The following is a 1,090,537-nucleotide window of genomic DNA, read 5'->3' on the forward strand; positions in this document are numbered from 1 at the left end:
TATTATAAAACTTTGCCAGAAAGATCAAAGCACCTTTCCTCAATACATTCTCTTTGGAAGGTTGGTGCTTAGTACCTTCTTAATCCCCTTTGTCTCCCTCATCTTGAAAAAGGATACGGACCCCATGGAATGTGGGTCATATAGACCTATCTCGCTTTCGAACATGAACGGCAAATTACTGGCCATGGTGCTGACTCTGCGATTGGATGCATGTGTTCCAGATGTAATTTACATAGATTTACAGTGCAGAAGGAGGCCATTTGGCCCATCGAGTCTGCACCGGCTCTTGGAAAGAGCACCCTACCCCCTACCCAAGGTCAACACCTCCACCCTATCCCCATAACTCAGTAACCCCACCCAACACTAAGGGCAATTTTGTACACTAAGGGCAATTTATCATGGCCAATCCACCTAACCCGCACATCTTTGGGCTGTGGGAGGAAACCGGAGCACCCGGAGGAAACCCACGCACACACGGGGAGGATGTGCAGACTCCGCACAGACAGTGACCCAAGCCGGAATCGAACCTGGGACCCTGGAGCTGTGAAGCGATTGTGCTATCCACAATGCTACCGTGCTGCCCAATGCAGAAGATCATACAGACTAATCCCTTTAGCTTGGTTTCTACCTTGATCCAGACAAACCAATTCATGTGATGCTGTTTCCCCGACCAAAACAATAGATGCCATGTTGGGCCATCTGCTATGATGGTTGCCCAGTCTATTTAATTAGATTGTCTGGTGGCTGTTTTGTCTTTTGAGATGATAATGCCCAATGTTTTTACATTGTATCGACTTGGTTTTGGTATTGACATGTCTTGAAGATTAATTCAACAGTACAACTTGCCTTGGTGTACTGAGGTTTGGTCTGTTTGTTTGCAGTGTTTATGTTCATGCAGTTTTTGGAGTTTTGTATTTAATAAATGTCCTACATATATCCCCATTGATATTTACATTTTTGTGGTCATCAGCACTAAAGTGAGAGTTTATAAAATATAAGTTTTTTATTCCAATAAGATTCAGACATCCTGTTAAATGTGATGGAGGATATGCAGCTGAGAGAAGCTGCATGTACTCAGAACCTTGTACTGGCTTCAGGGCATACCATCAGTCATTTTAAAGCAGAAAAATACATCCAGCTTCTTAAATACAGAAAATTAATTACTGAAACAAATTTACACATATGCTGAGGAAATGAATTCAAGTCATTTGTCACCTGGAGCTCTCAGAACAGTAATCCTTCATTTATACAAAGAGAGCCTTAACTCCATGTTCCGGCTTAAACATTGGCTCTACAATACGTAAAAAATAGTGTCCCAAACAAAAGTAAGACTTAAATTTATATTGTGTGTTTCACAACCTCCGGAAGTTCTAAAGTGCTCTTCAGAATTGTAGTCGCTGTTGTAATATGTAAATGCAGCTGCAAATTCACACATAGCAAGATCCTACAAACAGAAATAAGATAGTGGCTAGATAAGCTGTTCTCTTTATCACCTGAGAGATCAGACAGGACTCAATTTAATGTCTCATCCAATAGGTGGCATCTGCGACATTGTAGCTCATTTGCACTAAGATTTCAGCCTAGATTTTGTGCTTAGGGCTCTGGACTGGGTCTTTAACCTTCGACTGAGCAATGAGAATGCTACCAATGAGACACGAAAAGGAGTGTAAGAAAAGCTCAATTTTATTCCGATTATTTTAAAAGAATAAGAAGAACATGTCAAAGAGTGAGATATGGCCAACAGATCTTAAGAAGTACAGAGCAGCGAAATGTCTTCGGGCCCATTAATGCTTCCAGAGTTCAATTCTGATTCTTCTATCATAGACTTTCATCCCATACCACTAGTTGATCCCCTGCGTTAAAAAGGCAGAAATTTCCTTTTTGAAACTCCCTTGGAAAAAAACAAGCAATGTTGTGAACTATCTCTCTAATCGTTAATTCACTTTCTAAGCAAATATTGATCCAGCTCTCACTACAGGATGTTAATTGACCCCTACTTCCTCATATCTCAAGAAACGTAAAATGTAAGGACATTGGAGTAGGTAATTTGGCCCTTCGAGACTCCTCCACCATTCAATAAGATCATGATCTGGTTGTGGGTGGCACGGTAGCACTGTTGCTTCACAGCATCAGGGCCCCAGGTTCGATTCCCGGCTTGGGTCACTGTCTGTGCGGAGTCTGCACGTTCTCCCTGTGTCTGCATGGGTTTCCTCCGACAAGTCCCGAAAGACGTTGTTAGGTGAATTGGACATTCTGAATTCTCCCTCAGTGTACCCGAACAGGAGCCGGAACGTGGTGACTAGGGGATTTTTCACAGTAACTTCATTGCCTACTTGCGACACTAATAAAGATTATTATTATAAATTATTAAATCATTTATATAAACCACAAACAGCAAGGGGCACAACACTGATTCCTGCGGGATTCCACTGGCTTCCAGTCAGAAAAACACCCCTTCGGACTTTCGGTGGTGGATGTAGAGGGGAAACACGCACCTGGAGGCTCTCTGCGCTAATCCCGACTTTTAGGGGCTGGTTTAGCTCACTGGGTTAAATCGCTGGCTATTAAAGCAGACCAAGCAGGCCAGCAGCACGGTTCGATTCCGTACCAGCCTCCCCGGACAGGCGCCGGAATGTGGCGACTAGGGGCTTTTCACAGTAACTTCATTGAAGCCTACTCGTGACAATAAGCAATTTTTATTTTTTTCATATAGCGCAACGGCAGCATGCAAACTTTTAAAAAATCAGTAAATTGTTGCATAAATGCTACGACTACTAAACATGCCTAATAAAATAATAGAAAGGAAGCAGGTCATACATGTTCCTCGGATTCCGTAAGACTTCATAAGACTCAAAGGGCGACAAGATGGTGGCAGTGAGCTTCCCCTCCTCCCAAGCGACCCTGTAGCCAATGATATCAGCCGCATCGTGGTGGCTGAGTTGAGAAAATATCACCAAAACCTAACTGATAAGGTAAAAACATTGGTGGATGAGGCCCGGTCCCAGGTATCAAATAAATTAGAAGGTATGAATAGAGTTATGGAGGCACGTGGGGCTACAGTGAAAAATATGGAGGAGGTCCTTTCCGATCATAGTGATCGGATATCTGCACTAGAGAATGAGCATTCTTCTGTAATGGAGTCCGATAAATATTTAACGGCCAAATTAAATGATCTTGAAAACAAGTCCTGAAGGCAGAATATCTGCTTCATGGGTTTGCCGGACGGGATTGAGGGCAACATCCCTGCGGAATATTTGTCCAACGTGCTGTTCAAAATGGTGGACGAAGGAGTTTTCACATTCCCCCCGGAGCTAGATCGTGCTGATCACACACTGCAACCGAGACCTCGTGCTGGGGAATCTTCATGTGCAGTCATTATGAGATTTCACAATTTTAAGAAGAAAGAACAGGTCCTTAGATGGGCCACTCGATCCAGCTGTATCAAGACCTCAGTGCCAACCTGGCAAAGAAGAGAGAGGCTTTCAGAGGGACGAAATCCGTTCTATATAAAAAAGGGTATTTGGCTTGGTCTATTATACCCAGCCTGTCATCGAGTACCAGTCGGTGGGAAGGAACACTTTTTTGACTCCCCAGAAGATGCAAACTAGTTTGTCCAAAATCTCAGTTTAAACTCTGTTTAATTATTTTTTTGTTTTATAAATGTTGACGTTATTGCGTGTTTTGGAGTTCAGTAGTTTTTGCATTGTTGATTTATATTAAGAAATTACTGTTGGGGTTTGTTTACAAGTGCCGTACATATTTTTCTTGTTGTGCTGTTGTTATCGTTGTATTGTTGCTTCTTGAATTTTTATATATGTTAATAGTTTTTCTCTTCTTTGAATATATGGTTAGGCAGAGAGCCTCCCAGCTAAAGATGAAGTTAGCTGATGGGAGGTATGAAAGTGGGTATACTGCAATTCCTATTCGCAAACACCCTGCGAATGGGAGCTTACAGTTTTGATAAGTTCATGTTCTGTATAGATTTAATATTACTATTGGAGGTTGTTGGGTTGCTGGGGTGGGTGGGGGGGGGGGGGGGGGGGGGGGGAGAGAGAGAAAAGGGGAGGAAAGGTATTGAAGTTAGTTGTCGCACACTATTCTGAATTTGTCTGGTCTTTGGACCGGGTCTGGCCACTGTCCTGGTGGGATCTCTTCACCTTAGCTTAATAGGATTCCTTATTTGTTAATTTGCAGAGATAATGGCTGACCCTGGCACGGGAGGCAGTGTGGGATCTCATGTCCTCCTTATAACTTTGAATGTGAGCGGTTTGAATGAGCCAGTGAAACAGACAAGGGTTTTTGCTCATCTGAAGAGTCGAAGTTCGGGTGTCGTATTCCTACAGGAAACCCATCTATGGGTGTAGGACCAGATAAGGCTTTGCAAAAATTGGGTGGAAAAAGTCTTTCACTCGGGCTTTATAGGGTTAGAGGTACAGCAATACTAATCGTTAAAAAAATACTATTTTCTCCCTCTCGGATTATAGATAAGCCAATGGTCATTTTGCTGTTGTCTGTGCTTCACTGGAAAACACTCCGGTTATTTTAGTAAGTATCTATGCTCCCAACTGGGATGACCTGAATTTTATAAAGTTTCTGGTGAACCTCCTCCCTGACTTAGACTCACAACGGATGATCCTAGAAGGTGACCTAGACCGTGTCTTGGACCCTAAATTGGATTGTTCAATGTCAAAATCCCTGACCCCACCTGGGATGTCCAGGGATTCGCCGCTTTCACAGAACAGGTTGGGGGGTCGACCTCTGCCGTTTTCAGCATCCAAATAGTAAAGGATTTTCCTTTATTTCACGTGTTCACCGTGCCTACTCCCGAATTAATTTTTTTTATTGTGGACAAATCCCTCCTCCACTCAGTGAGGACACTCGAATATATGGCAATTGTTATCTCTGATCCTGCTCCTCATTTTGTTGATTTTCGCTTTAGTTTTGGCCCTCACGTTTGACCACCCTGGAAACTAGACACCACTCTGTTGTCTGATGACAAATTTTGTGAGCGTTTGTCTGTTGCTATAGCAGACTTTATTAAGCCCAACAAAACAGAGTCATATCTTCTTCAACACGCTGGGAAACCCTGAAGGCCGTCACAAGGGGAGAGATTATCTCATATAAAGGTCACATCATGAAAATGGAGATAGTGGAACGGCAAAGGCAAGTGGACTCCATCTTGGAGGTTGACCATCAATATTCAATTGCCCCAATGCCAGATTTACTGATGCACAGAAAAGATTTACAACTTCAATTCAAGTATCTGATATCTGTGAACAATGCTGTGCATTAGTTACAACGTTCCGGGGCACTTTCTATGAACATGGGACAAGGTGGGCTGTTTTCTTGCACATCAACTCAAGAAGCAGACTGCCTCCCGAGAAATCCCTCAGATTCGGAATAAGGAAGGCAACTTAGTGTCAGCTCCTTTCCAGGTTAATGCGGCTTTCAATTCGTATCACCATGAGCTTTATGAGTGAGAGCCTCCTCCAGACACTTCAGACATGAAGAATTTTCTTGATGGTCTACACATCCCGACCATTGAGTAAGCAGGAAACGGGAATTGGAATCCCCTTTAAGCCCAGAAGAAATACCGAGATGTATCAGTCTGCTGCAATCTGGCAAAGCCCCTGGTCCCGACAGCTTCCCAACCAAATTTTATAAGAGGTTCTCCCAGCAGTTCACACCTCTACTATTGGACATGTTTAATGACTCATTGTCTGAGGGTCACGAACCCTGACCCTCACCCAAGCCACAATCTCTGTGCTCCTTAAAAAGTGTAAGGACCCAGTGGAGTGTGGGTCATTTCACTCCTTAACACAGTTGCAAAACTACTGGCTAAAGTTCTGGTATCTCGAACTGAGCCCTGTCTTCCGGTTCGGGAACCTGAAGTCATAGTATCTTTGGATGCTGAAAAGCATTTGACAGAGTGGAGTGGAACTACATTTTTGAGAACTTGGGTAGATTTGGTTTTGGCCCCAAATTTTTCTCCTGGGTTTGTCGGATATACAATGTCCCAAAAGGCAACATCCGTACAAATACAGTTTCCTCAGAATATTTTCTGTCACGCAGGGGCACAAGACAGGGCTTCCCCCTTTCTCCGATGCTCGTTGCACTGGCTATTGAGCCCCTTTCGATAGCACTGAGGTCATCAGATGGATGTAAGGGTATACACCAGGAGGGAGTGGAGCACTGGGTCTCACTCTATATATTACAGACCCGGCTCCTCAATAGACAACATAATGAGGATACTCATAACATTTGGCACTTACTCAGGGTACAAATTAAATGTGGGTAAAAGTGAATGTTTTCCAGTGAACCCATTAGCTAGAGAGGTTTGGCTTAGTTTGTTCTCATTTTGACTCTCACCCTCTAATTTCTGATACCTGGGGATCCGCATAGCCCATAACTTGGCTTTGCTCCACAAACTGGACTATTCAAGCCTCAGCAGTAAGGTTAAAGGAGACTTACAGAGATGGAGTAAACTTCCTTTCACTCCTGCAGGCAGGTGGCAAACTTTCAAGATGAATGTGCTCCCAAGGTTTCTATTTTTATTTCAATGTATCCCCATTTTTTTTTGCTTAAATCATTTTTATTACAGTTAACAAATGAATATCAGCTTTTATCTGGGCAGGCAAGTCCCAGAGTCCGCAGCGCTCTGCTTCAAGAGGGCCAAAGGATCGGGAGGCTTTGCCATCCCAAATCTCCTGTTTTATTACTGGGCTGCCAACATACAGAAAATCCTGGATCGAACTGGAGTAAAATGGAGGCACGGTCTTGCACTACAGTCTCCTCCCTATAATTACTGCACTGGTACCCTTCACCCCTGTAGGCCTTTCCTGGAGTCCTGTGCTGGTCTCCTCTCTCAGGATTTGGAAACAGTTCAGGCAGCACTTCAACCTTCTCTCACTGTCCTCGCTTGCCCCGATTTGTGACAATCACCTTGTTGTGCCTTCGAGCTTGGACCCATCGTTCAGGTCTTGGAGAACAGGAGGTCTTGTGCACTTAGGGGACTTATTTCTAAATGGAGGTTTTGTCAGTCTTGAGACTCACAGACAGATGTAGTCTGACAGGCTCCAATCTTTCCTTTTCTTTCAAATTCAGGATTTCTCATGTAAGTTATTTTCTTCCCCCCCCCCGGCCCCCACCTTCTTCCTTGTTGGAGAAGGTCCTGTCCTTGGCACAACAGAACACAGGATCTATTTCAAACCTGTACAACCTTAACCCATCTTCAGATCCTGCCCCTTTGGATAGAGTATATGAGAAATGGGTTGGGGACTAGGTCATACTTACGGAGGAGGCTTGGACAGAAACCCTCTACAGGGTGAATTCGATTTCATCTTGTGCCAGTCTGAGTTGATTCAGTTCAAAGTGTCACATGGAACACATTGAACAAAGGCAAAGATGAGTGGATTCTTTGAGATGTGCAGAACAAGTGTGACTGCTGCTCACTTACACTTGCTAACTACGCGCATGCATTTTGGTTTTGTCCAATGCTTGCTGAATACTGGGTTTCATTTTTTGATATGATATCCAAGATTTTGCGGGAAGTCCTAGAACATTGCCCACTGGCAGCAAATTTGGAGTCTCGGGTTCCCCAACATTCCATTCAGGGGTTCGGGCGGACGTTCTTGCCTTTGCCTCTTTAATAGCCAGGCGGTGTATTCTGTTTAATTGGAGGTCTCCCATGCCACCCAAAGCATCCGCATGGGTGGAAGACATGATGTCATTCTTAAAAAAGATTAAGTATACACTTAGAGGCTCACTCAGCAGCCGACCCCGGGGGGGTCTCCAATGCTCCCTGGCCCGCGATTGGGGCCCACCAATTGGTGGGCCGGCCTCTTTGGCTGGGGGCCACCTTTCCTACGCGCCGGTCCCTGTAGTCCTGCGCCATGTAGTATCGGGACCGGCGCATTGAAGGAGGCCACTGCACATGCACGGGTTGGCGCCAGCGCCACTGTGCATGCGCGGATCCCACAGCGTCCAGTTCATGCCGGGATCGTCAACTGGAGCGGCGCGAACCGCTCCAGCGCCGTGTTGGTCCCCTGTAGAGGCCAGAATTAGTCCTGGCAGCGGCCCGTTCACGCATCGTAAAACGCGATGGCGTTTACAACGGCGTGGACACTCTGCCGCAGGATGAGAGAGTCCCGCCCATGATCTTAATAAAATTGGCCTTCCCACAGTTTAGAACTTTGATCTGAGGCCCATCCTTGTCTTTTCCATAACCATCTTGAATCTAATGGAGTTATAATCACTGTCTGCAAAATGGCCCCCCAATGATACTTCAACCCTTGCCTAGCTTTTTTATCGAAAATTAAGTCCAGGACTGCCCCCTCTCTTGTAGGTCCTTCTCCGTACTGGCTTAAAATGTTCTCCTGGGATACATTTAAGAATTCCGCTCCCTCTAAACGTTTCACACCTTCTCGGTAGTACAAAGCACATTATTACATCTTGGTTTTCTTTGTAGATTGTCTTCCTCTTTTCCATTTTACAAAGCGATGTGAGGTAGGTCAGTGGTCCAAACTAGCAGATAGTATGATAGCGCCACAGTAGTTGCCAGTTATTATTTGGAAACATTGCACTGTATCATGTGTTTCAGAGAGCTTCAGATCCAATTTGGACCAAAAAAGGATAGAGCAGAGTACTTCCTAAATGGAAAGAGGTTAGGTACAGTGGGTTTCCAAAGAGACCTGGGGTTCAGGTGCATAGGTTCTTAAAAGGCCAAGAACAAGTGCAGAACATAAACAAAAAGGTTAATGGAATGCTGGCATTTATATCTAGCAGATTGAAGGTTAAAGACACAGAGGTTATGCTGCAGCTATACAAAACCCTGGTTAGATCCCATTTGGAGTGCAGTGAGCAGTTCTGGGCATCACACCTTAGGAAGGATATTTTGGCGTTGGACAGAGTGCAGCGTAGGTTTTCAAAAATGATACCTGGACTACGGGGGTTAAGGTACGGAGCGATTACCCTATTAGGCCTGTTTTGCTAGAATTTCGAAGATTAAGGGGTGATTTGATCAAAGTATTTAAGACACTAACAGGGAACGGCAGGGTAGATAAAGATAAACGATTTCCATTGGTTGGAGATTCTAAAACTAGGGGCCATAGTCTAAAAATTAGGGTTAGATCATTCAGAAGAGATGTTAGGAAGTATTTCTTCACTCGAAGGGTGGTAGAGGTTTGTAATTTTCTGCCACAAACAGCAGTTGAAGCTAGAACAGTTGTTTAATTGAAATCTGAGACAGATAGACTTTTTGTTAAGCAAAGATATTAAAGGATATGGGCCAAAGGCAGGTATATGGAGCTAGGCCATAGATCAGCCATGATCCATTAAATGGTGGGGCAGGATCGAAGGGCTGAATGGTCCTGTTCCTATGTTCCTAGTTCCAATGGCAGTCAGCTGTAAAATGGTTCAGCCGTCCTCTTACAACTTTTCTGGCAAAATTACACAGCTCAAAAACAAAATGATTTATTTCGAAGTGTTCGTAGCTTTCGACAGAAAAAGTCCCTCTGGGTTTTGGAACTGCTCCAAGCCAGGCAGTGGAAACTGTGGCAAATTGAGGGCTTACAATTAACAGAACGCAGTAAACAGCAGTCACCTCAAACTACTGCAATTTCCATTGACTCACCGTCAAGAAACTGTTCCAAGGCAGACAGAAAATGAAATGGGTAAATCAAGGATTTGCACACATCTCAAGTGTAATATTATTTTCAACGATATAGTGGCTGAGGCAATAGGCCCTTACACCAAAGTATTCAAAGGGCAATTTCTTCAGCATGCAGCTTTGCAACCTACGTGAGGTTTTGTATTTCATACAATATCAAAACTGTTTTACACTTATGTCACCAGTGTCATTCCCCAATCCGCATGTCATTAGCATTCATATTTGCAATGAATGCTTATGTTGCATTTTTGGTAAATTCTCCAACTCTCTGACTCCCTAGTGTATTGGAAGTGCGTGTCATTAAATTGTTCACCTTCAAGCCTTGACTTTCCATCCATTAAAATTAATGTGCACAGAAGTGGAAAAATTCACCGTTAGCATAGAAAATTAATGCTTACATCTAACTTTAAATACTTTAATTACATAGCCCATGTGTAGTTTAAACAGAATGAAACATGAGGAAGCTGTATTTACATTCTTCGTCATTCAATCCCATTGTGACTCATGAACTATCAGATCAGCCTACTCATGGGTATAAATCATATTCCACAGCTCCTCCTCATCACATATGCTCTTGATCTCCTATGCAATTTTGAGACATTCAACAGATAATTGTACTTCAGTTAAGCAGGTCATACCTTTTGACACCTCCAGTGAAATATACAGTCTTCTATATCAGGTCAAATTTGGCCTGGCTGCTGGTGACTGTATAGCTTTTATTTCCATTTTCATCTCCTCGGATGATGAAGCAATCAGTGCCCTTGTAAAGCAAATCCTGAACAACATTCAGGCTTGGGCTGATAGGTGGCACATAACATTCACGCCTCAAGTGCCAGGCAATGACCATCTCAAACAAGAAGAAGTTTAACCATCTTCTTTGACATTCAGCAGCATTGCCATAACTGAATTCTCCATCATCTGCATCTTCGGAGTCAACATTGACCAGGAACATAACTGGACCAGCCACATTAATACAATGGTCAATAGCAGGTCAGAGGCTGAGAATTCTGTGATGACGTACTCATCTCTGGACTCCCCAAAGCCTTTACGCCATCTTCAAGCCATCAATGACGGTGTGTGATAGAATAATATCCACTTTCCTGGATGGGTATGGCTCCAACAGCACCCAAGAATCTCGACACCATCCAGAACAAAGCAGCCTTCTTGATTGACACCTCATCCACCACTTTAAACATTCACTCCCTCCACTCTTGGTGTATTGTTGCTGTTGTGTATGCCATCTACAAGATGCACTGTAGAAACACACCAAGGCTTCTTCGACAGCACCTGTGACCTCTACTACCTAGAAGGACAAGAGGAAAGATATATAGAGACACCACCACCTTCCAAGTTCCCTTCTAAGTCATGCACCATCCTGGCTTGGAACTATATCATCGTTCCTTCACTGTCGCTGGGCCAAAATCATTGGACTCCCTCCCTATTAGCACTGGGAGTACTTTCACCACATGGACTGCAGCAATCCAAAAAGATGACTCATCACTACCTTCTCAAGAGCAATGAGGGATGGAGAATAAATGCTGACCTTGCCAGTTAGAGTGACTACTTATGAATGAATAATAACTTGAAACATTTTTTCTTTACTTTTTTCATGGGATGAGGGTGTCAGTAGCATGTTTCCCATCCCTCATTGCCAGAGAACTCAGTGGCCATTTCAGAGGGCAGCTAAGAGTCAACCACATTGCTGTGGGTGTGGATCCACATGAAGGACAGACCAGGTAAGAATTTCCTTCCAAGTGGGCTTTTATGACAATTAACAATGGTTTCATGGTCATCATTAGAATAGAGCTTTAATTCCAGATTTTTATTGAATTCAAATTGCCACATCTGACATGCTGGGATTCTAAACCTGGTCCCCAGAGCATTACCCTGGGTTTGGATTACTAGTTCAGTGACCATGCCACTACACCACTGTCTCCATTCCATCATGGTTTCAGGAAACTGTAGTTCATTTTTATTTGTTACGACTTTTATTGTTAATTTCAAATAATGAAGTTTAGAAATAATAAAATTAAAATGTCAGTCACTTAAAAACATGTACAATTTTTCTAAAGCTAGCTTGTTTAAGTTTCTTTATTTAAATTGTAAGATGCATCAAATCTACACTTAGCTGATTTGTAGTGCAGTTCTTTTTTTCGTTAGTCTCCTGTTAATTTCCATCCATGAAGGCACCATCAGTTCAGGAAGAGAGTAGTGTCGCTTAGTTCAAAGTTACAATTTGCACCTATTTCTTGAAGTCTCAAAGGACTTGGCAAGGGTGAAGAAATGATTTACTATAATGGTACCAGGGATGAAAGATTTCAGTTATGTGGAAAGACTAGAGAAGCTGAGATCATTTAGAGTGGAAATTTAATAGCGTTGTCCAAAATCATGGGGGTTTCTAACAGGGAAAAACTGGCAGAAAGTCAGTAACCAGAACACATAGACTTAAGGTAATTGGCAAAAGATTCAGAGGTGAAATAAAAATGCAGTAAGTCATTATGATCTCTGGAGTGCACTGTTTGAAAGACTCAATAGTTACTTCAAAAGTGAATAGAAAATATTCTTGAAATTAATTTACAGCGCTTTAAAGTAAGAGGAAGAGAGTGGGATTATTTCCAAAAGGTTGGCCCATGTATAAAGGGCTGAATGGTCGCATTTGTGATATATGATTCAATGAGGATAGGCTCATCTTAGTTACTGCAGCAAATAAATGAATAGATGGAACTCACTAAGAATACTTTGGGCAATTGACCCCAAGGAAAATCTTCAGGTGAATACTAGTGAGCTGGGTTCACGTGGACATTAACAATAAAATAATCTGCCTCATAAATCAGGTCAGTGCCAAATGGTTACATTTTACAATTTAGACAAAGCAGAGAAACCGAAATAAGACAGCTGCAGGAAATAGTGCATGTTGTCAGTTTTCAGGTGACTGACACTTGGTTTAATTTTATTATTTCTGCACTTCATTATTTAAAACCAACAATAGTTCTACAATCAATAAAACACCAACAGCTGATTGCAAGAGTGGCAGGCAACCTCTGCTCAGAACGGTAAGCGATTTGAAATTCAATTTTAACATACAACTGGCAGCCTTGCAGCAGAGGCTGACGACAGCTCAGCCAGTTACCTCCACTCATGCAGTGCGTAAATTGGGAAATTAGAGTTTTAATTTACAGCACAGTTTGGTGTAAGCAAAGGAAGAATGTCTTCTTGCCACTTCCTTAAATTCACATCTGGTTTCAATAGCCTTTCTTAAATATTCCCGACGTTTTGTTGTGTTTATTAACCTTTTGTTTTTGAAAAAAAACCTAGGATTTACTTTTACCAATCGCCATGAAATATCATTAAATGGGCCACATTAAAAAAAACAGCTGATGCAGACATGGATATGCACAACATGTTGGCTGTCAAAAAAACAAGCTACCAATCATATGCCTCACCATTTAGGTTTAACATGGGTTGACAGTGCACGGAATACCATCCAACATGCTTTCTGTGTCATTGACCAAAGTGACTATCTGCCTTCGTCATGGACAAGGTGGTAGAGCTGAAAGCATGTCTCAGTGTCAAACGCCCACGGGATGCCTCTTACTGGACGGCGACGCAACTTTTCGTAGGTGACCCACAATTTACCCCGTGTTCCTTTAAATCTGACTCACTGGAACCAACCCCCCCCCCCTCCCTCAACAGGTCTGATCGGACATGCTGCACAGTGTGACCCAATCGATTGAGCATGGAGGAACCAGCACAACGTTGCTGGGAGAATGGGCAGCGATTCAGTGTGTCGGCCAGCAAGTGAGTGAGTGCATCATTAAGGCGCGCTTCCAAGCAGTGCGGTCGTTTGAGGACAGGGATCACCAGCCTGCTAAAGAACGCGCTCAGTTCCACTTAACACGGCTTTAAAAGAGAGAGAGAGAAAAAGACCTGACAAAAACACTCTTATTTATGGTTTTGGCACAGATTGACTGACCTGATTTACGACGCCTTTATTTCCCTTTTTGCACACATTTATATATCTATGATTACAGCGAATGCTTTCGGGCTCTTGTGCTCGATTCGATCTTTTTTTGGGGGGGGGGGGGGGGGGGAAGAGAAAAAAAATAAGCGACAGGTGGCTTTGACAGTTCAGCGAGGTGGTGCCACCAGACATGACCACATTTCGAATATATCCCAGCTCCGTGCAAATCTGCTGAGACCAAAAGCACCGAGACTCAAAACTCTTTGTATCCCAGAGTGTCTGTGCACCAAGCTCTGCATACGAAATGCTATGGCTGTGGGTTTTCACAGGAGGGCCGCACCGCCCCAGGCCGCGGTTTTCTCAACATGGATCACATGTCAGGTGGAAGATGTTGCAGGCCCTTGGGGAATGGGAGCCCTCTTCGGATTAGAACCTTCTCCGGTTCTCCGTGTCTTCGAAAGGTGGCGGAATTACATTCAGCGAGAGACTCTTTAAAAAGTTTTTAACAGCCAAATAAAGGGGGGGGGGGGGGGTAGCTGCGGCAATACGGTCCCATTGCCGAGCTTCAACTCTTCTTGTAAAGCGGGGAGCAATCATTTGCAAGTTTTGTTAAACTGCCCGTGTAAATAACTTTCGTCCCACCTTTTTTGTTTTGTTGGTCATTGCCCCATGAGGGTTAACGGTGCGAGTTTGAAGGGCTGATTGAAATAAAACAGACTGGTCAACACTTACAAAATGGCGGCCATGACCCAGTGCGACCGTTGCAACCCAGTTCAAAAGGAGCTGCCAATCAAAGCACTTAGCTGAACAAATCGCTGCATTTGAATTGAAATGTTTGGATGCTTCCTCCGGCAACTCTCGAACAAGAATCTGACTAATTGTTGCAGCACATAACTGATTCCAGTGGCTGAAGCTAGGTTTTGTTAACTCCTTGCGGAACTAGAGAAGCCCACATCCAAGTTAAAACTTCAGACAAATAAATACTCTTTGTTTTTGTTCCACAGATTTGAAGTGGGCCAGGACAGCCTCCCAATTATTTTCTCACTGGGGTTTTAGAGTGCTGCTTTATTTTCTAGTGAAGCTCCCAAAGTTGTTGGTTGCTTTTTTAAAAATGAAATTCTAACATGACATTTCAGCATCTATATAATAATAATAATAATCACTTATTGTCACAAGTCGGCTTCAATTAAGTTACTGTGAAAAGCCCCTAGTCACCACATTATGGCACCTGTTCAGGGAGGCTGGTATGGGAATTGAACCCATACTGCTGGCATTGTTCTGCACTACAAGCCAACTATTTAGCCCAGTGTGCTATACCAGCCCTGTTGTTTCCAGTCCAATTCTCTGTTTATGTATTTAAATTGATTGTTGGTCTTGTTGCTTTAATCATCTCGCTTTGCCAGCACTATCACTTGTCTTGCCATCTCTTTGTGTGGAGTTTGCACATTCTCCCCGTGTTTGCGTGGGTTTCACCCCCATAACCCAAAGATGTGCAGGGTGGGTGGATTTGCCACACTAAATTGCCCCTTAATTGGAAAAAATGGATTGGGTACTCAAAATTAAAAGAAGAAGTTACCTGTAAGGAAAAAAAACCTCAATGTTTTGAGGGGATGTGGTGATATGCCTATGGGCTGTACCTAGTTGGATGGTGTGCGACCTCCAACCAAGCAGGTGGTGGTACAGACACACCATGCGGTCTCGAGGCCAAGGTCATGTGTCCTGTGCCTTGGATATAAAGGGAGACATATCCGGCAATCTACAGACGAAGATTGAGATGGTAATAAAATGTACATGTGAATGGTCAGTGCTGGGTACAAGTTCCAGAGGAGTAGTTAGCAGACTCCATGATAATGTTCTGTATCAGATTGCTATCTTACCACGAGACTCAATGAAGGATTCTGGTTTGGACAAATCAAATTGTTTGGTGGGTTCCTTCGTAAAGTACAAAGGACCAAACACAACAGATTCTTTAAGCAATATGTTTCCCCACTTCATTACTGCACTTGGACATGACTTTTCGGACTGTGCTGTTTTGTTTGCTTCTATTCTCCCAACATGAGCTGGAATGTTATGAGGAATGCCTGCCGAGACTTAAAAATGGAAGATCCATTCTAGATTGTTTGGGCAGCACAGTAGCACACGTGGCTAGCACTGTGGCTTCAGAGCCAGGATCCAAGATTCGATTTCCCTCTGGATCACTGTCTGTACGGGGTTTGCACGTTCTCCCTGTGTCTGCATGGGTTTCCTCCGGGTGCTCCGGTTTCCTCACAGTCTAAAGACGTGCAGGTTAGGTGGATTGGCCATGCTAAATTGCCCTTGGTGTCCAAAAAAAGGTTAGGAGGGGTTATGGGGATAGGGTGGAAGTGAGGGCTTAAGTGGGTCGGTGCAGACTCGATGGGCCGAATGGCCTCCTGCACTGTATGTTCTATGTATGTACCACTACCTCCTATCTGGGAACATCTGGGGCACCAGCTCTCGAGTCCTTGACATTGTGGGGTGATTTTAATCATTCCTGTTCAGTCAAGCTAGGTGCATGATTAGTTAAAATGTCCCAAATAATTTTTACCATTCATTTCCAATGGCTTGGTAGATGGAATATAATGTAGGAAAATATGAAGTTATGCACTTTGGTAGGAAGAATTATTAACCCAGTATTGTACACAGATCATTATCAACTGCCGCTGATTGAAGACTGTTTGCTGGACTTTCTAGAGGACAGCAATTCAATAAAATTGATCTTTCACAAGCCTGTCTGCAGATGAAGGTGGCTTCAGAACACAAAGATCTGTTCCATTTGACTTCCAAATGACTTCCATTTGGAATAACTTCTGTTCCATGCTCTGTTTCAGAGATCCATGGATCAAATTCCAAGTGGGCTAAATGGGGTGCGATGTTATTGAAATACATTCTCATCACCGATTCAAGTAAACAGGAACACTTGAAAAATTTGGAAGCTACCCTAAAATGTTAACAGAACCACAACCTGAGGGTTAGAAAGGAAAAGTGTGCCTTTTTCAAGTCATCCATAAATTATCTGGGTCACATTATCGGTGGCTTACACAAGGATCCAAAGAAGATGACAACAATCTTACGAGCGCCACATCCTCAAAATGTGACACAATTAAGGTGATTTTTAGGATTGATCAATTATTATGGTAAATTCGTACGACATGATTGAAGGCTTTATACGCTTTGCTATGTGTCAAACAGCATGGCACTATTGCATTGTATGCAAAAGTGCATATAATGAGTTAAAAGAAGCCTTAAGGAAGTCAGAGCTGTTAGTTCATTATAATCTCAAGCTGGAGTTGCAACTTGCTTGTTATGCGTCACCTTACGGGCTGGGGCAGTTGTCCCGTACATAAATGCCTTCAAGAGGAAGAATGAACTCTTACTAGGGCTGAAACAAATTACACTTGGCTGGAAAAAAGGCTTTGAGCATCATTTTGGGTGGTAGACGGTTCCACAACAACCTTTATGGATGCCATTTTACTCTTTTGACGGACCATCGACCCTTGATAACAATCTTTGGGCCGTACAAAGGCATACCTTATTTGGCAGCTGGTAAGTTACAAAGTCGGCCTTGATATTGTCGGCACGTATATGATATCCAATATTGCAAATCAGAGCAGCATACAAATGCTGATGCTTTGTCAAGATTGTCGTTACAAGTCAAGAACGAGTGACAAACATTTAATCAACAACCTGTATTTCCCGCTTGTGGATAATATACCTGTGACTTTATCTGAAGTTCAGAGATACACAATAACTGATCCAGTGATGGGGAAGATGGTGGACATGGTCCAAAACGAAATGCGTCAGACGTTCATAGGAAAAATCCAGACCTCAAGTCTTACATCACACAACGACTTGGGTTGACAGTTCAGAATGGAGTCTTATTATGGGGAATCCGTGTGATTATTCCTCGTGCGTGTCTACAGTAAGGTATTGACCAACTATATGAGGGACATCCTGGTGTGAAGATGAAGAAAATGGCACACAGTTATTTTTGGTGGCCAGGGTTAAATGCTCAAATGATCCTGTGCAAAACTAAGGAACGCTCCACCATTACAATCATTACACCCGTGGAAATGGTTGGCACAGCTGTGGCAGGGAATGGGCAGAGACTATGCTGGTCCAGTGGAGGGCCACATGGTTTTTATGATTGTGGATGCATACTCTAAATGGCCGAAAGTTGCGATCAAGAAATCCACGACGACTGAGCAGACCACTGAGAAACTAAACAAAATATTCACAAGGCTTGGAACACTGGAATGTAAGTGGCAATGGGCCGGTTTAGTTCAGTGGGCTAGACAGCTGGTTTGTAATGCAGAACAAGGCTAACAGCACAGGTTCAATTCCCATACTGGCTTACCCGAACAGGCGCTGGAATATGGCGACTCGAGGCTTTTCACAGTACCTTCATACTTGTGACAATAAAAAATATTATATACCCAGTTCACGTCAAAGGATTCAAGGAGTATTGGAGGGAAAATGTATACACCATATCAAGTCAGCTCCTAGCATCCTGTAACAAATGGATTGGCCGAGTCTTTTGTTCACTGTTTGAAAAATTCTATCAAAACGTCAAAGGACCAGAGACATTGGCAAGAAGAGTGAAAAGTTCCTAATATCTTACCAGAACACTGCACACACACCACAGAGTTCACCAGTAATGCTGCTGTTTAAAGGCATCTATGAACACAGTTTGATTAGTAAACTCCACCTGATACTTCAGAGATTGTCAAATGACAACAACAAGCACAAATTGCTAGTAGGAAGCAAAACTTTAAAAAGTGAGTATTCGACCAGAGAGAACGGGTGCAAGCTGGAAGCTACACCACCAGCGAGAAATGGTCACCTGCTATGATCCTAGCAAAGCCAGGTCTAATTTTGTACACCATACAGATGGATGACGAAAGAGTTTGGCAAAGTCATGCTGATCAACTACGAGCTTCACAAAATGAAATACTGAGACTTCTTCAGAAACTCTACCTTTAGAAATTCTAGGCAGCAACTTTGAGTCTGAGACTAAATACAGAGACAAGTTCCGATTCTGTTTTTGAGGACTTTCATATACCTGTAGTGATAGACACTGGAGTAACTTCCCAGGAAGTACCACCTACTAAAGGAAATGAGGACACTTCCAAATTCTCAAGTAGCCAGGTTCGAGAACGGTAAATTCAACCCAAATGGGATAGACATCCACCTGATAGACTGTATTATTGAATTGTTTCTGTGTATAAAGATACTGCATAAGTAGATGTGTTGTAGAATTGTTAAATTGTTGGCATTGCACTCATAAAGTAAAGGGGGAGGGGTGCTGTGTGTCAGAAAATATATCCCTGCTGATAAAACATCACATGATGTGTAGTGACGTTAGCAGACTGTTTGCGGGGCTTTGCAGTTCTCCATTTTAGATTGTAAGAGCAATGCCTCTTAATAAACCTCTCACTGTGTTTGAAAGAATCCAGAGTGTGGCACCTCTGTACCGTTACTCTTTGTGGCTAACAAGGAAATATAACAGCAAAGAAATAGGAACCAATTGTTATGAGAACGTACCTCTAAGCTGCCACATTTTACTGCTGCACCGCATTCATGTGCCGAGCAACAATTTGCTGATTAATGGAGTGCTATTTCCTGCTTCCCCATGACCAAACAGTCAGTGGTCAGCCAGCCTATCCAATACCAGACTACACCACAGCAATATTATATTGGGAGCAGCCTTAATTGTTTCAGCTACCATGGGAGGAAGTCCCTACAGTCTAATCTGATTGGCCATAGCTATGTCCCAGCAACAATTGGTTTGAATAGGCATTCCCTGAGGAAGAAAGCTGATGGAGTTCAGACCTAAACTTAAGTTTGGGATTTTGGAGAGGTCTGGCTGGCAGACCTCAATGAGGTGGGGAGAGGGGGTGGCGGAGATGGTTGAATGGCCGGGGGAGAGTGGGGGGGTTAAAGGAGAGGGTACGATCTTGAGAGAGGGCTCCCATAGAATCTCTTACGTGCAGCAAGAGGACATTTTGTCCATTGAATCTGCACCGTCCTCCCGAAAGAGCACCCTACTGAGGCCCACTCTGCCGCCTCATCCCAGTAACCCCACCTAACTGTCACACCTTTGGACACTGATGGGCAATTTAGCATGGCCAATCCACCTAACTGCACATCTTCGGACTGTGGGAGGAAATGAGCACTCGGAGGGAACCCACGCAGGCTCAGGGAGAACATGCAAACTTCTCACAGTCATCCCATACCAGAATCGAATGTGGGCCCCTGGCGATGTGAGGCAGCTGTGCAAACCACTGTGCCACCAATTGGATAAAGAGACCTCCCAAAGAAGTACACCCACTTTCTGCACAGTCAAAGCTGTTGAAGTACCCGACTTCGCTCCACCTTACCCTGTAACACCTAAAATAGCGTGGGAGGCTAATATTGGCATTAGGGGCGAATGGGCTGCATGACATCTTCCCCCGCCCACAATAACATTGGAGACATTTCAAGGATGGAGGGAATGTAACGGGAAGGCCACCCACTTTATTCTGCAAGCCTCCTCCCCGACCTCAAATATTTTGGCCTTTGGCCATAACATCCAAACCAATGTATTAGCCCACCAGTCGCCTACAGAGCTGTAAGAAATACACTCAAATGAAACTCCAGAATTTTGAGTCCAGTGTGTGATTATTTCGAACATTTAGGAACCAGACGATATAAATATTGTCAATGTTTGTGAGTAAAAATCCAAATATTTTAAGTGTATTTAATACTGAATTACATTGAAAAATCAAGTCAAATTGGCGCCAGAGAGAGAGAAACAGAGTGAAACGTGTTGAAATAAAATGGCAACTACAGCAATAAACACACAACTTCCAACCCATTGTGAATTGGGAGGATGTCGTAAGGCATTAGGAATATTTTAACGAAAGTGTGGACTGACATTCAGTAGCTTTCTAAATGTCACCGGCGACAAGAATAGGGTCAGCTACATCCTTTTGCGGGCAGGGGAGAAAGGGTTAAATTTATAGCTGGGAGATAAGTGAAGATGACAACAACAAACCAGCCAAAATGTTTGAAAATTCAGCGCATACCTCCATCCAAAAAAATCAGGCCAAGGACACAGATGAAAGGCTGCTAGAACAACACATTTGGGGCTCCACACACTGAAGTACAAAATAATTGATTGGAAACAATAAACTCAAATATCGCAAGCTGTAGAAATTGCCACAACAAAAGATAGCCACAAGTTAACAGATAAAGACCCAAACGGTCACATTTCAGTTAAATCAGGAGAAAGGCAGCAGGGTTAATGCAGTGAAACAGCAACAAAATAATGCACACCAGACAGAGATAGAGTGTGGGAATAACTATGAACAACCATCTGAATTCACAGACAGAACATATAGAACAAACCACAGAGCTTGTGGGCAGCTACATCATTGGGAAAAGATGTGCAGAATAAGGAAAGAAGATGGAAAACAATTTAGATATCAAGAACAATGACCAAGTGAATGTAGACACCACCAAAACGGAGTCAAATTAAATCTCAGACCAGCAAAGGTGAAGAGTTACAGCTGCTCTCATCAGCAAGTAATCTAGGGATGGTTTGATAAAGTGCAGAAAACACAGCCGGCAATACAACAGCATTGATACATCAGAGATGACAATTCACTATAAGTTATGTTCTGGTAGCCTGGATTGAGAATAACAATTTCCAAAACAATATAGGAAGAAGTTCTCCAGAAGACAATTGAAGGCCACATGGGAATGGAGAAAGTAACCTCGAGAGCCAGATTAGCTGTCCATTGGCTAAGCATCTGCAATGACATCAAAAGAAAGGTGTCCACATGATATGTATGCCAGAAATACAGAAATACACAGCAGAAAGAGGAGATGATAGCTACTGACTATCACTCAGACCTTCATGCACAATCAATAATCATTGTTGTAGACTACTACTCAAAGTTCCCTTTTATCTGAAAGGTGAAAGATTCAAGAGCTGCAACAATCAACTTGGCAGTATGTTATTCTGTCCACTTTGTGATGGACTCCTAAAAATAGCTATATGTGATAATGGAACCCAATTCACTTCCAGAGAATTTATGAAATTCACTCAGCAGTGGTGTTCACCACCATCACCCAAAAGGGCACACAAAGGTTTATAGAAAGTCATGGCCAATCAGAAAACCCTCACAAAATCCCGAGAGACAAAAGAATAACCAAACCTTGCCGTATCACACCAATTTACAACCTCTCATGGTTGGCATGATATCTCCTGCAGAGCGTTTGAATGGAAGGAAGTATTAGGCAACTCTGCCAAGCAAGATATTTCCTCTAAGTTCACTTGAAGAAGTAAAACAACCGCCCACTGATGCACAGGAGGAAGCGGTTAGCACTTCAACAGGCATGACAAACCTGTGCCTGAGTTATTAAAGGACAAACTATAAGATTCAATCATGAAAACCAGCAAAGCTGTTGGTGTAGCTGAGACTCCAAGATCATAGAATCGTGAGACCATCATGCAAAGGAGAAGGAACAGAGCCCAGATTCAGTCCACACTTGAGGTGGAAAAGCCGAAAAGGGCTATTAAACACAACACTAACCAGCGAGAACAACACCAACACATGAACAACACCAGGAAACATCACTAAGCAGCGAGACCACATCAACACAGCAAGAACACCAGAGACATCTCTAACCAGCGAGATCACATCAACAAGACCAGCAACATCACTAAACCAGTGAGACCACATCAACAACACCAGCAACATCACTAACCAGCGAGACCACATCAACAACATTGGCACCATCACTAACCAGCGGGGCCAAATCAACACATAAATAACATGGGCAATATCACTAACCAGCGAGATCAAATCAATACATAAACATCACCGCAACATCACTAACTAGCGACACACACCGGCGACATCACTAACTAGCGAGAACAAATCAACAACACTGGCACATCACTAACCAGCGACACATATCAACAACACAGGCAACATCACTAACCAGCTAGACAACATCAACACCACTAACCAGTGAGACCATAATCAACACATCAACAACACTGGCAACATCACTAACCAGCGAGACACCAACAACACCAGTACCAGCTGGGCCATATCAACACATCAGCAACATCACTAACCAGCGAGACCAAATCAATAAATACATAAACAACACCGGCAACATCACTAACCAACGAGATAACATCAACAACACCGCCAATGTCACTAACCAGCAAGACAACATCAACAACACTGACAACGTCACTAACCGGTGGGACCAAATCAACAACAGCGGCAAAATTATTAACCAGCGAGACAACATCAACAACACTGGCATATCTCTAACCAACGAGACCAAATCAACAACACAGGCAACATCACTAACCAGCGAGTCCAATCAACACATCAGCAACATCACTAACCAGCTATACCACATCAACAACCATCTGCAACAAGACGAACCAGCGAGACAACATCAAGAACACCACTACCCAGCTGGACCATATCAACACATCAGCAACATCACTAACCAGCGAGACCAAATCAAACAAACACATAAACAACACAGGCAACACCACTAACCAGCTAGGACCATATCAACACATGAACAACACTGTCAACATCACTAACCAGCGAGACCACATCAATAACACCAACAACATCACTAACCAGCAAGGCAATATCAACAACTCAGAAAATGGACTTCTAGTGATAGCCATGGAGTAAGTGGCCGTGCACGAGGTTGCTCCTACCCAAGGACGCATTCTTTGGCCTTTTCTGCCCGATTTTCAGAGATCTGCAAATGGAGGAAGTGACAGGATTAAGAAATAGATTTTCTCCTTCGACGAGGGTTGTCAAAAAACAATAAAATTAGGAGTGTGTTGTGCAAAGGGCATTCCTCAGACCAGAACAACATGAGTGGCGCTGGAAAGGAAAACATGGCAGAAGGACCTATGAGTCACCTCCTACACAGTTGCCGACAGAGCAGTTGATCAAATTCACCTCCAGCCAAATTTCAACAAACAGAGATTGGCAGCCTCAGAGGACCTAGTGAGAGCTGTCGAGCCATTAAAGATTAGAGCAGAGTCTCAAGATGCAGAGGGCATCGATCCAGAAGGTGGAGGAATCAGTGGCGGACCACAAGGATTGGATTGCCATCTTTAGAGGTTAAGAGGCTGGTAATGGTGGAGGGGCTGAAAAAACTGAGGGAGAAAGCTGACGTCCTTGAGAACTAATCACGGAGGCAGAATTTAAGCATTGTTTGACTACTTGAAGGAATGAAGGCCAGGGAATATGTGACCAAAATGTTTGAGAAGCTGATGGGGGAGGGCCGTCTTTGACCATCCTCCCAAAGTGTATTGAAGCTCACCGGTTGCTGGGGAGAAAGCAGAAAGCTGGAAAAGGGCACTGTACAATTATAATGAGGTACACCAGTACCGAGACAAGGAAGGATCCTGAAGTGGGGTAAGGAGACCCGTAAATGCACCTGAGAAGGTCACACGGTCTGTATTTCCAAGACTTGGAAGCTGAGCTGGCCATGAGAGGCCTGGCTTAATAAGGTCAAGGCTGTTTTTTTCAAGAACAGTATTTGGTTTGCCATGATATTGTTATGGGCCAGGGTTAGAGAACCCCAAAATGTATCATGGACTCACCTGCCCCACAACGTTTACTAGACTGTAGTATGGGAGCACACGGCCCACTCTACAGGTGCGGAACAGCAGAAATGGAAAAGTATTTTAAAGCAAAACAATGTTTATTCTATGAACTCAAGTTAACCTTTTTAAAACATAGTGAACATTTTAGCAACCATTAATTCAAATACAACCCCCAAAGAATACAACACTAAGTAATTCTTAAGCTGTCCTTTTAACATCCAGAAGACTTACAAAAACATTACTTTTAACAGAAGAACATCAGGTTAAAGTCACTACTCAGAACATTTATAATTCTGAATTCACCCAAATGATCAAGAGACAGTCTTTTCATGGCAGAGAGAACAGCAGTACAGCTGCTTTGGCTGGCTTCAGCTCCATGACTGCAAACAAAACCAAAAAGACACAGACACACCCAAGCTTTTCTCAAAGTGAAACTTAAAAGCAGAGCCAGAGCTCAGTTCCACCCATACTCCGACATCACTGCAGTAACATAAGCAGCCAAACATTTCTTAAAGCGACATTCTCATGACAATATACACCCAGCTCGTTTGTGGGTTACGTATGGAGGAAATGTGCATGTGCAAAGTAAAATAATCTTTATTTGTGTTACAAGTAGGCTTACATCAACATTGCAATGAAGTTACTGTGAAAATCTCCTAGTCGCCGCATTCCAGCGCCTGTTCGGGTACACTGAGGGAGAATTCAGAGTGTCCAATTCACCAAACCAACACGTCTTTCTGGACTTGTGGGAGGAAACTGGCGCACCCGGAGGAAACCCACGCGGACACAGGGAGAACATGCAGACTCCGCACAGATGGTGACACAAGCAGGAATCAAACCTGGGTCCCTGGTGCTGTGAAGCAACAGTGGTAACAACTGTGCTGCCATGCTGCCCATGGAGTGGCCATAGGCTCCTATGTTGAGATTAACACATATGAGGAGACCTCGTCTTCCATACTTTGGGAGGAGTTGAAGGTAGTAATCAGAGGAGAGCTCGATCAAAGCACATAAGGACAAATTGGAAAGGATAAGACTGGTGGAAGCCATTCTCGACAGTAAATAGGAATACTGGTGTCTCCTGAAGAGGGTTTGTTGAAGGAGAGAAAGAAGCTCCAGATGGGATTTGAACTTACATCAACGAAAGTGGTGGGACAATTGCACTGGGCCAGGGTTGCACTTTACAAGCACGAGGGAAAAGCCAGTAGGCTGCTCGCAGACCAGCTGAGGCCACAGGCGGCGGCAAGGGAGATTGAGTGGATAAAGACTGGGGGAAGGGTGGTCATTGAGCCAAGAGAGTGAAATGGAGCGTTCAAAGCTTTCTATTGGGGGCTTTACAGATTGGAGCCTGGGGGGGGAAGGGGGGGGGGGGGGGAAGGGGGGGGGGGGGGGAACACGGTGTAAAGCAGTTCCTAGGCGGCTTAAACTTCCTGGTGGTGGAGGAAGGGAAAGTGCAAGGAATGGGAACCCTTCTTGGGCTGAAGGAGGTGATGGAGGCATTAGGTCTGAGAAGGGCTCCGAGACCTGACCAATCTCCAGTCGAATTCTATAAAAATGTTTGCCACGGTATTGGGACGGCTCCTGATGGAAATGTTTAATGATTTGTTGGATAAGGGAAAGCTCCCACCCACATTAGCACAGGCCTCATTCTAAAGAAAGTGTAAAGACCTGTAGGACTGCGGGTCCTATCAACCAATCTCACTTCTAAACGGGATGTGAAGTTGTCGGCCAAGGTAGTTAGCAACATGCCTGGCGGATCAGAAATCAGGTGGTGCTAGTGGCAGGATCGCACAGGGTTTGTGAAGGGTAGGCAGTTATCGTCAAATATCAGGAGATTGTCAGATGTGGTGATGACGTCCACACTCGGCCAGGAATGGACGTGATAACCTCTGTGGACAGAAAAGGCTTTTGACTGGGTTGAGTGGGAGTATCTTTTTGAAGTACGAGAGTGATTTGGTCTTGGCAAGGGTTTGTGGGCCTGGATTAGATTGTTATAAGGACCTCCACAGCAAGTGTGCGTACAAACACTATAGGTTCAGATATTGGAGTTTGCAACGGGGAAACGAGGCAGGGGTGTCTACTGTCTCTGTTGCTCTTTGCACAGGTGATCAAAACACTAGCAAATGGTGCTTCAGATATCGACAGAGTGGAGAGGAATAGAGAGGGGATGAGTGGAGCACCAAGACTCCCTGTCTCACAGACTCTGTTTCCAGTGTAGAATGGATTTTGGGAATCCTGATGAAATTTGGCTTGCTCTCAGGATATAGCTTAAAGTGACTAAAAGGAAGATGCTCCCTGTCAATGCTCAGATACAGGTGAGGGGTTTGGAGAATTTGCCGTTCCGGCTGGTTAGGACGAGCTTTCGACATCTAGGAATTTGGGTGGCACATAATTGGCCACAGCTACATAAATTAAACTTGGCCTATCTGATGGACTTTAAGAGATATCCTCCCGCTGTCGTTGGCGTTACGGACCCAACCGTAAAGATGGCAATTCTCACGAAAGATTTTGTTTGTCTTTCAGAACCTCCCGATTCTTCTTACCTAAATCTTTTTAATGAGGGTAAACAGCATGATTACGGACTTTATATGGGTGGGGAAGGTACCTAGGACTAGGAGGATATTTTTGGAGTGGGCCAGGCGGCCGGGTGGTTTGGCATTACCGAATTTGCTAAATTATTACTGGGCAGTGAATGTGGTCAGGTATGGAAGTGGGTCTTAGAGGAAGAATCGGTGTGGGGATGGATGGAGGAGGCTTTCTGCAGAGGGACAAGTCTGAGGGCATTGGTGATGGCAACTCTTCAATTCTCACTGACAAAATTCTCCACAAATCCGGTGGTGGTTGCCACATTGAGGATCTGGAACCAGCTCAGGCACATGTTAAGATAGAGTGCATGTCATTGCAGGCTCCAATCTGTAATAATCACAGATTTATCCCAGCAGGGTTTGACTCAACGTACAGGTTGTGGGGGTGAGAGGGAATAGAGTGGTTTAGAGGTCTTTAGTGCCTGCAACTCAACAACATGGTTAACCAGCGAGACAACATCAAAATACCAGCACACATCACTAACAAGCAAGACATCACAGCATCACCACCAAACGTTAGCAACACCAAGTGTTGTGGGCCAGGGTTTAGAAAACTCCAAGTTTTATCATGGAGTTCACTGACCTACAACTGTTTATTGATTTTGGTTACGATGAGTACAAGAGCCTGCCTTTCAGGTGTTATTCAACAGAGTTCTGAGGCTCTTTTAATCAAACAACAAGCTTTATTCTACGAATTTAGTTAACATTTGTATAAACACACAGTAAGAATTTTTATCAATTACAAAAATAAAGATCGCACACAGCTGCAGTAATCTATGTGTAACCCTTAATGAATTCCCCCTTAACTGTTCCAATTCAATAACAAAATCCAAGGAAAACCAGAAACCCTCTTTTCAAAGGTGTGACCCAGCACACGGCATTCTTACTGGTATAAGACTTGTTATTGATACTCTGTTTCCTTTTCAAAGGACAGGTTTGAATTCCGTCCAGAAAGCAATTATCTCTTTTAAGGTTATCAAATAGTCTGGAAACAGTTTTTTAAAATGAAGATAGAGACACTTCTTTCAACCTGTGCAGTTCAAAACCATCCAAAACCTCAAAACAAAAGTAAAAACTCACAGAGCCCACAGCCCAGCTCTACCCACCACAATGACCATCACTGAAGCCATGTGATAAGACAAAAGCATCTATTAAAGGACACTCACATGACACAAGTAAAACTCCTACAACACCAGTGGGCAACTCATACAACATCGCTGTTGCATGGTGTCAACTCACCTCTGAGAACGATGAATGCCAAATCCAAAGATGGAGGCACAATGTCCTACCATAAGTGACACCGGGAATGAAATTGTCAATAAGAAGTCAAGCTATACTTTAAGGTCTTCAGTTTACTCATAAAACTACATTGTTAATCTTCTTTAGATTAGAAAGAAAAGATAGCGATTGGAATACTTATATTGATATAGAGGCATTTTGTTGTGTGAATCTACATCCCATGATGCTACATTCACTGACGCATTGAAGTAACAACGTAATGTCTACTGGTCCACCAGTTACATGGAAAGAAGAAGGAAATACACTCAATGACGTTTGCAGCATTTTGAGTTTAAAGTGTGATTATTCCTAATTTCTGGGAACCAGACAATATAACAGCAAAAATAATGACCTCTGTGATCCACTGAACATTGTTATGACACCCTGGGTTAGTGCATAGTCAATTCCAGCCCCACAGACCCGGAATCTCAACACAAGTGAATTAACCAATAATTCGTATATAGTTTCTGAGATCTTTGGCCTCTAACTGCTCCAATGACTTACAGGCACCAGATTTGTAAGTGTATCACAACAACTGTTCATTTATAGAGATAAGACATGTAATGCTCATAATAGAATATCGGCCAGCTAATCTACTATCCCCCCCCCCCCCCCCACCCACCTTTTACCATCCCACCCTTTACCCAAACACACACAAGACAAACAGACATACAGAGGGATGGGAGGGGTCAAAGTAATAGGAATTTAGATTGACTTCCAGTGGCGACATGTAGGGGGAAGTTGCACGTTGGGTGGCTCCTGCCAGAGTTCCAGTTTTTTGGCTCCTTTCACATAGTTTTGGGGGGAATTTCATGTGAACTGTCTTCTATAAAGTCGTGGGAATTATAGTATCCCAATGAAAGAATAAGGCACAAAAGGGAATGAACACAAGTCTGCCTATGGACCCGAGTTTGGTACGGAGGTCTGTGGGAGGAAAGATGACTGGAGCAAGCTTGCTGGGTGCTGCTACGCCCATTACGGTGGACACATTGGCCGAGGTGATGGCGGTGGAGTTTGAAACGGCAGTTTGCCAAGCATTTGAGCGGCATGGGAAGGAGATAATGGGAAAAACTCAAACAGTTGGTGGAAGATAAGTTGGTGGTGCTGAACGGGGTGGAGGAGGCATTATCATGGCGCAGCAATCAGCTCGCCTCGATGGGAGATGAGCTGCGGAAGGTGGAGGACAGTAATAAAGGGCTGAGAGCCAAAGTGGAGGATCTGGAGAACAGGTCATAGCGGCAGAATCTTCAGATTGTAGGGCTGCCCAAGGGGCTGGAGGGCCCGAGGCTGATGGAGTACTTTTCAGGAATGTTCGCCAAATTGGTAGTGGAGGAGGAGAATACTTCCCTTTTTGAGCTGGATAGGGATCATCGGTCACTCCAGCCGAAGCCAAAGGCGAATGATCCACTAAGAGTCTGTTTTTCAAATTGGGTCAAATCGTTGTAGAAGGAAGCGAAGGCATGTGTCAATACGAATGAGGGGAACTCAAGATATTTTGAGCTGCAATCAGGGAACAAGACAGGGGTCTCCCATGCCCTCTTTTGTTTGCGCTGGTAATAGAGCCCTTGATATGTGCTGAGGAGCTCGTAAGTGGAGCAGGATAGTGAGGGGGTGGAGGGTGGGTGGAGCAAAGGGGTGTCCATGTATGCCATCGGTTTCCGTGGTGGGGGGTATAATGGGGCTGCCCAAGCGATTTGGGTCCTTTCCGGGATACAAGTTGAATTTGGAGAAGAGCGACTGCTTTTTCAGTCTCCCCTCGGTGACAGGAGCTGGCTGGAGGGTCTGCCGTTTCATGCGGAGACTACTCACTTCAAGTAACTGGAGGTGCAGGTGGCTCGAGATTGGGCTTGGCTCCGTCAATTCAGTTTTACAAGCCTGATGTGCAGAGTCAAGGCAGATTTGCTGAGGCGGGACAGCCTCCCCTATCATTGGCAGTCTGGGTAGAGGTGATAAAGATTAATGTTTTGCTGCAGTTTAATTTTTATTCTAGTGTTTACCGGTCTTTCCGAAAATATTTCTTATGACAGTGGAACGGTTGATTTTGTTGTTTGTCTGGGCAGGTAAGGTAACAAGAATTTGGTGCTTCAGAGAGGATGACAGTCAGGGGGTCTGGCTTTGTCAAATCTGATGTATTATTATTGGGCGGCGAATGCCGAGAGGGTGGGGGGGCTGGGATAGGGAGCCGAAGGCTATGTTGGTGAGGATTGAGGCAGGCTCTTGTAGGGGGTCAGGGTCGCAGCCGCTGGCAATGGCGCTGCTCCCATTTGCCCCGGAGAATTATTCGGGTACTCCGGTGGTGGTGGCCACACTGAAATATGGAGGGCAATTTCGACAACATTTTAGGTTAGGGGCAGGGTTGAGGCTGATGCCGATCTGAGAAAATGATGTGTTTGAGCCAGTGAGATTGGATGCTAGGTTTTGGGGATGGGAGGGTGGGGGGGAAGGGGTGGAAATTTAAGGACTTATTTCTGGAAGGGCGGTTTGCAAGCTTGGAGGAGTTGACAGAGACGTTTGGGGGATTCCACGGTGGGGGGGGGGTGGGGGGGGGGGGGCGTTGGGGGGGAGGTTTTAGGTATATGCAAGTGCGGTGGCGGGATTTTGTAAGGAAGGTTTTCCTGACATTTTCGGTGACACCACCCCTCCAAATAGAAATATTTTAAAATAGGGAATTGAAAATATGAAAATGGAAGATGAGTGCCCCTTGCTTCGGGTGTTGAAGTCATTGCAGCAGTAGGCCATCTCTTTCCTGGACGCAGAAGTATTCAAAGTCGTTGGATTACTAACAAGAATCTTCTGGCAGTCACTTTCAGTCAGAACATCCCCAGGTCTGCATTGTTTTCCCTCTGTCGAGTCACTTAACTGTTTATACCTGGGCCTTCATTCCAAAATAAGCACCTCAGGCCTGTGTAATTATTATTTGTGCCAACTTCTACCAGAATGTCTAACATCCCTTCTGAATTAAGAGCAGAGTTCCCAACACAAGATTTCAACAAGGGTTTTTAACAACTGACGCTGCCTGCAGCATCAGTTGCAGGAATTCCACATTGTGGCCACCCCAAGCAGGTGAAATCTGAGGGAGGAGCTGCGCTCTGAAAGCTAGTGATTTGAAACAAACCTGTTGGACTTTAACCTAGTATTGTAAGACTTCTTACTGTGCCCACCCAGCCCAACACCGGCATCTCCACAACATGGCTACCATCAATTTGTGTAGCCCAAGATCCCATTTGCTTTGGGAACCACTTTTAAAAACATTGTTCATGGGATGTGGCTAGGCCAGCATTTATTACCCATCTCTAATTGCCTTGAGAAGGTGGGGATAAGCTATCTTCATGAATCGCTGCAGTCCATGTGTCGTGGGAACACCCACAGTACTGTTAGGAACAGAGTTCCTGGATTTTGATCCGGTGACAGCGAAGGAATGGCAATAATTTCCAAGTCAGGATGGTGTGTGGCTTGGAGGGGATGGTGGGGGTGTTCCCATGTATCTTCTGCCTTTCTCCTTCCAGGTGGTAGAGGTTGCAGGTTTGTAAGGTACTTTTGAATGAGCCTTGGTGAGTTGCTACAGTGCCTCGTGTAGATGGTACACTGTGCGTTGGTGTGTTGGAGAGAGTAAATGTTTATTGGGAGCGTGGCCAATCAACTGAGCTGCTTTGTCCTGGATTGTGTTGAGCTTCTTGAGTGTTGTTTGAACTGCACTGATTCAGACAAGTGGCAGAGTATTCCATTACACTCCTGGCTTGTGCCTTGTAGATGTGGACAAGATTTGGTGGAGTCAAGGAGGTGAGTGTCTCTGCAGAATCCCCAGCCATAGATCTGCTCTTGTTGCCACAATATATATATGACTGTCAAGTCCAGTTTCTGGTCAATAGTAACCCCCCTCCCTCCCCCAGATGTCAATAGTGGGGTATTCAGCAATGGGAATGCCATTGAATGGCAAGGGCAGATAGTTGGATTCCCTCCTGCTGGAGATGGTTCATTGCCTGACACATGTGTGATGTGAATGTTATTTGCCACTTACCAACCCAAGCCTGAATATTTTCCGGGTCTTGCTAAACATGGGCACGGACTGCTTTAGTATCTGGGGAGTTGCAAATGATGCTGATATTGTGAACTCATCAGCGAATATCCCCACCTCTGGTCCTACGATGGAAAGAAGGTCATAATGAAACAGCTGAAGATGGTTTGGTCTAGGAATGTACCCTGAGAACTCCGTACAGCAAGACCCTGGAACTGACATGATTGACCTCTAACCACCACAACCATCTTCCTTTGAGTTATGGTGGAGAATTTTCCCTTTGATTCCCAGTGACTCCACGTTTTGTTCCGACTCCATGATGCCACAGTTGGTCACATGCTATCTTGATATCAAGGACTGTCACTCTTACCTCACCTGTTTGTTCAACTCTTTTGTCCTGAATTCTATGATCCAAGTCATTTATATACAGCAAAAAAAGCAGTTAACCTAGCACTGACTCTTGGAAATACCACTGTCTACCACCTTCCAGCCTGAAAAATAACCATTTTCCACAACTCACTATTTTCAGTCCTTTAGCCAGCTTTTTTGATCCAAGCTGACATTGACCCTCCTATTCCATGAGTCTCAATTTTATGAACCAACCTTTAATGTGGTACTTTGTCATATGCTTTCTTAAAATCCATATGGACAACACTCACCACATTCCATTCATCAACCTTCTCTGTTACTTCATCAAAATATTCAATTACATTAGTCAAGCATGATATGGCTTTTATAAATCCCCACTGGTTCTGCTTAGTTAACTCAAACCTCTCCAAGTTCCTGTGTATTATTTTCCCCGAATATTGTTTGTAAAACCTTATTGGACAGTGATGTTCAGCTCATTGACCTGTAGGTGCTAGGACTGTCCTTTCTTGAATAAGGGTATCACATTTGCCACTCTTCAATTCTCTGGATCCTTCCACCTATTGAGGGAAGATTTGAAGGTAAGGTGAGCCCTTCTGCTATCTCCACCCCAAACTCCTTCAGCATCCTGGGATACAAGCCATCCAGTTCAGATGACCTATCTACCCTAAGCTGATCCAGCTTTTCCAATACCATCACCCTCTCAATTTTCACACTATCCATTGCCTCACTGGGGAAGATTCTCTGGGTCCGCTAGTCAGCAGGACACACAACAGCCCATTGAATGGGGCGTCGGGCAAAAATCGACTTGCAAGCCAGGTATCAAACTCGTGACTCTCCCAGCCCGCCCCACTGGACCCAAAGGGTTTCCCATCCAGAACCAACAGGAAAATTCAAAGTCCCCGCCTGCATTCATTTTAATGCAAGTATTGGGCTGGAAGCCCGATTCAAAGGCCTCCTATGCTGCTTCCCACACCCCCTCCCCCAACCCCCACGGCCTCTTTCACGGCGGTTTTCCCGATTCTCCGCCGTTGCGGACAATCGCGCCCTAGGTCTTTTCAGGAATTGGGGTCATTTGGCTGGTTTTCCCATCTGCAGCCTTTAAACCCTTTAAATTGTCTGACAGCATGTAAAGATGAAAGTTCTCTGAGAAGAGAGTGACAGTCTTCCCATCTCAAGCCTTAGACCCTTTTGTCTGTCAATGTGCCAAGTTCAAAGATCTGTGAGATGAAGGCAAAAGTATTCACTTTAATGTGGCGGAAACCTTTTGAAGTGTCTTTTTACTGTCCGTTTCATTGTTCTTTATCTTTTTCAAGCCTGTGTGCATGCCTAGAAGCCGAAAAGCTTTGAACTGTATTATTTACAATCAATTTCATGGACCATTGCCTTTTAGAAGCCTTTTGATTAACAGGCCCAGGCAGTTTCAAAGGAAGAATTACCATTGTCTATTTATATTGCTCAACAGGTGTCGATTAACTTTCACTTTCATTCTCAACCTATTGTATTTCACCTGGCTTTCACCTGAAGAGCTTACCTGACTTACATCATACACTTTTTTTTTGTTTCATCATAATCTTCTCCTTGTCATCCAAGGAGCCCTGTTTTTTATACCCATCCTTTCACCTGTTTTGGAATGTACCGTGTTGTAACTGAAGCACCTTTCCATTAAAGATCAGCCATTGTTCCATTCCAGTTCTTCCTGTCAGTCTTTAGTTCTATTTTAATCCTGGCTAGATTCCTTCTCACATTTTGAAATTAGTTTCTTCAAATCTAGATGTCTGACTTTATGTTCTTCCTTGCTTTTCTCTCTACTAATCTGAACGTATGATATGATGATTACCCTTACCCAAATGTTTCCAAATTGGCCCACATGGGCCAATCTCATTTCCCAGCACCAGATCCAGCAATGCTCCAATCTAGCAGGGCCGAAAACATACTGAACAAAGAGATTTTCCTGAACCACTTTCAGAAATTCCTCTCACTCCTTACCTCGTGCTTTACCACTATCCCAATCAAAATTCGGGTAATCCCAGGAATGAATAAGAAATACTTAAGTGTAAAAAAATATTTTTCCTGCCCATGGGCACATTTTTCATGAAAACATTAATAAAAATTAATGAAAGCAGTCTTTACTGCAAAGTAAAAGGTTAAAGCCTTGAATTCCTAAAGGGTGCCATTGTTTGTAAAGTCGTCTTTGTACTAAATCAACAAAACAAAGTGACAGACTACTCCTTCTTGGTCCAAGTGAATAATAAGACTTGCTGGACTTTATTTAAATATAGCTGTGTTACCTCTTCAGTGAGACAGATCGAGTCAAGTCTAAAGGCCCTCCTGGGATACATACTTGACGGTAGAGAAGCAACTGGTGTATATTTCTGTTTCCACAGCATCTGTACCACTCCTGTCATGCCAACACATTAACACCGGAGTCTCATTGAACAGAAGGGCCCTTTCTTCACCCTTTTCCCTCCAGGATGCAATGAATATTTTCACCAATCACCTTATTGATTTTTTTTTAAATTCTAGAGGCAGTCAACGAAAGGGGCTCTTAACTTTGCTGGAGAAAGGGTTTCTAATTGACAAACGAGCAGCTCAGTCAATGTTATTCTTGCCGCTGAGCTGCAAGGTCATAGGTTTGAGTGCCACATCAGAGGCTTCAATTGACATTTGAGGTTTACCCATCAGCACTGACAAAATGTGGTGCTGTTTGTTTTGGATGAGATTCTAAACTGAGGCCTCATCTTCCCTGTCAGGTGGATGTGAAAGATTCTTTGGCATTATTCAAAGAAGTGCAGGAGATTGTTCCCCAGTGTCTTGGTAATGTTATCCCTCAAGCAGTATCATTGAAACAGATGAATTGGTTATTATCTCATTGCTGTATGCAGATCTGCCTGTTTGTCTCTTGTCTGTTATGGTTCCCCCAGTGACTGTAAAATACTTCAAAAAGTCCTTTGTTCACTGTAAAGCACTATGGGATATCCTGAGGTCCTGAAAGGTGCTCCATAAATCTATATAAATGTATGCTCGGGCGACATGGTGGCACAGTAGTTAGCACTGCTACCTCATGTCGCCGAGGACCCAGGTGCGACCCCAGCCCCGTCTGGAGTTTAAACATTCTCCGCGTGTCTAAGTGGTTCTCACCCTCACAACCCAAAAGATGTGCAGGATAAGTGGATTGGCCACGCTAAATTGCCCCTTAATTGGAAAATTTTAAAAATAAATAAATGCATGTTTGACACTCGATTCTCCAGCGAAATAATAGCTCAGCTTCAATGTGAGATTAATGACAGTCTCGGCCAAAATGACATGTGACCTGTGAGGATTAATGGGATGAAAACAAAGGCTGACATCTCCGTCAGCGGGATGCTCCGCTTCGCCGGCAGCGCACTTACACACCCGCGGATTTCCCGATGACATGGGAGTGCCCACAATGGGAATCCCCATTGGCCAGCTGCCAGGATGGAGGATCCTGCTGCTGGCAGGGGTGTGCCGCACCTGGAAAACGGTGCGGCGGGACAGAGAATCCTGCTGCACCTCTTTTGTAATCATGTCAATATCTGAGGAAAAAGAGAGTTTTGAAGAAGAGAGAAAACAGTTAAACACACTCTTCTCTTAAAATATATATTGCAAATCTGCCATGCAAGGGAGAGCGAAGAAAAAAGTTACATTACAGCAGCGGCAATATTTCACAAATACTTCATTGGCTGTGATTGAGATGTCCTGTGGTTACGAAAGGCACTATATAAATGCAAGTCCTCCTTCCTCCCACTCTTCTTCCCTCCCTTCCACTCAGGGTTTCAGTCCTGCATTGCAGATGCTGGATTTTGAAGGCAAAATCTGTAACGTAACCAAAAGGTTCCTCACATTACGACTTCAGGCACACCACCAGGCTGGAACATTTCTTCAGCACTTCCTGCCAATTAAAACAATTAACAACCACCAATTAAAAATTAGTCTTCAACACAGGGTCATGGGAATAAATCACAGAAGGAATTTTAACTTGAACCGGGGCTCTGTTCACACGGAAGTGAGTACATTGCGCCTGTATATGGCTTTTTTACTCAGTCATTGTATTTGCTTCTGATCTCTGGGTTTCCTGATCAATTAGGCTGAGTGGTTGCAATGATGAGCTGTGTGTGTATTCAGTACTTTTAGTAATGGATCAATTAGTTCAAGAATCAGAGTGTAAGAGCACACGATGTCAGGGGAGAGGTTACCTTTTTTAAAATCAATTTAAAGTACCCAATTCATTTTTTTTTCAATTAAGGGAACATCTTTGGGTTGTGAGGGTGAGACCCATGCAGCCACGGGGAGAATGTACAAACACCACACAGTCACCCGAGGCTGGGATCGAACCCGGGTCCTCAGCACCATGAGGTGGCAGTGTTAACCACTACGCAGCTGTGCAACCCTGGGGAGAGGTTACCTAATGTGGTGTAAACACAAGGAAAGGAACTGATTGGTGAGTAGCTGGTGACTGTTTTATTTGTCTGAATCAGGTGAGTTTTGGTTTTAGTGCAATAAATAGAGGCATGGTAGAGCAGCTCAATCCCATCAAATGCCTATCCCATGCCATGTGGGAACTCCAGGATGCTGGACATGAAGAAGGTTTCATCACTTAGAGGAGCTCAAATTCTGGGTTTTGGATTTTTCGCAGCAGCTGGTATTGCGGTTTATCCATCAGACTGAGCACTCCTTGAAAGATGGTCACCCCACAGATTAAAGAGTGTGCAGGCAGTGAGGGTGACCATTTGACAGACAAGGAGGATCAGGCAAGAGTCTCCAAAGAGCATCACACTCTCCCACCTGCATTCACATCTGAATCCTGGTGATGGCACTGGCTTATTGGGCAGTATAGAGAGTCAAGGCACCTCATCATGGGTTGTTCAGCTGGATGGGTCGAAGAGGAGGTGGGATATGAAAGCTAGTTCTGTTGGGGAGGTGTTAAGCTGGCTTGACTGGGGGTCGTGTAGATTTAGACAGGAGAGAAATAAAGCTGGAAATGGAAGGCAGAACGTTGGGAAGCGAGTGTGGAAACCAGAGGGAAGAAAGGCTTGAACATAGACAACAAACAAGCTTTAACAAAGGGTTATCTGGACTCCAAAAGTTAGCTTTTTTCTCTCCCTATAGATGCTGCCAGACCTGCTGAGATTTTACAGCATTTTCTCTTTGGTTGTTCAGTGATTAGTTGATCATTGCAAGAAATCTAGTAAATACAGTATGTGAGCTGTGGGTATTTGGAGGTACAATTAATATCATACCTATTACTGAAAAATGGCGTAACAAGCACAAGAATGGCTTCAACATTCCTGGTTCCAGGGTTTTCAGATAGGTTACAGAGGGGATAGAAAGGGGTGCTCCAGGGTGCCGATCTTCTGCCTGTGTACCCGGTGTTATGGGTATTGTCTGCTGCAATGTGCAGCTCTCTGACTGCCCCTCTTCCCTGTGGAACGGCACGTCTGTGAAGCGGAGGTTGCTGCTGTGGCTGCATGTGCTGCAAGTGATGATTCTGCTAATGCGTTTCCAATTGTTCCTGGTTGTATTTATTGATGCTGCTCGTCACCTTAGTCCCAATCAGCAGCATAAGCTACACCTAGACTGATCTGGTATACCAGAGCTGAAAAGTGAAGATCAAATACATAAATTTCAAAGTAGAGAACATCAGCACCAAATTAGTTAAATTAACCTGTCAAGAACTCAATAAAACCTTCTCAGGCCCAGTAAAGTGCTGTAACAAGGGCAAGGTAATTGTGGAGGACTTTAAACTTCATATTGTAAGGGTCATTCCTGTTCCTTCTTGTTTATTCCATTGTTTCCCCCCTTTTATTTTTGCCATTATATTTTTGATCTGTGGTAGATTTATGTGTCTTTAAGGCAGCCATTTTAATTCAACCAGAAAATAGCAATGGCCTGTGCCTTTAATTTAAATGAAATGATCCAGAAGGCTGTACTGATTTTGATTGTGGGCTGGCACCAATGACAGAGATTGGCTGGGATTCGGTTTGATTGATTTGACTGGTGGCCAATGAATTGGCCCAAAAGGCTGTGCTCTGTCCAGTAACAGGTGGTGATTGGATATTATCCCTCTGGAATGTTTCTCAGAGCCACAAGGTTCAATTTTAGTTTCCCTTTTGATTCTAGCAGCGGACGTAAAAGGTGCAGCAAAATCCTCTTCAGAAAACTGATGCTAAGCCTCGTCAAAAAAGATCCAGCTAAGTCTCTCTCTCCAATAAGTCTGTGGGTGTTGGATTCCTGAAAACAGAACCTGAAGGCTGGCCACAAACTGAGAGCAAAATCTGATGAAACAGTGACTCTGTCTCACTAGGATAATTGTGAGTACAGGCCGCAAAACACAAACTGTGATTCTCAAGCTTACTGTGGAGGAAACATGCAAAAGACCCATCACTGGAAGTAAAGGCTCTTTCCGCTTTCATTTACATTACATTCCCCCCACCGTATTTGTCTATGTGTGTAGTGGGTAAGGAGGCAAGTTACAGTGCGAGTTAGGTACACAGTAATATTTAACCAACTATCTGCTACATATTTTACCATTAATCCTGTTATAAATAAACAGTAACAGGGCAGCACGGTGGCACAGTGGGTTTGCCCTGCTGCCTCACAGCGCCGAGATCCTGGCTCTGGGTCACTGTTTGTGTGGAGTTTGCACATCCCTGTTGTGTTTGTGTGGGTTTCGGCCCCACACCCAAAGATGGGCAGGCTACGTGGATTGGCCACGCTAAATTTGCTCCTTAATTGGAAAACATTAATTGGGTGCTCTAAATTTATAGAAGAAAAAATAAATAAATCAATAACTAAACAGTAATTGGGAACCTTGTAAATAGATTTGGAGTCCAATTCCCTTGGGCTCATATTTGGGGTGTTGGACCTGTCAGAGCCACTGATGGGGGCAGGGGCAGATGTTTTAGCATCTGCCTCGCTGATTGCTCGCAGCCGTTGAGGTGGAGAACACTTTCTCCGCCCTGTGCCTCAGTGTGGCTGGGGTCTTAATGGAAGTTCTATACCTTGAAAAAGTTACATTCACCTTGAGAGGCACGATGAAGGGGTTCAGCAAAAGATGGTGTCCTTTCATTCAGCATTTTAAGGAGTTAGTCATCGTCGACAGTTGGCTGTGTGGTCTGCGGGAAGTGGGCTGGGGCACAGGGGTTGTTTTCTCTTTGTGCAAGTTTGTTGGGGTGGGGTGTGTTCTTTTTCTTATGTATAAAATGTTAAAATCTTAATAAAAATTCTTTTAAAAATAAATAGTAATTGTGTTTCAACTTACAAACCTGGTGACTGTAATTATTGGGCAGCCAAGGGACAAAGATTTCAGGAATTTCAATAAGAATTATTGGTTAATTCACTTGCATTGTGGCTCCAGGGCTTGGGGGCTGGAATTGACCACACACTTGCTCGGGGTGGCGTAACAATATATACAACTTGACAATAGCGGTCTAGAAGATGAGCTTGTAGAATCTGTCAGTATCCTGGAGCCATACATTGTGGAACTGATGAGGGATAAAGGTATTTTAAGACAGGGTTAATTAGTAATATCATAGTAAAAGATCTTGTCAGAGATGCTTTAAAAGGTGATTCCCCAAAGTCGCCCATGTACAATGCATTTGGAGGTGTGTGTGTTTTTTCTTACCCGTGGAATGAGAAATTTGAACTAAAATAACCTAACCGCAAAGCCTTTTTGATTAAAATGGAAAAGATTAGTTCATTTCACACTTGTTCTGGAAGTTACCGAAGATAAGATAGTCACTAACACACATAAAAAGATTAATTACAGAGGAAGATATAAAACGACACCTAAAAATTGGATCAGTTGGTGCAGGCCTGACATGTTTGAGGTTGAGACGTTATGATGTCTGAAGTGAAGCTCTTCAGGTTGTAGAGTTGCCCCTGCAGCTGTGATGGCTTCCACTACTGAATTACCCGAGGCTGCTTTAGCTTAGTAGGTGGACTCAGTTTACAGGAAAGAGACAAGGTTCCTTTCTTCCCAGTTACAGCAGACCACCCGCTCTCTCTGGATGTCTCGCCTGAGTTGAAGCTCTTGTCTGCTTCTCTGAAGATGTTGCAAGATGGCGCTCTGTGAATCTGTCTTTTTCCTTCCCTTTTCAATGCTTTGTTGAAGCAAGAAAAGATGGCCACTGTTATCATGTGACCTGTACAATGATGCTGGATCACTTTCCACATTAGGGGAGCGGTAATTCCATTAGTGATCTGAAACCTTCCTACCCATGTAGTGATCAAAAGGCTGAAGGTTGTTTACACCTTACAGTGGTTTATCAGTTAGTGTCTTTTGGAATTCTCCACCAGTTAGTGGGGTGGCGGGCAGCTCCAGCGAGACCTTTCCCACCAGCCTGAATGGCGGGATCCTGCGCCCGAACCCCTTCTTGGAACCTCATTAATTATGCACAGGAGGGTTCCTCTCTAAGTCATCTGGCAGATGCCAGCTGATTCATCCACCCAATGTCAGCTGGTAGGTTCAAAGGTCCCAGTGCCATATTTAAATATCAGTCCAGCACACTCGTATCACTCTGTCCAGCCCACCTGTCTTCACCAGACCATGCAGGACGTCAGCATCCCAGAGGGAAAAGGCCACCAGCCTCAAGAAGAAATCTTTTCCTTGATTCAACCACCCTCCCCTGAACCCATCACCTGCCCATACCCCACTTGGACCTCTACCCACCCCATCTGGAGTCACCATGGATATTCTTCCAATAAACAATGTTGTATCGCATGAGCTTTGCCAGCTTCCATCAAGTCAGTCTTCCCTCGGCCATTGTTCATCTTTTTCACTCATCTCCTTTCCTCTCTGCCTGCTGTTTGGAGCCCCCCATCCCCCCCCCCCTCGTCCTTCCATATTTTCATCGTCAGCTGCGCAGCACTATGGCAGAAAATAGTTGCATTCACCTCGAAGTGTCCAGTGAATTGATGTGCACATCACTCTTTGGGAATCTGGGGCGGGATTCTCCGACCCACCGCCGGGTCGGAGAATTGCCCGGGTCCGGCGTCAATCCCTCCCCTGCCATGTCCCGAATTCTCCGCCACCAGAGATTCACCAGGGAATCGCGCCGCGCCGGTTGGCGGGCCCTCTGCGGCGATTCTCCGGCCCGCGATGGGCCAAAGTCCCACCGCTGTCAAGCCTCTCCCGCCGGCGGGAATCAAAACACCTACGTGACCGGCAGGATTGGCGGCACGGGCGGGCACCGGGGTCCTGGGGGGGGGGGCGCGGGGTGATCTGACCCCGGGGGGGTGCCCCCACAGTTGCCTGGCCCGCGAATGGGGCCCATCGATCGGCGGGTGGGCCTGTGCCGTGGGGGCACTCTTTTTCTTCTGCCTTCGCCATGGTCTTCACCATGGCGGAGGCGGAAGAGACCCCCTCCCCTGCGCATGAACCAGAATGACGTCAGCAGCCGCTGACGCTCCGGCGCATGCGCGGACTTACCCCGCCTGGCGAAGTCCTTTCGGCCCCGGCTAGCATGGCTCCAAAGGCCGTTCACGCCAGCCGGCGGAGCGGGAACCACTCCGGCGCGGGCCTAGCCCCTCAATGTGAGGGCTTGGCCCCTAAAGGTGCGAAGACGTCCGCACCTTTGGGGCAGCCCGACGCCAAAGTGGTTCACGCCACTCCAACACGCCGGGACCCCCCGCCCCACTGGGTAGGGGAGAATCCCGGCCCAGGTTTCAGACAGATGTAATGCCCTGCAGACACGACGCAAGACTGGAAGACTTAACCAGTTGCTGGCGAACAGCTAATTTAATAATAATAATCTTTATTAGTGTCACAAGTAGGCTTACAATAACACTGCAATGAAGTTACTGTGAAAAACTCGTAGTCGCCACACTACGGCACCTGGTCAAGGGAGAATTTAGAATGTGAAATTTACCTAATAGCCACATCTTTCGGGACTTGTGGGAGACAACTGGAGTACCCGGAGGAAACCCACGCAGACACGGGGAGAACGTGCAGACTCCGCACAGACAGTGACCCAAGCCAGGAATCGAACCTGGGACCCTGGCAATGATTCATTTTATTTTTATAGATTTAGAGAATTATTGTTTTTTCCAATTAAGGGGCAATTTAACATGGCCAATCCACCTAACCTGCACAACTTTGGGTTGTGGGGGTGAAACCCACGCAGACAAGGGGCAATGAGCATTCATGAGATGCAAATGGGGTTCATGCCACCATCCATCGGGTAGACTGACCCGCCATTGAGAGAATTGCAATGTGATTTTACGCTGGCGGGTTTCCTCGCTATATTGGCCTCGTTGCATTGGAATGACAGCTCCACCTCCTCGGACAGAAGGCAATTGGAAACCTCCAGTCAGTCATGCAGTCTGAGGAGGGATGCAGCCTCCCTTTCTGATGCTCGCAACTCTGCCTTGCAGGTCCATCAGCTCAGGGACGACTGTCCCCAGGAGCACGTCATCGACCAGGGGCTCAGCAGCGTCCTGGGCTCCGGAATGCCGGATCCTTGGGACTTCTCTGCCTGCACTTGCTATGAATTATCAATTGTGAGGTGCTCACCAGTGAGTGACCTAGAAGCTTGCCTACTAGTTAATCCCACCGAGGTGTGAGTATCTGCGCTGGTGGAGGGTGCGGGAGACAGATGTGATACCATCTTCAGTGTTATATCCGGGAAGTCTCCCTCCGATCTGCTCGGGTCTGGTGATTCCTGGTGGTGCAGGGATGATCCGGGCTGCTCGCCTGATTGCCCTGCAAGGGAAGAGAGATGGCATTAGTACATCGTAGGGGATAAAAGAAGCGACATGTTTACTTACGTGAGGCTTGAGGAATTACTCTGTATCCATAGGGTACTCAATATTGCTTGCTTCCCCCACTTTGCCATCCGTACAGGCAAGGTCCTACTCCTCCCCGGACCGCTCAAGGGTTCTTTCCTCATGTAGGGTGAGGGTGTGGAGCTCCCAGACTCCGGGGAGAGCGAATCAGTGGGACACCTTCGAGCGTGCGGCATAATTCAGATGGGGAGAAAAATATTTCTTCAGGAGATGTAAAATTCCGTGAGAAATCCCGCTGACTCAGTTAGCAGGATTCAATCCGCCTTTCTCCCATTTTGCCATTTTCTGGTAAGATTAAGCCTAATGAGTTTATATTTACTCTTCAGGAGCACTAATTGAATTTTAAATGCATTTGTCTGATGAATGCATCCTGCTTTCCTTGGGAGGAAAGAGAAAGATGATTGAAATCCACACTTCTATCTGTCAGTCTGGACCCATTTTGAGAAAAAAAAAATTTTTAATTTAAAAAATTTAGAGTACTCAATTCATTTTTTCCCATTAAGGGACAATTTAGTATGGCCAATCCACCTACCCTGCACATCTTTGAGTCATGGAGGTGAAACCCATGCAAATATGGCGAGAATGTGCAAACTCCACACAAGTAGTGACCCCGGGCCAGGATCGAACCTGGGATCTCAGTGCCGTGAGACAGCAGTCCTAACCACTGTGCCACCGTGCTGCCACAGAACAATCTTTCAACTCAGTTTTTAAAATTGTGACCTGCATAACAATTTTTCTAAAAGAATATCGTAACTGCGCACTGTGACAATCCATAGGGAAATAGTGATCTGAATATCATCGAATTGCATGCTAGGTTTGAAAGTGACATACTCCAGTCACAAAAAAACTTACTTTTAAACAAAGGAAATTACACAAATATGAGGGGAGAACTGGCTCAGGTTGATAGGGTAAATAGATCAAAAGTATAATAGTAAGTGAACAGTGGGAAACATTTAAAGAAACAATTCAAAATATCCAACAAAATTACATCAAAATAAAAATATTTGGTCAGAAAGACTCAGTCAGGGATTTACGGATGATATTCGATTAAAAGAAGAGGTTTATAATGTTGCAAAGAATAGCAGCAAATTGAAGGATTGGGAATGTTCTAGAAACCTGCAAAGGCTACAAAAAGTTGATAAAAAGAAAACAAATGGAATATAAAAGAAAACTAGCCATGAAATAATAACAGGTCACAAGAGCCGTCGTAAGTATATAAAAAGGAAGAGAGTAGCTAAAGTAAACATTGGTCCCTTAGAAGCAAAGGCAGCCAAAATTATCATGGAAAACAAGGATATGACAGCAATATTTTGTGTTTGTCTTCACAGTGGAAGACGCAAGTGAGATCAGCAATGGAGGATAATTTGTGGTCTAAATTGGCTGAGGAAATTAAGGTAATTAAGATTAACTGAAAAAAGTATTGGTAACATTCAAGGGACTAAAATCTGGCAAAACTTTGGAACCTGTTGGCTTAAACTCTAGGATTCTAAAAGAGATACCTGCAGAGATCATGGATGTCCTAGCTCTGACTTTTCAAATCCCTTAGATTCAGAAATTGTCTCATCAAATTGAAAGGTGGTAAATGTAACACAGCCTTTCAGAAAAACAGACCAAAAACAGAACTACGGACCAATTAGCCTCACATCACCTTTGGGAAAATGCTGTAATTTATTATTAATGAAATTGTAACAATGCACTTAGAAAAGTATAGTCTGATGACAACAAATCAACATGATTTTACAAAAGGAGTACCTTATTTGACAAATTTATTAGAGTATTTTTGTGAATGTACCTAGTAGGGCCAATAAAGGGGAATCAGTAGATGTAGCATATCAAATGACTTTTAGAAATCCGGGTAAAGTGGCACACAATAGGTTAAAAGGGAAGGTATGTGTTCATGGAGTTGAGGGAACATTGGCATGCATAGAGGATTGATAAAGGGCAGGAAGTAGAGAGTGGATGCAAATGGGGGCTTTCAAGTTAGCAAGCTGTGACTAGCGAATATGCTGGGGACTCAACTATTTATGATCTATATGAATGACTTAGATGAAGAGTCAGATAATAATATATCGAAGCTTGTTAATCACACTATGTAAGGTGGAAATGTAAGTTGTGGGGAGGCCACAGTGAGTCTGTAAAGCAATAGACAGGTTAAGTGGATGGGCAACATGATGGCAGATGGAGTATAATGTGACAAAGTGTAAAGTTATTCACTTTGATTGTAAGAATAGAAAAGCAGAATATTTTTTAAAAGGTGTGAAACTTATAAATGTTGATGTTCACTGTCCATTTGAAATTTTCAGATTCTCCCCGTGTCTGCGTGGGTCTCACCCCCACAACCCAAAGATATGCAGGGTAGGTGGATTGGTGGATTGGCCACGCTAAGTTACCCCTCAATTGGAAAAAAAAGAATTGGGCACTTTAAAAATTTTTTTAAAATGTAAGGGGGTTGGAGCACAGGAATAAAGAAGTATTGTTACAATTGTACAAGGCTTTGGTAAGGCCACATCGAGAATACTGGATGGATTTTTTTTTCCCCCGAAGTGTTGTCTCTGGAGGGAAAATTGGCGTGCAGCCCTCTGGTTAGATTTCGGCTTTTCCTGCTGAATTTTTAAACACATTGAAAGAAAGGAATCCTGGAGGCGGGTCACACACCATCAAGCTGGCAGATTCCACTCAACTGGCAACATTGACCTTCTAATGATCAGAGCCCCCATTTTAAAGGGCACCCCAATCTAACAGAATGAAAAGTAAAACCAACCTTCCCCCCCGCCCAAGGTCAAGGGAAGTGCGCCTCTACCTGCTAGGAGCTATGCTTAACTGCACTCAGCTGGTTCTCTTCCCAGGTTCATGTTGTAAATCTACATTGGCTAAGGCGGAGAGCCGAATGCAGAGGCACATTATAGTAGGGAAGCCCGCTCATGATATTAAAATGTATTTGAATTGTATCACTGGAGGGGTAAGGGCAATTGCATCACAGCGCCCGGCGCCAATCCCATTTTCCTTCACGACGCTGGATTCTCCATCCCATTATCAGCGGTGCGAGGTGGAGAAATTCACCCATCGTTTCCACTGGTTGGGAATCTAAAACACAGGGACACAGTCTAAGGCAGGGGTGGGCAAACTACGGCCCAAAGGTCTTTATGCGGCCCACCAAGATCAAGTCATTAAAAAAAAAAAAATTTTTTTTTTAAATTTAAAAACATTTTTTTTTAAAATAAGGTTAATGGGGGGGGGGGGGGGGGGCGGTTGGGTTACTGGTATAGGGTGGATACGTTGACTTGAGTAGGGTGATCATTGCTTGGCACAACATCAAGGGCCGAAGGGCCTGTTCTGTGCTGTACTGTTCTATGTTCTATATGAGGCTCCCAGAATCATAACCGGGTGAAGCGCCATTTTTGAAAAGTAGAGAAAAAGAGGGCTAAAGGCAGGATGCCGCCGGGGGAAGCGCTGAGGTATATGCCGCATGCTAATTGGTTACAACCGGGACTATTAATTAATATACTATGCGGCCCTTAAAAATTGTGAATTTCTGAATGTGGCCCTTGCACGGAAAAGTTTGCCCACCCCTGGTCTAAGGATAAGGGATCAATCATGAAGGCCTCAGATGAGGAGAAATTCCTTTGCTCAAAGGGGTTGCAAATCTTTGGAATTCTCTGGATGCTTTGGAATTGTGGATGCTCCATCATCATCTACATTTAAAGCTGGGATAGACAGGTCTCTCAGGCAATCCAGCAAAATGTGGAGCAGGCAGAAAGGTTCAAGCCCAAGATCTGCTATGATCACATTGAACGGCAGAACAAGTTCAATGGGCCATGTGATCTACTCCTGTTCTTATTTGTTGTGTTCTTGCATAAGCAAATGTCTTTCTTACATTGAGGTAAGTTATCGGCTGTCAGCTGTCACAGCTTGGGGAATTTTTGAGTATCATTTATTCAGTCTCTTCAACTGCTCTAATGTCCCAGGAAGGTGGGAAGTCCTTGCACCCACACTTAAATCCCAATACCTAAATCCTTAAACTTACGTTAAAACTACTCTTAATGGCCTATTAACAAATTGAAATTAACAACTTGCCTTCCCTGGGGGGGGGTTAACACAAGCAGCCTCAGGCGCTGCAGTTAAATGTGGAAGTTGGTGGGTTAAAGTTGGCTTCCCAAAGTGCTGCCAAATTTCAGTCCTTTTAAGTACCCCCTCCGACTCCCAATCCCATCCCTTCCCACAAGTAAAAACTGCCCCCATGAGTTTGAGCAATCACTGTACAGTTAGATTCAATCTCATAACAAAGGTTACAGCTAAGTACAACAAAGCACATGCCCCAGACTTTAGAAGAACAATAGACAGGATATGGGGGGAGTGCTGCAGAGGATTAAGTGGGAAACAGTGCTGCAAAAATAATAAGAAAAACAGAATTCCTTCAAGGGATTTGGGACTGAAATTTCCTTACGAGGAAGTGGTGACACCAAGTGAATACCTCGTGGCTAAGAAAAATCATTTTAACAGATGTAGGGAGACTAGAAGTAGTGAGGCGTAGAAGTCATACATAGGTTAATTGAGGATAACCACATTGGGTTCCAGGCGAAGTAAGAAGATAGTGGGATAGCAGATGGCAGAGAGCAGTCAGAAAGAGCCAAAGAAAATGTTTGGCCAGGTAAAATGTAGTCGGTGTGTTAAAGAACCAGGCAGGTCTAATAAGGCATCAAGTTGGACAGAAACATTTTTAGGGAATCGAGAAATGACAGATGTGTTGCTTCAATTCTTCACTTTAACCTTCAAGAAAAAGAACTGGAGTCACATTCCAAATTCACCAAGTTGGCTTGGGAACCAATGACTGTTGTTTTAACAGGTACATTATAAATAAATATAAAGAAGTAAATGTTATGACAGCACATGGGCCAAATGAGATGGTCTTTGAATATGTAAGGAAATACGCAACAAAAAGAAAATAGCCAGTGATTTGAATAATATGTGTTCTTTCGAGAAAATAGACAAAGTTTGGTGATCTATTCTAGATTTTATAGCTCAAGAGGGACTGGCTCATCATTGCCTGTGCTGGTTGCTTAACTACTGCTGTCTAAGCTCACCCAACATCAGAGCTAGGGGATGGAAGCTTTTCTATGTTGCCGTCTCAAGAGTTGACTTTATGAATGTGCACACTCAAGGGAGTTTGAGCACTTGAAATGTACATCAGGAAATTGAGGACATGCCCTCCACAATAATCTATCCATCAAACTTGGGTGTCATTATCTACACTCAGCTCCCCATCATTGATTTAAAAATCATTGTCCTTGTCTTCAAATCTCATCTTGCTGCCAATCTATAGAATCTACGGCACGGAGACAGGCCCTTCGGACCAAACTGCTCCATGCCAACCAAAAAGCCCATAGAACATAGAACATAGAACATTACAGCGCAGTACGGGCCCTTCGGCCCTCGATGTTGCGCCGACCTGTGAAACCATCTGAAGCGTATCTGACCTACACTATTCCATTTTCATCCATATGTCTATCCAGTGACCACTTAAATGCCCTTAAAGTTGGCGAGTCTACTACTGTTGCAGGCAGGGCGTTCCACACCCCTACTACTCTCTGAGTAAAGAAACTGCCTCTGACATCTGTCCTATATCTACCACCCCTCAATTTAAAGCTACGTCCCCTTGTGTTGGTCATCACCATCCGAGGAAAAAAGACTCTCACTGTCCACCCTATCTAACCCTCTGACTATCTATTAAGTCACCTCTCAGCCTTCTCCTCTCTAACGAAAACAACCTCAAGTCCCTGAGCCTTTCCTCGTAAGACCTTCCCTCCATACCAGGCAACATCCTAGTAAATCTCCTCTGAACCCTTTCCAAAGCTTCCACATCCTTCCTATAATGTGGTGACCAGAACTGCACGCAGTACTCCAGGAGCGGCTGCACCAGAGTTATGTACAGCTGCAGCATGACCTTGTGGCTCCGAAATTCAATCCCCCTACTGATAAAGGCTAGCGCACCATATGCCTTCTTAACAGCCCTATTAACCTGGGTGGCAACTTTCAGGGATTTATGTACCTGGATGCCGAGATCTCTCTGTTCATCTACACTACCAAGAATCTTGCCATTAGCCCAGTACTCTGCATTCCTGTTACTCCTTCCAAAGTGAACCATCTCACACTTTTCCGCATTAAACCTCATCTGCCACCTCTCAGCCCAGCTCTGCAGCTTATCTATGTCCCTTTGTATCCTATAACATCCTTCAGCACTATCCACAGCTCTACCGACCTTCGTGTCATCTGCAAATTTACTAACCCATCCTTCTACACCCTCTTCCAGGTCATTTATAAAAATGACAAACAGCAGTGGCCCCAAAACAGATCCTTGCGGTACACCACTAGTAACTGAACTCCAGGATGAACATTTGCCATCAACCACCACCCTCTGTCTTCTTTCAGCTAGCCAATTACTGATCCAAACCGCTAAAACACCTTCAATCCCATACTTCCTTATTTTCTGCAATAGCCTACCGTGTGGAACCTTATCAAATGCCTTACTGAAATCCATATTCACCACATCAACCGCTTTACCCTCATCCACCTGTTTGGTTACCTTCTCAAAAAACTCAATAAGGTTTGTGAGGCATGACCTACCCTTCACAAAACCGTGTTGACTATCGCTAATCAACTTGTTCTTTTCAAGGTGATTATAAACCCTATCTCTTATAACCTTTTCCAACATTTTAACCACAACCAAAGTAAGGCTCACAGGTCTATAATTACCAGGGTTGCCTCTACTCCCCTTCTTGAACAAGGGGACAACATTTGCTATCCTCCAGTCTTCCGGCACTATTCCTGTCGACAAAGACGACATAAAGATCAAGGAAAAAGGCTCTGCAATCTCCTCCCTGGCTTCCCAGAGAATCCTAGGATAAATCCCATCTGGCCCAGGGGACTTATCTATTTTTACACTTTCAAAAATAATCCGCAAGCTAATCCCATCTAAGCTAACCTCATGTATCTGTCCAAATGCCTTTAAAATGTTGTCAATGTCCCTGCCTCAACCACTTCCTCCAGCAGCTCATTCCACATAAGTACCACCCTATGTGTAAAAAAAGTTGCTCCTCAGGTTCCCATTAATTCCTTCCTCTCTTAACTTAAACCAATGCCCTCTAGTTCTCGATTCCCCAACCCTGGGAAAAAAGACATTCACTCTATCCATGCCTCGCATGACCTTATATACCTCTACAACATCACCCCTCAGTCACCTACGCTCCAAATAAAATAGTTCTAGCCAGCCCTTATAACTCAGTCTCTTGAGTCCTGGCAACATCCTTGTAAATATTTTCTGCACTCTCTGCAGTTTAATAGCATCTGTCCTATAACATCTTTCTTTTAACTTGCTTCATCTTGACTTCCCAGCAGAGACCATCCACCTAGGACACAATTGAAGTTTTTTTGTCTAACATAGAGCTTTGGTACAGGGCAAAGGCTTTGTTCATCACATTACGTAAAAGATTAAAAATCACCCTTACTCACAAAAATCATATCACAGCATAATTGGCACAAATGCTACAATAATTATTTGGTTTATTTGAAACACTTCCAAAGGAGGAGTCAAATCATTTTAATTTTAATTTGATTTTCATTTTAATTTAGCCAACTATTATTTACTTTGGGTTAAATTGGTTCACTTTTCTAAGGTATTTATCAGCCTATCTTCTCCAAAATCTGAGAGTGTTTGTAGCTACTGCCAATAGATTATCAGACCACACAGCTTATGTCGATGGTGAATAAAGGAAATTAAATTCTATGCACAACAACAGGGCAGATTTTCCAATTTCTCCATATGGAGCAGTACCTTGCACATTATGAGCATGTGCATATTTCAATGGATAGGCCCGTCTGTTTCTTAATGGCTTCTCACAGAATACAAAGGTTTGGAAAATCTACCCTTGTTACAGCTCTGAGATTGTAAAACATTTACTATTGTTACTCACAACAAGCTAGCTAACCTTAATAACAAGTGTAAGGGTACATTTACTAGGTTTTATTTATTGTTTATTAACATGTGAGAACATGTGATAAAACCAGCAATTGAAAACAGTTCAAGAAAGTTCCCTGTTTGTTCCCTGAACATATTGAAAAAAAATGTAGCTACGTTCCTGAGCAATTCAAAACATTCTCTGGGAACTGGAAATCCTACACAAAAGGTAGTGGTACGAAACACAAAACGCCAAGATGCCGAGAATAAAAGAAGGAGTAAAGAAACCCTGAAAATCAGACATCCTCCACCTCTTCAAAAACCTCCTTAACATGTATTTCCTTGGCCACACCCTGATATCACTTCCCTGACACCTCACTTAAATCTGCTCTATATCCCCATTTTCTCCCTCTCCTGAAGTGGGTTGGAATGTTTCAGAGTTAATTCTGTGGTCCCTGGCATTTAGTGCAGTTGTGCTCTCAGGGAGTATGTGTCAGAGAATCAGGTTCCAATCTTACCCCCCACCACCGAGCTCCTTGGAAAATCCTGTCAGGAGTTTAACATGAGCATACGTTGTTTTAGCTTCTGTTTTTAAGGCTTGTCCGATTTTGTTCTGACAGCACTGACAGAATCTGAACCTATTAATCAGAATGACTAAGGAATTGCAGGTGGATTTTAATTTATGTCGAATGTGAAGCTTCATCACTGAAAACATGAAACATGCAGATGATGAATAAGTCTCCACTGGCAAGCTTGGAAAGGAAGAGGATTTTGGATGCACTCTTCCTCCTGGTCTCACAAAAATCTTGAAAGAAAGCCAAAAGGCTTCCCTCTTTAGAGAGGGCTCCAGTAGTCCAATTCAAGACATGCAATTAGGCTTCTCAGAACTTGGGAGAAATGGGACTGGCCCACACTGCACACTTCTACCATTTTTGTTTAAAGGTTGCACAGTGATTAGCGCTGTGACCCTCAGCGCCAGGGACCCAGGTTCAATTCCTGCCTTGGGTGACTGGGCGGAGTTTGTACATTCTCCCTGTGTCTGTGTGGGTTTCCTTCAGGTGCTCTGGTTTCCTCCCACAGTCCATAAATTTGCTAAAAACATTGGGCGCGATTCTCCGCAAAGGCGGAGAGTCGTGAAGGCTGCCACGAAACCGGCCGTGTTTCACGGCAGCCTCCGCGCCCCCTCCCGGGACCCGATTCTGCTCCCCGGTCGGGGCTAGCATCGCGGCCCTGTGAACTCCTGCATCGCGGGCTTAACGAATTTCGCTAAGCCCACGCGCCAAAGTTAGCGACGGCTGACGCATATGATGACGTCAGCCGCGCATGCGCGGATTGGACGACTCCAACCTGTGCATGCGCGGATGACGTCATCCGCGCATATGCGTCAGACCCGCGCATGCGCGGTCCGTAATGCCCCTCAGCCGCCCCGTGGACTTATCCTGCGGGGCGGCGGAGGGAGAAAGAGTGCGCGGGAATCTGACCCGCTGCCCGCGATCGGTGGGCACCGATCGCGGGCCCATGCCACCCTTGGCACGGCCGTGGTGTGGCCGTGCCAATCGGTGGCATGGTTGTGCAGAACGGCACTTTGCGGCCATTTTCACGAACTGGTATAGCAGATGTATTAAAAATCGTGAAAACGGCCGTAAAGGCCTTGGAAATCGGCCCATCGGCCAGGGGAGAATCGCTGCTCGCCGTAAAAAAACAGCGAGCAGCGATTTGTGTTGGGGGGTGGGCGTGGGGGGGGGGAGGGGGGGGGGAGAATAGAGGGAGGGCGTCGGACCAGCGTCGCCATAAAAATTTGCGCCACCCGCTATTCTCCGCCCCGTCGTGAGTGCGGAGAATCGCGCCCATTAAATTAGTTTATTTTCTTGGTTTAATGAGTAGTATTGTTTGTTTGATTTAAAAGGATTTTTTTGTTGCACCATTGTTGGTTTCAGGTAAAAAAATGGATGGCCAGGAGTTGAAAGTCTTCTCTATTGACATAAGTATTTGCAGGAAATCACTCATTACAAGTCTGAAAGGGAGGTAGTGGTGTAGTTAAATTGTCACTGGATTTGTAATCCAGAGACTCAGGGTAATTCTCCAGGGACCTGGGTTCAAATCTCATCATGGCACATGGTTGGATGGTGAAATTTGAATTAAATTTTTTTTTAAAATCTGGAATTGAAAGTCTAAAGAAACCATTATCATTTCATAAAAATCTGATTCACTAATGCTCTTCAGGGAAGGAAATCTGTTGTCCGGCAGCCTTCATGCTGAACTCCAGAGGCAGTCCCATGTATTGTTCATGTGAGTTCTGACATCTGCACACTACATTGTTTCACGCAACAAGGTTTTGTTTGCACCCTATTAACGAGATGCAAATGAATTTCACACTGCACCAACAGAAGATCTCGTTGTAAACTCACACCGATGTGAAACCAATTTCTGGGCCTCCTGCCAATATGGCTCCCCCACCACTGCCATCGATCCCAACAGTGGGGGCTTTGGCGAACTCTTCCCCTAGCTTCTTATTAATTTGAAAGGCATTGCCACATTTCATAAAATCAGACTGTTATCATTTAGAAAGTGGCGATGAGTCCCACCATACCTATGGTGGTGCCAACTCCTTGAAAGAAAAAGCCATTTCACCCAGGCTCTTTCCCTCAAGCCCTGCAAATTTTTCCCTTTCCAGTATATATCCAATACCTTTTTGAAAATTATTGTTGAATCTGCTTCCATCATTTCAGGCAGTGAATTCTGGATCGTAACAGATTTCAGAGTTTTCCTTTCAGGAATTGATATCCAAATGTAATTAAGCAGAGTGTGGCTCAGTGGGAGCACTCTTGCCTCCAAATTAGACGGTTGTAGACTCCCATCCAGAGACTTGATTTTCCGGCTCTCCAGTGGCATGTTTTCCCGCAGCGGAGGCATCTCATCATTAGCCGTTGGCAGAATCCTCCGGTCACGCCGAAGTCAATGGCAAATTGCGCTGCTCACTTGCCCCACCACTAGGGAACTCGCAATGGGGGGGATTGCCTTTGGCAGGACTGAAAGATCCCATCAGGTGGAAGAGGCAGAAAATCCCACCCTTGAGCACAAAGCCTAGCTAGGATCACATTCCAGCACGGTATTGTTTGGGTGTCTTTTGGATATCTGCTCTTTTACATGGACATGTACAAGAAGAACCAGAGATCTCTCCATTTATTCCTGGCCATTTATTCATCAATGACCATCATTAAATGAAGATTATCAGTTATGCTTCTTATACTACATGGTGTCTACACTTCAAAAGAACTTCATTGGCTGTAAAGCATTTTGGGATGTCCTCAGGCCGTGAACGGAGTTATAATAATGCAGGTCTTTCTCTTTTTAGTTTCCTCAGGAGGAAGCTTTGCAAAATGAAGAGGTGCTCTACTGCCAACATAAGTAATAATCTCAAAGACTTCATTGGTTTTTCTATTCCTTACTCCCTCCATTAACGCTTTAATTTATGAGGTAGACAACTGGACTGGTCATTGGACGCTGTTTATTTAGCAATAGTGCCCACTCCTCTGAATCAGTCAGTTGTAGATTTTATTGTCACTTCAGAACTTGAGCACATAAGTTAAGGTGATGCTTCAATTGCCCTTGAGGAGGTGGTGGTAAGGCACTACCTTGAGCCGCTACAGTCCATCCCGGGTAGGTAAATCCACCGTGATGATCGGGACAGCGACAGCTACATACTTCCTAGTTAGGATGGCATGTGGCTTGGAGGGGGACTTGCAGGTGGTGATGTTCCTATGTTTCTGCTGCCCTTGACCTTCCAGGTGCAGGTGGTGTAGTGGTCACGTGTTTGGAAGGTGCTTTGCAAGGACCCTTGGTGAATTGGTGCGGTTAATCTTGTAGATGGTGCACACTGCTGCTAATGTGTTGGTGGTAGAGGGAGTGCATGTTGAAGGTGGTGGATGGGGTGCCAATCAAACAGGCTGCTTTTTCCTGGATGGTATCAAGCTTCTTGAGTATTGTTGGAGCTGCGCTCATCCAGGCAAGTGGAGGGTATTCCATCACACTTCTGAGTTGTGCTTTGGAGATGATGGACAGACTGTAGGGAGTCGGGAGGTAAGTTGCTGACTGCAGAATTCACAGCATCTGAACTGCCCTTGTAGCTACTGTATGTACGTGACTCGTCCAGTAAAATTTCAGATCAGTGGTAAACCCCAGGATGTTGATAGTGAGGTATTCAACGATGGTAATGCCATTGAATATCAACAGGAGATAGTTAGATTCTCTCTTGTTAAGGATGGTTGTTGCCAATACGGCGCAAATGTTGCCATGTATCAGCTCATTCTTGGTCTTGGCCATGTATCAGCTCATGCTTGGTCTTGGCCATGTATCAGCTCATGCTTGGTCTTGCTGGTCTTTACGGGCAGCACGGTAGCATTGTGGATAGCACAATCGCTTTACAGCTCCAGGGTCCCAGGTTCGATTCCGGCTTGGGTCACTGTCTGTACGGAGTCTGCACATCCTCCCCGTGTGTGCGTGGGTTTCCTCCGGGTGCTCCTGTTTCTTCCCACAGTCCAAAGATGTGCAAGTTAGGTGGATTGGACATGATAAATTGCCCTTAGTGTACAAAATTGCCCTTAGTGTTGGGTGGGGTTACTGGGTTATGGGAATAGGGTGGAGGTGTTAACCTTGGGTGGGGTGCTCTTTCCAGGAGCCGGTGCAGACTCGATGGGCCGAATGGCCCCCTTCTGCACTGTAAATTCTATAATTCTATGACTCTAGATGCACATGGACTGCTTCAATACCCGAGGAGTCATAAATGGTGCTGAACATTGAGCAATCATCAGCAAACATCTCCACTTCTGACTTTATGATGGGGGAATGTCATTGATGAAGTAGGGTCTCCGTGTTGGTCTGAGACCTCCGTATAGGCATCATCAGCCAACACCTCAATGGATAACCCCTGTCGCCCAGCAACCAGCCCCTCAGCCGGGGGGCCATCCCTCAAATATTGCAGGGATGTACGACTGCGCAAGAATGTGCGCATCATGCACACTCCCAGGGAACCTTGCGCACACGTGCATGATCCTCATGGGGGGGGTCACATACCACCTGGATATTCATGGTGTATGTCCCCCTCCTGTTTGTGAAGACTTCCTTATCCCCTGCAGGCAGGCGCATGGGGACGTGAACACAATCAATTACCCCCTGCACCATCGGTATCCCGGCCACGCTGGCAAATCCACGAGCTCGTGAATCTTGACTTGCTCGGTCCTCGGTAAAGGTGATGTAGCGGTCGGCGATGGCATAGAGGGCGTCGGTCACATCCCGGATGCACCTGTGCACCGATGCCTGCGATATCCCGGAGAGGTCCCCGCTCGGAGACTGGAAGGAGCCGGTTGCATAGAAGTTAAGTGCCACCGTCACCTTGACGGCAACCGGGATCACGTGTCCTCCTCCTGTTCCACATGGGGCGAGATGCGACACGAGGTGATAGGTATGTGTCACCGTCTCTCTACTCAACCGGAGTCTCCTCCTGCAGGTGATGTCCGGCAATGTCTGGTATGAGATCCGGGCACGGTGCACCCTCGGGCTCGGTCGTCGCCTCTGGCACCCTGGCTGCACCCTCACTCTCTCCTCCTCCTCCCCCATGCTGCTCGACACAGGCCAACTCCTCGGCCATTCCCTCTGCTCCTGCAGCTGGCCCCGCGGCCATTCCCTCCGCTCCTGCAGCTGGCCCCATGGCCATTCCCTCTGCTCCTGCAGCTGGCCCCGTGGCCATTCCCTCTGCTCCTGCAGCTGGCCCCACGGCCATTCCCTCTGCTCCTGCAGCTGGCCCCGCGGCCATTCCCTCTGCTCCTGCAGCTGGCCCCGTGGCCATTCCCTCTGCTCCTGCAGCTGGCCCCGCGACCATTACTCTGCTCCTGCAGCTGGCCCCGCGGCCATTCCCTCTGCTCCTGCAGCTGGCCCCGCGGCCATTCCCTCTGCTCCTGCAGCTGGCCCCACGGCCATTCCCTCTGCTCCTGCAGCTGGCCCCATGGCCATTCCCTCTGCTCCTGCAGCTGGCCCCGCGGCCATTCCCTCTGCTCCTGCAGCTGGCCCCGCGACCATTACTCTGCTCCTGCAGCTGGCCCTGCGACCATTACTCTGCTCCTGCAGCTGGCCCCGCGGCCATTCCCTCTGCTCCTGCAGCTGGCCCCATGGCCATTCCCTCTGCTCCTGCAGCTGGCCCCATGGCCATTCCCTCTGCTCCTGCAGCTGGCCCCGCGGCCATTCCCTCTGCTCCTGCAGCTGGCCCCACGGCCATTCCCTCTGCTCCTGCAGCTGGCCCCGCGGCCATTCCCTCTGCTCCTGCAGCTGGCCCCATGGCCATTCCCTCTGCTCCTGCAGCTGGCCCCATGGCCATTCCCTCTGCTCCTGCAGCTGGCCCCACGGCCATTCCCTCTGCTCCTGCAGCTGGCCCCGCGGCCATTCCCTCTGCTCCTGCAGCTGGCCCCGGGGCCATTCCCTCTGCTCCTGCAGCTGGCCCCGCGTCCACTGCGGGTTGTGGCTGTGGACGCTGCTCGATCTCCAACTACAGTGCAGCGGCCCCAACCACTGCGCTGAACATAGCCACTCTGTTCGAATACATTATGGTCACCTACAGAAGGGTGGTGGGGGGCAGAGAAACAACATGTTACATGGAGGTCATTCGAAACCTCGGTAGCCGCGTGCCACGGGATACCTGTGTGTCCCAGTGGCCTGGTCGCGCTGCTGATACGTGGCCAGCCGAACCCCTGGTCACTTTCTGCATCCAACGGGCAGTTAACTACGCCCTCCTCACCGGTGCATCAGTGTCCTGTGGCCGTCAGACACAGGGCAACCAGGGGCCGTGTCCTCGTGACCATCATGCCATGGCACGCGGCCGACATTTTGTAACCGGGGGTGGACGAGTCACTCCCTCCATCTCTCCCCCTCTTCCCCCCTCACTCTCTCCTGCCTCTCTCTCCCTCCTCCCTCCCCTCCCTCTCTCCCTCCCTCCCTCTCTCCCCCCTCCATCTCTCCCGCCCTCTCTCCCTCTCTCTCCCTCCCTCTCTCCCCCTCCCTCTCCCCCCTCCCTCCTTCCCCCCTCTCTCCCTCCCCCTCCCTCCCTCTCTCCCCTCCCTCCCTCTCTCTCTCTCCCCCTCCCTCCCTCTCTCTTTCCCCCCTCCCTCCCTTCCTCCCTCTCTCCCCCCTCTTCCCTCCCTCCCTCTCTACCCCCTCTTCCCTTCCTCCCTCCCTCCCTCCCACTGGTCGCTGCCTTCAAGGGGATGCCTTCCCCGGTTTGCCCAGACTCCGGGACGGTCCGCTCACCTCCTCACTCCTCTCGTCAGCCAGCATGACTGGCTGACGACTTTTAAAAGCAGGTGTGAACAGAGACGTCGTGACCTCACGTCACGACGTCGGGACTTCAGCCCATCCAGGCCGGAGAATAGCGGAGGGGCTGGGGAATCGCCATTTTGGGCGTATCGAGCGATTTGCTGAGTTTTTTTGTGGGAAACCCGATCCGACAAATCTGGGCGTTTGGGAGAATAGCGGGAGTGCGTCGGACCGGCGTCGCGTGAAAAACCGGCGCAGCCCGCTATTCTCCCAACCAGCGTGGGGTCGGAGAATCGTGCCCAGGATCTGCCTGGTTACAGTGTCTGTCTACAGGGTGGCACAGTCACGGCGGCTAGGGTCCGGGTTCGATCCCGGCCCTGTGTCACTGTGGAATTTGCACGTTCTCCCCGTGACTGCGTGGGTCTCACACCTACAACCCCCAAAATAATATGCAGGTAGGTGGATTGGCCACGCTAAATTGCCGTCAATTGGAAAAAAATAATTGGGTATTCTAAATTTAAAAAAAATATCTTGTTTAGAAAGTTAACAATAACTGCATGGGTTTTGTCCAGGTGCTCCGAGTTTCCTCCCACACTCCAAAGACATGCAGGTTAGGTGGATTGGCCATGATAAATTGCCCTTAGTGACCAAAAAAGATTAGGAGTTAGTGGGTTACGGGGATAGGGTGGAAGTGAGGGCTTAAGTGGGTCAGTGCAGACTCGATGTGCCGAATGGCCTTCTTCTGCACTGTATGTTCTATGTTCTAACTGCACTTCAAATTGACTATGATGTGATTTGGAAAACCCGGAGGCTATGAAAAATGATTTTCCTTATATCATTTTCTTTATAATAATTTAACGTGCAAGTTAAACTCTTTTTTTTCCCCTCCGGGTTATTTATCTGGATGTACGTGCTAAGTCAAAATTATTTGCCATAAAATATAAATGAGGGACAAATAAATAATGAAAATACTAACATCAGACCTTTTTTTAGAAACAATAAAATAAACTTCCTAAATTCCTGAATTTTAGATTAATTTTGAAGGCATTTGGTTTGATATACAAAGAAACGGAATTTGAAATACGTTTTTCCATATCAGGACTAGACAACCTTAACTTTGTTATGTTAATTTTACGTCATAAAGAAATATTTCAGTGAATTTTTCATGCCAGCACTAATGATGAACATGCCACTTTAGACAAGCATCCGCTGTTCAAAAAAATCGCTGTAGACAAACAAACACAGATAATGAGAGCTGCCTCAAGGAGAATGAGAAAATAAGCTTTAAAAAACCAGGGACAAATGTGGTTTTAAAACATTGCATTGAGCATTTGTTTGCTGTCTCCATATTGCGTATTATTCCTGCCCTTGGTTGGGGGCAAAATCAGTGCCGAGGTAATGCCATAGATTGTAGGGTGGGGAAGGGGATGATTGGGGGGGGGGGGTGTGGTGTGTGTATTTCCATCATGTTTTCTGGAGTGCACACTGCACCTTTGACACCCTCCATCATTCAACTGATTCGAGGAATTACATGGGTGACTTTTGTCACCTGAGACTGGATTCTCTGTCGGCGGGATCCTCCACATCGCTGGCAGCGCACTCACGTTCGCAGATATACCAACAGCGTGGGAACGCACACAATGGTAAACCCCATTGGCCGGCTGCCAAGACGGAGGTTCCCGCTGCCGGTGGGGGTGCTCCGCACCAGAAAACGGGTGTGGTGGAGTTCAATATTTGGACAATTTCCAAGCCCAGACTCTTTATTTTGAGGGTGACCACATTTCCTCAGCCTAGTGCCTGCCTTTTTTAAATTACATCAGTAGCCTGTATCAAAGCTGACTATGAAACTATACTTGAATTCCATATCCAGCACTGAAACTTGACATGCATTCCTTCAAGGTTCTTCATCTGAGTCAAAAATATTTGTATTTTAAAAAAGCCACATGAAACAGATAGAAATATTTATTGAGACAATATCTGTTAGCTTTTCCAAACTAATGATATGTAAACAATTTACAGACTGTAGTGCAGATAATTGATTCCAGTGAGAAATGCGTGATACAATGAGTTTTATCAGTAAACTTTCAACACTGTGCAGCAGTACAAAGATCGAACTCTTAAATATTGCTCATTTAGTGCTTTTATTTGCATTACAGTAATGAAAAGTTGTCATTAAAAAAATTAATTTAGTTGAATTATACTGAGACTTGTGCAATTTTAAGAGCAGGTTTTAGCAGCAGGGTTCTGGCAGTTCCACAGTGGCCTTGTATTTATTTAGTTTCAGCTACAAATCAGACAATGTGCTGGCTTGTGAAAGTCAACTCTCCATTCAGCAGAAGTGGATGAACTTCCAAAAAGTCAAACAGTACAGGATTTGTACACAGGATTCATAATTAATAGACATATTTTTGAAGATTTATGATGAATCATTTTGAGTTCCATTTAGCCAAGTTCTGTGAACAACAGTATTTTACTCAATGGTGATTATATCTATCATATATTTCCATTAGCTACTCTGCATTCCACTATATTAAGGCTAGCACCTCTGATTTGCCTCGCAACAACATCTGGATTAAAATTTCCCTTGATTCATTTGTGCATGTGCAATTATAAACAATCCTCTCTGAACTGTGACGACGGTTGATCTCAGAAGGGTCAGAAATGCTTGCATAAGTGAGATTAGTCTTTAGTGCAGTGCATGTTGGGTGATTATTCCAGCTGTGAGCAATTCATTGATATAGCTCTCGCTATAACCCAGCATAGACTTCAGGATCTCAACGGTGTGCTGTCCAATCAGAGGTGGTGGCTTGGGATTTGATGCCTTGAAGTCACTGAATCTGACAGCAGGACCTGTGATATAATCGAGAGAATTGGGCATTAAATATAAGAAACTCAACAGTTGTGGCTCCACATCAACTTTTTAAGGACAATAAAACATTTCAACAGCACATTTAAAGTAAAAAAATTACTGAGGATCCTGTGAATTTAAAGCCATTCAATTGTGCAAAACTTGCTATGAATCCATTTTCTACTTTTTTCAGCTATTTGTGGTTAGAAGTGAGTGCCTACAAGTTTATAATGTAAAGAAAATAATATTTCTGTCCCAAAAAGATTGATCCCAAGTGAGCTCAGGTCAAAGAATTAACAGACAGAAAATGATCTTCTGTATGACTCTAGTTACCTTCTGTTCAGTCTTTATGAATTCAGCTCCTGACTGGAAGCATCCAATCGAGGCATCAGCCCTGACTCGATTGAACATAGGACTCTCAGCAAACCATTTACAAATAGCAGCACAGACTGCCACACGTACAAAGATTTTTGCTTCCTCCGGCAGGGGTATCCAGAACAAGGGGGCAAAATCTCAATATTAGAGATAGGTTATACAGGGATGGAATTAGGAAGAACTTTGTTCCTCAAAAGGCTGTGGATACAAAGTTAATTGTTAATTGTAATTTTCAGGACTGAGATCAACAAACTTTTGTCAGGTAAACATATCAAGGGATATGAAATAAAGGTAAGGTTGAAATAGTTTGGCCATGATCTAACTGCAGGCTCAAGGAGCTGAATCTACACTTGTTCTTATACATGTCCAAGATCCATCTTCAGCTGCTTCATCAATTACATTCCCCCATCATAAAGTCAGAAGTGGAGATGTTTGCTGATGATTGCTCAATGTTCAGCACCATTTATGACTCCTCGGGTATTGAAGCAGTCCATGTGCATATGCAGCAAGACCAAGCATGAGCTGATACATGGCAACATTTGCGCCGTATTGGCAACAACCATCCTTAACAAGAGAGAATCTAACCATCTCCTGTTGATATTCAATGGCATTACCATCGTTGAATACCTCACTATCAACATCCTGGGGTTTACCACTGATCCGAAATTTTACTGGACGAGTCACGTACATACAGTAGCTGCAAGGGCAGTTCAGATGCTGTGAATTCTGCAGTCAGCAACTTACCTCCCGACTCCCTACAGTCTGTCCATCATCTCCAAAGCACAACTCAGAAGTGTGATGGAATACCCTCCACTTGCCTGGATGAGCGCAGCTCCAACAATACTCAAGAAGCTTGATACCATCCAGGAAAAAGCAGCCTGTTTGATTGGCACCCCATCCACCACCTTCAAAATGCACTCCCTCTACCACCAACACATTAGCAGCAGTGTGCACCATCTACAAGATTAACCGCACCAATTCACCAAGGGTCCTTGCAAAGCACCTTCCAAACACGTAACCACTACACCACCTGCACCTGGAAGGTCAAGGGCAGCAGAAACATAGGAACATCACCACCTGCAAGTCCCCCTCCAAGCCACATGCCATCCTAACTAGGAAGTATGTAGCTGTCGCTGTCCCGATCATCACTGTGGATTTACCGACCCGGGATGGACTGTAGCGGCTCAAGGTAGTGCCTTACCACCACCTCCTCAAGGGCAATTAGCGATGGACAATAAATCCTGACCTAGCCAGTGACACCCACATCCCATGAATAAATAAGTAATAAAATACATTACTACATTGATCTCAGCAAAATAAAAATTGTCATAAGCAACTGGACTCCATGGAAAAACAGCAAAGAACATAGAACAGTATAGCACAAAACAGGCCCTTCGGCCCTCAATGTTGTGCCGAGCAATGATCACCCCACTCAAGTCAACGTATCCACCCTATACCAGTAACCCAACAACCCCCCCCCCCCCCCCTACCATTAACCTTATTTTTTTATAACACTAAGGACAATTTAGCATAGCCAATCCACCTAACCCGCACATCTTTGGACTGTGGGAGGAAACTGGAGCACCCGGAGGAAACCTACGCACACACAGGGAGGACGTGCAGACTCCGCACAGACAGTGACCCAGCCGGGAATCGAACCTGGGACCCTGGAGCTGTGAAGCATTTATGCTAACCACCATGCTACCGTGCTGCCCAAAGAGTATTGGAAAGGTGCTGTGTTATGACACCCTGGGCAAGTGTGCGGTCAATTCCAGCCCCACTTATCCCAGAGTCGCAAAAGTGAATTAACCAATAATTCTTATAAAATTCCGAAGTCTTTGGCCCTTAGCTGCTCAATAATTACAGTCACCAGGTTTGTAAGTTGAAACACAATGGGCGGGATTCTCCCGCAACTGGCCGAATGGCCCGATGCTGGCGCCAAGAGCGGCGAGAAACACTCTGGCGTCGGGCCGCCCGGAAGTTGCGGAATCCTCTGCACTTCCTGGGGCTAGGCCGGTGCCGGAGGGGTTGGCGCCGCGCCACCGGCGCCGAATGGCCGCCGTGGTCCCGCACATGCACAGAACCGCTGGCGTGTTCTTGCCCATGCGCAGGGGGTTTCTTCTCCATACCGACAATGGCGGAGCCCGACAGAGGTCAGCAGGGAGGGAAAGAGTGCCTCCACCGCACAGGTCCGCCCGCAGATCGATTGTCCCCAATCGCAGGCCAGGCCACCGCCTGGGCCCCCGGGGCCGGATCCTTCCACACACCCTCTCCCCCCCCCCCCCCCCCCCCCCCCCCCCGCTCTCCCCCCCCCCCCCCCCCCCCCCCCCCCCCCACCGAGGACTCCGGTAAACAGCCTTCTAGCCAGGTCCCGCCGTGATGGGCCATGTCCATTCCACGCCGGCGGAACTGGCCGAAAATGGGTGGCCACTTGGCCCATCGGGGCCCGGAGGTCTCATTTGGGGAGGAGGTCTCAATTCCAAGAGCTGCCAGGCAATCAAATGGTTGGCAGCTCTCTGGTCCCAGCAGTACTACTGGAAGTGGTGGCCATTGCTGGGACTGCATTCAGTCAATGCTGTAGCCAGATGGAGAGGTAAGTGGTGGGTTGGGTGGCAGGATGGACAGGTCAGGAGGGAGGTACAATCCAGGGGTCAGTAGAACTTTGGCAGGGGTTGAGGAGAAACTCCAATGCATCCAGTGGGGCGGGAAGAAGGTTACCCAGCTGCTGGCCTGCCACCAGCCGAATCAGTGAAAATTGCTGGGCTTCCCCCTTGGCACCTGCCTCTACCTGACAGACAAAGGAATTGCCCCGGATGGGCAGGCTACCTAATATTTCCTCCACCATGCTTGAAATTGTGGCAGGGCAGGAGAGGACAGCTGGCTGCCAGGTGGGGATGCACCCATGTACAATTTCACAGCTGGGAACTGGAGAACACGGATGGAGGTAGGAAGAGACTGCGTGAGGAGATTGCAGGGGAGAGATAGCAGGAAGATAGTGCAGGAAAGAGATTGTGGGGAAGAGATTGCGAGGAAGAGATTGTGGGGAGATATATTTTTTAAATATTTTATTCAGGCATTTATATGAACAAACAGGATTGTGGGAGGACATTGCGGGAAGACATTGTGGGGAAGATATTTCAGGAAGAGATTGCAGTGAAGAGATTAGAACATAAAACATACAGTGCAGAAGGTGGCCATTCGGCCCATCGAGTCTGAACCAACCCACTTAAGCTCTTACTTCCACCCTATCCCTGTAACTCAATAAACCCTCCTAACCTTTTTGGACTCTAAGTGCAATTTATCATGGCCAATCCACCTAACCTGCACGTCTTTGGAGTGTGGGAGGAAACCGGAGCACCCGGAGGAAACCCACGCAAACACAGGAAGAATGTGCAGACTCCGCGGTGATTGTGGGAAGAGACTGTGGGAAAAAATTGTGGGACGAGATTGTGGGAAGCGGGGGAGAGATAACGGAATATTTTGCAGAAAGAGATTGTGGGAAGACATTGCGGGGAAGAGATTGCGGGAAAAGATTACAGGGAAGAGATTGCGAGAAAGAGATTGCGGGGAGATATATTTTTTTTATATTTTATTCAGGCATTTATATGAACAAACAAAAAACAAATCAGAGCAGAAGCAAAATTACTCAACATAAAAACTAACCGGCAGCCACCCTTACCCTTCCCCTCCTCCCATCCTGCCTACCCCCTTTTAACCCCCTTATCCCTCCCCTTTCCCCTCTGCTGATAACTTAATCTCCTCAATGAATGGCTTGCACCTCCAGGCAAACACATCGAATGCCCCCCTCAAGACAAACTTGATCCACTCAGGAATTCCGCCAGGTCACTCACCCACACCCCCGCTTTTGGCGGCTCTGAGTCCCTCCACCCAGGCAAAATCCGTCTCCAGGCTATCAAAGAAGCAAAGGCCATGACATCAGCCTCTCTCGCCCCCTGGACTCTCGGGTCTTCCGACACCCCAAATATCGCTACCTCTGGGCTCGGGGCCACCTTCACCCCAGCACCTCGAACATAACGTCCGCAAATCCCTGCCAGAACCCCTTCAGCTTCGCACATGCCCAAAATATGTGGACATGGTTCCCCGGCCTCGCCACGCACCACCCCTACCTGTCTTCTTCTCCCTCAAAGAACCAACTCAGTCTTGCCACCATCATATGTGCCCTGTGGACCACTTTAAACTGGAGCCTTGCACATGACGAGGAAGTATTCACCCTTCTCAGGCCCCCCTCCCACCACCCCATTTCCTCCTCCCATTTCCATGTAATATCTCCAATCTCCCAGTCGATCAGTTCCTTGCAGATATCGGACGCATTCCCCTCCCCTACTCCCTCCTTAGCCTGCAGCCCCAGGGACAGCAACCCGGGAAAGGAAGACACCACCCTCCTCACAAAATCCCAGACTTGTGGGTACCTAAAACCGACCCCTCCCCCACTACCCAGGTCCTGACCATAATGATGTTAGCTGCCAATAGTATTTCATTACATTCGGCAGCGCCAGCCCTCCCCATCCTAGCTCCCGCTGCAAGAAAACGATCTTGACCCACGGGGTCTTCCCCGCCCACACAAATCCTGAGATCAACACATTAACCTTCTTAAAGAATGATTTTGGGACGAAGATCAGGAGGCTCTGAAATATGAACAGGAATCTTGCAGCTTCACTGTCTGCACACGTCCTACTAACGACAATGCAACACATCCCACCTCCTAAAATACGTTTCATCTGCTCCACCAACCAAAATTGCAAATTTAGCATATTCAGCTGTGCCCAACCCTGCGCCACCTGGATTCTCAAATACCTGAAACTCACCCCCACCAACATGAAGGGCAGTTCCCCAAACCTCCTCTCCTGCCTTCTGGCCTCAATCAGGAACCTCGCTCTTTCCAATGTTCAGCTTGTTCCCGGAGAACTGTCCAAAGATCTCCAAAAGCCCCATGATATTGCCAATGCCCCCCAATGGGGGGAAATATTTAACAATAGGTCACCTGTGTACATCAAAATCCTGTGCTCGACCTCCTCTCCACTCGCTCAATCCCTTACCAACCCCTCGACACTTTAAGCGCCATTGCCAGTGGCTCTATTGCCAAGGCAAAGAGCAATGCAGCAACCCGAAATATCCCAAACTCTCCCGGTTCGTCCGAACACTTGCAACTGGTGCCTTATACAGCGACTGGACCAAGCCACAAACCCCTGCCCAAACCCAAACCGGCCCAGCACCTCCTACAGATATTCCCACTCCACCCAGTCAAAAGACTTCTTCGATTCATAAAACCCCTCAAGCACCCCATTCACCCCCACCGGATCCAGCAACACCCTACCCATCCTGTCCTTCACTCTGCCAATCTCTCTTGCCGCCTCCTGTTTCCTAAGTTGATAGACCAGCATCCTGCTTGTCTTCTCCCCGTACTCTAATAATGCCCCCCGGCCCCCTTCAACTGCCCTACCGCCTTCCGCATGGACATCAATCCAAATTTCATCTGGAGCCTCTGCCTCTTCTTCAACAACCCTGTCTCCGTGGCTTCCGAGTACCTCCTGTCCTCCCTCAGAATCTCTTCCACTAGCCTTGCCACCTCTGCCCATTCCGCTTTTTCCCTGTCTGCCAGAATCAAGATAAACACCCCCAAACCACAGTCTTCAGCGCCTCGTAAAGCTTGGGGGCCGTGACCTCCCTCATGTCATTGAGCTCCACATACCCCCAGATGGCGGCCCTCACCCGTTCGCACACCTCCTCAATCGCCAGTAACCCCACATCCAACCTCCACTTCGGGCGCTGCCCTCCCCCCCTTCCCCCGGTCCACTCGCAAATCCACCCAGTGCGGCGTATGGTCTGAAACCATAATCGCCGAATATGACTAGGCCCGCCAGCAATGCCTTGTCTGACACAAAAAAGCCAATCCGGGGGTACACCGGTGCACATGGGAAAAATACGAGAATACCTTTGCCCTTGACCTCCCAAATCTCCATGGGTCCACCCCCCCCCCCCCCCCCCCCCCCCCCCCCCCCCACCACACACACACACACATACTCCATAAACCCCTCAGCTCCTTTTCCACTGCTGACACCTTCCCAGACCTCTGGCTCGACCGGTCCAAACTTGGCTCAATAACCATGTTAAAATACGCCCCATGATCAAGCGGTGTGAGTCCAGGTCAGGAATCTTCCCCAGCACCCGCCTCATAAACTGCGTCCCAGTATCAGGACCACCGACATCCCCTCCAGCTTCCCACTAACCATCACGAACATCCCCCCCCCCCCACAAATTTACCACTATGGATTGCGGGGAGATATTGCAGGAGTAGATTGCAAGACAGATATTTAATGAGACTGTTTAGCACAGGGCTAAATCATTGGCTTTGAAAGCAGACCAAGGCAGGCCAGCAGCACGGTTCAATTCCCGTACCAGCCTCCCCGAACAGGCGCCGGAATGTGGCGACTAGGGGCTTTTCACAGTAACTTCATTTGAAGCCTACTTGTGACAATAAACAATGTTCATTTTTGTTCCCATGATTTTGGGGGAAGAGATTGCGGGAAGCGATTGTGGGGAAAGAGCTTGCAGGAAAGTGATCGCGAGGAAGAGGTTGCAAGGAAGAGATTGCAGAATTAGATTGTGGGAAGAGATTGCGGTGAAGAAATTGCGGGGAAAGAGCTTGCAGGAAAAAGTTTGCGGGAAGAAATTGTGGGAAGATTGTGGGAAAGAGATTGCATGGAAGAGATTGAGAAGAACAATTGTGGAAGAAAATTGCAGGAAGAAACTGCGGAAAGAGATTGGGGAAGAGATAGTGGGAAAGAGATTGCAGTGAAGAGATTGCAGGGAGAGATTGTGGGGAAAGAGGTTGGAGGAAGAGATTGAGAGGAACAATTGCAGAAGGAGAGTGTAGGGAAGACATTGCGGGCAAGAGATTGCAGAAAGCGATTGTGGGGAAAGAGCTTGCGGAAATAGAATGCAGGAAGAGATTGTGGGAAAGAGATTGCGGGAACAGATTTCAGGAAGAGATTGTGGGAAGTGATTGTGGGGGAAGAGATTGTGGGGAGAGATTGCGGGAAGGAGATTTTGGGGGAAGAAAGTTCAGGGAGAGATTTCTGGGAAGAGATTGCTGGAAGATATTGCGGGAAGAGATTGCAGGGACGAGATTGCAGGGGGAAAGAGTGAGGAAGAGATTGTAGGAAGAGTTTATGGGAAGAGATTCCAGGAAGAGATTGCAGGAAAAAAGTGTGGGAACAAATTGCAGGAAAATGTTTATGGGAAAAGATTATGGGGAAGAGGTTCAGGGGAAGAGATTGCGGGAAGAGTTTGCAGGAAGAGACTGCCAGCAAGAGGTTGCAGGAATAGATTGCAGGGAAGAGATTGTGGTAATGAGATCGCAGAGGAAGAGACTGTGGGCAAGATATTTTGGGAGGTGTTTGCCAGAAGATATTGCGGGGAAGACATTGTGCAGAGATATTGCGAGAGGAGATTGCAGGATCAGATTGTGGGAACAGATTGCAATTATAGATTGCAGGAAAGAGATTGAAGAGCTTGTGGGAAGAGATTGTGGGGAAAACATTGCAGGAAGAGATTGTGGGAAGAGATTGCAGGAATAGTTTTTGAATGAGATTCCGGGAAGAGATTATGGAAAGAAATTGCAGGGAAGATATTGTGCAAGAGACTGCTGGGAAGAGATTGCAGGGAGATATTGTGGGAGGAGATTGTGGGAAAAGATTGTGGGAAAAGATTGTCGGTAAAGATTGTGGGAACGAGATTTTGGGGAAGAGATTGCAGGTAAGAGATTGGGCGAGAAGAGATTGTGGGAAGAAATTGTGGGAAGAGTGTGTGGGAAGAGATTACGGGTAAGAGATTGTGGGTAAGAGGTTGGGCAAGTAGAGATTGCGGGAAGAAATTGTGGGAAGAGTATGTGGGAAGAGATTGCGGGTAAGAGATTATAGGAAGAGATTGCAGGGAGAGATTGCAGGAAGAGATTGCAGGAAGAGCTTGCGTAAAGAGTTTACGTGAAGAGTTTGCGGGAAGATTTGCAGGAAGAGATTGCAGGAAGAGATTGCAGGGAGAGATTGCAGGAAGAGATTACAGGAAGAGATTGCAGGAAGAGATTGCAGGAAGAGATTGCAGGAAGAGCCTGCGCGAAGAGCTTGTGGGAAGAGTTTGCAGGAAGAGATTGCAGGAAGAAATTGCAGGGAGAGATTGCAGGAAGAGATTACAGGAAGAGATTGCAGGAAGAAATTGCAGGGAGAGATTGCAGGAAGAGATTACAGGAAGAGATTGCAGGAAAAGATTGCAGGAAGAGCCTGCGCGAAGAGCTTGTGGGAAGAGTTTGCAGGAAGAGATTGCAGGAAGAAATTGCAGGGAGAGATTGCAGGAAGAGATTACAGGAAGAGATTGCAGGAAGAAATTGCAGGGAGAGATTGCAGGAAGAGATTACAGGAAGAGATTGCAGGAAAAGATTGCAGGAAGAGCCTGCGCGAAGAGCTTGTGGGAAGAGTTTGCAGGAAGAGATTGCAGGAAGAAATTGCGGGCAAGAGATTGCAGGAAGAGACTGTGGGGTAAGAGATTGCAGGAAGAGATTGTGGGGTAAGAGATTGCAGGAAGAGATTGTGGGGTAAGAGATTGTAGGAAGAAATTGCGGGGAAGAGATGGCGAGGACGAAATTGCGGGAGAAGTGTTTGCGGGAAGAGATTGCAGGAAGAGATTGTGGCGGATAGAGGTGGGGTGTTGGTCAATCGCAGTCATAAAATTGGTATGGCTGCTAAAATCTTAGCAGCATTTAAACATTTTAATTACTGACATTTCTCTTACGAGCTGGATACATCAGTTGATGCCCAACCCATCCCTGTTAGACCAGAAGTGGGCATGTTCACCGCAAGTTTGGTACAGGTTTCCCTTTTAGTAAGAATTTAACATCCATTGTCCAGCTCTGCTGGGGGAAAAAAGGAAAATAAAAGCACCTTTCAATAAACAGATATGGTCACTTCAAAGGGACTTTAGATACTCTGGGTATATTCCCTAGAATAGGTGAAGGGACCAGTATCAGTCAAAAGATAGTGAAATAGATGGTGTAAGCTGAGATGTTTAGCTGGGAAAAACTTTCTAAAATAGTCAGGTTAAATCTGGAGGGATCTGAAAATGACATCTTGAAATTAACTTGTCAAAGGTGAAGATAGTTGGAAGTAATGAAGGTGTTGGACTTTGAGGGAGAGAAAGCACAAGACTGTGATGTCCTAAATTATACACTGAATTCTCAGCCTCGCGCTGCCGGATGCGTAGTTCATGTTGAGGCAGAGAATCCAACATTGGGGAGAAAACGGGATTGCGCCCGTGGGTGAGAATTACTACAGGTATGGAATGGCCCTGAAGTGGTGGACTTCGCGGTGGGCCAAGTGGGTAAATCCTTAAGGGAGTTGCCCCCAAAGTCCATCCAAGGGCCACCCTTGCCTGCAATGCAAGATTTTCTCACTCTACCCCCAACAGACCTACCCTCCACCACCTTCCTCCTTCCCAGACCACCTAAATAAAGAGATCCCCCACCCCCAGCCCAAGACCCCATGAATAAGGAGATGTTTGACTGACATGTCCTGACCCACTTCAAGCCTATTAAGTGCTGTCAATTTCCAGATGACCACTTCAAAATCACTCAAGTATGAAGAGAGCTGATTGGAAAATTCTGTTTGAAGTGGGCCAGGATCTGTCAATCAAAGATTGATGTTTATAAACATTGGGCTTAGAACACTTTAGCATTCCTCAGCCGTGAGGGAAGATGAACGAAGCAAAGCTGACAACTGTATGGAAGCTGTCAATCACAGCCTAGTAAGGGAAATGAATAAATTGCTTGCAGCTCAAGGATCTGAGTGGGTTTAAACACAGCTAATTGGTTTTCTCTTTCTAGGAATTGACAGATGGTGCTGCCTGTGTTTGAGCTAACAGGTGTACTGCCCAGGTGAGTGTTACAAATGTCAGCTTTTTCACTGACTTTCTCTGGACTGCTCTCTAGCTTCCAGGCAGAGCAGTCTTTTCTGGGGGGCTTCTTGACAGAGGTCTCTGTTCTGGGGGGTCTATGGGGCATCTCTTTATATGGCGGGTCTCAGCGAGGTCTCCTTATTTAGGAGGTGTGTGTGTGGGGGGGGGGGGGTGACTGTATTTAGGGAGTTTGTAGGGGTGGGACTCCTTTGTAGGAGAGATCCCATAGGGGTCTCTGAGGGGTCTCTTTATTTAGGAGTCTCTGTGCTGGGGACAGGTCAGGTCACCACTGTACTGTGGGAAGGAAGGTACCCTGAAAGTCCGGGGGTGGGAGGCTGATCTGTGATGGTGGTGTGGGGGGGGGGGGGGGGGGAGGGGAGGGGCTGAATCGCGATGTGGGGTAAGGGGTGATGGGAGCTAAATTGCGATGCTGAGGAGGATGGCCGGCCGTGGGATCTCGCAATCGGGTGGCCTGCTCAAAATGGCGGCCCGATAGCAGGATTCCCTCGGAATCCCTCACAATGCATCTCTTTTCATGGCAAAGGATTTGGAATCGCTGGGAGCACAAATCGCGTGCAATTCAGCTCAGGCGGGAGAACATAGGGCGCGATTCTCTGGCCTTGCTGTGCTCTCGCTCGAGCAAAACTAGGCCCGTGAATAGCGGGGAGCTAAAGGGAGAAGTTGGATTGGGAGCCACATGGAGATTTTGGGGGGGGGGGATGCTGGCATGGAGGTGGAATTGTTTCATTGGGATCGGTGGGGATTGGTGCCTGCTCACTCGTGCTGCCCGGTGTCGGTCATTGACCTTTATTTCGCACTGTAGGCTAGTTGTCCTAGTCACACTCCTGGAACTTACAGCCACTGCCACCTCATCCCAGGCAGAACGAGCTGCCTTGTCGCTCACCCTCTGGGACCCTTGGTGGAACAGGACACCTCTCCTGGCCTCCACTGCGTCTAGGAGCCTTCCCAGATCCACATCGCTGAATTTTAGGGCTAGTCTCCTGGGCGACATTGTTGTAAGCTGACTGGGGTTGACTGACCAAGTACTGCTTAAGTGCTGCTTGAACTTGTTAGCAGTGGGATGGCGAGCGTGGTGCCAGCGAATTGGCCTTCATTTGCGGCGATAAGCCCATGGGGCCTCGTTAGGTGGACCAATTAAGATTGAATAGTGTTGTCGGCCTCGCTGGGCTGAGCACCGGAAGCTCCTGGCAGTTCCCGCTCGCTACCACACTTAGAAATCTTTCCAGAGAATCGTGCCCATAGTCTCCCAAACGGATAATCTAGCCCAATTTTGAAGTGTGGTGACAGGCAAACCAAGGCGGGAAGTTTTTGAGGACTCAACCTGGAGGTGGTGAAGATGAGGCAGGAAGTGTCTCAAGTGAACCAGGTGAGGTAAAGATATGAATGGATATTACTATGCATGTGAATGAAGAGTGCCTTGGCAACAGATCGAGTATATAGTAGTGTGGTGAATGTATTATACCAATAATCCACCAGTGTATTTGTATCTGTGCTGTTGCCCTTGTATTTGTATCTGTGCTATGTTGTTGCCCTTGTGGGCTTCTCCTATGGGCCATTGTATGGCATTATCCACAGGGGAACATGTTGGGGCATGTTTGGGCTCTGCCTATGGCTCCTCCCCTTGAATGGAGGTATAAAGAGCAGTCGACCTGTAGGCGGTTCTCAGTATTGGTTCAGTCGCAGGCAGGCACTGTTCTAAGTTGATTAAAGCTAGTAAATTCGAGTGAATTGATGGTCGCATCAGGTAGGTAGTTCAGCAAAGTGTCAAAGAAAATACCAATGAACTTAGCGTCAGAGCAGCTAGCCAATGTAAACATTGGCCAGACCTGAAAATAATTGGCATCACACTTTGCCCACATGGAGTCTAGGCAGTTAAATAATTGTGAACAAAACATTGGAAAGGCCCAGTTTCTGGATTGCAAAGAACAAAGTATATTTACAGATATCACTGTTGAGAGAAAAAACAAGTTGTGACACTTCTGCATTCAACTCTAAAACATCACAAGCTTATTGAACAAGTTAGACCTACATTAGTCCAGTGAAGTTATTTGAGGTCTTCGTCACGCTAAGATGTGTCTCCATTAAGATGCAAGTTATTCAATCTTTATTATAGACGCAGTCATGCAGAAAGAGCAGAATTTTCAGACCCCACTAAAAATGAGACTGATGATTGTGGTGTTTACATGGACACAAATAGGAAGCCCTGGAGCTTGAAATAGTCCGCAAAGCAATTAGTAAACACAGTGGAGGAATTGTGATGGGAAACAAGCAAAAACAGAGCTTAGTTTAATTAAAATTCCAGTTAATTCACTATCAGTCAATTTTCCTGCATGACTGAGTTACAACACTGGAGCATGGTTTTTTTCAGTGAGCGGACTATTGTGTAATGGGTAATATTGCTATTAAAGGGACACTACTCTCCTGAAACAGTGTGTGACAAGTTTATTCGTTGTTTGAGGAGGAATTGAGTGGCATTTCCATTGCCATGGCATCACAGGCAAGTGATTTGTCAAAGCACTTTGGCCTGATTTTAAACAAACGGACAAAGATTTCCTGAACGCTTATTCTTGACGTTGGTATCCTTTAAGGTGAAAAAAGACGTGGCATCAATTAAACATCATTTTTTTCAAAGCAGCTGTTCTGCCAAGATTAAATGTTTAATTGCTGAATTGGTAACACGCTGACCCTGCCGCTAACAAGATAACAAATAAACATCTTCTTTAGTACTTGTACTTTAGAAAAGCTTACCATTTGTATTAAAGAAATTCTAAACAAGGGTAGAGTGCCCTGAAATTACTGCTTGGTTAAACAATCCTCGAGACCAGAGAATTCCAGCTGTCCATTTCCAGCCACCAGCTGTGCAAGGCCCCGTGCCTCGTAGTGCACATGAAATGAAATGAAATGAAAATTGCTTATTGTCACGAGTCGGCTTCAATGAAGTTACTGTGAAAAGCCCCTAGTCACCACATTCCGCCGCCTGTTCGGGGAGGCTGGTACGGGAATTGAACCGTGCTGCTGGCCTGCCTTGGTCTGCTTTAAAAGTCAGTGATTTAGCCCAATGTGCTAAACCAGCCCCATAAACAGAGGCAGATTGGATGTGTTGCTATCACATGTCTTCCGATAATTGCCGAATGGACCCAGAAACTGTGGTCAGCCACTTTGAAGCAAAGCTAAAGTATCAAACCACAAATTTTATACATGCATCATATCATAACCATACAGCTCCTTTAAGTTTGTTATGTTTATAAGAATGGGGATGCCGTCCTCTCCAGGTCACAAGTTATCCTGACCTGGACTTATACTTCCATTCCTTTATCGTCATCCACTCGATATCTTGGAATTCACTAGCAGGCACCACTGTGGGAGCACCATCAATACAAGGAAAATAGAGGTTCAAGACGTGCCTCCACCATGGTTTCAGCTATGACTCAATGGTAGCACACTCACTGCTGAAGCAGAAGGTTGTGGGCTTAAGTCCCACTACAGGGACTCGAGTGCATAATTCAGGCTGGCACTTTAGTGCAGCACTGAGGGAGTATTGCCCTGCCGGAGATGCTGTTTATCAAATGAGATGTTAAACCAAGCTGCCATCTGCCCTCTTGGGCGGATGTAAAAGATTCTGCAGTACAATTTCAAAGAAGTGCAGAGGAATTGTTCTTGGTGTCCTCAATTAACATTCGTCCCTAATTGTCCTGTCAGTAATTTAATCACCATTTTTGGGAGTTTGTCATGCTCAAGTTGACACTTAAAATAAAGTATTTCATTGGCTGTAAAGTGCTTTGGGACTTTGTTCTGAGATTGTGAAAGGTGCTTTATAAATGGAAATGTTTTCTTTTCCAAGGAAACTGTAGATAAATGCAGCGTCCCAAGAAAAACCTATTATGAAAAGAAGAGTCCAGTTAAAATATGCTAAGATCGAGACTGATCTCAATCATCCATTTGAAAAGTATTTTGGGAATGTCGTTTTTTAAAATGATTATTCCTAACTGAACATTTTTTCCTTCATAAATACCATGCAGTGCCTGGAATCCAGGGAGGTCAACATTATAATATTTTTTATTTGAAATGGTATATGTCATATTTTTCAGAGGCAGGCCACTCAGCGTATTGAGTCCATGCCAGTGCTCTGTGGAGTAATCCAAGCAGTACTCTTCGCACTTGTTGTTCAGGCACAAAATGGGCCCAGGGCTGAAAAATGTGGCAGTGGGTGAACCTGTGCCCAAATTCTGGCCAAATTCACTAGGCCTGTTATTCAGGGAGTCACTCAGATGTTAATCCCCCTCCCATGTATTAGGGTTAAAGGTTTCACATCTTTAAAGACCTCTTTGTGAAATTTATTTCAAGTAAGCAGAACAAGTGTTGGACCTGCTCTGATCGGGATTCTTTCACGGCCGCGGTGAACCCGGCGAAAAGCGATCACTGAAACGAAAAAAGGATTGAGGAGTGAGGGGCAGATGTGCCCCACACCAAATCCAGTCCCCGCAGCTGCCCTCTTTCCCCCCTCAACTACTCCTGCAAACACCCGCCTGATGGGCACCAACTTTCATTCTCATTAAATGATCAACTTTCCTGCGGAAGCAGGACTACCCAGTCAGCTTGTGCAGAGAATGTCACGGGGGTCTGAGGGCAAATTTCAGGCCTCCAGGCTGAAGAGCATGCTGTCTCTGAATGGCCTCAGGCTAATTTTTGCCCCGTTGAATGTTGAATGCCCGTTGTGTTACTCTGATGAGGCTTGGGAGGGTTGCTAGGACCCAAGATGAGTGAGAAACATTGTGGGTACACTTGGAACCAGTCTAAAATTGGCAGCCAAAACAGGAAGCACAGTCATTTAAAAAAATATTGTTAAAGGTCGCCCAGTGGCACAGTTGGTGAAATTACTGCCCACAGCGGAGTTGCTTCATTTGAATGAATTTCGTCCCAGGTTCAATCTCTTCAGCATCGTCACCTGCAAGATTCCCTCCAAAACATGCACCAATCTGACTTGGAAATGTAGCCATGTTCCTTCTTTGTCAGTGCGTCAGGATCTTCGAATACCAATTCACCAGTATTGTGGGAATTGCCACACGGCTTGGTGGGATTTGATAATAATCTTTATTGCCATAAGTAGGCTTACATTACCACTGCAATGAAGTTACTGTGAAAAGCTCCTAGTCGCCACATTCCGGCGCCTGTTCGGGTACACAGAGGGAGAATTCAGAATGTCCAAATTACCGAACACCGCGTCTTTCGGGACTTGTGGGAGGAAACCGGAGCACCCAGAGGAAACCCATGCAGATCCAGGGAGAATGTGCAGATCCAGGGAGAATGTGCAGAGTCCGCACAGACAGTAATCCAAGCCGGGAATCGAACCTGGGACCCTGGTGCTATGAAGCAACATTGCTAACCACTGTGCTACGTTGCCGCCCAATCTCTTCAGCTACCTACAAATTTCCCTCCAAAACATGCACCCCAATCTGATTTGGAAATGTATCCATGTTCCGTGCAACAGGAGCTTGGAATACCAGTTCACCAGTATTGTGGGATTTGCCACACGGCTTGCTGCGATTTTATGGGAAGAACCCCACCACCTTGTCAGGGAATTAGGGATGTACAATAAATCCTGGCCTTGCCATGCAGTCTGGCTCACATCCTGGGAATAAATTGAAACAAATGTTAACTATTCTCAGGGAGCAGCAAAACCTACATTGGCAACCCTGCTTCAGGAAGAAAAAAGCAGCCAAGACTGTGGGCATCACGGTAGCACAGTGGCTAGCACTGTTGCTTCACAGCTCCAGGGTCCCAGGTTCGATTCCCGGCTTGGGTTACTGTCTAGTGCGGAGTCCGTACGTTCTCCCCGTGTCTGTGTGGGTTTCCTCCGGGTGCTCCGGTTTCCTCCCACAAGTCCCAGAAGATGCACTGTTAGGTAAATTGGACATTCTGAATTCTCCCTCCGTGTACCTGAACAGGCACTGGAGTGTGGCGACTTGGGGCTTTTCACAGTAACTTCATTGCAGTGTTAATGTAAGCCTACTTGTGACAATAAAGATGATTATTATTATTAATTTCTGATCACTCTCCAGAGATCCTTGCTGGAAGTCTATGTAGGTGTCAAATGAGAAATAGATGAGCTCGACGGTACTGGTCTCCCATTGTGAGCTGGAGAAAATGAATGAAAATCAAAAGATACTTAAAAATAAATTTAAGAATTCGATGACCTTTGTGGTTAGTTCAAAAATATACCTTGTACCACTTCAAAAGCCTTATAGTTGCAAGGGAAATCACCTTACTGGCAATGGCAAACAGCGGAGACTTTAATATAAACAATGAAAACAGGGTACAAACAATAAAGGATGGATGACAGGCACTGTATGAGCAGGCAGAATGCAGGGGCATCTGGATATGAGCCCCATCCTCAGCACAAAAGGACGATTTTGAGAAGATACACTCCTGGCACCATATCGGGAAATACTAGGTGTGAGTCTGCAAATAAATGACCATGACATGTGCTGTCAGCAAGTGAGACTCTATGCCAGAGGCACACATTCACAAAATTAGGGTCCTTCAACCTCTATCCAGGATTCCACAGTAAGAAGTCTTACAACACCAGGTTAAAGTTCAACAGGTTTGTTTCAAACACGAGCTTTCGGAGCGCAGCTCCTTCCTCAGGTCACCTGAGGAAGGAGCTGCGCTCCGAAAGCTGGTGTTTGAAACAAACCTGTTGGACTTTAACCTGGTGTTGTAAGACTTCTTACTGTGCTCACCCAAGTCCAACGCCGGCATCTCCACATCAAGATTCCACAAGCAATGATTCCACAAAGGGAACAGTAGGTCAAAGAAAGGAAGGGAAACAATGTTCAGCTGAAGAGGCTTAACTTTACTATGAAAGGGGAAGTGTCCAGGCTTAGAGTGCCATGGACAGCACCCACGGTCTTCTCAACGCAAGTCCAGATGTATCAAGTCAGAATATAAAGAGAAAAAGTTGAACAAAAAAGATTAGATGCTGATTCTCTCGAATCGGCACAATGGCCCGATGCCGGCGTAAAAAACGGCGCAAACCACTCCGGTGCGGGCCCACCGGAAGTTGCGGAATACTCTGCACTTCCGGGGGCTAGGCCGGCGGCGGAAGGGTTGGCGCCACGCCAGCCAGCGCCGAAGGGACTGCACGAGTTAGCGCATGCGCAGAACCAGCGGCGTGGTTCAGCACGTGCGCAGACTGGCCGGCATATACTGGCGCAGGCGCAGGGGGGTGTCTTCTCCGCTCCAGCCATGGTGGAGCCCTACAGTGGCCGGCGCGGAAGGAAGAAGTGCCCCCACGGCACAGGCCCACCCACAGATTGGTGGGCCCCGATCACGGGCCAGGCCATCGTGGGGGCCCCACTGGGGATAGATCCCCTCGCGACCCCCCCCCCCCCCCCCCCCCCCCCCCGAGGACTGCATCAGCTAACTTACCTGCCAGGTCCCACCATGTGGAACCAAGTCCACGCCAGCAGGACTGGCCAGAAACCAACGGCCGCTCGGCCCATCGGGGCCTGGAGAATTGCCAGGGGCTGTTGCCAGCAGCCCCGGACTGGCTTGGCATTATCCCCGCCCCCGCCCAAAAACTGGTGCCGGAGAATACGGCAGCCGCCGTCGGAGTGGCGGGGTGAGATTCACGCCGCCCCCCGGGGATTCTCCAACCCGGCAGGGGGTCAGAGAATTCCGCCTCAGTTTGCAATTCAGCATGTTGATTAAACTAGAATCTAACTTCAAACTGAGAAAGCTGGGCCTGAATTTTATGAATGGCAGGGTCTCGCTTCCCATCATCTGAAGAGCCGGCAGGGAACATATTCCTGCCGACTCTGAGGTACCCGCTCGAATCAGTGTTAAACGGCTGCAGGGTAACCTTGGCCCCTCGCTCGGGAGGAAGTCCTGCCTTCGAAATAAGCCAGCCAATTGGCCAGCAGCACTGCAGTGGACAGAAAAAGAAATGCCGAAGGAGGCTTGAGTCGAAGTCTAGGGACATGGAGGCCCAGGTAGATTCAAAGGGCTCCAGGGCGGGGATTAGAAAATGCCTGTAGTAAAGGGGGTGATTAAGGTCTCGGGGGAGAGGCCAGAGGAAGGGTGGTTCTGAGGCCACTGGACCTTAAGGGGAGGATGCCCAACTTCAGAAGGGAGCTACTGATGGAAGCACATCTCCAGCCCTTCCCATCCAATGTTTAACTTTGTTGTTCTTAGAATTTCCCCATGGAGGATCAATCTTCCCCCCCCCCCAACCTAAAAAATTAGGTTAGTTGGGAAGCAGCCCTTCAATGGCCATTAATTAGCCACTAAAGACCTCAATTAGGGTAAGTGTAGAATGGGCTTCGCAGCCGAGGCCTTGCCTGCCCCGGTGAAAAGGGTAGCTGGGCACCTGGAGGGAATCCTATCCCTTCAATTTCATGCCACTGTCTCGCCATGCCCCGCCTAAAATCCCGTCGGTGGAAGAGCATAAAATTATGTGCCCTGGGGTCGATGTAGTGGCAAAGTGAAAATGGATGACTATTTCTAACTAGTCTTTTGAAGCATTTATGTAAGATTCTTCTTAAATGTATTAAGAGGGTGGGTACAGTCTGTGGTGCAGAGGAGGAGGAGTCTACAGGGCCTGTGCAGAGATTAAATGAGTGGAGAGAGTATGCAGGACCCACAGAATGAGAAAAATCATTGGGTTGAGAGTACAGGGCTTGTGGGAGGGATTAAATGGATCGATCAAGTTCCAGGATAGTTTGTGGGGTGTGTGAAGGGGTTGAGTTTAGATTGTGGGGTGTGTGAAGGGGTTCAGTTTAGATGTTCATTCTGAATATTCTTATGTTTTTACGTAATTGGCCTATATTTCAAAATTATCCCAACTTACTTCTTTCTCATACTGTACAAAATTCAAGCCAAGACATAAAATTGATATTGGCAAAGTGCATAAAAGTCACCCTCATTTATATTACAGGAACAATACAGAAGGCTGGTGTTCGTACACTGCTCTGTTTGTGTGTGGTGTGACACAAATATACACTGGTACCTCAATAACACAGGGGAGGCAGTGGCATAGTGGTATTGCCACTGGACAAGTAAACTATAGACCCAGGATAATGCTCTGCAAACCCAGGTTTGAATCCTGCCACTGCAGGTGGTGAAATTTGAATTCAATAAAAAACAAAATCTGGAATTGAAAGTCTAATAATGACCATGAAACCATTGTTGATTGTCGTTAAAAACCTCTCTGGTTCATTGATGTCCCTTTAGGGAAGGAAATCTGCCACCCTTACCTGGTCTGGCCTACATGTGACTCTAGACCCACAGCAATCTGTTCGACTCTGAACTGCCCCCTCATGAGCAATAAATGCTGGCCCAGCCAGTGACGCCCACATCCCATGAACAAAAACATTTTTTTTCATTTAAAACACATTTATTATGCAGTGCATGAGAAACACAAGAACAACGAATTCAAACAGAATACACACGTAAGTAATATCGTCCAGATGCAGCAGAAACAAGGACAATTCCGGACCCCATTGTTGGATTGGTGAGTTTAGGAGTAAGCATCTGAGCTCTAATATCCCAGGTTTGACTTCTTGTCAATGATACGATGGTTGATAACAGTCAGTAGGAATGTTCCAGAGGTCTACAGCCTCTTTAGGTTTCAGAGTGGTGGGCCAGGTTTCTAACTACTGATAACAGCCCCTGTGGAAAATGCATGTACGTAGACATTGTAGAGATGAACTTGATTGCGATGCCACAACATGGTTCCATCTTCACCCAATGTCCATTTATGGGAAGTCAGACAATATTCACACAAGAGGATGCCTGTGGAATTACCCTGAAAGGAGTTAACGCTATGTTCCACAAAAAATGTATTAAATCTGACAAGGGATGGTATTCTGCAATGAAATGAATTCTACAAATTGCTTGGCCGGGATTCTCTGCCTCCGTTTTCAGCGGGAAGAGCATAGCCATATCAAATCAAGTGTTTCTCTCTCACTTCCTCCTTGGGCTGCTGTTGCTGGCAGTGGCAAGTTCTGGGTGCCTGTAAGCAGGAAAGATTGGTGTGAGGGAAGGGGGATGGGGTGTAAAGTAAGGTCTGCATTTATACCATCTGCAGCTTGCTCATCATGCCAGACAGTAAGAGGAAGCTGAGCTGGGAGTTGAGGAGGAACATAATGGCAGGAAATACTGTCATCTACATTGTTATTAGCAACGCTGGGATGCCAGAGGCCCTGCTGCAGCTGGTCCTTTGATGCGGACAACCATGTCTTCCATTGGGATAAGGGAACATAGACATCCTTGCTCCCTGCTGCTCCTGCCTTGATTCATTCTATTGTGGGCACCTCAAGCTGCAAGAAGGAGACAAATGCTGTCAGTGATTGTGTGGCATTGTGGGTGAAGTTCCTGGCTTGGCTTGATAATTGGCACCATGTGCAGGCAGTATTGGTAAGTGAGTGAGGGTAAGGTGGAGTACCTGCATGCTAGGTATGAGTCTTGAGTGGCAGGGTGTGCTGATGGGTGTATGATGGGAATGTGATGCATTGAGCAGCTTGAGAGGTTTGAGGGGAGTGGGGTAGGCCATGCCATGTTAAGATACATTCACAGATCTTTACTGAAGTACAAGCCTGAGCCTCTTGAAGCATTGTTGCTGAGACATGTCCAAAAAATCAAATCCTCTGCCTGCATCTACTGTGTTCAGGATATCGCCTCCTATGAGCTGGAGCTCTGTGTTCATCCCCTCTGTCTTTGGACTGGTGGGTCAATGAGACTGATGATGGTGCTCTTGTTGGTGCTGTTTCTCTTATTCCTCATCAGATGTTAGGACAAAGCTGCATAAATTGCTCCCATGCTGTGCTCCGAAAGCTCGTGTTTGAAACAAACCTGTTGGACTTTAACCTGGTGTTGTAAGACTTCTTGCTGGGAAGGTTGACAGCTGGGAACTGCAGATCAAAGGCAAAAAAAACTCCAAGGTAATGGAAATGATGGCCAAGATTTTGGAAATCACCTCCAATGCAGTGGAAGCACACTCTCAGAACAAGTACCATGATCACCTGGGTAAAAAACAATATGGTGGGCGAAATTCTCCGACCCCCACGACGGGTGGGAGAATAGCGGGAGGGCCTTCCCGACATTTTTGCCGCCCTCCCGCTATTCTCCCCCCCCCCCCCCCCCCCCGCCGAAGTCCCGACCCGAATCGCTGCCGCCGTTTTTTTACGGCCGGCAGCGATTCTCAGCTGTTAGATGGGCCGAAGTCCCAGCCCTTTCCGCCGTTTTTACGAACGGCAAACACACCTGGTCTTGCCGTTCGTAAAAACGGCGTCACAAACTCGCTTTTTATAACCATGGCACCGATTGGCACGGCAGTACCACGGCCGTGCCAAGGGTGCCATGGGCCCGCGATCGGTGGGCACCGATCGTGGGCAGCGGGCCCGATGCCCGCGCACTACTTGTCCTTCCGCCGCCCCGCAGTATCCATTCGCGGGGCGGCTGAGGGGCAACCCGGCCCGCGCATGCGCGGGTTTCGCGCAAAAACGCGATGACATCACCCGCGCATGCGCGGGTTGGAGTCTTCCAAACTGCGCATGCGCGGCTGACGTCATATGACGCGTCAGCCGGCGCTAACTCCAGCAAGCGGGCTTAACGATTATCGTTAAGCCCGTCTTGCCGGAGCCTACGCCGTCGGGCTGCTAGCCCCGACCGGGGACCAGAATCGGTCCCCGGTCGGGAAGGGGCGCGCTGCCGTAAAACCCGCCCGGGTTTTACGGCAGCTTTACGATTTCTCCCGTTTTGGGAGAATCTCGCCCAATGTCTTTGCATTTAAAGACTTTCTAGCTTGTCAATTAATCAGCCCCATTAATCTCGGTTGTCCTCTCGCCTTGTTCAACCTGGGCAGTTCCAGGAAACCTGGAGAAGTTGCGCATTGACAGTTGCAGTCAGAATCCATGATTCCAAATGTGAAAATCAGATCCACCAGTCCCATTGAGGCAGGCGGGGTGGGGTGGGGTGGGGTGGGGCTGTGCTCTTACACACTCACAAACGCAAGTGACTTAAATTCGGAAGTATGTGGAAGTCGGTAATTTGCCACCATGCCGATATTTTTTGATGCTTTAACCTTCCACATTCACTGATACCCACCCTACCTGAGAGGTTAAAATTCCCCCCAGAATGTGCTCATCTCTGCTTTTTGTTGTTGTCAAATTAAACCTGATGTAAGCCTTTTTTATCTTGCAAGTTGACATTTTGAAAATTGTCGCAGTTTGACACTGTGTGGGAGGAGATGACTTCAGGACTCTGCGGAAAATCATTGTGCAAATCAAGTTCTGAAAGTGTCACCCATCGTCACAATTCTGTGACTACATCTTGTGGGGGCGGGGGAACCTTCTGGAAATAACACCATGGTGTCTGGGTGCAGATCCTCATCGTGGAACAAAGTAAGACTTTTCTAAACCTTTTTCAAAGCTGACGTCTAGTACAGAGCAACAATTGCTGCTCCACACCAACCAAAGCCATATAGGAAGAGGCAATTTGCTGCATCTTTAAAATGCTTCAATTTTAAATGGACACTTTTAATGGTCAGCAAAGATTTCATAATGCAAAGTGTCAGTCACCTTTATACCTGGGCGCTAATTTCCAATTTGTTGTCTTTCAGGTGAAAGGTTAAACAGAGACCCAGTTTACACTTGCAGGTCGATATAAAAGATCCATTCGCACTATTCAAAAAAGATGGTTCGCCCCCATCCTGTCCAATATTATTCCCTCAGCCAAAGCCATCAAAACTAGATTAACTGGTCAGTCACTCCATTTGTGGGAGTTCACTGTACACAAATTCACTTCTGCATATAGTTTAAATCATACAACTGACTGCATTTCAGAGGTACAATCTCTGCCTTTTATCTGCTTCTCCTGGCGCTAACCATTTGCCATTGAGGTCATATACAAAGGCTGTATTAAACATGGTGACTATTTCAGGCAGTTCAAACAGCTATTGCAACTTATTAAAGTGCAATTACTTTGAGTGATCTGCCTGTTATTAAGTTATTTTATGATTTCGACAACTTGCTTTAGTCCAGCTCCACCCTGTGCATCTGGAAAACCTGCAAATACTGTGAGCCCGTCTTCCTGGCTTGCTGAACTCCATGTTGTTGGTCTAAGATGCTTTTGTGTTGTCTACATCTTGGCTTTACCCTGCCACTTCCAGGTTCTTCATAACCATTCTTCACAATCACAATAAGTTATTCCTTATTATCTGGCACTAATTCCAGGCTCAATTTTACAATCAGGTTTAAATATGCTCCTTCCTTCATTTGCCATATACTGTAAAGTAGGGGAATAAAGTCTCTGAATGGTTCTTGGGTTTCAATCACCAGCCTAGATTAACAAGCTTACAATGAGTTGTGAGAAGATCAATATGGACAGAGCCTTAAAACTGCTGCTACATTTTCCATTTGGATCTTCACTGTGATCCGTTGACATTTAGTACATTTTCACATCAGTGTGCCGATTGTCCTTCAGTATTGAAGAACAGCATCTTAATTTGTCATTCAGGTATGGAGCTGTGTGGGTGCGAAGGTGACTATCTTAACATGAAAGGTTGTAGTGCAATGGGGACAGGGCAATGAGGCTGGGAGATAGGTGGGGGAACTGGTCTCATTGTAGTTACACGCCTGGTGCTTGTTTTGAACTGACACCATCTGTTGTACCTCATATGCTCATATGCCATTGGCAACTGCATCTCTCCAGTCTGAGTGGTCCTGGGCAAGGGTCTCCCATGATGCAGTGTCAATTTTGAAGTCCTTGAGGGGTGCCTTCAGGGTAGCCTTGAAGTGACTCTTCTGGTCACCACGTGAGCGTACTCATTCTGCAGTTCACCGCTGGTTTAGCACTGGGCTAAATCACTGGCTTTGAAAGCAGACCAGCAGCACGATTCAATTCCCGTACCAGCCTCCCCGAATAGGTGCCGGAATGTGGCGACTAGGGGCTTTTTACAGTAACTTCATTTGAAGCCTACTTGTGACAATAAGCGATTTTCATTGCATTTCATTTCAGAAGATTCGCTTAGAGAGTCGGTTGTCAGGCATTCTGGTGAAATGTCCAGCCCATTGGAGGAGTCTTTGTTGTAACATTCTGAAGATACTGGCCATGCCAGTTCTCTTGAGGACCTCTGTGCCTGGGTCTTTGTCTTGTCACTTGATGTTGAGGAGGTTTCAGAGGCAGCAAAGTTGGAAGCGATTAATTATCTTTGCTTGTTGCTGGTAGAAAGTTCAGATCTCATACGCATAGAGAAGAATGGAGAGGACAACTGCTTGTAGACCTTGAGTTTGGTTTTTAGGCTCACCTAATGGCAAAGTCCTCCAAAGGACACACTGGACTTGGCAATTCTGGCATCAGTCTCGTCATCAATTTGAACACAGCATGAGAGAATGCTGCCGAGGTAGGTGAACCTGTCCACAGCAGTCAGCTTCTGATCGCTTACTCTGTCGGGACTTGATAGAGCTTTCCTGGGCAGGTTGAAACATGGGGTGCAATTTACCCATCACATTGTGCTCAGCGCAGATCGGGGTGCATCGGGTAAATAGCAGGATAGGCCAAAGTCGTATGTGGGGCCTTCAAGACATCTTTAAATATACCGGAGACCCATAACAGGGGCGACCACAGCTGCAGCCTATCTGTCCTCCCAAACACTTCCAGGACAGAGCCCTGCTGTGGCTTCAATGCTGAAAGTTAATGGGCGGAATTCCACCCCCGTCACGCCAGGTGGGAGAATCGCGGGGGCGCCGGGCGAGTCCCGCCACGCCACCCCGGCACCCGCACGCAATTCTCCCACCCACCCCCGAAACCGGCACGCCGGGATTTACGGCTGGCCGCTCGCCGTTTGTAACGGGCGAGCGGCGATTCTCCGGCCTGGATGGGCCGAGCGGCCTGCCCAATACGACGTGTTCCCGCCGGCGCCGACCACACCTGGTCGCTGCTGGCGTGAACAGCGTGGGAATGCTGGGAGGGGCGGCCTGTGGGGGGGGGGGGGGGGGTGTCCAGCACCGGGGGGTGCTCAAAAGGGGTCTGGCCCGCGATCGGTACCCACCGATCGGCGGGCCGGCCTCTCTGAAGGAGGCACTCCTTTCCTCCGCCGCCCCGCAAGATCAGTCTGACATTTCTTGCGGGGCGCCCGCAGGGAGGACGGCAACCACGCATGCGCGGGTTGGCGCCGGCCAACCTGCGCATGTGCGGGTGATGCCATTTACGCGGCGCTGGCCGCATAATTTACGTGGAGCCGCGTTTATGCGGCGCCAAGGCCCGGTGCGTGTAAATGACGCGGCGCCGCTCCTAGCCCCCCGGGAGTGGGAGAATAGGGGGCGAGGAGCGGCCTCCGACACCGGAGTGAAACACTCCGGTTTTCAGTCCGGCGTCGGCAGTCTCCTGATGGGAGAATCTCGCCCAATATCACCCCTTTTGAATGTGACCAGCCTCTATCTTCACAGCTGAAGGCTATTGCTAATGACAGCCTTGTTAGATGTGAGAGCACTTTGCAGCTGCAGCTTATGTTTGCTACTTGCAAATGCCTAAAGGCTGCTGCAGCTGAGAGTTTATTTGTTGTTTATTGCTGCCTTTTCTGCTTGCTTCCTGCCTCTTCCCCTTAGACTTACTTGCTGCTTTCTGGATGGAGGGAAGGAAGGAAGGAAGGGAAGGAAGGAAGAAAAGGAAGGCCTTTTGTTCTCTTTTACTTGGAGTGTGGCAAGGGAGGATTTTGTCAGGCCGACAACTGGGCTGAGGATGCAGGAAGGCTTGTTTGAGCAGTTTGCATATGTTTTTAAAGGCCTGTTTTGTGTGTTGACTGTGCATTCTGTTCTGGACTTCATCTGTGTTCCTATAACCCGACCCCCGGACAGGGTAGTGATGGAAGATTAAACGCCAATACTGCATGAGAGAAGGGGAGGCGGCCCAGTTTGGCTGCGCAGCCTAGAGGTTGCATAGGGACACTTTCATGGACTACCGCTGACTTTTTATGTTCAGTGGCCATCCGCTGCTCCCATTATGGGAGCCGTGGGGTTGCTTGTGTTCCTCGGTTTTGCACTGTGTTTGGTCTATGATTATCGGGGGGGAATTGTATGTTGGATACCATGTAACTGCGGTGTATCTTTTTGCCGGGTGCAGCCCTTCCGGCCTCTGTAGCTTGAGAGTTGCTGGAAGATGCTGCCAGTGCTGAAGAGGGGGAGGTGGATTTTGCTCTTTCTCCCTACTCCGCTAAGCTCCAGGTTGGTGAGATCTTCTGTTGGTCCACTTACCAAGTGGCCTTCAACTGATGTAGGGGCCGGGGGGGTTAGTTATTCTTGCACCGCTGGCAGTGTATTGCTTTTTCCTGGCAGCTGTGTACTTGCCTTCTACGACCTGGACCTCACACATTACCAGTGTTGGAGAAGGGGTGGGGTGTTCTCTCTCTACGTCTGCTGTGCACCATGTCGGCGCGACCTTTTCCGGTGGTCTGTGCTGCTCGTGCACTCTAACTGGCGCACATGCGCAGTCATTCGCATCTATACTCTTTATGCATGCACATGCTCACCAATATGCATGCCTGATGTTCACACACATGCTTTCCTGTACATGTATTGGGCTCCTTTCCACCCAGGTAGGTCTGATATCAGGGTAAGTACAGTAAGAAGTCTTACAACACCAGATTAAAGTCCAACAGGTTTGTTTCAAACACGAGCTTTCGGAGCACTGCTCCTTCCTCAGGTGAATGGCGAGGTATGTTCCAGAAACATTTATATAGACAAAGTCAGAGATGCCGGACAATGCTTGGAATGCGAGCATTTGCAGATAATCAAATCATTACAGATCCAGAGAGAGGGATAATCCCAGGTTAAAGAGGTGTGAATTGTCTCAAACCAGGACAGTTTGTAGGATTTTGCAAGTCCAGGCCAGATGGTGGGGAGTGAATGTAATTCGACATGAATCCAAGATCCCGGTTGAGGCCGCACTCATGTGTGCGGAACTTAGCTATAAGTTTTTGCTCGGCAATTCTGCGTTGTCGCGTGTCCTGAAGGCTGCCTTGAAGAACGCTTACCCGGAGATCCGAGGCTGAATGCCCTTTACTGCTGAAGTGTTCCCCGACTGGAAGGGAACATTCCTGCCTGGTGATTGTCGCACGATACCCGTTCATTCGTTGTCGCAGTGTCTGCATGGTCTTGCCAATGTACCACGCTTCAGGACATCCTTTCCTGCAGTGTATGAGGTAGACTACATTGGTCGGGTCGCACGAGTATGAGCCGCGTACCTGGTGGGTGGTGTTTCCACGTGTAATGGTGGTATCCATGTCGATGATCTGGCATGTCTTGCAGAGATTGCCATGGCAGAGCTGTGTGGTGTCGTGGTCGCTGTTCTGAAGGTTGGGTAGTTTGCTGCAAACAATGATTTGTTTGAGGTTGCGCGGTTGTTTGAAGGCCAGTAGTGGGGGTGTGGGGATGACCTTGGCAAGATGTTCATCTTCATTGATGATGTGTTGAAGGCTGCGAAGAAGATGTCGTAGTTTCTCCGCCCCAGGAAAGTACTGGATGACGAAGGGTACTCTGTCAGTTGTGTCCCGTGTTTTCCTTCTGAGGAGGTCGGTGCGGTTTTTTGCTGTGGCGCGTTGGAACTGTCGATTGATGAGTCGAGCGCCATATCCCGTTCGTACGAGGGCATCTTTCAGCATCTGTAGGTGCCTGTTACGCTCCTTCTCGTCTGAGCAGATCCTGTGTATACGGAGGGCTTGTCCATAGGGGATGGCTTCTTTAATGTGTTTAGGGTGAAAGCTGGAGAAGTGGATCATCGTGAGGTTGTCTGTGGGCTTGCGGTAAAACGACGTGCTGAGGTGACTGTCCTTGATGAAGATGAGTGTGTCCAAGAATGCAACTGAATTTGGAGAATAGTCCATGCTGTGTCTGATGGTGGGATGGAATTTATTGATCTCATCGTGTAGTCGTTTCAGTGATTCTTCGCTGTGGGTCCAAAGGAAAAAAATGTCATCAATGTATCTGGTGTATAACGTCGGTTGAAGGTCCTGTGCGGTGAGGAAGTCTTGTTCAAACTTGTGCATGAAGGTGTTGGCATATTGAGGTGCGAATTTGGTCCCCATGGCTGTTCCGTGCGTCTGGATGAAGAATTTGTTGTCGAAGGTGAAGACGTGATCTAGATGTGATGTCGGGGTAGCAGGGAGGGTGGGGGGGGGGGGGGGGGGGCTGTGTGCTGACTTGGCAGCTGGCGGTGTTGTTTTTTCCTCAATTTTGTCTTTGGTGTGTGTGGTGGTATGATTAGCATAGCTGCCTGCCATTGGTGCAGAACACCAGCTTACCATTGGCCCTGGTCGGTCATGTGCCTCTTGACCAGTGACTGCTCCCCGATTGGTCGAGAGGCTGAGTTAACCCCGCCTCCAGGGCGGGGTATAAATACCCAGTACTCCCGGCGGTCGTCCTTCTACTGTAATCGACCGCAGGGCTTAACATCTAGTATATTAAAGTCATACTTTTGTTCAGCAACTCGTCTCGCGTTCAATTGATTGTACATCAGTGTGCAGCTGGTGTCCTTGTTATATTCCTGCCTGGTTTGTGTTTTATTTTGGTGCCTGCTACCGGTGCTGGTGAGGGTGTGGGGTGTTCTCTCTCTCCTTCTTGCCGTGGACATGTGTTAATGTTTTTTTTTTCAGGTGGTTTGGGTAACTCCTTAGCATGCTCCCACCGATTGTAGGTGTGATGCCAGGGCTGGGGGGGGGGGGGGGGCGTGCAGTGCCTTAGCTGCTGGTGGCGATGTTAATTTGTTGTTTATGATAGTTTCCTTGAGGTACGGTTGGTATTTCTGTTGTCTTCCTGCCTATTTTGTGTTTTCCTTTGGTGGTTGCTCTGTATTTTATTTTGTTGATAATATTCCAAACCTGTTCTGGACTGAACAGCGTCCCTTTTGGGAGGGGTGAAATGTTTACTTTCTCTCCACCACCCTTGCTTTGTGTTGGAGCGGCCTTTTCTGGTGGGCTGAGCTGGTGAGCCTTTCTGCTGATGTGAGTCGGCAAGGGGGGGGGGGGGGGGGGGGGGGGGGGCGGTATACGCCTGTGTTCTGGGTGTCAAGTAATTAGTGTCATCATTGTATTGGCTTTTGTATTTTTGATACTGTCAATAAACTAAACTATTTGCAGGTTGTGTTTGCTGCTTGCTCCTGCTGGTGGCTGTAGATGCCTGGAGGCTGCTGTTGCTGTTTCCTTTCTTTTCTGTAGCCGGTAAGAAGGACAAATTTTCTAAGGTACCTGGGTCCTGGAACACCTGAGCTCAGGGGAATGTATGAGTCCAGAAGGCAATGCTGTTTGAAGCAGGAAGACGCTACGGAACCTGGTGCACGACATTGATCCAAATGGGCCACCTGTGAAGAAATACTTTCACAGATTGCTGATGTTTTTGTTGCTGGTGTGGTGAGTGTTGCATGTAACTGGCACGTCACCATGAGTTAAACACGCTGGAAGTCAAGGATGTTCAACTGCACCTTGAGCGCCAGTGGAATATGTGGATGCCAGGATTTGATTCCGGTGAGATTGGGACGTGTGGGAGGGCCTGCACAGCTGGGGCTCCTGAACACTGAATGGCACTGATATATGGAACAAATAACACAATGATGGACAGATCATTTCTGACAAAGTTCTGGGCATGATAACGCATATTGTGTGTTTTGTTTTTATTGTGAAAGCTGATACAGCTTTGTATTGGTACCATGGAGCAGTGATGTTTCCCTGTTGTTTAATGGTTAGTGTAAGATGTGGAATGTTATGTGGTTGATTTTCAAATCTTTGCTACTGTTGACCATTTAATAAACAAGATATTCTCAATTCTCAACTGCCTCCTCGAGGGCTCGTGTGCCATTCTCAGAGGATGATTAGTGTATTTCATTTCAATCCATTTTGAAGCCTGACTGGTGGGGGCTCATTTTTGGCACTAAGTGATGTATGGGACGCAATCTCGGCAATGTAGCTGTTGAGAAGCATCACACCAAACGCACCCAAAATGACACTTTGGAGTTTTTCTGTTGAATTGCGCCCATGATTTCTGCTTTGTGCTGATGGTGAGACCGAAGTTATCACAGGATGCAGAAAAAAGGTCCACAATGTGCTGCATATCCACCTCACAGCATTTAGTGCACAGTCATCAGTAAATAGAAAATCACGCAGTCTATCACTGAGGACCTTGGTCTTGACATGGGGGTATTGCAGGTTGCAACGTTTGCCGTGTATTTGGTAGTTGATGTCTATGCCTGGATCCTCTTCCTGGAGGGCGACAGTGAGCATGGCTAAGAACATGATGGTGAAGAGGGCCGGGGTCAATGCCCAGCCCTGTTTCACTCCATTGGCGACAGCAAAGGGGGCCAAAGTCTTATAGAACATAGAACAGCACAGAACAGGCCCTTCGGCCCTCAATGTTGTACCGAGCAATGATCACTCTACTCAAACCCACATATCCACCCTATAGCCGTAACCCAACAACCCCCCCCCCCCCCCCTAACCTTACTTTTTAGGACACTACGGGCAATTTAGCATGGCCAATCCACCTAACCCACACATCTTTGGACCGTGGGAGGAAACCGGAGCACCCGGAGGAAACCCACGCACACACGGGGAGGAAGTGCAGACTCCGCACAGACAGTGACCCAGCCGGGAATCGAACCTGGGACCCTGGAGCTGTGAAGCATTCATGCTAACCACCATGCTACCGTGCTGCCCATATGCAGGCCTGTTGGGCATCGTGGAACTGTTGAACCACCTGAATTAATTTGTCTGGACTTGCTCAAGTCTTCCAGAGCCCTTCATGGCTAACAGTGTCGAATGCTTTGGTTAGGCTGACAAAGGTGGCGTTTAGGTCAGCACTTTGTTCTTCGCGTTTCCAGGGGCTGGTTTAGCTCACCAGGCTAAATCGCTGGCTTTTAAAGCAGGCCAGCAGCACGGTTCGATTCCCGTACCAGCCTCCCCGGACAGGCGCCGGAATGTGGCGACTTGGGGCTTTTCACAGTAACTTAATTGAAGCCTACTTGTGACAATAAGCAATTTTCATTTCATTTCTCCTGCAGTGGGCGAGCAGCAAAAACGCCATAGCATCAGAGAATCCCGACAGTGCAACAAGAGGGCATTCGGCCCATCGAGTCTGCACCAGGCCACACCCCACCCGATCCCCGTAACCTCACCTAACCTGCACATCCCTGGACTGTGGGAGGAAATTGGAGCACCCGGAGGAAACCCACGCACAAATGGGGCCAATGTGCAAACTCCACACAGGCAGTCACCAAGGCTGGAATTGAACCTGGGTTCCTGGTGCTGTGAGGCAGCAGTGCTAACCACTACAATACCATGTTGATGGTTCCACTTGATAATTGCTCGACCACAGCTTTCTCTGTTTTCCACGTGTGTGGATGGAGTGCCTAGAACAGGGTTTGTGTTGACCTGGCCTATTTATAGCATTATCATTGTTGTGGGATGAGTCTGTCAGAATGTCACTGAAATGCTCAGCCCATCTCTCCAGGATCTGAAATTGATCTGTGAGTCGCATGGTCTCATCAGCATTGAGTGGCTGAGAGGAGCTGGCTGATTGAGGAACATAGACCATCCTGACAGATTTGTAGAGGCGCTTCATGTCATTTTTGTTAGCATAGGCTTGTATTTCATCTGCCTTCTGTCTCGGCTGCTTGTCCTGCATCTCAGTTACTCTGCATTGGACTGTGCTGTGGATGTTGTTATACCCAGTTTTTCTGACTGTGGACTTGTCATTTAGGTACATTCTGTTTAACTTTTTTCTTCAAGAAGATTGTGGAGGTGGTCCCTTTAAGGGGTGGCCCTGGCAGCCAATGTGATCGGTTCGGAGCCAATCGTGCGGGTGCATGTCAATCCCAGCCAATAGTGAGTAAGCATGGGGTCCTGGGAGCAGGGGCCTGGGCAGGTGTGGAGCACAGAGAGTTAAGACCTATTGTTAATAAACTGCTTTGCTACTGCTGTAAGCCTCCACTGTGTTGCCTTGAGCCACCAAAAAATGCTCGATTTCAACATAATTTTCATCAAACCAGACCTGCTGTTTGCGCTGGTTGGGGCCGAGTATCTGGTAAGCAGTGGTGTAACAGTACATAAGAACTAGGAGTAGGCCATCTGGCCCCTCGAGCCTGCTCTGAAAGTATCCTATAGGGAAACCCAGCTTTTCTCGATTTGTTGTCTGAGGGGGTCTGAAACTCATTTAGCCTCTTCTCTAGATCATCAGTGAGCTGTTAGATGTAGTCTATTTTCAGTCTTGAGTTGTTCAGGTGCTTGGGAATCATCTTCCCTTGTGGGTAGCACTTTGGCTGAACTTTCAGACACATTTTTGAGGTAACAAGTCTGTGGTCGGTCCAGCAGTCAGTCTTAGTCACCCTTACATCCTGTCTGTAAATCTCCCTGACAATGGCATGATTGATGAGATCCCAGGGCAATGGTGCTTTCAGGATATCTTATTTCTGGTTGGGAGCCAGAAACCTGTGTTGGGGAGAAGAATCTCATGCTTGGCATAGAATTGCAGGAGTAGAAGACGACTGGTATTGCCTTTCCCAACTTTTACCGATAAGACCTCCCCAAGTTTGGTGATCTGTGCCGACTCTGGCATTTACAGTCATCAAGGACGATCAGCTTTTCTGACTTTGATGTTGCTGCAGTCAGGAAGTGGAGTTCTTCATAGAACTCAAGGATTGGTCATTGTTGGAGCATATACCCTGATGATAGTAGCTTGCTTCTTGCCTGCCAGTGGGATCTTGAGTGACATGAGGCGGTCATTTAAACCCTTTGGGAGGCTGGTCATCTTAGTCACCAGTTCATTTTTGATTATGATGCCCACACCAGCCTCGCTCCGGTTCCCTTTGGCTCATCCACTCCAGAAGAAAGTGTATCCTGCCCCTATTTATCTGAAGTCAACCTTCCTTTGCAAGCCGTGTTTCGCTGAATGCGGCCATGTCAACTTTATATCAGGCTAGCTTTTTGCCCTCTAGGGCACTTCGCTCTGTTCTGGTCTATCAGTTTGGTTGTTGTTGTCAATGAGAGTGCACACATTCCATGCACCAAGGGTGAGATGTGTCAAATTGCTTTCTTTCTTTTTTTCTGATATTACTACTGTTAAAGTGGAAAGCCCGCCAGCCGTGGTACGTTGGCCAGGTTTTGGTGAAGCAGGCAATTTTTGGGGCACATTTTCTAACCCCTTCCTCAGACTATTATCAAAGGTTTTATAGCAAAGCACTTAGAAAACAATGGCAGGACCAGACAGAGTCAGCATGAATTTATGAAGGGAAAATCATGCTTGACAAATCTGGAATTTTTTTGAGGATGTAACTAGGAGAGTTGACAAGAGGGAGCCAGTGGATGTGGTATGTTTGGACTTTCAGAAGGCTTTTGACAAAGTCCCACATAAGAGATTAGTGTGTAAAATTAAAGCGCATGGGATTAGGGGCATTTGAGATGGATAGAAAACTGGTTGGCAGACAGGAAACAAAAAGAGTAGGAATTAACAGGTCCTTGTCAGACAGTGACTAGTGGGGCATCATAGGGATCGGTTCTATGACCCCAGCTTTTCACAATATATATGATTTAGATGAGGAAACAAAGTGAAATGTCTTCAAATTTTCAGATGACACCAAGTTGGGTGGGAGGGTGAGCTGTGAAGAGGATGCAGAGATCCTTCAGTGTGACTTGGACAAGTTGAGTGAGTGGGCAAATGAATGGCAGATGCAGTATAAATTTGGAGAAATGCAAGGTTATCCACTTTGGTGGCAAAAATGAGAAGGCAGTCTATTATCTGAATGGCCATAAATTTGCAGAGGGGAATGTAAAACGAAACCTGGGTGTCCACTGAAGGTAAGCATGCAGGTAAAGAAGGCAGAAGGTATGTTGGCTTTCATAGCGAGAGGATTCAAATACAGGAGCAAGGGTTGTTGCAATTCTACAGGGCCTTGGTGAGGCCACATTTGGAATATTGTGTAGTTTTGATCACCTTATCTGAGGAAGGATGTTCTTGCTATAGAGGGAGCGCAGGAAAGGTTTATCAGAATGATTCCTGGGATGACGGGACTGACATATGAGGAGAGATTTAATCGGTTAGGATTGTACTTTCTGGAGTTGAGAAGAATGAGGGGCGGGTCTCACAGAAACCTATGAAATTTTAACAGGACTAGGCAGTGTAGATGCAGGAAGGATGTTCCCGATGGTGGGTATGTCCAGAACCAGGGTCACAGACTGAGGAAATTGGGTAAACCATTTAGGACAGAGATGAGGAGAAATTTCTTCACCCAGAGAGTGGTCAGCTGGTGGAATTTGTTACCACAGGAAGTAGTTATAGAACAGTACAGCACAGAACAGGCCCTTCGGCCCTCGATGTTGTGCCGAACAATGATCACCCTACTTAAACCCACGTAACCCGTATACCCGTAACCCAACAATCCCCCCATTAACCTTACACTACGGGCAATTTAGCATGGCCAATCCACCTAACCCGCACATCTTTGGACTGGGGGAGGAAACCGGAGCACCCGGAGGAAACCCACGCACACACGGGGAGGACGTGCAGACTCCACACAGACAGTGACCCAGCCGGGAATCGAACCTGGGATCACTGGAGCTGTGAAGCATTGATGCTAACCACCATGCCACCGTGAGGCCCGATAGTTAGATATGTCACTTAGGACAAAGGGGTTAAAATGATATATGGGGAAAATGGGATGAGGCTATTGAGTTGGACGATCAGCTATGATACTAATGACTGGTAGAACAGTCTCGAAGGGTCGAATGGCCTCCTACTGCTCCTACTTTCTATGTTTCTACTATTGATGTGAGCTGTGCGCTCCTGAAAAGGGCTGCTAGGTCGCTCAGGTGGCTGCCAGATTTCGCCGCCGCTTCAGTTCAGCGAGAAGACGTTATGGTCGGAGCCGCCCGTGTACAGGTTTGTCGCTACAACTCCCAGTGAACCTGCTGCTTCGTTGCTCACCCAACTCCGCAGGACTTGAGGTTTGATAGATGTATGAAGCTGACTTGCGTGTGAATTTGAATTATGTGAGGGAGAGTTGCGCACCTTCAGCAATGAGAGATTGAACAAAGGGTACAGTAGAGATGAAGTAAAGGGATACTAATTGTGGTGTGGGGGGGAGGGGGTAAAGAGTGGGTGATGGAAATATGGGGGGGAAATCTTATCAGTGGTGTGTCATTCTCAGCTTTCCTTCAGTTCTAGCATGTAAGTAGATCTCTGTAGATGACCTGAAGCAACAAAGAGAAGAATATGCCAAAGTTTGTCAGTGCCAGAACACAGCCCTGTCTGACCCCACCTCGGATCTCAAACGGTTAGCACTGTTGCCTCATAGCGCCAGAGACCCGGGTTCAATTCCGGCCTCGGGTGTGAACCTGATGCTCGGCGTGGCGCCATGGAACCCAGTCAGCAGCCTGGGCGCTCGCGTCACCTGTTGTGCGCCGAGGCGCTGCGTCAATTACGTGGAGCCGGGTCTCTGACGCCGCTCCGAGGCCGTGCCCCCACGTTTCCCATCACGCCCTTGCTAGCCTAGCCCCCTTGTAGGCCAGAGAATGCAGTGTTGGAACGGGTGCTGGCACGAGGTAAAACATGCCTGTTTTCCTGCCGGCGCCCGCACTCTATCGCCAGAGTGGAGAATCGCAGCCCCTGATCTGTACGAGAACAGGGGTGACCAAAATAATTACAAAATTATTGAAGCATCTCCCTGCTGAGCATTGTGGGAGCCCGTGTTGCCCATATCAGACTCCAGATCCTGGCTGAACATACCTACCTCGAATCCCAGTGTGGTTCCAGAACTGGAGAATCTATGCTTGACATGAACTTCTCAGTCTGGCAGCTGCAAGAGAAATGCTGTGAACAACGAAGACTACTATATATTGTCTTCAGTAACCTCACCAAGGCATTCAACCATTTGAACAAAAACAGTTTATTTAAGCTGCTGATGAAAATTGGCTGCCTGCTGAAGCTGCTCAATTTGATTTCCTCTTTTCATGACATGATGGGTCAGGTCAGATATGATGGGCAACGTCAGAACCAGAATTCGTACAATGAAGAAGGCTGCCATTTGGCCCATCGAGTCTGCATCAACCCTCTGAAAGAGAACACTACCTAGGCCCATCCCCCACCTCATTCCTGTAACCCCATAGCCCCACCTAACCTGCATATCTTTGGACACTAATGGCATTTTAGCATGGCCAATCCACCTAACCTGCACATCCTTGGACTGTCGGAGAAAATCGGAGCACCCGGAGGAAACCCACGCAGACATTGGGAGAAAATGCAAACTCTGCACATATAGCCACCCGAGGCCGGAATTGAACCCGGGTCTCTGGCGCTATGAGGCAACAGTGCTAACCGTTTGAGATCCAAGGTGGGGTCAGACAGGGCTGTGTTCTGGCACTGACAAACTTTGGCATATTCTTCTCTTTGTTGCTTCAGGTCATCTACAGAGATCTACTTACATGCTAGAACTGAAGGAAAGCTGAGAATGACACACCACTGATAAGATTTCCCCCCCATATTTCCATCACCCACTCTTTACCCCCTCCCCCCCACACCACAATTAGTATCCCTTTACTTCATCTCTACTGTACCCTTTGTTCAATCTCTCATTGCTGAAGGTGCGCAACTCTCCCTCACATAATTCAAATTCACACGCAAGTCAGCTTCATACATCTATTTCATCAGGTTCACACACCATGACCTGGAGACGCTGCTGGACGCCCTGGACCGGCCAGAGGGTGCCAATCAACGTGGCGCGGCGTCTGTGGAAGGAGGTGGGTGCGGCCGTGAGTGCCACCGCAGTGACACCGAGGACTGGCGAGCAGTGCCGCAAAAAGCTCCACGATCTACTGAGGGCAACCAGGGTGTGTACCCAGCTGTGTGCCATGGCACCAACCCCCCCTACCCCTCACGTGTGACACCCACCCCCTCCCCAGGGGGATGGCACAACCACAGCCATGAGGCACATGGCTGCAGCCACCCATACAAGCTGCGTTGGCACTGTGCATCCATGCCAACATAGACCCAACTTAATGCAGTGGACTGCCTAGCAATGGTGTTATTCCCTCCCCCCCCCCTCCAAGGAAAAGAGCGCCCATAACCAGCGAGAGTGTGCCCGAACCGCAGGGGGGTGAACCTGGCCTGCGCCTGCTCACCGTGCATGAGCAGAGGGCACTGGACATAGCCTGTGCACCAGTGGACCGGGAGATTGCCAATGCCGAGGTCAGGGGCGGGCCACCAAGTGAGATTCCCCTCTTCCCCCCGGCCTGCCCCCTTTCCCCTCGGCCCTCTCCCCAAACAGCAAACCCCACCCCCCTGCACCCGCCAAACTATGAATTTTTTTATTTTTATTTTTTTTTATTTTGTTTTTTATATAAATTTCGATTACCCAATTATTTTTTCCAATTAAGGGGCAATTTAGCGTGGCCAATCCACCTACTCTGCACATTTTTGGGTTGTGGGGGCGAAACCCACGCAGACACGGGGAGAATGTGCAAACTCCACACAGACAGTGACCCAGAGCCGGGATCGAACCTGGGACCTCAGCACTGTGAGGCGGTTGTGCTAACCACTAGGCCACCGTGCTGCCCTCCCGCCAAACTATGATGGTGTATTGTGTGTTGCAGGGCCACGCGGTGACCGACCTGGAGCACCCAGCACCTGACGGCCAGCCCACAAGAACTCTAGCAGCGATGGAGAGGGCAGCTCCAACAACAGCCCCCCGGCCCAGTCCAGTGACGACACAGGACAGACACGACACTGCACCCCAGGGGACCCCTGACCACAGGTCCAATGAAGTCACTGAGGTTGCTATCTGTTCCATCCCTCTGCCATCGCAGAGACACTCACCTCGGTTGGCCATGTTAGTAGTGAGGCTTCTGGGACACTAACTGGTACGCACCACACAACCGCTCTGGTACAGCAGGTGGAGGTAGGAGCAGCCGAGGGGCCGGACAGTGGGCGGGCAGCTAGCCCCGGCAAACAACCGTCGCCCGGACGGGTCCCAGTTCCCTGGCGATTCCTCCACCCACACATAGACCCGATGCAGTCGGGGACCCAGGGTGTGAGAAGGTGACGGCTGGCTTCCAGCACCTGCAGACGCAAGTGCAGAAGTGCATCCGCGTCCAGGAGCAGGAAATGGTTCCGGTCATGATGGCGTCCACAGTGGAGACAATGGTGGCGACGGTGTCGGGCATGGGTCTGAGCCTGCAAGGCCTGGGGCTATCCGGGCACGCGGCCTCCATGGCCCGGGACAGGGATGCCGTCGCACAGGAAAGCATGGTTTCAGGAAACAGAGCCAGCTAAACATCGCAGAGGCGCTCAACAACCTGGCCCAGTCCCTGCAGCCCACGGCCCAGTCCCTGCAGCCCACGGCCCAGTCCCTGCAGCCCACGGCCCAGTGCCTGCAGCCCACGGCCCAGTGCCTGCAGCCCACGGCCCAGTGCCTGCAGCCCACGGCCCAGTGCCTGCAGCCCACGGCCCAGTCCCTGCAGCCCACGGCCCAGTGCCTGCAGCCCACGGCCCAGTGCCTGCAGCCCACGGCCCAGTGCCTGCAGCCCACGGCCCAGTGCCTGCAGCCCACGGCCCAGTCCCTGCAGCCCACGGCCCAGTCCCTGCAGGCCATCGCTGACAGCATCAGCGCCATTGGCTGGGTGATGGACGGCGTTGTACAGAGCCAGACATGGATGGCGCACTCAGAGCTCTATGGCCGTGAAATTCCAGACCCTGGTCCATACCAGCGCGGCCCTCCAGGACTGGCAGCGCCAGGTGATGCCGGTGCCCCAGATGCTGGATCCGGCCGCACCCACATCCTATGGAGAGTCCCGGGGTCCCGGGGTCCACTGGGCACCCTGGTGGCAGGGGGGGAGGGAGGGAGGGGGGGAGGGAGGGAAGGAGGGAGGTGCTGGGGCCCGTCCCGGGTCCCACTGCAGGGGGAGTCCTGGAATCTCGCACCACTTCTGCCACCCCCCCACCATCCCTGGTGGGCAGCGGGAAGAACAGGGTGGCACCACACCATCCCAATTGCCCGGGTGCGGCCTGACCCATCCAGGCCGGGTCGCCCCAGGAAGCGGCTGCCAACGGGGACCCCAGTCACAGGGCAGGAATCACAGGAGTCCACCTCCAGTTCTGCTGGACCGTCTGGGGAACACCGAGACGTAGTCATAGGGCCCGTAAGGCCAGAAAGGTAGACACGGATGAGTGAGTTGACACGGGGGCAGGGCACAGATTAGTTAGATGGGCTAGGGCACACGTACAGGACATCTGTTATTAAACACATTCCACACCTATGCGAACTGCCTCTGTACTCTGTCCGATGCGTGCGAGGACTGTGTGCCAATGTGTGTGAGGGGTGCTGCGATAAGAGGTTGGACTCTAGTGCGTGTGACCTGCGTTTCCCCCATGCCAGCCCATATGACAGGGCCATGAGATGCAGTATCAGGGCTACGTGCATAGTCCACCCAGGTGGAGGGTCATGATGTGGCCATGAGTCAGACATTATTGAACGATGTATGGCTCGGAGCCCATCGCAGAGTGGGCTGTCATCATTCTCCATGCCTTGTAGCAGACCCGCATTCACTATCGACCGTGTCCCCATCCCGTTGTGCCGCAGGCGGATGTGTCATAGAGGGGTGGTGTGCATGCGGGTGTTGTGGTGGTGGGGGGGGGGGGGGGGTGGGGGAGATGACGGTGGTCATCCGTTGGAGAGGTGTTGAACCCACTACCTGTGCCCATACCCATCACTACTGCCGCTCACCGTGGTCGCCAAAACCGCTACCAGCACCTCCCATGCCTCCTGGCCCAGCCGGCGGCGCCGGGCAGTCTTGTGTTCCCAACCATCCCCCATTTCCCATGCATCGGTTCCCCCTCGCCATCCCCCTCATCTGCGGAGGAGTTCCCCTCATCCTGACCATCCTCCTCCTCCAGCACATCGCCCCTCTGCTGGGCTATGTTGTGCAGGACGCAGCAGATCACGACGATGCGGCCGACCCTCTCCGGGTACTGGAGAAAACAATGGGGCTATAAGAGGTGGTAACTGGAGAGATAAGGAGACTGACACATGACTGCCAAAGGTTGACTCCTCAGGGTGAATACAGGGAAAGAAATAAAATAACTGTAGAACACTAACTAAGGAAGGGAGAGAGAGAGACAGCTAACAGCAGAACTGCAGCAGTTGCAGATTTAGTCTCCCAAAAGACGTAGCTATTTTCCACCTTCGCTGAACCTGACAACTATTTCCCAGATGTGACCACCTTAACCAGGTTGTGGTAAATATTTTCTGGATTTAACTCCTAGTGTTACTTAATATAGGATGTTGTTGGGACTGACACCCTGCTATGGGATCGATGAAGGCCCCACCTTTCAGGCCTATCCCCATCCCTTGGCAGTGCCCCTTGGCACCCTGGAAGTGTCCTTTGGCACTGAACATCCAGGGGCTCCAATGGCCTTCAAGCTCCCTGGATTGGTCATCACGTCTGGTCTTGTTCATGGAGAATAGTAGTGATTCCCACTGGCCTCCCGCTACATTAGCTTGGGCGGAGAATCCTGGGAGCTGGGACACTCTGACTTTGAACGGGCTGCACAAATTTGAATGCTCATCTAAATATGCTCAGCTGGTTCATTCCCAACGAGGGCATAAACTAGACCATGTGAGGTGCTGCAGGTCAGGGGTATTGCGCTCCATCACGAATCCCGGTTAGGGACTCTCCTGCTATTCTCCAGGGATAGTAGGAGATGTGCCAGATGCAGCACAAGGGGAGAATTGCCCCCTATGAGTGTATAGCCATCAGTACACTGAAGTATCATGGTGTATCACTTATTAATTGTTCTCTCAATTGGACTGTTCCTAAGTTGTAGATCGTTCCTCACATTATGCCAAAAACCACTACAAACCAATGTTCCAAGTTACCCTTCTGGGTTTTGGGCTACCCTTGCATTTAACACCAGTGTGGTTCATCAGAATACTAATTCTCTTCACCCACACACTAGGTACATCACATCGACTTGTTGGGTACAAAATCTATGTGTGCACTTTTGTTTCACAGTCTTGTCTACAGATCATTCCTCTGATCAATTAGAACCCAGAAGAGCACCCCAGGAATTCAGACACCAAGATATGTGCTCCTAATTCGCAGCCAGTCTGCTATACAGTTCAAAGGGAGATTTACCCCTAAATCACTGAGTCTTGGAATTCTTCCAATATTTTCTCTTGTTGTTTCTGGATTATATTCCTGCCTTTTAGGTAGCACCACTTTAGAAATGTTTGGGAGTCAATGGGGACTGGGACAAAGATGAGGGATGAATGGGATTTGGACAATTATTGGGGGCGACCGGAGACTGGGACAATGATGGGGGTGAAAGGGGATTGTGCAACGGTGGGGGCGAAAGAACCGGGATTGGGCCGCGGTGGGGGCGAAAGAACCGGGATTGGGCCGCGGAAGCGGCGAAAGAACCGGGATTGGGCTGCGGTGGCGGTGAATCGGAGGAATAATTAAACAATTGCTAAAAAAATAAATAATGCCTTCACAATACTTTTCATTCTTGGATTCATCAATCTTTTATAATCCATGTTTTGAGTCTGTTTTTTTAAAACAACTGTAACCCACCTCTCAATTTTTATTTAGAATATCCCACTGTTCCCTTGCCAAAGCTAATGCTTGATTTTTAAATGGAAAAACAATGTAATGCTTTGAAGCTATATGAATACTCTGAAGATACCTTTGTTCATGTACTTAATCAATCTTAGAACCATAGTAAAGTTACAATGCAGAAAGAGGCCATTTGGCCCATCATGTTTACACAGGCCAAAAAAGAGGAAAAAGAAACTAGCTCATTTTAATCTCCACTTTCCAGCATCTGGTCCATAGCCTTGTAGGTTACAGTACTTTAGATGCCGATCCAGGAAGCTTTTAAATGAGTTGAGTGTTTGAGCCGCAACCACCATCTGAGGTAGTGAATTCCAGATGCCCACCACCCTCTGGGTGAATAAGCTTTTCCTCTTGCCCCCTCTAATCCTTCTATCAATCACCTTAAATCTATGCCCCTTGGTAATTATCCCCTCCGCTAAAGGGAAATCAGTCTTTCCTCTCTACCTTGCCTCGGCCGCTCATAATTTTGTACACCTCAGTGAGGTCACCCTTTAGCCTCCCCTGTTCTAAAGAAAACAACCCCAGCCCATCCAATCTCTCCTCATAGCTATATTTTCCAAGCCCTGGCAACAGTCTTGTAAATCTCCTCTCTGCTCTCTCCAGAGAAATTATATTCTTCCTGTAATGTGGTGATCAGAATTGTACACCAAATTCCAGCTGAGGCCTAAACAGTATTTTATTAAGTTCCATCATTATATCTCTGCTTTAGTATTCAGTACCTCGCCAAATAAAGGGAATCAGTTATATGCTTTCTTGACCACCTTGTCCACCTTCAAGGACCTGTGGACATGCACTCCAAGGTCTCTCATTTTCATAATCTCTCTCTATATCTTCCCATTTATTGAGCAATACCTTACTTTGTTTGCCCTTCCCAAATGCATTACCTCACACTTTTCCAGATTTAATTCCATTTGCCACTTCTCTGCCCACTCAACCAAACCATTGATATCATTCGGGAGTCGACAATTATGGGTGGCACGGTAGCACAGTGGTTAGATTCCTGGCTTGGGTCACTGTCTGTGCTGAGTCAGCATGTTCTCCCCGCATCTGTGTGGGTTTCCACCGGGTGCTCCGGTTTCCTCCCACAAGTTCCGAAAGACGTGCTGTTAGGTAATTTGGACATTCTGAATTTTCCCTCTGTATACCCGAACAGGTGCTGGAATGTGGCAACTAGGGGCTTTTCACAGTAACTTCATTGCAGTGTTAATGTAAGCCTACTTGTGACAATAAAGATTATTATAACTATCCTTTTTGCTATCGACTATACTGCCAATTTTTGCGTCATCTACAAATTTTCAAATCATGCCTCCCACATTAAAATCTAAATCATTCATTTTAACAAAAAACAGCAAGGGCCCCAACACTGAGCCCCGTGGAATGTTAATGGAAACTGTTTTCCATTCGCAAAAACATCCATTGACCATTACCCTATGTTTCCTGTCGCTGAGCCAATTGTGGATCCAACCTGCCCCCCCTCCCTTCTATCTCATGAGATCTCACTTTTCTGAACAGTCTGCCATGGAGACCTTTTCTAATGCCTTAGTGAAATCCATGTACCGAATATACACTGCATTACCCTGATCAATCCTCCTTGTTACTGGCTCAAAACATTCTATTAAGTTAGTAAGATACGATCTTCCCCTAACAAAACCACGTTGGCTACACCTGATCAATCTATGCCTTTCTAAGTGACAGTTTATCCTGTCTCTCAGAATTGTTTCCAATAATTTGCCCACCACTGAAGTCAGACTGACCGGTCTATAGAATCCGTACAGTGCAAAAGGGAGCCATTTGGCCCATCAAGTTTGCATTGACCCTCAGAAAGAGCACTGTACCTAGGCCCACTCTCCCGCCCTATCCCCGCACATTGACCACTGACGGTCCACCTAACCTGTACATCTTATGTTGCAATATACCTTTTCACCACCGGTTGCAGTAGCTGTTAAATATAGCAGCTCCATTTGTACAGAATTTTAGATTGGGAGCCAGTGCCCGTGAATTATCTACTCACATTTATGCTGTTAAGTTTTGTTCAGTTATTGGTGCAGTTTGGTCAATCAATAGTATCAGCTTGACTCAGTCAATAGGACCAGGTTTTCTAGTGCCTCTTTACCTCTGTCACAAGTGCCAGTTTAGTTCAGTTAGTAGTACCTGATTGGCTCAGTTGATAGTACTTTTACTTCTGTCAGAAGGCTATGGGTTTGATCTCCACATAAGGAATGAACATCTAATCAAATTGCAATGCAACACTGAGGGAACGTTATACTGTCACAAATGCTGCTGAGGTAGGGTTGCCAACCCTTCCAAGATTGGCCTGGAGTTTCCAGGAAGATCAATCTCCAGGACACAGCTGGATGCAATGCTGGAGAAAAATCACCGGGACTGTAAACAAGATTTGTCATTTTCTTTGAACATTTATCTTTGCCAGATATAAAAATATTGAAACTGGAACAAAAATGCTGTCTGGCTGACACTCAAGCAAGTAATTAAGTCATTTAGCTTTCCAATTGGTGCAGGAAGGTAATGCGTCACAAGGATGGATATGTTGGTCACTGAATGGCAAGAGGGTGGGGGTAGGTCGTGTGGTGAGACCACCAGGAATACATGTAATCACAGTTGGCAACCATTTGTTGCCTGTTCAGGTCTATCTAAGGTGCTGTTCAAGGAAGTTTGAACAAAGTTCCTCTGGCATCCTGGGTAATATTTCACCTTTAGTCAACTTCAATTAGAGCTTTCTCATTTGGTTTCTGTGGCTATCTTCTGTGTTAAATTTGGTCCCATAAGCTTTCCTTTCGTTTTCCCTGGTTTCCCTTTCTTTTAATTTTAAATTAACTTTTTTTTCCCTTTCAGTTTCTCTGAAATGCATCAAACCTAAACTCTGAACAGAATCCGAAGAGACACAGGAGGAAATAAATGAGACCCAGACTTGAGTCAGGATCAAACCTTCCTCAGCAAAATAACAATTCTAAATATCAATATTCAAGTCCTGTTTCTGTATGACCAAATTCTGAATCAGTTTTGAATAATCAGGTGATTTCTATGAATAAAACCACGTAATAGAAATTTTATGATCACTGAATGACTCGACTTTCAAATAGAGTAAAACAATATGGTGTAATGGTTTTTCCCTTTCCTCTTAAAGGGACTGACTCATGCTAGCTCACTCTGCTGCATCACTCAGATGGCTGCTCTTGATGTGTAAGCTTAGAGCTATTTGATCGGATGTGAAATCACAGCCAAATTAGGGTTGACTTGCGTGTAATGTCCGAAGTGCCCATGTTTGGAACTAGTTTGAGGCATTCACTTCAGGGCTCTTAACAGATGGTAAACAGAGAGATTTCACGCTATCATTTTGGGTGGGATTCAAAATCAGGTACCAGAGGTGAAAGTACAGTATGTAACCATAGATCCCTATGATTTCTACACATTTTTAAAATGTATAACACTATCCCAAACAACAAGCTGCCAACAGTTTTAATCCACACACAAAATATATCTGAACAGTGTGCAAGTGTATGCCAAGTAATATGGAAAAGATAGTCCTTTTAATGTCCAACCAGAAATCGCTAGCTTCAGAATAATCTTTTGACTAGTTCTGTTGCTCAATATGATTACCGTTTCCATATGACGTTTCATTTCACGTTTCTTCTAAATTTATTGGCTTTATTTTCCGTGAACCATAAATTCCCAGCTGACTTATTTTGATACATGTTAACCTCACATGAGCTAACTTCTGCATTCAATGAAGACTGTGTTAATGTACTAACCCGATTCATGCTTGGAGATAGTTAAACTCACCTATGTACACAATGCAAAGTGGATTAAATAAATGTATTGATTCTCATAAATTTATTCCTCTCACCCCATTTTCACTGAGGGCATTGCATCATTGCTGATTGTATTACATCCAGATATTATTAAATAAATAAAATTAATAAATATCAACTACCTAAGTATACCTCAGCTAACTCACTTATTTCCCCAGTAAATGGGGTCATTTTAACCTAACACTTTGGATGGATGTTAAATGGATGGTGTGGTAGTATGACTAGGGGTATTACGGTACCTCAGAGGTGAGCTGCTATTGGTGCAGAGGACTCGCTGCCCATTGGCCCGGGTAAGTCATGTGCCTCTCAGCCGATTGGCTGAGAGGTAGGTAGCTCCACCTACAAGGCGGGATATAAGAACCCGTGTTCCCTGGAAGTCGGCCATTCTTCTGTACGTCTGCTGCCGGGCACACATCTTATGCATTAAAGCCTTTTGTTTGGATCACATCTTCGTCTCGTGTCCAATTGATGGTGCATCAATTTAATGCATAAGTTTTAAAAGATGGAGCTTCGTATGAAGCCGGAGTGCCTTCGACTCAGCCCGCACGCAACAAATGGAACAGCTGCATTTAAACACTGGCTGGCGTGTTTCAACAGTTATTTGAGCACAGCCGAAAACCGCCCGACGAGGGAACAAAAACTACATATCCTCCACTCGTGCGTGGGCACCGCCGTGTACACGCTCATAGAGGACACAACAGATTATGATGCAGTATCGACTTGCTAAAAGGATATTTCATCCGGCCGGTGAACCAGGTCTACGCAAGGCACTTGCTGGCCACGAGACAGCAATTCCCCGGTGAGTCCTTAGATGAATTCTACCAGACCCTCCTTGTTCTGGGGAGAAACTGCGCCTTCCCACAGGTTTCTGCGGCCGAGCACACCAAACTTTTAATTCGAGACGCTTTTGTGGCGGGTATTCAATCTTCCCAGATCCGCCAGAGACTCTTGGAGAAAGAAACTTTAAGCCTCGCTGAGGCACGGGCCCTCGCCTCCTCTCTCGATATCGCTAACCGCAACACCCGCGCGTACGCTCCTGACCGCGCGGCAGCCCTCTGGGCGGCAAGGAACGCGACCCCCCTCACCTCCGCAGACTCTGACCCCCCCCAGGCCTGCGCCGCAGGGCACCCCGATAAACCCACGGGGCACCGCTGCTACTTTTGCGGCCAGACCAAGCACCCCCGCCAGCGCTGCCCGGCCCGCACCGCAACCTGTAAAATATGCGTCAAGAAGGGCAGTTTTGCGGCCGTTTGCCAGTCCAAGGCGGTCGCTGCAGTCCCGAGCAGCGACCGCGTTCCCCCCCGCACTCCTCACGTGCCCCACAGACCTCTCTGCCCCCACCCACCACCGCCACGAGTGGTCACTGGGCGCTGCCATTTTGGGCCCACGACGCCACATGCGATCCCTGGGCACCGCTATTTTGGGTCCCCCGTCTCCACGTGCGATCCCGGGCGCCGCCATTTTGTTCACCCCCCACCACGTGCGGCTGACAGGCGCCGCCATCTTGGATCGGCACCGAGGACCCCGCAAGTGACCACTCGCTGCCGGATGACGACTCGGAGTTCCTGCCATGACTCACCTCAGTAACGTTGGATCAGTCACGGCCCCGCACGCTTTCCACAGCGACCAGGAAGATCTTCCTCAACGGTCACGAGACGAGCTGCCTGTTGGACTCCGGGAGCACGGAAAGTTTTGTCCACCCCGCCACGGTAAGACGCTGCGCACTTCCCGTTTATCCGGTAAAACAAAGAATCGCTCTGGCCTCCGGTTCGCACTCGGTCCAGAACACAGGGTGCTGCATAGCGGACCTCACGGTCCAGGGGAGGGTGTTTAAAAACTATAAGCTCTTCGTCCTTCCCCACCTCTGCGCGGCAGCACTCCTGGGGTTAGATTTCCAGTGCAACCTCCAGAGCTTAACATTCAAATTCGGCGGCCCTATGCCCCCCCTTACTGTCTGCAACCTCTCGTCCCTCAAGGTCGATCCCCCATCTTTGTTTGCAAACCTCACCCTGGATTGCAAACCCGTCGCCACCAGGAGCAGACGGTACAGTGCCCAGGAACAGACCCTCATCAGGTCCGAAGTCCAACGGCTTCTTAAGGAAGGGGTTATCGAGGCTAGCAACAGCCCCTGGCGAGCACAAGTGCTGGTGGTTAAGACCGGGGAGAAAAATCGGATGGTCATAGACTACAGTCAGACCATCAACAGGTTTACGCAGCTGGACGCGTATCCTCTCCCACGTATCTCCGACCCGGTTAACAGGATTGCGCAGTACAAGGTTTTTTCCACGGTGGACCTTAAGTCAGTAGCTTCCATGTTTGATAATGCACAGAGGGGCAAGATAAAGAACGATAAAACCTTGCGGTGGAGGATTGAGTTGTCCACGTACAACTAAGACATCTTGTATCGTCCTGGGAAGCTAAACGAGCCTCCCGATGCCCTGTCCGGCGGCACCTGTGCCAACGCACAAGTGGACCGCCTTCGAACCCTCCACGCGGACCTCTGCCACCCGGGGGTCACCCGCTTTTTCCATTTCATAAAGACCCACAACCTGCCCTACTCCATCGAGGAGGTCAGGACGGTGACCAGGGACTGCCACATCTGCGCGGAGTGCAAGCCGCACTTCTACCGCCCTGAACGACCGCACCTGATAAAGGCTTCCCGCCCCTTTGAACATCTCAGCATGGACTTCAAAGGTCCCCTCCCCTCCAACAACCGCAACACGTACTTCCTCAACGTGATTGACGAGTACTCCCGTTTCCCTTTCGCCATCCCCTGCCCTGACATGACCATGACCACCATTATCAAAGCCCTGCATACCATCTTCTCCCTGTTCGGTTACCCCGCATACATTCATAGCGATCGCGGGGTCCTCATTTATGAGCGACGAGCTGCGCCAATTCTTGCTGAGCAGGGGCATCACCTCCAGCAGGACGACCAGTTACAACCCCCGGGGTAACGGGCAGGTCGAGAGGGAGAACGGTACGGTCTGGAAGACCGTCCTGCTGGCCCTACGGTCCAGAAATCTCCCAGTCTCCCACTGGCAAGAGGTCCTCCCAGACGCCCTCCACTCAATCCAGTCACTTCTCTGTACCGCCACTAACCAAACGCCTCACGAACGTCTTCTTGTTTTTCCCAGGAAGTCTTCCTCAGGGACCCTGCTCCCGACCTGGTTGGCTACCCCCGGGCCCATTCTGCTCCGGAAACACGTGCGGGTGCACAATCCGGACCCGTTGGTCAAAAGAGTCCAGCTACTCCACGCAAATCCGCAATACGCGTATGTGGAGTATCCCGACGGCCGACAGGACACGGTCTCCCTCTGGGACCTGGCACCCGTCGGATCTCGGCCACACCCCCCAGTCCTTCTGTCTGCGGATGGACTCTTGTGATTTTTTGTTCTTTACCTATACACTCATGTCCCCCCCCCCCCCCCCGATTATGCACACTGTACATAGTTATTGTTCTTTCTCCTCTTGCATATCAGTTACGGGTCAGTGGGCAGCCATAGATGCAACGGCGTGGCCCAAACATCTCTAGTCATACTACCAGTCTCACATACTCACGGGACACCACTCCCCCCTCATGCCTGCTTTTCCACCCCCCCCCCCCGACTTCTTTTTCAACAAGGGGTGAATGTGGTAGTATGACTAGGGGTATTACGGTACCTCAGAGGTGAGCTGCTATTGGTACAGAGGACTCGCTGCCCATTGGCCCGGGTAAGTCATGTGCCTCTCAGCCCATTGGCTGAGATGTAGGTAGCTCCGCCTACAAGGCGGGATATAAGAACCCGTGTTCCCCGGATGTCGGCCATTCTTCTGTACGTCTGCTGCTGGGCACACATCTTGTGCATTAAAGCTTTTTGTTTGGATCACATTTTCGTCTCGTGTCCAATTGATGGTGCATCAGATGGGTTCAAGTTGACTTTTACCAATTTAATTTAACAGAGTAAATCTGGGCAGGGTGTAAACAAGTAGCCTTATTCCCACTGGGCAGGATATGTTAAACCACCCCCCCTAAAAAAAAGATTGTGGCAATGTTTATACTGTACTGCAGGAACTCGTATTACATGGTATAGTAGTATGGTGTTTATTCCTTTACGGTATGTGGTCATCGCTGCTTAAGCCAACATTTATTGCCAATCCCTAGTTACCTTCAGAAGGTGGTGGTGAGTTGCCTTCTTGAACCACTGATGTTTATGAGGTGTAGGTACACCCACAATGTGGTTAGGGAGGGGGTTCCAGGATTTTGACCCAGGGACACTGAAGGAACGCCAATATATTTCCAAGTCAGGGTGGTGAGTGACTTGGAGGAGAACTTCCAGATTGTGGAGTTCCCAGGTACCTGCTGCTCTTGTCCTTCTAGATGGTAGTGGTCGTGGGTTTGGAAGGTGCTGCTGAAGGAACCTTGGTGAGTTCCTGCAGTACATCTTGTAGATGGTACACACGGCTGCCACTGTTCATTGGTGGTGGAGGGTTTGAATGCTTGTGGAAGGGATAACAATCAAGCAGGCTGCTTTATTCTGGATGTTGTTGGAGCTTCTTGAGTGTTGTTGGATCTGCACTCATCCAGGCAAGTGGAGAGTATTGCATTGCACTCCTGACTTGTGCCTTGGAGATGTTGGACATACTTGGAGTGGGGGGGGGGGGGGGGGGGGGAGAATGGGGGAAATGCCAGGGTGTGAGTTATTCTCCATAGGATTCCTAGCATTTGATCTGCTCTAGTAACCACAGTATTAATGTGGCTAGTCGAGTTTAGTTTCTGATCAATGGTATATCCACAGGATGTTGATTGTGAGAGGTTCAGCAGTGGTAATGCCACTGAATGTCAAGGGGCGATGCTTAGATCATTGCCTGGCACTTGTGTGGTGCAAATCTAACTTGCCACTTGCCAGTTCAAGCCTAGATATTGTCCAGGTCTTGCTGCATTTGGACATGGACTGCTTCACTATCTGAGGAGTCAGGATGGTGCTGGATATTGTGCAGTCACCTGCGAACACCCCCACTTCTAACCTTTATGACGGAAGGGAGGTCATTGATGAAGCAGCTGAAGATGGTTGAGCCTAGGACACTACCCTGAAGAACTCCTGCAGTGATGTCCTGGAGCTGAAATGATAGACCTCCAACTACCAGAACCATTATCCTTTGTGCCAGGTATGACTCCAAGCGGGGGGTTTTCCCCCTGATTCATAGAATCCCTTGTGCAGAAAAAGGCCATTCGGCCCATCGAGTCTGCACCGACCCGCTGAAAGAGTACTCCACCCAAGCCCACTTCCCACCCTATTCCTACAACCATTTCACCTAACCTACACATCCCTAGCACGGCCAATCCACCTAACCTGCATACGTTTGGACTGTGGAAGAAAACCGGAGCACACGGGGGAAACCCATGCGGACATGAGTAGAAAGTGCAAACACCACACAGACAGTCCCCGAGGCTGTAATTAAACCCGAGTCCTTGGCGCTGTGTGGCAGCAGTGCTAACCACTATGCCATCGTGCCGCCATTCCCATTCACTCCAGTTTTGCTAGGGCTCCTTGATGCCATCTCTCTTCAATGCTGCCTTGATGCCAAGGGTAGTCACTCTCACCTCACCTCTGACATTCAGCTCTTTTGTCCATGTCTGAACCAAGGCTGTAATGAGTTTAGGAGGTCACTGATCCTGGTGGAACCCAGATTGAGCATCCGCGAGCAGGTTATTGCTGAGTAAGTGCCATTTTATTGCATTGTTGATGACTCCTCCCAATACTTTACTGATGATGGAGAGTAGACTGATACGGTGGTAATTGGCTGGGTTGGATTTGTCCTGTTTCTTGTGTACAGGACACAACTGGACATTTTTCCACCGGGCTGGGTTGATGCTTGGCTTGCCGTGCGGCCAATTCTGGAGCTCAAGTCTTCAGTACTATTGCCTGAATATTCTCAGGGCCCATAGCCTTTGCAGTATCCAGTGCCTTCACCTGTTTCTTGATATCATGTGGAATGAATCGTATTAGTTGAAGATTGACATTTGTGATGCTGAGGACCTCCGGATGAGACCGAGATGGATCATCCACTCAGCACATCTGGCTGAAAATTGTTGCGAATGCCTCAGTCTTGTCTTTTGCACATATGTGCGAGCTCCTCCATCATTAAGGATGGGGATATTTGTGGAGCCTCCTCCTCTAGTGAATTGTTTAATTGTCCACCACTATTCACGGCTGGATGTGGCAGGACTGCAGAACTTAGATCTGGGGGGGCGATTCTCCAAAATGGAGATGAAGTGTTCGCGCCGTCGTGAACGCTGTCGCATTTCACGACGGTGCGAAACGGGCACGGGGTCGACCGATTCTGACCCCACAGGGGGCTAGCACGGCGCTGGAGCGGTTCACGCCACTCCAGCCTCCCTTCCCAGCACCAAATGGGCGCCGCGCCAACCTGCGCATGCGCAGTTGGGCCCTGCCAACCTGCGCATGCGCGGGGGAGTTCTTCAGCGCGCCGGCCCCGACTCAACATGGCATCAGGGTTCAGGGGCCAGCCGCGCAACAAAGTAGGCCCCGGGGAGGGAGGAGAGGCCGGCCCGCTGATTGGTGGGCCCCGATCGCAGGCCAGACCCCATTGGAGGCCCCATCCCCCCGGTGAAGGAGCGCTTTTCCTCGCCCCACAGGCCGCGCCCCGACCCTTCGTGCAGAGTTCCCGCCAGCAATGACCGGGGTGAACGGCGGCGGCGGGACTCTGTCGTATCCGCGTAGCCGCTCGGCCCATTCGAGCCGGAGAATCGGTGGTCCCGCCGATTCCAGCGGCCGGTGCCGCGTCAAACTCGCCGGCGTAAGTGGCGCTGATTCTCCGCACCTCGCCGGCGTTGGGGCGCGCCGATTCTCCGGCCCGGCGTGGGGCTCGGAGAATCGCGCCCCTGATACATTTGTTGTGGAATCGCTTAGCACTGTTTCTTACTTGTATAGCATAGGAAATGTGCTGTGTTACATCTTATGGGGTTATTTTTTGATATGGAGTTCTCAGATTGCTGTGCCAGAGCCCAGGGAGTACATTTCACTTCCAGATTGTCGCCATTATCATCTGTTCACTTTTAAGGGAAAGTAAAAGTCACGTTTTGTACCTGTAGCTTCCCGAGATACATTCCTTTCAAGTGCTGCATCCCATGCACTGCAAATTATTACTTCACTTGCTGTGATGCAAAACGTTTGGTGCAGAGGTCATGAACCCCAATCAGAAACTGCAGCAGGCAAAGTGCAATCAAATTTTAGTGAAAGAAATGTTAAAAAAACATTGCAAGAAACACAGTGACTGCCCTGGACTGAGCCATGTGCATGTTTGCAATGGTCAGAAAAGTCACCTGGTATTCAGGGCTAGTCACGTGTACTAAGACTGCTAAGAGTGCGAGGGTTTCTCTCACGTTCAACAACATGGTGATAGCCTCTGACTGAAAGATTGTGCATGTTGAGTGGCTTCTTGGGAAACAGGAGGTTGGTCAAAGGGCATCTGTCTTACACAGCTCTTAGTAGCTGGTTGAAAAATATGGCATTGGCTGTGGCCTGAGGAATGTAGGTGCTATCTTCCCTCTGGTCCAAGGATTGTGTGAAAAGGACAACTGATGCGGGTGGCCAAAAAATATTATCATAGGGGGAAGCAAAAGTGTGGATGGGAAGCAACCAATCCAAAATGGACGCAAATCAGTGAGATCAAAGGCTTGGGATATCTTGTTGAAATTGTACAAGACATTGATAAAACCACACATAGAATACTGTGCTTAGTTCTGGTCACCCTATTATAGGAAGGATATTGTTAAACTAGAAAGAATGCAGAAGAGATTTACGAGGCTGCTACCAGGATTTGATGGTCTGAGCTATAAAGAGAGGCTGGATAGGCTGGGACTTCTTTCCCTGGAGCATAGGAGGCTTAGGGGTGATCTTATAAATATAAAATAATGAGCGGCATAGATAAGGTCAACATCTTTTCCCCAAGGTAGTGGAGTCTAGAACTAGAGGGCATAGGTTTGAGGTGAGAGGGGAGAGATATAAAAGAGACCGGAGGGAAAATCTCTTCACACAGAGGGTGGTGAGCATCTGGATCGACTGGCAGTGGTAGAGACAGGTACATTTTTTTCCTTTTAAAAAACAGTTAGACAGTTACATGGGCAGGGTGGGTATAGAGGGATATGGGCCAAATGCGGGCATGTGCGAGTAGCTGAATGATAGAAACTGGGCGGCATGGCCAAACTTGGCGAAAGGGAATGTTTCCATGCTGTAAACATCCATGACTCTAAGCTGACAGGTAACATTGTCAAGAAATTACGTCATAAAATTGTGAAGTTGGGACATTAAGTGAAGAACAACAATTGCTTTGACTTAAACTGACTCATGAATACCAGTGTGGAAAACAAGTCAGCTGCTCAGTCATGACGAAGCATACTGGGAAATCTAAGATGAAATGAATGAGCCACTGAGACTGCAGTCACCCGATTATTTTGGTTGTCATGGCAACAATTACTAAGAAATGTGTAAGCTGACCACTGGTTGACTTTTTACTTGTCAGTAATATAAATATTCCCAGGGATTTTGGACTAGACCACTCTTTCATCACTACTCAGCAATCATGGCTTAGCCACATCCTTAGGATGCAATCAGTCTGGCTATTGATACACTGATTCCATTATCCACGTAACATCTGGTTTCATTGCAGTTTACAACAGCTAGCGATCATACATTGCAATGTTACCCGAACAAAAAGTATTTCTGTCTTCCAATTAACTTTTTTTTATACTGTAGTCAACACCATTTTACTTGAGTTACTTCACACAAAAAAAAAACTCCAGGAAACCTTATATATGGTGAAAGGAAAACCAATACTCGGTGAATGTGACACATTCTAAAATTGTTCCTCTTTATTTCTTCTCTAGCCAAATCCCAGGCTGCTTATATGGCTGATCGAAAAACATTGTTGAAGGAGCGGAGAGGGGCAGGAGGGGTTAGATAATCGAGTTGGATGGTGACCTATTTCAATGCTAACCTTCACTACTGGAGACCTATGTTCAAACAAAATCAGTGAAGGAGCTAAGAAGCATGGCTACAATCAGTTCCATAACATTCAAATGAATGACATGGAACTTGGAAATAAGAGCTGAATTCACATCGGAGAGATTCAATAGCTTGAAGAACTGAAATATAACACAGTGGTTATACTTAAAAGTTATAGGGTCCTCTCCTCTTTTTGAATTTTCTTTCCCTCTATCTGGATCACGCCTGAGGATAAGAGGTTTCACACAACGGCATGGTTGGATGATAAAGTCAGTGGCCTAAGCTAAGAGTTGGCGAAGCTTTTTCTAAGTAATGAATAGATCAGGGGCTGGATTCTCCGGCCACCCCGTCGGGTCGGAGAATTGCAAGGGGCCGGCATGAATCCCGCCCCCTCCGGCACCGGACATGTGGCGGGGGCGAGAATCACGCCGCCCCCCCGGCGATTCTCCGGCCCGCGATGGGCTGAAGTCCCGCTGCTATTACGCCGGTCCCGCCGGCGTGAATTAAACAAGGTATTTACCGGCGGGACCAGGCGGCACGGGCGGGCTCCGGGGTCCTGGGGGGGGGGGCGTGGGGCGATCTGATCCTGGGGGGTGCCCCCACAGTGGCCTGGCCCGCGATCGGGGCCCACCGATCCAGGGGCAGGCCTGTGCCGTGGGGGCACTCTCTTTCTTCCGCATCGGGCATCAGACTACGTGGAGGTGACCACCCCTCTCCCCCTGCGCATACGCGGGGATGACGTCAGCAGCCACTGATGCTCCCGCGCATGCGCGGACTTCCGGCGGCCGGCGGAGTCCCTTCGGCCCCGGCTGGCATGGCGCCAAAGGCCTTTCCCGCCGGCCGGCGGTGCGCCAACCACTTCGGCGCAGGCCTAGCCCCTAAAGATGCGGAGGATTCCGCAACTTTGGAGCGGCCCGACACCGGAGTGGTTCACGCCACTCCATCCCGCTGGGACCCCCCGCCCCGCCGGGTAGGGGAAAATCCAGCCCCAGATCTCCAATACTTTTAACAGTTATGCCACATGGGCAGCACAGTAATCAGTTGCACTGCTGCCTTAAGCAGGCAACTGACAACCTCTCTGTTACATATCCACCTACACATGCAGCAGCAAGGAGAAGCAGAGACAATGTGAAATTTTCCATACTGTTGACTTCTTCAAGATACGAGATTGTAGCTAAGGTGCTTTTTGGATATTCCTCCACTTGATATGGACACAGAAAGAGAATTTACAGTGCAGAAGGAGACCATTCGGCCCACCAGGTCTACACCGACCCTTGGAAAGAGCACTCCACTTAAGCCCACACCTCCGCCCCATACCCATAACCCAGAAACCCCACCCAACCCTTTTGGACACTAAGGGCAATTTAGCATGGCCAATCCACCGAACCTGCACATCTTTGGACTGTGGGAGGAAACCCACGCAGACACGGGGAGAACGTGCACACTCCACACAGACAGTGACCCAAGCCGGGAATCGAACCTGGGACCCTGTAACTGTGAAACAACAGTGTTAACCACTGTGCTACCATGCCACCCTTGCTCACTGGGGTTATGCATGGAGGTTTCATTCTGAAATTGGCCTAACATGCCCATGCTCTTGAAGGAGAAGGGATAATGGGCTATTGGCTCCTCTGAAAAACGGGCTAAAGATTGCAACCAATGGTGAAAATATTGTGAAAGTGGGAATGGAGCTCTCAGTGATGGAGAATCTAGAAAGGTGAGAGCATTTCTAATGTCTGCAGGCTGCCAATATACAGGCTTGGGCTCAAATCTTAAAGATATTCCCTTGGTTGACCTCAACACAATGCAGGGTTAGTTAGGTATAAACTTGGGGCAGCAACTCCAAACCTCATATCTGTTGAATCATTTTTTTGGAGGGTGTGCCAAGCAAGAGGGGCATGTCTGACGTATAAGTGGATCAGGCAGCTCTCTCTCAAGGCAACACCCAGTCCATCATGCATCTCTACACAAATGCCAGTAATGTGCCATGGAGGAATCGGGGCCAGCCAGTCACACCAGGCTGCCTCAGAGACAGTGCTATCGGACTGCACAACGCAAGAGGGTCTGGGGTGAAACCCTACACCCAGCCAGCACACTTCCTCCTTCCACAGGTAACCAACCTAGAAAGGAAAACAGGTGTCATACCAAACAAAGCATGAGCACAAAGCAATGTCACCTCACACTGAACATTTTCACACATCGGGTTAAATAATTGCCCTGGACTTGATTTGAACATTGCACTGGTTATTTATTTGGAATAATGCAGGAGCCCAGCAAGAGATGGCAGTAGATGGTAATTAGGAAACTGGACAAGAAGCTAGCAGCTGATGTTTCGGGTAGTTTATTTTGTAAATCTGCAGAAGAGATTCCTAAGATAGGACAGCTCAAGTGAAACAGGAGGATATCCTGTATTAGTGCTTGGCGCACTAGTCTTCCAGGCTGCACTGGTATTCTTAGCAGTACTTTCATGTATTTTAGCGACTGTTGTCCTCCTATCCTGGTATGGATTTGCATTCTGCTCTTTGTCAGAATGCTTTGTAGAGCATGTAGCAGATGGTGACAGTTACCACTGCAGCCTTAACTTGTTGACTCAATTGAAGGGCTGTTTCAATATCCCATTGATTCCCTTCACATCTTAACCACTTAAAAAGAATATCCATGTTTCAAATCTTTCTTCACAGCTGTAATCCTTATCTAAATCTTTGAAGAAACTAAGGTAACATTTTATGATTTTGCACTCTGCCAAGATTTGCCTGCCTGGAATCCAAATCAAGATTTCAGGGCCCCACCCAAATTCCCAAGGTGCTCCCCACTAGGGATTCCATTTCAAAAATCTCCAGATGGGCACACAATTCTCTCACCAGAGTTTGAGGACCAGGAACACTGTGCAATGTAAGTTACTCCACAAGTACAAACAGAAATAAAAATACCTCACACAAATCTAATTGATGCCTTGTATAATTTAGCGCTCACGCACAGAATTTAAAAGCCTGGATTTTGTATGTATGTATGCCATTGGAAGCAGGGTAAAAATGTTTTCCACCGTGTGGAAAAGTAGAGATAAACCGAGAGAGCAGAACATCAACCATTACATGATAAGAAAACCTTCTTTAGATCCTACCCAGTCCAAGGAGTATCGCAAAGTTGGTGAAGGAAACTACATTTGTTTTATTTTGCAAACCAACCAACATTATTACCGTTGCACTTGATCACCATCTGAAGAGCGGCACAGAGATATTTTGACTCGAGCTAAAACAGGCAAGATTACAAAATGGAGTGATACAGTACAAAGTTGTTTTGGGGATTAAAATGTTTACTTATGAACACAAATAAAATACATACTCTAGTTGTTGCATGTTCCTCATTACGAAAGCGAACTTCCAGTTGCCTGTCAGGTTAATTATCTGCCCCACTCCCACTCTTGACTTTTCTCTCCTCACCTCCTACACTGTTCCAATGGAACAACTCAAGGAACAACACCTCATCTTTCAATTTCGAAACCTTGTTTAAAAACTGGTAAATCTCAAGTACTCCCAGTTTCTCTCTCCACAGATGCTGCCAGACCTGCTGAGTACTTTCAGGATTTCTATTTTCAGCTTTGATTTTCAGTATGTTTCGTATCAATCTTGGGCAAAATCCAACCAAATTTAAAGTCCCATGTCAGACGCTTTAAGTCGGGTGTTTCCTGGCGACTGCAGGGGCGAGAAACACCACGCCATCTAACAGGACTTTGTTGCAATCCAGGGCCTCAGCGGGGAACATTCCACCAAGGCCACACTTAGTCCCGATTCCTGCTCTGAGGCGCTCCGCTCGCCAGAACTCCTCAGTGCAGGAGGAGATCTCTTGACCTCTTGACCCTCCCCAAAGTCCCACAATGGGTGGGATTCAGATTGTCACGTCTCGTGAGATCCCGTTAGATCTCATGAGGCGTGATGAGCTGGGTAGATTCCGGAAGAGAGTTCACCCGACATCTACCGGCCGCACCCCTGTTCGGGCACAACGCGGCCGGTAGATCGCAACCTTTATTTCATTAAGGAGGGGGAGGTTACTGATAACCTCATGGAATAGAAGTGCTGAAGAGATTATTAACCATGGTGGAAGATTACAACAGAGATCTAAAATAAATGGACTGAATGGCCTAGAACCACAGGCAGGGCAACATCAACAATCTATAGAGGCAGTAGAAATAGCAATCTCCATTAGATCAACAAACTTTACAGCAAAGGAGGAGGCCATTCAGTCCATTGTTTCTATTAGTTCTTTGCTAGAAACCCAAATCTCAAGGGCAGCACGGTGGCACAGTAGTTAGCACTGCTGCTTCACGGCGCCGAGGTCCCAGGTTTGATCCCGGCTCTGGGTCACTGTCCGTGTGGAGTTTGCACATTCTCCCCGTGTTGCTGTGGGTTTCGCCCCCACAACCCAAAGATGTGCAGGCTAGGTGGATTGGCCACGCTAAATTGCCCATTAATTGGGGAAAAAATGAATTGGGTGCTCTAGAAAATCTCCAAATTACTCCAAATCATATCCCACTGTCCTGCCTTCTCTACATTGTCCTTTATTTTCCGCAACAATTATTTAGCCACTTTTCAATTCAAAGATATGATGGCATTAGCTTCAACTACATCCTGTTTCCAGATATTCCCCATTTTACACAGAAGAGGTTTCTTCCCTCCCACACACAAGACATTTCCCACAAGAAATGCTAGCGATGAAACAGAAATGGAATACTCGGAAGAGTGGAGTATTTAAAATTAAAAGAAGATTTAAAAAAGAGGAAACGTGACGGATAAAGAGAGAAAATTGAGCAGTGTGGCACTTACAGAGGGGATGTACACCAGAAGGCTGTTGGTCATAAGGAAGTGCTTTCAGAGATACTGGAATATTGCAAAGCACTAACCACAGGATACTAAGAAAACTTACTACATCAGCAGCATTTTCATCTTTGAATAATGCCCAGTCGTACCACTGTATTCGAGAATCCTGCCATCTTACTTTGCCTTGTCATCCACGTTGCCACTTCAGTCATTTAACCTTCATGCATATCCTTGGCAAATTAGCACAATATGACTGAACTTTTTTTTTTAAACCTCCCCTGTTCCTCTCCTTTATTACTTCCTTACCAAGTTATTTTCAGTCCAGCGACTTGGTGCTAACTTAAAACAGGACTCTGCTTTTATTCTCCCATCTGCATACCTTTTCTACATCAGTGGGCCTGCTGGGATGTCTCAGCTCACCATGCTATTGTCAGTTAGTACAGTACAGCACTTGTCTGTTTTAAGACTGAAGCCAAGTCGTGCCTCCTCAGTGCTGTTATAAGTTAAAATAGCATTCTTTCTTTCACATCGAAGCCTCCCACCAATAATCTCCCTGTCAGGTACACCAACTTACTTGAATGCACAAAATAACTTTGGCAGCTTGATTTCATCTGAATAAAACAGCTTGTTACTCTTACTCATGCTAGATCTTCAGGTGCTGTAAATGTATTCGACTAAAATGCCATAATTACCTTGTATCTTTAATGTTGGGTTTATAATAGACGGTTTAATGTGTCACTCCATGCCCACCTGAATTTGAGGAATACTGAGTATTTTCTATAGTGTTTTCCGATTTCATTGTTAGAGGAAACCCATTTCTCTCTGCTGTTGTATTGCCTGCCTCTTCACACTCACATAATGGCTTCAGTGCATGTGTTCAACAATAGCACACTATAATTTCACTGCAATTGTTGGTAATCCATTTACTTTCTGACTCCAGCTTTTTGTACCTTTTCTAGCAGTTCCTTTTGTTAGCCCCCACGTACAGGAATGTAATCTTCACTCAGCCCTATATTACATCATAGTGAGTTAAAAAATAAGGATCCAATTTTTTAATCCCTCGATGCAGACTACCACTGCTATTCTACGTGGCAAGATGATTAGCCATGAAGGACAGAATTTAATTGGCCAGTGGTGGCATGCTTTTGGGAAAATAGGGAGGGAGCCACATTGGGTCAGACCAAGTAATGGAATCTCTTCAGTAATTTTTTCTCTAATTTGTTCATGGGATGTGGGCGTCGCAGGCTGTGCCAGCATTTATTGCCCATCCCTAATTACCCTTGAGGGGTAGTTAAAAGTCAACCGTGTTGCTGTGGGTCTGGAGTCACATGTCGGCCAGACCAGGTAAGGATGGCAGATTTCCATCCGTAAAGGACATTAGTAATAATAATAATCTATATTGTCACAAGTAGGCTTAAATTTACATTGCAATTAAGTTACCAAGTAAACCACATTCCGGCACGTGTTCGGGTACACGAAGGGAGAATTCAGAATGTCCAAATTACCTAATAGCAGATCTTTTGGGAATTATGGGACGAAACCGGAGCACCCGGTGGAAACCCACACAGACACTGGGAGAACGTGCAGACTCTGCACAGACTGACCCAAGCTGGGAATCTAACTGGGACCCTGGCAACAGTGCTAACCACAGTACTACTGTGCCGCCCATAAGTGAATCAGATAGTTTTTTCTGACAATCGACAATGATTTTTAATTCCAGATTTTTTATTGAATTGAAATTTCATCACCTGCAGTGGTGAGATTTGAACCTGGGTCCCCAGAGCATTACTGAGTCTCTGGTTTACTAGTCCAGTGACAATACCACTACTCCACCGCCTCCTCTAGCTATACTGCTACTCTCTTTCTTTCTCTGGTGCTGCCGTGGTCATGACAGGCAGCAGTTCTTGACAGGCAACTGAAAGCAGAAAATCAGAAAAGCAGAAAATCGAGCTCCGTTTTCACTGTTTAGTATTGCAGCAATATTATTCAGCAGCCTGTGATTCACTACAGCTTCATTCTCTGAGTGGGACACTGCCTTTAAGGAAGATAGATGGCCATACCACATGATTAAACATTGTTGGCTCCCTGCTCAGCACTGATGCAGTCAGCGGTGCAGCAGACACTTGGGCCTGTGTTACAATCCTGGGAATGTGTGTGCTGATTCCCTCCACCGACCTCTGCACCAGGAAACAGCACATAGTGGGTGTGATTCTACCACTGCATCGTGCCCGGCTCTGGGTGAATTGGGTGGCAAGCCCAAATCGGGCTTTGCGCGAGTCAGCTGACCCGCAGTGCACCCGCGCGACCTGGATCACGTGCTCTCTCAAAGGGGAGAGCATCCTATTGTCCTGGGGAAATTTGGAGACCTTCATTTTCATTTTCTTGTTGAGGCCATACTGTGGAACCTGGGCCTGAATTTCCATACAAATGGAGAGGCTCTCCGTCTATGCGAAAATGGTGGGGCACCCAGTCCCCACAATTTTGGAGGGGGTGGGAATGAGGGCCTATTCTGATTTACACATCCGTGTTTCACAGAGGCGACTGCAGATGAGCTGACTTTGCTATTGGTATGTCTAAACCATGTTGTGTGCACTTTAAATCAGGTAGGAGAAGATCTAAGCTGCCAGAGGTAGGGTACCCATTTGGATGTCATCCCAGGACACCTTTGGGAGAGTTAAGATGTCCTTTGGAAATGGTAAGGTGTCCTTTGGAAGTAGTAATGTGTCCTGTGCTATTGTTAAAAGTTGACATGAGTTCAACTCATTGGAACTGTCAAGTTTATTGGAATTATCAAGAGAACTATCAAAATATCTGTCAAAAGTTTTAAATCTCCCGCCGTTTAAATTTTAAAAAGTAGTCTGCAGCTATTTCACACTGTCTGTTGACACACACCAGAGTGTTATCATCACAGGGTGAATGTTGCATGGCTGATTTCACAACCTTTGACATCTTTCATCATCACCGTAGGACGCCTGTCTGTTCACAGTTTGATTGACAGATCCAAGTGGTTATAAACTCTTTGAAGTGTGGTTACTAATACAAATGCTTGTTTTTATATGGGATTAAAGGAATTTAAATGTAGTGAATGGGTTTTATCAATGGAGTATTTTTTTAAACAATGAATTCATCAGTAGACACTTGGGAGTGCTATTTAATTTCTGCATGGGTCTTGAGATCTGCCCATGGTAGATACTTGGCATGGTTTGTGTTACGACAAAGGGTGGTGAGCACGAATTGGAATTATTTGGCATTAAGTTGGTATAGCTTCATGGGGTGGCTGGAGGGGCATAGGTTGGTATAGGGGCTATAAAGGGCCATGGGGGTGGGTGATGGTCAGCAGGAAGGAATGGGGGCTGGGAGGGTAGATTTGCATTGGGGTTGTAAAGGGCCATGGGAGGTAAGTAAGGGGCACAGATTGGCATGCAAGGTATGAGGGGGCTATGGAAGGATGGATAGAGGTGCATGAAGTAGCATGGGTTTGCATAGATAGGACATGGGAAGTGTGTGGAGGTTGAGGGGGTGCAAGAGCTAAGGTCTGTTTCTGCTTTTATTTTTTATTTTTATAGCGTTGAAAGTGCTGGTGCACTGAAGCCAGCCTTTCGCCCAGCTTGCCTTCACTTCCAGAACCTTCCGACCTCCTTCTCGGGTCGCCCACCACAACTCCCATTTTCATCTACCACCACAAACCAAAAATGTAACCTTCTGGGGTACTCTTTCCCAGGTCAGGTTTGTGGGACTGGGAATTGTCCCGCCCCGCACTCCCGACTTGGGAGGCCATAGTCCTAGGTGACCATAAGCCTTTTGAGGGGAGAGCTTACCGGTGGTGATTTAACCTGAGGATCACCACACCCCAGGCGAGGGGCAAGATTGAGAAGGTGGGGCCTTCAAGAATAACTTTCTAACAGCTTTGAGATGTTGCACATAGGTTACAGAGTAGATTTTTATGAATAGGCTGCTCCAGCACAACTTACACAAAAGAACTCAGGAATCTCAATGATTGGATGTACATTTTACATTCACGGATTACAAACGAGGGTGCATGCATTTAATGACCATCTGTCTGTCCACTCCTCTTTCCTGTTGTTCTACAATTGTGATCAAATGTATTTATTTTCCAGGTAACTGAAGAAATTGAAGGGAGTCACTCCAAATCTGATCACCTTCTTCTAACTGAAGCTATCTGATGTTCTTCCTGAATCTACCCTTAAAGGCAAGTCCTCTTGTTCTGTCCTTTACATTCCTGAGCCTTATTCATTTGAAGAGTCCCATTCTCCCCTCTCCAACAAGGCTGCTCGTTCTCTGAACAAGTCCCTGCCACACATGTTCATTCATAAACACTGGATGTTGCCCACTCTATTGCCACAGCAGCCGATCAGTGCACTTATATTCTTGTGTGACACTCATCACTCTCAAGGATGTTGCACCATTTCCACAATTATAAGAGTGGGGCTGGTAGCATGGAATGCCATTTTCCACAAGAATCCCTACAGTGAAAGAACTGACTTTAAAGATGATAACAATCTTGCCGAGAGGTCTTGTGAGGAAGTAACAGCGTTCCTACCTCTGGGCCGGACGCTCTGGTTTCAAGCCCTACTTCACGACTTGATGGCCACAGATAACGTGGTCAAACAAGTTGATTATCAGCCTGTAAACCCTTTCAGTATGCCTGATGGCAGGCAGTAAGAGTGGAACCTCGGAGAGGTTCACAACGGCGTCGGAGGCCGCTCCTGCCCCCCCCCCCCCCCCCCAGGAGGGCCGTGCCGTGAATCTCGACCGCGGGGCCTTGTCGCTGGTGTCAAGGACCGGCGCGCCGGGAATGACGCGGCCGGCACGCCTAATGACATCAGCCGCGCATGCGCAGGTTGGCCGGCTCCAACCCGCACATTCACGGTTGACGTCACGACGGCTCAAACCCGTGCATGAGCGGTTGCCGTCTTCCCCTCCGCTGCCCTGCAAGACGTAGCGGAGGGGAAAGAGTGCGTCCCGTTGAGACGCCGGCCCGACGATCGGTGGGCACCGATCGCGGGCCAGTCCCCTCCCAAGCACGGTCGTGGTGCTCACTCCCCTCTCCGGCCCCCACAAGCTACAAAACAGCTGCTGGCGCCATGTTCACGCCGGCAGCGACCAGGTGCGGTTGCCGCCGGCATGAACCGGTCAGGAACGGCAGGCGCTCGGCCCCTCCGGGCCGGAGAATCGCGGGGGGGGGGGGGGGGGGGGGGGGGAAATAGCGGGGGGTGCCAGAGTGGCATGGGAGTGGAGAATCGCGCCCATGCTTGTTAGATGAATTGGACATTCTGAATTCTCCCTCAGTGTACCTGAACAGGCGCCGGAATGTGGCGACTCGGGGATTTTCACAGTAACTTCATTGCAGTGTTAATGTAAGCTTATTTGTGAGAATAATAAAGATTATTATTATTACATATAATGCCAAAAAAATCAAAATGGGAAGAAAGGTCAGTGGCTCAAACAACACAGCACTCATTCAAAGTCTGAAGCTAACTGCAATTATGCAAGAATGATGTCCTCACATGTGACTGTTTTCCACGTAATGGACTAAAAGCAAAGATTTGACTGGCTCTCTCTGAACTTATTTTTATGCCTGACTGGCATGTCACTAATAACACATCTGATCACGTAGCAGTCCCGAGTTACAAATGCACACTTGCATCAATTCACACTTCAAGAACATTTAGTGCTGCACTTTCAGAACTGGTTTATATTGAGGCATTAAACTGTGGCCCCATCTATCTCTCGGGTGGATTCTAAAGATCCCATGGCACTATTTTGAAGATGAGCAGAAAAATACTCCCAGTGTGCTGGGCAATATGTGACCTTCCACCAACATCTAAAACTAATTAACTGGTAATTTATATCATTGCTAATTTTGGGACTTTATTGGGCCCAAATTGGTTGCTGCATTTCCTGTATCATAACAGTGACCACACTTCAACTGGGTTTTGGACATTCCGAGGAAAGGCACCATTAAATATCAAAATATTTCCCTCTATTTTATATTAAAACTATGGGAAATTATTAATCATAAAGCTATACATTTGCAAATGTGAACATAATTTTCACAATAACTTCATTGCAGTGTTAATGTAAGCCTACTAGTGATGATAAAGATTATTATTATTATATATACATATAATTATAAACTAGTTTTAGCACGATAAGTATTATGGAGCTGGCAGGGTGAGTTGGATATTGCAAGGCAAGATGTGACTGGGCTTTTGTTTGAGGTCTGGGTGGCTGGGTGTGATATTTCTACTTCACACGTCAATATTGTACATAACAGAACACTAAACACTGGCTTTGAAAAGAATGCCAAGAAGCTCAGATGTACTGGTTTTCCTGAACAATGGCTAAAAGAACTGCCCCACTTTTACTCTTTGGAAAAATATTGTATTGTTTGAATAATTCCCAGCAAATGTTTACCTTGAGCACAAGACGGTATTTGGGGATTTTCAAAGTGTTTCAGACTTTTTCCCTTTTGACTTACTGTTACTGTTAAGCATACATCTTCCCATTTTATTATGTATCATTTCATCCTTTTACTGAAATCTCTACAGACCACAATAGTTCTAATGTTCCATACCATGTGTTTTACATTTGAGTGATGATGACTTTCACATGTGCAACTTTTGATTTTTTTGCTCTGCTGTATATGTTGCACATTTTCATCCTTTCTTAATCTGTATATTTTATTTAATCCTTGGTCTGCAGTTTTAATTCCTCACTCTAACCTCTTTTTAACCACTTCATGGCTGCTTTCTGTGAGCACTTTAATAAATTCATTGACTTCTTACAGCCCTATTGTTGCAGATGGCCTGCAGGTAAAATGCAAAGCTTTGGTGAAAGTGAAGTAGTTCTAATGTCTCAGTTTAAAATATGGATATTGGAGATGGGGAGGGGCCTCAGTTATATAAAATTGGTCAGCTATGGACAGCAGCCATCTGGCCTTCAGGAATTTCAGACAGGGCCAGCCAGGTTGAGATGGGTGGTTAGTCCCCTGTTGACCCAAAAGACTGAGCTGAGCATGTTTGAAGCACGTAATTAGCCCTTGCTTAGCATATTCATGAGGCCCAAAGCCTGTTTTTAGACAGTCACCCTGGGTATTCATCGGCCACCATTTCAGCAGCCAGTTTAGCTCCAGTAGGGGGTCTCAGGCTTGAGATCATGCTTGGTAATTTGTCACCCCAAACATTCACCTCTTGCCCAGAAATTGGATGCAATGCAGAGCGATCCCCCTTATATATCCCATTGTTGAAGAAGCCTGCATTACAAGCAACACAAGTTAGAATTTAGGCATGCACTGCGCAACCATTTGGTCCACACTCAAACTTCAACGCGATTTGCCCAACAGCAGGGAAATCTGTTGTCAACATGGATTTGTAAAGTTACCCCTGTATCTCCCAAATTGGTCAGTTTCTCATAGTTTTGTACTACGACATTAATATTGCAAACACTTTAGTTTTATACCAGCAACATCAATAACAATAATTTTACAGTGTGGTAGAGGTACAGTACAAGTTATAATTTTGCAAGCGTCCTTCCTGTTTATTTCCTTTGCTCACCATTTTTTTTCTTTTATTATTTTTGGTCTGTGGACCCATAATTGGGATGTGCCTTTAAGCAGAGGACTCGAGATGAAACAGCCTGCTAATCAGGATATTGTATTCCAGGTGTTGTATTTTTGAGAGGAGAAACAGACTCATCGGTGAATCTTAAGAACCAGTTTTGGAGGAAGCTAATCTACAATCGGTGGGTTGGCCAGGGGCATTGTTCTGCCTGACAACCGTCAGTGAATGGTTCCTGCATGATGGTTTTTGAGAGAACGGGGCAGAAGTGATTAGACCTTCTCCCTCTCTATCACTGCTGAAGTAAATAACTGCTTTATTGCTCTAAAAACAATGAGTGCCGAGCACATCTTTGCTGTAAACTTGAAATGAGCCGGAATTGACAAAGTAGACAACCTTGCTAGAGAAAGTAGACAACCTTGCCAGAGAAAACTGTCTAAAGCTAAGAAGAAAGAAATACCGAAACAAAAGCTGATCCTCAAGAAAGACACTAACTAGAAGTCGTCCCAGTGCATGAAAGATCCTTTCATAGAATCATAGAATTTACAGTGCAGAAGGAGGCCATTTGGCTCATCGAGTCTGCACTAGCCCTTGGAAAGAGCACCCACTTAAGCCCACACCTCCACCCCATCCCCGTAACCCAGCAACCCCACCCAACCTTTCCTTTGGACACCAAGGGCAATTTATCATGGCTAATCCACCTAACCTGCACATCTTTGGACTGTGGGAGCAAACCGGAGCAGCCGGAGGAAACCCACGGAGACACGACCCTGCACAGACAGTAACGCAAGCCGGAATCGAACTTGGGACCCTGGAGCTGTGAAGCAAATGTGCTAACCACTGTGCTACCGAGCTTTATAATTTTATTTTTAAGTAATCATTTCTTTACCCCTTGACTACCCTTTCCCCTGTGTTGTTTGTCTGTGTGTGTGTGTGTGTGTGTGTGTGTGTGCTGAAAGCTAGAAAAGGGGCTGTTGTAAAAGGGCATATTAGACAGTCAGTTACATTTTTCCTGCAGTTTAATTATAATACTGTTCATAATAAAAGGTTACTTGTGTTTAAATTTTACAAACCTGGTGATTGTAGTCAACCAAAGCCACGGGTATTAATATAAAATCCAATTTCACCTGTGTTGAGACTACGAGTCAAGTGGGCCTGGAATTAACTGTGCACTAGCCCAGGGTGTCATAACAATTGCTATATTATATTCATCATTGAAATTAGTAGAAGCGGCACTGGTCGAACTGCCTTCAAGAACAGTTAATTGACTAAATATGAAATGAATTCTAGATCTGATGATTACCTACCAACACATCCTCTTTCCAGTTAGGTTGTCCATGGTTGGCTCATCAGACTACTAAACCAGTGAACACAGCCCCAGTGTTCTCATTCTACAACAGCCCCACATGTTACCTTGAATTTCTCTCTGGCTACCACAGTGTGCTCTTTGCCACACAAAAGAAATCACAAAACCATTCCCAATTAACTTTACCGTACAGGTCACCCAATATTTGATACAAAGGTTCACCATGAATGCTCTCATCCTGACGGTGGGTGATAGGGTTGTGCTCCCAATGAGCTACTGCTAGTCCTCCGTGGCCAAACCTCAGAAAACGAAGCAGAATGCTAGACTATGAAATCCAGGAAGCCATTTGGGAACTCTGGTATCTGCAGCCATGGTGGCAGTTGGTCGAACCTGCACGGCAACAAGCTGATCTTGCATGGCAACAATCAGAGATTGAATGATTATTGCGTGAATTCAGTCTTAGCTTCCACTGTACTATTCAAATGGTGGGTGGCTTCTTCCTGTGTTACATTGGAAGTTGAGACATTGACAATCAGGCACTGTTGGGTCTTGAGGAGTTGGTCCAAGTTCAATGCTGGAAATGACAGACTTCACGATTTGCACAAAACCTTGTGTCAAGTTGGTGCTGGATGACTCCATGCTCCGTGGCAGTACAAGTAGGCTTTCAGGTCGAATTGCCTTTTTCCAAGCATTTCTTCATGCATGTCCATCAGGCTTTTCCTGTAGATTTCAACCTAGTCCTCTACAGTAGAACTTGTGGATGAACTGTTCCTCTGGCCTTATGCCCCTGCCCTAGCAACGGATCACTTTGTCCAGTGACTCACGATTTGCAGATTCTGCTCCATGCTAATATCTAAGGCACCACGAGTCCCAGATTTTTGCCACAATAGAGAGCCTCTCTGTCATGTTGAAGATTCTGCAAATGGTCGAGATTTCTGGAAATTGTTCCTGGATCCAGCATTTCTCATCTTCGCAGGGGTGGGACTGGAGCCGGGTTTGCACATGCACGATTTGCGGAGGCAGCTAGTTATTTAAATCACCAGCTACCTCCACTGAAGTGGGATTTTGGAAGAACAGGTGTGTGCAGATCGGAACCGGCAAGAGGAAGCCTTAACTGATTGAATGCATTTGAATAACCTTTGGAGAGGTAAGGCATCTTCGGGAGAGGTATGCCACCCTTTGGTATAAGTAAAGCATCTTTGATATTGTTAAATTATGCAATTATGCACTTTTTACACACAACCTCACATTTTTACACATACACCTCACGGTAGCATGGCGGTTAGCATCAATGCTTCACAGCTCCAGGGTCCCAGGTTCGATTCCCGGCTGGGTCACTGTCTGTGTGGAGTCTGCACGTCCTCCCCGTGTGTGCGTGGGTTTCCTCCGGGTGCTCCGGTTTCCTCCCACAGTCCAAAGATGTGCGGGTTAGGTGAATTGGCCATGCTAAATTGCCCGTAGTGTAAGGTTAATGGGGGGATTGTTGGGTTACGGGTATACGGGTTACGTGGGTTTAAAGTAGGGTGATCATTGCTCGGCACAACATCGAGGGCCGAAGGGCCTGTTCTGTGCTGTACTGTTGTATGTTCTATGTTCTAATATCATTGTAACTGACCAGCTGTCAAGGAACTGTCCAGCTGTCAAACCTATCAAAGTATCCAGGAAGTATCGAAGCTGTCAAGGAACTAGGTGAGTTGTCATGGAGGGGATAAGGGCTAAGGGTGGTGGATGAGATGGTATAAATTGGCACTCGGTTGGCATAAGAGGAATGGGAGTGGGTATGTGGATACTTTTGGCATAGAGGCTAAGGGGCCATGGGAGGGGGATAGAAGGGCACTATGGGGGCCACAGAAATGGGTTGGCATAGAGAGTCTGTGGACCATCGGACACTGGTTCTGACAGGCAGAGGTTGGCATAGTGGGGCAGAGGGAGGGGTGAGGGATGGAGAAATGTTTTATATTTATTTAAACACAGTGCTGGAGCACAGAGGCAGGCCTTGCACCCAGCACACCTCTGCACTCAGCAGTCTGAATATTCATTCTGAGGTCACCCAGACTCTTGTTTCAGCTGAACTCCCTACCCAACCGAAAATCTGACCTGTGGACAGATATTTCTCAATGTTGGGTTAACCGAGCTGGGAAATTTTTTGACTCAGTGACCCCGACCCAAAGATATAGATCTGGGCTGCCGTGTCATTATCTGAATTTGTAACTGAGAGTGAGAAATTGAGTGATTGTATTCAATCATCATCAGTCTCGCTCCTTTTGCACTTCTGTCTGCAAAGCAGCCTGGCCAATTGGCATCTGAAAGAAGTGAGGCACAAGATGAGGGAATTAGGGGGAAGCAGGATGTTCAAGCATAGATCATCTGCAGCTTGGGAATCGGGAGAAATTGTGGGATGAGGGAGAAATGGAATGTGGAAAGGAGGATTAGGCATGAGTATACTGTCATACTTCTATGGTTTTGACCCTACCACTGGCCACATCCTCAGTTGTGGATGCTTCAATGACAGCCCCCACTGTCTCTTCCATCAGGGTGAAGGTGTAAAGTCATGCCTGTCTCCAGCCAGTTGGGTTTTGCTGTCTGCAATCATGTACAACCTTCTGTAAAAAGAAGGAAGTATGTGAGTTTGGTGCAATGTATTTTGGGAGATCTGCCTATTATAGTTGAATAGCTGACTGTGTGCAAGCTGAGTTGTGGGTGCTAAGTGCGTGCAGGTGAAGTGAAGTTATGAATTTGAAGTATGTGTTGCAGTGGATAGTGAATGTTGTTAGGTGAGCAAAAGGGGGTTGTGGTGAATTGAGCAGTGTGTGTGAGGCCCATGGCTCTGTTGTAAGGATAAAGCAATTGAAGAAGTATTCACTGACTTGGACCACTTGTGTCAGATCAGTGAACTTGTTTTGATACTTCAGCCAAGTTATCAGGACTGGAATGCTTCCATTGACAACAGTACCTATCTGTTTCCACTGCTTTCTCAGTGACTGCCTGGAGAGCCTCCAGGCCCATGCCAGTTAAGGAGCTCTCTCGTACTGTCCAAGTCCTTCAACAAGGTTTTAGTACTGCATCAGAGTACTCTGCAGCATGCCCCCTGACCTATATAGGATCATATTTATTCGACATGCAGGTCACCACCTTCCCCAGCCATCTTGTGCGTGTTCTATCCACAGTGCAGGCTAGTTTTAAGCGGTGCTAGCCTTGTACGAACTTGGGCCTCTTACAGAGGTGTGCAGACACTAAACAGTGAATTAGGTGCTGGATTGTATGTTATTGTCATTTAAATTAGTAGCCAGCATAAAGTTTGTCAACTGCCTGAATCAAGGCTCAAGTCAGTAGTCTATTATGAATCCCATACCTGTTCTGGGGCCTTAACCAGTTCTTTCTTCCATTGATCTTGATGGATGCAAGTACATTTATCTATGTTCAGACAATGCTGTTTTATAGGATGGGGGAAAGAGGGAGCAGGACATCAAATAACAAATGATATATCTGTCTGTTGCCCAGAGTATATAACGTGTCACATCATATTAAGACTGCAAGGCACAATTGCTGTGCTTTCCAAATTAGAGATCTATTGTTCCTAAACATAGAACATAGAACAGTACAGCACAGAACAGGCTCTTCGGCCCTCAATGTTGTGCCGAGCCATGATCACCCTACTCAAACCCACGTATCCACCCTATACCCGTAACCAACAACCCCCCCTTAACCTTACTTTTATTAGGACACTACGGGCAATTTAGCATGGCCAATCCACCTAACCCGCACATCTTTGGACTGTGGGAGGAAACCGGAGCACCCGGAGGAAACCCACGCACACAGGGGGAGGATGTGCAGACTCCACACAGACAGTGACCCAGCCGGGAATCGAACCTGGGACCCTGGAGCTGTGAAGCATTTATGCTAACCACCATGCTACCCTGCTGCCCCTAAAGTTACCTACAAGCCATTTAAAGACTGGACCGATTTCTTCACAATACTTCTTCAAAATGCGACTGCTGAAATTAATTAGAAAGTAGTTTTTTCTTGGTGAGCAAGGTTTTCCTACACATTATAAATGATCATCTTTCTTGTTTCTTTTTATATAACTTCTAAAAGTAGGATATGTGCCACACCTTAAGTGTGACAGCTGCATCTGAAAAGTAGACATATAAATAAATATATATCTGAACAGCTCTCCCACGGCATTGTTCACAGTGAATCTGAGCTGACACTGTTAGAAGAGGAGGTGCTAGCGTATGGCAGAAGGTGTAAGATGCACAGTCAGACAATTTGGAAAGAATTTTGTGAGAATGTTTCCTAGAAAGTAAATAGTGATTTCTTACCCACTGAAGGTAGATAAATATATAACTGCCAAAGTTACAGAAATAAATCTCTGCAAGCAATTCCTTATTCTTCGCCTCTTTAAGCTGTGGCTTTTTATAATGAAGACCATGCAACATACTAAATTTCAATTTGTCCTCTTTCTTCACCAAATACCGCAACAACAGTATTTAGTATATTTAAACAGAATCACTTAGGCAAAATATTTTAAATGTCAGACTTTTATTCAGAATCTCCTTCTAAATTGAAGGGTACAATTCTAACCATGCATAATAACTAATGTTGAGTTCTGAGTATAAATAAACAATGTAAAAATGGGTGCTATAAACCATTCTGAATATATTACAAAATACAAAGATTTAATTTTAAAATTTGGCTTTGTATACAAGTTTTATTTGTGAAACGTGGAAGATGCTGTAAACAGCCACTCAAATATAATATTTTTGTTTCGGAAAATTATCCCCGAAACATTGGAAGACTTGTACTTCTTTCTAAAGTTCCCTCATTGAGACTATGGTTCATCTGTGGCGCTGTGAACCACGAGTCTGTTACAACCTTGCAGACTCCATGAAAATTGTAGAGAGCTAGGACATGCCTATTCCTGTTATGGAAGCTGGCCTGGTCAGGGTATGGGCTTGCGAGCTGTGCTCGCAACCTCCACCCACTCCTGGGAACATTGAATGTGGTGGGAATCTGGTCCAGCCTGCTATTTTCACACTTCCACAGAATCTCCCCAACTCCATGAAAATCCAGCCAAAATCTCTTGAAGTGGTGCACACAGGTACATGCTCGGTAGGAGCTGTTACTTGCTATCTTTAATTTCCAGATAATTGTGCTGGCTGTGAAAAACTGAACAATTTTCACAAAGGCTAGACTTTAAATATATTGCTAGAATTTGACAAAAAACACTTACACGGACAAGTATTACATTTATACATCATCTTATTCTTTGGACAAAGGCCGATAGCAGACAGGAAAAGTGGTAGTGAAGCAGCCAGCTTTCTCTGCATAATGTTCGGGACAGAGGGTGCAATTTAATGGAAATGAACAGAGTCCAGTGTCGATCAGGTTTAGCTGGGTGTTTCCAGTGCCAAGAACGACCCTGCTATTAAATGCGACTCTGCTTCATTTCCAGGCCTTGGTGAGAGACATACTGCTGAGGTCGCACTTACTCCCATTTTCTACACTAATGAGCTCCGTTCTCCAGTGCAGGAAGAGATCCGGCGGCTCAATCTCTGCACCCCCATCGCAGCCTCCAATTCACCAACTAATCAATAAGGGGGTCATCGAGTCCCCCGCACCCCACCTCATAAGGGCTGGGCAATTCCGGGACCAATCCCCAGCATGGGCATGATGCCAGCCTGACACCATGGCAGTGCCCTTGCAAGCCTGGCAGGGCCATCTGAGCAGCCTGGCATTGCCAGGGTGGCACTCAGATGGTACTGCCAGGGTGACCAAATGGCACTCTCGGTGCCAGGCTGGAAGTGCCAAGGTGCCCAGGTGACATTGGGGGTGCCAAGATACCACCCTGCCCATGCCCGACCACCCAAGGACCCCCGATAGCTTCGGTGACATCCCGCCCCACCCCCGCCCCCAAGTACTGGTATGCCTTGTCCACGTTTGTGGAAGCCAGTCCTAAATGGCGTCCGCACGGGATCTCCAAGGCAAGGCCTTTAGGTCCTGGGTGCTGGGTAGATCCGGCATAGGCAGATTCAAGTGGGACAAACTGCTCACTTGAATTTGCAAATCTGGGTCCTGACTTCAATGGGCGGAATCCAGATCACAACGCCCGCGAGATCTTGTCAGATCTCACAAGGCGTGACGAGCTGGTAAATTTCACAAGAGGCCTCTTGCGAGATTTACCAGCCTTGTCACATCCCGAGACGGGCTTGGTGCAGCCGACAGATCACGCTCAGAGGCACAAAAGCCGCGAGAGGCGGATCCCATGATGTAATGCTGCGGAAGGGGGGGGGGGGGCTCGGATTGAGCCTGCCCTGCCAGCAATTTGGTTTCCTGGAGATCAGGGAACAATATTTAAAGGCTGCCCTGGCACACAATTATTCACACACACCCACCATCCCCCCCATATATGCACCCCCTACCCCCAGCATTGCTTGGTAATCTCTCCCTCCCAAGCAATGCAGTCACCTGAGCTTCTCTGATAAGTATGTTCACCAGGTGCACACTTGAGAGAGCAATCGGGGTTCATGCTGGTCTGTCCTCATGCCGATGTGAATGGATCTTCTCATTGGGGGGGGGGGGGGGGGGGGGGGGAGCGTGAGGTTTTTTTTTCAAAAAATATACTTTATTCATAAAATTTATCATAAACTTTACAGAACATAATTGTCTTGACTGTACATTTCCATCTGAGTTACATTCATTTGTCTTCAATTCAATTGGGATAACGTATCCTACTTTAAGTTACAGTTCTTTCTTAAATATTTACATTGCTTTGTTTCTTTCATACATCGTGGTATTGAAGACCCGGACCGAGGGGTTTTACACTGTTACCAACCTCTCGGTGTACATTTGCTGGTAAGACCTTACACAGTGGTCTTTCCCCATTGCGCCTTGGCGGCAGCTGCCCCAAGCTTGAGTGCGTCCCACAGCACGTAGTCCTGGACCTTGGAATGTGCTAGTCTGCAACACTCGGTCGAGGACAATTCTTTGCACTGGAAGATCAGCAAGTTTCGGGCAGACCAAAGAGCGTCTTTCGCCGAGTTGATGACCTTCCAGCAGCAGTTGATATTTGTCTCGGTGTGTGTCCCTGGAAACAGTCCGTAGAGCACAGAGTCCTGTGTTACTGAGCTGCTCGGGATGAACCTTGACAGATACCACTGCATCTTTCTCCAGACCTTCTTTGCAAAGGCACATTCCACAAGGAGGTGTGTGACCGTCTCATCTCCCCACAGCCACTCCGAGGGCAGCGTGCAACGGTGCTGATCCTTCGGGTGTACATGAAGAATCTGACAGGGAGGGCCCTTCTCACCACCAGCCAAGCTAGGTCTTGGTGCTTGTTTGAAAGTTCTGGTGATGAGGCGTTCTGCCAGATGACTCTGACAGTCTGCTCAGGGAACCATCCAACGTCCTCCACAGTCTCCTTTTCCCTGAGGGCCTCGAGGACATTACGTGCTGACCACTGCTTCATTGCTTTGTGGTCAAAGGTGTTTTTCTTCAAAAACTTTTCCACGAAGGACAGGTGGTACGGAACGGTCCAACTGCTTGGAGCGTTCCACGGCAATGAGGCCAGGCCCATCCTTCGTAACACCGGGGACAGGTAGAACCTCAGTATGTAGTGACACTTGGTGTTTGCATACCCGGGGTCTACGCACAGCTTGATGCAGTTGCACACAAAGGTGGCCATCAGGATGAGGGCGGCGTTGGGTACGTTCCTCCCTCCTTTATCTAGAGGCTTGTACATTATGTCTCTTCGGACCCGGTCCATCTTGGATCTCCAAATGAATTTGAAGATGGCCCGGGTGACTGCTGCGGCGTAGGTCCGAGTGATGGGCCAGACCTGTGCCACGTACAGTAACACCGAGAGTACCTCACACCTGATGACCAGGTTTTGCCCGCAATGGAGAGGGAGCGTTGCTCACACCAGCCCAGTTTCTGTTTTACTTTAGCAATGCACTCCTCCCAGTTTTTGGTGCACGCCCCAGCCGCTCCGAACCATATCCCCAGCACCTTCAGGTAATCTGACCTGACCGTGAAGGGGACAAAGGACCGGTCGGCCCAGTTTCCAAAGAACATGGCCTCGCTCTTGCCGCGGTTTACCTTGGCTCCTGAGGCCAGTTCAAACTGGTCGCAGGTGTCCAAGAGCCTGCGTACAGACGCGGGATCCAAGCAGAAGACGGCGACGTCGTCCATGTACAGGGAGGCTTTGACTTGCACGCCTCCGCTGCCTGGGATCGTCACTCCTCTCATACCCGGATCCTCCCTGATGGACTCGGCAAAAGGTTCTATGCAGCACACAAACAGGGCCGAAGAGAGAGGGCAGCCCTGCCCGACTCCAGATTTGATCTGGAACTTTTCTGATTCCCACCCATTGGTTGAGACTGCGCTATAGATGTTTGTGTAGAGCAGTTTGATCCAATTGCAAATTCCCTCCCCAAACCCCATTTTGGAGAGCACATCCATCATGTAGGTGTGCGATATTCTGTCAAAGGCCTTCTCCTGATCAAGGCTGATGAGGCAGGTGTCTACCCTCCTGTCCTGCACGTAGGCGATCGTATCCCTGAATAGCGCGAGGCTGTCAGAGATCTTCCTGCTGGGTACAGCACAGGTCTGGTCGGGGTGGATCACCGACTCCAGAGCAGACTTGACCCGATTGGCGATGACTTTGGCTAAGATTTTGTAATCCATATTTAACAGTGAAATGGGTCGCCAATTTCGAATTTCTTCCCTTTCCCCCTTCTGCTTGTAGATGAGGGTGATGATGCCTTTCCTCATGGATTCTGACATGCTGCCATCCAGAAGCATACTCTCGTACACTTCCAGCAGGTCTGGGCCCATCCAGTCCCACAGAGCCAAATACAACTCGGCCGGTAAGCCGTCGCTTCCGGGAGTTTTACTCGTCTCAAAGACCTTGACGGCCTTTGTCAGCTCGTCCAGAGTTAATGGTTTGTCCAGGTTTCCCCCCTCATTGTCGTCCAAGACCTCCGTGATAGACGACAGGAAGGTCTGGGTAACAGTGCTGTCTGTTGGCTTCAGATCATACAGTCTGGCATAGAAGGATTGACTGATCCTCAGTATGTCAGACTGCGATGTCTTTACAGAGCCATCTTCTTCCTTCAGGCTGCTGATCACAGAGGTTTCTCTGTGTACCTTCTGGAAGAAGAAGCGTGAGCACTTTTCATCCTGCTCCACGGAGCGGACTCTGGACCGGAAGATAACCTTGGAGGCCTCCGAGGTGTAGAGCGAGGCTTGCTGGCCCTTCACCTCTTGGAGATCCTCCTTGACATCAACCCCCATCGACTGCAGCTGGAGTAAATTTTGCATGCTTTTCTGGAGCCTGGACATGACCCCTCGTCTCTCTCTCACCTTTTGTATGCCTTTGAGGATGAAGAACCTTTTGATGTTCCCCTTGATTGCTTCCCACCAGAGATGTGGAGACTCAAAGAGGGGTTTCACGGTTCTCCAACCTTTGTAATCCCTTTTGAGTTCCTGGAGGTTCTCTGGGGTCAACAGTTTTACATGTAGCTTCCATGTCCCCCTGCCCACCCCCTGGTTTTCCTGCAGGTGGCAGTCAGCCAGTAGGAGGCAGTGGTCAGAGAAGAACACCGGCTTGACGTGCTAATGTATGGAAATGATGTTCCCAACATTGGGAAACATGCTAGGTTACTGACTGGGGTGTTGGGTGGGTGGGAAAGAGATCATCGCGTCACACGTTTACATCAGCATGAAGAGGGATTTGGACTTCTCGCGAGATTTTGCGCTTCTGTTGCCAAACCCGCCTAAGATAAACGGGAGCAGAAAATCCCGGGTGGGCAATCTTTGTCTTTATTATTTATAAATAGTATTTCCAATGTTAATCATTCAGCCAAATAGTGAATCCTGGTTATAACAAGAGAGATTTGATTGGTTCACTGTCTATCTTTCATTGATAGCTGTTGCTGATTGCCCATTTATCATTTGTGGTCTTTTTGAAGGTCAAAGCTGGTGGCTTTAACTCATGTTTATTATTTGCTGCTCGGTATATTCTGTGCACATAAATTTGTAATTTGTTTCAGCAATTCAAAATTCCAGAAAATCATAGAATTATGGTTAATCCTTTCTGCATCTTTCCAAATTTTTCATATTCTTCTGGAAATGTACTGCCCAGAACTAGACACAATATTCCAGCTGGGGCCATACTGGCAAATAGGTTCATTATTAATTCTTGGCTTTGTACTCTTTGCTAGTACATGTAGAGGTCAGGATGCCATTTGCTTTATTAACTGCCTTGCTCTGGCATCCCCTTTTACAATTGCGCTCTTCAGCTCATATTGTCTGTCCTCACATTGTCTGTTCTCATTCTTCCTACCGAAATGTATTACCACACAATTTCCTTCAAATGCCTTGTGACCACCCATACCACCAGCCTGTCTAAATCCCACTAAAGTCTATTACTACACTTCCAGATTTTCTGTCATCTGCACATGTTGAAATTGTGCCGTGCACTACTAAGTCATTATTGTATATCTAAAACACCAATGGTCTTCGTACTGAACCTTGAGGAGCAACACATTATACCTCCCTCCAGTGTGAATAACAGCCCCTCGCCACAACTCTCTGTTTTCTGCCCGTATACGCACACTGCTGGTGGTGGGGGGGATGTTGGAGACGTAACGGTATGAAAATCGATGTGGTTTAACATCACATATTAAATGGCTCCAACTTAGACTTAGAACAATTAGTCTTCTTGCTGAACACTCATCTGTTGAAGTAACTGGAGAATCCATCAATAATATGCCAATGCAAAATGTAATTCTAAAGCCACTGAATTTTCAAGCCACTTTCCTTGCTTTTAATTTATATCTTCTCCATCTTTCCAGTTCTGACTGGCTGCGCTTTTTTTTCACGTGAGTCAGTCCATAAAGTGTGACAGCTAAACTGTGACACAAAATGGGCCATTAACAAGGAAATGCAGAAAATTTGAAATATATCACTAGCAGATCTCCCGTGAATAAATAACTGAAATAATTTCATTTACTTGTATTTCTGTCCATTGTTTATTCCAGTCTCTGATTGGAAAAAAAGATGTCTCAGTACTAAGGGGATATTGTAAATCTGGAGTTGGGGAGCTGGCTTGACTCTATGACAAACTGGACTAAGACTCCTCCAACACTGAGTTTCACCTTTGCTTCATCACGGGCTCAGGTCAGGTGAGGTCCAACTCTGGATTTACGTCCAAAGTTTTGCAGCAACACAAAGTTAAACCACTTCAGTTATAACGTGCTGACACTACAATGCCCCCCATGCAATCAGATCAATTTATGAATTTTACACATTAAACTAAGCTCGGTACTGCAGCCCAAGCACAGCTGGCACATCTAGAGCCTGCTATGGTGTAACTCTTGGGAGACCAATTGGTGTATCCAAAGCCTGCAGGGAAACCCAGGAGGTTTTAAGAAAAAAAGCATTTAGTTTAGAGGGACATTCATCAGTGTGTGTAAAAGTTGTGCATACTAGCGGAATTTATGCCTCAACATTAATCCATTTGCTCCCCACTGATAAAAGATATCAAATCACAGAACGAGAGCTCAAAGAAGGTGACCATTTAGCCCTTTGTATTCTGCTGATTCCTTGATTATTCCAAAGTACCTGCTCTTTCAAGACTGAATTATTTTTAAATTAAAAAATCATAATATTTCTCTATTAGGGGAGGAAAGATTTTTAGTGAACATCTTAAAAAAAGCTTGGGCAGCATTAATAAGGTTTTAACAATAAAATAACAAAACCAGCAGAAAGATGTTTTTCGTTTATATTTGGTGAGGTGATGAGGCAAGATGTATCCAGAAGCATCTATACCCTGAAATGATGTTTTATCAGTTTGACCCTGAAGCTGTGAGCAGAGAAACAGCCCCAACAGTGTTCTGATGTGCCAATAGACCAGTCAAGATAGTCAGACTCAGCACTGCTGGTTACCAATACATTTACAGTCATAGTACAGGGGACTGAATCCTAACCGTCAGCGAGGGTTGTATGAAGCTTCACCCCTGCTGTTCTGTGAATTGGTTCTGGACTGACACAAAATGTTGGTGTAGTTGGAACAGATGCTGTGCTCTTAGTATGAAGGAAAGACGGTGGGAACTTTACAGAGTAAAATAACACGCTCAGTTCCTGTCATACTCTATTGATAACACCCCTGCTGTTATAAAACCGCGTATCCTCTGACTCACTGTGCGCAACACCACAGGAGATTAGTGGGTATAGTGAAAAGGTCCAAAATGTAGAATAAAAACAGAAAGTGCTGGAAATACTCCGCAGTTCTGTCAGCACCTGTGGGGCGAGAAATGGCGTTAATGTTTCAGGTCTGTGACCTTTCACCAGAATTGAGAATGTTAGAAATGTAATAGGTTTTCATCCAAGAAAGGGGGACGGTGGGAAGAAGAACAAAAGAGTGAGCTCTGTGATGGGATGGAGGGCTGGAAAGATTTTTAAAGGTTTCCTGGTGCAAGGCGAAAAGGAGTGGTAATGGGACACTTTGAGAAACAAAAGATGTGTCTGGAGGACTTATGACTAGCAGGATCCTGAACAGCAGCTGTCTGAAATCTAAGTAAAAGAAGTTAAGAGAGAAATTAAAGAAGAAACAAACAGCAAAGAAACATAAAACAAAATGAGGGCAGAGGTTATGATTGAAAATTATTGAACTCAATGTTTAGTCCAGAAGGCTAAAGCTCCCAGTCAAAAAATAAGGTGCTGTTCCATGAGCTTCGTCAGAAACGAAGCCAATGAAGCCAAACAGTGCTCAACAATGAATATGTGATTGAATAAGGCAGTGGTATGCTGAAAATGTGCTTCTGCTGCTTGGATAGATTTGCTGGCACCCTGCAATAAACACCAGGCTGGGTGCCCAGAATGGCCATGGCGATATGCTCTGCACAGCATTTGACAGCAGCAAGATGTGGTATTATAACTGTAAGAACTGCAAGGGTTAATGAAATGTCTAGAGTAGCCACTAGAGGAAGCTACAGATACAAGTATATAAGGCATTGATGCTCAGCCTTGTGGGTGAATGTAGTCCAGGAGTTAGCTCGAGAGAGTCAGAAGCATTCTTCATGTGAGTTAGAGCACATCATAGTTTATACCAGTATTAAGAATAGTTGTAGATGAATGTAGTTTATATGTTAACAATCAATAGTGTATTATTTAGAAGTATGTGTCTAATCAAAATTAGCAGTGTCAATAAATTTATAGCTTTGTTTAATTTCAAGCTATTTTTGTGGTCTTTGTGATCACTACGTCAACCACCTGAATTAAATAACACAAAGAACACCACACAAGATTGGCAATGCAAGTGAAATACCGCAAAGAGCACAGATCCTCTTCAGACAATTTTTAGGAGGAAGAGGTGAAGACAAAGAGGAGGAAGATGATGAGGCTAATGCACCATTAACTGCTCATATTGCTATATGGGATGCCAGGGATTCCCTTCTTAATGCAAGGTTCCCTGAGTGGAATAGTGTCAGAAGTACATAGAATTATCATAGAATTTACAGTGCAGAAGGAGGCCATTCGGCTCATCGAGTCTGCACTGGCTCTTGGAAAGAGCACCCTACCCAAGGTCAACACCTCCACCCTATCCCCATAACCCAGTAACCCCATCCAACACTAAGGGCAATTTTGGACACTAAGGGCAATTTATCATGGCCAATCCACCTAACCTGCACATCTTTGGACTGTGGGAGGAAACGGGAGCACCCGGAGGAAACCCACGCACACACGGGGAGGATGTGCAGACTCCGCACAGACAGTGACCCAAGCCAGAATCAAACCTGGGACCCTGGAGCTGTGAAGCGATTGTGCTATCCACAATGCTACCGTGCTGCCCTTCCCATTCCATGGGCCACATGTAGTGGCTACCCTTCCCATTCCATTGCCCACCCCAATGTCACAGACACAAAGCGACCCTGTAAAGAACAGACCCCCTTGCACATTCCTCCATTGGCCACCGCCAATTCACGTGTTCTTATTCATCATCAAATATGATGAAAAGTGATTTGACACCAGCAATCAAAAAATTTGCAAGACATCAACGTGGTGCAAAAGAATTCAATTTGTCTAATAAAACAAAAAGTTCCAGAAACCTGTTTCTGTTTTTATTTCAGATTTCCAGGTTCTACACTATTTTGATTTTGTATAAAATTTATGTGATTGAACTAAGACTTCACATCATATTATTTTGTCATACACCCATGTGCTTTTTCTTGTGCAAAACTTTCTCTTCTTGTTTCCTGCTACTCCTACACAGTACAACTCCAATGGCTTCAGATTCTTGCATTCACTGCTAAGATGCTCTTGGATGACATCTCATGCAGAGTCAGATTAGATCAGTGTTTTTCAAAGTGCGGGTCAGGACCCGCAGGTGGGACGCCGTGGGTGTTTGGAGGTTTGTGGAGCGATTCGTTGCGCCTTTCCCACAGTGGTCCCGATCGTGGGAGAAGCGGCAAACAACCTCCACTGACTTTTAAATTGAGAATGGTGGCCTCTGCCACCTTTTTAAATGAGAAGAATTTAGGCTGTGTGCAGTCTTCCAACCAGAAACTGCAGCAGTAAGAAGGTCACACACTCTGCACGTACACTTAACGTATGCGCTTTGGTGCCAAATCATGGAGGAGAGCTATGTCCATTTTCTAGCTGCTGACGAGGCAAGAGGACTGTCAGGATGAATTCTTTTCTTTCAAGTAAGAATCTGCTTGAGAGAGCTGCACAGGAGAATCCAGAGCAGGACAGATCAGTGCTAGTGTTAGCCTTGTACAGGGCTCCAGGGCACCTCGTTAACAGCCTACAAAGAAGAAACTTAACTGGGGAACAAAGCAGAATACAGATGATTTATTGAGGTATGGTTTTGTCAATTGTGCCAATCCAAATAAGGATGCAAAGCCCGTGTGTATTATATGCAGGGAAGTACTGGCAAATGAGAGGAAAAGTTTGAAACTTTGAAAGGGAGGTGGTAGGTGAGAAATTCATTTTGAGGTTGAGACCCCAGCATCAGTTATTGATTTACAGCTGACTCCAAGTTAAAAGACAACGCTGCTGCACCTGACCTGTCATAACAAATTAAAAACATGCCAATAACCCATGAGGCTGTCAGCATTCTGGGATAGCATCTCCCAGGAGTATCCAGTGCTGAGTAAAACAAGCATTTTGTTACTATTGCCTTTCACAATGACCTACATGTGTGAGGTTGGATTTTCCATTTTCACAAAGATGAAGAGGTACAAAGAAACTGGCTGATGTCTGCGTCTGATATGTGCATTGTCCTCTGCTTCTTTTAACCTGATTCAAATGAGATCGTGGAGACCTAATCAGGCTCCCCTTTCACATTAAAGGTAAGTGAACGTGGTGTGTATTGCGAAGGTTGGCTGGCGTAGGTCGCGAAACTCAGTTGGTGTGGGTCCCAAAGTTTGGCTGGTTGGTAAAAGTGGGTCCCGGGAAAAAAAACTTCAGAAAACACCTGATTAGGCCACCGAAAGATAAGGCCAAATATCCACTACTGACCATCCATAGGGGGAGGGGAACGGCTGAAAGTGGAAGTGCTTTGAAAGACGTACCCACGTCCATGCTCCCTTTCATCATCATCCTCTCATGGGTCAGCTGTGTTTCGTTGCTCCTGCTGGAGGGTTGTTGGTGATGTAAGGCCAAAACTAAGGTAACTGGCCTCCTATTTGAGGAGGGAAGCCTGTTGGTATCCAGAGTCTGAACGCCATTGTCATGGTGTACACGGACTCATTTGTTAGCTATGTTAGCTATCTATCTAGCCTTCTGGTCCCACTGAAATGCGAGTATCTCAGCTTGTACATGTTAACATGAGTCCTGTGATGTTGTTTCACTTCCCGCACCGAATGAAATGAAATGAAATGAAAATCGTTTATTGTCACGAGTAGGCTTCAATGAAGTTACTGTGAAAAGCCCCTAGTCGCCACATTCCGGCGCCTGTCCGGGGAGGCTGGTACGGGAATCGAACCGTGCTGCTGGCCTGCTTGGTCTGCTTTAAAAGCCAGCGATTTAGCCCTGTGAGCTAAACCAGCCCCTGGTGTACAAGGCAGACTTTCATCTGCTTCCATAGTGAGATTTTTCCTGGAACAGGTCGCTAGCCTATCGCTAGAGGCTTGTAGCATCACTCTTTGCACCTGCCATTGGCGTGTGTTGGGAGGATTTTGCAGGTTGATCCAGTTTGGCCATGTTATGAACACACCTTCCTTAGCCATGAAGTCCCGGGATGGGACTCAAACCTGGAGCTTCTGGCTCAGAGGCAGGGATGCACTGCGCCACAGACCACCTTTCAAGTCCTGTGATGGTGAACCCTCAGAACAAATCAACTCCTCTGCAGAATTATGCTCTGCAAGCTCTATAGATTCTAGTTGCATGCGAATAGAGGGCACCCTACGGCTCAACCTATTTAGTGTGGGCCTGAAGTTCCATGTAACTCAGGCCAGGTGAGGAGAGTAGATTTCCTTCGCAGAAGGACATGAGTGAACAAGTTTTTATGACAATCCACAACACACAAAATAAGAAGAAAAAGTAAAAAACTGAAGTGGAGGGTTGTAGACCAAAAGTACAAATGAAGGAGCAGGGAGAAAGGGTGCATGGTGGAGGGAGCTGATCTGGCAAGCAGGAGAAAGTAATACATTTTTTAAAAAGCGAGGGTTGGTCCCTGAGGGTACCAAACTCTGTGACTGTCAGATTTCTGAGGCAGTGAGGTACTTCCAATGTCACAGTTCCAGACTTCAAACTAAAGGATTGCCTCATGTAATATTCAACGTTTCAGTCTTACTTTTTAACCAGATTACAGCTTTCTTATTTAACACCAAGTACAACATTGCCAGTCAGGGCAAGTGGAGCAATTAAGTAACATCCGTACTGGAAATATGGAGAACTCACTGCTCCAGAAGATGTCACCTGTTCACATTTAGGAGGCATTACAGAGCAGGGCCTAAAAGGAAACTTTTTTAAAAAGAGAAAAGAAAATATAAAATTAGAAGGGGAAAGGTAGTTTGCCACCAAGATCATTGTTGCTTTCCTCTGAAAGTACTTCAGCTAGTTACCTTCCCATTGCATGACTTTGGGCTGGATTTAATGTTTCCGAGGCAGGTCTTGCTCACTAGTTGGAGAGCCAATGGGGAACCTAAACCGTTTCAGTGGGGGACACCCAACTCAATTAAGTGCCTCTCAGGAAATCCCACCTGCTGAGAGCTGCCATCCAATCAGATGACAGCAGCTCTCCATTGCTGGCTGTGCTAGCTCAATGAGGTCTTTACCAGAAAGTTGAATGGGGCATTTGGGGGTTTGTGGGGAGAGGAAGGCCATGGTCAGATGGAAAGGTGAATCTCGGTGGGCACCCCTCTTCCTGATGTTTTGTCCCTCAAGTGGGCACTAATATTCTTTGAAAGAGGGACTCCCCTTTGAGGTCACTGTCAAACCCAACAGGGTTTTGCTGGGTGGCTTTTAGGAGGCATTGGAAAACCCATTGGTAAAACTGTGCACAAACATAAAGGGCTGGATTCTCCGTCGGCGGGATCCCCCGTTTTGCCGGCAGCACAAACACGCACGCGGATTTCCAGACAGCGTAGGGGGGTTCCCACAATGGGAAACCCCATTGGTCGGTTGCCAGGACAGAGAATCCCGCTGCAGGCGGGGGTGCGCTGCACCAGACAATGGGTGTGGTAGGAGGCCCAAAATGTTTTACCACATGAAGATCAGAGGAAGCATTCCCAAAGATATTCACTGCTGCTGACTTTTGTATGAATGGCAAAGACACAACTACGAATATGAATTGGATAAAGAACTTTTGGGATACTAAGAATACGGAAGTGACAAACATTGGGTGGAATTTTGAGCCCATGTTGGCCATCAGTGTGAACGGTGATGGGGGGCCAAAATCTCCTGAGAGTCGAGATGCTTGTCGGCAAGATCTTATTTCCGAATTTTCCACGCCCCCACCCGTGATGTGGGTGGGAACCTCATTTCAATTAATTTTAATCTTTTAATATAATTAAGGGTTTCCATGAATTATGTTCCCCTTTCACGATGGTGAGATTTACAACAGCTATTTAAAAACTTGTGTTCCGATCCCAGTTGGTGTTAAAACTGGAGGGAAAGATCCCAGAATGGAACCCTGGCACAAAAGACCATAACTTTTATTTATTTTTTTAAACGTGGAGTAACAGAATCACAGGAAAAAAAACGATTAAATATGGGAAACTGGATACAGTACTCCTTTGCTGCTCCCTTAGGTGAACAATTACACACAAATTTAAAGATTAACATGGATTTCAAAGTACATCTTAAACTACAATGGCCTCATTAACACCCCAACACTAACATTAACACTAACCCTAACGCTTTAAGCACACAAGGGGCGTGATATAACCAAATGGGAAAGTCCCATAGCGAATGCATTTAGTCGTGTGTTTCTCTGCCGCACTTAATCCCATTTCCTGCACTGAGGAGTCGCGCTTGCCGGAATTCCTCAGTGCAGGGAGAGATTGGGACACCATTTTTAAATGGCGAACTGATTTTTCGAGCCCCCAACGTGACCCCCGAACCCCTCCCCAAGCCCAAACTCATTGTAAGGGGGTCCCCGGGGGCCCCTGCCACCACCCCACAGCCACGCAAGGCACCACCCACCCAATAATCGCTGCGCAAATAATGCCACCTTGGCAGTGCCCACTGGCTGGCAGTGCCATCTGGGCACCTTGGCAATGTCATGCTGACACCTAAGTGGCACTGTTTAAGTGCCCAAGTGGCACCAGCAGTGGCAGGGTACCACCCTGCCCAGAGCGCAATGCACCTGGTGGCCTCATATCCCCTGAGAGACCCCCACAAGTGCCATTCCAACTGGTCTCTGTTTGTGGAGACCAGAACTGAACAGTACTCGCCTGAGGTGTTTAGCACACTGGGCTAAATCACTGGTTTTTAAAGCAGACCACGGCAGGCCAGCAGCACGGTTCAATTCCCGTACCAGCCTTCCCGAACAGGCGCCGGAATGTGGCGACTAGGGGCTTTTCACAGACATTTCATTGAAGCCTACTTGTAACAATAAGCAATTTTCATTTCATTTCAGGTCTCCAATTCGAAGGGGATAGATCCCAACACCTTGGTTAACCCAAGGAACTGCATATTAGATTAGATGTGCAGATTTGCCAAACCGTGATGCCGGCCACAATGGGCTCGCTTCTCAATATGATGTTCCGTGAGATCATGATAGATCTCTCGTGGTGTGGCGAACCGGGTAGATCAGTCTCCCATCCTTTAGATTGCGCCAAGGTGACCGTGGTAAGGCACACTCCTTGCTGAACCCAAGTGAATGCCCGTACATTTCGCCTCAAAATCCCTCCAGATTATTTTTATACTGTGAGCTACCTTGTCTCACTGAACTCCAGCTTCTACACCAGTGGCTTCCAATTCCCTTTCAAAAGTCATACTTTCAAATCTTCTTTTAAATTATGCTTTCTCTCTGATGCTTCCATCACGGTTTCACTTTCAGGTTTTACACCTTTCCCTTCAGGTTTCCTTCGTCTTACTTTGCCACTGATTCCCGCAATTATTTCAAATGTTGGGAGGGATTTATTGCTCTCGTCAAGCCCGGCTTGGCCTCTTGCAAGATTCGCGACGCTTGCAACAAACTTCACAGAATGTTATGTTCTGGATCTCGTAAATGAGCTGCCAGAACATTGGAGAGCCCCGGGTTGTCGAGCTCTGGGCAAGGTGGTACCCTTGCACTCTCACTGGCCTGACCCCTGACATGGGCTACCTGGCCCCCAGGCACATTGTCACTGCTAGCCTGGCACCTTGGCACAGTCACCCAGGCACCTTGGCACAGTCACCCTGGCAGTGTCACCCCGGCGGTCTCCAAGTGCCTGGGTGACACTACCAGGCTAGCAGGGGCACTGCAAGGGTGCCAGGCTGGTGGTGTCAAGGATGCGAGGTTGCCCATGTCAGGGGCCGTGCCCGGGGTGCCTTGCCCTTAAGAGTTGGGGTGGGGGAGGCTTGACAACCCTTGAAGAGATAAGTTGGGTGCATTGGGGGGGGTCCAGAGGCCATGGTCAGGTCACTGAGGGAACTCAAAAGATCCATCCAGATCTGCGAATACTCCTCCTGACTAAAGTGCGGCCTCGATGAGGCTTTCCTTGCCGAGGCCAAAAAAATGGCAAAGTACCGTTGAATAGTGGGGTCTTTCTCGGCACTGTACGCACTGAGAAACATCTGCTAAACTCACCTAAAATTGGCTCTGCTTTTTCCCGTTGAATCGTGCCCAATGTCTCCCAAACTGTAATAATGTCTCACACTTCATAGTATACTGCAGATATCTTTCTGGCCTCTCACGATCCAATGCCTTTTCAACTCTTTGTGACTTTACTGAACAATAATCTGTTTTGGTCCCCAGTTTCCTCTGTTCCATTAACACGAGAGTTCTTGGAAACTTCTTTTCATTTCTCTAGTGTCCTTAACTAGCTGGACTTTAGATTTTTGGGGCATCAGTTTTCTTAATCATTACTCCAGAGTGGGGCTTTTCATCAAGCAACGCTGAGAGAGATAGTCACTCGTTTGCCTTCTAAAACAAACTGCTTCTAGCAGAGTTGTGAGAGCTGTCTTTTCTCTACCTATCTCCAACTGCAATAAAATTAACTAAACTGAAACTTAAAAGCTTCTATACCTTACAAGACCCCAGTTGCTTATCAATGCCCACATGGGGTGGCACAGTAGGTAGCACGGCTGCCTCAGCCCCAGGGACCGGGTTCAATTCAGGCCTTGGGTGACTGTGTGAAGTTTGCACTTTCTCCCCGTGTCTGCGTGGGTTTCCTCCGACTATTCCGGTTTCCTCCCACAATCCAAAGATGTGCAGGTTAGGTGGATTGGCCATTATCAATGCAAGAGGTTTCAGGGATAGGGTGGGAAGTGAGCCTAGGTAGAGTGCCATTTTGGAGGGTCGGTGCAGACTCGATGGGCTGAATGGCCTCCTTCTGCACTGCAGGGATTCCATGGATATCTCTATTAGCCTATTTATTCTTCACACCATGGCCCTCTCGAAGCACAATAGAAACAGTTGGAACTTAACCAACCCTCACACATACAAACACCTTTGTCCAGCATGAATCCAACTTTGGGTTTCACACTTCTGTACCTGTTGTAAAAATTCACCTGGTTCACTAATGTCCTTTAGGGAAGGAAATCTGTTGCCCTTACCCGGTCTGGCCTACATGTGACTCTAGATCCACAGCCCACATCTCATAAGACCATAAGACATAGGAGCAGAATTAGGCCACTCGGCCCATCAAGTTTGCTCCGCCATTCAATCATGGCTGATATTTCCTCATTCCCATTCTCCTGCCTTCTCCCCATAACCTCTGATCCCCTTATTAATCAATAACCTATCTATCTCGGTCTTAAAGACACTCAGTGATTTGGCCTTCACAGCCTTCTGTGGCAAAGAGTTCCACAGATTCACCACTCTCTGGCTGAAGAAATTCCTCCTCATCTCTGTTTTAAAGGATCGTGCCTTTAGTCTGAGATGGTGTCCTCTGGTTTTAGGTTTTGCCGACAAGTGGAAACATACTCTCCAGGTCCACTCTATCCAGGTCTCGCAGTATCCTGTAAGTTTCAATAAGATCCCCCCTCATCCTTCTAAACTCCAACGAGTACAGACCCAGAGTCCTCAACCATTCCTCATACGACAAGTTCTTCATTCCAGGGATCATTCTTGTGAACCTCCTCTGGACCCTTTCCAAGGCCAGTACATCCTTCCTTAGATACGGGGCCCAAAACTGCTCATAATACTCCAAATGGGGCCTGGCAGAGTCTTACACAGCCTCAGAAATCCATTCCTGGTCTTGTATTCTAGCCTTCTTGACATGAATGCTAATATTGCATTTGCCTTCTTAACTGCCGACTGAACCTGCACATTAACCTTAAGAGAATTGTGAACAAGGGCTCCCAAGTCCCTTTGTGCTTCTGATTTCCGAAGCATTTCCCCATTTAGAAAATAGCCTATGCCTAAATTCCTCCTTCCAAAGTGCAAAACCTCACACTTTTCCATATTGTATTTCATTTGACACTTCATTGTCCACTCTCCTAGCTTGTCCAAATCCTTCTGCAACCCCCTTGCTTCCTCAATACTACCTGTCCCTCTAGAGATCTTTGTATCATCTGCAAACTTAGCAACAGTGCCTTCAGTTCCTTCTTCCAGATCATTAATGTATATTGTGAAAAGTTGTGGTCCCAGCACAGACCCCTGAGGCACACCACTAGTCACTGGCTGCCATCCTGAAAAAGACCCCATTATCCCCACTCTCTGCCTTCTGCCAGTCAGCCAATCCTCTACCCATGCCAGGATATGAACAAATAGAAAAAATATATAAAAGAGACAAGGCGTACAGTGTAGCCTGTCACAAGGTTGAGAAGAGCAGGGGGCGAACAGGCAAATTAAAGTGTAGTGATTCTGAGTTTGAAATTGATATGTTAGAAGGCGAGACTGTCAAGGGAAAGGAGGTTTGGTGAGTTATAGAGCTGAGTAACGAGTGACAAGTCTTCATTGGAACACCAAAAGCAAGTTGAGAGCAGAAAGTGTAGGCTGTGCATTGACACCTCAGAAAGAACAAAAGAGCAATGGTATTAATAAAATTTGCGTTTATCAGACAATAAGCTTCTTCCTGCAATAAAAGCAGAAAATGTTGGACATACTCAGCAGGTCAGGTAGCACCTGTGGAGAGACTTAATGTTTCAGGTTGATGACCCTTCATCAGAAGTTCTGACTAAAGGTCCATTTCCAGCATTTTCTGTTTTTATTCCGAATGTCCAGCATCTTTAGTATTTTACTTTTGTAAGATTTTTCTTGCAAAGTATGAGAGCGGTGTTAGAATGCATTCTACAGGTATGGAGACAATATTCAAGTTGTGGTTATTCCTGGGCTTCAGAAATAGTTAAAGCTATTTTTGGATTGAAATTTGACTTACATAGGATAGCACAGAAACAGGCCATTCAGCTCAAATAGTTTGTGCGGGTGCTAATTTTCCACTCAAGCTTCCTCCCATCTTTCCTTGTCAAAGCATAACCCTCTATTCTCTTCTCCCTGATATGTTTAAATAACTTCCTCTTAAATAATAATGTTTGCTTCAACCACTCCTTGTGGCAGCTAGCTCCACATTCTCAGCACTCTGGGCAAAGAAATGTCTTCTGAATTCTCTATTTGATTTCTTGGTGACTCTTTTATTGATGGTCTCCAGTTTTGCTCTTCCCCACAAGAGAAAAGTCTCTTTGTGTATGTCCATCGAAAAATAAATTTCTTCACCCAGAGAGTGGTGAGCCTGTGGCACTCTCTACCACAGAAAGCAGTTGAGGCCAAAATATTGTGGGCGGAATTCTCCATAAAGCCCGACGCCGTCGTGAAACCCGGAGAGGTTCACGACGGCATCGGAGGCAGCTCCTTGGCCCCTATTCTCCCCCCCCCGGGGGGCTAGGAGGGCCGTGCCGTAAATCTCGGCCGCGGGGCCTTGTCGCTGGCGTCAAGGCCCGGCGCGCCGAGAATGACGCGACTGGCGCACCTAATGACGTCAGGCGCGCATGTGCAGGTTGGCCGGCTCCAACCCGCGCATGCGCGGCTGACGTCACGACGGCTGACGGCTCAAACCCGCGCATGCGCGGTTGCCATCTTCCCCTCCGCTGCCCCACAAGACGTGGCGGCTTGATCTTGCGGGGCGGCGGAGGGGAAAGAGTGCGTCCCTTTGAGACGCCCGGCCCGACGATCGGTGGGCACCGATCGTGGGCCAGTCCCCTACCGAGCACGGTCGTGGTGCTCACTCCCCTCACCGGCCCCCATGAGCCACAAAACAGCTGCTGGCGCCATGTTCACGCCGGCAGCGACCAGGTGTGGTTGCCGCCGGCGTGAACTGGTCGGGAACGGCAGACCGCTCGGCCCATCCGGGTCAGAGAATCGCGGGTCGCCGTGAAAAACGGCGGCCCGCAATTCTCCGAGTGGCGTATCGCAAAACACGACACACCATTTTGGGGGTGGTGGTGGGAGAATCGCAGGTGGTGCCTCCCGCGATTCTCCCACCCGGCATGGGAGCGGACAATCACGCCCTGTATGTTTTCAAGAAGGTGCCCCTTGGGGCTAAAACGATGAAAGGATATGAGGGGGAAAGCGGAAACAGGTCATTGAGTTGCATGATCGGCCATGGTCATAATGGAGCAGGCTTGAAGGCCGAACAACCTTCTCTTGCTCCTGTTTTCCATGTTTCCATGTCTCAATGTTTGAAACCTTTCATAATTTTAATGACCTCTAGGTTACCCTTCAGCTTTCTTGTTTTAAGAGAAAAGAAACTCATCCTGTTCATCGTCCCCTGAAGGTAAACCCCTGCATTTCTAATGTCATCCCTTAAAATAATTTTTGCACCATTTCCTGTGCCTTTATAACATGATGACTAAACTGTACATAACACTCCAGGTGTGATCCAACCAAGGTTTGATACAAGTATAGCATTAATTCACTTTTCAATTCGATCCCTCTCAAAATAAATCCTAGTGTCTGGTTTGCTTATTTGCGGTCTTGTTAGCCTGTGTCACTACTTTTAGTGATTTGTACTGTTACAACATCCTGAGCTAGGGCCGGTCAATTCCAGTCCCCCTTGAGCCGGAGTCGCAACGCAATTGAATTAATCAACCATTCTTAGTGAATACCCGTAGTGTTTGGCTCTTGGCTGCCCAATAATTACAGTCGCCAGATTTGTAAATTTAAACACAATTACTTTTTATTTATAACAAGATCTACAATTAAATATGCAGCAAATACAACTGGTTAACTATTATCTAATTCCTAATCCCCTACCTTAACTTGCCCCTCACCCTCTGCACACACACACACACAAGACAAACAAACACAGAGGGGAAGAGAGGAATGTAAAATAATAAGTAAAAGCAAAAGTCTTTGTTTCAGATGGTTGTTTCTAGCACACTATCCTTCAAACTAAGCTTTCATGTCAAGATTTCTGCTTTCCAGTCGGTAATGATTTTCACAGTAGATTCATTCAGGTCTCTGCAGTTTCAGAAGTACAGCAGCTTTCCTGGAGAAAACATGAGAGAGAGAGAGCAAGTCCTTTCCCCTGACTGTCCAGGATTCAACTGTGCTTTCCTGAGGTCTCTGGAAATCATCCCACTCAGGCAGGATCCAATCAGCACATGTTACTGAGCAGAATACAGCCTTTTGGCCAATTCATTGGCCACCAGCCAACCAGGTCCACTCGATCCCTCAGGTGCCACAAAGTCTGAGTTATGTTATGCAAAGTCAATAGAGTGTACTATGTTGTAACATTTTGAATTCATCATTCTGTCTGCTGCTTGACTTAAAGATACATGTCCATTAAGCATCTAAGGAACAAAATGATAACAGCAAAAATAAAGGGGGGGAAAAAGGGAATCAACGGGAAGAACCCTTACAGTACTCTTAGATCCTTTAGTAATAATAATAATCTTTATTAGTGTCACGAGTAGGCGTACATCAACACTGCAATCAAGTTACTGTGAAAATCTCCTAGTCGCCACACTCTGGTGCCTGTTTAGGTACACTGAGGGAGAATTCAGAATGTCCAATTCACTAACAAGCATGTCTTTCAGTACTTTGTGGGAGGAAACTGGAGCACCCGGAGGAAACCCACGCAGACACAGGGAGAATGTGCAGACTCCGCACAGCCAATGACCCAAGCCAGGAATCGAACCCAGGTCCCTGGCGCTGTGAAGCAACAGTGCTAATCATTGTGCTACCATGCCGCCGTTTGCTCCTTTTACTCCATTTAGATTCTTATTCTCTAAGTAATATGCATGATCTTTATTTTTGTTGCCAAAATGTAATACCTTGCATTTATCTAATTGAAATTCATTTGCCAATTATATGTTGGTTCAGCAATTCTGTTAATACTTTCTCATCACTTGTTACAATGTTGCTCAGTATTGAGTATTAATTTGGTTTTCAATTGCAAATTTAGAAATTGTTATTTTGACTATAAAGTCTAAATCTTTTATCTGAATTTTCTTGGAGGCAACCATGGAAAGATTATCCATCAGAGAATATTCCCTCAGAGCACCTAAATATTTACAATTCACTCCGGCCTGTTCTGGGAAACCTAGGTCGAAAATGTAAAGAATGGCAGCTACCTGTCGGAGCAGGAGGTACTCCATTACAGGTAATACAAATGGCTGACTGCATTCAAGTGTAGTTCATGCTGCTATTTGCAAGCAGCATAGTATAAGAATCCTTATCTGCAGCAATACCATAGCCTCATCGGATAAGTATGCTCATGAAAAGAGCAATGCAGCTAATGGAAAACTTGTACCTACTACTGCACTCAAGTACGAGCGAACAGCTGCTCCTAGTTAGACCAGAGTGTAATATCCTTAGATAAGCACAGCACTGTCCAAATCTGTCAATGGTAAGCAGAAACACTCATTTTCAAATGCTGGCATTACAGTACTGGAAAAACATCCACAGCTTTTGGGACTTGCTAACAAATTGACAGAAAAGGGCAGATCCACACAAGAAGATTATTATTGCTACCTAATGGTTGACCATATTCATACAAATATGTGACAGGAAATCCTTTTTTAATGAACTCTTTGTATGTCTATGTTTTACACTGGATGCTTGGAGATAATTGAAATAGTAATTCAAATGGTATTTTACTATTTCCTACAATTGGGGAATTGGGGCTATTTACACCGAAACAGAAGAAAAGCTAAAGGGAAGTTAATAGAAGTTCCCAAAATTATGAAAGGTTTTGATAGATAAAAAGCGAAAGATTGTCTCCAATCGTTGTCAAGGGACATGGACTCGGGATTATCATTTGAAGAACAATGGGGAAATTAGAAGTGGGTTCAGAGAGAGACGTAGCACAAACATATAAAAGGATATGGTGAAAGAGTAGGAAAAAACGGATTAGAGCAGACAAGTCCATAAGTACTGGCGCTATTGATCGAATGCTCTGATTCTGCTGAACGTTTGACAGCTCTTTGAAGCTATGACCAAGTGTTCTGCTTTCGCTAATTCTAAAAATTATCTCAATAAAATCATGAATAATGTATAATTTTGAATAAGAGTCCCAGATACTGTCTAATTAATAAACCTTTCCTGTGATCCTGGTCTGTCAAAAAGCACTTTACAATATATGTAGTTTATCTATTTATGTACTTGTGATTATTGTCCCAGGTGACCGGGAGTTAGCCAGTGCAGCTGGACTATTAGGTATTACGTTTATAATCCTACTTTGGCTTCACTTGTTGCTATTCTGTCTTCCTGTTTGCAGTATAAAAAGATGAAACTAAATGAGGCGTTTTGTCAGCTGTAGAACACAGTGGGAGATAAGGCATTTCAAGAATTTTTCCAATGAATATCATCACCGCATCCTTAGTTTTAGTTTTTTTTTATGTCCAGCAAACATGAATTCAGGAAAAAAATTGCATTAAAAGTAGGACCAGGGCTAATCTCAATTTTCATGTGTAACACCTTCTGTTTCTCTGTTTCATTCTACACTTTCTCTCAGTAACATAAGGTTGCGGTTTTGCAAATTGATTCTTTCACGGGGTGTGGCCGTTGCTAACAAGGCCAGCATTTGTTGCCAAGCCCTAATTGCCCTTGAACTGAGCGTCTTGCCAGAGAGCATTTCGGTCAGAGTCAACCACATTGCTGTGGATCTGGAGCTACATGTAGGCCAGACTGGGCAAGAATAACACAGACAGGTTTTACAACAATCGACAATGGTTCTCTGGTTACTGTTAGAGAGGTGAGCTTTATATTCCAGATTTTATTAACGGAATTCAAATTCCAATTCAAATTGAACCCATGGCCCCTAACCTGGTCCTCTGGGTTACTAACCCAGTGACATTAGCACTACGCTGCCATCTCCCCATTTGTCTACATTTTATCACATCGGGAAAATCCCAGTGGGAATCCCAGGATTCTGTTTCTTCCAACTGTTTGTCTTTCGCACAGTGATCACCAGCACAGGTAAGCAAGCCACTCCTGTGACATCGCGTAAACTGTTGCTATTGCTGCCGTTTAATCACTGCTGATATGTTCTTTAAGACATGTATCCATCACATCCTTGTGCCGTCCCAAATCGCTTCACATATGAAGCACTGTCACTGTTTTAACCAGGTTAATTGCCACGTAAAATCAAGAACCAGTCAGTGCTTTTCAGAGAAATTAACAGCTTTTATTTGTTTGCTTGGAAGTATCCTTTTGAATTGCAAGAAAGACAATTGCGTCAACTCAAACTTCGGCCTCATTTCGGTATGACATTTTAATGTGACATAGCAATAAACAGTGAGAGCTATGCTGGGTCCCAAAGTTAAAATCATATTGCTGACAGCTGGACAAAATAAAGTGATGAACAATTTACTTCTTGGTGCAGCTTCACAGAGTAACTCATGTGGCCCAGATGCAAAATATTAAGGCCCTTCCCTGCACATGAAAAGATAAAAGGAAAAACTCCAAATTTTTGGGATGTGTAAAAACAGACAAGGGAATTTCAATTGGAGTAAAATTTCATATCAGTAAAGTTCCTCACGAAAAAGGGTGGCACGGTGGCGCAGTGGTTAGCACTGCTGCCTCACGGCGCTGAGGACCTGGGTTCGATCCCGGCCCCGGGTCACTGTCGGTGTGCAGTTTGCACATTCCGTGTGAACACAACCCAAAGATGTGCAGGTTAGATGATTTGGCCACACTAAATTGCCCCTTAATTGGAAAAAATAATTGGGTACTCTAAAATTTAAAAGTTCCTCATGAAAATGCAACGACTTCTATAAAGACTATTTTTAAAAAAGAAACTGGAGCTGTAAGTTGAAACCGTTAAAATTTTAGTAGCATCGTTAGATCTCCTTATTGGCCACACAGTGGGGCTAAACAGCTGACTTGTAATGCAGAACCAAGGTCAGCAGCGCGGGTTCAATCCCCATACCAGTCTCCCCGATCAGGCGTCGGAGTGTGGCGACTAGGGGCTTTTCACAGTAACCATCGAAGCCTACTTGTGACAATAAGCGATTATTAGAACATAGAACAGTACAGCACAGAACAGGCCCTTCGGCCCTCGATGTTGTGCCGAGCAATGATCACCCTACTCAAACCCACGTATCCACCCTATACCCGTAACCCAACAACCCCCCCCCCCCTTAACCTTACTTTTTAGGACACTACAGGCAATTTAGCATGGCCAATCCACCTAACCCGCACATCTTTGGACTGTGGGAGGAAACCGGAGCACCCGGAGGAAACCCACGCATACACGGGGAGGACGTGCAGACTCCGCACAGACAGTGACCCAGCCGGGAATCGAACCTGGGACCCTGGAGCTGTGAAGCATTTCTGCTAACCACTATGCTACCGCGCTGCCCGGTAGCCCGGGAATCGAACCTGGGACCCTGGAGCTGTGAAGCATTTATGCTAACCACTATGCTACCGTGCTGCCCGCTGTCCGGCGCCTATTATTATTATTCTCTTCAGATAAACAAGGAAAGATGGAGGAGTGAGAACAGCTCTTTTCCGTTGCTGCAAATGTAAAGGTGGAAAAGATTATTTTTAAATATTTAACCTTAGAAAGAAGTGGCTAAGCTGTACTTGGCTGTACCAGTAGTGTTGGATGCCACTGCTGATTTTAATCGCCCATCAACATGAAATGAAAATCACTTATTGTCACAAGTAGGCTTCAAATGAAGTGACTGTGAAAAGTCACTGGTCGCCACATTCCGGCGCCTGTTCGGGGAGGCTGGTACAGGAATTGAACCGTGCTTTTAAAAAAAAAAATTTTTTATTCAAATTTTCATATTTTCACAAAAAAGAAAACAATAACAGAAAATTCTAAGAACAAAAAAAAACAGAACCACCCCCCCCCCCGCCGTAAATACAAAAGAGAAACAATAATTTAACGCCCGTTGTTGGCAAAAATAAGATATTCAACCCAAAACAAAAACAAAGAGACAACCCCCCGGGTTGCTGCTGCTGCTGACCTTTTGTTTTTACCGTTCTGCCAGGAGATCTAGGAATGGTTGCCATCTCCTGAAAAACCCCTGCACTGACCCCCTTAGGGAAAATTTCACCCTCTCCAATTTAATAAACCACACCATATCGTTGACCCAGACCTCCACGTTTGGGGGCCTCGCATCCTTCCACTGAAGAAGAATCCTCCGCTGGGCTACTAGGGACGCAAAGGCCGGAACACTGGCCTCTTTCGCCTCCTGCACTCCTGGCTCCACTGCAACCCCAAATATTGCGAGTCCCCAGCCAGGATTGACCCTGGATCCTACCACCCTCGATACCGTACTTGCTATACCCTTCCAAAATTCCCCCAGCGCTGGGCATGCCCAGAACATGTGGACATGGTTTGCTGGGCTCCCTGAGCACCTAATACACCTGTCCTCGGTCCCAAAAAACCGGCTCATCCTTGTCCCGGTCATATGAGCCCTATGCAGTACCTTAAACTGTATGAGGCTAAGCCTCGCACACAAAGAGGAGAAGTTCACCCTTTCCAGGGCATCCACCCACGTCCCCTCCTCAATCTCCTCACCCAGCTCCTCCTCCCATTTATCTTTCAGCTCCTCCACCGAGGCCTCGTCTACCTCCTGCATCACCTGGTACACTTCCTAGATCCTCCCCTCTCCAACCCATACCCCCAAGAGCACCCTGTCCTGGACCCCACGCGGCGGCAGCAGGGGGAACCCCGCCACCTGCCAAATGCCCTTACTTGCGTGTACCTAAAGGTGTTCGCCGGGGGGAGCCTGAACTTCCCTTCCAGCTCACCCAGGCTCGCAAACTTCCCGTCTATGAACAGGTTCCCCAGCCTTCTGATACCTGCCCTGTGCCAACTCAGGAACCCGCCATCAATTCTCCCCGGAACAAACCGGTGGTTCCCCCGTATCGGGGACCCCATCGAGGCCCCCACCTCCCCCCTATGCCGTCTCCATTGCCCCCAAATCTTGAGGGTAGCTGCCACCACCGGTTCGTGGTATACCTCGTCGGAGGGAGCGGCAGCGGCGCCGTTGCAAGCGCTTCCAGGCTCGTACCCACACAGGATGCCATCTCCAGCCTCTTCCATGCCGCCCCCTCCCCGTCCATTACCCACTTAATCACCATTGCTGCGTTGGCAGCCCAATAATACCCACAGATGTTGGGCAACGCCAGCCCCCCCCCCCCCCCCCCAATCCCTGCCCCGCTCCAAGAACACCAGTCTCACCCTTGGAGTCCCGAGTGCCCACACAAACCCCGTAATGCTCCTGTTAACCCGCCTGAAAAAGGCCTTCGGGATAAGGATGGGGAGGCACTTGAACAGGAACAGAAACCTCGGGAGCACCGTCACCTTGACTGACTGCACCCTACCCGCCAAAGACAGCGGCAGCATGTCCCACCTCTTAAACCCCTCCCCAAACCCGAACCTTTCCAGCACCTCCCACAAGTACCCCCACTCGACCCTATCAAAGGCCTTCTCCGCATCTAGCGCCACCACTATCTCCGCCTCCCCTTCCACCGCCGGCATCATAATAACGTTCAAGAGCCTCCGTATTTTAATGTTCAGCTGCCTCCCCTTCACAAACGTCGTTTGATCCTCGTGGATAACCTGCGGCACACAATCTTCTATCCTTATGGCTAAGATCTTTGCCAACAACTTGGCGTCCACATTCAGGAGTGAGATCGGCCTGCATGACCCACACTGCAGGGGATCCCTGTCTCGCTTAAGGATCAAGGAGATCAGCGTCTGAGACATCGTCAGGGGCAAAGCACCCCCCTCCCTCGCCTCGTTGAAGGTCCTAACCAACAGGGGGCCCAGCAGGTCTGCATCCGCCTTGTAAAATTCAACCGGGAACCCATCCGGCCCCGGCACCTTCCCCGACTGCATGTTCCCTATCCCTTTAACCAGCTCCTCAAGCTCAACTGGCGCCCCCAGACCTTCCACCCGTCCCTCCTCCACCCTCGGGAATCTCAGCCGGTCCAAAAAGCGCCCCATCCCCCCCTTCTCCGCCGAAGGTTCAGACCGATATAGTCTCTCATAAAAGTCCCTGAAGACCCCATTGCCTTGGTCTGCTTTAAAAACCAGCCACTGGCATCAGTGGCACTCAAACACTTCTACCACAAAGCGTACAAGATAGCTTCTTGAAAAAGGTAATGCCAGCACTGCCCCTTTGGAGCTCAACGTACCAGCCAATGCCCTCTCTTATCCTGGCACAGCTGAACAATTGTTAAACAACATAGGGAGCACCCCTCGGCACCAGGACTATGTAAGGAGATTGACCACTTAGAAATTAGTTGCTGGTTGATTGTTTTGACAGGCTGTTGCTATAGTTCTATTTATTTTTGGTGCTTGCTGTAGTTGTTTAAGTTCAAACCTTGACAGGGAGTGATGTGGCAGGCATTAAAGTAATTTTTATTGAATTCAAAACTTCTGCACAAACAGTTGCTATCATGGACACACTAGTAAGCTTTCCGCTTGGAATTGAGTATAACTGGTAGAGTAAGCAGAAACCCTAAAGAACAGAGCCAGCTGTTGGGTGAGGGTGTAAAAGGAGAGAAAGGCTTTCTGCAACAAGCTATATTCCGTGATATTATCATAACTGTAGACACTGCAAGAGTTAATGAAATCTCTAGAGTGGTCACTAGAGGGAGCTACAGATACACATATATAAGGCATTGACGCTAAGCTTTGGGGGTGAGGGTAGTCAGGAATTAGCTAGAGAGAGTCAGAAGTATTATTAGTCTGAGAAAGAGCAGATCATAGTTTATACCAGTATTAAAAAAGAACAAAGAAAATTACAGCACAGGGACGGGCCCTTCAGCCCTCCCAGCCTGCGCCGATCCAGATCCTTTATCTAAACGTGTTGCCTATTTTCCAAGGATCTACTTCCCTCTGTTTCCCGCCCGTTCATATATCTGTCCGGATGCATCTTAAATGATGGTATCGTGCCCGCCTCTACCATCTCCGCTGGCAAATCGTTCCAGGCACCCACCACCCTCTGCGTAAAAAAACTTTCCACGCACATCTCCCTTAAACTTTCCCCCCTCACCTTGAAATCGTGACTCCTTGTAATTGACACACCCACTCTTGGAAAAAGCTTGTTGCTATCCACCCGTCCATACCTCTCATAATTTTGTAGACCTCAAACAGGTCCCCCCACAACCTCCGTCTTTCCAATGAGAACAATCCTAATTGACTCAACCTTTCTTCATAGCTAGCACCCTCCATACCAGGCAACATCCTGGTGAACCTCCTCTGCACCCTCTCTAAAGCATCCACATCCTTCTGGTAATGTGGCGACCAGAACTGCATACAGTATTCCAAATGTGGCCTAACCAAAGTCCTAAACAACTGTAACATGACCTGCCGACTCTTGTACTCAATACCCCGTCCGATGAAGGCAAGCATGCTGTATGCCTTCTTGACCACTCTATCAACCTGCTTTGCCACCTTCAGGGTACAATGGACCTGAACATCCAGATCTCTCTGTACATCAATTTTCCCCAGGACTCTTCCATTGACCATGGAGTCCGCTCTTGAATTGGATCTTCCAAAATGCATCTCCTCGCATTTGCCTGGATTGAACTCCATCTGCCATTTCTCTGCCCAACTCTCCAATCTATCTATATTTTGCTGTATTCTCTGACAGACCCCCTCGCTATCTGCAACTCCACCAATCTTAGTATCATCTGCAAACTTGCTAATCAGACCACCTATACCTTCGTCCAGATCATTTATGTAGATCACAAACAACAGTGGTCCCAGCACGGATCCCTGTGGAACACCACTAGTCACCTTTCTCCATTTTGAAACACTCCCTTCCACCACTACTCGCTGTCTCCTGTTGCCCAGCCAGTTCTTTATCCATCTAGCTAGTACACCCTGAACCCCATGCGACTTCACTTTTTCCATCAACCTGCCATGGGAAACTTTATCAAACGCCTTACTGAAGTCCATGTATATGACATCTACAGCCCTTCCCTCATTAATCAACTTTGTCACTTCCTCAAAGAATTCTATTAGGTTTGTAAGTTGTAGATGAGTGTAGTTTATATGTTAACAATCAACTGTGTATTATTTAGAAGTACATGTCGAATCCAAATTAGTAGTGTTAATAAACTTACAGCATTGTTTAAGTTCAAGCTATTTTGTGGTCTTGGTGAACACTATGCCAACCATCCTGAATTAAGCAACACAAAGAACACCACATATTCAACTTGAGTGTTGAGGATGCAATTCTCCTACTTGAATCTCAGCGATGACCAATGTTTGAGATGCCCGTGCTTCAATACACAGGTTGTCACTGAAACCTGTCAATTGCTTCTGCCTCAAGTCCAACTCAGAGCAGTGCAGGGACTAAAGTGCCAATGGCAAGCAGCAAGGTGGCGCAGTGGCTAGCACTGCTGCATCACGGAGCCGAGGTCCCAGGTTTGATCCCAGCTCTGGGTACTGTCCATGTGGAATTTGCACATTCTCCCCATGTTTGCGTGGGTTTCGCCCCCACAACCCAAAGATGTGCCGGGTAAGTGGATTGGCCACGCTAAATTGCCACTTAATTGGATGAAATGAATTGGATACACTAAATCTATAAAAAATAAATAAATAAAATGCCAATGGCTCTCAAGGTGACGGTGGCTATGAACAGGTTTGTGCGAAACATTAACAACATGTTGCAGTTTGCAGTTCACTTTGCATAAGAGAGGTCACGGAGGCTCTGTTCAAACAGAGATAACTTCATCTCATTCCCTGTTGCCAGAGATAAGCAAATGGAGTAAGCATGAAGATTTATGAGGTTTGCAGGCATCCCTATTTTGCAGAGCGCTGTTTGCTGCAAGCGCATTGTTTTGCAGACATGTGGCATATACAGAGAGCGAGAGATTTCACTCCCTCAGCATGCAGCTGGTATGTGACCATCAGCAGCGTATCATGCAGGTCAAAGGTTGGTGAAATTGCAGATAGTGATGAGGACTGTCAGAGGATACAGCAGGATTTAGATCGTTTGGAGAATTGGGTGGAGAGATGGCAGATGGAGTTAATCCGGACAAATGTGAGGTAATGCATTTTGGAAGGTCTAATACAGGTAGGGAATATACAGTAAATTATAGAACCATCAAGAGTATTGACAGTCAGAGAGATCTAGGTGTACAGGTCCACAGGTCACTGAAAAGGGCATCACGTGTGGAGAAGGTAGTCAAGAAGGCATACGGCATGCTTGCCTTCATTGGCCCGGCATTGAGTATAAGAATTGGCAAGTCATGTTGCAGCTGTATAGAACCTTAATCAGGCCACACTTGGAGTATAGTGTTCAATTCTGGTCGCCACACTACCAGAAGGATGTGGAGGCTTTAGAGAGGGTGCAGAAGAGATTTACCAGGATGTTGCCTGGTATGGAGGGCATTAGCTATGAGGAGAGGTTGAATAAACTTGGTTTGTTCTCACTGGGACGAAGGAGGTTGAGGTGCGACCTGATATAAGTCTACAAAATTATGAGGGGCATAGACAGAGTAAATAGTCAGAGACTTTTCCCCAGGGTAGAGGGGTCAAGTACTAGGGGGCATAGGTTTAAGGTGCGAGGGGAAAGGTTTAGAGGAGATGTACGAGGCAAGTTTTTACGCAGAGGTTAGTAGGTGCCTGGAACTCGCTGCCGGAGGAGGTGGTGGAAGCAGGGAAATAGTGACATTTAAGGGGCATCTTGGCAAATACATGAATAGGATGAGAATAGAGGGATACGGACCCTGGAAGTGTAGAAGATTTTAGTTTAGACGGGCAGCATGGTCGGCGCAGGCTTGGAGGGCCGAAGGGCCTGTTCCTGTGCAGTACTTTTCTTTTTTCTTTGTTCTGTATTCTTTGTCAATGCCCTGTAGCCTGAGAGGAATCATGGTGTTTTTATTCAGCAGTAGTCTGATGTGCCAACTATGTTTCCTTCACCATGGAAAATCAGAGAGTGGCTACTGGGTGAGGCTAGTTTGAAGTAGGTACAAATACAGGAGAAATTGGGTAGGGCAAGAACACTGGTGCATTTCTTAGGACCAACTATTCTGCTGGTACTGACAAGGGCTATCTGCTGATGGTATGGCACATACATACATACAGCCCACACATACATATACAGCATATATACAATGAAAGCCACGCTGCCACAAGAAATACGATGGAACAGGCCATTGGCATGCTGAAACAATGATGTATGGTCTGGAGGAGTCCTGCAGAAACTCGACAGAGCGGGTGCTAAGATGTATAAAGAGTGGTCTGCTGAATGCCCTTGCAACCATCTATTAGATGAGAAGCTGAGAAACAAAGGCACAAAGAGAAGGATGTGGCAGAGGAGGAAGGAAGACCGCAACCTAGACAGCTCCTACCAGCCTGAGCTATATGTGAATCACTTGCAATACCAATAACCTCAATCCTAATTTTCCATTCACCAGAAGTGCCACAATCCTTCCCTTCCCTCTGTCACTGACCATCACATTGTCTGCTGGGTCAGAATGTAATAATTAAAGTGACATATCTAAATTTAGAAATTAAATCATGACCTGCGGCTACAAATTGAATAACCCCCTTGTGCATTCTCTTAGTGTCAGCCTTCCATGAGTCTTTGTCTGACCTCATGCTCCTATGCAGTGCTACTCCAGTGGCTGCAACGTGGCTGGCATAATGCTGCTGACTTTCAGTGGAAGAGATTGCAGATGGCCTAGGAGGACAAGCACCAACCGTGGACTTTGTTAGCCAGCTTCAGCCTGCACCATTGTGACATGGGCAGCTCCAGTCTGGACTGTTTGTCTAACAAGTAGCAGCATAGACAGTGGTGCAGTGGTAGGGGTAGGAGCACATATGCTGCTGTCCTGAGAGGGAACAGCAAGCTCATAGGTGCCTATGTGGCACCTCAGCAATCCTAGCAATCTGTTGCAGGACTGCTGAGGCTGTGAAAGCCCCTTTGAACACGCAAGGCCGCAAGCAGACTGTGAATGACTTAAGTCTGAGTTTCCCACCCAGCTATTGGATGAATGTTGTTTGCACTGCAACGTAAGCTGAGACACTAATTAGCCGCTGCATCATGATTGGGTTGTATTGGTGGAGCTGGCCAAGAATTCCATGCTGGAAAGGTTGGACTCCAAGCTCCACCCAAAGCTTTGTATCAATATAATCTCTCATGATGCAATCTCCTCTAAACTGGGGAGGCCAAATGCAGATTGGGTGACTGCTTTCCATTCACCACCATTCACCCTGAGATTCTGGTCACCTATTATTTCACTTCTCAAGTTCCATTCCCATTCTGACCTCCACTTCCAACACTTCTAATCAAGCACAATGTAAGTTCGAAGAATAGCATCTCATCTTCCAATTAGACACTTTGTAGCCTTCTGATTAAACACTGAGGTCAACATAATCAATGCTCCCATTTTGTTTTGCATGGCATCTGTTAGTGATGATTCCCTTTTCCTATTCATACTCCCTCTCTAGACCCGTCATTTGTTTCTACATTTGTCCCATTACCTTCCCCTTTTGCCTTGCACCCCTTTTGTCATTTAATCTCGCTGCACTTCCACCCTATCATAGACCTTTGTTTGGTTCTTGCCCTGCCCAATTTCTCCTGTATTTGTACCTACTTCAAACCTGTTACATTTCTAACTTTTTCCAGTTCTGACAAATGATCATCAACCTGAGACGCTCTTCCTCCACAGATGTTACTTGACATGCTGAGTATTTCCAGCATTTCCTGGTGTTATCATCTTTCCAAAATCTGTTTTCTTTCTAAAACACTGGTGCATTTCTTAGGACCAACTATTCTGCTTTGTGCATACCATTTTAGGTTGGCTGTGCTAATATACTACGTCCATCATGTGTGGTTATTGCATGGTACATTGAAAGGAACTGATAACTTGTTGTACCATTGGTCAAATCCATTAAATGGAACTCCCTCCACCACGTGGACTGCGGCAGTTCAAAAAGACAACTCACCACCTTCTCAAGGCCAATTCATTCGGGATGAGCAATGAACAAACTTGACAAACTAGCTCATTGTCTGATGAATTATTTCTGAGTACAATTATATCAAGAGAAGTTGACAGGAACAGTAGATTGTATTCATTACGATTAAATAATATTTTCACTTTACATCTGACAATCGGCCTAGGAGTATGGATCTCCAAGTATCCGTGTAATTAGAAATTTGGAATAAACTGCCTTAAAAAACGGGGTGGGGTGTGTGGAAACAGATTTAGTATTAACTGCTAGGGAAAATTGGAGTTACACTTGAAAAGGCAAACAGTTGGAAGGCTATAAGGGAAAGAACAGTGGGTGGGAGAAATTGGATAGGTCTTTCAAAGAGCTGATATACAGACAATGGGCCAAAGGCCCATTTTATGTGTTGAATCATGCCATAATCATTTATATATTAAAAAAGGAAGCTATATTTAAAACCTGTGCAAAATATACTCATAATTTTATTGTACAATTATGTCTCTGGGCTACAGGCCAAGGGGGTTACGCTTGTAAAATTCTCCCTATTGTTCTTAGCCGTTAAGACAAAACATTTGTCGCAGAAGCAGAAACCTTCTAGCATGAGGCGGACAGTCTGTCTAGTCAATGGACAGTCTGATACTTCTGTGGTTGAACTCTTAGGTCATACAGATTATTCTTTCCCACTCAGAAGTTTTTTGCCATTTGTCTCCAAGACCATAATTCTGGTTATCCCTGTATTTTTTCAGCTAAGAGACAGTCTACTCATTTTAGCATACTAATGAAGCTGTATTTTCACATACCATGAGAACATAGCAGGGGTGAATTTCTCTGGATACTTTGCTAAAGAGCTCAGAGGTGGCCAAGGTCAGGTCTAAAGTTGAAGCACTGCTTTAGGTCCACTGGTTTAACACAAGATGACTGAAGCTTGTGTTAGAAACAGCTGCCTGGAAGATCATAAGGGGATGACTGTCATTTACATTGTCCACTGGCACTCATTAAGGATACTGCACGGCATTTCGGTTGATAGTAGGGTTGATAATTCCCTATCTTAATAGCAACACAATGATTGGGAGTAATTAAATTGTGATCGAGGGTTTTCAGAGTGGTTTAAAGATATATTACCTTTTACTGATCACTTGCTGCTGGAAGTTTGTTGGAAGAGGATGTTTGAACCACGTGGAGAGACTTTCTGGGACACTTTGTCAAGAATTCATCCACGCTCTATCAATATTTATTCTGGAAATTCTCTGGAGACTACGCCTAAAAAGGATAAGTGCCGTGCTACTCAGCATTACTCAGTTGCTTATAAGGGTTACCAGGAGAAATGGATTGTTTGGTCACTGACATTCTGCTGGGGTTTCCCTCAGTCACTGGCATTCTGCTGGGAGTCTACCTCGGTCACTGGCATTCTGCTGGGGGTCCACCTCGGTCACTGGCATTCTGCTGGGGGTCCACCTCGGTCACTGGCATTCTGCTGGGAGTCCCCCTCAGTCACTGCCATTTTGCTCGGGATATAGGAGGAGGTCATGAGGCCAGGAAAAATAGCACTAACTGCTGCAGGAGAGGACAGGTGGCTATCCCACTGCGTGTACAGGACATTCCTCCTCCTCTGGACTTTCTCCGGGTTCCCTTCTGAGGACCTGTGCACCACCTCACTGAACTCTGATTCTAAAATGTACAGGCAGCCAACACACTTCACACCTGTAGTGGAAGTGGGTTCATGAAGCCCACGTTTTCTGCTCCACAAAAATGTGCCTCATCAGCACTTGAGTGATTAGACACATTTAGACAAGTTGAAATTATGATAAACATTATTTGGGACCAAAAGTTTACAACAATTCGAGATGTTCAAACAGACATATTAGCACACCCATTTAGTGCCTGTTTTCATCCTTTCACCAAAATAACTATTTTCTTCTTTAATCAGGAGCAATGGGGCAAGTTTTGACTTAGTGGTGGCATACCCGCCACTGAATGAGAAGAGGGACGGTTCAAATCCTGCTCCAGCCACTCCAGGCGAGTGGAGGCTGGAGCTCTGACTCCATATTCTGGGCTGACATCCAGTGGGATACTTGCATCTGGTGTGTGTGGCTCCTCATCACATGGGTTGTAGGAACACATAAAACTGTCGCATCCATATCGGACTAAAAATCATATTGGTTTGTATAAACATGGTCAGAACCAAGAAATAAATGTTCATGTTGCAAGCCTTGTCAGACTCTGAATCAGCCTGTGAATCCTTTCAGTTTGTTACATTATTCTCCAAGAACAGTGGGCAAAGATACACTAATGATCAAGGGCAGCCATTCCTTTAAAGGACTTTCTATTGATATTATACAATACCATATGGTTAGAAAGAAAGAATTTACATTTATATTGTGTCTCTCATGACCTCAGGATATCCCAAGTGCTTCACAGTTAATGAAGTAAAGTCCCACTGTTCAAGGGTTTAGTTGAGAGTGGAGACTGCAATTGGGAATTAAATTGCAGTAACAAGAACACCACGTACCTCTAACGCAGATGGTGCACATGCAACGCGCGTTTTGAAATGCAGGAAATGTGGTGGTATGATTAGCATAGCTGCCTGCCATTGGTGCAGAACACCGGTTTACCATTGGCCCTGGTCGGTCATGTGCCTCTCGACCGGTTGGTTGAGACCAGTCATGTGACGGCTCCCCGATTGGTCGAGAGGCTGAGTTAACGCCGCCTCCAGGGTGGGGTATAAATACCCAGCACTCCCGGCGGTCGTCCTTCTACTGTAATCGATCGCAGGGCGTAACATCTAGTATATTAAAGCCATACTTTTGTTCAGCAACTCATCTCGCGTTCAATTGATGGTACATCAGGAAATACATCACGGACAACCTTTTTCAAAAACTTGATTTCGGTGATTTTCTTTCAGTCAGCATTTTATAAAGCTGGAATCTATTTTTTGTTTTTAAAACCGTGGGTAAGTGGACATTTGGGCCTGGAAAGGGTAAACTGGTGTACACACACTATTGCACAGATGACCGAATTTGGGGAAGATTAAGTCATGAATGGTGGGATTTTACTCATGAATGTTTCCACAGTTCCATGCAGGAAACACGGCTGCCATTTTGTGCAGAGTAAGATAATAGTGTGATAATGATGAGATGACCATATTACACTGAGTGGCAGCATAGGTTTGATACTCCAGTCCCTGGAGTGGGCCTTGAACCCAAAACCTCTGGCTCCGAGGTGAGAATACAACCCGCTGAGACACATCTGTCTTACCAGAAGCATTTGTTCCCTCTTGTTCACGGTATAATTTTGAGACTTCTGTTGTTAGGAAGCTGAGATGTGCCCTCTTGTGAGAACTGAAAGAAGATGTCTGGGCTATTGCTACTTAATGTTCACCGCCTCTACTCAACAAGACCACAATTAGGAGGAGCGTAACTATTTTCTCTATCATCAATTTTAAATCTATAGTAAGAACAGACTCAGCATGAAGCTGCACCCATCTTAATGTATCACTGGGTCAGGGCTCAGTTAAGGTTGCTTTGTCAAGTTCCCTTCAGAAAAGAAAATCAGGGAGGTGATTTAAAACTGGAGGGCCCATTCATGTGGCAAATGTAAGACCTGCATGGTGCGCTACTGATAGTCAAAGAGAGCTATACATTCACCCTTTCTTAAAATATCGAAATTGAGGGATTGTATAATCTGATGACAAACAGTGAACACAAGATTGTCATCTAGATATCAGTGATGCATGATGGTAAATTGTACCAAGTTCTGGATTACTGATAGCAAGAGCCTTTTGAACAAGAGCCTAGAGTCTGAGAAAATGTAGTCAAATGCTCCATTTCATTTCAGGTGGTTTCTGCTGAAATAGCGGCACAATAGCACAGCGGTTAGCACTGTTGCTTCACAGCCCCAGGGTCATAGGTTCGACCCCCAGCTTGGGTCATTGTCTGTGCGGAGTCTGCATGTTTTCCCCGTGTCTGCATGGGTTTCCTCCCAAAGTCCAAAGATGTGCAGGTTAGGTAGATTGGCCATGCTAAATTGCCCTTAGTGCCCAAAAAGATTAGGTGGGGTTAGTGGGTTACGGGGCTAGAGTGGAGGTGTGGGCTTGGGTAGGGTGTTCTTTCCAAGGGCCGGTGCAGACTCAATGGGCTGAATGGCTTCCTTCTACACTGTAAATTCTATGATTCTAAGCACCCCATTCAAGCTTTTGTGAGTATATGAGTATAGACCAGGGGTGGGCAAACTTCGGCCCGCGGGCCGCATGCGGCCCGCCAAAGGTCTTTATGCGGCCCACCAAGATCAAGTCATTAAAAAAAAATTTTTTTTTTAATTTTAAACATTTTTTTTAATATAAGGTTAATGGGGGGGGCTGTTGGGTTACTGGTATAGGGTGGATACGTTGACTTGAGTAGGGTGATCATTGCTCGGCACAACATCGAGGGCCGAAGGGCCTGTTCTGTGCTGTACTGTTCTATGTTCTATATGAGGCGCTCAGAATCATAACCGGGTGAAGCGCCATTTTTGAAAAGTAGAGATAAAGAGGGCTAAAGGCAGGATGCCGCCGGGGGAAGCGCTGAGGTATATGCCGCACACTAATTGGTTACAACCGGGACTATTAATTAATATACTATGCGGCCCTTTAAAATTGTGAATTTCTGAATGTGGCCCTTGCACGGAAAAGTTTGCCCACCCCTGGTATAGACAATGGGAGTGAATATAAGGAAGCTTCCAATTTATGAAGGATTTGGGAATCTATATTCACAAAACATACAGAAGCAGATGTTGATCTGTGATGCGCCTGTTCTCTGGTTCAGATACCAATGGTATGTGTGCCATTGTTTATGACACCAATACTGGCCCAAAAACCAAATTCATCTCTTCAGAATGCAGAGGAAATGCTGCTTGAAAACATAATGCAGTAGACACAAAGTAGGTTTTTTTCTCGAACTGATTCCTCCCTAATTCCGTCACAATCCTTCTCATGTTTCCTCTATGTGGTCCCAACCTTCTATAAAACCTTAAGACTTGGTAACAGAAGTAAGCAATTCGGCCCATTGAGTTTGCTCCTCCATTCAATGAGGTCATGACTGATCTGAAATTATAATCTTATGTTCTCTCTCTCTCATATCCCACCTCACTATTTGTCCACCATTTCTGATCTTTATCTCTCCCATTTTCACTTGCCGACATCTGACAGCCAGACCTAATTGTGAATTCCTGCAGCTAATCTAGCCAGGGCAGTTTACTCTTCCTCTGATTGAATAAGGAAACAGTTGCTAATGCAATATCATCCCATAATGCAACACAGCTGGTAGAACTCCGACTCTGTCAATGCAGAAAATATTTATTATTTCATCAGCTAGTAATTCATTTCATATGCACATGTAAGCGTGATATTACCGATTAGCTAAAAGCAAGAAAGTTATGCTAAACATTCATAAATTGCTGGTGATACCTCAGTGAATATTGGGGATGATTCAGCCAGGTCTCCCCCAGGCCATCAGAGACCCCCCAGATGCTCAGGCTCTAGGCAGGGTGATACCCTGGCACTCCCACTTGCAGACGGGCACCTTGGCACTGCCACCAAGACACCATGGTAATGCCACCCTGACGTTTCCGGGGTGCCTGGGTGGCACTGCCATGCTGGCAGGGGTACCATCAGTCTGGCAGTGCCAAGGTACCAGTATGCCAGCGCCTGCGATTGGACCCAGGAGTGCCTTGGCCTTAAGAGGTGAAGGGGGGCTCGAGAACTCCCTAAGAGGTAGGTTGAGTGCAGTGGGGAGAGTCCGGAGGCAGCAGTGGGATAGCTGAAAGATTGGGGTAGCATTTCCCCAATTCTGCCTGCCCCAAAAAGCAGCGTACACGGGAGTCCGCCGTGCCGCCGTGCCGCCGAGGTCCTACCTGGAGCCATTGCCAGAGGCCCGCTCCGCCATTCTCCGCCCCTGACCGGCCGAAGTCCCGACGGCGTGGAACTAATGTGCTCCAGCCAGTCAGGATACTTGTGCCGGCTGCGAACTCAGTCCGCGGTCGCCCTGGTCGGGGACGGGCCGAGTGTAGGGCAGGGGGGCCTCATACGGGACCGGGCTAACTTTGGGCAGGTGGTCTGGATCGGGCACGCGGCCAATTGGGGCACTATTTAGGAGGTCCAGCTCCGCGGTCCGAGCCCGCCATGGAGCACGACGTGGCCACCTCTGACCTGGAAGTGCAGGGTAGATTTACTATAATGTTACCAATGGTCAAGGACTTTAGTTATGTAAAGAGGCTGGAGAGGGTAGGATTGTTCTCCTTGGAGCAGAGAAAGTTCAAGGGAGATTCAAAAAAGGCATTCAGAATTATGTAGCGCTTTGATAGAATTCATTGGTGGGTAAATCAGTAATTAAATGACACAAATTTAAGATAATTGTCAAAAGAACCAAATGGGAGATGCGGATTTTTTTGATCTGGAATACACTGAGTTAAAAGGCGGTGGAAGCAGTTCCAATACTAACTTTCAAAAGTGAATTGGATCTCCATTGGAAAAAGAAAAACCTGCCGGGCTGTAGGGAAAGAGCGTGTGAGTGGGATTAATTAAATTGCATTACCAAAGAATTGGCTAGACATGGACTGAATGACCTCCTGCAGTGTTGTTCTATAAATGGTAAAGGTACCTTTGAAACGTCAGACAGGAGGCAGGAAATATTTTTCTGCGACATCAAAATTCTTTCTTGCTTTTTAAACTCTAATTGGGATATAGTTTCACCACTGACTCTCGTGCTATACAGGTGAGAGTAACTCAACCAGCATTTGCACTCTTGTCTAATTCCAAAGGAGTACCGGAAGAGTTGCTGATTTGCCTGTTTTACACTATCACCCAAGACAGATTTATATTAATCTTGGTCGGATGCATGTACATCTGGTGATGTTACTACAAATGCTGGGCGCGATCCACCGGCCACGTTGCACTCTCGCTTCAGCGCGGTTCTACCAGTGAATGCCAGGAGAGCCCTCTCGTGGGCTTCCCGGCAGTCTTCACGCCTCACGAGATTTACCCAAGTCCCTTGTGGCGTCAGAATCTGAAACACACCCACAAGAGGCAGGACCAAATGGCGCACTCCAAAGTTGGTTTTACACCGACTTCGATGGACTTAGCCAGCATCCATTGGTATCGCGGGATCCACCGGCCTCTCCAGCGAGGCTCCAGCCAAAGGGCAGTTCAGTACTGGTCCACACAAACATGGACCAGGCGGAACGGCTCTAGGGGGGTCTTTTGGGCCATCGGAGATTGCAAGATGGTCAAGGTCAGTGCAGGGCGACCCCCTGGCCCTCCCCCTGGAACATGTGCAGCTTGGAACTGCCCAGCTGGGACCATCCTGGCACTGCCAGGAGCACTGCCTGTGTCAGGGTGGTAGTGCAAGGGTGCCTGGGTGGCACTGCCAAGGGTCAGAGGGTGAGGGGGCCTTGCCCGTGAAAGGAGGGTGGAGAGGGGGTTTGAAGCGTGGAGGTGTGCAGTGAAGGTAAATAGGGGCCTCTGGGAGGTTGAGGGATGATGGCTGGGGATCCTGGAAGGGGGGGGGGAATGAAGAGCGGGGACCCCCAGAGGCCCCATAGCGGGATGTGCTCACTTGGGGGGGGGAGGGGGTAGTGCCCATATGTATGTGGGGGGTGACATTACCCATGGGTGGCAGGTGTGGAGGACCCACAAGCTCACTTTGAGATCGGGGCACTCTTTCAAAATGACGGTCAGCTCCGCAGTGCTAAAAAAATTCCAAGTATGGGCTAAACTGGTGAGAAATGCCCCAGGGCTCAAAAAGATGATTGGGCAGGATTCTCCATCGGCAGTATCCTCTGCTTCGTTGACAGCGCACTCACACCCACGGATTTCCAGACGTCATGGGGGTACCCACAATGGCCGGCTGCCAGAAAACAGGTGCGGTGCAATGGAGAATCCCACCCAACAAGTGTCATTGAAGAGCGTTGGGGAACTCGCCGGCAGAGCCGGCGGGAATATCCCTGAAAAACCCACCACAAATGAACTTAGAAATCTTTTGGGAGAATCGGGCTGCCCGCCTCCAGCCAAGTGCAAAAACTGGGGCTGTCTCTAATGAGAACAAAATCAGAACAAAATACCACGTGGAAAGGGCCAGGTTTTAAGCTCTGAGACAGGAACCATCCAGGAATTATTGCACATTACAGAATGGAACATTTATAGGAGAAGTTATGTTTGGTCTGTGCTCACTTAAAATTAAGATATGCTATTTGATGCCCTGCGGTGTTGTTCAGACCAAAAAAGTATCTCTCTCTTCCTGTAACATTCTCTCTGCTAGTCTCACTCTGCATTTTCTGTTGTCTTCCATTATTTATGGTCTGGATTTTGCAGCTGAAAATTTTCCAATTACCCCCCCCCCCCCCCTCTCCCAATTCAGTAAAATATGTGATGTCACCTGCCAGGCATCCTTATCTGGCCTGGCACACACAGTTCTCCATCTGTCTTCATTCAGGGCAACTTAGCACATAACACGAGAGGTCCCAGACTGATGGAGGGATGGCTGAACTGAAGATTCTCACAGACCTCAAAGAGAGAGCGCTTCAGCTGGCTGGAGAGGACACGGACTGTTCTTGTGCTGATGGTGAGTTCGGTGGAGCTCAGCCAAGTGAGGATCCAGTACTGAAGCATCAATCAGACTACCATGCTGAGTGCTGTCTCCTGTTTCCAGACCCCTACCATGCTGAGTGCTGTCTCCTGTTTCCAGACCCCTACCATGCTGAGTGCTGTCTCCTGTTTCCAGACCCCTACCATGCACTATTGACCTCTCCTTTCTTTTGCAGGCACATCTGATAAAAAGTCTGGGTAGTCTACCAGCCAGGTCCTCGACACCAGCACTGACAGCAGGCCGGACCATGTACTGGTAAGCACGTCACATTGTTGATCCACAGCAGGCGGAGGTGGGGACATCTCATGGTTCTAACGCTCGGAGGTTTACAGGCGACCAGGAATCTGTTGAGCCACAAGCCTCTGGACACAATCATACTTCAGTTGCTGGAGCTCCAAAGGCAAGGTAGGGAAAATCAGAAAAGGCTGCCTCCTGCATTCCTCAGATTGTAAGGATCCATGGAGGAGTCTGTCCACCTTTAGACCGAGGTGATTGCGCCACAGGCTCCATATTTGGCAGGGTGGCAACCAACATGGAGGCCTTGGTCCAGGACCTCTGTCCTGCATTTCTGCAGGACATGCACTCCATGGTAGAGACTCTTGCTGGGATCTATGAGTGGCAACGCCAGAGGATGTTGGGACTTCTCGAGGTCATTCCAGCTGCCTCTCTATCCTAAGGAGGCAGCCTGGGCCCTCGGGCATCTCTGGGGAGGAGGATCAGCTAGTGCATATCCAGAGGCTACCCACCCAGGTGACACCGGTGGTGTCCCACCCATCCGAATCCTTTCTACCTATGTCCCTTTCAACTCCAGTTGTACAGGTCGACGAGAGTGGCACTGCCACACTGAAGGATCCCAAAAGAGGGCTGGGGCTCCCAGGTCTCTAGAGGATGCGCCCCCCCCCCCCCCCCCATCCCCCAACCAACTGTTCCAGAGCTTTGTGCCGGTGATACTGTGTCTCAAGTGTTCGGCTTAGAAGGATACCATACGATCAGGAGGGGTTGAAATTTCCCACTGGGTCACCCTGATACCCTCGTCATTGAGAGCAAGTGAGCTGCCATTCGCCAGACAGAAGTCAGATATTTACACAAGCTCTGTGAGGATCTTATGGACTGTCCACACTGCAAGTCATCATCATCGCCCGAGAATGTAGGCATTATGGATATCCACTGTGTCTCCATGATAGGTGCCTTATCATAGCAGTGACAGGTGCAAGTGCAATGCTCACAGATGCCTTGTGAAGAATGGGATGCCCTCGCTGTATGTTCTCATCACCCTCCATGAATCTAGCGGCTAAGAGCATGTCCCAAGTTTGTCTGGACTTCACCATTGCCTTATGACCGACATTCTTGCCCGCAAGGACCTCCTGAGCCTCATCCTCCTCCAGGCAGTTCTAGCCACCCCACCCCCACCCCATTGCAGAGCCAGGTTGTGCAGGGTGCAGCATGGGGTAATGATGACACCCTCTGAGGATTGTATTGCAGTGGTCCATCAGATCGGTCCGAGCACAGGAACCTCATCCTCAGCATCCCTATGGTCTTCTCCACCAAAGTGCGAGTTGCGGATGAGTTTTATAACTTGTCTGAGCTGCCTTTGAGGCCTCCGGCCACCTCGTCAGTGGTTAACCTTTTTCTGCAGGAGCTAACCCTGCAGCCTCTGTCAGCCCTGAAAGATGTCAGGAATCTGAGAGGGGTTTGATTTGATTTTGATTTATTGTTACATGTACCGAAGTACAGCGAAAAGTATTTTTCTGCGGCCAAGGGAATGTAAACAGTGTGTACATAGTAGACAAAAGAATAATCAACAGAGAACAAATGGTACATTGACAAACAGTAATTGGTTACAGTGCGGAACAAGGGGCCAAACAAAGCAAATACATGAGCAAGAGCAGCATAGGGCATCGTGAATAGTGTTCTTACAGGTAACAGATCAGTCTGAGGGGGAGTCGTTGAGGAGTCTAGTAGCTGTGGAGAAGAAGCTGTTCCTATGTCTGGATGTGCAGGTCTTCAGACTTCTGTACCTTCTGCCTGATGGAAAGGCCTGGAAGAAGGCCATGCCTGAGTGGGAGAGGTCTCTGATAATGCTGGCTGCCTTCTTGAGGCAGCGGGAGGTGTATACAGAATCAATGTGGGGGTGGCAAGCTTGTGTGATGCATTGGGCTGAGTTCACCACACTCTGCAGTTTCTTGCGACCTTGGACCGAGTAGTTGCCATACCAAACTGTGATGCAGCTGGATAGGATGCTCTCTATTGCACATCTGTACAAGTTTGTGAGAGTCAATGCAGACATGTCAAATTTCTTTAGCTTCTATGGGAAGTAGAGACGTTATTGGGCTTTCTTGACTGTTGCATCTACGAGTGGACCAGGACAGACTGTTGGTGATGGTGAACCCCAGGAACTTAAAGCTATCGACCATCTCCACTTCGGAGCCATTAATGCAGATGGGAGTGTGTGTCATGCTACGCTTCCTGAAGTCGATGACCAGTTTCTTGGTCTTTCCAACATTTAGAGAGAGATTGTTTTCGGTACACCATGCAACCAAGTGATTTATCTCCCTCCTGTAGTCTGATTCGCCGTTGTTTGAGATACGGCCCACCACAGTTGTATCATCCGCAAACTTAGAGATTGAGTTGGAGTTAAATCTTGGCACACAGTCATGTGTGTATAGTGAGTACAGTAGACGGCTGAGCACACATCCTTGCGGGGCTCCGGTGTTGAGGACTGTTTTGGAGGAGGTGCCGTTGCCTATCCTGACAGACTGCGGTCTGTTGGTGAGGAAGGCAAGGATCCAGCTGCACAGGGAGGGGTCAAGTCCAAGATTACGGAGTTTGGTTATTAGTTTTGTAGTGATAATGGTGTTGAAGGTGGAGCTGTTGTCTATGAACAGCAGTGTTACATAGGTGTCCTTGTTGTTGAGGTGTTCGAGTGCTGATTGTAGAGCCAGTGAGATAGCGTCTGCTGTGGACCTGTTGCAGTGATAGGCAAACTGCAATGGATCGAGACCATCTGGGAGGCTGGCAGTGATCCGTCTCATGACTAGGCGCTCGAAGCATTTCATGATAACAGACATCAGGGCCACCGGTCGGTAGTCGTTGAGGCAGGCTACCTTGTTCTTCTTTGGTACAGGTATTATGGTCGTCTTTTTGAAGAAGGTGGGGACCTCAGAGCGGAGGAGTGGGGTGGTGAAGATATCTGCGAATACACTCACCAGTTGGTCTGCGCAGGCTCTGAGTGTTCGCCCAGGGACTCCGTCGGCACCCGTCATTTTCCACAGATTCACTCTCAAAAAGGCAGCTCTTACCTCTGAGGCTGTAATAGTGGGTATGAGTGTGCCCAGGGCTTTTGGGGCGGGTGGCACTGATACATTGGCTGACTGCTCAAAGCGGGCATAGAACTTGTTCAGATCATCGGGTAGGGATGCTGCAGCCCCAGATATTCCCCCTGGCCTTGCTTTATAGCCTGTGATCTTGTGTAGGCCCTGCCAACGTTTTGTGGCTTAGTGTCGTTGGCCTGGGACTCTAGTTTGATGTGGTATCGTCTTTTTGCATCCCTGATGGCTTTCCATACGTCATACGTGGATTTCTTATATAGGTCAGGGTCGTCAGACTTGAACGCCTCCGTCCAGAACTTCAGCAGGGAGTGAACCTTTTGGTTGAGCCAGGGTTTCTGATTGGGGAAAACCCTTATTGTCTTCTTGGTACACAGTCCTCGACACATTTACTGATGAAGTCTGTGACAGTGGTTGCATACTCGTCCAGGTTAGCTGCCGTGGCCCTGAATATGGACCAATCTACAGTCTCCAAGCAGCTGCGGAGGACCTCAGATTCCTTGGGCCAGCACTGTACGGTTTTCTTGACTGGCTCATAACGCTTGAGTTGCTGTTTGTAAGCCGGAAGTAGGAATACGGACTTGTGGTCGGGGAATGGAGCGGTAGGCTCCTTTGATGCTCGTGTAGCAGTGGTCTAGGGTGTTTACACCTCTGGTGGAGCAGGAGATATGTTGATGGAGTTTGGGGAGGACCTTCCTGAGGTTGGCCTGGTTGAAGTCTCCAGCCACGACTGTCTGGTTGGGAATGTAGAACTGATGCACCCTCCCTGAGAATAGAGCAGGAAGCACTTGGTGTGCTTGCAGACCAGTTGAATATTCAGAGAGTGGAAGCCCTTGCGTTTCAGAGTTGACAGCATGATGCCATGGAGCTCCGAGTGTCACATTAATGCACTTGATGGTACCACACCCCTGTGGAAATTCAGTGATCTATGCAAATCCTATTGCTCTTGCTTCCTGGCTTACCTGCTTCCTGGCGTGCCTGATCCTGATTGAATTGGACAAAGTTGTGTGCCCTCGCACACGTGACCTCCTGACTGCATTTGGATGTGGCGGCTTGCAAAATCCAGCAAAGGTCACCTGTGAGCCCTGGGAGGAGCCACAGGTGTAACAATTGAGTGCCTCAAATCTTTCAGCGACACTGGCAGTGGGTGCCCACCAAATGCTGCAGCAGGTGGCAGATGTGACCAACCAGTTCCCTCGTCATGTGTAGTCTTCAGGGACACCCTGGTTCTGCAGCCATGTTAGACACCATATGTAGGCCCTGGCCTGGACGCTGCAGTTTTCCAGCCGTGTGTTTTTCTGCGGCGTGCCATTCGCTGGTGACGGGATTTAATTATCCCGCCACTTGTCAATGGGATTTCCCATTGAAGCCACCCCACGCCACCGGGAAACCTGCGGGCGGGACTGTGCAGTCGGCGGAGAGTTAATCACAATTTCTTAAGAATTCTAGCCCCAGAATCTCCAGAGGCATGTGGGAGTGAACACTCTGTGGGGTTCATCCTCTGCGTGGGGAGCAGGCCCACCTACCCTTCCCCTTGATGGTTCTGCTCCTGCTTTTGGTGAGCCAAGTGCCGCGGTTGAGTTCTTCTTCTCTCCTGCCTATGAGTGACAATCGGATCACCAGGCTTCATGTTCCTGATGGTCTCCTTGCTGCAGTATCAAATATAGAGATGATGGTTAGCATTTGTCTGCCCAAGGACTATTCATTGTTCATTCATCGCCTGCAGATCGCCTCTCAAAGTGCACTGACTCATGCCCTGGCCACAACATTGATGTCCAGTCCTTTGTTCTCATTCTGCTTGGGCAAGACACCACAACACACCTGCTCAACAGCATCGTGCAACCATGAAGCACTAGCCCCAGTGGCATTGCACAAGAAGATGTTACATGATCGCATTTCTGCCTCGGGGTACATACATAGATACATAAAACATACAGTGTAGAAGGAGGCAATCAGCCCATCGAGTCTGCACCGACCCACTTAAGCCCTTATTTCCACCCTATCCCCATAACCTCTCCTTACATTTTTTGGACACTAACGGCAAATTAACATGGCCAATCCACCTAACCCGCACATCTTTGGACTGTGGGAGGAAACCCGAGCACCCGGAGGAAACCCACGTAGACACGGGGAGATCGTGCAGACTCCGCACAGACAGTGACCCAAGCCGGGAATCGAACCTGGGACCTATGTTATTCTCTAAGTCTGAATGAAGACTGTAGACTTACAGTTAACACAAACACTTTATTTAAAGGGTTCGTTCTGCTTCCAGAGCTCAACTAGATGTAAAACAGTCAAGAAACTAAGGTAAGCTGCCTATGCTGAGCTGTCTCTGCCTGCTGCTGCTCCCTAGCCCTGTGCTTCTCAAAGAGGTGGATCCTGCCTTGGGCTCGACCCTTTACACCCGTCTCTGATGCTGCCCTCTAGTGATGCTGTGGCTGTTACATCTGTGCTGCAGTCCCTGGTGAGTGTGCAGGTGTATGTACAGATCACTACAGGACCCTGGCACTGTGCAGCCACAGTGATAGCCAGGTATTTAGTTGTACTCCCAGTCTCGCGGAGTGAGGATGTGAGAGAAACTGGCTTTTGCACTCTGGGTCAGCCAGGTAGGGAGCTGATCACTGCACTCTGGGTCAGCCCAGGTAGGGAGCTGATCACTGCACTCTGGGTCAGCCCAGGTAGGGAGCTGATCACTGCACTCTGGGTCAGCCCAGGCACAGAGCTGATCACTGCACTCTGGGTCAGCCCAGACACAGAGCTGATCACTGCACTCTGGGTCAGCCCAGGCACAGAACTGATCACTGCACTCTGGGTCAGCCCAGGCACGGAGCTGATCACTGCACTCTGGGTCAGCCCAGGTAGGGAACTGATCACTGCACTCTGGGTCAGCCCAGGCACAGAGCTGATCACTGCACTCTGGGTCAGCCCAGGCACAGAGCTGATCACTGCACTCTGGGTCAGCCCAGGCACAGAGCTGATCACTGCACTCTGGGTCAGCCCAGGCACAGAGCTGATCACTGCACTCTGGGTCAGCCCAGGCACGGAGCTGATCACTGCACTCTGGGTCAGCCCAGGTAGGGAACTGATCACTGCACTCTGGGTCAGCCCAGGTAGGGAGCTGATCACTGCACTCTGGGTCAGCCCAGGCACAGAGCTGATCACTGCACTCTGGGTCAGCCCAGGTAGGGAACTGATCACTGCACTCTGAGTCAGCCCAGGCAGAGAGCTGATCACTGCACTCTGGGTCAGCCCAGGTAGGGAGCTGATCACTGCACTCTGGGTCAGCCCAGGCACAGAGCTGATCACTGCTCTCTGGGTCAGCCCAGGCACAGAGCTGATCACTGCACTCTGGGTCAGCCCAGGTAGCGAGCTGATCACTGCACTCTGGGTCAGCCCAGGTAGGGAGCTGATCACTGCACTCTGGGTCAGCCCAGGTAGGGAGCTGATCACTGCACTCTGAGTCAGCCCAGGCAGAGAGCTGATCACTGCACTCTGGGTCAGCCCAGGTAGGGAGCTGATCACTGCACTCTGGGTCAGCCCAGGCACAGAGCTGATCACTGCACTCTGGGTCAGCCCAGGTAGGGAACTGATCACTGCACTCTGGGTCAGCCCAGGTAGGGAACTGATCACTGCACTCTGGGTCAGCCCAGGCACAGAGCTGATCACTGCACTCTGGGTCAGCCCAGGTAGGGAGCTGATCACTGCACTCTGGGTCAGCCCAGGTAGGGAACTGATCACTGCACTCTGGGTCAGCCCAGGTAGGGAACTGATCACTGCACTCTGGGTCAGCCCAGGCACAGAGCTGATCACTGCACTCTGGGTCAGCCCAGGCACAGAGCTGATCACTGCACTCTGGGTCAGCCCAGGCACAGAACTGATCACTGTACTCTGGGTCAGCCCAGGTAGGGAGCTGATCACTGCACTCTGGGTCAGCCCAGGCAGAGAGCTGATCACTGCACTCTGGGTCAGCCCAGGAAGGGAGCTGATCACTGCACTCTGGGTCAGCCCAGGTAGGGAACTGATCACTGCACTCTGGGTCAGCCCAGGCACAGAGCTGATCACTGTACTCTGGGTCAGCCCAGGTAGGGAACTGATCACTGCACTCTGGGTCAGCCCAGGCAGAGAGCTGATCACTGCACTCTGGGTCAGCCCAGGCACAGAGCTGATCACTGCACTCTGGGTCAGCCCAGGTAGGGAGCTGATCACTGCACTCTGGGTCAGCCCAGGTAGGGAACTGATCACTGCACTCTGGGTCAGCCCAGGTAGGGAACTGATCACTGCACTCTGGGTCAGCCCAGGCACAGAGCTGATCACTGCAGTCTGGGTCAGCCCAGGTAGGGAGCTGATCACTGCACTCTGTGTCAGCCCAGGTAGGGAGCTGATCACTGCACTCTGTGTCAGCCCAGGCACAGAGCTGATCACTGCACTCTGGGTCAGCCCAGGTAGGGAGCTGATCACTGCACTCTGGGTCAGCCCAGGTAGGGAGCTGATCACTGCACTCTGGGTCAGCCCAGGTAGGGAACTGATCACTGCACTCTGGGTCAGCCCAGGTAGGGAGCTGATCACTGCACTCTGGGTCAGCCCAGGTAGGGAGCTGATCACTTCCCTCTGGGTCAGCCCAGGCACAGAGCTGATCACTGCACTCTGGGTCAGCCCAGGCACAGAGCTGATCACTGCACTCTGGGTCAGCCCAGGTAGGGAGCTGATCACTGCACTCTGGGTCAGCCCAGGTAGGGAGCTGATCACTGCACTCTGGGTCAGCCCAGGCACAGTGCTGATCACTGCACTCTGGGTCAGCCCAGGTAGGGAGCTGATCACTGCACTCTGGGTCAGCCCAGGTAGGGAGCTGATCACTGCACTCTGGGTCAGCCCAGGTAGGGAGCTGATCACTGCACTCTGGGTCAGCCCAGGCACAGAGCTGATCACTGCACTCTGGGTCAGTCCAGGTAGGGAGCTGATCACTGCACTCTGGGTCAGCCCAGGTAGGGAGCTGATGACTGCACTCTGCGTCAGCCCAGGTAGGGAGCTGATCACTGTACTCTGGGTCAGCCCAGGCACAGAGCTGATCACTGCACTCTGGGTCAGCCCAGGCACAGAGCTGATCACTGCACTCTGGGTCAGCCCAGGCACAGAGCTGATCACTGCACTCTGGGTCAGCCCAGGTAGGGAGCTGATCACTGCACTCTGGGTCAGCCCAGGTAGGGAGCTGATCACTGCACTCTGGGTCAGCCCAGGTAGGGAGCTGATCACTGCACTCTGGGTCAGCCCAGGCACAGAGCTGATCACTGCACTCTGGGTCAGCCCAGGCACAGAGCTGATCACTGCACTCTGGGTCAGTCCAGGCAGAGAGCTGATCACTGCACTCTGTGTCAGCCCAGGTAGGGAGCTGATCACTGCACTCTGGGTCAGCCCAGGCACAGAACTGATCACTGTACTCTGGGTCAGCCCAGGCACAGAGCTGATCACTGCACTCTGGGTCAGCCCAGGCACAGAGCCGATCACTGCACTCTGGGTCAGCCCAGGTAGGGAGCTGATCACTGCACTCTGGGTCAGCCCAGGTAGGGAGCTGATCACTGCAGTCTGGGTCAGCCCAGGTAGGGAGCTGATCACTGCAGTCTGGGTCAGCCCAGGTAGGGAGCTGATCACTGCACTCTGGGTCAGCCCAGGTATGGAGCTGATCACTGCACTCTGGGTCAGCCCAGGTAGGGAGCTGGTCACTGCACTCTGGGTCAGCCCAGGTAGGGAGCTGATCACTGCACTCTGGGTCAGCCCAGGTAGGGAGCTGATCACTGCACTCTGGGTCAGCCCAGGCACAGAGCTGATCACTGCACTCTGTGTCAGCCCAGGTAGGGAGCTGATCACTGCACTCTGGGTCAGCCCAGGCACAGAACTGATCACTGCACTCTGGGTCAGCCCAGGCACAGAGCTGATCACTGCACTCTGGGTCAGCCCAGGCACAGAGCTGATCACTGCACTCTGGGTCAGCCCAGGTAGGGAGCTGATCACTGCACTCTGGGTCAGCCCAGGTAGGGAGCTGATCACTGCACTCTGGGTCAGCCCAGGTAGGGAGCTGATCACTGCACTCTGCATCAGCCCAGGTAGGGAGCTGATACTGTGATGCACTATCAATTACGCAAAGACGAGAGTAGGATGTAATCGAGGCTTTATTACACTGAGATGTGTGGCCTCGTACAGCAGCTTATGAAACGGCTGCTGTACGCAGAGCACACATATTTATACTCCGCCTATTGGGCGGAGCCAGCAGGCAGGGATCCTCCCCCCTACCTGTACTACAGGGGCCTTACCGTAAAGTAACTATAACAACATCTTCTATATACAATATATACATCAGTGGTGACTACCACATCCACCCCCTGTTAAAAATGAGTCCGGCGGGGGTGGTGGAGAACTATATACAGGAAATTGTGTTTTAAAAGTATAGTTAAAATGATAAATTCAGGCGATCCGGTGCCATGATCTGTCGTCAAGAGCGCCGCACTGCTGGTGGCAACTCCGGCGGCGGCTTGGTGTTCGGAGACTCCAGGAGCGTGCCAAAGTCCTCTTCATCCCGGGTGTGGGCAAGGGGAGGGCGGAGTGTCCCGGAGCGGAGGCTGCGGTGGGGTGCGCCGGGGAAGGGAGGGTGGCGCCGAGGCGGGAGTGTGTGTGTGAAACCAGCTGCCGCCAAGTCCCTGAGGGAGACTGTGTCTTGGCGGCCGTCGGGGTACGCTACGTAAGCGTACTGCGGGTTGGCGTGAAGTAGCTGTAACCTCTCAACCAACGAGTCCGCATTGTGGATTCAAATGCGTCTACGGAGGACTACGGGTCCTGGAGCTGTCAGCCATGTTGGGAGCGATACCCCGGAGGTGGACTTCCTGGGGAAGGCAAAGAGACGTTCATTGGGGGTTTCATTAGTCGCGATGCACAGGAGCGACCGAATGGATTGGAGTGCATCGGGGAGGACATCCTGCCAGCGGGAGGCCGCGAGATTTCTGGACCGTAGGGCCAGTTGGACGGCTCTCCAGACCATCCCGTTCTCCCTCTCTACCTGCCCATTTCCCCTGGGGTTGTAGCTGGTCGTCCTGCTGGAGGCAATGCCCCTGTTGAGCAGGTACTGGCGCAGCTCATCGCTCATAAATGAGGATCTCCGGTCGCTGTGGACGTAGGCGGGGAAACTGAACAGAGCGAAGATGGTGTTGAGGGCTTTGATGATGGTGGCAGACGCCATGTCGGGGCATGGGACGGCAAAGGGGAATCGGGAATATTCATCGACCACACTGAGGGAGTACGTGTTGCGGTCGGTGGAGGGGAGGGGCCCTTTGAAGTCCACACTGAGGCGTTCAAAGGGGCGGGAGGCCTTCACCAGGCGCGCACGGTCTGGCCGGCAGAAGTGCGGTTTACACTCCACGCAGACCTGGCAGTCTCTGGTGATAGCCCTGACTTCCTCGATGGAGTAGGGCAGGTTGCGGACCTTGATGAAATGGTAAAAATAGGTGACTCCTGGGTGACAGAGGTTGTCGTGCAGGGTGTGGAGTTGGTCCACTTGTGTGCTGGCACATGTACCTCGGGATAGGGCATCGGGGGGCTCGTTGTGCTTACTGGGGCGATACAAAATCTCGTAGTTGTAGGTGGAGAGCTCGATCCTCCACCTCAGGAATTTATCGTTTTTGATCTTGCCCCTCTGTGTGTTGTTAAACATGAAGGCAACCGACTGTTGGTCAGTGAGGAGAGTGAATCTCCTGCCGGACAGGTAATGCCTCCAATGCCGCACAGCTTCAACGATGGCTTAGGCCTCCTTTTCGACGGAGGAGTGCCGAATTTCGGAGGCATCGAGGGTGCACGAAAAGAATGCCACGGGACTGCCTGCCTGGTTGAGGGTGGCGGCCAGAGCGACGTCTGATGCATCGCTCTCCACTTGGAATGGTAACGTCTCGTCGACCGCATGCATCGCGGCCTTGGCAATGTCGGCCTTGATATGGTTGAAGGCCTGGTGAGCCTCAGCCATCATGGGAAAGACTGTGGGCTGAATGAGTGGGCGGGCCTTGTCCGCATAGTTGGGGACCCACTGGGCATAATAGGAAAAGAACCCCAAGCACCGTTTGAGGGCCTTGGGGCAGTGGGAGTTCCATGAGGAGGTGCATGCGATCGGGGTTGGGCCCCAGAACTCTGTTCAGGACCACATAGCCGAGGATGGCTAAGTGGTTCGTGCTGAACACGCACTTCTCCTTGTTATACGTGAAGTTGAGGAGAGTGGCGGTGTGGAGAAATTTGGCACGGTTGGCGTCATAGTCCTGCTGATTGTGGCCGCAGATGGTGACATTGCCCAGGTACGGGAAAGTGGCCCGCAGTCCGTACCGGTCAACCATTCGGTCCATCTCCCATTGGAAGACTGAGACCCCGTTGGTGACGCCGAAGGGAACCCTAAAAAAGTGGTAAAGGCGGCCGTCTGCTTCGAACGCAGTGTATGGGTGGTCCGCCTTACGGATGGAGAGCTGGTGGTAGGCAGATTTCAGGTCCACTGTCGAGAAGACCTGGTACTGTGCAATCTGATTGACCATATTAGATATGCGTGGGAGGGGGTACGCGTCGAGCTGCGTGTACTGATTGATGGTCTGACTGTAGTCAACGACCATCCTATTTTTCTCCCCAGTTTTGACTACTACCACTTGGGCTCTCCAGGGGCTGTTGCTGGCTTCGATGATGCCTTCCCGAAGCAGCTGTTGGACTTAAGACCTGATGAAGGACCTGTCCTGGAACTGTACCGTCTGCTCCTGCTGGCGACGGGTTTGCAATCCGGGGTTAGGTTTGCAAAAAGGGAAGGTGGGTCAACCTTGAACGTCGCGATGCCGCACACAGTAAGGGGTGGTAGGGGCCCGCCAAATTTCAAGGTTAGGCTCTGGAGGTTGCACTGGAAGTTCAGGCCGAGTAGCAAGGCAGCGCAGACGTTGGGCAGGACGTAGAGATGGAAGCCGCTGAACTCCATGCCCTGGACAGTGAGAGTGGCAATGCAGTACCCCAGGATCGCCACGGAGTGGGATCCGGGTGCCAGGGAGATTCTCTGATTGGCAGAGTGTACCACGAGGGAGCAGCGCCTTACCGTATCGGGGTGAATGAAGCTTTCAGTGCTCCCGGAATCCAACAGGCAGGAGATCTCGTGTCCGTTGATCTTCACTTGAGTTGTAGCAGTCGCGAGGTTGTGTGATTGAGACTAGTTAATCGTGACCGAGGTGAGACGTGGCTGGTCGTTGCTGGTTGCAGGTGATGAGCGGCCTGATGAGGTGCCCGACGAGCAGGGGTCCCGAGTCGGGCAAGATGGCGGCGCACACGAGCCACACGTGTCTTGGGGGAGGCAACATGGCGGCGCCCTGGGGCTACACGTGTCGTGAGGAAGGCAAGATGGCACCGCCCGTTGGTTTTGGGATGAACAAGATGGCGGCACCCACGGGCCGCACATGTTGCGAGTCGAGCAAGATGGCGGCGTCCACTGGCCGCATGTGGTCCAAGGAGGGGAATATGGCGGCGGCCACTGGTCACACGGGGGTGTGCCGGTACAATAGCGGCGATTGAGCCAGCCTGAGACACTGCAGTGAAGTGTTCCTTCTTACCACAGGCCTTGCAGAGGGCGCTCCGCGCTGGGCAGCGCTGTCGGGGGTGTTTTGACTGCCCACAGAAGTAGCATTTGGGCCCCCCGGGATTGGTTGGCTGCCGCGCGGCACAGGCGCGGGGCTGGCTAAAGGCAGTCACTGGTGGGGTCCACGATGGGGCGGTCGCCTGCGGAGTCCACGATGCACAGGAGGGGTGGGCCGCGCGGTCGGGGGCAAAGGCCTGAATGTTGTGTGATGCGACCGTAAGTGAGAGCGCTAGCTTTTTGGTCGCCGCGAGGTCGAGCGTGGCCCCTTCTAGGAGGCGCTGACGGATGTAGTCAGACCCTATGCCCGTAACAAATACGTCTCTCATCAGCAAATTCGAGTGTTCCATGGCCGAAACGGCCTCACAGTCACAGTCTCTAACTAGGGCGAGAAGGGTACACCAGAAATCTTCCACTGACTCACCGGGAAGCTGGCACCGCGTGGAGAGAAGGTGTCTGGCGTAGTTTTCCTTCAGTAGCGCCATGGCCTCTGCGTAGGCTGGCGCGTCCTGGACGAGTGGAAAGACGTTGGAGCTCAGCCACGTGTAAAGGATCCAGAGCTACTGTGCTTCTGGAATTGCGTCAGGCGTAGACCCGATGTACGCTTCGAAACAGGCTAGCCAATTTGACTAGCCAAGTCATTTTTGGAGGATGCAGCTGCAGGCGATCTGGCTTGATGCAGAGGTCCATCTCTGAAAACGCAGTGCAATAAATTGATGCACTATCAATTACGCAAAGGAGAGTAGGATGTAATTGAGGCTTTATTACACTGAGATGTGTAGCCTCCTACAGCAGCTGACGAAATGGCTGCTGTACGGGGAGCACACACATTTATACTCTGCCTACTGGGCGGAGCCAGCAGGCAGGGATCTACCCCCGTACCTGTAGTACAGGGGCCTTACTGTAAATCACCTCTAAAACATCTTCTATATACAATATATACATCAGTGGTGACTACCACATACTGCACTCTGGATCAGCCCAGGCACAGAGCTGATCACTGTACTCTGGGTCAGCCCAGGTAGGGAGCTGATCACTGTACTCTGGGTCAGCCCAGGCACAGAGCTGATCACTGTACTCTGGGTCAGCCCAGGCACAGAGCTGATCACTGTACTCTGGGTCAGCCCAGGTAGGGAGCTGGTCACTGAAACCTGGCTCAGCCCAGGCAAGGAACTGATCACTGCACTCTGGGTCAGCCCAGGTAGGGAGCTGGTCACTGAAACCTGGGTCAGCCCAGGCACGGAGCTGATCACTGCACTCTGGGTCAGCCCAGGTACGGAGCTGATACTGTACTCTTGGTCAGCCCAGGCACAGAGCTGATCACTGTTCTCTGGGCCAGCCCATTCAGGGAGCCTTGCCCATGTTGTGAAATCGGCATTTTAAAAATTTAAAGCGGCGGGAAGGTAGGGTTGCAAGAACCTACTTTATTCACACATCAACAGTCGCCCATTCATCATTCTGTGGGGAGCTGATATCATAGAATGTCATAGAATTTGCAGTGCAGAAGGAGGCCATTCGGCCCATCGAGTCTGCACCAGCTCTTGGAAAGAGCACCCGACCCAAGGTCAACACCTCCACCTTATCCCCATAACCCAGTAACCCCACCCAACACTAAGGGCAATTTTGGACACTAAGGGCAATTTATCATGGCCAATCCACCTAACCTGCACATCTTTGGACTGTGGGAGGAAACCGGAGCACCCAGAGGAAACCCCCGCACACAGGGGGAGAACGTGCAGACTCTACACAGACAGTGACCCAAGCTGGAATCGAACCTGGGACCCTGGAGCTGTGAAGCAATTGTGCTATCCACAAGGCTCCCGTGCGGGGCTCCTAATCAAAGCCACAATTTCTTATGATCTTGAGTTATGATCCTTTGCTATCTAGTTTCCATCTGACCTAGCAGGTAATGGTTATTGTAACTGTACCTGACCAGAGTGATAATTCAAACTCGCATGATACAATTTGCACAGTAGTTGTTCACAGTGGTTTAAAATTTCCATAATGCAGGCCCAAATCAAATTTTTACCTCCAGGCCCAGTCTCCCGGGAAAAGCTGAGACCTGTGATGGAAACATTGTGCAGATATTTTCATTTGAAAGAATATGGGTGCAATTAAATGGAAACATTTAAGTGTCCTTTTGGAAGTAATTGGTGGGGTATTTCTCAACCGCGGCGTTGACTAAATTGCAGGCCGTACTTATCAACACTTAGTGCAGCAAGGAGCCCCCACAAATTTTTGTCTGGATGTGAGAAGGAACATCCTGTTCTCCTGAGGGGATCGGAGGGACAGCAGTTGTCAGTGTGGGCAGCACGAACAGAAGGACTGCCATACAATGTCCGAAGAAGACAAATGACCTCTACCGAGTTGCAAAGTTACCACCTTTCTCCTGGCATCAGTTCTGCCTGCCATGCCCCAAATTTCCAAATTACACTGCCCCCACAGATCACTGGCTGACACCTTGCACCCTCCCTGCACCAATCTTCATTCTTGTTCATGAGAATACCCTGGCACCCACCAGCACAACCCCTTCATGTCTAGGTGCGGTACCCACACATGCCACCTGCTATGGAACCCCTTGATCTAATCTGTGGCTCACAGTGCCCTCTCTTTGTCCCTGTGGAGAAGATAAACAGGAAAGGGCAGTAGGTGGAGTACCTGAGATAAGAGTCCTGACCCCCTCTGAGGAACGGGCCCTGGAGATCACTGGTTTGGCCAAGGAGTGAGCAGTCATCAACAGCGAGGTTGGCCTGTGCCGCAGAGGGAGTATCCACTGCCCCTTCACCCAGATGATCTGTCTCAAATGAGTTGTTCATGTCAGACAAAATGATCCTTCCCTCTCACTGGCCACATGTCTATTCTCTCATAGGACCTCTATCTGATGGTGCAGGGCCATCAGGAGAGCCCCAATCCCTCCCCCCATTTGCAGTGGTGGGATTTGAACCTGGGACCCCAGAGCATTACTCTTGGTCTCTGGTTTACTAGTCCAGTGACAATACCTCTACCTCTATCCCACCATCTCCCCGAATCCACCTATCTTAGTGGGCTTGGTCCAGCTCAAAGTTGATAGTCAGCTGCCCAGGCATACAGGATTTCCATGTCCTCATGGATGCACTTGTGGGCTGTAGGTTGTGATATGCCACACAAGTCCCCCCTCGAGCCCTGGAATGAACCGGTGAAATACATTTTCAGGGTTGCGGTGACCTTAACCTCCACCTCCATGGGGTACCGATTCCGGGAGGACATAACAGAGGTGCCCTATTGTCTCTTACTGATACGGAGTCTCCTACAGCACATGCTGTCCGTCATCTCCTTAAAAGACCAACAACGCCTGTATAACTGTTCATTCCTGGAAGCCATTACATTCCACTTCAATCTCACTAATGATATGGAAATTGGGGCCAATTATATGCTCGCCATATTTGGGCGCGATCTGGAATTCACCATCGAGAGTGGGCCAGTTAGATTCAAAACTGATTGGCATCCAGCTTGAATCTCAATTTTGGCCTTTCTCGCAATTTACCGGCGGGCCCAGATCCACACCGGGACCAACGCAGTGGTTAAAATATGCCCTATATATATATTTATGGGTAAATCTATTTACTGAGCATATAATGTTTTGTGCGCATGTTGCAAATATAACTAGCGCGTTGAGGAAAGAGGAAGTGGCAGTAAAGAAATTATTTGAGCAATTTCACCTGAAAAAAAAGGTTGGTTGGCTTTGTGGTAAGTTTGGTTTGTGAACAGCAGATTTGGAAAAAAAAGGGGAAATAATCTTCTCTGTTTTCTGTTGATTGCTTAGTTTCAGTTGGTTATCTTTTACAGCGTTATGACTCATGTATCTTTTACTCAAACAGATATTGATTCGTATTTGATCAGTGTATCGTATTTGATCAGTGCTATCTCAGCCAGCTACATTTTATTTGACCTACAAATGTGACACTTTGAGGTAACATGCTTCTGCGGTCATAGATTCAGAATTGATGACTTCAAACAGTGTGAGTCTATGGATATGTGCTTCAAGTATAAAACAGAACATCAATTTGTGTTTTGTTTAATATAATGCCTTTTAACCTAATAAAACATCCCAAGATTCTTCACAGGGCATTATAAAACAAAATCTGATACCGAGACACATAATGAGATATTAGGGCAGATGACCAAGACCCTGGTCAAAGAGGTAGGTTTTAATGGAGGAAAGTGAGGTAGAGTGAAAGAAAGACATGGGAAGGGTATTCTCGAGCTGAGACCAGGCAGCTGAGGCATGACCACCCTTAGTGCACTGATTTAAAATTGGGAATAATCAGAGGAGTGTGGATATCTCTGAGGGATGTAGGGCTGGAGGTGATTACTGAGATAGGCAGGGGTCAGGCCACAGAAAGATTTGAACATTTTTTTTGGTTGACCTCTAATTTATAGAGGGTATCACATGGGAGGCCAGCATTCACTATCTCTTGAAGCACAATCCCAACATTAACGTTTAGCACCATGGAGTAGGAGGCAATCCAGTGGGGCGGGCATGGAGGGTAAATCTGGGGGTGGGCACAGTGAATCAGAGTAAAAAACTTAACTTCATAGGGGTTTTCAAAATTAGGGTAGTCCCAACCGAGAGTCCAGGAGGATGGTGGAAGGGAAAAGTATATATTGGAACAATTGGAGAGGAACAGGGAAAAAAGGAGGAAGTTTAGTTGTTTAGTCAATGTTGGAGTCAATGACATCAGAAAGAACAAGGAGGAGGTGCTGCTCAGGGCATATAAATGTTAGAAACCAAATTAAAAACTAGGACCTCATGGCGATGATCTCAAGATTACAGTACAATCCACATGCTATCATCGGGTCGGACAGATAGAGAAAGTGAAAGCGTGACAGGGGGAGTGGTGTGTGAAGCAGGGCAGTCTGTGGTCCGTACTAGAGCATGAAGGAGTTGTGCCACTGGAATGGACTCCGTATGAACATGAATGGAACCCGACTCCTATTGGAAGGATAAGCAGGGCTGTGGATAAGGCTTTCTGTTAGTAAGATGGGTGGAATGATCTTATAGAACTAACTTACCGCTAAGTCTAAAGATAAAAGAAACAGGAGATAGCGTAAAAGGTCAGGTCTAGGTAAGGAATAAAGAGAACAAGGATGGTCAGGAAACAAATACAGTTATAGAACTGGAGTATTACAAAACTGTTAAAAATAGCAACTAATAAAGACTAATAAAGACCTGTGCAGCAGTCTATACAATGTCAAAAATAAAAGGTGGGAACTGGAAGAAATACACATACCTGATGATGTTAGTATAACTGAAACATGGCTACATAAAGGACAGAATGGGCAATTAATTAGCACAGGAAATAAGAGGTTGGGTAGAGTGGCTGTAATAGTGAGAGATAACATAATGGTAGAAAAAAGGGACTTAACTAAAAGAAAGAAACAGAATCCATAGATTACAATAAAAAAACAGGAGAGGATCAATCATACAAAGAGGGGTATTGTGCAGACTTAGGGGGTGGGATTCTCCGTCGGCCGGATCCTCCACTTTGCTGGCAGCGCACTCACTCCTGCGGATTTCCTAACGGCGTCGGTGTGGCCACAATGGCAAACCACATTGGCCGGTTTCTGGGAGGATCCCGCTGCTGAAAACAGAACTGGCGGGAATTTCAATAAGCCACAAATAAACTGACATGAAGAGGTAAGTAAAAGGGAAAGGCTTGTGGGATATATACGTTGTGTTTGGAATTCCTTTCTCTTTCAGCTAAGAAGCATATCAAGAGAGGAATTGTTGCTCCCACCACTGACGGCTCAGGAGAACCACAGCGAACCAGGAGCGTTTAAAAAAAAACATGGATTGCAGCAGCTCCAGGTCAGCACCATTAGGACCTGCACTTCCACAATATCCGAAGCTCCAGCTTCTGATCAGATCCGGATCTTCAACAGAAACACAAGTCGAGGAGAGGGAAGTGGCAAGAGGGTGAGTCGGAGAGTGGGAGGTTCAGTGAGAGAGTGCATCGGGGAAGGGGCGAGACCTCAACTTGGGGAGGGGAGAGGCCACCATTGAGGACAGATTGCAACTTGGAGGTTGGGGGGAAGGGAGAGGCTGCTTCAAAATGGTGTCAATTGAGTCATGAGGAAATTGACATGAAAACAAATCTTGTGACACCCAAAGAGATTTCAGGCCCCAATACTCTACCGATGTTCATGTTAAACAGGGCAACATTAAATTAAGACTTACTTTGATAGATTGGGAAAACCTTATCTTGAGTAGGTTAGAATGGAAAGAAATAAAAACTTGCACAAATATAATGGGCCAGGGTTTCGAGAACACCAAAGTATATCATAGAGTTCATCTGACCCACAGCTTTTAATAGATTTTGGTTATGGGAAGCACAAGGGCCCACTTTATACGCGTGATGCAACAGAGATCTAACGTATTTTTGAACAAAAACAATGTTCATTCTATGAATCCAGTTAACATTTAATTAACACACAGTAAACATCTTATTAATGACCAACACTGATACCCCCCCCCCCTCAAAGATACAGTACCCTATAGGTAGCCCTTAGTAACTTTCCGAACAACATACATAAGTCAAAGACCCTTTTTAACAAAGACATAGGTTTGTATTCCTTACAGAAACAGGTATTACTTTGAAATCATCAAGTGATCTGGAGACATTCTTTAGCATGCAGAGAGACCCAAAATACAACAAAATTTAGTTAAATGCAGCTCTCCAACTGAAAACGAAACTAAAACTCAGAGCCAAAAACAGCTTCCAGCTCAAAACGAAAGTAAAAAGCAGAGCCAGAGCCCAGCTCCACCCACACAATGACATCATTGCAACCACTTGAGAAGACAAACATTTCTTAAAGTGACATTCCCATGACAGAAATATATAGCCCTTTTCACAACCACCTCAAAATATTTGAAACGGAAATTATAAAAATAGTCAACAAGGTCAAGATTGCCCGACCAACCTCATTAATTTAATAGCAGAGCATTTAGAAATGCAAAATATAATCAAGCAGTTAGAATGGATTCATGAAGGGGAAATCATGCCTGCCAAATTCATTTGAATTCTTTGAGGTAATGAGCAGGGTAGATGAAGGGGAACCAGTAAATGGAATATACTTGGATTTCCAAAGAACATTAGGTGCCACACAAAAGGCTACTTAATAAGGTAAGACCCAAGGTGTTGGGGGTTGTGTATTAGCATGGATAGAGGATTAGCTAACTGATAGACAGAGAGTCGGGATAAGAGGAGCATTTTCAGGATGGCAAGTGTAACTAGTGGAATGTCACAGCGATTCATGTTGGGGCAACAACTATTCACAAAATATATTAATGACTTGGACGATGGGAGTGAATGCACTTTTGCCAAATTTGCGCATGACACAAAAATAGATGGGAAGGCAAGAGGTGAGGATGGCGCATAGAGTCTACAGAGGGATAGGTTAGGTAAGTGGGCAAAAAATTTGGCAGATGGAATATATTGTAGGAAAATGTGAAGTTGGTAGGAAGAATAAAGGAGCTGAATGTTATTTAAAAAGAGAAAGATTGCAGAAAGCTGCAGCACAGAGGGATTTGGGGGTTCTTGTGCATAAATCACAAAAAGCTAGCATGCATGTTCGGCAGGTAATTGGAAAGGCAAATGGAATGTCAGCCTTTATTTCAAAGGGACTGAAGTATAAAAAGAGGTAATAGAAACAATGTGGAGGGGGACAGGGAAAAGGCAGGATAATCACATTAGGCCATGATGCTTGTTTGGAGAGCCGGTCAGACACAATGGGCTAACAACCTCTGTGAAATACAGCCCAAGCCATCTCATCCCACTTATTGGAATCACTGAGCAATCCAGAGTGGGGAAACTGATAATCAGGGTCCCGGTTCCTCAGTGACTAAGTTGAGTCTTCAACAATAGGCTTTCTGACTTTCATATTTGAAGTGGTAAAATTTAGAGCTTTACTCTTCATTTTTTTTTTTTAAATTTAGATTACCCAATTATTTTTTCCAATTAAGGGGCAATTTAGCGTGGCCAATCCACCTACTGTGCACATTTTTGGGTTGTGGGGGCGAAACCCACGCAGACACGGGGAGAATGTGCAAACTCCACACGGACAGTGACCCAGAGCCGGGATCGAACCTGGGACCTCAGCGCCGTGAGGCGGTTGTGCTAACCACTAGGCCACCGTGCTGCCCTCTTTACTCTTCATTTGACTGTAACCGAAATACATACATTTAAAATGGATCCCTTCACAATCTCAGCACCTCCTGAAGCAATTTGCAACCCCAAGAAATAATTTTACAAATGTTGCCTCCAAAGTAATGTAGAAAATGTGCCGGTCAGTTTGCACTCAACAAAATACCAGAAACAGTACTGCAATACTCGGCCTAATGTTTTAATGATGCTGGTTGAGAAATAAATCGACCAATCTATCATTTAATTTAGAATTTCCTCTATCTTCTTCAACATAGAACGATGGGATTGGTTATATTCACCTGAGAAGGAAGAGAAGTCTGCAGTGTAATATCTCTTTCAACAGATGGCATCTTTGACAGTCCTGACGTGTCAGTCTAGATTTTGTGCTCAAATCTCTGGCCGGAATCCCAGTCCCTCGTGGTGGGTTTTCCCGTGGCGGAGGTGGTGAGCTATTGGCTGTTTGCGGGATCTACCTGTCCTGCTGAGGTCGATGGTAATTTGCGTGACTCGCTAGCCCCACTATCAGGGAACCTGTCACAGGGAGCTAATTTTTAATGGGACTGGAAGATCCCCCCCTCTGGAGGGGGATTTAAACCAGCTGACTCACCGGCCTGGATTTTCCAGTCCTGCCACTGGCAAGGTTGGAAAATCCTGCCAACAGGTGTGAGTGATGCCAGCTAAACCACAGCTGACACCTAAATTATATTCCTAACATGAAAGAGATAGGAAATGTTCCAGCAGTAACAACTTAATCAGATTTGTGTAGGACTCTATAATGCATATTTAGCTTTTCAACTTGTGTTTCTATCAGTTTGCATCAGTGGTAGCACCCACGTCTTTGAGTCAGAAGGTTCTAAGAAGACAGGCCATATTAGATTTAATAATGAGTAATGTACTAGACTTCTGTAGTATCTTGAAAGACTGGTGACCACCAAGCAGATTAACGAACAAATGGTTTACCAAGGCAATTAACTATTTACAGAGAGTGAGATAAAGGCCCCACAACTCCCAGCTAACAGTAAAACCCGCTCTCAGCCCCAAGATTGGCATGCTCTGGCCCGATTGGCCCTAAGGGTCACATGACCCTACAAGAACTCGTCCCCTTAAAGGGGCACACTACCAGATACCTCCCCCTTTTAAGTCCCTGATTAACATATTACAATAAAAATGGAATATTTACAATATTATACAACAAATGGTTGTATTAAAGCTGCTCTCGCAGGAGAGGTAACAGTAGAGGAAACTCAATGGGTTGACTCTCGACTTGTGAAGGCGCATCCGTGCAGATAATTTACAGTTCCCGCTGGAACATTACTGGGCTCTTCCTTGGCGAAGCTTGCTGCAGCATTACTTTCATCAGTAGGAATGTCCCCCAGGAGCATCCTGGGGGAGTTTGGTGTGCGGTTGTAACACCTGTGGTGACATGAGGTGTTGTTCTATAGGTTAGCAGGAAACAAGCCCGTCTGGTTTGTAGAGATGCTGATGAATGTTCCTTCATGGCGGCTTTGACTGTTTGGACGGCTCTCTCAGCCAATCCATTTGAAGCAGGGTGGTAGGGAGTAGTTCAAGTATGTTGAATGCCATTGGTTCTCATGAAATGTTGGCACTCTTCACTAGTAAAAGCAATCCTATTACTGGAGACCAGCAACTCGGGGAAACCTGTTGGTGGCGAATGTCTGTCGCAATCTTTCTACTGTTCTGGATGAAGTCATGCACTTCATTTCATTTTGTCCAACCACTTGGGAATGAGCATCTATGATCAGCAAAAATACATAGAGCCCATCAATGGGTCTGCAAAATTGATGCACAGTCACACACATGGTTAACCTGAATGCTCCCGCGGCTGCTTTAAGGTCGCAGATGGCAAATTTTGCTGCATTTGATACTGGTCACATTGTTTGACCAGATTCGATCCATCTCGGGCCACCACACAAGCGTTTTCATCTTTGTCATTCCAGGATGGACACCGTGAAAATCTTGCAATAATAGCTGTCTCTTGGGAGTGGGAATGACCATCCTTGCTCCCCATAATAATATGCCGACTTCACAACTTAACTCATCTTCTCTTATCTTGAGTAGTGTGTGTAGGGTGCCAACATTGTAGAAAGATTAGGAATAAATCTGCTGTAATAATTCACCATTCCTAAAAAGGATTCCAATTTGGATGCATTTTTGGGGGCCGGTGCTTCCTTAATTGTTTTGATCATCTCCTCCATAGGGTGGAGCCCTTTGGCATCTCTCCTAAATCCTAGTACGTCACTTCATGGACTTTGAAAGTACAATTTTCTCTTCACACTTACTGCGGCCTTCTTAAACCTTAAAAACATTTCTTTGAGATTTGCTAGGTGCGCCTCTTCGGATGCTCCTGTTATCAATACATCATCTCGATAGACAACCTCCTAGGATATATCTTGTAGTAAATTTTCCATCATGCGCTGGAAAACTGCACACACCGATGGGACTCTGAAGGGTAACCAGGTATACTGGTACAGGCCTTTGATGGTATTATAATAATAAATTCGCTATAAGCCTCGTCTAATTCTGGTACTAAGTCTCATATCACGTTTAGTGTAAGTTAAACCTCCTGCTAATTTAGCGTATGAATCTTCAATTCTTGGTATTTGATATTGGCCCAATTTTAACGCCTGATTCATGGTTAATTTGTAGCCCCACATCTCCGAAGAGTTTCATCTGACTTAACCACTGGCACAATGGGAGCTGCCCACTCAGGAAACTGTACAGGCTTTGTTATGTCTAATTCCTCTGGCCGTTTGAGATCAGACTTAACTTTCTCATGTAAGGTATAGGAGATGGGTAGGGCTCTGTACAATTTGGTGTGGCCTGAGGATTCATGTAAATCTTTCAGGCCTGTATGTTGCCTAACTCATCTTGGAAAACCTTCTGGTATTTTTTTTAAGAAGTCACGAAAGTCTCCTTCATTAATTTTGAAGATTTCTCGCCAATTTAAACTAGTTTGGCAAAGCCAATGTCGGCCCATCAGACTTGACCCTTGGCCCCCACTATTATCATAGGCAGTTGAACTGACTGGTGCCAGTAGCTCACTGGCCTTGTAGTTGTTCCAGAACCCTTAAAGTTCCCCCAGTATACATGACTAGCCTGACCATCGTGTTTCTTAACTTCAGGGATTGGACCCCATGTTTTAAGTAATGATACGTTTGCTCTTCTATAACTGTAGCGGTGGCACCCATGTCCACCTCCATTCTTTTTTTAAAATAAATTTAGATTACCCAATTATTTTTTCCAATTAAGGGGCAATTTAGCGTGGCCAATCCACCTACTCGGCACATTTTTGGGTTGTGGGGGCGAAACCCACGCAGACACGGGGAGAATGTGCAAACTCCACACAGACAGTGACCCAGAGCCGGGATCGAACCTGGGACCTCAGCGCCATGAGGCGGTTGTGCTAACGCTAGGCCACCGTGCTGCCCCGTGTCCACCTCCATTCTAAGTGGCTGATCATTTATCAATAACACAATTGTAATTGTGGCTGCCTTGCCCATCTGAATGTTGTTTAAACTATATACTTTAGATCTGTTTTCAGGGTTATTCTTAACACTGTGTACTGGAGTCAGAGCTTTTGTTAGCCTCCTAGAGGCTCTGCCTAGTCATGCATTTCCACCTAATGTGCCCCTTCTTATTGCAGGCATACATGTAGCTTCCCTGAGTTTACATCTCTCCTGGGTGTGATTTCCCCCACCCTGGGAACATTCTTAATAACCCCTGGTCTGTGGACTAAATTCTCTATATCACTGCACTCTCTTTTGCTTCAAGCCTAGGCGACCTCTAATGCTTTCATTAAAGTTATCTTCGTCTCTGCTAACAATTTATTTTGTATGTCCATGTTGTTAACACTGCCTGTCTCTCAAAATGTTGCTGAGTGAGTCCCGACCACCACCACTTTCAGCTCCTCTGGGGCTCTTGTCATCTAATTAAATTTGTATTGTTGCATTATCACCCAGGGCTACGGGTGATAATGTCCCTTCATTAATTCCACACAGTGGCACAGTGGTTAGCACTGCTGCCTCGTCACACTGAGGACCCGGGTTCGATCCCAGCCCCGGGTCACTGTCTGTGTGGAGTTTGCACATTATCCCCTTGTCTGTGTGGGTCTCACCCCCACAACCCAAAGATGTGCAGATAGGTGAATTGGCTACGCTAAATTGTCCCTCAATTGGAAAAAATAGAATTTGGTACCTAAATTTATTTTAAAAAATAATTCCACAAGCTCCTAAAATGTTTTGAAGTCAGGGGCATCTGGAGAAGTCAGACTCTTAATCAGGTTATAGGTTGGGGACCTACAGGCTGTTAATAGGAATATCTGCTGTTTTTCTTCCCTCACCAATTTCATTGGCCTTAAATAAATAGTGCAGGCATTCGATATAAAGCACCCACTGCTCCATGTTGGGATCAAATGGATGAAGAGTCGCCAAAAAGTGCATTTTGACGCTCGCAGACTGCTGAACAGGTTTCCTTCAAAGAAAAGGCTTCCACATGAGTTCTGGTCTCCCACTTTCTGTAGCAGTTGGAAGGCACTCCGGGTGATCCTCGTTGTCAAATGCTGCCATCTTGAAAGACTGGTGACCACCCAAGTAGGTTAATGAATAAATGGTTTATTGAGGCAATTAATTATTCACAGAGAGTGAGATAAAGGCTACCATACTCCACAACTCCCAAATGCTAACTATCCTGTGCTCAGACCCAGGATTGGCGCGCTCCGGTCAGATTTGCTCTGTGGGTCACATGACCCTCCAAGAACTCACCCCCTTAATAGGCATGTTACCAAAACTTTGTTAATAATCTAATAGTAAGGGAGCATTAATCTAACAGTGATCCTAATGTGACCAAATTCAATGGAAGGTTTGAAAAATGTACCACAATTACTAAGATTCTAGATTTTGGTGAGGATAATTTTAACATCAGCAAACTGGCCAAAATTGATATTGGGTAAACAACAGATGAACAATGGAAAGTGGTTAATGTAGAACCAAACTATACCCACAACAAACAAAATCTCTAGTTAACAAATTAAATAACCATAGAAAGATGTCGAGAACAAGTATAAAAAAGGCTGTGAGAAAAACAGCTGAAAGTCCAGCGGGGAGTGGAAAGGTCACCGTGGGGACGGCAAGGAAAATGGAGGCTGGGGCACCAGGGGAGGCCACATTGCACACGGCTGAAGAAATTACTAAGGTGATGGCCACGGAACTTGAAAGGCAGTTTACAAAACACATGGAGGCGATGAGGAAGGAGATGGGGGCAGTATTGAAAGTGCTGGTGGAGGAGGCGATTGCCCCGGTGAGGGCGGTGGTATTGAACGCAGTGGCAGAGGTACGGGAGCAAGATGAGGCGCTGAAGGAAGTGGAAGAGATATTGTTACAGCACAGCGATCAACTTACCTCGATGGGGAAGGAGATGCGGAAGGTGATAGAGATCAACGAGGGTCTGCGAGCCAAAATGGACAACTTGAAAAACAGATCCAGGTGACAGAATCTGAGGGTTGTGAGTCTTCCCGAAGGAGTGGAAGGCCCGAGGCCGACTGAGTATTTTGCCACGATGTTGGCGAAGCTATTGGGGGAGGGTGATGATCCCTCCTGATATGAACTGGATCGGACTCATCAGTCATGGAGGCCTGTACCAAAGGAGAGTGAGCCGCCAAGACTAGTGACTCTGTGTTTTCATAGGTACAGTGTGAAGGAGAAGGTCCTATGCTGGGCAAAGCAGAAGTGGGTGGTGCAGTGGGCTGGAGCTGGTATACGCATATATCAGGACTTTACTGTGGAGCTGGAGAGGAGGCGGGCTGCCTTCAGCCGGGTGAAGAAGGCGCTGTACATCAGTAAGGTGCGGTGTGGCATAGTATACCCAGCTACGTTGAGGGTGACCTACAAATCCAAAGACTTTGATTTCGGGACGGCGGAAGCAGTGGAGGAGTTTGCGAAGGCAGAAAGACTGTGGCTGAATTGAGAAGTGGTCATGTACCGATGTAACCTCATGTAACTGTATTTTTTCACTGCGGTGGGTGTATGTGCTAAATGAGCCAAAATTGTATATACTTGGACAAGGGAAGAGAGGGGACTTTCACTTGCAATGAGGGTTCTTTGGAGCTTAGGTGTGTTATGTGGGGTTTCTGTGCTAAAGGGGATTTCTTTATTTTTCTGGGGGCGGGCAAGGGGGAAAGAGACCCGGACGGGGGCCTCCACGCTGGCCGGTTTAAGCAGGCCAGTGAATGGGAGTGAGGTGGGGGGAGGGGCTGCGGCCATCGGAGTCTGGCAGAATAGGGCCCGATGAGTCTAGCCGGGGTAGAAAGATGGGGGGAATGAACGGAGGTTGGCGGGAGGATTTTTGTAAGAGGAAGTGGAGGGGAGGAGTGGGGGGTGGGGGCTTGCAATGCATGGGTGTCATCTACGGTGCTCTTTGGGGGATTGGATGCCATTGAATGTTGGGGGGGGGGGGGGGGCGAGATCGGAGGGACTCTATAGGTTAATGGTGGTGACCATAGGCGATTCCTAATTCCTTTCTCTTTTATTTCTTCTTTCTTTGTCCCACCGTGGGAGGGTTTGTTTTATTTGATGTTTATATTGTCAGATGGGTCATTGCTTGGGGTGGTGGGAGGATGGGATCATTGTTGTTGATAAGGAAATTGACTTTGTATTTGTTACCATTTACTGCTTGTGGGTGGGGTGTGAATTCTGGAGATAATGTGAAGATGGAGAATTAAAATATTTTACAAAAAAAAACCAGTCAAGGGGAAGTGGAAAAACAGCTCTTTTCTGGGTTGCTGGAGACTGCTCACCTCTCCTCTTTTCATATTCCTCTCCCAGCACAGACCACACTCTAGGTGGTCTTATATCATGGCCCTCCCTCAATACACCTCGCAAGCTCTCTTTAAGTATGTTTTTTCTTTTTCAACTTTTCTCATTGTCCTTCTCCTTCTTCGAAATTTACCTTTCCCAGGATGTAAAAATCTTTTATGTCCTCCCTATGGCCACCTCTCTCTGGTAAAATGTAATAACTTTGCCTTATTCATTTATGACCTTTTCCCAGCTGGAAACTCTTTATGATTTCCCTTTGAAATTTAACAACTGAACACAACAAACCTCTTTACCTCCTAATGCAAATTTCTACTCGTGTCTTATTTACCTGCAGAACTTCCAAGTCAGCCCTAGTCACTTTAAATGTCTGCCTTTCACACTTGGTCTTTTGATGTCCTCAACTTTGTAGATGCACAGTCCCCAGCATAATTAGATTAGTCATACACACACACACAGCACAGCCTCCACAATCCTACTTTACAGAATACCACAGTCGATCCAGAAATATTAAAAAATAGCGTTTTCTTCACGATTTTCACGAAGCATAGGCTACGTCTAATAAACGTAATTGAACTTTTTGAGAAAGTAATAAGTAGCATTCAGGGGACAGTTCAGAGAACCATCCATCAATATTCACCAATAACACACAGATCGGTGGCATACAAGATAGTGTACATGCGAACATAAAACTACAAAGAGATATTGCAAGACTTCATGAGAAAGTAAAACTAGAGCAGATGGAATTCCGCGCAAATAACTGTGGTCATCCATTTTCAACTAAGGAGAAAAAGGAAATCTGTGAAAACCAAGAACAGTGGACGTTCAAAGAGATTTGGGGGTTCCATGTACTCATTAAAATTTAGTGGTCAGGCATAAAACCAATCAAAATAGTAATGGAATTTTGGTCTCGAAGATTGGAATACAAATGGGAGGGAGTTTTGCTACAGCTATACAAAGCTCTGGTTAGACCACATCTAGAGCATCAGGTTTAGTTCTGAGCACCATACCATAAGATATATTGAACTTGAAGGAGTGCAACACAGATTTGCCAGAGCTTCAAGATTTAAATTATAAGGAGAGTTTAAGTAAACTAGACTCGTATTCATCACAATATAGAACGTTAAGGGGTTATTTTCATTCAGGTGTTTTAAGACTTTGAAAGAGATTGATAGGATGGATAGAGAGACATCTTTTCTGATGGTGAGAGAGTCCAGGACAAAAAGACATAAGCTTAAAATCAGAGAAGGCCAATCCTCGTGCAAAGGGTAGTAAACGTGTGAAACTGTCTTACCCAAAAAACATAATAATAATAATCTTTATTTGTGTCACAAGTAGGCTTACATTAACACTGCAATGACGTTTAAGGTAGTCAAGAAGGCATACGGCATGCTTGCCTTCATTGGCCAGGGCATTGAGTATAAGAATTGGAAAGTCATGTTGCAGCTGTATAGAACTTTAGTTAGGCCACACTTGGAGTATAGTGTTCAATTCTGGTTGCCACACTACCAGATGAATGTGGAGGCTTTAGAGAGGGTGCAGAAGAGATTTATCAGGAGGTTGCTTGGTATGGAGGGCATTAGCTATGAGGAGAGGTTGAATAAACTAGGTTTGTTCTCACTGGAACGACGGAGGTTGAGGTGCGACCTGATATAAGTCTACAAAATTATGAGGGGCATAGACAGAGTAAATAGTCAGAGACTTTTCCCCAGGGTAGAGGGGTCAAGTACTAGGGGGCATAGGTTTAAGGTGCGAGGGGCAATGTTTAGAGGAGATGTATGAGGCAAGTTTAAAAAAAAAAAAATTTTTATTCAAATTTTCAACAAATTTTAACCAACGAAACAAAGAAAAACAGTAACCCCCCCCCCCCCCCCCGCATACAAAAGCAATAAATTAACAAAAAGAATGAGCATAAAACCACACCCCATAGCAAACAAGTAGCCCCCCCCCCCCCCCGGGCTGCTGCTGAAGTTGACCGCCCCCTAATGCTCTGCCAGGAAGTCTAGAAACGGCTGCCACTGCCGGAAGTTCCCTTGCACCTTAGGGCAAACTTGACCCTCTCCAGTTTAATGAACCCAGCCATGTCGTTGATCCAGGATTCCGCGCTCGGGGCTTCGCATCCTTCCACTGTAAAATAATCCTGCGCTGGGCTACCAGGGACGCAAAGGCCAGAATACCGGCCTCTTTCGCCTCCTGCACTCCCGGCTCCAATGCTACCCTGAAAATTGCGAGTCCCCAGCCCGGCTCCACCCTGGAGCCAACCACCCTTGACAAGGTCCCAGCAACACCCCTCCAAAAGCCCTCCAACGCAGAACACGTCCAGAACATGTGGGTGTGATTTGTTGGGCTCCCCGAACACCTGCCACACCTGTCCTCTCCCCCAAAGAACCGGCTCAGCCTGGTCCCAGTCATATGTGCCCTATGCAGCACCTTTAGTTGGATTAAACTAAGCTGTGCGCAAGAGGAGGAGGAATTCACCCTCCACAGAGCATCCGCCCACGTCCCCTCATCGATCTCCTCTCCCAGCTCCTCCTCCCACTTTGCTTTCATCTCTTCCGCCGAGGCCTCCTCCCCCTCCTGCATCACTTGGTAAATTGCTGAGATCCTCCCCTCACCAACCCACGTCCCCGAGAGCACCCTGTCCTGAACCTCCCTTGGTGGCAACAGTGGAAACTCTGCCACCTGCCACCTAACAAACGCCCTAATCTGCATATACCTGAAGGTATTCCCTGGGGGGGAGACCCTACCTCCCCTCCAGCTCCTCGAAGGTCGCAAACTTTCCATCGAGAAAGAGGTCCCCCATCCGCCTGATATCTGCATTGTGCCAGCTCAAAAACCCTCCGTCCATCCTCCCTGGTACAAACGGGTGGTTCCCCCGTATCGGGGACCACACTGAGGCCTTCACTTCCCCCCTATGCCGCTTCCACTGCCCCCAGATTTTGAGGATAGCCACCACTACCGGACTCGAAGAATACCTTGCTGGGGGGAACGGCAACGGCACCGTCACCAGCGCCTCTAAGCTCGTGCCCACACAGGATGCGTGCCCTCCAACCTCTTCCATGCCGCCTCCTCCCCCTCCATCACCCACCTACGTATCATTGCCACATTTGCAGCCCAGTAGTACCCACACAGGTTGGGCAGCGCCAACCCGCCCACTCCCCTGCCCCGCTCCAAGAATACCCTCCTCACCCTCGAGGTCTTCTGCACCCACACAAACCCCGTAGTACTCCTACTGACCCTCCTGAAAAAAGCCTTCGGGATCATGATGGGTAGACACTGGAAGAGGAACAGAAACCTCGGGAGCACCGTCATTTTGACCGACTGAACACTGCCGCTAGGGGGAGTGGCAACACATCCCACCTCCTAAACTCCTCCTCCATCTGCTCCACCAGCTTCGTAAAGTTCAGCCTATGCAAGGTCCCCCAGCTCATGGCTATCTGGACCCCCAGGTATCTGAAGCTCCTCTCTGCCCTTTTCAGCGGAAGCTCCCCTATCTCTCTCTCCTGGTCCCCCAAATGCACCACGAACAGCTCACTCTTCCCCACATTGAGCTTGTACCCAGAGAAGTCCCCGAACTCCCCAAGAATCCTCATCACCTCCGGCATCCCCCCTGCCGGATCTGCAACGTACAACAATAAATCGTCCGCGTACAAAGACAGCCGATGCTCCTCACCCCCCCCCCCCCACCCCGCACTATCCCCCTCCAGTTCCCCGATTCCCTCAGCGCCATGGCCAGGGATCGATCACCAACGTAAACAGCAGGGGAGACAGCCTCTGCCTCGTCCCCAGGTACAACCAAAAGTTCTCCAACCTCCTCCCATTCGTCACCACACTCGCCACCGGGGCATCATACAACAACCTCACCCACCTAATAAATCCCTCACCAAACCAGAACCTCTTCAAAACCTCCCAAAGGTATCTCCACTCCACCCTATCAACGGCCTTCTCCGCATCCATCGACGCCACTATCTCCGCCTCCCCGTCCAACGCCAGCATCATTATGTCATTGAGAAGCCGCCGCACATTAACGTTCAACTGCCTCCCCTTCACAAAACCCGTTTGATCCTCGTGAATAACCTGCGGCACCACATCCTCCACCCTCCTGGCCAATATCTTGGCCAGCAGTTTCGCATCCACATTGAGGAGCAAAATCGGCCTGTATGACCCGCACTGGAGGGGGTCCTTATCTCGTTTCAGAATCAATGAAATTAACGCCCTGGACATCGTCGGGGGCAAAGCCCTCCACCCCCCCCCCCCCCCCCCCCCCCCCCCCCCCGCCTCATTCAAGGTCCTCACTAGCAGCGGGCCCAGCAGGGCTGAGAACTTCTTATAAAATTCCACCGGGAACCCATCGGGCCCCGGTGCCTTCCCTGACTGCGTACTCGCCATCGAATTGACCAGCTCCTCCAGCTCAACTGGCACCCCCAACCCCGCCACCTGCTCCTCCCCCACTCTCGGGAACTCCAGCTTGCCCTAAAAGCGGTCTATTCCTCCCTCCTCCCCAGGGGGCCTGACCGGTATAACGCCTCATAGAAGGTCCTAAACACTCCGTTAATGCCCCTCGCACACCGCACCAGACTCCCTCCTCCATCCCTAACTCCCCCTATCTCCCTCGCCGCCTCCCGCTTCCGGAGCTGGTGCGCCAGCATCCAACTCGCCTTCTCCCCATATTCGTATACCACCCCTTGCGCCCTCCTCCACTGCGCCTCTGCCTTCCTGGTGGTCAATATATCAAACTCCGCTTGGAGACTACGACACTCCCTCAATAGCCCTTCTTCCGGGACCTCCGCAAACCTCCTGTCCACCCTCACCGTCTCTTCCACTAACCTCTCCCTTTTCTCGCCCCTCTCCCTATGTGCCCTGATGGAAATCAGCTCCCCCCTAACCACCGCCTTCAGCGCCTCCCAGACCACACCCACCTGCACTTCCCCATTATCATTCGTTTCTAAATACCTCTCTATGCACCTCCAGACCCGCCCACATACCTCCTCGTCCGACAGTAGCCCCACTTCTAACCTCCACATCGGGCGTTGGTCCATCCCCTCCCCCAGCTCTAGATCCCCCAATGCGGGGCGTGATCAGAGATGGCTATCGCCGAATATTCCGCCCCTACCACCCTCGGAATAAACGCCCTGCCAAAGACAAAAAAGTCAATCCGGGAGTAAGCTTTGTGGACATGGGAGAAGAACGAATATTCCCTACCCCCCGGCCTCATAAACCTCCAAGGATCCACCCCTCCCATCTGGTCCATGAACCCCCTCAGCACTGTGGCCGCCGCCGGCATCTTACCCATCCTGGACCTGGAGCGATCCAGTGCTAGGTCCAGCACTGTATTGAAATCTCCTCCCATTGTCAAGCCCCCCGTCTCAAGATCTGGAATCCGGCCCAGCATACGCCGCATAAAACCTGCATCGTCCCAATTTGGGTCATACACATTAACCAGCACCACCCGCTCACCCTGGAGCCTACCGCTCACCATCACATATCTGCCACAACTATCCGTCACCACACTTGACGCCACAAACGACATACTCTTCCCCACCAAAATTGCCACCCCCCGGTTCCTCGCATCGAATGGAACACTTTCCCAACCCACCCCTTTCTCAACCTTACCTGATCCGCCACCCTAAGTTGCGTCTCCTGGAGCATAGCCACATCCGCCCCCAGCCCCTTCAAATGTGCAACCACCCGGGCCCGCTTGACCGGCCCATTCAGCCCCCTTACATTCCATGTGACCAGCCGAATCAGGAGGCTATTCACCCTCCCTCTCTGCCGATCAGCCATAACTCTTCCTCGGCCAACCACGTGCCCGCAGTCCCCGCACGGCCCGTTCCCCACAGTGGCAGATCCTCATCCCGACCCCTCCTAATACCATCAGTTCCCCTTCGGCCCTTCCAGCAGCAACCCGGTACACCCCCCCCCCTGCCCCCTGTACTTTTCTTTGTTCTTTTTTTGTTCTAAGTTACTGTGAAAAGCAGTTGTTGGCACAATTCATAATTCTAATCTGATGGATATTTACCAGCCAAGGATATTAAGACATATGCAGCCAGCGGGAGGCTACAGATTATGCATGATATTATTGAATGTCAAATCAGGTTTGAGATGTGAAATGGCCTCCACTTGTTTGGATGTTTCTAAGCCCTATTCCAAACTTGAGGACAACTTCTTGGGTGACATTTCAGTGCAATCCTGAGCGAGGGATGAATTGTCGGAGTTGCCATTTTGTGGGTGAAATGTTAAGCTAAGGTTCTATATAGTCTCTCGGGTGAATGTAAAAGATCCCATACCAATAGTTGAAGAAGAAAGGAAACAGCTTCTAGAGTCCTGGTCAACATTTATCCCACAAACAACTGGTTATCTCATTGCTGTGTTTCTTAAATTACAACAGGAACGACAAGCTGAATATTGCAGGGGCGACGGCAGAGAGAGACCCCTTCCCCACCCACCAGAATTAAAGTTGGTGTGGAGCCGACCCACTCCATGCTAATCTGCCCCACAGCCGTAGTGCTCTGCAGGCTGGCTAACAAGGGCTGAATGAGACTTCCGTTCCTCACTGGCGAGGAAATTGCACCCTCGGGAGTTACCTATCCGATAGCTGGCAGCTCCATTAGTCCTGGCAGTGCCAAGAGCACTTTAGTGGGTGCTGCCTGGACTGCAAGAGGAGGAATAAGGTGACCCCATTGATCCGGGGATTACTTGTTTTTCTAGGCCCAACTCTTGCCTATGAGCATGAAACCAAGAATGAAAACGTCGAGGTCAGCGAGACTGATTTGTGAATATTCCCAATTTTTCCAGTGATTAATTTTATTAGCCAGAAAAGAGCAGTATGAGTGAATTACAGAGACATCTTCACTGATCTTCCATTTCAAGAGCCTTGGGCAGGTTGGGTTTGGGTAGGTTAGGAAGGGGTTATGGGGGTTGGTTTAAGGCCGTGGGCAGGTAGGAAGGGAAGGATTCTGTCTTGTCCCCCATCACCCCCCCAAACCCGATTTGGAAAGGGCAGCCCCTGAAGATAAAAGTTCCCCTTTCTCCCCGCCCTTTGAAGAGATGGTTTTTTAAAGATCAGGCTGCCCACACCTGTCCACCTGTCCATGTCAAATGTTTTATAGTTAACGTTAGTTGAAAAATAAAACAACCAATACATCATTCAATTAAAAATTTCCCCCATCTTCTGGAAATAGAACCATGGAATCTTTTATGTTCACCTGAGAGGGACTCAGTCTTCTAAAAGGTGGCATCTTTAACAGTGCAGCACTCCCTCAGTGTTGTCCATCTAGATTTTGTGCTTGAATTTCTGGAGTGGGACGTAAACCAACTGGCCAATTGGCTTGGTAAGAAGCCTAATTAATCCTTGATTATTTATTTAAATATGGCAGGCAGACTGCCAATTTCAGCACCCGCCCCGTCCTCTGCATTATGGGGGTGAGCTCAAGGGTGGGTGTAAAGGTGGTTGGTTGGACACTCACTCTATTTTACATGCCCCCACCTGCCAAAAGCCCGCCCAGTGGGGTGATGTAAAATGCAGCCCCATATTTAAAAGGATTTTGCAAAGCACTTTGGTAAATCTGAAGACATTAACTGCACTCAAGTGCAAATTGTGTAGTTCTTTAAGGTAATTGTGTGGCTAGTGTTAGTTTCATTTAACAAAATTACAAAATAAATGCTTATTTCCGCATTTTCATTGCAGAAACAGAGAGGGAAGGGTAGCAGTGGTAATGTTACTGGACTAATCCAGAGACCTGCTCTGGAGATATGGCCACATCAACTGACAATCTAAACTGCATGCAAACATTTTGTTGCATTACTTGTGTGTGACCATACCTATTGAAAATAATAGATGTGTTCTCTCCACAGAACACCTTTGGTCCCATTTTTCAAGTTGACAGTGATTCCTTAATTAGACCAATATAAACATCATAATGTAGATTTTGTAAGGCTCTGAAATGGAAGATCAGTGTAGATGTCTCTGTAATTCATTCATTTTCTGGCCATTAAAATTAATCACTGGAAAAATGTGAGAATATTCACAAATCCGTTTCGCTGACCTCTGCGTTTGATTCTTAGTTTCATGCTCATGGGCAAGAGTTGGGCCTAGAAAAATGTACTCTTACATAAACAGGAGAGAAAGTCGGTTGTTTCAGTGGATTTTGGACATTATTGCAGGAGAGTTGGATGTTTTCTGACAACGAAACCATGCTTTCCCTGACTGAAGGTACAAACCCATATACCAAGCACGCTTTAACCAGCTACTTAAAAGCATCAATCAGCATGTTGCTTGGATTAGTATAAAGGTTTTGTCAGACTGACTCTTTCAATACAGCATGCAGATATCCGGTACAAAAAAAAATCAAAACTAGATAGTTAATAGTAGTCAGTGACCCCTTTCGGCAGGAGGTGGTACTACAGTATTTAATGGTAATTAAAATCTGAAAAAAGACTTATTTCCCAATCTCTCGGTGTGATTTAACCACCACATTGTGTCGGCGTTGATCTGGGCATGCCAGTTAAATAGCGGGAAAGGCCAAAATCGAGATTTGTGCCAGGCACGCGTCAGAATGCTATCTAACCAGCCTGCTCCTGAGGGCGAGTTCCGGATCTTGCCGAAATATGGCGAGCATATCATTACCCCTCATTTGCATCCATTTCCATCTCATTGGCGAGACTGACAAATACAATGGCCTCCCGGGAATTAACTGGCTCTCCAGTGAGAAATCACGCAGGCATCGTTTAGTATTCCTATTTAGAATTGTAAAGCTGGCATAATGGCTGCTGAGGGGAACTGAGGAGGTGAGAAGCCATTTCCAATTTCTGGCAAGCAGCTCAAGGGCACTGGAATTGCTAACCCAGTGCTCAGGGTGGGGGGAGGGAGGGGGTGGGGGGCTTGGTGTGGCTGGTGGCATTGTTCATTTGTTCTTTGTTTTGGTTTTCATCCTTCGTGTACGCCTGGTGTCTTCATTCTCTTCCTGCCCGTTTTGTGTTTTCCTTCGGTGGTTGCTCTGTATTTGGTTTAGTTTATAATGTTCCGAACCTGTTCTGGACTGAACTGTGCCCCTCTTCGGAGGAGTGGAATGATTTCCTCTCTCTTCCATGTAGGAGCAGCCTTTTCCATTGGACTGGTGAGCCTGTCCGCTGATGTCGGTCAATGGGGGAGAGCACAGTGACTGTGCTCTGGGTGCCAAGTGATCGGCATCCTCATTGTATTGTCTTTTGTATTTTTGATACTGTAAATAAACTAAAATATTTGCAGATTGCGTTTGCTGCTTGCTGCTGCTGGTGGCTGCAGATGCCGGGAGGCTGTTGCTGTTTCCTTCCTTTTCTGTCGCCGGAAAGAAGGACAATTTTTCCGAAGATACCTGGGTCCTGGAACACTGGGCTCAGGAGACTTATGAGTCCAGAAGACAATCTGGTTTGAAGCAAGAAGACGCTATGGAACCTGGTGCGTGACATTGATCTAAATGGGCAGCCGGCTAACGGCGTTGAAGAAATGCTTTTGCAGATTGCTGATGCTTTTATTGCTGGTGTGGTGAGTGCTGCATGTAACTGGCATGTCACCATGGGTCAAAGACACTGGAATTCAAGATGTTCAACTGCACCTTGAGCGCCTGTGAAATATGTGGATGCCAGGATTTGGTTCCCGTGTGGGAGGCCTGCACAACGGTGGTTCCTGGATAGAGAATGGCAGTGGTACGTGGAACAACTAATACACTGATGGATAGATCATTCCTGCGACAAAGTTCTGGACATGACTTCACATTCTCAGGTTCATCCTCCATTTTGGTTGAGGAATCTGTGAGGTATGATACCATGTGTTTGTTTTTTGTGTGAAACTTTGTATTGGTACAATATGGAACGGTGAAGTTTCCGTGTTTAATGGTTAGTGTGATATGTGGAATGTTACGTAGTTGATTTTCAAATCTTTGTTACTGTTGACTGTTTAATTAACAAAATTTTCTCAAATGCTACAGGTTGTGTTTGCTGCTTGCTGCTGCTTGTGACTGCAAATACCTGGAGTCTGCAGCTGCTGTTTCTTTCTTTTAAGGCGGCCTAGAGTAAGGAGAGAGAGGAAGGGAAGATGACCTGCTGTCTGGGTTGGGGAAGGGGAAAGGGAACTCTTTCTCTCTTCTGGCATGCTCTGGGTCAGTGTGATTTTTCCACTATTGAAGAGTCTACTGCTGGGAGTTGCAGGAGGGAGAGAGTGCGGTGGTTTGGTCTGAGTGAGCACCTTGATGAAAGTGTCGAAGAAATGCTTTTGCAGATTGCTGTTGGTTTTATTGTATGCGTGGCGAGCGCTAGGTGTCGACTAGCATGTTGCTACAAGTGGCTGTCGAGGCTGTTTTACTGCACCTTGTAGACCATTGGAAAATGTGGATACCGAGCTTTGGTTCCGATGAAATTAGGCCGCATAAGGAGGCATGTATAATGGAGGCTCATGGACAGAGACTTGTACATAAAATAACCAAACAGCATGGATTTCTCCGTTCTGTTGAGGACCTGCGAGGGATGATAGTGTGTTTGGATTTTTTTAGTACATATGAACTATTGTAGCTTTGTATTTATACCGATAGTTTGTGAAATGCTGCTCGAGTGAAAAGGCACAGTGCCTTTTCCTTGTTGGTTAACGGTCAGTGTGATATATGGACCGTTAGATAGTTTGTTCTTATCTTTTTTTGTATAAAGGTACTGTTAACCATTTGATAAACAAAATGTTCTCAGTTGGCTTCTCGTGGGTCCATCTCAAACGATGATTATTGCATCGCATTTCAATCAAACTTTGCCTGAACTCTAGAAGCATCAGCGCCATAGAGGCAGCAGTCAAAAATCAAACTCTTAAGAGCTGGGCTTCAGCACTGGGGATATCCTCACAACCAGAGGGTGAGTGTGTGGATCAGAGAAGGGAACCTGAGCACAATCTCCATTATGTTCCTAGCAGGCTCCTGTTGTGGTCAGGGGTGAATGTGCAGTGCGAGGTTCTCCAGCACAACTGGTTCAGTGGATGGCACTCTGAGAGAAGGTGGGATCTGTAAGGGTGGGGGTGGCTTGGGAGATTTGAGGGTCCCGGGGTGGAAGCCCGAGCTGATTGTCAATCCCTCTCCTTCTCCAATTCCTCACAGGTGTACAAAATATGGCTGCTTATGTTGGTCCCGCAGTGGCTGCCCTCGGTGCTCAGGCGGCGTTAGTCTTTCAAGGAGATGACAGACAGCATGTGTTGCAGGAGAGACCGTCTCAACAAGAGACAGTACGGCACCTGTGCCACATCCTCGCGGACCTGGCACCCTGTGGAGGAGGAGTACATCCACTCCCAGTGGCTATGAAGGTCACCGCAGCCCTGAACTTCTGTGCAACCGGTCCATTCCTGTGCTCAAGTGGGGACTTGTGCGGCATTTACCGAGCGACAAACCACTCAAGACGCTGATATTGCGCTCCAAGCTTTCCACCGTGGGTGCCACCCTAGCAGTGTTGGTCTCAGTGCCATGCATTGTCTGCATCATTTCTGGCGCCCGTAACCTTTGGGACCCTTCCAAACAGCTGTACACTCGCAGGAATGTCGCTGATATCCCGCCATGAATCTCACGGCTGTATCTTATCATCTGCATCAGCTCTGTGATAACCTTGTCCAGAGGCTTGGCATCTGGCTGGAACACAGCTGAGTCCAGGGATCTGGCAGACCTCCGACTGCTGTCTCCCTTGGATGCTCCTGCCTCCACCTGATGTACATCAGCAACTGTGTGGTGCTCACCAGATTGTGCTCCAGAGGATGACAGATGTGATGTGTCAATGGAGGTCTCCTTGGGTAGCGGAGGGGGAATGACTCCAGATGGTCTGGCCCCATCAAATGTAAACCCTGCAAGATAGTGGACAAGCGGTCAGTGAGAGGGAAGGAGTAGTAAGGGCGTGGAATGCCCTGCCTGCAACAGTAGTGGACTCGCCAACATTAAGGGCATTTAAATGGTCATTGGATAAACACATAGATGATAATGGAATAGTGTAGATGGGCTTTAGATTGGTTTCACTGGTCGGCGCAACATTGAGGGCCGAAGGGCCTGAACTACGCTGTAATGTTCTATTCTATTCTATTCTATTTTGTCTGGTACGAACAACTCACCTGAGCCACGTCATCTGGATGAAGGGACAGTGGATCATCATTCTGTGGCACAGGCCAATCTCGCTGTCGGAGATTGCTCTCTCTTCAGACAACCCCAGGGCCTGTTCCTCATCGGGGGTGAGCACTGGTACTGCGCCCCCTCGTCTTAGCCCTTTCCTGCTTATTATGGGCTACCTTCTCCTGCAGGGACAAAGAGAAAGCATTATAAGCCACATGCTTGATGGGTTGGGAGTGTCTATAGCAGATGGCATGGATGGGCATCGCACCTGGATATGAAGGCGTTTTGCTAATGGGTGCCAGTGAGTTTGAGGAGCAGCACAAAGATCGGATGTGGGGAGGGTGCGGGGTATCAACCAGTAATTTGGGAGGGGGGAGGGTTATGCGGTGGGAATTTGAGGGGGGCAGGCAGAATTGATGCCAGGAAAGAGGTGGTATCCTTGCAGCTCAGGCGAGGTCATTGGTCTTCTACTGACATTGAACGGCAGTGCTCCATGGTCATGCTGCCCACACCAACAGCCGCTGACACTGCCTCCCAAGAAGTATTGGTGGTCCTGTTGCTGGCCCCCCAATCCCCTCGGGGGGAACAGGATATTCCATCTCACATCCACAGTGTCGAGAAGCCTGGCCAACATCCCAAAAGTGAGGAGCAGGTCAGTGAGCTGCCATGCTTGTGTATTGGCTGGGAGTGTGTGGCGAGGGAGTGTTTAAAAAGCAGCTCCCCCTTGGTGGTGAGACGCTGAGGCACGAGTCTGGTGAATCAGACGGCGAGACAGCGAGTAATGGCAAGAGGTTTGTGGGGGCTCATTTCCAGCACTAAGTGCAGTTAAATACAGGCCAAATACAGGCAAATCTCGCCAACGCGGCTTTCGAGAAACACCCTATCGTGCTATTCATGGCCAAAATGACTTAGAAAGGTTTTGTTAAATCGTGCCCCCTCTCTCAAGACTAGAGCTAGTTTTGCTCCAGTTTAATGTTAAAACAAATCTGCCACATAGAGGAAAAATTGGTTTTAACATTTCTGATGCATTTAAACCCTTGAGAATAAAAAAAAACTCTCCCTTTAATCTGCATGAAGTGTAACTTCACTAGTGGGTTATTTCAAACTGACCAACAAATTGAGAATAATGAATATACAGCAATGTTTGCAAGCCAAGATTCAAGAAGCTTTAATGTCGGCATAAACCACAATAGAAGATTTGTAAACATCCTTAAACCTTTGATGGCAGCCATGAAATCACACATCAGTTGTTTTAATTTAATGCATGCTTTTAATTTTGTTACATTTCAACACGAGTGACACCTTTTCTCAGAAGATACTGACTAGCTGGACGTTCATTATGATGTGCATACTGCAGGATTATCATTACTCCAGCTTTACTGGGCAACAGCTTGCAATTGATCCAAGTACCAGGAAATTATATACATCCCAGAATTAAGCAATCATTCTTCTTCAGTTAATTTAAAAAAAAAATTAGGATATTTGTCTTTTGAATCAACACGCAAGTTACATTCTAAATATAAAATGGTGCATTCATTGGAAAGCAGAGCATCATTAAAAAGTATGCAAGGCAACATTGAGGAATTAATGAGAAAGACATACAAAGGAAAGTCCAAAATGCAGCTAACGGCAGAGTGAGAATGAGCGGAAGACATAATGAAAAACTCAATGAGACAAAAAAAGTAAGGCAATGAGATGGAGCTAAATATATCACATTGTTCCTTTTGAAAGTTTGAACCAGAATTATTTGGAAAGTATTCAAAATCTTCAGTCAAATTTTACCCTTAATAATAATAATTATTATTAGTAAGGGAAACCTTTCAAATGTTTTATCAGTTGGAGGACCTTAAACTTTGTATCGTGATGGCAATATGTTACAAAATAACCCACCATGGTAAGGTTAAGTGCCTCACGTGGGAAAAACTAGTAATACAGTACTTGAATGTTTCTGAAAGAACAAATATGTTGCCAAAGTTTTTCATCTTGCACATATCAGGACAAACACAAGAATGCAAAATTTTAAACAATCACAATTTATACTCCAAGAGCAAAGAGTGCTGGTTGGTTGGCAAGTTGACTTGGACTGGCCGAGACATTTCCTTAGAGAAAACAATGGGGAACTGTAAGCTTCCCAAACTCTCGGATAATTAAAAAAAACTCACAATGCTTGAAGGTATTCATTTTGTTTGCAGAGAAGGGGTCTCTGCGTATGACTGTATGTCATTACCAGCATGCATAAATGAACAACTTTACAAGCTTGACTGAATATCTTAAATGGGCTGTTAGTGTAGCTATTAGCACACCCAGAATTGTTCAGTAAGTGCTGCCTCATCACAGAATCACACCTAACAGTAGACACTTTGTTTTGGGTTTTGCAAGCATGGGCTGGCTGAGTATGGTCTACACTCTGCCTATTACAAATAACCAAAGGAATATGCTGTTTGATTCATTTGGATAATCAGTGCGATGTCCAGCCTATGTACCTGGCATCGCCCCGCACTGAAATTCACACACTATGTTACTCAATTGTGTGTCAGGCAGGACGTCCTTTGGACTGACAGCAGCTTTGTGTTGATGGAAAATACCACTTGTGTAACCACTGTACAGTAACAGCATAAAATGGCTTGCTTAAACTGCTGTTCACATTTTTGAGGGATTTTGCCTTTCCAGGGTAGTTTGAGGTGGATCCAATTTTTGGATCCAATTATGCCACCCTTTACCCCAGTGGCTCGTTTGCGCGAAACACAGTGAACAATGATTTGATCAGGAGCCATTGCCCTGCAGGATAGCTTTGATGCATACTATTTCTGCATCTAGTTTCAATATGAGCAAATAGCTAGGGCCCTATTTACAAGATTGCTGATAAGACCAATCTTATAGTACTTGGAGTTAGATGACTCCCAATATATATATATGACCAGATAAGATAGGTTTGCAGTAGATAGTAGTGAAGAAATCATTTGCAGATTTCTCTACTAGCACATTGACGAAAGGGAGTGAGTTAGATTGCTCTAGCTCAAAAGTGAATTTGAGCGAGGGATGGAGTATATTAAGGTGTGTAAGGAAACCCTTACATGCAGTTGCAGATTCAGAGATTGTGAACATAACCCGTACATATTCCCGATACATAGATGATAAGTGGTTAGGGTTCATTCCATCAAAAACATGTTCTTGTGGAAGTGAGCTCTCACCTAGAGGCAATCCCATGGGAATGAGTTCAAGTATTGTCTTCAGGACAGACAATCCACCCCTTCTCAGGCAGGAAAATGTAACTAACCAGTTTTCCCCATGAGAGAGAGCTGGGGGTTAAACAATTGTGCTGAGGTGGAGAGTACAACAGTATTCTCACCTCAGTCAGAGGGGGTGGATAGACTGCCCAAATCCTCCCAATAACTCAGTGGTTATTCTCACACTGATCCATTCGGAGCATCTACTTTGAGATGTGATTCTATGCTGGGGCTACACTTGCAGTACAATCGTGAGTGCACTAATAGATAGACTAAGAACAAAATAAGAAAATCAGTCAAACTCTTAATCTGGGTCATTTTACGCTTGTGAGAAGCGACACACATTTATACACAGGAACCCGTTCTCTGCAAACAAACAAAATGTTCAAACGTTGCACCTTTTTTGAATTACCCGAGAGCTTAAGGAGCCTAGAGTTCCCCATTGCTTTCACTATGGCAACACCTCCTCCAATCAAAGTCAACTTGCCAACCAATTAGCAACCTTTTCCCCTGGAGAACATCTTGTGTGCATTTGAAATTTGGCATTCTTCCATTTGTCCTGATAAGTTCAAGACAAAAAGCTTCGGCAACATGTCACAATTTTCAGCAATACAGAGTTATGTGTTAAAATACATACTACATTAGAATATTTTTTCAGGAAAGTGTGCCATTTCCTTTCACCTGTTTTATTTGTTGACCTGGTGCAAAGCAAACAGAACTAGAGCAGACATCATGGGCTGGATTCTCCGATTCTGAGGCTATGTCCTCATGCCGGCGTGGGAACGGTGGCGTTTGACGACTAAAGATTCGGTGCAAAACGGCCACCGATCCTCTGTTTGGCTGGTGGCTAGCATATCGGCAGCATAGAGCATCCGGCTCTAGCTGCTGATTCGGCCCGGAGAATTGCCGGGTCATGGCCGCGTATGCGTACGGCGGCGTCCTGCAGCAGCCACGGCGTGCAACATGGCGCTGGCCGTGCGTGGACCCCACCTGCAAAATAGTGCCCCCCCCCCTTTGGCCGGCTCGTGAGCCCCGGACCACTCCCCAACAGTGCCCCCAGCCCCTAACAAAGTCCCCCTGCCTGCGGATCACCCTCGCCCGGCTGTGGCGGCGCTGGACAGAGTTCCCGATAGATGATAGCACACACGACCGACACCGTCGGGAACTCGGTCAGTCGAGGGCGGTTCGTCACGGTGGGCCTCAGACAACATCCTGAGGCCGGCAATACGGCGCGCGGCGTACTCCGCGAGTATGCCATTTTGGAGGGGGCGGAGCATTGTGAAAGTGGCGCCGGCCCCGATATTCTCTTGCCGATCGGAGAATCCCGGCTCATTTTTATGCCAAGTGTGAGGAGCAATGGTATGTTACTGAAAAGGATGAACATGAAAGGACATTATTTTTATTTAGAAGTCTGAATTCAATTAGAGTCCCTTGGTGGATATCAAACCAAAAATATTAATTTGAAACCAGCCGGATTGCTTCAGAAAATTTCTCGTCTACTCTTACTATTCCCCAGGGTTTTCTGTGCATGTGGTTCGGGAGCGGCTGGGGGGGGGGGACAAATCCATAAAACTGGTTCCTCCCAAAAACTGATTTAAGTATTTTCAGAGACAAGTTAAGGGATGCTTCAGGCCAAAAGAGAAAATTCCCCAAATGAGTTCTGAAGTTTGTTTCTTATGCACATAGGTTATGTATATTTGTCGTCAAATACTAGTTTAGCTTTGATCATTTTTCTCTGACACAGGGAGAGCTCAGAATGTTATTTTTCACACAGCTACTTGCTTAAATTCTATGTGGGATTTTTCCCAGCCAAGGGGAGGTGGATGTGCATGTGTGAGGTAAATTAAATGCCGACATTGATGTTGGGTCTGATTCGGACATCATCTTGCCCTCCTCTGGGTTTCCTTGGAGTGAGTCGCAAGGCCAGTGAGGAACTCTCTTGGATCTACTGCCAAACATTTTATGGCAAGTTTTTAAAAAAGGCAATTAGGAGCAGATTTAACCCAAGCAAGAAGAGCTTCTTCCATGATACTGACAAGTTGACTGAGAGTGAAGAGCTACAGCCATGACCACTTCTTCTCTCAGACAGTACTATCGTTGTTTGACAAGTGATTGCTAACTTCCTGAGAGCTAATTTACCTTAGCACCTCACTTGCCTTCAGGGGCACTTCCCCCTTGCCAGCCTTTCACACTGAAAGGCAGAAGTTGACACCTTGCGTAGAGGAAGAGCAGAAGCAACACCACTACCAACAATCAGCAGGAGCAACATTCGCACCAGCTGCCTTCTCCTCCTGCGGCATGCCCCTCCAAAGAACAGAGGGGATGGACACCAAGATCCAGCAGGAAGGCAAGGTCCAGAACTCGGTGTCTGCAGGCAGAAGATCGACTCTCTCAATACACGTGAACACCAATGTCTCCGGAGTCTTTGGCTGTCACAGCATGTCATTGCGGACATCGGCATTTTCCTGAGACAAGACCTATTTCCCACGGAATAAAAACAGATCAACTCAGCGGGAAGCATCTGTGGAGAGAGAAACACAGTTATCATTTTGAGTCCATGTACTTCTGGAGAAGGGCCAATGGACTCGAAACGTTAACTCTGTTTCTCCCCACGGATGCTGCCAGGCGTGCTGAGTTAATCCAGCATTTTCTGTTTTTATTTCAGATTTCCAGCATCCACAGTATTTTGCTTTAATTTCCTATGGAGCAGAAGGGCACGCATTGCCAATGGCTGATGTGCCTGTCAGCGGAGGGCCACTGCGGCCTCCCCCCCCAGGTCTGTGGCTCTCTTCTCTGAGGAGAGGAAGCAGAAGAGTTGTGGGCGTTCGAAATTTATTGTGTGCAGGGGAAGAACAATTATGAAGGGTTATTGTTTGGGATAGCTTCAAGAGGGCGATGGGATGTGAATGAGGGTGAGTATGAATGTTGGCTGTTCAGATGGGGATGTGCGGTATGCACAGATACAGCAAAGGCATGTCGTTCTGAGGAGTGCTGTGGAGGAGAATGCTGGGCAAGTCAAAGTGAGTGGCTTGGTGCCTGAAGATTATGCCATTCCCCTTTCTTGCCCTCTTGAGAACCTCAATCCTCTTGGTGTACCGTCTCCAAGTTGGAGGGCCCACACTTCCTCAGGCACTTCCATCCATACCTATATAAAAGCAAATTACTACTCTTCAGCTTTGACAAAGAGTCATCGGACTCAAAACGTTAGCTCTTTTCTCTCCCTGCAGATGCTGCCAGCCCTGCTGAGATTTTCCAGCATTTTCTCTTTCGTTCCATCCAAACCTACTTGGTTGTCTTCCTTTGAAGTGATCATGCCACTGCAGCAGGCTCTCCATATAAGGGTAAGAGACCTAGTGAGATTCCTTCTCAGGTCTCCAATCCATTTTTGTGGCTGCTGCAACCTCAAAAATTTAAATACGGGTGAGCACTTGTAACCAATTTAACAGTTCCTGTAATTAGAAATACTTCCTTTGACAGAACCAGTGAAACATCCTTCCTGCCTTTATTTTAAAATTTTCTTAAAGAGTACCCAATTCATTTTTCCCAATTAAGGGGCAATTTAGCATGGCCAATCCACCTCCCCTGCACATCTTTGTGTTGTGGGGGCGAAACCCACTCAAACACGGGGAGAATGTGCAAACTCCACACGGATAGTGACCCGGGGCCAGGGTCAAACCTGGGAGCTTGGCGCCGTGAGGCAGCACTGCTAACCACTGTGCCACCGTGCAGCCCTTGCCGTTTGATTGGTTAGGGACCTGTAGGTAGAATGCTAATGCTGTGGCTCTAGGAAAGTACATTGGCTAAATCTGCCAGTTAAGAAATAGGATTCCTTGCATTCCTTACATGCCGTTGTTCTGCCAGGGTCTACATACAAGAAGATTCTGCTCACAATCTGGGATTTATTGATAGCTTGGCAATTCTAGAGGGTATCAAATGGAAGGACAAGAATATACAAGTGTTATAACCCTGAATGGGACACATCCGGCTGGGGGTGATTGTTCCCCAGTGCTGATTGGGCTGAGAGTTAACCAGCATTGGTATAACAGGTCAGCTGCTGTAGCAGGGACCCTGAGTTGTGTAACTGGCTCCTGTGTAAACACTGCTGTTATGCTGAATAAACGTCTTTCTTATGAACTCTTCAAACTCCCTCTTCGCTGTTAATTCCAAAAGGAAAGGAAAAAAAACTTGAGGGAATAAATGGGAGGGTACTGAAAAGTGGTAATGGAACAGATGGACCTTGGAGTGCATTTTCGCAGATCCCTGAAGCTAGCGTGACTGGTAGCTAAGGTGGTTAATTTCCTGTATTAGAGCATCAGGGAGGTAATGCTAAAGCTGTATAAAATGCTAATAAAGCCACAGCTGGAGCACTGTGTGCAGTTGTCGTCACCACATTACAAGAAAGATGTGCTATAGCACTCAGTAGGGTAGAGAGGAGATTGATGAGGGTATTGGCAGGACCAGAGAATTTTTACTTTGAGGAAAGATTGGACAACCTGGGATAGTTTTCTTTGGAACAGAAGACATTGTGGAGAGATTTAATTGAGGTTTAAAAATTATGAGGTACCTAGGTAGAGTGGATTGGAAGGACGTATTTCCTTAGCAGAGAGGTCAATAACCAGCAGGTGTAGATTTAAAGAAATTGGTAGAAGGGTGAGAGGGGAGTGTAAGAGAACCTCTTTCAGTCAGCAGGTGATGGGGGTTTGGAACTCACTGTCTGAAACAGTAATACAGGCAGAAACCCCCACAGCATTTAAAAAGTAATTGGACATGCACTTGAATTGTCCTAACCTACAGGGTTTTGGGCCAAAAGCTGGAAAGTGGGATTATAGATTTCATAGAATCATAGAATTTACAGTGCAGAAGGAGACCATTTGGCCCATCGAGTCTGCACCAGCTTTGGAAAGAGCACCCTACCCAAGCCCACACCTCCACCCTACCTCATAACCCAGTAAGCCCACTCAACACTAAGGGCAATTTTGGACACCATGGGCCAATTCGCATGGCCAATCCACCTAAACTGCACATCTTTTGACTGTGGGAGGAGACCGGAGCACCCGGAGGAAACCCACGCAAACACAGGGAGAATGTGCAGACTCCGCACAGACAGTGACCCAAGCCAGGAATCGAACCTGCTGGATTAGGCAGGCTAGTTCTTTTTTGGCTGGCACAAACATGATGGGCCAAATTACACCTCAATTAAATCTGCTCAGAATGCTCTTAACTCCATTTTAAACTGGTGTCAAACTCCTATCGCTCTAATCCCCACTTTCTTGTTTGGTGGACTAACAATTGAGTCCAGCTAGAGGCAAACACAACAAGAACAGTTGCCTCAGGAAGCATCTGGTGCCAATGGTTGTGATGAGAAAATGAGGTTGCTGCTTGTCAATAAGAAAATGGAAGTACAAAGAGAACGGGGGACTTTGCCCTGGAATGTCAACAGGTGAGCCACTATGTCACAACTTAATGCATAATCCAACCTTCGAAATTCAGTGAGTGGGACAAGTTCTAATTCAAAGGCTGGAGGCGACAGGTGTTGACAGAGCCTGGAACAAAGTTTGGTAAGTAAAAATGATCTGTAAAGATTCGTATGTTCCTGATTGAGGTCTAGCTTATAATAATAATAATCTTTATTAGTGTCACAAGTAGGCTTACATTAATACCGCAATGAAGTTGCTGTGAAAATCCCCCAGTTGCCTTGTTTGGGTACACAGAGGGAGAATTCAGAATATCCAATTCACCTAACAAGCACATCTTTCAGGACTTGTGGGAGGAAACCGGAGCACAACCCACGCAGACACGGGGAGAACGTGCAGACTCCACACAGACAGTGACCCTTGTGCAATGAAGCAACAGTGCTAACCACTGTGCTACTGTGCCATCCCATAACAACCTCTTTCAAAAGCTACAAATATCTAGAGGTTCCTTTTGCTTCCGACCATGTTCCCCAATTCAGTGTGAAGAGCTTTTTCACAAAGTGAAAACATTATGGGGTAATGGTCTCTAGAGATTTGCTGCTGGAGCTTTATTCATCAGGAATACACAGAGAATTCAAGGGATGCCCATTCTGTGTGCATGCCCATGAAGCTCTGACCATTTAATTCCATGTCTCATTCAGTCTTTTTTTTTCCAACTGAGAAATTTAACTGTCTGTGTCTCTTCATACTTCAAGGCTTTATCAGTTGTGCTGCCTTGTCTGTAGATCACCAGATCTATGTTTTGTTCAAAGCAGGCAAAATATTTCACATGATAAGATTCTCAGCTCCGCAGAAACAGAATGGGGGGTTGGGAGAATTGGACAATTGAAGAAATATGACATGGTCCCATTTGTGTTTGATTCCTTTGGCCTATAACATTCTGCAGCAATTTTCAAGCTGGTGGCTAGAAAGCATTTTTACTTTCAAATCATTTTTTGAATGGATATAAAGAGGCTGCATTAGAGTCTGAAAGGGAACAGGTTGTGGATGTCTTTTGTTGTTGTAATATTGCACTGCTCTTTTAGCCTTTGCAAACCCCCTTGATTTGCAAAACACAAACCAACTTTGCATGGCCTCCATTAGCACATTATGATAGTCTTTTTTCTGAAGAATTTATATTAGGACACAAAGCAGAATTTTAAAAGGCTGCTCATATTGCAGGTGATGCGATTCCAGTGATCAAGAAATCAGGAAAACTCAATCCAGTAAATAAAACATAAAAGGGCAGGATTTACCAGCCTCGTCGTACTTGACTTGGTGACACACCGCGGTTGTTGAATCGTGCGGGACGCCCCTCGCAAGATTCAACCAAACCTCAGGAGAAACTGTGATCTGGATTGCACCTAGTTATCAGCATATGTTCATTCAAATGTCTGTGCCATTTTCTCCTGGGACTCGGGAACTAACGGCCTCCCCAGCGAAATCTCAACCAGGCGCCATTTAGTACTGGTCCACACAAACCTGGACCAGTCTTAACAGTATCTGGGCATGGAATCTTCCAGACCACTGGCGACCCCCAGGTGGCCAGACTCTGGGCAGGGTGGCACCCTGGCACCTGAGAACCTGCCATGGGCACCCTGGCAGTGCCACCCTGGCACTGCATGGTGTCTGGGTGGCATTGCAAGGCTGACCAAGGTTCCAGGATGGCAATGCCAAGGTGCCCATGCCACTGGTCGGGCCTGGGATGTTTTTCCCTCAAGGGATGGGGGTGGGGTTGAGGTTGAGGTCCCCAGAAGAGGTATGTTGTGTGCAGTGGGGTTCAGGAGGCCGCGGCGGTGGGGTACTGAGGGGGTCAAATTATCAGCCAAATCCGTGAGTACTCTTCCTCAGCCCGTCCGTGCGGGAAATGATGTCAGTACCACCTCATGCCGAGAAGCATCCCGTTAAATGCACCCAAAAACAGACTCTGATTTTTTTTTTCCCTGTTAAATCGTGGCCAAAGAGAATAAATTCTGACAGAAAAGAATCTAAAGCCTAATGAACACAGCCAATTTGAGATTTGTACAATTAAAGATAGACTGCATAAAATAGATAATATAAATAAACCAGTAATTCTGATTATCACGGGCAATGTGCTGAATTTGTTATATTTAGTCTTTCTATCTCACAAGGTTTATTTATTTCCTCCCAATGTGTGCGCAGGCAGCTCCATTTGTTTCTTTCTATGTTAACCTTGGAGGACTAACAATTATGCACTGACAGAAATGGCCCTGAAAAACTGTGTGCTTACGGCTGCACTGGGACTGTAACTGGGCTGAGAGTGTGAAAGGTGGAAAACCTGTGATTTAGGCTGAGATCTGGTTACACCAGGCCTTTGGCCTGTGCTAATAGCCCTGAGGGCCAACAGCTGGATCCATATAGACCAAAATAGATCCCCTTGTGTGAAAGATTGCAAGGCCAGGAATTTCCTTAATCCGGCACTGGAATTGGCCTGGTGAGCCAGTACGTTGAGAAAGAAGACCTATTTTGACACCAGGAATGGTGCAATTGGATTTGTTGGATTGGATTTGTTGTCACATGTACCTAGGTACAGTGAAAAGTATTTTTCTGCAAGCAGCTCAACAGATCATTCAGTACATGGAAGAAAAGGGAATTAAACAAAATTCAAGAAAATACATAATAGGGCAACACAAGATATACAATGTAACTACATAAGCACTGGCATCGGACGATGCATACAGGGTGTAGTGTTAATGAGGTCAGTCCATAAGAGGGTCATTTAGGAGTCTGGTGACAGTGGGGAAGAAGCTGTTTTTGTGTCTGTTCGTGCGTGTTCTCAGACTTCTGTATCTCCTGCCCGATGGAAGAAGTTGGAAAAGTGAGTAAGCCGGGTGGGAGGGATCCTTGATTATGCCGCCCGCTTTCCCCTGGCAGCGGGAGGTGTAGATGGAGTCCATGGATGGGAGGCAGGTTCGTGTGATGGACTGGGCGGTATTCACGACTCTCTGAAGTTCCTTGCGGTCCTGGGCCGAGCAGTTGCCAAACCAGGCTGTGATGCAGTCCGATAGGATGCTTTCTATAGTGTATCTGTAATGTGGACATGCCGAATTTCCTTAGTTTCCTGAGGAAGTATAGGCGCTGTTGTGCTTTCTTGGTGATAGCGTCGACGTGAGTGAACCAGGACAGATTTTTGGTGATGTGCACCCCTAGAAATTTGAAACTGCTAACCATCTCCACCTCGGCCCCGTTGATGCTGACAGGGGTGTGTACAGTACTTTGCTTCCTGAAGTCGATGACCAGCTCTTTAGTTTTGCTGGCATTGCGGGAGAGATTGTTGTCGTTACACCACTCCACTAGGTTCTCTATCTCCCTCCTGTATTCTGACTCGTCGTTATTCGAGATCCGGCCCACTATGGTCGTATCGTCAGCAAACTTGTAGATGGAGTTGGAACCAGTTGGAATTGAGAGCCAATGTGAAGGTTTATGCCTCAGTCATGATTTTGACCCTACAAATTGATGGGTATGGTTTTGTTCAGCGCTCTTATGAGGCTAGGCTGCATATATCTTGACTTCCTGGGAGGATGGAGACACCCATTGCCCACACCCAGCCTTGTGGTACAAGTAGGTGGATACATCTCTACTGCCTACCCCTCCCCATGGCCTCCCTCCATGCTCACTGTGGTGATCAACAAATCATAAAATCTTTCCCTGACACACACTAATGGGGCAATAGAGTCAGAGAGGTCTATAGCATAGAAAAGGCCTATCAGCCCATTGCGTCTGTGCGAGTCAAAGACAACCACCAGTATTCTAATCCCAATGTCCCATAACCGTGAGTGCCTTGGCTTCGCAAGTACTACTTAAATATTATGAGGATCTCTGCCTCAATCACCCTTTCAGGAAGTGAGTTCCAGACCACCACCCTCTGGGTGAAAAGGTTTTCCTTGCATCCCCTCTAAACCTCCTACCTCTTAACTTAATTCTAGACTCACTGGTCATCGCTGCCTCCACCAAAGGAAAAAGTTTATTCCTGTCTACTCTATGTATGCCCCTCATAATTTTATACCTCTTAATCATATCCCTCCTCAGTGTTCTCTGCTCCAAGGAAAACAACCCCAGTCTATCCAATCACTCTTCATAGCTAAAACTCTCCAGCTAAGGCAACATCATGGTAAATCTCTGCTGCACCCTTTCCAGTGCTATTACATCACTCATATAATGTTAATTCCAGAATTGCACATAATGCTTTAGCTGTGGCCTAACCGATGTTTTCTAGTGTTCCACCTAAATCTCCCTGCTTTGCCTCGGCTAATAAAGGCAAGCATACCATTTGCCTTCTTAGCCGGTGTACATGCACAGCAAGGTCCCTCTGATTCTTGGTGCTTCCCAGGGTCCTGCCGTTTATCATGTATTCCCTTGCCTTGTTTGTCCTGTCCAAATGCATCATCTCACACTTATCTGGATTTAATTCAATTTGCTACAGATTAGCCCATCTGACCAGCCCGTTTATCCCCCCCCCCTGTAATGTAACGCTATCCTCACTATTTACCACCTCACTCATTTTCATATCATCCACACTTACTGATTAACCCTCCTACATTCATGTCTAAATCTTTACATATAAACCACAAGCAGCAAGGGCCCCAAAACTGATTCCTGTGGGACCCCACTGGATTCAGGCTTCCAGTCAGAAAAACACCCCTCGACCATTACCCTCTGCTTCCTGTCTTTCAGCCAATTCTGGATCCAGTTTGCCAAATTTCCTTGGATCGCATGGGCTCTTTCGTTTGCTATCGGTCTCCCATGTAGGACCTTATCAAAAGCCTTGCTGAAGTTCAAGTTGACTACGTCAAATGCATTGCCTTCATCTACACACCTGGGGCGGGATTCTCCGCCCCCCCCCCCCCCCCCCCCCCGGCCGGGTCGGAGAATCGGCCGGCGTCAATCCTGCCCCTGCCGTGTCCCGAATTCTCCGCCCCCGCCCCGAGATTCGGCGGGGGCGGGAATCGTGCCGTGCCGGTCGGCGGGCCCCCTGCGGCGATTCTCCGGCCCGCGATGGCCCGAAGTCCCGCCGCTGATAGGCCTCTCCCGCCGGCGTGGATTAAATCACCTACCTGACAACAGCGCCGGCCCTAGGGTTGCTGGCGCCCCGGGCAAGCTGAACTTCGGCGCCCTGGGGCCGAGGGGGTGGGGCCGAGGGCGGGGTCGAGGGGGCGGGGCCGGGGGGGGGGCGAGGGGCGGGGCTGAGGGGGGGGCGGACCCGAGGGGGGGAGGGGGGGGCGGCGGACCGAGCGGGGGGGCGCCCTGAGGGAGGGCGGCCACCGCGCATCCGCTGGTTGGCGCCAGCCCAACTGCGCATGCGCGGGACCCGAGTCTGGCGCCCCCTAGCACATGGCGCCCCGGGCGACTGCCCGAGTTGCCGGTGCCTTGAGCCGGCCCTGCCTGACAAGCGGATGCTGGTCACTTCTTCGAAAAATTCAATCAAGTTGGTCAGACATGTCCTTCCCTTAACAAAACTATGCTGACTGTTCTTGATTCATCCCTGCCTCTCCAAATGCAGATGAATTCTGTCTCTCAGAATTGCTTCCAATAGTTTCCCCACCACTGAGTCCTAGAGGAGCAATGTATTAGAGTAAATTGATGCAAAGGTACTGATGATTCTGGAACTGAAGTGCTCTGTCCTCTCAGACACTGCACACTGGCTTTTGCTGTTATGTTAAAGTTGGTCCTTCCAGTAAGATGATGATGGCCAGAGAGCATAATCTTGATGGGGATGTTCCAATGTCAACAGAACTGGAACCTGCCTGAGATCAGCTAAGTGACACCCTCAATGCCAGATAAACACTTAACCAAGGCTCAATGCTAATGTTGGTCAGGCTAAATGCAACACTGTGACTGGTCATTTATATGTTAAAGCAGACTGAAGTTTGCAAAGCTAGACTGTAATATTTTATACAATGTGGATACAGAATTTCAAAAGCCTGAGAGCATCACATATTGCTCATTGATGTTATTCCTGTTAGGATACACATTGCACAAGATATTTGGTGCTCTAGTTTGTTAATTAAACTTTTTCATGACCTGCAGCGATTTGCCAGGTAAACAGCAGCTGGAGATACCCGTAAGCAAGATAACGTTTGAATCATCTATGGAGGCCTTACACCACTTACCGAGTGTGCACTGTGGGGCCAGCCACTTCATGCACAGCCTGTACAGTGTTAGTGTTGAATAAGGAAGCCCACAGGTCTGTCCCTGGCATATATTGGGATACTGTGAATGGAACATATTTTGAACTAACTGTTTAGGTGACTGGATTGCAAACTTGGGCCAGATGAGCCCCCTCTACATTTGCGTTCATCATTCAAGAAAAAGCAAATGCAGAAAGATGTGATGGGCTCCAAACTATTGCTATTTAAAGGACCGCTCACTAAGTTGCAGATGAGGTTTTTTCACTTGCATATAGGGCGGGATTACCCCAATGGGAATATAGTCCCATAGCGAACGCATTTAGCCGGGTGTCTGTAGGCGCTTGGAGCACTGAGAAACACTACGCTATTGAACTCCATTCGGGTAAATACGGGGCCTCAGCGGGGACGCCCCGACGAGGCTGCACTTAATCCTATTTTCTAAACTGAGGAGCTCTGCTCACCAGAACTCCTCAGTGCAGTTTGGCACCTTAGCACTGCAGTGCCAGGCTGGCAGTACTATGGTGTCTGGGTGGAATCAGCAGTGCCAGGGTGCAACCCTGCCCAGAGGGTAAGCATCTGGGGGTCTCTGATCCCCAGGGAGACCCCCACGAGTGCTGTTCCGTCAGGTCTCCGTATGTCGGGACCAGCACTGAACAGCACCCGCCTGATGATCTCCAAGGCCAGGGGGTTAGATCCCATCGCCTTGGGTAGATTGTGGGATTACACTAGTGGGACCAGCTGTCTCACTCTAATATGCAGATTTGGCAAAACGTGCTCCATCAACAATGGGTGGGATTCACAATGCAAAGTCTTGTGAAATTGCGTTAGATCTTGCGAGGCAAGCCAGGTAGATCCCGGAAGAGGGATCGTTCGGTATCTACCGGCCGCGTTGCCTTTCGGGCGTAACGTGGCTGGTGATTGTGTGCATACTCATGGAGAGTTTATGGGAGCATTGTGGAGGGTTATCTGACCCCGGGGGGTGCCCCCACGGTGGCCTGGCCCGCCTTCGGGGCCCACCGATCGGCGGGCGGGCCTGTGCCGTAGGGGCACTCTTTTTCTTCCGCCTTCGCCATGGTCTTCACCATGGCGGAGGCAAAGAGACCCCCTCCCCTGCGCATGCGCCGGGATGACGTCAGCAGCCGCTGACGCTCCGGCGCATGCGTGGACTTACGTTGGCCGGCGAAGTCCTTTTGGCCCCGGCTGGCGTGGCGCCAAAGGCCGTTCATGCCAGCCGGCGGAGCGGGAACCACTCCGGCGCAGGCCTAGCCCCTCAAGGTAAGGGCTTGGCCCCTAAAGGTGCGGAGACTTCCGCACCTTTTGGGGCGGCCCGACGCCGGAGTGGTTCACGCCACTCCAACACGCCGGGATCCCCCGCCCCGGAGAATCCAGGCCATGATCAGTACATGCATACATAATTTCAGAGCAGTGCTTGAAGCCCCACAAAGATGTCTGCTCTCTCTCCTTGGCAGACATTATTGAAGTCCCTGAGCTAACAATTCATTATCAATTGAGTTGGATTCCTCTGTCATTTCCATTACTGTGGAGTGTCCGCACCGGTGTGTCGGTCAGGGCCTGGTTAATTTGCTGATGCATCTCGAGCATTCTCGTTCTCAATGATAGGCCCTGTCTTCAGCATCTGTGTCCAACTTCCAACTGAGTAGAGCTTGGAGAAGAGTTGTACTTGCTATCAGTGTATGCTTGTGCTCACTTCTGAGATGTGACTGACCAGGTGAAACCCTGACTAACTCTCTCACTGGGCCTACTGAATTGTCAGTATGGCTGCATGAATGGCTGCACATTATGTGATGAGGAAGCCCTGGAATACAAAACAAAGGGATATGTTTTGGTCATGGAAAAAACACAATCATGACAATCACCATTCTCAGTCTTCTCATTGCTAAGTCAACAATGAAATAAACTCAGTTTGTCTGCCAGCGGAAGTTTTTATTCTGTCACCAGCAATCTGAAAGATCCCAATCTCTGCGCCTCTGACTGAGAGGATGTCAATGTGCCACTTGTCTCCACAGCCTCCTCCTTTGTGTCTGTAAACAGCTCATGGGGTTCCATTTCCAATGCTCTCCATCTCTCATGTGCTCTGTTCTCCGACGTGAAATGGAAAAAACAGACCTGCGAGTGTGGGTGTGCGGTGTGATGTAATGGCAAACACTTGTTGAGACAGAGTGAAAGGGTGGGAGTTGAGGAGGGGGTCGGGGGGGGGGGGCGGAGTGGTTAAGCCACAGCATGCAGGTGAATCAGCAAATGTGCTCACTTTTCCTGACCTGATTAGACCATTAAATGCTTTCCTATGTATCAAAGACTCGGACACAATGCTCCTGCTGCTCACCTCCTTGGCTATTTCCAACCATGACTTCTTGGTGAGAACGGCTGGTTTCTACCTCTTAATTCTGTCTGCACCCAACAGTAATTCTAGCAAGCCATCACCAAACGGAAATTGCCCTTGTTCTTTGTGTACCATTCTAATCAGCTTCTCCATTAGCCCATATATACAATAGCCCTTGAGATACCAGACTCATGGGTACACACCCTGCCTGCTGTGCAAAACCTGGAAGCCAACATTTATTGCTTCAGTCCAGCTGATATCTCAGAATCTGCGGTTTTGGCTTTACTTCCTGATCTTTGGGATTCTAATCCAGTATTCTATTGCTTTTAGGAACAAGTCATAAATAAATGTTAAAAAGTGCATTGTTGGATGCAGCTGGGCACAAATGACGTCACCCGGTGATGGTGCCTTAGTTACCTCTTGTGATTCCTTGTTCTGTTTTGTGCACTTCTTTCATTATATAATGGAGCAGTCACATCCAGGTATTGGCATGTGATGCTTAGTCAGAGAGGCCACACCTTTGAGAACAGGTCTTCATTGCTCATGTATGTGGGTGGAAAGAGGGGGAAACTGCATTTACTGGAATATGGCCAAAACTGTTACCTCCCACACAACCCTACATCCTGAAGAAGCAGAGGTGATTGTTGCTAAAGGTGTGGTGCACCTAGATCAAAAATATAGCACTGACTCAGAACCACACTGTGATGCCAATATTATACATCTTGTGCCCACAACAGCAATAATGACAAAAACAGTCAACAAATACTAAGAAAAACAGACAACCCAGCAGCTACAAGCCAGTCACCATAACGTCAGTAGTAGAGAAACCTTTAGAGACAATAATCCGGGGCAAAGTTAATTTCTCACTTGAGAAAATATAAACTGAATATAAAATGAATTCTCTTGCTGAACACACTTTGAATGCCAAAGAGATGCAGTATCTTACACCATACATTCTTCATTTGCAATAAATAAGTAAAGTCTCACACTAGAACTGGCATCAGACTGAAAATACTTTTAAATGAGAGTAACGTATATCTTTTTGGTAATTATATCGTTCTCGTATTGACCTCCTTGATAAGCAGTTGTGCATTCTCAGCCCGTGAGCGTTTCAGTACGACACGTTAATAATAGCAACTCCAAGATGCACTCCACCTTTCCCAGGCAGGAAAGACTGAAATTTGCAGAATCATAAGCAAGAAACTGACTTGTATCACCGGCTGATCCAATTGGTGCACCTTACTGCAATCGGATACACTGCACATGCCTGAATTAACAGCACGACTGAATGGTCTGAATTTGACTGAGTGGGGGATGACCTGATGTCAGGAGGATGTGCGGAGCAGCAGCACACATGGGATCTCTTCCGCATTTTAAGAGTGAAGCTAATGATAGGTCGGCAGATGAGGATGTTGGCCGATTAAAAGTGGTGGATGGGTCGTAGTTTTTAAAGGCATATATGCAGCATTCAGACAGGCTGAAGACACAAGCAGAAAGAAGGGGGGGGGTCTACACCAATGGAGTCATAGTGTCAGCATGATTCAAGGATGCACTCCCTGGAAGCACACCTGAAGGCAGTTAGAGATGGGAGAGATGTCCTTTTCTAGCAGATGGGAGGATAAGGCCAGCAAGTCTCACCACAAAGATATGGTTGGAGGCGGCAGACAGTGGAAGGGTTAGTTAATGATCTGAAGACTGGAAATGTGAGTGGCGTTTACAGTTGCAAACTGGGAGCCCACCATGAGTTAAAATACTCCCATCAAACGTGAGGCCAGGTGGTGGGCCCAAGCATGGGGCAATACCCATCCACCAGTATCACCCAGCTTATATGAACTCAAACCCCATGCTCAGTCTTGGGCGGATGTTGTAGTGAGATGGCTGAATGGCTGCCTCACCATTCCATCCCAGTGGCACAGTCCTGCATATTCACAGTGCCTCAGAGTGGCAGGCACAGGTATGGCATAAGACAGGACTGACACTTCAGATGTCTGTTCCTGTAAGAGAAGTGTCCTCAGAATTGCAGGAAGAACCAACACATTGAAAGTCGAGTGCCTTTTATCACTATGGTGATACCAATGCAGAAGGAGGCCATGGAAATTAGATGGGTTATGGAAGGGCAGCCTGTCTCTGAGGGTGAATCAGGGTTAGTAAAGCGAAGGTTGTGTTCATTTTTCCCTTGACCATTTGTGAGTTTTGGTACCAGTATGGCCTTTAATTCAATTGGAAGCTCTTGATTGGGAGTACGAAGCCATGCCTTCAATATCACACAGGTTCCAGTCATAAAGGCTTTCAGATATCGTGAAGACAGAGGCAATTGGGACTGTCTAAGGTTATGGGAGGCATGGCAGCTTCCCAGAAAACTTGGGCATACCTGCATGATTTGCTAAGCAGATGATTTGAACAAGCAAGAGGTGGAAGCCCTTGCTGTTCAAAGGTTCCATGCTCTTCTAAAGGAGCTATGATGGCCACATGAGGACAATGAATAATACCCTGCACCTGGTAAAATTTAGAATTTGTCCCAAAATCAACTTTCTTCTTGGCTTAGCTCGTCTAATTGGTTGTTAGCTTGACAAATTGGCCAGCCCGACGGGACATGGAATCCATGACCTCCTTAATGCAACGATGGTCTGTTGACTGAAAAATACCCCATAGATCTCCTGATGCAAATCACAAGCAAAAAGATTGAGTGCCGATACCACTTATAAGACTGTTGGCATTGGGCCTGTCACTCCAATATTCAAAAAGGGAGGTAGAGAGAAAGCAGGGAATTATAGACCAGTAAACCTAACATCGGCAGTGGGGAAAATTCTTGAATGCATTATCAAGGACTTTATAGCGGAACATTTAGAAAGCAGTGGCAGGATCAGTCAGAGTCAGCATGGATTTATGAAGGGGAAATCGTGCTTGACAAATCTGTTGGAATTCTTTGAAGATGTAACCAGTACAGTGACAAGAAGGAGCCAGTCAATGTGGTATATTTGGACTTTCAGAAGGCATTTGACAAAGTCCCACATAAGAGATTATTGTGCAAAATTAAAGTGCATGGGGTTGGGGGAAATGTATTGAGGTGGATAGAAAACTGGTTGGCAGAGAGGAAACAAAGATTGGGTCCTTTTCAAATTGGCGGGCAGTAAGTAGTGGGGTGCCACAGAGATCGGTGCAGGGAGCCCAACTATTCACAATATATATTAATGATTTGGATGAGGGAACACAATGTAACGTCTCAAAATTTGCAGATGATACCAAGTTGGGTGGGAGGGTGAACTGTGATGAGGATGCAGGGATCCTGCAGCATGATCTGGACAGGTTGGGCGAGTGGGCAAATCAATGGCAGATGCAGTATAATTTGAGTAAGTGTGAGATTATTCGCTTTGGAAGCAAAAACAGGAAGGCAGATTACTAGCTGAATGGTTGTAAATTGGGAGAGGGGAGTGTGCAGCGGGACCTGGGTGTCCTTGTGCATCAGTCGCTGAAGGTAATCATGCAGGTGCAGCAGGCGGTAAAGAAGGCTAATGGTATGTTGGCCTTCATTGAGAGAGGTTTCGAGTACAGGAGCAGGGATGTGTTGTGATTATACCGGGACATGGTGTGGCCACACTTAGAATATTGTGTGCAGTTTTGGTCCCCTTTTCTGAGGAAGGATGTTCTTACTCTCGAGGGAGTGCAGCGAAGGTTTACAAGACTGATTCCAGGGATGGCGGGACTGTCATCAGTCAGTCATAACATACGGTGAACGTCTGAGGATCGTGGGATTATATTCATTGGAGTTTAGGAGGTTGAGGGGAGATCTAATAGAAACTTACAAGATAATGAATGGCTTGGATAGGATGGACGTAGGGAAGTTGTTTCCATTAGCAGGGGAGACTAGGACGCGGGGGCACAGCCTTAGAATAAAAGGGAGTCACTTTAGAACAGAGATGAGGAGAAATTTCTTCAGCCAGAGAGTGGTAGGTCTGTGGAATTCATTGCCACAGAGGGCGGTGGAGGCCGGGACGTTGAGTGTCTTTAAGACAGAAATTGATAAATTCTTGATTTCTCGAGGAATTAAGGGCTATGGGGAGAGAGCGGGTAAATGGAGTTGAAATCAACCATGATTGAATGGTGGAGTGGACTCGATGGGCCGAATGGCCTTACTTCCACTCCTATGTCTTATGGTCTTATGGTCATATGAGGAGAGATTGACTAGCTTAGGATTGTTCTCGCTGGAGTTCAGAAGAATGAGGGGGCATCTCATAGAGACTTATAAAATTCTAACAGGACTAGACAGGGTAGATGCAGGGAAGATGTTCCCGATGGTGGGTGTGTACAGAACCAGGGGTCACAGTTTGACGATTCAGGGTAAACCACTTCGTACAGAGATGAGGAGACATTTCTTCACACAAAGAGTGGTGAGCCTGTGGAATACATTACCACAGGAAATAGTTGAGGGTAAAACATTGAATATATTCAAGAGGCAGCTAGATATAGCACTTGGGGAGAATGGGATCAAAGGCTATGGGGAGAAAGCAAGACTAGGTATTGAGTTGGATGATCATTTATAATCGTTCTAAATGGCGGAGCAGGCTCAAAGGCCTCCTCCTGCTCCTATCTTCTTTGTTTCTATGTACCACATTCCATTGGCATCAACTCCTGCTCCAGCATCCTTCACAGCTCTACCACCACCTCCAATGAGAAACACAAGGCTGAATTTTCCCAGCTTGATGGCGATGACCTTTTAATATGGTGGGGGTTGGCATCAGCCTCCAGTGGCTGTTGTGGATCTGAGAGACATTTTCTCCTGAACAGCATTTCACTTAGGCCCGACCCTCTGCTTGACAGCATCAGTTCACAGCCTATCGGTAGCTTCACAGTAGGGTTGCTGATTCCCTCCACAACCCAACTGCTGCTCAGACCTCACCGAGATAGGATACTAGGTTTCGGGGATGGGAGGAGTGGGGGTAGTGGAAATAAGAGACTTATTCTTGGAAGGGCAGTTTGCGAGCTTGGAGGAGTTGACGGTGAAGTTTGCGTTTCTCCCGGGGGGAGGCCTTTAGGCAGATGCAGGTGCGGGATTTTGCAAGGAAACTTTTCCCGACATTTCCAGTGACAGCTCCCTCCTCATTGTTGGAAGGGGTACTATCTGTGATTGGGTTGGAGTGGGGAGTCATCGTGACAATTTATGGGAGGATTCTGGAGGAGGATACGGCGTTGTTGGAAGGCGTTAAGACCAAATGGGAGGAAGAGGAGCTAGGGGTGGCACCGGAGGAGGGGTTGTGGTTTGAGATGTTGCAGAGGCTGAATGCTCCGGCTTTGTGTGTGAGACTGGGGTTAATACAGACGAGGTTGAGGATGAGCCGGTTGTTTGAAGGGATGGAGGACACTTGCGAGTGGTGTGGGAGGTGTCTGGTCAACCACATAGATATAGTCTAGTCTTGCCCGAAGTTGGAGAAATTTTTGAGGTCCTTTTTCAGCACCATAGACTTGGAGCCCAGTCCCCGAGGGGCCATATTTGGAATGTCGAACCTGCCGGAGTTACAGACAGGGGCGCGGGCAGACGTTTTAGCCTTCACCTCGCTGATTGCTCGCAGTCGGGACTTGTTGGGGTGGAGGACCAGTGTGGCTGGGGGACCTGTATCTTGAAAAGGAGAAGTTTACCTTGAGGGGGGGCGGTGATTGAGAGGTTCCATAAGAGGTGGGGTCTACTTATTCTTCACTTGATAGAGTTGGTTATCGTCAGCTACTGGGGGCAGGGGGGCGGGGAGAGGGGAAGTTTGGGAAGGGGGAGTTGTGTTGGGGTGGATTATTCTTTGACCTATATATGGGTTGGTTGGTAGAGAGGGGGGGGGTTCTTTTGTTATTCTTTTCATTGGGGGTTGTTTTGTTTTATACATAAAATGTTAAAATGTTGAAACAAATAAAAATATTTTCAAAAACAATGTAAAATAATCTGTCCACCACAGATGTGTCTGCCACTGATCCATACCGCCACCTGATCTGATAAAATTGGTCAGCAAGGGGAACGCTTCGGGGAACCAGCCTGAGGTACAACCATGCCATTTTGCTGTCACCTGCCTACTTTCCCACTACCGTGGGATCACAGATTTTAGGTAATTGGTCAAAGAGGCAAATGTGAGATGAGGGAAAATTGTTTATCCAGTTATTATGATTTGGAATGCACTGCATGAAAGGGTGGTTGCAGCAGACTCTCTAGTAACTTTGAAAAGGGTGTTGGATTAATATTTGAAGGATAGAATATTGCAGAGCTGTGGGGAAATAGCAGGACAACGGAACTAATTAGATAACTAATTAGTCCAAAGGTTAGGTGGGGTTACGGGTTGGGGCGGGAGATTTGGTCTAGGTAGGGTAGTCTTTCAGAAGTCTGGTGCAGACTCGATGGGCCGAATGGCCGCCTTCTGCACTGTAGGAATTCTATGATTCTATGAATTAATATAGCATGAATGTTCTCCTTCTGGGTTGCAAGATTCTGTGAATCTTTGATTAACAGCACTACACATTGGTCGGAATTCTCCGGCCGTTGGGGTCCTCTGTTCCCGCTGGTAGCGCACCTCTGCCCGCAGGTTTCCTGGTAACATGGGGTGGCTTCAGTGGGAAGTCCCACTGACAAGCAGCAGGAGTTGAGAATCTCACAGCCAGCGAATGACGCAACACCAAGAATCATGCGGTGGGGGACCAGCGAATCTAGTCCAATGTCACTGAATTCACCGCACTAGTTAATATCACTGGATTAACAGCTTTAGTTAATTTAGCTGGATTGACAGCCCTAGTTAATATCACTGAATTAACAGTGCTCCTCAGTATAATTTGATTAACAGCCATACTTGATATCACTGGATGAATAGCTCTAAATAAAATCCCCGTGTTAACAGCAAGATCTCGTTTCCCGATTTTCTTCACCCCTTTCATAACGATGCTCTTGCCCAGAAAGGGTAGGAACCTAATTTTAATGATTTTACATATGTTTAAAGGACCTGCCCTTCACTTGATACCCCCTCACAAAATATTGAAACCTTGTTCGGCGAGATTCACAACAGGTTTGTGAATACGGGAAACAATCGAGGGGTCCCACCGGGGGCACAAAGGTAACTACGTATAACCACTGGGGGAAGGTGGTACTGGTGCAGTGCCCTGCCCCTGCCCCCTGCACAAGTTAACACTTCTCCCGCACACTCCGAAGACAACATCGGAAAAATCTGCCCACTATTTATTTGATGGATTAACAGCATTATTTAATATCAGTGGAATAACAGCACTGTTTAATGTTACTGGATGAATACCAATATTTAATATTGCTGGATAAACAGCAGTAATTAATATTGTTGGATTCAGACCAATATTTATTATAGCTAGATTAACAGCACTATTAAATGTCACTGGATTAACAGCAATACTTAATATAATTGAATTAACAGCACTAATTAATATTTTTGGATTAACAGCAATATTTAATATCACTGGATTTAAATCACTAATTAATATCACTGGATTAACAGCAATATTCAATACTGGATTAACAGCATTATTTAGTATAGCTGGATTAACACGACTAATTAATACGGGTGGATTAACGGCAATCATTAATATCACTGGATTAAAACAGCACAAATTAATATCGCTCCAGGAACAGCAATAATAAATATCACTGGACTAACAGCAATATTCAATACTGGATTAACAGCATTATTTAATATTGCTGGATTAACAGTAGTAAGTAACACGTTGGATTCACAGCACTAATTAATATCACTGGTTCAACAACATTAATTAATATCTCTGGATTAACATCACTATTTAATATTCTTGGATTAACAGAACTCATTAATATCACTGGTTTAACAGCACTGTTTAACATTATTGGATTAACAGCACTAATTAATATCGCTGAATTATTAACACGATTTAAAATCACTGGATTAACAGCATTAATTAATATCACTGAGTAAACAGCTTTACTTAGGGCTGGTTTAGCACAGTGGGCTAAACAGCTGGCTGGTAATGCAGAACAAGACCAGCAGCGCGGGTTAAATTCCCGTACCGGCCTCCCCGAACAGGCGGCGAAATGTGGCGACTAGGGGCTTTTCACAGTAACTTCATTGAAGCCTACTTGTGACAATAAACGATTATTATTAATTAATATCACTGAATTAACAACATTTAAAATTGCTGGATTAACAGTACTAACTAATATCACTGAATTAACAGCATTAATTAATATAATTGAATTATCAGCAATATTTAAAAATGCTGGTTTAACGGCACTCATTAAAATGGACTAACGTCGATAATTTGGACTAACATCAATAATTAATGTCACAGGATTAACGGCAATATTTAATATTACTGGATTAACAACACTAATTAATATCACTGGATTAACAGCACTAATTAATATCACTGGATGAACAGCAATATTTAATATCACTGGATTAACAGCACTAATTACTATCACTGGGTAACATAAATATTTAATATCGCTGGGTTAAGAGCACTGATTAATATCACTGGCTTAATGGCAATATTTAATATCACCGGATTCACAGGACTAGTTAATATAACTGGATTAACGAAAATATTTAATATCACTGAATTAATAGCATTGATTAATATGACTAGATTAGCAGCAATATTTAATATCATTGGGGGAGCAGAAATAGTAACAAGAAATAGTAACAGTGCTAGATTAACAGGACTAGTTAAAACCGCTGAATTAACAGCTGTGCTTAATATCACTGTCTCATTAACACATTTAATTTCACTGTATTAACAGGTCTAATTAATATTACTGTATAAACAGCGGTAGTTAATATCAATGGTTAAAAAATTCTACTTAAATTTGTTACATTAATATCAAATTAAATATTGCTGAATTAACTGCACTATTTAATATTTTCGGAGCAAGAGCTCTAATAGTGCTGGAATGAGAGCATTGTTAAATACTGTTAGATTTACCGCTCTAATTAATTTTGTTGGATTAACAACAGTAACTACTACCACTGGATTACTAGCACTATTTAATATCACTGGATTAACATAATTAATTAATATCACTGGATGATCAACACTATTTAATATGATTGGATTATCAGCACCAATTAATATCGCTGAATTAACGGCACTAGTTAATATTACTGGATTCACAGCTCTACCTAACTAATATTGCTTGATTAACAGCACTATGTAATATTGCTGGATTAACAGCAATAGTTAATAGTACTGATTTTACAGCTCTATATAGCTAATATCGGCAGATTAACAGATCTATCTAATTAATATCAGAGGATCAACAGCAATTATTTAATATTGGTGGATTAACAGCTCTATCTAACTGGTACCGCTAGATTAACATACTTAATTAATATCGCTAAATTAACAACTCTATATAATAAATACCACTGGATTAACAGTATTATCTACCTGATGCTGTTGGATTAACAGCACTAATTAATATCGCTGGATTAACAGTGTTATCTAACTGATACCACTGGATTAACAATACTAACTAATATAGATGGATTAACTGCACTATTCAATATCACTGGATTAACAGCTTTATCTAATTAATATCACTGGATTATCGGCAATATTTAATATTGCAGATTAACAGTGCTATCTCACTGACAATGCTGGATTAACAACATTAAATAATATCACTGGATTAACAGCTCTATCTAATTAATATCACTGGATAAACAGCTCTAATCAATATTACAGGATTAACAGCTCTATATAACTGCTGGATTAACAGCACCAATTAATATCACTAGAATTACAGCTCCATTTAACTAATACCACTGGATCGTCAGCACTAGTTAATATCGCTAGATCAACAGCTCTATCCAAGTGATTCCGCTGGATTAACAGCACTAATTAATATAGTTGGATTAAAATACTATTTAATATCACTGGATTAACTGGATATAATTGGATTAGCTGGATTAACTCGATATAGTTGAAATAATTATTAGCAACAGTGGATTAGTAGCATTAATAAACATAACTGGATTAATGGTGTTATTTAATGTGGTTTAATTAAAACCACCAGATAAAAAGAGTGCACCAGACTCTTAAGACTATTGGTCCTTTGGGGTGGTCCTTTGCATAGATCATTCTGCTGGACACTCTGGATATTACTTCTCGAATAATCTGATCTTCTTGTAGAGCAACTCCAGATGTTAATGCACTACCAACATCCAATAGCATCAATTTGGAAAAGCAGTGAACCATCAACAATGTAATACTGAAAAAAACTGGATGATGATATGTATTAATCTAGAAAAAACATAACAGAAACAGAGTTACAATCAGATCAGCCACAATCTTATTGAATGGTGGAGCAGGCTCAAGGGGCCGAATGGCCTACTCCTGTTCCTAATTCGTATGTACGTTTGTTTTGTATGAAAAAGAAAAGGTGTTGGATAAGGAATTCATTGCATCTAATGTTCCGTGCTCCTCTTCAAATAGTTTTCTGAGATTCAGGTCAAAAATCTCTCAAAGAAGGAAGCAGTGTTAAATTCAGCACTGATTGGTTCTTCTATAATTATTCAGAAGATCTACGTTTATAACAGTGATCTCGGCAACATTTGCTTGCTCTTCTTTTTCCTACCAGGTAGGTAACCTGAACAAACTCACATGTACAGCAGCTAGCGATACTTGGCCATGCTTTGGCAAACAGAAGGAACCTTTAACCTACCTGGAACAGCTATGTTTCCTGCAGTTGGATGGTCCATTTCTAAAATGAGGTCATTTTGTATTACCTAGCAAAAGAAATAATAAACGTACATTTAATTCACAGTATGTCAATGTTGTAAATCAAATTGTGAATTCATGGCGAGTATTCTAAAAAATTACTTTGTGAATATATGGCCTCGCTCTGTGATTATGTGATCCTGTGGGACAGGGCTATAGAACCATTGCCTTAATTTTCTATCCTCCATTCACTACAGGCATAGCTCACCAGTGGGAAACAATCTCCACAGGGATTGAAAGATCAGCTGGCATGTCACAAATCTAAGGCAATCATATCACCTATGTAAAGCTATCTAAAATGCCAATTCTATAGTGAAGTACTTGATAATCAATGGTGGCTAAATTTCAGTAGTCCTTTATTATTAAATAATTTAAAATAAAAATTCAAGAAGATTGCATTATTTCAGACTATTCAAATTAGACATTGTCAGAATTTTCAGGATCAAACACGTTCCATCAACATTTACTGACTGAATTTTCTGATTTAGAAAGCAGTAATGTACTGTACTCCTACATGCATTCCTGGCACTTATTTTCTAGGCCAATTTATTACCACATTAGTCTGTTTATGAGCTCCTCCATGAATGGTAGTCAGTATTCAGTTGTTTTATAGCAGCATACATGTTAGATTGATGAAGATGATGTGGTCTCTATTCATGATCACCACTCCATATTATTAATGTCCACAGGCTTAGTCTCCAGCGTATTTGCTAAACTATATAAATGCTTGCCAGAAACAGAAAAAGGCAATGTGGAGTGGAGAGGTTGCTCTGGATCCTAAATCCTACATCCCTGCAGGAAATCGTTGTTTCTGTAAATGAATACTTCTTCATATAAAATAGTTTAACGAGGATATACAGAAGACCATGATAACCTCCCTTGTCTGTCCAACTCTAATGCACACAGGGGAATTTTTTACCCACAAAGAGTAGTTGGATTTAGGTCGATTGAAAGATTAAAATCTTTTTAAAAAGAGATTCCTGACCTAAACCTACCTTTAGCCCACTCACATCAGCTTTAACTGAGGCGGGATGGTGGGCGGGAAAGCTAACCACTCAAAAGTGAGTTGGCAGTTTAAGTACACTAATGTGGCTGCAAGGCATTGTTCAGCATTTCAACTTCCACTGTTGTTGGTTGGGTTTCCTGAGTCTCAGAAAATGCAGTCGTTACATCCAGGCGAGGCCTTATCAATGAGATGAATGTCCCGATGCCTATTGCCTGACTCTATCATGTCTGCTTGATCAGACACATTTCCAACACCACCCTCCTGCAGCCCTCCCCAAGCATCCCCACAGCACCTCCCTTGAAAACAAACTGCCGATGGCAGCTCCATGGATCTCTTATTTTCCACCCCATCAAACTGCCCTCACGAAAACCATTGTCTTAAGCATTTTTAGCTTCAACAGCCCAGAAACTCACTTGATCAACCAGTGCAATCTCATCATGTTGGGTGAGACCTGCACCAGAGCTCGGATGAAGCAGCACGATCAGGTAATCACAGCCACCAACTCAGATGCTGGCACTGTGTGAACTTTAGATGGTCTTATAGAGTTGGGATCAGCATATGGTGACTTACGAGGGCTGCAGCCAGACTGGGGGCAAGGACTGTTTGTGTGCCTGCTCCCCCGAAGGTGAGATCACAGACAGGTTCTGCTGCAGAGGATTTGGATGAGGACTTTGATGTGGCAATGTACAAGGGGAAGCTGAAGAAAATACAAACCAAGATACTTCGTGCATTGGGCAGGACTGTCACAGACTCTTTTGTTACTCTTCAGGAGGAGTCCAGCTCTCGCTGGGCAACATGCTGTAATCATTTAGATAACAGGCAGCACAAAGTTTAGAATGCTGCCCGACACAATAGGACCAGGAGTAGGGTCATTGTGCGTGGAATCCCCAAACCCAATATTGCAGGGGTGGGCAAACTTTTCCGTGCAAGGGCCACATTCAGAAATTCACAATTTTAAAGGGCCGCATAGTATATTAATTAATAGTCCCGGTTGTAACCAATTAGCATGCGGCATATACCTCAGCGCTTCCCCCGGCGGCATCCTGCCTTTAGCCCTCTTTTTCTCTACTTTTCAAAAATGGCGCTTCACCCGGTTATGATTCTGGGCGCCTCATATAGAACAGCACAGAACAGGCCCTTCGGCCCTCGATGTTGTGCCGAGCAATGATCACCCTACTCAAGTCAACGTATCCACCCTATACCAGTAACCCAACAGCCCCCCCCCCCCCCCCCATTAACCTTATAAAAAAAAATTAAAAATTTTTTATGACTTGATCTTGGTGGGCCGCATAAAGACCTTTCCGCGGGCCGTAGTTTGCCCACCCCTGCAATATTGGGTCTAATTAAATTTTATCCATATTCAATCCTTCCAGCACAGGGCTAATCGCTGGCTTTGAAAGCAGACCAAGGCAAGCCAGCAGCACGGTTCGATTCCCGTAACAGCCTCCCCGAACAGGCGCCGGAATGTGGCGACTAGGGGCTTTTCACAGTAACTTCATTTGAAGCCTACTCGTGACAATAAGCGATTTTCATTTCATTCATTTAGATACTCAGTATTCATTCAGTCCTTGTAATCTGTACTCTGCTTAAAGGTAGTAAATTTTATCAAATATTTCTAATGCAAACTCTCATACTGAATATCTATCAGTTGAATGATCATTCAAGGGGGTAGATATATGACTTTGTTCAGTAGTGTAAAATGGTCTGTCAACTCTTTATCAAACGTTTTAAAATGATAACAAGTTAACAGCCCATTTCACATCTGCCACTTTTTACACTATCACACAAAGTCCAGATCTAACCCAATAACTCCAAATGTATCTATCAGTTGACATTTGTCTGGAATCTCAGCTAAAATAGCCCTGTTTGCAAGGCACACTGTAGTTCTGTGTATATCTTTACATACAATGTAAAACATAGGCAAACTCGATGAAAGGATACCGTGACCAGTGTTTTGCATAGCTCTTCAATTACACAGTATTAACCATTTATATGGCAGCATCCTCATTATGGTTCCCACTCGCTGTAATCAGCCAGCTCTCCGATACTAAAGAAATTTCATTTGATGGAATTAGTATACATTTATGTCAAAGCCAAGTACATAAATTACAGATCCTGTCTAGGATTTTACGTCACACAGGCTAGTTAGTCAAGTGGGCACACCAAATATTTTTTTCAACATACTAACTGAAGCCGATTGAAGAGATTTGAATATACTATTACATGCTTTAGAGGCACAGCATGTGGTTGTAGGCACGATTCCAACACAAATTTGTTCTGATATATGACTGACATTTATTATTAGTTCATAATAAAATGGGGAGGAGGTGATTTTTTGTAATAATTTTTAGCACTGCAGTAATGAATTGCTAATCAAAAACAAGATCCAAGTTCAACCTGCATCCTGTGCTCTTAGTGAGTCAGAAGGTGCTGTAGACTGAAACCATCATCATAACTTGAACGTTGTTTCAGTCAGGATAGGCAAAACTGTGTCAATCACTGTGAGCTCACAATAAAGGAAGAAAAAACCTTATTTTGCTATGGCATTTATGGTGTTAGGTAATCCACAGACACACAAAATAAGTTATTTGAACAATTTAAGGAATTAATAATAATAATAATCTTTATTATTGTCACAAGTAGGCATACATCAACACTGCAATGAAGTTACTGTGAAAACCCCTAGTCACCAAAATCCGGCGCATGTTTGGGCACACAGAGGGAGAATTCAGAATGTCCAAATTACCTAACAGCCCATCTTTCGGGACTTGTGGGAGGAAACCGGAGCACCCGGAGGAAACCCACGCAGACACAGGGAGAATGTGCAGACTCCACACAGTGACCCCAGCCGGGAATCCAACCTGGAACCCTGGAGCTGTGAAGCAACAGTGCTACACACTGTGCTACCGCGCTGCCTAATTCAGCTTTAATGTGTAATTTGTAGGCTACAATTCCACCAATCAGTCACATTTCCAAAGTTTTCTCCAGCAAAGCTGTGCATTGCTTTCATTTTCTGACAGATTTTCCTATCTTTGATTATAGACTTGTATATATTACTGTTTTAAAATTAACTTCAGGTTGACAGATTTGAAATACTTATTGTCTTTTGAAATGAAGAAAGTAATTCAAGGAGGTCTGGTTAAAACCATCTAATTTTTTCAACGTTTAGTTTGATCTGCCAATCTGCTGCTGAAACCCAGATAGGAATTCTACCTTTCTCTCACCAGCAGGTGGCCTGGTTATTCCTCTCCCTGCAGTGTATTCTAAATCCAAGGAACATCACTGCTGCCAGCAGAGCTACAAAGCTTCAGGAAGTCACAGCAATATCATTCGACCCATAAACCCACAGTGCAGTGCTGAGAAACAAATGCTAAAGCTGCAATGTTTCTAATGAAGAAGCTACGACCAAAGTATTAACCTGTCTTTCCTCTTTCAGATGCTGACTGGTCTGTTGTGCATTGCTGTTTATATAAATGCTGTAAACGGGATCGCTCTAAAGTTCTAACTGGATCACTCTAAAGTTCAATTCATGTTTCACTGATATTTGCACGCAAACTGAAAGCCTGGGGAAGAGTTACCTTTTAAAATGTTAATCCCGGTTTTAAAAATCTGAACCAACACACACACATAAACACACAACATGCACACATGTAGAAGAGCCAGAAAACGTCAACTCCTTTTGGACTTAGGACTTTGGGTGTTAATGCACTGATGCACTATCAATTACGACGAGACGAGAGTAGAGTGTAATTAAGGCTTTATTACACAGAGATGTGTAGCCTCCCGCAGCTGCTGCTGAAATGGCTGCAGCTCGGAGAGCCCACGCATTTATACTCCGCCTACTGGGTGGAGCCAGCAGGCATGGATCTACCCCCGTACCTGTCGTACAGGGGCCTTACCATAATACACCTCATATGCAATATATATACAACAGTGGTGACTACCACATTCAGCCCCTGTTAAAAAAGAGTCCAGCGGGGGTGGTGGAAGGCTATTTACATGCAGGTGTTTAACATTTTAGGAAAAGTTTACAAATTCAGACGATCGGTCACCTTGATCCGTCGTTACGAGCGCCGCAGTCCCGGTGGCGATGCAGGCGTCGGTTCGGTCGTCGGTGACTCCGGGAGTGTGTCGACCTCATCCTCATCCCCGGGTGGGACCAAAGGAGCTGTGGTGGGGTGCGCTGGGGGGAGGGAGGGTGGCGCCGGGGGGGGGGGGGGGGGGGGGGGGGGGGGGGGTTGTGTGGGCACCCAGCTGGTGCCCGGTTCCTGAGGGAGACTGTGTCTTGGCGGCCGTCGTGGTACGCTACGTGAGCATACTGTGGGTTCACGTGAAGTAGCTGTACCCTCTCAACCAACGGGTCCGCCTTGTGGAACCGCACGTGCTTGCGGAGGAGAATGGGTCCTGGAGCAGCCAGCCACGTTGGGAGCAAAGCCCTGCAGGTGGACTTCCTGGGGAAGGCAAAGAGACGTTCATGGGGAGTTTCGTTAGTCGCAGTGCACAGGAGCGACCGAATGGAGTGAAGGGCGTTGGGGCGGACCTCCTGCCAGCGGGAGGCTGGGAGATTTCTGGACCACAGGGCCAGCTGGACGGCCCTCCAGACCGTCCCATTCTGCTGCTCCACCTGCCCGTTTCCCCTGGGGTTGTTGCTGGACGTCCTGCTCGAGGCGATGCCCTTGCTGAGCAGGTACTGGCGCAGCTCATCACTCATAAATGAGGATCCCCGGTCGCTGTGGACGTAGGCGGGGAACCCGAACAGAGCGAAGATTGTGTTGAGGGCTTTGATGACGTTGGCAGACGTCATATTGGGGCACGGGATGACGAAGGGGAATCTGGAATATTCGTCGACCACATTAAGAAAGTACGTGTTTCGGTCGGTGGAGGGGAGGGGCCCTTTGAAGTCCACGCTGCGGCGTTCAAAGGTGCGCTCGGTCTGGCCGTTCAATATATGGTTTACACTCCGCGTAGACTTGGCAGTCTCTGGTGATCGCCCTGACTTCCTCGATGGAGTAGGGCAGATTGCGGGCCTTTATGAAGTGAAATAAACGGGTGACCCCTGGATGACAGAGATTGTCATGCAGGGTCCGGAGTCAGTCCACTTGTGTGTTGGCACATGTACCTCGGGATTGGGCATCGGGGGGGCTCATTGAGCTTACCAGGGCGATACAAGATCTCGTAATAGTAGGTGGAGAGCTGGATCCTCCACCTCAAGGTTTTATCATTTTTGATCTTACCCCGCTGTGTGTTGTTGAACATGAAGACAACCGACCGTTGATCAGTGAGGAGAGTGAATCTCCTGTCGGCCAGGTAATGTCTCTCATGCCGCACAGCTTCTACTATGGCTTGGGCCTCCTTCTTAACGGGGAGTGCCAATTTCGGAGGCATGGAGGGTGCGTGAAAAGAATGCCACGGGCCTGCCAGCCTGGTTGAGGGTGGCGGCCAGAGTGACGTCTGATTCATCGCTCACGACTTGGAAGGGGAGCGTCTCGTCGACCGTGTGCATCGCGGCCTTGGCAATATCGGCCTTGATACAGTTGAAGGCCTGCTGAGCCTCGGCCGTCAGTGGGAAAACGGTGGATTGAATGAGTGGGCGGGTCTTGTCCGCATAGTTAGGGACCCACTGGGCGTAGTACGAGAAGAACCCCAGGCATCGTTTGAGGACCTTGGGGCAGTGGGGAAGGGGGAGTTCCATGAGGAGATGCATGCGATCGGGGTCGAGCCCTAGAACTCCATTTTGAAACACATCGCCGAGGATGGCTAATCGGTTAGTGCTGAACACGCACTTCTCCTGGTTGTAAGTTAGGTTGAGGAGTTTGGCGGTGTGGAGGAACTTGGAAAGGTTAGCGTCGTAGTCCTGCTGGTCATGGCCACAGATGGTGATGTTATCCAGGTACGGGAAGGTGGCCCGCAGTCCATACCGGTCATCCATTCGGTCCATCTCCCATTGGAAGACCGAGACCCCATTAGTGACACCGAAGGGAACCCTAAGGAAGTGGTAAAGGTGGCCGTCCACTTCAAACGCAGTATACGGGCGGTCCACCTTGCGAATGGGGAATTGGTGGTAGGCAGATTTCAGGTCCACCTTCGAGAAGACCCGATATTGTGCAATTTGATTGACCATATCAGATATGCGTGAAAGGGGGTACGCATCGAGCTGCGTGTACCAATTGATGGTCTGATGGTAGTCAACGACCATTCTGTTTTTCTCCCCAGTTTTCACACCTACCACTTGGGCTCTCCAGGAGCTGTTGCTGGCCTCGATAATACCTTCCCGTAGCAGCCGCTGGACCTCAGACCTGATGAAGGTCCTGTCCTGGGTGCTGTACTGTCTGCTCCTGGTGGCGACGGGTTTGCAATCCGGGGTGAGGTTCGCAAACAGAGAAGGCGGGTCGACCTTAAGGGTTGTGAAACTGCAGACAGGAAGGGGTGTAGGGGTCCGCCAAATTTCAGGGTTAGGCTCTGGCGGTTGCACTGGAAATCCAGGCCGAGTAGCAAGGCAGCGCAGAGGTTGGGGAGGACGTAGAGGCGGAAGCCGCTGAACTCTACTCCCTGGATGGTGAGGGTGGCAGTGCAGTACCCCTGGATCTCCACGAGGTGGGATCCGGAGGCCAGGGAGATTTTCTGGTTAATGGTGTGTACCGTGAGAGAGCAACGCATTACTGCAGGGGTGGGCAAACTACGGCCCGCGGGCCGCATGCGGCCCGCCAAAGGTATTTCTGCGGCCCACCAAGTCATTAAAAAAAAAAAAATTTTTTTTTTTAATTTTTTTTTTTTTAATTTTTTTTTTTAAGGTTAATGGGGGGGGCTGTTGGGTTACTTACTGGTATAGGGTGGATACGTTGACTTGAGTAGGGTGATCATTGCTCGGCACAACATCGAGGGCCGAAGGGCCTGTTCTGTTCTGTGCTGTACTGTTCTATGTTCTATATGAGGCGCCCAGAATCATAACCGGGTGAAGTAATTATTTTACTTAATATACTATGCGGCCCTTTGTGAATTGTGAATTTCTGAATGTGGCCCTTGCACAGAAAAGTTTGCCCACCCCTGCATTACTGTATCGGGGTGGATGAAGCTCTCAGTGCTCCTGGAGTCCAGAAGGCATGATGTCTCGTGCCCATCAACCTTCACTGTCGTCGACGCGGTCGCGAGGTTGTGCGGTCGGGACTGGTCGATCGTGATGGAGGCGAGACTCGGCTGGTCGGCGGCGGTTGCAGGCGATGAGCGGCCCGATGAGGTGCCTGACAAGCAGGGGTCCTGAGGTGGGGAAAATGGCAGCACCCACGGGCGCATGTGGCAGGCGGCATTAAAGATGGCGGCGCCCATGGACCGCACGTGTCCTGAGGCAGGCAAGATGGCGGCACCCACGGGCCGCACGTGGTCTGAGGCGAGGAAGATGGCGGGTCGCACGTGGGGGTTGCAGGGATAATAGCGGCGATCAAGCGGGCCTGGCACACAGCAATGAAATGTCCTTTCTTCCCACAGGCCTTGCAGAGCGCGCTCTGCGCCGGGCAGCGCTATCGGGGGTGTTTTGTCTGTCCACAGAAGTAGCACTTGGGTCCCCCGGGATTGGTTGGCTGCCGCGTGGCGCAGGCCTGGGGTTGGCTGGGGGCAGTCGCTGGTGGGGTCCACGATGGGGTGTTCGCTGGCGGGGTCCACGAAGCCCAGGAGGGGGGCGCCGTGTGGTTGGGGGCATACGCCTGTACACTGCAGGAGGCGACTGTGAGTGTGATCACTAGTTTCTTGGTCGCCGCGAGGTCAAGGGTAGCCCCTTCTAAGAGGCACTGGCGGATGTAAGCTGACCCTATTCCCGTAACAAACGCGTCTCTAATTAGATGTTCAGAAAGATAAATGGCCGATTAAATGGCAATCACAGTCCCTCATCAGGGTGTGCAGGGCACGCCAGAAATCTTCCACAGACTCACCGGGGAGTTGGTGCAGCATGGAGAGGAGGTGCCTGGCGAAGATTTTGTTGGTCTGCTGAGTGTAATTATCCTTCAGTAGCGCCATGGCCTCAGCGTAGGTAGGCGCGTCCCGGATGAGGGGAAAGATATTGGAGCTCAGCCGTGTGTACAGGATCTGGAGCTTCTGTGCCTCTGAGGGTGGTTCTGTCGCAGGTCCGATGTATGCTTTGAAGCAAGCTAGCCAATGTGCGAAGGCTAACTTGGCGTTGTCTGCTTGAGGGTGCAGCTGCAGGCAATCAGGCTTGATGCAGAGATCCATCGTTGTATAATATTTGCGTAATAAATTGATGCACCATCAATTTCGACGAGAGGAGAGTAGAGTGTAATTGAGGCTTTATTACACAGAGGTGTGTAGCCTCCCACGGCTGCTGCCGAAATGGCTGCAGCTCGGAGAGCCAACACATTTATACTCCGCCTACTTGGTGGAGCCAGCAGGCAGGGATCTACCCCCGTACCTGTAGTACAGGAGCCTTACTGTAATACAGCTCATATGCGATATATGCAACAGTGGTGACTACCACATGCACCAGGAAGGTTATCGTCAGATTGCTTCATTGTTGATAAATTCTGTAGGGAGCATCTCGAATTCTGAATTCAGTTTAATGTAGATTAGCTGCCCCCCCCCCCCCTCCCCCATGCCAGAAATAGTTTTATCAACCATTTCCAGCATTTACAAAGCACAATACTATCTTTCTGCAAGCGAGCTACATTGTTGCAGGATCTGTGTGCAGCGTCTGGCTAACTCTAGCCGTTTTGGTCAGTCAGTTGTACAGGACGAGGTCAGCGTTATCGAGCATGGCCAGAAAATCCAGCTGTCTTCCAAGCCAATTCCTTCAGGTCAGACTGTGGGCAGAATGGCGCAGTATAATCAAATCACTTCCGATCATGGTTCAGAACAATAGACTTGCATTTAATACTGTTATTTCAGTATCAATAACTTGGAATGTTGACTCTTCTGATGCCGGCTGGACAGGAGCCAGGAATTCTGGAAGGTGAGCTGGAAGGAAGCGCCTGGAGACTGTACTGCAGGGAGGAGGGTGAACATTGTCGGAGGTGTGGGGAAGGGGGAAAGGGTTAGAAATGTTGGGGGAGAAGGGGGATGTTTTTTAGGGTTTTCGCTCACAGCTCCTGCTGTTAGTCACTGTCCAATACTGAGATTTACAGGAGGATTGGGAACATTTTTACTTAAGTTTCAAGTCACTGAGGTCAGTGTCGGAGACATTCTCAAAGGGGCTCAGGTGGCACAGTTCTGTCCATCCTGTGTTTAAATTTCCCGGCTATATACCACACGTGTGTGTAGTCATTCTGCAGGGACCCAAAGTGCAACAGCTGTCAACGTCTCAACATTTGCTTCAGTTGCTACCAGAAGATTCTGCCCTTTATTTATTGTGCCTTCTCAGCAGAATGCACGAGGCTAAAATGAAGCAGTTCTGTCTTGTTTTAGCTTTGTTAAGCTTCCTTTAATTCAGTCACGAAGCTTAAGCTTAACTCAATACAAATGTTGCAAGTTTCCTTCGCTGTTTGCAAAGCTTGAGGGAGGAAACGCGCTCTCTTTGAACAAACAAAAAGAGTGTGACATGTGCTATATAAGACAGATTTATCTTCAGATGTGGTCAACAGTTATTCAAATCCAGGAAGTCCCAAGACTAGCCCAGAAACTGTTTTCAGGGGCATTACAGCAGCTGGAGGTGTGTAAATCTGAGAGGATCAGTTTGGGATTTCTAAGGGAGACCGAGACTAGCATAACTCTCATTTTTAAAAAAAAAAGAAAAACCTGCACAGAAAAGTTAGTTACTGAAAAAGTTTCAAGATTTTGATTGCAACATTTGACCATTTTCCTTTCCAAATATATATGTATTATATGACTTATTTTTACTTGTTCATTTTCATTAAATAATTGTGATGAATTTAAACCGAAACCACGGTTTAACATTCTGATTATCTATTGTCCAAGATGGGAGAGAGATTTTGGGACAAAATTAATGAATGGAAATATTGTTCTGTTTGTTAATCCATAAGACATAGGAGCAGAAGTAGGCCACTCGACCCATCGAGTCTGCTCTGCCAGTCAATTGGTGCAGCCTGTCATAATATCATTCTTTTTCCATCCAGTTAACAGTCACTTACTTACATTTTCAATCTAATTGGAAAATTTCCCTTTGTGAAATATGGAGGGCTGGATTCTCTGCTTCAGAGACTGGGCGCGCGATTCTCCATCCTGGCACCCCCCGCGATTCTCCCACACCCCCCCCCCCCCCCCCCCCCCAACGGAGAATCGTGGGTCGCCGTTTTTTACGGCGAATCACGATTCTCCGGCCCGGATGGGCCGAGCGGCCTGCCGTTCCCAACCTGTTCACGCCGGCGGTAACCACACCTGGTCGCTGCCGGCGTGAACATAGCGCGAAAGGTAAGTTTGGGGCTTGTGGGGGGCGGAGAGGGGATCGAGCACCACGGCCGTGCTCGGGAGGAGACTGGTCCACGATCGGTGCCCACCGATCGTCGGGCCGGCGTCTCCAAGAGACACACTCTTTCCCCTCCGCCGCCCCGCAATATCAAGCTGCCACATCTTGCGGGGCAGCGGAGGGGAAGACAGCAACCGCGCATGCGCGGGTTGGCGCCGGCCAACCTGCGCATGCATAGCTGACATCATTTGGCGCCGCCGGCCGCGTCATTATCGGCGCGCTGCCTTGACGCCATGTCAAGGCCCGGAGGCCGTGTTTCACGAAACGCCGCTCCTAGCCCCCCCGGGGCGGGGGGGGGGGGGAAGAATAGGGGGTGAGGAGCGGCCTCCGGGTTTCACAACGGCGTCGGCCGTTGCGGAGAATTCCGCCCTAAGTGCTGATGCCGGCACTGAATCGATGGTGTTCTACGACTGATGAAGTCTGTGAGGGTGGTAGCATACTCGTTGGTCGCTGAGTTCTTAAATATGGACCAGTCCACTGTCTCTAAGCAGTCACGTAAGAGCTCTTCTGTATCCTCGGGCCAGCACTGCACAACCTTCTTAGCTGTATTCTCCTGCTTGTGTTTCTGCTTGTAAGCCGGGAGAAGGAGCACCATCTTATGGTCTGATGTCCCAAAGTGCGGTCGGGGATGGAATGGTAGGCGCCCTTGATTTTTGAGTAGCAGTGGTCGAGAGTGTTGTCACCCCTGGTGGGACAGGAGATGTGCTGGTGGACTTTGGCAGTACACTCTTGAGGTTGGCCTTGTTGAAGTCTCCGGCTATGGTGAACAAGGCCTCCTGTTCTGTGTATAACTTTGTACAGTTCTTCCAGCGCCTTCCTCACTTCTGCCTGGGGTGGGATGTAGGCTGCTGTGATAATGGCTGAAGTGAACTCACGTGGAAGATAGTATGGGCGGCACTTCACGGTCAGGTATTCCAGGTCCGGGGAGCAGTAGGACGCCAGGGTCGTCACGTCCAAGCACCAGGAGGAGTTGATGAGGAGGCAAACCCCTCCATCCTTTGTTTTGCCTGATGACGTGGTGCGGTCTGCCCGATGAATTGAGAAGCCGTCAGGTTGTATGGCACAGTTCGGTGAGGCGGGGGTGAGCCATGTCTGTGTGAAACCGAGCACACAGCAGTCTCTTAGTTCCATCTGAGAGGCAGGTCGAGCATTAAGTTCATCCAGCTTGTGTTCAATCGCTTGGACGTTTGCCAGGAGTATGCGGGAGTGACGGGTCTTGAAACCCCGTTGCTTCAGTCTAACCTGCAGACCGCCGCGGTTCCCTCGCTTCCTTGGTCGGCAGCTGCAGCTGGATGGTCCTGGGATCCGATAGGAGAAGTCTGACCTTGTGGAAGGTAGATGGTTGCATCTGGCGGGGTCCAGGGCGCTGGTGGGGACCAGGGTGCTGGTTACATTTCCGGGGTCGCGTCTGGCAGGTTCCTGGGCGCTGGTTGAGGTAGAGGGGTTGCTGGGGGGGCATGTTTGGGATCTGGACGGGTCCCGGCACAGAACCATTAATTTGTCCTTGTTAGTTGTCTTGCTTTCACTTTATCATGTTAATTTATGTGACTTCCTCTTCAAAGCTACACACATATTTGTTCAACTTTCTGAAGAAAAGACATGACATTTGTTTTGCCATTCATTATAATTATCTTTATTGTTTAAATAGCCCACAGAAATGCACAGCTTATGGTCACCGCTTTATCCGCCCGATCACATAGATATTGGAGATCAACAAAAGGGACTCCTCCCTTCTGCTACAATTTGCACCCAAGATAATTTTAAATGGTTACATAAGCTCAGTGTCCCTGTCTCCTGCCATGTCTGAATTTGTGCTTCCCTGTGCTATACACCTTTTGGTTCTCTCTCCTCAGTATAATTTCCCTCGGCAGTTATCTGGCAGAAAGGATCACCTAGTACCCGTCCTATTTTTACCCCAGTCATCTCAATGGAACGAGGCTCATGCAGGTTCTGTAATGGAGCAGTGACGCACTCTGCCTGGCTGCTGTCTGCGGCCAAGTTGAAAATAACCTACATTGAAACAGAGAAAGGCGCCAGACGCACGTATGCAGTAGGAAGAGAAAACAAAGCCTGGAAGGACACCCACTGGTCTGACTAGATGGTAAAGATCAGGTCAGACCAGTCATTTTTTAAGGGCATGAAAATAGAAGCAGTCATACTGCAGCAGGTAATGAGTTTCATCTGCACCCAGGTACGCCCACAAACTGTTGAAAGTTCTGAAGAAAGGTTACTTGACGAGACATTGGGCTGGATTCTCCGCCCCGCCACGCCAAATTTCTGGTTCCGCACACCGCCGGGATGCTCTGTTTTGCCGGCTAATCAATGGGGTTTCCCATTGTGGGGCAGCCCCACGCCGTGGGGAAACCCCTGGGCTGCCGGCACAATGGAGCATCCCGCAGCCGAAGTATCCAGCCCTTTAACTCTGGGTGCGATTCAGCAACCGCGTTGGGCCCGGGAGAGGGTGCAAGTTTTGAGGAGTTGGGCGAGATGTTTGGGCTGGCACAGGGTGAAAGCTTTAGCTATACGCAGATACGGGACTTTGTGAGGAAGGTCTTTTCGACCATCCCAATAGCGGCTGCCTCCTCGATGATGAAGGAGGTGTTGTCGGGGGGGGGGGGGGGGGGGGGGGGGGGGAGGGGTGGTATTTGGAGAAGAGGTGCGGTCGTCTCGGCAATTTATGGGAATATCATGGAGGAGGGCGGGGTGTCCATGGAGGAGGTTAAGGCAAGGTGGGAGGATGTGTTGGGGGTGATGCTAGAGGAGGGTTTACGGCATGAGGTGCTGCGGAGGGTAAATGCCGCGACTTTATGCTCGAGGCTGGGGCTGACACGGCTGAAGGTAGTGTACAGGGCACACCTCACAAAGTCTAGGATTAGCCGGCTATTCGAGAGGGTGGAGGATGTCTGTGAGCGGTGTAGGAGGGGCCCTGCGAATCATGAACATATGTTTTGGTTCTGCCTGAAGCTGGGAAGGTTTTGAAGGGTAGTGTTCAGCATCATTTCGGGGGTGAGGTGCGAGTAGGACGAATAAGACAGCGAGGGAGCCAGGAATGTTGAGAATCTTGCGAGGGCTCATTTTTGGTACTAAATGCCGTTAAATACGGGTCATAATCTCACCAATGCGCCTATCGCGAAACTCCCTGCCAAACAGGCCCAAGTCTTTAACTTGAGTCTGTTGAATCGCGCCTTCTGTTTCCCTCCACAGATGTTGCCTGACCTGTTAAGTATTGGCAGCACTATTTAATTTTATGTCAGATTTCCACCATCCACAGTCTTTTGTTTTCGTACACACAGACTGTTTGCATGTGAATTAAGTTGGTGAAACTTTAGGTCTCATGAGTGCAGTACACCCCAGCTTCCTCAATCTTTTATGCCCACCCATAAAGCCAAACGTCAAAAAAAATCTCTGTCCACAAAACTGGCTGTGCCCCCAACTTTCAAATGCAAGAATCCTCCAAACTGTCAACACTGAAACTAGATTTTCAAGCACAACAGGAAACAAAGTCATTCTTTTGGTCTTACAGTTTTATTTAAAACTTATCGTCGTTTAAAGCTGCTCTGTATTATCTGTTTCTTTTAAAGCATATTCATGTCACAAGTATAAATCAAGTGAAAAATTGGCAGTATCAGCCGGTCTGGTCCTTGGGATAGAGGATGATGATGCTAGAAGGGGCACCGATGGCTGGCACAAACAATGCCAGCGATACACTCTACAGCCCCTGCCCTGTGCCCTCCTATGGGGCCTACTGTGGGCACCCTCCTTGGGTGCACTACGTGTTGCCCCACCAGCAGGGTGGTGACCGGCTGTCATGTGGGGGGTATTTGGCCAGTGATGTTCTGCGCAACCACAGGCCATGGTCAGCGGGGTTCGCAGCAAAATGGCTGCCTTGCAGGCCACGGCAATGGTGGTCTGTATCTGACCACCTCGGTCCCCGTGGACGCCGACACCCTCTGGCAGCCCACGATTGTGCCTTTGTGACCATGTCTTACCTCCTCTCTCACCCTCATCAGCCATGTTGCCTTTTTCCCAATTTTAAATACCACAAGTGGACCACGCCGTCAGTACTTCCGCCTGGCGAGGTGGAGCATCGCGGAGACCCAGAGAATGCAGGGTCGATCCCATTAATGATATGCCAACGTCTTCACTGTACAATTTGCATGAACATGTTGGGGTGTAGCATAGAACGCATTCACGCCGCTGTTGAGTCACCAGAGCAAGGCATTTCATTGGGCGCCTGGCACCTGCCTCGATTTTTGGCTGACGCGCGATTATCTGCCTAATCGCATTTCACGATTCTGGCGTCGATGAGCGGAGAATCCCGTCTTTGATCTTTTCAAATTTCAGAAACTCAGACAAGTCCCGCAACCACACCGAGGCCTTTGGTGGAGCTGGCAACCTCCGCTCAGGCAGGACTTGTCTCCGGGCAATCAGAGAGGCGAAGGCCAGGACATCAGCCTTCTTACCCCCAGAAGCGCTGACAAGTCCGATACCCCAAAGACTGCCACCAATGGACAGGGCTCCATCTGACCCCCACAATCTCCGACACAATGTCAAAAAAGAAGCAGGACCAGAACATGTGTGAATGTTTCGCCGACTCCCTTAGACATCGCTCACACCTGTCCTTTATTCCGGCGGAGAACCTACTCATAAGCACTCTAGTGCATCCTATGGACTATTTTGAACTATATCAAACTCAACCTGGCACAAGAAGAGGTGGAATTTACCCTGTGCAAGATCTCACTCCACACACCTTCCTTCAACCCCAGCTCCTCCTTCCACCTCCTCTTTACTTCCTCCCACAGTGCTTTCCCCATCTCCAACAGCCACCGACATATATCGGATATGTTCCCTTCCCCTTTCTCATCCAGAGATAGCATCCTGTCCATTAGTGTCGGTCCTGGTACTCAAGGGAATGAAGACAGCTCCTTACGGACAATATTTCGCACCTCCATGAATCTAAATGTACGGCCCCTCGGGAATTGGAATTTCTCCACTATCTCCTCCAGCCCTGCAAACCTACCCTCCACAAACAAATCCCTGAACATCTCGAGCCCTCCCTCCTCCAAATCCTATATATGGCATCCGTCCCGGATGGCATAAACCTATGGTTCCCACAAATTGGTGACAGTAGTGACATTGCTTCCAATTGAAAGTGTTGCTTGAATTGGTTCCAAACTCTTAAGGCCACCACCACCACCGGGCTCGTAGAGAATCTGGCCGGAGAGAAGGGAAGAGGGGCTGTACAAGGTCCTTAGACACGAACCTACACAGGAAGCCTCTTCCATCAGCCCCCACCTCGACCCCGGCTCCTTCATCCACCTCCACGCTGTCTTGATGTTCACTGCCCAATAATAGAACATCAGATTCAGTGGCGCCAGCCCTCCCGATTGCCTCTCCCTCTGCAGGAAAGCTGTTCGAATCCTGGGGGTTATAACCTCTCAAATAAAGGCTGAAATTAACTTATCAACCTCAATGAGAAAATATTTAGGGAAAAAGATCTGGAGACACTGAAACTCAAATAAGAACCTCGACATAATGTTAATATTGACCGTCTGCACTCTCCCTGCCAAGAAACACATCCCACCTCTTCAAGTCCCCCTTCAACCCATCCACCAGACTGGCCAGGTTCCATTTATGTAGCAAGTTCCAGTCTTGAGCCATCTGTATCCCTAAATACCTGAACCTCACCTTGGTCAGCCTAAACTCAGCCTCCCGAGATCTGCTTCCTTCCCCAGGGGATTCACCAGAAAGATATCACTATTACTCACATTCAAATTGCATCCCGAGAAGGACCCAAATTTCCTCAACTGCTCCATTATCCTCCCCACAATAGGGAGGGGTCTGAAACGTAAAGCAACAAATCATTTGCGCATAGGGACACTTGAGATGTTTGGGCAGCTTTGGAGGAAAGGTAGTTGATCTTGGCATCAGCAAAATCGTTTCACCTGTGGATGCACTTTGATGTCTAACCTCTGGTTTGTGCCCATGGAGGAAATTCCAGGTCTAATTGCTTTAAAATTTCTGTCCATAAAAACTGGGCTGGAGTCTCCGGTCACCGACGCCAAAAATTGCGATCGGACGGAGAATCCCCGTTTACGACCAATTCGGGGGCGGTGCCGCTTTCGCGATGCTCCGTCCCCTCCAAAGCGCGCGACGTATCGACGACCTCAGGACATTGCCTGAGGCCCGCCTCCCGATGCTCCGCCCCGACCGGCCGAGTTGTTCCCGACGGGTCTCTCATGCTATTTTTTTCGGGAACTCAGTGTGGCGGCTGCGGACTCAGTCCAGCGCCGCCACAGTCGGGGGAGGGCTGATCCACGAGCAGGGGAGACTTTGCCAGGGGCTGGGGGCACTGTGGGGGGGTGGTCTGGGGTGCGCGAGCCGGCACTATTTTGCAGGCCACGTCCGCGAGCGGCCGGCGCCATGTTGCACGGTGCGGCCGCTGCAGGCCGCCGTGCGCATGCGCAGCCACAGACCCGGAAATTCTCCGGGCCATATCGGTAGCTAGAGCCGGGTGCTCTACGCTGCCTTGCTGCAAGTCCCCAGCCAAACAACGTGGGAACATAGCCTCAAAATTGGAGCATCCAGCCCATTATATTAGTTGTTGCTGGGAGTCCTGGTTCTCAATATCACTTGTTAATTTTTGTGGAGTTCTTCCGATTGTCCACTCTACCTCAGCAGAATTAAAAAAGGAGTTATCAGGTCTTTTATGACTTCAGGGCAAAGCACTTTACAGCCAAAGGAATACTTTTTGAAGTTAAATTATTGTTGTGTAGGAAACATGGCAGAAAATATTTGCACAAACATAAACATAATACCGACCAAATAATCTAATTGGATGTTGGTTATTATGTACATATTGGTCTGATCACCTGGCTCTTCTTCAAATAGTGCCACAAGTTATTTTACATCCACCTAAGAGGGTACAGTTTAACTTCTCATCAGTAAGATGACGCCTCCCACAGTGTAGCACTCCCCCAGTAATGCACAGGTGTGCCAGCCTGGGTTTTGTGCTGAAGTATCTAGAACAGACCTTGAATCTAGGACGTTCTGACTCAGAGAATTGAGGGTTACCACAACCGTGCCGTGACTGAATTATACACAAGTGGCTTAAATGGCTGTTTCCACTATTGGTACCGATCTGTCGAGGTCACAGCAGAAGATCAGGAAACCTCTGGGGAAATAATATCCGTGATATTTATTTTCCAGGCCATGAACTCTAGCTTCATACAAATTCACTTCACTTTCAAGTGAGCATCTGTACCAAATAACAATTTTTTGCATTTTATAGCAGTTTTCAAAAATTTATTTTTATTCTGTTTATAACATTTTAACCTTTTGTACATAAAACAAAAAACACAAAAAGTAGAAAAAATAACAGAAGAATCCCCCCTCAAAACCAACCAACTAATATATATATCATTCGACCTGGACCAGAACACATATACATGGTTGGCTGGTGTTATATTACTTGTTTTATTAACTATATTCAACTATAAGTATTAACTATGCTACATCTCTCTAACACTCTGCCGTCGAGTCACTCCTGGTTTGAAGAGACCGCCCCCCCACGCCGGGTGGGAGAATAGCGGGAGGGTCTCCCGACATTTTTCACGCCCTCCCGCTATTTATTTTTTTACGGCGATTCTCCGAGGCCGATGGGCCGAGCCTTCACGCCCGTTTCACCACGGCAGCAAACACACCTGCTCGCTGCCGTCGTGAAACGGGCGCCAGATGCCCGTTTGGGGCATCTAGAGGCCCAATTGGTACGGGAGCACCACGACTGTGCTCGGGAGGGGACAGGCCCGCAATCGGTGCCCACCGATCGTCGGGCCAGTGTCCAAAACAGACGCACTCTTTCCCCTCCGCCGCCCGGCAAGATCAAGCCGCCACGTCTTGCCGGGCGGCTGAGGACAAAGACGCCAACTGCGCATGCGCGGGTTGGCGTTGTCCAACCTGTGCATGCGCGGCTGACGTCATCGGCCGCGTCAGCCGCCGTGGACGCTCGACGTGCAGCCTTGACGACCGTCGTCAAGGCTGCGCCGCCGTGACGCATGAGGCCGCGTTCCTAGCCCCGCCCGGGGGGGAGAATCGGCCCCGGAAGTGGCCGTGAAGGCTGCCGTGGGTCACGGCCTTTACGCATTTGCGGAGAATCTCGCCCCTTAGATCCTTTGAGTTCACTTATTTGTACCTGAATCTAGTGGTTGTCTTACACTATGATGTCGTTATTAACTCTTTATATACCAGCATGTATACATAATCCTACGGCTGGGCCCTCCCATACCACTTGCAAGTGTTCTCCATCCCCTCAAACGGCCGGCTCAGTCTTGATCTCGTCAGGTGTACCCTATCCACCACATTTAACTGTATTAACCCTAGTCTCGCGGACAAGGTTGAGACATTCCCCTCCGCAGTACCTCACACCGCAACTCCTCCTCCAGCATCCCTCCCCCCAGCTCCTCCTCACACTTGCCCTTAACCCCGACCAACGACGTCATATCCTCCGCCAGAATCCTCCCATAGATCGTCGAATGATCCAGCCTACCCCCCCAACCCCATCAAAATCCCGCATATATCGAAAGGCCTCCTTCCATGGAAACCCAAACTTCTCCAACTCTTCCAAACTCGCGAAACGCTCCTCCAGAGATAAGTCCTTAATTTCCACCCCCCCCCCCCCCCAAACCCCCCCTCCCCCCCCAAATTCTCCGAGCCCGTAACTTAAAATGCTGTTGAAATTGTCTCCATGTCTTCAGTGTAGCCCCCACCACAAGACGACCCGAATATTTCCCTGCCGCGAACGGGAGCAGCGCCATTGCCGGTGCCCGCAACCTCGACCGCCTACAAGAGCCTGCCTCTGTCCTCACCCACATTGCCTCCCGCTCCCTACACCAACCCTTCTCGGTGTTTTCCGCCCAATAATATTACATCAGATTAGGCAGAGCAAACCCCCCTGACTGCTGCCGTCTCTGAAGCACCGTTTTCTGAATCCTAGCTACCTTGCCTGCCCAGACAAATGACAAAATCAACCATTCTGCCCCCATATAAAATGCTTTCAGCAAGAATATCGGTAGGCATTGAAATAAAAATAAAAACCGTGGCAAAACATTGATCTTTACCGACTGTACCCAGCCTGCCAATGATAGGCGGAGGCTGTCCCACCTTCGTCTTGACACTGCCACCAGGCTCATCAAATTCAATTTACGGAGCCTGGCCCAACCTCGAGCCACCTGCACCCCCAGGTACTTGAAGAGTGGTCGCCTCTTGAAGCGGCAATCCCCCAGCCAGCTCCCTTCCCTGGCGGGGTGATCAAAAAGCACTCTTTCTTATCCAAATTCAATTTATGTCCCAAAAGAGCCCCAAATCGTTTGAGCAGCCCCATTATATACCCCACTGTGAGAACCAGGTTGGAAATATACAACAAAAGATCATCAGCATATAGGAACACCCTATGCTCCACTGCCGCCCTCCCTACCCCCCTCGCTCTCTGCCTCCATTTATCCAAGCTCCTCAGCTCAATGGCCAAGGACTCTCTCGCCAGCGCAAACAAAAGGGGGGACATGGGACACCCCTGTCTCATTCCCCTATGCAGCTGAAAATATCCCGGGTCCATCTCACTCATACAAACACTCGCCTTCAGATCCTTATGTAACAATTTGACCCACGCCACAAAATTAGGCCCAATCCCAAACCGTTCCAACTCCGCAAACAAATAATTCCACTCTACTCAATCAAACACATTCTCTGCATCCAGCGTCACCAGCAACTCCTGCACCTCCCTCCTGATGGGTATAGTACCATGTTTAACAAGCGGCGCACATTCAAGCACAACTGCCTGCCCTTTGCAAACCGGTCTGATCCACCCCAACTACCTGAAGGAGGCACTTCTCCAGCTTAAGCACTAACACTTTGGCAAGAATATTGGCATCCACATTCAACAGAGATATTGGTCAATAAGACCCACACTCCATTGGGTCCTTATCCTTTTTAACGAAAGCGAAACAAATGCCTGTCCCATCGTCTACGGACGCACCCCCTAGCTACCGCCTCCTCAAACATCTCCACTGACAGCGGTGCCAGCTGTCCGAAAACATCTTATAAAATTCGACCGGTACACATCTGGCCCTGGTGCTTTACCTATTTGCAATTTACCTATCGCCATCCGAACCTCTTCAATCCCCACTGGCCCTGTCCCCCTCTTCTACTGCGGGACACTCCAGCCCCTCCAAAACTTCCCTCATATCCAGCACATCCCCTGGGGACTCCGACCATTGAACCTCTTATAGAATTCCTCAAATGCCCTATTCACCTGCTCCGGCACAGTTACCAGCCCCCCCACCCCAACCCGAAGCTGAACAATCTCCTGGGAGGCCGCCTACCAGCGGAGCTATCCCGCCAGCAGCAACTGGCCTTCTCCCCTTATTCGTACACCAAACCCTTTGCCTGCCTCAAATGGCGTACTGCTTTCCCAGTAGACAAAAGGTCAAACTGTGTCTGCAGTTCCTTTCTACTGACCAAATGTTCTGGAGTGGGATCTTCCGCGTACATCCCATCAACTTCCAAAATTATATCTCCCAACCGCTGACTCAACTCTCTTTGCCTCCCTATCCACCTGTGCCTTAAACAAGATGATCTCACCCCATACCACCACCGCCTTCAGTGCCTTCCATACCACCAATGGTGAGATATCCCCATTTCTATTGAACCCCACATAATCAATCTCCTTTGCCATCCTCACACAGAAACCCAGATCCGTAAGCAGCCCCTCACCCATCCTCCACGCTGTCGTTATGAAATGTTCAGCGTGTATTAACAAGCCTAATTTCAATCTTGCAGCCCACTGAGGTGAAGGAGGCCCACTCATGCGGCCCACTCACTAGCCTAGGTTGCTCACCAGTGTATTAGATATACAGCCACTGAACGCTTCCTGAAAATTGGCTCCATGTCGCTTCAGATCACAATTTGTCCTTGAAACTCTCCATCTTCAAGTGCACTGCCTTGAGACGAGTCAAACTTGGTTCTATTTTAGGAGCGAAAATCTGATATCATGACCTTTGAAAATGGTTTTCTTTCTGAAACTGTTAGCTATGATTAGAAAATCATAAAGCAGAGTCCAAAGCCATCTATAAATATAAATAATTGCACACAAAGTGGGATTTCTTTTCCCGGGGACAGCTAAAATTATTTATAGCAATGAGTGTTTGAATGGCTACTGTATGGCCATAATTTAAGTAGGCCAATGCCAATTATTTCAACATTATCTTTGGAAGCTTCTAATTGTTAAAAAATGCCGAAAGACTTTGAATTTTAATTGTGTTCTCGAACACGATAAAAAAGTTCAAACAAACCCTCAAATGCAGAATGCGACCATTGATAAAATGTGTTGTTTTACTGGACTATTTCGTATGGTAGGGCAAGGTCCATTTTTCTTCTCCATTTACAAAACAAAGCTTGCTGGCTGTCCTGGGACTGATCTACTTGAATTGGAGGTGTACAGAAATAACAGGCAGGAAAAGACAAGCTGGTTCATTAAGTCTGCTGCATAGAACACCTGCCTGGAGTGTCATCATTAAACATGTCCTCATCCCATCCCCCACAGCTATGCAATGTGCTGGAATCTCTAAGAAAGAACAAAACCTCAGGCGAATAAGGGAAACAAAATCTGGATATTGCCTCTCTGATCCCCTCAGGCAATTGAAACCAGTTCAGGAGATTACATTGAACATGTATGTGTAAATGGTTACTTATTTTAAAATAAATTTATAGTACCCAATTCTTTTTTTTCTAATTTAGCGGCAATTTAGTGTGGCCAATCCACCTGGCCTGTGTTTTGGGGGTGAGACCCACACAGACACAAGGAGAACGTGCAAATTCCACACGGACAGAGACTCAAGGTTACCTTTTATATGATGCAATCTCTGCCCCAGTCAAGAACCAATCTATTGAAGGCTTGTAGGGAGACAGCATACACCACATAAACCAGGAATGCATCTCAGGCTTTCCGGAGACTATTTTCTGGGAAAAGAAGAACGGCCCAGCATCTAACCCAGCCTTTCTTTTGCACAGTTTAAGTGCAAGTGCTCAATTCCCATGTCCTCTCCAATCTATCAAATTGAAATAATCTGTCAATAGACACATAATCCCAACATTATATTTGTTTTAAAATTCTCTATCAGGTCACCTCTAAGTCTATACTGTAAAATAAGTAGGGCCCAGATCGTTCTTTAAGCTAGGAATCATTCTTGAAGCTCTTCTTTTTATTCCTTCCTGGGATATTGGCACCGCTGGCTGGGCCGGCATTGTTACCCATAGCTAATTGCCCTTGCGAAGTTGGCGATGAGCCATTGTCTTGAACTACTGCAGGCTGTCTATCTGTTACAGGTACACCCACTGTGCTGTTTGGGAGGGAGTGCCAAGGTTTTGATCCAAAGACAGTGAAGGAACAATATATTTCCAAATCAGGATGGTGTGCGGATTGAAGGAAAACTTGCAGGCGGTGGGGCTCCCATGTGTCCGCTGCAGTTAGCCTTCTAGATGGTAGATATGAAGAGTTGGGGCGATGCTGCTGAAGGAGGCTTGACAAATTGCCGCAGTGCATGTTATAGATGGTGCAACACTGCTGCCACTGTGTGTTGGTGCTGGAGGCAGGAAGCCCTGCCAATCCAGCCTCCAGGTCTACACAACTCAAACCAGTTTTCATTTACATTTTTTGTTCACTAGATTGACAAGTTTGAATCTTATGAAGCTGCAAGTTGGACAAGGCCTGTTACCTCACACATGAACCAATTCTGTACGCAATGGATCTAACGTATGCAGCTGCATGGCTAATGAAAATGACAAAAAAATGTTAAAGAATATGAAAAGGAGGCATGTTGCAGCGAGAGGGAACAAAAACAACATTCAGGGTCTGAATTAGGTCACATAATTCAAATATGAGAAGGAATTAATACCAGGAAGCAGATAAGGAAGCAGGTAAAAGTCAGGTGCAAGTAAAAGAATGAGCTGACTTGCAGACTCTTTTGTGTGCCTTCAAAAGAGCACTAGCCTGGTTCCAAAATTGACCACATATTGTCATATAAAAGCTAGGTAAATCACCAAGTGCCAGGGGCAGTACGGTGGTGGAGTGTTTATCACTTCTGCCTCACTGCGCCGAGGACCTGGGTTCTATCCCAGCCCTGGGTCATTGTCCTTGTGGAATTTGCAAATTGTCTACGTGGGTCTCAGCCCCACGAACCAAAAAGATGTGCAGGGTAGGTGCACTGACCACACTAAATTGCCCCTTAATTAGAAAAAAAAGAATTGGGTTCCAAGTTTATTTTTTTTAAAATCACCATTTTTTTAAAAATGCGTGGTCTGAGTGGCCTTCTGGATTGGTTTCAATCAAGGGAATTGGAGTGGAATTTCTTCATGCTTTTTTTCCATGACTGATATTAGCTGCTTTTTTTTTTGCCTTTCCCAAGATTGATGTAGGGCGGGTTCGTATGAGTGCAGCTCGTTGTGGATTCCTAAAATCACAGTTCTGTGGCTTGGCAAATGGGAAGGCTCAGTGGATGGCAAATTAACTGCCTTCAATTTTGTATATGTATGTGTACTTGAATGGGTAGTAAGGATCAAAATTACTGTTGTATATGAAGCAGGTGGAGTGTTAATCGCATGTAGATCCTTTGAAGGATAAATTGGGGAGAAACATTGTACAGGAAATAGCAGATGTGTTGAATTCATTCCTCATATCGCTTTCACAAATGAAGAGTGTGGATGAGTTCCAGATTCAAACTAGCTTGAGAATTTAGAGGTTAGGAAAACATGTGTTCATAGGAAATGCAAACCAAGAAATGAATACAGGGCACCTGGGCCAGAAATGATACACCCTAGAATTCCCAAGGAAATGAGTAAGGAAGCAGGTGAGATTTTGGTGAATGGCCATTAATTCCTGCAGGCTGCCTGTGTAATGTATGGGTGGGGGAGGTTAAATCAGGTGCAAGTGCCTTGGTAATGGCAGGAAATCAGCTGGAACCTCAAGGTGCTGGGACTCTGCCGAGAAGAGAAAACTGTAATGAAAATCCAACAGGCCCTAGACAAATGAACTTTGACCTGTGGCATGAGCCACAGCTCCAGAGTAGGTGGGGCTGGTGAATAAGCTTTCCCCTGCTGGAACTCCTGGAGATTGAAACTTCATTATATCTGTTGATCTGAAGGATCTGACTACTTGGTCAGTTAGAGGGTGGAAATTGGGCCTATCGGGGTCCTTTTCATAACTTTCATGGGGTGTGGGTCAGCATTAATTGCCTATCCCTAATTACCCTTGAATGTGGTGGTGAGCCGCTTTCTTGAACCGCTGCAGTCCATGTGGTGTAGGTATACCCACTATGCTATTAGGGAGATCCAGGATGTTGACCCAGTGACAATGAAGAATCGCGATATACATCCAAGTCAGGATGGTGGATGACTTGCAGGGGGACTCGCAGATGGTGGTGTTCCTATGCAACTGCTTTTCTGCCTTCTCAGTGGTACAGGCCGTGGATTTGTAGTTGAAGGAGGCTTGGTGGATTGTTGCGGTGCATCCTGAAGATGGTGCACACTCCTGCCATTGTGCCTTGGTGGTGGAGGGAGTGGATGTTTACGGTGATGGATGGGATGCCAATCAAGCAGGGTGCTTTGTCCTGGATCATGTCAAACGTCTTGAGTGTTCTTGGAGCTGCACTCATCCAGTCAAATTGAGAGTATTCCATCACACTCCTGAATTGTGCCATGTAGTTGATGGACAGGCTTTGGGAAGTCAGGAGGTGTGTTACTCACCAGAGACAATTTTCTGTCTCTGACTTGTTCCTGTAACAACAGTATTTATCCAGTCGGTCCAGTTGAGTTTTTAGTCAATGGTAACACTCAGGATGTTGTTGGTGGGGATTCAGGAATGGTAATGACATTGAATGTCAAGGGGTGATGGTTAGATTCTCCCTTGAGATGGTCATTGGCTAGTACTTCTGTGGTACGAATGTTACTTCTCAACCTACCAAGCCTGAATGTTGTCCAGGTTTTGCTGCATTCCGACACAGACAGCTTCAGTATCTAAGCAGTCATGAGTGATGCTGAATATTGTGTAATCAGCAGCAAACATCCCCACATCTGACCTTATGATTGAGGGAAGGCCATTGATGAAGTTGCTGAAGATGGTTGGCCCTAAAATGCTATCCCGAGGATCTCCTGCAGCAATTTCCCAGGACCTTCAACAACCAGAACCACATTTTGTGCTAGAGAGAGGTTCCGCCTGATTCCCATTGACTTTAGTTTTGCTGGGGCGCCTTGATGCCATACTTGGTCAAATGTTTTTTATCCATGTTTGGACCAAGGCTATAAGGAGGTCAGAAGGTGAGTGGCTCTGGGGGAACCCAAACTGAGCATCAGTGAGCAGTTTGGAGGTGGCGAGGGAAGGGATGAAGTCACCTCCCAGCACCTTCTCTTCAGTCATCTAGAATTACATCATTTGATGCCTGCTCACCTAACAGGTTTCTGAGATATTCCCCATTAGTGTGGGTGCCAGGTGCACTCGTGAGATCAGGACCCTGGCCTCACTTAAGTTGGCAGAGTGACCTGAAGAATTTTGCAGCCAATATTTTTCAGAGATCCATTCACATTGTGCTATACCTGTGTCCCTGAAGATAGTGACAGTCATTCCAATATTTAAAAAAGTAATGCAGGTGAATCAGGAATTTAGGGCAGCACGGTAGCATGGTGGTTAGCATAAATGCTTCACAGCTCCAGGGTCCCAGGTTCGCTTCCCGGCTGGGTCACTGTCTGTGCGGAGTCTGCACGTCCTCCCCGTGTGTGCGTGGGTTTCCTCCGGGTGCTCCGGTTTCCTCCCACAGTCCAAAGATGTGCGGGTTAGGTGGATTGGCCATGCTAAATTGCCTGTAGTGTCCTAAAAAGTAAGGTTAAGGGGGGGGGTTGTTGGGTTTCTGGTATAGGGTGGATACGTGGGTTTGAGTAGGGTGATCATTGCTCGGCACAACATCGAGGGCCGAAGGGCCTGTTCTGTGCTGTACTGTTCTATGTTCTAATAGATGGGCAAAAGTAACAAAAATCATTGTGCTGGATAGAATTGTAGAAATTGCAGCAAAGAACACGACCATTGACTCATCACTCCTGTATCTGTGCTACATCTTCAACAAGAGGGGTCTGCTTTCATCCTATTTCCTTCCCTTTCCTTATATCCTTTTATATTCCTCCTTTTCACTTCCAGGATTCTCTTAATATTAATTTGAAGAACACCTTAAGAGATGGCCAATGTGGCTTTAGAAGCTATAGTTCATCTTTCATGTAATTACACTGCATTCATGGCCCAGGGCTGTCAAGTGGATATAATTCACCTCAAAGTGATGCAGTTCTGCCTTCAAACCTTTCCGAAATGTAAATCAACAATCTAAAGAAAATCAACTTTTCTGATTTTTACAACCCATTTCATCACAATAGATTCTTAACCTGTAGTAATTCAGGAAATGTAATGATATGAATATTTATAGACATAATTAGCAAGGATGCCTGGGGATGAATTTCAAAACAAGTTCAAATAGTTCTTTATATTAACTTAATCCTCGAGGTTTTCCAAGTCAGCCAGGAAATTACCTTTTTACTGTTCCATTAAAAAAATTATAGAATACTTTTATTGAAAACATTTTTCTTGTGTGAACATATACCTGATTTTAACAAGGCCACAAACACATTGAAGTTTAGAGGTATGTGTATCGAAAAAAATAGAATGGCAATTGACGATTGCTTTCAACAGAGATTTTGCAAAAGATTAAAAAATGTACAACACATTTTGGGAATCCACCTCCCCAACTTAGCCCATCTGTTTACTTTATTTGAGTCAAGACGTGTGGCTGTTGAAATATGTTGATCATTAATGTATAACCATTGGAGATGCCGGCGTTGGACTGGGGTGAACACTGTAGGAAGTCTTACAACACCAGGTTAAAGTCCAACGTGTTTGTTTCAAACACTAGCTTTCAAAGCACTGCTCCTTCCTCAGGAGCAGTACTCCAAAAGCTAGTGTTTGAAACAAACATGTTGGGACTTTAACCTGGTGTTGTAAGACTTCTTACTGTATTAATGTATAACTTAACGGATTCAAAGGAAGCAAGTATATGAACAGTGACATCTTGATCGTTAGTGTACAACAGATCCATTTGGGGTTAGATACACAGAAGGGGGACAATGAGATTTAGTGTACAATTTATCTGATTCTTAGGTATGGTTAGGTATACAGAGGATGACTGTGGAACATGAGTGTCTTAATTTATTCTAGTTGGCTTGGGACATAGTTATATGGTAGGTGACATGATGATCAATTTCAATAACCTTACAAGTTGGGGTCCATTGAAGCTATTCAGCAGCCATGAGCATTCCGATAGTGAGAATATGAGCTGATCCTGCGTAACCACATAGCTTACTGTTTTGAGTGGGTATTTTAAAATCATAGATTTTATAGAGAGGCTTACCTCCACCCATCAAATCGCCCCCCCCCCCCCACCCTCCAGGAAATAAAATATAAATCAATTAATCTTTCCAAAAACACTAGAGTGGATTGTAAATGGCGAGATATTTGTCACATAATATCACAGCTGGGGAGCTGTGATCATTTTAACATATCCATTTATCCCCACTGAATAAGACCAAATGTAGATCAGATATCCAGAGTTGCTTTTATTGGCAATGGCCCTGTTCATAACATTTAAGACTGTCTAACACAGATCCGGCTTAAATAGAACACTTACATATTTAAATAGGTCTCTAAACCAATGAAATAGAAAAGCGTCAGACATAATTTTCATGCAGCATAACAACAGAGGCTTAATTCCAGATTGTCTCCAGCTGATTCTGTCCACTCGCAGTGCAAAGAAGGATCCCAACATCGGATCAGTTTCTTGTTAATAACATTTCACACATCACCTTAGTGAATAATATGGCATACTTGCACAGCTAAAAGCTCTTGTAGTAAAGGAAAACTAGACTCACACAGGAAATAACAATGTTTGTAACATTTGATCTGCCCACCTAAATTCAGTTAACCCAACCAATTACACAGCAATTTCAATGAAATAATTTTAAAGTTAAAAAACATACGCACAGATTTTTGAAATGCAGAGATAGTACTGGTTAAAGAGACAATATTAATCTTGACAGTAGGCAGGCAAGCTTCCTGCTACTGCTTTTTAAACATGCAATCTGATGACTTGGTGCATAATGCTTATAAGCGCAACAAGTTAAACAGGGTGGGCCTAAAATGTTGGATTTGGGAAGAATGAGAGGTCCTGGGGGGGGTGGGGGGGGGCATGATAGGGCGGGTACCAGGAGGATCTTTCCTGGGCAGCATGCTGGCATAGTAGTTTGCGTTGCTGCTTCATAGCTCAAGGGAACTGGGCTCAATTCTGGCCCTGGGTGACAGTTTGTGCAGAGTTTGCACCTTCTCCCTGTGTCTGAATGGGTTTGCTCTGGGCTCCTGCCACAGTCCAAAGATGTGCAGGTCAGGTGGATGGCCATGCTAAAATTATTGCCCCAAACATGTGTAGATTAGGTGAGGTTACGGGGATAGGGTGTGGGGAGGGTGTGTCTAGGTAGGGTGCTCTTTCAGAGGGTCAATGCAGACTTGATGGGCGTAATGGCCTCCTTTTGCACTGTGGGATTTCTATGGATTTTATGCTGTAGTGGAGACTAGATCTAGGGAACATAGTTTAAAAATAAGGTCTCCCTTTTAAGGTGAAGATTAGGAGCATTTTATTTCTCTCAGATGGTCATTAATCATGGAATTCTTCTCCGCAGAGGTAGTAGAGGCTGGGTCATTAAAATTGTTCAAGGTTGAGTTGGATAATGTTTCGATAGATCAGCCATGGTCTTATAAAATGGTGGAGCAGGCTTGAAGGGCCGAATAGCCTATTCCTGCTCCTAAGTCTCATGTCCTTAATGTGAAATGTCAACTGAAGTTTGTTATCTATTTTCGACCAAGGTGTATGCAGAAGTGTAAGTTAAACAAGCATTGTTTGTGAGGAAAGTGTTTGTGTATTATACAAGTGTGTGACAGTGGAATCCGATTAGTCAAACAGAAGATCAACGAGTAGCTTTAGCAAAGATCCTCCTCTCTCTCAGCCCTAACTACCTATTGCAGTGAAGTATGAACTTTAAGATCAACAAAAGAAATTCATCTTTTCTGATTTTTACAACCCATTTTACCAGAACAGTTACTCAGCCTTTAGAAATTCAGGAAATGTATTGAGATGAATATGTACAGATACTAAGTAGCAGGGTCTCTGCGATCAATTTAGCAACAAGTTCAAATAATACTTTATGTTAACTTACTCCTCTTAATTTTTCCAACTCAGCCAGGACATGACTTTTTCACTAAAAATGATAGGATACTTCTTTTGAAAACATTTTTTCTTGTGCGTAAATATACCTGATTTTAACAATGGAGCCAGCAGCACAACTGAGGTTTAGAGGTATGTGTGTAGAATACAAATAGAACAACAATTGGCTAATTGCTTTCCCTGTGAAACTATGCATAACAAAAGCGAAGGACAATTTTCCACAATAACAAATTAATCTAAACTACGTCTTTTTTGCTACAAATCTATTTATTTAAAAATACAACATTCCAGACACAGCCAATGGGACGTGACATTACAAAGTTTCATGCATATATTCTTGATCCTTGAAAGCAAGTTAACTATCAGTCGTCTGACTGACATAGCATTGCTGTCTTGTTAAATTCTTTTCAAAAACACAATTATCTAAATGATTGTTGGCACCACTGAGGAAACAGTTGCTTTAAAGGTGACAGCATTATTGGGCTGCATTCACAGACAAATTATATCACCAATGGCATGATACACATGCAGTATCTCATCTATTATGCACATGAGGGCAGATTCTTTCTGAGGACATCTGCAAGTCCATTATCATTTCATACTAAGGACACTTATTTCTCCCAATTAAAATAGTATTAGCACAAAATAGCCAAAATGTTGCAGCTAAGTATGATTCTTTTAAATTCCAAACTGATATTTAATAATAATTTAATAATCTTTCTTGTCACAAGTATGCTTACATTAACACTGCAATAAAGTTACTGTGAAAAGCCCCGAGTCACCACATTCCGGAGCCTGTTTGTGTACACAGAGGGAGAATTCAGAATGTCCAAATTACCTAACAGCACGTCTTTCGGGACTTGTGGGAAGAAACCGGAGTACCCGGAGGAAGCCCACGCAGACACAGACAGAACGTGCAGACTCCACACTGACAGTGACCCAAGACGATAATCGAACCTGGGACCATGGCGCTGTGAAACAAAAGGGAAAATGCTGGGAAATCTCAGCAGGTCTGGCAGCATCTATAGGGAGAGAGGATTCTAGTGCCTACTCAGCACCCAGTACTAATGTTGTGTTTTAGACAGACCATCACTTGATAAAGACCATCAGGTAGAAACCGTAAAGTAGATCAGGAGTCCACTGACGGTATCCCACTCTCTAACCAGTATTCAGTACTGAATACTGATGAGAGTGATAATTCATCTAGGGAGTGCAGCCAGAGTCAGGTCCATGGTGCCAGGACTAGCTGAGCTGCACAGGGTTACACCAATAAAATTGGAAAAGCAATAGTGACAGGTGATTCGATACTTAGGGAAATAGACAGGCATTTCTTCGGCAGCAAATGTGAATCCAGGTTGGTGTGTTGCCTGCCTGGTGCCAGGGTCACTGAACGAAAGGTTAGGTTTAAGGCTGCAAGGGGAAGAAAGGTGGGGGGGGGGGGGGTTTGTTCCAACTTTGGGGGGCCGCCCCCGTTTCGCAATGGGCCTCCCCTGAAGGTAAATACCACATTTCCTTCACACCCTTTGATGAATGTTTTAAAAATAAAAATCAGACTATCCTCTAGCGTCTAACTATCAATGCCAAATGCTTTCATTCTTGGGCAGCATATTATTAAAAGCATCAATTTTTTTTTCCAAAAAATATACTTTATTCATAAAATCTATAGTAAACATTACAGAACGTTTCAAATTGTCTTGACTGTACATTTCCATCAAAGTTACACATTCCCTTGACTTTCTTCCATTCAAATGGGATGACATTACACATATAACCCTCTTTACGTTACAATTCTTTCTTAAATATTTACATTGTCATGTTTCTTTTATACATTGGAGTGTTAATGACACAGATCGAGGGGTTTTACACAGTTACCAGCCCCTTGGTACATTTGTTGAAAGACCTTACACAGTGGTCTTTCCCCATTGCGCCTTGGCGGCAGCTGCCCCAAGCTTGAGTGCGTCCCTCAGCACGTAGTCCTGGACCTTGGAATGTGCCAGTCTGCAACACTCGGTCGAGGACAATTCTTTGCACTGGAAGATCAGCAAGTTACGGGCAGACCAAAGAGCGTCTTTCACCGAGTTGATGACCTTCCAGCAGTAGTTGATTTTTGTTTCAGTGCTTAGCTCAGTAACAAGCCTAATTGACCCTTGACCACCGAGTTAAATTTGGCAGTTAAGCAGCTGATATCAGCCCCCGTAAACTCACTCTATTATTATGGGGCTGAGCTTGAGGTGGCTGGAAAGATGGTGGGGTGGGACCTCTCCTATTTTACGTACCCCACCCTCACCAGAACCACACTTGGAGGGGACGTGTGAAAAACAGCCCCAACCTTCACTCTCATATAACTTTACAGATGCAGAGCTACCAAACTGCATTCATAGACACCTATTTGTACGTACTGTATTATTTTTTACAAATATACTCTGAAATAGAAAAAGGGGGAGAATTGCATTTATTTGGTGTCTTTCACAAGTCCAGGTTATCTCAAAGTGCTTTACAATCAACAAAGCACTTTATGAAGTGCAGTCAGTGTTGTAAAATAGGAAATGCCACAACAGTTTGCTTCTGGTGAGATCCCCCAAACAGAAAGATGAAACTAACCAAATAACACCTACAACATCGCCTCTCATAGCGCATCTAGAGCTTGTGTCGATTAGCATGTATAGCCTATAATGTTGTGCTGATTATCATGTACTGGCTCCTCCCTTGAGAATAAAGATTCACACAGGTACACTGAAGATAAAGATTCACACAGGTACACTGAGGATAAAGATTCACACAGGTACACTGAGGATAAAGATTCACACAGGTACACTGAGGATAAAGATTCACACAGGTACACTGAGGATAAAGATTCACACAGGTACACTGAGGATAAAGATTCACACAGGTACACTGAGGATAAAGATTCACACAGGTACACTGAGGATAAAGATTCACACAGGTACACTGAGGATAAAGATTCACACAGGTATACTGAGGATAAAGATTCACACAGGTACACTGAGGATAAAGATTCACACAAGTATACTGAGAATAAAGATTCTCACAGGTACACTGAAGATATAGATTCACACAAGTACACTGAGGATAAGGATGCACACAGGTATACTGAGGATAAGGATGCGCACAGGTACAGATGCACACACGTACTCTGAGGATAATGATGCACTCAGGTACACTGAGGATACAAATGCACACAGGTACTCTGAGGATAAGGATGCACACAGATACACTGAGGATAAAGATTCACACAGGTACACTGAGGATAAAGATTCACACAGGTACACTGAGGATAAGGATGCACACAGGTACACTGAGGATAAAGATTCACACAGGTACACTGAGGATAAAGATTCACACAGGTACACTGAGGATAATGATGCACTCAGGTACACTGAGGATACAAATGCACACAGGTACTCTGAGGATAAGGATGCACACAGATACACTGAGGATAAAGATTCACACAGGTACACTGAGGATAAAGATTCACACAGGTACACTGAGGATAATGATGCACTCAGGTACACTGAGGATACAAATGCACACAGGTACTCTGAGGATAAGGATGCACACAGGTACACTGAGGATAAAGATTCACACAGGTACTCTGAGGATAAGGATGCGCACGGGTACACTGAGGATAAAGATTCACACAGGTACACTGAGGATAAGGATGCGCACAGGTACACTGAGGATAAAGATTCACACAGGTACACTGAGGATAAGGATGCGCACAGGTACAGATGCACACACGTACTCTGAGGATAATGATGCACTCAGGTACACTGAGGATACAAATGCACACAGGTACTCTGAGGATAAAGATGCATACAGGTACACTGAGGATAAAGATTCACACAGGTATACTGAGGATAAAGATTCACACAGGTACACTGAGGATAAAGATTCACACAGGTACACTGAGGATAAAGATTCACACAGGTACACTGAGGATAAAGATTCACACAGGTACACTGAGGATAAGGATGCGCACAGGTACACTGAGGATAAAGATTCACACAGGTACATCGAGGATAAGGATGTACACAGGTACACTGAGGATAAAGATTCACACAGGTACATCGAGGATAAGGATGTACACAGGTACACTGAGGATAAAGATTCACACAAGTATATTGAGAATAAAGATTCTCACAGGTACACTGAAGATATGGTATACTGAGGATAAGGATGCGCACAGGTACAGATGCACACACGTACTCTGAGGATAATGATGCACTCAGGTACACTGAGGATACAAATGCACACAGGTACTCTGAGGATAAGGATGCACACAGGTACACTGAGGATAAGGATGCACACAGGTACACTGAGGATAAAGATTCACACAGGTACACTGAGGATAAGGATGCACACAGGTACACTGAGGATAAAGATTCACACAGGTACTCTGAGGATAAGGATGCGCACAGGTACACTGAGGATAAAGATTCACACAGGTACTCTGAGGATAAGGATGCACACAGGTACACTGAGGATAAGGATGCACACAGGTACACTGAGGATAAAGATTCACACAGGTACATTCCCTGCATGCAATGGATGACACTGATTCGGAACTATCCTTAAAGCTTAAGTGACAGTACGGGCCAAATTTATGTCTGGATGTAGAGGTGAATTTCAGCACCCACATTCCTCATAAACACAGCGCTTCTCACAAAATGCACAGCAAAGCCGACTTGATGTGAAAGGACAATAATGCCATGTGAAGTTACACATGGTTGGACTATGCCGTTTGCGAATCGTGAAAGAGATGGGTTTTCCCGAGCTCAGAAGAAGAGTCAGCAAAATGATTGATTGAGGCCATGTATGTGCAGGTAGCCTCTTCATCATTCACTCAACAACAAAAAATAGAAACATGAGGCTCTAAGATAGGTACTGCGCTCGCGCTATTTAAAGAACCAGGCACCCAAATTGCAGGTGAACTAATCTCTCAGAATTATTTCTGCTGCAAGTGTTTGAAACAACTCTGCAGTGTTTTTGGAGGTTGTATGGAGGGTTCCTGGATTTGTTGCCACATCTTCATTGCGGGAGGTAGGTGACCTGGTGACACAAAGGCTGCAATAGGTAAGGCTACAGCTGTGGCTGTGCCACCTGTCCAGCCACAGCAGCCCAAGCAGAATGAGAGAGCAATGTTGGAGGCTGGTATTATGGTCAGTAGGCAATATCAATCTTTTCTTTACTTATTCATTCAGGGGTTGTGGGCATCGATGGCGCGGCCAACATTTGGTACCCATACCTGTAAAGATGCATTTGAACACGCAGGTGAGATCATTAGACGTCCTAAGGTGCTGCTGTCAGGTCCTCAAGCCTACACTCTGGCAATTGACCTCCTTAACCATCTGCTCCAACTCACTTCTAAAGGTGATCCTTGAGGGTCTCCTTGTCCACTCTCCCCTCTGAGAAACGATGACACCTTTCCTCCTGGCCATCTACATCGTGACTGCCCCAATGCCTCATCCACCATTCTGAAAATCCTGTGCCATGGTGTTCACTTCACAATAATTCACGTTCTAACCATATTGTTGTGCAGCTTCCCTTTACAGCACAGGCTGCCTTTAAGAAGAACAGGTTGACTCAGCTAACTGCTGAGTACAAAGGCTGCAGGCAGCTTGCAGGTATTTGGGCCAATGCTACAATCATGCAGATAAGGTGGGTAGGCAAAAATAGTGTTGTACCCACCTCAGTCTGGGGAGGTAACAAATCGCGTCCTCCTGCACTCAAAAACCAGGAAAAACCAAAATTGAGCCAAATTTATTTTTGTGAATATGGTTTGAGATGAATATTGGCCTGGGAGAACACCCCTGCATTTTTCAAAGTAGCATCATTAAGTCTTTCATGAATATGGAGCATTGCGAGCAGTTTTGGGCCCCGTATCTAAGGAAGGATGTGCTGATCTTGAACCAGAGGAGATTCACAGGAAAAATGCCTGGAATTAAGAGCTTGTCATATGAGGAGCGGTTCAGGGTTCTGTGCCTGTACTCATTGGAGTTTAGAATGATGAGGAGGGGTTCTTATTGAAACATACAGAATACTGAGAGGCCTGGATAGTGTGGACGTGGAGAGGGTGTTTCCACTCGTAACAAAACCGAGAACTATTAAAACAGAGATGAGGAGGAATTTCTTCACCAGAGGGTGGTGAATCTATGGAATTCTTTGCTGCAGAAGGTTGTGGAGGCCAAATCACTGAGTGTCTTTAAGACAGAGATAGATAGGTTCTTGATTAATAAGGGGATCAGGGGTTATGCGGAGAAGGCAGGAGAATGGGGATGAAAAACTTATCAGCCATGTTTGAATGATGGAGCAGACTCGATGGGCCGAGTGGCCTAATTCTGCTCCCATGTCTTATGGTCTGATGAATTGCACCAGTTTTACGATCCCCTTGTTGCCACAAAGAGGGATGTAATTCAGTGTATATATATATATAAATGTATCCATTTGGTGTGTAATACCAGGGATTCCCAGGGAATCCCACTATTAAGACGCCACCTTGAGCGGACGTCCCAATAGTGAGGTCCCGCGGCTGGCCACCTGCCCACACTGTAAATCAGTCTCAACGCCCCCACCATCGCATACCAGTCACCACCCCCCCCCCCCCCCCCCCCCCCACCCACTGCACAGCCGACCCCACCCCGGATTGTCTGCACCCCGCACCACCCTCCCGGGGGTTCCTCGAGTAGGGGAACTACCCTCAGGGACTCCTGTAATAGGGGGACCCCCAGGGTTGCTGTAATAGAGGGTCTATCCCACAAGAATTCCCTGCCTAAAGGAACCACCTGCACATATTCCCCCCATACTCTGAGCCTTCCCCTCCTTCCCGCCCAGAAGAGGGTCTCCTGTCTGGAAGCTAAAGAGCAGTCCAAACAGGGGTAGGGGGAAGCATTATAACTGTAATGCTTACCTTGCAGCTCCACGTGGAATTCCTTGAAGGAGAGCAGCTGTGCCTGCATCTGGTTCCCACAGAACTATTAGCCGAAAGTCATTTATAGCTTTCGAGTAGCTGTCTCTGATTAACAGCTTGTAGAAAACATGTGCAGCTTTGATCAATTCATATCCTTTCACGCTTCAGTGGCCTAAGTGGTGAAGCTCTAATGTTCGTAAACATTGACCACATCAAAGAGAGATAAGTACAGTGAAATCACATGCTTGAGTGATTAGACTGCACTTAGCATTTGGAATGCACTTACATCTCTTACATGGATCTGTGGGGGCGATTCTCTGCCCCATCGGGGAACGAATTCTGGGCATCTGAGCCAATGACGCAGGGGCACCTGGAGGTCAGTCCAGTTGCCCCTCTGTCCTCAGGTGACACCCAGGGTCCTACAGGCATCGGCTGGTAGGAGGGGGCACTGGAAGCTGGCCCTGAGCCTTCCTACGGGGTGGCAACGGTGGACATCAGCACCTCCAAGCCCCCCTGACAACCGTGCATCTTGGAGACAGCATCCAGAACAAGGTGGCACAGCATTGTATGTTCTGTCAATGAGTATGCCGGGGCCCTCCGGCCCCAAGGCCCCCAGAGGATGCCCGCCGGGGCACCAAAGGCCACGGGACACGGTAATCAGCAAGCTGTCTCCACCGTTTATCGCTGATGTGCATCCTGGGGAAACACCTAGATGTAGTAACAGAGTACGAAGGGCCAAGCAGATATAGCATCACTGAGAGGACAGTGGGGTGGGGGAGGGCGGGTGCAGGCAAGGGGGGCAGGGAAGGAGTTGGGAGGGGTGGAAGGGTGGGGGCAGCATCATCAGGGGCTGGGGGCAGTTGGGGTCACTATTGTACAACAGTAATACACGTTGCTCCCGATACATGTGAAATCTCTGGCACATTATTCTGCAATGTTGGCTGACCTCCAACACCCTGCCCCAGCTGCCCAGGCACAGTGGTCCTGGATCTTCCCTCACCCCCACCCAAGGCATACCACGTGCAGGTGATGGGCATGAGCGCGCACTTGGCAGATGGACAGGAGTCAGACAATGGCATTGCGATGAGCGCTAGTGCTCAGCTCACAGCGGGTTATCATCACCTTCCTGCCCTCGCCATGGACTAGCTGATGGTGCTGACACAGGCCCATCACCCTGGAGTGATGCAACGCAGACTCTGGGAGGGTGGAACAGGGCGATTGGGCATACAGGGTGTGGGGTAAGTGAGGGAAGGTGAGGTGGGCCGGGTGGGGGTGGGAGAATGGGTTTGGTGGGAAAGTGTGTGCGAAGGGGGAGGGGTGGGATGATGGACTTAGCCACATCCTATGTGAAGTAGGTGAGGATGATGGCCTCCCTGGTTCTCCAGGTATGTCGGGCCCTTGCCGCTGTCGACTGTCCTTCATCCTCTGGCTGGTCCTCCGGGTCCTCCCCGGGCTTGTCCTACAGCCCATACCCCTGGCCTCAAGCCAGCTGTTCCATGCCTCCCCCTGCTCCCACATCATGCCAACCCCTATCTTCCCTTTAAGAAGTGTCAAAATCAACACAGCTCCACAACTGCAACAGATTCATTTATTGATAACCATTTAATCGACTGCAACTTAAAATATGCTTGAAACAGAGAGAGAGACTGAGGAAGAGAGAGATAGTGGAAGCCAAAAGGGTGGTAAAAACAGAAGAGAGATGGAGTAGGAGCTGGAGAGACAGAAATTGAGAGTGAGAAAGAGCAAGATACTGGTGCAGAGATGGAAAGAAAGGTGAAAGAGATGAAGGAGAAAAGGAAGTCAGATCTTGGAGACAAATTGACAGTCAACGCGGAGACGGTCTGTTCTGAAAATGGTTCGGTGTTCACTTCTGGCTGGTTTACTCAGAGAAATCTTGCCAACTGTTCTGAACCTATTTTGCAACAGAATTTCAGCTTGTAACATCAAACCTAAGGTCACTGTGCTGCGTGTTCTAGATAACAACCCTTAATGGCGATATAAATATAATGGACAGCAAATCTTGAAAGCATGAACGCATCACAAAATAAGTGAACATTGTTTCTGTTGCAATTTACACTATTACTCATTAAAAACTAGACTCCCTCTGAGGGAGGTCAATTTGTTCCATTCGTTTACCGTCTTCTTCTGGGTAATTTGACATACTTCTGTCATGTGGCTGCTTTTCTGTTCCGTAGTAAGGTGGTTATGATTTTACAACAGAACCCAGATTATAACCTCAGAACACTCACTGGACTGGGGACACCGCAGAAAAAATAAAGAGGTGTCAGTTTTTTTGCTCTTCCCAATAAAATGGTTGATGTTTTCAAGGCAACCTGTAAATGATGGAACCACAGTCCTCGTCAGAGCCAAAATGAATGGTCTGGTCCGACTGTTAAAGGGACTAAGCTAGCCAAATGAAAGGAAGAGGGGATGAGCTGGAGTTCTTATTTGACATAACGGAAGCAAAACCTTTCCTGTTTCAAGGGAAGATCTTCTGCTACTTTGTTGTCCTTTGTACCAATAAAAAAAGAGCCAGGTAGAAAGTTTGCGCAAACAAAAGCTTCAAACTTGTTTGAAATTTTAATCGGGTCTTTTCTAAATTAAAGCTATTGGACAGATAAAAATTCTCAGTTATCTGTCTTGGCTCAGTTTCATAGAAGTGAAAGTGTGCTTTTCAACACAGCCTCTCTGGAAAGTTGTTTCAATTTGAGTAAGATGCTCAGGATTTGTGTCTGTGCTCTAATAAAAGTGGCATTTCCTTGTATTTGTCTAAATGTCAATGCAATCCAGGAATGTTACACCGGGGGGACATTCTGTATTACGGGACAAGCAAATAGCAGACAAGTACATAACAAAATGTTTCACATCTTTTCCTCCCAGCATATTACAAAACGTCCATCATTAGGTCAGCTTTCAACCTGAGAAACAGACGGCAGGCAGAAAGAATAGATGGAGAAGAATTTATTCAGGGAATCAGATGCCCTTATTACTGAAAGATCTGGAAAGGAAGCCAAGAATGTTAGTATTTCACAAAATTAGTACAGTCGCTGCATTCCTTGCAAATAAGGCCTCAGATCCCCTTGGCAGCTTTTGCAACCTCACAATAGAGGATTAATTTATAAATTCTGTTCAGCTTGTACCTCCAGCAGAATATAAGAGAATGCTAACAAACTGCACTGAACAAATGTTGGCCTAATGACATGCTTACAATCATGACTGCTTCAACTCTGTTTATCAAAAGCAAACCAAGGGGACTAAGTCTTTGAAGACGGATAGGTCCATCCTGTGGGCACAAAGAAATCTATGGTGTGCTGCGTAAAGTTTGAGCAGACAAACGTTGACTCAATTGAACTGTATTGAAATTTATCAGCAAGTCGTTTTCTGGACGATTTAATAGCTTTTATAGTTTAAAACGTTTTGTTTCTTTTGGCAGGGAATGAAACCACTATTGGATCATTCTCCTGTGACATTACTTAAACAATAAATTTTACTTATTAGCTTTTTTTAAACTAGAGGCACCCCTCCCAACCACAAACAAGGAACTATCAGCGTGATAAGAAGTTTAAAGTAATCCAAGAATGTTACCAATGGGAGCCACAAAGCTATGACCTGCACCTCAAGTAAAATCTGTTCAAGGATTTCATCTTGTATGGCAGTGCAGACCTATCCTGTATTATAGACTGCTCAAAACAGCCCAGCTCTAGAAAGACATGAAGACACAGGCATTGAAAATGAATCCTTTTACTCAACCCTTATAGATAATTTTGGAGAAAGATGATCTCTTGTCAGAGCTGCATTACACAGATCAAAGAAAAACATTTATTGAAACCATTTGTGCCATTCAAGGATTCACTTAAGCAATCGAGATTGTAATGCTAAGTGTGCAAGGAATTAAATGGTTCCACAGCATATTGAACAAATGGCAATTCAGAAGGCTCCGTAATGCAGACCACATTCCGCCTTACGAAAATTATTTTCCTGGTTTCAAACCCCCTTTTCACAAGCTGAATGGAGCTGTTAATTTAATTATGAGATGTTAAAAGGTTTGTAAGGTAAATTATGGAGCACTGCGTTTTCTCCTTGACCTACTGATGGATTTGTAGAAACATAGAACACAGGAGGCCATTCGGCCCATTATATAGCCAGTTCTTTGGAAGAGTTACCTAATTAGAACCATTCCCATGCTTTTTCCCACAGAGCCCTTTTTCAAGTATATATCCCAATGAGAGTTACTGTTGCATCTGTTTCCACCGCCCTTTCAGGCACTATGCTGCAAATCATAGCAACTCATTAGGTTAAGAAAAGAGGTACTCATCTCCTCTGGTTCTTTTGTCAATTATCTTAAACCTGTATCCTCTGTTTAACAACATTCCTGCCAGTCAAAAACGTTTCTCCCTAACAACTCTATTAAAACCCCTCACAATTTTGATCACCTTTAAGTCTCCCATTAACCTTCTGCTCTAAGAAGCACAATTCCACCATCCTTAGTCTTGCCAGATGACCATCCTTCATTCCTGATAGCATTCTAGTCAATACCCTTTGCACCCTCTCCAGAGCCTTGACATCTTTTGTCAAGAGTGATGCCCAGAATCTGACAGCTGAAGCTTACGCAGTGATTTAGAAAGGTTTGGCCTAAGTTCCTCACATTTTGTACTCTATGGGTTAAACCTTAACTCCCAAAACAGGTGATTTGGTACCAGGCTAGAGGTTAAAATTCGAAAGCTCTGATACGGGAGCTCAACCCTCCTTGAACCAGCCCACTTCCAGATTTAACGGAGGAAGGACGGGTGGCGGGGGGTGGGGATGACCAATCATGGGTGGTGAGTTGGTCATCTAAATATTATAATTAGACTGCTTGCCCTCACTTTAACATTTGTGTCAGCCAGTTTTCCCAGGCCTGTGGAAACCCAGCACCTTAAGGCCATGTTTATCAAAGTGTGGGACGCAACCCGCAGTTGAGGTTTGGGAGGATCGCAGCGTTCCCATTGTGGTCCCGATCGTGGGAGAAGTGCCACTGGTTGCTATGAGTATTTAAATTGAGAATGGTAGCCGCTACCGGCTTTTAAATTACAACAAAATTAGGCTGTGTGCAGTGTTCCAACCAAGAGCAGCAGCAGTGAACAGGTCATGCGCTCTACACATACAATTAACATCAAGCGCCCTATATGTACTTGCTTTTGGAACCAAATCACAGAGCAAAGCCTCTTCCACTTTCTAGCTTCTAGCAAGCCTCCAACCATGCCTCCAACCTATCTCCATACCCAGTAACCCCACCTAACCTTTTTGGACACTAGGGGCAATTTTTCATGGCCAATCCACCTAATTTGCACATCTTTGGGCAGTGGGAGGAAACCAGAGCACCTGGAGGAAACCCACGCAGACACGGGGAGAACGTGCAGACTCTGCACAGACAGTGTCCCAAGCCAGGAATCGAACCTGGGATCCTGGAGCTGTGAAGCAACTGTGCTAACCACTGTGCTACCCTGCTGCCCATTGCTTTGAGATCCCAGAGTCAGTTATTAACTTACAGCTGATACCAAATTAAATGACTAAGCTGGTGTACATGAGCAGTGACAGCACATTGAAAACACTGCACAATTCCATGAGGCTGTCAGCATTCTGGAGTAGCATTTCCCAGGAGTATCTAATGCTGAGCAAAACAAGCATTTTGTTGCTATTGCCCTTCATGATGACCTACATGATTGGATTTTCCATTCTCACAGAGACGAAGATGGCACAAGAACTGGCTGAACTCTGCATCTGATATGCACATTGCCCTCTCCTCCTGTGAACCTGATTGGAATGAGATCTTGAGGACTCAGCAGGCTCCCCTTTAGTATTAAAGGAAACGTGGCGTGGGCCCCGAAGGCTGGCTGGCGTGGGTCCTGAAAGTAATCTGGTTTTTCAAAAGTGGGTCACAGCAAAAAAAGGTTGAAAAATACTGCCTTAAAGGAAGTGAGAAGGGCTGAATTCAGGATTTAGGTGCCTTTAGAGCAATGCTTGCGGGCCATGAAGAGCAAAAGAATTTCCTCCAGGCTCAATTAGCTGCCCAGTAGAACACTCCCACCTGTAATCTATCTGCTCCATCACCTCACCATCTGCTTGCAGCCACCTTCGGCCACCATCAGACCCGACAACTATCAACTCTCCCTGGTCAACATTGGATTCTCAAGGTCTCTCGTACTCCCCTACTACTCATATTTGATCTCCTCAACTGTGACCTTGTACTGGAGGTTTGCTTATCTCACAAACCTCCACCCTCGGATGAACCTCCACTGTTGTCTCACCTTTCCATTCTTATCCATCTAATCAAAGCTAAAGAATCACCTGCAATGGCTTCTCTACCTATTCCTCTGGTGTCCTCCAAGAATCTATCCTTGCCCCCCCCCTTCCAATTCCCATCTACATTCTGCCCCTCAGCGACAGAATCATAAGACACATTATTTTTCACATGTATGCTCGGACCCAGCTCTACCTCACCACTGCCTCTCCTGACTCCTCCACTGTTGCTAATTTATCCGACTGCTTATCCGATATCCAGCACTGGATGAGCAGAAATGTCCTCCAATTAAATATTGGGAAGACTGAAGCCATTGTTTTTGGTCCCCGCTCCAAACTCTGTTTCCCAGCTGTTTACTCCATCCCTCTCCCTGGCAACAGTCTGAGATTAAGCCAATCTGTTTCCAACCTTGGTGCCACATTGGATCTTGCATTGAGCTTCCAACTTCATTTGTGCCATCATTAAGACCACCTGTTGTCACTTTGTAACATCTCCTGACTTCATTCGTCTCAACTCATCTACTACTGAAACTCTCATTCACGCCTCTGTTACCTCTAGTTTTGGATATTCCAATGCACTCCTGGCTGATCTCCCACTTCCGACCCTCTGTAAACTGGAAGTCATGCGAAACACTGCTGCCCATGTCTTAACTTGCACCAAGTCCTCATCACCCAACCCCCCTGTGCTCGCTGACCTACACTGCAGCCTGTTCAAGCCACATCTTGATTTTAAAATTCTTATTTTTGTTTCTAAACCATTCCATTGCCTCACCCCTACCCATCTCTGTAATATCCTCTAGTTTCACAACTCTTCGAGATATCTCCGATGTTGTCATTCTTGCCTCATGAGCATTCCATTGTTGGTGGCCATGATTTTAATTGCTGAGGCCTTAAACTTTGGAATACCCTTATGAAAACTCTCCACCTTGATTTCCTTTAAGCTTTTGGTCAGTTGACCAAATATCTGGCAGGATGGACTACCAGAGGTGTGACATAGCGGTATACAGTTGGGAAGGAGCTGTCATGCGAGTTCTCAACGTTGACTCCGGACGCCATTTTATTACATGGTGGCAAGTCAAACACGGTCAAGGAAATCATCTGCTGATTATCATCTACCAGCCTCCCTCAGCTGATGAATCCGTACTCCTCTATGTTGAATGCCACTTGCACTGAGGGTAGCAAGAACACTGTATATACTCTGGGTGGGGGTCTTCAATGCCCCTCACCAAGAGTCATTGGGTCCTGAAGGACATATGTGCCAGACTGGGCCTGCAGCGGACGGTGAGAAAACCAACAAGAGAGAATACACATTGACCTTGTGCTCACCAATCTACCCATCCAAGATGCAACTATCCCATGACAGTACTGGTAGGAGAGAGTTTCATACAGTCCTTGTGGAAACAAAGTCCCATCTGAGCATATTGTCACACTGAGGATACTGTCCAGTGTGTTGCACAGCCTTAACACCGTGCTAAATGGGATTGATTCAGAAGAGATCTAGCAGGGTAAAACAGGATATACATGAGGCAATGTGGGTCATCACAGAATTGTATTCAACTGTAATCTGTAAACTTATGGTCCAACATATCCTTCACTTTACCGTTACCATCAAGCCAAGGGATCAACCCTGGATCAATGAGGAGTGCTGGAGAACATGCCAGGGTAGCACCAGGCATAGCTAAAAATGAAGTGCCAACCTGGTGAAGCTACAATGCAAGATTACTTGCATGCTTAAAAACAAAGGTAGCATGCGATGGATAGAGTAAAACAATCACACAACCAGTGGATCAGATCAAAACTCTGCAGTCCTGCCACATGAAGTTGTGAATGGTGGTAAGCAATTAAACAACTGGAGAGAAGGCTCACTAAATATCCCCATCTTAATGATAGTGGAGCCCAGCGTATCAGTGTAAAACACAAAACTGAAGCTTTGACAGCCACCTTTTGCCAGATGTGCAAGATAGATGATACATCTCATCCACCGCCTGAGGACCCCAGCATCACATATGCTGGTCTTCAATCAATCCGATTTACTTCATATGATATCAAGAAACAGCTGAAGGCACAGGATACTGGAAAGTCTGCGAGTTCTGGCAACATCCTGGTAATTGTTTGAAGACCTCTACTCCAGAACTAGCCGTGTCCCTAGCCAAACTGTTCCAGTATATCTACAATGGTGGCACCTACCCAATAATCTGGAAATATATCCAGGTATGTTCCATCCACAAAAAAGCAGAACAAATCTAATCTGGGCAGTTACAGCCCCACCATTCTATTCTCAACCATCAACAAAGTTATGTAAGTTATCGTCAATAATGTGATCTAGAGGCACTAGCATCGCAATCACCAACCCTTAGTTTGCGTTCCAACAGAGTTACTCAACTTCTAACCTCATTGCAATCTTGGTCCAAACATGGACAAAAGAGCTTGATTCAAGACGTGAGGTGAGAGTGATGCCTTTGACATCAAGACGGTATTTGACCATGTGTGGCATCGAGGAGCCCGAGCAAAGTTGAAGTAATATGGAATCAAGGGGAAAACTCTCCACTAGTTGGGGTCATAACCAGCACAAAGAAAGATGCTTGTGAGGGCAGCACATTGGCCAAAGTGGGTTAGCCCTGATGTATCATGGCGCCGAGGTCCCAGGTTCGATCCCGGCTCTGGGTCACTGTCTGTGTGGAGTTTGCACATTCTCCCCGTGTTTGCGTGGGTTTCGCCCCCACAACCCAAAGATGTGCAAGGTAGGTGGATTGAACACGCTAAATTGGCCCTTAATTGGAAAAAAATTAATTGAGTACACTAAATTTATAAAAAAAAGAAAGATGGTTGTGGTTTCTGGACATCAATCACCTCAGTCCCAGAACATCATTGCGGAGTTCCTCAGGGTAGTGTCCTAGGTCCAACCTTCTTCATCAATTACCTTCCTTCCATCATAAGGTCAGAAGGGGGAATGTTTGCTGATGATTGCAGTGTTCAGAACCATTTGTGATTCCTCAGATACTGAAGCAGTTTGTACCCATATGCAGCGAAACCTGGACAACATTCAGGCTTGGGCTGATAAGGGGAAAATAACACTTGTGTCTCTGTGGGCAGCATGGTAGCACAGTGGTTAGAACAATTGCTTCACAGCTCCAGGGTCCCAGGTTCGATTCCTGGCTTGCGAGTTGTACAGAGAGATCAGAACACTTCCCATTGCTCCATAGAAATCCAGTCTTCCTCGAGCATGCAACTATTTTACTATGTTTCCAAGTTTTGTGACCTTTGCAAACTTTGAAATTATGCCACGTATATGCAAGTCGCGGTTATTAACATATATCAGAAAATAAAATGATCCTGGTACCAACCCCTGGGGAACCCTACTTTGTACTTCCATCCTGCTGAAAATCTACCATTCCCCACTATTCTCTGCTTTCTGTCCCTTGGCCAATCCTATATTCATTGTCTCACTGCTCCTTTAATCCCATGGGTTTTTGTTTTGATAACACATCTATTTTGGTGCCTTTTGAAAGTTCATATAAGCAACATCAATTTTTTGGTCATCCTTCGAGATGAAGATGACCATATTCTTTTTTTTATAAAATAATTTTTATTAAGAATTTTACAAAATATAAACATCCCAACAATATTAACAAAACAATCGCGGTAAAAACCCAAGAACAACACCCACCCAACTTCAAAAGCAGCTGCAAACAAAAGAAACAACAAAAGAACACCCAAACAACAAAAGGGAAAGAGATAACACCCGCCACATCCCACAAACCCATGTACACAGTTCTCCCTCCCCCCGAACCAAACCCCCCCCCCCCCGGGGATGCTGCTGCTGCCGGCCTATTTCCCTACCGTTCTGCCAGGAAGTCCAGGAAAGGCTGCCACCGCCTAAAGAACCCTTGTACTGATCCCCTCAGGGCAAATTTCACCTTCTCCAATTTAATAAACCCCGCCATATCATTGATCCAGGCATCCACGCTTGGGGGCCTCGCATCCTTCCATTGGAGCAAGATCCTCCGCCGGGCTACTAGGGACGCAAAGGCCAGAACACCGGCCTCTTTCGCCTCCTGCACTCCCGGCTCCACTGCAACCCCAAAAATTGCGAGTCCCCAGCCTGGCTTGACCCGGGATCCCACCACCCTCGACACCGTCCTTGCTACCCCCTTCCAAACTTCCCCAGCGCTGGGCACGGCCAAAACATATGGGCGTGGTTCGCTGGGCTGCCCGAGTACCTAGCACACCTGTCTTTGCTCCCGAAAAATCTACTTATCCTCGTCCCAGTCATGTGGGCCCTATGCAGCACCTTGAACTGTATGAGGCTAAGCCTCGCACAGGAAGAGGAGGAATTCACTCTCTCCAGGGCATCCGCCCACGTCCCCTCCTCAATCTCCTCACCCAGCTCCTCTTCCCATTTCCCCTTCAGTTCCTCCACCGAGGCCTTGTCTACCTCCTGCATTACCCGGTATGTGTCCAAAATCCTCCCTCCTCCAACCCACACCCCCGAGAGCACCCTGTCCCGCACCCCATGTGGGGGCAGCAAGGGGAACCCCTCCACCTGCCGCCTGGCAAACGCCCTCACCTGCATGTACCTAAACATGTTCCCTGGGGGGAGCCCAAACTTCCCCTCTAACTCCCCCAAGCTCGCGAACCTCCCCTCCACAAACAGGTCCCTCAACCTCCTAACCCCTACCCTGTGCCAGCCCAGAAATCCGCCATTAATGCTCCCTGGGACAAACCGATGGTTCCCCCATATCGGGGCCTCCATCGAGACCCCCACTTCTCCCTATGCCACTCCATTGCCCCCAAATTTTGAGGGTAGCCGCCACCACAGGGCTCGTGGTATACCTCGTTGGAGGGAGCGGCAACGGCACCGTTACCAGCGCCTCCAGGCTCGTGCCCACACATGACGCCACCTCCATCCTCTTCCATGCTGCCCCTTCCTCGTCCATTACCCACTTATGCACCATCGCTGCGTTGGCAGCCCAATAGTACCCACAGAGGTTGGGCAACGCCAGCCCCCCCCCTATCCCTGCCCCGTTCCAGGAACACTTCTCACCCTCGGAGTCCCATGCGCCCACACAAATCCCGTAATACTCCTGTTGACCCTCCTAAAAAAGGCCTTCAGGATAAGGATGGGGAGGCACTGGAACAGGAACAAAAACCTCGGGAGCACCGTCATCTTAACGGACTGCACCCTCCCCGCCAGTGACAGCGGTAACATATCCCACCTCTTGAACTCCTCCTCCATCTGCTCCACCAACCTTGTGAGGTTGAGCTTGTGCAGGGCCCCCCAACTCCCAGCCACCTGGACACCTAAGTACCTGAAGCTCTTCCCTGCCTGCTTCAGTGGGAGCCTACAAATACCCTCCTCCTGATCCCCCGGGTGCACCACGAACAACTCGCTCTTGCCCAGGTTCAGCTTATACCCAGAGGAACCCCCGAATTCACTAAGAATCCTCATCACCTCCGGTATCCCCCCCCACCGGGTCCGCCACATACAGCAACAGGTCGTCCGCATAAAGCGACACTTGATGCTCCTCCCCACCCCGCACCAGGCCCCTCCAGTTCCCTGACTCCCTCAACACCATGGCCAGGGGCTCAATCGCCAACGTGAAGAGCAAGGGGGACAGGGGGCACCCCTGTCTCGTCCCCCGGTACAGCCGAAAGTACAAGATGACCATATTCATCAACCGTGCTGTTAGATAGGGTAGGTGGGTGACTGTTAAGGCCAATCTGCCCCCGCAAGGTTCTGCTACAAATAGGACAGAATACTACCAACTATTGCGTTTTGAACAAGTTGTTGGCTTGGGATTTCCTCTTCTAGTATTTTCTCTCTCCTCTGATGTATGCTTGTTTTCAATTGAGTCTGACGAGGATGCAAATTCAATATCAAAACTGCTAAATAAAGTCTTCAGTGCCCCTGCAGCACTTCCTCTGACTGTCATGAGAGCACACCCCAGACTCAAGCTTTCCCTTGAAGATTCACTTTGGTATATGAGTGTCAAGCATTCCAGCTACATGGCCAGCCCAATTCCGTTGTGACTCTAAATTGGTGTGGATGCTTGACATGCCAGCTCAGGTGAGCATTTTAGAGTCTGGTATTTTGTCCTGCCATCTGATCTTCAGAGGTTTCTGAAGGGCAGCTCAACTTGCACTCCTTGGTATGACACTGGAACACAGATCAAGCATTGTATATGTTGCGTAGGGTGAGCAGGACTATTTCTCGATAGAGTTTCATTGACTACAACGACACTACTTTCATTAACCGTCTCCGTTACTTCATCAAAAAACATGGTAAAGTTTGCCTTTAACAAATGCATTTTGGGTGTCAATTATTAACTATTATTCCATGTGACATATGGTCTCTGTAAATTTCCCCACTGATGTCAGGCTCTCCACATCAATCAGTGGCCATTGCTAAGACTGCAGAAGTCTCCAGAGCCAGAGGCCCCAGAGAGGGTCCGGAGTTCAGGTAACTAGGGTGAGTTGCAGGTTTCCAGGGCCAAACAGCAAGTCCCGGGAAGGGACAAGTGGGGCGGAGGGATGGGGGCGGGGGGGGATATGGGAGGATGGGAGGCACCCGCAAGGTGTATAGCCTGTGATGCTGGGGGAGCCATCCATGGACCAAGATTCCACAAGGTATTACTGGGCAGCCTTCCCAGGTGGCTAAGTGTTACTCCAATGCTGGTGAAATACCAGCTGGTAACAAGCAGATACCCTTGAGTGCCTATTAACTGGACATCAGAGTGGGCGAACTGGAGACGGAAAGGAATCCCCTGATTTTGCACCCTCCGCCTTGGCTCATAGCCTGCCCCCCCGGGTTGGAGTGGGAGGAGGGGGGTGAAGGTAAATTGGGGAAAGAAAGGCAAAAGCTAGTGCTAAATTTGAATGTTACTTTCTACAGGAAACAATCAATAGAAAAACACATGAACTTAACATAAAATTAACAGATCAAAGGCAATGTGAATAGAAAGAGAATCAAGAACAATCTAAGCACCTTGTAAATGTATTTTTTAATTGAAATTCTACTTTAAGAATGAGAAAAAACCTGGATTTTTCACATTCTCCAGAAGTCCAGAGTGGTTCAAAGCTTATGAATTACTTTTGAAGAGTTTTGTTTCTTCTCATTTCCAAGACATGTGGGCAAACACTTTGCTGAGTGGTTTACTAGGCCAATTTCAAAGACAGTCAAGATTAAAAAGAGAATTCTACATGATTGGTTTTAAAACAGAACCAGAAGGAAGTAAGGGGAAATCTAATACCACTTTTTAGCAGGTTATATTTTTAACTTAGCTTTGTAAGGAAAGAACGTACCTTAATATCGTCCCCCTCACAAATGGAAAAATGCTTCACTGCCAATGAAGTATTTCTATAATCCAGGACACATTATAATGTAAAGAGTTAAAATAAAAAAATGCACATAAAACCATACAAAGTCCTGCTCATAAGTGCTGAGGCTTTTGCGGTTTGTCAGCTGAATAGAAACCTGACATTTCAGAAACCTGCTGACATCAGTGGGCAGCCAGTGTGTGTGTGTCCCAGAATGAGTCTCGAGGCCAGTCAGTCCTCCCAATCTTGAGTGAATAAGCAGCGTTGTTTGCTCACCTACACAATCTAGGTCTGAACCCAGCTCAGGTTGGTGGGGCATAAGTCTCTTTGCATGAAAGGGTAATTCAAAAAAGACAGATTGTTTCATTAGTTGATGGATCAAGAATGAGGGGCAATAGATACAAGATTGTTGGACGATGTCACAAGAGGGACTCTGTCAACATTCAAATTATAATTAGATAGGTGGATGATTCTACAGATTCTAGAAATTCTACAGATTCTTGAATGGCTCCTGAAGATTTCAAGGTAGTAAATGTCACCCCACTATTTAATAAGGGAGAGTGTGAGAAAACATGAAACTACAGACCTGTCAGCCTTATATCAGTGTTAGGAAAAATGCATTCAAGAGGCGAAATGGACAGTAAACCCTCTTTAAAATACTTAGGCAGAGAGTTCTAATATTATCTTAGTGAGACTGAGAGCCAATCTGGTGGGGGTCAATCAAGTGAAGGTGACTCCCCAGAGGAATTTTATAGCCTGTGGGTTCTAATTGAAGGCACAAACTAGAGGTCCGATCCACGCGGTGGATGTCAACACTTTGCATCTCAAGAAGATCAGCGCCTACAAAGACCGCAACCTCAGCAGCAAAGGTACTCATATCTCATGCCCAGTTTAATCCCCAATATTTTGATGCTTCCTTACCCCCACTGTATGTCTGCCTTGTATGCATGAGGGTGGAGTGTGGGACGGTGTTAATTAGAGATAATTAGATCAACAGACCATTGATTTATTATTATAATTACATATTTATCTCTTTTCCTGTTATAAATAAACAGTCATTAGGTTTTAATGGTGCCTGTAAGTCATTGGAGTAGTCAAGGATCCACGATCTCAGGAAAATATACAAATTATTGGTTCATTCACTTGTGCTGGGATTCCGGGGCTTGTGGGGCTGGAATTAACTATGCACTAGGCCAGGTTGTCGTAACATTATCCATAAGGCACTTAAGACTAGCATGCAGGTGCAGCAAACTATCAGGAAGGTTAATGGAATATTAGCCTTATTCGCAAGAGGATTTGAGCTCAGTAGTGAAATCTTACATCAATTGTATAGGAGCTTGGTTAGACCGCACCCGGGATACTGTGTGCAGTTTTGGTTCCCTTACCTCAGACTGGACATTATTGCCATAGAGGGAGTGCATCAGAAGTTCACCTGATTATTCCGGGCACAGTCAGACTTACAATGAAAGATACAGCACTGCAGCTTGGGGCCTGATCAATGCGGGGGACGGGGAAGGGGGGGGGGGGGCGCAATCTGGGATTGATTATGATGTGGGAGAGCATTAATCTCTGATTAGTGGACTGCCCCTTTGAGCGGGAAAACTTGGCCAGATGCTGAGAAGTGGTGAAGACTTATAACAGTTCAGACGGATCTCCTGAATTGGTGTGAGGTTTCAGAACTTTAATTGAGTGAAGCTGCAGACAGGTTCTGACCTTTGTGAGCCTGTGATGCCTTCAGTAAAGCAAGAAGGCGGTGCTGGCCAAAGGTCCTCGATGGGATCCCAACCATCCGGGCGAGAGGTGAGTAGTCAGGGGTTGCAAAGGCCAGGCAAGTGTCGGCGTCACAATCTTCAGGGACCAGTGGCCAGCGAAGCAACTCGCCCAGAGACCAGGTCTGAGAGTGAGAGGGCTGCATGGCAACCGGATCGGTGAGGGCAAGAGGGCAGAGGCCAGGATATGCAGCCAGACAGGATCATGCCGATATTCGAGGCCAGCCACTCGAACGAGAGAACTGAGAGGTGAGCAGTCAGGAGGTGTGAAGCCCAGGCAAAGGCCAGTGTCGTGGTTTATGGGTAGCAGCAGGGCAATTTGATCAGAGTCAAGGGTGTAAGAGGGCTGGGCGGCAATCAGACCCGCGAGGGCAAAAGAACATTGGTTATTCAGATAGCTAAAAGCAGCCAGGAAGTTGCTAGGAGCACACACAATTCTCGAGGCTTGGCCACCCAAGCAAGAGGTGTGAGCAGTTGGGGGGGTGTTAGGGCCAGGCAGTCATGGCTTTCGGGGAGCAGCAGAGTGACTCGATCATAGGCCAGGTCTGAGAGTGAGAGGGGTGGAGGGCAACCGGACCGGCGAGGGCCTGAGCAGTGATCAGGCCAGACAGTCAGCTGCAGCAGCCAGGCAGCCAATGAGCAACCACCAGCACACCTGTGGGTTTAGGTCATCAAGGGGAGCAACTGCAGTGGCGACCCAACCCCCAGGGGTGTGGCGGAGGGGCCCTGCAAAGAGAGAGAGTGTGTAAGTCTGCCTCTGGTTCCGGGGATGACGGACTGTCTGATGAAGGGAAATCAAGCAAACTGGGCCTATATTCTTCAGAGTTCCAAAGAATGTGAGGTGATCTCAGAAATCTACAGAATGCTTAAAGGAACAGCCAGGGTACAAGTGGTTGTGGAGTCTCGAACCGGGGAGGCAATTTCAAAATAAGGGAGATGCCACTTAGGATTGAGATGAGGAATTTCTTTACACAAAGGGTTGTGAATCTTTGGAATTCTGTCCCCCATTGGGTTGCAGAAGCTCAGTCATTGTGTATTTTTAAAGCAGATTTTGATAGATTTCTAATTAACAATAACCTGAAGGATTTGGGGGATATGGGTGTTAAAGGCAGTGAAGTGTCCAATCAGCCATGATCGTAATAAATGGTGCTGCACACTTGATGGGTCGAATGGCTTACTTCTTTCCCTATGTTCCTATGCTGAAATGAGAGTTAGGGAATATGTGATGAGAAATACTCACTTTCTGCAGACCCAGAACATGGGCATTGTTGGTGTACAATCTTGAGCTCCCCTCGAGAAGGTGGTCATGGGATGCCCTCCTAATTGAAGAGTTTCATACAACTGTTAGGCCACTTCAGGGGTTGAGAGTCAACCTCATTGGTGTGGGTGCGGGGAACAAAATGGATAGACCAGGAACAAAATAACTTTTCCTTCCCTATAGGACATTTTAATCCATGTTCACTCGAACCAGCTGTTTAGTCCAGATTTTTCATAAACTGAATTGAATTCAAATGTTCAAAATACCCAGGGGCACCACCAGTCTAATAACATATAACATGAGCGCTGTGGTACTATACCCACTGGTTATGGTACTGTACTCACTTCTTCGGTTTAATGACCTGTTTCCATGTCGTAAATTTTATGTAGTTCTATGCTACTTGTAAATGTCCTACAAGAAGAGGGTTTGACCAGTCATAAATCAGTTCCTCATGTTTATGCTTCTACAACACAAAATGGTTTAGAATTATTAAGAAAACTCATTCACAGAGGTCATGATGTGAAGCATTTACACTGGTACAGCAAGAATTGCTCATCTGAGGATAGGTGGGCTGATTTAAATAAATAAATCAACTTTATTGTCACAAATAGGCTTACATTAACACTGCAATGAAGTTACTGTGAAAAGCCCCGAGTCGCCACATTCCGGCGCCTGTTCGGGTACACAGAGGGAGAATTCAGAATTCTCAGCGGTTAGGGAATCGAACCCGTGCTGCTGGCCTTGTTCTGCATCACAAACCAGCTGTCTAACCCACTGAGCTAAACCAGGCCTGCTTTCCTCCAAGCCACACCCGTTCAGATGTGCGAGGCAAACATTGTCTGGTGAAGTTATGGTAGCAGAGTGACAGCCATTCGAAGAGACTTTCTAGCCACTGTTGGGAGGAGATACAAGGAGCTTTGTGATGGCCTTAGATCTCTTTGGTTTTGAGGGATTCTACACGACTTGTTTGAGCGTGAGGTTAGTATGTGATGTGCGAGATTGTGAAAAGATGGAAGTAAGCAAGCAGGAACTCCCCTTTAAAAAAAAAGCATTAAAGGTTGACGAATTGGTTAGAGGGAGGTAACATGAATCAGAGTTGGAGCAGTCAGAGAACAAAGGGAGGTCAGTGAGTCTGAGACATGAGAAATGAGTGGGAGAGGATTTTCTCAGTAGAATGTGTGAGTAGATGTCTGGAGTGGAGGATTGTAATATGAAAAGGAACAGAGTAAGGCAAGAGTAGAGAATGAGTAATCGGCAACCTAGAACGAGGGCAATCTCAATTTAAAGAAAGGAAGATGGAGGAGCACAGTAAAAAACAGGACTCTGATAAGATCAAAGATCACACTCGGTCTAGTGTTCCCCAACAGGATTCGGGAAGAATGGAATATAATCCAAAGAAGACTTTTAAAAATAAATTCCATTTGGAGAGCAGAAACTGCAATCTATGCGTAATAAAAGCTATGTTTCAAATACCCTTAGATTTAAAAAAATTAAATGACTGAAAATGTCTTTCATCTGGTAGACAATTACCTGTTACCCTGGCAGAGACTTTTTAACATAGTAACTAATTCCCAAATGGTTCTGAAACTTCAACAAAATTGGCAACTGTTCTTTATGGAAAAAGAATTGTTTAATTCTTTATCGCTGAAAAAGTGGGCGCGATTTAACAAAAAAAAAAGTCCCATTTTGGGGACGAATAGCGGGGTGTTTCACGGAGCCTGCAGCGCCCAGAACGACCCCGCTATCAAATGGAACTTTGTTTTTTGGGGGGATCACTGTGGGGAATGTCCCACCAAGGCTGCACATACATTACAGGGTGCAACCTGGCACCCGGGCACCTTGGCACTGGCAGTGCCACCTGGACATCTTGACAGTGCCAGGCTGGCAATGCCAAGGTGTTAAGGTGACACTATGGTTGCCAGGATACCACCCTGCCCAGAGTCTGACCACCAGGGCACCTCCAATCGCCTGGGTGATCCCCCCCTCCCCCTCCCAAGTAATGTTACGTCTGGCCCACGTTTGTGGAAACCAGTGCTAAATCGCGCCACGGCACGGTCTCATAGGCGTGGGCGTTCAATCCCAGGCCGAGTGGGATATGCAAATCTGGATTCCACCCAGTGAGGGCGAGATCCAAATCGCGAGGTGTCCCGAGCATCGTTAATCTCGCGAGATCACCAAGTCAGGTGCAACAAGGCTGTACAATCGCGCCCAGTTTCTTAATCATTGACGGTATATTGTCAATGGTATAAATGTTTCCATGCCCGGGTTTCATATTGAATAACATTTGGAAATGTTGTCAAGAAAAAACATTACAATCTGTCAATGCACCTTCTGCGCAGGACAGGAAAAATGTAATATCAGTGCTGTCCATGCCCCTGAACTGCAAATGACCAAAACTGGTATTAAGTGATAAGAGTTACTCAAGTGTTTCATTTCCCAGCACTGACATCCTTCACCTTGATGAGAGCTCCGAATTGGCCCAAAAGTTAAATTTAAAGACTCCGTGGGAACTAAAATAAATACCTGCTGATTAGTCCTGAAACAAATCGGTGACCATTTCCCTTTAAATATAAACAATGATGTGGACAATACAGTAGAAAAATCAAGAATAACTGATTGATTTCAAGGTTACCGATTGCTAAATGTCTCCTTTGATGATCTAATATATGTGGAATTTCTAAGTTTGACATTGATAAGCTGGGAAGGCTAGGAAGGAATACGACAGAAAAACACCTGCAGAAACTCAGCATGTTGGTAAATAATGTTTGATATTATGTAACATAAAGCAATTCTTAACACTGCCAAACATAGCAAGTGTGATTACTCAGCGCAGTGTTTATGATTAATCCAGATGAATTAAAAACTAATACTTGGGTGTGACAGCCGATCCAACAGGAATTGATGTGATATACAGCAGAGGTTGTTAAGGCTGTCAAGATGTCACGTCGTTATGCTACACACATTGATCCATAACATATAAATCAAATAAGGTGATATTGCCACGATATGAAGCATCTGTGAGTGTCAGCACACTAATGGAACACCTTGTAAACCATCAAGGTCATATAACTGAGATTTAAAGGAGGTTGGAAAATTTAAGACAACCTCCCTGGAATAAAATAATTAATTAAGGACACGATAAAAGTCATTAAGTGAGTAAAGGCATGCTTTCTGTAGAACACAGAGAAATAATTCTAAATTAAGAAAGCTGTACTTATGTGACTCTACTTGTATGTAGAATGTAAATTAGAGAATTGAACTGAAGATCAACACGTCTGAAGGGCAACGCACCCAATTTATAATGGCCACAGAATGGGAGCATCACAAACTCACTGCATTGAATTCTACTACCAATGCTTTCATTTGAGGTCCAATTTACCAAGAAGTGCTTTGTAATTGAGACTGTAAATAACAGTTAAAGGGCCAATTTATGATTTTCAGATTGTAAAACGCGAGTCAGGCCATTAATGACACACAAACAGCACCCACAAACGCTGTCTGTCTTCACCCACTTTCTTTGTCAATTTTGGTAGGAGGCAGGTTCTGTGGATTGTATATTGCGATTGGGTTTGGGCTCATGTTCGGCGTGTGGGCTTCAGCATTTATTGCCCATCCGTAGTTGCCCTTCAGAAGGTGGTGATGAGTTGCCTTCTTGAATGGCAGGAGTCCTTGAGGGGTAGGTACACCCACTGTGCTGTTAGGGAGGGAGTTGAAGGATGTTGCCCCAACGTCAGTGAAGGAACAGCGATATATTTCCAAGTCGGGGTGGTGAGTGACTTGGAGGGAAACCTCAGGTGGTGGGGTTCCCAGGTATCTGCGGCTCTGCCAGATGGCAATGGTTGTGGGTTTGGAAGGTGCTGCCTAAGAAACTGTTAGTTACTGCAGTGCATTCTGGTACACACGGCTGCCACTGTTCGTCGGTGGTGGAGGGTTTGAATGTTTGTGGAACGAGGAGCAATCAAGCAGGCTACTTTATCCTGGATGGTGTTGAGCTCCCCGCGTGTTACTGGAGCTGCATCATCCAGGCAAGTGGAGAGTATTCTATTACATTCCTGATTTGTGCCTTGGAGATGGTGCACAGGCTTTGGGGGGGGCAGGGGGTGTCAGGAGGTGATTTACTCGCCGTAGGATTTCTAGCCTTTGACCTACCCTAGTAGCCACCGTATTAATATGGCTAGTACAGTTCAGTTTCTGATCAATGGTAAACCCCAGGATATTGTCCGAAGCAGAGACCAATGCTTCCTCTCCTTTGCTCAGAAAAGGCACCAATCAGCACACCACCCATAGATCAACCTGGATATAACCCTGACATGCTGTTGGAGGTGACCTGTCACCCTTTTGTGTAAGAATGATGTATCTGTTTGATGCCCTGTGTGAGTTGGCCCATTTACTGTATTCCCTTAGTTATTCTTAGTTATTCTTATGTTCATTGTATTATGTCAATGTTGTCACTCTGCCGTATTTTATCACTTTACTGCCTCACCAGCCTTTCGATGCTTTTCCCTGTTAATCTCTGACATCATGCAGCAGCTCACAACACCCTGCAAGTTGCCACAGCAGCACACTTCATCTGCCGCACCACTCACTCTAATTCAGGCCTTCTAGTACCCACAGCAACCATCTTGAATTCCACCCTCAAGGGATGCAGCAAACTGAGCACCATCAGGCTTACCCTGAGAGGCACAATAAGGAAGACACTTCGTAACAAATTCACTCTTGCTCGCGTGACTGTTGATATTGTCTCGAATTATTGTCTTGAAAAGCTTTCCCGCCACTGAGAACATATAGAACATAGAGTGCAGAAGGAGGCCATTCGGCCCATCGTGTATGCACCGATTCACTTACGCCCTCACTTCCACCCTATCCCCATAATCCAATAACCCCTCCTAACCTTTTTTAGTCACTAAGGGCAATTTATCATGGCCAATCCACCTAACCTGCACGTCTTTGGACTGTGGGAGGAAACCAGAGCACCCGGACAAAACCCACGCAGACACGGAGAGAACGTGCAGATTCTGCACAGACAGTGACCCAGCGGGGAATCGAACCTGGGACCCTGGCGCTGTGAAGCCACAGTGCTATCCACTTGTGCTACCGTGTTGCCCAATTAGGTTAACCTAATTGGCTTGTCATTGCTAGGCGTATCCTGTACACCCGTTTCTGAACAGGATGTAACATTTGCAATATTCCAGTCCCCTGAAACCACCCTCGTATCTAAGGAGGATTGGAAGATCATAACCAGTGCACCTACAATTTCCGCCCTCACTTTTCTCAGCATCCTCGGATGCATCTCATTCTGTCTTGGTGTCTCGTCAACTTTAAGCACAGTCAGCCTTTCTAATATCTCCAGTATTGCCTCCTCAATGTGATTTGGGCAAAATACTCATTCAGTACCTCAGCCATGTGCTCTGCCTCCATGCTTAGATCCACTTTGTGAACTGTAGTCGGCCCCACTTTATTTTTTACGTGCATATAGAAGAGTTTTGGATTTTCAATTATGTTGGTTGCTAGCCATTTTTCATACTCTCTCTTCACCTCTCTCACTTTCTTTCTCACTGTCCCTGACCCATCTCCTCTTTAAGGGAAGTCCGTTGTTACATTACCATTTTGCCTGCCAATCTTCCATTCCAATTTACCTGGAATAGGTCCATTTTCGTGCCACTGAAGTGGTCCCTCCTCCAATTAAGTATTTTTATTCTAGATTACTCTTTGTCTTTTTTCATAATCAATCTAAACTTGATGATACTATGATCACTGTTCCCTAAATGTTCCCCTACTGACACTGATCAACCTCATTCCACAGAACCAAAGCCAGCAATGCCTCCTTCTTTGTTGAATTGGAAACATACTGGTTAATACAATTCTCCTCAGTACACTTCAGAAACTCTTCTCACTGCTCTTTATACTATTGCTTTCTCAGTCTATATTAGAATAATTAAGGTCTTCCATTATCACTACTCTATTACTCATGATGGCCTGCCTTCAAAACCTCGCCCCTTGCCTGAGGTGTGGTGATTCTCAGGTTAAATCACCAAGTCAGCTCTCCCTCAATAGTCATTTGGGACTATGCCAATTTTATCTTAACTTATCATTCTTGCATCTCTCTGTAATGTCCCGAAAATGTGCTCCTCTACATCTTTCACACTAGCCAGTGGTCTATGGATACATGCAGTAGTGCGATGGTGCTTCTATTGTTTCTTAACTCTAGCAATAAATTCTGGCCTTGATAGCTCCAGACAGTGTAATATTCTCCTCAATCAATATTGCCATTCCTCCGCCTATCTTGCCTTTCCTCGCTTTCCTGAATACTTTGTGTCCAGGGATATTTAGTACCCAGTCCTGCCCCTTTTTGAGCCCGGTCTGTTATTACCACAACATTTCTTCCCATGTGGCTATCTGCACCTGTAGCACAGCAATGTTATTTATCACACTCTGCGTCCTTATAAGTGCTTTACACCTTATGGTATTTCCACATTTTGACCCAAACTAAACCATACTATTTCCTACTCTAGTACTATCTGCCTTGTCCGATCTGTTGTTCACATGGTTTCTCCTTCCTAATGCTGCATCCTGTTTCCCATTCCACTGCCAAGTTTATTTAAACCCACCTGAATAGCAAACCACCCCATGAGGATATTGTTCTCAGCCCTGTTGAGGTGCAACCTACCAGATCTGTACAGGTCGCACCATCGCCATAACCGATGATGGGACCATGACCTGTGGCTGCTCAGCCACCTCATCTCAGAATGCTTTGCAGCCAATCAGTGACATCCTTGATCATTACACCAGGAGGGAAGACACAATCAAGGATTAATGTTCATGAGCTGCTGTCTGTTCCTCTAACTGCAGAAACCCTATAGAAACTTCTACAGAAACATATTTTTCCTCTCTCCTGTACAGCTGAGCCACCCATGATGCAGTGGACGTAGTTCCAGCTGCACTTCCCAGAGCAGCCATCATTCTCTGCGGTACTGAGTACGGAGCATGGGGCGAAATTCTCCGAACCCCCCGCAGGGTCGGAGAATTGCCCGGGGCCGCCGAAAATCCCGTCCCCGCCGTGGCAGAAATTCTCCGCCACCCGGGAAATGGCGGGGGCGGGAATCACGCCCCGCCGATCAGCGTGCCCTCCGCGCCGATCGGCGAGCCCCCTGCGGCAATTCTCCGGCCCGCGATGGGCCGAAGTCCCGCCGCTGGGAGGCCTCTCTTGCTGCCGTGGTTTGAACCACCTCTGGTGGTGGCGGGATTGGCGGCGCGAGCGGGCCCCTGGGGTCCTGGGGGCGCGCGGGGCGATCGGACCCCGGGGGAGCCCCTACAGTGGCCAGGCCAGCGATCGGGGCCCACCGATCGGCGGGCGGGCCAGTGCAGTGGGGGCACTCTTTTTCTTCCGCCGCTGCCACGGCCTCCACCATGGCGGAGGCGGAAGAGAATCCCCCAGCGCGCATGCGGCGGTGGTGACGTCAGCGGCAGCTGACGCACCGGCGCATGCGCGAACCAGCGAAGGCCTTTCGGCCAGCCCCGGCGCCGGGCGTCAAAGGCCGCTGGAGCCGGTTTGGGCGCCAGTCGGTGTGGTGAGAACCGCTCCGGCACGGGCCTAGCCCCTCAATGTGAGGGCTTGGCCCCTAAAGGTGCGGAGAATTCCGCACCTTTGGGGAGGCCCGACGCCGGAGTGGTTGGCGCCACTCCGCTACGCCGGGAGCCCCTGCCCCGCCAGGTAGGGGAGAATCCCGCCCATGGAATGCACTCAGGGGACTCCTGCATTACCTCTTTGCTCCTCCTTGACTGTCAGGCAGTCACCGTTTGCTCCCTATTTGAATACCCTTAAGCTGCCAGTGACCACAAGAATTTTTTTGTCTATAAATTTAGAGTATCCAATTTTCTTTTCCAATTAAGGGGCAATTTAGCATGGCCAATTCACCTCCACGGCACATCTTTTTCGGTGAGGCCCACGCAGACACGGGGAGAATGTGCAAACACCACACGGACAGTGACCCGGGGCCGGGATCGAACCCGGGTCCTCGGCGTCGTGAGGCAACAGTGCTACCACTGCACCACCGTGCTGCCCCATGTGCTATCCATGTACACCCTCCGAATCGCTGCTGCATTGCAATGACCCCAGCTGCTGTTCCAGTTCCAAAACCTGGAGTTCGAGATTCTCCAACTGACACAATATGGTTCTTAAGGACACAAGAAGTTTCCTAACACTACATGTCCTAAGATTTCTAAATCTAAGTATGGCTATGCTTGAGATCGCAGACCGTCACTACTCTCTGGATAAAAAACCCGAGCTTCCTGCCTCTCACCTTGAACTTGTGTCCCCTCGTAACCGACCCTTCAACTAAGGGGAACAGCTGTTCCCTATCCACGCCCCTCATAATCTTGTAAACCTCAATCAGGTTGCCCCTCAGTCTTCTCTGCTCTAACGAAAACAACCCAAGATTATCCACCAACCTCTCTTCATAACTAAAATGTTCCATCCCAGGCAACATCCTGGTAAAACGTCTCTGCACCCCCTCCTGTACAGTCATAGCCTTTCTATAATGTGGCGACCAGAACTGCACGCAATACTCCAGCTGTGACCTCACCAATGTTCTATATAACTCCAACATGACTTCCTTGCTTTTGGTCAGAACCATTTTAAGAACTGTCAAAACTATCATGGTGATTTGTATGATGGTCCACTGCAGCTGATTAAATGGGGCCCAGAAACACAAGATCAGCGTGGGAAACCTCTTCAGCTATTTCAGGTTGAGGAAAAGCTAAAACTTCACCAACCTTACACTGCAGCTGGAGTAAATTTTTTAGTTTCCTATTCTTGATTTCCACGAACAAACTGCCTATTTTAATGATATAGTACCGTTGGTGGATCCCAGTCTGCAGCTGAAATAATGAGCCTGAGGGAATGGGAGGAACACTTTTGAATTACAGATTGTGAATGAGCTCTACAACCACACATCTTATGTAGTCTTGGAACACTGACAAGAAACAAATCCCAGGCAAGGTTAGCCTTCTGGGATAGGCTGTAGGATATCGCATCATTTTACAAAGAGGTGCGGATATATTGTCCCTTGTTCCTCATAACGGGGGTATTTGATTCCAAAGGGTACCCCTTCTTGAAGTTAAAAAAACAACTTTTATTGGACTTGAGTGAGGCTTTATCCTTGGTATCGAAAGCCAAGGATTGAGAAATGGCTTGGTGATCACCTTATGTTCTTTGAAAAAACCCATACACTCTTCCTCTCACACAACCAAATTCTCAAGCCAAGATGGTTGGGGTCTGGTTCTTCATTACGAACACATTAAAAGGCTGTACTGCTTGATCCAAATACATAAAGAATTTGTGACTCTACTTTTGAAAAATGTGCATAAATACACAAATTCACTTTTGGGAGAAATATCAATAATTGTAACCAGAAATACAATAACAATAATAATCTTTATTAGTGTCACAAGTGGGCTTACATTAACACTGCAATGAAGTTACTATGAAAAGTCCCTAGTCACCACACTCCGGCCCCTGATCGGGTACACTGAGGGAGAATTCAGAATGTTCAATTCACTGTATAACCATAATGAAGGAAAGCTTAACTCACAAACAAGTCCCCTGCTCCTGGGAGGATTTACTTTCTACATACTTTACTCTGTCATTGAGGCCACCTCTGTGAATGGAAGGTAAGAAGAGTAAAATCTGCCAACTATGATGTATAAGGATCTAATGTCTTGCTTTGTTGACCTGTCTATCATAATTATACAAAATTTGACAGATCATAGAATGGTTACAGCATGGAAGCCCTTTGTGTCAGTGCTGCTCTGCAAGAGCAATTCAGTTAGTCCCACTAGCTCAATTCCTCCTACTCGGAAAATTATCTAATTCCCTATTGAAAGCCATGGTTGAATAGGGTGGCACGGTAGCACAGTGGTTGGCACTGTTGCTTCACAGCTCCAGGGTCCCAGGTTCGATTCCTGGCTTGGGTCACTGCCTGTGCGGAGTCTGCACGTTCTCCCCGTGTCTGCGTGGGTTTCCTCCGGGTGCTCCGGTTTCCTCCCACAGTCCAAAGATGTGCAGGTAAGGTGGATTGGCCATGCTAAATTGCCCTTAATGTCCAAAAAGGTTAGTTAGGGTTACTGGGTTACGGGGTTAGGGTGGAGGTGTGGGCTTCCAAGGGTCAGTGCAGACTCGATGGGCCGAATGGCCTCCTTCTGCGCAGTAAATTCTATGATTCACCACACTCTCAGGCAGCGCAATCCAGATCCTTATCACTCGCTGCATAAACACTTTTTCCTCAATCAGCCTATAGTTCTTTAGCCATTCACCTTCTACCAGTATCCTCTGGTTCCTGACTTTTCTGTCCTACCTACTCTGGCAAGATCCCTCAATATTTTGAACAACTCTAACAAAGCTTTTCTCAACCCTCTCTTCTCTTAGGAAAACAGCCCGAGTTAGTTTGCGTACAACTTCACAAACTTGGTATCGCAATGGTTTAGCAGTGTCAAATTATGAACCACAGATAAATCCTACATACTCATTGTCAATAAAAATAACTGGAGCAAAGTATTGTCACAAATATTCAAGTAGGCACTGGGCACATTGGCATCCAACAATCAAAATAGTGCAAAGATAGCTACAATGTTGCTGCCCAGGCATCCATCATCTATGTCAATTGAAGTGGTTCTACAGCTCAGGAACAGCATGGGATGTAGCAAAAGAGAAATTAATAAACCCCACAGCAGAAAATATTTTTTAAATGCGCAGAGACCCTGGGATAAGAAAGCATCTGCTCTTTCCCCTCCCACCACCCACAACAAAAGTGGTTTAAGAGCTTAATTATCATTGTGAATAATGTACAACAAAATAATAAAGAATTGCACTCCATTAACATTCTGTCCTTCTTGATCATTAAATACCCAGATTTGCATTTTTTGCACTATAATGTTCATACATTGAACTAAATTATTCAAGTATTTGTGAAGGAGCACTGTATGCCATTTTCTTTTACGTATTAATTTTTTTTATGAATCATCACTTCTTCTTAATGATTTTACATTAATTTCTATAAAGTGTCACCTACTATCCATGAGCTATTGCACAATTGGCCTTTGCACAATTGTGTGGAATCAGATACTGAAAAATGTCCTACATCAAGAATCTGGAATAAATAGAATTTCAGTGCAGAAAGGCAGATATTACTCATAAACTAGATATATTTTCAGCATACAGAAACAGACTTCCAATTAAATGCAAGTACAGCAACTTGTCAAAAACAACTGACTACAACAGCACACTACAATCAAACATAAACACAACGAGCAGAGTCATGATTGATGTGACCATCAATTCACTCAAGACACGAGAGGAAGTAAACTGTGGCTTTAATAGACTTACAACTGAGCCTGCCTGCGACCAGAACTTTTTTTTTTTTTTTTAATTTAGAGTACCCAATTATTTTTTCCAATTAAGGGGCAATTTAGAGTGGCCAATCTACCTATCCTGCACATCTTTGGGTTGTGGGGGTGGAACCCACGCAGACACGGGGAGAATGTGCAAACTCCACACGGACAGTGACCCAGGGCCGGGATTCGAACCCGGGTCCTCAGCGCCGTAGGCAGCAATGCTAACCACTACGCCACCGTGCTGCCCCCCTGCGACCAGAACTGAGGGCAGACTCACAAGACCGCAGCACTTTATACTTCCGGTAGTGGGAGGGGCCATGGGCGGAGCCAAGGGTGGAGCCCTGTACAAGCTCCTCATCTCCCCCTGTGGGCAGAGCCACGCAACGGCTTTACAGACGGAGCCCACAGGGACACAGTGATACACAGTGTGAATTATGTATTATACATTCACCACATTCACCCCCTGTAAAAAAATCAAGTCCGGCGGGGGTGATGGGTCTACAGATTGAGCCAATCCGGTGGCCGATTCGTCCGCTGGAATTGGCGGAGCACTGGGGCTGCAGCCGCTTCGAATGGTTGTGTGCTGACGGGCGGTGTGAATCTGAGGGTGGATCGGGGGGTGGTTCGTTCAGAGCTTCGTTCCTGACCGGTGCGACGGGCAAAGGGGGGGCGCAGGAAACCTGTAGGTGTGGGGGCGTAGGGCATGGGGGGCCGCGTGGGGTGTAGTGTGAGGGGTACCTCGGCAGTGGTGGTGGATCCTGCAGGCGCTAGGTCCCGGAGGGAAATGGTGTCCTGCCAGCCGTCGGGGTGTTATATAAAGGCTTAGTATGGGTTCGAGTGTAGCAGTAGTACCCTCTCTACTAGTGGGTCCATTTTATGTGTCCGGACGTGCTTCCGGAGGAGAACCGGGCCCGGTGTCCTCAACCAAGATGGTAGCGAAGCCCCCGTGGTAGTGCCCCTAGGGAAAACAAATAATCGCTCGTGAGGGGTCTGATTAGTGGCCGTACACAGGAGGGACCTAATTCCATGGAGCGCGTCGGGGAGGACCTCCTGCCAGTGGGACTTCGGGAGATTCCTGGACCGTAGGGACAGTAGGACGGTCTTCCAGACCGTCGCGTTCTCCCTCTCCACCTGCTCGTTCCCCCTGGGGTTATAGCTGGTAGTCCTGCTCGAGGTGATGCCCTTGTTGAGCAGGTACTGACGCAGCTCGTCGCTCATGAAGGACGAACCCCTGTCGCTGTGGACATAGCTGGGGAAGCCGAACAGGGTGAAGACACTGTGCAGGGCTCTGATGACTGTATGGGAGGTCATATCGGGGCATGGGATAGCAAACGGGAAACGGGAGAATTCGTCTATGACGTTGAGGAAGTACACATTTCGATTGGTCGAGGGGAGTGGCCCTTTGAAATCGATGCTCAGGCGTTCAAAGGGCCGGGAAGCCTTTACCAAGAGGGCCTTGTCTGGTCTATAGAAGTGCGGTTTGCACTCCATGCAGATCGGGCAATCCCTGGTGATGGCTTTTACCTCCTCGGTGGAGAAAGGCAGATTTTGGGCTTTGATGTAGTGGGTGAGCCAGGTGACCCCCGGGTGGCAGAGGTCATTGTGGATAGCCTGTAATCGGTCGTCTTGTGCGCTGGCGCATGTGCCGCGGGACAGGACATCTGGGGGCTCGTTGAGCTTCCCCGGCCGATATATGATGTCATAATTATAGGTGGGGAGTTCGATCCTCCACCTCAAGATTTTATCGTTTTTTATTTTGCCCCGTTGCGCGTTGTCGAACATGAAGGCAACCGATCTCTGGTCGGTGATGAGGGTGAACCTTCTAACTGGGAGGTAATGCCTCCAGTGCCGTATGACTTCCACAATGGCTTGAGCTTTTTTTTCGACTGAGGAGTGTCGAAGTTGTGAAGTGGAGAGGGTTCGGGAGAAGAAAGCTACTGGTCTCCCTGCCTGGTTCAAAGTGGCAGCGAGAGCGACTTCTGAGGCGTCGCTATCCACCTGAAAGGGGACGGATTCATCCACCGCCCGCATGGTGGCTTTTTTAAAATAAATTTAGATTACCCAATTATTTTTTCCAATTAAGGGACAATTTAGCGTGGCCAATCCACCTACTCTGCACATTTTTGGGTTGTGGGGGCGAAACCCACGCAGACACGGGGAGAATGTGCAAACTCCACACAGACAATGACCCAGAGCCGGGATCGAACCTGGGACCTCAGCGCCGTGAGGCGGTTGTGCTAACCACTAGGCCACCATGCTGCCCCCCGCATGGTGGCTTTAGCGATGTCCTCCTTGATGCAGTTGAAGGCCTGGCGGGCCTCTGCTGGCAGTGGGAAGAGTGTGGTCTTAAATAGTGGGCGAGCTTTGTCCGCATACTGGGGGACCCACTGGGCGTAATAGGAAAAGAATTCAAGGCACCTCTTGAGGGCCCTGGAACAATGAGGGAGACGGAGCTGTAAGAGTTGCATACGGTCCGGGTCAGGCCCCAGGACTCCGTTTTCCATGACATAGCCGAGGATGGCTAGTCTGGTTGTATGTGAGGTTGAGTTTCTGGGCGGTTTGGAGAAATCAGTGGAGGTTGGCGTCGTGGTCCTGCTGGTCATGGCCGCAGATGGTGACGTTATCCAAATACGGAGGCCGCAGCCTGTACTGCTCCACCATTTGGTCCATTGCTCTTTGGAACACCAAGACCTCATTCGTGACGCCAAAGGGGACCCGGAGGAAATGGAAGAGGCGGCCATCTGCCTCGAACGCCGTGTAGTGGCGGTCCTCCAGGCGGATTCGGAGCTGGTGGTATGCAGACTTCAGATCCACCGTGGAGAAGATGCAGTACTGGGCAATCTGGTTGACCATGTCTGCAATTCAGGGGAGGTGGTACTCATCGAGGTGCGTGAACCGGTTAATGGTCTGGCTGTAATCAACCACCATCCGGAACTTTTCCCCGGTCTTGACGACCACCACCTGAGCTCTCCAGGGGCTGTTACTGGCCTCTATGACTCCCTCACGTAGGAGCCGCTGGACTTCGGCTCTGATAAATACCCTGTCCTGTAGGCTATACCGCCTGCTGCGAGTGGCTACGGGTTTGCAGTTAGCAGTGAGATTAGCGAAGAGTGGAGGGGGGTCACCTTTTAGAGTCGCTAGGCTGCATATAGTGAGAGGGGGTAGGGGTCCATCGAAGCTGAGTGTGAGGCTTCTAAGATTGCATTGAAAATCGAGCCCGAGTAGGAGTGAGCCGCAGAGGTCTGGGAGTACGTACAACTGGAAGTTCGAGTAGTTGGCGCCCTGTATTGTTAATGTCGCAACAGTGCGCCCTTGTATTTGAACCGAGTGCGATCCCGAGGCGAGGGAGATAGTTTGCCGTGCAGGGAAGATAGGGAGCGAACAGCGTCTTACCAGGTCAGGATGTACAAAGCTCTCGGTGCTCCCGGAGGCGAAGAGGCACGGTGTCTTGTATCCGTTGACCTGAACGGACATCATTGAGCTTCTGAGGTACTTTGGCTGCGACTGGTCCAAAATGACTGTGTTGAGTTGCGGGTAGTCGGTGGCTTGATCAGCAGCGCTAGAGTGGCCCCGTGATGACTGTCCGCGGAGGTCGTAGTCGTCGATATGAACATCGGGTGATGGCCAAGATGGAGGCCCCCGTTGATCGCACGTGGCGGGTGATGAAGAAGATGGCGTCCAAGATGGGCGTCCCGTGGATAGCACGTGGCGGGCGGCGAGGAAGATGGCGCCCAAGACGGCGGCCCCCATGACTCGCACATGGCCGGCTGCGTGGGGGAGGATTGCCAAGATGGCGGCCCCCATGAGTTGCACATGTCGGGTGGAGGCGGAGTCGGCAGACACGCTGCAACATTGCGGGGTCTGCGAGTTGGGGGAGCGATTTCTCTGAATAGCGGGAGAGTTAGAGGGTCTAGATTTAGATAAGCATACCTTAGCAAAATGTCCTTTTGACCACAGCTGCTGCAGGTCGCGTTGCGGGCCAGACAGTGCTGCCGTGCGTGTTGGGGCTGACCGCAGAAATGGCACGATGGCGCTCCATAGTGGGCGGGTGGCCGCGCGGCGCAGGCCTGAGGAAGTCTCTGGTCGGGGGTCCACGATGGAGTCGCGTGGTCGGCGGGGAACAAGTTCAAACTTTGAAACGCGACCTCCAGCGAGATTGCTAGCGTTACAGTGTCCTCCAATTTCTGGGCCCCTTTTTCGAGGAGACGCTGGCGCACGTAGTTAGACCGAACCCCTGCAATATACACATCACGGACAGCGAGTTCCATATGCTGGGAGTCAGTTACAGCCTGAAAGTTACATTCCCGTGCAAGAGCTTTTAGGTCGCGCAGATAGTCCTCTAGCGACTCTGCAGGGCGCTGGCGGTGGGTAGTGAAAATATGCCGTGCGTAAACTTAATTTACAGGCCGCACGTATAGGCAGTCGAGTATAGCGAGGGCTTTGGTGTACGAGTCGGTACTATCGAGTTGCGTAGAGATGCGATGGCTCACCCGTGCGTGTTGGAGACTGAGTTTCTGCTTTTCAGTAGTAGCGGAGGTAGTCGACGCAGCCAGGTAGGCCTTGAAGCACCGATGCCAGTGTAGGAAGATTTCCTTCGCTTCTGCGGCCTGCGGGTCGAGTTGTAGTCGATCAGGTTTGAGGGCTGATTCCATGGTGGGTTTTTTTAAGTCTATTAAATTGATGTGACCATCAATTCAGTCAAGACACGAGAGGAAGTAAACTGTGGCTTTAATAGACTTACAACTGAGCCTGCCTGCGACCAGAAGAACTGAGGGCAGACTCACAAGACCGCAGCACATTATACTTCTGGTAGTGGGAGGGGCCATGGGCTGAGCCAAGGGTAGAGCCCTGTACAAGCTCCTCATCTCCCTCTGTGGGCAGAGCCGCGCAACGGCTCACAGACGGAGCCCACAGGGACACAGTGATACACAGTGTGAATTATGCATTATACATTCATCACAATGATCAATTAGTTAACATTTTCAACAACCTTCTCCATTGGAAATATTAGCTCATTTAATAATTAAAATGTCTAAGCTGAATTCAACAGGTTTCATCTTCCCACAACACTTCCATATTGATGTGCCAACTGAAATTACTCTTGATGTAAGATTCATATTACAATCTGAGCATTTCCCAGATCTTAGAATGAACTGCTGAAGTCAAGCAATCTTAGATTCTTTTTCTTTCACAATATTCTTTTCCACTTGCTATGAGAGTTAATTGTGCAATCCTATGGTTCCAGTAGGGAAATTGTGCATGAATGGAGGTCAGGTCAGAGATAGGGTTATATAATCTTACAAACTGTGTAATGTTACAGAACACAGAACATACAGTGCAGAAGGAGGCCATTCGGCCCATCGAGCCTGCACCGACCCACTTAAGCCCTCACTTCCACCCTGTCCCTGTAACCCGATAACCCGTTCTAACCTTTTTGGACACTAAGGGCAATTTAGCATGGCCAATCCACCTAACCGTTGGTCTGTGGGAGGAAACCGGAGCATCCGGAGGAAACCTACGCAGACACAGGGAGAACGTGCAGACTCCGCACAGACAGTGACGCAGCGGAGAATCGAACCTGGGACCCTGGCGCTGTGAGGCCACAGTGCTAGCCACTTGTGCTACCGTGCTGTTATAAAGCTTCCCACCCGAAGTGTGGGATTGCAAAATTACCGCCATAATTTGAAGACGTTAACGCTAGTCATTAATGTTCCAAATGATATGGATAGGACTAGCCGATCGTACAATCCACTTTTACTTTAAAGAATAAATATTTTATGCCTTAAAAATATTCAAAGACTCTGCTTCCATTGTCTTTTGAGGAAGAGAGTTCCACTGACCTCATTAACATTACACTCTTGTATGCTTCACTCGATGCTGGTGTATGTAGTTACATTGTGTACCTTGTGCTGTCCTATTGTGTATTTTCTTTTATTTCCTGTTCTTTTCATGTACTTAATGATCTGTTGAGCTGCTCGCAGAAAAATACTCTTCACTGCACCTTGGTACACGTGACAATAAATAAAATCCAATCCAAAATCCAATCCAAACTCTGTGAGAAAAAAAAGTTTCCCAATCTCCGTCCTAAATGGGCAACGTCGTATTTTTAAACAGTGACCCCAGTTCTAGATTCTCTGACAAGATCCTCTCCACATCCACCCTAACAATACCCCTCAGGATGTTCAAGGTTTTGGTCACATTTCCTCTTACTCCTCTAAACTCTAGTGGATAGAACCTAACCTCTCCAACCTATCCTCGTAAGACAACTCGCCCATTCCTGGGTATTCATCTAGGAAACCTTCTCTGAATTGCTTCGAACACATTTATATCTTTCCTGAAATAAGTACACAGACATGGCCTCACCAATGCCACGTGCAGCTGAAGAATAACCTCCCCCTTTTGTAATAAATTCCCCTAAAAATAAACAATAACATTCTATTAGCTTTCCTAATTACATGCTGTCCCATGCTTTCTGTGAGTGATGGACACGGACACTGTTATGACCTGGGCCACGGAGTCTGCAAGATCAGAATCCCAATGGCCTCACCTGAACATGATCTCTTCCTTCTGTGTATTCTAAAACATCCCTTTAAATGTCTTCCACTGCATCTCTATTGATCACTCCCTTAAGCACATTTGCCAATTCATTTTAGGTAGCTCTTTACTGGCCCTCAAAATTGGCCTTAAGTTTTAAATACTATATTACAGGTAGGTGATTTTTCTGCAAGTCAACTGTAACATACACCTATGCCGCCTGGTAGACCTTACCTCAATATGAGCTCCAAACCACTCCCACAAATGCCAGCGATACCTGCCATGCTAAATTGCTACTCACATTCTTCCTCATTTAATGTCTCCCTCAACTTTCTAACAGACTGTACTTGAAATTGAACCAGCCCCGACATTACATTCTTAATGCAGATGTTGATTCAATCGTGCCACTACATTATTTTACGACTGTAATGGAGGAAGTATGCTCTCATTGTCTCATTTGGCCTCTGTTGAGTATCGCTTTATGGAGTTGAAAGAAGTCTGTCTCCTTGTACTGGCAGAACAAGATTGTTTAATTAATACTCTATATTGTAAGGCGGCATGTTTCTCACTGGGAGACGGCACCCATGGATACTCTCCCTGGAAAGGGAGACTGATGGCCTCTTCAAAAATAAATGTGAGATCCCACTGGGTAATGTTGGCTTTTACAGTAACACCTAACAGCTGCTTCAGGCTTTACACATTACAAACAAATAAAACCAGGAAAGGCAGGAGAGTAAGTTTGTAGTCTGAAAAATAGTACTACATACTTCCGTGTTTTCAGAACTCATGCACACCTTCTGTATTTAAAACTGAATTTTTTGGGAGCTTCATTTCCAGAATGATCCCGGTGAACCTGATTGCTGCTGTTTGCTCCCTCTGTGCAGTAACATGACTTTCTGGCTGGCAAAACAGAAACTGACACCTTTAAGCTTACGTTCTCCAGGAATAAAGTTGAATATGTTACCTAGCGGTCTGGTGACATACAATGTCTTACTAGAGCCTCACTAAAACATTTTGATGCGGCGTCACAATAGGGGTAATTCCACGATTAGGTGCTGCCACAATAAAGCAGCAATCAGAAGTGGTGGCACAGTGGTTAGCATTTCGGCCTCACAGCGCTAGGGTCCCGGGTTCAATTCCGGCCTTGGGTGACTGTGTGGAGTTTGGACATTCTTCCCATGTCTATTTGGGCTTTCTCTGGTTTCCTCCTGGCAGTCCAAAGATGTGAAGGTCAGGTGATTGTTATGCTAAATTGTACCTTAGTGTCCAAAAATGTGTAGGTTAGGTTAAGGGGGTTTTTGGGTTAGGATGGGGGAGTAGACTTGTGTGCAGTGCTCTTTAAGAGGGTCGGTGCAGAGTCAATGGGCCAAATTGCCTCTTTCTGCACTGTATGGATCCTATGAGTGCATTGGGAAACTTCAGTTGCTGTAGATGGAAGGTTCATGCCTCACAGTTGAGATTGCTGATGTGCCCATGCACCATTTCCTACTGATATTGGTGGATTGCAGAATGGGCAATCTCCCAGTACACCACAAATCAAACTTACAACTAAGTCCTGAATTTGCATGGGGGTTCTCCTGATGTAACTTTGATGGGGAATTTGGCTGTGGAATTAGCATAACAGTCTGTTTATGAAAATTCAATGCAAGTTGATAAGCTTCTGAATTTGTCCATATTAGTGTGGCTACACTTCAAAAGTAATTCAGTGTGTGTGAAGCACTTTGAGACATCCTGAGGATGTGTATGTGTATAAATACAGAATAGATATAGTGACACCACAAGTGCTGGCCAGTCCGATAAACATATGGGGCTGGATTCTTCGAGCCTCCGCACCAAAATCCTTTTAGCGCGAGGGGCCCGGAGGTCCCCGGAGAATCGTTCGCGAATCACGCATGCGGGAACTACGTGGCACGAGACCCCCCCCCCCGTGATTCTCCCCGCGCAACTGGCCCGAATTCCCAACGGCGTGGTTTTAACCACCTATCGGCCGTCCGAAACCGCCATGTCGCACGGGGCGGCTCCTGCAGGCCACCGCCATGCGTATGCGCGGACTCCCAACCGGAAGTGCAGGGCCCCATATCCGCAGCCAGAGCTGCGAGAATCACTCCGGGGACCTGCCAGCCCCCTGCAGATGGGAGAATCACTCAGGACTTTCTTAAGGAGAGTCCAGAGTGAAACGCCAGATTTTTACGCCAACGAACTGGTCGAAGCTGAATGAAGCTGGGTGCATTTATAGCTTCCAACCTATAAGTTGGGAGGCCAGAAACATTTTTAGGGCCAGGCCCCATTCAGGAATATGCTACCAGGGACATAGTCAAAGAGAAGATAGTAGAGATACTAAATGGACTAAAATTGATAAAGTGGTGCTGGACAGATGGCTGTATTTAAAGTTGGGAAGTCACCAGGAAGTGGTCCACCACAAGCTGGAATCCAGAAGCCACTTAGCTCTTTGGCCTAGTTTTTGGGAGTGAATCACAGAAAATACAGTGCAGAAGAAGCCCTTTGGCCCATGGAATCTGCAGTGAAGCATAAAAGACATCTAACCTGCCTAAGTAATCCCATTTGCCAGCACTTGACCCATAGCCTTGAAGGTTATGACTAGCCAAGTACTCATCCAGGTACTTTTTCAGAGGCGCTGCACCATTTTTCCCATCGCTGACTGCTCTTGCCTCTGTGACACACTGTAGGCTGTAGTAAGCACACAAACCCAAGAAGGTATTTTTAAGGGAAGGGAAACCAACAACAAGATTTAAGGGCAAATGTTCCCTTCCTCCTGCGGTATGTCGCCCAGTATGGGCCGAGGTTGTGCAATTCCATAATATCTGCTCCAGGTTTGCATCCAGTGAACAGAAGTGAAAGATTTACTCTTACAAACTGTTCCCTGTAGCTAGAAAAATAAAACCAAAATTGCAACATTGCGAACATATCCAGAGATTTATTTTTAAAGCTAGCTGTGCAAAGACTGCATGCTGCCGTGAGATTGCACATTGTTTATTCAATCACAGGGGTCTTGGGTTGACATGACGCCAAGCTTACGGGCTGAAATGCTCGTTTCTCTGGCAGCTGTAAGGATCTGAATTAAAATGAAATATGAACTGCCTCAACATAGGTTGCCAACCAAGGGCCCTAACATAAAAGAAAAGTACACTGGCAGTGGTAACCAGTGAGAAGTGATGTGTTATCTATCTTGGATTAACACAGACTGCAACTTGATGCAGTATCACTTGAAAATAGGCTTCCAACGCTGTAGATAGCTCAACACTGCTTTATTGAACTTGCCGAAGAATGTACATAGTTCGCTGTGAGTCGATACTCTGTTAATCTAAACTTGCTAACCTTGGTGTGGCTTGCCCAGACTTGCCCTGTGCCATGTGTAGTAGGTGCTGACTGTACATTGCACCCTGACTGTTGCTAAAGCTATCACCAGTACGAAGAAGCCGAGCCTTCCTGCCTCATGTGCTTTATCACTGCCTATCTGTATCTCATTATGAATATGAGTGCATATTATGAAAAGAAGCACCTTTGGGGGACGTGTAACTTCTGCACTAAGACCACAGAGGGTCCTCGTTTAAGATGGCTGAATATTCTGGTCAGAATGTTGAAAAATAAATTACTATTTCTGAAAGTTTGATACACCATGGGCGCGATTCTCCGCAAATGCGGCGAATCGTAAAGGCTGCCGTGAAACTGGAGAATCGCACCCCATGTCACTTAACAATTCAGCAAGCACTGCCTTGGGCAACTTTGCCAAACCATGTTGCCAATGGAGGGTGGGGGATGGGGGCGGTTGGCTCACATACCTACAGCACCCAGTGACAATTTGGACTTGCGCTGCTTGTAATTGGACTTGTAAAGTTACCTGTTTAGTAGTTCTTCTGCTAATAATGATTTGATTAGCTCAGGGAGCTGGTCGAAGAGTTTTAACTAGTAATCCAGGAGTACTGCAAAGTTTCAAGATGAAAGTAACTTGATATATGTGTCAGCAAACGGCTACAGTTAGGGATTAATTTATGATATCAGATCTTTCCACTAATCAAAAACATGCATTAGTGCAGCTAAAGCTCACAGCTTCGGAAATTCCCGGTGCTTTGCCTCTCTCTGGAAACACAGTGATGTAATTGTCTTGAGGAAACTTAATAAGTTTATGTTAAACCGCAGTTATTGAGATATATTAATCACTGTAGAGTGGACAGTTTATGCAGATGGGCTGACATAACAAAAGAATGATTTGCCTCTCTACATGTCCTGGCAGGTAAGACTCCATGAGCATTTGTAAACTAAATCTTATGGTTTACACTTGAGGATACTGCAGATTTAAGCCCTGTCCAAGTGTGGGATCCAAGCAGCTTCTTATTGCTCTGCCAGCAGCTGAACTCAATGTTTTGAAACATTATAAGATTTTCAATGTTTGAAATTAATTATAAAGCAAGGGATAGATGGAATAGGGGCACACAATGTACTTATGCAAGGATTAATAACATGTTACCGATTTACATCATATCACAAAAATTCAACGTCTCATGATCAATCTTGGTTTTTCCAGTTTCACTTGCTAACTTTGATTTTAAAAAATCCAACCCAATCTTAAAGGAGAGATTTTTTAAATACTTAAATGTTCCAGTGTAATCCAATTCACATTTATTTTAAATACAATAGTATTTTGGCACGGATCAAGTGCTGCCAGCAAAGGAAATCAGACAGACACTGGATCACGTATTTAATCACCCCCACCTGACAAGAACCTGGCCGGGGCAGAGGGGTTAAGAGTTAAACTCCTTATAGTAACCTACTCATTGATCAAAGCAACAGTTCTGCAGTGCACCGGCTGTTTTTATGTAGAGAAATGAGAATATGTCTTGAGTAGACTCCCCTTGTCCCCAAACAGGATCTCAGGCCAGCAACCAAAGTCCTGGCCTCTGGTAGTTGAGGCTGATGCTATTAGTCAGACTCCGACTTTATTTTAAGTCTGGAAGGTTAGTTCAGCACCCATTGTCAGCCTTAGTTAGGCCACACTTGAGTATAGTGTTCAATTCTGGTCACCACACTACCAGAAGGATGTGGAGGCTTTAGAGAGGGTGCAGAAGAGATTTACCAGGATGTTTCCTGGTATGGAGGGCATTGGATATGAGGAGAGGTTGAATAAACTTGGTTTGTTCTCACTGGAACGAAGGAGGTTGAGGGGCGACCTGATAGAGGTCTACAAAATTATGAGGGGCATAGACAGAGTGGATAGTCAGAGACTTTTTCCCAGGGTAGAGGGGTCAATTACTCGGGGGCATAGGTTTAAGGTGCGAGGGGCAAGGTTTAGAGGAGATGTACGAGCTAAGTTTTTTTACACAGAGGGAAGGAGGTGGTGGAAGCAGGGAAGATAGTGACGTTTAAGGGGCATCTTGACAAACACATGAATAGGATGGGAATAGAGGGATACCGATCCTGGAAGTGTAGAAGATTTTAGTTTAGACGGGCAGCATGGTCGGCACAGGCGTGGAGGGCCGAAGGGTCTGTTCCTGTGCTGTACCTTTCTTTGTTCTTTGTTCCTGTCTTACCAAGAGCACCAAACATGAAGGAAAGTGGGCCCAGAAGAGGTAGGAGAACCATTCGATTTCTCAAATGTTTCTTTATGGACCAAAAGGATGTGCTCCTCCAGGACCCAAAAGAAAACTCATGGCCGGCCCGAGATTCCTTCTACCTTCCCCAGACAGTAATCTCTTAACACCTGCAGGGTAAATGTAACTTCTGTTATGTCATGTCTGCCTGCTGACTACACCCCTGGGTGAATTCACCCCCCACCATCTGGCCTGGACTTGCAAAATCCTACCAACTGTCCTGGCTTGAGACAATTCACACCTCTTTAACCTGGGATCACCCCTATCTCTGGATCTGTAATGATTTAATTACCCGCAAATGCTCGCATTCCAAGCATTGTCTGGCATCTCTGACTTTGTCTATATAAATGTTTCTGGAACATACCTCTCCATTCACCTGAGGAAGGAGCAGTGCTCCGAAAGCTTGTATTTGAAACAAACCTGTTGGACTTTAACCTGGTGTTGTAAGACTTCTTACTGTACTCACATATAATGATCACCCCACTGGGCTTCTGTTCACCCTTAACTAAAATCAAGGTTCACTAGTACTACACCCTGCCACTGGCAGAGCTGAGGAGCTTTCTGCCCCTCAACACTTTTTGGCACAGGTGTAAATGGGGCAGACGTAGACCATATGGCTCCTCAAGCTTGTTCTATCACTCAATACAATCATAGCTGATTTGCTTTGCCTCCACTTTCCCACCTATTCCCATATCCTTTAATTCCCCAAGAGACTAAAAAGATGATAAACAGCCTTCTGGAGTAAAGAATTCCAAAGATTCAAAAGTCTTTGAGTAAAGAAATGTATCTTAATCTTGGTGCTGAATGATTGACCCCTTGAAACTATGCCCCCCATATTCCAGATTTCCCAGCGAGGGGAAACAACCTATCAGTGTCTACCTGTCAAGCCCCTTTAAAATGTTATAGGCTTCAATGAGTTTATCTCTCATTTTATTAAGTTACGCAATGTATAGGCCCAATGTACTGAATATTGGTGGAACTACATTTAGAGAACTACGCACATTTTAATCTCCTAACTCAAGGAAAGAGCGGAGCTGGGAAGTGAAGGAGCACAGAAAGAGTGAGACAGAGAGTAGAGCCGGGATGATAAAAGAGCGTGAGAAACAGTTTGAGCACAGGGAATTAGAGGAAACCAGGCACAGGGAATTGTTAGGGGGATGAATTCTCCGCCTCCCCAGCCCCATGTTTCTCGGTGGTGGGTACGCTGTCGCTGGCAGCGGGATTCTCCTTTCCTGCCACTGGCCAACTGGATTTCCCATTGTAGCCACCCCCGTGCCACTGGGAAACCTGCGGGTGGGGGTATGCTGCCTGCAGAATGGAGAATCCCACCAGCCGACAATTCACACCTAGGATGTGGGAAAGAGTGCAGTGATGGGTATGTACTCAAATTGGTCGAAGAGCACAAGGGTAGCACGGTAGCACACTGGTTAGCACTGTTGTGTCACAGCGTCAGGGACCCAAGTTCGATTCTGGCCTTGGGTGACTGTGTTGGAGATGGCATGTTCGCTCTGAGTGGAATATGCACGTTCTCCCTGTGTCTGCATAGGTTTTCTCCAGGTGCTCCATTTTCCTCCCACAATCCAAAGATATGCAGGTAAGGTGGATTGGCCGCACTAAATTACCCTTTAGTGTCCAAAGATGTGCAGGTTAGGTGGAGTTATGGGCTTATAGAGATAGTGAGGGGAGTGGTCCTCAGTAGGGTGCTCTTTCAGAGATCAGTGTAGACTTGATGGGCCGAATAGCCTCCTTCTGCGCTGTAGGGATTCTATGAATATGAAGAAAGAGGAGGCCACGTGGCCTTTTGAGCCTGTCCGGCTATTCAGTATGATCATGGACCATGTGTGCAGAAGGAGGCCAAATATGACCAGTGGTGTCCCAGGGATGAGTATTGTGGCCTCAGCCTTTCACTATATTTAGCAATGACTCAGATGATGCGTTGAAACACAACGCATGTCGAGGATACGCCGAATAGAAGCCGGGTGTACTCGTATAATCCTTTGTGAGCATTGCTAGTGACATATTTTCTCGAGGCCTTGTGCAGTTTAAGCTGTAAATAAGTATTGCTCCTATCTAACTTGGTGAATGTTGATAACTTGGTAAAAACCACCTGCCAATATGGCGTAGGGATCTTCAATTCGAGGTAGCGGGTATCGGTCTAAACATGAAGCTGTACTGAAGGTCAACTTGCAATCGCCGTAAAGGCCGACAGTCTGATCCGGTTTCATCACCCGAACCACTTGCGCTGCCCAGTAGGTGAAATGAACCGGCAGAATTATCCCGAGGCTCTCCAATCGCTGCAGTTCAGCCTCCATCTTACCAACAATAGCATAAAGGACCAGTCAAGCACAAAGAAAACGGGGCTGGGCCTGCGGATGCATTTGGACTTTCGTCAGGGCTCCCTAAATTTTCCCAAGGCCTGGTCTGAAAACGTTGGGGAACTTTTTGCATTATTGTATATAAACACCCTCACCCCCCTGTCTCCACCGGAGAATACGCTGCCAGTCAATCCACAAATAATGCAGCCAGTCCCCGACCCGCAGGTTGGGGCGGTCCCCCTGTACCACAATGAGGGGAAGGAGCAGGGATGCCCGTAGACCACCGGGACGGGCGCGGTGCCTATAATAACCAAACACTCCACTATGTACGTGGAGAGGCGAGCGGCCGAATCAGCGTTTGATAATTGACCCACCCGTGTCAGATCCGGTCGAATGTGGCACCACCGAGATGGCAGCACCTGTATCCAGCTCCTTTTGAATTAAGTGTCTGTTGACCCGCATAGGGATAGGAATAGAGGCCACCTGTGGCGCAGCCACACATTGCAGCTGCATTTCCGACTTGTCTCCAGCTACTGCGCGGTCCTCCAAATGGACGGTCCTAGCACGGTGCCGATGCCTATCTTGTCTGGGGTGGTAAGGGCGCTCTCCCGTCATGCTGTTAGCGGCCTCGCCGACCCCAACCTCCACACTTCTCACAGAGGGTGGAGCCGGCAACTCCTGCAATCAGCGAGGGCGTGCGCCGCGGTCCATGGCCTCGAACCTGCAGCATCGCAGCAGTCCGTTCTGGTCTCTGAAGGGCGGCGAGTGGGGTGGCACTGGACAACATTCACCTCCAATCTCTGGAGTTCCTTTCCATCCCAAGTGGGACTCTCCTGTGAAAGAGAAATTTGCAAAGCCTGCTGGAATGTTAGAGAACCTTCACCTAGAAGATTCTTTGAGATTTTGAGATTGTTAATACCACAAACCAGGCGGTCATGCAACATATCCGCCATCACAGCGCTATATTCACAATATTTGGCGATTTTTCAATGGAACATATGCTCAGCAACAGAGTCCCCTACAACCTTTCCGCCATATTGAATCTGTACTTTTGCGCAATGGTAGATTGAGTAGGGTTGAAATTATTCCCCACCAGCGCGATAAGTTGGTCAAACGTTAGGCCCTCAATTAATGCCGGAAACTCTAGGCCCTTATTTACACCGAACGTGTGCGCTTCGCAGGCCATCAATGGGATCACTGCCTGCCGCTTGTTTTTGGTCATGTTGTTTGCCCTGAAGAAGCATCGCAGGTATTCGCCGCACTGAATCCAGGATTCAACAGCAGGGTTAAAACCATCCAATTGACCAAACAAAGGCGTTTTGAAGCACTTAACGGCGTACCTTAGTCCTAGGAGAAGCAAAGTCATGGAGAGGCAGCGTAGTCGGCAGAGTTGCATGTCGACAGTTCCAGTTTATCCTTGTTGCCAGTTTAATAAAAGCAAGGGGAGTCGGCCGAGTAAACAAAAGAACAACTATTTACAAGAGGCCAGGTTAAACTTCACTGGGTCCTTATTCTCTGTCGGCCAGTTCCTATCTGGCCAACTTTTTATACAACATGGTTATCAGCCCCAAGTTAGCAGGAGAGCTCATACTCCTCTCGCCACTAGGGGAAAATAATCGATCCCACCCCATATGACCCATGCAGATTATTGTACTTTAAATAGTGAGAAGCTACAGACTGTGGAGGAGCAAGGAGATTTAAGGGTCCAAGTACAGAAATGATTAAAAGTAAGGTACAAAAATAATTTTAAAAGGCTAAATAAATCTTGACTTCTTTTCCGAGAGAACTGAAATGCAAAGGCCTGAAAATTATTTTAATTATATAAAACGCTGGTAGGACTCCATTAAATCTTTAGTCCAGGACACTACATCTGAGGAAGGGGGCAGAACGTTGGCATAATGGTGAACATTGCTGCCTCACACTGCAAGGGACCCAGATTATATTCTGACCTTGGGTGATTGACTGTGTGGAGTTTGCACTTTCTCCCCTGGTCTCTGCAGGTTTCTTCCGGGTGTTCTGGTTTCCTCCCACAGTCCAAAGATGTGAGGTTAGGTGGATTCACCATGTTAAATTGCCCCTTAGTGTTCAAAGATGTGCAGGTTAGGTGGGGTTATGGGGATAGGGTAGGGGGACTGGGTCTACGTAAGGTGTGCTTTCAGACTCAATGGGTCGGTACAGACCCAATGGGCCGTAAGGCCTTCTTCTGTACTGTAGGAATTCTATTCTATTCTATATTCTGTATTTGCCTTGATGGGGCTGTAGCGCAGATTCACTAGAACTAAATGCAACTAACAGGATTAAACAGTGAAGACAGGTTGCATAGACTAAATTTGTATTCCCTTGATTGTATAGAGATTAAGAGGTGATCAAATTGAAATGCTTTAAGTTAGGCACAGTAAAATTATTTTCTCTGGACTCGGGTGCACAATCTTAATATTAGAACTAGACTGTTCAGGGATGAAGTCAGAGAGCACTTTTTGTCCCAAATGTCAGCAGGTTAAGGGATTCTCTCCACCAAAAATCTGCTGCGTTTTGGCCAACGTAAAGTTTTAAAACTGAGATTGAAAAGGTTTGAAGGGTTACAGATCCAAGGTGGGTAGATGGTGTTAAGATATGCCATGATCTAATTGTGTTAAGGCCTGAGGGACTACCCCATACCTTGAGACTATGACCTCTCATTCTAGAATGCCCCACAAGAGGAAGCATCTGCTCCACATCTACTTTATCCATACCTTTCATCATCTTATATACCTCAATTTGATCTCCCCTCATTCTTCTAAATGTTAGAGAGTATAGGCCTAAAGCTCAATCTCTCTTCATAAAACAAATCCCTAATCTCTAGTGAACCTCCTCTGAACTGCCTCCAATGCTACTACATATCTGATGTGGAGATGCCGGTGTTGGACTCATCAGCTTCATTCTGGATCACAACGTCTTCACCTTCGACAACAAGTTCTTCATCCAGATGCACGGAACAGCCATGGGGTCCAAATTCGCAATTCAATATGCCAATATCTTCATGCACAAGTTTGAACAAGACCTCCTCACCGCACAGGACCTTCAACCGACGTTATACACCAGATTCATCGATGACATTTTTTTCCTTTGGACCCACGTCGAAGAATCACTGAAACTACACAATGACATTAATAAGTTCTATCCCACTATCAGACTCACCATGGACTACTCTCCAAAATCGGTTGCATTCTTGGACACAATCATCTCAATCAAGGACGGTCATATCAGCACTTCGCTTTACCACAATCCCACGGATAACCTTACAATGCTCCACTTCTCCAGCTTCCCCCCTAAACACATTAAATAAGCCATCCCGTATGGACAAGCCCTCCGTATACACAGGATCTGCTCAGATGAGGAGGGGCGTAACAGACATCTACAGACGCTGACAGATGCCCTCATACAAAATGGATATGGCGCTCGACGCATCGATCGACAGTTCCAACGTGCCTGTGCAAAAAAATGCACTGACCTCCTCAGAAGACAAACACGGGACACAACTAACAGAGTACCCTTTGTCGTCCAATACTTCCCCGGAGCGGAGAAACTACAACATCTGCTTTGCAGTCTTCAACACGTCATCGATGAAGATGAACATCTTGCCAAGGTCATGCCCACATCCCCACTACTTGCCTTCAAACAACCGCGCAACCTCAAACAAACCATTGTTTGCAGTAAACTACCCAGCCTTCAGAACAGCAACCACGACACCACAAAACCCTGCCATGGCAATCTCTGCAAGACGTGCCAGATCATCGACATGGGTACCACCATTACACGTGAGAACACCACCCACCAGGTACGCAGTACATACTCGTGCGACTCGGCCAACGTTGTCTACCTCATACGCTGCAAGAAAGGATGTCCCGAAGCTTGGCGAGACCATGCAGACGCTGCGACAACAGATGAACGGACATCGCGCAACAATCGCCAGGCAGGAATGTTCCCTTCCAGTTGGGGAACACTTCAGCAGTCAAGGGCATTCAGCTTCTGATCTCCGGTTAAGCATTCTCCAAGGTGGTCTTCAGGAAGCGCAATAACGCAAAATCGCAGAGCAGAAACGTATAGCCAAGTTCCGCACACATGAGTATGGCCTCAACCGGGACCTTGGATTCATGTCGCATTACATTAATCGCTCACCATCTGGCCTGGGCTTGCAAAATCCTACCAACTGTCCTGGCTTGAGACAATTCACACCTCTTTAACCTGGGGTTACCCCTATCTCTGGATCTGTAAAGACTTAATTACCTGCAAATGCTCGCATTCTAAGCATTGTCTTGCATCTTTGAATCTGTCTATATATATGTTTCTGGAACATACCTCTTCATTCACCTGAGGAAGGAGCAGCGCTCTGAAAGCTAGTGTTTGAAACAAACCTGTTGGACTTTAACCTGGTGTTGTAAGACTTCTTACTGTGCTCAACCCAGTCTAATGCCGGCATCACCACATCGAGGGAAATTAATGGAAGGGATTAACCTATTTCTTTGTGTAAAATTAACTTAGAAGTAATTTTGTAAATGGAATTGTTACGGTGGGAATTACTTGTAAATTACCTATTAGAGAAATAGATTTCATCCTAGGTAATGATTTGGCTTGTGGAGACAGCAACGTGATGACCTTAACAAACTTTTGAAAACTACTGTATAGGAAAATGAGACACTTACTGTGGATAACAAGCAATTGAAGGAAAACCTGATTAACATAGAAAAACAATTTTCATCTACGAAAGAGGAGTTTGCGAATGAAAAAAGAGAACTGATGAGAACAATTGAGAATCAATCAGGGAAAGTGGTTAATTTGACTAAGGACTTGAACTGTCTAAAAGATAAACTAGAAAAAGCAATGCAAAGGGACAATATAAATTAAATGGTGCAATTTTAAAGTGGATGTAGAAACTAAGGGTTTTAAAGAAATTTTTGAAGGTGGCAGGACAAGCAGATAAGTGGGTTACAGTGGTTTTCCCCAAAGTTTGCCACGTCGCAACAGGCTGACCTGTGTTAATACCAAGTCGGCCTCAGGTGGTGGCAGAACGGTTAGACTCTCCATGGGCCTTAGCACCGCGGTCATAATTGGAGCTGAGGCGGGAAGGTTGTGGGGTACCTTCCATCACTATCCTGCCTGATTAAATGTCCTTCATTGCCCCCAACCTCTCCATGGTGTGGGCATAAAACACCTTTTGTTATTTTTATCACATAGTTTATCTGTTGTTTCCATTGAGAGCAGCTTGCATCCCATAAACAAATCTACATGGGGAGCTAGACAATCCAGTGTATAACGTATTGATATAGATAAAATTCACTAAAACAAATCAGAAAAGGATACAATAATAATAATCTTTATTGTCACAAGTAGGCTTACATTAACACTGCAATGAAGTTACTGTGAAACGCCCCTAGTCGCCACATTCCGGCACCTGTTCGGGTACACAGAGGGAGAATTCAGAATGTTCAAATTACTTAAGAGTACGTCTTTCGGGGCTTGTGGGAGGAAACCAGAGCACCCGGAGGAAACCCACGCAGATAAGGGGAGAACGTGTAGACTCCGCACACATAGTGACCCAAGCCGGGAATCAAACCTTGGGACCCTGGAGCTGTGAAACAACAGTGTTACCCACTATGCTACCGTGCCGCCCATTATGTTAACAGACAAATCTAACATCATTCAGTATCAGCAAATCCAGCCTGCTTGCTGTTGCAAATCAACATTTCTGCACTTGCAATTTGCAGGAACGGAAAGTCATTTTTACTGGTATTTTCTGGCCTTACATGAAGACTCTGCAGAACCATTATTTAATCCGTTAGTAACTAAATTGTGCTGCACTGACTTTTCAAAAATGATCAACTCCTTCACTGGTCTGATGAAGCTTGTACATGATGCTGCTTTCCGCGTTACACTGCAGAAATAGTTACAATTCCATTCTATTCCACTCATTTGTTTCTTCGAATATCTGAAAACTAGTTGGTTCAATGATTCAATTTTAAAGGCACAACAGGGATTCTCATTAACATAACTTGGTATGTAAAATGGTTGGATGAAGAGTGACATCATGTCAAAAGACAATGAGTGAATGCTGGCACCCTGAAGGCAATAACACAGTTCACAGAATCATGCTAGGCAAGTTTTCATGGCATCTATGTTAATGTAACTGTAGGTCAATTAAAAAAGAAATTCACTTCAGCAACCTTAGGCATAGGAGATGTTTTCCCCTTCCATGTTCTCATTCTTAACAGAAAAAGGTAATCAGAAAGTCCTTGAAAAAATTAAAATGAATGTGCTTTACTACCATCCTTGCATACAAGAAAGCTTTGTTGCATGGAACTGAAGCATTATTGCTGTTCACACTTTGATGATATATGCTTCTCCCATTATGATTGTCAACCTTCCAAGATTATTCCAAAGTTTCCAGGAATTAAAAATTAATTTCCTGGACATTCCCTTGAGAAAGCCAAAAAGAAAAATCAGAGACAATTGTTTCATTTTAATTATCCTTGAAAACTTCTATTTATTGAAGTTATTAACTTGTTGAAATTAAAAAAGGCTGTTGAACCAACAGTTGAAAATCATTCTGTTGAATAATGCTCGCTTAGTATGGAGAAGGTGGTGTACCGCAAGGATGGGTGTTTCAGATAACCAAAGACAGGCTCATGGGTGGGGTGATCGGAGAAGGCCGGTGATAAGATATAACCTCTAGAGTTGCCAACACTCATGTTTGAGAAGAGTTATTTACAACAAGCACAGTATTAAGTATTATGCACAGAGGCACACTCACTCAAATGTATTCCTTCCAATGGATGAAACTTGCACTGAGAGAGGGAATTCATAAAATTAGCAACATTAGGTCTTCTTCATTGATGGAACATGTTTTGAACTCCACAGCCAGCATTAAATAATTTGTGTATGCTTTTAATATCTGATTATACTAAATTCTTGTTGTCAAGGAGCATTTCATACTATGATTACATTAAGCGGAGTAACATTGGTGGACAATCAATGTCCCTGAACATTATTGACCAAAATTCAGATGCCTCATTGGTGATCTAAATGTAGTGGAGCAAGTCCCCATTTATTCATGTACCAAGACACGGGCGCAATCTGGATTACAGGGAAGGGATTTATCCAGAAGGCCAGGGCAGCCACCACCTGCAAGAGAACTTCACTAGTGTTCATCCCTGTCAGCGTCATGAGACCATGTGCATCACAGCTGGTCTGAAGGGCTGCCCAAGGCTCTTTTAGGCCATGGAACAAAATACTTATAAAAGAGTAAGTGCCACCTTCCTCCACCACGCCGCAATAAGTTGGTTAAACATGATTTCCCTTTCACAAATCCATGTTCACACTGTCTGATTATCCTTAAACTTATCCAATTGCCCTACTATAGCTTCTTTAATAACAGCTTCTAACATTTTCCCTCTGACAGTAGTTTCCTGCTTTCTCTCCCTCCCTTTTTGAAGATGGTATTGTATTTGCTTTCTTCCAATCTAATGGGAATTAGAATCTAGGGAGTTTGGGAAAATTAAAAACAATGCATCAAGTATCTCACTAGCCACTTCTTTTAAGACCCAAAGATCAAGTTCACCAGGACCCAGGCGCTTGTCAGCCACAGCTCCAACAATTTACTCAGTAAATTCTCTGTTGGTTTAATTTTCCTGAGTTCCTCCCTCTCTTCCATTTCCTGATTCATAGCTGCTTTTTGGATGTTACATATAACCTATATAGTGAAGCCTGATGTAAAATACCTGCTCAATTCATCTGCCATTTCCATGTTATCCTTCATCAATTTTCCATACTCACTTTTTATAGGGGCAACACTTACTTTGTTAACTCATTATTTTTTTTAAAATATTTATGGAAACTCTTACCATCTTTTTATAATATTTCTGGCTAGTAGGGCAGCAGGGTGGCGCAGTGGGTTAGCATTGCTACCTCATGGCGCCGAGGTCCCAGGTTCGATCCCGGCTCTGGGTCACTGTCCGTGTGGAGTTTATGCATATTCTGTTTGCGTGGGTTTCGCCCCCACAACCCAAAGATGTGTGTGGACGACCGCGTGCCAAAGAAAGCAGTACGTACGTTCCCCAACCGGAAACCATGGCTCAACCGCGAGATTGACTCCCGACTGAAGGACAGATCTGAGGCGTTCAAGGCAGACGACCCTGTCCTATACAAGAAATCCAGGTACGACCTCCGCAAAGCCATCCGCGATGCCAAGAGAGAATATCAAACTAAGCTAGAGTCACAGACAGACTCTCGGCGGTTGTGGCAAGGATTAAACAACATAACGGGCTACAAAGCGAAGCCGAGCAGTATCTCTGGCAGCAGCGCACCCCTCCCCGATGAACTTAATGCACTCTATGCTCGGTTTGAGCAGGTAACCAACAATCTGCTGTCGAGTGCCCCAGCAGCCCATAATTCACCCATACCCACCATCACAGTTTCCGAAGTCAGATCGGCCTTCCTGAAAGTGAACCCACGGAAGGAGACGGGCCCGGACGGGATCCCTGGTCGTGCACTTAGAGCCTGCGGATACCAGCTGGCAGAGGTATTCACAGACATCTTTAACCTATCCCTACTCCACTCCGAGGTCCCCACCTGCTTCAAGAAGACCACCATCATACCGGTACCAAAGAAGAACCAGGCAACATGCCTCAATGACTACCACCTGGTGGCCCTGACGTCAGTTGTAATGAAGTGCTTTGAGAGGCTGATCATGAAGCGCATCACCTCCATACTCCCGGAACGCCTTGACCCACTTCAATTCGCATACCGTCGCAACCGGTCCACATCAGACGCCATTTCCCTGGCCCTACACTCATCCCTAGAGCATCTCAAAAACAAGGACTCCTACATCAGACTCCTATTTATTGACTACAGTTCCGCCTTCAACACCATAATCCCATTAAAGCTCCAAAACCTAGGACTTAGCTCTCCACTCTGCAACTGGATCCTTGACTTTCTGACCAACAGACCACAATCAGTAAGAATGAACACCAACACCTCCTCCACAATAGTCCTCAATACCGGTGCCCCGCAAGGCTGCATACTTAGCCCCCTACTCTACTCCCTGTACACACACGACTGCGTGGCAAAACTTGGTTCCAACTCCATCTACAAGTTTGCTGACGATACGACCATAGTGGGCCGGATCTCGAACAACGACGAGTCTGAATACAGGAGGGAGATAGAGAACCTAGTGGAGTGGTGTAACGACAACAATCTCTCCCTCAATGCCAGGAAAACGAAAGAGCTGGTCATCGACTTCAGGAAGCAAAGTACTGCACACACCCCTGTCAGCATCAACGGGGCCGAGGTGGAGATGGTTAGCAGTTTCAAATTCCTAGGGGTGCACATCACCAAAAATCTGTCCTGGTCCACTCACGTCGACGCTATCACCAAGAAAGCACAACAGCGCCTATACTTCCTCAGGAAACTAAGGAAATTCGGCATGTCCACATTAACCCGTACCAACTTTTACAGATGCACTATAGAAAGCATCCCATCGGGCTGCATCACAGCCTGGTATGGCAACTGCTCGGCCCAGGACCGCAAGGAACTTCAGAGAGTCGTGAATACCGCCCAGTCTATCACACGAACCTGCCTCCCATCCATGGACTCCATCTACACCTCCCGCTGCCGGGGGAAAGCGGGCAGCATAATCAAGGATCCCTCCCACCCGGCTTACTCACTTTTCCAACTTCCATCGGGCAGGAGATACAGAAGTCTGAGAACACGCATGAACAGACTCAAAAACAGCTTCTTCCCCACTGTCACCAGACTCCTAAATGACCCTCTTATTGACTGACCTCATTAACACTACACCCTGTATGCTTCAACCGATGCCAATGCTTATGTAGTTACATTGTATATCTTGTGTTGCCCTATTATGTATTCTCATGTATTCTCATGTATTTTCTTGAATTTTGTTTAATTCCCTTTTCTTCCATGAATTATCTGTTGAGCTGCTTGCAGAAAAATACTTTTCACTGTACCTCAGTACACGTGACAATAAACAAATCCAATCCAATCCAATATGTGCAGGTGAGGTGGATTGGCCACGCTAAATTGCCCCTTAATTGGAAAAAATGAATTGGGTACTCGAAATTTATTTTAAAAAATATTTCTGGCTAGTTTTCACTCGTATTTTAATTTTTCCCTCCTTATTGATCTTTTTAGTCATTCTTTGCTGTTCTTCATATTCTACCCAATCTTCTGACCTTCCACCAATCTTAACACAATTCTATGTTTTTTCTTTAATTTTGATATTTAACCTGCAACCTTTCTAGTTAAACACGGATGGTGTGTCCGTCCCTTGGACTTTTTGTTCCTCGTTGCATTTATCTATTCTGTGTATTCTGAAATATCCCCCTAAAGGACCTATCCTTTAACCTAATTTGGCAATTCACTTGAGCCAGCTCAGCTTTCGTGCCCTCATAACTGTCCGTATTTAAGTTTAAAAACAAAGGGCTGGATTTTCCGTGCACCCCGCTACCTGTTTTGTGGCAGCAGTGGCCTATGATTGGCAGGATCCTTTTGTTCTGCCATTGTCAATGGAGAATCCCGTTGAATGCAGCCCTCCCCCCCCCCCCCCCCCCCCCCCCCCCCAATCTCAACACCCGGAACCCCGCTATGGGGAGCGCTGTCGGCCGCACTGGAAGATCCCGCTGGCGTGAACGGGCGGAAAATTCTGACCATCTGGACTTGATTTCAGACCCACTCAGCTCTCCCTCAAACTGAATGCGAAATTCAATCATATTATGGTCACTGCTACCGAGGGGTGGCTTCAATGTGAGATCATTAATTAATCCTATCACAAACCAGGTCTAGTGTAGCCTTCCTCCTGGTTAGCTCCAGAACATGCTGTTTTAAGAAACTATCCCACGAACATTCGATGAGCTCCTCATTAGGCTGCCTTTGACCATCTGACTTTTCCAGTCTAAATTTAAATCTCCCATGATTATCACCGTGTTTTTTGACAAGCTCCCATTATTTCCTCTATTATGCTCCACCCTATCATGTGGTTATTGTTAGGGGGCCTGTACATGACTTCCACAAGTGACTTCTAGCTTTTATCATTTCTTATCACTACCCAAACCATTTCCACACCGTGTTTCCTGAACTCAGGTCATCCCTCTCTATTGTGCAAATATCATTAACTGACAGCCATTCCTCCACTTTTTTTCTCATGTCCTGTCTTTGGTGGTATTATTTGAAAGGAGAACAAAGTATTCACATGTATGCTGAGGATACCCAGCTCTACCTCACCATCACCTCTCTGACTCCGGCACTATTGCTAAATAACCCGACTGCTTATCCAACGTCCAGTACCGGATGTGCAGAAATTTCATCTGATTAAACATTGAAAAGACTAAAACTGTTATTTTCAGTCCCCATTCTAAACTCTGTTCCCTAGCTACTTACTCCATCCCTCTCCATGGCAATTTTCTAAGACATTTTACACAGAAGGTGGTGATTTTTACATAGAGGGTGGTGAGTGCCTGGAACGCGTAGCCAGGGGAGGTTGTGGAAGCAGATACATTAACGCCGTTCAAAAGGTATCTCGACAAATACATGGATAGGATGGGTATAGAGGGATACGGCACAAGGAAGTGCTGAGGATTTTGGCCAAGGGGTACCATGACCGGTACAGGCTTGGAGGGCCGAAGGGCCTGTTTCTGTGCTGTATTATTCTTTGTTGTAAACTAGTCTATTTGCAATCTTGGTGTCATATTTGAACCCGAGATGTGCCAGGATCCAGGTTTGATTCCACCTTGGATGACTGTGTGGAGTTTGTACATTCTCCCCATGTCTGCGTGGGTTTCCTCCGACAGTCCAAAGATGTGCAGGTTTGGTGGATTGGCCATGCTAAATTTCCCTTTAGTGTCTAAAGGTTAGGAGGGGTTACAAGGATAGGGCAGGAGTGTGGGCCTAAGTAGGGTGCTCTTTCAGAGGGACAGTGCAGATGATGGGACGCATGGCCTTCTTCTGCACTGTAGCGATTCTAATGATTCAGTAAGGGGAGGCGGTGGCGTAGTGGTATTGTCATTGAACTAGTAAGCCAGACACTCCGGGGACTCGGTTTCAAATCCCACCACGGCAGAGGCTGAAATTTGAATTAAATAAAAATCTGGAATTACAAACCATTGTTAATTGTGGTAGACACATCTGGTTCACAAATGCCGTTTAGGGAGGGAAATCTGCTGTCCTCACCTGGTGTGGCCTACATGTGACTCCAGATCCACAGCAATGTGGTTGACTCTTATGAAAAAATGCCACTTAGTTTGAGGTCAATTAGGGATGGGCAACAAATGCTGTCCTTGCCTGTGACGCCCACATCCCATGAAAGAATAAAGAAAAGAAATGTGTTACTGAACATATATTCACACCATCATTAAGGCTGCCCATTTCCACCTCTATAATATTGCCCAACATTGTTTCTCAGCTCATCTGCTCCTGAAACCCTCCCCCATACTTTTGCTACTTCTAGATTTGACTATTCCAATGCGCTATTAACTAGTTCCCCACATTCTACCTGCCATTAACAAGAGATCTAAACTTGTCCGTCTTAACTTGGATCCAAGTCCTTTTCACCTATAACTCATCTGCTCACTGGCCAAAAGTGGCCCCCAATCAAGGAACCTTTTGATTTTAAAACTCTCATCCTCATTTACAAATCCCTCAATGGCTTTGCACCTCCCATCTCTATAATCTCCCCCAGCCCCACAACTCTCCATGATATCGTGTGCTCCTCTAGCTCTGGTCTCTTATGCATATCCAATTTTATTCACTCCTTTGAGTTACCTAGGATCTAAGATCTGAAATTCCCTCTGTACACCTCTCCACCTTACTTCTGCCTTTACGGTATTCTTTAAAATCTGAAAATTGAAAATTGAAAAATTGAAAATTGCTTATTGTCACAAGTAGGCTTCAATGAAGTTACTGTGAAAAGCCCCTAGTCGCCACATTCCGGCGCCTGTCCGGGGAGGCTGGTACGGGAATCGAACCGTGCTGCTGGCCTGCGTGGTCTGCTTTAAAAGCCAGCGATTTAGCTGAGTGAGCTAAACCAGCCCCTAAACCAGCCCCTAAAATCTACCTCTTTTACCAAACTTTTGGTCATATGACCTAATATCTCCTCATGTGGCTCAGTGTCATTTTGTTTTATATGCCTGTGTAGTGTTTTGGGTTTTATTACATTAAAGGCATTATGTGATTTGTTACTGAAAATAAGAAGGAAGAGGAGCACCAGGAGAGAGGACATGCTAGTAGTCATTCCAGATGGACAGCAGAAAATGCAGCAACAGAGCACCCATGCACGCAGAAGACGTGACCCACTTAGCCGGTTTAAAGACAGAGACTCAGCTTTCTTGACCTGTCTGAGGAGCACCATTCTAGAAGGGTCTGATTGTCAGGGCTGGTGGCGATCAATTCCTTCAGCCTCCTGTGGAGGAGGACTTTGTGCCTACTGGACCCGACAGTCATGGCAAGTCAGTGTAAGTGGCTATCACCCTTAACCTTTACACCCCTATATCTATACCCCTCCAGGCTGCCAAGAGAAGTTACTAAACATCTAGCACAAATGTATCTGCTGTTTTTTTCACAAAAGCAACGTGTTAAGACTACATACACAGAACCATCAGGCCATTTTCTTGCCATCAAAGGATGGCCACTATCAGGAGGAGACTCAGAGTCATTAGAAGCAAGAAGGGTACAATGAAACTTTATAAAACACTGTTAAGCGTTCAACTGGAGCACTGTATTCAATTCTATGCACCAGACTTTAAAGAGGATGTGAAAACTTCAGAGAGGGTGCAAGAAAGATTTATGAGAATGATTCCAGGAATAACTTCAGTCATGAGGACAGGTTGGAGCTGGAACTGTTCTCCATCAAGAAGAGAAGGTTGAGAGGAGAATTGAGAGAGATGTTCAAAACCACGAGGGGTCTTGACACAGTTGATAAGAAAAACTATTCCCATTGGTGGAAAAGTTGAGGATTAGAGGACACCGATTTAAGGCAGTTGGCAAAAGATGCAATGGCGACACGAGGGGAAACCTTTCTATGCAGGAGTGGTTACAATCTGGAATGCACTGCCTGAGAGTCTGGTGGAGGCAGATTCAATCATGGGTTTCAAAAGACAATTTGACAAGCAACTGAAGATTTGAATATGTGCAGGGCTACATTGAAAGGGCATGAGAATGGGACAGGTTAGGTTGCTCTTAACAGCACAGACATGATGGTCCAAAAGGTCCTCTTCAGTGCTATGACCATATTATGATTCCTCCTCTGAAAACATAATCGGCTCTGTTCATATCATGGCTTATGGCACAGCTAGGGAACAAGAACAAACTGTTCCTGTGCAATGTGGTTTACATTTTTGATTCCACAGAGGAAAATGGTAGTTCAGAAAAAAACTACAGTATTGGATGCTTTGTAGTCACCCAGCAGAGCGTGAAATGCAGTGACTCTCAACTGCATCGGAGCTGCTTTAGAAATTGCAGATCCGTTTCTAATGAGGAAAACAATGATGCAGTTGAAATGATGAAGATAGTTGATGGGATTCCTGGTGGTTGGAGTGAAGCTGAATTTAATCTACTTGTTTTGATGATTCCCTTAGCATCAATGGAGGGATGACTGGTGTGGAAATTAGTTCTTCTCTGAGAGACTTGGCAGGTAGGCTGCAGAGGATGTAAATGAAGATGCTCTTAAGCTGGAACACTGTTCCGTGCAAGTCGCTCAGTAATAAGGTAATGAACTAACTGATGAATTCTATGCTCTGCAAGGGAAGTTGATGGCTTCTAATTGCGACCAAAAAATTCACTGTACCTCGGTATGTGAATTGCGCTTTCACATAACCGTTCGTCAGTCCAGAAGTAAAACACTCGAACACGTTGGTAACGAATATTCGTTTATTCACGGCCGGGACAAATCTCTAAGTAGTCGGGGAACCACCTTCGAGAAGTGCCAAAGTCCCAGAGTACGGACTGTCCCTTTATACAATCACAGCTTAGAGGTGGTCCCCTTAAATTCCTAGATACACCAATGATTTGGCAAGGATCCAGAACATGTACTTATATGGAATTATTATCCTGAGGTAGGGTGGTTACTATGACATAATCATTAGCACGGTTCACTAATACTGCTGCTGCTAACGGTTTTCTTATCCTATCCGTCCATCAGGTCCAACTTCCTTATCTCCTTCCCTCTCATGCTCCTGAGTCAGCTCTTTCACATTCCAATGCCCATTGTCTCAGTTGACAAGGTTTTACACACTCATCTTTGCTGTCTCTGCACTAACAGATACAGAGTTCTGTTCTCATTCCATTCCCTCAACCCTTTAACATCTTTTTACTTGATGATCACAGATATATTTCAGAACCTTAATATTACGTACAGACAGCAAGGTTAAAACAAGACAATAAATGTAATCCACTTCCACAGGTACACGTGACAAAAAACAAATCCAATCCAATCCAATATGTGCAGGTGAGGTGGATTGGCCACGCTAAATTGCCCCTTAATTGGAAAAAATGAATTGGGTACTCGAAATTTATTTTAAAAAATATTTCTGGCTAGTTTTCACTCGTATTTTAATTTTTCCCTCTTTATTGATCTTTTTAGTCATTCTTTGCTGTTCTTCATATTCTACCCAATCTTCTGACCTTCCACCAATCTTAACACAATTCTATGTTTTTTCTTTAATTTTGATATTTAACCTGCAACCTTTCTAGTTAAACACGGATGGTGTGTCCGTCCCTTGGACTTTTTGTTCCTCGTTGCATGTATCTATTCTGTGTATTCTGAAATATCCCTCTAAATGTTTGACCTATCCCGTAACCTAATTTGGCAATTCACTTGAGCCAGCTCAGCTTTCGTGCCCTCATAACTGTCCGTATTTAAGTTTAAAAACAAAGGGCTGGATTTTCCGTGCACCCCGCTACCTGTTTTGTGGCAGCAGTGGCCTATGATTGGCAGGAACCTTTTGTTCTGCCATTGTCAATGGAGAATCCCGTTGAATGCAGCCCTCCCCCTCCCCCCCCCCATCTCAACACCCGGAACCCCGCTATGGGGAGCGCTGTCGGCCGCACTGGAAGATCCCGCTGGCATGAATGGGCGGAAAATTCTGACCATCTGGACTTGGTTTCAGACCCACTCAGCTCTCCCTCAAACTGAATGCGAAATTCAATCATATTATGGTCACTGCTACCGAGGGGCGGCTTCAGTGTGAGATCATTAATTAATCCTATCACAAACCAGGTCTAGTATAGCCTGCTCCCTGGTTAGCTCCAGAACATGCTGTTTTAAGAAACTATCCCACGAACATTTGATGAGCTCCTCATTAGGCTGCCTTTGACCATCTGACTTTTCCAGTCTAAATTTAAATCTCCCATGATTATCACCGTGTTTTTTGACAAGCTCCCATTATTTCCTCCATTATGCTCCACCCTATCATGTGGTTATTGTTAGGGGGCCTGTACATGACTTCCACAAGTGACTTCTAGCTTTTATCATTTCTTATCACTACCCAAACCATTTCCACACCGTGATTTCCTGAACTCAAGTCATCCCTCTCTATTGTGTAAATATCATTAACTGACAGAGCCATTCCTCCACTTTTTTTCTCATGTCCTGTCTTTGGTGGTATTATTTGAAAGGAGAACAAAGTATTCACATGTATACTGAGGGTACCCAGCTCTACATCACCATCACCTCTCTGACTCCTGCACTATTGCTAAATAACCCGACTGCTTATCCAACGTCCAGTACCGGATGTTCAGAAATTTCATCTGATTAAACATTGAAAAGACTAAAACTGTTATTTTCAGTCCCCATTCTAAACTCTGTTCCCTAGCTACTTACTCCATCCCTCTCCATGGCAATTTTCTAAGACATTTTACACAGAAGGTGGTGATTTTTACATAGAGGGTGGCGAGTGCCTGGAACACGTAGCCAGGGGAGGTTGTGGAAGCAGATACATTAACGCTGTTCAAAAGGTATCTCGACAAATACATGGATAGGATGGGTATAGAGGGATACGGCACAAGGAAGTTCTGAGGATTTTGGCCAAGGGGTACCATGACCGGTACAGGCTTGGAGGGCCGAAGGGCCTGTTTCTGTGCTGTATTATTCTTTGTTGTAAACTAGTCTATTTGCAATCTTGGTGTCATATTTGAACCCGAGATGTGCCAGGATCCAGGTTTGATTCCACCTTGGATGACTGTGTGGAGTTTGTACATTCTCCCCATGTCTGCGTGGGTTTCCTCCGACAGTCCAAAGATGTGCAGGTTTGGTGGATTGGCCATGCTAAATTTCCCCTTAGTGTCTAACGGTTAGGAGGGGTTACAAGGATCGGGCAGGAGTGTGGGCCTAAGTAGGGTGCTCTTTCAGAGGGACAGTGCAGATGATGGGACGCATGGCCTTCTTCTGCACTGTAGCGATTCTAATGATTCAGTAAGGGGAGGCGGTGGCGTAGTGGTATTGTCATTGAACTAGTAAGCCAGACACTCCGGGGACTCGGTTTCAAATCCCACCACGGCAGAGGCTGAAATTTGAATTAAATAAAAATCTGGAATTACAAACCATTGTTAATTGTGGTAGACACATCTGGTTCACAAATGCCGTTTAGGGAGGGAAATCTGCTGTCCTCACCTGGTGTGGCCTACATGTGACTCCAGATCCACAGCAATGTGGTTGACTCTTATGAAAAAATGCCACTTAGTTTGAGGTCAATTAGGGATGGGCAACAAATGCTGTCCTTGCCTGTGACGCCCACATCCCATGAAAGAATAAAGAAAAGAAATGTGTTACTGAACATATATTCACACCATCATTAAGGCTGCCCATTTCCACCTCTATAATATTGCCCAACATTGTTTCTCAGCTCATCTGCTCCTGAAACCCTCCCCCATACTTTTGCTACTTCTAGATTTGACTATTCCAATGCGCTATTAACTAGTTCCCCACATTCTACCTGCCATTAACAAGAGATCTAAACTTGTCCGTCTTAACTTGGACCCAAGTCCTTTTCACCTATAACTCATCTGCTCACTGGTCAAAAGTGGCCCCCAATCAAGGAACCTTTTGATTTTAAAACTCTTATCCTCATTTACAAATCCCTCAATGGCTTTGCACCTCCCAGCTCTATAATCTCCCCCAGCCCCACAACTCTCCATGATATCGTGTGCTCCTCTACCTCTGGTCTCTTATGCATATCCAATTTTATTCACTCCTTTGAGTTACCTAGGATCTAAGATCTGAAATTCCCTCTGTACACCTCTCCACCTTACTTCTGCCTTTACGGTATTCTTTAAAATCTGAAAATTGAAAAATTGAAAATTGAAAAATTGAAAATTGCTTATTGTCACAAGTAGGCTTCAATGAAGTTACTGTGAAAAGCCCCTAGTCGCCACATTCCGGCGCCTGTCCGGGGAGGCTGGTACGGGAATCGAACCGTGCTGCTGGCCTGCGTGGTCTTCTTTAAAAGCCAGCGATTTAGCTGAGTGAGCTAAACCAGCCCCTAAACCAGCCCCTAAAATCTACCTCTTTTACCAAACTTTTGGTCATCCGACGTAATATCTCCTCATGTGGCTCAGTGTCATTTTGTTTTATATGCCTGTGTAGTGTTTTGGGTTTTATTACATTAAAGGCATTATGTGATTTGTTACTGAAAATAAGAAGGAAGAGGAGCACCAGGAGAGAGGACATGCTAGTAGTCATTCCAGATGGACAGCAGAAAATGCAGCAACAGAGCACCCATGCACGCAGAAGACGTGACCCACTTAGCCGGTTTAAAGACAGAGACTCAGCTTTCTTGACCTGTCTGAGGAGCAACATTCTAGAAGGGTCTGATTGTCAGGGCTGGTGGCGATCAATTCCTTCAGCCCCCTGTAGAGGAGGACTTTCTGCCTACTGGACCCGACAGTCATGGCAAGTCAGTGTAAGTGGCTATCACCCTTAACCTTTACACCCCTATATCTATACCCCTCCAGGCTGCCAAGAGAAGTTACTAAACATCTAGCACAAATGTATCTGCTGTTTTTTTCACAAAAGCAACGTGTTACGACGACATACACAGAACCATCAGGCCATTTTCTTGCCATCAAAGGATGGCCACTATCAGGAGGAGACTCAGAGTCATTAGAAGCAAGAAGGGTACAATGAAACTTTATAAAACACTGTTAAGCGTTCAACTGGAGCACTGTATTCAATTCTATGCACCAGACTTTAAAGAGGATGTGAAAACTTCAGAGAGGGTGCAAGAAAGATTTATGAGAATGATTCCAGGAATAACTTCAGTCATGAGGACAGGTTGGAGCTGGAACTGTTCTCCATCAAGAAGGGAAGGTTGAGAGGAGAATTGAGAGAGATGTTCAAAACCACGAGGGGTCTTGACACAGTTGATAAGAAAAACTATTCCCATTGGTGGAAAAGTTGAGGATTAGAGGACACCGATTTAAGGCAGTTGGCAAAAGATGCAATGGCGACACGAGGGGAAACCTTTCTATGCAGGAGTGGTTACAATCTGGAATGCACTGCCTGAGAGTCTGGTGGAGGCAGATTCAATCATGGGTTTCAAAAGACAATTTGACAAGCAACTGAAGATTTGAATATGTGCAGGGCTACATTGAAAGGGCATGAGAATGGGACAGGTTAGGTTGCTCTTAACAGCACAGACATGATGGTCCAAAAGGTCCTCTTCAGTGCTATGACCATATTATGATTCCTCCTCTGAAAACATAATCGGCTCTGTTCATATCATGGCTTATGGCACAGCTAGGGAACAAGAACAAACTGTTCCTGTGCAATGTGGTTTACATTTTTGATTCCACAGAGGAAAATGGCAGTTCAGAAAAAAACTACAGCATTGGATGCTTTGTAGTCACCCAGCAGAGCGTGAAATGCAGTGACTCTCAACTGCATCGGAGCTGCTTTAGAAATTGCAGATCCGTTTCTAATGAGGAAAACAATGATGCAGTTGAAATGATGAAGATAGTTGATGGGATTCCTGGTGGTTGGAGTGAAGCTGAATTTAATCTACTTGTTTTGATGATTCCCTTAGCATCAATGGAGGGATGACTGGTGTGGAAATTAGTTCTTCTCTGAGAGACTTGGCAGGTAGGCTGCAGAGGATGTAAATGAAGATGCTCTTAAGCTGGAACACTGTTCCGTGCAAGTCGCTCAGTAATAAGGTAATGAACTAACTGATGAATTCTATGCTCTGCAAGGGAAGTTGATGGCTTCTAATTGCGACCAAAAAATGTCACAGCATTTTGTTCAGCAGGAAACGAAAACATTTCAAACGTGAGCATTTCCCTTCAATGCCTGATTGGCAGGCAAGCCTTTAAATGGACAAGCAGTAGGCCCATCTGCTCGGAGCAGAGATCCACTTAATTATCAGGACCCCTACACTAGATGGAAGAAGGGTGTTCAAAACAATTGTTCAACTGTATCAGACAAATAACAACTTGCCCAACCGATTTTAAAGGAATTGCTGTGGTTTCTTAAGAGTCCAGAATATGTGGGACTAAAGTTTTTGAGACCAGGGAGAGAAGGAGTGGTTTCACAAAATTACTGGGGCCTGGGCCAAATGGCCTTCCTTTGTGCCGATATTGCTATGGTTTATTTGTACACATCTCCTGTAAAGACATATATTTGAAAGGCATCTAATGATGACTGGAATGCTGGAATAGACATAATCGGGTGTTCCGTCTGTCACTCAAGTACTCCACTTCCTACCACTTTTACAAAGTTCTTCCTTATTCATACGCTTGAATCTGTACGTATACAAATATATCTTTCGTCTCTTCTGCATATTTTTGATTCTGGTGGACTTTTGAAGTGGCTTGTATGAAGCCAATTAAGATAATTTCTGCACCAAATGAACAAAATTGTGTTTTAAATTGTCACAACTAACAAGAGTTTCTCAGGAAAACATCCTGAGCTGGTTTTGGTTAGGAAGTTTCACCCGGAATTGGCCTAACCACAAACTGTCAGAACTTATTAACTCATGCACTTCACGTCACCATGGTGATGAAACTTGCCCACTTCCATTCTTAGCAATTGAAATGAAGAGCATCTGGTGCCTATCTGCTGTCATACGTTTCAACTGGAGCTGTGCCAAGTAGAGTGTGAAACGTTAATGAAGCAAAATCATTTTTTTTGCAGCAAATCATTTTTGTGCAAAATATTTTCACTTTTTTTAGGTGGTAAATCATAGAAATGTTACTTTTTATGATAATCGATTTATGAAATACCAGGCACTCAGCAGATGCTTTCTATAAAGCTATAAAAAGTATGGTGTAAATAACTGCACTATGACAATAAGTCTACATGGACTCCATAGAATCCCTAAAGTGCATGAGATGCCATTCAGCTAATCCAGTCTGCACCGAACCTCCGTAAGAGCACACCACCAAGGCCCACCCCCGCCGTATCTCATAATCCTGCACATTGATCATGGCCAATCCACCCAACCTGTACATCTTTGGACTGTGGGAATAAACCGGAGCATCCGGAGGAAACCCACGCAGACACAGGGAGAAAGTACAAACTGCACAGTCACACAAGCTGGAATCGAACCCAGACTCCTGGTGCTGTGAGGCAGCAGTGCTAACCACTGCCACCGGTCTCAGAGAACTTTTTATTTACGACCTTTTCTCCAAGTTCCAGCCTTTGAAATGTTTAAATTTTGACTGAACTTACCACAGGTGGTGGGTGCCACCAAATTTCAAGATTGATTTGTCTTGATTCTGTTTAAGGTTCATAGGGAATTAATAAAATGGTCACTGTATCCTAGATATCTCCTTGAAAGTTGAGGAAAGCTGTGGAAGAATGTATTTTTCTGAGAAAAACATCAGGCTTTGAGCATCACTGCCTAGTGCATCCAGCATCACAAAAAGTATGTAGTTTTAAAAAATTTAAAATGCCATAAGTCCATCCATCTACTTGAAAAGTTCAATCTAATAGACGAGTCCTCATTGAAATTAGGGTGTCTACTGCCAACGTCTTCACTTCACAAAAATCTGGAAGTTTGGGTAATGTATGTTTGGGTAATAGGATATGTTTCCTAATTGTTTGCAATGTAAGTAGACCTATGTAACTTGAATTTTCCCTGTGTACATTTTGCAAATTTTGCTGGACCCTAATCTGTCACTTCTCTTTCAACTTTTCTTTCATCCCTTCCCTTGTACTTTCCTCTTTTGCCCCTCCAGAACTCCTCCCCTCTTTAATTTCTCCCTTTTCAAGTATTTGGTTATCTCCTTATCCTGATCGTTTAGTATTCCTCGACCCTCATCCTCTCCAGTTGCTGACTCCCTCTTAGATCAGTCCACACAGATTCCTTCTGTACTTTTCCTGGCATGCTCTGAAGGATCCATTGAAAGCCCATATTGACGTATCCTTACAGTATAACCCATCTTACACCTTCACCGATCTTCCCACCCAAGATGCCTGTTGGGTGTTAATCTTGTCAATCTCCTCCCAACCCAACTCACCTCTCCAAGTGCTGATCCCATAGACTCTGCTGGTGGATCAGCTTTACACCCCCTCCCCTCCCCCAGGATGTCTGTTCTATACCTTCTCCCACATGCTTTGCCATCCATTAACTCATGGCGGGTGATTTCATCAACGTTATGGCCTTGATGGAAATGTGGTTGAGGAGTAATGACACTCTCCCCCTGGATAAATCCTCCTTGCTTGGCTATATCTGCCACCATTTTCCCTACCCAGAGTGTCATGGTGGTAGTGTAGCTCATAGCTCCAATCTTGATCTGTTCCCCTGGTTCTCTAGTACTGTCTCCTCTTTTTAGTATCTCAACTTGTATCACCATAATTTCCTCTCATTTAAATTTGCTCACCAATACTATATAGGTTTCCTCGCTGCGACACTTTCACTACTTTCTTTCCTCAGTCTCTACTTCGAGCAAGTTCTCACCCTCAGTGATTTCAACCTCCATCTCAATTCATCACGCTCTTTCTCCTCCGAGTCCACAGTCCTTCTATTATCCCTTAACCCCTCCCTCCATATAAACTCCCCAATACATATTAATATTATGATAATGATCTGCCATCTCATTACTTTTGTTGTCAAAATCCCACTGTGTAGTATTTGACCCTCTATTCATCACGACATTTCTGCAACTACGAAATTGTTCAACCACACCTTCAAATTTGATGTCCCATCCTCATTAAAACCATTATCTTCTCTCACCTTGGTCATTTCCCTGGTATGGCCCTCACCTCCGCCCCTAACATCCAAGGGATGTAGGTTTGAACAGATATGGCAAACAACTGGCTTAGCCATCCACCACCAGATATGACTGGACCACATAAACATTGGGTCCTGCTCTCCTCCTCCAAGATCGCCTTCAAATTCAAAGACAGCCATGGCTTCTTTTCTCAAAGGCAAACCATTTTCTTAAAACTCTTCTCATCTGTTTCCTCCCCCATTTCCTTCCACAACAAGTGCAAGGCGCTCATACCTTTCCAGTTTTGAAGCTGGTCAGCTTATTCTTCCAACCCACTGGGCCAAAATTGCTTTAAGGCTACCCCTCATAATCATGAACTTGCATTTTTCTCTAGTTTCTCTCTTAACTCCCTTATTGCCCTCTCCAAATTCCAACTTGCCCATAACTTCCATCTCCTGTTCCCTCGACCCTATTTCCACTGAACTGCTAGCTGCTCAACTTCCCCCTCCAGGGCCCATGTTAGCGGATAATGCTAACATTTCTTCCTCTTCATGTACTGACCCCTTCCCTTCAAATCTGCAGTCAGTATCCCTCCCCTCAAAGAAACAACCCTTGGCCCCACCATCTTTACAAGTGACCATCCCATCTCCAACCTCCTTTTCGTCTAAAGTCCTTGAATGTGTTGTTGCCTCCCAAATCTGTGCCCATCTTTCTGAGAACTCTATGTTTGAATCCCATCTATTATGTTTCCACTCCTGCCATGTACAAAAGTGGCTCTTTATCAACATCACAAATAACATACGGTGTGATTGTGACAAAGATAAATAATCCATTTTTGTCCCTCTTAACCTGTATGGAGCCCCTGAGACAGTTGGTTGGGACTACATCCCATTCCTATCTATGTAGTCATGATGCGGAGATGCCAACGTTGGACTGGGGTGAGCACAGTAAGAAGTCTTACACCAGGTTAAAGTCCAATAGGTTTGTTTCAAATCACTAGCTTTCGGAGCACTGCTCCTTCCTGAGGTGAATGTAGAGATATGTTCCAGAAACATATATATAGACAAAGTCAAAGATGCAAGACAATACTTTGAATGCATGCATTTGCAGGTAATTAAGTTTTTACAGATCCAGAGAGAAGGTATTCCCAGGTTAAAGCGGTGTGAATTGTCTCAAGCCAGGACAGTTGGTAGGATTTCGCAAGCCCAGGCCAGATGGTGGGGGGGAGGAGGTGAATGTAATGCGACATGAACCCAAGGTCCCGGTTGAGGCCGTACTCATGTGTGCGGAACTTGGCTATAAGTTTCTGTTCAGTGACAACGCAGGACGCGCGACAACTGCATGCTCTCCATGTGTCTGTGTGGGTTTCCTCCGGGTGCTCCGGTTTCCTCCCACAAGTCCCGAAAGACATGCTTGTTAGGTGAATTAACATTCTGGATTCTCCCTCTGTGTACCTGAACAGGCGCCCGAATGTGGTGACTAGGGGCTTTTCACAGTAACTTCATTGCAGTGTCAGTTTAAGCCTACTTGTGACAATAAAGATTATTATTATAACCTATGGTCATCTGGGACTGGGACAATTTACTTTTACTCTTGTCTAGATATGAGTGACAGTCAATGTCGGGGCATCTTCATATGTCCCGGATGTGGTTACTCACATCTGCCAGCTTTTCCAGTATGGGCTACAGCCTCTGGAGGTGTTGAGAGTTCCTGCAGTGAGTGAACAGCTGTCCGGGTGCCATTTAAGTATGGTGCCAGAAACTTAGACCCTCTGAGGTCATGGCAGGGTAGGTGACTCCCTGCCCACTCTGCCACAGGATTCACCATACTTCTCGCCGATGCATAATTAAGGAGCTGAACCGTGGAAAATCATATGTGTTCAGCTATCCCATTGCCAAGTGGGAATCATGGTGAATACCCTACCCTACCATCCCCCACACTGGGGGGCAGTTCCTCTACAATCCTACTATCGTGTTAAGAGGGCAGACTGCTGAACAGTTGTGATATACTTGTAACCCCTATTAACATTGGTTTCTGCAACTATGATGGCAGCAGTGCGAGCTTTCAAGGCAGTGAGCTGGACTTGCATGGCTTCAGTCTGAGTTCTGTATCTCAGGGTGCATATCCATCAGCTTTCCTCTGCACAATACCCCATCAAAGCCCTCATCTGAGTTCTCTAGGGCAGAATCCATGAGCAACCTTGTTCTCTGACGACATGGCATTTGTGCCATCCTTGTCCCGTGTCCTGGCTGTTGCACTGTGTGAGGCCAGTGCTTCACACATACTGATCTGCATCCAAGTTATCCTCCGAAGTATGCAGGGTGTCAGTATCTGAACTATTGGCTGTGAGTGTGGGACCGAGTGATAGTTCTTACTGCTTTCCATCTTTTCTTCCTCCACTGCCTGGCCAGGTTGTTGTTCTTGGGTATCTGAAAGGAGAAATGAAAAAGGCTAGGCTTTTGGTGAAGAAAGTTTAGAAGTGAGTGTGGGACAATGTGTTTGGCCAATGGGGTTGTCATAGTTGAACACCATCAGTAGGTACAAGTTATGAGATGTTTGTGTGAGCCTGTGAGGATAGGGTGAAGCTCTGAGTATTTGTCATAGAACATAGAACAGTACAGCACAGAACAGGCCCTTCGGCCCTCGATGTTGTGCCGAGCCATGATCACCCTACTCAAACCCACGTATCCACCCTATACCCGTAACCCAACAACTCCCCCTTAACCTTACTTTTTAGGACACTACGGACAATTTTAGCATGGCCAATCCACCTAACCCGCACAACTTTGGACTGTGGGAGGAAACCGGAGCACCCGGAGGAAACCCACGCACACACGGGGAGGACGTGCAGACTCCGCACAGACAATGACCCAGCCGGGAATCGAACCTGGGACCCTGGAGCTTTGAAGCATTTGTGCTAACCACCATGCTACCGTGCTGCCCCTCATGAGTTGTGACTGGTAGAGATTGTTGGTAGGTTAAATGATGGGGTTATGTTTCATTGTGCAATGTGTGAGATTAGTGATGTAGTTGGTGGGATACGGCATTTACTGACCTTCACTACTCGAGTGCAGCTATTGAGCTTCTTGGGGCATTGTATCCAGGTCCTTGGGATCTTTCTACGCATTGATTATGATACCCATCTGGCTCCAGTGCCTTCTTTTGAGTCTGTTTGGAGAGTTGCTTTGTCTACTGCAAAGAGATGACATCTCCCTTCAACCAAGGCCTTCGGTGCAGCATTTAAAAATCTTGGAGCTTGCTCTCTGCTGCGCTGTGCAGGCCAAACTTAATTTTACATTGACTTGCAGCATTGCACAGGCCAAAATAAACCTCCCCTTTAAGAGGTGCAGGCTAGCTTGAATTTGTGCTGGTTTCCTACATGATTAGGATGGGAATAGAGGGATACAGATGTTGCAAGTGTAGAAGGTTTTAGGTTAGACAGGCAGCGTAGTCGGCAGGAGGGCTGAAGGGCCTGTTCCTGTACAGTATTTTTCTTTGTTTTTGTTTGTTCCCAGGATTGTGTTTCCCGGATCAGGCATGCCACCCTCAACAACACTTTAGTGATGATCGCTCGCTACAATCACTTCAAAGAGACATGAAGTTTACATGTTGCCTGCACCAGAAGCAATGGGTGCAGGCAAATTATGCATTGTGATCCTCATGTCTGTTTTTGGGCTAGAATGTTCTGTGTTCTTAACTCAGCACTAATTTGCCACTGAATCTCTATGGCATCCAAATTAATTCCAGCTCCGTAATACATTGGAAAAGGAGAATTAAACACTCTACTGCTGGCATTATGCCAAACAAATGGTTTTAGAGGCAGCTCAAAGTGAAAATAGCAATAGAACCTGGGAATCAAGTCAGTGATCAGATTTCCAAATGCAATAAATCAAAAAGAATGTCATGTCATGCTTAACATACTGGGCTAACAATCTGAGTATGGTTCCCATGATTTTCCATCTAGTAGAATTAATGGGAGCATACCCAACTGGAAACACAATTTCATAAAATCAGTGGAATTGGCAGGAGAAGGAGATTATATTTAAATTCCAGAGTCATGATTTTTTAATGTTACAGATTAAAGGAGTATGGTTTACAATAGCAATTTATTAGCTTAGTTACCCTAAATGATCTCACAATCATTGGTTTACCTTTATTATTGCAGGTTCTTGCGTGCACAGAGTCATCTGCTATGCATTATAACATGGCTGTAGAACCCCCATTGCAGGCCTGAATGGCTTTCCACAATGCACGCAAAGATCAATTGTCTGATTGTGTTGGGACTGCCCAATCTTTCTAGCTGGCCTTTGCTGCTTTGCTGCCTGTATTCTTTGCATTTTGATGGAAACATTACCACTACTTAAGATTGCTCTCTCGTTCTCGCTTTTTGGTGCATTTTTCTTCCAATCTGTGGTGGACATGCCGCATTTACTGAGGTTCACCTTCAAGGTGTCCTTGAACCTTAATCTTGGCCTATCTCGCAGGCTGTGTCCAGGTTTAAGTTGTGAATTAATACATGATCACCGTAGGGATTTTATCGTCAGTCATATGTATTACATGTCCACTCAATCTGAACTAGGTTCTGATGATGAGTGCTTCAATTCCAGATATTTTTGCGCTGTGAAATACTCAGTGTTTGGCATTTTGTCCTCCTATTCAATGTCCATGATGTTCCAAATGCATCTCATGTGGAACTTGTCCAACTGCTTAATATGCCCGGTGTGGGTAGTCCATAACTCACAGGCATATGAGGATAGGAATTACCAGACCGTTGTAAGTTTGATACATCATTTCCTCCACAGTCTCCTATTTAAACAGGCTAATGCTGCGTTTGCTCTGGCAATTCGATTGCCACATCGCTGTCAATGCAAATGATTTTGGAGATTGTGCTTCTGAGATAGGTGAATTTATCTCAGTCATTGTGTCATTGATAGTTACAGGCGGGGTACAGTCAGAATTTGGTGGTGGTTTGTGAAATATCTCTGTTCTCCTTAAGCTGATGGCTATCCCATTGTTATCAGCTACTTCTGAAAAAGAGCCCATGATCCTTTGATGTCCATGCTCAGAGTGCGACACAAGGAGAGTTATTGGCAAACAGCAATTCCCATCTCGTCATCTCTGGTAGCTTAGCTGCGAATTTCAGTTGACTCAGGTTGAAGAGATTGTGATCTGTCCTGAAATGGGTGTATATTCCATCACATGCCCCAGATAGCATGGCAGCAAAGAATGTAATGAAGAGCATAGGGACCACAACACATGTCTGCTACACACCACTTGTTACATCACAGTGCGTTCACCACATTCAGCGACTCTGGACATGACCCCATCATGAAACCTACTATATCAAATTTACAGCTCTATTAGGACATCCAGGTTTTGGCTAAGACATTCCACAAGGCCTCTCGATTTACATAGTCAGGTCAACAAAGTCTTATCTGTTGTTTGTATCATATTTCTTGCATTTCTCTTGGACCACAATGCATTATCTCAAACAGTTTTACATTTCAAATCCCAGATTAATTCCAATTAATCAGGTCATCTGTGCAGGGCCGGTTTTAAGCCTATTTGACCAATTTCATCAAATTGGGCCCCGCACCTTAAGGGGGCCCCGCGCCAGCGGCGACAGAGTTACCGTTTGAAGCCTTTTCTGTATTCTAAGAGGAACTATAGGGTAATTTTTACTTTTGGGGAACGCACCGCATTACCGTCGACAAATCCTTCAGCTCTGCGCCGCCAAATCCTTCCGCCCGGGTAAGTAAGTTTCAAAATTTTAGTATATCAAGCATTTAATGGTTTTTTTTGGTTAAAGACGAGCATACTACACGAAATATAAACATACATAAATTTTTACTTTTGTAGAGTAGGGGCCCCGCCATCACTTTTCTAATTGGGCCCGCAATTCCTAGCACCGGCCCAGCATCTGTGGGCAGCCACAGGCAAAAGGACCATTAAAGCAGTCAAATGGTCATAAAAAGCTGATTTGTTCCTGTGCTAACTTGCCTGGCCTACATGTGACACTATCACTCCCTAACAGCACTGTGGGTGTACCACATCACACAAACTGCAGTGGTTCAAGAATGGGGTTTACCACCTTCTAATGAGCAAATAAGAGTGGGCGCTAAATGCTCGACTTGTCAGCATCACCCACACACATCCTGTGAACAAGGAAAATAAAATTATGTCGCTGACCTCAGCTCCCTCGGGATAACTAGAGATGAAGCATAAATATGTTGCCAACTTCCAAAAGGCAACCAAGAGGAAAGGGTATGAGACAAATCTAATTGTAATCTCACACCACTGCAAATTTACAGCATAATCCCTGCCAAGTTGAAAGGTTTTCAGAAGATCCTATAGAGCCCTTGGGAAATGTTTTAACTTCGTGTTTTAATCATTGTTTTCGTCTGAACAACGATCCCAAGCTTCTCGACAATGCAATTAACTCAGAGTTCCCTGGTTACTCGGCAGAGTACCACATGTAGCCAACAGTCTTGCTCATTCATGCCTGCCGGCTGTGCGTTACACTGTAAAGTTATCGATCCAAGACTGATCATGGTACTGGGTGTGATGACATGTGAAAAAATAACATACTATTAAAAAAAAACACGGAAGTTGGTGGAAATTTTAGTTAGCTAAGAATCTGACATCTAAAAATGCATCTTTCCCACCATGGTGTGTGGCAAGTCTTTGCAGTCACGTGTCAATCAATAATGTGTTTTGCACCCAAATACTAAGATACAACTTATGGGAGATCACTTTGCCAATGTTCTGAGCATGCACTGCTGTTGGGTAAACACATCCATCTGCCAGCCATGCCTGTTGGGAAATCAGCCCACATAAAATTATTTCAATTTTCAGTACGTTAAGATTGCATGTGACATATGCTTCTCTTTCCAGGAAAGTTAATTTTTGTTACAGAAACAGGATACTTTGTAGTCAGAAATTCTGATAGCCACGTACAATTTCCAATGATCAGAACGACAGTATCAGTCAGATAACATCTCCTGAAACAGTTGGTAGCGGCTGTGCTTAAAATAGTGTACAACTGGCAGACATATGTATAGAAAATCATATGCACCACAGATATGCTTGGCTGTAGTACAAATACAATGTCTGACCATTCATGTTAAGAATAACACTTCCTAATAAATACAGAATGCCTTTAGTTTGAGAAACTACTGTCAACTCCAATAATAATAAAACGGAGGCCGCCAAGCTCGCTTTGTGAGCATATGCGACTTTCCCTGACTAGGCACTGTAGTTACCCCTAATAATGGATTGTGTAACCGTGTGAAACACAATCAATATCAGCAATTCGGTAAGCCTGCAGTTCCACTGGAGAGCAGTTTTGGCGGAGAGAATGAGTTGGAAAATCAGGGCTACATACTGTAATCCTATCTTCAACCCTTATTTCCTGCCAGCATGGCTCCCAACTGTGAGACCAGAATTCCCCATAATATTTCCAATATATGAAACAGCAGTTTCTTTCACAATCGCAAACATTTGTTTTTACCATTGTAGAGCTGGCAATCTAATGTAGATTCTGGTCGAGGCGCTAATAAATATATCGTGATTTGATTCTGTGCTTAAATTAAACATTGCTTTAGAAGCAAATAGTTTTAGTTTCAAACTGAATTGTAATTTTTTTCTATATGTTGTATTTTGCCATTATGTGATGGATGAATGGGGCTTGAGGACCCACTAACAAGAAGTTAGGGCATTTGGGGGCGGGGGGGGGGGGTCTGGAGGCCGTGGTGGGCGGTCAAGAAATCAGGGTGGCATTTAAAAATGATCTCTTCCTGCTCGTCAGTGGAGCAAATGAAGATAAGTGTGGCACCGGAGGACATACCTTGCCGAATTCCAAAAAAACCCAAAGTTGCAGGTGCAAACAAAGTTGCACCCCGCAATTCACGTCCAAAACGTGTTTCTGGTTTTTGTCCTGTTAAATCGCGCCAGTAGAATCAAATAGGTGGCCTTTTGGCTTTTCACACCTGTGCTAGCTCATTCAAATATATTTCAATCACCTTTGAAATTTACTGTTGAATCTTGCTTCACAACCCTTTCAGGTGGTGCAATTCCAGTCATAACCCAGTGCCTAATTTCTTTCTGCCCTCATCTTTCCTGGTTATTTTGCCGAATATCTTAAGCCTGCGTCCTCAGGTTGTTAATTGTAAGTTAATTACATTCATTAAATTTTTAAGATACACAGGTGAAAGGCTTTGTTTAATAAAATCCACAAAGGGGATGACCCCTTTAATAATCTTTTGCTTTAAGGTTTTAAATTTCCTTTGGAATTTGTTATTCCTTTAAGGGTCTGCCCTTTTATTTGTCCCTTTACTGATTTATCCAAAATAGGATAAATAGGGAACCGAGCTGTCACCCTCCTCACTTATGTTTCATTTATTGATTTTTATCTTTAATGGATAACCAATTGAGATCTGAAAGCAAGTGGTTGACAGCACACCATTAATGAATTATATAGAGAGGAATATATGTAAACATTAAATACATTTACTACCCAGGATGAATTATTCTGACAGAAATCGCAGGTAATCACAAACGCATAAGGTCCTTTGGCCCTATATTAATCTATTCAGATAGCCTAGTTCCCACTCCTATCCCACTTAATAGTATCTATTTGTTCCTGAGATTACACCGAGCTTTTCTATAATTTTCTAGAAGATCAATTCTCAGATGCTTCCTTTCAGGACTTCCAGCCCAATTCATTTGTCTTTTCATATCTGTGACCTCAACCTTTAGAGATGTGCTTCATAATCTTAATCTTTTTATTAGTGTCACAAGTAGGCTTCCATTAACATTGCAATAAAGTTATTGCGAAAATTCCCTAGTCACCACACTCCGGCGCCTATTTGGGTACACGGAGGCAGAATTCAGAATGTTCAATTAATTTGACAGGCATGTCTTTCGGGATTTGTGGGAGGAAACCAGGGCACCCGGAGGAAACCCACTCAGACGCGGGGAGAACGTGCAGACTCCGCACAAACAGTGACCCAAGCCGAGAATCAAACCCGGGCCCCTGGTGCTGTGAAGCACTGTGATACCGTGTCGTTCATAGTTTGCTGTGCACTGTTCCCAGCCTTTCTAAGTGGCTCAGTTTTTTGCAGTTACCAAAACCCAAGGTGGGGAGCAGCCGAGAGTGGTAATAGCCAATCTGCACAAATGCCAGAATGCTTAGCTGGGCTAGATAGACAAAGGCTAGCAACTGGGATGGTCATAAAATCAGAGTCTATCAGGACATTGGGGCGGACTTGGCAAAGCTCAGGGCAGAATTTAATAATGCTAAATCGGCCCTGCACAAAACAAAATTAAATTTGGGATGCTGTACCCAGCCAGGCTCTGGGTAACATACCAGGGAAAGGAACATTAATTTACTGCCTCTGCAGAAACAGTCAAGTTCATCCAAAAGAACGGCTCAGACAGACAGCAAGGGAGATAGTGGTAAAGAAGCCACAGAGGAGGCAGAGAAGAACCAATGGGCGGTTTTGAGCGGTACTGCATCACCTTGTTATGAACAGGAGAACAAGTTCGCAGAAAGGAGGGGGCGAGTGCAGCAGAGCGCAGGAGAAGGTGAGGAGGAGGAGATAGAGGGGACACCATCAGAGCCGGCGTCGGAGGGGGGTCAGGCTGACTCCAGGAGGGGGGCCACCACACTAGCAGGAAAGCTAGCGTCAGGAGAAATGAGTGGGGGGGGGGGGGGGGGGGGGGGGGGGGCGGCGGGGGCGCCGCGATGCAGCTTCCACCAGGGAGAGAGCATCTGGCGGGACACACAACATCAAGGGGGGGGGGGCAGCAGAGCGGTAAACAGAAGTGGGGGTACAGGAGGGGGTGGGGTGGCAGAAAGAAGTGTGAGGGGAGACAAAAACAAATTCTAGGGGGAACAAAACGATGAGGAAGGTGGGGGTGGGGGGACTGCTCCAGGCTGGTTTCAGCAGTTCTCTCTCAAAAACGTGGAACAAGATGGCACCACAAGTAGTTGCTTTTTAGGGTCCCTGAAGAAAGGGAAACCCCGGAGTGCAGGGGCCCGGCCCCATGGTGAGTACGGTGATCACGGCCATTTTGGATGGCCCCCTAACAAACCGGAGTGCAGGGGTGCATTCACCAGGTAAGTATGGTTGATCCCGCAGGAGGGAGGGGGACAAAAGCCACCCATCAGAATAGTCACCTGGAACATCTGAGGACTTAATGGCCCAGTATAAGATCCAGAGTCTTCGCCCACCTGAAAAATATGAAAGTCTTCCTCCAAGAAACGCACCTGAGGGAGAAGAACCGACTGGGGGGGATGGGTGGGGCAGGCGTATCATTCCTGTTAAGGGACGAGAGCATGAGGGGTAGCCATTCTGGTAAGTAGGAGGACGAAGTTTGCTGCGACGGACACAATTACGGACCAAAGGGGACTGTACATCATGGTCAGTGGGGTCCTAGACGGGGCACCGGTGGTCCTGGTGAACGTGCATACTCCTAAACTGGGGCGGCTCAGGATTTTTAAAAAAGACCACGACGGAAATCCCCGACATAGAAACGCACTGACTGATCATGGCGGGGTGGGGGGAGACTTTAACTGTGTACAGGACCCATTGATGGACTGGACAAACGCAAGAACGGGGTAAATGGCATGCATGGCTGGGAAACTGGAAACGTTCACAGAGCAGACGGGGCTGTGGACCCACTCATTTCATGCACCCAGGTGAGAAGGAATTTTCTTTTTTCTCACAAGTACACAAGGTCTATACCCAAATCGTGTAGTGGGAAAATCGGTGCTTCTAGAGATAGTAAGAGCGGAGTACTCTGCGATTGTAATCTCTGATCATGCTCCACACTACAGGGATGTGAAGTTGGAGACGGGCTGTCCTCAAAGCCCATATGGAGGTTGGATATGACCCTTTTAGACGACAAAGTCTGCCAGAAAATGTCACAGTCAATCGATGAGTATATTACTTACAACCAGAACAGGAAGGTCTTACAGTCCATGTTCTGGGTGACGCTGAGGTCTGTGATTAGGGGAGAAATTATCACCTATAAGGCACTCTAAAACAGGGAAGAGAGGGTGGCCAAGCCGCAATTGATCAACACCATTCTGGAGGTCGACAGAAGATACTCTGAGGCCCCAACCGCAGAGCTTCTGGTGGAGAGGAAAAAGCTACAGCTACCTAACGGGAACAAACTCCAACACCTACAGGTTACGAACTTTCTCCGCAAGGGGACGGCAGCTTACTCACCGGCCCTGAGACGCACAATGCTAGAGGAACTAGATGACTATTGGAAATGGCATAGCCTCCACTGGACGAAAGACGAGAAAAATGGGAGGAAGAACTAGGGATACAAATAGGAGCCGGGATTCTCCCCTACCTTTAGGGGCTAGGCCCGCGCCGGAGTGGTTCCGGCTCTGCCGGCCGGCGCGAACGGCCTTTGGCGCCCCTCCAGCCCCCACGGCACAGGCCCACTCGCCTATCGGTGGGCCCCGATCGCGGGCCAGGCCACTGTAGGGGCACTCCCCGGGGTCAGATCACCCCGCGCACCCCCCCAGGACCCCGGAGACCGCCCGCGCCGCCAATCCCGCCGATACCAGAGGTGGTTTAAACCACACCGGCGGGAAAGGCCTGTCCGCGGCGGGACTTGGGCCCATCGCGGGCCGGAGAATCGGCGCGGGGGGCCCACCGACTGGCTCGACGCGATTCCCGCCCCCGCCGAATCTCGGGGGGCGGAGAATTCGGGACACGGCAGGGGCAGGATTGACACCGGTCCCGGGCGATTCTCCAACCCCCCGGGGGGTCGGAGAATTCCGCCCAGGGTGAGAGACTCTGGAGAAAAGCACTGAACAGAGCCAACTCCACCTCCCCGTGCGCAAGGCTAAGCTTCATGCACCTGACAAGACCCCGGATGAGCAGTTTCTTCCTCGAGGTACAAATGTGAACGGTTCCAGGAAGGCCCGGCCAACCACACCCACTTGTTTCGGGCCTGCCCCAGACTTGTCGGGTTCTGGACAGCTTCCTTCGAGGCAACGTCCAAGGTTGCGGTGGTGATGGCGGAGCCGTGCCCGAGAGTGGCAGTCTTCGGGGTATTAGACCATCCAGGACTAATCATGGTGAAGAGGGCCGACGGCCTTGCCTTTGCTTCCCTAATGGGCTGCTGAAGAATCCTGCTCGGCTGGTGATCAGCAGCACCACCCACAGCTGAAGACTGGCCGGCAGACCTGTCATAAATTCTCTACGTGGAGAAAATCAAAGTCAGAGGATGGCTTCAACAAAGCGTGGAGGCCATTCACCAACTTGTTCCAGGACCTGTTCGAAGCCAACAGCCAATAGAGTGAGGAGAGAGGGGGGGGGGGGCACATATGAGACTGCAGGGAACAAACAGGGAGGGGAGGGGAAGGAGGCCGGAGAACTGCCAAAAGGGATATCAGGGGGCCTAGAGCAAGGCCACAAAGAATGGAATCCTCAAAGAAACACCAGAAATAGGATAGGGAGGAGAGGGGGAGTGGGACCAGCCGACAAAAAGGGGGGACGGGAAAGCACTACATAAACAGAGGACAACTGCCCACTGTATAATAAGAGACCTTAGAGGATGTGTCAATACCAAGGGAAATTTTTTACATATTATACCTGATGCACATACTGTGTCCTTCCCCGGTCCACTGTGCACTGTATTAAATGAACAACTGCAATAAAAGCATTTTCAAAAAAAGGAACTGATCCTTTTCCTCGACAGAGACTCAAAGGCGGGCCGGGTATAGTAGCTCAAACTGGATACCCTTCTTGAATAGAGCCGATTTCACCCTATTAAATGCTGCGCTTTTTTTCACCAATTCTACGCTAAGGTCCTGGTATAGCTGGACTGAGTGACCCTCCCATTTAACATCGCAGTGCTCCCTGGCCCACCGCAGGATCTGCTTCTATTCTTTAAAATCATGGAACATTATGATCATTGCTCGTGGGGCTTCCTCTGCACGAGGTTGTGGTCAGCACGCGATGAACTCGATCTAATTCCGGGGGAGATTTGAGAACGTTCATACCCACCATCTTGACCAGCATGTTGGCTATGCATTCTGTGGGGGAGTTGCCTTCCGTCCCCTCTGGCAAACCCACGAGCCGATGTTTCGTCTTCGAGACCCGTTTTCCAGGTCACTTACTTTATTTCTCAACAACTTTACTTCTCAACAACCTGTTCGATTCCATTTTTTTGAGCACCGTGATCTGCTGGTTGTGGTCGGAGAAGGCCACCTCCATATAACTGATCCTGTCGTCCCAATCCTCCATATCTTTGGTCATCCCTTCCAATTGACTTGAAATTTGGTTTCAGGACTTATCTACTGATCTTTTCACTTCCTTGGCCAGGCCTCATTGGTATTTTTTCAGTTCAGTCACCGCGATGCAGCTGATAGCCACGGGGTTGCCTGGGGGGAGGGGATGCTCCCCGCCGCCATTTTGTCCCCTGCCTATTCCGGGGAAGCTTCTGAGCCGGAGGAACACACTCGGCTCCCCACTCTCCTATTCTTGTTATTTTTATGCATTCTTCTTGGCTGTACTGGTTCCCCATCGATTTTTTACATTTTGGTGGTTAGCGCTGCTGTTTTAGCGCTTTATGGGACAGGTTTGGGATGGAGGGTCTCCCTGTGCATTCCCTCCGATCACATCCGCCGCTGGAAATCTCAAAAATATATTTTAATTTCAATTTGAGAAGGTTCCTTTAAATTATTTCTTTAGTTACAGTGTCCCTTAGAGACTGTCACTTTAATTTAATTAGTTAAGAAGAGTACAACTAGAGGACCCTGTACAGGCTGCTGCTGCATACACTTCCTTGCTCTCGTCCACTATCGGGACATGTTGTGGTGTTCCGTCCTTCTGCCTAACGCTGTTGGGAGGTCCAGTAGATGGTTCTCTACACCAGAAACAGAGGATAGCATAAATGGGTATTTTTCTGCAGGCAGGATGTTACTAGTGTTTTGTCACAGGGTTCATTGCTGGACACTCAACTTTTTAGAATTTATATAAATGACTTGGATGAAAGGATGGAATGTGTGTTTGCTAAATTTGCTGAAAACACCAAGAAAGGTATAATATCATAGATTAGAATCACAAAATCCCTACAGTGCAGAAGGCGGCTATTCGGCTCATTAAGTCCACACCACCACTCTGAAAGAGCATCCCACACAGATGCACTCCCGCGCCTTATCCCCATAACCCCACCTAACCTGCCCATCTTTGGACACTAAGGGTCAATTTATCATGGCCAACCCACCTAACCTGCACATCTTTGGACACTAAGGGTCAATTTATCATGGCCAACCCACCTAACCTGCACAGCTTTGGACACTAAGGGTCAATTTATCATGGCCAACCCACCTAACCTGCACATCTTTGGACACTAAGGGTCAATTTATCATGGCCAACCCACCTAACCTGCACAGCTTTGGACTGCGGTAGGAAACTGGAGCACCCAGAGGAAACCCACAGATAATGTGCAGACTACCCGAGGCCGGAATAGAACCTGGGACCCTGGAGCTGTGAGGCAGCAATGCTAACCACTGTGCCACCTTGCTGCCCTTATTAGGAAAATAAGTTGTGAAGGGGATATAAGGAGGCTAATGGGACATTGATAGGTTAATGGGACATAGATAGGGTTAAGTGACTGGACAAAGTTCCGGCAAATGGAGTATAATGTTGTAAAATATGAAATTAACCATTTTAGCAGGAAGAATAAAAAAATAAGCATATTATCCAAATGGGGAGAGAGGGGAAGGGCAGAAACGGGGGAGGGGAGGGGAGGAAAGGGGGGGAGTTGGAGGAGGGGGTGGGGGGGGGGGGGGGTTGGAGGAGGGGGGGGGGGAGTTGGAGGAGGGGGGGGGGAGTTGGAGGAGGGGGTGGGGGGGGGAGTTGGAGGAGGGGGTGGGGGGAAGGAGGGGGAGTGAGGGAAGGAGTGGGGGAAGGAGGGGGAGTGAGGGAAGGAGTGGGGGAAGGAGAGGGAGTGGGGGGAGGAGGGGGAGTGGGGGAAGGAGGGGGAGTGGGGGAAGGAGGGGGAGTGGGGGAAGGAGGGGGAGTGGGGGAAGGAGTGGGACTGGGGGAAGGGGGAAGGAGGAGGAGTGGGGGAGGAGAGGGAGTGGGAGGAGAGGGAGTGGGGGGAGAGGGAGTGGGGGGAGGGGGAGTGGGGGAAGGAGGGGGAGTGGGGGAAGGGGGAGTGGGGGGGAGTGGGGGGAGTGGGGGGGAGGGGGAGGGGGAGGGGGGAGGGGGGAGGGGAGGGGGGAGGGGGGAGGGGGAGGGGGGAGGGGGGAGGGGGGAGGGGGAGGGGGGAGGGGGGAGGGGGGAGGGGGGAGGGGGGGAGGGGGGAGGGGGAGGGAGGGGGAGTGGGGGGGAGGGGAGTGGGGGGGAGGGGGAGTGGGGGGGAGGGGGAGTGGGGGGGAGGGGGGAGTGGGGGAAGGGGGAGTGGGGGAGTGGGGGAAGGGGGAGGAGTGGGGGAAGGGGGAGTGGGGGAAGGAGGGGGAGTGAGGGGGGAGTGAGGGAAGGAGGGGGAGTGGGGAAGGAGGGGGAGTGGGGGAAGGAGGGGGAGTGGGGGAAGGAGGGGGAGTGGGGGAAGGAGGGGGAGTGGGGGAAGGAGGGGGAGTGGGGGAAGGAGAGGGAGTGGGGGAAGGAGGGGGAGTGGGGGAAGGAGGGGGAGTGGGGGAAGGAGTGGGAGTGGGGAAAGGGGGAGTGGGGAAGGAGGGGGTGGGGGAGGAGAGGGAGTGGGGGAGGGGGAGTGGGAGGAGGGGGAGTGGGGGGAGGGGGAGTGGGAGGAGGGGGAGTGGGGGGAGGGGGAGTGGGGGGAGTGGGGGAGGGGGAGTGGGGGGAGTGGGGGAGGGGGAGTGGGGGGAGGGGGAAGTGGGGGGAGTGGGGGAGGGGGAGTGGGGGGGAGTGGGGGGAGGGGGAGTGGGGGGAGGGGGAGTGGGGAGTGGGGGGAGGGGGAGTGGGGGAAGGAGGGGGAGTGGGGGAAGGAGGAGGAGTGGGGGAGGGGGAGTAGGGGAAGGAGGGAGACTGGGGAGGGAGAGTGGGGGGAGGGGGAGTGGGGGAAGGAGTGGAGAGAGGGTGAGGTGGGGAGGGAGGAATGGGGAGGAGTGGAGGGGGGAAGGGAGGAGTGGGGTGGGGGTAGTTCCGGGCTGTGGCAGGGGGAGGCGACCTGACAGTTATGGAGGATGAGTTTGGTCATGGAGGGCCATCTTGGGTGGGCCCAATTCAGAGTGGAGATGGGAGGGGAGCGGAGCTTAAGGGTGATGATAGCAGACTCTGGTGCTGGGGGGGTGAGGCAGAAGCCTCCGGCGAGTATTATGACGTGGAGTGTCCATGGGCTAAATAGGCTGGTCCGCCCACTTGAAGAGTTTGAGAGCAGAGGTGATTTTCGTGCAGGAGATGCATCTCCAGGTGAAAGATCAGGTGAGGTTGAGGAAGGGGTGGGTGGGGCAAGTGTTCCATTCGGGGTTTGACTCAAGGTCGTGGGGAGTTGCCGTATTGTTGAGCAAGAAAACGGGGTTTACAGGGCTAGGGAAGTGCAGGACCCCAGAGGTGGGGGGGGGGGGGGAGGTTTGTGATTGTGATAGAATGGGGTGCTAGTGGGGACTCCGGTGGTGTTGGTGTTGTGTATGCGCCTAATTGTGACAAAGCCAAATTCATGAACAGGCTTTTGGGGGCGATCCCAGATTTGGACTCTCACCAGCTGATTATGGGGGGGGGGGGGATTTCAATTGTGTATTGGAGCCAAAGGTGGATATGTCGAGCCTAATACCGATGGGAGGTAGAGGATGGCGTGATAGCTGGGAGGATTTATGGAGAGGTTGGGGATGGTGGAGGTTTGGGCCTTCGGGAGAGAGGGAGTATTCCTTCTTCTTGCATGTGTACAGGGTTTATTCCAGGATTGACTTTATTGTGGTGAGCTGGGTGGTGCTGATAGGGGTGGATGGTGCGGAGTACGCGGGAAAAGTGATTTCGGACCACACTTTGCACTTTCTAGACATGGTACTTCTTTTGGGTCAGGTGCAGAGGCCAAGGGGAGGTTGGATTCGGGGCTTTTGATGGACAAGGAGTTCCGCAGAAATTAAGAATTATGCTGAGCTCAATCAGTATGGGGAGGTTTCAGCAGCCACGCTTTGGCAGTGGTTCGTGGGGAAAATTACTTTGTTCAAGACCCTTAAGGATAAGATGGGGACGGAAGAGCATCGGAGACTGTTGAGACGAGATAGTGGAGGTGGATAGGAGGTACTCTGTGGTCGCCAAGAAGGAGTTGTGGGCAGAAATAAAGAAGTTGCAGGGGCAGTTCGACTGGTTGATGATGGGAAAGACGGTGGGTCAGCTATGGCGGGCGAGGAGAGTGCAGTATAAGGAGAAGGCGAGTTGCATACTGGCCCACCAGCTGCAGCGGCAGGCAGCATCGAGTGAAACCTTTCAGGTGCGGGCGGAGGAGTGGGGCGGTGGGGGCGGGGAGAACGTGTTGTCTGATCTGGAGAGGATAAATGAGATGTTAAGACCTTTTACGAGAGGCTGTACAGGGCCGGGATGGGGGTGTGTGGGAAGGCATTTCGCGGCGAAGTTGGCCCCCGCCTCACTTTCTGGGCATGTTTCATGAAGCAGTGGAAAGTGGTGGAGTTGCCGGCCACGTTGGCACAGGCGTCGATTTTGCTGATCCTGAAAAAGGGGAAGGATCATTAGAGTGCGAGTCCTACAGGCCCATCTCGCTTCTAAACACAGTGAAAGTCCTGGCAGAGGTATTGGCGAGAAGGTTGGAGGGGTTTGTGCAGGAGGTGGTTTCAGAGGACAAAACAAACTTTGCGAAGGGGAGGGAATTCTATAGTAATATTAGGAGGTTGCTGAAAGTAATTATGACCCCGTCAGGGAGGCAAGTGCTGGAGGTGATGGTGCCCACACATGCGGAGAAGGCCTTTGATCAGATAGAGTGGAGTTATCTGAGACTTTGGGGAGATTTGGACCGAGGTTTGTGGCTGGGGTCCGGTTGTTGCATGCGTCCCCCATGGCAAGTGTGTGAACGAATGAGATGAACTCGGTGCATTTTGGGTTGTATAGGGGAATGAGGTGGGGTGCCCGCTGTTGTCATTGTTTACGTTGACGATTGAGCACTTACGATGGCACTTTGTGCCTCGGTTGAGTGATGGAGGATTGTGATGGGGGACAGGGAGCACTGGGTATCGTTGTATGCCGATGACTTGTTATTGTTTGTGTCGCACCCACTGTAAAGTATGGGCAAAATCATGGGCTTACTGGAGAGGGTTGAGGCTTTTTTGGGTTATAAATTGAATGTAAGAAAAGTGAGATGTTTCCGGTGAATGTGGCGGGGCGGGGGGGGGGGGGGGGGGGGGGGGGGGGGGGGACCTGGAGGTTCAGCCAATTAAGGTGGCCAGGGAGCGGTTTCGGTACCTGGATCCAGATACCGCATGAGTGGGCCACGATGCATTGATTAGATTTAGATTTATTGTCCAGTGTACCAAGATACAGTGAAAAGTATTGTTCTCCGTACAGTCCAGGCAGATCGCTCCAGACATGAAAACATCGAATACATGAGGATACATGGTGAAGCATACGGTATATAGTGCTACAACTGTAGAGAAGATGTGTCGGAAGATCAGTACGGTCCATAAGATCAGTCCCTGACAGGATTGATGGAGGAGATCAAGGGGGACCTTAAAAGATGGGATATGGGGCAGCACGGTGGCGCAGTGGGTTAGCCCTGCTGCCTCACGGCACTGTGGTCCCAGGTTCGATCCCAGCTCTGGGTCACTGTCCGTGTGGAGTTTGCACATTCTCCCGTGTTTGCGTGGGTTTCGCCCCCACAACGCAAAGATGTGCAGGGTAGGTGGATTGGCGTACTAAATTGCCCCTTAATTGGAAAAAATGAATTGGGTACTCTAAATTTAAAAATAAGTTAAAAAAAGATGGGATATGCTGCACCTGACATTGACGGGGAGGATACAGGTGGTGAAGACAAATGTGCTGCCAAGATTTCTGTTTGTGCTTCAGTCCCTCCCCATTTTTCTCCCCAAGGCTTTTCTGGCGGGTGGATGCGCTACTTTCGGAACTTATGTGGGCAGGGAAGATGACAAGGGTGAAGAGGGCTTTGTTGCAAAGGCAGAGGCGGGAAGGGGAGTTGGCATCCCTGAACTTGCTGCATTATTATTGGGCAGTGGACTGGGTCAGGTTGGAGGAGGAGTCCGAGGGCTCTGGTGCTGCTGGCTCCAAGAAAGTATACGGGGAGTTCGGTGGTGGAAACATCTATAAAAATCCAGAACCAGCTGAGGAGGCACTTTAAACTGGGTCACATGTCGGTGTTGATGCTGCTGCGTGGAAATCACAGGTCACGCCGGGGAGATGGGATGTATAGGCGGTGGAGGGAGGAGTGCTTGGGGCAAGTCAGGGACATGTTTCGGAGAGGAAGTTCGCTGGGCTAGAGTAGCTGTGGGAGAGGTTTGAGTTACCAAGGGAGAGTGATGTTTGGTACAGGCAGGTGCGGAGTTTACACATAAGGGGCTGCCTTCATTCCCTGAGGTAAGGAGCAACGACTTCTGGAAAAATTGCTGCTCCTGGACGAGGTAGGGAATGCCAGGATTGGGGATATATATGGGTGGTTAGGTGCAGGGCAATACAGTAGTGAAAAGGATCAAGCGGAAGTGGGACGAGGAGTTGGAAAGAGGGATAGGATGGGGACTTTGGTGTGAGATAATGCAGCGAGTGAGCTCAACCTCCTCATGTGCAAGAATGAGTTTGATACAATTTAAGGTGGTGCACAGGGTCCACATGACTCGGGCCCGGATGAGTGGGTTTATCCCAGGGGTAACAGACAGTTGTGAAAAGTGTGGAAAGGGGCTGGTGAACCATGTTCATATGTGAGGAGTTGGAGAACTTTTGGGAGGTGGTTTTCGGGAGCCTATCAAAAATTGTAGGGGTTGAGGTGAAGCTGGACACTATGGTGATGACCTTTGCGGTGTCAGAGGTGTCGGAGCTGCTGGAGGGGAAGGGGGCCGATGTCATGGCCTTTGCCTCTCTGATTGCCCGGCGATGAATACTTTTGAATTGGAGGTCGGCAACACCACCAGGGGTCGCAGCATGGCTGAGGGATCTGTACGAATTTCTTATGTCCCACAAAAAGGGACCAAGACAGAACGGCACTTAAAGAGGGGGCTGTCACCCAGGTGATCGGAGGCCCCAGGGTGGTTAGACTCTTGGCAGGATGGCACCTTGGCACTGCTGGCACCACCCAAGCACTTTGGGATTGCCAGGTGCCAGGCTGGCATTTTGCCTGGCCAGGGAACAGGCCCGGGGGTTCCCTGTCCGCATTAGGTGTGGTATGGAGCCCCAATGACCCCCCTTAAAGGTGAGTTGGGGCGTTGGGAGGGGGGTCCGTGGGTCGGACTGGGGGGGGGGGGGGCATCATGAGATGGGGGCACCATCTCTTCTTGCACTGAGGAAATAACGCTATGTGTGGTGTCGGGGAGGGGAGTAACCCGCCAGGGGCTGAAATAGCAACAAAGTGCAGTTTAATAGTTCCGCCCAGAATGGACCAGAATGAGTTTTATACTTTAATGGTTTGCCAAACCACTTCCTCCATTATCCATTCCTCTATTAGTAAATACAGAAATATAAAAGAAGTGGAAGTAATATTGGATAAAGAAATATGTTTTCATGCATGTTTTTCGTTTCATTCCTAGTCTTTCGCCTATTAGATCAAAGCCAAAAACCATTTTCAGTACATTAAGATGAAAGGCTGAGAGTGGATTTATTCTTAATCCTTGCAAATCTATTCAATTTGTGCAGCAATACATCATCATTACCCCCGTTTATTAGAATTTTCTGATACTGCAATGTTTTGACAATATAGCTGATGCATATTTGCAACCAAGTGAAAAAGTAGTGACCGACCATTAGAAATTCCTTGATTTCATATGAAAACACTGAATATTTTAGTCATAGAGTTCATCTCACCACTTCCAACAGTAATTCAACGTCATATGAAACATAATTTTTCTCAAAAGTCCATGAGAATAATGATTTATTTAATGTTGGTAAATTGTTAAATACTTATCCTCACTCATTATAACAATGCTAGCTTCCAATGTGTATTGTCACTGAAGACTTGTTACTGAGTATAAGGAAAGAATAATTACTTTAATCCACACTTGACAATCATTGTATTAATGTGTTGTGATTAAGCTTATTACAGTCTCAGAGACATTTGCAGACTTCTAATGTTCCTTGACATTATAGGCTTTTCACTGCTCCTGAGGAATCCAAAACATAAGCATTTTTGTCCTGCTTTAGTTTTCAGTAACTAAGCAACCTTGGAATACAGTTGTTGCCATTAAACTAAAATGATTCCTTCAAATTCCAGGCATTTTTTGAAGACTACATATCACCATGGCTTAAATCTACTATTTTAATCCATTAAGCGATTCTTTTATAATCCTTAAATAACTCGCATGCCTCTCTAAATGCATCCCTCGTTCTATCACAGCTATTCTGACTTTTGCAAAATACCTGTGCACAGACCCCGCAGATAATAAAGAGTCTTGAACTTTATCTACACAAAGTCAATGTTGTCTGGAAAGATTGGTGAAAAGAATTCCGTGGCGATTTACTGAATGTTTATTGCCTGGATTTTGCTTTCAGCAGGCAGCAATGGGTCGTCACGGAAAGTGAACTGTTTCTGCCCACTTTTTTTGCATGCTTCAGTACTGCTGATAATCAGTAATCCACAAAATTAAAGTTAAACCAATCCCGTGTTCCTTTGCTTTTAGTCAGTGCAGAAGTATAGCTAGCAAGTACATGAAGTGAAGATGGGAAGTGCAACGTAAATGGGGAGGAGCCAACAACAGACACCTTTTTAGTGCATCACCTCCCCCATGACACACGAACACAAGGATGGAGTCAGGTTTTACCCAGGAGAAGACTGCAGCTGCATCCGTCAGGAAAGCAAAATGGTTTTGACAAATCAGTATTGCAGAAATAGTGTCAATAGTCCATTTGCCAATGTACTTTGTTTTAACTTTAAACCCCTTTTGCTCCCGAAGCTTATTCCCAGATGCTCTACGTTTTCCATCTCTTACAATGATTCTTCTTTTGCTTCAGTCTTTCCTCCCTTGGCTATTCCCATTCTCCTTGTTTCTTTAATGCTCCTAGTCCATCACTTCTCTGAGATGGGATGTTTCATCATCCAGCAATCATTACACCAATACATCCTCTTGATCATGGTTCTTCTTCCTGCCATATTCTCCAACAAATTTGCTTAACCCTTCTTTTCAAGCAGTGAAGAAAGGGAGGGGACAACATGTCATTGGTTTGAACTCTCCACAGGTGCTGACTCCTCTGTGGATATGTCTGCAGTCTTTTCTAGTTTTGGTTCAATCCATCATGTTGGCTTTCCAAATGTGGAAAGTTGGTGTGCACCTTAATTCAGCTACAATTAACATGAAGTTAAAGGCATCCTTTTTAAATGGTTGTGAAAGGTGAAATTTGCTCAAAGTCAGCAGTGAAGAGAAACTTCTAATAAAACCTCTTCCTGCTTATTGCCTATATCAAGACCGGCATCTGTGTTATAGTCATCGAGTTGCCAGCCGTTGGTCGACTCAGTTCATTGTTTTTGATGATGGAGTGGGTTTGAAAGAAAGACTTGCATTTATATAGTGCCTTTCGTGACCTCAGTATGCCCCAAAGCTCTTGACAACCAATTAAAAATTTTGATATGTAGCAACTGTTGTGATATAGGAACTGCAGCAGCTAATATGCACACAACAACAATGTGGCAATCAACAAATTATCTGTTTTTGTGATGCTGATTGGGGGATAACTATTGGCCAGAAAAACAGGCTATAAGACCATTGAATGTAGGAGCAGAAGAAGGCCATTTAGCCTACCGAGTCTGCTCCACCATTCAATGAGATCATGGCTGATCTGATATAATCCTCAATTCTACCTTCCCACCTTGTCCCCATTAACCCTTGATTAATGATTAAAAATCTGTCGATTTCAGCCTTGAACGTGTTTAGCGACCCAGCCTCTACAGCCCTCAGATTCAATATTCTCTGAGAGAAGAAATTCTTTCTCCTCTCTGTATTAAATAGGCGAGCCCTCACTCTGACGTTATTCCCTCTGATCGTAGACTCTTCCACCACAGGAAACAACCTCTCAGCATCTGTGAAGCCTCTTGAGAATTCTATATGGGATCACAATAAGGCCACCTCTCATTGTTCTAAATCCCAATGACTCCCTGCTCTTCTTTGAAATACTGCCATGGGATATTTTACATTTTATTTTTATCTAACTGAGAGGGCAGATGGGGCCATGGTTCAAATTCTCATTTGAAAGAGAACATATCCTACAATGCAGCACTCCCTCATTACTGCACACTATCATGTCACCTTAGACTTTTGTGTTCTTGTGGGACTCAAATCCACAACTTTCTGACTCAGAGACTAAAGGGCTACTGACTGAGCCATGGTTGACACATCAAGACACTGAGTTAGGATGAAGGTTGAAATCACTGAGGAGTCTGGCAACAGCAGGGAAGAAACTGTTTTTGACATTTGTTAGTGCCTGTTCTCAGATCTTTGCATCTCCTGCCCAATGGAAGAGATTGGAAGAGAGAATAACCCGGTTGGGAGGGGTCTTTGATTGTGCTGCCAGTTTTCCCAAGGCAGCGGGAGGTGTAGACAGAGTCAATAGGTTTGTGTGATAGACTGGGCTGTGTTCATGACTCTCAGTAGTTTCCTACGGCCTTGGGCCGAGCAGTTGCCATACCAGGCTGTGATACAGCCAGATTGGATGCTTTAGATTAGCGACTAGCCTAAATGGGAACTCAAAACTCTGTTATGAAATTATAAAATGGTAATCAAAGGTAGGGTTGGGTTGATTGGGGGCCAAAATGATGCATTCTTATGGAGACAGAGGACATTGCTGAGCTAACTGAATGAGTATATTGCATCTGTCTTCACTAGAGAAGAGGATGTTGCCAATGTAGCAGCAAAGTAGAAAGTAGAAAGTCAGCATGCAGGTGTAGCAAGCGATTAAGAAGGAAAATTGCATGATGGCCTTTTTTGCAAGGGGATTGGAGGACAAGGATAAGTAGGCCTTGCTGCAATTGTACAGCATTTTGGTGAGATCACATCTGGAGCACTAAGTCCAGACATCTCTTGTCTATCCTTATAGCCCGTTGTCCCTCAATTATGTGTAGGGCGGGATTCTCTGGGCTCTCATTGATTCTACCTCAAGCCGCCAGGAAACCCGTGATGGGGGTGCACTAGTGTGAAGAGCCAGAAGATCTCGCCCACAATATTTATCCCTGTTCTCATGCGAGTTAAATTCCTAAAGTATGTAGAATAATTTCTCTTTCAATCTGATTTGCACATTCCTCATCATCAATAATGGTTTTGTTTTGCCTGATGAATTCCAACTCCCTTGGGATAAAGGCCAACATTCCACGAGCCTTTTTGATTACGTTTTTGTGTTTGTGCACTTAGTTTTTTTTAGCAATTTCTGTACACAGACACCCAAGTCGTTTTGCTTCTCCACAGCTCCTAGTCTCTTATGATCAGAAAATATTCCTAATTGTCTTGAACTCCATCGACCATAGTTTTGCCCATTCAGGAAACGTGTCTATGTCACAAAGGTCTTTGCAGCCAATTAAGTACTTTTGAAGTGTAGTCATTATTGTGGAAATGTGGTAGTCAATTTGCACACTGCAGGATTCTATAAAACATAATTGGAGCCTGACCAGATGAGCTGTTTTAGTGATGTTTGTTGAAGGATAACCATTGGTGAGAACTGACATACTCTTTTAGAATGTCTGAGGGAGCAGACAGGGTCTCAGTTTCATCTCATCTGAAAGATGGCAGTCCTGACACTTCTCACCTGGATTTTGCTCTCTCCTCTCCAGTGTGGTTTTGTGCTGACAACCCAGGGGTGCCTGCCCTTATGAGGTGAGATGAGGGGGCTTGAGGACCCCTAACAAATAAGTTGGGGTGTTGGGGGGGGATGTCCGGAGGCCGTGAAGGGGGGGCTAAGAGATTGTGGCGTCCTGATCTCTTCCTATACTGACAAGGTGAGCTGGTCCATACAGGATGTGAAGATAAGTGGTCCCTCAGCGGAGCGTTCCTCGCCGAGGTAGAAAAAAGAGCTCCATTTGATATTGGGGTCATTCTCAGTGCTGCAGGCACCGCTATACATGCCAAAAAAAGGACTCTGTTTTTTTCCTATTAAATTGCATCTTCTGGGGCAGCACGGTGGTGCAGTGGTAGCACTGCAGTCTCACGGCGCCGAGGTCCCAGGTTCGATCCCGGCTCTGGGTCACTGTCCGTGTGGAGTTTGCACATTCTCCCCGTGTTTGCCGCGTGGGTTTCGCCCCCACAACCCAAAAATGTGCAGAGTAGGTGGATTGGCCACGCTAAATTGCCCCTTAATTGGAAAAAATAATTGGGTACTCTAAATTTATTTTTAAAAAATTTTTAAAAATTGATGGGAATATTTATGGAGCCTCCTCCTACAGTGAGTTGTTTAATTGTCCACTGCTATTCATGACTGGATGTGACAGGACTGTAGAGCTTAGGTCTGATCCATTGATTCTGGAATTGCTTAGCTCTATTACTTGTTGTTTCCGCTGTTTGCCTTGCAAGTTGTCCATTGCAGGAGGTATGTCTGGTGCTGCTTCTGGCATGCCCTCCTGCACTCTTCATTGGTGGTGGTGGTGGTAATGGTAGAGTGGGGAATATGCCAGGCCATGACATTACAGATTGTGGTTGAGTTGCTAGATTTGTTCAAAATCTATCCCACTTAACACGGTGGTAGTGCCATCAATGCGATGGAGGGAATCCTCAATGTTAGCATGGTTTTGTCTCCACAAAGACTTTGCGGTGATCACTCCTACGAATACTGTCATTGACTACATCTGCAGTTGGTGAAGATGAAGTCAAGTATGTTCTTCCGCCTTGTTGGTTTCCTCACCACCCACTGCAGATCCAGTCTAGCAGGTGGTGTCTGAGTATGATTCCGTCAGTATGTTGCTTGACTAGTCTGTGGTTTTTACAACAATCACCAATGACTTCATGGTAGTCATTAAACCTTTTAACGGCAGATGGGTTCCTGGTCCCCAGTGCATTAGCTTGGGTCTCTGGATTACCAGTCTAGTGACAATCTACGCCACTGCCTCCTCCTTCAATGTGGGTTGAGTAATCTTCTTCAGTTGCAATTAAATTCAGCGTTTTCTTAATGCTCACATTTTACATTGCAATTTTAAACTTCGAGAAAAACAAGTTTTCATTTCTTACATGATGCATGAACAAAACATTGTCAATTGAAGCACTCGCCAGTTTTGGCAAGGCTTTTCCTAGAATTACAGAAATTCATATTTGAAATTCATATATGTAAAGAGTAAGAACAGAAACTTAAAACAGATCCTTGCAGAAAACTACAACGTATTCCCTCAGCAGACAGAACTATTTCCTTACAAATGCATCCTCCGCTCCATTGCTAAACCGGTCTTCGATCCAAACAAAACTTAAAATACTGCAGAGGCAGGTCAGGCATCATCTGCTGAGAGAGGAAAAAAGATAGGCAAACATTTCAGGTCTTGTGACCCTTTGTCAGAATGTGTTGTCAGTATTTTCTGCTTTACGTTTAGTGTTCAATATTGCTTGCTAACAAAGAAGCAGGGCCTGAGAGTGGGGGATGCACACAGCGCTAAATCACCATGCCTTTGCAGAGTTGGGGGCAGGCTCAGGACGCACTGCCCCCTCTCTCAAGTGATAGACTCACACCTCAACGTGCTCACACAATGGGCCCTCTGCTCTGAAGCAAATATCAAGTATTCGACTGTCCCTCAGGGAAATTCACCTGAGGAAGGAGCAGTGCTCCGAAAGCTAGTGTTTGAAACAAACATGTTCGACTTTAACCTGGTATTGTAAGACTTCTCACTGTGCTCACCCCAGTCCAACTCCGGCATCTCCACATCATGTCCACCTCAGGAAAAGTCCAAGTCCGTGCGGACATTTTTTTTGGCAGCCATTGTGCATTCTGGGTGAGGTAATCTGTCCTTGGCCGGGTTTGTTCTTGCACACTAAAATCCTACAGGAGTCGAGATGGAGAGATCAGGAGGAGTGCTGGCTGCAGCAACAGTGAGGCCAGAAGCAGCTGGAGTGTTAGACAGGGATGAGAGGAAGCGTGCCCTATCACCTTCACAGGCGACCCCGATTGCTGAGTGCTGGATCAGGTGAGGAGAACTGTGGGAAACGGGCTAGTGTCACAACTGCTTTTTCATGCCTGGTTAAACAGCACTCTCTGTGTGGTTTCAAAATGCTGGAGAGGATCACACAGCCAGCGTGGGGAGGAGGGGAGTGCTAAACACACCAGAAAAGCCGGGATTCTGAGATCGGGGCGCCCTTTTTCCAATCTCAAAGATACATTAAAGACATTGAGATCAGGATGCAGGCCCCCATGGAGACCGAGATCCAGCGCCGCCCCCCCCCCCCCCCCCCCAAGAAGATCGTACCCTTCCAGCAGACAAGGGGAACACCCTACCCAACCCCCACATGCAGAAAGGCAACCACCCCACACCATGCAAAGTTGGCACTGCCCCCCCCACCCAAATACATACACAACCCACCCCCAACAATAACTGGAGTCCCTACACACACATAAGGGGAACCCCCCCCCCCCCCATTGGAACTCCTCAGATGGCTCTCCCCTGGCAGTGCCTGGGTGGCAGGAGGGGTGCCAGGGCACTGACTAGCCATGTCCCTCAGCACCCATGGCTTATAGTCACCTTCATGGGCCTGATGTGGTCATCATGACCTGTTCTCATTTTGAAATCTAGTAATGATTTGCGCCAGTGTGATATCACATTGACTGGGTGGGAGGATACTTGTGGGTGGATGTTACGGTGTCAAGCCCGGTAAGTATATGTTAATATATTCAAATTTATGGAAATCAGGTTCAGATCCTTTCTGGATAAGAACCTGATCATGTCACCGGTGAGGGGCAGAGAAGATCTCAAACTAAGATCCCACTGGCGTAAATCCTGTCATGGCTCTCTTGTGTTGTTTAGCGGCCATGAGGGGATTTACATCCGTGTGGTGAATGTACATTGTTTAATTCACACTGTATAACATTGTGTCCTTGTGGGCTCTGTCTGTGAGCCGTTGCGCGGCTCTGCCCACAGGGGGAGATGAGGAGCTTGTACAGGGCTCCACCATTGGCTCAGCCCATGGCTCCGCACATGGCCCCTCCCACTACCGAAGTATAACGTGCTGCAGCCTTGTGAGTCTTCCCTCAGTTCTTATGGTCGCAGGCAGGCTCAGTTGTAAGTCTATTAAAGCCATAGTTTACTTCCTATCGTGTCTCGAGTGAATTGATGGTCACATCAATTTAATAGACTTCAGAAAGCCACTATGGAATCAGCCCTCAAACCTGATCGACTAGAACTCGAACCACAGGCTGCAGAAGCAAAGGAAATCTTTCTACACTGGCTTCGGTGCTTCAAGGCCTACCTGGCTGCGTCGACTACCTCCGCTACCACTGATGAGCAGAAACTCAGCCTACTGCACGCACGGGTGAGCCATCGCATCTCTACACAACTCAACAGTACTGACTCGTACTCCAAGGCCCTTGCTATGCTCGACCGACTATACGTGTGTCCTGTAAACGAAGTCTAAGTGCTGCATATTTTCACTACCCGCCGCCTGCGCCCCGCAGAGTCGCTAGAGGACTACCTGCGTGATCTAAAAGCTCTTGCACGGGAATGTAACTTTTAGGCTGTAACTGCCTCCCAGCATATGGAACTCGCTGTCCGTGATGTGTACGTTGCAGGGGTCCGGTCTAATTATGTGCGCCAGTGCCTCCTCGAAAAAGGAGCCCAGAACTTGGAGGACACGGTAGCGCTAGCAACCTCAATGGAAGTCGCATTTCAAAGTCTTAACTCATTTCTCGCAGACCATGCAACCCCATCGTGGACCCCCGACCAGCGACTGCCCCAGTCCTGCGCCGCGCGGCCACCCACCTACTATGGAGCGCCAGCGTGCCATTTTTGCGGTCAGCCCCAACACCCACGGCAGCACTGCCCAGCCCGCAACGCAACTTGCAGCAGCTGCGGCCGAAAAGGACATTATGCTAAGGTATGTCTGTCGAAATCAAAACCCTCTAACTCCCCCGCGGTCCAGAGCAATCGCTCCCCCAACTCGCAGGCCTGCAGACCCCGTAATGTTGCAGCGTGTCTGCCGACTCCGCCTCCACCCGACATGTGCGACTCATGGGGGCCGCCACCTTGGCAATCCTCCCCCACTCGGCCGGCCATGTGCGAGTCATGGGGACGCCATCTTCCTCGCAGTCCGCCACGTGCGATCCACGGGGACGGCCATCTTGGACGCCATCTTCTTCATCGCCCACCACGTGCGATCAACGGGGGCCGCCATCTTGGCCATCACCCGATGTTCACCTAGACGACTAAGACCTCCGCGGACAGTCATCACGGGGCCACACCAGCACTGCTGATCGAGCCACCAACTACCGAGCCAACGCAGTCACTTTGGACCAGTCGCGGCCAAAGCACCTCAGGAGCTCGATGATGTCCGTTCAGGTCAACGGATACAAGACACCGTGCCTCTTCGACTCCGGGAGCACCAAGAGCTTTGTGCATCCAGACCTGGTAAGGCGCTGTTCGCTCCCTATCTTCCCTGCACGGCAAACTATCTCCCTCGCCTCGGGTTCACACTCGGTCCAAATACAAGGGCGCACTGTTGCGACCCTAACAATACAGGACGCCAGCTACTCTAATTTCCAGCTGTACGTACTCCCAGACCTCTGCGCCCCCCCCTCCTACTCGGGCTCGATTTTCAGTGCAATCTTAGAAGCCTCACACTCAGCTTCGGTGGACCCATACCCCCTCTCACGATATGCAGCTTAGCGACTCTAAAAATCGACCCCCCTCCATTCTTCGCTAATCTCACGGCTAACTGCAAACCCGTAGCCACTCGTAGCAGGCGGTATAGCCTGCAGGACAGAGTATTTATTAGAGCCGAAGTCCAGCGGCTCCTACGTGAGGGAGTCATAGAGGCCAGTAACAGCCCCTGGAGAGCTCAGGTGGTGGTCGTCAAGACCGGGGAAAAGTTCCGGATGGTGGTTGATTACAGCCAAACCATTAACCGGTTCACGCACCTCGATGCGTACCCCCTCCCCAGAATTATAGACATAGTCAACCAGATCGGCCAGTACTGCATCTTCTCCACGGTGGATCTGAAGTCTGCATACCACCAGCTCCGAATCCGCCTGGAGGACCGCCACTACACAGCGTTTGAGGCAGATGGCCGCCTCTTCCATTTCCTCTGGGTTCCCTTTAGCGCCACGAATGGGGTCTCAGTGTTCCAATGAGCGATGGACCGAATGGTGGACCAGTACGGGCAGCGGGCCACGTTTCCGTACCTGGATAACGACACCATCTGCGGCCATGACCAGCAGGACCACGATGCCAACCTCCACCGATTTCTCCAAACCGCCCAGAAACTCAACCTCACATATAATAAGGAGAAATGCGTTTTCCCCACAACCAGACTAGCCATCCTCGGCTATGTCGTGGAAAACAGAGACCTGGGCCCCGACCCGGACCGTATGCGGTCTTACAGCTCCGTCTCCCTCATTGTCCCAGGGCCCTCAAGAGGTGCCTGGGATTCTTCTCCTATTACGTCCAGTGGGTCCCCCAGTATGCGGACAAAGCCCGCCCACTATTTAAGACCACACTCTTCCCACTGTCAGCAGAGGCCCGCCAGGCCTTCAACTGCATCAAGGAGGACATCGCCAAAGCCGCCATGGGGGCGGTGGATGAATCCGTCCCCTTCCAGGTGGAGAGCGACGCCTCAGAGGTCGCTCTCGCCGCCACTCTGAACCAGGCAGGGAGACCAGCAACTTTCTTCTCCCGAACCCTCTCCACTTCGCAACTTCGACACTCCTCAGACGAATAAGCTCAAGCCATTGTGGAAGCCGTACGGCACTGGAGGCACTACCTCGCAGGTAGGAGGTTTACCCTCATCACCGACCAGAGATCGGTTGCCTTCATGTTTGACAACTCGCAAAGGGGCAAAATAAAAAACGATTAAATCTTGAGGTGGAGGATCGAACTCCCCACCTATAATTATGACATCATATATCGGTCGGGGAAGCTCAACGAGCCCCCAGATGTCCTGTCACGCGGCACATGCGCCAGCACGCAAGACGACCGATTACAGGCTATCCACAATGACCTCTGCCACCCGGGGGTCACCCAGCTCGCCCACAACATCAAAGCCCAAAATCTGCCTTTCTCCACTGAGTAGGTAAAAGCCATCACCAGGGATTGCCCGATCTGCACGGAGTGCAAACCGCACTTCTATAGACCAGACAAGGCTCACTTGGTAAAGACTTCCCGGCACTTTGAACGCCTGAGCATCGATTTCAAAGGGCCACTCCCCTCGACCAATCGAAATGTGTACTTCCTCAACGTCATAGACGAATTCTCCCGTTTCCCCTTTGCTATCCCATGCCCCGATATGACCTCCCACACAGTCATCAGAGCCCTACACAGTTTCTTCACCCTGTTCGGCTTCCCCAGCTACGTACACAGCGACAGGGGTTCGTCCTTCATGAGCGACGAGCTGCATCAGTACCTGCTCGACAAGGGCATCGCCTTGAGCAGGACTAGCAGTTATAACCCCAGGGGGAACGGGCAGGTGGAGAGGGAGAACGCGACGGTCTGGAAGACCGTCCTACTGACCCTACGGTCTAGGAATCTCCCGACCTCCCACTGGCAGGAGGTCCTCCCCGGCGCGCTCCATACAATTAGGTCCCTCCTGTGCACTGCCACTAACCAGACCCCTTATGAGCGATCATTTGTTTTCCCTAGGGGCACTACCATGGGGGCTTCGCTCCCATCTTGGTTGAGGACACCAGGCCCGGTTCTCCTCCGGAAGCACGTCCGGACGCATAAAATGGACCCACTAGTAGAGAGGGTACTACTGCTACACTCAAACTAAGCCTTTATATAACACCCCGACGGCTGGCAGGACACCATTTCCCTCCGGGACCTAGCGCCTGCAGGATCCACCACCACTGCCGAGGTACCCCTCACACTACACCCCTCCCGACCCCCCACGCCCTGCGCCCCCACGCCTACAGGTTTCCTGCGCCCCCTTTTGCCCGTCGCACCGGTCAGGAACGAAGCTCTGAACAAACCATCCCGGAGTCCACCCTCAGATCCACACTGCCCATCATCACACAGCCATCCGAAGAGGCTGCAGCCCCAGTGCTCCGCCGGTCCCAACGGACGACTCGGCCACCGGACCGGCTCAACCTGTAGACCCGTCACCCCCGCCGGACTTGATTTTTTTTACAGGGGGTGAATGTGGTGAATGTACATTGCTTAATTCACACTGTATAGCATTGTGTCCTTGTGGGCTCTGTCTGTGAGCCGCTGCGCGGTTCTGCCCACAGGGGAAGATGAGGAGCTTGTACAGGGCTCCACCCTTGGCCCCTCCCACTACCGGAAGTATAAAGTGCTGCAGCCTTGTGTTTCCGCCCTCAGTTCTTCTGGTCGCAGGCAGGCTCAGTTGTAAGTTTATTAAAGCCACAGTTTACTTCCTATCGTGTCTCAAGTGAATTGATGGTCACATCAATCCGCAGCAAAATGACCATGAAATCCTACCCCTTCTCAGTGATATTAATCTCCAAACCTCCTGGGCCCAGAGGTGAGTGAGTGCCAGTTGTGAAGGGCTGGAGTAGGACATTGATCAGTAGGATGTAGAAAGTGTCAGAGATTGGGAAGTTGCAGTTCAACATAGAAAAATACAAAGTGATAGATTTTGGAAGTAAGAATAGTGAAAGAAAATACTTCAAAAGTGTAAGACGTTAAATGGAACAGAGAAATCTTATCGTGCAGATATACAAGTTCTCAAAGAAGATGGAGCACAAGCTAGGGCTTTATAAATAGATGGTGTGTCTAGGAGTACAAAATACAAAAGAAAGGAGGTAATGTTGGAATTTTACAGGGCCATAATTATACAGTATTTAGGATTATTGTGTAGTTTTGAGCATGGCAAATATATATAAAAGTAATAGAAGGCAGAGTTAGGAAGAGAAATTTGAGAAGTTTGGGCTTTTCACTCAAGCTGCAAAGAGTGAGCGAGTGTGTGTGTGTAAAATTGAAAGTGCAGAATAGAAGGGATCAACAGAGGAATGCCAGGCCAGCCAGGCTACAAACAAGGTGATAAAACCCTACTTAAAAGAAAGGCTGAACATATCTCGCTTTGCAGACAAATTGTGCAGTTCCAGGCTCCTTTTCCAAGAGCTGGGGCAGCAGACTCAAGAGGACCTCTAACTTACATGAGGGCTCCCGGAATATGAGTAATGTTGTATCCGCCCTCACAGTGACATTATGTCATGCTTTCAGTATCAATGCATGAAAAATGGTACACCAGTGTTCAAAATGAAGCACGTCTTAATTTACTGCAAGATGTATCAATCCTAACTACAGGCCATGGGATAACTGCCAGACAATAACTCCAGGAACTATTATTACACAGTTCAGATCATCAAAGAACCAGTTGCAACAATATTATAAACCACTGCAAAGATACCCAGCCTGCCTTTACCAAGGGGCCAGATTACCTAGTGACAGGAACAGGGAGTGGTGGTGTGAAAGTTGGTTGTGCTGTCTTCAAGTTTGATACAGTATTGTTTTTTGGGGTATGCTGCCATGATGTGGCATAGAGAAAAACCTGTTTTACAACTAACTCATTTAAAAAAAAATTAACTTCTCAAGGTTACAAAGCCAATGTGTAGGGTGGACAGGGCAAGCCCTTAATCTATCTCATTGCTTGCTCCAAACTTCAATTCAAATTCAAATTGAATCCAATTTATGCTCTCCACGAGACTTACAAGATCCAAGTTGACAAAAAAAGGCATTGCACCTCACTTTGGATTTGATCTGCGCTTGATCTTAGCCAAAAGGCAGACACGCCTTACAACTAACACATGCACAGCATCATCTCCGCTTCAGCAGTGTGCAGACAGGATAACGGCCTGCTCTGCTGATACCCACAGTAACAAGTCTCTCCCTTCAGCTTCAGTGTGGCTCCATTGGTAGCACTCTGCTTCTGAAGTATAAGACATTGGGTTCAAATCCCACTTCAGGCCTCGAGTACAAAAGCCAGTGGGGGAAGTATTGTACTGTCCGAGGTACCTGCGGATGAGGCATTAAACAAAGACCTAGGGCGGGATTCTCCCAACGGGAGTCTAAGTGCCGACGCTGGAGTAAAAACCGGAGTGTTTTACTCCGGCGTCGGTGCCCGTTCCCAGAACCGTATTCTCCGCCCTCCGTGGGGTTAGAAGGGGCGTCGCACGATTTACGGGGGCAGGGCCTCGGCGCGCGTCACAGACCCAGCGCCGCGTAAAAGACACGGCGCCTTGGGTCCCGTGCATGCGCAGTTGGGCTGGGGCCAACTAGCGCATGCGCGGTGGCCGTCCTCCCCCAGGCTGACGCGCACAAACATAGCGAATGGATCCAGGCTCGCCGGCGGAAGAAAGGAGGCCCGCCGACAGAGAGGCCGGCCCACCGATCGGTGGGTCCCGATCGCGTACCAGGCCACTCCGGAGGGCCTCCCTGGTGTTGGAACCCCCCTCCCCATCCCACAGGCCGCTCCCGGCCCTTGAAGCCCCAGGTCCCGCCGGCCCGAGAGCAGGTTAGAATGGCGCCGGCGGGATTGTCATTTTTTTGACTGGCGCTCGGCCCATCCGGGCCAGAGAATCGCCGCTCGCCGTTTGCGGCGATTCTCTGAGTGGCGCGGCACGATTCGCGTGGCACTGGTTTCAGGGGGTGGGAGAATCGCATGCGGGGGTCAGGGCGGCGTGACTCATGCGGTGCCCCGGCGATTCTCCCACCCGGCCGGGGGGGAGAATCCTGCCACTAATCTGCCTGCTTGGGTGGATGTAAAAGGATTCCATAGAATATCTGAAAGAACCCGAGGATCACCTATTCGATGTCCTGCCGAATATTTATCCCTCATTCAACATCACAAAATAATCAAATCATCTGGTCAAAACCACATTGCAGGTTTGTAGGTGTTTGCTGGATGCAAATTAATGCTGCGTTTCCTGCAATGACTCTGTATTTGATTGGCTCTAAAGTGCTTTGAGATGTCCAGTGTTTGTAAAAAGCATTGTAAGTCTTTCTTTTGCTCTTTTCATTTTTGGCTATTAAATTTAGTCACCTCCCTCTTTCGACTTGGCAGGGGTTACTTAAAACAAGCTGTCTCTCACAATCTCAGGACGTCCCAAAGTGCTTTAACGACAATGAATTAATTTTAAACTGTAGTCCCTACTGTAAACAGAGGCACATAAGACAACCAATTTGCACAAATCAAAATGCCACAAACAGCAATGAGATAGTGACCACGTAATCAGTTTTAGTGATCTTCACCGAAGGATAAAGTTTGGCGAGGACACCAGGAGAATTCCCCTGTGCTTCTTTGATTAGAATTATGGGATCTTCTCCATGCACCTAAGGGCAGGCAGGTCCTTGGAATGCCTTGTGCAAAAAAATGGCACCTCTGCAGTGTCACATTTCCTTAGTACTGTACTGAAATGCCAGTCCTAGGTTGTATGCCCATGTCTCTGAATTGGGACTTGAACACACTACATTCTGATTCAAAGGCAATGAAAGGCACTGAGCCACAAATGATTATTGGGTTAAAATGCCTCCTGAGCCATTCAGCATTTGTGTCCCCTATTCTGACACTCCACTTTAATTACCGTAATGCACTGAACATTTCATTTACATGCAGCTTTCTGATCCTACCACTGGTACACTTAGATTCATCCAAATTTTTAACTCAGTCAATGTTAATGAGATGATTGTGGGAAACTGGGTGAAATTTGCACATTACCATTTGTAACAATGCAAAGCCAGTTTCTAATCATTTGGATGCAAACTTCACCTACTTTGGAAAATATAGTTAGTAAATTTTTAAACACCGTTATACATTATTGCACATTGGAAAAAAGGTCTGCTTCGTACGATTTCTATCATGTTTACTGTTCATCACATGTACAAACATCAAAATGGCATAGCCTCTTTAACATTAAATTCTGATTTTTATCTTGATTAATTCAGGATGTTTTTACCATTGTTGCAACGGAATTGTTTACCATTTCCAAGGGAGTCTTAGCTTTCAATGCTCATGCTGTTTTGACTCATGAATCTTGTGATGTTTTAGTTTCAGGGCTTTCGCAATATGTTTGCACTGTTGCCAAGGACAAATGCTTTTTATTACCTCTTATCAGTGCCCAGTCAACATTCACCATTTTCTGGGATTCCAGAGACAGCAGACTCCATCATCATGAAATGTGAGCATTTCTTCATGTGTGTGGGCCTATTGCAAAGCAAAACTGCTACATTTAACGGGCAGCACAGTAGCATTGTGGATAGCACAATTGCTTCACAGCTCCAGGGTCCCAGGTTTGATTCCGGCTTGGGTCACTGTCTGTGTGGAGTCTGCACATCCTCCCTGTGTGTGCGTGCGTTTCCTCCGGGTGCTCTGGTTTCCTCCCACAGTCCAAAGATGTGCACGTTTGGTGGATTGGACATGATAAATTGCCCTTAGTGTCCAAAATTGCCCTTGGTGTTGGGTGGGGTTACTGGGTTATGGGGATAGGGTGGAGGTGTTAACCTTGGGTAGGTTGCTCTTTCCAGGCACCGGTGCAGACTCGATGGGCCAAATGGCCTCCTTCTGCACTGTACATTCTATGATCTATTTCAGCACAAACTTGCAATTGTTTCGATTCTTAGCAGGACGACTGAACAAGTCACATTTGCATTGAATGAGTAGAAGCTCCTTTGGATTTGGATTTTGTTTATTGTCACATATACCAAGGTACAGTGAAAAGTATTTTTCTGCGAGCAGCTCAACAGATCATTAAGTACATGAAAAGATAAGGAAATAAAAGAAAATACATAATAGGGCAATGCAAGGTACACAATATAATTACATAACACTGGTATTGGTGAAGCATACAGGGGTGTAGAGTTAATGAGGTCAGTCCATAAGAGGGTCGTTTAGGAGTCTGGTAACAGTGGGGAAGAAGCTGTTTTTGAGTCTGTTTGTGCATATTCTGAGACTTTTGCATCTCCTGCCTGATGGAAGAAGTCGGAAGAGTGAGTAAGCCGGGTGGGAGGGGTCTTTGATTATGCTGCCCGCTTTCCGCAGGCAGCGGGAGGTGTAGATGGAGTCACTGGATAGGAGGCAGGTTCGTGTGATGGACTGGGCTGTGTTCACAACTCTCTGAAGTTTTTTGCGGTCCTGGGCTGAGCAGTTGCCATACCAAGCTGTGATGCAGCCTGGTAGGATGCTTTCTATAGTTAATCTGTAAAAGTTGGTAAGAGTTAATTTGGTAAGAGGTCCTGTTCTGGGGGCAGTGGGGATGTGGTAGTCACCACTGATTGTATAATAGTTGTAGCGATGATTAATAGAGGTAATACGGTAAGGCTCCTGTACTATAGGTAGGGGGGTAAATCCCTGCCTGCTTGCTCCGCCCAGTAGGCGGAGTTTAAATGTGTGTGCACACCCGAACTGCTTCCATTCTGGTAGCAGCTGCAGGAGGGCACACATCTCTGCTTAATAAAGCCTCAATTACTCTCTACTCTCATCTCGTCGTAATTGATAGTGCATCAATTTATTAAGCAGAGATATTACAGCGATGGAACTTCATATCAAGCCTGATCGCCTACAGCTGCACCCTCATGCAGCCAACGCCACGTCAGCCTTCAACCACTGGCTAGCTTACTTCGAAAGCTACCTCAGATCATCGACTGAACAAACCTCGGATGCACAGAAGCTCCAGATCCTGTACACACGGGTGAGCTCCGATAGTTTTCCCCTTATCCAGGATGCGCCCACTTACACTGAAGCAATGGGGCTTCTGAAAGGACATTATATCCGGCCGATCAACAAACTCTATGCCAGGCACTTCCTGTCCACGAGGCAGCAACTCCCCGGTGAGTCATTAGGCGATTTCTGCCATGCCCTGCACATCCTGGCGAGCAACTGTGATTGCCAGGCAGTCTCGGCCATCGAACATACAGAACTCTGAATCAGTAACACTTTTGTTACGGGCATGGGGTCGGCGTACATCCGCCAGCGCCTATTAGAAGGGGGTATGCTCGACCTCGCGACGACCAGGCAGCTCGCAAACTCTCTAATAGTAGCCTCCCATAACGTACAGTTGTACGCCCCCGACCGTTCGGTGCCCTCATGGACATCGTGGGCCCCACCAGCTACCGCCCCCAGCCCACCCCAAGCCTGCGCCGCATGGCAGGCAGCCAGCCAACCTCGGGGGGGCTCAAATGCTACTTCTGCGGGCAGACCAAACACCCCCAGCAGTGCTGCCCGGCGTGGAGTGCAATCTGCAAGACCTGCGGAAAGAAGGGACATTTTGCTGCTGTGTGCCAGGCCCGGTCGATCGCTGCAGTTTCTAGGCCCAGCGTTCCTGCGCCCACCATGTGCGACCTCTCACCGTCTGCGGCCTCACGAACCTTAAGGTCGACCCACCTTCCCTGTTTGCAAACCTCACCCCGGATTGCAAACCCGTCGCCACCAGGAGCAGACGGTAGTGTCCAGGACAGGACTTTCTTCAGGTCTGAGGTCCAATGGCTGCTGCGGGAAGGCATCATTGAGGCCAGCAACAGCCCCTGGAGAGCCCAAGTGGTAGTAGTAAAGACTGGGGAGAAACACAGGATGGTCATTGACTACAGCCAGATCATTAATCGGTACATGCAGCTCGATGCGTACCCTCTCCCACGCATATCTGATATGGTTAATCAGATTGCACAGTACTGCCTACCACCAGCTCCTCATCCGCAAGGCAGACAGCCAATACACTGCGTTCGAAGCAGATGGCCGCCTTTACCATTTCCTTAGGGTTCCTTTAGGCATCACTAACAGGGTCTAGGTCTTCCAACGTGAGATGGACCGAATGGTTGACCGGTACGGACTGCGGGCCACCTACCTAGATAACGTCACCATCTGCGGCCACGATCAGCAGGACCACGACGCTAACCTTCTCAAATTTCTCCACAACGCCAAACTCCTTAATCTCACGTACAATAAGGATAAGTGCGTGTTCCGCATCAACCGCTTAGCCCTCCTTGGCTATTTTGTGGAAAACGGAGTTCTAGGGCCCGACCCCGACCACATGCGCCCCCTCATATAACTCCCCCTCCCCAACTGCCCCAAGGCCCTGAAACGTTGCCTGTGTTTTTTCTCCTGTTATGCCCAGTGGGTCCCTAACTATGCGGACCAGGCCCGCCCACTCATTCAGTCCACAGTTTTCCCCCTGACAGCTGAGACCCGCCAGGCCTTCAACCGCATCAAGACAGACATCGCCAAGGCCACGATGCACGCGTTCGACGAGCCCCTCCCCTTTCAGGTTGAGAGCGATGCATCGGACATCACTCTGGCCACCACCCTCAACCAGGCAGGCAGCCCCGTGGCATTCTTTTCCCACACCCTCCATACCTCCGAAATCCGGCACTCCTCTGTCGAAAAGGAGTCCTAAGCCATCGTGGAAGCTGTGCGCCATTGGAGGCATTACCTGGCCGGCAGGAGATTCACTCTCCTCACTGACCAACGATCGGTTGCCTTCATGTTCAATAATACACAACGGGGCAAGATCAAAAATGATAAAATCTTAAGGTGGAGGATCGAGCTCTCCACCTACAATTACGAGAATTTGTATCGCCCCGGGAAGCTTAATGAGCCCCCGATGCCCTATGCCAGCGCACAAGTGGACCGACTCCGGGCCCTACACGATGGTCTCTGTCACCCAAGGGTCACCCGGTTCTTTCACTTCATAAAGGCCCGCAACCTGTCCTACTCCATTGCGGAGGTCAGGGCTGTCACCAGAGACTGCCAGGTCTGCGCGGAGTGCAAACTGCACTTCTACCGGCCAGACCAAGCACACCAGGTGATTGCTTCCCGCCCCTTTGAACGCCTCAGCATGGACTTCAAAGGGCCCCTCCCCTCCACCGACCTAAACAGGTTCTTCCTGAATGTGGTTGATGAGTATTGGCAGCTCCTGGACCTGTCCTCCTCCGCAAACACGTGCGGATCCACAAGGCAGACCCGTTGGTCGAAAGGGTACATCTACTCACGTGAACCCACAATACGCCTACGTGGCGTACCCCGACGGGCGCCAGGACACAGTCTCCCTCAGGGACCTGGCACCAGCTGGATCCCCACCCACGGCTCACCACCCGACGCCCCCCCCCCCCCCCCCCCCACCCCTCCGGTTGGCCCAGCACCACCCACTCTCCCCCCAACGCACCTCACTACAGCCCCGCCCCAGGACGATCCGTCCTACCACTGGCTCCACCCAGGGATGAAGATGAGGACAACATGCTCCTGGAGCCACAGGCGACCAAGTTGCCGCCCGCATCACCACCGGGACCGAGGCGCTTACAGCGGAGGATCAAGGCACACGACCGGCTGAATTTGTAAATGTCGCCTGACTGTGTGCCTGGAGAAGTCGCTGTGCTGACGAGGGCAGACCTGTCAAGGCACGTTTCACAGACTGAGGAAAGCAGCATAGTAATCCATGAGATCGCTGGTACATTTCTCGGGAAGATGCTTAGCTGAGCGTCCTGACCGTTTCGCCAGGCTGTTGGACTGTGGCTACAGGGAGCTCCTTGTGACATGCTCAAAGTCCCATGTATGCAAAGTTTCCAAATTCAGTGGATGTCAATTGGCGAGCATTGTCTGTCATGAGTGCCTTGAGGGATGCTGTATGTGATGAAGGATCTCTGGAGCTTGATGGTGCCTATGTTACTCTTTATGTTTGGCAGGTAGTCAAGTTCAAACCACCTGAATACAAGATGTCTAAGACAAAATGCTGTTCATATTCCATTTGAAAATGTCAGCTGCTGTGAATGACCATGGGAGAAGGTCTGGGACCTCATGTGGATACAGTGATTCTTTAGCTTGGTGCGGCTGAACTGCATTGTATGGTTCACACCTGGGTACTTCTCTCCCTGTGTTGGTGTACATGGAGGACCAGTAGAGGGGATTCCTTTGCCCTGTATCTGGTTGCCTCCAACCCTTGGTGCACTTCATGAAGTTGCTGGGTGTAGTACCTCTAGAAAGAGGGAGGATGACGAATCACTGGCCATGTGGTATCAGTCCGTCCTGTATGGTAAATTCATCTCTGATGGTGAAGAATGTGCTACCTAGTGGTTCCAAATAAACCTGTTGGACTTTAATCTGGTGTTGTAAGACTTCTTCCTGTGCCCAATGACTGGTGACCAAGGACTTATACTAAAAGTTTATTCAGTACTCTGAGCAGCTCTTACATGTTTCCACTCTGCCCACGCTTCAGGGAGAACTCCTGCAATGCCAACACGTGACCCTTTAAGCAGCCACATCATCATGTGAACACAGTCTACACAATATAAAGTTATAAATTAAATATTTAAAAGTAACTGTTAAATAAGTCTTCACTGTTATGAGGCAATCTTATAGAGAAGGTAGTGAGGAACTGTTTCCACTACAGAACGGCGGTAACCTGAGAACATAGACAGAAGACAATTGGCAAAAAAAAATTGGGAGAGAAAATATCAAAGAATATCACAGCACAGGAGGAAGCCATGTGGCCTATTGTGTTTGTGCTGGGTCTGCGAGAGCAATTCAGATAGTGCCACTTCCTTGCAGCTCTACGAATAATGACCCAATTCTCTTTTGAAAAGCATGATTAAATCGGGCTCCACCACATTCTCAGGCAGTACATTCCAGATCCTAACCGCTAGCTATGTAAAAATGTTTTTCCTCACGTCGCCATTTCACTTTAGGCAAATCACCATAAATTGGTGTCCTCGGTTTTCAACCCTTCCACAAATGGGAACATTTCCACCCCATCTCTTCTGTACAGACCCACATGATTTTAAATAAGAACACAGGAACAGTAGTAGGCTATTCAGCCCATCGAGTCTGCTCTATCATTCAATTAGATCATGGCTAGTCATCTACCTTCTCGGCACTTTCCCGCAAGACCTCTTGATGTCATTAGTTTCCAGAAGTCTATTGATTTTTGTCTTGAACATACTCAATGATCGAACTTCCACAGCTCTCCAAGGTGAAGAATTCCAAAGATTCACCACTCTCTTATTCTCAGAACCACAGAAGAATCATGGAATCCCTACAGTGCAGAAGGAGGCCATTTGACCCATCGGGTCTGCACCGAAAGGCCACGCTGCCAAGGACCAATTCACGCCCTATTGCTGTAACCTCATCCAACCTTTGGACATTTGGGGACGATTTAGCATGTCCAATCCAACTAACCTGCGCATTTTTGGACTGTGAGAGCAAACCAGAGGAAACCCACGCAGAGAATATGTAAACACCACACAGTCACCTGGGATTAGAATCGAACCCGCGTCATTGACACTGTAAGGCAGCAGTGCTAATCACTGCTTCATCTGTCTTCTACTTTTGCTTTCAACTTTCTACTTTCTTTTATCAGTTTTGTTTCCCTTGTTAAGAACCCCGCAGATGTTACCTGAAAGAGTCTCAAAATCCCGGAGGATAACTTTAAAGATTGGTTCTCAGTGGTGTATGTTTGTGAGGAAACAATGTACAATTTAGTGAGGAACTAGTCCAGTCGTTGTGTAAACAAGTAAGAATATTTATTAAATGAAGAAAAAAAACACACAACAAAAGACTAATATACACTGTGATATTTACGTATATGAATAACTAAATACGCCGTTTTATCTGAAGTTACCTCTTGTTCCCTGAGACATCCCTTTTCTCAAATAATATCCAATTTTAGTGAAACATCTCTTCCTGGTTCAGTGAAGGCACAAAACTGCATCTTTTCAAGAGTCTCTGCAATTCGCTGTTGCTTTAAATGTTGGTTACAACAGGCCTCCGTGGCTCGGATCACAGTTGGTGCTGGCCTGTGGGGTTGTTGGATGGAAACTAGCCTGCCTCCTCAATGAAGGGGCCAAGTTATACAGTTCATTCTCTTTGATGTTCTCCTCTGTGGAATCTGCTGTCTACCTCATTCAAATTCCTTGCTTTTAAAAGTTACCATTTGTAAGAACCCCGCTGATCTGGTAAAAGATGTGGCCATTCGCACCTCAACATCTCCAGACTCCTGCTAACCTTGTTACTGGTCTAGCATTTTATTGTTTCACGTCAAATTCACTGTTAAACTTGTTAATTTCCCACATTCCTGACACCCTCAAATCTGAGCTCCCTCTCAGGTTTAAAACTCTCCTTCACAGCACTAGCCAATTTTTCTGCGAGGATGTTAATCCCAGCCCTGCTAAAATGCAGCATGTCCATCTTGCACAGATCTCATCTGCCACACAGCCATTCCCAATGCCTCAGAAATCTGATGCATCCTCCTACACCACTTTTCCGCATTAAGTTTCATTCCGTGGCCACTTGCCCACCCGTTCCACCAGCCACGCGATCATTCGCTCAATTCTCCTATTTCGATGCTGACCAAGATGTGAGACTGTAAGTAACCCTTAGAAATTACTGCATTCGAGGTCCTGTTTTTCAATCTCCTTTCTAGCTCCTTGAAATCTACTTTCAGGACCTCATTCCCCCATCCTACTTAAGTTATTGGTGCCGGCATGTACAACGAGGTCTGGTGTTCACTTCCCCCAGAAGAATGTCCTGCAGCCGCTCCATGACATCCTTGATCCTGGCACCAGGGAGACAACATACCATTCTGGAGTCATGTCCATGGCCACAGAAATGCTTGTCTGTTCCCCTAACTAAGAAATCCACAATGACTGTTGCTGTTCCCCTTTTCTTTCTCCCCTCCTACACAGCTGAGCTGCCTGCAGTGCCATGAACCTGGCTCTAACTACACTCTTCTCAGGCACCAATGCCCTCACTGTCTTGTTATGGTCTTGACTTGGCATAAGCTGCTTCCTTGACGTGCACTCTGACAAAGGAAGGTTTAGACGTGGAGATTGCTTTAACACGTTTATTTAAACTGTTAACAATTCTCCTCCTTGGATTCGACTATACTGTTAATCCTGCTATAGCTACTCAGACTGACGAACCAGTCTGCTACAATCCACGTGGTGGCTGTGATGTTCAATCAACCCTGTGTCTGGACTCACTGAGAGTCTCCACTGGAAAGAGGAAGATCATGTGTGCTGTGTCCCTTATATATGGGTTGGTGTAATGCCCTCCTGTGGCAGTGTCACCTCTGTGTGTATTGTGAATGCCCATTGGCCATGTCCTATTTTATTGACCTATTGGTTGAATGTCAGTGTGTCATGTCTCTGGTGCTCCCTCTAGTGTCTAGCTAGTCTACGTGTACTTACATTAACTCCTTGTGTATTTACAGTGATGCATATCACCCCATCCTCTTTTTTTTGTGTTACATATTTTCTGTACACTGTTAAAGAAAATTGAACAAAAACAGGTAGATAAGTGATGCTTTGTACAAGTTATGATAACAGTGATCATTAAACAATAAGTCCAAATCATATGTATGAGTCCAAAATTCATCAATTATTATGGTTGAGTGTCTTTCTTGTTTGGTTGGTGAGGTGGTGATGTTGATGGTGGCATGTCCTTGTGAACACCATCAGTGTCCCTGTGCGTAAGGAACCAAGAAGTGGTTCTGATTTGTTGTCTGATTTGGAGTATTTTTTTCTTCCTATGTTTGTGTTAGCGATGTTGGATGGCATCTGTCCTGAAAGCCAGGTTGCCTGTTGGTAGTGCAGCAAACGTGAATTGGGAAGATGCATCGTCCTGCCATGGTATGTCATTGTACTGGGCTCAGCAGTAACAGTGTCCCTCATGGGCAGAGTTGTACCATGTCGTACCAGTTGTAGTTCCATTGGTGTAGTCTTTGTCGTGCTTGCTGTCGACGATGTTGCCTTTGGTACGCGTCGTGTCGTTGTCTTTGATATGGTTTTCATAGGTTATGTTGTTGTGTCGGTTGGTTTTGTTTCTGTGTTTGCTGCACTCAAGGACCACACTCTGTGGATAATGAGAGTCCTTCACACAGTTACTCATGTCAGCGTGCTTTGTGACATCTTCTGTTTCCTTGAGCGTGCCGTCACTGAGTTTGCGGCGCTCCTCGTCTGGAGTCAAGTCCGGCTTACTTGAATCAGCTTTGGCTTGTGGTTTCTCCCCGTCTGGAGTCTGGTCTGTTCCACCTGAATCGGTTTTGGCTTGTCGATGCTCCCCGTCTGGAGTCTGGTCTGTTTCACCTGAGTCGGTTTTGGTTTCTTGCCGCTCCCCGTCCAGAGTCATTGCAGGTTCACTTGAGTCAGCTGAGGTTTCTTGATGCTCAACGTCCGGAGTCAAAACATTCAGGAATGCATTTGCTTGTGGAGAGGCTCGAGTGAATGAGGTTTGAAGTAACGTGGTGTCACCGGAGTCACCAGTAGTCTCACTGTGATCGTCGAGTGCCTCTGTACACACTAGCTGAGGTCTATCACGTTGCACATCTTGTATGGGAAGTGAGATGCCGTCGTCACATACAATGGGTAGAGCCTCAGTGTCTTCTTGTTGTCCATTTGAGCTGGGTAGACTGTCAGAGTCTTCTTCCGGTGGCTCAAACAATCTGGGTGGACCGTCACAGTCGTTTTGTTGTTCACTGGAGGATGGTAGACTGTCATAGTCTTCTTGCTGTGCACTTGAGCGTGGTAGACTGTCATAGTCTTCTTGCTGTGCACTTGAGCATGGCAGACTGTCATAGTCTTTCTGTTGTTCACTTGAGCGTGGCAGACTTGCATTGTCTGCTGCTGGTTGCTCAGAGGAGGTTGCTAGACCCTCATGGTCTTGTTCATGCAAGGACTGCGCTTCGGAGTTTTGCGTTGCTTCTGTCGTGGAGGCTGTCCACGAGCTCGCTGTGGAGGCTTGTGTCACTCGAGTCACTTCTTGTTCATGCAAGGATTGCGCGGTGGAGTCTTGCGTTGCTTCTATCGTGGAGTCTGTCCACGAGATCGCTGCGGACGCTTGTGACACTGGAGTCATGTTCTGTGTGGAGACGTGCAGTTGTCTCGCTGTGGAGTCTATCATCGCTTTCCTTGTGGAGGCTGGGACCCTTTGTGGTGCGTGGACCACTCTGTGTGTGGAGTCGGGGACCTTTCGCGGTGCGTGGACCACCCTCTGTGTGGCAGCAGGCCGCTCTCTGTGGGCGTGTACCGCTCTCTGTCTCTTGGTGTCAGGCCGCAGCATAATCCCGCACTCACGAGTCGGGATGTCATATATGCTGGGCTGAAGATCCTCAAATCCGAAGAACACATCCGCGACTGTGTCGGATTCTTCACTGTAGAACACATCTTGTTGTGGTTCAGATTTGGTACTGGGGTCGCCATCTCCAATGATGAAACCTTCGTCTGAGTCATAGTCTTCTAGGACCATATCATCACTTTTTGTGTCGGAGCTGGCATTGGGCTCCTGATGTCCAAAGAAGAAATCAAGGTCGGAGTCGTAGTCCTCAAAGACTGTATCGTCTCTTTGGGCGGTGCTAACTGCTTGTTGCAGGATTCTGCGGAGGTTGCTTCCAGCTACTGGTCGAATTTCAGGCATTGTGCTGTCGTTCCAGGTGGAAGAATCAGGTTTTACAGCTTTAAATTTTTTAAAACGTGTTTTGGGATATTTCCCCTTTAAGTGGACGTGGTCTGGGGCCTCTGACGTCATGACGCATGTGATGTAGATCGTAGGAAGCGATTGGGCATGCTCAGGTCGCTGTTCCTATACTTGGGGCCTTTTTCTCAACTGCGCATGTGCAGCACCTTTACCAAGATGACTGCCGATCAAAATTGTCGTTCTCTGCTCCGGGACCTCGGCCTCGTGGTGAGTATTGGCGCCTCTCTTACCGTTTTCTGTTGGTTTGTTTGTGTTTTCCTCGCAGTATTGTTCAAATTTGTCCAGGACTGCCTGGAAGTCGTTCCTGTTTTGCCCTTTGGAGAACTTGAATGTTTTGAAGATTTCTTCTGCTCTGGCACCATCAGCCACGTCTTGTAGGTCGGCTGCTACCAGAAAGATCTCAAACCTTTGCCTGAATGCCCGCCAGTTTGCAGTGAGATTGCCATGGCACCTGAGCCACTGTGGAACTGGAATCTCGATCATCTTGCTTGGCTGTTGTTGCTGATTGTCACTGGTTGCTGAGTTGTAACTATATGGATTTAAACGGTCACTCCTGTGTACCATGTTTTGTTATGCTCTAGACTTAGCATAAGCTGCTTCCTTGTTATGCACTCCGACAAAGGAAGGTTCAGACGTGGAGATTGCTTTATCACGTTTATTTAAACTGTTAACAATTCTCCTACTTGGATTCGACTCTACTGTCCATCCTTCTATAGCTACTCAGACTGATGAACCAGTCTGCTACAATCCACGTTGTGGCCGTGATGTTGAATCAACCCTGTGTCTGTACTCACTGAGTGTCTCCACTGGAAAGAGGAAGATTATGTGTGCTGTGTCCTTTATATATGGTGTAATGCCCAACTGTGGTAGTGTCACCTCTGTGTGTATCGTGAATAGGATGTGTCCTATCTTACTGACCTATTGGTTGAATGTTTGTGTGCCATGTCCCTGGTGCTCCCTCCAGTGTCTAGCTAGTCTACGTGTACTTACATTAACCCCTTGTGTATCTACAGTGATGCATATCACCACACTCACCAGCATCCAAAATAGAAAACCGATTAACCATCAGGACCGCAGGTGACTCCTGCACTACCTATCTGGTTCTCTTGGACTGCCTGGTGGTCACCCATTCCCTTTCTGCCTCTATGTTACTAACGGGAGCTGTAACCACCTCTCTGAACCCGCTATCCATGTAGTTCTCAGCATCATGGAGGTCCCACAGTGACTCCAGCCACCACTCAAGGTCTGAAAACCAGAGCTCACACTAATGCAGCTGATTACACATTCTGCACATGTTCACCTCAGTCACCAGTAGCGTCCATAACCTCCCACATAGTATAGGACACACATTGCATGTGAACGAGCTGCCCTTCTATGTCTTACCTTACATTAACTTGATTTTATTTTACTTGGCCTTAATGAAATAAACCTTACAACTGTAATAAAGCTTACTAGTACTGATAAATCAGACTAACACCGCTCTCCGGACCTCCTCTGCCGTTCTCCAAACCTCTTCTCCCTGCTTAGTGAACCTCCTCTCCCGCTCTCTCCTTTCCCGTGCTCAGAACCTCCTCTCCCCCAGGTTCACCTATTCGCTCCTCTTCCTGAAGGTGACTCATACCACAATACCTTTAACAAATATCCCCTCAGCCTTCTCTTCTCCAAGGAGAAGAGCCTAGATTTCCAATCCATGTAGCTGATCCTGGAACCATTCTCATGAATCTTTTCTGCACCCTGTCCAATACCTTCCTAAAGTGTAGCACCAATAACTGGACACACTACTCCAGGTGAGGCTGAATCAGACTTATTCACAGGTTGATCAAAACGTCCTTGTTTTTAGTGCTGTCAACGTATTCTCCTGCTCCCCTGTTTATAAAGTCCAGGATCACATATGTTTATCAAACTACTCTTTCCACCTGCCCTCCCACATTCAATGTTTAGTCCTCGGTTCTCTTTGCTCCAGCACCCCCTTTCGAATTGTACCCTTTATACCATTTCTCCTATTGAGATTAATTACTTCACTCTTCTCTGCATTAAGTTTTTCATCTGCCACTTGCCATCCATTCCACCAGCCTGTCTCCATCCTTTAGAAGTTTAAAATTCTCTTCCTCAGAGTTCACGGTATTTTTGACTTTTCCTGGCATTCTCACATTTGGAAACTGTGCTACATACACCAAATCGAGATTATCAATATGTATCAGGAAGAGCAGGGTCTTAACAACAACTCCTTATGAGTCCCACTATAATCTTTCCTCCAGTCCGAAAAACAACTGCTCACCACTACTGTGTGTTCTGTCACTCTACCAATTTCATGTCTCTGTTGCTACTGCCTCTTTTATTCCAGGAGCTCTAACTTTTCTCACAAGTCTGTTATGTGGCACCTTTGAAAGTTCATGCAGGTCGCATCAAAAACATTACCCTCATCTAACCTCTCTGTTACCTCATCAAAAAACTCAAGCAAGTTAGTTAAACATGATTTGCCATTAACCAATACACGCTGACTTTTCTTATTTAACCTGCACTTGCTCAAGTGACTATTAATTTTGTCCTGAATCATTGTTTCGCAAAGCTCTCCTACTACCAAGGTTAAACTTACTGGCCTTTAGTTTCTGAGCTTATCCTTTTTTGAACAAGGGTGCAACATTTACAATTCTCTAGTCCTCTGGCACCACCTGAGTTTGAGGAAGATTGGAAGACTACAGCCAGTGCTTCAGTAATTTCCACCGTTACATCTCTCAATATCCTTAAACACATCACATCTGATTCTGGTGACTTAGCAACTTTAAGTACAGCCAACCTATCTAATACATGTTCCGTATCAATTTTAAACCCATCAAGTGTTTCGACTGCCTCCTCTTTCAACATTACTTGGACAGCATCTTCTTCCTTGCTAAAGTCAAGTCCACAATAAATCATTTAGTACAGCAGCAATCGCCCCCCATCTCCACGTGTAAATTCCCCTTTAGGTCTATAATCGGCTTCTTTCCTCCTTTTACCACCCTTCTACTGTTTATATGCCTGTGGAGTACTTTTGGGTTTCCTTTTATGTTCGCTGTCAGTCTCTTGCGCTCTCTTTGCTTCTTTCATTTGTTTTTCAATTCCCGCTGAACCTTCTATATTGAGCCTGATTCTCAATTTTATCATCTACCTGACAACTATCATCCACACACTTTTCCTGCTTCATCTTACGTTCTATTCCTTTCATCATCGATGGAATGCCGGACCTGTTTGCCCCATCTTTCACCCGTGTGAAAATTGTGTCTTGCACAATGAGGTGTCTGAATTAAGATCACATGATTTGAAATAGTAGCGAAAGCTGATTCCACAATAACTTTTGAAAGGGAAAGGCACATTGAAAAGGAGAAAATTCTAGAGCTTTAAGGAAAGAGTAGGGGAATGGGATTTACTGAATAGCTCTTTGAAAGAGTTGACACAGGCATAATGGGCTAAATGACCTCCTTCTGTGCTGCATCATTCTATGATTGTACTGAGCCGCTGATGAAAAGCTAGAAGAAATGCTTGCATTTATGCAACAGTTTATGGTCAAGAGGTTTTAAAGCACATTTTACAGTCGAATATGAAGCAAAGTAAATGTTCTTAAATGGGCAAGCACAGTAGCTGTTTGATATCCATGCATCTCAAACAAAAGTGAGCTAAAATAACGATTAATATTTTATGTTATGATATTGGCTCGGGCAAGAATGTTGTCTAGGTCACCAGGACTCTCTGCTCTTTGAATCATATTGTGAGGTTCTTAGCATCCACCTGAACAAGTGGAAGGGACCTTCAGTTTAGCAGCTCATTGGCCGGGGCACTGAGTATAAATATTGGCAAGTCATGTTGCAGCTGTATAGAACCTTAGTTCGGCCACACTTGGATTATAGTGTTCAATTCTGGTGGCCACACTCCCAAAAAGATGTGGAGGCTTTAGAGAGGGTGCAGAAGCGATTTACCAGGATTTGCCTGGTATGGAGGGCATTAGCTATGAGGAGAGGTTGAAGAAACTCAGTTTGTTCTCACTGGAATGACGGAGGTTGAGGGGCGACCTGACAGAGGTCTACAAAATTATGAGTGGCATAGACAGGGTGGATAGTCAGAGACTTTTTCCCAAGGGTCAATTACTAGGGAGCATAGGTTTATGGTACGAGGGGCAAGGTTTAGAGGAGATGTACGAGGCAAGGCTTTTTACACAGAGGGTAGTGGGTGCCTGGAACCCGCAGCCGGAGGAGGTGGTGGAAGCAGGGGTGATAGTGACGTTTCAGAGACATCTTGACAAATAGGATGGGAATAGAGGGAATCGGAACCCGGAAGTGTAGAAGATTTTAGTTTAGACGGGCAGCATGGTTGGCGCAGGCTTGGAGGGCTGAAGGGCCTGTTCCTGTGCTGTACTTTTCTTTGTTCGTTGTTTGCTGTTTGTTCATGACAGGTGTAAGCTATTCACCCTTTTGAACCTGTTCCACCATTCGATGAGGTCATGGCAGATCTGCATCCTTACTCCATCCATCCAACTTGGCTCCATGCGGAGCTCCCTCAATACTGCACTGAAATGTCAGCCAGGCTTGAATGCTCAGGTCATTCACTGGAAATCGAACCTACAGTTATCTGACCCAGAGGTGAGAAAACTACTGACTGAGCCAAGCTAACACATAAGCTGGCCAAGATAATGCTCTTTTATTATGATACACAACTGTTGCTGTCTTAACAGTTAACACTGCACTTTATAATTTAAACAGCTCGTGAACCACAACGCAATGTGCAGATGTGTCAATAGATGACATATCACAGCTCATAAGAAAGTACAACATGCTGTGGTATGTTATAATAGCTAATTGCTGATATTTTATGACCTCATTTTCCTAAGTGCCACATTGAGTTTTTTTTTAAGAAGGATACCAAGGCATAAAATGTTTGTTGCAAAATGTGAGATGACTTCCTCGAGTTTATTTGTGCAAATCAATGCATGATTTGAAGTGTGATTTTACAAGAACAGGGAGCCCACCATAAACCTGATTTAAAAAATAAATCTCAGGTTGTGCAATAAGGAAACCTCTAAAAGACTACAAGGTAAAACATCAACAAATATGTTGCAAATACTGGTATTTATAATAATCTTTATTGTCCCAAGTAGGCTTACATTAACACTGCACTGCAGGGGCTGGTTTAGCACACTGGGCTAAATCGCTGGCTTTGAAAGCAGACCAAGGCAGGCCAGCAGCATGGTTCAATTCCCATACCAGCCTCCCCGAACAGGCACCGGAATGTGGTGACTAGGGGCTTTTCACAGTAACTTCATTTGAAGCCTACTTGTGACAATAAGCGATTTTCATTTAATATCATTTCAATGAAGTTACTGCGAAAATCCCCTAGTCGCCATATTCCGGAGCCTGTTTGGGTACACTGAGGGAGAATTCAGAATGTCCAATTCACCTAACAGCATGGGCGCAATTCTCCAAACTCACGACGGTGCGGAGAATAGCGGGGGTCGTAAATTTTTACGGCCACGCTAGTCTGACGCCCTCCCGCTATTCTCCCCCCCCAACGCCCGACGCCCGACACGAATCGCTACCGCCGTTTTTTTATGGCGAGCAGCGATTCTCAGCTGGCCGATGGGCCGAAGTCCAAGCCCTTTATGGCCGTTTTTACGAACGGCAAACACACCTGGTCTGGCCGTTCGTAAAAACGGCCGTAAAGTTCGGAATCTTGGCAACCATGGCACCGATTGGCACGGCAGTACCACGGCCGTGCCAAGGGTGCCATGGGCCCGCGATCGGTCCGATTCCCGCGCACTCTTTGTCCTTCCGCCGCCCCACTGTATCAATTCGCGGGCCGGCTGAGGGGCATCCCGGCTCGCACATGCGCGGGTTTCGCGCAAATGCGCGATGACGTCATCCGCGCATGCGCGGGTTGGAGTCTTCCAATCCGCGCATGCGCGGCTGACGTCATGTGACGCGTCAGCCGTCGCAAACTCTGGCAAGCGGGCTTAACGAATTTCGTTAAGCCCGCGATGCCGGAGTTCACGGCCGCGGCATGCTAGCCCCGACCGGGGACCAGAATCGGTTCCCGGTCGGGGAGGGGGAGGCTGGCGTCAAACCCGCCCGTTTTTGACGCCAGCCTTACGATTTCTCCCTGTTTGGGAGAATCGCGCCCAATGTCTTTTGGGATTTGTGGGAGGAAACCGGAGCACCAGGAGGAAACCCACAGCCAACACGGGGAGAACGTGCAAACAGACATTGACCCAAGCCGGGAATCGAACCTGGGACCCTGGCGCTGTGAAGCCACAGTGCTAACCACTGTGCTACCGTGACGGCCAATTCCTAGATAAAAGCAGAAAATTCTGGAAAAATATATCAGATCAGTCAGCATGTGTATAGAGAAAGATAGATTAAGCCTTCATCAGAACTACCCTGACCAGATGAATGATCACAGTTTCACACCAAGGGCATTGAATGTATGGAATGGATGGCCCAGAAATGTAGTAGAGGCTGATGATGTCAATAATTGCAATTGTACAGGCTTTGGGGAGAATTTAACCAAGGAATGGTGTTGGCGTAGTGCAAACTCTTATTTTTGAGCTCTGCTTTCAACCAGATAAGCTAAGATGTGTTCTGTACTTTCAGAAAGATTACCACCTCTTGACAAAGTCGAGTCACTGTGTATTCCCAACATTGTCTGTTTTTAAAATAAATATCAATAACAAAGCATCATTGATACTTCAACAGATCAATTCGAATTGTAGTTTACATTAGTTCCCTTGGTCCATTCAACTTTCCTGTCTAATGAGCTGCTCAACCAGCACAAATTCCCAAATAACATACTGTCACACTGTGGCAATGCTTTTAATAGCAATGTAAAGCTGAGTTCATTTATCATGCAGGTTTTACATGAAGTAAAAATAAAAAAAATTCTAATGTGCTTTTCCACAAACATTAAAAAAAAACAGGTTGAAATTATTGGGAAGAAAGCAAATATATGTAGCGATCATTTCGCTACAGGAGTCTGGAGATTGTGAACTGCTCATTATTCCGAAGATTGGAGGCTGCCATTGATCAAAGAGTACAGTCCATAAGCAAACCCACCGTTACCTAACTACTTAACTGTAGCAAGCAGAAGAACAGCTAGAAGCCGAGTTGACTGATTCATGCACTGCAGAAATCATGAATGCATTCCTCACTCTCATGGATTGCATTCCTCCCCGTGGTCGGAATTAGAGCTTTCTTGTCACATCCATCAAAATGGTCATACTGCAGAACATGGTGTGCCAGTGAGAACAATGTACTAATCACTGGGCAGTTAGTTTTCATATGTATGCTGATCACACCCTGCTCTACCTCACCGTCACATCTCAACTCCATCGTCACTAAACTGTCATACTGCTGATCTGATATCCAATACCTGATGAGCTGAAATTCCCTCCAATTTAATATTGGAAAGATGGAAGTCTTTATTTCTGGTCCCCACACCAAACTCCATTCCCCCACATCCTTCTCTCTGGCAATAGTTTGAGATTAATCCAGTCTGCTTGCAACATCTGCGTCATATTTAGTCCTGAGCAGAGCTTTCAGTCTTGTATTCATGCCATTACTAAAATTTCCTATTTCAACCCGACTTCGATCCTGTCTCAAAACAGCTGAGGCTGAAATCCTCATCCATGCTTTCGTCACTTCTAGACGCAACTATTCCAATACACTCCTGGCTGGTCTTCTACATTCCATCCTCCGTAGCCTTGAGGTCACCCAAAATATAGCTACCTGTGGTTTCTCTTGCAACAAGTGCCTTTGTGCCCCATCACCCCTCTGCATAATTGGCTCCCAATCGAGAAACATCTTGACCTTAAAATTCTCATCCTTGTTTTCAAATCCTTCCGTGGTCTCGCTTCTCCTTACCTGTGTAATCTACTCCAGCCCACAACCCTCCAGGATATATGCGCTTTTAAAATTCTGTTCTCTTGCCCATTCCCAATTATAAATGCACCTCCGTTGTTGGCCTAGGGCGGGCTCAAGCTCTGGACTTCCTTCCCTACACCTTCCTGCTTCTCTTCCTCATTTTCTTCCTTTAAAGCATTTGGCCATCTGACCTAATATCTCATTATGTGGCTGGGGGTTTGGGGGCCGTTTCATTATGTTAAAGGTGCTACATGAATATAAATTGACAGAATTTTGTAAGCTAGCAATGAATAATACTGCTTTAATGATGTGAGAATAGCTGATGAGGGTGAATACAAATGATCAGAGTGAGGAAAGAGTGGCTCCACCAGAGTGTTGAAGACCGAGAACTCCCGCAATAGTATGCAACAGGCTTTCATCATCGTGTACTGAAGGTGAATTATGAAATGTCATTTTACTGTTATATCTCTCGTTTTCATTTCCTGTACAAATCAGGAAATATGAATTATGGGCTTTGTCTGCACATTGTCCCATTATTTACCTTGGCAGACCTTTACTGAAATGCCCCCTGCCGGGAGGGTGCTGGCACATAGTTGCACCTGTGCCTCAATTTGGCGGATGAAGTCGACCTGTTCACAGGGTGAGGTGATGGTGCAGGACAGGGCATCCGCAATGATTAGCTCCTTTCCAGGTGTGTAAACCAGTTCAAAATCATACCTGGGGAGTCGAAGGAGAATGCACTGAAGCCTGGGCGTCATGTCATTCAAGTCCTTGTGAATGATATGTACTAGGGGTCTGTGGCCAGTCTCTACTGTGAAGGTTGGCAGACCATATACATAATCATGGAACTTCACAATACAGTGAGAAGGCCCAGGCATTCTTTCTTTATCTGAGCATACCGTTGTTCAGTGGGGGTCATGGCCCTTGACGCATAGGCCACTGGAGCCCAGGACGAGGAGTCGTCCTTCTGGAGGAGCAACGCACCAATGCCATCCTGGCTGGCGTCTGTGGAGATTTTAGACTCCCGCTCAGGGTCAAGAAAAGCTAGAACAGGAGTAGTGGTGAGCTTTGCCTTTAACTCAAGTCACTCAGCCTGATGTGTGGGTAGCCACTGGACCCTAATGCAATTCTTCACCATATGCCCGAGAGCAGTGGTGCGTGATGCGAGGTTGGAAATGAATTTTCCCAAGAAGTTAACCATACCCAGGAATCAGAGTACCGCCTTTTTGTCTTTCGGGGTCTTCATTGTGTTGATGGCCTTGACTTTGTCCGAATCCAGTTGCACGCCCTGCTGGGATATCCGATCACCCAAAAGCTTGATTGATGACATGCCAAAGGAGCATTTGGCTTTGTTCAACTTAAGGCCGTTGGCATGTATGCGTCTTAAGACCTGTTGCAGATGAGAAATAAGTTCCTCCAGGGTCGTGGACCATATAATGACGTGATCCACATAAACCCGCACACCCTCAATGCCCTCTAGCATTTGTTCCAATATCCTATGAAAGATTCAGAGGCCGAAACAATACCAAATGGTATGTGGTTGTAACAATACCTTCCGAAAGGTGTATTAAACGTGCAGAGCTTCCTGCTGGACTCGTCCAGTTGTATCTTCCAGAAGCCACGCGATGCATCTAGCTTTGTAAAGAATTTGGCATGTGCCATCTCACTTGACAGCTCCTCCCGCTTCTGGATCGGGTAGTGTTCCCGCATTATGTTCCAGTTAAGATCCTTGGGATCTATACAAATGCTCGGTTCTCCAGAGGGCTTCTTCACACAAACCATCGAGCTGACCCAGTCACTTTAGATATTATACCCTAGTCTTGGAGCTCCTGCAGCTGTGTCTTTAACTGGTCCTTCAGGGGAGCCGGCATCAAGCGTGGTGCATGGATCACAGGCATGGCCTCAGGCCTGAGCAAGGTTTTGGAGCGGTAGGGCAGCGTGCCCAGCCCACTGAACACATCGGATATTGCAATAGTAGCTCGTCAATGTCGGCCTGAAGATTCATGTTGGCAGAAGACATGGCATGCACACGCTGGACGAGATTGAGTAGCTTGCATGCATGGGCACCAAGCAGGGAAGCCCTGTCGGGCTTGACGATTTCAAACTGCAAAGTGGCCTTGATGGCCTTGTTGGAGACACGCAGGTGACAGGACCCTAATGCAGTGATGGCATTGCCATTATAGTCAAGCAGCTGGCAAGCCGGCGGAAGAATTGTTGGCTGCATTTGGATGCAAGCAAGATCTGCTTGAGATATGAGATTGGCTGAAGCACCTGTGTCCAGTTTGAACTGGATGCTGCAGTGGTTGACTTGTACAATTGCACGCCACTCGTCCACAGAATCCACCTTGAGGATGGATATGTGTGTTGCTGAACATGAAGAGGCCTTGTCATACATGGTAATAATGTCCACTCGATATGGGGACTCCGGGCAGTCGTCCTCTGGATCCGTGGTGGTATCAGGTTCCAAATCCAGCAGCCCTTGCTGCACACTTTGAACGCGTTTGCGTTGGAACTGGGATCACTGGCCCACAATTGGAGGTGCAGACCTGCACAGGGCGGCATAATGGCCAGGCTTCCTACAATTTAGACATCACCTGCCTCTTGCAGGGCATTGCCACTTTAAATGGGGGGTGTCGCAGTTCGGGCACATCATCACGTTGACGTTGTAACGCTCCGTGCGTCGTTGCACTTGCGCAGTGCGGTCAGCACCTGCGCAGTGTGGTCTTCGGTCTCTTCATTGTCCCGTCCCTGGTGCGCATGCATGGGTCCCCAGGAAAAGCACGCAAAATGGGCACCTTCATCGATGCTAAGGCTCCGCATTCGGACGATGGCCTGTACACTCTCTGCTTCGTGTGAGGCAAGTTGGTCCTGCTCGACCCATTTAAGGCAGGAATAGCGACTTTTCATGGACTTTGCACATCTCGGTGGCTATTGGCAGGGTCATATTTTTTATTTTTAGGAGCTGCTCCCGCAGGGCGTTAGAGTGGACACCAAACATGATCTGATCCCTGATGAGGGAATCAGTGGTGTCACCGTAGTTGCAGGATGGCACTAGAATGCGGAGGTGAGGGAGAAAAGAATAGAAAGGCTCATCCTTATCCTGAAGGTATTGCTGGAAGACATAGCGTTCGAAGCTCTCGTTCGTTTCGACTTCACAGTGACTGTCGAATTTAGCTAAAACGGTCTGGAACTTGGTCTTGTCCTCACCATCAGCCAAAAGTGAGCGAATTGACGATTTGGATGGCCTGGTCCCCCGCAGTCGATAGGAGCAGCGCAATCTTTCTGGCATCGGACGCATTTTCGAGGCCTGAGGCCTCAATGTATAGACTGAATTTCTGCTTGAAGACCCGCCAGTTGGCGCCAAGGTTTCCGGAGATCCGGAGCTGTGGAGGTGCCTGGATCTTCTCCATGCCGCTGGAAGGCACTTGCTGGTCGTTAGGGAGTTCTTGAAGGTATGTTACTTAGAGGAAGTAGCCACTCCTTGGTACCATGTCGTGTTATTCACCCTGGGGTAACACAGACTGCAACACGATGCAGATGGACTACAAAGCATACACTTTGGAGTTCTGTCTGGTGTTCTGTCTGGTGATTGGTTGTGTTCTGTCCTGTATGTTGATTGGTTACCTGGGTGTCTGTCACTGCCTGCTTTTACCTCATGATGTGCATGGGTGCATATTATGACACCCGCCTGTGTATCAGAATCAAGTCTTGCCGCCGAGACATTATCGTTACATTCGCAAATTGTTATTCTTTTTAAAACTGGAAGACAAAACCCCAAATATCGGGGGCAGCTGTTTCACATTATTTAATTGGGAACACAATATTCCTTCTGCTATCCTCACTAATGAAATTCTTTCCGAAGAATGTTCCTCTCAGTTGTTAAACAACCACCTGCACCCTGAAGAGATGGCAATTGCTAATAATTAATGGTTTGTTTTTCAACGCACTTTGAGACTCCCTTCGAACAAACACAGGATTATTCCCTTTCTGGTCATAACAATGATGTGCTCTGCAAGATGTCCGTCAACCAAAGGATTTCCTTTATTCAGCAGGATCCCATCTGCAACAAATCTAACAGCCACTCCTAAAGCACAAGAATTTATTGGTAATCAAGCCGCTAAAATCTCATTTATAATGAGTAACCATTGAACAAATGGAAAATCCTTCTTTAGACTTCCTAGTTTTCCTGAATCACATATTAACTGCAAATTACCCTCTTCCAAGCCTCATGAACGTTACTTTGATATACCCAGATGGCCCGGAAATGTATCCACCGCTGATTTGCCCTACTTTTAGGAGATGGCACGACACCCTGGGCTCATGCACGGTCAATTCCAGCTCCACTTGACCCGGAGTTGCAACACAGGTGAAATTTGATTTTGATTTTTTAAATACCCGACGTCCTTGGTTGAGCCAAATAAACTACAGTCACTAGGTTTGTAACTTTAAAACACAAATAACCTTTTATTATGTGCAGTATTAAAATTAAACAGACAGAAAATATAACTGACTATCTAATACCCCTTCCTAAACACCCTTCCTTCCAACTCACCCTACTCTATACAAACACAAACAGACAAACAACAGAGGGGAAAGGGTAAAGGAAAGGGAAAGAGAATATTAATAAAACTAAAAAGATAAGGATCTCTGATGTACTGGGATGACTATCAGTCAATGTCTTTCTGAAGTTCAGGCTTTCATTTTGGTACTTCTTCCTTCTAGGCTCGAGATGGTTTTCGTTGGCAAGGCTTTCTACCTTCTCTGCAGAGTCAGCATCATTTCAGATTCACAGCAAAAGATGTGCCGGTCTCACTGCTTTCAGTACAATAGAGTGGTTCTTTCACTTCAGAAAGCAGGAAAGGGAGGGGGTGTTCCTTTCACTTCCAAGGTCTAAACACTTCTGCCCGGTTGTCTCAGAAAGCATCATGCAGGAACCAATCACTGACCATTGCCAGGCAGAACAGTGTCCGTGGCCAATCCACCAGTTACCAGTTAACCAATCAAACTGACTCCTTCCAACGATCCATTTGGTACTAAAGAGTCTGACTCCTCCTTTCCAAAATACAAAGCCTGGGAACACAGTATCCCGGCAAGCAGGTTGTTTCAACTTTGAATCTTCCGCTTAAAGTCACATCCCGATTATGGGTCCACAGACTAAAATAATAAAGCTAAAATAAAACTAATGAGAACAAAGGAAATAAACAGGAAGGATTCTTATGCACCGTACCCAGTACACTCTCATAGCGATATGGTAGAGACTGGAAATTGAACAGGATTCAAACCCACCGCAGGCCGAATGTTTGAGACCAGTTTTACAGAAAATGGAAAAATCCCATGGACAATGAAATTGACAAGATGGATTTCCTGCTTCTGTTCTTCATTAAGATTATACAAATGTAATAGGGGAAAAAATAACAGGCAGGAGAAGAACATCTACTTGCAAAATATACTTTACTTAACTGCCCAAAGTGAATCTTCTGGTCCCATTGATATTGACAGCGGTTCTCCAGCAGCGGAGAGTGTGAGCAATGCAAAGCACCATAGACATCGGCGGGACTGGAAAATCCCAGTGGCAGCCAATGATGAGCCGCCTCCACCACCAGAGAACACATCCTGGGACGGTGGGAGGGTCCCACTCAGAATCTCTCTGAAGAAAGACAGAAAAGCAGTGGAACGCGACAGAATTTCAGGGCCTATAAGCTTAGTGCCAATGTGAAGCATGGCCGCTCCAGCTGCTGATCCTGGCATTAACTGGGCGCCGCGGGGTCAGTGCATGTGCAGTGGCACCAGAGCCAACGGCGCATGCGCAGTGGCTCCCTTCTCCGCGCCAGTCCCGACGCAACATGGCGTAGGGCTAAATGGGCCGGCGCGGAAGAAAGGAGGCCTCCAGCCTGAGAGGCCAACTCACCAATTGGTGCCCCCCCGATTGCAGGCCTGGCCACAACGGAGGCCCCCGCCCAGGGTCGAACCCTCCCCCCTCACAGGCCGCCCCCGGACCCTTGCAAGCCGAGGTCCCGCCAGCTAAGAGCAGGTTAGAACGGCGCCAGCGGGACTTGGACTTTCTGTTAGGGCCGCTCAGCCCATCCCGGGCGGAGTGTCGCCGGGTGAGGCCCGTGGGGCGGCCCCCGGCTAGCGCCGCACCGGCACCAATGACACCGATTCTCCGCTCTGCCGAGAATCACACCGCAGCATGGTGCGATTCGCGCTGGTCGTGGCGATTTTCCGGCCCAGCCCTGGGCTGAGAGAATCCCGCCCAGAGTTTCTTAGGTGGGCAATCAGGAATTGGTGCATTCGCATTCATAGACTCCCTCATCCACCAGCTTTGCTAACATCTTCGAAACGTAGGCCGTGGCACTGGTTCCCTCCACCCACTCCGGCAGGCCTACAATGCGTAGATTCTGCTACCTGGACCGATTCTCCTGGTTGTCTTTAATACACAAGTAACCTTTTATTATGTGCAGGAATTAGGTGGGGAATCAGGCCTAGGTAGGGTGGTCTTTCGAAGGATCGGTGCAGACTTGATGGGCCGAATGGCTTCCTTTTGCACTGTAGTGATTCTATGATTACTCTTCCATTTCCTGTCGCTCAGCTAATTTCTAGGCTACTCTGAGTTCTAGATTTGCTGCCAAGCCTGTTATGTGGTACTTTATCAAATGCCTTTTGGAAGTTCACATGCACCAAACCAAACACATTACCCTCATCAATCCTCTCTGTTAACTCATCAAAAAACCCAAGCAAGTTGGCTAAACTTAATTTGCCCTGAACAAATCTGAGCTGACTTTCCTCAATTAATTTGTTCAATTTTCTAAAGCGACTATTAATAGTGCAAGGTGCAATTAAGTGGCAGATTTGCCATAGCTCTTTCTGCAAAGGCCCCAAGACCAATCTCACCTCATGTATCTACAACGGAATTAAGACAGCTCGCCAACTTCATGAAGGATCGTTAAAGGGCATTCAACAGAAAGATTTTCATTCAGGCGTCTGGATTGGGTTCAAACCCAGATTGTCAACATAATGGTTCCAATTGCTGCAAAGTTTCAGCTGCAATATAAGACTCTTTAAAACAAATATTTATATGTAAGCAGATGACAGCTGCAAAAAGGGAAAAATGTAAAGGGAAAAAAATAATTATTTCTGTGGTCAAATCTGCACTCAGTTAGGAATAATTAAGGTAAATCTTTACCAGAAAGAATTCAAAGAGTAAACGGAATAATGACTGAAAAAGGCAACATTGAGAAAAAAAAGCACAAGAACTTAATATCTAAGGATATAGAAATACATTTTGGTTTAAATGTTGTTGTTTCTAACTTTGTTTCCCGAGATCTGTTTTTGCTCAACTTTCAATCTTTTTTCAATATATCATCATCAGGTAATGGAAGACACCAGCCATCAATGTGGTACCAGCCCATCAATATTTATCTTTTGTTTGCTGTCATTAGGTAGGTTCATGATCTCTGTCCTCCAGAAAGTTTGGCTATGAATGGAAAGTGTCAGAGTCCTCTCTGTTTATTTCCTTTGATCCCATTTCTTTAATTCTATTTTTGTATTTTGGTCCGTGGACCCATAATTGAGATATTCCTTTAATTAGGACTCATTTGAAACAGGCCTGCTTGCTGGGTCATTGTGGTCCCAGGGTTTGCATTTTGGAGAGAAGAAGCCAGACTCCTTGACACTGAGTGGATCTTAGAAATCAGGTTTGGAGGAAGTCAGTTCAACTGGTTAACTGGCAACTGGTGAGTTGGCCACCGACAGTGTTCTGCCTGACAATGGTCACTGATGGGTTCCTGAATGATGCATCCTGAGAGAACTGGGCAGAAGGGTTCAGACCTTGGAAGTGAAAGGAACACCCTCTCTCTCTCTTCTGCTTGCAGAAGTGAAAGAACTGCTCTATTGTTCTGAAAGCACTGAGTGCCTGCCACATCCTTTGCTGTAAACCTAAAATGATGCTGAGTCTGCAGAGAAAGCAGACAACCTTGCCAGGGGAAAACCATCTCAAGCTTAGAAGGGAGAAGTACCAAAACAAAAGCCATCAACTGGAAGTCATGCCAGTGCGTCAAAGATCCTTATCTTTGATTTATTTATATCTTCTTTTCTTTTCTTTTTATTTATATTTTCCTTTCCATCACCCTTTCCCCTCTATGTTGTTTGTCTGTCTGTGTGTGTAGAGGGTGGAGCGAGTTAGCAAGGTGGGGTTGGGAAAGAGGTAGTAAATAGTCCGTTACATTTTCTGTCCATTTAATTATAATATTGTACATAATAAAAGGTTACTTGTGTTTTAAAGTTACAAAGCTGCTGACTGTAGTTTATTGGGCTCAGCCAAGGACCTCCGGTATTTCAAATAAAATCGAATTTCACCCGTGTTGCAACTCCAGGTCAAGTGGGGCTGGGATTGACCACATACTAGCTCAGGGTGTCATGACAAAAGACATCCTCTCAGAACCTCCTGTATTGCCCTGTTGCCAGTTTAAAGAAATACTGTGACATAGATTTCACACCTGTGCCATTTCAGAGCAAAGGGAGTGTGTGCTACATAAAACCGTTTTGTCAGACCTCTCACGTCAAAGAGGTGTCAGTGATCAGAACTTTTAATTTGAGGTAAAGAGCCTAGCTTTCATTTAATGTGGAAATGTCATTAGTAAATGCAGCATAAGTAGCACCCGGCACAAGTTTATACAATGTCTTCCATGGTGAACACGTGCATATTAATATACGTTTCAGCTGTGACTGAAATCTCAGTGTAAACAAGGGACCACTCAATCTGAGGTTGCTGATTCTGGTATACAGCCATGAATCTTTGCAACTGCAAGGCGCTGATCGTTTATTATATTCTCCAAAACATGCATTACTGTGCCCAGATTTTACTTTTCCAGAGTTTTTTTTTGTAAATGCTGTTGATGAAATATTATACTGCCACTAGTGTTTTCTAACAGTTGATGGTATTTCAGGTTTAAATTACAAAAAAATTCTTTCCAACTGACCTTGACATTGCACTGCGTGTATCTCAGACTTGTTTAGGAGTGATGCTAAATTGTCCGTTATGTTGCCAAATTTCCAAAAGTGGTCAATCAAATCAGAAAACACAAGCCAAACATTCAATATATAGAACATAGAACATACAGTGCAGAGGGAGGCCTTTCGGTCCATCGAGTCTGCACCGACCCACTTAAGCCCTCACTTCCACCCTATCCCCATAACCCAATAACCCTTCCTAACATTTTTGGTCACTATGGGAAATTTATCATGGCCAATCCACCTAACCTGCATGTCTTTGGACTGTGGGAGGAAACCGGAGCACCCGGAAAAAACCCACGTCGACACGGGGAAAACGTGCAGACTCCGCACAGACCGCGTGGGACAGCGGGAAATCGAACCTGGGACCCTGGCGCTGTGAAGCCACAGTGCTATCCACTTGTGCTACCGTGCTGCCCACATAAAGAGAACAATTGTTCTATTGTTCTTGTCACTGCATTTCTTTTGCACTTCTGGAGTTTTCAATTTTTTACTCATGCACAGTTAATGCATATTCCAAGTTAGGAAACACTTTAAACAATCAATCGATTTGTTATTCGGAGAACATGGTCACCTTCGCACCCACCTCTGCTGATTCTCTCCAGGTGTTTTCTCTTCTGACTCTCTGGCCGGAATTCTCTCAATGTTTGACTGTGCCAACTGAGGTGGAAAAGGGTTTCCAGTGGCGGCCATTTGATGATTGGCCGTACAAGGGGTAGCTCCTGCATGAAGTTTAAGGTTTTGGCCCCTACTGTCTGGTTAATGGGCTCTTTGGTCGGAAAGTTTGTGGAATAAGTGGTAGAGATGGAATGTAGGCAGGTTACTGCACCCGACAGAAGTTAAATAAGGAGGTCTGTGTGGCGCGGTTGTAGAATGATGACAGAGGCATCGTCACCACCATCCCATTGCCAGTGAAGCAATTGGTGGGGTTGATTAAGGGAGAACTTTGGCAGCATAAACTGGAGATGGAGGATTGGCCAAAGACAATTGAGGGAGAGGTTGCCCTCTTCGCGGTGCCATGGTGCGTGTGGAGAAGTGCCTGGAGTCGCAAGGTGCAACGATCCAAGAGGTGGAAAAGGCAGTCACGGACAAAAGTAATCGAATTGTGGAATTGGAGCAGAGGTGGCGATGCTGGGGGTGGCCTGCAAGGAGCTAAAAATAAAGGTGGGCGATCAGGAGAATCGGTCCAGGCAGTAGAAGCTATGCATTGTACACCAGCCGGAGTGGGTGGAGGGAGGCAGTTCCACGGCCTACGTTTCAAAGATGTTGGTGAAGCTGGTGGATGGGGTCTATGAGAAGGCCCCACCGGTGGAGCGGGCACATCGATCGTTAAGGCAGAGGACGAGAGCAGGGGAGTCACCGAGGTCAGTGGTAGTGAAAATGCACTGATTCCAGGTGAAGGAGCAGATCTTGAGGACAGCGAGGATGATGAGAGACCGTACTTGGAAGGGCCAGTGGATCGGAATACACCAGGACATTGGTGCCGACCTGGCCGAGTGGCGGGCTGGCTTTAATCTTCTGAAATAAGGACCGGTTTGGCGTGCTATATCCGGCCAAACTTTGGGTGACCTTTAAGAGGAAGGAGCATTCTTTTACATTGTCTGAGGAGACACATGGTTTTATTAAAGAGCATGGTTTGGAGGAAGGTTGATTGGGGGAATGTTTTTTGATGCTTTTGGGTTTTTTGAAACGTATTTAATGTTTATCAATGTTTGTTCTACTTTCACATGTTGGCCTTGCTATTATGTTATAATGGTTCGGGGGGGGGGGGGGGGGAGAGATGGGTCAGACCCTGGGTGTATCTCTCCTGTTGGTTGCGGGAGGGGGAGGATCTAGGTGAAGGAGTAGATTGAGGCTGGGACCCCTCCTAAAGTTGGAGGGAGTCTCTTCTGTTCATATTGGCTATCGAGCCCTTGGCTATTGCGCTCCGGGGCAGTGTGGGAAAAGGGGCAGTTTGGGTGATATGAGTGGGGGCCTTTGTTTCGATCTTCAGGTTGGAGCTGCCATGCTAGCAATTATGCTGGTGAAGGGAAGCAATATGGAGTTGGGGGCTGTATGGATAGCCGTGGGGATAGTGTGGTAGCATTGGTCCGGGGAAGAGGGGGTTTTGGGGGTGGGGGTGCTGGTGACACAGGTGGGGTAGATAGTTTGTTGGGTGATAGCAGAACAGAGGGGAGCATGCAGCCAATTTGCGTGGACCCGGACAAGAAATGAAAGTGAGGGCAGAGATGGTTTTGGGATGTGGAGGGGGGGCCGGCAAATCATGTCCACTTGTTTTGGTCATGTCCACGATTTGTGGGGTTCTGAGGCTCGACATTTGAAACATTGTCGAAAATTGTGGGGGTGGAGATGCCGGAAGTGCCGGAGCTGTTGGAGGGAACCTGATGTAGTGGATTTTGCTATGCTGATCGCTGGGTAGCGAATTCTACTGAAGTGGAGGCCGGTGGAGCCGCCGAGGGTGTTTGTGGGGATGTTGCAGATTTCCTTAAGCTGGAAAAGATTACATTCGCCCTTCAGAGCTCGGAATGGGGTGCCCGGGCAAGATTAAGGCTGTTCTTGTCTCTGTTTGAGGACCTGTTCCTGCCGGGATGGGAGGGACAGAAGGTGGGTGGGGGGGGGGGGGGGGGGGGGGGGGTTTATTCAGGGGAGAAAATGTCAAATTATGGGGATTGTGTTATTTTTTTAATTAAAAAATGTATTCTCCTTTTTCACATTTTCATCATATTTACAACAAATAATTAACAATAAAAACAAATAGAATAGCAATCCCCTAACCAACAATCCCCTCATCCCACCCACCCTCAAACAGCTCTCAACATTTTGAATACAAAACACCAATGAAAAAGAATCATCATTAATTTATACATTCCAAATCTCCCCCCCAATCCTCTCCTAATGTTCAATGTCATCCAATTCGTGAAAATGCATGATGAAAGGCCATGAATTGTAGAACCCTTCCATCCTTCCCCTCAACTTGAACTTTACTTTCTTGAGCGTGAAGAACTCCAGCAGGTCCCCCCCCCCCCGCCAAGCTGAGGCACAGGGCGGAGAAGCCGACCTCCACCCCAACAGAATCCGCCGTTGGGCGATTAGCAAGGCGAAGGCTAAGACATCTGCCTCCGCACCCGCTTCCAACTCGGCCGATCTGACACCCCAAATATGGCTTCTCGGGTTTCTGACTCGAGTCTCAGATGCACCACCCTTGAGTTTACCCTAAAGACCTCCCTCTAATACCCTTTCAGTTTTGGCAGGACCAAAACATATGAACGTGATTTGCGGGGAGCTCCCCAGCGTGTTCAGAAACATCCTCCACCCCTCAAAAAGTCGGCTCATCCTCGCCCTTGTGAAGCGTGTCCTATACACCACCTTTAACTGTATCAGCCCAAATCTCACGCACAAACTTGAGGCATTCACCCTTCGAAGCACCTCACACCACAACCCCTCCTCCATGCCCTCCCCCAACTCTTCCTCCCACTTTGCTTTAATCCTATCCAGTGATACTTTATCTTCTCCCAGAATAACGCAATAAATCGCTGACACCACCCCTTTCTCCAATCCCCCCGCTGTCAATGTCTCTCCCAGCAGTGTGGGGGCCGGTGCAATCGGAAAGCTCTGTACCTCCTTTCTGGCAAAATTTCAGATCTGCATATATCTAAACATCTCCCCCTGCCCAACCCATATTTCTCCCCCAGCTCCTTCAACTTCGCAAACCGGCCTCCCAGAAACAAATACCCTAACTCCCCTCTCCTCCCATCTCTGAAAATTCCCATCCCACCTCCCTATGAATCTATGATTCCCTCGAATCGGCATTTCCCTTGGCCCCGTACACATCCTAAAGTGCTGTCGCAACTGCCTCCAGATCATAAGCGTCGCCCCTACCACCGGACTCACGGAGTATATCCCTGGGGCCATTGGGAACGGCACTGTTGCCAATGCCCTCAACCTCGACCCCCTGCATAGATTTTCCTCCAATCCAACCCATTGGGACTAGGAGCCCCCGACCCTCACCCAGCCCCTCGACTGTGCACGAAAAATATGAATTCTGCGTATTTTGCTCTACATCGAGGAACCAGGCAGGGGTGTCCTATGTCCCTCCTATTGTTTCCGCTTGCGTTGAGAAGCTTGGGGTTGTGGAGGGGAATAGTGCGAGGCGGGGGGGGGGGGGGGGGGGGGGGTTTGGAGCTTAGGGTATCTGTATATGCAGACGATTTCCTATTGTATGTGTCGGACCAAGTGCGCAAATGCGCTGAAGAGGTGGTATATTGGAGTTGCTTCGACTGTTTGGGTCTTTCTCGGGGTACAAACTAAATTTGGACAAAAGCAAATATTTTGTGGGGTCCCCCACATTCTGTAGGGCAGTAACCCACTTTAGATAACTGTGAGTGCAGGTGGCACAAAATTAGGGGTAGCTCTGTAGCTATAGCATCACTAGTTTGGTGGGGAGGATGAAAGCGGATTTGGCAAGTTGGGATTGTCCTCCTCTATCGCTGGCAGGTCGGGTGCAGGCAGTTAAGATGAATGTATTGCCGCGGATTTTGTTCATTTTACAGTGCCTGCCGATCTTTTTGTCAAAGGTTTTTGATATTGATTATGTATCCCCTGGTTTGAATAAAAATATTTTTGAAAAAATAACTAGTGGGTGAAGTGGGGTGTAAGCTGCTGCTTTTCCTACAATATATTTTGACAAATATGTCAAATAAAATCAAGGCGGCGGGTTGCACAACGTCATGCTGGCGGGCTGGGCCCCCTAGTTCCCCTGTGCGAGGGGGTTGGCTCGATGAACATTCCCTCATGGGGGATATTCTGCGTAGCTCTCCTTTTTGCTTTTGTCTATGTCCTTGTCTGCTTCTTGCTCTCAGATATTCTACTTTCCTTTCGGTTTGGTGGGTCTGGGTGTAGTGGAACTAATAACAAATATTGGATGCTTTCAGGACAGAGATTGTGGGGAAAATGTGACCCTTCAGCGACTCATCTCCCATCTCCCCACCCCTTGCCTACTCAGCATGAATATCCTATAGTTTTTAAGGAGTTTTGCTGCTTCTCAAAAAGCACTTTTCTTCAAATGTAAGTTTTTTTATCATTGGCCCAGATCTTCTGGTCTCCATTGGAGACCAGACGGACTATTCAACATGCACGTTGAGACCATGTGAAGCTTGAACTTCTGACAGACAATTCCCCTGCTCTCCGAGACTCTCCGTGGATGTCTCTGAATCTGAAAATCAGACTTTGTACAGTTCCATGGTATTTCCCTGGGTAATTACCCAGGAAACGTAAGGCAGAAAAATCCTGGGTAACTACAAAACTGAACCCCAATCACTCACAATGACCATCCAACACCCCAACCACAATGTCCGACCTGATTACCCTCAACTAACCCAACTACCCTCTGATCCTCCCCGGCTAACCTCCTGACCATATCCCGATCTAACTACCTCTTCCGACCACAAGTCCCGACCATACCAGGATGTTGCCTAGTATGGAGGGCATTAGTTATGAGCGAGGGACAAGGTTTAGAGGAGATGTACGAGGCAAGTTTTTACACAGAGGGTAGTGGGTGCCTGGATCTCGCTGCCGGAGGAGGTGGTGGAAGCAGGGACAATAGTGACATTTAAGGGACATCTTGACAAATACATGAATAGGATGGGAATAGAGGGATACGGACCCAGGAAGTGTAGAAGATTTTAGTTTAGAGGAGCAGCATGGTCGGCACAGGCTTGGAGGGCCGAAGAGCTTGTTCCTGTGCTGTACTTTTCTTTGTTCTTTGTTCATGCGACCAACCCCCCGACCAAACCTGACTACCCCCATCAGCTGACTATACCCCTGTTCCGACCTGACTAGTTCCTGACCCTCCTACCGCCCTACCCACCTAAGCACCTCTCTGACCTGCTATCCTCCTCACCTACTATTCTACCACCCTGACACCCTCCTCACTTACTGATGCACGATCAATTGCACAGAGACGAGAGTTGAATACAACTGAGGCTTTATTACTCTAAGATATGTGGCCTCCCATAGCAGCTGGCAAAATGGCTGCTGTACGGAGGACACACATATTTATACTCCGCCTCCTGGGCAGAGCCAACAGGCAGGAACTACCGCCATACCTGTAGTACAGGGTCTTACCATACATATTCTAATATGTACAACAGTGGTGATTACCACACTTATCTCATCCGCCTACAAACTCTACCATCCTGTCCATTCAGTTATTCATCCACTCACCCATTCACTAACATTCACTCTAGGGGGATCCACTTGGGAGGTGTGAAGAGCAGGCCGGTTAGATTACAAACAGATTGGAGCCTGCAACGGTTCTCGATTTTGACCTCGCCCGCGATCTAACGGCCTCATCATGCTCCCGCTTAAGCGCAATGCGGCCATCAAATCGTGGGCAAGGCCAAAATCGAGAACCGTGCCGGGCTCCAATCTGTTTGTGATCTAACCAGCCTGCTCTTCGCACCTCCCAAGTGGATCCCCGTGGGTAGGCGTGCCATGTGGAATGTGGGAGTTATTGCCTAGCAACCCAATCAGACTGTGACGCCTGGACACTGTGCCTGAACACTGAACACATTCCAATATAATTTGTGGCCTCCCTGCTGTTATATTCCCCCATACAGGAGTGTTCATCGAGCACCCCCCCACTCCCCCACACAGGGTAACTGTGGGGCCCAAATCGCCAGCGTGACATTGCGCAACCTGCCTCCTTGATTTTATTTGATGTATTTGTTACCATTGATTGTTTGTTGGTGGGTGTAAATTTAGATGAAAATGTGAAAAAGGAGGAGAATAAAAATATTTATTAAAAAAAATACTGGTTTATTAGCAGAAGTAAGGTTATTAATTAACAGGCAGAGCTGATCCAACCTGTAGCACGCACATCCTGTGCTATGTGGGAACTCCAGGACATGTCTCTTGCTCTGGATAACCATTAGTGCACCAAGTGTGGAAAATTACAGCAGCCTGACCTCTCGATTTTGGATCTTGAGCATCAGCTGGTGCCACTTCACTGCGGTGCATCCGTGAGGTTGAGAGCTTTGTGGACGGCACACTTACAGATGCGGTCACCTGGCAGCTTAACAGTAGGCGGGGGGAGAGAGAATTGGGTGACCATCAGATAATCAAGTAGAAACAGGCAGGTTGTGCGCGAGAGTCATCTAAGTGCATCCTAGTTTCTTACCAGTAATCAGTTTTGAGTACTGATGAGAGTGACGGTTCATCGGGGGAATGCAGCCGTGCCAGGTCCACGGCATCATGGTGACTCAGCTGTACAAGGAGGACTGGAAGAGAAATAGTGAGAGGCGATTCTCTAGTTAAGGTAATAGGCAGCATTTCTGTGGCTGCAGCATTAATCAAGGATGGTGTGTTGTCTCCTTGCTGGAAAGGATATCACTGAAAGGCTACAAAGCACAAAGGGAGGGTGATCAGCCAGCAGTTGCAGTACGCATTGGTACGAATGGCATAGACAGAAAGAGGGATGATCCTGCAAATCAGTATGTTGGGAGCAAAGTCGGAAATTAGCCAACAGGACCTCAAAAGAAGTAATCTCCGGATTATTGCTTGTATCACATGTAAGTAAGTACGGAGAATAGGAGGATAAAGCAGCTAAATGTGTGGTTGGAGAATGGTGCAGCAGGGAGGACTTTAGATTCTTGAGACATTAAGATCAGCTCTGCAGGAGTTGGGATCTCTGTAGGGCAGATGGGTTACACCTAAACAGAGCCAGAACTGAGCTCTTTGTGGGGTGATTTGCTAGTGTTAGATCGCTAACATTAGATTTGCTAGAAAGGAATATCAAGGTGCTCAGAATACTGGGAAAGATAGATAGCACTAGAGTAGAGTAAACTATTAGGTGAGATCAGAGTAAGAGAGAAAGTAAAACAAGGTTACTGTGTATATATGTGAATGCACGGAGTGGCTAATAAGGCTGGTGAGTTACTGATGCAGGTTACCATGTGGAAATATGATGTGGCTGAAACACAAGCTAGGCTCAAAGGAGGGCAGGGCTGGGTGTTAAATATTTCTGGATAGAAGATGGTCAGGAATATTGGATAGGAAGGAAATGGGGAGGTGTAGTGTAGCCATGTAAAATGGTCACCTGCAAAGATCATGGAAATTGTGGTCAATTTGGGACACAGACAGGTATTCTTTACTTTACCTATCTCCCTGGCCACCTCCCTTTTCCTGAGCTGGTGCGCTAACATTCTGCTTGCCTTTTCCCCGTACTCATAAATCGCCTCCCTTGCCTTCCTCAACTGTTCCACCGCTTTCCCTGTGGTCAACAGCCCAAACGCCGCCTGTAACCTCCGTTGCTCCCTCAATAGCCCCGTGTCCGGGGCTTCCGAGTATCTCCTGTATGCCTGGAGTATCTCCTCAACTAATCTATCCCTCTCTGCCCATTCCGCCTTTTCTCTGTGGGCCCATATCGAGATTAATTCCCCTCTGACCACTACCTTCAGAACTTCCAAACCGTCGCTATAGAGACCTCCCCCGTATCATTTGTTTCCAGGTCGTTCTGGATGGACTTGTTAACCCGCCCACAAATTGCTTCATCCACTAGCAACTCAACATCCAGTCTCCACAGCGGGCGTTGCCCTCTCTCCACACTAACCCGTAGATCCACCCAATGTGGGGCATGATCCGACACTGCGATTGCCGAGTACTCAGTATACCTTGTGGACATGTGAGAAAAAAGAAAACTCCTTCGCCCTTGGCCGTGCAAACCTCCATGGGTCTACTCCCCCCCCCCCCCCCCCCCCCCCCCCTCCATCAGTTCCATAAACTCCCTCAATTCCTTTGCCGTGGCTGGCACCCTCCCTGTCCTGGATTTTGACCGGTCCAATTCCGGATCAATTACTGTGTTAAAATCTCCTCCCATGATCAAGTTATGTGACTCTAAGTCTGGGATCTTACCTAACACCAGCCTCATGAATTCCACATCGTCCCAATTCGGAGCATATATCTTCACGAGTACCACCCACTCCCTCTCCAGCTTCGCACTCACCATTATGTACGTACCCAGCTTGTCAGGATGTTGCCTGGTATGGAGGGCATTAGCTACGAGGAGCGGTTGAGTAAACTCGGTTTGTTCTCACTGGAACGACGGAGGTTGAGGGGCGGCCTGATAGAGGTCTACAAAATTATGAGGGGCATAGACGGAGTGGATAGTCAGAGGCTTTTTCCCAGGGTAGAGGGGTCAATTACTCGGGGGCATAGGTTTAAGGTGCGAGGGGCAAGGTTTAGAGGAGATGTACGAGGCAAGTTTTTTTACACAGAGGGTAGTGGGTGCCTGGAACTCGCTGCCGGAGGAGGTGGTGGAAGCAGGGACGATAGTGACATTTAAGGGGCATCTTGACAAATATATGAATAGGATGGGAATAGGGGGATACAGACCCAGGAAGTGTAGAAGATTTTAGTTTAGATGAGCAGCATGATCGGCACAGGCTTGGCGGGCCAAAGGGCCTGTTCCTGAGCTGTACTTTTCTTTGTTCTTTGTCTGAAATGATATTTCCTGCCTCGAATGCCACTCGTTTGCTGATCAAGATCGCTACCCCCCTGGTCTTTGAATCTAGCCCTGAGTGGAATACTTGGCTAACCCACGCCTTTCTCAATCTCGTCTGGTCTGTAACCTTTAGGTGTGTCTCTTGTAGCATTGCCACATCCGACTTCAGCCCCCTCAAATGCGCAAGCATGCGAGCCCTCTTGACCGGCCCATACAACCCTCTAACATTCAATGCAATCAGCCTGGTCAGCCCCCCCTCCCCCCCCCCCCCCAACTAGCCCTAGCCATCACCCCTTTTAGGCCAGCCTCTGGCTCGCGCCCTCTGCCTCCTAGAGCCCCCCCCTCAGCCATTCACTGTTCCCGACCTCCCATTTGTCCCCTAGTAACAGTTACTCCCCTGTCAGCAAAGCAGCTCCCTCCCCCCCAGCAACAACACTAGAAACCCTTCTCCCCAAGTCAAGCTCCAGCTTAATACCTGCTCACCCCCCAGCTTCTCCTGCATTCTTTTCTGGCGGTTGTTCATCATCTCCACCTTGGTCTCCAGCACGGTTAGGTATTGCTCATGCTCGGTCACCTTTTTCTCCATCTCCTGGATCGCTCTCCCGTGGGTCTCTTGATTCTGCACAACTTGATCAATCAAAGCCTTAATGGGGTCCAGCGTGTCCTTCTTCAGCTGGCGAAGCAATCTTTGAAAAACTTCACCAGCTGCTCGGTCGACCACTGTGCTGTCTCCCCGTGGCCCTCGTTCTCCGCCATGCTTTCCCGTGTTACCGGCTCTGCTAGGGTCTTTCTTATAGTATTTTGTGTTCTCACACGGCCACTTCTAGTCCAATTCTCCATACACCGGAGGGGGATTTCTCCTGACTTGCTCATTCTTCACCGATTTATCCCATAAAATCCAGAAAAAAAACAAAATGTCCAAAAATCCGTCACAGGCGGGAGCTATCAAATGTGCGACCTACTCCTCCATGGCCGCCACCGGAAGTCCGACCTCCTTAACTTTTAATGTTCCCTCCATTTTCTTTTGCTCACAGAGAACATATTTTTCATCTTATAGATAAATCAGAACTGCATATATTTAATAAGAACTGCATATATATGTTAATGTAATAAAACATCCCAAGGTGCTACTTCACTGGAACATTCTAAAACAAAACATGACACAGGAGATATTCGGTCAAACAAAAGCTTGATCAAAGAGTTTAAGGATTATTGTTGCCCTGGGTTAACCTCCCTGCTTCTTTTTAAATAATTTCATTTTAATATTCTCCAACTTTGTGCACCAACTAGTTGTGGCTGTTTTTATCCTCAACTTATGTTTCTGCTGAGGATGTCAGCAATGAAGGGATTTCTTATTTCAAGATAGTCGAAGGGGGAAATGTCCTTTGATGGATCTCCTGTGCCCATTGGGGCACCAGCTCAAGATGGTACCCCTGCTTTGAGTCTTTCTCTCGCCCCTCCCCCCCCCCCCCAATTCCCCTCTTGAACCCAATTCCCTTCTTTCTACATCCAGAAGAAACTAATTTGCTAGATTTAAACTACATTCTTTATATAACGCAAATCTATGTGATAAAGATGTATATTTTGCAATCTGCTGAGATCTTTCCAAAATCGAGGGAACACAACCAAAGCATCCCTTATCTCTATAGCCATTTATTTTAAGATCCTAGGATGTGGGTCATCATATTGAGGGAATTTGACAGCCTTTAGTTCCAGTAGCTTGCCTGGTGCTTTTTCTCTACTGATCTTGATTGTTTTAATTTCCTCCCTTCCCTTTGCCTGATACAAGATGCTTGATCAAAGACTCTGCCATTTCTTTGTTGCCCATTATTCTTCCCCAGTATCATCTTCTAAAGAACCAATGTTTACATTAGCTATTCTCTCTAGTTTTACGTAAGTGCAGAGGTTTTTACTGTCTGTTTTTAATATTTTTATTCCAGTTTGCTCTTATCCTTTGCTGGTTTCAAAACATTTCCGAAACTTCTGCCCAACCACTAACCTATGCAGCATCCTTTCTTTCTTTTCAACTTGATACCATCTGTAATAATCAGAAGACACGAAGAAGGCTTAACAGGTTTATTTTAACTCAAAAGGTAAAGCATCTGCCGCGAGTGCAACACAAATGTCCCAGCCCGAGACACCCAGAATTCCCAGTCCAGGTCTAAGAGCAGTAGTTAAAAGCCCTGCTCACAAGTCGCAGCGGGCTGGGCCTCCACCCGTATCCATGGGAAGTGGTACTCTACGAGCCCCACAGGGAGATCAATTAGTGATACCTCATGATTGTCATGAGGGTTATCACATCCCTCCCACCCTAAGCCCAGATCACCCCCCCACTTCGAAAACGATGAGGCGTCCTTCGATTCTTGGCGCATGGCCTTGTGTCAACCATGAGTGGAGCCGGATCAGCTGGGTGTGAAGCAGAGAGGAAATCCTCATTTCCTGACAGAGCATCAAAGGGCCACTAATGGGGGCTCCTCTTAGACCTTGACTCTGGCCACTTATTAAGTCTCCATTTCTGATCCCAAGTTTCCAGAGGTGAGCACAGGATGTTCATACAAGCCCTTTTGGGTATTAAAAGTTATGTATTTTATGGATGACATTTCAAGCTCTAGTCGGAGGTACTCATGGCTCATATGAAGCTTGGTAAAAGTATAGCCTTCTGCCAGTTTTGCATAGAGGTTCTCGATGCATGGCATGGGGTACCGGCCTAGACGGAGGCTCTGGTAACAGTTAGTTTATAGTCACCGCAAAGGACTTGAGGATCGACACACCCATTCTGCAAATTGCACCAGGTGTATGATGCTAAGACTCTTCAATCGCTCGAGTTTAGTATTCACTTTGGTGAACAAGGCAGAAGGGACCTGGTGTATCTGAAATATGTAGGGCATCAGAGTCTACATAGATTTTTGTCCTTGCTCCCTTGATTTTACTGATGTCTGCTTGAAATACCTTGGGGTATTTTCCGATGACCACGTATAGACAGCCGGCTCCCATTTTGAAAATTTGCTGCCAGTTCAAACAATACATTGGAGACGGTCTCCGCCCAGAAGACTAGGCCCTGGTCCTTGTATGACAATTAGAGGGAGACGGACCGTCTGCTGCCCACGGGTAACCGGGATCATAGTGGTTGCTATAATCTGCAGTGATTCTCCTGTGTATATATAGCCAGTCTGGCCCTGGTGTCTCGCAGTGCCAGGGGCACGATCGGAGGCACTTGAAAGTTTGTTCTCCAACAATAGAAATGGCGGCTCCTATGTCCACTTCCTGATCCAAAAATGACTGTTGACCTGGAGTTTGATTTTAATTGCTGCAACCATGGGGCAGTGATACTATTCAGCATTATAATTTTGTCTATTTTTGTTTATTTTTCCGACCCTGGGTAGGGGCTACTTTGCTAGTCGTAAACTTAAACTAGCGAACGGGAGCGAGTTGGGGGGGGAGGGGTTGCGGCATGTTGGCCCTGTTTCTTTTGGTTCAATGAACCTAGCATTTTTGTTTTGTTGGTGTTGGTTAGGAGGAGGTGTTGTTCTTTTGTATGTAGCCAATATGTGTATTTGGGTGGGGTGTGGTTCAGGCGAGGGGAAGTGGTGGGGGGAAAGGGTTAGTTCTTGGACAGTGACTATGACTTTTACTTTGTTACACTTTGCGGGTGGGTTTGGTGGCCATCTTGGGCGAGCCTTGAGCCTACACACTCTGAGCAGGGGCTTGATGGAAATGGCTGACTCCAGGTTGAGGGAGGGTGGGAAGCCCCGATTCATTTGGTCATCTGGAATGTAAGGGGGTTGGAAGGCCCAGTAAAAAGGTCAAGAGCATTTGCTCACCGAAAGAATCTGAGGGCTGATGGGGTGTTTTTACAGGCGATACATCTGCTGGTGAGGGATCAGACCAGTCTGCAGGAGGGGTGGGTGATCCAGGTGTTTTCTTCGAGCTTCAACGACAGAGCCCAGGGGGTGGCAATTGTGATTAGCAAACAGGTTCTTTTCTCAGCTGACAAAGTCGTGGCAGACCCGTATGGCAGTATGTGATGGTTATTGAGTCCTTAGCAGGCGCATTGATGGCATTGGTCAATGTATATGTCCCAAATTGGGACGATATGGCACTTATTAGGAAACTGTTGGCTTCAATTCCAGATTTGGATACATGCCAATTGATTTTTGGAGGTTATTTAAATTGCATGCTTGATCCAAAGTTGGGTCGTTCTAGGTCTAAGTCGTTGACTCCTTCTAGGTGGAGAAGGTGCTGTTAGCATTTGTGAAGCAGATGGAGGGGGGATGGGACGGACAGATCCGTGGCGGTTTATGCGGGGGGAGGGGGGGGAAGGAATTCTCATTCTTCTCTCCAGTCCACACGGTTTATTCCAGGATTGACTTCTTTCTGGTGGTTCGGCCTCTTCTCCCTTGGGTGAGGAACGCGGAATGCTTGGCCATTACCATTTCGGACCATGCTCCGCATATGGTGGACTTGGTTTTGGAGTCGGATCCCGCTCAGCGCCCAACGTAGAGGTTGGATGTAGGGTTACTGCCGGATAGGAGGTTTTGTGGGCGTATGTCGAAGGCTTTCAGGAGTATGTTGGATTCAATAAGAGTAAGTCTGTATCTCCCACCAAGCTCTGGTAAACCTTGACGGTACCCTGGCCAGCAGGAAGAAGCTGCAGATGCAGTTCAATCTGTTGTCCACTGGCAAGACGGTGAGCCAGCTGTGGCGTTCGAGGGTTTTCTTTTTATGAATATCGGGAGAAGGCCAGCCATCTTTTAGCCCATCAGCTGAGGTGGCATATGGCTTTCCGAGAGAATATTCAGGTTAGGGATTCAGGAAGCAGCCTACTTTCCACCCCGGATACGTCAACGCTGTGTTTGAGGCTTTCTATAAGGATCTCTATAGGTGGGAGCCCCCAGTGGGGAGGGTTGGACATGTTGATATTTTTGGATGGATTGGAGATGAGAGAGAGGGGGGGTGAGTGAGTGTGTATGAGAGAGAGGGATGTGAGAGAGGGGTAAATGTGTATGAGAGAGCAATGAGTGTTTTCCACAAATATATAAAACAAAAAAGAGTGGCTAAGGTAAATATTGGTCCTTTAGAGGATGAGAAGGGAGATTTAATAATGGGAGATGAGGAAATGGCTGAGGAGCTGAACAGGTTTTTTGGGTCGGTCTTCACAGTGGAAGACACAAATAACATGTCAGTGACTGATAGAAATGAGGCTATGACAGGTGAGGACCTTGAGATAATTGTTATCACTAAGAAGGTAGTGATGGGCAAGCTAATGGGGCTAAAGGTAGACAAGTCTCCTGGCCCTGAGTGCTAAAAGAGATGGCTAGGGAAATTGCAGATGCACTAGTGATAATTTACCAAAATTCATTAGACTCTGGGGTGGTCCCGGCGGATTGGAAATGAGCAAACGTGACACCACTGTTTAAAAAAGGAGGTAGGCAGAAAGCGGGTAATTATAGGCCAGTGAGCTTAACTTCGTTAGTAGGGAAGATGCTGGAATCTATCATCAAGGAAGAAATAGCGAGGCATCTGGGTGGAAATTGTCCCATTGGGCAGAAGCAGCATGGGTTCATAAAGGCCAGGTCGTGCCTAACTAATTTAGTGGAATTTTTTGAGGACATTACCAGTGCGGTAGATAATGGGGAGCCAATGGATGTGGTATATCTGGATTTCCAGAAAGCCTTTGACAAGGTGCCATACAAAAGATTGCTGCATAAGATAAAGATGCATGGCATTAAGGGTAAAGTAGTAGCATGGATAGAGGATTGGGTAATTAATAAAAAGCAAAGAGTGGGGATTAATGGGTGTTTCTCTGGTTGGCAATCAGTAGCTAGTGGTGTCCCTCAGGGATCAGTGTTGGGCCCACAATTGTTCACAATTTACATAGATGATTTGGAGTTGGGGACCAAGGGCAATGTGGCCAAGTTTGCAGATGACACTAAGATGAGTGGTAAAGCAAAAAGTGCAGAGGATACTGGAAGTCTGCAGAGGGATTTGGATAGGTTAAGTGAATGGGCTAGTATCTGGCAGATGGAATACAATGTTGACAAATGTGAGGTTACCATTTCGGTTGGAATAACAGCAAAAGGGATTATTATTTAAATGATAAAATATTAAAACATGCTGCTGTGCAGAGTGACCTGGGTGTGCTAGTGCATGAGTCACAAAAAGTTGGTTTACAGGTGCAACAGGTGATTAAGAAGGCAAATTGAATTTTGTCCTTCATTGCTAGAGGGATGGAGTTTAAGACTAGGGAGGTTATGCTGCAATTGTATAAGGTGTTAGTGAGGCCACACCTGGGGTATTGTGTTCAGTTTTGGTCTCCTTACCTGCGAAAGGACGTACTGGCGTTGGAGGGTGTGCAGAGGAGATTCACCAGGTTAATCCCAGAGCTAAAGGGGTTGGATTACTAGGAGAGGTTGAGTAGACTGGGACTGTACTCGTTGGAATTTAGAAGGATGAGGGGGATCTTATAGAAACATATAAAATTATGAAGGGAATAGATAGGATAGATGCGGGCAGGTTGTTTCCACTGGCGGGTGAAAGCAGAACTAGGGGGCATGGCCTCAAAATAAGGGGAAGTAGATTTAGGACTGAGTTTTAGAGGAACTTCTTCACCCAAAGGGTTGTGAATCTATGGAATTCCTTGCCCAGTAAAGCAGCTGAGGCTCCTTCATTAAATGTTTTTAAGATAAAGATAGATAGTTTTTTCAAAAATAAAGGGATTAAGGGTTATGGTGTTCAGGCCGGAAAGTGGAGCTGAGTCCACAAAAGATCAGCCATGATCTCATTAAATGGCAGGCTCGAGGGGCCAGATGGCCTACTCCTGCTCCTAGTTCTTATGTTCTTATGTATAAGAGAGAGGGGTGTGTGTATGAGAGAGAGGGGTAAGTGTATGTGTGAGAGAGGTGTGAGTGTGTGTGAGAGAAAGGGATGAGTGCCTGTGGGAGAGGGGTGAATATATGTGAGAGGGAGGATAAGTGTGTATGAGAGAGTGTGCGTTTGTGAGAGAGAGGGGTGAGTGTCTGTGTGAGAAAGAGTGGGAAGAGTGTGTGCCTGCTATTAGAATCTGCTTTCCACTATCATTCCTCCCATTAAAGTGACTTTAAACACTTAAACCAAACGATGGTTTGTTTTAATATATTTTCATTTTTCTCTGTTTGTATATTTGTTCAAGATTTTTGTTCACTCTGGTTTAATGCAACAACAGAACGGCCGATTATGTACAACAGACTAACTAACAGACTTATATATTTTTAATCAGAGAATGTATTTATTACCAGGTTAATATCCTTCATCAGCAGCACGGTAGCATTGTGGATAGCACAATCGCTTCACAGCTTCAGGGTCCCAGGTTCGATTCCGGCTTGGGTCACTGTCTGTGCGGAGTCTGCACATCCTCCCCGTGTGTGCGTGGGTTTCCTCCGGGTGCTCCGGTTTCCTCCCACAGCCCAAAGATGTGCAGGTTAGGTGGATTGGCCATGATAAATTGCCCTTAGTGTCCAAAATTGCCCTTAGTGTTGGGTGGGCTTCCTGCGTTATGGGGATAGGGTGGAGTTATTGACCTTGGGTAGGGTGCTCTTTCCAAGAGCTGGTGCAGACTCGATGGGCTGAATGGCCTCTTTCTGAACTGTAAAAATTCTATGAATATATACATAGATATAGCTAGAAAAGACTTGCGTACATTTGATTTCTGTGAACATAATGACAATGCTTGGGGTTCCCTAATGCTCTTGGGAGGTTATTAGAGGTTCCATAGCTCAAAATGTTTTGGAAACCCTGATGTAGGGCATCATTCCCAACACAAAGATGCCAAATTCTCAGGCCTGCCACCAAGGGACAGAAGATTCCAGTCTATGTTTTCATCTGGCGGATAACTTCAAGGAAAAAAATGACCAAATAGAAAGATAAATGGGAAAAGTGTTGATCTCAGGAAGGGAAGTAGCAATGCGAAGAAAAATATTGTTCCACGGAGGGGGCAAGTGGACCTGCGGATGGGATGAATGGCACCGTGAAGGGGAATTGACCACGTGAAGTAGGATGTGATAGCTGGAGGAGGACTACATTCACATTGTTTGTTTGTGCAGCATTAACTATGATTTGTAAATTGGTAGGTGAGGATTTAACAATGTGAGATCCTTAATTTTTATATGGTTTCATCATTCGAATGTAATAGATATGGCTAGTGACATTTTAAAACATGAATCTTCATTTTCTATTATTTGTTGGGTTCTTGTCAGTCAATATCAATATTATAGAGTGTAGACTTCCATGAATCTTATTTGGTAGGCAGTTAGGGACAAAGCAATAATTTACAGAAGAAAAAATAAATTGAAACAAAGAGTATTGGGTTGGGTATGCTGCTGACAGGGATCTTTTTGACTATTTTTAGCATAATGGGTACGATGGAGGAGCTCATAATGCTGAAATGGACCCAAAGCATTCAGATTAAATCAAAAACCACAAGAGTGCTGGTTCAACAAAGTATGGAAGATGTAAGACTCTGAACTCTACAACATCTGTCATGCCATATGCCTGCCAAATAAAAGTCTGAATGACAAAATTGAACAGATAAACGTCCTAGATCTTTATCACTGAAAGCTAGAAGGAAACTGAGTGGGCTCTGAGGGTTAACATGGAGCATCTCTTTTAGTGCTGCCATGAAAACTTTAAACACTTAAATCAAACAATGGTTTGTTTTAATATATTTTCATTTTTCTCTGTTTGTATATTTGTTCAAGATTTTTGTTCACTCTGGTTTAATGCAACAACAGAATGGCCGATTGTGTACAACAGACTAACTAACAAGGTGTCATGATCATGGATATTGGCAACGGACCCATTTTCAATTCAACTTCGCAATGCAGTTGGCTTAATACTGTTCCAAAAATGAAATTCTCAATGCAGTTAATAAACTCTCTCTCTCTCGCACTCTCTCTCTCGCACTCTCTCTCTCTCTCGCACTCTCTCTCTCTCTCGCACTCTCTCTCTCTCTCGCACTCTCTCTCTCTCTCGCACTCTCTCTCTCTCTCGCACTCTCTCTCTCTCTCGCACTCTCTCTCTCTCTCGCACTCTCTCTCTCTCGCACTCTCTCTATCTCGCACTCTCTCTCTCTCGCACTCTCTCTCTCTCGCACTCTCTCTCTCTCGCACCCTCTCTCTCTCGCACCCTCTCTCTCTCGCACCCTCTCTCTCTCGCACCCTCTCTCTCTCGCACCTGATCTGGCACAGGTTTCCTCTGGGTGCTCCGGTTTCCTCCCACAGTCCAAAGAAGTGCAGGTTAGGTGGTTTGGCCATGCTAAATTTCCCCTTAGTGTCCAAAGATGTGCAGATTAGGTGGATTTGTCATGATCAATGTGCGGGGTTACGGGGATAGGGCAGGGGAGTGGGCCTAGTTAGAATGCCCTTTCGGAGGGTTGGTGCAAACCCGATGTGCTGAAAAGCCTCCTTCTGCACTGTAGGTATTCTCTGTTCAATGTTCCAACCCTTTTCCACAGTGAAAAATTATGCCAGTCCACATCATAATTTAAAAAACTTAAGTAGCCACCTTTCCTTCATAGAACACCAGCTCAAGTTTCTTAATCTTTCTTCATATCTGGACTCATCATTTTTGCTTGCTGAAGTGTCCTCTCACACACCAAAGATCCTTCCTATGTTTAGATAATTAGAACTGCTCACAGCTCCTGATATTTCCCTCAACAGCAGACAAAACTATTGAAAAATTTAATGGTGAAATCCCAAAGTCAGAATGACAACACATTAAGCATGACAATGAGAACCTAGATTGCTGTGACCAATGCTATTGGAGATCAGCTTAGTAGTTGAATAATGTAGGAAATACATCAGGGACTGCAATGGGTGCATTGCATTATTTAATTAAATAAAAATCAAAGCTGGAAAATAGTCAGCAGTTTAGGGCAGCATGTGTGGGAAGGGAAAACAAGGTTAACGTTTCACGTTAATAAGTTTTCAGCGACCAAAAACATTGGCAGGATTCTCCGTTAGCCGACACCAAAATCGGGAAATGCGATTGGGCAGAGAACAGCTTCCAACGGCAAAATCGTGGCAGGCGCCGATTTGACGCCAAATCGCAATTCTCCGTCACCTCGAAATTGCAATTCACTCCACACATACAGTAGACAGCGTTTGAAAATCATTAGCAGGCCCGATCCGGTACTCTCCAGGGCCTCCGCGATTCTCTGCCTCCGATGGGCCGGGTTCCCGATGGCGTGGTTCACTTGTGCTTTTTAAAATCTTTTAACCGCGTGGCGGCTGCTGAGGGAGAGAGGGGGTACGGAAGGTGTCCAATATCGCCATAGTTTACTGACAGTTGTGCCGCTGGCCGAGGTCCCAGGGCTGAGGTTGTAGTGGGAGGTGGCCAAGTGGTGTGCCGTGGGGTCAGGGTGGATGGGCACGGAGCACCATTGCCGCAGCCGGCAAGGCAGCCATGCAACTGCGCACACCGCTAACAGCCCACTTTGAACCTGATGCCTTGGGTCTTATAGCTGACCCCCCTGGGGCACATCCCTGGGTGCCCTCTGGCCTCAGACGACCCATCAGCTGTATGGGTGTGCTCCAGCACAATCAGTGCCATATTTTTGGCTGGGATGAGTGTGTGCGGGGAGTGCAATGTGTATGTGGGGCTGCAGGTTGTCAGCCTCCCTCGTGTCGTTCACAGGCCTGGCGAATCCCACACTGTTTTTCATTGGAATTGATTGTGGTCCATGCAGCACTGGTGTTTTCCCCTCAACGGTAGCGGAATTGGTCCAGGTGCAGCGCCGGTTTTTCTGTCATAAAAGTGGATGGATTCTCCATTGGCGTCAACACTTAGGGTGGGATTCTCCGCTTGCTGACTTTGATTTTGTAATCGGTGATTAGGCGGAGAATCCCTTTTTATGACCAAATTTGGGGCGGTGCCTGTTTTTGGATGCTTCGTTCCTCCAAAACGGCGTCATCGAGGAGTACGCTGCACGTCGTTGGGACAACCTCAGGTCCTTACCTGAAGGCCTTCCCCCGATGGGCCGAGTTCCCGACTGCACGGGGAACGTGTGGTCTCAGCAGTCGGGAACCCGGCATGGCGGCTCCAGACTGTGTTCAGCGCAGCCACAGTCGGGTGGGAGCCGTGCTGCTGGCTGGGGGCACTTCGGCGAGGGCTGGGGGGAACTATCTGGCAGGTGAGGTCCGCACACCGCCGGTGCCATGTTGCACTGCGCGACCACTGCAGGTCATTGCCGTGCGCATGCGTGGCCACGGGCACGGCAATTCTCTAGGCCTTTATATAGGGAAGGCCATGTGTTTTATGTGGCGCGGCTGCTAGCCCCTTACCGGTTGGAGGATCGATGCTGGGGCCTCGCAGATTTTTCCCAGGTAAAACGCCACAGATCCTCCGGACATTGCCCCAAAATCAGAGAATCCAGCCCTTAGTCTCAGAAATGGAGAATCCCACCCATGAACTCTGTTTCTCTCTCTCTCTGCAGAGGCTGCCTAGCCTGCTGAGTATTTGCAGCATTTTCTGTCTTTATTTCTGACTTGCAGCAGCTGCAGAATTTTGATTTAATGTTTAACTATTTTTGCTCTAGGCCAATTATCCTTATGTAAAGTCGACTTTATTTTTTTCCACAAATTGTCACAAAATCCAACATAACAAACTTATGCTTTGCCAAGATCTGCAAGGTCCAGTCAACAAGTCTAAAAGCACATTTAGCTATTCCACTCACAGCATAGGTTACTGTACCTTTCCAAATCTACTTGCTCCAAGCATGTGGCATTTTGCTTGCAAACAGTTTTTGGTTTTAGGTCTTTTGGTTGACATTTTTGACTTGGTCGACACAACCGTTAACAAAGTAAGAACTGTACAATTCCTGGTCAACAGCCATCTAGCATACATCATGTTTTTTTTCATAGATCAAGTACACTAGGCATTGTGATTTGTTTCTCTCTAAATAATAAGCTGATAAACAGATGAAACCCACATCAAAGTAAGGCGATTTTCCATCTAGCTGATGTTACTTTCAGTTCCATTTTCTCGTTTGTATGCAAGATAAAGCAATGAACTGACCTGAGGTTCAGAGAACGCTTGTTGAATGCTGTTTATTGGGCCATATGGTACACCACTACCTTCAAACAGTTCCAACCAGTTTTGCGTTGTCTTGTCTCGAAATCTAAGCAAAGAATTCTGCGGTTTAGACTTGATGTGCTGATTTTGAAAATGTACAGCAGTATATCACTTAATTTGCAGTAGCCAGCAATAAAATAAAGATACACATTTCTCTGCAAAACTAAACTCTGCCCTGAGGCTGCGTGAGATGATATTCTCCAGATCAGATGTTTCCTTCATTTGAATGGAACCAAAATTTTACAATGCAAGCAAAAATATATTGCCAGCAGAAACCTTTTTTTTTTATGAAGCTGCTTAATTTTATCTTTCAAACTGTTATTCCAAAGATAAATATTGCCATTTGAAGTGAAACACAACAGATTTTCTAAGCTGCAGAAAAGAAGCTCAAATTCATATTCGTTTTAAGATAAATTCTGGAGCTGTATTGAGGCCTTTGAAACTGGAGGCTGTGCAAATGATAAGAACATTACTTTGATATTATAAAGTACTTTCTAAAAGAGGGTTGAAGAGTTATAAATATCAGGGCAGTATAGGAAACAGGCATTTTGTGGTGCAGTGGACCATCCATTATCTTGACAGGAGCGTTGATAACTGGAGGACACAGGTAATTAAGGTAATTGGCAAAAAAAGGGGGAATTAAGGGTGATATTTTTACACCGAGTTGTTATAATCTGCGATGCACTGCATGAAAGGCAGAATCAGATTCAACAGTAATTTTCGAGAGCAATTTCGATATATACTCAAAAAGAAATACATTAGACGAAAATGCAAGGGAGTGGAACTAATTGAGTCGCTCTTTCAAAGACCTGGGACAGGCGTAATGAGCTGAAAAGCCTCCTTCTGTGCTCTATATTTCTGTGAACCCCAATCCAATCATCTGACAGAATTTCTTTAGAAAAAAGCGTTGCGTAAGATGCCATCTTACTGCACAGGCCGTTTGCCTTGACCTCTACTTCTCTGACATAATTCAACTTCACAGTCCATAAAAGACAACATTCAATCTTTGCTCTTTGCATTCATTCTCATGCCTAATGCTCACGGAAGATATAACTTTGTTAGTGCTTGTTTAGCTGCCAATTTCCACTTCCACCAGGCCGCCCAATTGTTACAGATAATGGTGGTGTTCAACTTTTGGGTTTCTTTATGACTTTTGTCTCCAGATATTACTGTCTTCAGGGATCTGATAGGGAACACTTTTCAGTTTAGATCAGCTACTGATTTAATCACCTGCTCACATAATTTTCTTCATTTTCAGAAGGTGGAAGAAGACGACCTTCCCAAGGGCCGGTGGGAGAACTGATGGACCGAATGGTCATCATCTGCACTGTAGATTCTATGATTCTATTAACCAAAAGCAGAATAACGAAATAATAAGAGTAACACAATCTATTATTTTATGTTAGTTATTAGGCTTTGCTTGTTCCCAAGGATAGTAAGGCAGCACGGTAGCACAAGTGGACAGCTCAGTTGTTTCACAGCGCCAGGGTCCCAGGTTCGATTCCCCGCTGGGTCACTGTCTGTGCGGAGTCTGCACGTTCTCCCTGTGTCTGCGTGGGTTTCCTCCCACAGTCCAAAGAGGTACCGCTTAGGTGGATTGTCCATGATAAATTGCCCTTAGTGACCAAAAAAAGGTTAGGAAGGGTTATTGGGTTGCGGGAATTCTGTGGAAGTGAGGGCTTAAGTGGGTTAGATAGATAGAACAGTACAGCACAGAACAGGCCCTTCGGCCCTCGATGTTGTTGTGCCGAGCAATTATCACCCTACTCAAACCCACGTATCCACCCTATACCCGTAACCCAACAACCCCCCCCCTTTAACATTACTTTTTTAGGACACTACGGGCAATTTAGCATGGCCAATCCACGTAACCCGCACATCTTTGGACTGTGGGAGGAAACCGGAGCACCTGGAGGAAACCCACGCACACACGGGGAGGACGTGCAGACTCCGCACAGACAGTGACCCAGCCGGGAATCGAACCTGGGACCCTGGAGCTGTGAAGCATTTATGCTAACCACCATGCTACCGTGCTGCCCTAATTAGGGTTAGTGCAGACTCGATGGGCCGAATGGCCTCCTTCTGCACTGTATGTTCTATGTATCAGATCTGAGAGGTTCTAGTGATCAGGATAAGACTGAACAAGTTAGAGATTTCTTCTCTGAAAAAGAGAAAGCTCAGAGATGATGATAGTCTTTAAAATATTGCAGGGTTCAGTAGTATAGACATAGAGAAGATGTGTCTAATTATACGGGATACAAAAACTAGGGTCCATAAACATAAAAATCACCAATTAATCAAGTTCTTCTTCTTCACTAATGAGTGTGATTGTCCATCTAGGAAATTCCGTGTTACTGGCCATGGGTTTTGTGCATTCCTGCATGGCTGATGAGCCTGATCCTAGAACTGTACACTTAGCAAGTGTTTCCAGGAGGTGGGATCGATCCTTGGACTCTAGATCAATGATATTCCTTTCTCAGGCTTGTTTTCCAGGCCTTCATTTGCCATCGGGTGCTTTATCAGAATTGTGGTCCCTTCAATCCGGAGTTCCTCCAAGTAGGTCTCTTCTGAGCAAGAATCTCCCAGGCATTGACACCGATGTTGAATTTCTTGAGGTAAGCCTTCAGAGTGTCTTTGAAGTGGCTTCCTCTTGCACCTCAGCAAACACATGGGGCATGATTTAATAAGCGAACTGCTCTTAGGCCACATACCCTGAGGACCCGGCCGCTCATCAGGCCAGGGAGGGACCCGGAGGGGTAAGCCAGTAACGGCCACGGTGTATAGACGTCGCTGGTCTTTTAAACAGATGACGGACACTGTGTGCCGCAGCAGGCTCCGCCTGAACAAGTCCACGGTGCAGCACCTCTGCCATGTTCTTGCAGACTAGGTGCCACGTGGAAGAGGAGGATACCTGCTCCTAGTGGCCATCAAGGTAACCGCAGGCCTGAACCTCTGTGCCTCAGGATCATTCCAGGGCTTGAGCCGGGACTTGTGTGACATCTCACAAGCTACAGCTCACAAGTGGTCTTCTCGGTGGCATGGCTGCCAGCTGAGTGGGGTTAGCTAGGCAGGGATGGTTTAAGTGCTGCCCTCCCTTGTTAGTGAGGGGGGCTGATGAGCAAGGTCCCGGCGAATCAGCCAGCGGGACCATCACAGACCATGATGTCTGTGAAGGCCTCGTTAAGTGGACCAATTATCGTTTTATAGTAGTAACAGCCTCGGGAAGCTCGTGGAAAATTCCGTCTCGCTTCGAAACGACACGTAGAAACCTATTGGTTAAATCGCGCCCATGATCTTTGATAGAGGGTAGATCCAATTCCAGTGGTAAGGGAACCTCGATGACTGGGATCTCCCTACTGCCGTGGCTTTCAACCTACATCGCAGCTGTTGATAGCATACAAGTATCTACCGCTGAAGACTTGTTTTGGATTGCGTTTTGTCTGGTTCCTCCCCTTCGGCCTTACCATCATGGATGACCCTGCCAGGGGCTTAAGACTTTCGAGGGCATGTCTCTCAGGATCAACGGAACATTTAAGCCCCGCCACTACACCAAGGCGGAAATCCAAGGAAAGCACAGAGGAGGCACATCTTTATCCAAAGTGAGGTCAGAAAATAGAATAATGCACAAAGGAATCTTTGAAGCAAATGTCATACATTTAAGAAACATCAAGGGATGTCCATGAGGGAGAAAAGAATAGAAGGGTATTCTGATATGGTTAAATGAAGAGAGATGGGAGGTGACTAACGTGGAGCAACAACCATTTTGGACCAAATGGCCGATTTCTGCTTTGTAGACTTGGTGTAATTAAATTATGCAAAGTAGTTAACAGTAAAAAAAATAGTCCACAAATACAATGCAGTTTTCCTATGTAGTATTATTTCCTTGCTCTGTCACTGTATATGGAAACTCACTAGCCTTACTATAGTCAAGAATTTTTTGCCACAACTTGGAATAAAAATCACCCTGACCCACTGAATTTAAATAACGACTGTTAAAATGAAAAATAAGCTGGTGGTAAAAAAAAACAATTTCAATAAAATTAAACAAGATGTTTACATTTGAGCTGAATTGCTTGTTTCTTCCATAAATGTCTGCGAGACAACAGACTGGTGAAAAAGCATTTAAAAAATGTACTGGAAAATACTTTTGGAAAATTCTTTAACATCTTGTGCACCATGACGGAATGAAAGGAGCTCATTATCAAGCTAACTTTTAGAAAAAGTGTTAATTTTGTTACAGGATGGCCAATGTATTAATTTGGTTTATAAAGCGATTCCTGGCTTGGGTCACTGTCTGTGCGGAGTCTGCACATCCTCCCCGTGTGTGCGTGGGTTTCCTCCGGGTGCTCCGGTTTCCTCCCACAGCCCAAAGATGTGCAGGTTAGGTGGATTGGCCATGATAAATTGCCCTTAGTGTCCAAAATTGCCCTTAGTGTTGGGTGGGGTTACCGGGTTATGGGGATAGGGTGGAGGTGTTAACCTTGGGTAGGGTGCTCTTTCCAGGAGCCGGTGCAGACTCGATGGGCCGAATGGCCTCCTTCTGCACTGTAAATTCTATGATCTCTATGATAATGTGAAAGCTTCTTGACATTCGCTAACGTTCATTAGCATGCCACCATAACTAAAGGAGACAAAATACAAAAACAAACACACTAAAAAAAAAAGGGCTGAATTTTGCCTCGAGTGTCAGGAATCTGACATCTGTCATTTCTAGGTCATGAACCTTGGAGACAGAAGGACAATTTCTGGTTGAGTTTTACAGGAGATGGTCAATTGTCAACTAGCTCTGTGTTTGCTGTCCAATTAAAGTTGGCAAGCAGGTTCTGTGAGTGGAAACAGCAGACAGCGCAGCCCACTACAAGAAAACTGGCAACCGTCTATTTGTGTTTTCTCATTCATTTTTGGGATATGAACATCACTGCTATTTATTCCCTCTCCATAATTGCTGTTGAGAAAGTAGCGGTGAGATTCCTTCTTGAACCGCTGCAGCCCATGCGGTGTAGATAGACTCCTGAAGGCCCGCCTTCTCAAACTTGCCCCTCGCCTGAGGTGTGGTGATCCTCAGATTAAATCGCCACCAGTCAGCTCTCCTCCTCAAAGGTGAAAGCAGCCTGTGGTCATCTGAGGCTATGCTGACTTTACCTTACCTATAGGTAGACCCAAAGTGCTGTTAGGAAGGGAGTTGCAGAATTTTGGCATAGGGAAAGAACAGGAAAATATTTCCGAGTCAGGAAGTTATGGAACTTGAAGGGGAACTTGCAAGCGGCGATGTTCCATGTGTCTGTTTTCCTTGCCCATCTAGGTTTTATGAGGTCTCAGGTTTTTGAAGGTGTTGTCGGAGTAGCCTTGGCAAGTTGCCGTAGTGCATCTTGTATATGGTATAGACAGCAGCCACTTTGTGTTGGTGGAGGAGGGAATGAATATTTACAATGGCGGAATGGGGTGCCAAACAATTAGGCTGCTTTGTCTTGGATGGTGTCAAGCTTCTCAAGTGTTGTTGGATCTGGAGTCACCCAAGCAAGCGGAGAGGATTCCATCATACTTGTGCCTTGGACAAGGCTTTGGGGAGACAGGAGTTAAATTAGTCACCACAGGATTCCCAGCCTGCTCTTGTAGCCATAGTATTAACATGGCTGATCCAGTTAATTTTCTGACAAATAGTAACCCCCATCCCAGGATTTTGACAATGGGGGTTGCAGCGATGGTAGTGCCATTGAACATCAAGGAGAGATGTTTAGATTCTCCTTGATGAAGTGTGCCATTGCCTCAGACATGAGGGGTACAAATGTTATTTGCCATTATCAACCCAAGCCTGAATATTGCCGAGGGGCGAACACTACTGCATGGGTTCATGGACTGCTTCTATATCTGAGGAGTGACAAAAGGTACTGAACACTGTGCAATCATCAATGAACATTCCTAAGTCTAAATTTATGATGGAGAGACATCCATTTCCAGAAACTTCACATGTAATATCAAGGCTGTTATAGGAGAATCATATAGATCTCATTCAGCTGTAGTACATCCTTGAGCTCCCACTACGAAGCCACCACTTTTCACATTCTGCGTTGTTGACACTGCTGGTGGCCCACATGGCACCACCAAAATTGCTGTGCTGCTGCAATAGTAGTGGTCACGGCTCCTTAATTTGTATATTTGCAGTTTTGCTACTGCCAGGCCAGTGGCTGTCACTGCTGTGGTCCCGCCTCCAGGGAAATTACGAGAGGGCGGAAGCACACTGGGAGCCTGTTTCTTTTTTGGTGCAATTTTTCTGGCCAGCTCACCCCGTCACCAAAGCCACCACCACAGAACTGAGAAAAATCGGTCTAAAAACTCTTTAGTTAAGTATTTCAGAAAAAAGATAAATGCCAGAAAGTTTGTTTTCCTGTTTTGTCACCTTACTTTTGCTGTATGCAAAATAATTAATTTTTAACACTTACTAGATTCCATAAAGCACCTATAATTCTTTAACGAAAAGGGTAAGCCATGCTACTATCATCAGTGTATTCTCACCAGGCATGGTCTTCATGAGCATCAGTTCCTGAGACAGAGGCCACATCAAATGAAGAGCTAAGGGCATGAACTCAGCATGCCGCTCTGAGCCAATGGAAGAAAAATATACAGAGAGAAGAGAAATGACGAGCGAGAGCATATCTGAGAAAAAGTGGAGAAGGACTGAAAGAAAATGAAACATTCGGAGAGATTAATGGAGAAAGAGGAAAGAGAACATAAGAACTAGGAGCAGGAGTAGGTCATCTGGCCACTCAAGCCTGCTCTGTCATTTAATAAGATAATGACTGATCTTTTTGTGGAGTCACTGCCAAGCTGTCATAGTTACTTCCAATTTCATTCGGAAAAGTCATTTTCCAGAGGGTTGCAATTTCTTCCTGGTCACATTTCTATCTTTTTCTGTGCAAGTGCAGGCACAGATAAAGCTGTTTAATTGTGAACATAGAAAAAAAATCCATTCCTATCCTAACTCACACCATCCCATTCATCCCACGGCCGCTGTCCTACATTGGTTCACGGTCCCCCACACCTCAAATTTAAATTTCTCATCCTCATGTTCAACTCACTCCATGGTATTACATCTTGCTATCTCTGTAACCTCATGCAACTTTACAACACTTTGAAAACTCAACAATACGCCAATGCTAGCCTCCTATGCAGCCCTCATTCTAGCATTGGGTGCTTTGATTTCAGTTGGGCCCAAACCATCACTCTCTCTCTCTCCTTCTTTAAGATCCTTCTCGAAACCTAGCTCTTTAGCCAAGATTTTAGTCACCCCACCAAGTATCTCCCCCTTTGGGCCAGTGTCAATTTCTATCTAATTTTCTTGTGAAGTGTCCTGTGACGTTTTTAATGTCAACGGTGCTATATAAATGCAAGTTATTGCTTTTGTTATCTCTATTTGATACCACATTGGATATAAATCCAATGTAATGTCAGACCTGTTCTGACTGACTTTGTAAACCTACTTGGCTTCAAAGTTAAATATTGAGAGAGCAGCAATTCTCTCTTCCATACTTCAAATATCTAAACAGCTAAGTGGGAGAAATCCTGGGCCAAGTGTAGGTCAAGTGGCCTTTATCACAAACCCTTAGGGCTGATTGTGTTTCAGTACTCAGACATTTTTGTTTTTTGGATCTACCCTACATAGGGTAGGCCTAGACCTACTTACATTACAATAGCCTAAGCTTAGTCTAGCTATCGTCTACAAATACTATTTGTTTCTTCAATGGCCAACTCACACACATCCTACTTCTTACCTGTTAACACTTATTACTCACCTCAGATCACAGAAGGCTGATCCTGTCTGCGAAATTCGTGTCAGCTCACATTGAGGTCTGTTCAGAAATAATGTTTGCTTTTTGGATGTGTTCGGGTTTCAGATGTGTTCAGTTTTTGGATGTCTGGTAATGGATATCCGGCTGTATGTGGACCTTGCTCCAAAATAAGGTGGAGATATTCCCAGCCTGGCTCCAGCTTCGACCATAGCCAATGGTCATGAAACATTCTCCAGACTGGTAATTGCAGTATAAAACTGGCCTTTACTATTTACAACGCCCTACTTAAGGCGGCAGCTCCAATGATGCTTATTGTGCAACTACTTGATTTTTGAGGAAGATAGAGTGGTGGATGTTATGGGCAGGATTTTCCACACACCCTCCAAGGCCCGCCATTGGCAGATTACACCGCTGTCAAGAGAGTTTTCCATTATATGCAGCCCCCGCTGCCAATAAACCCATGGCAGGGATTTGCCTGCAGTGGAACTGTAACATCCCGTTGGCGAGAACAGCCATAAAATTCCGGCCCATGTATGTTGATCATGAAATTAAGACTTTGATGAGTTGGCTTGCAATATTCTCTGTTGTTTAGTGGGTGAATTCATAGGTTTGTTGCCAGGCGGCTATGGAGTAGGTGGCCGCGCACAAGATGGCTCCTATCCGAAGACGTTTTTAAGGCCTTTTCTGCCCGATTCTCGGGAACGCTATTAAAAAAAAGGGACAGGATTACGGAAACAGTATTTCTCCATCAGCGGGGGATGTCCAAGAATGGTAAATCGAGGCACAAAGTGCACTCCTCAGAGCAAGAGGATGCATGAGACGCTGGAAAAGAAAAAATGCCGGACGGTCCTACACAGTGGTCGACGGAACAGTTGACCGAGTTTATTTCGGCTGATTTCAGGAAGCAGAGATTAGCAGCCTCAGAGGACCTTGCTAGAGCTGTGGAACCAATCAAAATGGCCCCGGAGAGAGTAGAGCAGGGTCTGGAGTCGCAGAGGGTGACGATCCAGAGGTTGGAGAATCGGTGGACAACCACAAGGATCAGATTGGCTCTTCAGACGCCAAAATGCAGGTAATGGTAGAAGCGCAGAAAAAGTTGTGGGAAAAGGCTGACGACCTTGAAAACCGCTCACGCAGTAAAACGTAAATATCATGGCCTGGATTCTCCGCTGTCGGGATTCTCCGTTACGCCGGCAGCGTACTGTAGCCATGCTGGCCACGCAAAATGGACACTGAGCCAAAGTAAAATGGAAGACAGAAGGAAAAGCCTGTTTAGTGAGAGCAGACAGTCTGCTCTCAACTAATTAGCATTTTGCAAGCAGCAAACCAGTTTCTGGCCAGGTGCAAGATCTCCAAGCCAAAGGTGTTAATGGCAAAGCGCTTAGCATTCTGATGAGGCAGCCCAGATCCAGGCACGAACAATGGCAACATTTCCATCTCAATGTAACACTTAATTGGTTGCGCAGACAGGATGGCACCAGAGTAACGAATATCGAAACCACCCCCCAACACCGAGGAAGGCCCTCGCATTGGAGGATTTCGAAGGTAACCGTTTGGAAACGCTCCAATCGGTACCGAAAGGTAGAGCCCGCCCAGAAGGGGGCAAGGACATTAGAGAGGGGTATAAAGGCAAATTCCCCACATAGCCCGGTCTGTTAAACCCGTGCTCCGGCCCTGATAGACATCTTGCATCCTGACTCCAGCCGTTGAGCACCAGCCGCCGAAACCGTAAGTTCAACGCTCGCTACGCGATCCAAGCCCACTAGACCCCCAGTACCAGAACGCTTGCTGAAGGCTGCAGTACAAGACCAGGACGAAGGCCTCGTTCTCTGACCTTGCCTGTTCCTGTTAGATAAGTATTCTGATCACTTAAGTTTAGTTATAGCTTAGTCTCTTAGTGTGTGCATGAGTATTTATTATAACTGTATAATAAATATTGATCGTTTGAACCTTACTAATCGGTGTATCGTCTTTATTACTTTGAACTTGACCTTGGAATACTTGTGACGGTGTCTATACGGCACCTGGCGACTCCAGAGCTGAATAAATACATAGAACAGAGCCTAGTAGTGTTAAGCACACGTCGAATACGGAGGCGTGTTAATACACTCCAATAAACGCGTTTTACAACCACAGTAAAACGTGCGACTCCGCCGGGACACGGTTGTAAGTGGAAACCCCACACCGTCCAGGACCCTGAAATTTGAATTAGAACTCCAAATTGCAGAGAAAGAAAGAGATCACAAGTATTCAAGGTGTTCAAAATAATAAGCGTAATTCGGAAGTGTGTTTAGTGCATGCGTACTAACAGGGCTGTAAGGTAAAACTGAAAGCTTTTTGTTGCGACAAACTTTCGGTAGTTTTGTTAACGGAACATAGCGTAAGCCGTACCCGTTTCTTGAAACACAACCCCAACAACCCCCTGTTCCAAATTATACAAAGAGAGTCAGAGGAAATGGCCATGCAGGCAATGGAACGTCTGATGGATCCAGAAAAGTTTGTGGTCGCAGCGACCAGCAGCAGTAGCATAGTAGGTCAGTGTCCCACGTGGGAGCTGGAACTCCGCAAGTATCTGCAAGGAAAGGGATGGCCCCTTTGGAAAGAGTTTTGTGCAAATGAGGAGACAGGTCCCGGGAGTATAGGTCATACTTGGTGGGAGAACCTCTCTCAAATACACAAAAAGAACCTAGGTAAAGCACGCAAGCCGATGGCGATTGTGTCCTGTTTGGCACAGTTGTGAGGCGCAGAGGAGGTCATCAGGACGCTCCGGACAGATTTAGAAGAGAGGAATAGGATGAGTAAGGTCGATGTCAGGGACATCGAGAAGGAGAATCTGGATCTAAAAGGGAAGTTGGCAGAGAAGGATAGAGAGGTGGATGATGCCAAAAGGGCTCATCAGTCTTGTCTAGCTCATCTGAGCAGTTCCCAGACCCAGTATGAGAAAGCCTATCAGGACGTGCAACGTGCCGTTCTGATAAGACAGGAATCAGAAAAGCAGGTGGAGGCATTGCAGAGGCAATGTTCTGATCTCAAAGCAGCTTTGAGAGCACTCCATGCTGCAACGACCGAACAAAGACAAAGCACAGTTGACCACGCGAAATGCAGGAAACAGAGTGCGGAACTGCAATCTCTGCTTTCGGTGCAGAATGGCTTCCAAAGCACCTTTGGAGCACAGTTAGATGGGGAAAATGCCCCAGATTGGCCGGAATTAAGTGAGACAGCGCAGCGTTATGTTCAGGGAACATGTGCGCCAGCAGCTCAGCAGAAACGACAGGCACCCCAACCCCCCACAGCTCAGACCATAACCGCACCCATGAATCCCGTAACCACGCAGAGAAAAGCCGAATCAGAAGGCGCCCCAGACATAACCTACACCACCCCTTTAACAGTAACCCAGCTAAGGGACGCGTGTGAGAAGATCACTCCGTTCCTCCCCACCGCAGACCCCCACCAGTTTTTCGCAAAAGTTAAACAGCAGGCTACCATGTACGGCCTGGATGAGAGAGAGCAGGTTAAGCTCACAGTGCTGAGTTTAGACCAAAGTGTAGTAGCAGCCCTCCCCGACCCACAGAACGTGGCAGGAGGCAGCCTAGAGGAGATGCACACCGCCATTTTAGATGCCATAGGGTACAATAGAGGTGACCCAGTAGAAGGATTAAACAAATGCAGGCAGAAAAGATCCGAACACCCCACAGCATTCGCAGGAAGGCTGTGGATTCATTTCAGCGCAGTTTTTGGACAATTAGATAGAGCGCATTTAACCCGCGAAAACATGGTTAAATGGACGCGCACAATAATCTCCCACGCAACAGAAGCAGGACAGAGCGCTTGCAACAGCTATGACCCCTCAGAAAAGGCCCATAACGAGAAATGGGTCCTGAAAAGATTGTCCCGCGCTTGGGAGCAATCGCTTCAGAAAAAAGGCAAAGTTAGATCCCCAGAAGAGGCTCAGGCTGCTGCAGATATTCAAGCAGTCAGAGAGCACCAGAAGCCCGCATGGGTAAATGAAGGCAAGAGCAGCCCTCAGCAGAAAGGACAGGAATGCTATAACTGTGGACAGTTAGGGCATTGGGCTAAAGAGTGCAATGCACCCCAGCGATCTCAGAGAGGCCAGCAGACAGGCACTCTGAACCGCAATAAGTCAAAACCGATCCATAATGTTACAGTACAGTCAGGACCCACCAATGTGGACGAGACGGACTGACGGTGTCCGGGCTCCCCCACTTGGGTCTGTGACACACTATGGGATCCATCAGGGAGGCCCGTAGTCACAGCGAAAGTCAAAGGGAAGCCCATAGAATTACTCTGGGACACAGGAGGATCCCGCACCACCATTAACTCCACAACCACGGCACACTCAGACACGTGGCCGACCACCTCCACCATTACACTTAGCGGGTTCACCGGACACTCGCAGCAGGGACACATTACAGCACCCATAGCAATTCAGCTAGGGAACATTAGCACAAGGCACCCCGTAGTTCTAGTAAATCTTCCCAGGACAGCAGAACACATCCTAGGGATTGATTTTATGAACACACACAGCTTATCGTTCGACCCAGTAAACCAGTGTGTCTGGCGAATGGCAAGAGCAGACAGAGCACCAGCCACCCTCACAGTAGGAGACTACGCTAATCGGATTAGCGCAGTGGGAGAGTACTCATTCGACCTGACTACACTCCACACAGACAGACAAATTAAAGCATTACTGAACAAACACAGGACAGCATTTGCAAGTCACCGTCATGACTGTGGCAGAATGACTGGACAAGTTCATGTTACCGGACAGGACCCCCGACCGCAAAAGCAATACAGATTTCCCCTTGAAGCAGAGGTGGAAATAGAAAAAGTTATAGGTAGCTTGTTGGACCAAGGTGTACTTAGAACGGTAGCCTCCACCAACAATGCCCCTATTTGGCCAGTGAGGAAGCCCGATGGATCATGGCGTCTGACCATCGATTATCGGGAACTCAATAAAGTAACCCCCGCAGTAGCCCCAACAGTAGCTACTAGTCCCGAGACCATGCTCAAGCAGGGTCTCAACGCCAAGTACTTCACGGTATTGGATATCAGTAACGGATTCTGGTCCATACCATTGGCAAAAGCGTGCCAATACAAATTTGCATTCACTTTTAAAACTCAGCAGTATACGTGGACATGCCTCCCACAAGGATTCCACAATTCACCCTCCATTTTCCACCGACAGCTGGCAAGTGGACTAGAAAAATTTTCCCGCCCCGAATGTCTGGTACAGTATGTGGACGACCTACTACTGCAGATAGACACAAAGGCAGAGCACATTTAGCTTCTGGCCGAACTCCTGGAATTGTTGACTTCAATTGGATGTAAAGTTAACCCCAGAAAGGCCCAGATATTGGAAAGTAAAGTGATGTATTTGGGAACAGTCATCACGCACGGCAAACGCGAGATCGAATTCAAAAGAATTGATTCGATTGTCAAATTGCCCCTTCCCCAGAATGTATCAGCCCTCCGGTCGTTTTTAGGACTGGTTGGTTATTGTCGGAACCACATCGACGGATTCGCGACAAAAGCCGCCCCACTCTCAGACCTCCTTAAGAAAGGAGCCCCCTGGGAATGGCTTCCGCAGCATACAGGCGCTGTGGAAGAGTTAAAACGAGCCCTTAGTGCAGCACCCGCGCTGCTAGTCCCAGACCAACTTTCCCCGTATGCAATCGAGGTAGCTAGCACAGATCTGACCCTCTCGGCCGTGTTGCTTCAGGAACGGCACGAGCAGCTAAGACCAGTGGCTTATGCCTCCCGACTGTTAGACCCGGTTGAACAAGGATTTTCAGCCTGTGAGAGGCACCTCCTTGCTGTCTTCTGGGCAGTACAGTACTTTTCATACATAACCGGACTAAACCCCATCACCATTCTAACCGAACACACACCCACACAGCTACTACTAGACGGTCGACTGAAGGACGGTTCAGTTAGCCAGATTAGGGCAGCTAGGTGGACCCTACTTTTACAAGGACGGGACATTACTGTAAAACGGACACGCACACACACATATTTAGCAGACAACCTCCAATACCCCGGACAGCCCCATGACTGTGAAATTGTAGCTCCCCTGCATAACACAGGCCCCTTCATAGCAAAAACACCCCCCAGGAAGCTAGGAAACCCAGCACAAGGCACCCCACACACAGACACGTGTGGACCCCTCAAGATTTACGTGGACGGTTCATCCACAGTTTTAAATGGTGAGCGTATCACTGGATGCGGCATCTACGTCGAGGACGCGCAGGGGCGCGCTCTCGAGGAAATAGCACTGAAGTTACCTGGTCACTTAGGCGCGCAGGCAGCAGAGCTAGCAGCCATAGCATATATAGTGGACCACCCCGATTCTTTCCCCAGCCCCGCAGACATATATTCGGACAGTTTATATGTCTGCAACAGTTTGACAGATTTTTTGCCCCTGTGGAGGACACGAGGTTTTGTCTCCGCAGACGGAAAACCCCTTCCATCAGCCCCTCTACTCCAGCATATTCTAGACAAAGCGAAGGACAGGACCTTCGGAATAATAAAAGTTCGCAGCCACCATAGGTCATCACCCCCTGGGAATGTAAAAGCCGACGCATTGGCTAAGGCAGGTTCCAGGAGAGGACACTTATGGACCCCCCCAGCTAGCGCACCAGCTAGCGCCCCTGTGAGCGCAGTACAAGTCTCACAAACAGAGGTTAAAGATCTCGTTGCAGCACAGAAAAAGGATGGAGACCTCAGGGAGGTTTTCAAGGGAAACTTTGTGCCTGCGTACGAACACTTTAAACACGCACTGACCACACATGAGGGTGTGATCATTAAGGATCAACTTTATGTGGTCCCACAGCAGGATAGAAATGCAATGATCGCTTTATTTCACGATAACCACGGACACCAAGGAATTGATTCAACCACGAGGCACCTCAGGCAGCTCTGTTGGTGGCCTAATCTCAGGAATGATGTAACGCACTACATTGAGAATTGCCTGATTTGTGCTCAGAATAACCCGGAGCGGTATTCTAAGAAAGCACAACTTCGGCATACTCGCCCAGTTAACGGCCCTTGGACAAACCTCCAGATCGATTTTATAGGTCCATTGCCCCCTTGTCGGAATGGCTATAAGTATGTTCTGGTGGTGATAGATACCTTTACAAAATGGGTAGAGGCATTTCCATCACGTACAAACACAGCTAAGACAGCTGCAAAGATCCTGACCCACCACATCTTCACGAGATGGGGTTTACCCCGAAGTATCGATTCGGACCAGGGATCTCACTTTACAGGACGGGTCATGAAGAACGTCCTGACAATATTCGGCATAAACCAAAACTTCCATATTGCGTATCATCCACAGTCCAGCGGGATTGTGGAGCGCATGAATCGGACCCTAAAAACGACCCTCAGGAAAATGGTTCAAGAGAACAATTCCACATGGGATTCAGTGCTCCCATTTGCACTTATGTTCATAAGGAACACTGTCTCCACATCTACAGGATACACACCACATACACTCATGACCGGACGCCCTATGAAAGGTACAGAATTCCTTTTAGGACTGGACATGACAAGCCCCGAAGTGACGGCCCTCACACATGAAAAGGCAGTTAAAGATCTAGTTGAGACTGTGAGGTCTGCACAGATCGCAGCCGCAGTCCAGCTAGGGAAACGCCGACAGCAACGCACTGCCTGTTTCAATAAGACCGTACACACCACAGAATTCCAGGTTGGGCAACAGGTAATGTTATCTGTTTACAACCCCAGCAGTTTTTTGGCTCCAAAATATTCCGGCCCATACTCAATTTCGGACAAAATTAGCCCCTCCGTTTACAGGATAAAGTATCCTAATGGGAAGACCGCGTGGTTTCATATTAACCAGCTTAAGGCGTATGGAACACAGTCTAACCATGCTCATCATGTACTGCTGGATGCAGCAGAACACTTCACCCCGCCCACCAGAAACACTTTTCCACCATCCCCCTCACAGACCAGTTCATCCACGGACTCGCCCACGACTCCGCCCACAGACCACTACAGACCACGCCCCGACACGCCCACAAGCTGCCACAGCAGAGACAGCAGGACTGACACTGACTCTGAAGACAGCGACAGCACACAGCCATACAGCCCACACTGCACCAACTACGACCCCGACTCCAGTGACCCCATGGAAGTCACCTACCTTAAATATCCAGAACCACCACCCGACCCCGCCTACCCCGACAACACACTCGACACTACATTATGGCACAGGGACAATTCGTACAGACTTGTCCGTAACGATGAGAGTGACCCCCGGTCACACAATTCCAAAGTTTCATGCCTGATCCACACAAGGGTGTGGGATCCGGGAGAGCAGGACGACGCAATGTCTGAATCCCGACACGGCAACCCCTTTGTGACCCTGTTCACAGAGGCAGAATCAAAGTGAGATGTCCAGATGATGTAAAATAGGAATCGTTTGAGGGAAACTATGTCCTTTCTGATGGAACCTGCACGTATGTTTGTCTTCGTTTTATGTTTGTTTGTTTTCAGGATTGTACATTGTTCAGCTGGAGGATGGACATCTTCTTTTCAGCTGAAAAGATTGTGACCACCTCACATACACAATAAGTTTCTCTGCCGAAACCTTTGAGAACTTCGGTTCCAAAAACCCAGTTTGATTGGAGATCTTTTCCAAAGTTGTAAGGCCACACGCCAAATAGTTTATCTGCAGATATCTCTGAGAACTTCAGTGATGTCCTCAGTTGGAGCATCTTGGCTCCCTTGATTTTTTAGGTGCCCCTCTATTCGGCGAAATAGAGGCTGCAAGTCATGGTAAATACATTCATACCCGTTTTTTTTCCAGGTTACTCAGGCAGTGGACAAACGGCACTGAGGACCCGCCCTGTCTGAGAACCAAACCTTGGTCAGCCAAGCTCGGGTATGGCACAGCACGCCCTACCCGGGGATCCCATCCAACTCGTACCCGTCGCGGCCCATACGCAACTCATTCGGAAGTTTGTTTCAAAGTTTGTTTTCATTTTAAGTTAGGTAGCCCTTCGGCCGCCATCCCACATGCTATTTACATCCGGGAACATTCGGATGGTAAATCAGCAAAGCCTGCGAGACGGCTCGCAGAAGGAAGGATTGTTAGGTGTATGCTGGTCTTTAAATTCGCTTTTTGAAAAAAAAATGATGAGGGGAGTCACAGGGTGTGACTTAGCCAGTCATTTTAAAGGGTCAATTGGGTTTTGAAAGACAGATGCACTAACAAGTAAAGGTCTTAAACTGTGTATTGACAGATACTGTGCTTGATCCCAAAGGTTTCAAAGGTCGAGACAGAGGTCGAAGCCAGGATTGTCAATACCGGAGGAAGAAGGAAGAGAAAGAAGAACAGCAAAATGATGGAAACCCACCTATTGTTTCTAAATGTTATGTGTATATGTGTGGAAACAAGACACGTTTCCCCCACAACCCCCACCGTAAATGTTTCAATTACAGCAAACCCCCAGTGCTCAGCTCTGATCAGCGAGGTTCAGACCTGGTGCACTAAATTCATGACGTGGTACTCCATGTCCTATATAATCGAATCACTGTTGGTGATCGCGATCCTCATCATACTAGTACAGACCCTCAGGTTGAGGAAATGGAAGAGGAGAGACTCTCGTTCCAGCACCTCACCCATCTATAGAGTTCAATCCCCCATCTTCGGATTCCACCAAACCCCTCAACCCCTCACTGATTACAACACTCTGTAAATAAAAAGTTCAGCCATGTATTATATTGTTCCATACTCGACTGCCGAGTTGGGAAGTGTGATGTTGTGGTGTGAATGGTTAAGGTTTTAGAGTGATGAAATGTTAAGTTAAGGTTAAGGTTAATAGTGATAGGTAGAGGTTCCCAGTTGTAGTAATGCATGTCCCTTTTGACATAGGGCCAAGTAGAAATGTTAGTTAAAAAATTTTTCTCTTCTTCCCATAGTTTAAGATAGAGTAGAACAGGAACTGGCAAGAGGTCAGAACACAAGGAAGGCAACGTTCATAGGTGATCCTTCACAATATTATGATTGTGAGGATCACAAGGAGGGAATGTAGCCATGCTGGCCACGCAAAATGGACACTGAGCCAAAGTAAAATGGAAGACAGAAGGAAAAGCCTGTTTAGTGAGAGCAGACAGTCTGCTCTCAACTAATTAGCATTTTGCAAGCAGCAAACCAGTTTCTGGCCAGGTGCAAGATCTCCAAGCCAAAGGTGTTAATGGCAAAGCGCTTAGCATTCTGATGAGGCAGCCCAGATCCAGGCACGAACAATGGCAACATTTCCATCTCAATGTAACACTTAATTGGTTGCGCAGACAGGATGGCACCAGAGTAACGAATATCGAAACCACCCCCCAACACCGAGGAAGGCCCTCGCATTGGAGGATTTCGAAGGTAACCGTTTGGAAACGCTCCAATCGGTACCGAAAGGTAGAGCCCGCCCAGAAGGGGGCAAGGACATTAGAGAGGGGTATAAAGGCAAATTCCCCACATAGCCCGGTCTGTTAAACCCGTGCTCCGGCCCTGATAGACATCTTGCATCCTGACTCCAGCCGTTGAGCACCAGCCGCCGAAACCGTAAGTTCAACGCTCGCTACGCGATCCAAGCCCACTAGACCCCCAGTACCAGAACGCTTGCTGAAGGCTGCAGTACAAGACCAGGACGAAGGCCTCGTTCTCTGACCTTGCCTGTCCCTGTTAGATAAGTATTCTGATCACTTAAGTTTAGTTATAGCTTAGTCTCTTAGTGTGTGCATGAGTATTTATTATAACTGTATAATAAATATTGATCGTTTGAACCTTACTAATCGGTGTATCATCTTTATTACTTTGAACTTGACCTTGGAATACTTGTGACGGTGTCTATACGGCACCTGGCGACTCCAGAGCTGAATAAATACATAGAACAGAGCCTAGTAGTGTTAAGCACACGTCGAATACGGAGGCGTGTTAATACACTCCAATAAACGCGTTTTACAACCACAGTAAAACGTGCAACAGTACCCATGCCCGGGGATTTCCCGACGACGTGGGGCTGCACAAAATGGGAAACGCCATTGGCCGGCTGGCGGGATGAAGAGTCCCGCCTCATAGTCTACCTGAAGGTACCTAAGGAACGAGTACTATGCAATGTGCAACCAAAAGTGTTTGTGAAGCTGGTGGGGGAAAGAGTCTTCGACTATTCTCCCAAACCGGATCAGGCTCATGGGTCACTGGGGAGAAAGCCGAAAGTAGAACAACTACATGCAATTATTGTGAGGTTGCATTGATAGCTCAACAAGGAGAGGATCCTGAAGTGGGCCAAGCAGACCCGTAAATGTACCTGGGAAGGCCACACAGTCTGTATCTTCCAAGACCTGGGAGCAGAGTTGGCCAAGAGAAGGCCTGAAATTTTTGCCTAAATTGTTTTTTAATGAGGGTAAAAAGGATGATTTCGAACTTTATATGGGCGGGGAAGGTACATCAGACTCGGAGGGTATTTTTGAACTGTGGTAGGCGGTTAAGTGGTTTGGCATTACTGAATTTGTGAAATTATTATCGGGCAGCAAATGTGAAGAAAGTTCAGAAGTGGGCTGTGGAGGAAGGATCAGCTTGGAGACAGATGGAGGCAGCTTCATGCAGGGGGACAAACCTGAGGGTGCTGGTATTGGCACCCCTTCTATTCTCGTCGGCAAAATACTGCACAAGTTCGACGGTGGTCACCACGTTGAGGATCTGGAACCAGCTCAGGCAACATGTTAACATAGACATGTTATTGTGGGCTCCAATTTATCCCAGCAGGGTTGGACTCAATATATAAGGGATGGGGGCGAGAGGAGGGAGAGTGGTTTAGAGATCTTTTCGTGGAAGGGAGAATTGCAGAATTGGAGGAGCTAGTGGAGAAATTTAATCTATCAGGGGGAATGGGTTCTCGTACCTACAGAACAAGGATTTTCTAAAATAAAAAGAGTTAGCCATGTTTCCGCAGTTGCCGCCCCCCTCATTGATTGAAAGGATTGTGTCAGAGGACAGGATTGGAGAGGGCAAGGTCTCTGACATTTATGGACAGCAAATGAAAAGGGAGAAGGTCTCATTGGAACTGATAATGTGGAAATGGGAGGGGGAACTAAGTGGGACCTTTGAAGGAGGGATTTGGAGCGAGGCCCTGAGAAGGATAAATTCAACTTCTTTGTGCACGAGGTTAAGTTTAATCCAATTTAGGGTGGTGCATAGAATGCACATGACAAAGTCACGCATGAGCTGATTTTGTTCCGGATGTAGAGGATAAATGTGCACAATGCTCCGGCAGACAATGCCCATATGTTTTGGTTCTGCCCGAAATTTTCGGAATCCTTTGCGAGGATTCTGTCAGAGATTTTAGGGCTCAAAGTAGCACCAAGCCCGTGGGTGGCGATATTCGGAGTGTCATGAGGATCAGAGAGTGCAGATGGAGAGAGAGGGTGACGTGTTAGCCTTTGCCTCCCTGATGGCCCGGAGGAGGATCTTGTTAGGATGGCGAACTCTAGAGCTGCTTAAGGCAGCGGGATGGGTGAGTGATCTGGTAGAGTTCATCCATTTGGAAAAGATAAAGTTTGCCATTAGGGGATCAGACGATGGTCTCCACTCGAGGTGGAGGCTGTTCATCTCCTTCTTTAAGGATTGGTAAACGTCAACAGAGGCGGGGTGGGGGGAGGGGGGGGGGGGGTTAGGGGGTGGGGCCTTTTGGAGTTTTTTTGTATTATTTAAAGTATAGCTGCAAAGCAGGGCAGCAAGAGTTTAAGACAGGGGAGATTTGTCGAGAAATACCTGTACAAAGTTGATTGTATTGTGTGTTTTGTATATAAACTGAAAATGCCTTGAATAAAATATTTTTCAAAAAAATAACACTTTTTTTACATTTGTTCTTGGGTGTCACTAACAAGGCACTATTTATTGCCCTAAGGGTCAAATAGTCAACCACACACTGGAATTACATACAAGGTCACACCAGGTAAAAATGCCAGTTAATGTACAGTTGTGTTTTTATTCCAATTTGGCAACTTTCCTGATCAATTCTTTCTGTTGCCAATCCCATAAATAGTTTTCTTACATCTGTGGCGTTTTTATGAATTTAGTAGCACTGGTATCACAACTACTCGGCTCTTGTTTTCACTCTAACCTATTAGTTTACCAACCCAAAAGACAAACATGTCAAAATTCAGATGTAAGAGCCTGTTTTAGGCACTGCAGACGCCCCTTAGAGGTCTAAAATGGTCCTCACATACTCATTTCTTGCACTGGACGTCTTATTGTTGAGTATCTTAATGCATGTATGCACAGTGAGCATGTGGCATTAATATGCAGAATTTGCAGATAAAGATGCCGATCAGCGTGTTATAGTGATCTGATACCAGTGCCACATGGGAACTTAATGCTCCAGCCAATGCCTTTTATTAATCAGAAGTCCAAACATGCATTTAACACCAGGGAAGATCGTCCACCAGTGCTAATTTTACATGGATCATCAACTATTCTAATTGATTTCTATAACTGTAAAAGCGTTTTGGTGCTTTATGAGTTCTGTCAAGTTTCTCAAGTCTACAGGAAGAGTGTGGCTTTGTACTTTCAGCTTCTTCCAAGTTACAGTTGGAGATATTTGCAACAGCTCACAATTAATTGTCCATTTTTGGCTAACGGAAGTTACTGAGGCTCTCTCTTCTAAAACAGCGGACTACATTTCATTCTCTCTCGCCAGTGGAGGGTGCCATTGACTGCAAGCTTGTCACTTTGTGGGCACCCCATATCAACTCTAAAGATGTACTGCAACCGGAAGAGGTCCCATATCCTCAATGTTTAGCTGTTATGAAATTCATGCAGGTCGATGTCCAGTATCCTGGCAGCAGTCAAGATGCCTTCATTCTGCAGCAGAGCTGTGTCATCTGTATATTGTGCCACCACAACGAATCAAAGGCTGACGACTGGGAGTCTGATGATGACTCCAGTGCGCAACCCACATACATGTGGGCAGCACAGATCAATTGAAAGCCATGCTGCCACATAAGACGTGATTAAGGAAACCATAATCATGTTTGAAACATTGCTTCCACTGCCTCAACCACTTTGAAGCAGCCTTCAAGATTCGGCAGAGCAGGTGCCAAGATTCATGTTAAAATAGCAGACAGTACCAGTTGTCACGTTGCATGCATCAGGAGTAACGACCATTGATTAATCCCACATATTGATACCCACACCCATTTTTGGGGACTAGTGAAGTTAACTACTCAGACATTTAATAAATTAACAGTTTATGCACAAGTTCAACATAGGGCATTTGCTATTGGACCCCTACGGCTGGTATTATGTGCTCTCCCGACTCACTGACATGCAGTAAAGTTTGAATGATCCAATAAGGCAGTTATTAGGGTAGTTACTGGAGTGTCTTTTACAACTCATAGCCTTGTCCAATACCAGCACTGACCTTGCACAGAGGATGCCAATAAGTTCTCTTCTGTTCTGAACACGGAGCTTGTTTGTCTTGAATCTGGGCTCTTGACTCAGTGAAGGTAATGACAAGATCTAGAAAGTGACAGTAATGGTTAACTGGCAAATGTGGATGAAGTTCAGAGTCACCTCCTTTAAATACAATAGCTATTTCCTGAGATAGACTACAAACCAAAGACTAATTACTACTTCAGCTGTTTCAATAAAATACCGCCAAACCTACTGACTTTCTTTGGAATAACCCTGCATCTGGAGTAACACACGACCATGGTTTTCAATAACTCCAGCCCATCTAAAGCTCCACTTCCCACACCCTGGAATATACTAAATCCCATGCACTCTACTTTTCAGCAACCTGATTTTTCCCGCAAACTCCTTGCCATCAAAGTCAAAATTCTCATATTCAACTGCAAAGTCCTTCAGAGCCTCACCCCGTACCACCTTCGCTGGCTCAAGTTTGTCTATCCTATGGTCCGGCAATTCTATCCTTCCGTGCATTCCCTCTACCTCAGGACCATTTTTGCCATCTTGCAACCAATCTCTGGAACCCAGTTCATCTTGGACTCATAAGGTCATGGATTCAAGCCTCAAGCGAGAGACTTGAAAAATATAACCTTGGCTGTCACTTCAGTACAAGACTGAGGAGATACAGCACTGTCAAAGTGAGCTCTTCTGGATAAGACATCTGATTCAGAAGGCAGGCAATTTTCAGGGGAAAACAAGTAGGAAAGCAAGTTTCATTAAAGTTCCAAATGTAATGGCAAGTTATGTAAATAATACCCCTGAGCTTTTTGCTGAAAATACATTGAGTTTTACTCAATCGTGTAGAGTGCTGGAAAAATTGTGCATTCCAGCCTTTGAGAGTGGGTCTTTTTAAGCTGTATTGTTTATGATTTGACTGATTCCTCAGTCACATTTTTACTGTAGCCTTTCGTGGGTTTTTTGTTTGCAATTTTTTAGAAACTTATTTTGTGCCCTTGGTTTCCAATCACAGTATTGCTGGCAAATAATAATTTGCAAATTGAAGCAACCAAATATCTTAGAAAGATCAATAGCATCAATCTGACACCAAGATCGCTTGTTGGGAACTTATTTCATCACTTCTCATGGAAAGATGAAAGGTAGCACGAGAGGATAAAGCACTTCTACCAGCTGACAGGTGCAGCGCTCCAATCTATAGTACAGCAACATAAGTGTCACTCATGTGGCTATCTTGGTTTTACCATGAATCCCAATGGGCACATGAACAAAAAGGTGTTTTATTTAATTAATGTGCAGATGGTCATAAAATTTATCCAAATTACACATCTGTTAAATGTAGTGGACCAATGGATCTTTTCGGTATTTTGCATTTCATTCTGACCAACCATGGAAGCTATTATTAACTTTTATTGCAGGTTCGGGGCATGCTTACACTACATGTTTTGTGCCACTGCTGGGCAGATTTGGCCTTGAATTGACGTTAACTTGCAATCGTTGATTGCAAGCTAGGAACAGCTTTTAAAAGGGGCTGGATAATTTACTGGTATAACCTACCCGAATCCTATTGATTGGAAACAATTGGTTACCCCAGGACAGTCTTTTTGGGATGATCGACTTAACATACAAACAGAAATAAACCAAATTAAAAGGGGACACTGCCCAAACAAACTGAAAACTTGTCAAACGTCAAATCAAAATGTGATTAAGAGGGTCTATAAAGCACTCCTGCTCCTGCGGAACCCAACGAGCACAGAGGGACTTGATGGTGCCCGTGGACACCGCATGCTCTCTCCCTGGCCGCGAACATAGCCGTGGAAGAGGAGCAGATAGCCCGGACAGATGACCCCCTCAATCACTGCTGCCTGGAACTATTGATGGCGACTTTCGCCAGGTCCAGAAGCAGGTTCACAAGGAGGTCCTCCGCCTTCCCGCTCCTTTCTGCAGTGGGTGCCTGTAGATGAGGAATGTTTGTGCAAACAAACTTCAACGAAAGGGTCATCAAGAAACTAAAAAGGGAATCAGAACATTAAACGTAGACATGGACTCCACAAGATCGCAAAAATGGCAGCGTTCTAGGGAGTCCATGAACTGGTGCAAACGGTGGTTGCACGGCATGCTGCGTGCATCACCCTCCACCCCAGTCCCCAAGATTGAGGGGGAGGACGTCTCCATAGAGGGACCTCCAGTGGCTCCTCCACCGCCAGACAGCAACAAGGCAAGCTGAGGCATGTCTGGGCAACAGGTGAGGGCAAGGAGGTTAAAAGGTGTGCAGCAGCAGCCCGTACAGGCAATCCCTCCATGCAGTTTGAAAAGGCATGGAGGGCATTTCCCCATGGCAGGTAGGAATGTGGGGCACCAGCTCCCAAGGCAGGACTCGGGGCCTGGGGCCTATGAGGAATTCCATCCGAGCAGGGCTGGCCACTGCCCACCCTGCTCCACCTTGAGACCACGAGTGCCTTAGGGTCCAAGCACGACCATTTTGAGGCCTTAGATGACATCGGCCGTGAGCCGGACAGCCATCGTTGCGCGTTGAGCCAACCCGTAGGGGGTTACCCCAAGCCACTTGGTGAATATGAGCTCCCAATTTGGGGGGGGCAGGGCAATTGTTAACCTTTCAGCTGTATAAATAGAGATGGCCAGCATGGTACCAACTAGACAGAGAGAGAACCAGTAGTTAATTTTTGGAGCTGTATAAATACTGTTGTAAATAAAAGTTACTTTCTGTTTGACTCTACAAACTCATGCTGGACTCTGTAGCCCTCGCAAAATTTACCATCCCCTTTACATCAATGATGCCACTTTCAGCTGCGTGGGTGAAGCATCTGCGTGTTTCAAGACAAGGTTTAAAATAAACCCTTGTAGAGTGTAAATCAGATGCAAATACCTGAACTAACTCTGAAGTGAAATGGAATGAGATGCCTCCTCCAGAAGAGCTTCACTTCAAGTTCTCTCCGTTGTCAGATTGAGCCCTGAATCGGGCTCCAGGCTGCATTTATGTTGCAGCTGAACTATCAGCTTGAAGGGAAATTACTTCATACTGACACAGTCACAATGTGAATGTACTCTTGAATATGATCTCTCTAACCTGAGACAGCAAACTTCCACTCACTAGCAAATATTACCCTGATTGTCAAGAGCGACACAGTGAACAATTCCTGACGATTACAGCTTTATACAGAGGACCCCAACAGAAGTAAGCCGTTGATTTTATAACTTTTCCCCATTATGCTCACACAATTTCAAAGAAAATACAAGTTACCTTGCAAACAACTGAAAATTGCTGATCATTTCCTGTCCCAACCACCAAGTAACCATCCTTTGTCTCAAAAGCCTGCAAAGTAGAAAATTTAAAGAAGAATTCAATACTTATTTGCAGTACAAGCCGAGAATTAAGGCACAATTTCACAGCAGGGATTTTACAGCTACGTTTATTTGCAGCGTCAATTTGAAAAGAGCATCGATGTGAACAGCAACGGGCAGAACACAAGACATAAACTGCAGCAACTTCTTCCAATAAAAGCAAGGTCATTTTATCAATAAAATATAATGGGTGGATGTGTGTAAATTCAACCCCATCACTTACAGCAGTGAAGTGTCCAGGTACGATTGACAGGGAAATTACTTAACCATCTACATTCAGCCAGGGAATAGTGGTGTCACCACGTACCCAGAAAATATCCAGAAACGGATGGGTTAGGATCATTAATCCGAGTACCACATTGCTCTCCATGGTTACATATTAATTGTCAGACAGTGAGGGTGTCCCAAATATCACAAAATAAATGAATGTGTGTGGCAAAATATTTGGCCAAGAAAATAACTGACTAGTATCAATATTACATATAACATTTTTACAGTGAGGAACACAGAACTCGCATATGATTTCACGATTTGACATAATTTCACACCGTTCTGCAAAAATATACACAATGTCAAATCCTCTATCAGGATCATTTTCAAAAATTTCAAATGGTCTGAGATGGTGCTGCGTTTGTATTCCAATGAAACAAAACGGAAACTTCAAGCTAGAGTAGAGTGGAGCATCTTTTGGTGAAATCAGGAAGACTCAGGTGAGATGCAGAATAAGCTGCAGAATCAAACAATACTTCTGACTTAGATTTACCATTCATCTCATTCTACTGAGCCACATAAATCCTTGGCCCAGTATGGACACTGCTAACTGCATGATAATACCAACGTTAAGTGCTGATTTTTCTTCCAGCTGCAAGGACTGGGATGTTGGTTCTCAAACATCGCTCTTCTTGGTTTTAGGGCACAGTCCACAAGAATCTTTAGAGAAAGCATTTCCTGAAAGTTTTAATCCCAAGTGAAAGCCAAGACTAGAAATTTCCATTGTTGGAGCAAATGGGACTGAGTGTGAACGATTAAGATCCTGAGTTAGAACATGAACGGGGGAGCACTAAACAGTGCTCCGTGTTTTCATGCCAAGAAGCCTCCGCTACAAAGAATTGGTAAATCATTGTTGCCAAGCACCCTGAAAGACTAAACAAGCAGAAATTCTTTCTGACTTGGCTTCTATATACTTGGAACCAAGATGCCCAAAGCCAAACCCTCCTTAGTACACTGGCATCATCCTCTGCCCCAGGTCATAGTTCAAATACCAAACTGAAATAACATTGGCAGGGCTCAATGCCAAGGGAAATACAGTCAAATGAGTGTTGTTTTCTTCAGACTGATGTTGGAATATTCAGTGGTGAGTCTCACTCCTGCAGTGCAGTAGGTGATCCGGGACCAACCTCTGGATTAGAACCAAGGAACAAACACAGAAAAATATGGTGCAATCATCATTTTGTGGGTAGAGAGGAATTATGCACTCTGAGACAGCTTTCTTCATGCCCCAGCAGGACTGTCATATGTTCCCTAGAACAACTGCCACATGAGCTCTGTGAAATAAGGATCCTATTTGCGGGAGCTAAGAGATAAGACACTGGGACGGGCTACCAAAATGGTAATCATGGACAATCATTCCGTCCCCTGCCCTACATTATGGGACTTACTGTAAGAGAGCAATTAGCTCCAATTTATGTTAAGACATGTGCCCAAATCTTCCAACCAGCATCGGAACCACTTTATCTGACACTGATCAGGCAGTAAACTATCCACTGACCTGGATACGTTGAAAAGGCTCCATTTTCTGATCTACGATGCAGAAGAACTCTCTCAGAGAGTAGTAAAGAGAATCAGTGCTGGCCAGCAAGTTGAAATGTCCAATATGAATGTCAATGAATGGGAGGTGGTGAAAGAGGTAATGGGGAGGGGAGTAGGGTGGGTGGCTGGGTGAGGTAAATGAGTAAATGGATAAAGTGGCCGCTGGGCAGGGTGGCAGGTGACATGAGGTAGGGTGGCATAGGGGTTAGGCTGGCAGGTAGGTGAGGGTGGAAGGGGGTGAGGGTGGTGGTGGGTGAGGGGGACATGGGGTGAGGTATGGCATGGGGTAAGCGGTAGGTTGGTGACATGAGTAGGTAGGCGATTGGGTAGGTTTTGAATGGGAAGTTGGTCAGGAGGTAGTTTGGTCAGCTCAGGATGAAGAATAATCAGGTTGGTTCAGAGTGGATCATCGAGAGAGTCAAAGTGAGTGATTAGAAGGTCAGTTGTAAAATTATCCAGGGGTTAGACTAGAATGTTTCTGGCTAACTCAAAGTCTTTTTTTGAGGGTCCTGGAGGGCAGGACTTCTTTGACGTCCCAACACACATATTGAGTCCTACAGCCGGTCTCTGACAATCTAGAGATTGTGGGATCTGAGCCTTGGACACACAACGGGCAGAATTTAGCATTCCTTTTGTAGGTGTGAGGTGTGCGTGCACGCGTGTGTGTGTGTGTGTGTGTGTGTGCGGGGGGGGCGGGGACGGGGGGGGTTCTGTAAACTTTCCTGGGTGGCCATTGAGCCACAGCCAATTTCTCCACCTTTTACATGCCTGGCCCCTGCCCCAATTGAGGTCCCTGAATGCCAATAAATTGCCACTTGAGAGCCTCTTCATTCAGCCTCTAACTTTAGGTTTGGAGGAAGAAGCTCAATGGCTATCAAAGTCACCATTTCCCTCGACATTTTCACATCCGGATTCTTCCGGAGTGTTAATGGACACATATCCAGGAACTCTCAGTTGCTGTCCCACAGATGCATCAGTCAGGTGGCTGATGGGCAGTTTTCCAGGGCTGACAATTACATCAACATCTCCTGCCATGATGCCCATCAGGATGGGCAGGAGCTTCGGATTGCATCTCTGGCTGGTTTCCCAAAGTGCAGAGTGTCATCGATTGCACACACAATCTGGACACCCGCAGATCAACCAGGAATATTTGTTAACTGCAAAGGCTACCAGTCCATCAATATGCAACTGCTACAGAACAGTATCTCCACAAAATATGCGCCGAATTCCCAGGCAGCTGACAAAATGCCTTTATCTGGTGACAAGTCAAAGCTCCCTCATGTTTTTGAACCTGAAAGGAGACCAGGGATACTTCATTGCAAACTTGGCTGATGCCAATAATCAGAAACCCAACAGCTTCATTCAATACGAAGTCTGACAACACCAGGTTAAAGTCTTTTTCACTAGCCTTCAGAGCGCAGCCAGTGACATGCTGAAGATACACGTCAGGTGCTTAACCAGACCAGAAGGCACCCTTCAGTACACCCCAGCCTGAGTATCCAAAATGGCCACATGGTGGTGCTCTCTGATGTGTTATCTGTGTTGGTCTAACATCGACTGCAACTGGATGCAGTAAAACGAGAAACAGGCTTCAGACACAGGAGATGGTCCAGCACTGTTTTATTGAACCTGTTGATTGCTGTACATAATCTGCTGTGGGTTGACACTCTATTAACCTAACTGATAACCTCCTACTGGCTTGACCAGACTAGCTCTCTATCACATGGTGATGATGTTCATTGGCCTGTGCACTGCGACTATCTCCCTGGCCGTGTCCTGTCAGAGAGGGAGAGCCTTAATGCCCTGTGGGCTTTATAGTGGTGGTGTTCTGTCTGGTGATTGGTTGTTCTGTGTCGTGTGTGTTCATTGGTTATCCTGTGTGTCAATCACTGCCTGTCGTCATCGCATGAAATGCATGAGTGGATATTATGACATCTCCCCCCTTTTAAAATAAATTTTGGAATGTGGCTGTATATGCATGCATAACTATGTACAAGTGGGGAATGAATGAACCTATGTACATGGGAAGGTGTCTATCCTGCAGATACAGAGCAAACCAAACAAAATTTACAAGATTTAAGTCTATAGATTCAGTCTTTGTGGTGGGCAACAAATTCTCGTTGATCGCCGCAGAGGTGGAAGGGGGGCGCCGGCATCTGGACAGGCGGGATGGCTGCCATCTTGGTGACCTTGTGGACAGGTGGGAATGTTGCCAGATCGGTGGTCTCGTGGTGCAAGACGTCGGAAGGAGGCATGATGACATGCGGAGAAGTGCGGTCAGGTGATGGGCAGGGAACTTTACGCAGCGCCCTCCTGTTGCGCCGTAAAATGGAGCCATCAGCCATTTGCACAACAAAAGACCTGGGAGCAGCCTGTCTGACGACAACAGCTGGGACTGGCCAGCCTCCCTCAGGCAGCTGAACGCGAACAACATCGTCTGGAGCCAGCGCAGGCAGATCCGTGGCATGAGCATCATACGTGATCTTTTGCTGGTCCCTGGATCGCTGCACCTTCTGCAGCACCGTGAGGTGGTCAAGGTCTGGAACATGGATGGCTGGAACAGTCGTCCTCAGGTTGCGGGTTCATGAGCATCTGCGCCGGAGACAACCAGTCGACAGAGGGGTTGCCCTGGATGCCGATAGCGCCAGGTTGAAAACCGAGGCTGAGTCTGCAGCCTTGCACAGCAACCGCTTGACAATGTGGACCCCTTTCACAGCCTTCCCGTTTGATTGCGGGTAATGGGGACTGGATGTGATGTGACTAAAGTGGTAGGATCGTGCAAAGTCGGACCACTCTTGCCTGTAGAAACATGGACAGTTGTCACTCATTACTGTGAGTGGTATCCCATGCCTGGCAAACGTCTCTTTGCAGGCTTTGATGACGGACTTTGACGTGAGGTCCAACAGTTTCACCACTTCCTGGTAGCTGGAGAAGTAGTCGACAGGAGCACGTAATCATGCCCATTGGCGCGAAAGAGGTCTATCCCCACCTTGGACCACGGAGAGGTCACAATCTCGTGCTGTTGCAGCATTTCCTTGGGCTGAGCTGGTTGAAACTTCTGGCATGTTGTGCAGTTGAGGATTGTGTTGGCAATGTCCTGACTGATGCCAAGCCAGTAAACTGCCTGCTGAGCTCTGCGTCTACATTTCTCGACCCCCAGGTGACCCTCATGAATCTGTCTGAGCACCATGTTTTGCATGCTTTGGGGAATGATGATTCTATCTAGTTTAAGAAGGAACCCCTCAACAACCGTCAGCTTGTCCTTAACGTTGAAGAACTGGGGGCACTGCCCCTTTTGCCAGGCATGGGCGAGGTGCTTCATCACGCACTGCAGTGAGGGATCTTTGCCAGTTTCTTCACGTATTTGTATAACTTGTTGATCAGTGGCTGGGAGGTTGCTGGCACACAGCTGCACCTGTGCTTCAATGTGGCGAATGCAGTCACCCTGTTCACACGGCGTGGTGACGGATCAGGATAGGTCATCCGCGACGATCAGCTCCTTACCCGGTGTGTAGATGAGTTCGAAGTCATATCGGCGGAGACGAAGAAAAATTCGCTGCAGCCGAGGTGTCATGTCATTTAAATCCTTTTGGATTATGTGGACTAAAGGCCTGTGGTCTGTTTCCACCGTGAACTTTGGCAGGCCGTATACGTCGTCATGAAACTTGACTATTCCTGTCAGGAGACCCAAGCACTCCTTTTCGATCTGGGCATACCGTTGCTCGGTCGGAGTCATGGCCCTGGAGGCATATGCCACTGGAGCCCAGGAAGAGTAGCCGTCTCACTGGAGGAGCACCGCCCCAATGCCGTCCTGGCTTGCGTCTGTGGATATCTTGGTATCCTTGGTTGAGTCAAAGAATGCCAGTAGTGGGGCTGTGGTAAGCTTCGCCTTCAGCTCAAGCCACTCCGCTTTATGTGCGAGAAGCCACTGGAACACTGTCGACTTTTTTACGAGATGCCGGAGGGCTGTGCTGTGGGATGCCATGTTGGGAATGAATTTCCCGACAAAATTCACCATCCCGAGGAAACAGAGGACCACCTATTTGTCCTCTGGGGTCTTCATGGCATTGGTTGCCAGAACCTTGTCAGCGTCAGGTTGCACACCCTGTTGTGAAATGTGGTCACCCAGAAACTAGATAGCGGACCTACCAAATGAGCATTTGGCCCTGTTGAGCTGGAGGCCGTTTTCATGTATCCTCTGAAAAACTTGTTTGAGGCGAGCGATGTGATCCTTGGGCTTCATGGACCAGATGATCACGTCGTCCACATAGACTCGCACCCCCTCGATGCCCTCCATCATTTGCTCCATTATGCGATGAAATACTTCGGAAGCTGATATGATACCAAAAGGCATGCGGTTGTAGCAATACCTGACGAACGTAGTGTTAAACATGCACAGCTTCCGACTTGACTCATCCAGCTGTATCTGCCAGAACCCACGGGAGGCGTCCAGCTTGGTAAGGAATTTGGCATGAGCCATCTCACAGGTTAACACTTCACACTTTGGGATTGGGTAGTGCTCGCGCGTGATGTTGCGATTCAGGTCTTTGGGATCAATGCAAATGCGGAGTTCATCTGAGGTTCTTGACGCAGACCATAGAGCTGACCCAGTCTGTTGGTTCCTTGACCTTTGAGATGATACCCTGGTCTTGGAGTTCTCGTAGCTGTGTTTTCAGACTATCCTTGAGAGGGGCCGGCACCCGGCACGGTGCATGGATGACTGGGATGGCATTCGGTTTGAGCAATATCTTGTAACCATATGGGAGCATGCCCATTCCATCAAACACGTTGTGGTATTGCGTGAGAATGTCGTCTATCTCAGCCTGGAGATTTGTATTGGGCGAGGCAGTCGCCGGTGTCGAGGACATGGCATGGAAGCACTGGACCAGATTTAGGAGTTTGCATGCGTGAGCACCGAGCAGGGATGCCTTGTCAGGCCGGACGATCTCAAATCGTAACGTCACTTTGATTGCCTTGTGAGATACACCTAGCTGACATGATCCACTGGCAGCTATGGCATTGCCATTGCAGTCAAGGAGCTGGCAGGCTGGTGGAAGAATGCTAGGTTGGTCTCGGATGCTGTTGAGGTCCAAATGTGATATGAGGTTTGTAGATGCGCCAGTGTCCAATTTAAATCGGATGCGAGACTAGTTAACCGTGATGACAGCACACCACTCGTTGTCAGGATCCACAGTGAGGATTGAAAGGCAGTTTGCACAGTGGAGGCCAGCTCGCGGGTGGTGATTATGCCCACCCGATATGGAGACTCGAGGAAGTCAGCATCGGGGTCCGTTAGGCTGTCGGGATCAGAATTCTGCACAAATTGTTGTACGCAGCGGACATGTCTGCGCTGCAGCTGGGATCGCTGGCTGTTGGTCGGTGGTGTGGACCTGCATAAGGCCGCTTAATGCCCAGGCTTTCCACACATTGCCGCTTTAAATGGGCGGAGCCACAATTTGGACATGTCATGACGCTGCTGTCAGCGCGTTCCGTGCACCATCGCGCATGCGCAGTGCGGTCGGCTGACTTTCGCACATGCGCATCGGGGTCTTGGGCCTCGTCGTCCACCCGGCCGTGGCGCGCATGCAGAGAGACCTGGCAAAGCGCGCAAAACGGCCATTCTCCTCGATGCTCAGGCCTTGCATTTTTGTTATGGCCTGCACCCTTTCTGCCTCGTGGGAGGCTAGTTTTGCATTTTCTGCCGCCCTGATGCGGGAGTAACGATTCCTGGCATGCTCATGGACAACGCACGTTTCGATGGTGACGGAGAGGGTCAACTGTTTGATTTTGAGGAGCTGCTCCCGCAGGGAGTCGGACTGGACCCCGAAAACGATCTGATCCCGGATCATGGAATCAGCCGTCGAGCCACAATTACATGACTGCACTAGGATGCGGAGATGGGTCAAGAAGGACTGAAAAGGTTCACCCTTACCCTGAAGCCTCTGTTGGATGATGTACCGTTCAAAGCTCTCATTCACCTCAATGTCACAGTGGTTGTCGAATTTCAGCAGAACCGTCTTGAACTTCGTCTTGACTTCGCCATCGGCAAATGTGAGCGAGTTATAGATGTGGATGGCATGATCCGCCGCAGTCGACAGGAACAGCGCGATCTTTCGGGCATCCGATGCTGCCTTGAGGTCGGAGGCGTCGATGTACAGGAGGAACTTCTGTTTGAAGACTTTCCAGTTGGCTGCGTGCTGGTCGTTGCAGATTCACTCGAGGTAGGTTCATTAGAGTTAATAGCTCTCTGGTACCATGATGTGTTATCTGTGTTGGTCTAACATCGACTGCAACTGGATGGAGTAAAACGAGAAACAGGCTTCCGACACAGGAGATGGTCCAACACTGTTTTATTGAACCTGCTGATTGCTGTACATAATCTGCTGTGGGTTGACACTCTCTTTACTAACTGATAACCTCCTACTGGCTTGACCAGACTAGCTCTCTATCACATGGTGATGATGTTCATTGGCCTGTGCACTGCGACTATCTCCCTGGCCGTGTCCTGTCAGAGAGGGAGAGTCTTAATGCCCTGTGGGCTTTATAGTGGTGGTGTCCTGTCTAGTGATTGGGTGTTCTGTGTCGTGTGTGTTCATTGGTTATCCTGTGTGTCAATCACTGCCTGTCTGCATCTCATGATATACATGAGTGGATATTATGACACACTCTGCACAATATTACCCAGCAGGGAGATTTTACCCTGCAAGGGAAATAAGGCACAGAGTGCAGGTCCTCTTCAAACAATTCCAAGGAGGAGACAGACGAAGAGAAGGAAGGTGATGAGGGCAATGCAGCACCAGTTATTCATCCTGCTGCCCTGGATTCCAGGAACGGCCTTTAAAAAGTAAGGCACACTTTGATTGCACCTTTGGACCAATGGGAGAATAACATACAACGGTCAATCCTCCTTCGCCCCTCCCACCTTCAAACAAGCAATTAGGTATGCATAATTTCTCCAATTCATGTCTTCCCATTCATCATCAAACAAGTTAAATGATGACTTTTTACCCAGTAACCAAAAATGACAGGACAAGAAAATAATAAAAGGTGTGAATCTATTGAAGAACAGTGGGTGGGATTCTCCGTCCCATCGCACCCATTTTCTGGTGCGGCGCGACCCCGCCGGCAGCGGGATTCTCCGTCCCACCAGTCAGCCAATGGGGTTTCCCATTGTGGGCACTCCCACGGCGTCTAGAAATCCCCGGGCTCAAGTGCGTTGCGGGCGAAACGGAGGATCATGTCAACGGAGAATCCAGCGCAGTTACAACATAACGGGCGGTATTCTCCAGTCCTCCAGCTGTGTGTTTCTTGGCGGTGCACAGTTCGCTGGCAGCAGGATTCTCTCTTTCCACCGCTTGTCAATGGGAATTCCTATTGAAGCCAATGCACCGGGAAACCTGCAGGTGGGGGTGCGCTGCCAACTGGAAAAAGAATCCCAACAGCCAGAGAATTCTGGCCAGCATTTTGTTGTATACCTATATGAATTTCCTTGTTGGCACTGCAAATTTTCCTCTTCCTACTATTTACATGTGGTACACCCCATGGCTTCACCACAGCTAGAAACAGGCTGATCAGATCTCTGCTCTGGCTGTTGAGGTATTCTTGACCAATGACCTCTGAGTTTTGGAGCCAATGGAGGGCCTACTGATGCAAACATTCATGCAGACTCAAAATTGGACTGCTCCACATACTCTAGTGCAAGGACAAGACTAAACCATTAGCACACAAGGCACTATGGTAGGTACTGACTGAAGGAGTTGCAATAGTTGAGAAGTGGTAATGTGGTGGAATTCCCACTTCTACCATTCCTTTCACTACTAGCCACATTTCACTGCTACAACTCTACTGAAAAGCACTTTTGTGCAGATGAGTGCTGTGGTCTCAGGCCAAGTCTAATGTTACCCTATTTAAGGCAGCAAACTTGTTGGCATCCGGAATTCACTTGGCCACAATCAAATTCTGCATGGGCTTATTTGATTGCCGCATCTGATGTTCCACGAAGCTGGGTGCTTTGTGCAAGAAGACATCATTGCAATGCCTCAAAACATCAACCCATTCACACTAGATGGGATTCCACCATTCTCTCTGCAATCACAATTGGTGTGATTGGAAGGTCTGACAGTACATTACATATTCTCTGCTGCTCCTCAATACTATCCTTTCCCTTGATGGTCCCCTGACCAGTTTTGGTGTCCAGGGCTTGGAGAGGTAGGTACCCTCAGATGTGGACTCGTTTGCTGTTCCTATCACCACCACCCTTTTGCTCCCTTGTGAAGCACAAGTCACTGGGTAAAAAAATAACTACAATGCAGGAATGAATGAAGTGCATTTGGTGAGAACAACTATCGGGAAGAGCATGAAATTGTATAAGCATGTGGATGAGTGTGATTTAAACTGGTCCAAGCATCACACCAGCTTAGCGATTGAAGCTGGCCACTGACCCACCGCTTAACTCTTCCACACCCTGAACATCTCAGCTTTATGAAAATGCTAACTCATAATAGAATTCAAACACTATTTATCTTTCCAAAACGACTTCAATGCGCTCTCAAAACACTTGTGATGGTGGTTTGAGGAATGTATTTAAAGTATTACTTCATCAAACAGCTTGTTGCTTCCAATTTTGGGACTGCATGGATTTCTGCGTCAGCTGCCTTCTTACACATGTGGCAGAGCCATTGGCATTTCTCTACATCATCGGATCTCATTTGAAAAATCAATTCGTTCTGTTGACTCTTGTCAGTAATGATCAATGAAACAGTGGCAGCCCTACTTTTGAAGAGATGGGAAAGGCTGTTTCACTCTCCCTGTGCCAATAACAGTAGAATCGACAGACATTATCTCACTCATACAGAAATGTACACGCTGGAAAAAAAAAAGTGTTCCCTTTTCTTTTTTTGGATGTGACCTTTTGCTCAAGAATGTTGAATCAGCAATAAAGATTTCATTCATAATTACTTGATCTTATACAATCTCTATTCACAGAAAGCTTATTCAACCATGTACAAGGGAAAATAAAAAGGCAAAGTGCACAAAAACAATATTTAATGAGATTTTGTTTTGGCAAGCTCTGGTCCGTCAGCTCAAATTATTTCAAGTTAGCATGTAAGAGTGCTCCGCAGACAAAGCCAAGATCCAATCCTTGCCCACAAGAAGAAGTTAACCTTTAGGTGACCCTGCTAAGTCCTATAAATACATTGAATTTGCACGCTATAAAACACACTTTTACAGAAGGAATACGATGCAGTAATCATCTTAACGTAGATACTTTGACAATGGAAGAAATGTCAACAATGCTAATTAAAGATGAGAATTCAAAACCAATTTTATTTTAAGTACACTTCTGCAATATCATAGTTACTGTTCATATTTTCTAAGCAATTAGCAGGTTCTCTTCAATGAGAATCCAGCACTTCTTTTGAGGATCGGATGTGTGTGTTGCAAATCAAACATGGCTTAAATTCCTTAAGTCTTTCACTGAGCTCTGGGACAATCAATATTTGGAATGGTCACCATATAATTAGTGCATAACAGCCCTCTACTTTTAAAGTTCATTCATCTAAAGTTGGTGATGGCTGAAATGAAGCGCTTTTAACTACTGCCACAGATTGCATGAAATTAAATATCCTTCAGATTATGCTTGTTTGTCATCTGCTCTGTTAAGCAAAAAGGGTAGGAATTTGAGATTATTTCAGAGATGAAGTGTCTGATGAGCATGGGAACCCATCATCATGGAGGGAGGGGCAGGGTGTGCAAGTATTCACCTAAGTTACTAATTAGGCTTTAACTACTCAAGTTTACCAGCACAAGGGCAGCACGTGGCACAGGGTTAGCACTGCTGCCTACGGCGCGGAGGACCCAGGTTCGAATCCCGGCCCTGGGTCGCTGTCTGCGTGGAGTTTGCACATTCTTCCCATGTCTGCATGGGTCTCACCCGCACAACCCAAAGATATGCAGGTTAGGTGGATTGGCCACACTAAATTGCCCCTTAATTGGAAAACAAAATAATTGGGTCCTTTAAATTTGTTTTGAAAAAATGTTTACCAGCACAGAGCACTAGTAATCCTCAGCCATCCAGTAATCTATTCGAGGCACTGGTTTAAGAATTGGGCCTTTAGGCCTCTCCAGCCTGCTCCGCCATTCAATAATATCATGGTTGGTCCGTTGTGGTCCTAACTTCACTTTCCTGCCTGCCCCCCATAATCCTCGACTCCCTTGTCAATCAAAAATCACCCAACTCAGAATATATTCAATGACCCAGTCCCCAGTGCTCACTGATAAAGAGAATTCCAAACACCAACAGCTATCTGAGAAGAAACTCCTCATCTCCATCTTAAAAGAGATTCCTCATTTTTAACTTGTGTTGCCCCCCGTTCTGGATTCCCCCACAAGGGGGAACATCCTTTCAGCATCCACAAGGATACTCAGGTGCTTCTGCATTTAAATAATGTTCTTTCTAATCTTCCTGCCAAAGTGAACAAGCTCACATTTTCCCACATTATAATCCATCTGCCAAACTTTTGCCCACTCTTGTCCACCTATCCATACACCTCTGCAGACCTAGATCCTTTGTATGTTTATCTTCAACTAACTGGGAAGATCCCACCCCCAGGGACAACGCAACCTTTTCATTCCGTAAGGACATAGACTGACTGGTCAATCATCAGTAGTGCTCCAGAGCACATTGGAACAGCATGGCTCAGAATCACAGTACCAAGTCTGCACTGAAGGCTAACTTGGTCCCAATCTTCCATCAACAGGTATGTTATTTTGGTACCTCCTCAAACTTGAAGAGGTCTTATCAACCATACTCCCCCAGGAGAGCAGTTATCAATCAGTTTTTAAAGAAATTCAAAAGTTTAAGACCTTTTATGATGACACATTAAACCAATTAAGGTATAAGATCCCATGGAACTATTTTGAAGAAGGTAGATGAATTAACAGCACAATTTGATATAAACAGGTATGACTGCAATTACGGAGACATGGCTGCAAGGTGACCAAGGCGAGTAGCTGAATATCCAAGGATACTCGATACTTAGGAAGGACAGGCAAATAGGAGAAGGAGGTGGGATGATGTTGATAAGGATGAAATCAGTACAGTAGTGAGAGAGGATATTGGCTCAGAAAATTTAGATGTAGGATCAGTCTGGGTGGAACTAAGCCAAACTAGGGGTGGAAAACATTAGTGGGAGTGATCTATAGTTCTCCAAACAGCAGTGGTAAGGTAGGAGATGACATTAAACAGGAAATTAGAGGTGCAAAATACAAGGGTGCTAAAGCAATCATAGCTGATTTTAATCTAGTTATTGACTGGACAGACCAAATTAGCAATAATACTGCGACAGATGAATACCTAGAGTGTGTACAAGATGATTTTTTAGACCAGTATGTCGAGGGAAAAAATGAGGGAACATGCTATCCTAAATTTGGTATTATGTAACGAGAAGAGGTCAATTAATAATCTTGTGTGAGATCCTTTAGGGAACAGGGACCATAATATGATATAATTCTGCATTAGGATGAAAGGTGAAGAAGTCAAATCTGAAACTAGGGCCTAAATCTAAACAAAGGCAACTACAAAGGTATGAGGCGCGAGTTGGCTATGATAGGTTTAGGAACTTAATTAAAAGGCATGATGATGGATAGGAAATGGTTAATATTTAAGGAACGAATGTATGCATTGCAACAGTTATACATTCCTTTCTGGCGCAAAAACACAAGAAAAGTGGTCCAACCAACAAAATAAATTAAGGATAGTATTAGATCTAAAGAGGAGTCTATAAAGTTGCTAGAAAAAGTAGCAAACTTGAGGACGGGGAGCAGTTCAGAATTCAGCAAAGGAGACCAAGAGATTGATGAAAAGGGCAAAAATAGATTATGAGAGCAAACTTGCAAGCAACATAAAACTGGCCTGTAAAAGCTTCTGAGTATGTAAACAGAAAAAAGATTAATGAAGACAAATGTAGATCCCTCACAGCCAAAATGGGAGAACTATAATAGGACACAAGGAAATGGTAGAGCAATTTAACAACTATTTTAGTTCTGTCTTCACAGAAGATACAAATAACTTCCCAGAAATGCAAAGGAACCAAGGGTCGAGTAAGAATTGAAGGAAATTAGTATTATGAAAAAATTGGGCTGGAGAAGTTAAGGAGACTTAAAGCCGATAAATCCCCAGGTCTTGCTAATCCACATCCCAGCGTACTAAAGGAGGTGGCCGCGGGAATAGTGGATGCTGTAGATTCTGCACTATTCCTGGTAGATTGAAGGGTGTCAAATGTCACTCCGGAGTGAGGGAAAAAACGGAATTACAAACCGTTAGCCTAACATCAGTAGTGGGGAAATGCTAGAGTCTATTAGAAAGGATGTGAGAACAGAAAATATTAATGGGATGCGACAAAGACAACATGGATTTATGAAAGGGAAATCATATTTGACAAATGTTTTTAAAAAAAAATTTATTACAAACACAATCAATAACGCACACATACAACAGCCCAATATATACATGATTCAAAGAGTTTGTCAATTTCCCCCCTTTTTCTCCCCTAAACTACCCCAACATCCCTCCTCCCCTTAACCCTCCCCTAATGTACCTGCAGGCGACAAATAGATCTTCACATAAGGACAGAAAAAGTCTCCACCGTACATCTAACCAGTCTTCCGACCCCCTGAAAGCGATCTTGATCTTCTCCAGTCTTAAAAATTCAAACAAATTCCCCAACCATGCCGAGACCCCCGGTGGCACTGCCAACCTTAATAAGATAAGCCGTCAGGCAATCAGAGAGGCGAAAGCCACAACATCAGTCCCCTTCCCCCCCAGCAACTTAGGCAAATCTGACACCCCACAAATCACCAACAAAGGGCATGGCGACACCCTCACCCCCACTATCTCTGACAAGGTCTCAAAAATTGCAATCCCCCAACTTTCCACATCTCTCGCATCTATCCTCCAACTCTGGGGAAAAACCCACTCAGACACCCGAATCATATGAGCCCTATGCACCACCTTGAACTGTATAAATGTCATCCTAGCACCGGATGAGATTGAATTGAACTTGTGCAGTATTTTACTCCAGGCCCCCCCACCCAAGCTCAATCCCCAGTTTCTCCTCCCATTTCTGCCTTATCTCCTCCATTGGCACCTTCTCCGTCTGATGCGACCATCAATTCACTCAGAGACACGAGTTGGAGTAAACTGTGGCTTTAATCGGCTTACAACTGAGCCTGCCTGCGACTGTACTAAACTGAGGGCGGACTCGCAGGACCGCAGCACTTATACTTCCTGAAGGGACGGAGCCCTGTACATGCTTCTCATCTCCCCCTGTGGGCAGAGCCGTGCAACGGCCCCCAGATGGAGCCCACAGGGACACAGTAATGTACAGTGTGAATTATAGTGGTTACACATTCACCACATTCACCCCCTGTTAAAAAAATCAAGTCCGGCGGCGGTGACGGGTCCACAAGTTCCGTCGGTCCGGCGCCCGGATCGTGCATTGCGACCAACGAAGCACTGGTGTTGCAACCGTTTCGGATGGCTGTGGAAGGATGTTCGGTGCGGGTCTGGGGGTGGACTCCGGGGATGGCTCTTCCTGAGCTTCGTTCCTGCGGACTGGTGTGCCGGGTGGAAGGGAGCGCGGGAAGCAAATAGGTGCGGGGACGCGGGGCGTGGGAGGTCGGGTAGGGTATAGTGTGGAGGGTGTATCGGCGGCAGAGCCTGCGGGTGCCAGGTCCCGGAGGGAAACGGAGTCTTGCCAGCCATTGGGGTGTTCGACATACGCATAGTGGGGGTTCGAGTGCAGGAGCTGGACCCTCTCTACCAGTGGGTCAGTCAGTCTTATGTGCCCGAACGTGTTTTCGAAGGAGATCAGTGCCCGGTGTCCTCAACCAGGATGGAAGCGAGGCCCCCGTGGTAGTTCCGCTAGGGAAGGCAAATAAGCGATCATGAGGAGTCTGATTCGTGGCCGTACAAAGGAGGGACCTAATAGCATGGAGCGCATCGGGGAGGACCTCTGCCAGTGGGAGATCTGGAGATTCCTGGACCGTATGGTCAGTAGGATGGTCATCCAGACCGTCGCATTCTCCCTCTCCACCTGCCCGTTCCCCCTGGGGTTATAACTGGTAGTCCTGCTCGAGGCGATGCCCTTGCTGAGCAGGTACTGATGCAGTTCGTCGCTCATGAAGGACGAACCCCTGTTACTGTGGACATAGCTGGGGAAACAGAACAGGGTGAAGACGCTGTGCAGGGCTCTGATAACCGTGGGGGTGGTCATATCGGGGCATGGGATGGCAAAAGGGAAACGGGAGAACTCGTCTATGATGTTGAAAACGTAGGTGTTACGGTTGTTCGAAGGGAAGGGCCCTTTGAAATCAATACTCAGGCGTTCAAAGGTCCGGGATGCCTTGACCAGGTGGGCCTTGTCTGGTCTATAGAAGTGCGGTTTACACTCCGAGCAGATTGGGCAATTCCTGGTGACGGCTTTAACTTCCTCGGTGGAGAAGGGCAGGTTGCGGGCCTTGATGTAATGGGCGAGCCTGGCGACCCCCGGATGGCAGAGGTCATTGTGGATAGCCTGTAGTCGGTCGTCTTGCGCTCTGGAGCATGTGCCGCGGGACAGGGCATCTGGGGGCTCATTGATCTTCCCAGGACGATATACTATATCATAATTATAGGTGGAGAGTTCAATCCTCCACCGCAAGATTTTGTCATTCTTGATTTTGCCCCGCTGCAAGTTGTCAAACATAAAGGCAACCGATCTTTAGTCGGTGATGAGGGTAAACCTCCTACCCGCGAGGTATTGCCTCCAGTGCCGCACGGCTTCCACAATGGCTTGGGCTTCCTTTTCGACTGAGGAGTGTCGAAGTTCCGAAGCGGAGAGGGTTCGGGAAAAGAACGCTACCGGCCTGCCTGCTTAGTTAAGGGTGGCAGCGGGAGCGACCTCTGATGCGTCGCTCTCCACTGGAATGGGACGGACTCGTCTACCGCACGCATGGCGGGTTTGCCGATGTCCGCCTTAATGCAGTTGAAGGCCTGGCGAGCCTCGGCTGTCAGTGGGAAGAAGGTGGCCTTAAATAGTGGGTGGGCTTTGTCCGCATACTGGGGGACCCATTGGGCATAGTATGAAAAAAATCCGAGGCACCTCTTGAGGGCCTTGGGACAATGAGGGAGAGGGAGTTGTAAGAGGAGGTGCATGCGGTCAGGGTCGGGTTCTAGGACCCCGTTTTCCACGACGTAGCCGAGGATGGCTAGCCTGGTAGTGCGGAAAACGCATTTCTCCTTATTGTAGGTGAGATTGAGTTTTCGGGCGGTCTGGAGAAATCGGTGAAGGTTGGCGTTGTGGTCCTGCTGGTCATGGCCGCAGGTGGTGACGTTATCCAAGTACGGAAAAGTGGCCCGCAGACCGTACTGGTCCACCATTCGGTCCATTGCTCGTTGGAACACTGAAACCCCGTTCGTGACGCCAAAGGGAACCCGGAGGAAATGGAAAAGGCGGCCGTCTGCCTCGAACACCGTGTACTGGCGGTCCTTCGGGCGGATTGGGAGCTGGTGGTATGCAGACTTCAGATCCACCGTCGAGAATATGCGGTACTGTGGGATCTGATTTACCATGTCTGCAATCCGGGGGAGGGGGTACGCATTAAGGTGCGTGAACCGGTTAATGGTATGGCTGTAATCAACCACCATGCGGAGCTTTTCCCTGGTTTTGACGACCACCACCTAAGCTCTCCCGGGGCTATTACTGGCCTCTATGACTCCTTCATGCGAAAGATGCCGGACTTTGGATCTGCAGGCTATACCTCCTGCTGCGAGTGGCCACTGGTTTGCAGTTGGCGGTAAGATTAGCGAAGAGTGGAGGGGGGTCGATTTTCAGAGTTGCTAGACTGCATATAGTGAGTGGGGGAAGGGGTCCACCAAAGCTGAGTGTAGGGCTCCTGAGGTTGCACTGGAAATCCTTTCCAAGGAGAAGAGGGGCGCAGAGGTCTGGGAGCACATACAATTGGAAATTAGTGTAATCGGCGCCTTGTATTGTCAGAGTCGCAGTAGTGCGCCCCTGTATTTGAACTGAGTACGACCTCGAGGCGAGGGAGATTGTTTGCTGTGTCGGGAATAACGGGAGCGAGCAACGCCTTACCGGATCCGGGTAAACGAAGCTCTCACTGCTACCTGAGTCGAACAGGCACGGTGTCTCGTGTCCGTTGATCCGGACGGACATCATGGAGATCTTGAGGTGCTTGGGCCGCGATGGTCCAAGGTGACTGCGCTGAGTTGAGGATAGTCGGTGGTGTGGTCGGCGGTGTTGGGGCGGCCCCGCGCTGGCTGTCCACGAAGGTCGTAATCGTCGAGTGGCGTAGCGGGTGATAGCCAAGATGGCGGCCCCCGCTGATCGCACGTGGCGGGCGGCAAGGAAGATGGCGTCCAAGATGGCCACCCCCATGGATCACACGTGGCGAGCGGCGAGGAAAATGGCGGCCAAGATGGCGGCCCCCATGGATCGCACATGGCCAGCCGCGTGGGGGAGGATGGCCAAGATGGCGGCCCCCGTGAGTCGCACATGGTGTGCGGAGGCGCAGTCGACAGACACGCTGCCACATTCAGGCCCGCAGACCCCGCAGAGTCGGAGAAGCGAGTGTTCGAGTTAGAGTTTGAGTTTTTTGACTTGGCCAGGCAGACCTTAACGAAGTGTCCCTTTCGCCCACAGCTACTGCAGCTCGCGTTGCGGGCCGGGCATTGCTGCCGGGGGTGTTGGGGCTGGCCGCAAAAATGGCACGATAGTCCTCTGTGGTGGGCGGGTGGCCGTGCGGCGCAGGCCTGGGGCAGCCTTTGGTCGGGGATTCACGATGGGGTCGCGTGATCAGCCGGGAACGCAGTTAGGCTTTGGAAAGTGACCTCCAGGTCCTGGGCCCCTTTCTCAAGGAGACGCTGCCGCACACAATTCGATCGGACCCCCGTGTTGCTCGTTCTGGGTGAGTGTGCTTAACACTCAATTTGGCTCTGTTTCGTTACTTAGCTCTGGAGTCGCCAGGTATCGTTAAGATACCACCACAAGTTTCAAGGTTAAGTTCAAAGCAATAAAACCATACACCAATTAGTAAGTTCAAACAACTGAGTTTATTATAATACAATTATAATCCTACCCATGCACACGCTAAGAAGATTAAACTATTCCTACCGCTAAATAAACAAATACTTATCTCGAAGGAACTGTCGGATCAGGGGACAAGGCCTCTTGCTCTGCTCTGGTCTGCAGACTTCAGGTTTGTACGGGTTAAAAAGGGGTCAGGAGTGTCTATCTCTGGTAGCGATCGTTGTGAGACTTACTTGCTGGCGGCTGCTGTCCCAAACCTCTCCTCTCTCTCGTTCAAGGTCTTCTTGGCAAAGCTGGTCGAAATGCTGGTCCAGAGAGGAGGGTTGGTCAAGGAGGGCGAACTAAGTATGGGACCTGCCTTTTATAGGTCCCAGGGATCCGCGCCTGGTAGTTAGTTGCGTGCTAGGGCTTTGAGGTCGCCTAGTCATCTAGCGACTCCCCAGGGCGCTGGCGGCGAGTTGTGAAGATGTGTCGTGCGTAGACTTCATTCACGGGCCGCACATACAGGCGGTTGAGTATCGCGAGGGCCTCAGTGTAAGAGTCAGCTTCATTAAGTTGAGTAGAAATACGATGGCTCACCCGTGCGTGGAGAAGACATAGTTTCTGTTCATCTGTAACAGAGGAGGTCGTCAACGCAGCCAGGTAGGCCTTGAAGCACCGAAGCCAATGCAAAAAAATTTCCTTTGCCTCTGCGGCCTGTGGATCGAGTTCCAGTCGGTCAGGTTTGAGGGCTGATTCCATAGTAGTTCTTTAAGTCGATTAAATTGATGCGACCATCAATTCACTCAGATACACGAGTTGGGGTAAACGGTGGCTTTAATCGGCTTACAACTGAGCCTGCCTGCGACTGTACTAAACTGAGGGCGGACTCGCAGGACCGCAGCACTTCTACTTCCTGAAGGGGCTGAGCCAAGGGCGGAGCCCTGTACAAGCTTCTCATCTCCCCCTGTGGGCAGAGCCGCGCAACGGCCCCCAGATGGAGCCCACAGGGACACAGTAATGTACAGTGTGAATTATAGTGGTTACACATTCACCACATTCACCCCCTGTTAAAAAAATCAAGTCCGGCGGCGGTGACGGGTCTACAAGTTCCGTCGGTCCGGCGCCCGGATCGTGCATTGCGACCAACGAAGCACTGGTGTTGCAGCCGTTTCGGATGGCTGTGGAAGGATGTTCGGTGCGGGTCCGGGGGTGGACTCCGGGGATGGCTCTTCCTGAGCTTCGTTCCTGCGGACTGGTGTGCCGGGTGGAAGGGAGCGCGGGAAGCAAATAGGTGCGGGGATGCGGGGCATGGGAGGTCGGGTGGGGTGTAGTGTGGAGGATGTATCGGCGGCAGAGCCTGCGGGTGCCAGGTCCCGGAGGGAAACGGAGTCTTGCCAGCCATCGGGGTGTTCGACATACGCATAGTGGGGGTTCAAGTGCAGGAGCTGGACCCTCTCTACCAGTGGGTCAGTCAGTCTTATGTGCCCGAACGTGTTTTCGAAGGAGATCAGTGCCCGGAAGGGGGCGGAGCCAAGGGCAGAGCCCTGTACATGCTCCTCATCTCCCCCTGTGGGCAGAGCCACGGAGCAGCTCACAGATGGAGCCCACAGGGACACAGTAATGTACAATGTGAATTATAGTGGTTACACATTCACCACACTGTCTCCACCAACCACTCATCAATATCCCCAATCCGTCCCATCCCCAGTTCACCCAGGGTCAACAACTTATCTAATAGCTTGTGCTTTGGCAGCTCCTTCTATGCAAAGCCCTGGACCTGAAAATATCTAAATTAATTCCCCATGGCAATTCAAATTTCTCCTGCAATTCCTTTCGCCCTGCGAATGTCCCCTCTACAAAGGTGTCCCTAATTCCCTAATCTCCTCTATCCCTTCCCTGTACAAACTCCCGTTCATCGCATCCATGTCTCCTGGAATAAATCTGTGGTTCCCACATACTGGGGCCACTACTGATATACGTCCTATATTAGGGCGACTCGACTTGTTCCAAAATAGAACAATGATGGGACTGCTAGCATACCCACCCAGGGAACATGGAAGCAGGGCCCTGGCGATGGCACCCCCCCCCCCCACCTTTCCCCACCCTCGTGTCACCTTCTCCACATTTGCCACCCTATCATAAAACAACAGATCTGAAAGTGCCAATCCCCTCACCCGCTGCGCTCTCTAAAGAAAGGTCCTCTGACCCTAGACATCTTGCCTGTCCAAACAAATTCCGAAATCTACTTACTCACCCCCAAAAAAACACCTTCAGAGGGAATATGGCAAGGGACTGAGAAATAAACAAAAGCCTCGGCAACACATTCATTTACACTGTTTGTACCCTTTCCACCACAGACAGTAGCAGGGCATCGCACCTCTTCAAATCCTCTTTGACTCTACGATAACCTCCAGCACGTTACCCAGTGACGGGGTAATTGCCACATTCAACGATCTACTATTGTTACTTGACAACTGCCGCCCCTTCCTCCGAGACCATCTCCGATACACACCCTTCCAACCGCTTCGCTAAAATCTTCCCCAATACCTTTGCATCTGTATTTAGTAGGGCGATGGGCCTATAAGACTCAAACTCTGTTGGGTCCTTATCCTTCTTTAGCATCAACCAAAAAGAAGCTTGCGTAAGTGTTGCCGGCAGCTCCCCCTTCGCCAACGGTTCATTATACATATGGTATAATATATATGGGATTGGTTTAGCTCACTTGGCTCGCAAGCTGGTTTGTGATGCAGAGCAAGGCCAGCAGCACAGGATTAACTCCCGTACCAGCTGAGGTTATTCATGAAGGCCTGCCTTCCTAACCTTGCCCTTGCTTGAGGTATAGTGATCCTCAGCTTAAATCACCACCAGTCAGCTGGCCCCTTCAATGGGGAAAGCAGCCTCTGGTCATCTATCGGGAACTATGATGACTTTACCTTTACCTTATTGTACATATCCAGGAGATGGGGTGCCAGCTCTGTCAAAAATTGTTTATAAAGTCAACCGGGAAGCCATCTGCCCCCAGTGCCTTCCCCGATTGTATCAACCCCACATACATCATTATCTCCTGCAACCCCCGTCTCTTCCCATTCTTCACCTCCAGAGACACCAATCCATCCAAAGAATTCCCCATATCCGCCGGGGTCTCAGATCTATAAAACCCCCTATTGAAGGCTTCAAATGCCTCATTGATTTTTTTCCTGCGGTGTCGCCAATTCCCCCTCCTGCCCCCCTGCGCAATTTCATGTGCAGCCACGTGCCGCCTCAACTGATGGGCTAGCAGACGATTGGCCTTCTTCCATACTTATATTGGGCCCCCTTTGATCAGCAAAGCTGACCCACCGCTTTCCCTATTGTCAACTGGTAAAACTGACCCTACAATTTCTTCCATTCCGCCAAGAGCTCCCTAGTGCCCCTCTCCCACCCCGAATGTTTACGATCCACCTCTACAGTAATCTTTGCCTCTCTTCCCTCTTGGCTTTTTTACTAAGGGTCTTAAAATAAACCCCCCCCCCCCCCGGAGGCAGAAATCTCCCCATCGTCACTGCCACCTTCTCATAGAGCTTTTTATCTGCCAGGATTGCCAAATCCAACCTCCACCCTGGTCTCTGCGCCCGCCTCGTTTCAAAACGTACCTCAATATAATGCGGCGCGAGGTCCGAAATTATTATCCCTGCATATTCCTCCCCCACGACAGGGCTGCTTTCCCCACCACATATAAATTAATACAGGAGTATACCTGATGTACATGGAAGAAGGAGTACTCCTTCTCTCTCGGATGACTGAATCTCCATGGATCCAACCCCCAATCTGGTCCATAAATACCCCCAGTTCCTTTGCCATTCCTAACCTGACCATTGACTTAGGGCTAGACCTATCCACCCTTGGTTCCAAAACACGGTTACAATCGTCCCCATTATTAACTGATGGAACTCTAAGTCCGGGATGGACGCTAACAACTTCTTAAGAAAGTCCATGTTGCCCAATTGGGTGCATATACACTGACTAACACCACCGACACCCCTGCCAGGACCCCAGTCACCCCCATCACAAACCGACCCCTCCAGCTCCTGTATCCCCCTAACCACCACAAATGCCACCTTTCTACCAAACAGGATCGCAACCCCCCTCGACGTAGGGGTCAAAAACCAAATAGAGCATCTGCCCCACCCATCCCTTCCTTAACCATGCCTGGTCCTTCACCCGAAAATGTGACTCCTGAAGGAAAACCACATCTGCCCTCAAACCTTTTAGGTGCGCGAGTACCTGGGAACATTTAACCGGGCCATTTAAACCCCACACGTTCCTTGTTACTATGCTCACCGGGGTTTCTGACCGTCGCCCCTCTACTACCATCCCCAACCAGCATAGATCCCACCCAACCATCCGGCACATCTGTAACTTGGGCCTACCCAAAATGGCCACCTTCTCCATCCTCACCTAAACCCACCCAGACAAACAACTGTGTCACCAGCCTCCCCCATCCTCCAAGACCCTCACATTCCCATTCTCCCACCCCCCTCTCTCTGGCCATCCACTCCGGCCCCCATCCCCACACTGCTTCCATTTACTAGCATTCCTTGCTAGAATGGCGATTCCCACCTGGAGATCCAGACAAAGGGCCTACCCAAACTGCCCCTGCCCCACTGTTTCCACTGCCATACTCTTTTAATTTTGTTCCTCCCCAGGTCCCCCCCCCCCCCCCCACCAATGCCCTCTCCCCACTTGCTCCAGGAGAACACAACCCAAGATTCCATACCATCGCCTCGTTGACTCAATCCCATACTAAATCAATATGTGCAAAGAACAACCGATCGCACATACATATTGCATACACATATAACTTTTTAAAAAACATACCAAAACCCAATATGTGCATCAACATATCAATTACAAAACTAGCATATACATAACAGATCACAGAACAGAAAAATTCCCACCATTAGCATTTTCCCAACCCATGTTCATTGACAAAGTTGTTACCTTCTCTGGCCTCATAGTGTTCCCTGCCCTTAAAAGTCACCCAAAGTTTGGCCGGGTACAACACACCAATCTGAACCTTGCTCCGAACGTGCGCCGCCTTGACCTTATTGAACCTGCCTGCCATTTGGCCAGATTGGCACCTATGTCCTGATAAATCTGGATCTGATTCTCCCCCAAGCTACAGTCTCGCGTTGCCACCGCCCATCTCAGAATCTTCTTGTCCTGGAATGCACACAACCACTGGCCACAACGGCTCCCCAGCTCTTGGCCTCTGTCTTAAGGACCAATGAGCACAATCTGGCCCTGGAGCCTTCTCCAAGAGCCCCGTCTCGATCAACCTCTCGAACATCCTCGAAACATAGCCCATGTTACTCATTCTTTCCACACCTTCCGGCAGACCTACGATTTGTAGATTCTGTCTCCTAAACCGATTCTCCTGGTCGTCCACTTGCCCGCAGCACCTTGCAGATCTCCCCAGTATCACCATCTCTGGTCACCATGGTCTGGCACCGCTCTTTTTACCTCTTAGATTGTTGCACCTTGCGACTCCAGGCGCTTCTCCACCTGATCCAAAGTCCCGCGAAGAGGGGCTACTGCTCCCTCAATCGCATTGGACCAGTCCCCCTACATCTCCTTTCGCTGTTGACGAAACTCCCCTCCTAATAAAATTGATCAACTACTCCATAGGCAGTGTGGTAGACAACGACCTTTACCCCTCCACCATTTTTTTCACTGGTGCTGTGTATTGCCATGTCCTCCAACTCCAAAGCTAGAGCTCTGACTGACTTTTGCCGAGTGTGATACCCCGCCGACATTCCACTTTGAAATGAAATGAAAATGAAATGAAAATCACTTATTGTCACGAGTAGGCTTCAAATGAAGTTACTGTGAAAAGCCCCTAGTCGCCACATTCCGGCGCCTGTTCGGGGAGGCTGTTACGGGAATCGAACCGTGCTGCTGGCCTGCTTTCAAAGCCAGCGATTTAGCCCTGTGCTAAACAGCCCCTAATGGAAGAATAGCTTATTGTCACAAGTAGGCTTCAATTAAGTTACTGTGAAAAGCCCCGAGCGCCACATTCCGGCGCCTGTTCGGGGAGGCCGGTACAGGAATTGAACCTGCGCTGCTGCCTTGTTCTGCATTACAAGCCAGCTGTTTAGCCCACTGTGCTAAACCAGCCCCTGGGGGAGAAACCACCACCTTCCACTCATTGTTTCCCCAAAAATCACGTATTAACTGGGTAGGAACGGTCAAAACCTCCAAGCAGGAGCCACCTTGTGTGCAATTGATCAGCTCATGGTCACCACCAGAAGTCCCTGTTTGGCAAACCTACTGGACTTTCCTAAGGAGGTACTAGTAGAATAGATAAGGGTGAACCAGTGGATGTGGTGTATTTGGGCTTTCAGTAAGTCTTTGATAAAGTCCTACATAAAAGGAGGTTAGTGGACAAAATTAAACGGATGGGATTGAAGGTAATATATTGATATGGATTGAGAATTGTTTAGCAGACAGGAGGAATAAATTGTTTTTTATTGCAGAGCCAATGATGACTAGTGGGGTCTCACAGGGATCAATGCTTGGCCCTAGCTACTCACAATATCATCAATGATTTGAATGAGGAAACCAAAAGTAATGTTTTCAAGTATGCTGATGACACGGAACATAGTAGGAATGTGAGTATTGAGGAGAATGTTCAGAGACTTCAAGATGATTTAGCAAGTTACGTGAATGGGAAACTACATGGCAGATGCAGTATAGTGTGGACAAATGTGAAGTTATCCACTATGGATGCAAAAACAGAATGGTAGAGTATTATTTAAATGGTGATAAATTGGAAAATGTTGACATATAAAGGGGCCTGGGTGTCCTTGTACACCAGTCACTGAAAGCAAACATGCAGGTACAGAAAACAGTAATATGTAGCAAATGCAACTGGTTAATTATTAGCGAATACATAACTCCCACTTTAACTTGTCCCCACCTTCCACATACACAAATACACAGACAAGACAGACAACCACAGAGCGTGGCAAGGGGTAAAAATCATCAGTGAAAGGAAAAAAAAGTCTTTGTTTCAGAAAATGGTTTGAGCACACTTTTCTTCACAGCAAGATTGTAGATTGAAGTCATTGGTCTGCAGTCTGTAATGATCTTCTTTGTAGATTAATTCATCCAGGTTCTCTGAATTTTAAAAATGCATTACTGGCAGCTTTTTCTGGAGAGACACCTTATTTCTATTCAAACTTTGTTTTCAATTCGAGATTTGCATTCAGATGACTGTAGTTTCAGGAAAACGGCACTCTCAGCACTCTGGAGAGAAGTAACACCCACAGCAGGTTTTCTGGACTTTGCTTGCACAACCTGTAATAGTTTTCCTGTAAATAGATTCATCCAGGCTCTCTGCCTGTTCAGAAATATAGTCTTTCTGGAGAAAAAAACAGAAAGGTTCTTGCCTTTCTGCTGCCAGGAGACAAACTTGAGACTCTGCAAAGCACACCAGCGGATCTGATCCAATCGCCACATGTTACAGTGCAGAGCACAGCCTTTTGGGCCAATTCATAGATGACTAGCCAAATCAATCAAATCGAGTCGCAACTCCTTTCTCTCACTGCCAGTATGCACCTCCAGGCTAAACCAGCAAGTGATCTTTCCTGTAACTTCTGGATTCTCCTGCTTGAATTAAAGATACAGGCTGCTTGCCTTAAAGTGACATGTCCATTAATCATCATTGGATAAAAAATGCAATGGCAAAAATAAAGAAAGGGGAAATAAGTAAATAAACAGGAACGAACCTGACACATGCAAGAATTGCCAAAGCAAGTGTAGCCCTTCGAACATCAGTCTGGGAATGAGGAGGAGTAAGCCTGCCTACCAAACTGGAAAACTGTAGAGCAATAGTCCTAACCGCTCTGTTCTACCCATGCAACACTTGGATGGTGTACATCCAACATCATGCCAATAAGCTCACTGAGCACCTTCTGCAACCAAATAAAAATGGTGAAGCCTCCATTGAAAGCAAGCACGTATCAGAGGCAGAGAGAAAATTCCGAGTCAGCAGCTCAACCAAAACTAAATCATCTGCTGTCGCCTTTCCTATTTACAGCTGAACCTCCCAGAATCAGGTCAGCCTTAGCAATTACCTATGTAACCACCGGAGCCCTACCAAACACCTAAATGATGAACATCATCATCTTAGCCTCAAAGGACAGACAAAACATACCATTTTGTTTCTCTTCCATTCTTACATGCATGACTAAGATTGCATTTACAGATGTAAGGGTCTTTCCTACATATTCCCTTAATTCCCCTTTCTTTTATTTTGCAATTATCATTTTTGACCCATGGATGATTAATAGATATGCGTCTTTACGTTAAGCACCAGAATTCAGAAGTTACAGGAGGGAACACTTTGCTAGACTCTTTTTGTTTGACCAGGAGCTTCAGGCTTTTTAGCACCAGAGGGATGGGTGGAATTCGGTTTAATTAATTGGCTGGTGGCCAATTAATTGGTCCAAAAGGCCACACTTTGCCCAGTAACAGATGGTGATTGGATCCTATCCCAGTGGAATGATTTTCAGAGTCCCATGGTGTTTCAGTTTGGCTCCTGAAAGCATGGGGAGATGGACTCTCTTTCTCCTCCATGTTCTCTCCAGAAAGGTATGTATGCTCTATTCCTGGACTGCAGAGGACCCAAATGAATTAGTCGTTAATTCACTTGTGTTGTGACTCCAGGTCAAGTGGGGCTGGAATTGACTGCGAACTAGCCCAGCGTCTCGTAACACAGGCTAGACAGCATCACTCCTTTCAACATTTTAGAGTTACTTTACGGGGCATTAAATTCAATATACATTTCTATGAGCGCAGTGGAGCATGTCTGTAACAGGATACCTGACCTTTAGAAATGACACGCAAACTGAAAAGGTTGCGTGTGGGAGAAGATCAATCCTGATGACAAAGGATGGGATAAACATCGCAGAGAGAAAAGATATTAGTTCAGAAAATCAAGATGCAAAATATGTTTGGCAGGGCCTAAGAAAAAACAAGGGTCTGTAAACATGTTTAAGAATAGTTCATAGTTGTCCAAACAGGAGTTATATTATTGGGCAGAGTATCAATCAGGAAGTTGGAGGTGCATGTAACAAGGACAATACAATAATCATGAAGGATTCTTCTAACTGAGAAACCAAACTGCAATAATACATAATGTTGAGGACAAGTTTACGGAGTGCATTCAAGGTAGAACAGTATGGGAATAGGGTATTTTAGATGCAGTATAATGCAACAAGATAGGGTTAATTAATAACATTGTATTAAAGGAGCCTCTGGGGAAGAGTAATTATAGTATGACAGGATTTTGAATCTTAAATCTGAACAAAGTAATCTGCATAGCTTTGAGTGGTGAGTTGGCCAAGGCAGATGAGGAAACTATATTTAAAAGTAAGATGGTAGATAAGCGATGACAAATATTTAAATAAATAATTCAAAATGAATATACATTCCCTTAAGAATAAAACTTCTTGGAAACGTAGTCCAATTGCGACTGAAGAAAAGTTAAATGTAGCATTAGATTACAAGAAGAAGCTTATAATGTTCTAAGCAGGGCAGTCAGAATTCAACAAAAGAGAATCAAGAATTTGATCAGAGAAAACAGATTATTAGAGTGAACTAGAAAGGCACTGAACAAAAGGTTGTAAAAATAGACATGTAAAAAGATAAGCAAAAGTAAATTCGGACCTGTTACAGGCAGAGATAGGAAAAGTGGCGGATAAGGAAGTGGCTGAGACATTAAATAAATACATGGGGCTGGATTCTCCGATTTTGAGGCTATGGCCGGAGGAAGGGTCTAGTTTTACGCCAGAAAAATCGGCAAGATCCTCCGATCCTCCAGCCAATAAGGGGCTAGCTGTTGCCCCACGTAAAACGCACAACCTTCCTGAGATAAAGCCTGGAAAATTGCCGGGTCCGTGGCTGCGCATGTCAACGACCTGCAGCGGTCGCTCCGTACAACATGGCACCTGCCGTGCAGGGACCTGCCCTGCCAGATAATGCAACCCTAGGCACCACCTCACCACCCACGGGGCACTCCCTACCAAGCCCCCCAGCCCTCACCAAAGCCCCCCCGGCCAGCAGCACAGCTCCACCCCGGCCAGCAGCACAGCTCCACCCCGGCCACCCCCGTGGTGGTGCTGGCACAGTCCGCAGCCGCTATGCTGGGTTCATGAAAACAAAGAGCACACGTGGCCCGCACCGTCGGGAATTCGGCCCATTGGGGGCGGAGCATCGGGGGAGGGCCTTCAGGTAATGTCCTGAATGACGCCATTTTGGATGGGGCGGAGCATCCGAAAATAGGCACCGTCCCCGAATAGGTCCTAAGCAGGGATTCTCCGCGCGACCGCTGATTACAATATCGGCATCCGGCAACGGAGAATCCCGCCCTTCATATCTGTTCTCATATTGAATGACACAGAAAGTAAAATCCAGAAATAGTGCAGAATCAAGAATCAAGTGAGAATGAGGAATTTAGAGAAATTATTAGTTAATAAAGCATACAATTAATGGGAAAACCCGACGATCTCCTGGAGCTGATGATCTTATTGGTCTGGTTTTAGATTAGTCCAGCAATTGGAACTGAGTAAATGTACTACAGTTAATCAAAAAAATGGGAAGAGAGAAAACAAGAAACTGCTAGTCTGTTAGCTTTACATCCAGAGTAGAGATAATGCTAGAATCTAATGTTAGGGACATGGTATGGCCCACTTAGAAAAGCACAATGTGATTGGGCAGAGTTGACATGGATTTTTGAAAAGGAAATTGTGTTTGACAAATCCGGGTTTTTTGAAGTTATATCAAAGCTTTGATTGAGGGTTGGTTAACAGACAGAAAACAGTGAGTAGGAATAACCGCGTAATTTCCGTTTGGCAGACTTACCAGCAAGATAGCATTTACCTTTTTATTTCTGACTTCCAGCATTTACATCTTTCTCATCTTACACGATTAGTAATTTCCCTGCTTCCAAATATAGCTTCTTTTTCCCATCATATCATCCGCTGCCACAGTGCTTTACTCATCAGCCTTTCAATTATGCTTACCACGATTATGTTTACCATGATACCATTGCTGCTTTCATCAGATTGAGATTGATCTTGCTACTCATGGATTCAAGTATTTGTAATTGGTTCAAACGTTAAAAATATGAAGCCTAAAAACAGACATTAAATCCAAAGAAGCATGTGTCCTTTATAGCATGAGTGGAATTCATTTGTCCTCATCTAATATTTCAATCATATTTGTTGGAAAACTAAATGGAATATCAAATATAAGGGCAAAGTTGCAGATAATTCAAAATAGTGTTCCAGATTCATCAGTGGTCTTTGATCCTGATGATTACAGGGTGGAGTGGTCTTATGTACGGTATTCAACATCATCTTGGTTCTCAAGTGTCAGCTCAATAACCACTGCTGTCGGAGCATCTGGAACATGTCCATAGAATGAAGGCAGCGGCACTGCCAGGTATGTCAAGAGCCTTTTGTAGGCAAGCTTCAGAAGATTGTCTGAAATTCAGTCACAGCCACAGAACTTACCACAGGATAATTCAATAATTACAGACTGCATTTCCGTGATCTTAACATAAATGCTGTTCTAAAGTTTAGGCATTGATTTTCCCAAGCGGCAAGAACATTGAGCATTCATGATTTGGATGAATGTGACTCGCACAAAGTATCTTCAAGATGCACTGCAGCAATTAGCCAAACCTCTTTCGTCAGCACCCCCCTGATGCGCGATCAATAAGCACAGAAACGAAGGAGTAGTCCAAATCGAAGGCTTTAATCTACAAGAAGTGTGCCCAGCAGCTTGAGTACAGAAAGAACGATGGCTGCTGGGAAACACGGGTTCTTATACTCCGCCTCATGGGCGGAGCTACCTTGTTCTTGACCAATGGAAAGCAACATTTGGGCCAATGGGCAACGAGCCTTCTCCACCAATAGCAGCTCACACTCCCAGGTACCGTAGTACCTCTAGTCATACTACCACACCACCAAATCCACGACCGTTACCACCTAGAAGAACAAGGACGAATGGGAATTGCTGTGCACGCATTGAGGAGATTCACATGGCAGACTTAGCTGCAAGCAGCCATGTTGAAACATGCATTATTTTTTACCTCCCAGCAGAAAGGGTAGCAGAAAGTGAAGTTCAACAAACTAATCAGCTCGTCAAGTACATTACACTCCCTCCCCACTTAAAATATAAACAAAAATGTAAAGAGTACAGGTCCATAATTTCCCAGAATATAATGTGACTAACCCAATATCAACAATGCCTGAAATTTAACAGGCTGGGCTGCATATTTGCTTTTTCTGTAAACACAATTAAAACACATCACCGATAGAGTATTTTACATTTGGAAGAAATTTGCTTTTCCTTAACAAAAATAATACAATTTGAAAAGGAACAACGAAATAACAACTTATTTTGTCTACCTTCCGACATACTTTCAATTAACTTTCCTGTCATTTTTCTCTTTCCATCTGAGCATCTCTTTCCACTTCCATTCGCTTAACTCTCACCAGATCTGACTGTGTCAAGCCAGAAATGTGACGACCAATGCCTCTCGGGGCTGTCACATTGATTGATTAGTCTTGATCAAAAACTTTGACTCACTTTGCTTTACCAGTGGATTGTGTAATACTAGCAAACTTTCACCTTTTTTCTGACCTGTGCTTCCTTTCTGACTTTTACTTTGGACTGGAGGAGGATTTTGACATATACAAGGGTTATCATATTCTCCTTTTTTCAGAATTGCTCTTTCAAGCAAATAGTCTACATGGCAATAATGGGGCTGGATTCTCCGATTTTGAAGCTATGTACGGAGGATGTGTCTGGTTTTCCGACAAAAATGTTGGTGCTGCGCTCGCACTGATCCTCCGACCGGTGAGGGGCTAACAGCCATGCCATGTAAAACGCACGGCTTTTTCGATATATACACCTTGAGAATTGCCGGGTCCGTGGCCATGAGCATGGCGACGACCTGCAGTGGTCTCACCGTACAACATGGTACCGGCCGCTCGCAGACCCGATCTGCCAGAATGAAGGGAGCAGAGATGAGGGCCATACCTGGGGGAAAGCCAGGGTGGGGAGACTAAGCTTTTAATGGGTATCTGTGGTAACTTGAGACACAGATACTGTAATTCTACCACAAGATTAGCCACCGGTTGACGTGCTTTTTGAAAATGGCTATGAAATTTGAATCTTTGAACAACCACCGAGGGCTTTGGGTTTTGGTGATTCTGGACCAGCAACTAAAACTGCAAATGAAATCACCATGGCTTGGCCGGATTCCTCATTCATAACGCTCCACCCCACACATGCTCAGAAGAAACAAACGCTGTTTTGCCTCATCTTCTAATCCATTTGTTAAAAACAAATGCTGCAACCTCTCCTCGCGTTCAGCCTCGTCCTCACTTCTCTCATCGAACTCACCGACTGCCCTGAAAGTAGCCATGGTGTTGCTAACTTGAAATTCCATTGAAAAAACCCACAATGAAAACTAGCTACTCGCTGAATACAACCTGGTGTTGCCACGCTGAACATCGACAAACTTTTCTTGCTGTTTTCTCCTCATCACCTAAAAAATGTGGCAACTTGAGACCACAAAGCAGGTAGCCAAATCCAGCAGAGGGCAGCAGAGCAGAGCTACTGATCAGCTGTTCTTGGGGAATTTGCATACGTGCAGTGCGGTCAGCCTAAGTTGAAGGGGAACCGGCGAAGGAGACCCAAGGAGTTTGAGTGAAGACAAGCATCCAGCAGAGGGCAGCAGAGCAGAGCTACTGATCAGCTGTTCTGGGGGAATTTGCATACGTGCAGTGCGGTCAGCCTAAGTTGAAGGGGAACCGGCGAAGGAGACCCAAGGAGTTTGAGTGAAGACAAGCATCCAGCAGAGGGCAGCAGAGCAGAGCTACTGATCAGCTGTTCTGGGGGAATTTGCATACGTGCAGTGCGGTCAGCCTAAGTTGAAGGAGGACCGGCGAAGGAGACCCAAGGAGTTTGAGTGAAGACAAGCATCCAGCAGAGGGCAGCAGAGCAGAGCTACTGATCAGCTGTTCTGGGGGAATTTACATACGTGCAGTGCGGTCAGCCTAAGTTGAAGGTGGTTTGTGGAGGGGCTGTTGGCAAGTGACAGTTAAACCCGAAACACTTTGTGAGTGTTTCCCACCCTACCTCCTCCTCTAACCAACCCCCCCACCCCACGGTGGTTGGGAAGCGGGAGCAGGGGCCTGTCGTGAAGGTGAGTGAGTGCCTTTAAATTTGCTTAACTTTCAGCGGGAGCAGGGTTTGAGGTAATATCAGGTAAGCTCTTCCTTTCTTTTTATTTTTCTTGTTTTTTTTTAATCTAGAGGTGATGTCAGGGAAGGCAGTACAATGCTCCTCCTGCAGAATGTTTGAGGTGAGGGACGCCGTCAGTGTCCCTGCTGATTTCATCTGTGGGAAGTGCACCCAACTCCAGCTCCTCAAAAACCGTGTTAGGGACCTGGAGCTTGAGCTGGATGAACTTCGGATCATTCGGGAGGCAGAGGGGGTCATAGATAGGAGCTTCAGGGAAGTAGTTACACCAAAGACTGGAGATAGATGGGTAACTGTAAGAGGGACTGGGAAGAAGCAGTCAGTGCAGGGACCCCCTGCGGTCGTTCCCCTGAGTAACAAGTATACCGTTTTGGATACTTGTGGGGGGGACGACTTACCAGGGGTAAGCCATGGGGTACGGGCCTCTGGCACGGAGTCTGTCCCTGTTGCTCAGAAGGGAAGGGGGGAAAGGAGTAGAACATTAGTAATTGGGGACTCAATAGTCAGGGGCACAGATAGGAGATTTTGTGGGAGCGAGAGAGACTGACGTTTGGTATGTTGCCTCCCAGGTGCAAGGGTAAGTGATGTCTCGGATCGTGTTTTCCGGGTCCTTAAGGGGGAGGGGGAGCAGCCCCATGTCGTAGTCCACATTGGCACTAACGACATAGGTAGGAAAGGGGACAAGGATGTCAGGCAGGCCTTTAGGGAGCTAGGATGGAAGCTCAGAGCGAGAACAAACAGAGTTGTTATCTCTGGGTTGTTGCCCGTGCCACGTGATAGTGAGATGAGGAATAGGGAGAGAGAGCAATTAAACACGTGGCTACAGGCATGGTGCAGGCGGGAGGGATTCAGATTTCTGGATAACTGGGGCTCTTTCTGGGGAAGGTGGGACCTCTATAGACAGGATGGTCTACATCTGAACCTGAGGGGCACCAATATCCTGGGGGGGAGATTTGTTAGTGCTCTTTGGGGGGGTTTAAACTAATTCAGCAGGGGCATGGGAACCTGGATTGTAGTTTTGGGGTACGGGAGATTGAGAGTATAGAGGTCAGGAGCACAGATTTGACTTCGCAGGAGGGTGCCAGTGTTCAGGTAGGTGGTTTGAAGTGTGTCTACTTCAATGCCAGGAGTATACGAAATAAGGTAGGGGAACTGGCAGCATGGGTTGGTACCTGGGACTTCGACGTTGTGGCCATTTCAGAGACATGGATAGAGCAGGGACAGGAATGGTTGTTGCAGGTTCCGGGGTTTAGATGTTTTAGTAAGCTCAGAGAAGGGGGCAAAAGAGGGGGAGGTGTGGCGCTGCTAGTCAAGGACAGTATTACGGTGGCGGAAAGGATGCTAGATGGGGACTCTTCTTCTGAGGTAGTATGGGCTGAGGTTAGAAACAGGAAAGGAGAGGTCACCCTGTTGGGAGTTTTCTATAGGCCACCTAATAGTTCTAGGGATGTAGAGGAAAGGATGGCGAAGATGATTCTGGAAAAGAGCGAAAGTAACAGGGTAGTTGTTATGGGAGACTTTAACTTTCCAAATATTGACTGGAAAAGATATAGTTCGAGTACATTAGATGGGTCGTTCTTTGTACAATGTGTGCAGGAGGGTTTCCTGACACAATCTGTTGACAGTCCAACAAGAGGCGAGGCCACATTGGATTTGGTTTTGGGTAATGAACCAGGCCAGGTGTTAGATCTGGAGGTAGGTGAGTACTTTGGAAACAGTGACCACAATTCGGTGACCTTTACGTTAGTGATGGAAAGGGATAAGTATACCCCGCAGGGCAAGAGTTATAGCTGGGGGAAGGGCAATTATGATGCCATTAGACATGACTTAGGATGTGTTGGTTGGAGAAGTAGGCTGCAAGGGTTGGGCACACTGGATATGTGGAGCTTGTTCAAGGAACAGCTATTGCATGTTCTTGATAAGTACGTACCAGTCAGGCAGGGAGGAAGGGGTCGAGCGAGGGAACCGTGGTTTACCAAAGAAGTGGAATCTCTTGTTAAGAGGAAGAAGGAGGCCTATGTGAAGATGAGGCATGAAGTTTCAGTTGGGGCGCTTGATAGTTACAAGGAAGCGAGGAAGGATCTAAAGAGAGAGCTGAGACGAGCAAGGAGGGGACATGAGAAGTCTTTGGCAGGTAGGATCAAGGAAAACCCAAAAGCTTTCTATAGGTATGTCAGGAATAAAAGAATGACTAGGGTAAGAGTAGGGCCAGTCAAGGACAGTGGTGGGAAGTTGTGTGTGGAGGCTGAGGAGATAAGCGAGATACTAAATGAATACTTTTCGTCAGTATTCACTCAAGAAAAAGATAATATTGTGGAGGAGAATGCTGAGACCCAGGCTATTAGAATAGATGGCATTGAGGTGCGTAGGGAAGAAGTGTTGGCAATTCTGGACAAGGTGAAAATAGATAAGTCCCCGGGGCCGGATGGGATTATCCTAGGATTCTCTGGGAAACCAGGGAAGAGATTGCTGAGCCTTTGGCTTTGATTTTTAGGTCATCATTGGCTACAGGAATAGTGCCAGAGGACTGGAGGATAGCAAATGTGGTCCCTTTGTTCAAGAAGGGGAGTAGAGATAACCCCGGTAACTATAGGCCGGTGAGCCTAACGTCTGTGGTGGGTAAGGTCTTGGAGAGGATTATAAAAGATACGATTTATAATCATCTAGACAGGAATAATATGATTAGGGATAGTCAGCATGGTTTTGTGAAGGGTAGGTCATGCCTCACAAACCTTATCGAGTTCTTTGAGAAGGTGACTGAACAGGTAGACGAGGGTAGAGCAGTTGATGTGGTGTATATGGATTTCAGTAAAGCGTGTGATAAGGTTCCCCACGGTCGGCTATTGCAGAAAATACGGAGGCTGGGGATTGAGGGTGATTTAGAGATGTGGATCAGAAATTGGCTAGTTGAAAGAAGACAGAGAGTGGTAGTTGATGGGAAATGTTCAGAATGGAGTTCAGTTACGAGTGGCGTACCACAAGGATCTGTTCTGGGGCCGTTGCTGTTTGTCATTTTTATAAATGACCTAGAGGAGGGCGCAGAAGGATGGGTGAGTAAATTTGCAGACGACACTAAAGTCGGTGGAGTTGTAGACAGTGCGGAAGGATGTTGCAGGTTACAGAGGGACATAGATAAGCTGCAGAGCTGGGCTGAGAGGTGGCAAATGGAGTTTAATGTGGAGAAGTGTGAGGTGATTCACTTTGGAAAGAATAACAGGAATGCGGAATATTTGGCTAATGGTAAAATTCTTGGTAGTGTGGATGAGCAGAGGGATCTCGGTGTCCATGTACATAGATCCCTGAAAGTTGCCACCCAGGTTGATAGGGTTGTGAAGAAGGCCTATGGTGTGTTGGCCTTATTGGTAGAGGGATTGAGTTCCGGAGCCATGAGGTCATGTTGCAGTTGTACAAAACTCTAGTACGGCCGCATTTGGAGTATTGCGTACAGTTCTGGTCGCCTCATTATAGGAAGGACGTGGAAGCTTTGGAACGGGTGCAGAGGAGATTTACCAGGATGTTGCCTGGTATGGAGGGAAAATCTTATGAGGAAAGGCTGATGGACTTGAGGTTGTTTTCGTTAGAGAGAAGAAGGTTAAGAGGTGACTTAATAGAGGCATACAAAATGATCAGAGGGTTAGATAGGGGGGACAGCGAGAGCCTTCTCCCGCGGATGGAGGTGGCTAGCATGAGGGGACATAGCCTTAAATTGAGGGGTAATAGATATAGGACAGAGGTCAGAGGTGGGTTTTTTTACGCAAAGAGTGGTGAGGCCGTGGAATGCCCTACCTGCAACAGTAGTGAACTCGGCAACATTGAGGGCATTTAAAAATTTATTGGATAAGCATATGGATGATAAGGGCATAGTGTAGGTTAGATGGCCTTTAGTTTTTTTTTCCATGTCGGTGCAACATCGAGGGCCGAAGGGCCTGTACTGCGCTGTATCGTTCTATGTTCTATGTGTTGTTTAACAGACTTTCTTTACGTAAATAAATAATGAAGTTTAACAATGACAGTAACTCAGCTGAACAGTGTTAACAGTAATAACTTTGAAAACAGGAGCACTAGTGTAATAATCTCACCATGTTCTGTCTTCTGACATCATAGCCTTTTATTCACATAACGGAAAAGGTGACAGCTGTGGCTTACAGTGCACAAGTCCAAGCACGGGGACCTACTGAATACCGGCTTGGGTTGAAGCAACGGGTTTGAAACTGCTGCTGTTCGTTTCCCATTTTGTAAGTTCCTGCCACTCAATCGGGAAGTTCTTACCTCACGAAGCTCACGGGGATCTATTGATGATCCCCGTGTCCTTCGTGGCCACCATAACATCCCTCCCATGTTTCCAGAGGTAGTGCTGAAAAGTTACCGATGCGGGTTCTTCTTCGGAGTCCATTTCAGTCGGGATACCAGCTTCCTCTGCCTCCACCTCAGAGTTTGTGTCCCCATTATGGGGATGGGCACTTGGTCAGCTTAGTGCTGCTGCCTAGTTGTGGCGGCGGCCACTTCCAAGGCCGGTAACGAGGCTTGCTCAGGGGCGGACTCTCTGAGCCTGAAGTGGTCCAGGAGCTTCTTGATAATCTTACCGGGAACTTCACTTGATAGTACAACAAAGGGAACAAAGAAAAGTACAGCTCAGGGACAGGCCCTTTGGCCTTCAAGCCTGCACCGACCATGCTGACCATCTAACCTAAAACCTTATACACTTCTGGAGTCTGTATCCCTCTATTCCCATCCTATTCATGTATTTGTCACTAAAAGTCACTATCGTACCTGCTTCCACCAGCTCTTTCGGGAGCAAGTTCCAGGCACACTGCTAATCCTGCCAGCAGGATTTTGCCGACATTTTCCCGGTGCCTTATAGTTCAGCCTCAACCTTTTCCAATAGGGTGTATGGAATGGTCTAACTCCAAAAACATTTAGGCATCCAAAACATTGGGCCTCACGGTAGCATGGTGGTTAGCATCAATGCTTCACAGCTCCAGGGTCCCAGGTCGATTCCCGGCTGGGTCACTGTCTGTGTGGAGTCTGCACGTCCTCCCGTGTGTGCGTGGGTTTCCTCCGGGTGCTCCGGTTTCCTCCCACAGTCCAAAGATGTGCGGGTTAGGTGGATTGGCCATGCTAAATTGCCCGTAGTGTAAGGTTAATGGGGGGATTGTTGGGTTACGGGTATACAGGTTACGTGGGTTTAAGGTGGGGTTATCATTGCTCGGCACAACATCGAGGGCCGAAGGGCCTGTTCTGTGCTGTACTGTTCTATCTATCTATCTATAACATCAGGGTCGACATAAATCTTGGTTGGCACCTCTTATTTTCCCAAGTTCTTCCTGGTCAACTTCAGGGAACTTTCTGATGACATCATACAGTCCTCCCATGCCTAACCTGAAGAACTTCAACCAGTTCAACTTAATCTGCTGAAGCCAATCTCTCCCCATTAGGCTTGGTCCTCGACCCTGCACAACAATGAGTGGAAGTCAGGCTGAATGCTGCCTGTAAATCACTGGTCACTGTGGTGCCCTTTATTCATAATGGTTTTCCCGTGTAGGTGGCTCGTCTGGCCTTCGTGTCTTCCAAGCTCAGGAGTTGAATACCAACTTGGAGGTGATCATAAACCTGCTACCCAATAACGGAGACCACAGCTCCGATGTCCACCTTCACTTTCAATCAATGTGCATTTACCTGCAGTTCCAACATTATTGGGGTGATCTTGGTCATAATGATGTGGTTGGGTTGGATTTTCCTCGTTTCCGAGAGTGGGTACATCTGTATGGTATGGCCCGTACAAGCCTTGGCTATTCCTATAACTTTGACTTGACTGTTCCCTTTGGCAGTGCTTGTAATAGACAATCGTCTGGTATCTGCAACCTTCCAGAGCATTTTCACGAGCAGTCTTCGGGCTGTCACTGCATCCTGGACTGCCAGGTGGTGCAAGTTGAGCCTCCAGTACTGTAATAGACTATCTGACATCGATATCACAGTGCAGACCAGTGCTTTTCAACCTTTTTTCCTGGGGCCTACTTTTATCAACCGGCCGACCTTCAGGATCCATGCAGACCTTCGCAATCTACACTGGCCAACCTTCGCGAGTCACGACGGCTGACCTTCGCAAAACACCATTATTGCTCACCTTTAATACGACAGGGGAGCCTGCTCAGTCCTCACGATCTCACTTGCTTTTGTCATTTAATGTTACATTTTTGCTAAGGATGTCAGCTGACAATTTAAGTTCTCTCTGCATCCTTCGAAAAAAAACAAGAGGTTTGTCCTCAAACTCGCCATGCTTAGTCTTCAATGCCTTGATATTTTGAGGGTTTTAAACTTTAATTTGCCAATATTTTGCTGCATATAATACACATGAGCTTTGCATCCTGATTGCATTGGCAAAATTAACAATGTCACACCTCAAGAAATCATCTTTATATTGCTTTGTTCCAGATTTCAGTTTCTTCTTAATTATTCGTTCACCAGAGGTCCTGGAGCTCTGGATACAGCTCATACCAGCACTGATTTGTCCTGCCATGATGAGATCCTGACCGGTTTGTGTCTCTGGCCCACTCTTCCTTATTACAAATGATCCATCTTCAGTTCTTCACACAGTCCTGTTGCTTGTTTACTGCCAGCTGCAAAATGGAAAAATCTCTCCTCCATAATTTTGTTCCCAAAGCACGGACCTACAAGGCATGTGACGTCAGGTACTCACCAGGTGGGTGACCTGCTCTCTGCTGTCGCTTCTGGCAGAAAGACTCAGCGTTCACATTTAAAGACCGGTTACAGTCAGCATTCTCAAGTAAAGCCGGTCTGCGACCGGTATTCTGAAAAGCAAGGGCAGTTTAGCATGGCCAATCCATCTAACATCACAGGGTTCAGGTTCATCGAATAGAGGCTTTTTTTCCCTTACCGGAGAGTCCGCTTGTTCTTGACAATGAAGGTTGCTCGGAGAAACAAAAAACACTTGTTTACTCCTCATTGCCAATGTAATAATCTCGCCAAGGCCAATCTACTGCACCACACCCTTTTATTTACAGAATGGAAAACGCTGCAGCCATGGCCTACAGCACACAAGTCCAAACCGGGAAATCAGGGGTTCTTAACCGCAGTGAGTTGCTCCTTTAGTCGCCGTGCACATTAGGGATTCCTGCGTCGACTCCACTAGCTGCAGCAGGTGGACGACAAGACGACTGGCCGAGGGACTTATGGGAGTAGCTACACCCGTGTTGAAGCAGCGGGTTTTAAACTCCCGCCGCTTATTTCCCGCTCAATATGGAAGTTCCTACTCCACGAAGTCCACGGGGAGATATATTGATGATCCCGTCTCCTTAGTGACCACCATTACAACTGGTAAAAACAGTTCTTGCTTACAAGTCACCCTCTTGCTGACTGAAAAGCTTTCCAAAGCCCGCACATGCTCAGAACCCTCAACAGGCGCCAGTTAAACAATTATGTGGGAGAAAGGCTGAAAAGAACACTCTGCACTCTGATCCTCTATAACAATGTCAAAAGTGGAGGTGAAGGTGTGGTTGATGCAGAACTGTTGTATAGTGAGTAGAAAGCTGAACGTTTGACAATTGGGATTTTGAAAGTGCAGTTGTAAGTGAATTGAGGGAGAGTCTCTTCTAAGACCAGGCACTGAAGTATGTAGGATGGGATGGATAAGGGGGATGTGAATAATTGGCATAGCACGAAGGTGGGCAGTTGAGAAAGAGGATTTAAAACAATAGGTTAGAGTGGTGGTAAAAGGTGAGATGTTCAAAAGAGGGAGACAGTCTGGATAGTTAAGAGGATAGACCGAGGAATGATTTGGTGGCAAGAGTTACATCATCACTTCCAGAGTCAAGTCAAGGCAAATGATAGACTAGAGTCAGGTAGGAGACTTCAGTTGGAAGGGAAGTGTCTTCACCCCTCAGCCAGATGTCTGTCTTGACCATGACATAAATGTAACCAATCTCGTTAAACTCATGGATGGCAAGGCCATTGTTCACAACTGAACAGACACCTGGAGGGAGGTGCGGGGAAGGGTGGGGATAATTGATCTTCGGCACAACCCACAGGGTTGGGAGGGGTGATTTAGCTGACGAGGTTAGAAAGATTAACCCCAAGCTGAGACACAGCAGGAAACAAATTGAAGACTAACTTAAAACAATCTTGGAATACATTGAAATAAAGCAAGAAGCACTTCCCTGGCGTTTGCTGTTCATTACGCCAGCTAAATGGTGCAAGTTTTGGCGCTCACTTCTGACTATTATCTCCAATCTGTTGTGCAATTCAAAACAAGCTGGGGGTGAAAGGAAGGGTGGCAACAATCCTATTCCCACTCTAGGGAGTTAGGCAAATCACCTTTATGCTTTGGTGTGCTGTCTGATAGCTTTTGTTTGAAGCAAAATGTTTCAAACTCACACAAAATGTGTAATAATCCCAATCTGTTTAATTAAAGTGCAACAGTTTCATTTTACAGTCAGCTCTTAATTAAGCAAAATCAAATAAGAAAAGTGAGCGATAAAGTACACAGCATGCAATCTCAGTTTTCCAGGGGATTTGTGTTTCAAGAAAGTTTCCAGATGTATGCAAGATCAGATTGAACTATCTGGTTGCAACAGCAGAACACTCTTTATGAATGAAACAAGTGTTTGAATGTGTATTTGGGAATTTCAGGGGGCTCTGCGTGGGTTAAAATAATATAAACAAACAGATGTCAGTAATTATGCAAAAGACATGCCTGATAGTAATGCAGATTCCCCACAGTGCAACTTGTGATCATACCACATCCATAGAAATGTCGACCACAAGATGAATTAATGTATTCTTTGCTCATCTGCCTGTAAACTGTTTAACACACATAATAATTATGCCAATGAGTCAATGCTTAACCATAACATGCTCTTAATGTTTTTATTGGGGTACAAGCCGTGGAGAGCTGGCACATTAGCAAAATAAAATTCAGACTTTGCATTTCACATTCCTTTCATTTCTCTTCTGGTCCTTAGAAGCAACTGATCTTTGATATCAATGCCGGTGCTGTTGCCAACATTGTAGGGGTCGGTTTACAAGCTTGCACTGCTGGAGTTGCTCTCATCGAGTATGCAATTTGGCAGATGGGACACGTGCCTGCTACTTTAGTTCAGATAAAAGTTAGTGTTGCTGGGAGGGGGGGCAAGGGCAATTGCATATGTCCGATTTCAGAACTGCTCTGCAAGCAAGCAAAGCTCTCCACCACATTCTCACCCCTCCCGAGCTCTGTAACCAAACAGTAAATACCTCACACCAAACTCTCTCACACTCTGACTTCTCATCTATCCCAACTCCTTTCCCATCTTTAAGCCTTGCAGGCCAAAAACAGAGCAGCAGTGGTTTTGAGCCATTGCTGGCTACCCAATGTTGTGTTCTGTATTATGGCTGTGGTAATGATGTTCACAAAACATCTAGTTCTTCAACTAATAAATGATTATTAACAAATACATGGAAAGATAACTAACGAACTATAATACAGACAGTAACGCATGAATGAATTCAGTGTATTCTCCTGGAGCTACCTCTAGTGCGACTATCCTCTTGTGCGACTTACTACCAACTGGCGGATGTCTTGAGTGACATGGTGGACCTCTAGTCCACCAGCTGCTTGGAGATCGCATTGCTAACTATATACAAAACTATGCACAGGCATATAACCACATTTCCCTTCCTCTGGAACTGTTAACATTCACATTCACATGTAACTGTGTCTTAGAAAACATGATCTGCATCATAATTTTAAACATGTCACATGTCATATGTACAAATGCAACTGTGCTTTACACAACATGATATGCCTGATAATCTTATATGTGTCCCTTGTGCACAGCTTATTGAACATTCAAACAACATCGTCCCGTTGGTCTCTGAACTTTGACCAGCTACTCAATGTTGTTTCGAATTTCAGAAGACCGGTTTCCTGGCAGTCTTATTTATATCACCAACTTTTCAATTTTCTAATGCGATGCTTCCTACTCCGTCTTTGTGTGCTTTCTTGCATGTCGGCCGTATTGCCGGTGCCTTCCTCTTCATTGTTGCAAGGTACTGCGTCCTCACCTCTCCTTCTCTTCCCTTTACTTCTCATGTAAATAATCCTCTGACTGAGTCTCCTTTTCTTTTTTACTTTTTTGGCATCCTTCTTGCTGCTGAACTCCGCCATGGGGCTAGTTGCTTCTAGTGCTTTTGTCATAGTCACTGCTTTTGGATCGTCTGCTGTGCAGGCTGACTTTGGTTCTTCTGCCACCATTGCTGATTTGGGAGCGTTAGCTGGATCAAGGCCTTTTGGTTGATCCTTGATGCTTGCGCTCGAATGCTGAACTGCATGCCCATTACCTGGTGAAGCATCCAGTGTCGGCTTATTTTCAGATGATTGCACGGTTGCAGTCAAGTCTGTAACTTCAGGAATGATCAGCAAACCCTCGCATTCCGGTATCTTAGCTGGATCAACGTCCTCAACGTTAGGCGTTGCATCCTCCCCTTGTGTTTACATCTCAATTGGTGGCTCATCTCACTTGATTTGGCTATATATGCTTCGACGTTTGTTGGAGAGCTGATTAGTGGCTCACCCTCATCTGATATGATGATATATGTTTCATCTTTCATTTTAGAACTGCTCTTCTTGCATGTCTTTTGGTGGACTGGCCTCGAGTATTGGGGGGTCTGCTGCAGGAACCATTTCGTGGGCATTGGGTAGGTCATCGTACGTCTCTGGAGCCAATGTCTCCAAAATGGGGATTATTTCTTCAGTTACCAGTCTATTCGCAGTTGTCTTGCTCTCATCTGATTGATCTGCTGTTGGAATCTCACTTTCAGCCTCTGCACATGCCAACTTAGAGCTTTCACACTTATCGTTGTCCTGCACAAATTGGAGGCTACTTGTCATCACCTCGTCACTAATGCCAAATAAAGTAAATAAACTTTCCTCGTCACCAATGCCAATTAAATTAAATACATTTTCAGGGTCTTCTTCTTCTGGCTCATCATCTGCTTCTTCACCCTCCTCATCGTAATCAGCATCACCATCTGCCGCTTCTCCTGCGAAGTGTGACATTGCTGTTGGAATAATGAGTTCATGGAAACAATAACCAACTGCAAAGTCACCACAAGTCGCAGCGCGGAACCTTCATCCAGTTTCCCATTCTCTGGAACGGAAGGAAGACTAAAAAGATTGAAGAAAGAGTGATTTGGTACAGTTTTCCTAACTGTTTTACCAATGCACCAGCCCTTATGCCTCTGCTTCGTTTTAATGATCTTCATAGTAACGTTTTTTCCTTCCTTCCAGTCAATTTGGCATTCTGTGCATCCTATAATTTGTGGTCCATAAAGAAGAAAAAATCTGACTCATCAGGCTGGGACTTCATTGTGTATGTATTGGCCAATGCTTCATTTATGAAATACTCATTTGACTCAAAGTTAAACTCCAGAGTAAAACTCATTGGCTGCCCTGGACCTGAAAATTTCACCTCTATGTCTTGTAAATGCTTTAGTATGGGCTTGTCATGTCACTGAGCAGATCCAGATTTTTGAAGGCTGTTAACCAGAATTCTGATATTCCCTTCGGCTCCTCCATCCCCATTATCTTCCTCCACTTTAAATTTTGCTTGTATCTCATCGGCTAACTGCACCATTATATCTCGCTGCGAGTCGCAATGATGTTCTGTTGCAGCGCTTTCTGGAATATACAGCCGCTCAACTAGGTTCAGGGCCTCACACGCTTCTGCTCCTATGATGGACACGCTCTCACAATGGAGAATGGTATGGTGTGACTTCTCTTGTGTACCCATGCTTCAAGTTCACATGCTCTCAGCATCGCAATCTCATTCCCATTGTAGTCTTTCAGTAGTCTTGTTTGATTGCTGACTTTCGGTTTGACTCCCAGCCCGATCAAATCTGACAAACTGAGAAGGTTGGCCCTCGTTCCCATGTCAAGCTTGCATTTGATCAATGTGGCACTCAGCATCACTGGAATTGTCCATCTGTCTTCGACGGTATCAGCATCACCATCACTATTGCCGCAACTGGTCAGTAAGACCTATTCACTCTGCATATTCGGATTCATCGTGTCCTCAATCGAAATCAAATCAATGAAAAATAGGTCCTTAATGGACATCTCATCAATCGCATTGACTGATCTTGTTTGGTCAACTGCTGGACACAAAAAACATTGCTTCACAAAATGATTTTTCCAGCCACACTTGGAACACACCTTCCCAAATGCTGGACATTACCGAGTAACATGTCGATTGCCACATCGCTGGCATACAATGGCGGATCCGATCAGGAGCTTAAAATGGCCGCCCACACGGAGACATTTCTTATTCAACTGCGTCACAGTGTTGATGGCGCTGGCATCTTCTTCCAAATTGGTGCCAAAATGGTTCAAGTTGAGCGCACTAATCAGCTGTGCAGTTAGCTTGCTCACAAATCTTGAGAGCGTTTTCTAATTGAAGCTCTTCCTCACCTGCCTTCTGGGTACGTGTACAAAATATATAAAGTTCAAACGTTTAAATTTTCTCCGAGAGCAATGCTGATCAAAGTACTTTATTACTTCATCGAAGCTCTTGCTTTTCTCTTCGCTGTCGAATGAGAAGGAATTGTACACTTCTATTGCTTGAGGGCTTGCTACCACGAGTAGCAAGGCCATAAGCCTCTTGTCAGGCTGTGCCTGAAGGCCAAGGGCTGCATGATAGAGTCTAAATTGCTTCTCGAAAACACGCCAATTTCCGTCTACATTACCGATGACTTGAAGCTGGTGGGGTGCCTTCAAACTGTCCATCTCTAACTTCCTTTGCATTGAGTTCCAATTGCCGTAGTTTACCAGGTAGGCAGAAGAATTTTCTTTTTTCTTTCTTCAGCCTATTTCGCCCCATCTTCTCCGTTGTTATCTTTAATTGTTCAGCACACTTGGTACCATGTTGTGTTCTATGTTATGGCCATGGTGATGATGTGCACAGAACATCTAGTTCTTTAACTAGTAAAATGATTTATTAACAAACACGTGGAAAGATAACTAACGAACTATAATACACGCAATAACGAATAAATGAATTTAGTGGATTTTCCTGGAGCTACTTCTTGTGCAACCATACTCTTGTATGACTTATTACCAACTGGCGGGTGTCTCTGGTCACATGTAGATCTCTATCGCCACAAGCTGTTTGGAGCTTGTATCGCTAACTATATACAAAACTGTGCACAGGCAAATCACCACACCCAGTGGTTCTTATCAGCACTGACTACAGAGGGGTGAATTTCCATAGGAGATTTTCCTGCTCATCTGCTGATGGTACAGCAGTGATCTTATGGAAACCCTGGATTTTATGTCAGTTTTCCAAGGTTTTCATGGCTCTTCTGTCGAATGTATGACATAAAAGTGGCAGCACATAATAATAATCATTATTAGTGGCACAAGTAGGCTTACTGCAATGATACTGCAATGAAGTTAATATGAAAATCCCCTAATCGCCACAGTCCAGCACCTGTTCGCGTACTCTGAGGGAGAATTCAGAATGTCCCATTCACCTAACAGCACGTTGTTCGGGACTTGTGGGAGGAAACTGGAGCACCCGGAGGAAACCCATGCCGACACGGGGAGAACGTGCAGACTCCACACAGACAGTGACCCAAGCCGGTAATCTAACCCAGATCTCTGGCGCTGTGAAGCAACAGTGCTAACCACTGTGCCACCATGCCACCTATCTCGTGTATCACGGTTGTCCTGACTCACCTTCTATAGTGGAGGAAATAGTGTATCTTTCCATTGCTCTACTGCCAGGAACAAGATAAGCTTCATGGCCTACACTAGTCACATCCTCAAAAGCTCCAATACATTTTTCAAACAAGGTCATGAAGCTTGGCTTGTGCCAGGCAGTAGAGTAGTGGAGAGATACCTTATTTCCTCCACAATGGAAAGTGAGTCAGGACAAGTCACACTTCATGGCCTACACCCTAGGGTTCTAAAAGAGATAGCTGCAGAGATAATGGACGTGCTGGTTATGATTTTCCAAAATTACTTAGATTCAGGAATGGTCCCACTAGATCAGAAGTTGGCAAACATTACACTACTTGTCAGGAAAGGAGGGAATGAGAAAGCAGGGAATTAGAGGCCAAGTAGTCGAACATCAGTTGTTGGGACAATGTGGAAATCTATTATTACGGAAGCCTTAACAATGTTCTCAGAAAAACATGGAATGATTAGAACAAGTCAACATGGTTTTACGAAAGAGAAATCGTGCCTGAAAAATGTATTGGAGTTTTTGAGGTTGTGACTAGTAGGGTAGATAGTGGGAACTGGTAGATGTAGTGTATCTGGATTTTCAAAGCTATTTGATAAGGTGCCGCACAGAAAATGGTAGATGTAGTAGAATATATGGAAATGTGAAGTTATTCACTTTGGTGATAAGAATAAAAAGCAGGACTTCCGGGTGCGGCTATGACTAGCTAAGTCGCACACTTGGAAGCTCCTGCGACAAAGGTGTTTTCGGGCCAACTGGAGGGCCCCAAAGGTGCAGTAAAGACGAATCCCGGTGGGGGAAGGTCCCCTGAGGAGAACTAGACCGATTTTATGGTCGGTACCCGGAGTGGAGCGGCAAGAAAAACGGCAGCAGCTCCCCAAAAAAAGCGGGGGAAGAAAATCAAAATGGCGGCCGGCGGCGCACCGGAGGAATGGAAGAAATGGGCGGAGGAGCAGCAGGCCGCTGTCCTCCGTTTTTTCACGGAGCTGAAAGTGGAGCTCTTAGAGTCCATGAACGCGACGACCACCAGGTTGGTGGGAGCCCAGGCGACCCAAGAGGCGTCGATCAGAGAGCTGCAGCAGGAGATGACCGCGAGGGAGGAGTCATCGGGGCAAAGGTGGAGGTGCACGAGGCACTCCACATGAAGTGGCAGAGCCGCTTCGAGGAGCTGGACACTCGGATGAGGAGGAAAAATTTGAGGATCCTGGGCCTGGAAGAAGGCCTGGAGGGGTCGGATCTCCCGAGATATGTGGCGGAGATGTTGAGCTCCCTGATGGGGGAAGGGGCCGGTCCGGCGCCCCTGGAACTGGAAGAGGCATACCGGGTCATGGCCAGGAGGCCTAGGGCAAACGAGCCCCCGAGGGCGGTGCTGGTGCGGTTCCAGTGGCTAAGTGATCGAGAGAAAGTCCTGAGGTGGGCAAAAAGGGAGAAAAGCAGCAAGTGGCAGAACTCGACGGTAAGGGTGTACCAGGACTGGAGTGCGGAGGTGGCAAAGCGGCGGGCCCGGTTCAACCGGACAAAGGCGGTGCTACACGCGAAAAAGATCAAATTTGGAATGCTGCAGCCGGCGCGCTTGTGGGTCACCTACAAGGACCAACATCATTATTTCGAGTCCCCAGAGGAGGCCTGGACCTTTGTACAGAGGAAAAGTTGGACACGAACTAAAACCTGGGAGCACCGGCGGTCGTAGCCGCCTGGGGACTCTTGATTGAGCAAGTGGCCCTTTTCTTTTTCAGGCCAGGTCGGAACTGGGTAACAGTTTCGTGGATTGTTTGGGGTGTTTTTTCTCGAACGTTTGACTTTTCTGAATATCTTGAAGGTTTCGAGTTGTTGGGTGTTTCTGTATATTTGAACTGTTGAAATCTCTATTGTGGGTCGTTGGCTTCTTATGGGGTGTTTCTTCCCGTTTCCAATTTCCCTTAGTTATTTACCCCTTTTACCTTTTCATCTGGGTGCTTGTTTTTTGTTCTTTCTTTCTTTTCTGGTTATGGTTATCTGTGGTTATTTATACTGTTTGATGGAGGGTGATGGTTGAGCACACTGTAGTTGATAGCTAGTTAATTATTTGTTATTTAAGTATGTAGTTAAGTATTTATGTATTTATTTGCCTTGGGTATTTATATCGTTAAGTTGGGGAGACGGGCGGGGGGGAGTGGGCTGATTATGCGGGTCTTTCTCTGGGGTTTTAAGGGGATCTTTCACGGGCGCAGATGGGGGTGAACCGGGAGGAGTCGGAATGTGGCAGGAGCAGCCCGGTCAGCGGAGACCAGCTGACTCTCGGGAGTACGATGTTGGGTACATCGCGGCTAGGAGGGGTCCTAGCCGGGGGGGGGGGGGGGGGGGGGGGGGGGGGGGTAAGGGGGGGGGGGGGAAGGTTAGGGGGGACACCGGGTTGCTGCTGGAAAGACCAGGGACGAGAAGGGAGAGCCGGGGGGGGGGGGGGGGGGGGGGGGGGGGGGGGGGGCATCGCTATGGGAAGCGGGTCAGAAAAGGAGGGATGACCCGGGGCGAGCAAGGGACAAGACATGGCTAATCGACAGGGAGTAGGGACGGTCGCTCAGCCGATCCGATTGATCACGTGGAACGTAAGGGGGCTGAATGGGCCGGTTAAAAGATCAAGGGTCTTCTCACACCTGAAGGGACTGAAGGCTGATGTAGCAATGCTGCAGGAGACTCATTTGAGGGTAGCAGATCAGGTCCGCCTGAGAAGGGGGTGGGTGGGACAGGTGTTCCACTCAGGCTTGGATATCAAGAACCGGGGGGTGGCGATTTTGGTGGGAAAGAGGGTGTCGTTTGTGGCGGCAGAGGTGGTGGAGATAAGGAGGGCAGGTATGTGATGGTGAGGGGTAGGTTGCAGGGAGAGAATGTGGTGCTGGTAAATGTGTAGCCCCGAACTGGTACGACGCGGGTTTTATGAGGCGCCTGCTGGGCCTCATCCAGGGACTGGAGGCAGGGGGCCTGATCATGGAGGGGACTTTAATCGGTGTTAGACCCTGGGCTGGATAGATCGAGTTCCAGACGGAATAGGAGGCCGGCAGCGGCAGAGGTGTTAAGGGGGTTCATGGAGCAGATGGGAGGGGTATGACCCATGGAGATTTGGTAGGCCTAGGGCGAGGGAGTATTCTTTTTTCTCCCACGTCCACAGAGTGTACTCTAGGATAGATTTTTTCGTATTGAACAGGGGGCTGATACCGAGAGTGCAGGACACGGAGTACTCGGCCATTGCGATATCGGACCATGCACACATTGGGTGGACGTGGAATGGGGGGAGGCGCGGGATCAACGCCCGTTGTGGCGCCTGGATGTAGGGCTGTTGGCGGGACGAAGAGGTGTGCAGAAGGGTTGAGAACGGGCATTGAGAACTATCTGGGTACGAATGACACAGGTGAGGTGCAGGTGGGGACGGTCTGGGAGGCCTTGAAAGCAGTGATTAGAGGAGAGCTGATCTCCATAAGGGCACACAGAGAGAGGGAGGAGAGAGGCAGGAAAGGGAGAGGCTGGTGGGGGAGCTCCTAGAAGTAGATAGGAAATATGCGGCGGCACCAGAGGAGGGGCTATTAAGGGAGCGGGCGTAGCTTGCAGGCCAGGTTCGACCTACTGTCCACTAGGAAGGCGGAAACGCAGTGGAGAAGGGCGCAGGGTGCGGCGTATGAGTACGGGGGAAAAGGCGCAGCAGGATGCTGGCACACCAGCTTCGTAAGCGAGATGCAGCCAGAGAGATTGGGGAGTGAGAGAGAGGGTGGGGACGTAGTGCAGAAGGGGCAAGAGGTGAATAGGGTCTTTAGGGACTTCTATAGGGAATTGTTATAGGTCTGAACCGCCGAAGAGGAGAGGGGGAATGAAGAACTTTCTCGACAAATTGAGGTTCCCAAAGGTACAGGAGGAGCTGGTAGAAGGGTTGGGGCGCCGATAGAGCTGCAGGAGCTAATTAAAGGGATAGGCCAGATGCAGGCGGGGAAGGCGCCGGGGCCGGATGGGTTCCCGGTGGAGTTTTACAGGAAATTTGTGGACTTGGTGGGTCCAGTGCTGGTGAGAGCCTTTAATGAGGCGCGCGAGGGGGGGGTTCTGCCCCAACAATGTCGCAGGCCCTGATCTCATTGATTTTGAAGAGGGACAAGGACCCGGTCCAGTGCGGGTCCTACAGGCCCATCTCCCTCCTAAATGTTGACGCCAAGCTGTTAGCAAAGGTCCTGGCAACCAGGATAGAGGACTGTGTGCCAGGGGTAATCCATGAAGACCAGACGGGCGTTCGTGAAGGGACGCCAACTTAACACAAATGTCCGGAGATTGTTAAACGTGATCCTGATGCCAGCAGTGGAGGGGGAGGCGGAAGATAGTGGTAGCGCTGGACGCGGAGAAGGCATTTGACAGGGTGGAGTGGAATACTTGTGGGAGACGTTGGAAAGGTTTGGGTTTGGGGAGGGATTTATCAAGTGGGTAAAACTGCTCTATTCAGCTCCGATGGCGAGTGTGGTAACAAACGGGAGGAGGTCAGAATAATTTTGGGCTCCATCGAGGTACTAGGCAGGGATGTCCCCTATCCCCCTTACTCTTTGCATTAGCGATTGAGCCGTTGGCGATGGCACTGAGGGGTTCAGGGGGGTGGAGAGGACTGACAAGGGGAGGGGAGGAACATCGGGTCTCGCTCTATGCGGATGATTTGTGTTGGTATGTGGCAGCCCGGAGGGGGGAAATGCGGAGGTAATGGGGGATACTAGCGGAGTTCGGGACTTTTCGGGGTATAAATTAAATCTGGGGAAAAGTGAGGTCTTGTAATACACTCGGGAGACCAGGGGGAGGGAATTGGAGGCTCCCCTTCAAAAGAGCAGTTGAAGTTTTAGGTACTTGGGGGTGCAGGTGGCAAAGAAACTGGGGGACCCTCCACAAGTTGAACTTTTCTAGACTGGTGGAACAGATGGAGGAGGAGTTTAAGAGGTGGGACATGGTGCCGCTGTCGCTGGCAGGGAGGGGCAGTCAGTTAAAATGACGGTCCTCCCGATGGTTCTGTTTTTGTTCCAGTGTCTGCCCATCTTCCTCCCCAGGGCCTTTTTCAAGAAGGTAACGAGTAGTATTATGGGGTATGTGTGGGCACATGGCACCCCTAGAGTTAGAAGGGTCTTTTTGGAGCGAGAGTAGGGCTAGTGTGAGGGCTGGCGTTACCCAACCTTTCAGGATATTACTGGGCGGCAATACATCGATGTACGAAAGTGGATGATGGAAGGGGAGGGGCAGCCTGGAAGCGCATGGAGAGGGCGTCCTGCGGCAACATAAGCTTAGGGGCACTGGTAACGGCACCTGGCCCGCTCCCTCCCACGAGGTATACCACGAGCCCGGTGGTGGCGGCCACCCTCAAGATCTTGGGGCCAGTGGAGGCGACAACAGGGGGGAAGTGGGAGGTCTGATAGGGGGCACCCATTAAGAGGGAACAAAGATTTGCACCGGGAAATACAGGAGGGGGATTCCAGAGCTGGCAGAGGGGGGTATTAGACAACTGAGGGACTTGTTTATAGAGGGGAGGTTTGCGAGCTTGGGAGAGCTGGAGGAGAAATTTGGGCTCCCCCCGGGGAACACGTTCAGGTACCTCCAAGTGAAGGCATTTGCCAGACGACAGGTAGAGGGGTTCCCCGCGCTTCCCGACAGGGGGGCGAGTGATAGGGTGCTATCAGGGGTCTGGGTCGGGGAGGGGAAGATCTCGGACATCTATAAGATTATGCAGGAGGTGGAGGAGGTACCAGTAGTGGAGCTGAAAGATAAGTGGGAGTTAGAGCTGGGGGAACAGATAGAGGACGGGGCATGGGCAGACGCCCTGGAGAGGGTCAACTCGTCGTCGTCATGTGCGAGACTAAGTCTCATTCAATTTAAGGTACTGCATAGAGCCCACATGACGGGGACAAGGATGAGTCGGTTTTTCGGGGGTGAAGACGGTGTATTAGATGTTCGGGAAGCCCTGCGAATCATGCACATATGTTTTGGGCATGTCCGGCACTGGAGGAGTTCTGGAAGGGGGTGGCAGGGACGGTGTCGAGAGTGGTGGGGTCCAGGGTCAAGCCAGGATGGGGACTTGCGATCTTCGGGGTTGGGGTGGAGCCGGGGGTACAGGAGGCGAGGGAGGCTGGAATATTAGCCTTTGCGTCCTTGGTGGCTCGGAGGAGGATCTTGATTCAGTGGAGGGACGAAAGGCCTCCGAGTGTTCACACCTGGTTAAACGACATGGCAAACTTCATCCAATTGGAAAGGATCAAATTCGCCCTGAGAGGGTCGGTGCAGGGGTTTTCTCAGGCGATGGCAACCCTTCCTGGACCTCTTAGATCAGAGATAGAAAACTGAGGTCGTGACAGCAGCAACCCGGGAGGGGAGGGAGAGGGCGGGAGGGAGGGGGGGGGGAGGGGGGACAACAACGAAGGAAGTACGGTAGCGGTGGTGGCACGGGCAAGGCCTGCCGAGGACACTGCCAGAAATGATAAATTGGTCTGACTGTCGGTTCGCCGGCGGGGGGGGGGGATGGGGGGGACGCGCGAGTAGGGGGTGGGGGACTTTTTGTTAAGTAGGGGGGTTTGACTTTGTTTTGATATAATTTAAATTTAAATGTAGGGGGGGTTAAATGTTTGTATTTTGAAAAATTTCTTCAATAAAAATTATTTAAAAAAAGAATAAAAAAGCAGAATATTTTTAAAAGGGGAGAAACTTGTAAATGTTGATGTTCAAAGGGTCTTGGGTGCGCTGGTGCAAGGAACACAGGAAGCTAGCTTGCCTGTGCACAAGGAATTAGGAAAGCAAATGGCCTTTATTGCAAGGAGTTCAAGAATAAATAAGTCTTGTGTAGGGTTTTGGGGAGACCACATCAGATGTACTGTGTGCAGTTTTTGGTCTCCACCTTTAAGAAAGGGTATACTTGCATTGGAGGCGGTACAGCGAAGGTTCACTAAATTGGTCCCTGGGATGACAGGGTTGTCCTATGGTGAGAGGCTGAGTAAACTGGGCATACAATATCTAGATCTTAGAAGAATGAGAGGCAGCTTCATTGAAAACTTCAAAATTCTGAAGGGGTGTGATGGGGTGCACGCCAAGAGATCTTTTCCATTTGTCATGAAATCTAAAAGCCGGGGATAGAATCATAGAATTTACAGTGCGGAAGGAAACCATTCAGCCCATCGGGTCTGCACCGGCCCTTTGGAATGAGCACCCTACTTAAGCCCACACCTCTACCCTATCCCCATAACCCCATCCAACCTTTTTGAACACTAAAGGCAATTTAGCATGGCCAATCCACTTAACCTGCACATCTTTGGACTGTGGGAGGAAACCCGAGCGACCGGAGGAAACCCACACAGACACGGAGAGAACGTGCAGACTCCGCACAGTCAGTGACCCAAGCTGGGAATTGAACCTGGGACCCTGGACTGTGAAGCAACTGTGCTAACCACCGTGCTACCATGCCCTCCCTGATAGTCTCAGCGTAAAGGGCTGATTATTTAGGAGAAAACCTAAGGGTTGTGAATCTTTGGAATTTTCTACACCAGCTGCTCCATCATTGAAAACATTTAAGGCTGGGATAGACAGATCTTTGGTCTCCCAGTGAATTAAGGGATATGGGGAGCGGGTGGGAAAATGGGACTGAAGTCGAAGATCAGCCATGATTGTATTGAATGGAGGAGCAGTCTCGATGAGCCATGGGGTCTACTCCTGCTCCTATGTCTAATGTTCTTATACTCAACAGGTAACATGGCTCCCTTATCCAACCAGTCACCTTTCATGCTATGTTGGTCAATTGCAATTTTTGTTAACTGTGGTGACAAAACCTTGCTCCTTTTACACTGCCTCTTGATCAAATACCTTCTGCAAAAAACATCATCCAGAATCACTCAGGGTACTGAGTTCTTCAAAATTGTGTACTTCCACATGCTTATAGAAGTCCATGCATTCTCCCAAGGCCCCAAGATGCTGCAGCTCGACTAAACAGCTCTTAGACCTTTAAGGTCTACACCCATTTTTTTCTCTAAAGATTATTCTGCATATGCAGCAAAATCTAACGGTGGAAGGTGATAACTGGAGTTCAAAATAGAAAGCCCAAACATCTCATCCTGATGTAACTCTTCCATCTAGTACTCCTTGCTTTCTACTCAGCATCCAATTTCATATCAATTCCCAAGGCTAATCTTCTTCCAATTCCCCCATGGATTTGAGCTGAAGTGTAAGCTTTTTACATAAAACTTGGCTTTTGGAAGCCTAATTACATCAGATCATGGAGTTTTCATTGATTTCACTTTGATCTCACTTTCTCATAGTCAAGTTGATTAATGAGGAAAAATCCTTTTGGATCTATCGTTACAATTCATAATTTTCTATATTTTATCAACATTAATATTGTCAGTACTCACATGATCGCTTTGTTCCTATTTGTTTGAAGTTCAAATGTTCAGTCCTACACAATCTTCTTTCTCCTTGCACTCTTCATTGTGCTACAATATTACACTGTCTGGTTCTGCAGAGTCTGAACATTGTTGACCTCCTTCCTTTCTCATTACTCCCTTCCTTACCCCTGAAACCTTAAGCTATGGTTTAAGTGTTTATATTTTCATAGAATTCAGTGCAGGGGTACAGACCGTGGAAATGACGGTCCTCCCCAGATTTCTGTTCGTCTTTCAGTGCCTCCCATCTTCATCCCTAAGGCCTTTTACAAGTGGGTAAACAAGATCATCTTGGGCTTTGTATGGGCGAATAAAACCCGCAGGTGAAGAAAACGTGGGTTGGAGAGTAGTTCAGGGGGAAGGGTGGGTTGGCGCTGCCGAACTTCTGCAATTACTACTGGGCGGCTAACATAGCCATGATTAGGAAGTGGGTAATGGGGGAGGGGTCGGCATGGGAGCGGTTGCAGGCGGCGTCATGTAAAGGCACCGAGCATTGTAACAGCACCTCTGCGTTCTCGCGGCCCGATACTCCACAAGTTCAGTAGTAGTGGTGGCACTGAGGATCTGGGGCAGTGGAGGAAGTATAAGAAGGTGGAAGGTGCGTCGGTCTGGACCCCGATTTGCAGCAACCACTTGTTTGCACCGGGCAGGCTGGATGGTGGATTCCAGAGCTGGCAGAGGGAAGGAATATTAGAAGGATGGGGGATCTGTTTATAGCTGGGAGTTTTCCCAGCTTGAAGGCGCTGGAGGAAGGGTTTAGATATTTGCAAGTGCGAGAATTCCTGAGAAAGCAGGTGCCGGCCTTTCCGCTGCTGCCGCCATGAGGGATACAGGTTAGAGTAGTTTCCGGTTCCTGGGTGGGGAGGAAAGGTGTCGGGTATCTACCAGGAGCTGTAAGAGGCGGAGTAAACCCCAGTGGAGGAGCTTAAGGGCAAGTGGGAGGGCGAGCTAAGTGGAGAGTTAGGGGCGGCTCTATGGGCAGACGCCCTAAGCAGGGTCAATTCCTCCTCTTTGTGTGCCAGGCTTAGCCTAATACAACTTAAGGTGGTCCACCGGGCACACATGATGGTGGCGAGGATGAGCAAGTTTTTGGGGGTAGATGTGTGAGGTGCGCGGGAACCCCAGCAAACCATGTCCAGATGTTCTGCGCATGCCTGAAGCTCAGAGGGTTTTGGCAGGGGTTTGCGAAGGCAATGTCCACGGTGCTAGGATCTCGGGTGGTGCCGAGTCCAGAGGTAGCGATCTTTGGAGGGTCAGAAGATCCGGGGGTTCAGGGAGTGAAAGAGGCTGACGTCCTGGCCTTTGCCTCCCTGGTAGCCCGGATATGGATCTTGTTAATGTGGAGGGATACGAAGCCCCCCCGAGTGTAGAGACCTGGGTCACTGACATGGCTGGGTTTCTCAGTCTTGAGAAAATAAAGTTTGCCTTAACAGGGTCAATGTTGGGGTTCTCTCGGAGGTGGCAGCCGTTCGTCAACTTTCTCGGGGAAAATTTAAATGTCGGCAGAATCAGCATTCTGAAGGGGGGGCGGCGGGCGGATAGGTGTTGATGGTTGAGGTGCGTGAAGATTGCGTCGGGTGGAGAAATGTTTATTTTACCATCTCAATGTTTTTGTTATAAAATTTTTTGCAAATACCTTAATAAAAATATTTTTAAAGAAGAATTCAGTGCAGAAGGAGGCCATTCGGCCCATCGAGTCTGCACCGGCTCTTGGAAAGAGCGCCATACTTAAGCCCACATCTTCACCCTATCCCCGTAACCCCGCCCAACCTTTTTGGACACTAAGAGCAATTTAGCACGGCCAATCCACCTAACCTGCATATCTTTGGATCATGGGTGGCAAGCGGCGCACCCAAGGAAACCCACGCAACACGGGGAGAACATGCAGACTCTAAACAGTCACCCGATGCCCGAATTGAACCAGGGTCCCTGGAGCTGTGAGGCAGCAGTGCTAACCACCGTGCCACCATGCTGTGTTTGGACCCTTGCTCTTCCTGACCTTGGTGTACTATATCTCCCTGCACCTGCGCCATTGTCCTTTAACTGCACTCCCCTTAATTATCTGCCCCAGATTACTTGGGCCAACTCTTTCCTCAGGCCTGTATAATTACCTCTCTCCAATGCTAAAACTTTAGAATGCTACCCAGTCTTCTCTCGCTCAATCTGAATTTGAAATTCGAGCATGCTGTGATCACTCCTTCCAAGAGATTACTTAAGGACAAGACTATTTATCAATCTTTCTTCGTTACATAATACTAAATCTAAAATTGCCTGCTTGAAAGAGATCTACCATGCGGATTTAGTGAGGAGCATGCGGATTTAGTGAGGAGCATGCGACACTAAAACTCAGTAAAAATTTGAGTTAAAATTTCTCGGGTGCAAATAAGAATCGTTTATTGCCTCTATTTGATTACAATAGAGAGTAACAATCTTATTCTCCAGTAAGTCCGGCTCTCAAAGAGGACTTAAAGAGAAGCAACTTGTACACAATTTAATTTTTTAAATAATACAGAAATGGTTTCTTGCTTATGGCAAAACAGCTTGCATTTACTTCAAGAGTTAGAGTGGCAAAGTGAAAGTATGAAAAATAGGACAGCGAATAGTTTAGATCAAAGTACAGGATGATTCCGGAATAAATATGGCTGTACGGACCCTCTCGGTACTAAATCATATCAGTCTTTAGCCATCTATCTACACCTCCAAGCCAACCCAACCGCCTGGGCCAGAATCAAACGAGCCCGACCTGACGATCAGCCGTCAATCCCCAATGTGCAACACCAGCCCCAAATGCTTCATGTTTGAACACCCACGCATGCCATGGAATGCGACCCCGCACCACCACCAAATCCAGTCCAAACTGAACCTCCGCTGACCCCGCCACTATCCACACGTGGACAACAGCGCCCCAACGCTGCCACGGTGTTGCCACGTCCCCGATCCGATAAATGGCATAGCACAAGTACAGTGCCAAACCGTGACCGAAACCATACTTGCCAGAACAATGGCCCTCTCATCCCCCGCCCAGCAAAAGTGCTGCTCCAATCTCCACCGCCCACACGCGTGTCAGGCCCCCTGCGCCTCTGCTGAACCATGCGCCCCAATCACAACACGAGGCTATGAGTGCTGAAATCCTCAATCCAAAATGGACACTCAAAACTGGGGCCCAATATTCACGCCAAACAGCTATCCTCCACCCACCAGGTGCAGCAGAAAATAGCTGGCCTCTACACTGCTCCCTGCTTGGCTCCATAACATATTGTTCTAAGAAACAATCCCTCATACACACTATGAAATACCCCTCGAGGATACCCTTACCAATTTGATTAGACCAGTCAATATGCATATTAAAATCACCCATGATTACCATTGTGCCATTCTCACAAACCCTCATTATTTCTTGGTTTATACTATGCCCCACTTTGGAAATATTTGCTCTATAGGGACTATTTCAAGATTGACATCATCTGATCAATAATTCTTGATTCACCTGCTCCTCTCGTTTACTTATTCAACCTTGATGGCTCCCTGCACTAGGAAAATAGCTTGAAGCCCTTAACGCTGAACTGTCAATTATTTATCGTTGTGAACAGTGGGGAACTTTTCTTTCAACCACTGTAACATGAAGAAAGAGACGGGTGAGATGAGGACTCGCAACATGAAAAAAGTTTCTTGGAAGAGAGGGAAACATCAACTTGAAAAACTGTTTACCAAAGACTTTTTAGTCATATGGTTAGGGAAGCAGCTGCAGTTCAAAGAGGAGGTTAACTATCCATTCAAAATGGTTGCAGAGTGGCATAGTGGTTAGCACTATTGCCTCACGCCGCCGAGGACGTGGGTTTGATCCCGGCCCCCGGTCCGTGTGGAGTTTGCACATTCTCCCCATGTCTGCGTGGGTCTCACCCCTACAACGCAAGGATGTGTAGATGTGTAGGGTAGGTGAATTGGCCATGCTAAGTTGCTCCGTAATTAAAATAAATAAATAAATAAATATTTTTCATAAACAATCCATTCAATGGCTTTTGCAGGAATAGACCTCTCAGGGCAAAGGATCAGTATATTAGCAAAGTCTGACTTGGATGGACATAGTCACAATTTGAGCTCTACCTCATATTCCACTTGTGGAGTATGTAGCCATATCTTCCCTGGTCCAACCTCAAGCATTTGAAATTTGCCCACATTTTTGCGTGGAAATTGAAATCTGGGATACACCTCTAGGGCTAGTTACCAGGTTTCAGCTGGTGATGTTTGCAGTCAACATTGAGGTCCACCATCGAGTAGTAGGGCTGTTGAGAGTTTGTAGGCCGTAGAGTGTATTCCAGTTGGGGTTACCGACGAACTCATGGGTTAATTGGACATCCTGCGTCAATGGAAATGCTCTGTTATTTGTCAGTTTGGTGTTTTCCCTACTGACATCAGGAGGTTTACCAAAGGTGAAGCAGTCATTCTTCAAGTTATATTTTTCACTTCTAGCTGTGGTGGATAATTTAAGATTGGAAGTTAGGGGTAGGGGTGGCACCTAGGCTGTGGACATTAAAACAGTGGGTAAGTAGATATAAAAATGCAACTTTCTTTTGTATGCTTTACTCTGTTTCTCATCATTTATTGTTTCCGATCAGAGCCAATGGTTAGCATTGTTTTCCAATAGACAACTTAAAAGCATTTTGTTCTGTGCAACAAAAATATGTTTTTCTCCACAATCTAGTTGTTATGCTCTGTCATAATTGAAACATGATTTTTCAATTGTTTGTTTTACAAAATATAACTTGTCTGATGTGGCCATTTTCCCTTCAAAGTACAATTTGTCTATTTGTTTCTCTCGACCATAAATTGGTTGCTCCAATAGCTACAGCTAACTGCCAAAATTATCATTCTTAATCTGCAATTAACAGAATATAATAGTAGGTTGAGAAGTTTGTTTAGTTTATGGATTAGGAAAAATGCTAGAGGTGTACAAATCATGGGACAGACAGCAGCCACTCGAGGACTGGTTTACCTCCTGGGCTGTTGGCACATATGCATGGCCTGTGCCTGCACCCTGACTCCTAGAGTTAGAGTGACTTAAATATTTTGGGTGGGCTTCTGGTTGGGCTTACAGCTGTACAACGAACGACCCAACATGACGGATGAAAGGTCAGCATGGTGGCACAGTGGTTAGCATTGCTGCCTCACAGCGCCGAGGTCCCAGGTTCGATCCCGGCTCTGGATCATTGTCCGTATAGAGCTTGCACATTCTCCCCGTGTTTGTGTGGGTTTCATCCCCACAACCCAAAGATGTGCAGGGTAGGTGGATTGGCCACGCTAAATTGCCCCGTAATTGGTAAAAATGAATTGGGTACTCTAAATTTAAAAAAAAACATGACAGATGAAAATCTGTCTTGCAGTCCTTGAGAGATTGCAACAAGATGATGTGTCCAGCCGCGACTGGAACAGCTGACTTTTTTGTAAAACAACTTGGAGCATGGGAAGTGCTACCAATAACATGATATTGATTAATTTCTCTTGGAAAATATAACGGGCTGGATTCTCCCAAAATGGGGCTATGTCCCCACGCCAGCGTAAAAATGCTGGCGTTGCACTCCGGAGTTTCCTCAACAAAAAGATCAGTCGATTTACTTACCTTCAGGGGGCTAGTAGGGACACGGAGTGATTCACGCAACTTTAGCTGCAGGTACGGGCCCCCGCAATTCCGGTTTAGAGTCCGCGCATGCGCACGATGGTGGCCTGCAGCGGCCGCACCGAGCACCATGGCGGACTCGGACGCGGAGGGAGCTCCGAAATGTAGGCTTCCCTCCTGATAGGCCACGGGCCTTTGCATCGGACCGGTCGGATTTGTGCCCCGGCCGCCCATAAAGCCCCCCCCCCCCCCGTGCCCGATCCCCCCTCCCCCCCCCACCAGTGCGGCTCGAACTGAGTCCGCAGCTGCCACGTGCGGCAGTTCCCAAACGGCAATAAGTGGTTAGAACCACGCCATCGGGAACACGGCTGGCTGGGAGCGGAGTATCGCTGGGCGCGCCTCTGGCAATGGTCCCCCAGCCGCGCCTCTGGCAAAGGCCACCCCCCCAGCCGCGCAAAGTAAATCGCCGATTCTCAGGTCCCCGAGAATCGCCGGAGCAGCGCTGGGCCCGATTTCGGCGGCAGAAGTTGATTCTCCAGCCCCGCCCCACGATTTCGGCGTGGGGCTGCGGAGAATCCAGCCCCACATTTAAAGCCTCCTTTCACAAAGCAACAATGAAAGCCAGAAATACACGACAACCAGCACTGCCATGAAACAAACGATGGGAAATAACTCTCAATGACATAATATTTACTGCAATTGATGACAATTTCATTGGATCGCTACCGGCACTTACAATAATGTTGGTGAGCTTGCTGGACAGTTTGTTGATTCATTGGAACTATGCTGAGCCTTCAGTGTAATGTCCGAGCACAATCTCCTCTTAATACAGAGATTATATAGAAGCGAATATAGTAAACAATAAGTCAAGAAATACAGCGAACAGTTGTGCTTGATCCCTTGATCACTGTAAGTACTTGATCTAAGTGAAAAATCCAGGAAAAGGTCATTCTTCTGGAAAAATAAATCTCTTGAATCTGCAAGAGAGATGTACTGCTGGTACCCACGGGCATAACAAAGCATAGCAAGAGGAATAGATATTTGTCAGAAAATGTATTCTCTCCGTCGACCATGTGCATCTGCCATGTCAATGGATCCTTTAAACTTATTTTAACTCCCGAGGTATAAAAAGGCAAAGTTTCTCGATAATTGGTTAAATTGAGAAGTTTTACCCAAAACTACATTCTATATTGCTGACCAATTTTCTTGACTTAATATGCCCATTCCACCAATACCAAGCTCAGAAACCATCACACACCATCACACACCATAAAGCACTTGATCGTTTTTACAACAATTGTATTTACCCTTGTGAGTCTTGATCCCTTAAATGGGCTAGCTACTATACTATGCTCAACTTGATCAAACTTGTCAGATCGCACTTGGGAGCACTGCATAAAGTTCTAATCGCTATATTGTAAGAAGCTCATGGTGGCAATGGAAAGGGTTCAAAATGATTTACAAGCATAAAACCACAAATGCAAGATCATGTCTATCAGGATGGATGAACAAGCTGGCTCTCCTTTCTCTTGAAAAGAGGACATTGAGGAGTGACCTAATAAAAGTCTTTAAAATTATAATAATAATCGCTTATTGTCACACATAGGCTTCAATGACGTTACTGTGAAAAGCCCCTACTTTCTGAAAGAGGAGATACAGGAATAATGTTTCTACTTGTTGAGGAAAACAATACTGCAGGATGTCAATATAAGATAGTCACCAAGAGGGAATTCAGAAGAAACGTCTTCACGCAGAGAGTTCGGAGAATGTGGAACTCCCTATTACAGGGATAATGTACGGTGAATACTTTACATGCATTTAAGAGGAAATTAGATAAACATACGAGGAGAAGGGCATAAAGGGTAATGATGATATAGTTTAATGAGGGAGGATGAACTGAAGCTTGAGGGGAGCATAGATACCAGCATGGACTGGTTGGGTTGATGGCCTGTTTCAATGTTGTCGGCCTTAAAAAATTCTATGGTGTCATGGAAGTCTTTGTTTCTCGATTTTTCCATGAAAATGCGGACAGAATTGCATACGATAATGTGACACCATTGTGATCTCTGCAACAGGTGAGGCCTCCTTGTGGCGAATACATATCCGAAACACAAAGTTGCGTCATCTGCATTCTTGTTTAAAACTGAAGTTGAAAAGGACTAAACAGCAGCCCACAGACTAAGAATGCTTGTGGTATGGCTAAGAAGAATGCTCTTCATCCTTAAAACGAGCAAGATTTAGTGGCTGATGCCAAGAGGGGAAGAACCGAAGACGGCCACATTAGGGACATTAACAGGGGAAGTCATGCGATGGCAGCCAAAAACACGCTCTTAAAATAGGCAGTCATCCCTGTGATTTTACAGTTGGAACTTTTTCTTAACCCTGTGTACATGGAAGATAATAAATTAAAAGATCTTAATTTTACAAAGGATGTTTTAAAACTGAAGTTATATTACAGCTATCACCAACAGCTATTGGAACTCAATTTAGCCATATTTTCTTCCATGTTTACTTAAACATTATAATTAAAGGATACACAATTTGGTAAAAGCCACGACACAACTATGGTTAAAGTTGAGTCACACAAAGGCTTAGAAATGTTCAAAGGCATCGATATGCTAACATTGAACCAGAAAATGGTTACAGCACAGAACGTGGCTTTTCATCCCACCATGTCCATGTCCGTTCTCAGCTTGTCCCTCTTCCCCTGAAGTCCTGTGTAGGTTTTGTTTCTCTTTAGATAATTATCCAAATCCATTTTGAAAGACACAATTAAATATTTGCCTCCACCACACTCTCAGGGAGCACTTTTAAGATTCTAATAAATCGCGGTGTAAAAATAATTTTTCCTCGTTTGATCGTTGTCGCAGTCTGCTCCAAACCACGTGGTGGGTGTGATGCTTCTGATCTGCCCCTGTCCTTCTCTCTAAGTGTCGCCTGTGGAAAGAGAAAGAGCATGTGTGCCCGGTCCTTATATATGGGATTGCCCCCTTGTGGTAGTGTCACCTCTGGGCGTCTTGACTGCCCATGGGTCGTGTCCTATATGGTCAACTGGCTTTCTTGTTTTGTTATTGAAGTGTCGACGTTGATGTTGTCATTTCCTTGTGAACGCCGTCAGTGTCCTTGTGCTTAAGGAACCAAGAAGTCATCAGGAGGTGTGCAAATGGTCAAATCACGTCGTTGTCTGATTTAGAATCTTTTTTTTTCTATGCTTGCGGTAGCAATTCTTGATGTCATCTTCCCTGTCTGACCTGGACTTGTGTCTGTGTTTGCGGTATTGATGCTGTATGTCAGCTGCCTTGAAAGCTGGTCTGCTTGTTCGTCGTGTAGCAAACGTGAATTTGTAAGATGCGTTATCATGCCATGGTATGTCTGCACACTTGCCATTGTCTTGAGCTGTGCTGTCACAGTGTCCAGCATTTCCAGAGTTGTACCATGTCATATCAGTCGTTGTTCCAGTGTTGGTTTTGTCGTGCTTATTGTTGATGTTGGTGCCTTTGGTACGCTTCTTACTGTTGTCTTTGTTGTTGTTTTTGGCGGTTTTGTTGTGTTTGTTGCGCTCAATGACCACACCGAGTGGACAATTCGAGCCCTTCACAAAGTTACTTGTGTTAGTGTCCTTTGTGACATCTGCTGTTTCATTGAGCGTGCCATCTCGGATTCCTTGGCGCTCTCCAGCTGGAGTCATGTCCGGTTCACTTGAATCATCTTTGGCTTGTCGATGCTCCCCGTCTGGAGTCCTTTCTGATTCATCTGAATCAGCTTTGGCTTCTTGACACGCCCCGTCTGGAGTCATTTCAGGTTCACTTGAATCATCTGAGGTGTCTTGATGCTCCCCGTCCGGAGACAAAACGTTCAGGAATGCATTTTCTTGTGGAGAGGCTCGAGTGGATGAGGTTTGAATTAACGTGGTGTCACTGGAGTCACTAGTAACCTCACTTTGATTGTCAAGTGCCTCTGTACATACTAGCTGAGGTCTGTCAGTCTCGCTGAGATGCCGCATATCTTGTATGAGAATTGTGAAGCCTTTGTCACTTGTCGCACATACAGTGGGTAGACATTCACCGTCTTTCCTGTCGGTTCGATGAGCTGGGTAGACTGTCAGAGTCTTCTTCTGGTGGCTCAAATAATCTGGTTAGACCGTCATAGTCTTTTTGCTGTTCACGTGAACGTGGTATACTGTCATAGTCGTCTTGCTGTGCACTTGAGCGTGGCAGACTTGCATCGTCTGCAGCTGGTTGCTCAGATAAGGTTGCTAGACCTTCATGGTCTTGTTCATGCAAGGACTGCGCTCTAGAGTCTTGCATTGCTTCCATCGTGGAGTCTGTCAATGAGCTCGCTGTGGAGGCTTGTATCGCTCTGTCTGTGGAGTCTGGCTTCATTCCCTGTGTGGAGTCATGCAGTGGTCTCGCTGTGGAGTCGATCTGTGCGCTCTCCACGGAGTCGTGCAGTGGTCTCGCTGTGGAGTCTGTCAATGCTTTCTGTGTGGAGACGGGGACTCTTCGTGGTGAGTGGACCACTCTCGTGGTATCAGACCGCTCTGTGGGCGTGTACCTCTCTCTGTCTCTTGGCATCAGGCCGCTCTCTGTCACTTGGCGTCAGGCCGCAGCAGAATCCTGTACTCATGGGTCGGGATGTCGTCTATGCTGGGCTGAGGATCCTCAAATCCAAAGACCTCATCCATGACAGTGTTGGATGCTTCACTGTACAACACAATCTCACTGTGGTTCCGATTTGGTACTGAGGTCGTCACGTCCAATGATGAAATCATCTTCCGCGTCGTAGTCTTCAAGAACCATATCATCACTTTTTGTGTCAGAGCTGTCATTGTGCTCACTATGTCCAAGGAAGAAATCAACGTCTGAGTCGTAGTCTTCTAGGACTAAATCATCTCTTAAGGTGATGCTAACTGCTTGTTGCAGTGTTCTGCAGAGGTTACTTTCAGCTACTGGTCGAAGTTCAGTCACTGTGCTGTCGTTCCCGGTGAAAGAATTGTGTTTTCTGGCTTTAAATTTTTTTTCACTATTTTGGGACATTTCCCCTTTAAGTGGGCGTGGTCCGGGGCCTCTGACATCATGGCGCTTGTGACGTAGAGCGTAGGAATGGATTGCGCATGCACAATCCGCTTTTCCTTTACTGTGCGCTTTTACGCAACAGCGAATGTGCAGTTTCTCGTGCATGCGCAAACGGACCTTCCTTTACTTGTGCGCTTTGCGCAACTGCGCATGCACGGCTTCTTGCGCATGCGCAAAACACTGTTTTGCCAGTTCGCGTCTTCTCGGGAACTGCGCATGTAATGCTCTTTCGCAAGGTGGCTGCCAATCAAAACTGCCGTTTGCCTCTCCTGCAAGCCTACCTTTGCCTCGTGGTGAGTATAAGCTCCAGTATTACCGATTTCTTTTGTGTTTACCTCACAGTAGTTTTCAAACTTGTCCAGGACTGTCTGGAAGTCTCTCCTGTCCTGCCCTTTGGAGTACTTGAAGGAGTTGAAGATTTCTGTTGCACTTTCACCCGCAATGGTGAGTAGAAGATCTATCTTCTCAGCATCAGCCACGCCATCTAGGTTGGATGCTACCATGTAGATCTCAAATCTCTGCTTGAATGCACGCCAGTTGGCACTGAGATTGCCGTGGTACCTGAGCTGCTGAGGGACGGGAATCTCGATCATCTTGCCTGGGTGCTGCTGCTGGTAGTCACGGATATGTTGAGTTGAACTATATAGATTCAACAGGCGCTCACTGGTACCATGTTGTATTATGCTTCTTCATGTAGCATAAGCTGCTTCCTTGATGTATGCTCTGACAAAGGAAGGTTCAGACTTGGACTTAGGTTTAACACATTTATTGAACAGTTAACAATTCTCCTACTTGAGTTTGACTCTTCTGCTAATCTTGCTATAGTAACTCAGTCTAACTAACCAGTCTGTCTAAACCACATGGTGGGTGTGATGCTTCTGATCTGCCCCTGTCCTTCTCTCTAAGTGTCGCCTGTGGAAAGAGAAAGAGCATGTGTGCCCGGTCCTTATATATGGGATTGCCCCTTGTGGTAGTGTTAGCTCTGGGTGTCTTGACTGCCCATTGGTCGTGTCCTATTCTATGTGTTCATTGGCTGTATGTCTGCATGTCATGATGCCTCCGGTGCTCCCTCTAGTGTTTACTTTGTCGTAGTGTATTTACATTAACCCCTTGTATATTAACAGTGATGCATATCACCACAGTTTCTGGCATTCATTGGTTATCCACATTTCCACTAATGCGGAAATTTCTTGCTAGGTGCTTCATCCAGACCCCTTTACGGTTTTGAATACACTATCAAAACTACTCTCAGCTTTCTCTTCACTAAGGATTTTCTCCAATCTTTCTACGTAACTGAACTTCCTTATCCCTGCACCCATTCTCATAAATCTTTTCTGCACAGTCTCCAGCGTCTTCACATTCTTCCCAAAATGTTCTGCCCAGAATTGGATACAACACCCGGTTAAGGCTGAACAGTGTTTTATAAAAGTTCACCACAACTTCCTTGTTTTCTGTGCTTCTATGGTCCGATTTTTTGTAAAAGAGACAGGGTATCAGTAGTTGTGAATTTTCCTGACCCCCATAATGCCATCTCCACCCTGCAAAAGCTCGCTTGCACTCTTTTCATGTCAGGTTGGAAGACATGGTCTGGAAAAGTCCCACTGCCTCTGGAAGGAGGTGTGAAGCGGCAATGAAGGCAGGCAGATGGCAAGGCCAGCAGGTTAGAAGGCCTATCTCTGTTTACTGGGGCATCAGCATGGTTGTATTCATTATTGTTAGGCCATCTGTATCAACAGATGTAGTTGGACATCTGTTTTGACTCCATGTAGCCTCATTATGAATGCTTGGTTAAGCTACAAGAATGGCTAATGGACTCGGTTCAGCAGAGGTCTGCTTAGACAGCTTATAGGGGAGTGCTAGCTTTGTGTGATTGGCAGCTTTATTACCTGGCGTTAACTCGATCTTACTTTGAAGAATATTTTCTCTGTGTTTACCTGGACAAGGTAAAGAGGTGTGAAGTAAATTTAAGATTTTGTCAATGAGACTTTCACTGTCTATCTTTGACTAAAGCCTTATGTGAAGGTAAGAAGGGCAATGCTATTCGAAGAGAATGCTGAATACTTATTTTTCTTTGGTTCCTGACTTGACACTAGGGATCCCCATTGTTCAGGATCCCTCTGAGGTACCTCAAACCATGTCTCCTAACAAAATGGGCTAAACTGAATGAAAGCAGTGTTAGCTCTCTGTATTAAATTTCATGATGTGTCTGCTCTTGCTGTCCACTTTAAATCTATTACTACTCTTCTCACAGTTCACAATACTTCTAAATTCTGTGTCATCCGCCCATCTAAATTATCAGAAATGTTTCAGTCAAAACCATAGGCAGGGAAAAGGTTAGAATGTGTTAATAGACACACCAAATTAGATGCTTATTTGTTTTCATATATCAGCAGGTCATTCAGGCACATCTGGGCAGCATATTTTGAGAACAGGGGTTGCCCATTCTGGATGGAAATTAGGAGAAATTGGTTCTCTCAAGCAGGTCATAAATGTGTGGATATATATATATATATATACATACATACATATTCATAAAAAGTTTAATTTTGCGACAAATGCTTGGTTCATTTAGACTAGAATGTGACATCTGGGAGGAGCTCTTGTGGAGCAGTGGGTTCCTGCCTCTGTACGAAAAACTCTGGGTTCCAGTCCCACTACAGGACTGGAGCCAAGAGGTTGCTTTCATTATACAGTCAAATAGCTTGAGTATCAACTTGTAAATCCTTCCAAAATACATCAGTGGCAAGTGGCAAGAACAACACAGATTCCTGGTCAGCCATACAATGGAAAGAAATTACTACCATCTACTATCACTATCCACACCTCCAAGCTACAACATGCATCTTAAAGTCTATATTGCCATAGTAACCTGGAGGAATGGCTGATGTAGATCAAAAGCATTGGGCAAGCGCCGTTCAGTGCTGGTCCCACAAACGGGGACGACAGAACGGCTCTTGGAAGAAGGGGGCGGAATCTCCCAGGTGGGTGCCTTCTGGGAAAGGTGACATCCAGGCACTGTTGGTGCCACTTGAGCACTGTTACACTGCCAGCCTGGTACCCCGACACTGCAAGGCTGGCACCCTGGCAGTCACCTGGGTGGCAGCCTGAACCTGGAAGGTGCCCGGGTGGCACTGCCAGCTGGCTGTGGCACTGCCACGATGCCAGGCTAGCAGTGCCAAGGTGCCAGGCTGTCAAGTTTCCCACGCTGGAGAATGGGCCTAGGCGTGCTCTGCCCATGTGAGGTAGGGTGTGGGAAGGGCCCCCCCCAAGGACGCCCTTGGTGAGTTGGGGCTCAGAGAGGGTTGGGGGGATTGTCATTTTTAAATGGCTCCCCAATCTCTTCCTGTATTGAGGAGTTCCGGTGGTCGGAGCTCCTCAGTGCAAGTAACTCGATTAAGTGTGGCCTCATCGAGGCATTCCCCGCCGAGGTCCGAATTGCAACAAAGTCCCGATAGATAGCGTGGTGTTTCTCTGCACTGCGAGCGCTGGGAAAAACCTGGCTAAACGTGCCCGTCATGGGACCTTGTTGCAAGTTGGTTCGATCGCACCCATGATTGCAAAGTGATCACACAGGTGGCACCTGAATATTCAGGGTTTTGACATTTTGGAAGAGAGGAAAAGGAGGTGGTTGACTCTGTTAATAAGGCATGAGATTAGTACAGCAGTAGGAAATGATATTGGATCAGAGGATCAAAATGTAGAATCAGTTTGGGTGGAGATAAGAAATAGGAAAGGAAGTAAATCACTGGTGAGAGTGGTTTACAAATAAATAAATAATGGGGGCTTGAACAAAAGGTATTGTATGAATCCTGGGAGATTTTAGTCTTCATTTAGATTGGACAAATCAAAATAGCTAAAGTAGCCTGGAGGATGACTTCATAGAGTTTAGTTGGGTCAGCTTTGTTTACAATAGTACTTTCTGTAACCAACCAGGGAACAGGCTACTTTTGACTTTTTAATCTGTATTAATTATCTCAAAGTATCTTCAAGCTAAGAGTTATCATATCATTATAGAATTTCATTGTCAATTTGAGGATGAGAAGTTTGGGTCTGAAGGTAGTGTCTTAAACTTACATAAACACAGATACGGAATTAGAGTTGCTAAACTGGAATGGGAAAATAGGCTTAAACTAAGATAAAAGAGAAGCAGGGACAGACATTGAAAGGTATTTTGTAACTCTCAATAATGATATATTCCATTGAGAAAGAAAGACACTGGGCAGCACCCTGGCGCAGTGGGTTAGCACTGCTGCCTCACGGCGCAGAGGTCCCAGGTTCAATCCGGCTCTGGGTCACTGTCCGTGTGCAGTTTGCACATTCTCCCCACGTTTCCGTGTGTTTCACCCCCACAACCCAAAAATGTGCAGGCTAGGCGGATTGGCCATGCTAAATTAATAATATTCTTTATTGTCACAAGTAGGCATACATTAACACTGCAATTAAGTAACTGTGAAAAGACCCTACTCACCACATTCCGCCGCCTGTTCGGGTACAGAGTGAAAATTCAGAATGTCCAATTCACCCAACAGCACGTCTTTCAGGACTTGTGGGAGGAAACCGGAGCACCCGGAGGAAGCCCACGCAGACACAGGGAGAACGTGCGGACTCCGCACAGACAGTGACCCAAGCCGGGAATCGAACCTGGAGCTGTGAAGCAACAGTGCTACCCACGGTGCTGCCCCTAATTGCTGTTCCTTCACTGTTGCTGGGTCAAAATCCTGGAATTCTCTCTCTAACGGCACTGTGGGTGCATCCACTCCTCAGGGACTGCAGAGGTTCAAGAAGGCAACTCACCACTACCTTCTGAAGGATAACTCGGGATGGACAATAAATGCTGGCCGAATCAGCAATGCCCACATCCCGTAAATGAATATTTTAAAAAATTAAGTTGATTGTCATAACACTTAAGATTATTATTTTTTATTTAGTGACTACTTCAGAAGAATTTCTTCCACTAAGAGATAACAAATAAATCACTCACCTGGTAAGGAACAATGCTCTCATGTGCAGTCCCCCACCGTTTTGCTTCCTTTCTGCCAGTGAGATAATTTGCAGCAATGTGAGTAAGGCAAGCAACCTGTTTGAAACAATGGAAATGACAATCAACAGTGAAGATAAAAGTTTTTTTCAAAGTTCTATTTTCATTATTGAAAACTGCTTCCTCATCAATGATTACATTTTCTTTCCTTGAAAGCTAAAAGGAAAAAAAATGCTTAAAGTTTATTATGGGATCAATTATTTCATCTGGTTACCATGGGATTAACGACAGGGCTCAAATAATCAGAGGAAATTAAAGAGTGAGGTTAGAAGAAACATCTTTACATGGTTCGAATGTGGACTTCTTTGCCATTGTTGAAGCCAAATGCATAAGCACCATCAAATGGAAAATTAGATAATTCCTTGGAAAATACATTAAAAGAGTGGAATTAAAGTGGGGTGGCTACAATGTGGAGAAAAAGACATTATTGAGCCAAATGCTTGTTTTCTGCAGGAACATGTATAATTTGGAGATTTTTACTGGAGAATTTAGGTAGATGTAATTTTAATCTGAGATTCAGCCAAGTGGAAAACTGTAAACGTACAAGCTTCCACACTTAACATGAACTCAAAAAACAGGAACTGAAAGTGGATTAAATGAAAGTGTTTCTTGCTTATGAATCAATTTATCTCTTCAGTTTCATTTGGGATTAAACTCAACGTTTTATAAATTGGAGGGGGGAGATTGCTCAATCAGAAGCCTTCCCATTAAAGAAATGAATTAAGTTTCAAATTAATAAACAATGTATCTCAACCTATCAAACCAAAATAAACCTATTTCACCCCTTTTAAAGTGCAATTAGTTACTATATTAAACCATAAAATATATACTTGAACTTCAAGAACTTCTCCACTTTCTAGTCAGAGATTTGTGCTCCTATACCTGCGACTGTGGGCTCAGGCAGGGAAGGTAGAAAAGGGTCTTCCGAGGAGATGTGTGCTAATTTCCTCCCACCATCCACATCCCAAATTATCCTGTGTTCACAGGCAATCAGGGGCCCAGGGGCAGAAAATCTACCCAAATCTGTTGCAGAATTCAAACCATTATGGACCTGGAGCTGAAACAATTATTAATAGCATTTTAAATACCCTCTATCTTTAAGACAGAAACACAATTTTATTCCCAATCAATTTTGAAATTCCAATGTACAGCAAAATACCATTGCCAAAGCTTATTTTCAATGTACTTGGTATCTTAATTCAGAGATTAAGGATCCCAAAAATAAAAGGTAATTAACATGAAATGCACTTGAGATATCATTCTCATTAAAACAAATTTAATCCAAGTTAAATTTGACTGTGTAAATCTTCTTTGAATTTCTTTGGTGTGTGACGTAAAGAAATGATCCAGAATTAATTGCATGGAATCAGCAATTTTGGCACATTCAAAAGGTACAAGGGACAATTTTAGCCCTGATCACACAGTGAAGACCTGTTGTTGGGAGAGCAGTTAAAATAATTTGGAAGATTTACTCATCCCATTTCCTTCCCTTAACCTGCTATTTTTAACTGACCTTTCAGCAGGAACACACTTCACTAAAAAGTTAACCTTTTAACTATTATTTTTTTTATTTTGCTTGCGCAGTAAGGGGGAGCAGGAGTGCTACTTATCCAAGAATATTAACTGACACAAGGGATGAGATCAATGAGGTGCTGACACTAACAGCAGACTCTTGTGGAGACAACAGGGGTCTTAGCCGCTATCTGGACAACCTGTAAGGGTGACACTTCAAAGGAAGGCACATTACACCTTGTTCGACTCAGGTACTTGGCATGCCAGCAGTGGGCCTTCCCCAGGATCAAGGATCCTGGGTAGCTGGCAGCTCTGCTGAACAGCAGTCATGATGTGAAGATGCCGGTGTTGGACTGGGGTGAGCACAGTAAGAAGTCTTACAACACCAGGTTAAAGTCCAACAGGTTTGTTTCAAATCACTAGCTTTCGGAGCACTGCTCCTTCCTCAGGTGAATGAAGAGGTAGGTTCCAGAAACATATATATATATAGACAAAGTTAAAGATACAAGACAATGCTTTGAATGCAAGCATTTGCAGCTAATTAAGTCTTTACAGATCCAGAGACAGAACATACAGAACAGCAGCACTAGTGGAGAGGAGGTGGCTGCTGCTGGTACGACATTCACCTGAGGCCTAGGATCTTCACCGGATCCCAGGCCAGAGGCGCACGATGGCCGGAGGGGTGGCACGGGGAAGGGGATCGGCAGCAAGGGAAAGAGTATGGGCTCCCAGTAGACCCCCTATTCCCAATGCTGAATCCCGCAATCAGGCACCGAGCGTCTTCCAATGAAAAACTTCCCTGGGAGTCCGCGGGCAGCCCCGCACAGATTTGCTTGCCGAGTTCCGTGAGCCTGCTGCCGCCCCTGCGCTAATACCAACCGTAACGAGGTGAAGCCAACTTAAGAAAACCAATTGGTGGTGGGATAGGCAGGTTGCCACTGGTTTTTCCACCGCGGACTTAATCGGGGTGGAAGCAGGAAGGTGGCCTAATTAAATGACCCCTCACCAACAAACTCACCACAGAGGGCACAAGATTCTACACCAAATCTTGGAACAAGAGTTCCCAAGTGTTTGCTCCATCATTCAATTTGATTATCCTATCTTAATTTACCCGGCTTAGCTCCATACCCCTAACAAAAATCTAACCATCTTGGAAACTCCAGTTGTTCCAGGATCCACAAGCTTTTGGTGGAGAGAATCTCCTATTTCTACCACCCGTAGTGTTAAAAGGTGCTTCCTGATTCTCCCCAGAAATGTCCTGGATCTTATGTAAAGATTACATTCTCTTCACTTTGATTTTCCAAACAGAGGAAATAGTTTATCTGTATTTACCCACTCTAATCCTTCCAACAATTCAAATACAATATATGAAAGAGTTGCTGAAAACAAATGACATCTGACACATTTTCAAACAATGGCAAATCAGTGCAGGAAATTACATGCATCAGTCGCACATTAATAAAATAGGAGATGAGATTTGTCATATACCGAGGTACAGTGAAAAGTATTGTTCTGTGTACAGTCCAGGCAGATTGTTCTATACATGATAAACATAGGGCATACGATAAATACACAATGTAAATACATAGACATCGGGTGAAGCATACGGAGTGTAGTGCTACACAGTAGAGAAGATGCATAGAGAGATCAGCTCAGTGCATATGAGGGTTACTCAGGAGTCTGGTAACAGCAGGGAAGAAAGCTGCTTTTGAATCTGGTTGAATGCTTTCTATGGTGCATCTGTAAAAACTGGTAAGGGTCAATGTGGACATGCTGACTTTCCCTAGTTTCCTGAGGAATTATAGGTGCTGCTGTGTTTTCTTGATCGTAGCGTCGACGTGGGTGGACCAGGACATTGTTGGTGATGTGCACAATTAGGAATTTAGTCTCCACCTCGGCACCATTGATGCAGACAGGCGAGTGTGCGAGGTTAGATAATAAATTGGTTGGAGGGGAGAACATGCACCAGGTACTACTCAGCAAAGTGGTATCATGGGAGAGGGGCCCTGCAAAACGGAGTGGCACACAGGGTTCAATGTTGGACCCGCTTCTGTTTCTAATTTTGGATTTGGCTACAGGACCTCAGTGAAAACTGGCCAAACCATCTAGCGTAGGTTGAGGCGCAGTTCAGTATCAAGCCAATACAGAATAAAAGCTACAGAATAAAAACAGAAAGTGCTGGAAATACTTAGCAGGTCAGGCATCATGTGTAGAGAAACAGAGCTAATATTTTGAGGTGAATTATGATTCTTCCTCAAAACTCTCAGAACCTACAAATTAAGTTAGTTAACTAAATGAGCGAAAAGATATAGCAATAGGACATCTATTACAGATAATTTCAATGTACATGTAGTCAGAAAAAAAAGGCATTGTTACAAACTTCATATTGTGTTATCAACATAACTGAGGGACTGGCAAAGGCAGGGATTCCCGAACTGGGTGTGGTTGAACCTCAGGGTTCTGTGGGACTCCAGAAGGGGCCCAAGAGGTGCCAGGGCTGGGAGGTTGCCCAACAAGAGTTGGGGCCAGGGAGGGGAGATGGCGAGAAAAATCGGGGCTGGGGAAGACCCAATAGGAATAAGGGCTGGGGGAGGGTCCCCGAGAAGAGCCTGGGCCGGAGGGGGCCAAGAAGGGCCAGTGATGGTGGTGGTGGTGGTGGGAGGAAGAGCAAGAAGAACCAGGGTAGGTGGGGGTTGGAAGAGCCAGGATCAGAGGGGGACTAAGAAGAGGGTCAGTGGGTGACGGTGAGAGTGGGTGAATGTGGATGAGGGCGTGGGTGAGAGGGTGGGTGACAGTGAGAGTGGGTCAGTAGGTAACAGTGAGTGTGGGTGACTGTGGATGAGGGCGTGGGTGAGAGAGTGGGTGACAGTGAGTGTGGATGAGGGCGTGGGTGAGAGAGTGGGTGACAGTGAGAGTGGGTGACAGTGAGAGTGGGTGAGTAGGTAACAGTGAGTGTGGGTGACTGTGGATGAGGGCGTGGGTGAGAGAGTGGGTGACAGTGAGAGTGGGTAATGGTGAGTGTGGGTGAGTGGATGAGGGCGAGGGTGAGAGAGTGGGTGACAGTGAGTGTGGATGAGGGCGTGGGTGAGAGAGTGGGTGACAGTGAGTGTGGGTGAGAGAGTGGGTGAGAGAGTGGGTGAGAGAGTGGGTGAGAGAGTGGGTGAGAGAGTGGGTGAGAGAGTGGTTGACAGTGCAGAAGGAAGCCATTTAAGTCTGCACTGGCCCTTGGAAAGAATACCTTACTTAAGCCCATGCTTCCACCCTATCCCTATAACCCCACCTGACCTTTTGGACACTAAGGGGCAATTTAACATGGCCAATCCACCTAAGCTGCACATTTTTGGACTGTGGGAGGAAACCGACGCACCTGGAGGAAACCCACGCAGACACGGGGAGAACCTGCAGACTACGCACAGACAGTGACCCAAGGCCGGAATTGAACCCGGGTGCCTAGAGCTGTGAGGCAGCTGAACTAAACACTGTGCCACCGTGACTTAGAAACATCTTTGAAGTTCATATTTTTATGCTTGCACCTATTGACAATAATAATCATTTTTTGTGGCTTAAATCCTCAATATAATAAGAATGAATCAAGGGTTCCTTCAGTACTCTGGGAGGTCAAAAGGGTTCCACGGCTGGAAAGGTTTGGGAAACCCTGGACAAAGGTATTAATAGCTTCACTGTTCAAAATATACATTTGCTGTTGAACAACAATCAACTCAGTGAGTAGACTGCTAAATTATGTACCCAAAATAAAGTACAAGTTGGAGAAAGGTATACTATATCGTGCTTTGTACTGATCATAGCTGCAGTAATATAACAAGGTAAAAGGGAGATTCAAACAATAGAAATATGAAAGCAAGAATATGAGGTTGATCTCTCGCATTTGAGTTTTGACTTATGAGTCAAGGCTGGACTAAGTTGGGCTGTTCAGTGTTGGAAGAGTCAATTGAAAGAAAAGGCACAGAGGATATGAGAGTAAATGATTGTAAAGTTGAATCAGAAATAAGACAGGTAAGACAAGATGGCACAAATACAATGTAGAAAGTTCTCATTCACACAAGCTATAGGCATAAGTTTCCATATGGGGTTATGATACAGTGACTATAATAGAAACTTAGCTTCCACATGGGCAGTGGGAACTAAGCATTCCTGGCTGCAATATATTAAGGGGGATAGGGAAAGAAAAAATGTCAGATGGGAGGGAGGGCTGCATTGACAGTATTGATTCTACAGTGGGGCAATATACTAAAAAGTTCAAAGACACTGTTAGCCGGCGCTGAAATCGGGGCGTGCGATCGGGGGTAGAATAGTTCCCAACGCCAAAATCGCGGCAGATGCTGGTTTGATGCCAAATCGCAATGCTCCGTCACCTCAAAAAACAGCGTCAATGCAATGTGTACACTAATCACCATTTGCGGAGCATTAGTGGGCCCACCCGCGATTCTCCGCCGCCAATGGGCTAAGTTGCCGACAGCTCTGAAACATTGTGAACCTAGCATGGTGGCTGCTGAGAGAGGGGGGGGGGGGGGGGGGGGGGGGGGGGGTGTATGGACAGTGTTCAGCACCGCCACATTTCATCGACAGTTCTTCCGCTGGCCATGGGGCTTCTGCCAGGGTCAGGAGGCGTAATGGGGATGGACAGGAGGTGGGCTGTGGGGTCGGGGTGTACGGGTACGCAACACCGTTACCGCAGCCGGCAAGGCAGTCAAGCAGCTGCGCGTGCCACTTTAAACCTGGCGCCCTGGGATGTATAGGTGCACCCACCCCCAGGGCACCCCCCTGTCTCCAGCCGACCCATCAGCTGTATGGGTTCTCCAGCACAACCTGTCCCATCTTTTAGGCCCCGATCAGTGTGTGTGTGTGTGTGTGGAGTGTATGTTTATGCACGGCTGCAGCTTGTCAGCCCTGTGAGTGTCCATCACAGACCCAGCAAATCCTGCACCGTTTTTCATGGGATCTGATAGTGTTCCACACGGCAGGGGTGCTAGTCCCTCACTAGTAGCGAAATGAACGCTGATTCTCCTGCTGTAGACGTCCACGGACTCTCCGTTGGCGTCAACATTAAGTCGCAGAAACGGATATTGTGATATTGCTGGATGTTTATTGTTGAACCCCAAATAATGAGAGGGGCAAATCTCAGAGAAATATAAAGATCATAGATCAGTAATGTCGGGGACTTCAATAACCTAGTAATCTAGACCGAGGGAAATAAAAAGAGTACTGAGAAGTAAAATGAGGAATTCCTCAAATCTTGAGTATTGCTGAAACAGAGACAGGCTGTCAAAGCCTTTCGCTTGCATATCAGGATGTGTAAGAATACCAATTGTAAAGGGTATAACAATTTATACTGCATAAGGGAGTGCTGACTGGTTGGCAAGTAGACTTGATTGGTAGAGGAGATGCCAGCTTTTGTTTAAAGTCAAACCAGGCAGGTTGACTCTGATTGGTTAAGGTGCCCTGGGGAATGAAACAGGGAATGGCTGTCCCCCCCCCCCCCCCCCCCCCCCCCAGTTTGCATTTAGGTGTAAAAGGCAAACTATATGGAAAATAGGACTTAAGAACAGGAGTAGGCTATTTGGTCCTTCACGCCTGCTCCGCCATTCAATATGATCATGATTGATCAGATTGTGGTCCCAGCTTCACCTTCCTGTCTCCCCACAAAATCCCTGGACTCCTGCGTCTTATCAGAAATCTACAAACTTAGCCTCGAATAAATATAAATATAAATGTAATATTCCATTAAATTCTGGGGAATAGAATTCCACAGATTAACAACCCTCAGAGAAACAAACTTCTGCTCATCTGTCTTAAAAGGTAAACTTCTTATTCTGAAACCTTGTCCTCCAACTTTAGCCTCCCCGTCAAGAGAAAACGTCCCGTGAGTATCCATTCTATTAAGTCCCATCAAGTTTGTATATGTTTTAAGGTCATTTTTCTAAACTCCAATGAGTACTCAATCTGTTCAGGCTTTCTTTATAGGATAAGCCTTTCATCCCAGGGTTGAATCAAGGGAACCTTCTCTGAACTGCTGCTAATGTAATTATATGTTTTTTCCAAGAGTAAGACCACAATTGTATGCAGTAATCCAAATGTGGCCTCGCCAAGGTCCCATACAACTGCAGTAAAACTTCCTTACTTTTATATTCCATTTCTCTTGCAATAAATTCCAACATTCTATTTGTCTTCCTCATCATTTGCAGTACCAGAATACTAACTTTGGGTGATTGATGTACTCAGACCCTTCAGCACCACCAGGTTCTGCATCTTTCTCCATTTACATACTATACAGCTTTTCTATTCTTTATGCCAAAGTGAAGAAATTCTTATTAACTCATGTTATACTCCATCTGTCAAATATTTTCACACTCACTTAACCTGTCTATATCTCTTTGCAGACTCTCTCCCTCCTCTTGCTCCTTCTGTCTGCCAAGGAGAGAAGCCTCGTATGAATATATGTAAGTGATTGACAATCTTACATTGGATGTCAGTTGACTTCTTAGCACAATCAGGAGTGTTTCACAAGTGCCAACCAATCGCATAATCACACCTAATGTTAGATACTATGGGCGTAATTTAACCAAACTGACACAGAGTCCCATAGCGAGCATGTTTCATCACGCGTTTGCCAGTGCTTGCACCCGCTGAGAAACACAACGCTATCAAATGTGACTCGGGTTAGATTCGGGGCCTCAGTGGGAAATGGGTGGCCGAGGCTACACTTAGTTCCATTTCCTGACTGAGGTGCGCCGCTCACCGAAACACCTCAGTGCAGGGAGAGATCGGGATGCCATTTTAAAATAGGCTCCCAATCGCTCGAGCCCCGGACGCGACCCCAAACCCCCCCTCTCCCCCAAGTCCGAATTCATTGTAAGGGAGTCCTTGGCACCCCCTCTCACACACACACACTCGCACAGGGCACACCCCCGCCCGATGAACATGGCGCAAAAAATGCCAGTTTGGCATCCTGGCAGTGTCCCTACCAGCTGGTAGTGCCAGGCTGGCACCCAGGTAGCATGCAGGGACTATGCTGACAGTGCCTGGTTGCCGAGTGGCACCAGCAGCGCTAGGCTACCACCCTGCCCAGAGAGCAAGCACCGGGGGCCTCCAATCTCCTTGGAGATGAACCCCCCACCGAGTGTCGCTGCGTCTGGTCCCTGTTTGGGAAACCAGTACTGAACGGCTATCGCCTGAGTTCTCCAAGGTAAAGGAGATAGATCCCAACACCTTTGTTACCTCAGGGAACTGTATATTAAAGTGAGATGAGCGGTCTCATTCTAATATGCAGATTTTCCACAAAGTGAGGCCGCCCACGATGGGCGGCTTCACATTGCGACATCTCGTGAGATCGCGTTAGATCTCATGAGGCGTAGTGAGCCAGATAGATTCTGAATGCGGGGTCTCCTGTCATTTACCGGCCACATTGCACCGTGGCGCGAGGCTTTTCAGGCGCAGCATGTCCGGTAGATCGTCTCCTATGTTTCGCAAGTGTATGTTAGTTGGGTATGATCTTTACTTTTTGCCTGTTGCGAACAACTGAAGGGATAAAGAACAAAGAAAATTACAGCACAGGAAGAGGCCCTTCAAGCCTATGCTGTTCATGCTGCCCGCCTAACCTAAGACGGAGGTTGAGGGGTGACCTGATAGAAGTCTACAAAATGATGAGGGGCATAGACAGAGTGGATAGTCAGAAGCTTTTTCCCAGGATGGAAGAGCCAATTACTTGGGGATATAGGTTTAAGGGGCGATGGGCAAGGTTTAGAGGAGATATGCAAGGGAAGTTTTTTTTACACAGAGGGCAGTGGGGGCCTGGAACTTGCTGCTGGGGGAGGTGGTGGAAGCAGGTATGATGGTGACATTTAAGGGGCGTCTTGCCAAATACATAAATAGGATGGGAATAGAGGGATACGGACCCTGTAAATATTGAAGGTTTTAGGTTAGATGTGCTGCTTGATATGATCCGCTGCCAATCATTGGCCTAAGACTTATATACCTGGCATCACATTGGCACTGAAATTCATGTACCACATTATTTATTAGAGTGGTAGGCAGAATGGCTTAATGGCTTGAAAGCGCCATCCTGTTAGTGGAGAATACCACTGTTGCTGCATAGTGGCAGCCTGAAACAGCTAGCTTCATCTATTGCTCAAGGTTTTGAGATAACTTACCCATCCAGGGTAATCTGAGCGAGACTGGGCACTTTTCATGATCAAAAGTGGTGGTCTTAGGCCCAATAAAGAGGTTGGGCAATATACTGCAAGCAATGATCTGATCAGGGTAGCCATTATCCCACATTATGGCTTTGATGTGCCCCATTTCAGGATCAAGTTTGCATGGTGAGAAAATGGCTCGGGAATAAGTTATAAGGTTGCCGATAAGGCCAATCTTACAGCGTGTGGAGCTGTAAGAATCCCGACGTATATGTTGACCAGCTATGGTAGGCTTGTGGTGGAGAACCCACTCGCAGATTTCTCAACTAACACTTTGGGAAAAGGGAGATAATTTGAGTGCTACATTTCAAAGGTGAATTTGAGCTCAAAAGGGAGCCCACTAAGGCAAGAAAGAAAAATCTTACCTGACTGCGGCTGCAAATTCAAATAGAGCAAACATACAATCTACATATCAGAAATATGCAAAGAATAGGAGGTTAGGTGTCATTCCATGGAACATGTATTTCTTGTGTTTGAGAGAGCTGCACTTGGACGGGATCCCATGGCAACACCATCTATTTGGGGATACAGGGCGTTGTTAAAACTGAACTGACCTGCATGAGTTGCTGAGTTCATAAGTTCAATAAATACAGATTCAGACAATGCTGGCATGTCTAGATGGCCAAGATATAATGACGATGGTACAATGTATTTGGCTTCAGTGGGTGGTACATTGGTTATGTATGGCAGTGGCTCCTTTATGCATGCTAGAAGGTCCATATATTCATATACAGGGTTCTGAATTTTGCAGACAGGAGGAGCATGTCCATGCATTGCGTCCTTTTCAACTAAACAAAAGTTAGGGGGACAGCCAATCACTTGTTCATTCCCCATGGCAATGTCTTGATCAAAGACAACCTGCCTGGTTTGAATTTAAATAAAAGCTTGGCAGTTAATGGTTCCCTGGTGGATTCTTCAGTGCCACATCTCTACCAATCATGGTCCACTTGCAAACCATTCAGCCCCCTCTTCTCATGTAATATAAATTGTTGTTCTCTTGACAATTTGTATTCTTGCGTATCTGTCCTGGTGAGTGCAAGGTTAAAAGCTTCAACAGCATGTCACTTTTTTCAGCAATACTAGCAAACGACTGATTCTTCAAATATCTACAGGAAAACTCCCTTAATCAGTATATAATAAGCCCTGGCTAGGAAGGAAGCAGTACTGGATCTAGTTACAGGGAACAAAGTAGGGAAAGTGGAGTGTGCTTCAGTTGGAAAACATCTGGGTAATAGAAATCAGGTTTACAGCAGTTATGGAAAAGGATAAAGCAAAATCAAATGTGAAAATATCCAACTGGAAGAGAGCCAATTTCAGTGATTTACAAAGAGATCTAGCAAGTCGACTGGGAACAGAGATTAGACAAGAAAATGGTTAATAAACAATAGTGGGCCTTCAAGGGAGAAATAGTTCAGGTAGAAACCATGCATATTCCCGCAAGGAAGAAAGGTGGGGCACCAAATGGAGAGCTCCCTGGTTGATGAAGGAAACAGACATTAAAATAAAGCTGGCTCAAAATACATTAGAAAATCAGGCAAATTGTGGAAACTGCAGGGGGAAACTGGAAGCTAATATAAAAAAGGCAAAGAGTAAGATCATTGGTACTATGAAAGGGAACCCCAAACATTTTATGAGCATATAAAATGTAAAAATATATTTAAAAGAATGGTTTATGTGATTAGGGGCTAATATGTCTTCTATTGGAGACAGGAATCACTGAGATGCTGAATGAATACTTTATACCTGTCTTCCCAAAAAAGAGAGGGTGAAGTTAATGTTGCAGTAGGTGAGACGGGAGTGCAGATATTGGGTTAGGGTACAATCTTGAAGTTTTTGGACAAAACTTGGCAATGCAGTAACTAGTGAACAGGACAGTAGCAGACTTCAGACAGGCGAAATGGGCAGACGGATGGCAGATACATTTTACTATGGTTAAATGTGAAGTGATGCCCTTTGGTGGAAACAACATGAAGGGGTAATATATTTTAAGTAGTACTATTTGGAGGGGGATGGGGGCTACAGGAGCAGGGGGACCTGGTGCATAGTCACAAATCCTTGAAGGAAGGAGGACAAGTTGACAAGGCAGCTAAGAAAACAGGTGAAACAACCATGAACTCATCAAATTTAAGTTTCAATTATTAAATTTACAATATACATTAATGACTTGGATGAGGGAAGTGAATGCACTATTTTTGCAGATGGAACAAAAATAGGTGGGAAGGCAAATGGTGAGGGGGACATGAGTCTACAGAGGGATATGGACAGGTTAAATGAGTGGGTAAAAACTTGGCTGATGAAATTTAATGTTGGAAGTTAGGCACTTTGGTAGGAAGAACAAAGGAGTTGAATAATATTTAAAGGAAGAAAGACTGCGGAAAGCTACAGCACAGAGGTTTCTGGGGATCCTTATGCATAAATCACAAAAAGCCCAGAAGCGAGAGAATCTGTAGAATTCTTTACCACAGAGGGTTGCAGAGGCTGGGTCCTTAAATATGTTCAAGGCCGAGATAGACAGATTTTTAATCAGTCAGGGAATCAAGGGTTACGGACAAGTGGGCAGCATGGTAGCACAGTGGATAGTACTGTTGCTTCACAGCGCCAGGGCCCCAGGTTCAATTCCTGATTTATTCTGACTGCCCAGGGTGGCATTTGAACCCATGACCCAAAACATCAGCTGTTCTTCCTGATTACTCGGCCAGTGTAGTTATCGCTAAATCACTGTCTGCCCTTTTCTGTGACAAGACTCAACAACTTATAGCGCACTGAACGACCCTGCTATGTAGCTGCACTCTGTTGCTACTTTGTGCCCTGGCAGAGAATGACCCCCCTCCCTACCCCCCTGAGGCTGCCCTCAGCATCATTTCCTGCACTGCGATCGGGATGCCATTTTTAAATGGGCACCCTAATCTCTCAACCCGGCGACGTCACCCCAGGACTCCTCCCAATGCCCCAACTCACTTGTTGGGGAGTACTCGAGCCGCCCGCAGCCTATCACATACCAGCAGGGCACCCCTGGGCCCAATACCTGGCACGGGCAAAATGCCAACTTGGCACTACCAGCTTGGAATCCGGACAGTGCTCCTGCCAGTCTGGCAGTGCCACCTGGGTACTTAACTCACTTTACATCTTGCGAGATCTGGGACTCAGCTGGTAGACAGCACCCTCACTCTCTGTAGCATTGGCGCATCATGGCTACAGTGTACCAGGTACAGATGTACGGCAACAACTCTACAAGTATTTTAAAACAGCATCTCCTAAACCAGTAGCCACTGCCACCTGGAAGGACAAGCATAGGAACAACCCCACCTGAAGTCCTCCTCCAAGTCACACACTTTCCTGACTTGGAAATATATTCATGTTCCTTCATCAATGTTGGGTGAAAATGTAGAAACTCCCTACCTAACAACACTGTGGGAGTGCCTTCATTATACAGAATGCAACAGTTCAAAAAGGTGTCTCATCATCACCGCCTCAAAGACAATTAGGGATGAACAGTAAATGCTGGCCTTGCCAGATGCTTACATCCCATGAACAACATTTTGAAAAGTACTAAGGGATTGCCTTTCTTGATGATGAGAAAACGATGAACAAATGTGCAAGGTTAACTAGAATGGAATTGGAAGAGCTTGAAGCAAGTATGAGAAAGAGAACACAGCAACAGTGAACATCTGAATTTATTGAGAGTCTAGGGGTTCAATTGAGAGCTACAGGAGGGTAGCATTATTACCAGAATCCTTCTGAGTCCATTAAACAAAAGCTTCTTAAATAAGTGATGTTTCCCTTGGTGGTAGAAGAATGGCTGTAATGTTGTTTGGCTGTAAATCCTCTGGGAGAGATAATCCTTCTTCACCAGTCTCTCCCTAAATCACTCTGAGCAAAATAAAGTGCATTCACATGAAATATTGCTGAATTCAATTACTGTGCAGAAGTAGCCAGTATCTGGTTGCTATATTTAAACCGACTTCAGCTAGGATTTATGATACACACAGAATATGGGGATTTTATATGGAACTGTCAGAGGATATCATTGAGCAGATTATCCTGCAATATTTTACATAATTCCGTTTCAAGGTAGCATTCACACTTTGGTTAACAAACGTTGAGAAGCGAATTCAGCTTTGCACTGCAAATAATTTGATGTATTATAAGCTTTGTTCATGCTGCAGCAAAACAGTGAGGTCCCCTTCACCAGGAAGTCTTAATTTAATATAACTTGCCTGGGAGAACAGCTACATGTAGCACATCCCTCCAAAAGTAAATGGAAAATAAAAATCAGACAGGGATAATATCAGTAGATGATCCAATCTCAGGAGCTTCCCACCAACTAAGCCAGTGTGGTAGTATGACTAGAGGTACTACGGTACCTGGGAATGTGAGCTACCATTGGTGGAGAAGGCTCGCTGCTCATTGGCCCAGGTATTTGCCTTTTCATTGGTCAAGATGTAAGGTAGTTCCGCTCAATGAGGCGGGGTATAAGAACCCGTGTCTCCCAGCAGCCATCCTTCTTTCTGTACTCGAGCTGCTGGGGAAACATCTTGTAGATTAAAGCCTTCAATTCGGACTACTTCATTTCTGTGGTTATTGATAGCGCATGAATTTAATCTACAAGTTTTTAAAGCATGGAGCTCCGCATCCAGCCAGAGTGTCTGCGACTCAGCCCCCATGCAGCTAATGCAGCAGCCACGTTCAAGCACTGGCTGGCTTGTTTTAATAGCTACCTCAGCACGGCGGAAAACGTACCGACGAGGGAGCAGAAGCTACACATCCTCCACTCGTGCGTCGGCACCGCCATCTACACGCTCATCGAGGACACGACCGACTACGACTCTGCCATGGAACTGCTTAAAGGACACTTCATTCGGACGGTAAATCAAGTTTACGCTCGGCACTTGCTGGCTACGAAGCAGCAGATCCCTGATGAGTCGTTAGACGGTTTTTACCGTGCGCCCCTTGTACTGGGGAGGAACTGCGGCTGCCCAGAAGTGTCTGCTACTGAGCACACTGAACTCCTCATCCGAGACGCCTTTGTTGTGGGCATGCAGTCCCCACAAATCCGCCAGAGACTGTTAGAAAGGGAAACTTTGAGCCTCACGGAGGCACGGGCCCTCGCGAACTCTCTAGATGTTGCGAACAGAAATGCCCTTTCATATGCCCACGACCACGTGGCGGCCCCCTGGGCAGCGTGGAATTCAGCCTCCCTCTCTGCTATGGACTCTGAATCGCCCCAGGCCTGCGCTGCAAGACGCCCTGGAAACCCCGCTGGGCCCCGTTGTTATTTTTGCGGCCAGGCAAAACACCCCTGACAACGTTGCCCAGCCCGATCGGCAACGTGCAAGGGCTGCGGCAAGAAAGGCCATTTTTGTCCGTTTGCCAGGACCAAGGCAGTCGCTGCAGTCCTGGGCAGCGACCGCGGGACACCACCCCGTCTCTCTCCAAGGGCCCCGTGCGACCCGCGAACATCTCTGTCCCCATCCCCCAATGCCACGCGTGGCCTCCGGGCGCCGCCATCTTGTGTTTCCGACGCCACGTGCAGGGGACGGGTGCCGCCGTTTTGTCCATCCCCCGCAATGTGCGACCAGTGGGCGCCGCCATCTTGGATCGGCTCCGAGGGCCCCGGCGCGGGTGACTACGCATCGCCCGATGACGACGCCGATCTTCTGCCACGTCTCGCTTCAGTCACCTTGGACGAGTCTCGACCCCGCACCCTCTCTACAGCGACGACGAAGGTCCTGCTCAACGGGCACGAAACAGACTGCCTGCTGGACTCCGGGAGCACGGAGAGTTTCGTACACCCTACCATGGTAAGGCGCTGCGCTCTCCCTGTCTATCCCGTCAAGCAAGGGGTATTGTGTAGCGGACCTCAAGGTCCAGGGGAGGGAGTTTAAAAATTACAGACTCTACGTCCTCCCCACCTCTGCGCGGCCGCACTCTTGGGGTTAGACTTCCAGTGTAACCTCCAGAGCCTAACATTTAAATTCGGCAGGCCTATACCTGCCCTCACTGTCTGCAGCCTCGCGACCCTCAAGGTCGATCCCCCGTCCTTGTTTGCAAACATCACCCCGGATTGCAAACCTGTCGCCACCAGGAACAGACGATACAGTGCCCAGGACCGGGTCTTCATCAGGTCCGAGGTCCAACAGCTTATGAAGGAAGGGGTCATCGAGGCTAGTAACAGCCCCTGGCGAGCACAAGTTCTGGTGGTAAAGACCGGGGAGAAGGATAGGATGGTCATAGACCGCAGTCAGACCATCAACAGGTTTACGCAGCTGGACGCGTACCCTCTCCCCCGTATATCCGACCTCGTCAACAGGATCGCACAGTACAAGGTCTTCTCCACGGTAAACCTGAAGTCGGACTACCACCAGCTCCCCATCCGCGCGAGCGATCGCAAGTACACTGCATTCGAGGCGGACGGGCGGCTCTACCACTTTTTAAGGGTTCCCTTCAGTGTCACAAACGGGATTTTGGTCATCCAACGAGAGATGGACTGAATGGTCGACCAATACGGTTTACGGGCAACCTTCCCGTATCTCGATAATGTCACCATCTGCGGCCACGATCAGCAGGACCACGACACCAATCTCCGCAAATTCCTCCAAACCGCAAAATCCTGAATTTGACTTAAAACAAAGACAAATGCGTGTTCAGCACCGACCGACTAGCCATCCTCGGCTACATAGTGCGAAATGGAGTAATAGTCCCCAACCCGGAACTCATGCGCCCCCTGATGGAGCTCCCCCTCCCCCATTGCTTCAAGGCCCTGAAGTGCTGCCTCGGGTTTTTCTCTTATTACACTCAGTGGGTCCCCAACTACGCTGACAAAGCCCGTCCTCTCATCCAAATAGTCACTTTCCCCCTGTCGACGGAGGCCCGCCAGGCCTTCAGCCGCATCAAAGCGGATATCGCAAAGGCCACGATGCACGCTATCGATGAGTCCCTCCTCTTCCAAGTCGAGAGCGACGCGTCTGACGTAGCTCTGGCAGCCACCCTCAACCAAGCGGCAGACCCGTGGCCTTCTGCTCCTGCACCCTCCATGCTTCCGAAATCCGCCACTCCTTGGTCGAGAAGGAAGCACAGGCCATAGTAGAAGGTGTGCGACATTGGAGGCATTATCTGGCCGGCAGGAGGTTCACCCTCCTCACAGACCAACGGTCGGTGGCCTTCATGTTTGACAATGCACAGCGGGGCAAGATTAAAAACGACAAGATCTTGCGGTGGAGGATCGAGTTATCCATCTACAACTACGACATCTTGTATCGTCCTGGGAAGCTAAACGAGCCTCCCGATGCCCTGTCCTGTGAAGCCGCACTTCTACCGCCCCGAGAAAGCGCATCTGATAAAGGCTTCCCGTCCCTTTGAACGCCTCAGCATGGATTTCAAAGGTCCCCTCCCCTCTACCAACCGCAACACGTACTTTCTCAATGAGATTGACGAGTACTCCCGCTTCCCGTTCGCCATCCCCTGCCCCAACATGACCACAACCACCATCATAAAAGCCCTCCACAGCATTTTCTCCCTGTTTGGATTCCCCGCTTACATACACAGTAATAGGGGGTCCTCCTTTATGAGTGAAGAACTGCGTCAATTCCTGCTCAGCAAGGGCATTGCCTCAAGCAGAATGACCAGTTATAACCCCCGGGGTAACGGACAGGTCGAGAGGCAGAACGGTACGGTCTGGAAAACCATCCTACTGGCCCTACGGTCCAGAAATCTCCCAGTCTCCCACTGACAGGAGGTCCTCCCAGACGCCCTCTACTCCATCCGGTCGCTACTTTGCACGTCTACAAATCAAACTCGTCACGAACGCCTTCTTGTTTTCCCCAGGAAGTCTTCCTCAGGGACTCCGCACCCGACCTGGCTGGCTGCCCCCGGGCCCATCCTGCTCCAGAAACACGTGCGGGCGCACAAAATGGACCCGTTGGTTGAGAGGGTCCAGCTGTACCACGCTAACCCGCAATATGCGTATGTGGAGTACCCCGACGGCCGATAAGACACGGCCTCTCTACTGGACCTGGCGCCCGCCGGATCCCCGCCATCGCCCTCGTCACCAGCCCCAACCACCCCCCACCAACCGCAACTGCTCCTTGCAGGCTCTCCCCTCCCTGGCCCGCCAACCACCTCACCTGCACCGCCTGGAGGACTAGACACCCCCCCCCCCCCCCCCCCCCCACCCCCCCCCCCCCCCCCCCCCCCCCCACCCACGGCTCGGCCCTCACCAGCTCCGTCTAGGGGTGTTGAAACCTCCACGAGGACCGGATCATCGCTCCCGGAGTCATGGACGCCGGCATCTCCAACGAAGCTCCGTCGGGCGCAGAGGACGACCAAGACCCCCGATCGTCTGATCGAGTCGATATAAACTCTAATGGACCTTTTTTTCTCTGACTCTGTAAATAATTTGCCATGTCATAACACAACTCTGTACATAGTTACGGGCCAGTGGGCAGCCGCCGAGGTATAGTCCCATATCACTAGTCTTACTACCAGTAAATTGTCCCACCCGTACCTGATTACCGGTCATGGCTGGACGCCCAAGCAGCCACACCCCCCCCCCCCCCCCGGTTCCTTTCTCAACAAGGGGTGAATGTGGTAGTATGACTAGAGGCACTACGGTACCTGGGAATGTGAGCTACCATTGGTGGAGAAGGCTCACTGCTCATTGGCCCAAGTGTTTGCCTTTTCATTGGTCAAGACGTAAGGTAGCTCCGCCCAATGAGGCAGGGTATAAGAACCCATGTTTCCCAGCAGCCATCCTTCTTTCTGTATTCGAGCTGCTGGGGAAACAGCATGTAGATTAAAGCCTTCAATTCAGACTACTCCTTCGTTTCAGTAGTTATTGATCGCGCATCAGCCAGGTTAAAATCATTTGCGTACTCTGCTTTGCTCCAGTTCCAGGTCAGGTCGACTGACTCCAGATTCAGGCTGTGTTCACACTGTCACAAAGGGTATGAGGTCTGCACCCACTCTAGAGTTGTGTGGGCCAATTCCATGACCACGGTCCCCAGAGGAATCTTCTGGTCCCTAGGTGTTAAAGCTCATGAAAAAGGAGTGCAGTCCCATCATATTGGTCTTCTATGTGCCTGCAGCTTCCCTGGAGGAGGAGACTGGATCTTCACTGACAATAGTGTGCTAGGGTCTTCATGTTAATCACGCAGGAGGAGCTAATCCGGGTCAATGCTGCACCCTATTTTTATCATTGTTATCCCACTAAGAAACTTCCGACTTCGCACTGTGGACTCTTTCCAATTAGTTCCTATCTATTTCCTGTTTAGTAACAGGTAGTAACAGGAGACGTTGAGTAGACTGGGACTGTACTCGTTGGAATTTAGAAGGATGAGGGGGGATCTTATAGAAACATTTAAAATTATGAAGGGAATAGATAGGATAGATGCGGGCAGGTTGTTTCCACTGGCGGGTGACAGCAGAACTAGGGGACATAGCCTCAAAATAAGGGGAAGTAGATTTAGGACTGAGTTTAGGAGGAACTTCTTCACCCAAAGGGTTGTGAATCTATGGAATTCCTTGCCCAGTGAAGCAGTTGAGGCTCCTTCATTACATGTTTTTAAGGTAAAGATAGATAGTTTTTTGAAGAATAAAGGGATTAAGGGTTATGGTGTTCAGGCCGGAAAGTGGAGCTGAGTCCACAAAAGATCAGCCATGATCTAATTGAATGGCGGAGCAGGCTCGAGGGGCCAGATGGCCTACTTCCTGCTCCTAGTTCTTATGTTCTTATGTTTATGTATCCCCAATTTAATGTAACCAGACCTGTGTAATTTGAGTTTTTCCTGTATCCATGCATGCGCACATATTTTGGTTGCTGCTCGTCTGAGCCCATCACTTTCTTTGCAATCTTTTTCTCTTTTCTCCTCCTAGACCCTTCCTCATTTAGTCATGCTCCTCCCACTTCCCCCTCTCTGATAAGTGACTCTCCTAATTCCCAACTCCAACCTTTTGGTTCATCTTAACCTTCCTACTTGCTTGCTGCCATCACAGGCTTGACTCTCTCTTAGATGGGTCTAGAGTTTTCCTCTGTGTCTCGTAACATGCAAGGGCTCATCAAGGCTCTTTATGAGCTGTAACCCCAATTTCCGCAGTGCACTCTCTCACTGAACTCCCTCACACTGATCATTTCCACAATTCAGTCTTCATCTTTGCTTCCTTAAGTCAAGGGCATGAGGGCAGCAAAATGGCGGTGTGGTTAGCACTGCAGCCTTACGGCACCAAGGACCCGGGTTCGATCCCGGCCCCAGTTCACCGTCCGTGTGGAGTTTGCACATTCTCCCCGTGTCTGCGTGGGTCTCACCCCCGCAACCCAAAAAGATGTGCAGGGTAGGTGGATTGGCCACGCTAAATGGCCCCTTAAAAAAAAGAATTGGGTACTCTAAATTTATTTTTTTTAAAGTCAAGCGGATGCAGACTTATGAGGATGTGGCAGACAACTGGTTTAACCATTCATTCCCAAATCTGGCTGAACCACATAAAGCACCATCAGGTGCTCTCGTCTGCTAAAATTGCTCATTACGCGAGGATCAAATTAAAGGCTTAGTAGAATAAATTTGGTACAGTTAATAGCCTGGACGGAAATAGCACATTTCAAGCATGCTGCTGTTGTCCAGAATCAATGCAGAGGAAGTCAACAAAAATTGTCCTTGTAGCGTGATTGCACAATAATCACTACTAGCTGAGTTAAACTGAATGAGGAAACTACAAAGCTGAATTATTGTTTTATGAATGTAGATAACTCTATTTAAGAATAAAAGTAGCTCCAACTCCTGTCCCGTCATTCAGTCAGACCAAGGTTGATCTATACCTTAACTCTATTTGCCTGATATAACTGGGGGACGTTGGCAGTAAATGAATATTAATTTATTAAACTATTTAGAGTTCTGCTCAAAGCAACGCGTCACTCCCAGTCAGTCCCTGCTCGGAGAACGAACTACACCAGGCCCTGCTTTGGGCCGGCTTTTATATTAGCTCATAACGAGCCCCAGGCGGGTGGCCTCTGCCCTCTACATGGGGTGCTCGTACTCCACGAGTCACATGGGGAGATCAATTTTGGTTTCCCTGTGGTCCTCCTGGAGGTTATGACACCCCTCCCCCTCCCAAAGTCCCCCTTCAACCGCCAATGGTGATGGGCCTTCTGCACTGCTTTGCCCGTGGCTGGGCTTCTGCCTGTTGCAGCTGTGGGCTGGGTGGAGTGTATCGATTTGCCGACCGTCATTTCTTGGCTGACCGCTGAAGTGTTATTGCTGGGACCTCAGTCCCCGATATTCCGTCGTCTGCCGGAATGGTTTCCTCTTCGTCCATGTCGGGTTCAGAGTCATCCTACTCCTGCTGCATCGGGCAATTTGCATTCCAGGACAGTGCTAGAATGAATACTCGTACAGAGCGAGCAGAAATACCCAACGCTGGAATCTAGCCGTTGCGGTTGGTGGGATTCCCTCATCCTCCCTAAAGAGGTCGAGCAGCAGCTTGTGGCCAGTTACAATGACAAAATGTCACCCAAAAACGTACTGGTGGAACCTTCTTATCCCAAAAATCTCCACCAAGACCTTTCTCTATCTCAGCGTAACGTCGCTCTGTGTCCGCCAGGGTCCTCGAGGCGAACACAATCGGGCATTACATGCCGTCATCCCATCCCTGGGCCAGCACCGACCCGATTTGATTTTTGTATTGTCACATGTACCGGAGTACAGTGAAAAGTATTTTTCTGTGGCCAAGGGAATGTACACAGTACATACATAGTAGACAAAAAAGGTACATCGACAAACAGTGATTGGTTACAGTGCGGATCAAGGGGCCAAACAAAGCAAATATATAAGCAAGAGCAGCATAGGGCGTCGTGAATATTGTTCCTACAGGGGGAAGTTCTTACAATCTGAGGGGGAGTCGTTGAGGAGTCTAGTAGCTGTGGGGAAGAAGACGGTCATGTGCCTTAATGTGCGGATCTTCAGACTTCCGTACCTTCTGCCTGATGGAAGGGTCTAGAAGAAGGCAGAGCCTGGATGGGAGGGGTCTCTGATAAAGCTGTCTGCCTTCCTGAGACAGCGGGAGGTGTAGACAGAATCAATGTGGGGGGTGGCAAGCTTGTGTGATGCATTGGGCTGAGTTCACCACACTCTGCCGTTTCTTGCAATCTTGGGACAAGCAGTTGCCATACCAAGCTGTGATGCAGGCGGATAGGATGCTCTCTATAGCACATCTGTAGAGGTTTGTGACAGTCAATGCAGACATGCCGAATTTCTTTAGCCGTAGGTGGAAGCGTCACATGTCAAGATTAGGGCCTAGCACAGGGGTGGGCAAACTTTTCCGTGCAAGGGCCGCATTCAGAAATTCACAATTCACAAAGGGCCGCATAGTATATTAAGTAAAATAATTACTTCACCCGGTTATGATTGTGGGCGCCTCATATAGAACATAGAACAGTACAGCACAGAACAGGCCCTTCGGCCCTCGACGTTGTGCCAAGCAATGATCACCCTACTCAAGTCAACGTATCCACCCTATACCAGTAAGTAACCCAACAGCCCCCCCACCCATTAACCTTTAAAAAAAAATTTAAAAAAAAAAAAAAAAAATTTTTAAAAAAAAAATTTTTTTTTTTTTTTTTTTAATGACTTGGTGGGCCGCAGAAATACCTTTGGCGGGCCGCATGCGGCCCGCGGGCCGTAGTTTGCCCACCCCTGGCCTAGCAGATCATAATGTGCAAGAGGTTGCCTGGAGGCAGGTGCTTCTTGACAGCAACAAATACTGTCCCCTGTGAAGGGCCCCAGCACCACTCCTGGTCCTTAGCACTTGGAGCAGAACAAACAGAGTAGCCAAGTTGGCAATGAACTTGTCATAGTAGTTGGCGAGGTCTAAAAATGGCAGGAGTTCAGTGGCATTCTTCGGGATTGAAATGAAAATCGCTTATTGTCACGAGTAGGCTTCAATGAAGTTACTGTGAAAAGCCCCTAGTCGCCACATTCCGGCGCCTGTCCGGGGACGCTGGTGCGGGAATCGAACCGTGCTGCTGGCCTGCTTTAAAAGCCAGTGATTTAGCTCAGTGAGCTAAACCAGCCCCTGGCTAGATTGAGGCCCTTTTACAGCACAAACCTTATCTTCCACTGATTGGAGACCAATGGTGTCCACCTTTAACTGAGATAGGTCATCACTCCACCATGGAACACACACTTCCTCCTCTTCAGTTGAGAAAACTGCCGGAGAACTTCCTGTATGTTATTCATGTGTTCCTTCTCTGTGGATCCATGATGAGATCGTCATACAAATAGACGGCCACCTTCGGTAGGACCTGCAAGATGTTCCACATCATCCGCTGAAAAATCGTCGGGGCTGATGAAACCGCGTACGGGAGGCGGGTGTACTCAAACAATCCCCACTGAGTACTGACGGTGGCAAACTTTCTGGACTCCAGGTCTGGCTCCACTTGCAGAGGCAGCTCGGTAGCATAGTGGTTAGCACAATGGCTTCACAGCGGCAGAGTCCCAGGTTTGATTCCTGGCTTGGGTCACTGCCTCTGCGCAGTCTGCACGTTCTCCCTGTGTCTGCGTGGATTTCCACCAGATTCCTCCCACAAGTCCCGAAAGGCATTCTATTAGGTGAATTGGACATTCTGAATTCTCCCTCTGTGTAACATAGCAGGCGCCGGAATGTGGTGAATCGGGATTTTTCACAATAACTTTATTACAGTGTTAATGTAAGCCTACTTGTGACAATAAAGATTATTATTATTATAAGAATGGCTCATGTCCAACTTCGTGAGGGACCATCCTCCAGCCACAAATCCTCTACCCAGGGCATGGGCACCAGTCCAGTCTCGAGGCTCTGTTCACCGTCAGTTTAAAATCGCCACAGAGATGGACAGTTTTGTCGGGCTTCATTACTGGCACCACAGCCATGGCCCATTCTGAAAACTGACCCGGCATATAACCCCTAGATCCTGCAGGCACCAAAGTTCCCATAGATGTTTGCTAGCAAAGCATAAAGGGTAGGTCTCACCCTGAAATATCAGGGATGAGCCTCAAGATCCGCACTGATAAGGGCTTTGGCCCTCTTTATCCTACCCAGACCCTCCTGGAAAAAGTTGGAGTATTTATCCAGCACGTTGCCACGATCTTTAAATGCTCTGCAGTGTAGGTTGCCAACCTCGTTTGGTATCGTGAAATGTGAGAGGCATGATGCGTGCACGATCCCTCCAAAATGTTCGGAGGTCCACAACGGAGATAGCAGCACCAGTGTCCATTTGCATAATCACCGGATGACCATTAACCTGAGCGTGACCCGGATCGGTGCTATTTTTGGAGCCGGGACATAGTTCAAATGCATTAAACAGTCCGCCACATCCCGGGCACCAACATGCAAAGCCGTGGTTCATGCAACTTTGTGGTTATCGTGGACGGCGCTCGTTGCGTCGAACCTGGCGAACCTGACTGGCACGAGTTCACCTCCCACACAATTGACAATGTGGCCAGCTCTCCCCATCCTCCTCAGGGAAGGCATCCCAGCAGTAACACCAGAGACCCTAACACTGCTGCCAAATGCCTCTGAGGCTTCCCCTTTAGAGGAGGTCTGACCAGATCAGCACCATCACATGCCACCGAAGTGGGCCAGAAGGAAGGGAGAGTCAAATTATGGACGCCATAGTCTATGGACCCCTGCAGTTCCTGCGCTCCTTCCTCCGCATGCTCGCAAGATCGTGAAAGTTCAATGGTCCATTTCAAAACAAGGGTGGGTTCCGCCAATAGCTTCTTCTGTGCGATCATGATGTTGATGCCGCACGCAAGTCGGTCCCTCAGCATCTCAACGAGGGAAGGCCAAAACTCACAGTGTTCAGCCAGACATCTTAAGCGGGTCAAGAAGCCAGCAACTGATTCACCCGGAGACCGCACTGCTGTGTTAAAACAACACCGCTGCACAATTAAGGAAGGTTTGGTGTCATAGTGTGCCAAAACCAATGCAACAAGCTTATCAAAGGATTTGAACTCTGGCGTTACCAGGTAAGTCAGACTCTTTATGAAAATATTGAATAGTTGGTGTTGGTATTCTCTCTTACTAGGGATGGGCATCTCCTGGAAGATGTACGGTGCCAATGTTAATGGGCATTTATGTGTAAATGGCTCACCAGCAACTTGCTGCTGGATTTTCAGCACGATGGTTATTTAGATGAATCTCCTTTGTATTCAAAGGTCTCTGGCAACAATGGTGTCCCGTACGAATTCAGACACGAATACCCAGGCCTGCCTCTCAAAATCACTCCCATTGTCAGCCTCCTCCTTGGTGTCTTCTCTATCAGAGTTGTCATGAATGTAAGAAATTGTCATATTTTATATTTTAGGGCTTTTGCAGTCATTAAAACCAAGGTTAGAATACATACAGAATGTATGTCTGCTGGAGCTGTAATTAAAGGTGTGGCACTGTCCTGGCTGTTTGTCCTGGCTAAACAGGTTAAGGCACAACCTGGAACAGGAGGCAAAAGAACAAAGAACAAAGAAAAGTACAGCATGGGAACAGGCCCTTCGACCCTCCAAGCCTGTGCCGACCATGCTGCCCGTCTAAACTAAAATCTTTTACACTTCCTGGGTCCGTATCCCTCTATTCCCATCCTATTCATGTATTTGTCAGGATGCCCCTTAAATGTCACAATCGTCCCTGCTTCCACCATCTCCTCCGGCAGCGAGTTCCAGGCACCCACTACCCTCTGTGTAAAAAAACTTGCCTCGTACATCTCCTCTAAACCTTGCCCCTTAAACCTATGCCCCCTAGTAATTGACCCCTCTACCCTGGGAAAAAGCCTCTGCCCCTTCATAATTTTGTAGACCTCTATCAGGTCGCCCCTCAACCTCCGTTGTTCCAGTGAGAACAAACCACATTTATTCAACCGCTCCTCATAGCTAATGCCCTCCATACCAGGCAACATCCTGGTAAATATCTTCTGCACCCTCTCTAAAGCCTCCACATCCTTCTGGTAGTGTGGCGCCCAGAATTGAACACTATACTCCAAGTGTGGCCTAACTAAGGTTCTATACAGCTGCAACATGACTTGCCAATTCTTATACTCAATGCCCCGGCCAATGAAGGCAAGCATGCCGTATGCCTTCTTGACTACCTTCTCCACCTGTGTTGCCCCTTTCAGTGACCTGTGGACCTGTACACCTAGATCTCTCTGACTTTCAATACTCTTGAGGGTTCTACCATTCACTGTATATTCCCTACCTGCATTAGACCTTCCAAAATGCATTACCTCACATTTGTCCAGATTAAACTCCATCTGCCATCTCTCCGCCCAAGTCTCCAAACAATCTAAATCCTGTTTAGGTCCTCATCGCTATCAGCAATTCCACCAACCTTTGTGTCGTCTGCAAACTTACTAATCAGACCAGTTACATTTTCCTCCAAATCATTTATATATACTACGAACAGCAAAGGTCCCAGCACTGATCCCTGCAGAACACCACTAGTCACAGCCCTCCAATTAGAAAAGCACCCTTCCATTGCTACTCTCTGCCTTCTATGACCTAGCCAGTTCTGTATCCACCTTGCCAACTCACCCCTGATCACGTGTGACTTCACCTTTTGTACCAGTCTACCATGAGGGACCTTGTCAAAGGCCTTACTGAAGTCCATATAGACAACATCCACTGCCCTACCTGCATCAATCATCTTTGTGACCTCTTCGAAAAAGAGACTGAAGGGGACCTAATATTTTTCAAGACGTCCAACACGTCGTCTTTTTGGATCTCAATGTGACCCAGACTATCTGCACACCCTTCTCCAAACTCAACATCCACCAATTCCTTCTCTTTGGTGAATACTGATGCAAAGTATTCATTTAGTACCTCGCCCATTTCCTCTGGCTCCACACATAGATTCCCTTGCCTATCCTTCAGTGGGCCAACCCTTTCCCTGGCTACCCTCTTGCTTTTTATGTACGTGTAAAAAGCCTTGGGATTTTCCTTAACCCTATTTGCCTCCTGACTCCTTGCTCAAGTTCCTTCCTACTTTCCTTATATTCCACACAGGCTTCATCTGTTCCCAGCCTTCTAGCCCTGACAAATGCCTCCGTTTTCTTTTTGACAAGGCCTACAATAAGAATGCTTCATGCTTTGAGTGTAACAAAATAGCTAATGGGAGGGGCCAGGTCTGACTGAAAAAACAGTTGCCTACAGGACTCGAAGGTGAGCAGAAGTGTTTTCCGTTCAGTCCTAAAAGGTTTCTATCTCTAAGGATCCTGCACCAAGGTAAGGAAGTAGCACCTGGTTGTTAACTTCATCCATAAGTGATATTTGAAATATATGGGTTTACTTAATTGGAATGTGGAGGCAAGCAAGTTAAGATGCTGTACTGGTTAACTGTAAATCTATTTCTTTGTTGCTAACGTGCTTAACACTTATTCAAATTAAAGTTTGTTTTAATATAAAAGCTGTCCGGACTTCTGGTGGCGACATGGAGGTGGAGGTGGCATGTTAGGTGGCTCCTGCTAGAGTCTTTGTTTTTGAGTCTTTATGCCCAGTCCCAGGGGTACTTTTTGGATGAGCTGGTGTGGGAAGCCCTAAGCAGTCGGTGGAATGTCGAAGTTCCAGAAGGAAGGTGAGGCAAAGAAGATGGCGAGTGAAGGTCCGTCAGCGAGCGTTGCTGTAAGTCCAGCAGCAGGAAAAATGGCCGGGCTGATTCGTCGAGTGGTACCGCTCGCATCAGGGTGGAGACTCTGACCGAGGTGGTGTCAGGGGAGTTTGAAAGGCTGTTCGCCAAACATTTTGAGGTGTTTTGGAGGGAGGAGATGATGGCTTCGCTTAAAGAGTGGGTGGAGAAGGCACTTGCCCCGATAAAGGTTGCATTAATGAAGACATTGGTCGGAGTATGTGCTGGAGCAAGAAGAGAGATGAGAGGGGCAGAGGAGTCATTGTCGCAACATAGCGACCAGTTCACCTCAATGAGTGAGGAGCTGCAGAGGGTGGTGGAGATCAATAAAGGGCAAAGAGCCAAGATGGAAGGCCTGGAGAACAGGTTGAGGAGACAAAAAATGATGATCGTGGGTTTGCCCGAGGGGGTGGAGAGCACAAGGGTGACCAAGTATTTTGCCAACATGTTCGCCACGTTGATGGGGGAAGGGGAAGAGCCCTGCCTCTATGAGCTGGACAGGGTGCATTGGTCGTTCTGGCCGAACCCACGAACAAAAGAGCCACCAAAGGCCTTGGTATATACATTGGTATACGTATTATTCCTACATGAATAGTGGGGGGTGGGTGGGTGGGGGGGGGGGGGGGGGGGGGGGGGGGGAGTTGGAGGATTTTTGGGCAGGAAAGACCAGGTTGCTGAGAGTGTTTGGGGAGGTGAGGGTGGGGCTCTGGCAGGGGTCGCCGCGCTAGCCAACGAAGGTTGGCTGGTGAACAGGAGTGTGGTGAGGGTAGGGGCCGCAGTCGTTGGAGTCAGGTTGAGCAGGTTTCGATGGACCAGGGAGGTGTGAATGGTGGGGGGAGGGGATCGATACTGGCCGAGGTGTTTGCAAGAGGAAGTGGATGGGGGGATTCTGGGGGCGGGGGGCGGGGGGGGGGGGGGAAGAATGTCCATGGTAACAAAAGGATGGAGCGGGTCCGGCTGGAACGGCGGGTACTGGGATAATGGTGATGGCACAGAGGATGTGGGGGTGAGAGACTCCCAATCAGAATGGTGACATGGAACATGTGGGGTTAGGGGGACCGGTGAAGAGAGCGAGGGCTTTTGTTCATTTGAGGAGTTTAAAAGTCGATGTGGTGATGCTGCAAGAGATCCATCTGGGAGTGAAGGATCAGATGAGGCTTACGAAGAGTTGGGTGAGCTAGGTGGTTCATTTGGGGTTTGATAGTAGGGTTTGGGGGGTGGCAATTTTAGTGGGCAAGCGGGCGAGTCTAGAGATGGAGAAGGTGATGGCAGGTCGGGGAGGCAGTTACATGATTGTAACGGGTGCGTTGGGAGGGTAGGTTAGTGGCGTTGGTACTTATTTGCCCCCAAATGGGACGATGCGGGGTTCGTGAAGAGAAAGCTGGCTGCAATCCCGGATTTGGATACTCATGAGTTGATTTTAAGGGGGGGGGGGGACTGGAACATAGTGCTGGAGCCGAGGGTGGATAGGTCCCAGCCGCGCTCGCTGACCCCGTCGGGGTGTGGGGGCAATGGTGTTGGCTAGACTTATGAGCGAGATAGGGGTGTTGACCCGTGGAGATTTTTACACCGGAGGGATCGAAGCATTTGGTTTTTTCCCCGTTGCACAAGGTGTTCTCAAGGAACAACTTTTTTGTGGTGGCGAAGGCGCTACTGGCCGGAGTTAAGATGGCAGAGTATTCGGCAATTGTGATCTCTGATCACACTCAACAGTGGACGGATGTGGTGTAGGAGAATGGATGGCCCAGAAGCTGGGGTGGAGAATGGATGTAGGGTGGCGAGGGGGTAGGTGATCTCCTTTAAGGCTAAGGTGGATAGGGAGGAGAGGGAAGAAAGTCAATGGTTGATAGAAGAGATTTTGGTGATGAATAGGAGGTATGCGTGAGACTCAGATCCGGGGTTGGTGTCCAGTTGAATTTTACAAGAAATTTAAGGACAGGCTGATGCCGTTGTTGGTGGAAATGTTTGAGGACGCATTGGTCACAGGCGTCTTGCCAAAAACGATGGGTAAGGCCTCCATCTCGTTATTGCTTAAGAAGGGTATGGATTCGGTGGAGTACGGGTCATTCAGGCTCATATCTCTGCTGAATGTGGACACCAAGATATTGGCAAAGGTTGGAGGTGTGTCTTCCGAGGGTGATTGAGGAGGATCAGACGGGGTTCGTTAAGGGCAGGCAGTTGTCATTGAATGTGAGATGGCTGCTGAATGCAGTGCTTTCTCCAGCAGAGGGGAGGGAGTTGGAGGTGGTGGTGGCATTAGATGCGGATAAGACGTCTGATCGGGTGCAGTGGAGTTATTTGAAATGAAAAAATGAAATGAAAATCGCTTATTGTCACGAGTAGGCTTCAAATGAAGTTACTGTGAAAAGCCCCTAGTCGCCACATTCCGGCACCTGTTCGGGGAGGCTGTTACGGGAATCGAACCGTGCTGCTGGCCTGTTTGGTCTGCTTTCAAAGTCAGCGGTTTAGCCCTGTGCTAAATAGCCCCGTTGGAGAAATTTGGGAATGGGCTAAAGTTTGTGGCATTGGTGCAGTTGCTGTACAAGGAGCCGATAGTGAATGTGCGCACTGGGAACGAGGCAGGGATGCCCCATGTCCCCCCTTCTGTTTGCATTGGCTATAGAGCTCTTAGCCATTGTGCTGGGGAGCTCAGAGTTGTGGGAAGGGAATGTGAGGGGGGGGGGGGGGGGGATAGTGAGTACATAGGATGTCCTTGTATGCAAATGACTTGTTATACATTTCGGAGCCAAGCTCCTCGGTGGTGGACTAAATGGGTTTGCTCCAAAGATTTGGGGGGGGGGGGGGGGGGGGGGAGATTGGGACCCAATGCAGGAAGTCAGAGAGTAGTAAAGAGGGGATAGAAACAAAGCTAGTAAGGCGAAAAGCGGAAGGCAGAGAATGGCCGGGGGGGGGGGGGGGGGGGGGGGGGGTGAGAACCAGGGACAGTAGGACAGCAGGAGAAATAACTGAGGGAGAGCTACAGACTAAGGCCAGTAAGATTAAGAGGCAGAGCAGGCAGGGAATGGTTGGTCAACGCAGCGGGGCTGGTGGGCTGAAGTGCATTAGTTTTAAAGCGAAGAGTACGTGGAATTATGATGTTGTTGCTATTACAGAAACTTGGTTGAGAGAGGGACAGGATTGGCAACTAAACATTCCAGGATTTAGATGCTTCAGGCAGAATAGAGGGGGGTGCAAAAGGGGTGGGGGAAGTTGCATTATTGGTTAAGGAGAGTATCACAGCTGTGCTGAGGGAGGACACCTTGAGGGTTCAGGCAGCGAGGCAATATGGGTAGAGCTCAGGAATAGGAAGGGTACTGTCACAATGTTGGGGGTTTACTACAGACCTCCTAACAGCCAGTTGGAGATAGAGGAGCAGATATGCAGACAGATCTTGGAAAGATGCATAAACAATAGGGTTGTTGTGGTGGGTGATTTTAACTTTCCCTATATTGCCTGGGATACACGTATTGCTAGAGGCATGGATGGAGCAGAATTTGTAAGGAGCGTTCAGGGGGGTTTCTTGAAATAATAGCCCAACTCGAGAAGAGGCCATATTAGACCTGGTGCTGGGGAATGAGCCCGGCCAGGTGACCAAAGTTTCAGTCGGAGATCATTTTTGGGAACTCTGATTATAATTCTGTAAGTTTTAAGCTGCTTATGGAAAAGGACAAGAGTGGTCCTCAGGGGAAGGTGTTAGATGGGGGAAGGCTAATTACAACCCAGCATTAGGCAGATTCTGGAGAGTGTTGACTGGGCGAGGCTGTTTGAGGGAAAATCAACATCCGGCATGTGAGAGGCTTTCTTTTGATTAGAATCAGTTGATTAGAATTCAGGACCGGCATGTACATGTGAGGACAAAAGATATGGGTGGCAAATACAGGGAACCCTGATTAACGAGGGACATTATGAACCTTGTCAAAAAGAAAAAGGAAGCATTCGTAAGGTCTAAAAGGCTTAGATCATATGAAAGCCCTTGAAGAATACAAAGAAAGTAGGATGGAACTTAAGGTAAGAGTTAGGAAGGCTAAAAGAGGTCATGAAATGTCGTTGGCAAATAGGATTAAGGAAAACCTAAGGTATTTTATACATATGTAAAGAGCAAGAGGGTAGCCAGAGAAAGGGCTGGGTCATTCAAGGATATTGGAGGGAATCAATGTATGGAACCAGAGGAAATGGGCAAGATCATAAATGAATACTTTGCCTCAGTATTCACCAAAGAGGACTTGGTGGATGAGGAGTATAGGGCAGAGTGTGTAGATATTCTGAGTCATGTTGATATTAATAAAGAGGAGGTGGTGGGCATCTTAAAAAGCATGAAAGTAGATAACTCCCTAGGGCCTGATGGGATCTACCCCAGAATACTGAAGGAGGCAAGGAAGGAAATTGCTGGGGCCTTGACAGTAATCTTTGTATCCTCATTGGCTCCAGGTGAAGTTCCAGAGGACTGAAGGGTAGCCAATGTTGTTCCATTGTTTAAGAAGGACAGCAGGGGTAATCCAGGAATTTATAGGCCGGTGAGCCTTACATCAGTGGTAGGGAAATTATTGGAAAATAAATTTAGAGACAGGATTTACTTATATTTGGAAACAAATAAACGTATTAGTGATGGACAGCATGGTTTTGTGAAGGGGAGGTCGTGCCTCACTAATTTGATGAGTTTTTCGATTAAGTAGATGTTGTATACATGGACCTCAGTAAAGCCTTTGACAAGGTACCTCATGGTAGACTGGTACAAAAGGTGAAATCACATGGGATCCGAGAAGAGCTGGCAAGTTGGATACAGAACTGGCTTGGACACAGGAGACAGAGGGTAGCAGTAGAAGGGTGTTTTTCTGAATGGAAGACTGTGACTAGCAGTGTTCCACAGGGATTCGTTCTGGAACCTCTGTGGTTCGTAGTGTATATAAATGATTTGGAAGAATATGTAGCTGGTCTGAATACTAAGTTCGCAGAAGACACAGAAATTGGTGGAGTAGCGGATAGTGAAGAGGATTGTCAGAGGAAACAGCAAGATATAAACTGGTTGGAGTCTTGGGCTGGGAAATAGCAGATGGAGATAATCCGGTCAAGTATGAGGTAATGCACTTTGGAAGGTCCAATTCATGTAGGAATAACACAGCAAATGGTAGAACTCTTGTGAGTATTGACAGGCAGAGATATCTGGGCATACATGTCCATCGATAACTGAAAGTGGCAACACATGTGGATAAGGTGGTCAAGAAGGCATACGGCATGCTGGCCTTCATCGGTCGGGGCATTGAATATAAAAATTGGCAAGTCATGTTGCAGGTGTACAGAACCTTACTTAGGCTTCATTTGAAATATTGTGTACAATTCTGGTCGCCACACTACCAGAAAGATGTGCATGCTTTGGAGAGGGTACAGAAGTAGTTTACTAGGATGTTGCCTGGTATGGAGGGCATTAGCTATGAGGAGAAGTTAAATAAACTCTGTCTGTTATCACTGGAACAACGGAGGTTGAGAGGCGATCTGATAGAGGTGACAATAAGTGATTTTCATTTCATTTCATTTCATTATGAGTTGCATGGACAAAGTGGATAGTCAGATGTTCTTTCCTCGGGTAGGAGAGTCAAGTACTAGGGGACATAGGTTTAAAGTGCGTGGGGAAAAGTTTAGAACAGATGTGCAAGGCAAGTTTTTTTACACAGGTGGTAAATATATGGAACGTGCTGCCTGGGGAGGTGGTGGGAGCTGGTACGATAGCAGCATTTAAGGGGCAACAAATATATGAATAGGGTGGGAATGGAAGGAAACGGACTCTGTTAGTTCATACAGTTTTAGTTTAGGCAGATACCAGGGTCGGCGCTGGCTTGGAGGGCCGAAGGGCCTGTTCCTGTGGTGTATTGTTCTTTGTAGTGCTGCAGAGGGGACTGCAGTCAGGGGAGTTGGGCCTCCCGAATCTGATGTACTATTATTGGGCAGCAAATGCAGAGAAGGATCAGGAATGGAATAGGGAGGTGGGGGCTTTGTGGAAGGATGGAGGCGGGCTCATGTAGGTGGTCGGGTGCTGGCAACAGCGCCGCTCTGATTGGCTCCAGGGTAGCATTTGCTGAGTCTGATGGTGGTGGCTGCTGTGTTTGGTTCCTTGTACTTTATAATGAAGTCACCAAACACTTTGATCTGTCCAAACTATTGTGTTCCATGCATAGGATGACAATATGATATAGAGCACGTTATCATGGAATCTTGCTACTCCTTTGGAACTTGTGCTGACCAATTACATGTACGTCTTATTACCCTCTGTTTCTTATTCTCCCGGTGGGCAGATGAGTCTCTCTTTATATACAAGTCCCAGGTCACATGACTTTGGTCTGAGACGGCATGGTGTGTCTGTACTGCCACCTGCTGGTTGGAAGTCTCACACCATCCAACTATGATATAGCCCATAGGCATATCACCACAGTGGCCACACTGAAGATTTAGAGGCAGTTTCAGCAGCATTCTAGCCTGGGAGCGGTGTCAGGTGATGTCGATCAGATGAAATCACAAATTTGAGCCGGGGAAGATGGATGCGATGTTCCAGGGTTGGGAGGAGAAGGGGATTAGGAAGATGAAGGATGTGTTTCTGGGAGGGTGGTTTGCAAGCTTGGAGAAGCTAAATGAGAAGTTTGGGTTGGCACGGGGGAAGGGTTTTCGGTATAACACTGGTGTGGGATATTGTGAGGAAGGTCTCCACAACCTTCCCCATAGCGCCTGCCTCCTCACTGCTGTCAGCTGGGAGGGGTTGGAGACGGGGGTCGTCGCAGCCATCCACTGGAGAATTTTGGAGGAGAACAAGGTATCCGTTGAAGGGATCAAGACTAAGCGGGAGGAAGAGCTGGGGGCGGTGCTGGAGGAGGGATTGTGGGGTGAGGTGCTGCGGAGGGGGAATGCCTCAACATTGCGTGCGAAGCTGTGGCTAAAAGAACTGAAGATGGTGCACCTGACAAAGTCAAGGATGAGCCGGCTGTTTGTGGGGATGGAGGATGCTTGTGAGCGATGTGGGAGGGGCCCTGTGAACCTTGTACATTTGTTTTGGTCCTGTCTGAAGCTGGAAAGGTATTGAAGGACATTTTCAGCCCCATTTCGGGGGTTTTGCATGTTGATATGGAGCCCAGTCCCCTGGAAGCCATGTTCGGGGTGTCAGACCGGCCGTAGTTGCAGGCGGGTGTGGGGGCATATGTCTTAGCTTTTGCCTCGCTGATCGCTCGCAGGTGGGTCCTGTAAGGGTGCAGGTCAGCTTCTCCACCCTATGCCTTGGCATGGCGGGAGACTTGCTGGAGTTTTTAGTCCTGGAGGTGGTGAAATTTGCTGTGAGGGGGGCAAGTGAATGGTTCTACAAAAGTTGGGGTTTGTTCATTCTGCATATTGGAGAGTTGGTTACCGTCGACTGTTGAGGGAGGGATAGGGGAGGAGGGATGGGTTTGTTATTGTTGTAAAATGTAAAAAAGTTGAAAATTTGGAATAAAAAACATAAAAGCAGTCTACTGGTCTGTGTTATTAGTCCTGTGATGCAGTAACATTTCCTCTCAATTTTACCAAATGCAAACAGTCGGGCTCTGGTCTGGGATCATAACCAAAATTGGGATCTGGTCCGAACCCATAACAGAGTCAATGGGGTCCTCTTTGGCCTCCTCCTCCAGTGAAATAACTCTAATCGTCGGCTTCTGGCCCCTCTACGTGAATGTCCCTCCAATGTGCCATATTGTGGAGTATACAGAAAACAACCACTGTGCTCAACAGCCATACGAATAAGTACTGGAGTGTTCCTCCCATATGGTCAATGCATCTGAACTACATCTTCAACAGTCCAATAGCCTGCTCAATGGCAATCCCTGCCTACAAGTGGTTGGTGTAGGAGTGACATAGGACTCCGTCTCCAGTATCCCTCAGTAATGGTAGCCTTTGCCCCTCCGAAGCCAACCAGAGACATGGGGTTGGGGTTGGGAATTTTGCAGCCTCCGAATGAATGAGACATTTGAATGGCCACAGTCGCACACATGTGCTGGAAGGTTTTATTGTGGTCATACACAACCTGCACCTGCATGGAATGAAATGATTTTCAGTTCACACATTTTTCTGGCTGCTCTACTAATGTCTTTACGGCCACATGCCATAAATCGCTTCTTGAACTTGTGGGAAACTGACCATGAATGCGAGGTCCATCGCCCTCGGTGGCTGCTGGAACTCAAAGAGTGGTTTGGTGACAATGGTGATGCAAATGGTGGGTGGATGATTGAGAGATGCTGCAGATGTCTGCGCAGACCACTGGAAGGAGCCGGCTGCATAGAAATTGAGGGCCACAGTGACCTTCATGGCAACAGATAGGGCATGGGGATCAGCTGAGTTTGGTGCAAGATCATCCTCTGCAATGTCACTGATGCATTGATGAGACCATCAATTCACACGACACGTGGTTAGAAGCGAACAGTGGTTTTAATCATCTTACAACAGAGCCTGCCTGTGACAAGATGAACTCTTGAACTGGCAGGCAGGCCCACAACAGCAACCTTTATACTTTTGGTTAGGGGGAGGAGCCATGGGCGGAGCCAAGTGTGGAGCCTAGTACAAGCTCCTCATCCCCCCCTATGGGTAGAGCCGCGCAACTACATATGATCTGATACAAGGTACAGGCTCAACACATGTTGTACAATACAGTGTGGATTATTAGTGTTTATAATTCACCACATGCCTATAATAATATTTTTGAAATGCACCTACACCACTTCTCGGTCATGTCGAGAAAGCCACTTTGGAGATGGCACACTCTTTGCTCAGGGTAATATCTCCTCCTCCTGATCCTCCTTCCTGCTCTGCTCTGTGGTGGCAACTCCTGGCGGGGTCCCTTGACTCTGGCCACAGTTACTGCAACTGCCCTTTCTCTGTCGCCTAAACTTGCGAAGGTGCAGTGCCCACTTCTCTAAAACGGTCTTCTTTTGCTACACACCTTCACCAAGCGAGCCCAGCAGTCTGTTTTGTATCCTACTTGGCTGTCCAGGGTAAGGAATAATCCCGAGGGGCCATACAGCTATGCCCTGCCACTTCCACAACCACACTCCCCACCCACCTCTCCACCTTGTGGCCTGGCACAAACCTCTATCTGTGAAGTAAAGCTTCCATCTCCAACATGTAACCTTGCAGAGCTCGGCACAAGGAAAACACATACTTTAGGAGGTCATCAGAAGCCTCTCTATAAATTTGTGACTCAAACACTGAGTTAAGAAACTTATAGCAATTAACATTGCATGGACTCAACTATTCCAGCTGGTCTCTCACATTCTGCCGTCTGTAAACTCAAAGGCATTAAAAAATCTGCTGCCTGTGTCTTGACTCTCACCCTGTTCTACCATCACCCCATGCTCACTTAAATTGCCCAATCGCAGAATCACACCTAACATTCGCTGTTATGTTTATGCTTCTTTCCAACGATGAAAGGGACATGCTGTTTGATACAATCAAGTAATCGTTGGGACTTCAAGTCTACGTGCCTGGAATCACACTGGCATTGAAATTCATACACATCGCTCAATTGTGTGGTTTAACGGAACGTCTTTTTGGACTGACGGCAGCATCCTCTTATTGCAAAATGCCACTCACGCAGCCGTTGCATAGTAGCAGCCTAGCCTACTATTGCTTAGCCAACAGTTCAAATCTTTGAGATAATTTGCCTTTTCAGGGTAATTTGAGATAGACCATACACTTTTGAGGTCTGAAAGTGGCGCCTTTGGCCCATTCATGAATTTTCATAATATAGAGTGAGAAATCGTCTGATCTGGACAGCTTCTGTCCTTCAGGAGAGCGATTATACATTTTATTTCTGCATCAAGCCTGCAGATAAAAAGATAATCAATCGAGCTCATAACATTGCTCATTTATGCTTGCTAGAAATGACAATCATACACATGGACCTGTCCTCTACATACAAAAGGAGTGTGTTCAAGCTTTGCACCTTCTTTGAATTATCCCAGAGCTTGAGGAGACTGTAGTTCCCCACTGCTGTCTCCTGGGCAACGCCAGAGTCAACTTGCTGACCAATCAGAATCTTTTTCTCTTGTAGTATACACTGTTGTGATGATTGTGGCATTCTTATGTTTGTTCCGATGAGTGGAAGACCAAAAGCTTTGGTAGCATGTCTCTCTTTTCAGCATTACATGTTCAGAATTCGATTAACACTACACCAATTTTACCGAAACCTTGCTCAAGTTTCTGCGCAAACCTATTCGCATAAATTCGTAAGTAAAATCTCCATGAATCAGGGCAATCATAAAAAAATCTGTACAGACTGTATGTGTAGCTGATTGCTGGGAAATATGTTTCTCAGGGTGTATATTTGCTGTAACCTGTTTTGGATACATGTTTGTAATAAAAGACATTTTTTTTTTAATGAATCAGAGCAATTAAGCAGCATAATCCATTTGAGATTGGAACTCGGACTTATGGTGACGGCATGTAGGGAGAAATCGCACACGAGGTGGCTCCCACCAGAAATGCGGGACTACAGGAGGCTATGAAAGGCCCACCTTCCACAGAGTTCTTCTCACAGATGTTTGTGAAGATCGTGGGGGAGGATTTGTTTGCTGACAGTGACTACAGATCTCCATTTGTTTTGGCTTGCTGGTGGGTTTGGTGGCCATCATGGATGTGCCTCATGCCTATAGTCTCTGAGTAGTTGTTAGATAACCCCTTTTGGTGGACATGACTGTCACCGGATTAAAGCGGATTAAAGCCCAGTGAAAAGATCGACGGTTTACGCTCACCTGAAAATTCTGAATGCCGATGTGGTGTTTATGCAAGAGATCCATTTGTGGGCAAGGCACCAGACCAGGTTGCGGAAGGGGTAGGTGAGCCACGCATTTCAATCGGGCTTTGATGACAGCGTCCAGGGTTGGCGATTTTCATCAATAAACGGGGTCCATTTTCGGCTGCCACGAGTGTAGCAGGGGGACTTAAACTGTGTTCTAGATCCAAAGTTGGATCAATCTGGACCCAAGTCGCTAGCTCCATCAGGGGTGGCAAAGGCGTTGTTTGCTTTAATGGAACAGATGGGGGAGGAGGGGAGGAAATTCTTGGCGTTTTTGCATCCGAGGTATAAGGATCTTTTTTTCCCCATGTCCACCAGGTATATTCACGGATTGGCTTTTTTCTGCTGGGTAGGTCTTTCCCTCCCTGTGAAAAGGGTGGGGGATTCAGCTATTGTGATTTTGGTACATGCTCCACATTTTGTGGACTTGGTACTAGTCAGGTCTCTCTCAAGAGCCCTCTATGAAGGTTGGTACAGTGTTGTCAGCAGATAAAGGATTTTGCAAACGTGTATCCTCTGCCATTGAGGAATATTTCAAGTTTAAGAAGAGCAGGTCTATCTCGCCCTCCACCGAGGGGCTGATTTAGCTCACTTGGCTAAATCGCTGGCTTTTAAAGCAGACCAAGCAGGCCAGCAGCACGGTTCGATTCCCGTATCAGCCTCCCCGGACAGGCGCCGGAATGTGGCGACTAGGGGTTTTTCACAGTAACTTAATTGAAGCCTACTCGTGACAATAAGTGATTTTCATTTCATTTCACTAGATCGGAGCCACCAGAGGAGAGTTCGGTCACGGTGGAGTTTTTAGATAGGTTGTCCTTCCCATTGGTGAAGAGACAAAGGTAGAAGGAGTTGGAATCCCCGTTGAGTCATGAGGAGATTCTGAAAAGTATTGGGTTAATGCAGGCTGGTAAAGCTCCCGGCCCCAATGGATTCCCCATCGAGTTCTACAAGAAGTTTTCAGGTCAGTTTTTCTCGTTAATATTGGACATGTTCAATGGCTCTTTGTCCTGGGGTTTGCAGCCCGCTACACTTACACAGGTTTCTAACTCTCTGATCCTGAAGATGGACAAGGACCTTGCGGAATGTGGGTCTTATCAACCATATCGCTTTTGAACATTGATGCCAAGTTACTTGCCAAGGTGTTGGGGCTGCAATTGGAGCCTTACCTCCCAGAGGTGATTGTGGAAGACAGGTTGCGTTAAGGGTCAGCATTTGTCGTCCAGTATACACCAGCTGTTAAATATCGTTCTTCCCCCCTCTCCTGTGCCTGAGCCAGATGTGATTGCATCCATGGATGCCGAAAAGCCGGTTGATAGGGTAGGGTGGGGATATCTGTTTGAGATCCTTGGGAGGTTTGGTTTGGGGCAAAAGTTCATTTCTTGGGTTCAGTTATTGTTATAGGGCCTCCACAGCAAGCTGCCAATATTGAGAAACTGCTGGGGTGGCGTGGCGATCGGAGTTCCACATGGGGGCAAATGGAGGTGAGTTCGTGTACGAGCCCTAGTTTAGGTGCTTGAGTAACTGCTTGCTTCCGTTCTCTCCTGTGAGAGTTTTCTCATATCTGGTGGTAGAGTCCACCCTGAGGATCTGGAAGCAATTCAGACACCATTTCAATTTAGCTCCATATCATTGCTTGCCTCTATCCGTGGTAATGACCTCTTTGTGCCGGCGATTTTAGACTCGACCTTTCGGTCATGGTAGGGGAAGGGTCAAGAAAGATTAGGGGACTTGTTCGTAGAGAGACGTTTTCCAGTTTTGAGGAACTGGCAGTAGAATTTCAGCTCCCTGAGACTAACTTATGTTATTTCAGATTCTGGACTTTCTGCGGAAGACTTTTCCATCATTTCCCTTGATGCCACAACCTCCTTGTTGAGGATTTTATCTTTGGCCGAATCTGGTGGGTAGAGTATTTCGGGTATCTGTGGCCTGACCTTATCATTGAGCCGGCCCCATTTGACAGAGTGAAGATAAAGGGAGTGGGTGAATTGGGTCCTATTTTGGATGAGGTGATCTGGAGTGAGGCTCTTCACAGGGTAAACTCCACATGTACCTGTGCATGATTCTTTGACACCATGTCAGAGATTCTTAATGTCAAACTGGAACCTTGTCCGTTGGTCGGGGTATCGGACTCGTCAGTGATGCAGATGGGGACGAAGGTGGATGTCTTCGCCTTTGGTGGGCTCTGCTTGGGTGGAGGTCTCCTACTCCACCCAGAGCCTCGGCCTGGTTGGGTGACCTCGTGGAATTCTTGCATTTGGAGAAGGTCAAGTACACCATTAGGGGGTCGGTAGAGTGTTTCTACCCAAGATGGCCACCATTAATCTTCTTTTTTAAAGAGTTAATCACCGTCAGTTGTTAGGGAGCTTTTTTAGTTTATTGTTGGGGCTCTTGACTGTGCTCCTTGTATTTTGTAATTTGTAGTACCCATTTTATGTTATATTGTTTAAATGAAAAGTTTTCAAATATATATATATTATTTAAAGAGATTGGAGCAGGAAACACAGCGTTGTTGGCAGCCTGAAAATGAATCATTCTTCACCAAGCTGATTTAATGTTCTTACTTTTTAAATTGATCCGAGTGCTTTAAATTCAATTGCAACAGCAGCAAGAGAAACACAACTGGGCCAGGCTTCAGCTGACTGCCGGTCAGTGAAGATACAAGAGTAACACTGAATGAATGCAACTGAAGATGCCTGTCTGCAATGCAATGAACAATGTGAATAGATGCACTTGGATGAAACTTTGTTTGTGGATTTGGGGGTTTGGCCAGTTTTGTCAGGAGGAACAATTTGCACCAACTTGAAACAGCATAAAAGATTGCAGATAATGGGTCATGAAATAATTATGCACACAATCCACTTCCTTTTAAAATTCGGCATTCTTGAACAGCATTTAATTTGATTCCAGCCTAATTACACTGATATCGGAGCAAAATAGACAGAAACTCCAGACCTTAGAGTCATCTGCAAACTTGGGATATGCAAATCAATTTCTTGAACAAATTATTAGTGTACCAAAAACTGAGGCTCCAATACAAAGTTCTGGTGACGAACACTTGTCACGTCCTGCCAATCAGAGAATGTTTTCTTTATCCCTGTTCTCTGTCTCCTCCCTCCCAACGCATTATCAAACATCCAAATAAACGGTCCATTTTTAAAGGTTGCCCCCATCTCCAAAATGGAAAGATACAAAAGTAGCATTTTAGAGTCTTGAAACATTTTGCAAAACAAAGAGAGAATATGGGTGCACTCTGTGTCAGAGAATCTGCATTACAGCATTGCAGCTTTTACTCTATCATGATCCTCCTGAGAGCACTACTCTTCACAAGGCCAAATGTGACTCTTACACATCACAGTAAAAGAAAACTTGTCACTAGACATCCAGTAGAACAGAAAGCGCAAAAAAGAAAGACAAGATAATACCCTGAACAGTTTGTTGCACCCATCGCTGAAGTAGGGCAATTTAATAAAAGACATGCAATTATCAGACTGAAATCCACAATGATGCTTTTCATATTCATTTCAGTGCAGAAACGGTCAGGAAGCAGATGTGCCAATTCTATGAGATCAGTGGCGTGAGCGAAAAATCTCGCAAGAATGGTGGAATGCAATTCTCGCTGGCGAGATCTTGTTTCCCAATTTTCCCTGCCCCTCACCGGCATAATCACAAGATTGGCACCCATGAAGGGAGAGAACCATATTTGAATAAACTTCACTTAATTTAAATGTCATTAGAGTCCCCTCGCCACGAGTGAGATCTTCAAACCATGCTGATGTGATGATTACAACAGGCTGGGCCAGGCATAATGCAGCTGATGGGAACCCTCGGGGTGCAGAGTATACTCTCGGGGGGGGGGGGGGGAGAAGAGGGACATGCCTGACAGTGCCCTGACATGTCCTCTTGGCACAGTTTGGCACAGCCAGTAATGCCAACCTGGTTGTGCCACCTTGCAGGAGGCAGTGCCAAGGGCGGGCCCTACTGTGCGCCCCATGGGGTGGGGGAATTGCATCTATGCGTGGTGGCTGGGGAAAGGGGTGGGGGGGGGGGGAGGGGTACACCGGTGCTGAATGTCGGGGTGGGGGTGCAAAATAATGGGAGAAGGGAAAAGGAAGAGCATTAAGAAATCCTTACATTGCTTATTGCCTGGTTCCCCTTGCAGTGCATGTGGTGATATAAATCACTGTAAATACACAAGGGGTTAATGTAAATACACATAGACTAGATAAACACTAGAGGGAGCACCAGAGACATCATGACACACAGACATTCAACCAATAGGTCAGTAGATTAGGACATGACCAATGGGCAGAAAAGACACACCCAGAGGTGACATGACCACAAGGGCACTACCCATAGAAAAGGACACAGCACACATGCTCAGTCTCTTTCCAGTGGAGACACTTAGTGAGTACAGACAGGGTTAATTGAAACACATCACACCCACCACATGGATTGTAGCAGACTGGTTAGATCGTCTGAGTAGCTATAGTAGGATTAACAGGAGAGTCAAATCCAAGTAGGAGAATAGTTAACAGTTTAATAAATGTGTTAAAGCTATCTCCAAGTCTGAACCTTCCTTTGTCAGAGTCCACATCAAGGAAGCAGCTTATGCTACTTCAAGAGCATAACAAAATAGTGCATTCCAGCTCTGGTCGGGACGTCCTTTAAAGATGGTGCCCCAATCTGTGTGGAGCTGGTTCCCAGCTCCAAGAGTCCTCGCCCCGCCAGAGTGACGGCGTAAACCTCACCCACTCACTTTTTTGGCAAAGTGTCTCAAGGTCTGGACAGAAAACTGGTCTGTGAACCGAAGAGTTCCATGCCAGCTTTCAGTGAGATCCTAACACTTGCCAACTTCTGGTAAGATTCCTCCCTACGTGTGGCCAGGAATTTCCCCGGAGTTGCTCCTGCGCTATGCAAATAGGGTTGCCAGCGCATTTCGAGCTGAGTTAGGCCAGCAGAGCAAGAGAAGCGATGGGGAACTTCCTGCCGCATGTTTGAGGAAAGTAATAATAGGCCAAACTGTCATTAAGCTAGATAAAGAAAGGTAACATTGCGACAAAGGTTTCGCACCAAGGAAACTTCAGCAAGACAAAAATGATTGATGAACTGTGAATTTTAACATTATCCTAATAGCAGCACTTGGCACTGGAGGGCACAATGTGTATGAAACACTTACTGTGCAAGAAGATTGTGGTTAGCAAAGTTTTATTTTTCACAGCCAATCAAAATATCAGCCTGTCATCATGTGTAATGTGTATCTGTATCCATGAACAGCAGGAGTCCATTGTTAATCTCAGTGTATTTATCGTTCAGATTTCCTGGGACAATGCACCATGGTTAAAATATGAGCACATTACTGCGAAGATCCAGATATCAGATAACAAAATAACAGAAGGCATTTGATAGCTCACTGTTTGTTCAGGGGATTCCTAGCTGTACAACAGCACTTTAACAATAGTGGATTTTCAAAGATTGCTGCAATGTTTACCAATCAAGATTACTGCAATGATGTTGACCATCTTAGAGTTTGTGCTTTTACTGCATATATTACCCAGCTGTACTTTCTTAAACCCTTGTCGAAAGTAGAAAAGATAAAATCTAAGCATGCATAAACGTGGTACATGTAATCTAAACCACAAGTTTCTGGTAGTAATATACTGAATGTTGCCAACAATTTACTTGTATTTAAATGTTTCTTTGCCCTCTCCAAATCCAAAAAAAGAAATCGACAGATATCAACATTTAAAGCAGAATCGAGGAGGCTAGTTCTAGTTTCTTGTCCTTTTCGCTTTTTTTTTGTCTCACTTGATCTTTTCTTGAAACCAGAGGCTATGAATCTGAAGGTTGGGAAAATGTGGCTCAGAAAAATATAAAATACAAAGCCTGTTTTTGGAAGGCAGGGGGAGTTTCGGAGAGTTATTGGAGAATCACATTTTTCAATTTTTTTTCAGTTTATGGACTTATACAAAATGTTTATCAATATCCCCCAAATGTTGTAGGCTTTAAAAATAAACGGTAATATTCTCAGATTCTAAGACTACTTGTGATCGAAGTCCTGGTTGCAATTAAACACAGGAAGGATATTGAAAACTTCCTAGAAGCATGAAAACCACAACAGAAGAAGTAAACGAAAAAACATAATTGAAACCACATCCAAAACCCACATCCTTATTATTTACCAGTAGCATCCAAAGGACATTGTTGAGATGCAAAAAGCACAAGGGTCTTGACTTTTTATAACTTGAAATCATCCAGCCCCAAAACATGAAAGAGCAAAACATCTGTCTAAGGTTAAAAGTTTACCGAGTGCCTCCAACACTAAAGCAGTTTTCCCTCACAGAAACTCAAACAGGCCAGTTATTCGACCCCATGAGCCAAATCGGAGGCCGGAAGTATGACTGAAAGATGCGCTTCGGGACCCTTGGAAGTGCTGAAGCAGGAACCGGGTGTGGAAATCACCCGGGAAGTTTAAACTTCCAACGGACAATTCCTCCACTTCCCAGAATCCTCTGCGAATGCCGCTGACTCTGAGATAGAGTTGAAGACGGCGGACAGTTCTGCAGCACTTACCTGAATAGTTACCCAGAAAATGTTAAGGTAGATTAAAACCTAGTCTGATACCTGAGGTAACAGCACCAACACCTCCCCTACCAACCACTCGCCGCCTACGCTCCGAGCCAATCTAATACCCCCACTAATTGCCCTACTATCCCCTCTCGACTAGGCTCAACTGCCTCTCCATTCGATTGACTACCGACTACTCCCCCCTACCCCTGACCACCCAAGCAGCCCCCACCCTCTCCCCAACCCAATTGCAAGATCCTGGAAAGGATGCGCAATGGGGGAAAGCTTTAAATACAGCGACAATCCGCTCATCATTTCCACTGCTTAGAAGATTGGGCCTATGTGCATGAAACTGCAAAAATATATATATTTTCTGTCTGTTTAGGCTTTTTAAAAAATTGCGCATTTATAAAGCCCCTTTCCTGACCTCAAAACGTCCCAAAGCACATGTAACCAATTAAGTGCTTTTGAAGTGCAGTCACTACAGTCGTAGGAAACACAGCCATTAATTTTTGCTCAACAGGGTTCTGCAAACAGCATTGATATAAATGGTCAATTCATCTGTTTTAATTAATAATTTCCAGGGCACTGGGAAAAGCTGTCCATGCTTTTACATCCATCTGAGAGGATGGCTGGGTCACATTTAATGTTTAATCTGAAAGACAGAACTCTTGACAGTGCTGCATTCCCTGCCTACTGCACTAAAGTGTCTGCTTAGATTCTGTGCTCAAAATCTCTGTGGTGGTGCTTGAACCAACAACCTTCTGCCTAATGGGTGAGACTGTCACTGAGCCAGGCTGACACCTTTTAGTTTGGGAATAAAGGGATAATAACATGGGTGGAACAGATAGAGGAAAACTGGGCAGCTTACACTATGGATAGGTGACCCTCAACAAACACCCACCACCACACTTTTACTTTTCCACCCAAAAATTGCCTGGGCGGCATTTCCACAATCGTCATTGCTCGGTTTTCCTGAAAGAACTCCAGGAAAGTCATCCCCATATTTGCAGCATGATTGAAATGTCTCACAAGTATCACAACTGAATGGATAGCAAACTAAATAAATTTATTCATTGAATGTTGATAGATTATTGCTATACCGGTACAGAAATAGCTTCAATGAAACACTCTCAGCTTGCAATAAAAGTAATATCAAGTTCAGAAGGTGGGATTTACCTTTGCTAATGGCACAAGACATGCTCATAGTGATTCCGCTAATCTTTTTACACCACATATGGTTATTCGTCCCATGATAATGCAGGATCATCATCATTTTGAAAGTTACTTTCAGACAGTATTATGTATAGGTTCCATACAGTGTATTCTCGATTACATCACTCATAGAAACTTACAGTACAAAAAATTAGCCACTCAGCTGCTCTTGCTTATGTTGGCACTTTGAAAGTGCTGCCCAATTTTGTCCCACAATCCAGCTTGGCCCCTATATCCCTGCAAATGAGACCTCTTCAAGTCTATGTCCATGTCCAAAAGCCTTCAGCCTTGGAAAGAACATCCTACTTAAGCCCACGCCTCCACCCTATCCGCGTTACCAAGTACCCCAGTTAATCTATCAACATTCAATGAACAAATATGGAATCTGATTCCACTTTCTGCTAGTGCGTTACAGATCTTAACAACACAGTCCTATGCCAATTATTCTAAATCTGGTTACAGATCCACTTGCAGGAGAAAACAGCTTCTCCTTACATGCTCTGTCAAATTCCCTCTAATTTTCAATACCTCCATTGGACCTTTCCTTCACTTTCTCTTTTCTCAAGAGAAAAATTCCATCTTCGCCCTATTACTCTAGCCACTATTACCATCATGGCAAACATCCCCTGTGTCCTTGGCAAGATCTTCGCAGAATCATAGAGTTTACAGTGCTGAAGGAGGTCATTCGGCCCATCAAGTCTGCGCAGCCTTGGAAAGAACATCCTACTTAAGCCCACGCCTCCACCCTATCCGCGTTACCAAGTACCCCAGTTAACCTTTTGGACACTAAGGGGCAATTTAGCATGGCCACCGTGGGAGGAAACTGGAGCACCCGGAAGAAACCCATGCAGACACGGGGAGAAAAAGCAAACGCCACAGAAACAGTCATCCGAGACCGGAATTGAACCTGTGACCCTGAAGCTGTGAGGCAGCACTGCTAACCACTGCGCCACCGTGGTGCCTTCTTGGCATTCTGCCTAAAATGTAAGGCCCAGAATTATACATAATACTCGAACTGAGGCCTAAGCAGTGATCTGGGAGGTTTAACATTGACTTTCTTGTTTTTATATTCAATGCCCTATTCACAAGGCCATATGTTTACTTGACCACATCATCAGCTGCTCTACCACCTCCAAAGATCTATGAATATGCACCTCTATATTAGTTATAAAAATATTTCTCCTCATCTCACCTCTCGTTACTTACTCAGTTGTCTGAACACTGTCCACCCTGGTCCACCTGTCAATGGAAACAGTTTCTCGTAGTTTATAAGCCCTCACAATTGTGAGCACCTGTCTTAAAATTTCCCTTAATCTTCCCTGCTCTAAGGAGACTAATGCTATCTTTTCTAGTTTTGTCACATACCTTAAGTCCCTCCTCCCTGCTATCACACTGGTAATCCCCCTCTTCACCATCTTCAAAGCCTTGACATCCTCCCTGAAGTGTGATGCCAGAACTAGACAATACTCCAGCTGAGACTTGACCAATGATTTATAAAGGATTAGCATAATTTCCTTGCATGAAAGCCACATTTTAATAATGCCTCTGAATGCCTGTCCTTCAACACAGTTCACCCCTTGATAAACATGGCTGCTCCTAGAATTCTGATGAGCGTGTGTATTTTACTTCACAGGATCTAACTTCTTATGGATATTTGCATGTGTAAACACCTTCTTTCAGTCACCACAATTCCGCTACAGCCTGACACGAGGACAATAGCTCAGTACAAATACATTGCAGTAAATTAGCCAGATCTGGTCACTTTTAAGCACTTTATAACCAACAGTGCCAGCAGCTGTGCCAACCTTTGAAATGGCTTCTCATCTGGTTGACCACCATCCTTTATGAAAAAATATTATTCACAAAAACAGAACGAGAACATGAACCAGACAGAATATGGATGTGAGGCTAAGGTTACATTGTGAAATTGGATAACTAGTATTAATACTCGACTATTTACTTTTAAAATCTGCATCTGCTCAACTTCAATTCAAAAATAAATGAGCACAATGCGTTGAGGGAGGTATATAAAAGACTTGCATTTATATAGCGTCTTTTATAACCTCACAATATCCCAAAGCATTATACAGCTAATTAGGTACTTATTGTAAGGTCCCACAACAGCAACAATACAATAAGCTGATAATCTATTTTAGTGATGTTAGTTGAGGGATAAATGTTGGCCAGGAGACTCGAAGAACTCACAGATAGCCCAAAGGTGCCATGAAATCTTTTACATCCTGAGGGGGCAGGCTGGGCCTTAGTTTAGCATCTTGCCTGAAAGTGTGCTTCAACAGTGCAGCACTCCCTCAATGCTGCACTGAATTGTCATTCTAGATTAGGTTTGCAAGCCTCTGGAGAAGGTTTGAATTCATGACCGAACTACATTGGTGCAAAACTATTTAATTTAACTGGTATAAACTCAAGTGTTTTAAAAAAACTTACAAGTCATTGGAAATATGTAAACAATTGATGTTACTTATTTAAAATTATTTCCATTCAATCAAATCCTCTCTCTTTTGTCATCTAAACAATCGATCACTACATTTAAAAGAAAAGCACACTTGGGGAAAGAGATTCCGAAGCATTTTCTCTGCTGGAGACGTTTTAAGAGTTGCTCTTGATCCTTGAAGATGAGGGGCATTAATTGAAAATTGACTGTGGGATACGCTGTCATTAAAAAATGGCCTTTCAAGTGTCATAATCAATATGTCCCCTTGCTGTTGTTCAAGAGGAAACTGGTTCTGCATTTCACTAAAAGTTCAATACCTGGGGAACGAAGTAGAAATCTTCTTGAAAATTTCCTTGAGTGTAACTAATTCAAATCAAATTTTGAACGCGAATCTCCGGCCTTGTGCGCTCTCGCTCAAGCATAACGAGGCAGGTGAACAGTGGGAGAGGGCAAAAGTGATATCCGCACCAAACAGTTTGCGATGCATCTGGCCTGCTCCCATAAGCAAAAATCGGGATCTCGCCGTAGTGGCGTGAAATCAGTTATCACCACTTAATCCCCATTTCCATGCAACTAACGAGAGAGAGACCCAATATCCAAGAGCCTCCTGTCATTTAGCGGCCTCCCCAGTAAGTGGTCACGCTGGCATCTGTTATATTATTCTTTGGTAATATATCGTTACTCTTTGCTTTATTTATCCAGAATGGTCTGATGGTGTGATTCTGAATAAACCACCAATCTTTAACTTAAAGCCTTGGCCATTCCCATGTGAGAGCGGGAAATGTCTCGCAGAACCTCATCAAGGTCGGCCTGGTACTGGGTGACATCCCCCAGCGAGTCAGACATTTTGCCAAGACTCTCAGCCATGGCTGTCACGGACTGCGCGACATCTTGGATACATTCACTCATGGTGCCGATGTCGTGCACCAGGCTCTCCACTGTGGTCACCACCCTAGTAGTGTTGGCCTTGGTGCCACTCATTGCCAGCATCATCTCCTGTACCCTAGCCTCTGGGACTCCTCCAAGTGGCTAAGGATCTGCTGGAGTGACACTGATATCTCCCTCTGAACGCCCAGGTTGGTTCCTATCATCTCCATCAGCTCAGAGTACCCCTGTACCACAGGCTCAGCATCAGGCTGGGGCCCAGCTGGGTCCTGGGATTAAGCAGACCTCCGACTGCTGTCTCACCTGGGGGTTCCTGCCTCCACCTGATGTGCATCATCAGCAATGTGGTGCTCACCAGATTGTGCCCCCGAAGCCTGACCACTAACTGCGCTGGTGGAGGGTGGGGATGACAGCTGTGCCATGACAACGGTTGTATCCTCTGAGCTCTCCGAGGTGTTCTCCTCAGAGTCAGGAGAGGGGGCCGCTCAGGTGAATGGACATGTGGTCAGTGGGAAGAACGGGTCAGTCAGTAAGGTAATCACTACTCACATTTCACAGGTTCCCCGGGTGGAGCCCGGTGGTTCCTCACCTCTGCAGCGTCTGCCAGCCTCTGCGTGGCTGACCAATCTGTCTTCGGCCACCCCGGTCACTTCCAGGGCCTGCTCCTTGGAAGGTGAGGATTCGGATATCTGGCACCCCTCCGCCGGTCTGGGCCCTCTCCCGACGATTATGGGAGAGCTTTTCCTGAGGGGACCTAGAGAGGGCATCATTAGCCACACTCCCCATGCGCCTGGTTCACAGTGGTGGGAGAGGGGGCGTGAAGAAGGGGTTGGGGAGGTTGAATGGGGATGGAGGAAGGGCTGGGGGTCACATGAGGAATTGGGGGGTGGATGCTCCCATGGGGGAGTGCCCGGTATATGTTGTTGACCTTTTCGGCACTGAAGGCTAGTCCTCCTGGGCACACTCCCCAAGCTGACAGCTGCCGCCACCTCATCCCAAGCAGCACTGGCTGCCTTGCGGCTGACTCTCCTGGATTCTCGGGGAACCAGGACATCCCTCCTGGACTCTATGGTGTCTAGCAGCCTCTCCAGGTCAGCATCTCCGAATCTTGGTGCCAGTCTCCTGGGCGCCATTATTGCGAGTTGGCTGAAAAAGTGCTGCTCAACCTTGTTAGCGGGAGCCGGAGGCTGGCGACGCGGTCCCAGCGAATCAGCTGGCGAGCCTTCATTTGCACCGAGTTGCCCGTGAGGCCTCGTTAAGCAGACAAATTAATGTTGAATTGCTTTGCCGGCCTCGCTGGGCCAAGCGCTGGGAAGCTTACGGCAATTCCCGACTCTTCGAAATTTTTCCAGACATTTGCTGCATAGATCTTGATGATTCTGATCTTAAAGGATCTTTAAAGGATGAAAAACAGCAATTCTTAAGACATCACCACCAGAGAAAATGTTTCAGAATCGCTTTCCACAAGTGTTTTTCTCACAAATGTAGTGATCTGCCATTTACATGACAGAAGAGAGGATATGCATAAATGAAAATAATTTAAAATAAGTTAAATTACAATGATGCCTCCGAGCCCTCTTCAGGTGATGTCTGAAGCCTGGAAGCCAACTTCAGGGCCACAGACGGCCCATCAGGGTTCTGAGTGCGGCCCACGAGATATTATGCTGACTGCTGCCCATGCGCACAGTTGCCACTAGTTTCTGTCCGCATAGATTTTTTTCCTACTGAATCATAGAATCATAGAATTTACAGTACAGAAGGAGGCCATTCAGCCCATCAAGTCTGCACCAGTCCTTGGAAAGAGCACCCAACCGAAGCCCACACCTCCACTGTATCCCCGTAACCCAGTATTCCCATCTCATATTTTTGGACACTAAGGGCAATTTAGCATGTCCAATCCACCTAACCTGCACATCTTTGGACTGTGAGAGGAAATCGGAGCACCCAGAGGAAACTCACGCAGACACGGGAAGAACGTGCAGACTCCGCACAGACAGTGACCCAAACCGGAAATTGAACCTGGGACCCTGGAGCTGTGAAACAACTGTGCTAACCACTGTGCTGCCCAACTGTTATGACTGAAGTGAAATGTGTGTAAAGGGCACATGAAGCGAGGAGCACGCTGATAGCACACAACATTGACCGTGAGTGCCGTTTGCTCCCTCTACATCCAATCAAAGCGTAGAAATGTATTTCGATTTTACCATTTGAAGTTGATAGTTTGATCGATACCTGAATAATGAAGCATTTTCTATAACCTGTATTCAGTATGTATTAAATGTATTCAATCTTAATCATGGGGTCACGGTTAGTGAATAGGCCTAATTTCAATCTTGCGACCCACTGACATGAAGGAGGGCCTCTCATGCGGCTCACTCACCAGGCCGGGTTGCCTATTACTGCTGTAGACAGATCTATTACCAAATCCACAGTTTTCATCATTACCCATTTTTGGATAAAACACAGAGAGCAATAGTCATATCTAAGGAAGGATGTGCTGGCCTTGGAAAGGATCCAGAGGAGGTTCACAAGAATGATCCCTAGAATGAAGAACTTGTCGTATAAGAATGGTTGAGGCCTCTGGGTCTGTACTCGTTGGGAGTTTAGAAGGATGAGATGGGGATCTTATTGAAACTTACAGGATGCTGTGAGGCCTGGATAGAGCGGACGTGGAGAGGATGTTTCCACTTGTAGGAAAAACTAGAACTAGAGGACACGATTTCGGACTAAAAGGACGATCGTTCAAAACAGAGATGAGGAGGAATTTCTTCAGCCAGAGGGTGGTGAATCTGTGGAATTCTTTGCCACAGGAGGCTGTGGAGGCCCAATCATTGAGTGTCTTTAAGACAGAGATGGATAGGTTTTTGATCAATAAAGGGATCTGGGGTTATTGGGGGAGGGGAGGCAGGAAAATGGGAATGAGAAAAGTATCAGCCATGATTGAATGGAAGAGCAGACTTGATGGGCCAAGTGGCCTAATTCTGCTTTTATGTGTTATGGCCTTATGGCAAACAGCTTTAAAAAATGATAACATCTATATTGAAAAAATATATAAATAAAACAAAAAAATGCTAACTCAGACGAACAAATTCAGAATACAGACCCCCACTACCAATGCAGCTGAGTCAAGCTACTTCCACATTCAAACATGATATTTCCCAGATTAATATCACATTGCTCACTGCCAGCTGTAATCCTAATTGCATCAATAGTCTGTAATATTCTATTTGGCTGATAGGGAACAAAACATTTTCTCTTCTTACCTGGGATGAAAGCAGATTGCAGTCAATATGCAGTCCTTTTCCAGTCTTTGCTTTCTGTAGCAGCCCTGCCATTATAGCTCCATGACTGTACAAGCCCGTCGCTAGGTCAGTCATAGCTACTCCAGGTCTAACAGGGTCACCATCCTAATGGAAAATATGTAAATAAATTATCAATATCTGCAGGTTTAAAACAAATAATGTCAATTATGAGGAACAGTGAGGTGATTTCTTAAAATTGCTGCTTGATGTTATTTAATTAATGCGAGAATAGAATGTATTAAGAATATAGAACATACAGTGCAGAAGGAGGCCATTCGGCCCATCGAGTCTGCACCGACCCACTTAAGCCCTCACTTCCACCCTACCCTGTAACCCAATAACCCCTCCTAACCTTTCTGGACACTAAGGGCAATTTAGCATGTCCAATCCACCTAACCTGCACGTCTTTGGACTGTGGGAGGAAACCGGAGTACCTGGACGAAATCCACGCAGACACAAGGAGAACGTGCAGACTCCGCACAGACAGTGACCCAGCAGGGAATCGAACCTGGGACCCTGGCGCTGTGAAGCCATAGTGCTAACCTCTATGCTACCGTGATGTGGCTAATTCAGCATTGACTGTGGGAATATACTGCAATAAAAAATGGTCTGTCAGGCGTCATGCCAATATGTTCCCTCGCAATTGTTCAGGAGGAAACTGGTTCTACATTTCGCTACTATTTCAATACTTAAGCATTAAGCAAAAAACTTCATGAAAATCTCCCTTAGCATAACTAATTGAAACTAAATTGTATCCATCTTGATGATTCTCAGTAACTAAGGTAATTGGCTTAATGGATGGACAATCTTTGGGCAATTCTGGCTACTCATTTATTTTATCTTACTTTCATCTGTTTTTGTTCATTTTTCTATCTTCTTATTCTCTCCTTCGTGTTCCTCACACACATTGTTTCCTCTTCTGCTGATATCTGTTACACTTTCACCTTTTTCTTGCTGGCCTCTTGGTATTTAGAGGCTGAGTCACTTGATGGTTCACCTATTTCATGATGGGGTCCATGCCATCACCTTCCTTGCTCACTCACAAACAATTTGCATGATATCACTGGCTAGCAAAGAGGGTGATTGGAAGAACTCAACATACAGGGGATAAGAGAACAAAGAAAGGAGGCGATGGAAAAAGGTGGTGGGCAGCAGGGACAGGGAGGAGCAAGAGGACATTGGAACATCACCAATCGGGTAACAAGCTGCACCACGGACCATATTGCCCCTTTGGGTTTTCATACATCCAGGTGAAAGATTCTGAACAACTATGGCTCTCAGACATGGAAACAAATCTACTTCTTTAAAAAATAATGGGTCAAAAATAAAATAATTCTTATATCTACAGGTCATGTCAAAAATATTATTCAACAGGAAGGGCTGATTAAATCTGATCCATAAGCAAGCCATCCTTGGACGGATCACAGTAAACCCTTCCTACTTACAGCAGTAATGTTTATGATCTTCATTCAACGCTCTTGAGCAGCACCAGCTGTTTATCGCATCATGCAAGCATATGTGCTGGTGTGGTCCAAAGAACACAGAGATAGTATTAAGAAAGATAAAGGCCGGTAATCTCCAATATTGAGGCAGAAGAGCGCAGAGCCATCCTGTGCCCAAGACGTGGGCACCGGCACCCGTCTAGCACTGTGAAGCGCGGTTGGCGTGAAGTGGGCACCACGGTTAGCGCTGTGGGGCACACCCCCCGCTCTGGAGACCAATGCCGGAAGAAGCTCCACGACCTCACGAGGGCTGCCAGGGTAAGTACCCCGAGAGTTCCCCCGGGCCACACCCCACCTCTCCTCCCCCCACCCCCCACCACGTTTCGTGGGAACCCCCCCCCGCAGAAGGGGGAGCACCACATTGCACCTGACCCACATGGGCAACACACCCCCTTTGAGAGCTGCCATGGTGTGGTGCCCAGTGTCCCCCACCTAGTCATATTGTTGCCAACATCTGCGTGTCTTGATGCTGACATGCTTCCCCCCCCCACCCCGCGCGCAGGACATGACAGCTCACACCACCGTGAGCGTACAAGAACTGGAGGGGGATCACCTGAGCTGCACGCCCTCACCGTCCATGAGCAGAGGGCTCTGGACCTCGCTGGAACAGCTGCCACCCGGGAGGTAGAGCCAAGCCAGATCGGAGGCACAGAACCAAGTGAGACTCCTGTGCCTGGCTACACTCCCGCAGCCTGTCACCTGCCTCCTAACCCCCCCCCCCCCTCAATACTGCACCGCCTACCAGTGCCCCCAAACACTCCCTGCTCAACCCACCTCCTGACACATACCCCTCCACCCCCAACTCCCCCCTCACTCTCCACCCCCTCACACTGCCCCTGCTACCCTCTCACACCCGACTCCGCGTGTCTAACGATACATGCCTTAGTGTTCTCCAGGGCCCGGAGCCGATAGTCCAGGGACGTCTCGGACAAGCCCCCGCCATCCAGCTCCAAGCTCATCCGCCCACCTGCCCGTTTCCCCGGGGGTTATAAGTGGTCATCCTGCTCGAGGCAAAGTCCTTGGTCAGCAGGAATTGACGCAGTTCATCGCACATGAAGGAGGACCCCCTATTGCTGTGTATGTTGGCGGGGAAACCGAACAGGGTAAAGATACTGTGGAGGGCTTTTAAGACGGTGGCCGCGGTCATGTCGGGACAGGGGATGGCAAATGGGAACCGTCAATCATGTTCAGGAAGTACGTGTTGCGGTCAGTGGAGGGGAGGGGCCCTTTGAAGTCCATACTGAGGTGTTCAAAGAGGCGGGAAGCCTTCACCAGGTGCGCTTTCTCTGGCCTGTAGAGGTGTGGCTTGCACTCCTCGCAAATTTGGCAGTTCCTGGTGACGGTCCTGACCTCCTCGATGGATGGTCACTGGTTGCGGGTCTTGATAAAATGGAAAAATCGAGTGACCCCCGGGTGGCAGATGTCCTCGTGAAGGGTGCGGAGTCGGTCAACTTGTGAGTTGGCACATGTGCCGCGGGATAGGGCATCAGGAGGCTCGTTTAGCTTCCCTGGACGATACAAGATCTCATAGTTGTAGGTGGAGAGCTCAATCCTCCACCATATAATCTTATCTTTCTTTATCTTGCCCCGCTGTGTATTATCAAACATGAAAGCTACCAACCGTTGGTCAGTGAGGAGCGTGAATCTCCTGCCGGCCAGGTAACGCCGCCAATGCCGCACAGCTTCTACTATGGCCTGGGCCTCCTTTTCAACGGAGGAATGACGGATTTCTGAAGCATGGATGGTGCGTGAGAAGAAGGCCACGGGCCTGCCCGCTTGGTTGAGGGTGGCCGCCAGAGCTACGTCGGACGTGTCGCTCTCGACTTGGAAGGGAAGGGACTCATGGATTGCATGCATTGTGGCCTTTGCGATGTCTGCTTTTATGCGACTGAGGCCTGGCGAGCCTCTGCCGACAGGGGGAAAACCGTGGCTTGGATTAGTGGGCCGGACTTGTCCGCATAATTGGGGACCCACTGGGCATAATATGAAAACTACCCCAGGCAACGTTTCAAGGCCATGGAGCAGTGTGGGAGGGGAAACTCCATGAGTGGGCGCATGCGTTCGGGGTCGGGGCCAATGACTCCATAGTGCACTATGTAGCCGAGGATAGCTAGACGGTCGGTGCTAAATATACACTTCTCCTTATTATAGGTCAGGTTAAGGAGATTGGTGGTATGGAGAAATTTGCGGAGGTTGGTGTCGTGGTCCTGCTGGTCGTGGCCGCAGATGGTGACGTTGTCGAGGTATGGCAATGTGGCCCGCAAACCGTACCGGTCAACCATTCGGTCCATCTCCCGTTGGAAGACCGAGACCCCATTTGTGACACCGAAGGGAACCCTTAGGAGGTGGTAGAGCCGCCCATCTGCTTCGAATGCAGTGTACTTGCGGTCGTCCGGGCGAATGGGGAGCTGATGGTAGGCGAATTTGAGGTCCGCCGTGGTAAAGACCTTGTATTGTGCAATCTGATTGACCAAATCAGATATGCGGGGGAGAGGGTATGCGTCGAGCTGCGTACACCTGTTGATGGTCTGGCTATAATCGATGGCCATCCTGTGCTTCTCCCCGGTCTTTACAACCACTACTTGAGCTCTCCAGGGGCTGTTGCTAGCCTCGATAATACCTTCCTTCAGTAACCGCTGGACCTCCGACCTAATGAAAGTCCGGTCCTGGGCACTGTACCATCTGTTCCTGGTGGCGACGGGTTTGCAATCAGGGGTGAGATTTGCAAAAAGGGAAGGTGGGTCGACCTTGAGGGGCGCGAGGCTGCAGACAGTGAGGGGGGTATCGGGCCGCTGAATTTAAAGGTTAAGCTCTGGTGGTTGCATTGGAAGTCCAATCCCAGGAGCGTGGCAGCGCAGAGGTGAGGAAGGACGTAAAGTCGTAAATTCTTAAATTTTCTTCCCTGGACTGTGAGGGTAGCTATGCAGTACCCCTTGATCTCTACAGAGTGAGACCCGGAAGCCAGGGAGATTCTTTGATTAACTGGGTGTATGGGGAGGGAGCAGTGCCTTACCATGTTGGGGTGTATGAAGCTCTCTGTGCTCCCGGAGTCGATCAGGCAGGGTGTCTTGTGTCCGTTGATGAGCACAGTCGTCGTGGCGGTGAAAGAGTTCGGGGCCAAGACTAGTCCAGAGTCACCGAAGCGAGTCGTGGCAGAAGCTGAGTTTCCTCGGGCGGCGTGCAATCATCCGAATCGTCGTCCTGAGACTCCAGCCAAGATGGCGGCGCCCAAGGATCGCACATGGCTGGGGTTGGGCAAGATGGCAGCACCCATGTATCGCACGTGGTCCCTGGGAATCAAGATGGCAGTGCCCGGGGTCCGCACGTGGCTCGCGGGATCGAAGATGGCGGCGCCCACGGGCCGCACGTGGCCTGCGATGGGAGTTGTGACGGCGGCCCCAGTTCGCCCCCAGAGACAGCGGCGACCGCCCGGGCCTGGCATACCGCCACAAAATGCCTCTTTTTGCCACAGCCTTTGCAAATGGCGGAGCGGGCCGGGCAGCGTTGCCGGGGGTGCTTGGCTTGCCCGCAAAAATAACAGCGGTGTGATCGTTGGCTGAAACTTGCGGACAGTCACAGTTCCTACCTAGTACCAGAAGTGCACAGTAGAATTCGTCTAGCGATTCCCCTGGGATTTGTCATCTGGTCGCTACCAGATGTCAGGCGTAAACCTGATTCACTGGGCGAATGTAGTGTCCTTTCAACAGGGCCATCGCGGCCTCGAAATCGTCCACAACCTCGATGTGTGTGTAGATTTCTGGGCTCACCCTTGAGTGGAGAACTTGCAGTTTCTGATCCTCCATGGGTGTAGTTGTGGCCATCCTGAGGTAGCCATTGAAGCACACCAGCCAGTGTTTGAAGGTCACCACTGAGTTTGCCGCGTGGGGGCTAAGTTGTAGACACTCCGGCTTGATGTGGAGCTCCATTCTTCAAATCTAGTCCAATAAATTGATGCACGATCAATAGCTCTCGAAGCGAGATTGGAGTACAATTGAAGGCTTGATTGGACTAGATGTTTCCCCCAGCAGCGCAGGTACAGAATGCAGCAGCTCGGGAAACACAGACTCTTATACTCCGCCTTACTGGGCGGAACCAGCAGTATCAGGTACCTCCAATACCAATGGTCTTACAGCATCGGGTACCTCCAACCTAGGTACCGTAATACCCCTAATACCAACTACCACAGTCCCATAGTGAGGCCCGGGAGCCACCGGGCTCCCTGAGGGAGGAGGAGGTTCTGGGGCCCGTTCCGGTAACTCCAACAAGGGAGGTCCCGGAACACTCGGACTTCCCCCGTACCGTCCCTGGTACATCTGGTGGGCAGCGGGCAAGTCAGGGTGGCACCACGCCACCATCGGGGAGCCACATTGCAGGGCAGGGGTCTCAGCAGTCCACCTCCACTCCTGCTGTACTGTCTGGGGAAACACCAAGGCGTAGTGTTAGGGCCCGTAAGGCAAATAAATTAGATATGTAGTAAGTTGGCACGGGTGCAGGGCACAGCTTAGTTCTAGAGGCTAGGGCACTTGTCTTTGAATGTCATGAATAAAATCACTGTTAGACAAAACCTAGATGACTCTGTGCTATGTCCAGTGCCTGAGGGGTTGTGAGGGGGACCGAGTGGCGCTGGGGTCGAGGTTCGCTACAATGGTGATGCCGGGTGTGTGTTCCCTCCACCCCCCCCCCACCCCCCCAGACTCCGTCGTCCTCGGCACACCAACGGCAGCTACCCCACATGGCCATGTGATGGAGTGTCCGTGACGCAGACCAGGACCACCGAGGTGGAGGGTTTAGCTATGGCCATGAGTCAGACATTGTCTAACAATCCGGAGCTCACAGCTCATCGCAGAGCAGGCTGTCATCACTCAGCATGGCACTGATCACACCCGCTTACACAAGCAATTGTGTGATACCATCCCATTGTGCCACAGGTGTAAGTTGCTGTGCAAGTGGTGGTGTGGGCCCTAGGGTTGTCGGATGGTGTTGGAGGTGGGGGAAGGGGGGGTGGGGGTGTGCTGGGTGGTGTGTTTGTGCGAAACGGTGGTGCAAGTGCGTTGCTCAGCGATGCCCTCCCCCTGGTTCGTGAAACGTGCTGCGATCAATGCCTCACTTGCTCGCTCTCCAAGCCGGTGGCATCATGCAGCCTCCCGGCCACATGCAGCCCCCAGGTCGTGTCTGTGCCCCCTCCTCCCCATCCTCCTCATATGCAGATGCGTTGCCGTCATGGGCTCCCCCTGTGCCTCCTCCTCCAGGACATCACCCCTCTGCTGGGCTATGTTGTGCAGCACACAGCAGACAACAAATATGCAGCCGACCCTCTCTGAATGGTACTGGAGGGCCCCTCCAGAGCGGTCCAGACACCTGAATTGCATCTTCAAGAGGCCGAAGCACCTCCCCACAACACCCCTGGTTGCTGCATGGGCCTCATTGTAGCAGGTCTCTGTGTTGGTCTGTGGCTTCCGTATAGGCGTCATCAGCCACGACCGCAACAGGTAAGCCCTGTCGCCCAGCAACCAGCCCCTCAGCCGGGGGCAGGTGTCCCTTGAACATTGCGGGGATATACAATTGCGCAGTATAAAGGCATCCTGCACACTGGCGGGGTACTGGGCGCACACGTGCATAATCATCATGCGATGGTCCGAGACCACCTGAATGTTCATAGGTCCTCTTTCTGTTCCTGAAAATTTCTCTGTTCTCCGAGGGTGGGCGCATGGTGACGTGCACCCCATCAATCGTACACTGGACCATCGGTATCCCGGCCATCCCGCTGCCCGGGCATCCTGGTGTGCGCGCTCCTCGGGAAACTATGTACATGTCGGCGATGGCATACAGGGCGTCAGTAACGGCCAGATGCACCAATGCCTGTGAGATCCTGGATAGGTCCATGCTCGGCGCCCGGAACGAACCCATCTCGAAGAAATTGTGGGCAACTTTCACCTTGACGGTCACCGGGATAGCATGTCCTCCCCCCGTTCCACGTGGTGCCAGGTGCGCCATGAGGTGGCAGATGTGTGCTCCTGCATGCCCTGTCCGGCAGGTCCTCGAACGACATGTGGTCACGGTAGACTAGAGGCCTCATGGGGCGCCTCCAGCACCTTGGCACCACCACCTGCTCCTCCTCCTCCCCCTGCGCCCCATCATGATCAGAATCCTCATCCTGTGCATCCCCGACGTTGTGGTGGTCACTGTCCCCATCTGCCTCCTCCTGCACATGTCGGGCTTGCGGACCTGCAGCCTCAGCGGCTGGCACGGGGCCCTCTGCAGCCAGTCCCTCTGCTGCAGCCGCCACTGCCGCAGCCGCTCTGAGCCGCCTGCATCGATGCTGCCGGATGGCCATCTGCAGGGCAGCAGCTCCCGCCACGGCGGCAAACATAGCTGGCTGGTACACAAACATGGCGATCTGCTGGGCGGGGGAGGGGGTTAACGATGGTGCTTGGACACATCGACAGCCAGGTGCCATGGGATACATGTGTTCCCCGGTTGCCTGGTCTCGCTGCAGACACGCAGGCACCCTGACCGCTGCCCACAGTCTCCATCCACCGGCCAGTTCACCCCGTCCCTCCTCATTGCTGCGCCAGTAGCCTTTGCCCATTTGCATGACCTCAACTTGCAAGCGTGTCTTCGCCACCATTCTGCCATGGCAGGCCAGCTGGCATATCACTCCTGCGGATAACCCTCCCCAACCCCCACCACGGGCATGACTGCATCCTTCCCCTCCCCCCCCAATGGACTGACTGCATCCTTCCCCTCCCCCCTCCTCCCCCCCCCCCCACCCCCACCCCCCCACGGGCATGACTGCATTCTTTCCGTCCCCCCCCCCCCCAATGGCCTGACTGCATCCTTCCCCTCCTCCCTCTTCCCCCCCCCCCGCCACAGTCATAGCGGCATCCTGCCCCCCCTCCCCGAGCATGGCGGTACTCTTCCCCAAAAACCCTTCCCCCCCCCCCCCCACCAGCCGTGGACGCCAAAACTCTGGGAACGCCGGCGCTCACCGCCTTACTCCTCATCGTCAGCTAGCACGACTGGCTGACAAAATTATTTAGCAGGGGTGAATGGCGACGGCGTGACCTGGTGTTTTCAGGCCGCTGTATAATGGGGGCCTGGAGAATCGCCGTACTTAGTGCTTCGGACGATTTTCCGGCATGCGCGGCACGGACCTCGATGACGGCATTCTCGTTTGGGAGAATGGCGGAACGGCATTGCGTGAAAAATCGACGCGAACGGCAATTCTCCCAAACGGCACGGCATGGGAGAATCCAGCCCAAAGGCAGTAGATTATGAGAGCTGCACCCAAGAAGGTAAGGAAGAGAAAATACGATTCAGCCCAGTTAGCTTGTTCTCTTATCCAAGTCCATGTGTAGGATCTCTTTCATGAAATGGCATTCTCAACTTATTGAAGCACAATGCTTTTTTTTTTAAATACATCAATGGTGGTTACGTTTACCACATTAAACTAGGAGGTCATTTTACCTGTTACCACTGTGGAAATAGGAGGCTCATAAAGTGAAAGGCACCTTGAAGTCCTCCAAGCATGATGTTAACCTGCTACTTATTTCTTTAGCCTGAAATTATAGTTTCGCTCTTCTGATTCATCAGCTTCAACTTCTCCAACTTTTTTTCACAGCTTCACAAACCTGGGTTACACAGCCCACCTCAATACTTTATAGATCATTGTCAGGACATCAAGGCAGTTTTAAACAGTTTATATTTGAATTTGTGGGTATTAGAGATAATGGGCTGGATTCTCCGATTCTGAGACTATGCGCTGACGCCAACATGGGAACGGTGGCATTTTACCACTGAAAAAATGGCACAAAATGGCCACCGATCCTCCGTCTGGTATAGGGGCTAGCAGGCACGCAGCGTAGAGCATCGCAGCTCTAGCTGCGGATACAACCAGAAAATTGGAGGGTCCGTGGATGTGCATGCGCATGGGGGCGGCCTTCAGCGGCCATGTCATGCAACATGGCGCCGGCTGTGTGTGGACCCGGCCCGGCCTGCCAAATAGTGACCGCCCTTTGGCCAGGCTTGCCACCCTCAGACCATGCCAAAGCCCCCCCCCCCCCCCGCAGATGGGCTCCCCCAGACTGTGGCGGCGCTGAACTTAGCCCGCAGCCGCAGAGTTCCCGAAAATAAATAACGAATGACTGACGCCGTCGGGAACTTGGCCCATCAGGGACGTAGCATTGGCGGGAGGGCCTCAGGTAACATCCCGAGGCCATCCGGACAGTGTGCGGCGTACTCCTGAGCATGCAGTTTTGGAGGGGGCGGAGCATCGCAAAAGTGGCGCCAACGTGGATTCTCTGGCCGATTGCCGAACGCTATTTTGGCATCGGAGACCGGAGAATCCCGCCCTAGGGTATGGGTTTAAATAAGCTTAATTTTGTGTTTCTGTATTTGAAAGGGTTAAGAATTTCAGTTTGGTCCAGATGCCTGCATGGTAATGAGGGTTTACAGCGTGAAAGCAAACAAGGTTGAAAGAAAAGCTTTGGCTGTTGCTTAGCCACCCTGGGACAAAAGACATTTTGAGTTAGTTGCAAGCTAGGGCCAGGAGAAGCTGGAGAAAGGACAAGGGAACTGCACAGAGCAGATTTGTCAAATGAGCAAAACTCCCAAAGACCAGGGACTGGGGACAAAAGAAGGTCTCAAAAAAACAGTTAAGCCAAAGGAACAAAGAACAAGAAGTTGAGCCCTGTCCTGATCTGGAGAACAAAAGTAAAAAGCATAAAAGGGCTCTGAGTTACAGAGACACCTGTAGGAACTAGATATAATGTTGACGAGGTGAGAAGCCAGTTATTTGAACTGATAAAAAATTTGGTGATACTTCAATACAGCCTGTGAAGCAGCAATGTTCCATTGGCAGGGCTGGCTATCTGAGCAATTGCATGAAAGCTTTACTGCACATGGTGACCCAAGGTGGAGGATTACTGAAAGGAGAGGTTGAAATCCCGGAGGTGGATTCTTGGTGAAGACATGGAGAGAAAGCATTGGTTGGGAGAAGATTGGGGGGGGGGGGGGTGATTTTTAGAGTGGAATTTGGAAACCCTTGTGTGAAAGTCAGAGTTCCAGTGAGGCCAAATTGCTCACACTGTGACAAGTATCTAGGGAGATTTGATGAGAATTTCACAGTTGTTTTGGGTGGAATTGGTTTCAAAGTGAGGGGCGTCTGACTATATTTTGCCCATTGGTTTACATGGACTGTGTACTTATGGAGAATATTAGAGTATGAGATGGATTTGTAACTTGAGCTAACACACGCAAATCACTCTGGACTTACCTGGAGAAAGTCCAGGGTGATTCTCCGATTTGCAAGGGGCTAGCAGAGCCCCGGAGTAGTCCTTGCAGCTCCGGCTGCCGATACAGGGCCCTGCACTTCCAGTCGGGGGTCGGCGCATGCGCAAGGTGGGGGCCTGAGTCGGCCACCCCGCATGATATGGCCGACCCATACCACGGACCAGCACCAAGAAAATAGGCCCCCCCACAGATCGCACACGCCCGCAGATCGGTGGCCCCCGATCAGTAGCCTGGCCATCCTGGAGGCAACCCCCCCCCCCCGTGAATAATTCCCCCTGCCCCCACCAGCATCCCGACCGACAATAGGTGGTTGGAACCAACCGTCGGGAACCCAGCCCGTCGGGAGTGGAGGGTCGCTGGGCTGGCCTTTGGCAATTGGCCCCAGCTGTGCGGGGTACTCTACGATCACGCTGATTCTCCGGGACCCGAGAATCAGCGGGCCCGATTTCGGCGGGAAATTGGATTCTCCGTCTCTGCGCCGAACATCATTTTGGTGCGGGGCTACGGAGAATCCAGCTCCAGGAACCCAACTGGTTCACTACTGTCCTTCAGGGAAGAAACCTTGTTGTCCTCAGCATTTCCTTCATGGCTGGCCTATTATTGGCTCCAGTCCCAAGTCTCTGATTCTTAACTGCCTTTGGCAGTAGCCTGGCAAACTATTCACTTGTACAGAGCTGCCACCGGTGGTTATGAAAGGTGGCCTATCAACCTCTCAGGGCAACTAGAATTGAATAATAAATACTGCCCTTGAGAGCAATGAAGTAAACAACGAGGTCTGTATCACTGCTATCAATCCTTCAATGACACTTTTATAATCTCTTATTCCATATTCTCTCATTGTTATAATGTTTTTTTTTATAAACTCATTTACAGAATGTGGGTCGCTGGTTAGGCCAGCATTTATTGCCCATCCCTAGTTGTCCTTTAGAAGGTGGTAGTGAGTTGCCTTCTTGAACCACTGCAGTCCATGAGGTGTAGGTGCACCCACTGTGCTGTTAAGGAGAGAATTTCAGGATGTTGCCCCAATGACAGTGAAGGAACGGCAATATATTTCCAAGCCAGGGTGGTGCACCTCTAGGTGGTGGGGTTCCCAGGTATCTGCTGCTCTTGCCCTTCTAGATGGTAGTGATCGTGCGTTTGGAAGGTGTTGTCTAGGGCAGCAGGGTAGCATGGTGGTTAGCATAAATGCTTCACAGCTCCAGGGTCCCAGGTTCGATTCCTGGCTGGGTCACTGTCTGTGTGGAGTCTGCACGTCCTCCCCCTGTGTGCGTGGGTTTCCTCCGGGTGCTCCGGTTTCCTCCCACAGTCCAAAGATGTGCGGGTTAGGGGGATTGGCCATGCTAAATTGCCCGTAGTGTCCTAATAAAAGTAAGGTTAAGGGGGGGGTTGTTGGGTTCCGGGTATAGTGTGGATGCGTGGGTTTGAGTAGGGTGATCATGGCTCGGCACAACATTGAGGGCCGAAGGGCCTGTTCTGTGCTGTACTGTTCTATGTTCTATGAACCCTAGTTCTGCGTGGGTTTCCTCCAGGTGCTCCGGTTTCCTCCCACAAGTGCCGAAAGATGTGCTCTTAGGTGAATTGGACATTTTGAATTCTCCCTCTGTGTACGCAAACAGGCGTCGGAGTGTGGTGACTGGGGGTTTTTCACAGTAACTTCATTGCAGTGTTAATGTAAGCTTACTTGTGACAATAAAGATTATTAAAGTAAGTTACTGCAGTGCATCTTGTAGATAGTATACAAGGCTGTTATTATTCGTCGGTGGTTGGGGGTTTGAATGATGTGGAGATGCCGGCTTTGGACTGGGCGAGCACAGTAATACGTCTTACAACACCAGGTTAAAGTCCAACATGTTTGTTTCAAACACTAGCTTTCGGAGCACTTCACCTGAGGAAGGAACAGTGCTCCGAAAGCTAGTGTTTGAAACGAACATGTTGGTCTTTAACCTGGTGTTGTAAGACTTCTTACAGGGGTTTGAATGTTTGTGGAAGGACGAGCAATCAAGCGGACTGCTTTGTCCTGGATGGTGTCGAGCTTCTTGAGTGTTGTTGGAGCTGCACTCATCCAGGCAAGTGGAGAGTATTCCATTGCACACCGGACTTGTGACTTGTAGATGGTGGACAGGCTTTGGGGGGGTCAGGAGGTGAGTTACTAACCACAGGATACCTAGCTTTTGACCTACCCTGGTAGCCACAGTATTAATGTGGCTAATCAAGTTCAGTTTCTAATCAATGGTAGCCCCCAGGATGTTGATTGTGAGGGGTTCAGCGATGGCCATATTTAACCTGAGGCCGTGAGACTTCATGGGGTCCAGAGTCGCTGTTGAGGACTTCCAGGGCAATTCCCTCCCGACTATATACCACTGTGCCATCACCTCTGCTGGGTCTGTCCTGCCAGTGAGACAGGACATACTCAGGAATGGTGATAGTGGTGCCTGGGAAATTGTCTGTACGGTATGATTCTGTGAGTATGACCACGTCAGGCTGTTGCTTGACTAGTCTGAGAGACAGCTCTCCCAACTTTGGCACAAGGCCCCAGATGTTAGTAAGGAGGACGTTGCAGGGTCGGCAGGGCTGTGTTTGCCGTTGTCGGTTCCAATGCCTGGTTCGATGTCTAGTGGTCCGTGTGATTCTATTCCTTTTTTGTGTTTTCATAGCGGTTGAACACAAATGAGTGGTTTGCCAGGCCATTTCAGAGGGCATTTAAGAATCAACCACATTGCTGTGGGTCTGGAGTCACGTGTAGGCCAGACCAGGTAAGGATGGCAGCTTTCTTTCCCTAAAGGACATTAGTGAACCAGATGGGTTTTTACAAAAGTCGACAATGGTTTATGGTCATCATTAGGCTTTTAATTCCAGATATTTTATTGAGTTTAAATTCCATCATCTGCTGTGGTGGGATTCGAACCTGGGCCCCCAGATCATTATCCTGGGTTTCTGGATTACTAGTCGAACGACAATACCACTGTAATAATCATAATATTAATAATAATAATCTTCATTAGTGTCACAAGTAGGCTTTTTTAAACACTGCAATGCAGTTACTGTGAAAATCCCCTAGTCGCCACACACTCTTGGCACCTGTTCGGGTACACAGATGGAGAATTCAGAATGTCCAATTCACCTAACAAGCACGTCTTTCGGGACTCGTGGGAGGAAATCGGAGCACCCGGAGGAAATCCACGCAGACACAGGGAGAGCATGCAGACTCCGCCCAGACAGTGACCCAAGCCGGGAATCGAACCCGGATCCCTAATGTTGTGAAGCAACAGTGCTAACCACTGTGCCACCGCTTCCCCATGAACAACATTTGGTCCTGCATACGCAAATTATTCCCTGTTGTATTTTATATAACAATGTTTCACTGTAGAAGCATGCACCTAGTTTAATATCTAGCATGTTACTATTATTATTCATTACTGAACTACATAAGCATAGAACGAGATTAAATGCTAGGTGTTGAGTTATCACTTGAGAATATGCTAATGAGTAAATAGCCAGGATGTAAAGCATGCGACCAGGAGACACTATGTGTCGGGATCATAACTGTACTTTCCTGTTATCCACAGCTGTTGAATCTTTATAGTAATTCTGCTGCACCTTCAAAAAAACCTACCGTTAGGTTTCCAATCCAGTGTGAGATTACATTAAGTTTGCATCAAGCAAACACATCAATACAACAAAAGGAATTACTTTTCACTGCAGAGTATCAACCTAATGCTACATGTGAACTAAGGGAAGGTGCGATGCTGGGAACGCAAAGGGGAGCTGTACAAGTTTGAGTGTCACCAATGTAATTACGTATTGAAGGTAGATGAGTAATTGGGGTTTGTGTATCAACATCACCTTACTCCTGGGAGTTATTTAAGGACCTTCAGAGGTTGACTGATTTCTCAGAGTTATGTCCTCTATTGACTCAAGTTTTTCCCTTTATTTTTTGCCTCTCTCAGTTGATAATGTGGGTGTGTGTGGTGGTTGGGGGGGGGGAGAGAGAGAGCAAGAGCGAGGTATAAATGCCCAGTCCGGAGCATCTGTAGGTCTGTTCACATAATACTATCTGAGGTCACAAACAATATTGGTGAACCTCTGCACGACCAAGTTCAATGTGTTCTTTCCACCCACGTAATTCAGACACTGGAGCTGAGCCAAGATCGCCTGCAGATGAGAATCTGAAGAAAGCAGCTGAGTCTGACAGAAAGTTGGACAGCAGACTTTCCAGAAGATCCGGCCTTTGATAGGAGATTGCAAAATTGCACTGAATGTTTCCCTGCCACTGGATATGGTTGGAGGTTAAATGTCCAGCCATACTGCAATGTAACCCACCAGGCATATCATCCCATGGGACTGACTGAACAGCAGGCCCTTTCAATGGCCTCAGCAGGGAAGCAGTGACCAAGTTGTACAATCTCACACAGAAAGACCTTCAATTAATCTGTGATCTAGATTTCTAGAGGGTATTGCTAATAGCTTTCAAGCAGACCATAGTCCTCAACCTTTACGATTTCTACTCCTTGAAGCCTAGCATTGGAACAATTGCAGCACCTTAAAATTGGGAAGGTACGGTAGCACTGTGGTTAGCACTGCTGATTCACAGCTCTCGGGTCCCAGGTTCGATTCCCGGATTGGGTTGCTGTCTGTGCAGAGTCTGCATGTTCTCCCGTGTCTGCACGATCTACCGGCTGCGTCCCGCCAGAATCCAGGATTCCCGACGGTAGATCTCACAGGACGTCACAATCTGAATGCCGCCCAGAATAGGCAGGGCACAGTCTCGCACGGTTAAGTGAGTTTAACTACCCACTTAGCTGCGCCAATGCTAGATCGAATGGCGTTCCACCAAACAGGAACCAGGCAGAATGGCACTTGGGGTCTCGCTGCGATCGAAGGCCCCCAGGTGGTTGGCTTCTGGTCAGGTTGGCACTGCTGTTACCACCCAGGCACATTGGCACTACCAGCCTGACACCCTGGCACTGCCAGAATGCCCAATCGGCACGGCGAGGCTGGAAGAGGTACCTACAGGTGTCAAGCTGGCATTTTGCCCGTGCCACAGATCGGGCCCGGAGGTGGCTTGCCAGTATGTGGCATGCTGAGGGGAGGGTTAGAGGACCCCCCAACAGGTGATTTGGGGCATTGGTGGGGTTCAGGAGTCACGTCGGGGGTCACGAGATCGGGACGCCATTCAAAATGATGTCCCGATCTCTTCCTACACTCGGCTCGTCGGAGCTCCTTAGTGCAGGAAATGAAGTTGCGTGTGGTCGTTGGGGGTGAGGGCATTCCCTGCTGGGGCCTGAAATACCATCAGAGTACAGTTTGATAGCGGGGTCATTCCTGGCTCTTGTGGACTCTTTTGGTTAGATCGCACCTCACATTCATTGGTCAATCATCTTAAACTGGTGTCCTCTAGTTACTGACTTTTCTACCACTAGTAACAACTTCTTAATTACCCTATATAATCAGCCTATCAAAACAAGTCACAATTTTGAACATCTCCACTAAATCTTTTCTTAACCTTCTCTGTTCCTCAAGGTCCGTACCTTCTTTTGTATTCTTGTATAGGCCCAAGTTACATTTGCTCCACACAAGTGCCAGACAATGACCATCTCCTACAAGAGACGATCTAACCACCGACCCCTGTTATTCAATGGCATTGCCATCACTGAATCCTCCACAATCAACATCCTGGGGGTTACCATTGATCAGAAACTGAACTGGACTAGCCATATTAATACTGTGGCTACCAGGGCAGGTCAAAGGCTAGGAATCCTACAGCGGGTAACTCACCTCCTGACCCCCAAGCCTTCCACCACCTACAAGGTACAAGTCAGGTGTTTTTCAGTGGTAGCAGCGAGAGCAGTAACCAGGCGTCTTTCGGGAAGGTAAGTTTCCCACTTTAAAAACTTACCTTTCAGGAGAAGCGGCCTTCAGTTGTTCAGTGGTAGCAGTGAGAGCAGTAACCAGGGGTCTGTCGGGAAGGTAAGTTTCTCGCTTTAAAAACTTACCTTACAGGAGAAGCGGCCTTTGTTTTTTAACTAACTTTTTTTTTTTCGGAGTTGTTTTCTTTTGTTTCAGCGCAGCAGGAAACCGGAAGTCGGCCGTGGGGATTTCTGGGAAGGTGTGTAGTACCTGTATATAAGTTGAGCGGTGGCTTAACCCGAGACACCCTCCCACCTCATCTAACCTAAGGGGTTGAGTGAATATCAGGTAAGCTCTTCCTTTCTTTTTCTTGTTTTATCTAGAGGGGATGGCAGGGAAGGCAGTGCAATGTTCCTCCTGCAGAATGTTTGAGGTGAGGGACGCCGTCAGTGTCCCTGCAGATTTCACCTGTGGGAAGTGCACCCATCTCCAGCTCCTCAGAAACCGTGTCAGGGAACTGGAGCTGGAGTTGGATGAACTTCAGATCATTCGGGAGGCAGAGGTGGTCATAGATAGAAGCTTCAGGGATGTAGAATCCGAAGAATCCGAAGAATGAAGATAGATGGGTGACGGTGAGAGGGGCTGGGAGGAAGCAGTCAGTACAGGGATCCCCTGTGGTTGTTCCCCTTAGTAACAAGTATACCGTTTTGGATACTGGTGGGGGGAGGGGTGGGGTGGGGGGGGGGACGACTTACCAGGGGTAAGCCATGGGGTACAGGTCTCTGGCACAGAGTCTGTCCCTGTTGCTCAGAAGGGAGGGGGGGGGAGATGATTAGAACCATTAGTCATTGGAGACTCCATAGTTAGGGGGATAGATAGGAGATTCTGTGGGAATCAGAGAGACTCGCAGTTGGTGTGTTGCCTCTCAGGTGCCAGGGTCCGTGATGTCTCGGATCGTGTTTTCGGGATCCTTATGGGGGGAGGGGGAGCAGCCCCAAGTCGGGTTCCACATAGGCACCAACGACATAGGCAAGAAAAGGGATAGGGATGTAAGGCTGGAATTCAGGGAGCTAGGGTGGAAACTTAGAGCTAGAAGAAACAGAGTTATTATCTCTGGGTTGTTACCCGTGCCACGTGCTAGCGAGATGAGGAAGCAGTCAGTACAGGGATCCCCTGTGGTCGTTCCCCTTAGTAACAAGTATACCGCTTTGGATACTGGAGAGAAAGAGAAGTTGAACACGTGGCTACAGGGATGGTGCAGGAGGGAGGGTTGCAGACACCTGGATAATTGGGGCTCATTCTGGGGTAGGTGGGACCTCTACAAACAAGATGGTCTACACCTGGACCAGAGGGGTACCAATATCCTGGGGGGGTGAATTTGCTAATGCTCTTCGGGAGGGTTTAAACTAATTCAGCAGGGGGTTGGGAACCTGAATTGCAGATCCAGTATACAGGAGGTTGAGAGTAGTGAGGTCATGAGTAAGGTTTCAAGGTTGCAGGAGTGTACCGGCAGGCAGGAAGGTGGTTTAAAGTGTGTCTACTTCAACGCCAGGAGCATCCGGAATAAGGTGGGTGAACTTGCAGCATGGGTTGGTGCCTGGGACTTTGATGTTGTGGCCATTTCGGAGACATGGCTAGAGCAGGGACAGGAATGGTTGTTGCAGGTTAAAGGGTTTAGATATTTCAATAAGCTCAGGGAAGGTGGTAGAAGAGAGGGAGGAGTGGCATTGTTAGTCAAGGACAGTATTACGGTGGCAGAAAGGACGTTTGATGAGGACTTGTCTATTGAGGTAGTATGGACTGAGATTATAAACAGGAAAGGAGAGGTCACCCTCCTTTGTTGGGAGTTTTCTATAGGCCTCCGAAAAGTTCCAGAGATGTAGAGGAAAGGATTACAAAAATGATTCTGGATAGGAGCGAAAATAATAGGGTGGTTGTTATGGGGGACTTTAACTTTCCAAATATTGACTGGAAACACTATAGATCGAGTACTTTAGATGGGTCCATTTTTGTCCAATGTGTGCAGGAGGGTTTCCTGACACAGTATGTAGATAGGCCAACAAGAGGTGAGGCCACATTGGATTTGGTACTGGGTAATGAACCAGGACAGGTGCTAGATTTGGAGGTAGGTGAGCACTTTGGTGATCGTGACTACAATTCAGTTATGTTTACTTTAGCGATGGAAAGGGATAGGTATATACCGCAGGGCAAGAGTTATAGCTGGGGGAAAGGCAATTATGATGCGATGAGGCAAGACTTAGTATGCATAGGACGCGGAAGGAAACTGCAGGGCTGGGCACAATTGAAATGTGGAGCTCGTTCAAGGAACAGCTACTGCATGTCCTTGATAAGTATGTACCTGTCAGGCAGGAAGGAAGTGGTCGAGCAAGGGAACCGTGGTTTACTAAAGTAGTTGGATCACTTGTCAAGAGGACGAAGGAGGCTTATGTAAAGATGAGACGTGAAGGTTCAGTTAGGGCGCTCGAGAGTTACAAGTTAGCTAGGAAGGACATAAAGAGAGAGCTAAGAAGAGCCAAGAGGGGACATGAGAAGTCTTTGGCAGGTAGGATCAAGGATAACCCTAAAGCTTTCTATGGGTATGTCAGGACTAAAATAATTTTTTTTTTTTAAATAATTTTTATTGGAATTTTTTTTGAAAAATATATATCAACAGAACAATAATAATAAACACCCCCCGGCATCCGTAACAACGCATGTAACAAACCCCCCCCACCCCCCCCCCCCCCACCCCAAAACCCAATAAACAACAAAATAAATTAACAATAAGCAAATTAACTTAAACAATACCCCCTGAGACCCCCCCCCCTTTCCCCCCGGGTTGCTGCTGCTGCTGACCTAGTTCCTTATCGTTGAGCCAGAAAGTCGAGGAAAGGCTGCCACCTCCTAAAGATCCCCTGTACCGACTCCCTCAGGGCGAATTTGACCCTCTCCAGCTTAATGAATCCCGCCATGTCATTGATCCAGGTCTCCACGCTGGGAGGTCTCGCATTTTTCCACTGCAGCAAGATCCTCCGCCAGGCTACTAGGGACGCAAAGGCCAAAACATCGGCCTCTTTCACCTCCTGCACTCCCGGCTCCACCCCAACCCCAAATATCGCGAGTCCCCAGCCTGGCTTGACCCTGGACCCTACCACCCTCGACACCGTCCTCGCCACCCCCTGCCAGAATTCCCCCAGTGCCGGGCATGCCCAAAACATATGGGCATGGTTCGCTGGGCTCCCCGAACACCTAATGCACCTGTCCTCACCCCCAAAAAACTTGCTCATCCTCGTCCCGGACATATGAGCCCTGTGCAGTACCTTGAACTGGATGAGGCTAAGCCTCGCACATGAAGAGGAGTTCACCCTCTCCAGGGCATCCGCCCATGTCCCCTCCTCAATCTGCTCCCCCAGCTCCACCTCCCACTTAGCCTTCAGCTCCTCTACCGACGCCTCCTCTACCGACGCCTCCTCCACCTCCTGCATCACCTGGTAGATGTCAGACACCTTCCCATCCCCAACCCACACCCCCGAAAGCACCCTATCCCTTACCCCCCCGCGGGGGCAGCGAAGGGAACCCCTCCACCTGCCGCCTAGCCTGGGTTCCCTGGGACAAACCGGTGGTTCCTTCGCAGCGGGGCCTCCACCGAGCCCCCACTTCCCCTCTATGTCGCCTCCACTGCCCCCACATTTTGAGGGTAGCTGCCACCACCGGACTCGTAGTGTACCTCGTTGGAGGGAGCGGCAACGGCGCCGTTACCAGTGCCTTCAGGCTCGTGCCTCCACAGGACGCCATCTCCATCCATTTCCATGCTGCCCCCTTCCCATCCATTACCGACTTGCGTACCATCGAGACGTTAGCCGCCCAATAGTACCCAGAGAGGTTGGGCAGCGCCAGCCCCCCTCTATCCCTGCCCCGCTCCAAAAAGACCCTCCTTACCCTCGGAGTCCCGTGCGCCCAAACAAATCCCAGAATGCTGCTGTTCACCCTCCTAAAAAAGGCCCTCGGAATGAAAATGGGGAGGCACTGAAACAAAAACAAAAACCTCGGGAGCACCGTCATTTTAACGGACTGTACTCTACCGGCCAACGACAACGGCAGCATGTCCCACCTCTTAAACTCCTCCTCCATCTGCTCCACCAACCTAGTAAAATTAAGCTTGTGCAGAGTCCCCCAGCTCCTAGCCACCTGAACCCCCAGGTACCTAAAACTCCTCACTGCACTCTTTAGCGGGAGCCTACCAATCCCCTCCTCCTGATCTCCCGGGTGTACAACAAACAGCTCACTCTTGCCCAGGTTCAATTTATAACCCGTGAAACTCCCAAACTCAGCAAGAATCTCCATCACCTCCGGCATTCCCCCACCAGGTCTGCTACATACAGCAGCAAGTCATCTGCATACAGCGACACTCGGTGCTCCTCCCCACCCCGCACCAGACCCCTCCACCTCCCCGACTCCCTGAGAGCCATGGCAAGAGGCTCAATTGCCAACGCAAAAAGCAAGGGAGACTTGGGGCACCCCTGCCTCATCCCACGGTGGAGCCTGAAGTACTCGGACCTCCTCCCATTTGTCGCTACACTCGCCATCGGGGCCTCGTACAGCAACCTCACCCATTTAATAAACCCCACCCCAAACCCGAACCTCTCTAACACCTCCCACAAGTACCCCCACTCCACCCTATCAAAGGCCTTCTCCGCATCCAATGCCACCACAATCTCCGCCTCTCCTTCTGCCGCCGGCATCATTATCACATTTAACAGCCTTCGCACGTTAGTGTTCAGCTGCCTCCCCTTCACAAAACCCGTCTGATCTTCATGTATCACCCCTGGCACACAGTCCTCTATTCTAGTGGCCAAGATCTTCACCAGCAACTTGACGTCCACATTCAGCAGTGAAATCGGCCAATATGATCCGCACTGCAAGGGGTCCTTATCTCGCTTCAGGATCAGGGAAATCAGCGCCCGTGACATCGTCGGGGGCAAAACACCTTCCTTCCATGCCTCGTTAAAGGTCCGGACCAACAGGGGGCCCAACAGGTCTGCGTATTTCTTATAAAATTCCACCGGGAACCCATCCGGTCCCGGCGCCTTCCCCGACTGCATGTGGCCAATCCCTCTGACCAGCTCCTCCAACTCGATCGGCGCCCCCAGTCCCTCCACCTGCTCCTCCTGCACCCTTGGAAATCGCAGCCTGTCCAAAAAGCTCTCCATTCCCCCTCCCACCACCAGCGGCTCCGACAGGTACAGTTCCCTGTAGAAGTCCCTAAAGACCCCATTGACCTCTGCCCCCTGCCGCACCACAATCCCACCCCTATCCTTCACTCCACCAATCTCCCTAGCCGCGTCCCGCTTGCGAAGCTGATGCGCCAGCATCCTGCTCGCCTTCTCTCCATACTCGTAGACCGCTCCCTGCGCCTTCCTCCACTGTGTCTCCGCCTTTCTGGTGGTCAATAAATCAAAATTGGCCTGCAGGTTTCGCCGCTCCCCCAGCAATCCCTCCTCCGGGGCCTCCGCATACCTCCTATCCACACTCAGCAGCTCCCCCACCAGTCTCTCCCTCTCCCTCCTCTCCCCCCTCTCCCTATGGGCTCGAAGAGAGATCAGCTCCCCCCTAATCACTGCCTTCAGAGCCTCCCACACCATCCCCACCCGGACCTCCCCAGTATCATTGACCTCGAGGTACCTCTCAAAACATCCCCGGACCCTCCTACGCATCTCCTCATCGGCCAACAACCCCACGTCCAGACGCCAAAGCGGGCACTGGTCCCGCACCTCCCCCATCTCCAGATCCACCCAATGTGGAGCATGATCCAAAATCGCAATAGCCGAATATTCGGCCTCCTCCACCCTCGGGACCAGTCCCCTACTCAGGACAAAGAAATCAATACGGGAGTAAACCCTGTGCACATGGGAGTACTCCCGAGCCCTCGGCCTCCCAAACCTCCAGAGATCCACTCCTCCCATCTGGTCCATAAACCCCCTCAACACCTTGGCCGCCGCTGGCTTCCTGTCTGTCCTTGAAATAGAACGATCCAGTAGGGGATCCAGCACCGTATTGAAGTCTCCCCCCATGATCAGGCCCCCCACCTCCAGGTCAGGAATGCGGCCCAACATACGCCTCATGAAACCAGCATCATCCCAATTTGGGGCGTACACATTTACCAACACCACCCTCTCCTCCTGCAGCTTACCGCTCACCATCACATATCTGCCGCCACTATCAGCCACCACCTCAGACGCCTCAAACGCCACCCTCTTCCCCACCAGAATCGCCACCCCCCGGTTCTTCAAGTCGAGTCCTGAGTGGAAAACCTGCCCCACTCACCCCTTCCTCAGACGGACCTGGTCCGCCACCTTCAGGTGGGTCTCCTGGAGCATGGCCACGTCCACCTTCAGCTCCTTCAGATGCGAAAACACCCGGGCCCGCTTAACCGGCCCATTCAACCCCCTCACATTCCACGTGATCAGCCGGATCAGGGGGCGGCCCCCCTCCTCCGTCGACTCGCCATGGCCCATCGACTGCTCGTCCCCGGCCAGCACCCATTCGGCCCGTTTCGCACGGCGATAGAACCTCACCCCGACCCCCCCGACCCACACCAGCTCCTCCCTGGCCAATCCACCAGCAACCCGGTATCCCCCCCCCCAGGCTAGGGCCCCTCCTAGCCGCGATGCTCCCTCCATAGTACTCCCGTGAGCCAGATGACTTCTGCTGACCCCAGCAGCTCCCGCCCTAACTCCGACCCCTCCCGATATGAGGTCACCCCTCCCTCCCTGCATCAGCTCCTTGGCACTGCTTCAGCGCGGGAAAACGGATCCGATATCCATGCCCCTTGTCACCAGCTCCACCCCCCTCGTCCCGCAGCGCGGGAAACCAGAGGAAAGCCCGCGCTTTCACACTGCCCCACCCCACCCCCCCAACGCAGCTCCCAAACAGCAGTCCCAACCCATCCACCAACCCCGTACAAACAAAACAGATCAACCACAAACCCCAATACACACAACCATAACCCACATCATCCAAAAGCGAGAGAGAGAAAAAGAAAACAGAATAACCAGCAACAGCATAAACAGTGATACAAAAAGAAAACCTCCCACAGCCCCCAATCTCAAGTTCGAGTCCAACTTTTCAGCCTGCACAAAGGCCCACGCCTCCTCCGGGGACTCAAAATAATAATGCCGGTCCTTGTAGGTGACCCACAAGCGCGCAGGCGGCAGCACGCCGAATTTCACCTGCTTGCTGTGCAGCACCACCTTCGTCCGGTTAAACCCGGCTCTCCGCTTGGCCACCTCCACACTCCAGTCCTGGTAGATACGCACTACCGAATTCTCCCACTTGCTGCTCCTCACCTTCTTGGCCCATCGCAGCACACACTCCCGGTCACTGAACCGATGGAACCGCACCAGCACCGCCTGCGGGGTTCATTCACCTTAGGCCGCCTGGCCAGTACTCTGTGGGCCACCTCCAGCTCCAGGGGCAGATGGAAGGATCCTGCCCCCACCAGCGAATTCAGCATCACGGCCACATGGGCCGGCAGGTCCGACCCCTCCAGCCCCTCCTCGAGGCCCAGGATCCGCAAGTTCTTCCTCCTTGATCAAAACTCCATCTCCTCGAAACGATCTTGCCACTTTTTATGGAGCGCCTCGTGTATCTCCACCTTCCCCACGAGGGCCGAAACCTCATCCTCGCGCTCAGAGGCCTGCTGCTGCAACTCAAGTATCGCTGCACCCAGAGTTGTCTGGGTCTCCAGCAGCTTACTTGTCGTTACCTTCAGGGATTCCAGCAACTCCCCTTTCAGCTCCGTAAAATACGCAGAAGGGCCGCCTGCTGCTCCTCCGCCCACTGCCTCCACTCCTCAGGGGATCCACCGGCCGCCATCTTGTCTACATTCCCCCGCTTTTCCAGGGGAGCTGCTGCCGTTTTTCTCCTCGCTCCACACCGGGTCCGCATCATAAATCCCGGGGGGTTTTGCTCCAGACCCCTTTATCCACCGGGAATCGTCGAATCAGCGCCGTTTGGGGTCCTTAAAAGAGCCCACAAATCCTATTAAAGTGGGAGCTGCCGAACGTGCGGCTTAGCTCCGCATAGCCGCAACCGGAAGTCCAGGAATAAAAGAATGACTAGGGCAAGAGTAGGGCCAGTCAAGGACAGTAGTGGGAAGTTGTGCGCGGAGTCCGAGGAGATAGGAGAGGTGCTAAATTAATATTTTTCATCAGTATTCACGCAGGAAAAAGACAATGTTGTCGAGGAGATACAGGCTACTAGACTAGAAGGGCTTGAGGTTCATAAGGAGGAGGTGTTAGCAATTCGGGACAGTGTGAAAACAGATAAGTTTTCTTGTGTGACAGTGTGAAAACAGATAAAGGGGCAGCAGGGTAGCATGGTGGTTAGCATAAATGCTTCACAGCTCCAGGGTCCCAGGTTCGATTCCCAGCTGGGTCACTGTCTGTGTGGAGTCTGCACGTCCTCCCCCTGTGTGCGTGGGTTTCCTCCGGGTGCTCCGGTTTCCTCCCACAGTCCAAAGATGTGCGGGTTAGGTGGATTGGCCTTGCTAAATTGCCCGTAGTGTCCTAATAAAAGTAAGGTTAAGGGAGGGGTTGTTGGGTTACGGGTATAGGGTGGATACGTGGGTTTGAGTAGGGTGATCATGGCTCGGCACAACATTGAGGGCCGAAGGGCCTGTTCTGTGCTGTACTGTTCTATGTTCTATGTTCTAAGTTCCCTGGGCCAGATGGGATTTATCCTAGGATTCTCTGGGAAGCTAGGGAGGAGATTGCTGAGCCTTTGGCTTTGATCTTTATGTCGTCATTGTCTACGGGAATAGTGCCAGAAGACTGGAGGATAGCAAATGTGCTCAAGAAGGGGAGTAGAGACAACCCCGGTAACTATAGACCAGTGAGTCTTACTTCTGTTGTGGGCAAAGTCTTGGAAAGGTTTATAAGAGATAGGATTTATAATCACCTAGAAAGGAATAATTTGATTAGGGCTAGTCAACACGGTTCTGTGCAGGGTAGGTCATGCCTCACAAACCTTATTGAGTTCTTTGAGAAGATGACCAAACAGGTGGGTGAGGGTAAAGCAGCTGATGTGGTGTATATGAATTTCAGTAAAGCGTTTGATTGCAGAAAATACGGAGGCATGGAATTCAGGGTGATTTAGCAGTTTGGATCAGAAATTGGCTCGCTCGAGGGTGGTGGTTGATGGGAAATGTTCAGACTGGTGTCCAGTTACTAGTGGTGTACCACAAGGATCTGTTTTGGGGCCACTTCTGTTTGTCATTTTTATAATTGACCTGGAGGAGGGCGTAGAAGGATGGGTGAGTACATTTTTAGATGACATTAAAGTTGGTGGAGTTGTGGACAGTGCGGAAGGATGTTGCAGATTACAGAGGGACATAGATAAGCTGCAGAGCTGGGCTGAGAGGTGGCCAATGGAGTTGAATGCAGAAAAGTGTGAGGTGATTCATTTTGGAAGGAGTAACAGGAAGACAGAGTACTGGGCTAATGGTAAGATTCTTGGTAGTGTGGATGAGCAGAGAGATCTCGGTGTCCATGTACATAGATCCCTGAAAGTTGCTACCCAGGTTGAAAGGGTTGTTAAGAAGGCGTACGGTGTGTTCGCTTTTATTTGTAGAGGGATTGAGTTTCGGAGCCATGAGGTCATGTTGCAGCTGTACAAAACTCTGCTGCGGCCGCATTTGGAGTATTGCGTGCAGTTCTGGTCGCCGCATTATAGGAAGGATGTGGAAGCATTGGAAAGGGTGCAGAGGAGATTTACCAGGATGTTGCCTGGTATGGAGGGAAGATCTTATGAGGGAAGGCTGAGGGACTTAAGGCTGTTTTCGTTAGGGAGAAGAAGGTTAAGAGGTGACTTAATTGAGGCATACAAGATGATCAGAGGATTAGATAGGGTGGACAGTGAGAGCCTTTTTCCTCGGATGGTGGTGGCTAGTACAAGGGGACATAGCTTTAAATTGAGGGGAGATAGATATAGGGCAGATGTCAGAGGTAGGTTCTTTACTCAGAGAGTAGTAAGAGCATGGAATGCCCTGCCTGCAACAGTAGTGGACTCGCCAACATTAAGGGTATTCAAATGGTCATTGGATAAACATATGGATGATAAGGGAATAGTGTAGATGGGCTTTAGAGTGGTTTCACAGGTCAGCGCAACATCAAGGGCCGAAGGGCCTGTACTGCACTGTAATGTTCTATGTTCTAGGAGTGTAATGGAATACTGTCCACTTTTCTGGATGAGTGCAGTTCCAACAACACTCAACAATCTCAACACCATCCAGGACGAAGCAGCCCGCTTGATTGCTCGTCCTTCCACAAAAATTCAAACCCTCCACCACCGACAAACAGTGGCAGCCGTGTGTACCATCTACAAGATGCACTGCACACCACCTTCTGAAGGGCAACTAGAGATGGGCAATAAATGCTGGCCTAACTAGCAATGCCCATAAATGAATAAAATATCACAGATTCTTTTTAAGCAATCCCAGCTTGAAAACCTTCAGCTGTCTCGGCCTTGAGCTCGCACATTATCGCTTTAAATCCCTTCACCTCTCTACCACTCTCCAAATCTTTCCAATAAAAGGGGCAATTAACAAAGAGGCAATGGGTCAAACCCCCAAGGATTAATTGTTGGAGAAACAACTCATGACTGCTAGTTTAGTTACTGCCATGAGGGGAGCTTTTTCCATTGCTCCAAATGAGCCAAACACAACTATATCCTAGTTTTGAGAAGGGGTCAGGAGGATTCATCATTGAGGATTTTTAGTTTGTTATTTTGTAAATTTGTCATTTTCTTAGCGTTATTAATTTTTATCAATACAAAGTCGGAGGGATATATATTTAAAGATCGTATGCATATTTGCCCCTCCCAATGGAACAACTCCTACATAATAAACTGATCATTATAAAATTATGTAATAAATAACAGGAGGATGAATTTTCAACATGAACAGACTGGTTCACTTGTATATATTTAAGTAATTCGTCACATGTATTTTTACCATAAATCTTACAGCTAATATACGGATTGCATAATTCCCTTGGGCTAAATATTGCACCAACTCACTGTGTATAAGCTATGCCCCTTTGGATACAAATATAAATGATAATTTTCAACAAAAGATTTTGCAACATTTTTGTGATTAGATGATGCAATTTTATTTTTAATTCGACAACAGTGATGATGTACTGACTCTCTTTCACTATTTAAAGGTTTTAAAAAGACACCACCCTGACATGGGTGTGTTTTCACCAGTTTACACTTGACCTGACCATTTAGATTGTGCTGTAAAGAGGCATCGTGTCAGTCACAGACAATCTCATAGACAAATTACACATAATTCACATCTGCCTCATATTCCTCTTCTCCCCCCCTTAACTACTCTTTAAATACTAATAATTCCCATGGAGACAGTATCATTAAAAAATTTGTTAATCAAATCAAATTTGTTCTTCAGGATGGCTGAACCATTATCCTGAATCTTAAACAGCTGTGAGAAAATAATTTATTGACTTCCCGCTGAATAGGATGGGGGGGGAATCTTATTAAAACTTTCAGGATACTGCGAGGCCTGATTAGAGTTAACGTGGAGAGAATGTTTCCATTTGCAGTGTGAATTGATCCAAAAAGTAACAAGCATTTTTGATCTCTCTGGTGCAGACTTGTGTTTGTTATGAAAACATTGGATTTGTCTTCGGTTTTATTGCAGTCTTTTCATTGCCAGTTTGTCTTCATATCCGTCTCTTCCATTGTGCCAGTATGATGATCAGTGTGTCAATTTTCCGATTTTTAACATCGTAAATGATCACTGTAGCTATACCTTGGTGATTGTGCCAATAAATGCTAGTACTTTAATCACTTAAGTTATTTATTGATCAACAATTTCCCTTTAGTTTAACAATTTGCCCTCTTATTGTTTGCTTTTATTGTTCAGAATAAATGATTTCAGGGTGGCACAGTGGTTAGCACTGTTGCTTACAGCGCTGAGGACCCGGGTTCGAATCGCGGTTCTGGGTCACTGTCCGTGTGGAGTTTGCACATTCTTCCCGTGTCTGCATGGGTTTCACCCCAACAACCCAAAGATGTGCAAGTTAGGTGAATTGGCCACGCTAAATTGCCCCTTAATTGTAAATAATTATATCTACGTTTATTTTAAAAAGAATAAATGATTTCATTTTTATTTGTTCAACCATTTGCCAGTATTTTGGAGTATTCCAAAACAAAATAGATATGGGGCAAAATTTTGAGGGCCACCTCTAACCCCCTCATCATGCAGACATCAGGGTGACCCGACTCACCACAGCCCTACATCCTCGCCGGCAAATAAATAGGAACACAGGGAATACCAGGCAGGACTCTTACAAACTTCCCCCTTAGAGGGATGAAACATCATTGCAAGGACACTTCATCACAAGTTATGTGACACAAACCACAAAACACATATCCATTTATTCATTGTTCCTTTCCCACTATATGAATTCCCCAATCTTAACAGCACTTAAACTTGTGACAATGCATCTTCAATAATATTGTCCTTCCAGAATATGCACAATTTTACATTGAAAGGTTGCAACAATTAATTCCAACAGCCTGGGAATTCTGACTGAATGCGCTGCCAGAAGATCCTCGTTCGGCAATCTAACCGTTGGTTACAATTACTCCGCGTTCTGGGAGGACAGCCCGCTGCTGCGACAATGTCAAAATCTGAAGCAAGGATACTCATCTCCCATTTCATATCAGTCCCCTTGTTACTTTGACCCCTCCCTGTGCGTGTCTGTTGTGTGTCTTTGGGTAGAGGATGGTGCTGCTCGTTCTGCTGAGTGTGCTTTACACTCAATTGGCTCTGTTTTATTCCTTAGCTCTAGAGTCACCAGGTATCTTCATGATACCGCCACGAGGTTCAAGTTCAAGTTCAGATCAATGGCTCAATACACCAGTCAGTAAGGTTCAATCAAACACGTTTATTATTTACACAGTAAATCGATACTCATGCAACTAATACTAGCGGACTAAACTATTCCTACCACTATAAGCCAATACTTATCTTCGATAAGGGAACCCACTGGATCAGGGAACAATGGCCTCTTGTTCTGTCCTGAGACTGCAGGCTTCCCAGTTGGTACAGGCTAAGGGGTCAGGAGTGTCTATTCTCGTAGCGAGCGTTGGTTGGACACTTACTTGTCGGTGTAGCTGTTGGCCAGGCCTCTCCTTCTCACGGTCAAGTTCTTAGAGAGTTCTGCTGGGAGGGCTGGCTAAGAAAGCGAACTAAACTTGGGGCCTGACTTTTATAGGTCCCAGGGGCTTCGCGCCCTTTTGGGCGGACCCCGATCCTACTGTCAATCGATTGGGTCTCATCCCAATCGATTGGTACGAATCCCCCAATACTGAGGCTGTCCCTTGATCGCGGGGCGGTTCTTCCCAACTGTTTTGTTTCCTTTTGTTTCAGACCCCGTTGGCGCCGGGAAGTCTGACCTGCCATAGAATGTCCCAATTGTAGCTAATCGTTGTATCCATTGTTCCCGGGGATTGCTTCATTAATATGCAAACTGCTGGTTTCGGTGCTGTCTGCTTTCTTTGTAACCAGAATACACATGAACTTCTGAAAACTGCTTGTGTTTCTTAAAGTGTCCAATTTTCCCTGCGTGCTTTGTAAATCGCCATTTTGGGTCGGGAAGTGGCCAACTTCGGTGGCTACAATGGGACGGTAAAAGGGGGGAAATAATAGATTAGCTGACCGTTATTCTATTATGATTATTGCATGTCTTATCTCGATTTTTGTTATAGATAAACAGTTGGTGTGTTTGACTTACAATTCTGGTTCCAGTAAGTCATTGGAGCAGTCAAGGGTCAAAGATCTCAGAAACCTTATACGAATTATTGGTTACTTTACTTGTGTTGGGACTCTGGGGCATGTGGGGCTGGAATTAACCGCATACTAGCGTAGGGTGTTGTAACAGTTTGGCTACATTATTGGATGAAAATGGGGTGATCTTTCCCTTAGACAAAAACCCTGTATATCATTCATCTATCTAATTTGACACACCTTCCCCCCCACTGCAAGGCTTACCGCAGTCTCCTAATTCTCGCTGGAGCTAGTCTGCCCTGTATTCTCTGCTTTTTTTCCCTTTTCAGAATCCTCCTTATGAACCCCCAACAAGTGCCATGATTTTCTTTGCAACTCCCAATATGCTGAATAAACATGTCCTACTTTATTATAATGGTAACACCTAGGCCTTCAAGTCTCACCTCCACCCTCAGTACCATCCTTCCTGATCTGAGGAAATCTGAGGGCATTCCCAGCTATCCATTACTTATCTTGGCTACCTGCCTTCCTTTCACTCTCCCACTTCCTATTCATTTCAAAATTATGAGGGTGAAAGGACAAAAGTATACATTTATGGATCACCTCATTATCATCAGCCATTATTGCTGCTTGTCTAGTGGTCTGCCTTCAACATAGTTTCTTTTCACAGAAGGTAGTGGAGTCTTCGATTCTTCCAAGATAGTGATTTCTCTTAGAGCTTCATAGGTAGTTTCAACTCCTGATGCTCGTATCCACTTTTAAAATTGTTCTGCTTAAACCTTTGAAATTCAGCACAGGTCTGTTCCGGCTGCTTCTTTAAATTCTGAAACTTCTGCCCATATGTCTCGGGAACCAATTCATTTGCACCATGAAGAGTCTTTTTTAGCTCATTATAATCCTCCTCTGACAGGGAAGCATAAACTTCCCGTGCCCACCCTGTCAGTTTACTTTGCATGGATAATATCCACTTTTCTTTGGCTCCTCGATTTGAGTTGCTATTTTCTCAAATGCCATGAAGAATGCCTCTAAATCCTTTTCCTCAAATTTTTATAGAGCCTGTACATACTTAAAAATGTCCCCAAATGGATTTAGACTGGGAAGGATTACTCCTCCCTCTTGACATTCCTCAACTACTGTGTTTAATTCCAACCTGTTAAATTGATATTCCCTTGCTAATCTTTCCATTTGCGCATCAGGTTTCCTCATTTCAATTTGCTTTGAAAAGTAATTTTTTTTAAATCCCTCTCATGCTCGAAGAGCAATCAAATTCTCTCCAGATCGCTTTTTCCACCAGAAAGTGCTTCTGATGCTACATTACCTGGACTACTTGCTCGTGGGCTCTCTTGTGTTTCAAATAAGCCCAAGCACTCAATTAATATGTCATTTGTCTCTGCCTTCTTGGTCTTAACTGGCACCTCTACTTTTATTTTTTTCAATAAATGTTTTATTGAGGTATTTTCTTTGGCATTTTAACAGCAACAAAGTCAACAATATAAATAACAAGAGAAGTATATACATAGTGCAAATGGCGCCACCCTCTCCTGCAGGTCTTGCCATTACTTACCCCCCTAACCTACACTAGCCTAGCCCCTCCCTCCCACTTTCTGCTGACGATTAGTTCTCTGCGAGCAAGTCGATGAATGGTTGCCACCTCCGAGCGAACCCCAGCTGAGACCCTCTCATGGTGAACTTAATTTTATCCAGGCAGAGGAAGCCTGCGATGTCTGAAAGCCAGCTCTCTGATTTCGGGGGCTTTGAGTCCCTCCACACCAGCAATATACGCCTCCGGGCTACCAGGGAAGCAAAGGCCAGAACATCTGCCTCTTTCTGCTCCTGGATTCCCGGGTCCTGCGATACCCCAAAAGCCGCAACCTCCGGACTCATTGCCACCCTCGTATTTAATACTGTAGACATGGGTAAACCCCTGCCAAAATCCCCTCAGTTTTGGACATGCTCAGAACATGAAGAGATGGTTCGCTGCCTCCCCCGCACACCTGTCCTCCACCCCAAAGAACCTGCGCATCCGTGCCACCGTCATGTGAGCCCGGTGAACAACCTTAAACTGGATAAGGCTGAGCCTGGCACATGTTGCAGTAGCATTGACCCTTCCTAGCGCGTCCGCGCAAAGACCCTCCTCCATCTCTCCCCCAAGCTCCTCCTCCCACTTACGCTTCAGCTCCTCCATCTGCGTCTCCTCCGAACCCATAAGCTCTTTATATGTGTCCGAGACGTTCCCCTCCCCTAACCATCCTCTAGAGACCACCCTGTCCTGAATCCCCCTGAACGGCAGGAGTGGGAAGGTTGGTACCTGCCTCCGCAAAAAGTCCTGTAACCTGTAAATATCGGAGATCATTCCCTCCAGCCAGTGCAAACTTCTCCTCCAGCGCCCTCATACTCGGGAAGTTACCTTCCAAGAACAAATCCCCAGTCCTCTCTATCCCTGCTCTCCGCCAAATACAGAACCCCTCATCCATCCTCCCCAGGGCAAACCTATGATTATCGCAGATTGGGGACCACACCGATGCCCCCTCTGCTCCCACATGCCTCTCCACTGCCCCCAGACTCTCAGGGCCATCACCACCAACAGACTGGTGGAGTACCGCGCCGGCGGGAACGGCAGGGGCACCATCACCAGTGCCCCTAAACGTGCGCCCTTGCACAAGGCCACCTCCATGCGCACCCATGCCGGCACTCCCCCCCCCCCCCCCCCCCCCCACCAGCCACCTCCTCACCATGGCTATGGTAGCCGCCGAGTAATAATTACTGAAATTCGGCAGTGCCAGTCCACCATCTCCCTGATTCCGCTTGAGCATTGCCCTTTTCACCCCCACTCAAAGCCCACCATAATCTTATTAATCCGCTTAAAAAAGGACCGCGGGATGAAGATGGGGAGGCACTAGAAAACAAAGAGAAACCTCGGGAGGACCGTCATTTTTACCGACTGCACCCTACCCGCCAAAGACAACGGGAGCGCGTCCCATCTCTGTTAATCCTCCTTCATCTGGCCCACCAACCCGGCCAGATTCAGGCACCTCTACTTTTAATTCACTTGAAAGTTCAATTAACTTGTCTTTTCAAAGTCCTTGTAAATAAACCAAAGACAATACCCCCACCTGAAGGAAGGCTTGACCAGCTTCCAAAGCTATCCTGTTATGTTATCACAAACCTGATGGCTCTTTAATAAAAACCCCAAATCACCGCCATCTACCGTTCCAACGACCCCAGGATCGAGCCCCCCAAACTATGTCATGACATCTTCGGTTAGTGCAATTCCAGCCGCATTTGACTCGGGGTCACAACACAGGTGAAATTACATTTTATTTAAACTATCTGGGTTGCGCCCAATAAACTACAGTCACAATGTTTGTAACTTTAAAATATAAGTAACCTTTTATCGCATACAGTATTATAGTTAAGCGGGCAGAAAATTGTACTGACTATCTAATACCCCTTTCTCAAAACCCCCTTCCTAACTCGCCGCACTCTCTACACACACACAGACAAAAAAAACAGAGTGGAAGGGTGGTGCAAAAGGAAAGAAAATATCAATAAAATGAAAGGATAAGGATCCTTGATACACGGGGAGTACTTTAAGTTAATGTCTTCCTGAAGTTCAGGCTTTTGTTTTGGTACTTCTTCCTTCTAGGCTTGAGATAGGTTTCTCTGGCAAGGTTGTCTATTTTCTCTGCAGACTCAGCACCATTTCAGGTTTACAGCAAAGGATGCTCCAGGCATTCTCTACTTTCAGAACAACCGAGCAGTTTCTTCAATTCAGCAAGCGGTAGAGAGAGAGAGAGAGAGAGCGTTCCTTTCACTTCCAAGGTCTAACACCTTTGCTAAGTTCTCTCAGAAAGCACCACACAGGAACTAATCGCTGACCGTTGCCACTTAACCAATTGAACCGACTCCCTTGGTGCCGAGGAGTTTGGTTTCTCCTCTCCAAAATACAAAACCTTGGAACACAGCGTCCTGGCAAGCAGGCCGTTTCAACTGAGAGTCATTAGCTTAAAGGCACATCCCGATTATGGGTCCACAGATAAAAATAATAAGATAGAAGAAATGGGAACAAAGGAAATAAGAGGAAGAGCTCTTACAGAATACATTTAATATTCGCTGTTGCTTCCAGGGTCGCCAGATGTACCCCTGCCGGTATGATGTAATGCCGGCAGGAATCACTGCTGGTTTCCAAAAAAGCAAACTAGCCATGATGACCACGCCAAGAGCTTGGAGGAGATTATCCCCTGGTTAGTGACAGGCATGGTGCCCTGGTACCACCCCCAGACAGAGCCTATCTGGCAGTGCCAGGGGTGGGACCAAGGCCTCGAGGGAACTCCCATTTGGGGGATTCCCATTATATAAGGGGAGGTTGTGCCTACATGGCGGTGTGGGAAGCGGAGACATAGAATGGGGTGGGGTTCCCCGAACAGTGAATGGTGTGGGAGCGGGGTGGAGGTAGGGAGGAGGTTGACCCGCTGTGTTAAGGGGTGGTTGGAGCTGTTCCGCTTGCCTGCCAGTGAGTCCCGATATCACTGGGATGGGGGAGGGGTCTTTTAACTTCACTTTGAGATTGGGGTGCCCTTTAAGAAGGGTGCCCAGATCTCTGAATCCCAGCTTTGCTGGCGAGCTTCCCTATTCCCGACCCCCTCCCCGATTTCCTACCCCCTCCCCCACTCTCAGCTGACAGTGTAATCCTCACCAGTACTTTGAAATTGCAGAGTGCCGTTTGGTCTGGATAAAAAAAGGCAGCAGTGAAACTAGTGGGTTTCGCACTGATTGTCCTGCCTGATCCAACATTGCAATTTTTGGAAGATTCCGCCAATGGTTCCTGCAGTTTTATATTCCATGAGCACTGTTTTACCATACCAAATGAATACTTATTTTGTTATTGAGATGCAGCTGAAAAGGACCCCTTTTGAGGAGGTCCTCATTGAGAAGGACTTGTGCTGCAGTGGGTAGCATCCCTTCCTCTGAGCTAGAGGCTCTGGATACCTCAGGACTTGATAACTAAGGAGGGGTGTTCATAACATGGCCAAACAGGTCGAGTGTCACCTACAAATCTTTCCAACACAGACCAACCGCGGGTGGTAAGGGCAGGAATGATTCTTGGTCAGCCACATGATGGAGATAACTTGGGAGTCTCTACCATTACAATCCATAGCTACAACCTACTACATGCATATAAAAGTGCATATTGCCACAGCAACTCGGACTCCCTAACTATTCTAACACACCACCACAAATCCTCTAGCACATCTTTCTCTAGCTTTAGTATTCTCAGATCATAACTTATGCCTGCTTTTTTTTTTCCACCAGCCGTGCATTTAAGGGTTTGACAACATGTATTTATATCACACCTTCAATAAAATAAATGCCCCAAGGCACTTCACAGAGGAGGAACAGACACCGGGGTGTAGCTGAAATAGGTCATTGAGGACGTAGCCAAAGAGGTTTCCAGGAGGTACTGAAAATGAGGAGAGAAGCAGAAACTCCTGTTGCTATGGCTATTGTAAATGTTTTGGCTGGTTTAACAAAATTGTATTTTAGTTCCTTCATAATCTGCAAATGGGATTTCAGAAAGAAAGAACTTACATGTGGAAAGGATCTCATAATATAATTTAGGACAAACCTGAGCATCCGCAGTCAATAAATTACTCCTGACACAAAGATACCTTTGTTTCTTAGGATAATATGGCAATGACGCAGCAACAGAAATGAGAACATATTTTATTTAGTTGATTTATCTTTGGTTCCATTGGTTGAGGGAGAAACTTTGACTATAACGTGACGCAGGGCCAGAACCAAATAGTATCAAGTATACCCATTAAAACAAGATTGCCCAAAAGAAATCACTAACTAGCCAGAGTTGGTTATGGCAGTGATCTTTTAACCACATGCACTCATTTTACAAAAGGTACCTTGCTTCCACTCACACTGTATAGACAAATATATTTCACTATATGTGTAATTAATGAACACACATCTGTCACTGTTCAATAGTAAAGGAAATAACACACTTATCTAAGAACAAAGAATACAGCACAGGAACTGGCCCTTTGGCCTTTCAAGCCTGTGCCGATCACGTGTCCTATCTACACCAACCTCCTGTAGCTTTCTATATCCAGATAAGTCTTAAAGGTCGCTAACGCATCGGCCTCAACCACCTCACTTGCCAGTGTATTCCAGGCCACCACCACCCTCTGGGTTAAAAACTTCCCCTGCACATCTCCACTGAACCTTTCCCTCCTCACCTTGAACTTGTACCCCCTGGTAATTGTTATTTCCTCCCTTGGAAAAAGCCTCTCAACTATTTACCCTATCTATACCACTAATAACTTTATAAACTTCTATCAGGTCGCCCCTCAGCCTCTGTCTCTCTGGGAGAACAATCCCAGTTTATTCAATCTCTCCTCATAGCTAATATCCTCCATACCAGACAACATCCTGGTAAACCTTTTCTGTACTCTCTCCAAAGCCTCCACTGTAGTGATCTGTACATCTGTACATACATCTGCACATACACCAGGGACTTCAGCACAGATGTAACAGCCACAGCACCACTAGAGGGCAGCATCAGAGAAGGGTATAAAGCGTCGAGCCCAAGGTAGGATCCACCTCTTTGAGAAGCACAGAGCTAGTGAGCAGCATCACACACAGACTGCTCAGCATAGGCAGCTTACCTTAGTTTCACTGGTCATACCTCTTGATCTAGTTGAGCTCTGGAAGCAGAACAAACCCTTTGAATAAAATGTTTGTGTTAACTGTAAGTCTACAGTCTTCATTCAGACTTAGAGAATAACATATGGTACCAGGAGTGATTTCAGCAAGCTAGCTAGACACCAGCAAGAGAAGAGGATTTAAACCAGACATTCAACCACGGAAGGCCTCGCAGCAATCGGACGCTTCAGATACCAATCGGCACGATGGACCCAATCCAACCTCCACGGCTGCTCCAGCCCACTGGTAATATGCATTCCAATTGGAAACTTTTTATACAACAGTTCAAAATATATCTAGAAGCTAAGGATCTAACCTCAGCGTCTGATGCCAGGAAGATAGCCTTGCTCTTATCCCTGGCTGGGCCGCAGGCACTAGAAATATATAATTCCTTTATCTACAAGGGCAAGCTGGAAATAATCACCAAAAAACTTGAAACCCACTGTCAATCTGAAGTCAATGAGATATTTTAAAGATTCAAGTTCACCAGGCCCTTGCAAAAACCGGAAGAATCTTTCACAAGTTTTGTAACTGATTTAGAATTACTAGCTCAATCCTGCAACTTTGAAAACCTCCGTGACTCCCTCATCAGAGACCAGATAGTCAATGGTATATCTGATGAGGGACTTAGAAAATCCTTATTAAAACGAAAAGACCTAACCCTAGAAACAGTCATGCAAAGATGCTCTACTTATGGAAAAAGTAAAGAAGAATATGAGGAGTTTACTTACTGGGACCAAGGCCTTCATCACGAGGTCGAGCACGTCAAAATGGGGGTCCAGGCTTCCAGAAGGCGCTCATCGAAAGGCAATCCCACGCGCGTGAACCTGGATGCAGGCCACACACATGCGCAGTTCTCCTGAAGATCTGACACCGAAGAATGGCCTACTGCGCATGCGCGAGCATGGAGGGACAGCATCATGACGTGTCCCCGCTGTGGACATGCCCACTTAAAAGGGCTTCTGGAAAACAATGTTTAAAGTGTGGCAAATACAACCACTTTGCCTCACAGTGCAGAGCTGCACTGCTAATGAAGACAACTAGACAGAAACACATGAACTTCAATGTAAAAAGCATAGATTCAACGGAGCACAAAAAACCCAATGATGAGTATTCCACGGATGAGGATAACCTCACTTGCGAAAACTCGCTTGTTGTGAACACGATCAAGACAATCGAGGAACATGACGCAACAATCGCCACGCCACACCCGGTCAATAGCATTGATTCCAGCAGTGAGTAGACTGCGACTGTGCAAGTCAATGACTTTCTATTAGTCTTCAAGCTCGACACTGGGGCCTCAGCTAACCTCCTCACTAGCAAGAATCTCCATTCGATTCCAGGAGACCATGAAATAATACCCGCTGCATGAAGGACTACAACGGCAATCAGATCGCCTCAAAGGGATCGTGCCATCTCCAGGTGAACAACAAGACGATGCGCAAGCAGCTACGATTCGAGATTGTAGACGACAACAAATCATCACTGTTAGGTGCTCAGGCCTGCAAAGACCTGTGTTGGTGGAAGGCATTTACATGCACACCCAGGATCCATCAAGCTTGGAAGCTAAAATCTACAGCATGCTACAAGAATACCCCGACGTATTCAAAGGCATGGGCACCCTACACTGCCAATACAAAATCATGCTGAAGACAGACGCCAAACCCGTCATTCAGCTGCCCAGGAGGGTTCCAACTCCACTGCGGGAGAAGTTGAAAGTGGAACTCAACAGACTGGAGTCACAAGGCGTAATATCACAAGTCACACAGCCGACTGACTGGGTTAGCTCCATTGTCTGTGTTAAGAAATCTTCTGGCGATCTTCGCATATGCATAGACCCAAAGGACCTGAACCAGAACATTCACCGCGAACACTACCCCATCCCCAAATGTGAAGAGATCACATCTGAGGTGGCGGATGCTTGTATCTTCACCAAACTCGACACCTCACAGGGGTTTTGGCAGATACAGCTTGATGACTCGAGCAGATTACTGTGTATGTTCAACACTCCATTTGGACGTTTCTGCTTCAATCGCATGCCCTTTGGCATTATCGCTGCGTCAGAGATTTTCCACAGGATATCGGAGCAAATGACCGAGGGCATCGAGGGTGTCAGTGTCTATGTGGATGACATCATCGTATGGTCCACCACTGTCGTCTGAAGGTGTTTCAGAGGATTCATAAATAAGGTTTGAAACTGAACCAGGCAAAATGCACATTTGCGAAGGAGTCTAACCTTTTTGGGTGACATCATATCATCTCAGGGTGTCAGCCCTGATGAGGCGAAAATCGCTGCAATATGGACCATGAAGATGCCACATGACAAGAAGGCGGTGCTACGATTTCTGGGCTTCGTCAACTTCCTCGGCAGGTTCATCCCAAAACTGTCCGCACGGACGGCAGCTTTACGCAATCTCCTACGAAAGACCACTGCGTTTGAGTAGACACAACGTCACCAAAATGAATGGGTGGATATCAAACAGCAACTAACGAGGGTACCGACCCTTGCTTTCTTTGATGCAACCAGACCCACCAAGATCTCCACTGACGCCAGCCAGGGCGGGACTGGTGCTGTTCTCCTCCAACAGGACGACCAGTCTGACTGGGTCCCGATGGCATACGCGTCCAGGGCCATGACCCCAAATGAGTGCAGATATGCACAGATCGAAAAAGAATGTCTCGGATTCCTCACTGGGATTCTGAAGTTCCATGACTGTGTGTACGGCCTGCCCGCGTTCATAGTGGAAAGTGACCACAGACTGTTGGTCCATATCATAGACAAGGATCTAAATGACATGACACCTCGTCTGCAGCGCATCATGATGAAGCTGCGAAGGTTTGATTTCACCCTAGTATACACCCAGGGACGAGACCTTGCCATTGCCAACGCACTGTCCCGATCAATTGGCACTGATAACGCACCATCAGCCCCTATCAGAGAAATCGAGGCCCAAACACAGTTATGCATGGAGAATTTGCCTGCTTCGGATGAGAAGCTTTGCCTAATCCGACAGGAGACGCAGAAAGACGCAACCTTACGGAGGGTGCTGCACCTACTCCAGCACGGTTGGACGAGGGGACAATGTCCACAATTTCAGATTGTCAAGTCAGAACTGATTGAAGTTGACGGCCTGCTGCTACGCAATGTGCAGATTGTGATTCCAGCCACACTCCGCGCCGAGATGCTACGCAAGATTCATGAAGGCCACCTGGGCATTGAGAAATGCAAAAGGTGAGCACAGCAGGCTGTGTACTGGCCCAGCATGAATCAAGACATAACGGACATGGTCCTGACATGTGACACCTGTCAAAGCCATCAACCCGCACAATGTAAAGAACCACTGCAACAACACAAACTCACAGTGGCGCCGTGGACAAAAGTGGGGATTGACCTATTTCATGCCACAGGGCGAAATCATCTTGATCATAGACTATTACTCAAACTATCCGGAGGTACTGAAACTCCATGATCTAACGTCTTCATCTGTCATCAAGGCGTGCCAGGAGACATTCGCGCGACAAGTAATCCTGCGTGTGGTAATGTCAGATAATGGTCCCTGCTTCGCGAGCTGGGAATGGAAAGAGTTCTCAGACCGATACAGCTTTCGGCATGTAACGTCCAGTCCGCGCTACCAAAGTCAAATGGAAAAGTGGAAAAGGGTGTCCACATCGTTAAACGCCTTATTAGCAAGGCAACAGATTCACGCTCGGACATCAACCTAGCGCTGTTATCCTACTGAGCAACCCGATTGAGCTCAGGACTGTCGCCAGCGCAGATGCTCTTTGGCAGGAACATCTGGATAATCCTACTGGTGATTCAATTCCGAGACCCCGATAACGCTCTGGTGCTCGACAAAATGCGGTACTACGGTCCAAACAAAAACAATACTACGATCAACATGTGATCCCACTCAAGCCACTGAACATGGGCGACATCATCAGGGACCCAGAAGGCAGACGGTCTGAGCCAGACACGGTGATCAGGCAGGAGGCACCGCGGTCCTACATTGTCAAGTCATCGGCGGGAGTACTCTTTCGCCGTAACCGCCGGGATCTGTTAATGCTTCGGCCTACAACGCCGGTGTTTCCCACACTGGACTTGACCAAGTCCATTAGTCCACAGGACGTTCCTAGCCAGACAATGCCAGACAGTACTCTTGATGACATCAAACCGTCATCCCCACCTCCACCGTTACGATGCTCCAGCAGAAGCCATAAGACACCCAACCGGCTGGATTTGTAACAACACTTCAACACACCCACAAGACGAATATGAACATTTCTAACGATGGACTCATAACACTGTTAATTATTTCTGTATTACTTTATCATTTTTGCAGTGTGCAGATTTACTTATTCTCACCACTTGCTCTGTAGTTTTCTTGCGGTCAGTTTAGGAAACATATCAAATCAAAAGGGGGCGGGGGTAGTGATCTGTACATCTGTACATACATCTGCACATACACCAGTGACTGCAGCACAGATGTAACAGCCACAGCATCACTAGAGGGCAGCATCAGAGACGGGTATAAAGGGTCGAGCCCAAGGCAGGATCTGCCTCTTTTAGAAGCGCAGAGCTAGGGAGCAGCAGCAGCACAGACAGCTCAGCATAGGCAGCTTACCTTAGTTTCACTGGTCATACCTCTTGACTGTTTTACATCTAGTTGAGATCTGGGAGCAGAATGAACCCTTTGAATAAAGTGTGTGTGTTAACTGTAAGTCTACAGTCTTCATTCACACTTCGAGAATAACATATCCACATCCTTCACGTTGTGCGGTGACCAGAATTGGACACAGTATTCCAAATGTGGCCTAACCAATGTTCTATGCAATTGTAACATAATATTTGAGCTTTTATACTCGATACCCCGTCCTATAAAGGCAAGCATGCCATATGCTTTCTTTACCACCATTTCCACCTGTGCTACCACTTTTAAGGATCTGGACATGCAAACCCATATCTTTCTGTGTCTCTATGCTCCTGATGGTTCTGCCATTTATTTTATAACTCCCACCTGAATTGAATCTACCAAAAATATCACCTCGCATGTATCCAGGTTAAATTCTATCTGCCATTTCTCTGCCTAATTTTGCAGCCTATATATATCTTGTTGTATTCTCTGACAATCTTCATCACTATCTGCAACTCCTGCAATCTTAGTATCATCCGTAAACTTGCTAATCAGACCCGCTACGTTTTCTTCCAAGTCATTTTTATGTATTACAAAGAGCAGAGGTCCCAGTACTGATCCCTGCTGAAAACCACTAGTTACAGACCTCCATTTGTAAAAACACCCTTCCACTGCTACCCTCTGTCTTCTATGGCTAAGCCAGTTCTGGATCCATCCAGCTAGTTCGCCCCTGACTCCATGTGGCCTAATCTTTTGAACCAGCCTGCCATGAAGGACCTTATCTTTACTGAAGTCCACCTACAGCCCTTCCCACGTGAATCATTTTTGTCACCTCCTCAAAAAATTCAATCAAATTAGTGAGACATGATCTCCCTCGTACAAAACCATGCTGTCGGTCGCTAATAAGACCATTCACTTCCAAATGTGCATAGATCCTATCTCTGAGAATTTTTTCCAACAATTTCACTATCACTGACGTCAAGCTCACTGGCCTATAATTACCCGGATTATCCTTGCTACCCTTCTTAAATAATGGTATAACATTGGCTATCCTCTAATCCTCTGGGACCTCACCTGTGGCCAATGGGGACACAAAGATTTCCGTCAGAGGCTCAGCGATTTAATCTGGTCTCCCTCAGCAATTTGGGATAGATGCCATCTGGCTCTGGGAATTTGTCCACCTTAATGCTTTTTAACACACCCAACACTTGCTACCTTAATGCTTTTTACGACACCCAACACTTCCTCCCTCGTAATAACGACCTGTTCTAAAGTTTTTACACATCCCTCTGAGACACCATCAATCAACGTGCACCCTCCTTTGTGAATACCGATGCAAAATACTCATTAAGGATCTCACCTACTTCCTCTGTTTCGACACATAATTTCCCTCCTTTGTCCTTCAGTGGATCAACTCTTTCTCTAGTCCACCGGGCACACATGACGACGACAAGGATGAGCAGGTTTTTCGGGTTAGAAGATGGATGTGTGAGGTGCACGGGAAGCCCAGCAAACCATGTCCAGATGTTCTGGGCAAGCCCAAAGCTCAGAGGGTTTTGGCAGGGGTTTGCGAAGGCAATGTCCACGGTGCTAGGAACTCGGGTGGTGCCGAGTCCAGAGATAGCAATCTTTGGAGTGTCAGAAGATCCGGGAGTTCAGGGAGTGAAAGAGGCTGACGTCCTGGCCTTTGCCTCCCTGGTAGCCCAGAGACGGATCCTTTTAATGTGGAGGGACTCGAAACCCCCGAGTGTAGAGACCTGGGTTAGTGACATGGCTGGGTTTCTCAGTCTCGAGAAAATAAAGTTTGCCTTAGGCAATGTTGGGGTTCGCTCGGAAGTGGGAGCCGGTCGTCGACTTTCTCGGGGAAAATTAAAATGTCGGCAGAAGCAGCATTCTGAAGGGGGAGGGGGGGCGGATAGGTGTTGATGGTTGAGGTGTGTGAAGAGTGGGTTGGGTGAGGAAACGTTTATTTTACCATGTCAATTATATTGTTTTTGTTATTGTTATAAAAATTTAGCAAATACCTTAATAAAAATATATTTTTTAAACTCTTTCTCTAGCTACCCACTTGTTCCAAATATACGTATAAAATGCCTTGAGATTCTCCTTAATCCTGTCTGCCAAGGACATTTCATGACTCCTTTTTGCCCTCCTAACTCCCTGCTTGAACTCTTTCTACTTTCCTTGTAGTGCTTTATCTGTTTTTAGTTGCCATAACTCACATATGCATCTTTTTTCTTTATGACAATATTCTCAATTTCCCTGGTCATCCATGGCTCCCGAATTCTGCCTTTCCTGTCCTTCCTTTTTACCGGCACTTGCCTGTCCTGCCCTCCCATCAACTGCTCCTTAAAAGGCTCCCACATGCCAAATGTAGGTTTACCCTTAAACAGCCTCTCCTAAACAACAGCCTCCAAATCCTGCCTGATCTGGCTGTAGTTAGCCTTCCCCCAATTTAGCACCTTAAACCAAGGACAACACTCGTCCTTTCCCATGAGTATCCGAAAACTTACGGAATTGTAGTCACTGTTCGCCACATGTTCTCATAGATCTCATAGTTAGGGATCCTCTCGGAAGGAGCGATCACAATATGGTGGAATTTAAAATACAGATGGAGGGTGAGAAAGTAAAATCAAATACTAGTGTTTTGTGTTTAAACAAAGGAGATTACAAGGGGATGAGAGAAGAACTAGCTAAGGTAGACTGGGAGCTAAGACTTTATGGTGGAACAGTTGAGGAACAGTGGAGAACCTTCCAAGCGATTTTTCACAGTGCTCAGCAAAGGTTTATACCAACAAAAAGGAAGGACGGAAGAAAGAGGGAAAATCGACCGTGGATATCTAAGGAAATAAGGGAGAGTATCAAATTGAAGGAAAAGGCATATAAAGTGGCAAAGATTGCTGGGAGATTAGAGGACTGGGAAATCTTTAGGGGGCAACAGAAAGCTACTAAAAAAGCTATAAAGAAGAGTAAGATAGAGTATGAGAGTAAACTTGCTCAGAATATAAAAACAGACAGTAAAAGTTTTTACAAATATAAAAGACAAAAAAGAGTGGCTAAGGTAAATATTGGTCCTTTAGAGGATGAGAAGGGAGTTTTAATAATGGGAAATGAGGAAATGGCTGAGGAACTGAACAGGTTTTTTGGGTCGGTCTTCACAGTGGAAGACACAAATAACATGCCAGCGACTGATAGAAATGAGGCTATGACAGGTGAGGACCTTGAGAGGATTGTTATCACTAAGGAGGGAGTGATGGGCAAGCTAATGGGACTAAAGGTAGACAAGTCTCCTGGCCCTGATGGAATGCATCCCAGAGTGCTAAAAGAGATGGCTAGGGAAATTGCAGATGCACTAGTGATAATTTACCGAAATTCACTAGACTCTGGGGTGGTCCCGGTGGATTGGAAATTAGCAAACGTGACGCCACTGTTTAAAAAAGGAGGTAGGCAGAAAGCAGGAAATTATAGGCCAGTGAGTTTAACTTCGGTAATAGGGAAGATGCTGGAATCTATCATCAAGGAAGAAATTGCGAGGCATCTGGATAGAAATTGTCCCATTGGGCAGACGCAGCATGGGTTCGTTAAAGGCAGGTCATGCCTAACTAATTTAGTGGAATTTTTTGAGGACATTACCAGTGCAGTAGATAATGGGGAGCCGATGGATGTGGTATATCTGGATTTCCAGAAAGCCTTTGACAAGGTGCCACACAAAAGGTTGCTGCATAAGATAAAGATGCATGGCATTTCGGGTAAAGTAGTAGCATGGATAGAGGATTGGTTAATTAATAGAAAGCAAAGAGTTGGGATAAATGGGTGTTTCTCTGGTTGGCAATCAGTAGCTAGTGGTGTCCCTCAGGGATCCGTGTTGGGCCCACAATTGTTCACAATTTACATTGATGATTTGGAGTTGGGGACCAAGGGCAATGTGTCCAAGTTTGCAGATGACACTAAGGTGAGTGGTAAAGCGAAAAGTGCAGAGGATACTGGAAGTCTGCAGAGGGATTTGGATAGGCTAGGTGAATGGGCTCGGGTCTGGCAGATGGAATACAATGTTGAAAAATGTGAGGTTATCCATTTTGGTAGGAATAACAGCAAACGGGATTATTATTTAAACGATAAAATATTAAAGCATGCCGCTGTTCAGAGAGACTTGGGTGTGCTAGTGCATGAGTCACAGAAGGTTGGTTTACAAGTGCAACAGGTGATTAAGAAGGCAAATGGAATTTTGTCCTTCATTGCTAGAGGGATGGAGTTTAAGACTAGGGAGGTTATGTTGCAATTGTATAAGGTGTTAGTGCGGCCACACCTGGAGTATTGTGTTCAGTTTTGGTCTCCTTACTTGAGAAAGGACGTACTGGCGCTGGAGGGTGTGCAGAGGAGATTCACTAGGTTAATCCCAGAGCTGAAAGGGTTGGATTATGAGGAGAGGTTGAGTAGACTGGGACTGTACTCGTTGGAATTTAGAAGGATGAGGGGGGATCTTATAGAAACATTTAAAATTATGAAGGGAATAGATAGGATAGATGCGGGCAGGTTGTTTCCACTGGCGGGTGACAGCAGAACTAGGGGGCATAGCCTCAAAATAAGGGGAAGTAGATTTAGAACTGAGTTTAGGAGGAACTTCTTCACCCAAAGGGTTGTGAATCTATGGAATTCCTTGCCCAGTGAAGCAGTTGAGGCTCCTTCATTACATGTTTTTAAGGTAAAGATAGATAGTTTTTTGAAGAATAAAGGGATTAAGGGTTATGGTGTTCGGGCCGGAAAGTGGAGCTGAGTCCACAAAAGATCAGCCATGATCTAATTGAATGGCGGAGCAGGCTCGAGGGGCCAGATGGCCTACTCCTGCTCCTAGTTCTTATGTTCTTATGTTCTCCAACTGCAACTTTGATGACCTGGCCGGGCTCGTTCCCTCGTACGAGGTCCAATATAATCCCCTCTCTAGTCGGACTATCCGCATATTGCTCCAAAAAACTTTCTTGGACACACTTAACAAATTCTTCACTATCCAGATCCCAATCCCCAAAGGACTTCCAATCAATATGAGGAAAATTAATCAAAAAAACCACGCTTGTCTTACCATCTTACCAACAAATGCAAAAGTACATATGCCTAAACTGCATATGGGTATTAAGATTGGATTTCCAATGATGGTTTGTGTGGGTAATTTATTTGCTAGTCACATTTGGATTCCCAATTAGCCACATGTGGTTCATGGCTGGCAAATTGGATGACACTGCATTAAATCCACCTCAGCCACCATAACAATAGGTACGTCCGAGGTTTGGCTTCACATCGGAAAGATAGCACTTCCAACAACGCAGTACCGCCTCAGTATTGCACTGAAGTGTTAAACTAAAATCTTTATACATAGTCTGCAGTTAGACGTAAACCCACAATCTTCTGAAGTGAAAGTGCTGCCAAGCGAGACAATTCTGGACGACAGAAAGGCAGTCGTTGGCATGCCTCAGAAATAATTTAGACCCTTGCTTTTCTCATAATTATGTTTAAATACCACATTTTCTCATTCTAAACCACAGAACAAGCTGGGATCTGGTCCACACAGTACCTGATTATAAGGGCTATGTGGAATTCAGGAATTTTACGTCAACTATTATCATGAAACACTGAAACCTTTAAATATCTGCCTTGGCACAGTGGTAGTATTCTCATCTCGCAGTCAGAATGTGTTGGGTATCAGCGGCACTCAAAATACTTGAGTACATCATTTTGGCTGACAGTTCAATGCAGTACTTCCGTCCCTCATATGAAACATCATGCTAAGCCTGTCTTCCCTCCTAAAAGATCATATGACACTATTTTGAAGAGGAGAGTGGAGTTCTACCAGTGCCCTGGCCAATATTTATTCTTCAACTAATACCTAAGATAATTGATCCGGTCATTTATTTAATTGATGCTTCTGGGAGCTGGCTTAGTGTAAATTTGCTGTTTTGCACTAATGTCTCACTTTAAAAAGTACTCTATTGACTGTAATGCATTTTGAAGCATCCTGAGATTGCAAATGACACAACAGAAGTGCCAACTTTCTTTAAAACCCTCTTCATCATCCGCTTTCTCTGTATACTATTCTAGTGTTCAACCTCCCAGAGTACCATTGCATCATGTATTTTCTATCATTCCACTTCAATCGTTTGTTACAATAGTGTTTTTCAAATTAAATCTTTGCCTCCAACATTTCCTCAAGTTTAATCTAACTTGCACCCACTTTCTTTTTTGAATCAATTCGATTCCCTCTGTGGGTAGCAAGTTCGTAATGGCTCAAATTTTGAGGTGAAAATTATGACAATATTCAAGAGTATAAAACAAGCAGTGAGTTCTGACACCGTCACATGCACAGTTAAACAAAGAAATCGGAAAGCTGTTGCCTAAGCTGACCTGCTCCTCCAGAGGCTTCCTTTTATCAGCACCTGTCCAAGAGTCTAGGCATTGAAACACATGGAACAGTATGAAACTGCTATATTTACAGACATATACTCACAAAATGTGACAGAAAGAATTATGGCTTGTCCATTCCAGGTTAAGTGAATTTTTAGAATTTTATTATAGAATAATAATTTCTGTCAAGTAACCTCTTCAGAATTATTGAATCTGATTGGTTAACGATGTGCACAATTGTTTGTCCTGCTCACATAGATACCAGACAATGTTCCCTCTGAAGATCTGGATATCATAAGTAGATGCAAAAGGTTCAAAAACACAGGAATCAAGTGTAATTATCCAGAGTTTGGTGATGATAAAAAGTTAAATGGGAAAGTGAGCTGTGAGGAGGAAACAAAGAGTCTGTGGGTATATACATAGGTTCAGTGAGTAGGTTAAGAAGTTGGCAGATGGAGTAGAATGTTGGGAAATGTGAGGTTATTCATTTTGCTGGGAAGAACAGAAAGACTATCCAAATTTCAGCAACCCAACTCTCGTCTTTTTTGCTCCTTTCAAGTTCATGTTTCACTCAAACGGCTTTCCCTTCCTTTCCTCTGACTCCACCTTCCACCTAATGGAGAGGATTCTATCCTCGGCTCAGCTGGACAGGGGGGTCTATCTCCACATTCTGCCACCCATTCCCTCCGCACTGAGGGCGAGGGCAAACCGGAGAGTAAAGTGCGTCCAACACTCATAAGCAAGGAAGGCAGAGAGGTCCAATACAGGATGAACTCCACATCCTCATGTGGCCGGTTGAGCGTAATTCAATTCAAAGTGCTACATAGGTTGAATGTTGAGAACAGATGTCACCGCTGTTCACTTGCCCACGCAGATCACACGCATTGGATTTGGTCCTGCCCCAGACTTGCCAACCTTTCGGTTTCCTTTTTTAACACTAACATTCTCAGATTAGATTTATAGCCATGTTCGCTGGTGGCCATATTTGAAGTTTCAAACTCTCCGTCAGTTCATTCTAGAGTAGAGTGGACATTAATACCTTTGCCTTATTGATAGCCCTGGAGGCGTATACTGCATGGTTGGAGGTCTCCAGCTCTGCCTAGTGCCTCTGGCTGGTATGGGGACTTGTTGCATGTAGAGAAAATAAAATGTACCATCGAGGGTTCTGTTGAGAGATTGTACTTGAGGTGGCAACTGTTGACCTTTTTCAAAGATCCAGGCACCGTCATATGTTAGTTATTTGGGGAATAACGTATTTGCTTTTTCTTTGTTTTGTTTGTATTACTGGAAAACATTTCTTGGAGTGGAGGGAGGGGGTTCGTCTATAGATTTAAGAGTCATCTTTTCTTTTGCCAAACACTTGTAACTTCTATCTCAGGATTTTTTGCAATTCTTTATGAATATTATGGCTGTGTGTCTCTCAAAAAAAAGAACAGGACTCTATAATCAGCATTGCTTTCGATATTAACCCAAGACTTCATAAATAAATCCTTCAAAATTAAGGTTTTATGAATACTTTTTAAAAATGATTAAATGTATGTTTAGAAGGATGTGTGAGTCTTTGTACAAATGTTACAATCCCCATAGAGACCAGTAATATTTAAAAAGATATAAATTTCCCAGCAGCCAACAGAAAGAATCATAGGACAGGAGTTTACATTTTAAGACTTTTACTGTAACAAATAAACTAAAATCAAAAGAGTAATTACTACTTGATAGGCAACTAATACCAAACTACAGATATTCTACTTCCCCATTAACTGATTAAAACAACTGAAATTTATTTTACAACCTATTTAAATGTTACAGCACACTCTCAGATGTCTAGCATTGTAGATCAAGTCCTATGCTCCTCCTGGATTTTCAGCAGGATCCCTGACAAACCACCGTGAGTCTCCCAGTGAAAGTCCCTTTGCTTAGTCTTCTGAGTATCTCAAACCAAAAAATAATTCCGGAAAATCTCAGCAGGTCTGGCAGCATCTGGAGGGAGAGAAAAGAGCTAACGTTTCGAGTCCAGGTGACCCTTTGTCAAAGCTAAAGACAGAGAACGTGGGAAATATTTATACTGTGGAGTGAAAATGAAAGATGAGAATCTCAGTATCTCAGTTCTGAGTATCTCAAACTGACTTCCAGCAAGAAAGTCCTCTCTGACAACTCATTCTTTCTTCAAATCCCAAAAGTCCCATTTGTTCCGTTACCTTCTTTCCAAACAAAAAACTGACTTTTACTACATACTGCTTTCATAGCATAAGCTTATTTGCTTCTTCACCCAGCAGCATCTCTATCTCTGGATTTCCCTTGAATGAAAGCCCAGAAAGACTAGCTGCCCCTCTTTTGTGTCAAAGTGTGAAAACTGGCATTTGATTTTCTATGTGTTTCAGCCCGATTTCTGTTCCCAGGACAACCAAATCACATGGGCATGCCTTCAAGCAGAGCTCAGCATGATATTACCATCCCCCTTAGACATTCTGCTTTACCTTTAATAAAAAAGACAGTTTAAAACATAAACATCTTACCAAGTCTTACATTGGTAATACAAGAAACACAACGTTAACATGCAGGTATAGAAATCAATTAACAAGTTAAATGGAATGAAATGAAAAAAATGTTTAATTAGATATAATTTGGAGTACAAATGTTCAGAAGGTCTTTCTCAATCAGTTTTGGTCTCGGTGCAAATGAAGGATAGAACAGCCTTGGAAGTGGTGCAACAACGTTTCAATACATTGATTCCTGGGATGTCCTTTAAGGAGAATTGGAGTAGAATGAGTAGAATGAGCCTTTATTCTCTAAAGATTAAAAGCATGAGAGGTGATTGTATTGATGCTTGTAAGTTTCTAAGAGAGAAGAGCAGGGTAGGTGCTGTGAAGCAGTAATCCTTGGCTGGAGAGTATAAAACTAGGGGGAATAGTCATAAGATACAGAAACAATCATTTCAGACTGAGATGATGAGAAGGTCGTGAATCTTCGGAATTCCCTATTGTTATGGGCCAGGGCTTAGAGAATCCCAACGTGTATCATGGAGTTAACCTTAACCACGACTTTTAATAGATTGTGGTTATGGGGAGCACAAGGACCTATTTTACAGGTGTGATGCAACAGAGATCGAAAGTACTTTTAAACTAAAACCATGTTTATTTATGAATCCAGGTCACACTTTATAAACCCACAGTAAACATCTTAACAACTATCAACACCAATAATCCCCACAGATGCAATATTCTATAAGTAACCCTTCGTTACTTTCCTAACAACATCCATATGTTAAATCCTTTTCAAAGAAAGACAGCAGGTTTAAATTCTCTACAGAAACAGGTATTACTTTGAAATCCTCAAATGAGCTGAAGACTGTCTGAAGCTTGTCAAGAGAGATTATTATACAGCTGCTTGCTTTGCCTGCAGCTATCCAGCTCTGAAAATGAAACTAAAACACACTGTAGCTGCCTGATCAAAATGAAAGTGAAAGACAGCCAGCCCAGCCCCACCCACACTCTGACATCACTGCAGCTATTTGATAAACACCCAGTTCTTAAAGGTACATCCACTACAGCTATTTGATAAACACCCAGTTCTTAAAGGTACTCTCACATGACACTATCCAAGAGGGCTAGGGATTTCAGTCATTGAGTGTTTTCAAGACCGAGGCTAATCGGTGGTCAGCACGGTAGCACAGTGGTTAGCACAGTTGCTTCACAGCTCCAGGGTCACAGGTTCAATTCCCGGCTTGGGTCACTATCTGTGCGGAGTCTACATGTTCTCCCCGTGTGTGCGTGGGTTTCCTCCGGGTGCTCCGGTTTCCTCCCACAGTCCAAAGATGTGCAGGTTAGGTGGATTGGCCATGATTAATTTCCCAGGTATCCAAAAAGGAGAGCTGGGGTTATTGGGTTATGGGGATAGGGTGTGGGCGCGGGCTTAAGTAGGGTGCTCTTTCCAAGAGCCGGTGCAGACTCGATGGGCCAAATGGCCTCCTTCTGTACTGTAAATTCTATGATTAAAACATTCTCTGATCCACTTTTTCAACACCAAGGAAATCAAGGAATACAGGATTGAGTGAGGAAGTGGTGTGGGGTCGGGATTCAGTCATATTGGGCGCGATTTAACCACTGCGTTGAGCCCAGCGCGGATCTGGGCATGCTGGTTAAATAGTGGGAAAGGCCAAAATTGAGATTTGTGTCAGGCGCAAATCAGTCTGCTATCTAACCGGCCTGCTCCTGATGGGGAGTTCCAGATATCCCCCAAATATGGCGAGCATATCATTAATACTTATTTGCCTTCATTTCAATCTCATTCGCGAGGCTGAAGTTGAATACTTGAAGCCTCCTGAGAATTTACCGGCTCACCAGTGAGAAATCACGCTAGCGTTGTTTAGTGCTCCTTTATAAAAACATGAAGCTGGCACAATAGTTACTATGGGGACGTGAGGAGGTGAGTAGTCATTTCCATTTTCTGGCATGCACCTCAAGGGCACCGGAGCTGCTGGCTCAGGGCAGGGGGCCCCTTAGAGGGGGTTGAGCTTTGTCAGGGGGCTGAAAATTCCAGGTTAGGGGTCGCCCATGGGAATGGTGGGGGGCGGGGGGTTGCATCTGTGGACCTTCAAGCCATCTTTAAATATTGTGGAGACCCATAATCAGACAACTACAGCTGCAGTCTGCCTGTCCGACCAAACACTTCCAGGACAGAACCCTGCTGTGGCTTCTATCCTGAAAGTCAATTTCACCCCTTTTGATAGTTACCAACCCCTAGTTTCACAGCTGAAGGCTATTGCTAACGAAGAATTGGCCTCGTTAGTTGTGAGAGCACGTCAAAGCTGCAGATTGTGTTTGCTGCTTGCTCCTGCTGGTGGCTGCAAATGTCTGGAGGCTGCTGTTGCTGTTTCCTTCCTATTCTGCAGCTGAAATGAAGGACAAGATACCGAGATCCTGGAACACCGGGCTCGGTGAACGTATGGGTTCAGAAGGCATTCCAGTTTGAAACAAAATGACACTGTGGGACCAGGTGCGGGGCATTCATCCAAATGGACCACCTGATGATACTATCGAAGAAATAGTTTTGCAGATTGCTGACGCTTTTGTTGCTGGTGCGTTGAGTACTGCATGTAACTGGCACGTCACCACGGGTTAAACACGCTGGAAATCAAGGATGTTCAGCTGTACCTTGAACGGTAGTGGAATAAATGGATGCCAGGATTTGATTCCGGTGAGATTGGCCGTGTGGGAGGGCCTGCACAGCTGTGGCTCATGGGGAGAGAATGGCATAGATACGTGGAACAACTAACACATCGATGGACAGATAATTTTTATGATAAAGTTCTGGACATGATGACACATTCTCAGGCTTATCCTCCATTTCAGTTGAGGATCCTGTGAGAGATATTTGTTTTCTTTTTGTGAAAATGAGCTGATATAGCTTTGTATTGGTACCAATATGGAATGGTAACGTTTTCTTGTTGTTTAATGGTTAGTGTGATATGTGGACTGTTCCGTAGTTGATTTCAAATCTTTGTTCCTGTTGACCATTCAATAAACAAAATATTCTCAAGTGGCTTCTCGTGCGTACACGTGCCATGTCTCAGACGATGATTATTGCATCGCATTTCAAACTTTAAAGCCTGAAAAGTTTGTTTGAACTCTAAAAACGTCAATTCCATAGATGCAGCAGCCAACAGGCAAACACTAAAGAGCTGGACTTCAACACAGGGGATATCCTCGAGACAAGAGGATAAGTGTGTGGATCAGGAGAGCCCACCTGAGTACAGTCTCACTAAAGTTCCCGGATGTTGCTGGGGGCGAGTATGCAGAGAAAGGTTTGCCAGCACAGCTGGCTCATTAGATGACAGTCTAAGAGAAGGGGAGATATACAAGGGTGGGTGAGGTTTGGGGGATTCAAGGGCCCTGGCGCAGATCTCCTAAATGATTGCTGGTCTCTCTTCTTCTCCAATTCCTTACAGATATAACAATAAGGCTGTTTATGACGGTCCCGCCTCCGTATCATGCACGTGTGTGCAAGCTTAACAGGGAGCGTTGCATGACAGCTATATCTTAGAACACTAAGAGATCCCAGGCATCTTCAAGGACCACCCCAGGATGCAGGGTTGGCTCTTGGGGGATAAGGTCCTGGCTGATGACGTGTGGAGGTCCATGCTGTCATTGAGGGATGCATCAGACTGCTTAAAATGCGTTTCCGATGCCTGGACCACTCTGGTGTTGTATCGCAGTACACCCGCCAGAGGGTGTCCCGCTTTGTGGTGGTCTGCTGTGCATTCCACAACCTGGCATAGCAGAAGGCTGGAGAAGGAGGAGGGACATGCGGCCTCGTCTGAGGAGGAGGAGGAGGCAGCAAACCAGGAGGGATGGAGGACGAGCCGGGGAGGACCTGCAGGAGGGGATAGAGGACGAGCCCAGGAGGATCCACAGGAGGGGATAGAGGACGAGCCCAAAAGGATCCACAGGAGGAGATAGAGGACGAGCCCAGGAGGATCCACAGGAGGAGATAGAGGACGAGCCCAGGAGGATCCACAGGAGGGATGGAGGACGAGCTGGGGAGGACCCGCAGGAGGGGATAGAGGACGAGCCCAGGAGGATCCACAGAAGGAGATAGAGGACGAGCCCAGGAGGATCCACAGGAGGGATGGAGGACGAGCTGGGGAGGACCCGCAGGAGGGGATAGAGGACGAGCCCAGGAGGATCCACACGAGGAGATAGAGGACGAGCCCAGGAGGATCCACAGGAGGGATGGAGGACGAGCCGGGGAGGACCCGCAGGAGGGGATAGAGGACGAGCCCAGGAGGATCCACAGGAGGAGATGGAGGATGAGCCCCGGAGGACCCGCAGGAGGGATGGAGGACGCGCCCGGGGAGGATCCACAGGAGGGGATGGAGGATGAGCCCGGGAGGACCCGCAGGAGGGATGGAGGGCACGCCCGGGGAGTCCCTACAGGAGGAGCTGGAGGACGGGCCTGGGAGGACCTACAGGAGGAGATGGACGTGCACGCCCGAGAGGACCCGCAGGAGGAGATGGAGGGTGCGCCTGGGGAGTACCTACAGGAGGAGCTGGAGGATACAGGACAGTTGGCAGCAAGGGTTCGGCATGTCGAAAGGACCAGTGAGATCCCCATCCTCATCCAATTCTCTCAGGCGAGTCTTCGTCCGTTCAATGCACCCCCTCCCTCCAATCCCTCTTTCCCCCTAACCACCCTCCCCCTCCTTCCCACCCATTTCACTCCTTCCCCCTTCCCTCCATCGTCCTTTCCCTGCCTTCCCATTTTCCTCTTCCCCTTCCCTCCCATTAGCCACCAATCCCCCTCCCAATTACCCCAAATCTATTATTAAACCTCAATCCTCCTCTCCATCTCCCCCAATCCCCTTCCCCATTACCCCTGAATGCCCCTCCCCAAAATACCTTGCCATTTCCCCTCCCCAACCCCTCCCCAAAATACCTTGCCATTTCCCCTCCCCAACCCCCTCCCCATTACCCCCAATTCCCCTCCATTACCCCAAACCCCCTCCCCAAAATATCTGACAATTCCCCTCCCCAGCACCTCCCTAATTCCCCTCCATTACCCCCAATCGTCCTCTCCCATCACTCCCAACCCCCCTCTTCCATTACCCTCAACCCCCTCACATTACCCCCAAACCCCCTCCCCGCTACCCCCAACCCTCTTTCCGCTTCCCGTCCCGCCCCCCCCCCCCCCCCCCCTCCTCCCAGGGAATGGGCCTTTTGTATCAGTCCTGTCAGTGAGTCAATATACAAGGCAGGAGAGTGGTGATAACTCGCTGTGACGAAAGATCTGATGCTCCTCAGTTTATGCTAAAGTCTGATCTCTTGTTTTTATGCTGACAACGTACTCCCAGGGGGTGCGCATTGGGGGTGTTTAATCTTGGACCACTGTGCCCGGTGGGGGGAATGGAGGGCAGCAGGGGGTGGGGGTGTAGGAATGCCTGCTGTCAAAATTAATGTGACAGAGACTTCACATGCATCAAGTGATCTAACAGTGAACATTTGACATTCCCATTCCCCCTAGCTACAAATAGTGCCCACTCAGTGATCCTATTTCTCCTTAATCTTTTGTGGTCTACCGCTATGTCTAGGTGTGTCCCCAGGATGCACATCAGAGGTGAAAGCAGCCTGCTGCTTTCCATGCCCTGTTGCCTTTGATGCCCTTGGTGGACGTCATCTTGAGGTCCTAGAGTCGGAGGGGGACTGCCGACCTACCAGTGTCACAGGTGTCGCTATGCTACCGTGTACTGCCCGCTGCCCTTGAGATGCGCCAGTGCCAGGAGAGGGGAATTCAGAAGAACTGAAGACTATTGTCTCCTTGGTGGCAAGCCCCGAGTTGGCCTGCAGTGCTTCCTCCTCCTTGACGGTATCCAACGTTGAACAGCGGTCTTCCTTGCCATACTGCCCCCACTGACAGTCGCTGCCACTGTATTGGTGCCCCTGCTGCTGGTCCTCCGACTCCCTTCGGGAAACAGGATGCCCATCTCGCATTGACGCCGTCCTGAAGCCTTTTGAGGTCGCCATCGCCAAAGTGAGGAGCAAGTCTGCCCACTGCCATGCTCATGTGTTGACTGGGAGTGAATGGTGAGCGGGGACAACAGGGTGGTGCAGTGGTTAGCATTGCTGCCTCACTGCACCAAGGTCCCAGGTTCAGTCTCGCCTCTGGATCACTGTCCGTGCGGTGTTTGCACATTCTCCCCGTGTTTGCATGGGTTTCGCCCCCACAACCCAAAATTGTGCAGGGTAGGGGGATTGGCCACGCTAAATTGCCCCTTAATTGGAAAACATTTATTGGATCCTCTAAATTCATAAACCAAAAAAAAGAAAAAAAATAGTGAATGGTGAGCGAGCGTTTAAAAGCAGCTCCCCTCGTTAGCGGCGAGACGCTGAAACACGAATCTGGCGAATCAGATGGTGAGACGAACAGTAATGGCGAGAAGCTTGTGGGGGCTCATTCCGGCACCAGGTTAAGTACGGGCTGCGTTCACTCCAACTCGGCTGTTGATAAGCACTCGCACACAAAATGGCACTTAGAAGTGTTTTTGTTCAGGGCAGCACGGTGGCGCAGTGGTTAGCCCTGCTGCCCCACGGCGTCGAGGTCCCAGGTTCGATCCCGGCTCTGGGTCACTGTCCGTGTGGAGTTTGCACATTCTCCCCGTGTCTGTGTGGGTTTCGCCTCCACAACCCAAAAATGTGCAGGGTGGGTGGATTGGCCACGCTGAATTGCTCCTTAATGGGGAAAAATGAATGGAATACTCTAAAAAAAAATTTAATGTTTCTGAATGCAGAGAAGGGGCAGGAGGGGGGAGGGGAGGGGGGGGGGGAGAGAAGGGGGGGCAGGAAGGGAGGGAGGGGGGGGTGGAAGGAGAACAAGAGGGGACCCAGAAGGAGGAAAGAGGAGGGAACATAAACTGGTTGGAAGAGCGCAGGAAATGATAACGACCACAACAAGCACAGCAAGGCGAAAAAAGAGAAAGAAAGAACAGGAAGGTACGAGACCACCAAAGCTGAGGCAAATGGACAAAAACAAACAAAAAAAAACGGCCAAGAGATGCAGGTGAAATCAGGGGCACCACCCTTGATTTGTATTTTTGTTTTAAAAAGAGAAGGTGGGGGAGAGAACGCCCCACCCCCCCCCCCCCTTACTGCTATGTGTTGTGAAATTTTTCTTTGTTTCTTTTTATATATACTGCCTCTTTTTTTTGTTTCTCTTTGTGTACATTTGTAAGTATATCATGTATAAAACCCAATAAAAACATTTTTAAAAAAGGAAATGTTTCTGTTAAATCTCGCCCATTCTTATTAAATGGTGCAGCAGGATCAAGTGCGTGTTTACCCTACTCCTGCTTCTTTTTCCAATCTTCTTCGCCTCACACAAATCAGCCGTTTTATTTTCCCATGGGAGTAGCTATGCAAAGAAATTTAAAGGGGGCAGTCACTTAAGCAAATCATCTGTGCACTCCCAAAATAATTAAATGGTACTTTCGAACCAGAACCCTATCTCGGGCAGTGCACCAAAATAGATTTCTAATCATCCTAAATACCGGTACACGTATCCGTAGAAAGTCTGGGACAAAATGTAAGTGCAATGAATGGTTAGAACCATCAGAGAGAGATAAAGATAAAAGATGTGAAGCAAAGTAAATAAATAAATGGTATCCACTTTGTACAAAGATACACAAGTCGTCCTACTGTTTAGATTTTACATCTTTGTGACATTAGATAGATTTAGATTTATTGTCACATGTACTGAGGTACAGGGAAAAGTATTGTTCTGCATACTGTCTGGCAGATCATTCCATACATGAAAACATGGAACATACAATAAATACATGAGGTTACATGATGAAAATACATAACATAGACAAAACATGGAAAATACATAAACATTTATTAATACTCTTTGGAGTTAATCAGATAAAATACAGTCAGTGTTTGGCTGAGCCCAGTTCAATCACTAAAACTACCTATTTCCACCAGCGAGACATTGCTGATTAAACCCTAACCCGGGCTTTTGTCACCATCATGCTCAATTTCTCCAATGTCACTCGGCATGCAGAGTTAGTCAACTTGCACCTCACCTTTACCACTCATATCCTATCCAGTACTGAGTCCCATGCCCCTATTAGCTCTAACCCTACCTACCTCCATTAATCTTCCAACCCCAGCTTCTACATCTTCATCCATGGCATCACACCTCCCTACCCTGTGATTTTCCGGGCTAGCTTGTTCCTTCACAATTCTTTGAGGCTTTAATTCCACGTTTGGTAGCCAGCTTTCAGCTGTTCTAGCCCTCTGTTCTGGAGTGCACTCTCTTCATGCTTCTTTGAAACTACGTTGCCATCTTCCAAATTTCTATTAGAACATAGAACATACAGTGCAGAAAGAGGCCATTTAGCCCATCGAGTCTGCACCGACCCACTTAAGCCCTCACTTCCACCCTATCCTCGTAACCCCGTAACCCAATAACCCCATCTAACCTTTATGGTCACTAAGGGCAATTTAGCATGGCCAATCCATCTAACCTGCACGTCTTTGGACTGTGGGAGGAAACCGGAGCACCCGGAGGAAACCCACGCAGACACGTGGAGAACATGAGACTCCTTACAGACAGTGACCCAGCGGGGAATCGAACCTGGGACCCTGTCGCTGTGAAGCCACAGTGCTATCCACTTGTGCTACCATGCTGCCCAATACCTTTGAATGCTCCACTTCTGCGAAGTGCCTTGGAATATTTTATCTTAAAGGTGTCTTAATAAATGCTAATGGTCATAATCAGTTAACTCCCCAGTTTGTGCACTGCACTCATCATGCTATCTACTCCAGTCCTAATTATTTCAGGATTCTGATTTGTCTGCACCTGCACAGAAACTTTTGTTGCATGGTGCACCATCTAGTGGTTTATACTGGAACAATATCTTAAATTTTGTATCGTTTACTCACTCGTGTCACACAGGCTGATTTCAAAAATAGAAGTGTGATTTATCAAACTTTTCATTGAGTTTTAGTTCCAAGGATTTGCATACACCAACTCCTGGGAGACCCAGACTTGTGACCGTCCAAAATGGAAAATGTTCATTCGGGAAGGCACCAATTTTGATATCTCTCATCATATTTTTTTAATCACCGAGTCTCAGGTTACGGGGCACAATTTCAAAATTTGTAGATGACAGAGTTGCAAAGTGTTATGAACTCAGAGGAGCTTAGAATTGGGCTTCAAGAAGCCATAAAAAGACTTGTAGAAAGGACATGTGTGGCCGATGAAATTTAATACAGTGATGTCTGAAGTATTACACTTTGATAAAAAGAATGGGGAGAGGCAATATTAAATAAGGAGTCTAAAGAGAGTGCAGGAACAGAGAGATCTGAGGGTATCTGTGTAGATTCAATGAAGAGTGCAGGAGGCCATACTAAGAGGGGCGCTATGCATATATAAAGTGAAATGTCAGCCTGGTAAAGTTACAACACAGAACTGCTTCCATGCCAAACAGAGGAAACAGCATGCAATAGGCAGAGCTAAGTGATCCCACAATCAAAGGTCAGATCTAAGATCTGCAGTCCTATCACATTTGTGCCACACAAGTGCCAGGCAATGACCATCTCCTACAAGAGAGGATCTAACCACCGCCCCTTGACATTCAATGACATGACCATTGTTGAATCCTCCAAATCAACATCCTGGGGGGTTACCATTGATCAGATATGAAGTGGACTAGCCACATTAATACTGTTCCTCCACCACGGACGAACAGTGGCAGCCATGTGCACCATCTACAAGATGCACTGCAGTAACTCACCAAGGGTCCTTAGACAGCACCTTCCAAACCCACGACCACTACCATCTAGAAGGACACGAGCAGCAGATACCTGGGAACCCCAACACCTGGAGGTACCCCTTCAAGTCACTCACCATCCTTATTTGGAAAGTCACTCATCATCCTTCACTGTCACTGGGGCAACATCCTGGTACTCCCCCACTAACAGCACTGTGGGTATACCTACACCTCAAGGACTGCAGCAGTTCAAGAAGGCGGCTCACCACCACCTTCTGAAGGGCAACTTGGGATGGGCAATAAACGCTGGCCAGACGCCCATATCCCCAAAATGATTTTTTTTTAAATTTCAAAACACCCAGTTGTGAATGATGGTGGACAATTAAACAACCAACAGGAGGAGGAGGGTCCACAAGTATATCCATGCTCAATGATAGGGGAGCCCTGCAGAACGGAGAGGCAGAACCATTTGCAACCATATTCAGCCATAAATGCTGAGCGGTTTTCAGCCAATTCAATTTACGCAGTTCAGTTCATACCAGAAAGGGACAAAAGGAGCTGTCTGTCAGTATGGGGGAAACTCGCAGATTGCTAACTTTGGGTAGCCACGAATGGCCCCCTGTGGGTTGCAGAGACCAAATTCAAAGAGGCCAATAAAAGGCCACCTGCATTTCATAAACTAGGCTGGTCAACAGAAGCCTGCTCATCTGCTAAAACAAAGAACACGCAACCTTTGTTTCAATTTTTGATAGCTGAGACACTTAAAAATCTTGGGGGCCCAGATGAGGAGTGTACATGCTTTGTCAAAGACAGTGTGGAGAGGTGAGAGTTATGTGACATGGGACTCTGGCTTGTGGAACCAGTAATATTTGCCTTGTTGAACTGAAAAGCTCAGTTTGCCATTTACCATCTGACCGGCAGCCTCACAGAAAAGGCCCCATCTACACCGCTTCTGCTGGGAATTCTGTACCATTATCTAGTGAAGTCAACACCATCAGAAAAGTGAATTAGATAGCATCAGTTTTCAAACCATTGACCTCAGTGAAGAAATAACTCATTCAACTTGGATTCTGGACAATATTTAAAACGATATTTATTTTCTCTGTGGTCTCTGAACTAGAAATCTTTATTTTCTCTATTTCTCTCTTTACCATCTGAATATGAGAGCTACATTGCAAACCCTCTTTTGCAAATAAACTAACCATTTGAGTTCATCCTGTCTCAAGTGTGCTGTGGGTAATTAATAGAAAATTGGATTGCAGCAAAACCAAGAGATTGGGAAATGCGGCATTGCTTATAAAGAGGGAAACAAATCAGAAAAAGTCACTGGTAGAAATGATTTATAGGCCCTTGGCAATAATGTTTTAGGAAAATGGATAAATCAACAGTGGGCAGCACGGTAGGACAAGTGGATAGCACTGTGGCTTCACAGCCCCAGGGTCCCAGGTTCGATTCCCGCTGGGTCACTGTCTGTAAGGAGTCTGCACGTTCTCCCGGTGTGTCTGCGTGGGTTGCCTCAGGGTGCTCCAGTTTCCTCCCACAGTCCAAAGACGTGCAGGTAGGTGGATTGGGCATGTTAAATTGCCCTTAGTGTCCAAAAAGGTTAGGAGGGGTTATTGGGTTACCGGGATAGGGTGGAAGTGAGAGCTTAAGTGGGTCGGTGCAGACTCGATGGGCCGAATGGCCTCCTTCTGCACTGTATGTTCTATGTTCAATAAATAATTCAGGCTCCAAGAAAGGTACTGCAATAATCATGGGACATTTCAATCTTCATATAGTTTAAATGAATTACATGAATTACAAAGGTAGCCTGGAGGATGAGTTCATTGAGTGTTTTCAGGACTGTTTCTTAAAAGAATCCTTTCTGGAGCTAACCAGGAAACAGCCTATTTTAGACCTTGCAATCTATAATGAGACAGGATTAATGACCTCTTAGTAATGGATCCTCTGGGTAAGAGTGATAATAATATTAAAGAATTCCGTTCAGTTTGAGGGTTAGAAATTTGGGTCTGAAACTGGTGCCTTAAACCTAAATGAACTTAATTATGAGGGCATATGACAGAGCTGGCTAAAGTGAACTGGAAAAATAGATTAAAAGGTAAGACAGAAGAGAAGCATCGGCAGACATTGAGGGAGATAGTTCATAACTCTCAACAAAAATATAGTCCATAGAAAGAAAGGCCCCGTAATAAGGCTGCACTATCCATGGCTAACTAAGGAAGTTAAGGATGGTATCAAATTGAAAGAAAAGATGTACAATGCTACAGATTAGTAATAGCCCAAAAGATGAAGAAAACTTTAGAAACCAGCAAAAAAAAAATGAAGAGGGAGACATTGGCGAGAGAGAAAGTTAGAACCGGTGGTAAATGCTTCTACCAGGATGTGAAAGGGAAAAAGAAGCAACAGTGAGCTTTATTCATCTTGGGGATGAGACGAGGGAATTGATCACAGAAAACAAAGAAATGGCAGAGACTGAGCATCGGTCTTCACAGTACAAGTCATCAAAAGAATCCCAAAAGCAGGGGACAAAAGAGAGAGAGGAACTTTAACAATCATGATTACTAGAGGAAAGGGGGAAAACTAATGGGACTAAAGACCATTGAGCCCCCAGGACCTGAAGGCCTGCATCCCAGGATCTAAAAGGAAGTGGCTGCAAAGGTTTGGAGTGCTGTAACTATTTAAGAAAGGAGGGAGACAGAAAACTACAAGCCAGTTAGTCTGTCAATGGAAAATGCCACAATCCATTATTAAGGAAGTAAGTAGCCGGGCATTTACAAACTCATAACACAATCAGGCAGAGTCAACAGTGTGGACGACTGCGTGCCAAAGAAAGCAGTACGTACGTTCCCCAACCAGAAACCATGGCTAACTCACGAGATTGACTCCCTCCGGAAGGACAGATCTGAGGCATTCAAGTCAGACGACCCTGACCTATACAAGAAATCCAGGTACGACCTCCGCAAAGCCATCCGAGATGCCAAGAGAGAATATCAAACTAAGCTAGAGTCACAGACAGACTCTCGCCAATTGTGGCAAGGACTAAACAACATAATGGGCTACAAAGCGAAGCCGAGCAGTATCTCTGGCAGCAGCGCACCCCTCCCCGATGAACTCAATGCATTCTATGCTCGGATCGAGCAGGTAACCAACAATCCGCTGTCGAGTGCCCCATAACTCACCCATAGCCACCATCACAGCTTCCGAAGTCAGATCGGCCTTCCTGAAAGCGAAGCCTCAGAAGGTGGCGGGCCCGGACGGGATCCCTGGTCGTGCACTCAGAGCCTGCGCGGACCACTTGGCAGAGTTATTCGCGGACATCTTAAACCTATCCCTACACCACTCCGAGGTCCCCACCTGCTTCAAGAAGACCACCATTATACTGGTGCCAAAGAAGAACCAGGCAACGTGCCTCAATAACTACTGTCCGGTGGCCCTGACTTCAGTCGTAATGAAGTGCTTCGAGAGGTTGATCATGAAGTGCATCACCTCATACTCTCTGCAATTCACATACTGTCGCAACCGGTCCACAGCAGACGCCAATTCCCTGGCCCTACACTTATCCCTAGAGCATCTCGATAACAAGGACTCCTACATCAGACTCCTATTTATTGACTATAGCTCCGCCTTCAACACGATAATCCCAGCCAAGCTCCATATCAAAGCTACAAAACCTAGGACTTGGCTCCCCACTCCGCAACGGGACCCTCGATTTTCTGACCAACAGACCACAATCAGTAAGAATGAACAACAACCCCTCCTCCACAATTGTCCTCAAGACCGGGGCACCGCAAGGCTGCGTACTTAGCCCCCTACTGTACTCCCTGTACATACACGACTGCGTGGCAAAATTTGGTTCCAATTCCATCTACAAGTTTGCTGACGATACGTCCATAGTCTGCTGGATCTCGAATAACAACGAGTGAGAATATAGGAGGGAGATAGAGAACCTAGTGGAGTGGTGCAGCGACAACAATCTCTCCTTCAATGCCAGCAAATCTAAAGAGCTGGTTATTGACTTCAGGAAGCAAAGTACTGTACACACCCCTGTCAGCATCAACGGGGCTGAGGTGGAGATGGTTAGCAGTTTCAAATTCCTAGGGGTGCACATCTCCAAAAATCTGTCCTGGTCCACCCACGTCAACCCTACCACCAAGAAAGCACAACAGCGCCTATACTTCCTCAGGAAACAAATGAAATTCAGCATGTCCACATTAACCCTTACTAACATTTACAGATACACCATAGAAAGCATCCTATCGGGCTGCATCACAGCCTGGTATGGCAACTGCTCGGCCCAGGACCTCAGGAAACTTCAGAGAGTCGTGAACACCCCCCCCCCCCCCCCCCCCCCCATCCATCACATGAACCTGCCTCCCATCCATGGACTCCATTTACACCTCCCGCTGCCTGGAGAAAGCGGGCAGCATTATCAAAGACCCCCTCCCACCCGGCTTACTCACTCTTCCAACTTCTTCCATCGGGCAGGAGATACAGAAGTCTGAGAACACGCACAAACAGACTCAAAAACAGCTTCTTCCCCACTGTTACCAGACTCCTAAATGATCCTCTTATGGACAGCCCTCATTAACACTACACCCTGCATGCTTCATCTGATGTCGGTGCTTATGTAGTTATATTGTTTATCTTGTGTTGCCCTATTATGTATTTTCTTTTATTCCCTTTTCTTTCCATGTACTTAATGATCTGTTGAGCTGCTCGCAGAAAAATACTTTTCACTGTACCTCGGTACACGTGACAATAAACAAATCCAATCCAATCCAACATGGTTTTGTGAAAGGAAAACCATATTTGATGAGGGATGTAACAAGTAGGGTGTGGAAAAGAGAACCAGCAAATGTAGCGTATGTGGATTTCTAAAAGGCTTTCAACAAAGTGCTAAAAGGTTGCATGAAGGGACCCCTATATCGTAGCTTAATTTGCAGAAAATACAAAAATAGGAACAAGAGAGGTGATCAGGATACAAAAAGTCAGCAAAGAGATATGTTAAGTGAGTAGGCAAAAATTGACAGATGGAGTATAATGTGGGAAAGTGTGAGATTGTCCGCCTTGGTAGAAAGAATAGAAAAGCGGGATAATATTTAAATGGAGAGGGACTGCGGAATGATGCAGTACAGAGGGATCTGGATGTCCTTATACAGAAATCCCAAACAAGATAGAATGCAGGAACAGCAAATAATTGGCAAATTAAACGTTGGCCTCTATTCCAAGGGCATGGTGTATAAAGGTGTGAAAGTCTCGCTCCAACTGTACAGGGCGTTGGCGAGACAGCCGCTGGGATACTGTGCAGTTTGGTCTCCTTATTCAAGGAGGGATATACTTGCATTAGACGATGTTTAGAGAAGACTCTCTAGGCTGATTCATGGGATGAAGACGTTGCCTGATGAGGAAAGGTTGAGCAGGTTAGGTTTATACTCATTGGAGTTTAGAAGAATGAGAGGTGATCTTATTGAAACTTAGAGGATTCTGAGGGGGCTTGGCAGGATAGATGCTGAGAGGATGTTTGCTCTTCAGGGTGAAACCTAAAACCAGGGGGTCAGAGTTTACAGACAAGGGGGTCTCGCTTTTAAAATGGAGATTAGGAGGAATTTATTCCCTCAGGGATTGTTACATTTTTCAAATTCTCTTTCATGGAGAGCAGTGGAGGCAGGGTCATTTCACATAATGAATGTCGAGTTAGGCAGATGCTTGACTGACAGGAAGGCCAGGCAAGAAAATGGCGTTATGGCCTCAATTAGATCAGACATGATCAAATAGCAGATGATTGGCCGAATGGCCTACACTCCAACTCCTAGTTATGATCTTATGGGCATCCTGCATCTATTTCTCAATTTGGCTAGCGATCTTAGTCATTAATGCTGTTGCCATCATAAAATCTTCTGCCCCTTTCTGAAAAATCTGATGGAGGTGTTTCCTAACTTCAATTCTGAAAGGTCTGGCTCATTTAGACTATGTCCTCCAGTCACTCTTCACCCAAAGGAAGAGGACTATCTAGCTTATCAGATCCCCTTAATATCTTGAAAACTTCAATCAAATAATTCCAACCTTCTAAGAGAATAAAACTCTAGTTTGTGTAACCTCTCATCATAGTTTAACCTTTGGAGTCCAAGCATCATTCTGGTACATCCTTGCAAGCAGCTTGCTCTTCCTCAACTATGGTAGCCAGAACTCAACAGAATGCTCCTGGGCTTTATATAACTGTAGAATGCCATGGATAGTCTTGAAATCTACTTTTTCTAGATATAAAACACAGCATCTTATTAACCTTTTGATTAAAATGCCATGAGCATGTACAGAAAATAATGATGTACCTCGACTACCCAAGTTACCCAACTTGCACTGTTTCTAGCTTTTCATCATTTAAAAAGGGCAGATCAGAGTACTTTCTAGGTCCAAAATGGATGATCTTTAATTTGATTGCATTGAAATCTACTTGCCATGGTTTCGCCTATTCACGTAATCAATATCCCTTTGTTATTTTTGCTTCCATCTACACTACTTATAATGTCACCTATTTTTGTCGCATCGGTAACCTTGTGTATGTGCCTTTCTAACCCTTCACTAAGCTGTTAAATTTGGGGAATAGTTCAGATCCCATCAGCCATCACTGTGAGACGTCACGAGTCACATCCCATCAATCAGACCTGTGATGAATGTAGGAATGTCATATATATATTGTGTTATATATATTTGGTGCAGTAAGGGTCAGGGCGTCAGTGTGTGGATGACTGCTGCAGTAATCTTTTTCAAAAGTCCTGGTTTAAAAGACAGGCACTTTGGTTACAAGGGATAATTAAAAGATTGTAAAAGTAAGATCTTAATTCATTCCAGCCATAGATATTGTTTGCTGAAGTTGGGCTAAAGGATTTTTGTTTATATAAGAGGGTTCTCTAGATAATTAGAGACATTGGGTGCGATTCACCCAAAAGGTTTTAATGTCCGGTTTTGGGCGAGTTGGCGGGGTGTTTCTTGGTGGCTACTGAAGCTCGCCAGCAGGAAAGGCTACTCACAGATTGGGACGTCATTTTGCAAGGCTGCCCTGATCTTTCTCTTACCCCACCCCCCCCCCCCCCCACCCTTTCAGACCCACCCCCCATTTTTGACATCTCCCCTCCGCCACTCTACCCCCAACCTTGTGGAGGCCCCCAGGAAAACCCCCTCTCAAACTGGGCTCAATCTCTGGCATTGCCAACTTGGCACCTGGGCACCGCTTGCCTGGCAGTGCCCAAGCCAGCCTGACAGTGCCACCCAAGCACCCTGGCAGTGGGGGCACTGTCAGGCTGGCAGGGGCACTTTCATGATGCCTGGCTGGCAGTGCCAAGGCATGAAGGCGTCAGGAGTGCTCCAGGATACTACCTGCCCTGTCCCCCACCACCCGCAGGTCTCTAATGGCCTAGGAAATACCTTCCAGCTGCCATTACGCCCAGTCCACATGTGGACCAGTACTAAACGGCATCATGGCGAGGTCACACAGGCGTGGCTATCGAGTCCCAGGCTCATGGAGAATTCGTCGAATATGTATTTAAATGAGCTGTATAACTCATTTAAATATGCTGATCTGGGTTACAGCCAGTGAGGCTTCTTGCGAGATTCAACGGCCTGGTCCCAACGCCAAAGAGAGAGCAGAAACCCAAGAGAGCATAGGCCAAAACTGTTCAATCTCTCTTCATAAGAGAAACCCCTCATTTCTGGAATCAATCTAGTGAATCTCCTCTGAACTGCCTCCAATGCAACTACAAATCTTCTCAAATTAGGAGACCAAAACTGCACAGTACTCCAGGTGCGGTCTCACCAATGCCTTGTACAGCTACAGCAACATTTCCCCTACTTTCCATTTACCTTCCTTATTACCTGCTGTACCTACATACATGTTTTCTGAGATTCGTGCACGAGAACACCTAGACCCCTCTGCACTGAAGCACTCTGAAGATTTTCTCCATTTAGATAATCAGTTGCCTTTCCATTTTTTAGACCAAAATGCATGACCTCACACTTATCCACATTAAACTCCATATGTCAAATTTTGGTCCACTCATCTAACCTATCTATATGCATTTGTAAGGTTTCTATTTCGTCATTGCAACTTACTGTCCCAATTATTTTTGTGCCATCTGCAAAATTTGGCTATAATACCTTCTATTCCTACATTCAAGTCATTGATAAATATTGTAAATAGTGGTGGCTATTTACAGTGAGGAATTGGATGACTACCTGAAGAGAAGCAAATTGTAGGGTTACAGGAAATGGTCTGGGAGTAAGACTAGCTGAGTAGTTCTTACTGAGAGCCAGCACAGACATGACAGATCAACTGCCCTCCTTCTGTGCTGTATTATGTTATGATTCTAAATCCATGTAACATCCAGAGACATTCCCCTATTCATTATTTTAGTCACTGCATCAAAAAAACTCCATCAGTTTTATCAGGCATGACCTGTCCTTTACAAATCCTTGTTGGCTCAGGTGAAATTTATCAAAGTGTTCAATCACTCTATCCTTAATTATTTACTTTAATAATACTAATCTTTTTTAATTGTCACAAAGAGGCTTACATTAACACTGCAATGAAGTTGCTGTGAAAAGCCCCCAGTCGCCACATTCCGGCGCCTGTTCGGGTGCACTGAGAGAGAATTCAGAATGTCCAATTCACCTAACAAGCATGTCTTTCGGGACTCGTGGGAGGAAACCGGAGCACCCGGAGGAAACCCACGCAGACACGGGGAGAACATGCAGACTCCACACAGACAGTGACCCAAGCCGGGAATCGCACCTGGGACTCTGGCGCGGTGAAGCAACAGTGCTAACCACTATGCCACCGTGCTGCCCATTTCCTGACAACAGATGAGGTTAACTAGCCCATGAGTGCCTAATTCTCTCACCTTCCTTAAACAGGGTGACATGTTGTTTCCTTCAAGATATATTTTACTGAGGAGCAGCTTGTAATAACATAAAGGTCCATTATTCAGGCTCAATAAAGATATGCATTCATCCTTCTTTTAGCTGTGGAATTTCTTAATATGTGATATTCCTGGCAGTAAGTGTCAACTTGGCCATGTTTGTGTCGCCCGCACTTCTGAATCAGAAGATTGTGGGCTCAAAGCCCACTGCAGCGCTGGCTGCATAACCTAGACCGGATACATCAATGCATCTGGGTTTTTGTGCAATCACTCGTGCTCATTTTATGGATGGGGCAATTGCCCGTAGAGTTCCAAAATGATATTCGTAGCACAGACATGCTTTTGTGGTAAATCCGATTGAACACCATGGATGAATTTTACGTCCAACGGCCAATCCCCCCATCCCACCCTCACCCCGATCAGCATATATACTGTTGTTTTGGGGGGGGTGCGGAGATTTAAAATGAAGCTAACTTCCGCCTTCCCGATCAGCCCATTCCTGTCCCCTTTATTACATGATGTGGAGATGCTGGCGTTGGACTGGGGTGAGCACAGTACAACACCAGGTTAAAGTCCAACAGGTTTGTTGCGGAACACTAGCTGTCGGAGCACTGCTCCTTCCTCACGTGAATGAAGAGGTAAGATTCCAGAAACGGTTAACCAAAGATTCCAAAAACAGTTAACAGAAACAGTTCTAGTTAACCTGGTTTGAGACAATTCACACCTCTTTAACCTGGGATTACCCCTCTCTCTGCATCTGTAAAGACTTAATTAGCTGCAAATGCTCGCATTCAAAGTATCGTCTTGCATCTTTGACTTTGTCTATATATATATGTTTCTGGAACCTAACTCTTCATTCACCTGAGGAAGGAGCAGTGCGCCGATATCTAGTGATTTGAAACAAACCTGCTGGACTTTAACCTGGTGTTGTAAGACTTCTTACTGTGCTCTTTATTACAGGTGGAGTTGGGTATGACACCTGCCTGCCCTTCGGCCTACTGAGGCCCTTAGGTGTCGAATTAATGGCCACATAAGGACCTCACCCTGCCTCTGCCGCAATAATTTTTTAAAAATAAATATTTTTATTTTCCTTTTTCACATTTTCATCAAAATTTACAACAGATAATCAATAACAACAACAAATACAATGGCAATCTCCTGCCAACAATCACATCAGAGATGCCATCTTTTAGGTGAGATGTAATGTAGAACTGAGACCCTGTCTGCTTGGTTAGGTGGATGGAAAAGATCCCACAGCGCCACTGGGAGAAGCAAAAGGAGTTCTCCCATCAAACCTCCCTCAGCCAGCACCAGCAAAACAGATTAACCGATCATTAATTTAATTTCCATTTGTGGAGTTTTGCTATGCAACAATTAGCTGCCTACATAACAGCAACAACACTTCAAAAAGTATTTCACTTGTTGCGCAGTCCTTTGGGATATTTAAATAAAATCTATTTTCTTTTTTTAGACACAGATGCATTAAATATAGTTTTGTCTGTATTGGCTAAACCTGGGTGTGCGGCTCACTCATAGGCTTAGCACATTGCAACACGTAAACACATTAATTAGCCCTTGATTAAATCCATGTAGCACTGTAATTAAAAGCACTGAATTTCACATTCCAGTCAGCTGACTAAAACTAATAATATACCTTCATTAAAAATTATTTCAGTTGATTAAATACTGAAAAAACAACACCCCTAACTGTGCAATAGGGCAATCAAGGCACACTGCTCCAAAATCAATGTTCCTGTCTTCATAAGTGTCAACACCACACAAACAAAACATAAAATGAATTAAATGTACCTGTGGACCAGTGATATGCATAAGGCCAGACACAGCACACACAATGGAGTCATACCCTGCACGTTGGGACATGGGGCCGGTTTGTCCGTAACCTAATTTAAAGAAGAAGATTTTGGAAGTGTAAATATGAGATCCCTGATAAGACAAACACTACTAATAAGAAATAATCCCACTTATAAATTCTAAGAATTAACAATACTCTTAACCACTGGCTGATGTCTAAAAATACACGCTTTCTGGTATTTATGTATCTTTATTAGCTGCCATTCCCTTCCTCCAGTGCTGGATTCTGAAACAGCAACTCTGTCTCCTGATTTCATTTCAGGCTCTAGTGCATGATTTGCCAGTGAGGCCGGCAACACTGTTCAATGTTCATTTGTCCACTGAACGAGGCCCCACGGGCTTCTCGCCGCAAATGAAGGCTCGCCAGCCGATTTTCCGGCACCGCACCTGCCTGCCCCCCCCACCCCCACCCCCCGGTCTAGGAGACAGGCCCCAAAATTCAACAATGCAGACCTGCGGAGGCTCCAAAACGAGGTGGAGGTGAGGAGAGATGTCTTGTTCCTCTGAGGGTCCCAGAGGATGAGCAACAGGACAGCCAGTGCTGCCTGGGACGAGGTGGCGACATCTGTAAACTCTGGCAGTGCGACCAGAAGGACTGGCCTCCAGTGTCAGAAAAAAGACCAACGACCTGCACTGGAAAGCACGGGTGAGTAGACAGCAACGCTGCCCCCTCCCCCCCACCCTGAGACCTTTCCGCCCCCACTCGAGCATCCACCCCCCCTAACTCACCATGCGACCCCCAATCCTCCTCTCACAACACCCTTCCCACCACTGTGAACCACATGTGGCTAACGATGCCCTCTCTGTGTCTCATCAGGAAAAGCTCTCCCATAATCCCCGGGAGAAAGCCCAGACTGGCGGTGGGATGCCCAACTTAAGAATCCTTCGAGGAGCGGGCCTTGGAGAAGACTGGGGTGGCCGAGACAGGGCTGTGTCCCACGCAGAGGTTGGTGGATGCCGCAGAAGTGAGGAATCACCGAGCTCCCCCGGAAGGCCTGTCAAACAATAGTTAATATTGCCTTACTGACTGACCCATCCCTCCCACTGACCACATGTCCATTCTCCCGCAGGTTGTCCAGCCGACAGCGCCAGCCCATCCTGGATTTCCCCCGCTCCAGCCTCCCAGGAGACCACCTCAGAGGGGACATCCGATTGAGGCGTCACAGCCGTCATCCCAACTCTCCATCAGTGCAGATACACGCACCTCGGTGGAAACATTAGTGGTCAGGCTTCTGGGGCGCAATCTGGGGTAAGCACCACACAGCTGCTGGTGCACATCAGGTGGAGGCAGGAACCCCCAGGCGAGACAGCAGTCGGAGGTCTGCTGGATCCCAGGATCCAGCTGGGTCCCAGCCTGATGCTGAGCCTATGGAAGAGGTGCACCTGGAGCTGAAGGAGACTTTAGGGTGGGGTCAGGTCATTCAGAGGGAGATGTCAGTGTCACTCCAGAAGATCCATAGCTGATTGGAGAAGTCGCAGAGGTTAAGGGCGGATATGTCGTCAGCAGTGCTTGATACCAAGGCCAGCATTTCTAGGGTCACGACTGCATTGGAGAGCCTGGTTCACGACGTCAGCATCATTAATGAAGGTGTCCAACGCATGGCGCAGTTGGTGACGGGCATGGCTGAGGGTCTCAGCAGAATGTCCGACACGCTGGGGGATGTTACCCAGCACCAGGCTTACCTTGATGAGGTGCTGTTGGGCATGTCTAGCTCTCAGATGGGATTGGCCGAGGCACTGCGGAGCTTGTCCCAGTCGCAGTTGGGAATTGCCAAGGCGCTGCAGAGCATGGCCCAGTCACTGTGTAGCATCACCGAGGCCATCAACAAGATGGTGCAGGCATCGGGGATCCGCCAGTGTTGGCAGAGTCAAATGATGCAGGGGCAGCCGGGGCTCGAACCAGCTTCCCCTCTGTCCCAAGGTGAACTTATGAGCACGACCAGGAGGAGGATGTGCTGGGTGTCAATCCAAGCCCACCCCATGGAAAGCCGGTGTTAACCACCAGCTCCCCAGAGTTCCACCCCTCTGATGAGGCCGCGTCTCACAGTCAGCACACCGGACAGGGTGGCATGGCTGTGCATGTGCCACCGCCAAGTGCGCAGGGGCCATCTGATCCCAGAGAACACCCTCCAGGGGCATCAAAGGCTATGGGACGAGGTAGGCAGCTGGATGCCTCCCTCTCAGATGTGCATCCTGGGACATAAGGGTGGAGCTATGATAGAGAATCACTGAGGGCACCGGGGGAATGGGGGTTTGGGGGAGGGGGTGGCACCATCGGGAGAGCAGGGAATTGTAAAGCATAATAAACACCCTTGACCACAACCAATAGGATGCCTCTATCACTTTCTTCCGCATTGCAGCCTGACCTCCAAACACTTGGCCTGTCTCTCCAGTCATCCCCTTCCCCATAGCACTCACCCTCCCTCCAGTCGTGGACATGTCCCCGGAGCTGTGTTCCATCCCCTGGGTGTTCGGATGTTGGCTGCTGCATGTGTGTGCTGCTTCCCGCAGTGTTCAAGCACAGTGTCCATGCTCCAAGGGGCGATTGCGATGCTGGGCAATGACTCCCACATGCTACATGGAACCCACCCAAGGGATCCCACTTAACTATGACTGTCAATTCCCTATTAGCAATAGCCTTCAGCCGCAAGGTCTTAGGCCTCGGCAGTCGGTGGGGCAGGCGCCCAGGGGCTAGGATTGCCCCAGAACAGATACACACGATCCAGTAGTTGGCATGGTGGTGCCCAACGTCTGGTTCTCCCCACATCCTAGCACCTCCCCCTTACCCTCCCATGGTGGCCCACCCCTGCGAAGGTTCCCCCCACTCCCCAGTCGAGGGTCCCCTACCCCCCAACAAGCACTTGGGCGGCACGCCTAGTGCCCCCGAACTCTTTGCCTGTGAGCAAAGATGGCTACTCACCTCCTCGGCAGAAGGGCAGAAGCCCTTCCGCCAAATTCATGTTTTTCAAAGAGTATGAATCGGCGCCAGGGGACCACTTGCTGTGGAGCGTAATAAATGACGGGAGGCCGTTGGATATGAATCACTGCCGTTAATTGTATGGAAATAGGGCTTAAGTGGTGATAATTAGTTTCTCACCATGCTGCAGAGAAATCCCGATTTCGCCTGGGGAGTGGGTCAGTTGCATAGCCAGCTGTTTGGCGCCTGGCACAGTTCTCATTTTCGGCCTCTCCCGCCATTCACCGTCTTCGTGTCACTCGAACGACAGCGCAACGAGGCCGGAGAATCGGGCCCTTAGTCTTATATGTATTTACAGCCAGCTAAATTAGCTGTTAAGCACATTATTGGCTTGGATAATTAGAACATATTCTAAAAGTTATACACATATATCGATTCATGAAACTCTCTTCAGGAAACTGAGGGGAAACCTTATTCTAGAATATATTTGTACTAAATCAGACTTCCTTTGTTAACCTGAAAATGGCAGAAAGCTAATATATATGTTCAACAAAATCCACACAAACCATGTTTATTTTTAAAATCAGCTATATTGTCTTGAAAATTTTCTCTCCTTCACTCTTCAAGACATTAAGGCAGATTTTTCTTGCCTGCGTACCTAGATACCAGGCTAAAGAAGGGACAAAATGGCACAGAAACGCATTGCGCCAGGCCTTCAAACCCCTTCTGTATTACTTGAGGAACATTTGTAGTTCCAGGGGTTCCCCGAAGACCAAGGATGCTCCAACCATATTAGGGCCAAACCTCTTAATGAGGTCAGAAAAGGGGGAGGGATGGATGTGGCTGGACTTCCGCTACATCTTCCTGCTGAATAACTAGTTTGCATAGCTATTTAGAAGGACCCACCCACAAAAATTTAAGTCTTAAGCCCCTCTGAGATCAGATCTTCCAAGATGAGCAGGCAGCAAAAAGTTGGAGCCAGGAGAAAGGTTAGAACCTTTCCGTTACAGGTATTGCACACCATCCTCGGGGTTGAGGGTTTCTGACTTCTGTTTTAGACAATAGCAAGAAAGTTAAACACCTGGTGGCTATTACTACAGATGTGAGTTTGGATACAGGCCACCGTCAGCGAGTTTGGGAGTTGGTTAGAGTGGGGAAGGGGGCAGGCCCAGAACAGGGACAAATTGGGGCAATGGTAGTATCTGGAAATATGAGAGAGTTAGGCCATGTCAGGTGGACAACATGTCAACTAGTGCAGCACTGCTGCCAATCACCCACAGTTGGCCAAGGGCCCATTTTATATGAGTATAGCCAAGGCATTGAAGCTCTATTGGTTATTGAGGGTATCATAATCAAAACAGATCCTAATTTTAGCTGAGGCCTGCACACCTGTGCTTTCAACCAAGCTCAGGTGCCACTCATCTCAAAGTGAGTCTCAGTCAGCAATACGACTGGGATCTGCCCACAGCTTCACATAGCCATTTAAGACTTGGTAGATGTCAGATAACCACATTAAATAAAACAGAAAGAAAAAGCTTGCATTTTTACGGTGTCTTTTAGGACAATAGAACATCCCAAGGTTCTCCACAACCAATGAAGCACTTTGTAATCATTGTTGTACTATAGAGAAATGCAGCAGGAATTTGTACATAGCAAGGTTCCACAAGCTGTTAAATACCATTCCCACGTAACAGATGCCGCAATTTGATATGACAACCAAACTTTAGTTTTTCTAGGGTTTTAGATAAAAATCGAGAAGGACATAAGCTAGACACAAACCAAAGTAATAAAATAAATCAAAACTAATTTTGAAGGGTGGGACTAGGGAAAGTGAACTGGATTAAATTACTGACAGACACAGAAATAGGACAGTAGTGATAACCATTTTTTTTAGAGTTTGTTTATTCAGGTTTTACATTTTAGATCATAAATCCATGCTGACTCTGTCTGATCCTGCCATTAGTTTCTAAGTACTCTGCTATAAAATCCTTGATAACAGATTCTGGAATTTTCCCCACTACTGACGTCAGGCTTACTGGTCTATTATTCCCTGTTTTCTCTCTACTCCCTTTTAAATAGTCGGGCTACATTAGCTACCCTCCATATAAAGGAACTGTTCGAGAGTCTATAGACTCTTGGAGGATGACCACCAAGAGTTCCTGAAGCCACTTCCTTAAATACTCTGGGATGTAGATTATCAGGCCCTGGGGATTTATCGGCCTTCAATCCAATCAATTTCCCCAATACCATTTCTCTACGAGTACTGATCGCCTTCAGTTCCTCCCTCTCACTGAATCCTGTGTCACCCAACATTTCTGGTATGTTTTTTTTTGTCCTCCTTTGTGAAGAGAGAACCAAAGTATGTATTTAGTTGGTCAGCCATTTCTTTGTTCCCCATTATATATTCCCCTGTTTCTGACTGTAGGGTCCCAATATTTGTGTACATTTTTACATTCCCTGCAAGCTTACTCTCGCACTGTATTTTTCCCTTCTTAATCAATCCCTTGTTCTTCTTCCCTGAATTCTAAACTACTCCCTATTGCCTTGGTCAATTTGTATGCTTCTTCCTTGGATCTAGTACTATCTCTGATCTTCCTTGTAAACCATGGTTGGCCACATTTCCCATTTTATACTTGCGGCAGACAGGATTAAACAATTCTGCAGTTCACCCATGCACTCCTTGAACGTTTGCCATTGACTATGCACGTCATCCCTTTTTTTTCTCCATTTTCACATTTTCTTCGGAATTTCCACCCCACCAACATACAATGTCAATCCCCTGATTAACAACAACAATCCCCTCCTCCCAACCCTCCCAAACAATGGCACGCATGACAATATATCCATCGCATAAAACAAAACCACCCAAGGTGCAAAAAAAGAAAAAGGAATTAGGAATCGCCTATGGTCACCATTGACATATATAGTCCACCACCCAACCCCCCCCCCTAATATTCAATGCTATCCAATCCCCAAAGGAGTACCGTGAATGACACCCAGGAATTGTAGACCCCCCACCCCCTCCTCCCCTCCACTTCCTCTTATAAACTCCTCCCCCCAACCTCTGTTCCTTCCCCCAACTTTTCACCCCAGCTAGACTCACTGAAACCTGTTCTACCAGGCTCCGATGGCCACAGCCCCCCCCCCCCCCCCCCCCCACCTCAATCCCGTTCACTGGCCGGCTTAAACCGGCAAACGTGGAGGCCCCCGACTGGGTCTCCTTCCCCCTTGCCGGTCCCAGGAAAACCAAGAAATCCCCTTTCGCACACAACCCCAACCAACACACCCAAGCCAAAAAAAAACAAACATCATTGCAAGTGAAAGTCCCATCTCTTCCCTTGTCCAAATATACAGCTTTCACTCATTTAGTACATACACCAACGCGCAGTTAAAAAATAAAGTTACATGATGCTACATTGGTACGCGACCCGCTCTCCGTCCGATTTATCAATTCTGCCAGTCTTTCTGCCTTCGTAAACTCCTCCGCCGTGCCAAAATAAAAGTCCTTGGATTTGTAGGTCACCCTCAACTTAGCTGGATATACTATGCTGCACTGCACCTTACTGATGTACAGTGCCTTCTTCACCCGGCTAAAGACAGCCCGCCTCCTCGCCAGCTCCACCGTAAAGTCCTGGTATATGCGTATACCAGCTCCAGCCTGTCTTATGCTCTTGGCGTAGCATAAGCTGCTTCCTTGATGTGCACTCTGACAAAGGAAGGTTCAGACCTGGAGATAATTTCAACACATTTATTAAACTATTAACAATTCTCCTACTCGGATTCGACTCTACTGTTAATCCTTCTATAGCTACTCAGACTGACGAACCAGTCTGCTACAATGCACGTGGTGGGTGTGATGTACAATCAACCTTGTGTCTGTACTCACCGAGTGTCTCCACTGAAAAGAGGAAGATCATGTGTGCTGTGTCCTTTATATATGGGTTGGTGTAATGCCCCGCTGTGGTAGTTTAACCTCTGTGTTTATCGTGAATGCCCATTGGTCGTGTCCTATCTTACCGACCTATTGGTTGAATGTCTGTGTGCCATGTCTCTGGTGCTCCCTCTAGTGTCTAGCTAGTCTACGTGTACTTACATTAACCCCTTCTGTACTTACAGTGATGCACATCACCACACAGCCCACTGCATCACCAGCTTCTGCTTTACCCAGCACAGGACCTTCTCCTTCATGCTATACCTACGGAAACACACAGTTACTACTCTTGGCGGCTCACTCGCCTTTGGTATAGGCCTCCACGACCGCTGAGCCCGATCCAGTTCGTATCGAGAGGGATCGTCCTCCTCCTCCAATAGCTTTGCTAACATTGTGTCAAAATATTCCGTCAGCCTCGGGTTTTTCACCCCTTCGGGCAGACCACAATCCTTAGATTCTGCCGCCTGGATCTGTTTTCCAGGTCTTCCATTTTGGATCGCAGACCCTTGTTGGTCACTATCACCCTCTGCAGCTCCTTCCCCATCAAGGTGAGTTGATCGCTGTGCTGCGATAAAGCCTCTTCCACTTCCTTCAGTGTCTCACCTTGCTCCCGCACCTCGGCCGCTGCGCTTGATACCGCCGCCCTCACCGGGGCAATCGCCTCCTCTACCAGCATTTTCAATACCGCCCCCATCTTCTTCTTCATTACCTCCACGTGCTTTGTGAACTGTTTTTCAAGTTCCACAGCCATCACCTTGGTCATTTCTTCTGCTGTGAGCAATGCGGCGTCCCCTAGTGCCCCAGCCTCCACTTTCCTTACAGTTCCTGCACTAACTTTTCCACTCACCGGCGGACTTTCATTAACCCCCTTTTCACGGCCATTTTTTCCCCAAACTTGGACATTTCTCCTCCCTGTGCATTCTTACAGCTTTTTCAGCCTCCATTGGGACAGGGCGTTAAAACCCCAAAATTTCTATTCCCAAGTGGGAGCCCTCCAGTGTGCGGCTGCCTCCCGCCCACCGTCACCGGAAGTCACAGCGTCATCCCTTTAAGTAACCTTTCCCAATCCATCATAGCCAACCCACGCCTCATATCATGTAGATTCCTTTATTTCAATTCAAGGCCCTAGTCTCAGAATCAACTACATCATTCTCCACTTTGATGAAAAATTCTATCATATTATGGTTGCTCATCCCCAAAAAGTCTCGCACAACTAGATTACCAATGATTCCTTTCTCACTACACAATATCCAGCCTAGGTTGGCCTGTTCTCTAATTGGTTCCTCAACATATTGATCCAGAAAACCATCCCGTATACACTCCAGGAATTCCTCCTCTCTGGGATTGTGGCAAATTTGACTTGCCCAATCTATATGCAGATTAAAGTCATCCATAACATATAGTTGGGAGGTGAAAAAACAGGAAGGAAGCAGTTACCTTTTTGAGTACCTTTTATAGATCTGCAAATAGTGGGGAGGAAGTAGAAGAGAGCATTTTTAGACAGATTATGGAAATCTGCAGGAAAAGTAGGGTTGTGACAATTGGGGATTTCAATTGCCCAAAGGTAGATTGAGCGACGGATAGAGTGTGGGGTGCAGAAGGGGGGAAATTCCTGCAGTGTGTGCAGGAGAACTTTCTGGAATAGTACATTTCCAGGCCTACCAGGGAGGAAGCTGTGCTGGATCTGGTCTGAGGAAATAAGGCAGGACATCAGAGTGGGGAGCAGTGGGAAATATCAATCATAATACAATAAGGTTCAATATTAAGTTGGAAAATGATAAAAAATCAGTCACAGATTAAGATCCCAGACTGGAAAAGAGCAAATTTTAGGGGTCTAAAAGTTGAACTGGAGTAGGTTGATTGCTTTCATAGATATAATTTACAGTGCAGAAGGCGGCCACCTTGCCCATCGAGTCTGCACCAGCCCCTAAAAGATTGTAAGGGAGCAAATTGCAGCTGTTGACAGAAATTTTCCAGGCCTCTCTGAACACAGGATTAGTCTGGGGGACTGCGAATGTGGCACCATTGTTTAAGAAAGGGGCAAAGGAAAATGTAGGACACTACAGACCTGTCAGCTTGACATCAATATTGGGACAACTGATTGAGGCCATTGTACTGGTTATGGTGAAGCATAATACAGGATAAGATAAATATACACTTGGAGAAAAATAAGTTAATACTAGTCAGTCAACATGGTTTTGTCAAGGGCAGGTCATGACTGACAAATTTAATTGAGTTCTTTAACGAGGTGACACAGGCAGTAGATGAAGGTAGTACTGTGGATGTTGTATATTTCGACTTTCAGAAAGCCTTTCATACAGTGCCACATGGCAGGTTGGTTAGCAAATTAGCAATGTGGGGGATTGATGGGTCCTTGGCAGCATGGATTAGAAGTTAGCTAAGAGATAGGAAACAGAGGGTTGGTATAGATCGACATTTCTCAGACTGGAGACGCGTTGAAAGTGGTGTTCCCCAGGGCTCAGCGTTGGCACCCTTGCCTTTTCAGATTTATAGAAACGATTTAGTGTTAAGGTGTTGAAGGTAAAATCTCTAAATTTTCAGATGATATTAAGCTAGGAAGAACACTGAATTGTGAAGATGACGCTGAGCAACTTCAGGAGACATTGATAAGTTGGCAAAATTGGCAGACACCTGGCAGATGAATTTCAATGCAGAGAAATGTGGAGGGATGCATTTTGGGACAAGAAATATGGGGAGAAAATACAGGCTCAGTGGTACAACTATGAGGGGAGAACAGGAGCAGAGGGACCTTGGGGTTCAAGTGCATTATTCTCTTAAGGTGGCCAGGCAAGTTGAAACCGTTGTTAAGAAGGCTTACACGATCCTTGAGTTTATAAATTGAGGCACAGAGTATAAAAGCAAGGAAGTAGGGCAGCACAGTGGCGCAGTGGGTTAGCCCTGCTGCCTCACAGCGCCGAGGTCCCAGGTTCGATCCCGGCTCTCGGTCACTGCCCGTGTGGAGTTTGCACATTCTCCCCGTGTTTGCGTGGGTCTCGCCCCACAACCCAAAGATGTGCAGGCTAGGTGGATTGGCCACGCTAAAAATTGCCCCTTAATTGGAAAAAATGAATTGGGTACTCTAAATTTATTTTAAAAAAGAAAAACAACAAATGATTTTGAGAAATTGGGCTTGTTCTCCTTAGAGCAGAGAAGATTAAGAGGTGACCTAATTGAGGTAAAGAAGGATATTCTATTTCGAGTAGTTGGTAAGTCAGTGACTCGGGGGGGTCATAATTTCAAGATGGTCAGCAAGAGAGCTAGGAATGACATGAGAAGAAACTTCTTTACTCAGAGAGTTGTATTTTGGAATGCGCCGAGAGTAGTGGAGGGGGTTTCCATAGGCAGTTTATTAAAAATGTAAGAACTAGGAGCAGGAGTAGGCCACCTGGCCCTACGAGCCTGCTCCGCCATTCAATTAGATCATGGCTGATCTTTTGTGGAATCAGCTCCACTTTCCTGCCCGAACACCATAACCCTTAATCCTTAAAAATACTGTCTTTATCTTGAAAACATTCAATGAAGGAGTCGCAACTGCTTCACTGGGCAAGGAATTCTATAGATTCACAACCCTTTGGGTGAAGAAGTTCCAGCTCAGTCCTAAATCTACTTCCCCTTATTTTGAGGCTATGCCTCCTAGTTCTGCTTTCACCCACCAGTGGAAACAACCTGCCCGCATCTATCCTGTCTATTCCCTTCATAATTTTATGTTTCTATTAGATCCCCCCCCCCCCCCCCCCCCCCCCGGACATCCTTCTAAATTCCAACGAGTACTGTCCCAGTCTACTCAACTTCTCCTCGTAATCCAACCCCCTCAACTCTGGGATTAACCTAGTGAATCTCCTCTGAACACCCTCCAGCGCCATTACATCTTTTCTCAGGTAAAGAGACCAAAACTGAACACAATACTCCAGGTGCGGCCTCACTAACATCTTGTACAATTGCAGCATAATCTCCCTAAGCCTTAAACTCCATCTCACTAGCAATGAAGGACAAAACTCCATTTACCTTCTTAATCACCTTTTACATCTGGAAACCAACTTTTTACGACTCATGCACTAGGACACCCAGGTCCCTCTGCACAGAAGCATACTTTAATATTTTATCATTTAGATAATAATCTCTTTTGTTGTTATTCCTACCAAAATGGATAACATCACATTTGTCAACATTGTATTCCATCTGCCAGATCCTAGCCCATTCACTTAAACTATCCAAATCCCCCTGCAGACTTCCAGTATCCTCTGCACTTTTTGTATTACCACTCATCTTAGTGTCATCTGCAAACTTGGACACATTGCACTTGGTCCCCAACTCTAAATCATCTATATAAATTGTGAACAATTGTGGGCCTAACACGGATCCCTGAGGGACACCACTAGCTACTGATTGCCAACCAAAGAAATACCCATTAATCTCCACTCTTTGCTTTCTATTAATTAACCAATCCTCTATCCATGCTACTACTTTACCCTTAACGCCATGCATCTTTATTTTATGCAGCAACCTCTTTCGTGTGGCACCTTGTCAAAAGCTTTCTGGAAATCCAGATATTCCACATCCATTGGCTCCCGTTATCTACCGCTCTGGTACTGTCCTCACAAAATTCCATAAATTAGTTCGGCACGACCTGCCCTTTATGAACCCATGCTGCATCTGTCCAATGAGACAATTTCCATCCAGATGCCTCGCTATTTCTTCCTTGATGATAGATTCCAGCATCTTCCCTACTACCGAAGTTAAACTAACTAGCCTATAATTACCCGCTTTCTGCCTACCTCCTTTTTAAACAATGGTGTCACATTTGCTCATTTCCAATCCGCCGGGACCACCCCGAGGCTAGTGAATTTTGGTAAATTATCACTAGTGCATTTGCAATTTTGCCTTGCCATCTCTTTCAGTACCCTGGGATGCATTCCATCAGGGCCAGGAGACTTGTCTACCTTTAGCTCCATCAGCTTTCCCATCGCTATCTCCTGAGTGATAACAATCGTCTCAAGGTCCTCACCTGTCATAGCCTCATTTTCATCAGTCACTGGCATGCTATTTGTGTCTTCCACTGTGAAGACCGACCCAAAAAACCTGTTCAGTTCCTCAGCCATTTCCTCATCTCCCATTATTAAGTCTCCATTCTCATCCTCTAAAGGACCAATATTTACCTGAGCCACTCTTTTTTGTTTCATATATTTGTAGAAACGTTTACTATCTGTTTTTATATTCTGAGCAAGTTTACTCTCAATCATTCTTACTCTTCTTTATAGCTTTTTTAGTAGTTTTCTGTTACCCCCTAAAGATTTCCCAATCCTCTAGTTTCTCACTAATCTTTGCCACTTTGTATGCTTTTTCCTTCAATTGGATACTCTCCCTTATTTCCTTAGATATCCACGGTTAATTTTCCCTCTTTCTACCGTCCTTCTTTTTTGTTGGTATAAACTTTTGCTGAGCACTGTGAAAAATCGTTTGGAAGGTTCTCCACAGTTCCTCAACTGTTTCACCATAAAGTCTTTGCTCCCAGTCTACCTTGGCCAGCTCTTCTCTCATTCCATTGTAATCTCCTTTGTTTAAGCGCAAAACACTAACTAGTGTTTGATTTTACCTTCTCACCCTCCATCTGTATTTTAAATTCCAACATATTGTGATCACACCTTCCGTGAGGATCCCAAACTACGAGATCATTCATCAATCCTGTCTCATTACACAGGACTAGATCTAGGACCGCTTGTTCCCTCGTAGGTTCCATTACATACTGTTCTAGGAAACTATCGTGGATACATTCGATAAACTCCTCAAGGCTGCCTTGACTGACCTGGTTGAACCAATCGACATGTAGATTAAAATACCCCATGATAACTGCTGCACCATTTCTACATGCATCAGTTATTTCTTTGTTTATTGCCCGTCCCACCGTAATGTTACTATTTGGTAGCCTGTAGACTACTCCTATCAGTGACCTTTTCGCCTTACTATTCCTGATTTCCACCCAAATGGATTCAACCTAATCCTCCATAGCACCAATGCCATCCCTCACGACTGCCCGAATGTCATCCTTAAATAACAGAGCTACACCACCGCCCTTACCATCCACTCTGTCCTTCCGAATAGTTTGATAGCCTTGGATATTTAACTCCCAGTTGTGACCATCCTTTAACCATGTTTCAGTAATGGCCACTAAATCATTTGCAACTCATTTACCTTATTCCGAATACTACGAGCATTCAGGTAAAGAAAATGAAAAATGAAAATCGCTTATTGTCACGAGTAGGCTTCAATGAAGTTACTGTGATAAGCCCCTAGTCGCCACGTTCCGGCACCTGTTCGGGGAGGCTGGTACGGGAATCAAACCGTGCTGCTGGCCTGCTTGGTCTGCTTTAAAAGCCAGCGATTTAGCCTTGTGAGCTAAACCAGCCCCTTATGTTGGCTTTTATACCTACATTTTGAATCTTAACACCTTTATCAGTGACCTCGCCCAAGTTATTTTTCTTTTTAACCTTTCTCCTAATTTTCCTTATCATTGAACCCATAACTTCATGTAATAACCAGCTGCTTCGCTTTCCATTTATGTTTTTACATCCCATTTTATTCCTTTTAGTATTAACTGGGCTTATTCACTGAGCTCTCCTCAGTCACTGTACCCTGTACTGTGGCCCTTTTTGATTTCTGACTTTGGCTTCTCTGCCTCCACTTTCCCCCTTACTGCTTTTTGTTTCTGGCCCCGTTTTACTTCCCACCGACTTCCTGCATTGGTTCCCAAACAACATCCAGAAGACAAAAGACCCTTTTAACACAGAGATCAGGTTTAAATTCTCTAATGAGAGCAGTTATCCCTTTTAAATCACCCAAATGAACACTCTTTAGCTTGTAGAGAAATCCATGCACATCTGCTGACTTTCACTGCAGCTCTTCTCTCTGAAAACAAAACTAAAACCTCACTCTATAGCAGCCTGCTCAAAAACAAAAGTAAAGCAGACAGACAGCCCAGCTCCACCCACTCTCTGACATCACTGCAGTAATAAACACCCATTTCTTAAAGGTACACCCACTACAGATATTCGATAAAAAACATCCATTTCTTAAAGGTACCCTCAGATGACACCAGTGATCTGTAGGCCCAACCGATCCCTGGCCTCAAAACTGGATACATTGTGCTCCATCAAATCTGATGCAAGTCTTCAGGTCAAAATTACCAAAACATCGTAGCCAATTTTCAAACTTACTCGGTAACCCAACTCCCATCTCTCACCAGGGACCGGGATCACAGACACACGTTGCCCAGCCCTTATCTCGCGAACTGGCCAGGATTGACGACATACCATACATTAGGTTCATGACGATATGAAGGCATGACCTTACCAGGGAAAGTTGAACACTCACTCATGCACCTCCATTACTCTCCTAAAGGTACCCCTGCAATTCTTCAAAGTGAGTTCTAACAACTTGCACCGCAGAGCTGAGATCCTCAACTGGGACAACATTTTCAATAGTGACCACCATCCAGACGGACACTGCACTGCCAAAGCAAGAGCCCGCTCTGCAGCAACTCTGCCACTGCCTCACTCCGGCCACCAAAATCAAACGAGAATTTTTATGTTCTATCTCGTCTCTTCTTTGCACCAATCAGGATGTTCCAAGGACATAGCACAAGCCATCTAACTCAAGTCAAGGCAACTATGAAATGCGCACCAGGATGAAATAAAGGATTAAAAGGCAAGCAAAGCCAGAGCTCGTGAAAATGCAACCGATGCTGCACTCACATCACGTGACCCCGTGAGAACAATTTTTACACAGTGATCAATAGAGACAAGGGGAAATTCATCCTGCTAGAAAGCAACAAAAAGATACATGAATAAATAGATAAAATGAAAATTGAAAACAAAAAGAAAAACTATACATAGAATATGGACAGCAAGGGAGAGGAGGGCGAAAAGGAACATGAAAAGCTTAGGAAGTAAATGGCAAACAGACACTATGAAATTACATTATTAATAAATATAAAAGGAACAAAAGGACAGGTATTCGATAGACACATAAAAATCAAAATGTAAGAGTCCCTCTTGTTTGTTCCCTTGTTTCCCCTTTCTTTTAGTTTGCTGTTGCACTTTTAGTTCATGGATATTTAATGTACCGATGACTTGACGGCAAAGCAGAGTGCACCTTTAAGTCAAGCAGATGATTTCAGTAGCAGGAGGGATCACTGATTACTCGATTTGATTGATTTGGCTGGTGGCCAGTGAATGGGCCCAGGGGCCTGTGTTCTGCCTGATAACAGGTGGTGATTGGATCTGTTCCCACTGAAATGGTTCAGACATCCAAGGAGCTTACAAAATCTGGTAACCGTAATTATTGCACAGCCAAGAGCCACAGACTTCGGGAATTTCTATACAAATTATTGGTTAACTTTTTTATTTTTCCTTAATAAATTTAGTGTACCCAATTCATTTTTTTCCAATTAAGGGGCAATTTAAATGGCCAATCCACCTATCCTGCACATCTTTGGAAACCTACACAAACAAGGAAACTATTGGTTAATTCATTTGTGTTGTGATTCCACGGCGAGTGGGGCTGGAATTGACCGCGCATTTGCCCAGGGTGTCACAACAAAATGAAAATTCGGGATAGGGAAATGGTCACTAAGGGATACACATGATAAACACAGGTAATAACAGCAAATTGGCAGAAATATTAAGTAATTACTTTGCCTTGGTATATGCAAGGTAGACTCGTATGTTGGGTATGATACTAGAATAAGAGATCAGAAAGAAAAAAAGGCATTTCAGACATGGGGGTGGGGGAAGGTTCCGGTGGTGATAATTTCAGTTCAACGGGGCACTGCTTCTACAGGATGTTAAACTTGGGGAATGTTGTGAGTCAGGAAATTTTATAGATTTTAAGGATTAATCTCTTCCTAAATTTAAGCTTCGAATTTAGCATGACATTAATCTTGGTTTGTAGTTTATTTCAGTGTAAGCCAATGGTAAACAAGCTGCCTGCTGGTGAAAGTTGCAGCTAGTTACTTAGATGGCTAGTTAGAACTGGTAATTACCGTCAGCAGAGGGATGACTCAGTTCCTTGGAATTTTTGCTAATATAAATACTTCTAATAAGTACTAAGCTCAGGGAAATTAATGCAGTGAGGGAAGAGATGCTGTTCTGATATTTTTTTAAAACAGGTAGTGGTCTGAGAAAGGAGCAGGAGACAGCAAGACCTGAGAGCTGAGGCATTAATTAAAATCAATAGCTTAAACAAGGTACTAACTAAATTCTGAAAATCTCTATTCCCTCCTTTGGAATCTATTTACTATCTTCTTTTTTTATTCGTACATGAGTGTCGCTGGCTGGGCCAATATTTATTGCCCAACCCTGAGGGCAATTAAGAGTCAGCCACATTTCTGTGAATCTGGAGTCACATGTAGGCCAGATCAGGTAAGGATGGCAATTTGCTTCCCAAAAGGACATTAGTGAACCAGATGGGTTCTTAATGACAGTCGACAATGGTTTCATGACCATCATTAGACTTGTAATTCTAGATTTTTATGGAATTTAAATTTCATCATCTGCCATGATGGGGTTCGAACCTAGGTCTCCAAGCAGTATCCTGGGTCTCTGGATTACTAGTTCAGTGACAATACCACTACACCACTGCCGCCCCTTGGCACAAGATGGTAAAGGTGAATTTCTCAAGTTAGAGCCAAGTCAAATACGATATGTTGAGAGCGAAAATGATGTGCAGAGGAAAATAAGACTGATAAATATATAATATCAGAATAGAATGGCAATTAAATGAGAAGTACCTCAAAAATCTTTTACTGCACGTAAATCGTAAGCGGGTCATTAAGTGGTGGAGTGCAGCCCATTAGGGACAAAGAAGGCTCGGAGATGCACGACAGGACTAAAGTATTAATGAGAACTTTGTATCAGTGTTTCAGAAGAAAAAGGACTCTGGCAAAATGTCACCCCAATTTTATTGCTTCATTTAAATACACACCACCAATATTTTGGCGAGTGGTTCAAGTGCCTAGTCGGAGTTGTGACAGATATCCCATTACCAACTAAAAGATGTCTGGGATCTGCACCCGGTGGCGTGAATCTACAGGTAGTATTCCAAAGAAGATCAACCCTTTTTTAAATTCTAATAGATGAATAAAAAAAACGATTTCATAACAGAAGGCGGTAAAGTTATTTATATTTAGCAACCACGACCCAATTTCAACACTGCAGTGTTAAATGACTAATTATTTCTACAACCACATGCAGGCAATTGTTCCAAAACAAAAATATTCCTTGATGAGATGAAACCTGGTTTCGGATGAGATGAAACTCATTAAATAGCAAAAACTCGTCTGAATAATTGCAGATAGGATTCTCTAGGTTACTGCTCAATATATGTTTTGGGAATAAACTTCCGACGGCTTTGCTGAGGACAAGACACATTTTGAAATTCATTGGCATTGATATATTGTGCCCATCAGTTTTTTGGGGGGGTGAAAAATTAGTATGGGAGGGACCCATTCCAAACCACAATCACTGCACCAATCTCCACCAGAGGTACACCAGGGTCAAATTGGAAGCCAGCAATTTCCAAATATCCAGAGCATCTGCATGAAACAGGTATCATGCTAATGTATAAATAGGTGAATATTGTAATAAGGATGGCAACATCGGTTTTAGGACCTGACTAGCAATTTTACACCAACAAATGTTAAACAGTTGAACAAGGGCCATTTTTTAAACCAGCCTAATTTCCAGCCTGAGATTTTCCCAACCTGCTTTCCATACCCTCCGAATATCATTCATCAACCAAGAGGGTAGTATCGAAGATGGCAAAATGTTGACAATGCTTTAGAATCATAGGATCATGGAATTTACAGTGCAGAAGGCCCATCGAATCTGCACCGGCCCTTGGAAAGAGCACCCCAATTAAGCTCACACCTTCACCCTACCCCTGTAACCCAGTAACCTCACCTAACCATTTTGGACCAAGGGCAATTTAGCACGGCTAATCCACCTAACCTGCATGTCTTTCGGGACTTGTGGGAGGAAACCGGAGCACCCGGAGGAAACCCTCGCAGACACAGGGAGAACATGCAGATTCCGCACAGACAGTGCCCCAAGCCGGGAATGGAACCCGGGACCCTGGAGCTGTGAAGCAACAGCGCTAACCACTGTGCTACCATGCCGCCCGTTTAAAATCCTGCGGACTGCCAACAAATTTCCTTTGGGTAGACAACTTAAATACTGCTCATCTCTGAGCTCCCTGTGGGCAGGTAACATCCCTACTAATTGATTTGGCCTGAAACATTCAACTCACCCCACCAGTTCCATAATTCTAGAATCAGAACAGAAAACCCAGATCCTACTTTAATGGAAATAAAAGCCAGGAGAGGGCATTGGCGAGATCACATCTAGAGTACTGTGTTCATTATTGGTCCCCTTATTTAAGATAGGATGCAAATGGAAGGAAGAAGTTCAGAGAAGGTTTACTAGACTAATGGCTGGAATGGGAAGATTGTCTTATTGGAAAAGATTGGATAGGCCAGGCTTGTATCTGCTAGAGTTTAGAAAGGTAAGAGGCGATATGCTTCAAAAATGTAAGATCCTGAGGGGTCTTGGCAGGGTAGGTGTGGAAAGGATGGTTTCCTCTCGTGGGAGAATCTAGAACTAGGGATCACTGTTTAAAAATAAGGGGTTGCCTATTTAAGACAGATAAGATGATGGGCGGAATTCTCCGATTGCCGATGCCGAAATCGCGTTCAGGCCGAAGAATCCGTTTTTACGCCGAAATCGGGGGTCGTGCCATTTTTCAGATGCTCCGCCCCCTCAAAAACAGCATAATCGCCGAGTACATCTCGGGACATCGCTTGAGGCCCTCCCCCGATACTCTGCCCCTGATGGGCCAACTTCCCGATGGCGCGGTCACTTATCCTCTCAGTTTTCAGGACCTCGCGTTGCGGCTGGAGACTGTGTCCAGTGCTGCCACAGTTGCGGGGGGGGGGAGGGGGGGCCATTCCGCTGGCTGGGGGGGCTTCGGCGGGGGCTGGGGGAACTGGTGGGGTGTGATCCTGGGTGGCGACGGGCGTTACAGGGTGGCACTATCTGGCAGGCCAGGTCCACGCGCGGCCAGCACAATGTTGTATGGCGCGGTCGCCGCCATGCGCATGAGCAGCCAACAACCCGGCAATTCGCCATCCATATCTGCAGGTGCTAACCCCCCACCGGGCGGAGGCATCGTGCGGAGGTACCGCCGAATTTTTCATTGTAAAACTAGGCACTTCCTCCGGACATAGCCTCAAGATCGGAGAATTCAGCCCGTTGTATTTTCTTTTATAGAGTAGGGAGTCTTTGGAACTCTCTTCCTCAAAAATTGGCGGAAGCATCTTTGGATATTTTGACGCCATAGATTCTTGATAAGGGAGGTGATAGTTGATAATGTGTAGTTGAGGCTGCAATCAGATCAGCCACGATCTTGTTGAATGGTAGATGGCTCAGTGCCAAGTGGTGTACCCTTATTTATAACTCATATTTTGTATGAAGAATGAGGGACATCAATCCACATCAAGCATTGAGGCAGGTCTCCATGAACTACCACAGCTGGTTTACGGATTGAGCCCATTCTCTTGGTGCCATTCTGCACCAACTTTAGCTATCTAGCCAACTAAACCAATCACCCCATATCATGGTTCTTTACTGAACTAGTCAGCAGCATTACTCACAAGGCATTCAGTAGGAAGAGGTTTGGAGGAGCAGAAGATTGTGTGTGCCAATGAAAATAGGTACAAGTTTAACTGACAGTAACAACTGCCAGTAATTATTTTAGTATGACTGAAAATGCTAGGATGTGGAGATGCCGGCATTGGACTGGGGTGAGCACAGTAAGCAGTCTTACAACACCAGGTTAAAGTCCAACATGTTTGTTTCAAACACTAGCTTTTGGAGCACTGCTCCTTCACCTGCTGATTCACCTGAGGAAGGAGCAGTGCTCCAAAAGCTAGTGTTTGAAACAAACATGTTGGACTTTAACCTGGTGTTGTAAGACTTCTTACTGTGAAAATGCCAGATTAGCCTTTGTTATAATTATTTTTTTATGTCAGCCAAACTATGGGATTGTGGATAGTGTCTTGAGATGGATAGAAAGCAGGTTAGCAGACAGGAAGCACAAAGTTGGAATAAATGGGTCTTTTTCCGTTTGGCAGGCAGTGACTAGTGGGGTACTGCAAGAATCTGTGCTAGGATCTGTTCACATTATATATTGATGATTTGGATGAGAGAACTAAATATCATATCTCAAAATTTGCACATGGTACAAGTTTGGGTGGGGGGGATGAGCTGTGAGGAGGACGCAGAGATGCTTCAGTGGGATTCGGACAAGCTCAGTGAGTGGGTATATGCATACCAGATGCAATATACCATGGATGAACGTGAGGTTATCCACTTTAGTAGCAAAAATAGGAAGGCAGATTTTTATCTGAATGGGTGTGAATTGAGAGAAGTGGATACCCAGCGAGACCTCGGTGTCCTTGTGCATCAGTTGCTGAAAGAAAGCGTGCAGGTACAGCAGACAGTAAAGAAGGCAAATGGTATGTTGGCCTTCATAGTGAGAGGATTTGTGTATAGGGATGTTTTACTAGTATAGGATATTGGTGATGCCACACCTGGAGTATTGTGTACAGTTTTGACACACCTATCTGAGGAAGGATGTTTGTGCTATGGAGGGAGTGCAGCAAAGGTTTACCAGATTGATTCCAGGCGGGACTGTCGTATGAAGACAGACTAAATCGGTTAGGATTATATTCATTGCAGTTTAGAAGAGTGAGAGGGGGTCCCATAGAAACTTATCAAGTTCTAACAGGATTAGACTGGGTAGATTCTGAAAGAATGTTCCCAATGGTAGGGGAGTCCAGAACTAAAGGTCATAGTTTGAGTACATGGGGTAAATCTTTTAGTACTGAGGTGAGGAGAAATCCCTTCACCCAGAGAGTGGCGAATCTGTGGAATTCACTACCACAGAAAGTAGTTGAGGCGAAAACATTGTGTAATTTCAAGAAGAAATTAGATATAACTCTTGGGGCTAAAGCGAACAAGGGATGGAGGGGAAGACGGGATCAGGGTATTGAACTTGATGATCAGCCATGATCAGAATGAATTACGGAGCAGGCTAGAAGGGCCGAATAGCCTCCTCCTGCTTCTACTTTCTATATATGTTACTATGTATGTTCCTATGAAAATAATGTTTGATAATTTATTTGTTGACCACTTATAGAACCTTGCTGTATAAATTGGTTTCCATGGTTCCTTACCTTACAACAATGAGTCACGCCAAAAGGTATATAATTGACTGCAAAGAACTTTGGTCATGAAAAAGCTACGTAAATCCAAGTTCTTTCCAATTTTCTTTCAATATGATGTCTTTGTTTTGTAAGCGGTCACATCTGTTGTAATGCAGAGCAGCAGAGAAAAATATCTCCACAGATCACCACATGATGCGGTTACCAGCATTTAAATGAAAAAAAATATCTGAAGCAATGCTTTCTGACAGCTGTCGTTCCTGTCTGAACAATTAACATGCTCACGCCAACTTTCCTAACATACTACAGAAGCAAAATATTGCAGAACTGGATGCTGGAAATCTGAAATAAAGACAGAAAACGCTGGAAATACCCAGTAGGTCAGGCAGCATCTGTGGAGAAAAATAGAGTTAACATTTCAGGTCAATGATCTTTCATAACACAGAAGAAAGACAAAAGTGGAGCAGTTTTTAAGCCAGTGGAAGGGCAGGGTGCAATGGATGTGGGCGGGGGGGGAGGAGGGGGGTCGTGGAGAAGGCAGGGCGAATAATGGGAAGGTTGAACGGAGGCCTAACCAGTTCCCATCAACCACCACTTTCCAATGCCTGACTGAACTTCTCACTCTAACCAACATCTCCTTCGCCCCACACTCACCTTCCAAATAAAAGTGTTCCCATGGATACCCACAAGGGTCGTAGTTATGCCTGCCTCTTTGTGGGACATGTGGAACATCCATTATTCCAATGCTATTCAGGGGCCCTCCCCCTCAGTTCTTCTTCTGCAATACTGGTGACTGCGTTAATGCCCCCTCTTGGTCTCGCCATGAACTGGAAAACTTTATTAACTTTGTTTCCTATTTCCACCCTTCTCTCGCCTTCATCTGATCCACCTCAGACTCTTCCCTTCCTCAACTTTGCCGTCTCCATTTCTGGAGATAGGTAATCAGTTCATTCACGACAAACTCATGGACGCCCACAACTACCTTGACTACACTTTCTCGCATCCTGCTTCCTGTAAGGACTCTATTCCCAGTTTCTACGTGATGATGCAACCTTCCACAACGGTGCTTCTGATATTTCTTCTTTTTTTCCCCCTCAGCCAAGAATTCCTACCAAACGTAGTTGGAAGGGCCCTCCACAGTCGCTGATCCATTTTTTTTTTTAAAAGTATGTTTCATTAAAGAATTTTCAGCGCAAACAAAATAATATAAAACAATTAATCCAAGTTACAATATCGAAGAACAAGACAAACAAGCAAAAGCACAAATTAACTTAACCCCACAGAACTAAATTAAACCACTTAACAACTGACAGTGACCAGGGCCGGGATGCTCCCCTACCCGGCGGGGCGGTGGTCCCGGTGTAGCGGAGTGGCGCCAACCACTGCAGTGTCGGCCCTCCCCAAAGGTGCGGAATTCTCTGCACCTTTAGGGGCTAGGCCGGTGCCGGAGTGGTTGGCGCCACGTCGACTGGCGGCAATGGCCTTTGACGCCCGCCGCCTGGCATCGGGGCTGGCCGAAAGGCCTTCGCCAGTTCGCGCATGCGCCAGTGCGCGTCACCACCGGCGCATGTGCGGTAGGGGGGGTTCTCTTCCGCCTCCGCCATGGTGGAGGCCGTGGCGGCGGCGGAAGAAAAAGAGTGCCCCACGGCACTGGCCCGCCCGCCGATCAGTGGGCCCCGATCGCGGGTCAGGCCACTGCGGGGGCACCTCCCCGGGATCCAATCGCCCCGCGCCCCCCCCCCCAGGACCCCGCTTGCGCCGCCAATCCCGGCCCACCAGAGGTGGTTGAAACCACGTCGGCGGGATTGGCCTCTCAATGGCAGGACTTCGGCCCATCGCAGGCCAGAGAATCGCCGCGGGGGGCACTCCGATCGGCGCGGCGCAATTCCCGCCCCCGCCGATTCCTAGGTGGCGGAGAATTCCGGCCACGGTGCGGGCGGGATTTACGCCGGCCCCGGGCGATTCTCCGACCCTGCGAGGGGTCAGAGAATTTCGCCCCAGCTCTTTAAAAAAGGAAATGAATGGCTGCCATCTTAGATAGAATCCTTCTACCGAACCCATGATGGTGGACTTAACCAGATGGCGTATTTAATCTTCTCCAAATGTAAGAAAGACATGAGGTCACCCAAACAAGCCAATGCACTGGGCGGAGTAGGAGACCTCCACCCAAGCAGAACTTGTTTCCTAGCTATTAATGATGCAAAGGCGAGGACATCAGCCTTCACCCCCATCTGCAGCACCGCCAACTCTGAAACCCCGAACATGGTCATCAGCAGACATAGCTCCAAATCAACATTAAGTATACTTAGATACTTAGAACAGTACAGCACAGAACAGGCCCTTCGGCCCTCAATGTTGTGCCGAGCAATGATCACCCTACTCAAACCCACGTATCCACCCTATACCCGTAACCCAACAACCCCCCCCTTAACATTACTTTTTAGGACACTACGGGCAATTTAGCATGGCCAATCCACCTAACCCGCACATCTTTGGACTGTGGGAGGAAACCGGAGCACCCGGAGGAAACCCACGCACACACGGGGAGGACGTGCAGACTCCGCACAGACAGTGACCCAGCCGGGAATCGAACCTGGGACCCTGGAGCTGTGAAGCATTTATGCTAACCACCATGCTACCATGCTGCCCATAAGTATCTCTGACATGGTGCTGAAGAAAGAGACCCAAAAGCTTATTAACTTGGGAGAAGACCAGAACATACCAACGTGGTTAATGGGCGCCAAGCACAACGCTCACACCTGTCCTCCACCCAGAGAAGATGAGCCCTGTGAACCATATTGAAATGGATCAGACTAAGCCGAGCACATGAGGAGAGGAGCTGACCCTGTAAAGGGCCTCATTCCATTCCTCATCCAGAATGGGACCTAACTCGTCCTCCCATTTCACTTTACCTCATTCAACGGAGCCGACTCCACTGACAGGATCTGGCCGTATATGCACAAAATAGTCCCCCCACCAGGCACGGCCAAAGTCAAAATCCTCTTCAACAGGGAGGAGGATGGCGCCATGAGGTAAGAGGAAAAAGCCTTGCCCGAAAAATTGTGCATCTGAAAGTATTTGAACAGGCAGGAACTCAGGAGTTGAAATTTCTCGGACAGCTCATTAAAGACACCTTTCCTTCATGAGCATGTCCTCAAATCTCTCCAAACCCTTCCCTTTCCATGACCTAATCGTTGAGTCCAAACCCATTATCAAAAAAAGGTGATTGTTACAGATAGGGGCCAGCAAAGACATGGAACTGAGTTTAAAATGCTCTCAGATCTGCTTCCAGATTTCCAGGGTGGACACCATTACTGGATTCAGAGAAAATCTTATCAGAGAGAACGGCAGCAATGTGGCTAGAATACCTGCGGTGCAGTAGGAGGCCATTCGGCCCATTGGGTCTCCACCGACTGTCTGAAAGAGCACCCTACCTCAGCCCATTCCCCCACCCTATCTCCATAAACCCCACCTAACCTGCACATGTTTGGACACTAAGGGGCAATTCAGCATGGGCAATCCACTTAACCTGTTCACCTTTGAACTGTGGGAGGAAACCAGAGCACCCGGAGGAAACCCACGCAGACACAGGAAGATAGTGCAAACTCCACACCGATAATCACCCAAGGCACTGAGGGGCAACAGTACGAACTACTATGCCACTGGGCCACCCCATTACTGTACCAAGGCTAGAAACCTGATAGGAAACAGCCTCCATTTGCCCCCATATAGAACCCTGATCACTGAATCACCCCAGTACCTCTGAATATTGGCTTTCCAATAGTAAAAGAATAAATTGGGTAAAGCTAAGCTTCCAGACTGCCCATTTGTCTGGAGGAACACCCCACAGATCCTTGGGGTCTTCCTCACTCAAATAAGTGAGAACACTAATTTTATTAACTTTGAGAAAGAAGGAATTGGGGAGAAAAGTGGAAAGTCACATTCATCTTAATAATCTGAAACTGCGCACCAAGGACAGGGGGAGGCTGTCCCACTTCTGTAAGTCCAATTTGATATAATTAATAATAATAATCTATAATAGTGTCACAAGTAGGCTTACATTAACACTGCAATAAAGTACTGTGAAAATCCCCCAGTCGCCACACTCCGCCGCCTGTTTGGCTGCACTGAGGGAGAATTCAGAATGTCCAAATCATCAACAAGCACATCTTTTGGGACTTGTGGGAAGAAATCGGAGCACCCGGAGGACACCCACGCAGACACAGGGAGAATGTGCAGACTCTGCACAGACAGTGACCCAAGCCAGGAATCATACCTGGGACCCTGGCGCTATGAAGCAACAGTGCTAACCATTGTTCTACCCTGCCGCCCACCATTGATTAGAGAACTTAAGGTGAAGGAACCCTTAGGGGGCAGTGACCACAATGATAGAACTTACCCTGCAGTTTGAGAGGGAGAAGCTGGAATCAGCTTCTTGTAGTTACAATTAAATAAAAGTAACTACAAAGACATGAGGGAGGAGCTGGCCTGAGGTGATTGGAAGGAGAGCCTAGCAGGGAGAACAGTGGAACAGCAATTGCAGGGGTTTAGGGGGTTATTTGGGAGACAGAACAGAAATTCATCCCAAGGAGGAGGAAACATGCTAAGAGGAGGACAAGGCATCCATGGCTGACGAGGGAAGTCAAGGACAGTATAAAAGCAAAACAAAACATACAAAGTGGTGAGAATTAGTGGGAAGCTAGAGGATTGGGAAGCCTTTAAAAGCAAGCAGAGGACAACTAAAAAAGCAGTAAGGGGGAGAAGATGAAATAAGAGCCTAAGATAGCAAGTCATATAAAAGAAGATAGGAAGAGGTTTTTTTCAATATATAAAAGGTAAGAGAGAGGTAAGAATAGACATTGGCCCACTGAAAAATGAGACTGGAGAAGTAGAAATAGGAAACAAAGACATGGCAGAGGAACTGGATAGTTACTTTCATCAGTCTTCACAGTGGAAGACATCAGTGGGATACCAGAATTCCAGGAGAATCAGGGGGGCAGAGGTGAGTGTAGTGGCCACCACTAAGGAGAAGGTTCTGAGGAAACTGAAAGGTCTGAAGGTGGATAAATGACCTGGATCCAGGGTTCTAAAGGAGATACCTGAGGAAATTGTGGAGGTATTGGTGATGATCTTTCAGGAATAACTGGAGGCAGGGAGGGTTCCCAGAGGGCTGGAAAATGGCTAATGTAACACCACTGTTTAAGAAGGGAGGGAGGCAGAAGACGGAAAATTATAGGCTGATTAGCCTGACTTAGGTCATTGGTAAGATTTTACAGCCATTATTAAAGATGAGTACTTGGAAGTGCATGATAAAATTGAACTGAGTCAGCACATAGCTTTAAATTGAGGGGTGGTAGATATAGGACAGATGTCAGAGGCAGTTTCTTTACTCAGAGAGTAGTAGGGGTGTGGGTGTAGCCGAGATGTATAATGAATAAGTGGGGAAGGGAGAGCTTCCGCCCACGCTGTCTCAGGCTTCCATTTAGCACATTTTGAAAAAGCACAAAGACCCAGAGCAATGTGGATTATACTGCCCAATATCACTATTGAATGCGGATGCAAAACTATTGGTGCAAGTGCTGGCAACACATATAGAGGACTGTGTGGCAGGGGCCCAGGCAGGGTTCATGAAAGGGTGGTAGATGTCATTAATGTCCGCAGGTTACTAAACGTGGTTATGACAGGCCAGGAAACGGAGGTAGTAGTGTTAAGGAAAAGGTGTTCAACCAGGTTGAGTGTGCGTATCTATTCGAACAATGCCCATGCCCGTCTGTGACTCCAGGACGAAAGAAACTACTTAGCAGTTTCAGGAAAACGCACACCTGGTTATTTCTGAGGAGTCACTAACAGTCACCTGGGGCTGCACAGCCAACTCCATAGAGAGCCAAACAAATGCCTTTTGCAATTTTAAGCTTGCAAGTGGGAGGCAGAGGGTTTGCCACATAACTCATAATGGCTGGGACGTATTGCAGTCTTTGAGACTCATTCAAATTCCAGACGGTAGATACACATATTTTTTTGAAGACCTGATGGAGTGGTGGTGGTGGTGGTCGTGGTGGGGGAGTCATGTGATCTAGGCCTGTGGCTTGTTGAACAATTTTTTTTTAATAAATGTTTTTTATTGGGTTTTTGAACAAAGTATATTTACCGTTATGTACACAGAATAAGATATATTATATATAGAAGAGAAGGGCACACACAAACATACCAAAAAAAAGTAATAATAAAAAAATTTTAAAAATAAAATGACTTAAGGTTTTCTGCACCAGCTCAACAGCAGCAACTCTGTACAATTGGCAATATTATTTACAACACATAAGTAGGCCTTGTTGAACAAATTAACATTGCCTTGCTGACCTGAATAGCTCAGTCTGCTCTTTAACATTTGACTAGCAGCCATACAGAAAGGGGCACTGCCCAGTGCGTGCATCTGGCCCTATATCCACTGGGTCTGTTGATTCCTACAAGTGCGATTCCTTTCTGCATGCGTTTCTCATCTTGTGTAGTCAACATCATCAGCAAAATGAAAACCGCAGCATCGATTTTCAACCTGCTCAAACTGCCCACCTCAGTGAAGGAACGTCTCACTGGACTTTGATTCGGGAGTCTTGAACTCACATGAACCAATATTTATTTTCTTTGTGGTCTCTTTTTTTCTCTGGCCCTCTCTTTATTGCCTGAGTGTGGAGATGATGTTCAAACCCTCCTCCCACGTTTTGAGTGTGTGCAAATAAACTAACCTGTGAGGCAGCAGTGCTAACCACTGTGCCACCCTCCCATCTCAAGTTTGCTATGTGTTTGTTAACAGAAGCTTGGATTGTACAGAAGCCACCGCTTATCAAGTGAGAAATAAATGAAACGCCTTTCTGTTTAAGGATGGGTGGTGAGAGGAGAAATTAGTGCTGTTCAAACAACTAACACCTGCTGCAGTGTTCCAATGAAGCTCATCTTTAATTCGGCTGGACTCAACACCGAGTTCAACAATTATTAATCACAACCTCTGCCTGCATCTTGTACTTTTGCTGTTTTGCGGGCTTGTTTTTCTCTTTATCTCTTACTGCATTCAGATGGTTGCTGTGCAGTAAATCCTCGCTTAAACAGTTGTGGCTGTGTTCAGGAAAATCGCAGCATTAAGTGAATCATGCGTTCCCATAGGAATCAACATTAAAGCCAGAGGCAGGTTCCTTTGGACATTTCCCACCCAGAAAAAACAATGTACAAGTCGAAATACTGCACCATACATGTGCTGCACCATACATGTGCAACACCACATTCCCAGCTGAAATAATTTACAAAATAAAATGAACCACTAAATATTTAACACTCACCCGTCTCTATCTTAGACAATACCTTGTGTTCCTGCTTAAGTTTCAGTGCAGTCTATGCCTCCCCAAGTGATCCTTCTACCATGTTGGTTGGTCACAATGAGTCGGTGGAGGTGCTTGACCTTTTCCGGGATGCTTTCAAGACATCCCCAAAGCATCTCAGGGGAAGTGACTGAGTAATTTAGAGCAGTCGTTTTCAAACTCAGGGTCACTACCTGTGGGTGGGTCGCGGGCAGGTTTTGGGAGGGTCGGGCCGTGATCGGCCAAATCGTTCCCAATCGCAGGAGGAACAGCAAACAGCTGCGACCGGCTTTTAAAAATGCCGGCCTCGATGGGACTTTTGAGATTGCTGCCCATTCCGCGTATGCATATTGGATCAAGCAATGTACAGGTTCCGAGCCAAGCGGAGTGGACTGCCTCCTCCTGATGTCAACGCAATGTCCAGGGCCAGTTTTTGTCAGCAAACAATAGAGTCCTCCCACCGGAAGCGGTGGCTGAGAGCAGGTTACATGCCCATACGCTGACTTCACATGTTCTGGGTGCAAGAGAGATTCCTCCATTTTGCAGCTGCCAGCAGCGAACTCCAGGGCTTCTGTTGAACAACTCAGGAAGAAGTTGAAAACAGGAACAAACCAGCATAAAGATGATTACTCGAGGTCTGGATTATTAATTGTTCCACTGCAAATCAGGATTCAGAGTTATATGCAGGGAAGTTTGAAAAACACTTCCAGTACATTTACGGTCGACATTTTACTACCATCTCAGATCACAAGCCATTGCTTGGCATTTTTTCAAAGATAAGCCCATTCCACCAATAGCTTCATTTTGCGTGTAAATGATATAGAATTTTACAGTGCAGAAGGAGGCCATTTGGCCCATCGAGTCTGCACTGGCTCTTGGAAAGAGCACCCCACCCAAGGTCACCACCCCCACCCCACCCCCATAACCCAGTAACCCCACCCAACACTAAGGGCAATTTTGGACACTAAGGGCAATTTATCATGGCCAATCCACCTAACCTGCACATCTTTGGAGTGTGGGAAGAAACCGGAGCACCCGGAGGAAACCCACGCACACACGGGGAGGATGTGCAGACTCCGCACAGACAGTGACCCAAGCCGGAATCGAACCTGGGACCCTGGAGCTGTGAAGCAATTGTGCTATCCACAAAGCTACCGTGCTGCCCGATGGGCACTGCTCTTGGTGGCATATTTACATACCTTTCAGCATAGATCGGGAGCCCAGATATCAAATGCGGATGCTCTGAGCAAGCTTCCATTACCACAAACAATTTCTGAACCTCCCATCCGCAGGAGATCGTCCTGGCTCCAGATCTTCTTGATGCCTTACCTATTTCATCTGTCCACTTTAAAGCATGGACCAACAGAGACGCTGTTTTGTCAAGAGAATGGTTAATGAGGACTGGCATTTAGATAAGCTGGAATTGATAGGGCCCTACAGGCAGCGGAGGGACGAATCACTTTTGAGGACAGGGCCCTCCTGTGGAGTTGCACAGGAATAATGCCACCCTCAAAGCCTCTTCAAGAATTACACAGTGGTCATCTGGGGCATTGTAAAATGAAGGTACTGGCCAGGTATTACATATAATGGCCGGGGATTGACAAGGACATCAAAAATATGGTCAATCGGTGTGACCATTGCCAATCTCAACACAACCTTTCACCTCCAGCAAGTTTGTACCCATGGGAGTGGCCAGGGTGTCCATAGACGAGACTCCATAGAGACCTTGCGGGCCCTTTTTGGGTATGATGTTTTTGGTTGTTGTAGACACCCACTCCAAGTGGTTAGATGTCCAGCTTATGCATTAGCCACAGTGGACAAGCTATGCCAATTCTTTTGCCATTCATGGCCTGCATGATGTGATTGTCTCAGATAATTATACTGCCTTCAAAGCCACAGAATTTCAACTCTTCATGAAATCCAACGGGATCCAACACAGGACAGCCCCCTACCACCCCACATTAAACGGGCTGGCTGAAAGAGTGTTTATTTTCCATAGAACCATGTCTCAACTTTCAAAGTATCAATGAAGAAACAAGCTCATAGGCCACTGTTGCTTCACATGACAGGCATCTTGCTTGCGTAAAATTCCATCCCGCATACCACCACTGGGATTACCCCGGCTGAGTTGTTAATGGGCTGTTTCTCAGGGCCCTCAGGGGAACCTTTTTCCTTTACTATACTCTTTACTACACTCTTTGGCTTTTGCATCATGAAATTATTTTTGTCATTTAATTTACCCTATCCCTCAACCTTCACTTGTGTCCCTCACCTCCCTCCAATTCCACTGACTTAAAAATTCCTACATTTCTATCATTCTTCAGTTCCAATGAAACACTAACTCTGTTTTGCCGCACAGATGCTGTTTAAAATGCTGGGTATTTCCAGCATGTTTGCTTTGTTCCTCAATGTGTTCACATTTAAAATGAATTAATTCTGGAGATAGAAAAGTACAGATGGGAATTTAGTACAAGTGAAGCCCCATGTCAGTACCAAGTAACTTCGCCCAGCCAAAAGTCCAAACATGTTTGTGCGCATATAACAGAGTACATTGAATAGTATATAAGAAAAATATGGCAGGTAATGGAGATCTGAAATAAAAACAGAGCATGCTGAAAATACTCTGCGGGTCAGGTAGCATGAAGAGAAGAACAGAGTTGATGTTTCAGGCTGATGACCTTTCATCAGAACTCGGAAAGTTAAAAATTTAATAAGTTTTAAGCAACTGAGAGGGGATAGGGTGGGGAAGTGAACAAAAGGAAAGATCTGTGATAAGCCAGGAGAGGTTAAATGAAAAAAGTTTTGGTGGTGCAAGGCCAAAGGGGTTTATTTCAAATGGTAAAAGAAACAAAAGATGTGAATGAGAGAATAGGATGGATGCTGTCCAAAAGCAAAAAACAACAAAACTAAAACTATCACAGAAAAAGGAAACAAAATAGCAGCAGAGGTTAATGGGTGGCACTGTGGTTAGCACTGTTGCTTCACAACTCCAGGGTCCCAGGTTCAATTCCCGGCTTGGGTCACTGTCTGTGTGGAGTCTGCACGTTCTCCCTGTGTCTGCGTGGGTTTCCTCTGGGTGCTCCGGTTCCCTCCCAAAAGTCCCAAAAGACGTGCTTGTTAGGTAATTTGGACATTCTGAATTCTCCCTCAGTGTACCCGAACAGGTGCTGGAATGTGGCAACTATGGGCTTTTCACAGTAAATTCATTGCCGTATTAATGTAGGCCTATTTGTGACACTAATAAAGATCATTATTATTACAGTTTAAAATTGATGAACTCAATATTGAGTCCAGAAGGCTGCAAGTTGCCTTAGCAAAAGATAAGGTGTTATTCATCGAGCTTGTGTCAGGTTTCACGGCAACACTACAGGAGGCTGGAGACAGAAAGGTCAGAGTGGAAAAAGGCGGAGAATTAAATTGACAGGGAACCAGTAACCCTCGGAATGCATTCGAAGACTGAATAGAGGTGTTCTGCAAAGCAGTCACCCAATCTGTTTGTTGTCTCCCCAATGTAGAGCAGACTGCATTGTGAGCAGTGAATACAGTATACTAAATTGAAAATATGATGCGCGATCAATGAACACAGAAACGAAGGAGTAGTCCGAATCGAAGGCTTTAATCTACAAGAAGTGTGCCCAGCAGCTTAAGTACAGAAAGAATGGTGGCTGCTGGGAAACACAGGTTCTTATACTCCGCCTCGTAGGTGGAGCTACCTTCCTCTCGACCAATGAGAAGACAACACTTGGGCCAATGGGCAGCGAGCCTTCTACACCAATAGCAGCTCACACTCCCAGGTAGTGTAGTACCTCTAGTCATACTACCACAAAATACAAGCAAATTGGTGTTTTCACCTGGAAGGAAAGTTTGGTCCCTGGATGGTGAGAGGTGTTGCATCTCCTGTGCTTGCATGGAAAGGTAAGCAGGAAGTTGGGAGTGACTGAGGATGGACTAGCCTGCCACAGAGGGAAGATTCCCTCTGAAAAGACGAAATGGATAGGGGAGGGAAGATGTATTTGGTGGTGGCATCTCTGGAGGTGGTAGAAATATCGAAGGGTGATCTGGTGATCATGAAGGTTGGTGGGGTGGAAGGGGAGGGCAAACTAAATCCAATTGTGACTCTGGGGGGAGGGAGAGGAAGGGCAAGAAATGGGACAGACACATTCAAGGTCTCTATTAACCCAAATACACAGTAGAATCTGTATCAATGACAGTATTTAAAAATAAATTTAAAGTACCTAATTATTTTTTTTTCCAACTAAGAGGCAATTTAGCGTGGCCAATCTACCTACCCTGCACATCTTTGGGTTGTGGGGGTGAGACCCACACAGACACGGGGAGAATGTGCAAACTCCACACGGACAGTGACCCAGGATAGCAATGATGCAGGTTAACAACTGCAAAAGAATTGCACATTTTCTCTATTCATCGAATCTTTTTGGTTTCATCTTACATACGCAAGTTTCCAGGAGTGGAAGAAGCCACAAACTCCTGTTTCTGACAGCCTCGACCCTCAAATCCATATTACTTTCAACGTGAAGGACTCAGACAGTCAAATCTAAAAATAAGCTTGTCAGGACTCACCAAGTCTAGCAGTCAAAATGACCCTGTAAAAACAACCCAAAGTGACCTGGGAGAACGTGCCTTTCAGCTTTCCTTCCCTCCTTGCTGAGAATGTCTAGTCTACACTTTGCTTCTTTGCCAGAAAGATAAAGAGAAGACAATGATCTCTTTTGTACAGGAGTTACCATTTAGGGAATCAACAGCCTGTTTGCACGCTTCCTTATTCTTTATTCCATTAACTTCAAATCGGAAAAGTAAAAAACAAACCTCAATTCCCTTGTGCCTATTCTGTTTCTGTCCGAGGTGGGTGTTACCCCCCCCCCCCCCCCCCCCCCCCCCCCCAAGTGAATTTCCGAAAAAAAGATATTTCAAGACTTTTCAATGAAATGTTTTGATTTAAAATGTCAAAATATGTCATTTTATGGCGCTCCATTAATTTACAATACACCGTCAGCCATTTCAGGCGGTATGCCTGACGCATTTTTATCACCAACTCCAGGCATGGGACCTTAATGGAAAAAACTATTTCTGTTCAATAGTTAATTTATTCATCAATAGGCTTTTCTTTTTCATTCATCGCATTTAAGTTACACTGTACAGTGGGTTTCCTTGTGAAGCACTCCAAAGACCCCTGGTTGAATCAGTTCGCTTGCTGTTCAAAACACTGTGGGGATCCACAGAGAGACACGATTGTGCGAAAGCATTAGAGTTGAGTAGTTCAGTATTATTCTCCATTGTCATCTCAAAACAGAAACCCTTACTGCCTCAGCTTGATGGCAATTATGCAACACACTGCAACATTTTAACACTGAACTCTTTCCAGTTAATCATAATTCCTATTTATACACATGCCCATCTATTTATATATGTGTTGTAAAAACTGTTCAGCTAGAGCACATTTCTTGTTCTTCACACTTCAAATAACATACTAAAATTTCACACTTTGAAGCACAAATAAGAAGTGCTCCTGAAACACAAAATAGTGGAGCTGGAATGTCTGTAGACTATTTGACGACCTCTGGATGTTAGTTTACCAGCTGGTCTTTATTTGTCAAGGAATGAACTCCCACACTTTGAGAACAAGACATTAGACCCAAATTCCTGAGTTGGGGTGGAGGTAATCCAAGAATTGGACCCGCTTGGCCTTGCAATTTAAGGGCCTTTGGGTCATCCTATTGGACAAAAAGGGTCACCGCTGAAATTCCAGCATTTCATCATGACAGGCATCTCGAAAACAACCATGAGTTCAAGATTGGGGTCAGAGTCCTTTTCCAATAGCACATGAAAGTGTCCTCCATTGCAGTTTCACAGATAGAAAAGCATCAGAGTAATATTATGTCTATTTGGATTCACAAGCTTTCTGAGCGTAGCTCCTTCATCATGTTCATTCACCTGAGGAAGGAGCTACGCTCCGAAAGCTCGTGATTCCAAAGAAACCTGTTGGACTTTAATCTGGTGTTGAGAGACTTCTTGCTGTGCCCACCCCTTCCAACGCCGGCACCTCCACATCATCAGCACTATTATGAGCATTGTGGCTTCCTGATGCTTTATTATGTGCAACATTATGGAAAGCTGACACTTGTCATATACGCAATGTTATACCGTCAATTCACGTCGTCACCTTAAGAACGAGTGAACATTATGCTTTAATATCCATGAAATGAAATGAAATGAAAATCGCTTATTGTCACGAGTAGGCTTCAACGAAGTTACTGTGAAAAGCCCCTAGTCGCCACATTCCGGCGCCTGTCCGGGGAGGCTGGTACGGGAATCGAACCGTGCTGCTGGCTTGCTTGGTCTGCTTTAAAAGCCAGCGATTTAGCCCAGTGAGCTAAACCAGCCCCTAACTCACCTGCCAGAGTCGGCTGTACAAATGACTGCCACACACAGGTGGCCGGACTATATATGGCCCCGTTGAGTGCGGAGCCAGAGGCAGAGCCCACCAGGGTTCCAGTACAGTACCTGGCAGTAGCCCATATCATCACTCCCAGGTCATGGGTCACATCATTATACAGACAGCTCATGCATTAGGTGAAATACATTCACCACATTCACCCTCTGTTAAGATCGAGTCCGGCAGGGGTGATGGCGAACTATATACAGGTAGACGCGGGGGTGCGTGGGGTCAATTAGAGATTCAGTCTGTCTGGAGGCCGGATCGTTCTTTTAGACCTGCTGAGCTCTGGCAATGCGACGGGCACGGTCGTTGAGATGGTGACTCCGGGGGCGTCGTGTCTGGAGCTTGAACCTCAGTCCGGCGTGTCGGAGACAGCTGAGGGAGAGGGGGGAGGCGGGTGGCGGCAGTGCCGGCGCAAGCCAAGACAGGAGACCCAGGGGGGCGTAAGGGGAGCAGGGGGTGGCTGCAGGCAGCGTAGAGTGGGGCACGTTGGCAGGGGAACCAGCTGGCGCTAGTTCTCGTAGGGAGACCGTATCTTGCCATCCGTCCTGGTGCGCGATGTAGGCGTACTGGGGGTTGGCGTGCAGCAGCTGGACCCTCTCGACCAGGGGGTCGGTCTTATGGCTCCTCATGTGCCTCCGGAGAAGGATCGGTCCCGGAGTTGTCAGCCAAGATGGAAGCGAGACCCTGGAGATGGACTTCCTAGGGAAGAGAAACAAGCGGTCGTGAGGGGTCTCGTTCGCGGCTGTGCAGAGGAGTGATCTAATGGAGTTGAGGGCGTCGGGGAGGACCTCCTGCCAGCAGTGGGTCGGGAGACTTCTTGACAGGAGGGCCAGGAGGACGGCCTTCCATACCGTCGTGTTCTCCCTCACCACCTGTCCGTTTCCCTGCGGGTTATAGCTCGTAGTCCTGCTCGAGGCGATGCCTTTGCTGAGCAGGTACTGACGCAGCTCATCGCTCATGAACGATGTGCCCCGGTCGCTGTGGACGTAAGCAGGGAAATGAATAGTGTGAAGATGCTGTGCAGTGCCTTTATCGCAGTGGCCGAGATCATGTTGGGGCAGGGGACTGTGAAGGGGAAGCGGGAGTGCTCGTCAACGATGGTTAGAAAGTATATATTACGGTTGGTGGAGGGGAGGGGCCCTTTGAAGTCCATACTCAGGCGCTCAAAGGGCCGGGAGGCCTTTACCAGGTGGGCCTTGTCTGGCCGGTAGAAGTGCGGTTTGCACTCCGCGCAGACCTGGCAGTCCCTGGTCATGGCCTTGACCTCCTCGGTGGAAAAGGGCAGATTGCGGGCCTTAATAAAGTGGGTAAGCCGGGTGACCCCCGGGTGACAGAGGTCATTCTGGATAGCCCGAAGTCGGTCATCTTGCACGCTGGCGCATGTGCCGCAGGACAGGGTATCTGGGGGCTCGTTGAGCTTCCCAGGACGATACTTGTCATGCACGATCAATTACATAAAGACGAGAGTAGGATGCAATCGAGGCTTTATTACACAGAGATGTGTGGCCTCCTACAGCAGCTGGCGAAGTGGCTGCTGTACTGGGAGCACACATATTTATACTCCGCCTACTGGGCGGACCAACAGGCAGGGAACTACCCCCGTACCTGTAGTATAGGGCCTTACCACAAAACACCTACACCGACATCCTCTATGTACAATATATACATCAGTGGTGACTACCACATTCACACTCTGTTAAGATTGAGTCCAGCGGTGGTGGTGGCGAACTATATACAGGTAGACTTTTCAAAGTACAGAGAGCAAAAAAATTGAGTCCAGCGGGGTGGAGGGGAAAATTATGTACAGAGGGATGGGGTTTTAAAAGTCCAGGTCATGTTACAGATTGAGTCAGTCCAGAGCCTTAATCTGCCGTTGGGAGCGCCGCAGTGCTGGCGGTGATTCCGGTGTCGGTTTGGTCTTCGGTGACTCCAGGAGCGTGTCGAAATACTCTTCATCCCCGGGTGTGAGCAGGGGGAGGACGGATTGTTCCGGGGCAGGGGCTGTGGTGGGGTGCGCCAGGGGACGGGAGGGTAGCGCCCGGTCGGAGGGGGGCATGTGTGGGGAACCAGCTGGTGCCAGGTCCCTGAGGGAGACTGTGTCTTGGCAGCCGTCGGGGTACGCTACGTAGGCGTACTGTGGGTTGGCGTGAAGTAGCTGTACCCTCTCAACCAACGGGTCCGCCTTGTGGAGTCGTACGTGTTTACGGAGGAGTATGGGTCCTGGAGCTGCCAGCCAAGTCGGGAGCGACACCCCGGAGATGGACTTCCTAGGGAAGGCAAAGAGACGTTCATAGGGTGTTTCATTAGTCGCGGTGCACAGGAGTGACCGAATGGAGTGTGGGGCATCAGGAAAGACCTTTTGCCAGTGGGAGACCGGGAGATTTCTGGACTGTAGGGCCAGCTGGACGGCCCTCCAGACCGTCCCATTCTCCCTCTTCTCCTGTCCGGTTCCCCGGGGGTTATAGCTGGTCTTCCTGCTCGAGGCAATGCCCCTGTTGAGCAGGAACTGACGTAGCTCATCGCTCATGAATGAGGATCCCCTGTCGCTGTGGACGTAGGCGGGGAAGCCGAACAGAGCGAATATGGAGTTGAGGGCTTTGATTACTGTGGCAGACGTCATGTCGGGGCATGGGATGGCGAAGGGGAATCTGGAATACTCATCGACCACACTGAAGAAGTACATGTTACAGTCGATGGAGGGGAGGGGCGCTTTGAAGTCCACGCTGAGGCGTTCAAAGGGGCGGGAGGCCTTCACCAGGGACGCACGGTCTGGCTGATAGAAGTGCGGTTTGCACTCCACGCAGACCTGGCAGTCTCTGGTGATAGCCCTGACTTCCTCGATGGAGCAGGGCAGATTGCAGGCCTTAATGAAATGGTAAAAACGTATGACCCCCCTGGGTGACAGAGGTTGTCGTGCAGAGTTCGGAGTCGGTCCACTTGTGCGCTGGCACATGTACTCGGGATCGGGCATCGGGGGGCTCGTTGAGCTTACCGGGGCGATACAAAATCTCGTTGTTGTTGGTGGAGAGCTCGATCCTCCACCTCAAGATTTTATCGTTTTTGATCTTGCCCCGCTGTGTGTTGTTGAACATGAAGGCTACCGACCGTTGGTCAGTGAGGAGAGTGAATCTCCTGCCGGCCAGGTAATGCCTCCAATGCCGCACAGCTTCAACGATGGCTTGGGCCTCTTTTTCGACGGAGGAATGCCGAATTTCGGAGTAGAAAGGGTTCGTGAGAAAAATGCCACGGGCCTGCTTGCCTGGTTGAGGGTGGCGGCTAGAGCGACATCTGATGCATCGCTCTCGACTTGAAATGGTAACATCACGTCGACTGCGTGCATCGGGGCCTTGGCGATGTCAGCCTTAATATGGTTGAAGGCCTAGTGAGCCTCGGCCGTCAGGGGAAACAGACTGGATTAAATGAGTGGACGGGCCTTGTCCGCATAGTTTGGGACCCACTGGGTGTAATAAGAGAAGAACCCCAGGCATCATTTGAGGGCCTTGGGACAGTGGGGAAGGGGGAGTTCCCTGAGGGGGCGCATGGAGTCGGGATCGGGCCCCAGAACTCCGTTCTGAACCACATAGCCGAGGATGGCTAAGCGGTTCGTGCTGAATACACACTTCTCATTGTTATAAGTTAGGCTTCCTTTTCGACCGAGGAGTGTCGGATCTCAGAAGCATGGAAGGTTCCAGAGAAAAATGCTACTGGCCTGCCCGCCTGGTTGAGTGTAGCGGCCAGTGCAACGTCTGATGCATCGCTCTCTACCTGAAAGGGGACGGACTCGTCCACCGCGTCCTTGGTGAGGATGGCCTTGATGTGGCTGAAGGCCAAGCGGGCCTCAGCCGTCAGGGGAAAAGTGGTGGTTTGAATAAGTGGGCAGGCTTTATCCGCATAGTTGGGGACCCACTGGGCGTAGTAGAACAGCCCCGGCATCGTTTGAGTGCCTTGAGGCTGTGGGGAGGGGGAGTTCGTGAGGGGCGCATACGGTTGGGGTCGGGCCCAAGGACTCCGTTCTCCAAGTATGGCCAGTCGTGTGGAAAACACCCTTCTCTTTGTTGTACGTGAGGTTGAGGGATTGGGCGGCCTGGATGAACCTCTGAAGGTTGGCGTCATGGTCCTGCTGGTCATGGCCGCAGATGGTGACATTGTCCAAGTACGGGTGTGTAGCCCACAAACCGTACTGGTCCACCATTCCGTCCATCATTCTCTGAAAGACAGAGACCCCATTAGTGACGCCAAAGGGGACCCTGAGGAAGTGAAAGAGTCGGCCGGCTGCTGCAAAAGCAGTGTAGTGGCGTTCTTCTGGGCGAATTGGGAGCTGGTGGTCGGCCGACTTCAGATTGACCGTTGAGAACACATGGTACTGTGCGATCTGGTTGATCATTTCCGCGATGCGGGGGAGGGGGTACGTATCCAGTTGCATGAACCGGTTAATAGTCTGGTTGTAGTTGACAACATTTTCCCCGGTCCGGACGACCACCACTTGCGCTCTCCAGGGGCTGTTTCTGGCCTCGATAATCCCTTCACTCAACAGTCGCTGGACCTCCGACTTGATAAAAACCATATCTTGGGAACTGTATACCGAGGCTGCATACCGTGAGGGGGGGAGGGGGGTGGGGGTAACGGTCTGCCGAATTGTAGGATCAGGCTTCAATGACTGCATTGGAAGTCTAATCCAAGCAGTAGGGGGGCGCAGAGGTGAGGGAGGACGTACAACTTAAAGCGGGCGTACTCGGCACCCTGCATCACGAGGTTAGTGATACAGTACCCCTGGATCTGGACCGAATGGGATCCGAAGGCAAGGGAGATGGTTTGGGATGTGGGGTATATGGGAAGGGAGCAGAGCATTACCGTGTCGGGGTGGACAAAGCTCTCCGTGCTCCCGGAATCAAAAAGGCAGGGGTCTCGTGCCCATTGATCTGGACCACCATCATTGAGTTTTTCAAGTGCTTCGGCTGCGACTGGTTGAGGGTAACTGTGCCCAGCTGCGGGTAGTCAGCGTGGGGATGCCCAGCTGCGGATAGACTCACGGGGACCGTCATTTTGTGTCGGGGTCAAAAAATGGCGGTCCCCAAGAGTCGCAAGTGTCGGGCTGGGTCCAAGATGGCGACCAAGATGGCCGCCCCCATCGGTCGCACATGTCGGTCGGTGTTGGGGCAAGATGGCGGCCCTTACGAGTCACACGAGGCTGATGACGCGTCTGAAGGGGGCGTTCCGGGCAGGCACACAGCCATGTTGTGGGGTCTGCAGGCCTGAGGGTCCGCGGGTCGAGCCTGGTGAGTGTTCGATTTCTGGGCTTTAGGTCGGCCCAGACAGACTCTGGTGAAGTATCCCTTTTTCCCCCACAGTCGCTGCACGTCGCTGTACAGGCTGAGCAACGCTGCCGGGGGTGTTAACCCTGACTGCAGAAGTAGCACTGCGATTCCGGGGGCAGGACTGGCAGCCACGCGGCACAGGCCCGCGACGTAGTCGGGTCCGACAGGGGTCGCGGCAATGACGTCCACGAAGGGTTCGCCAGGTCTGCGGGGAATACACTGAGGTTCTGGTAGGCCACCTCTAACGAGGTAGCTAGCTTTACTGTGTCCCACAGGTCATTGGTCCCCTTTCCAGCAAGCACTGCCTGATGTTGTTCAATTGGGCCCCAGCCACATAGGTGTCCCGGATCTGTAGGTTCATGGGTTCCTCCACGGTCACATCCCGGTAGCTGCAGTTCCTCGCGAGTAGGGTCAGTTTTTCCAGGTGCTCATCAAGCGATTCCCCAGCGCGTTGACGGCGATTCGTGAGGAGATGTCAGGCGTACACCTTGTTTACAGGCTTTACGAAATGCGCCTTCAGGGTTGCAACCGCCGTCTTGTACGTTGCCACTTTCTCGATCATCACAGAAATTCGATGGCTCAGCCGAGCGTGGAGTTGTCGCAGCTTGATGGCTTCAGTGGGAGGCGTTGTGAAGGAGTCGAGGTAGGCCTCGAAGCAGCGAAGCCAATGTTCAAAGATCTCCTTGGCTTCTGACGCGCGTGCGTCGAGTTCGAGCTTTTCTGGCTTTCGAGCGGCTTCCATGGTGCTGTCAATGGATATTAAATTGTTATACCGTCAATTCACTGTGAGACCGTAAGAACGAGTGAACATTAGGCTTTAATATCCATGAACTCGCCTGCCAGAGTCGGCTGTACAAATGAGTGCCACACACAGGTGGCCGGACTATATATGGCCCCGGTGACGGCGGAGCCAGAGGCAGAGCCCACTGGGGTTCCAGTACAGTACCTGGAAGTAGCCTGTATCATCACTTCCAGGTCATGGGTCACATCATTATACAGACAGTACAGACAGCTCATGCATTAGGTGAAGTACATTCACCACACACAACATCGAATGTTCACAAACATACACATTCTCTCCTCTCAAGGTACTCCTCAAAGCCTTTGGCCAAGCTTTTGATGATCTAACCTAAGATCAACTTCTTTGGCGCAATTCCAATGTTTTTGTCCAATTATGCACCTGTGAAACATTTTAGGGAATGTTAAAGGCGTTATACCCAAGTGACACAATCAGAAAGCCCTATACAAATAGGGAACAAATATGTTGTGTCAAATGTTTGCCAATTTTGAACTTTTTAAAAACATTTCTACATTCAGCAAAACAGCAGCATCTGCTAGGTGGTTCCTCTTCTTCATAAACAACTTGCGGAGTTATTCAACTCCTAACATAATCAGCTGATCATTATGTTTATTTTTCTGTTGAAATATATGAGATTGTTTACTGGTTTAGGGAGCTGAGTTATGATAGTTATACTGGAGCTGCATTAAAATATTACAGCTCACCAGACTATACAGATTCCTCAGCTCAAAATCCTTTGCAATGCGCATTACATGTTTTGCACGAGAACACAATATCCCCTAAAAATAACGGAAATATTTCTCAACAGTTAATTGTGTACTGAAATACTGATATTATTGAAACATCTGAAATCCTGAAGGCACTTGAAAGGGTGGATACCAGGAGGATATTTCATCTTGTGGGTATCATGTCCAGTGTATTCTTGCAGTCAATAGTTTTTAAAAAGTGGACACAAACAAGCTATTAAAATAGCTGCTGAAAATCGTGACCTCTGATATTTGAGCTGCAATCAGTATCAAAACGCAGGTAAATATCTAATGAAATGTGGTTATTCACGGCCATCCTGGGAATTCACACATCACTTTAAGGATGGGCCAACACAAAGGGACTGTGGAATTCCAGACTGCCCAAGTCCCTGTTTCATACTGAACGAAAGGGAAGATCAAAATTATAGCAGAGGTGAATGGCTCCTCTCAGCATCCCATTGAATCCCGATGGCTTTTCCCAGCCAAACTGGACAGGGTGGTTTAGCACAGGGATAAAGAGCTGGCTTTTAAAGCAAACCAAGGCAGGCAAGCAGCATCGTTCAATTCCCGTACCAGCCTCCCCGAACAGGCGCCGGAATGTGGCGACTAGGGGCTTTTCACAGTAACTTCATTTGAAGCCTACTTGTGACAATAAGCAATTTTCATTTTCATTTGATTTCAAGAGGTATTTACCTACACCATAGGATATGAAATCAACATAAACACCGGCCCTCATTTGGAAAAGGATTTGAACTCGTGTGAAGCACACCAGGGAAGCCATGTTTTTGTTTGCTTTTAAAAATCAGTCGTCATTGGTCAGAAAGGCAGACCATGAACGAGCTGCAAGTCATCAAGCAGCCATGCTAATTAACAGCAATATCTTGAAAGCAGGAGATCCCAGAGACACCGACTCACCTCTCCCCACATCCCCCTCCGCCAACCTGTCCCAGTTCAAAGTGTGTCTGAGAAGCAGTCATCTAGCTATTTGACTACAAGAAACCACACCACCTGCTGTGAACTTTTCATTTTACAAGAACCTTCCTTCAACTTTAAAGCATCAAAACCATCCAAGAACAATCCACGGCCTGCCATGCAGAAGAACTCAACTTTACCTGGTTTGGGGTGGGGGGGGGGACACTGTAATTCAAATCTCCCCTTAGCTCATAAACAAACTTTAATTTCCTTAAGTATTCTCAACTAGTGCCCACATTTGAAGAGCTTCTTCACAGCTTATGAGAAGCTGGTAGGTCGTTTAAAGCAGCGCTTTTCAAACTGCTTTGACTGGGACCCATTTTTACCAACCAGCCAACCTTTGCGACCATGCCGGCCGACCTTTACTTTCCTTTAATGTGAAAGGTCAACAGTCCTCACGATCTCACTTGCTTTGTTATTCAATGTTACTTTGCTGATAATGACTTCCGCTGATGATTTAAGATCTCACTACATCTATTGAAAAAAAGAGGTTTGTCCTCAAACGCGCCATGTTTAGTCTTCAAATGTCTTTGATGTTTTGATGGTTTTATGATGTGGAGATGCCGGCGTTGGACTGGGGTGAGCACAGTAAGAAGTCTTACAACACCAGGTTAAAGTCCAACAGGTTTGTTTCAAACACGAGCTTTCGGAGCACGGCTCCTTCTTCAGGTGATGGTTTTAAACTTCCATTTGCCAGTGCTTCCCTGCATGTAACACACATGAACTTTGAATCCTGATTTGCAGTGGAACAATTAATAACCCATACCTCAAGTAATCATCTTTATGCTGCTTTGTTCCTGTTTTCAGCTTCTTCGTCCTGGGTTGTTCCCCAGAAGCCCTGGAGTTCACATCAGCACTGCTAGCAGCTGCAAAATGGAGGTATCTGTCTCGCACCCAGAACACGTGACGTTAGCGTAGGAGGTGCATGCATCGTTTGCTGAAAAAAACTGGCCCTGGACAGCGTGCAGAAATCAGGAGGTGGTGGTCCACCCCGCTGGATTCCGGGCCTGTGCACTGCTTGATCCGGCACGCATCCGCGGGATGGTCGGCAATCTCAAAAGTTGTGGCCGGCATTTGTAAAAGCCGGTCGCGGCCGGTGGACGTTCCTCACACGATTGGGAATGCTGCGACCAAGTGCTGCGACCTTCCTGAAAACTGCCCACAACCCACCTGCGGGTCGTGATCCTTATTTAAAGTAACCAGAGTCATAGACTCTCTACATACTAGGTCAGGTAGTCGGAAAAGCCTGCAAGGTTCATTCCATTCCTTTGAGATCTCTGCAAGTTACAAAAAGACAAAGGCTGCTGCTCAAAGCTTATGAACCCATACTGGAGGAGTACCTCCAACAGTTCCAGAACTCTTGTAAAAAAAACCACACTCGCACTTTCCTTGAATTGCAAGTAAATAGGTTTTGAACAGTGTCCACAAGTTCTAAAAACCGATCGTACCTACAACGGATTAAGTGAAGTGATTTTGTTGGACGAGCTTAAAAACTGCCTTCAACCCAGTCTCAAAACTTGTGCAGAGAAACAAAGGGTTTTAACAGCCAGGAATTGAGTGACCATCGCTGATGACTATGATCCCACCCATGCACCTGCAAGCTCAGGCAGACCCCAGAAATTTGGAAAAGATAAAAAGGCAGGATAGCCAAGAAAAGTAAAATAAAAATGAAGGTGTGAGAAGTCCTCCCCAAGCCCGAAGAGAAGGCTCAGGGAATCAAAATAATACAAGTAGGCTTGTCTGTTCTCACTGTATAAAAAGGCACATATTAAATCCGAATGCTGGAAGCCCAAGGGAAAGCCCGTGGGTCTTATAAAAATTCACAAGATTAATAATAATAACTTATTGTCACAAGTAGGCTTCAATGAAGCTACTGTGAAAAGCTCCTTTGTGTGATTAGCCCCATGGATGGTGTAAAAACTGAACCCACTTGCACGAATTGTTGATTTCACAAGTTCAATGCATACAGATTCAGACAATGGCAATGTGTCTAGGTTGTCATGATATGGTGAGCACAGTAAGAAGTCTTACAACACCAGGTTAAAGTCCAACAGGTTTGTTTCAAACACGAGCTTTCGGAGCACGGCTCCTTCTTCAGGTGAATGAAGGAGCCGTGCTCCGAAAGCTCGTGTTTGAAACAAACCTGTTGGACTTTAACCTGGTGTTGTAAGACTTCTTACTGTGCTCACCCCAGTCCAACGCCGGCATCTCCACATCATGATATGGTGACACAGGGCAGCACGGTGGCGCAGTGGGTTAGCACTGCAGATTCGATTCCGGCTCTTGGTCACTGTCCGTGTGGAGTTTGCACATTCTCCCAGTGTTTGCGTGGGTTTCGCCCCCACAACCCAAAAGATGTGCAAGCTAGGTGGATTGGCCACGCTAAATTGCCCCTTAATTGGAAAAAAAAATGAATTGGGTACTCTAAAATTTGAAAAAAAAAAATTTTTTTTTTTTAATTAAAAAAAATATGGTGACACGGTTCAAATGTCTATGGCTTCCTTGACTGGTACGTTGGTGAATGGGTTAGCAATGCCAAACGAGCACATGGACACGGCATTGCAATCAAAATGCAATTCCTGCGTGGTCTTCACAAAGGTGAAGGAACCTTTGTGATGAAGGTGGGAAACTTGCTCAAAACTGGTTGTAGCAACCTGCCCAACTATTTGGCCAATTTATGTTGTGCAGAACCAGACATAGGTAAGATAGGGAATAAAGGGACATCACTTTTGTGCCTTGGGCAGCCTACACATACAGGGATTCAGTGACGAATCCCATCATATATACCAACCAGCATCCCGTCACTCTTGCACAAGTCCAACAAGCATTATTGTAATTTCAAAGCATGCTTCTAGTTTTCCTGAATTCTCAAAAGTGATGCTTTTTGAATAATAAATTCTTTCCTGTTAAGATTGGAAAAACATTTGGCATCCGTTAATAGACTCTAATAGATCATTGTAAATTGTTCCAGCATCAAATGCGTACTCAAATTCCCAAGGGATAAAAATGCTTGGATTTATATTGCATCTAGCACAAACGGACAGGAAAAGGCCAGCTAGTCCATCAAGTCGGTCCCACACATGGTTAGCAGGAACATGATAACAAGGCACTTCCAAACTCTCATAGCCCCAACCATGTATTCTCCTGGGAGACATTAAAAAAAAACAGAAAATAACCACAGATCTATTAAAGGAAAAAGAAACTTCAGAAAGTTTCTGCCTGCCGACCTCAGGTATTTGAAACCTGTCCAGGAGATCACATCAATTGCGTATATGTTAACTGCTAATCCACTTACATTCTATATGGTGTGATTCTTGCTGCAATCAAGTACCATTCCAGCTCCCTCTTTACTTAATAGATAGAGACCTTCAGGGGAACTTCCCTATTCTCCTACTCATACCTTGGGCACAATTAACAGCTGCAGAAACTTTGCTGAAATGGTGCAATTATTTACCTGGCTGCCACCAGGGGCGCCAGGGTACCAACCACCCTGCCCAGAGCCCAACCACCCAGGCATCCTCAAGTCCACAACTGTGGAAACCAGTGCCAAATTCCATTGCCGTTGTCAATCTTAAAAAGCCATGATGTGGAGATGCCGCCGTTGGACTGGGGTGAGCACAGTAAGAAGTCTTGCAACACCAGGTTAAAGTCCAACAGGTTTGTTTCAAACACGAGCTTTCGGAGCACTGCTCCTTCCTCAGGTGAATGAAGAGATAGGAAGGAGCAGTGCTCCGAAAGCTCGTGTTTGAAACAAACCTGTTGGACTTTAACCTAGTGTTGTAAGACTTCTTACAATCTTAAAAAGGTTTGAGTTGGTTTGCTTCAGGTTAACAGCTCTGAAGCTAGGCAAGGGGCTCCACGAGAGGGCAACAATTAAAAAATCAACCATGGGAGATGACCATTAAGAAGAACATTCAACTAGTTTTAACTTCAGGATGTAGAGTTAGGATCCCAGTTGGTGTTAGAACTGGATGGGCAGACCCCAGAATGGATCCCTGACTCAAAAGACTGTAAACAAAGAACAAAGAAAAAGTACAGCACAGCCCTCCAAGCCTCGCCGATCCAGATCTTCTATCTAAAACTGTCGTCTATTTTCTAAGGATCTGTATCCCTCTGCTCCCTGCCCATTTATGTATCTGTCTATATACATCTTAAATGACGCTATTGTGCCCGCCTCTACCACCTCCGCCGGCAATGCGTTCCAGGCACCCACCACCCTCTGCATAAAGACTTTCCACGCACATCTCCCTTAAACTTTTCCCCTCTCACCTTGAACTCGTGACCCCCCAGTAATTGAGTTCCCCACTCTGGGGAAAAAGCTTGTTGCTATCCACCCTGTCTATACCTCTCATGATTTTGTAGACCTCAATGAGGTCCCCCCCTCAACCTCCGTCTTTCTAATGAAAATAATCCTAATCTCCCCAACCTCTCTTCATAACTAGCGCACTCCATACCAGGCAACATCCCGGTGAACCTCCTCTGCACCTTCTCCAAAGCATCCACATCCTTTTGCTAATGTGGCGACCAGAACTGTACGCAGTATTCCAAATGTGGCCGAACCAAAGTCTTATACAACTATAACATGACCTGCCAACTCTTGTACTCAATACCCCTTCTGATGAAGGGGCATGCCGTACACCTTCTTGACTACACTATCGACCTGCGCAGCCACCTTCAGGGTACAATGGACCTGAACATCCAGATCTCTCTGTACATCAATTTTCCCCAGGGCTTTTTCATTTACCGTACAGTTCGCTCTTGAATTGGATCTTCCAAAATGCATCACCTCGCATTCCCGTACCAGCCTCCCCGGACATGTGCCGGAATGTGGCGACTAAGGGCTTTTCACAGTAACTTCATTGAAGCCTACTCGTGACAATAAGCGATTTTCATTTTCATTTGCCCGGATTGAACTCCATCTGCCATTTCTCTGCCCTAATATCTATATTCTGCTGTATTCTCTGACAGTCCCCTTCACTATCTGCTACTCTACCAATCTTAGTGTCATCTGAAAACTTGCTAATCAGACCACCTATACCTTTCTCCAGATCATTTATGTATATCACAAACAACAGTGGTCCCGCACGGATCCCTGTGGAACACCACTGGTCACAGTTCTCCATTTGAGAAACTCCCTTCCACTACTACTCTCTGTCTCCTGTTGCCCAGCCAGTTCTTTATCCATCTAGCTAGTACACCCTGAACCCCATACGACTTCACTTTTTCCATCAACCTGCCATGGGAAACCTTATCAAATGCCTTACTGAAGTCCATGTATATGACACCTACAGCCCTTCCCTCATTAATCAACTTTGTCACTTCCTCAAAGAATTCTATTAGGTTGGTAAGACATGACCTTCCCTGCACAAAACCATGTTGCCTATCATTGATAAGCCACTTTCTTCCAAATGGGAATAGATCCTATCCCTCAGTATCTTCTCCAGCAGCTTCCCTACCACTGATGTCTATAATTATCTGAATTATCCCTGCTACCCTTCTTAAACAAGGGGACAACATTAGCAATTCTCCAGTCCTTCGGTACCTCACCCGTGTTCAAGGATGCTGCAAAAATATCTGCTAAGGGCCCAGCTATTTCCTCTCTCACTTCCCTCAGTAACCTGGGATAGATCCCATCCGGACCTGGGGACTTGTCCACCTTAATGCCTTTTAGAATACCCAACACATCCTCTCTCCTAATGCCGACTTGACCTAGAGTAATCAAACACCTAACCTCAACGTCCGTCATGTCCCTCTCCTCGGTGAATATCGATGCAAAGTACCCGTTAAGAATCTCATCCATTTTCTCTGACTCCACGCATAACTTTCCTCCTTTGTCCTCGAGTGGGCCAACCCTTTCTCTAGTTACCCTCTTGCTCCTTATATATGAATAAAAGGCTTTGGGATTTTCCTTAACCCTGTTTGCTAAAGATATTTCATGACCCCTTTTAGCCCTCTTGATTCCTCATTTCAGATTGGTCCTTCATTCCCGATATTCTTCCAAAGCTTCGTCTGTCTTCAGTCACCTAGACCTTATGTATGCTTCCTTTTTCCTCTTAGCTAATCTCACAATTTCACCTGTCATCCATGGTTCCCTAATCTTGTAATTTCTATCCCTCATTTTCACAGGGACATGTCTGTCCTGCATTCTAATCAACCTCTCTTTGAAAGCCTCCCACATATCAAATGTGGATTTACCTTCAAACAGCTACTCCCAATCCACATTCCCCAGCTCCTGCCGAATTTTGGTATAGTTGGCTTTCCCCCAATTTAGCACTCTTCCTTTAGGACCACTCTCGTCTTTGTCCATGAGTATTCTAAAACTTAGGGAATTGTGATCAGTATTCCCAAAGTAATCCCTGACTGAAACTTCAGCCACCTGGCTGGGCTCATTCCCCAACACCAGGTACAGTATGGTCCCTTCCCGAGTTGGACTATTTACATACTGCTCTAGAAAACCCTCCTGGATGTTCCTTACAAATTCTGCTCCATCTAGACCTCTGACACTAAGTGTATCCCAGTCAATGTTGGGAAAATTAAAATCTCCTATCACAACCGCCCTGTTACTCCTACATCTTTCCATAATCTGTTTACATATTTGTACTTCTATCTCACACTCGCTGTTGGGAGGCCTGTAGTACAGCCCCAACATTGTTACCGCACCCTTCCTATTTCTGAGCTCTACCCATATCGCCTCACTGCTCGAGTCCTCCATAGTGCCCTCCTTCAGCACATCTGTGATATCCTCTCTGACCAGCAATGCAACTCCTCCACCCCTTTTACCTCCCTCTCTATCCCTCCTGAAGCATTGATATCCTGGGATATTTAGTTGCCAATCATGTCTCAGTAATTGCAATAACATCATATTCCCGGGTACTAACCCAAGCCCGAAGTGACTTGTATTTTTTTTCTAAAACATGGAGGAACAGAGTCATAGGGCCGCTATTTCGTTCCAACAAGGAAAAAAATTAAACATGAAAAATTATACAATATTCCTTTACTCCATTCTTATCTTTATGGATTACAATGTACATCTTAAGAATCCATACAGTGCAGAAGGAGGCCATTCTTTCTTTTATTAATTTACAGGATGTGGGCATCACTGGTTAGGCCAGCATTTATTGCCCATCCCTAGTCACCCTTCAGAAGATGATGGTGAGCTGCCTTCTTGAATGTTGCAGTCCCTGAGGCGTACGGACACCCACAGTGCTGTTAAGGAGGAAGTTCCAAGATGATGCCCCAGCGAACACGAAGGACCGGCTATATATTTCCAAGTCAGGATGGCGAGTGACTTGGAGAGAAACCTCAGGTGGTGGGGTTCCCAGGCATCTTGTCCTTCTCGATGTTAATGGTCGTGGGTTTGGAAGGCGTTGTCTGAGGAACCTTGGAGAGCTTCTGCAGATCTTGTAGATGGTACACACGGCTGTCACTGTTCGTATTAATGTGGCTAGTGCAGTTCAGTTTCTGATCAACGGAGAATTGCGCCCTTTGTCTTAAAGACTTTTACACAAACTCCAAGATCCAGCCACCAATTTTTATCATCCCACAGGCTGCAGTAAAATCTTGCTAACCTGATACTTATTTCAGACATCTTTCTGATGCCTCAGCCTTCTTCTCAGCTCTGTCTGTCTTTACTGAACAGTGCTCTATTCGAGCACCTTCAACCTCGGTCTTGATGAAAATTCTCTTCATTTCTCTAGGTTCCTTAACAAGCTGCCCTTCACACTTGGAATATAGTGTTCAATTCTGGTCGCCACACTAATAGAAGGGTTTGGAGACTTTGGAGAGGGTACAGAAGAGATTTACTCGGATGTTGCCTGGAATGGAGGGCATTAGATGTGCAAAGTTGTATAAACTGGATTTGTTCTCCCTGGAACGTCGGAGGTTGAGGGGCAACCTGACAGAAGTCTACAAAATTATGAGGGGCATGGACAGAGTGGATAGTCAGAAGCTTTTCCCCAGGGTGGAAGAGTCAATTCCTAGCGAAAGTTGGTTTAAGGTGCGAGGGGCAATTTTTAGAGGAGATGTGCAAGGGATTTGTGATTTGGGTTTTTTTTTGGGGGGGTTTTTTTTTTTACACAGAGGGTAGTGGGTGCCTGGAACATGCTGCCGGAGGTGGTGGTGGAAGCAGGTACGATAGAGACATTTAAGGGGCATCTTGTCAAATCCATGAATAGGATGACAATAGAGGGATACGGACCCCAGAAGTGTAGAGCTTTTTGATTAGACGGGCAGCATGGTCAGAGCAGGTTTGGAGGGCCAAAGGGCCTGTTCCTGTGCTGTACTTTTCTTTGTTCTTTCTTTCTTTGTTCAGATTTCTGCACTTGCTTTCTTAACTATTACTCAATGGTAGCTTTTCTTCCAGCAAAGTGAAGAGAGATGTTTCCTCTCTGTCCTACTAAACCATCTGCTTCTAGCAAAGCAGTGAGAGCTGCCTTCTCCCTCCTTACCCATCTCCAACTGCTAGCAAATTATCTAAAAAAAAACCTTAAAGGCTTCTCTACCTGATAAGGCTCAGATGCAAAGCAACCACTGCTGGTTAATTTATTCCTCATGCTGTAGCCACTGTAAGTACAATAGAAACACAGTTGGAACTTAACTGACCCCACACATAGAAACACCTTTGTCCAACATGAATCTAACTGTAGGTTTACCTTTCCAGGTACAGAAACGTTAAATTAAACCCACTTGAAAACTATACCTTCTGATTTTCATCCCTAAGGCCTTCTTCACCAAAGTAGACAAATTAATCATGGCGCTTGTGTGTGGGGGAAGAACCCGAGAATCTGCAAGAGCATCCGACAGAGGAGGAGAAATATGGGGAGCCTGGCCCTTCCAAACCTCCTATTCTACAACTAGCCAGCTAGTTCAGAAAGAGTATGGAGATGGATCAAAGAGGCGGGAGTGGAATGGATAAGAACAGAGGAGAACACCAGTACGGGGTCAACCCTCGGAGCACTGGCCCCACTCCCATTTCCCCCAGCCAAGTACTCAAGAGGCCCAGTGGTGGTGCCACGCAGAAAATGTGGAATCAACTCAGGCACCACTTTGCTCTGATTGCAATGTCCACCATGCCCCCATCTGCAAGAACCACAGATTTACCCTTGCAAATCTAGACTCCTGCTTTAAAAGGTGGGGACAGGATGAAGGGGTACTGAAGGTAGAGGACTTATATGTTTATGGCAAAGCAGTGACCCTGGGGGAACTGATGGACAAGCTCCAGCTCCCGAAAAGGAACGAGCTCTGATATATGCAAATAAGGAACTTCCTCCGCAAGGAGACAGCAACATTCCCCCAGGACACTCTCTACTGGACAGACTTTAACCTCGGACCAGCTAGGGGACGGTAACTGCGCTGATATGTACAGACGACTATTGGAGGAGGTACTGGAGAAGTGGGAGGAAGAGCTAGGCATAGAGATTGGGGCAGGATTCTGGATCGAAGTACTGCATAGGGTGAACTCCACCTCCTCATGAGCAGGGCTGAGCATAACGCAGCTGAAGGTAGTCCACAGGGTGCACTTTTTAAAAATGAATTTAGAGTACCCAATTCATTTTTTCCAATTAAGGGGCAATTTAGTTTGGCCAATTCACCTACCCTGCACATCTTTGAGTTATGGGGGCGAGACTCATGCAAACATGGGGAAAATGTGCAAACTCCACACGGACAGTAACCCAGAGCCGGGATTGAACCTGAAACCTCGGCGCCGTGAGGCAGCATTGCTAACCAGTGCACCACCGTGCTGCCCCACAGGGTGCATTTGACCAGAACATGCATAAGCAGGTTCTCCCCAAAGATAGAGGACAAATGTGAACGGTGCCAGAGAGGCCTTACCAACCACACCCACATGTTCTGGTCCTGCCCCAGACTTGTAGGGTACTGGACCACCTTTTCCGAGGCCATGTCCAAGGTTGTGGGGGTGAGGGTGGAGCCATGACCACGAGTGGCGGTCTTCAGGATATCGGAACAGGCAGAACTCTCTCCGGGGATAGGAGTGGACGACCTAACCTTTGCCTCCCTGATCGCCCACCGGAGACTTCTGCTCGGCTGGAGATCACCCAAGGTCACAGACTGGCTATCCGACTTAGCGGAATTCCTTAAATTGAAAAAAATGTAATTCTCCATTCGAGGATCAGAGGAAGGCTTCTACAACAGGTGGAAGCAATTCAACGACTTCTTCCAAGACCGGTTCGTGACCAGCAAACAATAAGGGAGGTAGGGAGGAGACACCAACCAGGATACAGGGTTAGCAAGGCTAGGGAGCCAGAGGGGAAAATGGCAAGGAAGCACATTGGTGTGATCACACCAACCGCCCAAAGGTACATCAGGTGCCAAACATGCCCTGGTATGTTTTAATACCAGACAGCAACATGTATAAAATTAATACAGCACGGTTGTGGTCACTGATCATTGAGGGCCAAAGTTAGGGCCCCACCCCCTTCAAGGCGTTCAAGGCAGACGACCCTGTCCTATACAAGAAATCCAGGTACGACCTCCGCAAAGCCATCCGAGATGCCAAGAGAGAATATCAAACTAAGCTAGAGTCACAGACAGACTCTCGGCGGTTGTGGCAAGGACTAAGCAACATAACGGGCTACAAAGCGAAGCCGAGCAGTATCTCTGGCAGCAGTGCACCCCTCCCCGATGAACTTAACGCATTCTATGCTCGGTTTGAGCCGGTAACCAATAACCCGCTATCGAGTGCCCCAGCAACCCATAATTCACCCATACCCACCATCACAGTTTCCGAAGTCAGATTGGCCTTCCTGAAAGTGAACCCACGGAAGGCGATGGGCCCGGACGGGATCCCTGGTCGTGCACTCAGAACCTGCGCGGACCAGCTGGCAGAGGTTTTCACAGACATCTTTAACCTATCCCTATTCCACTCCGAGGTCCCCACCTGCTTCAAGAAGACCACCATCATACCGGTACCAAAGAATAACCAGGCAACGTGCCTCAATGACTACCGCCCGGTGGCCCTGACGTCAGTTGTAATGAAGTGCTTTGAGAGGCTGATCATGAAGCGCATCACCTCCATACTCCCGGAACGCCTTGACCCACTTCAATTTGCATACCGTCGCAACCGGTCCACATCAGACGCCATTTCCCTGGCCCTACACTCATCCCTAGAGCATCTCGAAAACAAGGACTCCTACATCAGACTCTTATTTATTGACTACAGCTCCGCCTTCAACACCATAATCCCAGCCAAGCTCATATCAAAGCTCCAAAACCTAGGACTTGGCTCTCCACTCTGCAACTGGATCCTTGACTTTCTGACCAACAGACCACAGTCAGTAAGAATGAACACCAACACCTCCTCCACAATAGTCCTCAACACCGGTGCCCCGCAAGGCTGCGTACTTAGCCCCCTACTCTACTCCCTGTACACACACGACTGGATGGCAAAACTTGGTTCCAACTCCATCTACAAGTTTGCTGACGATACGACCATAGTGGGCCGGATCTCGAACAACGACGAGTCTGAATACAGGAGGGAGATAGAGAACTTTGTGGAGTGGTGCAATGACAACAATCTCTCCCTTAATGCCAGCAAAACTAAAGAGCTGGTCATCGACTTCAGGAAGCATAGTACTGTACATACCCCTGTCAGCATCAACGGAGCCGAGGTAGAGATGGTGAGCAGTTTCAAATTCCTAGGGGTGCACATCACCAAAAATCTATCCTGGTCCACTCATGTCGACGCTATCACCAAGAAAGCACAACAGCGCCTTTACTTCCTCAGGAAACTAAGGAAATTTGGCATGTCCACATTAACCCTTACCAACTTTTACAGATGCACTATAGAGAGCATCCTCTCGGGCTGCATCACAGCCTGGTATGGCAACTGCTCGGCCCAGGACCGCAAGGAACTTCAGAGAGTCGTGAATACCGCCCAGTCCATCACACGAACCTGCCTCCCATCCATTGATTCCATCTACACCTCCCACTGCCGGGGGAAAGCAGGCAGCATAATCAAGGATCCCTCCCACCCGGTTTACTCACTTTTCCAACTTCTTCCATTGGGCAGGAGATTCAGAAGTCTGAGAACACGGACGAACAGACTCAAAAACAGCTTCTTCCCCACTGTCACCAGACTCCTAAATGACCCTTTTATGGACTGTCCTCATTAACACTACACCCTGTCTGCTTCATCCGATGCCAATGCTTATGTAGTTACATTGTATATCTTGTGTTGCCCTATTATGTATTCTCATGTATTTTCTTGAATTCTGTTCAATTCCCTTTTCTTCCCATGTACTGAATGATCTGTTGAGCTGCTTGCAGAAAAATACTTTTCACTGTACCTCGGTACACGTGACAATAAACAAATCCAATCCAATCCAATCCAATCCTTGGGGGCAGCACGGTAGCATGGTGGTTAGCATAAATGCTTCACAGCTCCAGGGTCCCAGGTTCGATTCCCGGCTGGGTCACTGTCTGTGTGGAGTCTGCACGTCCTCCCCGTGTGTGCGTGGGTTTCCTCCGGGTGCTCCGGTTTCATCCCACAGTCCAAAAATGTGTGGGTTAGGTGGATTGGCCATGCTAAATTGCCCGTAGTGTCCTAAAAAGTAAGGTTAAGGGGGGGGTTGTTGGGTTACGGGTATAGGGTGGATACGTAGGTTTGAGTAGGGTGATCATTGCTCGGCACAACATCGAGGGCCGAAGGGCCTGTTCTGTGCTGTACTGTTCTATGTTCTATACATGTTACCCTTGTATGTATACCTGTTTATGTTCTTATTTTTCCTTCTTGTGTGCCCATTTCTCTTTACTATTGTGTGGTATTCCTTGCAATGTTATTATAAATGCAAAAGAAATAAAAATATTTAAAATGTATATACTATTAGCAAAATACAATGTGCAATTTAATGGATTTAAGTTGGGAATACAAATTGGTAGAATCCAGACATTCAAACACATATCCCTGGGCTGTTCGGTGGTGTTTAGTCCCAAAAGGAGATACTTTTACCTATTGATAGGAGGAAGAAACCGGTCAGTGAAACAAAGAACTTTTCAAATAAATTTAGAGTACCCAATTTCTTTTTCCAATTAAGGGCCAATTTAACATGGCCAACCCACCTAGCCTGCACATCTTTTGGGTTGTGGGGATGAAACCCACACAAACACATGAAGAATGTGTAAACTCCACACGGACAGTGGCCCGGAGCCGGGAGCGACCTGGGTCCTCATTGTCGTGAGGCAGCAGTGCTAAGGTGAAACAAAGATAATGTGGCTGGAAGTGGCTATGAGATCAACAGCAGGGGATTGGTGCCATGCCTGTCAATTCAATGGAGAAAGTAGTTTAATAATGTAAGCAAGTTGGGAAATGTGAGTACAGTGGCACATTTGTCTACATGCTGATATTGTTTCAACCAATCACTCTTCACACCAACTTATCTTGAAGGATACAACATACCCTCCCTCCATTCTGTGCTCTTCACATCTCCATCTATCTACTCACATTCACCCTCACTCTTTATGCAATGTCATGACACTCCCTCAATCAATGACAATTGTTTTCTCAATATTCATTCAATACTTGTCATCACTCTCACTCATGGGCCTCTTCATTCCATTTCCAAAGGAGAGAGTGCACAAGACAGGAGGAAGACGCAGAAAACCAACACAGCTACAGCGGAGGCAGCGATGGACATCAATGGAGTCTCAACATGCCTGGGTGTCAGAGATGGGGACATCCTAGCTATGGGGTGATATTAAATACCAGTCATGTGGCATACGACACTCACCCATCTTGACTTGATGTCAGCAGCAAGCAAACTGTGTTAGGCAATTTAGGCTCCTGGTGCACTTTGGGAGCTAATTGAAATATACAAAGGCGGTGCCCCATCTTTTGATGACAGGACGCTTGCATGGGACACTATCCACCGACATGAAAATGGCAATGAGCTCTCACTACAGGTTGCGTAGATGTTCCTCATTTTTAAATTTGTAACCTGCTGCGAGTGGATGGTGAGGGAACAGATGGCGAGCTGCAACCCCATGTCCCCAAAGTGAACTACTAAAGGTTAAAGTTTCTCATATAGCAAAATAATGTGTGAATGAGCAGGCTTGAACAACAATCTTCACCTGCTGTTACTTTTCTATTGGCAAAGAGGAAAATGGAGGAGCAAAAATTGGGGTCGAGGGAGGAAATGGGGGGAGATGCTGATTAAATATATGCAGGAAAGGTACATTTCAATTTTTGGGAAATACATTCATTGGAGCTGAAAGCTTTGTAGCTGCCACTTAACTACAGGAATTGCTTCATTTTTATAATGGGTTGGTTTCATACACAGGGCAGCAAAACAGTTTACACAAGTATGTATTTGCTGGCATTACAACAGAGACTACACTTGAAAAGTACTTCATTGGTTGTATAGCAATTTGGGATATCCAGAGGTCGCAAACATCACTCTATAAATACAAATTCTTTCGAACAGTCCAAAAAGAGCAACAAAAGAGCTTAAAATAATTTTTGTTCACCGCATATAGTTGTTTAATAAAATCACTGAAATAACTTACCTGAGAGAAAAATTCAAATAATTTCTTACCTGTAATTGAACAGTAAACTATGTGTGGAGCAACCTCCTGTATGTGGCTGTATCCCAGACCCATATCTGCTAGTTTTCCAGGAATATAATTTTCCATCAGCACATCACAAACAGATGCCAGCTGTGGGGTACAAATCAAAGGCATGTTTCATAATTTATTACAGATTTTATCCATTAAAAACCACACACATTACATTGGAATAATGATGGAGAGAAACACATTTTAAATAAATACTGAAGGAACTGCATGTCATTAGCTTTTAACCTCTAAACCACTGGTCTGTGCTAATAGTAAAATGCTGAGTTTGGTTTTTAACAATGCAGCATGCACTAAAAGGGCCTCCACTCCATTTTAATCCCATATTTAGTTCAAATCACGAGATCATCCAAATTTTTTCTGCACAAGAAGAAAACAATTTGAATATTATGAGCGTACTGTATACCATTAAATTGATCCAATGCCTTGGAGAATTTAGCTCTATTCCAGTGCTGTGAAATGGTGAAAACAGTAACTGGGGGCAGTACTGGACAGAGCTGGAAGTGACTGAAACATTTGCAATTAAATTAGCTTTAATGAATTACAGGAAAGCTCACGACCTGGAACTGGAATGGATCCCCAGATATTTCCACAAGCACAGTATATTCACAACTTGTACGCATTTAAAACAATGTCGTCCAATAGAAATTGCTGATTTGCCACAATAATAATAATAATAATATTTATTGTCACGAGTAGGCTTACATTAACACTGCAATGAAGTTACTGTGAAAAGCCCCTAGTCACCACACTCCGGCGCCTGTTCGGGTACAGACGGAGAATTCAGAATATCCAAATTACACAGGCATAACTTAGGTGACACTATTTTAACCACATGCATTCATTTTGGAGAAAACACTTTGTACGCAATACAGCTAAATATTCTTCCGATGTACATGTATTCAACAAACATCAACTACCATTCGCTGTGAGACATTACAGTTATTCTCTTTCACTGTGGAATTCTGACATGAATTTACAAGACACAGCACATCGGAGTACAACTTCTCAACTCTTGTCCAGCAATTGTAAGCAGCAAAACGTCATGTGTGATTGCTGAGAATGTTAACTCAGACAACGTTAGAGTCACAGCAACAGTGCTACTGTTTCAGTACTAATAATGCAGAGGCCCTGACTAATGCTCTGGGGTCACGAGTCCAAATCCCACCATGGCAGCTGGTGGAATTTAAATTCAATTAATTAATAAATGTGGAATTAAAGGTTAGCCTCAGTAATAGTGACTATAAAACTAACAGATTGTCGTAAAAACACATCTGGTTCACCAATGTTTTTTAGGAAAGGAAATCTGCCATCATTACCAGGGCTGGCAAACATGTGACTGCAGACCCACAGCAATGTGGTTGATCCTTCACTGCCAGCGCGCTGATATGACATAGCACGCCATTCAGTTGCACCAAACCACTTCAGTGAAGTTGAAAAGAGGAAGCTTAGAAAGACCACCCAACATCGACCTGTATACTGGATACGACGTTGGCACACACTTGCAATATCCTCCTTACCAACATCTGGGAATCTGTGCCAAAATAGCAGTCCTAAGGATTAATCAAACAACAGCCTGACAAAGTCCTACTCACTGAATCATGCGTTCCAGCTAATGCCCCAGATTCCTCCATCACCACCCCTGGGAATTTCCTGTCCCACCAGCAGGACAGAGATGCACGAACAGTGGTATACAGTCAGGAGGGAGTTCAACGCTCATAGAAACAAGGAGCAGGCCCTGCGAGCCTGCCCCACTATTCAATATGATCATGGTTGATCCTCAATCTCAATGCCATAGTCCTGCTTTCTCCCCATACCCCTTGATGCTATCAAAATCTAAAATATTGGCTGAATTCCCAGGCCGTTCGCTGGCAGTGGGGTTCTCTGGTCCCACCGGCAGGGCACTCCTGCCAGCAGGTTTCAATGGAAATTCCCATTGACAACGGCAGGAACAGGCTCACCGCCTCTCGCTGCCAAGAAACACGTAACTGGGGGGACGGGAGAATTCCGTACATTATATATCTCTTTCTGGATCCCAAGACGTTTCAGGTCAAATAGGGCAAGGGAGCTTTCTGCCCTCCGTTAGTTAATGAATCAGTACTCCTCCGTGTTGAACACCTCTTTGAAGTATGGAGGGTAGTCACCACCAATGGTGGCTCAGTCACACCACTACTATCCAAACTGGCTGTGTCCTGGTGGACATACCTGCCTGGTAGGGCCTGTGGCAAGTACTGAGAGAAGCAGAAAGGAAAAAACGGTTTACCTCGATCTTACAAATCCACCTGTCGTAGATTGCATCTGTCCATGACAGTATTGTTGAGAGTGACCACCGAACAGATCGTGGGGATGAAGTCCCAAATGTGCTAAATGAGATAAATCCAGAATAGATCGAGCAACACAAAACTGGGCATCCAGGAGGCACAGTGGGCCATCAGCAGCAACAGAATTGTATCCAACCACAATCTGGTACCTCATGGCGTAACAAATTCTTCGCCCTACCATTCCCATCAAACCACGGAATCAACCATGGTTCAGTTGAGGAGTTTAAGAGAGCAAATCGAGAGCAGCACCAGGCATACCTCAAAATTAGGTGCCAACCTGGTGAAGCTTTGAAGCAGAAATAGAGCAGATCAAAGCTACCGTGCAGCACAGCAGCTATCCTGATCAAATCAATGTTCGCTCCAATGCAAACTCACAAATAAAACAAAGCCCATCACTTTTGGATCTAAGAATTGCACAGCCCACCTCACATTACCCTGGAAAGGCAAAGCATCTCAAATATTTGAACAACGGCAAGCCATTTCATGCTGTCACTGTGCAGCGGCTTTGAGAGTATTTCCCATTAACGGGGTGCTGCTGTAATTCCAAAAGGACCTTCTGCCCAGCACACAATTGAGTAACATCGTGTATAAATTTTAGTGCCATGGCAATACCAGGAACACAGGTCGTATGTCCTAGCAATTGGCTGATTGAATCAAACAGCATGTTCCTTTGGTTTGTAATAGGTAGAGTACAGACCATACTCAATCAGCCCACGTTTATAAAACCCAAAACAAAATGTCTACATTTAGACATGATTCCACGATTGGGCAGCACTTGCTGAACAATCCTGACTGCGCTAATAGCTGCACTAACAACCTAACAAAGATAATCAGCCGAGCTTGAAACGTGGCTCATTTACACTTTCCAGAAGTGTCTTACATTCACATGCAGAGGCCCATTTTCTGAAAACAAAAGAAATACGTTCCGAGTCTTACGCTTTTTCTGAATTACCTGGGAGCCATTAGTTTCCCAACGCTTTCTTCATGCCTGCACCTTAGCCAATCAAAGTCAACTCACTAACAAATACAAAAAATGTTTGTGTGAATGCATAATAGAATCAAGATCATCTGCCCAATGATCATGTCTGTTGTTCAATCGTTTATTTGGTGATCAACAATGAAATTAGCCACACCTGGATTCTTAATTAACTGCAGATGACTAGTGGGCAACATATTGGACAACATTGATCTAATACAGATTTTGCCAATGCCACCTGTGGAATTGGCGAAATAGTAAAAACCATCACAGGTTTTCACGGTAATACATGCAGGATTGTACAGGCCTGGTGATAACTGACACGGCATCTAATTTTCCTTTCCTTATATTGTCTTCTGCGACTTACAGGTTCCTTCATAGCAACATGAAATAAAGATCTCAACAACATATGGCACATTTTGTTTTCTCTGCAACCAGTAATAACTTTCCTATTCCTGTTACACAGTTCCAACCCAGCAAACTAATGATTTAATGATTCACATCTTGAGCCAATTTGTTTAAATTTAACAAAATTATTCACAAAAAGACCACATGCCACAACAGACTGAATCTAGAATTTGAAAAATAGAATGAATGTTTTCTTCCACTCCATCTCAAGAATCACCACAAGCCACAAGCCTCCGATACACATGAAAAACAAATTAGGAATGCAGTCACTGGTTAGATCTTGTATTAGTCAAACAAGTCACGCTCAAATTAATTACATTCTTGAATGCATTCTCTTTCTTTTGACATTATAGCCACAGCTCTAAAACAAGGTTCCACCCTGGTCTTCAAAACACACAAGACTTCTCTGAAAGTTTGTGAAAATTCCACTGACCCACAATGTGGAAATCTTGTTTTCCTAGGATTCACACTGCTAAGTTGTAGCAATCTCAATAGTAAATTGAAAATGCTCCAGCCTCTGGTTTCCACCACTAGGTGGGAGTCTCAAGCATAGAATGCCCTGGCTTTGTGAGTACGGACTACCTGACTACTGGGCCATGGAGCCTCCATGGCCATCTCTATAGTTCAACTCCATGCTCACAATAACTTTCAATAAATTTCAAATTGCTAATCCGAACTGATCTTGGTGCTCGAGAGTCCGGGTTAACATCCAACCCTCAAACAACACCATCAAAATATCTAATTGGGGCAATTAAATCATTCTTGTTTGTGGAGCCTTGTTGCCTGACACTGCAAACAGCGACCACACTTCCCTACATTACTGCAATTACTCTATTAAAATCTTCCATTGGCTGGGAAGTGCTTTAGGGACACACTGAGGTTGTGAAAAGCACTACAGAAATGCAAGTTTTCCTTTATAACTGGGCATTTGTCTGCAGCTGAGGTTAGCAGTCTCTTTCAAATCTCCAGGCTTGTGGGGAAAAAAAACTCAAGGCAAACTAGTATATAAGAAACATAGGCACCAAAACAGAACTTCAGTAGCCTGGGTCCAAGCAGCATATTGCCATGGCTCACAGACAACATTTGAACAAATGTTCCACTTCCAATGTCTCTGCTCCAGTTTTGCAACACTAAGCACACATTTATGGCTCCTCCTTATGGTCTCTGTGCAGTAATACAATGAATCTTTGCTGTAACAAGTTGGTCCCTACAGAAAATAGTTTCGCCAGATGGCACAGTGGTTAGCACTGCTGCCTCACAACATCAGGGTCCCAGATTCGATTCCAGCCCTGGGTGACTGTGTGGAGTTTGCACGTTCTCCCAGTGTCAGAATGGGTTTCCTCCGGGAGCTTCCGTTTTCCCCCACAGACCAAAGATGTGCAGGTTAGGTGGACTGGCCGTGCTATTTAGCCCCTCAGTGTCCAAAGATGTGCAGGCTAGGTAGGGTATAGGGCGGGGGAGTGGGCCTAGGTAGGGTGCTCTTTCAGAGGGTCGGTTCAGACTCGATGAGTCGAATGGGCTCCTTCTGCACTGTAGGAAATGCTGAAGCTCAAGCAGCAACTTGTGCAATACATCCGCATTGCTAAGAGCTACTTTGACAGCACATTTTCAGATATGGCCATCCATAGCTTATGAGAGTGTAGGTAGAGAAGGAATATGGGTGACCTCCAGAAAGTCAAGAGGGACCAACCAGACAGTCAAGGAGCCTCTAAATTCATTTCACGCTCCAATGGCTATTCTGTTCTGAATACTGGTGAGAGTAATAATTCCTCTGGGGAGGGTAGCCACACCAAATCTACGGCACCATAGATAAGGCGGGTATAGTGGTAAGGGTAGCAGGGAGATTGGGAAAACAATAGTAATAAGGTATTCTATCATCAGGGGAACAAACAGGTATTTCAGCCCTGATCTGGGCTCCTGTCTCAGCGACCGGTGGGCCCCATCCAGCTCAGGAGGGGTCGAGAAGACCCCCCTCTCCCACCAACTTTCCAAACCTCTTAGAAACGTAATCAGAGGCGCTTGTACCTTCCATGCTCTGTGGCAGCCCAATAATTCTTATATTTTGCAGTCTAGAGTGATTCCACAGGTCACCGAACTTGGCCTTTAACGCCTTCCTCTCGCCCACAAGCAATGTCGTCTCTGCCTCTAAAGAGTCAATCCATCGCCATGATCAGCGAGTGCCACCTCCATCTTCTTACTTATCACCCCTTGTCCCTCCACCCACTGATCCAACCTGTCCTAAGATTGCACGAATAGGTGCCACAGCCCCCTCAATCACCTTCAGCAGCTCCTCAGCAACCACTTGTCGCCATTTCCTAAATTCACTTGACAAGAGGTCCACCAACTTCTCAGTCATCCACTGAAGGGGCAACGACGCCACAGAGACCAGACCTCCACCATTTGTCCCCTTCTGAGGCTCAAAAGACTTCTCAATCGGATGAAGATCCCTTGCCCGACATATGCTTTGTGCAGTACCCACCAGACATCACTCGCCAGTGAGGATCTATTTCTGTCGAACTATCCCAATTTCTTCCCAAAAAGCACCCGATAATCAGACAGAAAGAGCCAAAAAAACAAATCCCCAGGACGGAGCCTGCGATTACTCACCTCAAAGTCTCCACTAGAGGTTCTATCAATCTAACCTCAAAATTTACCCTATTTGTCTTGAGCAATACATCCCATACCTGTTCTATGGAATCTATATCATTTGCAGTGGCCAATGTGCCCCATGTTGTGGCCAGGGAATGCCCATTGCGGCCAGTAGAAAAAAATGTGCTTTACATTAGTGAGAATACACAAGTCATATTTAAGAAATCATGACTTTCTAAAGCAGAGGCTTCACCCTCTATGAGTTCATAACTGCAATTCCTGTATGGTCAGTTATTTTCTGTCTATTCTAGTTTCCAGGTCACAATATCGAACAGGAACCCCCAGAACGTGAAGTTTTGCACTGAGTCCACTAATCTCTGTCATCTCCTTTGATGTTCCAGGTGGAGTATCGGTCCAAAGTTATGAATATGCTTAACATGGGCGGCACGGTAGCACAGTGGTTAGCACCATTGGTTGTTACAAGAATTGGACGTTCTGAATTCTCCCTCAGTGTACCAGAACAGGCGCTGGAGTGTGGCATCTAGGGGATTTTCACAGTAACTTTATTGCAGTTTAATGAAAGCCTACTTGTGACACTAATAATGATTATTATTATAAAATTATTTGGTAATAAAGTTTTGCCTTTCGACCAGTTTAGGATTCTCTCTAGATTCTGCACTGTGACAAAGGAGACCAAAACTGGTATCATTACCAAAATTTCAACAAATTACTTCAAAATGCTTTTTCTGTTTTGTGGTCAATATTTTGCAGTCATTGTTTCTCTCTCCTCATTCAACTTTCCCCCATCTTCTACGTCTCTTTGCTCATCATTCTTTGCTCACACATTTCTCCAGCCACTCACTCTTTCTTCCTCCTGTGCCACTCTCTTACTAGTCCTTTTCTTCTGTTGCTCTATTTTCCACTTCCAGATCACTCCCTTCCACTTCTGGTTATCTTTTGTCACACCTCACTTTTCGACTTCCCTCTCATTCCTTCCATCATAGTAACATAGGAATTATGAGCAGAAATAGGCAATTCAGCACCTCAAGCCTGCTCTACCATTCAATCAGATCATGGATGATCTCTTCCGGTCTCAAATCCACCTCCCTACCTGTTCCCAATATACCTTTAACACGTTTTGGGTTTTTTTTAAATCAGAAATATATCTAGCTCCTTCTTGAAACCACTTAATGACTCCGATTCCACTGCACTATGGGGCAACGACTTCCACAAATTCACCACCCTCTGCGAGAAGTAGTTCTTCCAAATTTCAGATCTAAATCTACCTATATCTGTGACCTCTCATTCTAGATTGCACTGCAAGGGGGAACATTTGGTCTACGTTTTCTTTATCAATCCCGTTTTAGTATTTTAAACACCTCGATCAGATCCCCTCCCATCCTTCTAAACTCCAGCGAGTATAAGCCCAAACTGTTTACTCATTCCTCACACATCAACCCTTTCACCCCAAAATCAATGTGCTAAACCTCCTCCGAACTGCCTCCAATGCCACCACGTCCTTCCTCAAATAAGGAGACCAAAACTAGACACAATTCTCCAGATGTGGTCTCACCAATGCCCTAAACAATTGCAACAACACTTCTCTACTTTTATACTACAGTCCTTTTGCAATTTACGCTAACATTCCATTTGCCTTTTTAATTACATACTGTACCTGCACACTGACTTTCTGCAATTCATGAACAAGGAGACACAGATCCCTCTGTCCAGATGCATTTTGAATCTGCTTTCCTTTTAGATAATAATTTGCCTTTCTATTTATTCGGCCAAAATGGATAACCTCATATTTATCCGTGTTAAACTCTATCTGCCAAATTTTGGCACAATCTCCTAGTCTATCTATATCTGTCTGTAAAATCTTTACCTCCTCTTCACTGCCTGCGTTCCCACCCAATTTTGTATCATTCATAAATTTTGCTGTTATACCTGTCCATGCTTGGCAGATCGTTTATATAGATTGTAAACAGTTGAGGTCCAAGGACCGACCCCTGCAGCACCCCACAAGTCATAATTCACCAGTCAGAGAAGGGACCATTTATCCTGAACCTCTGCTTTCTGTCAGTCAGCCAATCCTCAATCCAATCTAGTACTCTACCTCCAATCTCCTGCAATGTCACCTTCTGGATCAGTCTTTTATGTGGCACCTTGTCAAACGCCTTCTGGAAGTCTAGATATACCACATCCACAGGCCCCCCTTATCCAATCCATCTTGCTGGTTACGTCCTCAAATAACTCAGGCAAGTTTGTCAAGCATGACTTACCCTTCATAAAACCACGCTGCCAAATGTTCAGTTATCTCCTCCTTAACGATTGATTCCAACAACTTCTCCACAACATAGATCAAGCTAACTGGTCTATAGTTTCCTACTTTTTGCCTCTCTCCCTTTTTGAATAGGGGTGTCACATTAGTGTGTTTCCAAACCACCAGGACCCTTCCAGAATCCAGGGAATTCTGAAATATCATAACCAATGCATCCACTATCTCTGCTGCCATCTCCCTTAATACTCCAGGGTGCAGGTCATCAGGTCTCGGAGACTTATCTGCCTTTAATCCCACCTTATTCAATACTGTCTCTCTAGTATGCACCAGGTTCCTCTGCATCAACTGTAATTTTTTGAAAATGTTTATTATCCTCTACCACAAAGACAGAGGCAAAATATTGGTTCAGTGCCTCCGCCATTTCCGTCTTCCCCATTATCACCTCAGTAGTATCGTCCTCTAAAGGGTATATATTTATTTTAGCTATTCTCTTCCTCTTTATATACTTATACAATCTTTTGATATCAGTGTTTCTTTTCTCCTAGTTTCCTTTTATAGTTCAGCTTAGTTCTTTTGATTTTATTTTTAGTAGCCTTTTTCTGAACCTTAAAGTTCGCCCAATCCTCCAGATTACCTTTGGAATATGGTATGCCCAAGTTTTTGTCTTTACGTTTTCCTTGACTTCCTTGTTTAGCCATGGAACGTTTTTTTTCCCTTTTACAATTCCTCTTCCTCCAAGGATATACTTTAACTGAAATATATCTCCCCGAACATCTGCCATTGTTGCTCAACTGTCTCACCCTCAATTATTTGTGCACTTTTCTTCTATTTCTTCTCTCCTCTGTCTCTGCTCCACCAGTATCTGAAAATCAGTGTGAAGCAGTCATTGCTAATGGTGTGAAAGGCAAAAGGGTGTCCTGAAAAAAGGCTAAATTGCTGAATGATTCAACCATCAAACCTCTCCCCCCCCCCTCATTTTCCCATGTTCCACCTGCATAATTCACTAAAATCAATTTTTTTTTCAAGAAAGAAACTTTTGTAACAAAAGCTATTTTTGAATGGACTTACATCTTTTATTATACGGGCGCCACAGGGGTCCTTCAGATTTACTGCTATGCTCTGAGAAAAAAAATAAAGAGCATATTATTCAAACAGATTACACAATAAATACAGTCACCACACACAGTGTTCTGGCATGGCAATTCAAATGAGACAAACATGGCCATGAATGGAACATACAATTTCCCGCCATCCTTACCAATCTGAGTAAAACAACGAAGCTCAAACTAGCTACATTTCTTAAATTAAAAAAAGTCCCCTACAATTTTCTCTTTCGGGCACCTAGCAAAATGAAAAATATCAATAAATAAAACCTAAACAGCGTGGAGCTGGATCAGTTAAAGCAACAACAGTTCTAAAGATTCCAAGTGCAACTTCATTCACGAGTAAACGATTAGATATCGGTGTTACAATGGTTTAGTTACCAAGGTTTATTACCAATATTACCAGCTTGTTAACAAAGTTGCAGTGATTGTCTACCAATATTACAAAGGATTATCTGTTTATGTAGCTATGGCACAGTCACAATGGGCTGACAGGTCTCCCCTTCTGTGCTGTATCATTCCATGAGTCTAATATTACAATGGTTTACTACCAATGCCACAAAGTGTTACAACACCCTGGGTTAGGGCACGGTCAATTCCAGCCCCACTTGAGTTACAACACAACTGAATTACCAAATAATTCTTAGAAAAATACCTTAAGTCTTTGGCTGCCCGATATTATAGTCACCAGGTTCGTAAATTTAAACAGAATTATTTTCTATTTATAACAAGAACTATCATGAAATATGCAGCAAATACATCTGGTTGACGATTATCTAATTCCTAGTCCCCACTTTAACTTGCCGCCATCCTCTACTCACATAAGACAAACAGACGGGAAGCGAGGGGTGAAAACAATAATAAAATAATAAAGCATTTGTTTCAGGTGGGTTGTCTTGAAGCGCACCTTCTTTCACTAGGCTTTCAGGTTGTGGGTGTGATCTCTGTCTTCACTCTGTAATGGTTTTCACTGTAGATTCATTTATTCAGGTTCACTATAGGTTCAGAAATACAGCAGCTCACAGCTTTTCTGGAGAGAGAGAAAGAGGGAGAGAGAGAGAAAGAGAGAGAGAGAGAGAGAGAGAGAGAGAGAAGAGAGGGATCAGACACCTACAGCTCCATCTTCCTTGAGCATGCAGGACCCAACTCTGCTTTCCTTGGGTCTCTGGAAATTATCCCACTCAGGCAGGATCCAATCACCACCTGTCACCAGACATAACAAGGCCTTTTGGCCAATTAATTGGCCACCAGCCAACCAATTGAACCGAGTCTCACCCCATCTCTCGGGTGCCACAAAGTCGGAGTTCGGCTGCTCAAAAACTGGCATCACATACTGTGTTGCAACTTCTGAATGCCTCATTCTCTCTGCTGCTTGACTTAAAGATACATGTCCATGAAGCATCCATGGATCACAATGATAAAGACAAATAATAAAGAAAGGAGAAATAAGGAAATCATCAAGAGGGACCCTCACAAAAGGTATAGATACCATTATTACAAAGTCCATGATTTTAGTGTAACTGCAATTATTTTGAGTACAGAGACATTGAAGTCAAACAATCCTCGGATTAAATTAACATTGTTTTCATAACTTGATTGTTCTAACCTAAAACAAATTGAGACCAAGAATAAATGGAAAAACTTAACAAATTTACATATTCAGTTTATTTAACGAACTAGTTTGCCCAACCAATTAAAAAAAAAGCAATTCCTGTTTGACAGGCATTAACCTTAAATATTAACCGTCAGGGCAGCACGGTGGCTCAGTGGGTTAGCACTGCAGTCTCACGGCGCTGAGGTCCCAGGTTCGATCCCGGCTCTGAGTCACTGTCCGTGTGGAGTTTGCACGTTCTCCCCGTGTCTGCGTGGGTTTCGCCCCCATAACCCAAAGATGTGCAAGGTAGGTGGATTGAAAACGCTAAATTGCCCCTTAATTGGAAAAAATTAATTGGGTACTCTAAAATTTAAAAAAATATATTAACCGTCAATGGGGCACAGTGGCTACCACAGTTTCTTCACAGCTCCAGGGTCCCAGGTTCGATTCCCAGCAGGGTCACTGTCTGTGCGGGCAGTTTCAATGACAGGCAGTCGAAATATACAAGACAAATCCTTCATTACTGGCACATTATTGATTTATTTTCTCTCCCTTCCGCAATAAACATTTCAGAAGATGTGTGTGTCCATTGGACTGGGAAATCATTACGTGTTTGCAATACTAAAATTAAATTGACTTAATCTGCCTTATGTAAAACGGTGTACAATAAGTCATATGATGCCAATGATCCATGACTTATTGGCACAATAGGAGCGATTCCGTACTCTCACTATCACAGACTTTATGTATCTCAACTCGCATTAAGTCTTGACCACCCATCACCCTATGGGCTGCACAGTAGCACAGTGGTTAACACTGTTACTTCACAGCACCAGGGACTCGTGTTCAAATCCCGGCTTGGGTCATTGTCTATGCGGGGAGTCTGCACGTTTTCCCCATGTCTGGGTGGGTTTCCTCCGGGTGCCACGGTTTCCTCTCAAGTCCCGAAAGACAAGCGTGTTATGTGAATTGGACATTTGGAATTCTCCCTCAGTGCGCCCGAACAGGCACCGGAGTGTGGAGACTAGGGGATTTTCACAGTAACCTCATTACAGTGTTAATGTAAGCCTACTTGTGACACTAATAAAGATTATTATTACCCATATATGTGCTCACTGACCTACACTGGTTTGTTGACTTGTAATGCCCCCATTTTTAAATTCTTACCCTTATCAAGCACCTAGATGGCCTCATCCCCTTACTACCTCTCCTGCTCCTGCTGCCCGACAACTCTCTGAGATCTCTGTGTCCCTCCCAATTCTGGCCTCTTGTCCATCCCCTAAGTTACATATTCGACCATTGATGGGCATACGTCCAGTTGTCTCGGCCCTAACCTCTTGAATTTGTTCACCGAGGCTCTCTGCCCCTTCTTTCTTCCTTTAAGATGGTCCTTAAGGCCTATCGTTTTGATCAAGCTTTTGGTCATCAGTTCTAGTGCTCCCTGATATGGCTCAGTATCAAATTTTTGTTTGATAAAGCCACCGTGAAGCAGGCGGAGGTACATAATAAGTGGCTGTTGTTCCACAATGCTATGAACTAACATTTTAACATCGGTCATGGAGAGTAATCAGCACAGTTTTTGCAGTATTTGCAAACACCTTGCAGATCTTTTGTTTTCATTTTTCTTATATTAGGGTTGGGCAACAAAGGAGACAAACAAATATAGAATGTGATTTACACAAAAAAAATTTCAGCCTCACCTTCTTATTTCGATTTACACTAAGGAAGTAAGCGCTCTCTGTCCCCACAAACGGTGGGCCCCACGCCCGAGTGTCATCGCCAGCACCTGAAACCAAGGGAATGACTGACGGTGAATTGATTAGTACATTAAAAATTGTAGTGCCTTCTCCCTTTATCACAATTACACAGAAAATTAAATATAAATCTCTGATGTGAGGTCATCGCGGAATGCACTTCACCATGACTTCATGTTGTCCTCCTAACCCATAATTTTGAGCGCCCTTACTGACACTAGCTGACATAATTTGTCAGGAAAATGGTCAAATCTATTTCAGCTATAAATTTGTTATCCGGCACGCTTGGGGAATGGGTGGCGCCAGTTCATCAAAAATGCCAGTTAATGGGGGTGATGTTACTCCAGTGCAGTATATCCTTGCTCAAATCATTTAAATGTAAAACCCAAGAACAACTTTGCAGATTTACAATCTATTATTATGATTTTTTTTTTTCAAATAATGCATTATTTGAAAACTGGAAGTGATGGACTTTTTTTTCCAAATGGAGTTGTCAGAAATTCCAGTTACTGGAGAATTCTGGTTAGTAGAGTGCCAGATAACACAAAGGTTACCGTATTAAGAAATTCTTAACAATGTGTTTGGAGAAATGCCATTGAGGGATGTGGCTTCCTGCAGTCATGTGACCTCTGATATCATCATTGGTGTATAAAGGCTTGAAAACAAAAGCCATTTCATCACTTGGAACATGGTGTCAGGAGTGTGCAGTTGAAATGGAGTTGATTCTGATAGCTGGAAGAAACAACAGAAAACAATTGAAACTTCAGTCTGCAACTTTGAGCAGGACATTGGCCACTGAGTAAGCCAGTATGGCTTTGAATATTCCAGTACCAGCTTCTATGGAGGTGAAGGCAGATTTGAAAATAAATTGGAAATTCTACCAGTCTCAATGGCAAAACTATTAAATTGCCACAGATTTAAACAAGAAACCTCAAAGCTAAGAGTAGCAAATTGTTACCAGTGCTGGGGAAACAGTGCTTTAAGCTGTACTGCACCCTGAATCTCACGGAGGAGCAAAAACAAGCTTAAAAACCCACGTTGAACCCTCTACTAATGTTATTTATGAATGGAAAATTCAGCACTAAACATCATCTCTACACTATCCCCAGTCAAATGGAAAGGCAAAGGCTGCTGTGGAATTGTCAAAGGGATCATTGAAAAAATCAACTAGATCCAGCACAAGGCAACCCGAGAGTGGAGAACACACCTACTGAAGGCACAGAAGGTAGTCCAGTTCAGTGACTGATGTCACTCCGCACTCAAACTACTCTTCCAACAGCTAAAGTGGTTTTAAACTGAAGCCAAAGTGGTAACAGGAATGAATGACGATATCAAAGCGAAACGTCAGAAAGCCATGTTTCACTTTGCGTAAGTTGCCAAATCATTGGAGAGCTAATCAGAGTGAAAATATTCAATGCTTTCAACAAAGGCCAGCCCACTTGGGAGCTGAGCAGAAATGTCGTCACCTCAATCACACACGATGAAAATGAATAGCCAGATATATCGTAACCATAGGCATATGAATGGAACAGGAGAAGCTGCTTCTTCAGAGCAGACAGCTGATGAGGAAGATGTGACTTAACCAACAGCACAAGGAACTGAATGACTATCAGTCCCAGAGGACAACCAACCATACAAAGGCAACAGATCAGCAGCAACAATTACCACAGCAACGACATTCCCTGGAGAGGCAACATCACCCCAGGAATGAGCAGACACTGGACAAACAGCCAATAACAACCCACATGTTGCTGGGTAGGCTGGGATTCTTTTCCCTGGAGCGTAGGAGGCTTAGGAGTGATCTTATAGAGGTCTGTAAAATAATGAGGAGCATAGATAAGGTAGATTGTCAACATCTTTTCCCAAAGGTAGAGGATTCTAGAACTAGAGAGCATAGGTTAAAGGTGAGAGGCGTGAGATACAAAAGAGACCAGAGGGGAAATGTCTTCACACAGAGGGTGGTGAGTATCTGGAATGGGTTTCCAGCAGTGATAGAGGTGGGTACAATTTTGTCTTTAAAAAGCAGTTAGATAGTTACATGGGCAGGGCAGGTATAGCAGGATATGAGCCAAATACAGGCAAGTGGGACTAGCTTAGTGATAGAAACTGGGCGGCATGGACTCTATGTGTATCACTAGAAGAACTGAAAGTTTTAAAGGTTAAATGTGCAATGCTTATGTAGAGACAAACAAAGTGGGTCAAATTGGAGTCACCAGTTTTCTGTACATAGATGATGATTTTCATTGTAGACCATGTATGTGTCTGAATGGCGACCACAAATTATAGTAGAGATAGGTTGTTGTTTTCGTTTTATAAAAAGAGGGATGTTTGGAGAAATAAATGTCTTTGTGCAATGTGGTTTGTCATAGTCATGTAACCTCTGATGTGCTCATGGTGTAAAAACTTCAGAGCAGAAGCCATTTCATCCACCACTCAGAACACTTAAAGAGTGGCCAGAGTGTGGTCAACAAACAAGCCATTAAATGTTTAGACCAGATTTGTTTTTTAAACTAGCTGTCCTAAAACAATTGGAGAAAGATTCACATGAGGCAGCTGAGAACAGAAAATTTTGCAACCAAGTCAAACAACTTGCATTCATATAGCACATTTAATGTAATAATTGTCCCAAGACACTTCACAGCAGTGTGAGGAAACACCAAGCTCAGGTGACCAGAGCCTCAGCCAAGATGCAGGTCTTTAAGGAATGTCAAGGACAGAGTAGAGAGGCTTAGGGAATCAATTTCAGACCTTGGAGTCTAGATGATTGAAGCCATTGGCGATGCAAAGGGAACAGAGGATGGGCAAGAGACCAGAGTTGGAGAAATGCCGTTCTTGAAGGATTGTCGGACTAGAAGAGATTACAGAGTTACAGAGCTAAATATTAGGGTTAGGTTTTTTTTATATTGCGACTTTAGTGGACTGGGAGTCATCGGAGGTAAGCGAGCACAGGTGTGGTGGATGAATGAATTAGAATATAGTAGCAGAGTTTTGCATGAACTTAAGTTTACAAATGTTCAAGAGAGCATTTGAAGAGAGTCCAGAGGTAGTAAATGTTTCAGCAGCAGGTAACCTACCCTCACCTATTCCTACCCCTCATTCCAGTCACCTCACCAAAATCCCAATATACCAAGCCAGAATTGTTCCGACATCCCCTCACCTAAAGTCATTCCTGCCCACCCAGACATCTCCACGCTGTCATTTGTAGCCCATTATCTCCCTAGTCTGTGTCAAGTGTCTACCGACCTATTTTTCTCTACCTATGAGCTTTCTAATCAACTGTTGCTTTGGTCCCATTCTCCCACTGTACTTGTGAGCCATAATCACAATCTCATTGCCCAAGGTAATATAAAGTCCTCATTTCTGCCTCATTCACTAATGTATGCCCTACTGGTGTACAATGCCTTGAAGTGTGACATACTGGATTCACGCTAGATGCAAGACTCTCAGCTGCATTGACAATTTTCCCAAGGAAATATACCTGGATGGTTGTAGTCTTCTCTATGCTTCACATTTCCAGTGAAAATTGGAAGTGGTTGCTAAGACTTATATAGCTGGAAGAAACTTGAAAGGAATGCCTGCATAATCAGACGGCTCAAACAGTTGAAATTGTCAGGAAAGGCTTTAGCTTTCCAATATGCTTCACATCACTTACTCCTGCAACTTGCACTGGATTCCTTGATTACTTTTAAATGAATGAACGCTCTGGGTAGAGGAACTTTTGGAACTTCAGGGATGGTCACCTTGGTGGGCAAGTATCTTTTACAGGTGAACACTCACAGAACTGTGGAGGAGAAACACACAGGAGAGAAAATGAGAGCAAACCCCCAGGAGTGGGGTAGAGAAAGAGACAAATGCAGGATGAGAGAAGGAAACCCTCGTAAATAGTGTATTCAGGATCCTAAGTCATGGATAAGTAAAAGGGTTTTCCTCATGTTGCCCTTAGAGTCATCAATGTTTGCAGCACATAAAAGGCCCTTTAGCCCATTGTGTCTGTGCTGGTTAAAAACGATCACCTAAGTACTCTGATCCCATTTTCCAGGGCTTGGTCCATAGCCTTATTTGCTTTGGCATCGCAGGTCCACATCTTTTTTTTTTTAAATAATTTTTATTGAGAAATTTTGATTTTATACAACAATAACGCACCTTAGTAAAATACCGAAAATAACAATAATATTAACAATCATATACATTCGCCCCATCCCCATGAACAACCCAGCATTTTAACAACAACGCAAATTAACACACTATAAAGTTACAGAATAAACACTACAATAATGCACCCCCCCCCCCCCCCCCCCCCCGGGTTGCTGCTGCTATTGACCCAGTTACCTATCTCTGAGCCAGGAAGTCCAGAAAAGGCTGCCACCGTTTATAGAACCCTTGTGTTGATCCTCTCAGGGCAAATTTGACCTTTTCCAATTTTATAAATCCCGCCATGTCACTGATCCAGGTCTCCACGCTTGGGGGCCTCGCATCCTTCCACTGTAGCAGAATCCTTCGACGGGCTACTAGGGACGCAAAGGCCAGGACCCCGGCCTCTTTTGCCTCCTGCACTCCCGGCTCCACCCCAACCCCAAAAATCGCGAGTCCCCACCCTGGCTTGACCCTGGATCCAACCACCCTCGACACCGTCCCCGCCACCCCCTTCCAGAATTCTTCCAGTGCTGGGCATGCCCAGAACATATGGGCGTGGTTCGCAGGACTCCCCGAACATCTGGTGCACCTGTCCTCACCCCCAAAGAACCTACTCATCCTAGTCCCGGACATGTGGGCCCGGTGCAGCACCTTAAATTGGATGAGACTAAGCCTCGCACATGAGGAGGAAGAGTTGACTCTCTCCAAGGCCTCCGCCCAAGTCCCGTCCTCTATCTGCTCCCCGAGTTCCTCCTCCCATTTAGCCTTCAGCTCCTCCACTGACGACTCCTCCACCTCCTGCATTACCTTATAGATGTCAGACACCTTCCCCTCTCCTACCCACACCCCCGAAAGCACTCTGTCCATCGTCCCCTGCGAGGGCAGCAAAGGGAATCCCTCTACCTGTCGCCTAGCAAACGCCTTTACCTGCAGGTATCTGAACATGTTCCCCTGGGGAAGGCCAAATTTATCTTCCAGTTCCCCCAGGCCCGCAAACCTCCCGCCAATAAACAGGTCCCTCAATTTGCTGATGCCCGCCCTTTGCCATCCCCTGAATCCCCCATCCGTGTTCCCCGGGATGAACCGATGGTTGCCACCCAGTGGAGCCTCCATCGAGCCCCCTGTTTCCCCCCGATGCCGTCTCCACTGTCCCCAGATTCTTAGGGTCGCCGCCACCACCGGGCTCGTGGTATACCTCTTGGGGGAGAGCGGCAACGGTGCCGTTACCATGGCACCCAGGCTCGTACCTCTACATGACGCCATCTCCATTCTTTTCCACGCCGCCCTTCCCCCCTCCATCACCCATTTACGCACCATTGACACATTGGCTGCCCAATAGTACCCCAGAAGGTTGGGCAGCGCCAGCCCGCCTCTATCCCTTCCTCGCTCCAGGAACACCCTCCTCACTCTCGGAGTCCCATGTGCCCACACAAAGCTCAGAATACTGCCGGTCACTCTCCTAAAGAAGGCCCTGGGGATAAATATGGGCAGGCACTGAAAAAGGAACAAGAACCTCGGAAGCACTGTCATTTTGACGGACTGCACCCTCCCCGCCAACGACAATGGCAGTATGTCCCACCTCCTGAACTCCTCCTCCATCTGATCTACCAGTCTGGTAAAGTTATGCTTGTGGAGAGTCCCCCAGTCCCTGGCCACTTGCACCCCCAGGTACCTAAAGCTCTCCCCTGCCCTCCTAAGCGGGAGCCTACCAATTCCTTCCTCCTGGTCTCCAGGGTGCACCACAAACACCTCGCTCTTGCCTAAGTTTAATTTATAACCTGAGAAGGTCCCAAACTCGGCTAGTAACTCCATCACTCCCGGCATCCCTCCCACCGGGTCCGCCACATACAGTAACAGGTCGTCAGCATACAAAGACACCCTATGTTCCTCTCCACCTCGCACCAAGCCTCTCCACCTCTCTGAATCTCTCAATGCCATCGCCAGCGGCTCGATTGCCAGTGCAAACAACAAGGGGGACAAGGGGCAACCCTGCCTGGTCCCTCGGTAAAGCCGGAAGTACTCCGACCTCCTCCTATTCGTGGCCACGCACGCCATCGGGGCCTCATATAGCAGCCTTACCCATCTAATGAACCCTTCACCAAATCCAAACCTCCCCAACACCTCCCATAGGTACCCCCACTCCACTCTATCGAAGGCCTTCTCCGCATCCAGCGCCACCACTATCTCTGCCTCCCCCTCAATCGCCGGCATCATAATAACATTCAGCAATCTCCGCACATTCGTGTTCAGCTGCCTTCCCTTCACAAAACCTGTCTGGTCCTCATGCACAACCCCTGGCACACAGTCCTCTATCCTTGTGGCCAGGATTTTTGCCAGCACATTAGCATCCACGTTGAGGAGAGATATGGGCCTGTATGAACCACACTGCTGGGGGTCCTTGTCCTTCTTTAAAATTAACGAGATCAGTGCCCGTGACATCGTCGGGGGCAAAGTCCCCCCTTCCCACGCTTCGTTGAGTGTCCGCACCAGCAAGGGGCCCACTAGGTCCACGAACTTTTTATAAAATTCCACCGGGAACCCATCCGGCCCCGGTGCCTTCCCTGACTGCATCTGCCCGATCCCCTTAACTAGCTCCTCCAGCTCAATCGGCGCACCCAGCCCCTCCACCTTCTCCTCCTGCACCTTCGGGAAAGAAAGCCCGTCGAGGAACCTCTTCATTCCCCCCCTCTCCCCCGTTGGCTCCGACCGGTACAGTTCCCCGTAAAAGTCCTTGAAGACCTCATTCACCTCTACCCCCTTCCGCACCACATTCCCACTCTTGTCTCTCACTCCAGCAATCTCCTTAGCCGCATCCCGCTTACGGAGCTGATGAGCCAGCATCCTACTCGCCTTTTCACCATGTTCGTACACTGCCCCTTGTGCCTTCCTCCACTGTGCCTCCGCCTTTCTAGTGGTCAGCAAATCAAATTTAGCCTGCAGGCTGCGCCTCTCCCCCAACAGTCCCTCCTCTGGTGCCTCTGCATACCTCCTGTCCACCTCCAGCATCTTTCCCACCAGTCTATCCCTCTCACTCCTCTCGCTCCTCTCCCTGTGTGCCCGGATGGATATCAGCTCCCCACGAATTACTGCCTTCAGGGCTTCCCAGACCATCCCCACCTGAACCTCCCCCGTATCATTCACCTCAAGGTACCCCTCAATACTTGCCCGGACCCTCCTACACACCTCCTCCTCCGCCAACAACCCCACATCCAACCGCCACAACGGACGTTGGTCTCGCACCTCTCCCATCTCCAACTCTCTCCAATGCGGAGCGTGGTCGGAGATTGCAATGGCCGAATACTCGGCCTCCTCCACTCTCGGAATCAGTCCCCTACTCACCACGAAGAAATCTATCCGAGAGTAGACCCTATGTACGTGGGAGAAGAAAGAGTACTCGCGTGCCCTCGGCCTTACAAACCTCCATGGATCCACCCCACCCATCTGGTCCATAAACCCTCTCAGTACCTTGGCCGCCGCCGGCCTCCTACCCGTCCTAGAGCTGGACCGATCCAGTGAAGGATCCAACACCGTATTAAAGTCCCCCCCCTATGATCAGACCTCCCGCCTCCAGATCCGGGATCCGTCCCAACATACGCCTCATAAAGCCCGCATCGTCCCAATTTGGGGCATACACACTAGCCAGTACCACCTTCTCTCCTTGTAGCCTGCCCCTAACCATCACATACCTACCCCCCTTATCCGCCACCACTTCCGATGCCTCAAACAACACATTTTTCCCCACCAGAATCGCCACTCCCCGGTTCCTCACATCCAACCCCGAGTGGAAAACCTGCCCCACCCATCCCTTCCTCAGGCGGACCTGGTCCGCCACCCTCAGGTGGGTCTCCTGAAGCATTGCCACATCCGCCTTTAGCCCCTTCAGGTGAGCCAGTACCCTCGACCGCTTCACCGGCCCATTCAACCCTCTCACATTCCAGGTGACCAACCGGATCAGAGGGCGTCCCGCCCCCCTCCCCCAGCCATAGCCCGTTGACTGCCCGCCCCAGGCCAGCACCCCCTGCTCGACCCCGTCCCCATAGCGACAACCCCTCACCTCTGTCCCCCCAGCCCCCACCAGCTCCTTCTTGACCCTACCAGCAGCAACCCGGTATTCCCCTTTCCCCCCCTCCCTCCCCCCCCAGGCTAGGAACCCTCCCAGCCGCGAACCGTCCTCCATTGTACTTCCGTGGGTCAGCTAACTTCTGCTGATCCCGGAAACTCCCGCCAATAGCCCGACCCCTCCCGAAGTGGGATCATCCCCCAATCTATCCCCCCTCCTGGCACCACTCCAGCGCGGGGAAGAACCAGTTAAGGCCCCGCCTCCCCCGTCACCATCTCCACCCCCCAGCCCCGCAGCACAGGAAACCAGAGGAAAGCCCGCGCTTTTGCACTGCCCCACCACACCCTTCTGACGCAGCTCCCAAATATCAGCCCCACTCCATACCCCCACTCCGGCATAGAATACAACATACCCCCCCGACCCTCCCCTCAAGATCACAGCCCAGACAATGTCCCACAGCACAAAAACAAAAACATAGCAGAACAACCCCTCCGTAAATAACCATATCGAAATTGCAAAAGTACTAAAACAAGAAGAAAACAACAGAAGAAAAAGAGAACACAGCAACAGCAGAATCCAGCACTAATATCTTACAGCCGACCTCGCAACCCCCAACCCCTAGTTCAAGTCCAGTTTCTCCGTCCGCATGAAGGCCCACGCCTCCTCCGGGGAATCGAAATAATAATGCCGGTCCGAATAAGTTACCCACAGGCGCGCGGGCGGCAACATTCCGAACTTTATCTTTTTTCTATAAAGCACGTCTTTCGTCCGATTAAATCCGGACCGCCGCTTAGCCACCTCCGCACTCCAGTCCTGGTAGATCCGCACTACCCCATTCTCCCAATTGCTGCTCTTCACCTTCTTGGCCCAGCGCAGCACGCACTCCCGATCACTGAACCGGTGGAACCTCACCAGCACCGCACACGGGGGTTCATCTTCCTTGGGCCTCCTGGCCAGCACCCTGTGCGCTCCCTCCAGCTCCAAGGGCAAATGGAGAGATCCGGCCCCCACTAGCGAATTCAGCATTACAGCCACATAGGCTGTCAGGTCCGATCCCTCCAGCCCCTCTGCAAGGCCCAAGATCCGCAGGTTTTTCCGCCTCATGCGGTGATCCAGCTCCTCAAAGCGTTCCTGCCACTTCTTGTGGAGTGCTTCGTGCCCCTCCACCTTACTCACGAGGACCACGGCCTCCTCCTCTCGTTCAATGGCCTGCGTCTGCAACTTCTTGATGGCAGCACCCTGGGTGGACTGAATCTCTGACAGCCTTCTGTTTGTTTCCTGCAGAGAGCTCAGTACTTCAACCTTGAATTCTTTAAAGCAGCGCAGGAGATCAGTTTGTTGTTTCTGGGCCCAGAGTCTCCATTCCTCTGGAGCTTTGTCGGTGGCCATCTTGGATCCCTTCCCCCGTTTTTTCTGAGGAGCTGCTGCTGTTTTTTCCACCTTTCCACTCCGAGTTCGAGTCATGGACTGCAGGGAAAGTCGTTCAGCACACCTTCCCCCACCGGGAGACGTCGAAAAATTTCCGTTTTGGGCTCTCAAAAGAGCCGAAAAATCTCTTTAAAACGGGAGCTTCCAAATGTGTGGCTTATTGCTGCATAACTGCCACTCGAAGTCCGCAGGTCCACATCTAAATAGTTCTTAAATGTTATGAGACTCTCTGCCTCCACCATACTTTCAGGCAGCGAGTTCCAAACTCCCACCACCCTCTGGGTGAAAAAGTTTTTCCTCACATCCCCTCTAAACCTCCTCTCACTTACCTTATACCTATACCCCCTACTCTCTCCACAAAGGGGAAAAGTTTCTTAATGACTATCTATGCCCCTCATTATTTTATACATCTCAATTATGCCCCCCCCCCCCCCCCCCCCCCCCCCCCCCACCCTCTCTTCTCTGCTCCAAGGAATACAACCCCAGTCTATCCAATCTCTCTTCAGAGCTAAAACTTTTCAGTCCAGGCAATATCCTGTTAAATCTCCTGTGCACTCTTTCCAGTGGTATCACATCCTACATTTAATGTAGATTCCAGAACTGTACACGATACTCTGGCTGTGGCTTAACCAACATTTTATACAGTTCCAGCATAACCTCCTCACACGGACAGTGACCCAGGGTCGGATTTGAACCTGGGTCCTTAGCGTCATAGGCAGCAATGCTAACCAGTGTGCCTTTTGCCGCCCTTACCATAGGCTTTCTTAACCACTGTGCCCACCTTCTCTGCTACCAAGGGACCAGTGTACATGTACACTCAGGTCCTACTGATCCTTGGTGCTTTCCAGGGTCCTGCCATTCATCAAGTATTCCTTTGCCTTGTTTGTCCTGCCCAAGTGAACCACCTCACACTTATCAGGATTGAATTCCATTTGCCTCTGATCAGCCTATTTGACCAGCCCGTCTTTATCCTCCTGTAATCTATGGCTATCCTCCTCCTCACTATTTACCACCCCACCAATTTTCATATAATTTGCAAACTTACTGATCAATCCTCCTACATTCATAGAATCATATAGAATTATAGAGTCCCTACAATGTAGAAGGAGGTCATTCTGCCCATTGAGTGAGCACCTACCCTCGACCCACACCCCCACCCTATCCTCGTAATCCCACTTAACCTTTTGGATACTAAGGGCAATTTAGCATGGCCATTCCACCTTTGGAATCTGCACCGCTACACATCTTTGGACTGAGATGAAACCGGAACACCAGGAGAAAACACACGCAGACAAGGGGGGAATGTGCAAACTCCACACTGACCCCCAAGGTCAGAATCGAATCCGGGTCCCTGGCGCTGACAGAGAGCAGTGCTAACCTTGTGCCACCATGCTGCCCTGTCTAAATAATTTCTATAAACCACAAACAGCAAGGGTCCCAACACTGATCTCTGAGCGGGTCCCCCACTGGACAGGGCTTCCAGTTCAAAAAACACCTCTCGACCATTACTCTCTGATTCCTGCCACTCAGCCAACTGTAGATCCAATTTGCCGAATTTCCTTGGATTCCATGGGCTCTTTGCTATCAGTCTCCCATGTGGAACCTTATCAAAAGCCTTGCTGAAGTCCACTTAGACTACGTCAAATGCATTGTCTTCACCTACACACCTGGTTACTTCTTCGAAAAATTCAATCAGTTTGGTCAGACATGACCTCCCCAAAACAAAGCCATAGTGACTGTTCTCGATTAATCCCGGTCTCTCCCAATGCAGATTAATTCTGTCTCTCAGAATTGCTTCCAATAGTTTCCCCACCACTGAGGTTAAACTGACTGGCCTGTAGTCTCCTTGTCTCTCCCTTCCTCCCTCTTTGAATAATTGAACCGCATTAGCTATCCTCCAGACTCCTCCCCTGTGGCCAGGGAGGAATGGAACATTTTTGCCAGCACCCCTGTGGTTTCCTCCCATGCCTCACTCAACAGCCTAGGATACATTTCATTTGAATCTGGACGTTTGTCTACTTTTAAGCATGACAGACCACTCAGAACCTCCTTCTCTGTCTTTGTTAATTTCCTTAATTTTATCACAGTCCTTCTCCCTGACTTATATACCCACAGCGTCCCTCTCATTAGTGAACACCGACACAAAGAATTCATTTAGAACCCTACCTATGTCCTCCGGCTCCACAAACAAATTACCACGGTGATCCTTAATGGGCCCTACTCTTTCCCTAGTTATCCTTTTTCTCTTAATGTACTTGTAAAACTTAGCATTTTCCTTTATTTTACCTGCCAGTATCCTTTCATGTCCCTTTTTGCTCTTAATTTCCTTTATAAGTTGCCATTTGCACATTCTATATGCCTTGGGGCTTCTGCTGTTTTGAGGCCTTAATATCTGCCATAAGCCTCCTTTTTTCTCATTATCCAATGCTGTATATCCCTCGATATTCAGGGTTCACTGGACCTTTTGGTCCCACCCTTTTTCTTGATTGGAAAATGTTGGCTCTGTACTCTCCCTATTTCCTTCCTGAATGTGTCCCACTATATATACCTGCCACAGATATTCCTAAAGTGTCTGCTCCCAGTCTACTCTGGCCAAATAAGACCATAAAGACCATTAAGACATAGGAGCAGAATCCATCAATCGGCCCATCAAATCTGCTCTGCCATTCAATCATGGCTGATATTTTTCTGATCCCCATTCTCCTGCCTTTTCCCCATAACCCCTGATCCCTTGCTATCATATCTGATCTATTAAAATCAGCCTTCTCCCAGTTTAGAATGTGATCTCACGCCCATTCTTGTTCTTTTCCATAACAATCTTGAATCGAATGGAGTTATGGTCACTGTCTGCAAAATGCTTCCTTACTTCAACCACTTGACTGGCTTCATTTACTGAAATTAAGTCCAGGATCACCCCCTCTCTTTACGGCTTAAAAAGTTCTCCTGGATGCATTTTAAGAATTCCTCTCCCTCTAAACCTTTTAAACTATGACTACCCTAGTTAATCATGGGGAAGTTGAATTCCCCCACTGTCACTACCCTATAACTTTTATCGTTCTCTATATTTGCCTTAATACATGCTCATTTATTTCCCGCAAGACTGTTAGGGGGCCTAGAGAACACTCCCAGCAATGTGATTACTCATTTTTGGTTTTTAAGTTCTTTTTGGCAAGATGAAATGAAGAGGATATGGGGGAGAATGAAGAGAATATGGTGGAAGAGATTTTAAAAATACACAGGACCTAAGCAGAAAGGAAATACCCACACACTCAGGTGTGGATGGGAGAAACTAAGAGAACATAGGAGTAGGTCATTCAGCCCTTCAAACCTTTTCAGCCATTCAATAAGATCATAGCTGATTGTGGTATCAACTCCACTTTCCTGTCTGCCCCCCATAACCCTCAACTCCCTTGTCTATCACAACTTGAATAGCTTCAGCGATCCTGTCTCCACTGCTTTCTGTGGAAGAGAATTCAGACTTGCAACGCTTAGAGAAAACAATTCCCACCTCCATTTTAAAAGTAAGACCTCATATTTTTAAACTATGTCCTAGTTATAGTCCCTCCCTCAAGAACATCCATCCAGGATCCACACTATCAAGTCCTCTCTGGATCATATATGCTTCAATAAGATCACCTCTCATTTTTTGAAACTCCAAAGGGTGTATGACCCAACCTGCTCAACCTTTCCTCAAAAAATAACCCCTTCATCCCAGAGATGAGTTAAATGAGCCTTCTCTGCTGCCTCAAGGCGCCGAGGACCCGGGTTCGATCCCAGCCCAGGGTCACTGTGCGTGTGGAGTTTGCACATTCGCCCCGTGTCTGTGTGGGTCTCACCCCCACAACCCAAAGATGTGTAGGGTAGGTGGATTCGCTACGCTAAATTGGCCCTTAATTGGAATTTTGTTTTTAAAAGAGCCTTCTCTGAACTGCGTCTAATGGAATTGTATCCTTTATCGCATTAGGAGACCAAAACTGTACACAGAACTCCAGGTGTCATCTCACCAGATCCTGTGCAATCACAGTATAACTTCCCTAATTTTATATTCCGTTCTCCTTGAAATAAACATCAACATTCCATTTGCCTTCTTAACCACTTGCTGTGCTATGCATACAAATTTTTGTGATTCCATGTACCAGGACACACACATCCCTCTGTATAGCCGAGTTCTGCAACCTCTCTCAATTTAAATAGCATACTGCTTTTCTATTGTGGGCAAGTGGGCAAGTTCACATTTTCCTACATTATACACCAGCGACCAAATTTTTGCCCACTCACTTAACCTATCTATATCCCTTTATAGACCTTTTCCTCCTCTTGACAACTTACTGCCCTACCTCACTTGGGGTCATGGGCATCATGAGTTTGGCAAGATTATAACCTGAGTCCCAGGGTCTTGTCAGCATTTAGGTCTAATAGTTTTCGCAGTGCATTTTCTGTTGTGATGGTAGTTGTTTCAAGTTCTTCCCTGCATTTCACTTCTTGATCATCAAGTCTCTTTGAGAAGTTATTTCAATCTATTACAGTGAAGACAAAAATAAAATACCTGTTCAACACTTCTGCCATTTCCTTGTTTTCCATTAATGAATCCCCAGACTCACTCTCTCAAAGACCAACATTCACTTTAGTTACACCTTTACTGTTTGCCCAAATAGATTCCCCATCATGCTCCTTCAAAGATCTTGCAGAGATTGCCCTGGTCGCTGTTCTAAAGGCTGGTTAGTTTGCTGCAAACAATGGTTTATTTGAGGTTGCGCGGTTGTTTAAAGGCAAGTAGTGGGGGTGTGGGGATGACCTTGGCAAGATGTTCATCTTCATCGATGATGTGTTGAAGGCTGCAAAGAAGATGTCGTAGTTTCTCCGCCCCAGGAAAGTACTGGATGACGAAGGGTACTCTGTCAGTTGTGTCCCGTGTTTGTCTTCTGAGGTGGTCGATGCGGTTTTTTGCTGTTGCGCGTTGGAACTGTCGATCGATGAGTCGAGCGCCATATCCCGTTCGTACGAGGGCATCTTTCAGCATCTGTAGGTGTCTGTTACGCTCCTCCTCGTCTGAGCAGATCCTGTGTATACGGAGGGCTTGTCCATAGCGGATGGCTTCTTTAATGTGTTTAGGGTGAAAGCTGGAGAAGTGGAGCATCGTGAGGTTATCTGTGGGCTTGCGGTAAAGCGAAGTGCTGAGGTGACCGTCCTTGATGGAGATCAGTGTGTCCAAGAATGCAACTGATTTTAGAGAGTAGTCCATGGTGAGTCTGATGGTGGGATGGAACTTATTGATGTCATCATGTAGTCGTTTCAGTGATTCTTCGCCGTGGGTCCAAAGGAAAAAAATGTCATCGATGTATCTGGGGTATAACATAGGTTGAAGGTCCTGTGCGGTGAGGAAGTCTTGTTCAAACTTATGCATGAAGATGTTTGCATATTGAGGTGCGAATTTGGTCCCCATGGCTGTTCCGTGCGTCTGGATGAAGAATTTGTTGTCGAAGGTGAAGACGCTGTGATCTAGAATGAAGCGGATGAGTTGCAGAATTGCATCTGGAGATTGGCAGTTGTCGGTGTTGAGTACTGAGGCTGTTGCAGCAATGCCGTCGTCATAGGGGATGCTGATACAGAGTGCCAAGATGTCCATTGTGACGAGGAATGTTCCTGGTTCAACTAGTCCATGGGTGCTGAGTTTCTGTAGGAAGTCCGTCAGATCGCGACAGAAGCTAGGCGTACCTTGTACGATGGGTTTCAAGATGCCCTCACTGTGGCCAGAGAGGTTCTCACACAGGGTCCCATTGCCTGAAACAATAGGACGGCCTGGTGTGTTGGCCTTGTGTATTTTCGGGAGGCAGTAGAGATCTCCAATGCGGGGATTACATGGGATGAGAGCACGTAGGGTGCTCTGAAGGTCTGGGCCCAAGGTCTTGATCAGTCTGTTGAGTTGACGGATGTGTTCCTTGGTTGGATCTGCGGGTAACTGTCTGTAGTGTTCCTGGTTGCTGAGTTGTCAGTATACATCTTTGCAGTAGTCCGTTCTGTTTAGTATGACGGTGGCCCCTCCTTTGTCTGCTGGTTTGATAACGATGTTGTGGTTGGTCTTGAGAGCGCGGATGGCGTTGCGTTGTGCTTGGGTGACGTTCGGGGCTGTCTTGTGAATGCGACTGATGAATCTGGCTCCTGACGGCTTGAGCATACATGTCGAGTCTAGGGCGGCGGCCTTCCGGAGGGATCCAATTCGACTCTTTCCTTTTCGGTTGCTGCACCGCAGATCTCGCGGTCTGCTGTTCCGGTTCATTGGTCGTCTCCTTGGGTTCGCTGTCAGCCTCTTGGGGTCTGTGGAAGAATTCCCGGAGCCTCATTCACCTGATTAATTCATCTGTGTCTGCCGCAAGACTGATGGGGTCCATTTTGGTGGTGGTGCAGAAATTGAGCCCTCTGCTGAGGACTTCGATTTCGTCTGGTTGAAGGGTGTAGTCCGACAAGTTGACAATAGATTTCCCTGTATTGTTTTCTACTGTGGTACCGGGGGAAGCTTGGTTGCTGCTGGTGGTGATGCCAAGTTTCTCAAGCTTCCTGTTCTTGGTGTGCATATAGGTGGCATAGTATCGTTGTCTCATCTGTTTGGCGGTGTTCCGCAGCTGGTCTGCTGTGTCTTGAGCGCAAGTTGAGAATATGGCCTTTATCTTGGTTTCCAGGTTGCATCGACTACTGTAGAGCTGGTATACGAGGTGGTTGAGGAGTGTGAGAGGTGCGGCGACAGTCTTTCAGCGTAGTCTATGTTGTAGGTCAACTTGAGTGGGTTTGTGATCTGTAGCCCTTTCGGGATCTTGTCTGCTTTCTTGCATCTTTGTGTAAACTTAATGTCAGTGTCTATATGCGCGATCTTCCTGGAGATCCTCTCCACTTTGAGCCGGCAGTTTGCGGTGTAGATGGTAGCCATGATGTGGAGATGCCGGTGTTGGACTGGGGTGAGTCCAGTAAGAAGTCTTACAACACCAGGTTAAAGCCCAACAGGTTTGTTTCAAACACGAGCTTTCGGAGCACTGCTCCTTCCTCAGGCTCACCCCAGTCCAACGCCGGTATCTCCACATCATTTCAAAATGTCAAATACCCTTCAATAATTAGGTCTGAGCCTTTGTCACCCTGTAATCGTGTCTCTGTAATGGTTATTAGATCATAAATATTATGCCAAGAGCTGTTCAAAAGCAGTTAGCCAGGGCATAGTATCACTAGGTTGTGCGTCAAGATCACAGCTGCCTTTACTTATTCATAAGTGCACAATTGAAAAGTGGAGCAATTCAGGAGTGAACAAGGAGAGAGAACTGCAAAATGATACTGCGGTGATAATATAAGAGAGATAGGCCATCCGGCCTTTTAATGAGGTCATGTTTTATCTGATATGATAATCCACAACTCCACATTCCCCTGATTCCCTCACTGATTAAAAATCTGTCTATCTCAGCCTTGAACATACCGAATGGCCCAGCCTCCAGAACCTGTGTGGTAGAGAATTCAACAGATTCACTGCCAGAGAGAATAAATTCTTCCTCATCTGTCTTAAATGGGTGACCCCTTACTCTGAGGTCATGTCCACTGGTTTTGGACTCTCCCACAGTGGGAAACAACCTCTCAGCATCTATCCTGTCAAGCCCCCTGAGAATCCTGTGTGTCAAAATAAGTTTGCCTCGTTTTTCTAAACTCCAATGAGTACTGGCTCAACCTACTCCATCTCCTCACAAGAAAATTTCTCCATACCCGGGATCAACCTAGTGAACCTTCTCTGGACTGCTCCAATACCAGTATACCTTTCCTTAGATAAGGGGACCAAAACTGTTCACAGTATTCCAGGTGTACCTTCAATATTTTAAAGGGATAGGAGTTAAATAAAAAAGCCTGTACAAAGTGGCTGTTGAACATAAAACCTTCACTGATGCCTTTGGTAGAAAATAGTGTTAAAAAAACCATGGGAAGGCCCAATCAAGCATCTGCTTTTTTTAATAAAAAAAAAAATCTTTCCCAACCTCAGCATGCCCTAGAGTACTTTATAGCCAATGAAGTACTTGTGAATTTTGTGGTCACTGTTGAATTGTTGGGAAATATGACAGCAAGATCCACAATCAGCAAAAGCCATAAAATTTGTTTTTAGCAATAAAAACAGAAAATGCAAGAAATATTCGGGCCAGGCAGCATCCATTGAGAGAGGAACAGTTAACGTTTCAGGTCGCTGTCCCTGCATCAGAACTGAGGAAAGGTAGAAGGGTAGTAGATTTTGAGAAAGTGAAATGGGGAGATAGTGGGTGGGGGAGGGGGCGCAAAAGGGAAGGTCTGTGATTGGGTTGAGGGTAAGAGTCATGGAACAAACACTGAAGGGAATAATATTGGGCAAAGTAAAGACACAAACTATGTGCTTAGATGAGATGTGGATGGCTAAATAGCAGCTGTCCAAATCCATAGTAAAGAAAGGAAGAAATAAACTAGAAACGGCCAAACCAGCAAAAATAAAACATGAAACAAAATGGTGGCAGAGGTTATGATCTAAAACTGTTGAAGCCCATGTTGAGTACAAAAGGCTGTAAAATGCCAAGTTGAAAGAGGAGGTTCTGTTCCTCAAGCTTTTGTTGAACTTCACTGAAACACAGTGGCAGGTCAAGGTACGAGTGGGAGAAGGTGGAAAATTGAAATGACAAGCAACAGGAAATCCAGGGTCATGGTTACGGGCTAAATGAATCACAAAATTTTACAGCGCAGAAGGCGGCCATTCGGCCCATCATGTCTGCACAGGCTCCTGAAACAGCTACCTCGCTAGTCTCATTCAGCTGCCCCATCTCCATAGCCCTCTAAATTCAACACGATCAAATATTTAACAGAATCATAGAATGGAAAGCATTCTGCAAAGCGGTCAGTCAGTCTGCATTTTCTCTCTCCAACATAGGTAAGACCACATTATGAACATACAGTATGTAACATTGAAATACTTACAATTAAATTGCTGCTTCACCTGCAGAGTGTGTTTGGGACCTTGGAGGGTGAGAAGAGAGGAGCTAAAAGGACAGGTGTTGCATCTCCTACGCTTGAATGGAAAGGTGCCGTAGCGAAGAGAGGGGGTGCTGGGGTAACTGAGGAGTTGACCAGGGTATTGAGGAGGGAACTATGCCTTTGGAATTCTCTAAGAGTAAGAGAGGAGAAGATGTGCTTAGTGATGGAATCAGATTCGAGGTGGTGGATTTGGCAGAAAATGATCTCTTAATATGGAGGCTGGTAGGATGGGAGTGAGAATATAATAACCCTCACGAGACCCACGGGGACACCTCCATTGATCTCCCAGTGAGGCCCGTGGAATACAAGCTCCCCCACCCAGCAGGTGCTTGTAAATTTACCCAATAAAAGGTGGCTCGGACTGGGATCCCTGGTTCTTCTGGTAGTTCCGACTTGGACCTTTGAGCTATAAGCCATGTTGCGGCCTTCACTTTATGTTGACTTAGTAAATGCTCTTTACTTACCTTCCTGGGCCTCCTGAGCTTTTATGGAGGACAAGAGGAACCCTATCATGATTCTTGGAGGAAGGGGAAGGGGTGCGTGCAGAGATACTTGAAATAGATCGGACATCAACCACGCTGACCGTTTCAACCACGTTGGACCGATTTCCAACATTGCAGTGCTTTGATTTTGAATTTCTGATTGTAGCAATGGTAGCTGATGAATAATTGTTATCCAGGGCACCAGAGATATCTCCCCTGCTCTTCAAATAGTGTTACAGGACCTTTTATCACCAACTGAGAGAGCAGCTGGGGCCTTGCGCGAGTCTCATCTGAAAGACGGCACCTCAAACAATGCAACAGTCCATCAAGGAAATCGCAGCTGAGATTTTGTGCCCAAATCTCTTGAATGGGACTTAAATCATTTGAATAGAGGTGAGAATGCGACACTCATTCCAGATGGACAATAGAAATAATAATAATAATCTTTTTATTGTCATAAGTAGGCTTACATTAACACTGCAATAAATTTACTGTGAAAAGCTCCTAGTCGCCACATTCCGGCGTTTGTTCGGGTACACAGAGGGAGAATTCAGAATTCTGAGCTGGTACAGGAATTGAACCCGCACTGCTGGTCTTGTTCTGCATCACAAACCAGCTGTTAAACCCACTGAGCTAAACCAGCCCTTTATAGATTAATCCCATAGGAAGTCAGCTCTACCAAATAAGAACTTAAAATCTATCAAACATACGCCAATTATCAATTCAGTGTTTCGATATTAAAAGCTAATGTTCTCCAATCAAATTTGAGCAATCTATTACCTGGTCTTTCTACTTTGATGATTTCTGCACCCAGGTCTCCCAAGATCATAGTGGCAAAGGGTCCTGCCAACACCCTGTTTGGAACAAAGAATGGAAACAAGCAGTTACATGGTTAAAATCTCACCTGCTAAGATTTCTTTTGCATTACTGAACTTGAATTTACCTTGTGAGATCTAGGATTCTAACTCCTTCCAATGGTTTTACGTTTCCTGAAAAGCAACACATAAGTGTTAGAGCTCATTGTCAAAGAGTCACAAATTTGACTTCAAACCACATGGGAGGCATTCCACAGGTATACAGGCTGAAAACAAAAGGGCCCCACTCATGAGTTACAGACTGTCATCTTTGACTGGTCTACAAAATTGGGATGAAAAAAGCAAGATCTCACTGCGCCGCTGATAACACCATTTAAGGGAGCTGCTTTCCTTCGAGAAATACATTGCTATTAAAAGTAGTAATTTTCCTACCACAGGCGTCTTCTACTGTGTAGATTTGTAAATTAAGGCCGCCATAATCCCAAATGACCATAGGCTGCTTTCCCCTTTGAGGGGGTGAGCTGACTGGTGGAGATTTAATCTGAGGATCACCACACCTCAGGCAAGGGACAAGGTTGAGAAGGCGGAGCCTTCATGAGATTTGTAAATATTAGTGTTGATTGGTATTTTATTCAGATTTGGATGGCTATCATGCACCTTCATGGTGAGGCGAGACAGCACCTATCTTGAAATGAAGACACCACTCACAAAATCTGGTGCAAACCTAGGTTATGAATCAGAGAAACTCACACGATATTCAGTAACTGCAGCATTTTGACAGCATAAGTGTAATTGTCTCAGTTCTCCTATCTTACAAACAATGGCTTTTTTCCACACAAGAAACCCAAGATAAATGCATACATTTCAAATTCTCCAAGGTTGGGAAGGGGTTTTCTGTATGGATTAGTATTTGAAGGAATAAAGATCTACAAGGTAGAAATTAAGATTTTCTCTCATATTATTAGGGGCAGCAGGGTAGCATGGTGGTTAGCATAAATGCTTCACAGATCCAGGGTCCCAGGTTCGATTCCCGGCTGGGTCACTGTCTGTGTGGAGTCTGCACATCCTCCCCCTGTGTGTGTGGGTTTCCTCCGGGTGCTCCGGTTTCCTCCCACAGTCCAAAGATGTGCGGGTTAGGTGGATTGGCCATGCTAAATTGCCCGTAGTGTCCTAAAAAAGTAAGGTTAATGGGGAGGTTGTTGGGTTACGGGTATAGGGTGGATATGTGGGTTTGAGTAGGGTGATCATGGCTCGGCACAACATTGAGGGCCGAAGGGCCTGTTCTGTGCTGTACTGTTCTATGTTATTGATGCTTCATATTTCAGGAGCCTGAAGTACTCGTACCCATCAGAGGAAGAACATGGCCCTTTAGACTTGGATATGACACACAATCTGACAATGATCTGCTGAATTGCTAATTTATCTGCAGACTAATCCAATTAATCTTCTGTTAGTCTGTGATCTTTGTTCTAAACCGGAAAGCCAGTTGACGAATGATTGTATTGAAGCTAACCTTTCCTCAATCTTACATTTATTTAGAGTTAAGCATTGTAAGCATACACCTCCATCGTTTTATCGCAACTTTCCGCAATGTCCCATTGCTGCATTTTAGGATTGGCCAAACAAATCCTATTTCCACCAGACTGCAAAAATGTAGCATATCATATTATCTGTATCTAGTAGAAACTATGATGTGGAGATGCCGGCGTTGGACTGGGGTGAGCACAGTAAAAAGTCTTACAACACCAGGTTAAAGTCCAACATGTTTGTTTCAAACGCTAGCTTTCGGAGCACTGCTCACCTGAGGAAGGAGCAGTACTCCGAAAGCTAGTGTTTGAAACAAACATATTGGACTTTAACCTGGTGTTGTAAGACTAGTAGAAACTATGCTTTCAAGTCTCCCATTTTAACATATCAGCTATCTAGACTTACCATTAGCTTAATTTTTTTCAAGCATAAACTGCTGTTTATTCATCTCCACAATGTGATTTACCGAAACATGTGCTGAATCAATGGAAACTGGGGAGGATAATAACTCCTCAATTCAACGAAACTCAGGTACATTCGAGAACTTCGGGCATGGTTTCAGAACAAACCTATTCTCACAGCAAAAGTAGCATAATCGGCTGGTTGGCTAATCTGAAATTATGAACTTTTGTCAATAAGCTCATATATGGCTGTTGTCAAAATGGGTATACATACAAAATGTTACATTTTAACAAGTAGGTTTAAAGAGAGGTTTCTCACTTTCATTTCAGTCCTATTCAGGAAAGTGTTCTAACCCACCCTGGTTATAAGTCATAAGATTGGTTGCAATGTCCTATATGCACAGAATACACTGCAACAAGACTTCTTTAACAACTTCCAAGCCTGTGATCACTAGCACCTCGAAGGACAAGGTCAGGAGATCATCACATCCAGGTTCCCCTCCAAAAGACCCACCATCCCACTTGGACATATATCCTCTATCCATCATCATTACTAGATCAGAACACTGCAATGCCCTATTTAACAGCATGGTGGCAGTATCATGCCCATAAAGACTGCAGCAGTTCACACCGACTCACCGCCTTTTCAAGGACAACTAGGAGTGAGCAATAAATATAGGAAAAGGAGTAGGCCATTCAGTCCATTGAGCCTGCTTCACCATTCAATATGATCATGGCTGATTGGACACTTCAATGTCTTTTATCCACATTATCCCCATAACCCCTTTACTTTATTGTTAATCAGATATTTATCAATCTCAGCCTTAAACATTCCAAAATGTCCAATTTTATTGGGCCTAAATCCAGGCCCTGGCAAAACTTTGTTGAACTCCCTTTCCAGCAATAATACCCTTTCTGAGGTAAAGGATCCAAAACTTCACAGTATTCCAGGTGCGGTCTAGCCAAGCTTCTCTAATTGAAGCAAGATTTCACTACTCCTGTACTCACAACCTTTTGTGGGAAAAGGCGAACATTCATTTCCTTCCTAATTAATTATTATAATTGCTGCATCTGCATGTTAGCTTTCAGTGAGTGACTTATGGACAAAGACACATCAGGCCAATTTGTAGATCTATACTTTCTAATTTCTTACCATTTAAGAAATATACTGCACATAATAATGATAATCTTTATTGTTACAAGTAAGCTAACATTAACACTGCAATGAAGTTACTGTGAAAAGCCTCTAATCGCCACATTCCAGTGCCTGTTCGGGTACACAGGGAGAATTCAGAATGTCTAAATTAACCAATAGCAAGTCTTTCAGGATTTGTGGGAGGAAACTGGAGCACCCGGAGGAAACCCACACAGACACTGGGAGAACGTGCAGACTCCGCACAGACAGTGACCCAAGCCAGGAATCGAACCTGGGACCTAGCGCTGTGAAGCATTAGTGCTAACCACTGTGCTACCGTGCTGCACATTTGTTCCTTCTGCCAAAGTGGACTGCCTCATGTTTTTCCACTTTATATTCTATCTGCTACGTTCTTGCCCATTCACTAAGACTGTCCAAATCCTCCTGTAGCAGCTTTATATGTTCCTCACAACGCACATTCCCGTCTAGCTTTCTATCACCCATGAACTTGGAAATATTACATTTGGTCCCCACATCCAAATCATTGATCTATATTGTGAACAGCTGGGGCCCAAGTACTGATCCTTGTGGTACCCCCCAATCAGAGCCTGCCAACGTGAGAACGACCCATTTATTCCTACTCTCTGTTTTCTGTCTGTTAGCCAATCCATAATCCATGCCAGTCTCGTCCCTCCAACTCCATGTGCTTTTATTTGGCTAATTTCATAGAATCCCTACAATGCAGGAGGCCATTTGGTCCAATGAGTCAGCACCAACCTTCCGATCACCCAGCCCCCCCCCCCCCCCCCAACATAACCCCACCTAACCTTTTTGGACAGTAAGGGGCAATTTAGCATGGCCAATCCACCCAACCTGCACAACTTTGGATTGTGGTAAGAAACTGAGCATCCAGAGGAATCCCACGCAGGCACAGGGAGAATGTGCAAACTCCACACAGACAGTCACCCAAGGCTGGAATCAAACCTGGGTCCCTGGCGCTGTGTGACAGCAGTGCCACCCCACTAAAGGTAATTAACCACCTGTGGGGGACTTTAATCAAAAGCCTTCTGAAAATCCAAATATACTACGTCCATCAACTCCCATTTATCAATTTTTTGGTAACATCCTCAAAAAATTCCAACAAGTTTGTCAAATGCGATTTCTGTATAAAGCTCTGGTCAGACCCTATTTGGAGAATTGTGAGCAGTTTTGGGCCCCGTATCTAAGGAAGGATGTGCTGGCCTTGGAAAGGGTCTAGACGAGGTATACAAGAATGATCCCGGAATGAAGAGCTTGTCGTATGAGGAACAGTTGAGGACTCTGGGTCTGTACTCGTTGGGAGTTTTTAGGAGGATGAGGGGGGATCTTATTGAAACTTACAGGATACTGCGAGGCCTGGATAGAGTGGACATGGAGAGAGGATGTTTCCAATTGTAGGGAAAACTAGAACCAGAGGACACATCTTCAGACCAAAGGGATGACTGTTTAAAACTAAATGAGGAGGAATTCCTTCAGCCAGAGGGTGGTGAATCTGTGGAGCTCTTTGTTGCAGAAGGCTGTGGAGGTCAAGTCACTGAGTGACCCTAAGACAGAGATAGATAGGTTCTAGATTAATAAGGGGAGAAGAATGGGGATGAGAAAAATATCAACCATAATTCAATAGCGATGATGAGCCGAGTAGCCTAATTTTGCTCCTATGTCTTACGGTCTTATGGACAATGCCCAATCAGTTCATGATTATCCAAGTGTTTATTTAACACATCCTTTATAATAGATTCCAGCATTTTCCCTACTACTGATGTAAGGTCTGCAGTTCCCTGTTTTCTCTCTCTCGCCCTTCTTAAATAGTGGGGAGACATTTGCTACCTTCAAATCTTCCGGAATCATTCCAGAAACTACAGAATTTTGGAAGATGATCACCATTGCATCTACTATCTCTATATCTTTTTTTTTCCAATTAAGGGGCAATTTAGCATGGCCAATCCACCTAACCTGCACATCTTTGGGCTGTGAGGGTGAAGCCCACGCAGACACGGGGAGAATGTGCAAACTCCACACGGACAGTGACCCAGGGCCGGAATTCGAACACAGGGCCGGGATTCGAACCTAGGTCCTCGGCGCCGCAGTCCCAGTGCTAACCACTGCGCCACCGTGCTGCCCTTTACTATCTCGATATCAACCTCATCCAACATTCCGGGATGCATATCATGTTCCAGAGCTGACCTTGCTAGTAATGCCCATTTGCCAAGAATGAATCAAAAACAAAAAGAATCTTATTCTACAGCAAAGTCAGCAGAAAACTAGAAAATCCTCTCATATGTGGTATTTACTAACAATGAATTCAACTAGAGGTGACCGGAGTCCCTATGGCGCTGAGGACCCAGGTCCGAATCCCGGCCCTGGGTCACTGTCGTGTGGAGTTTGCACATTCTCCCCGTGTCTGCGTGGGTTTCACCCCCACAACCCAAAGATGTTCAGGTTTTATGGATCGGCCATGCTAAATTGTCCCTTAATTAGGGAAAAATAATAATAATTGGATACTTTTTTTTAAAATAATTTTTATTGAAATTTTTCGATACAAACATTTACCCCTATTACATTTTAAATTATAACACCACAAGTCCCCCCTGACAAAACCTCCCCACGCCCTCCCCCGCGCGCACCCCCCCACCCTCCCACCCCCCCCCCCCCCCCCCCCTCCGCGCTATCAGTCTAGCAACCAAACCGTTTTTCCCTTTCTGCCGATGGCCTCGGGCAGTCCTTGCCCGCGACCCCCCGCTGACGTGCTCCCTTCGTTGCTATCCCCCCCCCCCTCCCTTCCCCCCCCCCCCCCCTTTTCTCCCCGGGTTGCTGCTGTTTCGGACTCCGGTTCCTATCTCTGATCCAGAAAGTCAAGGAAGGGCTGCCACCGCCGGAAGAACCCCTGTACCGACCCTCTCAGGGCGAATTTGATTCTTTCCAATTGGATGAAGCTTGCCATGTCGTTTAACCAGGTGTTAACGCTTGGTGGCCTTGTGTCCCTCCACTGAATCAAGATCCTTCTCCGAGCTACCAAGGACGCAAAGGCCAATATTCCGGCCTCCCTTGCCTCCTGTACTCCTGGCTCCACCCCAACCCCAAAAATCGCTAGCCCCCACCCTGGTTTGACCCTGGTTCCCACCACTCTCGATACCGTCCCCGCCATCCCCTCCCAGAACTCTTCCAGTGCCGGACACATCCAGAACATATGTACATGGTTCGCAGGGCTTCCCGAACACCTAACACACCTGTCCTCCCCCCCGAAGAACCGACTCATCCTAGTCCCCGTCATATGGGCTCTGTGCAGCACCTTAAATTGGATGAGGCCCAACCTTGCGCACGACGACGACGAATTGACCCTCTCTAGGGCATCCGCCCATGTCCCATCTTCTATCTGCTCTCCCAGTTCCGCTTCCCACTTGTCTTTCAGCTCCTCTATCGGTACCTCCTCCACCTCCTGCATTATTTTGTAGATGTCCGAGACCTTCCCTTCTCCGACCCAGGCCCCTGACAGCACCCTATCACTCGCCCCTCCATCGGGAAGCAAGGGGAATCCTTCCACCTGTCGTCTGGCAAATGCCTTCACCTGCAGGTATCTAAACGTGTTCCCCGGGGGGAGCTCAAATTTCTCCTCCAGCTCTCCCAGGCTCGCAAACCTCCCCTCTATGAACATGTCCCTCAGTTGCCTGATGCCCGCCCTGTGCCAGCTCTGGAATCCCCCGCCAGTGTTCCCCGGGACAAATCTGTGGTTCCCTCTCAGTGGCGCCGCCATCAGACCCCCCACTTCCCCCCTGTGTCGCCTCCACTGCCCCCAGATTTTAAGGGTGGCCGCCACTACCGGACTCGTGGTATACCTTGTGGGGGGGAGCGGCCATGGTGCCGTTACTAGCGCCCCCAGGCTTGTATTGCCGCAGGACGCCCTCTCCATACGTTTCAAAGCTGCCCCCTCCCCCTCCATCACCCACTTGCGCACCATCGATGCGTTCGCCGCCCAGTAGTATCCGGAAAGATTGGGTAGCGCTAATCCTCCACTGTCCCTACTCCGTTCCAAGAAAATCCTTCTCACTCTAGGGGTGCCATGCGCCCACACATAGCCCATAATGCTGCTAGTTACCTTCTTGAAGAAGGCCCTGGGGAGGAAGATGGGCAAGCACTGGAACAGAAACAAGAACCTCGGGAGGACCGTCATTTTGACTGACTGCACCCTCCCTGCTAGCGACAGCGGTACCATGTCCCACCTCTTGAACTCCTCCTCCATCTGCTCCACCAGCCTTGAAAAGTTCAGCTTGTGGAGGGTCCCCCAGTTCCTTGCCACCTGCACCCCCAAGTACCTGAAGCTCTTTACTGCTCTCCTAAAGGGGAGCCGCCCAATTCCCTCCCCCTGATCTCCCGGGTGTATCACAAAGACCAACTTTTACCCACATTTAATTTATATCCCGAAAAGTCCCCAAACTCCGCTAGTATTTCCATTACCTCCGGCATTCCCCCTTCCGGATCCGCCACATACAACAACAAATCATCCGCATAGAGTGATACCCGATGCTCCTCCCCTCCCCTTGTCAGTCCTCTCCAACCCCCTGAACCCCTCAGTGCCATCGCCAACGGTTCGATCGCTAATGCAAATAGTAAGGGGGATAGGGGGCATCCCTGCCTGGTACCTCGATGGAGCCCAAAATACTCCGACCTCCTCCCGTTTGTAACCACACTCGCCATCGGGGCCGAATACAGCAGCTTCACCCACTTGATAAATCCCTCCCCAAACCCAAACCGTTCCAGCGTCTCCCACAGGTATTCCCACTCCACCCTATCGAATGCCTTCTCCGCATCCAGTGCTACCACTATCTCAGCCTCCCCCTCCACTGCTGGCATCATAATTACATTCAACAGCCTCCGGACATTTGTATTAAGTTGTCGTCCCTTTACGAAACCCGTCTGGTCCTCATGGATTACCCCTGGCACACAATCCTCTATTCTGGTTGCCAGGACCTTTGCCAACAGTTTGGCATCTACATTCAAGAGGGAGATAGGCCTATAGGACCCGCACTGTACAGGGTCTTTGTCCCGCTTCAGGATCAAGGAGATCAGGGCCTGTGACATTGTCGGGGGCAGAGCCCCCCCCTCTCGCGCCTCATTGAAGGCTCGCACCAGCACTGGACCCACCAAGTCCACATACTTCTTATAAAATTCCACCGGGAACCCATCCGGCCCCGGCGCCTTCCCCGCCTGCATCTGGCCTATCCCTTTAACTAGTTCCTGCAGCTCTATCGGCGCCCCCAGCCCCTCCACCTGTTCCTCCTGGACCTTTGGGAACCTCAATCTATCGAGGAAGTTCTCCATTCCCCCCCTCCTCCTGGGCGGCTCAGACCGGTACAATTCCCTGTAGAAATCCCTGAAGACCCCGTTCACCTCTTGCCCCTTCTGCACTACGTTCCCTCCCTTCTCTCTCACTCCCCCAATCTCTCTGGCTGCACCTCGCTTGCGCAGCTGGTGTGCTAGCATCCTGCTCGCCTTTTCCCCGTACTCATAGACCGCACCCTGTGCCCTTCTCCATTGCGTCTCCGCCTTCCTAGTGGTCAGTAGGTCAAACTGGGCCTGTAAACTGCGCCGCTCCCTCAACAGCCCCTCCTCTGGTGTCTCCGCATATCTCCTGTCCACTTCTATAAGTTCCCCCACCAGTCTCTCCCTCTCCTGCCTCTCCTTCCTTTCTCTGTGTGCCCTTATGGAGATCAGCTCTCCTCTGATCACTGCTTTCAGGGCCTCCCATACTACCCCCACCTTCACCTCGCCCGTGTCGTTCGTGCCCAGATATCTCTCAATGCCCTTCCGGGCCCTTCCGCACACCTCATCGTCCGCCAGCAGCCCCACATCCAGGCGCCACAGCGGGCGCTGGTCCCGTGCTTCCCCCAGTTCTACCTCTACCCAGTGTGGTGCATGGTCCGAAATCGCAATGGCCGAGTACTCCGTGTCCTGCACTCTCGAAATCAGCCCCCTGCTCAGTACAAAAAAGTCTATTCTGGAGTACACCCTGTGGACGTGGGAGAAAAAAGAATACTCCCTCGCCCTTGGCCTGCCAAATCTCCAAGGGTCTACCCCCCCCCATCTGCTCCATGAACCCCCTTAGCACCTCCGCCGCTGCCGGCCTCCTATTCGTCCTGGAACTCGATCTGTCCAGCCCAGGGTCGAGCACTGTGTTGAAGTCCCCCCCCATGATCAGGCCTCCTGCCTCCAGACCCGGAATGAGGCCCAACAAGCGCCTCATAAAACCCGCGTCATCCCAATTCGGGGCATATACATTTACCAGCACCACATTCTCTCCCTGCAGCCTACCCTTCACCATCACGTACCTACCCTCCTTATCTGCTACCACCTGCGCCGCCACGAACGACACCCTCTTTCCCACCAAAATCGCCACCCCCCGGTTCTTTGCGTCCAAGCCTGAGTGGAACACCTGTCCCACCCACCCCCTTCTCAGGCGCACCTGGTCTACTACTCTCAAGTGAGTCTCCTGCAACATTGCCACATCCGCCTGCAGTCCCTTTAGGTGTGAAAAAACCCTTGATCTCTTGACCGGTCCGTTCAGCCCCCTCACATTCCAAGTAATCAACCGGGTCGCGGAGCGACCCGTCCCTTTCCCCTGTCTATTAGCCATGTTCTGTCCCCTGTTCGCCCCGGGTCGACCCTCCCCTTCTGACCCGTTCCCCATGGCAATGGCCCCCCCCCTCTCTCCTCCCGTTCTTCCCTTCCCGTCCTCAGCCTTTCCAGCAGCAACCCGGTATCCCCCCCTAACCCCCCTCCCCCCCCCCCCTGGCTAGGACCCCTCCTAGCCGCAGTGTATCCACCATCGTACTCCCGAGAGTCAGCTGGTTTTCGCTGACCCGGCTGCCCCTGCCACACTCCGACTCCTCCCGATGTGGGGGGGGGGGGGGGGGGGGGAGGGGGGAGGGGCCTCACCCCCCCCCCTTGCCATCCCTCTCTGACTCCGCTTCAGCGCGAGAAAAGCCGCCATTGCTGGCCACACCCCACTCTTCTCTCCTCCCCCTTCCTCCGTCCCGCGCGCGGGAAACAGGGGAGAGCCCGCGCTTTCGCCCGGCCACACCCTACCCCGCCATCTTCAATTCCACCCCCGTCCCCATCCACACCGATAACAAAGCCCCCTTAAAACGAGAGGAAGAAAAAAGAGAAAAAGAAAACACGCATAACCCACTTGCTCCCCCCCCGTCCCGCCTCCCCAACTTAACAATATAACAATATAAATAACAAATCGCAAATAAATACATAAATACATAACTATGCCTGCATAACTAAATAACTAAATAACTACCCAATAATAACGTACTTAACCAACAGTAACCATAACCCTTAAAGAACAGATCAAAAAACAGTAAAAAAGCCCCCCCTACAACAACAATAATTAAGGGAAGTTGGCAACGGGAAGAGACACACAAAAAGGAACAAAGAAACCCCCCATAACACAAGTTTCAAAGAAACCAAACGATCCATCAACTTTAACCAAGTTCCGACCTGGCCTAAGAAAGACATGGGCCACTTGATCAGTCAAGGGTACTCGGGCGGCCTCGACCGCCGGCGTTCCCAAGTTCTAGTTCAGGTCCAGCTTTTCCTCCCGAACAAAAGTCCATGCCTCCTCTGGGGTCTCAAAGTAATGGTACTGGTCCTTGTAGGTGACCCACAAGCGCGCTGGCTGCAGCATTCCAAACTTGATCCTTTTTGCGTGCAGCACCGCCTTCGTTCGGTTAAACCGGGCCCGCCGCTTTGCCACCTCCGCACTCCAGTCCTGATATATCCGCACCGTCGAATTCTCCCATTTGCTGCTTTTCTCCCTCTTGGCCCACCTCAGCACTTTCTCCCGATCGCAGAGACGCTGGAACCGCACCAGCACCGCCCTCGGGGGCTCCCTTGCCCTAGGCCGCCTAGCCATGACCCGATATGCTTCTTCCAGCTCCAGGGGCGATGGACCGGCCCCCTCTCCCATCAGGGAGCTCAACATCTCCACTACATATTTCGGGAGATCAGGCCCCTCCAGGCCTTCTGCTAGGCCCAGGATCCTCAAGTTCTTCCGCCTCATTCGCGTGTCCAGCTCCTCAAAGCGGCTCTGCCATTTCAGGTGGAGTGCCTCGTGCACCTCCACCTTTCCCACGAGGACCGTGGCTTCCTCCTCCCTCACCGCCATCTCCTGCTGCAGCTCTCTTATCGACGCCTCTTGGGTCGCCTGGGCCCCCATCAGCCTTGTGGCCGTCGCGTTCATGGACTCTAAGAGTTCCACTTTCAGCTCCGTAAAACACCGGAGGAGAGCGGCCTGCTGCTCCTCCGCCCATTTTCTCCAATCTTCTAGTGCACCACCGGCCGCCATTTTGGTCCTCTTCCCCCGCTTTTTTTGGGGAGCTGCTGCCGCTTTTTTTGTCGCCCCTCTCCGAGTACCGACCATAAAGTTGGTCTCACTCTCCTCAGGGAGCCTTCCCCCACCGGGATTCGTCTTTACAGTACCGTCGGGGCCCTCCAATCGGCCCTTAAACACCTTTGTCGCAGGAGCTGCCAAATGTGCGACTTAGCTGATCATAGCCGCAACCGGAAGTCCTAATAATTGGATACTTAAAATTTATTTTTTAAAAAGGCTACTCAAGCCGCTTCCAGACCAGTGTAATCTCATACTATGTTTGGATTAAATTATTAACATATTCACAAATAATTCTACTTGCCAGTATAGGCTTTATTGGTTGAGAGTTGCCTGCAGCTAATGGCACTACTCTTTGAACAATCAATTGTGGTAAACCTGGCAGGGCCTGGATTTTAGGCCCGATAAAATTGGACATTTTAAATTAAGAATTAGACATTTTAAATCAAACTGCAGTCAAACTCAGGCAGACTGATGGGAATTCAGAATTGACCAAAGTCAAATACACAACACACAGACAAATTGCCAGGATATGTCTGGACCTGCCGTGTCAATCACTCATCAGGAGATAATTGGCTGCTTCATAGGCATCGATTTGCTTTGGGTTGCCCAGATCAAGTCAGACTTTCTGGCACCCAGAGCTTCTGCCGTTACCGCCGTTACCTTATAAGGCAACAGTAATACCACCAGAGATGAACACCTGGGGGCGGGCCCCAGTGTCCTGCCAAGCCGTCATTATCTAATCCATTGGGTGTTGGAACCCCCTCCCAAGGCCAAAAGCCAGAGAGGTTTCTGGAAGACACGAGGAAGGGTATAAGAATCAAAGACCACCCAGCAATGAAGACTCCATGCAGAGGCCATCGAGAGGTCTGACAAGAGGCTGAAGGAAGCAGTGTGTGAGTCCCAAAGGACCTTGCAACAAAGGAAGACCCTGAGGAAATCGAGACTCAATGGAGTCCATCAATGCAGGCAGTATAACAGGAATCTTTAGCATATGGTTTGGGGTTAAGTTAAGGTTAAATATTGTTGTTGAATAAAATTCACCTGAGGAACGAGCAGTGCTCCGAAAGCTAGTGTTTGAAACAAACCTGTTGGACTTTAACCTGATGTTGTAAGACTTCTTACTGTGCTCACCCCAGTCCAACGCCGGTATCTCCACATCTTAAATAAAATTGGTTTGACTTTATACTTGTGTTGTCCTTTGCTCTCCTCGCTAATAAACACATCTGGGTAAAACTTTGTTTAAAATACTGGTCAAAGTATCTGAGATTTTACACATACAACACAATCTACCAGAGAAATATGTGGAAGCGTTCCTGAACACAAAGAGCTGTTAAACTGTCTTTGTGGTATCTCAAAATGGAACCTCAGAGATCAACGGGAAACAATGTGCTAGTGTCAAGAATTTGAAAAACAGCAATTAGAGAAAGTCAGTTAATAAAGATTAGGGAATCCAAAGGCCTGGTGTTAGTGTTGGCAATGCTTGAAAAATCATGACCACCCCAGTTATAATGATACTGCCTCATATTGCATGGAATTTGATGTTGCTAGTACTTTGAGCTCACAAATGGTCATGAACAACAATGTAGATCTGAGATCAATGAAAACCAGTTGGGTCTACAGCCAAACTTTCCCAACTGCCTTGTGCCATTACAACGTTACTGAATGCTCTTTAGAAATAATTCAAGTGCCTGCGATCAAGAACAAGGCCGCCTACCATAATCTGAGGGAGTAATAAAAGACGTATCTGTTTGCATGTTCATATAACATCACATAAAGCAGGGCAGCACGGTGGCACAGTGGTTAGCATTGCTGCCTCACGGCACCGAAGGCCCAGGTTTGATCCCAGCTCTGGGTCACTGTCCATGTGGAGTTTGCACATTCTCCCAGTGTTTGCGTGGGTCTCGCCCCCACAACCCAAAGATGTGCAGGGTAGGTGGATTGGTCACGCTAAATTGCCCCTTAATTGGAAAAAATGAATTGGGTTCTCTAAACTTATATTAAAAAAACATCACATAAAGCTCTCGAGACACAATGTCTCATCATGTCGGCCACTTGGGTGACCCAATGGAACAAATACCCAGTGATTCAGACGCACTGACTAAATGGAAACCATGGTCCAATTGAAAGGAATCCAGAAGATAAGCAGCACCCCTACATCTGTTCACAGATTCCCAAAACAACCCATTAATTCACCACCACCACATTCTTCCCCCCCAACCCCATCTAAAACCAATTTTGAAGACCATCAGGTGAAACAACTGCCCAAAATGATTTATTTAGGGGATTTTTGCATTGAGAAATCAAACAAATCTTCAGAATCCTTCAGATTAATTTTTAATAGAGGGAAAGAGTTGCCAGAGGAACAAACATGCTGAGGATGTAAAGCAGGAAAAGTCCTGTCCAGCTATTCAATAAAAATACTTGTGGAAAAGCTAAAAACCAGCTGTGCCAGGAGTAAAGCTGGCCTGCTGATCAAGAAGTACTCGCTTCAGCCTCATTTTCTTTCTTCATGAAATCAAAGACAATGCATCGGGAATTTTGAAAATATTCAGTGATTCTGAAGAGAAGCAGCCAATGTTGGGTTAACAGCTTTACTCCATAATGCTGGAATTGAGCTTATCACTCCTACCAAAGTTATAATAGGACTGAGACTGAAGCCCAGTCTGTACAGTACCAACTGCTGTCTCAGAAGACTTCATCACTTATTCCAGGATACAACACTCCATCAATATTCTGTCAATGTTTCTCAGAGTCAAGAGTTTCCCAGAAATTTATTTATTTATTATTTCACGGTCTGTGAGCACCTCTGGTAAGGCCAGTATGTGTTGCCCATCCCTAACGGCTATTCCAGGGGGCAGTTAAGAGGCAGCCACATTACTGAGAATCTGGAGTAACATGTAGGCCAAATTTCCATCGCTAAAGGGTATTAGTGAATTAAATAAGTCTTTAATGACATGTGGTGATAGTTTCATGGTTACCATTACTGAGACTAGCTTTCAATTCTAGAGTTTATTAATTGAATGAATCTAGTGTGGCCACCTGGGTTAATATAAACTGGTCAAAGTGTCTTAACATTACAGACAACACTAGGAATCCAGAAGATAAGTAGCACCCGTTTATGTGACATTAACCTGTCTTCCCACAGCATTCGCCTCCTGTTTCTTCATCCAGTGACCATTATGTCACCGTCTTTACTGAATGTGCTAATAATGTTGGGTAATCATCACCAGACATTGTCAAGTGAACTCTGCTCTCAGTAGTGCTCTCTAATGCTGTGGGCATTCCAGGGATATGACAATGTTAAGATGGTGAGCCGGTACAGAAATCAGTTCAGTAAACCTTCTCAGGTTTACCATTGCAGCTATAGATATTTATGTAGCACTGTTGAGAATTTGAAAGACATGAATATTTATGCGGAAGAAAAAAGGTCCAGAGGAGATCTTGTTGCAGTATTTAAGACCTGTCATAAACAAATAGTCTCAAATTATACACGGCGGCACTGATCTAAGTAAAGAACAGAGTTTAAAGTTGTTTTACACAAGAGTGGTGAACAGTGGTGGGTAGTGAAGACATCTGCAGAGGGATTTGAGATCATTATTGAGAGGTATAAGCAACATTAGAGCTTGGACTTGAGCATTTGTCTTTTAGGTTTTAATATATTACAATGCAATAGTGTAAATAATTGTTTGGCACTTGTAACAGCAGATGTTAGGATCTGTTGAGGCAACAGGAGGTTGAGAAAAAAAAAAGCCTCAAAATGTGTTATTCATAAGGTCCAGGGAGAGAAATCACACATGGCTAATGCCCCACTACCGAGGCATTACAGCATCAAAATTATCATACGTGAAGGATGATGGCACTAGATTTCTTACTCTTGGATGAATTGTATTTTGTTAAGTAATTTCAAAGTCTAGGCTGTCAACAATGTGCTAATTTTCAAAGATCAATGATAGGATGCTTTCAGATCCAAATTTAATAGGGCTCAACTGCATGAGAATCTTGAGTTGGAGGAGTTACTCACTCATTCAAACCAGTTCCTACAATGGGTGATCGCCTCATTCTTTGAACAAAAATATGGTAAATGAAGGAAAAGAGGGAAAATATGTCATTAACAGATATGCTTTATAAAATAGATTTGGATGGTTAAGATTCCCTCAGTCATAAAAATATAAAGTTTTCTTGTTGCTCCATCATGAAGCACTGACACTTGCACATTCTCCCCATGTCTGTGTGGGTTTCACCCCCACAACCCAAAGATGTGCAGGTCAGGTGGATTGGCCATGCTAAATTGCCCCTTAATTTGGAAAAAAATATATAATTGGGTACTCCAAATTTCTTTTAAAAAATAAAAAAAAATGAAGCACTGACACTAATGTCTAAAGATCAAAGGATGCAAAAGTCATTCACTGCTGACGAGAACCCAGATGTACAAGGAAATGTAGTATGTTATTTCATATAACACTCAAGTGGACTATGGAAAGTGGAATCAGATTTTGGCAGTTGCACACTTTTGACAGAATGGCTAATCTATTAATATCACGGTGTACAGAGCGGAAGCAGAGTGTGGCTTCTATCTCGAAGCAGTCTGCAATAATAAATCTGCAATTTCATATTTTTAGTTTGTTGTCGATTAAAATATTTATATTATCACCTTGACTCTTTGAAAACACTGCCACAATCCATTCATCAACAACTGGTCTTGTATGGTGATATCTTAAACCACAGTATTGGGAGAGCCTAACAGTGCAGGTCAAATAGATGGGGGAAAGGGAAAATGGAGAGGACTGGTGAAAAAATTAAAATGTAAGAACTGCCAAGAGATTATTCCCTTCAAGTCATCCTTTAGCAAGTTCATAGACTAGTTAAAGGAACCATTAGATTTTTCCTGGGGCCTATGCAACCATGGTAATTGCCTAAAACTGAAGGAACTATTATTTCTACTGAAAAATAACATTAATTGATCCATCAAGAGTAGTCTCTGGATGATAAGGGCAGGTATGAAGAAAAAGGGATCCAACAATGACAAGTGTGATAGGTGAGCGTTCTCCAAACTGATCGAAACCTCAGAGTGATAAATGCATTATCAACCTGAATTTGACAATTATGATCACAAATCATTGATACTGATTTGCATTTGTACAGGTCAGCTATTGCTCCTCATCAGAGATGTCCTGATCCCTTCATTTTGGCAGGGTGAAGGGGTGCTTGGGAGGTATTCTGGCAAAATTGGGATTCACATAAATCACACTATCAATCTGTCGAAAAAAGAGCAATAGTGACTCCTTCGGGCTACTGAATTTCAATCCAAACGAAATGACCCAAAAGTGCAAGGAATAATTATCTCCAAAAATACTTTGATTTCCCTTTAAGCAAAATCCTTACCTTGGAGAGACACCCAAGGATCAGGCCTTCACTCAGTACTAGAGTTTCTTGATTGTATAATTTGATGATATAGCATTATGGTTTACATATATGATGAGGGTGTAGCTTCTTATTAATTGCCAGCCTACACTAGATCCATAAAATACAGGAATTAGATAAATGTTATCCAATTGATTAATTTTTATCTTTAATTAGTCCCAATTAACCCAAAAGACTATTGCGCTGTTGACAATGGGTCTAATGCTCAGAAGCATGTTTGTCAGCTCCTTCAGTTGATTTCTTTGTATGGAAGCAACAGTTTTTTGGTTTATCAAACATGGATTAATCAATACCCTCAGGGCAGCCAGTATCTCGGATTGCTTCTCTAAATTACAACCCCCTATGTTATTTATTTCTTTTCCTTCTCTTATCTCTTCAAACTGCTGATTTAGCACAGTGGGCTAAATAGCTGGCTTGCCATGCAGAACAATGTCAGCAGTGCGGTTTCAATTCCCGTACCAGCATTCCCGAACAGGTGCCGGAATGTGGCGACTAGGGGCTTTTCACAGTAACTTCATTGAAGCCTACTTGTGGCAATTATTATTATTATTCACCGATGAAGGCCTTTTCGCAAGACTGTAAAGTGATGGATATATTTGTAGAACTGTAAGTATTGCCAGCTCTTTGTTGCTTACTCTCCACTGGTCCTTGTGACTGCATCAGATAATCAAGAACAGGCCTGCAACTGGTGAATTGATCGGAAGAGGTGCGATTTCTCAGTCAAACTCAGCCGCTCTGTTCATGCGAGATGGTGCTGAAAACTTGGAAATTTGAAGAGAAAATTGTGCTGGAGTGGTGCTGTGTCTCTTGGGTATTTCCATTGTGTCCTGATGCCTTTTTTCGGTTGCCTGAAATATCTACTGAAGTTTCAAACTAAGCCAGACAGATTGAGGCTCGCTCTGAGAGATGGGCTAGTACGCGGGCACTGGCTCTCACTGAGTTGGGTCTTCAACTTGCTTTGTTCAGCTCTAGGAATGCTGTGCTTTAGTTTTGACATCAGTAAGGGCAGCCCCGTGGCGCAGTGGTCAGCACTGAAGCCTACGGTGCTGAGGACCCGGGTTCAACCCCAGCCCCGGGTCACTGTCCATGTGGAGTTTGCACATTCTCCCAGTGTCTGCGTGGTTTTCACCCCCGCAACCCAAAGATGTGCAGGTTAGGTGGATTGGCCACGCTAAATTGCTCCTTAATTGGGGGGAAAAAACTGGGTGCTCTAAATTTAAAAAGAGAAAAAAATAGTTTGGACGTCAGTAGCTTGTCACAAGCAACAACATTCTTTGACTATCAAGCTGAAAGTTCCTCTCCCCTCCCCCCATTATCTTCACCCTCTCACACGGCAGGGTTTAAATATCCAAACTCACCAACAACCGAGTTCTACATGTTCCTGTATTTTAACTGGGTTCCTACCCTGTCCAACCTGTTCTGGTCCTTCTTCAAGACGTCTCAATGTTGTATGCAAAGCATTTACTCACTATGTATCGACAGTAACTGGCTATGAGGAAAATGCAGGGCAGTGGAACAAATTGGATGGCTGTGAACATACCCAAATAATAGGTAGTATTTTAAAAACTTTTCTGTCAACCATTTTTAGAAACAGTAAATCGGCTTTTGTAAACAGCTCTGATCTGTTAGAGATTCATGGGTCTTTTTCTAGTTGGTAGTGTACTGCAGGGATCAGTGCTGGGGCCTCAACTTTTAAACATTTATGTAGTTACATAATCCATTGAATGAAAGGACTGAAGGTATTGTTGCTAAATTTGCTGACAACACAAGGCAGGTAGGAATGTAACTTGTGAAGAGGTTGTAAGGAGGCTACAAAGGGACACAAGACAGATTAAGTGATTGGGCAAAATAGAGTATAATGGGGGCAAATGTGAAATTGTCTATTTTGGCAGGAAATTAAAAAAGCTTAATTTCTACGTGCTGAGAGATTGCAGAGCTCGAGGTGCAGATGGATCTGGGTGTCCTAATGCATGAATAACAAATGGCTAGTTTCCAGGTACAACAAGTAAATATTCTCATTTATTGTGAGGAGAATTGATACAAAGATTATGCTCCAGTTGTACAGAGCATTGGTGAATCCACATCTGGAGTTGTGTACAGTATTGGTCTCCTTATTTAATAAAAGATGTAAATGTATTAAAAGCAGTTCAGAGAAGATTTATTGGACTAATACATGGGTGGGGTGACTTATGAGAAAAGGTTGGAGAGGTTAGGTTTGTATCCATCGGAGTTCAGAAGAGTAAGAGTAACTTGGTTGAAACCTTGATCCTGAGGGGTATTGACATGTTGGATGTGGATAGCATGTTTCCTCTTGTGGGAGATTCTAGAACTAGGGGTCACTGTTTAAAAATAAGGGCTCACTCAATTAAGATGGAGTCGAGGAGAAATGTTTTCTCTCAGAGGGTCGTCAGTTTCTGGAACTCTTCCTCAAAATGCAGTGGAAGCAGAGTCTTTGAATATTTTTGAGATAGAACGAGATAAGATTCTTGATTAACAAGGGAGCGAAAGATTATCCAGGGTAGAGAGGAATGTGGAGTTGAAGCTACAATCAGATCAGCCATGATATTATTGAATGGCAGCGCAGACTTGACAGACAAAGTGGTCTACTATGTTTGCATGAATAAGCCACTACTGTGAACAATGGGGGGGATTTTATTAGGTTTCATGAGGGCATAGATAAACAGATTAGGGGAATGGGTGGACATGTAACAAATGAAATGCTACGCATGGAACTGTGAAGTGATACATTGCCTTCCTACCAAAGTGTAATATAAAGGATACAATTCTGAAGGGGATGTAGGAACAAAGAGAAGCAGGGTGGTATATGTGCACAAGTCACTGAAAGTGGCTGGGCAGGTTAAGAAAGCAGTTAAAAAAGCAGATGAGTTCCTAGGCTTTATAAATAGAAACAGAGTACAAAGCAAAAAAAGTTATGAAAATTTATTTATTTAAATATTTTTATTAAGGCATTTTGTATATACATTGAAGACAATCAAAACCAGAACAAGAACAAACTGAAAACCTCATAACAAATAAATTACACCCAACCGGCCCACCCTTCCCCTCCGCTCATCCTGCCTCCCCCATTTTAACCCCCCAAACTCTCTCTCTCCTCCTGCTGACATCTTAACTGTCCTTGAAAAAGTCGATAAACGGCTTCCACTTCCGGGCAAACCCATCCACTGATCCTCTCAAGGCAAACTTAATTTTTTCCAGCCTAAGGAACTCCGACAGGTTGCTCACCGACAGCCTCGGCTTCAGCGGCTCCAAGTCCCTCCACTCCAACAAAATCCGTCTCCAGCCTACCAGGGAGGCAAAGGCCGCCTCATTCGCCGACTGGACTCCCGGGTCATCCGACACTCCAAATATCGCCACTTCTGGACTCGGGGGCCACCTTCATCTTCAGCACCTCAAACATAACATCCTCAAACCCCAGAACCCTTTCAGCTTTGGACATGCCCAAAACATGTAAACATAGTTTGCGGGCCTCCCGTGCACGCGCACACCTATCCTCCAACCCCTCAAAGAATCTGCTCATCCAGCCCACTGTTATGGCCAGGTTTTAGAGAACCCCAAAGTGTACCATGGAGTTCACCAGACCCACAAATTTTAATAGATTGTGGTACGGGGAGCACACGGCCCACTCTACAGGTGTGGTACAGCAGAAATCGAAAAGTATTTTTTAAAGCAGAACAATGTTTATTCTTTGAACTCAAGTTAGCCTTTTTAAAAACATAGTGAACATCTTAGCAACCATTAATTCAAATACAACCCCCAAAGAATGCAACACTAAGTAATCCTTACTTTCCTTTTAACATCCAGAAGCATGAAAAAAAAAACTTTTAACAGAAGCACATCAGGTTTAAATTCACTACTGAGAACATTTATAATTCTGACTTCATCAAATGATCAAGAGATAGTCTTTACATGGCAGAGAGAACAACATTACACATTCTGTGGCTGACTGCAGCTCCAACACGGAAACAAAACCAAAATAAAACAGACACACCCAGGCTTTTCGCAAAGTGAAACTAAAGCCGACAGACAGCCCAGCTCCACCCACACTCTGACATCACTGCAGTAATAAACACCCATTTCTTAAAGGTACACCCACTACAATTATTCTATGAAAAACACCCACATAAACCCCAAAATCAGACCATTAATTTTCCTGAAGAAAGACTTTTGAATGAAGATCGGGAGATTTTGGAAAACAAATAAGAGCCTCAGGAATTCCGTCATCTTCACTGTCTGCACCTGCCCAGCACGCGACAACGAGAGAGCCTCTTAAAAGTCCGCCCTCATCTTTTCCAACAGCCGTACAAAATTCAACTTATGTAGTTGCTCCCATCCCCGCGCCACCTGAATGCCCAAATACCTAGAGCTCGCCCCCATCACTTTAAACAGCAGTTTGGCCAATCTCCTCTCATGCCCCCTTGCCTGGATTAGGAAGACCTCATTCTTCACCGTGTTTAACTTGTATCTGGAAAACCAGCCAAATTCCTCCAAAATATTCATAATACCCACAATACTTCCCAGTGGATCAGTTATGTAAAGCAGCAGATCGTCTGCATACAGCGAGACCCTGTGCTCCATTCCCCCCGCACTATCCCTCCCCAACTCTGACGCTCTAAGCATCATTGCAACTGGCTGTCACCAAGGCAAAAGGCAACGGGGAGAGTGGGCATCCCTGCCTTGTCCCACAGTGTAATCCGAAATACTCCGAACTCACCCGATTCGTCCTCACACTCGCTACCGGTGCCCTATCCAGCAACCAGACCCAATCTACAAACCCCTACACAAACCCGAACTGTCCCAGGACTTCCCACAGATACTCCCATTCCACCCAATTAAAATGCCTTCTCTGGATCCATAGAGGCGGCCACCTCCACCTGCCCTTCCCTCCGGGGGCATCATTATCACGTTTAAAAACCGCCTAACGTTAGCCGACAGATGCCTCCCCTTTACGAACCCCGTCTGGTCTTCCCCTATCATCCCCGACACGCAGTACTCAATCTGCGAGACCAAGATCTTTGCCAACAGTTTGGCATCCACATTTTGCAGCGATATGGTAGGACACATACTGCTCCAGGTCCTTATCCTTCTTCAAAATAAAGGATATCGAAGCCTGTGATAACATAGGTAGAAGTACCCCCCCTATCCCTTGCCTCGTTGTATGCCCTTACTACCAGGGGCCCCAGATTCCCAGAGAACTTCTTGTAGAATTCCACTAGGAACCCATCGAAACCTGGGGCCTTCCCTGCCTGCATTGCCCCCATACCCTCCATTACCTCCGCTAGTCTAATGGTGGCTCCCAACCCCTCCACCAGGTCCTCCTCTACCTTGGGGAACTCCAACCTCTCTAGGAATCTCTGCATCCCCCCCCCCCCTCCCCCACCCCACTGGCCAGGGGGTTCTAATTTATAGAGCCATTTATAAAAGTCCTTGAAAACCCCATTCACTCCGACCGGGTCCAGAACGGCTCTTCCCCCACCATCTTTCACCTTTCCGATCTCTCTCGCCGCCTTCTGCTTCCCCGTTGACAGCAGCCCAAACTCCATCTGGAGTTTCTGCTGCTTTTTCAACAATCCTGCCTCTGGGGCCTCCACATACCTCCCATCAACCTGCAGAATCTCATCCAGCAACCTAGTCATTTTGGCCTGCTCAATCTTATCCCTTTGCATTCTTATCGATATATAAACGCCCCTCTGACACTGCCTCATAGCGTGGTGGCCGAAACCTCACCCGTGTCATTCAGCTCCGCATACTCCTGAATTTCGCCCTCACCCGCTCGCATACCTCACTGCTAGCAACCACACATCCAATCTCCACTGCGGGCGTTGGGCCCTCCACCCCGGTCCATTTGCAAACCGACCCAGAGTGACACGTGGTCCGAGACCATAATCGCCGAGTACCCCGAGTCGACCACCCCCGCGAGCAGTCTTATCCACCAAAAGTAATCAATCCACGAGTACACCTGGGAGAAGTACAAAAATTTCCAAACCTCCATGTGTCTACGCTACGCGCCCCACCCCACCCCCCCCCCCCCCCACCCACCCACCATGCGCTTCATGAACCCCTTCAGCTCCTTCGCCACCACCAGCATCCTCCCCGACTTCAGACTTGACCGATCCTGCCCTGGCTCAATGACCGTATCGAAGTCATCCCCATAATCAACCGGTGCAAGTCCAGGTCCGGGATCCTCCCCAACACCCGCCTCATGAATTCGGGGCGCATTCACCAAGACCACTGACATCCCCATCCCCTCCAATTTCTCGCATAGCATTCCCCACCCGCCCGCCGGTTCCCCACTAATTCCCCACCTCAAAGGCTACCCACTTATTTATCAGCACCGCCACCTCCGTGTCTTCATATCTAATCGTGAATGGAAGACTTGCCCTACCAATCCTTTCCTTAGTTTAATACGGTCCCCAATATTTGAATGCGTTTCTTGCAACAAGGACATGTCCGCCTTCAAGCTCCTCAGATGTTTGACCGGCCCATTCAGCACCCTCACGTTCTACACGACCAGCCTGGTCAGGGGGCACACTTCTCCCCTTCCCTTCCCGCTCAACCATACCCCTTCTTGGGCAGGCCCAGCCCACGACCCTCACATTTCTTCCAAAGTTCAATGTCCTCCCCCTCCTGCCAGTTCATTTTCTCTCAAATCCAATGCCTTCTCTGGTGTCCCAAAATAACACTCACGGCCGTTATTTGTCACCCAGAGGAGGGCCAGATACAGCATCCCGAACTACACCACCTTCTTGAAGGAGCAGCCTCGACTCGGTTGAACCCGGCTCTCCCCTTGGCCAGTTCTTCACCCAGATCTTGACATACCTGGAGCTCATTACCTTTCCAGGTACACCTCCTCGTCTTCCTGGCTCACCACAAGATCTTCGCTTTATCTAAGGAACTGATGGAGCTTCATCACCATCTCCCTCGGCAGCTCGTTCGCCTCCGGCTTCCTCATCAGCACCCTAAGCACCCTGTTGACTTCCAGGGGCCGATCAAAGACCCCCTCCCCCATAGATGCTACAACATTTTAGCTACATATGAGCCAACGTCTGCTCCCTCGAGGCCCTCTGGCATCCCAACAATTCTTAAATTTTGTCTGCGGGAGCAGTTCTCCAGATCCTCCACCTTTTCTTTTAGCCGCTTCTGGGTCTCCCGCATCATCGCGATCTCGGCCGCCAAAGAGGTAAGCTGCTCCTCGTGATCCCCCACCACCTTCTCCACTTATTGGATCGCCTGGCTCTAGGTCTCCAGCCTCAGCTCCAGCCGATTGATCCCCACTTTTAGTGTGTCCACCACCTTCGCCAGGTCCTCCTCAGCATCCCTGCTCTGCTGGCTGAACCTCTAGTTGAGGAAGTTCATGAGCTGCTCCTTCGATCATTAGGCTGGTAAGGCCAACCCTTTACCCATCTTCCCCTGTGCTGCAAGAAGAGTGTATTGCTCCAGCAGCTCCTCTCTTCTCAAACCACGTCTGGTCCACGGATCCATCCACTGACTCCACCTGAGGAGTATAGCTTTCCTCCAACGCCTCTACACCTTTTCCACCAAAACGTCCACCCAGCACACGGGGAGAAGGATCGAAAAAAACCTCCTTGAGGGGGAGCTGCCAAATGTGCAACCACTCACTCCATGGCCATCACCGGAAGTCAGTTATGAACATTTATAAAATAGTGGCTCAATCACAACTGGAGTTGTGTTCTCAATTCTGGTCACCACACTTCAGGAAGGATATGAAAGGCGGGCAGCACAGCAGTGCAGTGGGTTAGCCTTGCGGCCTCAAGGCGCAGAGGTCCCAGGTTTGATCCCGGCTCTGGGTCACTGTCCGTGTGGAGTTTGCACATTCTCCCCGTGTTTGCGCGGGTTTTGCCCCCCTCACAACCCAAAGATGTGCAGAGTAGGTGGATTGGCCATGCTAAATTGCCGCTTAATTGAAAAAAATGAATTGGGCACTCCAAATTTTTGTTAAGAAGGATGTGAAAGGCTTGGAGAGGGTGCCGAAAAGGTTCATGAGCAGGGTTCCAGGGATGAGGAACTTCAGTTACATTGACACGTTGGAGAAGCTGGTCCTGTTTTCTTTGGAGCAGAGAATGTCGAGAAGAGACTTGATCATGTTGCTCAAAATCATGAGTGGTTAAGGCATAGGCACCATACTGTTCCCGTCATTCAAGGGTCAAGAACCAGAAGGTATAGATTCCAGGTGATTGGCAAACGAACCAAAGAGGATATGAGGAATTTTTTTTCTCAAATCACAGCACATGGTTATGATCAGGAATGCAATTTCTAAATGGCTGGTGGAGGAAAATCCAATCGTGGCATGCAGAAGAGAAAGTACTTGAAAGAAAAACAATTTCAGGATCATGGGGAATGGTTAGGGGAGTTGTAGCCATGCTGGCCACGCAAAATGGACACTGAGCCAAACTAAAATGGAAGACTGCTGGGAAACAGACAGTTTAGCCAGAACAGCAGTCTGCAAAGAGCAGTTTGCATTCTGCAGCAGCAGAAACCAGTTTGGGCTCAGGTGAAAAGACCTTAGCTAGGTGCAAATGGCAAAACGCTTTGCATGCTAATGAGGCCATCAGACTTGAACACCCACACAATAGATACATTTGGTTCTGAATGGACACATTCTAATCAAGACCCAGACATCGAGGCACCAGAAACCTCCAAACAAAAGGACATAAGAAACGCCCCCTCCATCACGGAGACCCCCTCGCATTGGGGAATTAATCCAGTATCGATAAGAAATTGATCCAATAGGTAGAGCCCGCCCGAGAAGAGGGAAGGACAATGGAACCCCTATAAAAGATAGGGACCTCGTGTTGTCCGGTCTGTTAAACCCGTGCTCCGGCTCTGACTGACATCTCGCATCCTGACTCCAGCCGTTGAGCACCAGCCGCCGAAACCGTAAGTTCAACGCTCGCTACGCGATCCAAGCCCACTAGACTCCCAAGTACCAGAACGCTCGCTGAAGGCTGCAGACAAAACCAGGAAGAAGGCCTCGTTCTCTGACCTTGCCTGTTCCTGTTAGATAAGTATTCTGTTTGCTTAAGTTTAGTTATAGCTTAGTCTCTTAGTGTGTGCATGAGTATTTATTATAACTGTATAATAAATATTGATCGTTTGAACTTTACTAATCGGTGTATCGTCTTTATTACTTTGAACTTGACCTTGGAATACTTGTGACGTTGCCTATACGGCAACTGGCGACTCCAGAGCTAAATAATTACATAGAACAGAGCCTAGCAGTGTTAAGCACACGTCGAACTCGGAGGCGTGTTAATACACTCCAATAAACGCGTTTTACGCCCATAGTAAAACGTGCAACATTTAGTGGCGACATCCGCCGGGACCCTGTTGTAAGTGGAAACACCACAGTGTCCAGGACCCTGAAATTTGAATTAGAACTCCAAATTGCAGAGAAAGAAAGAGATCACAAGTATTCAAGGTGTTCAAAATAATAAGCGAAATTCGGAAGTGTGTTTTAGTGCATGCGTACTAACAGGGCTGTAAGGTAAAACTGAAAGCTTTTTGTTGCGACAAACTTTCGGTAGTTTTGTGATCGGAAAATAGCGTAAGCCGTACCCTTTTCTCGAAACACCACCCCAGCAACCCCCTGTTCCAAATTATAAAAAGAGAGTCAGAGGAAATGGCCATGCAGGCAATGGAACGTCTGATGGATCCAGCAAAGTTTGTGGTCGCAGCGACCAGCAGCAGTAGCAGGGTAGGCCAGTGTCCCACGTGGGAGCTGGAACTCCGCAAATATCTGCAGGGAAAGGGATGGCCCCTTTGGAAAGAGTTTTGTGCAAATGAGGAGACAGGTCCCGGGAGTATAGGTCATACTTGGTGGGAGAACCTCTCTCAAATACACAAAAAGAGTTTAGGTAAAGCACGCAAGCCGATGGCGATTGTGTCCTGTTTGGCACAGTTGCGAGGCGCAGAGGAGGTCATCAGGACGCTCCGGACAGATTTAGAGGAAAGGAACCGAATGAGTAAGGTCGATGTCAGGGACATCGAGAAAGAAAACCTGGAATTAAAAGGGAAGTTGGCAGAGAAGGGTAGAGAGGTGGATGATGCCAAGAGGGCTCACCAGTCTTGTCTAGCTCATCTGACCAGTTCCCAGACCCAGTATGAGAAAGCCTATCAGGACGTGCAACGTGCCGTTCTGATAAGACAGGAATCGGAGAAGCAGGTGGAGGCATTGCAGAGGCAATGTTCCGATCTCAAAGCAGCTTTGAGAGCACTCCACGCTGCAACGACCGAACACAGACAAAGCACAGTTGACCACGCGAAATGCAGGAAACAGATTGCGGAATTGCAATCTCTGCTTTCGGTGCAGAATGGCTTCCAAAGCACCTTTGGAGCACAGTTAGATGGGGAAAACGCCCCAGATTGGCAGGAATTAAGCGAGACAGCGCAGCGTTATGTTCAGGGAACATGTGCGCCCGCAGCTCAGCAGAAACGACAGGCACCCCAACCCCCCACAGCTCAGACCATAACCGCACCCATGAATCCCGTAACCACACAGAGGAAAGCCGAATCAGAAGGCGCCCCAGACATAACTTACACCACCCCTTTAACAGTAACCCAGCTAAGGGACGCTTGTGAAAAGATCACTCCGTTCCTCCCCACCGCAGACCCCCACCAGTTTTTCGCTAAAGTAAAGCAGCAGGCTACCATGTACGGCCTGGATGAGAGAGAGCAGGTTAAGCTCACCGTGCTGAGCTTAGACCAGAGTGTAGTGGCAGCCCTCCCCGACCCACAGAACGTGGCAGGAGGCAGCCTAGAGGAGATGCACACTGCCATTTTAGATGCCATCGGGTACAATAGAGGTGACCCCGTAGAAGGATTGAATAAGTGCAGGCAGAAGAGATCCGAACACCCCACAGCATTCGCAGGAAGGCTGTGGATTCATTTCAGCACAGTTTTCGGACAGCTAGATAGAGCGCATTTAACCCGCGAAAACATGGTTAAGTGGACGCGCACAATTATCTCACACGCAACAGAAGCAGGACAGAGCGCTTGCAATAGTTACGACCCCTCAGAAGAGGCCCATAACGAAAAATGGGTCCTGAAAAGATTGTCCCGCGCTTGGGAGCAATCGCTTCAGGCAAAAGGAAAGGTTAGATCCCCAGAAGAGGCTCAGGCTGCTGCAGATATCCAAGCAGTCAGAGAGCACCAGAAGCCCGCATGGGTAAATGAAGGCAAGAGCAGCCCTCAACAGAAAGGACAGGAATGCTATAACTGTGGACAGTTAGGGCATTGGGCAAAAGAGTGTAATGCACCCCAGCGATCTCAGAGAGGCCAGCAGACAGGCACTCTGAACCGCAACAAGGCAAAACCCATCCACAATGTAGCAGTACAGTCAGGACCCACCAATGTGGACGAGACGAACTGACGGTGTTCGGGCTCCCCCACTTGGGTCTGTGACACACTATGGGACTCATCAGGGAGGCCCGTAGTCACGGCAAAAGTCAAAGGGAAGCCCATAGAGTTACTGTGGGACACAGGAGGATCCCGCACCACCATTAACTCCACAACCACGGCACACATAGACACGTGGCCGACCACCTCCACCATCACACTTAGCGGGTTCACCGGACACTCGCAGCAGGGACATATCACAGCACCCGTAGCGATCCAGCTAGGGAACATTAGCACAAGGCACCCCGTAGTTCTAGTAAATCTTCCCCGGACAGCAGAGCACATCCTGGGGATAGATTTTATGAACGCTCACAGCTTGTCGTTCGACCCAGTGAACCAGTGTGTCTGGCGAATGGCGAGATCAGACAGAGCCCCAGCCACCCTCACAGTAGGAGACTACGCTAATCGGATTAGCGCAGTGGGAGAGTACTCATTCGACCTGACTACACTCCACACCGACCGACAAATTAAGGCCCTACTAAACAAACACAGGACAGCATTTGCAAGTCACCGTCATGACTGTGGCAGAATGACTGGACAAGTTCATGTTACCGGACAGGACCCCCGACCGCAAAAGCAGTATAGATTTCCCCTCGAGGCAGAGGTGGAAATAGAAAAAGTTATAGGCAGCTTGTTGGACCAAGGTGTACTGAGAACGGTAGCCTCCACCAACAATGCCCCTATTTGGCCAGTGAGGAAGCCCGATGGATCATGGCGTCTGACCATCGATTATCGGGAACTCAACAAAGTAACCCCCGCAGTAGCCCCAACGGTAGCTACTAGTCCCGTGACCATGCTCAAGCAGGGTCTCAACGCCAAGTACTTCACGGTATTGGACATCAGTAATGGATTCTGGTCAATACCATTGGCAAAAGCGTGCCAATACAAATTCGCATTCACTTTTAAGACTCAGCAGTACACGTGGACATGCCTCCCACAAGGATTCCACAATTCACCCTCCATTTTCCACCGACAGCTGGCAAGTGGATTAGAAAAATTTTCCCGACCCGAATGTCTGGTACAGTATGTAGACGACCTACTACTGCAGACAGACACAAAGGCAGAGCACATTTCGCTTCTGGCCGAACTCCTGGAACTCTTAACTGAAATTGGCTGTAAAGTTAACCCGAAAAAGGCCCAAATATTGGAAAGTAAAGTGATGTATTTGGGATCAGTCATCACGCACGGCAAACGCGAGATCGAATTCAAAAGAATTGATTCGATTGTCAAATTGCCCCTTCCCCAGAATGTTTCAGCCCTCCGGTCGTTTTTAGGACTGGTTGGCTATTGTCGGAACCACATCGACGGATTCGCGACAAAAGCCGCCCCACTTTCAGACCTCCTTAAGAAAGGAGCTCCCTGGGAATGGCTTCCGCAGCATACAGGCGCTGTGGAAGAGTTGAAACGAGCCCTTAGTGCAGCACCCGCGCTGCTAGTCCCCGACCAACTTTCACCGTACGCAATCGAGGTAGCTAGCACAGATCTAACCCTCTCGGCCGTGTTGCTTCAAGAACGGCACGAGCAGCTAAGACCAGTGGCTTATGCCTCCCGACTGTTAGACCCGGTAGAACAAGGATTTTCAGCCTGTGAGAGGCACCTCCTTGCTGTCTTCTGGGCAGTACAGTATTTTTCCTACATAACCGGACTAAACCCCATCACCATTCTAACCGAACACACACCCACACAGCTACTACTAGACGGTCGACTGAAGGACGGTTCAGTTAGCCAGATTAGGGCAGCTAGGTGGACCCTACTTTTACAAGGACGGGACATTACAGTGAAACGGACACGCACACACACATATTTAGCCGACAACCTCCAATACCCCGGACAGCCCCATGACTGTGAAATTGTAGCTCCCCTGCATAACACAGGACCCTTTTTAGCCAAAACACCCCCCAGAAAGATAGGGAACCCGAAACAAAGCCCCCAGCCCACAGACACGTGTGGACCCTTGAGGATTTATGTAGACGGTTCCTCCACAGTTTTAAATGGTGAGCGTATCACAGGATGCGGCATCTATGTAGAGGACGCGCAGGGGCGCGCTCTCGAAGAGATAGCTCTTAAGTTACCAGGTCACTTAGGCGCGCAGGCAGCAGAGCTAGCAGCCATAGCGTACATAGTGGACCACCCCGATTCTTTCCCCAGCCCAGCAGACATATATTCAGACAGCTTATATGTCTGCAATAGCCTGACAGATTTTCTGCCCCTGTGGAGGACACGAGGTTTTGTCTCCGCAGACGGAAAACCCCTTCCATCAGCCCCTTTACTCCAGCATATCCTAGAGAAAGCGAAGGACAGGACCTTCGGCATCATAAAAGTTCGCAGCCACCATAGGTCATCACCCCCTGGGAATGTAAAAGCCGACGCGTTGGCTAAGGCAGGTTCCAGGAGAGGACACTTATGGACCCCCCCAGCTAGCGCACCAGCTAGCGCCCCTGTGAGCGCAGTACAAGTCTCACAGACTGATATTAACGATCTCGTGGCAGCACAGAAACAGGACGGAGACCTCAGGGAGGTTTTCAAGGGAAACTTTGTGCCTGCTTACGAGCACTTTAAACACGCACTGACCACACATGAGGGTGTGATCATTAAGGACCAACTTTATGTGGTCCCACAGCAGGACAGGAATCAGATGATTGCCTTGTTCCATGACGGACACGGGCATCAGGGAATTGATGCAACAACGAGGCACCTCAGGCAACTCTGTTGGTGGCCTAATCTCAGGAATGATGTAACGCACTACATAGAGAATTGCCTGATTTGTGCTCAGAATAACCCGGAGAGGTATTCTAAGAAAGCACAACTTCGGCATACTCGCCCAGTTAACGGCCCTTGGACAAACCTCCAGATCGACTTTATAGGTCCATTGCCCCCTTGCAGGAATGGCTATAAATACGTTCTGGTGGTGATAGATACCTTTACCAAGTGGGTAGAGGCATTTCCCTCACGAACAAATACAGCAAAGACAGCTGCAAAGATCCTGACCCACCACATCTTCACGAGATGGGGTTTACCCCGAAGTATCGATTCGGACCAGGGATCTCACTTTACAGGACGGGTCATGAGGAACGTCCTGACAATATTCGGAATCAAACAGAACTTCCATATTGCGTATCATCCACAGTCCAGCGGGATTGTGGAGCGCATGAATCGGACCCTAAAAACTACCCTCAGGAAAATGGTCCAAGAGAATAATTCCACATGGGATTCAGTGCTCCCATTTGCACTTATGTTCATAAGGAACACTGTCTCCACATCGACAGGATACACACCACACACACTCATGACCGGACGCCCTATGAAAGGTACAGAATTCCTTTTAGGACTGGACATGACAAGCCCCGAAGTGACGGCCCTCACACATGAAAAGGCAGTTAAAGATCTAGTTGAGACTGTGAGGTCTGCACAGCTCGCAGCCGCAGTCCAGCTAGGGAAACGCCGACAGCAACGGACTGCCTGTTTCAATAAGACCGTACACACCACAGAATTCCAGGTTGGGCAACAGGTAATGTTATCTGTTTATAACCCCAGCAGTTTTTTGGCTCCAAAATATTCCGGTCCCTACTCAATTTCGGACAAAATTAGCCCCTCCGTTTACAGGATAAAGTATCCTAATGGGAAGACCGCGTGGTTCCATATAAACCAGTTAAAGGCATATGGAACACAGGCCAACCATGCTCACCATGTCCTGCTGGATGCAGCAGAACACTTCACCCCGCCCACCAGAAACACTTTTCCACCATCCCCCTCACAGACCAGTTCATCCACGGACTCGCCCAAGACTCCGCCCCCAGACCACTACAGACCACGCCCCGACACGCCCACAAGCTGCCACAGCAGAGACAGCAGGACAGACACTGACTCTGAAGACAGCGACAGCACACAGCCATACAGCCCACACTGCACCAACTACGACCCCGACTCCAGTGACCCCATGGAAGTCACCTACCTCAAATATCCAGAACCACCACCCGACCCCGACTACCCCGACAACACACTCGACGCTACACAATGGCACAGGGACAATTCCTACAGACTTGTCCGCAATGACGAGAGTGACCCCCGGTCACACAATTCCAAAATAGCATGCCTGATCCACACAAGGGTGTGGGATCCGGGAGAGCAGGACGACACGGTGTCTGACTCCCGACACGGCAACCCCTTTGTGACCCTGTTCACAGAGGCAGAATCAAAGTGAGGTGTCCAGATGATGTAAGATAGGAATCGTTTGAGGGAAACGATGTCCTTTCTGATGGAACCTGCACGTATGTTTGTCTTCGTTTTATGTTTGTTTGTTTTCAGGAATGTAAATGTTTCAGTTGGAGGATGGACATCTTCTTTTCAGCTGAAAAGATTGTGACCACCTCACATACACGTTAGCTTGTCCGCAGATACTTTTGAGAACTTCGGTTTGATTGGAGATCTTTTCCAAAGTTGTAACACTTGTGACAGCCTGGTGAGCAGCTCACCGTATCGTCTAAAATATCTGAAGACCAGCTCATGTCCTCAGTTGGAGCATCTTGGCTCCCTTGGTTTTTTAGGTGCCCCTCTATTCGGCGAAATAGAGGCTGCAAGTCATGGTCAACACATTCGTACCCGTTTCCTCCAGGTTACTCAGGCAGTGGACAAACGGCACTGAGGACCCGCCCTGTCTGAGAACCAACCCTTGGTCAGCCAAGCTCGGGTATGGCACAGCACGCCCTACCCGGGGATCCCATCCAACTCATACCCGTCGCGGCCCATACGCAACTCATTCGGATGTTTATTTCCAAGTTTGTTTTCATTTTAAGTTAGGTAGCCCTTCGGCCACCATCCCACATGCTATTTACATCCGGGAACATTCGGATGGTAAATCAGCAAAGCCTGCGAGACGGCTCGCAGAAGGAAGGATTGTTAGGTGTATGCTGGTCTTTAAATTCGCTTTTTGAAAAAAAAAATGAGGGGAGTCACAGGGTGTGACTTAGCCAGTCATTTTAAAGGGTCAATTGGGTTTTGAAAGACAGATGCACTAACAAGTAAAGGTCTTAAACTGTGTATTGACAGATACTGTGCTTGATCCCAAAGGTTTCAAAGGACGAGACAGAGGTCGAAGCCAGGATTGTCAATACCGGAGGAAGAAGGAAGAGAAAGAAGAAGAACAGCAAAATGATGGAAGCCCACTTATTACTGTTCAATGTCATATGTATATGTGTGGAAACAAGACACGTTTCCCCCACAACCCCCACCGTAAATGTTTCCATTACAGCAAACCCCCAGTGCTCAGCTCTGATCAGCGAGGTTCAGACCTGGTGTACTAAATTCATGACGTGGTACTCCATGTCCTACATAATCGAATCACTGTTGGTGATCGCGATCCTCATCATCCTAGTGCAGACCCTCAGGTTGAGGAAATGGAAGAGGAGAGCCTCTCGTTCCAGCACCTCACCCATCTATAGAGTGCAATCCCCCATCTTCGGATTCCACCAAACCCCTCAACCCCTCACTGATTACAACACTCTGTAAATAAAAATTCAGCCATGTATTATATTGTTCCATACTCGACTGCCGAGTTGGGAAGTGTGATGTTGTGGTGTGAATGGTTAAGATTTTAGAGTGATTAAATGTTTAAGTTAAGGTTAAGGTTAATAGTGATAGGTAGAGGTTCCCAATTGTAGTAATGCATGTCCCTTTGACATAGGGCCAAGCAGAAATGTTAGTTAAAAAAATTTTTTCTCTTCTTCCCATAGTTTAGAACAGAGTAGAACAGGAACTGGCAAGAGGTCAGAACACAAGGAAGGCAAGGTACATAGGTGATCCTTCACAATAGTATGATTGTGAGGATCACAAGGAGGGAATGTAGCCATGCTGGCCACGCAAAATGGACACTGAGCCAAACTAAAATGGAAGACTGCTGGGAAACAGACAGTTTAGCCAGAACAGCAGTCTGCAAAGAGCAGTTTGCATTCTGCAGCAGCAGAAACCAGTTTGGGCTCAGGTGAAAAGACCTTAGCTAGGTGCAAATGGCAAAACGCTTTGCATGCTAATGAGGCCATCAGACTTGAACACCCACACAATAGATACATTTGGTTCTGAATGGACACATTCTAATCAAGACCCAGACATCGAGGCACCAGAAACCTCCAAACAAAAGGACATAAGAAACGCCCCCTCCATCACGGAGACCCCCTCGCATTGGGGAATTAATCCAGTATCGATAAGAAATTGATCCAATAGGTAGAGCCCGCCCGAGAAGAGGGAAGGACAATGGAACCCCTATAAAAGATAGGGACCTCGTGTTGTCCGGTCTGTTAAACCCGTGCTCCGGCTCTGACTGACATCTCGCATCCTGACTCCAGCCGTTGAGCACCAGCCGCCGAAACCGTAAGTTCAACGCTCGCTACGCGATCCAAGCCCACTAGACTCCCAAGTACCAGAACGCTCGCTGAAGGCTGCAGACAAAACCAGGACGAAGGCCTCGTTCTCTGACCTTGCCTGTTCCTGTTAGATAAGTATTCTGTTTGCTTAAGTTTAGTTATAGCTTAGTCTCTTAGTGTGTGCATGAGTATTTATTATAACTGTATAATAAATATTGATCGTTTGAACTTTACTAATCGGTGTATCGTCTTTATTACTTTGAACTTGACCTTGGAATACTTGTGACGTTGCCTATACGGCAACTGGCGACTCCAGAGCTAAATAATTACATAGAACAGAGCCTAGCAGTGTTAAGCACACGTCGAACTCGGAGGCGTGTTAATACACTCCAATAAACGCGTTTTACGCCCATAGTAAAACGTGCAACAGAGTAAGACTTGCTTTTGCAGAGAGCTGGGATGGTTTGATAGGCCGAATGGCCTCCTTCTGTGCTGTAACAATTTTGTGATTCTAATGAAGTGTATAAACTAAGAGTGAACCTGCAGTGATTTATTTTTGGAAAAATAGAAACAAGATTTTTTAATATAAATTCTTTTGATTTTTAGGTGTTTGTCTCATGTTAAAAGATGGTGAAGTTGGCATGTCTGGAGCCATCATGCCAGCTGACACTACCTAATCATATGATCAGGAAGATCTAGTGACAAATTGAGGTATGTATTACTGACTAGCATAGCATGTGAGTGGTGTCTACAAACAGGACATTTGAACTGTTCTCAAACCATCAGATCTGGAAATGTACATCATTCAATCATTCCAGATGTTTCAGCTGATTTAAATATTTTATCACATTTATCAAAAGGTAGTGTAAATTGCTGTTGCCTCTCCTGTGAATCCTTCTTTCCTTTACTGCAATGACCGAAAAGTGGACTCCTTTGGTTCACTTTTCTTCTTTAACTCTCGTCTTCATAACGTTACAGACAAGAGAAGTCAAGGAATATGGGGACAGTGCAGGGTGATGAGTTGAGGCAGGAGATTAGCCATGATCTTAGTGAATGACAGAGCAGGCTCACAGGGACAGTTGCCTAACTTATTTATTATTTTATTTCCTACTTTTTATGTTTATCCCATTGCTGCTTGTGGGACTTTGCTGTATGCATACTGGCTGTCACCTTTGTCTGCATTACAACAGTAATCACACTTCAAAAAGTACTTCATTGGCTGTGAGTGCTTTATGACCTCCTAATGATGTGAAGGCAGCGGTATGAATGCAAGTTCTTATTCTTTCTATATTGTTATTACGATGGAGAAAAAAATCTTGGAATTAACATGGAAATAGTGGACTTCAAAAAAAAGACCAAAGTTTTGGATTTTAACATGGACACAGCCCCCAGTCAACGACAGGAATGGCTGTATGGGGTTTTTTTGAACGAACAATGGAACCTCCCTGCTGTGGCTCCAGAAAGGTAATTCTAAATTACTCAAAAGGCTGATCACTATCTCTGGTAAAGACAAAGGAACAAAATGGCGTTGTTAAGAAGGCGTACGGTGTGTTAGCTTTTATTGGTAGAGGGATTGAGTTTCGGAGCCATGAGGTCACGTTGCAGTTGTACAAAACTCTAGTACGGCCGCATTTGGAGTATTGCGTGCAGTTCTGGTCGCCGCATTATAGGAAGGATGTGGAAGCATTGGAAAGGGTACAGAGGAGATTTACAAGAATGTTGCCTGGTATGGAGGGAAGATCTTATGAGGAAAGGCTGAAGGACTTGAGGCTGTTTTCGTTAGAGAGAAGGTGGTTAAGAGGTGACTTAATTGAGGCATACAAGATGATCAGAGGATTAGATAGGGTGGACATTGAGAGCCTTTTTCCTCGGATGGTGATGTCCAGTACGAGGGGACATAGCTTTAAATTGAGGGGAGATAGATATAGGACAGATGTCAGAGGTAGATTCTTTACTCAGAGAGTAGTAAGGGCTTGGAATGCCCTGCCTGCAACAGTAGTGGACTCGCCAACACTAAACGCATTCAAATGGTCATTGGATAGGCATATGGACGATAAGGGAATAGTGTAGATGGGCTTTAGAGGGGTTTCACAGGTCGGCGCAACATCTAGGGCCGAAGGGCCTGTACTGCGCTGTAATGTTCTATGTTCATCCAAAGACCCTGGTAGAATTGCCTCGACGAGTGGACTCCAGTTCAAATACACAAAGACAGGGTTTAAAAGCTAACTGAGAGAGCTGCCCAGCGTCTGTCTGTCAGTGTGTGTGTGCGCGGTGAGAAAAGCATCAGCAGTTTGCCAACCGAGGCAGGGCCCCTGCAAACAGTTTTTTGCAGAAACATCTAAAACTCTCTCTGACTGTAAATTCAATCAGCCAGAAAGATTGCAGCTGGAAAAACTAACTGAAATCTCAACCGAACTGCAGAACACCTGAACCAAAGAATCAACTATGGAATCAACCTGTATCAGCTGCAGTGCATCATCATCTACTTCTCACAACTCGAGGGCTGTTCCATATAACTTTTTAGATATCGTTAGTTGCTATTGGACTGGATTCTTACTTCTAATCCATATAAATGTCGAGACACTTATTTTACCATTTTGTTCTCATCTTTTTAAGAAGTTGACAAACTTACTCCATCTCGACCCAAGAAAAGCTGGTTAAATTGGCTGCTTTTCAAACATTACTATCAGGCCTGGAAAAGGTATCCAAGGGAAAGGGAACATTGTTAGATTAAACCTCTATTGTCACCAGCAGAGGGTGGGTTGAATAAATGTAGCACCATCCCTCCACCGCCGGGTTAATCATCATTTTCCGGGTATCCCAGACATACAGTGACAAATTCAGGGGTCACCCCTGGCTCAACAAATTTTGGGGAACCTCACCTGGGGCTGGTTGTAACAATGTACAGTACAAGGGCAGCAGACACATGGGAACACCGCCACCTGGAAAATCCCATCTAAACCACCCACCAACCTGACTTAGGAATCCATCACCATTCTTGCTCTGTCGCGGAGTCAAAATCCTGAAATTCCCTCTCTGGCAGCACAGTGGGTGTACCGACATCGCACGGATTGAGGTGCTTCAAGGCAACAGCTCACACCACCACCTTCTCAAGGACGATTAGGGATGGGCAATAAATGCTGGCCTAGCCAGTGGCACCCTCAGCCCTGAAAGAATTTTTTAAAAATTATATGTATTGTTATGAATACGAATTTTTAAATCCTTTAAGTCAAGGGAAAACAGAATGTCCTGGAATGGGGATGGCCATCATGTTACTTGCCGGAGACAGGCCCATGTGATCTGTAACCAAAATCTACTGAAACTCAAATGACACAAGAAAGGGACAGCTGTTTTTGTAAAAACAGAGACATGGCGATACAGAAGGATTTACTGTTATGGGAAGCAGTCTCTTTTTCTGTGAAAAACAGTGACTCTTTGTGTTAACAGCCAAGCAGAATGCTTACAAAAGTTGGTTTTCTGTTCAGAAGGAAGGGAAATCCATTTCCTCCTTAAGTTATTGGTCTCTATAAGGATTGTGTCCACGGGGATTGCAACAGTGTGAGTAGCTGAACACAAAATAGTCCTTTAGCTCCCACCCAGCAAAAATCTGGTTCAACCAAAACAATCTATTTTTGCAGTAGGGATTAACCCAACCCAGTCATTGCTTCCTGCTTTGTCTTTCACAAAGGACACATAAAATGAAGTCAAAGGAACATTTTTTTTTCTTTACAGATTGTGGGGGGTAGGGGCAGCGAAGGATTGGAAAGTAGGAAGAGTTACAGAGATAGGATATTATGGAGTCATGGAGGAATTAAATAATAGGTACAGGAGTAAACCATTCAGCTGATTAAGACTGCTCCATACTGAGTTAGATCATGACTATGCTGTACCTTATCATCAAGCGGGCTTGGTTCCATTACCTTTAATACCCTTGTCGTACAAAATCCATCAATCTCAGTTTTGGCATTTGCAATTCACCCAGCCGCAACATCTCTGAGACAGAAGAGTTTCGACTTCCATTAACATCTGTGAGACAAACATTCCCTGACTTTGCCATGAAAGGTCTAGCTCCAAATGTAAAGTTATGTTCCCTTGTTCTTGACTCTTACAAGAGGATGAGTTTTTCTTTCAAACCTATTAACTCCTTTAACATCTCAATTAGATCACCCCTTAATATGCTATTCTTAATTAATATAATCCTAGTCCATGCAACCTTTCCTTTTCATTGAATCTTTTTAGCCCAAGAATGATCATTTTATATTGGAAATGTTCAGGGAGAGGGACCCAATGTGGGTCAGGTAGGACAGAATTGATGGGCGAGTGAGACTTGATTTAACAAAGAACACAGGCAGCAGAGTTTCGGATCCACTGCATCTTATGGTGACTGGAAGTGGGATGCTGCTGAGGAAAGTGATGAGCATGGAGGTGACAAAAGGTGTGATGAGGATTTCAGCAGTGGATAGGCTGAAGCAGGTTTAGCAGAAAGTTTACACAAATTTATCATGGAGACAATAGGATGCAAAGTACAATTTATGATCAAACAGGGTGGCAACGCTGCACACAATCTGGTTTAGCTGGAGACTTTTATACTCCACAAGTTGACTGTCTGCATGAAGCGCTGTACAACTTAAGATTCCACTGTTCCCGAATGAAATCCCCTGTTTTTTCTTCCCTTCCCCTAACCCACCCTGCCCTTAGTAACCATCTATTTTCGTCCCACGGCAAAAGTGGACAGAGAACACAATGGCCAAAGAAGTTCTCCTGAACACATTTCAGATATTTTCCCCCTCCTTTCCCTGAACATCCCAATCTACTTAAAACTCTTTAAACTTGCCGTCCATCTCTCAAACCGTGAGGCACGAATAAACAATTCAGGATCTTTTCTTCAGCATCATTTTATCTGGGGGGAGGGGGGAACAATGTGTAAATTTTACATGTCAGCTTGGTTTAAAAGTTAGAAAGCCAAGAGTTTATGCATCATGTCACAGAATATAAGAGAACAAGTGGCAAGCTCTTCACAGTCATACCATGCTCCTTGGTTTTATCATTCTTCACAATAATATAAATTAGGAGGCGTGGACCATTCGGCCCCTCGAGCCTTCTCTGCCATTCAATAAGATCATGGCTGAGCTGATTGTAGCCTCAACTCTACATTCCACCACGATAACGTTCGACTCCCTTGTTAGCCACGATTATCTATCTCTGTAATAATGGGGCAATATTAGGAACCTCAGTCCAGAAATGGGGTCAAAATGTAGCAGGCAATTTAGGGACTAAAGAGACTGAAAGAAAAGACTGCCAGCAGCAGACAGAGGGATATGCCCACAGTCTGAGATACCTTGCCCCATTCAGGCTTAACCTCATTAATAGGATGCCCCCGTTCAACCAGGATGATCTATTCAAGATCCATTGTCGTTTAGGACAACCTTGTTTGACAAGCCATTAACCCACTAGAGTCTAATGACCTAATTGTCCATCAATGGAAGGTAGTTGTACATGAATGGCATAGCTCTGGTCCTTTGTGTAAGCGGGAGTGGGCAATCAAGCAGCCCAATTTCAGTGTTTCAGTCCGGACATTCAAGAGGAGGATCTTTGCTTGAAGGGCTGAGCAGAGCTGAGCGAGAGAAAGAATGAATTTAGAACAGGCAAAGAAAGAGAAGGATATGAGCAGCCATGAGAAGTCATGAAATCTGCTATGCGTAAAAATGCGAGCAGCCATGAAATCTGCTGCCCAGAAGGAGGATGTAAGCAGCCATCCAAGAGGTCATGGAAAAAAAACAGACAGAAGGCTTTGGAAAGGGGTTCTGAAAGAGTGGCCCTTACAGAAGAAAGACGGTTTCCTAAATGCAAGTGTTGCCTTTGCCTGCAGGTATAAGTGGAACGAGAGCTGTATTTTCATGCACAGTGTTGCTTGATTGAACTAAGGTTAAGAAACTACATGTAAAGGGCAGCACGGTGGCCTAGTGGTTAGCACAATCGCCTCACGGCGCTGAGGTCCCAGGTTCGATCCCGGCTCTGGGTCACTGTCCGTGTGGAGTTTGCACGTTCTCCCCGTGTCTGCGTGGGTTTCGCCCCCACAACCCAAAAATGTGCAAAGTAGGTGGATTGGCCACGCTAAATTGCCCCTTAATTGGAAAAAATAATTGGCTAATCTAAAAAAAATTTTTTAAAAAGAAACTACATGTAATAATCTGTTGCTTTAAGAGGTTAAATATCATCTTCTTTTGTTTTAATAATGATGTGGAGATGCCAACGTTGGGCTGGGGTGAGCACAGTAAGAAGTCTTACAACACCAAGTTAAAGTCCAACATGTTTGTTTCAAACACTAGCATTCGGAGCACTGCTCCTTCCTCAGGTGAAAGAAGAGGTATGTTCCAGAAACATTTATATAGACAAATTCAAAGATGCCAGACGCACGGAACAGCCATGGGGAGCAAATTCACACCTCAATACGCCAACATCTTCATGCACAAGTTTGCACAAGACGTCCTCACCGCGCAGGACCTTCAACCGACCTTATACACCAGATATATCGATTACATTTTTTTTCCTTTGGACCCATGGCGAAGAATCACTGAAACGACTACATGAACAATAAGTGCCATTCCACCATCAGACTCACCATGGACTACTATCCAAAATCAGTTGCATTCTTGGACACACTCGTCTCCATCAAGGATGGTCAACTCAGCACTTCGCTTTAGCGCAAGCCCACGGGTAACCTCACGATACTCCACTTCTCCAGCTTCCACCCTAAACACATTAAAGAAGCCATCCCCTATGGAGAAGCCCTCCGTATACACAGGATCTGCTCAGACGAGGAGGAGCTTAACAGACATCTACAGGCGCTGAAAAATGCCCTCATACAAACAGGATATGGCGCTCGACGCATCGATCGACAGTTCCAATGTGCCACAGCAAAAAACCGCACCGACCTCCTCAGAAGACAAACACAGGACACAACTGACAGAGTACCCTTCGTCATCCAGTACTTTCCCAGAGCGGAGAAACTACGACATCTTCTTTGCAGCCTCCAACACGTCATTGATGAAGGTGAACATCTTGCCAAGGTCATCCCCACACCCCCACTACTGGCCTTCAAACAACCGCGCAACTTCAAACAAACCATTGTTTGCAGCAAACTACCCAGCCTTCAGAACAGCGACCACGGCACCACACAACGCTGCCATGGCAATCACTGCAAGACGTGCCAGATCATCGACATGGATACCACCATTACACGTGCGAACACCACCCACCAGGTATGCGGTACATACTCGTGCGACTCGGCCAACGTTGTCTACCTCATACGCTGCAGGAAAGGGCGTCCCGAAGCGTGGTACATTGGCGAGACCATGCAGACACTGCGACAACGAATGAACGGACATCGCGCGACAATCACCAGGCAGGAATGTTCCCTTCCAGTCGGGGAACAATTCAGCAGTCAAGGGCATTCAGCCTCTGATCTCCGGGTAAGCGTTCTCCAAGGCGGCCTTCAGGACGCACGACAATGCAGAATCACCAAGCAGAAACTTATAGCCAAGTTCCGCATACATGAGTACAGATCAACCGGAACCTGGGATTCATGTTGCATTACATTCATCCCCCACCATCTGGCCTGGGCTTGCGAAATCCTACCAACTGCCCTGGCTTGAGACAATTCACACCTCTTTAACCTGAGGTTGCCCCTATCTCTGGATCTGTAAAGATTCAATTACCTGCAAATGCTCGCATTCTAAGTATTGTCTGGCATCTTTGAATTTGTCTATATATATGTTTCTGGAACATACCTCTTCATTCACCTGAGGAAGGAGCAGTGCTCCGAAAGCTAGTGCTTGAAACAAACATGTTGGACTTTAACCTGGTGTTTTGAGATTGCTTACTTTGTTTTAATAGAGTTTGTTTATAAAATAACCATACCCTATTTCTTATATTATCACCCCCTTAATGAATTGATCTTTCTGCACCGTTTTATAACCTAAAACAATTACATACCTGGTTCAGTACCTTAACCATTATTGAGGGCTAACCAGATGTCAGTGACAACCCTGGCCTTAAAATTACTCAGTTACCTTACCTCCAATACTCTCAGAGGAAGAGTTCTAACAACTTAATTCTGAGCAAGAAATGTTCATTATCCCCATCCTAATTGGGAGGGCTCTTATCATCTCAATTAAATCTACCTCCTCTCAACCTACATCTGTGACCTCTCAGTCTAGCTTGCCCTACAAGGGGATCATTTGGTTGAAGCTTACTTTATCAATCTAGTTTAGTATTTTATATACCTCGATCAGATTCCCCTCTCATCCTTCTAAACTCCAGAGAGTATAAACCCAAATGATTTAAACTCTCCCCATATGTCAACCCTTCCATCCCTGGAATCAATCTGGTGAATCCCCTGTGAACTGCCTCCAATACCACCTCATCCATCCTCAAATAAGCAGACAAAAAGTGGACACAATACTCCAGATGTGGTCTCACCAACACCCTATACAATTGCAACAACAGCTCTCTACTTTTATACTCCAGTCCTTTTGCAATAAATGCTAACATTCCATTTGCCTTTTTAATTGCATGCTGTACCTGCACAACATCTTTCTGCGCTTCATGAACAGAGACCCAGATCTCTCTGCCCAGTCGCATTTCGAACCGGCTTTCCATTTAGATAAGAATTTGCCTTTCTATTCTTTTTGGCAAAATGGATAATCTCACATGTATCCATATTAAACTCCACCTGCTAAATTTTGGCCCAATCTCTGAGCCCATCAATATCCACCTGTAAAACCTTCATCTCCTTTTCACTTCCTGCTTTCCCACCTATTTTAGCATTATCTGTAAATTTTGCTGTCACGCACTACCCCTGCTTGCAGATCATTTATATAGAGTGTGAACATTTGAGGTCTGAGGACTGACCACTGCGGCACCCCGCTCGTTAGTTTACCAGCCAGAAAAGGACCCATTTATTCCGACCCTCTACTTTCTATCAGTCAGCCAATCCTCAATCCAATCTAGTACTCTACCCCAATCTCCTGCGATCTCGTCTTCTGGATCAGTCTTTTATGTGGCACCTTGTCAAACGCCTTCTGAAGATATAGATTTACCACATCCACAGGTTCCCCCTTATCCACCTTGCTGGTTACATCCTCAAAGAACTTAAGCAAGTTTGTCAAGCATGACCTACCCTTTATAAAGCCATGCTCACATGGGTGGATTGAGCTTTGTCTTTCCAAGTGTTCAGTCATCTCCTCCTTAACAATTGATTCCAGCAACTTCCCCACCACAGAGGTCAAGCTAACCAGTCTATAGTTTCCTACCTTTTGCCTCTCTCCCCTTTTGAATAGGGATGTCACGTTAGCCTGTTTCCAATTCACCGGGACACTTCCAGGGAATTCTGAAATATCATAACCATTGCATCCACTATCTCTGCTGCCACCTCCCTTAATATCCTAGGGTGCAGGCCATCATGTCCCAGAGACTTATCTGCCTTTGATCCCATTAGTTTATTCAATACCATCTCCCTGGTGATGGCTATTGCACCAAGTTCCTCTGCATTATCCACAGTTTTTAGAAAACCTTTATTATCCTCTACCATGAAGAGGGGCAAAATATTGGTTCAGCGCCTCCGCCATCTGTGTTCCCCATTATTACTGCACCAGTATCGTCCTTGAACAGGACATTTACTTTAGCTATTCTCGTCCTCTTTATGTACTTATTGAAGTTTTCCGTATCAGTGTTATGTTTTCTGTTAGTTTCCTTTTGTAGTTTATCTTAACACTTTTGATTTGATTTTTAGCAGCCTTAAAGTTCGCTCAATCTTCCAGCTTGCCACTAGCTCTTGTCTTCATGTCTTCCTTGACTTCCTTGTTTAGCCAGGGAGCATTTTCTCCCTTTTACAATTCCTCTTCCTCTCAGGAATATACTTTAATTGAGAGATATTTAATATCTCACTAAATATCCACCAATTCCCCTACTGTCCTACCCTTGATTATTTGTGCCCAGTTTACTTGGGCCAACTTTCCTCAGGCCTGTATAATTACCTCTGCCCAAAGTTAAAACTTTAGAATGGTACGGTCTTCTCTCGCTCAATCTGAATTTGAAATTCGAGCATGCTATGATCACTCTTTCCAAGTGGATCCTTAACGACAAGACTATTTATCAACCCTTCTTCGTTACATAATACTAAATCTAAAATAGTCTGCTCCCTGGTTAGCTCCATATCATATTACTCCAAGAAACAATCCCTCATACACTATGAAATCTCCCTCGAGGCTACCCGTGCCAATTTGATTAGTCCAGTCAATATGCATATTAAAATCACCCATGATTACTGTTGTGCCCTTCTCACAAACCCTCATTGTTTCTTGGTTTATACTGTGCTCCACTTTGGAAGTATTGTTTGGGGGTCTATAAATTACTCCTCGTTTTTTTATTTCCACCCAGATCAATTCAATATTTTGTCCGTCAGTGCCAATATCAGTTCTTAATATAGCCTTGATGTCATCTTTAACCAATAAATCAACTCCACCTCCTGTTTCATCCTGTCTATCAGTTTGGAATATCGAGTACCTCTGGAGATTCAATTCCCAGTCCTTTTGTAACCATGTATCAGTAATCCCCACCAGATCATACCCATTTGCCTCTATTTGTGCTGTCAGATCATTGACATTATTCCAAATAGTGCATGTATTTAGGTACAAGGTGTTAAAATATGTCCTACTGACTCGTCTTCCCTTTGTAGGGGTTTTCTTGTGCTCTAGGCTTTTCACACATTGTGACCTCCTTTATTAATCTCCGATAATGCTCAGCCTCACCCCCAACTTTTCACTCCCACAGTCACCTTACATTTTGATTTTTTTTTACGTTACCTTTCTCCTTTTTAGCTGTTAAGACTGGTCCTGTCTGTTCATTCTTTTAACCTTTACCTTCTCCTCGCATGTCGACCTGCTGCTTTGGTTCCTGTTAACCATCATACATCTTGTAGATTTATCCATCCCCCACCGGCCCCATTTGCTAGTCTAAAGTCCTTGTGACCACTCTATTTATCCTTTCCTCTAGAACACTGGTCCCAGATCGGTTCAGGTGGGGACCATCCCAGTTGGAGAGATCCCTCCTGCCCCAATGCTAATGCCAATGTCCCATGGGCAGTACGGTAGCATTGTGGATAGCACAATTGCTTCACAGCTCCAGGGTCCCAGGTTCGATTCCGGCTTTGGTCACTGTCTGTGCGGAGTCTGCACATCCTCCAGTGCGTGCATGGGTTTCCTCCGGGTGCTCCGGTTTCCTCCCACAGTCCAAAGATGTGCAGGTTAGGTGGATTGGCCATGTTAAATTGCCCTTAGTGTCCAAAATTGCCATTAGTGTTGGGTGGGGTTACTGGGTTATGGGGATAGGTGGAGGTGTTGACCTTGGGTAGGGTGCTCTGTCCAAGAAACGGTGCAGACTTAATGGGTCGAATGGCCTCCTTCTGCACTGTAAATTCTATGATTCTATGATAATCTATGAAATGGAACCCTTCTTTCCCATACCACTCCTTCAGCCACGTGTTTACTTCCCTAATTTTCAAATTCCTATGCCAATTTGCACGTGGCTCGGGTAGTAATCCAGAGATCATCTCGTGTTCAACTCTCTTCCCCTTCAGCCCCCCTCCCCCCATGACTTCAAACCTCACTTCCTTTGGAGTCTCCTCCAGAATTCTGAATAATTACCACACTGGCCTCTTATGTATGTCCCAGTACTTTCATCCTACCAATGGCAGTTATGCCTTAAGTCATAGAATCCCTATAGTGCAGGATGCCATTTAGCCGATCGAGTCTGCACCGGCCCTTGGACCATGCCTCTATCCTATCACCATAACCCAGTAACACCACCTAACCTTTTGGACACTAAGGGCAATTTAGCATGGCCAATCCAACTAACCTGTACATCTTTGGACTGTGGGAAGAATTTGGCGTTCCTGGAGGAAAACCACGCAGACACGGGGAGAAAGCGCAAACTCCAGAGTTACCCGAGGTGGGAATTTAACCCGGGTCCCTGGAGCTGTGAGACAGCAGTGCTAACCATTGCGCCACCCCAAATCATCAGGACCTAAGCTTTGGAATTCCTTCCCTAAACCTCTGTCTCCCCACCCATCTCTCCTGTAGAACACTCCTTTAAACCTATCTCTTTGACCAAACTTTTAAGTCATCTCTCTGAATGTCTCATACAGTGTTAATCTTTATCCAATTATGCCCGCACAAAGCACTTTGGAATGTTTTCCACATTAAAAGCACGACATAAACACAAGTTGCTGTTGTTCATATCCTTAGAGCCGGCTGAAGTATTTAATCATTAATGAACTATACTTTAGGCGAAGTCACTACTGTTTTGTAAGAACATTAAGCAGCCAGTCTGCACACTGCAAGATCCCACAAAAATCAAGACAAATGACAGTTAATGTACTTTTTGGTGCAACGGTTAAAGGCGAAATGTTAGCCAGGCCATGGGGAGAACTCCCTGCACTGTGAATTGTGCCCTGGGATATTGTCACTTAATTAGAGGAACAAATTTCAGCTTAGCTTCTCATTCAAAAGGCTGCATCTTCAATGATGCAACAGTAACTCAGCAAAGCACTGACGACTAGGTTATGCGCCACGGTGTAGTCGATGCCAACCTCTGATTCAAAGACTTAAAGGAATGAAAATGAATTTAAATAATACCTTTCACAACTGTAGTATCTGCAAAGCACCTCCCATCCAATTAAGAACTTGGAGGTACAATCGCTATTCTTCATTGAAAGGTGGGATGTGATATTTTATATGCACCTGAGGGGGCAGGTTTAACATTGCATCCAAAAGAGTCACTGCTTCAGCAATGCACCAAAGTATCCGTGAAGACTTAGAGTGGGAGTAGGCCTTGAACCCACAACCTTGCGACTCAGGCAAGGCTGCTATCCATGACCAAGGCTGACACTATCACTAATCCATACTGGAGTGAAGGGTGGAGGGGGACCGACACTTAAATGCTGACAACCAAAGAAATAGAAAGGAGGCGACCATTATAATTACATCCCACAAGTACCGCCAATTTAATTTAACAAGTTATTTTGTTCACAACAGACTGAACTGGCTTTCACCCTCAGTAGTTTATGTTTTATAAAAATGTTTACATAGAGTCTGACTTTAGTCTACTGTAATCAGCAAGATGTCTGAGCGTTTCAGAAATGTCTCGAACCTTCAGGAAGTGGTTTTTTTCAGGGCGCCAGAATAAAAGCACTGAGCCACAGCCAGAACAAGAGGTCATATTGGAGCCAGGTGAAATGGGTGGCAGAGAGCCAAAGATGGGCTGAAAACTCAATTCACATTCTTTCTTTTGCAGTTCACTTTATCCCCCACTGTCATTCTTGCATCAGTATGAGAGAGATGAAAATTGCAGAATGATATGAATAGCCTGTTTGAGCATCCTACAAGGTCGCTCTGCCTGCATCAGCAACCAGCAATGAATCTCAGCTCATGTAAGATTTTAAACCTGGAGACTCAATGACGATGGGAGTGTCTTGTTCTCCCTGAAAGCCACTGTACAGGCGGCACTTAGGCTATATATTGTCTGAGTTAGAGAGGAGACACAGTGCCCATAAGACAAAGGGCAAATGTCCACTTACTATCGGCCAAGGAATATTACACTGGGCACAAACCATGATCCTGTTGGCAAAGGAGCAAATTCATCTCGAATGGTTTCACAATAAAGAAAAGGGACATTCAGTCCAACTTGCCTGCACTGGCACACTCAAGGGGCAATCCACTTGAACTCTATTATCTCTTCATTTCTCCATACACCTTTACATTTTACCCACTTCCATGTTTTATGAATTCTGCTTCCACCATTGCTTTTGGAGAAAATGCCATATTCAAACAACCCAACATTTAAAAAACATTTCTCCTGACATCTCCCCTCATCTTTTTGTTGCTGATCTTACATTGTAGGCCCCACGGTATCAATTCGCAAGTGGATTCTCTTCTGCACTCAGGATTCTCGAATGATTCTGGATTGATGACCATAAAACATCGGAGGAGAATTAGGTCGCTCGGCCCATCGAGCCTGCTCCGCCCTTCAATCATGGTTGAGGCTGTGATCTTATTTTATAGAGTAGCATTGTGTTACGATCCCAGCTGATGTTACTACTAGACGAGTAAGATTCCAGGATGGAGCCCACCTTGATAGACTCTAACTGTTTTTTGTTTAGAAATATGGAAGGATATATAAGGAGAATGCAAGTTACAAAATCCATTGTATACTCTAATATTCACAGTAAGTAGGGGCTGGTTTAGCACACTGGGCTAAATCGCTGGCTTTGAAAGCAGACCAAGGCAGGCCAGCAGCACGGTTCGATTCCCGTACCAGCCTCCCCGAACAGGCGCCGGAATGTGGCGACTAGGGGCTTTTCACAGTAACTTCATTGAAGCCGACTCGTGACAATAAGCGATTTTCATTTTCAAGTATGCAGTTCATGTAAACCAATTGGCAAACTGCAGTCACACACCCACCACATTGACACAAAGTGACAATGCCATCCAAACTTCTAAAGACTTCTCAATTACTCGTCACACTGTGAATCAACTGGTCTCACTAGAACTCTCTCTTTCACACAAGGGTTTCTAATCTCCACTCTCAAAAGACATGCCTTGGAGTCTTGCCAAGCAACACTTTCTCTTGGATGTCTTCAACAAAGCTCCACTTCCACGATTTAAACCTCTCCTTCTGGTATTCCTCTAGCCTGTAGTATCAGGTGCATTTGAGAGTCGCCGTCCATGTAATCTCTCAGATACCCAGCCTACCAACTAAACAGCAATGCATAACAAGCCCGATAATATGTCACCAACCTTTGGGTCACTGTGGATCTTTGCCTTCTTACAAGTCCACTTTACTTTCTGTCTGCTTCCTCCAGCTTGCTTTTTTTGGAATCACTCTCTGCTCCACACACAACTTCACTGAGCAAGCTCCGCTTCCAATATCTGTCCTTGCTCCTCAACTTCACATGTCCCATCTCCTGGTTTCTGGGATTTTTCTGTTCTTTAGTTTGGGACTTGCTTTCTGTTCCCTTGCATTGCCCTACCTGTACTGGCAGTGTCTGTGAAATCCTATTTCCAACTTCACTGACCTCCCCTCAACTGACCTAACTGCTTTTGCTATCTCTATGGGCCCCTGGTTGCTGGACATCAACCTAGTTTTTTTTTACACCCAATGTTTTTTAGAATTTTAAAAACCTCAAAATGCAGGCATCTAATCAAACCTACAGACTTACAGACAATTTTTAAAAATGAAACTAAAATTTAAAGCTATATCTTGTGCCCAACACACACAAATACAAAATAATAATAATCACTTGTCACAAGTCGGCTTCAATTAAGTTACTGTGAAAAGCCCCGAGTAGCCACATTCCGGCCCCTGTTCGGGGAGGCTGAACCCACACTGCTGGCTTTGTTCTGCTTTACAAGCCAGCTCTTTAGCCCACTGTGCTGAACCAGCCCCTGGTTTACAAATACAAATTACATTAGACGACATCTATTTTCCAACGGTGCAACACTTAGTTCACAGGAGTATTACTGTGGGCAACATGGTAGCACAGTGGTTAGCATAGTTGCTTCAGAGCTCCAGGGTCCCAGGTTCAATTCCCGGCTTGGATCACTGTCTGTGTGGAGTCTGCACGTTCTTCCTGTGTCTGCGTGGATTTCCTGCGGGTGCTCCAGTTTCCTCCCACAGTCCAAAGATGTGCAGGTTAGGCAGATTGGCCATGTTAGTGTCTAAAAAAGGTTAAGTGGGGTTACTGGGTTACAGGTGTGGATTTAAGTGAGATGCTAATTCCAAGGGCCGGTGCAGACTTGATGGGCCGAATGGCCTCCTTCTGCACAGTTAATTCTATGATTCTATTTGACAATCACTAGATTAGGTGTCATTCTGTTATGGTTACTCTTCGTTCAAATTTTCTTTCAAAGGGAAAACATTAAACTTAGAACAACAACCCTCAAATAAACACATAAAAGGGTTTAGGCCTCCGTAAAACCATGAAAAGTCAAAATATCCAGTTCAATACCCACATTGAAATCACAACCCATAATCTCATGGTCCATCTGCATGAGTTGTGCAATGACTGTATATAAATTGGAACACTTCTCACTGATAACATGCATGCGTATGAGGTGAGTGCTACTCCTAGTTATTTAAAAGATTTCAAAAATTGTTATTAAGAGCAGTAAACTTTTTAGCCATTGCATAAATCATCTTCTTGTCATGTTGCTACACATGTCCTCGCCACTGTTCCACACAGGCTCTCGCTCAAGGGTTGAAGACAGTGCTACATGGCTCTAGAAGTAGAGGGTTTTCTAAGACGTTCCAGTGTTTGGGATGCCTCTTCAGTTTGATTGTGTCTCTGTTTCTGAACAAGGGTCCTTGCAGCAGCCAACACCAACCTGAGACAATTGAGTCACAGCCCAAGGGGGCCATGTTTCACTGGCTCCTGATGGCAGTGATTCATCTGGGTCATTAGACCTGGCATTTTCAAAGTGGGGGTCGTGATCCGCGGTGGATTGCGGGCGGGTCGCGGAGCCAACCTTGCGGCTTTCCCGATCGCGGGAATTCACGCGCAAGATCCGCAGCAGCCGGCTTTTAACAATGTCGGCTGCAGGCGGCTTTAAAAATGGCTACCGCGACCATCTAAAAAAATGAGCGCACACTGTACATGCATACCTGCTCATCAGTGCGCATGCAGCCCGAGAATGTTGGGATCTGAACCCCAGCCAAATGCTCATCAGTGCGCATGCAGCCCGGGAATGTTGGGATCTGAACCCCAGCCAAATGCTCATCAGTGCGCATGCAGCCCGAGAATGTTGGGACCTGAACCCAGGGTCAAATTGCGATCGTGGCATGGCGACGGCTGACATGTGGTGATGAAGAAGACTATGACCTCGAACTGTTTTGCATCGATAAACATTACCGTAATGAGTATACTCATGGTTTAATCATGGACAGAACTGAACGTCGCCCTCTGTGCACTGAAGGGTGGCTATAAGTTTCTTGCTGACCTTTTAGACTACATTAAAGCATTGAATCAAAACAGTGACCAGTCAACCACAATGATGGTGGGCTTCATCCACTTGAAGAGTTACTGTAATGATTAGTCAACAGGGAGCTACTCAGAGTTTACAAACTGAGGTGGGAAATTCACACTTTCCTCCTGTGACCCTGACTGGAGTGAGATCATGAGGACCAAGAGAAAATGATGGGTCGCGAAGGTCGGCCGGCATGGGTCGCGAAAATCAGCCGGTTGGTAAGAATGGGTCCCCAGAAAAAAAGTTTGAAAAGCACATTAGACAATCCGCTCCAGAAATAACATTCTCAGGAATGCCAGACAAATTATATACTGAGTCTATCAAAGGATGTTAAAGACCTCTGTGAAGCCTATTCCAACAATTTCCAGGCAGATGTTTGGAAATGCCACTCTGGAAGCTGGAGAAAGGCATGTTGATGTGATATCAGAGGAGAGATAAAAGAAGTGGCAGGAACTGATTAAGTCCACAGATTGCAAATAGAGAAAATTGTGATTTAGGGCATTTGTATTTATAAAGTAGTTTACATGGCTTCAGGACATCCTAAAGCATATTAAACCAATTAAGAACTTCTTTAAGTACTGTCACTTTGGTAGCATAGGAAAATGTGGCAGCTAATTTGCAAGCAAGACCCAAATACAATTAAACACAACCAGATAATCTATCTTTTAAATATGTTAATTGAAGGATAAATATTAGCAGGGTCACGGTAGAGAATTCCCCTACTCTTCTTCAGATAGTGCCATGATTTTTTTTTTTTACAGCCAACCAAGGGAGAATACAGGGCCTCCATTTATCGTCTTATTTGAAAGACAGCACCTCCAACAGTGCCAACATTGTATGCTGAGGTTTCGATGCTCAGGTCTATGGACTTGGACTCACAACCTACCAACTCCATCACCCGGTCAGAGGTAGGGATATTTGCGGATGACTGCACAATGTTCAGCACCACTCACGACTCCTCAGATAATGAAGCAGTCCATGTCCAAATGCAGCAAGACCTGGACAATATCCAAGCTTGGGCTTACAAGTGGCAAGTTATATTCGCGCCACACCAAAACCAGGCAATAACCATCTCCTACAAGAGATGATCTAACCATCGCCCCTTGCCATTCAATGGCATTACCATCACTGAATCCCCACAAACAATATCCTGGGAGGTTACCATTGATCAGAAACTGAACTGGACTAGCCATAGGGGCTGGTTTACCTCACTGAGCTAAATCGCTGGCTTTTAAAGCAGACCAAGAAGGCCAGCAGCACGGTTCGATTCCCGTACCAGCCTCCCCGGACAGGGGCCGGAATGTGGCGACTAGGGGATTTTCACAGTAACTTCATTGAAGCCTACTCGTGACAATAAGCAATTTTCATTCATTTCATTTCATATTAATACTGTGGCTACCAGGACAGGTCAAAGGCTAGGAATCCTATGGTGAATAAATCACCTCCTGACCCCCAAAGCCAGTCCATCATCTAGAAGGCACAAGTCCAGAGTGTAAGGGAATACTCTCCATTTGCCTGGATGAGTGTAGTTCCAACAGCATTCAAGAAGCTCGACACCATCCAGGAAAAAGCAGCCCGCTTGATTGCTCCCATTTCCACACTCAAACTATCCATCACCAGTGGCAGCCGTCTGCACCATCTACACGAAGCACTCCAGTAACTCACCAAGGTTCCTCACAGCACCTTCCAAACCCACGACCATCCGGAAGGGCAAGAGCAACAGGTACCTGGGAACCCCACCACCTGGAGGTTCCTCTCCAAGTCCACAGGGCTAAAGGGCTGGCTTTTAAAGCAGACCAAAGCAGGCCAGCAGCACGGTTCAATTCCCATACCAGTCCTCCCCGAACAGGTGCTGGAATGTGGCGACTATGGGCTTTTCACAGTAACTTCATTTGAAGCCTACTTGTGACAATAAGCGATTTTCATTTCATTTCAAGTCACTCGCCACCCTGTCTTGGAAATATAGCGTCATCCTTTCACTGTCGCTGGGGAAACATCTTGGAACTCTCTGCCTAACAGCACAGTGGGTGTACCTACACCTCAAGGACTGCAGCGGTTCAAGGCAGCAACTCACCACCACCTTCGATGGGGCAACTAGGGATGGGCAATAAATGCTGGCCTAACCAGCGACGCCTACATCCCGTAAATGAATTTAATTTTTTTTTAAAGTGCTATCACTGAGGTAAGTGTCATGGGCAGAAGGGGATTCATTTCAACAGGCAGATCTCTCTTCTCACTATCCGTCCGTAATCAAAAGCGTTTTTTCATTTCCCCCTTTATACATGGTACCGTATTTTCTCCAACCCTTCAGTTTTAAGCGACCCAATACTCTGTTAATAACCCCACAGCAATCTCTAGATGAGGTAAAATAAGCGGTTGGTTTATTTAAACACACGAAACACATGGGAGGGGTTTTGCATTATCCCTCCCGTTTGCCCTCACACAGCAATGGAGGGATAAAGGAAAGGAAGGGGGACAGGACAAGGACAAGACTATGATAAAAGCAAGAATTATGGTTTCACGTGAGTGCAGAATGAATCAAAAGTCAAATGTGTATTCCTTCAGAGGTTAGCAGGCTGAAACTATTGCAGGGTGATCCATCTCTCCAGACGTGGGGACATCCATGATGGAAGAAGGCACGCAGAAATTAATTTGTCTTAATCTCCCCATGTCTGCGTGGGTCTCACCCCTACAACCCAAAAATATGTGCAGGGTACATAAACTGGCAATGCTAAATAGCCCCTTAATTGGAACCAGGGTACTCTAAATTTAAAAAAAGAAATTAATAAGTCTTATAGGTGCTGACACAGGAGTTCTGATGTTCCAGTCGTTCACAGTGTAGATGAGGACCAGACAAATTACCCAGACTGAGATATTTCAGCTGCTACCTGTTGAAAGGTAAAATGATAGGCTACCCACCTCAGTTCCACGTGGTAATATTACAGATTCTAACAACAAGGGAAAGTCATGTGACATGCCTGCCGCTTCCCCTGGGTTTTGGACGTAGAATGTATTTTTCCAAGACTGGAAATAGTTTAATAGCAGATCCAAGGATGCTTTTGTTCTTGCAAACATGCTGTCAAGAGCTCTGCCAATAGAAATGGCTATTGGTTCATTTCTTTGGAACTTGACTTTCTGCAGTCACATATTTAAAGGTCCTTGCTGGTTTCTGAAGGTTAGAAATTCCTCTGGTATGAGTCATGATTAATCAGGCATGTCAGGGTAAAGCCTTTATCCATTTAAAAATCACTAATTATTTTATAAAGCAGCTAGGTTGACATTTATTTTCCTTTCTGTCTTTTGGACAGGACACAAAGCTGATACTAGTTGCTATTCAAAACTACATACACTATGAACAACGGGCTCCAGACAAATATACACTCCAGAATTTGTGAATTTGATTAGATCTACTGACATCATCCCAAACCTGTTCCATCTTGGAACGTGACTTTTTATGTTCAGAACATGCATATTCTTCCCAAGCAGCTAAACTTCAGTGTGGCTCAAACTTCATCTTGTGAATGATGAGGATGGTCAGGCCAGAGAAATACATGGATATACAGATATTACAACATAGTAACAAACCATACAGTCCAACCAGGCCATGTTGGCTACATCATTCATGTTATTCTTTTCTAATACTTGAAATAGATGACCCCGATGAAGTCTTCTCATCAGTATCACATCTATGGCAATGTTTTTCAAAATTATTTTCCCTGGACACACTTTTGGCAGCTGGCCGACCTTGGCGACCCACATTTGCTCATCTTTTAATGCGAAAGGGGTGTCTGCTTTGTCCTCATAATCTCTCTTGAATCCAATTCAAAGAAGGCAAAGTGCATATCAGGTGCAAACGTCAGCAAATTTCTTTGTGCTGTCTTCATCTTTATTAGAAACGGAAAATCCAACCTCCACATGTTGGTCATTGTGAAGGGCAATAGCAACGAAATGCGTGTTTTACTCAGCACTGGATACTCCTGGGAGATGGTACACGAGAATGCTGACAGCCTCGTGGGCTTTAGCGCGTTTTTGTGTGGTATTACAGGTCAGCTGCAGCAGCGTGGTCTTTTAATTTGGAGTCAGCTCTAAGTTAATAACTGACTCTAGGGTCTCAACCAGAAAAGGAACAAGCTTCATGATCATGTTGTCACATCCGGCCCAAATATTCTTGCCTGTAACTGTGCCACAAATATTGAAATCTGAAAAGGCTGATCAGTGAATTGGTCTATTAGTGTTTGAAACTACTCAGTGTTTATAGTCCGTGCTACGCTTTGGAATTGGCCTGTTTTTTGCTTTTGTATCTTCACACACTTCCTTGGAGAAGAAAGAAAAACCATAAGAGGTGTTCACAGGCCCAATGGCAGTGTGGTGTGAATGCTCTTTCCATGGTGTGTGTGTGTTGGGCTCTCAATGCAGGCACGATGGCACCATAGACATTGGGCGACTGTCTGCGTGGGTTTCCTCCGAGTACCCGGTTTCTTCCCACAGTCGAAAGATTTGCAGGTTAGGTGGATTGGCCATGCTAAATTGCCCCTAGGTGGGGATATGGAGATAGGGTGGGCGGGATTGGGTCTAGGTAGGGTACTATTTCAGAGGGTCGGTGCAGACTCGATGAGCCGAATGGCCTCCTTGTGCGCTGTGGGGATTCTATGATTCGATGAAATGGTTGTCATCTCACTGAATGTCAGCCCAGAATTAAAAACTGGAGCTCTGGTCTCCACTTAGCAGGCTGGACTGAGGTCAAACCTATTGAAAGAGTTAGAATATGTAAACCACTGACTTGAAAGTTTTCCCCCTTCACGTATTCACCCAATTCCCTTTTAAGTTATTATTCAGTCTTCTTCCACCACCTTTTCAGACATTGCATTCCAAATCACAACTTGTTGCTTGAAGAAATTTCTTATATCACCTCTAGTTCCTTTGCTAATTACCTTAAGTCTCTGTCCTGCGCTTATGATCCCTCTGCCTCTGGAAACACTTTGTCCTGAATTTGCTCTATCATAACGCGCCATAATTTCAAACATCTCAGGCATAACGGTGGCACAGTGGTTAGCCCTGTGTTGTAAAAGTCAATATTTTTTCCTGCTTCTTGACTGTGGTAGAAAGACTCAACAAAGCTCGTTATGACAAAATAACTAGTCTTTATTTACAAAAAGACTGCATGCAGTAATGGCTGTAACTTGAGTTTAGAGAGCAGTTGTTACCAACTGCTGATTCCTCCTCAAGACCGCGCTTACACAAAAAATCAGTTCAGTATTTATACATTATCATCAGGATTGCGTGACTACGGCTTAGTCAGGAATTCGATCAGAGGTAGAAACATAAGCAATGTCCTAAAACAAGCATAACCTGCTGACCTCCTAGGACTCTTTGTCTCATCACTCATACCATTATCTTGTCCTTTGATAGAACATTAAAAGGACGGTGACTCCTTCATCCCTGACCTTATATTGTCTTACTCATATAGCCCTGGGTCATGAGGAGTTAATCTTATCAGAATTTACAGAGGTCAGGCATTTTGGAATAGCTTGACCTTCTCTGATCTTATTCATGCTTTAAGTTATGCGGAGTCAGCCTTATCAGGTCTTACAGGGGTCTGGCATATTGGAATAACTTGGTCAGCTTTTCTTACATTGTATCAAGTAGTTGACCAATTTTCCCATCATGCCATTACTTAATTCATACAACTTCACACTGTTGCCTCATGGCGCCGAGGTCTGGGTCACTGTCTGTGTGGAGTTTGAATATTCTCCCCGTGTTAGTGCGGGTTTCACCCCCACAACCCAAAGATGGGCAGACTAGGTGGATTGGCCATGCTAAATTGCCCCTTAATTGGAAGAAATGAATTGGGTCCTCTAAATTTAAAAAAAAATAATTTCAAACATCTCTATCACAGCTCCCCTTCATCGTCTCTAGTCTTGCCATATAACTGAAGTCCTTCGTCCCTGGTACCAGGGAATAAAAATAAAATACTGCAGATGCTGGAAGTCAGAAATAAAAACAGAAAATGCTAGAAATGCACAGCAGGCCAGGCTGCATCTGTGGAGGGAGAAAGAGAGTCAATGTTTCAGATGTGTAAACATAGGCTTCAGATCCGAAACCTTATCTTTTTTTCTCTCTACAGATGCGGCCTGACCTACTGACCACTGGACTAAATCCGCTCCACCCTGCCTATGGCCCAGACATCCTTCCTTAATAGTGCCCAGAATTGGACATAATAGTTCAGTTGGGCCTAGCATTATAAAGGTTTAACATAACTTGTTAATGTACACTCCAAGGTCTTTTTGTTCCTGCACCTCCCTTAAATTTGTCTCATTTGGATTATATTGCCTCTCCTCATTTGTTCCACCAAAATACAATACCTCAAAGTTCTCTGCATTAAATTTTATCTCTCATTTGTCGACACCCACTTCGTCAATTTCTATGGTCCTCCTGAAGCTTGTTCACACTTTCACGTGTTATGTCATCTGAAAACTTTGAAATTTTTATCTGTGTATTTAAGACAAAGTCATTAGTATTGATCAAAAAGTGCATTCGTCCCAACGGTCACGAGAGCAAAACCATCGTTCTTCCAGACTCACTAAAATAACTGCTCGCCACTACTCCCTGGTTTCTGCTTCTTTGCCAATTTTATATTCACACTGCCAGGGAATTCAATATTGCTTAAAAAAAATCTATTATATGATATTCTATTATACTCCTTTTAAAAGGGGCTGCACAGTGGTTGGCACTGTTGCTTCATGGCGCCGAGGTCTCAGGTTCGATCCCGGCTCTGGGTCACTGTCCATGTGGAGTTTGCACATTCTCCCCGTGTTTGCGTGGGTTTTGCCCCCACAACCCAAAGATGTGCAGGGGGGGTGGATTGGCCATGCTAAATTGCCCCTCAATTGGAAAAAATGAATTGGGCGCTCTAAATTTTTTTTTTTAAATACTCCTTTTAACAGTACATATACACAACATCAACCCTCAATGGTGCCGAACATCTCCATTTCTGAGCCTATGATGGAAGCTCGTGTCTGCCGAGCAGGTTTTTTTCTAAATTCTTTGTGGGATGTTGGCATCACTGGCAAGGCCTATATTTATTGTCCATCCCTAATTGCCCTCGAGAAGATGATAGTGAGTCGCTATCTTGATCCACTGCAGTCCATCACGTGCAGGTGCACCAGTCCTGCTGGGAAGAAAGTTCCAGGATTCTGATTTTGCGACAGTGAAGGAATGGCGATATAGTTCAATGTCAGGATAGTGTCGGGCTTGATGGGGAACTTGCTGGTCTTGAAGGTCCCATGTGTCTGCTGTCCTCCTCTTTCTAGATGATAGAGATCATGTGTTTTGAAGGCTTTGTCGAATGAGGCTTGGCAAATTGTTGCTGCGCATTTTGTGCATAATATCACGGTGCATTGGTGGTGGAGAGAGTGAAAGTTAAGTTTGTGCCAGTGAAGCAGGCTGTCCCTCGAAAATAGCGGGGATGAACGAATGAGCGAGTATGAAAAGGCATCATGCACGCTGCCCGGGTATTGGGCGCACACATGCGTAATCTTCATGTGGAACGTTCATAGAGTAGTTGCCCTTTCTGTTCAGGAAAATGACCCTGTCGCATGTCGACGTGCACCCCATCAATCGCACCCTGGACCATTCCGGTCACGGAGGCGAATCCCACTGCCCGGTCAACCTGGTGTGCGCGGTCCTCTGGAAAATTAATGCATCTGTCATACAGGGAGTCGGTAACGGCCCGGATGCATCGGCGCACCGATGCCTGCGAGATTCCAGAGAGGTCCCTTGGCACCTGGAAGGACCCTGTTGTGAAGAAATTAAGGGCTACCGTCACCTTGACGGTCACAGGGATAGCATGTCCTCCCCCCATTTCACCTGGTGCCAGGTGTGCCACGAGATGGCATATATGTGCCACGGTCTCCCGACTCAATCGGAGTCTCCTCCTGCATGTCGCATCCGGAAGCTCCTGGAACGACATGCGGTCCCGATACACTCGAGGCCGCATGGGGCGCTTCCGGCGCCTTGGCACCACCACCTGCTCTTGCTCCTCCCCTTGGGCCCCATCAGGATCCGATTCAGCGTCCTCCGCATGCCCGACGATGTGGTGGTCATTGTCACCCTCCGCCTCCTCATGCACCTGTCGGGCGTGAGTGCCTGCAGCATGAGCGGCTGGCATGGGGCCCTCTGCAGCCAGTCCCTCTGCTGCGGCCACCGCTGCAGCAGCTGCTCTGAGCCATCTTTGGCGGCGGTGAAGAATGGCTACCTGCAGGCCAGCCACTGCCGCCACGGTGGCAAACACTGCTGGATGGTGCGCAAACATAACGACCTACACGAATGGAGGGAGGTTTGGGAGGGAGACACGACAACATGTTCAACAACGGCGCATTGACACCTCGACAGCCAAGGCCCATGGGATATATGGGTGCCCGGCTGCCCTGTACCGCTGCAGACACACATGCAACCATCGCCCTGCCCACAGTCTCCGTCCACCGTGTACTAAACCCCATCCCTCCTCATTGAGGCGCCACTTGCCTCGGCCCATCAGCGTGACCTACACTTGGAAGCATGTCTTCGCCACCGTCCTGCCATGGAAGGCCGGCTGGCATGTCGCTCCCGCGGGTAACCATGCCCGACCTCATTCCCCCCCCGAACAGCACGGTGGCATCACTTCCTCCACCCCCTCCTCCTCCCTCCACCCCCTCCTCCTCCCTCCTCCTCCAACCCCCACCCCACCCCGGGCATTGCGGCATCCTCCCCAAACCCCCCCGCCCGCCCACTGTGGCATCCTACTCCAAGAGCCCTCCCACCCCACCCCCAACACCGGCCGCGGACGCCACCTCCTGCTGCCGACGGTGAGGCCGGCCATTCACCTCCTTCCTCCACATCGTCAGCTAGCACGACTGGCTGACGATTTATTTACCAGTGTGAACGGCGACTCTGTCGGGACTTCGGCCCATGCGGGACGCTGAATAGCAGGGGGGGCCCGGAGAACTGCCGTACTTGGTACCTCGGGCGATTCTCCGGCAGGCGCGGCGCCGACCTCGATGACGCCGTTCTCGCCGTCTGGGAGAATTGCAAAACGGCATTGGACCGACGCCACGGGAAAAAATGGCGCGCACGCCGATTCTCCCATACGGCGCGGCATGGGAGAATCGCGCCCACTATGTTTTATTAATCCGTCTTTCAACCTGTCGTTCAGCCTTCAATGACATATACACAAAGGTCCTTCTGCTCCTGCAACCTTTATTGTATATTGTATATCTGTGATCACACTTCTCTGCATTAAATTCCATCTGCCACCTGTCCACTCACTCCACCAACCAATCTATGTCGTTCTGAACTTCAACACTATCCTCATCATGGTTTACAATACTTCCAAGTTTAGTATCATCTGTAAATTTTGAAATTCTGCCAAGGTCCAGGTCATTAATATATTTCAGGTGTTAACACTGAGAAACTCCACAAGAAGCATTCCTCCAAGCCAAAACGCAACCATTGACCGCTACTCTTTGTTTCCTGTCACTTAGCCAACTTTGTATCCATGTTGCATCTGCCCCTCCTTTAGCTTGAATACTGCTCAGAGGTAAAAGTGAAGACCCCATCCCCATTACCACTACTCTATAATTACTGGATCCATCTGTAATTTGCCTGCTTTGGGGCAGGGGGAAGGAAAGAGTCACCCTCACACTGAAGGGGGGGGGGGGGGTGTCACCATCACACTGGGGGGGGGGGGGGGCACCCTCACACTGGGGGGGGTGTCACCCTCACACTGGAGGGGGGGAGGTGTCACCATCACACTGGAGGGGGGGGGGGTGTCACCCTCACACTGGGGGGGGGAGACACCCTCACACTGGGGGGGGGGAGACACCCTCACACTGGGGGGGGGAGACACCCTCACACTGGGGGGGGGGGAGACACCCTCACACGGGGGGGGGGGGGACACCCTCACACGGGGGGGGGGGAGACACCCTCACACTGGGGGGGAACACACCCTCACACTGGGGGGGGGAACACACCCTCACACTGGGGGGGGGGGGACACCCTCACACTGGGGGGGGGGGACACCCTCACACTGGGGGGGGGGAGACACCCTCACACTGGGGGGGGGGGGAGACACCCTCACACTGGGGGGGGGGGACACCCTCACACTGGGGGGGGGGGACACCCTCACACTGGGGGGGGGACACCCTCACACTGGGGGGGGGACACCCTCACACTGGGGGGGGGGACACCCTCACACTGGGGGACGGGGGACACCCTCACACTGGGGGACGGGGGACACCCTCACACTGGGGGGGGGGGACACCCTCACACTGGGGGGGGGGCACCCTCACACTGGGGGGGGGACACCCTCACACTGGGGGGGGGGACACCCTCACACTGGGGGGGGGGACACCCTCACACTGGGGGGGGGACACCCTCACACTGGGGGGGGGGACACCCTCACACTGGGGGGGGGGACACCCTCACACTGGGAGGGGGGGACACCCTCACACTGGGGGGGGGGGACACCCTCACACTGGGGGGGGGGACACCCTCACACTGGGGGGGGGGACACCCTCACACTGGGGGGGGGGGACACCCTCACACTGGGGGGGGGGACACCCTCACACTGGGGGGGGGGACACCCCCCCACTGGGGGGGGGACACCCTCACACTGGGGGGGGGGACACCCTCACACTGGGGGGGGGGACACCCTCACACTGGGGGGGGGGACACCCTCACACTGGGGGGGGGGACACCCTCACACTGGGGGGGGGGACACCCTCACACTGGGGGGGGGACACCCTCACACTGGGGGGGGGACACCCTCACACTGGGGGGGGGACACCCTCACACTGGGGGGGGACGACACCCTCACACTGGGGGGGGGACACCCCTCACACTGGGGGGGGGGGACACCCTCACACTGGGGGGGGGGGACACCCTCACACTGGGGGGGGGGGACACCCTCACACTGGGGGGGGGGGACACCCTCACACTGGGGGGGGGGGACCCCCTCACACTGGGGGGGGGGACACCCTCACACTGGGGGGGGGGACACCCTCACACTGGGGGGGGGGGACACCCTCACACTGGGGGGGGGGGACACCCTCACACTGGGGGGGGGGGGACACCCTCACACTGGGGGGGGGGGGGACACCCTCACACTGGGGGGGGGGGGACACCCTCACACTGGGGGGGGGGACACCCTCACACTGGGGGGGGGGTCACCCTCACACTGGGGGGGGGTCACCCTCACACTGGGGGGGTCACCCTCACACTGGGGGGGGGGGTCACCCTCACACTGGGGGGGGGTCACCCTCACACTGGGGGGGGGGTCACCCTCACACTGGGGGGGGGGTCACCCTCACACTGGGGGGGGGGTCACCCTCACACTGGGGGGGGTCACCCTCACACTGGGGGGGGTCACCCTCACACTGGGGGGGGTCACCCTCACACTGGGGGGGGTCACCCTCACACTGGGGGGGGTCACCCTCACACTGGGGGGGGTCACCCTCACACTGGGGGGGGTCACCCTCACACTGGGGGGGGTCACCCTCACACTGGGGGGGGTCACCCTCACACTGGGGGGGGGTCACCCTCACACTGGGGGGGGTCACCCTCACACTGGGGGGGGTCACCCTCACACTGGGGGGGGTCACCCTCACACTGGGGGGGGTCACCCTCACACTGGGGGGGGTCACCCTCACACTGGGGGGGGTCACCCTCACACTGGGGGGGTCACCCTCACACTGGGGGGGGTCACCCTCACACTGGGGGGGGTCACCCTCACACTGGGGGGGGTCACCCTCACACTGGGGGGGGTCACCCTCACACTGGGGGGGGGGTCACCCTCACACTGGGGGGGGGGTCACCCTCACACTGGGGGGGGGGTCACCCTCACACTGGGGGGGGGTCACCCTCACACTGGGGGGGGGGTCACCCTCACACTGGGGGGGGGTCACCCTCACACTGGGGGGGGCGTCACCCTCACACTGGGGGGGGGGGGGGGGGGGGCACCCTCGCCGCGATCGGTGCCGCTCCGCGGCCGCTGTCCGCCGGGCTCCCCCCGCCACCCCTACCTGTCCCGGGTCCGCTCAGCCTGCGGCAGCCTCGAACCGCCGCCTGGCGCAACATTTTCTGTCCGGAAATGAGTCACAAATATTCCCATCCCGGGACAACCGGAAAGGTGCAGCAATCAAAACAGCCCGGGAAGGGGAGGGGTGTGGGAGAGGAGGGCAGTTGATGGGGAGGTGGATCAGGGGGAGGGTCGCTGAGAGGGGTTGGTGAAAGGGGAGGAGGCGGCTGGATGATGAGTAGGCGTTAATGTGAGGGGGAGGGAGATGATGAGGAGGAGGGAAGGGGATTGATGAGTGGAGGGGGTTGATGGGTTGAGACTTGGTGTGGTAGGAGAGTTGGTGGTGGTGGTGGGGGGGGAAGGAGGTTGATGGGAGAGGTTGAGTGGGAGGGGGGTTGATGAGGGGGAAGAGAGATTGGTGAGGTTTGATGGGAAGGGGTGTTGATAAGGGGGAATGGGGGTTGATATGGGGGAGTGGAGTTAATGAGCGGGAATGGGGTGTTTCTGGGAGGGGGTTGATGGAGAGGTTGGAGTTTGGGGGGGCTGATAATGGGGACGGGGTTGATGGGGAGATGAGTTTCTGAGGGGGTAGGGGTTAATGGGTGGGGTGTTGATGAGAGAGGAGGGTTGGTGGTGGGGGGAGGGGGTTTGATGGATTAAGGGGGTTGTTGGATGGGGGGGAATGAAGGTGAGGCAGTTTGAGGGGGTGGGATGATGGGAGGGGCAGGTTGATTGGGGGTTAATGGGGGAGGGATGGATTGATCGGGATGGTTGATGAGTGAGGCTGGTTGATCAAGGGGGCAGGTTTGGATTGATGAGGGGGAAGAATTGGTGAAGGGGAGGGTTGATGGAGAGGGCGGTTGTTGAAGAGGGGGTGTTGATGAATGGGGAGCGAGTGGCTGATGGAGGGGAGAAGTGGGGAGGCTGATGGAATGAGAAGGTGAGAGGGGAAATGGGTTCCGGATGGATGGGTTGGGGATATTGATGGAAGGTGAGGGAGTGGTTGATTGATGGGGTTTGTTGCACGGGAGGGTGTTGAGGGGGTTTGATTTGGAGGGGAGAGTGTTGATGGAGTGTGGAGAGGGTTTGATGGAAGGGAGGGGTTGATGATGGGAAGAAGGTTAATGGAGGGGAGGATTAGGAGGGAGAGGGTTGATGGAGGAGGGAAAGGAGAGAGCTGATCGAGGGAAGATGGAAATGATTGATGGAGTGGGAGGGTTGATGGAGGGATAGGGTTGGGTTTAAGCAGGGTGAAGGGGAGGGTGAGAGGTGTTAATGGAGAGGGGAGTGGGTGTGATGGGGGAATGGGTTGATGGAGGGATGAGTGGGTTATTGAGAGGGAGGAGGATTTTGATGATTGGGGGTTAATGCTGAAGGATTGATGAATGGGGAGAAGGGATGTTGATGGAGGGAAAGGTTTGATGGGGTGCATTATGGGGTAGAGTGGAGGGATGACAGCGGGGGAGTGGAGGGTTGATGGGGGCTGGGTTATGGAGGGAGAGTGGGGATGACGGAGCGGGAGAGAAAGGGAAGAGAATGTTGATGGAGGAGGTTGATCGGAGAGTGAATGGGCCTGATTTGGGGGGAATGAGGAGTTGATGGAGGAGGGTTGTTAGCGGGGAAGGAGAGGGTTGATGCGGAGTCTGTGTTTGATGGAGGGCGTGGGAAATTGCTGGAAGAGCAAGGGGGATTGATTGATAGGTAGGGGGTTGATGCAGAGGCGGTCCACCAAAGTGAATAATTTCAGACTTTCCGTGTTAAGTCGTGAATATAGATTGTAAATAGCTGAAGCCCCATCACTGATCCTTGTGGCACTCCCATCATGTATTGCCTGTCAACTTGTCAAAAGTCCTGCTTATGCCCCTCTCTGCTTTCTGCCGGTTAACTCATTCTCTATCTATGCTGATATATTACCCCCAACTTCTTTATCTTGTCTACTAACCTTTTGTGCAGCACCTTATCAAATGCCTCTTGGATAGCCAGGTATACTACATCTACTGGTTCTCCTGTCTTTACCCGACTAGTTACACCATCAAATAATAAGGTTTCCCTTTGATAAAACTATGTGGACTTGTCCTAATCATACTTTTTCAAGTGCATTGCTAAGACTTCCTTTACTTCCTTGGGGCAGTATGGTAGCACAGTGGTTAGCACTGTTGCTTCCCAGCTCCAAGGTCCCAGGTTCGATTCCTAGCTTGGGTCACGTGTCTGGGTGGGTTTCCTCAGGTGCTCTAGTTTCCTCCCACAGTCGAAAGATGTGCGGTTTAGATGGATTGGCCATGCTAAATTGCCCTTAGTGTCCAAAAAGATTAGGTGGGGGGTTTACTGGGTTACGGGATAGGGTGGAGGTGTGGGCTTAAGTGAGGTGCTCTTGTAACAAAATACATTTTTAAAAAAGTGAGGTACTCTTTCCAAGGGCCGGTGCAGACTCGATGGGCCGAATGGCCTTTTGCACTGTAAATTCTGTGAAAAGAATCCAGCATATTTCCAAAAACTAATATTAAGCTAACTGGCCTGCAGTCCACTGTGTTCTTTCTCCATTTCTGGAATAGTGGTGTAACATTTGCCAACTTCCAATCTACTGGGACCATTCCTGAATCCAAGGAATTTTGGAAAATCATAGCCAGCACAACCTCTTTGGAACCTTAGGGTGTAGGCCATCAGGTCCTGGGGATTTGTCATATTTTGGCCCCTAGAATATCTCACCTCTGTGGCTACAGTGCTAACAACAATGCCATGCTCTTCAAGTTACTGACATGTAGGGAAAAGTGCTGTGATAAAAGGGGCTGTTTAGCACAGGGCTAAATTGCTGGCTTTGAAAGCAGGCCAGCAGCACGGTTCGATTCCCGTAACAGCCTCCCCGAACAGGCGCCGGAATGTGGCGACTAGGGGCTTTTCACAGTAACTTCATTTGAAGCCTACTCGTGACAATAAGCGATTTTCATTTCATATGGCCTTCAGGGTAGTCACAGCAGTTTCACACACTGCGGTACGTGCACATGAGTATCACACCAATTCAAAGAGGGAACATTACTGCCGTTTTGATTCTGCAACACTGGGATTCCTCAAGTGCAGACATGTTGAGTTTAGTTTGTTTGGAGGGTCATCCACTTCCCCGGTGTAAGCCGGTGCTGATGGGTTGCGTGACAAGAGCGCTGATCCATGGCCACCTGGATCACTGGCCAAAACTCTTAAGGATCTCTACTCTAACCATCACATAGTCGACTGCAGAATACTGTGCGCCAGAATGGTACCAACCTGCCCACACTAAACTTACCGAAATGCAAATCAATAAAGCACATCATCACCAGTCACTCTTCGACCAACTCACTCCACCTGGCTCCAAATCCTGGGCAACATTGAAGTCAGCAGTGCAGGCTTCCCCACTTCAGTAGGTGTTGCGTCTGTACATGTATTTCTGGATATGCTGCTGTTACTGTCATGCTGCAGAATTGCCTATGTTATTATCACCTTAGATGCAAAAGCTATGGTTCTGGTGCCACCTGGTGGTCAGCCCTGCATAACCAGCAGCCCACACAGTTCATGCATCCGCAAAATAAATAAACAGAAAGAGTTTGTGTTTATACAGCAGCTACACAAACTCAGGACGCCTCAAATTACTTTACAGCCAATGATTGTCAAGTTCGGGGGGGGGGGGGGGGGGGGGGGGGGGTGCGCGGTAGTCGGGTCAAGTCTGGTGGTAGTTGGGTGATCAGGGTTGTGGGGTAGTCAGGTATGGTCAAGGGGGATTGGCGGGATGTGGAGGGAGTAATCAGGTGGTTTTGTCATGGGGAGAGGGGGCGTGAACTGTGGTACTGAGGTGTTTAGACGAGGTTTAACCTGTCAAACATTTTCTGGGTACCCATTCAGGTAAGTCCCATGATGTTTTGTTTGTGGGGGTGTGGGGAGCAAGGGAATTGCCCATCAGATGATGAAACATCCAAAGCAATTCTCATGTAGGCCTGAGCGTCGGGACTTCCACAGGGTCGTGACATGCATCTTCAGCCGTATGTCCAGTCTCTGATGATCGGAAGACTGGTGTTTGGCCCACATTGTTGGAGGCAGACACACCAATAGGACACTCTCATTAAGCAGGAGACAAACTCCTAAAAATCAAGAGACATTTTCTGTAAATAATCTTTTGGTTTAGTCTCTCATCTGAAAGATGACACCTTGGACAGTGCAGCACGATTATTCCTGAAGACTAGTGTTTATTTAGTGGGGCATGATTCTCATGGTATATGTTTGTATGGTAAGTGGGGAGTTTCACCACATCACGATTTATATCTAACTATGAGATGGTTGTGTCACTTTAAATAACTCAACATATAAAGTGCTCCTTGAAAACAAAAAAGAATTGAGCCTTCCACGCCTCAGAATGTTCCAAAGCATTTTACAGCTAATGAGAATTTTTCAAGTGCACTCACTTGTAATGTAGGAAACACATGAGCCAATTTGCACATAGCAATGTCTTTCAAATACTACTGAGATAATCCACAGATAACTTATTTTAACCATGTTGGGTGTGAAATGTTCTTTGATTGGGCTGATGTGGAATCTCGATATGGCCATGTGAACAAAGAACATTGGGTGGGATTCTCTCAGCCCGGGGCCGGGCCGGAGAATCCCCGCAACCGACACGAATCGCGCCATACCGCCCCGACGCCGGGACGTGATTCTCAATCGGTGCCATTGGCACCCTAGTGGTCGGCGCGGCACCAGTCGGGGGCCGCTCTACGCGACACCCCCGACGATTCTCGGCCCGGGATGGGCCGAGCAGCCGTCACAGAAAACCCCAGTCCCGCCGGCACCGTTCTAACCTGCTCCTAGCCGGCGGGACCTCACCGTGGAAGGGTCCGGGGGTGGCATGTAAGGAGGGGGTGATTGACCCGGGGGGTAGGGGGAGGGGGGGGCGTTGTGGCCTGGCCTGCAATCGGGGCCCACCGATCGGCGGGCGGGCCTCTCGTGCTGGGGGCCTCCTTTCGTCCACACCGGCCCTTGTAGCCCTAAGCCATGTTGCGTCGGGGCCGGCGCGGAGAAGGGAGCCACTGCACATGCGCGCATTGGCGCCAGTGCCACTGCTCCTGTGTGGACCTGCGGTGGCCAGTTGACACCGGGATCAGCAGCTGGAGCGGCATGGGCCGCTCCAGTCCGATGCGGGGCCAGAATTGCTGATCCAGAGGCCATGTTGACGCCATCGGGAAGCGCAACGGCGTTTCCGACGCCGTCAACACTTAGCCTCAGGATCATAGAATCCACCCATTAGACTTTGTTTTATAAACAAAGTTATTTATTACTAACACTACACTAATGAATAACTGAAATGTCTAAGATGAATACAGTTAGAAATAATTGTCTAACACTAACTTACACTAAGATATTACAAGCTACTCTAATATGCGACTGCTATCAACTCCTAACAAATACCTTCTGATGGAACAAATGGTACATCCGGATCCCGGGACTGCATACTCGCCCCATCTGCTGGTCGGATGCTAGAACTACAACAGTAAAACATATCACTTACGAAATGAAAAATGAAATGAAAATCGCTTATTGTCACGAGTAGGCTTCAATGAAGTTACTGTGAAAAGCCCCTAGTCGCCACATTCCGGCGCCTGTCCGGGGAGGCTGGTACGGGATACACATGCAGATGATGTTGATGAACTACAGATGATAGTCTACCTAAAATAATAATCTTCATTATTGTCACAAGTAACATTGTCACATTAACACTGCAATGACGTTACTGTGAAAATCCCCTAGTCGCCATATTCCGGTGCCTGTTCGGGTACACTGAGGGAGAATTCAGAATGTCCAATTCACCTAACAAGCACGTCTTTGGGACTTGTGGGAGGAAATCGGAGCACCCGGAGGAATCCCAAGCAGACACGGGGAGAACGTGCAGACTCCGCACAGTGACCAAAGCCGAGAAACAAACCCGGGTCCCCGTGTGCTGTGAAGGAACAGTGCTAACCTTGTCATTTAAGTGATTGCTTGTGGCATAAATACTGTACATCCCTACTTGTTCTGGCAGTTTGGATTCAACTCCACCCTTATGAGATCACTGTTTTCCACTCTAACTGGAATGAGTTCTCTTTCCTGTTCATGTATTTGCTCAGCAAGTGGTTGTAAATTGGCCTTCCTTTTAGCAACTAAAGCCTAGCATTTCTCTACTGACACATGTTGTCATTGCAGTGATATCCGCTATCATTAGCACTCTTCTGACCATTTTAGGTTTAATGAAAGCTGTCTGATTGTGGACAGAAGCTGTACAAGTCACATGCATAAGTCAAATTCCTGAGCATTAATTTTTATGCTGTTTGCATGGAAAGAGCAATCTAACAGGATATAGCTCAAATAGAAGGTCCTGAGCACGATTTTAACTAAAATAGTTACATTGTTCTGGGCAGGATTAGCGGGGTCATTCCCAGCGTTCCCCTGAGGCGACACTTTAGCGGCGAGCGGAGCAGGAAGAGATCGGAGCACCATTCTCGCACCCCCACCCCCACCTCCGATGCGACTCCTGGACCTGCCCGATGCCCCATTGCACCTGTTGTGGGGTCCTTGAGGCCCCCCCACACTCCACCACATACAATCAGGGCACCCCTGGGCTATCCCCAGTGTGGGCAAAATGCCAGCTTGGCACTGCAGCCTGGTAACCTGACAGTGCCACCAGAGCATTCTGGCAGTGCCAGATTGGCACCCAGGTGGTACTGCCAGGCTGACAGTGCCAAGGTGCCTGGGTGGCACCAGCTGTGCCAGGATGCCGGTCTGGCCAGAGGCCGACCACCCGGAGGCCTCCGAACATCTGGTAGACCACCCAAGGTGCCGTTTTGCCCGGCCCCCATTTGTGGGGACCAGTTATTAAACAGCACCCTGCTGGGGTCTCCTTGGTGAGGCCGATAGATGCCAGGTGCCAGTTAGATCTTTTAGCTGTGTGAGTCTGAGTCCCGCCCATTGTGGGCGTGATTCAGGTTGTGATGTCTCGCGAGATCTCGTTCGACCTCGTGAGGCGTAATGACCACCGAGAATCCCGGGAGAGTCCTCTCCTGGGATAACCGGACTCATCCCATCCCGATTCCTGTTGGACCCGATTGGAAAATCACACCCCATGTGCATTCAGTAACTTCTATTGGTTTCTTTTGTCACCCAATCCACACAGAAATCCGTCTCGTAACGCACGGTCTCAGAATGCGCCAAAGTTGCAATGTCATCATATATTGTTCAGTGCCACAATGTACCCAGTAACTGTTCCACTACTTTTCTGATTCCTGGGTCCAATGTTTTAGCCCTCTGCTATCCCTTGTGACCTAGGGTTAAAGTGTTCTTTTAATCTGGTGATGATTATTTTGAGTGGCATATCATTTGCCTTGTTGAAAGCAAGAATGCTTGTTAGTATGGCATACATTCCAGACCAATTTGTGCTCACAAAATTGGTTTCTTGAACTCAAGAATTGCCTTGTTCTGAGTTTTGACCTCTTCACTTTCAGCCTCGAGTTCTAAAATGTTACTATCTCTGAAAAATATGCTCAGTCTTTCAATGTATGAACTGAACGACTCCCAAGCCCTCCCATATATTCCGAGCCTTCCAATATATCCCATGGGTGCACCCATATTGCCCATTGTCGTGTTAGGTACGCTGGTATAACACTGGCTGCAACTGGATGCAGCTTAGTGTGGTGATATGCATCACTGTAAATACACAAGGGGTTAATGTAAATACACTGGGACTAAATAAACACTAGAGGGAGCACCAGAGACATCATTGACACACAGACATTCAACCAATAGGTCAGTAAGATAGGATACCACCAATGGGCAGTCAAGACACACCCAGAGGTGACACTACCACAAGGGGGCTACCCATATAAAAGGACAGGGCACACATGCTCTTTCTCTTTCCATAGGCGACACTCAGAGAGGCAGGGACAGATCAGGAAGCATCACACCCACCACATGGCTTCGAGCAGACTGGTTAGTTAGACTGAGTTACTATAGTAAGATCAGCAGGAGAGTCGAACCCAAGGAGGAGAATTGTTAACTGTTCAATAAATGTGTTAACTCTATCTCCAAGTCTGAACCCTTTGTCAGCTTATGCTACCTGAAGAAGCATAACACAACACTTAGATCAAAAAGATACTCCAGACCTTGAAGTTAGTTCAATCAGGTTTATTGAACTAATAGCGCAGTTTGCACAGTTCTCTGTGAGTTCGACTCTCTGCTAAGTTACGTGTGGTTACTCTGTCTGACTGAACCAGACTAGCTCTTAGCCACGTGGTGTAGGTGTGAGATTGTAACAACACCCTTGACTGACTCTCTAGATGTTCATCAGTGGAAAGAGGCGGAGTGTGAGTGCCTCGTGTCTTTTACAGTCAGATCCCACCCCTGAGTGTCCTGCCTGCTTATTGGTCATGTCCTGTTCTCTGTGTCCATTAGCTGCTTGTCTGTGCCTGCCTGTATATCATTATGTGTGTGTCTGCATATCATGACACCCATTTTCAAATTCCACAGTGTCCCCTGCAGCCATTCATAGCAGTGAAACATATTACCATGTGAATATTCCTTATAGGACCACTGACACAAATGCTACTTCAACTAAAGCTCCTCACATCAGCACTTCTCAAAGTTTCTCCTGATGTGATCCCATTTTGAACCTTTAAAATTGGTGTGACCCCAGAGTGAGTTGTGAGGTCATTGGGGGGGGGGGGGGGTTTGAGAGTGGAGACAGAGTGGGCAGAGCAAAGTAGTGGGGGGGGGGGGGGCTGTCAGAATGGGGGAGAGTTATGAGAGCAGACGGGAGGAGCTGAGAGAAAGGGGAGAGTGTTGAGACTGTGGAGAGAGTTGTGGGAGTGGGAGGGAAAGTGGTGGGAACGGAACGGAGGGTTGTGGGAGAGGGGGAGGGACAGTTGTGAGAGAGGAGGGAAGAGTTGGAAGTGTGAGGAAGAGTTATGGGAAAGGGGGGGAAGCTGTGGCAGCAAGGAGAGAGTTATGAGACTGAGGGGAGAGTTGTGAGCACGGGGGAGAAAATTGTGGGAGCTGAGGAAAGTTGTGAGAGCAGATGGGCAAGAATCTTTTTAGAAAACCTTTGGCATGTTCTAATTCAGGCAGTGTTGCGGCTTCAGAGTTCATTCCCTTAACTCATGTCCACCAGGCAATGGCAAAAGCAAATTATACACGTGTGACAGGGGCCTCAGAACCGCAGTGTTCTTTCCAAAGTTACCATTGTCGCTTTATCTTCCTTATCCTTCAACAGAGGATTCCTCACCATCATAATTAACAATGCTCTCAACACTTGGCCCCTTCATCGCAGAATCTTGATAGGGTTCCACTTTCCTTCAATTTACACCCACCAGTCTCCATATTCAATAGATCATCCTCCGTCATTCCTGCCAACTCCAACGTCATGCCATTGCCAAACACACCTCTCCCTGGCCTCCCTGGCATTCCTAAAGGACTGTTCCTTCTATGACACCCTGGTCCACTCCTCAATCACCCCAGTACCCCTTCCCTTCAGCACTTTTCCATTCAAGAGTAGGAGGTGCAATACGCGCCCTTTTAGCTCCTTCCTCCTCACTGTCTCAGACCCCCAAACACCGTTTCCAAGTGAAACAATAATTTACTTGTGCTTCTTTCAATTTAGTACATTGTCTTCACTGGTCACAACGTGCTATTGTCTACATTAGGAAGACCAAACACAGATTTGGTGACCACTTTTTGGAACACTTCCCCAAGCACCCAGAGTCCTGTCATTTTAATTCTCCACCATGCTCCCATTCAGGTCACTCTGTCCACAGCCTGCTGCCGAGTTTCAGTGAAGCTCACCTCACCTCAACTCTCCCCAGTTCTGATGAAAGGTCATCAACCTCAAGCATTAACTCTATTTATCTGTCAACAGATGCTGTCTGACCTGCTGAGCATTTCCAAGCGGCCGGTTTAGCTCAGTTGGCTGGACAGGTGGGTCGTGATGTGGAGCGACGTCGACAGCACAGGTTCAATTCCTGTACCGGCTGAGGCTATTCATGAATGCCCTGCCTTCTCAATGTTTCCCCTCACCTGAGGTGTGGTGATAGAAGAACATAGAACAGTACAGCACAGAACAGGCCCTTCGGCCCTCGATGCTGTGCCGAGCAATGATCACCCTACTTAAACCCACGTAACCCGTATACCCGTAACCCAACAATCCCCCCCATTAACCTTACACTACGGGCAATTTAGTATGGCCAATCCACCTAACCTGCACATCTTTGGACTGTGGGAGGAAACCGGAGCACCCGGAGGAAACCCACGCACACACAGGGAGGACGTGCAGACTCCACACAGACAGTGACCCAGCCGGGAATCGAACCTGGGACCCTGGAGCTGTGAAGCATTGATGCTAACCACCATGCGACCGTGAGGCCCCAGGTTATCCTCAGGTTAAATCAGCACCAGTTAGCTCTATCCCTCAAAGGGGACATCTGTGACTATGGAGACTTTACTTACTATTTCCAAGCAGTTTCTGTTTCTATTCCTTGGTGGAATGGTGTCTTTGATTTACTTTGTCTTGGAAGCAGCTGGAAAATTTGAACTCAATTATCCCAGGAATAAAGTCTCAGAGAGTTGGCTCTGGGGCAAAGTGGTTGATTAACAACACTCCACATAAAACTGACACCTCTCTGCCCAGTCCATTAGCACATCCACCATGAGCTCCTTCTTGCAATATCCATCACAGCTTGCCATCCCTCTAACTTGGTATTAATAAACTTCAAGATCATTTATCTTGTGCACAAGGCTAATTTATTTATATAGATTGGGTAAGCAAAAGAGATGTCAAATCCCTGGGGCATACTGCAACCCATATCCAGAAAATCTATATTAAAAAACCTTTCACCTCCATTCTCCATTTTCTATTGTTTAGACCTGTCAATCAATGTGGCTACATTCCCTTTAATCCTATGGATCTTGGGCAAAATGAAAAGTCAGCATCAGAAATTCTTTGATGTTTTGTTCTCCTGTTCTGACACCACAGTTTCAGCAGAAGATCGGTGGTAACCCCGGATACATTGGGCTAGATTCTCCGGGGGGCCGCAGCGGGAACAGGGAATCCCAATGTATCAATGGGGTCGGTGCTGAACTTAAAGTGGCTGATTGAGGGAATCCCCACCATGGATATTAGCCTAGGTGTACTACATACAGCATTGAATTTTCAAAAAAGAATCTCAATTAGTCTCAGGCCCTGGAAAACCATCGAAGTTTACATTACTGTACAAATCTAGGTCATTCAACCCTTCAGACCAGTGCTAGCATTCTGCTGAATCCACCCCATTTTCCCCTCCCCGTAACCTTACATCTTTCATTTCAAATATTTATCTCTTTCCCCTTAAAGAATCCCACAATCCCTGGCTCAAATACAACACAAATCATTCCCTACTCAAAACCCTTCTTTAAAATGATGGCAACATAGTTAAACTTCTGCTATTCACTTCTTCAAAGGCCTGCATAATTTTAAAAAAACTTTGTTTAAATGTCCTCTTAGATTTCTCGGTGCCAGTGAAAATAGTCCCAATATCACAAGTCTCTCCTCACTATAATTTACCAACTTTCATAAAACCAGAAATTGAAAGAGGTGTAAAACGGCCTACCAGTTTTCTATTCCCCATTTTCTAGTGCTGGTCGGTCCAATTTACCCCAAGCGTCTTTTCATTAAGTCCATTTGTTATCTCCCAAAATGTGTTCCAACACACTTTTCCACATTAAATTCCATCTGACATCTATCTGCTGACCTTGTCTCCCAATGTCTTCACAGTCCTCATTTCTGTTGAACGAATGCCCTTTTTTTGCCTCTTCAGTAACTTTGAACAAAATGCTTTCTGTGCAGTAGTTCAAATCATTTTGGCACATCTTGCCTTGCCAGTGAAACAGTCTTATCCAGCAAATCTTACTTTCTAGCTTTTGGACTGTCACCTTAAGGTAAAAAGGCTTCAAATGCATCCTCAAATATTTTGAAAAATGCAATGAGGACTTCTGCCTCTATCACCCTTTCAACACAATGAGTTCCATACCCCCACCAGCCACTGTAGGAAATGTTATTGCTTATCTCTCCTCCAACCCTCTGTCAACTACTTTAAATGTATGCCCCCTGGTCACTGATCTCCCTGTCAAAAGGAAATACCCAGATCCCTCATAACTTTATACACCTCAATTAAATGTTCGCTCAGCGCCTCTGTTACAAAGACAATAATCACAGCTGATCCAATCTTTCTTTGTAGCTAAAATTTGCCATTTCTGGATGCATTGTCATAAATCTGCTTTGACTTTCTCCAGTGAAATCACATTCTTCCTGTAATCTGATGATCAGAACAATATGCAGTAGTCTAGCAGTTCCAGCATAACCTCCCTGCACCTTGGCTGAGAAAGGAGAACATACTGCATGCCTTCCAAACCAACTTATCTATCTGCCCAGCTATCTTCAGGAATCTATTGACATACACACTCCAAGGTGTCTGTTCTAAGGCACTTCTCAATATTCTTTTTTTTAAATTTTAGAGTACCTAATTCTTTTCTTTTCCAATTAAGGGGCAATTTAGTGTGGCCAATTCACCTATCAGGCACATCTTTGAAAAAATGAAATGAAAATCGCTTATTGTCACGAGTAGGCTTCAATGAAGTTACTGTGAAAAGCCCCTAGTTGCCACATTCCGGCGCCTGTCCGGGGAGGCTGGTACAGGAATCGAACCATGCTGCTGGCCTGCTTGGTCTGCTTTAAAAGCCAGCGATTTAGCCCAGTGAGCTAAACCAGCCTCTCGAGCTAAACCAGCCTCTGGAGCTAAACCAGCCTTTGGGTTGTGGAGGTGAGACTCACACAGACATGGGGAAAATGTGCAAATTCCACACGGTCAGTGACCCAGGGCCGGGATCGAACCAGTGTCCTCGGCGCCGTGAGGCAGCAGTGCTAACCACTGCGCCACCGTGCCGCCTCACTTCCCTGTATTCTACCATTTATGGTGTTCCCTTGCCTTATTTGTCCTCCCCAAATACATTACTACGCTGAATTGAATTCCATTTGCCACTTTCCTGGACACCTAATTAGTCCATTGTTATCTTGCTGCAGTCTGCAACTTTCTTCCTATCAGCTGATTTTTATACCATCTGCAAACATTTTAATCACGCTCTCTGCATTTAAATCTAAATCATTGATATGTATCACAAAAGCGACTCAGTACTGAGACCTCTGGACAGCCACTGGAAACTCCAAGACACAAAAACCCATTGACCGCTGCTGCACTTTGCTTCTTGACACTGAACCATTTTAGGATCCACCTGACCACTTCCACTTAGGTCCCATGTGTTTTAAACTTTCTGACCAGTCTGCCATGTGGGACCATGTCAAAAGCCTTGCTAGAATCCATGTAGAGTACATCAATGTGCTACCCTCCTTGCTACCTCCTCAAAAAAAACAGTCTCGTCAGACATGTTCTCCCCTTAAGAAATCTATGCTAATTGTCTTTGATTAATCCGTGCCTTTCCAAACAACTCTTGTCACAGAACTTTCTTTTGAATAATTTGCACAATGCCGAGGTTAGAACATAGAACATAGAACATAGAACGATACAGCGCAGTACAGGCCCTTCGGCCCTCGATGTTGCACCGACATGGAAAAAAAAAACTAAAGGCCATCTAACCTACACTATGCCCTTATCATCCATATGCTTATCCAATAAATTTTTAAATGCCCTCAATGTTGGCGAGTTCACTACTGTTGCAGGTAGGGCATTCCACGGCCTCACCACTCTTTGCGTAAAAAACCCACCTCTGACCTCTGTCCTATATCTATTACCCCTCAATTTAAGGCTATGTCCCCTCGTGCTAGCCACCTCCATCCGCGGGAGAAGGCTCTCGCTGTCCACCCTATCTAACCCTCTGATCATTTTGTATGCCTCTATTAAGTCACCTCTTAACCTTCTTCTCTCTAACGAAAACAACCTCAAGTCCATCAGCCTTTCCTCATAAGATTTTCCCTCCATACCAGGCAACATCCTGGTAAATCTCCTCTGCACCCGTTCCAAAGCTTCCACGTCCTTCCTATAATGAGGCGACCAGAACTGTACGCAATACTCCAAATGCGGCCGTACCAGAGTTTGGTACAGCTGCATCATGACCTCATGGCTCCGGAACTCAATCCCTCTACCAATAAAGGCCAACACACCATAGGCCTTCTTCACAACCCTATCAACCTGGGTGGCAACTTTCAGGGATCTATGTACATGGACACCGAGATCCCTCTGCTCATCCACACTACCGAGAATTTTACCATTAGCCAAATATTCCGCATTCCTGTTATTCTTTCCAAAGTGAATCACCTCACACTTCTCCACATTAAACTCCATTTGCCACCTCTCAGCCCAGCTCTGCAGCTTATCTATGTCCCTCTGTAACCTGCAACATCCTTCCGCACTGTCTACAACTCCACCGACTTTAGTGTCGTCTGCAAATTTACTCACCCATCCTTCTGCGCCCTCCTCTAGGTCATTTATAAAAATGACAAACAGCAACGGCCCCAGAACAGATCCTTGTGGTACGCCACTCGTAACTGAACTCCATTCTGAACATTTCCCATCAACTACCACTCTCTGTCTTCTTTCAACTAGCCAATTTCTGATCCACATCTCTAAATCACCCTCAATCCCCAGCCTCCGTATTTTCTGCAATAGCCGACCGTGGGGAACCTTATCAAACGCTTTACTGAAATCCATATACACCACATCAACTGCTCTACCCTCGTCTACCTGTTCAGTCACCTTCTCAAAGAACTCGATAAGGTTTGTGAGGCATGACCTACCCTTCACAAAACCATGCTGACTATCCCTAATCATATTATTCCTATCTAGATGATTATAAATCGTATCTTTTATAATCCTCTCCAAGACTTTACCCACCACAGACGTTAGGCTCACCGGCCTATAGTTACCGGGTTATCTCTACTCCCCTTCTTGAACAAAGGGACCACATTTGCTATCCTCCAGTCTTCTGGCACTATTCCTGTAGCCAATGATGACCTAAAAATCAAAGCCAAAGGCTCAGCAATCTCTTCCCTGGCTTCCCAGAGAATCCTAGGATAAATCCCATCCGGCCCCGGGGACTTATCTATTTTCACCTTGTCCAGAATTGCCAACACTTCTTCCCTACGCACCTCAATGCCATCTATTCTAATAGCCTGGGTCTCAGCATTCTCCTCCACAATATTATCTTTTTCTTGAGTGAATACTGACGAAAAGTATTCATTTAGTATCTCGCTTATCTCCTCAGCCTCCACACACAACTTCCCACCACTGTCCTTGACTGGCCCTACTCTTACCCTAGTCATTCTTTTATTCCTGACATACCTATAGAAAGCTTTTGGGTTTTCCTTGATCCTACCTGCCAAAGACTTCTCATGTCCCCTCCTTGCTCGTCTCAGCTCTCTCTTTAGATCCTTCCTCGCTTCCTTGTAACTATCAAGCGCCCCAACTGAAACTTCACGCCTCATCTTCACATAGGCCTCCTTCTTCCTCTTAACAAGAGATTCCACTTCTTTGGTAAACCACGGTTCCCTCGCTCGACCCCTTCCTCCCTGCCTGACTGGTACGTACTTATCAAGAACATGCAATAGCTGTTCCTTGAACAAGCTCCACATATCCAGTGTGCCCAACCCTTGCAGCCTACTTCTCCAACCAACACATCCTAAGTCATGTCTAATGGCATCATAATTGCCCTTCCCCCAGCTATAACTCTTGCTCTGCGGGGTATACTTATCCCTTTCCATCACTAACGTAAAGGTCACCGAATTGTGGTCACTGTCTCCAAAGTGTTCACCTACCTCCAGATCTAACACCTGGCCTGGTTCATTACCCAAAACCAAATCCAAAGTGGCCTCACCTCTTGTTGGCCTGTCAACATATTGTGTCAGAAAACCCTCCTGCACACATTGTACAAAGAACGACCCATCCAATGTACTCGAACTATATCTTTTCCAGTCCATATTAGGAAAGTTAAAGTCTCCCATAACAACTACCCTGTTACTTTCGCTCTTTTCCAGAATCATCTTCGCCATCCTTTCCTCTACATCTCTAGAACTATTAGGTGGCCTATAGAAAACTCCCAGCAGGGTGACCTCTCCTTTCCTGTTTCTAACCTCAGCCCATACTACCTCGGAAGAAGAGTCCCCATCTTGCATCCTTTCTACCACCGTAATACTGTCCTTGACTAGCAGCGCCACACCTCCCCCTCTTTTGCCCCCTTCTCTGACCTTACTAAAGCACAAAAGGCTGACTATCCTTTAATTACTCGGGCTGTCACTTCCATTTTAAACAACTGGATGTCAGGGGTCCTCCATGCATGTAGTCAGAGAGGATTGGAAAAAGATTGTCAGAGCCTCCACTATTTATTTCCTTGCATCTCTTAGCAGCAGGATACATTTGGCCCAGGCCTGATCATTTATGTATTTTCAAGGATTGTTTAAAAATGTATTTCACAGGATGTGGACATCACCGGCAAGGCCAGTGTTTATTGCCCATCCCTAATTGCAGTTGAGAAGGTGGTGATGGACCACCTTCTTGAATCACTCCAGCCCATACGCAGTCGGTACACCTACACTGCTGTTAGGGAGTCCAGATATTTGACCCACCAATAATAATAATAATCACTTATTGTCACAAGTAGGTTTCAATGAAGTTACTGTGAAAAGCCCCTAGTCGCCACATCCCAGCACCAGTTCACGGAGGACGGTACAGGAATATTGAAGGAACCAACATTGAAGGAACAACGATTGGAAGGGACCTGACTGGTGGTAGTGTTGTTCCCATGCATCTGCTGCCCTTCTTCTCCGAGATCTTTAATAATATCCTTTAATAATCTTCATTAGGGTCACAAGTAAGCTTACATTAACTGCAATGAAGTTACTGTGAAAACCCCTCGTTGCCACACTCCGGCGCCTGTTCAGGTACATGGAGGGAGAATTCAGAATGCCCAAATTACCTAATAAGCACGTCTTTTGGGACTTGTGGGAGGAAATCCACGCAGACACGGGGAGAACGTGTAGATTCTGCACAGACAGTGACCCAAGCCGGGAATCGAAACCGGGTCCCTGGCGCTGTGCAGAAACAGTGCTCACCACTGTGCTACCATGTAGTGGAAGAGGTTGTGGGTTTGGAGAGCGCTGTCAAGGGAACCTTGATAAGTTACCACACTGGATCTTGTAAATGGTACACATTGCTGCCACTGTGCAATGGTGACAGAGGGAGTGAATGTTTTTTTTTTAAATTTTTATTCCCCTCCTTTTTCACATTTTCTCCCAAATTTACACCCAACAATAAACAATAATCAGTAACAAATTTAATATCAATCCCCATATCAATAACAACGATCCCATCCTCCCACCAAACCCCAAACATTAGCCCGCATGTTAACATAAAAAAATGACAAAAAGGAATCCGGAATCATCCATAGTCATCATTAATACATACAGTCTTTCTCCCCCCCCAACCCTCTCAGTCCCCAACTCCCCAAATGTTCGATGTGATCCAATTCTCGAAAGTGCATAATGAATAATGCCCATGAATTGTAGAACCCCTCCATCCTTCCCATCAGTTCAAATTTGACCTTTTCAAGCGTCAAGAATTCCAGCAGGTCTCCCCGCCATGCCAAGGCACATGGTGGAGAGGTTGATCTCCACCCTAACAGGATCCATTTGCGGGCGATCAATGAGGCACGGCTACAATATTTGCCTCTGCGCCCATTTCCAACCCTGGCGAGCCCGACACCCCGAATATGGCCTCCCGAGAGCCCGGGTCCAGTTTCACGTGCACCACTTGGTGATTACCCTGAACATCTCCTTCCAGTAATCCTCCAGCTTTGGACAGGACCAAAACATATGAACGCGGGTTGCAACCCCCCCCCCCCCCCCCCCCCCCCCACCCCACGTACATCTTCTACCCCCTCAAAGAGCCGGCTCATCCTCACCCTTGTAGGGTGCGCTCAATACACCACCTTCAGCTGTATCAGCCCCAACCTCGCACACGAGGTGGAGGCATTCACTCTCCGGAGCACCTCACACCAGAACCCCTCCTCCATACCCTCTCCCAACTATTCCTCCCACTTTGCCTTGTTCCCTTCCAGCGATGCCTTCTCCTCCTCCAAAATAGCCCCGTAAATCGCCGATATTACCCCCTTCTCCAGACCCTCTGTCGTCAGCACCTCCTGCAGCAATGTGGAAGCCGGCTCTACCGGGAAGGTCTGCATCTCCTTTCTGGCAAAGTCTCAAACCTGCATGTATCTAAATATTTCCCCCTGCTCCAGCTCATACTTCGCTCCCAGCTCCTTCAATCCCGCAAAACGACCGTCAAGAAACAAATCTTTTAGTATCCTAATTCCTCTCTCCTCCCATCTCCGAAAAGTTCCATCCCACTTCCCTGGCTCAAATCTGCGATTCCCCTAAATCGGTATTTCCCTTGACCCTGCCCCCAACCCGAAGTGCTGTCGAAACTGCCTCCAAATTCTCAACAAACTATTACTACCGGACTCCCTGAGTATCTCCCCGGAGTCGTCGGGAGCGGCACTGTCGCTGGCGCCTTCAATCCTGACCCCCTACCCAAACTCTCCTCCATTCTGACCCATTGGGAGTCAACTCCTCTGACCCAGCTCTGTATCTTCTCCACATTCGCCGCCCAGTAATGATACATCAGGTTCGGAAGACCCAAACCCCCTGCCTGCCTTCCTCTCTGTCGTAGCACCTTTTTAATTTGGGTCACCTTCCCTCCCCATATGAACGAGGGAATCACCCCTTCAATTTCTCTAAAAAAATGCCATTGGCAGGAAAATCAGCAGGCATTGGAAAATAAACAGTGATCGCAGCAACTCTTTAATTTTAACCGCCTGTACCCGACCTGCCAGAGGGAGACCATCCCACCTTGGCAGATCAGCTTTCACCCTCCCCACCAAACTAGAAATGTTGTACCTACGGAGCCCCCACCCCCCCCCCCCCAATCTCGAGCAACCTGCACTCCCAGGTATCTAAAGTGAGTCTCCTGCCCCCCCCCCCACATCCCTGCCCGAGACACCACAAAATATTCACTCTTGTCTAGATTTAATTTGTACCCTGAGCGAGGGAATTAATGTTTAAGGGGTGGAAGGGGGTCACATGCAAGTAGGATGCTTTCTGCTGGATGGTGTGAAGCTTCTTGTTTTTTAGGAATGGGACACGCCAAGACAAGTGGTGAGTATTCCATTACACTCCTGACCTGTGCCTTGTAGATAATAGACAAGGGGCTGGATTCACTGCAGCCCCATGGCGAAATCACTTTTGGGACGGGGTCAGAGAATCAATGTATATCCTGGCATCATGGTCGGCGCCGCTCATATTAACACCTTAATATTTCCTCCCTATTTCTATCCAGTCCAATATTTCACACTCCTCTTCAACATCATCTGATCCCCCCTCCCTATCTGTGAAAATCAACACAAAGTATACATTTAATTGGCCCGGTTTGCTTATTTTTTCTCTAGATCTTTAGACCTTTGTGCTTTCCTTGATTTTGCTTGCTAATATTTTTCGTGCCCACTCTTTGCTTTTCTAATTCCCTTGTTCATGTCACCCCTGTATTCTCCATACTTCTCTAGGCTTTCTGCAGTATTTGGCATCTGACATAAGCTTCTTGTTGAATGGCAGCGCAAATGGCAGTGCAGACTCGATGGACCGAATAGCTCCTGTTTCTTATGGTCCCCCTTTTAATGCCTCATTCTAAAACCCTTGCTCTGGGTCAAACTTTATTCTTTTCCATAATGATGCAGAAAAAATTGAATTATGACCACTACCACCAAAATGCTTCCCATTGAAACCACTTTTTAATCAATCCAGCTTCATGCCCTAAAACTAAGCCCAAAACTGCCTTTTCTAATTGAGCTTATCTACTGGCTAAAACCATTCTCCAGAACGCATTTTAAGAATTCCGATTTCTTTTATACCCTTTATACCAGGGGTGGGCAAACTTTTCCGTACAAGGGCCACATTCAGAAATTCACAATTTTAAAGGGCCGCATAGTATATTAATTAATAGTCCCGGTTGTAACCAATTAGCGTGCGGCATATACCTCAGCGCTTCCCCGGCAGCATCTTGCCTTTAGCCCTCTTTTTCTCTACTTTTCAAAAATGGCGCTTCACCCGGTTATGATTCTGGGCGCCTCATTTAGAACATAGAACAGTACAGCACAGAACAGGCCCTTCGGCCCTCGATGTTGTGCCGAGCAATGATCACCCTACTCAAGTCAATGTATCCACCCTATACCAGTAACCCAACAGCCCCCCCCCCCCCCCCCCCCCCCCCCATTAACCTTATAAAAAAAAATTTTTTTGTTTTAAAATGACTTGATCTTGGTGGGCCGCATAAAGACCTTTGACGGGCCACATGCGGCCCGCGGGCCGTAGTTTGCCCACCCCTGCTTTATACTAACTACCCTAATTAACATGAAGGTCGTTTAAATCCCCTAGTTGTTGCTTAATTGGCTCTGTATTTTGCCAACATATCTGCACTTACGGATTCCCTCTGACAGGGAGTCTATAATATACACACAGCAATGTGATTGCCCCTTTGTTTTGTTCCAGTTTAATCAAATGACCTAATTCAATGGTCCTTCTAGCATATTGTTCGCCCTCTCAGCTGTGACCATTTAACTAATGTTGCAACCCCTGTGGCAAAATGGCCAACGGCCTGAATCTTTGGTCTGATATGCAATTGTATACTTTAAATTAGGAATTGGACACTTGAAATTAAAACCGCAGGCACACAGATCTGATGGAAATTCAAACAGCCAAGTTGGAATATACTGGACAGAGACAAACAGCCTGGGCAAGTCTAGACCTGTCCTGTAAACAGGAAATTGGAAGATAATGAGCCCCATTCAAATGGGTCGATTGTTGTGCATTGCCCAGAGGAAGCCAATTATTTCTGGCACCTAAATTTCCCACCATTGTCTTATGTGGGATGTTTACGTGCAGACAATACACCAGGAAATGGACCCCTTGGGGGTTCCTGTGTCCTGCACAATTGCAATCGGCAACTCCATTGGGTGTTGCAATCCCCACCCAGCGACCTCATTTGCTGAGGGCCAGAGAAACCTCTGGAAGGGTGCAGAGAGCGGGATAAGAACATAAGATGCCTAGGGAGCCTCTCCAGCGAAGAGTTGACACAGAGGCAGTGGTGAAGACTTGACAGTGGACCAGAGAACGGACGGAAGAGACCTGTCGTGATCCTCACTTGAGTGTGTACAGAAGGGGCTGATTGGAAATGGAAATACCACCAGGGGGAAGCACGGGGACGTACAAGAGTGACCCCTCACTTTGGCTGAACAGACGGTGAGGAGAACAGGGACGGAAGTGAGCTCAGGGCTATTAGTGTGGTCAGGCCTAGTTGCAGAGCATAGAGAAGTGTAACCTTTACAAGTGCAGTTCTGTAAGCAAGAGCTCACGCAATCATTTAAGTTGTGTAGCACAATAAACCTTCCTTCATCTACTGGACGACTTCTAGCATTCTTTCCAGTAACATAACATGGTACAGGAGTGGCTTATTTGAACAGCACTAGATAGATCAGGTTAGAGACCAGAAAGAACCAACGCAACCAGCAAAAGCAAAAGCCCGACTGTGGAAGACTTTGCAGCATTTTGATTCCAGACAACCTACTGAAGCGATGGATCGCACGCGACTTCCAGAGATGCTGAAAACTACTGGTAATTTAAATAGTAACTGGAAAATGTTTAAACAGCAGCTTCAGATATACATGGCAGCTATGGACTTAAATGCAGCCACCGATGATACAAAAATTGGACTATTACTCTCATCGGCAGGCCAGCAGGCGATAGACATTTATAACTCTTTTACGTATGGTGATACTGAAGGTAAAACTAAATATCAAGTGATAGTGGCAAAATTTGATGACCACTGTAAATCTCAATCAAATGAAATCATGGAATGATTCAACCTGCATAACCGATTCCAAAAAAACGGGGAGACTATCTCCAATTTTGTCACAGATCTCCGCTTGCTAGCACAAGACTGCAACTATGCTGATGTAACAGACTCAATCATCAGGGATCAATTCATTTATGGTCTTTCCGATGAAAATCTAAGGGAATCATTAATGTTGCAAAATGACTTAACACTAAAAACCACAATAGCAAAATGCTTACAACAGGAGCAGAAAAATCAGCAGCACCTGGAGCTTCTTGAAAAACAAAACATGGCGAAAACCCACCACGAGGCAGACGTAAGAATGGTGGCCTCTCCTCACAGGCCTTCTCTTCCGGTGGCTGGCGGCCATAACGGCACGTCTGCGCATGCGCGCAATCCGGACAGACACGACCCCGGAAGGACGCGGTACGCGCAGGCGCATTACCCACAATACCAGCCCCAGTATGAAAATCGCGAACGCTACAAATGCGTGACATCACGGACGTCATGACGTGTCACCACTGTGACACCGCCCATTTAAAAGGGCAATGTCCTGTACAAGGGAAAGGGTGTCTAAAATGCTCCAAAATGAACCATTTTGCCTCCCAGTGTCAGTCCACAGCCAAATACTACTCTTCAATGCAAAGGCATGGAAACTTTAAACTACGCACAGCAGATGCAATGGACACTCCGACACCCGAAGAAAATTTCTCCCACCACGAAGAATTCCATCCCGGGAGAACACGTATGGCGTTGGAATCAAACGCCACAGCGGAACCACATGAGCTGACCACACAGCCTCGATACGTGCATGCCATCGAATCCACAAGCGAATGGAGTGCCACGGTGCAAGTCAACAACTCCCCCATCACGTTCAAGCTGGACACAGGAGCATCCGCAAACTTGATGACAAGCAAAGATCTCGCATCCATCCCAGGGACACACGAGATGCTACCTGCTGCATGCAAGTTAACAGATTACAATGGGAACTAGATCACCTCGAGGGGATCCTGCCACCTACAAGTAGTCAACAAGACAGTCACAACAGGACTACGATTTGAGATTGTGGGCGACAAAAGAACTTCTCTGCTAGGTGCTGAAGCCTGCAAGGATTTGCGGCTAATTCAAAGGATCTTCATGCACGCGGCTGACTCATCACGACTGGCCGATGACATACAGCTGCTTCTCAGTGAGTATCCCGACATCTTCTCTGGCATGGGTACGTTACCCTACAAATACAAAATCCTGCTCAAAGAGAATGCAATACCGGTCATTCATGCGCCAAGGAGGGTACCAGCTCCGTTGCGGGACAAGCTAAAAGCTGAACTCCAACGCCTCCAATCTCAAGGCATTATATCACAAGTCACACAGCCGACTGACTGGGTCAGCTCGTTGGTGTGTGTCAAGAAGCCGTCTGGTGAACTCAGAATCTGTTTAGATCCCAAGGATTTGAACAAGAACATTCGCAGGGAACACTACCCTATCCCCAAGCGAGAGGAGATAACGAGCGAAATGGCACAAGCTCGCATATTTACCAAACTTGAAGCCTCACAGGGCTTCTGGTAAATGCAGCTCAATGATTTTAGCCGACTGCTGTGTACCTTCAACACGCCGTTTGGACGGTACTGTTATAATCGGATGCCCTTCGGGATTATATCTGCATCCGAAATATTTCACCGAATAATGGAGCAGATGACAGAAGGCATTGTCATGCGGCCACATGACAAGAAAGCGGTGCTCAGGTTCCTGGGATTCATCAACTTCCAAGGCAAGTTCATACCGAACCTAGCAGCACAGACGACGACGTTAAGGCAAGTGATAAGTAAGGACACGGAGTTTGCCTGGACCCAACATCACCAAGATGAATGGGATGATCTGAGACACCAATTGATGGCAGCTCCAATGCTGGCATTTTTTGACCCGGCAAAACCTACAAAGATCTCCACCGATGCCAGTCAACATGGAATTGGTGCGGTGCTACTGCAACAGAATGACCAGTCGGACTGGGTCCCAGTGGCTTACGCTTCGCGAGCGATGACCGCCACAGAATGCAGGTACGCAGAGATAGTGAAGGAGTGCCTGGGGTTGATCACAGGCGTGACCAGATTCCACCACTATGTGTACGGTCTCCCCACATTTCTCGTGGAAACTGATCATAGGCCACTGGTAAACATCATCAACAAAGATGTCAATGATATGACGCCGCGCCTACAACGCATGATGGTGAAGTTGCGGAGGTACGACTTCACGCTGGTCTACGCCCCTGGTAAGGACCTAATAATAGCTGACACCTTATCCCGAGCCATTGACGCTGACAATCCGCCTCCGGCTTCCACTAATGATGTGGAAGCTATGTGTGAGGGAGTGAGTGAGTGTGTGTGAGAGTGAGTGTGTGTGACTGTGTAGAGGGTGGGGTGAGTTTGTGTCTGTGTGTGTGTGTGTAGAGGGTGGGGTGAGTGTGTGTGTGTGTGAGTGAGTGTGTGTGAGTGAGTGTGTGTGTGTGTGAGTGAGTGTGTGTGAGTGAGTGTGTGTGAGTGAGTGTGTGTGAGGGAGTGTGTGTGAGGGAGTGTGTGTGTGTGAGTGAGTGTGTGTGTGTGTGTGTGAGTGTGTGTGTGTGAGTGTGTGTGAGGGAGTGTGTGTGTGTGAGTGAGTGTGAGTGTGTGTGTGTGAGTGTGTGAGTGAGTGTGTGAATGTGAGTGTGTGTGTGTGAGTGAGTGTGTGTGAGGGAGTGTGTGTGTGTGCGGGTAGAGGGTGGGTTTAAGTGGGGAGGGAGGTTAGGAATTAGATAATAGTCAATCTGTTGTATTTGCTGCACATTTAATTATAGTTCGTGTTATCAATAAAATTAATTGTGTTTATATTTTTTTTTTAAAAATGATGTGGAAGCTCGTGCACAGTGGTGCAGGAAGACACTCCTGGCAACGGACGAGAGGCTGCAGCAGATTTGTCAGGCGACACGGAAAGATGCCACCCTCCTTCAAGTCATGCACAACCTTCAGCATGGCTGGCCAAGAGGGCGGTGCCCACAGTTCCAAAACGTCCAAACTGAACTGTCCATGGTGGATGGCAGCATACTGCGGAATGACAGAATCGTCATCCCACTGGCGCTCCGGGCGGACGTGCTCCGCAGGATTCACGAGGGGAACCTTGGTGCCAAAAAGTGCAAAAGGAGAGCACAACAATCCGTTTATTGGCCTGGGAAAAACGAGGACATAACGAACATGGTGCTCACAGGTGACACGTGTCAAAGGCATCGACCGGCACAATGCAAGGAGCCACTGCAGCAGCACGAGATGGCGTCGTCACCGTGGGACAAAGTTGGCATAGACTTGTTTCACTACATGGGCCGAAACTATGTTCTGCTCATCGATTACTACTCCAACTTTCCGGAAGTACTGAAACTCCCGGATCTCACAGCGGCGTCAGTCATCAAGGCCTGCAAAGAAACCTTCTCCAGGCATGGCATCCCACAGACAGTCATGTCCGACAATGGTCCTTGCTTTGCCAGCTGGGAGTGGTTGGAATTCGCAAAACAGTACAATTTCAAGCATGTGACGTCGAGTCCACACTTTCCTCAATCGAATGGCAGGGTGGAGAAAGGTGTCCACATTATTAAACAACTAATCAGCAAGGCTGCTGACTCAAAATCCGACATACACTTGGACCTCTTGTCATACCGTTTGTCGCATTTGAGCTCTGGGCTATCACCGGCTCAAATGCTCTTCCATAGAGATGTGCGGACAACACTACCGGCATTAAACTTCGCCAATCCCGATCACTCGCCAGTCCTGGACAAGATGCGTCACCGAAGTCAGGTACAAAAGCAGCACTATGACTGGCAGGCAAAAGTACTGCATCCGTTAGCAATCAATGACACGGTGAGGTTGCGACACCTGGCTGGGGGTTGGTCTAACGTGGCGACGGTTCTCCGCCAAATATCGCCACGATCTTATGTTGTGAAGTCTGACGATGGAACATTGTTTCGACACAATCGCCGAGACCTGCTAAAGGTTATTCCTCGTCAACCTGCATTTCCAACATTAGATCTGCGGGACTCTGTCATGCAACATCCTGGAACTCCAGCAGCGGGTGTCCACATGGACGTAAAAGACTCTGGATCTCCATGCCCACTCAGGAGGTCTACCCGGATCAGACGTGCACCCAGCTGTCTGAACTTGTGAACATGGACTGACACTATCATTGCTCTGCTCTGTCTTTGTATATAAAACTAACTGTGTTTGAATTTGTGTTTAGTTACGGCTCTGCAACTATGAAAAAAAAGTGAAAAAGGGGGATGTAGTGATCCTCACTTGAGTGTGTACAGAAGGGGCTGATGGGAAATGGAAATACCACCAGGGGGCAGCACGGGGACATATAAGAGTGATGCCGAAGGCCCTCCCCCTCACTTTGGCTGAAGAGACGGTGAGGAGAACAGGGACGGAAGTGAGCTCAGGGCTGCTAGTGTGGTCAGGCCTAGTTGCAGAGCATAGAGAAGTGTAACCTTTACAAGTGCAGTTCTGTAAGCAAGAGCTCACGCAATCATTTAAGTTGTGTAGCACAATAAACCTTCCTTCAACTACTGGTCGACTTCTAGCATTCTTTCCAGTAACATAACAAGACCCACCTTCATAGATGAGGGCCCTGAGACGACAAGAGGCTCAGAAGTTTGGTCCCCGGAGCTCGATCAAGTTCATCGGCACGGGTAGTATTAGAATCTTGGGCAAACTATATTTGGGATAATTTGGTGAGAATAACTTTTTTATTATGTATGTGAATAAATTTGGGTTAAATCGCGAACCTGTGTTGGTCCTTTGTTCATCTCGCAAATAAGGCCACCTGGGTAACACGTTTTCCTAATAAACTGATCAAAGTGTCTGATAATTTATGGAAAACTCTTCCTTTTTAATCATAGATATCATAGAATCCCTACAGTGCAAAAGGAGGCTATTCAGCTCATAGAGTGTGGACCAATCCTTCGAAAGACCACCCACCAAGGCCCAATCCCACGCAACCCCACCCAACCTATGGGCACTAAGGGACAATTTAGCATGGCCAAACCATGGAGCATAATTACAGAAAGCTGGGTTAAAGTATATTTTTGCTAAAGAGAGATGTTGAAGCTTCCAAATTTCAAACTATAACAATCTACAGGAGATAAGGGTGCTGGTTGGCAAATTAACTCTGCTTGGCTAAGATGTTGACATGAAACAGGCAATGGGAAACAAAAGGCTCCCCAAACCCCCAGGTAATTCAAAAAAAAGTGCAAGGGTAGACCATAATCCTTTTGTTTTTGGTGAAAAACTAGCAATCAATTTAAAATAACCAGTTGAACTTGCAATGTGGCTCATTTACACTTGAGAAATGACATACATTCATGTGGGGATGTGCTCTCTGCAGGCCAAGGGAATATTTTCACGCCTTGCACCTTTTAAAAATTAACCTGCAGCTTGTGTAGCCTGTAGTTCACTGTTGCTTTCTCTATGGTATTGCCTCAGCCAGTCAAATTGCCAAGAGTACTCTTTCTCCTTTTGTATAAATTGTGGTTGTTTGAAATGTGGCACTCTTGCATTTGTCCTAATGAATGCAAGATGAAATGCTTTGGCAACATGTCTCTCTTTTCAGTAATAGTTATGTTTTGTACCACCAAGTGACTATCAGCATTATATTCTGATGACATTTAAATGCCTTAAGTTTCATCAGGGAACCAGTTTTTTGCTTTGGGTTATTGAGAGGCGTGTAGTGAACCTTTACCCTGACAACATGTAATAAAGGTCAGCTTTTTGATTTAAACTTTCAATGGCTGCTGTCCATTTGTCTAGTTTCAAAAGCTAATACTTGGGTCCTCAATCTTTGATTTTTTTATTCAATTGTTCCATGAATCTGCTTTCACTGCCCCTTTTGACAAGTTTTCCAATCATTCACCACATTCTGTGCCCCTAGAATGCCTGCACAACTTCTCTTACTGAGGTTTGAGCCACTTTCCAATCGTTTAATGATCTTAAATGCTATCGATAAAACCTTTCCCTGATGTATAATAAATTGTTACAGCACAACTAGAGCAGATTTAAACTGCTGGTTGCTATTTAGCTCCATATTTAGCAGGCTGACATCCAACGGATTCCAACATCCATAGGTATTGTAGACAAACAGAGGCTCTGCAGAAATTAATCTCCATCTTTATTTACAGATCCATACAAAATTACAATGCCAGAATTCAATCTTTTAACAAATTACGCGAAACTCTTTGAAAAGGCCATCGTATTCATAAAACATATTACAGTATAAATAGTTTTTTCTTTTTTTTGAATTCTTCTGAAGTGGAGATGAAATAAGTCAACAGAAGACATCCTGAAAATGTGAAAATAAAACAACTGATTTAGCTTGGGAGGGCAAACATTTCACACCTGGGTTTGCGTTAAAATATGAATGTGTCCATTTATCCCCGAGTATATTACAATTTTGGAATGATGTCTAACCTGTGCCTTCTATGTATGACAGTGAAACTTAAACAAAAAATACAGGTCTCAATTTATACAAATGTGTCAAGGTTTCCTGCATTATTTCACCACAATAGATATGAATGTCCTGTAATGTTTGGGCACCTGAGATCTTTTATCATACTGTAAGCATAAAAGTCAGGAGTGCAAGCACAGGAAATGGAGCAATACAAAATAAACTTGAAATGTACATTTATTATTTCAATCAACAAAATGTTCAGCAGAGTACAGAAACTGTAACTGATTCATAACAGGATTGTGTCAGTGGAGAAAATAATGCTTCAAAAACTGGAAAATCTGCAACTCAGCACACAGACCAATTTTCTCCCACCAAAGGGCAATTAATATCCTTGCATATTTGAACTGCACTGAGATCAATAGGGCTATAATTTTATACATCTATGCCAGATTAGTTCATGGTTGGAAATTTGCTCATCACAAATAGACTAGAATGGTAAGTTTGCTGATCATATCATTTGAAATTCTGCAGCGTGAAGTATTAATTTTGGCATTCATTTTCACAGGTGTGTTGGTCATTGACATGCTTTTGATGGGATTGAACCAATACAAAATATGCACGTTTGTAAAGTCAAGCATGCCAGCGGAACACACAGCAGCTATTTCACGGTAACGATACGTAGTGCGGATTGGGCAAAGTAGGAACTGGTGCTTGAATAACTATGTTGAGCAGATCAGTGAACCAGGACCAGGGGTATCTTGTCCTACAATGATCCTGTCTACCAAAAACATACCGAACCCCGCATACAATTTTTAACTTCCATATAAATTGAACGGCAGGAATTCGTGACAGTCAACTTATCTGCAAAACGTTAACCTCATGAGGAGTTTTGGCTGCAACTCATGTTAAGGTCTTTTATGGTCCAAGGACAAAACAAAACTTTAGAAACAAAAAGTCCATTATATATTGGCTTTTTTCAAATGGAATCTGTTCCATCTTTAGTGGCAGAAGCAAAGTTAAAAGAAATGCCTAGAACAAGTATAAACCGAAGTAATACTTTTGTTACAGGTTGCCTCTTGACTATTTTGGATTATTTTTAACAGATAATGAATGCCTCTAAATGAACAAGGTCTCAGGACCTCTTTAAAAAAACAACCATGGTGCAACTAAAGTGGGTTATGAACTTGGTTTGTGATTGAATTACAAAGTCTTCCTTTATAAGTTATCACATACATGAAGTTTTACTTCAAATTGTAACTACCAATGTAAAGGACATTGCCATATTTTGTGATGTAAGAATTACCTTGTACCACGAATTGTTGGGATAAGTTCACCAAATGTGCATAGATCTCCATTGAAGATGCCCCCTTTTCCAAACCTAGCTTGTATTTACTAGACAGCATTATGAATGCAAGTCATTTTTTACAACAAACAGACGTAAATTGCCCAAATGAATGAATAAAAAGACCCACAGAAAATACTGATGCAACCAGTGGTTTGTTGCTTTTTATTTTTGTATTTCTTATTTTAGTAAGAATTGTCCGAAAAAAAAAGTAGAACTACAAAACAAGGCAACAATTCAGTTTGTATGGACTTTACTCAAAGCTTCTGACGACTTTTTGTTTTAAAAAAGGACCACATATCTGCTGTCCTTCTATAAATAGGGTAAACCAAATTGGTGTTTTTAGCTCAGATACAATGTGAATTCATCACATTTGCTTCAATAATGCCAAGCTTAAGAACTGACAGTTACCTGCCAATAATAAGATTTTTTTTAATAAAAGCACACTACTTAAGAGCCTTGCAGAGTCTAGCAGCTCACAGATTGTAGACAGTTGGTCCAAACTCATAGAAGCAATTAATGTACAGAATTCTTGCCAATGTTATGACCATGGTCTTGCTAGGTTTTAGCCAAAAGTACCTCAAAAGTCAGCCAGCCTAGAAACACCATTCTCTTCAAAACTGCTATAATACAAACGGGTATAACTGGGTCAAAAGGGGAAAAGTGATGTACAATCATAAAAATAATCTTTTAAAAAACAGAATTGCAGAACGGAGGAGAAGAAAAATATTGCAGTTCATGAGAGAAGCCTAGTGTTTTCTTCATCACTTCTCCGCATGTACAAACTGGTTTTGCAATGGAATACTTCAAATTTGTCAATCTAATAACTTTTGTATTCAAATGTACATTTTACATTTTTTAAAAAATCCCTGGTACAAACCACAGCTATGCAGAGGACTTCCCAGCTGTTTATCAGTGTATCATTCATGTATACTATATAAGTCTGGTTTGGAAATCAATATGGTAAAACCTCTGCCTCGTCCTCCTATTGTTGATGTGCTAATACGGCCACCGTAGGCATGAGAATAAACCTGCTCCACGCCCAGGGGATCCCCAGTTCTGTCCATGAAGAGGGCCACTGGCGGCTAGGTTATCTTGTCTGTTGGCAACATACCCATAATTCTGCAGTTTTGTGGCAAGAGGCACATTTGCATTGTTAGTACTTTCAGGTATTGCTGCTGGATTACTTCCACTACTGCCCAACGGGGGCATAGGACTGCGGCTGTATTCAAATCGGTGGCTTTATCGCCTGTAAACTGCATAGCACTGCTGCTGAGATAACTAATCCCTTCTCCATAACCTGTGACTGAGCTAGAAAAGGCCTCTGAATAGCCAGAATGCAAGTGCGCACTACTAGCATGAGATGATGGAGCACTGAATGCAGATGATACATTATCCAGAAGCGAGTGACTGGGGGCATCCGCACTACCCAGGAAGGTTGCCCTTCCCCCACTGCTGCCAAGTCTGCTGGTGTACCCATCACTATTGAAGTTATTGGACGAACAGGATGCCCCAAATCCATCCCCGTAATCTGCAGCACTTCTAAGGTTACCACTTGATCGATAGTCAATAGTTGTCTGTCCCTGTTCCTGGGCTTGGTGATGAGCTAAAAGCTCTAAAAGGGCTGCCTTCACCCCTGCAGTTGGATCACTCGTGGAGCAAGGAATGGCACTGTGCTGCTCCTCAGCCTGAAAGTTCCCATCTGATGAAGCAGGCGGTGGCTCTGGTGGCTCCGGAGGTCTCTGGTCTGGAGGCAGGATTCGAGGATGTTCATGTACAGGTGATTGGTCTGGGATGCTAAGATCCGACTGTCTAGTAGAGTCATCGTTGAAATCTGAAACTACATACATTGGAATTTTGACAATTACATAAAGCAAAGATGTACAAAAAGGTTCAACATAAACCTAAGAATTAAGCCGATAGATTCTAAACCATACACAAGTGCATTAACCTCAATTTATACCCAAAATGGTCAAAAGCTCAAAACACTAAATTCCGTACTTTGCAATAAGCTCAGAGAAAATTTCTAATTATAGTTCTCTGAACTTTCTACCAGTGGTCGCCATCTCTGGCTCACAACAGAATTGTCTCCATAAGCAGACAGATTCATCAATGCATCGTGCCTCTGTCCTTATAACTGCTGTACTCAAAATGAACTATTATCCTTTTCAGAAGTTCACAAAACAATTACAGGTGAAGATGGCCATTTCTTCAGTGATTTCTTGGCTTTTGTTTCCACCAGTTCACCCAGCATGTATTTACTGATTGTGTTTGTATTCACGCTTTTAGTTGTAAATTTATCTTTTATTAGTTGGAACCATATCACCTTGGCCTTAGTGGAATTTAGTTTGTGCTAAATTTCTGAATCTACCTTTTCTAGAGTTTACCATCTTGCATTTAAGATTACCTCTCATGCACCTCTTTACAAGGCTCAAAAGCTAAAGTTTCTCCTTTTAACTCGATGGGAATCAGTATCATGGCTCTTGTCTGAACTGCCTCCAAGACTCAAATAACTCTCATGTCCCAGTGAATACGAATGACATTGGTACCAGAGCACTGTATGGATTGGCCATGCTAAAATTGTCCATTTGTGTCCAAACATGTGCAGGTTAGGTGGAGTTATGAGGATAGGGCGGGGGAGCCTAGGGTGCTCTCGATGCAGACTCGATGGGTCAAATGGCCTCCTTCTGCACTGTAGGGATCCTATGAACTTCCATACAGTTTTACTTTAATGTTGCAATATCGGGCATCCGCGATCAGGTGGACTGATTTCCACATTCCCCAATCACCTTCGGAAGATGTTCAATGGTATATTATCAAACAAATGTGTAGACTAAATTTAACAGTTAAGAGATTACATTTAATACACAAATAATAAAACACAGATCCTAATTTTTTTTTTTAATAATTTTTATTGGAATTTTTGGAAAAATATATATCAACAGAACAATATTAACAATAACAATAATACTAAACACCCCCCGGCACCCGTAACAGCGCATATAACAAACCCCCCCCCACCCCAATAAACAACAAAATAAATTAACAATAAGCATATTAACTTAAACACTATCCCCCTAAACCCCCCCCTCCTTTCCCCTCCCGGGTTGCTGCTGCTGCTGACCTAGTACCTTATCGTTGAGCCAGAAAGTCGAGGAAAGGCTGCCACCTCCTAAAGAACCCTTGTACCGACCCCCTCAGGGCGAATTTGACCTTCTCCAGCTGAATGAAGCCCGCCATGTCATTAATCCAGGTCTCCACGCTCGAGAGGTCTCGCATCTTTCCACTGCAGCAAGATCCTCTGCCGGGCTACTAGGGACGCAAAGGCCAAAACATCGGCCTCTTCGCCTCCTGCACTCCCGGCTCCACCCCAACCCAACCCCAAATATCACGAGTCCCCAGCCTGGATTGACCCTGGATCCCACCACCCTCGACACCGTCCTCGCCACCCCCTTCCAGAACTCCTCCAGTGCCGGGCATGCACAGAACATATGGGCATGGTTCGCTGGACTCCCCGAACACCTGACGCATTTCGCCCCCAAAGAACCTACTCATCCTAGATCCGGACATGTGGGCCCGGTGCAGCACCTTGAACTGGATGAGACTGAGCCTCGCACATGAAGAGGAGTTCACCCGCTCCAGGGCGTCCGCCCATGTCCCCTCCTCAATCTGCTCCACCTTCCACTTAGCCTTCAGCTCCTCTACCGATGCCTCACCCACCTCCTGCATTACCTGGTAGATGTCAGACATCTTCCCATCCCCGACCCACACCCCCGAAAGCACCCTATCCCTTACCCCCCGCGGGGGCAGCAAAGGGAACCCCTCCACCTGTCGCCTAGCAAACGTCTTGACCTGAAGGTACCTGAACATATTCCCCGTGGGGAGCTCAAACTTCTCCTCCAGTTCACCAAGGCTCGCGAACCTCCCGTCAATAAACAGGTCTCCCAACTTCCTAATGCCCGCCCTATGCCACCCCAGGAACCCGCCATCCATGTTTCCTGGGACAAACCGGTGGTTCCCCCGCAGCGGGGCCTTCACCGAGCCCCCCCTTTCCCCCCTGTGTCGCCTCCACTGCCCCCAAATTTTGAGGGTAGCCGCCACCACCGGGCTCGTAGTGTACCTCGTTGGAGGGAGCGGCAGCGGCGCCGTTACCAGTGCCTTCGGGCTCGTGCCTCCACAGGACGCCATCTCCATCCGTTTCCATGCTGCCCCATTCCCATCCATTAGCCACTTACGTACCATCGAGACGTTAGCCGCCCAATAGTACCCAGAGAGGTTGGGCAGTGCCAGCCCCCCTCTATCCCTGCCCCGCTCCAAAAGACCCTCCTTACCCTCGGAGTCCCGTGCACCCAAACAAATCCCAGAATGCTGCTGTTCACCCTCCTAAAAAAGGCCCTCGGAACGAAAATGGGGAGGCACTGAACAAAAACAAAAACCTCGGGAGCACCGTCATTTAATGGACTGTACTCTACCCGCCATCGACAACGGCAACATGTCCCACCTTTTAAATTCCTCCTCCATCTGCTCCACCAACCTAGTATAATTGAGCTTGTGCAGAGTCCCCCAGCTCCTAGCCACCTGAACCCCCAGGTACCTAAAACTCCTCACTGCCCTCTTTAGCGGGAGCCTACCAATCCCCTCCTCCTGATCTCCCGGGTGTACGACAAAACAGCTCACTCCTTGCCCAGGTTCAATTTATATCCCGAGAAACTCCCGAACTCAGCAAGAATCTCCATCACCTCCGGCATTCCCCCCACCGGGTCTGCTACATACAGCAGCAAGTCGTCTGCATACAGCGACACTCGGTGCTCCTCCCCACCCCGCACCAGACCCCTCCACCTCCCCGACTCCCTGAGAGCCATGGCAAGAAGCTCAATTGCCAACGCAAAAAGCAAGGGGGACAGGGGGCACCCCTCCCTCATCCCACGATGGAGTCTGAAGTACTCGGACCTCCTCCCATTTGTCGCTACACTCGCCATTGGGGCCTCGTACAGCAACCTCACCCATTTAATAAACCTCACCCCAAACCCGAACCTCTCCAACACCTCCCACAAGTACCCCCACTCAACCCTGTCAACGGCCTTCTCCGCATCCAATGCCACCACAATCTCCGCCTCTCCTTCTGCTGCCGGCATCATTATCACATTTAGCAGCTTTCGCACGTTAGTGTTCAGCTGCCTCCCCTTCACAAAACCCGTCTGATCTTCATGTACCACCTCCGGCACCCAGTACTCTATTCTAGTGGCCAAGATCTTCGCCAGCAACTTGGCGTCTACATTCAGCAGTGAAATCGGCCTGTATGAACCGCACTGCAAGGGGTCCTTATCACGCTTTAGGATCAGGGAAATTAGCACCCGAGACATCGTCGGGGGCAAAACACCCCCCTCCCATGCCTCGTTGAAGGTCCTTACCAACAGGGGGACCAGCAGGTCCGCGTATTTCTTATAAAATTCAACCGGGAACCCATCCGGTCCCGGCACCTTCCCCGACTGCATGTGGCCAATCCCACTGACCAGCTCCTCCAACTCAATCGGCGCCCCCAGTCCCTCCATCTGCTCCTCCTGCACCCTTGGAAATCGGAGCCGGTCCAAAAAACTCTCCATTCCCCCTCCCACCGCCGGCGGCCCCGACCGGTACAGTTCCCTATAAAAGTCCCGAAAAACCTCATTGACTTCTGCCCCCTGCCGCACCACATTCCCATCTCTATCCTTCACTCCACCAATCTCCCTAGCCGCGTCCCGCTTACGAAGCTGATGCGCCAGCATCCTGCTAGCCTTCTCTCCATACTCATAGACCGCTCCCTGCGCCTTCCTCCACTGTGTCTCCGCCTTTCTGGTGGTCAATAAATCAAACTTGGCCTGCAAGCTACGCCGCTCCCCCAGCAATCCCTCCTCCGGGGCCTCCGCGTACCTCCTATCCACACTCAACAGCTTCCCCACCAGTCTCTCCCTCCTCTCCCCCCTCTCCCTATGAGCTCGGATGGAGATCAGCTCCCCCCTAATCACTGCCTTCAGAGCCTCCCACACCATCCCCACCTGGACCTCCCCAGCATCATTGACCTCGAGGTACCTCTCGATACATCCCCGAACCCTCCTACACACCTCCTCATCAGCGAACAACCCCACGTCCAGATGCCAAAGCGAGCGCTGGTCCCGCACCTCCCCCATCTCCAGATCCACCCAATGCGGAGCATGGTCCGAAATCGCAATAGCCGAATACTCGGCCTCCTCCACCCTCGGGACCAGTCCCCTACTCAAAACAAGAAATCAATGCGGGAATAAACCCTGTGCACATGGGAGAAAAAAAAGAGTACTCCCGAGCCCTCGGCCTCCCGAACCTCCAGGATCCACTCCTCCCATCTGTTCCATAAACCCCCTCAACACTTTGGTCGCCGCCGGCCTCCTGCCTGTCCTTGAACTAGAGCGATCCAGTATCCACGCGATAGAACCGCACCCCGACCCACACCAACTCCTCCCTAGCCAAACCAGCAGCAACCCGGTATCCCCCCCCCCCCCCCCCCCCCCTTCCCCCACCCCCTCCCCCTCCCCTCCCCCCAGGCTAGGACACCTCCTAGCCGCGACGCTCCCTCCATAGTACTCCCGTGAGCCAGCTGACTTCTGCTGACCCTGGCAGCTCCCGCTCTAACTCCAACCCCATCCGATATGAGGTCCCCCCTCCTCCCCTGCATCAGCTCCTTGGCACCGCTTCAGCGCGGGAAAACCGGTCTAATAACCACGCCCCTCTCCACCAGCTCCACCCCCTCGTCAGAAACCAGAGAAAAGCCTGCGCTTTCACACTGCCCCACCCCACCAATGCAGCTCCCAAACAGCAGTCCCAACCCAACTCCGTGCAAACAAAGACACAGATCAACCACAAACCCCAGTACCCCGCCTTAGAACACAAAACCATAACCCATATCGTCCGAAAAGCGAGAGAAAAAACAGAAACAAACAGAATAGCCAGCTACAGCATAAACAGTGATACAGAATTAGAAAAACTCCCACAGCCCCCAATCTCTAGTTCGAGTCCAGCTTTTCAGCCTGCACAAAGACCCACGCTTCCTCCGGGGCCTCAAAGTAGTAATGCCGGTCCTTGTAGGTGACCCACAGGCGGCAACATGCCGAACGTCACCTGCTTTCCGTGGAGCACCGCCTTTGTCCGGTTAAAACCCGGCTCTCCGCCTGGCCACCTCCGCACTCCAGTCCTGGTAGACACGCACTACCGAATTCTCCCACTCACTACTCCTCACCTTCTTGGCCCATCGGAGAACACACCCCCGGTCACTGAACCGATGGAACCGCACCAGCACCGCCCGCGGGGGTTCATTCGCCTTAGGCCGCCTGGCCAGCATTTTATGGGGCCCCCTCCAGCTCCAGGGGCAGATGGAAGGATCCTGCCCCCACCAACGACTTCAGCATCACGGCCACGTAGGCCGGCAGGTCCGACCCCTCCAGCCCCTCCTCGAGTCCCAGGATCCGCAGTTGTTCCTCCGTGACCGAAGCTCCATCTCCTCGAACCGATCTTGCCACTTTTTATGAAGCGCCTCATGTATCTCCACCTTCCCCACGAGGGCCTAAACCTCCTCCTCGCGCTCAGAGGCGTGCTGCTGCAACTCAAGTATCTGTGCACCCTGGGTTGTCTGTGTCTCCAGCAGCCCACTAGTCATCACCTTCAGGGATTCCAACAACTCCCCTTTCAGCTCCGTGAAATAGCGCAGAGCTACTGCCGTTTTTCTCCTCGCCCCACTCCGAGTCCGCACCATAAATCCCGGGGGTTTTTGCTCCAGACCCCTTTATCCACCGGGAATCGTCGAATCAGTGCCGTTTGGGGCCCTTAAAAGAGCCCACAAGTCCTATTAAAGCGGGAGCTGCCGAACATGCAGCTTAGCTCCGCATGGCCGCAACCAGAAGTCACAGATCCTAATTTTAAATGCTGTACTTTTACAAATAGAATCAGTGGTAAAGAGATTTTCAAAATCCTTTCCTAGGAACTATACCTTATGCAAATGAAGATGAAAGCGAAAATTTTAAGCAGGTTATCGGAACAGAGAACCTGGAAATTCTACTCACAGAACTCTTTAGAGATTGGAGGACAAGTTGGTAAACCTATATCCGAAAAAAACACACGTCCCCGGGTTTTAAATATGAAGGTATGAGTACAAAACCAAATAAACTTTTATAAGCCTATTTGGAGTATTATGTCCAAGTTTGGGTGCCACACTTTAGGAAGGGTGCCTGCATGAGGGGCATTCAAAATTGTGGGGTTAGCCAGAGGGCGCGACCTACTGGCTGCTCCCGGGGCACCCCGCGGCCAGTAGAATATGGATGAGGCAGCTTCCAGGATTTACCTGGCTCGCCACGCCTCATGAGATCTCGTAAGAAGTCGTGATCTGGATCATGCCCATTTTGGGCTGATCGATATTTGTCAAATTTGCAGATTAGAGTCAACAGCTAGTCTCACTAATATTCGCTCGTCTGATCTACCCGAGGCTTTGGGAGCTAACCCCCTTTGCCTTGAAGAATCATAGAAATTAAAGCGCAGGCGGCCATTCAGCCCAACGAGTCTGCATTGGCACTTGGAAACAGCACCCTACCTAAGCCCCCACACCTCCACCCTTTCCCCGCCTAACCTTTTTTTGGATACTAAGGGCAATTTAGCGTGGCCAATCCACCTAACCTGCACATCTCTGGACTGTGGGAGGAAACCGGAGCACCCGGAGGAAACCCACGCAGACACGGGGAGAACGTGCTAACTCTGCACAGTGACCCAAGCCGGGAATCGAACGTGGGATCCTGGAGCTGTGAAGCAATTGTGCTAACCACTGTGCTACCATGCCCCCTGTACGCCCAGATCTTAGCCAAGCGCTGTTCAGAACTGGTCCACACAAATGGGGACTAGGCGGGATGGCACTTGGTGGGGGCGCATGCTCCGAATCACCCAGGGGACTGGAGGTACTTAGCCTCTGGGCAGGGTGACATGCTGGCATTGCTGGTCCCACATAGGCACCATCACTTGGGCACCCCGGCAGTGCCACCAGCATGCCAGCCTGGCAAGGCCAGTGCACCAGGCTGGCATTTTGCAAACACAAGGATTGCGCCTGGGGGGTGCCCTGTAACCCCACCCAAGGGCAATTTAGCACAGCCAATCCATCTAACCTGCACATCTTTGGACTGTGGGAAGAAACAGGGGCACCAGGAGGAAACCCACGCAGTCACGGGAAGAAGTTGCAAACTCAGTCACCCAAGATCGGAATCGAACCCGGGTCTCTGACACCGTGAGGCAGCAGTGCTAATCACTGTGTCACCCTTGATTAGATTCCTAATCAACCTCAAATTTGTATCACAAAAGCCCCTTTCATTGCAGAAACTGCCTTCCTCTATGACATCTCACTGAAGGTTTGGCCAAATGATAACAAATTAGTATGTTCTGCTGCTTCCCTCTAGCTGCTGTTGAGTCAAATACTCTTGTAACACTAGCAAAGCCCTTTGACCTGGTTAATTTCCAAATACAAGCAGCATGCAAAACCAAAACCCTGTACCCAAGATGACCCAAGGACGTTGATGGATCTAGTCAGTTTATGCATTTGCCCTGCCCTCTTCACAGAGCCAAAAGATTATCCAGGGATCGGTGTTGGGCCCACAATTGTTCACAATTTAGATAGATGCTTTGGAGTTGGGGACCAAGTGCAATGTGTCCAAGTTTGCAGACGACACTAAGATGAGTGGTAAAGCAAAAAGTGCAGAGGATACCGGAAGTCTGCAGAGGGATTTGGATAGGTTAAGTGAATGGGCTCGGGTCTGGCAGATGGAATACAATGTTGGCAAATGTGAGGTTATCCATTTTGGTAGGTATAACAGCAAAAGGAATTATTATTTAAATGATAAAATATTAAAACATGCTGCTGTGCAGAGAGACCTGGGTGTGCTAGTGCATGAGTCGCAAAAAGTTGGTTTACAGGTGCAACAGGTGATTAAGAAGGCAAATGGAGTTTTGTCCTATAAGGTGTTAGTGAGCCACACCTGGAGTATTGTGTTCAGTTTTGGTCTCCTCACCTGAGAAAGGACATAATGGCACAGGAGGGTGTGCACGAGGAGATTCACTAGGTTAATCCCAGAGCTGAAGAGGTTGGATTACGAGGAAAGGTTGAGTAGATTGGGACTGTACTTTGTTGGAATTTAGAAGGATGCAGGGGATCATATAGAAACATATAAATTATGAAGGGAATAGATAGGATAGATGCGGGCAGGTTGTTTCCACTGGCGGGTGAAAGCAGAACTAGGGGACATAGCCTCAAAATAAGGGGAAGTAGATTTAGGACTGAGTTTAGGAGGAACTTCTTCACCCAAAGGGCTGTGAATCTATGGAATTTCTTGCCCAGTGAAGCAGTTGAGGCGCCTTCATTAAATGTTTTTAAGATAAAGATAGATAGTTTTTTGAAGAATAAAGAGATTAAGGGTTATGGTGTTCAGGCCTGAAAGTGGAGCTGAGTCCATGTAAGATCAGCCATGATCTCATTGAAGGGTGGAGCAGGCTCGAGGGGCCAGATGGCCTACTCCTGCTCCTAGTTCTTATGTTCTAAAGGTGCAGCTGACTGAAGCCAGTTTTGAATTAGATTTATCTATCTGAAGTCTCAAGGACTTTTAAAAATTATTTTATGGGATGTGGTGCCATTGGCACGGTCAGCATTTGTTTCATCCCTAATTGCTCTCGAGATGCTGGTGGTGAATTTGAACTGATGCACGGTGCTGCTGGAAAGGGAGTTCTAGGTTTTTGACCCAGCAACAAGTGAAGGAATTGCAGTACAGTTACAAGTCAGGATGGTGCGGAGCTTGGAAGGAAACATGCAGGTGGTGGTTTTCCTATGGATCTATGTCCATGACCTTCTAAGTGGTCGAGGCCACAAATTTGTACGTGTGTGTCGAAGAAGCTTTGGTGAGTTGCCGCAATGCACCTTGTATAGGGCACACACTGCTGCCACTGTGTGTTGGTTGTCGACGGAGCAAATCTTTAAACTGTTTGATTGTGCCCTGGACAAATGCACTGCTTTGTCTTTGATGGTGTCCAGCTTCTCGAGTGTTTGCTGGAGCGGCACTCATCCAAGTATGTGAAGACTATTTATCACACTCAGACTTATACCTTGTAGATGGAGAGGCTTTGGGGAGTCAGGTGGTGAGTTACAACCCTCAAAATCCTCTAACCTATTCTTGTAGCTAGTGCTTATTCAGTTAGTATAGTTCAGCTTCTGGTCAACTATAACACCCAGGACATTGATGGTGGGAGATTCAGTGATAGCAATGTCACTGAATTTCAAAGGGGGCTCGTTAGGTTCTCTTATTGGAGGGGGTCATTTCTGGCAATTGTGGGTTATTTGACACTTATTAGTTCAAGCCTGAGTGCTGTCCATGTCTTGCTGCACATGGACATGGACTGCTTCAGTATCTGATGAGCTGCGAATCGTACTAGTCATTGCGCAATTATCAGTGAACATCCCTATTTTTGACCTTATGAAGAACAGAAGGTCATTGATTAAGCATAGTTGGGTTTGGGACACTACCCTGGATCATATCCTGATACTGTGATAGTTGGCCCCCAAAAACCATCTTCCTTTGTACTAGGTATGACTCCCACTAGTGGAGAGCTTGCCCCTGATTCCTACTGGCTTCAATTTGGCAGGGCTCTTGTCAAATACTGCCTTGATATTAAGGGTAACCACTTTCATCTCCCCTATTATGCAGAAGTCTCATTTTGGGACATTCAATGTCCTACCGACTCAAATGGTGAAAACATTTGGCGGTGCTGCAACGGCTTCATATAGACAGGAAAGTCCCTCATTTGTTCTGATTACATTGTTGTCATCTAGGCAGTAGGTGAGATTGCTTTGGTCTTCACTAAAAAGTCTGTAAAACGGATTCAAAATCTTTGCTGCAGTTATTATTCAGCAACCCCATTAGAAAAACATACACAAAAGACAGGCAAGGATGGGGGTACGCTCAGCTGTGGTACTTCACAAGTCAAATTAAAACGTACTAGTTAGACTTGCACATTGATGGTACATGGGAAGGAATAGAATCGAACCATTAGGATGGTTCGGCATGTGGCGCAGTGGTTCACTGGGACTGCGGCACTGAGGACCCGGGTTCGAATCCCGACCCTGGGTCACTGTCCGTGTGGAGTTTGCACATTAGAACATAGAACAGTACAGCACAGAACAGGCCCTTCGGCCCTCGATGTTGTGCCGAGTCATGATCACCCCACTCAAACCCACGTATCCACCCTATACCCGTAACCCAACAACCCCCCCCCCTCAACCTTACTTTTTAGGACACTACGGGCAATTTAGCATGGCCAATCCACCTAACTCGCACATCTTTGGACTGTGGGAGGAAACCGGAGCACCCGGAGGAAACCCACGCACACACGGGGAGGACGTGCAGACTCCGCACAGACAGTGACCCAGCCGGGAATCGAACCTGGGACCCTGGAGCTGTGAAGCATTTATGCTAACCACCATGCTACCGTGCTCCCCATTCTCCCCATATCTGCATGGGTTTCACACCCACAACCCAAAGATTGCAGATTAGGTGGATTGGCAATGCTAAATTGCCCCTTAATTGGAAAAAAAAAATTGAGTACTCTAAATCTCCATTTAAAAAAGGATGGGCTTTGCTTGTATACAATGTGTGAGAAGAGAACTGCCACAAATGTTATCATTGGTAGTAACATCTAAAACAAATTCATCCAAAGTGAAAAAGATCACATGCTCACATACCAGCGATAGCAGCGACAGGCTCAGGAGGATCCAGGGGTTCTGGTGGTTGAGCCGGGTACCTCGATATCAGTGGCAGTAGTCCTCTGGCTCTGCGACAAGTTTCTTTTTTCTTTTGGCTGCGGTGTCTTAATCAGCTGAGCTAGTAAAACAGCAAGTGCGCTCTGGATGGCTGCCTGAGCAGCATCAGGCTCACTTTTCGGTGCTGGCTGTGTCACAGGTGGCGGGGGTTGAGCTGTCACAGATGGTGTTACCAGTGCGGGTTTTTCTACCTCCTGTTGCTGTTTGGCAGCTGCCACCAGGACTCCAGCTGGAAGGTTAATTGTGCTGAGTTGCTGCTGGGTCTCAGGATTCACTTTAATATTCAGGATTTGAGCCAGGTGTGCCAAGCTAAGACTGTTCTTGGATCTCAACAGATTCAGCAGGATGGCCAGATCAGTCTGGTTCAGTGGCTGTCCAGTGCTTTTACTCCCTGCAGAAAAAAAAAATCAAATCGCATTAACTGCCCAGCAAATTGAAAGGCTTTAATAGCAGTGACTTGTAAATTAAGCCTTAAAACAAAATTGTGGCAAACCTTAAACATGCAAAGCATGTTAATAAATATGGTAACAGACCATATGGCAACGGTTAAATATTACAAATATAGGTATATATGACAACTGCACTGGCTAATTATGTTATGCATATCAAGCAAGTGTAACCATACTGGATAATAATGTTAAACAAATCAAGTAAATATGGTATCCTCAGCAAGTCATGATTGTCAAATGCATTTGGCAAACATTCCTTCATTAGTTATTGGTGAAAAATCCTTGAAAGACAGCAATCTCAAAACCTGGTTACATAATGCAAAGACTGCATGGCATGGGGAGGTGGGGACAGCAAAGCATAGGACCACGTAGTAACTGGAGATTAGATAGTGGGAACTAACAGGCAAGTTCTATATCCATGGACACCTTCCCCAGAGCACTGAGGGAGGCGATAGAGTTAGAAATAACAATTATGTGGGATCACAGAAATTACAAGGAGGTCGAAATTAGGTTTTGAAATGGATATTTGCTAACGTATAAAACGTGGTTAATAAGGTTGGTCATCCACAGATGCAAACACAGACATATGGAAATATAATATAGTGATAATGGAGTTCAAGCACAAAAAAGGGAGGTTTGGCCACGTAGTAGTCCTCAAGGCAAGGTATACAGGGAAGATGGGAAAGAAAAGGAGAGTTTGATTAAGGGTGATGTTATAGAGAAAAAGAAAACGCCCTTGAGGAAGCAAGGACAAAAGTTGGAAGAAGCTATTATGCTACTTGATATAATTTATAGGCTACCAAAAAGTGAGATAGAGGAGCAGATATCATGGAGGTCAATCATGGAGGTCAATGAACTGTCGGGTTAATAGGTACCTTAAACGACCCCAATATTGAATGGGGCAGTGTTTGTGTTAATGGCAAAGAATGGATGAATTTCTAAAATGTCTTGACATAAATTTCTCGATCAGTATGATTTAAAAAAAATAAATTAGTGGTACCGCATTCATTGTATCCCACTAAGGGGTAATTTGGCATGGGCGAATCCACCTACTCCGCACATCTTTGGGTTGTGGGGGCGAAATTCACACAAACACAGGGAGAATGTGAAAACTCCACACGGACAGTGACCCAGAGCCGGGATCGACCTGGGACCTCGGCAGCGTGAGGCAGCAATTTGATCAGTAGTATTCTTGCCCATGAGGGAATATTGGAGGGTCTAGTTCTAAGGAATGAAGTGGATTAAGTGAAGATGCAACAGTGGAGGAGCATCTGAGAAATAGAGATCAAACCACCATTTGGTACTGATTGGTTATGGACAAGGTGCAATCTCAAATAAAAATACTTTAGATGAAGATATTAAATGGGAGGCGATGGCACAGTGGTATTGTCACTGGACTAGTAATGGACCTGGGGTCCCCAGGTTCAAGTCCCACCATTGAAGATGGTGAAATTTTAATTCAATAAAAGTCTGGAATTAAATGTCAGTGATGACCATGAAACCATTGTTGATTGTCATAAAAACTCATCTGGTTCACTAATGGGCAATTAGGGATGGACAGTAAATGCCCATCTGGCACAGCCTGGAGGCCCATGTCCCATGAGTGGGACCTGGCCTTGTTAAATCCAAATCAAAAACTTGCAGTCAGCAATGTAATAGAGCAATAGGTGGCCTTCAAAGAAGAGATTTTTTGGGTATAGCCGAGGTACATTCTCACAAGGGGAAAAAGGTGGTCAACCAAAGTCAGAGCCCTGTGGGTGATGAAGCAATTACAGAGTAAAAGAAAGAAAAGGGGGGTTTAACATATGTTGGCGTGTGAATAAAGGAAAATCAGGCTAAATTAAAAGGTAAGAGAGTAGAAGTGGGGGAGAAAAATGAGGGATAAAGAGACAGTATGAATAAATTGGCAGATAACATAAAAGGGAACCCAGATGCTATCTATAGACATTTTCTTTTTTGTTCACGGGCTATGAGCATCACTGGCTGGGTCAGCATTTATTGCCCATCCCTGAGGGCATTGCTATGGGTCTGGAGTCATATGTAGGCCAGACCCGGTAAGGATGACAGCCTTCCTTCCCTCAAGGGCATTAGTGAACCAGGTGGATTTTGGGACAATGGTTTTATAGTCATCATTAGAGCTTTAATACCAATTATGTTTTATTGAATTCAAATTTCATCATCTGCCCAAGTGGGATTCGAACCCGGGTCCCCAGAGCATTACCCCGAGTCTCTGAATTATTAGTCCATGACAATATCACTACGCCACTGCCTCCCCTTAAAAGAGCTATCAAAGGATTGGTGGGATTAATTAGTGGCTAAAATGTAGATCAATGTTCAGTGGCTGCTTCTTCTTGTGGGACATTCTAGAATGAGAGGTTGTAGTTACAGGATAAGGGGCAGCAAATTTAAGACAGAAATGAGGAGAAACTACTTCTCCCAAAAGGTTGTGAATCTGTGGAATTCGCTACCCCAGTGGATGCTGGGACAGTGAATAAATTGGAGGAGTTAGATTTTTAATTAGTAATGGATTGAAGGGTTATGGAGAATGGACAGGACTGTGGAGTTGAGGCCAAGATGAGATCATCCATGATCATATTGAACGGTGGAGCAGGCTTGAGAATTGCCTCCTCCTAGTTCTTATGTTCTAAGAAAGAACTATACTGTTTAATTCCACCTTCCAGCCCTTGGCCTGTAGCTCTGTAGGTAACAGCACCTCAAGCACACATCTGGTGGTTCTTGACTAATAAAGGGATCAGGGGTCATAGGAAGCTGGCAAGCGAATGAGGAAGTGGAACTTATCAGCCATGATGGAATGCCGGAGAAAACCCGATGGGCCGAATGGCCTAATTATGCTCCTATACCATATGTTTTAATTGGTAGAGATAACAGCATTGTTGAGCTTTACCAAAGAGGTGTTTGCCAGTGCTATGGCAAACAAGATGTTTTTTCAAGATACTGGATGAGGTCAACGTAGAGGCGCTATTAGAAAGACTGGAAATTCACCCGACCTTGATGGGCTACATCTGAGGTTGCTGGGGGAAGTCAAGATTGGGTGACAATCCTTATAGAGACCACTAACATTTTAAGAGAAATTTTGAAATCCCTGTTGCTTACTGAAAGAGCGAAGACACAAGACGTCACTGTTTAAACAAATAATGTTGCTTAATACAGAGGATTGGACATCTATGGATTTTGTACCATTATTTAAAAAGGGCGGAAGGGATAGCTCAGAAAATTATAGGGAAGTCAGCCTGACTTTGGTTGTGGGCAAATTATTGGAAGCAATTCTGAGAGACAAGTTAAATTGTCACTTAGAAAGGCACGGACAGGGGTGGCACCGTGGCGGGCATTGCTGCTTCACAGCGCTGAGGACCCAGGTTTGATTCCAGTCCAGGCCACTGTCCATGTGAAGTTTGCACATTCTCCCAGTGTCTGCGTGGGTCTCACCCCTACAACCAAAGATGTGCAGCGTTGGTGGATTGGCCACATTAAATTGCCCCTTAATTGGAAAACAAAATTGGGCGCTCTAAATTTATATTAAAAAATAGAAAGGGACAGATAGATTAATCAAAGGTGGTTTTTGTTCGGGGACAATCGTGTCTTAGTAATTTAATAGATTTTTTTGAGGAGTAACAAAGGATTGATGACAGGAATGCAGTGGATATTGTCTACATGAATTTCACTGAAGTATTTGACAAGGTCTCACATGGGAGGCTAGTCGCAAAAGTGCGATCTCGTCGGATACAAGGGAGGGTGACAGGTTGGATCCAAAATTGGCACAGTGATAGGAAACAAGGATAATGGCCGATGGGTGTTTTGCGAATGGAAAGCGGTTTCCAGTGGTGTTCCACAGGGCTGTGTTGGGGCCCTTGCAGTTTGTTGAATATATTAATAGACTTTAATGCAGGAGGTATAATCGGGAAATTCGCAGATGACACCAAAATTGGCGGTGTAGTTGATCATGATGAGGATAGCGGGGGCAGCATGGTGGCGCAGTGGTTAGCACTGCTGCCTCACGGCGCCGAGGGCCAGAGTTCGACCCCGGCTTCGGGTCACTGTCCATGTTTGCATTCTCCCCGTGTCTACGTGGGTCTCACCCCCATAACCCCAAAAGGTGTGCTGGATAGATGGATTCGCCACCATAAAATTGCCCCTTAATTGGAAAATAATAATTGTGTACTCTAAATTTATTTTTTTTAAATTAAGAGGAAAGCTGTCAACTCAAATTATATCAATGGTTTGGTTGGGTGGGCAGAAAAGTGGCAAATGAAATTCAATGTGAAAAAGTATGAAGTAATGTATTTGGTGAGGGCAAACAAAGAAAGGGAATCCTCAATAACAAGGATATGGAGAGGGATTGAGGAAGTGAGACACGTCGGTGTACATGCCCACAGGTTCCTGAAGGTGGCAGGACAGGGGATAAGGTAGCAAAGAAAGCATATGGAATTCTTTCCTTTATTGGTTGAGGTATTAAATACAAAAGCAAGGATATAAATGCCGGAACTGTATAAAATACTGATTTGACAGTAACTGGAACTTGGTGTACAGTTCTGGTCACTGCATGACAGGAAGAACATACTTGCTCTGGAGAGAGTGCAGAGATTTACAAGTATATTGCCAGCGCTTGAAAATTGCAGCTATGGGGAAAGATTAAATAGGCCAGGGTTGTTTTCCTTAGAACAGAGGAAGCTGTGGGGTACCCTAATTGAGGTATGACATTTTGTGGGGCAAAGATAGGGCAGACAGGAAAGACATGTTTCCTCTAGATCAGGGATTGAAGGTGAGGAAAAGCTTTTCATCCAGAGGGTGATGGGTGTCTAAAATTCACTGCCTGAAAAGGTATCTGGATCTGCAACCTGCAAGGCTATGGACCAGGTGCTGGAAAGTGGGATTAAAATTAGCTAGTTTATTTTATTCTCTTTTTTTGCCGGTGCAGACACGATGGGCTGAATGGTCTGTTTTCGCACTATGTCGTTCTAGTAACATGGATGCAAAATTTGCTGTGGTATAGAAAAAAGAGCGGTGGATAATGGCTGTTTCTTGGACTGGAGTGAGGTATACAGAGGTGGTCCACACCAAAACCACTGCTGTTTTGATATTATTTTAAGACTTGGAACTGGAGTACAAGGACAATTTAAAAATATGCAGCTGTCATAAAAACTTGAAAGTTCAGTGAACAATGATTCTATCAGGTATGTACGGATTGAAATGAGCATCAATGTTTAAAAACACACTCGGAGGAGTGTAATAATTGTGGTCCCAATATTCAAAAAACTGTTCTAATTTCCACTTAATCATTCGGAATTGTTCTAGCTTCTTACCCTTTGTCTCTATAAAATGTCTAATTTCATTCAGCGCATTATCCCTAATCATTTCATGACATCCTTATTTATGCCTATTCTAATCAATGCAAGCAGTAATCTTCCATTAGAACATAGCCCAGCAGTTAGCTTTTTGCTGACCAAAAGTCTCACAATTATAAAATTCAAATACAAAGGAAAATTTATAAAAAACCCATATTTCTTACACATTGCAAGTTTCTGCAGCGAGAAACTCACCATTCATTATTCTCAAAAAGCAGTGAATTGTAACATAACTAATGGATTGGAGTTTAAGTTGAATCCTCTGGGTATAGAAATAGTCTGGCAGGATGTGTGGCAGAGTGTCAATTAAATTATTTCAAGAAAACTAAGCTTGCATGGCAGAACGAGTAATCTAACTAGATTGGTCCTGAAGTTTCCCATTTCTGATGCTCATAAAATCCTTGTTGTTTAGGATTAACCACCGCATTGACTAGCATAATGGTTATAGCCATGGAAGCAACATAGATGAGAAATAGGCCCCTCAAATGTATTCTGCTGTACAATAAGGTTATGGCCAATCTTGTATCTCAGTTCCACTTTCCCACCATAACAATTGATTCCCTTACTGGCCAAAAACATATCTAACTTCATCTTGAATATATTCAATGACTCAGCATCCACATCCCTATGAACGAGAGGCATCCACAAATTTTCACCAAGGCCTTTTAGACTATTAATCAATCTACAAATGTTTCCACTAATTCACAATTTCTTCAGAGAAAGTGAGTGAAGATACAAAGAATGATAAAACTCAGACCATTGACCGTGCAGAGAGGAGACGCATGACTATCTCTCAGTCTTGTGACTAGAATGCAAGCAGTACTCAATTGTGGCCTGACCAGAACACTATGTAGCTTGAACATGACTTAGCTTTGTTATTTGTTGCACTGCATCGCAATAATGGATGGGCAAACCTTCAAAGAAAGTCAGAAGATTGAAGCCATTGTCTTTGGCCACCCGCAGAAACGTCATTCTACGACAGGCCATTCCCATCTCTGACAACTGTCTGAAGCCAAGGCAGATGGTTTATAACTTTGGTGTTATGTTGGACCCCAAGATGAGCACCCGCTTCATTTCCAGGACTGTGTTATAAATGGTATGAGTCAGCTGCCTTTACCAAATTTAGAGAAATCATGGATAAGAGAGCTCGAGGGGGATTAGGGTACTGTACACAGATGTACAAGTTCAAAGAAGATAGGAGAAGAAACAAAAGAAAGAAATCAGACCAGATCAGAAGTAGTGTCAACCTGTCCAAGCTGCCTTGGAGTAAAGTGTGTGACTCACAAAATATGCCTGGTTGTAAAGTATTGCTTTATTATGTAACATCTTAATTTGTTACACCTGCCAACTTTTTGTTGTCAAGAACCCAAATAAAAGTTAAAGAATTGACAGAATTATGAAAACAAATGCATTACATTGTTAAAGCAGACAGAGAGCCATTAATCACACGCCAGTTCCATCGAAGCCTGCGTTCACCATGAAACCAGGCAAATAAAAGGCATAAAGCTCAGCCAAATCTCTAGCATCCTACAGTATACTTATGCATCATAAAACGATGACTACACAGGAGCAAATTAAAAACTGTAAACTCATTTTGCTGCACACCACTCAAAATATTTAAATTCTTTCATTGCCCCATCCCTTTGAGTACATAGCTGAAAGCTTAAGCCCTTTGTTTTCACAGGCCACTTGGGAGTACACCATGGATTCTGGCATGTCACCTACAAAGGTCAAATCTTGCTTCTCGTTAATAGAAAATATCAGTGGTTAGCCCTTCTGCCTCACAGCACCAGGTACCCGGGTTAAATTCCAGCCTTGGGTGACTGTGTGTGTGGAGTTTGCACGCTCTCCCCATGTCTGCGTGGGTTTCCTCCGGGTGCTCTGGTTTCCACCCACAGTCCAAAGATGTGCAGGTTAAGTGGTATGGCCACGATCAATGCATGGGGTTGTGGGGATAGGGTGGGGGACTGGGCCTGGCTTAGATCAACAAGGTTTTTGTGTCAAATGGATCAATGGTACAGACCTGTCTTGATCTAACTGAGCAGTGAAACAGGATCATGGGGTTGAATGGCCTTCCTCGGGAGTTCCGATTTAGGATTCATCTCCCAATGAGGCATTAAAAAAGAGTTCTTTGGAAACCTCCAGTCACCAAAACCCGTAGTAAGAAATAAAGCATAAAAAGGGTTGTTTCACAGGCCAAGGCTGTAGTTTGAACAGCCCTGATGGGCAAAAAAATAAAAATGAGTCAATGCGATTCATGTGGTTTGCAATTCATGTGCTTTAGTAATCAAAGCTAAAATTTTATCACCTTCAACAAAGCACACTAGACAGACACTACCTCCATTCCCCAAATTAAGTGGACATAGAATGAAGCCATTCATTTCAACATGTCTGTCTTAGCTCACTAAAAGAGCTATCCAATGGTTACACCGTCTTGATCTTTTCCCATAATCCTGCAAATTTCCTCCTCCACTTATTTATCCAAAACTCCCCTTAAAATTTTGTATTGAATCTGCTTTAATCAACCTTTTACACAACGTATTCACATCATACCTTCTTGCATAAATTTTTTCATGTCACCTCTGGTTCCTTTGCCAATCATTGTAAATCTGTGACTTGTTCCTGATGATTCTGCCAGTAGAAAGTTGCTTCTTATTTATTCAATCAAAACCTTCCACAATCTTGAACACTATCAAATCACCCCTAACCATTTCTGCTCGATAGAGAGCAACCTAGTTCTCCAGTCTCTCCATGCAACTGAAGTCATTCTAGTAATCCTGTTCTGCACTCACTCTCCCCTGCCTTGACACCCTTCCTAAAGTTCCAGAATTGATCTAACAATACTTTAGCTCAGCCTAGGCAAGGTTTTATAAAGATTTACATCAACTCCCTTGTCCTTGGATGCTTCTATTTCTAAAGCCAGCAATTCTATATGTCTCCATAATGGCACTCTAAATTTGTCATTATGTAATGACTTAGACCAGGCCTTTGAGATTGGCCAATTGAAATAAGAGTTCCCTGATTAGTGGGCCAATCAGGGTAACTCTTTGTATGTAACAGGGAGTGTCAGATCCTCGGCACACCCTGTTATACAAAGCTGAATGCACATGATCGTACTGCTGTTGGTTTTGTTATTAAAAGGGATTCGGGTGAAGGAACTTCTGCCTCCATGGACTTATTACACATTGCACCTTCAAAGTTTTTGTGTACATAAACTTCCAGGTCTCTCTGTATCCTGTTAAAAAATGCAGAATGTTGTTTATAGTACTTCTCATTGCTGCAAAGCAACTCACCTTTTCACTATGCTCTCCTGCTACATTTCCAAGTTATGTGTCATCTCCAACTTTGAAATTACTCGCTGTATATCAAGGTCATTAATATGAAACGGTGCAAGGTCCTGTAGCCAAACATGCATCCACAAAGCCCCTTAATTCCATGGGCTTTTATTTTGCCAACATGGTACTTCATCAAATGCTTTTTGAAAGTCCATATGCACAATATCAACCACATCACTATTGGCCTCTTTGTTGTTTCAAAGAATTCAATCAAGTTATTCAAAATCTTGCCGTTAACAAATCTGTGCTGCTTTCACTTACCAACCCAGAGCTTTCCAAGTGACGATTTATTTTGTCGCCAATGGCTAACTCAATGTTTCCCCACCACTGGTGTTATGAAGATTGGTCTGTTTTCAGGTTCATTCCTCTCCCTTTTTTGTACGTGTGTAAACATTTTTAACCTTCCAGTTTTCTGGCCTATTCCTATATCTAAGGAGGACTGGAAGATTATGGACAGAGCCTCCACAATTTCCATCCTTGCTTTCATCAGTAATTGAAGATGCATTCCATCCTGACTGGGTGACTGTTCTACTTTTTGAGGACTGCCAACTTTTCAGTACCTTTTTTTCAATTTCTTTACTACCTCCTCCTTTACTGTAACATTGGTAGCATTCCCTCCTTTTGTGAAGGCAGATGCAGAGTACGTATTTAGTACCTCGGCCATGCCCTCTGCCTCCAAAGATCGATCTCATTTTTGCTGCCTGACCAACTTTGACCAACCATTTACTATTTATGGGTTTATAAAGGTGATGACAAAAGCTAGTATATTCTCCCATGCTCTCTTTGCTCCTCAAATTTCCTTTCTCTCCCATTTACATTTTGCATGCAGCTTGGCACTCTCCTGAATTAAGAACCCGGTACTTATCAAAAACCACCTCAGTTTTGTTTTGATCTCGATATCTTTAGTTGTCACTAGCTTTGGGGAGTGTCTCACCTGCACTGCTACATCCTTGTTGAAGCCCTCACATTTCTCATTTACTGTTTATCTGCCACAGTATGATTCCAGTCTATTTTGAGGTCACTGAAATTATCCCTATCCCAGTTGAGTAATTTGACTTGTTCCTCCACCTTTTCTATATCTACTGCAAATCAAACAATATTTTAATCACTGATCCTCCCCCCATACACTATTTGGTAGCTGATGATATACCACTGCTGTGTAATGTGCTGTCTATTGTTATATCCTGCTTTTGAACAAAAGTTTAAACTGAAGATCCATTCCCTGCTTGTCCTACTCAACATGCCTTTCTCGATCAACAGTCCAAAAAACAATTAATTTGTTTTTTGCGGATCTTGCTATGTGCACAAATTAACTGCCAGCTTTGCCAATATAACAGTATCTCCACCACAAGCTCAATGCTTAGGTTGTAGTGGCTTAGGATATACTTTAGACTGCAGACTGAGTTGCCTCTGCCACTTACTCTCCCTGCATTCATTCTCCAAACTCAGCTTGCCCAATAGATCCTTTAGACCTCTCCACCCAACTCCTAACATTCAGCCACCACTCCTGGCTCCTGTGCTAGCTGACATAGTTAATAATGTTTCCTCAGCGTGACTCCCTGATTCAAAATCACATCATTACTCCCCTTGCATCAATTCTTTATTTCCAACCTTCCTTTCCTTGCTATGGGAACATGCCACGCCTCATTTCCACCACACATACCAATTTCCCAATCATGCTTCCACATCGGACAGCACGGCGGTGCAGTGGTTATCGCTGCTGCCTCACTGCGCCGAGGTCCCAGGTTCGATCCCAGCTCTGGGTCACTATCAGTGTGGAGTTTACACATTCTCCCCGTGTTTGCCATTGGTGGGGTGATGGGAGTAAAGGGACAAGTTCTGGACGATGTGAATGCTGGAGGAAATCGGAGATATGGAAGAGTGAGGCCATGAAGTGATTTCAATGCAATGATTTCAAAATTGTGCAATTTTGAATAATTGGAGAATGTGCAAACTCCACACGGATAGTGTGGAGTTTCTACAGTTTGGGTTTCTCCCCCACAACCCAAAGATGAGGGATAACCCAGGGATTAGCCCTTAATTGGAAAAAATGAATTGGACTCTAAATTTATAAAAATAAAGACTTCCAGTTCACCAAATATTCAATTTTGAAATCATTGCATTGAAATCACTTCATGGCTTCACTCTTCCATATCTCTGATTTCCTCCAGCATTCACGTTGTCCAGAACTTGTCCCTTTATTCCCTTCACCCCACCAATGGCAGCCACGCCTTCAGCCAACTAAGTTCCAACTCTGAATATCAATACTCCCCCTTACCCAACCTCCCATAAACCTCTCCACGGTTATTTCCGTCCTTTGACCGAGTTTTTAAATCATCACTCTAATATTCCCTTGGGCATGGTGTCATTTTTTTATCCACTTGTCGATTGTGGCTCTGTTGGTAGCATTTGCCCTTCTGAGTCAGAAGGTTATGGGTTCAAGTTCTGTGCCAGAGACACGAGCACAAAAAAACTAGACTAGCACTTGAATGCAGTACTGAGAATGTTCTGGTGCGATGGCAGTCTTTCCGGTGAAATGTTAAATCAAGGCCTTGTCTGCTCTCAGGTGGACATAAAAAAACCTCATTGCACAATATCAAAGAGGAGCAGGGAATTATCCTCAATACCCTAGCCAATATTTATCCCTCAATTAACATGACCAAACCTCCTGGTCATTATCTCATTTGCAGGAACTTGCCGTGCTCAAATTAGTCACTGTGCTTCCCTCATTACAACAGTGACTACACTTCAAAGGTGCCTGATCAGTTATGAAGCAGTTAGGAATCCTGAGATCAAAGACATCATACACATTTTTTTAATACTCCTGTGAAGCGTCCTAGGTCATTTTCCTAGGGTTCACCACTTAGATCAACCTGGTCAAATTAATGAATGATCCCTCCTTCGCTTCCCCTAGTATTTGACATGATTGATGCTCCAGTCTCTGCACACATAATCAATCTCTGAGGAATGGCTTTTGAGTGACATCAGTTCAAAGGTCCTAGCACAGGTTGAGCATTTGAAGAAAGTATTTCTCTTTCATATTGAATACCAAAGTTCCCTCCAGGTTTCTTCACTTTTCCTCATCTGTATGACATTTTTAGTTTCATGGGATGTGAGCGTCGTTGGCAAGGCCAGAATTTGCTGCCTGCCCCAAGCTGTTTCTTGAACTGCTGCAGTCCATCTGGTGTAGGTACAGCAATTCTGATACACTTTCACGTCTTTTAAATCCACACATCACACCATACTTTTGGACATTCAAGTCTTTTAAATCCACACATCCCATCCATACTTTCGGACATTAAGTCATGGATAAATCACTTCTCTCAGGAAGAACTAAAACCATCTTTCTTGGCCCCCACCATAAAATTTACTTCATTATCAGACTGTCCATTTTCCTATCCACCTTGAAAAATTGAAATTTTTTTTTATTCATTCATGGGATGTGTGCATTGCTGGCTGAGCCAGCATTCATTATGCATCCCTGAGGGTAATTAAGAGTCAACCACATTGCTATGGATCTGGAGTCACTTGAAGGTCAAATCGAGTACGGACGACAGATTTCTTTCCCTAAAGGGCATTAGTGATCCAGGTGTGGTTTTTATGAAAGTCGACAATGGTTTCAGTCACCATTAGATTTATAATTCCAGATTTTTTTTATCGAATTCAAATTTTACCATCTGCCACGGTGGGATTCGAACTTGGGTCCCCAGAGCATTACCCATGGTCTTTGGATTACTAGTCAAATCACAATACTATTACACCACTGCAAAATTCTGTTGTCCAACCTGACTCAGAACTGAGCTTCAAACTCCCCATTCTTTTGATCAGCAAGGTAGCTAATTAAAATCTCCACAGCATTGATTGCATCCACTCCCATTTTAGTCCAGTGCCAATGTAACATCATCTGCTTGTCACCTCTTAATCCAATTATCCCAAAGTTCTCGGTCGCCATTCATTTCGCACTGTCCACAAAGCCTAACCTGTCCATAACCTGTTCCGCACAAAATCCTATCCATGCATCTCTTCTATTATCACAGCCCTAGACTTGTTCTCGGTTCCAATAAATCAATGATAAAGCGGCACGGTGGTGAATTGGTTAGCACTGCTGCATCATAGCGCCAAGGACCCAGGTTCGATTCCGGCCCCGGGTCACTGTCGGTGTGGATTTTGCGCATTCTCCCCGTGTCTGCATGGGTCTCACTCCCACAATCCAAAGATGTACAGGGTAGGTGGATTGGCCACGCCAAATTGCCCCTTAATTGGCAAGAAAATGAATTTGGGTACTTTCAATTTAATTTTTAAATCAATTATAAAATTCTTCCCCTCATCTTTAAATCCTCATGACCGCACCCCATCCTACTGCCATAATTACCCACAAACTTGCTACCTTTCCTGTACCCTTTGTCAGAAACGATTTGCAAAGATTTTCAGTTAATGTTGGGCATTGAGAAAGAAAAGTGTATTCTTATATTCAAAATGTTTCCCGCATGAATCTATTGAACTGTTGTTTCTCCACAGGTACTAAACAATAAATGATCTGTTAGTCAGTCTGGGTTATTGGAACCCCATTGGAAAATTCTTTGATATGCCTTTATCCATGAAATGGGTATTAAGGAGGATTTCACCCAAAATACATCCAGTGTTTGCTGGAGAAGAAGCTGCATGGTTGGAAGGCCCAGAAAAAGCAGACCGTCACAATTTGGAGCAGTTAGATTAGTCTACTGAAGAGGGGTAGCATTGTATGTTTTATGATTTTTACATGGAAATTAGTTGTGTGGATTAAACAGTGAACCTGATCACAACCACTGCTTGAGATGTTCATGTTCTTGTGGCATAAAGTACCTTAAACTTTCAAACCAAGGCTCACCTCATCTAGTGGTAACTCGACCCACCTTCAGAGATTGAAGATATACATATTCAAAGGCCCAGATGTCCAGCTCAGGTCACAATGGGGTTCCACTGCTGCACCTTCAGTTCACACTATCGTACACGATGATAGACCACTGAGCCAACTTTCATAACAATGAGATACTCACTACTCATTAGTGTGACTGATGCCACTGCTCGTCAAGGTGTCTACAATAGACCCAAATCATTTTTTGGGCCAATCCTAAATTCATCTGTTTCTTTTCAATCTATTCTACATTACACAATAATATTACAATTACAGCACAGGAACGGACAATTCGGCGCAACAGAGCGATGCAGTTTTTGTGCTCCACGCAAGCCTTCGCCCATTCTTTTTCAATGGGCAACATAGTGGCATGGTGGTTAGCACTGCTGCTTTACAGCGCCAGGGACCCCGGCTTTCGGTGACCGTCTGCGTGGAGTTTTCACTTTCTCCGTGTCTGCGTGGGTTTCATTCGGGTACTCCGGTTTACTTCCACAGTCCAGAGATGTGTAGGTCAGTGGGGTTATGTGGATAGGGAATAGATAGGGTGCTCTTTAAGAGGGTATGTACAGACTCAATGGGCCAATAGCCTCCTTCTGCACTGTAGGAATTCTATTTTCTAACTAATCCTGTCAACTTATTCATGCATTACTTTCTCCCTCACGTTCATCTAGTATCCCTATCTATAGAATGCACCTCAATTTCACCCTGTGGTAGCGAGTCCCAAATTGTAAAATGCTCTGATTATCTTATATTACAGATCACCCCCTTATATCATATCACTCCTCAAGTCTTCTTTTCTAGATAAAGGAGCCGCAGCTTGTTTAAATTTTCATGCTGGGCACAATGTCTTAGTTCTGGTATCATCTTAACTTTTTTTTTACACCTTCTCTAATCCCTCTATAATATTTTTAAAATACAGAGACCAGAACTGTCCACAGTACTCCAGTGTAGTCTAACCGAGGTATTATACATGTTTAACTGTGCTTCTTCGCAATTCTATCCCTCTATAAATGAGCCCAGGGTTTTTTTTTAATGGCCTTTTTAACCTGCATTACTACTGTACCCCCAGATCCCTCTACACTATTCACTTATTTCCCCAGAAGTATGTGTTCTCCTTATTCTTCCTACCAAAATATACCACGTTGTAATTATCTATATTATAATTCCTTTGCAACAATATGGCCATTCTGCGAGTTTATTACACTTGTCTACCCTTTCAAAGAATCCAAAAAGATTGGTAAAGTATGAGCTTACCTTTTTCAAATCTGCGCTGACTACTCTGGTTTTAAATGTCTTTCTATTACATCTTTGAACAAGAATTCCATTATCTTTTCTACCATTTATGGCAAGTGAACTGGTCTATAGTTTTCTAAACTTGTTCTATAGTTAATAGCACTATAAATGTATGCCGCCATTGTTCTACACATAAAAAGATTTTCCTCGATGGAGCGATGGACGCTTCATCTCCCGATCAATTGTAGCACTGAACATTTCACACTTGTAATTTATATGCCATGAGAAAATCCTGACTAAATACTATTTTTTTCATATTTGTATAATTCGTAAGCCAGGTTGTGCAATCACTCTCATGATAATGATTCAAGTAGGGGCAAAAGAGAAAATACAGAAATGTGTCTAAACTGCAAAAGCATCTATAAATTGCTTAGAAGTTCCAATGAGAATTACTACTTTTACAAGTACAGATATGTAGCCTACAATCATTTAAAAAATTGCCAAGTGAAAATCTATAGGTTAAAGGCTACAGACACGATTATGCCTTCAATCAGTCTCAACCATCTACTACAGGTTTGCAGTTTTATTTTAAATGGGAAAATAAATAATATTTGGTTTCTTCACAAGACAGGCAGATTAGGTGTGTACATTTTTAACTTAAGTTTGCATTCAACATTTTATGATGATCCTGGCAAAACAAAGACTAGATTTTCTGTTATCTGACCACTATTACATTTATCTTAATCTGGTTAATACCAGGGTAAAATAAGGTTTGGAAAACTCATGCCAGAATCTAAATGTTTTGAAAACTTTAAATTCACAGAAGCAAACTTTTTTTGGCCTTTATTTGAACATGGCATATGTTCTGAGACAGAACCAGCACTACCATGGATGTTAATGAAGAATTGAAACCATCAGCAAAGGTGGCTGCAGTGGATAATATTTTATGACTAACCACATACGTTGCGAAATCAGAACTTCGGCTCAAACCTACAGGATATATTCCTTGCATAGCTACACAGAAAGACTAAAAACTTTATTGCAGAAGAATATCATCTGGCTCATTATGAAAAGTGCAGCCATAAGCTCCAAAAAGAGTAGTGTGTAGATGGCACATACCATTAGGAAGATCAGTTATTAGTGAAACCAAGAGCTTTTGAATAACCCGAAACCCAATGATGCTTTTCTTTCACTGTGTAATGTAGACTGTACATAAACGTACAACATTTTTGTGGGATAGGAAAAAACATATTTGGATAATTTTCTACGGCATGTATACATTTAGCTCAGTACAGCCTCACATCAGCTCTCCATCAAAAATAACTACTTAAAAGTGGTCAACTTAGTTGTTGTGTTCACTGGTACACCTTATGGGAGAATGAGCTTGCAGCTTAGCTCTGATGTAACAAGCAAAAGCTAGAACCAGATAAACTTGAACATGATCTTGCTGGATGCTCAGAAATTGAAAAATAGGCCTATACAATAATCCTTAGTTGAATTTATGAATAAAAATACCCTTTACCTTAGTACTTCCAGTACAAGTGCATGAGCTGCAATCTGTGACCTGGTGGCACGAGTACAAGGCAGCAAAAGTTTTTCAATTCAAAATTAAAATTGTGTTCCCATTTACTCAGCAGACAACTTAAGAGGGGTTGAAAATGCAAGCTGGAATCCAAATATGTGGGCAGCTTCCTGAATTTCTGGACAGTCAAATGACCAAGACAAAACGTGTACACACAGTGACTGTAAAGCAGGACTTAAAAATGTGTCATCACTTAGTGGAAGTGCGGCTTTGTAAAATATCATTGGTCTCAAACAATAAAGAAAGCAATTGAGTGCATCATCTACAATGTAAAACAAACAGTATCGTTAAGACACTTGATAAAATAACATTTTTAGAAGTAAGTGCCCAGTGAACGACTAGCTAATTGTTTTGATGGTGTTAGCTGAGGGAGAATATTAGTTAGATACCAAGTGAAGGTCACAATTCTTCTCTTAATAGTGCAGATGATCTTTAATGCCAACCGGGACACAGAAGTGACCTCGATTTAATATCTGATTCAAAAGGCAGCACTTCTGACAATGTAGCACCCACTTATGTGTCCGCCCAGATTGTGTGTTCAAGTTCTGAAGTGGAACTTGAACCTACAACTTCCTATTTCAGAGTTGAGAGCATTATCAAGGTAAATTAAACACAGAAAAAGTTTGCTAAGAGACATGTAGGGGAGGTTTAGATGTCCGTGCCCAGAAAGCAGAGGTTAATCGTGGCACATGCAGGGAGAAACACTCTGGGAGGGAGAAGTGAGTCAGAGGTAATGACGAAGACAGCAACTGGGGTAAGGGACAAAATAACCAAGGAAGAAGAAAACAGTGTTAATGGGATACAAAATGAAAATGAAAATCGCTTATTGTCACGAGTAGACTTCAGTGAAGTTACTGTGAAAAGCCCCTAGTCGCCACATTCCGGCGCCTGTCCGGGGAGGCTGGTACGGGAATCGAACCGTGCTGCTGGCCTGCTTGGTCTGCTTTAAAAGCCAGCGATTTAGCTGAGTGAGCTAAACCAGCCCCAATGTGGAGACAAGTGGAGACACTCGCATATCTGGGGAAACGAGAAACAGCTCGAGCATTTGAAAGTGAGCGAGAGCGTGCAAGGGTGAGTGTGGGAGAGCAAAGGAACAGGAGAGGGGAGAAAGAGTGAAGGAGTTAGAGAAAAGAGTGAAAGGAAAGAAAATCAGGTAGGAAAGGAAAAAATACAATTCTGAAGATGAAACTGGAATAGAGGATAAAATATGCAGGCCCAACAATTAAGCAAGGTGTTAATATATGCAACCTAGTGGTGAGATACTTTATTGATTGAATATTTGACTTAAGCAGACCACTTGTCTTGGGTGAAAATTGAAGTGTATGCAGGTTGGCCTTTTAATTCTTTATCAACAGTCTCAATTTGAACATATTGGCCCGTAACTTCCTCAAGAGTGGCAATTTCTGGTGGATTGCCACAATGAATGAATTTATCCTTGCTGCAATCCCAAAGCCGCCGTCTTGCCCAACCTTCTTTTCTCAAGCTGGTGAGATCGGAGCAGCGAAGCGCACCCCTGGTTGTAGCGGCATGGAGTAAAAGGGGCGCAGGGAAGTAAGACACGCAGGATGAACCAGATAGGGAGGGGCCGGATTGGCTGGAGGGAGAGGGGAAGGAAAGGGGCGCGCCGGAGGGAGAGGGGAAGGAAAGGGGAGCGCCGGAAGGAGGGGGGGGGATGGGGAGGGGCACGCCGGAAGGAGACGGGAAGCGATGGGGCGCGCCGGAAGGAGGGGGGAAGACATGGGGCGCGCCAGGAGAGGGGAAGGGCACGCCGAAGAGAGAGGGGAAGGGGCGGGAGGCACCAGCGGGGGGAGGGGTGTGAGGCACCAGCGGGGGGAGGGGCGGGAGGCACCAGCGGGGGGGGGGGAGGGGCGGGAGGCGCCAGCGGGGGGGGGGGGGGGGGGGGGGCGTGAGGCGCCAGCGGGGGGGAGGGGCGTGAGGCGCCAGCGGGGGGGAGGGGCGGGAGGCGCCAGCGGGGGGGAGGGGCGGGAGGGCGCCAGCGGGGGGAGGGGCGGGAGGCGCCAGCGGGGGGGAGGGGCGGGAGGCGCCAGCGGGGGAGGGTCGGGCGGGAGGCGCCAGCGGGGGGAGGGGCGGGAGGCGCCGCGGGGGGAGGGGCGGGAGGCGCCAGCGGGGGGAGGGGCGGGAGGCGCCAGCGGGGGGGGGGGCGGGAGGCGCCAGCGGGGGGAGGGCGGGAGGCGCCAGCGGGGGGAGGGGGGAGGCGGCCGCGGGGGGAGGGCGGCGGCGCCGGGGGGGAGGGGCGGGAGGCGCCAGCGGGGGGAGGGGCGGGAGGCGCCAGCGGGGGGAGGGGCGGGAGGCGCCAGCGGGGGGGAGGGGCGGGAGGCGCCAGCGGGGGGAGGGGCGGGGAGGCACCAGCGGGGGGGGAGGGGCGGGAGGGCACCAGCGGGGGGAGGGGCGGGAGGCACCAGCGGGGGGAGGGGCGGGAGGCACCAGCGGGGGGAGGGGCGGGAGGCACCAGCGGGGGGAGGGGGCGGGAGGCACCAGCGGGGGGAGGGGCGGGAGGCACCAGCGGGGGGAGGGGCGGGAGGCACCAGCGGGGGGAGGGGCGGGAGGCACCAGCGGGGGGAGGGGCGGGAGGCACCAGCGGGGGAGGGGCGGGAGGCACCAGCGGGGGGAGGGGCGGGAGGGCACCAGCGGGGGGAGGGCGGGATGGCACCAGCGGGGGGAGGGGCGGGAGGCACCAGCGGGGGAGGGGCGGAGCACCAGCGGGGGGAGGGGCGGGAGGCACCAGCGGGGGGGAGGGGGGGAGGGGCACCAGCGGGGGATGGGCGGGAGGCACCAGCGGGGGGAGGGGCGGGAGGCACCAGCGGGGGGAGGGGCGGGAGGCACCAGCGGGGGGAGGGGCGGGAGGCACCAGCGGGGGGAGGGGCGGGAGGCACCAGCGGGGGGAGGGGCGGGAGGCACCAGCGGGGGGAGGGGCGGAGAGGCACCAGCGGGGGGAGGGGCGGGAGGCACCAGGGGGGGGGGGGGGGGGGCACAGGGGGGGGGAGGGGCGGGAGGCACCAGCGGGGGAGGGGCGGGAGGCACCAGCGGGGGGAGGGGCGGGAGGCACCAGCGGGCGGAGGGGCGGGAGGCACCAGCGGGCGGAGGGGCGGGAGGCACCAGCAGCGGAGGGGCGGGAGGCACCAGCAGCGGAGGGGCGGGAGGCACCAGCGGCGGAGGGGCGGGAGGGCACCAGCGGCGGAGGGGCGGGAGGCACGAGAGGGGAGAGGGTTGGATGTAACTCTTTCTGAGCAACTGTCAGGGTCAGAAGTTAATGATTGAAATTGCTTATTTCGATGATCCCCAGCCCTGAACAGTTATCGAGAGAATGTCATCAGATCTGGGCAATTGCCGGATAAACCCTGAAGTGGGACCTTCCTCGAGAGATTCCATACTTCCTAAATGCGATGCTGGGGCCGCGGGATGGGGGGGTTGGGGGGAGGGGTGCAGGAAGTTATGGGCCATTATGTTTTAAGGGAACTACAGGCCAAGTTGAGTTCTGAAGTACAGAATATAGAGACAAGCTGAAGGTACATTTACAGCAGACCCTTTTATTATTGAACATGCAGCACAAACAAGAAAATGGGAGAAACCAACAGAAAGCAGAGTTATCACTGACCTATTCCTATACTGGAATTGCCCTGAGTTTTATGTTGAGAGAGTTGCAAGCCTTGAGGCGTGCTGTTCCTGCTATCATCCATACATAAAGCAGAATCCTTACGAGGAACTTTAGGCGCTGCATCATCGCTAATTCCGGACTGTTTCTGTCTTCGCCGCTTTTTGCTCCATAATTCATGACAATCTTGCCAGTGTGGCAGGCTATAATGAGAAAACATTCATACAGTTGGTGCAAGCAGTGCCAGCTACATTCTACCTTCAGCAGCTCAACCCAACCACTATAATCTAATTTCTGCTCCCAATTCTATTACATCAGCAGCAAGTTCCAGGTAATTACCACATTGCACAACAATGTTCTTCATTTCCTCATTCCCCCAGCATTTCTTGCCAAAGGTGTTGCAACTGTATCCCCTACGACAGTGGTTCCCAATCCTTTCTTACATCATGGTACACTTTTATACTACAAAAGATTTTGAGGTGCACCTCCTATTTTCTCCCACTGAACTGCCCTAGAACATAGAACATAGAACAGTACAGCACAGAACAGGCCCTTCGGCCCTCAATGTTGTGCCGAGCCATGATCACCCTACTCAAACCCACGTATCCACCCGTAACCCGTAACCCAACAACCCCCCCCTTAACCTTACTTTTATTAGGACACTACGGGCAATTTAGCATGGCCAATCCACCTAACCCGCACATCTTTGGACTGTGGGAGGAAACCGGAGCACCCGGAGGAAACCCACGTACACAGGGGGAGGACGTGCAGACTCCACACAGACAGTGACCCAGCCGGGAATTGAACCTGGGACCCTGGAGCTGTGAAGCATTTATGCTAACCACCATGCTACCCTCTTGCAGAAGTTTTTGATAAATCTCCAAAATGTCTTAAAAACATGTCAAGCCACCATTTCATACAATCTTCATTAGTTTAAATTTATAATGAAAGCTTTCTTAACTTGCATGTCAAATACAATATTGGAGCATGTATCTCTCATCTTTATTGGTTCCTGTTGTGATGAATGTAGGAATTTCAGATATGTATTATGTATTTGGTGCAGTAAAGGTTAAAAGTCTGGATTAGTATGCGAGTGCTGCAGTCATGTTTTTAAAAATCCTGGTTTGAAAGGTATTTTTTTGAGGCAGAGGTGCAATTAAAACATATTAAAAGATCATAATTCATTCCAGCCAGCGTTATTATTTGTTGAAGTTGGGTGAATGGCATTTTGCTTATATTAAGAATTAGAGACGATGTGTTCAGGTAAGGGAAATTATGTAGTTAATGGGAGGAGCCAGAGGCTGAAGCAGTCAACTGTTGGGTTTGGAGTTTCAGATCAGTTAAAGATTTGACTGGGCACAGGACAGTGCAATTTCTCAGGCAAGCACTTTAAACAGTACTTTGAGACAGGCTAGAATCTGCAAGCTGGGTCCTGAAGGATATTGTTTTCTCAAAGTGGAGTATCCAAGACATCCCTATTAAGGAAGTATGCCTGGGTCTGCTAACTGTATTTAAATGGATTTTGACCTGAGGTGGGTTTTGTTTGAGTGGAGATAGAGATAGCAGTTAAGGGTTATTGTGTCACAGTATTGTTTAGCATTGTTTAATGGGTAATTGCAAGTTACTTTTCTTTACAATGCTAGTTAGTAATACTGTGTTGGTAATAAAGTTTGTTTTAATATGCCATATCCCCATTTGTGCATGGAACCACACCTGGTGCGGATCAGATGTAGGAGGACTTTAAGAGGTGGGACATGCTGCCGCTTTTCCTGGTAGGCAGGGATAGTCCGTAAAGATGACGGTCCACCCCAGGTTATTGTTCGTCTTCGAGTGCCTTCCCATTCTCATCCCCAATTCCTTTTTTGTTCTTGTTCTTGGAGCGCAGTCGGTGGGGGGGGGGGGGGGGGGGGCTGTTTGGTGCTGCCAAACTTTTGCAGCTATTAATGGGCAGCGAATATATCCATGATTCGGAAAAGGGTAATGGAGGGAGAGGGGGCGGCGTGGAAACGGTTGGAAGCGGCGTCTTGTAAAGATACTAGCTTAGGGGCACTGCTAACGGCACCATTGCCGCTTCCGCCAACGCAGCTTCCTTCCACGCGCCCGGTGGTGGCGGCGACATTGAGGATCTGGGGGCAGTGGAGACGGCACAGGGGGGAGGCAAGCGCTTCCGTCTGGCCCCGATACGGAACAATCACAGGTTCGTTCCAGGTAGCATAGACGGGGGGTTCCTAAGTTGGCACACGGCGGGAATCAAAATGATGGGGGACTTGTTCATTGATGGGACTTTTGCTAGTCTGAGGGCGCTGGAGGAGAAATTTGGGCTACCCCCGGGGAATACCTGCATGCAGGTTCGGGCATTCGTGAAAAAGCAAGTGGGGGAATTCCCGCTGCTGCCTGCCTGGAGGATACAGGAAAGGGTGGTCTCGGGTGTGTGGATAGGGGATGGCAAGATATCGGAAATATATCAGGAGCTGCAGGAGGCAGAGGAGGCCTCGGTGGAGGAGCTGAAGGGCAAGTGGGAGGAGGAGCTGGATGAGGGCCTGTGGGCTGACGCCCTAGGCAGGGTCAATTCCTCCTCACCTTGCGCCAGGCTTAGCCTGATTCAATTTAAGGTGGTGCATGGGGCGCATATGACAGTGGTGAGAATGAGTAAGTTCTTTGGGGTGGAGGACAGGTGCGTGAGGTGCTCAGGAAGCCCAGCAAATCATGTCCATATGTTCTGGGCATGCCCGGCACTTACAGGATTTTGGAACGGCTTCGCAAAGGTCTTGGACATTCAGGTAAAACCGAGCTGGGGGATAGAGATATTTGGGGTATCAGACAATCCAGGAGTGCAGGAGTCGAAAGGGGCCGGAGTTCTGGCCTTTGCCTCCTTGGTAGCCCGGAGAAGGCTCTTGTTAATGTGGAGGGACGCAAAACCCCTAAGCGTAGAGGCTCGGCTCAGTGACACGGCGGGATTTCTCAGGTTGGAGAGGATAAAGTTTGCCTTGCGAGGGTCCTTGCATGGGTTCTCCAGGTGGTGGAAACCGTTCCTTGACTTTCTCGCAGAATGTTAGGTGGAGGTCGTCAGCAGCAGCAAACCGGGGTGGGGGGGGGGGGAGAGAGAGAGAGAGAGAAGGTGGGGGGTGGTTTGAGCGGTGGATGGACTTCATTTGCAAAGGGCAGGGGTTTTGTTAAATTGTTAACTTGTTTTCTGTTTTATTGCTATGTTTTCTTTTTGTTGTCTTTTTTTATGTAGTGGTTTGTAAAAATTATTGAAAACTTTTGAATAAAAACAAATTTTTAAAAAAGGGAAGAGATTATCACTGCTAAGCCTTCTCTCGAAATATGGACATTAATTGTCCTTCTACTTTCAAAGTACTACCACCACTATTGTTCTATTACTCTGCTAACAGCAGTACCTGCAGTGGAAGGCAGATCAATCAGGGCCATCATTTACAAGCTGTGAGTAGCAGGTTGGGGGGAAAATCTAAATCAGTATGGGGAGCAGTAGTAGGCATCCCTTTGACCAAACTTTTGTCTATGTCAACCATTTATCTGCTTGACAGTTAAACCAAATCTACAGCTACAAGTGAAGCATACTGTGTGAAAATCAGAAACAGTCATCTGTTCCGAGTTGTAGTTTAATTAGGGTGAATGGAACTGAATCTGGCACTGCTCAATACAGTATTAGTGTAAAATAGTACATTGGTAGATGGCAAACTATCTATTTCCTATCTTAACAATTCTTAACTAAGACCATTAATGCGATCAGCAGTTTGAAGCCGACTTACTCAGGTGGAGGCATTTTTGTCGGATCCACTTCTCTCAGGAAATCTGACTGAAGAGCATGCTCAGCAGTGCACCGTTTAATAGGATCCAAAGCTAACATGTGATCAAAGAGATCCAGAGCAGTTGATGGAATACTGGAAGAAAAAACAATTTTCAACTGAAAAAAATAACTAAACCTCGAAACGTCACAAGTCAGACACACTAAACTCATAACTATATGCATATTATTGAATTCAGTTAAATAAAACACATAAGATGCCCTCTTCCACAACACTGAAAATTTTAAAAGATGGTAGAAATCTTGGACTCCTAGGCAACTGAAATGGGTTTCAAACTCTGATTTAAAAATGAACCTTAATTAATAACAGAGTAACAGATCACGAAAGCAACAAGTGTCATACTAGTTGAAGGCAAGATAAAGAAGGTAAAGGCACATGGGATCCAGGGTGACGTGGGAAGTTGGATCCAAGGTTGGCTTAGCGACTGGAGAGAGGGTGTTGGTTGAAGGCTGTTCATGTGACTGGAGGCCGGTGTCCAGTAGCGTACCGCAGGGATCAGTGCAAGTAACACGACGAGGGAGTATTCAATGAACAGCCGGTCAGGAGGAAGCTCAGAGGAACAGAGGATCTTGTCCACAGATCCCTGAGGCAGCAGGACAGGTTAATAGGGTAGTTAAGAAGGCATATGGGACACCTGACTTTATCAGTCGTTCCATAGATTATAAGAGAAGGGAGGTGTTGGAGCTGTACAGGACTTTGGTGAGGCCACAGCTGGGGTGCTGCGTGCAGTCCTGGATGCCTCACTATAGGAAGAATGTGGTTACACTAGAGAGGGTGCAGAGGAGATTCATCAGGATGTTGCCTGGGTTGCAGCATTCTAGCTATGAAGAGAGGCTGGATAAGCTCAGCTGGAGCAGAGAAGGCCGAGAGGGGACCTGATTGAGGTGTATAAGGTTATGAGGAGCAGGAACAGGATGGATAGAAAGCAGCTATTCCTCTTAGTTGAAGGATCAAAACAAGGGGCCATAATTCAAAGGTGACAGGCAGGTGGTTTGGAGGGGATTTGAGTAAGATGTTTTTCACCCAGGGGGTGGTAGGAATCTGGAATGCACTGCCTTGGAGAGTAGTTCAGGCAAGAAACCTCGCAATCTTTAAAAGTACTTGGATGAGCACTTGAAATGTCATAACATTCAACGCTATGGACTAATTGCTGGGAAGTGGAATTAGTGAAGATTAGAGTGGGCCAAAGGGCCTCTTCTGTGTTGCCACAGGATCACATTCTCCTCGGTGGAAAAGAATGCTAAAGGAGCTCAAAAGGCAACAGCAGCTGGTACTGCAAGAGTCCAATGATGTGACACTTGTTCAGGTGAATACTTCTTTCTTCTTGATTATTTGTGAATACACATGAACATGGAATGGCAGCAGCCCCGAGGATGGCGGACGTCCAGTGGCAGCCATGAACTGATCGGGTGCACACGGTGGCTCCCGCTTGGAGCTTAGGTTTTGGCTCCTTCTACCCGGTTAATGGGCGATTGGTGGGAAACAGGCAGATTATAATACTAGGCTTAAATCAAATAAAGTCCTCGCTCAAGCATTGGGAGACCCTCATGGCCCAGCGAAGTGTGGCAGAACATGCCTCTTCGTCATCCCCCTCTCCACTGCCTATGGAGCAGTTAATAGAGTCTATTACTGGAGAATTTAAGAAGCAGCGGAAGAAAATGTAGGAGGACCTGACATGGGCGATTGAGGCAGCAGTAGAGGCTTTGGAGAGGGTAGGGAAGCGAATGAAGTTGCAGGGCACGACAATTTGGGAGGTGGAAGCATTCAGTCACGGAAGCAGTGTCGTGGAGGGGGCTGCAACAGGCAGCCAGGGAGGGTGGTTAGGCTTGAGGGGGAGGCAGGGTATCGGGGGATGGGTTGGTTTCCTTTGTTTGGGAGAAGGGTATATTTTGGAGGTGGCTGGTTGGACGAAGCATATGCGGTGGCGCAGGTTTCTTTGTGGATCCGGGAGAGCGGTATGTGATGGTGAGTGGGATTTTGGCAGGGGCTTCGGTAGTCTTAGTTAACATGTATGAATTTAATTGGGTGACAGAATGTATTATGACGTTTTGCGGCCATCCCAGATCTTGACTCACATCAATTGACCGGGGGGGGGGGGGGGGGGGACAGGTGGCTACATGAGAGATAGCGCAAGTTAGGGGGGAGGGGGGCAGGCTCGTGACTGCTCCGGATAAAATCAATTCAGCATTTTTGAGGCATTTTAGCAGGGACTGTGTAGGTCCGAGCTCCTGGTGGAAGATTCGGAGATGGAGCAATTCTTAGACGGTCTGTACTTTCCAGTCGTGGAGGGGGCAGAGATTGGAGATGCCATTGAGACTGCAGGAGACAACGGAGTGCATTGGTTCTATGCAGTCGGAGATGACACCAGGACCAGCTTTCCAGTGGAATTCTATAAGCAATTTGCAGCATCGCTGTCATCACATCTATTGGGGGTGTATAATGATTCTTTGTCACAAGGGGATTACTGGCCACGCTGGCCCATTTCCCTGATGGCAAAGAAGGATAATGATCCGGTGGAGTGTGTGTTGTATGTGCCCATTTTCTTGTTGAAAGCTGATGTGAAGTTCCTGGCGAAGCGCCTGGAGGGGTATTTTACAGAGTTGGCCTCCAAGGATCTGATTGGCGTTGTTGCCAACTAACTTTACAGCTTTTGAACGTGGTCATGACCACATCTAGTGGAAGGTGCCAGATGTAATTATTTCTATGGACGCAGAGAGCGCGTACGGACGGGTGGAATGGAGGTATCTTTTGAAGTCTTGGGACTGTTCGGGTTTGGGCCAACGTTTATCTCCTGGATGAGTTTGTCATGTACTTTCCCCATGGCGAGTGTTAGGATGAAGACGGTGAGCTCAGGCTACTGCGGCTGCACAGAGCACAAGACGGGGATGCCTGTTGTCCCGGTTACTGTTTGCACTAGCTATCCAACCCCTGGCCATTACACTTAGGTCATGGATGGAATAAAGAGGCACTGAAAAGGGGGGGGGCTTAAGAGAGCATAGAGCGTCCTTTTATGTGGACGATTTGTTGCCGTATGTTTCGGATCCTCTTTCATGAATGGGGATGATAATGGGGAGGTTAAGGAAATTTGGATCCATCTTAGGGTATACTTAGCGTGGCCAAGAGCAAGGCTGTCCCGTTAGCTCCCTGGGTTGGTGCGCAGACTTGGGAACCTTGCCATTCAAAGTTGCCCAATTCAGCTGTCTTGAATTCAGCCATTCAGCTATCTTGGTATTCATGTGACTCATGAATGGACCATGATGTACAAATTGAACTTGGCCAAACTAGTGGAAGGGGTGAGAGGAGATCTGAAGAGGTAGGATGCTCTCCCGCTTTTCTTGGCAGGCAGAGTACAGACGATAAAAATGAACATTCTCCCAAGGTTCCTGTTTACGTTCCAGTCTCGCCCGATTTTCCTCCCCAAAGTGTTTTTTGTGAGTGGATAAATTAAGTTTGGCCTTTGGCAGGCAAGACACCCAGGATCCTGAGAGCCTTCCTGCAGAGGGGATGGCAAGGAGCAAATTTAGGTATATGCAGGTGTGGGACTAGGATCTCAAAGTTTGTTCTCTCAACTGCTGAGTCATACGCTGATGGATAGACTGTCATCATGTGAAGAGCTGGGGGAAGGGAGTTTCTTGGTTATATATGGGTGGCTGCAGGAGATAGGTAAGGCCCCATTAGAAGAGTATATCAGGGATCATTTAGGAAGACAGGAATGTACAAAACTGGAAAAGATTAATCCAACAATCCCAAGTTCTACAATTTGAGTTCAATAATACACTTACAAAGAATATTCTTCTCTTAATCTCCTGCGATACTGCTTCTTTGGTTTCATGGTATGGAAATAAGGTAATTTAATCACATCGGGCCACACTGCTGGACATGGGCTACCACAGATGCGGCTATTGAAAAAATATAAAACAAGGTGAAAGATGACAACTCCTTTTCAGTACATAGTATGTTTTTACCCAGCAAGTTCCCCTCCTTTGGCTCATCTAAAGTTAACATTTGCATTTCAATGCTAAGTACAACATCGCCGCCTCCCCCCAGCCCCTCCCAAAAAAGCTGACAAGTAGAACGTGACTGACAGAACCGTTTCCATTTTGGCTCCGTAAGATACATTATAATTACAGCATGTCTGGGAAGTTCAAATTAAGGTGCCTGCCACTTGGTGCATGAGACCACTGAAGAAACAGACTGTGAACCACAATGTCTACAAGTTCAAGTATTCCCGTACCAGTCTCCCGAACAGGCGCCGGAATGTGGCGACTAGGGGCTTTTTACAGTAACTTCATTGAAGCCCACTCGTGACAATAAGCGATTTTCACTTTTTTTTCACTATATGGGCCATCTAATAATGTAATTCCTTTAAGGAGAAGCTAGGTTGTTCTCAGCACGTTGCTTTGAAATGGCTGTGGAACAAATCATTATTTGTCATGTGCTTATTTACCAGACAATATTGCTGAGGGACCGCAGTGCCTCCACTACTTAAATCCTCCTCCCCAGAAAGAACATGCTGAGGTCTCAGTAGGAGGAGCTCCAAAGAAAGTGGTGCAGATGGGAATTGTATGCCAACCCGAACCACCCACCCCTGACCATGAGTTCATTTAGAACTATTTTCTTAGCCACTAATTTAGTAGGCCTCTGCATTTCCTATAGTAGGATATTCACAATTTGTATTGAGCAGTAAACAAGAATTGCACCTGATGCAGATTGATAATGGTCTAGCGTTAGTTAGTTGTCATAAGGTAAGAAAGGCTTGCAGAATTACATGGTGCCATTGATGTTACATAACTTACAGATTCCAGGAAGTGAATGGCATTGACTGATATAGATCCTAGCACCAACTCAACCCCGAAATGGTGCTGGGATGAATTCATCTTCTAACTGCCTGTAGCCAGAGTTCTCGGGTTTACCATGTTGAGTTATCTTGTTCTGAATAATATTGGAAATATGTGCAACCTATATCTACATGTTAATTTTATGAACCATATGCTAATCCGATAAATTACTGTATTATATAGGTGACAATTACATCTTGGGTATAAGCATGTGTAATTGTAATGATCTCCTGACTACTGCAGTATTTGAAAAGCTTTTGGCAATTTTGAAGTCTGATCCAAATATAAAGAACACATTTGGCAGGACATTTTCACATGCACCTTTAGATTCTGATGTAATTATGTATTATTAAGTTAACACAAAACGGCAGACAAGGAATTTTAATTCGCCATGTGACGCAACAAACAAACTTGATCAGGATGTGGACATCCATGTATAGGTGCATACCAGAGGCTTGCTGCCCAACTGTAGAAAGTTGCCCAAGTTGCTGATATTAACAGACCATGGTATTCTGATTTATCCGCCAATATGCAAACTGCACCAACCTTCCTTTCCAAATTATTAGCCCACAAATTTAAAATAAGGGAAACCAGGACTCAAGAGATATAAACGTAAATGCTAAAAGGACTGAACTGCGAGGTCTCAAAGTCTGTAAAGCAAACCATACATGATTATTACATAATGTAGTATGACGACAGGTTTAGGTGAATTTAAAATGGTTTTCTCCACAATATTATTTAAAAAGTTACCATATAGGGGAAGAAGGCCAGAGTTAATTTGAAGTGTCAACACTGACTGTAAATGCAAGCATCAAGATTGAATTTTAAGGGACAATTAAATAATAAGAGCACCTACCTGATCAATTCCAATTGGGCAAGCTCTTGATTTGCTTGAAAGATGGGTTTTTTAGTAAAAAGCTCACCCAGAATACATCTGTAGGAAATAAAATATTAATTTTAAGTGCCTACATGCTCAACTATTTTTAAGTCGACAGAACACTTCTCTGTATGAATTTTCTGACAGCTAGCACATATGAATCACTTACCCACAACTCCATACATCTATGGCTGGCGTATAACGTTCCTCCCCAAGCAAGAGTTCAGGTGGCCGATACCAGAGAGTAATAACCTTATTGGTATACGGTCGGCTAAAATAACAAATGGGAGAACAGTTACATTTGCGCCACACAAGTGCAAGGCAATGACCGTCTCCTGCAAGAGAGGATCTAACCATCACTCCTTGTCATTCAACGGCATTACCATCACTGAATCCCCCACAATCAACATCCTGGGGGTTACCATTGATCAGAAACTTACCTGGACTAGCCATATTAATAGGGTAGCTATCAGAGCAGGTGAAAGGCTGGGAAATCCTATGGCAAATAACTCACCTCCTGACTCCACAAAGCCTGTCCACCGTCTACAAGGAACAAGTCAGGATTGTAATGGAATACTCTCCACTTGCCTGGATGAGTGCAGCTCCAACAACACTCAACAATCTCAACCCCCTCCAGGACAACAAAACCCGCTTGATTGCTCCCTCTTCCGCAAAAATTTAAATCCTCCACCACTTACGAACAGTGGCAGCTGTGTGTACCATCTACAAGATGCACTGTAGTAACTCACCAAGATTCCTTAGACTGCACCTTCCAAACCCACGACCACTACCATCTAGAAGGGCACGAACCCCACCACCTGGAGGTTCCCCTCCAAATCACTCACCACCCAGACTTGGAAAAATATTGCTGTTCTTTCACTGATGCTGGGGCAACATCCTGGAAGTCCCTAAAGGCACCAGTGCAGCGGTCAAGAAAGCAACTCACCACCACCTTCTGAAGGGCAACTAGGGATGGGCAGTAAATGCTAGCCTAACCAATGACACCAACATTCCGTAAATGAATTTTTAAAAGCAGAAAATTAAGAATCAATGCCCCAAAAATGTAAGGAACTTTGAATGAAGCAAAACAAATAAAGGTTACAAGGGCAAAAGAGAAACACACCCGATCGAGAACAAAAAATGGATTTTCTTTCAACATCTGTCAACAAATAAGAAACCGTTGCAAACTTTTAGACGTTTCTAGATATTCTAATTGCCTCTATAATCAATTATATCACACAATTTCCTATATAACAAGTACATCACGCAAAAGTACCTGATAGGCTATAAACACAGCAAGATCATGAAGTGCTATATGAATGCAAAAATTCTTTAAAAAGTAGTAATTAAAGTGAGCATTGATCCCTTAGAGGGTGATAGTGAAGAATTAATAATGGGAAACAAAAAATGCTGGAAGAGTTGAACAGGTATTTTTCATCTGTCTTAACTGGAGGACACAAAAACATATCAAGAATACTTCAAGGGGCGGTACGAGGCGCAGTGGTTAGCACTGGGACTACGCTGCTGAGGACCCGGATTCAAATCCCGACCCTGGGTCACTGTCCATGTGGAGTTTGCACATTCTCCCCTTTTCTGTGTGGTTTTCACCCCCACAACCCAAAGATGTGGTTAGGTGGATTGGCCTCGTTAAATTGCCCCTTAATTAGAAAAATAATAATAATTGGGTACTCTAAATTTATGTAAAAAAATACTTCAAACTCAAGAGGTAAAAGGGAGGGTGAAACTTAAAACAATCACCAGGGGAAGGTACTGGGAAAATGACTAGAACTAAAGGTTAACAAGTCCCCTGGATGCGATGGCTTTCATCGTAGGGTCTTAAAAGAATGGCTGCAGAGATAGTAGATGCATTGGTTGTGATCTGCCAAATTTCCAAAATTTTGGAAAGGTTCCGGCAGATTGGAAATTTTCTAATGTAACATCTCCATTTAAGAAAGGAGGGAGATGAAAGCAGGATACTATAGGCCAATTAGCCTAATGTCTGTCATAAGGAAAATGTTAGAATCCATTATTAAGGAGGTAATGACAGGACATTTAGAAAATCATAACACAATCAGGCAGGTCAACATGGTTTTGTGGAAGGGAAATCATGTATTTGATTAGTTTATTAGAGTCCTTTGAGGAAGTAACAAGCAAGGGGAATAAAGTGGGATTTCTAGATGTGATGTATTTGGATTTCCAAAAGGCATCAAAGGTTACTACAAAAAAATAAGAGGTGTAGGGGGTAACGTATTAGCATGGATCGAGGATTGGTTAGATAACAGGAAATGGAGAGTAGGGGATAAATGGGTGATTTTTGGGTAAGGAAGCTGTAACTAATAGAATGCCACAGGGATCAGTGTTGAGGCCTCAAATATTTATAAATTTAAACAATGATTTGGATGAAGCAATTGAATCCAGGGGAGCTAAATTTGCTGATGACAATAGGTAGGAAAGTAAGTTACCAAGAGGACGTAGAGTGTCTACAGAGGAATTTACATAAGTTAAGTGAATGGGCAAAAATTTGGAAGTTGGAGTATAATGTGGGAAAATGTGGACTCACCCACTTTGGTAGGAAGAATAAAAAACTCAATACATTATTTAAATAGAGAGATTGCAGAACTCTTAAAGTACAGAGGATCTGGGTGTCCTGGTCCATGAATCACAAAACGTTGGCATGCAGATGCAGCATGTTATTTGGAAGGTGAATGGAATGTTGGCTTTTACTGCAAGGGGAATAGAGTACAAAAGAAAGGAAATGTTGCTGCAGCTGCACAGAACCTTAGCTGGACCACATCTGGAGTACAGTTTGGTCCCATTACTTAAGAAAGGATATAATTACATTAAAAGCAAGTTCACTTAACCGATTCCTGGGACAAAGGGGTTATTTTATGAGGAAAGGTTGAGCAGGTTGGGCCTATCCCTCCTGGAGTTTAGAAGAATGAGAGGTGATCTCATCCCAAGGGAACCCGACAGGGTGGATGCTGACAGGATGTTTAGCCTTGCAGGGGAGTCTAAAACTAGGGACACAGCTTAAAAATTAGGGGTCATCTATTTAAGACTGAGATCAGAGAATTTTTCTCTCTCAGGAGAATCTGTGGAATTCTCTTCCCCAGGGAGCAATGGAGGCTACGTCACTCAATAAATTCAAGGCTGAGTTTGATTTTTGATATTAGGGAGTCGAAGTTTATGGAAGCAGGCAGGAAAGTGGAGTTGAAGCCACAATCAGATCAGCAGTTGAATGGTGTAGACTCGAGGTCTACCCTTGCTCATAATTCTTATGCTCCCCTATTGGCAGTATCTCAATCTATAGTGAAAACCAATACAAAATATTAATTTTGCACCTCAATCATACCTAAGATTTCCCTTTTTGCCTCTCCCAATCAGCCCTCTATCCTTTGACAGCCCTTTTACTATTTAAATGTCAAAAGACTTTGTGGTTTCCTTTGTCAGCTAATAATCTATTTTCATATTCTTTTTCCCATCAATTTCCCTTTTCAGATTTCCTCTATTGTCTACATTCACCTTAGTTCTCTAGTTTGTGAATTGTATCTTCATCATAAGCCTTCTTTTCCATTTTAAACCCTATACCTTTAGTTATGTAGTTTTAGCTTTGGATACCATTTGTGTTCCCCTCTTGGCAATGTATCTATTCACTATCTAAACCACTTTCCCACTGAAAGTCGCCCTACATTAAATTACTGCTTTGTCTACTAATCTTTGATTCCAATACACCTCCCGTTTCTAACTCAAGATTCCCTGTTCCCCAGTTAAGTATTTTTACACGTGATTGTTTCCTGAGATCTTTACTGTAAAATGTGGACTTCCGAACGTTAGAATGATCACATTCCACGTTTTTGCAAAATAAAAAGGAAATATGCCAGTTTGCAACGACAATCCCAGCAGTGAACTTACATCTGTTGAGACAAACTTCAAAGCAAATAGATTGCAGTTGACATTCAAAAAGCAAGATTTGCAGTGTTGATGGCACATTTGCCAAGTTCCTCATCTAACCCTAATTTATAAATTGCATTTTGAAGACAATCTATGGTGTAACATGCTCAAGCGGGTTGAGTGGCCTACTCTTGCTCCTAGTTCTTATGTACGTAATGTGAAAACATTGACAATTAATACCTAAAGTTTACTGCATTACAAAGGAGCTCAATTTTCCAGTATTAATGCTTTATTAATGATTGTACCTTTCAACTGACCAAAACTCTTTGAAACTGGAGTGAATCATTAGGTACGGGTATCAAGGGATATGAAACAAAAGTCCGCAATTGCAATTGAGATTCAGATCAACGATAATCTAAACAACTGGTGAAACGGGCTTGAAGGACCTATCTTCACATGGTTCAGCATTTTAAAACCGATATGAAATGTTACACTTTATATTGCCACGTACCTTTCCTCTGAATTGTACAGACGAGCTAGTCCAAAATCAGCAAGCTTTATCTGCCCCCTGGCGGCAAAGAAAATTACATTCAATTAAAAATGCTCTTAACCCTCAGCTTTTAATCAATATTTATTTTGGTGATTTGAACACTGCATTTGGTACTAGTAGCCATATTTTAAAGATACCAACAATGCACTACAATCTTTTTAAATGGGCAAATTAGTTAACATTTTATAACCTTAAATACAATACATTTTACAACACATATATCACAAGAAAAAAACTCTAAAAATTGTTATTCTAGACACTGTAAAGAGTTTATGATTGACATCTCCTGAAAAGAGAATGAGATATAAATATATTTTTTTAATTAATAGATAAATTCAACAGATCTGGAAATATAAAGGCCTTTAATTGCATATTCAGCACCGTGTAGGGGAGCCCTGCGCGTTGGTGCAAATGACAAGGCTGCAGGATTTAGAACCATCTTCAACCTCATCCTGAGGTCCCTAGAATCACTGATGCCAGTCTTAAGACAATCTACATGATATTAAGAAACAACTAATGGCACTAGATATAGCAAAGTCTATGGACCCTGACATCATCCTAACTGTAGTAGACATGCCCCTAATCAAGCTGTTCCAGTACAGCTACACTGGGACTGGCATCTAACTGATAATGTGGAAAATTGTAGTTATTCTGTCCACAAACAGAATAAATTTGATGTTTCCCATTACCAATACATCAATATACTCTTGACCATCAGCAAAGTTAGGGAAGGAGTTACCGACAATGCTATCAAGCAGCATTTAGTCGGCAATAACTTACTCACCATGACTTCTGCCAGAGGCACTCAGCTTCAGATCCCATTACAGCCTTGGTCCAGCTGGTTTCTGATGCAGAGTGAGGCCAGCAGCGCAGGTTCAAATCCCATATCTGCTGAGGTTATTCATGACAGGCCACCTTCTCAACCTTGCCCCTCACCTGAAGTGTGGTGATCCTCGGATTAAATCACCACCAGTCAGCTCTCCCCCTCAAAGGGAAAAGCAGCCTCTGGTCATCTGATCACCTTTATTACTTTAGTATTCAGTACCATTCTCAACCCTTCAGATACAGTACAGTTGGTGCGTACATGGAGTAAACTTTCAGACTTGACTTGGTATTTGGAAAGAAACATTTCCTCACACAAGTGCAAGGCAACGAACATCTCCAACAATAAAGAATCTAACCATTTTCCCTTGATATTCAACGGTATTACCATTGTTGATTCCCCCACAATCAATATTCTGGAGGGGATTTTATCAGAAACAGAACCTATTTAGCCATATTAATGCTGTGGCTGCAAAGCAGGTCAAAGGCGAGGAATCCTTCGGCGAGTAACTCACCTCTTGATCACACCAAAGCCTGTTCACCATCTACAAGGCACAAAAGTCAGGAGTGTAATGGAACACCCTACACTTGCTTGGATGAGTACAGCTCCAATAACACTCAGAAGCTCAACACCATCCAGGACAAAGCTCCCCATTCCACAAACATTTAACCCGTTCACCACCAACGAACAGTGGCAGCTATGTGCACCATCTACAAGATACACTGCAGGAACTCACCAAGGTTCCTGACGCAGCATCTTTCAAACCCATAACCACTACCATCGAGAAGGACAAGAGCAACAGGTGCCCGAGTACCCCAACACCTGGAGGTTCCTCTCCAAGTCACTCAACACCCCAACTTGGAAATATATTGCCGTTCCTTCACTGTAGCTGGATCAAAATCCTGGAACTCCCTCCCTATCAGCATTTTGGGTGCACTTACACCTCAGGGACTGCTGTGGTTCAAGAAGGCAACTCACCACCAGCTTCAGAAGGGCGACTAGGGATGGGCAACAAATGCTGGCCTAACCAGTGACACCCACATCCAGCAAATAAATAAAATAAAATATTTACCAGAAACATAACTGGGTTACCATATAATCACTGCAGCTACCAGAGCAGTTCAGAGACTGGGAGTTCTGCAGAGAGTAACTCACCTCCGGATGCCCCAAAGCCTGCCCACCATCACCAAGGCACAAGTCAGAAGTGTGATGGAATCTGCACTGGCCTGGATGAGTGCAGCTCTAACTCTCAAGAAGCTGGACCCCCTCCACAACAAAGCAGCCGTACAGTGGCAGTAGTGTGGTCCATGTACAAGTTGCACTGCAGCAACTCACCACACCTCTTTCGACAGCACCTTTCAAATCCACAACTTCTTCCACCTGGAGGGTCAAGGAGCAGCAGACGCTTTGGAACATCACCACCTGCAAGTTCCCTTCCAGGTCATACGCCATCCTGACTTGGAAGTATTATTACTGTTTCTTCACTGCCGCTGGTCAAAATTCTGGACCCTAGCCCACCACCCACACAAAACCACTGTAGGTGTACTGGCACCACATGGACTTCATCACCACCTCCTTCTCAAGGGCAATTACAGATGGGCAACAAATGCTGGCCTTACCAGCAACACTTGCATCCTGTGAACAAATTAAAACAAGCCCTTTAGAGAAGGAAACTGCTATACTTACCTAGTCTATATATAACTACATGATGTCCCACAGCAGCATTGTACACCTTTATCAATAGCGTGCCTATCAACACATTCACAGGATTACACAAGATATATGGCTCAAACAGGCCATTATGCCCAAATAGTCCATTCCCCTTTTTTTATGCTTCACTTGAGCTTCCTATAATCTCCCCTCATTGTAACAGCCATTCCTGTTGATTGCCGTTTTCTTTATTTTTGCTTATCATTTTGATTCTTGGGTGCAAAATGGACATATATCTTTAAGCCAAGCAGGGGAAACGAGGAACTTGAAAGCTACAACATAGTATACAGTGTTAGTTTTGGACAGCAAAGACTTTCCGGCACCCAAGAGATCAGTGGGACTCAGGATCAAATTGCACCACTGCAGATGGTGAAATGTGCATTCAATATAAATCTGGAATTAAATGTCTAATGGTGACCATGAAACCATTGTCGACTTTCGTAAAAGCCCTTCTGGTTCACTAGTGTCCTTTCGGAAAGGAAATCTGTCGACCTTGCCTGGTCTGGCCTACATGTAACTCCAGAACCACAGCAATGTGGTTGACTCTTAACAGCCCCCTCAAGGGCATTAGGGACGGCAATAAATGCTGGTACAGCCTGCGACGCTCAGATCCCATGAACAAAAAATAAAAAACAAAAATCTTTGGATTGTGGGGGTGAGACCAATGCAATGGACCAACAATTCAAATATTCCAATATTTTCTGTTCCAAAAGAGTAATTTAAATGATTAATGTCCAAGCAGCAAATTTCCTAAGAATGAGGGATGTCTCAATTCAAATAAAGGCCAGTCCCGCCATAAATATCCCTGTTCCAATCGGCCAAACTAGCAAAAATGCAGTCAATTAACAAAGGTCAACTTCAAAGATGGTCTGTTAAAGCATGTACTCAGTCCATAGTAAGGCAAATAAATGATGGTCGGGTCCTAGTGTAAAATGACCATGATGGAAACACACAAGTATACCGTCACCAAAAATAAATCAACATTTAGTATTTTGTATCTTTAGCTCAAGATTTCCTGGCCGCTACAACAGATCCTTTTCATCCGTCACCCATGCTCGCTGACCTACACTGGTCCTTGGTTAAACAATGTCTCAATTTTAAAATTCTCATCCTAGTTTTCCCTCCATGCCTTCTCCCACCCAATCTCTATAACCACCATCAGCTCCACATCCCTCCAAAATATCTGTGCTCCTTAATTTCCGGCTTCCTGAGCCTTTTTGATTTTAATCATTCTACCATCTCTGGAATTCCCTCCCTAAACTTCTTTGCCTCTTTATCCCACTTTGTTCCTTTAAGACACTCTATAAAATCTACCTCTTTGACTAAGCTTATGGTTGTATCACCTAATATCTCCTTAAGTGACTCAGCATCATACTGGTCATGTGTGAAGCACCTCAAAACATTTTATTACATTAAAATCCCTTTATAAATACAAATTGCTGTTTGGTATGCAAGAACTTTGAATTGCTAACTGATTTCTCAAAACTTATAGTAACAGTCACGAATTGCAAACTAATTTAAGCCACATGTCTAAAAATTTTATTTTTTGCCTCATTTTGCAAGGTTTTCTAACTGTCATGTGAGAGTACCTTTAAGAAACGGGTGTTTATAAATGGATGTGTATATAAATATCTGAAGTGAGAGGACCTTTAAGAAATGGGTGTTTACTACTGCAGTGATGTCAGAGAGTGGGTGGAGCTGGGCTGTCTGTCAGCTTTTTACTTTCATTTTAGGCTGTTTGCTGCAGTTAGCTTCTTTTTCAGAGCTGGATAGCTGCAGTCACAGCCAGAATGTGTATGAATCTCTCTCTGTAATCTAAAGACTGTAAATCAATCCTGGTGATTTAAACTAATAACAGTAATGACTTTAACCTGATGTGCTTCTGGAAAAAGGTGTTTTAAGTTTTATGGATGTTAAAAAGAAAGCTTAAAGGATTACTTAGTGTTGCATTCTTTGGGGGTTGTATTTGAATTAATGGTTGCTAAGATGTTCACTGTATGTTTTAACAAGGTTAACTTTAGTTCATAGAATAAACATTGTTTTGTTTTTAAAAATACTTTTGCATTTCTGCTGTACCACACCTGTAGAGTGGGCCGTGTGCTCCCCATATCACAATCTATTAAAAGTTGTGGGTCAGGTGATACGCTTTGGGGTTCTCTAAACCCTGCCCATAACAAATTGGGGGCTCGAGGGGGATAAAAGTCTATCTATTGGATTGGCTTTGTGAACTTAAAAGACAGTGAGGGGTGAGCATATTGTGGTTGCTTATCAGGTGTGGTATTTTAGCTTTCAGAGACTCTAACATTTTTGGGGGTGGAGACGGTCACACGCAGTACCTTACGGACAGAGACTAAAAGCAGACTGTTAGATTTGGCAAAAACATTGCAGTTATCATTACCTGACAAAATGTGAAACGGTGAGGTAATTATGGCGGTGGCTAAGCATTTAATGTTTCATTGGAAATGGCAAAAAATCAGTTACAAATTAAACAAATGGAACATGAGAAAGAATTAAAGCAGCTCGAATACAGAGAGAGAGAGGAAAAAGAAAGAGAAAGGGAGATACGGATCAGGGAAAAAGAAGTTCAGAAAATGGCCATGAAACATGACAGTTAAAATTGGCAGGCGTAAAGGGAAACGTACAGTTGGATGATAGTGATGACGACAGTGATAAAGAGCGTCATAGTCAAAGGCTTTGTGGGAATTTATATAAATATGTCCAAGCATTGCCAAGGTTTGACGAGAAGGAGGTAGAAGCCTTTTTCATTTCATTTGAGAAGGTGGCTAAACAAATGAAATGGCCACAGAACATGTGGGTATTACTGATTCAAACAAAACTGGTAGGTGGGGCAAGGGAAGTGTTTGCATCACTACCGGAAAGGTATCTGGGATGTATGAGGAGGTGAAAAAATTCATCTTAGCTACATATAAACTAGTGCCTGAAGCTGACAGGCAAAGGTTTAGAAATTTAAAGAAATAATTTGGTCAAACATACATGGAGTTTGAAAGGATCAAACAGAGTAATTTTGATAGGTGGATGAGGGCTTTCAAAATAGACCAAACGTATGAAGCTCTCAGAGAAATTATACTTTTGGAGGAGGTTAAAAATTCAATTCCTGATGCAGTGAGAACTCATGTAGAAGAGCAGAGGGTTAAAACTGCGAGACTAGCAGCAGAAATGGCAGATGCTTATGAATTAGTTCATAAATCAAAGATTGGTTTCCGACATCAGTTTCAGCCTGTGAGGGATAGAAACTGGGGACATGAGAAATACTCAAGTGGCAAAGGTGATCTGATGGGAGATAATAAGGAGAGTGTACCTCAGAATAAAAAAGAAATCCAGGAGGGTGGAAAAGAAATGAAAAGTTTCAAATGTTTTCACTGTAATAACCTAGGCCATGTAAAGTCACAGTGTTGGTGATTGAAGAAAAGCACTGGGAAGGCTGATGTGGTAAAACAGGATAAGACAGTGGGGTTTTTTAAAGTGGTTAAGGAATGCCCAAGTGAAGCGAAGGAGGTGCAAAAGATTGTCCAGTTTGATCAAGAGGTGATTGATAAGAAGGTGCCAGATCTCTTTAAATAATTTACTTGTGTGGGTAAAGTTTACTCATGTGTATCAGGAGGAGCAGGTAAAGAAGTCACAATTTTAAGAGATACGGGAGCTAGTCAATCTTTAATGGAAAGAGATGAGGAGTTATGTAGTCTGGGAAGAATGTTGACAGAAAAGGTGGTAATATGTGGAATTCAGGGTGAGAGGAGTAGTGTTCCATTATACAAGGTACGGTTGGAACGTCCAGTGAACAGTGGTGAAATGGTAGTAGGAGTAATAGAGAAACTACCTTGTTCAGGAATACAGTTTATCTTGGGTAATGATATAGCTGGATCGCAGGTGGGAGTGATGCCTACTGTGGTTGATAAGCCAGTCGAAAATCAGACAACTGAAGTGTTGAAGGACGAATACCCTGGGATTTTTCCGGATTGTGTAGTAACAAGATCGCAAAGTCACAGGTTAAGACAAGAGGAGAAATCAAAGAGTGAAGATGAAGTCGAAGTGCAATTATCAGAAACTATTTTTGATCAGATGATTGAAAAAGAACAAGAACAGGTGGAGGATGAGGCGGATATTTTTAGTTCAGGAAAATTGGCGGAGTTACAACAAAAAGATACAGAAATAAAACGGATGTATCAGAAAGCATACACGGAAGAGGAATCGGAGTGTATACCAGTGCTATTACCGTAAAAGTAATGTCTTGATGAGAAAATGGAGACCTTTAACATATGCAGGCGGATTAAAAGTGGGCAGAAGTTCATCAAGTGGTATTGCCGGTAGGGTATAGAAAGGAGGTGTTGCGAGCTGCACATGAGGTCCAGTGGGAGGTCATTTGGGAATCAGGAAAACTCGAGCTAAAATCCAAAAACATTTTTATTGGCCTGGACTACATCAATATGGTAGTTAAATGTTGTCAATCATGTCACACATGTTCAAGTGATAGGGAAACCTCAAGCAGTGGTAAAACCAGCACCCTTAATACCCATTCCAGCATTTGAGGAACCTTTTACAAGGGTCCCAATTGATTGCGTAGGACCGCTTCCGAAAACAAAAAGTGGGAATCAATATCTTTTGACGATAAGGGATGTGTCTACTAGGTTTCTAGAGGCCATTCCAGTACATAATATTACAGCTAAAAAGATTGTGGAGGAGTTATTTAAATTCTTTACCAGATATGGACTACCCACAAGGATCACATTCTATCACCAGGTTATTCAAAGAAGTTATGGAAAGTTTAGGAATAAAATAATTTACATCAACTGCACACCATCCAGAATCACAGGGAGCGTTAGAAAGGTGGCATCAGACATTAAAGACAATGTTGAGGGCTTATTGTTACGATTATCCAGAGGATTAGGATCGAGGAATTCCATTCGTACTGTTTGCAATTAGGGATGCACCTCATGAGTCAACCAAATTTAGCCCTTTTAAACTAATTTTTGGTCATAAGGTAAGAGGACCACTTAAATTGATTGAAGAAAAATTGGTGAGTGAGAAATCGGAAATTACATTATTGGATTGCGTGCCAAACTTTAGGGAACGATTAAATAGAGCAGGTGAATTGGCTAGACAACATTTAAAAGTTGCACACAATGTGATGAAACGGGTAGCAGACAAGAAATCCGAAGTTCGTAGTTTTGCCAGTGGAGATAAAGTTTTCGTATTTTTACCAGTGGTAGGTGAACCTCTAAAAGCTAAGTTTTGTGGACCGTATCAGATTGAAAGGAAATTAAGTGAGGTGAATTATGTGGTAAAAACACCAGATAGAAGGAAGACTCACTAAGTGTGTCATGTGAATATGCTTAAAAGGTACTTTGAAAGGGAAGGAGAGAAAAAGGAGGTTTTGATTATTCTAACTCATGACGAACCAAATCCAGATGATTGTGAATTTGACATACCTCAAATTAAATTGGAAAACGAGGATGTTCTTAAACATTGGGATAAATTGTGAGTTACCTTCCAGAGTAAAACCGAACTGACCTGAAAAAGTTATTAATATCACATGGGCAAGCTTGTCAAGATAAATTGGGAAGTACTAAAATGGCTATACATGATGTAGATGTGGGAAATGCTGTTCCAATCAAACAACATCCATACAGACTTAACGCTTTAAAATTGGCACAGGTCAACAAAGTGATTGAGATTATGCTTAAAAATGGCATAATTGAAGTGGGTTGCAGCCAATGGAGCTCACCCATAGTGATGGTACCTAAACCAGATGGTACCCAACGGTTGTGTGGACTATAGAAAGGTTAATGCAGTTACAAGAACGGACTCTTATCCTATCCCACATTTGGAGGATTGCATCGAGAAAGTGGGACAATCAGCTTTTATTTCCAAACTGGATTTACTTAAAGGTTACTGGCAGGTACCTTTATCCAAAAGGGCGAAGGAGATTTCAGCTTTTGTGACTCCGGATGGTATAATATTTGGAAAAGCCCAAGTTACTTTCCTTGAGGAGTTTTTGATACCCTCAAGACAAAGGGAAATAATATGATTTCTTGGCATGAGTGGATTTGATCGATCATTTGTGAAAAAGTCTTGTAGCAAGATTGCTCCACTGATGGACTTCAAGAAACATCGAAAATATAAATGGGCAGCAGACTTTCAACAAGCATTTGACTGCCTGAAAGCTGTGATAACCAATGCTAATGTGTTGGAGAATCGCATGGGACTCTGTGATCAGATTGAACTAAAGTATCGGACTTTAAAGAGAAATGCCGAGGCATAGAGAAATGGACAGATTGTGCAGAGACCCTCTTGTTCAAAGAGATTGTCAATCGAGAAGGATTTCAGTTGGAGGAAGAACAAAAATGGACTATATTATTGTACCTGTTTGCGTTTGTTGTTTTATTTTTAAACAAAAAAGTATATTTACTGTGTGCATTTCTTAAAGGATAGTGAAAAGGTGAAAAATGAAACCATCTTGAAGTTGATGGGTTTTTTTTCTTGGGTGGGGGGGGGTGTCATGTGAGAACACCTTTAAGAAATGGGTGTGTATATAAATATCTGTAGTGAGTACCTTTAAGAAATGAGTGTTTAGTACTGCAGTGATGTCAGAGAGTGGGTGGAGCTGGGCTGTCTGTCAGCTTTTTACTTTCCTTTTAGGCTGTTTGCCGCAGGGTGTTTTATAGTTTTGTTTTCAGAGCTGGATAGCTGCAGCCACAGCCAGAAGGTGCATGAATCTCTATCTGTAATATAAAGACTGTAAATTGATCCTGGTGATTTAAACTAATAACAGTAATGACTTTAACCTGATGTGCTTCTGGTAAAAGGTGTTTTAAGTCTTATGGATGGTAAAAGGAAAGCTTAAAGGATTACTTAGTGTTGTATTCTTTGGGGGTTGCATTTGAATTAATGGTTGCTAAGATGTTCACTGTTTGTTTTAAAAAGGTTAACTTGAGTTCATAGAATAAACATTGTTTTGTTTAAAAAAAATACTTTTCCATTTCTGCTGTACCACACCTGTAGCGTGGGCCGTGCTCCCCATACCACAATCTATTAAAGGTTGTGGGTCAGGTGAACTCCATGATACACTTTGGGGTTCTCTAAACCCTGGCCCATAACACTAACAAAATTACAAATTAAATGCTCTGTGTCTTCTGAAAATGCAATTGTTGGATGCTAATTTTCAACAGTGCAGTTGTGTTCAATTTTTCTTGCTGGTCAATAAGGCTTTCGAGAATACAGAGATTATAGTTAAAGTAGTGGAAAGGTGCTTTATAACCGAGAAAACAAAAGTTCAGCAGAAGTTTGAGAGAAAGAGGCCTTCAGGCCAAGGCTGCACAACAATCAAGAAAGGAAACTCTCACCAGTTGTTGCCGACATGGAGTTTGGGGTTATCAGGAAGAGCAACAAAAATGTTTTGTCCATAGCAGGTGCCTTTAGCAAGGAGAAATAAAAGCTTGTACCTCTGCATGGTGCTTAGGAATTATGCTCTCATAAGTTGGTTACCAGCTGCATGATTTCTTCCTGGTCAGTAACCAAACTCAAGGATGTTCTAGGCCAACATTCGATTTTGGAACCATCCCCAGAATCCACACTTTATGTTCGATTCTCCCTCACCGAAGAGCACATATTTGGGCACCACGTCTGACAGTCACATGTCAACATGCTGCACAGGTAGCTGGGCATACACACAAGCACAAATTGCTCTCTGCCAAAATCTGTACCAAGTCCGTTCTCTTTCTGTTGTTGATTGCATAAACTCAAAGTCACGCGATCTTATTCAAATGTTTAAAGTGCAATATATTTCAAATACACCTCTGCCATAACTACCAGAGGGGAAGGCAGAGGTTGGAACATCAGGTCAATGGGCAGCATTCCAGAATCAAAAACTTAGAATTTTGTCAAAACAGGATAAATGGAAAATGAGCACAAATAGTTAATATATTGAATTGTTATTTCTTTAAAATATTCCCTCAAAGCATATCCTACATTATTGGAGATAGTCCATTATTGGTTTAGTGACTGACAAACAAGTAGGATGTGACCTGTGAAGGGCTAACATCATCCTGAGAATTGATGGATGCCAGAATTCCACTATATTGGAAGTAAGCCAATAAGGCTCATATTCACAAAGCAATTAAGCATGACAACTACAGCCTCAAGTTAATGAAAAAGAATTACCAGGCAGAAACCAGAGGATCACCTATATAACTAGATAGAACTGGAGCCTTCATAGCTTCAGAAGTGCTAAATCCTGCCCATTAGCTTCTTTTTATAAAATGACACCCCAAGTGGATGGTGGAAAGCAATATGATGGGATGGACCTAGGTTTTCAGAGATTCTCAATGAAGGTCTTCAGGAAACACTGAAGCAAGCTTAAAGTGGTGGGATTCAAGATAAAACCTGAAAATGGATGAGAAGTTAGCTGAAGGAAAGAAAGCAGCTGGTACTTGTTAGGAGAGTGATACAGAGGTGGAGAAATCCTGAGTGGAGTTTCCCAAGTGTTGGTGCGGGCCCCTATTTTTCCTAATTTACAGAAAAGGCCTGGATTTAAAAACTCAAAATATCAATTGGCCAGATTGTAAACTAGAGACAGAGAAAGCAGTTAAGTCTGGCGAGGTACCCAAGAATCCATCAAAATAAGCTACATAAAAGTGTTACCTTTTTACGAGTCATGGCCCATTTGGGCAGTGGCACAGCCTACTGTATTTTGACGAATAAGAAAGTGATACATTACGGAGATACCAACATTTCTAAACTGTGCCCTACAATGCACCATGGTGCAGAAACTTTAAAAAAAATGAGAAAGAACAGTGAATTTCTGTAGGTTGGTGTCTGAAATGAGTCTAGTTCAGTCAGGCGTTAGATTTCAATTATTTGCTTAGTTCTCATTTTTCTTCATGCACTCCAAAAATATTGTCTTGCTGTACAATGGGTTGAGAGAACCTGGCAAGATGCAGTTTGCATCAAAATGAAAACGCCTTTTCCACTTACATGGGTTTGAAACTTCATCAATTGAAGATCTCCAACTTCAAAGCAATTTCAATTTATGAGCATCTCTCATTTAAAGACAGTGCTAATCAATACCTGTTATTAAGTAGAATATTGGAGCATTTGATGTCTCGATGCAAAAAATTCTTCTTATGGCAGTAGTCCAGACCTTCCATTAGTTGTCTCATGAAGGATTTGATGTGGTTTTCAGTGAAATGCACTAATCCTGATTCCAAGAGTCCCATTAAGTCATGGTCCATATATTCAAACACCAAATAAAATGCACCTATGAGAGACAAGTTGAAAACATTGTAAAATAACAAAGACAGATAAACTACACTCTTATGTGTTAGCTTTTAGGGTGTCTTTAAAAAAGGAATTTGGTTACAGACTAGACATACTCGCACAAAGGGGAAAGAAAAGGCATCAAAAGCAAGTTTGCACTAGATGATTACATATATAGAGATTCAAGTGACACAGAAAAAGAAAGTTCAAGATAAATGTACGATTCATAATTTAGCATTAAGATCCAAGCTGAAAAGAAAAATACAGACAACTGAGAAAGAAAATGAAAGGTACAAAGAATGTATATGAGAATAGATTAGCATGTAACATAAAATCTGCTGTGGCAGGTGAATATAACAGTATTTTGCATCAGTCTTCACTATAGATGACGCAAGTATAATTCTTGAAATAACTATAAATAATAACTATAAATGGGAGGGAGAACATATGAAAATCACCAAGGAAGTGGCATTGAGCAATTTGTTGGGTCTGCCGACTGACAAATCCCCAGGTCCGGATGGATTTCACCCTTAGGTCTTGAAAGAAGGGCGGCAAGATGACACAGTAGCTAGCACTGCCGCCTAACAGCGCCAGGGACCCGGGTTTGATTCTGCCCTTGGATGACTATCTATGTGGAGTTTGCATGTTCACCGGGTGCTCTGGTTTCCTCTCGGTCAAAAGATGTGCAGGTTAGGTAGATTGGTTATAATCAATGTGTAGCATTCCGGGGATGGGGCTGGGGAATGGGCCTAGGTAAAGTGCTCTTTCGGAGGGTTGATGCAGACTCCATGGGCAGAATGGCCTCCTTCTCCATGGTGGTGGTTCTATGGATAATGAGATAGTTGATGCATTGGTTTTTTAATCTTCCAAATTTCCCTAGATTCGGGAAAGATACCATTAAATTGGCAGAGAGCAAATGTAATTTCTTTATTCAAAAATGGAGGAGACAGAAAGCAGGTTAGTTAGCCTGACATCTGCCATTAGGAAAATGTTAGAAGCCATTATTAAAGATGTTGCAGCAGGACTTATTGAACAATTCAAGGCAATCTGTCACCTTATCTAAACCAGACATAAATGTGCTAGAAACTATTCAGGGAAAGTTTATGAAACTAACACCAGGAATGAACGGGTTGTCTTATGAGGAACGGTTAGCGAGGTTAGGTTTGTATCCATTGGAGTCTAGAAGGGTAAGAAGTGATTTGATCGAAACCGTTAAGATCCTGAGGGGTATTGACAGGGTGGATGTGGGGTTGATGTTTCCTCTCGTCAGAGAATCTAGAACTAAGGGGTCGTTTAAAAATACGGGGTCGCTCATTTAAGAACGAGATGAGGGAAAACAAATTATCTCAGAGGGTCATGAGTCTCTGGAACTTTCTTCCTCAAAAGGCAATGTAAGCAGAATCTTTGAGTATTTTTATGCCAGAGAGATAGATTCTTGATTAACAAGAGGGTGAAAGGTTTTTATGGGGAGTCAGGAATGTGGGGCTGCGGTTATCCATTATCTTATTGAATGGCAGTGCAGGCTTGGGGAGGGGTCGAGAAACCTACTCCTGCTCCTAATTTGTATGTAAAAGAGGACATAAAAGTCCCTTACAAATAATAAATAGTAAAATAGTAATCTAAAGCAAAAGTGGGGCTAATTCGGGACCAAAAAGGAGATGATCTTGTGGAGGCAAGAGCATGGCTGAGATACAAATGATTACTCTGCGGTCTTTGGTAATGATGGTGCCAATGTCACAGTAAAGCAGAACATAGTAATGAATTTGGACATGACAAAAATAGAGGAAGCACAAAAAAGGTCAGCAGCATATAAAATTCATCCGGTTCAGTAAACCCTACATTGCTGAGGGGAGGGTGGAAAGTGCAACAGCTCTGGTCACAATCTTCCAGTCGTTCTCAGATATGGGAATGATGCCAGAGGCCTTGAGGATTGCAAATGTGTTACCCATATCTATAAAGGGAAGGTGATAAACTAAAGGCCAATTAGCCTAACAGTGATGATGTGTAAACTTTGACGCAATAATCCAAGAAAAAAATTAATTGTGACTTCGTTAATTGAGTTAGTCAATCATGATATACTTGGAACAAATCAGTGCTGGCTGTACTTTATAGACACATACTTTTCAAAGTAACAGAGGGATACAAGAGTACGGTTGATCTTGCATATACAAACTTTCAAAAGGCTTTGATAAAATATTGCACAATAAGCTTGTTTGAAAAATTGAAGCCTGTGGGATTAAGGAGGCAGTGACTCCATGGTTATGGTAATGTATACGGTACAGAAAATAGAGTGAAAACCAGTGTTTTTCAAACAGTAAGAAGTCTTACAACACCAGGTTAAAGTCCAACAGGTTTGTTTCAAACACTAGCTTTCCGAGCACTGCAAACAGTAGGGAAGTCTCTCAGGGGTATTGGGACCACTACTCTTTTGAAATATATTGATAATATATCGATACCTGGGCTACAGTGTACAGGGTATAATTTCAAAGTTTTCAGATGATAACAAAATTGGAAATGTAGTAAGCAGTGAGGAAGATAGGATCAAATTTCAGAATGACAGACCGAATACCAGGCACGTGAAATAAATGCAAGGTATGGAGGATTATATTTTGAAAGGGAGAGTTGAAGCAACATAAACTAAATGGTACAATTTTAAAAGGGGTAAAGGAACAGGGCTGTACATACACAAGTGTTTGAAAGTGGCAAGGCAGGTTGAAACAGCTTTTAAATAGGACTGCGCACAAAAGAAAGCATGTTATGTTAAACCTTGATAAAACACTAATCAGGCTCCTATTCTGGGCACCACATTTATGGAAGGATATCTTAGAAACGGTGCAGAGCAGGCTCACTGGAAAGTTACCAGGGAAGAAAGACTTCAATTACAGAGAATCTGGGTTTGTTCATCTCAAAGAAGAGGTTGTTAAGGGGAGATTTGATAGAGGTATTCAAAGTCATGAAGGATTTTGATGGAAGAAAGATGTCTCTCGTGGCAGAATAATAGGTAACCAAAGGATACAGATTTAAGATAACTGCGATAAAAGAGGCAACATGAGAGAAGAAAAAAATTACACAGCAAATTGTTATGATCTGGAATGCAATGGCTGAAAGATTCGTAGAAGCTAATGTAACAGTAACAAAGAAAAAGGGAATGGATAAATACTTTAGAAAAAATTGGAGGACTATGGGGAAAGAATAGGGGAATGGGACTAATTGGGTCGCTCTTTCAAAGAGGCACGAGCATGGTGGATCGAATGCTCTTCTACTGTGTTGTATCATGACACAGTAACTCAAGAATTCCTTGCTATGGCTTGATATTCAAGTGACTGTATGTATATTTGAAACCTACTACAAGTGACCAGTATCCTAAATAAACTACCTGTGGAGAAACACTTCTCATTTATAAAAATCAAAAAAAGGAAATTCCTGAAATCAGAAGATAAACTTGCAAAGTAACTTATTGCTACAATGGCATTGCATCAATCTATTTTAGACCGAACACGAGACTCTTGCTGCATTCATTCAGATCAAATGCAATTGAATGAATGTAGGCTTATGGGATAAGAGTCAGTATCCAACTGAACCAAAACAATGGCTTTAAAGACAGAAAGAAGCGAGTCCAGATCAATGTGATTTTTTTTGGATGTGAGGGTGGGTCAGTGATAGAACATACAGTGCAGAATGAGGCCATTCGGCCCATCAAGTCTGCACCGGCCCACTTAAGCCCTCACTTCCACCCTATCTCTGTAATCCAATAACCCCTCCAAACCTTTTTGGACACTAAGGGAAATTTATCATGGCCAGTTCACCTAAATTGCACGTCTTTGGACTGTGGGAGGAAACCGGAGCACCCGGAGGAAACCCACGCAAACACGGGGAGAACGCGCAGTCTCTGCAGTGACCCAGCGGGGAATCGACCCTGGCGCTGTGAAGCCACAGTGCTAACCACTTGTGCTACCGTGCTGCCCGGGGACCACTGCTTTCTCATTATATATAAATGCCATGGATCTTTGACGATTATACCGAACTTGGGTGTGGCTAATAAATGGGCATATTGAATTTAATACAAGTGCGAGGTGATGCATTTTGACAGAAGAGATAGGGAGAGGTAATGCAGACTTCATGACATAATTATAAACTGTTCAGGAACAAACACTGGAATTCACGTGCACTGATCTTTGGGAGGACATATTGAGATAGTGGTTAGGAGAACTTTGGCTTCATAACTGAAGACGTCAAGAATACAAAAGCAGGGACTGGGGCTGTTCTCTTTGGAGCAAAGGAAATCGAAGGGAGATTTGATACAGGTGTACGAGATTATCACAGGCTAGATACGACAGACCAGGAAAAACTCTTCCCATCAGCTGATGGTACATGGACGAGGGGACACAGATTCAAGATTTTGAATAAGAGATGCAGGGATAATGTGAGGAAGAACATTTTTACACAGCAAGTGGCAATGGCCTGGAACACACTGACCATGCAGGTGGTGAAAGTGGAAACAATCACTGATTTCAAAACAAATTTCTATGCATGGCTGAAGGCAATAAACACACAGGGCTAAGTGGATCAAGTGAGGAAGTGGGGCTGACTGGATTGCTCTGCTCATCATGAACTCAATGGACCAAAAAGCCTGCTTCTATGTCATACATTACTAGGAATGAGAGGGTTGGATTCAGTTTTAAGACAGTATTCCAACAAACCATACCAACCGGTCCCCCAAATATTTACAAATCCTAAACAATGATGGTGCCAGATACCTTTATCCTTTTTAAAATCCAATGCATCTTCCTTGTCCGTTACAATTTCCTTCATGTTTATGATGCTTGAGTGGTGCAATTGCCGTAGTATCTTAATCTCTCGGATAGCAGTTATAGGGAAACCCTCCTTTTCATTATCCAAGCGGACTTTTTTTAAAGCAACCATGTCACCTGAAAACAAATGTAGAACAATTAGAAGTTTAATCCATAAACTTTCAGCATGGCCGCATCTAATTTAAAACCGATATACTGCCCATAAAGCAAAAACTGCTGTTTTACAAAACTGATTTAATTTACTCTTGCTCAAGTTAATTCTTTCCCATCACTTTCTCCTCTCCAGTTTACGAACATACTTTAGTGCATCTGGAGTAATGAATAGTTATTGTCGCAGGTTCGCATCCCAGAGCTTGCAAATTATAATTCCATGTGAAGCTGAATCCAACATATGTTCAATTTTGGGTTGGTATCAGATAAACTGACAATAAAGCTTTCTGATTTATTTGGAAGAAAAGTCCAATGTCCACCGCTGTGCTCCAGGAAAGTGAATCTTTGATTACCGAAGCCTCTTTATGACTCAGTTCATGTGATTGACGGTCAGTTATGACTGGGGATGAACAATAAATGCTGCCATGTCAGTGGTGCCAATATCCTATAAACAGGCGCTTTTAAACCCTACCAAACAGCAGGCATCGTAATTTGGCACATCTACAGGTGAATATAGCAAGAGTAAAGTTGTATGCTTGTAATTGGGTTATCCTACCAAGACCGTAGGAATAAACCCTTGGCTTAGCAATAATATTCATACTGGAGTCAGGAGAAGGAACTGAGCTGCACTTCAGACAGCCCCAGCAGGTGGAGTGTATAATATGTCTGAATACAGGGTTGTACACATCTGCATGGAGTGGCTAAAGGTTTTATGGTAGAATTCCCATAACCCAGAGAAACTGGTGTAGCTATGGGTACCCACATGGGCCCAAGTTATGCCCGTCTTTTTGTGGGGTGTGTGGAACATTCCTTATTCCAGTCCTTCTCAGTCCCACGCACACAACATTTTTTCTGTTACATCGATAACTGTACCAATGTCACTTCTTACCCTCATCTAGACCTGGAAAAATTGATCAATTTTGCTTCCAATTTCTGCCTTTCACTCCCTTCCTTGATCTCTCTATTTACATTTCTGGTGATAAGACATAGGACCAGGGGTAGTTCAATCAAATAGGGCCTGCTCCGCCATTCAATGAGATCACGGTGATCTGTGGCCTAACTCGATATAGCTGCCTTTGGCCCATATCCTTAATACCTTCGGTTAACAAAAAATTATCTATCTCAGATGTAAAAATAACTGATCTAGCATCAAATGCCATTTGTGGAAAAGAGTTCCAAACCTCTCCCAACCTTTGTGTGTCAAAGTGCTTCCTAATTTCTCTCCTGAATATTCTGGCCCTAATTTCTAGACGATGCCCCGGTTCTAGAATATTTTAAAAATAAATTTAGAGTACCCAATTATTTCTCTTCCAATTAAGGGGCAATTTAGCATGGCCAATCCACTTAACCAGCACATCTTTGGGTTGTGGGGGTGAAACCCACTCAGACAAGGGGAGAATGTGCAAACTCCACACGGACAGTGACCCAGGGCCGGGATTCAAACCCAGGTCCTCAGCGCCGTAGTTCCAGTACTAACCACCGCGCCGCCCTTGGTTCTAGAATCTTTAACCAGTGGAAACAATTTATCTTTATCAACTCTTTTCCTGTTAATATCTTGAAGACTTTGGTCAGATCACCCTTTAACCTCCTGAATTCTAGAGAAAACAAGCCTAATTTGTATAATCTTTCCTCATAATCTCTCCAGAAGTCCAGGTATCATTCTTGTAAACCTATGTTGCACTCCCTTCAAGGCCAAAATATCCTTCCTAAGGTGTGGTGCCCAGATCTACTCATAGTACTCCAAGTGGGGTCTAACCAGGGATTTTTGTAAAGCTTTAGCATAACCTCTGCATCCTTATACTCCAGTCCTCCAAAGGCCAGCACTCCATTAACATTCTTGATTACTTTCTGCACTGGAATTCGTGGAATTTTAAAGATTTATGCCCCTGAACCCTCAGGTGACAGCCACTGAATTTAGCTTCATACTATAACCGGATCTATACTTTTTTGGTCAAAAATGGATAAACTCCCATTTGCTTACATTTGTAATTTAATGTCATCATCTACATGGTCTACAATGCCACCCAAGGGCAGCAGGGTGCGCAATGGTTAACGCGCATCAGGGCGCCGAGGACCCGGGTTCAATCAGCAATTTGCCCTCAATTCCACCTTAGTTAATAGTCTCATATGTGTGACTTTATCAAATGCCTTCTGGAAGTCCATATAAAATGCACCCATAGACATTTCTCATGTCCACTACCTTAAAAATAATAATGTGGCAATGCCGGCATTGGACTGGGGTGAGCACAGTAAGAAGTCTTACAGCACCAGGTTAAAGTCCAACAGGTTTGTTTCAAACACCAGCTTTCGGAGCACTGCTCCTTCCTCAGGTGAATGGAGAGGTATGTTCCAGAAACACATATATAGACAAATTCAAAGATGCCAGGCTGGATGCAATTCTAAGCATTGTCTGGCATATTTGAATTTGTCTATATATATGTTTCTGGAACATACCTCTCCATTCACCGGAGGAAGGAGCAGTGCCCCGAAAGCCAGTGTTTGAAACAAACCTGTTGGATGTTAATAATAATAATAAAAATAATCGCCTATTGTCACAAGTAGGCTTCAATTATGTTACTGTGAAAAGCCCCTAGTCGCGACATTCCAGCGCCTGTTCGGGGAGGCCAATACGGGAATTTAACCCGTGCTGCTGGCAGTGCTCTGCATTACAAGCCAGCTGTTAGCCCACTGCTAAACCAGCCCCTGACCCGTAGCCACCTCTCTGGCTCTCATATTCGAGGTGTGGAGTGACCCTGTCCTTAATTATAGACTCCAAAAATTTCCCCACTATAGACAGGCTAACTGGTCTGTAATTCCCTGGATTTCCTCTTTCGCCCTTCTTTAAAAACGGAGTGAAGTGAGCAATTTTCCAATCCAGAGGGACAATCCTGAGTTTAAGGAACTCTGAAGGATTATAGTTTGGGCATCCATAGTGTACTCCCCTACTTCCTTACTGGCCCTCGGGAGGGAAACCGTTAGGTCCTGGGGATTTGGCACTCTTTAGTTCCATTAATTTCCTCATTATCAATATTTTGATTGTGTTAATTTTATTTAGACCTTGTCCATGATCCACTATTAATTTTTTCGAGACTTCGCAAGCTATCGTTTTCTACTTTAAATACTGAGGCAAAGTAATTATTCAACATGTATGCCATGTTCCCATAGTCACTGACAATATCTCCACTTTCCGTCTTTAACAGGCCAACATTACTTCTGACCACCCAGTTTCCCTTTAAGTAACTATAAACATTTGTATTGATATTGATGCCTCTTGGAAGCTTCCTTTCATAATCCCTTTTACTAGCTCTCATAAGCTGCTATATGGCCCTTTGGTGGTCTTTGCATTTTTCCCATTTGGTAGATCTTTACTGTTTTTTGCAAGTTGTTTCTTTTAGTTTTATACTGTCCCTCATTCTCTTTTGCTGTTGTCCTTGGCTGTTTGTTCTCTGAAGTGGAACTTTAATCTCTCAGGGGTATGAACTGGTTGTGTGTTGCATTAAAATGTTCCTTTAAACATCTTCCACTGTTCTTCAGTTGTTTTACCGATTAGCAGATTTTTCTACTTTACTGTGGTCAGTCTCCGTCTCATCTCATTAAAGTCGGCATTACCTAAATCTAAAGTTCTAGTCGCTGATTTGCGCTTTTCACTTTCAAACATTACATTGAACTTGATCATGTTATGATCACCATTTGATAAATGTTCGCTCATGATTAGGCTACTAATTAAATCCGGTTCATTACTCATTACTAAATCCAATATTGCTTGTCCCCGGTTGCATCCAGGACATAATTGATGTTTGAATTATTCTTAACACACTGCAGAAATTCACTATCTTTCTGACAGGTGTTTGACTGCCCCTCCTAATCTATGTTAAAATTAAAATCGTCCATAAATACTTTGCCTTTGGGTCACACTTCTAATTTCTGAATTTATACAATCTTATACAGTACTTCCAAGCTGCTACCAGGAGGTCTATACACAACACCTATTCATTTTCCCTATCCGTCCTGTAAACCTTCTAACCTGGTATATTAAGTTCCCAGTCCTGACCATCCCACAGCCATGTCTCAGTGATGGCTACTATATCATAATCTCCTATTTGAATTTGTGCCTGCAGCTCACTTAGTTTATTCCTTACACTCCATGCATTTGTATATAGAACTCTTATGTGGCCATACACTCTAACCTGTCCCTCAGTGCTGATGCTTTATTCACCCATTTACTATTTCTCTCTTCTGGTTTAATCAATATATGGTTTGCCATTAGCTGCCATTCCTGACTGCTTCTTTACTCAGTCTTGTGACTTGTTTTTGAAACTGTGACTGACCTCCTATATTCATTGCAAGCCCACTCACTCCCATTGTACATCTCCTCACACCCTGTTCCCTGTAAGGGCTCTATTCCAGTTTCTAAGTCTCCACTACATCTGTTATCTGTTCTGATGATGCCACCGTTGAAAACTGGGCTTATGACGTGTCTGCCTTAATAGAGAATCCCTACCCCCAACCACACCAGTGGTCAACAGGTCACTCAACTGGGTTTCTGGCATGTTGCCACCATGAAACACATCTTCCCCATATCCACCGTCAGCATTCCACAAGGACCGGTTCCTCCATGACACATTGGTCCACTCTTACATCACCCCCAACTCCTCATCACCATCCCACGACAACCTCCCTTGCAATTGCAGGTCCTCTTCACGGTTCCCCAATCACATCTTTCTGGTGAAGCAACATTTCACTTGCACCTCCTTTAATTTGGTCTACTGTATTTACTATTCCCAATGCAGCCTCCTATACATTGGGGAGACTAAACACAGACTGGGTGACCACTTTGTGGAACACCGTTGGTCAGTCCACAAGCATGACGCCAACCTGTCTGTTGCTTGCCATTTCAACCTGGTATCTTGTTCTTATGGACACATTTCAGTCCTTGGCCTGCTGCAATGTTCCAGTGAAGGTCAATGCAAACTGGAGGAGCAGCACCTCATCTTCTGATTAGGCTCATTACAGCCCCGGGACTAAGCACCGAGTTCAACAACTTCAAGTTACCTCCACCTTGACCCCTTTACTCTTATCCAGAAAAAATGTTTTGTCCCAATGCAACGGGCTATTTATCCTTGGTCGCAGTACACCTAGCAGAGATTATTCTGAAGATAAAAAGTGTGAGATGGCAATAGGAAACCACCAGAATTACTCTTCCACTTGCGAAGAGTTTTTGCCTTAGAGACTTTGGACTGCCTCAAGGTAAAATTCAACAGGCAGATGGACCTAAATTGACAATTTGTAGGTATGGTTTACATTTCATTTGCAAGAAATGACCGGATGAACCAGCAAACTATTTTGTTCTTATAACAAAATTATATCAATAAACTCGCGGTAATATTACCTCTCAAGGCAAATCAAACATGTTCCTTTCAACAAAAATTGGCATACTAAAGTCTGCCTTTAGTCACAGATCTTAAAGTCAGAACCAGAACAACTGAGTCATATGAAAGCATGACACCAAGATGTCCATTATTTCTTGGAAACTAAACGTAAATCATTATTTTTGACAGTCTTGATCCATTTGTCCATTGCCTTAAAGTAAGTAAAGAATACTAAGAGGGGACACGGTTAAGTTAAATAAAAGTCAAGCAACATTAAGTTAATTTACACACTTCAACAGGACTATGACTATTGTAGCATTGAACATAGTCAATGGATAAAGAATAAATGTTTACATGGAGCAGTGCTAAATTGATAATAGGTGAAAACGACTAATGGGCATGACTTGTAGACTGAATAATGTGATATGCGCAATAATTACTTCTTACTACAGACCATCAACTGTTGTGTTACTAAGCAGGTGCAAAGAATCAGAAAAAAAAGCTGAATTACTTTTTAAGGGTGCATGTAATACAAAAAGAAATCTAAAAATCAGAAACCGGAAAAAAATTAATACAGGACTGATTGCCTCTCACTTGGATAGACATGGAAAACTCAGTACATACAAGTCTGAACAAAAACACAAAACATCACTCCTTGATACACTGAAAAAACACAGAACCAAAGCAGTGAAAGTATTAATCAAGCCCACTGGACTCTTGCTTTTAAATCCTCTAAATATAGATGGACTAGTAAAACAGTGTAATCTAACACCAGTGTCATTTATATAACGTGTACAAACATGGGGCAATATAGGCAGTCCCAAAATTGTGCTGTACAGTTATACAAATTGGTTTGCATCTTCTAACACTAACATAGCAACTTCCAGATTTTGTACATATCAACGAGATGAAGAAAAACAGATCAAGGCAGGACCTGTCTTTCAATCTGTGCCACATTTGCACAGTTTGCCTGCTGCAGAATGGAACTGGCCGAGGCCTCAGGATAGTTTTGCATGCTGCTCTCTTGTCTATGTATGAGAAAGCCAGAATGGAAGAATGACCATGGAGAGATACAGCTGTAGGTACTGGCAGAGAGGAAAATGAAATGTTCAAGCTTGTAACATTCAAGGTCAAAATGCTTATGAAAGACTTCTTGGACAGTACTATGTAACACAGAGGCCCCTAACGTGGGATGGAGTGGAACAGAATATTACGTTAACCACTATAAAAATTAAACAAAAGGTGCTAACTGATCTTTACATGCACAGAATAAAATCAAGCTACTGCAGGTGCTGTAAATTTCAACTAAAAGGGAAAAGTGCTGGAAACCGTCAGCAGTTCAGGGAGCATTTTCGCAAAGACAAATAGTCAGTGACATGAAATATTAACCCTGTTTCCTTCCTTCATATGAACATTCTCATTTTAAAAACGCAATTTAAAATTTCAGTGAATGAACCATGGCAAAGACTATCATTTTACCTGCATCTTTGTCCTTAGCTTTGTAGACTTGTCCATAAGTTCCTTCCCCAATTATTCCAATGATGTCAAATTTGTCAACACAGCGTTTACCCCAGTCAATTTCTGTTATGACAGTCTCACCATGTCGAGGACCACAGATTCTGGAAATAAAACATTTCAGTTACAAACGTCAACATGACTGTAAGCCAACGAACAGACAATTGGGTAACAACTAGTCGAGTGAAAGTAATGCTGCAAGTCAGGATAGTTAAAAACTGGGCAGCACGGTGGCCTAGTGGTTAGCACAACCGCCTCACGGCGCTGAGGTCCCAGGTTCGATCCCGGCTCTGGGTCACTGTCCGTGTGGAGTTTGCACATTCTCCCCGTGTCTGCGTGGGTTTCGCCCCCATAACCCAAAAATGTGCACAGTAGGTGGATTGGCCATGCTAAATTGCCCCTTAATTGGAAAAAATAATTGGGTAATCTAAATTTATTTTAAAAAAGGATAGTTAAAAACAATTAGCTGATTGATATAGAACAGCAGATTAAATAACTCAGCTGGTCATTTGGCACACTCAACATCTTCTCTTCCCCCCCCTCCCCCCCAGTCACCTTTCTCCCTTGCATTTCTCTCTCTCATTCCTATATCTTTCCAATTCATTTTTCTTTCCTTTCATTCAAACTTTGTTATTTTTCTATTTCCATTTCACTTGTCTTCTCTGTAACTGATGAGAGTGAGAGGCAATAGTATCAGGTGAAAACACACAGGAGGTGGAAGAAACAAACGCATCAGTGTGCAGATGCATGGACAGGAAAGCTGGAGCGGACTGTCATTTCTGAGACGGGAAGTGATGCAAGCAACAATATCTTGGGGCTGAGTCCAAGAGTTTATTTGGTTGGGGGAAAAAATGCGAGTCCTCCAGATCAGCTAAAAGCATTTGCTCGTTTAAAAATGAAAATCAGTAGAAATAGCCGATTTCCTGATGAATTAGTGGGAAGTTATATTAAAACAATCCATGGATGGCTGTACCAGCTTTGCCAGGAGTGTACAGGAATGGCCTGCAGCTCCAGCTTCCAGCAGCACTCCTCTCCTTCTTCAGAGTTGTGGATTCCTAGCACAACTCTCAACTGTAAGTGGCAGCACCTCAATCCAGTCCACTCCTGTGAACAACAATGGCAGATGCACATTTCCTTTTTAATTGCCAGAAACCTATCAGATGATCAGTTGTTCCAATCAGTAGAAGTAATCAAAAGGCAAAGTTCCATAGCTCAGGTGGGATCAGAAAGTTACATTTAGGCCTGCAGCTGGAGTTCCCAGCTCTAAGAAATAAGCTATCTGGCCAAGGCGACCTGTTAAGCTTTCAACCCTTTTCATATAAAGTATTTTCCTCTTACTGAATTTCAGAATGTCGAGTGATATCCACCAATATACCTTATTTAACCTGTTTTAATATCAGCTTATATTCATGTCAAACATGGTCTGCTACATCAGATGTATAATTGCTAATATATTGGACTCAACATCTCTTGAACACAAATGGTTCCCACACTGAAATTATTATTGCCGTAAACATGTTTTTATTTATTATTTAGAAGATTAAGCTTTATTGTTTTAAAAATATTTCATAATTTAAAAAACTCCTGACCATCTTTCACCAAACTCAAAAGTGCAAGGGAGTGAACTTAAATTGGAGATCTGCAACAGGACATGAACACTCGCACCAAATATTCAGAGGCAGATGATTGAAATGTACTGGAAATGTGTAAATGATTTGTGAGTACGTTTGATAATCAAATGTGGAAACATGTTAATGAAACTCTGGAATAGGTTAAAAAAAACAATTATTAAACCAGATTTATGGGGAAGTAAACATGAGAGATAACTTATGCTAAAATGCCAAAATAATTTGAAGTGGAGAGAGGAGAGGATTTCCCAATACTGTAGCTATTCGCAGAATTTGTTGGTATAATCATGGGCTATAAATGTGACAAAGAATTAACAAGAGCAGTCTGGTAGGAAGAATGAAGTAGCTGAACATTATTTAAAAGGCTGCAGAAAGCTGCAGCACAAGAGGGATTTGGAGGCCCTCGCGCATAAATCACAAAAAGCTAGCATGCAAGTTCAGCAGGTAAAGGGAAGGAAAATGCAATGTTGGCCTTTATTTCAAAGGAAATGGGAGTGTAAGAATCATGGAAAATCTTGCTAAAACTATGCAAGACACTAGTTAGAACACACCTGAAATACTGTCAACAGTTTTCATCTCCTTGTCCAAGGAAAGATACACTGGCCTTGGAGACAAGCCCAGAGCAGGTTCAGTATGTTGATCCTGCTTGCGAAGGGATTTTCTTATGCGAAGAGGTGGAATAGGTTTGGCCTGTGCTTGTTTAAAGAATATGGGACGTGATAGGATAGATGCTGAATGGTTGTTTCCCTTTGTGGGAGAGTCGAGAGTCAGAGGATATAATCTCAGAGTAAGGGGTCGCCAATTTAAGACATAGACGAAGAATGTCTTCTCTCAGAGGGTAGTGAATCTGTGGAATTATTTACAGCAGAAGGCTGTAGAGGATAGTTAAGTATGTTCAAGACTGAAAGACAGATTTTTAATCAGTAAGGGAATCAAGGGTTATGGAAATAAGGTGCCCAATCACCTTCAGCTGCTTCATCAATTACCTTCCTTCCATCATAAGACCAGAGATGGGGATGTCTGCTGATGATTGCATAATGTTCAGGAACATTAGCGACTCCTCAGATACTGAAGCAATCCATGTCCGAAAGGAGCAAGACCCGGAAAAATCAAGGCTTGGGCTGACACATAACGTTTGAGCCACGCAAGTGCCAAGCAATGGTAATCTCCAAGAGAGTCTAATCATCACCCCTTGACATTATAACTCTTGAATCCCCCACTATCAACATCCTGGGGCTTACCATTGATCAGGAACTGAACTCCCTCCACCACCAACACACTGTAGCAGCAGTGTGTACCACCTACAAGATGCAATGACCAAGGCTCCCGAGACAGCACCTTCCAAACTCACGACCACTACCATCTAGAAGGGCAGGTGGTACATGGGAACACCACCACCTGCAAGTTCCCCCCCAGATCACTCACCATCCCGACCTGGAAATATCTCGCCATTGCTTTAGTATCACTGGGGAAAAATCCTAGAACTCCCTCCCTAACAGCGCTGTGTGTACACCCACACTACAGGGACTACAGTGGTTCAAGAAAGCAACTCACTGCCACCTTCTCAAGGGCAATTAAGAATGAACAATAAATGCTGGCCTACCCAGCGACGCCCATATCCCGTAAATTAAAAATTTAAAAACCCATCCAGGACAAAGTTACCCACTTTATGGACACCCCTTCCATTACCTTCAACACTGACTATTTCCTCCACCACCAATGCAGTGGCAGAAGTGTGTGCCATGTACAAGACGTACTGCAGGAACTCACCAAAACTCCTTCGACAGCATCTTCCAAACCCACGAACTCCACCACCTAAAAGGTCACAGGTGGCATATGCATGGGAACATTACCACCTTACAAGTTCCCTTACAAATCAAAGTATGGGTTTCCTTCGGGTGCTCCGGTTCCCTCCCACAGGTTCCGAAAGACGTGCTGTTAGGTAATTTGGACATTCTGAATTCTCCCTCAGTGTACCCGAACAGACGCCCGAGTGTAGCGACTAGGGGATTTTCACAGTAACTTCACTGTAGTGTTAATGTAAGCCTACTTGTGACAATAAAGATTATTATTATTAAATCACACACCATCATGACTTGGAACTACACTGGTGTTCATTCACTGTCACTGGCTCAAAATTATAGAATCCCTATAGTGCAGGAGGCTAGTCGGCCCAACGGGTCTGCACCGACCCTCTGAAAGAGCACCCTATCTAGGCCCACACCGCACTCTATCCCCCAAACCCAGTAACCCCACCTAACCTTTTGAACACTAAGGGACAATTTAGCATGGCTAGTCCACCTAACCTGTACATCTTTGTACTATGGGAGGAAACCGGGGCACATGGAGGAAACCCATGCAGACATGGTGAGAATGTACCAACTCCACACAGCCACCCAAGGCTGCAATTGAACCCGGGTCCCTGGTGCGGCGAGGTAGCAGTGCGAAACACTGTACCACTCTGCCGCCCAAAATCCTGGAATTCACTTAACGGCATTGTAGGTGTACCCACGCCACATGGACTACAGCGGTCCACGGTGGTGGTTCATCACCACCTTTTTAAGGGCAATAAATGCTGGTCAAGCCTGTGACACTCAATACCGTGGTGTAGGTGCATCCACAATGCCAGAAGGGAGTTCCAGGATTTTGACCCTGTGACACTGAAGGAACGGCAATATAGTTCCAAGTCAGGATGCTGTGTGGTTTGGCGTGGAACTTATAGATGGTGGCATTCTCACGCATCCACTACCCTTGTCTTTTTAGTTGGCAGTGCTCACGAAAGATGCTTTCAAAAGGAGCCTTAGTGAGCTGCTGCATTGCATTTTGTATATGGTACACACTGCTGCCACTGCATTGGTGGTGGAAGGATTGAATGTTTAACATGGTGGGTGGGGGTGCTGATCAAGCAGGCTTTTAATTGTGGATTGCGTCAATCCACTTGAGTGTTGTTGGAGCCTCACTCATCCAGACAGGTGGAGAGTATTCCATCACACCTCTTGACTTGTACCTTGTAGATGGCAGACAGGCTTTGGAAGCCTAAGAAATCTAGGCCTCTAATCTGCATTTGCACTCAGTATATTTATATGGTTATTCCTGCTACGTTTCTGGTCAATGGTAACTCTAAATATGCTGATGGTGGGGGATTTAGCAATGGTATTGCCGTTGAATGTCATGGGAAGATGGTTAGATTCTCTCTTGTTGGGGACAGTCATTGTCTGCCACTTGAATGGCCTGAATGTTATCAAGGCATTGCTGCAGTATCTGAGTCCTACATCTCAAACTCTGATGATCTGGTTGACTTTTCCAAGTTGTGCTAAGTAACTCAGCAGGTCAATTCTAGAACCACAGGTCTGCTGGTAGAAAGGGTAGGACTTTTCCCCGAGTATGAGTTTCTCAAGCCAGGGTTCTACCTCCTCTCTTTCCACTTTTGTTGCTTCTCTACAGCAGAATTCATGTGGTCAGTTTTTGACTGTTAAGCTTGTTGGGTGAGGCAATGTCACACGGTGTGGTAAATGGCAAGTACCAATGTCAATATTTCCCCTTTTCAAAGAACCTTCTTAAAAATATTCTCTCCACCCCCATGAGATTAAATACCATCCTTAGTTTGCGTTGATGAAAAGAGGATCTGCTTCAGAAGTCGATTATTTTGTATATGGAAACAGCGGCAAGACTAGCGGAGTTGATTTCACATGACCATGGTTCTGATGCTGGAGAAATTGGCTTTGATGAGGATGCTGCAGTCTATTCACCTGTCTTCCCACTTGATTTCAGAGACACCATTGGTGGAAATTCTCCACTCCCTGGAGGTGCAAAAGTCTCCACCTCAATAATAGCTGGAGGTCTTGGTGATTTTGCGGGCAGTGGGGAAGGAGAGGAGGAGGAGGTTGTTGATTAAAGGCTCTGGTCTTGCTGATGTTGAGCAAAAAGCTAAGCCTTTCTTTAATGGGAGTTAGACGTTGAGGGTGATCAAAATATCACTTGTACTGTGGACCACAACTGCACAGTCAACATACTATAAGTTGTGCTAGTGTTGGAAGGCCACCGAAGACTTGTCTCTCAGTCTGAAACGCTCCCCATCGAGTCAGGCTCAATCATGACCCCTTGTGGAACATGGTCATGAATGAGCTTCATGACTAGGTTGAGGAGATAGTGAAGAGAGTCGGTGCAATCACGCAGCCTTGATATGGATAGGAAAGGACTTGGTCTCCAATCCATTGCAAAAGACATTTACTGTCACGTCATGCAGGAGTCACAGAATGGTTACAAGTTTTGCTGGACAACAAGGTTTTCTGGGGGGACTTTCCAAATGGTCTCCAAAAGTTGATTGAATCAAAGACTTTTAACAGATCAATACATGCCACGGGGTCTTTGCATTATTGCAGGCACTTTTCTTGGATTTGTCAAGGGTCAAACACATGGCTGTGGTTCCCTTGCATGAATGGAAAACACATTGGGTCGCTGGAAGTACGTGGGTCGCTGGAAGTACGTCTTTCCTAATATGTAGGAGGTAGTTCAGGAGGATTAATGTGAGACTCTTCCTCACAGTGGACGGAAAGGATATTCCTCTTTAGTTCCCACACATTTCACTTTTCAAATGGGTAATAAATGAATGACAGCACAGAGGTACCACTTCCTTTTTCTGAGGAATGGTGAATATTCCATTACACTCCTGATGTGTTACAACACCAGGTTAAAGTCCAACATGTTTGTTTCAAACACTAGCTTTCGGAGCACATGGTGTTGTAAGACTTCTTACTGTGCTCACCCCAGTCCAACGCCGGCATCTCCACATCACTCTTATGTGTGTAAGGCACACTGAACTCTTGCAACCATAATATTGATATGGCTGGTCAAGATATGTTTCTAATCAATCCTCAGAAAGCTGGCAGCTTAGGCAGGAGCAAAGGGGAATGGCTATGGTGGTACGGTTGATGTTTTGTGGAGATAGTTATTGCCTGGCACTTCATATGAAAGTGAAAGATCCTCGTCAGTGAAAGGCTGGATGGTCTTCAGGTCTTGCAGTCAGCTGCCATGGGCTGGATCATTATCAGAGGATTCTGAACAGAGCCAAAGACTGTGAAACGGTAGAAAAACAGCCCCTATTCTGACCAAATGAAAAGAGATCAAAGCTTATAGCAGCAAGGATGCTTACTTGAGGAAAATCACCATTTAAGCAGATCTTGATTACTACAGTAATACATTTTCTGACACCAGCTCTGCACACAGCAAACAAAACTAGAAATTAAGCCAAGACATTCCACAGACATTTGATTCAAAGTCATAAGGATTTGTACATACAACCACCTTCAAAAAGACATAGTAACATAAGAACATAAGAAATGGGAGCAGCAGAAGGCCATATTGCCCTTTGAGCCTGCTCTGCAATTCAGTAAGATCATGGCTGATCCAACAGTGGCATTAACTACACTTTCTTGACTATGCCTCAACTCATTTGTAGATCATGAATCTGTCTAACCCGACCTTTAATGCTGGCAATGACCTAAACCACTGATGCTTGAGGCCTTGATTCCAAAATAATCCACTGAAAGGGTACACGAAGATCAAAAACTCTGCCCCCTCCCACTGCCCTCACAGGTCTCTCCCCCTATACCCTGTCAGCTCCCACTGAGTAGTTACGATGACTTCAGAGCTACAATATTGGGTCACAGTGGAAAAAAGTTTGGGAAGCACTGCTTTCATCCCATTATATTTCCTATTTCTTTCTCTAGAGATAATGAATGTTTTAAGTTTATCTCTTCCTTTTGCCCCTTGATTTTCTCCTATCATTATTGGAAAGATTTTTGTGTCTTATACCAAAAATGGAAATTTACTGCAGAATAAAAATTCAATGTCTATTCATAATAATAATCTTTATTGTTACAAGTAGGCTCACATTAACACTGCAATTAAGTTACTGTGACAAGCTCCTAGTCGCCACATTCCGGCATCTGTTCGGATATGCAGAGGGAGAATTCAGAATGTCCAAATTACCTAATAGCACGTCTTTCGGGACTTGTGGGAGGAAACCGGAGCACTCGGAGGAAACCCGCGCAGACACGGGCCGAACGTGCAGGCAGACACGGGCCGAACGTGCAGACTCCGCAGACAATGACCCAAGCCGGGACCCTGGCGTTGTGATTCAACAGTGCTAACCACTCACATTGCTTTATTGAAATTCTAGTGACAGCATTGTGGCGATATTCACTACTTTGCTAATGATTCCATCCTTGGTTCATCTTAGTTCAAGCTCAAATGTGCCAGCTATACACTACAAATACAGCAGTAAAATATGTGCAGCAACGGTCTTTTGCATTATGTGCCCATTCTACAAGTAGCGCACTTATTGTCACATTACATTAATTGTTAACAGCTTTTACTGAACAACTCACCATGGTCAATGCTGGAGATCCACAAGTGTGTGTAATGAAATTACATTATTTTTTCCAAAAAATCAGTTTTCCTGATACAATTTTTCAGTTTAATTTACTGGCAAAACTGAAACGAACACGGTGAAAACAAGAAACTGGTCTTGTGCTCCAGCATACAAAATAATGCAAGCTCAAAACAGCACAAAAAAGAACCAAATTTCTATGGCATTTCAGTATTCATTTCCTGCACACATAGATGTCATGCCACAAATGTCTGGAATGATCTACCATAACATAGAAAAGGTTGATCTTTAGCACCAAACAAATACTTTCACTCACTTGGGTCGCTTTTTAATCTGTGACTGAACAGGTGCTTTCTTCTCTTCAGGAGTTTTAGGTGAAGGTGAATCAGATCCTTGAAGCTCGGGTGGCAATGGAAGGTCTGTTAATAAGTGCCGAGTCTTTCGTTCAGTGTCCTTCTTTACTGCCTTTGTTCCAAGACCATCCTTTGGACTGTAATCAGAACATATATAAACTTTAGAGAGCAGAATCAAATGTCATTAGTATTTTTGTCCACCATTCAAATGAACCCTAAGAGAATCAAGGTCAACAGTCTCTTTACAACCACAGTCACTGAAAAGCATCTTCCCTTCTACACTGATGCATTAGCGTATCAGTTACAGTGTCTGCTTTACACCACTGTGATCGTAAATTCAACTCAGTCCTCTCAGGCATTCACTGAACATGAATTGCTCGAGTAGACCTACAAATGGTAATCTAAAAGTATAACTCCAAAACTAGCCCATCGGTTCATATGCACAGACTGAGGATTGATTAACGGACAGAACAAGGTAGGAATAAACAGGCAATTTTTGAATTCACAAGGCTGTTAGTGGGGAACTGCAAGGATCAGCAATCTACAATCTGTATCAATTACTTAAGATGAGATGATTGAATATAATGTATCCAAGCTTGTGGTGACACAAGCGGTGGTGGGAATGCAAGCTGTTAGCCAACAGAAAAAGAGCCTGCATAAGGAGTTAAACAGATTAAATGAGTGGCAGCTGGAATATAATATGGAGAATTGAGAAGTAATCCACTTTTGTAGGAAAAATAGAAAAGCAAAATATTTTTCTAAATGGGGAATGCTGGTTTTCAGAGTGGTCTAGATGTCCTCGTAAATGAAAAACCAGGATTGCTCGCAGTACCTGCACTACTTCAAAATAGCAAATTGTATGTAAGCCTTTGTTTCAAAATACTGGAGTACAAAAATGAAGACTTACCGCAATTGTATAGGGCCTTGGTGAAACCACATCCGGACTACTCCCTACTTGGGTGGGGGTGTAGCGTAGATTTACCAGAATGATATGCGGATTCCCTTCAAGGGTTAAATTACAAGGAGATATCACACAAACTAGTGTTGCATTCCCTGGAATTCCGGAGATTATGGGGTGAATTGATCCAAGTTTTCAAGATAGTAAGAACAGATACAGTAGACCGGCAAGTTCAGGACTAGGGAGCATAGTCAAAAATTTGAGTCACAGCTTTCAGAAGTGAAGTAAGGAAACACATCTTTGTGCAAAGGGTGGTGGAAGTTTGGTATATGGAGTTAAGTAATTCATCAGCCATGATCAAATTGAACAGAATAGGCTCAAGCGACGATTAAGCACACCCTGTTCTTATGTACAGGTTTGGTCTCCTTCCACAAGAACATAATTACCATTAGAGAGAAGGCAACAAAGGTTTACTAAATTGATCCCTTGGATAAAGAGACTAACTTATGAGAAGAGATTGAATGGACTGGGCCAACCCAACTCAAGTCGAGAAAAATGAAAGGAGATCGCATTGAAACACTCTTCTGAAGGGACTCAACAAAGTAGGTGTTCGGAGAATGTTTATTTTGGCTGGCAAATCCAGAACTAAGCTAAGGGTCACAGTCTCAGAAAAAGGAGTCTGCCATTTAGGACTGAGGCGAGGAAAAATTTCTTCACTTAAACGGTTGCAAATCTGTGGAATTATATACCACAAAATGCAACGAATGCTCAGTTGTCAAGTATATTAAAGTGCGAGACTAACAGATTTTTGGATACTAAAGGAATCAAGTGATCGAGAATATGTGGGAGGATGTAGCTGATCAGCCATGGTCTCACTGAATTCATGGCAGAGCTGGTTTGAAGGGCTGAATGGCCTACTCATGCTATTATTCTTTATGACCTTTGGATTCATACTGGTTTGCAAGTAATGCATCATTTTCTCCATCCTCATTCTATCCACCCTTCAATCTAATATAGGTGGTGGTGCCTTCAGTCACCTCAGCTCCATGTTCTGAAATTCCCTCATGAAACACATGGGGGGGGGGGTTGTTGGGTTACGCGTATAGGGTGGATACGTGGGTTTGAGTAGGGTGATCATTGCTCGGCACAACATCGAGGGCCGAAGGGCCTGTTCTGTGCTGTACTGTTCTATGTTCTATGTACCTTTGTAAAAGCATGTTATCGTTATTTTTCTTTTGTGAGGGCTGTTACATTCTTTAGGCCCAAGTGTCAGCAAATATCCAAGTAAAACCTGGAGGAGATAGTTCAGCAAGTGGTGGTGAAGTAACGGGCGGCAGGTGTTTAAAAATATACAGCAATCCGAGTTTGCAGATTTTTGTCAAAACGTTTGAGAGTACCATCTCTTCAAATGGCATAAGACCCAAGCATTCAGCTGTCTACAGTATAGACGGTGGCAGTCAGTACATGCTAGCCATTTTCACTTTGCTCTTGCAGCTGTCTTTATACTGTGTATAATGCCACCATGGCGCAAAAGATTTGGCCTAAGCAGCAAATTTAACACTGCATCAATCATGCCTTTTAACCTATCAATTCAAATGTTGTCTTTTTATCCATCACATACTAGTATAGAATTCTGAACATCTGCTCAGCAGTACTGAGGCTGAGAATGGTATAATTAAAAGTCCTTGTTGGTCTTAGATAAACTGACATACAAATTAAAACCATAATTTGTGCTTCTCCTGTATTCGGTACTCTTCCTTGTAGTCAGTCACATGACTAACCGCTTGATTATCCCCCAAGACCTAAACCTCTCCCTAGCCCAGCTAATTTCTGGTGTTCCTTGGAGTTGTTTGAATTTAGTTTGGTTTCAATATGAAGTCCATTAATATTATAGAAACGCAGAAGAAATTTGCCAACATTTCAGCTGCTTTTGCAAATTGCTTCACTTTACCACCTCAGCATCTCCTTGAGCCAATACTATCAAACTGAGAATACATGCAAAGCCAACAAATTGTCTGTGTTGTGTCAGTTCCTCATGATGTAAGGATCATCATTCTGTTCCTTAGCTACTGAGTCACCTGCTCACCGATGCCAAGTACATTACATCTGTACACTTACTCATACACTTACCATTTTCACTTACTATTAGCTTCTAACTTCTAAACTAGCATTAAACTGCAATACATTGGTGTATTGTCATTTAGACCATCTTCAGAGTTGGGAACTAATATTAATCATCAAATCTGTAATACTGTTTTAGTCATATGCCCGACAAAGCAATACCAAGGGTGGTTGAAACCTCCATTTGTGTTTTTTTTTTTACAAGCAATGTTCCCAAAACACCTTCTGCAAGATAAAGTACACTGACCAGAATTTGTATCGGCAACAAAGTGGTGGTTGCTGCCACTGAGTGCAGCATCATTTAATAGAGGTTTCCAGCGTGAAGTCGCTGGGATATCACCAAGCAGCCAATCACATTAAAGAAATCTGGCAAACAACCGACCAGGAAATGAAAAGCACTTCTTAAAAATTCTAAAGCAAAGTGAAGATTTAAGATAGACATATGGTGGAAGCTGAGATATCATGAAAAATATTTCATATTTAAAAATCTACTAATTAACCATAATGGAGGCATTTAACACCACTCAAATATAAAATTATTTAGTTCAGGGACAATATATGCTGCTTTACAACTGTTCTTAAACTGCTAATAAAAACCCAGCTGAACAGCTGTAACTTTCTAATGTGGTTTTGAACATTGAGGTGAGCATACAAAAGGGGAAGTTCCCATCACTGATTTCACCCATTGCTGCTTTAGTGGTGCAGCTCAGTGCAGGCTGCGATGGAACAGTCAACAACACACCTCACATTTAATCTGTCCCTGTGTTAAATCCAAGATGCAGTCAGCTTCAGAGGGCTAATGACAATGAATGGTGGTGGTTTGCTGTAAAAAAAAATACAAAATCCAAGCAATTGTTTTGGCAGGCTGCTTTGATTTCATTGGATCACTACACCGTGTTTCTTAAAATACATGATAAAATTAGCTTAAATGAGAGTCCAGAATCATTGATCATTATGAACAGATTTACCAGTTGCAAGCCTAAAACAAGGATTTTAAATATGAATGAACTGCTAAAACATTTTTCCTCCACAATGTGAGCAAACAGTATCTGCCTAACAAAGCACAAGCAGAAGGTAATCAGTTTATTTCCAAAGGAAAACGTGATTGAAACAATGAGAATACAGCTAACATTTGTCTTTCAGTGCAGGCAGAATTCAATGAGTGTGGGAAGGATAATAGATATTGAAGATACCACTGCATCAAATTTTAAATTCTATACCAGAAGCAATTAGCCATTTTTCTCTCTCCTTCTTTAATATGTTGTTTCACCAGCAGTAAAATATAATCATTTATGAGCATTTGACCACAAAGATATGCTCTTGCCCTAGTCTACTAGGAACTGGTTTCAATTTGCATTTCCCTCTGTGATAGTTTTCTCCCAAGAACTAACATTTTCTGATGTTCGAAGCACTCGAGAATGTTGAGTCAGTTCTCCAAGCAGCCATTCTTTGCATATAAGCGAGGATAGCAGTGATTGGCAAGGCACACAGCCACGGTGGTATCACAGAAAATCAAATAGTGTTCTCATCTGATATCTCCGCACATGCACAACGACAAACAAGAAGCCTTGGTCCTGGTCGAATTTCTCTCTCCATAACCCAGAGCACTGAACAGCTACTTGGCAGAGATCAGAAATCAAACTTTGACCTGCTGGCTTGTATACCTCACCGGCACAGGTGGCACATTTATTCCATAAGTTGCTTGGAGCGTTTTAATATCCTATTTATAGAGGAATTAATTACGTCTGTCCTGGATGAAAACAAGAAAGCCCAACTTCACATAATGTACACAGAAAAGCATAATAACTGAGAGAAAAGATGGTGTGATTGGCAATTTCAGACAGCACAAATGTCAGGGACCAACTACCTTAACCAAATCTCCAAGAAACAGAAGGCTTTGGGGACAAAGATTTGGGAAAAGATGATATCCAAATAAAATGTCATTTCATTAGAATCTTTATTCAACATTTGCAGTTCTTCCACTCCAACCCCACCACTCCCTCCCACCAAGGAACTTAGGCTAACACTCTCCCACTTTGAGGAGGATAGATGGAACTGCTCAAAAGATGCCAGAATCTGCTGGGCCATAGTCTGCAGCAATTTGAAATGTAGCCAGCAGCGTATTTTCTATTTCTAAAGCTATTTCAACAAGCCGAGAGTTTTGTCAGATGCTTGGAGACTAAAATCTTTGAAAATAGGACCAGCTCCTTCGGTCTGTCAGTATACATGCTCAGAGCCATCAAGATTCTATCCAGGATGGCTGGACTGCCTCAGCATGTGGAACAATTCAAATTCTGCTTCAACAACACCCAACAACCAATATCAAGCAGCATGGTCTATACGAAGTTCCCCAAACAGAATCTCGAACCAAAACATGATACATATCTGGCTTCTTCAACTCAAATTATTCCAATCCAAATTAAAAACTATAAGCGGTGTCTCACAATATAGCTCATATGGGGTGCACGGATAACGACAATAAAGGACTTCACAATTACAAGGACATAAAAATAATTAACCTAATCTCTTAACCCACCGCACTAGAGAACACAAAAGTATCACAGAACCAAATGACTTATGAGAGAAATTGAAGCATTTCACCCGACATCGGTCATCAGCAAATTACTTTTAGTTTTTATTAAGTAATAAGATACACAGAACTGCTTAAAAAGTGCCAGAATCTGCTGGGCCATGCTCTGCAGCAATGTGAAATGTAGATGTCAGTCTCTGCTCAAAGCTATTCCTACAATCTAAAGCATTTAATCAGACGCTTGGAGACTAAAACATTTGAAAATAGGACCAGCTCCTTAGGCCTCCCAGTGTGCACACTCCGTCATCAAGATTCTATCCAAAAGGTTGGACATCCTCAGTCTGTGGAACAAATCAACTTCAGTTTCAACAGCCACAAGACTACTTAATATTAAACAACATGGTCCACACAAAGTTGCCAACATAGCATAACAAAAGATACATAGAAATGGCAGTTAGTAAACTCTACTCAAAGTTACACACTGCTGTACATTATTTCCCAGACTTCGAATATGTTCATCTGCTTATGCTGTAGAATTTCCTGCATAGTGCTGTGCATGAGTAGGCTAAACAGCAACAGCTGGTGGAATGAGACAAAGCCCATTAGACATGACTTGCAACAGCCAGAATCCAGGGCACAACGAGGGCTCAGGGTGGCAGAAAAAGTAGTCCAGCAGTGAACAGGGTGCAATAAAGAGAGCTGTTGAGATAGTATTAGCAAGCACAAACCAGAACTGGAAGTAGTTGGCTGGAACATACATCACTAACGCAAACGGTGGGAGAAACCACACATGCACCGGTAGATATCGGGGAAGACAAGTGTGCCTGTTCCTGTCACCTGGCCAATCAGCATCCGGGATTAGACTTTCCCTTTACTTATGCAACTTTCCTTACTCACATTGCCAACATTTTCTGTTTTTACTTCAATACATGATGGTTCATGTAGCTTTTCATTATTTACTGGCAATTATAAAGGTTGAGTGTTTTCCAGAAAGTAGTCTACAAAATCAAACTGGGTGTAGTCTATCAGGTGAGACGTTAAGCTCTGTCTGCACTCTCCGGTGCACGCAAAAGACTTGATAGTGCCATTTTGAAGGGCCCCAGTCAATACTCATCACTCGACAAACATCACTAAGACAGTAAATTAACTGCCATATTTCCTACACTATAGTGGTTCCATTTTAGTGTTACTTTATTGGCTGCAAATCACTTTTTACATACATTTACATAGTATATTTCAGCACCTCAGTAAGTCCTCCTTTGAATAAATGAGAGCCCCAACATAGCAGGTACAAGTAATCTTGTGGCGCAGTGGTAGTGTCCCTACCTCTCAGCCAGAAGCTCCTGGTTCGAGGCTTGATGGCCAAGGAAGGTGCATTCCTAACACGGCCAACAGGTCGAGTATAAACTTGCAAAATCCTTCCAACACGCCAATGGCAGAGAGTACGAGCGGGGAAGGCCCCTGGTCAGCTATGCTTGGTGGTGAGTGGCACCCCTAAAAGCAATAAGCGTCTGACGACAGACTAGCGAACTGTTCCAGGTTAAAAAAAAACTCACTATGGAATCACATGAATGTTTGCCTTGTGCCTTAAGACCATCAGACATTAGAGCAGAATTAGGCCACTCGGCCCATTGAGTGTGCTCTGCCATTCAATCATGGCTGATGTTTCTCATCACCATTCTCCTGCCTTCTCCCCATAACCCCTTTTAATCAAGAACCTATCTACCTCTGTATTAAAGACAGTCAGTGATTTGGCCTCGACAGCCATTTTGCAAAGAGTTCCGCAGTTTCACCACCCTCTGGCTGAAGAAATTCCTCCTCATCTCTATTATAAGGATTGTCCCTTCAGTCTGAGTCTGTGCCCTCTGGTTCTAGTTTTTCCTACTAGTGGAAACATCCTCTCCACATCCACTCTGTCTAGGCATCTCAGTATCCTGTAAGTTTCAATAGCATTGTCCCCTCATCCTTCTGAACTCCCAACGAGTACAGACCCAGACTCCTCAACCACTCCTCATGTGGCAAGCTCTTCATTCTTTAGATACGGGGCCCAAAACTGCTCACAATACTCCAAACAGGGTTTGACCAGAGCCTTATGCAGCCTCAAAACAATATCCCTGCTCTTGTATTCTAGTCCTCTTGACATGAATGCTAACATTGCATTTGCCTTCCTAACTGCCGACTGAACCTGCACGTTAATCGTAAGAGAATCTTGAACTAGGATTCCCAAGTCCCTTTTTGATTCTGATTTCCAAAGCCTATTCCAATTTAGAAAATAGTTGATGCTTCCATTCTTCCTACCAAAGTGCACAACCTCACACCTTTCCACAATATATTCTATCTGCCACTTCATTGTCCACTCTCCTAGCCTGTCCACATCCTTCTGCAGCTCCCCTGCTTCCTCAATGCTACCTGTCCATCTGCACATCTTTGTCTCATCTGCAAACTTAGCAACAGTGCCCTCAGTTCCTTCTTCCAGATTGTTAATGTATGTCGTGAAAACTGACCCCTGAGGCACACCACTAGTCACCAGCTGCCATCCTGAAAAAGATGATCTAATCCCCACTCTCTGCCTTCTGCCAATGTTCTATCCATGCTAGTATCTTACCCTCAACACCATGGGTTCTTAACTTATTTAACAGACTCTTATACTGCACACTGTCAACGGCCTTCTGGAAATCTAAATAGATAACGTCCTCTGGCTCTCCTTTGTCTAACTTCCTTGCTACCTCCTCAAAGAACTCCCAATAGATTTATCAGACATAACCTCCCCTTGACAAAGCCGTGCTGACTCAATCCTATTTTGTCATGCATTTTCAAGTACTTCCGAATCTCATCTTTAATAATGGACTCTAAAATCTTACCAATAATTGAAGTCAGGCTAACCCACCTGTAATTCCCCGTCTTCTGCCTCCCTCCCTTCTTAAACTTGTGTTACATTTGTCATTTTCCATCCTCTGGGACCGGACCCTCCCTGCCTCCAGATGATCCTGAAAGATCATCACCAATGCCTCCTCAATCCCCTCAGCCATGTCCTTTAGATAAGAGAAACAACAACAACCAACATAAAATAATTCACTAGGCCAGTATGGCCTCGTGAGAGGTAGGCTGGTCCCTTGTCCTTGCAGAATATAACGCCTAGCCAATTGAGTTTTACATGAAAATGTTACCTTTCTTGTCATTTTTCTACTGTTACATGATCAGAGTGCTAAGGCAGAGAAATGGCTAATATTAATGGCTATTATTATGCCACGAGATATGAAAAATGAGACTATCAGACTTGTGTAAAATGTTTCAACTCAGCAAAATGAGTTGAAAATGAAAATCGCTTATTGTCACGAGTAGGCTTCAATTAAGTTACTGTGAAAAACCCCTAGTCGTCACATTCCGGCGCCTGTTCGGGGGGGCTGGTACGGGAATCGAACCGTGCTGCTGGCCTGCTTTAAAAGCCAGTGATTTAGCCTGGTGAGCTAAACCAGTTTCGCGGGAAAAGGATGAACAGCAACTTGCGAATCTGAACTCTTCGCCGATAACACGGTGTTGAAAGAGCAAAAAAAAAGTCTCTCCAAGGGCAACTGATGCTTGCATAGTAGAGAATTGTTTATAGGAGCTAAAACATTATAAAAAGGAGTTTCCGAGATTTCAACAGCAGTAACCCCGGGAATCAACATTCATGGAGAGTAGACCTGGGTTTGGAACTGGAGAAGAAAGACAAACCCTCCAGAGCGGGCCTGGCCAGTTCTATCGGGTTATATTTTGAATTCAGGTTGAGAGTCTTGAAATTTATGTAACTGTTCAAATAAGCACATAACTAAAGCCTTGAGTTAAATAAAGTTGTATTAAATAAAGTTTGTATCGAGTATAATCCAAATTCCGACTGATTTATCTGTTTCGTCAGTTACAGCCCGTAGAGGTGACAACATGTTTTTGTGGAATTCAACTTCACAGCGGGTGATCTGGATTTATAGCCAGAATCTCTGCTTCTATCCCAGTACTGTATGCTATATGCTATGACTATGATGTTGGCAACCATCTTCTACAATCTGGGGGATAGAGAACATGACAGTGGACAGTGCAAACCACTTTCTTACTGCTATATTGCCTGTTGACATAAAATAAAGAGCTCCAGCATGTGCAAGGCAGTCAACAATGCAGGTCGAATTATTTATAAACACAATTTTGGTGCAATAAGTTTTAACCAGACTGAGGAACACGAGAACAGAAGCACCTAAAGCCTGCTCCGCCATTCAATGAGATCATGGCTGATCTGCAGCTAAATGGCTGAACTCTAAATAACCATCTTTGTCCAATATCCCTTAATATCTTTAATTAGCAAAGCTCTACCAATCACAAGATGTAAAATTTACAATTGGTGAAGTACCAATTGCCACTCATAGAAGAGGGTCCCACATTTCTACCATTGTGTGTCTCTCAAACTGCTTCTTAATTTCACTTCTGAAATGTCGGGCTCTTTGTAGAGTGTGCTTAGGATATTTTAGTGACCTATTTATATTGACCACAAAGCATCTTTGGATCTCTGCTATTTCTAGTTTTTCACCATTTAGAAAGTATTCTGGTTTCTCGTTTTAGGTGGATGATTTCACATTTGGCTACATTGAAATGTATTTCCCAGTTTCCCTTTCAACTAATGTATTAATATATTTTTATAATGTTATGCTTCCATCTAGACAGACTACATTGCTATTTATCTTGGTCAGTGACGAGCTTGGATATGTGGTTTTCTATCTGTCAGCTTGGTTGCTCTTCAAAATGTTCAATCAGCTTCATCAGGCATGACCTGCAATTTACAAATCCATGCTAACACTGATCAGGTCATTCATTAAACCTTTCCTTCATTACAGGCACTTGTAATTTTCTGGCAATTTACACTAGACTAACTTGGCTCTGGTTCCCCTCTCTCACCTTTATTAAATAGTGGAATGCAGTGCACAAATTTTGAAAAGAATAGTTCTTGAAATCAAGTGAACTTTGGAAAATAGAACATCTGCCATGTTCTCACTTACTTCTTTTAAAACCTTAGAATGGAAACCATCTGATTCTGGGGATTTGGGGCAGTGCCATTAGTTTCTACATCTGTGATTTTGCATGTATTCATTTTGTTAAGTCCCATCCTTATTATTTTAACATTAATTTCCATAGGACATTCACCAGGTTCCCTCCACTGCAAATACTGAAACAAAATAATTATTCAACATTCAAACCTGACCCAAGCACACATGTTTCTGTCTCACCTGTCAAAGCACCAAGAAACCCTCAAGTAATGGCTTACCTTATTGAGCAACAGCTTACTCCATTTGGTATAATTCACTTTCCTAAGTCAGGTTTGCGGCTTCGGGTTTCACTCCAGAATTATTTTTACATATTCCTGGGATGTGACAGTCGCTGACTAGGCCTGTATTTATTAATCATACACAACTGCCCTGAGAAGGCAAATGTAGCAGTTTTGTTTTTAAAAACTGAATCCAAATTTCCAATCTGTCATGGTGGAACGTGAACTCATGTTCTGGACTACTCATCCAGTAACAAAACCACTGCACTATTACATTTTAAAAGAATAATCTAGCTTAATGGAGTGCAGCACTCCATTTCGGATCAAATGCTGAACCAAACCCCCACATACCCTCTCAGTTAGGTATAAAAAATCCATGGCATGATTGGAAGAATAGGAAGTTTTCTTGTATCCTGGTCAACATTTATTCCGCAACCAACATCACTGAAACCAATCAACTGATCATTTATTTCAATGCTGTTGTTGCAATTGAGGTCAGAATACAGTTTACACAATTTCACTTCAGAAGTCAATCATTGGACCTGGAGCACTTCATAAAGTTGAATATAAAAAAGTTGCCCTATAAATGCAATCGAAGGCCTGCACTTTTAAAGAACGATTGACTATGGTCAAAACAAATGCATTTGCAAATAGAAATGCGAGATAATGGCAGCACACTGGCACAGTGGTTAGCACTGCTACCTTACGATACCAAGGACCCGGGTTCGATCCCGGCCCCGGGTCACTGTCCGTGTGGAGTTTGCACATTCTCCCCGTGTCTGCACGGGTCTCACCCCCACAACCCAAAACTGTGCAGGGTGGGTGGATTGGCCATGCGAAATTGCCCCTTAATTGGAAAAATTTAAAGAAAGAAAAGTGAGAATAAAATTCAGAAAGCAATAAGTTTCAAAAGCTAATCAACTCTTCATCACTTCCTGTCCCAACTCTTATGAACGTTTCACCAAGTTATACAGCAACTCTCACCTGCTCACATCTTCATGCTCCTCCTTGGTCAACACTGGGAGCGGAGGTAATGGTGGCAGCGTTGCTATTTGTAGAGTTATGTTCTTTTCTTTCTCCTTTGCAGCTTCACTTGCCACAGCTTGCTTGAGCTTCTCTTTTGATATAATTGACTCCACTTTCACAGTTGGGATTTTGGGAACTTTTGCCCCCGAGTTTGTCTGTGCTGCCTCTTTTTTTTCCACATTCGAGTCAAAGTCTATTTTTACCTCCTGAGTAATCACCTTGGCTTTCAGTTTCTCATTTTTAACTATTGCCTGGATTCCAGTGTCTAATGGGGAAACTGTTAGTCGCTCAGTTTTGAGCTTATTTATCTCTCTTATATCCTTTGTTTGAGATGCATGTGTTGTCGTTGAACTAGCATTGCTACTTGCTTTGGCAGTAGTTGCATTAAGTGCATTAGAGGCTTTCGCATTATTTTTAGCGGCCTCAAAAGCTCTTGCTTTTTTGTGCTTACTCAGCTCAGCTGCAAGACTAGTTTTATAAGTTAAACTGTTTGGTGAAATGCTTGACTGACGACTGCGAGACCTTGACACGCGGTGCTTGCTGCGAGATCTTGAGCGTCTAGAATAATATGGACTTCTACTCCGTGACTTAGGCCTCCTGAAAGTGCAAATCATGGAATCAATAAAAACCCAAATATTAGACCTAATATACAAATCATTTAATTTGAATGCAAAGTCTGAACCAATTAATGTATGTAAATGTCATATATTAATAAATAACTAAAATTTGCATTATTTGCCTTCAGCAGAGGTATTGAAACTGCAGGCTCAGTTTTTGGTTTACTCTACATCATGCAGCTCCTGAAGAAACCTGGACATTCCTGCGCTAGCATATAACAAGGAGAATAATGAATGCACTCTCCATAATATGAGCTCTCAGGTTACTCACTTGTTAAGATCTATGTAGGGCTACACACTTTTCACAGAATGTTGGCCAAATATCAGAGGTTAAACACAAACTTTGAAATATAACAAATTAAAGCCAGAGAAAGCATGTAGAGTTTGTTTGGTCTTCGCACCATAGGTTCAATTTGAGCAACATGAGAGCTGGAAAGATAACATACACAATGTTACTCAAGATAACCCAATCAGCTGATATGCAAGCCCACTTTTCACTGCTAACAGAACACGGGTGAATCCAAACAATAGTTCGTGGGTTACTCTGAAACCCCAGCAATCCCGATCTCCATGCACAGGCCCTATTAGGTTCTTGTGTTTCTTTCTTACATTTTAGTCCTGTCCAAATTTTGTGGGTCAGGATATTTCAAATGGATTTTCTTCCTCAGCATTGTTGACTTATAAATCCCAATTCAGAGCACCAAAACACATTTGTATTAGCAACTTGAGATTTTTGCAATTAATGACAAACACTACAAGTCCCTAAGGCTCCATTGTTCCAATGAAGACAAAGAGCTCTGACACCACTGCCACAGACAAATCATAAATACAAAGCAGAGTTTTTTTTAACTAACAACAGTATAAGCAACTTGGGAGGGTTTGATTGTTAAAGAAACAGTTGCTTAAAAAGTCACTAAACTGGACAACTACAACCAGCTACTGAAATCTGTCATACAATACCATGAGGGGCAGAACAATGCTCAAACAAGAAACAACACTTATGTTAAGACTCATTCTTACTTAGATCCTCACATTCTACACAGACTTCCAGTAACTTTGTAGAATGTTAAACTTCCACAAATTATTACAAAATCTGTCATCAAAACATACATTGTCAGCCTAACAAACAAGAATGTAATACTTTAACTACAGTGCTTTAGTTCCCAAAGTATTTTAAAATTAACACAAACAAAACCATTTGATTGCACATTAGCAAAATGCCTGCTGAAATATCACAGTACTTCGTAGTGTCACACCCATTAGAGGATCTTTTGCTGCCACCACTAAGAACTGGTAGAGAATTAAAGCACATCCAGAATGGCAAACGACAAAACAAGGCCGTGATTTCACAAGAGGGTACTGTAAGTCACTTATTTTTCTCTCTCTAACATACACAAAAACCGCAAGTGTGCAAACATCATTAATAATATGAAGATCATGTTTGAGACATTCATTTGCAAATTTGTTCCTTCACAAAGAATATGCATACCCTTCAAGACCTTCAGGACATTAGCAGATCAATTCGTTTTATACAACCCAAGCCAACACTACATAACTTTCCCCTTTTAGATATCAAAACAATTTGAAACTATAATTATTCTGCTACAAACTTTAAAAACATACTTTATAAAATGTGCAAACAATATATAACATACTGGACATGTTTTATATAAATAAAATTATCTTTCTGACGGTTATGTGATATTAGCTACTCAGCATCCACAATGTAATGTATGGCAGAAGTATTTGACATAAATTAGGTATGTATAAACAGTGTAATACGTGTATTGTTTATTTCAGGCTTTAAAGTATATTTCATGTATGGATACATTGTTGTTCGGACTGCAATATTTGATATAAACTTGAAACTTTATAGCATGTTTCATGAACGAATGCAAATATTTCAGGTCTCTTGGTAAATATTATATCCCAAGATTTATGGTACATTTGATGCATGAAAAATGTATTATTTCAGGTTAATTTTCGATCTCTTTGTAGAAATGTAATGACATTATAAGGATGTTAGTACTTGGGACGTTCACAGACTGACAGCTGCCTTACCTAAGCTCCGGGCTCCGGCTAAAGGGGCTGGATGAGCGTCGCCGGCTGCTGCTGGAGTAAGGAGCGGGGGACAGGCCGCCATACTCGTAGGGACTGAGGTGCCGGGAGAAGCTGGGCGAGCGGCGGCGGGAAGAAGCAGAGTACGGGCTGGGAGAACGGCCGGTGTAGCTGGGGTGTAAGGCCGGCTCCCGCGAGCTGTACAGCGGCTTGAAAGAGAAGAGGGGCGGCGGGGGGCTGCGACCGTACAGCTCGAAGGTGGCGGGCCTGCTGGGGCTGTGGCTGGAGCCGGCTCCGAAAGCCTGTGGGTAGCAGGACAGGGCCGTCCCGTACGGGCTGGGCTCCCGGTAAGGCGAACTGCGGGTCCCAGGTGAGGCCGAGGTGCGGTAGGCCCGCGGAGCCTCCCAGTCGGCCTCCCGGTAGGCCCGCGGCGGGGGTTCCCTGTAAGCCGCGGGCGTCTCTTTGTCACTGCGGTGCGAAGCACGGCCTCCTCGGGCCTCCTTGTCGCCCTGGGCCGGCTGCTCTGCCGGCGCTTTGTTCCGGCTCCGGCTCTTATTCTTGGCCTTGCCGTCGGCCCGGGACCGGGAGCTCTCTTTGCCCCTGTCCCGTCTCCGCCTCTCCTTGTCCCGGGCGCGCTCGGGCCGGCGCCCGGCGGAAGACGCGGGGCTGAAGCCGAAATTCTCTGACTGCGAGCTCACGTCGTCGTACTCGACCAGGCCACGCAGCGAGAGCGGGATGGCGGAGGGGCCCGAGGTCGAGCAGGCGGCGGCCGCCGCGGCGGTGACCGGGTATTTGCCGTCCCTCCGCTGGGCCCGGCTCTCAGCTGAGCGCTTCCTGCGGTTTTTCCTGCGCCGCGAACTCGAGGGAGGACGCGGAGGAGCGGCTGCGGTGGTGGTGGCGGCGGCCGTTGCGCAGCGGCCTTTCTCCCGGGCCTGAGCCGGGCCGCTCTCACTCTGGCGTCTCCTCCCGCTGGGGCTGCGACCCCGGCTCCCGCCGCGCGTATCCGAACTCGGCATTGAGTTCCGCGACTCCCCGGTGCCGCTCACTCCATCCGATCGGGGCCGCCGCACATTCCACTCTTCAGGCCCGGGGTCGTGGTGAAGGAGACAGGGGGTTGGGGGCGGTGCAAGGCTGTGATTTTAGGGCTGGGCCTGTGCCTCGGACCGACACCTGGAGTCGTCGCTTCGCTGTTGTCGGTCTCGGGGACGCCGCCGCCTTTCGCACTAACAGCGTCTGCTCATCCGGGCCCCGCGGCGCGCGCAACACTCGCCGCTTCTGCGCCGACTCACAAAATGGCCGCCTCCCTGAGACAGCCAGCAACTGAGGCTGACCTCCCGGATTTACTTCCGGGCTACTGCGCATGCCTGTTCCCTCTGACATATAGGTGGGTGGTTGTGAGGGGACTTGGAGTTGTTGTTTTTGCCTTGGGCTCCACTTCTGAAAATGGATCGCACAAAGTTCAGGGAGGATTCTGCTTTTTAGTAGAATTATATCAATGTTGCTCTACCCTAAGGGTGTCAGGGTAGCACAGTTGCTTCACAACACCAGGGTCCCAGGTTTGATTCCCACTTGAATCACTGTCTTGCGGTGGATTTCCACTGGGTGCTTCGGTTTCCTCCCACAGTCCAAAGATGTGCACGTCAGGTGGATTGCCCATGCTAAATTGCCCTTCGAGTCCAAAAAATGATTAACCCATGTTGCAGTTGTACAAAACTCTAGTACGGCCGCATTTGGAGTATTGCGTACAGTTCTGGTCGCCTCATTATAGGAAGGACGTGGAAGCTTTGGAACGGGTGCAGAGGAGATTTACCAGGATGTTGCCTGGTATGGAGGGAAAATCTTATGAGGAAAGGCTGATGGACTTGAGGTTGTTTTCGTTAGAGAGAAGGTTAAGAGGTGACTTAATAGAGGCATACAAAATGATCAGAGGGTTAGATAGGGTGGACAGCGAGAGCCTTCTCCCGCGGATGGAGGTGGCTAGCATGAGGGGACATAGCCTTAAATTGAGGGGTAATAGATATAGGACAGAGGTCAGAGGTGGGTTTTTTACGCAAAGAATGGTGAGGCCGTAGAATGCCCTACCTGCAACAGTAGTGAACTCGCCAACATTGAGGGCATTTAAAAGTTTACTGGATAAGCATATGGATGATAAGGGCATAGTGTAGGTTAGATGGCCTTTAGTTTTTTCCATGTCGGTGCAACATCGAGGGCCGAAGGGCCTGTACTGCGCTGTATCGTTCTATGTTCTAACCCAGTAATCACACCTACAGGGATAGGGTGGAGGTGTGGGCTGAGGTAGGGTGCCCTTTTCAAGGGCTGATGCAGACTCAATGGGCCAAATGGTCTTGTGCACTGTAAATTCTATGATGATTCCGAGCAGGGTATAGCACAACTGGTCGATGGCTGCTTATACTTCACACCAGCTACAAACTGGCTCAAATCAAGGATTCATCATTTGTAACCAACATCAGCAATCGTGTTAAACTTGTTTTCTGCTTTGAGTTTTGCATTCTTGAATGCTCTCTGCAGTTACAGGTGCTAACTCTCCTCCTGGAATCGAGTGTTAAAAGATTAATCCCGAAGCACCTGCAAGGAGAAAGAGGCCCAATTTCCCCCAAATCCTGACTATTCTCAGTTGCCAATGATATTCTGTGGAACCTTGACTTCAGCACTGTTGATCACATCTTCCACTAATAATGCCTTCCAACTGTCATCCAGCAAACACTCAGCTCCATCTTAAATTGTAAGTCGACAAGCTCCAGCAATAGCTTTTTTCCTTTGCACGATGACCTTTCCTAAGACAAATCTATTCTTAGCTTCCTCCTATTCTTAATCTATATACTGCCCCTCATGAAATCATTCAAAAACAAATTTAGTTAGGTGCACTGAAGAAAGGCAGCTCTGCCTCACTGTAACCTCTGTCATATGCAGTACCAATAGAAGTGGAAAAGGTAAAGGTAGTATATGGTATGAAAACTGAAAGTCAGAATTTTATTCGATAGGGTTGGTTATGCTGTCACACCCCTAACTGATGTTATTGCTGAGCAAATCAACCCCCAGCATGATGTCTGTCTCGTTGATCAAGAGCTACCGGCCTCAAAAGCAGAGGACTCCAAGAACACCTTTAGAATTAAAAAAATTGAAGGATTTGTTAATAAGAAAACTTAGCACACAAGATAAAGTTACACAGTTAAAACAGTGTTCCAGGATAAACCCCAAAACAAGGTTAATTGAAAGAACACAATTAAAATACCTTTTTTGGTAACAACCCATTATAGAGTTTAACCACAAAATTCCAGTAATTACCACCCAAGTCAAAGGACTGTTGTCAAGTTACACCTCAATTTCTCAGACACTTCCACTCCCATATGGAATCCCAAAAGAAGGTTCATAAAGAAATGTTTTCCTAAAACAAAGACTCCCCATGCTTAACATTGGGTGGCTGCCTCAAAGTCAACACCTTTAATAACTGAGACACAAAGGAGCTGGTCTTCAGGGCTCTCCCCCACAGCCACTCAGTTAAGTATCCCTTTGCTGAAATATCTTTTTCCCTCTTTTCATCTCGGGATCTATTCATCCTTAAAGACCTATTTGAACTCAACTTCTCCAAATATAAAACTCAATCATGTTTTCTATGTTGTTAGCTCTACTTTTGGGTCAAAATAATTTAATATACCTACCCTATTCACTCATAAGATGCACATGTTGTGATCAGCTTTGAAATCCCTTTTGAGGGGCAGCAGGGTAGCATGGTGGTTAGCATAAATGCTTCACAGATCCAGGGTCCCAGGTTCGATTCCCGGCTGGGTCACTGTGTGGAGTCTGCACGTCCTCCCCCTGTGTGCGTGGGTTTCCTCCGGGTGCTCCGGTTTCCTCCCACAGTCCAAAGATGTGCAGGTTAGGTGGATTGGCCATGCTAAATTGCCCGTAGTGCCCTAATAAAAGTAAGGTTAACGGGGGGGGGGGGGTTGTTGGGTTACAGGAATAGGGTGATCATGGCTCGGCACAACATTGAGGGCCGAAGGGCCTGTTCTGTGCTGTACTGTTCTATGTTCTAAGTTCAACAGTTGAAGAAACAAACTGGATGAGGCTCAACGTCGCAAATGACGGGGACACATTCATCCTCCGCAAGGCCACTGCCCACGTGTCAGCTCCCCCTCCCATTTGTGCTTAATATCCACCACCAGGGCTCCCTCCCACTTCATCAATTCCTCAGACATCCAATGCCTTCCCCTCCCCTATTCCATCTTTCGACAGCACCGTGTCCTGCAACTCCAGAGGCGCAGCCCAGGAAAGGAAGGCACCTCTCTCCTTACAAAGTCTCAAACCTGCAGGTACCTAAAGCCATTTCCCCTGGGCAACTCGTACACTTCCACCAGGTCCTCCAGCCATGCAAATGTGCCCTCTGTAAACAAGTTGCTGAAGCAATCAATTCCTGCCTGCCACCAGCCCCTAAACCTCACGTCCAACCCTGCCGGCACAAACCTATGGTTATTACAGATCAGCACCTACATCAAGGCACCCTCCAACCCCAATTGCAGCCTCCACCCACCCCCACACCGACCCCTCCCCTACTGCCCATTTCCTTACCATAGCAATGTTCACTGCTCAATAATACTTCATCATGTTAGGCAATGCCAGACCCCCACTCCCTCCAAGAAAGCCTGCCACACCAACAGGGTCTTGCCCGCCCACACAAACACAGAAATAAGCCCATTGACCTTCCTTAAAAAAAGACTTGGGAACAAAGATAAGGAGGTTCTGAAATAAAAACAAAAACCTCGGCAGCACTGTCATTTTCACTGTCTGCACCCGTCCTCTCAGTGACAGCGGTAGCACATCCCACCTCAAACTCCCGCTTCATCTGCTCCACCAGCCGAGCCAAGTTGAGTTTATGCAACTGCACCCAATTTTACACTACCTGGATACCCAAATACCTGGCACATCCCCACCCTAGTCTCCTTTTCTGACCTCTATCAGAAACACCTCGCTCTTTCCCATATTCAATTTGTATACCGAAAACCGACCGAATTCGCCCAGGATCTCCATTATGCCTCCGCTGCTACCCGCCAAGTCTGAAATATATAATAACGGGTCGTCTGCATACAATGAGGCTCTGAGCTCAATGCGACCCCCGCGACCCCCACTCAATCCCTCTACACCCCGAGCACCATTGCCAACGGCTCTACCGCCAAGGCAAAGAGCAACGGGGAAAGCAGGCACCCCTGCCTCATCTCACGATGCAGCACAAAAAGTACCCCAAACTCACTCGGTTCGTCCATATGCTCTCAACCAATGTATAGCAGCCAGACCCAATTCACAAACCCCCGCCGGAACCGCCCCAGCACCTCCAACAAATACACCTACTCCACCCTATCAAATGCCTTCTCCGGGTCCATCGTCACCACTACCTCCTCCTGCCCCTCCAAAGGCAACATGATCACACTGACTTGCCACCTCACATTCGCCAGCAACTGCCTCCCATTCAGAAAACCCGTCTGATCCTCACCTATCACCCCAGCACACATTCCTCAATTCACGATGCCAACACCTTCGCCAATAACTTGACGTCCACATTCAATAGTGATATCGGTATGACCCATACTGCTCCAGGTCCTTATCCCCTGTCAAAATCAGGGGGACAGAAGGCTGCGACAATGTAGGGAAGGCATTCCCCCACCTTCCCCCTTGCTTCACCCTCACCAGCAATGGCCCCCGGTCCCTCCCTCTACCAGGGACCCATCCGGCTCCAGAGCTCTTCCCTGCCTGCATCATCCTCCCTCAGCCCAATTGGATCCCCCAGTCCCTGAAACCAGCCCCTCCTCCACTTGGGAAACTCTAACCCATCCAGGAACCGCCGCATCCCCTTCTCCCTGGTTGGGGACTCCGGCTCGTAGTACTGCCTATAAAACGCATCAAGCACCCCATTCATCCCCTTCGGATCCATCCCCACCTTTCCCGGATCATTCCTAACTCTATTGATCTCCCTCACTGCCTCCTGCTTTCTCAACTGATGGGCCAACATCCTACTTCCTTTTGCCCCATAAGCATACACCCATACGCATGCACTGCCCCTCTGGCCCTCCATAGCTGTCCCACTGCCTTCCCCGTAGAAACTAGCCAAACTCCATCTGGAGCCTCTGCCTCTCCTTCACCAATCCTGCCTCCGAAAATGCTCATTTATTTGCTTTGTTTGGCACTTGTTCCGCACTGTAACCAATCACTGTTTGTCGATGGACCATTTGTCAATGTTCTCTGTTGATGATTCTTTTGTCTACTATGTACGTACTGTGTACGTTCCCTCAGCCGCAGAAAAATACTTTTCACTGTACTTCGGTACATGTGACAATAAATCAAAATCAAAAATCAAATCTCCTGTCCACCCGCAAAATCTCGTACACCAGCTTTCCCTTGCCTCGTGCTCCGTTTTCTCACCATGTACCCAAATTGATATGAATTCCGCCCCCCCCCCCCCCCCACCCCAACCCTCCTACCTTCCCCTGACAACAGCCTTGAGTGCCTGTCACAGCTCCATGTAGCCCCGAATGGCAGCCCTCACCTGCTCACAGACATCCTGGGCAGCACAGTAGCACAAGTGGAAAGCACTGTGACTTCACAGCGCCAGGATCCCCGGTTCGATTCCCCGCTGGGTCACTGTCTGTGCGGAGTCTGCACGTTCTCCCAGTAGGTGGGTTTCCTCCGGTTGCTCCGATTTCCTCCCACAGTTCACAGATGTGCAGGTTAGGTGGATTGACCATGCTAAATTGCCCTTCGTGTCCAAAAAGGTTAGGAGGGGTTATTGGGTTATGGGGATAGGGTGGATGTGAGGGTTTATATGGGTCGGTGCAGACACGATGGGCCGAATGGCCTCCTTCTGCATTGTATGTTCTATGTATCCTCATCCACCAGCAACCCCACATCCAGCCTCCACTGCGGATGTTGGGCGCCCCACGGGCCACCCACAAATGTACCCAATGCTGTGCTTGGTTGTAAATCGGAATTGCCGAATACTGAACCAGGAGATTTTGGTTGGGGTAGAGGGGACAGAGTATGCAGGGATAGTTATCTCGGACAATGCACCCCACTGGCTGCAGATTCGGTTAAATCAGGATGAGCGGAGAGGCTGGGATGGAGGTTTGATTCGGGGTTGTTTGCGGATGGACGTTTTTGTGATAAGTTGCGGACGGCGATTAAGGAGTATGTGGAGTTCAATCAGAATGGGGAGGTGTTGGCGGCCATTTTTTGGGAAACACAGAAGGCAGTGGTCCAGATGGAAATTATTTTGTTTACGGCTCGTACGGATCAGCAAAGGAAGGAAGAACATGACTATCTAGTGAGCGAGATAGTGGAGGTGGACGGGGAGTATTCCAGGGTGCCCACTGCGGAGAGATTGGCGAGGAGGAAAAAGTTGCAGGGACAGTTTGACAGGTTGACAACAGGAGGGTGATAGGGCAACTGTGTAGGGGAAGAGAGGTGCAATACGAGTAATCGGGAGAAGGAGAGCCGCATGCTGGCGCACCAGCTGAGAGGCAGGCTGCATCCTGGGAAATATTGAAGATATGGACTGGGGCTGGTAATGTGGTGTGGGAGCCGGGGAAGATAAACGGAGGCATTTAGGAAGTACTACCAGGGAGGAACGAGACGGCCCTGGGAGGACAAGGAGAGGAACATGGGCCGGTTTATGGACGAGCTGGATGTTTATAGTCACCACTATTGTATTATATTGTATAAATGGGTTTTCCGGTAAGGCCACTGTACTACAGGTACGGGGGTAGATCCCTACCTGCTGGCCTCGCCCAGTAGGTGGAGTATAAATGTGTGTGCTCACCGAACAGCAGCCATTTCATCAGCTGTTGTAGGAGGCCACACATCTCTGTGTAATAAAGCCTCGATTACGTTCTACTCGTCTCGTCATAATTGACAGCGCATCAATTTATTACACAGAGATTTTTCAGAGATGGACCTCCACATAAAGCCGGATCGCCTGCAGCTGCATCCTCAAGCAGACAACGGCAAAAAAAGACTTTGAACATTGTCTAGCCTGTTTTGAAGCTTACATCGGGTCTGCGCCAGACCCAATCCCAGAAGCTCCAGATTCTGTACACGCGGCTGAGTTCCAACGTTTTTCCCTTCGTCCAGGAAGTGCCGACCTACGGGGAAGCCACGGCGCTACTGAGCCATTACGCTCAGCGGACCAACAAGATCTACGCCAGGCACCTCCTGTCCACGTGGCACCAACTTCCCGGTGAGTCTGTGGAAGATTTCTGGCGTGCCCTGCTCGCCCTGGTGAGAGACTGTGACTGCCAGGCTGTTTCAGCCACTGAACATTCGAACCTGTTGATGAGAGACGCATTCGTTGCGGGCATAGGGTCTGCCTACATCCGCCAGCGCCTCTTAGAAGGGGCCACGCTTGATCCCACGGCAGCCAAGATACTAGCGCTCCCGCTTACAGTCGCCTCACGCAACGTACAGGCTTATGTCCCCGACCGAATGGCCCACCCCCCTGTGCATTGTGGACCCCGCCAGCGGCCACCCCATTGTGGACCCAATCAGCGACCGTCCCCAGCCAACCCCACGACTGCACTGCGCGGCAGCCATACAACCCCGGGGCACCCAAATGCTACTTCTGCGGCCAGACCAAATACCCCCGGTAGCGCTGCCCGGCGCGGAGCGCGCTCTGCAAGGCCTGTGGCAAGAAAGGACATTCACTGCAGTGTGCCAGGCCCGCTCAATCGCCGCTATTGTCCCGGCACCCCCCACGTGCAGCCAGGGGGCGCCGCCATCTCCCCCTCCTCAGACCACGTGCGGCCCGAGGGCGCTGCCATCTTGCCTGCCCCAGGACACGTGCGGCCCGTGGGCGCCGCCATCTTGCCTGCCCCAGGACACGTGCGACCCGTGGGCGCCGCCATCTTACCCGCCACAGGACCCCTGCCCGTCGGGCACCTCATCAGGCCACTCATCGCCAGCAACCGCCGACGACTAGCCGCGTCTCGCCTCGGTCACGATCGACCAGTCTCGACCGCACAACCGTTTCGACAAAGGTGAAGGTCGACGGGCACTAGATATCCTGCCTTTTGGACTCGGAGCACGGAGAGCTTCATCCACCCAGATACAGTAAGGTGCTGCTCCCTCACGGTACACCCCGCTAACCAAAGAATCTCCCTGGCCTCGGGATCCCACTCAGTGGCGATCCGGGGGTACTGCATCGCCACCCTCACCGTCCAGGGCATAGAGTTCAGCGGCTTCCGGCTCTACGTCCTCCCCAACCTCTGCGCTGCCTTGCTAGTCGGCCTGGACTTCCAGTGCAACCTCCAGAGCCTTACCCTGAAATTTGGCGAGCTCTTACCACCCATTACTGTTTGCGGCCTCGCAACACTTAAGGTTGACCCCCTCCCCTTTTTGCAAACCTAATCACGGATTGCAAACCCGTCGCCACCAGGAGCACACGGTACAGCGCACAGGACAGGACCTTAATCAGGTCCAAAGTCCAGCGGCTGCTGCGGGAAAGTATTATCGAGGCCAGCAACAGCCCCTGGAGAGCCCAAGTGGTGGTGGTGAAAACCGGGTTGAAAAACTGGATGGTCATTGGCTACAGTCAGACCATCAACCGGTACACACAGCTCGACGCGTACCCCGTCCCACGCATATCTGATATGGTCAATCAGATTGCACAGTACCAGGTCTTCACAACAGTAGACTCGAAATCTGCCTACCACCAGCTCCCCATCCATAAGGCGGACCGCCTATACACTGCGTTTGAAGCAGACGGCCGCCTTTACCATTTCCTTACAGTTCCCTTCGGCGTCACCAACGGGGTCTCAGTCTTCCAACAGGAGATGGACCGAATTGTTGACCGGTACGGACTGCGGGCCACTTTCCCGTACCTGGACAACGTCACCATCTGCGGCCACGACCAGCAGGGCCACGATGCTCACCTTTCCACGTTTCTCCACACCGCCACTCTCCTCAACCTAACTTACAAGGAGAAGTGTGTGTTCAGCACGAACCGGTTAGCCATCCTCGGCTATGTGGTTCAGAACCGAGTTCTAGGGCCCGACCCCGATCGCATGCGCCCCCTCATGGATCTCCCCCTCCCCCACTGCCAAAGGCCCTCAAACAATGCCTGGGATTGTTTTCGTACTACGCCCAGTGTGTCCCAAACTATGTGAACAAGGCCCGCCCATTCATTCAATCCACCGCTTTCCCTCTGACGGCCGAGGCTCATCAGGCCTTCAACCGTATCAAGGCCGACATCGCCATGGCCGCAGTGCATGAGGTCGACGAGACGCTCCCTTTCCAAGTCGAGAGCGATGCATCAGACGTCGCTCTGGCTGCCACCCTCAACCAGGCAGGCAGGCCTGTGACATTCCTTTCCCGCACCATCCATGCCTCCGAAATTTGGCACTCCTCCGTGGAAAAGGAGGCCCAAGCCATCGTATGAGCTGTGCGACATTGGAGGCATTACCTGACGGCAGGAGGTTCACTCTCCTCATTAACCAATGTTAGAACATAGAACAGTACAGCACAGAACAGGCCCTTCGGCCCTCGATGTTGTGCCGAGCAATGATCACCCTACTTAAACCCACGTAACCCGTATACCCGTAACCCAACAATCCCCCCATTAACCTTACACTACGGGCAATTTAGCATGGCCAATCCACCTAACCCGCACATCTTTGGACTGTGGGAGGAAACCGGAGCACCCGGAGGAAACCCACGCACACACGGGGAGGACGTGCAGACTCCACACAGACAGTGACCCAGCCGGGAATCGAACCTGGGACCCTGGAGCTGTGAAGCATTGATGCTAACCACCATGCTACCGTGAGGCCCCCTAATGTTAGGTTGCCTTCATGTTTAACAACACATAGCGGGTTAAGATCAAAAATGATAAAATCTTGAGGTGGAGGATTGAGCTCTCCACCTACAATTACGAGATTTTGTATCGCCCCGGTAAGCTCAACGAGCCTCCCCGATGCCCTGTCCCGAGGTACATGTGCCAGCACACAAGTGGACCGACTCCAGACCCTGCACGACAATCTCGGTCACCCAGGAGTCACCCGTTTTTACCACTTCATTAAGGCCCGCAATCTGCCCTACTCCATCTAGGAAGTCAGCGCTATCACTAGAGACTGCCAGGTCTGCGCGGAGTGTAAACCGCACTTCTACCAGCCAGACCTTGCGCGCCTGAAGGCCTCCCGCTCCTTTGAAGCCTCAGCGTGGACTTCAAAGGGCCCCTCCCCTCTACCGACCGCAACACGTACTCTCTGTGTGGTCGACGAATATTCCCGATTCCCCTTTGCCGTCCCATGCCCCGATATGACGTCTGCCAACGTCATCAAAGCCCTCAATACCATCTTCACTCTGTTCGCTTTCCAAGCCTACGTCCACATCGACCGGGGATCCTCATTTATGAGCGATGAGCTGCGCCAGTACCTGCTCAACAGGGGCATTGCCTCGAGCAGGACGACCAGCTGCAACCCCAGGGGAAATGGGCAGGTAGAGAGGGAGAATGGGATGGTCTGGAAGGCCGTACAGCTGGCCATATGGTCCAGGAATCTCCCGGCCTCCCGCTGGCAGGAGGTCCTCCCCGAAGCACTTCACTCCATTCGGTCGCTCCTATGCACCGTGACAAACAAAACCCCCCCATGAACGTCTCTTTGCCTTCCCCAGGAAGTCCACCTCCGGGGTTTCGCTACCAACATGGCTGGCGGATCCAGGACCCGTTCTCCTCCGTAAACATGTGCAACTCCACAAGGCGGACCCGTTGGTTGAGAGGGTACAGCTACTCCACGCCAACCCGCAGTACACCTACGTAGCGTACCCCTATGGCCGCACAGACACAGTCTCCCTCAGGGACCTGGCACCAGCTGGATCTCCACACACACCCCCTCCCCTCCCCTCTGCCCCAGCGCCACCCTCCCTTCCCCCAGCGTACCCCACCGCAGTCCCCGCTCCAGGACAATCCGTCACCCCCCCTTGCTCCCACCCGGGGATGAAGAGGATTTCGACATGCTCCCGGAGTCACCGAAGACCAAGCCGATGCCCGATTCGCCACCAGCACTGCGGTGCTCTCAACGACAGATCAAGGCACCCGATCGTCCAAATTTGTAACCTTCTCTGTAATTTTTTAAAGCAACCATACCAGCCTCCCCGAACAGGTGCCGGAATGTGGCGACCAGGGGCTTTTTACAGTAACTTCATTGAAGCCTACTCGTGACAATGTGATTTTCATTTTTCATTTCATTTATTTCTATATGTATATAGTTTCCCACCACCCCCGCTGGACTCATTTTTAACAGGGGGTGAATGTGGTAGTCATTGTTGTATTATATTGTATTCAGTATATGGGTTTCACGGTAAGGCCCCTGTACTACAGGCACGAGGGTCGATCCCTGGCTGCTGGCTCCGCCCAGGCAGAGTATAAATATGTGTGCTCTCTAAACAGCAGCCATTTCGTCAGCTGCTGTAGGAGGTCACACATCTCTGTAATAAAGCCTCGATTACATTCTACTCTCATCTCATTGTAATTGATAGTGCATCACTGGAATTTCCCCAGATGGAGGAAGCAAAGAGGCAGGCTTCGGAGGAGCCCCTGGGGTGGAGGGCGGTGCTGGATAGTATCAGGGGTATGAAGTCGGGGGAGGCCCCAAGGCCAGATGGGTACCCGGCGGAACTTTAGAAGGAATTTGCGACGGACCTGGCACCACATCTGTTGACGGCGTTTAATGAAGCGCTGGAAAGTGGAGCTGCTGGAGACGATGATGCAGGAAGTAATCATGCTGATCCCGAAAAAGGGAAAGAACCCGGTGGAATGATCCCCCCACCTCCAACCATCCCAACCTTTGACCCCTAAAGAGTAACAGAAGGCTCACTAATTATCACTACTCCCCCGTAAGAACCTGCCCCAGAAAACCCTCCACCAAACACTTCAGAAAGCACACAAAACTCCTCCAAAATTCAATGTCCTCACACTCCTCCAAGTTCATTGTCTCAAATTCCATCGCCTCCTCTGGCGTGTCAAAACAGAGCTCTCATTTCTTGAAAGTCACCCATGGGTGGGCCGGGTATAATACCCAAAAATCACCACCTTTTCAGAGAGGGCAGCCCTAATCAGATTGAACCCATCCCTCCTCTTTGCCAGCTCCACATTGGGTCCTGGTAAACCCGCAATTCACTCCCTTCCCAAGTACATTTCTTGGTCTGCCTCGCCCATCGAAGGATCTGCTCCTTGTCCAGAAAGCGGTGCAACCACACCTCCAGCGCGCTCAGCGGTTCAACCACCTGCAGCCTCCTCCTCAGCGTCCTGTGCACTTGGTCCACTTCCAGAAACCATCAATTTCTCCAGTAACCTTGCCAAAACACAGAGGCCTCCGGAAATTCAGTGCTTTCAGGCATCCCGACAATCTTTAAATTTTGCCTCGTGGAGAGATTCTCCAAATCCTCCACCTTCTCCCTCAGCCTCTTCTGGCTCTCCCACATCATTCCCACCTCCGCCACCAAAGAGGCAAACTGCTCCTCATGCTCCCCCACCGCCTCCTCCACTTTCTGGATCACCAGGCCCTGGGACTCCAGCCTCTGCTCCACCTGCTCGATCCCAGATCTCCGCCGTTCAGCCACCTTGGCTAGGTCTTCCAGGGCCTCTTTACTCTGCTGCCAAAACATACCGTTCAAGAACTCTACCAACTGCTCTGTCGACCACTGGGCAGACAGCATGCCCCCCTTGTCCTCTGCCATCCTGGTCCACAACAAAGATTCTCTGCAACGCTGCCCTTTCTTGCACCGCGCCTTGTCCGCGGAACCATCCACCAACCACACCAGAGTATTACCTTCCCCAGGCACTCCTGAACCCTTTGCCCTCAAATACTATGCCCTTTGGGCAGAAAACTGAGGAGCCACCAAATGTGCGACCACTCACTCCATGGCTGCCAACGGAAGTCTCAGAAGTTTTCAGTTTCTTAACTCCATTACTTACTGTATTCATCTATGTGAAATACTATTGCAATATAGTGTACATCAACTATGCACAAGTCTTTAAGAAAAACCCATTTTTTCCAATTTCCAACATCCAAGTCCTTCTGCATTTAAGCTCTTGACAATGCAATGATAGTCTCCCGTTATAATAAATTCCACCAGTCTGGAGGTTTAAAGTCCTGGAACTTCTACAGAAATTTCAAAGGATTATGGTCAGTACATACACCATTGTCTCTGAAGAGTTACCTGCATCATATACTTCAAAATCCTGCAGAACCAAACCAAACGTAGAGTCTCTTTTTCTACAGCCAAATATTTCTTCTGATTCAACTCCCATGAAAAAAATAGCCAATTGGTTTCTCAAGCCCCATTTCATCTTCCTGCAGCAAAACAGCACCAACGGCCACATCATTGGCATCAACAGCCATTTGAAATGGTTTCATTTAATCAGGGGCTGCAGGTGTAGTAATAGGTACAGCTTTTTATGCTGTCAAACACAGTCTGACACTCCTACATTCATTCAAATATTCTGTTATTCTTTGACAACACAGTTTATGGAGTTGCTGAAATTTGGCGCTAATAAATCAGAAAACCTCCCGTTTCGTTATAGATCCTGGAAATTGCACATTTCCTTTTGCATCCCTTGGCTCGTGTCCTTGACCATGTCCCAACAACGTGCCTAAATATGTAACTTTTGCCTTTGTTAATTCACTTTTAGACAAATGTTTAACCAAATTGGCTTCTTGTAGTCGGTCAAATAGTTTCTTCCATAAACAGTCTGGTTTAGCACACTGGGCTAAATCGCTGGCTTTTAAAGCAGACCAAGGCAGGCCAGCAGCACGGTTCAATTCCTGTACCAACCTCCCCGAACAGGCGCCAGAATGTGGCAACTAGGGGCTTTTCACAGTAACTTCATTGAAGCCTACTCATGACAATAAGCATTTTTCATTTCATTTCATTTCGAGTCTTCCCAGGTCTCACTGAATACCACTAAGTTACCACTGTACACTTCACAATTGCTCAGCTCTTATTTACTTTGCTTGTCAGTCTCTAAAATGGTGCTGCTGCATTTTCCTTTCAGACTACTGATAGAATCATAAAGCCAACATCTCTTTTGCCCTTTCTGATAATTGTACTTGCCAGTATCACCAAAGGAAATCAATTTTTGTACTAAATAGTGACAGGCCAACTCTCTCGATGCAATCCTCCAACCTTGAAATAGGATAGGAATCCACCTTGGTTACTGCATTTACTTTACAGTAATCAATACAGTCTGCGATCCATCCAGTTTTGGCACCATTACAATGGGTGAACTAAGATTACCATAACTGGAGTCATGTCATTTTGAAGCACAAATTCACTCTTTTTCCACACTTGAGCCAATTTACTGGATTTAATCTAAAAAAAAGTGTGTTGCCTTACAAAACTGAATCCCTCACATCAACATCATGCATAGCCAATGCATAGTGACTTTTCTGGCCTATTCCCACAAATTGCTTTGCACGACTCCCAACAGCTTTTTAAAGATACTTACAGTTTTCTGGAAAGTAACTTAATATTACAATTAAATTAAGCACTTCCTCATTTTTCCAATGTTTCAGAGGAAGGTATATTTCATAATGTTTCGTTTATTTCTCCTCCACTTTACTTACAGTTACTCCTTCTGTTTATGCTGCCATGTTCACATGGCAGACTTGCTGACTCTTTCTCCTATCTGAGGTATTCACACCTTGGTTAACCTCACTCGTTTATTTTTGCTCACGCAAGGTCCACCAAACTGCGCCTTCAACAGTTGGCCTGAGATAGACAAGTTTTCCCAGCTTCAAAACTACAAGCCTTTGCTCTTTTATCTGCATTTGCCTTCACTACCTTCTGAGATACTTGAAAATGTCCCCTGGCTAACTCACATGCCCTACTGTTTTGTTACATGATCCAGGAGAATATTTTCATTAATCTGGTTCACTAATTTCTCCTGATCCGTTTGAGTGGTCGCCTTACTTTGTGGCCATAAATGAATTTGAAAGGAATGAACCCTTTTGGCTCATTGGAGCATCCCTGATAGCAAAATACACGAGTGGAATTCCCGGATCCCAGTCACATGGATAGTCTTGACTATATACTCTAATCATGGGTTTTTATAAGTTTTATGCCCCCTTTCCAAACCCCCTGTCTGTCATGGTGATGAGCTGATGGCTCAAATTGCTTTCATCATTCCTTTAAACAACTGCAACGTGAAATTTGAACCCTGATCAGATTTACAGAATCACAGTGCAGAAGAGGCCCTTCAGCTCACTGAGTCTGCACCGACATGTGAAAAACACCTTACTTACCCATCTAATCCCATTTGCCAGCACTCGGCATGTCATAACATTCAAGGCTATGGGACAAGTGCTCATCCAGGTACATTTTTAAAAGGTTGTGACAGACACGAATAGCTGCTCCCTCTAGATGCCCCTCAATCTTGTACATCTTGATCACATCACCACTTGGTCTTCTCCACTCCCAACAAAAACAACCCAAGCCCATCCAATCTCTTCAGAACTTAAATGTTCCATCCTAGGCAACATTCTGGTGAATCTCCTCTGCACCTCTTCCAGTGCAATCACATCCTTCCTGTAATGTGGCGACCAGAATTACACACACTACTCCAGCTGCGGCCACACAAAGTTCTATACAACTCCAACATAACTTCACTGCTTTTGTAATCTATGCCTTGATTGATACAATATGCCTTTTTCATCATCCTATTAACCTGCCCTTCCGCCTTCAGAGATCTATGGGCAAACACACCAAGGTTCCTTTGTTCCTCTGAACTTCCTAGTGTCATGCTATTCATTGAATACTTCCTTGTCAAATTACTCCTTTCAAAGTGTATCACCTCACTTTTCAGGGTTAAATTTCACCTGCCATTTCTGCCCATCCCACCTATATCTTCCTATAACCCAAGACACTAAAGTCACTTTTAACCACCTGGCCAATCTCAGTCATCCCCAGACTTACCGATCCTATTCCCCACAGTCATCTATGTTGTTTATATAAAGGATGATTAATAGGGGACCAGCACAGATCCCTGTGGTACTGGCTTCTAGTCACTAAAGCAGTCTTCAGTCATCACCCTCAGTCTCCTACAACTAAGCCAATTATGAATCCACCGTATCAAATTACCCTGTGTTCCATGTGCATTTGCCTTCTTTATAGGTCTCCCATGTGGGATCTTGTCAAAGATTTTGCCGAAATCTGTGAACCACATCAACTGCACTACCCTCATCTACACACCTGGTCAACTCCTCAAATTTGTTAGGCATGACTTCCCTCTGACAAAGCCATGCTAGCCCTGATCAAACCTTGTCTCTCCAAATGGAGATAGATTATGTCCTTCAGAATTTTCCCCAATATGTTTTGTACCACTGAAGTGAGACTCACTGGTCTGCAATTCCCTGGCTTATCTCCACAACCCTTCTTAAAACAGTGGAATCACATCAGCTGTTCTCCAGTCCTCTTGAACCTCCCCTGTGCCCAGAGAGCAATTAAAATTTTGGATCAGAGCCCATGCAATCTTCTCTCTCACCTCCCACAGCAGCCTGGGGATACGATTCATCCGGACCTGGAGATTTGTCCACTTTTAAACCTGCCAACATCCTATGTCAATTTGCTCAAGAACATCATAGTCTCTCTCTCTCTCACAGAATTCTATACATTTTAAGAAATCCATGCCATCTAGCCCTTAATACCATGACTATCCCAATTAATGTTGAGAAAGTTGAAATCACCTAATATAATTGTCATAATATGTACCCATGCACATCATGAGGTAAAATCAGGCAGTGACAGTCACCCAGGTGAGCCAATCAATATACAGAACAGAACACGACCAATCACAAGACAGGACACCTATAAAACACATGAGGCATCAGCACTCTGCCTCTTTCCACTGGTGATAGCTGTCATGACAGTCAGGGTGTACAAATCATTCAACACCACCTACACGTGGATCAGAGCTAGCCTGGTCTAGATAGTTAACTTTAAAAAAAATAAATTTAGCGTATCCAATAATTTTTTCCCAATTAAGGGGCAATTCAGCGTGGCCAATCCACCTAACCTGCACATCTTTGGGTTGTGGGGATTAAACTCACGCAGGCACGGGGAGAACATGCAAACTCCACACGGACAGTGACCCAGGGCCGGGATTTGAACCCGGGTCCTCAGCGCCGTAGGCAGCAATGCTAACCACTGTGCCACCGTGCTGCCCACTAAATAGTTAACTTCAGTTTACTTAGGGTAGTGGAGAGTCAACCCACAGGTAGCTGTGTGTTTCGTTACTAGAGTTCAATAAATCTCATATTGAACCAACGCCTACATTTGGTGTATACTTGATCAGTTAATTGCATCGTGTGCAATCCGTGTTACCCCAGGGTGAACAACACGACATGATACCAGAAGTGGTTACTGCCTCGTAATTTACCTTCAGAAATTCACTGACGACCAGCAACTGTCTTCCAGTGGCAGGGAAAAGATCCAGGCACCTCCGCACTCTGGATCTCCGAGAACCTTGGCGCCAACTGGCGGGTCTTCAAGCAGAAATTTAGTCTATACCTTAAGGCCTCGAAAGTGCCTCCGATGCTTGAAAAATCGCGCTGCTGTTGACTACTGCGGGGAACCAGGCCATCCAAATCTTCAGTTCACTCACTTTCTCCGACGGTGAGGACAAGACCAAGTTTCAGACCGTCCTAGCCAAATTAGACAGTCACTGTGAGGTCGAGACAAACGAAAGCTTTGAGTGTTATGTATTCCAGCAGCACCTTCAGGGCAAGGACGAGCCTTTTCTTACTCATTTTCGCATTCTAGCGCAATCCTGCAACTACGGAGACACCGCTGACTCCCTCATCAGGGATCAGATTGTGTTTGGCGTCCATTCTGACGCTCTGCGGGAGCAGCTCCTAAAAATAAAAAATATGACCCTGCCAGTGGCCATCAAGACATGCAAAGTCCACGAACAGATGAAAAGTCGCTATTCCCGCCTGAAGTCGGCAGAGCAGGACCGACTTGCCTCCCACAAGGCTGAAAGTGTACAGGCCATCGCCCGAATGCGGGGCCCGAGCATCGCTGAAGGCGGCCATTTCGCACACTTTTCCAGGGGTCCCACACATGCGCACCACGGTCGGGAAAACGAAGCGGCCGAAGACTACACTGCGCAGGTGCAACAATGTGCCGAGCGTCACAACATCGACGTGATGACGTGCCCCAATTGCAGCACCGCACATTTAAAGCGGCAATGCCCTGCGAGAGGTAGGTGATGTCTCAACTGCAAGAAGCTTGGCCATTATGCGGCTTTGTGCAGATCTGCACCTCCGACAGGGGGCCAGCGATACCTGTTCCAATGCAGAGGAGTTTGAAGTGTGCAGCAAGTGCTGCTGGACTTGGAACCGGATCCCATCACCGATCCAGAGGACGACTGCCGTCCCGATATCGAGTGGGCATCATCACCATGCACTTTTTTTTTTAAAAATTTAGAGTACCCAATTCATTTTTTCCAATTAAGGGGCAATTTAGTGTGGCCAATCCACCTGGCCTGCACATCTTTCGGTTGTGGGGGCGAAACCCACACAAACACGGGGAGAATGTGCAAACTCCTCACGGACAGTGACCCAGAGCCGGGATCGAACCTGGGACCTCGGCACCGTGAGGCAGCAGGGCTAACCCACTGTGCCACCGTGCTGCCCGATCATTACCATGCATGACAAGGCCTCCTCACATTCATCAACACACATACCCATCCTTAAAGTGGATTGTGCAGACGAGTGGCGTGCCACAGTACTAGGTCAACTAGATTGTAGCATCCGGTTCAAACTGGACACTGGTGATTGGACCAACCTAATATCCAAAGCAGATCTGACTCATATCCAAAGGTAGCCTACCATTCTTCCGCCAGCCTACCAGTTGCTCAACTACAATGGCAATGCCATCACGGCGCTAGGGTCCTGTCACCTGCAGGTATCCAACAGGGCCATCAAGGCCACTTTGCGGTTTGAGATCGTCCAGCCCGGCAAGTATCTGCTTGGTGCCCATGCATGCAAGCTACTCCACCTCGTTCAGCGTGTACATGATATGTCCTCTCCCATCAGCACTCTTCAAGCCAACATTGAGGAGCTCCTATTGCAATACCCAGATGTGTTCAAGGGGATGGGCACGCTGCCCTACCACTATAAAATTCTGCTCAGGCCCGATGCCAAGCTTGTTATCCATGCGCCACGCCGGGTGCCGGCGCCCCTCAAAGACGGTCTAAAAGGCACAGCTGCAGGAGCTCCTGGATCAAGAAATACTATCCAAGGTGACGGAACCAACTGACTGGGTCAGCTCGATGGTCTGTGTCAAGAAGCCCTCTTGCGCATTTGCATTGATCCCAAGGATCTGAATCGCAACATTATGAGGGAAAACTATCCGATCCCGAAGCGGGAGGAGCTGACGAGTAAAATGGCGCATGCCAAATTCTTTAAAATGCTGGATGCATCACGGGGCTTCTCGCAGATTCAGCTGGATGAGTCCAGCAGGAGGATCTGCACATTTAATACTCCCTTCGGGAGATATTGCTACAACCGCATGCCATTTGGCATTGTTTCGACCTCCAAAATCTTTCATCGAATAATGGAGCAAATGCTCGAGGGCATTGATGGTGTACGGGTCTATGTTGACAACGTCATCATCTGGTCCACGACCCCGGAGGAACATATCGCTCGTCTGCAACAAGTCTTCAGGCGCATACATGCCAATGGCCTGAAATTAAATAAAACCAAATGCTCCTTTGGCAGGTCATCAATTAGGTTTCTGGCCGATCAGGTCGCCGAACAGGGCGTGAAGCCGGACTCGGACAAAGTCCAGGTAATCAACACGATGAAAACTCCAGAGGACAAGAAGGCGGTCCTCCGCTTCCTGGATATGGTAAATTTTCTGGGGAAGTTCATTCCCAATCTCACATCACACACCATGGCCCTCAGACACCTTATGAAAAAGTCCACCACGTTCCAGTGGCTGCCCGCACATCAAGAAAAGTGGCTTGAGTTGAAAGCAAAGCTAACCACCGGTCCTGTTCTAGCCTTCTTTGACCCAGCAAAGGAGACCAAGATCTCCACAGAAGCCAGCCAGGACGGTATTGGGGTGGTGCTCCTGCAGAAGGACGACACCTCGGCCTGGGCTCCAGTGGCCTACGCATCCAGGGCCATGACCCCCACTGAGCAACTATATGCTCCAATTGAGAAAGAATACCTGGGCCTGCTCACTGGCATCGTGAAATTCCACGATTATGTGTATGGGCTCCCGACCTTTACCGTAGAGATGGACCACAGACCCCTGGTGCACATTATACGCAAGGACTTAAATGACATGACACCCAGGCTCCAGCGCATTCTCCTTCGACTCCGCAGGTATGATTTTGAACTGGTTTACACACCTGGGAACGAGCTAATCATCACGGATGCCCTATCCCATGCCATTACCTCGCCATGTGAGCAGGTAGACTTCAGACATGACATCGAGGCGCAGGTGAAACCGTGTGCCAGCACCCTCCCGTCATCCGACGAACTCGGCATCATTCAAGACGAGACCGCCAAGGACCCTCTGCTGCAGCGGGTCACACATCACCTCACGAATGGCTGGCAGAAAGGGCAATGCCCCCAATACTATAATGTAAAAGATGACCTAACTCTTGTCGAGGGGATCCTTCTGAAATTGGATCGCTTCGTCATTCCGCACAGCCTCCAGAGTGCTCGCGCAGATACACGAGGGACATCGCGGCATTGAGAAGTGTAGGCGCAGGGCCTGGCAGGCTGTCTATTGGCCTAGCATCAATGAGGACATCTCAAACATGGTGCTCAATTGTGCGACCTGCCAGCATTTCCAGCCTGCTCAGCCCAAAGAAACACTCCACCAGCATGAGATCATGACCTCTCCATGGTCTAAAGTTGAAGTGGACCTTTTTCACACCAACTGGTGTGACTACGTCCTGATAATTGATTACTTCTCCAGTTACCCTGAAGTAGTGAAACTATTGGACCTAATATCCAGGACCGTCATAAAGGCCTGCAAAGAGGCATTCGCCAGGCATGGAATCCTGCTCACGGTCATGAGCGACAACGGTCCCTGTTTCTATAGTCAAGAATGGTCCAACTTTGCAAAGCAATACCACTTCCAGCACATCACCTCAAGCCCGCATTACCCACAATCTAATGGGAAGGTCGAAAAAGGTCGTGAAGCAAATGCTCTGTAAGGCTGCGTACCGAGCTTCGGACTTCAAACTCGCTCTTCTGGTGTACAGGGCAACCCCTCTGTCCAACGGGCTGTCTCCGGCACAGCTCCTAATGAATCGTAACCTGCTGACGACTATTCCGGCCATTCATGTACCTGACCTGGATCACCTTCCAGTGCTGCAAAAGATGCAGATCAGAACCCAGCAGAAGATCACATATGATGCTCACGCTACGGTTCTGCTGGTGCTCTCTCCGAAGGACGCTGTTCGTATCCAGTTGCCTGGTGGAGGTTGGTCAGCTCCAGCTGTTGTTGTTCGACAGGCTGCTCCCAGGTCATTCATGGTTCGCATGGCTGATGGATCTATTGTAAGCGCAACAGAAGGACACTACGCAAACTTGCCTACCCACCACCGGATCTCACTTTCCCAGGTGTCATTCTGCATGATCCAGACACTTTGCTTCACAAGGCCACCAAACCTGGCTGCATGCCAACCGGTCAAGACACCATCTCCGCCACCACCGCCCACCGCTCAGGCGGTCCACAAGAATCCGTCGACAGCCTCAACGACTGGACTTATAAATAGTTCCTTGTATATATGCTGTTATGTTTCTGCACGTTAGACACTTTACATGTACATATCCAGCCACTCACCAATTTTGTATATAGTTACTCTTGTAAATATGTTGTTTATGCTCCAAGCAACCGACAATTTTTTTTAAAAGAAGGAGGGATGTCATAATATGCACTCATGCACATCACGAGGTAAAAGCAGGCAGTGACAGACACCCAGGTGACCCAATCAATATGCAGAACAGAACACGATTGATATACCTTCAATTCACAGTGAGGCAGAGAGCGAGTGAACAGTAGGCTTTATTAGTCATGTACTTGCCTAGCCAGAGTCAGTAGGACAAATTAATGCCGCCCACAAGAGGCCGGCCTAGATATGGCCCCGGTGTGGGCGGAGCCAGAGGAGGAGCCACACTGGGGTTACAGTACAGTACCTGGAAGCAGTTCATATCACCACTTCCAGGTCATAGGTCACAGGTTATGGCATCATGCATGCATTATGGTGAATACATTCACCCCCGGTTAAAAAAATCAAGTCCGGCGGGGGTGAGGTGGGGTCATTTCATATTCAGTCTATCTGGAGGCCGGATCATTCTCTTCGACCTCCGCAGCTCTGGCGGTGCAGGGGGCACAGGTGGTGATTCCAGGGGCGTCGTGTCTGGAGCTTGAGCCTCAGGCTGGGGTGTCAGAGACGGTTGGGGTGTGGGGGTAGGGTGGGGTGGCGGCAGTGTCAGCGCGGGACAATACAGGAGACCCATGGGGGAGTATGGGGCGCTGTGAGTGGCGGCGGGCAGCGGGGGAGGGGGGATGTAGGCGGGGGGGGGCACGTTGGTGGGGGAACCAGCTGGTGCCAGGCCCCGTAGGGAGACCGTATCTTGCCGTCCGTCCTGGTGCGCGATGTAAGCGTACTGGGGGTTAGCGTGGAGCAGCTGGACCTTCTCGGCCAGGGGGTCGGTCTTATGGCTCCTCATGTGTCTCCGGAGAAGGACTAGTCCCAGAGCTTTCAGCCAAGATGGAAGCGAGACCCCGGAGATTGACTTCCTGGGGAAGATAAACAAACGATCATGAGGGGTCTCGTTCGTGGCCGTGCAGAGGAGCAATCTGATGGAGTGGAGGGCGTCAGGGAGGACCTCCTGCCAGCAGGGGATTGGGACACTGCTAGACCTAATTTTATCATTTTTTATTTTGCCCCGTTGTGCGTTGTTGAACATGAAGGCTACCGATCGTTGGTCGGTGGCGAGGGTGAACCTCCTACCAGCTAGGTAGTGCCTCCAGTGCCGTCGGCTTCCACTATGGCTTGTGCTTCCTTCTCGACTGAGGGGTGTCGAATTTTGGAAGCGTGGAGGGTCCTAGAGAAAATTGCTACTGGCCTGCCCGCCTGGTCGCGTGTGGCGGCCAGTGCGACGTCTGACGCGTCGCTCTCTATCTGAAAAGGGACGGACTCATCCAACACGTGCATTGCGGCCTTGGGGATATCGGTCTTGATGCAGCTAAAGGCCACAGGCCTCAGCAGTCAGGGGGAAAGTGGTTGTTTGAATAAGTGAGTGGGCTTTGTCCGCATAGTTAGGGACCCACAGGGTGTAGTAGGTGAACAGCCCCAGGCATTGTTTTAGGGCCTTGAGGCTGTGGGGAGGGGGGAGTTCTGTGAGGGGGCGCATACATAGAACATAGAACAGTACAGCACAGAACAGGCCCTTCGGCCCTCAATGTTGTGCCGAGCCATGATCACCCTACTCAAACCCACGTATCCACCCTATACCCATAACCCAACAACCCCCCCCTTAACCTTACTTTTATTAGGACACTATGGGCAATTTAGCATGGCCAATCCACCTAACCTGCACATCTTTGGACTGTGGGAGGAAACCGGAGCACCCGGAGGAAACCCACGCAAACAGGGGGAGGACGTGCAGACTCCACACAGACAGTGACCCAGCCGGGAATCGAACCTGGGACCCTGGAGCTGTGAAGCATTTATGCTAACCACCATGCTACCCTGCTGCCCCACGGTTGGGGTCAGGCTGGTGATAGCTGTAGTGAGTCAGGGTGGACAAATCATTCAACACCTCCTACACGTGGATCAGAGCTAGCCTGGTCTAGATAGTTAGCTTTAGTTACTTAGGGTAGTGGAGAGTCAACCCACAGGCTGTTTCGTTACTAGAGTTCAATAAATCTCATATTGAACCAACGCCTACATTTGGTGTATATTTGATCAGTTAATTGCATCATGTGCAATCCGTGTTACCCCAGGGTGAACAACACGACAATAATTACTCTTGTTATTTTTACACACCTCTGAGTTGTGCATATTTATGCTCCTCAATTTCCTGCTGACTATCTGGGGATCTATAATAAACACCTAGCAATGTGGCTGCCCATTTTTATTCCTAAACTGTACCCACAAAGCTTAATTCAATGCCCCCTCCAATATACCATTTCTCCTTACTTCAGTAACAAGACTCCTTAACTAATAATGCAATGCCTCTTCTTCTTTAACCCCCATCCCTGTCTTGCCTGAAATTTCTATATCCTGGACTTCTGAGCTGCCAATCCTGCCTCTCCCTCCAACACATCTGTGACAGCTATTATATCACAATTCCATGTGTCAATCCTCGTTCTTAACTCATATGTTTTACCTGTAATATTCCTCGCATTAAAGTCGAGGCCATCCAGCCTTGCCTTACTTCCTTGAAACTAAATTAGTTTTACTCCCTCAGACTTGATTGCTTAGTGTATTATTACTGTCCCTATTCTACCAACAGTGTATCCTCTTCCCCTGCCAAATCCTTTTAAACTCCTCCCAACAACACTAGCAAACCTGCTCGTAAGGATGTTAGTTTCACTCGGGTTCAGATGTAGATCGTCCCGCTTGTACTGGTCCCACCTTCCCAGAAACAGTCCCAGTGATCCAGGAATCTAAAACTCTCCCTCCGGCACCAACTCTGAGCCATGCATTCACCTGCATTATTCTCCCATATCTGTGCTTAGCATGTGGCAGTAATCCAGAGATTACAACCAGAGAGGTCCTGCTATTTAGTCTGCTGCCTAATGCCCTGAATTCTTGATGCAAGACCTCATCCCTCTTTCTGCCTATGTAATTGGTACCAACGTGTACCATGACCTCTGCCTCATCACCCTCCCCCTTCAGGATGCCCTGCAGCCGTTCAGTGACTACTTCAGGTGATTGTATTTCTTTTGGTAACCCATATCTTGTAAATAATTTGGTTAACTCTTCAACAATCACCTTTGCTGTGATTCTCCTCAAAGGCGTTGCTTCCAGAAATCTCGTGGACACATCCATGATCGTCAGTAAATACTGATTCTCACTTTTAGTCTTATGGAGGAGTCCTACATAATCAAGACCCTGCTAAAAGATTCCTCAAGTGCTGGAGCAGGAAGTAAAGGTGCAGGTTTAATCACTGCTTCAAGGTTTCCTACCACTTGACATGTGGCATTTCTGACAAAATTTAACTACATCTTTATGTCGTCCAGACCAATAGAAATGCTTTTATACCTTAGTTCGCGTTTTCCTGATTCCAAAACATCCGGCCATTGGGATTTTGTGAGCCACAAATTTAATTGCTATCCAGATGGAATTACTACCTGGTGAACTGTAGCCAACCTTTAATCTGTAAGAAGAGGTCATCTCCATTTTCACATTAGCACATTAACACTGGAACATGTTCTGCTACCTCAGTTTCACAATAAGTGTCTCATATCGCAGTTTTAATTCTGGATCCTTCTGCTGGGACTCCACTAAATGTGATGAGCTAAACCCTTCAGCCTCATTTAAAAAAAAATCACTATGGGATTTGGTGACACTGGCTGGGCCAGCATTTGTCTCTCCCCAATTACCTTTGTACTTCGTGGCATTTCAGGGGGCATTTAAGAGTCAACCACATCGCTACGGACCTGGAGTCACATGTAGACCAGTCCCCACCTTCTCCTCCTAAGCAATGTTCTCAAAAATAGACCTAGCCACCGGAGGTTTGGCATCCTCTGCCTGTCTTTGTTTGTGTACCTGCGAGCTTGTCACCACACAGGCTGGAAAGAACCCAGGATGATCTTTTTGAAAAAACCTCCATTGATTGTAATTCAATAGGTTTTTCTATCACTTTAGGGGTGCCAATATTTGAGGTCCAGCAATATAATTTCCGAAAATGAATTGAACTCCTGCAATTGGTGTTTTCTCTACCATTCCAACAATTACCTCTCCTGTTTTCAAATCACTTTTCAAATGTATTCCTTGGAGAGAGATGGGTTTAAACGCTCCATGTATTCCACAATTTCTCCTGCAGTAACCCTTCTGGACAGCAGATGGCACTATCCATTATCCCTGTATCCCTCAAAGTTGTGACAGATTTTCTTTCTTTTCCCAAATGCCAAAGATATACTTTTCCCCTCACATATAGCATCTTTGAACATCTCTGTAACTTGCCCTCCAGAATTAACAGCCCACCCCCCCTGTGCAACTTGGACCCCGCCAGCGGCCACCCCATCAGTGACTGCCCCCACGCATGCGCTGCGCGGCAGACAATCAACCCCGGGGGACACAAGTGCTACTTCTGCGGACAGACAAAACACCCCCGGCAGCGCTGCCCGGCATGGAGCGTGCTCTGCAAGGCCTGTGGCAAGAAGGGACATTTCGCTGCAGTGTGCCAGGCCCGCTCAAATTGTCGCTATTGTCCCTGCATCCCCCACGTGCAGCCAGTGGGCGCCGCCTTCTTCCTCTCCTCAGACCATGTGCAGCCTGTGGGCGCCACCATCTTGCTCTACTCACAACACGTGCGGCCCATGGGCATCGCCATCTTGCCTGCCCCAGAACACGTGTGGCCTGAAAGCGCCGCCATCTTGCCTGCCCCAGGACACGTGCGGCCCTTGGGCGCCGCCATCTTGCCTGCCCCAGGACACGCGTGGCCCGAGAGCGTCGCCATCTTGCCTGCCCAGGACACGTGCAGCCCATGGGTGCCGCTATCTTGCCTGCCCCAGACACGTGCAGCCCGTGGGCGCCGCCATCTTGACTGCACAACCTCACGACCGCTTCAACAAAGGTGAAGGTCAACGGGCACGAGATATCCTGCTTTCTGGACTCTGGGAGCACAGAGCTTCATCCAACCCGATACGGGAAGGTGCTGCTCCCTCGCTGTACACCCCGCTAACCAAAGAATCTCCCTGGCCTCCGGAACCCACTCTGTGGTGATCCGGGGGGTACTGCATAGTCACCCTCACCGTCCAGAGGGTAGAATTCAGTGGCTTCCGGCTCTACGTCCTCCCCAACCTCTGCGCTGCCTTGCTACTCGGCCTGGACTTCCAGTGCAACCTCCAGAGCCTAACTCCGAAATTTGGCGGGCCTTTACCACCCCTTACTGTTTGCGGCCTCGCGACACTTCAGGTCGACCCGCCTTCCCTTTTTGCAAATCTAACCCCGGAATGCAAACCTGTCGCCACCAGGAGCAGACGGTACAGCGCCCAGGACAGGACCTTCATCAGGTCTGAGGTCCAGCGGCTGCTGCGGCAAGATATTATCGAGGCCAGCAACAGCCCCTGGAGAGCCCAGGTGTTAGTGGTCAAAACCGGGGAGAAAAACAGGATGGTCGTTGACTACAGTCAGATCATCAATCGGTACACAGCTCGACGCGTACCCCCTCCCTCGCATATCTGATACGGTCAATCAGATTGCACAGTACCGGGTCCTCGACAGTGGACCTGAAATCTGCCTACCTCCAGCTCCCCATCCATAAGGCGGACCGCCCATACACTGCGTTTGAAGCAGACGGCTGCCTTTACCATTTCCTTAGGGTTCCTTTCGGCGTCACCAACAGGGTCTTGGTCTTCCAACGGGAGATGGACTGAATGGTTGACCGGTATGGACTGCGGGCCACCTTCCCATACCTGGACAACATCACCATCTGCGTCCATGACCAGCAGGACCACGACGCTAACCTTTCCAAATTTCTCCACACCTCCACTCTCCTCAACCTAACTTACAACAAGGAGAAGTGTGTGTTCAGCACGAACCGATTAGCCATCCACGGCTATGTGGTCCAGAACGGAGTTCTGGGGCCCGACCCCGATCACATGCGCCCCCTTATGGAACTCCCCCTCCCCCATTGCCAAAGGCCCTGAAACGATGCCTGGGATTGTTTTCGTACTACGCCCAGTGTCCCCCAAACTATGTGAACAAGGCCCGCCCATTCATTCAATCCACCGCTTTCCCTCTGACGGCCGAGGCTCATCAGGCCTTCAACCGTATCAAGGCCGACATCACCAAGGCCGCAATGCATTCGGTCGACGAGATGCTCCCCTTCCAAGTCGAGAGCGATGCATCAGATGTCGCTCTGGTCGCCACCCTCAACCAGGCAGGCAGGCCCATGGCATTATTTTCCCACACCCTCCATGCGTCCAAAATTCGGCATTCCTCCGTCGAAAAGGAGGCCCAAGCAATCGTTGAAGCTGTGCGACATTGGAGGCATTACCTAGCCGGCAAGAGATTCACTCTCCTCACTGACCAATGGTAGATTGCCTTCATGTTTAACAACACACAGCGGGGCAAGATCAAAAATGATAAAATCTTGGAGGTGGAGGATCGAGCTCTCCACCTACAATTACGAGATTTTGTATCGCCCAACGAGCTCAACGAGCCTTCCCGATGCCCTGTCCCGAGGTACATGTGCCAGCGCACAGGTGGACCGACTCCGGACCCTGCACGCCGATCTCTGTCACCCAGGAGTCATCCGTTTTTACCACTTCATTAAGGCCTGCAATCTGCCCTACTCCATCGAGGAAGTCAGGGCTATCACCAGAGACTGCCTGGTCTGCGCGGAGTGTGAACCGCACTTCTACCGGCCAGACCGTGCGCGCCTGAAGGCCTCCCGCCCCTTTGAACATCTCAGCGTGGACTTCAAAGGGCCCCTCCCGTCCACCGACCGCAACACGTATTTTCTCAATGTGATCGACGAGTACTCGAGATTCCTCTGCGCCGTCCCATGCCTCGACATGACGTCTGCCACCATCGCCAAAGCCCTCAACACCATCTTTGCTCTGTTCGGTTTCCCCGCCTACGTCCACAGCGACCGGGGATCCTCATTTATGAGCGATGAGCTGCGCCAGTACCTGCTCAGCAAGGGCATTGCCTCGAGCAGGACGACCAGCTACAATCTCAGAGGAAATGGGCAGGTGGAGCGGGAGAATGGGATGGTCTGGAGGGCCATCCAGCTGGCAGGAGGTCCTCCCCGACGCCCTTCACTCCATTCGGTCGCTCCTGTGCACCGCGACTAACAAAACCCCCCATGAACGTCTTTTTGCCTCGCCCAGGAAGTCCACCTCTGGGGTTTCGCTCCCAACGTGGCTGGCAGCTCCAGGTCCCGTTCTCCTCTGCAAGCACGTGCGCCTCCACAAGGCGGACCGGTTGGTTGAGAAGGTACAGCTACTCCACGCCAACCCTCAGTATGCTTATATAGCGTACCCCGATGGCCGCCAAGACACAGGCTCCCTCAGGGACCTGGCACCAGCTGGGCCCCCCCCCCCCCCCTCCGCCCCGGCGCCACCCTCCCTTCCCCCGGCACACCTCACTGCAGACCCCGCTCCAGGGCAATCAGTCCTCCCCTTGCTCCCACCCGGGGATGAAGAGGATTTCGACACGCTCCCAGAGTCACCGAAGACCAAGCCGACGCCTGGGTCACCACCAGCACTGCGGCGCTCTCAACGACAGATCAAGGGCCGGATCGTCTAAATTTGTAATATTCTCTATGATTTTTTTGTTGTTTTGGTGATAAGTTTTTAATTTCAGAAAATCATTACTGTGGCTCGGTACAAAAACACATCACAACTTAATCCGATTTCCAACAACCGGTATCCAAAATGTTATATAAGACAAGTTAGCTATTTGCTATAGTGTATAGACAATCAAGTTCCAGTGAATCCATTCTTAACTGTGAACGCTCTGTAGTAAGGCGGTGTTGTCCCCTTTCAGCATAACACGGCCCAATGGTTTTCTTGATTTTGATTTCACGTGAATTTCCTCTGCATCATCCAAAACAAGGTTCATGTATTCATCAAAGCCAATTATACACCCTTCTATCCTCATGTTGACTTGTTCATACAGCCATACTTGGATCCTGGATCGATTTTGAAGGTACCTGAAAATAAGGTTGATGGGCTGCACCATCACTTTCTGCACTTTCTGAACCTGCACGCAGTACGCCATGTCGCCGGCTCCGTCCCCCCTGCGGCTGGCAGCGAGCGAACAAAATGGCGGCTCTTCTCTGTAATTTTTAAAAGCAATCTGTACGTATGTAGTTTCCCACCACCCCCGCTGGACTCATTTTTAACAGGGGGTGAATGTGGTAGTCACCACTGTTGTATTATATTGTATATAGGTTTTACGGTAAGGCCCCTGTACTACAGGTACGGGGGTAGATCCCTGCCTGCTGGCTCCACCCAATAGGTAGATTATAGTATAATGTCTCCCACCCGCCCTCCTCCTCTAACCTAATAATAAGACCCATTGGTGTGAGCAGGTAAGTGCTATATTATATTATTATTTTTTTATTTATTTTATATTCGTTTACCAGAACTTGGTTGGAACTAAGAGGGATGGCAGGTAAGGCAGTGCAATGTTCCTCCTGCAGGATGTTTGAGGTGAGGGATGCCGTTAGTGTCCCTGCTGATTTTACCTGCAGGAAGTGCAGCCATCTCCAGCTCCTACAAGACCGAGTTATGGTACTGGAGCTGGAGTTGGATGAACTGCGGATCATTCGGGAGGCAGAGGGGGTCATAGATAGGAGCTTCAGGGAAGTAGTTACACCAAAGACTGGAGATAGATGGGTAACTGTAAGAGGGACTGGGAAGAAGCAGTCAGTGCAGGGACCCCTGCAGTCGTTCCCCTGAGTAACAAGTATACCGTTTTGGATACTTGTGGGGGGGACGACTTACCAGGGGAAAGCCATGGGGTACGGGCCTCTGGCACGGAGTCTGACCCTGTTGCTCAGAAGGGAAGGGGGGGGGGGGATAGGAGCAGAGCATTAGTAATTGGGGACTCAATAGTCAGGGGCACAGATAGGAGATTTTGTGGGAGCGAGAGAGACTCACGTTTGGTATGTTGCCTCCCAGGTGCAAGGGTAAGTGATGTCTCGGATCGTGTTTTTCGGGTCCTTAAGGGGGAAGGGGAGCAGCCCCAAGTCGTAGTCCACATTGGCACTAACGACATAGGTAGGAAAGGATGTCAGGCAGGCCTTTAGGGAGCTAGGATGGAAGCTCAGAGTGAGAACAAACAGAGTTGTTATCTCTGGGTTGTTGCCCTTGCCACGTGATAGTGAGATGAGGAATAGGGAGAGAGAGCATTTAAACACGTGGCTACAGGGATGGTGCAGGCGGGAGGGATTCAGATTTCTGGATAACTGGGGCTCTTTCTGGGGAAGGTGGGACCTCTATAGACAGGATGGTCTACATCTGAACCCGAGGGGCACCAATATCCTGGGGGGGAGATTTGTTAGTGCTCTTTGGGGGGGTTTAAACTAATTCAGCAGGGGCATGGGAACCTGGATTGTAGTTTTGGGGTACGGGAGATTGAGAGTAGAGAGGTCAGGAGCACAGATTTGACTTCGCAGGAGGGTGCCAGTGTTCAGGTAGGTGGTTTGAAGTGTGTCTACTTCAATGCCAGGAGTATACGAAATAAGGTAGGGGAACTGGCAGCATGGGTTGGTACCTGGGACTTCGATGTTGTTACCATTTCAGAGACATGGCTAGAGCAGGGACAGGAATGGTTGTTGCAGGTTCCGGGGTTCAGGTGTTTTAGTAAGCTCAGAGAAGGGGGCAAAAGAGGGGGAGGTGTGGCGCTGCTAGTCAAGGACAGTATTACGGTGGCAGAAAGGATGCAAGATGGGGACTCTTCTTCCGAGGTAGTATGGGCTGAGGTTAGAAACAGGAAATGAGAGGTCACCCTGCTGGGAGTTTTCTATAGGCCACCTAATAGTTCTAGAGATGTAGAGGAAGGGATGGCGAAGATGATTCTGGAAAAGAGCGAAAGTAACAGGGTAGTTGTTATGGGAGACTTTAACTTTCCAAATATTGACTGGAAAAGATACAGTTCAAGTACAATAGATGGGTCGTTCTTTGTACAATGTGTGCAGGAGGGTTTCCTGACACAATATGTTGACAGGCCAACAAGAGGTGAGGCCACATTGGATTTGGTTTTGGGTAATGAACCAGGCCAGGTGTTAGATCTGGAGGTAGGTGAACACTTTGGAGACAGTGACCACAATTCGGTGACCTTTACATTAGTGATGGAAAGGGATAAGTATACCCCCCGCAGGGCAAGGGTTATAGCTGGGGGAAGGGCAATTATGATGCCATTAGACATGACTTAGGATGTGTAGGTTGGAGAAGTAGGCTGCAAGGGTTGGGCACACTAGATATGTGGAGCTTGTTCAAGGAACAGCTATTGCGTGTTCTTGATCAGTACGTACCAGTCAGGCAGGGAGGAAGGGGTCGAGCGAGGGAACCGTGGTTTACCAAAGAAGTGGAATCTCTTGTTAAGAGGAAAAAGGAGGCCTTTGTGAAGATGAAGCGTGAAGTTTCAGTTGGGGCGCTTGATAGTTACAGGGAAGCGAGGAAGGATCTAAAGAGAGAGCTAAGACGAGCAAGGAGGGGACATGAGAAGTCTTTGGCAGGTAGGATCAAGGAAAACCCAAAAGCTTTCTATAGGTATGTCAGGAATAAAAGAATGACTAGGGTAAGAGTAGGGCCAGTCAAGGACAGTGGTGGGAAGTTGTGTGTGGAGGCTGAGGAGATAAGCGAGATACTAAATGAATACTTTTCGTCAGTATTCACTCAGGAAAAAGATAATAGAACATAGAACAGTACAGCACAGAACAGGCCCTTCGGCCCTCGATGTTGTGCCGAGCAATGATCACCCTACTTAAACCCACGTAACCCGTATACCCGTAACCCAACAATCCCCCCATTAACCTTACACTACGGGCAATTTAGCATGGCCAATCCACCTAACCCGCACATCTTTGGACTGTGGGAGGAAACCGGAGCACCCGGAGGAAACTCACGCACACACGGGGAGGACGTGCAGACTCCACACAGACAGTGACCCAGCCGGGAATCGAACCTGGGACCCTGGAGCTGTGAAGCATTGATGCTAACCACCATGCTACCGTGAGGCCCATGGTGTTGGGCACAACATAATGTTGTGGAGGAGAATGCTGAGACCCAGGCTATTAGAATAGATGGCATTGAGGTGCATAGGGAAGAAGTGTTGGCAATTCTGGACAAGGTGAAAATAGATAAGTCCCCGGGGTCTGATGGGATTTATCCTAGGATTCTCTGGGAAGCCAGGGAAGAGATTGCAGAGCCTTTGGCTTTGATTTTTATGTCATCATTGGCTACAGGATTAGTGCCAGAGGACTGGAGGATAGCAAACGTGGTCCCTTTGTTCAAGAAGGGGAGTAGAGATAACCCCGGTAACTATAGGCCGGTGAGCCTAACGTCTGTTGTGGGTAAAGTCTTGGAGAGGATTATAAAAGATATGATTTATAATCATCTAGATATGAATACAGTAGTCCCCCGTTATACCGCGCTCCGCAATACCGCTGTTCGCGATATACCGCGGGGGGGCTTATGGACCCCAACTGTCAGTTGTGTCAATTTCAGCGGCCGGCTCACTTTGATCCGGAGAGGGAAGCTGCTCTCTCACTGAAGCAATCAGCCGGCCGCTGAAATTGACACTGCCCGCTGCTCTCTCCCTCCAATCCAACTTTTAAGTTTTAATGTTTCTGATTGGAGGGAGAGAGCAGCCGGCAGTGTCAATTTCAGCGGCCAGCTCACTTTGATCCGGAGAGGGAAGCTGCTCTCTCACTGAAGCAATCAGCCGGCCGCTGAAATTGACACTGCCCGCTGCTCTCTCCCTCCAATCAGTACCCCAGCAGCCACAGCCTGTACCTCAGCAGCCACGGCCTGCACCCCAGCAGCCACAGCCTGTACCTCAGCAGCCACAGTACCCCAGCAGCCACAGCCTGAACCCCAGCAGCCACAGTACCCCAGCAGCCACAGCCTGAAGCCCAACAGCCACGGCCTGTACCCCAGCAGCCACAGTACCCCAGCAGCCACAGCCTGAAGCCCAGCAGCCACAGCCTGTACCGCAGCAGCCACAGTACCCCAGCAGCCACAGCCTGAAGCCCAGCAGCCACAGCCTGAAGCCCAACAGCCACGGCCTGTACCCCAGGAGCCACAGCCTGTACCCCAGCAGCCACAGCCTGAACCCCAGCTACAGAGGGGAGGGGCGATGTGAGACCATGCTGGTCTTGCAGAGGCCCGTATGACCTCCTCCTGTGTTCTCTGCTCTCTCCCTCCAATCAGCCGGCAGTGTCAATTTCAGCGGCCGGCTCACTTTGATCCGGAGAGGGAAGCTGCTCTCTCACTGAAGCAATCAGCCGGCCGCTGAAATTGACACTGCCGGCTGCTCTCTCCCTCCAATCAGAAACATTAAAACTTAAAAGTTGGATTGGAGGGAGAGAGCAGCCGGCAGTGTCAATTTCAGCGGCCGGCTGATTGTTTCAGTGAGAGAGCAGCTTCCCTCTCCGGATCAAAGTGAGCCGGCCGCTGAAATTGACACTGTTTTAATTAGATCCACGATGGGGGTTTTAAATTTATTTAAAAATCTATGCTTGCGCTTCCCATTGTGAGTCTACGGGGGTCTGACCTCTCCCCCCGCCCCCCGTAGACTCTCAATGGGAAGCGCTAGCATAGATTTTTAAATAAATTTAAAACCCCCATCGTGGATATCCGCGGCTCGGTTGCAACGCGGGTGGCTGTCTTGGACCCCAACACCCGCATTATAAAGGGGGACTACTGTAATATGATTAGGGATAGTCAGCATGGTTTTGTGAAGGGTAGGTCATGCCTCACAAACCTTATCGAGTTCTTTGAGAAGGTGACTGAACAGGTAGACGAGGGTAGAGCAGTTGATGTGGTGTATATGGATTTCAGTAAAGCGTTTGATAAGGTTCCCCACGGTCGGCTAGTGCAGAAAATACGGAGGCTGGGGATTGAGGGTGATTTAGAGATGTGGATCAGAAATTGGCTAGTTGAAAGAAGACAGAGAGTGGTGGTTGATGGGAAATGTTCAGAATGGAGTTCAGTTATGAGTGGCGTACCACAAGGATCTGTTCTGGGGCCGTTGCTGTTTGTCATTTTTATAAATGACCTAGAGGGCGCAGAAGGATGGGTGAGTAAATTTGCAGACGACACTAAAGTCGGTGGAGTTGTAGACAGTGCGGAAGGATGTTGCAGGTTACAGAGGGACATAGATAAGCTGCAGAGCTGGGCTGAGAGGTGGCAAATGGAGTTTAATGTGGAGAAGTGTGAGGTGATTCACTTTGGAAAGAATAACAGGAATGCGGAATATTTGGCTAATGGTAAAATTCTTGGTAGTGTGGATGAGCAGAGGGATCTCGGTGTCCATGTACATAGATCCCTGAAAGTTGCCACCCAGGTTGATAGGGTTGTGAAGAAGGCCTATGGTGTGTTGGCCTTTATTGGTAGAGGGATTGAGTTCCGGAGCCATGAGGTCATGTTGCAGTTGTACAAAACTCTTGTACGGCTGCATTCTGGTCGCCTCATTATAGGAAGGACGTGGAAGCTTTGGAGCGGGTGCAGAGGAGATTTACCAGGATGTTGCCTGGTATGGAGGGAAAATCTTATGAGGAAAGGCTGATGGACGTGAGGTTGTTTTCGTTAGAGAGAAGCAGGCTAAGAGGTGACTTAATAGAGGCATACAAAATGATCAGAGGGTTAGATAGGGTGGACAGTGAGAACCTTCTCCCGCGGATGGAGGTGGCTAGCACGAGGGGACATAGCCTTAAATTGAGGGGTAATAGATATAGGACAGAGGTGGGTTTTTTACGCAAAGAGTGGTGAGGCCGTGGAATGCCCTACCTGCAACAGTAGTGAACTCGCCAACATTGAGGGCATTTAAAAGTTTATTGGATAAGCATATGGATGATAATGGGATAGTGTAGGTTAGATGGCCTTTAGTTTTTGGACTTCCCATGTCGGTGCAACATCGAGGGCCGAAGGGCCTGTACTGCGCTGTGTCGTTCTATGTTCTATTATAAATATGTGCGCTCTCCGACCAGCAGCCATTGCGTCAGCTGCTGCAGGAGGCCACACACCTCTGTGTAATAAAGCCTTGATTACATTCTACTCTCGTCTCGTCGTAATTGATAGTGCATCGGGGGGGCAGCACGGTGGCTAGCACTGCTGCTTCACGCCGCCGAGGTCCCAGAGTCACTCCCGGCTCTGGGTCACTGACTGTGTGGAGTCTGCACATTCTCCCCGTGTTTGTGTGGGTTTCATCCCCACAACCCAAAGATGTAGCATAGTGGTTAGCATAAATGCTTCACAGCTCCAGGGTCCCAGGTTCAATTCCCGGCTGGGTCACTGTCTGTGTGGAGTCTGCACGTCCTCCCCCTGTGTGCGTGGGTTTCCTCCGGGTGCTCCGGTTTCCTCCCACAGTCCAAAGATGTGCGGGTTAGGTGGATTGGCCATGCTAAATTGCCCGTAGTGTCCTAATAAAAGTGAGGTTAAGGGGGGGTTGTTGGGTTACGGGTATAGGGTGGATACGTGGGTTTGAGTAGGGTGATCATGGCTCGGCACAACATTGAGGGCCGAAGGGCCTGTTCTGTGCTGTACTGTTCTATGTTCTATGTGCAGGGCAGGTGGATTGGCCACGCTAAATTTATTTTTTAAAAACCGAAATGTGTGAAACTCTGAAATCTCTCAAGTATCGGCCAACATAGAAGCTTCATAGAACCTGCCACTAGTCTTTGAGCAAGTTCTTTAGTTAGTCACGGATGGTAGTCCTTCCCCTAGAGTCTCTCTCACTGGAATGTATATTCGCTGAGTGTTACAAAATATTTCCTTAAATGTCTGCCTCTGCATCTCTGTTGATTAATCCCTCAACTTAATTTCCCAGTCCAATTAAACCCCCTCTACCTTCACACTCTCATAATTGCCTTTATTAAGTTCAAAGCACTAATCTGAGACCCACTCCTCTCCCTTTAATTGAATCTAAAATTCAAATCATGTTAGTCACTGCTACCTCGGGGAGCCTTTACCATGGGGTTATTAATCAATCCCGTCTCACTGCACATTATCAGGTCTAGAATAGCCTGTTCTCTGGTTGGCTGTAGCATGTGCTTGTGTCACAAGCCCCGAATATTTCTTCCTGCATTCTCCATCCTACAGTGTGACTGCTATTAAGGGGCCTATAAACGACTCCCACAAGTGACTTCCTACCTTGACTGTTTCTGATCTCGACCCAAGATTATATATCTACACCTTTAGAACGAAGGTCATCTCTCTCTATTGCGCCGTCATTCTGAATTAACAGAAATGCCCCTCCACCATTTCCTAGATTCCTGGCCTTCCTAAATATCTTGTACTCTTGAAAATTCAGGTGTCATCTTGCAGTTTTGTCTCTTGTGATGCTCACAATATTTGTTTCCACTTGTGCTTTCAATTCATCTGTTTTATTATGAATGCTACATGTATTAAGATACAAGGCCTTTAACATTTTTACCATTTAGCAATCAGGCCTTATCTGCTGACACACACTTCACACTGTCCCTTTCCTGCCATGTTCTGCTTATTTATTCTCTTATTCTGACCTTGCTCTTTTGCCTTATTTTCTCTCTTTAATTGATCATGTCTTCCCAATCTTGATCCCTTGGCCCCACTATTTAATTTAAAACCCTCTCTACCAATCTAGTTATACGGCTCACCAGAACACTGGTCTCCATTTGCTTCACCCGATGCCTGTGTCTATATATTTACATTGTATTTATGTATGTCCTGTTTTTTTCATGCATGGAACGATCTGTCTGGAGTACGGAGTACGCAGAACAGTACTTTTCACTGTACCTCAGTACTCATGGCAATAAATCAAATTCAATTATAGTTCAGGTGAAGACCATCCCAACTGTACAGCTCCTACTTTTCCCAGTACAGATGCCCTCTTTCCGAGGCCTGCCTATGTCATTGCTACCAATGAGGATGACAACCACTGGATCCTTTGCCTCCCACTGCAAGTCTTTCTCCAGCCCTGATCAGGTGTCCTGAACTCTTGACACCAGGCAGACAACCAGCCTTGGCTGTAGTGAACAGTGTCCAGCTCTCTGACTGTACTGTCCCCTAATATCACTACTTTCCTATTTACTCCTCCTGCTTGAATGCCCTCCTATACAAGTGACCCTTCAGCCACCACTTTCATCCATACAGGCTGCAATCACCTCCAACCAGTTGGACAATTGCAAAGGCCGAGGTTCTTCCACTTCGACCTTCTGGGTCCCCATACCTGCCTCTGTTGCAGTCACACCCTCCTGTCCCTGACAAAATCAGAAGACCCTATCCTAAGAGGTGTGACTGCCTCCTGGAACAAAGTGTCAGAGTAACCTACCTCCTGATGTGACACAGTGTCTGCAGCCTGACCCCCAGCTCAATGTCTGAGCCGAAGGTCCTCAAGCTGCAGACGTGTACTATGGATGGATCACACCCGCTTCCCGGTGTTCCCACCTTCTGCAGTTGCAACACCTCAACCTGCCCGGTGTTAATTAATCTATTTTTATGACACGGTAGCACAGTGGTTAGCACTGTTGACTCATAGCGCCAGAGACCTGGGTTCAATTCCTGGCTTGGGTCACTGTCTGTGCGGAGTCTGCACGTTCTCCCAGTGTGTGCGTGGGTTTCCTCCGGTTGCCTCCCAGTCCAAAGATGTGCAGTTTAGGTGGATTGGCCATGATAAATTGCCCTTAAGTGTCCCAAAAAAAAGGTTAGGTGGGGTGACTGGGATAGGGTGGAGGTGTGGGCTTGGGTAGGGTACTCTTTCCAAGGGTCGGTGCAGACTCAATGGGCCGAATGGCCTCCTCCTGCTCTGTAGATTCTAATAAACAGTTCTACTCCCAATAGCTTTTACTACTGTATTTACTACTAAGTATTATATATAAAATCTTAATATTTCTAATTATATGAACGTTGAAGAGAAAGCAGCAAAATATTTACCAATCATGATGATGCTCCCCGAATCTGGTCACTTCGCTCTGGAGTCACTGACTGTATTAGATTGGACTGGACAGCTCTTCCAGGGGCTGCTGACCGCCTCCGGATCCTCCTCCTCCATTCATGAGGCACGGACTCTTCTAGGTGCTGGTTTTCCCAAAAATATTGTAAAAGTTACATAAAACATTCCAGCTTGAAAATTACAGAAGGTGCCATCAAATTTGACTAGTCTCCACATAATATGTTCACTGATGTGCCTCCATGCAATTGTTATTCTCTTCACAGTTAGAATATACATTCCACGTCAGGCTTTCAGTAAGCCCAAAGGGTTCTGCAGATTTCCCAGCCCATTGGTGCACGGCCTGAGACAACAATCTTCCCCCATTGCACCTCTGCAGTAGCTGCCTCAGACTTTAATGTCCCTCAGCAGGTAGTCCTGGATCTTGAATGTTCCAGTCTGCAGTACTCGGTTGAGGACAACTCTTTGCACTGTGATAGGGCAAATGTTAGGAGCTATTATTAAAGAAGCTATAGCAGGGCACTTGGGAGATGTTAAAAGCAATCAGGCAGAGTCAACATGATTTTGAGAAAGCGAAATAATTTTAATTAATTTATTGGAGTTCATGTGCAGTGGATGAAGGGGATCTGGTGGATGTACTGATCCCAGAAGGCATTTGATGTGCCACAAGATTATTGCGGAAAATAAAAGCTCATGTCGTGGAGAGTAACATATTGGCATGGATAGAAGATGGGCTAGCTAACAAGCAGAGAGTGGCAAAAATGGGACTGGAGGTGGGCAAGACGTAACGAGTGGTGTGCCACCGTCACCAGGGTTGGGGCCTCCACGGTTTACAATTTATATAAATGACTTGGATAAAGGGATGGATGGGATGGTTGCCAAATTTGATGATGACACAAAGATGGGCAAGAAAAATTGTGAAGAGGACACAAGGAGGCTACAAAAATACAATAGATAGGTGAAGTGAGTGGGCAAAGATCTGGCAAATGAAGTTTAATGTGGGAAAATGTAAAATTGTCCATTTTGGCAGCAAGAATGAAAATAGTACATTATCTAAATGGAGAGAGATTGTGGACTTCGGAGATGCCGAGGTGTCTGGGTGTCTGGAATCACAAAAGGCTGTACACGCAGGTACAGCAAATAGTTCGGAAAGTTAATAGAATGTTAAAGAATGAGGGGAATTAAATGCAAAAGTAGGGAGGTTATGCTTCAGTTATACAGAGCACAAGTGAGACCACATCGGGAGTATGGTTTACAGTATTGGTCACCTTATTTAAGGAATGATGTAAATGCATTGCAAGAAGTACAGAGAAGATTGACCAGAAAAATTCCTGGAATGGGTGGGTTGTCTCACGAGCAAAGGTTGGAAAGGCTAGGCTTGTATCTGCTGAATTTTGGAAGAGAAAAGGCAACTCGATTGAAACACAAGATCCTCAGGGGTCTTGACAGGGTGGATATGGATATAATGTTTCTGCTTGTGGGAGAACCTAGACCTAGAAGTCACTGTTTAGAAATAAGTGGTCACCTAATTAAAACTGAGATGAGGTGAACCTTGGAGAGTCATGAGCCTCTGGAACTTTCTATTGAAAATGTGTTGGAAGCAGTCTTTGAGTAGCAGAAGTGGATAGATTCTTGGTAGACAAGGAGCTGTAGTCAGGATGCAGATTTGAGATTACAATCAGATCAACCATGATCTTATTAAACGGCAAAACAGGCTCAAGGGGCTGAATGGCCAACTCTTGCTCATTGTTCGTATGCAAAACCAGCAAGATTCAGGTAGACCAAAGTGCACCTGGAATAGGTACTTTGCATCAGTCTTCATGGTGGAAGACACCAGTGCCTCATCCTAGCAGTAGACAGGATGTGGGACAGAAAATAATTCAGGCGATAGAAAAGGCATACAAGAAAGGCAATATTACAATGATCATACGGGACTTCAATATGCAGGTAGACTGGGAAATTCAGGTTGGTAGCGGATCCCAAGAAAAGGAATTTGTGTAATGTCTACAAGATGTTTTTTTGGAGCAGCTTGTGGTAGAGCCTACTAGGGCACAGGCAATTCTAGATTTGGTGATGTGTAATGATGCAGACGTGATTATGGAACTTAAGGTGATGGAACCCTTAGGGAGCAATGACCACAATATGCTAGAATTTAGCCTGCAGTTTGAGATGATGCTGAAATTAGATGTAACGGTATGACAATTAAATAAGGGCAACTACAAAGACAAGAGGAAGGAGCTGCCTAGAGTTGACTGGAAAGGGAGCCTGGTATGAAAGACAGTGGAACAGCAAAGGCAGGAGATTTTGGGGGTTATTCAGGAGGCACAACAAAAATTCATCCCAAGGAGGAGGAAACATGCGAAGGGGAGGACGAGGCATCCATGGCAACGAGAGAAGTCAAAGACTGCGTAAAAGCAAAAGAAAAAGTATTCGAAGTGGCAAGGATTAGTGGGAAGCCTGAGGATTTGGGGGGGGGGGGGGGGGGGTAGCCTGGGATGGGGCTAGTGAGATTGGGCCTGAAAAGGGAACTGCGCCAGAGGAGGCGGGGCCGGCCGAGCGGGAAGCGCGGGCTTTTTCCCACACTGGGACCGGAAGAGGAAGGAGATGAGCCTGTTCGTGGGCAGGGAGGGGAGGGGCAGTGTTACACTGGGGGGAGGGGGGAGGTCGTTGGTGTGGCAGGAGTGGCCAGGGTCAGCAGGAGTCAGCTGACTCACGGGAGTACAATGGGGGGGGGGAGCAACGCAGCTAGGGGGGGACCTAGCTGGGGGGGGGGGTGGGAGGGTACTGGGTTGCTGCTGAAGGGCCAGGGGGGGAAACTGGAGCTGTCAGAGGGGGTCGGGACGGGGATCTGTCGCTGTGGGGTACGGGCCATGTGGGGGACGCGGGCACGTGGCTGGTCTAGGAATGGCTATGGCTGATTGGCTGGGGGGGGGGGGGGGGGGGGGGGGGTGAATAGCCCCCGGATCCGGCTGATAACCCGGAATCTAAGGGGACTGAATGGGCCGGTCAAACGGGCCCGGGTAATCGCGCATCTGAAGGGGCTGAGGGCGGACGTGGCTAAGCTCCAGGAGACGCACCGGAGGGTGGTGGATCAGGTAAGGTTGAGAAAGGGGTGGGTAGGGCAAGTGTTCCATCCGAGCTTAGATGCAAAGAACATTGGGGGTGGCGATTTTGGTGGGGAAGAGAGTATCGTTCGTGGCGTCGAGCGTGGTGGCGGAAAGTGGCGGCAGATATGTGATGGTAAATGGTAAGCTCCAGGGGGAGCGGGTGGTGCTGGTCAATGTGTACGTCCAGAATTGGGACGATGTGGGCGTATGCGGCGTATGTTGGGCCGGATTCCAGACCTTGAGACAGGGGGTCTAATAATGGGGGGAGGAGATTTCAACACGGTGCTGGACCCGGAACTTGATCGCTCCAGGTCCAGGACGGGTAGGAGGCTGGCGGCGGCCAAGGTGTTGAGGGGGTTCATGGACCAGATGGGAGGGGTGGACCCCTGGAGACTTATGAGGCCGGGGGTTAGGGAATTCTCATTCTTCTCCCATGTTCACAAGGCCTACTCCCGGATTGACTTTTTTTGTCTTGGGTTGATTCCGAGGGTGGAGGACACGGAATACTCGGCGATAGCCATCTCAGACCACGCTCCGCATTGGGTGGACCTTGAATTGGGGGAGGAGAGGGACCAACGTCCGATGTGGCGTCTAGAGGTGGGGTTGCTGGCTGGCGAGGAGGCGAGCGGGCAGGTCCGGAGGTGTATAGAGTGGTACCTGGAGACTAATGAAAATGAAAAATGAAATGAAAATCGCTTATTGTCACGAGTAGGCTTCAATGAAGTTACTGTGAAAAGCCCCTAGTCGCCACATTCCGGCGCCTGTCCGGGGAGGCTGGTACGGGAATTGAACCGTGCTGCTGGCCTGCTTGGTCTGCTTTAAAAGCCAGCGATTTAGCCTTGTGAGCCTGTAGATAATGGGGAGATGCAAGTTGGGGTGGTCTGGGAGGCGCTGAAGGCGGTTGTTAGAGGGGAGCTGAGCTCCATTAGGGCACACAAGGAGAGGGGGAGAGGAGAGAGAGGGAGAGGTTGGTGGGGGAGATGGTGAGGGTAGATAGGAGGTACGCGGAGGCGGGATTGCTGAGGAAGCGACGTAGCCTCCAAGCGGAGTTCGATTTATTGACCACCAGGAAATGAAATGGAAGGCGGAGGCGCAGTGGAGGAGGGCGCAGGGGGTGGTATATGAATATGGAGAAAAGGTGAGTTGGATGCTGGCGCACCAGCTCTGGAAGCAGGAGGCAGCTAGGGAGATTGGGGGCGTTAGGGACGGAGGTGGGAGCATGGTACGAAGCGGGATGGGCATCAACGGGGTCTTTAGGAGCTTTTACGAGGAACTGTACCGGTCAGAGCCCCCAGTGGAGGGGGGAGGGATGGATCGCTTCCTGGACAGGCTGAGGTTTCGGAGAGTGGAGGAGGAGCAGGTGGCGGGGTTGGGGGTGCCAGTTGGACTGGAGGAGCCGGTCAAAGCGATGGGGAACATGCAGACAGGGAACGCACCGGGGCGTGATGGGTTCCCGGTTGAATTCTACAAGTATTCAGACCTGCTGGGCCCGCTGCTAATTAGGACCTTCAATGAGGCAAGGGAAGGGGGGGGCTCTGCCCCCCGACGATGTCTCGGGCACTGATCTCCCTGATCCTGAAGCAGGATAAGGATCCCCTACAGTGTGGGTCATATAGACCGATTTCACTCCTAAATGTAGATGCAAAGTTGCTGGCAAAGATATTGGCCATGAGGATTGAGGACACCGTGCCACAGGTCATACACGACAATCAGACGGGTTTTGTGAAAGGGAGGCAGTTGAATGCTAATGTACGGAGGCTCTTAAATGTTATAATGATGCCGGCAGTGGAAGGGGAGGCGGAGATAGTGGCGGCGATGGATGCGGAGAAGGGCTTTGATAGGGTGGAATGGGAATACGTATGGGAGGTGTTGAAAAGGTTCGGGTTTGGAGATGGGTTCGTTAGGTGGGTGAGGCTGCTATACGAGGCCCCGGTGGCGAGTGTGGCTACGAATGGAAGGCGGTCGGAGAATTTCCGACTGTACCGGGGGACGAGGCAGGGGTGTCCCCTGTCTCCCCTGCTATTTGCACTGGCGATTGAACCCCTGGCCATGGCACTGAGGGAGTCAAGGAACTGGAGGGGGATAGTGCGGGGGGAGTGGGAGGAGCATCGGCTGTCGTTATACGTGGATGACCTACTGTTGTACGTGGCGGACTCAGTGGGGGGAATGCCGGAGGTGATGAGGATCCTTGGGGAGTTCGGGGATTTCTCTGGGTATAAGCTCAATGTGGGGAAGAGTGAGCTGTTCGTAGTACACCCAGGGGACCAGGAGGGGGGGAGAATTGGGGAGCTCCCGCTGAAGTGGGCGGAGAGGAGGTTTAGGTACCTGGGGGTACAGGTAGCTAGGAGCTGGGGGGCCTTGCATAGGCTTAACTTCACGAGACTGATGGAGCAAATGGAGGAGGAGTTTAAGAGGTGGGATGCGCTGCCGCTCTCCCTAGCGGGTAGGGTCCAGTCAGTCAAAATGACGGTGCTCCCGAGGTTTATGTTCTTGTTCCAGGAGCAAATGGAGGAGGAGTTTAAGAGGTGGGATGCGCTGCCGCTCTCCCTTGCGGGTAGGGTCCAGTCAGTCAAAATGACGGTGCTCCCGAGGTTTATGTTCTTGTTCCAGTGCCTCCCTATCCTGATTCCTAAGGCTTTTTTCAGGAGGGTGAATAGGAGCGTTATGGGGTTTGTCTGGGCGCAGAAGGCCCCGAGGGTGAAAAGGGTGTTCCTGGAGCGGGGCAGGGATAGGGGGGGTTGGCGCTGCCTAACCTCTGTGGGTACTACTGGGCCGCCAACGTGGTGATGATATGTAGGTGGGTAATGGAGGGGGAGGGGGCGGCATGGAAGAGATTGGAGGTGGCGTCCTGTGTGGACACGAGTCTGGGGGCGCTGGTGACGGCGCCGCTACCGCTTCCCCCAACGAGGTATACTACGAGCCCAGTGGTGGCGGCTACCCTCAAAATTTGGGGGCAATGGAGGCGGCATAGGGGGGAGGTGAGGGCTTCAGTGTGGTCCCCGATACGGGGGAACCACGGGTTTGTCCCAGGGAGAATGGACGGAGGGTTTCTGAGCTGGCACAGGGCAGGTATTAGGCGGCTGGGGTACCCATTTGTAGATGGGAAGTTTGCGACCCTGGGGGGAGTTGGATGGGAGGTTTGGCCTGCCGCCGGGGAACATCTTCAGATACATGCAGGTAAGGGCGTTTGTGAGGCGGCAGAGTTTCCATTGTTGCCATTGACGTGGGCGGATGCCCTGGGGAGGGCGAATTCCTCCTCCTCTTGCGCAAGGCTCAGCTTAATTCAATTTAAGGTGCTACATAGGGCGCACATGACTGGGGCAAGGCTGAGCCGGTTCTTTGGGAGAGAGGACAGCTGTGTCAGCTGTTCAGGGAGCCCAGCAAACCATACCCACATGTTCTGGGCGTGCCCTGCGCTGGAGGGTTTTTGGAGGGGCATCGCGGAGATGCTGTCAAGGGTGGTTGGTTCGAGAGTTGAGCCGGGCTGGGGGCTCGCAATATTTGGGGTAGCAGTGGAGCCGGGAGTGCAGGAGGCGAAAGACAGGAGAAAGGGGGCGGGCGGGAGAGGGTTCGTTTGTTTTTCTTTATTGGGCGTGTATATTTGCTTTCATGTTAATTATTTCTGTTAATTTATTATCTGTGTATACTGTTCTTATTTCTTTCTGTTCTTGTTGGTAAAAATTTGTGAAAACTTGAATTTAAAAAAAAGTGCATGGTAAAACAGAACTGAGTCAGCACAGATTCATCAAGGGGAGGTCATGCCTGACAAATCAGTTAGAATTCTTTGGGGAGGTAACAATGAAGTTCGACAAAGAGAACTAACGGATGTAATCGATTTGGATTTCCAGAAGGCCTTTTACAAGGTGCCGTACAGGAGGCTGCTGAATAAGATAAGAGCCCACGGTATTAGGGGCAAGGTACTGACATGGATAGAGGATTGGCCGACTGGCAGAAGGCATGAGAGTGGGGATAAAGGGCTCCTTTTCAGGATGGCAGTCTATGACTAGTGGTGTGCCTCAGGGGTCAGTGTTGGGACCACAGCTATTCACGATTTTTATTAATGATCTGGAAGAAGGAACTGAGGGCATTGTTGCTAAGTTTGCAGCTCAAACAAAGATATGTAGAGGGGCAGGTTGTGTTGAGGAAACAGAGACTGCAGAAGGACCTGGACAGGCTAGGTGAATGGGCAAGCGGAAGATGGAATACAATGTAGTAAAGTGTGAGGTTACTCACTTTGGTAGGATGAATGGAGGGATAGACTTTTTAAAAATGCGACATTGTTTTGGAAATCAGAAGCGCAAAGGGATTTGGGAGTCCTTGTTCAGGATTCGCATAACATGCAGGTTCAGTTTGCATTGGACTTCCAAACTGCCATGTTAGCATTCATGACGAGAGGGCCAGAATAAAAAAGAGCTGGGATGTACTTCTGAGGCTGTATAAGGCTCTGGTCAGACCCCATTTGAAATATTGTGAGCAGTTTTGGGCCCCACATCTAAGGAAGGATGTGCTGGCCTTGGAAAGGGTCCAGAGGAGGTTCACAAGAATGATCCCCAGAATGAAGGACTTTGTAATGAGGAGTTGTTGAGGACCTCGATGGAGCTTAGAAGGATGAGGGGGGATCTCATTGAAACTTACAGAATTCTGAGAAGCCTGGATAGAGTGAAAATGGAGAGGATGTTTCCACCAGTAGGAGAAACTAGAACCCACGTGCACATCCTCAGACCGAAGGAACCATCCTTTAAAACTGAGATGAGGAAGAATTTCTTCAGCCAGAGGGTGGTGAATCTGTGGAACTCATTGCAAAAGACTGTGGAGGCCAAATAGAGTGTCTTTAAGACAGAGATGGATAGGTTCTTGATTAATGGGGGGGGGGGGGGGGGGAGGAGGGATCAGGGGTTATGGGGAGAAGGTAGGAGAATGGGGATGAGAAACATATCAACATTGAATGGCGGAGCCGGCTCGATGGGCCAAATGGCCTTATTCTGCTCCAATGTCTTATGGTCTTAATTGTAGGCTCTCTCCCCAAATCCTATTTTGGAGAGCACATCCATCATGCAGATGTGCAATATTCTGTCAAAGGCCTTTTCCTGGTTCAGGCTGATGAGGCAGGTGCCATATCTCTGCCCAATACATGGTGATCATATCTCTATGTAGCACAAGGATATCGGAGATCTTTCTGCCAAGCACAATGCAGATCTGGCCAGGGTGGAGTATCGACTCGAAGCAGACTTGACCCGATTGGCAATGGCCTTGGACAGAACTTTGTACCCCACATCCAGCAGTGAAATGGGTTGCCAATTTCTAATTTCCTCCTACTGCTTGCAACTGAGGGTACTGATATCTTTCCTCATGGATTCGGACATCCTCCTCGCCAGAAACACACTGTTGTGCACTCCAGCAGTCTTGGCTGACTCAGTACAACAGAGCCAAAAACAATTGACGCTTCTGGGAGTTTTATGACTCAATGGTCTCTATCAGCTTGCCCAGACGCTCCTGGCAGCACACTGGATTAACACTGCTGCCTCAGTGCCAGGGACCAGACCTTAATTCTGGTCTTGGGTGACTGTCTACGTGGAGTGTGCACTTTCTTCTTCCCCACTGTCTGTGTGGGTTTCCTCCGGGCTCTCCGGTTTCCTCCCAAACTCCAAAGATGTGCAGGTTAGGTTTGGTTACAGGAATAAGGTGGGGGAATAGGTAGGGTGCTCTTTCAGAGGGTTGGTGCAGACTCGATGGGCTGTATGGCCTCCTCCTGCATTGTAGGGGTTGTGTGGTGTACCAAGACCTCAGTCATAGAGGATAGGAAGGACTGGGAGGCCATGCTGTCGGAGAGTTTTATGTCATACAGTCTGGATTAAAAGGAAGAATTTGCTAATTCTCAAAATGTCAACCATGATGAGCTTTCAGCTTCTCTCAGGCTGCTGATTACAGATCTGTTCTTTTTGGAAGATGAAACACTAGCATGTCTTTATCCTGCTCCATAGAGCTGACCCTGGGCCAGAAGATAATTTGATGCCTCCAAAGGCAAAGAATCAAGCTTCTATTGGCTTTTTGCCCTCTTGCGACATCAGAGTATACTTGACTGCAGTATACTCTGCATGTTTTTCTGGCATCATGACATTTCCCCCTTTCATTCGAACCTTTTGTACACCTTTGGAGGATGAAAAATCTCAAATGTTGTCCTTGATCATGTCCCCTTGGGGACACTGTTGCTCCTGGCTTCCCGGAGAAGGAGCACTGGAGTGCTGTTCTTGGCTTCCTGGAGCTGTGGTGTGCTAGCCTCTTTGCTGTTTCCAATGTTCTGGAGCTAGTGTGTCTTCACCTACGACAGGAGCTTTGTCACATCTTCTGTTGGTGCTGCCCTTGTCCTCTTTCATTTGAAGAACAGCAGGTCCGTCGTCCATGTCAGATAGGGGCCACGTCTGACAGCTCTGCAAAAGTGGTTTGGTCCCTTCTTGGCCCTTGCTTTGCCAATTGTCAATCCTCTGGTTGATCCTCCATTGATCTGGTGTGATGAGTAGGAGGCTCGAGGAACAGTGCTGGTGTTTGGCAGTCTGCTACCTCACCCGTCTCCTTTTTCCAAAGCATATCCTGTACCAACCACTGCTTTAGCCCATCTGCTGCCAAAACCATCATTCATGCCTTGTCAAATCAATAGTCTCCTGGATGACTCTCATTTAGCACAATCCTCAGCTCAAAAAAAAAAAGTGCTCTGCCAAACAAAGGCCCATTGACCCACCCTTACTGACCAATAATGGCTCCTGGTCAATCACTGCCCAATTAAAAATTCTCATCCTTGGGTGGCGCAGTGGTCAGCACTGCTTCTTCATACTGCTGAGGTCCCGGGTTCAAACCCGGTCCCCTGTCTGTGTGGAGTTTACATATTCTCCGCCTGTCTGCGTGGGTCTTACCCCAACAACCCAAAGATGTGCAGGGTAGGTGGATTGACTATGCTATATTGTCCCTTAATTGGGGAAAATATAATTGGGTACTCTAAATTTATTAAAAAAGATTAGACATTGTCCTGTAGCAGGTCTATGATGTGTCCTATTGCAGCATCAAGCTTACATGTGTTGGTCGTTCTGGGTGAGTGTGCTTAACACTCGCTTTGGCTCTGTTTCTCGTTCGAAGCTCTGGAGTCGCCAGGTGCCGTAAAGACACCGCCACAAGTTTCAAGGTGAAGTTCAAAGCAATAAAGCTGTACACCAATTAGTAAGTCCAAAACAATTAGAGTTTATTATAACACAATTATAATAACACTCATGCACACGCTAAAGATTAAACTTACTTCTACCACTAAACAACTAATACTTAGCTAAGAAGGAACTGCGAGGTCAGGGAACAAGGCCTTTGTTCTGTTCTGGTCTGCAGGCTTCGGATCGCTATCAGTTGGCAAGGGTGTCAGTAATGCCTGTGTCAGGTAGCGGTCGTCGTTTAGGCACTTGTTGGTGGCTGCTGCTCAACGGCTGATGTAGAAGACAGGGGTCTGGAGGCTGGAGCTGGAGACAGGAGACTGAACCATGTGTGGGACCTTTCTTTTATAGGTCCCAGAGGGTCCGCGCCCCTTTGGGCGGACTCCCTTACCTGCTTGGGATCGATTGGGCCTCTTCCCAATCGATATGTTTTGAACCCCCCAATCATAGGGCCGTTCCTTGGTTGCTGGGGCGGTTCTTAGGACTTATTGTCCTGGGCTTCTCTGGCGCCACTGGGTCTGGTCTCCTATTGAATGTATCGATTAATACTTAATTTGTGTCCACTGTATCTGGGACTTGCCTGGTATCACCTCATTAGTATGCTAACGACTTCTCTTTCACAGCGCTGCCTGGTCTCTGCAGCAGTCAGAAACTGGTTTCTGCAGTTGTCCCAATACATAATTGCTCTGCAAGCTGTTTGCTTTTCAACATGTTCGTTTTCCCTGCATTCTTTGCAGTCTTCCATTTTGTGTTCGTTAGTGGCCATCTCAGGTGGCTACACATGGTGAGCAAATAGCTCTGCCTTTTTCTTTTTACAAGGTGCCAATTAAGGCCCGAGTCCACATGCCAATCAATCAGCACTCGCTTCTGATACTGCATAAAAGTTGTTGTTTCCTGCTATATTAGTATTCTTACAATTATCCTGATGAGTCAAGACAAAAAGCTTTGACAAAATGTCTGTCACAGCAATTCTCAAATTCTGTTTTACTGATTGGCGAATAATATAGTGACATCAGAAAGCACCATCTTACCATGCATCTAACAGATAACGATGGCTCGCAATTCATTACAATAGCAACTCCGTAACAGATTAATTTTGTTTCTCAGCTGTGAGTAAAATTGAGGGGCATGGACAGAGTGGATGGATAGTCAGATGCTTTTTCCCAGGGTGGAAGAGTCAATAGCGAGGGGGACATAGATTCAAGGTGTGAGGGGCAAAGTTTAGAGATGAGAAGGAAGTTGGTTTTTTTTATACACAGAGGGCAGTGGGTGCCTGGAACTGCCAGAGTAGTTGGTGGAAGCAGGTACAATAGTGAGGTTTTAGGGACGTCTGTTAAATACATGAATACGATGGAAATAGAGATACACGGGCCCTGGGGGCAGAGAAGGTTTTAGGTTAGATGGGCAGCACGTTCGGCGCAGGCTTGAAAGGCCGAAGGGCCTGTTCCTGTACTGATATGTAGGCCACACATCCAAAAGACTGGTTGATCATGTCAACAGCATGCCCCTTCCAGGCAAGGTACAGATCATATCCAACAAGTTCATGCTTGCAAAACTCAATGGTGCAGGGAATTCCAAAGATTTACGACCATAAGAATTTCCTCATCTCAGTCTTAAGATGGGAGATCTCTTATTCTGTGGCCCTGTGTTCTATATTTCCTCATAAGGCAAAATTCCTGCAGAATTTGCGATATTGCAATGGTATCACCTCTCATTCTTCAAAACTCCCAAGAGTATGGGTCCAAGCTTTCCACATAAGGCAGGCCCTCCAGTGCAGGAAGTAACATGGAAAACCTTTTCTAATCTGCCATCAATGAAAATATATCCCTCCTTAAGAGAGACCAAAATTAGAATGGTTTCACCAACCCCCTGTACAATACTGACAGTTCTGTACTACATCTCCCTTGCAGAGGTCAACATTTCATTTGCCTTCCTAATCACTTGTCTTAGCTGCACACTAACTTTGTGACTCCTATACAAAGGCACTGACCAAAACAGGAACCTGGTAGCAATCTACTGGTAGTGTAAATATTTTGTGTAAATAAAACTATGTTACTTTACTTTACTCTGGAGTCCCAGTATCCTTACTAAACTGGCAATAAGGGAGTAAACTGGCTTGCCGTCGACACTGCAACGTATTCGGCTGAGTCACATCCCCAATTATGCCAAGATTAGATGCATTTGACACCGGTGCTGGAGACTGGAATTAGTACTCGGAAAGAATGCATTGCTTCTTCTGGGCCATCAACATCACGGAGAACCAGCACCAGATGGTCATATTGTTAACAGCCTACAGAGTGCACACATTCCGGGTGATCCAGAGTCTTCACGTGCCCAGCGGTGCCAGATAACCAATTGATCGACCAACTCGTGGCACAACACTTTAATCCGACCCAGTCAGTAAACGTTCAAAAATATTGGCTTAACACAGCCGAGAGATCCCTCAGTGAGTCCATCACAGAGTTCGTATTACAGCTACGGAAGATAGCAGAGTTGAGTGTATGGAACTGCTTTATCCGATGCGCTCAGTCATAGTTTGGTCTGCGGTATGAACAATATGGAAACACAATTTAAAAAAAAAAAGAATTAATAGGGCAAAGTTCCCCTGACCTTTCAGCAGGCACTCCCAGGAAAGTGTGGAATGTGGCATCCAGGAGATGCAAGGGATGGAGTTGAACGTTTTAGACCAAATGCCTCGGTGACTCTGACCTCCTGGCGAAGAGTCGGTCGCTGAGACATACAACATCACTGGACTCGGCTGAAGGCTATTCCAGTTCATGTGGAATATGTGGGTGCCAGTCTCGCTGTCACTCACAGGTAGGAGGGCCAGGGTGCTAGGCACACTGGAGGCTGAGGATGAGATGCAGCTGAACTGTTTGGCATCACTCCACATGGCTTCTATTTGTGTTCCAATACAGGTGAATGGCCATATGTTCCAAATGGATATGGGAACTACCAGTTCTGTGGTGGTGCAGAGCACCTTTGATCTTATCTAGCAAGGTGTGCATACCTGACTTTGACTGACAAAACGGCTCATTTGGCTACGTAGGGGAACGGCTGAATATTGTGGGGGGTCTACCTTGCTCTGGTAGGTTATGGGCAACAATCAGTCCGCCCTGACCCAGGAGCAGGTTCTTTGAAAATCATTAGAGTCTTCTCTACAGAAGCGGTGTCAGGGAGCAGATCATGCGCCTTGTACACGGACGTTGCGTGATCTGGGCGAGACACATTCCTCCATTTTGCAGATGCCAGCAGTGCGTGTGAACTCCAGGGCCTCTGTTGAACAACCCATTAACAAGCTGAAATCAGGAACAATGTACTATGAAGTTGTTGAGGTATGGGTTTATTAATTGTGCCAATGCAAATCAGGATGCAAAACCCATATGTTATATGCAGGGAAGTACTGGCAAATGAAAGATTAAATCCCTCAAAATTTCAAAGGCATTTGAAGACTAGGCATGGTGAGTTTGAGGGCAAGCCTCTTGATTTTTTTCCCCCACAGATGCAGTGTGAACCTAAATCAGAGCTAAAGTCCTTACAGAAATGTAACATTTAATGACAAAACAAATAGTGAGGACCAAGCCGGCTCACTGTCACATTAAAGGTAAGCAAAAATGGTGGATCATAAAGGTCGGCTGGCGTGGGTCGCGAATGAGGATAGCCTGGTAAAAATGATGCCCAGGGAAAAAAGGGTTGAGAAACTGATCTTGGGTACCCTACAATCAATTCAACTCCCCTGTCTTGGGCAACATCCCACCTCTTCACAAGATGGAGAAAGCTCCTGGAGAAGGTTTACATGAACCCAAGCTTGCTGCTACACAAGGACCTTGCCAATCCACCTGATCATCTCCTATCATGCCAGCCTGCATGGCTATGACAACTGTGCCAACAAGCCTTGTGGCAGCAGGAATGGACCCAACACATCACCACTAAAAAACACCAACTCAAAGAGCCTACCCGACTTCAACCTGCCACATCAGCATCTGGCACTCTGGTGCAAGTGGGACCAAAATGTCACCTGTTCCACTAGAAGCCAAAACATCCTGGACCAGCGCTACACAAATATCAAACATGCCTACCGCTCTATCGTCTGCCCACACTTTGGCAAATCTGACCACAAGGCCGTGCTCCTGCTTATAAGCAAAAACTGAATCAAAGAAAGTAGTGCAATGTTGGTCTGAGGAATCGGATGATCTCCTACGGGACTGCTTAGACTCAGTGGACTGGTTAGTATTTAAAAACTCTTGTAACCAGTCTGAATGAGTATGCCATTACAGTAAGTGACTTCATTAGTAAATGTGTAGAAGACTGTGCGCCAAAGAAGCAAATCCACGTGCTTCCCAACCGGAAACCCTGGATGAACAGGGATATCCATTGCTTGCTGAAGTCTAGATCTGAGGCATTCAAATCAGGTGGCCCTGACCTATACAAGAAAGCCAGATAAGGAGATCCAAAGATGCCAAAAGACAGTACCAGACCAAACTAGAGTCCCAGGCTGGCAACATGGATTCCCCACCGACTATGGCAAGGTCTGCAAGACAAAGGCCTACAAGATGAAGGCATGTAAAATCGCTGGTTCCAACGCACCCCTCCCTGATGCGCTCAACGCATTCTATGCCCGCCTTGAGCAAGAGGTCAGCGAGAGCACACATTCCACCCTGGAAGCCTCGGAAGAACTTGTATCCGAGGTCACCATTGCAAACCTCAGAGCAGCCTTCGCAAAGGTCAACCCACGGAAAATCACTGGCCCGGATGGGGTACCCGGACGAGTACTCAGGTCTTGCGCAGATCAACTGGCGGCAGTATTCGCAGACATCTTCAACCTCTCTTTACAACAATCTGAGGTCTCTATCTGCTTCAAGATGACGACCATCATCCCTGTACCAAAGAAAAGCCAAGCAGCATGCCTTAATGTCCATCGTCCAGTGGCTCTGACATCCATCATTATCATAGAATGTACAGTTCAGAATGCACAGTGCAGAAGGAGGCAGATTGGCCCATCGAGTCTGCACCGGCCCTTACAAAGAGCACCGTACTCAAGCCCACGTCTCTATCCTATCCCTGTAACTCCCACTTAACTGTTTTTTGGACACCAAGAGCAATTTCAGCATGGCCAACCCACCTATCCTGCACAACTTTGGACTGTGGGAGGCAACAGGAGCACCCTGAGGAAACCCAGGCAGACAGGGGGAGAATGTGCAGACTCCGCAGAGTGACCCAAGCTGGGAATCGAACCTGGGACCCTGGAGCAGTGATTCAACTGTGCTAACCACATAATGAAGTGCTTCGAAAAAGGTTAGTCCTGGCACAAATCAACTCCAGCCTCCCGGTTTGCCTTGATCTATTTCAGTTCGCCTATTGCTGCAACAGCAAACGCTAACTCCCTGGCCCTACACAACACAGATAACAAAGACACCCATGTCAGACTCCTATTTATTGACCACAGCTCAGCCTTCAACACCATTATTCCCACAAAACTCATCTCCAAACTCCATGGCTTGGGCCTCGGCTCCTCCCTCTGCAGCTGGATCCTGAACTTCCTAACACTCAGACCACACTCAGTAAGGATAGGCAACACCTCCTCCACGATCATCCTGAAAACTGGTGCCCCACAAGGCTGTGTCCTCAGCGCCCTACTATACTCCTTATGCACCTATGATTGTGTGGCCAAATTCCCCTCCAGCTCAAACTTTCAAAATTTGCTGATAACACCACCATAGTGGGTCGATTTCAAAACACCACCGTAGTGGATTGATTTGAAACAATGATGAGACAGAGTACAGGAATGAGATAAAGAATCTGGTGAACTGGTGCCACGACAATAATCTCTCCTTCAATGTCAACAAAACTAAAGAGATTGTCATCGGCTTCAGGAAGCAAAGAGGAGAACATGCCCGTCTACATCAATGGAAACAAAGTAGAAAGGGTCGAAAGCTTCAAGTTTTTAGGTGTACAGATCAACAGCCTGTCCTGGTCCCCCTCATGCCCACACTATAGTTAAGAAAGTCCACCAACGACTACTTTCTCAGAAGTAGAAGGAAATATGGCAAGTCAGCTACGAACCTCACTTCTACAGATGCACCATAGAAAGCATTCTTTCTGGTTGCACCACAGCTTGGTATGGATCCTGCACTGCCCAAGATCGCAAGAAACTACAATCGGTTGTGAATGTAGCCCAATCCATCACGAAACAAGCCTGCCCATCCATTGACTGTCTACAATTCCCGCTGCCTCAGAAAGGCAGCCAGCATAAAATAAGGACCCCACGCACTCCGGACATACTCTTCCACCTTCTTCGTCAGGAAAAAGATACAAACGTTTGAGGTCCCGTACCAACCGACTCAACAACAGCTTCTTCCCTGCTACCATCGGACTTTTGAATGGACCTACCTTGTGTTAAATTGATTTTTTCTCTACTCCCTAGCTATGACTGTAACATTACATTCTGCAGTCACACCTTCCTTACCTATGTACGGTATGTGTTGTCTGTATAGCATGCAAGAAACAATACTTTTTCACTGTATACTAATATATATGTGACAATAATAAATCAAATCCACAATAATAATCTGCCATTACCAGCTGCTGCCTTGGGTTCTTGCACTATTGAATATTACACCCACCCCCCCCCCCCCCCCATTCGAGAACTTTCCCCCCTACCATTTTCTATCCATTACTCCCCAGGATCCCGTAGAAGGTAGTTGCTAAAGTCAGAGCTTTGCACGCTTTTGTACCCTTGACTCAAATCCCTCACCTTAATTACCCTTGCTCCCTTTCCAACTGATATGTCTGGATCCTCCCTGGATCTCAAGTATGGCTAGCTCCAACAGTTTCCTTATGCATCTCCGTTTTCACACCCATCTCTATTCCCTCCACCTTTATAGCCCTGTACTCCCCAAACTCTTGTAATGATCAACGGTGGCATAGTGGTTAGCACTGCTGCCTCATGGCACCGAGGACCAAGGTTCGATCTTAGCATTCTCCCCGTGTCTGGGTGGGGTCTCACTCCCACAACCCAAATGTGAGCAGGTTAGTAGGATTGGCCATACTAAATTGCAAAATAAAATGGGCACTTATTGAAAAAGATAATCACATCTTCAACACCACATTAATTTCACCTCAGTGCTCATCTTCCAGCTGCCTTGGGAGACTTGGCTTTCCCTGACCCGTTACAAAATCTGTAGGCAGCCAGCTCTATCCATCACTTTCTCGTAGCCACAATCACCCCAGCATACAGACAAGCAGCATGTAGCGATAGGCCAGAATTTCTTCAAGACTAAAAAAATAAATAAAATCACTCACTAGTTCCTCACACAGGTTAAATCAAGTCTCACAAATGTCACCTGCGTAACATTGCTTGCTTGTATTCTCACTTTATCCTCACTAGCAGGGAAAACCAAACTCTGCCTTTATCATGTCTACTTTTTTCCTCCTCCAGCTTGCCATTTCCCTTCTCACCTACAAGTCATTAGCTACCTCCATCCTGCCCAAAATCCCTCCCAATTTTCTACTTTGTTCTTCTCACTTTTCTCAAACCATATCTTTCTAGAGGAATTAGAGATTGATACCTATAGCTTGATCACAGGCTCAGCATGTTTCCTTACACGTTACTTACACTAGAGGCACTTCAGAAGTTGTTGGCCATGCTTGAAGCTCAGTTACACTGAGAAACATTCACTTTAATAATTGATCAAACCAGATCACTCCCAATTTATTTCCTCCATGACCAGTTTAAATATGAGGACTCACTATTTATTCCCCAACCATTGGAAATCACTTTCTCCCCCCATTTGCTACTGAAATGCACATTGTGACAACCACGAAAATTGTCCTTCGGCCTCCTTGCTTATGGGATTAGACCAATTAACCACAAACAATTCCTGCCATACAATTACAACTAGAACATGGCAGATCTGTATCTCAACTCCATTAATTCAGCTTGATGCGATAACTCTTACATAATCCTACTTTACAAGAGGAAGTACAACCTATGACGTACAAGTGCTTTCAGACACCTGCCGATTGCGAAAGGCACTAGATAAATCCTTTTTCTTTTCCGGACCCAACAGAAATCCACCAAGTTCATTTTTGAAAATTTCATTTGACCTTTAGTTGTGTGCGCTCACATGCATGCACGTGTGTGGGATGATGAAAGCTTAGGCTATGGTCCCTTAATTTTAGGTTCACCCAAAGAAAAGTGTTTCTATTTACCATATCAAATTAAACTATTAGATCTTTCTTTTCTCCTGTACTCAAGGAAATAGAAACCATGTCTTTGTAATCTGTCCTCAAAATGCAACCCTTCTTGAAAAATTCAATAAAAATTATTTAAAAAAAAAAAAAAAAAAATGCAACCCTTCTAATCGTAGATTAATTCTGGTGAATTTGTGCTGCCCCACCAAGACCAAAAGCCTTGAGTAGTCATGGTGCCCAGAACTGAATGCAGTTCTACAGATGGGATCCAACTGGAGCTCTTCATAGCTCTTGACGTACCTTCCACATTTTTATCATCCACTGTTAGAGCAGAAATTCTCAGCCTCTCAAATTCCTTTATAAATCTAAACTGTACATTTTCTACAAGGTTATTGTCCTTTCCATAATGGAACAGGCAAAACTGCAAAGGCAAGCCCTGCTTAATATTGGTTATTTTTGCTTACATTTGTACTCTTACATTGGGGCAGTACGTAGCACCGCTGCCTCTCAGCACCAGGGACCCAGGTTCAACTCTAGCCTTGGGCGACTGTCTGTATGGCGTTTGCGCATTCTCCCAGTGTCTGTGTTTCCTCCAGGTGCTTCGGTTTCTCTCCCCCCCCCCGTCCAAAAATGTGCAAGTTAGGTGGATCAGCTATGCTAAATTGCCCCTTAGTGTCCAGGCATGTGCGGGTTAGGTGGGATTGAGGTTGCAGTGAGGGCAGGAGATAGGTTAGGATGCTCTTTCAGAGGGTAGGTGCAGGTTCGATGGGCCTAATGGCTCCTTCTGCACTCGTGCTTCCATCTCCACTTATAAAACTGTTATTGACCCTTGTAACGTAATCTACATGACATTTGCATCCAAGGAATCATGAATTTGAACCCCCTAAGTTACTCATGTTTTTCCATTGAAGCATGTCATTCCTTGTTCATTCAGCCGAAGGTGCATTACTTTAGATTTCTCCACAATTGCAACACTACTTGTGCAAGTTGTTTACAACATGCTTGTTTGCCGCTTCCTATATAGAAATACAAGTGCACACATACCAGAGACAATAAAAGTGGATCCACCAATGACCAGAGGTACACTGCTTCCAATTCCTCCCTAATCCAACCCAAGTAACATCAGCTAGCTCTAATCTTTGCTTTCCCCCCCCCCCCCATCAACTAACCATACACTGGCTGTCCTCCATCTCATGCATCTCTAAATGCTCAGCCTTTTCAGTTGTGTTTTTATGATTTAAAAGGAATCATTCATAAGAGGTTGGGTAAACACATTACTGGTTCATTTATTAGGACTAGGCACATGAGAATAGATATATATGGACAGTAACTAATCTTGAAGGCACCCACTGTATACCTGTGTGCACACATGGGCTCTGCTGAAAAAACAAAGTGAAACTAAAACAAGATCACAACACTTCCCTTCTCAACAAGCTGCTATCCCTTACAGGCATATTACAACAATTTCCTCATATTGTTCTTAGATTTAATTTATTACATTGCCACAGTGATGAATTCTGGGAGGGTGGGGGGAAAATGCCAATCTGCATTACTAAACTTATGCCAGATGTTGGAATTGCTTGCTAGAGGTTCTCCAAATATTAACATATGAAGTAAATTTAACCTACCTAATTTTCCATTTTGGGCTCTTGTATCCAGGTACTAGTGGCTTTGCAGGATGCTCAACCCGTGTTTTATTTTCCATCTCTTTTCAGCGTCAATGTTTTTGAAGTGACAATGGTGAAGGGTATTTTTGGTGCAGTGTCATCTGGTGGCCATTTCAGGTGTTACAACAATTTGCATTTATAGAACACTCCACATCTGTATTAATGAAGAAGTTGATCACTGTTCTCAGCATTTTTGCTCACAACGGTTACAGCAATCTTTTACCCTGAGAAATTTAGCAAGCCAAAGCAACCGTAATTTCAGGAAGTTCAACCCATTTCCTTTAGATTACTTGCCAATATATCCTGAAAGAGATAGGGCCCATGTGTCATCCCCAATGATAGAGTTATGTTCAAGTTGAATGATTTGAAGTCTACATGTTTTCTGGCGAGTTCAGACATGGAGAAGCTCTACAGGCTTAGAAGATATCTACACAAGTTCTACCAACACGTTGCAATGTTATATTCAGAACACACTGCAAAGACTCAGTATAATTAGCAATGTAGAGTGCAATTTTCAATTTTGTCTACAACCACAAAAAGAAAAGTGCATTAAAAGGCAACAAAAAACAGTTTCTGAATATAAAGGTTGTGGTATTTATGGAGGAAAGATTTGAGATGTTGAAGTTCAAATTTAAGGGATAGAACCTCAAGCGAGAGAAATTAATTGGTGGAGTTTTCATTAGGGAACCCCCAATTTAGATAACCCTACTGCTTTGTCCCCATTACCTCCTTCAGTCGATTTAAAATTCCTCACATCTACTTGAAATTTATTTTTCACAACTCTCCATGTTCTATGTTTGTGCATTTCCAAGTGCTAAATTGGTATTTAACATTTGAAAATGGATTTATATCCATTCACTGGACACTTATTGATGTACATTTATCTTGGCCTGCGAAAAATATTTCACATTGGTTGACACAAACTGCCGAAAAAACAAAATCTGTTGCAGCTTTAGTCTCTTCTGCTTGCAAACACGGATGTCACGTTTGGTTTGCCATGTATTGGAATCAACTACAGCACTCAATAAATTACATTTTCTGGAAAAAAAAGTTCAACATTCAGGAATTTAAAATGAGGCATTCATTTTGCATTGAAAACTTTAATATTTCAGGATACCTACTTCATGAAAAATATCATTGCTACAGTAAACAATTAGCATTTTAAAACATAGTCACTTGATAGTACAGAACTATTGCTGAAAGAGATTATGCTATTGAACTAATCAGGGCAGATTCACAAGAAAACCAAATTTCAAAGGGAACAATTTATAACACGAGTGCTGATTGGTTGAGGCGTCATCATGGGGAATGCACCAGGGAAAAGCTATTCCTAGGTTTTTGTTAATTGAAAATGGTGTACGCTTGGAGCTCTTTCAACTGCACGATTGTTTTGGAAGATACATGCAAGAATTTCTATGGTCCCTTTTGCAATATCTAGTGTGCTTGGCAGCTAATGAAGATTAGAGGAAGAGTATCGTCACCACTGTAATATAGGAAACATGGCAGGCAACTTGCACATCAAGGTAATCTGTTTTAGGGATGTTAGTTAGTTGAGCAACATGGGAGAATAAGCCTCCTCATCCATGAACATAATGGGGTGGGATCTTATGTCCATCCAAGGAGGCTGTTGCAATATCATCCAAAAGATAGAAACAGCCTAGATTATGTGGTCAAGTTTTTGGAACAAAAATCAAATTCACAACCTGACTCAATGGCAAGAGTAATACCAACTGAGCCATGATTGATGCCACTTCAGTTTTAAAAATTGACAGCCAAGTACCATTGCACAAATAAGTTACCTTCAGTTATCTAGCCAGGCACAAAGTGGCAAATGTAGAGCAAAGCAGCAGCCAATTACATTAAATAATTTTCAGATAGCAAACTGCACCCATTATCCTTCGCTTTTTAGAAATTGCAGAGCAAAATACATTTTAGCACATACACAGAAAAAAACCTAATGAAAAAAATTGACTGTACACAAATAGGTTTAGGTTCTCAGGGCCAGTGGCTCCCCACCAGTAAATACAGCTTTGTATGCTGCTGAAAACCCGACTACACCTCATTAACAAGGCAGCACTTTTTCAGTAATTTCTGGCATGAGCAGAAGCTATCAGTTGAGCGATTTAATAATAATCTTTATTGTCACAAGTAGGCTTACATTAACACTGCAACAAAGTTACTGTGAAACTAACAATTGCTATATATGGGGACTTCAACAATACACCGAGCAGGTGGGAATTATTGACCAGCAACTTCTGAATTTACGCATTTAACTCCGCATGTGTTGATGCCAGAAGTTATCAGTTTGAAAGAATAATTAAGGTGTCGGATAGGGGAAGGACTCTGGATCGAGGCACTGAACAGTCAACTCCACCTACTCCTGTTCTGGGCTAAGCCTGATGCAGCTCAAGATAGTGCATAGAGCACACCTTATCAAGACACACACAAGCGGGTTCTTCCCAGAGGTGGAGGACAAGTGAGAGAAGTACAGGGGGATGGGGTTCCGGCCAACCACACCCACATGTTCTGGTCCTGTCCCAGACTTAGGGAATTCTGGAGGCCTTCTTCAAGGCTATGTCCAAGGTGTCAGGGACATGGAGCCATGCCCATCTGTGGTGGTCTTTGTGGTGTCAGAGGTCTGGACAGGAAAAGAGGCTGATGCTCTGGCCTTTGCCTCACTGATCGCCAGGCGGAGACTTCTGCTCGGATGGACTGCACTGGGCCTCGGAATGGCTCTCCGATCTGGCTGTATTCCAGAGGCTAGAAAAATTCAAAATTTGAAATAAGAGGGTCTGAAGACATTCCACACCTCTTGGAGCAAATTCACAAGCCTTTGATAGACCTGCTTGCCACTAGCAGCCAGCAATTTTGTCAATCTGTAATCTCAATGCTCCAGAACTGTAATTGCATTCTGTTCTTCTACACTCGCTATGTAGTTTTATTCCCAAATATGTTCGTTCCTCCGCTTTCGACTTCAACTTTATAGTATCCTACTATAGGACTAGGGTCCCAAATCTAAATAAGGGAAACTACAAGGCGCATGTTGTCTATGATGGATTCAAAGATCACATGGGTGAACTACAACAATTGTTCATTCCAACTGGTGCAAAAATAGAACAGGAAAGGTGACTAAACCATGATTTACAAGGGAAATTTAGAATAGTATTAAATCTAAAGAGGTAAAAAAGAATTGGCCAGGAAAAAACCCCAGCAAACCAGAGGATTGGAAGCAGTTTAGAATTCAGCAAAGGAGGACAAAAGGATTGATTAAGAAGGGGAAAAGAGTACAAGAGTAAGCTTGCAGGGAACAAACTGACCATGAAAGCTTCCATTGGTACGTGAGGAGGAAAAGATTGTCAGGAAGCAGGACAATTTATAATGAGGAACAAAGGGATAGCTGACCAACTAAATACATACTTTGACTCTGCATTCACCAGAGGACACAAATAACCTACCAGAAAGGTTGGAGCGCACAGGACTTAAGAGGTGAATGAAAGAAGAGATCAGAATCAGTATAGAAATGGTGTTGGGGAAACGGATGGGATTAAAGGTCAATAAATCCCCAGGGTCAGATAATCTACATCCGCGGTTTTAGGAATAGTGGGTGCATTGGTGGTCATCTTCCAAGAATCTACAGACTCTAAAACAGTTCCTACAAGTTGATCATAGCTAATGTAGCCCCACTATTTAAGAAAGGAGGTAGAGAGGAAACAGGGAATTATAGACCAGTCAGCCAGATGTCAATAGTGGGGGAAAAGGTTAATTATAGAAGGTTTAATAACCAAGCAGTTGGAAAACAGTGGCAGGTCAGCATGGATTTATGAAAGGGGGAATCATGCTTTACAAATTCATCGAGGATGTAACTAGCAGAGCTGATGAGGGGGGGGGAGCTGGTGGATGTGGTTTATTTGGACTTTCAGAAGGCTTTTGCCAAAGTCCCACAAGAAATTAGCATGTAAAATTGAGGAGGATTGAGTAGCGTAGAGATGGTTAGAAAACTGATTGGCAAACAGGAAACAGTGGGAACAAACGGGTCTTTGACCAGCCGAGGAAAGGTGCAGCAGGTGGTAAAAAAGCAAATGGTATGTTGGCCTTCTTAGCGAGAAGTTTAGAGTACAGGAGCAGGAATGTCTTGCTGCTTGGGAGAGACCGCACCCAGAATAGTGCGTGTAGTTTTAGACTCTTTATCCAGGGAAGGAAGTTTTTGCTATAGAGGAACTGCAGGAAAGGTTTACCAGACTGATTCCTGGGATGGCGGGACTGATGCATGACGAGAGATGGAGTCAAATTCCGCTGTCACAATCTCCAAAGCCTTCGGATATGGTCTTGGACTATATTTTTAATTACCTCCAACCGCAGCCATGTGGACATTTATCTAGCTCTTCCTCAATCATTTTATTATTTGGTAGGTGATGGCTCATGCAGATACTCTGGACTTCTCCCATTCCTTCTCTTCGTCGGTGACCTCAACTTACCATCCCACCTTATTTGGCTTCTTACTCCAGATTCTATGATTTAAATTCTCACCACCTCTTCACAGTAATAACTGTATCTTGATTTCATGCTCTTCAGTACAGTAAATCAGAACCCTGGTCAAAATTCCTGCCGTGGTCAATTTTTACAGGAGAGCATTTTGTGGATGCCAAGTTTGAAAATAGTTATTGTATTATGATATTAAAAAAAAGTATTGCTCATCCTAAATAAGTTTAACTTACAACACAATGCTGTAAAAATGTTTTTGTTTTTAATGGTTTAACATACAATTAAAATGTTTTATGGGCAAGGGCATCAGCCTTTAACACTCGTGTTTTTCAGCTTCATATCACCATAACACCCAAGCTTCACATATACTGCAAGTCTAATGTTAGTGGTTAGAATCATTTTCATACAATTCATACTGCCATACAAATTTCACAGCTATGCACTGCTCGCACAAAATGTAAAAAAAAGTGTCTAAACTGCTTATGTCCAGATAAGATTTATATATTTTGCATCAACTCTTCATAGTATCCCTCAATTCTATACAGTGCAAATACTCCTACTTTGAAATACACAACATTAAAAGTTTAAAACATGACAAAATGCAAACATTGCATCTAAATAAAAAAAGGACAGAACAAATTATATATTTTATACTATACATTCCAGGTTCAGCCCTCCAGACTTAGTGATGTCATCCTGACGTTCTTGTTGAAACTGTTAAAGAATTCAAAAGCATCCGAGTTAATTTGTGTCGTGCCTACAATCCTGGTCAGCAAACCTCAGCCAATAGAGAGAGAGTAGATTGGCTGGCTGGGTGGTGCAGGTTTCTGAACCAAACAGTTCAACGTTCATTCTTCCACTTTCCCCATTAAACCTCTGCAGGGCTGGGGATTGTAACATGAAGGACGATACATATAGTTTTTTTTTACAAAAAAAATGTTAACTGCTATTTGAACCAAAATGCATTATTAAATTCTGAAGATGAACTGAATTACATTCTGGGCCATTAGGCCCAAAATATGGCACATTTTACAGGATTAGTAAGAGGTTCTTAGCAGTTACAGTCTGCATAATTCATTTGCCACACTCCTGATGGATGTAACCTGTAAAGATTTCAAATTAAGGCATTTTCAGATAGGTTTCTATTTACAAGTTTTACACTGCTTTTCTACAGTATAGCCCAGCTTGATTATATGCATATGTATCTGCTATTGCGCATTCGTGCCTCATTTGAAAAGCCAGAATCTGCCTCAAAATGTAACTGACATTGCTCTGATATGACAAGTGCAGCGAATCCGTATACATGCAAGACTAGCAAATTAGATAACATAAAACCAAGAGTCTCAATTTGTCCCAGACTTAGTACAGATACAAATCAAACTTTTTTGCATCTAAGTAACTCATGTTCATCCCAATTTATCATAAATGACAGGATTCCTGTGCCGAGAGCATACCTTCTGTTCCCTCATTGGTATTGAGAGAAATTCATTAAAGTCTAATTCGCCATGTAGGAAACCGATAGTATCAGATGGAACTGTAGTTTTGAGCCTTTTCCACCACCACTCTTCTTTCAATTTATTTGGGAGGGGGTAAAACCAATATTGCATTGAAATTAAACTATTTGATAAAATCCCAGTGGTGACTAAAGAAAATTATATGAATTCACTAATGCAGATATAACATACAGCTCTATTTGCAGTTTAAAAATTGGAGACCATAATTAAACCCAGGCAATTGCAAAATCAAGCTACCCAATCTTCTCTCTCAAGACCAAAACAGGTTTCTTAAATTTCAAGGGGCTGAATAACTAGAAGACAAGTGCTCAATCTGCCAATTGCCAAACAAAAACACTTGACTACAGCTCCAGTAACCCAATATGGAGACATAAATTTCTCAACAAGATCACTAGAATGCCAGTTTTGCTCCAATTAACCTGCTAACAAAATTGCACACTTAAGCCGCATGTGTTCTTATTTAATTAGGTTAATTATGACAGTAAAAAGGAGTAATACCCCATTTATCGGTGGAATTAGGCCCAATGATTTAAATGTTCCATGTCTTTTTACTCCTATTAGCAACTTGTTTAAAATTATTTTAATATATTGTAGAAAGAAAAATAAATGATAACTCATGCATGTGCAAATTCTCCCTATTAATTGCAATATGCCAAGCGTCAAAGTGTGATACTGCGACATAAACAAGCTGCTGTGCACTCTACTGTGGGAATAGTTTGTCCTCTAACCCGTAACACGAGAACCCAGATGAATAATCTCAATGGATTAGTAGCATTCATAAGAGACAAAACAAATGCCAAATGGCTAAGTGGAGCCGCCAAAAACCCAATTTAAGCTTTTCAAAGAAAAACACTTCACAGGTTACTTCCCCTAATACTTAGTGAAGATTTTTAAACCATCATGCAGCAAATTATGTCTTAACTTGTAACAAGTCAAAAGTGAATTTTGAGTACAATTATTAACAGCAAGCATTTTGGTTAGAAAATTCAATGGTGAAAAACCAGTGCTACCAACTGAATTGGACAGTGCTTTTCATTTAAAAAAAAAACAGCAAATCTGGCAAGATATGGTTCTGCTCAATACAAACTATTTCTCTCCCAAAATAGCAGTACTTAAGCATCAGTACCAGAGAAAACAAAAAACTATTGTATAGAATCTACAAAGGCTAATAGTTCAGATTCAAAAGGCAATTTAACAAAATGCTTTGCCTTGAGAGTCACCATTTTCATTGTGTAATATAAATGATGATTGAAATGATTAACCACCCCCAAATGAGACCCACCCAAGAAACCTTTCCAATGGTATTTTGTAAAAAAAAAGGAACCCGAAGCCCAAATACCAATTGACATCGCACAAAAAAGCAGCGCTTCGATTGACATTTTCCTGATCAATTGTGTCCTAAAGTTGGCTCCAATTCATGCTTTCCGAAACCTGAATGTAAAACATTAGTGTACCTTCAATCACTCTGAAGGAACAGTGAATGAAATGAGATACTTAGTATGTTTAGATGTCTCAAATGGCTTAGTCTGCAGTTTATAAAATGCAACATCTTTCCCGAATCCTTTTAGCTATGCTTTTCCTTTTCTTCTTTCCATTCTTCTCTTTACTATCTTCCATTTTTCTTGCACGTATTTCCCTCATCAAGTCAAAGAAAACCTTCAAGGAAAGAAATAATATAAAAGAGGGATATACATTGCACATGGGGGTCGCACACAGCATGCTAACACATTCAAATGGTGACTAAATAGGCAAATAAAAGCGAGGGAGGGATGCACAGCTGCAGCAGAAATTGTCTGACAATGCACATAGCACACATACTGGGAAGAACTCCATGTGGAATTTTCTACAGTACATTTGCTTAAAATTTAAAGCACATATCTGGACAGCATAATCAGTGTATCAGGAGAGTCACATCTATAATTCCTCAGGACATTTGAGTGCCATTGGGAGAGGCAAAGAACAACGGTTCAGCACAAGAACGAAGAAAAGTTGGCAGTTGAAACATTTTGCCACCATTGGTGTTTAAGAAGGCATTTTGCAAATGCACATACCAGATTACTGACGTTAGGAATTACTTTGGAAGATACTTTTGAAATATTTTTATTAGTATTTTCCAGTTTTTACAGAGTAACAGCAAAAGTGACCTGGTATTTACAAAAATAAAGTTGTTTCGTATTTAGAGATTTTTTTTTTTTAAACATGTGGTCTGATACCCTGAAGACTGCCATTCTCGAGCACGGTTCCACACTCACCCCCACAACCTTGGACATCACATCGCTGTCTAGAACCCGACAAGTCTGGGGCAGGCCCAAAAGATGTGGGCGTGGTTGGCCAGGCCTCCCTTGCACCTTTCACATTTATCCTCCACCTCTGGAAAGAACCTGCTTATTTGGGTTCTGGTTAGGTGGGCTCTGTGCACCACTTTGAGCTGTACGAGGCTGAGCCTAGCACAGGAAGTGGAGTTGGCCCTACTTAGTGCTTCACTCCCATGTCCCCAACCCACTTCTGCCCCCAACTTTCGTCTGGCTTCATCCAGTGGTAGTCTTGCCCTATCCAGCAACTGTCCATACATGCTCCTACAGTTCCTCCCCTCCTTACTATCTCTTATGTTTATTAGTTCCTCTAATAAGTGTCTCTCTCGGGGCCCTGGGATATATTGCCGTTTCCTTGCGGAGAAAGTGCTTAATTTGGAGGTACCAGAGTTCCATCCCCTCACCCTCTCGGCTGTGGCTGCCCAGTGGTAGTATTGTAGATTCGATAGGGCCAGACGACCCATATGTTTTCTCCTTTGCAGTGATGACTTGGAGTTCTGGCCCCCCAAACACACACAAAACACCAGGATCATTGTGTCTAATTTGTGGAAAAAGGCCACGAGGATGAAGACTGGTATGGATCTAAACAGGAAGAGGAACCACTGCAGTAAGTTCAGTTTGATCATCTGCACACTCCCCGCGGGCCAGGGAAAGCGGGAGTGCATTCCATCTCTATAGGTCCTTTTTAAATTTCCTCCGCCAGACTGGTCAGATTCCACTTCTAGATACGTGTCCAGTCATGGGCTATCTGGATCCCCAGGTAGCAGAATTCGTCTTGGGCTCGTTTGAATGGTAGCTCCTCCAGCTCCGTCCCTCCCCCTTTCAGGTTCACCGGGAATGCCTCACTCTTGCCCAGGTTGAGTTTGTAGCTCCAGAAAGCTCTGAATGCCTCCAGAAATTGCATGATTGCTTTCAGGCTGTTGGCTTGTCCAAGATTTAAAGGAGCGGGTCATCCGCATAGAGTGAAACTCTGTGCTCTCTACCCTCTCTTTGGATGCACTTTCAACTTTTCGCATCTCACAGGGCGATTGCCAGGGATTCAATTGGCAGGGCAAACAGGAGCAGGGATAGTGAGCATCCCTGTCTTGTGCCTCTGTGTAGCTGGAAGTACTGAGCTGGTGGTGTTGGTCTGAATGCTCGCCTTGGGGGCATGGTACAGGAGCTTCAACAATGAGGTGAACCCAGTCTCAGTCCAAACCGTTCCAGTACCTTGAAGTGGTACTTCCACTCGACTCTTATCGAAGGCCTTTTCTGCTTTCAGGGATACAATCACCTCTGGTGTGTTCTCCTCGGATAGGGTCATTATAACATTTAGCAGCCACCTGATGTTCTCAGTTAGTTGTCTAACCCTGACAAAAGCCTGTCTGGTCCTCTGCGACTACCTCCGAAACGCAGCTCTCCAGTATCTTAGCCAGGACCTCCACGAGTACCTTTGCAAATACGTTGAGAGATTAAATGGGTCTGTATGATCTGCATTCCGTCAGGCCTTTGTCTTTTTTAGGTATCAGTGATATGGCCTGTGTTAGCATTGGTGGCAGGGTGTCCCTTACTAACAAGTCTGTGAGCATGTCCCGTAGGTGTGGGGCTAGGGTTGGTGCGAATTATTTATAGAAGTCCGCCAGATTCCAGCGCCTTCCCCACCTGCATGGAGCTGATGCTCTCTATTATCTCTCCCAGTCCTACTGATGCTTCTAATTCTCCACGCTGGTCATCCTCCACGACTGGCATGTTTAACCCAATGAGGAACTGTTTCATCTCCATATCCCCGTCAGGGAGTTTGGTGGTGTACAGCCCTCAGTAGAAGGTCTCAAATGCTAGGTTGACCTCTTTTGGTTCAGCTACCAGTCTGCCTCTGCTATTTGTCAGCTGCACTCACTCCCTCGTGGCTGCCTGCTTTCTCAGCTTGTGAACCAGTAGGCAGCTAGCCTTTTCTCCATGCTCACAGAAGGTCCCCCGTGTCTGGCGAGTCGGTGCACTGTTTTCCTGGATAGCAGGTTAAAGTCCATTTGTAGCTTTTTCCTCTCCACCAGCAGCTCTTATGGTCAGGGCTTCGGAGTACTTGTCGACCTACAGGATGGAGTCAGTTATTTCTTGGTCCTCCTCTCACTTCCCTGTCTCTACGCGCCTTGTAGATTATAATCCCTCCCCTAATCACAGCATTCAGTGCCTCCCAGTACTTGCCTATGGCCGGTGATGTTTTCTGGCAGACGACTTTATCGGCCAAAGAGCTCCACGTGGGGTGTTGGACACTGCTGGTCTCCAACCTTACATCCACGCAATGTGGAGTATGGTCGCAGATAAGCACCGTAGGCAGCATCGTGGCACAGTGGTTAACACTTCTTCCTCAGCACCAGTGACCCGGGTTCGATTCTGGCCTTGGATAACTGTATGTGGAGTTTGCACGTTCTCCCCGTGTCTGTGTGGGTTTCCTCCGGGTGCTCCAGTTTCCTCCCACAGTCCAAAGATGTGCAGGTTAGGTGGATTGGCCATGCCAAATTGCCCCTTAGTGTCCAGTGGTCTGTAGGTTAGGTTAAGGCGTTGTTGGAATAGGGTGGGCTTGAGCGGTGCTCTTTTGGAGGCTCAGTGCAGACTCGATGGGTGGCCTTTTGCACTGTAGGGATTCTATGATTCTATTTTATAATTATCGCCCTTACTATTCCTAGAAGCACCGTTTCCCCACTGCAAAGAAGTCTATCCTGGTGTGTGCTTTGTGTCTCGGCAAAAGGAATGAGCATTCCTTCTCACCGGGGTGCAGGAACCACCATGGGTCCACTGCCCCCATCTGCTCAGTGAATGCTCAGTTCTCTAGCCACGTTTGTCCTTTTCCCCAATTTGGGGTTCAATTGGTCCGTCAGTGGATCCTGTACACAGTTGAAATTTTCCCCAATGATCAGTTGGTGTGTCAATGTCAGGGATTTCTGCCATGGTCTTTCTAAAGTCTGTTGTTCCAGTTGGGCGCGTATACATTTACCCAAACTACCAGTGCCCCTGTCTAGCGCACCGCTGACCATGATGTACTGACCCCCTTAGTATACAATGGTCCTGGTCACTGCAAACTTCATCCTCTTGCTAATTAGTATGGCTACTCCGCTAGCCCCGCCTCGTAACATGAATGACCCAGCCCTTTCTTACCCACAGTCAGTCCTTCTCCCTCAGGTGTGTCTCCTGCAGGAAGACTATGTCAGCTTTCAAACTTAAGTGACTGAAGACTCTGGATCTTTTCACTGGGCCAGTGAGTCCCGACGTTTCAGGTGATAATCCTGTTGGGGGGCATTTATCCTTTCCGCCCCTGCAGGATTAACCATATTTACCTGGTGGACATGCCCCTGCACTCTGGGTTTCGTTTTGTTAGGGGTCGGCCAAAATGGGCACGGTCACTACACTCACCACGAGGCCGGGGTCTGCACTACAGGGTTTCCTTTTGTTTAGGAGCCCTCCAAAGTGGCTGCTTGCAGCACCATCTTGTTTGCTGAAGCCAATCCGAGAACCAACACTGTTTCGCCCCCCCACCCCCGTTCTGCTTTGTGCTCTATTCCCTCTCCTTCCCTGCTTCGCCCTTTCCCCATCTACCCCTAGGTGTTCCCCCTTCACATCCCTGTACCCCACCACCAGCAGGAGGTGCAGCGCAATCTGTCTGTCTTCCCGTGCTAGCTATCGCGATAGTGTGGTGGCTCCCCTCCTGGGGCTGGTCACGCCCCTTACTTATGCCTGCTTTCTCTGCCTATACCCTCACTTGCCTTCCCTGGTCTACGCTTCTGGTGACCTGGTCTTTTATTTTTGATCAGAGCGAGGCAGCACAGTCCCACGCAAACATAATCCCTGTCCAATGAGTCCTTGATTCTTTCACAATCAGTCTCTGCTTAACCCTCGATGTTGCCTTGCCTGTCCCCAGTCCAGGCTGTTGGTTGGCACAAATTTGTTTGCTTCTGCCGAGGTGTTGAGGCAATGTTCTTTATTCTGGTACGTGACCCAGAGCCTGGCTGGGAACAGCATACCGAATCGCACCCAATTCTTGTACAGGGCTGACTTCTCCTGTTTGAACTCGGCCCTGCATTTTGCCAGCTCTGCCCCAATGTCCTGATAAATTTGGATTCTGTGTCCTTCCCAAGTGCTCGCTTTTGTCTGACGTGCCCCACCGCAGGATCCTCACAATCCGGATATCGGTGGAGCTTTACAATGGTCACCCGTGGCTGTTCCTTGGCTTTGGTCTCAGCATAGGTGACCTGTGTGCTCTGGTGGGTTGGGGAAGCTGTCGATCCAGACTAGGTTACCCAGCATTTGGGCAATGTAACCCATTAAATCTCTGCCCTTGATCCCTTCCAGCAGGCCCACAATCCAAATATTTTGCCGCAGGGTCCTGTTTTCTTGGTCTTGGACTTTCCCCAAGTCCCCTTGGGCCGTCACCAACCTTTTCACTTCTGCTTCCAGAGTGATGATTCTGCCGCTCTGATCTGTCGGAGCCGTCTCCAAGTTGAGGATCATTGTCTCCTGTGTCTCCACTTTCTTCCCGAACCCGTCGATTGTCTTTTGCATGGTGGCCATTGCCTCAACTACCGACACCGTAGATCTATCCTGATCGCCTCGTTCATGGCAGTCAGCTCCTTCATCAGGAAGGTCTTCCATTTGGTGGGAAGAGGAGGGGGGATGAGATAAAAAGAGGGGAAGGCTGATGCTCAGGTCATTGGTCTCCCTCTCTCCTAGATGGCCAGGGCTCCTTCGTCTCATGGGTCCGCCTGCTGCTCGCGGCCCTTTCCACCATTTCAGCCATCTCCTCAGCCCCTCGAGCTCCCATTTTCTGGCATTCTTCTGTGATTATTCTCCAGCTGTTGAGGTAAATTTGTATTTTGGGGCAAAATTGCCTTTTTATTCTGGTCTAGAGGAGAGCCACCTGATTTGCGTTCGCTCACCACATCATCACTGGAAGTCGGTAGATAATAATTGACAGACTATGATCAATGGTGCCTATTGACTGAGATGATCTCTTGAGAGCTTCATATCCACATATTCCAAGTGATGCCAAGATAGGTAGTATTTATATAGATGGAACCAATCTAATATCTCTTTATAGTGTTAGGTGAATAGGGAAACTGCAGCAAAAGGATTTCAAAAGGGCAAATGTAAGGACATGCACACTGGGGGGGGGGGGGGGGGGGGGGGGGGGGGTGAGACAGGGCAAGAGACACAGAGCGGAGAGAGAGAGACACAGAGCGGAGAGAGAGAGAGACACAGAGCGGAGAGAGAGAGAGACACAGAGCGGAGAGAGAGAGAGACACAGAGCAGAGAGAGAGAGAGACACAGAGCGGAGAGAGAGAGAGACACAGAGCGGAGAGAGAGAGAGACACAGAGCGGAGAGAGAGAGAGACACAGAGCGGAGAGAGAGAGAGACACAGAGCGGAGAGAGAGAGAGACACAGAGCGGAGAGAGAGAGAGACACAGAGCGGAGAGAGAGAGACACAGAGCGGAGAGAGAGAGACACAGAGCGGAGAGAGAGAAATCAGATCTTTCAGGACTGACATTTGGCAAGACTGCGACACTCAAAAGGGTGATAAACATTTGGAAATGTTCCACAATAGTAACTGATGCTTGATCAAATATAAATTTGGTTCAGAACTATGATCTTAGTAATGGCAGAGCAGGCTGTAAGGGCTAAATGGTCTACTGTTGTGTTCTGACTGAATGGACCATCACATAGGGTGGGTGGGAATGATTGGATGGACTGTCAGTCACACTGGGCACATTCCTACATTGTCTCTACCCTTTGTTTTGTTAAACCCTCCTACACAGTGCAATTTCGTTAAGGCACTTCAGTCAGGTCACTGTCAATACTGCTTGCACCAATTACCAGTGAAAAGCCTCAGGTGACTTGCCTGTAGGTTTCCCTGGGCTCAAGAGAAATGTTAAGACTTAGCTGTTGTCCATTTGTCGATACCTCAAAAAATGTTTAAATCCAAAATTCACATTATGCTGGCTTTGATAAAAACAAAGAAATGTCACTTAAGAAAATATCTGGCATCTCATTTTTGTATCCCAATACAACAAATTATACCCGTCTGTTGCCGTGAGAATCCCTACTATTTCGACTTTGATTACACAAATGTTGCCCCATTGCACTGATTATTTTATAGGGAAGGGCAAGGAATGCTGGTTTTGCCAGTGACACCCACTTCAACTGATTGAATCATATCATAGAAGGTCGCCATTCGGCCCATTAAGTCTGTACCAACCCTGCACCCTATCTAGGCCCACACCCCCACTCTATCCCACTACCCTAGCTAACTTTTATGGACACTAAGGGGCAATTTTGCATGGCCAATCCATCTAAGCACAGAATTTACAGTGCAGGAGGCCATTCAGCCCATCGAGTCTGCAACAGCCCTTGAAAAGGGCATCCTGCCTCAGCCGATACCTCCACCCTATCCTCGTAACCCTACCTAACCTTTTTACAACACCAAGGGCAATTTAGCATGACCAATGCACCTAACCTGCACATCTTTGGACTGTGGGAGGAAAATCGGAGCACCCGTAGGAAACCCACGCAGACACTGGGAGAACATGCAAACTCCAGGCAGACAGAAGCTCTTGCTGTTTTCCAAATCAGATGTAGCTTTCTCTTTCTTTAATTTATAGTAAATAATAAGCATCGTTAGCAAACAACATTTTATGTTTTAAATGGGAGGTCATGTGGAAGTGGGTAATTTCGTTTGAGGTATGGGAGCAGCGGGATAAAAATGTTTGCATATAGTTTGCCTGACCGTGCAATTTTAAGTCTGGGAATTTCAGAAATTGAATGTTTATGGCAGTAACATTCCATTAAGTGGCATAGCAAAACCTACTTCTTCCTGCACGAATTGTAAACTTGTCCGGCAATTAGTGCCACTACAGACCTGTGTCTAGAATGTCTCAGTGACATACTGTCAAACAGCTCCAGTCAACATTCACTTTGGTTTTTAGGCCATAAAAAGAATTAAATCCAAAACAGGAATAAACTACTTAAGTCACGAGAGAATAGCATATTGGTCCTGTACAATTCAGAAAGAACACAAGAACTAGGAGTAGGCCTTCTGGCCCCTTGAGCCTGCTCCGCCATTCAATGAGATCATGGCTGACCTTTATGTGGACTCAACTCCACTTACCTGCTCAAAAGGTCCCTTTATATGCACATCTATTTTAGTTTGACACATAACTTTGGACCAGGATTTCATCACAATCCCAATTACATCTTACTTGCAACAAAAACCATTACCAATCAATGCAGAAAATACATAAAACTAAAAATCGTTTTAAGAGGAAAAGACTACACAGCATTAAGGATTCAAATTTGAAGGGATGCATTTTCCAAATTAGGAAGTATGCAACCAGCATGCACAACCATCACACAGGCACACCATTCAACTAAAATGAGGATACCTTATCAACATTGGCTCTTGTTTTTGCAGATGTTTCTATGCAATTCACATTCCATTGATCCGCTCGGGCCTTTGCTTCATCCAGTGTCACTTGCCGTTTGTCCTCCAAATCGGATTTATTGCCAACAAGCAGGAAGGGAACATTCTCATCCTCTTTTACTCGGAGAATCTGTTCCCTGGAGAAAGAGTTGTCCCAAATTCAGTCTCTAAAATACTGCTCTAATTAATCATCAGAAGTATATTTCCCTTTTTAACTTTAATATGCACAAATAGGCTGGACAAAATAATTAATGGGAAATTGTAATAAATGAATTATAGCATGTCTGCTTGTGGGGCAATACTGTATTCAAGAGACAATTTGTTTATATCAACATCTCATAGTTGTGCTTTAACTTAAGGTCTACAAACAACACCTCGTTGGAATCACCAAATTTAGGGGAGGCAGTATCGTCACTGGACTAGCAATCCAGAGACCCAGGGTAATGCTCTGGGGACTTGGGTTTGAATCCCGCCATGGGAGATGATGGAACTTGAATTCAATAAAAATCTGAAGTCTAATTACGACATGAAAACCATTGTTGATTGCTGTAAAAATGCATCTAGTTCACTAATGTCTTTTCGGGATTGAAATCTGTCATCCTTACCTGGTCTACACGCGACTCCAGAGCCACAGCAATTTGGTTGACTCTTAGTGCCCTCGGGTATGGGCAATAAATGCTGGTCCAGCCAGCGATGCCCACATCCCATGAACGAATAAAAAAAATGCAACAACTGGTACATTCCAGATGGAGACACTTTCACGTACTGATTTTGATTATTAAACACAGTTGTGAAGTTGAACATTGAAAAATATCTACTAGAATACCACTGAAGCACAAGCTATAGCACCTGATCATTAAAGCACTAACAAAATGGGAATAGATTAGATACAGTAGAGAAATTAGCACAGGTATGTGCTACTGTAAGTAAAAAATTCTGTAACTAGAGAATGCTGCAAGGATTGCACTGGGGCCCCAGCTATTTCCAATATTATTAGATTTAAATACAATGCTCTTTTCATCCAAGTATGACAATACAAAGCTAGATGGGAATAGAAGCTGTGAGGTGACACAATGAAGTTCAAAGATATAAATAAAGTGAATGGGCAAAAAAGTGGCAAAAAGTGGCAAATGGAGTCAAACACGAGTGCAAGATTATTCCCTTTGGTCGTTAGAAGGTATAAATTTCCAAATCGTTGATGTTCAGAGGCTTTGTGTGTTCTGACAAGGAACAGAAACTTGACATGCAAGTATAGCAAACAATTGGATGATCAGCAATGATAATGTTGAATGGCAGACCAGGCTCAAGGTTTAGTCCTGTTCTTATTTATATTCCTTAATGATTAGGTAATCAACTATCCAGTGGGTACATGGAAAAGTCCTTCAAAATCTATCCACTACAATCTGCTCTTGACAAGGTTATGGTTCAACTTCAGTAACAGGAAAATAGAAGGATGCCGAGGCTGAGACAGCCCAGAATTGACACAATATACAAGCTGTAGAATAAATAATTTTCAGACAAGACTTCCGGTGGCGGCGATGATCAAGTGAGCCGCACATTCGGCAGGCTCTCACTCCGGCGGGGTTTATGGGGCTGATTCCCCGCGATAGCGGGACTGTGGAGTGGCAGAAAGGCGGCCGCGGAAGTGCGGGGGAGCGGGCTGCACTGCATGGAACCGCGGGAGTCCAGGAAGCAGAGGAAGAGAGAGAGAAAGGGACAAAAGGCAAGGAGCAGGGGAGGCTGACCTGGAACCTAAGATGGCGGACACACGGACCTCAGACTCAGCAATCCAGCAGGCGCTGGATAACATGCTGCAAGTGATGAAGAGCTGTTTTGAGTCGCTAAAGCGGGACAACTTGGACCCACTTCAGAAGGCAGTGGATAAGCTGAATCAGAGGCTGGACGCTCAAGATGTAAAAGTTAAGGAGCTGGGAGAGGCGGTGGAGAAGCAGGCGGGTGCGCAGACGATTGCGGCGGTAGAAATCGACGGGCTGAAGGAGCGGCAAAGACGACTGCTGGACAGAGTGGAGGAGTTGGAGAATAGAGCTCGCAAGAATAATCCGAGGATCATCGGCCTCCCAGAGGCTGCTGAGGGAGCGGACGCCGCAGCGTTTGTGGCAGACCTGTTGATACAGCTGATGGGTACTGAAGCCTTTTTGCGACCGCCGGAGCTGGAGGGGGCATACAGAGTGCAGGCGAGGCAGGAGCGGCGGGAGGGCCCTACCGTCCGATGGTGATCAAGTTCCACAGGTTCGTGGACAAGGAGCGGGTGCTGTGGTGGGCGAAGAGCGCCAGGAGCAGCACGTGGAACAACAGTGTTCTCCGTATATACCAGGACCTAAGCTAGGAGGTGGCTCAGCGGCGAGCAGCCTTTAAACAAGTCTAGGAGGTGCTGTTCAAGAAGCATGTGAAGTTTGGTCTGCTGTTCGCGGCCCGTCTTTGGGTCACGCATCAGGGTCAACACCACTACTTCTCCAAGCCCGAAGAAGCGATGGACTTTGCAAGGGATCAGGGGCTGGTCCCAAAAAGAGGTCCCACGGGCGCGAATTAGGACCCGAGAACTATTGTATGAAGGGACGCCGAATGTGCCTGGACCGCCGTTCAACGGTTTGTTGGGTTAAAGGTGCCATGCGGGACAGTTGGGACTCTTCCCTTTGTTTTTGGTTACCGTTTTTTTTTGTCTTCCACTTTTTCCTGTTTTTTCCTTTTCGTGTGGATTTTTACTTTTTGTGGGGCTCGCTGAGTACACTGGAGCCAGTACGGTAACCATGGGTGGCCGGTCAGCGAGGGGTGTTATGAACGTGGGTTGGGGGGTTTTTGTTGTATTGATGTTCATTCCTTCCTGTGCCAGTGAGTTTGCTCCAGCAGGTTGGAGAGGGGGATGGGGCGCCGGGGAGTGGGGATGAGGATGGGGAAACAATGGAAATGAGACAGGGGGGGCGCCGGAGTGATGAGTCACCGAGCTAGCAGATTGGCTAGTCAAGAGAGTCAGGTGGGGGGGGGGGGGGGAAATACAGCCAAGGGGTGGCAGGGGTGGGGTTACTTGGGGATGTTACTTGGGGGGGGGGGGGGGGGGGGGGGGTTCTGCTGACGTGGGAGGGACTTGAAGTAGGCAATGGAAAGGAGGTCGAGGGTGGAGCCAGCCAAGAGGCGGGCCAAGAATGGCGCGCGCACGGGCCGGGGGCCGGCCCGAGAAAGGCTATGGCTGACCGGCGTGGGGGTGGGGTTGTGCCCCCCAACCAGGCTGATCACCTGGAATGTCAGGGGACTGAATGGGCCGGTTAAGAGGGCACGGGTGTTCGCGCACTTGCGGGCTCCAAGGGCGGACGTAATTATGTTGCAGGAGACACATCTGAAAGTGTCTGACCAGACTAGGCTAAGGAAGGGCTGGATTAGCCAGGTCTTCCACTCAGACCTGGACTCGAAGTCCAGGGGGGGGGGCAAACATGATCAACAAGCGGGTGCAATTTGAGGCGGAGGGCATAGCCGCAGACAGGGGGGGCAGATACCTGATGGTAAGGGGCAGACTGGAGGGGAGAAGAGTGGTGCTGGTGAATATATATGCCCCGAACTGGGATGACGTGGACTTTATTAAAAGAGTGCTGGGGAAGATCCCGGACCTGGACTCTCGTAGGCGAATAATGGGGGGGGACTTTTAACATGGCCCTTGACCCGGGGCTGGATCGGTCGTGTCCCAGAACGGGTAGACTCCCAGCAATGGCAAGGGAGCTGAAAGGGTTTATGGAGCAAATGGGGGCAGTGGACCCCTGGAGAGCCAGACACCCGACGGGAAGGGGCTACTCGTTTTACTCGCACGTCCATAAAGTATATTCTAGGATAGACTTCTTTGTCCTAAGCAGGGACTGTATAGGGGAGGTAACGAACATGGAATATAGGCAATCACTATTTCAGGCCATGCCCCGCACTGGGTAGACCTGCAGGTCGGAGGGGTGAATCACCATCGCCCACAATGGAGGCTAGACGTGGGACTGTTGTCGGAGGAGGGGATCTGTGAGAGGCTTCGGAGGTGTATGCAAAACTACTTGCAGGTGAATGATACGGGGGAGGTCTCAGCAGCGACCCTGTGGGAGGCACTGAAGGCAGTAGTGCAGGGAGAGTTGATCTCAATTGGGGCCCACAGGGCCAAGGCGGACAGGGCAGAGATAGATAGATTGGTTAGGGAAATGTGTCGGATAGACGAGGAACACGTGGAGTCCCCGGGGGAGGATCTACTCAGGGAGAGGCAGAGACTACAGGCGGAACTGAGTGCGCTATCCACGAGGAGGGCCGTGGAACAGCTTAGGAAAGCGAGGGGTGTAGTGTACGAGCATGGGAAAAAGGCCAGTAGATTGTTAGCGCAGCAACTCAGGAAGAGGGAGGTGGCTAGGGAAATAAGTAGAGTGATGGATGGGGACGGGTGCAGAGTGGAGGACCCGGCAGGATTGAATAAGGTATTCCGGGACTTCTATGGCAAGCTGTACACTTCGGAGCCCCCGGAATAACCAGAGGGGATGAAAGGTTTCTGGATAGGTTAACATTCCCAACAGTAGGCGGGGGGGGCGAGATGATGGGCTGGGGGTCCCGATTAGAGTGGAGGAGGTATTGGGGGGCCTAAAGGCTATGCAGTCGGGGAATGCCCCGGGGCCAGATGGATACCCAGTAGACTTTTATAAGACGTTCTCTGGGTTAGTGGGTCCGGTCTTGGCGAGGGTTTTTAATGAAGCAAGGGATAGAGGGACCCTGCCGCCGCCGATGTCGCAAGCCACCATATCACTGATATTGAAGCTGGGTAAGGACCCGGAAACGTGCGGGTCATACAGCCCTGATCAATGTAGATGCCAAGCTCCTGGCAAAGGTCCTGGCGATTAGAATTGAGGACTGTGTACCGGAGGTGATTGGGGATGACCAAACTGGGTTCGTGAAAGGCAGGCAGCTGTCCACCAATTTGAGAAGATTACTTAATGTGATAATGATGCGCCCGACGGGCAAGGAGGTGGAGGTAGTGGTGGCGATGGATGCTGAGAAGGCCTTCGGCCAGGTGGAGTGGGGCTATCTATGGGAGGTGCTCGGACGGTTTGGGGAGGGACTGGTGAATTGGATCAAGCTATTGTATCAGGCCCCAAAGGCCAGCATCAGGACAAACAGAGAAGTGTCAGGACAAACAGAGAAGTGTCAAGAGTATTTTAGACTATACCGCAGGACCAGACAGGGCTGTCCACTCTCCCCGCTGCTGTTTGCGCTGGCCATAGAGCCGCTGGTGGTTGCGCTGAGAGCCCAATGGGATGGAAGGGGGTGGTTAGGGGCAGGGTGGAACATAGGGTCTCTCTCTCTGCGGACGACCTGCTCCTGTACGTGTCGGACCCATTGGCCAGGATGGAAAGTATACTGGAAACATTGAGGAAGTTCGGCCAGTTCTCAGGGTACAAATTAAATATGGCCAAGAGTGAAATGTTTGTGGTGCAGGCAAGGGGCCAGGTGAACAGATTGAGGGCTACCATTTAGGCTGGTTGAGGAAAATTTCCGGCAATTGGGGATCCAGGTGGCACGAGACTGGGGCAGGCTGCACAAGTTAAATTTGACCAGGATGGTTGAGCAAATGAAGGGAGAGTTTCGGAGATGGGATGCACTCCCGCTGTCGCTGGCAGGGAGGGTGCAGACTGTAAAGATGACAATCCTCCCTAGATTCCTGTTCATTTTTCAGTGCCTCCCGATCTTTATCCCGCAGTCCTTCTTCAAAAGGGTTAACAAGATGATCATGAGCTTCGTCTGGGCGGGACAAGAAGACGATGCTTGAGAGGAGCCGCAGCAAGGGAGGGCTGGCATTGCCGAGCCCGATTACCTATTACTGGGCGGCTAACATTGCTATGATAAGGAAGTGGATGGTGGGTACGGGGTCTATTTGGGTGCGGGTGGAGGCGGCTTCGTGCAGGGGCACCAGCTTGGCAGCCCTGGTCACGGCTCCTCTACCGCTGCTGCCAGCCAGGTACTCCACCAGCCCAGTAGTGGTGGCGACCCTGCGGATATGGGGCCAGTGGAGGAGGGAGGTGGGGGCGCCTGTTTGGGCGCCAATCTGCGATAACCATCAGTTTGCCCCCGGGAGTATGGATGTGGGGTTTCGAGCATGGCGGCGGGCGGGGGTGGGCGATATGTTCCTGGAAAGGAGCTTTGCGAGTTTGAGGAGCTTGGAGGAGAAATTTGGTTTGGTAAGGGGAAACGATTTCAGGTACCTACAGTTGGGGGACTTTGTCCGTAGACAGGTCCCATCCTTCCCACGCCTCCTGCCAATGGGGATCCAAGACAGAATAGTCTCTTTGGGGGGGGGGGGTAGGTATCGTCTCTGATATTTATAAGATGCTCATGAAGGGGGAAGGGTCCCAGACGGAGGAACTGATACTCAAATGGGAGGAGGAGCTAGGCGAGGAAATGGAGGACAGGCTCTGGGCAGAAGCCCTGAGTAGGGTAAATTCGACCGCAACATGTGCCAGGCTCGGCTTGATTCAGTTTAAGGTCGTTCACCGGGCCCACATGATGGTGGCTCGGATGAGCAAATTCTTTGGGGTAGAGGACAAATGCGCTAGGTGCGCAGGAGGACCAGCGAACCACGTAGACATGTTTTGGGCATGTCCGATGCTTAGGGGGTACTGGGAGGGATTTGCGGAGGTCATGTCCCGGGTGCTAAAAACAAGGGTGGCGATGGGTCCAGGGGTGGAAATTTTTGGGGTTTCGGAGGACCCGGGAGTCCAGGGTGAGAAAGAGGCCACTGTTTTGGCCTTTGCTTCCCCGATAGCCCGGCGACGAATATTATTGGCATGGAGGGACTCAAAGCCCCGAAGACTGAGCTGTGGCTTTCGGACATGTCGAGTTCTCTGGGTATGGAAAAAATTAAGTTCGCCTTGAGGGAATCTGTACAGGGGTCCGCCCGAAGGTGGTAACCATTCATTGACTTCTTTGCGGGAGAGTGAGCGTCAGCAGGGGGGGGGGGGGGGGGGGAAAGAGGTTAGAGTAGAGTAGAGTAGGAGGGATAAATTGGCGGGTAGTGCCGATGGGAGAGGAGTGGGAATGTGCAGTATGGTACGATTGAAGTATTGAATTTACATGGATGTTTGCACATTTTTGCCTTTTTTGCTTTCTTTTCGTTGATGTCTGTAACTGTACAATGCAGAAAAACTACCTCAATAAAATTGTTTGTTAAAAAAAGTTTCAGACAAAAAGTATATAGATATAGAACATAGTGCAGTAGGAAGCCATTCGGCCCATCGAGTCTGCACCGACCCACTTAAGCCCTCACTTCCACCCTATCCACATAACCCAATAGCCCTCCTAAACGTTTTTGGATACTTAGGGCAATTTAGCATGGCCAAACCATCTAACCTGCACGTCTTTGGACTGCGGGAGGAAACCAGAGCACCCGGAGGAAACCCACGCACACACGGGGAGAACGTGCAGACTCCACACAGACAGTGACCTAGCGGGGAATCGAACCTGGGACTTTGGCGCCGTGAAGCCACAATGCTATCCACTGTGCTACCGTGCTGCCCAAAAGTAATTGAAAACCTGAGAAAACCACTCCATTTCACAAATATTATGGCTTCGTTGTTATGCCACTGGGATCGAGACAGATAGAGAGAATTAGAGGGAATAACCAAATTACTTCAACCTCCCCAATCTACACATCACAGATGTGGTCAGTGACCATCTCAGTGTCTCTCTGGAGACCGAGTTCCAACTTCAGTGCAGCACGGTGACAGTGCTGAGCACTGCTGTCTCACAGCACCAGAGACTTGGGTTTGATTCCAACCTTGGGTGACTGTGTGGAGTTTGTATGTTCTCCCAGTGTCTCCATGGGTGTCCTCCAGTTTCTTCCCACAGTCCAAAGATGTATAGATTAGGTGGCTTGGCACTGCTATATTGTCCCCTGGGTTAAGGGATTACAGGGATAGGGCAAGGGAATAGGTCTAGGTATGATGCTCTTTCAGAAGATTGATGCAGAATCGATGGGCTGAATGGCCTCCTTCTGCACTGTGGGGATTCTCAGATTCATACTGATGCTGCCCTCCATTGTGCTGAGTAGCACTTGCACAATGCAAATAAGAACAGATAACAGATCTAGCAGCTCCAAGTTGGGCATCCATGAGGGGCGATGGACCATTTGTGGCAGAATTGTATACCTGCAAATGTGTTACCTCACAACTCTGCATCCCCTTACCCTTCCCACCATCAAGTCAATTGGTTAACCCTGAATTAATAGTGTGTCGGAGGGAATGCTAGCAGCACCAGATTTAACTGAAAGTGGGGTAACAACCTGGTGAAGCACCACAACATTACATGCACACTTAACAGAAGCAACAGCAAGCCAAGGGATTCTATAGCCAATAGGTCAGATCAAAGCTCTGATGCCTTGCCACATTTGTCATGAATGATGGACAATTAATCAGATAATTCGAGATAACGGCACTATGAACATCACCAACCTCCACAATGGCTGAGCCCACATGTGATCACAAGAGAAGTTTGAAACATTTGTAACCATCTTCAGCTGGAAGTGCTGAGGAGATGATTCTTGTTGACCTCAGATCCCCACCATTACAGATGCTAGTGTCCAGTGAATTAAATTTGTGTCACAATAGAGGAACAAAGGAACATTGGAAACAGTATAAAAACTATGGTCCCAATAATATATTAGCTGTCATGTTTAGATCCATGCTCAAGAACCAACTATATCTTAATGTTTCTGTACAGATCCGACAATGGACAAATTGAACAGGTATGCCCAGTATACTAAAAAAGGAGAAAATATCTCAACTGCCAATCACTACCAAAAATGAGGCCATACTCAGTTAGAAGGTGTCATCAAAAGTACTATGAATAGTATAGTAACGATTATTTCATGGGACACGGGCATCGCCAGCATTTGTTTCCCATCCCTCATTACCCCGAGTGACTTGCAATGCCATTTTAGAGCACAATTAAAGTTGCTCACATTCCAATGGATCTGGAGTCACATGCAGGCCAGGCAAGTACGGCGGATTTCTGTCTCTGAAGGACATGTGAATCAGATGATGTTTTACAACAAATCGACGATAGCTGTCATGGTCAGCATCACTGGCACTAGCTAGGAAGGGAGGACCACAAGGCAGAGCGAGAGAGGCTGGGCAGACAGTGCCAGAATCTCCTGTGGCCATTCCCCTGCAAGAGAGATATATACTGCTTTGGATAATGAGAGTGACCACAGGGGAAAGCAGCACCTGCCAAATTTTTGCACCAGTCGTGGTACACATCTGTAACCAACAACATGGCAGGTGAATGAAAACTTATGCAAGGTGTTGGATGAAGAGGAAACAAGGACAAAAACAAAAGACAGAAAGGGGGATAAGAAAAGTGATGAGCAGAGAAATCAAGGGCCAGTGAAAAATGTTAAAGACGACAATCTTAAAAAAGGTTTTGTGCCGTAACACGTGGAGCATTCGCAGAAAGCGGATGAACTATTTGCACAAACTGATGAAAATGGGGATTACAGAAATCTGAATGCCGGATGAACAGGGATGGGAACTCAGCGTCCAGGGGTATTCAGTATTTAGGAAGGACAGACACAAAAGGACAAAAAAAGGTGGAGGAGTGGCAGTGCCGGTTAAAGAGGAAAGTAACACAATAGTGAGGAAGGATATTCGCTCTGACAATGTGGAATCTGTATGGGTGGAGACAAAACCCCTAAGGGGCAAAGCACATTAGTGGGCGTCGTATATAGACCCCCAGACTGCAGTAATGTTTGTTTTTTGTCCATGCCATTAAACAGGAGATGACCATGATAAAGGAACATCTAATTATGGGTGATTTTAATCTGCATATAGATTGGGCAAATCAAATTAGCCACAATACCATAGAGGAGCAATTCCTGGAGTGTATACAGGATGGTCCTTTTGAGGAACTAAAGCAGGCCAACCTAGACTGGGTACTGCATAATGAGAACGGAATCATTGACAATCTAGTTGTGCGAGACCCTTGGGGATGAGCGACCCATCTTCAAAATGGAGAGTGAAGTAGTTGATTCTGAGACTGGGGTCCTAAACCTTAAAAGGAAACTATGATGATTTGAGATGAGAGTTGACTTTCGATTGGGGAACGGTACCATGGGATACAAAAGGGATGACATGGACAGGGAATGGCAAACATTCAAGGAGTGCATGGGGAAACTGCAACAATTGTTTATTCCTGTCTGGCACAAAAGTAAAATGGGAAAAATGGCCAATCCATGGCTTAGAAGAGAAATTAGAGATGCTGCTCGATCCAAAGAAGAAGCATACAAGTTGGCCAGGAAAAACAACCGGTCTGATGATTGGGATCAGTTTAGAATTCTGCAAAGGATGGGGCAGTACAGGGGCAGTGGTTAGAACTGCTGCCTACAGCCTGTGGACCCGGTTCGAATTCCGGCCCAGGGTCGCTGTCCGTGTGGAGTTTGCACATTCTCCCCTTTTCTGTGTGGGTTTTACCCCCACAACCCAAAGATGTGCAGGGTAGGTTGATTGGCCACTCTAAATTGCTCCTTAATTTAAAAAAAATAATTGGATACTCTAAATGTATTTATTTTTAATTCTGTAAAGGACCATGGGATTGATTAAGAAAGGGAGAGTAAGAATGTAAGCTTGCAGTGAACATAAAAACGGACTGTAAATGTTTCTACAGATATCTGAAGAGAAAAAAGATTGGTGAAGATAAATGTAGGTCCCTTACAGTCAGAAGCAGGGCACAAAGAAATGGCTGGGCAACTAAACACATACTTTGGTTCTGTCTTCACAAATGAGGACACAAATCAGATACCAGAAATGCTGGGGAACACAGGGTTTAGAGAGAGTAAAGAACTGAAGGTAACTAGTGTAACTCCACTATTTAACAAGGGAGGTAGAGTGTTATAGACCAGTAAGCCTGATGCTGGTAGTGGGGAAAATTCTAGAATCGGTAATCAAAAGATTTTATAGCAGAGCACTAAGAAAATAGTGGCAGGATCAGACAGTCAGCATGGACTGAAGGGGAAATTATGCTTGAGAAATCTACTTGAACTCTAAAAGGATATATCTAGATGAGTTGATTGGAGGGAGCCTGTGGATGTGGCATATTTGGATTTTCAAAAGGCTTTCAACAAAGCCCCACGTAAAAGATTAGTGTGTAAAATTAAATCACATTGGATCAGGGGTATTGCATTGAGATGGATAGAAAACTGGCTGGCAGACAGGAAACAGTAGGAATTAATGGATCTTTTTCAAATTGGCAAACAGTGACTAATGGAGTACCACAGGGATCAGTACTAGTACCCCAGCTATACACAATATATATTAATGCTTTAGATAAGGGAAAATGTAATGTCTCCAAATTTGCAGATGACATCAAGTTGGGTGGGAGGGTGAGCTGTGAAGAGGATGCAGAGATCCTTCAGTGTAATTTGGACTAGTTGAATGAGTGGACAAATGAACGGCAGATGCAGTATAATTTGGAGAAATGCGAGATTATCCATTTTGGTAGCAAAATCGAGAAGGCAGACTATTATCTTAATAGCTATAAATTAGGAGAGGGGAGGGGGAGGGAGAGAAGAACCTATAAAATGTCAACTGGATTAGGCTGGGTAGATGCAGGAAAGATGTTTCTGATGGTGGGCGTGTCCAGAACCAGGGGTCACATATGGAGTAGACCATTTAGGACTGAGGAGAAATGTCTTCACCCAGAGAGTCGTCGGCCTGTGGAATTCGTTACCACAGTAGTTGAGACCAAAACGTTGTATGTTTTCAATAAGCAGTTAGATATAGCACTTGGGGGTGAAGGTGATCAAAGTATATGGAGGGGAGGGGGGTGGGAAGCAGGATTAGGCTGGATGATCAGCCATGAACATAACGAATGGTGGAGCAGGCTCAAAGGGCCCACTGGCCTCCTCCTGCTCCTATTTTCTATGTTTATAAATCCAGATTTATTAAATTAATTTGAATTCCACCGGTTGCCATCGTGAGACATGAACCCTACAACCTAGAGCCCTCAAGGGATATCAGTCCAATGGCACTACCATTGCGCTACCACCTCACCGTGTCACCAATAATCTACTCACTGAAGTATAGTTTGATTTCCATTATCACTAAACATCCAATGTCCATCACCTGTGTGCATTGCCACAATGCAGACTGCCACAGGCACCAAGTTGATAGCACCTTTCAAATTACAGGTACCAAGTTGATAGCACCTTTCAAACTACCACCTTGCAGGCCAAGTCAATTGTGACTTCAACAGTTATTGCCTTTCCTTCACTGTTGCCAAGTCAAAGTCCTGGAACTCCCTATCCAGCGGCCTTGTGGAAGTACCTTCACCATATTGTAAGTGCCCTCCCTTCCAGTCGATTCCCTTATTTCCTACTACTTTTACTCTGTTATCATTTTTAGCCCATGGAACTTTAGTGGAAACATCACTTTGCCTGCCTGACTAAAGGCAAGTTGTAAATAGTACACTGTGCTTTTCAAGATTTAGATTTTGAACAGAAGAACTCAGACTTTATGGGACTGAGAGAGTGGCAGGATTTGGTTCAATTAGTTGGCTGGTAACCAATTGATTGGCCAAGGACTATATTCTGCCCAGCAACAGTGATTGGGTTCTGCCAAGTGGAAGTTAAGAGAACCCAAGAGAAAGCTCCTGGATGCTCTCTCCAAATGTTTCCTGTTTGCCGAGTCTGCAGAGAAGTTGCAAGACACTGATAAGAACATAAGAACTAGGAGCAGGAGTAGGCCACCTGGCCCCTCGAGGCTGCTCCACCATGCAACGAGATCATGGCTGATCTTTTGTGGACTCCGCTCCACTTTCCGGCCTGAACACCATCATTCTTAATCCCTTTATTCTTCAAAAAACTATCTTTACCTTAAAAACATTTAATGAAGGAGCCTCAACTGCTTCACTGGGCAAGGAATTCCATAGATTCACAACCCTTTGGGTGAAGAAGTTCCTCCTAAACTCAGTCCTAAATCTGCTTCCCCTTATTTTGAGGCTGCGCCGCCTAGTTCTGCTTTCACCCGCCAGTGGAAACAACCTGCCCGCATCTATCCCATCTATTCCCTTCATAATTTTATATGTTTCTATAAGATCCCCCCTCATCCTTCTAAATTCCAACGAGTACAGTCCCAGTCTATTCAACCTCTCCTCGTAATCCAACCCCTTCAGCTCTGGGATTAACCTAGTGAATCTCCTCTGCACACCCTCCAGTGCCAGTACGTCCTTTCTCAAGGAGACCAAAACTGAACACAATACTCCAGGTGTGGCCTCACTAACACCTTATACAATTGCAGCATAACCTCCCGAGTCTCAAACTCCATCCCTCGAGCAATGAAGGACAAAATTCCATTTGCCTTCTTAATCACCTGTTGCACCTGTAAACCAACTTTCTGTGACTCATGCACTAGCACACCCAGGTCTCTCTGCACAGCGGTATGCTTTAATATTTTATCGTTTAAATAATAATCCCGTTTGCTGTTATTCCTACCAAAATGGATAACCTCACATTTCTCAACATTGTATTCCATCTGCCAGACCCTAGCCCATTCACTTAACTTTTCCAAATCCCTCTGCAGACTTCCAGTATCCTCTGCACTTTTCGCTTTACCACTCATCTTAGTGTCATCTGCAAACTTGGACACATTGCCCTTGGTCCCCAACTCCAAATCATCTATGTAAATTGTGAACAATTGTGGGCCCAACACAGATCCCCCGGAGGGACACCACTAGCTACTGACTGCCAACCAGAGAAACACACATTAATCCCCACTCTTTGCTTTCTATTAATTAACCAATCCTCTATCCATGCTACTACTTTACCCTTAATGCCATGCATCTTTATCTTATGCAGCAACCTTTTGTGTGGCACTTTGTCAAAGGCTTTCTGGAAATCCAGATAGACCACATCCATTGGCTCCCCGTTATCTACTGCACTGGTAATGTCCTCAAAAAATTCCACTAAATTAGTTAGGCACGACCTGCCCTTTATGAACCCATGCTGCGTCTGCCCAATGGGACAATTTCTATCCAGATGCCTCGCTATTTCTTCCTTGACGATAGATTCCAGCATTTTCCCTACTACCGATGTTAAGCTCACTGGCCTATAATTTCCCGCTCTCTGCGTACCTCCTTTTTAAAACAGTGGTGTCACGTTTGCTAATTTCCAATCCACCGGGACCACCCCAGAGTCTAGTGAATTTTGGTAAATCATCACTAGTGCATCTGCAATTTCCCTAGCCATCTCTTTTAGCACTCTGGGGTGCATTCCATCAGGGCCAGGAGACTTGTCTACCTTTAGCCCCATTAGCTTGCCCATCACTACCTCCTTAGTGATAACAATCCTCTCAAGGTCCTCACCTGTCATAGCCTCATTTCTATCAGTCACTGGCATGTTATGTGTCTTCCACTGTGAAGACCGACCCAAAAAACCTGTTCAGTTCCTCAGCCATTTCCTCATCTCTCATTATTAAAACTCCCATCTCATCCTCTAGTCTAAAGGACCAATATTTACCTTAGCCACTCTTTTTTGTTTTATATATTTGTAAAAACTTTTACTGTCTGTTTTTATATTCTGAGCAAGTTTGCTCTCATACTCTACCTTATTCTTCTTTATAGCTTTTTTAGTAGCTTTCTGTTGCCCCCTAAAGATTTCCCAGTCCTCTAGTCTCCCACCAATCTTTCCCACCCATCAAACTTGTATGCTTTTTCCTTCAATTTGATACTCTCCCTTATTTCCTTAGATATCCATGGTCGATATTCCCTCTTTCTACCGTCCTTCCTTTTTGTTGGTATAAACCTTTGCTGAGCACTGTGAAAAATCACTTGGAAGGTTCTCCACTGTTCCTCAACTGTTCCAGCATAACGTCCTTGCTCCCAGTCTACCGTAGCTAGTTCTTCTCTCATCCCATTGTAATCTCCTTTGTTTAAACACAAAACACTAGTATATGATTTTACCTTCTCACCCTCCATCTGTATTTTAAATTCCACCATATTGTGATCACTCCTTCCGAGAGGATCCCTAACTATGAGATCATGAATCAATCCTGTCTCATTACACAGGACAAGATCTAGGACCGCTTGTTCCCTCGTAGGTTCCATTACATACTGTGCAAGAAACTATCGCGGATACATTCTATAAACTCCTCCTCAAGGTTGCCTTGACCGACCTGGTTAAACCAATCGACATGTAGATTAAAATCCCCCATGATAAATGCTGTACCATTTCTACATGCATCAGTTATTTCTTTGTTTATTGCCTGCCACACCATAACGTTACTATTTGGTGGCCGATAGACTACTCCTATCAGTGACTTTTTCGCCTTACTATTCCTGATTTCCACCCAAATGGATTCAACCGTATCCTCCATAGCACTGATGTCATCCCTTACTATTGTCCGGATGTCATCCTTAAATAACAGAGCTACACCACCTCCCTTACCATCCACTCTGTCCTTCCGAATAGTTTGATACCCTCGGATATTTAACTCCCAGTCGTGACCATCCTTTAACCATGTTTCAGTAATTCATCGTCATTCACGATGATTTGCGCCATCAACTCATTTACTTTATTCCGAATACTACGAGCATTCAAGTAAAGTACACTTGTTGGTTTTTTTTAACCTCTGTTTTGAATCTTAACATCTCCAGTTGTATTCCTTTTAGCTCCCCTCAGTCACTGTACCTTGTACTGTCACACTTTTTGATTTTTGACTATGCCTTCTCTACCTTGCACTTTCCCCCTTACTTCTTTTTGCTTCTGTCCCTGTTTTACTACCTTCCAACTTCCTGCATCGGTTCCCATCCCCCTGCCACATTAGTTTAAACTCTCCCAACAGCTCTAGCAAACATCGGTTCCAGTCCTGCCCAGGTGTAGACCGCCCGGTTTGTACTGGTCCCACCTCCCCCAGAACCGGTCCCAATGCCCCAGGAATTTGAATCCCTCCCTCTTGCACCATCTCTCAAGCCACGCATTCATCCTATCTATCCTGACATTCCTACTCTGACTAGCTTGTGGCAATCCTGAGATTACTGCCTTTGAGGTCCTACTTTTTAGTTTAACTCCTAACTCCCTGAATTCAGCTTGTAGGACCTCATCCCGTTTTTTTACCTATATCGTTGGTGCCTATCTGCACCATGACAGCTGGCTGTTCCCCCCCCCCCCCCCCCCCCAAGAATGTCCTGCAGCCGCTCCAAGACATCCTTGACCCTTGCACCAGGGAGGCAACATATCATCCTGGAGACTCGATTGCATCCACAGAACCGCCTGTCTATTCCCCTTACGATCGAGTCCCCTATCACTATAGCCCTGCCATTTTTCTTCCTGCCCTGCTGCACAGCAGAGCCAGCCATGGTGCCATGAACCGTGCTGCTGCTGCCTTCCCCTGGTGAGCCATCTCCCACAACAGTATCCAAAGCGGTATATCTGTTTTTCAGGAAGATGACCGCAGGGGACACCTGCACTGCCTTCCTACTCTTGCTCGGTCTTTTGGTCACCCGTTTTCTATCTCCCTCAGTAACTTTCACCTGCGGTGTGACCAACTCGCTAAACGTGCTATCCACGACCTCCTCAGCATCGCGGATGCTCCAAAGTGAGTCCATCTGCAGCTCCAGAGCCGTCAAACGGTCCAACAGGAGCTGCAACTGAACACACTTCTTGCACGTGAAAGAGCCAGGGACAATCTATAGTGAGCACCATTACAGACTGAAAGCAAAAAGACACCCAACTAGAGGCCTACAGACTTTTATCCTTTCACTGAGCGTAATTTCTTCCAGATGGGAAGGTCTCTTCTTCCTATGGTGATAAGTACCCAGTGATGGTCATCTCATACCATATTCCACATTTAGTGGATTTGGTATTAGAGGTAGGTTCAGCTCAGCGTCCAGCATGGAGGCTGGATGTGGAGTTTTAGCACACATGGGCGTTTTGCGGACAGATAGAGGGCTAGAGATGAGTAAGTGGGGTTTAACAGACTTAACAAATGTTGCCAGATCCATTGACATTGTCCAGTATTTCCCATTTTTGTCTCAGATTCCAGCATCCACAGTAATTAGCTTTTATCTTGGGTTTCATGGGAATGGGTTGGTCTCATCCTCCAGTCTATGGAAGGCCCTGAAAAGTGATTAGAGGGGACATCACATCGCACGAGGGAGGCTCGTGAGGAACAGCAAAATAGTTGGTGGATGACACTTTGGAAGTAGGCTGCAGGTATTCAAATGAACCAGCCCCAGGAGCTCCAGGCAAGCAGGAAAAAGCTGCAGATGCAGTTTGACCCTACAGTCAAGGCGGTGCACCAGTTGCAGCCCTCGAGGGGAATTATGTAGGAATATGGGGAGAAGGTTAGCAGTCCCTTGGCTTGCCAGTTGAGGCAACAGGCAGCCTCCCAAGAGATTATCCAGGTCGGGTGGCAGGCTTGTGTTCGTTCCGAACAGAGTTTATTTATTTATTTAATATAAATTTAGAGTACCCAATTCATTTTTTCCAAATTATGGGGCAATTTAGCGTGTTTAATCAACCTACCCTGCACATCTTTGGGTTGTGGGGGTGAAACCCACGCAAGCACGGGGAGAATGTGCCAACTCCACACGGACAGTGACCCAGAGCCGGGATCGAACCTGGACCTCAGCGCCGTGAGGCAACAGTGCTAACTCACTGCACCACTGTGCTGCCCTCGTTCCGGACAGAGTTGATGGAGCTTTTGAAATTTTATACAAACTTTATAGGTTGGAGGGGATGAATGCAGGGTTCCTTGCCTGTGATGCTGATGCAGGCATTGATTTCACTTTATTAGAAAGGGACAAAGACCCATGGAATGCAGGTCACCTGCCCTATTACTTAACATGGATGCCAAGAGATTGACCAAAGTGCTAATGCTGAGGTTGGAACCATGTCTTCCTCAAGTGCCTAGGGAAGGTCAAATGGTATTTGTCAAAGGCTGACAATTGATGTCCAATGTGTGGTGATTGCCAAATCTGGTGCTGTCCCCACTCTTGAGGGGCCGATCCGGAGGTAACCATCTCGTTTGACGCCAAAAGGCATTTGATAGGGTAGAATGAGAGTATCTTTTTTGCAGTTCTGGTGAGGTTTGGGCCCCATGTTGTGTCTTGAGATATGCCTGTTGTCTGAAGCTCCCTCGGCTACAGTCTGCACCAATACCACGAGTTTGGGGTACATTCAACCAAATAGGGGAACGAGACAAGGGTGCCCTATATCCTTCCTTTTGCTTGCAGTGGCAATAGAGCTTTTTGCCATTGTTTCAGGGCATTAGGTAAGTGCACAGGGATAATTAGGAGAGGGGCACAGCATAGGGTGCCTCAGTTTGCGGATAACATTTTACTTTATTTGATGGACCCAGTCCCCACTATGAGTGATATAATGGAATTACCGAGTCACTTTGACTCCTTTTCAGGATATAAGCCACCCTTGGGAAAAGTAAGTGCTTTCCAGTGAATCCCCTGGGGAGGGGCACCAATCTAGGGCTGCTGCCATTTTGCATGGCTAGTTCCAGCTTTAGATATCTGGAGGTCCAAGTGGGCCAGTCTTCGTAAACTGAATTATACTAATCTGGTAGGTAGAATCAAGATTGACCTGAAAAGGTGAGATAACCTTTCCGCCCTTGGCGGACAGGGTCCAGTCGATCAAGTTGAACATTTTGTCACGATTTGTGCTTTTGCTCCAGTGTCTGCCTCCTTTCCTTTCTAAATCTTTTTTTGGGAGGGCCAAGAAGTTATCATTGTCCTTTTGTAGGGGCAGGCAGGCAAGGATTTGTAGGGCAGTCCTTCAAAAGGGATAGACAGTCAGTGGCATCAGGCATTGCTAAACCTGATATTTTATTATTGGGCAACTAATGCAGTGAAGGTGCAATGATGATCTGGGAGCTACATGGGTGCAGATAGAATAGAGGTCATGCAGGGGGCCTGGTCTGGATGCATTAGTGACTGCCTTGCTCCCCTCCTGTTCTCACTTATTTGGGGTGCCAGACTTGCCAGGGTTGCAGATGGCACAGATGTCCCAGCCTTCGCCTCATTCATTAGCTGGAGGAGAATACTGATAGGGTGGAGGTGGTCATCTCCACCCAGTTTATGGATGCGGCTGGGAGATCTGATGGAATTCCGAAACTTGAAATTCAAGCACACAGCGAGGGGAGCGATCGAGGATTTCTATCAGAAATGGCAGCCGTTCGTTGTTTATTACAATGAATCGGTCACTCTTTGGGGGGGGGGGGGGGGTTAGGCTTTGTGAGGGACAATTTTTAAAAAAAACTTACGTAACTGTATTTGTGGTTATTTTGCATTGTATACAAAGTGAAAAATGTGAATAAAAATATATATTTTTTTAAAGTCTATGCCCGCCCTCTGAAGGAATAATTCACCTAGAGCCACTCCCCCATCTTTTCCCCCTAGCACTGCACATGTTTCCTTTCAGGTAACGAGCCAATGCCCTTTGGAATGCTTAGACTGAAACTGCCTCCACCACACTAACCATTCATAAAAAAGGTTTTCTGCATGTCACCGTTCTTTTTTTTTGTCAATTACCTCTGGTTCTCAATCCTTCCATCAATGGGAACAGTCTCTCTCGGTCCAGTCCCCTCGGATTTTGAATACCCCCATCCAAGTCTTCTCTCTTCAAAAGAGCCCAAATTTTCCAATCTTTCTACATAACTGAAATTCCTCATTCCTAGAACCATTCTCATGAATCTTTTTCTGCACACTTTCTCTATTTCATAATTTCTACTGATTTAGCTATGTAGGAGCTCTGAATTAATTTGCCCTATCTTTCCCCTTTGTGGGAATAAACTTTGATTGTGCCCAAAGGCTCCCCTCTTTAAAAGCAACCCATTGTTGAGTTATAGATTTACTCACCAATCATTGCATGATGAAGCAGCAGTGCCCAATAAGATATAGGAAATAAACATTTGTATCTACCATAGATAAACCCCTCAATACACTGGTGCTTCTTTTAGAGGCAAAAATTGAGTCTATGTTGGCATCTAGTCAGTGGACTCTGACCCCTCTGGGAGGCAATTAAAACAAATACCCACAATTAACCCAAAGTTCATAGATCAGTTCAAATCAATTGTACTGATTTGAAGGCCACTGAATAAAGCTTGTGATTTTGATGCACATATTATGCTTTATTTAACTTTTCACATCTGACTCATTTAAAAAAGGGGTGAATGCAGGGGGGGGGAGAAAGAGAGAGAGAAAGAGAGAGAGAGAGAGAGAGAGAGAGAGAGAGAGAGAGGAGAGAGAGAGAGAGAGAGAGAGAGAGAGAGAGAGAGAGAGAGAGAGAGAAAAGAGAGCACGAGAGAGCGAGCATGACAAAAGTTCAGTCACCCATGAATCTTTTTGAACTCTGGGCATCTCAAGAGGCCAGTTTGCAGGTTATCTGGCCAAAAGGAGGACAATTGTGTGGGACATCTAAGATTAGAAACATCAAGCATCAAATTCTCACTCCCTCCCTCACACCCCTTTATTGGATTTCAGTTCCAGTGCTGGAGGATTATTTACCACTCAGTCGGAGAGCTCTTGGGGATCAGGAAGTGGCAAAAAATGAAGTAATTCATGAGGGAATGCTATAGCAGGATTCGACATGAATCAAAACTCTCAGGGAAAATGTGAATTTCAAGAAATATGCAGACAATATTTACTAGTATTACAATAGACATGGGGCCATTTTCAACAGGGGTAGGATTTTAGCAAATAGGACCCTTAAAGATCTACACTTCATTTTTAGATTTATTGCTCATTAAGGCCATTAGGATAATACCCAAAAAGGAACACAAGTTCTGTAATGGAAGGCCTGATTTTTATTTATTTTTATATGTAGGTCCTTTCCTCCACTATTTTGCATATTATTTCCCATTCCTTCCTTTCTCTCTACCTCCACTGTAAACTGTGGGATTGGGTGGAGGCGTCAGTAGAAATAGGGAAGAAAAGAGTGTAAAATTTCAAGTTTAAAAACCAATATGGTAACAAGAAAAATTCCAAGCATCAAGTTACGTACACCAATGTATTTGCAAAGTATACAATAGTGACATCTTGAAAAAAAATGAATTTATAAAATCTCCAAAACTATGAGCTCCTATGCTGGAGGAAAAATACCTTGAATTTTGTTTTTGAGATCAAAAAACTGCCAGTGGATCGAGGATGACAAGATCCAGTCAAGACTTTAATTGTAACAAAAAGTTAAAACACTGACTAAACACTTCCTGTGGGCAACTTTTATTCTAAACAACAGGGAAAAAAAGGTCACCCATTTAACTTTTACAATGCCCAAAAATCCTCTTTCATAGACCTCATTCTCCCAGAATCAGTTTGTGATTCTAAGCTTCAAAGGACATGCTTTCTTTCTTCGCTGGGTAGCTTCAAATCCCAGAACTGACTTTCAAGGTCAGGTCTTCCCTCTAGCTAAGACTAGGCAAATCTTTCAGTTTCATTTAATCCAAACTCAAGTCTCTGCAATTCAGGCGAGAACTCCCACCCACATTCTTGCACAAACCACTAAAATTTACTGTCTTTACCCCTGTGCTGTTGTAAATTGACCCCAAAGTTGATCCAACTACGGTTTCATTTGATCTCTTCTCATTTGATCTCTTCCCCTTTTAAAAGCTATCTAGGTATCTAGGTAGAATGCTGATTACTATCCTTTAGAGCTCCAACTCAAATTATATTTTGGAAGCAGATAATAATCTTTATTAGTGTCACAAGTTAGCTTACATTAACACTGCAATGAAGTTACTGTGTAAAGCCCCTAGTCGCCACACTCCGGCGCTTGTTCAGGTACACGGAGGGAGAATTCCGAATGTCCAATTCACCTAACAAGCACATCTTTCATGACTTATGGGGGGAAACTGGAGCACCCGGAGGAAACCCATGCAGACATGAGGAGAACGTGCAGACTCCGCTCAAAAAAACCAACATTTCTAAGAGCTCCCAGGTCTTAGAGGATACCCCTGTCAGCACAGCTGCACGGTCATTGTCCACAGGTGTGAATATCTTGCATCTTACTCCCAAACAGCCTGGGTCCCCTTGTAACTTTTACCAACCAAGCTTGTTGCCAGGCATCATTCCTCCATATCCCCCCACCCAGTTAAAGAGAGACCTGAAACAATCCTATAAAATATTGCATTTGCAACTGTTAACATGAATTATATTGTACATGCTGGAAGTACCAACTTATTTTCCTTGTATTAAGTTACAGCCCCATTGTCAAGTGGTCACCATATATTTAAAAAATGAGCGTTAATAATTATATAATAGTGGTTTGAAAAATTCACCTGAAATCAGCTGTGGCTGCAAAAGATTCTTGTTCAGTGATGGAAAAAACACAGAGGAAGCCTTCTCCACTGCGAAAATAGTTATCCCTGATAGCAGCATAATCTTCTTGGCCTGCGGTATCAAGGATGTCTATCTGGACTTCTTCACCATCCAGCACCACTTTCTTCCGGTAACTGTCTGCTTTTGTTGGCTCGTAGTCCTCAACAAACTAGAAAGTAAACAAGAAAAACTGCCATTTTAATAACAGATGTTCTGGTCTTAACATTCGTTAAGAATGACAAGTTTTTTTTCTCCCCTTGTCTGCGCGGGTTTCACCCCCACAACCCAAACATGTGGTTAGGTGGATTGGTTGGGGAACAAAAAAAATGGATACTCTGAAATAAAAAAAACAAGTTTTTTTCCCCCTTTAATTTTCCCCAAAACTATGGCCAGAATTTTACATCATTGGGATTAAATTTTGATGTTGAAACATAAACAAATTTGTTTTCTCTTACACTTCAGTTCTTGTAGTTTCATTCTCATGTGAAGATTCAATGAATGAATCTTTGAAGCAGAAGTAATAAAAAGGAAAAACATCCAAAGTCAAGGAACTAAACAGGTTTAAAAGAAATAAACGAATGCCCACAAGAAAAATTACTTTAAAAATAGATTCCAGGACTGTGTACACTGCACTGAATTTAAATACTAAATGTAGGGAGCTCAAATTCAGTTTGCACAGAAAGAAACATGCTTCTCAAGTGAGAGGGAAGGACAACCCAACACATCGTATTTCTGAGCAATCAGCTTGAGCGACAAACAGCTGGTAACAGGTAGATTGTCTGATCAGTGGATGAAATGCATTACTACATCTCTTTGACTGTACGCTTGATAACCTTCAAGAACAGGGCAGCAACTAATTAGATTTGTTTCCATGAGATTTCACGAGACGGATGGATGAGCACTCTGAAAGTATTTGAGAGCAGTATTTGAAACCAGTAATGCATGGAATACCAGTTTAACTGCCACTCAACATGAAAGAAGAATCAGCTATTTAGAAAGAGAGGAAAAAATATTTCTTCACGATAGTGTCACATGAACGTCACTAATATAATCAAATGCATTTCTATAAACAAGAGAATTTCCTAATTGTTTTTTGATCTCAAACCTTTTTAAAACAATGTCCAGCAGTACTCTGGTGTATGCAGCTTGAACTATACAAAATACAGACAGCACTGAAACCGAAGGTTTTGGATAGACAGTACTAGTGTAATGTAAGCATTATTTTAAACTGTTACAAAGCAGAAAGCTTCAAAAGAAAAGGTTTACAAATATAAAACCAGAAGTCAGGCACCTAACCCATTGTATTTACAGGAATCAATCGAGATGTCAATGAAATTTCCACTCCTTTTCAGGTGTACGAGGTCGATTTGGCTGTAGAGGGGGATGACATGGATAAGCCAGATCTGGTAGTGGACAACCAGGCCAGCTGCATCAAGGCTGTGTCTCAAAGTTGAAGACACAAGGGGAACAATCAAGAAGAAGAAATAGCACCACCCTCCAATCCTGGAACCAATTGCGGCAGCAATTTGGCCTGACCAAAATGTCGGACAAGGCTCCCATCTGCAACAACCATAGGTTCACACCAGCACTGACTGACGCCACCTTCAAAAGGTGGAGGCAGGATGGAGGGACACTGACAGTCAGGGACCTATACACGGACGGCAGGATCGCAACACTGGACGAACTGACAGAGAAATTTTGGCTAGCCAGGGGGAACGAGCTACGGTATCTGCAGCTCAAAAACTTCTTACGAAAGGAGACAAGGACGTACCCACAACCGCCACGACAGACACTACTGGAAGACCTACTGGACGCAAGTATCCTAGATAAAGGGAACTGTAGTGACATGTATGACCGACTGGTAGAAAGAGCCGACACCGTACTGGACGCAACAAGAAAGAAATGGGAGGATGACCTGGGGATTGAGATAGGGTGGGGACTCTGGAGCGAAGCACTGCATAGGGTCAACTCCACCTCCATGTGCGCAAGGCTCAGCCTGACACACCTAAAAGTGGTACATAGAGCACACTTAACAAGAAACCATACGAGTAGGTTCTTCCCGGAGGTGGAGGACAGATGTGAACGGTGCCAAAGAGGCCCGGCCAACCACGCCCACATGTTCTGGTCTTGCCCCAGACTTGTGGAGTACTGGACAGCCTTCTTCGAGGCTATGTCCAAAGTGGTGGGGGTGAGGATGGAGCCATGCCCGATAGTGGTGGTCTTCGGGGTTTCAGACCAGCCAGATCTATTCCTGGGGAGGAGGGCGGATGCCCTTGCCTCCCTGATCGCCCGCCGTAGAATCCTGTTTGGCTGGCGGTCAGCAGCACCACCCAGAGCTGCAGACTGGCTGTCCGACCTCTCGGAATCTCTCCAAATGGAGAAAATCAAATTCGCCATCAAAGGGTCAGACGACAGCTTCCACTGAACGTGGGAGCCATTCATGCAATTGTTCCGAGACCTGTTTGTGGCCAACAAACAAGAGGAAGAATAGCCGGGTGGCCAAGAATCAGGGGGAAAATGGACGGGAGTTGGGGGAAGGTAGCCGGGGGGGCTACAGGTTCGTTATGGGGGTTTGTTCTCATGGTTTTATGCCTATTTCTTTTTCTTGTTAATTTATTGTTTTTGTATTGTTTTTCTCTGTTGTGATAAAATTTGTTGTTGAAAACTTGAATAAAAATTATTCCAAAAAAAAAGGACAAAGCCGCAAGCGACAGTCTGATGGCAAGCTAAGGCCCTAAACCAAATTGTAAATAAATGCCTATAAACATGTGCCTCGGCCATATTGGGGAATGTAAAATATGTATGCCGGTTAAAGGGGGTGGCCACAGTTGTTATTATGAAGATGCTGGCCTGTAAATATACATGTTAATTTTTGTGTGTTTTTTTTCTAATAATTTGTAATTTGTTGGATATAAAATATGAAAACTCAATAAAAAACAGTTCCAAAAAAAAAGAAATAGCAGACAGTAGGAATCTGGAGAGCAGATGACTAAAAACAAGTGTGAGTTAAGTAAGGTGACCGAGGCAGATGGCAAACCAGAAGTTGTTGGGAAGTGTGCCAAAGAAGCCAGCCAGTCGCTTTTATCCCAGGGAGAAATATCAAAAAAGGATTGGGGTGAAAAACAACCATGGATGCCAATAAAAATGGTTAAAACAGCCCGAGGCATATTTTTGGGACAACAAAGACCCTGTGAAAGATCTATGTGAAGTAGGATGTCATGGGTACGGATTATGTGCAGGACAAGATTGAGCGAGGACAAAATAATTTCAAGTAGTGAAGGAGGGTTCAACAGGAATTTACTTGGTGTGGGGAGGAAAGAAGATTTTTTAAAAAAAGATAGAGGTTTAGGTTGAGGATTTGTGGTCAAAAGGAGGACATGGAGAATCTAGTATGGGGTGGGGGCGGGCAAAAGGAAAGAGAAGAGATGGCGGTTTAGAAGGCAAAAAGTACATACTTAAGTAGTACCAGCCTCTAACCCCTCAGGCCTGATCCCCCAATTGCCATGGTTACGGCTGATCTACTTGTGGCCTCCACCTGTCCAAACTTCTCACAGGATAACTTATTCCAGGAATTACTCGTGAACTTTCTTTGAACTGCTTCTAATGCAATTATGCCCTTTAAGGATAGCAAAACTGTACGCCATGCCAGATGTGGTCTCACTAATGCCTTGTACACTAAAGGAAAACCTTCTCTACTTTTATATTCCATTCACCTTTCTAATCACTTGCATACTAACTTGCATACAGGGCGCGTAGATCCCTGTAGAGCCCTGCAAACACTCCTTTAAATAGAATACTGATTTCCTATTCTTCCTGCCAAAGTGGACAAGTTGACATTTTCCCACTTTATACTCCATTTGTCAAATTTTTGCCCACACTTCTACCTATATCCCATTGCAGAGTCCTTACACCTTCTCAACTTAAACTCGTCTCATCAGCAAATTTAGCAACCAAACATTTGGTCTCGTCATTCAAGTCATGACATTAATCTGTCATTAGTTGAGGCCCCAGCATTGAGCCATGACAGTTCCAGCTTGCCAATTTGAAAATAACCCATTTCCCCATACTCTTTGCTTGTTAGCGAAATGATCCTCCATCTGTGCTATCATCCCTGACATCATTAGCTCTTATGTAGTAACCTTTGTTGACAATACCAAATTCCTTCCACAAATCCAAATACACCACATTTACAGTTGAGTTTATCCACCTCATCACTTCCTCAAAATAACTCAGATTTGGTAAACATGTAGGCCTTTCACAAAAATCATGTCGACTCTTCCCGACCTCATTATGATTTTCTACTTATTGAATCTTCTGCTGGTGACATGCAAGTGGAGGTCGCACATTGGGTGAAAAGGGCCAACAATCAAAAGCTCTAGCAGCCACCCAGTTTTGGGGGAAATTTTATATGAATGGACTCCAGTAAAGTTGTGGTAATAGGAGGATGTCGAAAAGCCAACTGAAGAATATGTGGAAGTGGATTACATTTATTGTCTTGTTTTAACTTTGCTGTCTGTACGTAATATTAAGGTTCTGAAATATATCTGGTGATCATCCAGTAAAAGGATGTTAAAGGGTTGAGGGAATGAAATGAGAACAGCTCTCTGTATTTGTTAGTGCAGAGACAGCAAAGATGAGTGTGTAAAACCTTGTCAACTGAGACAATGGGCATTGGAATGTGAAAGAGCTGACTCAGGAGCACGGGAGGGAAGGAGATAAGGAAGTTGGACCTGATGGACGGATAGGATAAGAACACCGTTAGCAGGAGCAGTATTAGTGATGTCATAGTCACCACCCTACCTCAGGAAAAACAACTCCATATAAGTACATGTTCTGGATCCTTACCAAATCATTGGTGTATCTAGGAATTTAAGGGGACCACCTCTAAGCTGTGATTGTATAAAGGGACAGTCCGTACACTGGGACTTTGGCACTTCTCGAAGGTGGTTCCCCGACTACTTAGAGATTTGTCCCGGCCGTGAATAAACGAATATTCGTTACCAACGTGTTCGAGTGTTTTACTTCTGGACTGACGGACGGCTATGTGAAAGCGCAATTCACAAATACAGGACGAAAAGGGACGAGCACTAGTCCGCCTGAGAGCTCGTTGTTCGGTGAGGAATGCTGTGGAAGGAAAGGTGCCCGCCCCTCTGTGCGCGTGCCCGCCCCTCTGTGCGCGTGCCTCTGTGTGTGAGTATGTAAGCCTGGGGGTGCAGATGGCTCGGGACTGGGACCAGCACATAAATTGAATTTTACAAGCCTGGTGTACGGTTAAGGCAGATTAAGGTGGGACAGCTGGGGGTGACATCAGAGGAGGGGTTGTAGTGTGAGGTGTTGTGGATGGTGAATGCCTCAATTGTGTGTGAGAAGCTGGGGTTAATACAGTTAAAGGTGGTGCACATGATAAGGTAGAGGATGGTGTGTGCGTGTGTGGCTGAAGAAATTTTGGGAGTCATTTTTCAGGACCGTCGTCGATTTTGCATTTGGATTTGGAGCCCAATCCCCCAAGGGCCACATGTGGGGAGTCGAACTTTCCGGAACTGCAGATGAGAGCGGGGGAAGATTTAGCCTTCATCTCACTGATTTCTTGGAGGTAGGTCCTGTTGGGGTAGAGGTCAGCCTGTATTTGGAGAACGTCAGGTTTACCTTGAGGGGGGGGGGAGGGATTGAGAGGTTCCACAAGAAATGGGGTCTGTTTATTCTTCACTTTTGAAGAGTTGGTTACCATCAGCTGCTCGGGGGACAGGGGGGGAAGAGAGATTTTACAACCAGAGGGCAAAGTGCATCAGTTCCTTGAGGCGTGTCAACTTCTAGTTTTAAAAGCTCCTCTCTCAGTACCCTTGCCCTGGTGATTGTAATCGTTTATACCTCCTTCTCATTTGTAAATATTTCGGGGGATGTTTTGAGTCTTCTACAATGGATAGAGAAAATATATTCAATACTTCCACCATTTCCTTTTTTTCCACTAATTCACCAGACACTCCTGCTGACCGATGCTCTTTTATTGTAAATACTTGCAGAAACTGTTCAGATTTCTAGATACCATGCTCCCACACTAATTGCTCCAGCATTATTTGACATTTAGCTATTTTTTTTAATTCTTCTGACCTACCATTATTCTTTGCATTAACTTTTTCTTTCAATCTGACAATCTTTTAAGCCATGGGTGTTGCATTCTTTTAAACTGGAATGAACCTCTACAGAACGTTACTACATATTTATTTTAATATCTGCCACTGAATCATTTCTGACCTACCCCTGAAGTGAATTTCCCAGTTCACTTTATGTCCAGGCATGGCTCCATAACCTTGAACCTTGTAATTGCCTTTATTTAAGTTTAAAAACACTATTCTTAGACCCACTCTTCCTCAACCAATACGAAATGTAATCATGTTGTTATCACTGATGTCTGGAGGCACCATTATAAGAGGTTATCAATTAATCATGTTTGATGAGACATCAGGTCTAGAGTGGCCTGTTCTCCAGTTGACTCTAGAACTGCTGACTCCAGGAAATTCTCGAATGCATATCAATTCATCTTCCAAGCTACCATTGCCAATCAGAGTTGTCCAACCTATTAAATTAAAAATACCCATGATTGTTGCTGTGCCTTTTGTTACAAGCCCCCATTATTTCTTCCTGTATATCATGTCCTAAAATGTAGTTACTGTTGGGCGCCAAAACCACCCCTACAAGTCAATTCTTACCGTAGCTATTCCACATCTTCTATTTCTTATAAATTACCTTTACCCGTCACTGATGACCTCAGGTAACAAAGGATTCAGGTAAAGACTGAACTAGGAAAATAGGACGATTGTGACAGGATTAGCATGGAGATCATGCAATGAACCGCTTAAACATGTTGGGACAGCAAAGAACAAGGAGATGGGGAATTAAACAGATGGCATAGCTATGTGAGCCAGGTGAGTGGCAAGTCCTACAGTGGGCTGTAACAGGGAAAAATCATAAGCAAACAAAGAAATCAATACTAGTTTGACATTGTCTTGTAACACCCCACTAGCTAACCATGAATGAATAGCTGGGACCGGAAACATCCAAGTTGAAATTCCTCCATGACAGTTTTAGAATTCAGTTAAAAAGTTGAAATAAAAAGCTGATATCATTAAGTGACCATGAAGCTGTTGGGCTGTTACAAAAGCCCAATTAGTTTGCTAAATATCCTATACGAAAATAAATCTCGTCAACCGGTTTTCTCTGTTCCCAAATCAATGTGGTGGATTCTTAACTGCATTCTTAAGTGACATAGCAAGACACTGATTTACATCAAACCACTACCAAGAATAACAAAAACAGTATTAAAAACACCTTCATCCAATGTGGCTCCTGTTGTCTTTTGTAACAGTTTGAAGTGTTCAAGCTGGCTCGCCAACACTTTCTCAGGCAATGTGCAATAAATCCAGCCTTGCCCGCAACACCCCTATCCCAAGAATGATACGATAGTAGATTGAAATAGGAGACTGAATAATATTTAGGTACTCAAAATCTACATTTTGTAAATCACACTGATGCAATTGCTCCACAATATGAAGTTTGCAAATGCACTGCAATGTGTCATGATCTGCATTGCATTTCCCATCTAATAGGCTGACAGGCTTAAAAAAAAAAGAAGTTAATCCCGGAAATTCTATTCCAGATTAAAAGACAACTGGGTTATGTTACCCTGTGTAAAAAAAGTCACATTTTATTCAGGCAGTTGGGCTCTTTTAAAATGTTTCCTGGTTTCTAATGTGATGAATGTAGGAACTTCAAATATGCTGTATTTGGTGCAGTCAGGGTCAACGGTCTAGATTAATATGTGACTGTTGCAGTAATGTATTTCAAAATTCCGGTTTGAAAGACAGCCAAGCCTTGTGGCTACAAGAGGTGCAATTAAAGCATCGTAAAAGATCATGGTCATTCCAATCATGTATATTGTTTACCTGATGTTGGGCTACGGGAATTTTATTTATATAAACAAGATTCCCTGGGGAGTAGATAATTAGAGTCATCGTGCTTCACCCTAGTAAAATTCTATAGTCAATCATAGTAGCCAGGGCCTGAGGCAGTCAGCTGTTGGATTCAGTTTCTACTTGGATGTGAACAGATCAGCAGCTTCTCTCAAAAGGGTTTAAAGATTTGACTGTGAACAGAACAGCAGTTTCTCAAAAGGCTGGCAGGTTTAGCAGTAGTCTGATAGACAGACATGCAGGCTGTTCCCTGGCCAGATTTCTCTTTATCTCCAATCAGTCTTTTAAAAGGAACTCTTTATTTAAAATTAAATTGAGTACCCAATTCATTTTTTTTTTTCCAATTGAGCGGCAATTTAGCATGGCCAATTCACCTACTCTGCACATCTTTTGGGTTGTGGGGGCGAAACCCACGCAAACACAGGGAGAATGTGAAAACTCCACACGAACAGTGACCCTGAGCCGGGATCGAACCTGGGACCTCAGCGCCGTGAGGCAACAGGGCTAATCCACTGTGCCACCGTGCTGCCCTAAAACCAAGGGCTGGTTTAGCTCACTCGGCTAAATCGCTGGCTTTTAAAGCAGACCAAGCAGGCCAGCAGCATGGGTCGATTCCCGTACCAGCCTCCCCGGACAGGTGCCGGAATGTGGTGACTAGGGGCTTTTCACAGTAACTTCATTGAAGCCTACTCGTGACAATAAGCAATTTTCTTTCTTTCCTTTCTAAAAGGAACTTTAAGTGTACAGCAGGTAACCATGTTTTCTCGAACGGTATTTAAATGTGGATTTTGACCAAAGATGGATTTTGCTTGAGTGGAGATTAAAAGATAGCAGTTAGGAGGTAAAGGTTTCATTTCAATGTGTAGCTGGTAATTGTAAGCTATTTTCTTTCATGATGTTAAGATTAGTCAATGAAATACAGCCTCAGACATTTATTGCAGAACGCAAGTCCTCAGATTGAGAAATCTGCAAAATTCCTACCGCCTGTTATGATAGAAAACATATTTGACAAAAATTCTTACCTCATCATACATGAATTGTAGCGTTAAGGCAGATTTCCCGACACCACCACTTCCTACCATAATTACTTTGTGGAGAGCCAAGGAATTCTGGCCTTTGGTCTTGTTTGCTGCCATTTTGTGATTAAAGGTTTTACCACCAAAACCAAAAAAAGGTTGATAGCAATTTTCCACCTAAAACAGGAATCAAGAATAAAACAGGAATCAAGAATAAACTTAGAACACAGTGGGCATATGTACAGCATTAAAATGTTCTTCACTCAAATGTAATTATGATTGAAATTGAAAAAAATCTATGGAATCATTTAACAATTGGAAACTGGGGTGGAGGAACAAACTGCATCTTTGATGAGTGCCTTGATGGCAACTTCCACCTATTTTTCAACTCAAGCCAGCTCAGGAAAAAGAACGTCAGGACTAAGCACTAATATTCAAATCCATCCCCAAGAACATGGAAGCCATTTCTTACAACAGGAAAGGTTTGTACTTGCATTTCAATATCTTGGGTGAGTCTACAGGGTCATGTATAAACAAACAGTTTGAAAAACACCCATCCATGCCTTTGTGGCGAATGAAATCGCAGCTCAAAATTCAGGTAACATCATGAAAATCTGTAACAGTCATTTCACATGCCTACCTTATTAATTATTGTGCTCAATGATATGCATTTCTTCTTAATCTTCCACGAGTTCCTTTAGGCCTTGCTGGGCCATACTCACTTATTTGTCACAACCACGGAAAGTGAGTTTCCTTAAAGGGGTCCTCGAATTAAGAATGTGTGTAAGTAGAGCAGTGCGAGCGGAAACTCCTTTTAATTTACAAGTGGTTCAATTTGAAAATATCCCAGCAGAAAAGCTTTTGTTGCGAACAAGGTTAGTTTGTATTTAAAAAAATGACTGCTAAGAGTTATTTAGGTAAAAGTGATAAAGATGTAAAATCTTTTCCAAAGTGTGGGAGGCTGCAACTTTGGTTGAGCAGCTGTAATGACTATTGCAGTTCACTACGGAGGTTGGCCGGCCGTTTCAGATGGACTCAAAAGTTTTTGGGAGAAAGCGGTTTTCCATTCTTCACTAATTCTATCGTTAAAGCATTTGCGATTGCTGGGACTCTTTCAGCAGAATATCAGCCGATTGAACTTCCTCTTTCCTCCCCTGGCAGAGAACTCTTTCTGAAGTTGTTTCCCCAGAGCTCTTCCTGGGTCTACAGTGACTTTATTGGTTATTTGCAGCACGGAGCACACAAAATACAGGCAAATCCCATTTTTATGTAGTAAAAATATACCAAAAAGGCTGGCTTTACAGAATGAAAGTGATTGGGTTGTAAACTGACATTTGGCACTGGCTCTTTCCCTCAACCATGTGAATTCGCACTTCCCTGCACAACAGGTTGTGGAGGAAAGCAGAGAGCAGACTTCCTAAGGAACAACTTCACTTTTAACAGGAGCGATCCCAGAAATGGTTTACTCCCAAGATCTCGAGGTGAGTGATTAAAGACAAAGAGGGGGACAAATTGAATTATAATCTACCGGAGGAAACATTAGGCTGGTAAATTTAAACAGATCTCCATCTCCCCTCTAAACAATTAAAAAAAAGTATACGTAACTGAAAAGGGAGGAGGTTGGATCAGAGAATAAAACTAAGACTCAATGTCACTGGCTATAGTAGCCGTGTCCTCAACAGCTGCTGCTTCCCGGCCCCAGGAATGGCCATTTCAGACAGTGGTACTGCTGAGAGCCATAACTGGCACCTACCAACTTTTTCTTCTCACCATGGTCCACCTGGATCTGCCACCCATCACATCAGTTCAGTTACATGTGCTGTATTGTTTCGGGGGGCGATGGAGATCCATTAATTTCTCAGACTCATGTTGTCCCAGCTAGATTATAGTTTGCCAATTTGTCCCTGTCCATGTACTAGAGGCCATGTACCAGAGAGAAGCTGGCAACTGCTGAACCATCCAGGGTGATTAGTACTGGTATTAAGCAAAATCCTTTTTTAACAGAGTAAACTCAGCCCCGGTCCATTCCATAAAAATAAGATAAGTCTGTAGCTGTTCCCATTCATAGCATTCAAAAATGGTCACAGTTCAAAACTGTTGAATCATGCTTCCATGTTAGTCATTGGGTCAGTCCCATCCATTGTCTTTTTAGCCATTTTAAGTGTCTCAAAGTCACTAACTTGCAGCATCGTAGCACAAGTGGTTAGCACTGTTGCTTCACAGCGCCAGGGTCCCAGCTTGGGTCACTGTCTGTGCGGAGTCTGCACATTCTCCCTGTGTCTGCATGGATTTCTTCCGGGTGCTCCGGTTTCCTCCCACAAGTCCCAAAATATGTGCTGTTATGTAATTTGGACATTCTAAATTCTCCCTCTGTGTACCCGAACAGGCGCCGGAATGTGGTGACTAGGGGCTTTTCACAGTAACTTAATTGCAGTGTTAATGTAGGCCTACTTGTGACAATAAAGATTATTATTATTAAAACTTGAGTAGGCCCCATTCTCCCAGGTTGAGATAGGAAAGAGCTGTTTGCACCTTCAGGAAAGCCACAATGAGTTTCTGTTTACCCTTGTGGAAGTGAGGATTTAATTTCAAATTTCTTCATTAATCTGAACATGAACCATTTGGAGCTAAAGTTTGACCACACAGGGCCAGGCAACTGGCAGTCATCTTTAGGCTCCCTTGTGTCTATTCAAAAGAAGATTTTTAAAAAAAAAACCTAAAATATCACAACTACACATTTGCAATAATAAACGTTACAAAAAAAGTGTCCAAGTAAAAATATTAAGAAAACGAGGACTAAATCTAGCCAGCGAAATTATCCCACATACAGCCCTCCTACCTCGATACCCGAGGCAGCATTACAATCGGGTTCTGCGACTGAGATGAAACTGTTGCATAATAGATTGAGAAATCCTATATATAGGTGATGAAACAATGTGGGCTGAAATTCACCTCAAAACAAAACTCTTATGCTTGGTATATAGTTGAGAAACTAGAATTTTTAATGGTTATTTAAAGTGCAACAGCTTCCAAAACAAATTGTGCAGATGTGCAATTAAGCAGGGCTCAAACTGGAGATGACATCTGCTCGAATCAAAAATTTAATGAGGACTCTTAAAAGCAGCAGTTCAACACATAGTAGCTACTAACTGCATTAGTACAAGATCTCTGCTACCCAATATTCTATTAATTCCTTGAAGAAATCGCTACATTGGTAGTTTTGACAGACAAAATAAATGAAAACCAGATTAATACAACTATATTTATTCAATATTGAAACCAAAAACATTCAACCCACTTGTCTGGACTGAATTTAAGTGTTCACAAGGTCACAGAGTATAGAGGTTTGCTGATGATCACACAATGTTCAGCATCGTTTGCGACTCCTCAGATATTGAAGCAGTCCATGTGGAAATGCAGCAAGACCTGGACAACTCAGCCGCAGGTTGATAATTGGCAAGTACATCCCCACCACAAGTCCCGAACAATGACAATCTCTAACCTTCTCCCTCTCTCCCCCCCCATGATGACTTTAATTTATTTCACTGTTCCTTCACTGTTGTTGGGTGAAATCCTCGTACTTGTGTACCTACACCATGTAGATTGTAGTAATTCAAGACAGTGACTCACGAACTTCGTGGGTAATAATAATGCTAGCTTACCAAGCGAAGCCCATGTCCCATGAAAGAATAAAATAAACTGTACAACTATAGTTTTTCCATCAAGAGGTTCTCATTACTAATCCAATTTTCTGCAAATAACTAATAAAGTCGCCGGAGTCCCAGATGGCCATAGGCCGCTTTCCCCTTTGAGGAGAGCTGACTGGTGCCAATTTAGCCTGAGGGCCACCAACCTCAAGGAGAGGTTGAGAAGGCGAGGCCTTCATGAATAACCTCAGCCGGTATTTATAGAAGATAGGAACAGGAAGAGGCCTTTTGGCCCTTCAAGCCTGCTCCGCCATGATCATGGCTGATCATCCAACTCAATAGCTTAATCCTGCTTTCTCCCCATAACCTTTTAATTCTATTCGCCCCAATTGCTATATATGTTTTAGCATCCTGGCCTCACTCTGCATCACCGAACCAGCTGTTCAGCCAACTGAGCTAAACTGACAAATTTTATCAGATACAGTACATTTTCTCCGATTTGTCTGTTGACAGGTCTCCCGTTTTATATCAACGATTCTACACAGCATTTCCTCCCTTATGATCAATTAAATAAAACCTCAAGCTTTGAAAGTGGAAAGTAAATTATTGTTTCAGCATCTTAATCGAATATTAGTCATCAAGGAATTGGAAAATCTGATTAGAGTCTAAGATAGTTAACCAAACGACTGGAAGGGAAATGGAGACTTCTTTTTTTAAAGTGTGAACTATTCCATAGCCGATTGCTTGGGAGCATGCGACTCAACTTACTTCCAGCTGAATTAAGTACTATTTCTGAGCTCAAGGTTTTCAAAAGGGAATGTAAAGGACCCACTGAAACTGAACACACATTGATGATTTGGGTAAAACGGGGGGCAGGGGGATGAAGTTCAGTTGAACATTGTGTCCTGAAAAGATCAAATTACTTGGCTAACTACATTTGAATAGACTGATCGGGTGTGGTAAGAGGGCTTTTGTGATAAATGAAGGTTATGATGGCATTGTCCACTCTGGTTATTGTGGCTAGTAATGGGTTAATTAAGTTTCATGCAAACTGCAATATTATAGTGACCACATTTCTAAGTCATTGTTATTTGGCTGCAAAGCACATTGGGATGCCCTGTCGTCATAAAGCGAGTAGTATGCAATTTAGTTGCATTAATTTGTGCCGTGCACTTCCTGTACTGTGGATGCAGCATCAGTGCCTGGATGTCACTGGAAGCAGAAAATACTGTTCTGGTCCAATATTTACACTGTTCCACGAGCAATAAAGGTCAACACTTCATTTTCTGTACTTGTTCATGACATTTTAATGCTCAGCGTACCTGAAACTCCTCCACCCCATCTCTTTGGATCTTCACCGATTCTAGCTTTTTACCATTTTAGATCCAAAACATTCATCTAGGCTGAAATCCATTTACTACAGTTTTGCTCTTTCACTTAATGTATTATACCTTCTTGGAATTTTATGCTTCCATCTTTGCATCACTAACAAATTTGGATGTACGTTATAAAAATCCCATCATCCAAGTCTAATAAATAGCAAAATGTTTGAGGCCCCAACAGGGACACCACTTGTCACATCATGTCAATACCTGTCCATGACCCTCAAGATTCCTTTCTCAGCCAATTTTTTAGCCAGGTCAATAATTTGCCTTACTTCCTTCAGCTAGCAGTTTCAATGGAGAGACCATCAAATGTTTTTGGAAGTCTGACAAAATAACATTCATAGACATTTCTTGGTTTAGACTTCCTCTGTTCTTTAGTCACCTCTTCAAAACATTAAATGAGGTTCATCAGGTAGAATCTACTATTTAAAAATATATGCTGACTCTCGAGTCAACTGAAAAGTCTCACAAAAAGGATGCTATATAAATGCAAGTGCATATCAGGCAAGATGGGCAAATGGCTTCTTTCTGTTCATAGAATCCCTACAGTGCAGAAGGAGGCCATTTGGCCCATTTGAGTCTGTACCTACCCTTTTGAATGAGCAATCCATTTACACTCCCCATAATCCCATAGCCTAACTTGTACATCAAGGGGCAATTTAGCATGCCAATCCACCTAACCGGCACATCACACGAACCTGCCTCCCATCCATTGACTCCATCTACACCTCCCGCTGCCTGGGGAAAGCAGGCAGCATAATCAAAGACCCCTCCCACCCGGCTTACTCGCTCTTCCAACTTCTTCCATCGGGCAGGAGGTACAGAAGTCTGAGAACACGCACGAACAGACTCAAAAACAGCTTCTTCCCCACTGTTACCAGACTCCTAAATGACCCTCTTATGGACTGACCTCATTAACACTACACCTTGTATGCTTCATCCAATGCCGGTGCTTATGTAGTTACATTGTATACCTGGTATTGCCCTATTATGTATTTTCTTTTATTCCCTTTTCTTCCCATGTACTTAATGATCTGTTGAGCTGCTCACAGAAAAATACTTTTCACTGTACCTCGGTGCAAGTGACAATAAACAAATCCAATCCAATCTTTGGACTGTGGGAGGAAACCGGATGACCTGGAGGAAATCCACACAGACATGGAATGTACAAACTTCACACCGACAGTGATCCAAGACTGGAATTGAACCCGAGTCCTCGACGCTGTGAGGCATCAATGCCAACCACTGTGCCACCCCATAATGAAACTCCATTCGGCCCATCGAGTTTGCACGGACCCTCTGACAGAGCACCTAACCTAGGCCAACTCTCCCACCCTATCTCTGTAACTCTGACCTAACCCTTGGACAATAGGTGGCAATTTATCATGGCTACTCCACCTAATCTTTGGATTATGGGAGAAAACCAGAGCACTTGGAGGAAACCCACGCAGACACTGGGAGAATGTGCAAACTCTACTGTTCTGTACCATGCCATGATTCTATACAATTTGAAGATGATACCAAACTGAGAAATACAGCCAACAGTAAATAAAAAGACAATATTAGAAACTTGCAGACTGGTCAGTCATGATGATTTTAGCTCTGAAGAGTCATACGGACGTGAAACATTAAATCAGTTTCTCTCCACAGATGCTGCCAGGTCTACAGAGTATTTCCAACAGTTTGTTTATATTTCGGATTTCCAGCATCCACAGTATCTTGCTCGTTTTAAAGAATTGAGGATACAAGTGAACAAATCATTGAAAGCAGTATCACAAGATCAGTAAAGGAATTAAGAATGTTAATAAAGCACCGAGATCTATTGCTCGGTATCAAATTCAGTAGTGGTGAGTTATGTCAAACCGGTTTAAAACCATGGTCAGGCCATACTTCATATGTACTGTACGAGCTTTGGGTGTCCCTGCTACACAAAAGGGAAATAGCAACACTGGTAAAATGTGAAAATACGATTTACAAGATTGATACCAGAATGGACAAATTACAGCTTTTGGGAAAGAATGAACAAGGTGAAGCTTTTATTTTGTAGCACAAAGGGCTTGAAGACCTCCATCAGATCACTTCTAAAACTATGGGTTGGATAGGGTAGAAAATGTTTCCACTTGTTTAACAATCTGAAACTTGGGCCCTTAAATGCAAGACAGTTACAAACAAATCCAATTGGGAAAAAAGGAGAAATTTCTTTTTGCAGTGGTTAGAATGTGGAATTTGTTACCACAACCATTGATTGAGGCAAATAACTTGAAAGGATTAGACGGGATAGAAATTTATGCTGAAAGGCTGTGTTGAAGTAGATAGAATGGGAGTATACTCACTAGAACAAACTAGTTATGCTGAATGGCTTGTTATATATCTATGCAATTTCTTCACTTAAGTCATTTCCCAGTTTAACATTACATAATTTAACTTAAGAGCCTTTTATTTAACAAGACATCCCAAGGTGCTTTACAGGAGAATTTTAAAACAAAGTAGGACACCAAGCCACATTAAGCGATCAGGCAGATGACCAAACGTTTGGTCAAAAAGAGGTATATTTTGCATGCCTTAAAAAGGAGGAAAGCAAGATAAAGCAGTAGAGATTCGGGGAGGGAACTGCTTGGGCCCAGGCAGCTGAAGGTACAGCCACCAATGGAGCAATTAAAATTGGGGATGTTGGAGAATTCAAAATCAAAGAGAATCTAACCATGACATTACTGAATGAATCACACACTAACATCCTGGGGTTACCATTGACCAGAAACTGAACTAGACCAGCCATATACCTTACCTACAAGAGGTCAGAGATTGGGAATTCTGCAGAGGAATTCATCTCCCGATTCCCCAAAGCCTGTCCACCATTTACAAGGCACAAATCAGTAGTGTGATGGAATACTTCCCACTTGCCTGGATGAGCACAGCTCCAAAATTCAAGGAACTAAACACCATCCAGAAGCAGCTTGCTCGATTGCCACCCCACTCACCAAATTTAACATCCACTCTCTCCACCACCGATTGGTGACAGCCATCTAAGTGCACGGCAGCAGCTTACCAAGTAAGGCAAACTACTGCAGATGCTGGAACCTGAAACGAAAGAGAAAATGCTGGAAAATCTCAGCAGGTTTGGCATCAGGGAGAGAAAAGAGCTAACGTTTTGAGTCCGATGACTCTTTGTCAAAGCTAACAGACACAAAGTGGTAAATATTTATACTGTGGAGAGAGAATGAAAGATGAGTCATAGCCACAGAAACTAAGGGAAACCGGGTGCTAATAGCCACGGAAACCAAGGGGAAAGAGTGCTAATGGCAGTCCCCAGAGAGAACAAATGTGTGGTGAATGTATTCACCAAGAGATGTGGTGCCTGTGTAATCCTTTACCTTTTAAGGATTGATCTGGAACCCCGGTGGGCTCCGCCTCTGGCTCCGCCCCCCCCCCCCCCCCCCCCCCCCAGGACGGTATATAGTCCTGCGCAGAGTGGGTGGTGCTCATTTTGTACAGAAGTCACTGGCAGGCTAGTTCTTTGTGTAATAAAGCCATTGTTCACTGTTTCATATGGTCTCGCTGTGAATTGATTGTATATCAATATATTATACAAACAACGTCACTATGGACGCTGCTCTCAAGCCAGAAAAACTCTACTAAGAAGCCCTTGCCCCAGAAACCAAGGGGATCTTCTCTCACTGGCTCCGCTGCTTCGAAGCCTACCTCGGCTCATCCGAAGCTCGCAAGCTGCACCTCCTCCACGCCCAGGTGAGCCATCGAATTTCAGTTTTGATCGAAAAGGTGGCCACGTACAAGGCAACGGTCGTGATTCTGAAGAAGCGCTTCATCAAGCCTGTTAACGAGGTGTTCGCACGGCATCTGCTCACTACCCGCCGGCACCCAGATCCAACACCCACGGCAGCGTTGCTCAGTCCGCTCCGTGACATGCAGCGACTGCGGCAAAGGGTCACTTTGCCAAAGTCTGTCTGGTGAGATCGAACGCCCAGAAGACGAAAGCTCCTCAGGCCTGACCCATGGACTCACAGGCCCGCAGACCCTGTAATGCGGCTGCTTGCCTGCCGGAAACGGCCCCTTCAGACGCGTCATCAGCCATGTGCGACTCGTGGGGGGCTGCCATTTTATGACCCAGATTCCTCCGACTACACCGATTACCCGCAGCTCGGCTCCATCACCCTCGACAAGTTGTGGCTGAAGCACCAGAGTTGTTCCATGATGGTCGTCTGGATCAACGGGAACGAGACCCCCCCTGTCTCTTCGACTCAGAGCACGGAGAGCTTCGTACACCCCGAAACGGTAAGGCACTGCTCCCTGCACATCTCAAACAATCTCCCTCGGAATAGGAATCAATCCTATACAGTCCGGAACCGGGGGTACACTGTCACGAACCTCACGATACAGGGCACTGAGTATGTCCTTTTTAAAGCTGTATGTCCTCCGTCACCTCTGCGCCCCTCTACTGCTTGGACTAGACTTCCAATACAGTCATCAAATCCTGACCCTGAAGTTCGGCGGACCCTTGCCCCCCCCTCACGGTATGTAGCCTCACGACCCTCAAGGTCGCGGCCACCTCCCCCTTGCTCTTCGCGAACCTCACCGACAGTAAGTCCATCTCCACCAGGAGCAGGCGGTACAGTGCACAAGATATGACTTACATCAAGTCAGAGGTCCAGCAACTCTCTCTCGAGAGAGGGGGGGTCATCGAGGCCAGCAACAGGCCCTGGAGAGCTCAAGTGGTGGCCGTCAGGACTGGGGAAAAGAACCGGATGGTGGTGGACTACAGCCAGACCATTAACCGGTTCACGCAACTGGATGCGTACCCTCACTCCCGCTTGCGGAGATGGTCAACCAGATCGTAATACCGGGTTCTCCGGTGAATCTGAAGTCTGCCTACCATCAGCTCCTGATCTGCCCAGAAGATCGCCGCTACACTGCTTTTGAAGCAGCTGGCCGACTCTTCCACTTCCTCAGGGTCCCTTTTGGCATCACCAATGGGGTCTCGGTCTTCCAGAGAACGATGGACCGAATGGTGGACCAGTACGGGCTACATACCTGTATTTGGACAATGTCACCATCTGCGGCCATGACCAGCAGGGCCATGACGCCAACCTTCGGAGGTTCCTCCAGGCCGCCCAATCCCTCAACCTCACATATAATAAAGTAGTGTGTTTTCCGCACAACCCGGCTAGCCATACTCAGCTATGTCGTGGAAAACAGAGTCCTGGGGCCCAACCCTATGCAGCCCCTCACGGATCTTCCCCTTCCCCACAGCCTCAAGGCCCTCAAACTGTGTCTGGGGCTTCTCATACTACATCCAGTGGGTCCCCAACTACGCGGACAAAGCCCGCCCACTTATTAAGACCACTACGTTTCCCCTGACGGCTGAGGCCCCCTCAGCCTTCAGCCGCACCAAGGCTGATATCACTAAGGCCCCCATGGTGGATGAGTCCATCCCTTTTCAGGTAGGGTGCGATGAGTCAGACGTTGCCCTGGCAGCTACCCTCAACCAGGCGGGCAGGCCCGTAGCCTTATTCTCTAGAACCCTCAATGCCTCCGAGATTCGACACTCCTCTGTCGAGGAGGCGCAAAGCATTGTGGAAGCTGTGCGACATTGGAGGCACTACCTAGCTGGTAGGAGGTTCACCCTAGTCACCGACCAACGGTCGGTAGCCTTTATGTTTGACAATGCACAGCAGGGCAAGATTAAAAATGATAAGATCTTGAGGTGGAGGATCGAACTCTCCACCTACACTTACGATATTAAGTATTGTCCTGGGGAACTCAACGAGCCCTCAGATGCCCTCTCCCGCAGTACTTGCGCCAGCGTGCAGGAGGACCAACTGCGGGCTCTCCACAATGACCTTTGCCACCCAGGGGTCACCCAGCTTGTCCATTTTATTAAGTCCTGCAACCTGCCCTACTCCATCGAGGAGGTCAGAGCCATGACCAGGGATTGCCAAGTCTGCACAGAGTGCAAACCGCACTTCTATCGGCCAGACAAGGCCCATCTGGTAAAGGCCTCCCGGCCCTTTGAGCGCCTCAGTATCGACTTCAAGGGGCTACTCCCGTCCACCGACTGCAATCTGTACTTCCTGACCGTCATTGACGAGTACTCCAGCTATCCCTTGCCCCGACCTGGGCCACAGCAATAAAGGTCCTGCACAGCATCTTCACACGGTTCGGTTTTCCTGCATACATCCAGTGACCGGGGCACATCATTTATGAGCGATGAGCTGGGTCAGTACCTGCTCAGTAAGGGCATCGCCTCGAGCAGGACTACGAACTATAACCCGCAGGGCAACGGGCAGGTGGAGAGGGAGAACGCGACGGTATGGAAGGCTGTCCTTCTTGCCCCAAGTCTCCCGGAACCCCACTGGCAGGAAGTCCTCCCCGACGTGTTCCACTCCATTATGTCGCTCCTCTGCACAGCCACGAATGAAACCCCTCACAACCACTTGTTTGTCTTCCCCAGGAAGTCCATCTCCGGGGTCTAGCTTCCACCCTGGCTGACAACTCCGGGGCCTGTCCTTCTCCAGAGGCATGCGAGGAGCCACAAGACCGACCCCCGAGTCGAGGGGGTCCAGCTGCTGCATGCCTACGTTGCGCACCCAGACGGACGGCAAGATAGTCTTCCTATGGGATCTGGCGCCGCTGGTTCCCCTGACAACACGCGCGCGCCCCCCCCCCCCCCCCCCCCCCCCCCGGCATCGCCTACCGCCACCAACCGTGTCTCTTTTGCCTCCCCTGGGGCTCCTGTGTCTGCGCCGCCGACCCCCCCCCCCCAAACTGCTGCCATCCACGCAACGGTCTCCGACATGCTGGGTGGAAGCTCCGAATAACAACACGCTCTCGGAGTCAGCATCATCTATGATGTCCGTGCCCGCCGCACCGCCAGAGCTGAGGAGGTCTAAAAGGACAATCCGGCCTCCAGACAAACCGGACATTTGACCCACGTCACCCCCACTGGACTTTGTTTTTTTTTTTAAAACGGGGGAGAATGTGGTGCATGTATTCACCAGGAGATGTGGTGCCTGTGTAACCTTTTACCTTTAAGGATTGAGCTGGAACCCCAGTGGGCTCCCCCTCTGGTCCCCCCAAGACGGTATATAGTCCTGCACCCAGTGGGTGGTGCTCATTTTGTACAGAAGTCACTGACAGGCTAGTTCTTTGTGTAATAAAGCCTTCGTTCACTTGTTCATATGGTCGCGCTGTGAATGGATGGTATATCAACGTGAAAGGTCAAACAGCAGGGAAACTATCGGAGGATGAACTGTAGATGTGGGGAGAGGGGAAGGGGGAAGCAAAGAGGAGAAAGATGAAGGAAAGGTGGATAAGATTTTGGGGGGGGGGGGGAGAATTAAATATATATTAAGAAAGAAAGAAATGGTAAAAGACAGTTAAAATGAAATGGGATGATAACAAATGGGTCGAGGTGGGGTAGAGCTGGTGATCTGAAGCTGTTGAATTCGATGTTCAGGCCGGAAGGCGTGCCTAACTGGAAGATGAGATGTTGTTCCTCCAGTTTGCGTTGAGCTTCACTAGACCATTGCAGCAGGCCAACAACAGACATGTGGGCATGGGAGCAGGGTCTTTTGTTAAAATGGCAAGCAACAGGAAGGTCAGGGTCCTGAGCTGCCAGACCTGCTGAGATTTTCCAGCATTTTCTCTTTCGTAGCAACTTACCAAGGTTCCTTTGACAGCACCTGCAAACTGTGACCTCTACCAACTAGAAGGACAAGGGCAGCAACTGCATTGGAACATCAGCTGCAAGTTCCCTTTGACGTCACTCACCAGCCTGACTTGGAACTATATCTCTATTCCTTCACTGTTGCTGGTCAAAAATCTGGAAAACTCTCCCATGCACCACATGAACTACAATGGTTCAAGGGTAACTATAGATGTTCAATAGGAAGAGGAAGTAACTGTGAAGTACAGGCTCTCAGGGTCAAAGTGGTTTAGTTATCTCCAGGTTCAGATTTTGGTACAGACGACTTTCCCAGAGGAACCACTGACATCTCTAATGAAAAGGATCCTTCTACTTGCGGGGTCAGAGGTGGGCAACATGTCTGGAATCTATGGGCGGATCCTATCAGAAGTAGTATGGTCAGTGCATGGAGTGAAAGTGAAGTGAGGGGGGAAGCTGTGGCCTGTACCTGTAGTGGATGACAAGGTGTGAAGTGAGGCCCTTCATCGGGTAAATGTCACATCCTTGTGTGCAAGGCTGGGGATGTAGAGAGTTTTCATACCCAAAGAAGGTCAAGTACACAGAGGTTTTTTCTGGAGGTGGCGGTTATTAAAAATTATGCATTCTGAAGCAAACAAAATTAAATTACAACTCCAGATGTTTCCTCAAGTCTTACTTAACATTAAAAGATGGATCCATCCCCAAAGCTCAGAGCTCAACAACCGAAAACAGCAAGCTGAAAAATGATCTTACGAATGAAGGAGCTTGCTGGTTGACCAGGCAATCTGCAAAACACTCAGGAGAGCAGGGCAGATCCATGCTTTCCTTTTTCAGGCCTAAAAACCCAAATGCAAATCACTGCAACAAGATCAAACATTTTCACACTGCCATCATATGTAGTCATTCATGGGTGTTCCAAAGGCATAATTGCTCCATAAAAATCACAAATTGTGTAACAATAAATTAAAAATCAGAGCTATAGGTTAGGATAGATTATAGCCAAAGATTTAAAGCATATCTCCACGCAGTATGACTAACCATCTTACTTTTCAGAGATTTCATTAACGCAGATACCATTTCTTGGTGTCCAGCAGCAAGAGTGAAAAAAAGGAATCTTCAGGATGCCAGTGTCAGGTACTTTATATTAAATTTGGAATATATTTGAAGCTGCAATGGTTCAGTGATTTTAGAAATTACAGACAAAATAGTATGCAGAACAGGATTCAAAATAAATGGGACAGAGGGGGAATTCACCCCCATAATGCTATTAGTAGCCTGTGAAAGAAGGCTCATTAGTTCCCGCAGTCTGGACGTGAAGAATTGAAGCCATTGCAGTAGGGAGTGGGAAACTGTTCAAATTAAGCAGCAAGTGAGTAGGTGAGGCAGAATCTGAGGAGCTGCTCATCCACTCTCAGATTCTGTCCATTTCAGCTCCAAAGACAGGTTCCCTCCCTCCCACGCTTGCTGCTTTTCCAGAGACAGTAGCTGTGATTGGAGGAGCAGCAATGGCAGCAAGGAGGTAACTTACCGTTGGAAGAATTATGTTGGACAACAACCCGTTCAACATTTTCCAGGACTGGGATGACCAGTTCAAGGCAAGCTTTCAACATCATCTGGGACTGGAGCAAGCTTGAAGAAGAAAGGTGACGAGAATCTGCACGTCCTCCCTGTGTGCGCGTGGGTTTCCTCCGGGTGCTCCAGTTTCCTCCCACAGTCCAAAGATGTGCGGGTTAGGTGGATTGGCTATGCTAAATTGCCCTTAGTGTCCTAAAACATACAAGGTTTAAAGGGGGGGGGGGGGGCATTGTTGGGTTACTGGCATAGAGTGGATACGTTGACTTGAGTAGGGCGATCATTGCTCGGCACAATATCGAGGGCCGAAGGGCCTGTTCTGTGCTGTACTGTACTGTTCTATGTAAACCCAGAAAATAGCCAGGAGCAGGTCCAAAGGACACAGCTGTACTGAGAACAGGAGCAGCAGGCAATGGAGAGAAGCATTATGTTTTAATTGTGTGTGGCCATGGGTGGGGGCTGGGACTCCGGAGACAATAAAGAAATAAGAAAACCATGCATATTATTTCATCTTTTATTAATTTACTTAAAATTTTATATCTGGACAGTTTGTTTCAATGGTGAATCCAATCCTAGCTTATTGGTGTAAATTGCATGAGCTAGATGTTGACAAATAAAGGCATTAATTTGAAAGATAGATCTTAATCCAGCATGGTTAGCATAACATTTTGATCAGATTAACCCTTGGTTTGAGATTGGATGAGCTATATATCATAGCAGAAGTGCCAAATGGAAAGATTCAATCTTGCCTATCGAAAGGAAATTCTGAAAATAAATACAAACGTAGGCGGTAATTAATGTTCCTACATGACATTATCTAATAAAAAAAAGAAATTAAAATCGCAAAAAGGATGCTCAAGATTATTTTAATCTCTGATGCCGAATGAACTTTGTCTAGTCATGTGCAGCCTAATCTCCCTTTAATAAAGAACTGAAGCTCATCTTGCAGAGAAGCAATAATTACAGAAAAGGGTGCCTCAAGGGAAGACCAATTCAATGCAGAAGTCTCCAGCAAAGACCTAAATTAATGTGCATCTATGACAACCTGTCTGTACACACGGGAGAAAATTGTTTCTCGGAGATTTAGAAAACGGTAAAAAGGACCATCTTGTCAAATTGATTTTGCTGTAAAAGAACTTAATAGGAAGGTTTTGGAGAGAACACAATAATTGGTTACATTTTATTCTTGCTGGTACTTTAGGTTTGTATAAAAATGCCAAGTGAACAAATCCATGTCAACACTCAAAATGCTCATTGAAATGAAGCAATTATGCCGAAATATTTAATTACCTTCATCTAAGCATCTGAAATTGCACCTCACATCTAGAAGTTGAAAAATCTTCCTCCCCTCCACACACAGTTGGGTACCAATTATGAATTAACATTGGCAAGCTGGGCCAGGATCATTAAAACAAAGATAGGTGCAATATTTTAAATTTCAAAAAGAACCAAGTTTCTGGTCTTTTGGAACTTGTGTTCTGGCACCCAAGAGCGAGCCTGGAATAGCTGCTGGAGCCATTCCAGCTATTATCCACCACATGGGATTTAGCCTTTTCTCAATTGCAGTACATGTTTTAAGACATCCTCACTGATTCCCAAATCCTTCCAAGGGCAACCCTATCAAAAACAAATATGCAAAGAGCATCTGTAGGACCTTGTTTAAAGTTTTCCCAATAGTTAGCATTTGCAACGAAAGGAAGCTATATTCAAGAATATCTTCGGACATAATAGCTTGTTGCTGCTGAATGGTCTTTAGATGACAAACTTCCAAATACATTGGCGGATTTCAGTATTCAATGATATTTGGTTAAAGATTCTAATGGAAAAACCAACTTCAATCTCTTCATAAAGATGGAAGCAGTGAGTAGAGAAGGTTAATGAAATAAAATGCTACACAAAAACTAATGGCCTCGCCCTTTCTAAATTTAGGACAGTAATATTTTTGATGCAGCCATCCAAGGAGCACTATCAGAACCTGCTCAATTGGGAGTCAACAATATCAGACCAAGCAATTAAGACAATCCCTCAACGGCCCAAAGGTGATCATATTTTGTGATTGCTGTCAACACTTTAAAAAATGCTAGCCAACAGAGTAATAAGGCTCAGACAACATTCCTGCAGATCTATAAAGCTGGTGGTTATGAACTCCTCGCACAAAATCAAGCCTTGGGAGGAGCTACAACCTTCCATCTCCTGAAATGCCATCATTGTTTCACTCTTCAAGAAGAAATGTTTCAATTTGTGGAAGCTAAGAGGCATATCCTTTCTGTCCACTGTTGGGAAGACTTTCAGAAATCATCCTGAACTGCTTCCCACCAGTGAAGGCATTCTTTCGGAGACCCAGTGTGGTTTTCAGCCATCCAGGGGAAAATCAAAGACATCATCTTTGCATTATACCAGGCACATTTCTCGGATCTGGCGAGCACTAAAGAGCTCTACATGACCTTCATTGATCTGTCAAAAGGTCTTTGACTCCACTAACTATGAAGACTTTTGTAAAGTCCAGAGACTTTGTCCAGTGTTATTATCCAGAGGCACCAGCATGACAGCAACTGTTCTTGGTCAGTTGGATGCATGGATTGGAGACCCAGCCCTTTCATATCTGGGCAATCTACTGTGCGATTGCACCAACTCTCTGCACCATCTACCTCAGCCTGGTCATAGAGCTCATTCATGACCTGCTTCCATAAGGGGTCATGATCGAGTTTTGATTCAACAAGAAGCTTTTCAACCTCAAATGGGCTTAGAGATGGTCGAAGGAACCGTCGACCACAATCACAACTTATGCCGGGCAGCACGGTGGCGCAGTGGGTTAGCCCTGTTGCTTCACGGCGCCGAGGTCCCAGGTTCGATCCCGGCTCTGGGTCACTGTGGAGTTTGCACATTCTCCCCATGTTTGTGTGGGTTTCGCCCCCACAACCCAAAGATGTGCAAAGGTAGGTCGATTGAACACACTAAATTGCCCCTTAATTGGAAAAAAAAAATGAATTGGGTACCCTAAATTTATAAATAAATAAAAAAATTTTAAAAATCACAACTTATGTCTAAGGTACTGTTGTGACCCACACTGCAAGCACGTTTCGGGCCACGCTCAACCTTTTCAACTCCACATAAATAAAGATTGGTCTCTCTGCTCAATCCACCAGCCTTCGCTGGATGCTTATCCATTGTTATTGATGGGGAGACTACAGAAGTTAAGAGCACTTCTATATCTCAATAACTACCTTTCTCAAAATTACACCAAGAGGTGATTTAACAGACTGGCAGCTGTGCCAGTGCAGCCTTCCAGAAATTGCACAACTGAGTCCAGAAATCACCATAAAACAACAAAGACCAATGCCGTCACCACCCTTCTATATGGTAGACACATCTGGGTCACTTCTGGGCAGTGGAGAATTTCCACCACCAACATTTCTGCAGGACACAAAGTCTAATGTTAAACAAATTAGCATTCTCAAGTCAATTCCTCCAGTAGCATAACCATGATCATGCAAATCAATGTTAGTCTGGACACTGCATCCGCATGCCAAATAACTGGCTTCTGAAGCAGATCACCCTTTCACAACTAAAGAATAGCACCGATCAAGGGGGACAAAGAAAACATGTTGATACTTTGAAGGCATTATTGAAAAGGGTTGGGTGGCACTGTGGTACAATGGTTAGCACTCCTGCCTCAGTGCCAAAGACCCAGTTTGATCCTGGCCCCAGTCATGGTCCATGTGGTTTGCACATTCTCCCTGTGTATGGTTGGGTCTCACCCCCTACAATCCAAAGATGTGCAGGGTAGGTGGATTGGCCACGCTTAATTGCCCCTCATTTGGAATTTTAAAAAAAAGATAATTGAAAAGGATATTGACAGTGCACAGGAATAATGTGCCACTAACCCAATGCCACGTGGCAGCACCTCAACCAACAAGTTGCAACAGTTGCAAACAAACTGCACAAACTCTGCTGCAGGGACGTTACTAAAGTGGAAGGAGCGAACAGAACCCTGGGCTGAGAACACCCTCCCTCAGGTCAACTTTTTCTCTCTCTGGCCAAAGATTGTGGCTCAAGGATTGACCTACTGAGTCACCCGAGACACAATCATGAAACCATCCTTGCTTTGAGAGGCTGATGAATGAAGAAAACTATAATTAGCATTTCACCAAGTTAATAAGTCACCGGGTCTAGATGGAAGGCACCCAAGGTTGAAGATAGAAATAGACACAGGTCAAAATAGAGTCCTTATTGTATACAGGAGTAATGTCAGTGGGCAAGAGTTACTAAAGTTACACTGCTATTCAAAAAAAGTACAGGCTATTCAAATATTTTGAGCTACTTTGCCTTTCCAAGGTCATTTGTAATCTGAGCATTTTGCAGGTCTGAAAGTGGTGGCCATTGGCCCATTTGAATGTTTGCTGTGTATAGCACAGAATAATTGATTAGGATAGCCATTTTCCCCACAGGTTGGCTTTGATACTCTCTATTTCTGCAAAAAGATTTCACACTGTTACAATGCAGTGACTACACAAGTGGTATTGCAGGCTTGGAGGGCCGAAGGGCTTGTTCCTGTGCTGTATTGTTCTTTGTTTTTGTTCACTGACAGCATGCTGTTGTCAGTACAAAAAGATCTTGTCTACTACACAATTTGAGAAACGGTGAATGGATTTCAGTGCCAGTGATGCCAGCTAGAAAGATTGTACGTTGCCAATCGCTTGGTACGTTGCCAGGTCCCTTAGACACAAACAGAAAGTGTTGAACAATCTCAGCAGGTCTGACAGCATCTGTGGAGAGAGAAAGGGGATCGACATGGAGTCTGAAGGACTCTGTCAAAGCTAGAGAGAACAAGAAATTTATGAGATTTATACTGCTGTTAGGCGGGAACAGATTGATGGAAGAAATGAAAATTAATTGATAAAAATAAAAATGGGGTGAAGTTCAGAAGATGAAGTGCTGTGCCTCTAGTTTGCACTGGGCTTCACTGGAACATTGCAGCAGGCCAATCACAGACATGAGAGCAGGATGGCGAGTTCCAATGGCAAGCGACGGAAGATCTGGGTCCTGCCAGGTTCCTTTGGTTGTTTGGTTGAGTACAGAGAGCTCAAACCAGATCACGCTTGTAAAACAAAAACATCTGCTGTAAGATGTCAATATGTGATTGGGCAGCACTTGAACAATCCTAAGTGTGCTAATAGCTACACTAACAACAATTACCAGAGACTTTGTATTGTGGCTTTTATTAGAAGTGACATACATTTATACACAGGAACCTGTGCCGTGCAGACAAAAGGAATACATTTATGCCATACACTTTTTAAATGACTTGGGGAACTTGGGGAGCCAATTGTTCCCCATTGCTTTCTCTATGGTAATGGCTCAGCCAGAGTCAACTTGCCAATCAGCACCCTTTCCTCCTGTAGTAGAAATTATTGTAATTGTTTGAAATTGGCCAGTGTTCTTGATGAGTGCAAGACGAGAAGTTTTGGCAACAAGCCTCTCATTTCAACATCTTTAAAAATCAATGGTTATGGCAATTCTGGGCATCATACTTCAGGAAAGATGTAAAGGGTACTAAAATTCCCAGAAATTAGGGATTTCAGTTACAAGGAGGAAAAGTCAGAAGCGATCTCCTTGGTATAGGGAAGGTTCAGAGGTGATCTGTCCAGAACAATGATGTTTTGCTGTTGAGAAAAAAAACTATTTCATCCCGAGTGGATCGGAGATCACAGATTTAAAATAATTGGCAAAATCCAAAGGTGGGGGTGGGGGGAGGCGAAGGAGGAAGGAATAGAGGAGAAATATCACAGATGGCTCAGGATCCAGAACACTTACCTGAAGAGGGAGGAAACTGATCAAATAATTTTTAAAAGATTGGATGTGAATGTGCAATTGATGAAGAGCTTAAGAGTTACAGCCAAAAAGCAGGGGCTTGGGACTAAGCACAACTGTTATTTCAATAAGCCAACATAAGCACAATGGGCTGAATGGCCTCTTGTGCTACAAATTATAAACTCAGTGGAAACTTTAAGAGTACCATGCATTTTAATCTCACCATGGATAACTGATGGTTGGCCTGCACTCCATTTGGATTGAACAACAGATCAAATAACAGCATTTGTAAGCTTGTGCAAGAGCTGATGGAAATCCCACGGGTTCATAGTAATGACTTTCATCAAATTAGCTTTTTACATCACAGCCTCCCAGTAAACTAATCTCAATTAATTTCTGCACACTGCAAAAATGTTCTCACCTGCTAGAGTAATCCTGGTTAAATGCCCCAGGAAGCTAGAATGTGAAAACTATTACCATCCATTTGAACAAATGTTTCAATTCTGGTTTGCCAGTCAGTCATAGTCAAATATGGGGAGCCATTTAAAAGAAAAGAAACTAGAAAGTTAGATGCATAATTCTGTTCAAATTCAATACAGCACAACATTGACATTGAACATCTTAAAGAAGCAGCTATTGGGAGATTTCTTCAATACAGTCAACATGTAAACTGGCAGCTCCTGCGCATCCTGCACAAACTACTGGACAAAGCATTATCTTTATTTTTTCTCCCAAATTTAGTTAAGAAAAGTGACCCCACACTGAGTATTAAGTAATTATTCTATTTGAATTCAAATTACTTTGTATGCAGGAATGAATCAGTTTCAGTTCTGTGCATAGGGTAGAAATTATTGCAAGACAGCCCTCTATCTTTATTCTAACCTATTTACCTCTGGGATGTCAACATTTGGATTGGATTTGTTTATTGTCACGTGTACCGAGGTACAGTGAAAAGTATTTTTCTGCAAGCAGCTCAACAGATCATTAAGTACATGGAAGAAAAGGGAATTAAACAAAATTCAAGAAAATACATGAGAATACATAATAGGGCAACACAAGATATACAATGTAACTACATAAGCATTGGCATCGGTTGAAGCATACAGGGTGTAGTGTTAATGAGGTCAGTCAATAGGAGGGTCATTTAGGAGTCTGGTGGCAGTGGGGAAGAAGCTGTTTTTGAGTCTGTTCATGCGTGTTCTCAGACTTCTGTATCTCCTGCCTGATGGAAGTTGGAAAAGTGAGTAGGCCGGGTGGGAGGGATCCTTGATTATGCTGCCCGCTTTCCCCCAGCAGCGGGAGGTGTAGATGGAGTCCATGGATGGGAGGCAGGTTAGTGTGATGGACTGGGCGGTATTCACGACTCTCTGAAGTTCCTTGCGGTCCTGGGCCGAGCAGTTGCCATACCAGGCTGTGATGCAGCCCGATGGGATGCTTTCTATAGTGCATCTGTAAAAGTTGGTAAGGGTTAATGTGGACATGCCGAATTTCCTTAGTTTCCTGAGGAAGTATAGGCGCTGTTGTGCTTTCTTGGTGATAGCGTCGACGTGAGTGAACCAGGACAGATTTTTGGTGATGTGCACCCCTAGGAATTTGAAACTGCTCACCATCTCTACCTCGGCTCCGTTGATGCTGACAGGGGTGTGTACAGTACTTTGCTTCCTGAAGTCGATGACCAGCTCTTTCGTTTTCCTGGCATTGCGGGAGAGATTGTTGTCGTTACACCACTCCACTAGGTTCTCTATCTCCCTCCTGTATTCTGACTCGTCGTTATTCGAGATCCGGCCCACTATGGTCGTATAGTCAGCAAACTTGTAGATGGAGTTGGAACCAAGTTTTGCCACACAGTCGTGTGTGTACAGGGAGTAGAGTAGGGGGCTAAGTACACAGCCTTGCAGGGCACCGGTATTGAGGACTATTGTGGAGGTGGTGTTGGTGTTCATTCTTACTGATTGTGGTTTGTTGGTCAGAAAGTCAAGGATCCAGTTGCAGAGTGGAGAGCCAAGTCCTAGGTTTTGGAGCTTTGATGGGATTATGGTGTTGAAGGCGGAGCTGTAGTCAATAAATAGGAGTCTGATGTAGGAGTCCTTGTTTCCTTCTAGTCCCTTGCTTGCACCAAGGCATACATGCACCATTACATAGGTCCCAATTAACTTACTGATAAATGTTACAGCTTTTCTACAGTGAGAGGAAAAAGGACAAGGTAAATACATCCTCCCTAGATTAGAAGAGTTTAACGTTCAACAATCCCACCAATCTACCAAGAATGAGTGGAGAGAATAATAAAAAAAAAAATAGTACTTGCCCAGTGTTACTGGAAAAGCCTTCCCTTCAAGTTAATTGAAATGAGGAGGCTGTTCTCAGAATCACAATTGTACAATACTGTTGCAAACAAAGGGTAGTAATTTTCTTGGTCCCAAAAGATGCCTTCACAAACTCAATGCAAATAGATCCAATTTCACTTCAAGGGATAAAAGTCAAATCGATCCAAGTTCAATGAGATTCCAGGTGACACTGTTGATCACTATTCGCTCCCCATTGTTGCCTAGCTGGGTGGAACTGCTCTCACTTGGTTCTAATTTCATCTAATTGTAGTCAGGGTATCACTTGGAATCGTTTCTCTTGCTCCCACATTATCTCTGGTGTCCCTCTAGAATCCATCTTTGGCTCTTTCTTATTTCTCATCTGCACATTGTCCCACATCATTAAAAAAGGACATTTGTTTTTACATGTACACTGACGATGACCAGCTCCTCACCATTCTCTCTCTTTACTTGTCTGTTGTTGCTAAATCAGACTGTTTATTCAACATCCAATACTAGAGTAGAATTTCTAAATAGTGAAGAATAAAGCCATGTTTTCATCCCCATGTCTAACTCAGTTCCCTAGCAACAGATGGAGATTAAAACCAATCTGTTGGCATTTGACCCCAAGACGAAGTTGCAACCTCAAATGTGCCATCAATAAAACCACCTATTTACAGCTGCAGAATATTGCTGACTTTGCTCATCTGGGCTCTTCTGCTGCCGTAACACGGGTGATCTTTAAACTTGGCTATTCCAATGGGACGCCTGGTTGGTCTTTCACGTTGCACCTTTCAGAAACTTCGTGTAATTCTGCTGCCCATGTCTTGACTCGCACCAAGTCCTGTCGCCTATCCCTGTGCTTTCTGAACTACATCATGCCTATGCTTTCTGAACATCATCATCACCTGGTCAAGCAAAAGTCTTGGATTTTAAAAATTCCAATCTTTCTTTCCAAATCTGCATGCTTTATCATCCCTATTAGGTATATGTGTATAATCTCGAGTTTAGAAGAGAGGAGATTTAATTGAGATATACAAGAGGGTATATAAAAATGTAGTAGACAGACATATGCTTCCACTTGTGGGGTAATCTAGAATTAGAGGTCAATAGAATAAGGGGTAGCAGATTTAAAACAGGAGAAGAAATTGATTTTCCTCAAAGGATCATGAATCTGTGGAATTCAGTACCCAGAGTGCGGTGGATGCCAGGATACTTAAGCAGACGGATGCGTACGTTGTAAGCCAATTTAAAATTAGTAATGGTTGCAGGGTTATGGAGAAAAAAAGTAATGGATCGTAGACAGATTCATAACGGGTTGAAGGGTTATGAGAATGGTCAGGAAAGTGGATTTGAGGCCGAGCGGAGATCAGCCGAGGAGAGATCAGCCAAGACCGTATTGAATGACTGAACAGGCTCAAGGGGATGAATTGTCTGCTCCCAGTTCTTATGTTCTTTCCCTCCTGGCTCTGTAATCTGCCTCAGCCCAACAACTCCTATCTATGCCCCTTCAATTTTGGCTTCTTGAACAAGGGCAATTTTAACCACCACTATTGGCAGCCACACTTTCAGTTGTCTCATCTCCACCCCTTCGGCCTCTCTTTCCTCCTTTAAGTCACTCCTAAAATCCACCTCTTTGACCAAGCTTTAGGTCACCTGATCTAAATATTTCCTTGTGGCTCAGTGCCAGATGTGTTTTATAATGTTCCGATGAAGCACTTTGCGATGCTTCAATGTAGTGGTTAAGATAACATTTGTTTAATATTTGAATGGCCTGGAACAAGGGCGGTAGATACAAAACGAAATGCAAAAAGATTTAGACTTCTTTACGCAGATTGTGAGGCTGTGGAATTTACTTTCAGACATAGCAGAAAATTTCAACTTGTGATGACAGCAATTAAGGTTTAATGTCATCATGAACAGCAATTGGGAGATGGGTAGACCTTCATTCAGTATGGTTTTTATTGATGAAATTAAGCGTCTCTGGGACCTGCTTGTAACGCAATTCACCAATCTTGTGCTTTGTTACGAAAGTGCAAACTTTAAAGCAACACCTACAGGAAAGAGAATCAATGCTTTCCTTCAGTTCTCAAAAAGGTTTTAAATCCCTCTTACTTCCAAGAATTCCTCATGCTCCCAGTATTATTTTTTTTTTTAAATGGTCCATGAAATTCCTGGAGATATTAGCAAGACAAAGGCATTTGTTTACTGTCTCAATTTAGAAATACTAAAACAAGGAATCAAATATGCTATTGCTAAAGGTTTCTCAATTTGCTGCAACATCTTGTACATCTATTCGTCCCCCACCCCCACAAACAATTAAATATTTTTCAATATTGTTGTTATGGGAGAGGTGTTTTCAGTACCCCAAAATGTATCATGGAGTTCAACCAACCCCCACCTTTAATGGATTGTTGCTTTTGAAGCACACGGCTTGTTCCCCAGGTGTAGCATTACAATTATTGACACGTGGTTTTTAAAACAAAACAATGTTTATTCCACGAACTCAAATTAACCTTTTAAAATAAACATTGGATCTCCTAACACCCGTTACTTCAAAGATAACCCCAAAAATAATACAACACTGCCCAATCCTGCAAACTGTTCCTTTACACATCCAAAAGACTTAACAAATCCTTCAAACATAAGCACATTAGATTTATATTCAATATGGAGACCTTTTTACAATTCCGATTTCAAAGGATTAAGAGATAGTCCTTCATGGCAGAGATCACCAGCAATGTAGCTCACAGCCACACCCAAGCTTTCTTTAAACTGAAACTAAAACTCCCAAAAAGCAGAAGTGAGCTCAGCTCCCCCCGTGACATCACTTCAGTAATATGATCAGCTTCATTTCTTAAAAAGGTACATTTCTTAAACATCCAATTCTTAAAGGTACTCACATGACATTATTCCTATTGCTTGCATAGAGTTTCAATTTATTATACATAGGCTAATATTCATTCACAAGGCACTGCTGTACTGTTGGAGGTGCCATCTTTAGGACAAGATGTTAAATCACCAGCTTGTTCAGATGAGCATAAACGGTCCCACACTATGCCCTCAAATCACACAGATTAAATGGTAATTTGAGACAAAAAAGCCACTAACTCTACCTGGACAATAGTGACTGCACGCCGGGGGGGGGGGGGGGGGAGAAAAAGAGAGGAGTAGACCTGGAGCATTTTGAGGCATTTGCTAATTGGGAGTAGTTTCATTTTACCCGCAGACTATTTGCAGTCAATTCTTTAAGCTACTAGTTCTGTACAATAAACCAGCCTAATTTTTTTTCCCTCCTCGGATAACTTGCCCCTTTACACATTTGCCTCCATTCATATTGGAGACTATTTCACAAGCTGACCATTAGGACCAAAGTTACTGCCAGACAATGGCCAGCACCCAGTTACAATCCTAGAAAATATAGTGGCACTTGCAACCCCCACTCAAACACATTACAGCCAAATATTCAAATTGCATTATTTGCAAGCTTGAAAGATAGAAAGAAAGACGAGATGTTCATTGTATTTGCATTCAATGTCTCATGCTGGTAGCAGGATTAAAGACCTTGCGACAACTACTGGGTCTCTAAGTCGATTTGCTATGACAAGAGCACATAATTACCTTCTCTGCCAGAAGAGTTCATTAAACTCTTAATACCCCAATCCAGTAGGCCCCCAGATATAATCTGCTAACTGAAACTCCTAGGATCCCACAGCACCCAAACCTCATACTGAACTCTCAAGCTGCTCTGCTACTCAAATAGTAGGGATCACGTTATCCAAGAGTATAACCAGGCCCCATATCTCCCCTTGTGTTGGTTATCCAAACAATCCAGGAAGAACAACAGTCAGCATGGTGTTCAGAGCAGCAACAACTTCATCCTTAAAAAATACAGTCAAGCCCGACCCATAGCCTCACATCCCAAAACCTCTGACAAACCCAGAAACACGGCCCCACTTTTACAGCTTTTCAGGTCAAAATCCAGTAACTAGGTGCTACCTAAAGACCAGCTCCACGGCCACACTTTAAAATAGGGACAGCATGACTCCAAACCACAAAAGGTTGTCATAGATTATAATGGCACTTGCAGAAATCCTCTCATTAAGTAACACCTCAAAATCCAAATAGCCCTAAATAGCCACGATGCGGCGCTGAGGACCCAGGTTTGAATCCCGGCACTGGGTCACTGTCTGTGTGGAGTTTGCACATTTTCCCTGTGTATGTGTGGGTTTCATCCCCACAACCCAAAGATATGCACATTAGGTGGATTGGCCACACTAAATTGCTCCTCAATTGGAAAAGAAATAATAATTGGCTACTCTAAAACAAAAAGCCATGATGCTATGTAGCACAGGCCATTTAAGAGTCTAAATCCAGGACAAACTAAGTGCTTTTTCCATCAGGCCAGTGTTTGTTACCACACCTAGGAAGGATGTGAGGAAGCTTCAGAAATTCCTGACAACTAGCATCAAGACTATCAGGTAAAATTCCATGAACTCCAATGCAAACAAACAATCAGGCAGCATAGAACATAGAAAAATACAGCACAGAACACAATGATTATACAATTACATAATACAGAAACAGACCAATTTGGCCCAACAAGCTTTTGACAAGTGTTTACACTGCACACAAACATTCTCCCCCCGTACATCTCACACCAACATTTCCTCTATTCCTTTTTCCCTTATACAGTATACGGAGCTAGCTTCTTAATTGCATCTATGCCATCCACCTCAGCCACTCCATGCAGTGGCAAGATCCATACGTATCTCCATTATTGAAATAACAGTAGACAAGCTCAATCCAACACCTTGATACATGAACCCTTTAGATAATGTTCCAGACCAAGAGTTTACTGCTCCTCTTAAGCTTCAGCCTTGATTTTGTCCCCAATTTTCACTGATTTAGACCTTGATCCTAGAAGGCTTTTATCACACTTGCCCTTTAACAAATGGATTGGGTACACAGTGACTACAGACCCTCAAACTCAGGATGGGAGGATGGGTGAGAGTCTTATAGAAAGTAAAACTAAGAAATTGCTTATCTAGAGTTCAGAATTGAGAGCAAGGCAGTGTTAGTCCACAGTCCAAAGATGTGCGGGTTAGGTGGATTGGCCATGCTAAATTGCCCATAGTGTCCTGAAAAGTAAGGTTAAGGGGGGGGGGGGGGGGGGGGGGGGGGGGGGGGGGGGGGGGGGGGGGGGGGGGGGGGTTGGGTTACGGGTATAGGGTGGATACGTGGGTTTGAGTAGGGTGATCATTGCTCGGCACAACATCGAGGGCCGAAGGGCCTGTTCTGTGCTGTACTGTTCTATGTTCTATGTTCTGGAGGGTGCTCTGGTTTCCTCCCACAAGTCCTGAAAGACATGCCCGTTAGGTAATTTGGACATTCTGAATTCTCCCCGTGTACTCAATCCATTTGGGTACACTGAACAGGCGCTGGAATGTGGCGACCGGGACTTTTCACAGTAAATTCATTGCAGTGATAATGTAAGCCTACTTGTGACAATAAAGATTGTAGTATATTGGAAATTTGACGTAGTAACAATTACAAAGATGACCAACGGTCAGGCGACCTTGTGATTTCTAGATGGACAAGTATTAATTCATGTCTGAACATGCTCCCACAAGTCATTGAAATGTAAATGTCTATGGATGGAAAATCCTCTTGGAGATTAAGGCATTCATGAATTTAAACCCATTGTCTGGTTATTTAGCAACGCTCAAAATTCAGTGGTGCACAAGCTCAAAGCGAAGTGAGGTGCAGAAGCAGGTGTTGAACAGCCACCTTTCATCCTCATTCATTGTGTAGCAATGGCCAACTTCAAATCATTCGTGGACAAAAGTATTGATCACGAATATTGTGACCCCACCCTTTTTCTACTGGAGAAGTATTTGTTTGGATTTCTTCAATACCTACTACTGCTGACAGTACTGTTTCCAGTCAATTTTACCAAATCACTTTCCAGCTTAGTAACATTTGTCTTTCCCCAATTTAAAAATTATTTTTTCCATATTTCTCTAATCTTACTGAATTATGATCACTACCACCAAAATGCTCTCCCACAGATGCTCCTCCACCTTGCCCAACAATTCCCTAAAACGAGGTCCAGAATGCCCCCTCTCTCTTGTTGGAGATGTTAATTACTGGCAAAATGTTTTTCTGAATACATTAAGAATCTGTGTCCTCTACACCTTTTAGACTGATTTTATCCCTATTAAAGTTAAAGGTAGTAGAAATCTTCCACTATTACTGCTCCATTTCTGAACTGCTCAGCAGTTTGTCTACATATTTGCTCTTTATCTTCTTGCCGTTTGGTGATTTTACAGGATGTTCCCAGCAACAGGATTGCCTCTTTTTTTGTTCTCCAGTTAACTCAGATGGCATTATTTGATGTCCCTTCCGGGATATCATCCTAATACCATCACCTTCCAATCCCTCTTCCCCTCCACCCCATCATATTTAAAAACCTCATAATCTGGAACATTGAGCTGACATGCCTACTTTTTAATGCCACATGTTTAAGTATTAGCAATAGCATACTTCCAATTGGGTTGAGGTGGGAAATCAGGTGTGGTAGCCAGTCGGCAGTCAACAAGAAGAGTATTAGGTCATAGAGCAGGTTTATAATCATGATCTATCATTCATGAAATTGCCACACTGTTTTAATTAAAAAAGGTAACGCTAGCTGTAGCGAACTCTAACAAGAATAATTAATGGTAGGTTGGCATTCCCAAATGGGAGTTGCTTATTAAATGACAGCCTTCAGGATTTGATCAAATGAACAACAAGAACCCAGAGTTGAGGTTTATTGAGAATATATAAAACTGAAAAAAATGGGACGAGCTACAAAGAATTTCAGAACTTGGGAAAGAATTGAAGAGGAAGGTAATAATCTCAGATGCACCCTGCTTTGCAACTTGGTCTGCGATACATAAACATTATGTTAAATGCTTAGCTCAACACAAGGTACAGGAGGGAGGATTCAAAATCTTGGCAGTGAACCAACTTCTGGTCAAGGGGAGAAGGGGCAGTATCGCCTAGATGGTTTCACCTAAACAGAAGTATCACATCAATCTTGAGTAACAGCTGGAAAGGAATGGAACAGAAACGGAGAGAGAAGCAAGTGTAGATCAATATTAGGGAAGATTAACTATAGCAAGATTTACATGAATACCAGGAGCACTATAAAATGAATGGATTATAACCGATGCCAATAGAAAATCAACATAGAAAACCTGGCTAAAGGAGTAGAAAATTGCAGATCGCAAGGAGGAGGAAAGAAAACTGAGAAGATAGATGGCATCTGGGACAGTCTACATCAGTGGTGGCCAACCTGCGGCCTGGAGGCCACTTGCAGGGTCTTGTATTCTGCTGATTTCTGTCCCTGTAGACCAGTGATGGGCAACCTACACCAGAGAATGTACTGGTTGCAGTAAAGAACTAGAAGAGACAGCTGGAAGTCACCAAGTTGCAATCATGGGGAATATAATGTCCCTAACAGACCGGGACTGACTTCCCCAGCCAATATTTATGTGCAAGGTAATTTATTGAAATACTTAAAATAATTTAAAACAGCTGGTTAAACCCGCAAGGGAGAAGGTAATATTGAATTTGCTGTCAATGCAGAAGTAATAAGCCAAATTCAAGTAAGGGAGCATCTTTGTCATCACGGGGTGTTAATTTTAAATGTCAAGTCCAAGAGAAACTTTCAATTAATGGTAAAATTGGAAGGAATAAAGAAAGAAGGATTGGAAAAATGAAAGCATTTAAGGATGTTATACATGGTAGTTTACCCAAGTTACTCATTGGGCCTAAACAAGAGCAGCTGAAATGCAAGAGAAGCATCCAGAAGGCTCAGGAAGATATAAAATTCAGAAAGTAGGCAATGCCAACAAACTGAAGGTGCAAATGCCAAGAGAACACAAATTATATTAGGAGCAAGAGATAGCAGTGGGCCAAATAGCTGGCTTGTAATGCAGAACAAGGCCAGCAGCATGGGTTCAATTCCCGTACCAGCCTCCCCGAACAGGTGCCGGAATGTGGCGACTAGGGGCTTATAAACACGCTGCTGCTTTAGAAAGAGCATACATGAACCCTATATTTTAAAAATGACATGGGCGAAGCTTCATCTGAATAATTGTTGTTACCTTATTACAATTCAACATCGGTGATAGACAAGGTTACGGCTGGCAGGGCTGAAAGGCAGAGGTTGATAGACTTAATCTTGGGAGTTGAATCGACAGTCCTCCACAGTCCCTATGACAGAGTTGTTGACAGTGAGAAAGATGCTACAAATGATGTTTGAGCTTGAATCAATGGGGAAATGTGGTGAGCCAGCTTCGTCGTTTGCGAGACACATTTTAGGAAAAGTGCAGAGGATACTGGAAGTCTGCAGAGGGATTTGGATAGGTTAAGTGAATGAGCTAGGGTCTGGCAGATGGAATACAATGTTGACAAATGTGAGGTTATCCATTTTGGTAGGAACAACAGCAAACGGGATTCTTATTTAAACGATAAAATATTAAAGCATGCTGCTGTGCAGAGAGACCTGGGTGTGCTAGTGCACGAGTCACAAAGTTGGTTTACAGGTGATTAAGGCGGCAAATGGAATTTTGTCCTTCATTGCTAAAGGGATGGAATTTAAGACTAAGGAGGTTATGTTGCAATTGTACAAGGTGTTAGAGGGGCCACACCTGGAGTATTGTGTTCAGTTTTGGTCTCCTTACTTGAGAAAGGACATACTGGCACTGGAGGGTGTGCAGAGGAGATTCACTAGGTTAATCCCAGAGCTGAAGGGGTTGGATTATGAGGAGAGGTTGAGTAGACTGGGACTGTACTCGTTGGAATTTAGAAGGATGAGGGGGGGATCTTATAGAAACATATAAAATTATGAAGGGAATAGATAGGATAGATGCGGGCAGGTTGTTTCCACTGGCGGGTGAAAGCAGAACTAGGGGACATAGCCTCAAAATAAGGGGAAGTAGATTTAGGACTGAGTTTAGGAGGAACTTCTTCACCCAAAGGGTGGTGAATCTATGGAATTCCTTGCCCAGGTGAAGCAGTTGAGGCTCCTTCATTAAATGTTTTTAAGGTAAAGATAGATAGTTTTTTGAAGAATAATGGGATTAAGGGTTATGGTGTTTGGGCCAGAAAGTGGAGCCGAGTCCACAAAAGATCAGCCATGATCTCACTGAATGGTGGAGCAGGCTCGAGGGGCCAGATGGCCTATTCCTGCTCCTAGTTCTTATGTTCTTATGCTCCTCAGAAATTACAAATATTGCTGTAGTTCCCATCTGCTAAACACTCTTGAAAATCAGCTTGAACTACATCTTAAATCACCTTCATTAATGCTTCCTTTCCCTACAAATCATCTTGAGATGTGAAAAAGGCACGATAGAAATTAAAGTAATTCTAACAAACTGTTTCAGCTGCCCATTATGGTCAAAAGTCAACTCAAAACTCCAGAATTGCAGCAACATACTTCAAGCTAGATAGATCTCTTCTCCAGTTGTAACAAGAGAAATATTTATTCAGAAGAGTATAACACAAATAGGATGTGGCCATTCAAATCTGCTCCACCATTCAATATCATGACTGATCCAATTGTGGCCTGTACTCCATTTTCTTACCTGTCCAGGATCTCGACCCGTGACAATGAAGGAACAGCAATACTTTTCCAAGTCAGGATAATGAGAGACTTGGGTGGTAACATTACCGTCTAACATTGCCGTTCTAGGTAGACAAGGTTGTGATATTGTCAAAGGAGCCTTGGCGAGTTGTTGCAATGCATCTAATACAAAGATACATAACAGTCCCATTAAGTTGGTATTGGAGGGAATAAATTAGATAGTGGATGGGATGCCAAATGGATTGCCTTGATGGTATTCAGTTTATGTTGTTAAAGCTATTTCAGGCATTCCACTCGCTCAACTTGTGTGTTGGTGGTATTTGGGAGTTGATAAGGAGTCTCACTGCAAAATATCTGACCATATAGCCTACATAATGCACTTTTGAACAATCAATAAAATAAGAGGGTGACAACTCCTGAAGGAGCACTAACAAAAAACTTTTTAACACTAGGTGGCTGGTCCAATTAAGTTACTGGCCCGAGATGTTGATGATGGACCATTAGATAAAGGTAATCTCTCTTCACACCACTCCACCAGAGCAAAGGGCACACTACACCACCAAACCCAAGGGCAAGAGCCCCCCATGGATATATCCTTGTCCCCCTTCTATTTTTTTTATCTACATGCTGTCCCTTGGCAAGATCATGCAAGGTATATTCACCTATATGCAAAAAACAGTTTCTTCACCACCACCTGCCTTTACTTGACTGCCCACGTTGTCAGACTGCTTATTCGATATCAAGTGATCCAAGGAGGACATTCCTCAAAGTAAACATTGTAAAAACCAAATTACTGAGCCTCCATTCCCACCCACTGATTCCATTCTCACCAACAGCAGTTTCAGGCAAAAAATACTGTTTGCAACCTCAGCAGCCTATTTGGTCCCAAGCTGACCTTCTAACCTCATCTGTCTACCACCAATTCCTACCTCCATAATATCACCTGTCTCTGTCCCTACCTCAGCCCATCACCCATGCTATTGTTACTTTCAGACTAGGCTATTCTTATGTTCTCTTGGCTGGCCTCCAATCTTCGGCCCTTCATAAATTTAAACTCATCAAAATTCTGCTACCCACATCCTAATGCCATTCTATTCACCCAACACTCTGTACTCACTACCTACATCAACTCCCACTCCACAACCACTTCAGTTTTAAAATTCTCATCCTCAAATCCTCCATCAGCCTACGAATCTTCCACAATGAGGAGAACTGTGCAATCCCCAATTCTAGCATCTTGAGCACTTCCCCCATTTCCTTCAAACCAATGGCAGCTGTACCATCAGTTATCTTGGCCCTTGTTTGAACTGCCTGCCCTGAATCTCTCCACTTGTTCTTCCTTTTCTTTTTTTTTTAAATACAAATTTAGTTTACCCAATTCATTTTTCCCAATTAAGGGGCAATTTAGTGTGGCCAATTCACCTACCCTGCACATCTTTGGGCTGTGGGGGCAAAACCCACGCAAACACGCGGAGAATGTGCAAATTCCACAGAGACAGTGACCTAGGGCCAGGATCGAACCTGGGACCACAGTAGTACTAACCACTGTGCCACCATGCTGCCTTGTTCTTCCTTTAAGGTACCTCTTAAAGTCTACCTCAGGTCAACCTTTTGGCCACTGACATGCCTGTTAGGTGAATTGGACATTCTGAATACTCCTTCAGTGTACCCAAACAACCACCGCAGTGTAGCGACTAGAAGATTTTTACATTAACTTCATTGTAGTGTTAATTAAGCCTACTTGTGAAACTAATAATTATTGAACCTTTCCCAACATCTCCTTTGGTTTGTTATCAGTTTTGACTGTTGCTCCTGTGTAACACCTTGGAAAGTTTTACGTTTATGATGTTGAAGTCACTACATTAATGCATTCACCTCAATTATATTTTTCCTACACAGAACTTTAGTTGTAAATGTTAATCACCAAGGTTAATGAAGTAACAGTGTGATATCCCACGATATTTTGTGACCTGCTACAATTAGCATAATTTTGCTAATAGTAACTTGCCACTTTTACTTAAGGGTGGGTCGGGACAGGGAAGGAAAAGAAATGTTAAAATGCTGCAGAACATTTTACAATATTTTGTCTTCAAATTTTGCATTATACAACTGGGTGTAAACAGTCAATCCTACAGCTAAGCCTGTCAAGTTTATATCTCAAGGAAAATAAAATCATTTTTAAAAAAAAGTTATGTACGCTCCTGCCAGTACATAAGCATATTCAGGCAGAATCACAGATGTTCCATAACACATTACATCAACTGAGACAGAACTGTACTCTGGCCAAGATTGAATCATACTCCAGCTGATTTTCATTTCTTAAGTTCAAACTGTCACCATCTTTTTTTTTAAAAAGGCAATTAATGAAATATGTAAGTGAGTCTTTGTCACTTACTTTATTATTGGCACAATTGCTGACCTGCAAAGTACCATTGTTCAGTATGATACCATGAATATCCTAGAGTTAACATTGACCAGCAGCTGAACTCAACGAGTCATAACAACATCTTTGCAACAGCAGGATAGAGGCTGGGTATTATGCATCAAATGGCTCACCTGATCTCTCTCGGCCACGAGCTATGAAGGTTCAAGTTAGTAGAACATTCACCAGTTGCTCAGATAGGTACAACCACAACAAAGAATCAGCATTAGCACTGCTGCCTCATGGTGCGAGGACCCGGGTTCAATCCAGGTGTCGTTTGCACATTCTCCCGCTGACTGCATGGGTCTCACTTCCACAACCCAAAATATGTGGGTGTAAGTGGACTGGCCACACTAATTGCCCCTTAATTGGAAAGAATTCGATTTTAAAACAAGGAAAAATCAGCACAATGGTGAGCACTGCTGCCTCAGTGCCAGAGACGCAGGTTAATTTCGATCCTTGGGTGACCGTGTATGGAGTCTGCACATTTGGCTAGTGTCTGTGTGGGTTTCTTCTGGGTGCTCCAGATTCCTCCCACAGTCCAAAGATGTGTAGGTTAGGTGGGGTTATGGGGTGGGGAGTGGGCCAGATAGGGTGCTCTGAGTGTTGGTGCAGACTCGAATGGCCAAATGGCCTCCTTCTGCACAGTAGGGATTCTATGGATACACTATCCACACAAAATCTGCTCAAAGGTCCCTGAACTAATGTTCATCTCCTCCACCAGCACTTACATATTTGCAATGTGCACAGAATGGACAACTCAGCTTTGCTGAACAGCAACTTACAACCCCCTAACCATTCAATAGTACAGAACAGCAATGGTATGAGAGTACCATCATCCCTAACTTACATGCTATCTGACTTGGACTTGCTGTTATTCCTTCATTATCAGTTCAAAATTCTGGCTGTACCTCTAACACCATCACAAGGCTGCCACAGTTCAAGGTGGCAGCCTCATCTTCTCAGAACTGCGGATACCAAAATACAACCTTTCAACCATATCTGACACCCAGGGTCAACTTTAAAAAAAGAGACTGAAGAGGTCTTTGTACGGAGAACTGACGTTAGTGTTCCCAATCACCACCAGGGCCAACTTCGCTTCATGTGTGGGGTGGCAAAGCAGAGCAGGAAAAAGGAGATGCACAAATAAAAATGAAAACTGAAACTGCTGGAGCTGCACTTTCATTTCTGGAGGGGGAAAAAAAAAGCTTAGTAAAATGATAATCCTTCAGATTATATAATTCAAGCACTTCCTTTCAGTTAATTTCAAAAGGTGCACCTCACACATGGCAGTCTTGCAATAACAAGATTATGATTACAGTCAAAGGGCCTCTCAACCAAGCTTGGAGAAATTGAAGCATGAAAAATTGCACGACTGAAGAATGCAACTTGACAATTGTCATTTATGAATCTACTGGGATTTTCTTCTGTTATACTATGAAGTCATTGTGGCCAACTTCATTTCCATAGATAAACATGAACACACACTAAATATTGTTGGTCAAATGTAGGTTTTTGATGTGAACAGAAAATGAAGGGCAAAGGAATCGCTTAAACTGCAAGCTCAATCCTATAATTGGTGCTCAACTGTGACTCTACTTCGTTCTTTTCACTATTTGCCCTGAACTGTAATTGATCTTTCAGGTTGTCACTGCTGAAACTAACTTCCAGAAGAGAGTGGTTTGTTCTTATTGCCACTTTCCTAATCCTCAACTGCTCTACATAGCAACCAATCCTGATCGAGTGCAGACCACAAGACATTTTGTTGCCCGTTGCCCACACTCAGTTGCCACATTCTGATTTCCATCCGCATAGTTTTTTTTTCCTTCCTGTATGACTGAAGTGGTGTGCAAAGACAAATGAGTGACTTGAAGTGTATGCTTCATGATTGCACTCATTGACGGAGGTCCATGCACTCTGCTTCCAAAGTGTAAATATTTTGTTTTTAACATTTAAAGTTTGGTAGTTCTATTAATATATAAATTACAAGGGCAGCACGGTGGCGCAGTGGGTTAGCCCTGTTGCCTCACGACGCCGAGGTCCCAGGTTCGATCCCGGCTCTGGGTCACTGTCCGTGTGGAGTTTGCACATTCTCCCCGTGTTTGCGTGGGTTTCGCCCCCACAACCCAAAGATGTGCAGGGTAGGTGGATTGGCCACGCTAAATTGCCCCTTAATTGGAAAAAATGAATTGGGTACTCTAAATTTAAAAAATATATATATATATAAATTACACGTTTTCTATAATTCACACATTTTCTATAATTCATTATGAAATATTCAGCACCGACCCAGACCTGGAAATGACAACGGCAAACCCAGCCCTGTTGACTCTGCAAAGTCCTCCTTGCAAACATGGCTTGGGCCAAAGTTCAGAGAGCTGTCTCAAACGAGTCAAGCAACTACCTAATATTATCTGTACAGTATGATTCCATCTGTATGATATGATTGTGAGTATGACTGTGTCCCAGATATCCTGTCTCACCAGCAAGACAGACCCAACAGAGATGGCAGCACAGTGGTATACAGTCAGGCGGGAGTTGCCCTGGGAGTCCTGAACATCAACCCTGGACCCCACAAAGTCTCATGGCTTCAGCTTAAAAATGGCCAAGGAAGCCTCCAGCTGAATACCATGCACCTTCCACCATCAGTTGTTGAATCAGTACTCCTCCACATTGAACACCACTTGGAGAAGCACAGAGGGTGGCAAGGAAGCATAATATACTCTGGGTGGAGGACTTCAATGTCACCAAGATTGGATTGGTAGTACCACCACAGCCAGAGCTGGCTGGGTTTTAAAGGATATTGCTTCTAGACTTGGTTTGTAGCAGGTGGAGGGAACCAATAGGGAGAGACATACTTGACCTCATCCTTACCAACCTGCCTGCTAAAGATACATCTGTCCAGGACAGTATTGGTAGAAGTGATCATCATGTTGTGCAGCACTATCACCTTGTTAAATGGGATAAACAGATCTAGCAACTCAAGACTGGGCCTCCATGAGGCACTGCGGGCCATCAGCAGCAGTACTGTACTCAGCCACATTCTGCAACCTCGGTTCGGCACATACTCCCACTCCACCATTACTACCACCAAGCCAGTGATTCAACCTTGGTTCAATTAAGAGGAGAGCATGCCAGGAGCAACACTTTGCATACTAAAATGAGATGTCAACTTGGTGAAGCTACAACATAGGATCTGTGTGCCAAACAGCATAAGCAGCAAGTAAGAGTTAACAATTCCACAACGAATGTATCAGACCCAAACTCTACAGTCTTGCCACATCCAGCCTTGAATGATGGCAGACAATTAAACAACTTTCTGGAGGATATCCCCACCTCAATGATGGAAGAGCCCAGTACATCTGTGTAAAAGACCAAAGCATTTGCAACAATCTTCAGCCAGAAGTGCCGAGTGGATGATCCATCTCGGTCGCCTCTGGAGGTTCCCAGCATCACAGATGCCAGTCTCCAGCCAATACAATTAATTCAGGTAATTATAAACAGCTGAAGGCACTAGATACTGCAAAGGCTATGGGCCCTGACAATATTCCCATTATAGTACTGAAGATTGCTCCAGACTTATTGCACCCCGAGCCCAGCAGTCCCAGGACAGCTACAACACTGGCAGCTACCCAACAGTGTGAAAAATTGCCAGGTGTGGCCTGTACACAAGTAACAGGACAAATGCAACCCAGCTAATTACCACACCATCAGTCTACTCTCCATCAGCAAAGTGCTATCAAGTGGAACGCAGCAATAACCTGATCACAGATGCTCAGTTTGGATTCCACCAGGGTCACTCAGCTCCTGACCTCCTTACAGCCTTGGTTCAAACATGGACAAAAAGGCTGAATCCTACAGGTGAGGTGAGAGCGACTGCCTTTGACATCAAGGCAACATTTGACTGAGTATGGCATCAAGAAGCTCAAGCAAAACTGAGTCAATGGGAATCAGGGGGGGAAACTCTCTGCTGGTTGGAGTCATACCTGGCACAAAGGATGGTTATGCTGGAGGTCAATCATCTCAGCTGCAGGACATCACTGCAGGAGCTCCTCAGAGTAGCGTCCTACGCCCAACCATCTTCAGCTGCTTCATCAATGACCTACCTTCCATCGTAAGGTCAGAAGTGGGAATGTTCACAGATGACTGTACAACGTTCAGCACCATTCACAACTTCAGATAATGAAGCAGTACATGTCCAAAAGCAAATAGACCTGGACAACGTCCAGGCTTGGGCTGACAAGTTGCATTTGCATCAGGGTAGCACATTGGCGCAGTGGATTAGCCCTGGTGCCTCATGACACCGAGGTCCCAGGTTCGATCCCGGCTCTGGGTCCCTGTGGAGTTTGCACATTCTCCCTGTGTTTGCGTGGGTCTCGCCCCCACAACCCAAAGATGTGCAGGCTAGGTGGGTTGGCCATGCTAAATAGCCCCTTGATTGGAAAAATGAATTGGGTACTTTTTTTTTTTAAAAGTTGCATTTGCGTCACACAAATGCCAAACAACAATCATTTCCAATGACAGGATCTAACCATCGACCCATGACATTCAATGATCGTCACTGAACACCCTCCCCCCACCACCCCCACAAAACTGAACTGGACTAGCCACATTATATTGTGGCTAGAGGAACAGGTCAAAGGCATCTACAAGGCACAAGTCAGGAGTGTAATGGAATACACTCCACTTGCTTGGATGATGTCACTCCATGCATGGAATAACCTGCCTGGTCTGTACACAGAATACATTTCACTGTACTTCAGTACACATGACAATAAAACAAATCCAAATCATCGACACAATGCACTACAGGAACCCTCACACTGCAGGAACGCACCAAGGTTCCTTCGGCACCACTTCCCAAACCAACAAAACACAACTATCTAGAATAACAAGAGCAGCAGATACTTAGGAACCCCACTACGTAAAGGTTCCCCTCCAAAGTCACTCGAAATATATCACCATTCCTTCACTGTTGCTGGGTCAAAATCCTGGAACTCCCTCCATACTGTGGGTGTACCTACACCTCAGGGACATTTAAAAAAAACATTTATCCATGGGATGCGGGCGTTGCTGGCTGAGTCAGCATTTATTGCCCATCCCCAAAGGCATTTAAGAGTCAACCACATTGCTGTGGATCTGGAGTCACATGTAGGTTGGACCAGGCAAGACAGATTTCCTTCCCTAAAGGACATTAGTGAATCAGTTGGGCTTTTATGGGAATTGACAATCGTTTCATGGTCATCTTTATTTAGACTTAATTCCAGGCCTCTTTATTGTCAAATTCAAATTTCACCATCTGCCATGGTAGGATTCAACCCGGGTCCTCAGAGGACGACTCTGGATTACTAGTCCAGCGACAATACCACTACCTCCCGAGCGGTTCAAGGCAGCTCACCACTAGCTTCTGAAGAACTCTGGATGGACAATGAATGGGCTTCGCAAGCGACACCCACATCCCGTAAATAAATGTTAAAATAATTAAATGTACTTGATCCCATAGATCACAATTAGCAAAAAAGCCTGACTTCAATCTTGCAACCCACTTGATGAAGGCAGGCCACACATGCAGCTGACTCACTTGTCTTGGCTGCCCAACACTCTATAAATGGAGAGCCTCTTCCATCACCCTACACTGGACAGACTACATGATTTCGAGCATCTGCAGTATTTTATTTTAGAGAGATGCTTGGTGGATAGAATTGAGTTTGGAAACTCCAATTATGCATTTAGTGTGAGTGTGCAGCAGAGGATGGGAACAGTCAGCTACTAGGTTTGGAGGTTCTGCCAGTGCCCAAAGACCTGGTTGGTGTTGCCAGTAATTAGCTAGAACAACCATATGATGTTGAATAAAAGGGGTTGGCTAGCAGAGTAATGGTCATGAGTGGAGGGTGACAGCAGAGAAGCAGTGTCGCAAGTGCCCATAGGGAAGCTGGTAATTGGCAAAAAAAGAGAAGGGACAAGGAAAATCCTTTTCACACCGAGTGACTAGGATCTGGAAGGTACTGCCTAAGTGTGGTTGAGGCAGGGTCAATCGAAGCTTTCAAAGAGAACTGGACTATTATCCAAGAAATTTAAAAAATGCAGTGATATGCAGTAAAGGCAGGTGAGTGGCATTAGGTGAACTGCATCTTCAGGGGGCTAGTAAGAGACATAATGGACCAAATGGTCTCCTGTAACAATTCTGTGATAGCGACCTCATCCTTGAGCACTACGAGGACCAGCATATTGATGTGGAACAGGAAAGGTTTCAGAATACAACTTGGGATGCTCAAAAAGAACCATTGCAGGGAGAACGTGACAGAAAATGAGCTGGCTATGTTGAGATAGTGAAAGAAATAAGGGTGGGGCAGTGGAAGGGGATCAGAGGAGGAATGGAGAATGGCAAGATGTTGAATATGATCATAGAACCTACAGTACAGAAGGAGGATATTTGGCCCATTTGAGTCCGCACCAGCCCTTGGAAAGAGCACCCCACCCAAGCCTCCATCCTATCCCTGTAATGCCACCTAACCTTTTGGACACCAAGGAGCAATTTAGCATAGCCAATCCACGTAACCTGCACATCTTTGGACTGTGGCAGAAACTGGAGCAAACCCACACAGACACGGTGAGAAAGTGCAAACTCCACACAGTTACCAGAGGCTGGAATTGAACCCGGGTCCCTGGAGCTATGAGGCAGCAGTGCTAACCATTGTGCCACCCTGATGGGGGTATATGCCAGTGTACCTTACGTGACTTAAGATTCAAGTTAAATAAATTTGAGTTTCAATTAATGATGCAAATTTACATTAAAGGTAAATGTATAAGACTACTTGGAATAGAATCATAGAACAGCTACAGAAATGGACAGTCAGCTTATTGTATTCATGCCTGCCTTCAGACAGCAACTTAGTTAGTTCCACTCCCCCTCCTTTCAGTGGTTAGCACTGCTGCCTCATGGCCGAATGCCCTCCTTCTGCACTGTAAATTCTAATCTATGATGTAGACATTTCTCCAGAAATGGTTATCGAATTTCCTTTTGAAAGATGAATCTGCCTCCACCAGTGCTTGCCTAATCATTACCACTTCCCACAAAAAAAATCATGTTTGTGAACTACTTTAAAAGGCACATTAATCCAAGTGATAGTTCAAAAGATAAAGGAGCAGAATTAGGCCATTTGGCCCAGTGAGTCTGCTCCGCCATTAGATCATGGCTGATCGCATCCTAGCCTTAAATACACCATCCTGCCCCTTCTCCATAATCCTTCACCAATTACCAATTAAAATTCTGTCTAACTCTTCAAATTTACTCACTGTCACAGCATCTACTGCACTCTTGGGGTAGCGAATTCCAGATTCACAACATAGAACACAGAACAGTACAGCACAGAACAGGCCCTTCGGCCCTCGATGTTGTGCCGAGCCATGATCACCCTACTCAAACTCACGTATCCACCCTATACCCGTAACCCAACAACCCCACCCCCCCCCTTAACCTTACTTTTTAGGACACTACGGGCAATTTAGCATGGCCAATCCACCTAACCTGCACATCTTTGGACTGTGGGAGGAAACCGGAGCACCCGGAGGAAACCCACGGGGAGGACGTGCAGACTCCGCACAGACAGTGACCCAGCCGGGAATCGAACCTGGGACCCTGGAGCTGTGAAGCATTTATGCTAACCACCATGCTCCGGTCCTGCCCAAACCCTCAAGTAATTTCTCCACAACTCTTTTGCTACCTCTTATCCCCATAAGAGGAAGCATCTGCTCCATACTTTATCCATACCTTTTATCATCTTGTACACCTTAATTTGTTTGCCCCTCAATCTTCTAAACTCTAAGAGAGTACAAGTCTAAACTGCTCAATCTCTCTAGGTGGAGTAATAGGAGTAGAAATATTAGAGATGGCCATGACAATAGACAACTGTAATAGAGGTATTTGGGTACGAGAGACAAGCTTTAGTGTCAGACATTTTACTCTTATCTCGCCATATGCTCAATCCGCCCCAAGTCTGGTGCAACAATGGACAGTCACCTGGGATAAAGCCTCTCAGAGGGATGACACTGCATAGTAGAGTTAAACAGACAATAAGTATGGGCAGAGAGGGGGAAGGGAATAAAAGCGGCATGCACAAACATGTTGTCAAAAAATAAGCGTTCTCTCTTTTATATAAACTCAATTTTTGCTTAAAGTTCTCATTGCAAAAGAAAAACTTTTACACAATTTTCTTTCCCCATTAATACCAACTGTCTGCAGCCCGAATTCAATTCCCGAGATCAGCAAGTTCAGATCACAGCATTCTTGCTGCATTACACATCGCATCTCGCATCTAAACAGTTGCCTCTAAATGCATGCAACATTCGAAGGAGCGCCGTCAAATTGCACTAAGACGGTTTCTACCAACAATTAAAACTGTTTCCCCCCCAAAACCAACGATTTGAGTGACTCGAAGACATTTCGCAGCTACCTGACGCCTGCTTTAACCTGGGGTGTGGTTTTTATTGTACGAGTGGGCGAACAAGACCCGACGCCTGCAAATCGCTGACAGACAATAGCGCAATACAAAGAATGCTTGCAACCTTAAATTGAAAGCCTCCTCCATTCAGATATTTGTCTATGAAACAATGTTTACAAATAAAGCTGCGTGTAAACGAAAACCTCCCATCCACACTACTGGTGAAACTAAATTAGGGTCGCTAAAATCCGCAGAAACCTTACCAGTTCGGGTTGAAATCGCCAATCAGAATCTCTCGACGCCTTAACCTCGTTAACACACAAGTTAAAACGCCCTTCTAACACACCCACCCCTCTCCTGACTGCATAAATCCCCCGGCTTCACGGGGGGGGGGGGGGCCACACGAGCAAGAGAGCAGGACGCCAAGTCTCGATAGCACCTACTGTAGTAAATGGGTCACCAGATATGTCGGAAAAAACAAAATTCGAATATCCACCTTATGACACCACATTCACAAGACATGTCCGACAAAAGTCTCCTCATTCACACCGAGGAACTTCTGTCAAATTCGGGAGTGTTCTTCCACAAGCTAATCATACAAAAATCGGACATTCTTACAGGAATGCACCTTCAGCCAAACCCCAAGCTGCTCCATCACCGTCCCACCAACAAAACAGACCCACCACAAGGGGCAGTATGAATTGGGAGCCCTCAAACGTGGATTTCAGACCCCATGAAGTTTCATGCAAGGACACAAAGTCCATCATTAAGACTGGCTCTGCAGTGTTGACAAAGAGGCCTGATGGACACATCTGCCAGATTGGATGTGCAGGAGATGGCGCAACAACCAACCTGACAACCACATTTTCACAAGTGACAACTGCACAGGTCTTGAAGACCAAGTTCCATCTTCACATGGAGGACACTTTTGATCGTGTTGCATGGTAGTTGATTATGGTAGTCCCTACCGTGCCAAATGGGATCGATTCAAACCAAATCCAGAAGCTCAAGACTGGCCATCCACGAGGTGATGTAGACCATCGGCAGCAGCAAAATCTTATCCAACCACAGTCTAACTTCATGGCCTAGCATATCCCTCTCCACTATTACCAAACTTACTGACCAAACTTTTGGAGAAAGCTACACAGAACATAGGACAGTACAGCACAGAACAGGCTCTTCGGCCCTCAATGCTGTGCCGAGCTTTGTCCAAAACCAACTACCCCACTCCCAACACAGGACTAAAGATAAACTGTAACTAAGATAAACTGTAAAAGCAGCATGCCATAGACTGAATTCCACAATCAATTGATCAGGTTACAAACTCTGCAGTTTTGCCACATCCAGTGATCAGAGGTGGACAATTAAGCGAGGGATAGAGCCTCTTTGCAAACATCTTCAGTCAGAAGTGCCAATCCCTCTTGGTCTGCTGACGTCTCCAGCATCAAATTCCAGCCTTCAGACAACTCGATTTACTCCACATAAGAAACAGCTGTGGGCACTAAATAAAGCAATGGGCCCCAGTGACATCCTGACTCTTGCTGGACGCTAGTGCTCCAGAACTAGCCACACCTCTAGCTAAATCAATCCAATAAAGCATAAACACTGGCACCTACCTGACAAAATGAAAAATTATTCAAATAAATCCAGTGTACAAAAAGCAGGACAAATCCATCTGACAAGCTAACTCTCCGTTTAAGTGACAGCTGGTACTGCCTACTGACAGAGCAATAAAACAGTATTAACACAACAATAACCTGCTCAATGCTAAGTTTGCAAAGGAAGACCATTGTGGTTATTGGAAACCAATTATCTCAGCTCCAGGACATTGCTCCAAGAGTTGCTCAGGGAAGTATACTACACCTAAACATTCTCAGTCACTCCCAACGATCTTTCCTCCATCACAAGGTCAGAAGTGCGGTTCTTTGCTGATGATTGCAATGTTCACATCACAATTCCTTCAGTTGTGCCCATATGCACTAAGACATGGACTACATTCAGCCTTGGGCTGATAAATGACAAGTACTGTTCATGCTACTCAAGTGCCTGAAAATGACCATCGACCCATGACATTCATGGCATGACCATCGCTGAATCTCCCACTATCAACATCCTAGGGAGTTAACTAAACGGGACCAATCATGCCATGATCAGGTGCAAAAGCAGAGGCTAGGAAATCTGCAGCAGGCAACTTGCCTCCTGATTCAAAGCCTATTCTCCATCTACAAGACACAAATCAGGAGTGTGAAGCACATGCTCCTCACGCCTCTATCAGTGCAGTTCCAACAACCCTCAAGATGTTTGACACCTTCCACTTGATCAGCACCCCTTCCACGACTGTAAACATTCACTCCCTCCACCAATGGCACACAGATACAGCAGTGTGCATCACACACACATTGTACTGCATCAACATACCAATGCTCCTTCAATAGCACCTTCCAAACCTATGATCGATCATACCATCTAGAAGGACAAAAGACCTACAAGTCACACACCATCTTGACTTAAATTCAACATCACACGGTCAAAATCCTGGAATTCCAATCCTATGAGCACTCTGGGTGCATCTACACCAGACTGCAGTGGTTCAAAGCAACAGCTAACCATCACCTTCTCAGGAACCATTAGAGATGAACAATTAATGCTGGCTAGGTCAGTGACGCTGAAATCAATGAATAAAACAGTCATTAACTTTGACCGCCTTTTAAATATGCCATTAACCTTCCTTGCTCCAAGGACAACAATCCAACTATTCTCATATCTACACACATACCCTTGTACTTGCTCAGGTAAATCTCTCACCCCCTCCTAAAGGTGAGCTGGTCAGAATTGGACGCAATACTGTTGTTTAGGCAATCTGTACTTGGAACAAAAAGTACCTTGAGCTTTTTTTTGTAATTGGAATAAATAAAGAAAAGAATGCAATGTGAAGTTTAATTTATCTTTCGGGTCTAGGATATGCAGCATATTATCAATAAACAGAAAGTAAATGCAGAATTAAATAAAGTGGATCATCTTTAGACAGTTGCTAATACATTCTAAGAAACAGGATGTTGTGCAGCCAACGATTTGGGCACAGTCCACTGTTGGACTGAGGAAATATTACATTAAAGGGAGTCAGTCTGTACCTTTTGGTAGATGTAAATGATCCCAAAGCACAATGCTAAAATAAAAGCTGGTGGCTTTACTAGTGCCTAGACCAATATTATTCGTTTCAATTGATGCCAAATTGGATCTTACTGTACTAAAAGGTCCACCTACACATGCACCAAAAGATACTTCAGAAGGATAATAGTAAAGGCTTGAATTTCACCAGTCTAAAGCACTTTTCAAATAATCAAGCATCACCTACATATCTGAAGTTATTAAGGGATGTTGAAGTTCAGCTGGGGAAGGGGAAAAGAGCAAAGCCCCCACTCCAGGGGAGACAGAGAAGGGTGTGAAGAAAAAACACAATCCCACTCAGGGGGGAAAAGAGGGGGTGGAGAAAGAGAAATGGGAGGTGGGGGCATGAAGTGACACTCTCTTCTCCCTGGGTGAGGAGAGGCGGACATATAGGGTCCTCCTCCTGGCAGAGGGGAACATACAGTGTCCCCCACCCCTGGAAGAGGGAAGAGGGTAAAGGTTGGGGACGTACTGGCTCCCAACCCTGGGAGAGAGGGGATGGAAAGTGTCTTCCACCCCGAGAACAGGAGTGGATCACGCGCTTCGAGACCAACGGTCCGCGGGGAGACGTCTCGTGAGTTGCGACCGCGTCAGGTGTTCAAAACACTAACTCACCGCACGGAAGACAGAGAAAGGGGGGAGAGACACAGGGCTGCTCCCCGACTGCAGCTCACTAACTCGCTCTTCCCCCGCCCCGCCCGGTCGCGGTTAATATGGCGGACGAGGGAGCGGCTTCGACCGTCACGTCAGAGGGGCGGGGAGGGGAGGGGAGGGACGTGCGCGGTTCACCGGAAACCCGACAGCGCCAGGGCGTCACGGCCGAACTCTTCCGGGGTCACATTCTGGGAGTCACATGGTCACCTGGTGAGCAGCGGGACGTGGTTGAAGTTTGCAGGTTGTAATAGGGAAGGAATAGCGCGTCCTTTTCGTGGGCGGGTGCATTGTTGGAAATGAGTTTGATGTGTTTCACAGTTCTGTGGGGTTCTTCATGTGAACCCCATCTGGGCTCATCTTCATGTGTTTTCTGTCTGAATTCAGGCAGGCCTTTGGCTCACAGTCTTCTCCTTGTCTCTATACTCTCAGTCTTTTCATTTTCCAGTAACTTGCTTCAATTTCCTGGCCGTCCAACATTAATATTTGCTTCCTTCCTCTTCATCTTTTTTCTTTGGCATTTTCCCTCCATAATACCTCTGTTTCCTCTTGGCATGTGCCCTAGTCCCACTTCTGTACACAATGATGTTCCAAATCAGGCTGCTTCATTCAGATTTCTTACAACACCAGGTCAAGGTCCAACAGGTTTGTTTCGAATCATTAGCTTTTGGAGTGCCATTCCTTCCTCGGGCACTGACACATGGTGAGGACAGCGACAATGGCCACCTTGGATGGCCCCTAACAAAGGGAAACCCCGGAGGGAAGGGGCACATCCACAAGGTAAGTATGGTTGACCCCTTGGGGTGGGGGAAAGAATCGAACCCCCTCCCATCAGAATAATCACCTGGGGACTTAACAGCCCAGTGAAAATATCCAGAGTCTCCGGCCATCAGAAAAGCATAGAAGCTGACATAGTCTTCCTCCATGGAACCCACCTGAGGGAGAAGACCGACTGCGGATAAGAGAGGGCTGGGTGGGACAGATTTACCACTTGTGCTGCGAGGTGAGGGCTAGGGGGGGGGGTGGCCATACTGCTCAATAAGAGGACAGCATTTACAGCGAGGAGGACAGTTACAGACCAAGGGGCATGGTATGTCATGGTTAGTGGTGTCCTGGAAGGGGCACCGGTGGCCCTTGTAAATGTGCATGCTCCCAACTGGGATGACGTGGACTTCATGAAGAAAACCACAATGGAAATCCCCAACAGTCACACTGACTCATCGTGTGTCTTTAACTGTGTACAGGACCCACGGACTGACAGATCAAACCTCAACTCCGGGGAGGAGGGGGGTGGAGATCAAACATGGCAAAGGAACTGGATGTGTTCATGGAACAGATGGGGCAGCGAACCCATGGAGGTTCACACAACCAGGGAGAAGGAGTTCTCCCAGGTACACAGGGTATATACTAGGATCAACTTCTTTGTAGTGGGGAAAGCAGTGCTTCCAGGCGTAGGAGTGGAGTACACTGATCCCTCCTTCACCACGCCCCCCCTCCCCATATCCCTTGATCATTTTAGCCCCAAGAACTATGGGCGAAATTCTCCGCCCCCCACGACGGGTGGGAGAATAGCGGGAGGGCCTTCCCGACTTTTTTGACGCCCTCCCGCTATTCTCCCACCCCCCCGCCGAAATCCCGACACGAATCGCTGCCGCCGTTTTTTTACGGCCGGCAGCGATTCACAGCTGTTAGAAGGGCCGAAGTCCCAGCCCTTTACGACCTTTTTACGAACGGCAAACACACCTGGTCCTGCCGTTCGTAAAAACGTCGTGACCACCTGGAAAAAAATAACCATGGCACCGATTGGCACGGCAGTACCACGGCCGTGCCAAGGGTGCCATGGGCCCGCGATCGGTGCCCACCGATCGCGGGCAGCGGGCCCGATGCCCGCGCACTATTTATCCTTCCGCCGCCCCGCAGTATCAATACGCGGGGCGGCTGAGGGGCAACCCGGACCGCGCATGCGCGGGTTTCGCGCAAAAACGCGATGACGTCACCCGCGCATGCGCGGGTGGCGTCTTCCCACCTGCGCATGCGCGGCTGACGTCATATGACGCGTCAGCCGGCGCTAAATCCGACAAGCGGGTTTAACGATTTTCGTTAAGCCCGACTTGTCGGAGCCTCCGACGTCGGGCTGCTAGCCCCGACGGGGGACCAGAATCGGTCCCCCGTCGGGAAGGGGCGCGATGCCGTAAAACCCGCCCGGGTTTTACGGCGGTTTGACGATTTTTCCCGTTTTGGGAGAATTTCGCCCTATATCTTTTTAAAAATATTTTTATTAAGGTATTTGAAAATTTTTATAAAAATTACAGACCATGACATCAACATGGTATAATAAACATTTTCCCACCCCCCCCCACCCCATCTCAATCTTCACACACCCCAACCATACATCAACAATCTCGCCCCTTGGAATACTGCATCTGCTGACATTTTAATTTTCCCCGAGAAAGTTTACGAACGGCTGCCACCTCTGGGTGAATTCGACCATTGACCCTTTTTAAGGCGAACTTTATTTTCTCGGGACTGAAAAACCAGCCATGTAACTAACCCAGGTCTCTACACTCGGGGGCTTCGCGTCCCTCCACATTTACAAGATCCGTCTCCGGGCTACCAGGAAGGCAAAGGCCAAAATGTCAGCCTCTTTCGCCCCCTGAACTCCCGGCTCTTCTGACGCCCCAAAGATCGTCGCCTCCGGACTCGGTACCACCCGTATTTTTAGCACCTTGGATATTGCCTTAGCAAAACCCTGCCAAAACTCTCTAAGCTTCGGGCATGCCCAAAACATGTGGACATGATTTGCTGGGCTTCCCGCACACCTATCTTCTGCCCCAAAATACCTGCTCATCCTAGCCGCTGACATGTGTGCCTGGTAGACTACCTTAAATTGTATCAGGCTGAGCCTGGCACATGAAGAGGTATTAACCCTGCTTAGGGCATCCGCCCAGAGACACGCCTCTATCTTTCCTCCTAGCTTGTCCTCCCACTTGCCCTTAAGCTCCAGCCTCCGAAAGCTCCTGGTAAATATCTGAAACCTTCCCCTCTCCCACCCAGGTACTGGAGACTGCTATATTCTGTAGCCCCCGTGGCGGCAGCAGTGGAAAGGCCGGCACCTGTTTTCTCAGGCAGTCTCGCACCTGGAAACACCTAAACCCATTCCCTGCTGGTAATTCAAATTTATCCTCCAAGGCTTTCAAGCTGGGAAAGCTCCCATCTGTAAATAGATAACCAATCCTTCTAATCCCTGTCCTTTGCCATCTCCGGAACCCACCATCTAGCCTACCCGGTTAAAAACCAATGATTATTATAAATTGGGGTACAAACCGATGCTCCCGCCACTCTCTTATATCTCCTCCACTGTCCCCAGATTCTCAGAGCTGCCACCACCACCGGACTTGTGGAGTATCGGGCCGGCGAGAATGGAAGAGGTGCCGTTATCAGTGCTCCCAAACTGGTATCTTTGCATGACGCTGCCTCCATCTGCTCCCATGCCGACCCCTCCCCAATACCCACTTCCTAATCATGGCTATATTAGCTGCCCAGTAGTAATTGCAGAAGTTCGGCAGTGCCGACCCCCCCCCGCGACTGCGCACCAGCAGCACTTCCTTCACTCGTGGGGTTTTACCCGCCCACACAAAGCCCGAAATAATCTTATTCGCCCACTTGAAAATGGCCTTTGGGATGAAGATGGGGAAGCACTGAAAGACGAACAGAAATCTGGGGAGGACCGTCATTTTCACGGTCTGTACCCTCCCCGCCAGTGATAGCGGGAGCATGTCCCATCTCTTAAAGTCCCCTTCCATTTGTTCTACCGGCGGGATAGGTTTAACTTGTGCAGTGCCTCCCATTCCCGGGCCACCTGGATTCCCAGATATCGAAAGCTCCTCCGTACCATTCTAAGTGGCAGCTCTCCCAGTCTCTTCTGTTAAGTAATGGGTTAAGAGACATTGCAATTAGGTGTCTCATTTATGTTAAGTGTTCAATGATTGTCTCATTTATGTTAAGTGTTCAATGATTGACACTAATATGTAAAGGGGCTTCAGGTGGACTCTGGAGCTTGTGATGATCTGTAGAGTTCTGTGCAGAGTGAGTTTGAACCATTAAAGGTGTGTTGGTGAAAAGGGAGCTGAACTCTTGCCTCTTCGTACCACAGCATCTAGTACATACTAACATCTTCTCCTATCCTCTTGCCTGGATCGCGAACATCTCGCTTTTTCCCATGTTCAGTTTATACCCCGAAAAATTGCCAAATTCCCCCAAGATTTGCATTACTTCCCCCATCCCTCCAACGGGTCTGAAATATACAAGAGCAGGTCATTGCGTAAAGCAAGATCCGGTGCTCCACACCCCCCGAACCAGACCTTTCCATTTCCTAGAGGCTCTCAACGCCATGGCCAATGGCTCTCTGGCCAGAGCAAACAGTAACGGGGAGAGGGGCATCCTTGCCTTGTCCCTCGGTGTAGTACCCCGACCTCAGCCGGTTCGTACGCACACTCGCTACTGGTGCCTGATAGAGGAACCGCATCCAGTCAATAAAGCCATCACCAAACCCAAACCTTCCCAGCACCTCCCACAGGTAATTCCACTCCACCCCATTCAAAAGCCTTCTCCGCATCCATCGCTACCACGACCTCCACCTCCTCCTTTTGAGGGCATCATAATAACATTTAAAAGCCTTTGAACATTGGCCTTGAGTTACCTGCCCTTTACAAATCCCGTCTGTCTTCCCCTCTCACTCCCGGGGCACAGTTCTCTATCCTTGTGGCCTGTATCTTAGCCAGCAGTTTGGTGTCCACATTCAGTAGAGAAATTGGCCTGTATGACCCGCATTGCTCTGGATCCTTCTCCCGTTTCAGGATCAATGAAATTGAGGCCTGCAACATTGTTCGGGGGAGGACTCCCTTTTCTGCGATTGCTGAGTACTCAGTATCCACCACCTTCGGTATTAGTGCCCTGCTCAGAACAAAAAGCTCGATCCGAGAATATACCTTGTGGACATGTGAGAAAAAGGAAAACTCCTTCGCCCTTGGCCGTGCAAACCTCCATGTGTCTACTCCCCCCATCTGTTCCATAAACCGCTTCAATTCCTTTGCCACAGCCGGCCTCCACCTGGATTTTGACCGGTCCAATTCTGGATCAATGACTGTGTTAAAGTCTCCTCCCATGATCAGGTTACGTGACTCTAAGTCTGGGATCTTTCCTGAAACCTGCTCATTGTTCTCTCCCCTCTTCCCCCCACATGGACAACCATTTTAAAAGCATCATATTCCCCAGTAAACAAACATCAGAAAAAACTGAAGAAACAGCTACTTTAGAAAAATAATCACCCAAAAAGCAGAACCATCCCCCCTCTAACCAGCTCCCTGCAAGACAAAGTTAC

General features: G+C 46.6%; 4 protein-coding genes and 2 long non-coding RNA genes across 13 annotated transcripts in view; 1 reads left to right on the plus strand and 5 right to left on the minus strand.

Annotated features, from left to right (window-relative positions):
- LOC119972720 overlaps nt 1-14,490 on the minus strand; it is a 131,713-nt gene extending 117,223 nt beyond the window's left edge. The window contains exons 1-2 of the long non-coding RNA XR_005462140.1: nt 14,361-14,490; nt 10,306-10,970 (exon numbers count right to left, since the gene is read on the minus strand). This is a non-coding gene — a long non-coding RNA (uncharacterized LOC119972720). The remainder of the gene's footprint in view (nt 1-10,305; nt 10,971-14,360) is intronic.
- Nucleotides 14,491-60,537: 46,047 nt separating this feature from the next.
- Nucleotides 60,538-807,831, minus strand: sugct (succinyl-CoA:glutarate-CoA transferase). Of its 7 annotated transcripts, none has more exons than XM_038809923.1 (14): nt 807,738-807,831; nt 744,025-744,070; nt 743,862-743,935; nt 723,906-723,991; nt 720,577-720,627; nt 710,897-711,017; nt 653,503-653,594; nt 582,284-582,427; nt 529,691-529,786; nt 458,576-458,647; nt 455,312-455,409; nt 433,012-433,114; nt 244,483-244,546; nt 60,538-61,441 (listed from the first exon to the last, which is right to left on the minus strand). In XM_038809923.1, the coding sequence occupies exons 1-14, from the start codon at nt 807,790-807,792 to the stop codon at nt 61,278-61,280; spliced, it is 1,266 nt and encodes a 421-aa protein (XP_038665851.1). In that variant the 5' UTR covers nt 807,793-807,831; the 3' UTR covers nt 60,538-61,277. The 7 variants fall into 7 exon arrangements, with proteins under 7 accessions (XP_038665851.1, XP_038665854.1, XP_038665855.1 ...); XM_038809926.1 differs by lacking the exon at nt 807,738-807,831 and adding an exon at nt 800,613-800,635; XM_038809925.1 differs by lacking the exon at nt 60,538-61,441 and adding an exon at nt 81,252-81,810.
- A 28,017-nt stretch (nt 807,832-835,848) lies between these two features.
- LOC119972721 (cyclin-dependent kinase 13-like) lies at nt 835,849-932,619 on the minus strand. Its single transcript, XM_038809933.1, is given in 18 exon segments — nt 835,849-838,518; nt 838,520-838,731; nt 838,734-839,330; nt 844,212-844,215; nt 850,276-850,314; nt 850,316-850,728; nt 870,810-871,009; nt 874,580-874,711; nt 878,419-878,535; nt 880,331-880,408; nt 880,521-880,622; nt 884,754-884,810; nt 896,410-896,599; nt 901,356-901,526; nt 908,408-908,547; nt 916,779-916,952; nt 928,636-929,274; nt 931,356-932,619. Coding segments are annotated over 18 exon segments (4,386 nt in total). The 5' UTR covers nt 932,369-932,619; the 3' UTR covers nt 835,849-838,410.
- Nucleotides 932,620-962,008: 29,389 nt separating this feature from the next.
- Nucleotides 962,009-962,361, minus strand: LOC119972959 (small nuclear ribonucleoprotein E-like). The gene has a single exon (XM_038810486.1). The coding sequence runs from the start codon at nt 962,341-962,343 to the stop codon at nt 962,065-962,067; it is 279 nt and encodes a 92-aa protein (XP_038666414.1). The 5' UTR covers nt 962,344-962,361; the 3' UTR covers nt 962,009-962,064.
- A 30,100-nt stretch (nt 962,362-992,461) lies between these two features.
- On the minus strand, nt 992,462-1,085,271 carry LOC119972722 (ras-related protein Ral-A). Of its 2 annotated transcripts, none has more exons than XM_038809935.1 (5): nt 1,085,122-1,085,271; nt 1,038,452-1,038,622; nt 1,029,423-1,029,631; nt 1,007,093-1,007,267; nt 992,462-999,029 (listed from the first exon to the last, which is right to left on the minus strand). In XM_038809935.1, exons 2-5 carry the CDS (start codon nt 1,038,563-1,038,565, stop codon nt 998,907-998,909), a joined length of 621 nt encoding a protein of 206 aa, XP_038665863.1. In that variant the 5' UTR covers nt 1,038,566-1,038,622; nt 1,085,122-1,085,271; the 3' UTR covers nt 992,462-998,906. The 2 variants fall into 2 exon arrangements, with proteins under 2 accessions (XP_038665863.1, XP_038665862.1); XM_038809934.1 differs by lacking the exon at nt 1,085,122-1,085,271 and adding an exon at nt 1,052,684-1,052,808.
- Nucleotides 1,085,272-1,085,294: 23 nt separating this feature from the next.
- LOC119972723 overlaps nt 1,085,295-1,090,537 on the plus strand; it is a 17,731-nt gene continuing 12,488 nt past the window's right edge. The window contains exon 1 of the long non-coding RNA XR_005462142.1: nt 1,085,295-1,085,370. This is a non-coding gene — a long non-coding RNA (uncharacterized LOC119972723). The remainder of the gene's footprint in view (nt 1,085,371-1,090,537) is intronic.

Source organism: Scyliorhinus canicula, chromosome 10, assembly GCF_902713615.1.
Source record: "Scyliorhinus canicula chromosome 10, sScyCan1.1, whole genome shotgun sequence".
In the NCBI taxonomy this organism is placed as follows: Eukaryota; Metazoa; Chordata; class Chondrichthyes; order Carcharhiniformes; family Scyliorhinidae; genus Scyliorhinus; species Scyliorhinus canicula.

Bases quoted from the DNA above. Each gene is read 5' to 3' on its own strand.
- sugct (XM_038809923.1), bottom strand. From the start codon at position 807,792: ATGTTGCGCCAGGCGGCGGTTCGAGGCTGCCGCAGGCTGAGCGGACCC. The intron at 582,428-653,502 runs GTACATTTAATT...ATTTTCCATTAG, and splicing joins TGCATATCACTGGTCCACAG to GATGGTGACCCTGTTAGACC. The intron at 529,787-582,283 runs GTAAGAAGAGAA...TGTTTCAAACAG, and splicing joins GCAATCTGCTTTCATCCCAG to GTTGCTTGCCTTACTCACAT.
- LOC119972959 (XM_038810486.1), bottom strand. From the start codon at position 962,343: ATGGCGTACTGCGTGCAGGTTCAGAAAGTGCAGAAAGTGATGGTGCAG.
- LOC119972722 (XM_038809934.1), bottom strand. From the start codon at position 1,052,722: ATGTTGAACGGGTTGTTGTCCAACATAATTCTTCCAACG. The intron at 1,038,623-1,052,683 runs GTAAGTTACCTC...TTCCTGTTTTAG, and splicing joins CCAACATAATTCTTCCAACG to GTGGAAAATTGCTATCAACC. The intron at 1,029,632-1,038,451 runs GTAAGAATTTTT...TTTACTTTCTAG, and splicing joins TACAATTCATGTATGATGAG to TTTGTTGAGGACTACGAGCC.